General features: G+C 39.8%; 36 protein-coding genes, 13 long non-coding RNA genes and 1 other non-coding gene across 128 annotated transcripts; 28 read left to right on the top strand and 22 right to left on the bottom strand.

Annotated features, from left to right (window-relative positions):
• Positions 1–2,757: 2,757 nt before the first annotated feature.
• LOC126870792 (uncharacterized) lies at positions 2,758–4,561 on the top strand. The gene is made up of 2 exons (XM_050628829.1): positions 2,758–3,577; positions 3,661–4,561. The coding sequence occupies exons 1-2, from the start codon at positions 3,055–3,057 to the stop codon at positions 4,041–4,043; spliced, it is 906 nt and encodes a 301-aa protein (XP_050484786.1). The 5' UTR covers positions 2,758–3,054; the 3' UTR covers positions 4,044–4,561.
• A 9,070-nt stretch (positions 4,562–13,631) lies between these two features.
• LOC126869958 (uncharacterized) lies at positions 13,632–17,967 on the top strand. Its single transcript, XM_050627191.1, has 4 exons — positions 13,632–14,956; positions 15,054–15,286; positions 15,375–16,126; positions 16,828–17,967. Exons 1-4 carry the CDS (start codon positions 14,311–14,313, stop codon positions 16,964–16,966), a joined length of 1,770 nt encoding a protein of 589 aa, XP_050483148.1. The 5' UTR covers positions 13,632–14,310; the 3' UTR covers positions 16,967–17,967.
• An 836-nt stretch (positions 17,968–18,803) lies between these two features.
• Positions 18,804–19,913, top strand: LOC126869959 (uncharacterized). The gene is made up of 3 exons (XM_050627192.1): positions 18,804–18,958; positions 19,090–19,451; positions 19,529–19,913. The coding sequence occupies exons 1-3, from the start codon at positions 18,855–18,857 to the stop codon at positions 19,807–19,809; spliced, it is 747 nt and encodes a 248-aa protein (XP_050483149.1). The 5' UTR covers positions 18,804–18,854; the 3' UTR covers positions 19,810–19,913.
• A 2,034-nt stretch (positions 19,914–21,947) lies between these two features.
• On the top strand, positions 21,948–22,984 carry LOC126870791 (uncharacterized). Its single transcript, XM_050628828.1, has 2 exons — positions 21,948–22,154; positions 22,383–22,984. Exons 1-2 carry the CDS (start codon positions 21,954–21,956, stop codon positions 22,929–22,931), a joined length of 750 nt encoding a protein of 249 aa, XP_050484785.1. The 5' UTR covers positions 21,948–21,953; the 3' UTR covers positions 22,932–22,984.
• Positions 22,985–25,741: 2,757 nt separating this feature from the next.
• Positions 25,742–26,691, top strand: LOC126870150 (uncharacterized). Its single transcript, XM_050627614.1, has 2 exons — positions 25,742–26,297; positions 26,429–26,691. Exons 1-2 carry the CDS (start codon positions 25,742–25,744, stop codon positions 26,689–26,691), a joined length of 819 nt encoding a protein of 272 aa, XP_050483571.1.
• Positions 26,692–60,320: 33,629 nt separating this feature from the next.
• On the bottom strand, positions 60,321–66,728 carry LOC126870708 (uncharacterized). Of its 2 annotated transcripts, none has more exons than XR_007691409.1 (2): positions 61,825–66,728; positions 60,321–61,253 (listed from the first exon to the last, which is right to left on the bottom strand). It is a non-coding gene; the product is annotated as an uncharacterized LOC126870708 (long non-coding RNA). The 2 variants fall into 2 exon arrangements; XR_007691408.1 differs by having other exon boundaries at positions 62,422–66,728.
• A 38,210-nt stretch (positions 66,729–104,938) lies between these two features.
• LOC126869944 (uncharacterized) lies at positions 104,939–131,417 on the bottom strand. The gene is made up of 11 exons (XM_050627188.1): positions 131,052–131,417; positions 130,227–130,401; positions 128,988–129,139; positions 128,286–128,426; positions 117,719–118,000; positions 114,875–114,983; positions 109,906–110,053; positions 107,789–108,141; positions 107,062–107,340; positions 106,750–106,989; positions 104,939–105,429 (listed from the first exon to the last, which is right to left on the bottom strand). Exons 1-11 carry the CDS (start codon positions 131,408–131,410, stop codon positions 104,989–104,991), a joined length of 2,679 nt encoding a protein of 892 aa, XP_050483145.1. The 5' UTR covers positions 131,411–131,417; the 3' UTR covers positions 104,939–104,988.
• A 36-nt stretch (positions 131,418–131,453) lies between these two features.
• LOC126869953 (uncharacterized) lies at positions 131,454–171,973 on the top strand. 2 transcript variants are annotated; one of them, XR_007691059.1, is made up of 3 exons: positions 131,454–131,954; positions 170,466–170,870; positions 170,938–171,973. It is a non-coding gene; the product is annotated as an uncharacterized LOC126869953 (long non-coding RNA). The 2 variants fall into 2 exon arrangements; XR_007691060.1 differs by lacking the exons at positions 170,466–170,870; positions 170,938–171,973 and adding an exon at positions 137,215–144,189.
• Positions 158,618–160,195, top strand: LOC126869948 (uncharacterized). The gene is made up of 2 exons (XR_007691054.1): positions 158,618–159,423; positions 159,511–160,195. It is a non-coding gene; the product is annotated as an uncharacterized LOC126869948 (long non-coding RNA).
• Positions 171,974–184,121: 12,148 nt separating the features above from the next.
• LOC126869914 (alpha-2B adrenergic receptor) lies at positions 184,122–311,218 on the top strand. Its single transcript, XM_050627103.1, has 3 exons — positions 184,122–188,432; positions 297,400–297,780; positions 299,076–311,218. Exons 1-3 carry the CDS (start codon positions 187,281–187,283, stop codon positions 299,667–299,669), a joined length of 2,127 nt encoding a protein of 708 aa, XP_050483060.1. The 5' UTR covers positions 184,122–187,280; the 3' UTR covers positions 299,670–311,218.
• LOC126869952 (uncharacterized) lies at positions 219,225–281,159 on the bottom strand. Its single transcript, XR_007691058.1, has 4 exons — positions 280,887–281,159; positions 273,939–274,109; positions 220,564–220,809; positions 219,225–219,604 (listed from the first exon to the last, which is right to left on the bottom strand). It is a non-coding gene; the product is annotated as an uncharacterized LOC126869952 (long non-coding RNA).
• A 47,984-nt stretch (positions 311,219–359,202) lies between the features above and the next one.
• LOC126869903 (uncharacterized) lies at positions 359,203–423,911 on the bottom strand. 4 transcript variants are annotated; one of them, XM_050627046.1, is made up of 13 exons: positions 423,550–423,911; positions 373,939–374,146; positions 370,064–370,567; positions 368,596–369,550; positions 367,147–368,121; positions 366,546–366,809; positions 363,366–363,550; positions 362,517–362,765; positions 361,655–361,816; positions 360,723–361,008; positions 360,303–360,540; positions 360,075–360,225; positions 359,203–359,864 (listed from the first exon to the last, which is right to left on the bottom strand). In XM_050627046.1, exons 2-13 carry the CDS (start codon positions 374,098–374,100, stop codon positions 359,604–359,606), a joined length of 4,392 nt encoding a protein of 1,463 aa, XP_050483003.1. In that variant the 5' UTR covers positions 374,101–374,146; positions 423,550–423,911; the 3' UTR covers positions 359,203–359,603. The 4 variants fall into 4 exon arrangements, with proteins under 4 accessions (XP_050483003.1, XP_050483005.1, XP_050483006.1 ...); XM_050627048.1 differs by having other exon boundaries at positions 363,366–363,547; XM_050627049.1 differs by having other exon boundaries at positions 363,366–363,532.
• Positions 363,557–366,430, top strand: LOC126869951 (uncharacterized). The gene is made up of 2 exons (XR_007691057.1): positions 363,557–365,008; positions 365,042–366,430. It is a non-coding gene; the product is annotated as an uncharacterized LOC126869951 (long non-coding RNA).
• A 2,005-nt stretch (positions 423,912–425,916) lies between the features above and the next one.
• Positions 425,917–428,657, bottom strand: LOC126869924 (selenocysteine insertion sequence-binding protein 2-like). Its single transcript, XM_050627133.1, has 7 exons — positions 428,510–428,657; positions 428,256–428,410; positions 427,833–428,160; positions 427,098–427,753; positions 426,588–426,808; positions 426,377–426,531; positions 425,917–426,305 (listed from the first exon to the last, which is right to left on the bottom strand). The coding sequence occupies exons 2-7, from the start codon at positions 428,294–428,296 to the stop codon at positions 426,132–426,134; spliced, it is 1,575 nt and encodes a 524-aa protein (XP_050483090.1). The 5' UTR covers positions 428,297–428,410; positions 428,510–428,657; the 3' UTR covers positions 425,917–426,131.
• A 1,045-nt stretch (positions 428,658–429,702) lies between these two features.
• LOC126869909 (serine proteinase stubble-like) lies at positions 429,703–506,901 on the top strand. Of its 7 annotated transcripts, none has more exons than XM_050627085.1 (11): positions 429,703–429,835; positions 449,167–449,357; positions 450,616–450,881; positions 497,615–497,704; positions 500,526–501,727; positions 501,945–502,213; positions 502,672–502,945; positions 503,913–504,379; positions 504,782–505,079; positions 505,366–505,491; positions 505,751–506,901. In XM_050627085.1, the coding sequence occupies exons 4-11, from the start codon at positions 497,623–497,625 to the stop codon at positions 505,907–505,909; spliced, it is 2,877 nt and encodes a 958-aa protein (XP_050483042.1). In that variant the 5' UTR covers positions 429,703–429,835; positions 449,167–449,357; positions 450,616–450,881; positions 497,615–497,622; the 3' UTR covers positions 505,910–506,901. The 7 variants fall into 7 exon arrangements, with proteins under 7 accessions (XP_050483042.1, XP_050483043.1, XP_050483045.1 ...); XM_050627086.1 differs by having other exon boundaries at positions 450,583–450,881; XM_050627084.1 differs by lacking the exon at positions 429,703–429,835 and adding exons at positions 442,146–442,291; positions 443,614–443,747 and having other exon boundaries at positions 449,167–450,881.
• LOC126869912 (location of vulva defective 1-like) lies at positions 506,822–514,477 on the bottom strand. Its single transcript, XM_050627099.1, has 7 exons — positions 513,795–514,477; positions 513,051–513,352; positions 511,327–512,536; positions 510,606–510,811; positions 509,758–509,943; positions 508,903–509,044; positions 506,822–507,074 (listed from the first exon to the last, which is right to left on the bottom strand). The coding sequence occupies exons 1-7, from the start codon at positions 513,829–513,831 to the stop codon at positions 506,935–506,937; spliced, it is 2,223 nt and encodes a 740-aa protein (XP_050483056.1). The 5' UTR covers positions 513,832–514,477; the 3' UTR covers positions 506,822–506,934.
• A 1,369-nt stretch (positions 514,478–515,846) lies between these two features.
• Positions 515,847–520,972, bottom strand: LOC126869920 (ionotropic receptor 93a). Its single transcript, XM_050627121.1, has 15 exons — positions 520,885–520,972; positions 520,589–520,747; positions 520,413–520,508; positions 520,131–520,280; positions 519,826–520,049; positions 519,514–519,678; positions 519,159–519,326; positions 518,851–519,084; positions 518,449–518,628; positions 518,147–518,377; positions 517,520–517,667; positions 516,667–517,018; positions 516,476–516,607; positions 516,016–516,176; positions 515,847–515,944 (listed from the first exon to the last, which is right to left on the bottom strand). Exons 1-15 carry the CDS (start codon positions 520,886–520,888, stop codon positions 515,847–515,849), a joined length of 2,502 nt encoding a protein of 833 aa, XP_050483078.1. The 5' UTR covers positions 520,889–520,972.
• Positions 520,973–522,421: 1,449 nt separating this feature from the next.
• Positions 522,422–526,278, top strand: LOC126869921 (docking protein 1). The gene is made up of 3 exons (XM_050627122.1): positions 522,422–522,911; positions 523,257–523,430; positions 523,514–526,278. The coding sequence occupies exons 1-3, from the start codon at positions 522,840–522,842 to the stop codon at positions 524,936–524,938; spliced, it is 1,671 nt and encodes a 556-aa protein (XP_050483079.1). The 5' UTR covers positions 522,422–522,839; the 3' UTR covers positions 524,939–526,278.
• Positions 526,176–527,337, bottom strand: LOC126869940 (uncharacterized). Its single transcript, XM_050627183.1, has 2 exons — positions 527,059–527,337; positions 526,176–526,956 (listed from the first exon to the last, which is right to left on the bottom strand). The coding sequence occupies exon 2, from the start codon at positions 526,910–526,912 to the stop codon at positions 526,331–526,333; it is 582 nt and encodes a 193-aa protein (XP_050483140.1). The 5' UTR covers positions 526,913–526,956; positions 527,059–527,337; the 3' UTR covers positions 526,176–526,330.
• Positions 527,338–529,238: 1,901 nt separating this feature from the next.
• Positions 529,239–536,961, top strand: LOC126869918 (WD repeat-containing protein 91). Of its 3 annotated transcripts, XM_050627109.1 has the most exons (10): positions 532,002–532,617; positions 532,685–532,846; positions 533,553–533,843; positions 534,069–534,333; positions 534,411–534,526; positions 534,695–534,882; positions 534,969–535,284; positions 535,349–535,470; positions 535,553–536,207; positions 536,286–536,961. In XM_050627109.1, exons 3-10 carry the CDS (start codon positions 533,724–533,726, stop codon positions 536,433–536,435), a joined length of 1,932 nt encoding a protein of 643 aa, XP_050483066.1. In that variant the 5' UTR covers positions 532,002–532,617; positions 532,685–532,846; positions 533,553–533,723; the 3' UTR covers positions 536,436–536,961. The 3 variants fall into 3 exon arrangements, with proteins under 3 accessions (XP_050483067.1, XP_050483066.1, XP_050483068.1); XM_050627110.1 differs by lacking the exons at positions 532,002–532,617; positions 532,685–532,846 and adding an exon at positions 529,239–529,527; XM_050627111.1 differs by lacking the exons at positions 532,002–532,617; positions 532,685–532,846 and having other exon boundaries at positions 534,021–534,333.
• On the bottom strand, positions 529,841–531,526 carry LOC126869945 (uncharacterized). Its single transcript, XR_007691049.1, has 4 exons — positions 531,512–531,526; positions 530,993–531,237; positions 530,431–530,490; positions 529,841–530,023 (listed from the first exon to the last, which is right to left on the bottom strand). It is a non-coding gene; the product is annotated as an uncharacterized LOC126869945 (long non-coding RNA).
• Positions 536,949–538,641, bottom strand: LOC126869934 (transcription initiation protein SPT3 homolog). Of its 2 annotated transcripts, none has more exons than XM_050627160.1 (5): positions 538,357–538,641; positions 538,027–538,257; positions 537,612–537,926; positions 537,340–537,527; positions 536,949–537,251 (listed from the first exon to the last, which is right to left on the bottom strand). In XM_050627160.1, the coding sequence occupies exons 1-5, from the start codon at positions 538,430–538,432 to the stop codon at positions 537,111–537,113; spliced, it is 951 nt and encodes a 316-aa protein (XP_050483117.1). In that variant the 5' UTR covers positions 538,433–538,641; the 3' UTR covers positions 536,949–537,110. The 2 variants fall into 2 exon arrangements, with proteins under 2 accessions (XP_050483117.1, XP_050483118.1); XM_050627161.1 differs by having other exon boundaries at positions 536,949–537,248; positions 538,357–538,630.
• A 1,126-nt stretch (positions 538,642–539,767) lies between these two features.
• On the top strand, positions 539,768–540,722 carry LOC126869942 (huntingtin-interacting protein K). Its single transcript, XM_050627186.1, has 3 exons — positions 539,768–539,962; positions 540,224–540,331; positions 540,448–540,722. The coding sequence occupies exons 1-3, from the start codon at positions 539,780–539,782 to the stop codon at positions 540,541–540,543; spliced, it is 387 nt and encodes a 128-aa protein (XP_050483143.1). The 5' UTR covers positions 539,768–539,779; the 3' UTR covers positions 540,544–540,722.
• Positions 540,723–540,866: 144 nt separating this feature from the next.
• On the top strand, positions 540,867–543,407 carry LOC126869943 (uncharacterized). The gene is made up of 3 exons (XM_050627187.1): positions 540,867–541,591; positions 541,792–541,945; positions 542,147–543,407. Exons 1-3 carry the CDS (start codon positions 541,521–541,523, stop codon positions 542,249–542,251), a joined length of 330 nt encoding a protein of 109 aa, XP_050483144.1. The 5' UTR covers positions 540,867–541,520; the 3' UTR covers positions 542,252–543,407.
• Positions 542,568–586,924, bottom strand: LOC126869927 (speckle-type POZ protein). Its single transcript, XM_050627136.1, has 8 exons — positions 586,259–586,924; positions 561,595–561,739; positions 547,738–547,859; positions 546,966–547,117; positions 546,561–546,688; positions 546,292–546,469; positions 545,830–546,151; positions 542,568–545,683 (listed from the first exon to the last, which is right to left on the bottom strand). The coding sequence occupies exons 1-8, from the start codon at positions 586,369–586,371 to the stop codon at positions 545,539–545,541; spliced, it is 1,305 nt and encodes a 434-aa protein (XP_050483093.1). The 5' UTR covers positions 586,372–586,924; the 3' UTR covers positions 542,568–545,538.
• On the bottom strand, positions 561,712–675,329 carry LOC126869922 (origin recognition complex subunit 2). 9 transcript variants are annotated; one of them, XM_050627129.1, is made up of 13 exons: positions 675,195–675,329; positions 674,643–674,766; positions 674,432–674,548; positions 674,147–674,356; positions 673,798–674,054; positions 673,497–673,711; positions 673,289–673,418; positions 672,973–673,213; positions 672,666–672,899; positions 672,336–672,567; positions 670,750–670,808; positions 609,027–609,088; positions 584,258–584,521 (listed from the first exon to the last, which is right to left on the bottom strand). In XM_050627129.1, exons 2-10 carry the CDS (start codon positions 674,680–674,682, stop codon positions 672,368–672,370), a joined length of 1,644 nt encoding a protein of 547 aa, XP_050483086.1. In that variant the 5' UTR covers positions 674,683–674,766; positions 675,195–675,329; the 3' UTR covers positions 584,258–584,521; positions 609,027–609,088; positions 670,750–670,808; positions 672,336–672,367. The 9 variants fall into 9 exon arrangements, with proteins under 9 accessions (XP_050483083.1, XP_050483080.1, XP_050483086.1 ...); XM_050627127.1 differs by having other exon boundaries at positions 675,151–675,288; XM_050627125.1 differs by lacking the exon at positions 675,195–675,329 and adding an exon at positions 674,986–675,125.
• Positions 628,805–637,451, top strand: LOC126869955 (uncharacterized). Its single transcript, XR_007691063.1, has 3 exons — positions 628,805–629,428; positions 630,073–630,226; positions 636,485–637,451. It is a non-coding gene; the product is annotated as an uncharacterized LOC126869955 (long non-coding RNA).
• On the top strand, positions 675,231–676,947 carry LOC126869939 (uncharacterized). 3 transcript variants are annotated; one of them, XM_050627182.1, is made up of 5 exons: positions 675,231–675,366; positions 675,753–676,054; positions 676,130–676,243; positions 676,309–676,465; positions 676,539–676,947. In XM_050627182.1, the coding sequence occupies exons 2-5, from the start codon at positions 675,800–675,802 to the stop codon at positions 676,703–676,705; spliced, it is 693 nt and encodes a 230-aa protein (XP_050483139.1). In that variant the 5' UTR covers positions 675,231–675,366; positions 675,753–675,799; the 3' UTR covers positions 676,706–676,947. The 3 variants fall into 3 exon arrangements, with proteins under 3 accessions (XP_050483139.1, XP_050483137.1, XP_050483138.1); XM_050627180.1 differs by having other exon boundaries at positions 675,242–675,612; positions 675,729–676,054; XM_050627181.1 differs by having other exon boundaries at positions 675,267–675,612.
• A 410-nt stretch (positions 676,948–677,357) lies between these two features.
• On the top strand, positions 677,358–686,636 carry LOC126869908 (alpha-protein kinase 1). Of its 8 annotated transcripts, none has more exons than XM_050627081.1 (16): positions 677,359–677,505; positions 678,872–678,951; positions 679,160–679,454; positions 679,533–679,674; positions 679,750–679,869; positions 679,965–680,239; positions 680,323–680,432; positions 680,520–681,215; positions 682,308–682,496; positions 682,697–683,034; positions 683,136–683,435; positions 683,570–683,753; positions 684,130–684,192; positions 684,280–684,539; positions 684,660–684,810; positions 684,890–686,636. In XM_050627081.1, exons 3-16 carry the CDS (start codon positions 679,225–679,227, stop codon positions 684,895–684,897), a joined length of 3,066 nt encoding a protein of 1,021 aa, XP_050483038.1. In that variant the 5' UTR covers positions 677,359–677,505; positions 678,872–678,951; positions 679,160–679,224; the 3' UTR covers positions 684,898–686,636. The 8 variants fall into 8 exon arrangements, with proteins under 8 accessions (XP_050483039.1, XP_050483038.1, XP_050483031.1 ...); XM_050627074.1 differs by having other exon boundaries at positions 683,570–683,837; XM_050627075.1 differs by having other exon boundaries at positions 677,421–677,653; positions 683,570–683,837.
• A 156-nt stretch (positions 686,637–686,792) lies between these two features.
• LOC126869929 (protein cereblon) lies at positions 686,793–690,025 on the bottom strand. The gene is made up of 7 exons (XM_050627139.1): positions 689,837–690,025; positions 689,418–689,533; positions 688,962–689,291; positions 688,505–688,757; positions 688,263–688,408; positions 687,983–688,179; positions 686,793–687,897 (listed from the first exon to the last, which is right to left on the bottom strand). The coding sequence occupies exons 1-7, from the start codon at positions 689,877–689,879 to the stop codon at positions 687,762–687,764; spliced, it is 1,221 nt and encodes a 406-aa protein (XP_050483096.1). The 5' UTR covers positions 689,880–690,025; the 3' UTR covers positions 686,793–687,761.
• A 224-nt stretch (positions 690,026–690,249) lies between these two features.
• LOC126869931 (phenoloxidase-activating factor 2) lies at positions 690,250–692,573 on the bottom strand. 3 transcript variants are annotated; one of them, XM_050627145.1, is made up of 7 exons: positions 692,432–692,573; positions 692,216–692,299; positions 691,751–691,839; positions 691,427–691,665; positions 691,069–691,299; positions 690,790–690,991; positions 690,250–690,649 (listed from the first exon to the last, which is right to left on the bottom strand). In XM_050627145.1, the coding sequence occupies exons 1-7, from the start codon at positions 692,454–692,456 to the stop codon at positions 690,482–690,484; spliced, it is 1,038 nt and encodes a 345-aa protein (XP_050483102.1). In that variant the 5' UTR covers positions 692,457–692,573; the 3' UTR covers positions 690,250–690,481. The 3 variants fall into 3 exon arrangements, with proteins under 3 accessions (XP_050483102.1, XP_050483104.1, XP_050483101.1); XM_050627147.1 differs by lacking the exon at positions 692,216–692,299 and having other exon boundaries at positions 692,432–692,572; XM_050627144.1 differs by having other exon boundaries at positions 692,216–692,456.
• On the top strand, positions 691,699–693,881 carry LOC126869950 (uncharacterized). Its single transcript, XR_007691056.1, has 3 exons — positions 691,699–691,834; positions 691,902–692,657; positions 693,742–693,881. It is a non-coding gene; the product is annotated as an uncharacterized LOC126869950 (long non-coding RNA).
• Positions 693,164–696,010, bottom strand: LOC126869930 (inhibitor of growth protein 3). 4 transcript variants are annotated; one of them, XM_050627140.1, is made up of 6 exons: positions 695,862–696,010; positions 695,349–695,420; positions 694,916–695,278; positions 694,422–694,842; positions 694,143–694,338; positions 693,164–694,044 (listed from the first exon to the last, which is right to left on the bottom strand). In XM_050627140.1, exons 1-6 carry the CDS (start codon positions 695,887–695,889, stop codon positions 693,928–693,930), a joined length of 1,197 nt encoding a protein of 398 aa, XP_050483097.1. In that variant the 5' UTR covers positions 695,890–696,010; the 3' UTR covers positions 693,164–693,927. The 4 variants fall into 4 exon arrangements, with proteins under 4 accessions (XP_050483097.1, XP_050483099.1, XP_050483098.1 ...); XM_050627142.1 differs by lacking the exon at positions 695,862–696,010 and adding an exon at positions 695,644–695,790; XM_050627141.1 differs by lacking the exon at positions 695,862–696,010 and adding an exon at positions 695,633–695,781.
• On the top strand, positions 695,811–696,723 carry LOC126869947 (uncharacterized). Its single transcript, XR_007691053.1, has 2 exons — positions 695,811–695,916; positions 696,658–696,723. It is a non-coding gene; the product is annotated as an uncharacterized LOC126869947 (long non-coding RNA).
• Positions 696,724–697,131: 408 nt separating this feature from the next.
• LOC126869933 (sideroflexin-2) lies at positions 697,132–703,084 on the bottom strand. 7 transcript variants are annotated; one of them, XM_050627153.1, is made up of 10 exons: positions 702,925–703,049; positions 702,174–702,765; positions 701,359–701,537; positions 699,361–699,531; positions 698,813–699,011; positions 698,556–698,681; positions 698,416–698,482; positions 698,245–698,344; positions 698,079–698,126; positions 697,132–697,875 (listed from the first exon to the last, which is right to left on the bottom strand). In XM_050627153.1, the coding sequence occupies exons 2-10, from the start codon at positions 702,183–702,185 to the stop codon at positions 697,761–697,763; spliced, it is 1,017 nt and encodes a 338-aa protein (XP_050483110.1). In that variant the 5' UTR covers positions 702,186–702,765; positions 702,925–703,049; the 3' UTR covers positions 697,132–697,760. The 7 variants fall into 7 exon arrangements, with proteins under 7 accessions (XP_050483110.1, XP_050483114.1, XP_050483112.1 ...); XM_050627157.1 differs by having other exon boundaries at positions 702,664–702,765; positions 702,925–703,048; XM_050627155.1 differs by lacking the exon at positions 702,174–702,765 and having other exon boundaries at positions 702,925–703,084.
• Positions 703,085–706,836: 3,752 nt separating this feature from the next.
• Positions 706,837–748,612, top strand: LOC126869913 (PWWP domain-containing protein 2B-like). 2 transcript variants are annotated; one of them, XM_050627102.1, is made up of 8 exons: positions 706,837–707,306; positions 735,456–735,774; positions 737,168–737,408; positions 738,356–739,040; positions 739,344–739,617; positions 739,681–739,857; positions 739,982–740,116; positions 741,220–748,612. In XM_050627102.1, the coding sequence occupies exons 1-8, from the start codon at positions 707,152–707,154 to the stop codon at positions 741,364–741,366; spliced, it is 2,133 nt and encodes a 710-aa protein (XP_050483059.1). In that variant the 5' UTR covers positions 706,837–707,151; the 3' UTR covers positions 741,367–748,612. The 2 variants fall into 2 exon arrangements, with proteins under 2 accessions (XP_050483059.1, XP_050483058.1); XM_050627101.1 differs by having other exon boundaries at positions 706,838–707,306; positions 739,344–739,857.
• Positions 739,710–755,032, bottom strand: LOC126869956 (uncharacterized). The gene is made up of 3 exons (XR_007691064.1): positions 754,895–755,032; positions 754,631–754,793; positions 739,710–739,849 (listed from the first exon to the last, which is right to left on the bottom strand). It is a non-coding gene; the product is annotated as an uncharacterized LOC126869956 (long non-coding RNA).
• Positions 755,031–774,536, top strand: LOC126869935 (uncharacterized). Of its 4 annotated transcripts, none has more exons than XM_050627164.1 (6): positions 755,031–755,179; positions 758,585–758,751; positions 761,027–761,244; positions 763,179–763,253; positions 766,518–766,749; positions 770,718–774,536. In XM_050627164.1, the coding sequence occupies exons 2-6, from the start codon at positions 758,592–758,594 to the stop codon at positions 770,831–770,833; spliced, it is 801 nt and encodes a 266-aa protein (XP_050483121.1). In that variant the 5' UTR covers positions 755,031–755,179; positions 758,585–758,591; the 3' UTR covers positions 770,834–774,536. The 4 variants fall into 4 exon arrangements, with proteins under 4 accessions (XP_050483121.1, XP_050483122.1, XP_050483119.1 ...); XM_050627165.1 differs by lacking the exon at positions 755,031–755,179 and adding an exon at positions 757,417–757,672; XM_050627162.1 differs by lacking the exon at positions 755,031–755,179 and adding an exon at positions 757,417–757,995.
• Positions 774,537–776,148: 1,612 nt separating this feature from the next.
• Positions 776,149–779,364, top strand: LOC126869916 (BLOC-3 complex member HPS1). 3 transcript variants are annotated; one of them, XM_050627107.1, is made up of 8 exons: positions 776,149–776,589; positions 776,823–777,088; positions 777,202–777,671; positions 777,746–778,376; positions 778,485–778,623; positions 778,687–778,800; positions 778,868–778,953; positions 779,022–779,364. In XM_050627107.1, exons 1-8 carry the CDS (start codon positions 776,470–776,472, stop codon positions 779,197–779,199), a joined length of 2,004 nt encoding a protein of 667 aa, XP_050483064.1. In that variant the 5' UTR covers positions 776,149–776,469; the 3' UTR covers positions 779,200–779,364. The 3 variants fall into 3 exon arrangements, with proteins under 3 accessions (XP_050483064.1, XP_050483065.1, XP_050483063.1); XM_050627108.1 differs by having other exon boundaries at positions 777,746–778,381; positions 778,508–778,623; XM_050627106.1 differs by having other exon boundaries at positions 776,150–776,589; positions 778,479–778,623.
• A 511-nt stretch (positions 779,365–779,875) lies between these two features.
• On the bottom strand, positions 779,876–782,181 carry LOC126869925 (BRISC complex subunit FAM175B-like). The gene is made up of 7 exons (XM_050627134.1): positions 781,979–782,181; positions 781,693–781,865; positions 781,450–781,540; positions 781,055–781,367; positions 780,833–780,973; positions 780,414–780,738; positions 779,876–780,345 (listed from the first exon to the last, which is right to left on the bottom strand). The coding sequence occupies exons 2-7, from the start codon at positions 781,777–781,779 to the stop codon at positions 779,905–779,907; spliced, it is 1,398 nt and encodes a 465-aa protein (XP_050483091.1). The 5' UTR covers positions 781,780–781,865; positions 781,979–782,181; the 3' UTR covers positions 779,876–779,904.
• Positions 782,182–782,667: 486 nt separating this feature from the next.
• Positions 782,668–782,750, bottom strand: Trnal-cag (transfer RNA leucine (anticodon CAG)). Its single transcript has one exon. It is a non-coding gene; the product is annotated as a tRNA-Leu (tRNA).
• Positions 782,751–783,450: 700 nt separating this feature from the next.
• LOC126869919 (hexokinase type 2) lies at positions 783,451–818,711 on the top strand. 7 transcript variants are annotated; one of them, XM_050627115.1, is made up of 8 exons: positions 783,451–783,549; positions 783,662–783,801; positions 814,285–814,447; positions 814,724–815,079; positions 815,478–815,577; positions 815,776–816,130; positions 816,376–816,646; positions 816,980–818,711. In XM_050627115.1, the coding sequence occupies exons 2-8, from the start codon at positions 783,745–783,747 to the stop codon at positions 817,055–817,057; spliced, it is 1,380 nt and encodes a 459-aa protein (XP_050483072.1). In that variant the 5' UTR covers positions 783,451–783,549; positions 783,662–783,744; the 3' UTR covers positions 817,058–818,711. The 7 variants fall into 7 exon arrangements, with proteins under 7 accessions (XP_050483072.1, XP_050483071.1, XP_050483069.1 ...); XM_050627114.1 differs by having other exon boundaries at positions 783,481–783,801; XM_050627112.1 differs by lacking the exons at positions 783,451–783,549; positions 783,662–783,801 and adding an exon at positions 786,046–786,344.
• A 140-nt stretch (positions 818,712–818,851) lies between these two features.
• On the top strand, positions 818,852–826,693 carry LOC126869910 (FHF complex subunit HOOK interacting protein 2A-like). Of its 6 annotated transcripts, none has more exons than XM_050627095.1 (6): positions 818,852–820,177; positions 823,139–824,194; positions 824,386–824,836; positions 825,022–825,388; positions 825,763–826,263; positions 826,343–826,693. In XM_050627095.1, exons 1-6 carry the CDS (start codon positions 820,148–820,150, stop codon positions 826,440–826,442), a joined length of 2,505 nt encoding a protein of 834 aa, XP_050483052.1. In that variant the 5' UTR covers positions 818,852–820,147; the 3' UTR covers positions 826,443–826,693. The 6 variants fall into 6 exon arrangements, with proteins under 6 accessions (XP_050483052.1, XP_050483051.1, XP_050483048.1 ...); XM_050627094.1 differs by lacking the exon at positions 818,852–820,177 and adding an exon at positions 822,102–822,362; XM_050627091.1 differs by lacking the exon at positions 818,852–820,177 and adding an exon at positions 822,533–822,930.
• A 137-nt stretch (positions 826,694–826,830) lies between these two features.
• Positions 826,831–828,853, top strand: LOC126869926 (DALR anticodon-binding domain-containing protein 3-like). Its single transcript, XM_050627135.1, has 5 exons — positions 826,831–827,270; positions 827,347–827,980; positions 828,057–828,190; positions 828,278–828,445; positions 828,540–828,853. Exons 1-5 carry the CDS (start codon positions 826,980–826,982, stop codon positions 828,657–828,659), a joined length of 1,347 nt encoding a protein of 448 aa, XP_050483092.1. The 5' UTR covers positions 826,831–826,979; the 3' UTR covers positions 828,660–828,853.
• Positions 828,854–830,095: 1,242 nt separating this feature from the next.
• On the top strand, positions 830,096–1,061,267 carry LOC126869938 (max dimerization protein 1-like). Of its 9 annotated transcripts, none has more exons than XM_050627172.1 (8): positions 830,096–830,248; positions 831,880–832,734; positions 840,040–840,133; positions 841,402–841,431; positions 948,432–948,546; positions 966,306–966,627; positions 1,050,825–1,050,961; positions 1,053,954–1,061,267. In XM_050627172.1, exons 2-7 carry the CDS (start codon positions 832,680–832,682, stop codon positions 1,050,959–1,050,961), a joined length of 753 nt encoding a protein of 250 aa, XP_050483129.1. In that variant the 5' UTR covers positions 830,096–830,248; positions 831,880–832,679; the 3' UTR covers positions 1,053,954–1,061,267. The 9 variants fall into 9 exon arrangements, 8 of the variants coding, with proteins under 8 accessions (XP_050483129.1, XP_050483135.1, XP_050483134.1 ...); XR_007691048.1 differs by lacking the exon at positions 1,053,954–1,061,267 and adding an exon at positions 1,025,299–1,026,646 and having other exon boundaries at positions 830,121–830,497; XM_050627178.1 differs by having other exon boundaries at positions 830,123–830,351.
• Positions 920,639–927,593, bottom strand: LOC126869954 (uncharacterized). 2 transcript variants are annotated; one of them, XR_007691062.1, is made up of 4 exons: positions 925,856–927,593; positions 924,326–924,497; positions 923,604–923,732; positions 920,639–923,517 (listed from the first exon to the last, which is right to left on the bottom strand). It is a non-coding gene; the product is annotated as an uncharacterized LOC126869954 (long non-coding RNA). The 2 variants fall into 2 exon arrangements; XR_007691061.1 differs by lacking the exon at positions 923,604–923,732.
• LOC126869946 (uncharacterized) lies at positions 1,059,108–1,067,651 on the bottom strand. Of its 3 annotated transcripts, none has more exons than XR_007691051.1 (2): positions 1,061,325–1,067,651; positions 1,059,108–1,061,093 (listed from the first exon to the last, which is right to left on the bottom strand). It is a non-coding gene; the product is annotated as an uncharacterized LOC126869946 (long non-coding RNA). The 3 variants fall into 3 exon arrangements; XR_007691050.1 differs by having other exon boundaries at positions 1,061,331–1,067,651; XR_007691052.1 differs by having other exon boundaries at positions 1,059,108–1,061,090; positions 1,061,331–1,067,651.
• A 1,540-nt stretch (positions 1,067,652–1,069,191) lies between these two features.
• LOC126869904 (nicotinamide/nicotinic acid mononucleotide adenylyltransferase 1) lies at positions 1,069,192–1,099,167 on the top strand. Of its 8 annotated transcripts, XR_007691047.1 has the most exons (7): positions 1,069,192–1,069,525; positions 1,069,887–1,070,296; positions 1,070,381–1,070,482; positions 1,070,556–1,070,722; positions 1,082,115–1,082,195; positions 1,082,647–1,082,859; positions 1,082,933–1,083,189. XR_007691047.1 is itself a non-coding variant. In XM_050627056.1 (6 exons), exons 1-5 carry the CDS (start codon positions 1,069,207–1,069,209, stop codon positions 1,082,158–1,082,160), a joined length of 1,044 nt encoding a protein of 347 aa, XP_050483013.1. In that variant the 5' UTR covers positions 1,069,192–1,069,206; the 3' UTR covers positions 1,082,161–1,082,195; positions 1,082,933–1,083,189. The 8 variants fall into 8 exon arrangements, 7 of the variants coding, with proteins under 7 accessions (XP_050483013.1, XP_050483012.1, XP_050483008.1 ...); XM_050627056.1 differs by lacking the exon at positions 1,082,647–1,082,859; XM_050627055.1 differs by lacking the exon at positions 1,082,933–1,083,189 and having other exon boundaries at positions 1,082,647–1,082,905.
• LOC126869915 (ABC transporter G family member 20-like) lies at positions 1,082,168–1,087,030 on the bottom strand. Of its 2 annotated transcripts, none has more exons than XM_050627104.1 (14): positions 1,086,894–1,087,030; positions 1,086,560–1,086,804; positions 1,086,200–1,086,377; positions 1,086,027–1,086,120; positions 1,085,270–1,085,479; positions 1,084,949–1,085,031; positions 1,084,637–1,084,868; positions 1,084,305–1,084,485; positions 1,084,099–1,084,214; positions 1,083,954–1,084,024; positions 1,083,781–1,083,869; positions 1,083,260–1,083,436; positions 1,083,002–1,083,088; positions 1,082,168–1,082,831 (listed from the first exon to the last, which is right to left on the bottom strand). In XM_050627104.1, exons 1-14 carry the CDS (start codon positions 1,086,995–1,086,997, stop codon positions 1,082,620–1,082,622), a joined length of 2,079 nt encoding a protein of 692 aa, XP_050483061.1. In that variant the 5' UTR covers positions 1,086,998–1,087,030; the 3' UTR covers positions 1,082,168–1,082,619. The 2 variants fall into 2 exon arrangements, with proteins under 2 accessions (XP_050483061.1, XP_050483062.1); XM_050627105.1 differs by having other exon boundaries at positions 1,082,169–1,082,831; positions 1,084,949–1,085,028.
• LOC126869949 (uncharacterized) lies at positions 1,086,678–1,087,484 on the top strand. The gene is made up of 2 exons (XR_007691055.1): positions 1,086,678–1,086,818; positions 1,086,900–1,087,484. It is a non-coding gene; the product is annotated as an uncharacterized LOC126869949 (long non-coding RNA).
• Positions 1,099,168–1,112,107: the final 12,940 nt, after the last annotated feature.

The raw sequence follows: 1,112,107 nt of genomic DNA, 5'->3' as shown, positions 1-1,112,107 counted from the left end.
TCGAATCCAGCGACTAAACACGTACAAAACAGAATCGTATGAAGAAATCGGAAACAAGATCTGTCCCAATTGTGGCATTGACAGGGACAGTGGAGTAAAATCGAACAGCTATCCACTGAATGGACAACTCGATCGCTTTAATCGGTTGTTTTCTCTGATTTCCATGTTAATTATTACGAAGTTGAAAACCTTCCACTTATTAGTTTTCCAACTAATTCGTCCAACTTATTTCATTTTTGTCGTACGATATTTCGATAATTCAAGCGGTCGAAAGCTGGCAAATTCTGTTATATCATTCGGATGATGGTTGTAGAAACTTGGCCAGAGAATTAAGGACGCTTATAAAATTGCAAATCGATCGTAAAATCGTCAAATGGTTTTAATTTTCGCTTTCGCGGATTCTGGAAAGTAGAGTAGGAAATGCCGTTTCTATTTGTTATAACTTTTTGTTCAGCGTGACTCTCCAACAGAAGGTTGTCGGGGACAGAAAGATTTAATAATGCGCGATCGACACCGTCGAGGAAATTCGGCCGATGTTCGATATACTCGTTCGAGTTACGTATTAAATGTATTAAAAGGATAGTAACAGTATATCAGGAACAGTTATGGGAAACAGGAGGAGCGCCCATTCACGTTTCACTTGCGGCACAGTTCGCGTACGTTCGGTACTTGCCGGTGATTGGAAAGGCATGACCAGGATCGATCGATGAAAATCAAGTATCAAATCTAATCGGCAAACCGTAACATTGTAACACGACATTTTCCATTAACTCTACCAATATCGATATTATACGTTTAAACTTTTGCAAGCTCTTAAACAAATTTCACGCCAATCGTCTCAACTGTTTAAAATGGGGTTTCACTTTTCAGCCAACTGTCTAAAATAGAGTTTTACTGTAAATTTGAAAGAATATGATATGTTGTGGGAACTTATACGATTCGATAGACTACGATCGCAAAGGACAGAGCGACTGGCCGACTCTGCGCCGGATCGAAACAAGAGTAGCTCACCGGAGATCGCGCGATTATTAACGAAAGGAAGGCGTTGCGGTAAAAGGAAGTAACAAGTAGCGAAATAGATACCTGGAAAAGAAGGCTAATCCTCTCCTTTCCGACACACCTGCTGGCCGAGCATGCGAGCGCATCGTTTCGGCCGTACGAAACGTCCATGAACGCCTTACGCGGTGTTCACGCCGCGAATTCACCACGCTCGAAACTGCATGCCCTATTGACGATAAATAATTTCAACGGAATGCGCAGCCTGGAATTTTTCTCGAGTTCGCGTGCGGCCGCGTAAATGTAACACTTTAGTTCGAATGCGACGATGAGAAGCTCTCAATGTTTGGTGAAACTTGATCAAATACGTATCTCTGACTTTTATCGGAATTTATTTTCAGTAGCTCGGAGCGATGATACTCCTTTATTTTCAAAATAGAAATCGATTTATCCAAACTTGTCCTTCCTTCAATTATCAATTACTTGGAAGAGATACCTTTACTCAATCAAGATTATATTCAGGATTATAATCAAGATTATGTCGATCATAAAAAAATTAACGCTCAATATTATAAATATTATGTTATTTTATTGTATTCTTCGTACTGTATCTTCTTTGTTATTTTCAATTCCTTTTCTTCGAAATCATTCAAGAAACCAATATTCTTAACCATCGCCACGCGATTGACCCACAAAAGTTCGATAAAATCGAACAGACTATATGGAGTCTAAAGTCATGCAAGTTCCTCGAACGCGTAAGTGGCCACGCGATTTCCAAAGCGTAGTAAACGTTGGATGCATCTCTCGCGCGTGGATCCTGTGAAAATTGACCGCGCACTTTCTCGCCGTCAGATCCGTCTGTTGCGCTGTCGTTCGAGCGTGGCGCGCGAAAATCCGATCTCCCGCGAGTTAACTGGGCTAATTTAAAGTAGGCCTGCTCCGTCTCGTTTCGCTCAGTCGAGGGAAATAATACTCCGTGATTTCCCTCTCCCTTTGTAGTTTTCTTAAATATTCAGATGCTCTTCGCATAGCCGGATATGGAGGCTCGATTTTGTCCGACCATTGACCGCCTCGATTTCGTCGTCGAGATCGAAAGTGGTTCATGTCGGGTCGTCACTGTCGCCATCGGCCACAGACGATCTGCGATCCTAGCTTATTCGATTGATCTGTACGTTTGAGTACGAAAAAAATCACTGCTAGCAATATCCAATCGATCAAACGAGCTGAAATATATGTCCATAGATACAGGAGCTACTTTTTCCCAGTAAAACTATGAATTAAACTTTAACAACTAGTGATACAGATGTTGATTTACTTCATAAATATAATTAAACGTGACGGAATTATCGATGCAGGAAGAATCCACTCCATCTTTTAACAGCTGTCTATAATTCCCTGTGATCAGCGTACGAAGCGCGATACGAGTACTTTCTGAATCCAGATTGCGAGTGTAACGATTTCTAGAGCAAACGGAATCGATATCGAAGAAAGTTTGGCCGAGCAGCATCCACAATGACCACTGAGCGAATTCACTGAGATGATTCCGTGGCGACAATTGAATGGAAGTCCAAGATCACGAGGCTTCGCTCTCATTAGAACGTCTCCGGTATCCTTTTTTTTTTCCGCAAATTCGACAGAGATTCGAATTCTCCGCTCTATTTGACGCTCCCTCTCGCCGCGTACGAACAAGGCAGCGGCGGTGGTGGACGCGAGAGAGCCCCTCGCCTCCTCTCTTGGACCACCGTGAAAGAAGAGAGCACACCGTCGCCGGCGCGTTGCTCTCGACTTAGGAGAATGTATGGAACGGCCGAAAGGCAAAAAGGAAAAAGGACTACCCGGTGACTCGCTCTATATATACTGCAACTATCCGAGGGTATGTCCAGTGCACGGTACGCGTCTCGTCCGTCAGCTTCAGTCAGCAGATCGAATCCTAACCACGTGCAACAAGTCCGTTTTACGCCGTTTATCCCAACCGCCGGACCTTCTCCAGCAGGATCTCTTTAAGATCAGAGTTTGTCGCGTCCGGGTTCAGAAACGTCGCATAATTCGCGCAGCACGATGAAGGGATTTGCGGTATTCGGTCAGTCGTCGGTCTATCGTCAGCAGGCCCTGTTGCTGCTGCTGCTTCCTCTTCTTCTCGTCGGCTCCGTTGTCGGCGAGATCGAGAGACGTACCTCGAAACAAATGGTTGAGGAATCTCCGGAGACTCTAGCCTCTACTCTGAGCAAGGATTGTGGCAAGTCTTACAGTGCCACTTGCCTGAAACTAGACGTGGTATCCTTCCTGGATAGATTATCTGAACAGGAAGACATCAATATCCTACCGGGAGTGTCGGTGATCAAAGAAAATAGTTCTGCCAGTATGCCAGCTTCCGAGGTTGTCGCCAATCTGGCTAGGGATTTCCCTAACGACGTGGAGAAGAGACTGGACGCGTATCTGGTTCACAAGGTCGGAAGCTACCTGAACAGCCACTCGATATCCATCAAATTGTTCGACCCCAGGACCTTCGAGGCTGCTAGGAATTTTAACGAGGAAACGTTGGCTCAACTTGGCCTTGGCGGTGGACAAAGTGTCGGAACTGGTAAGGAATTACTCTTCTTAGAGAGAGATTAAGATTATCGTGAATGAAAACACATGATAACGATTTCATTGATCATCATATAGGACGTAAGAAGGAGAAGGGCGGTATGAATGGTTTATTTGCTGGTCTGATGATGATGAAGGGTACCCTCGGCGCTATCGGTTTCGGTGCCCTCGCCCTACTCGCCGGAAAAGCTCTGATGACTGGCCTGATGGCCCTCATGTTATCAGCCATCGTTGGTTTGAAATCTTTGGCCGGTGGTGGCGAAAAGAAGACTACCTACGAGATTGTCAGTAAACCCGTATACTCGAGTTCTCATACTCACAGCTCCGAGGAGCATCACGGCCACGGCTATGGACATTCCGGATACGGGAGATCCTTGGACACGATCCACGACAGCGTCCAGCAGGCCGTTCTGAAATATGGCAACGCGCGGGATCGTCGATCGCTATTCCGGCAAAATTAACGAACTCGTGATCGGAGGAGCCGCCAGCGAGGAGCAGCTGGTGGCACGCGAGAGATCTAGTAGCACGTCTCTACCTCACCGAGTCCACTTTGTTTCCGTTTATCCTCTTTTCACACTTCACGGTTCCTTTCAATCTGTATCTAGCTCCTACTCCACCTCCACCTCTTCATCACGCTCTCCACTGCCATCAACTATATTTCTCCTACTCCTCCTTCACGTCTCTCCCATCTTTAATTTCGTTTCGCTTTCTTGTTGCTCGCGCCTCTGTCCGTCATTTCAGTCACATCGCCTGGTCTCATTTCATCGCCCCGTCTCTCCACCATCACCATCACCACCATCACCAATTTATATTCGTAGATTCGTAGGTATTTATTTGCCAAGCATGCTCCCACGTACCTCTACTCCCCACGGTCACACGGCTCGAGCTGGTCGTCGTTGCACATGGACCATTTTCGTATCATGTACATGATTTCTCCTTCTTGTTATTTATATGTATTTATGCGCAGTGTAAAGTTTTAATAAATCACGTTTTTAAGAAGCTCCCTGGCCCTGTCGTTCTTATAAGATCGCATTACGTTTTACGAAAGGAACCAACTATGGTTTCTGAAGATTTATGACGAATCTTTTTTCTGTTTGATTCACTATATGATAGATTATAGTGGAAGAAAAGGTGGCTGGAATCAAGTAGCAGTTTGCGCAAAATAAAGACAGCTCTTTGCTCGGTCTGCTGCAAAGAAAATTATATGTGTCGCATCGTAATTACAAGACGAATGGTTACTCAATTAAATTGATGCGAAACAAGGTCGTCCGCTTCTAGGCGCGTACGTTAGGCTACCTAGACATTCTCTGGTCATCGAGGTGCGCACGGTCATAATTTCTCAGGTGCAGCCAACAAATGTAATCGGATTCGAACGTTCCTTATTGAGAAGGAATAGAAAGGAATTTTTTAACATACACAAGTGAGTCACCTCGTTTCGAAGGATAGAGATCTTTCATTTCTTTTGGTTTTCTTCAGATATCCCGATTTAACTCAAATATGTGCAAACATCCACGAGTTAATTATTATTTACTTCGAAATTAAAGAAAAAGTGAACTAAAAATTATAATCAACATACTTTATATGACAAAGAAAGTAGCTAATCAATCAACGATACTACTAAAAAATACATATAATTTAAAATTCATAATCTGCATCAAATACACTACATTTTTATAAAAAATAAATTAAATTATCCTAAGACTTTTGAACAGCAACGTACATACCACTTCCTCTAAACATTCTAGATTCTTTCAACCATCACTCAGCGGACGCTAACAACTTTCGAATAGCCGACAAAAAAATATTTCAGTTCTATAGACTAGATCTTGAGCCCTCGTTATTCTTCACGCAGGAAGTCATCGAGTTGCCCCTGAAATCTCGAAAGGCGGGATCTTGTTTCGCAGGTTAGGAACCGCGGTAAGACCAAACTACGAGACAGACGTATTATTATGTTATTTTCCTAGCGGCCTAGTAAATGGCAATCGTGACAAGGCATTGAAAAAATCTGACAAATGACATAAATCCTATTGTATTTAAGCGATTACGATCTGACGGAACTCAGTCTTTGCTGACGGTAAAGTACGAGATCGATCATCGGGTTTCGAGCAATGTCAACGCTGAAGATTATTTACGTAGTGCACAGATCCATATTCGTCGCGATTGTAGTGCTTTCGATCGTAAAGCAAGTTCGAAATCAAGTAAACAATGGAACACACACGGATGGCAACGTTAACGTGGATCCGTACAAGATTATTGGGACCAGCGGTCGTCAATAGTACTGTGAAATTTATTTTGTAATCGTTGCTCCCATTTCATTATTGAGTGTTATGTAGCTTTTGCTAAGTGGAATAATTAAAGAATTAGCTACAACGGTGGAGGAAATGAAATTTTCGTTGAATTATTAAATAAAATGATGGTTAATTCAATTTTGATATTTGTATTAAAATTTTTAGTAGCGCTGGTCGACAAGTGCTCGATTTCCGACGGAACGGCTTTAGAGTGGATATTCGAGTGGTACCGTCACTGAAAAACGATTCTGCGAAAGACGATGACTTCCCAGAGTTCCCAACGACAGACATAGGCCGCTGTGTCATCGATTTCTCGCTAATCTGCGCGAAGAAACGTCTCGGCCGATTCCTGGACTCTATTAGGGACTTAAACGAGATTTATTTAATGGGTCAAGATGTTAAACTAGTGAAAACCAGAGTGATTAACGACCATAGATCCGTGAATGATAGCAATGACAGTATAGAACGAAGTATCAATGACTTCTTCGATACGTTTGCTTTAAGAATTACACTACCCAGGTGGAATGGGAACCGAGAAAAAAATCAGATAGATGTTATGTTTGACGAAACTCCTGTTTCCGAGGGTTTGTATCAAAATACTTGATGTACGAGTGACAATTAAATGTTATATTAACTATGGAAAGAAATACTAAGGATTCGTTTATCAATTTTTGCATCACTGCTTCTTCTACACAAGATTTTACAATTTTACAAAATTCAAAAATAATTTCTAACATTATTATAAGTGTTGTCTTAATTGATTCTAAATGAGTTAAAACATACGCTCTCCTTTAGGGCGAGGCAAAGGAGGAGGCAAAGGCGGCAAAGACAAAGGTGGCAAATGTAAGACAATGATGATGGCTGGTCTTATGATGCTCAAAATGAAATTCATGGGTAACGCATAAATTGTAGCCCTTTATTTCTTTACGACATTCTAAAATACCTAATCAAATTTCTAAATATCAGGAGTAGCGACGATGAAGGGCATGATGATGGCTGGGATGTCCCTAATGATATCCATGGCAATGCTGATGCAAAAGTATATGAAAGGAGGAGGCAATGGCGGCGGAGGAGGAGGAGGAGGAGGTAATGCCACAAATTACCAACATTATCATGAATTGCTGTAAATTGCCAACTTTATTACGACATGAATTAAATGCGATATTACTTTAATATCTTCAGGTCAGTACAAAGAAATCGTTCTTCTAACAAAATCTAGTGGAGGCGGAGGAGGAGGAGGAGGAGGTTATGGTGGTGGAGGCGGCGGAGGTTACGGAGGTGGAGGTGGAGGAGGTTACGGTGGTGGAGGTGGAGGAGGTTATGGTGGTGGTGGAGGCGATTATGGTGCTCCACCGCCTTCGAGCTATGGTGCACCGTCAGGCGGTGGCGGTGGTGGTGGTGGTTATGGTGGTTGGGGCCGCAGCTTCGGAAGGCGGTTTATAACAAGCAATCTTGGGAAAACAGGATATGTAACAGAATCGAAAGATTCGTCCCTCAAAACAGAACAACTTGTATCAAGGACAGACTCAATTGCCTATCAGAATTATGGACATCCTTCTGTTATTGCCAATATTACATACTTGAACTGGAACTCCAGCAATACCGTGGAACCACAGAAATACCAATATTTGACTAACAACGTCGCTAATGTGGTAAACAGTGATAAAATGGAACCATCATCGAGCTCAGAATCCAATAATTACGACATTGAAACGTATCAGGTTGATGATTCGATAGGTGATTCGAGAGGCTATGTGACAGATTCAAAGCCAAACTATTTGGACAATAGTGGTCATGTCACTTCGACAAATCATGTAGCGAGCGATCATGATACGAGTGTAATGCATTCGGTATATAATGACGAATGGCAACCCACGGAGGAAAAGTTCTCATCAAATTTGAGCAGAATTTGAGAAAGTGAGGAGTTCGAATATTGAAAATTCTTCTGTATGGTGAATGTAATATAATCCTAGAGAAATTGTCAATTTAAATGTATCGTTTGGAAATAAATTTAATATTGAAAGTTTAGTATTTTGTCTGTGAAAGTGGCTTGAAACCAATAAATAATTTCATGTGTAAGCGACCGTGATTTCAAACTCGGTATCACTGGTCGCAAGGCGGTGGCGCAATCTTTCGAACAATTGACTAAGGCTCTTCACAGGTGAGAGTTCTACCTGTTCTCGCTAGGTGTATTCCTCGTAGCATTGAAGCAAAGAGGAAGCATAAATGCAGGTGAGGTACAAGATAGACTTATCGTCCCATGTACGTTTCAACACTCTAGAGCACTTTTAGCACTTTAATGATTGAACAATTTCTAACGTTACCAATACCACATAAATTTCACATTTTTAAATAAGTTTTGCGAAATGTTTGATCTTACGGTCGTTATAAGAAATGAACAAGAAAAGAAGCTTTGAGGAAAACCACCTACCTACATAAATATCTAAATATGATAATAAGAAATCAAGAAGATATCTGCCTACATATATGGTAAAAAAGTGCTATGGTTCTCAGCTGATCTCTGAATAGATTTTATCTTTTGTCTGTGACTACAGGATAGCGCGGTATCGACTGAGTAAGATGTTACAAGTTGAAGAACACTGTCACTAGGTGTCCAAAGCCATCGGCCGACTTCCACTATGAAATTCAGAATAGTTCAAATAATATGTATATAATAATAATATTTACAGTATAGCTGGGTCTACAAAATGCGTACAATGTGCGAGTTATCTTCAGAAAGTCGTACACCTTTCAACTTATTTGTGACGATGCAGCGATGTCTTCTAAGACTGTATAATTGATAATCATTAAACTTTTTTCTACGTTCCTTTCTTCCTTGTCCAGTGGTTCGTAATCATAAGGAAGTGGAATTTACGATCCAGTATCAGGTCTGTTTATAATTTATAGGCATCTTTCTTAGCGCGAAATCTGGATTACTCGTTCAACGATCTTAAATTGCAAAATTATCAAGGAAACTTTTTAAAATCTCCCTCCATTTAATCTATTCAATTTTCTTTTTCTGTTCTATTTAATCCTTCTCTATCGAAATATCGCGTTTATTGCATCAAATTCTATGCAAATCGCGATTTTATATTACATGTCTGATGTTTACATTAGATATTTTATATTAGATGATAGTAGTATGCAGCGTGCGAATCTCAAATTAGCTACCATCTAGGTAACCCACATGGAACGAGTACCTTGAGCAACGTAACAGATCGATGATTCCATAATGTACACAACCGGTACGCATAGAAATGACTCGTACACACATTAATTGAGCGATAACTGTACGTCGCGGAATTGAACCGCACATCGAAATACGTGTCTCGATGCTGTACATAAGAATGTGCTGACGAGCTCGTCTTAGAATCGACCCTGCACAATAACTGACCCACATTGGTCCACGAGTTTAGCCACTTTATACTCATAACACGTAGCATTTTTGGAGACAACGCGATCTGATTTGAAAGGTATAACGGATTTTTCAGCTACGACGCTTGACGATTTCAACTGCTTCTTCGTCGTCAATAACTTCAAAGAAACGTTCTTCTCTCGTAGAAAGATTCAAATATCTCGAAACTATTATCAATACAAATGAATTTTAATTTAATCGAAGTGTTAGGTTGTTCTCCACAAAGATCACTTCGAATTATTAAGTTACATTAATTCTGCAAACTATCTTCATTTAAGCTTGAAGTATTTTAGATTAAATTTACGACACGTTTGAAAACTTTCATAGAATCGATAATTCAAACACACATAATCAGTAACGTAAATACAGAAAGCACTGAACTCTCAATTAAGAGATATAGACGATAAAAACGTAAAGTGAAGGATTTAATTATTTAATGGAAAGAGTATTAAGTCATCGATCGACAAGAGAATAACAGAAACTAAAGAATTGGAAAATCGGTGAAAGTTACAGTGTAGGAGTCCAGACGGGACTGCTATCACGCCAGAAATAGGTAGAACGTGTCACGCCAAGAGTTCGCGGATCGGTTCACTTTCCTACGCGCGCAGCACGTGTCTCGCGATGAATCTTTGCCCGATCCTTCGTTGACGTAACAGAAATTACCCGCACGAAGAAGCAACCTGAGAGTAAAATGAACACAAATGTGAAACGATTTTATTGTAATCTAGTCATTTCCCATGACGGCATAAATCGCGGATGATAGATTAAAGAGTACAGAAATTGTATCTGTTTTCACATGTACACGATGTTTGTATGTTTTCAACGCACATGGTGATGATTCCGATGAATCCTGGTAAAAGCCTCGTTTTATATTTTACTCTTCTTCCGTATTACAAATGTATGTCATGTCCCGTTCATTTTTTCTCAGTACACAAACTTTCTTGACCTTCTATTTCGGTGAAGGTCTTTATTAATTATTTTGAATACGCTATTAACGTTACGCAAGCTTCAATGGAAACGATTATAGTTCACCGACCACTTAGTCGTTTGTTCCTGTATACGGGGTGTTAAACATAAAGTATCGAATGGCTTCATGCTATTTTTTATTCCATAAAATTAATAATCAAATATACAGATGGCAATTTTTGGACTTTCGTAGGTCAATCTTGCCTATACATATAGAAACATAAATCATAAATTTAGGACTCTCGACAGCATACATGTTTCTGAATTCTTAAATTCACCATTTCGACATTCCTCCCACCGTTTTTACCATTCCGATATTAATCATCCCGTGTTATTTCAAATATTCGAAGCTATCACAGAATATGATTAATAATACGTATTAAACTCTCGATCTTAATTTTCGATTGTGTACGTGACGTCGAACAGGAGTGCCATGCACGCACGAAATTTTTCTGTCCACCCAATATATGTAACGTGTCCCAGTTGCTTGGTTCACTTCAAGCACATGCAAACCAGTTCCGATGCACCGTGTCTGTGCAAATACTTTCAGCCGGCCGACGCGACGCGGCCTGGGTTTCTCACTTGAAAACGCGTATAGGCTTACGATTCGAAGCAGCTTGCGCGATTCGCGCGTTTTGGGGAATTTCCTATCTTACATGGCGACACAGTTCTTTCAGCCTACTTCGACACTTGAGTTTCTCTTTTTTGTTTACCCGCCACATCTAGTCGTTTTTCAAGTCCATCCATGTCTGTCTAACCCCTATTTATTATCGGTTCTTAGAATCTCATGAAATCGTTAATGAAATTTACATAAAACAAGCAACCAGAAAATTCCAATCTAATTGAGTTCTGTTGATTCATATCTCCCTAGGAATTGTAGTAAAAAAAGATTTCATTCTCCGATTTCCGTAGATACCAGCAGATTCCAGCTTTCATTTATTCAACAACATAAATAACTTGATAGTTTCCAATGTGTTTCAGTTTACGTTTTAGTCTACTATCGGGTTTGATATATTAATTCATAATGCTGCTGGCATTATGTTTGATTTCGTCCATTTTTTATTATGCCTGATGTTTTGTATCAATATTTCAATAGAGATAGAAATGAGCAAAATTTGATAAAATGAACAAGTTCGTAATCTGAGCAATGGCGATCGGAGGATTAAAGCGATCCACTGTTATGAATATCCTCCTGACTAATTAGATGGTAGAGTGTGTACGATGTGAAACCACTGTTAAGGAATTCTACGCATTGGTACTAATATCTAGGCTGGTTGAAACGTACCCGTTCTTCCTCCATGAGTATCGAGGGCCGCAGGAAAAAAAGAGGCAGAAGTCGCGCGTACGGGCGTTCGTTTCCGTGAATGCCGTGTACGCTCTACAAGATCGCTTTTCGGCGGTCATTGAGCGACCAAGCCGGTCGTCGCTCAACCTACCTACCTACCGGCCAGATCAATAGTAGGTCAATGGAATTCATTCGGCCGGACCACGTTCGCCAGTATTGACCCACCCGATCCTCCTTACGATCTTGGAACCCAACATAACCAAGCAAGGTGGAATAACGTTACTCGACACGTCATGTGTTTCGTAGCAAGATGTATAGATTGTATAAGGTACTTCAGATAGTTCTCAGGATGCAACATTTTTCTGAGTTCAAGCGGAAGTAATAAATGATGTAAATGAGGTGTAATAGTAGTAGTAATCAGTTTCTATAATGTTGATTGATTTTGTATTGAAGTTTCTTTCTCTTCACTGTAAATTAATTGATATTGAACATTTTACGTAAGAAGAATAAGGTTTAAAAGAAGAATTGGAGGAAGTAGAGTACCAGTGAAATTGCCCTCTTTCACAGCCACATTCTGTAACTATGCATAACTCACTTACTTCTATAATTATCCGTAATCTAGAAGGTGTTTCAAGCGTGCTGTGAAATATGTTGTTGCTACGTTTCCGGTTTCCCGTTTCAAGGTCGCATTTTCCTAGCCGAGAAGAAACGACACTGAAATCATTTTTCCTTGACAAAAACATTGATCGATGAAAATTGTGCCTGTAGCCACGCGATGATACGCTTATCGACCGTTCTTCTCGAATGTAGGTTGTCGAAGTGACGCTGGAGTCGTCGATCCCGATAATGGGAACACCTTCACCAACAATCTATTAGCGAAAACTCCGGTGTGGAGCCTGGCTGAGAATTCGTAACAGTGTGATGTCCATGATAGAGCTATTACATTCATCAACAAGAACTAAAGAATTATTATTTGCAGATGAAGTTTGTAGATAACTCCAGAATGATGTAACGAATTTATTCTAACAAGTAGAACAACTAACAACACTTGTTAATTGCAAAAGCTTACTAAAAATATAATCACGATTAATTAAAGGAGAAACGCAATGCAATTAAAGTATCCTCCAAGTACATGACGACGCTATTTAAACGAAAAATATGAACACAGCGACAGACACTGATTGGAAAGACCCGGCGATCATCTTGGATTTTGCTCCAGATCGCTGTGTAATAATTACTTCCTCTTCCTAACCGAGTCAAATCTCTAATTTTGCTGCGATCTTCCACGATAATTAACCTCGATATGAAAAGTAACGAACAGATAGTATTACTTAATATTCCACACAGTGGACTTTTTCATTTAGCGCTTCGTTTTTCACGGAACGCTCTGAATTTCACTCTCGCGTTCCACTTTTTTACTTTTGTCTTATGTTTTGCATTTATTCGAATATACAGTGACTCTTTGGTAGCCGATTACGACCGCAAGAAGCAATCCTAGACGTCCCGCGGCTATAATCGAGAGATAATCGAAACGGGATCACTTGCGAACTCGCACCAGACCGGTCTGATGGCACATAAACAGCAATCTGCAACGGTCCAATGATTTGCAGTTTCTGTTGAATCCATAGAAGAAGTTTAACGAGAAACGACGACATTTGTCGCAAGTTTGCGAATTCTTTTTGTCTGTCACGACAGTTACAATGGATACTTGTTAACGGTTTAATATGTTACATAGAAAATTGTTTATATAATACCGTTGCAGTAGCTTTTTAACATCTAAAATAATTGTTAGGCTCGAGTCCTCTCAGATACAACAATAAAACGAGTTAATAATATCTAGCGCTATTCATAACCCTGCCATTAAATGCAAGTAAGCTTTAAGTTAATGCTTAATGAGTTTATATACCCGTAATATTCATAATAGCAGCAACAAACTGAATCACAGAGGTTCCAGTACTTGGTATAACTTGTAATTTTCATATCAGCGTCGAGTGCCGTCGCACGTGACCAAAATGCCTCGGTGACCATAATGCGATTCACGCGGTTTAACTCGACTGAAAACGCGAAGAGAAGTTGACAGGTTTCCCAGCCGCTTTCACCGTGCGCATTGCCAAGGAGCTTGGATTGACGGTGCATACAAAGTCCGAAATCTTCGTCAACGCCTTTTAACACGCGCGCGCGTGTAGCTGGACGCGTGGCCGGTTGCAGTCGGAGAGGAGACGATAATGACCTTCCACGGAGCGGCCGTAGACGGAGTAGGAGGGTCTTTGACACACTTGACGCTCAGGTGAATTGTAACCGAGAACCGAGAAGCTTGTGGTTAGTTTTGAGCGGGAGATCGAACGGAACGCGTCTCGCGAGAAGGAACGGAGAAGGCGAACAAGTTGGGCGAAGATGATGTGACATGCCGGCTAAATGACACGGACATGTCGAACGAATCGATAAACAATTTACGATGCGACTGGATTGTTTGAAATCGAAGGAAGGAATCGCCGATCCCTAAAACGTTTGAAGGAGGTGTGATCCATTCAGATTGATATCGAGGTCGTGATCATTGGAGGGGGCAACGGAAGTGATAAAAGGTGCACGTGGATAGGGTAATATCGGTGTGACGAAATCAAAAGTGTATTAATCGTCGTTCTGATTTCTGGTCTATACACGCTTCAACTATCTATATCTTTGATTGTGCTAAATCTTGTTCAATCAGATACAGGTGAAGTTCTATTTAAATATTTAAAAAATACTTATCCGGTGAAATCTAGTCTTCGTCAAGGATGCATTTAAGATCCGTGATCGTGATCGTATATTTGTGCGTGGTGCATGCAAACTGCCAGTTCTTCGATGTTAAGAATTTGAAGAATTACGCAAAGATATTTAACTTCAGTGGTTTGTCGCTAAACCAGACTGAGAATGAATTGTGGAAAGGATTGATCAGGGACTGTGATCGATCCGTAACATTCTCCTGCATACAGAAAAATGCTTACACATACCTAGACAATGTTTTCGTGGAGAGAGACAATATCACAGTGTTTGAGGGTTTGACTATGACGAAAAATAATTTGGATTATGGAACGTGTCGCAGGAAGAGTGATCAAGATGATTCCATGGATGAGAATCTGGTGGAAAGGTCCAGTAAGGATAATTGCGACGAAGAGGAAAGTGAAGAGGAGAAGGGAGAGGAAAGAGGTCGACAGTTCGGCGAGGAGCAGTCACCTTTGGAGGAAGTGACTAACGCGCTGCGGAAGAGGGCGATGAAATTTCTCGCGACCAGGGATTATCAGATTCAATTACCCGATTTTTTCTTCGAAGGAGCCACGATTCGAATAAGTCCTCGTGAGATTGATGAAAATGGTGCTTTGGTTAGAGTAGACTTCGGTCAGCAAGGCTTAGAAAGCCAAGGAAGAATCTTCAAGAAAATTAGTACGATGAATAATTATTTAATTTGTGATAATACATATCAATATCTTTCTAGCGAGTTAAACATTCTGAAGGATTTAATCGACCCTTCCTATTTCAGGAAAATTTATACAGAACAAGCTGATGACAAGCTTGTTAGCCCTGTTGCTCATCATCAAGCTAATCAAATTGAAGTTCATGTTCGTGATACCGTTCCTGTTCGGCGTCGGCACAGCGAAGAAGCTCTTCCTGAAATTGTTACTTTTCTTTATCCCAGCATTTGCGCACGTTTTTAAGCTATGCTCGAGCTACTATTCTGCGCACAGTACAAAGTACCACCACCATCATCATCAGGTGATTATTACATCACTCTAACGACACTTTGATGTCAATAAGGGCTGATCTCTCAAATATTACCATTAATATTCCATTACTATTCCAGGTAGCGCATCACCATCACCACGTACCAGTTCCAGTACCAGTTCCAACTTACTACAACCATCACCATCACGACGACGAATTCGATGGCTACGATTATGCTCATCCTCATATTCAATATCGAAAAGACATCGAGGAATTGAAGGAATGGGGCATCGAACCTTACGAAGAGCCTTACGAAGTTCAAACCGAGCCTGTAGGAGCTGGCACGGTGCCAGCTCGACCTCCACCAGGAGTGCTGCCGGCGCCATTCCCAGCGCCCACTTACTCTGGAACGTATGGTATTCCTCAGTATGCGCCAAACGCGCAGCCAATAGCTTCTCCGTATTTAGAAAAACGTCCACTGACATCTGCTCATAATCTGGCCTACTCAGCATACGTTGATAATAATCGTAGAACAGTTGTTCAACCAGCTTCGCCAACTGTCGTCAATGTCCCTTTAAATCCTGCAAATCTGCCGTCAACGATGTTGCCAACTGCGACAAATATAAAGAATTCGTACATTGCGTTTGGACAGCAAAATGCGAGACAAGTTTCGGCGAAGAGCAGTCAGATAGATTCGAAAGCAACAGTGGTTACGCAACGATCAGGATACGACGATGAATATTATGGACCGATAATTAACAGACTTGAAGATATATTTAAGCAACTTAGATTCGTCGAAGAAAGTTGCAAAGAGAGGCTCGTGTGCAGTATGTACAAGAATCCGGCTGTGTATACGCCGCACAGCAACCTCGTTTCGAACGAACTGTCCAGGTAAGAGCAAAAGATGAATCGTACGGTCAACTAAATCCATCGTTCGTTATTATTATCCGAAGGAAGCTGATTTAATTTATGATCGTACTGGAAAGCGTGGAAAAGAGAACGAATTTATGTAGTTTCGTCTACCGGTAGACAAATACGAAGAATAGCTTCCACTACCGTTGTAGTTCTTCTAAAACTAATTTCTTTTAATCTATAAATTATGCAAAAATTCGATCGTTGTCGTATCGATCATCGTGCTATTAATTATTCATTCACCTGTGTACCATGTTCGAATTCGATCACTTCGGGCGTCAATCATAAAGAGAAAGGTGGCCACTGCTCCGAATCGCTCGAATCGGAACGTTGAATCACGTTCCATGCGGATTCGACTCTTTTTCTTCTTACGCTCTTTCCGTTGACTGTTCTCTGACAACAATAAACGCGGCTCACAAAAGAACCATTAGTTCCAGCAGGAAGTAATGCAATCTCTTGGCAAATTCTTCCGTAGTTCGTTTATTAAAGAGAAATTATCTTGTTAGCGAACCTAGAGCCGCTAAATGGCGAAAGTATCACGCGTGTCGACTAGATGCAAGCGTTGGTAAGGAAAACAGGGTCGGGGTTTATGTTATAACATGATTATCGACTGATTTCGATGCGGAAAGGTGTCAGGAGTACATTAACAACTTGATTTTAATTTTTCTTTTCTATTTCAGAGATCCACAGGAGTTGAAACGTACGGGGACCGAAAGCTCGTCCAGCAAGAAGTTCCACAGATATTTCAACGCGGCTAGATTGGGTCAAGATGGTGGAGATTGCTTGAGAACGTATCCATGTCACATAAATACCGAATAAACTCGGTGTGAATTTTTGTTACTAAGTAATGAAGAATTGTCGTGGGGACAAGAACATATGTTGAAGTCACCAACTTCTGGCATCACATCGCCACGCGTTGAAGTCTCCGACATGGGTACGACTGGTGGGTCTGTTCCGCTAGGCGTTATCAAGGCGGCCACGGACACGGCTGTAGGCTATTAGTTAGTGTCAAGGCCATGAATTGATTATTTGGGTAGAGAATGTCAGATAATTTTACGTCCAATTTATTAAAGTATTCTATGATAATAAGGACACTTTTTGTAATATGTAAAAGTACTTCGATTGTTCCTTGTGAAGCTTAGTGCTTGCAGTCATGGTAGCGTTACGTGGAATTTGTGATGGGACGAATAACTAAATCGAGAAGAAACGAGCTTTCTATTCGATTTCATTAAATACTTTCTATTAGGAATGTAAATACAAGATCTTTTTGGAGTTTTTGTTACGAAGTGTTTCTTAAGCACTTGTTCAATCTTCGGTACTATCTGAAGCAGAATGAAATTTTCTGATGAAATGTCAAACTTCGTTCTTTTGACACTTTGTCAGAAAAGTAACAGAAATGTAACTCTTAGATAACAATCCTCGATCATGCACTGGATTGCGTGATTATGATAGTTTCACGTTTCTCCAAGTACTACTGTTCAATAGTAGATTTTCTTACATATTTTATGCAATTAAAAATATTTTCTCTGTGACATTTTACCCAGTACGATATCGTTGTGTAGTCACAAGAAAGTGGTAATTTATGTATGTGTAATTTATAAATAATTTAATTCAAATGTAAGTCGATACATTATACGTGCGAATGGATCGAATACGGGAATCTTAATACTACATCCAATGATTTATTTCTTTTTAGATATGATTATTTATTATTACCTTCTCGGGTGCCATACCCAACTATTATTTATTGTACGCGTTAACAACTAGGTTATGTATAGTCTGTAAGTTATGTATTGTACAAAGATAAACTAATACTTCGATTACACTACCTCGAAGTTGTAACGTATATTATTGTTTCGTTCGTAATAAATGATGTAAAAAGAACAACTACTATTGTATCATACTTTATATTACCAAAACCAGTATAATATAATGCAATGCTTATCGAAACCTCGGTCGATGTTATAAATTTATTATTTGCTAAGCATTCCACGAACACATTTCTATCATAATTATTAGAAGAATGAAATGACAAACTCATTTAATTAATATATCGACAATCATCTATCTTTCACTGTGCAGAGCTGAAATTCTACTACGGTAAGATCAATTTACGCTCGTGATTCGTACCTTATTTAAGAAAACAAACACTGCGCCACCCATTCACACGAATCTTACGCAAGCGCGAGCCAAATCCTCGTATAAAATTACTTTCTACCAGTTTCCACTAGCCCTCATTACTCCTCACACATAAACAGTTTTTACTTTCATCTATTCTCCTCTCACGATCGACCCTCGTACAATTTCACTTCGTCGTCGTTAGTTTTCCTTTGCTCGAAGTAGCTATCACGCTGTGCCTTCTTTTTTAAACGCTGTCTTCCCGAATCGTCCATAATCGTGTTATTTCGCGAGCGCCACGACAGCTAGAAACGAAAAATTTCCTCTATATAGTTTCGGGTCATATGTGGAGCTAAAATGGGCCGGAAATAGCGAATGTCGAAACCAAAATCGTCCCATAGGGAAAGGATACGGAGCCGTGAAAACATCGGCACCCTAGATAATGAGGCTTTCTTCTTTCTTTTCAGCCGGGCACACGTCCCTGATCAAAATTCATCGGCCGTGCGTGGCTTCCATCGACTATAAAACCGCGTCGTCTTCATTCGAGTCGGCATTCGGTGCTTAGACTCGCAAATCGGTGGGTACCGTCATGAAGTTCACAACGATCGTCTCGTCTGTCGCCCTTCTGGCCGCCCTCACCGCTGCGCAGAGGACTGAAACAACAGCTGACGCTCTTCAAAACATTTATTACAGGTGAGCTCGAAGATGAAAACAAAAAATTTATTCATTAAAAAAATGAAGTTATTGCAATATATTTTAAAAGTAACAAAGATAATAAAATTATGCTCTGGATTTAGCGATCAATAATTAATTTCATCTTACAGATGCATCGACAACGAGTCCATGTTATCATGCGTGAAACCCAAAGTTCTGGCCTACCTTAGCCAAGCTGTGAAAGAAGACAGACTAGCCATTACGGACGACTTAGCAATAGTTAAATCTCGAAACATGGCCGAAGAAAGCAATGAAGAATACTACCCTCCGCAGTACGACTCAGTAGATCCTGCAAGGAAAGAACTTCTTAGATCTTTGATGTTGGAGAAACTAGACGCGTACCTGTCGAGTCACCAGCTGGAGGCTAAGCTGCCTGAGGCTATCGTTGGCTCCAATATTGTGCCGAGAGCCTTAGTGGATACCATGCCCAGAAGCTTGACTGTTCCTTTGTCTGACTCCTCGAACGGTCAAGGTAACAAAATTTGTTTTATAAAGAGGAAGAAATAAAATACAACTGATCTCATACACTTATCTGGATGATATTTATAGGCCGTGGATTCGTTAAGAAGGTTATGATACCGTTCCTGCTGGGTCTGAAGTTCAAAGCTACCGCTCTGGTGCCGCTCGCTCTTGCCTTGATTGCTCTGAAGACCTGGAAAGCTCTCACCCTGGGTCTCCTCTCGATGGTGCTCAGTGGAGCGATGATGATCTTCAAGCTGACGAAACCCAAGGTCGCCTACGAGGTCGTGCACTACGGACACCCACCAGTAGAGCACCCACCACACTGGGAAACGGCAGCTCATGGTCCCTATAGGGGGTACAGAAAATAAGCTGACGAAGAACCTCAATTTCCTCCCCCTAGAATCGTTCTATTTATTATTTATTAAAGCGCGACTCTGACTTATTTATAAATAAAATTTCTTACATGGTCTCATCATATCTTGTCTCCATCTGTCATTCTCACCCTAATCATCAAAGAAAAAAAGAAATGGGCGAATTTGATCACTTTCCTTTTTTTCATTTGCCTACGCGATGAGAATCGATCAAAGTGGGTGTTTAATGACCGAGAAAGTGGAAAAAGTTACTTTGGCATTCAGTGGTCGTTCAGGTAGATCCGCTGGAAATCGAGTATCGTGGGAGTAATTAAATCGATCAACTCGAACAGCAAAGTCTGAGGTCGTTCATGACATAGTAAAAGTAGATATTGTTCTTGTCAAAATCGATGTATGAAGCTAACTAGAATTAATTCTTCATTTCCGTTCTAAATAGTTCCGCGAATTTCAGAGTGCAATTTCATTACAATAAACCCGTGTTCCATGATTCCATATCGACCACGGCTCTGCGTGGACAGGAAGCCAAAAGGGAACGTAAACGGGGAAAATACAGGTCGTGAGCGTGGAAATTCACGAAGGAAAAATTAGAGTGTTCGAAGAGTCGGAAAGGTGACATCGATGGCACTACAACGTCCTGAATGCTTATGCAAACTCGACCCAAAATTCCAATTACCGGTTCATTGTTACGAGCAGAAGGAAGTCGGCAAGGCGGACAAAAGTGTCTTGTCACAACCCCACGCGCACATTCTCGCACGAGAAACTCGCACGCAACGCGCATCTCTAATGTGATTAGAACAACTCCTTTATCAAATCTGATAGTACACGTGGTTTAATTGAAACATTAAAGAGTAAAATGTACGCATCAATCTTCATTAAACTTCATTAAACATCATAATCCAAATAAATCAAATAAATATACTTCTCAAAAGCTAGTTTCAGAAAATAAACGAAGCGAAGGAAATTTGTGTCTATAAATATTATTCGTAGATCCCATTTTTTATAATATTTAAGATATTTCGTGAATTTTATAAATTGTAATAAAATTGGAAACTTTATAAGGTTATTCTATATGAAATAAAGATTAATATGTAATAAAATGAAAATTGTATCGTTCAGGTATGCCTAATTTTCAAAGATTGATTCAAAGGGTAGATATCTTGTCGTCATTCGAAACGGGGTGGGGAGCACTCAAGTGTTGATGAAACAGACGTGTGGAAAGTACCGTGTTCGTGGTATGAATGAACGATCGATTCAATGCCAATGTTACGGTGGCATTGGTGCCAAGGATGAAGGGTCTTCTGTTCTTACTGGCTTGCGCACGCCACTTCCGCTTTGCTAGCTAAAACGATGCTGTATGATAGCAGGCCAAATATTCGAAAGTTTCGCCCAGCTTAATGCGTGAGTGGATTTTTTTATGAATACATGATCGAGGTTAATGAAATGATAGATATTTTGATCAATTTGGTATGAATGTCAAGCGAACCCTCAATTCTGACATAGAGTAATATCAACTGTACAACTTCTATGTCAATAGCAGAAATTTTAAAAACTAATCATAGATATAATACTTATTAACCGAAATCGCAATATGGTAAAGTTACCTTTCTCATGTCTTATTTTCCATTTCAACCCTAAGATATAAATACCAAATGTAATTTATACTAAATCAATATTAAACTTGATCTCACAATCGAGAGTAGATTACAAAATAGTGCACAAAACACGTACAGCTAATAGTTAACAAAATTCTTCCTGGTGGGAATCAACGTAACACTTGCCGTTATCGTGTAGCATAATCGCGTGTCTTTAACGTAGCACGCGACCCTCTTGACAGATATCGGTCGCGGCGAAGCTTTCTTTCGGCTTTGCTGATCTTGCACAATCCCATATTCCCGTCACGATCACCTCGAGGCCTCGATAATCGAACACCATACTGAACGAAAAGAAAATTCGTGGCCGGATGAAAGTGGGGGCGTCGTGTATGTCGGATGCTCCGCTACGCGACGAACGTCCGACGATTCGACGACGGGGGCTCCGTATAAATAGCCTGATGCCCAACCCATTGGCATCAGTCGTCGTGCAATCGTCCTCAAGACCTTCTTCAGGGTACCACGAGTTCTCGTCTCCACATTTGGAAAATCATGAAGCTGTTTGTGTTGTGCGCCATGTTGGCCCTGGCGGCCGCTCAACCCGCGAAGAACGACCTCTGGAAGGGTAGTGGTATAGACCAGATGGTTGATCAGACGAAAATCGAGTGCTCTCAAAAGAACGACGAGGTTTCCTGCATGAAATTCAAGGTCTTAAATCTCCTGGACCAGATCTTCCGCAAAGACAGCTTCAAGGCAAGTGTCTGCTAACTCGTTCCAACCCGGTTATGCAAGCAATCATCTTTCCATTCTCGCTTTACTTTTATCACCTTATCCACAACCAGTTACCACAGTGGTTGTGACCCAATCACTTTTACGGTTTGGTAGTTTTAGAGAGTGAAATGGCGTTGCATGATTCCGTTTAACCTGGTTTGAACCCAATGCTCACGAAAGTAGATTCACTTTCCTCTTTGTCGGTCGCAGGTCTCTGAAACCGTGGAGGTGACTCGCAACTCGTACCCCGTCGAAGAAGTCTCGGCTCGCAGCGAGGGCTCTTTCCTGGACAATGTGCAGACCTACCTGACCTCTCACGACGTGACCTTTAAGCTGCCTATGGACTCGTCCGTGAAGGTGAGCGCCAGGGACATTGACGACGATCAGCTCACCTTCAACGTCAAGTTTGGCCAAGGTCGTGCCGTCGAAGAGGCTCGCAAGTCCAAGTTGAAGAAGGTCGTCATCCCCATCCTGGTGTTCGTCTTGCTCAAGGCCATGACTCTCATCCCCCTAGCCATCGGTGTCCTTGGTCTTAAAGCCTGGAACGCTCTTCAACTTTCATTCTTCAGCTTCATCGTCTCCGTCGGTATGGCGATCTTCCAGCTGTGCAAGAAAATTGCCGCTGACGGTCATGCAGCTCCATTGACCGCTCACGGACCATGGGAGTACCAAGCTCAATATAGATCCTTCCAAGACGACGAACAGCCATTGGCGTCGTTCGCGCAAAACCTCGCGTATTCTGGACACGCGCAATCGTAAAACACTCACCCGTACATCTTGTTTACTGTCGCGACTTTTGTAAAATACCTGTCTTCCACCTTTCCTCTATACTCTTTATTTAATAAATTATTATTGCAATTTACTCGGCCTGTTTGACTTTCTCTTTATATAGACTCCTATACTGCAATAATAACTTCATAATCCTTATGAAGTATCTACTTAATGTGTATAAGTAGTGGATAATAACAGGATGAAATCTGTTAGAGAACATTATTTATAAGGATTGAAAGGAGTATTTCAGATTAAAATTAGCAATCTGAGTCTGAAGTAAAAGTAATAGAAAGTTCTTCATAATAAAAGTTAACCTGCGAAATAATTCACAGAAGATGATAATCTAGATTATCGTTGTAATAATATGTAGCCTTAGGTTTTGATCACGTTACAATGATGTCTTTGTAGGATCTAATATAACCGTGTTACAATAAGAATGTACCTGTTATTACTATCATTATCCTAATAGCCCTGGAACCCAATCTTGAGAACAAAAAGACATCGACGAAGATTCAAAACGATTCATTAAATGATATTATTAAATGGCCCCGTGTCTCATCTAACACGCAAGAAATCAGATCTTCGTTCACGGTAATGCGTGAAACTATTTCAAGCAACGTTTATCGCATCATGAACGTAAATGGCCCATTAACGGTGTAGCTTATTTTATAGCTCAACAGCATGAATGGCGATGGAACTTCTCCCCTGTAATTGATACGATCCATCCTTGTCGACAATTAATTATAAAAACACGATAAAAAATTATTGTTAAGTAGAATCAGACGCAGTCCGGTTTTGCAAGAAGATTATGCCCGACAATAATCAGACGCAGCTATTACTTCGCTTGGCTTGGAAATCATCGCTTTGTTCCGCACATGTGTTCCTATAAAATGGAAATCCAGTTTCGTCTTTGCAGTGACCTTCCAGCACCTTGTGCTTTCCTTTTTCTTTAAACCTTAAACATCATTTATTCGAAACTACGCTTTCCGATTATGTCGTTATCGTAGTAGATGATATGCAATTATCACACTGAAGTGCAACATTTCACTCAACGATTTACAGCATTTTAAAGTTATACACATTTCTTGCAGGTCACTAAAGCGTCGATTTTTTAATCATCTTAGGAGTAACAGTTGATATTTTATAATTGAAGCTTTAAATCGGACTCAATAGTCTAACGTATCTCTTGCAAGTACATCTCGTACGCACAGTTGAAATTATAAGGTTCCATCTTTACGTCATTTGAAATATCGAATTTTTTAACTGATATATAAAATTTAGCTTAATTGTGAAATAATCTTTTCACATATGCAAAACTTCCCTAAAAAATATAATCACTCTCATTAATATTCGGACATTCTTTAAAACAGAATATCTTTTTTAAAATTGGACTACACGACGAGTTTCTTTTTCTTTGAAAGATCAGTTAGAAGAATTAATTTACTAGATGTGGAAAAAATTCTAAGGAAATTGCAGTTTGTCAGAATTTTGAAAAACGTAGCGGAAGTCACTTCCTTCATTTTTTTTTTTTATGAAAATTTAAATACGTTTGTAAATTCATGTAAGTTATATACGTGTACAATATATCATCAAAATCTGTAAACGTTGCTATGAGCTACAAACAGTTAAGGCTAGGGAAAATCGCAGTTTTTCATAACTTTCGACCTATAATTGTAATAAAAAGTCTTAAAATTGTTAGTCTCTTTCGGTGCCTGCCGCTTGTTTCTGTCAATCAATCGATCTCGATGAAATTTTTAATACGTATGCAACTGACAAAAATCTACGAAACGCATTGTTTGAATTTTCAGTACAGACTAAGATAAAAAACATTGTAAAGAATGTATTGTACTATTTCTCTTCCTCTTTTTCCAGTTCTGGCCAATTGCAGCTTTTTCAAAATCTTTCCTACACGACATTTAATAAACTGATTCTTCTAAGTTCTTAAAAAAACTCAAGTCATTTAGTCCAATATTAAAAAAGTTATACCGTTTTAAAGAGCTCGAATATTAATGAAAATAATTGTACAAATAAATAATAATATAACCAGATCGGTTCACTTTATGAAATGCCCTATAACAGTAACACCAGCCAAGAAACCTGCATACCAACGACTTATTGAAATAGCACAATCTATTAAAACCCAGCAAACATTCCATCGATCCATATATGATCGTGTCAAACGATCAAAAATCGTCGGTGGAAACTAAAACGTTCCCGTTCACCGGCCATCTGTCGACGTACAACGAGAACGGTTATTCGTTGTCCAAAGCGTGTGTTCTTTACAGATCATAGAAGGCATAGAGATCGCGTGCTTGCGAGTGGGGCGTTAGAAACGACATCCAAGTTGAGGAGAGCACGAATCGATGGTGAACGCGGGACAAGTTCCGTTTCCCGTGTGGCGAGGCGTCGCGCATGCCATCGTGTACGCGATACGCGACGCTACATACGTATACGCGGTCGTAAACGCGTCGGGACGCGTGCACGCACGTACTTAAGGAGGAGAGAGAGAGGGGTGTAGAGGAGAAGCCGCTCTATGTGCCAGTGAAATTTGAATAATTTTCCTTCGATCGTCAATTCCCGGCATGCGCGACCGAATAACATAGATTCACAGGGGGCAAATTAAATAAAAGGGGCGGGCCACTCCTCTGCCAGTCGCAGTTCGATCGGCGATCGCTCGCTCGCACACATACGGGTGGACGATCGATCGTTTCGCGTTTTGTTCGAGAAACAAAGTGTAGAAGTCGTGCAGCGAAGACCACTTTGGGATAACTAATTCCAGGGATAATCAAAGGATCAACATGAGGATTTTCGTAGCGACAGTAGCAGTTGTGTTGATGGCAGGAAGCTGCCTGGCAAGTCAAGATTTCCTCTCCAAGTCTCTCAACGAGTGCATCGCCGCGGACTCTTGGATGTCTTGCTTGAAGCAAGAGGTGCTTGGATATTTAGATGGAAAACTCGGGACTAGCACGGAAGCTAGGTCGTTGGATACAGTGGACGAAGCTATCGTTGCGAGGACTTTCAAGTACCTGAAGAGCTTTGACTATGGAATCGATTTACCCTTCGTGGATGCTAGTCTCAAGTACAGACCCAGCAGAAGTTTGGCTGATTTGGATATCGAATTCAAAGGAAACGAAGTTGCGACCAGTCAAGCTAGGGGAATGTTAAAGAAGAAGCTGCTGTTGCCATTCCTGTTGTTGTTGAAACTAAAATTGAAGGCTTTGATGCCTATCTTCGTTGCTATCATTGGTTTGAAAGCATTGAAGGCTCTAGTGCTCTCGAAACTCGCGATCCTCTTAGTCGTTGGATTCATCGCTGTGCAGTTCTTTAAGAAGGGTGGAATGATGATGCCAATGGGTATGTATTGCGACTATAATCAGATAAATTCCATTAGGTATCGAGAAAACCGACATTTTATTCAATATCATTACAATGCGAACAACAATTTTCGACGAAAAAGATGAGAACAGCGAAACTTACTGTTGCAGGAATGTCGATGGAACCAGCTGCGTCACCGGCGTACGGAGCTCCACCTATGCCCTCGACCACGTCGAGCTACGATCCAGCGAACACATGGGACGGAAATGGACCGTATTCCCGCGTCTGGACGCCGACCAACGGTGTGGAAGCCCAGAATCTCGCATACTCCTATTACTCGCCAGGCAGCGGATCGAATTCGTATTCTTCTTCCTCGTCCTCCTCGGCCTCCTCGTCGTCGATCAATTCCGGTAGCTCATCAGGAAACTATTAGATCGCGGTTACAAAAATGCGTCGATTGCCATCGGCGCCATGATTCATTCTATGATTAACTCATATTCTTAACGATGGATCGATCGTACGATCGAGAGACCAAAGAGACGCACGCCAAATAACCACCAGAACCACAATGGATGATCGTCGATCGATGCTAGTTTGTGCTATACGACCGATCGATCGAAGATTGTCGATCATTCTGCCACACAGAGCGGAAGAAAAGTTCTATTATCTCGTCGTGCGAACAATCAAATTATTTATGACTCTTTTGAGATCAAAGTTGATAAATTAGAAATTGATAGTTTAGAGACGGGAGAATGGAACATTAGGACCGTTCGTTCAACAACACGTGTACGCGGTAAAAGGTAACTGATTCGGTAAGAAATTGATAGGATAAAGAGACGAGCACCTAGCTCGATTGACGACGAGTCGAAGAGGTCGAATTTCGAGGCTGGCTTAAGAGTTTTTCATTTTTTAACAATCGCCAGGACGTTGTTGTATTTTATTTATTACTCGCGCGACACGATTATTTATTATCCCCTCGCATTTGTTAATAAAGACATGTGAATAACAAAGTATGATTTCCTATTTTTTACACACTTTTCCTTAGCGAATAATTGTATTCATTGAAATTTTGTTCCAAGAAAAGGATTAATAAAATTTCGTGTATGTGACGTGCAGACAAATGTGCTTTCTCCTTTAATTAAAGTTAAATAATTCTGATCGCGTAGGGAGTATAAGCGCCAGAAAGTGCCATACTCCATAAATTACTGTAAGGCAGGTAATCTTAAAAGACATACGTTCTTCCCAGTCTTTGTCATTTTTAATAAATTTTTCCCAAATTGATATGAATAAACATTTTTATTTGTTAAAGTTTGGTGAAGGAGATACAAAAAACACAGTATGAATATTGGAATAACAAATACTTATAAACATTAACGAGATAAAACCGAAAGTTTTCACGAAAAAAATTATTCGATTTCATATAAAAAAGAAATAGTTGATTATAATTTCCAAATATTAATTAATTTCGTATCTTCAAACAGAGTGTGTAAATCTACTGACCAGTACTATGTACATAGCTGCGTTTCGAAATCATATATACAGTGTATTCGGCTACAGATGTCAAAAAATTTAAGAGGTGATTCTTGAAGCCGAAATAAACCATGATTCAAGAAGACGAAAATCAACAATAACATGATAGCCTTTTCGGCTTTGTTTCTTAGTTATTGACAATTAAAAATCGGCCAAAAATATCCCTGCATGTGAGCAAACCTCCTTACACGAACAAAAGAAGGTCAGCCTAAGCAGCGGGGTAGACAGTGTAATCATCAAACCGAACGACACAACAAGTAACTTCTTACTTCATACACAGCTGTCTTGATTAAAATAAATTAAACACTATTAAATTTCCATGAAAATTCATCGGATTCATCATTAATCGTCGTTGCGTCCACATATTAATATTCCAGTTACTTCTATATTATCCCTGCTATCGATCAATAACCTGCACAAAGAATAACTACAAGTTAAAACAAATGTATAAATAATTAAAATGTGTATTAATCAAACGATATTAATAACGAGATATAGACGATGGTAAAAGATATAATAATGAATAGTACAAAACATAGTAATAATAACAATAAAGAACCGACACCACCAATAGGTTAGAATACGTTACAAACCTGACACAACGCGATCCATGTTATCGGTACGAAATCAGACGACTGAATGACTTCTTGTACCATAGTTTCGCTGTGCATCTTCCAAAGTGGCGGGGAAGGGGAGGGGACGCACGAGCCGGTGACACAATCAGGAACACAGTTAACGATCTACAAAAAAAATATAAACATCAACAAAAACATTCATCTTCTACGCAGCGCTTACACGAATCTTTCCAAATATCAAACGAAGCATGTATAGATGCAATGTTTACATCCTACACAATGATCACATCGAACTTTATAAACATAGTACAATAATTCGTAGCCCTATTGGCAGCATTCGGTATCAAAGACACATTTGTCTAAATTGGAACGAGAGAAAGAAAATAAAGCTACTGGCACTGTATATACAATTTCGTGTCTTGCGAAAGGAACAAGAAATGAGTTGTATTAAACTGTTTTAAACATTCTATTTTCGAGACATTAAACTTTTGGAAATATCGAAAAATTGTAAACTCCGACATGATTGAAATTTCACTTCAAAGTATGCAGGAAGAAACGACAGAGAAACCAGATCGATCAGAGAATAAAATAATAATCGCGGCGCGAATAAACGAGTTCGCTATTTTTCAAAAGAATCAATGGACCCCACGTGTTACACTCCCGTGCACAAAATAATCGCAAGATGCAGTGGAAAAGAAGGATACATTTTTATATTTCGTTTCAAGTCAGATAAGTATCATTGTACGAAATGGAATTACGATGGACTTGACATAGTCAGGACATATCCCGTGGTTTCCTACGATGCAGTCCAGTCTAGATCATCCAAAATTCTCTTAGAGGCATTTGGTGATCCAAACTGGACTGGTGCGTAGTACTTAGCTTGACATCGTTTTCCAAAGATTAATCAACTGATTAATTTTTGGAAAAGGATGCCAATTACCAGGTCTCACCACGAGGAGGTGACTACGCACGAGACCCGCCCATGAGTTATGTAACACTACATATCGATCTCGACATTCAACCTGTTGGCAGAATGTCGAGTTTTGACTCTACTTAACCATGGGCCTGCGTATGGAAATAGTTGCTTCGTAGCCTAACTGCGAAACACATATCTCCAACGCAGCGCTTACATGAATCTTTACAAACGTAGAACAAAGCCTACGTAACGCAACATCCATCTCCCACACAACGATTACATCGATCAGTACAAATATCATACAATAATTCGCATCCCTACTGGCGGCATTCGGTATCAAACACACATTTATCTAACTTGGAACGAAAAGAAGAAAATGTAGCTACTGACACTGTATATACCATTTCGTGTCTTGCAGAAGGGACATACGAGTCGCTGTACTAAACTGCTTAACGTTCTACTTTTGCGACACTATAAGATATTGAAGATATTGAAAAGTTATAAGCTCTAACGTGATCTCAATAAGCTTCCCTTAAAAATGGGAAAGCAAGAAGATGCCCGATGAATCAGATGATAAAGGAAAAAATCGCGACGCGCCCGAAACGAACGAGATCGCGATCTCCCGAAAGAACTAACAAACCTACGCGACGTACCCTCGTACACGAGATAACCCCGAGGTTCAGCGGAAAGCCCAAGAATTGACCGTAACTCGATTCCTGTTTCGCCGTTCGAAACTTACACGAGTCGCGGTCGATGGCGCCGACCGATGATGCCAGTGATCCACTGGTAATTCAGCCGTGGATCCAGCACATAGGCCAGCAACTTAACACACTCCAACTGAACATGTGGAACCCGGGGATGGACCGCTGAACAGGATTACGAAGGCAAGAGGCCTCAACTGAACAGTGGGGTCCACTCACGGGGAGGGACCGCTGAACAGGATTACGAAGGCATTGACCTCAACTGAACAGTGGGGTCCACTCCCGCGGGCCCGAACAGAATTACGGAGGACGTGAAATTGCAGGTCTCTGACCGAGTACCAAAGTACCAATCGGACAGGACTGCAGATCCACGACTGAATCCCCAACAGATTCGCTAACATCACCGGCTCGACGACAACTCCCTCGATACGATGCGAACGTCGAGCAGTCGTCGAGCAGTCACCAAGACAGAGGTGTCCTTGGGGCGACTTACGAATCCAAAGAGTTGCCCAGTGCACGTTGACCCGCACGTACGCGGAATACGCGCGAGCGAGTACGTCACGCTACGGTTTGAAAGAACTGAGTGATCGCGAACCGATAAATCGCGAGTACAATAAGTACTGTGTGGTAAGCGAGTGAAGGGAGACGAGATTTTTCTTTTTTTCGTTCTAAGGTGGATAAATGTCGTTGTACAGAATGAGCTCACAATGCACTTAACATAGGTATCTACCTTACGATTAATTAAGACAAAACATACGCATCCCACGGTGTCCCAAGGTGTGCAGCGATGTCCCACGGTGTCCCACTGTGTCCCACGGTGTCCCACGGTGTCCCACGGTGTCCCACGGTGTCCCACGGTGTCCAACGACGTCCAACGACGTCCAACGACGTCCAACGTCGTCCAACGTCGTCCAACGTCGTCCAACGACGTCCAACGACGTCCAACGACGTCCAACGACGTCCAACGACGTCCAACGGTGTCCAACGGTGTCCAACGGTGTCCAACGGTGTCCAACGGTGTCCAACGGTGTCCAACGGTGTCCAACGGTGTCCAACGATGTCCAACGGTGTCCAACGGTGTCCAACGATGTCCAACGGTGTCCAACGGTGTCCAACGATGTCCAACGATGTCCAACGATGTCCAACGATGTCCAACGGTGTCCAACGCTGTCCAACGGTGTCCAACGCTGTCCAACGATGTCCCACGTTGCAGTCCAGTCTAGATCATCCAAAATTCTGTTGGAGGCTTTTGGAGACCCAAACTGGACCGACGGTATCCCACGGTGTCCCACGGTGCAGTCTAGTCTAGATCGTCCAAAATTCTTTTGGCGGCATTTGGAGATCCAAACTGGACTGGTGCGTAGTTCTTAGCTTGGCATCGTTTTCCAAAGATTAATCAACTGATTAATTTTTGGAAAAGGATGCCAATTACCAGGTCTCACCACGAGGAGGTGACTACGCACGAGACCCGCCCATGGGTTATGTAACACTACATATCGATCTCGACATTCAACCTGTTGGCAGAATGTCGAGTTTTGACTCTACTTAATCATGGGCCTGCGTATGGAAATAGTTGTTTCGTAGCCTAACTGCGAAACACATATCTCCAACGCAGCGCTTACATGAATCTTTACAAACGTAGAACAAAGCCTACGTAACGCAACATCCATCTCCCACACAACGATTACATCGATCAGTACAAATATCATACAATAATTCGCATCCCTACTGGCGGCATTCGGTATCAAACACACATTTATCTAACTTGGAACGAAAAGAAGAAAATGTAGCTACTGACACTGTATATACCATTTCGTGTCTTGCAGAAGGGACATACGAGTCGCTGTACTAAACTGCTTAACGTTCTACTTTTGCGACACTATAAGATATTGAAGATATTGAAAAGTTATAAGCTCTAACGTGATCTCAATAAGCTTCCCTTAAAAATGGGAAAGCAAGAAGAAGCCCGATGAATCAGATGATAAAGGAAAAAATCGCGGCGCGCCCGAAACGAACGAGATCGCGATCTCTCGAAAGAACTAACAAACCTACGCGACGTACCCTCGTACACGAGATAACCCCGAGGTTCAGCGGAAAGCCCAAGAATTGACCGTAACTCGATTCCTGTTTCGCCGTTCGAAACTTACACGAGTCGCGGTCGATGGCGCCGACCGATGATGCCAGTGATCCACTGGTAATTCAGCCGTGGATCCAGCACATAGGCCAGCAACTTAACACACTCCAACTGAACATGTGGAACCCGGGGATGGACCGCTGAACAGGATTACGAAGGCAAGAGGCCTCAACTGAACAGTGGGGTCCACTCACGGGGAGGGACCGCTGAACAGGATTACGAAGGCATTGACCTCAACTGAACAGTGGGGTCCACTCCCGCGGGCCCGAACAGAATTACGGAGGACGTGAAATTGCAGGTCCCTGACCGAGTACCAAAGTACCAATCGGACAGGACTGCAAATCCACGACTGAATCCCCAACAGATTCGCTAGCATCACCGGCGCGACGACAACTTCCGCGATACGATGCGAACGTCGAGCAGTCGTCGAGCAGTCACCAAGACAGAGGTGTCCTTGGGGCGACTTACGAATCCAAAGAGTTGTCCAGTGCACGTTGACCCGCACGTACGCGGAATACGCGCGAGCGAGTACGTCACGCTACGGTTTGAAAGAACTGAGTGATCGCGAACCGATAAATCGCGAGTACAATAAGTACTGTGTGGTAAGCGAGTGAAGGGAGACGAGATTTTTCTTTTTTTCGTTCTAAGGTGGATAAATGTCGTTGTACAGAATGAGCTCACAATGCACTTAACATAGGTATCTACCTTACGATTAATTAAGACAAAACATACGCATCCCACGGTGTCCCAAGGTGTGCAGCGATGTCCCACGGTGTCCCACGGAGTCCCGTGGTGTCCAGCGATGTCCAACGTTGTCCAACGGTGTCCAACTATGTCCAACGTTGTCCAACGACGTTCAACGACGTCCAACGTTGTCCAACGGTGTCCAACTATGTCCAACGTTGTCCAACGACGTTCAACGACGTCCAACGTTGTCCAACGGTGTCCAACGTTGTCCAACGGTGTCCAACGACGTCCAACGTTGTCCAACGTCGTGCAACGATGTCCCACGGCGTCCAACGGTGTCCAACGATGTCCCACGGCGTCCCACGGTGTCCAACGGCGTCCCACGGTGTCCAACGGCGTGCCACGGTGTCCCACGGCGTCCAACGTTGTCCAACGGTGTCCAACGTTGTCCAACGTTGTCCAACGGTGTCCAACGTTGTCCAACGTTGTCCAACGGTGTCCAACTTTGTCCAACGGTGTCCAACGGTATCCAACGTTGTCGAACGACGTCCAACGACGTCCAACGATGTCCAACGTTGTCCAGCGACGTCCAACGACGTCCAACGACGCTCAACGATATCCAACGTTGTCCAACGACGTCCAACGACGTCCAACGATGTCCAACGATGTCCAACGGTGTCCAAGGTCGTCCAACGATGTCCCACGGCGTCCAACGTCGTCCAACGTCGTGCAACGATGTCCCACGGCGTCCAACGGTGTCCAACGATGTCCCACGGCGTCTCACGGTGTCCCACGGCGTCCCACGGTGTCCAACGACGTCCCACGTTGTCCAACGGCGTCCTACGGTATTCAACGGCGTCCCACGTTGCAGTCCAGTTTAGATTATCCAAAATTCTCTTCGTGTCTTTTCGTAATCCAATCTGGACTGTATTAGCGTGGTTCTTATCCTGGTATCGAATTATTGTGCAATGTTTGTACTTATCGATGTCGTGTTTTTCCAAAAGTTAATCAACTGATGAATCTGCGAAAACGGTTACATCCATAAGTACAAGCATTGTACAATAATTCGCAACTGTATTGGCAACATTCGGTATCAATGATTCATTTGTCTAACTTGGAACGAAAGAATGGAAATGAAACTATTGATACTGCATATACAATTTAGAATCTTGCAGAAGAGACATACGACTCGTTGTACTAAACTTATGAAAATATCGAAAAGTTATATACTCCAACGTTACCGCAATATGCTTCTTTTAAAAATGGGGAAACGGGAAGAGGCCTGAACAATCAGACGATGGAAGAAAAATTATTTCGGTATCTAGCATACATATTTAGTATGCTATGAAATATTCATGTATGTAATTGAAATCTACTTTCTGCTAATTGATAAATTTGAAACAAACTCATTTACTTGATGTGGTATATGAAAGAAACAGGTATCTTTAAAACGAGAACATTTTATACATGAAAAATAAACTACTAATAATGGTTAATTATAGATCAAATTACTATTGATTAAATTTTAGCAAATATAGAGAATCATTTGTATCTTTTTAATCGAAACTAGGGTTACGTTGAAAACAAGAATTTTAAGTAATTGAATTTAATCTGAATTGAAAGTTCAATATGAAATTCGAATATTTATAAAATTCTATATTACTGTTAAACGATTGAAAATATCGCGGTCGAAAAAATGTTAAAAGTCATGGTTCTAAGAACGAACAATCACCAGCTCTGATTCCAATTGCAATGAATTAAATTTTAAAAAATATTTTAAGCCTTCATAGCAACATTAAGATATTTCATTATAATACTTTGTTGTGCATGAAATCGCTCACAGTTTCATATATGTAAATCTATATATAATATACATTCGTAATAAAGTTTTGTATTTTAGCAGTTATGGTAACGTTAACGCTGACCAAGAAACATGTCTTATAGCAGTATTTTCAGTAATAAACGTGGTAATAGGGGACGCTGAAAAGGAAACAAAGCAGTAGCCAGAAGGGCTACTAAAATTCAATCGTCTTCCACTCTATATAAACCCGATCAACACGCCGAGAGTGTAACTGAATATTCTTGTTTCGCAACACTAATTTACTACTAATATTTATGAAGCAGAAAATTTTCAAAATCAAACCGCGATGAGTGCTTCGTTATATCTGCAATATAAATAATCTACCATTAAAAAAAAAAAAAAATTAAGCCTGAAAATTCCCGATATTTGATACGCAACACTAATAAGTATAAATCTACGCACTCGTATTTTAGCAATACGCAACACTAATAGCGAGAGATCGAAGTGCAACCATTTGAGAGGTTGCTGATGAACGATCACACTTGCACAGCTCTTGTAGCTGAACGTGTGATTCAGGAACAGTGTCCGACAATTGCAGTCGGGGGGTTAGGGCAGTTTGTGAACGCAACACTACTTAACAAAACGCGATCATTTATTATCGCAACGCTAAAAGGAAAAATAAGCAGAACTCGCGATGGAACAATATCGCAACGCTAACTCTTATAGTGAATTTAATAAAAATTACTATTTACTATATAAAAAAGCTACTTTAAATATTCTGGTATTGCTACTTGCAATACTATAAAATTAATTAAAAATTAACATATTTATAATCTAATTTTAAACAATAGAAAACAAGATAAATTCTGAAACGTATAGTTCTATAAGAAATTATAAACATTCATAATAAAAATGGCAAAAGACAATCGCGATATCGTAATTCGCAACTTTAAAGCAAACGCGATTATCATTTTATCGCAACTCTAATTCAAACCGTAACCATTCTCTCGCGACACTAATAGAAAGCCGCGATGTTATTTCGCAACTCTAATTCAACCCGTAATTAATCTGTCGCGACACTAATAAGAAAAATCGCGAGTGGAGGGCCGATATATCGCAGTGCAACCATTTAGGAGGTTGCCGACGAACGATCACACTTGTACAGTTCTTGTAGCTGTACGTGTGATCCAGGAACAGTGTCCGACAAATGCAGTCGGAGGGTTTGGGCATTTTGTAAACGCAACTCTACTTAACAAAACGCGATCATTCATTATCGCAACGCTAATTTTTACAGTGAAGTCAATGAAAATTACTATTTACTATATGAAAAAGCTACTGGTATTGCTACTTGCAATACTAATAAATTAATTGAAAACTAACATTTTTATAATGTAATTTCAAACAATAGAAAACAAGTTAAATTCTGATACGTATAGTTCTATAAGAAATTATAAAAATTCATAATAAAAATTGCAAAAGACAATCGCGATATCGTAATTCGCAACTCTAAAGCAAACGCGATTATCATTTTATCGCAACTCTAATTCAAACCGTAATCATTTTCTCGCCACACTAATTAAAAGCCGTGATGTTATTTCGCAACTCTAATACAACCCCCTAATTAATTTATCGCAACACTAATAAGAAAAATCGCGATTTGCCCAATGGGACGATGGACCGATATATACATCGGCCAAAAAAGCAAAGACTACTACTACTACTACTACGACTACAAATACTGAAAGCGAGCATAGTGACAAAGTAGTAACAATAATGACTTCCCATGCTCTGGATGACCCAGAGGATGGGGAGCCATTAGTAGTTGCCCTCTTGAGTGGCAGTTTGCCGGGCCTCTTCGGCTTATAGCCTCTTCTTTCTTCGAGCGCAATGCCCGCTGAAACTTACATCTAAGCTCGAGACTTCTAAATCGCAAACAAAAAAAAAAAAAAACTTGAAAATAAAAATATAAACCGCGGAAGCTGATTGAAGTGCGCATGGACTGACCAACGATCACAGCAGTGATTGTTGCTCACTCGCATGTGCGTGCTCGAGCAATAAACGTTCGTTTCGACCCATTCGCGACCGCGACCGCGAAATTCGAAAAATCGAAAGGCAAAACCAGAGACGAGTGCATGCTCTACTCGTGCCAGTTTCACCGTCGATTTTTCAAATTAGATTTCCAGAAACAGGTTGGTCACACGAAAACGCGCCTACTCGACCAGAGACTGTGCCAACCTGCCCGGCCCTACCTACTTATAATTAACAGACACACCAGAAAGTACTACTTAGCGCTATATTTAAAAAATAGCGAAACAGGCACACCAACACATTCGCTCTACGGTTCTCACACAAACGCTCGGGCGCAAAGGTCCTACACTAGAGAGGACGTCCCGGGACGCCTCCGACACAGGAGCTTAACACACATCATGCACACTCTAAGGTACGTACCGTTTTCCTGAAATCGACTGACGAAGGTTAGTGGCCATTGCGTAAGACGCGATAGAAAACGTCTGAGGAAATGATATCGTTAAAATAAATATAAGTAAACTTGGAATTATAATTGTAATTTACGGCTATATTAAAAGCGTGGTTACACTTAATCGCGTGTATGATATTATCACAAATTGTGATTGTATCGAGACGTAAATTGAATATATCTCAATATTTTTAATATTTGAAGTTTTAACGAATAAGAGGAAGCGACGCAATTCCACGGCCTAACAACACACACACATAACGTGGAAAATACGTCGTGCACGGTACACTAACACATCGTCAGTCGCTGACAAATTATTACATTACTTAATTCTAGATCATCGTGCCCAGTGTCTTTCTCCCATTCAAGTAGCACCTGGGCACGTGAATGAGATCTTGACAATGGGCACGGAAAGGGTTAAACCTGAAAATCCTGATCTAGAAAGATGATTAGTTTGTGTCATTTTTATTTAACGGACTAACGTTCTTTGATTTTATATTTTACTACTTCGTATCTGATTAAATCTACTTTATTAATTTAATAGTAACTAAGTAACTCTACTTTATTAATTTAATAAATCAGAACAAAACTTTAATATTGCAAAAAAGGTAGCGTTAATTGAAAAAGACTGAGACTCGATCAAATGGAATAATTGACTCTAAATATATTACTAAGAAAGAAATAATCTCAGGCGATCTCTTTATCAAAGCATATACTCGAAAGTGCAGAAGCAGTGTTCCAAATTATTGCTTTGATTCAAAAATCTGCCTGTCGCGAAGTGTCTTCTTGCACGTAGAATTTCACACATTCTTGTACGGGAAAAACTGAATTTTGACTCATATTTTAAATTCTAACCGAAATGAAATAAACGAACGTGACTTGATATTGTCACAATAAATTAATTGCTTAAGATCAAGTATATTTATGTCATACAGATATATTCGTGTAGATATTTACCACTTGCAAATATTCATACAGAATATTAACATGCATATTTATAAATAACACGAATATATTCTCAAGTGTATATGTTTAATCTAATTATTAAAAAACTAATTATTATAATCGCGCTGTGCAAGAAGACCTATCCTGAACTAATAAATTTGAAAAAATGAGTGTTACTACTCACGGGTATAAAAATACCCGCGGTCACTATGCTCGCAAAAATTTCTACGTAATACAACCAGTCACTCGTGCCGATTCGGACCTTTCATCCTACGACATGATTGAGTGACCGGAGGAACAGAAATGCATGCGACTCACCGTTCGTAGTGGAGAAACAGAGGACGTACCATTATGCGCGCCACCCCAACGAATATCATTAGAAACCGTGTAAGGTCCAGTAGTGAAAATGGAGGTTGCGGAAAATCTGTTACAGAACAAAACACGATGAGTGATTGTTGATTATTTAAAAAGTTGGAGATAATGAAAAATGAAGGTTTATTAACTTTAGTAACTTTGGTAATAATAAAGATTGAAATTCTAATAAACTTTGATAAGTATAAAAATTGAAACTCTAATATGAAAGTTTAAAATCTAAAAATTAAGAATCTAAAGATTTCTGAAATATGTTAATCATTTGTTTCATAATTCGGTATTACGATTTTAACATTTATTTTATTTTAATGAAAGAATAACCTCAGAAAATGCTAACTTCCTAAATTTTCAATCAAATTGTATTTCTTAATTGATAGTGATCGAAGAAAAATATACAAAATATACATAATTGAAGTACAATATGTAATGTTACTTACATTTTTGGCTTTTGAGACACTGTTAAAACATTCCCAAAGAGGACGAAGGAATTGAAGCAGTGATATGTCTATAACAAAACATAAGATATCATTAATATCATTAATACATAATAACAAATTTGAAACTTTAGCAATAATATGGACTAAACTTTAATAAGTATGTAAATTGGAACTCTAATATGAAAGTTTGAAATCGAAACATTCAGTGATTTTTTATGCGCATCAAACAATTTTATTGCACTTTAATGTTAAGACTTTAGGACTTTATTTCAATTAAAAACGATATTTACAGCTTTCTAAATTATCAATCATATTTATTTTATAATTAACAATATTTCAAACAAAATATACTAAATAGAACAAATTGAAATACAATATGTAAAACTACTTACATTCTTGAGCTCCTGGAGAGGCCTTATCCTCTTGAAGGAGACACTGACTCTAATACCGGAAACGAATATTCAAAAAGATAAATATATATAAAAAAAGAAAAATAAAAGACTACGTTATCGCGACCGCTTAAATTATGATCGGCGAACAAGAACTCTAATATCGCGTACAAATTTGATTGATAAAATTATATTATTTTCGCGTGTGAATATTCGATCGAATTTGATCGAAACTATCATGATTTTAAAATATTGAAAAGAAACTATTGCGTAGCAAACACTGACTCTACAACCGCATTGCGCGCGGTCACAAATATTCCCTGAAAATAAAGCAGTTTAGAGGCGCGGGTGGGGGCGGGGGGTGTGGAAAAGAAGCGAAACGTCCTTTAGACAATTTTCTTCTTTTTCCTATCGAATGTTTATTTAGAAAATACTGCTATTTTTTTTACACTTAAAAATTATTATTAAGAAATTGGAACAAGTATGAAAATATAAGTTGAAAATTGTGAGAAATTTCTCGATAGCGAACAAATGCTTACGAATACCGTGAATGCAATGCAATCGTTTGCAAGAATTATACTGTTCGCAATTAGAATATATACTGTGAATTTTCGTTATTAGAATACGAAATATACATTCCACTAATACACTATAGTCGCGTGTTATAAATATTGGAAAATATTTGCAAGAATTCAAAAGTTCGCCACTAAATATACTTAAAGAATACTGCACAAACGCGCACGAAACCTTGTTTCGAGGTATTAGAATCTAACTGTTACTAAGTTGCAAGTTTACGACGTTATAACTCAAATTGAAACAACAAGATAATTCGCTAAAAATTCGTTTGAAATAAGAGAATAATTTCATACATCGGGATCTTTCAAAAGAATCAATAGATTCACGCGACGCACTTCTGTGCACAAAAACACCGCAAGATTCAGTGGAAAAGAAGAATAGATTTTTATATCTCCTTCCAAGTCAGATAAGTATCATTGTACCGAATGGGCTCAGAATGAATTCGACATAATCAAGACATATCCCACGGTGTCCCACGGTGTCCCACGGTGTCCCACGGTGTCCCACGGTGTCCAACGGTGTCCAACGGTGTCCAACGGTGTCCAACGGTGTCCCACGGTGTTCCACGGTGTCCCACGGTGTCCCACGGTGTCCCACGGTGTCCCACGGTGTCCCACGGTGTCCCACGGTGTCCCACGGTGTCCCACGGTGTCCCACGGTGTCCCACGGTGTCCAACGGTGTCCAACGGTGTCCCACGGTCTCCAACGACGTCCAACGAAGTCCAACGAAGTCCAACGAAGTCCAACGAAGTCCAACGACGTCCAACGACGTCCAACGACGTCCAACGACGTCCAACGACGTCCAACGGTGTCCAACGATGTCCAACGACATCCAAAGACGTCCAACGATGTCCAACGATGTCCAACGGTGTCCAACGATGTCCAACGACGTCCAACGGTGTCCAACGCTGTCCAACGATGTCCCACGTTGCAGTCCAGTCTAGATCATCCAAAATTCTGTTGGAGGCTTTTGGAGACCCAAACTGGACCGACGGTATCCCACGGTGTCCCACGGTGCAGTCCAGTCTAGATCGTCCAAAATTCTCTTAGAGGCTTTTGGTAATCCAAACTGGACTGTTGCGTAGTTCTTGGCTTGGTATCGTTTTCCAAAGATTAATCAACTGATTAATTTTTGGAAAACGATGCCAATTACCAGGTCTCACCACGAGGAGGTGACTACGCACGAGACCCGCCCATGAGTTATTTAACATTATGCATCGGTCTCGACATTCAACCTACTGGCAAGAATGTCGAGTTCTGACTCTACTTCATGGGCCTGCGTAAAGAGATAGTTATTTCGTAGCCTAACCGCGAAACACCTATCTCCTACGCAGCAGTTACACGAATCTTTACAAACGTAAAACGACGCAATATCTATCTCCCACGCAACGCAACATTCATCTCCCATACAACGCTTACATCGATCAGTACAAACATCGTACAATAATTCGCAACCCTATCCGCAACATTCCGTATCAAAGACACATCTGTCTAACTTGGAACGAAAGAAACAATATGAGGCTACTACGGAAAAGGAGCCCCAACAATCAGACGATGAAAGAAAAACCGCGGGGCGCCCGGAACGAACGAAATCACGATCTCTCGAAAGAACTAACAAACCTACATAACGTACACCCGTGCACCGGATAACCCTAAGGTTCAGCGGAAAGCCCAAGCATTGACCTTCGCCCGATTCCTGTCACGTCGTCTGGATCTTATCACGGTCGATGGCACCGACCGATGATACTAGCGATCCAGCAAATAGGCCTGCGATTTAACACACTCCAACTGAACAAATGAAGGCCCGGGGAGGGACCGCTGAACAGGATTACGAAGGCAAGGCCCCAACTGAACAGTGGGGTCCACCCCCGCGGGTTCGTCACTTGAACAGGATTACGGAGGACGTGAAATGCAGGTCTCTGCCCGAGTACCGAAGTACCAATCGGACAGTATCGCGGATCGCAGGTATCACCGGTGCGATGACAACTCCCGTGATTCGAGGCAAACGACGAGCAGTCGTCGAGTAGTCATCAAGACAGAGGTGTGCTTGGGGCGACTTACGAATCCAAAGAGTTGGCCAGTGCACGTTGACCCGCACGTACCCGGAATACGCGCGAGCGAGTACGTCACGCTACGGTTGGAAAGAACTGAGCGACCGTGAACCGATAAATCGTAGGAACAATTTTTCCAATGTGATAAGCGAGGGGATCACGAGAAACGAGATTTTTATTTTTCGTTCCAAGATAGATAAGTATTTTTGTACAGAGTGAGCTTACAATGCACATAACAAAGGTATCTATCTTATGATTAATTAAAGCTAAAACGCTCGCATCCCACGGAGTCCCGCGGTGTCCCACGGTGTCCCGCGATGTCCCACGATGTCCCACGGCGCCCCCGCGGGGGTGTATTAGTCCAGTCTAGATCACCAAAACTATTTTGGATGATCAAGACCAGACTATATTGAAGTAGTTTTTAGCTTGATATCGTTTCTCAAATAATAATACTAATATTCAAAATAGTACTTGGTGTATTATTATTTGGGAAACGATACCAATTACCGGGACCCACCACGAGGAGGTAACTACGCTCGGGTCCCATTTACATAAACAGTTTTTAAGCATTGGAAGCAGAGATGTAAAACTATTTTATAATAAAGCGACATTGTAACGGCGAAATTGTTTTGCCCGGAGTTTATTTGTTCTTACATTACTTGTAATCTAACGGTCTTGATACTCCGAGGCAAAACAACAACATGATTTGAAATGTCCTCTGACTCATGTGCAGCTACAGATAAGGTGCGGTTGCCTTCGCTTAAATTGCACTTGCGTCCTTGATCCCATGAATATGGTGTTGTTTCCTTGGTTTTGAGCAGACATGGAAAATTACATCTTAAAATTACACTCTGTGTTACCACTGCTTTTATACGAAACAGTGAAATGAGAAATTAATACTGCATTTAAAATTAAAAAATAATGCTATATAGAAATGAAATAGCACTTCAGGGACTTGAAAGCTTTCGTTAATAAAATATAACAAAATAAATCATTAATTCACTCACTACGAATTGATGGTATTGATTTCAATCAATGAATGTAGAGTTGTTTCCGATTAATGGTACAACTGTTATAAATTAAGAGCATAATTGCTTTGAATTAATGGGAGAATGTGGTTATAAATTATTGGTATAATTGTTAAGAATTAATGGAATAATTGTTTTACATTAATGGCTTATATGTTACAAATTAATGGCTCAGATGATATAAATTATTAGTTTAAATGTTATAAATTAATAGCTAAATGTATAAAATAACAGTTTAAGAGTTACAAATTAATGGCTTAAATGTTATAAATTAATAGTTTAAATGTTAGAAATTAATGGCTTAAATGTTAGAAATTAATAGTTTAAATGTTAGAAATTAATGGCTTAAATGTGTAAAATAACAGTTTAAATGTTGTAAATTTATAACTTAAATGTTATAAATTAATAGCATAAATGTTATAAATTAATAGTTTAGACGTTATAAATTAATTCCTTAAATATTATAAATTAATAGCTTAAACGTTATAAATTAATAGCTCAAATGTTATAAATTAATAGCTAAAACGTTATAAATTAATAGCTTAAATATTATTAATTAATAGTAAATATACAAATTTAATATATAAAATTAATAATTGAAATGCTGTAAATTAATGTCTTAAATGTTATAAATTAATAGTTTAGATACAATGAAGTAATGGTCTAAATGTTATAAATTAGTAGTTTAAATGTTATAAATTAATAGTTTGAATGCAATGAATTAACGGTTTAAATGATATAAATTAGTGGATTAAATGTAATAAATTAATGGTTTAAATGTTATAAATTAATAGTTTAGATACAATGAAGTAATGATTTAAATGTTATAAATTATTACCTTAATTCGTAGAAGTTCTTCTTCGATCTTCTCTGCACGGGGATCCAGACACGAAAGAGCTCGCGCGCGAGGCGCGTGTTCCTTATATACCTGATGCCATACGTATGTCAAGATGCCCGAAAGTCAATCAAACTGCAACGGTTTGTTAATATCACAGAACTTGGTTTTTCCATTCTAACACAATCAAATTTAATAATTTTTGAGTTTTTATTGTAAGTTCACACTTTCAACAATTAATTGCAATAACCATTTTTACAATTTTAATAGTTTTTACAATATAAAATTATATTCACACATCTGTTGTACTAATTTTTGAATGCCAGTTTATGATGAAAATATTTCTAGTGCATCTTTATAAGTTATTTCTTGTTTTGCGATTAGGAAATCTCGAGCCTAGATTTAAGTTCTAGCGGAGAGTTCTCGAAGAAAAGAGCGAAAATTGTAAAGTCTGGACTAGGGTATTGGGATTTTTCCCAACATTCCGGACGGGAAATCCCTTCATCGGGAAATTCTTTCATCTCCGACATATATATAGTATAATAGTAGTTATTTCTTGACCGATGTGTATGTCGGTCTATCATCATCTTGGGCAGATCGCGATTTTTTATTAGTGTTGCGAGTAATTATTTCCAAGTAAGATTTGAATTGCAAACTAGTTTATTTCGTGTTTTGAATTAGAGCTGGGAATAAACGGCGATTTCAGTTTGAATTAGGGTTGCGAAGGAATATTAAAAACGGATTGAATTAGTGTTGCATTGAATTATACAATATCGGGATTATTCATAGTATTTTTTACTATCAATTGCTATTGCTTTTTAAAGAACAATATTTGGTACAATATAAGAATGTTTGTTTTATTTCAGTTAGAAAGATGTAATTTGTAAGTAACTTTATAGCATTACGATTTTTGAATGTCGCGACCAATCGAAGTAGTTTTTTATTGATTTAGAAATAGTAACATTTATTGAATTCATTTGAGAATTAATGTTGCGGTACTTTTCCATCGTAATCATTTGAATAATTTTTTGGTTAGCATTGTAAAACGCGTAACGCAAATAATCGCATTTTGTAAAGTATTGTTGCGTCTTTGAAATGTCTGAAACTCCATCACTGGAACTTCCTGGAGGTTCCTGTTCCTCGATCACTTGATGCAGTTAACTAAATTGTACAGGTATTATACATCAGCGATCTGCATTGTAACTTTCTTAATACTAATTCAATGAACAAGTTTGATGCAGAATTTGTCACATGTACAAAGTATCAGTTATTGATGAATATTTAATATCATCTCAACTAACATCAAAGGCTTTGGAGTAGATATGAGAAAGGCTATGGAGTATGATATGGGTTAAAGAAAATTACTAAAAGAAATCAAGTAATTATTGCGAAATGATTAAGTCCCCTTTATTGTCCATTAATTATATCTCATTGAATTTGTACAATATATTATACAGATTGAATTGAATTTGTACAAATATTAATTAAATATTAAATTTTTTACAATTTGAGTTTAGTTCAAGAATCATTTTCCTATCAATAGAAGGCTCTTATTCTTATACTATATGATACCCGATATAATATCACATTCCAGTTTCTTTATATGAAAAAGAACAAAGAAAAGGGCAGAAGGGATAAGGAAATTTCAAATTTAAAAAATTGTAAACAATAAAGATGCATCGAAATAGGTAAAAATTAATTCTGCCTATTTTGTAATTTCATAGTTAGATTTCATTGTAGTTTTAACCGCGAATATAATCTTACTTCGTGCTAGATCGGTAACGTTGGAAATTATATTTAGTAAGATACCTCTAGTGTTCCTGGAGTCTTCGTAGAGTATAACATTTCATTATGAGATATTTATTCTGTACATACATTATTCTCATCTACTGTACATACATCTGTGTATTCTATAATAAAAATCGAAAATATATATTATCTGGTTTATGCCGTAATCTTATGCTGTCCGCTGTCCTATGGTCGGTAACTTCTTCTAACTGCTTCGAATTTACTTTCAGTACCACCTTTCCGAGCTTCAGGATACTACCTGAAGATGACACCTGCTCCGCTTCTATAAAATTCTAAGTGTTATCTACAGACATTTACCAACTTACCATAAATAATACATAACGTTGTATGCCATCCTTGTTCTTCTACAATTTTTATGCTATTTCGTTTATTCAACTGTTTCGACTATCTTCAAATATACGTCAACTTTCCTTAAAACCAATAGCATCGATCATAAATAACTAATTAGAGAGAACTAACTAGATAAGTAAGAGAAATAACTAACTAGAGAGAAAGAATAGAAGACAAAATCAAATCAACGATGCAAACTAAGATGCATTTTGTCCATAGTCTACGAAACTTAAAACTGTTCGAGCAAAGATTTACCGTGACGGGCCATAAGGAATTGTTTTTTAGGGACTCCATGAGTACAAAGGGTCTATGGTAATATGTCATTTACGGATTTACGCGGACCTTTCTCGACTAAATCATACCATGCAACCCTTCTATAGTGAGTTCCTAACGAGGCATGGCACCAACGTCCCTTTTAATCCGCGAAACAACAACCCTTTCACCTTTCTTTCGGTAGGCAGATCCAAAAAACCGCACTGACCAGAAAACGCAGTAAAAGTTTATGACCAGCCGAAAGGTAGGCCAGATAATTCCCTGTTCTCGCGTGTTGAAACGGACACGGAAAGGGTTTCACCTCAGGTACCATCCGTCATCGTGAATAGTGGCATAAGCTTGTTCATACTCTAGCTGAGAATCGACATAATCCGCTTTGGGTCTTAGATTTTTAGACCGCTCGACCACAGGAGTTTCCTCCCTACTGCCATAAACATGGCTGGATAAGAATTGTTTAACAGGGTATTTTACAAATGAGAGAACTATTACTAGACGAAACTGCAGAGTTTCCGTAGAAAGTACAAAGTTTCACGGATAGCGTCTATTCGACTACTTATATTGTCAATTGTGAAACGTAATTGCAATGATACATTTCTGTGTGAGGTGTGAAGCTTGGGAATTTATTCACATTCGATAATACTGTTATTATGATATATACCGTACGAAACAATTAGAAGATCCTTCGTCTTATCACTTTAACTTTTATATCAATTTCTTGTATCTATATATTTCAAAAAAATTTTTAATAATCGTTATAATGTCAATTTATATTAAGAAATTTATTATTGATGAAATTTTTTAATACTATTGTTTTAATATCATATGAAATTACAATTTATTTATTAAGTGTTCACTGTACTGGAGATATAAAACGGTTCATGGCAACGATCTTCTTTTTTGTCAATAAGCATAATACAAAATTTCATCAACTTTTAATTGTCTTCATTTATTGTACCATTCAATATCGAGTACGAGCAAAAATAAAAGTCAGTGATTTTAAAGCAAGGATAAGCGCAATCGATGCGCGAAGTTTCAGCGAATCTATTAATAAATCCATCAAGGTCTATAAAACGCATCTGCGGACTCTTGATGCAATTTTCTCAACATGTTGCAACGATTTCCTGTTTCTACTTTATTTGTACAATGTCGACTATCGTTTCATCTCGCAAGTTTTAATCGATTCCGAAAGAAACATCGGTTCGATTCGGCGGAAGGAAGGCGCAACCCTTTTTCCAGAAACCTTCTCCCGCTTCTCGTTCGGCCTCGTTTGTACTCCAAATCATCGTCATCATCCTGAATGCCCTGTGGCTTTTTTTTAAACCACGAATTCTCACGGTCCACCGAAAACCACCATGATCTTCCTCGTTTTCTTATTTAACAGAATCATCGTCCGCATTGTGCAGCTTGCTAACAAAGCGTTGCTAAACACTCTCACACATTATTAGCGTTATCTCTCACGGTGAAGATTTCTTCTATAATAATTGCTTCTTGGAAAGATTAATGTTTTCTTCTGGAAGCAGATCATTAGCGAAACATTGATAATTACGTAAGGCATTAATTTCCACTAAAATTAAACATAAAACAACAACATAGTAGAATGACACGCAACAAACATAGATATCATATCGCTCCTCTAAGAAATATTTGATGAGAAATTCTGGACTGTAATAATTCATTTTCTAGACACGTAGCATTTGCCTTAGCAAAAGTAAAATTAGAATGCAATATTTGAAAGTATTCTAAGATCGATGTTCTCTATCTGCGTCTAGAGTGTCCAGGACCGGTCGAATAAAGGCCGAAGCACGATCCTGCGAGCGATAGATCGATCGCACAGGATGCGTAACTTCCTGCATTTGTATTCCCTCCCGCTTGTGCATGGACACTCAAGGGACCGAAAAACTGTCGGCGTTTGTCGACAACCATCCAAGCAACCGCTGCACCGTTCGTTCGTTCTCGTTTTTTTTTTTTCTTTCTTTTTCCCCTCTTTTCCTAGATCGGTCGGAAACTATTAAAAAACGCTCTTCGAAAACTGCGGATCCTTTGTCGATGACAACACAACGAGGGGGTGCTGACTAGACGAAGGGATGGGGTGTAACCGGGCGCTTGTTACACAACCGGAAGGAAATCTGTAACACAAGGAATCTACCTCCTGCACTTCGTGTCATATCACGCGTTCGAAGATACGCAGATGAAACGTGCAACTTCACCGGGAGTCGCTTGCGTAATTTCAACGTCCTTACGTTTTCTTACGCATCTGTCGCGGCAACATTGTTTACAGCTTACACGATCGATCAGTGGAACAAAATCTTCTGTAATACGCCTCTTTTACGGACGATACTCGATCACAATTTAAACAACGTTGCCTTTAAATAAGCGAAAAGCGTTACTACCAATCATCGCTTGCTCCTGCGATAAAATACTGCAATTATAACAAAATCCTAAATCATTACAATAAAAGGATCTTCCTATTACTTTCGAAAAACCTTTCGGTTTTTGCATTTCCTTAATTTATAATTCTTACCTTTCACCATAGAGTACTAAAAGTACAACAAAGCGAACGGCACGCGAATAAATGAATTTCCCTGTCACTCTCGAGGAGAAAACGGTAAAAGGTTACACGGCGGATTTCCTCTTTGCAACTTTCCTTCCACTTTCCATCATATCGCTCCCCTAATCGTTAAAAATCCATCTAACGTAGCCCGTCTGTCGATGGCGATTTTGCGGAAGAGAGGAAGTCGCTTCGTGTCGTTTACGATGCAAGAAAGTTCCCGAACCGCTAACGCTCGTCGCCACTTTCTTTCTACCCTCTCCACCTGTGCGCGATTGCGTAACGAGAAATCGATCTTCGTTGCATCGATACGTAGCGGGACGACAGGATACATACGGTTGCCAATGCGGCTTTTGCGGTGAATTGCGTAATTTCCTTTCGTCGAGCGATCTTTTCTACGTGCGCCGCGAGGCCCTCCAATTTAATTTCAACAAGGACGCGCCGCGTATCGAGTGCTACGGGCCGAGAGTCGCGAGCGCCTCACTGGCGACATTTAATCGAACCGCGCGGATATGTGACATTTGAGGCGTCCAATTTCCCCGCGGCTCGTGCTCGGCTCCCTTGCAAAATCGTCTTCGAACGAGTCGCTCGTCTCTTTCCCGTTCCTTTTTTTTTTCTTCCTTCCCTCCGGCTGCGTTTTCCCTCCTGCCACGGTTGACATTTGCGACTGGAACGGCGCTCGCTGGAAGCGAACGGTCGTCGACTGGCGAGCGGGTCGATTGGTCGAGTAGAATCTCTCGATACTCGTAGAAGCTACAATGTTGATGCTTTGGGAATATAAACTTAAAGACGTAGATCGTGGTAGAGATTTTGTAGAGAATGGAAGGTTATAGGTTTGAAAATTAATATTTCTTTCATAAATTTAAGTTGTGTTCGGTATAGTAATCCCATTTATTGGCAATCATCGATGGTACTTGAAGAATAACCTTTAGAATTCTTGTCAAATTCTTAACGAGGTCACTCTTTTCGTCTCTCCAGATCGGTAACGGCGACAGGTGCGAGAAAACAGTTCGGTGGTCTATTGTTTCGCGGGTTTAGATCCGATATGGTCGATAACGAACGCTTGGAAGGTGGCCCTTCGACGAAGAAAGTAATGGATGGAAGAAGGCGAAGAACAAAAAAAGAAATGACTAAGGGCGGCAAAGGAACAGAGGTGAACTAGGTTTCGGAGAAAGTGAAAGGAGCAGAAAAAAAGATACACGAATAGAAAGGGGCACCCTCGAGGGAAATGCGACACAGGTAAAAGTGAAATGATGCAAGATCTCCGCGGTTTGACAACCCGCTAACGACTCTATTCTCCGAGCTTCGTCGAAGGGTTGCTCATAAACTTTGCGTAAAACCAACCGACAGAACTCGAGTTCTCTTTTCACATTACAAATCGACGGCAGGATAGAGATACTTGTCACTTCGACCATGGTCCTTGCGGATCGGTTGTGCATTATCTCGTCGAAGATCGAGCCCTCTTCGATACGTTCTTCTGACGAGGATGAAATGAGAGGTTACCATATTGTTCTACGACTGCCCTACGCCCTCAGTCGTCTGCCTGCCCGATTGGCATCGATGCTGTTCGTTGTTGCGAAAGGACATGAATTTATTTGGTTCCCGATGTGAGTAACGACCTTACCTAGGATCTGACCACGATGGAATTGCCGTGCTCCTATGCGAAGAAACTAGAGGAAAGGAAGGAGGAGGGAGATACATCCTCCTTGTCCTTGCTTCGTCCTTTTTTCCTTTCTCCCAGTTCTCGATTTCGATCCAGCCGGTTCTTCCTCTTTCCCCGTGCCGTTTCTTTCCTTCTTTCGTTCACGTTCTCGTTCCGTCTCTGTTTTCCGTCGTGTCGTTGGCGATCCGCTGCGATTGCATTCTTCGTCAGGGATTTTTCAGACGCGAGAGCTCGCTCTTGCGTAATCGATCGCGCCTCGCGGACATTCCGATAAAATATCGGCTCCCGTTAATGGACCAAGATTGATACGCGTCGCGCAATTATTCGAATTTATTATTTTAATCGATGCGCCGACTTGCTACGTCACGTCTCTCCTTGGATCGATTTTAATTAACGAAACTCGATGATGCTGGAGCCGGAATTTATTGAAATCGCGGCTGGTAAAAGGGATACTAGCTTTTCAGACTCTCCTCGATCATTGCAACAGTTCATAGAACGCAATATCGTTGGACAAAAACACGATTGACGCTCCTGCGCTTGCGTTAACATCGCCACTACTAAGGATACATCGGCAAAAAGGAAACTTTCCGTATGATACTTTGGTGATCATATCGATCGAAGCTGAAAGTAGGTTCATTCAGATCCGAATACATGGTCCATTCATCGGCGGTTTCGCGTGCGAAATGAATTCAATCGCGTCGGAAGCGTCTAGACGATACGACACGGACGGTTAGCAATCGCTGCATTCGAAATCAATAGGCTTCGTGTTCGTTAAATGGACTACGGTCGATGAATGTCGTCCGACTGCTTCCTCTATAGAACCTTTAGAAGCTTCAGGACCACCAACGATATGTCGAATGATACGCGGAACGATGGACGATGATGAAGCTTCACCTGCAAAGTTTTTCCAAAATTGTTTATTCCTTAATTGACGATACAACTCTCTCATAATATGGTATACTACGAGTGTTTTACTATATTAGCATCTGGTGAATGACCTTCCAAGTTTATATATTTACATCTTACTTGACCATTTTATGGTTGGTACGCGCAACCAGAAGCATACTAATGATTTTGTACGAGATCACGTTTCGCAAATGTTGTCCCATCCAAAGATCAACTGTTACGCACTCTAATTGAAAGATTTTCTTCTCCTAAGCCACAGACGTTAATAGCAGATTAAGATATCGATCATGAACGCACGTAAATTCTAATAATTATCGTCTTACACGTCATTTCGCGTAACTTGTTGCCGTCTTTCTCTTCTCGAAACTGTTGGTTCTGGCGAAACGGCTAATACGCGACGTGGCAACCCTATCCTCGAGGCTCGTTTCGACAACATAGGTATATAAGTAGCGGCGATTAGCGCTCGAACAGGACAGCGTGTAATTAAGGCGCCGGTGTTAAAGCTCGTTGCACAGTTCATCGGTGATGCGGTTCTATCCGGCGGATGAGCGCGCCGCGCTTGAGCATCGATGCGTCACGAAACGTTGAGCCGGCTTGAATACCGGAGGATTCCTCTGCTTATCCGCATATTTTCAAGGGTCAGCGAGTCGGCGAGCGAACGTGCCTCGTCTTTTCTTCGCGTTCTATCACTACCACTCGCCGACGACACTGATTAGGGGTGGTAATGTAGCGGCACATGAGTCAATGAAAGATTCGAATCGCAAGTGACTCATATTGTTGTGCTTCGGAGTGTCAACATTTTTTTGATTTGCTAGTTTCAAAAGTAAACGAACTCTGAACAAAACATTATCTCCGTTATTTGTAATCGTCAACCAGAGTTGCATTTGAATTTTTTGTAAGCCCGCCGATCGATGCAAATAGACGAACGCGCTCTCTAAGAGACAATCAGAATCAGTATAGCGACGAGTATAGCAAGCATTATAGCGAATCATTATAGCGAGACATACAATCGAATAGCGAGCGACGATAACGATTGGCATACACTATCTCTGTACTTATATTTAAAGTAATTTTAATATACACTGACTATTACAATTTCATCACTCGTCTCTTTAATAAAATAACACGTATAACAATCCACCTCAGTAATAATTCAAATTCGACGAAACTCCCCCTTTTACGAGCGCTTTGCGACGATGTATCGAAGAATGATGGAGAAATAAAGATAGGATAATTTCCACAAAACAAAATATCGTATCATCGATAACGAATTAAGTAGTGGATCGTTCAAAAATCGTTGATAACCGAATTTGGCAAATTACAAGGCAAATTATTACTCAACTTGTTTCGAATATCCATCTGACTCAAATAATCCTATCTTATACTAATTGAAAAAGGGTGCAACACTGTCTTTTATGGTTATTTGTCCGAATCGCTCCTGTGCCGGGTATATCATAAAAGGGTTGAAACTCGGCTGAAAAAAATCGGCGAAGAAACGTATATTACATGGAGTCTCGTAAACATCGTAATTGCGCGAGTTCTCGGGGTCGAAAATTAGGGTGCGTTTCTTTTTCCTCCATACAATCTTATCAACGTGGAAGTATTTTGTAACCTTCTACCGTGACCATTTTAAGCCGGCCTCGTTGATTACCTTGAAAAAGTGGCAAACGGGATGGAGAGGGTGGAAACGATGTAGGTAGTCGATACACGAGCGTTTTTTCGTTGCTTCGGAGCAATCTTATCAGCGTGAAAGGGAAGAGGGAGCCCGCGAGCGGGCGTTTACGTCCTCGACGATTCGAAAGGGAGATTCCTTCGTGGTGCCGTCACGGATTTCATGCATTCCTGCGCGGACGCCGCGGGAGGCTTCCTTAAAACCGAAAGTGATATGGAGTGGACGCCGGGAAAAGACGAATGAGCGGCGCGTATACACAAATACACACTCTTGCGTGACACCGCACCATACAAGCCCAGGAAAACGAACGAAGAAACGGCAAAGGATAAAAGAACGGACAAAGGTGCGCGGCATTTTCTTCACGATCACGTGACAAACGTGGACGAGTTAAGTGCACCTGTGTCTCTCGAACACACAGCTATCGATCGACCAGATAGCTGAACAGGGCCAAACAGGTGTAAATGAGTCGAGGAGAACACGATTGAGTATGGAATCGATGTTCTTCCCTTTGAAACATCTCTGGACGCTTTGTCACGTTTGGGATGGTCGGTCCAGGCTAAACGTTTCACTGTAGTTTACAACTTTGGGATTAGAATTCGATATCGGGACATTGGTAAAAGATATTGTTTGGGTTGATGAGGTAACTGCTACAGGAACAACATAAGCCATTGTCTATAAGGTCACCTTTTTTTATCAGGCTTCTAGGTCATCGATTTCTTCGATCGTGCGTTTTTGCTTTATGCAATGTTGCAGTGACGCGCAACGAGACCTTCGAACGATCTTGAGAACAATCATTCTTCTTACGTGCCTTTGCTCCGTAAGAAATATTAGCGATAAAGAATGTTACTCTGGCAGGTGTATCAATTTCTTTTAATACACCCTATTTGTCTGGAAAAAACGTTTGATCGATCAAACGAGTGTAACGATAATCCGAATTTTTCGTCCGATATACAGGATTTGTTCTGAATAACAAACTGATGAAAGAAACTTTATTCCACAGTCGATATTTCCGATACAGATGAAATGATTGGTAATTTGCGAATTAACTCAAAGTATGCGAAACGGAGTAGGAATAATATACGATCGTTGCATGCAAAAACGAGGTAAATACCTTCCGTATTCCATAAAAACTCCGTTACTCTGAATGAAAATCATATTCGCACGATCGCCGCATTGATTCGATTAATTTCCTTGTTGGCTCGGTGAGCTATCGCAATCATTCTTTAAACGTTACTTTATCGTAATTGCTTTCAATCCTCCTACCATCTTGGTTTACGAAGATGCAGGAAACGGGTGTAAGCAGCCGGCGAATTTCCAGGCACCTGGTGAAGATGCTGGAATTGGTTCTCGAGTAGCTGGTCCGTGATTTTGAAGAACCAACGTCCGACGCAAGAAATAAAGGAAAAAGAAAGAAGAAGAAAAAAAATAGAAAGAGGGAATAGGAAGCTACGAAATCTGGCAGAAGAAAGACGCTGAAGGGAAATGGTAGAAGGGGTTGATGATGGCTAGGTAAGAATCTCTCTACTTTCTAAACGGCTGTTCCACCGCTGGTATGCGGAAGGGTTGAAGCTAACCTGGACTCTTTTTTTCATCAAAACTTTTTTTGATCCCCTACCCTCGACGCGATGGGGCGGTTACGAGGGTCCCGTTAGGTCAGCTCGCCAGCAAGCTGCCCTTGGAGGTGTGTGGTGGCGATGCAGTTGCGGCATTTCCCCCTTCTTTTTTCTTTCCTCTTTGTTGTCCCGCTCACGCTTCTTCTTCGCCTGCTTCCTTGAAACCCTCGTCTAACTGTGATCCGTGTAATCTACGCGCAGCTTCCGCGTTTCGAGGGCCTGTCTGGTTTTCTCACGAGTGCTACGTTTGGGAAACCTTCTGGTTCTATTTTTTCATTCAGTTGGGAGTGGACGCCGTTTTTTGGGAATTAATTCGGATACGATATTTCCCAGGAAAAATATGGAGAATAAGCGTGTGAAAGGGACGATGGCACAATAATAAAACCGAACCTTCAACCTTACCTGTACGAAACTTAAACCTTATTTTATTTCAGTTTAAACAACGACGTCGTAAAACACTATTTCACATAATTGTAGTAAAAACACTCGTCTTAAACAACTGTCCCTCGTATTTTCTACTGCTTTATGCAGAATGGTAATTGCTGTCATTAGCCCTAATCCTCGACGTCGACGAACAACTGTGTATCAATAAACTGCTTCAACGCAAACCTACCCCTTGTTAAGTCTCAGTAAAAAGCATTGTCCTTTAGATATTATTTTAAAAATCTGCAATACGAATTGGTCTGTTTACGACACTGTCGTTAAATTAATCAATATTGCCGGGGTTCAATTCTTACGTTTAAGAATAATGAAATAGGCGACGAGTTTCCGCAACAGAGGGCTCCTTGCGCCTTCGATTGTCTTGGAAGCAAACAAAACTTCATGTTTTCAGCTGTCCTGCAATAAAGCCAGAGGGGCCCACAAATTGTAAATATGGTAAAACGTACTTGGTAAGAAGATATTGAATTGTAGAAAGGTTCGACTACTTAGGTACCTTTTTCGTGGTAGATTCTTTAGTTGCTAGTTAAATAATTGGTTGCAGGGCGTCATGATTATTACAACACCGTGAATTTTGGAAATGGTGAAGTTTGGAAATTTCTCCAATTGTGAATCATATACTATGGTATGCAGGCTTGAAAAAAATTAACTGTTCATATTTCGCTTGTTTTTCTCAGCTGCAGATACGATTACTAGATGCGATCATTTTCATAATGCGCTCACCTTTCCATTTCTCCACGGTATCAGAATAGTATTAATCGATCGTTCCCTGCTGTTATTATCGCAGGTAGAAAAGAAAATCAAAAGTGAATTGGACAATAGGGTATTTTTGAAAGTGTATAAAAGTCTTTCTTGAAGAACATGACTGAGAGCAACAAAGATACAGGCTTTAGGAGGAGCAAGATCCTGGTTTACACGGGGGCGATTCTTTTCTCGGGTTTATCACCTCGTTCCGGTGCCAAACGAGAACTGGTACCGCTGCGGAATGCTAAGCGTCGAAAGTCGATATTCTGCAGAATGCAACGCGGAAAGCAAGAAAGAAAAAATAGAAGGAGCAGAAGCAGAGGCGACAGCGCGTGTCTGGACGCATAAAATTTGCCTTCCTCGAAAAAAGGACAGGAGAAAAAGAAACAATCAATGGTCGAATAGAAATGGACGACGCAAGGTCGCGAACCGTAATTCTGTCGTCGTTTTGCAAATTTCCGCCGTCTTTTCTTTTTCGTATTTATGCGTTTACGGTGCACCTCGCTGCGCTCTTCGAGGTCACGGATTTGTCTTTTTTCTTGAACAGGGTCCCCTAACGGGATCGCGAAAAATTGGAACCTACCTGGGACCGTTAAAAATAACGCTGCCGCTTCTTTCTTCCCTCTCCGACCTTCTTCTTTCTTGACACGTACGCAAAACAGGCGAGAATTTTCGTAGACAATTGGAAGCTTCGCTTCTAAAGCGATCGACTTCAACTATTTCGGGAAGGCTGTTCGAATTTTCTTCTCATTGTCTCGCAATTGAACACGGCACAAGAACATTCACGAGAAACGCCAGTTCCTGAATCGTTGCTCGGAAAAACGCAGCCATTTCTTGCCGGAAGTCAAGGACGGGGCCTCGACTTTGCTCGTTAGAATGCTACTTATTCTTTTATTATTTTTTATTGTCCAATGGTAAACGAAACGGCCGATCCAAGTAAATAAGGTACATTCTTTATTCCAATTTCTTTGACTTTTAAATCGAGTTACGTTTGATGAAACATTCGTACAGAAGCGTGGTTAGAACGAACGAATCAAGATCAGAGACAATTTCAATTTGTCATTCGTTAAACACGGACTAAACTTTTCCCCCGATTCCGTGTCACTAACAATGAGGCCAGGGCCGAAACAAAAGCAGGGTGTCGTTTGGTGGCGGCGAAAAGCTGCGAAAGGATCAGGTTCGGCCAGTGGCGAAATAACCCGATACGTTATGTCAGCGCGGGCAAAGGTGCATCTCGCATATCCGGGGTATACCTCGGTTCGCCGCGTCCACACCGTCAGGGTCGAGGGAAAGAGAGCCGGGAGTTGGCCGGGTGTTGGTGGTGGGGGCAGCAAGACGAAGGGGAAGGAGGCAACCCGAGAAGAGAACCCAGTAACCTAGTGCCGAGTCGCCTGGAGGTCTGCAAAAACAAAAGAGAGAAGAGAGTGCGTGCCACGTGCCCCGGTGCGCCGCCGATCGGCGATCCCTTGCGATTAGTCGCGGTGCCCGTAAAAATTACCCCTTTCGCGCCTCCATGCGATTTTATCGGGCAACAAGGGTGGCCCACGGCGACCGCCAGCGCCACGTGCTCGAGATTTAGCGATTCTTTTCGCCGATATGCTGCCTTTTCAGCTCGTTCGTCTACTCTGCCTTCCTCGACATCGATGCCGAGGCCGAGTCATAATTAAGCTTCGAAAGGTTTATCGTTGATACGATACGATCGCTGATTTATTGCTAATACGATATAATTATCGATTAGGGTTATATTCGAGATGGATGATTAAGTACTATTTTAGAGGGTATGGAAATATTCTTTTTTTGTAAAGTATCGATAAAGGAAGGAAAGAAGAAATGTACCCCGTTTAGAAATGACTCAATCGCGATAGAGCGTGATCAGCGAAAATATTTCCATCTCGAAGGCCAGCTAGAGGCGCGCAAGAAGCGGTCGCGAAGAGAAAAAGTGGCAGGAGGAAAGAGGAAAGCAACAACAACGTTTGATCGGTCGTCGCGTTTCTTTCTCCTTTTCTACCCTCTCGTAGTTTATTATACAAGAAAACGAGGAGAAACAAGGTGTAAACGATAAGGAAAGAGATACACTATTTTCTTTATCTAGGATGGTAAAGAAGTAAAATAACCCAAGGGTGCGCTTCCATGGACGATGAACTGACTGTATCGCAGGCTCGTTGCTAATTAACCGAACGATAGATTGGATATTAGCAGCGAAAATGGTGAACACGGTCTTCCTGGCGTAACCTCCGGTAACAAACTTATCGATCTATCGATCGTTGCGTTCCACAGAAAGGTCACGAGGATCATGACGGGGAAACATACACGTTGGCACGTGTTCACGTGCGCTCAATGCGCGACAAAACTGCATATTCCAGGATTCCACGCGAATGATTACCGCAACTTCAGCAATCTATATCAACGTTAAACATAGGAAGCCTCCTGCTTTCCTTTCACTTAACTTTTACTTCAAACTTCATGGTCCTATGAAACTAAATTACGATTTTATCGCGTTACGTAGAACTTTACCAGAACCATTTCTCGGTAAACTTCCGCCCGACCCATTCCTCGCGATTCGACCCCGAACAGAAAAATACGAAAAAAGAAAAATATATATATATTACTCATATTTTTTTTTTATATGGATATGTGTGTATAGAATCTGTGTGCAGCGAGCCCGTCTCTGTTTCTCTCGCTCGAACCCGCATTCGTACTGCACTCTTTTCTCTCTCGCTTTGTCGATGCATTCGGCTATCTCTCCTTTCTCTCGCCGTAACTACATACAACGCAAACCTTCCGATTTCCTCTCTCCGTCTTTCTCTCCTCGGCTTGCCGCTTCTTCTCGCTTCGCTTCTCTGTTTTACAACGTGCGATCGCGATCCGTACCGAGCGGAGCAGGAAGAGGAGAGGCGAGGAGAGCAGGACATCCAAGTGGAACGTCCAGGTCCGAGGAGAGATCGTTAACGCGGCTTGAACAATCGAACGTAACGTTAATCGCGATCGAGGTGAAAATAACGTAATATCATTGATAACGACGCTACTTGTAAAGATAATATTAACACAACGTCGTTCCAATAGATACAATTAAGGTGTATCAAGTAAATAACGGGCTTTAACGATCGTACGAGATACAGAAACTGACAAAAAGGAAAACAAGAAAAAAATTATTTAAAATTTGTCGAGTGTATAAACTGGGTTTATAAACTCTGGAACATTGTGTACTGATATTTCAGTAGGTAATTTATTATATTTGCGTTTCATTTAGCCATTGCTCGAGGCAATTAAGGAATCACTGCTATAAACGGGTTTATTGCATCAACCAAGCAAACAGAGGTAATGGAGTTCTATACGCTCGATAGATTGACATGTTATTTATGCGATACTGTTATAAAAAAAAAAGTGACTTCGAGAGAATAATCAAAGATTACGGATAAAATTTGACGTCAAAATCGTTTAATTTTAAATTCATAATCATAAAATTCATAATCATAAATTGTAGGTTCGATTCGATATCAAAAGTTTATAATTTTATATTCTGCAAAGCATACAGAGTTTCTACCATCCGTGCCATAAATCCATTAATCGTATATAGCAGGTCGAATTCGACACCAAAGTTTCTTCCGATTCTTTGTATAATTCCGTTCCGCCGCAAGAGAATCATCTTCACGGATGATCACGGTAACTAAACGTCGTAGTCGAGACGAAGTTCGGAACAATGACAATAGTCGCCACTCGGTGGAAACGTCAACGATCGGGATCGTGGGACGGGCCCGCGAAAAACCGCGACGTGTGCGCGTGGAATGCAAAGCGCGCGGCGTGTTCGTGGCTGAAAACGCGCGGATCGCTCGCGTTACAACGCCGAGGATGGAAAGAAGTTATGTGTAACAATGCACGCGGCCGCACAGTAACTGCTTCCTGACGACCACAGACAGAGAGAAAGGTGGAAAGAAAGAGACAGTGTCAGAGGGAAAAGGGAGAAGGAGAGAGGCGGTAAGAGAGAAAACCGCGCTCCTGTTGGCCGGCCGTCGTGCTTTGAGGCGCATTCTCTCTCGCGTGCAGCTCGTACGAACACGTAGCGCGAGCGCGAGTAGAGGAACGGGTCAACGAACACTCGTGTGCGCAATTTCAACGAAAAATAGGCAATCGAAGAATCCTTTTTTTGTTCTTTCCCTTTTCTTCTCGATTCTTTACTTCGTTCGTCGAGCCTCGTTCGTTTTCGGTACGTTCGACTCACTGGTGACCGTGTACCATTGTGCTCGAAAACTTTGGTCGTCAAGATATCCGATAACGATCGCTATTCCCCGATGATAGTTTCTTAAACTCGTTAGATGCCAGAGATTTTCTCATAGGTAGGAGGCAAAACAGGATAAGAGAAGACACAGTCGGTTGTTGTTTGGTTCATAATAAATATATTCTAGAGAGAATAGGATAAGAATAATTTCGTAATATAAGGGTCGAAGAGAGAACAGGTTGTTGCCATTTTTCTTTGTCCGCTAGTATCGTAGAGTTTCATGATCGATCAACCAGGTCACCAGCGATCTCGAAAACGCGAAACTCAATAGTATTGGAATCGTTCGCTATAATTGAGGGACAACATGTATTTTTCTAATGGCCGTGTTTACGTCTCGTAACGGCTATATCGGCGAATAAGTAGTATACTGGTAGCGCGTAATTGCGGTGTAACAGGCGACGATATAGTGGCGGTAGTAATAGCGGTGGTAATAGCAGTAACATACGGAAAGAACAACATTTTTCATTGAATTTACTAAAACGTGCTTGGCCACGTTCTACTCTGCTTTTAAATGCAATCAGACTGGATACACGTTACCCGCCGAACAAGCCGACGAACGTTTAGTAAATTCAACTGGATACACGTTTAGTCCTGGTGTTTGTACGGCCAGTGTATGCTTCTGTGTGTGTGTGTATGTGTGTGTGTAAGTACATCGCGTGTACTTGAACGCGTCTGTTGGTGTATCTGTATGTGTGGGTATGTAGTGTGTCTTTACAGTAACCAAGTAACTATCGGAGAGTAATGACAACAATTTTCCAGCGGTAGCAGAGATACGGGATGCGGAAGTTCGCAGTCATTGTGTTTTAGGATCCTTCGTCCGCACCTACGTTTTCATACATGTACATATTTATATTATATATATTTATATTATTTATAACGGTGCCTTAGTGCCCCTTAATATTACGATTTAAATAATTATAATAATAGTAATAAAAAAAATAGTAACATTTTCAAGGTCGCCTGCGCTATAAATGAAAGGGCGGCTGAAAGTTAAACGAACGCGCGTCGAAACGGACAACCCTGCAGACCGCCGGGTGCAACGGCGAGATTCGACGGTTTAAACGCATCCAGTCCTCGCGCTCACTTGCTTGCTCGACAAACGACGAACGAAGAGCAGCAGCGACTAGGTGACTGATGTCCATGGCAGTGCGAAGCTTCCATTCTTGTGTTCCTTGCTTCTATCGAGGGGCATGGATCGCGGTCGCGAGCTCGGTTCGATCGCGCAACGATCCGGATTCCTCGGACGGCAGTGACGTTGTTGCTGGTCTCTCTGCAAAAGAAGAGAAAACGTACCGTTGTTACTTCCACATGTTTTGTACGCGTTTCGTAGAATTTCATAGAATTGTGGTACATCTAAAAGAGAATGGACAGGTGCCGATATCATTAACATAGTTATATTTGTATCGTTGGACGATTAGAAGAAAGGAAAATCAGCGCGGAGCGAAATCGCGCAGTGAGAGTGGTTATGGGATGTCATGAGGGCGCGGTGGGTGAGGTGAACCAGCAGAACGAGGGAGCGAGTCATAGAAGCGGAATATCCTGATCCTAGCGAAGGTCGTCTGGTGCATTCTAGGCGGGTAAAAACTGCATAAGAAACCACGCCCTGGCTGGAGCCGCGATCCTCAGGGACGCGTGACCTCCACGTGGAATCGACACCCCTCCTTTCAAGCCCATTCCATACGTTTAATAACGCCTATATATCTTTACACGTAGATAAAATCAGCCAGTTATCACCGAAAACATACAAGACGATGTAAACGTCAGCTGACAACTGCTGAAGCATTTCGCTTGCTTTCGAAACACTTGGAACGATAAAAGGCGCGCGAGTTCTATGTACTTACATATACACAGGGCTGCGGAACAGAGAGACGAGTGACGCGTTACCGGCTACCTACGTTCTACCTACTTCACCCACCTACCTAGCAACCTAGTTGTCTGTGCCGTTTATTCGCGAACGGTGTGCGCGTTTTATTGCTAATCGATACAATATATCTTCCGGCGTCCAGTTGCGAACCAGCTGCGCGAACCGTGTCGAACGGCCTTCGCGACGATTTCGCCGAGGTCGCGACGTCAGAACTCCGTCTTTTTGTCCATTCGATCTGCGCATGGATCGGATTCGTAGAAACGGTCATAGGAAAAGATACCGTGAGTAATCCTGAGAGCTAACGATTCTCTCGCCTTAGGCAATTTACTAAGAACGATCTTACGGCAATGAAGATGAAGAAAGGAAATGGAGCGAGTTCACGTTCACGCGGAACAATCGATCGTATCGAGGAACTCATAGAGTTCGCTGGATAGAACGTGAAATGTGACTACGTTAGAGGAACAAATGGAAGTGGAAGATGAAGCGATAGACGGCTCTCTCTTTCGAGAGAGAGGTTTCACTTGCACTTTCCACTGGGGGCCATTTCTGGGCCAAGTTCATCCGAAAACGTTACTTGTAGGGATCGTCCCCTTTTTTCTCGCCACGGAGAAAGCGCCTAGGCCAAGATCGTTTCAAGGGGGAGAAAGAGAAAACGAGAACGATGTCGTGAAACGCCACTCTCTCCCTCTTCGACGGCGGCAGCCGCTTGTAGAAGTGTATCCAACCGGGTGGTGGTGTGCGAGGACGAGTGCGAGAGAGGAACGGAACGAATGGCCACACGCTCCGGGTCCAGTGGAAAAATAAAACTAGGCAGACCAGAGAAGTCCGTTAGACCGCCTCCGCCGTCTCTGTTCGCTCCATCGTGTCCGCGTGCGCGTTGCGCCTCCTTCTCGAGAGGGAGGTATGCACGTTGGAGAAAGAACGAGTGAGAAGACCTAACCTAAGCCACCAGGAGAGTCCGTGTGCTTCGGGCACGGCGCTGCAGTTCGCCCCTGAACTTGGTTCTCCGTCTTGCCCACACGACGTTGACCTACTTCCATGGCCTACCCGATATCTCGATCGTTCTATGCCCGCGAATACGCCGCCGATTTTCCCCATACGAGCTCATTTCTCCTCTTCGATATGGTGATTAGCTACTATGCATTTTACCGATGTCTCAAGGCTTAGGTTTGTAGGTGTTGTTTCGTTAAAACTTTATTTTATGTTGCGAAGACAATTTATTGAAAAAATATGAAAGACATTGTATGTCTAGATCTTCGTACCGACTAATGTAGATTTAATAGTAGTTTCGTAACAGAAGTTAATTCCTAGCAGATTGAAAGCCAATCAACATCGAGTGTGAGATCGTTAATCCACGATCTAATCGAAAGGTGTCATTCGTTCTATCCGCAGTTAACGATCTCCCGTTCGAAGGCAACGAGTCAAGGTCCCTTAACTATCGTCCGTCCCTCATTTTCTTAACTTAATTTGCCCTACGTATTGAATTAACATAACTATAAAAAAAATTTATATACAATAAAAAATAAATAGAAGGATAATCAAAGTTTCGGATATTTTTACTAAAGATTGGAAATTAAAGCGAAACTAAATTCCTATACGTTCGTTTATTATATAAATTTATATGTTTTCGCAAGCGTTTTGTTTTTTACATTTATCGCATCGTCTCAAATTTATATAAAAAACGAACGAAGGTTGAAATTCTCGTTTCAAAATCGACGAGACATTAACACTACGTGTTTTGGATTATAAAACGAATGGCTGACAATCGGTTCCCGATGCCGGTAACATTCAACAGGCTGTTTGCATATTCAAAGTGCGAGGAAGTAAAGTTGCACGAGCTGCGGGACGATGAATCTCGCGTTCCAACGTGACATCTCGATCTCCTTGGGCCTTATCTGCCGACTGAATTTCCTGCTCGGGAACGATCGAGGTGGCCGCAACGCCTGCTTGCCTCATATATTATTATTAGAGCGGCGTCTCGGGGGCGTTATCCGTTATCTCGCGTGTTATCTGTTGGCCGTAAGTTAAATGAGCTGCCGTGATAATGAGCTGTGCATGCGGTCTGTGTCCCGGTCGCCAGAGAAAATCGAGGACCCTGCAGATTACCGTACAGGGACTATCGATATTGTGTGTACATATGTAGGGAGCAGAGGGCTGATCAACCTGTGCCGGACTCATTGGTTTAGACACACGGCAATGCACAAGTACCCGGATAATCATTAGTTTATATAACAAGTCATTTCCCGCGGCCACGTGATTTTCTCGTCAAGGCGAGCCGCTCACCACCACTCTGGCACCGTTCTACGCGACACACCGCTACTTCTCTGCCACCATAGGTCAGCACCACCACGCGATCACTTCGTATACCTAGCTACCGACTACCGACGGAAAGAGAGAAGTTCGACCACATTGACCAACACTCGCTTCGATTCTCTTTTCTTCCTTTCTTTTTTATTTTATACTTTTCTGTTTTTTCTTCCTTGCCTGGATGGTTGTTTGGTTCTTCTCGAACGATCAGATTTCTTAAAAAATTTCCCTCTTGAAACAAAAATAGTTTAATCTCGGGCAGCCCGGAGCAACATGGTCCAGGGATTTTATTAGAAAGGAGCAAGATTATGCGGATGAGTCACGTACAATTAGGTAGAAGAGGATTTTACTACCGGCCGAAGGAAATTCCTGCGGCTGCTCCTACCTTGTTATACGTCCGCCAGCACGGCGTCCGTAGCACGGCAAAGGAGATGAGCCCGAATCTGAATAAATAGGATGAATCCAAATCCGCGTGAATAGAACGAACTCGAAACAATTCTTGGCCGTGATCCAAAAATCAAGAGAAGCTATTGCGACGAAAACAAAATTTCGTTAAAACGACGACAGCTGTGATCCGATTTCAAAATACGCTATCTATTCCGCAAGAATAAACGAACTACTGCGGTTTTAAATGGGAAAAGAGAAGTTTACTCCAAAACGGTATCAAATCCAAAGACTCTGTCTGATTCCGCGAATTCCAGGTTCGTAGGTGTTGCGAGAGACCGATGCATTCCATAGAACGCTGGTAATGGAACGCTAAAGAAGCAGCAGCTCGTGCACCTCGACCACGATCGAAACGGAGAGAAAGAAGGAAAAAGATCGAGAGAATGACTACAGCAACGTAAGTAGGGAGGGAAGAGGAGAAAGAAGAGGGATAGAAAAGAAAGAACATCGTTGGTGGGACAGAGAACCGTCAAGTGAAATAGAGAGAGATAGGAGAGTCGAGGCAAAGGTGGTCTTGCCGGCGTAAATGCCACTGGTTGGCATTATGCCGCTTGTTGCCTGGCCAGACCTTCGATGCACATCGAACACATCCCGATGATGATTGCCTGGCTGCTATAATCGTGATATCGTTCGTCTAAGATACACCATCAGAGAGGAGACGTTTAGCCAGGCGAGAACGTTTACTCGTCCGCTCCGAGGGAATTTCGTGTTGCGCGAGCGACCACACGACGACGATCGACGACAACCACGAGGACGGCCATGGCCTATTTACCTCTGGCAGAGTCACCAGATACCACCGTGCCGATATTGGCCTTTTCAAACCTCCCTCCAACGTTCTTTCGCAGACCCCACCACGCAGCCACTATCCCGCAGGTTGCGTTTTTTATTCACCACCTACGCGACACGACGCCGCGAAAGGTTGCCGCGATGCCTGCGAGCTGATGATTCCACGGCTCGGCTCGGTAATTTCGCGAATTTTCGATTTACATTTAAATTCGAACATTTTGAATGCAGAATATAGATTCGAGAGAGTTGCTCGTTACGAGAGTTTCCTGTTGTGTTGCTTGTATCAATCGGATGACTAATATCGATCGATCGGTCATGGAAATCCCGAAACGGCCGACAACTAGGAAAATCCGTCACGGTCAACCTCCAGCTTCGATCCACGAGTTTACTCGAGAGCGCGTTTTGACGTAATCGACCCGCGAACGGATCATAATCGAGGCAAACGGAATTGCGGCGGTACAAGGACATCCAGTGCGACGGTAGTGCATAACGTGGAACGGTTCAGGAGTCGGAGGAGAATTTTCGAGGCGGTGAGAAACCAAGTGCAAGGAAACGCCGCCGCCGCGTGGAGGGATCCGTGGAATGTCGAATTAAAGTCCGGTCTCTGAGCCACGATCTCGGATAGGAGAAGCGTTATTCCAGGTTAGCTAGACGCGGTCTACACACGACCAATGCGTACACGTTTCTATAGGAGTCTGTGACGACCGAGGTTCGAGGTGAACGAACCTCCGAATCTCCTGTACGACCGTACAAAGTAAAAGACCGAAAAGGCCAATGGAAAAAAGTTGTAGAAGCTTTAAAAAAAAGAGTGGACGTTAGTAGAACGCGGCAGAAGATGGAGAACGACTATCTCGGAACATCCGACTGGCTAGAGAGGATAGAGAGGAAAGAGAAAAAGAATTGAAGAAGGTTGAAAAATAGAATGGAAGGATGGGGGAATGTCTGGCACGGGAGGAGAATACAGGTACCGCGTGTATCTGCTCTTTGTGTACAGGCAACGAGCGCGAGTTGTTCCTTTTCAGTCAGCGATCGTTTTGCTCCGCGCGATTATCGCGATTTAATGATCTAGCTCCGCGATATTAATAATCGTAATAACCGGCGCGGCTTATTAGCCACTTTTATTATACCACTTGTGTCACATTGTAACCAGTCAGCTCGCGTAAATACTTCTATGAAGCGTAGAGTGGGGTAAAGGGATAAAAAGTGCCGTGTTTTTTTATTTTAAAAACCGTTGCTGCAAGCGTCGATGACGTTGTTCAAGGCTGACGTTTAGCTCTTTTTCATTTTCTATTTTTTCTTTTTTTTTTTTCTTCATTTCTTCTTTTAGCGAGAGTCCCCCGACGGCGAAATACGGCGGAAGAAACGGGGTAACGCGACGCGACGCTAGGATCAGCAGTTTAACGCTCGTGTAAACTCGTACGTGTTCACCGTGTTTCACGTGCTCGCGTGGCTACTCGCCGATAAATCATATCTGGCGTCGCATTACAGAAAGAAGAAGACAGACGGGTATAAAAAAAGAACAGACGTGAATCGATTAATTTCCGAGAGGAGAAACAAACTCGATATCGCTACTACAGATTGAAATTAATCGTCGATACGGAGAATAATCATTTCATTGAGCACGTGGTTTCGAGAAAAATCGTCGACTTTCTCTTTCGGTACGATTTCTGATCGATGACTGTGTATTAAATTCATTCATCGTGCTATTATGTGCGAAGCATACGATAGACAATAAAACATCTGTTTGCCTAAAGGCACAAAGAGGCATCATTTTTACATCTGACTGTTTATTATATCAGTATGAGAGATTTAAAGATATCGCGAGATGACTTTGAAGAAAGATCGATATTGACAAGGAAACGATCGGGAATTGGATGGAGCACTAGTCCCAGGCCAAATAAAGTCAAGCCTTAGTTTTTCGTCGCCGTATGTGCACGTGTGTGCGCATGCGTCCGATACGTAGGTCGAAGAGGAGGAGGCGAAGGTGGAGGAGGAGGCATCGTATCGGCCAGTGTCCGAGCACGTAACCAAATTCAAATCCGGGGGCGCCATTGTTATGCGAGCTGCATCGACCCGTTCAGATGCCTGGCTGCCAAAATCTGCGACCGCTGGGTTCGATAGCATCGCAGCGCCTCGCTCTAAACCGATTGATTCGATGCGTCACAGGACTATTGATATCACCTCGGCTCGACTATTATAAGACATTGAATCTCATTACGAGTGCTGTTCAACATTTCGACGGACTTGTCCTGAATTTTTTTAAATCTTAGCGACCAGGTCGACTGGTCGAACGAAGGGGAAGCAAGAGAAGAAGCGCGCGAAGAAGAACGGAGTAAAGAGTGTACATGGCTAACGCGCGGAAAAGAAGGGAAGAAGGAATGTGCGAATATACGCGAGAGAGCAAGAGAGAAACGATTGGCATGCAGGTCGCGCGGTATGTTGTCCTAGGTCACGCGTAATCCCACTCTCTCTCTCTCTCACACACTCTCTCTCTCCCTCTCTCTCTCTCTCTCCAGCTCTCCCTCGTCCTCTCACATCTCGTGGATGATGCACGAATGATGCGACGTTCTCCGTGGCTGTCGCCTTTCCATCATTTTCGTAACCAGATCGTGGACAGAGAGGCGAAACAATGTTGGGTGATTCGCCTCGATGCGAATCGCCGGAGGAAGTGATTTACTGAGTGGCCGCGGATTTTCTATGGGATTTCTGCCGTGTTCGTTGGCTTTTACTAAACACGCCGGATGAATATAGATTAGCAGCGGCGGGGCGGGGCGCGCGAGAACGCGACGATAAAAATAATTGCGCGATCGCGAGAACGAGGCAGGAGTGAATCGATACATGTGCTCGCGGATAAAATACGTGAAGGTTTTTCGTGAAAGATCCTCTTTCTTCGATGATCGTATAGAACGTACACGAGCTCGGAGCGTGCTCGACCGGTTGGCGAAATTTTCGCCGGAGTTTCCCGCTTGCGAGAGAGAGCTGTCCCGCACGAAAACGATCGTTTTCGAGCGAGAGAAACGCGCGCACCGGTGGCCGAGAGCGAGAACCGAGCCGACCGAGCGCGTACGAACGAACCAACGATCGCTTATTCCTGACGAGGAGAGCACGATCGTCGGCGCGCGCGCACGACCGGGACGGTGAATGCCCAAAACTCAGCTGGTGTCAATGAACTCGGCCATGTGAGGAGTCGGACGAGGCTTCCTCGGCTTATACTCTCTATCGGGGTCTTGTCTTTCCCATGGAACCAAGACTAATTTCGTGACTTTGCGAAAGCCTCCGGCGACCAGGAAGTGCACCCGTGAGTTTCCTGTAAACGCGGTCGTTCGACTTTCTCGATCCAGAACTTCCACGTTCCACTATTTTTAATACAATGGAAAGACACAAAAGTCGGACAATACAGAGGAAACGAGTACGTGTTAAACGAAAGTAAGAAGAACGAAACGGAAGTATAGTAAACTACGAGCACTCAAAACAAGATGGATAAAATCGTCTGTGAAAGGAGGCGAAGTCGTAGTGTACGGAAGAAAAGAGATCTTAGCCGCCAGAAGTTCCCCTAATTACGCGCGGCAACGACATATTTGGCTGCGTAGCTGCCGACAGACAGAGAGAGGAAGAGAGAGGTGAACGTTCTAGACCGACTGGCGGGGCACCTGTTCGTAACCGCGACAAGAGAACCGAACGATTTATGCATGAAAAAAGATGCAATTTGTTTGCAGCTAAAATTGAATCGGATATTAAACCAATCATTTATCCTGGATATGAACGATAGGTCAAAAGGACAGAAGCGAGATCGTCGAACAGACAAACGACGCGAACGTCACTCGTATTCGAGTAACGTGACGTAACGTGAAGAAATCAGACAGTTGCCTCCCCGCTCTGCCCGCGGGGCTGGCAGCGTGTTCGTTTTTAACCGGCTCCCTCTTCTCTCGTTTTGAGTCGCCGGTCACGCGCGGGTCAGCGAATCTTTCAAGAGGAATCCTCCCTTCTTTTGCGACCTGGACGCGAATAGCACCGCGACGACTATGCCGAACAAGGTAGAGGTGGTGGAGGTGACTCGAGAGGGAGACAGAAACGAACGAAGTGGGAGGGTTGATCGCCGAAAGAGAAGTTCAAGTAGTCGCGATTCGATCGCGTCGCTTGCGAAGGTATCACGATGCTTGACGCAGGCTCTCGAGTAATCGAGAAATCATCAGGGGAAAGAAATAAACGATCGATAGATCGCATTTCCAGAGAGAGAGAGAGCAACGCGATAAAAACAAAGTTCCTTTATTTGCGTTCGATTTCGTAAATATCATGAAATAATAACGATCTTTGATCGAACTCGCGAGGAGAATACCGCTACCATATGTCAGCGTACGACGAGTATTATGTAAGAGAGGAGGATACAGGTGAACTCGTTTCTATCGACTCGAAGTATCTGTCGGTGACAAGAAAAATGCGTCAACGACGATGATCACGATGATCGACTAGCCGGTGATTAACTCTCGTGTAGATAAATCCAGGTGAAAGAGACAGAAAGAGAGGGGGGATAGGAGAAGAAGAAGAAACGGGGGGAAAGAGACGCGTTGAATTCCGCGATCGATGAGCCGGTCAGAGAGCCGCCGACAGAGAGCAGGCTGCTCTATAAATACGAACACGAGAAAGAGTAATTAACGGACTTACCTCTTAGATGCAGGCAATGACAGTCTCTGAACGCTTCATTGATGAGTCTCATCCAACGAGAACGGCGGGCGATGTCTTCCCTTCCGTATGTGGATGCTCCACTCGGGTCTCCTCAAATACGAGGTCGAGGTTTCCTCTCTTCTTCTCACGTGTTCCATCGTCGATTCACGAACGTTTCACGTCGGCTTCGTCGCCGTCTGCCGTTCCCCTCCTTAGATAATTAGGAAGCTCGAGAGAACTTCAATATTGGCCGGTGGGATCAAGGCCCGTGCTGGCAGCCATGTCGCGACCTTGAGGTATCTCGACTCTCGATTACTTCCTTGTTTCTTCCGGAATCCTCCTCCTCGACCTACCTCCACTTCCCTTCAGTACTGACCGGTCGGATCAAGTCCAGCCATGTTGCAGCATGCGTCTTGAAATTCAACTTGTATATATAAATAATCAACTCGACACGGAAACTGGCCACGGGACGCGAGTATTTCGATCGGCTATCTCTGTGGTTGCTCTGCGTGTAGTGGGGAGAGGTTGTTTCCAGCTCTTCTGGTTTCGCTGTGTTCAGTAGAGTCCTGTGGGGTCCAATCCAGCTGCCATGATGTCAACGTGGTGATATTTATCTGTCACGAGTAACGAAGAAAAAAAGGAAAAAGCAAAGGAAGGATGGAATCTTCGATTTCTTATAAGTTTCTCTGCAAGGCAGATGAGTTGTTCTCTTCAGTATTGGCCGGTAGGGTCCAACTGACGAGCCATATCTTTCCTCCCAGCAATCTCGATGAAACGTTCTCCACGGGGTTCAAGTTGACTCGTGCCGCGTGTCTGCGTCCTGGGTGCTGTTTATTCGGCAGCACGATCTCTCGCCTATATTAATGAACTCTGCGCTCGATAAGCGGCGATGAAAACAACGCCAGAGGCTCGTTGACTCCGGATGCGTACCGCGAGGCAAGACGTATGCGTTTCGGCCTACACTCCGCGAGCCGAAGAATCCACGAACACGATCAGACCGAAGAGAGCACAGAAAGAACGTTGCGTAGTACGTGAACGATTCCGACGACGTCGACAACGAATTGGATTGTCGTCGGATTATCGAAAAACGTGAAGCGAACGTACGAAACGGAATGAAACGGAACGAGAAAGAGAGAAAAAAATTAATAAAGCCCCGAAAACAGACCAGCTGCTGTGTGCGTGACCGTGCCCCACAGAGCTCTGACAGCTCCACGGCGAGTGGCCTCTCTTAAGTCTTGGCTGACCCCCACTTGCTCAACCGGGGGCGACGCTGATTGGTCGACGCCACCGGCTACACCGGCAATCGGCACTCCGATCAAGCTTTCGGAAAATTTCCCCCGATATATCGTCCGGACGAGCCCAACCCCCACGAGTGTACCGGACCGGAGGCCCACTATGTGGGGAGGAAAGTGGGATTCGTTGGTCACTGGAGGAAGGGAGACACTTCCGAACGACGGACGCTCCTCCTAGGGTTCCAGCAGAATATTTTCACGACCGATTGGACGAGTATCGTGGCAAAAGGGAACAACGCAAACTAGCAGTCGAACCGGAGGGGAGAGCGAGGGAAATAATAGAGGGAAAATTCACGATGGTTCCACGTTTAACAGAGCGTCAGTCTTCTTTCTCCGAACTAAACGTTGAAAACTATGCCACACACCAGGGATACGCGTAAACTTGTTGCTCCTGGGTACACACGGATCTCCGTATGATTCACTGACTTTCATTTCGAAATGGAATTTCGTGGTAATGGATGAACGATCGGCTATGACGTTTATCTTTCGGGTGGTGCAACCGCGTTTACGTTTCGTTCCACTTGCCTGCACCGTGGTGGTCTCTGCTCACCGTTGCGCGCCTCGTTCGCACCGACGCGACGGGGCAAAAACGTTCGTGCAACGTTCGCAAAGTATGCGACCACGTTTCCCGGATGGAAAACTGGATCGTAAATGTTCGAACAACGAATTTTCCACCGGTAAAGTATCAAAACGTACAAACGTAGCGATTTCTGCGGCTCGAACGGAACAGCGAATTCGTTGACCTCGTGTAAAATCGATTCCGTCGTTATCGCGCGGCGTGCGCAGTTCCAAGGGGACCAGACGTTATCGAAACGAACTTAACAATTTCTTTTTCCGTCGTCGCTATCCTCTGTGATAAAATCGCTTTTACTCGCTTATCTCTTAAAACGAAGGAAATTAAAGCTAATCTAATATCTCGTTCACGAGTGTCTAACCTTAAAAGCGTTACTTGACTAATACGTTTCGACGCTTCGAAAGAATCACGAAACCGAGTTGCGATTTTACCGAACGTATTCAAAGCTGTACCCTCGCGTGTACGATTACGTTGCGAAAATAAACTCGAGCGTGCATTAAATCATCGCGAGCGCCGGTTCGTGCCAAGCACGACTCTTCCTACGTTCGTCCTACGAACTGGAATTCTGCGACTTCCCTTCGTTCAAGCCCTAATGCTCCCGATAAGGAAGCTCGTTAGCTAATAGGCTGTCTCGAATCGGTCGAACCGGACGCTTACGTAACCGGTCGGAAATATCAGAAAATCGGTAAAATTCGTTTCGTATGGTCAGCATGAAACGATATTGTAACGTTGGCATATTTCGTCGAACTAAATGCATACCAAGGAAGAGTAACGTGTCGCTCGTAACAGGGGGGACAATGTCTCGGAGGCTTCCGTGCCTGTTTGAAATACGAGCCTTTCGCGAACTAATCCTTCCCTTTTAATCCCTGCCGAACACTATGTTGACGTTGGAGAGTCGTAAACGTGTAACTTCAAAGGGATTTTCGTTTATGAATATCCTAACATCGATGTACTTCATGTCGACTCTCTTTGTTCTTTTCTATACTTAGGTTTTGCCATGTTCTCAGCGTGCTACTCGAATACGTAGAGGGATTGTAACTCGCAAACGGCCAAGCGTTTATTGCGCATCGCAACTATTCTTAAGTGCCGGCGCGGATTAAGGGTGTGGCCCACCGCAGTTACCGTTCTGGCCCCATTAAGACAACAGGCCATACCATGGCTCCTCGTTTGCACAGGAGACAATGACCGGTGGCCCCAGACGGCTTACCTCCGCCAAGTTCCACCTCCCGCGTACCCATATCGGACCAGCAATTGCTGAACCACGGAGTCTCTGATCTCCTCGTACTCGAATTCTTTTTCATCCAGGAAAGAAAACTTTAGGAAATCGTAAAGCGAAACGATTATATTGTCGGACTATGGTTGTACCGTCTGTCTACGCTAACCGTAAGTACCAGAGTTCCTAATCGTAGCTGACATCCCTTCCGTTGGTCACAATTTGGCCTACCTACTCGTTGGCGAAACGAGCGTTCAAAAGGCAATGGCAGAGGATTAACAACAGCGCTGTGTTATTAATTTACAGAACCGAGTGAGTCTCGTGTCCCTATCGTAAATCACTTCCGTTTTGACCCCCTCAGTTCGAGACAAAAGTCTCGTCCCAACCTGGTAGGGACATCAATTTGACTCGGTAGGCCGGGCCCGCGGATTCGTCCTGGCGAATTTTACGAGCCGCGAGAACTTCTCGTCGTCGCCATCCCTTTGCCGCCGAAAGAAGAAGAAGTAGAGGAGTAGGAATAAGAAGAAGAAGCAACGAGACGACCCTAACGGATTGAAGACACAAGAATGAGAAGACAAGACGCAGCAGGCAGCGCGGCGGAGCGAGAAGGAAAAAGAGAGGTGACCGGAGGCGGAGGACGGGACGCTGGTACACGCCGGCATCTGATCGGCCGATACAAATAAAGCACAGTACTGCCATCGGTCGTGTAGATATACCGCGAGAACGTGCAGTTTGTAGTTTGTCGCCCGTCGTCGCTCGCGGCTACGACTTCGTGTTACTGGGATAAAAGGTGAACGACTCGTTGGTACTCGCTTTGCTCGTCCCACCAGCAGCATCCCGCTCGACGTTTGGAGGGGTAGCGTCCTTCTACGAAGTCTAACTGAGAGATACATCGAGACAGAAGGAGAAAGAGACAACTGCCGATGGTTCGGAGGGAAGAGGACAGACTGGGAGAGTAACAGAGTTAAAGAGAGGCGGACAAGGGGAAAGGGGAACCATAAATTACTTGATCATCCTCAAGGTTCGATTCGCCAACTCCGTGCACCTTCTCATTGCGTCGGTACGCTGTCATTAACGCGATTTTCGCGCGGAAATGTAAATCTCAGTGCCGCGAACAGCATCAACCTGGCCTCGCGTGGACGTAATCGATCCGTCTACCGTGGCGACAAGGACGGGTGTCGCATCGGTAAACGCGTTTTAATAGGCCACCGATAGAGCCGACAAAATCGTCTAGTGGCAAGTTCAGGGATGAGCTTTTTGAATGGTTTTTACGAAGCCTGTGGCGATTTCATAAACCCAATTCAGTAATTGGGTTCATGGCTCCCGCGGTAATGGTCGCTGAAGCGTATATTTACGCGCTGCAAGTGAACGTACGCAAACGGAAGCACGTGGTGCTTGCGAACGAGCGCGCAGACCTCCGCGTGTGATTCTTCAATGGTGCCAAACGAGTAGCTTGAACTTTTACTTCAATGATTCAAATTCAAATGGATGAAAATAAATAATTAATAAATTAATTCAATTACGTAGGATTACGATCTTCACGATTCTCCGTGTTAATAATAATAATAAATATAATAATACGTTATTATTAGTATAATTAATTAATAAGAAAAAAATAATAATTGTAATAAAAAATAATAAATTATAAAAATAATAAATTTAAAAAAATAAGAAAAATAAGACGAAAAAGCAAAAAAGAAAGATACGAAATGTGCAAGTAACGAACGCAGGTAAGAAACACAGTAGGAAAATAATAGTACTAATTAAGTTGACGAAGGTAGTAAGACAGGTCGGCTTAACCCAGGAAAACTAAACATATATATTATATATTATATGGATGAAACGTCCTAAGCTGAGTGATTTGCTCGTTCCGAAATACGCACGGTTCCCTAATTTCCAAATCGATCGGAATAGCCTGATTGTATTTACAGTCAGTTCAAATAGATCAAATTCTCGGTCCGTGGGTGTTTCGAACGCGAACGAGGAACCGACATAATTCCGGAGGACGGTCGACAGGTTACCGATTTCCATATTATGGCCGATGCAGCGACGAGTGTTGAAACTCGATTCGACCGCATAGTTCGGCGATGAACGACGCCCTTCGATCCACGATCAAGGCGACAACGGCGTCCTTTGCAGCCATTCAGACATCCTTCTCTCTTCCACGCTGTGCGTCAATGCTGTAACCGTACGACACGACTGATTGTGCAAGAAACGAATAGCCTACCTACTTATCCACACCGTTTACGCAATAGCCAGTTTCGAAAAGACATGCCAACGTGGATCGTCTCGTTCGAGAATGCATCGTTCCATGCAGCGATAGAAAGACTATTCACGTCTTCCCATGGTTGGCCTACGATTAATTAAACTCGATTGGGAGATCACGAAACGATACGATGAAGAAGAGGTTTTAAAAAGAACGATTGATTACTCGAGGCCGGAAGGGCCTTTAATTTAAGGGATGAAACACCTTTAATTACCGCCGACTTCCTACTCTGGGTTGCCCCCTTTGCGTGCCTGGCCCGGACTCGTTTCCATAAGCCTTAGCGCGGTGACGCACGGGCCCATTAGGCGGCTAATGATGGAATTAAACGCTGGACATTCGCGGCTAATTTTCAAGATCGCGATTAATATCGTCTGTCGGGAAACGTAACCATTGTCTGATTAGAATCGGTCGTTATCTAGTTACACGATATTTCATCTTTGCTTCGGGGCTGATATAGATGAACAACACGGTATCGTTATTCTTTCGCAATGCTAACACTGTGTAATTTAGCAGATTTATATTTTTAATAACGCAATACACGGAAACGTTTGATTTTGATATTGGAAGTATAAAGCCTAATGCAAGCTAGCGGTTTCATTTCTCCGTGATTTCGCAATAACGATACTGCGCAAATCGGCAAATTAGTATTTTTAATAATGTCATACATAGAAGCGTGCAACGTAGCTGTTGAAAGTATAAAACTGTTGAACTGCACAACGTCACCGCTCCAATATCGTCAATGTCCAATCCACATCGATTATTCTCCCCATCTATCCCTCGTGAAAGTTGCTGTCACCACGCATGACGTGATTTATATTAGCAGTGAGTCGCGTGCCTCATCTACGATCCTCACGATCCTCCATACAATGGAAAACCCGCGCGTCATGGTTGTCCCGATGAGGGAAGCTGTACGTGCCATCGTGGCTAGGAGACTCGTCACCGTGATCCACGCGGTGTCCCATGCGGGGAAAAACAGCTTAAAAAAAAGAGGAGGGAGAAACTGAAGGAAGGCGGGAAGGAAACGACGGTGGTGGAGAATGAAGAAGAAGAAGAAGCGACAAGGCGATCTTAATCGCGCGGCGCGGACGTGATCCTAGGTCGTCGAAGGACTCGGAAGTCGAGGCGCGCGCGGTAACACCGTCGCGCGGAGCTGCGGCTCGGCTTGCTCCACTAGCGGCTGGGAAAAAGTGAAAGACACTATGAGAGGAGGATGCGAAAGAAAGAGAACGAGGGGTGGGGGACGTGGGGCAAAGACGTAACTACTGGTGGAACAGAAAGAGAATGAGGAAGAGGAGACGACGCGAAGAGGGTGACGTCGGTGGAAAGGTGCGAAGGCGAGGGAGGACAGGAGGAAATGAACTGAACGGATAAGAGGAAGCAGGATGGAACGATCGGTTGAACGAAGAAACGAAGGGAGATAGAAGGAAGCGTAGGCCAGAGGGAGCAAGCAGGAGGGCTGTAGAAGGAACGAGAAATAGATGGTTAGGAAGAAGAGAAGGAGAGTCACTCGCTCGAGTTGTCGAGGCGATTGTGCCGATGTGCGTGGCAAAGTTTTGCGCTGGGCTCTCCCTGACCTAACCACTCCGCCTCTCTCGACTCGGCTCGACTCGGCTCGTCTCTCGAGCGTGTCACCACAGAGGCTGACTGGTCAGCCGTTTCCCGAATACCGCTTCAAATACCAAAAACGCTCTCTCCGACACGTCACGATCTCTCGATCTGGATCTGGACAACACCCTTTTTCTCCATCAACCAATGTAACATGAAACTTATTTACTTTACGCTTAGAGACACATGTCTCGGATAGATTTTTCAATTTAAAATGGTACCTACTGTGAATTGAAAAGAACACCAACTGAAAAAGGTGGATAAACATATGTAAACAGCCATAACCGGAATGATACGCTTCAGAACGGCTCGATTCCGCTTGATTCCCGCCTCGATCGAAACTGCTGCGAGAGTAGCCGCTTTCTGCAAGACGCAGCGCGCAGCCTCTAGGTCGGCCGTTCACCCTGTCCCGAGACGAACAGTCGAGACTCGCGGCCGGGAATGCTGAAACTCGATCGAATTTCGCTGTTCGTCGCGAGCAGCCGCGAAACGCTACGGCTGTTCACCGGGAAACACCCTTCCGGGAAAACGACTGGGAAGAGAAAAAACGATTCGAGCAATGGAAGAAGAGAGACTTAACGTTGGGAGGACGAGAACGCGATGGAATCGAGCCGGCTGCGTCGTCGATCGAATTCCACTGAATCGTGTCGGTTCGACGCGCGGAGCATTGCTTTTTATCCTGGCGCTCGCGTCGATCGATTGCGAGCCAATGATTCGTCCGGTAATGAAGATCGTCGACTCGAAACTTTCATGGTCGATCGCGAGCGGCAGATGCTTCATCGGTGAGATACGACAGGAACGTTCAGGGGAATTCTTTGGTCGCAGAAAGTTTCGCGATCGATATGTTCCTGGATAAACGCGCAGAATTCTGAATCACCGCCGTGAAGAAACTCTCTTATATCATAGAATATCATGAAAGTCGAACGTTTTATCGTGGTTCCTGAATCTCCCAATTTAATCGTTCCTAGGTAGACTTTTATCCTGTTCTTGAATCATTCCTCGTTCATAGCGAAATTATGACTCTCTTTCCTCTTTCTATGTAATGAGTTAGAGATACGTAGAACGAAATCTTTGATTACGCATTCAGTGACTGTGACACGAATATATTATATAACCATGTGCCATAAATCATTCGATGATTCTATACGAAATCCAGGCGCTTAGGTCGGACACTTTCTCTAAAAACACGCAAAAGCTTGATACTCGTGGAAGCTGAGACAAACGAGATGGTAGATCGGAGCTCCTATAATTTCTTTGTCCTCCGTCGCAATGTCTCGTATAATTGATTCCTCAATGCCTCATCGGACGTGTTCCAGCCAGTATCTACTGGCCACGACTCTCCATCGATTCGTCACAGTTTCTACTTCCTGTTTCGTAGCTTCTCGAGAGATGCTAACGTGTATCTATCGTCGTCAGAACTATCCTACAACGAGGTACATTTTCGGAAATTATTCATGCCATCGACAAAATCGACACGAATGAAAGTAGAATCAGCAATGAAAAAGAGAATCGAACGAAGCGAAGAAATTCGTCCAGATTCAACACGGACTGACCCGCTCGCCGTTAATCGAGTCCCGGCAGCCCGATACTCTTTTTCAAGGTAAAAAACCGCACTGACCGTGTGATACCTTTCCCCCACCCCCGGCGGTCCTCCGCCCCCGGCCCCGCTGTCGATCGGCCGGAGCCCGTTTCTTGCGAATCGATTCAGCTGGATCAGTGACCTGAAGTCGGGGCGCCATGCCGTGTTCCATCGATACGGGCTCACGAATTATCACCCGGCCTTTCGTATTCCTCTCTATCTTCCTTGCTCTTCTTACCATTATGTCTCGTCGTATTCCTTTTTTTTCTTCTCTCAGCTGTTCTCCCGGCCAGCAACCAAGTAGATGGTCTACGTGATCTCGTGTAGCTCGCTCGAGAGGGGCCGGTTAGCGCGCGGTTAAGCTCTTGATTCACCAATTCGGGATTCTACGGCCGCCAGAACGCCTTGAAGAGAGAACTGGTGAATAAGTGACGATAAGTAGGTAGATGGGTAGGTAGGTAGGCAGAATGGATAGGTTGGCTGGCTGGTCGCTCGTTAGGCTAGGTGCGTTGACCCGCCTGGCGTGTTCACTGTTCAGCTAGAGACAGATAGAGAGAGACGACGACGAGGCGAATGTGAAGGAACGAGACGAACAGATTCTCGGATAGTGATAGAACAAGATAGCACGATAGGGAATCGTGCGAGCGGGGGGTTGGCGTGACGGGAGGAGGGAAGGGGTTGCCAACACGTCAAGTCCGCGATCCTCCTTCCGCGGCTGATCGCTCGAGCCGAAAACCGAACAAAGAACGTTGAACTCCGCCGCCTTTCGGCTGGCGTTTGCACGCTCGACCCAACTCTCCGGGGGATACGGTCATCGTGTCACGATCGAGGCCACCGTTCGACGCGAATGGCACGCGTCTCGCTCACCGATCGCTTCCTCGATACGATTTATCGATCCAGATCGAACACCCTTCGTCTCTTATCGGATCTTCTTAGGCAGAAAGTTGAGGACCGTGCGGAACATCATCCTCTCTCACGTTGCAAGTTCAAGTTATCGAGCCGAGTATAAATGATGACGGATACTTCTGAACAATGCATGACGTGGCAGTGTGTAAATGTTGTACAATTATTACGAGAACTTTCATCGTTACCGCAGGAAGTAACGACTGCATTGATTTTATGGAAATTCACTGGAACTGAGAAGAAAAGTAAGTCAAGCTTGTGGCGTCAATAGAAGGAGGTACTTCAAACGTATATCCGGTGATTGATTTTGAACACCTCCAATGCGCTCTCTCGGTTCTCTTTTACTTTCCCCGTGTGTGAAAAAAGCGAAAGAAAGAGACGGAATAAAAGGAGAAGCAGCTTCCTCATCGGGGAAAGTGAAATCGGTCGGCTGCACTGTTGCACGCGTATTCACCTTGTTCACCGCTTCTACCTGTCGCGTAAATCAGTCCAGGCCAATGCCACTATTAATAATGGAACGCGTTAATTTACCTACGTCCCCTGCAGAAGCAAAATGGTTAAGGAAAGCGCGAGTATCGCACCGAAGACCGTGAGGAAACGCGTGCGCACTCTTGGCGCAAGCATTGTCGAGAACGATCTATATACGGTTGAACGAAAATCGTGGAGAAAATTCAGAAACGTGACAAACAATACGGTGATCCTACCATCCTTGCGTTGGAAGAATCGATGAATCATTTAGAAGTACATAGAAACGCTTGTACAAACATGTTTTTCGGTTAGTTGTGTTGTAAAGTAGATGCGAAGTAGTAGGAACGCTTTAAGTTAGATATCATGTTTTACGCTCAGGGAATTACTTTGTTCTACCATTTCATTACCGATTTAAGCATCCCCGACTCACCAAACAAGTGTTACGTGACGCCCGTCACATCCATCGTACATCCTTCGTACTAAAAGCATCTTCTCGTTCGTGTCCGAACCATTTATCTCCGCATCGGACAACCTTACCGTCTACAGGATACACAAAACTCACATCGTCGACCAGTTGAAGGAACAACGATATGGAGACTTTACGGTGTCAACAGGATAATAATTAACGTAATTAGACTACTCAGGAATCTGAACAAAAATTTTCGCTGAATATTCTTTCGACTGATTAATTTTATGAATGATACAGAATTCCTTAATAAAAGATCATTGTCGATGGAATCAGACAGAGCTAAAAACCGCGTGTTCATCGAAGATTCATTAAAAATTTATCATTTTTGTTATGAAGTCACCAAATATTCCTCGTTTACTTGCTCTTGTTAAATGTTAAATGTTCCGTGCGCGACTTTTACACATTGTTTTACAGCCTAGTCTTTAAATATCTCAAAATAAGCCAAGTGGTTCTTTTAGTAGTAATCTTCGAATTACCATATTCTACCATACTTAATCCAAATTTCACGAAATTTCTCCAGATTGGGAGAATTCGTTACTACGAATCGACGAAAAAAACGCTTGATCGAGTAAAGGGTTAGAGTGGCGGTACAGGATGTCAAGGAGCGTCACCCCCTTCGTTCGGTGCATGCGAACGCTCGTCACGCACGTAGGACTGTTGTGCAAAATTCAGCGCGCATTTGCATCCCGGCGGACGTGTGTGCGGCGTGTGCACGTGTGCAGACATGGCTGGTCGCGTGCAACGACGCGCGAATCGCGGCGTGCAGTGTGTGCGTGCACCCGGTCGATCGGCTCGAACGCGTGATCGGCACGCGAGTCGAATCTCGATCGGCCGGTGCGCGTGCGCTTCGCTACGCGACCGGACAGCCGGCCGCGATGCGACCACGAAACAGGGTCGAACGATCCGCGCTGCTAACGATCGTTATTACGCGAGAGTGAAAGAATCGAGAGTCTGTTTTGCCTGACGGCGCGCGATTCGCATGGAACTAGGGTCATTAGCGACGTTCGTGCTACGGTTGCATGAATTTCTAGGGTTCTAGGGGCGAATGGAGTAAGCATTAATTGGAGATTAACCCTGCACGTGTATGTGAATGCCGATGACAGCTATAGGTGCACGATAGTAATCAATCGTTGGGTGCTAAAGACGCCCTCAGGGATACGATTCTTTTTCGTGATAAACATTGCAGATGATTATGGTAATTCATAACGGTTATTCTATGTTTATATGTTGTTTATTATATACATAAAAAATATAATATAACGTTTCGCGTACACCGATGAATAAACTGTAGACTCTTATCTATTTATGGTTATGCAAATAGATCAAAATATTATAAAGATTACTTTATGTTGGAAGTTTTGTATATTTTTGCAAATTGTCTATAACTTTTAGTTTCTTAATGTTAAATGCGTAAAAATCCGCAATATAGTGATGGCCATTACTGTAACTCGATCAGAGAGTGCAACTTGTTTGCAAGTGATTTACAATCGACGTATCGAGGGTGGAAATATCATGCAGAAACGCTCGTCGATAGTTTCGATACTGGCGTTTCGCGTGCAACTATGTACTGTATGTAAGCTACTTTGAAATTCCCGCTATCTACCTGCATATGTAGCAGCAACAAGGTTTCTACGATTGTACGTGTCGTATGTACACTGTGTTTTATGCTAATCAACGTACAATAAATCGACGATATCCTTATATCTTGAGTGAAATGGGACACCCAATATACGTAACATTGTCCGAGGTAGCCAAGAAAAGTGCGCAGTAGATTCAAACTTATATAACATTGTAATACAAATTGTATTTTCACACGTAATTGTTCGATATATCGTATATCTCTACGTGATTTTATGCCTCTTTCTCAACCAGGTGGATCCTTCATTAATCAGTTCTTACGTTTAAAATAATCACCAGTTCTAGAACTTGAAAATCCTACGAATGCTGATTTTCCAGTTTCTTCGTTGAAAAACCTTGAGAGGCGTTGTTGGCTGGAAAAGTTTTCATTTCCTGTGTCAACCCTTCTCTATCGTACAACATCAACAGGTACGGGCGCAACTGAAATTCGATTCGCGGCAAGATTTATCGGCAAAGGAAGAGATTAACGCGTGGCGTAGGACCGCGAACGGTGAGAAGCAAAAGAAAGTGCTTCGGTTTCTGGCGAGCGTGGCAGGAAAGAAAAATGAACGCCGCAAAACGGAGGTGCAGAAGGAGATCGCCGTCCAGTCTAGCGAAACTGGCACAGTGTCAAGGTGCCTTGCGGGTACATTTGCTCCAACACACCGCTGAAGAGGGGCGTGCAGGACATTGGAGGAGTGGGGAATGTATCGTGGTTACCCTTCCACCTTTCTCGTTTCACCACCGAGCAGGCAGAGAACGGCCGGTCGAGGCGAAACGCTGCGGCATGTACGCGAACGAACCACAAGCGGACTTTCACGGGGCTTTCTTCCTTCGCGGCCGACTTGCTGCGATCGTGTGCCACTATTTCGCGTAAACACGCCCGAGATATCGCCTCGTGATCGCACCATTGGCTGGCATCCGGGGTGAAAGGCAAAACGAAGCACATGAACCGAGAGTTGATTTTCCATGGAAATGAAAAGCCTGACGACGCCTTTCTATAATATGTTTGCTCGTCTTTCTAGCACGCTGCACTTTCTTACTTTCGTTTTGTAATACTTGTATCTACAAGTAGAGAGCTGACGTGGCTTGGATTTCTTGATATATTCCATAAAGAAACATCTAGAATCGATACGATGGTATCAGACGTCTAAAAGCTTATTCAGTTGGTCTAGTGAAGTTATATTAAATCTAAATGGACAAGAAGTAGGAAATGAAATGGGTCGAAGTCCAAAAGACAAGGGGACATCGCACCACAAGCCACGTCAATTATCGCGGTGAAACTGCTAAAAAATTCATATCCAAACATACCGATGGATACGAGAGTGGTTCGTAACGCAGTCACGTAACGTCCTCGAAAATTGAATTCTTCCGTGTACCGTCGCTATAGCATTCCGAACGCCGTACCCGGTATGTCATTCATAAAGAAATTACACCAGCCCATTATTCAACGATTATTTATAGGAGACAGGTCGAGCGTGGGCGAGTCGTTCGGTGATTTCCTCTTTTCTTCGGGACCTAGTTTCGCGACATGGGTTGAACGTATTTACAGACGAACGTTTAAACTTCCTTCGACATCATTTGTAATATCTTCTTTGCCAAATCTGAACGTTACGCGTGCTTATTCCAAAAGAATCGAATAAAACACCTACGTGTGCCATAAAAATCTTCAAAACAACAGTGAATCGCCAAATTCGCCTACATTCTTCACCAAGACCGCAGAAATGCAAAGAGATTGAACTCGAAGAGAACACGAGAGACGAAAAGGTGGCGGTGGGACTCTGCGATACCGCGGTGCCACGAAATGATATTCAGCCGTGTTTCGACAAGCCGGGTGTCGTTAACCTTTCGCGCGGTTCGTCGGAGAAACAATTGTCCGATCTAGGATTAGCTGCTTGCGACTGGGACGCCCACTCCTCAGGGACTATTTCAAGACCGCGAGCGTGTCCCGTAGGTTGCGAATTGGGCGTTGGCCTCCGCTTGCTTCCTTCTGGTGTCAGATCGAGGGACGAGCATGCGTGGAATGCCACGTGGGATCACGAACTACGAGAAAACCTTTTTTCCTCCCACCTTCCTGAACAGATTTTAGTGGGTCCCCCGCTTCGAACGAGCGCCGAAACGTTGCCTGAAGGAGAAGGGCGCTCTCGAGAGAGTGACGGCATGCATAGAGGACCAAGAGGAAAGGGACACGGTCGCGATCAACAACTGCGTGTTCACGCTCGTACTCTGAAAATTCAAGGGATCCACGTGGATGGCCCAAACGGCTGACCGAGAGTGTTGCAATCCTGCGCCGGCCTCGTTTTTTTTCTATGCTCTTGTCGGTCCCCTCGAGGCCCCTCTCGAGCCTTTACGATAAATCTCTGCGTGATTTCTCACGATGAACAGAATAACCGTGGGTGGTGGTTGCTTTTGGATATCCAACGTCTGACGTCGTCGTGACCATGACGCGTAAACTGTGTATCTAACCGGAGACGTATACACACGTAAACGCGTGAGTTAAAGCGAGAGGCCGAAGCCGAAGAGGAGTGGTGTAGATTTGATTAGAAATGTTTGCTAAGAATTGTTTGAGAAGCGACAATGTCAAGAGCAACAGTTGTCTAACCTTTCGACGCGTACAATACATCGCGTGCAATGACGCGTTTCATAATCCCATCGGCTCGCGGTAGATCCGAAAACGGTTTCAAAGCGGAAATTTACGACCGCGTTTATCCAGCAGGACGGTAGTTTGCAGCGTGCTTAAAGGCGAGCCAGCGTATAGTAGAAACGTCACGCGAGACGAGCTCAGCTGTCCGCGGTAACGTGCACTAACTCGCAGCTCTGATCTATGGTGTCAGGGTCCGCGGCTACCACGACTGATCGCTCTATTAGAGCTTACGGACCGACCGTTCAACCGACCGCCCTACTTTCTTGAAAATCGTAACTCCATGAGATATCAAAGACCGTTAGCTGGAACGTGCTCCGCTTCAACCGGATATCTGCTAGAGGACTTTTAAACATAACCTATATTCCTCTGTCCTCTAGATTATTTGCTCTTTGTATTATAACAAATATAACAAGTTTCCTGCTTATTAATGAAAATTGGAATTGCAAATCTATATACATATATTTTATTGCCCTGATGCGTGTATTGAGTTGGTCAGAACTATTTCGGAGAACATTGTGTAGTTTATACGTAATAGTAGTATCCACCCTACGTCGTCGAGTCAAGAGCTCCCCGTTCAGAAAGTTAATCTTCAAAGCCCAAATACGACTCCACAATACCACTCTGCTCCGATCCCGCCGTCGAAGAACATACGAAAACCCGAAAGTCCATGTTCCTCGCCGCTACGCCGCGCCGCCTCCAAAGAATCATCGATCACAGAGTCGGCGGAGCGTGGTTCAATATCGATCAGCCGAAAGTGGCAGAATACCGTCTCGTGACGGCAGTAGATCTCTACGATAACCGTTAGCGGTGGCTACGATGTTCTACAGATATGTATGCAAATTGCACGAGCGGGTTGACCGAGTGAGAGAATAGCTGGGCTAGCAATAGCGGAGGGGCCGGACGAATCTCGACTAAAATCTCGCGGCAGCAGCGGAGGATGAGGAGGAGGCAAGCAACGGTAACCCATTGTATCGAACAGCCGGTTCCTTTACGATGGGTTTCTCACGATCGGTCAGTCGGCGGATAAGCCAGAGGCAAGCGAACGGGGCCCGTCGCGATCCCTCTCGCGAGGATGTACCCCCGGTGCGTGCAACTGGGTTTACAGCCGGATGCAGGCGGCGAGGTCGCGGCCACACAGAGGTAGTAAGGGAATATACACGCGCGAAGTAGTTGGAGCGGAGTCGAAGCGGAGTTGGAGCGGACGGGACAGGACAGGAGAGGACGGGGCGAAGCCGGATTTCTTTTCTCGTTGCGGAGCCGCTTGCCGGCGCTCGCACGCGGCTACGGCTAACTGTATTTTGACTTTGTGGCCTGAATTGCGGTAACACGGTAACTGGCTCCACCGCGCGCGACACCCTGAAGTAACGGGCCATATCTCGAAGCCACGCTCTTCAAGCCTTTACACGCGTGTAAGCTACCTACATAAAAGGCACTCTCACGCGCGTAACTCGGTCCCCTGACTCTGTGTCGACGTGCGTATATACACGCGTGGCAGCAAGCGTGCATTCACGAGGTGACCGCCAAACGCCACCGATATACCGCGACTCTATGTACGATGGACAGATGGTCGATACGAGCATGCAAGAGTAACGAGGAAACGCGCACGACAGAATGGTGGCATCGTTAGATGCCAGAACGAGACGACAGACGGAGGCAAGCGTAGGATCAGGAGCAGCGACGGTTGTCATCGTGTGCGTTCGGCCCGCCGCGAGTTCTTACGTTGGTACACACGCGCTCGTTGCAACGTGAGTGTAGGTACAGTTAGGTAGAAGGTGGCCACCGGCTCGACTCTGTAGGTCGGAGCCGCGGGACGCGCGGACCGACTCTGTATATTCTTCGCATCCGGGGGATCGCCACCGAGACGACAGCAGGACCTTGGGCCTTAACCCACTCTTACTGGGAAAGGGACTAGCAATATAACGCTTCTTCGTGTCTCCTCTCCGTGGCGTGCCTCTTCCGCGTTCACCGTCTCGTGGACACGGCAGTTCGCGGAATTTAGCTGCGTGTTTCTTCATCAATCTCGATCGCGAGATACGTATACTGAGAAAACATAAATTTGATATCTAGAAAGCGTAATTTTATTCGTTTCTTCGAATAACAAGCCGAAGTAGTATTCAAAAATTCTTTGATTAAACATATCTTCGGTTGATTAAAATTAAAAAAATTGCTTGATCGATAAATATCATTTTAAACTATAAATCGAACGACGCAGATCGTCTCGTAGTCTTTGTCAATGGGTTCTGTTTAACCAACGATCAACATCGCCTGCACGTAAAGAACCTACCGTGAGAGTATCACGTGCCACGGCACGCGACACTCGATTCCCGAGGTCTGCGACGTACGGTGCAGGATCAGGAAGCGTAACCGAGAGAAAGCCACCTCAGACTCGTCTCTGTTGTTCATCGTTCTCACCCCTTTCTCTCCGTAGGTCTTCGTGCGTAGAAAAGGAAGTGCAGCAGCTGTTTCTGCCGCTTTCTCGAGAAGAACCCTTTCTCGGTTGTCCCTTGAAGAAGGTAAAGAAGGTCCTTCCGGGATCCTGTGTATCTCGTATTCCATCGAATTGGTTTTTTCCTGAGGGGAAAAATGGGCACGTGTCAGCGCAGAGGATAAAAGTGGGGGAAAAAGAGAAGGCGACAGGAAAGAAAAAAGCGGTTTGCTTTGTTGTCCATATGGCGCTCGATCCACGCTTTGGGACATCGTCCACGATCCACGCGATCGATTTCTTCCTGGAAACACTCAAATTTGATCTACGAGATCGACAGCTCCAGCGGAGACCCGGAAGTCGGTGGCGTGGCTCTTCGGCCCACGCAACGCGCGCCTTCTTGTCACGGGGATGCAAGATCAACGTGCTTACCCGAAGGAAGGCGGAATAATTATCGATGATATTCGAGTGACGTTCCTTTCACCGATTCCAGATCCTATGCTCCATAGGAGAAGAACGTCTGCCTTTTTCTTCTGTGGGATCACGGTGAAGAACGCTGTGACGTGATTTTCTACATTCTAGTGGAAAAATTCACGGAAGGTCCTAACAACGTACAATGTTAAACGCGATTGGAACCTATCGGTCACAATTCCATCTTCGTACTCGTATTCTGCTGCTGTCCGTTGCTACTTTCCTTTCAATTTTTCATGATCTCTATACGACTTCAAAATGTATTTCTTCGAACAATACACCCCCGTGGTCTCGTTGGCCAAAGAATAATCGACGAACGAGTTTCTCGGTCGACGTCCAGCCGCTCGGGAAGAATCGGTATGCAGATGTCCAGTGGTCACCGTGGTGACATGGAAAAACGGTCAGCCGTTCTACCACGAAAAATGTCTTTTTAATTGGCAATTAGCCGCGTCATGGACCCTTTCGCATCTGTCACACGGCCACGGGTGATCTTTCACCGGCGGACGTAGCCGCCTTCGAGTGTCCCTCGAGACGTCTGAATGGGTCGGTTAACTAAAAAGCCCGCACAGAATGACGGTACATTCTCCGTTAATCCCTGGGACACGCGTTTCCTCCATTTTCCGGAGAGTGGCCACGCGAGCTGGCGAAGAAGGAAGAATGGACGCGATGAGTGTGGCCATCGTGAAGTGGTCGATGGCCCGCTGGACATTTTTCATCCCCTAATTTGATGGACGGGCGTGCGGCCACTGTGCCTCCTCCGTTCTAAGGACATAGTACGCCAAAGAGGGTCGAATATCCATGGGAGGGCATTCATAAGCGTCGGCTTTTCAATCGTCGTGTTTTACATACCGCTGCCCCGTTTTATCCATGGCTGCTTTCACGAGGAAGAAGAATGGTAGGAGAGAACATTAAATTTTCATCGCTTGCTTCCAGTTTGAAATGTATAAAGCTTTTCATAAAGGAGTTATGCGTAGAATCAATGGTACTTGTTATATGAACTTCAGTTATACACGAATAAATTATAACTAAACTATTTAATAAATTATAACTAACAACCGACAATTTCATAATCCTACTATATACGTGCAAAAGAAGAAAATCCATTCGTTCAAAAATCATTGCGACATAATCATTCCATAGAAGTTACGATTATAGTATTTCCAATAATCTCCGTATTGCAACATTTTATGATACCGGTTTAATGTCCAAATTAAAATCTTCACGTTTATATGTACCGTAAAAGGTGCACAAAAAATAAAACGGTACCAGAAGTTTCATGGCGCCCACGCGTCACCACGAAGAAAAGACGCGTCCCGGAAAAGCGATATCTCCGAGGGAGCATTCGAGAAATATCGTCGAACGAACAATGGGAACGAGCGCTGGTTAAGAAGCGATAACAGAATCGAGGCAGCATATCACGGACCTTGAATTGCACCAGGCACACCTCCGTGTTGCCATTACGCGGCCACTTGGCACCGGCCACTTGGTGCGCCTACCCGGCCGCATACATCGCCGCTTTTTACCACTGCTGATCTATGCGTTCTACGATTACGCGACGTTCCTCTCATTCTCGAAACGTACGGTCGGCCGCGCGCTTTCCGGCTGTGAAAGAGAAGCAAGACGTAGTATCGACCATTACCTACCGCTCTCTCTCTTCTAACGCGACGCCGCCATTGTCGCGGTTGACTGATAAATCGATTGCTACGGCTAAGCTGCCGGTAGGAAATTCCGCGTTATCGCCTTTTTGCATATGTTGCATAGGGACATTTTGGAGAAAACAGGAAACGATGACGAATTTTCTATTTTCTTCTCTTCTGATCTTTACGAAGGTATTCCTTTCCTCGTTTCGTTTATATTCATTTATATTCGATTTTACCGTGCGAGATATAAGAATTTTTACGCGTTTCATTTTACTACCTCCAGCTGGAGGAATTTGGAGAACGTCGGGCAACGTTCAAGATTCGGATCGTAAAAGTCGTCGAGGCCCCAAATCTTCTTTGCTTCCTGAAAGCCGAGGCACGATGGAAAGTCCATGGAGGCAGCACGGCGGTCATCGAACAGAATGCAACGCCGCATATCGATGCATCGTGCCGATCGCAGCCAATATAAACACAGCGAAGCGACTGCTATGGCGAAGTCTAATTTCAAACACTTGCGCGACTCCGACGTGGCGTCATGGGAATCGATAATACGACCGATGCCTGTTGTCTTCTTCGTCCTTCTGTTCGCCAGTTGTCGTTCTTCATCGGTCTCGCTTCCTTCCACACTGCCATCTTGCTCTCTCTCACACCAGCTACTTTCTTTCTTCGGCCAGTGCCGATTCATTCGGACTGCCGATGATGTTTCGAGAACAGTTATGTGGGAGTCTGGGTCACGAGGCGTGGCTTCTATGGGGACACCGTCCACTGTCCCATAGAACCACAATCCCATTGGCCAAGAAACACTCGCGAGGCACGACCGGAATAATTATGTAACCTGCGCTTCGCGGTACGCGAGCCGACGCGTTCGTGCTCGAGGGGGGTTGCAAACCACCGCGTCGAGAGAGAAAGAAAAAGACAGAGTGACGAGACAGCGTAGGGAAGGGACGGAGAGAGCGGAACGGAGAGGAAAGGCGAGTAGAAGAGCAGAGAAGGGGAACGGTGACCCCTGCATGCGAGGAAAATAGGTGCCGGTCTGCCCACGTGCGCCTCGTGTTTTTCCTCTTTTTCCTTTCTCCTCTGGCCTTTCGTCGCGACTGTCTCCACAGCCTCTTCGAATGGCAGTCCGTCATTCTGTCCGTCATTGTGGAAGTGGAAAACGATCGACGTGACCTCGGCTAGGATGTCAGCCGCGCGACTAGCTATTTATTGTCCTCCGTTGGGCCTGTTTTATCCACTCGATGGATTCGTGTCAGGGAAAAGGTTAATTATACCCAGTCACGAGCGAGATCGCGACGAGCTTTCGACTAAGCGATGCTGTTATCTTCGCACTTGAGGAATTAACCTTTAGAGCGGCGGCTTTTAACGCGTTCCTCTTCGTCGGACGATCCAATGGAGGCGCATTTCTAACTGCGAGTTTCAAAATATTTTCAAATCATGTCCGAATAAGATAGAAGGTAAGAAAGGAAACAATACAAAAGAATTCGAGGAGGATAAATGATAATAGTCGTTCAAAAGTGTTGGTGGTAACGTGTTTATTTCAAAATCGACGCCCACTCAACAGAGGTTGCATACCATTGATAAACTTCCGCGGTGAGGGCACAATGAATCGCATACTCGTTCGCTCGCGAGATATTATATCCTCTTCTTACGTCAGACCGGCAAATTGATTCCACCTTTTCACGGTGAAACACTCGGGGGAAGCGAAGGTTCTTCCGTAACGCCAGAACGAAATAAGTTTTGCGCGATTGTTGTCCCTGATTATACCCACGCGATAGTTCCTGTATTAGGCGCAGATGTTATGTGGCCAGAAGAATTCTAATTACCATCGGTTTTCACGTGTTCGCTGTCCGTTTCCGTGTTTCATTATTTTCACCATGCGTCGTGCCTTTCTTTCTATCTTATCAAACGGACGTTGTCGATAGTTATTGAACTACGGTTCCCACGGTGATCGCGCCATTTTTCACTCTTCGCACTTCATCCTTGCGCGAAAATAATTTTTTTTCCACTCTGCATTTCGCTGTCTCGTAAAAAAAAAAAAAAAGAAGAAGAAAGAAAAGTACTTGGCTGTCTCATTTCGGTTTCGTTATTCATAAAACTACCACGAAGAGAGTAATTTCGGTAACCCAGTAACAAAGGCAGCTACCAAACATTCTTTCGAAATTCTTCGAAGTGACAGCACTCCTACGTGTTCCAAGTAGCACGAAAATTAGCAGGATTCGAAGCATTGGAGGGATCACGGCGTCACTAACGAACCGTGTTCCCAATTATCATGGCCGCGCGAAACGAGGATTTTCGAGGCACGACTGAGCCTAATGCCCCAGTAACGGGATGACTCTTCTCTGTTCATGGTGCCGCAAATTTGCAATTCAAATAATTAGCGAACCTGGCGAAAAACAACCGACTGCCGATCTCTCACTGTATCTCTTTCTCTTGTATCTTCACGTATGCACACGATCGTGTGTATTCGTGTTCGTAGTGTCATCCAAATGGACGGATGTTCGTTCGTGGTAAAATCGGACATCGATCGTTCGTTCGCCAGGTTTCGCGATGAATGGCGAACACACAACAGTGACTTTTTGACCTAAATTCTTTAACGACCGGCGAAGCTGACGTCAGCGAGTCCTTGACCGTAACCGGCGATCGCCTATACTCCACCGCCGGCACCTCCACCACCGTCGAAGCATCATGGAATCGCCGATGACCCTACCGGGAATTTGATTCGCGCTGACATTTCCTGCTTCTCTTTTCTTTAGTTCTTCCCTCGCATTTCCCTTATTTTTCACCCTGTTTGTTCTTCTTCGGCGCCACTTTACGACGATTTTTGCCAGTTTCCTTTGCATTTTTATTTTATAATACTTTTTCTTTCGCAGCGTTTCTCTATGTACAGAGTGAAGTCAGTGTTTAGCATTCTATTAGGTGTCTTTCTTTCCCGATTATTCTCCTTTCCTTTCGTTTATTCTCGTTATCGGGGTTAGTAAAGTTATCGTTTCGGGGTTAAGCAAGAAGATCCATGACACCAGTGAATTTTCAAAGGCGATAATTCGAGCGAAGTTCAACTGGTAACCCGGTTCTTTAGTGTCTTCTTTCGTCGCATGAACACGTCGGGCTGACTCGAGTTAGCAGGAAATTGAAAACGCGAGAAATTTCACGCGGAACCGGTACAATTATGCGGCTCGCGTACCACTGTGACAGGATGTTTACTTATTGAAATTGTAGGCCTACACAAAATCGGTGAGGATTATGCCGAAACCGGTTCCGATTGTGTAGTTATTTTCGGAGGTACGCAAACTCATAAAAGGCTTTTACGAGGACCGATGGCCTGGCGCGTTCGCGAAACTGCCTGCTCAACGGACGTCCATCCATCGACCAGTCGCTTGTTTCTATAGTGCATGATCCCATCCGAGTAAAATGCAGCTGCTTTACTTGCAACTATCGACCTTCGTCATTCAATCTCTAACGAATATTTAGCATTATATCACTGCGCGATATACATTGAGCCGTATCTACGATCTTGTCCACTATATCGTCAACTATATCGTACGTTTTGTCTCGGGGTTCGAACGACACGCGAAATTGAAATCGCGCAGACGGACGCGTCTCGACGATAGGGCCGCGTTTCGAGGGATACAGTTCGATGGAGAGGTTGCACGCGCCAGCCACGTAACACGAGATTCTCGTAATCGAATACGCGAGAGAGCGCGCGTACAAAGGGGACTACGGGACACGGGAAAAGAGAGGGTGGTGAAAGGCGGAGGAAGAAAAAAAAAGTAAAAGAAAGAGGACGGATAGGATGTACGTAGGTGAGTATTCGGACTGGCCAATCGATCGGACGGTATCCGCGTTACTCGAACGCTACTTCTTGCTCGAGAGGGAAGGAGAGAAAGAAAGAGAGAGAGAGAGAAAGAAAGAGATAGAGAGAAAGAGAGGTCAGGCCATGCGCACAGGATGCGTCAATTTTTTGCCCGCCAACATTTTTTCTCTCTTCCATTTTTTTCTTACAGCGTCCGCTGTTGCCGCTGCGCCTTTTTCCTCTCTCCTCTCTCTTCTCCGTCGCTTTTTTCCCCCCAGTGGAAAAATGCATAACGGGATACGCGGACCAAGCACCGAAAACCGGGGGAACGTGCGCGGCATCATCGAGCCACCGAATTCAACGAAGTCTTACATCAGCGTCCCTTCGGGAATGGCAACCGTGACACGGGTATTTGGGGATGCTCCTTCTTCCCAAAATGGAGGCGGAAGGAACGAAGATGAAGATTCGTTGCTGATAAGTAAAAGGAAGAAGAATTCTACTAGGAAGCGTGGCTGCGAGGAAGAAATATAGCAGGTATTGGAACTATATGATACTTATATGATTCATTGTATATCGACCTAGGTAGCAGCTGCTATAGATTGTCCGCAGCAATCGAAAGAATTAGCCGGGGTGAATGAAACAAACTCAAATATCACGATGAAAGCCATTATACCCCGTATACGTTGATCGTCCTGCTGTATTTACCAAAAAACCGAGGAAAAAGGCGACCGCAGCAGGCAGCGGTAACACGAAAAAACCTCACGCACAGCGCCACATTTCCTTCCATCAATCAAACCTGGAACACGTGACAGGGGAGAAGGCGCAGACACGGTCGAAGGCCACGGATTGCCTATGCAACTTCTCTCGCAACCTCCTCTTCGGACAGTGAAGGGCAGGGTGTTAGGTAAAAAGATCGTAAATGGTTGCCACGTGAGTCCAGAATTCGAATTCCGTGTGGACGAAAAGCATACATGGTTTCGGCGTTATATACACGAACGAGGCCTGGTCGTTGTTGCGCACGAGGAAACGTGACGCGAAAGCCGAGTCCTTTTCCGTGCATCTCATTAGGACACCGGAGGGACAGGGGCAACCACCCAGGACCTGTATGTCGCTTATCAGGATGGATATATTTTACGATCGGGAAGTTGGCCAGACTTCCGCTGTTGGAGACTACCTAATTGGACGGCTCTCTTCCTGCTACGATTCGCCGAGGAACCCTCGACTTTCGTGAAGCGGCCCGAACCGTGCTTAGAAACGTTTCTTTCCGTCCTGCCTCCTCGTTCTCTTCACTTCTCCCAGCTATACATATTTCTCTCGCGCAACGCTCTTTGTCCACCTCCCTTTCTTGCCTTCGTCGTTTTCTCTCCTTCTTCTTGCCTCCCGTCTCTCTGTTCTTCGACCTTCCTTCTCGCCTTCCCTCATCCGCCACACCGACGAGGAAGTTTAACGCCGACCCACCGTGGTGTGGCACGAGCTGCGTTCGTTCGCCGCGCATCCGTGAAAGTGAAACGGAGAAAATCAGGTTTCGAAGACGAGCCTTCGAACCTCCTCTCCGTGGATGTCGTTCGAGACACGTTGATAGAACCGAGAGCATTGTCTCGCGGACCACGCGGATTCTCCTTTGGACGCGATCCAACGCGACCGGGGACACGCGTTTTTCTACCTGCCTTCGAGGTAGGAAAGATCTTTCCACTTCGATGCGACCTTTCTCCCGACTCCTATTCGATATAGTCGCTTCGCATCTATATGACTTAATTATCTGATAATAAATGAATTAAAGAGAATGTTTTTTAATAATATCACGGATAAGAGAATAGATATTTTGTAAGTATAAAATACGACAATAAGAAGAATCAGAGTAGTCGATCATCAGGCAGAGATGTTGATGCGATCTCAGCTGAGAGGCGACCAAAGTCAGCTGACTTCGAGCGTTACTTGGCACGGGTCAAGACTCCCTCCCACTTTCCACACTCTTCGTCCGTCCATCGCGCTTCCACTTCTAAATCGTCGAGTCGTAACTGCGAGAACAAGTCGAGAAAATTTCGTGACTTTGCAACGTCGAATTTTCGTCCTCGATCTCCACTTATCGACCCTCGTCGGCAGCTGATTAAAAGACGGAAGCGATAGTACCCCGGACCAAGGACGATTAACAAGCAGCGGGAATCAAGCGTTCGGAGAGAAACCGATCGTTACCACGGCCTCGGTTCATAAACCAAGAAACCACAACGCGCCACTTCCCGTGAGGGACGCGCGCGCGCGCCATTCGTCGCCTTCGCGCCGCGACCGTCCCTCCCGGCCTCTTCCGTAAACAGAGCCCAATTTATGCAACGTTGATAGACAACCGTGTCACTGCGTTGGTTCTATCAGTGAATTTCGTCCACTTATTCTGCGTGTCCACTCGGTGTGATTTGAAAAATGGATCAGAATTATGAGACTGCGAACTATGCTGTGGTTCACCCTCGGGTCCCGCGAGCGGCGGGTTCGCTCGTGTGTTCCGTCCACGCGAAATCGTGCGAATCGATCGGGCCGCTGGCATGGGACAGAGTGCAAGGAGGAAGCGAGCGATCGAAAAAGAGCAAACCGGGAAGACGAACGCAGAGGATGAAACATCGGCGGCGACAGCGGTAGAAGAAGTAGAGAAGGAGGAGGAGGAGGAGGAAAAGCAAAGGTGGTGGAACAGGAGGCGATCGAAGAAAGAGAGTGAAGGATGAAAAGAAGGGAACGAAGGAGAAGAAGATAAAGTAGACAAAGAAGAGGAGGCAGAAGGAGAAGGATAAAGATGAGAGTAAAGAGGTGGAGAAGGAGGTGGAGGAGGAGGAGGAGGAGGAGGAGGAGGAGGAGGAGGAGGAGGTGGAGGAGGAGGCACGAGTCGTCGGTGCAAACCGAACGAGGTATAGAGGAATCGGTAGGCGATACGGGAGCGGGGGAGGTCGAGCGTGCGAGGGAGGGAGGAGGTGGAGGTCCGGGTGTGGGGACGAGGTAGGGTGGAGGCTAGAGGGGACTCGCGGGGCCAGAGACGAAGGGAAGTTGGTATCGCGGATGGCGATGGCGATGGCAGAGTCAATGTCCTAGCGCTCGCACTGGGTCACGGCGAGTTGCGGCCAACGACCCAAGCCAGAGCTCCTCTTTACTTTGCACAGAACGAGCGAGAAAGAGGCCTGGAAAAGGGGAGGAACGAGGATGGAGCGGGACCAAGCGATAGACAGAGAGCAAGCTTGCGGCGCGAGCGAGCTGAATAGAGGGAGTTGGAGGGAAGGAAGCGAGACGAAAGGAGTAAAAGAGAGAGAAAGAAGAAGATACAGTCTCGGAGGGACAGAGACGAACAGCGTGTTCCCTGGTTCCTCGTCTCGCGATGTGTATACTGGGTGCTCGAAGCGAGAAGTCCTTCCTTCTTCACCGATCTTTCATCCCGTGGTGGATCCTTCTTCCCATTTTCTGCATCTCCGACGATCTCCACCTAGCCTTTGTCCACAGTGTCTGCCTAACCCAGACCTGCTGGCCGGCCGGATTCGCCGAGTCGCCGCTGACACGGAAACCAGCCTGAGAATCTCGTTTCCTTCGAGCCTACGTGGTTCGCGTTCCGCTAAGAGGAGAGGGGGACACGCAAGTTCAGTGACGATTATCGGTGACCTGTCTCTTCTCTTCTGTATATATTTCTGCCTGTGGTGTAGCTTCCTCGACCACGATCCACGAACATTGCCACGAAAATTGCCCACGGGACACGCCGGTTCTACCAAGCTTTTCCCTTTCTTCTCGTTAATCTTCGAGGTCTTCTAAGACTCGACCGGTTCCGCGATCTTTCACGATCGCTATGACTACTCTTTGTGCCGGTACTCTTCGACCGAGACTAATAGATTACGTTCTATCCGTCTGTCTCCGGTGTACCGAGTCCTCTGAGTCCCTTTCCTGCCCTCCGGCGATGTTGTGAGGGCTTCTTATATAATTCCCCGTGTCCTTCCTTGAGGAAAAGGCGAGTCTCGCTCGGAACACGAGACGCACGCGAGATAGAATCTCTCTAGCTGGGATGGTTGGCTGACTTGCGAGAGAATTCGAGGAAAGTCGGTAATGAACGTCCACTGTGCCGGTGAAACAGTCGTTTGCCAGAGAATAGATAAATTACCGAGGCGTCTGGTCGAATGTAAATCACACGATGGTGGCCTGATACGTAAGTTGGTCTCGCCGGAAGAATCGATCGAACGATCTCCTGTTATCGTAGCCTGTTAGATTTCGATCCGACGACGATCCGATAGCGAATTCCTTCAAGCTACTCCCACAACGAAGTTCACGAAGTTCATCCGTGTTCGCTGAAAGCAGCTCCGTTCGCCGAGACCAATCGAGAAACTCGAGTTTCCAGTCGAGCGACAGATACCGTCTCGAATTCCACTCGCGGCATTACTATGCATAATGAAGAGATATTTGTTTTCATAGCGTTCAGACCACGTGCTTTTCAACATTTCCCTTTCTTAGTCTTTTCCTATTCCCTGTTTCGATCCTTCTTTATCTTTTCATAATATACGATGGTAATGAAAATGGCTATGAATACAGAATTCTCAGATTCGTACCGAAGATGCTGCGGTGTTGATCTCGAGCGGCCTCCGCACGGGCAGGTGACTTCACGTATGATCGATCGGGTTGGCTCGATCGAACTCCTCTCGTCGACGCGTTCTCACGTGATGGCGATCGATCGAGACGGGTCAAGTTTGAGTACCCTGCTCGCGAATGGTCTCCGAATAATCGGTCTCGGTCGTGGTAGGGGTGGGGATGATCGCCACTTAATTAGACGTAGGAAGCGCGAAGGAGACAGCGGCGAAAAAGACACCGGGGGCTGCGGCGATCTTGCGTGATACGCCGGTACCCGTGGTATTCGCAATAATTTATTCGGCCAATTACTTCAGAACTGACGCGAGCCTATGGCGAATCATTGAGCGTAAAGGTCAATAGCACGTAGTTGTAACTCCGTGCACGGGGAACAAGTCATCTAAGCGCATGTATTCGCAGCGACGCCGCGGAGATCCAGCTTTTCGAGCGATTAGGTTTTATTCTCGTTAAGAGCTCTTTATACCGCGCTGAGGGAATTAAAAAAAAATATATATATATATATACCTTTATATAATGTATAGACACGTGTACACACCGATCCGTAGATAGAAGGACGTGGGTTTCCCTTGGACTCCTAATGGAGGCTCCCAGTTAAATATCGCGAAATTAACTTCACCCTGTTATTATCTGTACCACGGTCCCTATACGTGTAAGGAATTAATTAATCGCGCGATTAATAAGCGCGCTACGAATTTCAAATATTTATGAGAATGGAATTCAACTGTGTATACGCGCGGCTCCCGAGGAAAGCTAAGTGGGAGAGATCGCTGATAAGCAGACGGAAAATACAAGAACGAAGCGCTTCGAAGACTCGCTCGCTCGAGCACAGTGAGAAGTGAACGGCGATTAAAGCGGCTAAATTTATATTGGATCGTCGAATTCAACGGCCGGCAGCCAGTTGGAGAAATAATTGCCGCCTCTTACGTCGGATTAACGATTAGGTTACTCAATCGATCTTCTCAAGGTCTGTGAGATCTCGATCTCGTAACGAACCCGCCACACCAATACCGGAATATCGAAATACGGGCGAAGCTTGACGCGAACGTTGACGCGTTTCGCCTCCCTGCGCGAATTCCTCCATCGGTAATATCAGTTAACGCGTACGAATTGACAAGTGGAACTTGTAACACGCCAGTTCCTGTCCGTACAATGTACTATGCTCGCCGTCTCGTGCCTTCGATACCAGGCTTAGGAATCGCGAAACACGCTTGACGGTTCGCAGAGATTCTAATTATAAGTCAGTTTCTAATGGAACCGCCTGGAATTGCCGCTTCAGATAACACGAGAATTATATCCGACCTCTTCCTACGGAATATCAAATGAACAAACGAAAGCCTCGTTAAGCTCATAAATAAACGAACAATTCCCCCCATTCTGCCTACCCGTAACGTCCACCCGATTCGTCGAGGCTTTAGGAGCTACCATTTCGCTCGAATACCAAAGTCCCAGAACACGCTTTAGCGCGCATGAATTATTCTCCCGACTTTAGCGTCGAGTCTTAATCCGCCAACCTATGGATCACGGAAGTTTTTCTTTTTATCTACACAAGCGATCGCCAATCATTTTCATTGCATATGTGATCGATTCTATTATTAACCGTCTGAACGATTGCTATCGTATTGATTTATCGCACGATGTAGAATCGAAGGACGAAGCGATCGAACGATATTCGCGTCACCTTTGCCATAGTTTAACCCGGCAGTTTTTGACGCGATGGATTTTTCTAAACATACGGAAAACTAGAATACTGGCTGAAGAAAATCAATGCGACTTCTTACGGTAGAAGATAGAACGATGTTCGAGGAATCGACTAGCCCTATTTCGTACCGAATTCGATGGAACGGCTGGCCAAAAATAAATTCAAGACCCGGTAGATCGGAGAACGAACAGGAACGCCACTAGCAGATCCAGCAGGCAAATATACCGTTAGCGCGTTGCCCACGAATAGTTCACGGCGATCGAGCGAGCCCGATTTTTTTCTGCCAGCCTCGCTGCTCACCTACTTCGAGAGACCGCGCTTCGCTATTTACGGCCCCATCGCTGGTCCGCCAGCGAACTTCTCTTCTTTTTGGATTACCAGGCTGTTTCGGCTGACCGGTATTCCGATTCTCGATGTCGTCGTCTCTTTCGTCCTTCGAACCATGTAGCGATCGTTTTTGCTCATTTTTTTTCGCTAATTTGTGTGAAATAGTCACGCGTCGACCTATCGAACCTGCTCGTTTCAGTTTCGTTTAGTCATAATGGAATTATTTACGGTTCGCGTCCTTGATCGTTTCGATCAACGTATAAATATCTACATATTATTATTCTACATATTTCAGAGTATTATATCTTACCTCTAGTTTTACATCTGCTATACAAGCAGGCATAAATCTTCTACCATAACATTCAACGACAGCATTCTTAACGAAGATGGCAAAGTTCGAATGTTCGAGCTCGTTACATCTCCCTCGTTCGAATAATTTGGCCACTGCTCGCGGAATGGAACTAATTTTAATTAAACGATAGTTTTATTGTTTCAAGATGATAATTCCGTCGTGGGTAATGGCAATGCCGTTTGGGGATGAGACCCACAGCCTTGCAGGATATAGTACCCTTCATGTGAACCTGAAACGATGCCTGGAAACCCGAGGGAGGGAAGCCTGAGGAAGTGTATTTGAATTCGTTACGCGTACTTTGAAAAGTAATAGTAATACTCATAAGCGGGGCTGGGAAGAGGATCTCTCTTCTGACACACAGCAACAATGGGTCGGTTTATTCATCATCGTGTTGCGTACGATATTCCCCCAATTCACTTTTGCCGCGAGCAACTTCAACCGTGACAATTTATTACGACGAACTTGGAATCCTCGCAACGAACACGGAATATTAATACATCGGCAAATACATATTCTGCTATTCGTCGAGCAGCTGTGCTCCCACTGCTACCACACTAATCCATTTACCTGGCCGAAATTATCTGCGAGATCATAAACGAGACACAAGCATAATTCTTTTTACTTCTTTACGACCCTTTCATGCTCGACGACGTGTACAAGCAATATCGTACTTTGCAACGTCGTAAACCGAGTAAACGAAAAATCTACCGATATTCGGTAAAATCGATCTCACTTTTCTTTACGAACAAATGAATTTTTATTGCTCGTAACTGACAAGAGGATATTAATACACAGCCGAAGGAAGATTCGGCTGTGAAAGAGATAAAAAGAAAATTGTAAGAGTTGTTGGAACAATCGGTGAACCGATGGTTTCACAATACACGACGGAATACGATTCCGCCTTCGCGGGACAGCAGCGATGAATAGGCGATAATTGAAACGGTCGATGTTGCAAGAAGCGGCTGACCATCGCATCAGGGTCAGCCTGGTGCAACGAGGAAACGAAGGAAAGAAGAAGAAGCGGATGATGGTCGTTGCATAATCCCGATTTCAATCCCCTCGCCCGCCGTTGTCTCGGGGTCAGCGTGCTTCTCGAAGAAAATCACTTTCCTTCCCATAGCTGCTACGAGGTATATACATATATGCATGTAACTACGTTCTATACGCAGCTACGTATCTAGCTACTTGTTCGCGCTTACGAGCGAGCGAGCAAGCAAACGCGTGCACCGATTCTTCCTTCCTCCCGCGGCGCGGCTCTTCCTGGTTTCTCAGCTCGTTACGAACGAACCGACAAATTATCGAGGCTGGCTGCACGAGCCGTGGACGCGAACACGCGCGACTGTACACGACGAAAGAGCAGAAGGGAAGACGAAAGAGGTACGACAGCACGAAATCTCGGATGCGTCAGTAACGCAGGCCTCCTCGTACTTTCACTTCCTTTCCCCTTCGAGCTCTCTTTCCCTCTTTCTTCGCTCCTCTTTTTCCGCCTCTTTCTCGCACCTTCCCGACTCTTCGCCTCTTCCACGCGGCCATTCTTTCTTTCTCCCTGCCTCTCCCTCGGACATAGAACTACTTTTCCTTTCAAGCCCTTGATTCAGGGTACCCGACCATGCCCATCACGAATCCGTGGATCTTGCCGCGTGCATACGAAGCCCTGATCTCCTTTTATTCTTCGCCACCATCTGGTCGCGTGTCCTGCCGTCGACCATTTGGTCCCGTCGCCGCATATTGCCGGCGAACGCGTGGGATAAATAGACGCGTCCAGCCGTGGCTATTGCCGCTCGATCACTGAACGAGCCGCGCCGCGCGCGGAGGAAGGAGAAGGACGAAGCGGAGGAAGAATGAAAGAGGGAACGCGCGCGCTGTGACCTCTCCGCGTGGTGCTTGGATCACCGCGCCGCGGAGAGGAGCGGCGCAGTCTGCGTGGAGCGTGCTGCCTAGGCGAGCAAGGGTGAGAACCCGAGGGACACGGAGAAACGGAATCGCGAGGGGAGAGACGACGCAAATACGTAGTTGCTGGTGGTAGCGATGATAGCGATGGTAGCGAGGGAATAAAAGAGTTACACGGTAGGAAGAAGAGGTAGCGGGCCATGGAGCGGACGTGGAAGAAACCGAAGAGAGCAGGCAGGCGAGGATGTTTCGAGCGTGTGGTGACGCTTTCGCGTGATCGACGGAGACGACGAGGACGTTGACGTTAGGACCGACAACAACAACAACAAGAACAGAACCACTGATAAAGAAGCCGAAGAAGAAGAGAAAGAGGGGCAAGAGAAGAGGAAGGAGAAGAAACGGAGAAAGAGGTGGTGGAGGACATGTTGAAGAAGGAGACGAAGAAACGGGCAAACAAGAAGGCGAGGAGGGCCGATGATAGAGACAGCGGTCCGTGGCGGTGGAACGAGCGTGAAAGAACATGCAGAGGAAGAGACTGAAGGAAGGCTGCAGAAGGCGGTTGGTGGGTAGGGGAGCGGGTCGGTGGGACGAACAGGGGGGCAGGGAGGTGAGTCGAGATGATGCAGTTGTGCGTTTGCAAGGAAGGCGGAAGGAGGAACCGCGGAGGGAACCGGTCCCGGTCACTGGGCCACCAGCCGGCCGTCGAACCCGCCACACTGCCCCCTACCACCCCCTACCCCTCCTTTTCCTCTCCTCTTCTCTGTCTCTCGCTCTTCTTCGCCCCGTGTTTCGCTCCAGCCATCTCTGTCTCGCTTCCTTCGGCCTCCCTGCGCAGAAATGCCTCCCCCGCCCCTCTGCCGCCACCGCCTCCTCCTCCTCCTCCTCCTCCTCCTCCTCCTCCTCCCCTTTGGAAAGCTTCCCTCCATCGAGAAACCTTTCTCGACGCTCGGACTCTCCGCGACGACGACGACAACGACCACGACGACGACAACTCTACTCCGCTGCCTTGGAGTTCTTCAAACAATGTCAACCGGCGTGCAGCGTTGTGTGCGCCGATAATGCCACCGGTGCCACCATGTTTACCGGCCCGAGGCTATATGCTAGCCGTCTTCCCGCCGTGGCCGACGTTTTCGCGTGTCTCCTCGTCCCTTGTGGCGTGAGCCCGCGCGAGGCCGACGATCGCACGCTTCAACGGTGAGAATGAACATGGATCGGACGAACGATGCCTCGATCTTGTCCCGGACGAACTCGCTGTTTCCTCCGCTCGTATTCGAAAGGGAGCTTGGTCCTTTGTCGATGATCGTCGTATCGATCCTTGGTAGATTTTAATTTAATCTTTGTATCGTGTATTCTTTTCCATAGGTTATGAAACATTTTCTTACTTTCTAAATAGATCGATAATTAGTTTTCCAAAGTTCACGTATTCGTATATCGCAGATATGTAGATATAGTAAATGTCCGGTGATTTATGCACGGCAGTGTATACGCATGTATCTTGAGAGAGTCACGTTCGTACTTTTCAACATTGAAACACGTGCTCCGTTTTCTCATTCATCGTCTCAGCTTTGATTCTCTTTTCTCGCATCGAACCATGAAAAACTAATAGAGATAGGCGAACTTCAAGTACCAATGCGAATCGATAGGCGACAATAGAGATAATCTGTTAATCCGGCAGGAAAAAGCGAAACGTCGGGATACACGCGTGTACGCTGTGCAAACACTGCCGATATATCGAGGCGGTGAAAAGGAACGGAGACACGGGTACTCCGGCGGGCACGGTCGTTCGCGTGGAAAGAATGGAAGAATTAGTTTTGGATCGGGCTTTCGATCGTGAGAGAGCAGGCGAGCAGGTAGCGCAAACGGAAGCTTGACTCGTACACGGTAATCTCGCCGAGATACGCCAAACATTTTCTCTTAATTAAGAAAGGACGTGGCCGTAATTAAGTTTCCCTTCCACGTTATTCTCCTGCTTGTTTCAGACCGCGCCGCGTGTTACACCGCCGCGCCGTCAAAACACAGCGTTCAGCGACTTCGAACGATGACTTCTGCTTTCAATTAGCCACGCTAATTCATCAAAACTGCACCTGCTACGCTCTTCCCTCTACATCCTGTTTATTCGTCATCTCGGTGAAAAATATGTTTGTTCCGGTGTAATTGTACAATAGGTTGCACCAGTTGCACAAACGACAGCGATCCAAGTTCCAAGAAAAATTTACGATTTCTATCGCGAACGTCACGTGTTTCCAAGCTTTCTCAAAGATAACGTTTAATTTAGCAATCAAGCCGGTCGATATTACAGTTTCGTACATCGATACAGCGCTTGTAGTTCTTATCAGTTTTATCTGAACTGGACGATCGACTTCTCGATAGGAGACTCACCTGGACAATACTGGCACGCGTTATCGCCACTGTCCCGCGTTTCGACCAGCGAGCGAAACGCGCTTTGTCACAAGGTAGTAATCGACAGTCTGGAAAGTTCGATGATTCCTGTCCAGCTCGTGCCCGTTTAGATCGCATTCCGCAGATAGAACACGCGACGGCAGACAAGAATTATTATCGGCATATGTCGTGACATTTTCCTAGGATCGCGAGGAACATGCGTGATTACCGAGTTTTCTGATGGACGCCGGCTTAGAATCGTCGCTAGTTGTGAAACTGGTATATTTTTGTAATATACGTACATGTGATACGCTCTTTTAATTTATTGGATAAATTATGGAGAAAACACAGCCAGTTCCTTATCGTTATCATGCATACGGTAACTGGTTCGAAACATTGTTTTACAGATTCCTGTAAAATGTTCGTTGATCGCTAGCTACTTTATTTCTAGTAGGTAATAGAAATTTACTTTACCTACAATCGATATCTGGTACTGATTGAAGGTACTCGCTGGTGCTAAAAGGTAACTAGGTGTGAATACATTATCGACTTCTTTTAATCTGCAGATATTTCAAAATTCCTTCCTTACCTACATGTTACCAGTAACATACTTTGCATCCTATATTTCTCATTCGACACTCGTATCGAAACAACACCTATCAAAATTCATTTAGTTCAGAATAAAAAAAGACATCACGTAGAAAATTTATTTGAAAATAAAACTTTATTACAAAACAGTCGTTTCAGTTAACACATTTCGGAACGTTCGGTCTGCAAACGGGTTCTACGATGGTTACGTTTTGCCCGCACGGTGGACAGGGTGGACAAGGTGCACAAGGAGCAGGTGGACAAGCTGGAGGACAGCACGGATCACAGGGTTGAGTGGACGGAGGACAACAGGAACAGCTTGATGGAGGACATATCTTCACATCGCATGCAGCACGGCACGGTGGATAACATGGTTGACAGGGTTGAAGGCACACGGGTTTGCAATCCACCTCGCAGACGTATTGCATCTCGAAGGGCAGGTCGTTTCGTACGGTGAGACATTTGCCTTGGATTAAGTAGCAGTAGGCCAGAGCCAGGACGGGGTTACCGCTGTAGGGTAGGTGGTGAGGATCGGGCACATGTGCGAATATGTCGATGTGCGTGTATTTTAAGGGAGAACAGCTACAGGCTCCGTGCTGCAATCGATACGAGGGGGTGAGAACGAGTGGTCGAACGAGGCGGGCCGAAGGGATATAGGCCGGCTAAATGAGGCTTTAAACGTCATTGTAATGGAAAAGCTTTTTAATCTGCCATTAATGCCTCCTCGCGGTACTTATGTTAAGCTGATCGCCCATAAAAAATTCATTCCGCCATCCTAAAGAGGGAAAAGCGCGAGATATGTAGGTGTGTATAAAATTGCTTGCCGACGGATATTGGTTTAAAAACGATGTTAACACGATACCTCTTCAAATACCGTGTTATAGGACTGCGATAACTTATTGAATAGTACTAGTTAAATATAACCATCGCGTGAGGAAATGAGATTAATTTCGTAGAATGGTAAGTTTAATCGATCATGGATTAACACGAGACTGATTATCCGAGTCTAGTGAAAGAAGATCAGGCTTGGCGGTTATTTATCCCCTCGTTTAAGCCTCCCATTATCGTAGTTATTACCTGTACCTACTATACAGATTTCAGTTTCTTTCTTAGCCAAACGCTGTCAGTATATTCTATAGATCAACGTAAGAAAAATATGTTACACGAACACGTGTCACTGGAAGCATCATTAAAAAGTTATAACGAAAGAACGATGTAGAAAATGATCGGTAACGAACGTGCGCTTCTACGGTGCAAAGTACGAATAGATCAAGAACCATTACATCTAGTAGTAGTCAGGAGGTATCGTGATACTATTACGAAGTAACTTTGACGAGCAATAAATGAGAACTTCAAAGAGTAACAAATTCAGTCTTTTGCCATATTTTGAAGTGGAGTTGCGTAGCTGTAATCGTAGAAGTATTATGATACCCTCTGACCACTACTAGACGTAGATTATATTATATAATTTATAACTCTTTAACGATGCTTTCAAAGACGTATGATTAGATGACATTTTTTCCTCTCGTGACCTATAAAATGTACTAACAAAACTGGGACACGCCACATGTTTCTCTGTCGTACTGATATAGATAAAACTGCGTCAGTTTCAGATCATCGACTGGCTAGTTCAGCGGGAATCCTGTAAAATTAAGTTTAAGTATAAATTTCCACGGGCTAGGCTTCCGTCTGGCTGGCTTTCCCGAAAGAAACGTCACGAAAGAGGAACCGTTTGGCCAACGTCAGAACTGGAGCACCTGTTGGAGATTCGGGAAAATCGCCAGCGCTCGAGGCGATGTCCAAGTGAAGGTATTTCAGAGCCGTTTCTGATCGAGTGCCGTGTTAAAAGTTGCGATTCTTCACGCCTAAGAAACGAGATAAATTTCTCACTTAATAGGTTCTAAAATATATTTTACCTTGTCCAGGCCGGAAGCCATAATTAAAAAGGCGGATGGATTTTGGTGCCCTCTGTTCGTCACGCTACTGCCTTTAGGTGGCGCTTGGTAAATATCGTCGCCTTCCGTTCGACCTTCGTGGAAGTGGAAGTCCTCTCTTCGTATCCTTGATATCTCGAATGGATCGCCCATTGTCTCTCCGGAAGCTTGAAGTTTCTCGGCGTTGCTGACTAAACGCGCCACTGCATTGTCCATAGCGATCTGGAGTAAATGGTACAATAATTTATTTCACAATGGAACGATTTTGAAATTCGTCATTTCGGAAACGCTTACCGAGTATCCGCGACCGACGGTGAGCATCGCGTGGTTTGTTAGCGTCGCGACAGTGAAAATATGCGGATTAACCGAGCACAGGGCCATTTCTTTCATGTGACAGAGAGCATCGGCCATAGCCAAGCGACCATCCGCGTCCGTATTCGAGACACGTACCCTTACGCCGGACTTAGCGGTGATCACCTCGTCGGCGACGTAGGAATTCTCACCGATGCTGTTCCGTACCACGCACAGAGCCACCACAGCCTTCACCGTCGGTGGTTGCAGCAAATTCACCACCTGTCAACATCAAATCCTTCCTACGGCTACTTTCATAAACATACCAAACGTATAACAATTTCAACAGTTACCGAGACTATGCGCTCTCTTTTAATCTTCTTACTGTCTCGATTAAGCATTAGGAAATACAAATTACATGGCACAGTTGTACCATCGATTATCCCGATCGCAAAACCGTGCTCATAATCATATCGACCAAATTGCCGGTTTAATCATCGTAAAATGAAACGCTCGAGTTAAATCCCTCCTATAGATTACGCCCGATACTGTCTATAATTTCACTAGCCACCTCTGGTCAAATCGGTTAACAACCTTCGAATACAATTGGAAAAAGTTGCAACAAAGCGAAATAGAAAGCGCAGAGAAGCCTTTTACGGGCTATCAAACGTTTCACTTTGATACCGCAGCGTTCAAACGCATGGACGAACAGTCTGTTATAGCGAAGCACCTGCATGAATCCAGCGCACGCTGCTGCTCCGCATTTATCCCTCGACATGCCGAACATCGAGCCGCCAACCTTAAGGTCGGTGCCGCCGGTATCGTAAGTGACACCCTTAGCCACGAGCATAACCGTTTCCAGGACGCAGGCAGGATTAGGCGGCTCGTAAGTCAGAAAGATAATTCTACCCGCGTGTCGGGGTATCATGGAGGCTGCACGGTTCACGCACGCGAACAGAGGATATTCCTGCAGCAGAGTTTCCTGGTCGGATACAACCTGCATCGTCACGTTCGTACCGCAGAACAATTCCGCAAGGTACTCTTCGACCCTTGGGGGTGCCATTCTTTCGGGATCTGCGCCACCTGCAGGCAAATCACGTGAAATTAGCGTAGGAAATGAGATTTCGAGCTATCATCGGGGCTAATTCGAAGCCGTGTTATTGGGACGATTTTACGCTCGGAAATGAGGAAGATCGAGCTGTTGAGGAAATTAGGGCGTAATAGGGTTGAACTTTGGGTCGTATATGTTTGAAAGTGTCTACTCTGTTATGGGATACAAGCGAGGGATAATTATTGTTGGTATGAAAAGTAGAGAGGAGGGCGAGTCAACGACACGGTGGGAAGTGCAACATAAGGTTTATTTTCTTACGAGGTTGGTAGACATGAGTTCTCGCCACTTTGCCGAGTGCAAAGCTGAAATATAGATATGACGGAGTATTGTCTCTTAAGTTTCTAGAGATTTACACGTCCGACCAATTACCGCGCTGCTTCCCTCGGAGCTTCTACAGGAGATTTTATTGAAAAAGGGCCGGCAAGGTTAAAAAAGATTGCGAATGCTGGTGCACTCTGCAAAGTAGAAGCAATGCAGGTCGTTCTACACGCTTCGAAACTCCCTCAATGACGCGAGTAGATTCTTCTAGCCAGGCCATACACTCCAGCGGTATAAAAAAGAGATGGTAAAACGAGAAAGAGTCTAACGAGCGACGAGATTTTGGCTTTTTGAATCTACGGAGTACTTGAGAAACCCTCGTTCCCATTTATTTTGTCTGTAGTTTCACAAAGAGTTAATATCGTATTAAAAGTAACATTACGCTTAATCTACGGAATAATTCGCCCGTTAAAGATCATCAAAAAATACGCGCGTTCCTTTCTATTTGCTGGTCGAACAGTGCAACTACGACCGATCTTTTCCTTCCTTTAACAATCGGCCTATTCTCTGTGAGTATTATTTCAGCCAAACGGATCAACGTTTTTGTCACCTCTAATATTATTTTACGTTGACAGAGGCACGAGAGAGACGTGAACAGTAGATTACCGGGAATTCCGTTTAAAATTTTTACGCGACACGTTTCTTCCATCGGATATAGAATTTTTTCGGACCCATAGTTTTTCAGCAACGAGAAATTAATACGATCCACGTAGTTGGAAGCGAACGGTCAGCGAACGAGGCGAGGAGAAAAAATTCAGGCGAATAATCAACTGGAAACTGAAAAAGGCAGTAATTGTTTCTCGAGCGTCCAGGGTGGAAATACGGCCTGGTATTTTAAACATTGGAGGGAAAGTGCATCGGCGCCGGCGTAACGTCGCGCGAAAACGTATATACGCAACTTTTTCTCGCTTAATTAAACGCCCGAGATTCTTGGGGAGAACGAGCAAGTGGAACAGCCTGAAATTTACATTCCCCCGACCGCGAGGAACGCGAATAAAATGTCGAATCGCTGCGTCTATGTCGAGGAAAAAGTATTCGGGCGATGGCCTCTGAAAAATGTTCCGTCGTCAACGTCCCAGAGTAAACTAGAGGACGATCAACGTTGTCCAGGGACGAGACAAGAAATTCCACCGAGGAATCCATTTCGAGTCAGTCCCTTTAAAATAAAGAGCACCGATAATGTCTAAATGTTTGAATATTAAAATGCCCCCCAGAGGGACTTTGCTGAAAGGTACGAACACGAAGATTCACGCTCGACCAGTTACTCCAAACGAGTTGTGAGCCGCCAGCGATTTTTCCTTCTTCTCCCACGTCCTATTTCTCCAAGGGAAGTCCGCGAAACGGAAGTCGGGGCCATTCTTCGGCCAGTGTGCTCGATAAAGTAGCAGGAATCTCTCTCGGCCCAGGCAACGACTTACCGATGTCCCTCGCCACGTATCTTCCGCTCTCGAGCGCCGAGGCCAGCTTCACGATACCCTGAAGCTTTTTACTGCAAATCGGACTCCATACGGCCAGTTGACACGCCTTGTAGCATCGGTCTGGGCATGTTTCTCGAACCTCCAACGGCTGCACAGAACCGGCAAAGCGATTTCGTGGTTACAGAAAGTATCATTACCAATCGACTTTGAATAGGGTCTTTGGAGGATTAACAAGTTTCCTTATTATCGAACTCTGTAGCTTTGGTTTGATTGGCGAATGGAAGGATGGTGGTGATATTGATAGAATTATCGACAGGTTTGTTTGAAAGGTCAGGGACACAAACGGATCGATGACCAATTTACAACTTACGCCAGTCACAGCTCGATATGATAATTTTATCGTAGTTGCGGAATAGATGGATATAAAAAAATAGGTCGTGGACGTATTCGAATGAACGACTACCGTGGAGACGGAAATCCTGTAAATCAATCGCCTGAAATCTTCTAAGCTTTTGTTCGAGCCTGTTTTCTGTACTAAATTGGAAGAAACGGACTCAACAGAAACAGAAATACCATCAACTACTAAAAAGAAAGCGGGCGTACCGAAGAAAGCTTGTCTGGACTGAAAAATCGATATAGAATTAACCCCAAGAGGCTAGAGACGATGTCCAAGTGACGGCGAATTTTCTGTAGCGTGAAAAAAAGGATGCAACAGCCGTTTTGCTAAAATATCATCCCCTTAGAACCCGTGTACCATAAATCATTGACAGGAACGAGACCATCGCCTCAATCCCTCGAGCATCCTTTAACTACACAAATTCCGTCGTAAAAAAAGTTGATCCTACGAGACATCTGACACGGATCAAAGAGGTTAACGTTCACGTTGAAACAAGATAAGCGGCGAAGAAGTTGGTGGAGCGCCAACGAAGACGTCAGTTCCTGCGGAATATTTCACTAGCCAGAGAGAACCAGTTTTCGCAACGTAGACACGCTGCCGGCGTTCGGTTTCTAACGCAGCTTCTTAGCTGCCTTTGTTTCTCCACACGGAAAATATTAAAGCGGATAATCCTCTTAGTGGATCGCTCGATTCATAAGCGAGCTTGCCACGGAACACGTATGTTTCGTTCAAAAGTTCTCGAATTAATCCCCTTAACATTTCGCTCCTCGACCCATTGAGAGCTTGTTTTCCTCCCTCGTTTTCTATCCCCTTTCTCAACCCTTTCTGACCATTCTGCTCTTTAAAAATCGCCATATATAGCATTGCTTTTAATCCCCGCTCTTTCCTCGAACGCCTGTTTCTTTCATCATGGCACGAGGCAAGTTTCAGCATGGAAGATGGTTTCTCGTCTTCGTTATCCGAACGCCCGGCATAGTTCCGCGTTAATGTATTCGCTGCTCGTATCGGAGCCGCGTGTCTGCCTACCCGATAGCTATTATTTCGAAGTAGGTGAATAGTTTACGAGTATATACATGTTGGCGATATCCTGCGAGAGCTTGAAATCGAGGCAACGTTATGTAACAGATTAGGCTGTTAATACATTGCGAACAGTGTTTCCATTTCTCCAACTTGTTAGCGAATGTAGATCCCTCGCGTCAGATTTACCGGTTAATATTTAATTTCCAATCTCTCGTCCGCCACATATGCTTTCTATCGAAGAATTTCTTTCTCGTCGAGCTCGAACTTTGTTAAAACGTTATAAATATCTGATTTATTTCCATTATCGTTTTAGTTCTTTTGGAAAATTGGAAATAAAATTTCTTTTCGGAAAATTCCGATCGGAAAACCAATTCACTGAGAGAACCACGACAGATAATTTTTTAATTACAATTTTTCTGAGATACTCTCTGATTATCGCGTCGCTTCTGCTTATTTTTTGTTCCTTATAATATCTTGTCGAAAGGATAAAATTCGTCTAGAGCGACACGTAGATAATGTCACGGCATGTCTCAAGATCAATAACGGCGAAATTCCGAATGTTTAAAAGAACCCGGGAATTTCAATCGAAGCATCTGAAATTCCGGGAGCACCGAAAGACAAGTAATATTCGAGCCGGGGCTAAAGTACCTGCAGCTATTTTAATCTTGTCGCTGACCGTCTTCTGATCTCCTTCGACGAAAACGAGCTTTCTGACAAAAACGTTAATCAAATATCCGAAAAAAGCGAATTAAAGGAACCACGAAGCGATAAAAGACGGGGGAGAGAAATAAAAACGAGTCACAGCCAAACGAGAGAGACAGGGAGAGGGAGAGGGAGAGGAAGGGTGAGAGAACTTCTACGAGAAGAAGAGCAAAGGAACGAGACGTTCTACAAGAAGAAGGGTGAAAGTGTCGAGAGGATGAGAAACGGAAGTACCTCAGGGTACGGAAGCGACGAAACGAAGAGGCGACGTTCACAACGGCGTTCCGATTACGCGGCGTCGGAATTCCGAGGGCGTCTTCCGGTATTTGGAAAACGATGCTCCGTATTCGCGAGACCCGCCTTAGGAGGATGGCTAAACGACGGAGGAAGTGAGGGCCGACGAAAGAAGGAACGAGCTACGCGTCGATGGCTCAGACACACAGAGCCTGGACCCTCGAGTATTTCGCTAATTAGGTCGCCTTGCCGGCCGCCTGGATTTAGGAACGCCAAGCATCCACTACTCTTGACAAGACGAAACTCCCTACTACGTTACCCCTTCAACGTCTTATACCGTTCTCCCCTACTTTGGCCAAAGAAGGCGCGTGGTGCTTCTTACTTCGTGTGTTCGTTGCTTAAAGCTGCAATAGCAATGGAGATACGAGTTTGGTTTCGGAGATAAGGGTCGAAAGTCCCTAGGCAGTTGTATCCGAAACAAAGAACGTGTAACGTCAACAGGACGAGGTGCTACGTTTTTGAGAAAGAGATAATCTTTTCTGGCACCTGGTTCGCTGGCGGATGGCTAGCTACGCGAGCGGTTTGGGATTTGAAAAGAGCGGCTGTTAATTTTCTAATGCGATTAAATGGTATTAAGTGGAACTGATACAGAAACGGGAATTCGGTGTAACTGTGTGTACAGTGGGCATTAGCGAATAACCAAGTTTCGAGCGTTAGAAACGCGTGGCAAGAGGTGCATTTGAGATTAGGATTGAAAGGCAGTGAATAGCGCTTGGCCACTCAATGTTCTGGGCGAACGTTGGTGAAAAAGAGATTATGTTCGTGCAAATGTATGAGCGATTTAGTCACCGAGTCACTATTCAGAGTTTTATCTTGTTCTCTGAACTCTATTTTATAATTATTTTTAATTGACCTAACCGGGTTTTACGTGGTATTAAATCTGGTTTATAGCTCGACCTTTTTACCTTTCTATAGGCAAATCGGACAAAAATTTCTAGAACAATATTGTATACGTATTTTGTGGGACATTTCAAGATTAAATTTACGTTGATTTTAATTAAAGCCGCGTTAGAACGGATTTAAATGCGTGTATGTAATTTCTAAGGATAACGAAGCAGCATGTTAACCCAAATATCAGCAGTATCAGTTTTCCCTGCTAATTAATCTTGTCTCCGTGTGGCGTTATCGATAATTTCGCAGGCAAGATACCGCGCCGATACGATTGACCAATGTCAAACAGGCAATTCTGGTACAGAACACGGCTCGTTTCCGATCGTAATTCCGATTGTCAGGTATATCATGTGCTTGTGAGAACGAAGCTGTAATCAAGCGTAGTTTCGCAACCTGGGAAGACATCGATGAACAATGGGGACTCGTAAGACACACTTATCCATCATCCGCAGCTCGCGTTGCCACTGCCGCTGACGGGTGTTGTTTAATAGCTCTGTTGACCGCGCGTTTCGGAGCTGATACCTGTCATGCGCTGCTGTTTACTCAAAATGTCGTCGAACCGGAAACGCTTAGGATTTTATTCGCTCTAGTAACCAGACGACTATCTGGGATCTTCCCATCATCCACGGAGAACCATCCTCAGGCTGACATCTAGAATCACGCGTGGAAAAGCATAGTTACGAAGTACAGGAAAACAGCGATTATTAAGGGATGGAGAAGAGACGACCTTGACCGGCCAATTGATTTTCTACGGGTTACACTCGATGGTCGTAAATAAATCAGAAACGAAACTTTTCAGCGAAATTGCTTTCCGACGTGTAATTAACGTCGACCATCGAGGGGATAACGAGGTAATCTAGAACGTTCACTTAGTGGAGTTGAACCAAGACCAGGATCAATCGTTTATCCAGAGACTAACGGAGCATTTGGAACAAGAGTTGCTCAGCAAGTATTACTGTCCCACTGGTTTTCGATAACTGAGCGTACGGTGCCGTTTGTTATGGATTAAGATGTCAGAAGGATCGGCTGAATTCATTCGATCCTTGCCAATCCACGAGAATGTGACGGCGGATTTAGGTCGGTTTAGCGAACGAGAGTCGACCAGCCAATCAAACCCGGGACCAGGTTGAAACACGGGAAGCTGAATTCCTTTCAAACACAGGCCACAGGCTTCCTATTCTGCGAGCGTAGTCCGCACGCCAGCGGCCTGTGTTGTCTCTGTTTGATTGGTTTAAATGGCGCGGCAGTGACCACAATTCGACCGACTATCTGGGAAACGCTTTAACCAGCCGTGTTGCCTACAATTGAGCGGCGCGCGTTTATCAGCAACGTTGACGTTACTAATCTTCGGTTGCTCCACTTTCTTCCGGGAGCTGTTCGATCTGTCATGCTCCAGTCAGTTTCCGTCGTTTCCCCCTTTTTACTCCCCCTTTACCACTCTCTACTTTGGTTCATCGATACGCTCCAACACCGACGAACGTAAGCAGAGAGTCTCGACTTCTCGTTCGATTGTCTCGTTCGTAACTGGTTAAAAGTGTTTTCGATAGTTCTCTGACCAACGCGATTTCAACACTTGATAAAGACACGCGACCGAGGAAAACGATCGTTCACGGTATTTTGAGCGTTCAATTTGGCGATTCGGGTGAACTAACGTCGAGTACTTACTACGTAGAGGCCTTCTAGAGCTCCAAGAAGCGTGACCAGCTCGACGTTCTCGAAGCGGATGTCTGGTAGAAGCGCAAGCAGCGGACACCTGACGCCAGCCTTCAACGCTCTGTTTAAACACGAATTCTCGTTTAATAAACAGTCGAACGAGAAAATAAAGGGAAAACAGAAGGCAGTGCACGGTCGGTCGAAAGTAAAATTAACCCGATTCCATTATCTCCGGAAACGAAAAAGGAAATAATATATCAATGTCAATCTTGGCAGCAAAATGAGAAATCAGGATCGATTTTAATAATCATCAAACCATGATTGAAATCAATTGCATGAAATAGGAATAACCAGCGATAAACTTCGTATTGTCAAACTATCGTTGCTTTCAACTTGACGCTTGAGCTGACGAATATTAAATAGAAAAAATACAGAGGGAAATATCGAGCACGCGTTTCTACGTGCAAAATGCGACATACGTATCCAATATTTCACCCTATCGCGAGTCATGCTCTCTCCAAAACACAATTTCCTCCCCTGAAATCGTGTCTTTTGTTCGACGCGTTTAAACTTCGGAACGGTGTCATTCAAAATCAAGGAATCGTGACCAATATCGGTTGAAAGTTATTCTTTCCTCCTCGTTTCGCTGCGGTATTTCAGCTGTCACGCTCGCGAGTGTCGTCGATGTGCACGCGGAATCCCACGCGACAGTCCTCGCGGCGTTTCTGGTGTCAGCTCGTGGAATTTCATTTTTCAACCGAATTTCGGGACACTCGGCTCGCGTGGAATTTCACTTCCTTCGCGCTCGCGCGATTACCAGACCCTATTTTATGAGGAGATCGAGCGATGCTGAAGATTTCTCATAGTGGAATTGCTTGATTAATCCCCTCGAATTGAGGAGGGAAAGTCGTCGAAAAATTAGGGGAGTCATGAGTAGCGGGCCGAATCAATATACTTATTTAGGGACGCCAGTACGTTTGTATAGAGATATATGAAAGAATAATAGTTCGGTTAAAAAAAATACAGAGACATTAAATTTTGATAAACGTTTCCATCTTATTCGCCACTTAAAATCATTAAATTTTGGCTAATTAAATTTTATTCCATTTTCTATTGCTTCGAAGTTATGACTCTGTTCTGTATATTGAAACTCCAATTCATAAAAAGCGGTTCTACTATATTAACGACATCTATCCCTTTTCTGTTATAAATCTCAAGCACAGTGTCAATTTTCTGAAACGTGTGAAATCCCTTCCATAACTACGATATTCGTTAAAAGTTTCTACATTGCTCTGGGTTGTTTGATTCTCCTTTCTAAACGCATTTATCTTGTTCTTTTGCTATTTCCTTACCGTCTTCCGCCTGTATCTTCTATTTCCGCTCGCGGTCAAACTCCAATCTTCGATGGCCGTTTAATCGACACCGTTTGACCAACGGTTATCCCTTTTCTAACCGAGAAAACTGGATGTTATCGCAAAGAACCTATCAACGTTCGTCGAACCTCGGCGCGTTCGACGTTTATTCCGCTTCCGGCGTATTAAGCGCGACAGTAAAAGGCGGCTCGGGGAGAGAAACTGTTATCTTGGTGCACCCTCGATCATGAATATTTATCTCTCGTCCCACAGCTTCGCTTCATTCCGTATTTATTAAGCGAGAGACAGTCGCGAATCAAGCGTGCCATCGCCATAAATAGACAGGGTCGATCCTCCGTTAAAAACTGATAGATCCGATGAATCATTCAGCCGACCGTGCACGAACAACCCTTCCACCCGGGCTTGGCGGCTACCTATTCCGTGTATGTTCTTATAAATATTCAACAGCTCTATTTATCTTTCCTCCTGGAGGACATCCATCATATGAAACGAGAGAACCTTCCAATCGAGATAGGTGTGAACGCTACTCCGCTTTCGACCAATTCTGCGGGGATTAACACGATGAAGACCTAGCCAGATATCTCGAAATTTCGTGTTATTGGTAGTTGACGTTGTTTGAAGGTTAGTAGGGATCATCGAGGTCGTACCACGTTTACAAGGTTATTACAAGGCCAACGAAGCCGTACAAACGGCTAAAAATCACGAAAGTTCACGTCGTGTTATTGATATCCGCGGTGTCATCGAGATCATGTCATTGACACTCAAAGTATCATAAAAGTCGCGTTATTGACAGTCGAAGATCGTTTGAAAATCCACAGGGATTATTGAGATCGTAAATCAAAAATCATTTAATGGAAGTAAAGCTCGTGACGCTGTCATTTGAAAAAAAAAAAAGAAAAATGAGGAACTTTTTTAAAAGTAGTTCGACCGTTCGTAATTACGGAAATTGTTAGAATAGTTGAATAATTAGGGTAGGAAGTTGAAGGTAGTAATATCAAACAGCACATGTGAGTGGACGTCCTCTCCCATATATAGTCAAACTTGTAATCTGAAAATTCACGCGGCTCGTTAGGCGATGGTTTGTCGGTCAATTCGATTAACCAGCTTCTCTCGGCGATGCACCGTCCTTTTTCGCCGCGAGCAAACATTTCGGTCCCGATCGGACAGCCGTGCCCACGGGAAGGCAAAGTTAACCGCGTTATCCCACGCGAAACCTCCTTCGTTATTCAACAATCGTGTAATCCGAGTTCGTCTAATGAGCCTGCACTTTGATCTCCCGCACCAATTAAGCCGTGCAATTAATAAGCAATTACGTGGTGATTAGCTCTGGGTAATCCGCTTGTTCCTTTTTCCCTTTCGCGGGAAATTACTGACAAATATACACTACCAAGTCTGATCACTCCCACGCGCAATCCAACTCAGATTAGCCTAAAAAATCCTACTAAGAATATCTCTTATTAAAAAGATATTTATTCGATACTACCTTTTGACGCCTTTAGTGGCCGCCTCGGCGAAGCTGCGAACGTCATGGTAATCCATGTTGAGCGGCCCGGTCGGACTGTAAATGAGCCTTTTCGCGGGCAAATTGATGGACAAAACCGCACCGATCACGCCCAGAGCGGAATCGATCTGGGCAGCGCTGAACAGCACCGTTTTGAACGGCTCAGGCTCATCGAACCCCGGCGCGCAGCCCGACACCAGGATTATACCATCGTAGTCGCAGCTGCAGATGTTCGGCTCGATTTTCAGCTGACACGGCATCCATCTGAAACGAATCATTATCCTCGTTAGCCCTGCTCTTCGCTAATTGTCGTGGCCCCGGGCTTTCCGAGTGATTATTTGTCAACGATGTATCCCGTCATAACTCTTAAACAATCGACCACCATCGATGTGTGGTTTCTCGATCGTTTTTATTCTGACACAATTGACAGAGGAGCGAACTGGCTAGGCCAAAAGCTACTCCGGAGAAAATGGAAGATCAAATCTTAGCCTAATGAGAGATTCGGACGTGGATGGAATTATTTTAGGAGGACAGATCAGATTTGGCGCTCATGTAACAACACGGAAATCTTTGACGTTTCGGTTGGAATATAAAGCCAGTTTAATTGCAAAGACGGTATAGGCGGTATTCCGAGCTTTAGACTTAAGAATGGAGATCTATCCACGCTGCGAGTGACTCAATTACACGACACAGGAAAGATCGCTGTTTGAATCTTGATGCAGCTCTTCTCTTGGAATTGGTAATTTTAGAGATAAGGTTCTCTCCGTTTGAGAGTTTGGGTCATTTGACGTAATAAAATCAGAATGTATCTCTTGTATAACGAATGAGAGACTTTTATGTTTAAATAGAATTTCTTTATTACTATGAGTTCAGAGACAATAAGGATTCTAGCAACTTAAAAAACACATAAATCTCGCTATTTTGGAAATGGCCATAGTTTCGTTCTTTGATTCAAGATCTATTGCGTGCCACCAACTTCCAGTTCGAACATCTCCCCATTACTGTTAAATCCACCATCTCTTTATCGTTTCCTCCTTTCTCGAAACTCTATACAAAATCTCAATTTTCCGAAAAACGTTAAACACCCTCATCTCGAGTCTCTTTTAACGAAAAGTTGAATGAGTTGAGAAACTCCGCTTGAACTGGTATTACGTCGGAGGAAATTTCGTACGAGTTTTCCTAAGAATTTTCGAATCCCACGTGGTGCAGTTACACGCGTCGGAGGAAAGTTTCCTTTGGCTTATTTTCGCAGACTCGCGACCACATCGAAGGGGGCGGGGGCATCTTCACGCAAGTTCGCGAAAGCAACTCGACCCCTCAGGGGCGGAGGTGTTAGATCGTGCAGCAACTCGTACGCTTTTGTCTTCGTTACCCATCGATAGCCACGCTTCACACCGCTCAGAACAGCCGTGAGCGTTTATCACGAACAAATATACGAATATTCGGACGGTATGCACGATCTGACACTCGAAATTTTGCCCCGTGGATTTCACTCCAGGTTTTTGATCTCATAAAAAAATATATTCCTTAATAAAAAATTTAATAGTTATTTCTTGTAGATATTAAAATTTTGTATTATTATTTATTCGTATTAATATTTGCTTGAGCCTCGTTGAAGTTTCGTACAGAGTACATACGTCTTTCTCAAAGTTTCAATTATAAAGTTATGATGTTAAAATAAGTATCATTACTTAAATAAAAATATTTTGGTGAACTTGTTGGCAGATCCCTTACCGACTTCGATGATTTTTGAGTATGTTATCGGAGGCATAACGCTGTAAAACTTTTCCCTATACATGTAACTGTCGGTCAGCCCTAGTTTCCGACATATTTGCAAGAAACTGCCGGTACCAATACGTTGAATCCTGGCTATCTGTTCGTATCTGTGATACAATCGCGAGCGTAGTCGACACTTTCGCCACTTGGCGATCTGTCGATATCCATCAACCATCGATTTATTTATTTTCGTATCATACTTTACGGATCTAATTCAGCTGCTAAGAAAACCTCGATCACAACTGCATATACCAATGGTCCGAGTTGTGACTCAACGCAAAGTGAAAAAAATTATTATTCTTATAATTAATTTATTATTATGTTATGCAGTTGTTGTCAGACTGAAGAATTTTCTATGTACTATTTGCAAATATCCCGAAGAAAAAATCAATCAAAATAATTCCTCGCAACAAAGCCAAAAATCATCGGAGTCGGTGACGCAGTAATCTTTCGACAAGTTCACTAGTATTTTTAATAAAAAAATATACAGTTATGTCATAGTTGTAACAAAAAATGTATCAAATTGAAACGTACATTAGTTTCGTCTACGGAATTTAAGAAAATCGAAGTTCATTAAAAGTCACTTAACGCCAAACTTTATCGGAGTTTCGATAACTCGAACAACTTTCAATCGAAACTTGTTCCGAACGAGACTTATTCTTCCACAAGAAATATCCAATTAACCGTTAAAGAAGACGAAGAAATGTTATAAAACAACGTTCTTCTCAAGAAGACTGTAAGAAGTAAAATCGAAGCGTGGCAGTTTCTCGAAGTAAGCCGAGTGGACGTCGAGCCACTCCGAATCTGCACGAGTCCTCACGGGTCAACGATTGCAGAAACGCACGAGCGTCTACGTGGCGAATTGTTTCACGGTCTTCATGAACTTACCTTGACTCTACCGCCATGGTAGCTGTGTTAGCGACGTCCTTTCGGAAGAGAAATTCGAAAGACTGCTCTCTTCTCGAGATCGATGGTCTCTTTTCTGTTACTGGGCCACTTCGAAGGAATAGATTCGAAGGCGCATGGATGGCGATTGAAAAATCGCGAAAAAATCGAGATGACGTTTCTCGACGTCGACGCGAGACACCGAAAGGACCGAAAGTATCGAAATATCAAAGAAGAACAACGGCCAATCGACCGTTGTCCTTCACTGCCAGCTTCACATTGGATATCGTTCCTCGTTCACTTGCTGCTTCTTTCCCTTTTGTTCTGTGTTCCTCGGCTTCTTGTCTTCGCGATCGATTTCTTTCGCACGCTGGATGCTCACTCTCCAGGATTTTTATGGACAGCCAGGAACGCTAGGGTGTACAGTGTTGCCACTGTTGCCAGTGCAGCCGTGATTCTTCCAGGAAGTGCTATGTATATGGTACTTCGCAGAATGATAATTCTTAGCCAACTATGTTAGTCAAGTTGGAGTTAAAGTTGATAAATGATAAATTTATACGTAGTATAACACTATGGAAATAACAATAATATTTTTTAACGTTAAAAATATGATAATAAAAATTTATTTGAAATGCGTAATGTCGTTAAAAAATTTAATAAAGCTGCGACATTTGGCTTCCAAAATTGATAATTATGAAAGAGAATTTTTTACAAAATTTAATTAAAGAAACTGGTGTATTTCAATGAATCCTCGCTGGCTATTCAAATATCTAAACATGCCTATCGTGCGACGTTACCACGTTGACTTCTCTGCATAGCTTCTGAATTCGTGCGGAAACCTAGTTTTTCATTAACATTTGACGCATTTGTGGCGTAGACTGACTTCCTTATAATTTCTTTGAAATTTTGACAACACGTTATTTATCACATTATTTATGCATCATGCAATTTGCAGAGAGCCTGGCTTTACCAAGGTAGAAATATTCATCTTGAAAGTTTAAAGTTTTAACACGTAATTCCTATACATAGTAAGCCGCAAAAATGACTTTTTGATTAATTACAGGAAAACCGTTCCTAAAAAGTTATTAAAATGCTAATATGTTGTGTAAAATGTTTAAAAGAACTTACAAAAAAATTTTGCCCTTGCCTCACCATTTTCCAATAAAAATAATGTGAAATACGTAATATCGGTAGTTGCGGTCCTATCCATTTCTGAATTATTTGTTAGTGTGCGCGCATAGTAAGTACAACAGCCAAGAAATTTCATCCTAGAGGGAGAATCTCAGACATGTGTAAAGAATATGAGTTTCGAGTTATGAGATATCGTCGTGCTACAAATATCTTAAGAAAAAAGTGTGTGAACAGTTTTACAGAAAGTAATAAATTCGTTTCATGACATTTCCATGTAATCTTGTGCCAATTTTGGTGCGGTTCTTGAATACAGTTTCTCTGTGTTACAAAACAAAAGTAAAACTAAAACTCTCTTTTTTAAAATCCGCCATATACCATCGTGTTAAAGTGCATTAACTTATTCGATTAATTATTTACCTTTATTAACAATTTCTCGGTAACTGTGTGATAAGTTCAAAATTCAGACAAAGGTTTCTTGTGTTTCAAATTAGTTTTGCTCGAAATGTGAGAGTAGTCTTAAATTTTGAGGTTTATCTAAGAACTACTTACCTTAACTTCTTTATCAGGTACGCCTCGCGACATCGGAAATTTGAGTAAAATTTTATGGTCTCCATTTCGATTATGTTCCTGCTTCTCACGGAGATTCTATGGGGATTCTACGGAATAGATATTTTCTTGCCTCTGGTTCCTCGTAAATTTGCAACTTTACTTTTGTCGAAAACGACGATCGATAGATTTGTCGTACTTTAGTTTCAAGGAAATTCAACGATAAAGTCGTTCGATGCTGATGGCTTCTCTCGACAAACGCGAGCTGATTCTTAATCCAAGCGATTCGTTGTAATTTTTACATTGCAATGGTATCAGATTTGACAGAGTTCGAAGAAACAGTCAGAACAGCTGGAACGATTTGACTCGTAGAGATATAAAGATTAGAGTGCATAAGCGAATTGAAACAGTGATGCAGGAATAGAAAGAGGACTCTACGTATATAGTGGCCTCTTGAGTCCTCGTCTAATAACATATACACGTTTGTACAGTAAATATGTAAGTTATAAGTGTAATATCGATCAACGAGCAGCGTCAGTGTGCGTGTCTTATTAGACAATAACAGAAAGAATCTCTATGCAGCGTTCTCTTTCTATTTCCGTATCGCATCCACTTACACGATAATATATGATATCGCGTATATACTCTATCTTTCTACATATCTTTATGACCTGAATAAACAATAACGCTATCTAATCGATTGATTGACGTGATGAATGAACGGTATAACATAGTTGCGGAGTTTTATTTCGTACAATAAGAGATCTTTCTGCTGCAGTCGGCGCTAGAATTTGTTTATTAAGTGAACGAGGTTCTTGTCTTCAAATATCTGTTTCGTTATTGACAGAGTAAAATAATCTTATCGAGTAAAGTAGAGAAAAATGTAAATTGAAGCGCGAAATTCGAAATATTTCAACTTGAATAAATAACCAGGCAGACGATAGATGAAGCAGGAAAGAAAGTAAAGAATGATGAATTTTCAACACAACACGTACAAAACGTGATATATTTGTATGCAAAAAGAGAACAAAATAAATATTCACAGTATTTCATACAGATTCATTTTATATTTTACATATATCGTGTTTAGCGCTGCTATTCTCTATAGATATGTCTATATATTGTTAAAAAAATAACGCATAATCTATGAGATATAAAACTTATAATAACGTAGAATATCGTAGAATATACAATATCGTTCAATATACAATTTGCGTGAACTGTTCATCACGCTCTGTCAATACACGCCTCATTCATTTGCATATAGTGAATCATTCGTCGCGGGAAACTCTGACCTTAAGAATCCGGACCTTGCGCAACGAAACGCATTAACATCTACTTGATTCTTTGCAATCATATCACGATTCAATACTTTCGTTACACGCTAACGCAGGAGCGGACCAACAGGCACAGGTCACCGGCGTGAGCGTTCTACAAATGTCAGAGATTACTTTCTCTCGTATCAAACACGAATAACGAACGACGTTTCCCCGTATCGCCGGGGAGCGAGATAGACACACCGGATAATTTCTCGATGATCGGGAACATGAACTCTGCAAACAAGTGCTTGACATCGCCAAGGACTCGCGGATTCCGCTCTTGACTTTGAACAATGAGTATTAGACGCGCGTGTACGTATAACGTACAGTATCTTTACAAATTTGCGAAATGAAGATTCTATCGCAAATGGCTTGGTGTTCTCACGAAGTTTCGTGTGCTCGAACGAAACTTGCGTTTCCTTTAAGTGCTTCGCATGGGAAGCTCGCGTTGAAGAGGAAAACAAAGTGAGAGCTTGTCGATCTCGTCATTAAAAGACGTAAAACGGACAAGACGGAAGAGGAACGAATATAAAGGAGGAGAACACGAGAGAAACGCGAGGAGAAAATCGAGTCAGCAGGGTAGATGCAGTTTCGCGTGCACCGATAAATGCCACCGTTTGTAGTCTGCAACTACCGAAGCGGGCTCGTTTGGGGAGTGTTTTAGGAAATACCTTGGGGAAAAACCGACTGAATTTTAGTTCTCGGCATCTAGACACGCGTGATCGCATCTTTCCTGGAATCACTTCACTTAACGTAATTACTTCGCTTAAGTATGCGCGTGCACAGTCGGTCGATTAATATCGCGCGCCTACTATTTCTTAAATGTGGCTCAACGAAGCCATTCGTTCATGCATATAACTTTGTACTAGCGTCTACCCTGTAAAATTGCGCGTTTGTCTGGTTATTGGAAATAAAAATAGCTGTATGCTGATTCTACAGGATGGTCAATGAGAATACTACTAACAATAAGATATTTCTAGGGTCGTCATTTGACTATAATACTAACAAAGAATCGTAAAAATGGTGCACCTACAGGAAAATAATTCGCTCACCCTGGAGGTTCGTTAACACAACAGTTGGAGAGGGAAATGGAAATCAGCCTCGTTTTCGAAAAAGATCGAGCAACACTGTAATCGCGTTCTGAACGTCACACTGGGAACTTTTTCTCAAAGCCTTGTTCCTTTGTTGACCTCGTTGGTCACATCGAGCGAGACGTTCTTGAGTGCATTAAGCTTCTCCATGTAACCGATGTCGATGTGAAGCTTCCCATTATCATCGACGATTCCTTGAAGAGGAGCAGTCTTTTCCGCGGCATTCGCGATCGAGGTCACCGACGAGGAAGCAGTCGCATTCGCTGCGTTCTGCTCGTTCTGTAACCGCGTGCTGCTCGCGTACAATCTTCGTCTTCCCGGGAAGTGTCTGGATATCTTCACCGCTAGTGGATGAAGCAGATGTTGCTCGTACATGTCTTCTTGTGGATTGGCCGTCAACAGACTCACGATAATGCCGACGATCACCGTCGACAGACTTCCTATGAGCGCGTAATACATGTACGTGATGCTATATAAATATTCGAGTGGACCTCTGGCAGATGTTGCCTGGGTCGCGTTAAGTAATGGCACGCTTTGATACTGATTGTTCGTGACGTTGAGCGCAGCGTCCAACAAGCGTTTAGACTGCGTGACCCAAGGAGAGAACGTGTCGTTCTGACAGTTCTCCGTCGACAGAGGAAGCGATTCCGCCTTGTGCATATTGCCGATACTCAAGTGTCCGAAGGTTATCCACAAAGTGGTCACATGGCTGAAGATCATCCCAGTCGCAGCACCTTTCCAGTTGGCACAGGGAACCAACATAGCCAACACAAATACGCCAAGCAACGGACCGGAAGTCGCCGATGTCATTAGCATCGACGACTCGATTACTCCCGACAACATCGCCACGAGAAAGCTCACGCCTATTATCAGCACGCCGTAGATAACGCTGATCGCCTTGATGAGGTGTAGCTGCTGCTTATCTTTCAACTCTCTGAGTGCGGGTATCTGACTGAGGAAGTCCTCGAACGTGACCGTGGCTAGAGAGTTGAGGTTCGACACCGCCAAGGTGAGCGCGCTGTTGAATAGAGTAGCCATCACGAGACCCAACAAACCGGGGAAGTTAAGGAACTTGTCTTCCACGTAGAACGGCACGATCTCGTCGAATTTCGAGATGTATCCTAGTGTGAGAGGATCGCAGTCCGCGTAGTTAGCAAAGATTACCATGCCAACCACCCAGGAGAGAGAGAACAAGATGAAGATTATCGGCATGTTGGCTAACATGGTCCTAAAAGAAGCACGAGATATTTTTCCATTAGGATGTGAACAGCCTGAGTATAATGGTAAAAGTTCCTGTTCGCAATTTATTCATTGCTCGTCATTCGATGGACTTTTATTTTCTACCTGCAACTCGTGCAAAACCGATTCGGGGTAGATCTTACGAGCGAGGAACGTCATTAGATACATACACGGTCGACTTGATACTGTTGACCTTAGCTAGAGAAGGAGTATCTGCTCCTAAAAGTTTGGCCCGCTGCCATTTAATCCCTGTCCGGGTGCCAGGCGGAGGGCTCATTGATTATGTGGTAACGAGGAGTGCGGAGAAAATTTCACGAATCAGAAAACGGTAAGCCGATACGAACTGCATGAAAATCTGCTCTGCTACCAAGGGGTTCTCGACGTTCGTAAATTTTAAACGTTTTATTTCACGAGATATGTAGGATTATTTACGTTTACGATCGGAGCTCTCATTCTCGCGACGAATCTCGGTAAAATCCCAATCGAAAGAGGAAAAAGTATCGTTGGATTTCGGACGAATTTCAAACGGTTATCCGTTCTGTGCGCGGACGTCCTGGAACAAAACAGCGACGTCGTTTTTCTTTCGCACGTTCTCACAATAAAAACTTTATCAATGCTGCTCGAAATTGCGTAATAAAGTGACAAATCGTTGGTAGTTTCGGATCGCTCGCTCGCACGCGGTTATACTCTAATAAAAATCCATACGGGAAAACATTTTTATCGCGAAGAGAGAACGCGTAACCATGGCCGCGATTATATTCTAATAAAAGTCCATTTCGGCGGGGCTTTTTATCGCAGCTACACCGACGCGTCGCTGTTCGGATTTATGTTCTAATAAAACGTCCGCGAGCATGGAATGCCAACGCGTGTCCTCGTCGATGTTTCGTTCGAAAAAGGGAGAGATAAATTGCCTCTGAAATCGGCTGTTCGTTTGTTTCATTTTTCCCCTGTACGGTAACACGACGGGACGGGTTATGCTTTTCACAAATGTCACTTGTTCATTTCGCGAAACGTCACCAGAGATCTTTTCGCGTTTCGATCGTCGGTTATATAATCGACCATCCCGTACGGTTTCCTCGTTTCGAATCATTCGGAATTAACTTTCTTATCCCAAAGGAAGGATGAAAAGAAGTTCGCAAATTACTTTCGGCGGGAAGAAGTCCGCTTTTCATCGCAGGTGTTCGGCGATGAAAAACGGAGTTATCGCGTCACCAGATGAAAAGAAGCGGCTGTGGTTCTTAAACGGCAGCGGATACTACAATTTCCTAGAAATTATTTATAGCCTTTTTGACTTACAGATGATTCTATGTGAGTTAGATAAATGTTCTGCTGCATATCTTAGCTTTTTAAATAACAGGCTTACACACACGTCATTAACGCGTTTTACGCTCGATGTTTATTCCAATTGGATGCAGTTAAAAAATGACACCGATATGAAAAATCGACGAGCGAAAGTAAGCAACGCTGTTGTTTGTCCGGTGTTTCGATAAACGAGGAGAAGGACCGATTAATGGACAATCATAAGTAAGAATAACAGCCAGACGACTGTAACAATTTGCATAATGCGAAGTGACTGGTTATCACGTGCTGTCACGCGACTCATGCAGCCAGATCATAATAATAATTTAGTAAGATAACCAACGCAGCGGCAGGCAAAAATTGCGTCTCTGGCAGCGTGACGATGACTCATTTCACCATTTGTGATTGACCTTTTAATTAAAAAGTCAGACCTCGATTGCTTCGATCGATAAAGAAAGAGTGAAAGAACGTGTAAAAAAGAAAGAATACAAAGCTAGGAAGAACTGAAAAAAGAAGGAAAGGAAACTAGACATGGTCGGCCGGACAGAGATCACCTCCGGAAGGATTCCCCTGCTCCTCGTCTAGCTCCAGGGGAAACAGTCGATTCCGTGTACACGTCGACTAAGTGATCCGCAAACTTTCGACTCGTACTCCTGTCGCTTCGATTTCGGGGATACAGAATGAATCCCAATTCTCATCGGATCTCCCTCACCGGCGATTTTCTCGATTGTTCGGCGGAAAGCCACTCCAAGGGGCCAGAAGTAACGCGAGGAATGGCGATGGCAAAATATTACGACAAATTCAACTTGTGAAATTTACTTTCTCTTCTTTCTATCTTTCAGTTGGAAACTTCCTTTTTTCGTAGAATTTTAATAAACGTTTCCTTATTGGCAGACCTCTTCCATGACACGAATTTTAGCATTGCACGTTGTAACACGTGGCGTTATCTACGCGACACTTGTTTACATATCTGTCGCGTAAAATGCTAATTCTGTGCGTGCCTCGAAGTAGTATGGGCAACTTCTGTATTCACGAACTTCGCCCTACATATCGTGTAATTTTTGCTGAAATTGCAGAAACTTCGAGGCAGATTTCGAATAATCGATGCTCGGAAATTTCGAAATTTTTACCGAGGTAGAACATTCGTAACTTCATTTGAGAAATTATTTCCTTTCAAAATTATCGGCAAGGTACGAAAAATCTTCTATAAATATGCGAATTTCTAGAAAAGGTTGGTAAGGTCGAATAAAAGAAATTACTCACTTTATGACTTTCCGTTGACTAGTCATGCTACAGTATCGTTGCACAAAGTTCTGCTGGCAGCCAAAGATGGACAGGCTCATGAATAATTGACCCAAGGTTGCTGACAGAGTCGTCACTCGGAGGGTGGGATCCAAATCTGTGCTGAAATCAGAGACCGGCCCTATTGACTCAATAGAAATTGAAGTAGCAGTCGATCAAAAGTGTTCTCGTTTTCAAAACGCTCGATGTTATAGGTTTAACTTGGAGAGAAACGCTTCGAGTTGTTTTTCACTAAAAATGCACCGAAGCAAACACGGATTTGGGCTAATTCGATAGGGACCCACGGTTGTAATTCGGGGTTACGTTATTCCTTCTCCACTGCCTCGCTTCGCGAGACGAGTGTTTTGAATTAGAATTACGCGATGAATGTCTCGTAATCTTATTGCTGCTCTTAGCTAGATGTTGCTATAACGTCCACAGAGGATCGATTGTTCAGAGTCAACGTTAAAATAATAAAACTATGTGAACATCCCCTTCAAACTAACACCGATTTATTATTCGGTTAGATCATACAGATATTTCGTACGAAACGTGACACAGTTTCAAACTCGCGAGATCGTCGATAAATGTCCAATAAAATAAAGTGTGAAATTCACCTGATTTTAATCCCTAATAGCCTACTTAATTTCGGCATCTAGATAATCGATTTATATTTGTACTTACTTGAAGAAATCTAATCGACCACGTTCGTACGTCACGTTCAAAATCTTATCAGGTCCGATATCAGCGGAACCCTTAGCGATTATCACGAGCGAAACGCCGATCATCGTCACTCCTTGTATGACATCCGAGAGGATGGCTGCTTTCAAACCACCCTGCGAATAAAAAGACGAGCATTTTCGTTTGTAGTCTGCAATATTCGTTGATTCGAGTTTGATTGCGGAGAGCAACTGCAGATTATTAAAGGACGCGTAAATGAATTCGAGAATGGGAACGTATCGATATAAGCAAGGCCATATAAAGCGGTAGATTTTCACACTTATGGCTCGTCACCGCTGTTCGTGTATGTTTTACGATCGCGCGTATCGTATTTACGATCCTCTCTACTGGAAATGCACCACGAACAGGGACGAATAGTCTGCTTCCTCGGATCGCGAATAATTGATGGGACGAAAATGCGGCGGACATCGTGAGGACGATTTAAATGTTTCAGTCTCTACGCGGAAAATCATCGGTCCTTGGAAACGTTCTTCTCCGTTTGCATCGCCGCGTTACAGTAGAATCATGCTAGTCAATGAACTTTTGTTCTCGAATGAATATTTATGAGGTCACAAGTAACGAGGTTTTTCTGAGAGTTGAGTTTAAAACAATGGAACTCGTCACCATCGGTCTTTTATAAAAGGGGAATGGAAAGCTTAATAGGAAAGTGACGACAATTGTAGAAAATGAGCGAAATACTTCACTATGTTGCAGATGTTTATGCAAATTTACATTTTTGTGAATATTAGTAAAGAAATGGAATCTATCTAGAATAGAATAGAATCATTATTCTTTCAGCCTTTAATTGTTATAAATATAATGGTACAGTATTTTTGTATATTAGTATGTACATTCTGTACTCTTCTGGACATTTAAATTTTCCATAAAAACATCAACAGTCTATATATCACTGGTTAATTTCCGTCAGATTTTGTTTTCATAAGAAAGAAATCTCATTACTTATGAGATAACCTAATATAACTTGAAACGATATCATTTATTTTCGAAAATATTTCAGTCGAATATTTGTATTCTATTTCTCTGTACCGTTCTGTAAGTTAGATAAAACATTCTTTTGTAATTTTAATAGGATATTCAACCTCTTGGTTACATGTAATAGGACATTACGATACGCTTAACGTTTCATTTTTATGATTCTCGAAAATCATTATCCGAAGCTTTTACGTTTAATATCAAACTTACCATAACGCTGAAGACGACGGATATCGAGGTGATCCCCAAGATACTGGCCCAGTACGGCAAGCCAATCACAGCCTTCAGAGCGACGCAAGGCGTGAATATCGTGACGGCCAAGTTCAACAGGCTACGTATCACGTAAGAGAAGCTCGCGAGGCATCTGACTAGCTTCGAGTTGAACCTGGTGGATTAGCATAATTACAAGAGGTCTATTCTCCGACACGGCCGGACATAATCGTTAAACGCGAGAGTAGTTTCAAGGTTCATAGGAAAAATCAAACTCTAAAAACTATCTGAAACAATCGTTTCTATTTAAAGAAAGAGTCTAGAAAGGTTCGCAGTATCGCGAAAAAGAGGAGAAGAGTGGGGATTATATCATGGCTGGTACACGTAAATTGAAAATGTAAAGCAGCCTGATTTCGGCGAAGCAAACGACGATATCGAGCTTCTCGAGCATCGTGTACACGGTAAATTTAAATTTTTCCATGATCCGTCACGTGTCCGCGTGATTTCGATGCGAAACGCCACGAAGTCGAGGCGTTCTTATTTCGGGGAGAAAAAGCTGATGCTACGCTTGGTATTCCGTTTAGACGACAGAATCTACTAACTTCCTCGGTCATCGATTATTTCGATATATTTTCGAAATATGAAATTTACATGAAACAAGTACATCGGTTGCTTCCTCGCGGCATCAAATTTTCCATCCAACAAAGGAAGAGATGTTTTCTTTCGCGAGAATTCGAATTTGCAAGATACAATATACAAGCTAGCGTTTCTCAACGTATATTCTCACGAATATCGCGAAATAACACGATTCTCGCAGATAATTACCTCATATCTAGATACTGATAGACTGACGTGATGCCGAGGCTGTAGTAAACAGGGACGAAGATGAAGCACACGATGGGATACGCGAGCAGCATACCATAGATGGTCTCCCACATGGCGCTACCTCTGTAATACAGCTCTGACGGATAGCCAAGGAAAGATCGGACACCAAGGGTGCCACGGGCGATGGACAACATCATGGCGCCCATCGAGACGTTTCCGGTGGCGAATACATAGTCCGCTTTGGTGGTCTCCTTTCGACGGCCACGAAATTTGCCCCATAGCGGAATGACAAACGCGGCGATGATACAGCCGACGAACACCAGATAGTCAATCACCATGGACGACGCGCCGATCGTCATCCTGGGCTCTCCTGCGGGGCCGTTTCTTCCTGTACTATCGAGTCCTTTCTGGTAGCGGAAAATAAGAGCGTGTCAATGCTATCGACGTAGATCGAGCTTATCCTGAACGACCTCGTGTTTGAATCTACCCGCGGAACAGTCTCGAGTTTAGTTATGTTTACAGGTGTCGCGCTCGATTCCCTTCGACACCTTGGCCAGTGAATGCCGAGAGCTCGGAACGATCGTTGCGTGACAAGACGATTTGCGTCGCGTTCACGCGTTTCTCAAGCTAGAATTTTCGAACGTTTTACGACGTGGTCATAAACGTACACGTGTTGCGTGTTCGTGGCGAGTGTCGCGATGCTTCGCGAGTCTGTATCGAGTAGCGATAGAAGATTGATGTGATCCGATGCGATCGGAACGGCAGCGCGTACTCTGACTGAACGCAGTCCGTAAACCACTTCACGTTATTATGTTCGGGACGAGGAGCGAGATAGAGCTATCCGCAGCGATAGAGCGACGAACATCAACTCGAGACTATCTTCCGGCAAGTGCGAGGAAAGGGGTAAGGGTAACAGAGTGGAAGGGACTAGTAAGACACTGCCAAAGCTTTTTCTTATCTTCTATCGCTTTATTGTTTATCGGCGTTTGCACACCGCATTAGGCTCCTCGTTTGTTCACTTACGTTATTTGTTTACCGATTCGATTCATAATGATTCTTCTGAAATTAATAATCCTATCCGTAATTCTGTCTAAACGACTGTTTAACGCTGATTTAAATCAACTAGCAGTCGTTTGTGCCACGTGAGCCAGGTATTCGGATTCTTTGCGTTTAGAAGACCGAGAGCTTAGAAACTTGCTTGTTTAAGAGCTTGTAGCAGCATTTAATGCATAATAAGTCAGTAAATCTCACTTTGTTTGCAGTTACTTAGAAATTAAACGCAGATGTGGTGTTGTCGTGTACTATTCCAAATTGTATGTACAATAGTACAGGGATTATTAGAATAACTGGTCTTTGATAATCAAAATTTAAGGAGGAAGTGAAAATTATCGAATTTGGAGCTTTCCTCCCGTTAAAGCAAATATTTTGTTTATGATATTTGTATTCTTGCAGATTTATTAATTATCGAGGACGTAACTATCTTTGATATATTTAGTCAAGGAAAACTTTATATGTACGTATATCGTGACGCATCGATCACAAAAAAGAAGTAGAATCACTTAACTTTTCAAGATAAGAAATTATCATTAGAATATTTATATCGCTTGCTGAAAATGAACACGAGAGAACCAAATAGAAAGGAAGAGTCAACAACGTAATCTTGAAGAATATTTAGTGTCTTGAAAAAATCACTTTCTTTGACCTAACCCACTTTCCTATTTTACTACAAATTTGTATATTCTTTCACGTTATTATACTTACGCTATTCTTATCCTTGTAGAAAAAGTTACAATCTCATTATCAGAATCGTGTCACCTCGAATCAATCGCTATTGACAAAAAAATTTCCTTGGCGGGCAAGCGAGAGAATTCTCTCCGTTAATTTTTTTTTCTTTGCAATTTTATCGAATACATTCCATACAGTTTAGAGACGCGTAATTCGAGTTATCGATCCTTGTCACGGCTCCACAAACTCGCTATTGTCTCGTTGATTTTCGGAAATCAGGAAATATTCCATTGGACGTTGTTCCATCGACATACCTGCGTACACTCGCGAATATCCTCGAGCCTCGACTCTCGTTTCCGCAGTTACAATGCGAAATCAATTGCAAGCTATTTATCGTGCTGCGTTTAACCCATTTCGCCCGAGCAATCGAACGGTCGGCCGCTCCGAACCACGTTCCTCGCGAGAATATTTCGTATGCGGATCAGGAATTCTTTAACCGGAATTGTTTCTTCGTTTAAAACAAATGGGACAGTACGAATTTCTTTATTGAGTTATAGTAACGTCGCTTGTTCTCTGCAGACTTGATAAACAAACGTGAATCAATTGCAGAAATTATTTGGAGAGAGATAAATTAAAAGATGGAGATTTTTTCTTATGTAATTTATCTCTGGTAAAAAATACGCACGTTTACACAGATTACGTTTCTGCGGAGAGAGGAGAAACGGAGTTATCATGCATTTTAATCCGTAATTAAAATTTAGAATCCCGGATGTTTTCTACTTATATCGACACGATTATTCTCCTTCTATAAATTACGTACGAGAACTTTCGTTCGTATGGACGTAATTCGCTTTAGGGTTATCAAAGATCTCGTTGAATTTTTGCGGATTCTCCTATTGCGTCTACCCCACGCGTTTTCTGGCGATCAAGCTCGCCAAAACTTTACGAATTATGTAAATAACGATAGAGGCGTGCATAGATATAACTCAACTGGAATCATCTGCTCCAGTTCAGCTGATACGTCGGCCTCGGTGTCATAAATAAGGCAATAAATACCGCTGCTGGCATGTGACACACGAGCCACTTGTTTTCTGCGTGCCTATCGAAACTCGTTCGCTCGTGACAATTAATCCAACAGCAATGGACGAATCATCGAACAGCCGTAGAACATGAAACGAACACAGAGAACTAGATGCATCATCCTCTAGCTAATCGTATCTAACTCGGGCCAGTGACCCTGCAGCTTTCTAAATCCTAACCTCGATTTTTTCCGATCTACCTCAACTTTAAATTGAGTCGCGTTTGGTCTTGAAATCTCTTGCTTCTCTCTCTCTCATTTTCTCTCTCTTTACTCTACTTGATTCTTTTCGAAGGAAAGATTTTTTCGGCTTTAATCGCTCAGTTTGAAGCCACGTCGCTACTCGTCGACGCGCCCCGGTGAAATCACAAGGGAAGGAACGAGCTACTTGTACGGTCGAGCCAAGTGGCGCAGCCACCGTGAAACGCACGGCGCCGCAGTCAATTTCATTCGCTCGTCCTTGTCGTCTGCAGGTATCAAGAGAGCCACCGCCTTCCTTCCCTATACCAAGATCAGGCGGCTGCCTTCTACTTAGATACGTGACACCCAGCCATGCTGCGGCGCCGACACCGCGGAAATTTCCCTGAAAAACTCTAATCTGTCGACGTCTGACTCGTCCCATTCGTTTCCCCTTCGCTCTCTGTCGCCAAACTACTGTGCACGAATGGAGACGAACGTGTGAAGGGAACCAGACGAACACTTATCAGTATGTCTTTAGGTAGCTGAGAAATTCAGGTCGAGGACGTAATTAGTTTCGTGAGGTGTTGATTGTATCTGAAGGTGTGTTTGAGCGTTCTTGGTAGCACACGAGCGACAGTTTCTGCAATAAAAGTAATTTCTAGAATAGAGATGGTATATATACATATCTTTTTATATGTATATATATATATATATATATATATATATATATATATATATATATATATATATATATACATATGTTCTTGGAATTATTTTATCGATTTGTAAATGTAAATTCCGCGACTGACAATTTGGGAGATTCATACGAATGTCAATTGCATAATTCATCGAGGGATTTCTGCGATATTCTTTTTTTGATAAATGTTGCGTCAGCGTGACAGATGTAATTACACGTGAGTCAATTGGAATCTTCGGTCGACGTACAATGGCTTGTCACGTGAATATTGAATAACATAATTGATCATCACGCCATCAAGGGTGTTCGCCGATTTGCATTCGACCAGTTCACTTCTCTTCGTTTAAGATGCAGAAATGATATATAATTATGGCGTTTACACGACTACATACAGAACTGAAATATGCCATAGTCTCCAGAAACCTAGCTTTTTTCACAACTTTCTCATCTTCCATCGTACGGAGCGTTGTTCCCGTATCGCCACGCGTTACTTAACGCGCGTTCGAGAACAATGCGGGTCGCATAATGCAAAGGAAACGTCAAATGTTGACGAAAGACTCGGTGACGGTAGTGTTTTTAGCCAATGGCTATACTAACGCTGGAAGCTTTTTCGTACCGTGCACTTTGAAACAATGAGCCCGTGACGTTTCCTCTTTATACGCATTTCTATCTGTCAGTGTCTCATTCCGTTCTATGGCCTTCGACGCCTTGTCTAGAATCCCACCCCGAACATTTTGTCCGGACGTAAAAACCTCTTACATTCTACGTAAAAACCAAGGAAACTTTACGCTTCCTCTGATAAAGTAGCATTTCGTGCCATATATTTTTCTCTCCGTAGAACGAGGGATTTTTTTTTATAATCCACTGCATTCAGGAAATCTCGAGAGCACGTTTGAAATCTGGAGAATCTTAATCCCTGCCATGAAAAGCATCTTGCGAGCCGCGCTTCCTTGGAGCTGAATCCCAATCCATTTCCCTCTTTCACGGAAATCAGATTTATAAATTCAGGAGCAAGGTGTGGCTCGCTTAAAACGTAGGTCGAGGCTGGACAAGAAATTAACCGTGACAGGTGAAATCGCGGAAATTACGACGAAAAGTTCTCGATGTTTGATCGTGCACGTGAGATATTAGGAAAATCCCAAAGACGTCACAGTGTTGCGGATCTTTGGAACCGAAGCTAATTGTAAAATCAATTTGCAAGGAACAAAGGCGGATAACATCCTTCCATCGTCAACTTCAGCGAACGGAGAGGGTGGATGTCTGTTTTATGGAAGCGAGATGACGGCTGGAAACGGTGATAAATTTCTCTTATTCCGTAAACAGCGATAGTGACAACATCTAACAAGCTTTTCGTGAAGAAAGGCACGTAGGATTCAAACGCTAGCATGTGATTGCCGGTTATTTCGCAACGCGCGATTAACCGAGATCTTACGAGACACTGCCCAATTTATCAACAACGGTATACCCAGAGCTCGCGCAAGAAGAATTTCGTTTACCCAGCACGCGTCTCGTTTCAAAATCTTTTTGGACGCTCGACGATCGTGAATGACACCGTTCGAATTACGAGGAGCGGTACTTAATTAAATCGTTAGAGAGGATCGTTAGCGAAGAAATTTTCCACAGTTTCTTATCGATGGTGTCAAGAGTCATGGGCAAACAACGTTAGAAAGATTACACTTGTTACGTGGTTTTTATTCGGTATAAGCATCGAAAAAACCAGTAAAAAAATTCCCTTGTGGTTATCACAAATGGCAGCTTCGCGTAGATTTAACGATCTCAATTTAACTGATTGCTCGTTATCAACAGCCGCCGGCTAGTATGATTAATTCGTTGGTAGAAGAAACTACTTACGTGGAGGGGAGAGCACGTGCTTCGAGTTCACGGAAGCTGATCGATCACGAGAACGGTTGTCACGAGACAAACAATTGGTAGACCGCGAATTAAATCGACGTCTCGATGCTAGCCGGCTCTCGGAGAGCGGCAAATCCATTGCGACCTATCGGGGCCGAGGAGCGGATGCAAATTTATTCGCGACGCGTGATTCCGATCAGCCGGGGCCAATGAAATTTTTATCGGACCGACCGTGACGGATCGCTGCTTTTGGAACTTTTGTTCTTCTCGAAATTTCTTGAGCAACGAAAAAACGCGTTGAAAATCCAATCGCTTCGAAATATCGAAATCTTTTGTTCAAAATCTATTTCTAAAGAAATTTTAGGTTCGAACTCGATCGACCGACACAAGTTTTTTTTTTTACCTCCTGCTCGATGAACCAGCCATCGATCGAAGTATTTCCTATTCCTTTAAATAGCTGATCGACCGAAAATCGTTTAACGGCATTACGACGTTTTTCTGGAATTTTTCACGGGAAAATTGCTTTCGCCGAACGATGATCGACGGTTCCGGCGCGATAGGGAAAGCTGCACCTCGCTGCCTACCGATAAACTCGACGCGATACAGCTACACGGTGTCTTTTTCTTTTTCAGCCTCCACTTCGTGTGCACTTCGCCGACCTGTAACAAGAAGGACCTTCTACTTTGCTGATATCGATGCACTTCGTGGATTTATGAACGATCTACAAAGTAATTGTGCAGCGAAGCGGTAACGCCATGGTTGATGAAAGCTGGGACTTTTTCGAAGAGACAAAGTTGAAGCGCGAATTTGACAAGAAAGGAAACGCTCTGCATTATCCGTCGATCGTTAACGTTATGACGATCGTTTAGTTTCACGCCAACAATGGATAAGATATGATTTTTGTTATTTATAAGAAAATTTAACGACTTTGAATATTTCTCGCTAGTCATCATAACGTTAATAACCATTACGATTATTGTACCAGAAGACTCGAGAAATGTTAGAGAAACGATGAAGAATCTCGATCGATTTCAATAGCATGCAAAGTTTCGCAAGAGTTATTATGAAAATTTGATAAAACTGAACAAGCTTTCTATTGCAAGATGCGAGAACGACTAACGAAAGAAGAATAAATTGAATGATAAAAGAGTTTACTGGAAGCATCCATGAATCAATTATACGACCGAGGCATTTGATACGATTCTATAACGTTTCGCTTTTGGACATTCGTTTCCCAGCTATTACGGCTGACCGAACGTTGCGGTTCAATCGTAAATGGCGATTGCTTGCAAATTTAATTGAAGTTTTCATCGAGCGCAGCTTTTCAAATTATTGCGTTTCTATAGTGTCATATATGGAGGGAAAGAGATGAAGAATAAAAAAAGGAAAGGAAGAAAGGATCTCCACTGTAAATACGATAGCTTGGGTCTTTTCGTCGCGATTCGATTCTCGAGGAATCGTATTCAACGAGACGAATATAATGAACCGTGACAACCCGAAATAACATTGCGTAAAAAGCAATCCTCCGAGACGGTCGATCTGTTTCTTTTATCCCGTCTGCTCTGTTCAGCAGCAACGCGAACGAACAGAAACTTGTGACGTACGAGTCGCGATACAAATTCGCGTCTCATGAAACTTTCATTACCGATTGATTTCTCGCTTGGTAGCCGATTTACAAATCGAGTATTAAAATGCGCTCTGGAACAGTCGCGTTTTCACCGACAGACAAATATATCCCTTCTATCCGTTCCTTTTAACATCGTCGAAACAGAGATTTCCGCATTCGCTAAGGATTTCCCAAGGGGCTAATCGTTTCTCGATTAGTACGGTGACTACTTATGAATCGTCGTACGTGAAAAGGACTGTTTAATTAACGATTATTCGGAAGAGATTTCGAGTTCGACGATGGTTTCGGTGACTCCATAGAAAAATTCTCGCATGACGAGCATCAGCGATAACGGTATTGTAATTGGTAGCCGGAGATTAACGATAAACCATATCAGCTGCTCCGGCCTTTGCCAGCACGGATTGTATGCATATTGCATGAGCTTCGGTCTTTTATTATTTTTCCTTGCTTTTTTCGTTACTCTTTTAATACACGACGGTGGTCGTGATCTCGCCAGTTGAACCAGCGAGAGCATAATCAAACTGCTTTGAAAGAAAAAAAAAAAAAAAAAAAAAGAAAAAGTAAAGACAAAAGCTTCGCAACAGGAGAACTATTTTAAGAGTTATATCGATGAGTTTTCATCTTGATGTGTTTATAGGAAAACTAAGCGAGCTGAAATTTTCGAGCTCGATGAATTACACGAGTATTTCGCTTTTAGATGAAACAAAAACGGATGCAAACGCGTACCGAAATCGAAGCTTTCTACGAGTTTCTAAAATTCTACGAAAGCCTTTAAACTCTGTACAACGTTCGAAACGATAATAACGTATAATTGAAATAACTGAAACTAGGGATCCAGAACGACAGTCAAAATTGTCCCTTAATTGCGTCCTCGCTTAGCTCTGAATGAAAAAGAAAGGAAAGAATAGGAAACAATTTTCTCTAGTTCTTAGGGGACGATAAATCTTCGACGGCGTAACTTAAAGCATTTTCCTGTAATTCTCAAATCGGCGCTCTTAAACGTTCTCAACTTGTCAGCCGAATTTCCTGTCGGATTTCGGCTAGCAGTTTGTCCAGGGATCGTTCTAGGAAAGTTTCCAAGCTCGCGATAGCTCGCGATAACTCGCGTTCGACGAACGAAAAACACTCGAGAACGGGATAGCGTGGCGTCTGCTCGATTCGAAGGCGATGTCGGAAACAGGACAGGGATTTTTCTTACGAGGACGCGTGCATCGTCGCGTTCGGTCTGTTTCTGTGCGTCACGAGACGCGGTTGGATCGGAGCCAAATCGCGGCGACGTCGCACAGATCGGGAAACTGCGCTTGTCGCCGCGATTCGACAGCTTCTCGACTCTCGACGAATTCCTAACGCAAATAGGATCGGCGTTCTTATTCGTTTCGTAGATTTCGGCCATCCGGTTGAACGGTCGCTTGCCTGTTTGCTTTAAGGTAACGATGTTTGCTCGAAATATTTAATATATACAGTGCTTCTCTTATTGATTTTGCAGAATATTTGATTGGTAATATTATTATCGTGGTTAGGTTATTTTTACTACGCATGGATGAAGATATAGATAGTCTGTAATATATACAGGCACATCGAAGTACCTTCTTGAGCCATCGTATAAGAATAACAAAAATATGTATATTCTAGAACGTAATCCGAGAAGATTAACTTTTCTTGCAAAAGGTTTACATAGATCGGACGTACATATAAAAATTTGATACTCTTACTTAATAACGGGCCTTACATTGGCGAGTACAGCTTATCGTTAGTAATATCTTGGCATGCTTTGGAATAACTTTTTGGCATATGAGACAGGTAGCGAGCGTCATATTTTTCGAATAGGATTTGCTTGAATTTTAACTTTTGAATGCGTTTGCTTTGAACTTTGCATTGGAAATTTGCATATGGACTTTGCAATGAGATTTGCATAGGAAAACTGGGATGGGGATTATATTAAAACTATTGCTTTTAAAAAATCATGCCGAAAATCGATTGACGTAGGGTCCATGAAAATATCTATCAGGAAATACGCTTTTTCTGTAACGATTCTCTGAAAATAAATTTTCATTAAAGCGTCATACGAATAATACCGATCGAGCTCGTAAGATCTCATCTCTCAGACTTGTTTACTTGATTGACGCAGTAGAGGCATACGTATTTAACAGAGATACATTAAGTGTTTCGAACAGCGTAGTATTTAATGATAATTTTTCTTGGAAAGGATTAGACTCATCCTTAAGTAAGAACGTATTAGTACCTTGTTACAAAGAAAATTCATCTTCAGAGATATTTCTTCCGAAGTATCGTAGCTTGCAGCTTCACTAGCAATAAAGTAGATAGAAAATAAAAAGAGAGAGAAATAGAACATGAGCCAAAAGCTGGGATAAGAATTAGAGTAAGTTGGAAGACTAGAACAATAGAGTGATGTATCCTGGCGGGACCTGTAGCCTGTACTTTGAAACTTCTCGTACAAAATATAGTGGTAACATAGAAAACGCGGGGGAAAAATAAAATTTGCGGACAGCACTCTCTAAAGTGCCATCTAAGCGAGACGAGGTTTCCCTGTTGAAGCTCCGGTCTCTTCTTCCTTTTCTTTTTTTCTTTATTCGAAACCTCGCCCTTGACGTCACACTGATGTATCTTTATTTTTACACAAGCACTACATGATGCAGTCCAACGTTTCGGTGTTACGTTTATAATACGCGATAAGAGGCGATGATATATGAACGTGGATCGTACAGACCTCGCTTAAAGTGTATATTACTGGCGCGAAGAACTGGGATTGCATACCTATATCCCGTATCTCACAGGATGATGTAAATCGAATCTTAAAGCTAACAGAATCGTCGTGGAGCAATAAGAATCGTACTTGCGTGAGAACAACGGTATATACAGGGTGGTTGGTAACTGGTGGTACAAGCGGAAAGGGGGTGATTCTAAAATTTTTATTCTATATTTTCGACTCCTTTTTTCGCGTAGAATCACCTCCTTTCCGCTTGTACCACCAGTTACCAACCACCCTGTATAAACATTCACAGTTCGAGACAATTTCGATAATTCGGACTCGAGATATTTATGACACATTCTCGGAGTAAGTCGTGAACGAAAGAAAGAAAGGCAAATTACATCGATAAGAATGGATTAGGGAGAGAGTGCGAGAAAGCTTCATTCCACTGTGTCGTAATATCGTTCAATGTTTGATATTTAAACACGCGTTCGCGTATTACCATTAATGTGATAAATTGGCCTTAAATCATTTTATGTACACACGAGCGATGATGTTGCCATCATTAAACACGAAAGATCTATCGAGAATCACGCAATTATTTTACTATCTTTCGTAAAAAAGATCTCCTCGTGACTCACGAGAATGTTACGAGTCTCTTAAAACACCCGGGAAAAACAAACGAATGTTATTAACTTATTACCGTGTGACTAATAAGACTTTAAGTATGGGCGTAATGCCGATAAGAAGAGAAACATCTCTCGCGAAATTACATCTGGCCTATTCTTCAACTGATTTCAAGGAACGAGAGAACGAAAAGAAGAGGATGCAAAGTACACTCTGCGCTAAAAATACATATTTGTTTAAACGAGTCTGTTGTGCGTTCATTAAATACGTCGCTGTACGCAAATACTGTTTCATTAAACGTTTCGAGAAACGTTTTGCGTTACGAAAATATGCATCGATGTCTGTAACTGTGACATTGGTAAAAATACTTGATCTAGAGAGAAAAACATTCGTGAAATATGCCACATAATTCGTCTATCAGAAGTCGATCGCCCGGCCCCCGGCAAACAGAGATCTATCTTAATTAGCAACTTCATTAACGACGATAAGGACATTATTCGACTCAGTGCTCGCATCATCTGCGGCAGATCCAGATCTTGCGTCACTTCCACTATTATCAATCATAGAATTCGAGTTCTCTCTTCAACGTTAATCGAGAGCGAAGAGGGATAAGCAATTTATACCGCGATAAATACCAATCTTCCATTTAACGAGAATATTCGTGTTAAACGATAGCGAAATTTATCCATACCTTTCTTTAATATAGTCGAGAGTATCAATTAGAAAGTTCGTACGAGCGCCTGCATCGCCTACATCGAGTGTAATAAATAATACATCCATTACCTCGTTAACGAATGTTAATGCAAAACAAATGATTTCTATAAAACGAAAAAAGAAATGAAAAAAAAGATGATCTCATTGCGACTGTTTAGAACAATGATGAATAGGTGATGAATGTTTGTGCACGGTGTTAGCTGCCAGAATGCAAAGTTTATTTTTGTCGATTAGGCAACTGGAATGCAATAGTAGTTGTTTCTTTCATAAAGTATTTTTGGCAATGATACTTGACAACGAGCGACGTTTATTTCTCGCGAATGTCTCATGAGTGTTTATTTCTTTATATGAGCGAATAACAAAGTTTAATCAGGTCGGTACTTGAGAGCGAGCTACATCTCGATATTTGTTACTTATTAATCGATTCGTTATTTTTTTTTTTGGGGGGGGGGCAATGAATCGCGCGTAATTTACAGGCAAGAAAATATAATATAACAAGAGATTCTATTATATCTTGAAAATTGTCCCTCGTGTTCGCATACATCGTCGCGTATTGCCTAAATACTCAAGGAACGAGTAAGAGAATCTTACGCAATCAAAGCGTCATTGAAGGTCGATGCGAGGTGAATTTGCAGATTGAAGCTCTGCTCGCGAGCCACTGTAGCTCAAAAGACATCCTCATCGATAATTTCATTATATTGTCAAAATCGACACGGCCCGATGGTGTCTGCATTTGAGCACGATTGCCAGCCCACTTCTGGATGAGTTGATCCTCACGGTGCACTACGGTACGTCATTGCGCATTGCTGCGCCATCGTTACACTTGGCTATCCTCCAGATGCATCGGGGACCGATGGCGAGCGCCAAGGGCCAGAAAAGTTCGACTCCTGGTCGATTCTGGAGTCGCGACGTGATTTAAATTTTCGCCGAAGTCGATCGAACTCGTTCCATGAGACTTTAGATCTCCCCAGATTCGTTAGAGTATTCTCTTTGCTGCACTTGCACTCTGATTAACTTTACTCGGTCTGATTAAAGACCGTATAATCCCCTGTGTTCCGTGAAAGATTTTCGCGTTGGTTTCGGCAGTCGTTCTTGTCGTGCAACTTTATAAATTATGCGCGGCTGCTTTTTCGTTCATTTTGATGATTAATCTATCCCACTGCAAGGACAATTAATTTATCAGCGTCGAGACCGCTGCGGATTATTTGTTCAACTGAATACAAGTATGTGGAAGTTACGTTTTGCTGCGTTTTATTTGAGTTGGATCGTTTTATCGATCTCTGCGATTTATTATTAGCTCGACCCGCCAATTATAAATTACAACGAAAATTCACGAACAACGTGGAGTACTTCTATTACAGAAAGTTAACCACACTTCGTTTGTCAATTTCGATCTAACTAACGAGTCACGGTTAAATTTAATTTAAACATAAGCTAAATTACCACATATACATATCTACATACAGCAAGTCTGTATCGCGGAATGAAATCTAAAGCCACATTTTAAAAAAGTTTCCGTTTGAATTGTTGTATGTCAATATGGATTCAGTTTTTTATCAAAATTTTTTGCTAGCTCTAAGCGCAAAATATATATCGGGAGAATTCCATCCAATAGTTTCAACGGTTACATCGGCGAAAATTTTTCAATCGTTTATGGTGACAGAATCGATGCTCTGACACCTGACGCGTGACGACAGTTGCATCCAATGCGATCATCAATCGGCCAACGATCGTCGCCAGAACTCGACACGTTTTCACATTTGATGAGTCAACACATCGCGAACGAATTCGCTGTTTTTACTCGGATAGTGCGATCGTAATCGTGAATCGCGATGATTAATCACGTTTTATATCTTTCTCAGAAAATTGCCTTAATGTTTCTCGTATCTTGTATCTATATTCATATGATAGACTCGACATTTACGTTTAGTTAAATCATTATTTGTTCACAAGCGATCCGAGAGATTTGCACAACTGTCACGAACTTTGCGGTAGTTTGTTTGATCCAAGTTTCGAATAATTAGAATCATGAAACCGATAGCGAATCGATGCGTACGATACGTACACGAAGTCTTCCAGAGATCATAGACGATGACACGTTTGAGTTTGAAAATAATTCTCCAATTGCTAGGTGTGCAAATATTTGCCACGAAACAGGCGTTTCTTTGCGACTCTCACGAGGTAAATTTTCGGTTGCACGTTCTTGTTTATCAGAATTTTTCTCCCCACGTGCCAGTTGAACTTTATTTATCATCATTTTTTATCGCAAGTCACGTGAAGCTCCACGTTTTAGTAAGACAGCGACATTTACAACGTATGACGTTAATTTCAATTTGCAATTTAAGGTTAACTGATAACTGATTATATTGCTTTCTTACTCAATATCACGTGAAATGAAGCGGTTGGTTTTTACAGAAAATCCTGAAACAATTTGGAAAAAATTGGAAATACCGTGAATTACTTTTAGCAAGTTTTAGTAATGCAAAACATCTGTGAAGGGCAGATAAAGGGAAATGATTCGGGCAACGTGGATGATCTAAGTTTTTAAAAGTACTTTTCATTCTACTATCAAGATCGTTCTTAAAGATTCTAAAAAAAGAAAAAAAAGAATATAAACACGATAAGAATGTACACACATTATTAGCAAATTTTGGCGTAATTAAGAAGAATTATGTTCACGTGATGGTTTAAGGGAATTATGTCGGTTTCCCTGACGCTTCAGTTTGAGGAAAGTCGTGATGGAAGGAGAAATGGCCGTCGGTGGAAAGTTCCCGTAGCGCACAAACCAAGCGCATTAGCGGTTTAATATTATGCAAGTTTGACGTATTATGCTAGACTGGTAATCACGGTGTTTAACCGATTTATCCGCCAGCAAACACGCGTTGATTCATGATACCGTCAACAATTAGTTCTCACAGGCAGCAATAAATTTCACGTGTGCTGGCAAACAGACATGGACTGGTAAACGAAGTCAAATAAAACGCTGCCAGTACGACTGAACTTTCTCTCTTTCTCTCTCTCTCTTTCTCTCTCTCTCTCTCTCTCTCTCAATATCTATCTTTTCGTTCAAATTCCGCATCTGCAAACAGTGTCAAGAGTACAAACTCGCTCATAAAGAAACAGCCTGTTTACCTGGGAATAATAGTCTTTTTCGTAGTTGTAATCGGTTTCGTAACTCTTTGGATCGTATGCATTCTTTTTTCGAGCGTCGTTGTTTTCGACAGAGAGAGAGAGAGAGAAACAGCTCGATGTTAATCAAACGAGAATCCACGGATGCAAAGTTTCTTTTTCTCCTTGTTACTCTTTTTCCGTTCGTGGCCAAAAGTAGATTTATTTGAAAGCAGCGGCGCGTCACGTCGTTTCGCCGGTTCGTTTGAAATCCCCTTACTGTTTGCCGCTTCAAAGCGAAGTGGTGCTGTCGTCAAACTTCTTCGAATGCGATTTTCTTTAAACCACCGTTCTCATGTAACGGTAGTACACTCGTAGTCCTTATCCTTTCGATGGTTGAAAGGTACTAATTTCATTAGAAGAACTTCCCTACTATTAAAGAGACACGAAAACTTGTCTCTTCCTAATATCTCGCGCAGTTCATCCAATTCTTTTTCCTCTTTTTATTTTTTTTTTCTAACATCTCGTCACTGCTTATCTCTGTACGAGTAGACAATACGCACATTTTCAATCCTTGAAAAAAAAAAAAAAACAATTTGTGGATTCGTACGATTCATCATTTGACGAATACTGTAAACAGTGATCTATCAGTGAACAACGACAAGTGTTACGTGAACGTTTCAACCGGAAAATAATGAACGATTAATAGATGCACAAAACAAATTGTTGCAGTAACTTATTGCAGTCGAGCCTCTTTGAAAAACAATGACGGTTCAGAAAAAACAAAGCCTCTGTTAAGACTGCGTGTTTACTCGACGAAATTCTATTATATACTTTGGCATTTTCTCGAGATGAAGTAAGCAATTAATGAATATGAAATGCGTGAAAGGAGGAAGTTCAGCTCCCAAGTACCGCTCGCATCATTTAGCGACAGATCTTGAGGTGACCACGCGTAAAGATAGTTCGTAGTCAATAAAATAATAAAACTCAGTTTACGGAAAGATAGGAAAGGTATGTTAATTCTAAAAACTACGCATCGTTCGGTTTTTCCTGATTATAAACGACCGTCGATTATTCAATGGCAGTTATTTCTAAAGACCTGACAGTTTTATGATTCTATTGCTACGCTACGACACAAATCGTTGTCGCGTATTGTCAGGATTTCCGTTAGAAATTCGCTGATGCAGCTGCAGCGAGTCGTTCACTGGATCGAGTTCTCAAAGTAGATGCACCATTAGTAATCGGTTGCAGAGCTAACGAGTAGTTGGAGGTAAGTTGGAAACGCGTAGACATATACACGCTCGTACGTAGGGATTCCGTGGAAGTTACCGGTGATCTAATCATCGGCGCCCATCGTATCAGGAGCCATTAAATCTCTCTACCAGTCAAGCCGCTGAGTTATGTTAATTGCACATTCGATCATAGAGAAAGCGGAAGACGAGATAGAATTTCGAGCGTAAAAAGAATAGTTATGGTTATGACGAGATTCAGATATTTACACAAATTTGTATCTTTGCAAATGCAAATAAAAAAATTGGAGGCAGAAATTTCTTATTCAATATTTCTTTAGTTTCGTTACTTTAGTTATAATGCATGATTTTTAATATAACGTGCAATTTTGCAGTCTCAAATTTCCATAAATGTATAAAAATCTGTTATCTAATTGTAATAAAAGAACATCAGAAGAAAAAAGATGTCGAAAGAACCTTGTATTTTTTTACCTACGATCGGTAATATCATAGTAATAAAGAACATCGACTAACTGACAATGATTGAGAGGAAGAAGAAAAACAAGAAGGTAAAAAATTGTTACGAGCATGATTATGCGCAATTTTCGTAAAATTTGCGCCAGAAGAGCTATTGCTCGTTATTTTACGCGAGAAGATACGAGAAGATAAACAAAGGAGGTCGATGGATGTTCGACGCGCGTTACCGTGATTTTCTCAGCGATCTGCAAGATCTTCCGCAAAGGGCATTTTTCTGCGTTATAGTTATTTCGGGAGTAAATTGTCCGGATTGATAAAAATGGGCCGCGGTTTGTACACGGCGAGTGCTCTCACGTTAGCGCCAAGAGTCGGCAACCGCAAAAGAATATAAAGAACCGAGGCGAAACTGGACGATGATATACGCGTTCCCGTGGCTAACGACGATTCTCTCTGATTTATGTTCGCTTTGCAACCTGGCTTGCGATGACGAACCTGTATCGTTAACGAGAGCTTCTCCGTTTCTTCCTTCTCAAGTATGGTCTACGGAATAGAAGAAGTTTCAAACAAAGCCATTTCTGTTTATATAGTACGTTAGATGGCCTACTCTCGCTGATAAAAGATAAATTTATGGCGTTTGGTTAGGAATAAAGGAGATTTAGAGGCGAAGGTGTCTAGATGCGTATTTCACGGCCAATTTTTCCACGACTTTTCCTTCGTCGCATTTCCATTCGATACTTCTTTCTTGCTATCTCAAACAACGATTATACCTATGCAACGTAAGAAGAATAATATGCATTGCATAACTTTGCCTTGAACGGAAGAAATATGTATTGAACTCCAGATGCGAAACTTTCCGGAGATGATGTAACTCACACCTGTCTACGAACCATTCAAACATATTCTCGATTTTTCCTTTTTATAGGCTTATTAGTCGGTGAAGAACAATGGCCGTTTAATTATCATCCGAAATAGAAGATTCTAGAGTCTCGAGACGGGCGATCGACGAGTTTCGATCTCTTCTCCACGGTTCTAAATTGAACGGACCTTCGTCTATTTGAAATCCCCTGGCCGAAAGTTTCGAGGCTTTCGTTTAATGTGCTAATTCCGGCCGGGTTTGTTTGGATGGCTCGCGTCTTTAAGGCAGTCGGTTCATCTGCATTTCAGATCCCACGGAACACCTGAACGAATATTAAACTCGACCACTTCGTTTTACATTACCAGTCGTGCAATATTCTTATATAGACATTAGCATTAACCGATATTACCTGTGTGATTCTTTATTATACTTCGATATTCTTTTTTGCTGAAAAAGAGAAATGGAAAATGCTTGGAATAGTAAGATCTTATAAAAGAGATCGAAGTCAAATGATGCGTTCCGTTGAAGAATGCAATCTCGACTTTTCTCCGTCGCTTCACATAACGATTACATGGTAATGGCGCGTTCACGAGCCATCTACCGAAACCCACCTGCTAACTCCATCAAAGGATCAAAAATCGGTCAAGGAAAGAAATCTCTTCGATTTCGTTTCTTCCATTTCTAAATACTTTGTTCAAACTGTGGTAAACCCCTTGTGTCTGTGGTTCTATCTATATCGCGGATTTACCAAATTAAATAGAAAATTTATAAATTTCACTGTAAGCTTCGCCGTTTCATCCATGTTTCTTTACAAACGAATATCCACAACGAAAAATCGAAATAGCAAACCTTTGTTCGAGAACCTTTGCTCGAACGATTACCAGTTTTTTTATACGATAAAAATAAACCAGTTGATTCACCATTAGCCTGAATAACGTGCGCGCGCGACGTTTAAAACGTTTCAGCTTGGGAAGGAGATAAGACCGACCGTGGTTTCAGAGCCACGACAGTACTCTTTCCGCCTTCGAAAAGGAACGTTGAACGAAGGATATCACGTGAGCATGGAACTCACGAACTCCATTCGGCCGAATCGAAAAGCGCCGTTGCACGCGGCATTAACTTCAAAATTAGCGAGTTCCTCGTGAAATAGCCGGCCCCGCTACCAGATCTAATCAACCTCGGCTTGAGAAGCCCGGTGTGCCACGCTATAATTTGCGGAGAAGCGTGAAATAAGTCGCGGCTGAGTCGTTATCGTCGACGAATCGAACGGCACCGCTTCGAATTCGCCGCGGTGCTCCTCGAAATTCCGCCGAACCCCGTTACATTTTCTTGGAGACGATCGATTGGTTATTGCGGACCTTGTTTTCCGTGAAATTAAGCCCTTTGTACTTTTGTTCTCTCGCCTTTAGAAACCTGATTCATTTTCGGTGGAAGTAGTTACGTTTTCTAGCTCAGACAAATATCCTCAAGTTTTTATATTCCAAGTAGCAGAGAGTGATAATAGAGAAATTAACTTACAAGACAAATTCGATAAACGTAATTACGACCCTCGGAATTTTTACATTCTGAAATATTTATTCTATCTAAACTAACTAACTAAAGATGCGATAAGAAATCATCCAAATTATTTTTCAATACTTCCTTCTTCATCTTCTAATCTGGTGCATTTCGACCGCAGTTTCTTCCGTTTGTAAGATCTTATAAAAGTGATTCGATGTCCTTGAGCGAGCAATATCTCTGGCTCCGGCTATAGTGGGGACCAACCGCGGATATTGGACGCGAAAAGAAGCCTGATCGAACGCAAAGGGGGAGCAAAAACTGGGAAATTACATCAATTGAATTGCCGGGCGGAACACGTTTAAATGGAACAGTGTGACAGATATTGTTGGCAGGGTTACAAATTCCAGCTACGGGGTCAGAATTAATCAAATCTGTTCTGCAAAGTCGAGCAAGGAGGAAATGTTAAAACGTTCGAACCAATTAACTACGAACACGTGACCGTTGCTCAATATTCCCCTGTACGGTTTAATCTTTCGGAGATTAGACTTCCGAATTAACGAATACGTACGTCGAAAAGTTTCAGACAAGTACAGAGATATATCGAATTAAATCTGAGAGGAAAAGAGAAAAAGGTGAAACTTTGCTTTCAAACGATCTCTCGATTCACCTTTCGAATTGCTCTTTGAAAATTCGATCATGTAATTACCTCGTCGCAACTTGTAAGTCACCATCTAATTAATGAATGAAACAGGCGTTAGCAAAGCCACCCGACGTCAACGCAGTAGCAACTGTTTCGAAGTTTCCTGAAGCTGACACGTTATCGCGTAAGTTTACCCGAATAACATACCGCAAACCGAGGTCACGTCGTGATAGTCGCAGGATTGATAAAACCATCAATTTGGTTCGCGATGACACCCTTAATCATATTCACGTTCGACACTTTCTCCATTCCGTTATCGATGCTGCCTCTCTACAGGACCATGATATTATGGGAATAAAAATATTCTTTCTTTGCGAGATACGTAATCTAACATGTTGCTTTTCATCGTTGCTGTCGCTCTTACAAAACTTGCTGGACACAGCTGTAAAATAGCAGCTTTTAGAGAAGTTAAACCTTGTTACGGCCACTCGTCAGCAGCCATTCAACAGCTGACGCCTCGTTTCTCCTTTTTTGCGTCGTGTTTTCGTTGCTCGTATAAGAATCTCTTCCGTGTCATGAAACGACTTCCGATCGATGATAAAACAAGCCAGTGATTCTCGGTGCTTAATGCCAGTCCAGACGCTTGATTGTATCGGAGATCCCTAAAACTTGTTTAGTATCGTCTCTGGGGTAAGCTTATTGAAGCTTCTCTTGTCCTTTATCTTTCGCGATGGAAAGAGGTCTGTGAAGATGCTTCGAAGAATCAGACGTTCTTAATTATTTTCTGGTAAAAGCAGCATCGGGAGAATTAACCATTCTTATTGAGGAAAAATTATTCAATACGATCGTTCACTCATTCAAGCACTCTTTCGCAATAATACGTTTTAATACCGAATATTATGTTTCGAAAAGAAAAAGATTATAATTGTTTCCGAACCTTTTCATTCATACACGTTAGCATTGTTCGCTTTTCCATTTTAGATCGGTAAAATTAAATAAGAAATTGTACCTTGTCACGTCACCGATGAAATAATATAAATTGCAATATTTCAAAACGAGGATTCCCAAAGATTTTAAGAGAAACTGCAACTATTTTCTCAACTCTAAGCACTAAGTTACACTTAGTCTTTGGTTGCAACAATATCGTATAATTTATCACTGTCTGTCAGATACAGAATATTCTTCGAAAAGCTGGAAATATTTGACACGGACTGAAATCAAATAGAATCTTCGTACGAAAGAATTCAAGGGAAGACCAGGTGCGAAACTAATCACGTTGCAATCACGCGAGCGGAAAAAAAACAAAAGAGACGACAGCGGGAGTTGCAAGGATTGCGCAACGCGCACGATCAAATGCGCTCGTCTCGTACCGGCGTTAACCGTGTAATTGCACTTTTGTCTGGGTACAAAGTTATCGTTGTTCCTTCGTTTCCCTGATTCACGATTTCACATCGATCGGACAACCCCCTCTTACTAGCTTGTTTCACTTCTTTAACCATTGAAACGAATTAAATATATAGGTGCAGCACGAGGAGAAGAGGGGAAAATGTTCTTCTTGTAATAAATAAATAGCAACCGCGATATTCACGTCATCTTCTGTTCTCGTTGATGAATCGTCGTACTGGGGAGCAGGCAATTTCGCTTTCAACAAAACTGCGGTAGACGTGACGTTTGTCTTGAAATGGAGGCTAGGTGTCTGTCGTAGAGGGTTAGGTAGAACTGTGTGCAGAATATGAATGACCCGAGCAGACTAATTAGAATAAGGTGGTATTGACTAGCAACCACGCGCGCGTAGAGTTTGTGGTGAGTTACGATACGGGCTGTAGAACTTGGGAAAATGTGGTGTGCGTGGAACAGTGATAACTGTAGAACTACGTAAAATATTGTTGCATACGTGAATATAATAGACTGTTAGATTATTACGAACAAATAGCATAGTAGATAAGTAGTTTTCGAATTATCGATACTTAAAGGTAATAGGATAAGAGATGTAGCTAGTTTGATTCACGAGAAAGTTAGGTAAATCAGATAAGGAAATCTACAAAAGCACGATGTGAAAAGCAGAAAAGCTTTCTGTTCTTGAACAATAGATGCTCCGTCTGCGATGATAGATGTACTATCCTGTGTTCTAATTGTAAAACTTTTCACCCGTAGACTGTTTGACGATTAATTTTTAATTTGTAGAGTCGTCGGTGACTAATTTTCGATTCACGGTAATTACTGTTCGTATGTATTATTTCATGTTCTAACTGTATAACTTTACATTTCTAGAATGTTTCATGATTAATTTTTCATTTGTCGAATCTACAGTGATTAACGACAACGTAAACAATCAGCCACTCAAACGAATTTACGATGTCTCCACTTTAAATAAATTGAGATATCCGGTCAAGACTCGAAAGACCTCGACAACGTAGGTAGATTTTGGGGATCCAATTACGGCGAGGCGATATTTTCAGAGAAATTGGGAATGCCGGCGCAATTAGCAGATGAGAGGTGCACGGACGTGGAATTCAGGTGTCCACACACGATATGCTTTCTAAAATCGAGGAAAATACGGTGTTTGTCTTGCAGTGTTTGTGTTCCGAAGGTAATTTCAAGTGCTTGGTGTGTGAGGAAACGTGGAAACACGGTGAACATGGATAACTCTAGGTGACCAAGTGGAACGTGATAAGGGCAGTGAAAATTTTGGAGTAAATTACAGCGAAGAAACTTAGAATTCAGATGGTCCGCGACACAACGAGAACCTTTCGACAACTGCTTCATTAATTAAAGTGCATATAGTTTTGTTAGTTGGATCGTCGATAAATAACCCGTAAACGAGGTTAAACGTTCGATGAGAGAAGAAATGTAACTCGATTCGATGGCGTAAACGTTTCAGGACTTTTAACTAAAGAGTTAAATTTGAAACTAGCCAGATATGAAAAACAAAAGATTCGTTTTACAAGACGAGCGTACACTTTGCCCCCTGGAATTTGTTTTTTGTTCAACTTAATTACACTTCTTAATGGTATTCTAAGTCCGTTGATATCTGAAACTTTCATTTAATTTACGTCCATTCTTGTTTGCGCGATTAAACGTCTTCACTCGACAATCAGAAAGACGAGGGTTTCATAAGATACGTTCCTCGGATCATGTTCGATCCCGCTTATCAGCAAGCAGATAGAGGTTTCGCGATGAAAAGAGGTCGCTTCAAGCGATTTCATGCATATTTAGGTCTATCTTCTACTCAATCCCCTTTTAGGTATATATTCTACAATACGAACCTATAAAAAAACATCGCGCTCATTCATCATTCGATTCGACGATAATTTTAACTGACCGTATTTCCGTTTGCGTAACCAACTATCTATCATTATGTCTATGTGCTCCTCGAATCGCGACTGTTGGCAGTAGAAAACAACAAAAGAATCATCGGTTATTCGTCGACGTGACTACTTATACCATTGCTGCATTGTTTGAATTTTGAATCGATTCTCCGGTGGAATATGTAATCGTAAAAAACAGCAAATTGCACGAAAAGACATATGAAATATCTTTAATCTTTTTCATTCAAATGGAGTTTAATTCTTCGTTCATTAACTCGATGATTAAATTGAAGATTTAGGATGACATTAATTATATATTAATTTTAATTCAAGGTACATGTTCCATGAATTTCTTTCGGGTTCTTGTTGTCATTCTCATAACTGATGTTTCATTTCTTTCGAAATTCGATATGCAAAGAATTTACACGAAGAATCGATCACATAAGAATGTTCTTGTAAAAAAGGAAGATATTTTTTAATTTTATAATCTGAATACGTTTGTAAGCGAACTGAAAGAATCGTACCAGCGCAGCTGGCTTTCCGAATGCGGGGAATTGAAACAATCGTTTAATTTCGTCTTGATAACATCGACATCGAATAACCAGGCATATTCTACACCACGACGTTTCTACATGACTGTGCGGCCAGACCGCTCCGTAAAAATATATTTTATAATAATTGCAATTTATTCCTTTTTATTCGATCTATTTTACTTGTTTGCTTTCAATTTCAGTTTACATACATATTTACTCAACAGTTTTAGTCTGGAAACATTTCGGAAACGAATCAAACGTATGATACATTCGCTCACAGAACAAGAGAATCAATTCGTGTAGTCGGTCGAACGAGAACAGCACGAAGAAAGAATTTAACAGTTTCCGTAATTTCCTTTGCCCGCCACGTGAACGAAGAGATTCATGAGTCACGGCACGTACGCTCGACTTGCGATTTCGATATCCCGTTACAAGTGCAAATATTTGTCTGTAAACGCTTCCCGCTGGCTGGCCGTTGCTGTTTCTGCTTTGTGCTCGCTACATTTCAAACGCGAGATTTGTCGACCCGTTGACCCTCCAGACCAGTCAAGAATCCATTTGTTGTTGGATATATCTACTACAAAAAAGAAGTGGTGCGACAAACTTCACGTTTTTCGACAAATCTGTCAAAGCGAGATCACTTTATCCTCGTAAATTTAAAAGGTCTTTACGTTCGCAACTTCGTGAACAGTTTTTAAACTGACAATGAGAATTATTAAATTCTGCAATTATTTCGAGAATGCAAGTGCCCCTAGGAGAAAAGTGGCGAAACATCGTCACGATAAAAGTGTTTTCGTAACTCTCTCGTTAAATGTAAGTGTACAAGTTTCGTTAAACGTCGCCGGTGTTCTAAGCGACGAACAACTGTGAATGTTTTTTAATAAACAACCGTCCGGCAGCCACCACGAAGGCAGTGGTCCGGTTGGAAAACTTGACGCGGCGCATGTTCTTTTCAAACGGGGGCAAGAAACGAACCGGACTTTTTACGTCGTGTTCCAATTAAGGAGCTAAGTAATGCTCCGGCTACGACGAGGCTTTGTAAGAAGTACGGGAACGCGACTTAGCGCGAATTAAGTGAGTGTGACACGCGGACCTGCCAACCTGCAGCGATTAATCACCAACATCGTGAAAGAGGCGAGTGGAAACCGGGACAAAGGAATTCGTTTCTTTCATAAAGATTCGAGAAAGCTTGGGGAGAAATTACCAGACGATCGAAGGGAGTTCGTGCGACTTCCTGCCCCTGAATCGCCATCTTTGCGAACGTGTTTCGTGAAAATTAATTATGTGAAAGCAGACATGCGAGAGAACAAAAATAAGCTAAAAGTCATCGCGGTGTAAGCGATGAGTTTAAGAATTTGGATTCAGTAATATTTAAAAGCGTTCTTCTATCAAGTATCGTAAAAGTTTCATTTTTATAGAAGACGAAAGAATACACAGAGTATGCATGTAATATGCAAAGGTATAAAATTCATCCAAATATAGTGCTCATTAAAAAAGCAATTTTCGATCTAACTTTCATTCTTTTAAATTATCTTCAAAAAGCTACGAATTTGCATAAATATCTGCAGTCTACTGATAAAGCTTTCCTGTGTGTGTACGTGTGTGTATTAACGAACACTGTAGAATACAATACAAGAAATTCTTCGTGAACTTCCTTTCTTCTACTTCTAATATACGATTCAATGAAAAAGTAAATATCATACAATTTGACGAGGAAGCGTAAAAATTTTCTACAACGAGACGAAATTCCCGCGGAAAAGGGAAAACATGGAGATAAGAAAATCGTTTGGCATAATACGTTTTAGCTGCGGCGCCGCGATGCGATTGCGGCGAATTTTATAACGTAGCGGAAATTTTTATAATGCAAATCCGGACCACGTAGGTCGTTGGAAGAGTCTTCGTTTCTCGCCGAAAAAGAAACAGAAAAGGGTGAAGAAGGAGGGCGAGGCTGTGAACGACGGCCGCGCATTAGGGACTTTCTGATGGCGTCAGATGCTCGTTGCCTCTCGTTTTTATAGGCGATTATCGCGGAAGTTTTGGGGGAGGGCGCGCCTTTTGCTCAGCCGCCGTGCTGGAACCGAACTTGCCGGAACCTCGTGGGAAAAAAGCTGCTTCAGAAAGTACGGGTATTAAAGAGACTGTGTTTCTTTCGAACTAAATCCTAACGAGAAATCTTTGGGGATCTCGAATTCGTCTAATCTTTGCGAACATGGGTCCCGATAAAAATCCATCAAGACGTAGGAGTAAATTACGAACTGAAAAATAAAGTTTATAACGAAGAAATCTAAATGGAAAAATATCTAATGAACGTCGAGGAACAAGATGTGCAAATATACCGGCGACTAAAGAATAAAACTCGTATCAAAGAAATTCAAATGAAAGCTCCATGAAAATTCTATCTAGTGCGAGGAGGAAAATGAGATTTATCCATATGTTCTACAAAAAGTCATTCGAAGCTTCAAAAATGTATCGTTATGAATTTACAGAACTTTTAAAAAATGGGAAAAAATGTTAAAAGACCAAGAATTGATAACTTCGACTACCGTGCGTTACTTTTACCTGATACGAGAACCGAAATATAAACAAAATGCATCAATCGCTTCGAATAAACTGCAAATAGAAATAATCTATAACAACCACGTTGATAGTGCTCAAAATCAACAACAATCAGTATAAATCAACCAACGTTCAAACATCATTGTGGTAGTCGTTCACGATGATCTCGATCGAGCTGCTTTCGATAGTCATAAACTACTCATCGCGTTTGGCTAGAACGACGAGTCCGATTCTTCCCATGGGACCAACAGATGGAATCTCGACAGCGGGAAGTTGGTTTGCTTGCAAACCTGTTCCTATGATAGAGGTTGAATGCATCTTCGAAGAGCAATAGACAAGCGAGGGCAAGGCGAAGGCTCGTGCAAACCGCTATATCGATGACTATTTTTACACTCGACGTGCAGGTCCGCTTGGCGACGATCTTGAACCTCGATTGTTCGCCACGTCGATCTCCTACAACATCTTTTACGCGGTATTTTGTTTCATGATGATATTTTCACTCTTACAAGAATTTTCTTTTCTTGGAGTTTTCATATAGCAATTGTTTAATTTATTACTATACCATATCGAAGAATGTTCCTGTGTTTACATGGTCAAGCAAGTCACTCGATTTAAATGCCATTGAAAATATCTAAACTTGGTTAAATCAACAAACACAATATAAAATTAGGATGTACGATATATCACACGGCAATACATACGGAGCATACGGAGTAAGGGATACGAGCTGTGATAAACGTAACATGAGAAAGCACGAATTATTATCATCTATAATACTTTAGTAATTAGTAAACTTTACTATTAGAGTTCGGTCTCGCTTCTCAATTTTATTGAAATATAAATTTAAATTTAATATAATTAAATAAAAAGACATTATATTAAATCGAGAATATTCGCGTGAAACTTCGCTTTATTCCGGGAATTTCTATCCGTATGATTCTTAGGAAAATCCGAACTTATAGTAAGGAGTAAACTTTCCCGATGAGAGTAGTTACTCGTGGCGTTAAATATATTCCTTTAGTAACACGGGTCACGTCGTTGAAATTGAAATGAATGGCGAACGGCTCTAAAACTTATATTTTGCCCTTTCTGCATACTGTGTTTCCTTGATCTAAATATAAACGTGGCTCGACAGGGATGAGAACGAAAGCTTGGCGAGAACGAAAGCTCCGCGAAAACGAAAGATTCGAGGAACTGTAAAACGAAGGTGGCTCTTCCATGGGATATGCATTCTTTGTGGAACGATCTCGCAATAGAAAATCACGCGATTGGAATAATCGGCGTGGCCTCAAATTGATGCGTTCTCCACTAGCTAATGGCTAATATCCGAGCGTTTCCTCCCGGAATTCGTGTCTACCAATCGAACGAATCTGCGAGTATAATGAGATCCGTGGGTTCGTTCGTTTCGTGTCGAGAAGACGATTCAACAGAGGATTGCGCACGTTTGAAAATGGTTGATCTAATACGGAAGAATTTTAAGCAAAGCGGATAATTACGTGATTATTTAGAAAAAAGAATTGCAAGCTTGAAAGAGAATTGAATAAGATTACAGATATATTGAATAAGATGATAATGAGATTTCTTAAAAGATTAGATGACACAATTCTTTAATTAATAAAAAAAGAAGAAATAGAAGCGTGTTTGTTAGAAGCGTGTAGAATGTTTGGAAAGCAAAATGTTTTGAATAAAAGAATTGAAAAGTTTCTTAAGGAATTTTAAAGACAAATAAAGTAAAAGTGCGTGACTTGAGCGAGTAAAATTTGTACAATATGAGAATTCGGAGGGCAATTTCCAATGAATTAACGCTTGTTCCTTAAAGATTCTAAAAAATATCTTACAAGAAACGGGGACTCACCTCTCACGTCCTTTTATTACAAGTTCTCCGATGTTTCCTCGCGCTGGCTCTCATTCCCGAGGAGGTTCAGCATAGATTCAACTCGGAGGCTCTCACGAAGTCGCTGGGAACTTTACGACACAACGTTCTTCGGCGGTCGCTAGGCTCCTACACCGAAACAGAAAGAAAACCGACTTCGTGACGCGTCCGATCGATCGTTCGTATCAATTCGCTGCACCAAAGCAACTTTAATTCTCCATCCAACTGATATCAATTCACATGAATCTTCTTCTCCAATCGTCTACACAAATCATTCTCTAAAAGACAAGAAAATATGTTCAACGATGCCCGAAAGAGCGACACGACGCGAATGGCTTCGTACTGCGGCGCAAACTGCGACCTTCCCGAACTTGGAGTTTCTTCTAGAAACATTTTGGCGGCACAGAGTGGATTGCATCAGCTCAGCTTCGAATTCTGCTTACACGTGGACGAGCAAGGAGAACGCAGAAAGCGTAGAAAACGAGAGAAAGAAAGGAGAGACGCGTAGAGAGCGATGAACGAGTGGCGAACTAAAACGAAACAAATAGACGAGAGGAGATTGGCGCCCGTTCTGAAATAGAAGAAGAAGGCGAAACTGGACTCGTTCCTGTTAATTCACTTAAACAGACGCGCTCGACTAGTTCGTTAGCTCGATCGAACCGCGTCGCGACAAGCTCGCGCGCTGCCTCTGCGAGTTGGTCGACGTCGTCCCCGCCGGAAATATGAAGCACTACTTATCGGGTGACGCGTTTAGTCTCGGCCGTTGGCTATTTTCAAAGGTAACAAACAGTGTCTTTAGAATCGAAGTTAAACGCCGTTATGCGGTGGCAATCCTGTTCCTCGGAAAATCGGTCTGCTTTTCGATAAACAACGAAACGAGTCGTAGAAACGTTGAGTTCGCTCTTCGACTCGCACGAACTACGTTTTCAATCGTCGTCAACCAATTTCCATTAAACTAATGGGATCGCCGTTTCCGCTGCTTTTCCAATAGCAAGAAACGAACGAAGTTCAGCCATACTTCTTGGTTCTGGGAGGTGTCGGAGCACTTGACATGGTCGATCTTTTCGAGAGTATTCTGTCTGCGTAAGCTCCTTACCTAGTTTTACACTTGCGAAGGTACGCGTTTCATTCTAAAGACTGTTGAATTCGACTGTTCTTTTTCTTTTTTAGCTTTCGATCATCCGTGAAATTCAGTGGCTAGATAGGACGTTCTGTTGATATTAATCATCCGGTTTGCAGAATAGACTTGGCCGAAACTAGCGGAACGAGATGGAAGGGTTTGTTACCAATAGAGTAATTTATGAAGCCGTCGCGCCCCCGATAAGCCGCTTTATCTACGCGAAGACCGTGTCATCAATGGTCTCGAAGCGGCTTCCCGCCTGCCAGAAACTGCTGCGATTTTATCGAATCGCCAACCAGCTATCTCAAAGTTTGAGAATAGTGCGCTGTTCTAACCGCTGGCACGCGAATTTACGAGCTGCCGAAATGTTAAACGCGCCCGAGTCGTGTGTTTTCGCAGCTGCATCTAAAATGGTTGTGCAAACCAATCGGGAAACACGGAAGTTGATTCGAGAATGCAGATTCAGTTGTTACACCTGGATTTTCTCCTTTCCCGTTATCATGTACTGACAATAACTGATCTTCTACAAACACTCTGTTCGTTATACCAAATATACTCGAGTTCATCGTTACTTATTCGATGAAACGCCAAAAAAAAGAAATAAAAAAATAAAGATATTTGAACGCAGATCATCTTTTTACCTAAAACAACAAGTGTTACATACCTAGGAAATCGCGAACGTATCCTATCAGTGAAAACTTAACGTGAGCCGAATGGGAACAGATCGAAACGGAAGTGCGCGAATGGCGGTCGATCGATAAACGTTGCGGCAGATCGTCTCCCCGGGTGTCGAGACGATGATTCGAACTGATAGTTGCAAAGACGTGCGCCGTGGTCAGTCGTCGACGTAATACTGGGAAGCCGAGAGAGTTCGGTTGGTATATTTAAAAAGCAGAAACGTAGAGTGGCGTTCGCGGCCGAACGACTGACAAGCTGGCATACGGCGCCATACTGTTGGCACCAGCCGCTTTAAGCACATGCTCCTGGTCTGAGTATTGTTTCTTTCACCAGGAGAAGTTAAAAATAAAGAAGACGCTCTCTCGCGTTAGCCACTTTGTGTATTTTCTTTTGTTTGCTCTATCCGTGGGTCGGCTTTTTCATTCTTTGGTGAACGCTGTTGTGGAAACTACGACAACCTTCGTACGCTACTAATTAATATCTTTGTTTGATAATTATCAGATAATTTCTGAAAATATATTTGAGATGCATAGATACGATTAATTACGATCGTCGTTGGAATTGCGGAAAGCAAAGAGTGATCGGAGATTCGGAACTAAGATGCCAAGAGGAATATGGAACCAGATTTGCGCCAGGCTCGATCAATAATAACGCTAAATTACGTAACAATAGATTACATATAGGCGTATACAAAACGAGACAAGCGAGATCGTGTGTCTAACGCCGGACATACGAGTATGTAACTCTCGTGACACGCGGATGACCACATTGACTAAAGTTAGAAGCGCGAAGTTAAAAGGAGAAACCAGAAGAACACGAGATGCGAGTGATATCACGATTCCTCTTCCTTCTCTCGTCGATCAGCCGCTCGTTCCTCGCTCTCCCGCGTGGAAATCGAGAACGAAAACGATAATGGTAAGAACATAATGCGCGACAATGGAGTGGATACACTTGAGCAAGGCAAAACCAATAATATCACGTGTCTGCTACTATATAATGTCGCTTCGTGCTCGTGATACACGACCCATGATATATATTTGAATTAATAAATATACAAAGTACGAGAAATACGGATGTTTCCGCGAATTTTAAGAGAACTTCCAACACTGTGAGAAAGTTTCGACGAATCGCACAACGACAAAGTTTCCGAGGGCAAACTGCAAAGTAGCACGATCCGTCCTGCATCCACGATCCGTGTGTACGCATTGTTAACACAGATTTCATCTCCGGTACAGCCAACAATATACACGGCGAATAGCAACAATTTAACACGGAACAGCTAACGGACAAAACATGTTACGAATTACAACTATAATATATGTACATAAACCCTGGAAACAGACCCACGTGTACGAATCGAGGAATATAAATCGAAGCTCAAAGGATTAATCGGTATTGTTCTTGGCTCTGCCGTGATATTTCTGGAGAGAGAGAGGGAGAGAGAAAGAGAGAGAGGGAGAGAGAAAGAGAGAGAGGGAGAGAGAAAGAGAGAGAGAGAGAGAGAGAGGGAAGGAATAATAGCATGATCAAGAACCAAAGTAGATGATGCTCGTAATGAATTGCAGCTATGGTTAAAACCGAATGCTAATTATCCTGTAGCCGTAGTGTTTGCGCCTACGATAATGACGATTTTGTTGTATTATTTTTATATTCATTTATTTGTTTCATGTGGCTAATTTTGAAATATAATGACGTGGGAGGACCGATTCTAAGAGTCTGAAAGGTCTCGCGAATGCATAAAAGTTAATCAATTCAAGGACTTGTGGACAACAAATAGTTCCATTAATCAACCAAAATAGGAAAAGTAGGTCGCCAACGATTCTCCGAAATTGAAGAGATTTCAAGCAAAGTTCGTTTATGAGTGAACTATAGTCGCGATCTCTAATGGCTGTTCTTTTTTTGTTCGTTGTAAACAAACCCGAGAATGCAATGGTATATATTTTCTATCAACTTTAACGTCGTAAAATTATATTTTGTTCTGTAAAATTTTGCATTAGGAAAAGAGAACGATGCTCATGTGTTTTCAACGAAAGAACGAAAAATCGGTGAAAGAACATTGGGAAAAAGAAGGATCTCTCTCGGAACTCTCGAACGAACGAGCCTGCCACCCATTATCGTTACACGACTAATTAGCTCGAATACGCGACGCAATTCCGGACAACGATTTTATTCGCGACGCTTCGCATTACCGCGTTCACGGCCGCTAATTTCAGTCTGTCGTAGAAAATTCAGAATTTCGAGGCGAAAGGAACGCTCAGTCGAACGAAATTAACGAATTGAATTCGTTATATTTTCAATGTTCTTCTTGACTCTCTGCAACGCCGTGACTGCCGCATTACGGTTTACAGATTCAATTAAAATCGAGCAAACATCGTATTTCCTATTCTACGTGATTTTAAAGAGACCTTAATCAAGGAAATCAAGGCGTGAGCAAATTGCGTTTAAAAATTCGGATTTTAATAGTTCGTGATTCGCTTGAAAGATAAATCTAAATCTCTAAAGAAACTGTTGTTTCGCTATTTATCATTGAAAGGACGAATCTCTGATGCAAAAAGATAATCTCGAGTAAGAAGCAAACGTCAGAAGCCGATGCTTTTTCTGCAACAAGCAGTCAGATACACGAAGGTTCGACTCAATTAATAGATGGGAGGACGTCGTTAGCCCGATTCCAGGATCGTTCACCGTACCAATCCTTGCATCGATTTCTTAGCTGGATGTTAGAGAGATCGAGAAAGCCAGTCGAAGGCGGTTGATCTTTCGATGGTCGCTGGTTGCTTGCGGCCTCTAAAGGGATTACGTTTCCTCTCGGGGACAATTCGTCAAGATCACGTCTTGGATCAGGCCACAGAATCGTGTTGTTTGTTGCTCTCCGATAATAGATGCAGCATAATCGCTGCGGTCGCCCTGGCACACGTGCTATCGATTCTTCAAACCTGGTTTCCGGATCCTCTATGGCAGCTTAACGATCGCTCCACTCGATTGGCTAATAACTTTGAGATCAAAGCGCTGAGAACGTGGCAAGAAAATGAAGGTCCTCCGATAGAGTAAGCGTTTTAGGGTAAATTATTCGAACGGAGTTTAGACCAAAGAATTCTATAAGGGCCAACTTATTAAATTGCAAATTCATAAAATTCATGCAAATAATTTTTACAACTTTTTGGCACACATGTATACAGTTTGAACTGTTATTTCATTCTGATTAATTAGTATCACGTTCTGTACGAAACGAACGGGTGTGCTAATAGTAGAGTATAGTTATAGGGATTAACATGTTAAAGCATCATCTAGCATCGAACTAAGCAGAATGCTCGTGTATTCTAAATTTACCAAGAAGATGCTAAGAATTCAAAGAACGCGTCAAAAATGTTATATTACAGCTTGATAAAAAGCAATTGTGACTTAGTTAATCGTTGTTTGTCGGTTTTCTAGCGTGAAGACGCCCGTAACGTCACGTACGCGTTGCCCGATTCCGCATTTACGTAATCGCGTGAGCTCCTTGTTCAAGCTTGACGATACAACACACAAGTTGAGATAGAAGTGTACACGAAGTGAATCACCTCGAACAGCGATAACGGGCTCCTCGTAAACAAATGGTGTAATCTTTGCACGATTTTTCTCATGACCGGATGTAACACAGTATCACGATTGTAGTTGTAGTAAAGTGTAATAACAGCATATGTAGCGAAAGATTATAGAAAACAAAAAGCCAGTGCCAGCTATCGCTAAAGTTGACAAACTTTTCTCTTCTACGATTCTACGCAAATATTGATGTGATACAAACACGAAAAGCTCGGTAATACGTTTCATCTCCGGTATTTGGTAACTTTTTGCAGACTTTGACGAAATGCATAAAGCGATTAATTTTCACATGGGATATAACGATTTATCGTTGAAACTCGCACGATTGATATAAAGTGGCGATCCAGTCGACGACCGATCGCGGTCGGTTATTCACTCCGCTGAAACGTGACTGGAACGTGGATAGAGTGGAACGCTAAATAATATTTGATCAGACCGCGAACGCAGCCATTAACCGGCAATCTCACCGTATAAATCAACCAGGCTGAACTCTCGGTTTGCATTTGCCGTGATTTCTGCTTTTTCAAACGATTTCCGGAATTTCGTGCGCGACAAACAGAAGGTTGATCACGGTAAGACGGTTGACGTCAATCTATCACGCGGACGCGTGCTCGTATTACGATGAATTACGTTCATCGGAAACACCGGCGCTCTCTCACATCATCGAACAAGCCTGAACGCTCGCGCACACGCTATCGTCATCCGCAGGTGCGCTGGCTTGCAGAACGATGAATTATGCGCACGTACACGGTGGTGTTTCGTAATTCGGCGAGATGCGCCGGATAATCGGTCTGCCCTCTTCCGAGCCTCGTCGTTTCCTGTTCCAGGAAACCAGCAGGTCTCTGGAATTATATCTGGCACAGGTATTACATTTAGACGCGGATAGAATATTTATTAGAAGCAGTTTCGATACCGACCAACTTCATGAGCTGCCTTAATCTTGGTGAATTTTCTAAGGATACGTGAAGCGTTGAATATTCCGAATGGTCATCAGGTTTCTAACATGAATCTGAAAGAAGAGAAAGCGCAAATATTGCCGTAAAAGGGACAACTGTTGTATCAAAGACAATTATTCGTATCATTATTTGTAAAGTCGTCAAAAGAGTGTAAACACGCATATGTACATCAGCGATGTTTGTTTCCAAAAAATTGTTCTTAATTCTTCTTACTCTTATCTCTATATCATATTTGCCAACAGATCAATCTCCGAGAAGAATAATAACTTTGAGGAATATCCTCGGTCAATTTTATCAGTAGATGGATCTCCAAAAAGAACAATAGTCTAGAAGAATGGCTTTGGTTAATTTTATCGATAAATTGGTATCCAAAAAGAAGAAACCGGAATAACAATAAATTGGTCCTTTTGACACTTGCGGGGATGTCTCGTAAAATATTATTCTCCGTGACAATAGCTGACTCTGTATCTAATTTTCTTGCTTCGCGCGCGTATATATCTCTGAACATTGTAGCTTCCGTAGAATTTTATACGTTGGCGAGCAAAGTCCGGCGAGTCCTCGAAACAAGTAACTTTCAAGAAACAATAAACGGTAAACGCGGTTAAAACAAGAAGAGGAGAGACAGACAAGCAGTTGTACAAAGAGCGTGCGCGCTCAGAAAAGAGCCACGGAATAGAGTGGTCGTCGAGGAAACACAAACGGAACGGAACACTCGGAACGAACAAGCGCGGCAGCCCAAGCGCCAGACACTTTCGTCGGCGAATCCACGACGAGGCTGGTGTACACCAACTTACGCCGCGTTTACATTTGCATTTAATTCAAACATACGCGCTCGTGCATGCCGCTGAATTCCAATGTTTCTCTCGGCCGGCAGCCGCGTGTCGGGACTCCCGCTTTACTCTGCAATTGTCACCGTTTTCGAATCAGCCCCATTCCTCCCCCATTCCAAAATCCACATCCGCCCTTTCTCCACCTATTTCCTGCCCAAAGCAAAGATTAGTTCCTGCCACACATACCGCGTGCATATCAGGCCCAGCTTTAAAGCGGAATTGTATCCAGCCTCAACGAATTTCGGCACGTGTTACACTCCCGCGTGCCAGGCGACAGCTAACCGCGCCGGAATTGTGGTGTCCGCGTTCTTCCCTATTGCGCAGTGTGTCTTAGGGTATGACCGACTCTTTGAGAATCTTCGGAGCGAGAGGCAGAAGATGAAAATTCGTGCCAGATGGAATTCTGCTTCCATATCTTTTTATGAGGTATGGCATTGGATTCAGCCTTGGATTATTTTGCATTTGAGTCATCTATTGATGTGCGAAAGAGAGAGAGAGAGAGAAAGAGACAGAGAGAGAGAGAGAGAGTAATATTTATCCAAATAAAATCATATACGTTAGATTTTTATTCTAAATACCTGAGAAGTATCTCGATATTTTTTCATTTTGAAATCGTTTAAGCAGAGAATTTTTGCGAAAAGGACGTATTAGACACAAATTTAGTATATCATAATTGATAGCGCGTAGACTTACGGAGCCACCCTGTAGCGTACTAGTAAATGTATCGAGTGGTTTCTGTTACCGACATAATTTACAACCCTACGAATCCCTCTTAACACGTGCTGCACCAGAATATTCCTTCTCACTGATTCTGTCTCTCTCTATCGTGGTCCTCGGCTTAATTTTAATACTCCGTATTATTTCGGTTCTTGAACACATGCAGTCACACTTTTAATTTCTCGCTGTTATTCAGGTAGCCTTATCATCTCGTTTTTATTCATTGCCAACTAGGTACCGGTTTCCTATTTCGTTACTGTATACTTACTTTGCTTTCACCTTTGTTTTATTATTTCCATTCTTTTATTTCTAATTCCTTTTATTTGTTCTGCTAGGCAAGGTTTCTCGGTTTCATTCTCCTTTACTCATTTATTCTCATTCCCTAGCACTTTACAATCTGTTTTCCTTTGCCTTTTGTTACCCACCTCTTGCTGTATTTTCCTGTTACCTCATTTAAATTTCTCCTATTTTTGTTTTCCGCAATATTCTTTCTTTCGATGATACCATAATTTTTTACCTTCAAGTACCAATAGCGAATCTATTAACTAGTTTCTAATCGAAAGATCGGAAATTTGCGTTACGAATCGATTCCTTAACAGACATCGATGTAGAAAGTTTCTAATCCGGAGAACTCGAATATTTTGTTAAAGTAGCTTCGCCGTTGTCGAACGAACGTCGTCTAATAATCACTTGGAGATCTAACTCGCGAATCAATACAGAGTTTCGAACATACTCAAACGCCGTAAATGATCTTATCAACGAGGAAACTCTCGATCATCGACAAAAAGGCTATTATGCAAACTAACTGCTGGCTATCCTGCTCGTATCTGTTAGAAACTTGTCGAAAAGAACATTATACTACTTTGCCAAGTTTACCCAATTCATTCTGATTCTTAACAGCGATATCCACCCTCGATCTCGACTACAAATCCTGAAAATCCAATGTGGCTAATGTTCGTCAGCGATGGTATAGTAAAGTATCCCGCGGATAGTGTCCCACGAGAGAATTCGTGGATGAATAACCAAAACTGTACTGTCACGATAGGCTCCTCGGATCGATTGGAATCCGAAGGTCAATCTTGGTCAGTGACCAACTCTCGATCATCCCTGGTGAACAAACGCAGAGAGGTGGAGAGAAAATAATTGGATAGAAAGGCAAGCACACGCGTGCATCAACGCAGAATAGGGGAAACTACGAAACAAGGTACAACTTTTTCAAAGCAAACGACGAATGGCCGTGGCGCGAGGGGCGAGCGAGCGATGCAGAGTGTCCGCGGGGCTGATTTACGATACGCGCGGAATACGACCGAGAATTCCAATAGGAACGGGGATACTTTATTGCAACGGCTCCCCTGTGCCTGGTAAAGATTAACACGTAACGCGTGCAAAAATAGGATTACACCGTAATTTCCGGGCCGTCTCTATGCACACTATTGCACACGCGAAACGGGGATTACGCCCGGGGCCACCGCGTGTTCGAGGGAACGTTTGTATCACCGCACGCGGAAAACACTCCGTTATTGGCCGTTGCGGCTCGAAAACGCTTGCCGCCAGCGTGATTTTGCTTTGTGCGTGGAAATCCTCCTGACTGCGATGTATATTTTTTTGCGAGGGAGACAATGATCAGCGTTGATCGTATATGCACAGGCTTGTGAAAGTATTTATCACCTTTCATAAAAGGGTTACGCGCGTTACACGAAATATTTTAAAATTTCATTAGCATTGTTACGGCGATTATATTGTTAAAGTTTGAAACGAATTTGAAAATGTATATATATATATATACATGTATGTGAATTATCTTTAGCACCATATTGCGTTTGATGACATATGAAAATTACACTTGCTAGAGGTGTATTCAACACTTTTTATGTATCCATTTTTTATAGGTTCATTTTTATGGTTCATATACCTTTGCGAGTCAGTGTACAATACGGTATGAACTTTGCTATTGGAAAAGTGCGTTTATACGTCTTTTAGTAGAGAAAGGGTGATTTAGTGACCGCTATGACGGTTTCTATCTACGTCAAGATCTAGAGTCCTTTGTTAAATAAATGGAAAAGCTGTCAGTCTTGAATCCATCGTATATTTATGCCCGCCTTTGGGAATTCGATACTTTTGAAATAAAATACTGTGGTTGATGTTCGGGATATACAGGAACTGGAGACTATAGTTAGAACGAATCAGTTCGATGATACAAAGGACCAAGTTTTTCCTTCGAAGGCTTCGTTTTGAAGGCTCACCGACACGAATGGTGAATATTTATGCGCCAGCTGGATACCGTTGGAGGAAACGCAAAGCGCAAAACCAGGAATTCATTGTTCCCGATACAGCTGAGTCTCTCCGATTCACCGATAAACGCTAAAAGCGGCCACGACGTCGGGACGAGAACGACACCGTTAACGATGACGAAACGCAAGTCGACCCAGTTCCACCCTCTTGCGCGTGCACACACAGACGAAAAGCTGATTTATCGCGGACGCTTCCCTCGCACCGTCCGGCGATGGTACATTAAACTCTCCGCGAATTTATGGCGCATTATTTCGAACAAATATATCTTCTTCGTTGGTAACTCGCATCAACTTCCAGCCATACCCCATTTGCGTGAGACTCGAAGGAAAGATGAACAAGTCGGCTAGAAATAGAGCAGGGAGTGAAAGGGAAACAGGAAAATTCGCGATGAGATAAACTGACCGAGAAACACAGAGATAGAAGGGGAAGAAAAAAATTCCCTTGTCTGATTTATGGATAGCAATCTCTTGGAGGTGCTCGAAATATCACGCGCAGAGGCGGACGTCCTTCCTCTCGGCAGACGATGCGCCAAACAAGGTCCTCCGATTCGCATCCGTACAGAAAATTGGCACCCATTCGGTCCAGTCGCTCGCCCGTATAATAAATGCCTGTGCCGGACATCGTGATGCTCCCCGGAAACCAACGGACGTTGTCGTGCGTTCCACGATCAAAAGACATCCATGTGAAAGGGTAAAAAAACCTCGAGGACCCGGACGAATTTCGTAGTAGCCTTCTGGTTTGAATTATGGAATAATAATTTGAGAAAAATATTCGAGATGAATTATGCACTTGTGTAAGAGAGAACGTGGTATTTTTGCTGGAAAGCAAATTGACAAATGATAACACAGTTCGTTTGAAGTCTAAAAATCAAAAATTTTCTCGGATCAAAGATTATTTCCTTCTGTTATATTACTATCGTACATTTTTAAAAAGACCAGCTATTCACAATACTTGTTTGAGTTATCAGTTGCTTTACACTGCGTCAAATCAATAATTGCAATCATATCTTGTTCGCAGAGATTCCGCGAAGATTATATTAATCTAATCATCTATCTCGATCATTACTATAATCTGGTCATTCAACGTAACGATAGCAATTGGGCACAGCAGGTGACAATACGGGCGAATTACTTTGATTATAGTCATTATTCCTCCTCCTTTGCGATAATAGTTATTTCAGTCACATATGCTACCACCTGCATACACATTCTCCTGTTGCATATATGCGCTACATCAGAATTTATGATGCACGTGTGAGATTAGATCTCGGACATCTCTATTGATATGCATCATTGCACACTCGTAAACTTGTGAAGTGTAGGAATAGATAGTAAAAGATACGGGTTGTATTATCTCTCTCCTCCTATAAGCAGTGTCTCCTTTTTCTACTCGTCATTTCATATAGAACAAGTATTATCAATTATTGACATTATTCGTCAGCAAACTAAATGGACGCCTAAGCACATGGATATTTACTACCTTTTACACACTATTTATAATACTCTTCCTCCTCTCTTCTGCGATGAATATTTCTTAAAATTTAACTTTCAAAGTAGAAAATCTATTAGAAGACCGTAGAGATGAATGAATTCATGGTGTACTTAATTTTTGAGAAATGAAAAATCAGATGAAATAAAACCGAACAACCATCGGGGATCGAACTCGAACCTAACACACAGTAGACAAGAACCGTACCTACTCAGCCATCGAGCTCGTGTTCTTGACCTTCGATTCCCAACTTGTAGTAGTAGTCGGAGATCGATCTTATAGGAAAAATGGTTCATATTACAAGTTTTATATATAATGTCAACGTTGTTTTACATACACGCGATACTAGTCTTTGTTATTTTATAAAAATACTTTCGAAAATGTTACTTATTTTACCGTTGTTCTTTTAGCTGCTTCTCGTCTTTTCATTCATAGAATTTGAATAATATTTATCTTCTTCTCTAGAGAAGTTTACTTCGCTCTTCTGTCAAGACACCAGCATCAGCTAAGATCCAAGGTGAATTCTTATGCACAGTGTCAAAGGACAATTCTCAGAAGTCCAGAAATTTTCACTCGAGGGAGGGGAAGATCGTTTCTGTTCAGTTTTAATTTTCCATGTCTTTGTGGAAGTTTCTTCGTCTGGAAGAGGTATTCGAAGGAAAGGAAAGTTTTTCCTCGAAAACGGAATTCGACAGCTGCTCCCGCACCCTTTTTGAACGTGTCGACTCTTCGAAAGAAGGGACAACGAAGAAGAACAGATTCGAGTAAGTGAGTTCCGTAACGTGGCGCGTACTTCGAGGCATTCGACAGGGAATTTTTTCTAAATTTGGAAAGCAGGACGGGAGTCGCCTCGGGTGCTGCTTATGACAGGTGAGCAGGCATGATCGATGGATAAACTTTACGGATAATTAGGTAACGGCGTTCTCTCTATTTACAGGCGCGCGCGTTCCATCGTTGAATGCCACGCGAGAAGCAGACGCGTCAATTTCGCGAGGAACGCGTCGAAGGAAGCTGGAAATTGCCGCTCATGAAACGCTCCTTTCGTTTTCCTCGAACGGTTTTTCATTTCGCTGTCTGCTGGTTCTACTTGTCGCACGAAACGCAGTCGCGTAAAAATCTCGTAAAACGCGCAACGATGTCAAAATTTCCGGATCATTTAAGGCTATACGACGTAATAAACTTTTTATGGAAGTTCGTCGGAGAATTTGTTTCGCAGCCGTTTGTTTGTATTTTATTTTCTCCTATTTTCCCTCGAATGCGCCGGCTACGGTTTACGCCATAGCCGAAGACGAGACCAATTCGTTTCATGGCCGATCGACGGCTACGTGTGAACGGTTTCAATTTTACATGACCAACAACCGAAGAGAATAATTGATCGAATTAGCAATTCAATTCCTTCGACGGCGATCGATCCGCGTGGCCGATTCGTTTTATCCGCGAATATTTTACAGCAACGATCTACACACAAAAGAGACCAACGTTAGGAGGTTACAGCACTTTTGTCACGTCCTTGAAGAACATGTGTTTCGACGATTTGCTAGCACTGTAGTTAGCTTCATCAGAGACTGATCATTGACTGATATACTGATGTCAATCAACTCCTGATAAAGCCAGCTGCCATGCTGGCACAATGTCGAAACACAGTTTCCTCAAAGACGCGACTCATACACGGGGGAGCCTTCATTCCAAAAATTCTACAATGCCAGGCTATAGAAGTGTCAGATTTGGAATTTTTCTTTCCCTAGCACTTTATCCTGCGTTGACTCTGCAGAGCACAAGATATCTATACTAATAACTATAAGTGTTGCGATAGCTACTGATCTTCTAAGAATTAAATACTTTTCTGTTGTCTAGTTGTTTCACTGTAAATATATTATATTTTCATCCAGCTCTTATAAATTTATTACTTGTACATTATATTCGCCGTATGCAAAATATTAAATAAAATAAAATTTGTTAGAGTTTTCCAATAAATATAACGACAGGGTGCCCTAATACTTATGACCGGCATTGTATGTCCTTCAACACCCTTCTTCGACGATGTATCAGCATATTTTAACGCCAACACGCCCCAAAATGTCTTATCTCGTCACTCGGCCCGGCAGACAACTCCTTTATATCGGATGTGCGCCGTAATCTCGCCAGCGGTCGATCGATTCGGGCGCTGACAGGGCTTGTCAAACGGAGAACAATCTCTAACAATTTCGCGTCGATTCTTTACCGAGCTCCTGGGACACTCGACGTTGCTGCTCATGAATATCCGCGAAAGCTACAGGCCAGAAAAGAGGCCGCAAAACGTCCCGCGGAGACGGCGTCAGTCACCAGACATCACGTCGACTTAAGAGTATTGGCAAGTCTCTTACTAGTGGCGTAACACGATTTTCATTTCCAAAAAGGATAATTTTCCCTCTTTGGTGCAACTGCCACCAGATTTCCAACCGCAGCGACAAGTAGTGTCTATTGGCCGTGTTTTTACTGAATGTCAGTCACAGAGGAAATCTCGATCGTAGAGAAAACGAGTCACGAACAGACACTTTTCGCGCGGAAAGAAGGTAATCGAGAAACGTTTCCCTAGACTCGACACACACGTTGGAAGACTTTTGTGCGTCACTACCGAGAATCGATCTCGACGAAGGAGAAGTATAATCGAAAAAAAATTTTTTGTTTGGGTAGGTTTCTCGTTCTTCTGCGGAATCCTGTTGCATTCTCCTTTAAATTTATATTTCCTAAACACTTTGTCATATCTCTGTTTCTTCTCAATGTTCTGCGAACACCTGTTTCATTTTGCAATCATTTTTGTGCGCTTGTACACTATTATAATTACTGCTAGTCAAGGTCCCTCACACGTGTTGCCCGCCGTAAAAGTGTTAAGGAAAATTCAACGAACTCGATCGTGTTCCTGTTGATGAAACATCTTCTGAATCATCAAATTGCTACCATTCGGTCAAACCATCGCCGCAACAGAAGCATTGATCGAGTCTACTTGCATACTAGCGTGGAATGTTTGTCCTGCGGCAGATGGACTGCGAGTGGTCATCTAATTATAGCCAATTCGCGGATGCAGCTTTCAGCTAGTTCAACAATGAGCTTCCCATTAGCCACTGCGTTATTCTTTCGACCAGTTTGATTCGAGCAGGCGCGCACTCGATGTCTCGCGTAATTCCCAGAGCTGAGTGCAAAGGAACCGAAATGCATTTGCACGGAGGGAAATGCAGAATACATTTCCGGAAGCGTTTCAGTATTACTGTACTAGCGGTGAGAGAAGTTTCCTTCCAGGAAAGAATTGAATTAGCAGCCGCGACGCGATGCCTGCTGGTGCTGATTAAGGGAGCTGCCAGTCATCAATGCGACTTCTGCAGCTCGAAAATAATACGCTTCTAATAAACGGGTTACAACGTTCCTGGCCAATTAAACGGAAAATGACAATTACAAACGACTATGTAGTTCTTTTCGCGCGAGTTAACTCTGTGGAACGATGAAATCGACCCGGTTCCTTAATCTGAAAGGCTGGCTTTCTTTTATCCGTGTCTTTATTACCAAACCATCACCCAGACAGTCTCTTCAAAAAAAAAAAAATCTTAAATCATTGTCAAAGATCGTTCGTCACGGATCTTGTTGCTAAGTGGTTCTTGCTTGCTCGAATTAATATTGTTAGTGAAATTTTACAATTTACACGTTACAGCTATACTAATAAATTCACTAGTAAATACCTGCACAATACTATTAACGAAACAAATAAAATTGCATAAGTAGATTGCACAAGATACACGTCAGTCGCTTGTTATACTTTGTGTCTTTAGATTGCATACAACAGTGTAGCGGAACGAAGTAATATTAGCGACGTAATCTGTAATTTATAAAATTGCAAAAGCTGCTTATGCAACGGAATTTCACAACCTGTAACGTGTGAATTCACTAATACTAAGCGTTAGGCCTAGGTCGATGCGTCTTGAGTTTTCGACTGTTCCAATGACCTGATCGTTTGAGTGACCATCGTAAACCTAAACTCAGATAGTCCTCATGCATTCGCATACAAACACACGTACAGATCTATGTTTCACAAATCATAGTTCTCGTTGACGTCTCGACGTCATCGGTCAATGACGTTAGCCCTGTGCTCGGATGTCCAGAAAATGTGTCGGCACCAACTAGCAGGCCGGTGAGTTTCAATAATCAAACAGCAATCAAGAGTTCTCCGATTCACGAGCGTTGCACGGTAAGGAAAGAGAGAGAGAGAGAGAGAGAGAGAGAGAGAGAAAGAGCGCGATCGTAAATCGATTGGACGGATCGAGAATCGCGTCAGCAGATGCTCGAGATACAAGTCCCACCGACGTGGCCGGAACGCGTGTGTATGCGTCGGCCTACTCTGCAAACTTCGCTCCTCGCCCCTCGCGTCCTTTTCTCTCTTTCTTTCGCATATTCATGACGTCACCACACCCCTACCATCGTTTTCACCATTACTACGATGCCGCCACCCTCCACCCCGCTCATGGTTAGGGTAGAATCTGGTAGAGGTCGATACACCCCCTCGCGCCCTCCACGGCGAGGCAAACTGGCCTTCTACTTCTTCCCTCGTGACCCCGTCTGTTCTTTCTATTTTCCTGCCTCGCGTGCTTTCTCGCTTTCTTCTCCATTTGTCTCTCAACGTTTCGTTTCCCCATCCACCGTTTTCGCTATTTTTCCTGCCCACCCCTGTCCAACTGTGCATACACGTCAACCTGCTTGTATGTGCCAGCAAAGTGGAAAAGAGAAGAAGGTCGGATAAACGATGTCGGTTCGAACACACGGCGCTCGGAGGGTGGAATAGAAAGACGAAGGGTAAATGAGAAAATAAGGGCTGCGACGTGCCTGTAGGTGATAGAGAACGTAGGTAGAAACATTTAAGGACAAGAGTTATTCCGAACATATGATAAAAGCATGACAAATATCGGTGTTTAAAGACGTTAAAGCGATACATTTGTCGCGGAAACAAAATATAAATTCATAATTGTTAACTCTCTCCGATTCTCTTAGTGCAAGCAGGCTTCATTCAATCCAATTAGTATCAACAGTCTCGTGTTTCTTGCTTACTTTGTAAGGGGCAATCGTTTCACTGATGAGACCTACAGATAGCCGAACAGCTTAACAATTCGAATAAATCTGGAGGGAAGAGCAAGTGCAAAAAGACATGGTTCCCTATGTATTCATCCGACCACAAACGTCACGAAAATAAAGTTGAAAGAAGGGTAAGGAGAAGAAAAAGTGGAAGGAAGAAAAAGAGGGGTGAACACGGTGAACTAAACGATGGAGGAAAAAAGACGGAGGGAAGAGGAGAACACCGGGATGCGGGAGGGTCGTGGAAAAAGTCGGCGTAAAGAAATCAAGCGAGTCGAGTGAAGGGAGTGAGGGTATGACGCACACTAGTTCCGTGGCGTGCATGCGTGTTCGCGCACGCAGTGTTCGCTCGAGTGCTCGCTCGAGTGTGCGTGAGTACATGGTTGCATATACGGTCACGCACACGCAAGCGCGACTCAGTATGACGTCACAAGGGCGGGGTCCTCGTTAGCAGCACTCTGCCGGTTCACTGGGACGACGAAGAGGCGAGCAACACGTGGAAAAGGGGTCGTGTCAGACGACCGGTGCGCGTCCATCACCTCTAGGTCCGCACCCCTCGCTCTCTTCAGCCAACTTGCCCTGCGAGCGCTTAAAAAGCGCCTTGTCTTCTCCTTGCTTGTCTCACAACTCGCTGCATCGCCTTTTTCCTTTGGTTCTGTTCCGCGAGCAACCCCCACTTACGCCTCTTAGTATCGGGAAAATTGGGCAAACATGGTATCCTATTCGATATTCAACGTGAAGATTTTCTGTTTGTTTCTAATCATGCTTCGTGCTGCTAGGTGCAGCGTGAAAAATTATTAATAGATTGTGCACGTTTATGCGAATTTATGTTTTTATGAATTTCACTAATTTCAGAATGTGTATATCGGAACAGAATTAAGGTGAATGGTCAAGGCAAAGAAATATGGCGAATTTTAGGGGGTGGAAGATTCGATCGAAGGAAAAGGAATGAGTTGATTTGTCGGACGTAATTTTTTGAACCGCTCCACATGGGTTCCGAGACACGGGAAGTTGAAGATACTATCGGTTTAAAGCATTATTTCCGGCGACCCGCGTCCTCTGCGACCGAGAATACTGCCACTTCCGCTAGAAGAGCGGAGAGGTTGAAAGAAAATTTAACAATACACTTGCGTCACGATAAATAATGGTCCTGGTGGTATAAAATGATTCAGATCTTGGGACGGTGAAGCAGAAATCTTGAGCAAGAACTTTTTAGCGAGATAGCGGAAAATAAACCGTCTTGCAGTAAATCGAAATACTTTCTTTGACTGTATGACTGAAGAATAGGGGACGTTATTAGCAGAGTTTCATTTGAAACCGCAGGTAATTTATTCGATTGCCGTTTTGGAACAAAATCCAATAAAACCCCAAAACCAACTGTTAAAAATATTTCACCGTTTAAAAATATTGAAAAATTTCTCTGTAATAACAAATATTAATCCAGCTCTGGAATTCTGTAATCAGCAACTGCATAGCGTTCTGCAGACCAAAATGAAAATCGAATTCACGTATATCTCAGCGCGGTGCGAAATTCCGTAGACCAGCGTTCCCAAAATTCCGACACGTAGAAACTCGATGGAAAATCGTGGAAAAGTGCACACGAGTGCGGTTCGACGGTCGCCTGGACACATCACGTTGGAAGCTGAAGGAAATGTTTGAAGCCCCGAGGTCTACCATAAACCATTCGACGTATCCGCAGGGTGGAATGTTAGATCGATTTAGATCGAGTCGTGAAGGTTGGTGGCGCAGAAAGAGAGATCGGGAGAGAGTGAGAGAGAAAGAAAGAGAGTGAGAGAAAACGAGAAAGGGTCAAGCTAAAACGGCAAAGTAACTTCCTCCCAAAATGGACTGTGCGAACTAAAATCGCCACAAGTATCTGCGGTTCGTTCGGAACCGACTGTTGTTAATCTATTTTCCGGAAAAGAACCTGGTAGCTATCTACACGATATCAACGAAAATTACATCGAGTTACGAGTCAATTTCCAGGTAGGAGAAAATTATTGGTGTTTTCTAAAAATTGGTTTCGAACTCGTCCTGCGTGCTTGTACCCAGCTCGTTATTCGAACCTTTAAATATTCGTTATGTTAAAAAGCAGCACTCGAGGCAGCTGGTGGCAATGTTTCACGACCAGAGTAATTTCATTCGTCCACAGGTTCCCCAAGGACGCTCCCACAAACAGGAAATTAACAAACGGCCAGCGAGTCCGCGTTTTTCCCCATTATATCGTATATTTACCAGACCGCCGATTCCCCTTGGAATATTTCAAACAATTCCTCGTACCGCTGAAAATTTGAGCGATCCATTAACGACGTAAGAAAAGAATTCGATCGGGTTTCAGCTGTCGAAATACAAAGAAGAAAACGGATGGAACGTAGAGTTTTACGAGCGCCTCGTTCGAAATGGTTCTGCGTGCTGATATAACGAATACGTTCAACCCTTATCCCTTAACTAATTTCGTCTCAGACACACTGATGGTATTGTACACGCGAAATATAACCTTTTTACTACCGCGTGTTCCTTACTTTTACGTGATTGCTCAAAGATTTCTTGGATTTTCATAGACTACAGAACGAACGATTTACGTGTGCAACGTCAGCCAGTGAAACGTATCTGATGTTTTACGATGCCACGATACACAAACCGCGGTTTATAGTCGCGAATCGAATAACGGAAAAGGGAGCCATTCTTCGAAACGACGCGAAAATTGTTGCACTTGCTTTCAACGGTTCTTCCAGAATTTTACTTCCTCCGATCTTTGTTCCTCTTTCATCATAATCGTTACTAAGCGAACAATTTGTATTTACCACGATTCTAAGAACTGATGGATTCCTATCTTAAATACAAGTGATAGAATCGTCTAATACATTCCCCGAGAAGAATTACAAACGTAACAGCTTTCCAAGAACAGCACGATGATGATTGATGATGAAGTAGTGGAGATGGTCGAAATAAAAAATTCTCAGAAGATTTATGATTCTTTGATTCGTATATACAGTCGGAAGCAAAAGTTTACATACACCTCTAAAATTTGAAGCATTGTAAGAAAAGTGTTATCTGTCACGTTATTTTTTATATGAAATTTGATAAAAAATACCAATTAATTAAAATGTACTTTTTGTGAATTCCGTAAGAACATAATAAGTATTGCTGTTGTTGCAAATAAATTGACGTGTCCCAATACCTAAGAATCATACTGTAAGAAAATCGGAAACTTAATGTATGGTGAATGAGACAGATTCGACGGACGATGGAGAATCGTAGTTGAACAGAGACAACAGACGCGTGGATTGCGTATCATCTTCGTTCCCTTACCGCCTTCTCCGCCGCTGTTACCGTAACAATACGTAATACGACGTATACGTATACGAGCATTACGTTTCCTGTTTGCGTTATGACTATGTACGCTTCGTCGTATTAGTCATTTGCCCGTTATTGACCAAGTCGAACGGTCGCGAACAGAACATACAATAATTCTCCGGTATTCATCGTAATTGTGACGTTCCGCGTTATCGTGGAAAATTTTCATTGATGGAAATCACGGAGATGAAATGTTGTTTACGCACATTGAAATGAGTTCGTTCGAATCGCCATACTTCGTGGAAATTATTGCCGCGTTATATACTACATCCAGTTTCCAGCTAGATCTCGTTTCTGAATCAAATTTACCCCCTTGATTAATTAGGTAGATTTTAGTAAATAGATTAACCTCTCGATGCGAAATGGATGATACCGAAAGGCCTTCTCGAAAAAGCATAATCGAGTACGGAGAGTCGTTCCACCTTGTGGTCAGAAACATTTCCACCAATCTCTATAATCCTTTACCGACTTCATATAACGGCGAATGCAATTACTGGTGAAGGTAAAAGAATCTTCATCGAGTCTGCATTACAGCAAAAGTAATTCGAAACACGATATACAGGAAGGTACTTCATGAAATATTCGAGGATGATTCACGATGGAAATACGATTCCTTCCAACAGAATCTAGCAGCAGGATGACCTATTCCTTTTCTTTCCGACCTTGCACGCAAAGTCTCGCGCTAGAGTTCACGAACCTTCCCCACAAAGAGTTTTTATGCACTCCACTTATTGTTAGCTGGGCCCGATACCAGAGAGCTCGCGTGGCTAAATTTAAGAAAATCTCCGAGCTAATTTTAATGCGTAATTTTACGGTGACTGACCTCGTAAAAGGACCCTTAGACGACGAAATTTATCACAGTTCGGATAACGCCTTTTTCTTCTTTTTCTGCCCTTTTTCTATTCTTTTCTTTTTACGTGCCATCAATAAATAACAGGAACTCATAGTTCCTCGGCAATCACTCTCGCGTGGACCTCGTAAACGAAGCTTTATCGGCTGAGTTATTGCGCCGTGGAAAGAGCCTAATGCAGGGAAGTTTCCCTTTGTCGATCCGTAGAAACATTTGCATCCAGCGTGATATCGAAATCCTGACGAGTTCGAGGAGCGGAACAAAGGGTTTTAACGCCAATTAAACGGATCGCGTAAACATCCTAGAAATCGCAAGCGTTTCGATCGCGTTAACTTTGGGAACGTGGTAGCGACGAGCAAATTACAAAGTCAATGCGCATCGCCCTCCGTTGGAAACAGCGAAACGGTTTCAAAGTTCACCGGCAGCGATGAAATATCTTGGTGAGAAGTATGTCGAAGTATGCCGGTATACTCCACCAAAGAAATTTCGAATATAGGAAATTGCTTTGAAATTGCTCGGAAAGATTCTTCTAGATTTCAGAATAATCTTCTCTTCTTTGGTTACCTCTTCAAACATCCATGTCTTATCACCAGGACGAGTAATTCGACAAACATTTATCCAACACCTTTCCTGTCTCCCGTAATCGCACGTTTCTCTATCGATCTCCATTCGGATTGACGTAAATATTAACCCTCTTGATCTTCGCTATCAGATTAATTCCTCACGGATAGGTGGAAAAAGCTTCCTGCGATCGTCATCTTCCTTTTACATTTAACATATGAAAATCTTTCTACATTCAGTATCAAAGACATGCATATTGAAAAACATAATTCTTCAAGGTTCTGGAACTATCCATCGCTACAAATATACTACATGATAACGTTATCGCAAATTGAAGTATTAAGCGACGACAACCATTGATGTAACTATACCTTGGACTGTTTACATTTTGTGGAAGAACTTTAAATCTTCGAAGTTGTTTGTAGATCGATGTTTCGTTTACAATATTTTATTAATATCGTACATAATACGCGGAACGTCTAGAATTGAACTTCGTTAAGTTATTCTAAAAACATCCTGATTAACCAACCAAAAAACGGCATTCATGTTACCATAATCCACAAGAAATCCTCGTGTCCGAGTTTACTGTCTGACCTAATCCAGGACATGATCTCCTTCGTTGTTCCTCTAGAACTCGAATTATATACAGTAGATAACATCGGACTAGGTAAATCGCAATGATCGCTTCTCGTGCACGTTGACAGACAATGCTGGTCGAATTCGATGGTGGTCGCGAGGTGGCCCCGTATCTCTTCCCAAAACGAAGGAGTTGCTAACTAGTTTCTCCGTGCATGTTCTCCGGACGGGAACAATGCTGATACACGTACACACTGCGCACCAATACGTGTCCTATACACGGAAACAGAGGAGAAGCCTGCACGTCGGAGTTACGACAATATGCCGAACTTACCGACGGCAAACTTTCGGCAAAGAGACAGACGGAGAGAATGAGAGCAGCTCGCGGGTGTGGATGGGGATGGCAGCGTTGACGCGGCGTCGTCAAAGGAACCGAGGACGTCTGCCTTATGGATACACAGAGAGCAAGAGAGGGAGGGTGAAAACGAGAGACGCGGCCCTGGGCGTTCGAAGGGCGGCCGCGATAGCCACCGTTGGAAATTTCGAGCTCGAGAATTCTCCTCACCGTGCCGTGTGTCCTCTCGCTCTTCTGCCCCGCTCCCTGTGTGACACAGTTTTCTTTTCCGCATAGAGAAGGCTGTATTATGAGCGAGCGTATCGGCTAATTTTTCGACGTTCCTGAAAACTTTCGGCCCGATGCGAACGTGTTAAATTACGTTTAGAGGTTTTAATAAGCAACAAGTAGATTCTCCGTGCTCTCAAAATTCGAAATAATACATCCCATTAAAAAAAGAAAAAAGAAAAAAGAAAAAAGAAAAAAGAAAAAAATTAAGAAAGAAAAACGAGAACGTCGTCGTGTCGTCACTCTATCAATTATTGCCTCTGGGTTTTTCTTTTCCCTTAAAGAAAAAGTCAGTTATAAAGTTAATTCTATCCGGAGGCTTCTCGCTACTCCCGCGAATTAATGCCATGGCCCGGGTAATATATTCCGATTGAATTATTTTACACAGGAACGGCTGGATTCCTTTCTTTACGTCCCTTTATTTTGAATTATTCATCGCTTTGTCGGAAATTGCTTCCGTGCCACTTTCAATTACACGTTTGTCCATGTTCAACTTTCGCAGGGAACAGCTCATCGTCCCGTCTTGGCTCCCTTCCTCCTTCCCCCCCCCCCCGTAATTTCTTTCCTTTTTCGACGTCTCGCGACGCGGGATAGCGGATCGTCAAGTTATCGAACTCCAAGTTATCGGTTCCTCGCCTCCAGGAAGATTCCAAACGATCGCAACTTCCAACCGTCGAACTTCAAACGACGAATCTGCGTTGGTAATGTCCCGTTCTTGCTTCTTCCAACAAGTTCCACGGTCGCTTATAAGGTTGCCGAGTTGTCGAGGTGGCATATAATTTCTAAACTACTCCCTCCCAGTTCGGAAAAGCGGTCACCAACATATGACCCGTAGCAACACGCGCGGTAGGCTCAGTCGTAAATACGGTTCACGGTCGCGAACCATCGGTTAGGGATATAGGAAAAGCGAAATTTAACCTATTTGTTTTACTATTTATTTAGTGGAAACTTCAACTTTTGTTAGACCGATAGAAAACGCGAACAAAATAGGATCAAAGTTTGCCCGAAGCGTGATTTTTATCTCACGTTCCGGCTGTCCATTTTAATTAATAACTGTCCCTTTTTAATACGATTTCGCCGTCGTATCGACGCGTTGAAAAATGTTTGCAAGCCCGCGGATCACATTTTTATTACGTTGGACATTCGAGCTCTCTGTATAATGACGAGGATTTTATTAGAGGGACGTACGAATTAATTTCACCTGGAAGCTTATCGCATCCCACGTGGCGATTAAGCGAAGAATATGTACGTGCAAATATCTGGATCGTTGGTTGCTGGCTCACGTAACAAAGAGAGCGAGGTGGCTTCGATCCGGGCCGATAGTTCGATAAAAATTTAATAAAGCATCGGAAAAGTATCGTAACCTGAGAACATACCGGGAACCGTTTAATGAAATTTTTATTGCCACCGTCCAGCCGCCATAGTGCTGGAAAACGCGGGCCGATTTACGAATAAGACCCGAAGATAGGTTCGTTAAAATTTCCCTCGACTCATAACGAATTCTCAAACACACTGCCGTCCGACAGTCACCGAGATCGAGCCTCAACGTCCACCGAGAGCGTTTCCAATAAATATTCTATGCATTCTTAAATCTTCATTTCGGGGACTAACTTTAAAAGAGAATACCCGATCAGCCAATTTCGTCCTTTAAACTGCTACCTCTATTCTTATTCTATCTCTTTTAAAGCCATAGAAAAACACCACACCCATAATGGTTTCTTTGGTAGTATCACCTTTAAAGCCGCGATCCAGTCGTGGAAAACGAGAACGAATCGAAGAGAGGAAGAGGCCGATTGTTGACGTCGGCCATCAACGACTCTGATCAACCGATTAACGTTTCGCTACACCGATGTCGGTATCGTAATCAGCGTATCGCGATCTGACGCCTGAATTGCTGATCGTCGAGCTCTTCTCCTCGTCTTATCGTGGTAGTTGCACGTTCATGAATATACCCTAGGGCTGGTAACAAGCAGCCAGCTAGAGAGCAACATAATATATTCCCGATCCGGTGGCTCGATGTTCTAAAGGCGACTATCAAGTTGTGGTCGCCTAATTTACGATCCCGGCAAATGGACGCCGGCTTTAGTGGACGCGGCTTCGGCCGCTCACTGCCGCCCCCCTCTTTTGCTTCTCGTTTTCCCTCGACCAGAGCTCCCAGCAGAGGTGAATCTTCCCCAGAGAGTTTGTTATCGCGGCGGAAAGCAACGCGTGAACTTCACGATCTAGGGAGCAACGTGAACAATTAAGTGGCGGCAGGGATAGCTCGAGGGGATGGCTATTTCGAATATTAAGCCCGGGGGTTGAGGGTGGACGCTTCCAGCTGCTCGCTGGATTACTTGGATAAATCTGGACCCAAATTCGGCTCGGCTGAATGGTTCGGATATAGAAGAGGATTGGACGGGGGATGTTTGGAATAGCTGGCGGAGTTTTCCGCTGAACTTGGCCTGGTTTGGTAATTATATCCGGCTTTATTGTATCTAAGCTATCCATTAGCGAGTAGTCTAATTGGATAGTTCAAAGTTAATTGAAATATTAAATATCCTGCTGCTAGTGTCACGATCACGATCTATGAAGCGGAGCGGACAATCGATCAACACGCAATGGATTACAGTCTGCTAGGCAATTGGAACGGCAGGCCTGGCGGGAACGCATCTTCCAATGACCCGGATGGTTCAATTGATCAGATCTAATCTGAGATTCGGGCAAATCGATCTGGCGAACAATGGGAACTGGCAACTGGTTGCCATTTCGCCTATTGGGTTTATAGGAAAGAGATTTATCATCTTCGATCGATCGAATAATTGCTAACCGACTCTAGGAAATCTCCCTACCTTTTCCTTGCTTAAAAGCTGCACGAACGTAAAGATATCATAGATAAGATTGCAAAGAGAAGGGCAAGCTACGCTATCAGAATAAGGAGAACAGGCGTATTTTTTCTCCAACGGACCGATCGGTCGATGGTCCAAAGTCGACTGTCGGGCCGCGTCGGTCGGGTGCTGGCGGCGTCCCGACGCTTGCGCCGCAGCTCTCGCAACTCCGTCAGACGGCGCCCCGACGCTGGTACCGACGGACGGACCGGTCGGTCGGGCCACCAGTCAGCCTCCAGTGAGCTAGCCAACCTCTCTCTCTCCCTCTCGCTCGCTCTCTCGCGTGCACGTAGAGGCGCGCGCGCGCGGCCGCGTCCTCTCACCTATACGATAGCGTGCACACCCGCGCGTGCACACACATACATGCACACACGTTCACAAACATAGACAGAGTGCGGAGAATCCACGGACACGCGGCTCGAACGTCGGTGTGGACCGAGTTACACGTGCACATGCACACCAGTCGCTCTCGTTCTTTCTCGCTCCATCCCTCTCCACGAACTTTCTTCGTCGCACGCCCGCCACGATCCTGCGAGGAGAGTCTCTATCCAGCGAACGACACGAGAGGGAGTCCGAGTTCCTGGCTCGTCCCTCGCGGCTGCAGTGCGTTCCCAAACATCCACGAGACAACCTCGAGGTGTCTGCACATACGCACGCACGCACGCATCAGCCGTTCAAGGACCACGAGGAGAGAGGATTCGCACGATTCTGATACTCGCTAAATAGAATCTATCGTACGATACACGATCAGAGCCACGTCCGTTACCGCTTTTATCGTTTACTTTAGCTGGAAGTTTCGAACATCGAAAGATAGGTTTTCCCCTTCGTCGTTTCGAATCTCGTCTCCGGCAAGTGGTGTCCCGCGCTCGATCGTTCCATCTTCGTGTAAAATCGTCTTTTTCGAACTATCCTTGAACTTCGTCGAGTCGCAAGCTCGAGTTTCCCGCGCGTGTTTCGTCGTGTGTGATTCCAAGAGGAACCCGCGAGGATCGTGCGTGCGACGGTGGACCTCGTGACGGGCCAAGCGGAAACGACGACGTGGTAGGAACGTAAGGGCAATTCGAAGATCGTTGCTCCTCCGGTTTGCAAGTCTTTTGTCGAAGAATATTCCAAAGTGAAGCTCGAAGCGATCCATCCCGATGATAGAGAAAAAGTCCACGTTGCTCTGAGATTCGGAGGAAAAGAATCTCGGGGTCGAACGATAACGATCGACGATCGTCGAGTGGCGCTTCTCATGGGAAATGAGTCGAAGGAGAACGCGTGGTGGATGTCAAGCTCGATGGAGAAGCTAGCAGCGTGACGAGGGAAACCGTGATCTTCGCTACTGGTCGAGATCTCGCGAAATTACGGAGGGACGTGTGCTTCGTGGCTGGAAACTGAGAGTGTCGACGAACAAAGGGGAATAATCGAGCGAACTTTTGCCGTGTGTCGAGAGAACTTCGGTCGCTGTGTGATCAGCTGACGTGAATCGGTGGCACAGTTGGTGCAAGGTTACCCGATTCCGAACTCGAGGACACGGTGTGCGCGAATGAATCCTGTTGATCCAGCCGTGTGAAACAGGAGAGGGTTAAAGGTCGGGCGGTAGGGAAAAGGGTTCAGGGACGTGTATCGACGAATCTCGAGCGTGTAAATAGGTGTACAGATGGGTCGAGGACGTCGACTTTGATCGAAGGAACGTCCTAGACGCATTCTCCTTTTTCCTTCCTCTCGCGTACTCATTTTCGTACCACGGTCCTTGCCATTTTCCTCCAACGATCTACGTGCTAGCACTATAATAATAACGTAATAATAACGTAATAATAAACCAGGATAAGTCGTTGCGCTACGACTTAAGGACCATCTCGCAATGACGTTGCAGCGACGATTTAATAAATCGAGCCTATCAGAGTTATAGAGAACCAAAGAGATTCTAAGTAGCAACGCAAATTACGTGTAAATGTGTATGTATAGAACGTTTACGGACTTAAGCTGGTTCCGCGATTCGTCGCCGCGTGTGTCTGTGTGTGCGTAGAGTTATATAAAATAATCTGTCTGTCGCGGAATATTTTCGTTGTCTCGCCCGTGGTGGGCGACGTTCGATTCTGTGTTTCCATTCGGTTACTAAACAGGACGAGTAAATTACGAGTTTAATCGTAAACAATTCGCTGAAGTCGCAAGTCGGAGCAGTACGGGTATATATCCAGCGCTTAGCCTTTTTAGCCGGGGCGCGATAATTAATTAGCTTGAGGGCGCCATTCGGACTCGGGAATAAGCAAACGTAGAGCCAAGCGTGTACGAAAAGCTACGGGGAGTAGGGAAAGCTCGACGATGATATAGCTCGAATATCGAACGTCGTAAGTGACACGCTACACGACCCGTCTTGGTATCAATTTTCTCCTCGTCGATAGCTACCGAGTAGATTTCGCGAACCAGTTCGTTTTAAGAATCATCGTCGGGCGATCGGATCGCGCGGAGGCCGTTGTTCGCTTAATTCGAAAGTGTCTGAGCTTTAATCTAAGAGGAAGGTAAAAAAGGGGGACCAATTTTTCACGCCCATTCTCAATCTCTATCTTTTCCTTCTTTTCCATCTTGGCCGCTTTTCTCTTTCTCGTCTCGCCGTCTAGCTGCCTCCCTCCCTTTCCCTATCCGGCTTTATCTCCTGAATCCAACCAGCCAGCGGACTATCCATAAATCTCTCTGTACGCTCTTTCCGTATTAACTCCGTCATCGTGAGACCGGCCGGAATACCAGGAATACGAAGAGGGAGTCGCAACTCACGCAAGCAATAAATCAAGGGCCAACCTACCAGCGCGACAACGTGGAACAGGAAGGTGGTACGTAGGCAATCACCAGGCGAGAATCGCCTAAAAATCAGATTCTAAAAGACTTTGGCCCACAACGAGCGAGTGATTCTACACCCTCGTTTGTCAGAGGGTGAAACTATATACAAAAGTACATACGTTTCTCACGAAGAAAGCGTATAGCCGAGAGTATCCAAGTTCCCACGAACAATAGTTCGATACAGAAAGGACTGTGCGTCAAGTAACGAGTAGAAAAAGCAGCCGTTCCTTCCTTCCTTCCTTCCTTCCTTCCTCTCTATTCGAACCGAAGAGAGATCCAGGAAAGAAGGAACGGATTATCCGCTGTCGCCAAGAAGCTACACAGGCCACACGCCATTGTCCGTTTAATGACGATGACCTCATCCTGAAACGGGCATGACGCCCCTGGCCTCGAGATGCGACGAGACCACTACCATCCTGCTGTTGCTGCTACTCGAGCTTGCACCCGGTGCACGCTGCTACTCGCGCGCGGCCACCACGTCCGCCTCGACTTTGTCGAGATAGCATCTACAGTCGACGGCGAGGGTGCGAGTGATGCCGCTCCTCGGCAGCATTATGACCATCGACGCCGCCGGTAGTCCGACTACGGCGTCCACCAGCGTCTTCGACGAGAACATGACGTGGTCTCGACCAACCGGTGGCACTACGTCTTCCACTAACGAGGCCCACTCGATTGATAGCGCGATCCTCACCGAAGAGCAGCAACTGCACCGGCTGATAGCCGCCGCGACCACGACTCACGACGATCGTGGAACCACCCGAATCCCCGATCAAATCAACCAAGGACCAGACGTCGAACAGCAATCCTCCGACACCGGCAACGACACGGCTACCGAGGCAAACGTTCGACAGGTGGCACCGATCGAGAGAACCGGTGATTGTGCCTGCGCTAGATTCCGTGCTGGGGATATCGTGTCGGGTACCAGATTGCCCTTCCTCGTCACCGAACAGTTGGGCGAAGTGGAGGTCGCTAATACCAGCGCGGAAAGCACCGTTGCTTTCGATAGTACCACCGGTGGTGTCACCACCGACCAGGACGACGTAGAAGGTCTGAGAGAGCTGGAGCTGTTGTTCGGCTTGGGCGGCATAATGGAGGATATCGGTGGATCGTTCAACGATTCTTTCAACGAGAGTCTCTTGTTCCCGTGTAACGGCAGCCTGTGCAACGAAACGTCGTACGTCGTGTTCGGGGAGAGCTTGTATCCATCCGGATATACGCTGCCACACATCATTCTGGCATCCATCCTGGCCACGCTGTTGATGATCGTGATCGTCGTGGGGAACATGCTGGTGATCATTGCCATAGCCACCGAGAAAGCACTGAAGAATATACAGAACTGGTTTATAGCTAGCCTAGCCGTGGCTGACTTCTTTCTGGGCCTGGTAATTATGCCTTTCTCGTTGGCAAATGAAATTATGGGATACTGGATCTTCGGCTATTGGTGGTGTGACATTTACTCGGCCATGGATGTGTTACTGTGCACCGCCAGTATCATGAACTTGTGTCTGATAAGTTTGGACAGATTCTGGAGCATCACGCAGGCGGTGGATTACCTAAAGAAGAGGACTCCGGCCAGGGCAGCTCTGATGATAGCGCTCGTGTGGCTTTTGTCTGCTCTCGTTTGCATACCACCCCTATTGGGCTGGAAGAGACCTACGCCTGCTGAAGAATATCCTAAGTGTAAGGTAAGAGATCACCTTTTTTTTCATTTCACGATTAAACATGTTCGCGTTCATCGTCCAATTTATACGATATTTGACAGAAATGAAATTGAATAAAATCTTATAAGGGAATAAAGTAGAGATGGAATAACGCGCAAAGGTACAGATGCTCGAGTCCTAGTCTGGTTAGTTACTGTTTAAAATACAATTTACTCGGTTGCACTCGAGCAAACAGGAGCGGGTAATACAAGAGTTAATTATTTCCCCGAAACTGGTTGTTAGGGGTCGGGCGGTCGTTGCAGATGACAGATTACGAGCTCCTGTTTCATCTTCCAGACGCGAAATTAAATCGGTCGTAGCGAGAAGGAGTCTAGAAAGCAAAAAAGACGACGAAATTTCTTCGCGATCTTTGAAACGACTTTTAGCGAAATCGTTTATCCGGCCGAGTGGTAACCATAGGTACAGATCGTTCTTACTTGACCGTATAATTTGTCTACTTATCACCGACGAATCCCGCTTGAGCACTTAATTACTTCCAATAGATGGATTCATTGTTCGAGTGGGAGAAACGATGGACCGGCAAATAGCGAGAATCAGAGATTCAAATTTATCGGATCAATTCGAGTTCCTTTTGCGATCGGGTACGAATAACGGGGTTGCATCGTAAACATACGAAGCTTAGACCAATTTTATTGCCATACTTATTAGATCGTTTACTCTTAAAATCAGACCTTCATTCAAATCACGTAGAAAAATAGACACGGTATACTAAAAAATTTCCTCGCACATGGTATTTTGTCGGTTTATACTGGTCACACAATCGGGCGGTCGCCTTTTATGCATCGGTAAAACTCACTTTCATGCCCAACTCCTCGAAGTCTGCTTATGTCGGCCTCCACAAAACGTTCTGCAAGATTGCAACTCTATCCCCCGATACTTTGTGCGCGTTACTGCTGACTTCTCTACAATTCCATCGTGTTTCTCTTTTTTTTTTTTCGCTATCCCAATTTCTTTCTTTCATTTCTGACTTTCTCCGAAAACACGGTTCCATTGTAGCGCAACGAGTTCTACTTCCGCAGCCAGATCCAATCGAAGTTGCGGATCGAAACGCGAATTTTCGTCGACGTTTCGAGGAACCCAAAGGTTTATCGTTCCCGTTGATCACGTTGTTTCCCGCTAATTGGAAGGCTTCGCCGCTTTATCGGTCGGTTGCGCGCGCGGTTTAATTAAGCCTCGCGCACTCGTGACTGGAACGCGAACTTTTTAACGGAGCGAATTTTCAGAAACGAGCCACGCAACTCGAAACCAACCGGCCGCTATTAATACGCGCAATCGAACCTCGCGAGGCTACCTGTTGTTGCCGGCTGCAACGATGACTCGGCCAATTCTGGCTTCGCAATGTTAATAACCTTTGAGATCTAACGACGGGAAAAAGGTTTCGTATTTCGCTTGTTAACCATCTACCAAGCAATTTTGCCTTTTGTTCTCTTAACAACGTGCCCAAGGCGTCGAGTTACGTTCGTTTAAATTTCGAAACCTCAATCCTATTACAATTATAGAAAAATTGTTTTAAATGCCTACGTCACTTTTTTGTAGTCTTTTACTTAAACAATTATCGATAAATGTGACGATTATAGACGAGGAAGTTATTTAATTTAATCGTCATTATAATACCGAATATATGAATTTTTATAGTTTATATTCCAAATGCAATAATAATAACGTGCCAATGATTATAATAATTTCCCGATACTCGTTCAATGTTGCCTCTTCTGTCTTCGTACCTATGAGAGGGAGCGTATGTTACTATGCGTTTGAAAGTTAACGTTACATTATCCCCAACTAGTACGACTTTTCGTTGAGATCAGTCGGTTCTCTATAGAACTTGTTACAAGTTTCTTCGAGCAGGCATCGAGAGAAAGCGAAAAAGTCGCGTTGTAACCGAAGTTATCGCCTGTGGTGTTCAAAGGAAGCGTATCGTGACGGGGCGAGTCATTAGGTACACGCGAATCACGAACCAACGTTCGTGAATTTCGCGCGGCTTGAAGGATGAATAAGCGAAGTTGGTATGACTGAAGAGAGTGTAATAGGAGGAGCAGGTAGATGAAATCGGGTGACAGGGAACAGGACGCCGCGCGACGCGGAATCAAGGGGCTAAGCTTATCGGGCTAAGCCGCGCGTGTTGACTGAAGTCGGCATTAAGTTCGCGCGATACGGTCGAGTCTCTCTCGTGTAAAATCCGGCTCGCGCGCCATTAAGCGGCCGCACGGCGCCACGAGTACGTGTAATGCAAGAACACCGTTCTGTGTCGCGGATCTGATCATATCTTATTAAGACAATTTTGTTCTTCTGTTGATTCTATTAGCAGACTTGTAGCCTGTCATACGTTTTCTTTACGAAATATCAGATGATTCCTGAAAGATAGACGAGGCATCGGCTGTCTTGAATTATAATTATATCGTGATGTAATGATGATATTATCGTGGTGTGAAAGAAAATCGTGTCACGGCATTGTATATCGAATATGAAGACTGATGATACGATTGGATTTATGATAGCTAAATGACAAAATGCTTTTCTTTTCATGTAAAATTTATGAGATTTAACTTTAAGAGATTTAAAGTTACGATCGCCTTTGTGCACAAACGCAGATCTCTTCAATTATAATCTCGTAGCACTGGTTTAAAATTTTCCTACTCACTCGGCTCTGCGCGATAGATTATTGCTACTTCCACCGGTATAAGGGACGTAATGGCTTGTTCCCGCGAGGGAAGTTCTCAACTACGAATGCTTAACGAAATGGCAAAGAAAAGAACAGAATTAAGCGGCAAAAGCAACCAGGCGAACGCGCTGTCAGAGCGCACGGGAGTGGAAGAACGGGAAACGCCGAGACTTTTGCTCGTTTCCATCGCTTTTTTCCTCCTGGTTCAGCAAAGGCTGGCAAGCTAATCGCGTTAAAAGATTGAAGCGCAATCCTTCGTCCCTCTCTTCGGCCGTCTTCTATCAGCAAGTATTTGTCTCTGTTCATTTGTCACCGCTTCGTGGAGATTCAACGACAAGCGGCGCGGTGGTCGCGAGATTGTCAGCTTCGTAATAGCGGTTCTACCGCGAGCCAACGTTGAATCACGTCGGAGAAAAATACCGGCGCAGCCTTGAGGAAGATTCATTTCCGTTTCTTTCTCACCCTCCGTCCTCGACGATTCTTCAGAATCCTCGCAGATACGAAATTAGCGCGGTACGATTGTGCGAATATCGCTTAGAAACGTCTTCTTACCGATAACTGGCGCCACGAAATGGCTAACATCTTCTTTCTTCGAGCCTAATATCGCATTCGGCAAGAGCTGTAGTCTGTTATAGAGAGAATCGTTGGAATAAAAAAGCCAGCGTCGTAGTTCAGGTGGCGCCTTTCAGAGAATTTTCGATCTAGCTGTGGTCTAGCAGACGCTGGTCTAGCGAATAGAATCGTCGCAGAAGATGGCCAGCTTGCCAAATAGCGAAACAAGAAGGAGACACTGGTATTATAGCATTGGCAAAAAGCAAACGTTATCGCGTAATGCAATTACGAGACCGGTTTATGTTCGAAGAACGAGAACAGGTTTCGATAAAAAAGTGGAATTCACTGTTTACCGGGTCTTTCCGTCAACAAGACCCGCGACAAAGAGGTCGGTGGTTATAAAGCGCTTCACAAAGCTCGTCAAGGAAAGCTGAAGCCGGAACTTAAAAGGGTGGCAGGCTTCTGGTCGCCGGAATTTGTGCTCGATTAAAGTGTTTCGAACATAAAAGCGCGTTGCCGCGATTCATCCGTAAAGTCTCTTAACTATCAACTTTTCAAGGAGTGGAAATAAAGTTGAAAGTATCGTTTCACCTCGACCCCTGTTACATCGTTCATTAGTCCGTAATTAACGGACTTTTTATGGCCTTTGAAACATTCGCAGAATTTATAATGGTCCACAGCTTGATACTTTCGTTGGTCAGTCGAAGCAAGCGATGAGTTCGAGCAAAAAATAAGATACGAGCGATGAATTATTTTGCGACAGAGGAATAAATCGGAGATTTTAAGAAGAAGAGGAAATGTTCCTTTAGGGATTAGGATTTATTGTGTCTTCTTACAATTGATCCTTTACGGAACGTGCATTAAATAGTAGTCGTTTCCCTAAGAAACTTCAGGAAAACAGTGTGCAAAGCAAGAGGTAAGAAGATTCAAGAGCTTACAGGCTCTTTAAGAAATTAGATCCACGACTGAAACTACAGACCTGTTTCCAAATCCAACCACTCTTCTCGTTTTCGACAGTTTATCAAACAACTGTACGTGTACAAGATGTTTCAGGAGTGTAGATTAATCAAATAGGCAATGACGGGAGGAACATCTTTTTCATTACGAGTTATAGAAATCTAGTTATCGATTGATATATTCAAAAGTCAAACTGACCAATTCCATTTTTAGTATATCTTTTAATTTCTCAGCTTCCATAAATTCATTCTTCACACGTGGATAGCATAAACGTAGATTTTAAAAAGTACTATTTGTAAAATCACGACTTTTCTCTGCATTTTTCCCACATGCAATTGATTAATGTTACTTCTGATCAATTTATATCTAGTGAATACTCGCCAATAGACAGCCAGCTTCTACATTGCATAGTTTGAGAGTTCTGTCGCTATAATGAAAAGCAATCGGACCTGTCACGTGAATATATTTTCTTAAGCAAGAAGTGCTCCTTTAATCATCCAGCCTATTATCCCCCACTTCATTGAGATATACTTTGGAAACACCACGTACATTTCACGTCTATTCATCACTTGGTCGAGACAACCTCGCTTCTTCTGTCTTGTCATGAAACACGTTTTCGGATGCTGACGCGACGTGGAAACCTTCAAACGACTTCGTTTCGTTCTCGCGAAGTAATCGCGGTATGGTACGTTTCGAAGGGTTTGTTAAGCAGCTCGGATAAATAGCGGACCAGACATTTGTTTAAGTTTCGCAACAGCCTCCCGGGTACGGACGTGCTTCAATCTCCTAATGCGCTTAAGTTCACGCCTGGCGCACGGAAGTTGCATCTCTGGGGTGCATTATCTGTTACAAGTTCTAATAAATTTCTACCGAGACTCCGGTTTCTTCTCCCCATCCCTCTCAGCAAGACGTGACAGCAAGTCGATTTCGTTCGGGGAATTTCGAATTAACCCTGGCCAAGAGCTATCGGGTAATGAAATGGAAATCCTTTCGCGGCCATTTCGAGTCTCGCTGTCTTCGCGGGCAATGGAAATGTTAATCAAAGTGCTAGTGAGTTTTTACGGCTGAAGCCCTAGCTACTGATTCGGCGAAAAGACGCAACTATTTCGTGATACTAAAAATGAAGAATGCAGGAAGGTCGTCGAAAAACTGATCAAAAAATCATGTTGGATGGAACGGAGTTTGATAATCAACATGGCGTTTCTTTCAGCCTGGCGAAAGCCAACGAACTAAAAATATGTATTCGTACCATTGATAATAAAAGAATTATTATCAATAAAAAAAGCGTTTTCACTGGCAAAGGGAAATTCTAATCCTAAAAAGGTTACCGCCGAGAAGATGCTGGCAAATGATGGAGGGTTTAAAAAATGTAGGCTCTTCGAATTTTACTACTGGACTTCATCTTCGAAAGGCTTTCTCCGGAAAATGGTGCATCCAGTCGAGAGCTCCGAGAAGACGATACGACATTTCTCGAAGGATTCTCGCCTACGATGGGTTCACTTTGAAGTGTGCACGTGATTGCTCCAGAGGCAGGACAGAGCTCGCGTCAATGTTCGAAAGAAAATGCTTGGCTGTGCACGATTTACAATGAAATTTGCAAAGGCGCAAAAACGCCACGCTCGAGCGTATTGCAGCGTTGGATTGACGGGTTGAAGGAGTTGCAGCTCGCTCGGGCGAGAAATGCGAAGAACTCGAAGCTTCTGACAGTGGCCTTTGCCTTTCCAGCTAAAGCGTTCATGCAACAATGCTGGAAATTGTATTTTCCTTGAAATTTACCGAATCCCCCATTACGCTTACAGTTACGCTGTTCGAAAGAAAAACTGATTTCTTCGCGTCCATTGATCGAATTACCCAAATTACGAAGCAACTTGCCACTAAACTCCTCTTCATCCGACAGCCTTGACTTTTAACTATATTTAACTGCAATTAAAAAAGGCAAACAGAAAACCTATCAAATTGGTTTTCCTTTGTGAAAAGTCATTATGCTAGAATAAGAAAATTAGCGTAAAATAAGAACCGAAAATTCGATGGATTCAAAGGGCCAACAGCGTCAAAGGCAATGCCACGTCGACAAAGCGAATCGATGTGAATCCACAATTGTTTCCATCGAACTGGAAACGATTTCCATTGACGTGGTAAACGCAGCACGATCGCACGTGTCGCGTAGAGACGATACAGCGACGACTGCATCGGCGAAGCCATTTGGTCGGCGTGTCTATACGAGCTATGTTGTCAACTATAAATATACCGTGCGACAACAATATAACGTGGTCATAAATTAAACCTTTAAGCTGGGATATCCATTAACATAATCGAACCGAAAGTCGCAAATGTTTCGTAAAAGCCATTTGTATCTTGGGCTATAACGATTATCTGCAAACTAACGTTTTGCCCATAATCTTTTATTAAATCCATGCGATGATAAGACTCTGTCACTTCGCGTTTAATAACAGTTGAAAGTCTGCTGGAATAAGAAAGCAACTCCCAATTCCAGTATTTTAAATAAACATCCACTCGTTCTTTAAAATTCATTCGTTGGACTCTTTCAGACTAGTTTCTCTTTCCCTTTTCTCTTTCTTTTCTCCCTTTTTCGACCGATTGATTTGCCCTGAAATCACGAAACTGACGAAATCGCGGTTGTATAAGCAAGATGTTAAAGGATTCATTCCCAGAATTCAACGATACTCGCGACGTGCATTTCGACTACGCTAGGAGGTCGAAATAAAATTTCCGAGTACTCAGACCGCCCCCGAAGCACGAACCCAATTTTCCCTGACACATCGTCGAGATTCAACGATACCTCGCAAGATTTACCGGCCCTGCTGTTCGTTTTACTGTCGCAAATGTTTTCCTACTTTTTATGTTGGTCTCCCGCTATAAAAATTTGTTTCATTTAAGACTCTCTTTTAATTTGGCTATTATCTCGACTTATTTTCACCCATAGAACAATCTTCTATCGGTTACTCGCCCTTGTTCAGTTCGAAATTGGTCGAGTTTTAAGTATACCTATTTGGCAATATTTCAAACTCTATTTTCCAAAAAACTATATTTTCAATTTGTTTTTACATATTGAATCGTTTTCCTGTCGATTGTATCATCGATACTGGGACACCCTGTATACTTAGGACACGGTGACGTAGAAATGCAAGAAAATTCGGGAAGCGATAGCTACGACAGATCGTAGCGGGATGCATCGAGAGTTCTTTCTCGTGCGATTTCCTATTACCTCGTAATCTCTCGATATCCCGCGTATTTTTACTCTCACGTTTCATCGAGTGTCAGGATTCGAGTTTATTGGCAGTGGAGACGACTGATTCTCAGAGCTTCGCGTGCGTTTGTCCTTGAGAATGGTACTGGCTTCTAAATTAGAAAATCCGATTCATTTAATTGTCCCACAACCTCGCACGGATTTTTCCTGAATCCGGAGACTTTTGGTATAAAAATTCGTTATTTGTAATACAAATAGGAAAGGCTATATTTCCTATACATCAAATTGTTGAATTGAGTATAGACTGTTAAAATATGTTTTGTATCAAGAGAGATCTAAACGAACAAAATTTCCGATACTACAATGTAATGTGAAATATGAAAATTGAAAACTATTAAAGGAAGCTTCCTCGGCAAAAGAACGATGGTGCTTCTAAAAAATTTTTTGCAATTTTTGGATTATTTATAGCGACGAGTAAAACTAATAGGGATATTTCGCAAAATTTAACGATGGGCAGCATCGTGATAGTCGTGTTTTTCCAGATATCAGCGAAACACTGCGATCGGCTTTCTTCTACAGAGTGTATTTCGATAACGAGCTCGCAAAAGTATCGTCTCCGATTTCCAGCGGCAAGTTGCTGCTAACGAAATGCACAATGCACGTGGCTTGTTCGAAGCGTATCTTAGAGGCACGAATTTCTCCTTTTTTCTATTCTCTCAAACGTCGTTCCAAGGAACTCGCGATCTTTTCTGACGCTTATGATCAAATATAATTGAAACATCGTATACAGCCACGTGCAAAATTTTTTCTCCAAATAGATTTTTTTACTTTATATGAATAAAATGAGAAATTTTCTCGCCAGAATTTAATTGTCTCGTTTTGAATTTTCCATTATAAATAAACCATGAACGTGCTATTCAATTGTCTTATGAGATTCATCATATCTAAGGAACCGTATAACATGGAAATTTCAACTGATTACGAATGCCCTGTAGGAGCTACTTCGTCTCTTCGTACTGTTTTACGGCGAAATCTCATAACCCAGTCGGATAACGCGCGGCCATGACCCGTGGCGAAATTTTTTGCGAATCTCGGCTTGTTTCTATGAAATGCTACGTTGATGTGTGGTTATCGCAATTATGATAACGTAATTCATTTCCGAGCGCCGAGTGTAATCACGTTCACAGGTTTAAAGCGTAACGTTTGTACCGCCAGTAATTTATTACCGTTCTTTTTCTAACGCTCGAGATGAACGGTTTACTGGATAAACGTTTTTTCGGGCCTGTGCTTGTCGAATGATATTTCTCGCGAGAAGTTAAATATTACTGCGCCGGAGTGAATCGAATAACTGGCAAAATTTTATACAAATTCTATACAAATTATTCTATACAAATAATATGGACGTTTGAGACCAACGAAAAATTTCAGTTTCGTAGTAGGAATTTTTGCGGAGCTTTTACGGTCGAAAGATCTTGTTTAGATCTGCCGTCTGGTGTAGGCGCATCGTCGACAAACATCGCGGTTTGACCATGAGTTTTCACTCGCCCAAAGTTGACTGGCGTGGAATGATCGAACGTTGACACAGATTGGTGAAAAAGCGAGCGCTGCGATCGAAGACACGGATTAACGGCCGTCGCGGCGACGATTGCTCTACGACCACGACTGCGGCTGCCCGATTAGGCATGATAAATCCGACAGGCCCTTGTGTGCCTTGGTGAACCATAGACCGCACTAGACCTCCGGTAATAAAGCTGGCCTGGATTAATTGGACATCCTACTGCTAACGCCTCCTTACACGTAGTCTACCAGTCCAATTGAAAATTGAAAAACTTTTTTCAGTTGTTTCAAATGTTTGTCCAAACATTCTATTTCTTCGAATATGACCAAAAATGTAATTTCACAAACGATTACGTATGATACAGTAGAGAAATTGGTAAATATTTCGGAACCTTATTTTAACATTCTTCCATACGCGTGTAACAATGAAAGAAATTAAGATCGAGCACAAGGAACTCAATATGCTTGTTGAAAAATTATATCAGCTTGCAAGGTATTAATAATATTCCGATAGTTAACTAATTACATTATACGAGTCTAGTCAGACAGTTTTTTTGTTAAATTTATTAAATTTTTCGTTAAATTAAATAATTCCTCGAATTAGTGCTATCCACTGTGTTCCCTACTACATCTTGCGTGTACGCGTTCACTTTAAAGCAAACGCCACTCGTTCGAAAACATCGAGCTCGAGCTTAAACAAATCGGTTCTCATAGCGACGGCGCAAGGAAAGGACCGACGAACTTTTCAGTGTGAAAGTGATTTGCCTGATCGGTTGACGATCGAATAAGCGCAGAGATGAGAAATTCCGATGGAACCGGTTGGTTCGTGGACGTGGAGTCGAGCAGACGGACCACAGCCCAGCAAACTCATTTCGCTGCGACAAGTTGGTTCGTTTATCCGCAAACTATTCATCCTCGTCGAAAATTGTCGGTTACACCTTCTCTATTTCGCTGCGTGGATATACCGAGGTAACCGAGGAAGGACCCATTGATACATTTAATCACGTCGAATCAACACCTTGACTGAATTAGATCGGCGGGTTGTCTGGAAATTACAGGTAACGAGGAGAGACCGTCGATCCGACCGATACGCCGGAAGAAACGATGAGTCCTGGCCTCGAAATCGATTGGATAATTACGTAGAACGGCAGCCTTAATCGAGAGGCTCGAGTAAACCACGTCGAAAACGACTGGCCGAAGGCTGAAAGGGTGAAAATCGACGTCGTGCTACTGGCATACAGCTTTGTTCGCGATTCTTGCAACTTCCTCTTGCTCGCTCGATTTACCTTGCTCCGGGTGGTCTGTTTGTGTAGGTTTCCGAAACTGCGCTTAATTTCTTTAAAATATTGCACCAGATATTTGTTGATCAAAGCAATTTTCATATGATTCAGTGCACTTCCCCAACAAGTAATTAATCATTTTCGATTTATAAAAATTCTTACCTCTGCGATTGAAAAATTCTTAAAACGACGATGTCAAGGTGTTTTTCAAAATGATTTATGTAATCCATTATTTGTTCTTCAAATTCAAACTTCAGATATATTGATTGCGGATAGAAAATCATCAGAATTAAATGAAATATTCTTTCAATGAACTCTGATGTGTTAAAAATATCTTTTTGCAAAAGCTGGTTAAATAGATCTGCATTTTTCCTATTGAAAAATTCCAATTCATTCGAGGTACCGGAACGTCGCCTTCGCTGCTGAATTTTAAATTTATTTCCTGAATTTCATGAATTTCAACCCTCAAAGACAGTCCCATCGGACCGTCTCGTATTTATTCTATCCTACGCCTGGTCGTAGAAATTCGATTTTTTCGTTTCGATTTTCGAAACATCTCCTATTCCGCTATTACAATATCCTCTGCATTTCGACGTGTCGTTCGTTCGTTCCTGACACTCGCTCACGAATATTCAGCTTCCATCCGACATTTCCATTTCCTCCGTTTCTTTTCTTTTAACCACAATCTGCACGCCGTAGTTTTAATGGGATATCTTCGTCTATTTAATTTTCCCTTCTTTTAACCAATGTTATTCCATTTTTAATATTCGTCGACCTTTAACTTCAAAACTAAACCAATTAACACGCTATTACAAGATATTATGCATAGTGTTTCGTTCATCTTGGATGCCTAGATACAAAACATCGATTGTCAAAACATCTATTAAAGGAACTATCGTGGAAAATCGAGATACGATCTTCAGAGGAATTGAAATCGAACAAAATTTGTTATATTTATCTTTAAAAAATCGTGTTCCTGTGTCTAATATTAATAAAACAGTTAGAAAGATTGAGATTCTCATTAAATTCTATTATATCTTATTATTGGCTACTTTCATCGACAGAAAAAATTGTGTCACGGAAAAAGTTAATTGGTTCAGAACAGCGAATGCTGTGATTCAAGCCTTTCTTACTTCATATTTTTTCGAGTTTTCAGGGTTCTTGATATTTTTTAAGCGAAGAAATAGTTTAAAAGATATTTTAATTTTAATCGTGTAAAATGTATCACACGTGAAATTCTGCGTCCTATGTACATATTACGCTACGTGAAGGATGATTAAGCGCGATATTAATTATCCGTGGAATGTCGCGCAGTATGGAGCGAGCAAATCGAGTAACGAATACCTCGCGTCGTTCGTAATCCGAAGAATATCGATACAGATCCCTCCAGGCGTTCTAATAATTCGATGGATCAGCACGAAAATTTCATCACGGCGTCGAAGCTTTCGATGCAACATCTAATAAGATGGAGTCGCGAAAAGCTCCGCGGGGAATGTCTGGATCCTCGGAGGTGTGGATGCTGGCAAGAGGTAAATAATTCTGCGCGTAATGCTGCTTGAGATGTATGCTTACGCGGGATCAATGCGAATGGGGGAACTTGGAAGTTTGCTGTCCGGGATTCGAGCTCCGATTTACTCTAATATGAGCGAACACGGGTAAGCTTTCGTTGATACTCTCATTCTCTGTCCTCTTTCACACGCTCTTCCTCATCGTACTTCGTCAATTTCTTTTCAGTTTGATATCCTTTAATCTCGATACAATAGCTTGATGCTTATCTTCGTAGGAGATTTGCGCGAGAAACGGAGAGTTCAACGAAAATCTGGATAGTTTGGACGATGAGAGTCTGGAAAGCTCGTTGATCTCGAGAAGCTCTCCTCGATGGCCGTTTGACCGGCGTACAAAACCGCAGATTCATTTTAATCGCCCCTTAATTGAAACGTACAAGCGCAAAAGGCTAGCAGAGACTCGCGAGGCCGAGTTAATTTTCGTGGACGAGCGTGACTGACTACAAAACTGACCCCAAGGAGGAGTTAGCTTTGAGTTCGGGCTGGCTTTGATCCGATAAAAGACTCAGCCAGTTAAGATTCAGAATGTCCATGTCGGCGGCGTTTCCTTTAGACTCGTGTAAATGTTATCCGGTTTAATAAGAATCTTCCGGAATATGCAATAGCGTCGCTGTTGCTCCTGTCTCATTAAGGATTCTTTTGTCCGCCACAGTTTAACACAAACCCGTTCCGACGAGTCTAAGTACGAAATAAAAGTTCCCGTTTTCCTCGACAAACATTTGTCTTTCCCCTTTTATCTGAAAAATAGCTTCATTCCATTAATTTTCCTGTTGACACTCGATCTGTTGCTGTGAATTGTTCAAGGAACGACGATCAATGACAGAGACACGAATGACGATGTCATTTTGCAATTTTGTTATAATATATTCACAAAAACTGTCTATAAGCGCGTGGTATATTTTCGTGAGCCCGTACATCTGCTCGTCACTGTACAGCTATCAAAGCTCACATCGTTATTATTATTTCAAGAAATCTGAACGAAGTTACGTCATTCGCTTGCATCGAATCTAAATTTGACAAAGAAGTTAGCCGATGCGTTCATGGACAAGAGTAATATGAAACATTAAATCGCGCGAAATACAGCGGCGCCTGTAGTTCCTAGACCACTTTGTCTCACTCGCGTTGCATAACCATAACCCAAAATTCTCAATTTCAATAAAGCTTCTTTCGTAGGTCAATAAACGCGTTTCCATTACATTGAACGGACGATTCATCCGTGGTCGATTAATTTCTTCCAAATAAACTCCGGGTGTGGAAACGAATGGCTCTGTAAGCGAGCTTCCATTAATCGCGCCACTTTAGAGCGGCGCGCCTCCTGGTCTCGCGGATGCATCTTGCTCCGACAATTTGCTGGCCAGCAGATCCGTTTGTCTTCATTTAATCGGCCACCTTATTTGTCTTGATTCAGTTTTCTTCGATCAATTAGCTCGCGAGGCAGCTCGCGTTTGGAATTCAAAGCCGAGGAAGGATCTCTTTTGTCCGATCGAACAGGACGAACAGCGTCGAGCAAGAGTGAGTGTTAAGAAATCGTGAATCCTTTCTCTGTTCTTGTTCGCCCGCTTTTGTTCTCGTTTAATGGAAATTTGTTAGATGGAACAGTATTAATGTTACTTTGGTGGATTTCCACTACGAGTATACAAATGTCATTGAGCTGTATAAAGTAGTAGGAAAGTAACGACCGAAAGAAATTTTCTTTCCTTTTGTGGGATCAACAGATATGGAGTCGTTCTTCTTTGGAAAGCTCTTCTACATATTGACGTAAGCTGTTTCGACCATTCGCGGGGAGACGCGATCGCGAGGAAGCACGTCAACGGGATTCGTAAATTTCCGTTACGATTGGATAATCGACGCCACGAAGTGATCGATCCCCTGATTTCGTTTGCGATAATAGGGGTGGTTAAATTGATTTTACACTGAATTAACGAATACAATTAATGTTTATTCCAACAACTTCTTAACTAGAAATGTACAATTAATTCGATTGATAGCTAGAGTAACAAGGTGTTGTACGCGACGCAGGCTTAGATGTTGAAGGTTTAAAAAACGTATAAAGACTGACTTTCTGTAACGATGATGCAGCGGAGGACACTTGCGATGGGTGGGTCTAATGATGCGAGAAAAGCTGATTTGTTAAGACCAAGTTCTTGTTGGGAGAGTGAGGGAAGGACTTCTCTGGTAATAGGTTAATTTTCTGGATTGGTGTGGAAGAGTGGAGGAAGGGTGTTAACCACCCCGAGAGAAAGTTGCTAGTGTAAAACATCGTACATGAGAAAGACGAACTTCTCCTATCTTTCCGTAGTAAACAATAACCTTTAGACAGTGACTTAGTGCAGATGTTTAGTTCGGTCTGAAGGACCTTAGAAATTCCTCTAAGATTTATGATCGGCTCTTAAGACTATTGAAGGTACGCAGTGAAGGCGTGCGGACATCTGGTTGCCATCCTGTCCGCGGTGTGTGACCTGGCCTAGATAGAATGTCGCACAACGTAACATAAGCATTTGCTTTTCTTCTGGAATATAAATTTGCTTCATCACCGCATGGATTCATCCTACATTTTTCCGTTAGTCGAAAGACAATTCTCGTATATTTTAGATCTCAAACTTGCACGATGGTGAAGTGCCATGATATTGGTTTTTCGGTAACAATCGTGTCCGGGTTGAGCATCCGGTTAGAACTTCTGAGTTGAGTCATCAGTTTGATCAGCCAAGCGAAACAGTATAAATGGAAACACTAGGGCCTGAAGCCCTCAGTTCCAGGTCTGCCGTGAAGAAGTACATCGCAGTGTCTACGAAACGTTCGCGTAAAGTGTAATTCCAAAGTGCAAGTGCAAAGTGCAAGTGCAAAGTGTAAACACAATTGCTCCCGAGAAACCAATATTACGGCTATTCTACGTATTCTTTATTATCTTCGAGAAACGTTTGTTGAGTTTGGTTTTCGAAGACGAAGCGAGAGTGGCGAATGAAGTTATTGGTGGAACGATGCTTACGACAAGATTAATAATTTCCATGGATACAAAGCTTCTAATATTAAGCGGAAACGTAAGAAACGCATAATCAATGGAAGCTTAGAAAAGACAAAATAATCATCACCCACGAATGGTAATCTTTTATGTTGAATAGCTCGTACTATTCAACGTTATTCATACCCATCCAAGAAGATTCTATAACGCTGCTACTAGTAGAAACAGCACCGATAATTCACCCAGTGTCTTGCACGAAAGGAATAACAAATCGCTTCACCGTTCGCCAAAGCATACTCCCACAATTCGAGTATCTGCAAGGAATAAAGCAATTTCGCGTGTACTCCACACTTTTCTCGAACCACGGCCATTCTCCGACCGTTTTTGTTATGCTAATCGAGGAAACGATTACGATGATAAAACGACTTAACTTCCTTTGATATCTGTTTCAGATTTATAGAGATGTGCGTTAGTCTAGCCAGTAACGTATCATTCTACTGTAATATCAGAACTACCAAACTTACTAAACCGATGTGTTTCAATTTTCTTTTTCATACACAGCTAATTTTTTAGTTTTCAAGTATATACACGTATCTATCTTAAGATATAGTTAAATGTTGTTCGTAAAAGTCAAAGTGGATATTAATTTCATTAATTAATTATACGTATAAATAATCAACTATTTAATATATCAATATTTATAACGTTCATAGTATTAAGTTAATCTTCACTTTTATTGGGAAACATGATTGTATGTATCCATGTGTGTATATGCGTATACATATGTATGTATGTATATGTTCCAATAGTAACTGAACGCGAACGTTTCAAAATTTGTTTAATCGATCATTCTAACTATCAATTTCGAACAATTTTATCATTCGCTGCAAATAAAACCACGTACTGCCAACGTAGTTTTATATAAACCACTGGTTGTCAAACTCTCGTGTTGTCCAAATTTCGGACTCGACTGACGTCAATGTAGTATTGCGTCATTCGAAAATTGCGAAGTCAGAAGAAACCGAAATACCCCGTCGTTTATTTCCTGCGGCACCTCTTGGCCAGGAACTGGTGGCGAATCGGCCAATCGGCATGGCCTGGGTCACAAATTAAATCGATACGCACCCGCGTTAAGTCGCCCCGCCGGCCGAGTGCCAGTAGTCAGATCGAGGTCGAGTCGGACGGTGAGAAACGCGCACGATAGACGCCTTTGTCAACACCCGGTGACCGCCTATCAAAAGGCTAAATCACGTCAGCGGATGCTGGCTAGGTTGATAAAAGAAGAAAACTTGAAACCACCGTGAGAGAACAGGAAACGTAGAAAGCGAAGGGTGGAATTCAGTGGATACCGACGGCGTGTCTTCCCTTTTCTTCTTGGGTTTCTTTCACCCGCTGCTTTTAACCGCTTTAGTCACGACAGTCTTATTTAGGTTCAACTTCAATCTTCCCAGAAAGTTTTGGAATAATTTCTCGAGAGTAAAGCAACACTAATGTGCGTGGATTTCTAGATTTGTTCCTTTTTCCTGTTAGCATAGAAATGTCAGACAGGCTTTTATTCAGTAAAACGATATCTCAAGTTTTTATTCAGTGAAATAATATCTTCAGCAACGAAATCGAAGAACGAGAATTTGTTCGGACTTGATGATTCAGTTATCAGATGCGACTCCAAGGATAAGCCATCTGCCACTATGAATTATTATTTTTATTTAGAAAAAAAAATCTCCTTGCCGTCAAATATCGCACGCGAAACATCTAATTGAATCTTTGAAGCCCGATGAAGTTTGAAGTTCGACGGACTTTACAGGGAGACGATCTTAACTTCCGGGGGCATGTTTTATGACGCGACACGTTTAAAAGGAAATTTCTGACTACCGACCGGAAGGAAACATGGAGGTGAGTAACCATCATAGACGAGACAGGGGTTGATAGGGACCGCACTGAAACTTTTCACGGAACGATCTTTACGGCGAAAGTTCCGCGTTTCTTTTCCGAATCACATTACGGATGATCAGCATACCCTTCCGTACTATCGAGAATGAGAATCTGTCATGGAAACAAGCTGCAATCTATAACTGCATAGAATTTTTAGATATCATATTAAGAAACAAGGGAGAATAAGTCATTGAAACAATTTGCAAAATAGACAAGTAAGTTAAAAGATGGACAAAAATATAATGCGAGAACAATAAGTATTCGTGTAGTTTCTATTTTATATAATTTACAACATATTTTATAATACAAATACCATCGCTTTCTAAATATGATTGCTAGATCGCTTTCTAGATATGATTGCGATACGTGGCTGATTATTAATGTTTTGTACACTGATATCAGTGTACTCAGTAACATTGAGACAGTTGTAGAGTTCATTAAATTATCGCTGATGAATGGATAGAAAATGTGAAGAATTACGATAAAAGAAAGAAAAATTAATATTAATTCATATGATCAATGTGAAGGTCTATTTTGTAAATTATTGTGTTAGTTGTGTAAAGAATTTGGCAGGTCATAGAAAAACCTCAATGTTCAATGTGCAAAAAGCGATTATATTAGAAGTACAAATTTTCTAAAATGACTTGTTCTCAAAGAAATATCATCTCTGGAAATGAAGAAGCAGCGAGTATCGAAGGGGATAAGGAGCAAATTGCGAAAACATGACGTACAAGGGACGCGAAACTGCGAACGTGCGCTGCGTAAAATTTACGTTTGTTCCACTGGCGATACGTGGATGGGTAAATAACGCGGCGGCCTCGAATTTCAGTTTCCGGGTCGCGATATCGGCGACACGTTCGCGTCGCGTTTTTACTCTGGAGGACAGTAATCGGGTGCACGCGTGAAAAACAATTGAACTGGCGCGGCGTCTGTGTCGGCGGAGGCTGCATGCAAAGCGCGTCATTCGGGCTATTAATCGTCCGACCGGTGACGGTGCAATTATATTTTCCACTTTGCTAGGCGCGACTTCTTCCTGCGCCGGTAAACGCCGCTTTCCTGTTGCTCAATTTTTTATCTTTCTTCTCTGTTACAATTTCTTCCCTTGTGTGAACTTTAAGAGAGTAGGAAATGTGATGTTACGTTTTGCTGATTTTTTGGAAAAGAAGACGAAAAGGAGAAGGAGAACGGTGAATGGAAGGGATAAAGAAGGGAGGAAATACAGGAAGGAGAAAAGAGGGACAGATTAATCGTGCTTTTAATTTACGCTATGAACGTATGAACAAATTCATAAATTATCTAACAGGAAGGAGCATTAACTTTCAAGCAATTAACTCGGCTATGATAATAACTGCAGTAAATTTTAATTAATTCCACGCAGATGACGGCTGATCTGTTAGACAGGTGCAAATTCTTTTTAGAAATATTTTTGAACAATCACATTGTACAGCTCGCAAACAAAGAGTAGCTTCGCGTGATATATTAATGCGTATATATTTTCGGATCGGACTGGACATAAACGTATATCATGTGTATTTTTGGATATTTCGTCGAACGTCAGACATTTCTATATATCGAACATAATTAATATTGCTTATGATTATTTCTGTAAACAAAAAATTCCGACTACTTTTTATAATTAATGTCCATTTATTTAATTATTGTGTTAGTTTATTTATCTGTGCATGTTTTATATTTCTTCCACAATGGATGTATCTCTCAATTTGTCGTAAGAGAATATATTTGTCACATTGATAGTTACGTATTATATCCATTTTATTAATAGAGGATTTTTGTAAACATTTTAGGAAAATAAAACATGTATGTTCGTATACTTTTTATACAAAAATTGGCATTGGAGCACAGATTAAAGTCTCAGATGTAACGTGATCTATAACCAAATTATTCTCTTAGTTCCACAGGATTAAGGTCAAACAATGTTAATAATCTGCCGAGGACAGCTACGACATCTTCACCGTTACTCTCAAGTGAAAAATCTGGGTCTGCGGATTATTCACACAATCTCGAGATAAACGTAACTCGGAAAGAAGACGCTTCGCCGGTCATGGATTAATGAAATTTAATTACGGTTGCGGGTATTGTCCCGTAATTACTCGCATCCGAAACATAATTAAAGGTGAATGCAGGCAGACACGGTGCGATCCTTCGCATCGTGACTCCATTTCCGGCCCGGGTATTTGCTGTGTCCTCGTAAAGGGACCTTCTCCGCTCCCAAAGTAGCAAACCAAATAAGAAACGACAACAACCGCAAAACAACCAAAGAATAGATAAAAAAAAGCAAAAATCAACAAAAATAAAACAGAAGGAGTCGATAAAAAATGTTGTAGAAGCGTTGAAGAGCTGGTATGGTAAAAAGGGTAATTAGTCAAAGAGTCAATCGTGTTTATTCTTACTATTCGTTACTGTTATTATTTGCATATTGACTTCGTAAAATGAAATTACCTTTAGGTGCTTTTAGAGTTAAGCGTTACAGTATTTTCTATTCGTTAGCATATTTTTTCATGGTAAAATGAAACTTTTCATTCGTAGATAAGTAAAGTCGAACAAAAAGTAAAGTTAAAACACGGTGGTTTGTTAGCCGTCGTACTTCTCAAAGCTCCTTCAAGCTTATATCCAATTTTGATGGTTCGAAAATCGAAGTGGTATAACCAAAGTTTCCAAGCAAGGTGTTTGCCCTTTGAGGCTCGTTACAGATGGCTTGGTTGCAGCTCTTTGTTCCGTCGGACCATCTTTGGTCCGTTTTTTCCTGCCTCGTGGCCACTGCATCCCCTTGCTTTTCCAGCGCAGCGGTTGCACATCTAAGCGCCGTATCTTTTTCTTTTTCGCTCAACGAGCTTCCAACGAGGCTCGGATAAGCCGTAATTCCCCGGCTTTCTTGGTGCGCGAACAACCAACTCCACACGGAATTACCGGCAGCAGCCGTGCATTTTCTTCGAGCCGACTCCATCCATCCATTCGAGTCGCTCAATTTTCACGATCACGCGGACACTGTTACTTGTACGGATTATTATTTATTTCGCGACCGCGGCTTAAGATGTTGAGTAACGAGGCAGCTTCGCTTTCAGGAAGAATTTCCTCCAGTGCTGGACAGAAAAATTGAGACTGTTCTTTCTAGTGGACCGCTGAGTAATTGAGGATTTAAATGATCGCGATACTTGGATTCTCCGGGCGATTTCTCTCTGTCGTTCCTCTTAACGCCATTCTTATCTCGTCGGATAACGCTTTCTATACCCTGCATCATCTCAAAAAGTGGCTCTTTTCGAAGTAAGCTTTTCAACGACCCAATTCTCTGACAAATTTACCAGCACCTCTTGCCAGTTAATTACCAAGACAATTGTGTGCTACTTTCTCTCTCACTTGTGGCGAGCAAACTGATATTTTTGCAGAGAGATCAGCAAAATTACGCAAAGTTCGCGTGACTCTTGCGACTACAGTATTTATCGTGGCGCGACAGAAGCATAGCCCACGGGCTCTCGGGTAGAAACTGCGGAGGGGAAACGCGCTCTTTCGTCGACGGCGAACAATAATTTCCATTCCGAGAAAACGAGGAGAATGGCGTTAAACGAACGTGTTGTTAACCAGGACAAATACTCGCCAGGGTCGTGTACGTTTAATGCTAATTATCATATCGAGAATGGCCTAAACCAGGCTGGGACCACCGTCAGGATTTACGTTATAACGTTTAGACCGGCATCTCCTGCGCTGATACACACGGGACTACCTTCCTTTGAATTATAATAATTTCAAGAGCCGGTCCCGAAATAGTTCCCAAGAGGGTGGCCGCGAATTAATCGTCCCTCGACATTATCTACGTTAGGTAATGACGTCTAATGACAGTCGGGACGCTCGTTCAATGGCCTTGTTCAGAGATCAGGAATGGCATGGGGGAGTCTTGATGTGTTAGCGTTTGATCACGAACGTTCGTAGAAGTTACAATTTTGACATGTTAGAATGCTATGAACTCTTTGATGCACGAAGTATTCTTTCATCTGCTAGGACAAATTTGTTCAATCGAAGTTTTTCCTTAACAGAAATAAGAGTGGTGTAATTTTTCCAAACATATGTACATCTCCGCTCTCCATGATTTTAACATATACGGTCGAATTAATAGTACTTATCATTGTATCGAAAGTATGGAAGATTATTCTAGAGAATGGAAATAGATCGGTTGATGGAGAACAGAAGAAAACGAGAAAGCCTGTTTCGTATTTTTCGACATCGCCGTTGATTTTTGCTACAAGTATCTACTCGTCGATACTTGCAAGCTTCTTAAACATCAAGGGTTCTCGAGCGTTGTTAGACAGAGTGCAATCTCAGTCGAGAAGTCGTTTTGATTACGCGGGTAAACTTCTTAAACGTCTTAATCTGGAAGCTTCCGCGTAGACAAAGATTTCGCGAACCACCTCGAACTTTGAAGTTCAACGTCAAAACGGCGAACCTCCGAGCAAGATCCCTCGATTGTCTTTGCCATCTTTTGCCTATCACCGTGCATACGTACACTCGTGTGACGTAGAGAAAACAATAAGAACACAGACTACTAAAAAGATAAGAATCTTCCGACGAAAAGAAAATAGCGAAGCGAATACATTTTCCGTGAACTTTACTTATAAAGTTATAGGATAAAGTTATAGTACCTCCCAGTTATTAGAATCACTCTGTATAGAAAACAATTCAGAATGAACAGTGTAGGTTAACGACACGCGTAATTCGATTGAAACATTTGGATCGTGACTATCTCTGTCCCAACCTTTTTTCTATCATACCCTTGTTTAAATACACGGATCAAAAAATTGCAATATTCTATATGGATTCCATTCCAAAATTTTCCGCCCTCGAAAAAATCTATGTAAATATTTCCAGCGTCGAAATGATCGATCATGTTCATATACATATAAAGCTTGCAAAAAGCTGACACAAATGTTTACTTTGAAGGCATTCTCTGTGCAACGACCGGGAAAGAGTAAATGAAGCCATCCGCGTCGAGGAAACGCTTGCTGTCAGCACGATGCAATTTGCAAGCCATTCCAATCACGTGCACGCACGTGCGACTATAACTCCAGAGAAACGTTAAACAGTTGCTCGTGAGGGATGCAACACCAATCAAAGTGAATCATTTTCTATTGCAATTCGAACCGTACGACGACGCATAGTGAGACAAGTAGTGGATAAAAATCGAAATAATCGTTGTTCGATTTTGATCTTGTTATCGATGATAACATCAGTCTGCAAGTAAGTAATGTACACAATAATTCTCCAAAAAATCGATCGAAGATTTGTAAAAATCGTGTGCACACCAAAATCTACTCAGTTAAACATTAGCTCGCTCATTCATTCTACATTCTTCTTTGTTAAACATTAAACATTGTTAAACATTAAATGAGTTTGAGCAAAGATGTGTATAATTTTAATTGTCCAATTAAAAAATTTCTTTCTTTCTTCAAAGAGCAATTTAAGAAAACGATTCAAAGCATGCAATTTTGATTCTAGTGTCAAGAACGTATTGTATTATATTTCTATATAATTTTTCTCTTGCAAACTGCTGCACTGGATGTTTCTTATTTTATTATTATTATTTTGTTTTGTAAAATCCATTAATTATCGCAACTTGGTTGAAAAATGGATTTCTGGCGACGCTTAACCCAGGAAAATTTTAAAAGTTACAAGAAGATTCTGTTCTTTACTGAATATCAGCACGATATCTGACAAGACGGAAGGGAGTACAGGTAATTTCTACATGGCACTTACGAGAAAATGGAAAGATTGTTCACAGCGTCGGCGTTATTTATTATACTTAAACGTCACTGTGCTACAACGCGGTTAGGCAAAGAAATAAATATTCATGATATTTCAAGCAAGCCAGGAAGCAGAGAAAATACTAACAAAGATTTGACAGACTTTTACTCACGTCGGATTGTCTGGTATCGAGTTTCAAGAAAACTGCACGTTATATGCATTTTTGATCTTTGTTCCGAATCCTCGTTCACATAGCGCATTGTGCGACGTTTCAAGCCACGAAATTTTACGGGCTGGCGTTAGTTTACTTGAGGACGGGTAAAAGGGGATCGATACGGTGAACAAAGCGACGACAGAAATTCCTTTTCACCCTTCCGTCGTACTCGCACCACTCGTCACCGCCCATTTTAAAATGGATCCCGATCTTTCGCGGGCCCGGGACTTGATTAAACGCGGGCCGAGTTTCCGCGATGGAAATACGTCGGCCTGAACGAAAATTGAGAAAGTTCCGCGCGAAATATTAAAGCGGCCGGCTAAATATAAGTGGAGGAACGAGTAGAGCATCCCCGTGGGGCGGGACGATCGATACCGATCGGCGAATCGAAAGCGAAAACGTTTTCAAAATTTAGAAGCATGTCTTTTCTCCGCTTCCTTCTTTGTTCTTGATTCTCCCGGTTTACAAGCGACGAAAATATTACCAGGCAAACTAAAGATAAACCGTGAGTCAGTGGAAATATTAGAATCAATCGTCGAGCGGGGAAAAGGTTTATAATCAAACCGGTAGAGTTGAGTGCGATCAAAATTGCATCACGATTTATTTTCGAATCTAGTAAAAGGCTTCGTAGAATGTTAATGCAATTTCGTGCGAATCGCAACAATTCTGTATAAATACTTCTGTATAAATACAAGGTAGCTAGAAGCAATTAAAGATGACTAAAGCAGGTAACCTGATCTTAAGTTGGTCCGACAAGCAGAGTGCGGTATAATTGTGACGTGGAGGGATGAGCGACAGTAGGCTGCTTTTGTAAACCAAGTCCATTCTATTGTCCTCTGGAGGCTGGAATTACGATAAATGTACAATATACGAGTTTTTATATACAATTATGCAACGATATAGAAATAGCTACAGTCGAAATTTGAGATTTATACGAGAGAGTTTATAAATAAATACACAGTGAAGTAATAGTCAGAGTATCGTCCAAAACGATCTCGCGTCTAAATATTAAAATACCGATTCAAAAATAGCTTCTTGTCTTGGAAAGCGAGCGTCATAGAATTATCTACGAAAATTCTCATATTTTTATTCCTCCGGACGAAACATTCACGATGATTCCCTATTTTAAGCTGGATCCAATAAACCACCAAAGGGACACGATTCGTCTTACCCACAAAACCAGTAAAAGAAATAAAAGAAAGGAGGATAAAGCCATTAGATTAACACCGTACGGAATGTGAAATCGTCAAGATGGGCAATAACAATAACAGTCTTCGTTACAGCGTCAGGGTTCATTCGGCACGATAGCTATCGTGAGAAACGAAAGAATTGCGAAACCGGCCGAGGATGACGATGTCGGGGATCGCATTCTCCATTGGAACGAAACGATTCGCCGGCAATTCCGCACGAATACGCACGTAGCAACTCGTACGTGGATCGTCTATCGACGTGGTGCGCTTTATTAGAACGTGTCAAACGCGCGGCATCCGGTTCCGTTCGAGCACGATTCGCGGATCAACATTTATGGTGCTCGCGATTTGGAATTCGATATGTAGATAAGAGTTGAAGAGCTTGAGAATGAATATCGAACGATTTGATGGACGATGAGAGAGAAATGTTACTGAAAATGGTAGGAAGTTTATTTAAATTTTCGTAAGGGAGGATTTCTTTGGATCAAATGGAGAGAATATGTGTATCTTTCATCTTATACATATGTATGGAGTGTGATGTAGAGTAGCATAATCCGGAGTTTCAATGGTACAAGACAAGATTAGAGAGCGTAGGAGAATTCCATGTTGTACTGTTGCAGAGTGCCAGGAGCGATATCGTTACCTGTGTCATTTTTAAATATAAAGTGTCTTGTAACAGCCAGGGAAAGAAATAATCTTATGTGAGAAATATGTTAACGGCGTGGAATAAAACGTTTTGATACTGGCCTTTATTTTTGGGAAAATTGCCTTTAAATATTTTGCGTCCGAACTAATATCCTTTGATTTTTAGTCACAGAGTCAAATAAAATTAATTCTGATATTTAAAACAGTCCGCTCTAGCATCCAATGAAATAAATCACCAGAACACGCTGGAAATTTTCCTTAATACCAGCAGCAGAATTGTGTATTTCAACAGAATAAACAGCATCTTCAACGATCTCTATTATCACCAGATTTATCATGAATATATTATTTCATCGCGCGTTTTGATTTACCCGATACAATAAACATAAACATAAACGGAAATACTAATTCACAACGAAAGTTCTTTAACTCCAAATATAATGAATACACAAACATGTTCGATAAATATTTAAAATAATGTTCCCCGGTAACAAAGCCCCGTACGAAGAAATTGCATTTTATATTTCCAGTTTATATCGTCACATAGAATCAGCCTGCTGTATATTCGGTTTGCAAGAAGTAACTTTTCCCTCTTCATTTATAAACGAAACATCGTCGATCTCAATGCACTATAAAAAGAAAGTTTTTCCTGCTGCGAAAGAATCGACCAAGAGCAAGCACTCTAAATGCAATTCCGCGCGCCCGAATCATCTCCTACTCGGCGATCATCTCGACGAGGACGAAGTTGAACGAGGAAAAACGAGGCTCGTTCCCGGAACGAGAAATTACTCGTGAACATTATCGAAACGCGTTTCGTTCCATGAATTCCCGATCTTCATATCGAATTCCTGGTCTGACGCGGATTTCCATAATTTATACGCTTTTAGCCAGTAACCCCCCTTCATATCGCGCAGTGGCTGCGACGACTCAGTTGCCGGCTGAAAATCTCACGACGAGCGATTTTCACCGCCAAATATCTTGCGTGGAGTGACGCGACGCGCGATCTCCTTCACCGGAAGGGTGAAAAGCGACCGCGACAACGACGACGACGAGGATGACGACGTCGTTCGCGGCATCACGATTCCACAAGAGCGCGTCTCGCTTCGCTGGAATAACTTATAAGCCTGCACTCCTCGTTTGCTCGTTTCTCTTCCCAACTCGCTTTTTCCCTATTTCGACGTCTCATTTGCATCGGCCCGCGCCAAGTGCTGCTTGTTCTCAGGCGATTTTCGACCTGGAGACTTTTGACTCGACCGAACCACCTTGGAATGAAACACGGCCAGAGGTATCGTTTGCCCCGACTCCTTTTCGCTGGTATTTCAGAACTTGATGAACGAATATTCCGAGTTACTTTGCGTTCTTCTTCGGAATTTTAGACGAAGAAGCCACTGTCATTTTTATAGCAGCGTCACGTGTTCTTTTAAATCTGCAGTCTTTTTTCAAGATATTAAACGAAAAGTAGAGCACTATTTCGTGGAATGAAGTCGAATATATAAATTCTCTGACAAAAGAATTTTAGTAGGATCGTTTTGTTGCTTATAGAGGTGCTTACGAGAGTCGCGAAACATTTCCCTCGGTCGTTGTTTCGTAATGAACGTTCACAGCAATTAGTCTGATTAACAGGGACAATTATTTATATATTATAACGCATATAACAGTCAACAATAACGATAAACGCGTCATCGGTTCGCGGGCTAATCGCTTCGATACCTACCGACTGACTGCTGATCAACAACGATCGGTTCAGCATTAATATATACACAGGTAGCCGATCGCTTTTAAATATTCAAGCGTTTTCCGCGTTTCAGCTGCGCATAGACAGACAGTTGACGCAGTTCTCAAACCGTTATAAGCGCAATCGTTGAAATGAAATTTATAGAACTCCCTCATCGTTATTATCGAATGCGTTTATCGTCTACGATTCGATATAATAATTCTTCTAAACTTGTTAGAATCCTATAAAATGGTAATATCTTTCCGACTTTTGTAATTCGATTGCTATCTATAAGGGAATACGATTCGATAAAATATCCAAATAGCTGTAAGTAGATTTTCAAAAGTTGGAAGTACTTGTTCTAAAGTTCGAAACGAGTCTCTAAAGATCGAATACCAGGCAAGTAATATGAATAAACCATAATACCTTACGAGTAGTATTCGAACCTTGTGAAGCAAAAACGGCGGGTATTGGATTTGATTCGAGTTGATAAGTATCGAACTTGATACAGTTACTAGCGAAGAGCATCGTCTTAATTAATTATTCCGCTACTAATTGGTTCTTCGATGTACTTATTAGAATTAAAGTCGGTCCTTGGAAGGGTTGGCGCGAAGGAACTCCGGTGAGTTTAATTTCCTCGAAATATTCTTAGATACCTGTCGGCTCTCGCAACTTTCCTCATTAGCCCCACCGGGTCGTTCATTCTGCATTTATTTACTCGACGAAATTCGTTGCATCTTCGTACAAACCGGTAGTCGCGTCTCGAGGGACGAGCTAAACGCGAGTCTTGAAACGGTTACGAGAAACGAAACTGAAACGAAATCGCGCAAAACGTCCGTCTCCGCATCCACGTTAACGAACATTGGAAACGTTTCGCTAAAATTCTGCGGGCTCCGTCGAAAACGGACTTTCGTGTAAATTTCTGTTTGTAAACGTTCTCCTTTCAGTTCAGTTTCAACCTAAAATGAGAGGCTTGTTCAAACACTGAATTTCCAGTAGACTGTAATGTTATAGGTTCCCTAAAAAAATGGTTCTTTGTTTAGAAACACGTAGATAGAGGTTCATGGAAACGGGATCTTTAAACAGTATAGACATTGCGATGTATATTTCTTATTTACACGAAACCCACCGAAATATTGCTTTTTTTTAGGATTTCTATGCGTATGTGCACGCGTTTTTGTTTCTTTTTTTTCTTTTTTGTTTTTAATTACTGAAAACGTGCGGGTGCTTTCAGTAAAATTAATGTTGACTTTTATTTAGATAGAAATGTAATTACATGGAGATATTTACTTTCGTTCTATTATTTTAAATGTAACTGTTTACATGTTGTATATCTGGGACCATACGGTACAAATTGATATTTCTACAAAATTAAACAAATTAATATTAAAGCTACGAAGTGACGATATCGGGTATTTTATTTCTGTAGCTACAAAAAGCACGCACGTGCGTTCTTGGTAATATAAATAAATATATATAAATATAAATATTGGTTTACTTTTACCGGAACAGAAACGCTTACGTATTTTACTCATGTTGCTCTGATTCTAATTTCTAATATATTTATGTACATATTAAAGGTCAGTAGTTCTAGCATTAATTACTTAGTCTGAAAAGGATAGTCTGAAAGAAACTGAGGCAAACCGTGAAATATACTGCTACAAATTTCATATCTCAAATATCTTCGTTTAATTATTAATACTAATTAAAATTATTAAAATTATTAATATTTCCTCTAAAAAGAACTGAACTCATATATTCTCTATATCTAATCAATTTCACTGTCGAATGATTGAATAAAGTAATAACTTGGCTTATCGTAATGTCACCCCCACATTGTCTAACCTTTTATCATTCATTACGCTTTCGAGCGATAAATAAGAAAATTAAAATTCAAAAAGCACTTCGCGAAGATGAAGATACACGTGTGGGTGTTCTATCGATCCCGTGGAGCACGCTGAATTTCCAGTGACAGCCTGTTACATCGAAGACGAATGATCGCGACGCACCATTTGATCGCGGAACGAGGCGACACTTAGGCGAATCTCTAGATCCCTCTCGAAGAATATCGTTCTCTTAGCTCTTCCCGCTCTTCCTCGAAAACGTCTCCTTTGTTTCGCGTTTTTACCCAAGTTCCAGCAGAGGTGTGTTCTCCATGGGGAACCCAGGCATAGTATTTTCTTCGGGAATCTTTATCGAAATACTTAGCAAAAGTATGGAGAGCAGATCGAAAGAAAGAAACCAAGAAGCATACACAGGGAGAGATAAGGAATTCTGACCGAGCTTATGAAACCTCTGACCCGGTATGTCGAGCAATCTTTTGGCTATCTGTACCCCTTCTCTCTAAACCTCCGTCACCGCGTAACGTTTGCCGCGGGCGGTGTTTCGTCGATCGAGGAAAATATGTCGCGACCGAATTGTAAGCTCTCTCGTCGTACCATTTCGAAGCTTGTACATTAATTATTCATTGATTTGAATGGAAATTATTTCGACAAGTTAGCCCCCGTGTAATGATCGCCCCAGGTCGATGGTTTATTTCGGTCGATCGATTGGAGCAGCATGTTGCGTATAATATTCTATAGATTCTATAATATAATAATTGTTCGTATAACATGTTCCGAACAGACCTTGTAGGCGAATGAAATCGGTCAAAATTGATACGCGCGAACGATGATTTGAAAACGAGATAAACTCGTTAGAAGCTTAAAACTTTTAAAAGTTGTTACCTCGTTTGGAACTTTAGACTGGAAAAAAACTAAGACAAGGAAAAAAAAATAAGACAAGCTTCTCTTCGATTCCCTTTATTCGAATATTTAATGGAAGTAAAGCGACGTCTATCGATGGAAATTTTGGTTAACGCTTTCCTTGCACTACAGTCGCGGTTACATTTTTACTCGATTCTTACGAGAAAATTAGCCAGAGATTCGTGAAAATTATTTATTAATCCGATACGAGATTAAGAACATGGAAGAAAAATACAGCGTGCTCGAGAATCTCGGTTTACGTACTTGTGTCGAGATGAAGCAATATTCCTCTTTATCGTCGCGCAGATTTTCCTCCGTCCGTAACAACTACAACGAAGAACAGCGTCCTTAAGGAATATACACGTAAAAATACAGCTTGACTCGTTTACACGCACCTTATTCAAATGAAGGAATAAAGCCCTGTGTCGCTCATCTTGATACAGGAATATTTCACAGCGTCGCTCTCTAGTTAGAGGAGAAACGAAAAGAATTGGAAATACGGGATGACGTAGAGAGGTCGGATCGAAAATAATTCGGTGATTCGCGGGCAGGAAAAGAACGGGGCTCGCGACTAAACGAGATGGTCCGCAAAATTCCATCGGACACGAGGATAAATCGAGATAGGACGCTTGGCCGCGTTAACGCAGACAAATCGCCCGCGAATTTCTACGGCTCGCGCTCCACGGACTAATTTCGACCCGACGAATTATAACCGCGTTAAGCGGCGCGAAATACCGTCGCATGAAACTACGATTAACAACGAGAACCGCGGGATAACGGTAATTCGACCGCGATTAAAGCGGCTCGAATCGGCCTTATTCGCCCTTCCTTCGAAAGGAACTCATTAAGGAGCTCGCCCGGCGGAAGAATAAATTTTTGTCTCCCTTAATTGGCGCCATGTTTCTCGTCGCTGTCGCTCGTAAAAAGATGTACAGCGCTCCCTTCACCAACTAGTCCTTTTCAACAGTTTGAGAATCTTTCGAGTGAGTGAGGAAAAGTCCAAAATCTGGAGGAAAGTTGGAATTACTACCCTGGCTCTATCAAAATTTCAAGAATATATGAGGCATTGAGAGCGAAATGGTGTAACCCTTATACTGGACAAACTGACAAGTTAGAGAACTTGGAGGTTCGAAAGTTATGAAAATTTGTGCGCAAATGTGGCTGGTAGGTGATTTGTAACAGAAAGCCATTTTTCGTTGGTGCTATAAAACGAATTTAGGAGATGAAACAATACAGAATTTTATTTCTCGTGAATTAGGGACAGTGAAAGATATCGGAAAAGCTGGATAATTTTGTCCTAAAACGATGTCTCCCAAGTTATCTCCGCTATCAACCTTTAACATTGAATTTAATATTTACAATTTCGTAATATTTTGTCTACTTTCTTTTTGATTTTCTTGATTATACGTATACTACTACTAATATTAAATGTACTAAGTATAGTACTAATATAATGCTAAAAACTTTATTATACGCTGCACACGTCTCTAAGACGAGAGTTAAGAGTTAAATTTGCAGGGAATCGGTCCTGAAGTAACGCGAGATTACTCCACCGTGTTCCGACGTACTCTTAATCCACCAAGACCATTTCAACGACTAAAATTGGATAGTTCTAGAAAAGTTGGCCTTTAAACGAGATGGCAGAAAACACGTTTGCCATATGTTGGTCTAAAATCCTGCGATATTAATCTTGACACATCACCTACGCGACCTATACTAACCGCTTACAAAAAGCCGAAAGACAGGAGTTAGGAACTCAACGCAAAATGAATGACCCCGAAGTTGTACATTTACCGAGCAAACTTGCAATGCTGGTGTTCGTAGAGCAAAATAATACATATCGGTTAGTACGATTCCACGGTACGACAACTACCATATTTGCAACAGTAATTAATACCGTGTAATATGCAAATAGGATAAAATCGACGTTACGAAATAATAGTTAATATATCTGATTGCAGTGGTAAATTATAATTTAATATTAGCTAAACCTTCCAAGCTGATCCTCTTTCACAGGGTGTCGGGGTTTTGTTGTGGGTTTCTGGAAATTTTCACAGCCGGAAAACGCAATCTTGGCTCGCCGCAGACGTGCCATAAGCGCGGCTCAGACTCGTATCTTGTTCGTTTTCCTCTCTCGTCTCTTTTTCTTGAGGCGCTGCGACGAAATTGCAGCTTTCCAACCGGCCGACACCGTGCCGCTTTCCGCCTGTCGCGAAATGAAAACGATATGCGCTAGTGAGACGAAGGATCGCGCGGTATTCCGTTAGCGAATAACATTCTATAGTCGACTTTGTCACGCGTGTCGAATAAAATCTTGTTTGGAACTGCAACAGATTCTACGATGGTTATAGTAAATTTTTTTTAATTCAATCCGTGTAAACAGAATATTCGAGTGTTTATTTTTGAAACAAATTCATATTATATAAAATGCGGAATATATATATGGCCAGAAAATATCCAGTAAATAAAGGCAATAATGATATTTGTTTTAGATAGTAACATAAATATAAAATATCTGATCTCGCCGTATCAATTCGCTTAATCCTCTTTTTGTAACAAAAATTTCAATCCCTGGAAATCACTTTAAACATTAAAACCGAGAACTTCCTCTTTCAGTAAATTCCACAAAGTATGAATCTTCAAAAATCATGAGACAAGCTTAACTCCGTGAACTACGATAATTCCTAACAACTGTGCGCCGTATAAAATGCAGAATGAAAATGTAAAATGTAAAATTAATCTCTAAAAATAAAATCTGCGGACCGATTTTTTTGTCAAGTTGAGCCCGTGTAAAGACTACTTGAATATTCACTTTTGAATTGCATCTTAATCGTTTTAATTATTCCTACTCTCTCAATAACAGAAACGCGATTCCGCGTTGAAACAAATCTGCACCATATAAACACATATAATAAATGTATCAAAACTACACGTCAGAAAATATTCGCCTGTCTCGCCAATCTCAATAACAAAATCAATAAGGCGCCCAATTCTCGAGTCACTCGACGATACAGCGTTCCCCCGGACGTCAGCGAGCAAATGAAAAGCTTGCGGGGTTTCCCGGGGCGCGAAACAGCCATAAACTGGCCAACTGCGGTCTTCAGCTGTTACGTGCTAAGAATATTTTCCGATAGAGGTGTCGAATCGTGAACCAGCAGAACTAACCTTATCTCGTAGCTTTCACGCACGGTTCAAGAGTCACGCGCCAGCTTCATGGTTCCACCGTCGCCGATTTCGGTCTCGTCACCTCCTGCTCCTCCAATGGTATCCGCTCGGTGGTTTCCTTTCCACTCCTGAGGCGATTTCCTGGTACCGGTACTGTTCGAACTATCGGAGAAAGTCGTCCAATCCGCGCACCTTGGACCAGACAATCGAGTCTCATCTCGCCTCACTGGCCAAGTCTCGATTTTCCTGGAAATTTAGGTAATGGCAAGCTTGAAGCTCCCGAATGGATTACGGTGTCTTTTGTGATGCGCGTTAAGCGTGTCAGGAGCCGCGAGACGAATTCGTCTTTCGTGTCACGAGATGGAAAAAGTGGATTTTCTTTTAGGGGTTGGATTGGGTTATTCGATTTAGGTCGGTCGATAGTATTGCGATTGGTGGTAGTGGGGGAAAGTTGTTGAGTGATTAGTTCTTTGGTGTTTCGAAGCTCGGGCTGCTCGAGCGAAGTGGCGCTGGTTTAATGTACGTATGTGCAATTTCAAAAAACTGCAACCTCCGATGCTGGGAGCGTGCGTCAGCAGCCCTTCGCTTCGTTTGCGTCACAAATTCGTCAAATCGATTTGACCTTTGATCTTTGCTGTAGTAGACGCTATAGCGAGCCCGCCGTGGATGAAATGTATTTTATAGCAACGATGTAAGTCGATCCTCCGTTTCTTTACTTGTCCCGCATTCTTCTTAAACGACTCCGCTTCCGGCTAAATCGAGTTCCCGACCAGAGCCTTGTTACGATTAAATTGAACCAACTTTTTCGTTTTGTTCCATTCCGCAGAAGAGAAAGAATTCCGTCTAAAAAGCCATAACCTCTTGCGTTGAACGACTAGCCGGTTGATGCTTTTAAGCTATCCTAATTATAAATTCAACATATTTTCAAAGTTAGTATTAGACTTTTCTGTCAGTTAACTACTGATCTCTTCTAAATTTTATTACTCAATATTTTCTTACGTCAATGTGCCTGAATTCATCGTAACAAAAAGAACAATCTGTATAAATTACCCTCGAGAAGTCGATGACTCTTCTAGACGTAATTTCTCGTATTAATTCGCATAGTGGAGTCAATCCAGGCGATAAGACGCTGGGTCTCTCGAAGTCGTTCACAATTTCATTGCTCGCTACGTGAACCCCTGATAAATCGTAACTGACTCGAAATTTTCCTATCATTCCCTATAAGACGCGAGGAACCAGTAATAACCGCGAGGATTCTCGAGATTTGAATCTCTCGACCTGCGAAAGTTCCTCGGTAGAAAAATAGTTGCAGGTGTCGCAGGAAAAGAAAATTTCGCGATTCGAGGAAGGGGTCGGGCGACGAAGGTTGAAAGTTTGCGAGATGAATCCGCGAGATGAATTCGGTTCGGGGTTGGTGGATGGATAGATGACAGAAAGACGAAGCGACAAAAGGGTGGCGGGAGACAGGCAGGGAATAGGGATGAGGGAAGATGGAAAAGATACAATGACGTCTGAAAGTTTCGGCTACACGTGTTGAGAAGGAAGAAACGTGAACGCAATACTTTCCCGCTGTATGCACGTCCCGGCGTCCCTGGAACGGAAAGACGACGAAATTGTGAAATAAGTTTTCGAAAACGAGATTTCTTCCGCGAAGAAATTAAAATGGAAAACTGTCCTATTCTTCGTGCAAAAGTAGGGGTCTCTTTTCTTGTTCTTTTCTACACCATGGCATAATATTCACGAGACAAGAGGCTGTGAGAGAAGGTGAAAAAAAGAGGATATTTTACAGTTTGAATGTTCGTAATTCATTTACGGTAAAAGGTGTAAAGATGACTTGTAATAGAGAACTTTTGTGCATATAAAAAAATTTTATTGTGTAAAACATTTCGAAATTACATAGTGGTCGAATCTGAAAACAAATTTCACGTTATATCGTTATAACGTATCGTTAGACTCTAATGACACTCAATCACCGTGGCTATATTGGTTGGGTAAACTGGAGACGAAATTTCAAATTTCAAATTTCAAATTTGACCGATATAATCACGATAGTTAGATTTCATTACAATGTTAGTGGTACATCTAGTATATCGAATTTAGTTTCAAATTTGACTAATATAATCAATAATATAATCAAACAGTCGCGTCTCATTATGCTCTACTAATGAAATTTTAAAATCTCTCATATAAGGCACGTAACATACATTCCTGAAAGTTGCTGTACGTGTTCGGATACTTTCGTGAGCAACTGTAGCTATTCGTCGAGAACCACGAACGACGAGCGTGGTTCATGCATCGGTGAAACTTTTGATCCGCGTTAGTAGAGGCGAGGAAGGAACGGTTTCCTTCATTACCAGGTTCCTACTCTTCCTGGGCAAAGGACGGTTCCGAACGATCGATGCCGTAAAGAGAAGAGAACAAAACCATCTCTCTCTCTCTCTCTTTCTCTCTCTCTCTCTCTCTCTCTCTCTCTCTCTCTTCCTATCCCTTTTATTCCTTGCTGTCGCACTCCTTCGTCCCGGCCAAAATTGTTCCCGTGAGCAGCAGCTCGTGAACCCGAGCCCAAGGCTGTAGGGTTCTCGTATCTTATCGAAACCGAGGATCGATATATACAATTCCAGTGTTTCTGCCTTATCTGCGAACACACAGGCGCTGCTCTCTCGTCCACGAGCGTCCTGGTGCCTCGCTATGAGGCAACAGAGAAAGACAACTATCTGTGTGGCTCGATGGAAAAGGTGGTCGTGACCTTCGTGCACGTGTCACCGAACGTGATCGACGGGTTTCATTAGTTGGCCTGGCGACGATCAACGGTGAAGAGGGTTTTTAACGGCGAACCGTTTGTTGCTAACCCGTTAAGTCCTGGTGGCCTGGTTCGACGAGACTGATGAGCCGCAGCGTAGGCTCATCGGGAAGAAAGAAGGACCCTCTGCCGAGCGGTTACTCTTTCATTTATCATCGTAACCAGGAAGAGCTCGAAGGATGAATGGTTTAATACGGATTGAATTTCTTGGAATTAATGCGTTTAGTCCGATCCACTCCGAAGGGATTTCGAGGGTGATTTCTTCTTAGAAACGTGGGAATCGAAGGGAAAGGATTTTAGAGAAGGAAATGGAGGTCTGGGTTGGTGAGAACTGGAAAGTGTACCCGAACACTAATGAGAATGGAAAAGAAGTCCTGGATGATTTTGGTTCGCAGCTGTTCCTTAGCAGACACTCGGACGACTCGGGTGTCTGACTCACTCATCGCGACCACGCAAATCCAATTTGTCCGCGAAATGTTTGTTGGTCTTCCTAGAAATTACTCCGTTCGATAAGATTGGCGAGAGAATGATGAAACTGCGCCGCGATAAACAGAATGACACCGATGTAAGAGAAAATAAGATAACAAGCAGAGCTACGCCAAGGGATATATCCTTGACGCCGGAAGAGATCTCGAGCTTTGTAGACACTTAATCAATTCAATTGCCGGTCATCAGGGAAACGCCTGAAAGGTTCTCGTTTCAGAGCCAGACTCGTCGACTTAATTACTCTTCGAGACACTTCGTCTTGCGAGACAACGCGAACAATAAAACGACCAACATTCGAAATTTGTTCTACTCTCGATAAGTAACAACGTTGTTTTTCCTCGAGCTTTAAGAATGGCTTTGCTTTGATTATCACCTTCGTTTTACAATATCCTCGTTGATCGGTACATCTCATCAAGATGAATACAAGAGCCGATAATTACATCCAGGGCCGCTAACGAAGCAGCCGGCGATCTTTTGTCGTGGCCTGTGCTACGTGACCGATTAATTTCATTAACCCTCCTTCTGGCGGCCTCTCGAATGCCTCGCTAATTGTCGAGTTCGTAAATAACGCGGCCGCTATATCGGCCTAACCGTACGACGCAGTCGAATGTCGAGCATCATTCGCAAGGGTAAATAAGCGGCTGCGAGATTCGGTTTAGGTCGCGCAGGCGTCGACTGTAATTAATTTCATTGACTCGTGTATATAACCAGCACCTGAGACGGAAAGGAGTCACCAGTTTCGAGATAACGAGGTTATTGAACTACGTACTCTTTTAAATTCTGAACTAAATGTATTCGAAATTCGAAGATATTTCGTTAACGCTTGGCATCCAGAAGAAAAATAAGTTTCCATACTCTGTTGAATTCATCTTGCATTTAAATTGAATTTATTAATAAGCAATTCTGTCCTACGACGGTATAATCCTATTCTATAACACTAAGCAAAAGTAAAAGTTAGAAGAAATAAAAATACGTAATATCGAAAGACGAATTATATTGTAAAATACTGAAAATTAAGATAACTTTGAATGGAAGCGAAGATATGAAAAATAACTGAAATAACTGGTAAAACGATGCAATAAATCGATCGACGCTCTGTAACTGACCGTTCCTCTTTTTGTCCCTTTCCTTTTACACCCATATGGTCCGCAGGTTAAAAAATGTCAATATCCTTCACGAACCACACTCCAACACTCGGCGATATATCGACGTACTCAAACGTTTTACATTTAATCTCTATTTTGTAGAGCGAATGTATTAAACGTCCAAAGACATTCAATTACGAATCAATTCCTCTATACTCTATAGTGATACCGACAATTATAAGTATTTCAGACATTTGTCGAATATTTCATACAAATTGAATACTTTTCGCTCTTTTTTTATGATTGCTTTTAATTTATTATTCTTATACGACAAGGCAGACAAGTTTCCACACTCTTATATCCACATTCCTCTACAGGCACCTGAAAAATCATAGAATTTCCACTTTGGCAAGGATCTCCATAACCATCTACCGTCGCCTATAAAACTCATTCTACTTCGACCAGTCTATATGCAAATGGGTTTGAAGTGGGTATTATACGCATCGAGCTCTCATACGTTGAATTTCCTTTAGGGGCAGAGGTAACGGCCGAGCAATCAGGTACAGAAACTCCTCCCCATGGCGCCATTATCCTTCTAGACACGTTAACGACGCGTTATTCCGAGTGTTCGCAATCGGACATCCGCAGAGAGCAACGTTATCGAGAGCACCTTCGAGGCTCGATACAAGCAGCATTGTACGATGATCGAACGTTCGTGCCTCTGCCGGCACGAATGTGACTAATTAGTTTCATTAAGTCGGTGGAGCAACAATCGAGTGGATTGTCAGCTGACAGGATCACAGCGCGGTTCGTGAGATGATCGATGCTTGGTTGCGACCAAAGCACCCTGCATCCGACAAACACACAACTGATATGCGTACTCTCGATAGATCGCATACATATACATAAATGCGACCACTTGGCAAATGTTAGCGCTACTTCATCGTTCAACGCGGTTAATTGATTTCATTAGGCTGCAGGCGATGCGTAACTCGGATATAGGAATAGTAGAAGGGTTACGGTTAAGGATTCTCAGAAATATGTGCTCCGTTCATTTCTATTACTTCTTTTTTCACCAATATAACTACTAGATTAAATTACTCGTCGCTCCGTTTGATTTTACATTATTCAATTTACTTGTCATTTCTCTGAACGAATGGATCGTAGATACCAGAGGTAGCAGTTAAAAGAATTAGGTCTCCAGTCAACGACTAGTTTCACTCTCATCGAATGATAATTTATAATTCTTGGGAGATAAGATATGATATAATTTGGGAATTTTCCTTGGATCGTGATCAAGAATTTTGCCAAAATTTCATTAAGAAGCAACGACGAAGCTCGATTTACAGACATTAATACTCGGAGTCTCGATAACGTTCGGATATCTAATAAATTGCGACGTTCGATGAAGTTGCCGTAGCTCCGGAAGGCAAAGTTCCATGAAGTTTCGCTATTCGAGTAGTTTTAGGGTTTAACGAGGTGTTGGATCGTTCTAATTCCAATCTCAAACTGATGATTTCCTTAAAACCTGGCCAAATACCACTCTCAACTTCTCACTCAACTTCTGTTCGAGATAACAATTTACCCGTGGAAAGCACATATTGTAACAACGAGTATCTGTGGAAGATACGCGGATTTATGCAACAATTAATCTTATTCGAAATTTATGGAAGATTAACTTTTGAGATTGTACATCGTCACTATCTTCGTCTATATTAACAGAGAACCACATTCCAAATATCGAATAGGAAAATGTATAATAATGCTAGTAGTATACGTCTTAAACGTTCACCATTGTCGAGCATTTAATCAGTTTAATAGCATTGTACATATAATAGCCTGAGAATAATTTAGCAGCAATTAGAGAGGAGCTACAATAAATCCGGACTGTCAGACTGTCGGACACCTGAGCCGCACATGATCAGTAATTATGGTTACGTTGCAAATTATGTTCATTGACTACATACCTGTACGTATCAGGCATAATTTAACGGCGAGATAACGGTACGTTTCTTCCTCTTCCAGTGAACCATCAAAAACATATTGATCAAAGAACGCGATATTTCTATAAAAATACTAATCGATCAATGACGATACGTAAATGTCGATAAAAGATGACCTACAGGAAGAAGAAGGAAAAATTCAGACTATTACCGACTTACTGTCGCTTTGTGCCATAGCAACCACAGCATCTGAATATTTCGTGAAATCTGAAGCTAAGTGTATCGAGGTACGACTATCTCATAATTCACTGGATATCCGCGCCTGTACATATTTTTCTTTTTTTTTTTTTTTTTCGATATATTTTTTCGATGGTTCGTCACGCTTCACCCAACCCGGAAAGTCAATAAGTATCGGTAGACCGATTAAATATTTGTGTCGGTCTCGTTACGCGTACTAGATAAAGTTTATTAATTTCGGTAGCCAGTCGCCTGTGAAATTCCTACATCGCGGGAATGAATGACCGCGAGCCGAAGCGATCGATCGTCGTGGCAATTTTTTTCACCCGTTTGATTGGTTCGTCGGACAGGGTATCGTGTCAAAGGTAGAATGGAATTTCACGATGGAACCGACGCGACGAATAAATCGAAACATGGCCGTTGATTGTTATCGGCGTGAATCAGTGGCAAGAAATGATCGGCGGTTCGACGCTATGATCCGTGTAATCCGGACGATTTCGGTGGATACTTAGGACGATCTCGAACGTAGGATAGCGCGCGATTAAGGTACTCGAAAGGGGAGCGTATCAACTCGGATCTGACAGGGAGCTGAAAGAGGCGACCAGAGAGGGAGAGATCGCTTATTATACGAGGTTCAAGAAGCAGGCCTTCTGGTGAAAGAGAGACATCGAAAAAAACTGGTGCGCGTTGAATGGTACGCTGAGGCATTGTTCGAAGGGAAACAGTGTCCCACATTATCCGGCCAGCTTTATTTTTAGTGGTGAAAGAAGGAAAAGGAAGGCGGCCTGGGCCGTTTCACCGGCAAGAGACGTTCGCCTCTCGAGTACAAAGCGGCTACGTCCACGGCCACTATTTTATGCCTTATCTGTTTCATGGTACACGGTCTGGCCTCGGGGATTAGCTCGATCCATTCTTCATCATTAGGAGCTAGTTTGCTGGTAATCAGTGCTGGCCATCCTTCAACCATGGCTTCCTTACCATTTTACTTCAAATCGTTCGACCATCGACTCGCTCTGTTGAATTTTTCATCGAATTAAATTTTTCATCGACGACTGAAAAAGGTTTCATCAACTCGCTGTGGTCATTTAGAGATCTTCCAGAGATTGATTCCGTAGAATAGCTTCATCTTCTTTGTATAAAGGAAGAGAGAGAATCGTAGGAGTGAGCAGAGTATTTCTTGGCTGGCCAATGACCGTCCCATACTACTAGATTTTTCATCGCATCACACGTACACGGTAGCCCTGGTTCTTTATTTAACGAACTATCGTTCTAGATAGGCTGACTGGAAAGTAAACGCACGAAACGCTCAAATGGTCAATAAACCGAGAACCTGCTGCAAATTCTGTTATCAAGGACGTTAAAGAATCCCGACCGTTTAAAGAGCAACGAGAAATATATCGCGACTATGTTTCACGCACTATCGCACTCCACTCTTATGACATTTATCTTTTCTTTTGCAACGAATGGGATGATTCTCTCTATAGATGCAATATATTTCACCCTGTCAGACTGAGTACGACACTTCGCATGCTAACTACCCTGTTAAAATGTAAAACAGGTTACAGATACTTTTTATCCTTAGAAAAAAATTCTTTCATTTATCCATTTATGAAACCCAAGAAATTAAGCTGAAATATGAGAAGATTGTCTCAAATCCGACTGCGTTATTTGGGTCATTTTCGACCAAATTAAATTTTCTTATCGTTATAAATTCTTTTTCACGGCAGTTTTGTAGTCGATGTAAGAGAGAATCGTCCTATGATTTCTCGTTTCAATCGTACGATAATAATTTTCTTGAAACGTATTAAAATTCTCTTCCTCGGCTGAATCTAGAGCGAGATAGAGACATAAATACGCAGTAAGCTTAAATGCATCATCGCGATAGTGTATCGAAGTCGAGTCACGTAAACGAACGTAAATAATTTGGAGAAAGCGGCGCTTATCCGCTCTGTATCGAGAATCAACCGGTGAATAAGAGGCGCAGGGGATGGCCTACATAGGCGAATGCATAAACAGGAATGTCTCGACGATAGTCCACTCGCAAACCGTCTGCCAATACGAAATGTATTTCGGGGGGTGTATGACAAACAGCTTGCAGCTTCGAGGCTTGCTATTGACCGGCCTTGTATTAACGAAAACTGGGCATCGTGTACAGTGCAGAAGGTAAAAGAGGGAAGAGAAACGGGACAGAACGGCAGCGACAGAGACCGAGAGGAAGTCGGTGGTAGGAGGAACATCGATCTGCAGCAACCTCCTCATCCTTTCACCCCCATCCCATTTACCGCTTTCCTTTCACGCAATATCGTTTCTCCATGGCGTCTCTTTTTCATCGTGTCCGCCACACTACCTCTCGCTCGCCACTCGCCACTCTCCTTTTTTTTCCTCCCCACGGCCCTGGGTGTTTCTAAAAGGTGCTCGAAACTTTGCCTATGAAACGGCAAAACGAGAAAAGGTACGCGCCGGAGGCACCAGCTCGGACATTGGATCGTTTAATTATTTCGAGTTGGCCAGGTCGATCGATACGATGAAATATGGAAGTCCACGAATAACCAACTACGACACGTTAATTTCATATTGATCGGCAATCGATGCAGAATGCTGATAATAATTAACACGCTTTGAATCTTTCATTCGATGGATGATTATTTAAGCCTATTAACGTATCCCAGTCAATTATCCTAAATATAAATCAGTTGTACGAATTTTCTATCAGAGAGATGGATCCTTCTCAATTTCCGGTTGCAATGTTTCACCTAAAGGTCCGATTATTCGTAGAGAGAGCTGGTGAATGGAATAAGGCTTTCGTACGGCGTTGAACGAATCTGCAAGAAAATTGACGATCAGTTTACTCCGCGAAATGTACTTTCAGCGAACGGTCACGAGAAACAGCTAAAACTTCCCGCGGTGTTCTATATCGTTTCCCACGTTCCCTGGTTAAGCGTGTGATGCGAGAACGTCGCTTTGAAACGCAATTCGATCTCCGTATCGATATCGGTAAAACGCAAAGAGCAAGGAAGTATATCGAACGAGGAAAAATAAAAATATACGGAAATAAAACAATCTGACCGTGAACGTAGTAAAATGATGGTCGGAAGGGAAAACGATACGAGCGTGAGTGTACCAGTCTATTTTCTTTCTCTCGTGAGGTCCATGCTTCAGGATATACGTACGTGACTTTTGTGTAGACTGTTCGAACACGAGGCGGGCATGTTGCAAATGCTGCTGGTAAAAGACTCACGGGAGTACGGAGCGGGTCGAGTCTTTTTAAAGTTTGAGGAACGAGACACGCGTTTTTATTCGAAGAAAGATACGATCTTCGTGCAACCAATTCGTGTTGCCATTGGTCAGACTGTAAGTTTACTGGATATCTTTGCGAACTCCGGCTAGCTTTATCGAAGTACAACGCTACACCGGCTACTAACCCATTCGTATCATATTTCTTTTCTTTCTAATTGAGAAGTTAAAGTGCTAAACGATGTAGGTGTAATGGAAACAAAAGGACAATTTTTTTAATGGGAAAGAATGTAAAAAGTATGTAAAGTACGATGAAAAAAGTTATATACGCTAGAATGATCAATTTTAGCTTTTAAGGCTAATGCAAGATAAAACTGCGATCGTAAATGCCACTAGATTATATGGTCGAAAAAGATGAAAATATATAGTACAAATAAATTGAACGTCTCTTCGAAAATAATTATCCAAATGATTATTCGGCAAAATAGTTACGGAAATAAATTTCCAGAGTAGCTCCTTAAATCGTTTGTCCAAATATCGACAATATTCGATTACTGTTTTCCGTCTTAAATGGCGCTTTAGAATGCATCAGATATCGCCGTGTAACGACGAATAGAATTGCTACTGGATGGTAAATAGAAATAGCGTTTGCCTCGTCACGATAACTTGGTACAAGAACAGTAGCCGAAGAACGCGACGTTCTATATCGTTAAGCGAAATAACAAAGTTGGCGTATCTGCAATGGGAGTGTTTCAACAAGGCAGAACTCGATGTACTACGCGTTACAAACGTGTCCCGTTCTCAAATGAAACGAGCAAATACGTGCAAGTGCGTGTTCTTCTTCTCCTTACGTTTCAGAACCGAATCAACTATTGCCAGGATTCAAACTACTATCTATATACGAACATTTTCAATTCGATTCATGTATTCAACTATACATATACCGCGATTCAATCAGCCTAGCGTCTATCAGCAGGTCGGTGTACGTGGATTATCCGGCGATTATCGAATTTTCAACATTAACCCGGCCTATCTCGTCGAGAATCGAGCGAAATTGCTTTAACGCAAACAATAGAGGGTTGAACAGTGTTAAACCGGGACACGGCACGGTAACTTTCTTTCCGTGAAAGCAAAGCATCTCCTGACAGCGTTTCGAAGCCAGAGCGGCCACGTTCGCCGGAAGCTGCTACGGTGATGTAGTAGTAGACACAGTAGACGTGGAACAACGAGCATGTGTATTTCCAGAAGTTCGTTCCTTTCAAGTGGACGTGTCCTTTATGATTTCCCAAACTGATCTTTCCTTCTGACGAAGTTCCTTTCTCTGACTTCGACAATGGCTCACGAAGGTATTCGAACATTTACCGTAGACAATTTTTATGGATATATCGTGCGTTATTTTAAGAAATTTCTCGAAATTTCGTTAGCAATGTAACGAGACGTTTATTGCAAATATGCACTCGGTAAAAAATTAGTATAAAGCATGAACGATAGTCTTATACGTATAATTAGTATTAGAAATGCCCTCGTTAATGTAACGAATAATTGACTCTAACTCTAATTACTTTTAGATTTACTTAAAAAGAATAGCAATTAACAAGACACTTAAATTACTAAGAATTCTCTGAAACCGCCTGGCAGATAACCGTGCATTCTAAAGGGTCGAATTCAATATTATCTTTCTAACGCTCGAATAACTTTGAAATCTCAACGAGAGATGTAATTTCGATATTCTGATTTATAGTCGGTTGAATTTTTTGAAATTTTATCGCGGTCGTTATAGCGACGTATGAACGAACTGGGCCGAGACATATTTTTCCATGACGTGCACAAAACTTCCTGATCGGCGTGAAACTTTAACGAGACGTGCCGATGCGTTGCCGATCGATCGCACGTTGCGAAATTTAAGCCAGTGTGTTGGCTCGTGGCGCGTACCTACGCGCTGTCAGCGAAATTACAACTGGACAAATAAAATTGGCCAACTGTTCGGCCATTCGACGTTACGTTTCTGTTTTTGACGTTTGTGCAGCAACAGCACGTGAAACACGACTTCGTGTTGTTAGGTATCCCGCGGGATATTATCAACATTACAATTAACAAATGTCAGTTACGAGCTAGTACTAGGTGCAATTTTGAATCTAGACAGATAATAAACCCGTCAGCCACAATTTCAGGGGATTCTGAACAAACGCAGCAGATGGATGATGATTACTACGGTGAAGGCTTGTTTCTATCACTACATTCCTTCTTATATTTATGATTTTGTTCTTTCTTACTTACCGGTTTCATCTTTCCACCGACAAAAAGGAATAAACTGTAAGGAACGATAGTTAAATATAATAAATAGTTTCCATTCTTAGCGCTTGGAATTCACTTTGGAAGGTTTTAATATCCTTCTAACTCAAAGTTGAATTATCTCAAGCTCCGACACTCGTGAAATACACGCACGATATAATTGGTCGCTTCATCACGACAGACGTACTATCGTGATTTCGAACGAGGTAATTTTGGCAGCGGGTTCCAGAAAATGGACGTGGACCGCGATAAATAAGAGGAAAAATCGTTAAGAAGTTTGAGCATCTTTCTTATCGTTCACCGAACCAATTTACCCCTCGATGGCCGCCTCTTCCCGCCGGCTGAGCTATCGCTTATCATTTTTATTAGCGTTCTAAACACGCAATCGGCTTATCGACCGGTGGCCCGCTTTGGAGAGCAACGCCACCGCTAAGCCGGTCGATCGATCGGGAACAACGGTGCCTCTTCTTTCGTTCTTTTACTTGACCTCCGTAAAAATTCTGAAATTTCTATGTTTTTAGTATTATTACACGGAGTATGCTCGCTGGGAGATTTCATTCGTCCAAGCTTCTCAACTGTTGAATTCATTACACTTGATGCAAGAGGGATGAAATGTTACAGACCTTTCTAGGTCTTCGGACTTAGAGCTTCCATTCCTCGGACAGGTAGAACGAATCGGGAAGTTACCGAAGAAAGACGAATTATTATGCAATTCGATAACATCTGTCGCGGTAGGTTTCGTTGTTGAGATACATTCGTTTTCGAACTTCTCTCGCGTCAAGTTAATCTGTTAACCGCGCGGTCGCTTAACGGGAAATTTCGATGGAACTTTCGTAGTGAAATGTACATGTAAGTTTGGCTAAAATTGCGTCGGTGAATGTAACGGTCGAGAAAGGAGGAGTTTGAGAAATAATACTGTATAATGAAATGCGGAAAGAAAGTTTGCGGAAAAGAAAAATAGGTTTTGGAAGATAGGGAGATGTGGAGAAGACCGAGGAAAGAAAGCGATGATAAAAATGGGCTAAAATATATGCAATGCTGGTTCATGGCAATGCTTTGTGTTGAAATTTCGAGAAGTTTTGATATCTTTGGATCTTTTACGTTTTTCACTGAAGGCAGTTTAGTTGAACGACCGAACACATTGGGTAGAAAATTTGTCCACGTTCGATATATATAAAGAGAACAAGAACTGTAATGAACAGCTCTGAAAGAAGTAATCGATACTCGGAAAACACAGAGAACCAGAGAATAATGAAGAACAGAAGAAGGAAGATCCAGAAGAAGAAAATCGCAAGGGATTTCACGCTACCGATGAATTCTGATTCAGCTTCGATAAGAGAAGGAGTCGTAATCCGGCTGGAGAAGAACGAACACGCTCGGTGACGATTCCAGTGTCGTTTCGTTTCTTTCTCGTTCGAACAATAACTCAGCCAGTGGTAGCAGTGAGTGATTTGTACGCGTTGCTCGGAAACGAAACATATGTGGCATGTACATTCCAGTTTGTAAGTATTACGACTTGATCCTTTATAAAATGTGTAACACTCGGTTTAAATTATTAAGAAGACCGAGGATTTTCGATCAATTAATTGATGATAAATTTGCGTAAAATCGCTATTCTATCCACAAGCATTGATATATTTTCGTAAGCCACTGCACGTCTCGTCTTTTCGCGTCGTTTCGACATGGTAGAAGAACCGTTGACGAACTACGAGGCCGATACTCGATTCAAGGTAGCTAGCATTAGAGTGAACCGAGCTAGAACAACGGGCTTTCCGTTATTCAGATTAAAAACGAAGAGAAATGAAAGAAAGGCAATAGGCGACGGGTCTCGATTTTGCATCGTCGAAATAATTAGCGTTGGCTTACGGGCTTCGGGTGAATAGCAGCTCACGGTATCGGTCGCGCCGTGAGGTCACGACGAATCGAGAGCGCCACGCTATTCCACTGGTTTAATCCACTCGGCCCAAGTATTTTATTCGTCCTTTACGCGACAGGGAAATGGATCGGGTAATCGATATCGCGGCTGCGACGATTCCGTGCACACCGGTGTGGCTCGTTGTAAAATGAAAAGGCGAATCGTAGAATTCGAGGTCCCGGAGCAGCAGTGGCTAAAAAGAATCGTCGTCGACTGGTGTTTTAACGAATGCCCAACGTCGACGAGCGTGGAACGTTTAATTCGACCTGGGTTACCAGTCGAATCGAATCTTCGTGCGTCATTTGCCCGGGCACAATGAACACCGACGAGAAGAAAAGAAAGGAAAACGGACGTGGAATCGGATACGCCGCGGGCTAAATCGTTTTATCGCGGTAATCCTTTGACGGCCGATAAATTCACCGCCGCTAATTAAATCGATCTTCATCGATACGCCGCGAATTTTCAGATCGTAGCAGCACAGCGTGCAAGAGCGATGTGAGATGAAGCACTCGAAGGGACAATCGAAGATCAAACTTGGAAGACACCATAAGAAATATCTTCTCTCTCTTATAAAAGAGCAATTTTTAATTCTAATACGTTTTCAACTCCGACGTCAAAACTATTTCAATTTTCGGATCGGACACGTATTTTTATCGCCCTTTTGAACATTCGAATAACATTAATTACGCAGTATTAACAGTAGTAAAGAAAAGATAACGTAACAACTAAACTAATATTATTGTCATTTCTTACAAAAACAAAAAAATCGTGGATTTATCACATATTTTTTAAATCTCATACTCCTAATGACGAATTAAATACTTTGTTTTTAAATGTGAGACGCTTAAAAATTGTTCGTGGCTAGGTTTGACGAATTACGAGACAAATTACACTCAGCTGGACTCAAATATTCATCCGACTCGAATAACTCTACCTTATTCCGATATCTTTGAAGTAGATCCTCTCTATATTTCAGCCTCTAAAAAACTATAGAATTGTCGCCAGAGTTCTAGGTAGAGATTCGTTTCAGGGAAAGCCTTCTATTCGGATTAACCACCTAAAATCTGCAAAAAAGGGCGGTCGGATGAGATTCGAAGGGGTGGAAACAGGGTACGAGTGTCACGCGGTGAGAAAATGCGGTGAGACGTTAGCTCTGGCGAATCGAAAGTGGATGCCACTCTTATCGATTTTTCTGTCCGCTTGGCAATAACGGGGCCCCGCCATCACAGTCAGGAATCCAGCAAGTAAAATCCACCAGACGATCGTCTCTCCGACCCTTTTCCGCTTCAAACGTCGAAAGTGGCGTTTCTTGACTCGGTTACATCGCTCTTTCTCCCATTGACGTTCGCTTTCAATCGCGAATGCGCTCTCTCCGTTACGTGTGTCTAATGCCGCAAACGACGTGGATTTTTTAACGTAACGAGAAACCTCGAAAATCGTTGATTACTCGCAGAAATGACGAACGTCGGGATTTGCTTGCCGATGCTTCTGGATCCGAATTTTCTAGGCCATCGAGCTGCCGCGCCTTAATGGAGGAAGGAAATCCGCAGTTTTGGATGGGATACAAATCCTCCTGATTTAACTATTCTCGAGGATTATACGAACGTCAATATTCGTGCTGGACGTCCTGCTATGGATCTTGATTCTTTTGTACTGGGCTGTACGGATATTTCGACGAGCAACGTAATATTTCACTATCCGCTCTACATTCGTTTCAACTTTCTTTCCTTGATACTAAACGTACATATATACGGAAAATTCTCGTAGATTGTTGACAAAAATTCATATCGTTGCTGTTTTATATCTGAAATAGAAGAAGATTACAGTTCTAACAAATACGTGTTTTTATATAGTTGGCCAATGAATGCAGCGATCGAAGAGTAAGATTACAAAATTTGCCAATAAAAATACTCCAGGATGAAGAGAATCATGTCGAATCGCGAGATAGTGGACGAGTTATGAATTAGTTGGCATTCTCTGTCGAACCACTATGCCCGGATCTTTCGCATCCCCTGCGGACGCACAACCCTATCATGTTGCCGTAAACTGAACGGATAAACCGAGGCAACGGAGCGTGGTATACGAAAAGAGAATTCCAAATTAACCTCTTATGTATACACGGTATGTACTGAAATTCTTGATCCGAAGTTTGAACCTCAGTGGCCAGTGGTTTCAGGATAAATGGAAACGCGCGACCAGGCATTTTCTTTCAACTTGCTGATACTCGTATTGCATACGGAATTTTCTCTGTTTATCTCTGCGTATGTTATTTTAACGATATTCATCAGTTTGCATTTTTTCAATTGTTAATTCGGAGCAATTAAAATGACGAAGGATGATTAGCATTTGTGTATAGTAGAGTAGAGAGATAGTTGCAGTTTATAGCCCCGAAGCAAAATGGGAATTGCTGCCTCAGCACACAATGCACACGAACATATAGATTGCCAGTAGTGGTAAAGTTTTAGCGAAAGTTATGCCCGCAGGACTCCACCAATTACTGCCATGACCAATTTCTAGATCAACCACGCCAATACGTCCAGCGCAATATCTTACAGTGTCGAAAGCAACGAAGTTCTGGAAATCTCCGAATATCAACCAACTACTCCTCTCCAATTGCAATATGAATTTCATAGGTCCGTGAAAACAGAAATTATTATTTATAGTAAATAATTGAACTTCCATTGGTACGGGTATGTAAATGGAGCGAGTACCTTTTGGGAAATTACATCTAGGAGGAATTAAAGTACCAAATGAACGTTTGTAAATTTCTTAATTTCATTATTCACAATCACTGTTTAATTTTTACGAAATAAATAATACGCTCATCCCACAAGCGATATAAATAATAATAAACCTTTCATTTTTCTCTATTTTCCAATCTTCGAGTTAGTCTTTAAAGTTAGAATTCAAATCCAAGTACATAATGATCCGGGAAAGTATGAAAAAAATTAGTCAATTAATATTAATAAATCGTCTAAAAAAAAAATACCATATTCTAAAACCGACAGTACCTAAAATATGACAGTCGTGTATCGTTATGGTTCTAATGAAATTTCAAAATGTTTCTTACATCACACACAACAGGAACATAGAAGCTTCCCATGGTAGGTGTCGAAATACTTACCTCTGGCAGTGTATGTCAAACAACAAACTACAAAATACAGTAACCTTCCAGTGGACATCTCAACTGAGAATACGATTTCACAAATTATCCCGTGTCGAAGATGACGAACATTACGGTCCGTCTTCTCCACGACTATTCGAATATACTGTACAAACCTTGGTAGAGGGCGTGTCGACGCGATGGAAACAAAGTTGGACTAGAGTACCGAATGAACGTATTCGATATCAAGTGGTTGGCTGTGCTGAGGCAGCAGCGTGAATTTTGGGGAAGATCGCGAGACCGCAAAGCACCTAGAACCCAGGACGTGTATCGCTGCTAGCTGTTAACCGTTGGAAACCGCTGTCGGGAGCGTGTCCCTCGTAAACAGTCGGTTGTTCCGGCCGGAAATGGCCCGAGGCGCGCGCACAAGTCGACGCTGGACATTAATATCCCATTTGAAGTTGCGAGTTGTGCGGTCGTCGCGAGAACGAACTATCCTCGCGGTTCGCCGGATGCGGCCCGAAACGCCACTTGGCGACTGAATCTGCCGACACCTCTTCTCGTAGCCGTCGTCGTTCGGCTCTGATAAATGATCCGGGAGGAGCTACCTTGATTTACGAAATGTGATCCACAGTTTCAACGAATTTGCAGCTTATCCGAGTTGAGAGTTTCGAATAAAGTGCGAGATGGTGTGGGGATAGAAGGTGAGGGGAATGGTTGGAGAATGGTTCAGCGGCAAAAATGGGTTTTAAAGCTGGCCGCATCAGCCATTTATCAGAGCATGGTAAACAATTTCCATTCGACAGTGGATTTTCCCGATGGAATATCGAAGGGAAACTGTCGGTGTTTCTGGCTGGCAAATTCGAAAAAAACAAAAAACGAGAGAAAAAAATGTCGTAATCCCTGGTGAACAAAACGAGAGAACTCGAAATAGGATGCGTGGTATCGCGAGAGTGGCTTCTTAAGCTATTCCGCAACCGCGTATCGACGTTTTTCAACAATAAGCCGTCGATTTAATTGCTTTAATCGTCGCAAGGGTTTGTCGTCGACAATTTCTCGCTCATTGAATACGTTTCTCTACCTCTGGTGAACGCGGGGAAAAATCCCGATGGAAGAAAGAAAGAAAGAAAGAAATACATTCCAACGATGCTCGATGAGATTGAAATAAAACTGATCCCCGAAGATTGATGCTCTCCCCCGCGATGAAACTACCCGCTTTCCCGCGCTTCCTTTATTTCGTACCCGAGAAAACGATCGAAGTTTCGACGAACGAGAAGATGGAAGAGTGCATTGTTGCATCTCGATTCGGTCCACTTCACTTCACGAGCAGAACATATTCCTTTTATTGGAAGCTCACTGGAAGAAAGCCGCGCGAGGGCGAAGGTTCACCGACATGGCGCGACGGCTGTGCGCCTCTTATCCGATTGAATACTTACTAGCGCTCGATGTCGATCCTCGACGATGGTAAGTAGTTGGACTAACAAGAGTGGCGAGGCAAGGTAGAACGAATAGCTGGCTGAGAGGCCTGATGAAAGTCTGCCATTTGTCAGAATTATAGATACCAGGTTGATAGACGAATGCGTATGCGCGTGCGTGTGCATCTCGTTAATTTAAAACCTGGACGTTACATCGAAATTCGACACACGAACGAAGAACCTAATTGACTCACTCGTCACTCGCCAAACTCCGATGATTTGTTCTTCGTTCGAGTACGACATGTTGCGGAAAATAAAATGGCAATTTCGAGTTTTTACGATTCTCGGAAAATTGCTTCTATCGTGAAAACTCCGCAAGTTTTACGACGTGCATGGACAATTCGTTTGAATTTTATAATAAAAGCTACGCCATGGTATGATTTGCCTGCAAAACTTGTTCGCCCACGAGTGAAACTATTGTTTCGATTTATAACTGGCTAATTAACTTCGTTTTCGAACGTCCGGCAAAATGTAAACGTGCCGCGTGATTGCGACTCTTCCCGAATATGCCATGACTTTTCCACCAGCCTTTCCACTAAATTTATGCAAGCTTTCGACGCAACTGTGCCGAAACAATTCCCAGGACTGAAGTGATAAAGCGCTCCGAGTTGTGGTATCGTTATCTTCGTAACAGCCACACGATTTGATATTCGCTCTCGTTATGAATATATCGCCTACGCGATCTTGCGAGAAGAACAGAAGTGTCAAAGGGGGAAACTAGAGAGATGCATTTGTCATAGAAATTCGGATAGTTCGAGGAACTTTAAACCCTTGCAATTTTAAGCGTTCTATGTGATTTTATGACAGAACAGAAGGCTGCAAAGTGTCGAAGAGAAACGAATCTGTCACAGAGATCGAAATTGCGTTTGAAGAACCTTATATCCTTACAATTATTATTCGTTTCAGGACGCAATTTCCTATACGAAAAATTCCTTTATTAATTACTAATGATAATACCTCCATATTTGTGTTAACGTTACATAAATTACATTACATTAAAATTAAGAGCTGCTTTACTCGAAAGAAATGTAAAGAGACTAATTACCACGATATTGAAACATCAAGAACAGTATTAAAGAGACAGAATCTAATAGAAAGGCAAAGAGACATTATTTTCAATCTGTCCATAGAATATTTTCTCAAAAAGTTCGTCGAAACGAAGCGAAACGAAACGAGGGTAGAAAAGTAGACCAACTGTGCTAAGAAAAGAGGGTGGCTTTTAACGCAGAGAACGAAGAGGGTGAACGGAGGACGAGGACAACGGTTGAGCTGGTACGCGAGACTCGAGAGTCTGCGGTATTTTAATATCTGGCATTCCTGAAACGAACGATCATCGGACTGGGGAAGCAGTGGCAGCGTCTGTCTTCAACGTCTACGAATAGAGTTTGCATCGATGCCGGTTGTTAGCTACCTCTAGATACCGGTATTACGACGTTACTGTTATTACCGCCGCTGGTGTTCGCAGCGGGTTATCGTTAAAATTGTTGTCAATGATCCGTTCGCAGAATCGACGGTATGAGCATTGCCATTCTTGTTTCAGTTGGTCGAGTGCCGGGTGAAACATTCATTCTGGACACAGCCGTCGTTGACATTCCATCGGCGATTGCAACACGCCGAGTTTCTCTCAAGGTTTTTTCAAGTGTGATATCGTTCTGTTCGTACCTATTTATTTCGAGAATATTTCTTTCGGGTACGTTTGATGTGCATGTGTTGAAGCGTAAATGATGGTCACAGAAACGTTGGGTTACGGACAAATTTTTGCTGCTTGTTGGTGCACTTGCCAAATCATTTCTTCCTTCTTCTATCTTTCTCCACCAATGGTGTAATACAAACATTTTTAATATAAATTTTTCTACGTGTCCGCATTTTTTCTGTCACTTGTCATTCACACGAATTCCCACTCTCGTGATATTATTCATGAACTCGAGGAAAAAGTGGAAATTAGAATAAAGAAAGAGAGCAGAATCTTTTTCCATGAATACGACGAATTTTATAAAGTTATCTCTGAAAATCTGTGCAAACAGTATAAAGATTCGTCGAACGATTGAAGTAGCACGAGTATGGAATTACGAAACCCAGAAACGTTTCCTCGCCCCTTAGGATAAGCAGCTAAATTAAGAGATTTCAGCGTTAACTAGCAGTAGCTAGTTACGTCCCTAGACGAAGAAAATTCTTGGTTGCCGTTTTTTTCCAGAAGAAAATCTCGTTTCGAGCAGAGGGCACGGTTTGCTCGGCCACGATCTTACATTCTCATCATCCGCTGAACTTTTGACCCGCGTCATCGTGACAGCGTTCCCCTATCTCGCTTCCTGTCCCTTCAAACGGTCAAACATCCCCGGAACGGAGAGAAAAACGAGGGTTAAAAAGGTTAGAGCTTAGCCTGACACAGATTCTGTTTGCACGTGTCCGGTGCAATTCGAGCAGAAGTCAAGATTTTACACTGTTTCGAGTTCCCCTAAAGAGACTTTGTTTGCTTATACAAATCGACTGAGATGTTACGAACCATGGCCAGTCGATGATATCGAGCTTTTATTTGCCATTCGTCCGGCTCTAAATTTCTAAATTTCCCAAAAGAATGCAGATAAATCGTTTCAGCCTTTAAACAGTATCGTGGTTTCTTTGAAAAGTTCACTTCTGTTGCTACCAATTGTCCGGTATCGTTCCAATTGTCCGGTTAATTTATGCATTGATCATTTATTAATTACATGTATAATATTAATTATACATATTAATTAATTCTACCGACGCAACTGTTGCATTTTCATATCTGTGTATTGCGACAAAATAAACAAGAGGCTACAATTCGAATAAATTGAATTATTAAAATACACAAATGGAATTACTAAAAATTGTTAAAGTAAAGGAAAGTCTGATAAAGCAATAGTTAAATCCAGCGATGAATAGTGAATTTTGAAACGTGAAATCAGACAAATAAACGCTAGCAATTGGTACAGAAGTCAAAGGAGAACTGGAATTGGCAAGCTGGAAAAATAAATGCAGAGGGATTGTTGTAGGAAGAAATACGGGAGAAGAGAACGCACTGTAACGAATGGATGATCAGACGAGGAGCGTATACGCATTCCAATCTAACACGGCCGCTTGACCCAACGATCGAATTCCAATCAGCTACCCCTAAACCCAACCGATGCCCTCCTACGCTGACACGCATCTCCTCTGCCTCGCAACGAACCTATCTCGAGAAGATTAGTCTCGCTTCCGAGGACATGTTCTCCATGTTTGCCTGCGGATAAACACACCGTGATCACGGTTAGACGACGATCTTAAAAGATCCTTGGTTTCCACCGACAAGGAAACATCGGCGATCGATACATATGGATTTTGATGAAATTTTTCCCAAGCGATTTTTGAAATTTAGAAATCCGAAACGAAGAAATAAAATTTCTAAATATTCCATAAATAGCACGGGATAGATAATAATTGCAATATTCAAACGGTCATCGATTCGTGATATCACCGATCATTAAATTTCTAATAAGTCGATAACTTTATGTATGTCGTCTCAGGAAATTAGACTTTTGAAGCAGTACGAGACTGTTTGGAAATTCATGAATGGCGACTGTGCGACATCTGCGTAGAAAGGCACGTACGACTCGGCAAGTTTATTTCGTCGGAGACGGAGCACGGTTGCGCGTGTTCCCAGACTCTTGAACTTTTTTATTATCTTGTCGTAAAAGTACGCGAGGGCGCAGAGAAAACTGGCAAATTTATGACCACGGGGAATGACACGGTTGCACACATCGTGCTGATTTTTTTAGTCGCCATGCGTTGATTACTTACGCTTCGCGGGTTCTTTCCCTTTTCCTCCAGCTTGATGACTTTGAATCTTAAAATATTAACGTTCAGAGATACAACGGTTCAGAGATTTCCTCTCTGTATCTTGATGATTTTTAATCTCGTGGGGAACTTTAATCCGCTAATAAAAATGCTCGAGTATTTTTTTTTAAAATACTCATACGTACGGTACCTAGATACTTTTTAAAAATAACACTATACATATTCGAAAAACTTTTTAAAGCTGTTTTAATAAGAACTATTTTTTAGAACACATTGCTACCTACGGTATTTATAAATCCTTTTTCAAATATAATACAACACATTTTCCCGTTCTATAAAAGTATAATAACCGTCGAATTGAACGATCTCGTTGGCCGAGAGCCATTTTGTTGCAGGATCTCCATCAGTGAGAATCTTTATACCGTTGTAAAATAAAATAACGTCTGGTTAAACGCGACGCCACGATGTTCCAGCGAGAAAGTTAGGCGACTTCGGAGTTTCAATCGGATGAAGCAGTTTTTCAATTTTTGTCACGTCAGCGGCCCGTCCGCGGAAACTCTTTAAACACGCGTCATTACTAATTAATCCTGAGTATCGGTCACCAGGAAAACCAATTTCCATAGGTGACATCTATTAATTAAGTTCTCGTATCGCCGATGTAGATCAGCGGTAGACGCGACCCACGGCTATTAAACCGCGTCTATTAATCAAGTTTTGACCCCCATGGATACAACGCACTCATGCGTGCGTTCTCTAATCAGCGACCATATTGCGATAAGTTGATTCCAAACACAACCCCATCATGGAAAAGCTTGCGCAAAATTTGAAAGAAATTTCCAGAAAATTGGAATCTTTCAAATTCATTCGTTTCTTGAATTTTAAGAACGTAGTTATTAGCTTCTGTTGGAGTAAAAACTGACATAATAGCTCAAATTATCGGATCCTAATTTCTCACAGCAACAAGATTTTCTTGAAATTTTTCGTAACTCGTTATGAAAATTAGTTCTTAAAATTATTTTCACGTAAGTAGAATTAAATACAGTAGTAAATTGCAAGACGACTGCCACTATTTACATAAATTATGAAACTAATTAGAAATTCATATATTTTATAACTTATATCGTTATTATAAATAAAACTTATATTCTTTGCATATTAAAATTTCTCACAAATGCATAAACATTTGCAGTCTAGTTACAAGGCACGGTGAACACGAAATCTAAAATACGCTGCTGTCACGTAGCGCAACCAAATCGTGTGAAAACTAAACAAAATCCAGCCGATATGTCGAACGTCTTGCACCAACGCCAGTACAAAACGAGCCGAGGAGCATGTCGTCGTCTCCCTTTATCCACGCCATCCTTCCTCGAAATGGAGGATAAACGAGAGTAGAGAAGCAAGTCCTAGGAATCGCAATTTTATCGCGGGAGAATAATTCGACGTACGATTCGTCTTCCCCTGGTGCTAAATCAGCCGGTACGGTGGATTCTTTAACCTGCTAGACGTCCTATAAATCCACCCCCGCGTCAACGATCTTCGTAATATCGTAGAAAGGGGCGCTGTAACCGTGTAGCGCCGGCTATACGTCGACTTCACCAGCCGCTAACCCTATTCTAACGCGTCGAACACTCGGTTGCTTTATCTACGAAATTCCAAGTGCTTCGGAGTTGGTAAGCCCCAATCCTGTTTACAAATGGCTATACCGCCCCTGGCGCGGAACTATGGTTATCGTTGGTCGCGGTATTTCCGTGCGAGCCACGCTTCGCGACAGAGAGAAATGTCGAAGGAAACGGGCGTTCCCATAGGTCGCGGTCTCGCCTTCGTCCTAGGGATATTAGTTTCTCAGCCGTATACCGTGCTCTCTGGTTCTCGATACGCTTCTCCGGATAAATGGAAAACCGTCTGAGCCGCTGAAAAGCAAGTAATTTCACCTTCCTACAATTTCAGCTTGTCTTGACGAAAATACATCGTGCACCTAAATGAAAGACTACAGAATGATTGTCTTTTCTTTAGTCGGAAAGGAATGAAGGATGAATGCGGTTACTGTTTAAATTAGGTTGATAAGTTTAAAGAACTGTCTGAACCTTTCACCATTTATCAAAGCGGATTCCATAGCTCTGTTTAAAGTTTCACAATTTGCTGACTTCATATCCTAGAATCTCTTTCTATCGGTTGAAACTAGTTCAACCCGATGCTCTATTCAATTTACCGACATAGGGAGAAAAAAAAGATGAAATTGCTTAAAGACGCCGAGCTCGAATAGTCGCGCCGAGATAGTCGCAGCAGAGAAGTAAGAAGAATTATTCCACGACGAGTCAGACTACCGGAGCAATGCGTCAGAGATCACCTGGCAGAGCGATGGTCGAGCTGACACCTTGGAATTTATGACTTCCCGGCACTGAGGCAGCGAGCAATCGGATAGAAACGATAATGGAGTTTCTTCGCGAGCAGAGGCAGAAAGACAAAGACGTTCGGCCGAACGATCAAGCTCGATGGAATTGGTAGAAAGAAGAAAAATTCGATTCGTCGGCTCCTAAAGCCAGCTGGTCGGTTTGCTCTCGAAATTTCCTCGAATCAGCTTCGGACGGAATTTACGAGGAATCATCCCGGACGTGTCAATGAAATTTCTCGCGTCTACGTGTCACGTATTCTTTGCTATTTCCTTCGTACGAAAGACTGACCCAACGGAATCGATCCGAATAAATTGTTTTTCCTCCGAATGAGCCTTCGTTTGGGAATCGTTTACGTGACGAATCCTTTGTCCGATTCTTGGTACTCTTTGACAAAACGAGAGTCAGTAATCCGTAAGGTGAGAACTTTCTTCTCGATCGAGAATCAAAAGGATCCTCGTTTTCCAACGATTCGAGCGCTTCTCAGAAGCAATCACTTTCAATTGCGCGCGAATTTTCGATGGATATCTTACACGGAAGATCGTTCTTTCTTCGACACGATCGATGAACATTAACTAGGAACCGAAGGCAGCTGCAGCTTTCTTCTAGAACTGGGACAACTTGATAAGTGCAATTAATCTCGAGAAGGGTGACAATAATAGCTACGAGGGGGTCGACGTATTAAAAATTCCTGATATCCTAACGGGCACAACCAACTCGTTCCCAAGAAGCGGCTAGTTAATTGCCAGGACTTTACTCTCGAGCGAATCCATCGCGCGATTATTTCGCGTAGGCCCGTTTTATAAGACTTCGGTAATTTGACAACATACAAGCAAATCAATCGTAACAAAATGTACGTAATAAATATATGCACGGAACAGAATAATTAAACAGAATATATAATAAAATAGGAAATATAGAAAAAATATGGCAAAGAGTAGAATACTGATTCTATCAAAGTCTGCCTCTTAAAGATCTCGACACACATTCTTGCCATGCGCGTGTGTCTCCACGTTGGTTGGTAGCTTGTATTCAGATCTACTCGTGCATTTTCCAAATCCCTCGCACACTATCGATACCTCGGTACAAACATTTGCAACAGTTCTATCCATGCGAAAATTCTCGTTTCTATACTATATTCGTACGCGCTTGATTCCTTCAAGATATAATAATTCGATATAATATAAAGTTAAGGACGAAACTTCTTATTCGTTTGATTTTCCGAGCACACGCTCTTATGGACCGGCGGATATTATTCCTAATCTTTCATTCTAACCGCGAATGAAATAATTAAATTTCCTGTTAGTCCTTTTCGTACGGTATTCGCGAGTTAAAGGTTTCCAAGGCGAGTTTGAGACGAGAATTACTACTCTTCCAGTTCAACGGAACGCTCTTGGGGAAATTAAGGAAGATAAACGAAATACATTAAACGTAATAATGTTTCGTATGTATGAAAGCGAACGCACAGTCGGAAATAGCGATTAAATAATGACTCCGCGGAGCGAAGCTATGGTCGGGCGTATAAGTCTCTTTCTATGAAATTATGATTCTTGAAAGGACTTTGGAGAGGCGGTTTGCCAGGAAACGAAGTCTACTTTAGGCGAGAACTCAGAGCTTCTGCAACGTTGAAAGGAACGTTAAAGACGATCCTTGAAGACGTCAGACAGCGATAATGACGGCGGGATGTAATTCTTCGAAGAAACTGGATTTTCTCCGATTTCAAGTAGATGAGAATCTTCTAAGGAAGCATCGGTCTAAATGACAACGTAGTTCGCTCAGCTTCACGATACACGTTATTCGATACTCAAAACTTTCGTTAGCACAGAGCTCTTCGTCATAATACTTGGAGGAAACGAGTTTACGATTAAAAAAAAAAAGTACATCGGAGCGGCCGCAAACGTGTTGCGATAAATCAAACGGAAATCGAGCGCGAAATAGAAGCCATTAAAATACAAGGGTCGCGCCATTCGTTCTGCTCTGTCATTTCTGAACCAATCGCTTCGACTCGTGCAAACATTCCGAAACGATTGCGTTTCGGTTTCAAGGCAGGTAGTCTAAAATACAACGTTTATATTTTCACAACAGCCAAAAGAATTTAAAGAAAATACTCTATGCTTGGTACGTTTATTACTACGCAACGAAATATCCAATAATAATACACACGGAAGTTACGTATCAATTCCTGCGATCGATCCTTCGATAGAATTTGCAGTTTGCAATAGAGAATCGCAGTTAGCGATGCCTCAAACAAATTCCCCGCATTCTGTACCTGTCGCTCGTCAAAGACAGACGGGAATCTCCTTTCAGCTATTCCTGTAATCAGCTATATTTTTCTTTTCACGCTTGTTACACGATACCTTGGAGATTGTTAGCGAACTGCAATCCTCAGCTTTTCTACCTAACTACTTTCGCATAAAACAGATTGCAGTCTGTTTGGAGTTGACTCGACCACAGGCAGACGCTTCGATTGGTTGGCTGATGAAGCGCGGACTTACTCTACTGCGCCGGGCTTCGCACGACCGACAGTAGATTCAGCTCGTGGTATGTCAAACGATCTCTCGCCGCGTGACTAAATAACCTTCTTGTTTACAATGATTGAAGTCTATCATCGTTGCTACAGTAATATGAATTATTAATAACGTGATTGTCAGTGAAATTATCAATAATTAAATTAATAAGAAGCGATGCAAGGTTTGACATTTAGAAGTAAACTATTCAAACTTCTTATCTACACGTTTTTATTTTACAAGTTCCGTAAGACCACCGATCGTGAATGCGTTAAAGTTACATAACATGACAGTTTCTACAACAAGATTAATCACGGTATATTAAGAATGAGCGGAATAATTTTTAACAGCAGACAGTTCCATGGATATGATCATTAACGAGAATGGACAAAATTGTTGTTCAGCCGTTTTCGAGAAAACTGCAATGAACAAAGAAGACGTTTCTTATACGGTGGTAAGATAAAGTGTCGTTCTAATTCGCATCGTAAATTTTTGACAACGACTGGACGCCAAATATTTATCTTGCATTGTGCCAGCAACCGAGCGGACTAATGGCGCCCAGCAGTTGCACTCTCGGTCGAAACAACGCAATGTACGAAGAGAGAAAATATAAACTGCTCGACGGCCAGCATTTCATCGGGGATTAGCCTCCACAGCAGGCCAACCTACATCCATTTTTGTTATCCCTCCATCTGACCTATGGAAAGGCTCAGAAATCAGCCCTTTCTCGTCTTAATCTTCGCTCTTCGTGACAGCATTTATCGCCGCGTGATGCTTTAAAAATCGAGCATTCACGACCAACCGGAGAACAAATATATTACGGTCCTATATAGCGACGCGAAAATGCTAAATGATCGATCAAAGTCTTTCTTTGAACATTTTATTACTAAAATATCTGGAGATGTTTGTGATATAAAAACATCTACATCTGCAACATTTCATTATTTTTGGGTTCCCAATGTTACGTCGCGTAACACTCTACCTGGCCCATGTACAAAACGTCATAAACTTATGGGGTTTATCGTAGGTGTAAAAAACGATGATTTTGACTTTGACCTGTTTGAAGCCAAACAGGCGACCCCTTAAGATGAGCAAGACTATTCACGAGGAGAAAAACAGGGTGAAGATATCGTCGCCTGAATATCCAGGATTTTACACTTCGGAAATTAGGCGAAGCGAAAACACGGTGACACCGAAAGTCTTGCCAACTTCCCTTTCTGCCTTGCGATGCCATAATCATGCTAGAAGAAACAAGCAGGTTGCCTCGGATGTTGGTATCGATTGTCTAACAGCAATTGGAATCGCTGCTGAAAAAATGTGATGAAAATTAACAATGAACAGATTCCTTTAGCTTACGATTTAGTAGAGTCGATGAAATTACAATTAACACAGTATCGAGTCCAATATATAACAATCGAATATGCAACGATGTAATTAAAGCTGCCTCGTTTTATTAATTTACTTCATTGTTACGTATAACTTCGTCATACGAAACAATAGACTTATTTCGTTTAACGATTAATCAACGATCACATTTTAATAGAATCAACAGATCGCTTGAATTGCCTCGCTTTTGCTGGGATATCTCAGCGTAATCGTCGAAATTGTCGAACTTAAGGAGTTCCACGGTGAACATCGTGTCGACAAAAGCGTGAGCTTTGCTATGCAAACAGTTACCCAAGAAAAACAATTTAATTCAATTTGCCTGGTCGAGGTTGCTGTAGAGTGGGCGGTGAACGCAAGCAGAAGTAGGAAGAACAATAAAAGCGGAAGCCGCGTAGAATCGGAGACAAGGTCAGGGTCGCTTGTCCCACGGCGCCGAACTGTGGCTGCTAATTGCGTTACATCGTCAAACGTCCTTCACAACGTGATAATTAGCCGTAATTACTCACATAATGCAACGAAGTATAAAAATAGGACAACGAAAAAAGAAACCAGGAAGACACCCCTTAACTACTGGCTTTCCTTCCACCAACGCCATTTTAGAGCTTCTTCCTCTTTCTTATTTCCTTCCTACCATAGAGGAAACCTCGCGATGTTGCAAAGTGTACCATCCCCGTCCCCCGAATTCGAACCACCCCCAACAATAACCTGTTCCCAACTCGGTGCGAGTCGAACGAAAATAAAGCTTCGAGGAGACAATGTGTACCGAGTGTTTCCTTGCTCTTGATCGATCTCGAATGGCTTTTCAGTGTAACCACTTAGCAAGCAAAACATTCTTGTTCGCGTACGAGTTGAGTCGTGATAAATTAGCTTTTTGAATTTTCATCGCGTCTCGATAGACGCTTCTCGCAATACGATACATTATTTCGCGACGGTAAATGGAACCTCGAATCCCGGGCGGACAAATTTCTGCTGAATTTTGGAGAAGTACGATTTTTCATAGAACAGCGAGGCAGTACGGAGCCATTCACAGGACTTCTTCAAGTAGCAACATTAAACGAGAAACGTTGACACTTAAAGAGAATGGATCTCGAAGACGTTTCAGCCACGCGTGGAATTACGTTTGCGAAACGACTGGATTCCGCGGCGAATGGAGAATTTGAATGGTTATCTGCCCGGGCGGATGGAAAGGAGAATTTGTAAAAAAAGATTGGAACTTTTTCCGGTCTTGTAAATGTCAGAAACTGTTCTCTCTATTTCACTGTTTCTATACCCGTTCGATCGAACCAACAAAACCATCCACTCTGGCGCGCACAGCCGAACCAAAACAACCCCTTTTTAGTGCAGACTAAAATATATTGTTTGCAGCCACCTTTCCGTTTTCCTTGCAACAGCGCTGAAAAAAAGCATTCTGCGCGTTTTCACCCTTCTAATTGCTCGCCTGCCAACAACCTATCAATCTTCGCAGTTGCTGTGCGATTGTCACGCAGACATGGTCGCCCTGTTTTCGAATTTCGTCCGATGAAATACCGATGAAATACCATTTCTGGATTGTGACAGTTTAAGGTTACAATCGAAATAGCTTGTAATTTTTATATACATTTTCAGATTGTTTAAAAACTTTATCAATATAACGATGACAGCCATGTTCCATTACGGTGCTACTGGAATTTGAAAATGTTTTACACAAAACACGCAATATCGACATAAAAGGTTTTCGCGGTATTGCTTTCATGACCCAGTGTACGTTTTCTGCCCGTATCGAATTTGCAAAGTACTTTGATATTTCCGGTAAGCCTCGGCTGCACGAAAAGCATCAATTCGTGCAGGTACTTGCGTATGAATTTCTCATTGCCGATTCCAACAGCATGTCGTGTGCACACGGAATTGGATTAACGGAACACTCGACGAAATCAAAGGGTTGCGCATTATTTTCGTAACATCGATATAACATGTTAATAACTAATAATCAGACAATCGCGCGTAATTACCGATATATTGTGCATTAATCAGCTGTCAAAAGATAACGCCGGCCAAATTAATGAGACACGTTAACGCGAATAATAGTATCTGTCTTTATAGAGGCTATCAGCTCCGTTGAATAGAAACGAAAATAATCGTTAAATATCGCGATGGAGGTTGGAAACGATGAATAACTTTAATCCTGGTATTTATCCGCTCGGTTCGTATCGTTAGTCGAGATACCGTGATCGATGTTACAAGAAGCCGGCGCTCGATCCGCCCACCCGAACATACCAGTAATTTTCTCTATTTATATTTTACGGGCCGTTCATCCCCTATAAATAGCGACAGCGGATAACGTCGACCGAAGTGTGCACACTTGTTCGCCGACTAGGCTCGCGGTCGCTGCACGCGCGTGCAGCACGCCGTCCGCCGAGTTGCGCGCATGTATTCATGCGGAAACGTCGGTCAAAGACGCCGAGTCACGCCAACCTGTGGGTCCTCGGCCTGATAGGCGGTTTGGTAACTACCTGCCTACCCACCAACCCTCCTTGCACCGGAACAGGGTTTCTCAAGCCACTTTAACGTTGGATTGATTAATAGCTGGAATTTTTCTTTTTTTTTTTTATTCATGAACCTGTTTAGATATTAGGGGTTTGTTGTTCAACTATGGCAAGAAACACGGTAGAATATTTGTTAAGCCATTCACTTTGTACAGTGCACGTAGCATTTGTAAAATTTCAGCCCACTTAATTTATGGTGATAATCCGTCTTTATAATTTAGATGAATTTTCGCAACGATATATGTATTTTATCTCGGTGCATTTTTGCCTGATACGTTTTTACTTCTTGCATTAAATTTATTACTTGAAGGTAAAGGAAGTTCGTTTTATACTTTCTCGTGCTCATCGACTTTTTCTGTGCACAGTTGGACATTACGGTTAAGATGAAACGACGATGCAACACCAGATCCTGAATATCGAACTCGGTTAACGTTCCTCAAGATTGTGTTTGCTCGGATTCCTCGACAGTCCTCGAGAGTTTGGTGTAGAGTGGATACGATGGTTCGTGATCAGACTGGAAAGTAGGTGCGGTTGCATGCTCGAGGGTGAAAGGGCGAGTCGGGGCAAAGTAATCGTAGCTAAATCGTGATAAGAATGTTTGGACACGATACCAGATTATTCGCAGCGAATAGTGCAATTACGGCAACATTATTCCTAGTTTTAGCAACGTCGAGAAAGGTACGAAGCACGGCCACGTATAAGTAAATCTGTTTCGAAGTAGAGTCGTCCTTTCTAGCTCGAACCGGAGATATTACCGTGCGAGGGTTGAAAGGATATTGAAACGATGCAACAGCTTGCTAGCGAGAAAAAGCAGAACCACTTGTCCCAGACGGTCGTTTGAGAGACGCTGCTCTATTGTGTATACGTTGCAAGCTCGCAAACCTTGGCAAGCTTGAGTGCATACAGCCGGCCGGTTTGCAGCTAGGGCTGGAATTAGAAAGGGACGTTGAAGAGAAAGAAAGCCTCCCTTTCCGGCAAAGCGAGAAAAGAAACAGGCGGCGTGGCCTATTGCCAGAGGCTCCGCCAAGAAAAATTCTAACGAGCCACTTCAACCTCGTGGTAGATAACACTTTAATCTCGCCGTGAGCTTACTTTTTATGTAAATGGCTATACTCGTCCGATCATTGGCTAGTGGATATTGTTACGAAACTCGTATCGTCTGAGATGCCACCGATAAGTCGTCATGCTCGAAACGGAATCGTGAATACTTCCAGGGGAACTGTACCCCCTTTTTTTACTCGGATCGTTGGAAACCGATCGTAGATTTAACGAGTTAACGCATCTCGAATTTGAAACGGTAATCGTATTTGGAACGAAGCGAAGCGAACCGAGAAACGCAATGACGCTATCGCCGGCCTCATTGAATATCAGCATTCTCATTTCAGTTCCGCGTAACGAGTAATTTCGTGATTAATGCGCGCCGTACTGCCGATTAAAGGGCAACAAATTGTCTCGGTTCATTCGTGCAGACATGGAAGAACGCGTTTCATTGTATAGCAGGGGATCGATTGTCAAGGATTTATTGACAGCTTTAATCGATTTCCAGAGGGTGACTATAGAGTCTCTGTTTACTGTTTAACAGTTCAAAAATGTCGATGTAAATGCATACGAAATTCGATCGAGTAAAGCAATATTACTTAGGCGTCATGAGAACTCGCACACTGAAATTCGTAACTTTATACAGTCCCTTAGTATGTAAAAAAGTCGATGGAAAGCAACTATATAGATTACATTGTGGTATTTTACAGAGGTGGTTTAAACGGTAGTTTACAAGGCTAGTAAGTAGAAGACGTCGACTTTGACGAGGCATCCTCAGTCATGGATACCAAATATGTATCAGCAAGAAATATGTATCTCCATCGTACGATCTGTACCTTCGCCTACAGTGGTAACCTTATACCGTGATCAACTATGTAATGACGCGTTAAACACTTCCTTTCTTTCATCCTCCTATCTATTTATAAACTTTCATTAAGCTATTTTAATATTTTCTGGAATAAAAAAAGACGTCGATATCGTCGTACGTTGTGTACTAATTTTAAAACTCCTACTGGCAATAGTAATTTTAACGTGAAACAGCTAAACACGGAGAGAATCTAATAGGCCTAAGCCAAAAGTATAGTCGCTAAGACACTGTTATATCTTTATTATAATTTATATAATAATAAATTATTATTACTACATATTTATTATAGAGAATGATTATATCTGTCTATAAGTATAATATTAACAATTAATAAACAAGCGATATTTCTCAGATTATGAAGAAGATGTAAAAATGCGTATTTAGTTTCAGAACCAAATAGAAATTCGGTTAGATTCAGTAAAGAGTATATCGTATTTCAAAAGTGCTGTCCTGTAAGAAATGGAAGGTGTGACTTATCGTGTTCTTCCCTCGAAATCTTTCTGTATCCGCGTTACGATCTAAGAGGAAAACTAAATGTCATGTTTCAAGACCAGCGATCGTTTTAACGGTGTTATAAACCGAGGCCTTTAGCAAAGACAATTGTAATTTTCACGATGGCAGATCGATTTCAATCCCCTTACACGATGCGGGGCCGGTGTTCCGAGAAGACTGCCGCAAAAGGGAATATCAGGATATCGCGTGTCTCGATTGACGTTCGAATGGAAGGAACATCAGTGGACGGGGTCACGCGAACGGCGTGTTTCCTTACGCGTCTGTGCATGCAACACGGTGCATTTGCACCGAGGCGACCGCGATATAGAGGCGACTAGCGCGTGCATATGGATGCGCATAATTACGAAAGTGATGTCGGCCAGCGGGATCCTCTATACAGATCGTGTAAGGACGTACGTGTTTTCGCGTATCCGTGGTCCGAGGAGAGTACAACGACCACACGGCCGCGCGCCACCGTCCTTGATATGCAATGTTTAATGAATAGCTCTCCTCGGTGTGGGCCAGGCCGCCTAGCCAAAGTCAGGAAGCGAGGGAAGTTGACATCCGTGAACGTACGGCTTAAAACGTGGAATTATTCATGTAACGATTATTTTCTCCCGTGAATAGAAATTAACGCGACTCCATGAATAACTAAAAACAGTGGGCCGACCGCGAATTGTCCTGGCCAATTAAAATGGAAACTGTATCCACGTTTCTCTTATCTTTTTTTATTTCTCCTCTCCCTTTATTTCAATTTCGTTGCAAGCTTCAGGCACGAAGGTCGTTACTACTGGTCATAGGGAAACGCAGTCTCATACAATGAACGTTATCGTTATTTCGTTACGACCCCAGTTACCTTTTAATTGAAAGTAGTAACTCGCTGTACTTCCGAATGGTGGCGAGTATTTTATGACGGACGAATGATTTTTATCAGATTTTATTAGCGTCGTTAGGTTCTCTGGCAATACGTATAGAATCGATTTAAAGTCGGGAATGTACGTTCTACTCTTTGGTGCACCGGCGACACGAGGTTTGAAGTGTCACTTGATCGTAGGAAAGTTTAAACTCCGGTCCACGACGAGCACAGCGCACGTGGGTGTAAGGTAATTTACAACCGGCCCGGTGTACACCATAAAACTCAATACTTCCCTTGGTGCCCTAAAAGCGCGTCACTTTAAAAGTTCGTAATCACTTCGCAGCAACGTTGACGAGCAAGATTAACGTTTAATAACCCTGTTCTCTTTTGTCAAACTTGCTGAAACGATAAAACTCTTTGAAATTAATGAATTTCACAAATGTCCCTACGCAATTATTGTTTGTAACTTTGAGGACATCTTAACGGATTTATGGTAACAGTACGTCAAATGTACCACTTGTATTACTGTATTTTCAATCTTTGTTCCACCGTACAACAAATTCTATCTTCCCTTCTCTTAATTCTTCGTGATTCCGACCCGCACATCAATAATACGCTCATAACGAATCTTAAATTTATCCACAGGTGGAAACTGATTGATTAACTTCGGCCGTGCACCCAGTGGTGCCTTATTTTCGATCACGTTCCAGGTTGATTAGAATTCAATGAGCACCGGTCAAAGAGAAGCGAAGGAGCATCGAAAGAGAGGGAGTAGAAATAGGAAAACGTATGACCTCGCCAACTTTCAGTAGCCCGGTCTCATTTGACCTGTTTGTCGCGTCGTGGCTAGTCCCGCGGGAGAGTTGCTTTCATAAATGGCCGGGCTAAAGTTTCTTCGAACGGGTAACTTTTAATTTCGAGTTGACATTCGCCTCGGAGAGAACCGGCCGCGGCTAGAAGGAGACTGGTTTAATAACCCGCGGTTCGTATGGCCTGAGAGCCGCGAGACTATAACTTTAAAAGCCGACCAAACAAAATTTCCACGCCTGGAAACTTGTAGTTTGCCGCGTGATTTTCAACCCTGACTGACTTCCATCTTTTCAGTTCCATTCTCTCTTGTCTTTTGACGAGGACGACGTTTAATCGACTCTATTTGGCTTGTTAAGATCGCCATTCCACGTTTCTCCACCAGCGAGATTCCATCTACCTTCCATCATTTTTTCTTTCTTCTTCTAGTTTCGTCGCATTGTTCTCTTCTTTCTCTTCTTCTATGCAAAAGATAGGAAGGGACCGATATCGTTACTCGACACTCGAAACATTTCTCTGGCGATTTATCACGGAAGATACGTATTCTCTGGCGATTGAGGAGAAACAGAAAATCATTCGACGGAGCGTACGTCAGATTCCACTACATTCAGCGGCCACTTTCTCGTTTAAGTAACCAGACGTATATCTGCGATCGAGTTCAGACTATTCTCTATTCGCCGATAAAGTAGCGCGAAGAGAACGAGCCAAGTCAGTGAAGCAACATGCTCGAACAGTATTAGTCGAAACAGAGAGACGGTCAAAGGAACGATAGAAAAGTGATGGAAAGCGGAGAGAAGTGGCAAAGGTGGATTAACCGATATTCGTTACAAATAATGGGGCCATTCCGGCTCGATATCGCCACAGTGAACACGCGCCGGATATTTCAAAGTAATTTACGTATGTATGATTATTAATGAAAGAGCCATTATTCACTTTAATCCGCGCAGACGGCCGGGCCACCGTTAACTATCAGTTTTATCTATTCGTAAAAGCATAATTCGGATTCTGATGAAATTTTCGCGCAGCGGAACCAACGCCCAAACCTCTTTCACGTAGAAATCCGTGAAAGATACACACAGTCCGCTTAGCTGCCGATTAATTCGCCGTACAAAACGTGAAAAGATACACAGACTTTGTTTAACTGCCAATTAATTCACCGTACGAAACGAAAATCACGTTACCCTTTGTTCAGAAATCTCTAGGCTTACTTCGAAGTACAGCTTTCATCAGCCTGTGTTCACAAGTATCGAGGCATTTATAAAAATTTAAGTAAATCCAGAGAATCATAAGAAATTAACGAATCATTTAAGAGTGATTATTCCATTCGAAACGTTAGGTATAAAGGATTCTCTCTGTTCGATATTATAGTAATAATTTCCATGCAATTCAATGCAATACTTAGCAGAAATTGCAGAAGGATTTAAACGGTGAATTATTTGCTATATGCATCAATGAACGGAGGAATAGGGCTGTTTAATTAAAATTGTTAAAATTTGCAGAAGAAACGGTTGAAAATCCACAGAGGGTGGCGAGAATGACACTGTAACGCAATTTCTAACATCGGTGCACCCTATGATATCTCGTTACCGGGGTCAACCTTCTCAAATATTCGTCAAAGCAACGTGCAACGTCCGAGGCAGCGAACTATTACGCTTTCCATGTCGGAGGCCGCGATACACGGCGGCTCTCAAACAGACTTAATCGCCGTGTATTGAGCGATCCAGCCGGATAATATTCATTACAAATTCTCAGTGCAGCCAGCCGTTCCATTTTCGACTCGACGTGCCACTCAACGACAGCCGCTCCGACTTCATTTTCCCTCCCTGCAACATCTTCTCTTTTCGTGTCATGGCTGCGGCATTTTCTACGCTTATCCGCCAAGGGAAACCCTTCGTCACGTTCGCTTTGGAGCACTCCTTTCCTCGTTATGCACAAAGACAAGGGGATAGAGCATGCCGTTGCCTTTCCCGCTCATCGAGTCTCTTTGTGTTGGTGCACGATGCAGCCGGACACTGTGGTTGCGTCATATTCCGCTGCGTCGTCCTTTTCCTCCATCGTGTTTCCGCGTACACGATAGGGTCTTCTTATCCCTCTTTCATTCCTTACCTTTACCCATCTTTCTTTTTATTTCACCTCGATCATTGTGATCCCTACGACCCACATGTTGTGCTCGTGGTCTTGGCATAGTCGCGTTAACGAACCGACAATAGACTGGTCGCCGAAGGCTATCTTGCACGCGTTCTGCGCACCAGTGTGTTTGCTTGCTTGCTGGTGTACGTTAGGCCACGGAAGGGGAGAACACATCGGTGATGTATTTTCTTGGGAATGTACCAAATGTTAGATACCCCGTACATTGCGTGGGAAACCCTAAAGAGGAGATTCCTATTTCGATTCTGATCAGATCTTACTTTTATCCTACGTTTTCGAGGTTTTAGCGTGGGATGTTCTGTTCACGAGATGGTAGATACAGTAGGTGGGGAACGATATAGGGAGTAAAATTGGTCAGTGATAAATATTTAGAACTTTCAATGATAGTAGTAAATGACGGTGTGAAAATTATAATGGTATAACAGATACTTCTTTTCAATAGGTAGTTTAAACTTATAGTCAAGTGACTTCACGAAACGATAATAGACGTTGCTTGTAGTAACATTAATTTGTACACTTTGGTCAAATTTACATTCTGTTGTTGCAAATCGATCAATGTGCTCGCACACTTATGAACGATGGCGTATATGTGCAGGAGGCAACGAAATGAAAATTCAAAAGTGCGTGGAGAAAATTCTTCAAGAAACACGACAGGGAGAAATACGTATACAAACGAGTTAGATAGCCGACAAAGTTGATTCCAAGTTCTGCGAGATATCTGAATTGTAAATGTTTTATGGCGCGGTTGCAGTATTTCTTGGCATCGTGGAAAGAGAAATATTTATAACGTCCACGCGATCGTGCTTTTTCCATCGAGCGTTGACAATGGCACGCGCAGTGACGGCCGATTGATTTCATTTCGCTAATTGAAAACTGACTGATTACGGACCGTTATGGAAAGCAAACCAACATTATTATCGGTTTCGTGTGAAATTAACGAGCGTATTCTCGCGATGCTTTCGCAACATTCACAAATAAAGCGTGCTTCTGTCCGAAGTTCGCAAGCTGCGATTTAAATAATTCCATTTAAAATTCATCTTGCAAGAGAATTAACTCACTAACTGACTAATTTCAATGCTTCGATGTTCAACATCTCGAAACTCTAACTTCTACCTTCAATCTATAATAACAATTTCATCGTGTATTACCATAAATCATCTTGAAAAAAATTAATATTAAATTCGACTCTACAATCCATTTAAATAGCTGAAACTGTTATTTCGAACTTTCTGATTCCTCTTTACTATTCATTATATTATCACGATTTGATAGAATTTGATGGATATTTCGTGGTAATTTTCTGAAAGCTGATTTCAGTTTCTTTACTAATGCGAATCCGATACAATAGAATGAAACAAAGCGACGCAGAGTTCGCAATAGATTGCAGTACAAAGCCCACGTGATATGATATCTAAAAGTATGACACGAATTTCGGACTAACTACATAGATCTATCTCTCGTTGCTTGTAGAATACGTGGGTGTGGTTGCAGGTGTGTTTGGATTGTAGGCGGTGATTGGTTAGGATTTGACAACTTTAAATTGGATGGAAAAGTGGATGTGATGAAGCTGAGTTGCAGCAGAGATAAAATTACGGAGAGGAGATTTAGAGATCGTGCCTTTTTGAGGATTAAAAAGTTTGCGAATGTTAATCGAATATTGCCCTATCGCAGATTTTCAAATATTTGAGAACGTTTCCATGTAACATATTTAAAGTTGAATAAATTATCTTATAATAATTCATTTGAATTATCACCACGTGCTCCGTTACAAAAGCTCAAACAAGTCGGGGTATTTCTGTTTAGAAAATGATCCTTCATCATGATTTTCACTCGAATTTGCGAATATACTCAATTGTCGTTACTAACGTTACTTTATTTATATTTAATGGAATATTTCGAAGACCTGAAAATACTTCTATCTGGTAAATTGTTCCTTATGAAAAATTACTATCGTATTTCGATACTAAATATCCTCAAACTGCGCTGTGCAACGGGGAAAAACGTACACCACAGGCACAGAACCGACGAAAAAGAGGGTAGTAGATCTGGAGTTGTAGTTCGAGGAGGGCAACACCTGTTCCTTTCACTCTTCAACGCCTCGTGTCCTCCTGCGGGTTGACCACGGGCAACTGGCCAGAAGCTATTAAAAGCGGAAACTGCAAGCGGAACTGGACACGGAAGTAGAGAGCCAAGCCGGAAGCGAGCCGTTTGCTGCCGCTACGAAACCGACGTCGCTCACTTCCTAACCGGACGACCGATTCTGCAGAGTTAACGCGCTCTTGAATTCTACCTCGAAACCATATCATTGTTGTAACGTGTTGAAGGCCTAATCAGAAGGAACTCGCTATGATTAATGAATACGTAATGAGTTGGTGGACGAAAATGAGTCGAAGTTTCTCGTGAAGCAGAATCTCGTGAATATCTTAAATGATCGAGATATCGAAGATAGAACAAAGTTCTCGATGATGGAAAATTACTAATGACCCAATTTCGTCCTGACAAATATGTGGTTTCCCAGTTTCTGGTTCTGGATATCATTAACTCTCGATGGTAGGTTTACGTAGACAATGATTAATTTCTAAGATGGCTATTCGCGCTGTATATTAATTTTTTTATTAAAATACGTACCTATTTGTGTGCGATAAATATCTTGTAATTTCTATATACATTTCTAGATAGATTTTCAATTTTATCACTATAATCACGACACTCGTGTTTCGTTACAGTGCTGATAAAATTTCAAAAAGTTTCCTAGAACGTATATAATATATTCGTAAAAGTTTTCTATGGTAAGCGTTCGAAGATACTTACGCGAGCCAGTGTGCGTTTCGATTTCATGAAAATTCACGTTTAATTCCGACGAGTTAGTCGGTTCAAACAATACATCACGAAACATCGTTGAAGGTGTCGCACGAAAGCCGTAGCCAAACCGCGTGTCACAGCTGCACGATATGCTTCGGGAAAATATGTTTCCATGGATTATTGGACGGGACACGGGTGCATCTCTTTTTGCGAATAAAACGCGATCGGTGCGACGTTGTCGGAAATTCGAGCGTCCTCTCAAATCTACATATCCTCGAACAACGTCGGAGGCTTCTTTCTTTACGAAACAAAAACTGGATTTTACCAAGAAAAACGATTTCGTTCCCCGGAACGATAGTGACATCGTTTTTCCACGATCGTCGAACAATGACGTCGTACAACTTGAAACCGATATCGAGAAATAGAAAATGAAACTTCCTTTTTCCTCGATGAAATATCGTAGTCGCGCAGCTTGATTACAAAACGATCAATTATTTCACAGGAATTATCTGAAGGAAATTGAAAGTAAAACTCACGGGAGTTTGGTTGAAATGGAAACTTGGAGGGAACAAAGTTACTCTATCGTACGCGGGCCGTCTCACGCTGATCTATGATCTAAATTTAATTGCTCAGAACTGCTCGAGTAGCTGAAATAATTGAGATTTTTGTACTAATTGATTTTAATATGCGAAAAATAAACGACAGGATATTGGAAATTAATTACCTTAAAAGTAATCAAAATTTGGAATACCCAATATTAAAATTGTACCGTTGCTTGTATCGCATTGCCATTAAAATTATTCAAATTTCGTGGAAAATATCTCTGAGGGTTTATAAAATGGTAAATGTGTATCAGATTGCAAATTTTCCCGCATTTTTATGCATTTATGAAAAAATTGAAGGTACAAAGATATATGTGTGATGTGCACAGAATGCTGTACGCGGTGTGATAATACGCAAAAGTATTTGAATCGTACTGCTATTAATATTATTCAAGCTTCGTGCAAAATATCTCTAAGGGCTTATAAAATAGTATGTGCTTATTAGGTTATAGATTTTTATGCATTTATGAGAAATTTGAAGGTACAAAAATATAGTACACAAAATGACTTATATTCACAAAAATATAGACAAATATCCACAGTTAAAATCCTGAATTCCTTACCAAGAACTATCGAACTATTAAATTTCTTTTGTGGACCATCGTGCGACTCTTTCGCACGGAGTTGCATGCTCACCCTTCGCGTTAAGGTCGAAGAGTATATCGCGGTTATTAACCTTACACCCCTTCGCGAGGAGAAGCGCCGTTCCGTTTGGCTTGCGGGGAGGGTGGCCGCGAACAAGGGAAGAAGGATAAAGAGGAAAATGGAAACGGATTACGGTGCAACCAGTCGATCAATCGGGGGATGAATTGCACTTTAACGGTAATCGGAAACTGAGGAAGGAGGTATGGGCCGAAGCCACGAGACACGACCCTAACGAGAACGAGAGAAATACGCTGGAAAATAGAGAGAGAAGAACACGTACGCACGGTTGATGCAAGAGTGAGACAAGTAAGAAGAGAGAAGGAGGGAGAGGGAGAGAGAGAGAGAGAGGATGGAAAAGCCAAAGGGTAAGAAGAGAAACGTGAATCGATCGAGAACTTAATTTGATCGCTTCTCTATGGGAAAGAGGAAGCAAGAGAGGGAATAGAGGAAGAAAGAGACGAGCGTGGAGGTTGAAGAAAAGCCCAACGCCCAGAGGTAAAGCTGATTTACAGGGGCCGAGAGGGCTTTCTTCCTTTCTTCCTTTTTTTTTTTTGCGATGGATTGTTCCTTCGCCGCTTCTCCTACGAGAAAGAAACTTGTCTTTTAGTCGCTTTTCTGAAGTGTACTTCGCACGGCAGAATTTCTCTATAGTTCCCTCTGAATTACAAGCTTTGAGTTCCTTTCCTGTGTGCAAAACAATATAAGTATTATGCTTAAACATTTGCATTTAATTACTTGAGCAACAATTTGTTCGTTAATTGAATACATACTTCAAATAGAATTTACTGATTCGAGGAGGATATTTTATGACGGGCATCAATCTTATTTAGATAGATGTGTCTCTGAAGCTTCCAGTCCTCTTTTGTAATTTAATTTTTTCAACAATAAGCGATAATTATTAGAACGGCATTTGTACGATAAGACGTTTTTAACGTTTCTCCTGATAGAAACTTTGGTACGCATCTCGCATCCACGCATTCGTTTCGATCTTTCTCATTAGGCATGCAAATGATATTAGTTAATATTCATTAGCCGGTCGAGGAACTTTTCGTACACACGTCACATACCTTTCATGTTTCAACCTTCCCTGCTTCAACGCTCTAACGCCGTCCCGTTTTATTCGCTGTCGTGCAGATGCATCCTCCCTTTGTTCCTCTTTTGATATTAAACTCGATCAATTAGAGTAATTGAAGAACTAATGAACGTGCTTGCTATTGCGGTGCCAGCTCGTACGACCGCGAAAGCTACCACGACGATGCTACCATTCTATCTTTGAATCGCGAGTATTCCCGTTATAATCAAAATTCGTACATTTTCGTAATGGCAAAACGTGGTTGAAGACAGGTAAAAGCCATAGAGAGCGTTCCATGTAAAGTTAATGGCCGCATAATGAAGAGAGTGACGTGCGCCAAGTGCGAAGAACGCAATCGTGGCACGTGTTCTGTGTTTATCCACGTTTCCGACGATAATTGACAGGGTGCTTTTACGTAAACCTGTTTCGCAGACATTACGCTAACAGAAGCTTAGCCGAAAAATGTCGAAAGTAGAGGAGAGAAAGAAGTTTGCGTTTCTTTGTAATGTACACGTATTATTACGAATCGGACACGAAAATGTTTAGTAGACGTTTAAAAAATGTTGAATCTTATTTGAATACATAATTCTAAGTGATTGATCGATTCTCTACCAATCTAGGTCAATTATCGTGTTCCGTACCAAACCTGCATATGTCTGCGTGTCTACGGACGAGGTTATAGATTATTAAAAAAACAAAAATTGGTTAAACGTTTTTTGAGCAAGCTGCATATATCGATAAATATTCCACTTTCGATACGTCAATGGTGTTGTAAGCGGAGGAAATAGAAAGGTTAAAAGGTGATGGAGTGCACAGTGGCAGATGGCACTGGTGGCACGCTACATCCCACTTCCCCTTCCCTTTCACCTCTTTCTTTAATATTTATCCTATGCAGATGTATGAAAATTTTCCGCAGTTCAACTCGGAACTACCCCGCTGTGCTGTTTCTTCATTTGCATTCGTCCTTCCGCGATAACAATTCACCCGGAAGGGCAATAATCACAATGGGAACGCTGCGGCCGCGAGCACGCATGCGTGACGCTCACTACGTGTATACGAATAATTCATCTTGCCCGGGAAATTTATAAGAACAGAGTTCACGATACACGATGGCTGTCATGAATATCAATCGTTGCCACGGGCCGCGCCGGTTTGATTCACGGCAACGTAGAGAAGCGTCGCGATAACGAAATTTATCGGTCGATTAACTGTGCCAAACGATTCAAAAAGCAATCCCCTATCCCGTTTACGAAAATTTCGATGCGTAAAAGCGGACGTATCGTTCCGACGAAACGATCCAAAAAGAAACATAAAAAGAAATATAAATTTTCGCAAGGAAGCTGTACCACGCGGCTGTTTCCGTTGGAAAACTCGAACGAGACCGTTTTTTCCTCGAGTTCGACGCATCGTTTCGCGAAAGTACTTAAGATCGTAGCGTGCATTCTCTCATAAGGTGTAAAAAAAAGTTGCGAGGTCATAATGACGACAGAAATTAGAAAAGCGGCGCAGCGTGCACACGGAGCGGTATGGGTAAAAGTTCTCACACTCCATTAAGTATTTGTGCCGTCGTTGAAGCGTAGGTGTGAGACCACGGCAATTTTCTCGGGGGTTAAATAGAGAAAAATGTACCGTGAAGTTTTGAAGTTGGTACGCTGGATCGTGTTTCGTATTTTTCCCCCGTCAACGTTCGCGTCCTTTAAGTTCGTGAGATCGCCGCGGCCATGTTCTTATTATAAAATATATATCGTTGGGAACGCGAATACGATCGTCGTGTGTTGTTCGTGTAATCGTGGCCCACATTTCGCTGTTTCGATTCGTTGCAAACCGTTGGACATTTTTACGCGTCATGAATAGCTGGAAAAATCGTACGGGGAATCTGCGAATCGTGCAAAACAACCGATAACTGGCCGAAATAACATCGGTGTGATTAATACAACAGTGGTTTTATTCGCGTCACTCGTGTTTCGTTATCAGCCTATGACGCTAAACTGATCCAGACGAACTTTTTCATTGTACCTGACGAACAAGAGCGCGACGCAACAGAGACAGGATATGAGAAAAAGGAAGAGAGTGAATTATAATTGGCGTACGCCATGATAATTTAATTTACATAAAATAAATCGTCGCCAGAGAAAATGAACGAGCAGATCGGTTATGACTTAAAAATAATCGCAATATGCAAGTGTCTTCATCTTTTCTTGAAATGAACTACAGAATGACATTTACGTCGTGCTTTTTCTCCTACGACGATACTCGTGCAACGACGCTTAGAACAAGAAGCTTCCAAAATTAAAGCGTTAAATGGCTAAATATCCAAATTGGACCAAAGGATACCAAACGAAAAGAAAGTTTCAATAATAAAAAGAGAAGAATGCCAATTTCGATACGATAAATACGGAAGTCGAAAAGGATCGTTCGGTAATAAAAAATGGCAACAGTAATAAAAAGCCCAATAAAGGAAAAGAACTCTAAACAAATGCTACCAAAAAATTATCGCAGCAATAAGAAGATCAATGCGAGAATAAAGAGACAAATTCCAGCAATATGAAGATATAAAAACGCAACTATATGAATAGAAGACAGCGCGAGAGGGAAGAATTGCAGCTATAAAGAAGCAATGGAAAGACATCGAAGAACGAACTCGACCAGTGAAAAGACAACAAAGTCGAGAGCGATGAAAAAGAAACTACAGCGAAAGAGTGACATAAGAACAGCAGAATGAATACCGGCGATAGGGGAACACCATAAAATCAACAGCATAAAAAGAGAGAGAATAACAACAAGATGTACTGAAAGCAGCCTCACCCTCGCTCCGTTTTCGACCCGATTGAATGGCAGTCGCATCGAGAATCCAGCACGGTCGCATCGATTCACCGACATTAATAAACAGCTCGCAGAGAGAAGAAGATAGTGGGAGATATACGAGGCAAGGCGAAGAAATTCTCCTGCTCGAGGATGAATCGTTTCGTGTCGTGGAAGAGGGGCGAGTGAAAAGAGGAATCGTGGCACGTTCATCGCGAACGAAACGGACGACACGAAGGGAAGACTCAGGCTGGAAGGCAGATATCCGGGAATTTTTCCGGTCACGATTTAAAAGTTCGCGTTCGAGTGTTCCGTTATTCATGGCGGAATTATTGCTTGCATTACCATTTAACATGGTTAAGGATTCTGGGGGCAAAATCGTTCTCGAGTGGCCGCTGGGTGAATCGATTCCTCGGCCGCAACCTCTTTTCTCCGAGTTCCCTGCCACCGCGCAACACACGGCTTTTATCTCGAGACCGCGATCGCTCGACTCGCCTTCTCGCCTCTTTTCTCCTCTTCCTAACGTTTCTTTTTTTCTTTTTTTATTTCTCCCCTCTCGTACTCCCATTCCGTTTGCACGACCGCGCTGTTTCTTCGCCAAGCTTTCTAAGCGACGTTCCTCACGCGCCGCCTTCGATAAACTATACACACTAAGCGTGGCAAAGCTAAGTTAGCGAACCGTGTCCGCTCGCCGTGTATTTCCGCGCGATATTTTCCGCCTTATCGTGTCGGTGGCTTTCATTTATTACGCGGACAAGATCGCCTGCCCTTTTATCGTTGCAGCCTCGGCCGGCTTTCAAGATGTTTAATTTCTTTTCACGCCGAGAAGCCATTGTTAAGCGTCTAACCGGAGTCGCTTCTTTTTCGACGTCGACCAACCTCAGGTGAGCAAGAGGTAGGAGGAGAATGATTTGTAGCGAGAAGGAAAGGGCTGTGCTTGCGCGCACTTAAACCGGGGGCTGGTATCGACGGGACGGAGGGCCATTAAGCTTGACGAAATTGAGTAAATTAACAGGAAGAGATTCTTTATAGCGGATACTTCGTAAGAGAAAAGGTTGATTAAATGGAACGACACGGTGGCTCGAGTGTATCGTATCTTTTCTACATTTTTCCCCGCCTGAAAATCTATTCTGTAAATACTGGGTCATAATGATCGTTCCAGAGGAAGCACATTGTACATGGGGACGCGAAGAAACAAAGGGAAGGAAAATTAATGAATCACCGGGGAGCAGATTTTGTGGGGAATTCGTCGTATCGTGAGAGATGCAATAAGAGGAAAAGACGATGGCGGATGGAAGGAACGCGTCCGGAGAATAAAAGAGCCGTAGCGAAGGGCGGGGCATGGGGGAGAATAAAGTTTCGAGCAAGTCGCGAGCTGATTTTTCTCCTGAATGGAATATCTCGCGCTTTACACAATCTACGGCATCAGGCGGGTAGGCCGAAACCGGCGAGTAATTACACGTCGAGCACTTCCATAGGAGATTTTCAAAGGTATAAAAATGAATAAAGGAAGGACAGAGGGGACGCCAGGGAATTGACACGATAAAAAGAAGAAAAGAAGAAGAACCGTGATTTTTCTACTGTACTGGCTGGAATATGGCGGATGAGCAGGAAGATCGACATTCCAGATACAAGATAAACCGGTGAGCGATGATTCTCGGTGAGGGAACAGACAACTAAATTTTTAATCAGAATTACTGTGCTTTTCGCGGCGAGACCACGGGGATTATATAAATTTTGATGAACGCGCGAATTAACACCCCTATGATCGTTCTAACCAATTCGTTTAATTTCACCGGATTTGGTTAGAAACAACTCGGAGTAAATTCAACCCACGCACCAATCCGCGTGTGCCCTCACGCTGTGTGCAAGCAACGATTTCATTTACAACATGCAAATTAAATAGCGGCTGCGATACTTCTAAATTAAGATTTTTGAACGAGAACAGAGTTTAAATAACGCGTCCCGCGGGAACTTTCGGGTTAATAGATACTATTCAAGGAAGGTCAACCGGCAGCACGGGCAACTCCTTTTTCACCTTTCGTTTCAAGCGGAACGATATGAATGGAAAGTGGCGACGACAGAAAGAGAAATTAAGGAAAAGAACATGAAAAAGGAAAAACGATACTCTTACTTTTACGATACATTAATAATGTGGTTATCTTTAAAGAAGAGCACAAAGCAACGCCAAGTCCCTGTAGAAACGAGTGATAGTAATTAAAAGTATCATCAAAGTTCCGACAGTTAAACCAAATGGCAGCTCTCTCCGGTCTCTAAATTCACCTAGAACTGGCTAAATTGTGGAACTTTCAGTGGAGCATCGGTTCCTTAAAACTCGTCAGAGTGACTTCCAGATAGCGTCTCGGAAAAATAACTTCTTTCGTCCAATTTCGATACTTTCGAAGCTGCGGCCCTTGCTCCTGGCCGTTGCACCGGTGCACGAATTATAGTATTATCGAGCTACTTTATTTTCTTCTCGATCCTCCATTCTCATCCAGCCCAGATTTACGCCTCTGAAACGCAGGGAAATTTTACGATTCGGCCAGACAGACGGTTAACTAGCGAATAATTCTCAGTCATGTCGAAACGCAACGACTTTTTCTTTCGCGTAATCAACGACTCGAGTCTCTCTTGTATCATCGTAAAACCGCTGTTTTCTTTTTTAAGGAAACGCTGTTTCATTGGTAAAAGCGTTTTTATTCTTGCTGATGGAAGGAAGTTGGACGTGTCTCTGAAGCTCGTGGCTAAAACTTGTTTGCTAGTGAAAAAGAAACGCCGCGAGACTTCTCGTTCTTCGTTTCATTCCGCAAGAGGCACGGAGCGCCGAAGAAAAAGCTGTTTCCATTGAAATTGAGGAAGTTGCCGAGTGAAATAGGATTTTCCAGTCTAATAACGATGATCGACTTACCTACTTCTATTTAAACACACTCAATTACATTAGGTTGTTTACTCCTTTGGTTAAGGATCGAAGAATATCCTTGATGATTTTATTTAAAAGAAAGTTTACGGGAAAGTTCCAATTTGCTTGAGGAAAATTTTCTCTTCTATATAAGATTCACTTCGATCGAAGCTTTCGTGTTCTACAGAAATTTCAATTCAAACGATACCAATTCGCTATTAACCTATATACATCTACACAGGGAAAATGAAAGTACTTCCCTTGCCTTAAAAAACGGAGAGAAGCTTCAAAAATTGTAGAAAACTCAAGATATCGATAATTTGTGTACGATAAAATAATATTCGATAACAAACGTTCTTCTACGGTTGTATTAGAAGTACAGTGTTCCGATGTAATTCTTACATGGAAAATGCGATAGAACAAAGATATCAACGTTTTGATCGAAACTGCACCAGATATCCAACTACTCGTGGTCAGAATGTGCGTGATTCCTGTCGCAAAGGATTAAAAAGGAGAAAGTTCGATATATGTCGCGAGAAAACTCAGAAAGAAAGGCGTTTCAATCTGGCCGAAAATTTGAATCGGAGCTTCGAGGTCTCTGAGAACAGTTCGAGATCCAGGAACATTTTTCTGTAAGAAACTCGCGTTTGCCGCTCTTTCTATTCATTCGAACAAAGCCGCTTCTTTAATCGTGGCCCCGGATAAAGCGTGTTTGTCGGTGGCCGAAGCTATTCACGTCGGCATGGCAGCCCGACCTAAATCGACGGAAACGCTTTCCATTTGTTCGCCGTGACGGTGTCGGTATGCCGCGAAACGGCTCCCCTCGGCCTCTGTGTCGAAAACGTGTCCGACCACGATGCGCCGATTCCCCTGGAACGACGCAAATGGATCACCAACTACCAACTACCCGACAGATTCCAAATTCACGATGGCTTTCCCGCCGTTTCCACGCCAGTTCCGTTCAAAATTGAATCGCATTTCGCGAAACTAATATTTCCCGACACGCGTATACGGTTTCGAATACGATCAATGAAAATAGGCACACGGCCAACAAACGGGTTACATTTCACGCAGAAAGTGTGCAGGGTTCGAGGATTAGAATAAACGATGATTCGAGAATAAATAAATTAAGATATTGTTACGACTGTCTTATAAATTTGAGACTCGCTTGTGTAGACACTGCAGTAAGAAGGTACTATTTATTGCCACATCAAAGTTATTATTTGCATGCGTTATTAGGAAAAGAACGAAAAGTTATAATAGTAAATCGTTACTAACGTAGAGTACTTTAGGTAATTTAGTAGTTCCGACAATTCAATTTACGATCGTTTAAATTGTCACTGACATTAAGAATATCGATTTAACAATGGAAGCAAGGGCAGCTGTTTCCGGAACTTCCACTTTGGGTACGTACAAACGGTCGATCAATTATTATCCAATATCTTCGTTACCAAACTTAGATTTTATTTTAAGTTGCAGAATAAATGAATATATATATAGTATATATAACTGTCGTGTTTGATTAAAAAGATATGTCAAATATTTATCGCTGGCGATAAAAATATACCGCACTATTAAAGATTTATGGTACACGTTTTGTTACAATCCACTATAGTAACTAACGTGTTAATTAATCTTTATCGTGTACGTAATTTAACCAGTTAGCGGGCCATTTCTCAAGCAGAAATTTGTAGAATCAGTGCTAAAAGTTAATAAAGAAAGATCAATTTCAATTGGGTCGATTTTCGTTTTCGTTGTTGCAAATATCTCTTTAATTCTTGCAGACCGCTCATACAGTACACCTTCTTATCACGTGCAGCCAACGTGACAGACCATGCGTTCATGTGAATTGTACGAATCATTCTTTACTTGATATCTTTATCCTAGTCTAAATATTCACTCGATCATCACTTAGGAATTGTTTGCAACTCTATCGCTTGGTTATCTCATCCTATTCTACATTGTACGTATATGCATACTCCTGTTCATAGTCATTTCGCAGAGATTTATTTCGGTACCCCGAATTTCTGGACTCGATGCGCAGTCCAGTGCGTTCGGACGAGCCAAGGATTTTTGCTGAAAGAACATCCAGTGAGACGCAATGTATAGCTTTGTAACTACGAATCGTAGCGTGCACCGTGGCCAAGATATACAAATACGAGAACTACGTTCAAAGAGAATTTAGACGATGCTTAGAAGATTGGAGCGTAGCCCGACTGGTATAAACTCGATGGAGGAAAATTCGTGCATCGTATCTTGCTGGTTGGACCGTAAGGAAGACAGTTGAATTATAGATGTTACAAATAAGCAACGCTTAAAGAACATTACGCAACAACAGTAGGGAGAATTGGAAAATTCTGCTCTGTATATATCACGTGTGACAGACGATTTGCATATCTGGCTGAAGTTCGATGTCATTATCAAAAATAGTGACAGGCTAACCAAACGTCCCATTACGCGATATTGCTGGAACGAGTTGCGCGGAAAGAAACCGCGTTCCCCATTCTCTACAGGTCATTGTTCACCGCCTGTGACCGGTGATAATTTCTCGCTGTGGATCAAAAATAACGACAAGAATTGTTCGGTTCATTGAGCAAAAGGAACCATTGCGTCTGCACTGTTTCGCCATTGAACTCTCAGTTTCTCGATGGTATTCGCCAGTATTCTAGAAGGAGAAAATCGACCGGTGAACTCGGTAAAAAGCAAAAGCTTGGATCCCCACGCTGGGAAAACGTTGGGACGAGCAGCCACTTATACGGTACATCCGCAACCTAGTTTTACGATGACGGCATTTGCGCAAAAGAAGCGAATCGGCCTTATTCGCTGCCTTCGTATTCGCGAGTTCGACGGGTGGAACGTGCATTTGGATAAGTGCTTTGCGAATGGCAAGAAAACGCGAGACACAATTTCTTCTTGAAAGGGAAAGGAAGAAAAGGGAGGGAGGGAGATCGAGCACGATAAGCGGGGAATGGAAACAGCGTACACACGAAATCGTGGAAAATCACTAGGGGTATCTAGAAGACGTGTGGAACTGGAGAAGAAAACGTATTGCGCCGGATTTTGCTGAAATCTCACACTGAGCTCGCATTAAACTCGACAGAAATGCACTGTCATTAACTGAAACGTCTCTCGGCGCAAAAGTGCACACGTAACACCGGATCCGGTAGATACTTCGAACCCCTTGCGGAACGCGGCTAAATCCATTTTAATAGCCCCGGGCTCTCGTTGCTTAAATCGAAGACCCGACCTTCTTCGAACAAATATTGCTTTCGTTTTGCCCTTTGAAGAGGGATTCCCCATAAATTTTATAGGCAGCCTCCGACCATCGAATTATGGTAAAAATATTATACTGGGCAATTGTTTTTGGCTATTCGATTCATTTCTCGATATAAATATTAGATTCGTAATAAGTATTAAGACACTTGCGAATCTCGCATAAATCATAATAACTGATCTGGATAGTTAAAAGTCGATCAATCTGAATTACATGTTCATGCAAGATGACGATCCAGAATACATGGTAAAACTTTCGAAAAGTCAAAATCGAGGTACATTCATAGAAAAATCGTACACAACAAACATTTTAGTAGTCGATTAGTTACTATGCAAGAATTACTATAACTGCAAAGTGGAGTTACTTCTAGACAAATAATCACAGATCGTAAATGTTGGAAGTAAGGATTGCTACGCAGTGTCGTAAAGCATCTCAGTGGTTTTTTTTATGTGGGGATGAAGTTGCCCTATCGATTGCGTCGCTTCCGTCAACGTTGCGCTGCAAACCGTTAACTGGGTTTATGATTCGGACGTTACAACCGCAGGGAACGTACGCAATATACGTCGCCTTCTGCGAAGCATTGCATTTAGAAAGTACATCGTTCCTTAGCATACGGTGGCTAGGCAATAGCGTGATGTTTGTCGTAAAACTGGATGGAAAGTAGCTAAACTACTTTCAGTCGTCGAATCCCTGGATTGGAATGCCAATTAGTTGCTCGTGTACAAACGTCGTAACAAACTCTCTGATATTTCCTTGTTTCAATTCCATAATTCACGAGGACTTGTTAATAATGCAAAGCTAAAGATAGAGAAGTGGCAAGTTAGGAACGCGTATATTTTCCTCGACTATGTGGAAAGTCATGACGAAGAACGTGAACCGGATTCATGGTCACGAAGTAGATGGTGTGCCTGGCTACTTAACGTAGCTAGATTTACTACCTCTACAACCAACTCTGAGTTTCGTTTCTGAGACTACTCCGTCGGGTCTGAAGGGAAGTTGAAGATTAAATCGGCTTTACCTGTATTCACATGTTTCCTGTTTTCCACAAAGGCACGTATTTACCGAAGGATTACAGAGCATTGAATGTATCCGGATTTTCGGGGTAGAACTAAGGTCCCCGGAAGCGTCTTTAAAGATAACTCGTCGCCAGATATCGGGCAACGCATCCTCGAATATAATATACGTGAGAGATAAAACGGGGCAAGCAGAACAGTTCTTTTTTAACCTCGATACTTCGCGAATACTTATTTCTCCCTGTATCGGACAGCTTGAACCAGTTTTCACCATATGATTCACATTTAGAGGGTAGTTTACAGAAAACATAGTATCAAGTGCAGAAACTTTAAGGTAAAATCAATTTGAAACGAATCTAGTAAAGGCTTGAAAGACAATCTTCTTCTTTACGAAAAGTAGCGTTCGTTCATCCCTGAACGACCGATATTAATAATTTTCCAATTTAAACTTCGTGCTTTTTTATGCAGATCTAAACTAATTTCCTGAAAATTAATTTTCCTTAGTTGTGTCAGTTTTGTAGCGAACCAGCGATATGAAGTACGAACAGAGGAAACAAGGACGTCAAGAAGAGTCCTGGAGATTTGGTTTAGAAAAGTTCCTCCATTAGCCAGGAATGTCAGGAGAAAGAGGGCGCGTAAGAGGAGAAACGAGAGAATTCTTCGACGAATTAAATTACATTCGCGAACGTAAACGCGAGTACGCTTCCTACTGCTAGGATGTACGTTACTGGTTATATCCTGGAGCGGTGATGGCGCAATGAAACCAAATGTTCGCAGATCGAATTAGCCGACCGGACGCGTTCCAATTGCTGCGACGATGGTGAGGTAAAAATAGGTCTCGAATAAACCGCGAATCGAGATTTCTTGGCGCTCAGATAGTTACTTACCAGCACCGAGTCGCCAGGGAAGAATGCTATTACGCTGAGTCCAGGTCGTTGTTTTCTCTAGTAGAGATCGTTTGAAAGTAGAATTGTTCCTTTTGTCTTACTAATTTCTTTTGGAAGGCAGTATCTCCTCGCACGTTCCACCGTCTTTCGTTTTTCCCCGTGCAGAACTGTCTGAAAGGAGATCGAGGCGTTACTCATGACAGATGCGCTTTGTGTTCATCTCAAGTAGTTTCTACACGCTTAAAGTTAACCATGACTCCTTCGAGTGGTACTTCAACTTCCAAGACGTTCGTAAGATTTTTCGAATAAAAACGTTGCTGTATTTTTTAAAGTATCGTTGAAAGTGTCTTTTCCGATAAGTTATAGAGGTGAAGTTTTTTTTAGAGACAGACTATATACGTTTTCTGAAAGGATTATTTTACAGCAACGTACTTTCTCGGGAATAGAGTCATCCAGGCAACCCTCAACTCGACATACATTTTTTATACTCGGACCGGAACCCGTCTGAATGATTCCTATCGAAGGATTACAAAAACCGTGTTTACCAGCCCAAGAGACACATAGCTCTCCGTGTTCGGTGTGTCACTCCGACAAGCTCCAGACATTTTACGATCACCATAAAAAGAAGCTGCTCCGTAAAAGTAAACAACGGTTACCTTGATAACGCTCCCCAAAAAAGAACCATAAAAAGCCAACTATATATCCCTTGATAGCTCCCTGTGAGTCATGCAGGTTTCCATTTTAAAATTATACAAAAAAACCTTGTGTTTGCACCACCGAGAGGAAAGTCAATGTATCTCGTTTTGACTAAAAGGAATTCTCCGATAATTCGTGAAACAATTTCACTCGATTCGAATCGGTCTTCGGACTAATCAGACCAGCATACACGGACTGCGGTTCACAGTTGCGCTTTGTGCCTTGCTGGAGAGTGGGCGTACGAGAATTCAGGGGGCGGAAAGCAACAGGATGCGAAAGGGAGCAGCCGTGTGAGTGATCGGGAACAGGATGGAAGACGGACAAGGTGTGGAAGTGGCAACTAGCGAACGTTTCGAGGAACGTAGCCCGTGGCGAATTCGCGAGCCTTAGCTCGCGAGGCTTAATCTTAGAGTTGAAGGCTCGTTGGGTTCCACCATGTTTGCATGCAGACAGCAGAGTGCACGCGAGCACATAATTGAATCTCGTTGCACCCGAGGCTATTGGTTCCTATTGTCGGCTTGTTTGTACGTTCGAGCGAAGCCGCTGCTTTCGATTCGTACGCCGGCCGGAATCTCTTTTCACCGTGCGACGGAAGCACGCGAGTCGGCAAGCTAGCGGTCGCGGTAACGAGGAGAGATGCGCCACAGCGACGAATCTATTGAGAGTAACGAGGTCGATCGTGAGGCTGCCGCTAAATCTCGGTGTGGCTTTCTTTCGTTAGACGGCAAAGCGAAGGAACTGACGAACGCGCGGCACAATCAGGACCAACGGCTTTGTTTTGCCGAGAAGTTTTCCTCTAATCTTTCAACCGGAGGGATATCGAATAAAGGGGAATATCCGGGTAAATTTAGTAATTTTGAGAAAATCGAAGTTATATAAAAGGTGTCGTGGCTAAATGGGATCACGTAAGTGGAGTAAGGCAGAGTTGTTTAAGATAAAAGGATATTTTAGTCGAGCTAAAATAATTTGTAAATAGCGGGATGTAGTTAAGAAGCATATTTAAACTATCTATTCTCATTCCTAAATTATATTTTTACACTTTCCTGGAAATATCGAAAATACCCTACAAAAGATATTGACATAATATGAAAATATTTTATTTTACCCTTTTCGTCTATTTTTACATACGGTATCATCTCTTGCCCTTATACGATACCTGGACAATATACGACAACTTGTATAAGGCTGTTGATGTCGATCGCGATGAAATTGATGACGCAGGTTCTGTAAGGGTTCAGGAGCCAACAGACAACCCCATTTAGACTTTTCCCTACGGGGGAAAAATTTTCAACAAACGATCTCTGCGAATATTCCCATCGATCAATAACATTCAATCTTTCACCTATTAACAGATTTCATAACTATCGGGACGAGTGGTATTCGACAGGTGCTACATCGAGAAATATGAAGTGGACGCAGTATCAGTTCCAACTAACGGCAGAGTGCCGTGGAATATGTGCGGCTCGCTGTACCTGTTACTCCATGCAAGCTTTATGCAATCGATCAAGATGATGGATTCGAATTTATACTTTTGCTCGAGGTATTCTGACAAAACAACAGCTCGTCAATTTGACTTGGAAAATTCTGCAATATCGCCAACAGTGTCACGACTTTAGATATAATAAAAACACGCTTGCATCAAGTGGTAAGAGTTTCGTAACACTCGCCACACGTTTAGATCGATCTTTGTATCGCAAGAAAGCAATAAAAGCGGCATGCGATCGCGACGTGAGCCTCTCAGAAGCAAAACCGGACAAATGTACTTTTTGTTCCCATCGGGTACGTTTTCTCGCGGAAATATTCAAACGATTCGCGTATATTCCACGTTTGAAACTTTATTAGCTCTGTTACGGGACTTGACCGCCACCATTACACGAGATTGGAAATCTGAATAACGAGATAACTAGGCTTCCTGGACTAGCAGAAAGAAATAACGTTTGTAACAACGTGACTTTTCTCTACTTCGTAATTTACGGAGGTTTACGGAGGCATGGTTACTTAACCAGTTTGGCATTTGTGTGGGTCATATAGCAGATATGAACTATAGTACGGTGGTCTGTAATGAATTGCTTTACGTCAATTTTCATACTGTTTGAAAGATTGATGAATGGCTTTTGTCGACTGTAATTACAGCAGGTTGAGTCACCGCGTTATGTGCAGCTCCAAGTAACATAATGGGCATAATTGAATAGACCGTGCGTACATAATTATTATCGCAGTACACTAGGTTGCGATTTCGAAGCAAAACGCGCATTCTGTAGTACGCCATATAGGAACGTTTCTCTCGGACATGCCTCATAGTCTCTTTCTCCTTCTCTCTCTCTCTCTCTCTCTCTTTCTCTTTGCTCGGAGGCTGGCCCTTGAAACAGGGAAATAGTTGAGCCACGTAATTTATCAACTGACCCATTTCCTGAAGTCACAGCCGAAAGATCGGAATACCCTGCGAGAGCGTTTCGATTGTTTCCGCCCTCAAGCCCGCGTAACTCGGATTCTCGCCGAATTATTACGCATTCCGCGGCCTCCGCCGTTTGATTCGCTTGCATCCTACCACCATCTCTATTCCTTTTACCGACCTTCCTACACAACCAACCCTATACGTTCTACTCTTTTTTCCACGCTGCATCGTTTATACGATTGCTGCAATTTGATGAAACAAAATGCTCGAATATACAATGGGGCATAAGTTTGGAACTGGTAAACCATGAATTCTAGCAACTTTTGTATTATACATTTTTTACTGTTATTGCTAATAGTTATAACATGTTCCACGGTATATGCTACATTTATTCGTTGCTCTTATTAACTATAAATCCATTTGGTGAAATGATGGTGTATTTTTATACTTCCCAATTTTATTAAAATGACGAAGATTTTTGGAATAAAACTGTGAAACGTGCGTGAAACGTGATATTTTACTTTTATTTGCGGAATAGCTGAAAACGAGACAATAATTGCGAGGGAACAAATATTACTCTATTATCGAATCGATCGATTTCGAAAACTTCGACCTACCTCGTTTCCAAATAATTAATTATTGCAATTATTGCTGAAACCTCGGTATCCCGTTTTCAAGTCAATTATTATTATTTCACAATTGACCATGGAAATCATGAATTCTTCGTTTCAACATAAGTACTTACTGAATTTCCTCCATCGATATTTTTTCAATAGAATATGAAAATTTTGATTCTTATAGTTACACGATACATTCGATTCTCCTTCGATCGACTACCAAAGTCTTCGTCCCCTTTTTTCTGATTTCGAGAATAGTTGGTTATTCGTTTCCCGGTAATTGTTTCTTTGTCGAATACCTAAACTTTGATCTCTCTTATTTCAAGATACTTCCTTATTGCTTGTTCTTTTTCCACGCGAGCTGAAATTAAACAAGGGTTTGCCCATCGATTCTTCGACGTATCTTTATAGGAAAATCGATGGAAAAATTGTGTTCCGGTCCGTGCCGCTAATTACCAGTATAATAAGCGCAATAATCCCTTCTTCAACGACGGTAAGTCGACGCCTAACGTCCAACCGACAGAAGAACGAAGAACAAAGGTGAAATGTAGGCGAACACGAGGCAGAAGCATCCGGGCCTCGTTAATCGGTATTTAAAAATAACGAGGGAGCCGAACACGTAGAGATCCAGTTTCGAAACGACGATCCGTCCCCGGCCTGAAATACGAGTTGACGTTCTCGAGTTATCAGCAGAAGGTGGCCTCCGCTCGTTAATTCCCGCGCTAATACGTGCGGTCCTCTGTGACTGCTCATTACGGCGGCTGGTATTAAACGCGTGGCTCTCTATGCTTTATTACCAGTTAAATCCTCTAACTCGATTCGTTGCTCGACTGTTCGATGTTTAACAAACCTATTAGAGAATTTCATCCCTTTTCTTTCGTTTGTTTAGATCATCTTGCTTCGATAAAATACGAAAATGAAATATTGTACAGCGTGTGTCTTTTACTTTTGACGTAATTCGTAAATTATTTATTCTAATAAGCATTTCTGAAAGATAGATAACCCAAGATTGTAACATTTGATATTGCTATTAGTAACTTTTATACGAAACATTTTTTAGCAGGGCACCAGTCATCTATTCTGGAGTGTAATTCTGTATTTTAAAATTATAGTATTTTTTCATACCTGCTATCTCATAAACTTTCATTTGGCCTATATAAAAGACAATTTGTTCTTTTTATAGTCATATATTTTTTAATGATGTAACTCGTCATTGCCAACAAAAAATTAGAAATCACGATATTTTTCGCGCAACTAACCAGGGTAAACCAATAATACGTAATTTATGGAATAACAAGAGTATTACCGCGATGAAGTAAAGACTTTTTTAACAGCTCACGGCTCGGTAAAAGAAATAATTTGATAATTTCCCACATACGAAGTGTGAGCGTAATTCCTGTATAATTATACGTACAATAATTTAATAAAACGTACAATTTCCACGGAAGGGAAAGAGAGCGTACCGAAGTGAATTACCTGCTCGCACGGAAATTCTGGCAAACGATAAACGCGCCGGACATTTTCAAAAAGATTGAATAAAATATACAAATAATGCTTCCGTCGCGTCGTGCGAATCCCGTGGAAATTTCGCGAGGAAGTCGAGGAGATAAAGCGAGAACCACGATCGAATAAAATATTAACGCGGAAAATGCGAATAGGTCGTGGCAACGAACGACGTTGCCTCGGAAAAACGTTAACGTCTGCGTCACAAAATTAACGCGTAAATTATACATTGCCATAAATTTTCAGGAATTGTGCCGCTTAAAAATGTTTGTCCGAAACGGAGAGTAGCTGGATATAGTTGCGATTTAGAAACGATTAAATTATAGAGATCGGACAGGATCATTCCGCGGGCATTTCGATTTAGACATTGAAGTCATCAAACGTTTCAATTCGACTACGGCAACTCGGATTCCTAAGAAATTCATATCTCAGCCGGCTATGTGGCTGAGAATGATTTCGTTGTAGTCTGTCGAAGGACTTGGAGCAAACTTGGATTTCGAGCAATTACGATTAGCTTCGAGAGATAAAAAGTAAAAAATCAATTTCGTATCGCTGTCCTTTCAATCACGAAAGTAGAGAATTTAAAAAACAAATTTTTCGACTCTATCCTGAACTGATCCGCGAATAATTAATCACGAAACCAATATTCGTTGGTTAATTATACGCGTGGCAGCACATTCGTATCGTGGAAACAATAAAACATGATTTCGAACGAACGAAAAAATAGTATTTATATACTAACGTATCTCGCTAGCTGGTGATTATTTTTGCGAACAATAAACGAATTGCGATATGAACGTTATTGCACCTTCATGTACGTAATACACATTATGTAAAACTTATTTGCGTCACGATGTCGCGTGACTTTTGCGAAACGGCAATTTGTTAGCTCGAGGTTATTGCTTATCTGTATCGGTATAAAAAATATTGCACAAAATATCCATTTGTTACCATAGATAGTTATCGTCATTTACGCCAACAAATAGAAACGGCTTTTAAACGTTTCGAAATTATTTTGTTTACGAATTTACTCGCAATAACCTGCAACGAGAAAATTATTTGTTTCATCATTTATCAGTAAAAGCATTAAACGATACCGAGTTCGTCCATTGTATGAAAGCGAAGATTGAATATAAACTGAAATCGACCACCGGATCGACTACCAGCAAATGTTAGAAGTAAGAATGATGATACGAGTGCGCCACATTCCGTAATTGGACGTAACAACCGATACTTTCGCCAAGTTATTGTTATTATCGCAGTTTATGTCGGCGACAGTGGTTACTACTCGTTTTGTTCGCCATTTTATTGCCGTGACGCGTTTAGTTAATTAATTCACTGCCTGGAACGCCGTTACTTCTCAACAGATATCACCTCTAAACATGTTATGTACTCTGTTATTTACCTCGGTCTGTGCAAACAACCCGGATTTTCTAAATGAAAGAAAGCTGCCTCAAACGCAATCGATACAAACGACGCAATAATGCCATTTTAACTAGTTAGAATTCCATTTCCTTGTCTGATTATCGCTATCTTCACCGATTCTTGCAAATGACTTTGCGAAATGAACTTTTACGATTATATTGATATTACACACACTTCGTAAAAACATGTATAGAAACATACAGATTCCTGTCTGATAATCTAGTTGACAAAGCACTACTGTGTCTACTGATTCGATAGAAACGAAACTCAATGGAATTCTTTATGGTTAGTTTGACAGACACGGATCATTACCTGAGTCCATTGAGCACTCGATCACTGCAATCGGTCACCGTGTCCCAGGGTTACGATTCGATTCCCCTGTCTCACAATCAGTATTTATAACAAACTTGAGTTCAGCAGGTATCGGTAACTGACATCAGACGATTCTCGCAATCCTATTAATTATACTGTTTCAATATTTATACGATATGTATAGCAGAGATACTAGCATAAGCGATCTTCCAGCAAACTTATAACCACCGACACCCGGTAAAAACTACAAACAAGGTCTCGCGACTTTCACGATATATTTCACTGCTTATCGCGTCATTAATATCGAGCCAAATTGCCTGTTCAAGAACAGATCATTTAAAAATCACTTATAACCGAAGTTGGCGACTTACGAGGAAAATTACTTGACTTAGCCGAAACATCCATCTGACTCTCGTAAACCCTGTTTCACCCTTTGTAGTACGTATATACACGATACTTGTAAACCTTAAAACTCGACGTACGACAACTAAGAACGAAGTTACGAGGGGTATCGATCAATTGCTCGAGGCAAACGCGTTGGCCAATCAGGTATCCCAATTTACTACGTTGCCCGGCAATAAATTAATTTCCGAGGCGTTGAGACCTTCGGTAGCGGCCGCATGCCTAATTTGCGGTGGAACAGAGTTCGCGATCCGTTCCACGGAGTTGGATGTTCGACCTGCCAAGGAGGATGGAAGCGGTCAACGTGGCGTTGCCACGGGTCCCGCGTCATCGCGACGCGTAATGAGGTCAATAACGCAGCGAGCAGCGTGCAGGCGTCCTCGAGAGCACGAAGGATGGCGCAACAACGACAGGAACGTCGGCAAATACAATGCGCTGGTGGCGTCAGAAGCCAGCGACGCTGGTGCACCGCGACGCCGCTAAAGAACGGCCGCAGCGTTCGATCGAAATTCGTGTTTCGTTCGTACACGCTAAGCTCGTTCGACCAGAATTCCGCTCGTTCGAATTCGTTTCGTCTGTTTATTGAGCCACGTCGAGTATATTGGAACCGTTCGTTAAAAATCATTTACTATATTCGTTGGGATTGGTTTCAATTTTGAGGAAAGTTGGAAACTACGCACTGGAGAAAGTATGGTACTGTTCGATAATGGTAGAGTGAATTGAAAATGGAAATATTATAATATAAGAATCAGTACCTTTGTTTAAATAATTTTGGTCAGAAATGACCAACGATCAACAGTTTTTTGGATATTGGTAATTATCAGATTACTGGTTACGACTATGGAAACGGATAAAAGTATCTTTAGAATAATAGAAACTGGAATATCGCCATGTTGTTACTTCTTTGCTTGGTTATGCACGTTACAGATTTTGTTTTTCCTGGTTCAAACAGTACATAAGTAAAAGTCGTTTGTTTCGCCGTAAAACTGTCCGATAGTGAAAAATTATTGCCATCGTGTAACATTTGTTACGTCAAACCAATTTGTGTGTTATACGCTTGGATGCACAGGCGCACGAGCGCGACATTACCGGTGTTGTCACGTTGGAACTAACTTTGCACAATTCCAGTGAGCCAGAGTTACGCGGTTCGGTTTAATCGTAGAGCAGTAACTTCGGTTCGAGTCGTTTGACTTCGAGATTAGTCGAAAACTCAACAGCTTCGTTCACGAGAACAGACTATTTGTCTTTGCACGCGGTGGCCCGTAAGTTTTTAATCGGCGGCAACAAGAATTACTCTAGCGAGTCCAGAAGAGAGTGCAATTTTAATAACTCGTAATCCGATATTCAACGATCGGCGAGTTAAACAACTTTCAAAGATATTAAAACACGTAATTTTTTCGAGTTCTCGATGAATGAAGAAACTCGGATGCCAAGTTGCATCGTGTAGCCTGTCGCTGCTTGATTCATTAATAATCGACTAACTGTTGATATCAATAGTGGCCGGGACGACAAAAGAACAATCGGAATATCGAAGACCGCGTACGACCGTTACTCATCGCTGATTCGTCGTGCCGCGCCAAAAGCAATTTGAATATTTTTCTATCCGTCGTGTTTCCAACAAGGACAAAGCACGCGAAATTCCGCCACTCGGTGGGAATTTATTCTCGCACGTCCGCGCTCTATGCGCAACGAGATCGCCGCCGGGATCCTATGCAGATGTATGCTACGAGCGTACGATACGCGGCGTGCAAACGATGGAACGAACAGCTCGAAATAAAAATCTTGTTCGAAAAGGAAGGGTCGGTGGAAAAACGGCACGAGGGAGATAGAGGAAAGAGTAGAGACGGTAATAAACCATAAGTGTGGCTGCATTAAAATCGCAAAATTGAAAAATACAGCGCGCTTCATCGCGCCTGGCGTCTTTATTTCTTCAGGTGCAACAAAAATTCTCTTCTTTGAAAGTACGTTTACTCTGCCCTCGTCGCTCCTACCACTTTCGCCACGTTGCTGCTCTCTTTAGCTTTTTACTCTTCTCCCTACTTTCTCCCTACATGGCCGCAGCATGACTGTAAAATTTAAATCAACGCCGGTTGCTCTTTCGCCGCCAATAACCTGGCCGCTTTTTTCCGCGAGCCCATGAAATATTTGAACACGCTAGCGTTGCCTCGTCGCGGGCTGAATAGTTTATAAATATTGATTGAACTGGGAGGTTTTGACGTGGAGACCGCGCTAAACGCTGAACAGTATGACAAATTAATCTGTCCGAAGGAAATGATTTTTTGCCCCTTTTGGCGTTCAGCTTTCTGGTTAACCGAAGTGAAAACTTTTTCTAATGATCCGCTCTCTCGTTGAAGGAACCAAACAAATTACACGAAGCTCTTCATTTGTGAGTCCAGTCACCCCCCCCCCCCTGCGCGTGGTTAAATAATACGAAAGCAGACACGTTACATCCGACGATATACGTCCAACTTTCTCATGACGCCGATAGGAACATCGAAAACTACGATAATAATTCAACGTTCTTTCAAAATTTTTCCAACGACATTCCGATATTCTATCTTATTGGAGAGAAATTCCAAAAAGTACGTTTGAACGCTATCAATCTCCTTATGCGCCTTCCTGGTTCTATATCCGATAAAAATGACTGTCTGGAAAAACGAACGAAATTACAGCTCAGACTCATCTGTCGGCAGCATAACACGAAGGCAATCGACTGAATCCTGAGATTCCGAGATTCGTTTGACTGAGAGAAAGACAAAGAAGAAAGGAGAGAAAGAGAACAAGAAATAGGTAGAGAGAATTGGTAGGTCGGTAAACAATTCATCTTTAAAATTCATCCAGATTCTCTTTTATATTCCACCGGTACGACTCCGTTTCCGGGCCGCATGAGCCAGAGATCCATCAAAAAGGTTCCGGTGTGCTTGTAGCAGCATTCTCCACGGATAGGGGTGGAAACGGATACGCGGGATGATGACCGAGCCGGGGTCGTGGCAGAACGGGAAAACAAAACCGGGCAGGAGATGAATCCGTAGATATGCCGTAGCGTCATAATTCCTTCCTTATTGTTTGTCCTCCATTTTTTATCTGTGGAAAACGAGAGACTGCCGGCCAGCCTTCGAGCAAGGTCGAAAAAAGCTAAGCTGTCCGTGAGCTGACAGAGTGGAAAACAGAAAAAACGTGGCACGAAGAAGGGAACTGGATGAAAGAGGAACGCGATGGGAAGAGAAAAATGAAAGAATCGCGCCTCTGAAAAAAGATACGGGATATGGATTTCGAAACTGGACAGCGGCCACTGAGAACGGGGTTTAATGGCATCCGGGGACCAGACGAGGATATCATAAATGTTATTTTAATAAAGACGACAGAATAGAGTGCAGAAGAAACACTTATCGCTTGAAATCCTATAGTCGAAGAGAACTAGTATCTCTATGATGGTGGAAGAATAAATAAAGAAGCAGTGGGGATTAAAGAAGCTAAAAGCAATAAGTGACGGGGCATGTTCGTTTTCTACTTAATATAGTGAAAAGGGCTGTTTCTGGACAGAACAAACGGCCAACGATCGTTCGCCTATTAGCTTTCTCCAACAAGCGTGTTTACACACACTAGTTTCCACGATGAAAATGTTTGTCGTATAAATTAGCGATCCGTAACGGCCTGTACGAGCGTACGTGTCACTTTGCGACAGAATTCTACCCTATTCGCATGGGGGAACGCGTAGGTCGATATTTGTTCTGTGAAAAAGCCCGTAGAGATGTTCGTATTCGTGGCAGATCTCAAAGAAAAATCGCCAAGTTTCAACAAGAGAAACCATTTGAAAGCGTGTCTCCATGGTTACTAGCGATGGTGCCAGCGATAATCGCGAGAATCTTTCTAAAAAAAGCACCGAAACCTTGAAGAAAGACGAAAGCCTGGTGATCCGACGCTACTTACGCGAGATAAATTCCTGACTTTTTGTAGGAAGATAAAAGCAAACCTCCCCGCTCAATGAAGAAAGGTGAAGGGTAAAACATTTGTGCCTGACCTATGACGACGGGAATTTCTTTGCCTACTATCGTAGAAAGAATCAGTTAACAGGCACGATCGACGTTATTAGACCTGAAAATTTCAAAAGAATTCTCGAACGTGGACGTTTCAAAGAGTAATATTTTTAATATTTCCTTTGTGACGTAAAAAATATTCACTTCGCTAGTAACCTTTTCTTCATTCCGTTTTATCTACATCGAATTATACTCGTTTGAAGCTTAATGTGGCTCACGATTACGCTATCTAGGTTGGCGTCGATTGACCAGTCTCAGCACTTCTGAAATAATTAATAACGAACAACGAAAGGCTTAAAGTATCTGTGCGTGTGGCCCCGTGTCTCTTTGTGGCGCAAGTCTCGTGGAAAAAGTTAGCAAAGCGGGCGGATAAGTGTTTTTTAAAAGGCATCGCTGTCGAGATCGTGCTCACGGTGAAACGAGAAAGACAGTTAAGTGCCAGTTTCTAAATTCACGTATGGACAACGTAAAACAACGATGAATTTAACATCGCGTAATTCTTCGTCATTTACGAGGCAGTACAATTTCCAGCGAACTCTTGGAACGAAAAGTTATCTGTGCCAGGAATACGACAGTGTATAGTCGAGAAAGGATACTCTCTTGTTTCGCATACATTTCGCGTGTTCGCTGAAAGAACGAAAGAGAAAGAGAAAAAATATGTGTGAGGGAAAGTATGTAATGCGAATACACGAGGCTCGCGCGTAACTCGCGTGTAACTCGCGTGTAACGTTGAATAAAAGCTATGAGATTACCTTTAAAGGACAGTCCGGAAGGATACGCGGAGCTGTTTGAAATGTAAAAAAGGGAATGTAGGAAAGGAGTATACCCTTTTGATCGTGGCTATTGTTTGCGACCTGTAAAGCGTACTCATCAAGAATTAAATTTAGCCCGCATTTAAGCGAGAAACCAAGTACAAACGTGCTCCTGCTCTTCATACTCATAGCGTTTATTCGTAGTAAATCTATACTTTGCCGAGAAGCTAAATTACCGAAAGGATTCTTTCAGTTGAAAATCAAAACAGCAATCTCTAAATAACTTTCCAACGTGCCAGGATAAAATTGTTCGCGTAATTCCAAAGTATTTCGACGGAAAAATGATTCCTCCTCTGTGTCGAAACGCTACCCGTGTCGTCGGAACGAAAAATCCAAGCCACGATATCAAAGTTGCCGTACGAAAAATAAACGAAATCTCGCTATGTTACGCAATCTTGAACATAAGCGGGCTATGTTCGCAGATAAAAACTGGCTGGCTGGATAATCCGAGATAAAAGTGCGCCGCGGTTTCGACCGTCCAAAAAAACTTGAATTTCGGTCATCCTCTCTTTCCTTCGAGTTGGTGAGATCAGATGGTGAAGTTTAGGTTAAATAACTGGTGGAGATCCGGCACGAATCGTGTGCCAACATGAGTTTCAAACGGCTGTCGGGCAAGCAAAACGGGCGAGGAGCTTTAAAGCTCGAGTTCGTACTACGGCACGTACCTACAGATGATCGTCGTTTTCCCCGTGACGCTCTCCGGTGTTTCCTTCGAATCAGGAACTCCTTCGATCCGATGCAACCGTTAGCTTTGCAAAAACGAACCGTGAATCTTTCATATCTCTCTGACTTTCTATAAATAAAGTTTAGTACAATTTTTTACGTTTGGGATTAATCGTAACAGAGAAGTATTACATATAGCAGCGTCCGATTTGTGCATTGTCGATTGCTACTACTGTAAACTGTTCGAAATTAGCTGTAAATTAAATTTTAATACTAGAATTTCCTGTATGTATATCTTATGCAACATCATACAGGTTAATACTACTGCAATGTACTCGAAATTATGAATTAAATTTTAGCCGTAGAATATTTGAGGTTCGGAATTCTGATGGAAGGTATATTATGCTGTATATAAAATAGATATATCATCTGACCTGTACCGGTTGCTACTACAGTAACCTATTCAAAACTATAAATTAAACTTTCCTACTCAAATTTTTAATCTCCAGAATTAATGTAACGTAGTAATATTTCCTGACCTGTACCGGTTCCTACCACTTAAATTCCAAGCGTATCATATGCGTCGTACTAAGAAATTCGTGCAATCGTCAATATTGGAAAAGCAATTCCAAAAATAAGATCGCGTAAAAGAAGTATTGCAGCGACATTATATAGAAATATTGCACGACATCAGAAAGAGATATTGGTTTCCAGTAACAATTAGAAACGCGATAGTAGAAATGGTCCGTCATGAATCAGACTACGAGTCTATCGTCAAACAAATGAGTGGCGCGGAAGATAGCTTCGTATATTGACAAACAGGAGACAAATAAACTTTGTACGTTAACAAGTAACGATGTTACAGGTGCAATTTGTAAAAATTTACACTCGTTCATTCAAGGAATGAAGATAATATTTCGCAATTTTACTTTCGCTTTAATTCTGTTATGCTATATATTTCTAAAGTTTCCAAGTCAACATAGGCTGCTAATTTTCCCCGGTTCTGTTAAGACCATACATCTGTATCTGTAGTACCGTTTCTTTTTCGATCTTTTTTCGTGTCTCGCATGTACAAGATTTTCAACGCAATGCACGTTTACACGGCACGCTTTTCTACCCGCCCTTTTTACATTTTCTAACGTTTCGGCTCTAGACGCGAGAACGTATTTGGTATTCCCGATGCGATCAAAAGTACGCTCCACGTAACTCTGCATAATCTTATGCAGTCTGCTCGATTGAAATTAAATCGACAAGAAAATAATTCAAAGCGATTTTGTGACGCTACGAAAGAGGATTCCTTCGATGTTACACACCGTGAAGAGCCGGTGAAATTGGAATGAAATTTCGTCGAACGAGTTCTCGTCCGAAATGGATGAAACGAGCGTGATGGAATTCCAGGAGGAGCCAGAGCTATCAAGAAATTCTCACACCATATAAGATTTTTCCGAGCAATACAATAGAACAAAAATGTCTTGCTATTTCTTCGATCATCCAGTTAGTACTCTTTTATGTGTATAGATTTGCAAAAGGAAGCTTCAGCAGAAAAGAGGAAAGGGCAGATTTTTTAATAATCATGATCTCGAGAACATTTTAATAATACGTTCCGCCACAGGAATTCGAGGTTGCATTATCCAGAGATGCTGGGAATTAACGTGTATCTCGACTACTCGGGAACCTTACCGTCCGTGAAAGCGGAACAATCCTGGCCATTTTAGCCCAAGTCGCCGGATATCAGCCTGACTAAAGTTAACTGAACAATTTGCAAACATTCCACGAAAGCAGTGCTACATCTTAGCGCTCGCGTCTACAGTCGACGTTCACGCGGAAGGAAATTTATCATCTCCTTCTCTTCCTCTTCTTTAACAGCCTTCTCGTGTTTGACGCACGCTTTCCACAGCTTCAAGCTCAAATTTCACAGAATTTTAACCAAAGTCTCTTTTGATAACCCAACTCCGGAATACTGTAACGAGGTACTATATTCGCTAGTCAGTTTTGTTTCAATTACTTTTAATACACTATTCTCCACATTATTTTTACCATGACTTTTTAATAAAGCTTTAAACGACCTATGCTTATATTTATTGTTTCATTATAACGACAAAATATATTCACAAAATTTGATCATTAAACATTGAGGTACCCTGTATATTTCCCGAACATGGAGATACAGAAATTTTGTATAAGATGCAGTATCGTAAAGTTAATAACAACGAGAGAGTAGAAAAATTCAAAAATGAAAAGGTATCAATATGAATCAGCCTTAGAGCGATTTGGATCGGTGAAAATCCTGATTGCACGATTGACCGTATACGCCTGATCGTCCCTGGAGCGTTTTCCGAAGTGGTTCGGTGCACCTGACAGTAGGGAGTGCGCATAAGAGGTACGTCAGAGCGTTTAAAGCGGAGCAATTTGGTACGGGGCCGACGCAGCACAAAACGTCCGACTATGCTATCGTCTAACAAGATTGCAAACGAAATTGGATGTTTTTCTCCGGCTGGATGGAACGGAGAGGAAAAGTATTAATTCGGGTCAGACCGGATCACACGCTTGCGTAAACATCAGGGAAAGAGGAAAAAACGGAGAGCGCGTGTGTTGCGCGCTTCGGACGCGTGGCGAGCGAAGATGACAATTTAATTGCATCCCCTGGTGAAAAACGAACGAGCAAAGCTGGCTCTCCCCAGCGCTGGAACTAATGTTCCCTTTTAAAGCCAGCGCCTCGACAACGGGTTGCTTCGAAAATTGTTTGCCCTCCATTCCCGTGTTTCGCCCGGATTTGATAATACGTAATCCACACGATTTATTCCGCGAAATTGTTCCCCTGAAAATTCTGTGAAATTGCAAGTGCGTGGAAAAACTCAGCTGAAAATTATCGCCTGACGAAAGACGTTAAAACGCATACGGAAATTACGATGTTCGTGCCCCACCTTCTTACAATGGAAAATTTTCTAGAAAAATTGTATCGTGTAGATCAACACATGTGATTCTTAATACACCATGTACCTCTTCTAATTCGTACTAGTAATTCTTACAAATTCCTGCATCGTTATCTCGCAAGTGTACGAAATCACGATTGATTAATTCTTTCGATAGTTTGAACAGATTGTTACATTTTATATAAAACCAGAAGGTACGCTAGTGCTTAATGGAATGTATCTGCAATAAATGGATATGTACTAACACATATTGGGAGAAAGGAGTATGCGTAGTTTTATTTCTTATATACATTTGACTGGGTCTTTTTTGTACGGGATATTACGGTTTTGTTAATGTACGTACCGTATTGTTCCGCGGGTATACGATACGTGACTCGTGCGAAATTTAATACGTACATACATACGTTACCTCTCAGCCAACACTTCATGAGGGAGTAACCAACGACGTCACTGTTTTTGCCAAGTAATATTCGCCGTAGGGCGCGCAAATGGCCATCCAGCATGGTTTAAAATCTCGATCGAAGTTGTTTAAAACGAAAATTTTCGTACGTACGCGGTTTAATTAACGTCACGATTTCGTGTTGTTTCGAGCACCGTACGATTTCAACTGGCAATTTTAACGAGATATTTCGCTTAGCACTTTGGTTCTCCGATTTCTTGTAATTTTCTCAATGAATAAAAGTTGCACCGGTGGCGGCTTCTTGTGAAAAGACTAGTTCCCATTTCTCTCTTGACCGCGGTAGAAGAAAGCGATTAGGCTTGAAATTGCGTTCTAACCGTGGAAGACAGGGCGAATTATTTTTTAATAAGATGCAAATTCGCGAATTTCCTTATGCCAAGAGATTTACATTCCTGGGACTCGTGTCTCTAACCCCGCAATTATTAACGCCTTTCCGCTTTCTATAATGAGACTCTAAGCGAGTTTCACGCGAAACGATGTCGCTTTGAAAGAATCGTTCGTTCAATTTCATTTCTGGAACTACAGCAAGTCACAAAATTATTAGAACAAGAGTACAGTTTTCAAATATGTAAAAATATTTCACTGGAAAATAAAGGTAAAGATGGCTAATACTTCTTGCTGCTACTGCAAATATTGGAGATATTTGTATGAGCTTTGCACGATATTTCAAATATCTCGAAACATAAATTTACCAAAGAATACCATAGAAAAAGGAAAAAGGAGAAAAATGGTAATTTGAGAAAAAACAAATGTTAGCTGTAGCTCGTGTCCCATGCCTGATATTCCACAATCAAATCCAAATACGAAAAGTGGAAGGGAGGGAAATTCGTGACTCGATGTATTTCGTTTATAAATTCTTTCGACAAGGCCGCGTTATCCCTTCGTTCGAAAGATAAACCTTGTATTCCAAGGGTGCGTGCGTTCGGCAATCTCACTTTCGTCTATAGGCGTTATATGTTATTCTGGCATGTCATAACGTACCAATCCGTGTTTGAAAAGCGCGCAGAAAAAGGGGTGAAAGGATAGGGAAAATAAAAGAGCGTTGGAATAGCAACATCTTTTTATACGAAGCGGCGAAATGAGAAGCGAGAGAGAGGAAAAAAAGGCAGAAAATCCAGGTCATACTAGGCTGCGCGCGAATTTGATTCGAGCGTTTCGCAGCCCTTGTGTTCTACCTCGAACCATCTCTTTCATCCCCATAGCAACTTTAATGTCAAACGTTTTACATCTGCTCGTGACAGACTCATCGATTCCGCTTTAGACCGCGTGTTTCTTTCCATTTGGGGATTTTCCCGGCTCCTGCTCCAATGGCAAGTGTACAGCGAGTGTTTTGACGTCGAACGAACAACGTTGGTGCGTCAATAGCCGTATGATTTTCAATTAAACACTGTGCTCGTCTCGATCAATCTTCGGTGAAACTCCGCCACAATTCCTCCGAAAGACATTAACCACAGAGAAATCGATTAAGGTAATAATTCAAAGTGATGGAAAGCAGCTGGCCAACGAGGATGATTTTAATACCGTAATTTCTATGGCAGATACGCGGCACCATTCTGCTCACACTCGTAGCTATGTTCAAAATAGTACATTATCACTCGCGTTATCTCGTTAAATATTGTTTTAACTGACTGCTGCTCGCGGTCACGTGCTTCCGCTCCATTTACAACGGTCAAATATTAGCATGATCAACGGAGAAGTTCGAACAGAACTGGGAGAATTAAACTTGCACGAAAGTTTCTACTACAATTGGATCAGGTTTACGACATGTTATAAAATTCCTATTTTTTCAGAAATAAACTTCAACTCTTTTACGATCGTGATGTGATGAATTTTATACAACGTACAATTTTGTATATTGTATTGTCAAGTAAAAAATGTATTTCTAAGTCACGTTACTTTAACTCAAACGACTTGAACGAATTTGAGTAACATGTCTAATCCGGACGCAGAAGCTTAATAGTCTCTTTCCAATAACTAATAACAGGTAGTGCGATTGTAAGCGTCCTCTTTTCCTTCCCTTTCGACCATGGTGTTCGATAAGAAAGAAAGAAAGAAAGAAAGAAATTCATTTCTTCGCATTTCTATTTCAAGTCGAGCAGACCTAGTACCCCGAAACCAACAATGGTAGCACGGACAAAGAGAGTATCAATCGCGGCGTCAAAGGAACAGAACTGTACTAAAATGTACCTACTGTTCTGCTACTGGAGAACCGTTATGATGAATTTTTAATCCTTGAGAGTTACCCTCGACGAAAAGCCGCGAAACGTCCAATCGCAGGCACAGGAATGGAGAACGTCAGTGTACGTAGTTATTCGTAAAAAGGGTGACACGTCCTTATTGAAAAGAATCCGGATTCTATGGGGGAAGGGGCGGGGGGCGGTGGATTTCGGTAACCAATAACTTGGATTTCGCTCCTTTCCACGGAAATAATCCTGGCATCGATTCCCTCTTTCTTACGGATCTTTCACCCTATTTCCAACTCTCAAGGTTTCTCTGAGAACGCTGGAATTGCTAGAATATAATAAGGGATTCATCATTGAATGCACGAGAAATGTTTAAACTCGATTAACACGGGTGAACACAAAGATGAATACTCTCAATTGTTTGGAATATTATTACACACAATTGCGTTAAAGTCTTGGCAACTAACAAACTGTGCTGTTAGAAAACATCTTGACATGGTTTTCTATTTCTAGCATTTTCAACGAATCTTTACGTTTAGACAGGCATGAAAGAATTCTTCTAGTTAAGACACAAAAAGCTGACGAACAGAATACTGATTACTGTATTTTAAACTAATCGACATTTTTTCAATAAATTATCGATAATTCTCGAATTAAACGCCTCTTCGCTACCAACGACAGATTTAAAACAACATCAAGTGCGGTTACATTCATCCACAAAAATAAAACTCACAACTTTCGTACAGTACGTACTGTAGCTTTTCTGAAGGCAAGCGTTTGTCATTTAATCACCGACGTGCGATTCAATTAAGGACATTCTGAAAAAATGTAATTTTTTCCTGCGAACCATATTCGCGAAAGAGTATCACAGACAAGCCGGAGTCGAGGTCGGAATGCAATTATTTAGAGGGTACGAGAGATATAATCGGTTTCTCAGCTTCATGCTGACGCGGCGCTTAAAAGAGCATGATTTGCCTGAATCTAGATGAAAAGAAGCAACGAGACCGTCGGCCAGAAAGAAATTTAATTGGGTCGGACAAAACGTGGCCACCGGCATTTTGGTACAGGGGCCATGCCACCTTGCGACTGGCATTTTCGGCTCCGTTGAACTTAACTGAGGCAACCTCATAGATACGAGCGTATGCTCGCGCGCTGCACTCGACGAGATTCGCAAAGCAAAGCTACCTATAATGGTCGACTTTTCTAACTCGTAGAACACGGTACTGAAATCCACGTGATTTTCTTCAAACACAATAATTGACTTTAAAGACAGCAACAACTCGACAAAATCGGTTGCATCGATCGATTCGAAAACGTAAAGGGAATCACAAAGTATGGGAATCGTTTGGAAAGAAGAAACGGATGGTATACGGCACGCGAAGCTAGATGAACACGAATGAAAGTGGTTCCTGCACAAAAGAGAAAGATCAGAAACTCGCACGTACTTTCGATCGTTCGAAATACACCGATTTTCCGCTTCCGTCTCGTTACACCGATTTCTTCCCGCTGCTATCTATTTCCTCGTCCCCGTTCCACAGATCCGATAACACGATCGACTATCGCTTATCAATGATTCATAATTGAATCAAACGTTGGCAAACGTTGAACATAGAACTCTCTGGTGGAAACGGGCTCGACAAACGCGAATGGCGTCATTCCAGTTAAAATGGCCAAGATTCGTGGTCGTCCGACGAACGGTATCGTTTCACCGCAGTGAACTCCGATTTCTCCGGACCGACTGAATATTTATCTTTCCGGGGATTTGTAACTCGATAGACCAGCTCGATTGCCTTAATTTACCGCGCGTTTCGTGAATTTTTTAATGGAACGGACACGTCGCCGGATGGACGAGTTGCGGCGATTTCAATCCGTTTCACTCGCAAGATTTCTCACAGCTGACCAACGGACGCATCTCGGGACGGACATTGTTATTCATGATCTCATGAATTTTCGCTCTTGACGAGCGTGCTCCAGGTTGCTCGTTACCTCGCGAGAAAGGCCGTTGCGAAGAGTGCGTGAGAAAGCTTCTGTTCCTTTCTTTCATTCCCAGGAGGAAGGTGAATAAAAAGTGAGATGAATTTTTCATTAAGAAAGCCGTGAGTGTAAACGCATAGGTCGGAAAGAAAACGAAGAAAGAAGAAAAAAATATTTCGTAGCCGTGAACCGTAAAATTTGCCGTGGAAAGGAGGTAGCGTTAGGGGTAGCGGTGGCCCACTAACGTTTGACGTCACCGCGAGAGACTTTGCCTCTGCTCCCTTCCCAACCCGTTTCTCTCTTGGCAAGAATGGAAGCAGCGTGACCAGGTGACCGATAATCCGGAACAGAGTCGAGAACAAGCAGAGAAATGCGCGCGGTTTCAAGGATGCGGAAGAATCGACCTCATCGTTTCGCTAACTAATCATGCGGCGAATTTTCTCTCCCGATGGAAGATTATTTTTGCAATACAAAACGGTCGTAAATCAAACGAAACGCGAGATGAAGTGGCAAAAAAGCTTGAGACTGATCGCGTATCGACGGTTATGAATTCCTGTCGGGAAATTTTCGCTAAAACAGCTCGTTATTCCGCGTGTTTACGCGATAACGGTGCTTGCTTCGTACTTTTCGTCGCTTTTCTATCTTTTTAGACCCGACCGTGGTAAAAAGAAAGAGAAAAAGCGTGCCGAGCCGCCGCTCCGTCGTGTCAGACTTTTGAGGCCGCCCTTATGTAAAGCCGTTATAGAAGCAAGGGAAAACGGCCAACGCTGGCAGAAAAGGGAAGATTAAACGGTTACCGTTGAAAGATTAAAGTTTACAAGCGTTAATCGCTTCGCGGATACTTCAGACGTGGGATACGTGCTCGTCTTAACTCTAAAATTAAGTCAGTAGCTGGCTAGAGGAGAGCAGTTTCGACGTATCGAATTTAATTTTAGAAAGATGAAATACTCGTTAACGTCACACGTATACGATCAAGTGACAAACGGTAGAAAAGGAATTACGACCGTGCGATAAACCCAATTCACATCGCTGCCTAACTGTCGCGTATGTATATCCTCAAGTGGATTCATTATTTCTACACTGGAAACAGCAAATGGAATCACACTAAACTGGAACGAAGAGGGACGAAACGCGATACTAGATGTTACCAGAGGGTGCAGTAGAATACACCGATGCGATAAGAGATCTAAGCAGTTTCATCGTACTTTCACCCGTAATCTCTCTGATAAAGATCTAAAATAACTTTGGCTTCATCCTATTTTGAGAATGACTCGTGTATCATCCTGTTAGCAGAGAACCCGACCTGTTGCGGATAATATTAAGTTTTTACTAAAATTCTATCCTTTGTAACCCGTCAACCAGATCAAAAGCATCGATAATCGTGAAGATCTTGGTACGATCAGGAGCATTCGTTCTTTCAGGCTCCACAGATATTGTCATCTTGCAATGGATTAAGAATTCTTAAGAAATTATGAGACTAACGATCCAATCTATACTATGACAATTGATAAATGAATATGATCTTTTTGCAATTGAAATGGAAATGGAACGTCAGACGGTATCAGTGACAAAGAAGTTGTTCTTCGCACGAAATCAAACGACTTCTGTTCAAGAGCAGTGTCCCATTTTATTCCAACCAGTTCAGGATAGACCATAGCGTAAATTAAATCGAATTAGATTCTCTCTAACGTGCGTGTAATACACACGTTCGTACGTATTTCACGTTCTAGGCCGTGTGCGCGTCACTTCTAAGCGAAACGTCGTCGCTCGTATTGTAGAACAGCGTATCCCAGTTCTGGTATGCGTATCGTTCATAGGAGCGCGTGACTGTAAAAGTTATTATATGGAAACGACGTAATCTGCCCTTCTGTTACCTCGTAAACGGGATTGAAACTTTCATAGAATATGGAAACTGTGTTTATTCACGAATCAGTGTTTTACTATGTTTAGAGAGGGTTGCGAAGAAATTCGTAAAAATCAACCGTACTCGCGCGTAATCCCATATTTTGTTAAATTGAACGAGAAACTTTTTCACTGGCGAAAGTTAGCCCGGTAAATTTATTCTCTTTGAGCCGAGAACGGAATTAATTCCGCTCTCTTTGCCCGTCGCATCATTCGTAACGAGCGTAATCGCAGTACACTACAAATGCTTTCTCTGATTGAAAGTTGCATCGTTTCGATTCGCTCTACTTATGAGCAGACAATATACATAGGCTCGCGGGAATATTCGAACGTTTATGAGTACTTTTCGTGAATATGTTATGCGTGTTATATGAAACATTTTGATTGTCATAAGCAAGAGATTATGAGATTAGTTTACTATCATTATGCTATTGAAGTTTAAAACAAATAATGTAAATGTATAAAAAAATTACAAAATATTTAAAACGTAGCTATGTATCTCACAGAGATCGCAAAAGTATTTAAAGCAATCTTTTTACTGAATGTTAAAACAGCTTGCCGGTAAAAAATAGGAAATGTGATTGTGTTTCTCATGAAGTTCACAAAATTGGAGCTCATGAAATTTTAAATACCAATTTTCTTCGCCGCCTACTATTTTTCGTTTACATAATAGAATTTCATAGACAAATGAGTTTTAGTTCAGTTAATCGGATATTAACTAAAGCTTCACTCCAATCAATGAAATCCACATAAATTGACTACTACTGCTCTCGATATTCCTTTACTATAAACGTTCATAAAACCGACGACATTCTCCAATATTTTATTTTTATCATACAATAATGCTTAATAGTATAATATATAATTTGCTTGATTAAAAAGGGAATTATTGGAGAAACTTCATAAATTGTCTACCCATTTTACTTTTACTCCTTTAAACGATGAAGCATTTGTCTATTGTAAAAATTATTGACTGAACTTCACAAACTGACCCATTTTATTTATTAATTTAAACGATAAAGCGTAGCTCGAGATGAATTCTCCAAATTGGCCCCAGATTGGCCCTAGATTGGCCCTAGATTGTAAAATCACAAAAGAATGTTCCGTGACAAAGTGGCTATTCAATATTCATTCGTTTCTGTTGCAGCTTTCAGAGGACATCGGCTACGTCGTTTATTCCGCGCTCGGCAGCTTCTACATCCCGTCGTGCATCATGGTGTTCGTGTATATACGCATTTATTTCGCGGCGAAGGCTCGCGCGCGCCGCGGCATCCGCAAGCAGCCGCGTCCTCGTGCAGTGATACCGCCTGAGTCCCCGGATATTAGACAGACCAGTTTCACACAAAGCACGCCGGCCACTGAATCGAAAAAACAGGCTGGTTCCGCGATGGAGAACGTCGCGACTATCGAGAATCAGCCCGTACAAATACCCATCGTCACGTGCGACTTTGCTAGCGACGTTAGTACCTCTGAAGCGGATCCCGGAGGAGGGAACAGTATTCCCATGGAGGAAAAGGATACGCTGAAGGTTAACGCCTTAATTTACTTTAAATGGTGTCTTTTTTTTTTTCTTTTGTATATTTTACCCTTGTCATATTTTGAGTCATACTTTCTATCCATAAATAAAATATGTTGTCAAGAATAAGTGTCCGGATGCTTTTGAACGATAACATACAGAAAAGTACGCACAGCTTACTGTTCGTGAATTCGACGTATTAAATTTCCAAAAGTAGCTTCATGAAATATGAGGCAAGGATAGCATTATTGCTTATATGGAACTGTATGGAAAGGTACTTGCGATGAAAATATTCTTTCTCCTAAAATATGCCCCCTGTTGAAGAATTGATAGACAACAGACCATTTCGTACGTTTAACAATGTTATTCTTCTCCACGATTCGTCCCAAGTCAGACCATCTATCACGCTAGAAATACGAGCACGTGTTTCATATTCTACAAGTGCTTGAACGCACATGCTCGAATTCGGAGCAAACATTATCCTCTGTTACGTTGGAATACGAAGAAATCTATGTTATCAGCTTGTTCAAACGTATTCAAATTCGATCCTCCCCCCCCCCTCCGCCGGAACTCGTCTCTTATTTTTCGTGAATTTTCCTCATCCACTCGGAGGCAGAACGTCAAACATCTTTTCTGAACGTCTTTTTCTAAATGTGTAGCAGATTCTCCGATCTCGAACGACACGAGACGCGCAAGACACCTGTCTCCACGCTCGTATCCCGGATGCACTTACCCAATAACTTCAGTTTCGTGGTCTGGGATCTGAATACATCCCGTTTGGCGATACAGCGACGCGTTTCTCAAGATCTCGTACACTGCTACAACGCATGAAAGAGAAACTAGTAAATCGCCGAATGTAGAAATTCGTTGTTGGATTTTCTCGCACGATTCTTCCACGGTACAAACAGAATCGAATAAAAATCTCGCGAATCGAAGAGCACAATTCTTTATCGTTCTAGTATCGAGATCGAATCTATCCCATACATGTCCGTTTCCCAGAATCTTTACTTTCTTGTGTTGTTTATAAATACGAAACAACTGGTATCGTCGGAAGCTTCTTCTACCAGTAAGGTGCATATTGTAAAACTATGCATGGGGATAGCTTAGATTGGTAATGGCTATTTAGGCGGTTTAGAAACCACGTTGATCAACTGCACTAATTGAAAAGTATAGAGAAGCGACGATGTTGCAAACACTTGTTTATATTTACCTCAGAGTTTTCATTACACCATTTATCGTTTAATTATCGTTGAAACGATCCTTTTCAAGTAACGATGACTAAAACGCTGTGTAAATCTGTTGGACAGGTGACGATCCCAGTCCCAGTGCAGAAGAGCAACCTGAAGGCAACGCTGTCAGTAAACGGCGACGGCCAATCGAGCGTGCCATCGCGGTGCAGGGCGCCTAGCGTCGGCATCGACGTCGACATGGTGTCGGAGTTCGACCCGTCGTCGTCGGACAGCGGCGTTGTATCCAGGTGTGCCGTGGTGAAGCCTTTAAAGCTTCGTCTCTGCCAGCCCATCTTCGGTCGTAGGAATCTGGGCAAGCTCAGAAGAGAGCACGGGGACGGAGGACGCACGTCTGGCAAAGACGACTCGGGCGTAGAGTCAAAATCGTCGAAACCGCGGGACCCGGAGAGAGAGAAGAGGAGACTGGCGAGAAAGAAGGAGAAACGAGCCACTCTGATACTCGGTTTCATCATGGGCAGCTTTATTGCCTGCTGGCTGCCATTCTTCGTCCTTTACATCGCGAAACCTGTGTTCCCTCGCGTCGAGATACCCACGCAGGCGTTCGTGATCGCGTTCTGGCTCGGCTACATGAACTCTGCCCTGAACCCCTTCATCTACACCGTCTTCAACAAGGATTTCCGCCGCGCGTTTCGCAGGATACTGTTCAAATAATCCCGTCGTCCCTGGACGAACGTTCTCGAACGGGATCCAGGTAACACGAATGAAAATCGATCGGCGAATACATCGCCTTTGCGAAGTAGAACGTCGATGGAAGGATCGGGCAAGAACGCTTGAACAGATATCTTTATTGCGATAAGTTAGGAGAACGACACGACGAAGGTGTTTATGCGCAAGAGTCTTGGGAAATTCGGACGCGACTGTAAAAACTCTCGCGGGACGCTTCCTTTGGAATGTAAACTCGGTGAAATTCTAAACTCGGTTCGTGTCTAATGTGGCCTCGGAGACGGGCGCACCGAGAATTTCCTCGTCCATGCAGTTCGAGGATAACAATTTTCCGGGAAGAAATCATGAGAAAGTTGACAAATTCGATAGCCCGTTTTGCCAGTGACGGCCATGAATCCTCTACACTCTACGAGATGTCGTGGACTATCGGTGTGTTTCAGCAACAGCTGCTGCCTCTCCCTCGATCGGATACAACTTCCGACTGGTTGTCGATTCAACATGACACCAAAGAAGACAGATGGAACTTCGCGACAGCTAGCGATACGGATTCGAGAACTACGGCTGCATCGTGATTTTAAACTAATTATATCGAAGGGAGGAACGCGTGAAAAGTGTCAGAGACGTTTTCTTTTTTGCTCGACAAAGACGAATTATTGGTCGCGATGATCGCGACACGATTCGTGGGTTCTCTGTATCCCGCCTCCGAGGAATCGGATCTTTTCGTCGAAGCCACCTCGTCATCGTTCTTCGTCAGAATGGAAGAAAATTGGGTGGGGACGGGGGTGTACCTGCGGCATTCTTCCTTCTCCGAGTTCCTTGGACAGACGGCACACGGTCCGATTGTAAATTAAAAATCGCGACAATCCACTTACTATCGATGTACGTGAATGTAGATATGTATAGCATACGTGTATGTGTGTATATAATATGGCCGTCGCGAGCGGCTCGTCCGGAAAGTTTCTGTTCTTTGATATTCACGTAGGTGACTAAGAAAGGAACACCTTGCATGTTCGCTTGATTTCGCTTCGAAATTACCTGCTATTCGATTCGTGAGCAGTGTAAGAGATGGAAAATTTTCCGAAGCACGAGCTACCGAATACAAAGTTTCTTCTAGGAAGGGAAAATAGCAGTGTGTCGAAGATTGAAAGAGAAAAATAGAGGGAAAACGAAGGGAAGGGAAACTGAGAGTTCTGATTCTTCGCTACCATGTTTCACGCGACGTGGAACGAAAACTTTCGGAACGGGCTGTGGCATACGTTGCGCGTGTAATAATACGTAACTGTTCTACGATATTATATACGCACATCGGCACACGATCGCAGGAAGGACGAGGATCTCGAAGCGAGCACAAGTTCACGAGAGACGTGATCGGAATGATCGTCATCGGACAAATAAAATAAAAAAAAAAGCTAAAACGAAAGGAGCGTGTTTCCTATTAAATAGGTACACATCGTTTTATCAATAGGATCGATATACGGCTACGGTTTAATCGTGTAATCGTTTAATCACGACAGTTTTTTCGAATTCTATCGATTTAAATAAACGGTAAGGATGCTGAAAACGTAACGATACGTATTATTATTAAAAAAAACGTAGAAGTTTCTCGAGTTTAAAAATCAAATGAAAGAAGAATGGAGATGCACGGGAAGAGAGAAGAGATACGGGGAAACGATCGCTTTGCACGACGTACGGTCAATGGGAATAGAATTCGCACGACAGCAAGGATAAAAAGTAGGATGCAATGCTTGCAATGTCAGATTTCTGTTTGTTCGGCTTGAAATATTAAATTTGACTACGCTACACCCTGGTGAAACCGCGATTAAAGATGAATGCACAGCTTTATTTGTTTATTGGTGACGCGCGAAGCCAACATAGAACCCTATGCGGTTTCAATTATTATGCGGCTTTACGCAATGTTTGCGCACCGGGGTGCCAATTCGCGATCAGCTGCTTTATAATTTAACGCTTGCCGACCTCACCGAGGCACCGAATCCGCTCTCAAAACCGATCAAACCGGTTCGAAACTTACCACCCCCTTTTATCCGAGCGCACGCCAGTTTTACTTAATCGATAGCTGCGCGCCACCGGTGTACGCGATATTTTTCTAACTCTTTCTTTCCATCGATTAAATTTGCTACGTAATTTCGAATATCGAAAGAGAAAGCTGTATTCGTATTCATAAATACGATTTACAAGTATCGGGACATTGACCAAAAATAAAATAAATCTCAGAAATGATTGGGAAATTACCTAAATCTCTGATTATATCAACGATTGTTATCCAGTTCCAAAAGACGTCCTAATATTTATGAACTTATTTAAGGATATTTTTCAGAATTGAAATCGCAGGAAACAACACGATGTTCAAGTTATGTGAAATATTTTACGCGAATCTGTATTGAGAAATGTTGGCACGCCTATCTGTCTAGCAACGATTCGAAACAAATCAAATAGCGGCAAAAACGTAGCTCATAAATCGAAAGTGGCCCATCCATCGGAACAAATTTCGAAAAACAATTTCCATCGATAGCATTCAATCTGGTCTCTCTATTTCGCAGATTAAAGATCATCCCCGCAGTCTGACCGCGAGAAACTCGAATAAAAAATTACTTTCGGGCTTCTGTACCGAGACCGAGGATCGAAATCCGGCTATTTTTGGTCGGGGATTAAGAGTTAAGAGCCAGCATACGTTTCACATAACCAACACACCTACATCGAACTCTCTTTGCTTCCAATCGGTCTTTTACAACTTTCAGAATTACATTTCCGTTCAACAGCGGAAAACGTGTTTTAGAAAACGATTCCTATTCAAATCGACCAGTTCATTCGTCGATCGACGTAATATCGAAAATATTGGGAGTGAAAATACCAGATGTGAAAATTACTAAAATTATGAATTCGTATTTTTTTCATAGATTGCGACGATGCGCTTCTTAATGACATTTCGTGCAATATACGAATGAAAGCTTTCATTACATTTTGTTTCATTTCGATTCCGCTGATGCAAGTTTTACACTTCATCTCTTTCTATTTTCAGTGTGTATATTTTTTATCAAAAATATCTTTAAAGTTCCAATTTTTAAAAGCTCTGTAGTTCAGTGTATAAACCGAACAGTTCAAAATCAAAGATATCTTTCATATACCTTTCATTTCTTTCATCTCGGCATAGGTTCAATATTATACCCTAGTTATCGATAGCTGCAGCGTTCAAACTAAAAATTTCCAACAAAATCACGCACCGATGTTCCAAATAAAAGATAATTTCAAGAATGAAATGTTTTCCACGTAACATTTACCCCTAGAGCGCGTTTCAAACTAATTTACGAATTAGCCGCAACCCCTTTATAGCCAGGCTGTACATATGTCACGTGTGCACGCATCTACGTGACACGCAACGCGCTACAACGATAAATCAATAAAGCGTATATACGTGTGGTCTGTAGTATGCAATACACGCGTGTGTCTAGCTTTCTCGCATTAATTCTGTCTCTCTCCGACCAAGCTCCACGCATTAAGGGTGAACTGGGGCAAAGTGTCGGGGGAATAGACGAACAAGACAGTCTCTCGAGTGTACAGAACCAATAAGAGGCGCGCTGATAAGATTGCAACGTTCATGCGACGGATTATTAGCATAGCTGAGATCGATGGACCGTGTACACACGGATACACGTACAACATAATATACCGTATATACGTTTTTCCAGTCGGATTTTTGCTTATGAAAGGGTTAGGAAATCGACGGTTTTGATGGATCGATCGTACATTAAACAACGTAGGTTGATACACCCTTGATGATTATTTGAATCGGCCGCAACGAGGTGCAAACGCAACGTTTGCACAGTCAACTATCGAGCGGTTTGCGTGGAAAGCTGCGAATAAAAGCGGACAAAACTTTTGACATGATCGTTACAAATTGATTTCGACCGGCTGGAGGAACCTGATGCGCATTTGTTATCCGGCTATCTTAGTCGCGTTCCGCGCCGATATTAGCATGTAAAATTAAACGAAATACCAGACCGTAGAAAAACGAATACGTGTTCGTTACGATATTTGTCTCCTTGACTCGGTTTCACCCTTCGATAACCCGAGATCCATCGGTCGCGGGGAACAATTTCGCGTCGATCGCAACCTCGTGCAATCCCATCTCGAAATATTACAACGCGTACCTTGTAACATGAAATCCTGTATTAGACGGTCGGCTGGATCCTTGAGAATTTATCGTGCACGAAATAAAAGGACTGGAGATGCTGTCGTAAGATACTATGTTCTCGAACGCGTAAACGGAAGCCAGAAATGGATACACATAACCGAGTGGAATTTACGTTCTAACCGAGAGGCCGGATGCTCGGTAATATTTCAGACGATCAAACATCGATACAGAGCTCCCTGCTGCTTTTTCCTTCTTTCGCTCTTTCGTCTCGTTATCGCTGATATCCAATACGTTCGTCTCTTTTCACGATCTATTGATCTCGGTCCACGTTTTTGATCTCCATCTAGAAAATCGTCGAGGTTGGAGAGACACAGAGCAATCTTGAGAACTTGTGCCTTTTCCTCTCTTGTCTTTTTCCTTCTTTTTTTTTTTTTTTTCGTTGCTCTCCAGAAACCTTGCTCTATTCGATACCCTGAAAATTCCTCATCGAACGCTCGCCGTGTTTCCCCGAAAAGCGAGATCGACCGAAGATCATCGATCTCTCTGCCAAAGTGGCACGGAATCGAGACACACGCAGCAATAGGAAAGAATAAATGAATCGTCGAACGTTTCTCCTCGTTGTTAGTTTCAGAGTTAATTAGATCGATATAAGATGTAAGCAAAGTTCGGACAGCGAGATTCGACATTTTCCTGTAAACGAGTTACTTGTAAGATAGTAAGATTAGGTCTGATGAGACTAAATAATAAAATGTAAAAGAAGTGTGCTTGGCGTTGGCAAACGCTAAGACGAAAATTGCAAAAGAGGGAAATACCGTGAATCCGTAAAATGCAACGTACTAAGTAATTACGATAACGTACTGTCGTTTACCATTAATATCGTTAATGAAACTACGTGTACGCGGCGATCTTGCCTTAGGCGGTCGACCAAATTTTTTGCAAACCAAATTTTTCCATGAATCTCTCTGTGTGTCAGTAATTAATTACCTTACCATACGTACACACGATGTTAACTTAAGCTGTAAGCATAAGAGAAATTTACCAACGTTAGAAGCAAAAGACCTAAATCGTGCGGAGATTTTGAACGAATGATATACGAAGAACAAAAACGACGAAGAACGATCTCGAAGGACTGGTGTAAAGAGAGAAGCAAGCTAAACGATGTTTAAACTAAAAAAAAAAGGAAACCGATCATTCTAATTCTAATATTACGCTCGTACCGTCTCTGAACCTAAGCGACACGCAACACGTTGTCACGAGGTTAAAATAATAAATTAACGAAGACACGATACTTTGTATTTATACACGTTGTATACAGATATGTATATTGTTACTAATATTATTCTTATTATTATCAACAGATTACCATTATTCTTATTATCGTCATTATCATTCTCGATTCTTATTACCATCGATCATTCTTACATATTAAATAATCCAGCGTCGTCGTAGGGATCGAACGATCTATTTTAATTATTATTTCTACTCGTCGAGCGGCACTACTCCTTTGTCTGCTCGAGATTTTGAAGTAGAGCGAGATCGTTCGTTATATCCACCTCGCTGATAACGCTGCTAACAATCTATTTACCCGATTCCAATCAAACTTTTCCAAAAATATCTCCGGTATCCAAGCGGCGACGAACGGACCACCGAGAGCGACGAGATGCATCCAGTAGATTTACAGACACTTTTATCGTTAGATTCATCTTACGAGAACGCAAACTTCCGAGATTCATCCTTGTCCGTGGAAAACCAGACGAACTGGTATATTTCACTTCGAATCACCGACTAAAAACTTGGATTAATTATCTCGATAACCTAGTCTCATTACTCATCCCGTTGTTTTTTCCTCTCTCCAACTTTTGTAAACTCATAAAATTACAGCCGGATAATACTCCATTAATAGTACGTTGATTCGAAAATTTCTGCAAACTAAACGCAGTCAATTGACATTCCACCGCGTTAAATGTACGATAACTGCACGCCTTTCAAACACGTACACACACCGTCGAGCTCGTAATTAATTCGAGCATTTTCCATTTCCGTGCCTCTTTTTAAGACCCACCTACTCTATTTACGATTTCAATTATCATTGTGATACCGGACCGCTTAAAAACAATTTCCCATTTAATACCAAAGCTTCCGAAGCATGATGCATTGTTTCGTTCTTTAAAATGTCGTAGGCATCGCGAATTAATTTATTTGCTGATTTATTCACCTACCGCGCCACTATCGTATGCTCTACCGATATTCTAACAATTATAAAAAAAAAATTTTCATTCGTGATTAATCACACGACGTAATAACCCGAACGATCTCGCGCTGGGCGCCGCGAAACGATCTCTATCGATAATATTGGAGCAATGAAATCACTGTGATATCACTAAAACGCTTTCAAGGTGTGTGTTGGAATCGACAATTATCGCCACGCTTGCCGGGCTCAGCGTGGCTAAGTTTCCAATAAATTAAAAGTGGCAGAAATGGAATTAGATATTTGGGGGGGGGGGGAGGTGAGAGAGAGAGAGAGAGAGAGAGAAAGAGAGACAAAGAAAAAAAGATGATTTATGGTATCGATTATCGTAAATTATTGTAAATCATATTGTATTGTATATACGTATACATACTTATACATAATATATAAATATACACATAGAGTATATTACGGATGACTACTAATATCATTAAAGATTACTATGATCGTATTACCGTCATTGTTAGCCGACACTATTATCGATGCAACAAGTTCTACTGTCTAATAGCGTTGATCGTCTGTCGCGGAGAGAGCGAGAGAGAGAGAGTGCAGCCTACGCAAGATCAAAACCGAACACGAAACTATAATACAACGGCCGAATGATATCGGATCGTTTGCGAACGATTGTTTTATTGTACATGGGAAACCATATATCCGGAAGGGATCTCGTTTCCGGTTTATTCCGATTTTTCTTCGATCTAGTAACGTTTCTATATATAAGCGAACACACGGTTTTCTTCGACTTTATCATCGATCGTCGTAGAGGAAAAGAAACGTAAAGAGAAGAAAAAGAATCTGAAAAAGCGTTGTAGTAGTCTATTTGAAAGGGCAGTTGCAAATTCTATCTAGAGACAATAGCGAGAACGCGATTAAACGAAACGCGAACTTGTCAGTGGCCGAGATAACCGGAAGGGCGATCATTGCGAGATGATAAACCGCGACGATATTAAAATCCGTTGAAAGCACGCGGAATGCCTCGTTCAACGCGACACTTCTGTACGTAATTTTAGCGAGAGGTTTCGCTGGCGTTTCCATTTCTGCGTGAAACGTGCGTTTCATTCGCCATTCGAATACATCTCGAGGCAATCGAAAAACAATTTTCTTCCATCGCAGTGATCGCCCTTCGAAGCAGCTTAGGTGCGTGACAATGAACGAAATCACCGCTCTTATTCTTTACTCTATGAACATCGCTCGGCGTGCCTCGGTCCGAGAATAAATCGTGCAAATCAACCGAAGCAAGATTACGTGGCGTCAAAGAGGTAATTTAATAATTTGCCAGTCGGAGATAATGAAATTTTAAGCAGGATACAATTATCCCACCGGTTAATATTCATTATATTTAATCACGCTCCATCGATGCTCGTTTTAATCCGATCCGTATATAGTGGCAACCTTACGAATTTACATCGATTTTCGGATCGAGGATTTCACGCGTTGCGATCAGAACGATTGAAATTCGTCGGTTTAAATCTTTAATTTGAAACTTGCGAATATCAACGAGTTGTCACGACGATTATCAAGGCCATAAAATAACCATCTACCGATCACTCCGAAAATGCTTGAACAATCAGACGAAGAATGGTAATACCGATCACACCGCTAAACGAACACTTTCGTTCGCGGATCTCTCGTCATCCCTTCGACCTTTCTGCTTGAACGCGAGGTCATGTCGCTTCGGATCGATGTGCAAACGATACCTCGTTCCAGATCTATTCTAAGCTACTACTAATTCGCGTAGAACGGGGTACGAAACAGTACGAACGATTTTCTCGTCGTTATTCGAGAATGCACGAACTCCACGAGCCAGATTCTAACGTAAATCAAAATTTCCAATTCCCTATATAGCCTCGCTAAGAAGCATCGATCATCCTATCGCCTATATCGAACAGGCGTGACTTTCGTTTTTATTTTTTAACTATGTATGTATGTACGATTGCGAGGGCGATTTATCTTCGTAGTTAAAAACACAAAGCTTTCGTCGCGAACGCGATGACTAATTGATCTCGATACTCGTTGTTTAGCGATTAATTGTAACGTTTCGAACGGAACACCATCGACTCGTTCATCCGATACTCGCTGCGTTTACCGCTAAGAATACAACAGGCTGCACAACTAACCGAATAATTCAACGTGACTGAATCGAATTTTTGTACCGTTCTTTTTATTCCATCTCGTTTCTCTTTTAAAGCACGCGTGGATTCTCGACAACGATCCCGCGACTATACGCAGCAATAAAGTCAGCCTATTTCGTAAAGCCACACCAAAAGTCAGACCAAAAGCAAGTTCAGCCTGAAGAAGCGTGCGCCGAGTCTGTAAAAACGTAGCTTCGTAATTTTTCCGTTGGAATATCCCGTTTTTATTACACGCTGCGTAAAAATCCGTGTTTCCATGTAATATCGCTCGCGAGAACCTTCGAAGAGATTTAAGTTCCTAATTAGAATACTTCTCCCATTAAAATTCCAAGTTTCCAAACTTTTCTCGAAATACTCTCGATCGGGTGTAAATAAACACGGGTTCTTACACAAATATACACTGTCATGCACGCACGAAGTGTACACAACGATACACTGTATACACCGGCAGAATACCGAGAAGCGAACCGCGTAAACGCAGAAACAAAAGAATCGTTCCGTTTCGGAAAAATGATAAAAGAAAACGAGGAAGAGGAGAAACACAGAAGAGAGAGTCTCGATAGGCGCAGAATTCGTTTTACGTCAAGTTTAATCTATAAAAGTCTTCCATTCCTTCCTCAACGTGTATTCGTCTACGTATTCGGCTGATTGGTTACGGACGTAGAGCGCACAGTGATATAGCGTGATTTCTGGAAACGGTAGAGGCCGAGCACTGACGGATCACCGGTTCTCGACGCGAGTTCCTCTCGAGATGACGCCACCAAAAACCGATCGATTCCACTGGACTGGCAGATATCGAAAGCGTAATCGCGCGTGTCCTCGTCCGCCAAACATTTACCACCCTTAATTTAGTAACTCACTGCGATACGGTTGAATTTCAGCCAGAAACGGTTTAACAGTAACGCTCTCGTGCGAAACATGCGAACAACGCGTCATTTAAACGCGTTAATTACATTTCGACGTTTAAATACTTTCGTCCGATTGCGTGCACGCACACAGATAGGCATAGAATAAGAGAGAGAATAAAGGGAACGACGAGAGAGAGAAAGAGAGAGAGAGAGAGAGAGATATGGTTGGATGATCGAAAATCTCGCTGGGCTACGATTAAAAAAAAAAGAAAAAACACATGGCGGAGAAACTAATTCCAGCCAGCGTGTAATCGAATCAGAGGACCAGTTTTCGATTGCAATTTTCCACCCTCTAAAGGGAGACAATAACGCTCCGAGGAATATAATGGATTTTATACAGAAACTCCAGTCCACGGTGCTCTTTAATTCGTTTGTGGTACAGCCGAGAAACACGAAAGAAAGAAGGTATATATCTAGTTTATTCGTTAAGAAAGTTCGTTCTTATACAACGAAGTTGTAATTCGCGCTCGAGAAAAATCAAGCGACATCCTCCGGACGTTCGTCGACTTCGATAATACAAATTATTACAGCGAAACTTTCGACCGTCCGCGACACATTTCCGCTTTGTTCCGTTCTCTCTGGTCGAAAATTTCACGGAATCTCTACACCAACGGGAATTTTCGACGCGACTCCGTTCGCGATTAAACTGTGCCCGTTCTCACGGTTCTTCGTGCATATGGAAACGAAACAACGCGAGCACGCTACATTTTTGAAGAACGTAGGCTACTTGTTGCTTCGTAGGGAACGCGTAAACTAATGGCCAATAAAATTTCTGCTGAAAATTTAACAAGCGAAGCTACGAGAACGGGTTCTGGGCCGCGTTACGATCACGAAACTCCCGCGAATAATCGTGGCAAGTATCCACGAGGCGAACGGGTAAAAGTCGAAAAGCCCAAAAGTGTCGATACAATATGCTGATCTTTTGCTTGTTTGGAAGAACAGGGCAGGAGAGAACAGAACTCTCGCTATTGTTTTGTCGCGAACCGGAGTTCCGTTGCGAATTGGATAAGGTCGCTATAAGATGCGGTCAATGAAACGAGAAAGAAAAGAAAAAGGAGACTCGCGTTGCTCGTGTTTGGAGCTCGCCGATTTTTGCTCGTCCTCTCCGTTTGGCCGGGAAATGCTTATCGCGGATATCAGAGACGCCGGTTTCTCTCTTGCGTGGTCGGTAGGTCGAAAAGCGTTTAAGAGAATAGAAAGGAGAAACGAAAACGGGCAAACGATCGTAGAATATTTCGTTCGGAATAGCGTGACAAAAAAGGAGAAATAGTGAAATGGAGGCAATAATATTGAATGTGTCTTTTAAGGAGAAAACCGAAGCAACTTTCTGTACAGTTGTAATCATTTTATGATTGTTTATGTAATAATCGTTGCGTTGTACATAAAATACGATATCGCCTTAGTTTTTCAAATATTCAAACGATGTACAGGTTTACGTGGATTTTATCTAGATAAAAAGGTTCGAACGATCTTGTTGAAATTGATTTCACTGTATATCGAGATGTTATAGCGATTCTATAGTATGTATAATATAAAGTATAAATATTGTAATAATTTCTTCGAAATTTCTCCGAGAGCGAAGGAGAGATCCGGAGAGGATAAAAGGAGAATAAGAGGTCTGCTAGAAACTATCGGAGTGCGAAAGGTGAAAGACTCGTTCTCCAAAAACTGGCACGAGAAAACAGGTACTTCGCAGAGCACGAGCTGCTCATAGCGTCTTAAAGGAAAGAAAGTCTAGTTTATACGACGTGGGAAGGGAGAGAAAACAGTAAAGACAGTAACAAAGAGGGTAATAATTAAACGAGCAAGTGGAAATAAAATACAAAATGAACGGAAGTATCAAACAGCTTTACCGGTCTACGTTTGCTATGCCGTTGTGCTCGAATTGCCTGTTTTTGCAGAAACCCTGGAGGTTCGGTCTATCGATTGAGTCTGATCGATCGATCGTCGTCGAGAATCGACTCGAACGACCGATCGTTCGTCGGTGAAACCGTTAAGAAGGTCAAGGAATACGAGTACTACGATGTATACTGGCATTAAACGAAAGGAACTATCAGTACATTACGACTTTGTTTTATAAAAGAAAGATAAAAAACGAATCGACCTGTGTTCTCTTTTCTAATACCCTCTACTCTTTTCGTTTTATACGATCATAGTAACAATAGTCGTTTCTTGCATCTCGTTAATTAACACTAAAATTTCCAACGACTAAAATACTAGAAAACTCGAGCCGAAGAAATCAAAAATGAAGGATGAGGAACAAGCTCCTGTTCATATATTTTACAAAAAATCAGTCAAACGTTAAAAAATTAAATTTCTATAGAAAACGACGAATTGGTTTGATTATTCTGGTATTTCTAGCATTAGATTTATTTTGTATTTTTCCTGTTTATTTTTCGTAGACAATTTAGAAGAATAAAGATCTGCCACGTTTCTCTCAAGTACCAGAACAGGTAAGTGTTGCTACAATTGAATTTAGAAATTTGTCAAAAAAAATATTAATTAGTAAAGAGAAAGTGCTTTAACCTTTTGCGCCAATACGCAGACATGGATTTATGAAAGTTTAAATAAACTTCCTATAATAACTTATAACAGAGTTCAGGACTAACAGAACTTCTGATAATTTTGGCGCAACGAAATTCCGCTTAACTTCTTCGAAATATCGGGGCCGAGTTTTAAACAATAGTCATACTCGAAAGTTGTTAATAACAGTTTCAGATAAGCCATCGCCGAGGTTACATCGAGCAACCATTAGATCGTCATTCAACGTCGGTATCGAGAGTAGGATGGAAGAAATAAAACTATAACCATCAATTTACTAGTGAATACGATGAAATTTCATATGATTTCCTTAAAATTTCATTCTTCTTTCCGTTCCAATCTTATCGTTTGAATCTCTTCTCAATTGTTTGCAACCTTGAACTTTTTCAGTTCTTTCCTTCAGTTTTCTCAACAAAACAATTTTCTTTCTATAGATACGCTCGTCGAATCCAACCGAATCTCTACGACCTCGCGCACAAAAAATCAGCTCATCTCGACAAAAATATAATAAATATATGATAAAAAGTGTAGCGAACTCGCTCGTACTGCGCTGTATATAAGGATCAGAGAATTGGAAAGGCAAAGATACTCCGATAGTCCGTGCGAATCCACTCTGGAATAGAATGCAATTCCACACTTCGATTTCTCTGGACCCATTGTGATGATAGTGGAGTAGACCGATTTCCACGAGCGTAAGCGAGCGTCAATCCGATTGGCCTTCGAATGAGTTTCTACTTACCCTGTCTATCGCGGTATCTGTACGCGCTTCCAAAATGCCGGATGTACGCATTCCTTAAGCTGATCGAATAGTAAAAAGTATAAATACCGCTTCCAATCAATCCATGAACGATATCCTTACGATTATATACATAGAATCTCTAAAAGAATCAGGTAATATAAGCAGCAGTCATATTAAAATCTACAAATTTCTGGTATAACTTCATTTAAATAATAGGTGTCTCGTAACACTATCTACTTTAATGAAAAATTCTATGGTACATTTGTAGCGCCACATGAGCTAGAAGACAACTCAAGCTACGCTGTTGTTTTGCCTCTGAGTACCAATATCGTTAGGATATACATAACGTAATAATAAACCAAGTCCGAGCAAAACAATGTCACCGCTACGCGTAACCGTCAAACAAAGGCGAATGGAAACTTACCGGTACCCCCTCGATCAGTATAAATAAACGAACACGGTCGTAAGGTGACCAGTTTTTCAGCCTCCGTCTCGAGCGATTTTATCAGCGATCAATACACAGTCTTTAACGAATCAGTTAGTACCGAGCGTCTTAGCGAACATTATTTTAACGACACGTATCGAGCAATCTACGGTTGACTCTGCATTTATAATTATTTTAAAATATATTTGACGGTTCCAACATCGAGTAATCTCGTCATTTAATCTATCACGCGACCAACCATCCTCCACAAATTTATTTAGAAATTCGCTCGGTTTAATTATCCACCGAACTAATTAGAGACGTGCATTATTTAAGTTATTTCTTAAGGTATCTATAAGGCATTATTTAGGATACCACGAAATAAGCTATGTTTATCCCGATATTCTCTGAAATTCGAATCAACTTTATCTAAGAGGTGGCATCAGGCACGCAAGAACTCCAGTGCGCCATTATTCTGTGAACACGGAGCAATATCATCTCAGCAATAACAATTTGGGTCGCGAAAGCCGTGGCTGTGAACCGACTACGTTTGGTTCCCGATTGATTCACTTGTCTTGATTCCCGCGTACTTTGGGTACAATGCAACATAACTGAGAACACGTATATCTCGACTTAGGGGTGGGATGAGAAGGCGGTTGCCAGAGATGGAAGGAGCATCGCTGTTGAAAGGGATACCTTGCGGTGAGTTCACAATCGGTATCGATTCGAGGTCATTAATGACAGTCTATTCTGCTGTTCTGAGTGGATTAGCGACGATCTGCCGTGGTTATTCGTAACTGACGAAATTCATAATTAAATAAATTAAATATAGATTTTCCTCGATATGATATCGTACTTCTTACTACCATGTAATCTCTCTTGAAAATTAATTAATACCACTACAGAACTTTATTTGATATGCCTACAGTAGTTACAAAAAGTATTAGCACACCATTGTATTTATTATGGAATTTAGTTAATTAAACGTAAATATATCTAATTAGTTTTATTAATCCTTACGATACGCTCAGTATGCTTCATTTTCAAAGACATACAATTTTGTTATGATAAACGATCGATAAACGGTCAAAGTGTTGGCAAACGTATGCCTCCTAATTAATTCCCCCTTGCGGTATGCTTTGGAGAAAGAGAGAGAAAACTAGTTCCCCATTGGAGCTGGCCGACGTGAAAAGCATCGGAATACTAATCGGCAAAGAACGCGGTTTGGAATGTCGGATGAATGTGAATTCCTACGTGCAAATGAGATTGGCCGTCGCGGGGCTGCGAGCAAACGTGTTATTGGAAAAGATTCTAACGACAGGATCGAAGGCATCCCATTCGACGATCGACAGGCCAGTCAACAAAAGAACACGAGAAAGTAACAGACAAAGGGGAAAGGACGAGTGGGTGGAAACGTTGGAAAGAAACGAGCGAGACATAATGAAGGGAAGGAAGTGAATCCTTAAGAGGGCGGTAGACGAACAAAGGATATCTCGATTCGGTTTCGAGAATGTCGTAGAGTTATCCAAAGGCGAGGATGGAAAGCGAACCAAACGAAATCAACGCAACGTTAATTAGTCAAGACGAAGGTACGACACGGACATTGAGACGCAAATGAAATTTACCGCCGAGTCGAAGCGGATCCGGCAAATTTCCTCTAGCACTTAACGTTACTCTCGGAATGAAATTAAACGTCCGGCTGAACTATCAGGAAAGATCGGAGAAATTTGAAAATCGGTCTCGATCATTCGTAATGGAATCACGATATCAAGCGTTAACTCGTTTCCTTCGCTACTATCAACAGTTCGGATTCGCCTTTTAAAAGGATTCAGTTCGATGGAGAGTTTCGCGCGAAGGTTCGAAGGTGGTAAGAAAATAAAAACATTGCGAATGAAAAGAACAATAAACGTGCGAAAAGAAAACAACGATGGTAGGATGGTAAAGAGAATAGACGACAACGGGAAGATGGACCGAAAAACTGACGTATCGCGCCGACCGAGGATATGGAATGTTTGCAAAGTAAATTTGGCTGAACGCGAAAGAAGAGGACAACTCGATTTCGAGTTTTAATCCAATTCCTTGCACCCTAGGGCTTTCAAACACATCGCGTCTCCCTTCATCCCTGATCGTTCCTTGTTGACTCGCTATATTCTTCCTTGTTCAGTCATCCTTTCTACCTTCTCCATTTCCTGTCTCACCATTTGCCAGGCATCTGTATTCCTGACCCGCGGAAATATTCGCTCCGAAGGAACCCAGCCACAGTCTCTCCAGCGACTATAACTCTCCTCGCATCGACTAGCCCACGTTCACCTTGCAAACACGTTTACGTAACCGTGGCCGCACACGCACGTACTCATGGCCACGTATACATCCCACCAACTAAGGATTTTCTGGATCAGAGGCACGAAGAGAGAGAAACGAAGTTTCAAGTCGGCTCTATTGCCAACACCGAATCTCTGGACAAAGGGAAATACTGGGAAAATGTCGTTAGCGAAGAAGGGTATCATCGTAAAGGTGAGGCACGAGAAGGTGAAGCCATTCAGAACAGAAGCGTGGGATTTGTTGGAAGAAAGCAAAGTGTAGGATTTGCCCAGAAATAGAAAACTGGCTTCGATGTCTGATCCAGGTATATGCTTGAACACGGGCAAGAAGATTCTTTGCTTGTTACGAAGAAACAGAAACAAATTGTTCGGCAGCATGAAGGACGAACGGAAGGGAATAGAAAGGAATAAAGTGTGAAGTATGGAGAACGATATTGCAAGAAATAACTTGCGATACCATAAGCAAGAATATCGTTAACGAAGAAAATATTTTCTGCAGATTTCCACACTCGAACAAAATGGCTGATACTGAAACTATCTTGTGTTCATACATGTGTATACAGTAAACGAGCTGTATATAAATGGTAATTCGGTAATAAATGGTAATGGAAATCAATGTGATTACTTAAAAAGTAAAAAAAAAGACGATCTGTATGAATATGTAAGTCAAGCAAACTCTTTAGAAAAGAAGTTTTCATTGTTGACCACAGGGAAGGATAATTGGAATTGGGTGGTTTACGCGCGATTGAACAAAAGAAAGGAATTATTCATGACGGTTTGATGGGATATTTCTGACGCATGGCCTCGTTAAAATGACGTATTTCGTTATCGACGCGACACAGTGCGTAGAGGTGTGAAAATGTACCGAGTGGAAAGCGGATATTTATACCGGTCGAAATAAATCAACGGATTGATCCCAACTTTGATTACACTGTTCGTCCACGCATGGACCTATACAACCAATCCATTGATCCAAGTGCAATACTAACGCGATAATTTTTCATTCAAGTATGCTCCTATACATTCAAATATTCTATGCGCCTTGAATTTATGAAAAATATTATTTTTCATTCTCTTTTGAATATTTAATAACGTTTAATGCAAAATTAAATAGAAACTCAATCATTTTAAATGAAGATAAATTTCTATCATCCAACGAAGCTCGTCGCGTTATTTGTTAAATATAATACAAACACAAAATCCACATCAGAGGATAATAAGCGAGCAACGAGAGACAATGTCAACAAGGTAATTTAATCGAAATCGTATTTTCTGTGCCGATCTTGTTTAACCACGCGGTACAGCGCGACATCTACAACGGTGTAATTTTTGTGTAACAATAATACACTTGTAATGTACAAGTTTATACGTAATTGAATGAAAAGAGGCCGCGATGTTACGTTCGTATCGCGTGCATTCCGTGGACTGCCCGCCTACCCTCTTCACGAGACTGTTATGGCTCTTTATTGAACGAGTTAATACTGCTACGATATTTAATTAGTGTCAGTTTTCGGTCGAGTCTCCGAGGATTCGATCTTTCATTACTATCACCAGTGTCGACACGATATTAAATCTGGTAATTTTCATACTAACTGGTTGATTAACCGAATTACCAATGCATGTGAAATACTGCATCTCTAATAAATGACACAACGAAATCGATATTATCCAAATAACTATCGTTTAGCTTTGAATTGTAGTTTAGATGGAAATAATACAGCGCGAGCATAAAAGCAGCTAAAGCTTCACACATTTCGAGTGCCGAAACATGTAAGTGGAAACACTCTTGAAGAAATAAAAATCTCGAGTCCCTTTTATAGCCATGCACTTTCAACTTGAAACTGCTTCTGTTTGTCTCTTTCAAAAATGCGGTAACTATGAAAACTATATTTGCACATCATTGCATTTATCAGGCTCAAAAATCTCAAGTTCATAAATTTCATATCATCTAATAGTTCTCTCATGTGACTAGAAAAATTTGATACTATGAAAATGAAACGTAGAATTTGATAAAAGAAACGTTTCATTGGAAAATAAGGATATGTACAAATATTTTTGTAGCCACTGTATACATTTCACGATTACAATTACGAATTTCCCTTTGTCTCATAAATATTTTTAATTGAACGAAGAAAAACAGAGACGAAAAATACAACGAAACTTCAATTTTATAATAGGATAAGGAGACCAGTATATAGCGATATCGAAGTAGAGGAGGAGGAATATAAGATAAGAAATTACGAGCAATTGTTCCCCAGAATCAGGAGATTTTAGATTTTCGAGAACCGTAATCGTTCATCGGTCGAGCAATTATCGCGTCACGCTTAATTCGATATTTCAATGTCGTAAACAGGAAGAGAGAGAGAGAGAGAGAGAGAGAGAGAGAGAGCGTATAATTGATATGGGCTTCCATCCGTCACAATTTCCATTGGAAATGATACAGATCTAATTACAGATTGCTCGAAGAAATCCAAGCTAAGAGGATACTTTCAGAGATTTTACGATGTTGGCTCAGCGTTTCTCTCGGCTTCCCGTAAAATTAAATCCATAGATTTGAGGTAGCTGGTTTTGCTTCTTCGTGATCTTTACATGAACTATATATATCGAGCCGAATACCGACACGTCGAATATCTCAATATCGAACGAAAAGATCGCAGTTTCTTTTGCTATTCGTAAAGAAACAGATTAAAGGCGGGCCCCTACCGCGACCATCGTAATAAATGTTATCCCTAGTCGAAATGGCTACCTTTATTCCAGATTTTACGGGTATGTATATCGTTACGTTCAATTCATATTTGAATGACAATGAGCACATCGCGCCATCAAACTCAACTTCAGAAATTCTCTACATTCTATGTAGACGATCAAGAGGTTGAAGGTGTTTGACAAAATTTGAAGTACCATAGTTTGTCCTAATCTATTAGCCAGGAAAACAAGTTAACTTGTCACTAGGAATCCTAATTTCTTAAATTTTTAAATTCATCTTCTGAAGCCATTATTTGTGTCATTTCTTAAGATGTAAATGCAAATGTAATGTAATATGTCTTTAAGAAATTAAATTATAGGAAGACATTACACGAAACAAAATCGATTAAACAGAAATTAATCTATATTAATCAAAGAAGTCGGGGAAAATAAACAATAAACACCAAAGATTCTATTGATACTACTATAAATTAAAACACTAGATAGAACCGGATACGAATAAAACATAGCATCTGTTAGTACCTATGAGAATTATGTATAAGATTAGATTTCAATAGAATTGTTCCGCTTAAATTCAATGGAAAATGTGTTTCCCATTTATTTTACTAAATCCTATTTTTTTCCATGTCGAAAACTTCTAAAGTATTTATGGAACAAACTCGTTATATGTTCTGCGAAAATTATATTATACCACGATCGATTGAAATTTATGCGAGTATTATATGCAATATGGCGACTAATGTGCTTCGAAAGAGCGCTCAAATATTAAACTCCAAAATGTTTAAATATGAAACTCTTGACTTACCACATCCAACAATTATGAATAGCAAGCCCTTGGTAATCTCACAAAAAATCCTTTATATTCTTACAATATTAATGGAAACACTAAAAGCCACGGTAAAATCGAGCGTAGAACTACACGATATGCGTATCACAAATTAAACTGGTAAACAGTGCTGCGCACGCATCATCGACCGGAATATCGATCGCAGAGCCGTTTCGTGTTAATTCTTACAACTATCGAAATGAAACGCCACTGCGAATGCGTCGTTTGTACGTTGTGTCGTAAACATGGACCCCTTGCGTCAATTACATAACTTATGTTACATTACTAATTGTATAACAAAGCAATCGAATTGCTTGTTTCGTGTGTAAATCGTATGTAAATTATAAGATATCAATTAATATATTGTGGAAAGTGTAAGTTGGAGAAATCAAAGTAAACGCGAAAGTGTGTTACTGAATCGAGTAGTCCGAGAAAATACGTGTTCGAAGTTGTGCGAGCATAATCAGGTTAGCTGATCGACCGGTTGATATGTATTTACTGGGATAATTCATTGTCAAGCAATTCGTGTGTGCAATAAGCGTCCACAGCATCGGAGTTTGTCAAAGTCCGAAATACGGAAAGCCAGTCAGATCGATGGATGGTTCGCGAAAGTCAGGTTGAATGGCGAATCTTCTCGATGATGGAACGACGTCGTGACAAATATTTTGGATGGAATAACATACTGTCGACTTCAGTTTTGCTTGACGAGCCAAGGTAAGCGAACGAGAATGTATTACAAAATGCTATTATTTATCTTGTCCTTATGAAATACCATTGTTTTCAACTATTTTATACTTTAAAGTCAGTGGCATATATTTCGTTGTTTTCCTTTTAGTACCCGACGTAGTATTTTCTGTGATAAGCTTATTTTATGTTTCACTCGTAACAAAGATATTTCGGGGACATCAAAGACAAACGAAAACCGTTTGCAGATCGTTGCACGTTGGATTATAATAAATTCCTCGCACGTGCTATTGCTAGCGTTATTTGGTGAAGCGAAGCTAAAGGAACTCCCTTCGATAAATATTACAGCACGTATACTCGCAAATTTGATGGAAACTGCGCTCTTGCTGGTAAAACAAACATGTCAGGGTTAACGGTTATATGATGGTTGAAAGCGTGCTATTAATCGCAATGCCATCTCCATTAAACGTTTCGCGAATTTAATCCGCCAAGTAGAATGACGTATGTACTTAGTACTGTAAATTTTTACTATGTTTCCTTAATGGACACTACATTTTTTTTTTACTACATTTACTACATTTTTTCATTTTAGTTAGAAAATTCTACTTGTTATATTAAAAATGTTTACAGTTACATTTCAACATCCGCTAGACCGAAAATAGAATCTTATACTACTCAAATATCGACTGCTTGATAGAAGGACAATTACAATTCATCCATGGAATAGAATCAAACTTTAAGGAAACCCATCCCCTGGTAATGTAGCTAGTTTGCTTGTTAATCGCGCCCCAAATTGCACAAAACAGATCATTATACACGAATCAGTCAGTGTTCCCTTTCTTCCTCTATCCGGTAGATAGTTCATCTTCTAATCCATCCACTCCGGAATTCCAGTTTCATTTAAGAGGATAGCAGTTTCCATCCATTCTTCACCGATTACTAGCTCGACTGCTTCTCAAGGAGAGGGTGAATTAAGCTTGAAAGATGACGTTGGGACGCTCGTCGGATATTTTCCTTTACGATCAAATTCCACGAATTCGTCGGCGGTTCAGCAGCCTGTGCATGGTCTTATCGCTGTTTATGACATCGAACATAACGTTTCGAAGGAGGAGCAATCTCTGTCCAAGACTTTCTACGCTCGATACATTAAAGGGAACTTTACGATCAGGCCGAGTTCCCCGCCAAGATTGATTGAAAATGCCCGACTCGAAATGCGAAACCATCTCAGGGTAAGTTGATTTCCGTTAGTCGAACCTCTATCCTTTCCATGCAGTGTACTTAGGGCCTCTGGGAAGATTGGTCGGGCTCAAAATCAGTCGGAAAATCAGCTTTTAATCGAACCGTTTTATCGCGCGTTCGTTTCGATGTACGAGAGCTAACCCGGGCTACGCCCTCGAAGCAAAATCGAGTAGTACGTAGTTAAATCTGACAGCGACTGATGAACGAGTCGAGCCCGAACCGGTGTTAGATAATCTTTGTAACGTTAACGATCGCTATAACTGTAACAAGCTGGATCGACGAAAAACCCGATTCCGCTTCGATTTCAATCCACTTTTCCAATTTATCTTCTCTCTTCCTCTCTCACCTGTTTTCTCTCGGCTTATCATTCATTTTCCAACTCCTCTCATTTTCTCGCTGATATATGCAACGACAGGAACCTTCTTGCAACAGAACGTTTTCCTCGTTTTCATATCGCTGCATCTTTCTTAAATAGCCGATAATATCATCTTTTTATGAACATAAAGTATTCCGAGAAAATTGGATGAAAATACCGTTATCCCGTTATACGGTGAATGGATCGCGGTAAATATCGGATTAGAGAATAATCGTGGTGTCAGAAGATTTAATTAATCAGTAGATGCAATTTTTGTAAGTCCATAAAGGGGAAAACGAGAAGTGATAATGATTATAAGCATCTTCGCATTTATATTCCCTCCCCTTTTCCTTAGAATTGATGACACGGGATCCCTCAGGGTTAAAGCTCAAATAGAATCACGATAATTTATGGTCGAGGTCAAACTTGATCGGTTAACCAGAAACGTACAGGTCAATTGACGAATCTCGTTGAAAGAACAGGGGTCTCCTAGAATTTATCTTTTACGCTGAATGCTTCAACTTCGAAACCGCATCATTTAGAACAGATATATATGTATATTCGCGATTTCCAAAAATTACCGTGGAACAGCTTCATCCATGAATCATGTAGGGGGATTTAATGAAACGTAAATTCGTTCTTATTTAATCGTTCAATCTAATCTTCTTTTATGGAAATTTCTTGACCTTTTTGCTAAACCGTCAATTTTAGAAATGTTACCGAGAGCCATTAGTACGTAAGTTGGTTGAAGAAATGGACACTGAGAACTAATTGCTCCTCCTTGGAATCTCTGTCTGGTTCAACCTGTTTCTTTCTATCATTTGTACGAAGCCGAAAACCTTTACCTCTAACGCGAAAGCAAGCCAAGGGAACTTATACAGAGAATTTTATTTAAAATGAGAAATGAAGGTTCTTCCCGTTTCCCACTGAGAACAATACTTTCTCAGGAAAAAATTCTGTTTTTCTATCCACGAGATCGATGTTTTTCGAAGTGTTTTACTCTTGCTGTTCATCTTTGTCAGGGAGCAGCGCAAGCAAACGAAAAACAGGAAGCAGAATGAATGGAACAGAAATTCATGTAGATCGATGTCCCACGGAATCACACGTTTCTTATTTTTAATTCAACTATCAAATATAACTGCTGTACGTCTATCGATAGACCATCGAGCGACGACTAAATTGCTAAAGTTTATTACTTAAAAGGCTTGGAAAGTTTCCAATGGATCTCCGATCTTTTTACACGCCTTTCCATAAATATACGCAAGAAAGCTTCGCGATAACTTCGATGTAATATCATTCGCAAAGAAGAAGAAATATCTGGCCGATAAAACGATAAAACGTGGTCTGTAATTGTATAAAGTACGAAAGACTCGTCGAAAGCAACTCCCAAATTGTACAACAGTGCATGGAATCGCTACAGGCTGTGTAAGTTAGAAACGTAGCTTATTCGTTGTTCAAAATTAAGGTGGTAGTCGCGTCGACTACCATATGCTCGCGTTCGTTGGTCTTATTACGTTGGAACCGAAATAGCGAATATAGCGATGTCGGCGCGACTTTATTGCGCGAAAGAAGCCTTGAAGTTCCGGGCTTTCCCTGGAGATAACTCGGTTGCACCGCTACTACATCGGGATTACAATGTTTTACGCTTCGCGGAGCCATTTCTATTCCGGCAACCGCGCGGAACGGTGTATTAGCCGGTCGTTGTGACGTTTATTCGGGTCGTAGGGAAGCTTCTTAATACGCGCTAGCTCTTGCCACACCGGCCACGCTTTTAATAGCATTCGCCTGGCCAGGGCTTGCCCCTTGTCGTTGCGTGTTCGAGACAGAACTTCGGTCGGCTTTAGCCTCTTCGACTGGTCGTGTACAAAGCAACGATGCCTGAATACCCTCGGGGAACGGACGAGAATTCCGAATAGACGGTAGACAGACCCGATTACGAGCTTCTTGTTGTCTAATTCCGCGAGCAATCACAAAGTACTAGCTCCGTCGGATTTATGAAAGTTTCATTAAAGAAAGCGCAGCTGCGTGAAAGAATATCGAGCGACCAGGCATTGTCGAGGCCTGTTTCCGGCTGCACGAAGAGGTGTCTTGATTATGGGAAAAATGTCTCGTGCCTTTTCGATGATGTCGTGCTTTATCATCACAGCTGAGAGTTTCAAAATCGCTTTATTTAGTATCGACAAAGACTTATTCTTCGTTTGCTTGAAATTATCGTGAGATTACTTTGCCTGCAGGACACATAACGAGGCACAACGAGGAATAATAAGGAAGAGACGTTCAATTCGGCGATCTTCTTTTTATGCTTGTTTATTATTTAAATCTGGTATCTGGTATCCTCGTTACGTTATATTTCGCGAAGGATTGTTCTCTCGGTTTTATCGCCACGTAAAAGTTTCGCATCGGCTCGTCCATTCTTGATTCATGAACGACGGAGAAAAATTCCATTGAAATTTAACGCATTCAGTCTTAACGGGTAACGTTCTTCTAACAGCGAATTGTGTAACATTACAAAAAATATTGGAAATTCGTTCTGAGGCGAGGCAGCAACCGAATCTCATGGCCGATATCCATGTTGAAAGAAAAAAAAATCGCCCCACGTACGTTCGAGTTTTGCAGAAAATGGAAATTCTCGGTGCTTTTTATCTCGAATAGTTTTTGCATATCTCGTTCTCCCATATTCTCGTTCGTATCCTTTGTACATAATCATCAATTTCCCAGTAGAATTGATGGATAGACCACGACATCTTTTATAAAAGCTATCGACCCAAAAATAGCGGAGAAGAATTATGGCCCTGGCCCTCGAACGTTCTACCCGCAACAATAGCGTTGGCTTGACTGGTGTTTAAAAATCCTCGAAGAAATAAATAACGCATCACAAATTAACTTCACCTGACTGCCCCTTCGTTTTTGTGGCAACTTTTTTGCGTATCAGACGTTCTTCCGCGAATCCTATTTCTCAATTTTCGTCTGTCAGAAGCAGACCAGTTCGTTCAATTACCCGCTGCAATTTGATAAGAACAAGTAACCTCCCATCCCGGCAATATTCGTTTCTTTACCTCTCTCGCAAACAGAAAACTTTATTGCTTAGCTTGACGTAATACTACTCGTCGACAGATGGATGGATCGCTTATTGGCCTTGTTGCTGTATCTCGAAAAGACACTGGAGAAATGTGATTTTACAAAGAGATTATTTCGTGTGTTACGGACTTTTGTGTTTCACATAACGTAACTTTCTATCTGGCCTTCTGAATTCATCGGTTTTTCTCCTTATCGGCACACCATCGTTTCCAGCCGACCACGTTAATCCGCATCCACTTCGCTCGCAATCTTGCTTGCGCCTTCAGGAACCACGGAGAAATTCAAGTCACGTGAACGAATACTCGCACGAGTGCTTCTTCGTACAAAGGGGAGAACAAGATCGTAAACATAATTTGCAATTAGCTAATTTTGCTGCTCCGATCGACCGTGGCATCGACGGGGCAATTGCTGGTCCTTTCAAAACAACCGTTTAACCGAGAATAGTATCGATCCCGCCGTTTGCATTTTAACATGGAATCTGTTTCAGCCGGGGTTCGTTTGTAGTTCTCGTTAAAGTAATTCAAGGGGGAGACCCGTTTATCGCGGCTCCAACTTAGAAACGCGGGATCCGAGTTCGAAACTCTTTAACAAACGCGATTATGATACCGCGTTATTCCCAGTTTGTCGATTGTTTCGCGCGTCTTAAAGTGGCAAATAAAGTTCCGTTAACAAATTGTGTAAATCGCGTTGCCGATATGAAATGCAGGCTGAATGGGACTGGCAAGGGCGACGCGAGGACAGATGCTAAAGTTTTCCGTTGCTTCGTCGCGGCACGTCCATGTTCCCATTAAATATTTCTTTGTCAGATACGGGCGAAACTTCCTGTGGGAGGGTCGGAATATTTCATCACTATTCTCTCGTTGCCAGGCACAACTGCAACTCGTAATTATAATCTCGAAACCCGATCCTTATTTCAATATTCCCACACGCAGGCATGCCTTTCTCAAAATTCATTTCATCTTACTCCAACGGCACAAGGAGCAATTACTTTCGTAATATTATGCGAGATTACGTTGTTTAATCTGGCGAAACGGCGAAAGTGTCTAAGCAACAACGCCGTTTTAATAACGCCTCTTTTATACATCAAACGCAAGTAGAAGCAGACCTCTCTAGTCAGACGTCAGGCCGGAATCAACTTGCTACAATACTTATGTACGATGTGAAACTATACGAAGGTTTCAAACAATGGCAAGAAAGAAAGGATAAAATTTTGCAAGAATAAAGAGGACAAAGGCAGCTTACCTGACAAGTTCTCATCAGCAAATGACGTTAATAATTGAACGGTTTGAGGAAACAGTTCTTCGTGTACCTGGTACTTTCGCTATTCGAACGAAGTTATAGTCGTGTCTGCATGTATCACAAGTTTCCGCACGAGAAGAAAATTGTTCCAAGCTTGCAAGATATATGCCTGCTTTATTTGACCCATTCAGGAAATGTATACATTTAATTTAACTGCGTACACCTCCATTCTAGGATATAAATTATGTTTTCAAGTACACCAGTAATAACGTTTATCATTGTGCAGCTTCTAAGGTACAAACATATTTCCATTCATTTGTACGCGCGACAAGTGCGGCATATTGATGTATCGCGGCCGTAAAAGTTAGGAACGGATTATGAAAGGGAGTAAAAGGGGATGAAACGTTAAACTTAATGAGGTGAATTTATGCTCGGCAGTAATCGGTTTATAGAAAAATATTTAACCGCAATGATACTTCCATTGGTGCTCGGATATTCGTTAATAGACAGTTTTTTGGCCTACACTACGTTTTAATACACGAATGCACTTTAAGCTGGATTTTTCCTTGAACCCTGAAAGATTCAGTATTTACGTTGTATTATCCGTTTCTCAACCAGAGTTTCTTTCGAGATTTCGCGTAGCAAGGATCGGCTTTCCGATTCCTTTGGTTAAATAATAGAAGCTTGCAGAGAGAGCCTACTTTTCGCGAGATTCTTTGCGAATTTGTAATACGGCGACTCTGTAAATTCTCTCGGTCGAGAGAGAAACGTTCGGACCCGGAGTTGGGTAATTGACGATATTTCGCCACGGCCCTACGTGTTTCCATTACGATATAAAAGCGAAATTGAAACAAGAACGTCAGCGAGGCCAATCAATAATCGAGATAATCCCCGGGCGAAGTGATAGCGAGAAAATTCTCTGTTCGATCAACTTTTCTAGGAACCAGTTAAACGTTTCACGAATGATTTCGAACGAGAGGTAGAAATACCTGGAACAAACGAATGGACCGCCGTGAATGATACTATCTCTCCTTTGTTAAATCCAATTGCAAATCGCTTGCGCATAATGACCTCTCTGGCAAAGGCGATGTCGTGGCGACGGTCTATCGATTAGCATCGGTTTACAGTCACCATTAGATTCGATTATGCAGTTCTACGGACGAGTTGCAGCCATTGGCAGCAGCAGGAGCCACTGCTGACTGAAACGCTTCGCCGCGTCGCGTCGCGTCGCGCCGTCTCGTCGATATGTAACCGATCTGTCCTTCTAATTAGCCGACACCGCAATGCCAACCATTCGATATATGCTAATGCTCTCTCGTCCACGTGTGGCCTACTTTTCTCTTCTATGGCCTATTTCGCACTCTCGCAAATTTCTCTTCGTCCCGCAAATAGCCTTTCAATACGTCTGATCCGCATCTGGCCCGCGTGTTGCGTCAATTGTGGCTGCCTGATGATCGAACGACTCGCCATTCTCTACCTCGTCGGTTGTATTACTCGTACACAGACGTGGGTTGAATAATGCCAAGAGTATAGAGATTCCTTTTAAACTCGAGTCGTTCAACGACGCGGAACTTAACCCACGAGATTTCGGCAATGGTTGAGCCAATGGGGATCGAGAGCTTTTAACCCTCAAACGTTCTCCGTATTCCTCCGGTTCACTTTGCGTACCTTAACTACGTTGAACCTTTTCCACGGTTAGAACCGCGTATGGACCCTCGTGGCTTAGATCGACCGAAATTCCCGGGTAAATGGCACGGTCTTATCCTGATAGCGTTTTACTGTTTCATCCCTCGACGAATGGATCGTTACTCGGTGATAGGCTGGCAAACACCAAAATGACACAATGAGCTCGCCATCGTGAATGACGTTCATCCGAATGAACGACTGTCTTCCTCCAAGTATGCTGTGACCGTTGATGTGTCGAATGGACCGCTCGTAAACAACAACGACCCTGTCAGAGGGGACGAAAGTATCATTCGATAGGGTGGAATCGCGTTAAGGCAAAGATGTTGTTTGAGAGTTACAGGGAATGTCACTTGGTATAATTAGATCACACTCTTAGCTCATAAGTAGTAGGACACTTATTCGTTTCGTAGAAACTTTAATAAGTGACGTAGACTGTCGGAGAAACAATTAATTCGTTAGTATTTCCTACTTGAATATTCATTACGATATCGAAAATACGTGATCTCGAGCGAGTAGTAATTCTTCAAATTCTTACTAATTTCCAAGCAATTCGTTAGGTTTACCTCGTTTCTCTATAAAGACCACTTGCGCTTTACTTGAGGAAACCCACTGATATTCAAGTATCGTTCGTTGAAAGTGCGTAAATGAAGCCGCGAGCCTCGAAGAAACATGTCGAACGTATCGGGGCAAGGGAATATGGACAAATTTGTAAACAACGAGCCCGCACTTGTGTTATATGAAACAGAAGCGTCGAACGGAAGAGAGCGTGCGACGTATATTTACAGAAAGTACGAACGACGAGCTTTTGATTTATTCGAGACCGGTTAAAAGCGACGAATGGAACACGGCCCACTTTGCCTGCAATCTATATCGGCTCCCGTCGATTTCATCATGTGCGTTTCATTGTAAAATCCCCCTTGGAAACTCGTCAAACCGGCAGAATTCTCAGTTCTTGTGGATAGAGTCAAGGAGAGAAAGGTCGACACATGCTCTTGGAAGGCGATCGATCGTCGGTCAGAGAACGGTGAATAGAGGAGGCGTACGCGTCGAAAGGATGAGTCGAGAGATACCAGGACGTACCCTCGGGATCGGCTTTGGATGAAATACATTGACCAGCTTTTGTTCCCGTTTAGCTATCGTTCCTTGATAAAACACGCTCGCGGTGAGTACCATAAATACACGAGCGAATTCGTGTGTTTCTCTGCAAATTAATGTCATCTCTTGGGCTGAAGATTGCGATCGAGTTAAAAAAACTTTTCACGTGTTTTACTTCTTTCCGACCGATTAAACGTGAAACTTTTAATCTAAATCAGACGTAATTGCGACGAGATGAATAGAGTGATATGCAAATTGACAAAACAACGACTTTTTCTGTCTAATTATATTTGAAGATCACAGGAAAAGAATATAACGAGCAGTTTTAATATCATTGTACAAAAGGGTGTGATCAAAAAAATCAACAGAAATGAATTTTTATACCTTTTCCGTGTGTTCTTCAGTTATGGTCGTCATAAAGGAGATTTAGTACTTCGTTACACTTTTTCTCAACTAGTAGCCAGCTAATAATTAAAGAACGTACAGGAGAAAGTTTGTGAGAGATTTTTTTCTTTCGTGTTCACCTTAAATTTATCCGTCCGAGCATTGGCATGCAATTAAGGGTCATTGTATATATTAGGAGAAGCAGCGGTTATAATGGACGAAGTCGCTAGAGTTCATAGCAAAGGGTCGGCCGTAAATCTGGCAGCAAACAAGCGATGTGTAAGGTATGCAAATCCTTAATAGGAAGTACTCGTGGCAGGCTGAGGGTTGAATAACATTCCAACCCCACGAAGGTGGAAAAACATTCTCCTTCGTACGACTGGATATTTGAATACATAAAAACGAATAATTTTACTTTAATCCTGAAACTCGCTGTTCCCTCAAGTTCCTGTCTGTATTTACGTTGTCTTTAAGTTACACCGGACTGGAAATGTAGCATAGAAGAGATCCAGGCGGATATAACGCTTAAATAAATCCTCACTGTGACAGTCGGTTAAGTCGTAAAATAAGGTTAGTAAAATGAGATAGGTTTGAGTCAGCTAAGAGGGAGAGAAAGAAACGAAGAGAGAGTTTTAACATCTTAAAGTTCAATCGTAAATTGTCTAAAGAATAATCAGACTTGTATATGAACCTCTCAGAAACCAAACTAAGTTTTAGAAAATTTAGACGTAACGTATACTACAATAGCAGAGGGTATCTTAATATAACAACGAGTATTGAAAAAGTGTTATCTCTAGCAAGAAAAATCTTATGGACGGGGCTAAGAAAAACTCGTAATAGTCCATTTTCATACGTAGGTCGGCCAAAAATTATTTTGAATCGAATTGAACAAGGCAAATTTCTTAGTTTGAATTAAATATCCAATCGACTCAAATAGTCCTACCTTATCCCAAAATATATTTTTTGCGAGAGGAACGAACAGGATGGGAAAGCATTTATTCCAAATGATTTATCTCATGGAGGCAATGTAATTGATCTTCGGACAAGATAAACAAGACGATGTCAAATGGTAGCGATATGTTTGAGGGAAGAAGATATCAGTCTATCCCTCAATGGAAGGTAAATGTTTAAATATCCGCAAGAGCGGACATCGTCGATTGAAATCGGTCATTAAATAATGCAGGTGCTCCGTGTTTATCACGATTCAAATTACTTCCGCACGAACTAAATATCCATAATTGAGAGAACGCTAAATACCGGGCTGCAAATACCGATTTGCGAGTGGAGTTTAAAAGTAATTAATAAATTTGGAACGTACCAAGGATGAAACATTCGAGAGCACTTTCAACAAGATTTCCTTGAACAAGACCAGTAGCGTCGTTAATTAATTTTCACCGATCCTACTTAGTCAGTCTGTCGATAATTGAAATTTTATCATTTTTCTCTCTTCCTCTTTCCTTTGTGATACAATGAGTTTGCATTTGTTTTGTAGAGGGGAGAAGATCGTTACTCGAAGACGATCTGTCTATTCATTCGTAACTTTCATCGCCAACTAATTCATGAAGTAGGTAAGAGTCAGGTAACCATTTTGGATGCGTGGTGAACATAATTGGTCGAACCTCGATTAGCGTTGGAACAGCTCTCGCAGATTAATGGCACGCTCTCGCTGATGGTGAGGCTAACTTGGGCAGCGTCTCCTCCATTACCAGATCGTTTCTGCCGTAATTTGTAGCTTTAAAAGTTATGGTTATCCAACGGACGCGATGGTCTGAGAAAATTGCTTAATTTGAAGGTTCGAGATCGTTATGCCCGTATTTATGATCTTCGCACAACTTCTTTTTACCAAAATATTGAAACACCCAGACGACTGTAATTTTCTTGAGAAATTGTTATAAATTCGCGAAACAAACGATCCTCGTAAAGATATGGAACGAGGAAAACTTCCTTTCTTCCTGTTCCCATTTTCAGGGAAGAAAAATTTGGCTTTTCGGATGCTACGTTAAATTACTGAGGCAGCCGGCGACAGTGAACGACTGTATTACTGGGGGCAAGCCGCAGAATTAGGTAAAAGTTGAGTGTACGTGATACCACGTACCGGACGGCGCAAGAGGTTTCCCTGAAAAAATGTTTCCGTCGCGTGACTTCCGGTGGCATACTTCGTACCGGGCATTTGTATTTTCTGTCAAAATTCCAGCTTGAAAATACCGGTGCCCCTCGTTACTTGTACATTTTCAACTTTCTACCGCTACATTTTCTCGATGAAATTATGACAAGAACGTACACGCGGGCCATGATATCTCCTTTTCATGGCGGTAAATAATTGATGGGCGGGTTAAGGAGGTCGTGGAAACGTTTCATGAAAGAGGAAATATACTCATTATTACTCACCGTTTCAATTACACTAGTGTTTTTCACAATACAACAAACTCCGCTCGAAGGATCTCGTTGTTAGCGCATAAAAAACGTAAAAAATAGCATCCGCAAAAATGTTCCATGCGTGTCTACCTATGTCCAAGTTTATGATGCGTTTCGCATTTTACCTACGAATGTGACATATTTGCTTTTTTTGTGGGTGTTATTGTTGCATATCCTACCGTTGTTTTCTTTATTCTTTTTCAATGGCTGACACTGTCAACCACGAAGAGAAAAGAAAAAAAAAGATTTGCATTCTGAAAAATTGCAGTTCATCGTCGTGATGACCAATCGTGAATAAAATCAGTTAATTCGGTTTGTTTAATTTCAACGTTTCCACTCGACCGATTGTATTAAATTTCCTATTAGAGAAATTACTCGGGAACTAATCGGCACGTGTTTGTTTCTAATTTTGTTTGCACCTAGTCGCGCGTCGTTTTTATTTGACGCGCGTCGATCCTGTCGAAGGAAAATATTCGTTATTCGATATTTCGAGGGAAAACGATTCGCGCTGCTGTGACCCGGGGCATAAAAGCGCCGAAGCGAACGAGTACGAGGATTAACTTTTTGGATATTAACTCTCGGTTTACAGGCATTGTGCATTAGTCAGCGGTGTATTGAAAGTTGTGCTTGCGTTTCGGTTTCCTCTCTGGCGTCCACGAATTTCCGATTATTATAATGCGCGCAAGTTTACCTCTGGCAACGCTTATTGGCGAACGTATGAAAGATACAAACCGCAAAGCTTTTACGAGTTACGTATAAAATATGAAAAAAGGAGAGTATTACGTTTTTAATGTTTCCTCCTTCTCATTTAATCGACACGAAGCTCATTGAGAGTTAACACAACGTTTAAACAGTTATCTCTCTTTCGAGGCCAGCATGGACGTAGGGAAAAGTATTTGCAAAGTGACGTTTACAAGAGTAACGAAAAGGATGGTAAAAGAGAAGTGTGCGCGACACAAGGACATTAATTAATTGCTCAATCGCGACACAAACGTTCTGCGACGTACATTGTCCCGGCGAAAAGTCCCTCGGTGAGGAAAGTGCAAATAACTCTTGCAATTTCACAAAGCCTTTTCTCTGGCCACGGATAAGCGACTGGAATAGAGACAGCGAAGGGAGAATGTAGACGGGGAGAAATAGAGAAAGAAGAGGGAAACGAGCGTGGAATCGCGCGAAAAAGCGTAGAGCTGTCCTGCACAGTTCGCTCGTTAAGGGACTCCGAGCCAAAATGGATCCGGTAAAGCAACAAGCGAGGCACGTATCCTGGTCTCATCGTCGTACACAGAGATACACCGCCAATAAAATAATGAGAGAATGGCTAAATTCAATTCTCCGAAACCCACTCGTTCCAATCCACTTCGCGTCCCCGGACGCCTCCAATAACATTTGCAACGACGATCCTTATATTTCTCTCGATGGAAACGTGTATTGCATACACGCTCGCCGTGTTTCTCTGCCGAACAGTTCTTTCGATTCGAGAATAAAGAAAAGAGGAAACAGAAGAGAGGAGTCTCGCCCCATCTCGTTTCGAGGAACGAGACGGTTTGCGGCTTGGGAAATGAAACGAGATTATTCTTTTTTCTGTCTGTGCCTCTGAAACGATACGTCGAACCTTTTCAACTATAATCAAGAGGGAACAATCAAGAAAGAAAAATCAACGTCTGTGACGTTAATAAACTTTAAGACCAAACTGGTATACGCTGTAACCTGTTTCCTCCGCGTCATTTAGCCATGTATAAGATACGGAGGAGGATTTGTATAGCGTTGGACAGGTCCAAGCAGAAGAGAAACGTATTGAAGCAGAAACAAGCAGACGATGCATAAATAAAAATCCCTTTCGCTCGAACCGACGGGGTAGAAGCGCAACGGGGATAAATAAGGAGGGCCCAAGGACGGAGGCGTTGAATTAGTGGAGTGAAAGATTGCCGGGATGCCCTTTCTGTGACACGATGCACGGTTGACACTTTCCTTTGCTGCATCTCGATGACTCGAGAGGCATTTCCTATTTGACAGCTATCTCGTTGTGTACAAAGCACACCCACGCACGCTACTTTGCGAAAGTATTTTTCAGTTTCGTATAAATATTCATGAAACCTTGGAATTCAAATCCCACGTTAATTAAAGCCCAGTCTATGATGTCTTGGAAATTTACAGATCATTCTTTGGAACATTTATTCTCTTTTTTGGTAATCCCTTTCTTCTTTTTTTCTTCTTTCTCTTTTTCTTGTCTGCAATTATTTTTATCATGAAAACTTATTTTTTTTTCTAATTAAATTTAAGCGATGAGTGCACATTTCTCAGTAAATGCCCTTTAAAATATATTCAAGTTTTTACTCGTTTTTCAATATTTAAGTCTTAATTCTTCTTTCGATCAATTTTATGTCGCTTATAATTACATTTGTAACGATATCGTATCACACTAAACGTTTTCCATTGTGAACAACAATTAATCGTGACACGACTTTCGACGCTCGCTGTTGGTCGGTCAATGATAAATTCCGCGAGACGCGACATAAATTTTCTAACATCTGTGTATGCCCGTTAGCTCGTAATTAGTACGCCGATCGAATTAATTGGCCGCCGATATCGCGTATCCCGCCGCGAACTATGCCCGGAACTACACGCGCCATCGTAATCGATACCATAGCACGAATTGCTTTTCTAGCCGGTTGGAAACTGATTCTAGAGATCAGGGGGCGCGCGTGCTGCTTAATTTCGCCGATTAAGCAGCCTGGCCGAGAAATTCAATTTTGTTTGAATAACATACGATTGAATCAGAGCTAGCTGGGCGGACCGAAGCACGTACGTGTATATACGCGAAGCAAAATTCGTGTTACGACCCAAGCGATTTTGCTCCGTGAACGTGATAACCCGTACGGTTCGGTGTCCATGAAGCGCAGATAAACGAGGAGTCTCCGTTCCAGATTAGTCTTGGTCTCGATTCGTCGAAAAGGGCTCGAACACAGGGGTAGGTAGAAGAGACAGGGGAGCACAGGTTATGAATCTCTAATCCGGCGTACATTTGGTTTACGTAGGAGCAACTGCATGCAATTTCGTACGATCCGCACCTATACACGCCCACGCATGAGAACAGGTGTACGGGACACAACGACGAATCACGGGTTCATACGAACAACCCTGCCACTGATGCCTCGAACACCGTCTATCTACAGAGAAATTATTGTCCACTTCAGATGGACGATGTTTCGAGTTAAGTCATGACAATAGTTACGCATCTAGCCTCGAGTTAACGTTCCTCCGTACCATGTCAGAGCCAGGTCCGATTGCCGCTACAAACCAGGGATTACGAATGCTCCCAAGGATTCGTTTCCCTCCGCGTCCTACGAAACCTTGACTCGTCGTAAACCTGCTCGTTTTACCCTTTCTCCCTTCATTTTCTTGCCTCTACATGTGGGACCATAACCGAACCGAATACCCGGTAGATTCGGTAAACCTCTTCATATTTGTCGATGCAACCGATGTACAGTGGAATGAGAGGAGAGAATCTGTTGCAGCACACGCCACTGGTTAAGATGTAGCATCAGATGGGTAACTTGTTTCTTGCTGTTTAAAACCGAGGCAAGAAGGGATGAGCCTTGTTTTCTAACGGCAACTTGTCGGTTTTAGTACTTGCTTCTTGTCTGGATTATCCTCGTTACTTCGGTTCATGTTCGGGCTGATAATGACCGATTAGAAACATAGAATATTCGAAGAAGAAATGGGTGCTTGCTTGGATCGAAAAACTTAGAGAAACTATTAGGTGCATATGAAATTTCGTTTACCCAGAGTCAGAATTTGACGGTCTAGTGCTACTTATTAAATATTCTACTATGGTCAATCATTAAAGACGAAGAAGCTCGTTAAAACGACATTTCATATGCGAACCAACCAAACGCGATCAGAGACAAGAATGCACCAGAGAGAACGGCTTATCGTCGTTGCGTGTAAAAGGCAACAAACGGTTAACAGCGGCTAAAAATTCGTGCAAAGGGAAATCAAACAGGGAAATCAAACAAGGGAATCAAACAGGGGAATCAAACAAGGATCTGATTTGCGTATGTAACAGCGTTGTCAACGACGAAGAGCGATAATTTTACGCGATCGCAGATCAGAATAGTCGGGGAGCCCGGTTCTCTTCTTCGTTTTGCCCTAGGTTCCATTTTTCTCGCTGGTGTTACTCTTTCCACCGACGTCCACGGAAATTGCATCGACTAACCGTTGAATCGAGCCCGCCGCACGCCACCTTAACCGCGATAAACTCACCCTTCGAGAAACGCCGCCAGAGAGAGGGAGAAAGAGGGACAGAGAGTGAGAGGGGTGGAGAGAGAAAGAGAGAGAGAAAAAGAGGGAGAGTTAGAAGAAAATCAGGAATCACGTTGACCTCCTTCGTCTGTTCTTTCTTCTACAATTGTATTTCCCAGAGTGTCGGCGCGTTGCTTCGTTTCCTCGTCAGCGGTCAGATTTATTTTTCGGAAACACGGATCATCTGCGGTACAACGAAGCGTGCTGCTTCGATCCTCTGTTCGTTGATTGGTTCGTTTCTTGGCGAGATACGAACATCCCGGTACATTTCAGAGGCTGAAGGAAAGATTGGTGTGATGGAATTTGGAAAAATCGTGTTGAGGATTTGAGATATAAATACGTTTCAAATAGAAAGATATATATATATCCTACTGTATACACATATGTATATACACACATATATATGTACACTATTGGGCAAAAGCTAAAATCGCTATGTGTTTCATAGAATCTACGAATTCAAAAAATATCGATTGAAACTTCTATTATTATAGAAAATTGTTTTATAAAAATCTATCGAAGCATGGGAATTTATCAGTGATATCTGCAATATTAATTTTAAATTAATGAGAATCAAATTAGGAAGAGATAGAGTTTAGATTTTAGTTAGAATTCAATTACTACGTGTATAGGAATCACTTAGGGTTCAATTAAACTAAGCTAGAACTCGATCAGTTATTGTATAGACTCTTGTACATGTATTCCAATGTATTGCAAACATTCCTCCAGCTATACTGCTCGATTACATTACAAACTCTTGGATACCTCCACTTCCAATATTAATTTATTATTGTTGCCTAACGTATCATCACTTTACTTCGCAACAGATCGTAAGAAACTTATGATTCTCCTATATTTCCCAATAATTTTCTTCGAAGATCAAAACTTGTAATAATAATCTAGCAGAAAACTTTTTCCATACCAAAATTCCTCCGACGAAGTGGATTAAACATTATCGATATCCAATATCCTTATTCAAAGTTTAATTTTTCAACTACCACTACATGTGCTTCAAGAATTATTAATTATGACGATACTGAGCAAGAATCCAATCTCTATCGTTTACATTCTACTCTCTATCCCGCAACATTTTACCAGTTTCTAAAACGTAGAAAATTTTAATTATACCGCGAACATCTATACAAATTCATAGTTTTATAAAGATACCTGAAGAAATAATATCCGAACGGAAATTTATTTCGGCCTCTAAATAATACAATAAATACTTTATTTGTTTATATTTCGTGCATTTTTACATACTATATATGTATATTATTGCATCTATAAATTTCATATACATGCATAAACATCCGCCGCTTAATTATAATAATAATAAGCGTTGTGCCGAAAAGCGAACGCCGTTACGAAGCATTCCTCCCTCATTTACATTCACGAATCGATTTACCTTTCTTCCGACGTCAGCTCGTAATTTCTGGCGAACGTATCGTACGCAAGTTCGTTGATTAGTGCGCACGCGAGACATAGAAGCGACGATGCAGCGTTGCTGCGTCGCGAACTTTCCACAAACTGAAGCCACGCGTCCGTGATCGAAGAAAGCTCGTGTGAACTCTACGTTGATTCGAGCAACAACCTCGCGAGAATTAATTGCCGGAGGACTTTCAACCGCCCCGAGGTCTCCCAGATGTGATTTCGTGCAGAACTAGGCGCGATGTATCGTTTCGATCGAAAATATCGACGAACAGTCACGTACTGGGTACACTTGTGCTTGCTTAAACTTCCGCGGTAAGTAGACGATTCGAAAATTAATTCGACAGGAAGCTACCGCGATTTAACCTTTAAGAGAATTGGCCAAGTTCCTCCGAGTTTGTCGGAGACGATAATTAATTTTATTATCTACTGTATACCGTACGAGTTTCTCTAATGATAGTTTTCACGGAGTATTATCTATAGCGGCACATGAGTCAAAGAAAGATTTGAATCGGGGGAGACTCATATTATTGTGCCTTGGAATACCAACGCTGTTTTGGTTTGCTAGGTTCAAAGGTAAACGAACTCCAGACGAAATATTATCGCCATTATTTGTAATCGTCAACCGGAATTACATTTGAGCTTTTTATAATAACACCGGTCGATACAAATAGACGAACGTGGTCTCTAGGACAGTCATTGTAACGAGTCATTATAGCGAGCCATACAGTCGAATAGCGAGCGTAGAGTTGAACAGTAGCATTGGGCGAGAGACGATTACGACCGCCATATCTCTGTACTTGTACTTAAAGTGATTTTAAACACTGACTATTACAATTTTATCATTCGTCTCTTTAATAAACCAACCAACACGTTTAATAATAAATCCATCTCATATTTAAGAATTTTGACTATAATATCCTTGGAAGAGATAGAAATATTAGAAGATAAAAATCATATTATTTACGTTCGATATCAAAATAAAATTATAGTTTAACATATGGAAAATAATTCTAAAATCTATAATATAAAATATAACGTATTAACTGGCAATAAAAAGTCGCCCATGATTTTCATGTCTACGATATTTTCGAATAAAGTAAAAAATTTTATCGAAGATTAAGCAGGAAAAATTACAACATATCAAGATTCTCGTTGGATTGAAATATTCTTGATAACCTCTCGAGATATTAGCGTTAGATACCATTTTCTCTGAAACCTGTCAACGATGCATCCTATGCCCAAGGAGCACAATATTCCAGAATAACGTTCGATTAGCGTTTCGCTAGTCTGTGAATCGTGAATCACGATTGAACGAGCGTACCTGCCGATTCAAGCCTGATGCGGAACAGCAGAGAGAACCATTCTGCTGGCTTGTACGAGAGAACCTTCATCAGCTTATCGCGAGGGAACATTATACGTGATCATTCATACGAGATGAACCGCAATTGCTGCTAGTATTTACAAGGTACAAGATAGAATTTTATCTCGTAGGTATAACCCACAGGAAAATATTTCACGATGATTAATGATTTCTGTCAACAACACGCGCCTCTTCCCGTCCATTTTTCTTCATTAGGTACGCGATACTTGAGAACAAGGAAATAGATACAAGGGAAGCCAACTAACGTTTTTCAGAAATTTCGCTCATCTTGTGTCTCAAGACCGTCATGAGCGTCACGTTAATGAATCTTAATCGTTGACTTTCATTATTGTTCCTCGTTTAAATCTGAAATCTCAAACAATCGTAGCAGCTGCCAGGGATAAATCGACGATGGCGTCTGCCTCTATTATATTTCGTATGAGATGCCTTTCATTAATTACAAAAAATAACATAAATGATCCTATTAATAAGCGTAAACCAAACAAATATAAAAAAAAACAAGCGTAAATAAAACAAGTTTTATCTGGTTACGCTGTGCGATATATTTTTGAAAACTCTTCTTTTTCGAAATGAATTTTTAAACGCATTACGTAACTCTATACAATTTGCGATATTCCCATATTTGTAAAAACTTCGTGACAACGTTGCAAACCTCGGTAACGCAATATGCAAACTTCGTCACACGTTGCAATAAAAATAGGAAAACAGTGATGAATCGATAGCAAAGTTTGATATCTCTCCGAAAATAAACCCGGCCATAATAGCACGTGTTGGTAAACGGTCAGTCTTATCGAGATATCCAAAAATACACCAGAGCAGATCCCGGTGGCACGATAATAAACACGAATCGTTGATCAGGATTCCTAACGTGTAATCGTACTACGTAATATGAGTATTTCACGGTGGCAGGCATCGCGGATGGGGTAGTCTGCAGCGTGCAATCGAATCGCGCGATAAAAGGAAGGAAGGATGGCCGTGACGGGCGAGAGGGGCAAGATTAAAAGGTAGATAAACCGTAAAACGAGAGATGGATGGATGAAGTAAGGGAAAGGAGTCGGAGCGGCCTTTACAGTCAGACCAAAAGGAAGAAAAAAAATATATAGAACACAGATTAGAAGGGGTGGAAGACTGAAGGTTGGCGTTGGCTAGGGACAAGGAAGAGAAGTCGCACAAAGGGAAACCGAGAAACGGAGAAGGTGAAAAGGGGAAAAAGCAGGCAAAAGAGTTCGACTGGTTGGCGTAGGCAATGGCAAGCTTTTATCGGCAATCGCTGCCAGCAATTTCCGCCTTTATCGCCTATCAAACTGAAGGTATCCGGCTGTGCGAGTCCGGCTACGTCTCTGAGGCAGAACACCCTCGTTCTAGAATTGCGATAGCCTAATAGAGCGGCAAGCGTTGAGAGTAATTTATGCCAGTTGGTGCGTCGTGAATCCTCGCACGAGTGGCTCGGTATATGCGACTTTTAAAATAACAATGTAGAGACTGTATGGTTACTAAGAACTGGTGTGATTACAAAGATCGGCGAGTACAACACGAGACTACGTGATATTGCTATGAAAATCAAGAACACTGAAAAATAGCAAGAAAACCGTGTCACGAACCCAACTTCAAATTTGCTATTGCTAACGACTTAACACCAGTAGACAGCGGAAAGGAAAGTTACTCCCTTCGAGTGAGCTTTCTCGATCCCCTTTTCTCGACCCCACGTGTTCTACGGTATGCAACGTACGCTAGACGCGTAGCTTCTCTGGAAAAATTGAATTATTGGGAAACGTGCCGCGTTTCGCGTCGGGTCTCCACGGAAACTCGGGGAGAAAAACGAGAGTCGGGCTCGCGGGCGGCGGCAAGTTATGTCACCGGTTAACACCCGTACATTTATTATTCGGTTCGAATCGATAGGGCAATTACATCGCGGTCGATACAACCGGCTAGATTAATTTGCATCTCATTGAAGATTGCGATTCGTTAAAAAAAATGTAATCGATATGCTCGTATCGTAATCAGTTGTTTAAAGCATTTAATTACACGTACGTTTCAAATATTAATCAAGATTTTACTCAGAAACTTCCGATTTTCAACGTGCGTAGTTTCTTTTCATTCGCAGAGTCGAAACGAAGGAAAGATTGGCAAGCAGCGCGATTTTCTCCGTTCTTGTCGCGCAGAAATTGCTTTTGACGACGAACGATGATCGATTCGAAGTTCGGGTTATAAGCCTTTGGAGGATTGTAATTCCGGGAAGCTTCGAGCGCATCCACTGTCCTCCCCTCAACGACGATGGCACGAAGTTCGCGTGCACCAACCATTTGCGAGATTGCCAGCGAGAATTCCTCTCTATCTTCCGGAATGCTCGCGGATAACTCTTCGGTGAGTTTTCTCTTGTGTACTTAGGCAAAAGGTTAGAGATGTGGCGCGGGCGACTGCGCGAACAATGGATTTTTCCAGCTGCATTATTCATTCTTTGCCCTTTCCTCGCTATCCTACGGCACGCCGCTCGAGTGTAGCTGAATTCGTAGTAATTTAAAGTAACCTTCGCCGTCGATTACGCTCCCTTTGTGTCGCCAAGGGCTTCGCTCGCGCCCATTGCGCTCTATTTCGTGACTGAATGCTCCGCCCCCGCATTTCGTTTCCACTTCCTTTAACAGAATCCTCTGATTTTTTCGCTTGCCCTTGTTTAATTATTAGTTGCCGATGAAATGGTTCAATCTTTGATAAAGCAAATGCAACAAATATTATCTAATGGCATTGGGTATTATTTATATCATGAATGTCATTGAGTGCTTTTAGACGTTCGTAAAATCATCCATTTCATATACGATAATCTAATACTTGCTTATCTCTCTTTCCACTCCATCCGTGCAATAAGTCAGCGTAAAATTTGTATTTCAACGATGTGGAATTGTTTGTCAGTTACACAAGTTATTTAATCTTAGGGCATTTTGCTGTCATATTTGATGCATGGACCTCGCTTTTAATTTCTCATTTCATATTTTCCGACTGGAAACCCGATTTACGTGATAAAAATGAATATTGAATGCGCGCGAGAGCTTTCCCGTGATCGAAACGCGGCGCTGCTTTTTCAAACAAATCTAAAAGGCTGGCGTATGTGCGCGTGCAAATAAATAACCAACCGCACAAGCAATAACCAACGATGTATGATTAAATCTGTATTTTTCTGACGGTTATCGTACATTTACAACGTCAAATACAAATTTCATCGAAACCGCCGGAACGTTCGTCGGGTGGAACTTATTCCGAGTTAAAACAAGAAAAACAAGAAGTTCGTTGGAAGCGTCGAGGCGGGGATCATGTCGTTTTAAAACCTGACGCGGATAACCTTAAGGATAAGTTTCCTCGATAGATTCGCCGTGGAAGTTTGGCCGTGAATGAAAATGCTACAAGAAAAATGCATTTTTCGAAGTACATTATTCACCTTTAAACCCATCTGCCTCAACGTCGAAGTGCACGCGACAGCACACGTCCCGTTTTCATCGTGAATTTTTGAGAAAATTTTCGAACTCGACACTCTCACGTTCACGGCAGACGTATAATATTTGACGAAAAGATGAAACGTTCGATTCGTTTGGGGAGATTGAGCGAGAATGATAAATTGCACCACAAGAAGCGAACAATCTTCGAGCGAATGAAAACCGAATCGAAGAGGAAAGGGGTATGCAATTATATCGTCGTAGAATCTTCGTGATTTCATTAAATCGTGTCTTAATGGTTTCCTGAAAGAGTTTGCCCGTTTCTCAGCACGCTGTAACGATATATATGATTCGAGCGACAATAACTTTTCATCGAGACATTATCGTGGGACAATTTTCAATGAAAAACAGACGATCGTCTTTCTTTCCTCGAGAATAGTGGAAAATATACAATGAAATTCTTTTCAGTCCCGTCTAAGGCCATGGAACAAGATATTTATTCGACACGCGTTTTATTCGTCAATTAATGTGAAGAAACTTTATTATTATGTACCCGAATGAATTGCAGAACTTACTCCTAGTTAAGCCAAACGTATTCAAACTGCGGATATAAAAGCTGATTTGCTTATTTACCCGAAATATCGTTTCTTCGTTTTTATACTCGTGCTCCCCTGATGATACAGATGTTATCTTTTACTATCAGGATATTTTCTCTTCCGTAGATATCAGGTGCCACGTTACGATCTTTTAACGTTCAAGCTCAATTGCAGCCAATTACGTTATGTTGACTTTAACGAGAAATATCGTTAATCGCGCCTTATGACAGCCCATTCATTGGAACGAAGTTCAGACAAGAGCAGCTTAATCACCAGCAGCTTACCAGAAGGCCTTATCGAAATGTCAAGCTTAATATCTCGAGATTAAACTGAAATTTAAACGCAACATCGGTAAACGTTCGAGGATTGTTAGATTAGATCATCCCATAAATACAATTTTATTGATTTTCTGATTTTTCACGTTATCTTGTGGTTAAAAGAGTATATTTTAATATCACGTAATTAAAAAGAGGAATATTCGATCGAAAGATATAAGTTTTTCGACGATAAATGACGAACTCATATTACTCTCTCTCTCTCTCTCTCTCTCTCTCTTTCTCTCTTTTTCATTCAATTTTTCTGGATTGTGCAAATTTATCGACCACCCTGGTACGAACCATTATGATCCCTTTAAAGCAATTTACTCTGTGAAAACCATCGTTTGTGGAATTAGGAAAAATTATTTCGATTCCCATAGAAATTCCCGATTCTATCGCGAATGAAAAACAGCCAGGAATCCAATACAGGGGCCGTTGGGTGCACATTCAACTACCACACTGATTTATCTGCAATTGCCAATATCAAATACTACTAAATTATATCCATTTCGCTGCATTCGTACATCCCTCTTGCATTCTCCTTTCGATTATTATGATTAATTTGAAATACAATAAAACGATTCTCTTGTCGATTGTTAATAACTCGAGATACAGCAAAAAACGAAGAATCACCTATTGATCGATATTATAATTGCGCACAATAATCTTAATGAAGATTAACCATACTTTTATGAAATATTTTCACATAGTGTTGCGTGGAGACTAATCTTCGAATGATTTCTTCACAGTGCTATTTCCTCCCACTTTTACATAGCTCGCAATGAATGAAATGAATTTTTTTTTTTTCGAAATACGTCGTCCGAACGAACTCGAAAAATTAGTTTCATTTTCGATTATGTCGTATTAAAATTCTGCTGTTTAATCGTGAGATATCATTAAAATCATAAGATCAAGAAAAATGCTGTGCTTGTCACGTTTTTCTCTTCTGATCTTCGCATAGTGTTGTATATCATGCGTGCTTCAGCGACTAGAAAGAAAAATTTCAGAAGATACATTGGCGCGAACTTTTACCTTAGCGTTGATGCAGGAAATTCATAGGGAAAGTTTCGAACAAGGCTCACGGAAGCGTCCTGTATTGGATTATCGATCGACAGGAGCGCAGGTACACGCGATGCTTCCGCGGCGTCATTAGCAGTATCGACGTTGCGAGTCATCTCCGATAATGTACAATGCGGGTGATATTCGCACTGACAACCGGAGCTCAGGATTATCTTCTTGTCATGATTAAACCTGTCTCTCGTTCTGGCCTTATCCTTTGATGATTGGAATAGGCGAGCGCGCGAGCACGTGGCCGGTAGATCTTAAATTTATGGGCTGCGAACTAATTACTAGTTAATTACAAATTCTAGCTGATGCGAACGAGCCGCTAGCTAGAGACTTCACTGGTCTGACTGCCATTAGCCAAAATATCTCTCCCATGGAAAAAAATGTTCGGTTGGATGACGCAAACCTTTCAAAAAATACTATTAATCGGTCTGGTTCATTTTTTGACTCGCGGCGATGCTCGATCGTTACGTTAGGACCGATACGACTGTTTGTGACAAGTTAGTTTCCACCGGTGCTAGACATGAAAATGTTTTATGTTTGTAAACGCAATGCAACCGCGTCAAAGTGCGTTTGTATGTTCCACGGTATAAAACTTTCGAGTGAATAGTCTGAAATTGATTTTACTCGTAAATGAAATGACGTGGCTTATGGAATAGCATATATACACGAAGAAAAAGGTGAATGAGCTTATTGTATTTAATTCGATACAAAATAATGGTTTCTGTTGGCTAATTGGTTATGATGACAGTAGATGGAAAATATATGACTCGCTTAAGAGTTCTTTCTTTAGTTAGGATCGTACATTTGATTAATAAATCCTTTTACGCGATTGTCTCATCAACCATCAGTCTGGTGGAACTCTCCTCTTGACAACAGTGTTTTAACTACCACGATAGTTTAACTTTCCCCTAAATGAACTTTCATGTGCGTACACGCTGTTAAGGGACGAGTGAGCACGTAAATTCGGCGAAAAGGTCACTTGAGATCGACTCGCATAGCGGAAGACTGGAACCACTTGACCTGTAAGATGCACTCGCGTGTACCACAAAAGATTATAAAAGACCAAGGTCCGAGTTACCGATATATTTAAGTATATCGGCCAATGTTTGCAACTACACTACGGATCGCTGGTACATCAGGAAAGTCCGAAATCGTTTTCGAAAATGTTTCCTCGTTGGTCGCAGCTCATGAATCCCGATGCTGTGGCTGCTTGAATGCCACTCGCGTTCGACGTTCGAGCTGTTAGAAACCACGAAGGAGAATATGGCCATTCGATGCACTCTCGTCGTTCGAGTAGCGGAAGTTGGCCCGAAAACCGGGACAAGCAAAACGAACAGCATGCCAGAGCTTTCGATTCCCTAAATCTTCTTAAGTTGTAGATAAGCGTCGTAGCGCATCTGCACGATGCTAAACTTTCTTAAGCTTCGGATGCTTACATGGGAAAGTTTTTCCATAAAGCCGACCGCTCGTCGTTTCGTTAGTTGGTGAATGCTGGTAAAAGAAAACAGAGCGCGACCAATGGAGAAACGACGAACCGCTCTTTACCGGGCCATTTTATTCGTTTATTCCGTCCCGACATCCAACGTACGACAATCTGACTGGAAAATAACCCGATCGTTTGATTCCTTTTTTTCATATTTTTTCTCTTCCATCTATGTATGATTATACGTGTGTATATACACACGTCTGTACACGTATTTCTTCTTTTTTGCTTTTTACAATTTCTATCCCCCTCATACCGACTAGCGTCGTGTCCACCGATTGTAAATTATTGCCGAATCGTCGCGTCGCATCGACGAATTCGCCTCGGCGGAAAACGAAATTGTTATCTCCATTAAATGCACATCGACGCGCTGTGCTAATCGAGTCGCGCGCTGTTTACACAACGGCCCGATATTCGCTTTTAATTATTATTTACCGTACGAGACGATGCTGACGCGATCTTTTTCATTAGCCGCTCTTTTGTATGTATAACGAGCAATGAATTTGCCGATTACCTACATCCGTCCCCTACCCACCTTACCATGTAAAAACACGGCCCGTATATTCACAACAGTTGACGCCACGTCGTAAAAAAATACCCTGACCTGCGTACCGTGTCCGTTAACCTCTGCTCGATAATTTATTAGAAAAAACACGAAGCGACAGGTTTAACGATGATCGAGATACAAGGATTACGAGGCGTAATCCCACGAAGGAGATAAACGCTGCCCATTATTTATAACGCCAGTTGCGCTGCCGACTGAATAATCGATTTTACATAATAATAAAGCGCCGTGGACGCATCTATATATCATAGAAGTTGTCAACCGGCGAGACTAGGATAACCCATAGATCACACACTCATCCGTGAACATAAATTACACGCAGAAACAACGGCGTCGGTCACCAACGTCTTCGATTCCGAGTTTCTCGATAGCATGCGATAGTCGCGTAGAAGTTTTCTTTCATCTCTGTGAACTATATCCGTCGTAATATTACGTGAAATCGATTTTTTAGGCTCACTTCAACTTTATATTCGGACCGTTTAAATATCAATCGACAATTGATTTTGGAATATTCGGTACTTTAGACACCTTTTGCTCGATATTTTCGTGTGTCACTGTGAACGAATTGAGCCACCACCTTATTGCACGATGTAATACTATGAAAAAATAATATTTCATAAACGAAATATTTCATTAAACAAAATATTTCATTAAACGAAACACCTTACGCATTACGAATCTATATTTCGAATTCAGCACAAGATGTGTGTGTGTTTTTTAATAACAACACTAATGAGCTTCCGATGATGATGAAAAATTACCGCGACATCAAACAAATAACCACAGGCAGTTGTATACTAAATTCTGCGCAAATTACGAAACCGCAGACGTGACCGCCGCTCGTATGTTTACGCATAATTGTCCAGAATTTAATTAGTATTTCCGTGGAGGAGTATTCGAGGTTTCGCGCGACCATAACGGTCACACGAAATGCGTTAATACATCGCGTGTTCCGCGACATCCAAAACTTCCGTGGCTGAATTTGGAGGTCTGAGTTTGAAGATCGGAACCATCGAAATCTGATTAACAGCTAGGTCACAGGAAGAAAGAAGGATCCGAGGCTGTGCAGGAGGCGAACAAAACACATTTAAGTTCGGTTCAGAAGTTTGGTTCGATGGGCACGCGATATCGCCAGCCGATTCGAGAAACGAACATCGGATGTAATTGTATCTTCTGTAATGTTGTTTTTCGCTTGCTTTGCTTCGTGTACTGAATTTTACTTTTTTCCTCTTCCTCTCTCCCTCCCTCTCTCTCTTTCTCTTGTTTAAATTGCCACAGAAAACACCTTGGATAAAGTGTTACGACAAAACAAAGCGGAGCGAAAATATGTCCTCCGGCTGAATAAAATGAAAATACGCCAGGGTTCCATGCAAACTGCGATGTTATTGTATTATTCTTTCATAACTCTCTACAGTGGTCGGACCACAAGGAATGCAATAACCGAACGAAGTTCGATAAGAAGCATGCTCGAACATTTTCTTCTCTGCTCGACGTACTAGGTTTGCAAGGCTTCGTTTCCCGTATATCGGATTAATATTTCTACTTTCTCCTCCTTCCACTTTCTCCTCTTCTTTCACTTCCAATCTTTTCCTTCTGGTGGTTTTTAATATTAGTTAACTTGGAATGAAACGATATTACGTGAAATTTTAATTGTTCGTTTCATACTGCCTGTCGTTTTTAAGTAATTAATCCTGGTAGATTAATTCGACTCTGGAAACTGCTATTCAAATTTCATCGTTATACCTTTAATGATCTTTGCATTTTAATATTCCCTTTATGCTGCCCGAAACTGATGACTTTTAATAAAAAAAAAAAAGTTTAATATACGATTACTTAAAACCCGTATTGCCCGGCGCTGTAACGTAACGAGCGTTCATTATTCAGCGATGTCTGACCAGGCGCCGACCCATTCTACTTCCACTAGCTCGTCTCTTCGCTGCGACGCGCAACTTAAAAACTTTTCCCACCTGAGCTCATCGATCAGTTATTTCCAACTATTCGTTTCGTTCACACTTCCAGGCGATTAAACACCTTAAAGGGCAACGATTCATCTCGTCGCTGCTGCAGCTAATGTACGTGACGTCACTGGCATCGATAAGCGACGAGTATATTACACGTCAAAATTTCAACGTTTGTAATCAACGTTTATTTTTGCCAGCTGGATGAAAATGTTTAATATCATGATACGGTCAAGCTGACCGCTTAATTAACCTTTCTTTGGTGCGCGGCTATTAAAAGTCCGACACGTCTCGTGGTAATTGAAATCTCGCGAGCGAATTTCGACGCCGACCAGGTCTGTCTCGCTCGTGGCAATGTTCGGCGGCAGCGAAATCGAAAATTTCATCCGGCCTCGTTCGTTATACGTTGCTGCCGACGAGAGAGGGTCACAGTCACTTGTTATATTAATGGGGGAAACGTTTAATTGCGTGATATGTTTTGCGGCGACCGCTTAATTAACCTTTCGTCCCATGAACCTCGAAACGCGCCCGTAAATTCTCTCTGATTTTCCTAGCCCGAATTCAGCTTCCAGTTTACTGTGTCTAGTCACGCCCGATCTCATCGTTCTCTCTCCTTTCTCTTCTCTTTCTTTCTTTTTTCGAACACTTTTACCAAGGCAACAATGAAAATCGTTCGACGAGGTATCGCGAAATTATCCGACAAGAAACCGTCCATCGGGGTCAATTAATTTTAATGAACGCCGCAGTGCAGCTCGTTATACGGGACCCAGAGCATGTTTTATCGGGCAAATGAACCGTCATCCGGCTACAAAGCTATCCGATTCGCGACACCACGTTATTATTACTTTTAAGATTCGTTTTCGTTCGATCTTTCGAATCTTCGACCAATGGTCCGACGCTCGTCACTGTTCCGATTACTTTCGAGTAGTTACAAGAAGCGCGAGTGCTCTCCAGATATCGAGAAGTTGCAACATTCGCGAAACTTTTATTCGCGCCAACAAAGTCGTTCGATAGGTCTACGTTCTCGCTCTCGGATAGGATTCGGGAAATGTAGATCATTCTAGAATTGTATGCTTTTGTTGGAACGCATGGAACGATAATAAAGTAAAAAGTAACGAAGGAAGCTACGTGAGAATGCCGCTACTCGACTCTCTAAACGTTTTCACGAATAAAAACTGTCCACGAGGATGAGACACGAACGACAAACTTGGATAAGAATCAACAAAGTGTAAGGGTTCGTTGCTTCAATGTGTAAATCCAACGTTGGTGACATTAGCTTACAGGAATCTAGAGGCGCCAGTGCTTCGCTCGTACGTTGAAACAGTGTCGCGCGTGTAGTTATCGATTGCAGGTGCTCGTTTTCTTCGCGTCTTTCTCCACGTCCATCCTATTGGTATTCCTCTGACGTTTTTCTGGGACTGTTTACGACGAGATGCTCGAAGCCTCGAAAGAAGTTGTACGAATGGGTGATGTAAAAAATTTGCCCCAAACTCGCACGTATGGTTGTTTTTTCTTTTTCAGAAATAATGACGCACGAGAGCGAGGAACACGTACCGCGGCGTATACCTGATCTGTGAGATTGCTTTCTTACTTGTTTCTTGCTTCTCAAAGTAATCTTAGGGCCGCGTGCCATCCTCTCGAGAGCTCGACCACGTGCAAACGGACTCGCGCTGGGAAATCTACTCCGAGTAAATTTTTCCACCAATTAAATTCCCACGACAGGTTCAAGCTGCCCCGGATAATTAAGAGAAACGTTTTGAAATATGGTCGCAACAAATTAGCAACGGTATCGTAGTCGAACGTATGAATAACGACAGTAATTATGATAGCGCGTAATTTAGCATCGTAATATCTTTTGCAATGTTTCCCGAGCCGACTCCGTGGCAATACGCGAAACAAATTGCTTCGTGTCGATTAACATCGTTCGATAATTTATTCACCGTTGACGGTGCCCGTTTTCGAAACGTGTAAATTGCTACGAGTACAGTAGGTGAGCTGTTGTCGAGAAAACTTTCGCGAAAATTCGTTCGTTAAGGAAGGAAAACAGGGGTGGATTTCGTCCAAGTCCCGGGATCGTTAAGTCCCATGTGTTGATTATTTATCACGTCTTTCGCGTGTAATTTACGAAATAACCAAGTAAATCTGAAATAACGCTTTTAGGTAAATAGCGCGGCGCAGTTCGAAGCACCTGTGTCGGTGCACTTGGGCCCAGCGTTAAAGTCGTTTGTCTTTCGACCGATAGAATTTTGCTAGAGAACGAGAAACCGATTTCTGCGCGATCGTCTGGTCTATCGGGAGATAAAGAATAAATGATTTTCGCCGTACGATATCGATCTTCCCTTTCTGGCCTCTGGTTATGAAATAAATTTAATATATCGTCCTGAAGATGTTAGCTCTGGCAGTGTTCTAGATTTTAAACTTTGTGTTAATTGAACATAAACTTAGATCGAAGTGGAGTTTTGGTTTCGGTTATACCTACCGCAACATACTAGACGTCTTTATGGCGTCTTCCCTTGCTGTTTTATAGACGCATCTTGTATGCACGTCATTATCATAATATACAAGGTGGTATTAAACCAGCATGCCGAGAGAATTTGTTTTTTCGCTGGCAAGAGCAGAGGCTGGAAATTACGTTATAACCATTAATACGCAAGAGGTAAAAGGGAAAATTAATTCGATGACGTTTCTAATTAACGCAAGCATAACATTCAGCATTTGAGTGTTCTCGATTTGCTTGCGAACGTATACCATTATAACTCGGTAGCCGGGACCTCTCCATTTTCCATAACACGATCTATGTTTTCAAACTAACAATGTCTCTTCTTCGCTTTATCAACTTTATCGCAACATTGTTTCAAAATATCTGATCCTCGGATGATCGCGTGACGATCTTGTCTACAAAGATAACATTACATCGTCACGTTTATGTTACAATGTTCACAGTCTCTCGAGTATTTCGAGTTTTTACAACAATATTGCGAAACATATCCTGATCTTTTCGAGAGCATAAATATTTCTGGATACGGTAACAAGTTTTTTAATGCGCGTGTGTAGCAAAGAAAAAATCATAGGAATGATTACCAAAAACAAAATTTATATTTTCTATCGCAAAATCTGTTGCTAGAACGTTATGCAAGAATATTTATTAATACTTTTATCTTGTAAAACTTCGCTAAAGACGGTCTAAGTACGTAATCCAACGTTGCACAGATTCTGCGACGATATCTCGAAACCTTCGATATAACGCGATATGACTCTAACTCTTCGAACGTCAATTTAAACTATCAAAAATCATTCTAAAGTTCGCGTAAGACGATCCATCGCGCATAAAAGCCATCGCGTTCTATCGTATCTTCTCACGTAATGTATCGTGAACGTCGAAAGCTACCGACTGTTGAGTCATTCCTTGCTACGAGGCTTCCATCTCCGTGTTGGAGTGTCGAAAATTGAACAATCTCCTATGCGCCGTTCGCGTCGACCGCACTGTTTCACGCGCATACATTACGTGCATACTCTCCGCTGCACATCAGAGGTGCGATGCCGTTCTAGCTGTTCGGAGCGAGAGTTGCGAGCGTGTATCAGGGCTGAGAATCTGCCTCTTCCCTCCAAAGAGGCTTTTAGCGCTTTGCACCGCACCACGCGTACACAAGCGCCTGTATACGCGCAACCCGAACTTCTCTGCGGCCAGCGTGTTGCTCGCTCGACTACCTGCTACTTGTAATCAATGTAATTCACGGGATTACACAGCCGGATGTAGGTCGTGCTACCATCGTCGCCGGTTACTTGCCGGCAATATCGTTATCCCGTCGACTTTTCTCACCGATGCCAGACGGCTGTCGTTTACGTCGTTACGAAAGCATTAAGACCGATTATAAGTAAGCTAGAGAGTTCCAGACACTTACAATTGTCATTGATTACGCTGTTATTAGCAGATACGACTATCTGCATGATACGTACTACCTGCAATTACAATAACAAAATGGAATTTACTATATTTTTATTAACAGATGCAATTACGTTACGAAAAGATTCCAACACTTGTAGATACCTTTCATAAACGTATCCTGTATAAACGTATACGAAACATTTTGAAATTTCTTTAGCACTCTTGCGAGGCTCTATACATACCGTGGCCTTCCCTTTGGAATTCTTCAGAAAATCCCCGATATTCTAGTCTCTATAATTTAACTCAATTATAATTATCCGAGATTTGTGATAGTGAGCTTGGGCTCGAGGTGACACCTCGCTTCGATCAGATTGAATCATAACAACTACTTCTAAGTTTTATTATTTAGGTACAACTATAATAAATAGTCTAGACTAAAGTATTGGTGATCAACTACTTCTAAGTTTTATTATTTAGGTACAGCTATAATAAATAGTCTAGACTAAAGTATTGGGGATCTTCCCAAAAATTCCAAAAGAAAGTCCCTCATGTCCTTTCATCTCCGACACATATATTCTTAGATTTCTTTCAAATTTTACCAATATTAAAATAAAACTATAGAAATCACAAGATATTTATTGCAAACATACACTTTACAAAATTCTTCAGGCACGGTTATATATTAAAAGAAGAAAAAGCTTGGTTTTCCCTTTGGACTTGAACGACCGTGTTTAATGTTCAACATTAATATAATGCCAGATATGACGATTTGTAATCGATGGTAGGAAAACAAGAAAGCAAAATGAAAATATATCTGTTACGATCGTTCGCGGAGAGACGCGGTCGCGAGGAAAACGCGTCAGCGAGAGGCGTAAATTCTCGCTACGATTCGGTTAATCGACGCCGCGAAGTAGTCGTTCCCCTGTTTCGGTTAAGATAACAAAGGTGGTTAAATGAATATGACACAGTCTAGTAAGTTATATTTCACCGTTTATTCCAATAACTTATAACGAAGGCAGTTACGCTGGTGCGTATGTACGAAATGAATGAGTGACTGATCTGCGGGTGTGTGTACCCGGTTAAAGGATGTTGATCGTTCGAAGGATGTAAAATCAGTACTGTCTTGGGAGACGATGCTGTGTCGGAGGAAAGCTAAGGATGGGTGTGTCTAGCGCATGGGACCATCGGATTTGTTGGTGACTATTTTAGTTAAGAGAGTGAGGGAAATAGGCTTCGTTGTTAATTGGTTAAACGAAGGGTCTTAACCGCCCTCGAGAGAAAGTGGTTAATGGGAGGCAAGTTGCATCATACGTGAGAAAAACTAACTTGTCAAGCCGTGGTAGACAATAGTCTTTAGAAATTCTTCGGAAACAGACGCTTGTTTGGTTTGAAGGACCTCTACTAGGAAATTCCTGAGATTTATGGAAGGTACTTGAGGCTATTGAGGGTACGCAGTGAGTATCCGAAGACATCTGGTTGCCATCTTGCCCGCGGTGTGTGGCCTGGGCTAGGTAGAGTGTTACGCGACGTAACAATATCGGAACCGCCTCTTTCAATGAATTGGCCATCTTCCGCGCGGCTACGCTTTAAGGAGCGCGCAAACACCATTTATTCGTTTAATTTCGCGCTACGATAAGGTAGCTGGATTTAATGTCAAGGAACAAAGTGGCAATTAGGTGATAATGCATTCACGGCTTCGGTGAATTCTCGTTCAATAAGCCTCTTTAGACTTTCGCGTACTTTCTATTGTGCCAGTCACGTATTCAGCGCATGTATACAAACACGTATATGAATTAACGACTAAATGCCATATAATCTTTTCGCGGAAACAAACATTTAAATGCTTTGTTAAAAATCTTATCGATGATATATTAAAATTAAAGGGACGATTTATCGAAGTATTAATTTTGCTTCTCTTCTTGGCTCTACGTATATTACCTACACTGAGAATTATATTTTAATTTTTCAAAGCAAGTTCTCATTTTCGAACAAAAAATAACCTCATTTTTTCTTCTATTCTACTTTCATATGAAATTAGATTTAGTAAAAAATAAGTAGGTGTTCAGGAACTTTTGAGGAACACCGTATATCACGCTACTTCTAGTAGACGAAGTTACGAACGATACTCTTTCAGGTTTTTCTTCGACGTGAACTTCAACTGCATGGAAATGGGCTTGAATTTTGATTTATCAAGCCCGGTTAGTCGATAGCAAGGGTAGAAAATGTCGGACACGATAGAAGGCATGGGGTGTTTTCGATTGGCAACAAACGGAACCGCCCTAATAGCACGGTACCCGTTCGTGTCAGTCCAATAATGCGAGATAGACGTACTGGGAAAGCTTTCGACAGCTTTCAACTCCGCCGAGTTTATATAAATAACTGCGGCCTCTACAACACCCTCTGCCATCACAAGAACGTGTAGCTTTCGACCAACGAATTTCCAGGGCGAATATGCCGGGCACACGTACCGCGAGTGTACGTTACTGCCACATATTTGTCAATGATATCGAGTTTTGCTCGAATGATACAACAATGATACGAACTAGTTACAACTGTTTCAGAGCAACGTCGTATAAAGTTGAATGGCGTTTCGTACCCTACGCCACAGCATGAATTGAAAACTTACACGACCGGATCCCAATTTCGACGGGCCGAGCTATAAACGTTTGTTATTGTTTTACAACGCTCTATTCGCACCTGTCGATGCGCCGATACTGCTGTGGAAATAATAAAATAATCGGTTTCTGTCCCCATTTCATCGCGTATCCATGTTTCCCCCTTTTGTCTCTCTTTTATTAGCCGAATATAGAAACATAATATCTCGCACAACGAGAAACACGATTGTTTCGTTTAAAATACGAATAATTCGTGGACTATACATAATCAACTTCCACGACGAGAAACAATCTATATTTCGTTCGAATTGACATACCAATTACGAACAATTTGCTGCTTTGGGTATTTTAGCCCCTGTTCGTCGACAAAATCATTACCGGTTAGAGACGAGACAAATTAACAAGGAAGAACCTGGCTCGGTTTACTGCCATGGCGGAATAATCAAGCTTACGACATTAAACTGTTTAACGACGTTCGCGCTCCTTTGCACGACCCCTTTCGTGCAGCAGGTTGCAGCAAACAATTTGCGCCTGTTTTCTACCTGGCGTTTTCAAACGCAACGTTTTTTCCGCATAACTCTCATCACTTCCCGGAAATATATCGCGTGCATTGGCGACGATGTATTTTAAAAATCAATGCGGTCAGTTAGCTGTGCTGTTCAATTTTGTGTCTTCGGTTAAGTTACTTAGCAACATTTTATTTATACGATACTGCAGTCGCTAATCAAAATTTTTAACACGTAATTTCAAGAGTGTCGGAATTTCAGCTGTTCCAGATGTTTCTTGCAAAAAAAAAAAAGAAAGATATTCAGAATTCATTAACTCGCGAAAGGAAATTGGTCTAAAAATTTTGGCCAATTTAACGCATCCTGGCGTTGCTAAGTACAAAAACGCTTTTCACTTTCGTATCCGTACTTTTGGGCGTACGCCAAGCAACGCGAGCGGTTACGCGGAGAGACACGGCCACTGCCAACGCAAGGCCAAATTAACCAACCGGTAGACCAACGAAATTGACCTCACGTGCTTGAATCCGCCTCGCCAGGATAATCTGGATTCTCTCGTCGAGGCAAATTAAGCGCTGCTTTCGAAATAACTGCTCGTGTTTGCTTGTTTCTCGACAACATACGGAATTAGTAAACAGGTTGATCGGCCAAAAATCATGTCGCCTGCTTGTCCAGCCACTCGTTAAGATATATATTCGTGTTCCCGCGTTTTCTAAATATTAATGAATAAAAGATAGTGTATATTTTTCCACGAGAATAGTATGACACGGCTAAGTGAATTCTAACTCAAACTTCCAACACGGTTTACGCAATATACCATTTTGATTTATGCGTCTTTCTCCTATAGATCTTCGATTCTAATAATTCAAAAGGGAATTATCGCGTTAATTTAGACATCAGTTATATGCGATAGAATACTGGACTGATTTAGTAGCGATGGGATTTCACACGTGGCCGAACAAGATTGCTGTAAACGTAACTTAATCGCATGGAGGTTTAATAAACATACCTAATTCCTCATCAACGCCGGATATTCTTTATTCATGTCAGTAGGAAAATCGTTCATCCGCTACTGGTTTATGTTATCGCTATGCGTTAATCCTCAATCTGTAATATAGTTGAACAATGCGGGTTGCTACATTTGGAGCGGAATACACTACGTGTAAGGGAACGTGAAAATCCAGGTGATATCCATTGAAACTAAACGGTGCGTATGACGATTCGAAGATAAACACGTTACGCGAAAGCGATGGAAAATAAGAATCCCGATAGTCGATCTATTTTAAACGAAAGAGAAAAATGAGAAAAGACCGGATACAGAAAGTAAACGATAAAAATTGTGGACGAAAACACTAAAAAAAAATTATACAGACGCCCTGTTACCGCGACTATTTTCGGAGTTTTACAAGCTTTCATCGTAGAGTGAAGAAAGCGCAATGGTACAAAAAAGAGGAGAAATCTAATGGCTGGAAGATCGAGGGTAATTATGCGTTTTCACCGTCTAACGTCGCTCTTCTACTCGCGTAATGCCATCCTTTGTTATTCTTTTTTCTGGCCCTTGGTAAGGCCAGTTCGTCGTCAACGTACCAAAACTTTGTTTCAACTAGCTCTTAGCTCGAGTACCGGGTCTAAAGTGGGTCGACTAATTAGTTGGATACTTGAGCCATTCGCGTGTTACATTTTGCACCAAAAGGAGTGCTGCTTTTCTTCGAGGAATTGATGGTAACGATTATTTTTGACGTTGCAACAGGAATGCGGACACGACATTGTTAAAATTTGGTGAAATACGCCAACGTACGTATATCGTGGAAGTTGAAGTGTGGCCCATTATGAAAAGAAACAATTTTTCTCACCAAATTGTCTCTCTAATGTATTCGACTATACAGTATACGTAAGTGTGTACGTATGTACATGTAATAGAGGTTGGTAATTCCAATGTTCGAATTCTTTCGTTGATTGTATCTTTGGATCTACTTCAAGAATCTAACTCTTTCGTTAGAATAGGTTTTGCATGCACGGCCACGCCTGTGCATACCAAAGACAATAGAAACAAACGTACGTGCTCATCCATTTTGTGTTCGTTTAAAGTAATTTGCTCTGACTTATTATGATCTTGAATAGTTCTAAATCTTAATATATGTAATCCACTGCAATAAGTAGTCGTATGTGTCGCGATGCTTCCACGAACCACTGTACGTTTCACTTTACTGAACCTGGAAATCATTGGAGTCCTTCGTTTGGAGAAACACTTTATTCCCTATAACCGTTGCCTTAGCAATTTACATTCGCCGCGTACTGTCGTCATGTTTGCTCAAACAGTTTGCAAGACAAACGATGCTTCCGGCAGACGAAGTAGCAGACAAACGTTTAACAGAATCTACTCGACGTTCTTGAGGGAATGACGTTGTTGTTCGATCTTGGCTGCGTCTTGTTGCGCCGGTAGATCAGAATCGAGCGCGAAGCGTACTCGAACGTTACGTACCTGTTATGGAGATGGATGCAGTCAGTCACCTACAATTTCGATGGCGAGCACTCGGCCTTCTTCGAGTTCGTGCTGCTAAAAGCACGAAAACTGAAGTACGTGCCATTGTTTTCCGTATCTGTCAATGGTATCTGCTAACAACCGACGCGTCGCGACGACGTTTCGTCGCGTCTGAGAGTTGCATTACAGCAGGCGTCCTGACGCCGTAAAAGACGCAGTCGAGAGCCAAAACGACGATTGTTTTTGCCTGTAAACTACGAGCGAAAATGATAAGCTGCGAGTAATCGAGTTCCCATCGATATTAAGCATTTCATGTACTACTTCGGTGACGAAATTAAAAAATCTAAATTAATCCCGTTGACAATCCTGCCAATTATATCGACAATTCAGTAATTGACCTGTACGCTTTCAGTTTATAACAGATAGCATAAAGCCAATGTATTTATAGATAATTATCACGTCATTCGATCGACCATATCATTTGGTATAAAATGATCAAAAGCAGCACGGCGTTTAATCTATTGATTTAACACATTCGTAACTGATAATTTTACCGCAGTCTTATAATACAAAAACCGCATGATTTTGTAATTTAGTTCAACAATAACTTTACATTCAATTATCAGGTGTTCTGCCACTTTGAGATAAATACAAGAGATTTTCGTTTCATTAGAGTCTGAATAACCGTATGTTTTAATCACGCGAAGACCTAGTAATATTGGCAGTAATTTTTAATGCGTCGATGGACTTCATTCCCATTGTCTTTTTCTCCAAGAATATCGTTCCAACATGGTTCCGTAGTAAATCTCCGTTGGAGAGCATTAAGCGTCACCTCAATATCATCACGGCAAACAGATTTCAATAAGACGGGCTTAAATTTCCTTTGGAAAGTTTTTGTAAACCTTTAAAGCGGTCTACTAACGGGTCAACCATCAATTTCTACCCTTCCACCACATATGACGTATCGTCTTGAAAAAAAAGTGTTCGTCTCTCGTTTGAGAGCGTTCAAGCTGCCAGGAAATAGAGTCGAGGGTAGAGTATGCGACATCTATGCCACTCAGCCCGAACAGAGCAACGTCCGGTCAATAATTGGTATATACTACTTGCTGGGAAACTTACCTCGACAAGAGGGACTCGAGTGTCGCAACAAACAAGCAGCTCTTTATTTCGTAGCAACGAACGTTCAAGCCCTCTTCAACCGGAACCTCTGTTTCGATAAAACATTCAATAGAATATTTTCTTCCAACCCTCGGCACAGCCCTTCAGCCTTTTCTTGACGAGAAAAAAAAAACTATTTTACATTCGCTCACAGCAAATCTAGATTTGTCCGATTCCTTCGGCTTGGAAAATTTTTCATGATTATTGGTTAAGCATGCAGAGCAGCTTCGTTTAAAAATCGTCTCTCCGAGGCGAGTTATTAAAAAGGGTTGGTTTACGAGATTCCGCAAGCGTCTCGGCGTCCACGGAAACGCGTCCATCCGGCCTGCTTTTGTACGCGTGTGGGTGTGTGGGTGTGTGTATGTGTATGTGTGTGCCATTAAATTCATAAGGTTTAATTAAAAACTCGTTTCTGCTCGGCGCGCAGGTAACGCGGCATTCCTGCGTGGTCCAATTCCGTTGCTGGAAAAAATGCGTCTAAAAGGAGTTGGTGGGGTAGGAAGAGTGAAAAAGGTGGACAGGAAAAGGCAGAGGAATTACTTAGAACGTGTTCGGGAACCGCGCCAAATTTTTAATCCGTTGTTCGAGAGGCATTGGGGCCACGTGTCGCGTATTTCACCGAGCCCCGCCAAAAAATTGCATCTTCCGTCGGTCGCCATTCCGATTATTGATTTATCGAACTACCAACGCCGCACGTTGTTATTGCATTAACGATAATACGCGTTCGATCTCGTGCGTGACTATTACACGGAATTTGTTGTATCGGATACTTGGCTTGGATTTCGCGCCGCGACGTTGATAAATCGACGGTGCCTGGTGCCACGCGAGAATGTGTGCGTTTGCGTGTCGTACAAGCGGACCAGTGTTTCCAGCAGAATGTTAGAGCAACGATCGGTAATCGGTGCCTTTTTTTGTCGACTCGTGGGTGATCTCTGAACGAGTTGATGTACGTTGCCATTTAGAAGTTAAGATCGAGACAAACGAACGAGCTTTCTAAAGATTTAAGAGAAGACGTTAAGCAGACCTTTAAAATAGAAGTATTCCTTACGGACCGAAGTATTAACTTAATAATAGCCTTTTCGTGTCTTTGATATTTACGGTAATAACCGCGCAACGAACGCTTCGGTAATTTAGCGTTTCCACTTAATCGGATCAGCTATAAAATTGTTCGCCAGGGGGAATACGTCAAATAGCAATTGTCGTTTATTTGTACAAATATTTAATAAGATTACACTCGATCGGGGACGTTAATCGAAGGTAATTATCGTTCTTAATTATGAACGAGAACGTTCGGTCGAAAGCATCGTCCCACGCGATCTCTCTTCGAACGAGCGTTGATATCCACTCGGAACCTCGCGTTCTCATCTGTACAATCGCGACTATCGTCCAGTTTCGTTCGAACGAAACGTCGTTCCTTTCGATCGTCTGAAAACTGTACACGTTTCTCGAATTTAGAAAATCTTTAATACACTATTTACCAGATGTATAAATATAATTAAATAGTATTTCGTCTATGAAAAACTGGTCGATTCTGTTTGACTTCGTCCCTGATGACGATCGTTTGAAGAAATAGAACGATCGTTTAGCGAGTCCGAACCAGACGATTTCGTTGTTCGTCCAAAAGCAAGGACGCTTCGCCCATAATTTTCGCACTGGTTCGAACCAAGAATAGCAATTGGTATTCGTCGGTGACGGTGAGCGGCGCCCTTGTCCTCACTAACGCGTGAAGAACGTTCGCTCTTTCCAGATCCAACCATCTTTGGAGGGTAACTTCTCTTTCTCGTGGACCACCGAAAGTCACGTCCGCGGGACCCCACAGAGAAAATTCCAGGATGGATTTCACCTACGTTGAGAATATAGATTTTCGTTCAGTTCTCAATTCTTCCAGATTCTGACGCAGACAAATATTTTTTGTCGTCACTGTATATCACCATCGAATATTTGACATTCGCGTGACGGCACTGTAGTATCGCTAGTCGTCGTAGCGTTCATCTTTGAAATTATTTGTTCCTTCGCGAAAACAGACAACCGACGACGTTCTAGTTAATTTTACCTGAGACAAGGTGACTGCCTTCTCCCGTACGAGCAGCTCCTGAATCAGAGGCAGTCTACTGGCCAAGTTGAGTTGTTGAAGCGCCACGAGCGCGCACTGACACAACGAAACCCTCTCCTCGTCGCGTTCCTCGTTCGTCTCCACGTTCAATCTGTCAAACGTTATCGAGCAATGAGCGAACCAATTTCGAGCTGGCGTCGAGCAAGCTCCTTCGACGCGTTTACCGACCCTTGAAGAAGATAGAGCCTGTAATAGGCGTCCTTGTCTTCTCTACATAGAACCACGTTGTTCAAGCTTCTCGCAGATTCTTCGATTCCTCGCGCTTGAAGGCTCTTTAACGCTGTGACGAATTGAAGGAGCACGAACGATGCTTCTCTAATTGTTCCTTCATCGTGCAAATCCTTGATCGTCGCACCGTATAATTGTATCGTGTTCACTTGTAAACGCGGCAGTACAGAAATGGTCGCTGAAATAATAAAAACGATTTTACGGTATCGCGAATTTAAATTTTCATATTTTTACGGAATTTGAAGAAATTAGAGCGTTTATAACGTTCGGAAAAACTGTCGTTTGGCCCTTAATGAATTAATATTGGTTCGTGGCAACGTGTAATTTATGGAGGAAAGGATAAGGAGATCGATAAAATACCTTCGAGCTTCTTGCTCCCGCGCAGACACGTCTTGTCGGTAATTTCCCTCGGTGGGCTGTCTATAAACTCGATTATAGGTGCCAAATAAAATTCCTTCCGCGACACATGCGTAGCCAGATCGAAGGCGATGCACAAGGTGACGTTCAGCTCGTTCCACGTCGCCGAGCAAAATATTCTTCTACCGACTGTGATCGACGTATTGGCGTCGATGCCGAAGTGGCTTACACGCGGATTCGTATTTTTCAACGCTCGCAGCCCCGCAAGCATTTGAGGCGTTTGGTTCAGCTGCAACAGTAAATGTACGTCCCATGCATATTCTATGAACCACGTCGTACGAGTAAAATACACATCTAAATACAATCTAAATAGAACGATCCAATTAGAGGACAATACTCCATTTATTTCAGTTGTATTTATTGCAACGAAATTTTAGTTAACCCTGATTAATTGAACTCGTGCTGACTGAATCTATTTATAGCGGTTCGCGGATGTAGTTCACGAATATTTGCCACGGAAAACTTTTACGAATATACATCGTGAATTTCACACATCATAAGTCGAAAGTTTTTGAAATTCCATTATCACCCTAATGAAACATTACGCGACTGTAACGAAACAAGAAAGTTGAATATCGCAAAATATGCATTTTTACATATTTTGCTGGATCTTGAAATCTCTTTAGACGGTGAATTTTTGCGAAAAGATTCCAGGTCAATAAGATAAATTAGATACCGGAACAATGCCGCTTCGTTAATCGTAAATCACCGCAGCATGAACGCATACTCCGGAATAACTAATAATAAAATATCCTATTGTATTGTATGAAAGAGCACTTGAGATTTTATCGAAGATTTCATGAATGTAGGATTTGGATCTCGGAATAAGTAGTTGGAAAATTTTTCTTAGAAGGAAGCGCAAAGTGAGAAAGTACCTGGTCGAGAAACTGGGCGAGAGCTTCGTGATTTGCAACGACCACGGCGCCGTAATTATCCTCGAGGCTTCGATGAACTATACTGCGACCTCTGCGTTGCCTCAATCGGCTTATCCTTAATTCGTCGTCCTTATTCTTCCAGTCTTGATCCTCCTCGGGACCCTGCGTTTTAAAAATTCCATTATAAATTCCGCGCGGTTGCGCCACTGATAAAACTATCTCAAAGTAAAATTGTTTCCCGGGATCTTTATTAAATAAGAAAAGTCCAGGATGCGCGCGCGGACCACGAAACTTCCCCGTCGAGTAATAAAGTTCCGCAAATACCGCGGGATCGAGTTGCATGGTAATAAAATCGCTGGGCCTGCTAAACAGTTGTGAAACCGATCCACCTTTGAAAAAACAACGAAGAAAGGTCGCTCCGGCGGAAGCGTGAAAAACCTAGTCTCTACGGGGTTTCGTTTAATTTTAAACCTTTTCTATCTGGTTAGCGTCCGATCGATCGCCATATTCGTATCGCTTCTTTTCTAAAAAGCATAAATTCCGACGGAAACGTAATATACATACACCGATTCACGAAAGTATTCCGACTCTTGCAGACACTTTTCACGAATATGTTACATCGAGTGCGAGGTACGAAACATTTTAAAGTTTCGTTGACATCGCTACGAGACCAGAATTTCGATCAAATTATTCGAAACCGAATCGTGTGTAGCATCAAATTTGTTCGTTTCGATGGCGTTCCACGGTAGTCGCCATAATTTTAAAACTAGCACATACGTTTTCTTTGGTTGTACAGTTTCCGATATCTTACGCGACCACCCACGCGGTCACGTCCAGTTCGGAAAATAGCACGAGATCGTACCTCGTCACCGGTGTAAAAACCATACGGGGCATACAACTCGCTCTCGGTCTCGCTGCCGCAATATGGAAGCGAAGTCGATCTGACGAACGTCTGATGATGAAATTTGAATTCCGAAGCGGGTTCCATCGCGTTGCTGTCGGATTTCCTCTTGCAGCTGAGATGAGATACGCCAGTGTGGCGCAGCTCGAGATTCGAATCGCACTCCGGCGAGCTAGAAAGGCACTCGTAAACATGACTGTCGTTAGACGTCTGGAAAAATCGTGTGAAACCACGCTGGAATTAGTAACTCGTTAGATATGGTAATTCTATGTAACGAAATTGTGGTACAAATGAAACGAGGAGATTCTACGAGTGAAAATGAGACAGAAAGCAACAATAACAACATCGTGTTAGAGTCCTCGTACAGAAAGGAACTTTTGGAAAAACAGTTGAAATTAGCACGACTCGTGAAAAAAATTTTATTTCGAAACGATAAAATGCTCCAACTCTGTTTCGTTATTTTTAGTTTTCAACTTATTTTGACTTGCAGATTCCCTCTCACCTTACCTGTACCATCATTCTTGTCATGCAAATCGTGTAAACGGATCGACAAAGGAAGATGTTTCAAGAACCGATCAAACATAATCCACCAATGTATTAACGCCGAATGGTGAACGCTGAGAACACTGTACGTACTATGTACTAACCTAGCCGAACGTGCCATAAGTGTTATTTCGAGAACACACTGACGTCTAATAGGTGAGACATTACGGTAGCCTTAAATTCTTGAACACCTTTCTTCCTACTTCCTGTGTACACTTCCGCGGTCAGCCATAAAAATCGTTAAAAGCCCATTAATTGTAGCATTACCAGAGAATCGGACGTGGGTGGCGCAGTAACCGCGACAGTCTCGTAATCCTGATTAAGGGCCGGGCTTGAAGAGCCGTGTTTCTTGAGGATTGGCTGCGAGGTCGCTTGGTCCCTCATGCTGGCGGTTCTTTGCGGTTTCGAGGGTGCCAACGAGCTGCGCACCTCACCTGTAACATCCTCCGCTGCTGCAGGCACGTCCGCCATCGTCAAGCGCCATGGGTTAGTACCACAAGACACAAGGCATGTCACAAAACAGGCTAGCTAGCGTACTAGCGTGCTAGGAGAGACGGAATTATCGTTCCCGGCTAAAACACTAGAGACGCGCTAGCACGTACATACGTATGTGTATATCTATGCAGAATGGACTGTTGTTGCGAGAGGACGAGGGCAAAGCGACAAATCAGACACGTTGGTGAATCACTCGAGGTCGTCGTATCGACGATTTCGGATCGCTCTTCCGCTCGTCGGTGTTTCAATCGTGAATCATTTTTCCGATAAAACTCTTACGAATACGACTACAGCGTAAGTACGATAATGATAATGGTAGTTTATTCGATCGTTCGATAAGTTTTGTATCGATTTTTAAATGGTTCGTAACATTACCTTTTTGAAATACGTGTATTTTTAATACGATATACACGTACAGTTTCGTTCAATGATCTTTTTCAACTGTTCCGTTTGTTTTAGGACTCCATTTTCCTACAATTGTTTTATATCCGAACAATTCATCCATCTTCGAGGTTTAAATCAACTTTGTACCTGGCAGACCCATTCTCGCGGCTCTATTATGAACAGCATGTTCTTGGCGAATGGAAATCGAGAAAATAGAAATACGAGAAATCGAGGTTTCCATCTATACATAATACCGATGACGCGTAGTAATTGACGCTGCGAATTAGATATTGTGCTACAAAAATCAGCACCAGCTTATCGAACGATCCGATACTGTATGATAATCGAATAACGAGAATCGTGTCTATTTAACCCTTCAACTTTCTTCCAACGTTAAATCGACTAAATAACACCGTTCGTATCAATTGGAAACGTAATTCCTGTGGAAGGAGAGACACATCTCTCTCGGTATCCTAATTCCTTGGAGAAGTTCCGGCGGAGCTAAAGGGTTCAATAGAGTTCTAGAAATTCCAGGGCGAAACACAGTGAATTAAGTGGCGTTTAGAGTTCCTGCGCGAATCATCGGGAATCCTGGAATTGGCAGGCATTCGTTATCAAGGTTTGACTGAAGGGGAAGGGGGAGAGAACACGATGCTAATATGCAATCAATACATGCGGCGTTAGTTGCACCCTGGGACGGTTAAGGATACCTTGCGCAACAATCCTACCACCGTTGTCACGTCGCCGCCGACATGTTCACTATTTACAGCAGACTAGGAATGAGACGAGCACCTCTCTACCCTATAGCTGTTCGATTCTCGTCTAACCAAAGCAAATTCGACTCGTCGTCCGTGAGAGAAGGAAGGTGTCGAGTAGATCGATGCTTAGCACGCGAATGAAATTGTCTTTTTGAATCGAAATGAAGGATACCGCTATCACTCATTGTGTGCATGCTTGTTTGTAAATCACGTGATATTTGCTAATTTCGCGCGTAAAGTATTTTACGCAAAAATGGAAACCGCAGGGAAAACGTGAAAAGTCGCGTCTTCTGCCTTTTATAGAAGAACAATTTTAAAGTTTAAGGAAACCAAGAAGTTTACAAAAGATGGACTTTAACAATGTGGTTTAAGAGGGTCGTTTGACAAGGATATTTCTATTCGGTAAATGGTAACGAACGTATTAAGGAAAGAAAGGAAATAATGGAACGAGCGGGATGGTGGATGAAAAAGGGAACGTATGCAAGTTACGCGTGGTTTTTGAATACAGTCGTATCCGGTGCATGCGGTTAACGATGAAGCAACCCCAAATCGAACCGCGCAAACGTCAAACGATCGCAATCCAATAACAATTATGAATGGGAACGATCGTGGTTCCTTTTTTCGCTTCGTCGTTTCACATCGTCGAGGCCTTCGTTCCGTTCGTCATGAAAAAAGAAAAAAGAAAGGAGAAAGCACACGCAACGGATAGAGAGATACTGGGATCACGACGGGTGCAACGAACCAAAAATCTAAAAGAAAAGAAAAAGAAAGAAAGAAAAAATTGCGAGAATATTACGTGACCAAGAAAACAAGGATCTCTGGTTTTTCAGGCAACAAACGTTTATTTCAGACACAGAAATTCGAGGTTACAGAATCTTTCGTACTCCATTTCTATGGTTTTATTTACAAAAAAAAAAAAAAAACAATGTGTAATCATCGGTTCATACAACTGGTTTCGCACTTTTTCCAGTTTCAAATTCTTTCTTAAATTCGGTCAGCCATTCTCAAACTCTTGATCGCACTCTGGTCCGTTGGAGGCAACTTTAGCTCGTTCGATAGAGAAATTTCTGTATCAAAACGACGGCGATTCGCGCGGTACAAAAAAGACAATCACAACTACGGTGTTTCGTCGACAAACGTAGCTGTTGAAAAACACGAGGCGCGAAACGTCATCGCGCGTTGTTTTATCTAACAAGACGGTAATAAGATATATCACAGAGAATCGTGAATCGTTCGGTATAATGTCTCTAAATAGAGCAATTAGTCGAGAAAGTACACGAGTATAGAGTATAGTCGTTCGAAGGGATTAGTCGTATAGAGTATAAGAAACAATAATTAGAATACGAAACGCGTATGGCATATAGCAAAAGTTTAAAAGAGAACGTAACTTCGAGAAGAATATTAATCTGACTGATTCACGGGAATCCCGATATAAACAGGATCACGCGACTCTTCGTCTTCATCGATCGTCTAAGTCCTCGTTCGTGTCCAGGCACGGACAAACGAGCACTATCCAAATTGAGAAAAAAGGGGGCAGACGGGTATAAAGAAACGGCAATTTCACGACGACCGTACGTCGACCCGGCGAAACGAGGAACGAAGAAAAAAACCCGTGAGGGAAAGGTGAGAGTTAACCACCGTTATCCAGCGTTACAGGATTATATTCCCCGATCGGACGTACTCTCGCAAAGAAAACTGTAAATTCGTCAAGGAAGCAGCTGGCGCGAGGATTCGTGTGAGTATGGCTGTTACAACATCGAGATTTTTGCCGTGGATAATCATTAGTTACATTGGATGGGCCTGAACTTACCCAGATTCGCGTAAATCGAGTCTGAGGTGGTCGAGGCTGCTGGCTGCCAAGACGATGTCGAAGACGACGACGTAGACGACGAGGACGTTGAAGATGTGGACGACGAGGGCGACGATTTTGTGGATGACTTGTCGTTCCTCGACGGTAGTTGTTTGGTCTCGACGCGTGGCGGTGGTGGTCTGACCGGTTTGCTAGCTGGATCCAGTCTCGACCAATCCTCCAAAGACTGGTTCCTTGGTGGTGGCGGCGGTTTCCCTGGTCTCGCTACCATAACATAGTAACGCATATTTTATACAGCCGGCATACGATCCTTGCAAATTTACTATCTTCGGAGAATTCGCTCTCGATGGTGGAGAACCATCGCGGTACGCGCTTGAATATTAAACGTTCTCTTTGAGGAGACTGCGAAATGAACGTGACACGATGATGTCCGCACCACTAATATACATGCTAATTAATTGACAAAGGGAGACCAGGTAAATTTTGATAAGCCAAAATTATGGACGAAATTCTAAAAGAACCGCTTCTCCGTTTCCCTCGATCCCTCACCAAGATAGATCATTATCGGATAGAGCGATCGTGTGTCAAAAGGAAAACTTACCGGCGGCGTGCGATCCGGCGGACAACGGCGATCGAGTTGCTCTTCCCGCGTCGTTCCTAGAACCGCAGGAATCTGGTTGATCTTCGCTTATCCTGCTAATCCGATCGTTTCCCACCACTTCAACAGCAGCACCATCCAACTCCAACGGATGAATAATTTCTAATCGTGGTTTAGGTTGCGGCGTCGATGGTATTTCGTCGATCCTCGAGTTGGACGCGTGACCGCTAACCATATCCACGTCTTTCCTAGAACCCATCCTGAGAAATCTCTTCAAAGAGAAACGCGGTCTACCTCTCTTCTTTTCTTCTCTAACTTCTGGCCCACTTGCCAGGCTATCCTGCGACAGAGATATCGTTCTCCTGGACGCTGGATCGCACGTTTGCGCGCTCGTAGGATCTGGAAGATCTGAGACAGCTTTTCGAAACTTCGGGCTGCACGACGAGGCTCTTTCTCTCTTCTCTTTTTCCCTGACCACCGGAGAGTCTGATTTGAAATTCGCTCCGGGATTCCTGGCGAACAAGCTACAACTGGGAGCCAGTTCTTCCGTAGAATCGATCGCTGGAGGTTTTGGCGCCATTCTTCTTTTATTCGGCGACCGTATCGACTCTACCGTCGAAAATTGGGGATCTGAAATTTCTTCGTCTACCTCCGGATTCTCCGTACTATCTGCTGAATCTGTGGTCTGACTTCTGACTACGCTCGACGACGCCTTTGACTTGCTTCCTGGCGACGTTTTCGATGCAGACATCTCAACGGTCGGTAACTTCGACTCGATACCTTGACATACAGACTTTGAGTTGATTTGGGATCGAGAAGTTTCGTTCTCTCGCTGTTCCAAGTCTTTTGGAGTATCCGCGTTCAAAGATCCACGATTTTGATCTAAGAGCGAAGAGGCAACTTGCTCCTCCGACTTGTCTTTGGTAGCTGTTAGACGAGAGGAAGTTATTTGTTCCGGAGGTGGAACGTTGTTGGCGCCTGTAAATCAGTTGAAAATGCAAACGTCGTTAATTAGAACGGAGAGTGTTGTACCGTGGACGACGTAATCGTGGATCTACGTGGTCGTTTCAACTAATCAGAAGGATGACTTTGCGCGAACCGTCTACCGAATCCCTAAGTAATCCTGGTATCGTCGCGACAGTGATCTAATCGTTACGCCCTTGTCGCAGTTGCGAATGACTCGCAGATCATTAGGTTTAGTTGTTTCTTGGGAGATTTAAACGTTGGAAAATCGAGAATTTATTTGAAAGTTATTTCGAAAAAAGAGAATGTTTAAACGTTGAAAAATTGAAGTATTCGAACATTTGGATATTGGAAAACTTGGAAACTCGAAAGTTTGGAAATATTTACATGAAAATATTTGAAAGTTTAAGTATTCAGGGATTTTATATAAAAATCTTAAAAGTTCAAGAAAGATGCGACATATTTTTCGAGAAAGAAAAATATTCTCACCTGTGCTCGAAGCGGGCTTGCCTGCGGCGTTTTGAATCGAAGGAGGCGGTAGCACGTAACTTTTCTTTCCATTTGTATCAGGCGACGTAGGACTACTCTTGGCCAAGAAATTAGTCGGCTTCTGAGGCACCATGGGTTTCATCTTCGACTCCGAGTGAACTGTTCCATGTAGGAAAGACGGTCTCGGTTCGGTTGTGATGATCGGTGTCTTACACGTTTCTGCCTGAACAGGATGCTTAGTTTCAATAGGCGGAGGACTCTTTGGAAGAGCTGGCGGTTCCGTCATTTCCTCTTCGTCCGCCTTTCCATCCGGTTCACCAGCCGATTCTCGACTTTCTTCAAAACTGAACTTCTTCTCCACGGGTGTAGCTTCACCTTCCACTTTTCGCACTTCAAGTAACAATGGATCGTCTTTAACGATTTTCCTACTGTCGTTTAACGTTGCGTCGATTTTATTGGCGTCTTTTCCTCGAACAACCATGGATCTATCGCTCTCAGCAGCGTCTTCAGCCTCGTTCTTCAAAGGTGTCAGAGTCAATTCGATACCCTTGTCCAAGGATTCATTTTCTATTCTCGATACGTCGCGTGCTTTCTTCGTGACTTTCCCGGTAAAGTCATATTCGATCTTGACACCATTTTGCGAAGCTTGCGCAGGAGTCTTGGATTTCTCGTTGTCGAACTTTTTAATTGGTTGGCTTCGTGGAATATTGGCAGCCTTCTTATCCGATTTGCTATTCTCTAAATTCCTCTCGACGTTGATTATGTTAGATTCGGACGTTCTGTCCTTGGTGTCATCAGGATCCCCCGATTCGTTTCTTTGCATGACAGAAATTAAATTATTCGACGTGATCAGGGGCATGTCCACGATCTTCTCCATGCCGGATGAAAACTTCTGATCCTTCTTTTCTTCCTTTCTCGCATCGACATCGGTTTTTTTCATGCTCTTCGACATCGTCTGTAGGAATATTAAAAGTCGATAAAAAAAAAAGAAAGAAACTTTTCACCAAGTATAGAATATTTCTTTAACGCACTTTACGATACGAATTCGACGGAAAGTTTCAATAAAGTTTCTCTACAAAGGGAAGATCCCTTTAATGCGTTTACCGCGCATGACGTGAATCCAAATCGGCAAACGTTTATCTTCCAAAGTGCTTCTAAAGACGTGAAATAAAAATCAGAAAATCGTGACTAAAAGTTCTTAGTAAGTATCGTAAATTCAGGATAATAACTCGCACACGTAGTATTTTACAATATAGAGACAGGTATTATACGAAAATTATCTGTTCATTTGCCTGTTAACCTGGACAGAACAACTGTTTCGTTATATCTACGTCTGCAAGACAGTAACACTAAAATCGGTTTAAATGAAATTCATTTGTTTTTGTTAATTCTGTGATCATTCTGTGACTATGCTAATCAAGGGACGACGAAAATCGAACATGCAACGAACGTAATACAAAATACCAACCTCTGACTTGTCAGTTTCCATTAGTTTAGATTTGGTAAAGTTCGTTAAGCCATTAACGAATCCATTCACCTTCTTATCGCTAGGCCTCTTTGCTGTTGGCAAAGATTCGTCACCGCCAAACGGCGTGACAGAGACCAACAACGTAGTCTTCTTGCCTTCTGAATCCTTCTGTATCCTTCCCAACATAAGGGACGCGAAGGATCTCGTCGTTGTAGACGACTTACTCGTCTCGTTCGTGGAGACGATCTCCGTCAAGTTTGCGGTGATCGTATTAAAGTTGGTATTGGCACGCGTCAAGTTGCCCAAAGCCCTTTCCTCTTCGCTGTCTGGCAACGTGTCATCGTCGCCGTTGAACGACTCCACCAAGTCCTGCTCATCTTCCTCTTCACCTTCGGAGACGAAGTCGTCGCCTCCATAACCGATTACCTCCGTCAGCCGCTCCGTAAATGCCACGCTCTTTTTTTTCTGATCCTTTTGAGACACCGCCTTCCCGCGCAGAATACTCTGAAAATGATCAAAACTTATATTTATAATTTATTATTAAAAGATTTGAATATTTAAAGCGTCAGCTGAGACACGGATTTTTTCCGTGCAATTATTTGTGCTGTAAAATAAATCGGTTCTAGAATATCTATGAATATCGTAGTTAATTTGGACGCGTGTTTGACGTCAACCTCTATCGACATTGAAATATAATTATATATTCCTATTTCAATTTCGACGTATAATTCTAATTATGTCTGTTTATACATAGTACATTTAGACAATTAAATATACAATATGTTTGTACAATTAAATACACAATTAGATACTTATTATTGTAGCGCGAACGTTTCTATGAATTTCTATGATTTCTATACGAATTTCTTTAATTCATTACGTATTCAATGAACGTGAAATGAAACGTTGTTCCCTAGACCGAAGGAACGGCGGAAGTTTCACGCGGATCGAAACGTTCGAAGGATGCATTATGTACCACGATTCTCCAAGTGATCGGCATGAATCGTAATCTTCGTGGACGGCGATCAAGTATCTACTCTATGGACAAGTTTCCAGGCTAGTTCCGCAGATTCACGATCCAATCCTCTTCGACAGGAATTAAATATTATTGTTTGGCAGCAGCGCCGACGGATAGGAGCAATCTCGAGCCAGCTTAAGTAAGTTATAATCGTCCATACCACTCTATCCTCGTGTAATCCGTCTAATAATTCACCGGTACTCGGAAGAAATAGTATTCTGGATCTGGTTAAAGGGTCTCCTCGTACACTCGAACGTCTTATCACCGTTTGCCAGGAAATGAAAGTTGCTGGCTCAAGTTGGATCAATGCAGCCGGTGCAAAAACGTTATTTTTCGCCGAAACTCTCGGGTGGTCAGCTGGCGTTAATGAAACCGTTGATGAATTATTCAACGTGGATCCAAGCTGTTCTCGAATTTCACACGTTTCGGACTGTTTTAGAATTTTCGTTTATCAGCTACGACAAGAAACTATCGACTAGCTAGAATATTCGTCGCAGATTCGTCGACGTTGTCCCTGTTTCATAACACGAGTCAGCGAATAGAAGAGGGTGGTGGGATCATCGAAATGACACTGCGAATTCTTTCGAAAACGACGACTCGACAAAAGCTATGGCAAGCTTCTACGTCGTTCCATAGTCTCGTACGAACACCTTGGCAATTTTCTCGTTCGACTTTTCATCCCATTCCCTCTCGTCGCTGCGAACATCATTTTTTCGCCAGTTGCCACTTTTCACGCGTTCCTTTCGCCGGATGTTATCGACACACTTGAACACGTATCCCCTCTACGATCCAGTGGAACGAAAAAAGATCGCTCTCGGATGCGTTATTTTACATCTCACCGGATGTTGAAAAGTCTCGAGATTAATCAGCTGGAGAAAGTAATCGTAGATGCCTGTTTTCTCATTTTCTCATTTTCTCTCTCTCTCTCTCTCTCTCTCTCTCTCTCTCTCTCTCTCATCTGCCTGCCGTTTTATTTTTCCCTCCAATTTCCTGCATGTAAATGAGAAAACACGCGAAACGATCTTAAAAGCGTCGTAAGTACGTGGGCGAACGATGATTTCCTTCGATGGAACGCGCCCACATGCGGCATTAAACCCTCGTAGAATAACGCCTACCCTCTCGAGCGTGGACAGAGGCGCGCGTGTCGCGCGATTAAACGTTCACCCTTGTCACTGGCTGACGCGCACATATGCTTCATGTAAATTTAGAATTCCACGACAATGAGGACGTCACACTGCGATTCAGTCGGTCTTCTCAATTGGATATTAACGGAAACGAGATGGAGCCACGAGGTGTATCTCCAGTAGCTTCTTCTCGTGCTGATTCTTTAAAAGAAATACGGTAAGACCGCGGACGTTATCCGGTCTCGCTTTAACTGGCCACATTTTTTATCCAAATGAAAACAATTAACCAGCAGACCAAATAAACTCGCTTAATTGGAATCGACGGTCTATATATAGTAGCGGAACACTTATCACCCGGTGTTCTCGGAGATTTTTCCTCCATTATGTGGCGTGTTTGAACATCTTACAACGCTCTTCGATCAAATTTCTTCCTCCATTACCATCCACTGCTGTGCATCTCGAGGAACGTGAATTCCAACGTGCCTTGGCGAGAATAAGAAAACGCGAGTACAAAACCGAGCATAAGTTGGTAGAAATTATAGATGGAGGAACGCGAATGCGATCCGCGGGTAAAAAGCTCGTTGGACATCGCCACGTATTACGATCCGCATGGTTACACATAAATTCCCTCTTTTTCTTACCAGCGGCAGCCAGGAATTCCCGACGAACGACAGTGCACGACGGTCCTTTGCTCGAACGACCCAGTTTTACGAACTTGATGCCGCTGCCATAATGCAGCCGCGATTCGTGGCCGGAACTTCGTAACAATTTTCCGAGCGTAGAACAGTTTAGCTCGCCGCCTGCTCGATCCCAACGTCATGCGTGAAAACGATAGCGGGACCCTGCCACGCTAGTTTACCCGAATCGATTTTGTCGTTTGCTCGCCGGTTCTTTAGCTCCTATAACCTGCTAGCAAAATGCTAATTCCACGCGGCTGGTCCCTTGATCTTGTCTGTGTCTCGAGAAAGCCAATTTCGTGGTCCGCATTTATCTCGCCATCGAAGCTGTTTTCTTCACGTGTACCAGAGATCATTACTAATTAGTAGTCCCATTCCAGAAGCATTCTAGTTACTCGATTAGAATCAATGACCAAGGAATAACCAAGTTTCCCGGTTACGCCGCGCAGCTGCTTCGCTCAGGCACAGAAAATTAGCGATATTTTCTAGGGACTTGTATGTATTGCAATATCATTTAGCCTAACGATAATATAATGAACCACATGATATTCTAGTTTTACGATGTTGCTGCTGTATGATATTTTTACTTGCCATTTAAGAGGTCGTTAACTGTAACAGTCTTATGTAAAATATTGGACATCATACACACACACATACACACACGCGCGCGTATGTAATTTATATTCCGTAACTCATAGTCTGAAGAAACTTTAGCTAAGGTTCGTAGTACATTTTATACAAATCCGATTTGTCTTCGTTGAATCAAAACCGCAGTATGCTATACAGAGTGTACTGTATACGTCAACCTACTGTGTATGTATAATATTCTACTACTGGCTTGCTTTTCAAGCGGTCAGGAGTAAAATCGTTGACATTCCTTTAAATTATATCATCCGTGTTGGAAGTACTTTTGCTTCGATAAAAAAGGATTTATTCGTCGGCGAAGACAATAGAAGAAACAATTTTCACACTATCAATGTCCCTGTAACGGGACTAATAAAATGCAAAAGACTGAAATTCTAAAGCAAGTAGGTAACTCAGTAGGAAATAAAATACCTGTATCTTAACATTATCAGTCTTCACATAGTTCAGAGCCTTGCCAATGTTCAACCTGAACGTCTCTTCCGGCAAAGTGTGTTCCTCTCTTGGCTTGAAGCAATTCGAACAGAGTTCCTTCTTCCAGGCGTTCTGCACGAAGCGGTTGCATTGTGTGGACATCGTTGCTTCACTGCAGCGACAGCGAAAGTCCCGTTACATCATCACCCTGAAAGGAAAGAGGCGAAATAGTAATCGTCCAATTCTTAACCCGTCGCTATAGCATCGCCGGTGAACGGTGAGTTTCGTGCTGCACGTGTGCAACATCGCGCACGAGAGAACCGCTCCTCCTACACGACTGCACGTCGTGCTCTCCTCTAGGGAGACATTACTCCAGATATACACGGTGTCTCTGCTAGAAGACTGATTTAACTGCCGGAAGCGACTCAGACTTGGTTTCGTGAGCGAGAGATACCGAGTCGTTTGTTAGAAAATTAAGGAAAGGGACCAATAAAGAGGTCTAGAATTAACGGTTAATACCCAGAACTTGTGTCTCGTGAATGTAACAATTTCTTCGAAGTAAATTCTATACTATACAACTGGTTAAAATATTGTTAAAATATTTGTTGCAAATTTGTTAAAAATATTCTGCAAGAGAAATAAGAGGAACGATACTGAATTGACACAATGCAATTCTGAACGAGGTCTCGAGCATCTTATTTCCCCTTGCACGTTTCAAATCGTTGTTTTGTCTCTTGGAACGTATAGATTTGTACACCTGAACAATTTTATAGCCTCTCTATACCGCTTCCAACAACATCACGTCGAAGAGCCTATTCACAACAGGATGGTTGTAATTTGCTCGTGAACTGCTCACCAACCGCACTACGTAGACACGACACTGTCGTATTTTTCTACTGTGCTTTTATACGATAATTCTCTAAAAATTGGCAACTTTCAATTTATCTTCTCGATATGTTCCTAACAAATTACACAAAAATGATAATGGATAATCAGGATAATTAATGCGAGGTTGAAATTTGATTATTCCTACAAAACACAGCACGGTGCAGTACGATATAGCGGAGCTAGTAAATTTTGCGAGAGCACAGTCGAAACGCAATCTCGCGATGAACCTCGAGGGTAGGATAAAAAGATAATTAAACGTCTCCTTCTTTTTGCCGCATACGTTTACGGGAAAACTGTCCGTAGCGTTCGGTGAAGTTTAATGAAGGACGTGGCTATAAATTGCCCGATAAAACGATGCTTTATTGTTAACGCCGGTCCGTTGCAACAAAGTTTGATCAGGGAATGAGTTGAATAAATTATTCGGTCTTCGGAAGCACGGGGGTAATAGGAGTTTAATTCTGAATATTCCACGAGCTTCTTACACGCGATGCTTTATTTTACAGAAGATATAGCCCACCGGCTCTCGTTAACCATCCCTTTCAACCTCCGAAGCTTTTTCACAGCCTTTGTTTTTCTATCAAGCGAGATTGAAACGAGTTCAACACATACTGTGTTAAATAGCTGTCTGATAGCGAAATAATCGTCGCTTTCTGTGTAGAGTCACATCCTCCGATGTTTAACTCGTCGTATTGCTATACATATTTATTCTTTAAAATTGCCCTGTTATGGGATACGAGGCATTTTGATTTTTCTGTAGTATCGGGGAAAAAGGTCGTCGGTCTTTCAATTGTATAGTTTTGTGGAAAAGGTCTACGTGACCCTGGCAATGAGCGTCTGCGGAACACGTGCGTAGTGGGCCTAGGAAAAGACAAAGGGATGCTAAAACAGCCAGAATGTAAGTTGAGAAGTCGCAGTGTGTCAGTTGAGAAGTCGCAGTGTGAGTCGAGAAGTCAGAAAGTGTAAGTGGAGGAACCGGAGAGTATGAATCGGGAAGTTGAGAGCCGAGTATGATAATAAGACGTACGACGATATTGTAATCAATTTTTTGTATTGAGTATTACTTGCTAAACTAAACTTAACTCCAAATAAAACATCATTACTTGCCCTTACTCTAAGATCCATACAAGTTACCACATATTTTTAGGGGCTCGTTCAGGATCTAGAGCGGGAAAACACGGTGCGCGAGAAGACGACGACGACGATGAGATTAGCGTGATGGGGAGCGTTTAGACGTCAACGGTCCAGGAAATCGCGATCTCAATAATCAAGACGGCGGAATTCGGGTAACTCCAGTGATAAAACTACCAAGGCAAGACGAGCCTAAGCGCACAGTGTTAACGCTCATAGACCTAGAGGACTCGCTAGAGAAATTCAGCGAGTGAAATTAGCGCTGTATATCTGACGAGTATATCTGAGGGCAGATGTAATTGTCAGGTATGGCCGAGTGTAGCGTCGTGGAAAAAAAGGCCTGTGGCGACACTCGATAGCAAATACCACCACTCGACACTAACTAGTGTCGGACGACAGCAGCGCAGTGGTTAGCGCCTTAGGTTACGAACGTTCGGAACCCGGATTCGAATCCCGGCGACCGGACTCCGATTTTTCTTCCACGATTCAAAAATGAGAAGAAAAGCGGCCGTACCCAGCAGCGACATCTCAGCACCCTAAGCAGCTCACGGATACTACATTTCATTAGCGTTATAATAAGACAGGACCACTATGATTATATTGATGAAATTGATACGAAATTGAAAATGAAATGTCTATCGTATATACAAGATATTTAGTACAAATGTATACATCGTAGAGATCGCGAAAATATTTAATCCATTGTGTCGATAAACCCCAATATTCAGTGGGACAATCATTAACATTTATTATACGCTTAATAAGAGAACTTGATTAAAGTATCATTGAAACTAGCAGGTTCGAAGGGAGCGACGGTATCGTTGGAATCTTTAGTGAATAAAATCTATCGGCTTCGTTAATATCGCACGTTCCTGCCATCCGAGAGAACGGTTCCCACCGTGGACCTTAAAACGATAAGAAGTTTCCGTGGGAGGATGGTTTATCGTCTCAGCGAGAAAGCGTCGGAAGCTATGGTGTTGGTTAGTTTTCAAAAATTTCTCTCGCGATGGTCACGTCTTGGAATTTCTTTGGCCGGGCTTCGAACCAGAGCCGTTTGAAATTCACCAGATCCTACCAACTTCTTCGCGATTTTTATCCTTTCACGCCAACTTCCGTCTCGAAACTTTTTCAGGCGAATAACAAGTTCTTCTCTCGTGGGAAACCATAGGAAAAATGGAAAAACCCATCGCCATGTGCGAATGTAGACGAAGGAGCTGTTGCGTGAACTCTTTTGATTTAAAAATCTATTATTTATATAAAAGAGAAACGTTTCGTAATTCCAAGCGATTGGAAGAATATGAAATTGTCTTATAAATTTCTTTTCTCTGTCTTTCGAATAAATTTGCCAAGAATCACGATAAACGATAGCGAGATAAACATTTCAACGAATAGTATCTCCAATTTGCGTAATGAATTTTTATGATATATATCCGTTACTCTGATACATTTCCTCTACCGATTCATCTTTTATGTTATCGTTGCGTTTTCCTACGATGTGGCTATGAGCCAAGTTCTATACATCGTTTCGCTGCTCGATCTTCACCGTGTTTAATCAGCAAGGTGAATCGTTGGTCACGTTCGAAGCAATGGGAAAAGGTAGAGAGAAGGAAACTTAATCGATGTTCACGCCGACCACGAATCGCATGGTCGTTTGTCGTCGACCATTGTGCAACCAGGAAACACCGACTCGCGGAACTTGCATTTAACAAACGAATAAATTCATTCACCCTCGTTCAATAGAAATTTCTTACCGAATATTCTCGTTTTACGACCCTGTCCGTTTATTATTTTGCCTCGAATCGAAACACGTTGATCCGCTTTGGTCGCACAAATCGAGCGTACCGTGTTTCTTCGTTTTTCCTTCAATTCGTTCGAACGATTCCATCGACGAGGAGGGTTCGACAACGATGATAGGGATCCTTTCCTCGAGAACATCTTCCCAGGCGATGGGGCGTCACGATCGTGCGAGTCTCGAGGTATCGCTGGCAAATGTCGAGGGTCGGCCAATACGATAGCAACGGATAAAAGCGGGACCGGAAGCGGGGCAATTATTCAGTCGAGCGACCAGCTCGGGTCAATTGTCCTGATTGTGTTCACGGTGGCCGCTGTCGACAGGAAAGCATACTCTCGCCCGGATTAACCTTGTCGATGCTATATTTCCTTGCGTACAGTGTCGTTCATAATTAATGCGACTGCAATGTAGCCTCGTATAACATTGTAACGTAACGATTTGTATAACGTGACGAAAAATTGGCGGCCGTATTCATGGATAAATCTTTCTGTAAAGTACGTACAATTTTTATCCTTTCTTTTGCAAAAGAAAGATTCGTGAAATTATACGTGACGAAAAATCGCATTCTAGCTAAATTAGCGGTTGCTTGTTAATCTCTCGATTTATTCACTATACCAGCGTTCATTCCAAAGAACAACGATTCCTCGTAGTTGCAGATTCTCTTCGATCTTGAACGCTCGTCCGAATCCCGACGATCTTAGCTCCTAGCCTTCTCGACGTCCATCAATCCGAAAGTAACTGCAGCTACCGCTACTCACCGCTACTCTAATAGCAGGGACGACTTCGTTGGCAGAAAAAGAGAAATCAAGGTCGGCTTCTATGATCGACCAACTATCATTACGTCACAGGTTTCGTGGTACAGCGTGTTTTACCCGGACGAGTTCTCGGGCGCCGGAATCCGCCATGAATTCCTCAAACAGGTTCCCACGACCAGTCTAATCCCGAAGGATGAACGATCGAGCGCGTAAACGCGCGCGACACGACCCGTCAAGGACAAAGAACCGTAGTGACACCGCGGTGCCGCATTAACATGCACGAGAGCTGCAAGCAGACCCAGGCCAGGAATAAAGTACCGTTTCCAATCTCGATGATCCGTTACATCCCCTGCGTTCCATCCGCGCGCTGGAATCCCGTCCATCGAGGACTTCTTCGCGGGGAGAGGACGTTCCAACGAACGTCTTCGTTAAACTTCGTTTCCGGACCGATGCGACCACCTGAGAACTTTAACGGCTTTGCTACTTTGGCGACAGATAATCTGCGGATTAATCTTTCGTTGTTTGAAGGCTACTGGCATGAAGTAGCTTAATTGTTTTAACTAAATTCGAAATTGCCTTTGCGTTATTAAATTTCAAAAAGTTTGTGTAGCTGCCGATTTCCTAAGGGTCGCCTGAATAACTGTCCTCGGTTAGATCGATTAAATTTCAAAAATTTCACGATCGTTTAATAAAAATCGATAATCGGAATAGTTCCGTGTTTGTTTGTCTTCGTTAAATTCTAGGAAATGTCTGTTTTGTAACAACCTATATAATTATCCGAGTACACGCAGAGACAGGAAATGTATTATTAATGTGGCAATTAATTAAAGAAAGTGAGACACAACGTTTTGATGTGAAATACAGGTGAAATCCTATTTAATTTATACTTTTAAACGTACACGTTAAACACGAATAACGATCATACCTAGTACGATAAAATATTCTATCTGCGTTTCAACTGTTAATTCAGGAATATCTGTCTTGGTCGATGATACATAGGATGTTATAAACTGGTAAAACCATGTGAATATCGTTCAAGACAAATAAACTAGAGTATTTCTACGTTCTTAAAAATCACGTAGGACGTTACAGCATCGTTTAAAAGGAAAGAAACGTATCGGTCTCGAAATATTTCAAAATATCACGAGAAATGAGAAAAGCGGTAGATAAATCGTTTTACCTGAACAGAATACCGTAAGGGGAATATTTTCAGAAGAAATTTTATTTCAAAATATGTCGGAAAAAATTGTAAACAGGAGATTTTACCTAAAGAAATGTAATATACGAAAGATATTTCAAAAAGAATTTTTATTCAAGATAGAATGAACACCAGTGATTTATACGACAGTTTCTGTTAAATATTCCAAAGCCATTCGTTCCATCGTGGGCTCGATTTCGAAAACGCCCCATCGGCTGCAGATTAAATCAAGCTCAAAAATAGAATGTAAACGAAGAAAAGAGCCGAGATATAACAACCTTAGGCACCTAAATCCCTGGGAAATATTTAGTGACGGTAGAAATATCGACGCTGAAACCGAGGACGATAACTTATCCACGACACGGAGGCTGCGGTATGCCTGGCGTGCTCGGAAAGTCGTAACAACCTCGCTCAATCAATTTCAAGGAAATTTTTGCTCCATTTCTCCGTAGCAGTCTCGTGGATGCCGCCGCATCTGCCGAGGCCTCGAAGAAAAATTAAAGGTGACGGGGACAGGTTACGCGTTCCTGACCAACACGACCAGGATTATCTTCCTGCTGAACGATCAGCTAGAACGGTTCCGTTGCCGCGAAACAGGCCTGTCAATTGCAGCGAATTAATGACGCATGCACGAGCCTGCGTTCGACCGTGTTTCTCTCAAGATCACGTTCAAGACCGAGACGCGTTCCATCGGCGTTCTTGGATCCTGTCTTGGCGACCCAATCGCTCGAATCACATGGACGCGCGAACAACAATCCGCTTTTTCTACTTGATGAAATAACACGGATTTTTATGATATCCTGGCCAACGTTGCTTCTCGCTAGAGATCGCTGCGCTTCGGAGTACTTTTGATTTAACAGCGAAATCAGGTTTAAGAAAGCATAGAGCGAATTTCAAAATCCTGTAATTTATAGCTCAATTAATTAAGAGCGTATAATTTAATTGTGCAGTTGTTTTCGAATTTTTGGTGTCTCTGTCTTGCGTTAGTTTCGAGTTTCAAGTAGTAAGTTTCAGATAATAAATCAAATAATCTTGCAGACTTCCTCTAGAAAGAGGAAGAAGAGGTAAAATGGAAACTCGTAGAGTAGGATGACGAATAAGAGAAAGTAGAGAGAACGGATGGCGGGACCTTTGGAACGTAGGAAACCGAAGGAATCTTTCACGAGGCCTCGTATAACGAGACCTCTCACGGCGTGGCCCGTAAACAGGTTCGTGAATCGATCTCTTCACGGACTCTATCCTCGCCAGTTGAACGGGTCGTCGACCCTCTCGTGCCAAAATCATTTCAAATTCTTGGCGCGCTACATGCGCCTCGATGAAACTCGGTCTCGTTCATTGCCACGCTGCCAACTATAGAACAATGACAGACAGAGACGAAGCACGAATTTGCAAACAAAAACCTCTATCGTCATCCTCGCCTCGTATATCTATTATGCATGAAGAACAGCGAATTCTTTCGATCAGTTCGCGATTGGTCGCCTTTCACTCTAACACCCTCTCCGACTCTCGGTGCGCTCGATGCTGATCGGATTTTACGAAAGTATTATTCAAAACCTCTGAATGTTTCTACTTGCCTATTGTATTTGAGTTAGTATCGCGTTACACGGTAGTATCTATCATACGGCGAGTGGGACGAAATCGATGAAGGAGATTAAAGCGATTCTTCTCGAACACGCTCCGAGCTTCTTATTGTTAACGAATGATAATGATACGCTGAATGATAATCAGTATTGGCAAAGAACATCGTTGGAATGTGACACGTCCATCTTTCTTGGCTTCGAGGCTTCATCGGAATTACGCGCGTCACAATTAAACGACGTAAACACAGGAATTTTCAATCAAAAATTTGTGTTCAACGGCCTCGTATCTCGATGCTATTCAAGGAAATCGCGAAAAGGAGCGACTGCAACGAGGGCAAAATGTTAAATACCACGGGTGGATCGAGTCGGATGCACGTCAATAAGCAGATACAGCTATCTCTCGTTTGTAAAACTTCACGCTTCCGTACTTTGACCGGAGCATGATTTACGAAGCAGTTCCTCTCTTTGATGTTTAGGGACGACGCTGTTCGTTCGTTGCACGACCGCTCCACGGGCCAACCACGACGCGGCCACCGGACTCTCTTTTCTTCGTCGCGGCCACAAAGTCAGAAAGGCAGACCTTGCCGAGACATTCCATAAAGATGACGCGGCCCAAGAACAGCCGAGGAAACAAACTCGATCCACGCCGTCGTATTGTTTCGAACCATGTTTTCTGTTCTGTATCCTACAAAAATGATCAGTCCTGTAATCAACATAATAAGCAGCTTCCCTGCCTGACAACTTATTAAAAGACAACGTATCGTTAACACAACGTTTTATTTACGTTACGTTACGTTAATTTAATTTTTCGAATGCTGTGTTTCAACGTTGTAATTATGAAAGGAAATTCCAAGGTTTAATACGTTCTACCTCGTTATTTCCGATAATGACGAAACGAACCAGCATCCAACAAGTTGTTTACAGTCTACAGTGTATAATCGTCGATTTTGTTCTACAAACAATACGTATATTCGTGAAAACGCACGATGGTAAGCTTGATTTTCGAGGAGAGCGGCGAACGTTCATGAAATTCGCGTAAGAGAAGAAACGCGTGGAAAGCAAGCTAGGCGATCAATTTTGCGGAACGACGAAACAGGCGTCGAGAATCCGTGGTTCGTGGGAGTCGCACCCAAACAGTGTTTCCCTTCTCACGACAATAAGGGAACGCACGGCGGCACACCGAGACAAAACAAATTATTATTCGCGCCATCGACTAACAGCTGCCAACGTTAATGCGTGACAATGGAGAATAAATCGACATCATAAACCGTTAGAAAGAGGTTTCGATTCGCCTACGAATAGATTAATCGTGAAAACATGGTTTATAGATCTATCGTGGAACTGTAAGCTACGCGAGCCGTTAATTTAAAAGCGTTAATTCCTAGCCAAGGTTTCAGATCGCGCGTCTCGGCGTAAGAGTGGAAACAGTGACCCAAATAATATATCAAAGTTATAAGAGGCATCTCGCTTAGGTTAATAGAAAACAGCGTACGACGTTTTACGATGATACATATTTGTTAAGCGTTCGAGCGCGAGAGGAATAGGCCGCAAGTACAGTTACCTGCGCGAGTCGTCATTAGCACGAAAGGATCAAGTGTTAACGTTCCATTAATTACGAAGCGCTCCGGAAAGAAACTTTCGAGTTAGTACGAGTCTGGAAATTCTCCTCGCCGTAATTATTATGAGCCTGCCCCGTCGGTTAATATTAAATTCGCTGGTGTTTAACTCCATCATTCTCTCTATCATGCACGAATCGTTAACGAAACAAAAGCGATAATTTTCTAATATACCCCGAGAGCAACAGTCGAGCGTCGTGTATTAAAAATCTGACAAAAACTTTACCTTAACCCGGTCGATAATTCATATTAATTTTCTACAACACCGGAAGAAGCAATTTCTCAAAGTCCGCGCGTGACACTAAAATGCATTGAAGAAAGTTCATTTATCCTCGTAGTACCCTCAAGGCGACCGAAATTCTACGAATGCTCAGATCGATTCTTCTGTCGCTTTGCTCGATCCCGGACATAAATATCGTCGGACTATAATGTCGCAACGTTTGGGAATTGGTAAGCAAAACATGCAGCAACCGAGAGAACACACAGAGAAGGAGATTCTTGGGCAAAAGCCACCGAGACTGGTGCCTGGTGGCGCGCAGGCTGATTAAAAGAGCGAGATACCGTGTTTCCCGCGAACCAGTCCCTTCTGGAAACTTATTAGCCATTTCGGATTGGCCGCGGTTCCACGAGATCTGCCGGTGATCTTGAAGCTCGAACGGATTTATCGCGCGGCTATGGCGCCGTTCCTACGGGAATAAGAAACGACGAAGATTTATTCGGCCCCGGGTCGAGACGAAAAAAAACATTCCAGCGTTCCTCGAATCGAGGCGGACCAAAGAGTTCCCTCGTGGAACGTCGAATGTTACCTGTTTAGAATCGGAGATTCCAGAGTCTACGAGCGAGATCATCTGCTATTTTTTAGAGATTCGATATTTAGTTTATATAGCACTCGAGTATTTTACAAGCCTCGACATGCCGAATATGTCGAAAACTTAACTCTTGAAACTAGCAGTTGAATCGATCACACGGACGTCGTGCTTTGAGCTTTGCGTTTTGCGCTCTTTAGACTTGGAGCACCGAACTTTCCATAGCACGACTTTCGGACGTCGTATTTATACCGAAGTGTTGCATTTATCAAAGATTTAACGTTAAGAAACAAGTTTCTATCGATTCGCTTTATATCCGGCTGCACGAATTACGCGAAAGCTTTAAAACACTAGCAGCTCTGCTCGATGAAGGATATTCGGCCCGGCGATACCCTTTTGTTGTGCCGTGAATAAAAACCGAGAAACCTTGGCACGCTTGAATGGTCAATTAATCGCGGAATTAAAACGTCGTTGTTTCGTCGGTGAATTCGAATCTGAGATGGAGAAGAAAGGAAAAAAATAGCTTGGGGGAATAATTGTGTCGATCCGGAACAAAAGGTTCGCTCGTTTGTGCTAGTTTGCAATCGGAAATCGCCAAAAATTTGCAAAAACGTGAAATCAACGATCGAATGCGGTAAAAATACGACAGGAGAAGCGGTTACCTGTATGCGAATAAGAAGGGGAGGGGGAATTATATCGACGATCAATTGGTTCCATGTATTCGAACTCGTACCCGATAAAATTAAAATACAAACGCGTGGAACTTTCGTCCGGGCTCGATTGATTACGCCCGATTAATTACCGGATACGTGCAGCGCTGACCCCGAGTTTTTAGTTAAAAAATATCTGGCGATGAGAATGAAACAGCGGATCGACGCAAAACACAGAGAATTATCTTCCATCGTAACCAATTAACGAGGTTGCTTCCCTTATCGAGCTGTCCAACGCGATCTCACCTCGTCGTAGAAACAAAGAACATCGCAATGCGTTTCACTCTAAATTTACGATACCACATGCGGCTTAGAAACACGGATTAGAATGTTTTATCATTAGACCGAGGCTTTTTATGCGTTTATGGAAAATACGATGATACGAAAATTCGCAGAATACGCATAAAATTTCCACAATGATATGTAAATCAACGAATTGCATCGCATCGATATACGATTGATTCAATGTTTCCTATAACTCTTGGAAAATATTTTTTGCAAATATTTTCTGCATATTCAGAGTCGTTATTTTGCACGAATACACAATTCCGGCCAATTAATCGTTTCCCTGATATTCGGAATTAAATATCACACCTGCACGAAATTATCGGGTGTTCTAACAATTATAGACGAGAGTGTATCTGTAGGAACGATCGAATTCTCGTGCATGATGAGCGGATGATGAACATAACAGATTTTTATGATAGGATATCTATAGGGAGTAATTCGAAGAATTCACGTGGATATTCGGTATGCCTGGCGCTACGCGGAAATTAGATTGCACGTGGCAAGAATGTGTAGCGTATGCGTGAGACCTGTGACCCTTTGCCTTTACACAATTTATATCATATTCAATGCACTTCCGCGATTAGAATCAAAAGTCTTCGAATTTAGTAGCCAGTATATTTAAATTTTACGCTATTCATGAATGTATAATATATTGGAAAATATAAGAAGAAAGTATCTGTAAAATACAAAGGCGAAGAAGAAACGAGTGGACCAGAAAGCTTAATTATACCCGTAAGAGCATGAATTTGCATAAACATTGCTAATCTAGCGATTAGAATTAAAGCAAGGTACTCTAATTACAAGAAACTGCACGAACGTACTCTGTATCTATTTAAGTGTGACAATCCTCTCTCGCTGCGAAACGAGGTGGAAACAGCTTCGAGGATCGAAAGTGGCCTTTGTTGGCTTTCAGACTCTCAACGATCCATGAACGAGTCGCGCGGCTCGCGATCGTTCCCGCAGCTGGCTGCTTTCAAGGAAAGCGCTGCTCGCGCTGCAGCATCGCGATACACGATCTAGGGAACAGATAAGTAGTCGCACGCGCGTAAGAGGATTCGCCGTTTGCAATTCGCTGCTATGTGTCGTTGGCTACGTTTGACTTTCGTTAGTAACCGCGCGTTACGACGACGAGATAACGTACGCGCTTAAACAAACGCGGGACACTGCTCTTCGCGGTGTCGCAGGCTCTACGTTTTCGCGATAGGGCACGCAAAACTTTCTCGGGATGAAAAATGGACCCAAGTTCGAAAGCCAGACACCCGCGCCTTTCCCGGAAATCAACTTGTATATTGTGTACATAGAGCCACTTTCAGCTTGCACAAGTTAAATCTATTTAAGTCGCTCGGGTTTCTCAAATGTTAGATTAAGCTCGGGACCGTTTAAATTTTAGTAATTGTATGAGGGAAGAATTATCGGTCATCGTACGAAAAATACACGAGTATATTTAATAGAAATTAAATTTATATGCAGTGGCTATGAGAAAGTATTACAAGTATTTCGATAACAAAATCGTAATGAAGTTGGCAATCGTTTGAATACAAACAACTTGAAGTCGGATTGATCAAAGTAAACGAGTGTTACGAAGTTTCAAGGATATTTCAAGTAAGTAACAGGTTGAAGCTTGTAAAATGTGAACTGTTCAAATTCCTGTAAGTTGACTGATCTAGACGAGGTTGTAGAACCTGACTTCCTACTTGAAACGTGCGACGCAATTTTTCAACCGGTTAACGCGATGGGGAATTGTTATCCGAATTACGGGTTGACCGATATCGTCATTCGTAATTGCACGGACATGCCGCCGCTTGTCCGCTGATTACAGAATCACCGAAAGCCCCTAATTCGAAACAACAATTAAGCAATAACGCGGTGATTCGCAATTTGTAGCGGGTATCCTGTGGCAATTTATTCCGCTGCTTCGGGCGAGCGTAATCGGCCCCGGTGTTCCTCGTGGCTCGTCAACCGTGTATCGCGAAACAACTTCGCGCGTCGTCTTTATAACGATGTATACAGTGTGATAACTAACCGCGTTAACTTTCTAATTGCCGCTTTTCGGGGATAAAGAACGCTCTGAGATGGAACGGACAATAGAATCCTCGTTGCACAATAGCCTCGAGAAGCTGACACACTTCGCAACGCGTTATTCCATTTACCGAAGAAGGTATTTTTCGAAACTGAAAGTTTACGAGTATGTCGTCAGGAAATAGGAAACTCGGTGTGTGCGAATATCACGTTTCAACTATCTGACCGCTTACAAATCACGAATTCGAAAGGACGACGAATCTAAATCTTGAAAATTGGCTACGAACGACTATAATCGTCAGAGCCTTTCAAGCATCGAAACCGAATAATCGGCTGAATCGGCGCCAAGCGTTGACTGCAGCTGCACACTTTGCATCGCAGACGAGGCTTGTACTGCCGTGGTGCGGTTTGCGACCGGCTAAATTCCTTCGGGACGCTTCAAGGTGACACTTAGTATGCCGGTATCGTTAGCGATGCTTTTATTTAAAAAGATCGATGCTCCGAACGAAGAATTCAAAAGCGCGAATCACAAGCAATCGCGAGCCAACTATTCCGTGTAACGTTCGAGATTGAATTTCAAAATGTTAAAGCTTAGGTGACACAAATAACCCTATCTTAATATATTTATTGCGATTCGTTGGAACTGGGATTCTTTCGGTCAATATTATTCTCTGGGTCGAATTTACACACAATAAACTCGATTACCGTCCGCGGCTATTCCGTTGCAATTGAACCTTTGCTCGTACTGCCACAGGGAATTCAACATAATTAGTAAAAACAAAGAGCTTTTGAGCGGAACACGCCGCGATGCCATCGCTGCAAATGAAGTTACGTTCGATCGCGGTGTGTTGCATAAATATTTATCCGTTTAACAACACTGTGGATACGATGCGATTTTTGATCGTGCTACATAAATTACATATGCTCGCTAATTTAAGACGATATAACGCGGTATCGATACAGCTTTATAACTTGTAAAAAAAAGAAAATACGAAGAAAACACAAAGAATCGTGTACAGTCGTCGTCGAATATTACTTTTCGCGCGCGCGATAATTTTCTCCATTTCCTTTCCGAAAACAGTTCGACACTGGTTCGACAGAGTGAATCACGGCCGCGATGTTTATCGTGCGTTCGCCTTTATGGAATTTACATTTCTACCGGGAAATTAAAACGACAAGAGACATTTCGCTGGAACGGGAAGTTGTTTCTTCTTTCCAGCTGGCAATCAACGCCGCATAGTCTCGCGGTTCCCCTAATGCCTAACAGTAATTCACGCGTTGGAAACCGTTGTTAAACCGTGTACAGTTTTTCGTGGCCGCAAACTTCAGTCACGTAGTCTCCTCGTAAACCGTTTAACGTAAATCTGCGGTCGAGCACTCTTCATTCTTCTCGTTATCGATTATTTTCTCTAAAGCAATTTGCTAGCGCTTTGCTAACCGATCACGAGTCAGAAAGAGTTTCCTGAACAGTTATCGGGGGAAATAAATTTCTAAAACAATTATGCATTTATCGTTAATCATGATAATCGAGTCTCGTTACAGTTCTAACGAAGTTTCAAATACATTTACATAATACGCGTAATATATTCATAAAAGTCTTCTATAATAGACTTATAGGTACTCTCTGCACATACATTTCTATATTATACTTTCATGAGTTACGTATGTATAACACGTAACACCAGATTCTTCCTCCACGAAATTATATTGAAAACGTATGGATAATTAACAAAGAAGGATACATTGCTATATAACGCTCTCTTAATGAGTTCAAACGTCTGCCTTCGATTTTACCGCGCGAAAGGACACGCTTGTTATATCAAACGCGAACGAAGAGCCCGCGGCATCAGAACTACGAAGTAAACGAAGCAGAATTTCCTGCTATGCAAATGAATTCCCGCGACTGCTCGAAATGTCAGTCAATCACGCATCGAAGGTCGCGGCGTTCCGGGCAAGGTGGCATGAATGAAAGCGTGTTCTTTTCCATCGTTGCACGAGTCTTCTCTTCCGCGACTATCAAGCTTTTAGTTTGTCGTTCCAATCTGGTAGTGCAACTATCCTATCGGACATCTCCAACCAAGCTTCGCGTCCGATTCGAACGTATTTCTCACAATGGCCGTTCTCTTGCATTACGAACAACGGAGAAACCGCACGCAAAGCGCGTGTTCTAAGGTTGAAACGCGTCGAGGCAGCCGCCAGTCGATTTGTAGTTGTACTTACGTGCGTCAGTCCGTTCGTGTATTCGTGTTATGCCTTTACCGGTCCTAAACGAGGTCGACCAGCTCCGACCATAACCACACCTCCTTTTACCAGAGTCCGCGTCCGTGTATTTTATCCCGCGATGTCGGGCGCGAGATTCGACGGCAGATAGGCTGTGCCGACCGACAAAAGCATCCTGAACCCTGGAATCTCTATCTCGTTTTCTCCCCTCGTGGTGGACGTTCAACGAAAGCCAAACGACACATACCCTCTGGGGTACGCTCGTCCCACCCCTCATTTACATAACACGAACGAACCGCTTCGACTAAACGTATATTATGGTAGAAATCCGTTTATATGAACTTATACGAGGACAAATGTATAGTACGTCTACGGTATATAGGCGGCCGAGTAATCACGGTACGATCGGCAAGGTGATTCTAGTAAAAAAAAAAAGTAAATCGGAAATATAAAGTGACGTTTTTTTCGTGGCACGCTTCTCGTTCGAGATTATCGAGAACGTTTCTCAAGTATAGTTGAATTTGGCTAATTTCGAATTAAAGGAAAACGAGCAATCGACAGGAGGTTATTCTACGTGTGGAAATAAGTCGAAAATGCAAGATACGTTTCCCTCGTACCACGCTTCGTCTCTGGGGAAAATGAAGTTTCAAGTAGATTGAACCAGCTGGAGTTCATTTAAGCACTGATTAAAATTTCGTTGAAATAAATGAAGTTCTACCGTACATGTAAAGTCATGATAGTATTGCAGGTTGCTTTACGTTAGTTTGCTTTAATCGAATAGAACTGGAAAGGCGAGGGTGAACGTCTTGAAGAATTACTTTGATGCTCAACGTTTGAAATGCCACGCGATGAGATCATCTGGGAGAAAGCGTCCGATCGTGAGTTACTCTTGCCAGCTAGACCCCCGTGTGCTCTAGAGACTGTTGCTCCAGGTATCGGCATTGATTTCTAAAAATCTGTATCGATTCCAGTTTACTCGTCCGTTATACCACGCTTTTTCCAAGATTGGTTCGTGTTTCGAAAGCTTTGATCATTTCGCTGTTTCGACAGATATTATATGAATATTTTCGTGTTTCGTTGTACGTGCATTTTTCCACGCGATTAGATTCTTTGAGGGATGTTTTTTTCTTCTCTCTTTAGACTCTTTGTATGCAGTAATTTTTACGAAGATGAGTTTGTATTTTATAAAAGGGAAGGAGAAGGGGAGGTTCGGTACAGTATGATGAAAAACTAATCTGGGGCAAAATTTTAAAATTATAGAGAACCTTTTATCGAGAAGATAGTTTGATAGACAAGCGAGAGGCACGTGTTAAAAATCCACCAAGTTTGAGATATCCGCAAAAATTCATTCCGAAAGCTATTTCAATTCTCAACGATGCTTACGTCGAGTATCGGAAATGACTATCACATTGTCCTGCAGTATATCGTTCGAAGAACGAAGAGAATCGTCCATCGTATCTATCAACTTCCCTCGAATCATTCTCCAAAAAGTCTACAATCTGCTTCACCTCACAACCACATTTTTACGAAATGATCGATAATTCACCTTAGCCATCGATCTCAAACGCGATCATTATTATGATATATAATACGTGATCTGGAACGAAGGTTGACAAAATAGCAACGCAATTTGGCCGATCGACCGCGCGTCAAGGAAAGCAAAATTATCAGAAACTGCAATTGGCTACAGAATCGACCAATAATAGCGGTTTTTTGCTTTTGCGGCACGTCGTGGAAGGAACGGTTTGTTTTATTATTCGCCGATTGGATCGTTGGTATCGAAATGAAAATGGTTCCGTGGCGGTCGTAGATCCGCGATACGACTACGCTCGATTGCCCGTGCCTTGTCGGCCAGGAAGAGTTACATAATTTCGTGGCCAGGTTGTGACCGTTCCCCTCGGCCGTTCCTCGTAATCGAACGGCAGTAAAAATCGTCGCCTAGTTGCTCGAGTTTCTCCGGGTAGAGAACCACCCACCGTTAAGCTTCGTAGAACGAAATTTTCTTCGTGGCTGACAGTAGAGGAAGCTAGAGGTTTGTGAAAGCCGAAGGAGGACGGCTTTTGTTTCATTGTTCATTTACCGGATAATATCGGAACCTTTCAATTCCATTTTTATTATTTCATGTTCGTTGCGAAGGCATTCAATGGATACAATTTCGATTACAAAATTTAATTCATAAATCGAATTACTATAAAGCTAGAAACTCGAATACCCGGTTTTATACGAGTTTCCTATATGTGTTTCATTGTTTTAACGGGGCACCGCAAAATGGCCGACAACGTGATGGATTTCTTTGTACGTGGATATACGCGGAGGCGAGGCAGCAACGATCAAACGAATGGACAGTCGTAAAATTGCGATGGTGAAGGGTGAAGGCCGAGTGATGACAATAACCGTGGCTCGTAAAACTGGAGAATGGCTACCTCGTTTCTAGGATGAGGTGCCAAACTTTAAAGACACGTTGCACACATCGTAGTAAATACGATTTTTCGTATAATACGGATATAGTAAATCGTAAGCACAATTTCTCCAAACAGCCACGTTTTGCGGGCAAATGAAATAAAATGATAAAAGGATTACTGACGTGTAGGAGTACGGAAACGTTCGAAATATTTATGTAGTATCGGAGAAAAGGGCCTAACATCGAGGTAACCATGAACAATGTCGCGAGAGCCGAGACGCTGTCGGTCCATCAATGTGTCGTCGGTCTTTTCAATTCTATAATTTTGTAAAAATGGCCTACATGACCCTGGCAACGAGCATCTGCGGAACACGTGCGTGGTGGGCCTAGGAAAAGACAAAGGGATGCTAGAACGGCCAAAATGTTAGTTGAGAAGTCGCAGTGTGAGTCGAGAAGTCAGAGAGTGTAAGTGGAGGAACCGGAGAGTATGAATCGAGAAGTTGAGAGCCGAGTATGATAATAAGACGTACGACGATATTGCAATCAGTTTTTCGTATTGAGTATCGCTTATTAAACTAAACTTAACTCTAAATAAAACATCATTACTTATCCTTACTCTAAGACCCATATAAGTTACCACATTTATATAACGTATCGGCGAACACGTGGATTTGATTTGACCGTGTGCCGATGATTTTTACGACCACGCGTTTCTCATAAGCGATGCATGATCAGATGCGTAAATTGAAGCATCTATGGAGCGTGTAAGTAGCTTCAAATAGTAAAATAATTATTTATTACTTGGATAAAATGCATGAATGGCAACGTTCAAAGGAAATGGATGTATGTATGGAGTGGTACACTACAAATTCAATTGATACGATCAGTATTGGATATATCCGTCCTGTTTATTGGAAAAGCATACTTTTGTTTGAAAATTGGAACAGAATTGTGATTCGACTTCAATCGGCTGTAGAATTATATACAGCGAAACAACGGGAAGTCAGAGATAAGGAAAGAAAAAAGTTATTTTATTGGACTAAGAAGATTCGTAAAAGTTCGAGGGTAATTCGGTTTTAAATCAATCAAACGTAGTGAAACCAGGGAGGGGGCCATTCAATGAAATATGCGAGCTGTACATTAAAAGTTCAGGCGAAGTCGTATCCTCCTGGAATGCGCCCGATGGTCCTGAAATTCTCCGCCTCTTATTACGAATTTTTCTTGTTAACCGAGGCGGAGCGACGAGCGTGCTGCCGAGAAGAGAGAGTCCGAGCGTTTCTTCAACTCTGGCCCGAAATTAATGCGATAACTTGAGAGGAAGTTTTTCAAGAATGAAAACTGCGCTCTCGGAGAATCTCGTCCTCCTTCCTTGTTCAAATAAACTTAAAACCCAGAGTACATTTCTCTTCGAAGCCGTTTGCATCGGTCGTATATTTTCACGGAAGACCGGTCTGTTGCTTCGGTGGAACACGGTCAATGTGACCAATAAAATATATATAATAATAAAATATGCGACCCATCGAATTAGGGCTCCGTGCGAATATTTCACTTCTCTTAACTACAACGTTACACGACAGAAAGCAAACTAGTTTGACTGTTCGACATTAGAATACAGTAGGACCTTGATCAACCGGCTTAATCGAGGGACAGACGACCCGGATAAATCGAGTTAAAACGTGTTTTCTATATCAAAATAATCTCTTTCCTTTAGAAAATTTGTTTCTGTTTGTTACATTATCATTTTCTTATTTATAACACACAGCGATGCACTGGACAAAAGTATTCGTACATTCCATAAAACAGGATAAGCTCTTCTAAACTTGGATCAAACTATTTAAATGTTTTAAGAAATTAGAAGCATTGGTTGACATTTGTTAAATATTTTTTTGAAAAGTAAAAAAGTAAGTAAAAAGAGAAAAGTAAGGCTCTTTTCGCAACTCGGCTATTTAAGTTTCTAATGAAGATCTAAACAACACAGTTTCAAGATTTATGTCTGTTATATACATGCTGGAACCTACTGTGTCTACAAATCGAATGCTTTCCATTGTTTTTATCCTTCGGTCACGTATTTTATATCAGCAGAAATGCTGCTTCCAAGTACCCTCGCAATGTGAATCGTTGATTTCTAATTCAAACGCAATTTCCCATAAGTATCGATGTATCTAATCACGCCACGTTGCGATAGTTCAAACAAACGGTTCACGCGTCGTTTGCTCGTCCGCGTTTTTAATGGCGGCTCTTTCACTTTGAGAGCCAGAATGCGCGAAGGCAACACGTAGTTGATACGTGCCATGGACTTTCCCTCGTAACCCTGCAATCTTACGTGTCTGGTACCGTTCCACACCATGGTCGCCATTATAAGACGATCAATGCCAGAAAACAAACGAATTAATGTTTTTTCCTGTTAACAAGAATGCTACTTCCTGCGGCAGCTTGCGTGCACCACGAAACGAGAGATCCGTTAAGATAAAAAAGGAAACGGGATGCTCGTTCGACGTGCAAAGAAATTAATTATTGACGAGGTTATAAATCTCTGTGTAATCGCGCGTAGGCAATCGGGGTGTGTCACCTGTTTGTCCCATTATTATTCTCGGTCATCGTTTTTTTTTTTTTAATCTTTTATCTTTAAGAATTCTACGCATCGTTACACCTAGCTAGGCATACGCAACTCTCTATTTCCCAACCGTGTTATCAATATCAGCTTCGTGCGATTAAATATTCTACATATAGGTGCAATTGCTCTTGGAATGTTCGACATTGGTAAAAACGCTACAGCCAGATTCAACCGAGAACAGCTTGGCATCGATGTATGTATTTGGAAAGCGGTTCTTTCACCGGCGAGCTTTTGCAGTATCACCTCGAGGAATATGAGCCGTTGCAAATAAAGAAACTTTCGTGCTGGGACTCGTAAAAATGTGAAACGCGCCTCCATCCAGACTTTTATTCCTACGCACGTGCCGTCTCTCGAGAGGGAAAAGAAACGAACGTATACACATACTTTTAACGCGTTTACTATACTATTGTACTTGCCTCGAAACATCCTGCTTCGCGCCATTAATCTTCTAAATATACATACGGTAGCTACATTTTTATAAATCGTTCCCTTTTACCGTAAAAAAATGACGTTCAACGCGCAAATATAAATATTTATTTTGCGACAAGGAGTACGGTAGAGGTGCAAAACTAGCAACAGCTTTGCAATAATTAATTTCAAATATTCCGCCAAACTTTTTCAACGCGAGTAGATGTTCCGCGTTTGTCTCGTTATCCGGAACGGTCCCGCGAAAGCGCGATCCATCCATAGGGAATAAAGATGAGAAGAGCGTGGCCGCGAAACAAAGCGGCCGACACGTCGAGAGACAATAGAGAGGTGCTAGACTGCACAATGGGTTTTTATTTCCTTTCCCGTAACATCGAGGCGACCGCGTGACGCGGTTCAATCGCAGAAATGACAGAAAGAAGCGTTTCTCGTGTCGAGGATTGTGAACATCCTGGATATATGCGAACGTTTTACATGTATTTGATGTTACTAAGTTTTTCGATGACTACAAGGAAATCCATAGTTATCGTTAAAATTTTCAACAAAAATAGCCAGTCGCTAATGAAAGTTTCAGTCGGAGCTAGTCAAAGTGTTAAAATTAATGAAAACGTCGACTATCTGCTGCGCGTTCTCCAAAATGGCGAAACGTTTCCTCGGGACAAACCGAGCGTAGAGATTTCGTTTTCCTACTTTTACGGAAGTTCGCCGTCCTGATTTTCGTTCCTTCTTCCGACTTCGAATAAGTTCGTAGTTTAAGGAGATACGAAGCCAACGGTTAATAAAGCGGCCGGTTAAACTCCCATTTCCACCGGAAACTTCTTACACTCGTTCTCGATTGTATGTATATGCTTCCCGCTCATAAGCGTTAAAACACTCGTTTGAAAAGGAAAAGTAAATCTTAAAAATGATTTAAAGAATTATGAAAATCTTTAGGAATTGTCTGCTAGATTAAAACTTTAAGTTACACAGAGTTCGTGTATTTAATGTGATAATCAACATTTTATTGATTATATAGAGAATCGAATATCTGACAATTTCATTGGTGTTATTCCTTGACCATACATTTCAGATAAATACTTGCGTAAAATGCCATGTATTTTATGAATACCCACTTCGATTCAGTGAACATTCCACTCCACAGCATGACAATATTCAATTAGAAATACATATTTCACGCGAGCTATCTCGCTACGCTATAATAAAACTAAATGTTTCTCTCGTGATTTACGTCTATCTCGAAATACTGCTTTGATTAATTTTGATACATATACTATTCATTTTTCTATTTTACTTGGCGTTATTTAGTTTCATGTATATTATATAAGGTACTTCGTGAATCACGTTCTAATTTTAGCCATGCTCTAAGTCATTTAATTTATCGCGAACTCTTTTCCAATGAAGCTTCGCGTTCGAAAATTGTGGAAACATGTGAAACATAAAATATAAAAGCATCAAATTTTTTTAGCGAAGAAAAAAGACTTGTCTGACTTAAAATTATTTTCGAAATTTCATTTGTTTTCATTATTATACGATCTTAAGTGTACGATAATGCAAATGCATCACGAAACTTTTTACTTTTTCCACTAATACAGTCAAAATTCATCAGAAAAGGGTTATTTAGTATTAGATACTAAATATTATACTATTTGTAGAGAAGCCTGTACATGTCATCTGTAGGCACATTCGTTTAAGTTTGCAAGCACTGTAGATACCAATCCTGTTCGCCTCTAAATAACTTTAATTAAAAAAATAAAAACATATAACAACAAAAATTATATATTGTTCTTTGTTATAGATGTTTTTTTTATGTTTACTACACAAATATATCTTATAATGTTCCGAGTAAGAATTGTCACAGGATTGGTAATAAAAAAAAACAAAGTCAATCGCCTTTTAACGCCAATAATTAATAATTATTTACAAATGGAAATTGCACAAACAATATTTTTTAATTCTTATACTTACAGTGTTGTCTACAAAAAATCTTCAATTATTAATACATTCTTTTCCTCTTAACTGTTGCAAGCAGACTTTCTTCGTTTCTGCCGTGCATTTTGTATCGTTATCTTGCACGAATATGATATTCTAACTGATTATTCGTTTCACACGAAACTAGCAGGTGTCCTAATACTCGTGAATGGATGTATACTACACAAATACGTAGAGCAGAGACGAACGTTGAATCGATCGCACGGAATTAATTATCGTTCGTCCATTCGTTCGACTTCGTCCACTTGCTTTATCTAGTACGAACAGCGAGTCCACGTGATTCGATAACAATAGCGCGTATTCCTCAAACAAAACAGCAGATACGTTTCTCGTTTATCTGACGATTGGTCGCCGTGCTTCTTGTGTCTTCTCTAGACTCACGTTCGCCTACAACCGATGACGAACAATCTATTTTCATTTCTCGTGTTATTTATTTTATCCGCCCAATAAAACTACTTCTTTTTTTCTTTTTGTTCGAAAAGAACGTCAGCATTAATCTTTTCAAGTTCCTGCTGGTGATTTAATCGACCAACTCGAGTCGAAAACGATCTAGAGAATTCATCGATCGACTACGAGATCTCACACAGCTATATATAGCTACTATTCCGATAAACAGTAGGGAGGCTGAAATTCTCAACGGAATTTAGTCGGTTGCAGCGTCGCGTCGGTTGCGCGATACCAAGGCAACCGAATGACGTCAAAGTTTTCTACGTACACAACGCAGCGTTGGACAGGAAGAGATCGATGACCGCGATAGATCTCGCGACCATTGTGACGACGAAACGTTGCAAGAGAAGATTTCGTGGAAACTCGTAACGAAACGAGACCGATTTCCGGCCGATAATCCTCCCACCTTCAACTTGTTTTCCGCATCTTCGTTTATCGATCAATGTTTGAAGTCGATAGACAAGTTCAAGGAAAACTTGATTAGCTAGCTTCCAAAATAAGCTTCCTAATCACTATCTTCTCGCGATTACATAGATCGACGAGAAATACATTTCCATGAACCCTGGAATTAAGAAGAAATTCGATACGTTCCACATATACTAAAATACGGGCCTCTAGGAAATTAAATCGATCGTCGAATTCATCGCTATCTTCTAAGAAACTTCTGGAAACTTCGCGCGTGTCGATGGAAAGAAATCGCACGGAAGCGAGAATGAAGCAGAAAATCTCAAAAACCGCCTTCGCGGAAGCGCAACCGATTTCTAATTGCCCGAAGACGAATCGTCGCTTCGTTGTCCCCGATTTTAGAACCGGTAGAGCCTATAGATCCCCGTGAAGCCGGAACAATCGCCTTGATCGTCGATCGTAAACGATGATCCCGGAAACAACGCTGTTCCAGGGCTGTGGCAGTTCACCGCGCTGGTTCCGCGGCCTACGACCAGGTTTCGAGAGAGTCGCGAAAAAACTGGACCCGGTTACTGTGTCATCCGCTTCTGGAATCGTCTCGATCCGCTTTCTGATATTCCTTCGCTATCTCGTTCCTTTTAGGCAACGCACGTGGCACGACATTGACAATCTTTCTCGCCACATGTGCACGCCATATTTGAAACGGCAATTTTTAATCGTCGATGAATCATGGAGCCACGTCGAAAAGAAACTGTTTTTGGATCTGTTGGAACTCCGGTCTCTCTGCAACGCTTCTACATTTTTACGGCGTGCCACGTAAGATCTCCATAGAAGATCTTTCGAACGGTTCTTAGCATTTTAGAATCTTAATCTCGGTTGGAACGTTATAATGTACGTGACTTGTAGAATTTCATTAGTAATGTTATTCGATCGTATAAAAGAATCCTACTATTAAACAGTTTTGATCTTTCTTGCTGCGTTGAAAACCTACCACAGAGTATACAGAACTACCAATACTTTAGAGATTTAGAGAAACAAAAATTAATACACTCCACGCTATTCCACTATAATACTACAGGGCTGGATTCCGTATACTATGATCGTTTAAACTTTTAAAAATCGAAGATGTATCTCGACAGAGTCGATCGATTTGGCTCGAGTCTAAGTGGATGATCGTTACGCTGAATCTGACGTAGCCGAAAGAAACTCTTCTTCGCGGAAGGAGCAAGGCGTAAAATACGAAAGAAAGAAAGGAAGGCAAGCTGGTTTGATCGGTGAAAAAACTAGGCCCGACCGGCATGGCGTGTCAGGGTTTCTAGGATCGTCGAAACTCTCTCTCGGTGCTGTAGAAGCACGTGATGCTCGTGTTCCGGAGTCGATCCGCCGTGGCAATGAGCACAAGGTCCCCGGACCCGGTTCCCTCCTTCTTTTTTCTCTTCTCTGTTTCTCCCGGCTATCAGGCATACGGCGTCGTTTCCCTAGCCCAGTCTGAAACACCTCGACCCGTTCTGGGACGACCTAACGAGGCGCGATACAATTAATGCGAAGCCCTACTTCGCGACCGATGCACCCGCGGCCAGAGTTTTTCCTTTCCTTTGCCCGTTTAATTACCTGTTAGAAGAAACGGCCCCCTAATGAGGTCGTTCTCGATTCTGCGTTACCGTGCGGCCAACTAATTCCGATATCCGCGAAATACCCGCCAACTTTTACCCAGATTTCCGGTCGGTCGCGTTAATTAACCCAGGAACTCTTCGTACATCTGATTCTTCCGTATGCCTACGCTATGTTTTCAGACGAGACGTACGATTATGTGGAAATTTTTTATTGTAACATTCGTGGACCGGCTGAAAGAGCAGGAATATTAGGTGATTTTAAAACCGTGAATAAAATTGCCGTTCGGTGTATTAATTTGACTTTCGTATCATTTTCAGACAAATGGTACGATACGTTCCAAGATAAATTTAAGAAGATTGTTAAGATATTATAATCTTTCTGACATCATCGTAGAAATTTTGTTCGTAGTATCTTAACGTAACGATACCCTACATGTTCTTTCACGTTCTAATCTCAAGCACTCGGATTGGTTCATCCACGTATTTCGCTTCTTATAGTTCTTTTTACTAGATTTACTCGAATATGACGATGTATTAAACTCTGACGGGATTTGTATAATTTCTCGATTGACAGATTTTCGCTCAGATTCCTAATATTCACTCAAAGATAGTGTAACTGCAGCAATATCACTCTAATAACTCGTCTGGTCAGACACTGTGTACGATCGAAATTACCGAAGCACTGACAGGTACTGGTGCAAGGAATTCGTTCTTCCGGTAGTTTCTATTATCCGCGCGAATATCAGCGACGTCTGCACCGCGGGTCGAAGAACGTGGGAAGGTATGCTGGACGGGAGAAAGTGTGTGGCAGTCGTGGGTTTAATAACTAGAAACTGAGTACGCGAATCGAGAACTTCACAATTAGCCGTTTCGAGGAAACCCTAAAGATCGTTCTGTGGCTCGTAAAATGGCAGACTGAAATAATAATTAGAGGTAATAGCCTGCGCGGATTGCGAACGATCATGGCGACGATGACGAAAGTAACCGATCCGAAAGGTTACAGTATCCCTGACCAACGTTAACAGTCTCGGCTCTTTCCTTGCGCGCGAAACCTCCGTGTAACCTTTCCCGATCGAAATCTCAAGGCGATTCAGACGTTGCCTTGTACGAAGCCTCGATCGTTCGCAATACGGCACGAGGGAACTAAAACTAATCGAAGAATAAAGAATCGTAAGTTTGCTGGATATGTTTTGCGCGGAACTGGAGTTTTAATCATTTAGAATTTGAACGTGTTCGATACTCTGTAATATAAATTTTGCGGACGTTATTTTTGGTTGCGAGATAACAAAAACAGTTCCTGTTTAATGTTTTATACGTTTTGTGTAAAAACATAATGGTAGTCAAAAACGAGATCCTTAACAGGATAGAATCGATACCGTAAAAAAGGATGTGTGCTTTGATTTATTGTCGGATGAAACTTAAAAATACCGATATTTTTTAATGTATTTTGTTGTTTATATTTTTCTTATTTAACGGAGAGCACGTGCAGGTGAAATTCGCGCGGGGATACATTATTCGCCATATTTAATTCAAACGTTTAAGTGAAATGCACATTTTCATAATTTGATTGGCTATTTAATCGTTCGATATAATGAACTTTTTTTTATGTATAATTGAAATTTATTTAATACAGACTGGAGGTTAATCTGACGTATATTTCTACTCTTCTGGAAAGAATTGTCGACTCTTCGATTCCCAATCAAATCTCCGAAACGAAACGAACTAAAAGAATATTTTCATTTCTAGTAGTATTTTAATAACCATTCTTAAATAGAAAAAAGTAAAGGTAAATAAAATATTCACGACCTTCCATTTTCTAATCTAACTTCCAATATAAACCAAAAATCCTATTTTCCAATATTTTAATAAACGGTATCGAGTAAAAAGGATGTGTAAAAGGTAGAAAGAAAAATATAGAAAGTTTTTGATCCGTAGTCGATCCATCCGGAGAAGGCAGAATTCGCACGCGTGCGGTGTCACTGGCGCGCACGCGTGTGCAGGTCGCCAAAGAGGTCAATGCCTCTGCTGGTTCTCGTTCATTCGCATACACACAGTCGACCAGACCGGTGTCAGCGTTTCCTCTTCGCATTCAGAGGCTTCCGCACTTCCCCTGCCCGATCCTCCAAACCAGAGAAACCGAACGAATCTCTCAGATTTATATTCTTATCCGAGATGGTTTCGTTCCCGCGCGCGACCAGTATACCGTAAACTCAGTTATACGCACGCTCACGCGCTATTCAACGAGCTTTTCTCCGTGTTTGTGAATGTACATGCTTGTGGAGTGTACAGGATGATCGTCTCGAACCGCGACCTGGGTTAATGGGAATCGTTCATGAGATTTTCCTCGCTCTATAGGATATTGTTCTGTGCAAAGTATAGAGTAGGGGTCGTATCAGGTGATCGTGAGCTACTTTTCGATACAACTGGGTCAGATACATAAGAATCAAAGCGCGAATTATCCGAAGAGATAACAGTAATATCATCGGCGAGTCTGCTGATAATTTACTTGTTTAAATAGCCTCGGAATGGAAAACTGTTTAGTATATGGCTACTAATTTCTAGTTCAAAGTATGTTTCATGCGACGCACGTATCTCTTGGACGAGTGAGAGTCTTGCGAAAAGTTCGAATCAGCTGGAAGACAGTAAACGCGTGAAAATTGACCTGAAAGGTGCGGTCGTGAGAATCGAAGAAACTCGTAACGACGTCTTTCGCAATAACGGCTGGTTCGTTCTCGCGTCACGAATACTATTTATTATTCGTTCACTGCATTTCTATAACTTATGCCCGCATTCCTATCGAAGGAGAAACTTTCGATACCTTCGCTCTCTTTTTTTTTTTTTTTTCTTTTAATGACCTTCTCACATCCTCTGCATATTTCCCAAGAACCGTTTATCGATATTACAGCGAGGAAATGTGTCTGGTATCGTCCATTTCGATACTCGAATCTTACATCTGTATATGTGAGCTTTATACGTTTATTACAACGATACTGACTTCTCGTGGTTAACTCGTGTCACGATTACGATAACAAAACAAAGGAAAATATTTGAGTTACGCGCAAGAAAGATAAAAGTATATAAGTGTCGATTTTCAACGGAAGATTTCCTTTAATTTCGACGAAGTTTCAAAGCGGAGATCAGGCTGTACGGAGGACGCACACTAATGCAGACAATGAAGGCGTGGATTATGTGTGCGAGGACCACGTACGAGGCAAAGTTCCGCTACGTGCCAGCACGTTTGCCATCGGCTGCCGAAGAAACGCATAACTCTGGGAGGAACGTACATAAACCACGCGAAACGCTCCATTCGTTTCGATGAAACGTTCCCGGAGCTGAGAACGTGCCAGTGTCCATTCCACCGTCCGGAGAACACTTTTCAGATCGTCGTCACGGGATTTTAACGCGAGCAAACACCGGAAGACCGTCGAATCGACCGGAGGGAACGTGATACGTCTTCGATCGACGTGGCTCGCACAGTTATTTAATTAATACCAGATTATTTCAAGGGAATGGACTTTAAATTCTTGTATCCAATAATTCACGGATCTTATCTTTTCGTATCGAACCCAGTGAAATTAATACAATTCTCGTTTTTAATTATACAGTATCGTGACGTAATTAAAAGAGAGAAAAATAGAGACATAAATTGTATTTTGCATGTGTTAATATCAATTAATGCGATCCATGCTAACGTTTCGCAATAGGTTTGTGCTTTATGAGGAGAATGTAGGATATTCGTGTGGTTAATTTAGAAGAAACTTTAAACTCTGATAGATTTCGTCATTTTATTTAGAAAAATAACTCATTATGGAATTTTTCGTATCATATTCGATCGAATCGTATTATATTTATCATTGATAGATTTCTTAAATCGAAATAGGCAATTCGCAATTAGATTCGATCAGTTTGATTTCTAACAAGCTAAAGCATCGATCTGTATAAAGATACGAGGCAAAGAAATCGTTTGTTTCTTGTACAAAGAAAGGGCAAACCTATCGATGGAAATTTCACGCCTCGAATAACAGACTACCAAAAGATAATCTTAGCTGTCGAACGAGCAGAGACAAAAACCAGAAACCAGAAGGAGCGACTTCGGTAGTCGACGGACGGGAAGTTGAACGATTCGGAATGGAGAGAAGAGCGAAGAGAGAAGTGGACGTAACAGGTTGTTACTCGTTAATAAATCCCGCCGCTTTACAACTCTATAAACCGCGTATCGCGGCCAGCTCGTCCGTCCTTAGAAACGATGCTGCAAATTAAAGCAATCGCCGACTCCCTACTTAAAGACCGTACTAGTGGAATCTGGCGAAGTTGCAACCGCTCGAACGAAATAAATATTAATGCCGCGACCGACTCTATTCGCCGCTAGATTCACCGATAGAAGTTAACGAACACGAAGCGGAGTACCGTTTGCCGGATGGCTGGCTGGGGAATCTGTGCCGAACACTCCACGCTCTCCTAACTTCCGTTTCGTCGAACTTTCCTTGGAAACCGGCATATCCTTCGTTGGGTGTCTATTTTCCTAAGCGTTAATTGGGCTTAATTAGCGATCAAATGATTTTTCTATGGCAGAACATTCAAAGGAAGAGATGAAACCACTTGAGGCTGTGAATTATTCGAATGTTACAAAATTAAGGTATCGAAGCAAAGGATATGGATAGAATATTAGGCTAGAATTGCTACAAGTAGGAATCGAATATATGGTAAAAAGTTTGGAACAGGTTTAATTTACGATCAAACTTTGTTTAACTTTGTCGATTCCTAAAACAAACGTAACGAATTAGTGCGAAATTTCAGCTGCGATAGCGTCAACTTTAACTATAGCTTTTAAAAGAGTTAAAGTTGTCACACGTAAGAGTAGAATAAAACAAAGGCCCAGAGCGGTGCAGCTCTGTCAACGTGCTGCCAGAGTTTCGCAACCTAACCGCGATTCGTTTCGCAACTCGAAGTGGACCGAAACTAGGTTCCTGCGTCAATATTGTCATTAAGTTGTTGGAGGGAGAGCACCTACAGCCTAATCATCGTCGGTAATTCGAACCGCGGCCGTGTACACCTTAATTACCAAGAGAGAAGAAAAAAGACAGGCACAGCAGCGTGAATTCGCTCGTAATAAGTGAAAGTCCGCCTTTTGTGATAGAAGCAAGGTCTTGCTTTTACAGTACACGAGTATATTCGCGTGTTCGCGCGCGCACGGCATTGGCAATGGCGGTCGACTAATCGCCAACCCGTCCGCGAAATGGATTATTTGCTCGCGTGCCGATCTCTTATCTTTGGTATAGAAGCATCCAGCTTATCGTAGGCTACTGAGAAAAATTACTTTCACCAACTCTCCCTATGAACGCATCTTCTCGTTTCAGTTAGCTGCGCGAATGTGTGACACGATGACTTCACCTCGTTCCTCCACTTAACGCTGCTTACGACTTCTCGCGAAATCAATTTTGTATTTCTTGAGACACGGCCGTGTTTCATAAGAACTTGGTTAAGAATTTTTTTCCAAGAAAATCGAGCGTAGTGATGTATGCTACGATGAACGAAGCATAGTTGGTATGACGAATAATTGTAAATAAAATCTGAATGCCGTGAAGAAGGCGGAAAAACGCGTATATGTATCGCAATATACGCTGCTATGAACAAGGTTCTAACTAACTAATTAGTTCGATGTATCATATTCCACTGTAGAATATTCTACATCTCCCGATACATGAAACACCTGTCGGCTTTCCAAACATCTCCTACGTCTCTCTATAAATTACAATCGTACTCTTACCTGTACCACCTTCGAGCAAAATTCATCTTCGAAATTTTTAAATCGCGAACGAAACTTTCATCCGACGATTTATTAATCCTTTTTCTCGTACAATATCCATTTGTCGGATTTACTTTGTCAAAACACTGGGAACAACACACGAAATCTCCGTTAATCCTACCGCGATCCGCTAACGACCACGCATCCAACGCAAACTGAATCGAACAACGGAACAACCACCGCGAACTGTGCAATCAGGTCTCACCGAAGAGCTCCCCTTCCACCGCATAAAACGAACGAGAACAGTGTTTAATACGACGCCGGTGAAAACGCATAATTTAGGCCGAAGCATCAGGATAGTTGTGGACTTTCTTGCAGCCGGTTTATTTCCTTTTTCGTTCGTCCCACTGCGTTTCCGCCCTGCATACCGTTTTTTCCCACTTTCCACGACGATTAGACACCCTACGTGTCTCATACTAATTCACGATGCACACCCACTTTCCACACTTTGTCGTGGAAAGTGCAATCGAGCACAGGAGAATCTCGCGAATTCCGCGATCCTTTCACGCGGTTGCTCGTCATCGTGTGTTTGCTTACTCTGCACTGTGGACACTTTCTAGACCTGTCCATTCGTTCAAGGTTAAAGCGTGAACGTATGAGACCATTTTTCATCGCAACTTCTGAATCGCGAATAATAAAACCGGCTGCAAATTCTTTTCAGACTTTCTGATCCGGTATCTGTTGCACTGGAATTCTGGAGATTTGCATTTGCAAGGAAATTCATCGTTACGCGAGGCAGAGAAAATCCACGTAAACGACGAGTGATCGAGAACCGAGCACCATCGTTCGTAAATATTAAAATATTTATGAAAATTTAAGCAAACCTTGCAAAATCGTTCAGAAATTATGAAAACTTTAAAAAATGACTACTTCGTTCGAAACGCTGGATTGCGAAGAATTCGTACGTTTACTTTAATTCTCTCACAGATTTAAAAAAGACTAGGTCTCTGAAGGGTTCAGATAAAATTTTCCTCCACTTACTTTACATCGCAACCCAACATTCCTACAATATTGCATTTGCATAAAATGGCCAGTTAAATAGACTAGTTACGGGGGTAGGATAAATTCAATTTCGCGAAAAATTCTGGATGCGCTCGTCCTACTATTTTAACAAAGCGGAATATTCGCGGTGCAATATACGAGGCAGAGGTATTCAAAGGTCACGGACTTCGCATAAATATACAGGTTTCTACGGTCGTAGCTACGCTAGCAGATTCGATACGGTGACATCTTTAGCTTTTCCCTGGCATAGATTGTCGAAGACGGTCGCGTGATTCGTTCGCTGAGTCCGCGATTCTATGGAACAGCATTACGAACTTCCAAAAGCAATCGAATCCGAAAGTCTCGAAGCAGTTCCAGGGGACCGTGAATAATATGTTGTAATAAAAATGTTCTCGTTCTGAGAGTTGGTCCACTGTTTCTCGAATATTCTTATGATACATTGCCTAACTTCTTAAGGACTGAATATACGAATCTGTATATCGTAAATTTGTCGTTCAGAAAATATATTTAAATAAATATGAGGAAGAACACTTTGTTCGTGCAGTCTTACAATAACAAAATTACAAATTACGTTAATATCGTGAACATTGTCTTGCTCTTAAATTATCTGTCAATTGACCTTTTTAGCAAAGAATACAACAACATCGCTGTGAAACTTGATGGAACTGTGTTTGAATAAAAATAACTTTATTATAGAGTATAGCAAATATCCAGAACCTGCAGAACCACTTTTGCCGCGATACCTTTCGATATCTCTCACGTTGCTTCGAACCAAAAATAATTGACACATCCTCCAATAATGCCTCGAAATAACTGGAGAAACTGCGAATTCAGTTACAGGTCCTGGAGAATGTTTCGAAAGGAAAGGGGTTAACGATGGCGAGCAAAAAGGTCGCCAACAGCCTTTCTCCGTGGCGTCGTAAAGTCGAGGCCACGCTGTTTGATAAACGGCGTCAAAGCATGGACCAGCTTAACAAGAACTCGTTGTCGAAACAAGATCCGGCGTATCCAACCGAAGGAAGTATTGTCGTCTATGGTATAAGAAATTCAGAATCGAACGAGATCTAACTTTTCCTCCTCTGATCGTCCTCCTCGAATGAACGAGAGGGAGAGTCTATAGCACCCTTGGCGACGATGTCAAGGAACAGCACGCGGTATTCAAGGTTTCTACGTGTAACTTCATTAAGCTCCTACCAGAACGAGCCAGAGTCGACTACGTCCCAAGGAACGAACTTAGTCTGGATGATTGTTCTTCGTTCCATGTCAAAGTTCAGGCGTTAGGCGAAGTTGGACGAGGTGTTGGCGCGTCTATTGTCTATCGCGTGTCGATAAGGTCGCTACGATTGCAATTAAACTTTGTGCGTGAAAGGACGAAGAATTGCTGGAGCAGATCACCGGGCTGGGATTCCAGGCTCCTTCGATTAAACCACTCAGAGCTTCTTCGTTCTTCTCGCAATTCTGCGAGTTCGAAAACGGCTGTTTACGGTGTCACCGTGATAAAACACGAAGAAGAAGGATCTCGTAATCGAATTTCCCACGATGGAAATTGCGTGGAAACGACGCCCGTGAGGCTGACCAGTGTACGCTGTTTCCCATCGTGTCGAGAACTCTGATTAGCAAGGAGACAATGGCCGCGCACCTCGGTGAATGTCGGTCGATCGACGTGACCTTTAGGCCGACTGACATTTGAACCCTGAAGAAGAAGAGGGAGCCGCGAGTAACTGCGCTGGACGGCTCCGTGACGTACGATCGGAGAAATCGAATCGGAGTATACGTCCACGGGTCTGCAGATTGATCGACCTTTCTACGAAAGTTCTCCGCTCTCCGAGTACCGTTCTTGCCCTTCGTCCCACGAAAATCAATGTCTTCCAAGAACCGGCAAGATCTACGGGCTGTAAATGTCGTTCGTACGAATTTACAAGGTGACAGGAGAATTCATTGGATATTCGAGTTCTTAGTATGAATGGCCCGCGCTGGTTACGAGCTTGCTACACAGTGGTGCAAAAGTAATATAACGTTTACGATAAGAAAGACGAAGCGATAGGATTGATACGGTAGGAAAACGCTATATACACGTATCTATAGGATATTCCACAAAGTTGAGACAAGTAAAATGATCTGAATGTGGTCCTAGATGCGAAACTTTCTCCTGTCAATCTAATATACGCAGACACAACGATATACAATACATTATTATTAGGCGAGTTGAGAGATACTAAATCGAAAACTATCGTTCGATACCATCCTATCAGCATTTTTGTGGAATTTAAATAGGACGTTGAAATGGACTCGAACCTGAACCAATTGCCCGCGTTTAAATAAACCGGGAAATCGTGTCGATCGACAGATACGAGTAGCATACGAGTAGATACGAGTAGGTAACCCTGCTATACACACGACTAATCTGGTCGCGGGTCGTTCGGCGAAGAAGCAGACAGACGTCGGCGAGGGGAGGCCGTCGATCACATGATTTCCCCAGGAGCGAGATAATACAAAGTTATCACAGCCGGCCAAGCTTGCTCGTTAATCTCGTTCGTTGTGGATTCACGTCCGGAGGTTATTTCGAGCGGAAGTGCATCGCTGCTTAGTCTGCGCTCGCTAAGCTCTTACCTCTTCTCTTTCGCTTCCTGACCCTACGCGTATATACTCGGCGCAGCCAAACCCTCTACAGAATCTTCTTCCGAAAGGAGATGCATGCCACTAAATTTAGATTTACGCGTCGAGCGTCTGCTCTCTGCCTGTTAGGCAGAGGCCATGGCTCGCTTAAGCAAAACAACGATAAAGCATTCGAAAGTGGACGGCCACGAAGCTTAATGGAGACGCATCGCGCGTCGAAGGACGCGATCGGCACGCGACGCCGCGTAAATTTAGCCCGGAGGATCGAACGAGCCAGGGATTAAGTGCTATCCCTTATCCTCGCGTTCCAGTTATTTATGTGTCTTGCCTTTTTCTCCCTTTTGTCTGTTTCGCAGGAACGCGTGGGATGCCAAGTTGTAGGTTCAAGGGTGAAATTAACCCCTTGTTATCTTATATCAAACTGAAATATAACTCTGTGTATAACTTATTTGAAACTCTTTTCGATCTTGTTCTACAACTGGAACCTCTATTGTCACGTTGTCTCGTTCCCAAATTTATTCGGACAAACGAGAAGAATCTACTGCTATATCTGAGTTAAGGAACAAGGTCGTATTGATGCAACTCTTGTTTGCAATGTTTTATCAATCAATCTATATCACAGTTTTGACGAAAGATTTCTAAGATTTGGTTGATATTTGTATTGTTGCTATTTGCTATTCCATCTGGACACCACAGTTGGCACGACGTTTGAAGAAGTTGAAATACATTTATAACTACAGGATAATTTCTTTCTCGAGTGCGGGCATTTTTTCTATAGATCTGAATTGCGCAATAAATTTCAAGACTTTTCTTCTGTTTCGATGAAACGATATGTTGCTTTATTTACATTTTTCAATAATGTTGTACATATATCGGTCTCGCTGCCAGTCGCTCAATGGATTCATTTAATAGGAACACGTCGATATAGGTAAGTTACTGAATCACGAATAGCTTTCCAAAGTAGTTTATGCCTAACATAAATAAATTGTCGATGTTCAGGAAGAGTGAAATTTATCGATATTTTGGAACAATACAGTAGTATCATGCAAGAGTCGTTGTATAGCGTTTTGATTAATAGGTAATCGGTGTTTCATCAACGTTACAATCGCGAAACGAGCGTTCCAATTTCGTAGCGAGCGTTAGAGCACGTTCTTACGATGCCTCTAGCCTCAGCCAATTGATTCTTGTTGCAATATTTAACAATAGACTGAACGGGCTTTAATTACACGGGTGAAAATAATTTTCTCGGCGCACCGACATGTTACGCCCTCGATGCTCCTTCAACTATTAAATTCCGAAGGAAATAAAAGCCGCACTCGCACGCCTTCGCCGCCGTTCTAAATCATCGGCATATTAGATCATACGATGAGTAACGCGATTTTCCTTCCAACCACGTCCAATAGGTTGTCGCACACAAACGCGAATTAAACGCTACCAGGAATGCTGATTTATCTTCATTCTTCTGTACAAAGCACATGACGAACACGAGTCGAGTTTTCGATATTAGGTAAATATATTGATATATTATCGATATAATAGGTATAATATAACTGATCCATACAACGGATTATTCGATTATTTCGATCTGTCAGAATTCTTTGCTAAGCCTACGTTTAAAACAAATATACTTTTGTGCACATTCTCAAACTTATTTTACAATTTACCGGTATGATTATTTTGTACAGTATAATATATTTTGTATAGTATTACGCGTAATACAACATAACATAAAAGTTTTCCGGCAAGCGTTCAAATATGTTCACCAGCCTCTGAATATCCGTAATTTTATAATTAAAACAGATCATGTCAAAAATGAGCAAGTATCTGAATACTTTCGAGAGTTTTCAAGCACGCTGGAAATTTCTAAATAATGGAGCAAACAGGAAACCATGTTCTAATCCTTTCTTACAAATTGGCTTTCTGGTTTGGCGAAACTGCGACGAGGCACGAATTAAAGTTGCACGCTATCTCGTTGTGCCGCCGTAAATCATACTCCCGTTCGCCGCGGGACAAGAACAGATGCGTTTGCCTGGTTCGTTGCGAAAGATCGGATGCCCCACGCTTCGTTGCCTTTAGACCCAGCGCAGTCCACGCGAAGACGATCCAGGATTTCAACACTTAGGTTCGACAACGACGATGAGCCAATATCTGGCGGGAAACGATCGCGAAACAAGGAAGAGACCTCGATTCCGCTTTTTCGCGTGTCGAATCTGGCGCCAATTATACGTGGCACAGTGGCTTTCACAATAATTAATCCACGAAACCGTGAAAGCCTGCGTGCTTTCCATTCGGTGATAAGTTCATTTGAAAAGCTAATCGGAACGAAGAAAAAGAAACGATCGGAATAGTTCAAACTTTGCTGTTACGCGTAACCGTGCTAATCGAGTCTCGTAACAAGGAAATTTCAAAATGTTTTCGAATACTTCCGTGAGCCTGCGTATATCACTCGAATAAATCTCCAGTGCGCCAGGATACCGATCGACGTTCCGAATGTTTGTGCTCCGTTTCGGCTAATTGCGCCTGCAGAACCGGAATACCGTTATCGTGGCCAATACGCGTGTAAGCGAGACAAGATGAAAACGGCGGAGGAAAAATGAAGCCGTTTTACCGCACGCGAAGGACATCCACTTTGCTCGAACGATTTTCTTTCTATAGGTAGTTTACAGAGGTTTATGATTTTAAGTGAAACAGATTGAATGTTGTAACTTGTAATCGAGAGTTCTGGCTATAAAAATAAACGGCAATCGTATAAATGACGACTTGGTGAGAAAGTTACAGTACCGATAAGTGTTAGGGCTGGATGGATAGATCGATGTAATGGTCAATTGCTTACGAAGATGGTGTCAACGTTCAGCCTGTAAATCTTCAAACACAGATTTCAATAACACGGATCGTGAAAGTGAAATAAATAAAGTACTGCTTTATGTACATGTATATTTTATATGAAAGCGATGTCACGTGCATGCGTGTTTATAAGAAAACGTGAACGAACTCGTTTCTTACCGCGTGTTTACTAAACTTTCATCCAATTCAAAGATACGTGGCTCGACTAAAAGCTCAAAACTCGAACAGAGATTTTCTCCAGATTCATCAAAAGCGAACAGTGTACACGAACGATCAAAATCATTGCCTTAAAACGGGCCATAAAAGATCGCTGAACGATGGCTGCATAATCTAAACAACTCGAGCAAACCATTCGGCCACGATTTACCGTAGAACGCCGCAAATCAGGTGGATCGGGACGGGGTCCGATCGTGGAACATCGTTTCCTATTGGTGTTATCGGCGTTCACGGGATAAACGCGGCAAAAACGAGGAGACGGCGGAGTGTTTCGCGACCGGACGATTCTGACTTTAGAGTTGGTCGTAAAGTTTTACGAGGCTTTTCGCCGCCGTCGCCGCCTTTGGTACCGTGCGCACCCGGCGCTCTCTTGAAATAGCGATCGTGGAAAATGAACGCGTACACCAGACGGACCCTTCCTTCCCCGCGATCCGTTCTTCCGACCGGATGTCGTGTCGTACCACTGCCCATTCATTCGTATTGTACGAATGAAGCGTTCCCCCGCGAGCCTCTATGCACGCGTCTGTGACTCCGTCACGCGTCACGCATACGTATGCGCTCGTAATAGCTTGGAAGTACATCGTGATCGTTTCTACATCGACCTGACCTTCCGTTCTATTCTGCATTCTTCTTCCCAATGCAGTTTCTAGAGTAGTATAAGGAGTTGAAAATGTACGCTATCAATCGGAACTTTGAAACCATTTTATGCTCCTACTTGTATCGAATATTCGATTAATTTCATTATTAATAATTAGGAATCGGTGCTACCTATAGGCAGATCTTGGACGAGAAAATGTTCTACGATGAAAATAATTCTGAGCTGACATTTTCTATTTTTTAATCTATTTTATTCCTCTACGCTAAAGTTTAAGTAATCCGAAATTCTGGCTGGAATTCAAGGTGGATTCTTATCGGGGGTCCTGGCATTCAAGCAGCGCTGCCTGCGCACAAAAAATAAAACCACTGCACGAAGAATGTCAAGTATGACCAAAAACACGCGCCGTGGTTATCTTGGAAATTCAAGGAACAAAGTTTCTTTTTCACCGCGAAACACTCGAGTTTTTGTTTATCAAACGATCGGAGGAAAAGCAGCAGAGTAATAATCGATCCTCGAAATGTACGAACAATTGCCACCCGTCATACCAAAGTATGCAATACTTTTATCTTTTAGACGTTTTGTTATTTTATTAGTGTCTTTTATCTCTCAAGTCCTTTATACTTCTCTACCTTTCCCGTTATTGTTTGCATAAATTTTATTATCACGTCATTGTGGTTTATTTATCGCCACCAGCGTTTATTCTAAAAGTTCATATAAACATCTTAAAATCGTTCGCCAACCTCTGATTGCATCATTTTTACGATCCGGTTTACGTACACCATTTCGCCGTTTTATCGACCTACTTTTTACGTACCGCCCTTTGAATCTGACGATCGTTCGAGGTGTACTTCGTTCTCGTAAATAAGAACAGAGGGACTGGAGATGCAGTGTTTCCAATAAGAAGGTTAAGAAGAGAAGAGAGAAAGGGAGAATTTCAAAAGCGCTTTGCACTACGCTTCCGGACGATTATAACGCACAGGGGAGTTTCGAGGGTTCTTCCGGCGGGAACGGCGGAGTTTTAACGGTTAGGGGCAATAATAATAATAGCTTAATAATAACTTAACAACACGTTGACGAAATAAAGAGAAAGAGAGGAGAAAAAATATATTGGACGAGTCTCGGCCCTCGAATTTCCAAACACGAAACTTACCCACGGAAAGGTGGAGATCTCGCGAGTTTTACGCGCCTTTTTATCGTTGGCGGAATTTTATTTTCCCCCGTGTTTCCCAACCAACGTGAAAAATAAGGTAAAGCAAAAGAGAGTGGGAGTGTTTTACAGTTCTCGAGTTAAAAGGTGGCCGAGGGTAGAATTTTCTCTTATCCCTTTCTCTCACTCTCTCTCTCTCTCTCTCTCTCACTCTCTCTCTCTCTCTATCTATCTATCTACCTGTTTGGAGGGCTCGCGAATTTAACCTACCTTCTGATCAAGTTTTATCATTAGCGGAATTTTCTTTTCTCCGAGTGTTCCAACCAACGTAGAAAATAAGGACGAATACAAGGACTTGGAAATATTTTACAGTTCTTAGATCAAAAGATAAAAGCTTAAAAAGGAGGACAGAGTTTTCTTCTGAATTTTATGCCTTCCATTTTTCCATCTAACCGCCTTACTCGTATATGAATCTAGAGCAAAAGTAATTAAGAGCGAACAGTGTCTCCGCGCGAGCATACCATTGTCGAAATAAAAAGCGTCACCGTGTCGCAGTTTTATCGCGGTAACGACCAACGAGGCAACGAATTTCAGCAGGATCGCGGAGGTAAAGAGCTTACGAGGAGAAGAGAGAAAGAAGAACGGGAAAATAGCGTATGGTTGTAGAAAGATAAAAGATATCTAAACGCCGTGGGTTCTTCTCCGCGCGAGGTGTAAAGTTTTGCTCATTCTCCGCACGATCGGGGGGACTCGTCGGAAGAGATCTCCAATGCCGATGCTTCCGGTTCGCGATCCGTTGAATCGTACCTCGTTTCCTGCTCCCCGAGCTTTTCACTTCTTAATTGGTAGATCTGCAGATTAAATAATATTCCAGTCAGAGAGCGAGAAGGGAAACAACGTTCGGAGCGCGTGCAGGAATTAGAGAGGTGTGCGATCCATGTTGTCTGCTCCAAGAAGGAAAAGGCTTCGAGTCGTTTTGTTTCCGATGATACAGAACAAAGAAGATCGTAGAGTACATTGGTATTTGAACATTTATCGTAGAAAATGTTTATGATCATGCGGTGCGGTGCAACATTTCGAAATCTTTGTTAATCAGATACGACTGTCGTGATTACATTGGTAAAGTTTGAAATCAATCTAAAAATGTATATGTATAGAAATTACCAAGTATTTATCGCAAACATGTGTTTCGTAAAACATTGACACACAACATGAACATTCCTTTTAAACGTGTAATCGAAAGAGGCCCTCACGTCGAGGGTTATTTTTTTAAGATAATAAATGATCGATTTTGTATTATCATAATCCGGGAATTTTATTGTCGCGCAGTATGCTTCATGTGACGGGATGTAAATGGTCGAAAATCCCTCGCGCAATTCGAGATAGGAGATCGGGGAACCTCCAACCACGTTCGTGGACCGAAATTTAAATATCTCGATACGTCTAGATATCGCGGTAGAATCAAGGTCGTTGTCTGCTACTTTCTCAACGATAAATACGTCACGCGACGGAAGATAGATTTACAATGGCAGATAAGAGCAATCGGTCGAAGAAGCTCGCCTCGAAATCGGAAGGTCCCGTGTCACTCGACGGAGAACCGCTACAGAGGCTCGTGAAAGTATTTCAACACTCGCACATAGATACCTTTCATGTACGTGTTCTGTAACAAATATATTTTCGATTTTCAAATCTTATCGATATAATCACGACAGACGTGTTTCGTCGCAGTGTCAATGAATTGCGAAAGTTTCGTACGACGCACACGGTATATTCATAAAACTGTTACATAGTTGACAATTGGAAACTTCCGTGAATTCAGATACTTTGTGCATAGAATATAACTTGAAGGAAACGTAGAAAAATTTAATTGAAAACCATTAGAACTCGTAGTCTGGTACCAGTCCGGGAACTTTGCTGTCGTGCCGTATATCTCTGCGATATTATTTAGATCGTCGATAAATGTATAATCACAGCATCGTTATAAGACCGGTACTTGACAACGTGGAATTTCAGATCTCAGGTGAAATTTTTATCTCGATACTTAAAAATGACAAAGACAGTCCGCGATTTAACCGAATTAGCGGAATCATAAACTGGCATTACCACTGCCGCGACGTTATCTGCTTAAGTAGGTAACGTCGCAAAACGACTAGGTTGACGCATAACCTCGCGGTTTTAAATGTAGGTAATGTCCCCGTAATGCGATCCAACGGCGGTCGGGATCAGCGTCTAAACGCCTAGACTTTCTCTGAATGCGTTCTCTTTTATCTGTTTCTGAAATCGCTCTCGAAAATAAACAAATTGAGAAATCCATGTCATCAAAGATAATCGTACAACGAGATCGTTTTTTATCGGACTAAAAAGATCGACTATGTTTCACACTGTGTGTATATGAATTAGAGGAATCGTAGCTAGTGTGGAGAGTTAGTGAACTCCAATTACATAAATTACTTATCCCCAAGCAAGTTCACATAAATGGAATTCTACTGTACTCTAAACTCTAAGGTCGTAAAGCACTAGACCCCTCTTTTCATAAAACACACCGTACATCTTCGAAGCTGACTAAACAATTTCGAATTAAACACGTGGCAACGATACTGAGACCCTGACCGAGGTCAGATATATATATATATATATATATATATATATATATATATATATATATATATATATATATATATATATATATATATATATATATATATATATATATATATATATATATATATATATATATATATATATATATATATATATATAAGACAACAAAGACACGAAACTCGGAAAAGTATCGACGAAATCTTCTAACCGGTCGATTTAGAAATTCCTGTTCTTCCTGTTGGTAACCAGATAAATCGGGAGAATATGGTTGAAAAACGTAAAGTAAATATGTAACGAGCATACGTGTTATTATTTCGATGCGCGTTAACATAGTCGTTATTGCGGCTTTCATCGCATCCCGATGCCTTCTCCTCCATTAAAGAACGAATTCACCGAACTTCGTCTTCGCCATTCAATTTATTACTTTCCATGGACTTTCACGTAGCAGGAAACCGCTGGAACACGCACGCGTTTACACAATGAGAATTCAGTTTCTTCCCGTTGCGCAGGCAAGCCGTTATCAAACCGTTTCTGATAGCGATGCTGTGAAACGTTTCATGGCTAGAAAGAGAAAGAGAGAGGCTGAAGCGAGTCTGTTTCAAGAAATTATCGGAGCTTTACCGCGTTTCCCGCCTCATGCATAAGGAACACGAGTTTGCATCTCATCCACGTGAAAATTTGCCTGGAAAATTCGCCTCTGCACAGACGAGGCGAATTCGATTTAATTGCAATGTACGCGTAAATTCGAAAAGTCCCACCGCGAAAACGACGTCGTGCATTTTTCACCAGCGTTCGATCCTAGTGAAAACATCGTCGTGCAATTGCTCGCAAAAACGCTCGATCGCTTGTAGACATTTTTTATGAATACGATAGTCGAGTCTCGTTACAGTGCTAATGACATTTCAAAATATCTTTTATAACACGTACGATATGGACGTAAAAGTTTTCTATGATAGACGCTCAATTATCGCTGCATATGGTCGCGAGCCAAGAACACCTAGATGGAAAGTACCGTGCTTGGTTTTTCTACGAACCGATTGGCCGAGCGACATTAACTGTGCATTGTCGACCGTGCAACGAATCGCGCGCATTTCCGCGCGCCTTAATTTAATTAGAGCCACCGCTGCAATTACAAAAAGCCGTTCACAGGATCGCGGAACTGGGGTTACCTCGAAACTGGAACAGGAAACGTATTCGGTCGCGCGACAAATAAATTTCGACGAAACATGCCACGTTGTGGCTGATGAGACTTGCATTTTTGTGCAGAGTTCTGCAAAAATTCGGGGCCCCAGACTTTGATGGCCAACGGTGTTACTTTGTCCTCCTTTGTTAATAGGTTTGGAATTTTTGCACAGCACAGTATCTTATAACGGTAATGACGATAACGCGTCTTCCTTATGCAAGAACAGCGTTCAACAATAAACGGCTTTGTTCCCGGTTATCTTTCGTTTTGTTGTTATTTGTACAGTATCTTTCTTTGTAGACTTTGCAGTTTCTAAACGAGGAAAAAGGATTCTCTCCATACCGCGTATAAAAGTTGACTTTGACGAAACGGTCGGTAGAAGTTTGATATATTAAATCGGTTTGATTTATTCAAATGGTCAAAGCTAGGATAGAGCTTCTCGCTCATAAGTTTAATATTTGGAAATGTTTCCCACGGATCAGCTTGTGTAACGTTCATACTGAGTTGATCAGAAAGTCTTTACGTCAGCCTCGATATTCGATTTTTCCGTCTTCTCTTTGAAGAAGCCTGTTTACTTTACGTGGATTATATAGCAGCGGGATATATGGAACGTCCGATTTTAATCAGTGCAAATTTTCAGAGAGCCAACGTCGACCGGCGTTGTTTTTCCTTTCCACGCTTCGATAATTTTAACCAGAGCAGATAAATGCGATCAAAATATAATTTTTCTTCAAAGAACGAGGATGCATTTTTTGGCCAATTTTAGAGAAAAATCTCCTTTCATAAGCAAGAATATCTACCCTCTAATGTTTACGTAATATATTCATAATAAGTAGGACGCATTTCTTATGGCCGACACTGCGCTTTATTAGCAGCCTGCCGAAGAAAGAATTTTAGTAACGCGCAATTGATCGGCAACATACAGAATTTGAAAATTGTTCTCCGGTAGAACATCGAGAATGTAACTTATCGTGTTCTTTTCCTGTAGTTTTCTTATTCATAAAACACTTCTATGTACTTGTTGAGATACTTTCGTGTGTCACTGTAATTACACTCATCCCTCGAACAAATTAATCAAGTTCCGCCTCTTCGCGCAAATATCGGAAGGACTTCTAACCTTTGATAATTGAACAGGAGGGGAAAGTCACCGTCCCTGGGTTGCATTAACTATGCATAGAACGTTTGCCGGATCGTTGCACTCTGAACGGTGAATAACTACGTAAATAATACATTTTACTTCGTCGGTACGTTACGTTCGTTTCCTTTTACGGGACAGCTGGTAGTTGACTCGTGACTTTACGTTATCGTTCGAGTCCGCAGGCTTGTCCTTTCATTTTTATTATTTCAAAGCACAAAGGAATCTTACAGAACTAGAAACAAAGCTCGTCTTGTCGTTTTTCTTTCGTCGTCCCTCTTCTGTAGATCGTTATATAATTACAACGAATAATATGCTAATTCACCGATATTATTAGTCGATAAATTATTATGCAAAAGGAACGAAATATTTGTGCACGGCAGTGTAGCTGCTAAGCGTTTTTAATGTTTTAAGGATCGCGCGCTATTAACCGTTTTATATTCCGCCCATAGCGAAATAAATCTCGTCCATCGACTTTGCCCTCTCGCCGAGTTGCCACCATGACCCGTTTACGACCATGCAAACGTTGTTACTACCAATAATGTTCATATTACGTCAGGTTCATAGCGAAATGCCGGCCACTAGTTTGGTCCACTATCGATTACGCACAGTTCACAGTTACTCAAGCATTGCTCGCTAATTATTCGATAACGTTATGCTCGGTCCACATCATAGGATATCTACATAACTCGCTGGTTAAATTACGTCGAGTTCACAGCTTACGCAAACATTGTTCTCCATTGCTGACGACAGCTATACTTTTCTTTGTTGCTTTTTCTTTGAAGCGCGGCTCGGACATTAAGCGCTATTCACACTGGCACGCGAAAGTATTCTAATATTAACCATAGAAAACTTTCGCGCCAATGTATTGTATACATAAAATTTCATTAGCACTGTAACTGTAAACACGACTGTCATAATCATATTGGTACATTTCGAATAACATATGAATAATATTTGAATATACTACTATACGCTGCGTATGTATCCGAGGAAAGAGATTTTCTAGATGAAATATCGTTGCTACTCCGATCACGAGGCTTCGCGCGTCAATTTTCCAGGCGTGTTGCCGTTCAAGGTGAATCTTATTAATCACCTGCAGCATGGATATCTGGCGATACAAAGGAGACTCGGTTCGACGTTGGTCGAAGCATCGTATTTCGTGCACAGAAATCCAAGATTTTCTTTACGTGGTGTGGCTACTACGTAATAGGAGATTTCACATCCTGCTTTCGTAGACGTGTCCACGTTCCACCACTCGATACTCTAGATCGAGTCTTGTTATGAATAAAAATAAAACATGGAATTGTTTCCAGTTTAGTCAATCGAGTCGTGAAATTCCTTTTGAATCTTAATAAACAGTGTCAGTCGTGTAATCGATTCCGCGAAAACTCGTTGCGTCTTCCGCTCAGCGATCGTTCCTCGCGTAAGGTAATTCGTTACAACGATTCAGTAATTTCTTGCTAACGATAAAGATCGTTTCCAATTTAACGATCTACCAGTAACGATGTATACGAACGGGGAAAAGAAAAACGAGACGAGAAAAACGACGAGGCTAATGAAGTGCTTCAGAAAGCTAGGACAATTGGCGTGAAGAATCGACGACGAAAACAAGGAATTTCACACGTGACCGATTGATACGCGAGTAATTGCCGCGCGGTCTCGATTACAAATCCTCGTTATGCCGGCGCCCTAATTGGCGGTGTAATAGAGATATCGAGCCGGAAACTGGAACGAAACTGAGCGACGCGAAAGAACAAACCGAGCCACCAGCTTTTTCACGTGTTCGTGCTCGCTTAAGAAGAGACACGCGTACACACGAGAGTTAGCGAGCCGCGTATAAAACGCATATTAAAGCCGTGCCTGTTGCGTTCCAATTGAGCTCTGACAATTGGTCACGCGCGAATTACGTTATCACGGTATTATGCTACAAGGTGTCTCTCGTGCTGCGTCATTTTTTCTCGCTGCTCCGATCGTAACCAACTTCGATCAACCGAAACGATTGATAGCTTTAGATGTCTCTGGATTGCGAATGTTTCTGCAAATTCATATCTTTACGAACAGTAAAGTCATCCAAGCAGACGTTTGTTTCATCCGCTAAATATCATTATGCTTACTGTACTTCGCGTGTTTTACATTTATTATTAGAGCACGGATGTTTATACATTTATGGAAACGTGCAGAAATATATCAAATTTAAGAGGCTATTAATAACATTTATTCGGCCAATTTAATAAAACACCACCCTCGTAAAATGATCTTTAATAACACATAACTGAAACTCTAACTTACAATTATAATTTTCGAGCAAATTTTCAGAGCGTGAAACATTTAATCCTGAAATATTTTTAGGAACAGAGTTCATCTCTGTCGAAACAGTGCAAATTCTCCACGCTCAGATCGTAGACGTAACGTTATCATGCCACATAAAATTAAAAAACGTATTAAAAATCTGCATTTCCTTTGCATATCATTGTTGCACGCTCGATAAAACTCCGGATATATAGTGTCCACAGAAAGTATTTGCGCACCATTGTATCTATTATATCATTTGCATAGCAATTCATTAAGTTCCAATGTATTAAATTTCTTATCATGTTAGTAGCTCTTACAGAGGCCAACCGTAAAACCCGATAAAAAGACGATTCATTGAAAACTAAAGGTACGTGCAAATACTTTTTGTAGCCACTGTACACCAACCTAATGCAAATAGTGGAAAAGTGCCGCTTACCGTACAGATATTACTTTAGCGCGTGAAAACTGTCGACTGTGTAACCGATTTTTATTCGTCGTAATTCAGACAGCGGATACGTTTGATGACCAAACGAGGAAACCGCGGGCCCGTAGCACGCGGTTAAATTGCCGTTAACCAACTTATCGAATAATATAATTAGTGACAATTAACGCACGTTCAATTCGTTTTGGCAATCAGCCACAGAACGAACGGAATGGTATCCGGTTACCGTTAGAATTAGATTATATCCTCTCCTCGATTTCGCAAGCGCGCGTACTTTCACGTGTCAGACCTTTTTCTCCTTTAAATCGCGCGCACGCCTGCCGCGTGTTCACCCGCGTCGAAACACCTTCCGCCACACCGCAGCGGTGAAACGTTGCCAGCGAATTACGTACGCTGATAAAGACCGCTCCAAATACAGTTTTCGACGAACGTAGGAGAAAATTAAAAGCAACTTTCTTTTCGACGCGCTATTCTGGTCGGCGCTGACTTGAAGAATATTTGAAGTTAATTTAAGAATAACATTTTTTCATTAACCGTCCGGTTCTTTTCCAATCTGTCTGATGCAGAACGAATGTTGCGCCGCGATAGATATTATTACAAAGCAAGTTTTAAATATTTAGTTTTAATATTCGATATAATTGGACTAGCTTTTTGTAAACAAAGTATACTCAAAGAAAAAGAAGATAACCGAAGAGATAAAAACGTGAGGAGGAAACGAAGAACAGCCCAGTTAATTTAGAATTTTACGTAAAATGTTTAGCGATAGTAGCTTTCGTGCGTTTCTTTTTACAATTTAAAACCTTCAGGTTTTAACCTTCTTAACTTAAACATATCGTGAATGATCTAGTTGTAGAAATACAATTGTCGGACTTTGAGCTATTATATATGTCTGACTTTCTTCGAGCAAGTCATACATGTTTAATGAGATAATTTCTAAAAAATATCTATTACATACTTACGTCAAAATAGATAACTGCAATTCAGTAAATGGCAACAAAAATTACAAGAGTCTAGTCGACGTATTAAAAATGTTCGCACAATGATCGATGATTAAGTCGGATCATTAACAAGGATCGATGTGTCGGACATGGATGCGACGTCACGACGCCGTCCGTCTGGCTAAATATAGCTTGAAACCAACGAGTCAGCAACGATCACGAGTTTCGTCGCACGCTCCTCAGACACGCCTCCGCTTGTGTCGTTCTCTAAACGCGGCGGTTAAAAGGTTCATGAAGAAAAAACCAAATGTTTCCGACCGATAACGCGGCTGTCTCGCGAACGCTGTTCCCTTTGTCCCATTAATTCCATCGATTCTGTCGAAATACAACCGTAAAAACAGATTGTATCGAAATATACACAAAGGAGTGGACGGCCACTCTCGTGCCGCGACTATCGCGATAATCGCGGCTACAGATCCTTGACGAGGAACGACACTTAAAAATCGAACGTCGAGCATTATCTCGTGTTTGCGTTGGATCGCGAGCGACGTTCCTATAGCCTCGTTAGCGGCAAAGGGAAAGGGAATGACACACGTCGAGAATTCCTACGTAGACATACGTGACGTACAGTGGCTTGCAAAAGTATTTGAACTATGTATAAAAATCTTGTATAAATATATTGTGTATTTATGTCGTAGGAAGATTCTTGAAATGTCATTAACACTGTAGTGACTCACAGCTATCGATGATATATTGGTAAAGCTTGAAACAAAGCCGAAAACATGTATAGAAGTTATAAGATACTTACTGCAAACGTACGTTTAGTGAAAATTTAAATTAAAAAATGAATAGCCTTATCTTAATCGTATAAGAAAGCCATTTGAATATCTAGGACTATTTAATACAATGGATAATCGATCGTCTAAATATATTTGTCATCTCTGCGAAATATATGCTTTTAAGTATTCGTAGCTTTTATGCACATTTTGAAATTTGTTTTAAACTTTGATATTCACGCCAAAGAAATGTCAGAATGTTTTGTATAAGATACGGGTGTCTGCGTGTATTCGAATACTTTCGTGAGCTACTGTACGCTACATCTTCGATTTAATTGCGTGCCTGCTCGTGGAATTTGTAATTATAGCGTAATTCAAATCTTCAAAGAAGAATATTAAAAATGGAATTGCGACAGGAGCAATTAAATAAAACAAACAAAACGATCGACTTGAATGACGCAGTATGAACAGCGAAATGCGACGGTTTTTACTCGGTCTAGCCGGCTTGCGGTTTCGCGCGTTATCGCGTCCACTCGCGATCCAATCGAAACCGAACCAGTCGACTTTCCCGTGGTTGTATTCGATGTGATGACATCCCTTGATCGCGGATTTATCCAAAACGGGGTATTCGCCTGATTCCACGTATTTTACGACCCGTCCATTATCGATCCGTCGATCGTTGACGCCTAACGGGACATGAAAATAATTCAGCCTATCGGCACTTGGAACGCGCGTGAACGTGTTCGACATCGAAGCAAACGATCATCCATTCCTCTTTCAGCGAACGACTCTTCTTTGTAATACATTCTTTCGACATCATTCTACTGTTACTGTCTCTTCAACGATCTCGAGGATTCAAAGCTTTTCCCATACAATGTCAAAAATCTCACAGATAAAAAAAATTCCAAATCTGCAAACTTTCTATATAGTTACAACGAATACGTATCCGGATGGACTGCAGTTCTAACAAACTCGATACGTCAAAGCAATCAAATACGTATACAGAGAGTCTTGTGAGCGTACGCATTATAGCGTTGAGATGTTTAATTCGCCAGAACGCCAGTTAGAATTCGTATCCACCGTGACCATATCCTTAAGAATTCGGTTCTAGGCTTACCTGGTCGATGCTGAGACGTGACCCTCTATGGTGATTTCGACAGGCCCACTAATCCGACGAAGCACACTGACACTCGGAGCCCCTTGTTGGTACACGGGCAGGTTTCTCAACCTGGAGGGAAAATCGAGACGGAAAAACTGGGCCGAACAACAGGCCGGGATCGAGTGGCGCGCGCCACTCGCCGGAGAAACAGAGGTAAAACGGTGTTTGTCGAGGCGTGCAGGCCACTCTATCGTGTTGTGTGCGTGCGTATATACGTGTGGACGGAGAAGCAAGAAAAATCCACGCGATCGTGCGTCGCGGCCGGTGCCGAGCCGACTGACTGACTGACTGACTGACTCCGCCAGTCAGCACGTACAGTCACCGCACTTGCATCAACACACACCGGCTGGCATCCACTTCCCCCGCAGCCTCTCGTTTCCAGCTCCATTCCAGCTCCTCTCAGAACCGTGCCTTCTCTCGTGCATCTCGGCCGAGGCCCTGGTTCGTTGCCTGCATCTTCGTGGCCCGCACTCCAGCTGCGTGCTTTCTTCGGTTCGCCACGCTTCTTCGCCCCCTTCGGAGATCCTATTTACTTTGTGAAAGCGTGGAATTCGATCAAGAATTCGAGAAATTTGTATTCTGATTTTTGTCTCTAATTATCTTTGTTTTTCCGCTTTTATTTGATTTTGTTTGAACGATGGATTTTTGAGAGAGAATTTTAAGATTGAGAATCTAATGGTGTAGATCTGTGCTATTTTCCATGCAACAATATCCTGTACTATATGTATTGGATATATATTGAAATATGTGATCCAATTCAAATTGTCCAAATCTTGATTTACTACGCCACTATGATTTTTAGCCCGCCAATTGGAGCGTACATTTGGGTAAAAGCATTTATCGCTGTTAGCATGGTATCGTGTGGTAAGGACATTAATTGAAGAATCGATAATGGTAATACGTTCGTAAATAGAGTTGTCGAGAGATTAAATTTTTTCGATATCGATAAAAGTTTTCTATACGAACTGCTTATCGTGCAACGAACGCGCGAATTTAAAATATGCTACATGACGTTGTAATATTTAGAAATTAATCGTCGTGACTCTGGCCGTACTAGCTTGCATTATTTATAAATGCCTGAATGAAATTAATTGTTTCAACTTCGTTTATCATAATGAGCACAACTGGAAAACAAGGCCACAACGAACATATTGCGGCACACGATACACGCAAGAAGCTGAATACCAAAGATTCCTGGAATCACTGCTATAGAGCGATAAAGCGTTTACACCTGGATCGATTAGCATCCTTCATTAAAATTAATGGAGAATCGATACTAATCCTCCCACGATCGAGCATCCGTGTTCGATGCATATGAACGTAGTAATTAAGCGAAATATCTGCATCCGACCGAGGTGTATCGGTGCGTTGGCTTTGGTTTTAGGGACAGGTATGCATTACGTGTTGTGCAAACACCGATGTATGTAATATACTTACACACCGACTAATATTGCCCTGAAAAATACCTGCCGCAGCATTGACTAAATACAGCATAGACCTGACATTATATGAGATTTCGTGTCTCATGTTCTGAAATACCGACCTCGTGAAAATTCAGAGTTTGTTACGCCCTCTACGATTTACTACGTCGCATGTAGGAATCTGTATATTTGTTTCAATCGTCGGAAGCGATAAAAGTGGAAAATTATATTCTGTAATACCGACAATTCACAGATTTTATTACGCCATCTACAATTTATAACATGGCGCGAGTGTAATTAGTCCGCTTGAATCTGCTCATTTAAATAAAACTTTAAACAAAACTAATTATTGCATGATTAAATAAACTTCTGCCGATTCAGCTCATTTAACTAAACGTAAACTACTATTATACGAACGAGATAACCTTAGTTTTAGTATATTTGTAAAGATCGATGCACTTAGTCGATATATTTATCGACAGAAACAAGATTTCTTTTACGCTTTCTATTGGGCGTAATTTGTCTTTGAATAATACATTTTTCCCTTAGAAATGGCAATATATCAATGCGATTTTTATTTTAGATTTGTAATGTTTATAAATACGTACTATGGTATTCTCAATTAATGAATATTAGAATCCTGATTTTTGGTTATTACATATATGTAGATCTATCTTTAATCATATATATATATATATGTATATACGATGTGCTCAACAGTAAAAGACTTCAAAAGAGAATTAATATTCCAAAAAATTCACAATTGTTCAATGTCTATCAATGAATAATATTATTACATTATATTATGAGAGATTAGGAATTGTTTCAAGATCAAATGAATTTTATGATAATATTGACTTGAGTTTATAATGATACGAAGATGATTTCTAATACGAAGCCAACATACAGATTGGAATATACTATTTATTATACTATTTCTAAACAATCTGTTATATAATAATGCATTTAATAATATAAATTCAAATTATAAAAAATATATTTATTATAACAAACGTCGATATGTATCGATTTCATAAATCACATGCCAATCAATATTTTCTATATACATAATTAATACGTAATAAATACAAATATATCACCGCTTTTATGATTATTTTATCAACTATGCATATTATAGGACAAAATTTTCAAAAGAGCATTAATATTTTCTGAAAGTAAATAATCTTCCGAGATCACCTTTGATATATCGATAATTGATTCGGTGTCGCCATTTAGTTTTTTGAACGCGTTCCTCGCGCCTACAAGTTCCGTTAAAACATTTTTGAAAAGTAACTGAAAAAAGTGTCTTTCAAATATTTTGTGCGTTTTATATGTTATGGTTTAAAGGATTATGGTCTGCTTACCTCAATTCCACTATAATTTGCAATGCCAACGCATCCTACAAACCCTTTTCCGTGAGTATAATATCCTAACTTCCTTCTCCGTAATCCGAAACAGTAAACTACATGTTCTTTTTTACACGCATTGAGCAATTTATCGATTTGATCGTCTAATCCGTCTAAAATTACACGATCGTCATCTTTTTTTCATTCGAAAGAAAAATTTGATATTTACCTTCGAGTTCGACCTTTTCTATGTCAGGAGCGATAATTACGAATTTGAGCTTTTTCAATTCGACGTGTTTACGAACTTCTTTCAAACCGGAATAGTAACGACGCTTGTACTTAGATTTGTTTGGATTTTTCTCGTGAAATCTTTTTTGGAGTCTCGTGATTTCTTGTATGAATTTTTCAAGGTTGTCATTCAAGGCCACTGTTAACATATTAGTGCAGTATCTGTAAGGTATTTGAATTTTTAAAATCAATTAAGAATAATTTAATATCAATAATCGATAATGTTTTGTATAAGGTTATAATCATGGAAAGGAAATAGGATAGAAAAGAGGATAGGTTCTGATAAACATTTTGATAATGTAATGTGTTTATATCGTTTATTGCATCTATAAATAAGAATTAATGAGTCAGGTGTACAAATATGTATATTACAATGTCATATGATAGCATATAAGTATTGTATCAAATATTTTGCTGTTTATGAATATAAGCGCTTACTTACAGTACTTACTCTCTAAAGTTACGAGAAAATTTTATAAGGCTTTTATCATCTATGTCTGCGCTATTTTGACCTTCTTCCTTCAGGTCTTCTGCTATATGAAGGGAGAGCGTCTGTTTGACAATATCATTCTCTATTATGTCACTGACAAGATCAGAAAAATTTGTTCTGCTATTTCTTCCAACCAATCTGTTTGTCAATCGTCTTCCTTGAATTCCAAGATTATTTATTTTCCCAATCACATCTGGTCTGTGAGATAATGTATTATCTGAAATATTTATTTCATTTACATTTCTGTGATCTTTATCATACAGCGTCATTGTCCACATATTTCTAACATAATCTATATTTGTTTCTGGATCGGCTGTAATTTTTAAAGCATCAAAATTCATGGCATCAACATCTCTATAGATAGCTTCCATTTTTTTACGTTCGAACGCTTCTCTTTTCTCAATGTTAATTTGTGCTTTCATATTACGGTTTAACAAAATTAATTTCTTTAATTTCGAGGGCTTCTTGTTTTTAGAAATACATATTCTCACTCTCCTTAGATCTGAACATTTGTTTTTGCCCAATGTGTTTGGCATCGTAAATCCAAAACTACCCATGTATAAATTAATCCTTAGTTTAGGAACTTCTTTTCCAATTTTACTTGCGTGTATAGTATTCTATAAATAGAATTGTGAAAATTATTTAACGTTTATCATTATAGAATAACCACTTAATCATAATATTAATAACAGTTACCTGTAAAGCTTCCTGAAGGTTAATACAAATTTTATCTGATTTCTTATACCTTTTTAAGGATTTTGACCTCTTTGATTCCATACTTGTCTGCATGGGTAATACAATCTGCACACTGTTGGGTCTTGACAAACAATGATCTCTTGGAACAACAAAATTTTTACTCTTGACAAGCGCACTACCAAGTTCTGGATACTCAGAATGATCTAAACTTGCTGCTCTATCATCATCAGCAATATTTATGAAATCTTTTTTTCGAGAAGAATGTTTGACTTCATTCTTCTGACAAAGTTCTGGCCATGGATTACGAGAATTAGCATTTCCATTTATACTGAAAAATATACGTATAATATATACATAGAAGTGTATGATTCAACTTTCCAAATATTTGCGAAATCCATTATAAAAATTACATGCAATACTCACTGAAATGACCACATGAAATTATTAATCTGTGATTTCTGCATCCTATCTTATTTGCGTTCAATCGTCGTAACTTCCATTTATGTAGAAAATAGAGTTCATAAAATTGCTACAGATGCCTGTCACTAATCGTGAACTACGCAAAACTGCGTCATTCACTAGGAATATATAAACAAAACTATATGCTGCATTCTATTTATTCTTAAAGATCCTAGATTTAAAATTCTAAATTTAGAAATCTAATTATAATAGTATACCTAGCACTATCCAGTGGAAGTAAGCAGTTTCTTATTCACTTTTGTTAGAAACGAATCAATTCCATTGAGTTACAAGTTACAACTAACTAAAATAGCGGGTAAATATTTTTTGAAGGATAGATTTAATGGAAAGTTAGGTATAATAAAGGTTGGTAGACATGATGACCTAATTTCTCAATGAAATAATCTCAGCGCTTCTCCGTCAGAGGGTACTGCTGTCGTATACGATTGTTCCATTAAATTTTTATGAAAATTGCAAGTAGGAATTTTTTACAAAAAATGAAACATATAGATACTCTTATCAAACATTTAAAATGATTTATTATTTATAAAATATCTCGTGTACATACATCAAGGTTTATTCTACGATAATTCAATCGCTCGACAAGTTAAACCACACGTTCGTATTTTAGGTTTTGTAAAGGATCCAATCCTCCGCAAGAATTCCTCGGCTAAAAAATGGCTTCATTAACTCGCACCCAATTAAAAATGCACTGCACGTACAGTTAGTTGTAGGAAATTTTATGCATCGCCATCTGCAATTCGGAATACCAACGAAAGAGTCAAATCGCACCCATCTGCGAGCCTAATGGAATCGTTTTATCCTTCACATTCCACATTATATCAATTCCTTCTCGCACTCCATATTCCAATATTTCTTTTTCAATACATTTTAACACATTTACGTTTCAAGTAACATTTTTCGTACAGCCCCATTTATGAGCAAGCATTTACACATGGTACGCAATTCTCGTTCGTTTACTAACCCTTGTGGGATGCATATTTTATTCACCATATACAACGCCATCCTCCTAACATTTCCTCGATATTTAATCTCCTATAAAATCTCATGAGCTGAAACGTAACCAAGTCGATGAACCCGTCGACCGAAAGTCGTTGCATTATCTAACAGTAGTAAAAACGCCTCGCAATTACCCCCGTTGGATCGAGCTATTCGTTGGTGGTTTATCGCCGTTCATAAAATCGCTCGTCAGAACATCGCGCCACTGGCGCGTGGAAATGAACATGTCGGGGGCGGGCGACTTTCTTGAAAAAGTATTTCCTTTTATTTTTTCTTATTTCGCTGGTGGGAACGTCGCGTCGGTGGTGCTCGTGCGCCGTTCACCAAGGACCTGCGCACGTGCACCGGCCTGGCGGAGCGATGGAAATCAATAATTTCCAGGGTATAAAAGGTCCTGTTTCCGTAACGTGGCCACCTCTTTGAGTTCCGGTGATCGGTGTGTCGCGCACCTCGGCTTCGAACGTGTTTAGTGGATTCTTCTTCGTTTACGATTTATCAGTTTCATCGAAGAGGTATACAAGCAGGTAGTTGATTAAGTGATTTAGCGTATAAGGCACACGCACCGGCATCGGGTATGCCGGTGTTTAGTAATAAGTTTTCACTCCTGTGGTCACACGGACGATCTCGGGATAATCCTATCGAATCGCTCTATCGAGGCGTCGTACGGTAATATACATACATACGTACACATATATATATATACATATATATGTATGGTTGGAATTAACGAAATTGTCTAATTTTCCTTATCTTTTTCCTTGTTGTCGATCTTTCTTGTCGTTTTCGTCAGGAGATAAATGTAAGAAGAACTGTCGGAGGCCTCAAAGAGCGCAACATCATCGTGGCTTCCTCGGATACCGATAAATAGATTCGAAAGATAAATGTAAAAACATTGGCGTGTGGGAAACGATTAAACGATTTGATCCGTTCGATCGAACGATTCTGATTCTGCATGGGGATGGTTTTCCACGGTAGAAAGTGCGGTTGCACGTGGCAGGCACGTAATCGAACGGGCGTGCAGGAAAAATACGCGACGAGTCATTAGCGTTGAAATACTTTCACCTCTTAAATGATGGTTGGCGATCGGTATTCGTTGGTCGTCGCGATAACATTTCACACCCGAAACCGTCCGCTTGACTACGATTAATTTAATTAAGAACTTCGAAATCAGAAAGATGAACTTCTTACGAGATTTGCATACATCCACGAGACTGATGGCTTAAGGATTATACACTTCTCTTCTCGCTCTCTTTATAATTTTGTCCAAATACTATATATTTGGTTTTTCTTTTCACTTTAATTTCATTTTTTCCACACGGACATACCGTGTGGCATGGTGTAGGCCTCCTGGGGATCCCCGCCATGTAAAAAAACGGGAACGCGTTCCGGCACAGTACCCCTTGGGTGACGAGGAAAGCTGTGCCATTTTTATGTTCGTTTGACACCCAGCTTTCCTTGTTTTCCACCCTTCTTTGTCTATTTCTAAGAACAAGATTATTTCCTCTTTTTTTTTTTATTTTTCTACCGGTTTACGCTAATATACGAGACACGTTGCTCGTCGCTTTCATTCTCGATTAGTAAATTGACCGACCGAGGCGGGAGCACCAGCTCGAACAGCGTAAGTACACAAAGTGGTTAAAGTATTGTTTCAAGGCTGAAAAACTTCGAGTTGCTCTCGTCTCGAGCGAAGTAAACTGCTTTCATACTGTGCCACCTCGCTTCAAGTTCCCTTCAGCTTTCCCTATTCTCTACTTACCCAACCCTTCGTTACCAGGGACATCGTTTTCTTTAGAATTAATTCTTCGCACGACCGGATGTCCTACCTTGATTTATCCAAGCAAAGAAACTTTTAATGCAACGTATGTACTCTCTCCCGTCTCTATCGTGAAGGAAGGCAGCAACTGCAAAAAGAGCTTGGAACCAGTTTTTTGCAATTTTCTAACGTTGTCCCGTTATTATCTCGCGTCTGTATACGAATTAAAAACGTTAGGTTTTATAGTTACGAGATGCGGTGTAATATCGACGATCGAATCTATAAAAGTTTATATCGATTTTCCCCTTTAACAGATATTGTCCTCCTCCGCAGTCGAGCGGTGTACATCTTCGCAGTTCATAAAATCTACGTATCTAATAATCAGAATCGAAGACACGCGTACGAACAATCGTTTTCTTCGCTGATTAAAGAACGAACGCGTATCGATTTTATGCAATTGGTTAACAATAATCTTACCCTAATGGGAGAAATTTCTACCTGTTAATCATTAACTCGTTGCCAGCCCATTTCTTCGCCTCCAGCTGAACATTCTGACGCGTGTTTCATTTCTTCCGTGATAACGATCGGATTCGTTGGAAAGTTTGATTAAAAGTGCAGCCTTACGGCCACGGGAATGATTCATTGTTCGTGGAACGGGTGCATCGCGTTGCTCCTCGAACAGGTGATACCGGAAAAACCAACACTGGCGAAACGTTTCATTGTTCGAGCAATTGCTAATTGTTCTGTGACAATAGAAGTCTACGAACCTTGTCGCTTTTTATTTCAAAGGGAGTTTTCCAATGAAAAGAAACATCGTCGGTTTAGAAAGGAAGCGTGCAAGAGTAGAGTTGTGTCTGGTTAACGTTAAGTTGTTCCTTCGCTATTGAGGCATACAGTACCACGTTTATTTCTCTACGTGTAACGCTGCTGACGCAACTGTTGCGTTTCCTGTTTTCGTGTTTCGACAAACAGAGAAGCAAATCGATAAACTGTGCGTTAAAATAGATATTAATTCGATACGATGGTCGGAAGGGAATTTTATTGCAATTTTTCGCAACATGGATGATCGACTTGTAAATAGATGATCAATCTTTGAAAATGAGCTACTAGGGATACAAAAATTTAATCAACGCATTTAAACGTACATCTAAACCACAAATAATAAAATGATATTATTTAAAGAAACACCGCAACAAAATTTGCACATATTTCGCTTAACTCAAATTTTTCGATACATTTCTGATAAAAAGAGCATACAACTTGGAAAGAGGAAAAGGTGTTAAGTGAAATCAAGCGTTTCCCTTCGATCTTTCTTTTCCAAGCTCACACTCGACGAAGAGAGGATCGATCGAACTGGCTGTTCTCTCGTAATACAATCCCTTGGCACTTGCACTTTGGATATTGGATTCTCGATTGTTTGGTCACCTCTGTTTACGGGTACTTTCCTCAAAAATGGATTCTCTTCTCCAGTTACTAAGAATCGAGGGAAATTCGAGTCGTCGTCGTGATAAATAGGCTGGAATTTCAATTTTATTAATAGCGGTATTATCCCCGGCGGCAACTCGTCCCGCGATTTATGCGATCGTTTGGTTGAACTTGGGTAATCTAGAATCGAGAGAATTAAGGAAGACATTGGGTCACGGTGTGATCCGGCGATTCTTGGCTTGATTCAATCTAGCCATAAAATTTCATTCGTGTAGCCAATTTGTAAGGTTCTAGCTAGGCGTGAGAAGGCGAAACCGCAGCAGTGCGCATTAGTCCGCGCAAAAAAACCTATTGATTATTATAAAACGACCAGGCAATATCTCCGGCTGCCTACTTGCCTACTTACAGCATGCCGACGATGGCTGTTGTGTTTCGAGACGAGTTGAACGGAAAAAACAACAATGAAACACCACCCTTCGAAGATTGGCTTCGAAGATTGGAGTTTCGCGTGCTCTAGGTAGCACCGTCATCGTGTCATCGCCCTATTTCGTTAACAGGCTTCTTGGTAATCGTCGTCGCTCATCGCGATTACCGTACACGTTAAGTCATACTGCCGATCGCTTTACCGCGAGATTTTCGTTTAAAGTGAAAGTGGAATGACGTACACGCAAGCATTGTAACGAGAATTCATTGGAAAAGTCGACGAGGAGAATCATTACGATATTTTTCATAGGAATATTAAACGAAGCTACGTTAGAACACGAAGACGTTCTTTCGTTCTTTGAACCGCAGTTAGAAAAATCTTTATTGGGTGTGTGGGAATGAGAGAAGAACTTCTTAGTTTTATAAACTACCGATGTTCCGCTTCTGTAAAACGTTTATCAATCAATGAAACTCTAACGAAACATGTACGGTTAAAGAAGATTAAGGATGAGAAAAAATTCCTTGGTACGAATACTTGTCGATGATCTTAATCAAGTTCGAACAGCAAAATTAATCGAGTGGTCGATATTTCATTCTTGTAAGATACGCATCTATCGTTGATGGTATTGTAACCGCGTGTGTCTCTTTTAAAAAATAGTAGAAATTAGAAAAATTCTATCGTTGATCTTAATCGAGGTTGCAGCAGCAAAATTAATTAAGTCACCTCGCAGTTGTTAACTTAGTAAGTGGTCGATGTTTCACTTCAGCGAGATACCTATCCACCGACATGATTGGAGCTGGAAACATCAATTAATTTTCTAAGGTACACGATTTTGGAGTAGGTTAGTAGAGGAGTATCGAGAGAGCTAACTGGTATATGGGACAGCACGGAAACGAGCTCTTCAACCTGACAACACGAGTATCACGACTAGGACTGACACGCGTTTGCCCTTTAATTTCATACGTCGATCGCCTATTATTAGCGAAATGCATTGTCCCGAAGCGCGCTTGGCCGCTTAATCGAGACGTTCGCCGCTAATGGAAGTGGAGAACGCCCACAAAATCAAATTCATCGGGAACACTCTGTTCAGAGTGTCAACGTAAACAGAAGAGACGTATAGCAACCGCGCGTACCTATGGCGCGAACGCCACGATGATAATTGATTGTTTGTCGAGGGAAACAGCAACGTCGTCACGCGATGCTTCCACTCGAACTGGAACGCGTTCACGATTAGGATAGCTATGAATACCACGATGTGAATGCTACGATGTGAATACGACGCATCATCGTCGAGAGCATGCAGCGCGTTCAACATGCTAATATAATCTTGTAGGAGGAAACTTGGCCTCGAGACCCTTTTGGCGCTATTGTGAACAGCGACGTCTGTATATTGAGATGCAACCAGACCAAGTTCGAATACTCTCACCAGAAAGATCGAGTGGGCTTTGTTCGAGAGGTGTGCCTTTTTAATAGACGAGATAATTGAATCGTGTAGAGTGTAGGCGATGTTAGGTGTACAATATATGTGTCTACAAATATTAAATCGGGCAAGGAGGAATTTGGTTGACCTACATTGTCCGATCGTATTCGAAAGCTTCTACTTTTTTTTTAAGATATTTTTTCCAATATCTTTTTTCCAGGGCTCCTTATATGTATTTGACCTTTTTCTGAGTTCGGTGTTTTTAAGCAGCGCATTCCACATCGTATCTTCTTTTTGGTACAAATAGCTTTTTACTATTTTTTGCAATTGAATTCTTTTTATGTTTTTATAGACGAATTTTTCCTCCCATCCTCTTATAATTCGCTTGTAAATCTTACTCTTATGATAAATGATGACTGAAAAATGGACCTTGTATTATACACGTTTTTACGTACATGTACGTTTGCTCTTTCTTTTTGGCACGAAGCAATTCACTAGACCCTACTATAGTCATTAGCAACGATCAAAGACGAAAAACTTCGGCTACGAAGAAAATTACAGTGAGCGAAGATTAACTTTAATTATCGAAGAACAACTAAAAGCCCAAGTGTATCCAAACTACACTTCACTGGTAAATTAATCATCTAACTAGAAATGGGTTTCGAGGAAATGATCGATCGATGTTCTTTCTTCCTTTTTGCGTATAAAACCATGAACGCAGTTAGAAACTCTAAACGACGAGAAAATATGAAAATATCACGATTTAACTTTTATGTAATTTTTCGCTTGACAATCCATCTGTGACTATGTAATCGTACAATAAATGTATACGATAGCCACCAAAATTTACCACGATCCACGAGTGTTGTATTTTTTTCCTAATACGCAACGTTCGCGGAATATACGAGGCGGTCTCGAGAAGCATGTGCGGCGTGGTAAGTCGCGCGGAACGCATTATTTTCCTTTGGCAGCCTTAAAATATGTTGCTACTTGCGAACGTAGAAACGTGAAGAGAAAGAGAGTAAGAGAGAGGAAGCTTAGTATTTTTTTCGAACCTTGCGTACCACGAAAGCCGCGCGGAAATGAGGACGCTCGTTGAAGCACGAAACCACGAACACTTCTCTGTCGAACACGCCTTGAAATTTGCTAAGATGATATCGAACCATCTCCAACAACCGCTTATTTTCCACCTCGTATCGAATTAATATAGTATTTTATTCGTTCGATGGCAAGAGTCGTGGCAGAGTTCGTTTTCACTTTTGAAGAAATATCCACGTTCAAACGTTTTTCCCATCGTTTTCCCGGTGAGAAAATTCTGCCACGTTTTGCCGAGATGTTTCGATTCATCATGATCCCGAAACAAACTTGCAATTACTTATCGCACAGCACGCGATTCCAGACGTATCTTTATTCCCAGTAATTGCTTTCTTAATGGAGACCGATTTCGAGGCCGTGCAAACTTTCTCGACCGGCAGCCGTAAAGTCAATTTGACGACAGTTAAGTAAATTTAGGTTTCTTGGACAACCTTGAGCCGACGATGTAATTCGTGTCAAGCGATTTGACCGTACGCTTCGTGGGATTCCCATGAAATCTTCCGGTTCCCAGGAAAATCGCGAATAGTTGCACGAAATCCCGTTTAGTTTCCCTTAAAAGTCGAAAGTTCCTAGAATTTCTTTGCGTCTCGTTTTTTGCTTCACGTGGTTATCATCTCGCTAATCAGTCCATAAATTCACGAGGACAGTAGTAAAACATCGAAAATGGAATATTTCAACGAAATTACGCTTGTTTCCTTGAAAAAAATGGATACTCGTACAATTTCCCATTCTTTCATTCCGTTTTCCTTTCATCCATTCATCCATCTCGATAATCGATCTACGAATTTACGAGTATAGTAACGAGTATAATACTCGTTTCTCTCAGAAATAAAAGATTCCTGCAGATCCTCAAATTTTCGTCTCATTTTCCTATCACGTTTATCGTTTCAATAATTAATTCCACGTGTCCGCTGAAAATGGTATTACCAATAGAGAATGTCAGATTACATTCGTTATCTGTAAAAATAAAAACTTCCTACAATTACTGTACATTTTCGATTGCTTTCTGTCTCGTTCGTCCTTCGTTTCACATACGCGTTTATCATTTCGAGAATCAGTTATTGACGAATTTTACGTATACGGTAGTAAAACATCGAAAAGTCGTAAGCTAATTAACTGGAAGCGAGAGTATCGATGGAAAGGCGACGATAACGAGCAGCAGGGTGGCTGGACACAATGTCCACCGTACAGCCCGTACCGTTATTTTTTTATATTTATAACGTTGCCAGGTTCGAGGCCCTGTTACGCAACTTTCGTAACTGTATATCGTGGACCGTGTCACGGGATCAACCGGAGAAATATATCTGGCTTCGAGAGCGAGCTTTCGGCGAGAACTTACGAGCCTCCTGACTGCGTGGTGTGCACACAGCATACGGGAGTCATTCTTCTGGGACGATAAATCGTCCCTTCGATACGCGTGACCTCGTGAAATATGCGATGACGCGTTTTATCCTGCGACCCAGGGCTTTGCCTGTTTCAGCTATCTGAAATTCCGCCATTATACTCCTCGAACTTTGTAAGGTCTGTAACCGTTTGAAGATGTTGCGCTTTCTTCTGAAGCGTGCTTTGAACTTTGAAGTATTCGTCGATCAGAATTTCAAGCACATAGTTATGCTATATAACAATAATTATTAGGCTTATGTTTGTGCGAATTCATATTTTCATTAATAAATTTGATGGATATTATGACGGTGAATTTGGATATTTTTGCATCTTGAAATTCCCATATCTACATAAAAAATCCGCAATTAATCCATATGTATTAAATTGCATTTCAATGATGATAAAATGTTTCCAACGGGTGTTCGACGTAATTTCGAGTGAAAATAAAATTCATTAAGTTAGAGCGTATTTGGCTGGGTAATTTTGACCGAAAATAAGATCTCGTTGAGTCGCAAATGAGAAAGCTACGACGACGCGCACGTACAAGGGCGTCGCGACGGGCCTTGCACTCTGATTAGAGGCGTCTGTTCGCCTGCTCGAGAATTCGCTTTATCCGCTGATACTTTGCATAGAAATTGCCTCGACCCATTTCACGAAGCGACCAGAAGCTCGAGCGAAGATTCCCAGGGTACTCTCCAACCCTAATTCACTGTCCATGCAAATGCTGCCGTTATTGGCGGGCGTACTTTCCCAGTTGCAAAGTACTCCGACACAGATTGATTGAATTTTACTGGGAAAGCCTTCTTACAACGTTCGCATAAGACCATTTTTCTTTTATAGCCGTGGAAATCTCTAACGTCTTAACGCGTGAATTATGGAAGGAAAATTGTACGATAGCGATGGAAAAATTGTGGCTTGTAACAAATATAAATCTCTTAGAATCCAAATTGATCAACTTCATTTTTTGACCATTTCAATTCTCAAGAAGCAAATCCGAATACTTAGGTACAGATCCTTTAATAAAATTCTAATTCCGTGAAAATATATAATCTGCAAATTTTTCTTCAAATCTACCACGAATCTTTTCAACAACCTAATATTTCGTAACATTTCGAGGAAACAAAAGAGGAATAAACATTTGACAAAGATCAATTTCATCGAGAGTTTCTCAATTGAACGCACACTTTCGACGATGCTTTTAACGAATTGCGAACACGTATACGCGAAAGATATCGCAATGCTCGAAAGCGTACCTCGATTATACCGTGTCCACCTGGTGCAATAACGAAAAACCGAGGACGGCGATTTATAGGCAGTAAATCATCCAGCAAAAACAATGTTTCGTCGTACGAGGTTCGTTCGTATCTTTTAACAATGCAGTGGGAGGCTCGGCTATTCGAGGCCATCGGTACCTCCACGTGACATCGAATAAATGGAAATTCCGACAAAGCGGAAAATACGCGCGGACGCGAGATCAAGTGCGCTTTAGATCGCGTTTCCATCGAAACGGCAATATCCTGCTCGATTAAATTTTATCGAGATGTTGGATTAAAAATCGTATACGTGAAAAGAGAGGCGGATAGAAGGAACATCAGCAATATTTTTCCACGATCGTGGCGGTAAAAGGGCGGCTCTAAGCCGCAACCCTCGATTATCGGGGGCTATCGAGGGTGAGGCGATCCGGGACCAGCCGTTTTGTCGAAGAATAAAACGTAACTTTTCCCAATTGGCCTCCAATCGCGACAAACTCCCCTTGCTATTTCACCGAGATGAAACCTCCTCTCTACGATGCGCTTTTGTGCTTTATACCTGCTACTGGGTTTAATCTTTTGGATCTCGAAGTATCGGAACGTAGAACGTCGAAACGTGGCGTATTAACAATTTTTCTCTGCAACCAATAACACTTTCGTAGTATAACGATTCTCCCGTGTTTTTCTGAAATTTAAGAAATTCTCTAACGATGTGAAGTAACGATTCGGTTTACGACAAACATGGACGAGGATGGAGGGCAGCGAAGTTTTTTGTTAGGACGAGTGGAATTGTTAAACGTCACGTCGAATACATAAACGGGGCGACGTTTAAGAAGAACGATCGGTAAAAGTACTGGAAGACGGAGGATGTTTTTTTGAAACGTAGTGTCTCTGTTCGCGTGCAACAATGCAATTTCGGGGATGACAGGGACAAGTGGCTCCGACAGAGAAAAAGATTGTGGCCCCGAGGTGAACGGTTAGCCATTCTCTCGCAAATCGTTCCCCCATTTACGTGTGAGAAACGAGGTTGGAAGCAAGTCAAACGCGAAGTCGAACGAACGACTCTCTCTCTACGATCGTTCTCGTCGCCTTGGATTTCTTTAGAAATTCGAAATGTAAAATTGCCGACAATCCTGAGCTTATTACCTGGAAACCGAATGGATCTTATTAAACGACTCTATACGTGACGAAATAATAATATTCTCAAACATCAGACAGCCACTATACCAAGTTGCTGAAAGAAATTGTCGATCGGCACGTTTCTATCGCTTGAAACCGCACGATCGTCACGTTTCCATTGACTCAAGTCGATCCGAGTAGTAAAAATAATAATATTCTGCAATATCAAAATGTAACCACGAAGCGGCAGCAGGTGATTCGAAGAAGTTTTCATCGCGTTTACAGGATAGAAGGATACGATGTACGTTCTCCTTGTTCGCGAAATCTATAGTTGGCAACGTTCCTTCGACAGAATCACGGCGAGGCGAAAGATTTCTGTTCTCAGCGCGCATCCCTGAGACGAATGCCTCTGCATCTTGTCTGCGTGCAAACTTTCACCAGTGTGCATTGTCCCCATCGTTATGCCGACTCACACGCGCCGTTGCAAACTGATTGAGGCTTTCGTTTCGCCAGCGACAGTCCGTTCATTCAGAAACGTCGATCCTCGTGGATGATTTCTTTTGCTACTCGAGAAACGCTTCGATTACGCTTAATGCACACGCAACGAACGTGCGTTTTCTTCTTCTTGCGTACTTTTGCAACTTGCAATCGAGAAACTCTCTGCAAAAAGTACTTATACCGTATGTTTGTGTAATCGTGTATTTGTGCGATGGAATCGTGTTCGATCAGAAGGCCCATAAAAAGCGAAGTCGATCAGCAGCTTCTGAGAGATTCAGTTATGGTATTTGCCCAACAGCGAAACAGATAATAGAGATTAAAAATCCATTAGAAGGATAGAAGTTAGCCTTAGCACTTTTTCAATCTTCTCTTCAAGGTTTCGTCTAATATGCAGAACAAGGCCGCGTTTGTTTCAACGTTCTGCGAAACGAGCACGCGCATGTACACGCTTGTAGACTCAGGCAAAGCGTCAAGATAGTTGCCCGTGACAAACAATAGACTGGCTCGTTTCCACCCACGACTTCCACCTGCTTTTTTTTCCGTCTGCTTCCTCTTCCCATTCAGCGTTATTACGAAACCACGTGTCTCGCCAACCGGCACTTTCATCCTTCTCCTTTTTATTCGCCATCTTTTTATCAGGCCGACGATCTCGTGATTCCGAAAATTACCACGTATTACGTAACGTTACTCGCATGTTGGCGACAATAACCGGTACCGAGGACGCAATTTTAGAAAATGAAGGTAAACCTTCAAAACGACATTATTTCCGCTCTTATTTTCTCAACAAATGTAAAGTGGTAAAAACCAAGCACCGATAGAGATTCCGATATTCCCATTCTTATCACGTTCTATGCTTTAACGAATTTTTCAAAGCTTGTGTTCGCGAGAACGTCAAAATATCGCCGGTATTCGTTCGGCGTTCGTCGTAGTCGACAATACATCGTTGTAGTATACAAAGTAAAATCACCAGGGGGAAAGAATGTTGGAGCACGGCCAGATCGTACGAGACGTCGTATCTCAAACGAAGATCGAGACTCAAGCTCGCGAATGTATCGAAATACCATCGGCGACGCTAAGAACTTCGCCGACCGGCGAAATAAGATAAATCGAGGGATTCGAGTGCACCGAAGCTGGAAGAGACAGTGTACGGAACGAATGGTTAATTTTACAGCCGAATGTTGCACGAAGATTCTTACTGGGCCAATGCCGGTTTACAGAACGGAACGGACGATCTCTCGTTTCCCACTTTTTAATTAGCTTCACGATGATAAATCTCAGCGTGCTTCGTTTAATTGCGCCTCGTAATCCATGATACCTCGCGATGGTTTCAACTCGATGAAAAATTCGACAGCGGTTAATCTCATCAATTACGCGTACGAATTTCATTGGTCAAGTTAAAACAGCGGCGTCGATAAACGCGTAGTCGGTTGACGAGACTTCCTGGACATTTTCGAAGGGATTAGATAACAAATAAGTAGCTGAAGATTCGCACTCTTTTCAAGATTTATTTCGGCAAGAGGAATTTCAATCGTCGATCGTTATAATTTATTTATTCGAGATTCACGTCGTAGGAAATAGCACGAAGACAAGAAAAAAGGGATTCCACTAAAACGAGAGCGTCAACGTACCACGAGGAATTATAAGCCGCAAGAACGATAACCAATATCGAGAGGGAAAAGAAAAGAATTGATGAAAGACCGTAATAAAAATAAGACAAAGAATATCTAAAAATTGTAAAGATATCCAAGACAGCTGAAGATACTAAAGTACAGATTATCGAAGTATGTAAACACAGCTCTGGGCGACGTAAAGATGAGATACAAAGCTGTCAATATGAAAATGACAAAATACACGGAAAGTATAGACGAGCGGTAGTATAGTATCGCGTCCCTGTTGCCATACGCTGGGCTCGACGGAACAAATTAATATCTCCCCTAGGAAATGTTTCTCCTTGTATTTATCATCATTCCGGTGTACCCCGTGGTGAACGGATGCGGCGAGAAGCGGGGTCAGAAAATGCCGCTAGAAAATGTGTATTGCGACCCAGTGACACGACGAAGATCCCGGCAACCGTTATCGCGTGTTGCCTCCGCTTTTTCTTCGCGTTTCTGCGACACGTTACAGGAATGCGTGAACGTTATCGATGGTGCATAGTGGTTCTTGATCCCTGGCTCCCTAACATATAGCCTCTCAGCATGCTAGCCTTTGGGAAATTCCCTCGAAAATACCTAGAATCATCGCTTATTTCTCGCAATTTCCATTTTTCTCGACCATATTTTATTCAACACGTCTTTATACGTTTCTGACCACCATGACGACCAACGGCGACACAACGCACGTCGTACAAATATCAGTTATTATACATGATGTATAATGACTACAAAAAGTATCGGCATATATTTCTGTTTTTTAACGAATTATCTTCTAATAATTAAGTTATTTTTAATTGTTTTCTAATAGGTAGTCGCTAATAACCCTGACGATAAATACGATTTCGAATAGTTCAGAAAAGGAGAAAGAAGAAACGCGTTTCGATTTCTTATAGATCTCGGAATCAGTTGAATAACGAAACACGGATGGGCGAATATCGGAAAGAACATGGCTCATCGTCAGGTATGCGATTAACTGTGTTTTAACTGTACCAAAAAACTCGCGGCGAAGTTGATATTTATCGCTGATATCGAGTTAATTAAAATATATTGCCACGTCTGGCATTCGTCGTACCGCCGCGTGCGTTTGTTAAGTTTATTGGAAATTCTGAGGGCTAGAGGAGGAGTGGGGGCATCGAGCGGAGGCAATTAAAAGAGAATAAACGGAGCCTTTAATTCAATCATCAACCACCATCAACAATTTCCCATGATTACAAATAAAAGAAACGTTACAAAAGAATAAACAGGGCCCTTAACCCAGCTATCAACCACCATCGGACTTCTCACAATTAAAACTAAAACAAATATTACGAAAAAATAAACGGAGCCCTTTGTCCAAGCATCATAACCGCCATCAAACTTCTCACGATTAAAAATAAAGCAAATATTTCAAAAAGAATAAGTAAAGAAGCGAAAAAAAAAACGTATCGAGTGGCTCGTCCTGCAGATCGATCGCCCGTTTGCTCCTCCATTTCCGTCGTTTCTCTGTCCTTGAAAAGCAATTAAACGCAAGTACGTTCCCGTGAAGGGGCCACGACGAGAACGGGAATACTGTTGGAGACGTGGTCGATAATTAAGAAGAGAGAGTCGACCCTGCAACAGGCTCGACTATCTCCTCAAAGCGTTATGCCAGCTTCACGCTGAATCTTAAAGTATCTTCGGTTTAGTTAATAATTACAGTTTCGTTCGTCCTGCCAAATATTTTCGTTAAAACGTACAGAAGCAGAAATTCAGCAGTTATGTCGACGGTACGACCAAGAGTAATCTAAGTTTTAGATAGTTAAGATTGTATTAGTTAATGTATTAGTTAAGAATATGTCGACAGCATTATGGATACAATTTCCTAATGCATTTGCGAAGTGGCATCGCTGTTGAGAAATGTAAACTCGATCGTCTAAGACCCAAGAGGATTATAACGACGAAGCTAAAACGAAACGACCCGTCTGCCGCCAATGACACCGTTCTTCGGATTTTATTGTATAATTTACGGAAGTGTTACGACCAACATAGTAAATCCAAGAGAGATTCGTGTGTTCTCGACGATCTTTTTGGTTCTCTCTTCATTCTATGTAGCGTGTTTCGTGGCTCGTTGCGCGGCTTATTAAATTAAAATTCCTGACTTTACACGGTGTAAAACAGTCATTACACGAGTTGCCTTCACTCTGCTACAAATATATTCAATTCATTATCGAGATGAGCCTTTGAATCTTAGTAATTAATAAAATCTTGCTACTAGAATTCGTCTACGCCGCTTAATTTTACTAAGAAACGTGAAAAATATCGTAGATTTCGAGTGGTCTTGATTGGATGACTAGAGATTGTAATATTCCATCGGACCAACCCTCTACGAAGAGAGTACTCTCGAACCAAATTGCCCGGCAAAGGCGAACGAGTCTGAAAGACAGAATAAAGGATAAAAGGTAAGAAGTGGACACGGACTAAGAGGACATCTCGATCGATATCGAACTCAATTACGCGCAATGAACGGAGTGGCGTAAATAAATTCAATTCAACGACGAGCCGTTGTCTCTGTGGTCGGCCGTGGTCCAAGTGACCCACTTCCGTCGAGGAGGAAGAGGACGAAGACTCGGTTCAACCGCAGGGTAAACGAAAACGCGACAAAGAGGAACGTGCTCGACGCGAAGGGAAAGGGAAGAATGTACAGAGTCAGAGATCGGAATCGTGCGTGACAGGTTCCGTAAAGGGGGACCTTTTAACTGCGTCTCGTCCAATAAACCTGCGGGTTTCGCCCGTGGAAATTCCTCTTTAGACCGTCGTAAACCTGCCATCGCCGTCCGTGTCAATTAGGGGCGCACACACGCCACGAAAATTCGGCACGAATCGGCGCAGCGAATCGAATTTATGCCTCGTGCCAGTTTCATTCTCGCCTGTGTTCCTCCTTGTCGTGCCTCAAACGATCAAGGCTGTGGCTCGTCGAAACGAGCAATATTCAAAGTTGCGGCTTTATCTAGCTCAACTCTAGTTTCCAAGTTTCCCAGTAAACGGATATTGATTCCATTAAATCCCATACTGTCGGTAAATTCTGCTACATGTACTTACATAGTTAACGTAGTTGATGCCGGATAGCGATGAAATGTTCACTTGAATCGGTAATATTCTACCGGATATGGAGATATAAAATGATTTTCGAGGATTATCTAAACAGCGTAATCTAAATTGCGATGTACGGCTTTAACATGGAGATGATTATTACACTTTAGATAGACGTTCGTGCATATTCGTATTTTTATATAAGCATATAACTAAAGAAGGAGATATCACATATAAATTGTATTGAGATATATTTTTTATTTTGCATATTTAATTCGAAAACTATAAACAACACCACAAAAGTGACATGTTAAAATTCGTTTCCGTATAACAGTATGTGGAAACGTTTTCTGAAACTATATTTCTCAAGCATAAATTGCTAAGGCACTTCGTCAGTCTGCGACTCTAACCTAAAACTCTCAGCGTAGGTGGTCGTGAATCTCGTATCATCGCCGAAGGAGCCCACACGCGCAATTAGCAAGCCCTTACACGAGATCCAAAGAGGGCTGTCCTAATTAAAATTTCACTTAGCACGCATCGTTACAAGGCAACAAGAACTTGCTACATTTTTCTCGATGGAATACCTCGGGGCCACCCCGTGGTAAGCAAACCCATCGAACTCGAACACGCGTGTCGTCGTCGATGCAACAACCAAGTGCATCCTTCTCCATTATTCTTTCTTCCGTTTTCTTTTTTATTTTCTACGCGGCTACTCTTATAACGAGGCGCAATTAACGAGACCAAGCCGAGCCAGCAATTTCGAGCATTCGTGTAACGTCGATGACCGAAATGGGAAGGAGGAGGACGGTTTCTAAGTCATCTCATCCGGTGGCGTGGCGAATTCCGGTTCGGCTAATCGGCTGCGTGCATCCCCGGGCCACCACGCATTCCAAATGAGTCTGGTCCCCCGCAGAGGGTCCCCCATGTATTTTAAATGTATGCAAAGCCAAGATTGCCTCCGCGATTTATGCCGTAACGTTAAAGCCGGATTTCGCGTGATACAATTACCGCTGCGTTCATATCGAAGATCGCGAAGGATACTGCAACAAAGATACCGAACGAAAATTAAAATTGTAAGCAGATTGGTCTTAGACGTGCACTGTTACACCTCAGCTCGAAGATCTTGGGACAGCTATTATGTTTTATGAATTAGCCGATTTGCGAAGCAGTGCCACGTAAGTTTCCTTTTGATCCTCGAGGAAGACTTCTCTGATCCGATAAACATAGCTGAACTCGATAACGTCACGAAGAGAGATATCGACGAAGGGAAAAAGAACGTCGAACGGGTCACAGTGAAAAAAGAAAGCGATTGTTAAGCAACGAGGAGAAATTCCTTTTTCAACGTAGTCCTGTCGGACCTCCGCTGTCCGAGTGGAAACAATGGAATCAACAGCGGCCGCGATATACGCGACGCAAGTGTACCGTGAAAAGAAAATGCATCTCAACCGCGTGTCTCGATCTCCTCGAGCTTTGCAACGTATCTTGGTGTCTTCCCATTAGCCAAAGAAATGGTACCATATCGATAACGTAATTGAGAAATTTATTTCTCTTCTATATGATATATTAGCCAACCTGTACGATAAGATGTTCTACTTGTATTACACGATAAAAGTACTCATTACCCTAGAATATTTATTCACATTTCGTAGTGTAAGCTTACATAGGTCAGGCGGTTCGCGTCACATCAACAGAAACGAGGGAATTGTCACGTCGAACAGTCTAGAACTGTAAACTGAACGAGTTTGAGGGATATCGATGTCTAAGTCACGTCAGGTTTCTATTACGGTCAGATAATAATAGGAGATTACAAGTGAAACTTGCTGGAAAGGTTAGGAGTCGAGACAGTTGAAACGACAATGCGGAACAGAGAGCATAGCACGGAAAAGGGGTTAATTAATCGTGTCAATTACCCATTTACCACCTGAAGGAAAAAGAGTCTCGGTTTCATCAGGCGTTTACCTGACATTTCCACTCTGAATCGCCGGATTTTTATACGCGGCCAGGACTCGCGAGCCTCCTATAAACGTTTCCTTCTATCTCTCTATTTTTCTCTCTCTTCGGTATCTAGCTCATCGCAATATATCTTGGCTCACGCGTTCGCAATTAGTGGACGCATTTAATACAAAGCAGCGGCTTAATTAACGCGGCAATTTTCACCAGGTCGTCGAGTTATCAGCGTGCAGAAACGTCGCGGTATTTTTCCGTGATTAGATCGGACCCGGCATGTGGACGCTATGAGAAATCCGTGAAATCTTCGCGTTGTTAATCATCGCGACGAAAAATCGAAACGATAACGAACCCAGCTGTTCGCTGACGAATAGTTCGTTATACAGGGTGTTCCAATCATCACGGTACAATCGGTAAATTGCTAATTATTCGTGAAAAAATAGATGGAAAATATAAAATAAAAGTTTTTTATACGGCGCGGCGCTTCGTATCTAGAAAATTCAATTCGAACATTTGTTTGGTATATTCGCTTCTGTCCAGTGCAAAATTAACCAAGTTCGAATATATCCACTTGACAAATTTTCAAACTCGATCGTCTTAAAAATGTCATTTGTCCCTATATTTTCGATTTACTCTTTTACGTACAGTCACTCCCTTGCCGATTGTGTTATGATCACTAAGACACCGTGTATTAGAAGCTATTCGCGAAAATACAATTTTGCCTTGTTAACCTCGTGACAATAGTAATTATTTTCTAGTAAATACGATGAAACGATAGCTTTAAATATGCCCAGCGTGAAACGTGTTAATTCCTCCGGGCTAATTGGAAGAGTGGCTCTGTTTGTCGGCAATTATCTACACGTCGTCGACTGCGCACGGCGTTAATCCTCATGGGATATCGAAACTAAAAAGTTTCTCCTGTGCCAGATAATCAACGAGGAACCTTCTGTAACAATATGGTGAACGCGTATGCAGAATTGGCCATTATTTCCGCGTACGCACCAATTACGAGCCGAGAAAGGAAATGCATTTCGCGTCGGAGAGCGTCCGGCTGCACTCGATACACACGATGCATTATCTCCCAACGAATGTCCTTAACGCCACATCTGTTTCTCCATTTATCGTGAAAGCGATTCTTTCTTCATTGTTTCTATGACTGTCAACGATTTACCTGTCTTACTTTTCTTCTCACCGTTCTCTCTACTGTTCTATCAGAAATCCAGATGCCCGATCGTCTTATTAGAGTCACTCGAAACTTGCAATATTTTTCATCTTTTTAGGATTGACAGGTGGAATTGTTTTTTTAGATTGAAAAGCAGCGACACAGTGTCTTATTTCCACGTAAGGTGTTTCTATTCTGCCAAAGATCTTTCACCAGGTACATCTAAGTATATATATCTAGCTGATAACGATCGAAATTCTGTAGGAGTGGTTTCAGAATGCAAATATAAACGATACGAAGTTGTTGAGAAAGGAAACTCGAGCGTTTGTGCTTTCATAATAATATTCATAAATAAGTGGCGATATTCCGGCCATGACGTTGCGATGTAATTAAGTTGCTCGAGTTGAACGAGCAATTTCGGGGAAAGTAAATATTCAAATGCTATTATCTCGAAGCTACAAGCGAACCGTAGATGCTCCTACAATTCCGTATTCACGGAATAAGCAAATAGAAGGTACTCGTCTACACTGTCGTTCAAAAATACAGTACAACTCCATTTATCTAAACTGCATTTGTTGGAACGAAATTTCAGTTAATTTTACCTGATTTAATAGAATCTTTGCCAATCGAAATCACTAATTTGAACATGAGCTTCTATCGTGCGAAAGAAAAATAGATAGTAAGCAGAAATTGATGAACCCTATTATATATGGACTACCATTTAATTTTCAATACGTAAATACAATTTATTTAAACCCTTTTCTTCTTTCTTCTTGTAGGGAAAAACAATTGATGCAACGATATACAATTCGAAATAGAATGAAAGAAACGAATTAGTTAGTCAATTGGAGGAACAATTAAACGGGGACGTGGTTGCGCAGCAAATTTTTCTTGCCGGTTCGCAGAAGACGGTACTCGTTAGGCCAGCGAATTAGAGCGAAAACTTCAAAAACTGGTGAGAGTGGCGTCGAGAGGCGTAGACCGCGTTTCGGTTGTGTCTAAAGCCGTGGCGATATTTCAATTCGAAAACTTCCCGTAGAAATCAGCCGATGCGGGAATATTAATGATCCTTGGCTGCAGAGAGGCGAGGTTTCGTTTTCCTATCCTTTCCATCTTCTTCTCTTGGCTTGCTATCATCGTGCTCGCACGCTTCATGTTCCTTTTACCTCACTCGATTTCACAATAAGAACGACTACACCAGTAATGTCATGAATTACAACAGTTATATCGAACGATCTTACTATAATAATAGTCTACCTAATGGGACTAGGTTTTAGGCTAATAATCATATTATATTAATAAACCTGGATATTCAGTGGAACTATATGCAACGCTTACTGTATACTTAAGATCAGACATCCTGTGTATTAATTTTTGTTAAATATATATTTGCGATATCCTGCAATTCCTATATTTATGCTGTTTACTAATTTTTATAAAACGTACTTGAAATAAACATCTTGTAATTTCTATAATCTTCAAATTGCTTTCAAATTTGATCCATACAATCTTGACAGCCGCGTGTCATTACAGTGCTAATGAAATTTCCAAATATTTTACATAACATATACAACAATGTGAACATAATTTATTACGGCAAATGTTCAAATACTTTCGTGAGTCACTATAGATACCATCGAATTCCATTCTCATTTAACCAATCTTATACAATCTCACAGGCAAGGTAATATCCTAGGGACGTGAGTATCGAGACGATCCTTCTAACGATGGCTCGCAGCGATGTCCACAGAGGGAGGAGACACAGGACTAGACGTTCGGACGAGACAGGTAGCGCGAGAGGAGGCCGTCGGCCTCGACTGTTCTCCAAGAGGTCGACCCACTTCGCCCAAAGGCGAGAGGGACCGTACTGGTAGGCAGTTACGTACATATACGTATACCTTACATACGTAAATATATCTACGATCTTCTCTTTGCGTCGTATAACGGCCTCCCTGCCTCACCCTTTCTCCGCCTCTCTCTTCCTCCATTCTTTGTCCCTGTTCTCCCCGTTCGATATGTCCAAAAGGTATTTCGAACAACCGTGTACTTCGATAAACTAACCTTTCGTCCTCCCTTATCGTTACGTTCGGTCGAATCGTCGAAACAGGTCGCACGAATAACTCCAATCACGCATTGTTTTCCTAGTCGAAGAAATTAACCGCGACGGATTTTCCTTTCGATCGTTCAAGCTTGTGCCGCTATCGGCTGTTTACGTTTCGTTTCGTCTGTCCTCGATGCGACATCGGTGTCGATGCGATTGTTAAACCTCGGGTCGGCGTCGCTCGTAGTGTTGGTTCGCGCGCCGCGCCGTGTTGATCGCACGTGTCACTCGTGCCTGTAACGATTTTCATAATTTATTCCGATTCACCATATCTTGATAGACCATTTTAAACTATTGTCTAACTACGACAATCGCTTTCAACCTTGTTCCAGACATGTCGTAACCACACATGCGAACATTGTTCTAACGGAGACAATAGAGTTTCGAGAATTTGATTTAGTAACGTTGGTTCGTTAAATCAGACACCAAGGCAAGATTGGACACATTTTTAGAAATTTGATTTATTAAAGTTATTTTTACGAAGAAGACACGAAGACAATGGAGTTCGAAATATTTGATTCGATAATAGCCTCTTATTAAAAGACACGAGCGAGATTGGAAATCAAAGCCGATATTCCTGGCGGGAGACGGCACGTGGTTTCTGCAGGCACGCGGCTCCCTACTCTCTACCACGAGTTCCTCGTCCACGCTGGACGCAATCAGCCGATCCTCAAAGCCCGACCGGTAGTCGAACCGCGTGCACGTGGAGCCCGACGTGGCCTCTGCCTCCGTGGATCGCGATCAACCGACCGATCAACGGAGTCTGATATCGATCGAGCTCCCATTCAACCTGAGGATCTAGCCGTGAAACGTGACTGCGATCGTGGATGATCGACCGTTCGGAGTTACACGAAGGGAACGATCGATCGTGATCGATCCGATACTAATTGAACGTCGTTTAGGAACAGTAGTCGAAACGTGTCTCAATTTCTCTTTCTCTTTTTTTCTCTCTCTCTCTCTCTATCTCTCTCTCTTTCTTCTTCTCTTCTTCGAGATCGTAGACGGTGAATCGATTTCCGTGGAAAAGTCAACAGGTGAATCATCCAAGAGGCGTCCAGTCATCCAGTCAGACTGGATTCGACTGGATTTCACCTTTCGACCAGAAGAACAGACACACGGGGTGGTTCCTCGGAGTTCAGTGGCACATGTGATCGTGATCAAAGAAGATCCAGTGTCTGGGTTCTCGCGGGGACCAGAGGTTTTTGTCGAGGATCCTGGATCCAGAGGAATGGATGAAGAATGAAGAAAGGGTGAATGCTCCGCTTCGCAGAACGTGAGAGCTGCTTCAAATCGGTGAGTTCGGCTTTTTTTTTTTATTTTTTTAGACGACCATTCCGTAACATTGTCTTCTATTTGATCTTAACTGGATTTTACCACGAGTAAGATTATTCCTTGTATTTGATTTTGAAGTTAGACACGTGTATATTATCCCTTTGAAAATTCTTGTAATATTTATAGAGATGTTAAAAATACTGGGTGTCTTAGTAATCGTATCTTTGTTTCCACAAAACTCCGTTAACTTACCAAGTATTCTTGAAAGAGTAACATCTTTAGGCTTATTTTCATTTTTCATCGTGTCGCATGAAAATTCTTCTGTTCGATTACAAAGCGACGTTAAAATTGACAAATATTTATTTACACACTGTTTTCCTCCTTTGATCTTCATACACGGTAAACTTCATTTTTTAAAGTTTTGAAATTACATATCTTGTACAAATTACACGTAAATGATATTACTTAGAGAATGACCTAATATTTTGTAATTCTCTGCGTCATGTTCCGACACTCGACATAACGTTTCAGCTTGTTCTCAGAATTTTCTTTTCTATGTTGATATTTAATATACACGAAAGTTTTTCACAAGAAACTTGCGGTGACTAACAGACACGGAACGCGATTGTAATCCAGGTTGGAGATTCTTCGTTTTTACGAAGCTCGTTGGAACATCTGTCGATCACTGTTTCTTATGTAGATACTTTCTTGCGTGGGCAAAAACATTCCGCGAGGAACGCATAATAACACGGAGACATCGCGGAATGTCGCGAACTAGGTTACCGATCTTTTACTAGGAAAATTTTCCTCGAACCGACAGCTGCTCCGGCTAGCTTTCGTGCTCATTGACTTCGTGAATCTGAAAAAAAATTCTGGTTGGCGAGTTTATCGAATTCCCGCCGGAATAATACTGTTTCTTCCATACAGCATCTCTCTGTACATTTCAATCCTCTTCGACTGCGGATAGAAATCGTGAGAAAAAATAATAAACGCGAACCACGAAGCTCGTAAATTTTTTTTTCACGAAATACATTAACGATCGCGCAATTAGAACGTTTATTAGCAGCGTTCTTAGAGGATACTTCTAAAAGCAGACGTACGACCTACTTGGCTGCCGAATCCGACCACTCTTGTTGAGAAACGAAGAAATATCGTGCGTCAGGTTCGTGAATTCCCAGCAATTTTCTGCGACGTGTTTAACACGAACCCAAGTAGGGTGGCTGTTATAACACGAATTACCACTTTATCGTTGGTATTCCTCTCAGGCAGGTTAAAACGAAAGTGACTTAATTCCTGTGAATCAGTCACGCCTTCCGAATAACAAAAATGAAGGTCTGACGAGCCTCGTGAAGCCCTCGCTAATGGAAATCGGACAGATCGTGCATAATTAGCTTGCCTGTTCTTCGAACACAGATGTTTTCATTGAGTTAGTAACTCTGATAGAGTCTTCGACTTTGATTTCTATATTAAGGATTCGAATTAGGATTCTAGTTGGAAATCTTTTTCTTTTTTTTTTGAAATTTTTGATTTATTTAAAATGTGTTACTTGGACTTGTTAAGTTTGATGTTAGCTTCAATGCTTTTTTGGTTTTCCGGATTAACTTCTTTTCGAGTGATCTTAGATCTAGTGACCCCGTCACTAAATTATGCAACTATTCGAGTAGTATCTCCGAACAAATCTATCTGTTCTCTGGATCTTATTATATGTTCAGACGACGCAGCAATGCAATGAAAATTGCAATTATTTAATTTCTGACGTGTTATCATAATTTAACTTCCTTTGACCGTCTTCTTTTTTATATATTTATATCTTTTTTTTTTGTTTTCTTTGTTGTACAGCCATTATTCATTGTTGTAGCTCCTCTTCTTCTTTGTACCATCGAGCTAGAGCCCGTGATTTAGTAGATAAGTAAATAAATAAATGGATATTCTAGTGTTTAGATAATTGTGATCTATCGAATATAAATCGACTACCATAATGTGATTAACGTCAGTTTTGTTTTTCAAACCACTTATCCATCTCCATAAATTTTCTAAAAACCACTCCGTCAATATACAGCATAAATCAAGATGGAAAACAAAAATAGAGTCCGTGATTCATTCAGATCGATCGGTTTTATTATATAAATCGTCAGCTGGCTACGTGGTAGTATTCTCGTTGTACATTGTTGGACAAACCGGTTCGCGAACAGATCGGAAACGCAAATAAATATATCACGATAAAATCGAGCCGCGTAATCGACGCGGACTAGTCGCTCGCGAACGAATGTATCACCGGAAGTAATCAGGAGTCTATAAAGCGACGTCCTCGGAAGACATACGGTACCAATAAATTACTTCGATGGTGATTCGTGTGACAATAAAATTTCATATGACTCTGAATGACGTAGACATGGTCCATCGTTATATGTACCTTGATCCATAGATGAAATTCAGTAGCTCTTTAAGCGGGTTAAAAAAGATAATTCAATGTTTCAAAAAATAATGATTTATTAATTCATAGACTTCTTACGGCTATTTTCTATGAAACATTTTTTATCGGTACTTTTTCAATGTTCATGATCGTAGCATATATTTATCCTCAAAATCAAATGAAAAGATAGCTTTAATGTGAAATTGATTGATGATACATATATTAAATCTTAAAATTGATTTTCTATAAAAGATGTGAAATGTGACATCTATGAATATTCATTAGATATATCATTCGAGTTTCCTTTATGAATCACGAATGACGGCGATGAACATAATTTTCTGTTCCTTGGATTCACCGTACAAATATTTTTTATTATATTAGTTGTTAAATTTTAATGCTGTTGCAACGTTCATCGTTCTAAATGGCGAAGGAACGAGGATGGAGAAGGTCGGAACGGAAAAACGCCGTGGTACAGGGCAATAAATCGCGCGAGATCGTGTAACCCGCCGCCTTCTAACGCGTACAATGAATATCTATTGTGCCTTTTACTTTCTCCCAGCCGGCGTCGGAACATCGTGCTCTCGTGTCTCGTGGAACAGAAACCATGTGTACATGTGTGGACACCTGTTTCTATCGTTTCATTCGATTCAATTCGAAAGAGTTGACGACGTGACACCGCGTCGTTAGAAAATCGAACAAACGATTGTCAAGGGAAAACATAGTCGGTATATTTGAGTTTAAAGTCGAGTTAGAAATCGTTTGGCTGTAAAGATGCATTCGACTCGATTCGACACGAAAGCATGCGTATCGAAATTGGCCAACGTCGTTAGAAAGCAATTCGTTGAAAGAGCTGTCGAAGAGAGAAGCGAAATTGAGAGAACTCGCGAATATTGTCCTTACGATGACGGGATCGTAGGATTATTTTTGTAAAACTTATCAGAATCTCCTCTTTCTTGCAAGCTAGTCTGATCTTGCGTGGTTTACCCTATCATTATTGATATATGTATCATAGCGTATCTAATTCGTTGACGTAAAATCTTTGACGTGTCTTGAACCAACCTAGACGAGAGAAGAACTCGTCTAGACTAGTTTTTTTAAGTCGTTTCAAATAGCCGAGACTATATAATAAGGTATCTCCATCGCGAAACAAAGAAACACGCGTCAAAAACAAGCAATCCATTATCTGGAAACGAGTCGTTGCCCTACTCTATTCTCGTAATTCGTGATTCAACTGGATCTTCCTTGAATAAATAACACTTCCATTTCAGACATCTTCTCCGTCTTCTGCCTAGCTGTATTTCTCGAATTTTCATATCTCAATCTCACTTTTATTTCAAAGGACTGAGACGACTTTGAATATTTTAAATTTTACGCGTAAGATTCGAACAAAAAATCAATTAGGTTTTTTCTCAAACGTAAAGAATTGTCTGGCAATGGAAGAATAGATCGAGATATCTGACGAAAGAACGCTTCGTTGGAAACCATGAATATGTGCAAATACTTTTTCTAGCCACTGTAAGAATCGAATTAATAAGAAATAGCCACGATGTGTCAGACCGTTTTGGCAGCACGCATTACGTGTGCCAATGAGTTGATAAAATATACTTTAACGAATATTCAAGTGGAATCCAAAAATATCTCACCGAGAAAGTGTCGGTGTTACCGTGATTAACTGTAAAAGCCATCATCTGGCTGACCAGATGGCTCGAAGACGGTAGGACGATGCGTTTGAACAGTAGCGTAGAGCTAATCAGTGAAAGTGCCACACGACCAAGTGGCCGCGCTCCTTCTGAAAATCGAATCGACCCACTTCGAGCTGCACTTACGATTCTCCTTCTTGCGTCTCGTTCGATGGAACGAACCTCGGTCATTGTCGTAATCGCTGTAGACGTTTAATCAGTAGCTGGAACAGAGTCGAATGACGATTTTACGCGCGTGCGATGTTTATTTTCGTCCGTTTCTTGCCTGGTCTGTGTTTCTTTAAGTGGGTTAGACAGTCTTTCATCTCGTTCCAGTCGCCTACTTGTCGTTTCATTGCTTACGATGACTTTGCTCCTCGAAAGCACGGAGTGCAATCGTTGCATCCCGAATGAGAACGATTCTATCTATGGAGATTTATATCGATTCGTCACGAGTTTCTTCGCTAACAGAGATACCCTATTTTCTGATTGTCTAACGACTATGTCCCACGGGTTATCTGGTCGACCGAGTTTTCACAGCGAGCTTCCACTTTCACTTCGAATAAAATTCAGTAGAATCACCGTTAAACGAATTAGGTACGAGAACGAGGATACGGTTTTTGTAGCCACAGGTTAAAGGACAAGCAGGTATATCTGGAGAACGCGTGCCAGTCTAGAACTGTAAAGTCATGTGGCGTTATGAGGTTTCCAAGCTATGTAGATATCGATCGATCCCCTTCGCCACGTTTCACCGAGAAATCCTTTTGTTCCACTCAAGGCAGATGGAGAACAGAACTTCGAAAGCATAGCGACGACGAAGTGAAAATGAAACGGTTATCCGCGTTTCTCTCGTTACCGGTGTTACATTTCGTGAAACGTATTGTTGGAAGTTTAGTTAATTTAGTAGCGTCGTACACTTATAAATGGCTTGTACATATTACGATATCGTAAGTAATTTAACCAGAATCAGACGGAGAGGAAAATGAGAATTATTTTTTTATTCTTTTACAAACTGAAATATTCGCATATAAGCGACGAAATGTTTAAAATGAAATAGACAATCGTTAAATAAACCAATAAATCAAACAGGACTTATTTCTTTATTTTTCTCTTTCTATAAATTGAAATCATAGTATATAGTGAAAAAACTGTTATTTCATTCTCCATCTAATTTGTTATAGAATTTTGTCCATAATTAGGCCAGGTAGAATTACTATAGGTCAAACATCTTTACTATATGCCGATCCAAAGACAATAACTTGGAGAAAGAGTTTCGTGAATCCATACGATATACTATGAATTTAAGGTATGATATCGATCTGGCTCGTGATACTATCCTGGCAGGATTTCACCTAGTCACTGAGAAATCCTTTTGTTCTACGCGATAGAGAAAGACCGGTGATATCGTTCCGTTTGGTATCGTTTGGTACGGTATCGATGGAAGCGAAAACGAACGGACGATCCATCCAGGTGTCCCGATTAAATCGCACCGCTTGCCTTGGATATCGCGCTCGAGCGATCCGAGTTCGCTATCATCGAAAGTCGCAGGTGTTAATTTCATCCGGGAACCAGCAGCCAGGTCGACCACAATACGGTCGACTTTGTTCTCGAATCGAGCGCTACTGATCAGCCAACCATTAACCATTTCGCTCTAGTTTCAAGCTTCGTTCTTTGCCAGACGATACGGAACAAATTAACACGACAATATATAAATTATTTTATATAAATTATATTGTTGCATCTTCATCGTTTAATGTGTATTGACTCACGAAATTATTTGGGCACTTACCATAGAAAATTGTTATCTTTGTATCGTACCTATGTGTTGTATAAAATATTTTGAAATTTTATCGTTACTTTAACGATACACGACTCTACTGTTCATTTAGCAGATGTACATACCTAGTTCATAGATATATTAATTTACATAAACGTCCACAGCTTATTTGTTACTCTGATTGAAATAGAGACACATAATGGATAGTATGAGTTCGCGAAAGATTCTCTCTACGTTTCCATCGACCCCTTTCTCTCTTCTACTTATTATATTATTTCTGTTGCGGTTCGGAAGAGGCCGTTAAACCATTTCATCGTCACGGTCGCTGGACCACAAAAGATTTGTCCTCTATATCTCAGAGATAATACTTGTAGTATTTGACCCAAAATCGGCAGATCGAACACGAATTCGCGAAACGTAGGTCGTTTAACGCGGCTAATTCGCACGGGCGCTTTCTCGCGTCTCGATTAGCGTTCGGTCGTTAACGTGGTCCGGCTAATTAGCCTTCGAGGAACGACCGACAGCGCGTGAAAAACGCCTGGAATTGTATCGACGAACATGATAAAGCACTTGTTGTGCTGGTGTATCCAGTTGGCTGGTAATCTTTGAAAGACGGTTTCAAATTGAAAACTTGTTTACGTTATATGTAGTTTCTACTTCGTTGACCCAAAAATTAGAATTTTGAAATGCACGGAGATATTAGTTATCGCGATTTATTCGATACGTCTCAATTACGAGAAAAAGAGGTAACTTTTTTAACATATATCAGTGTGGTGTATCACTAATTAGTAATCTCTACTTTAGAATAAAAGATGTTCAACGTGTATATTGGGCTTGACGCGCTGGAAATACGATGCATTGGATTATAAAATCCACTTAATTCATTATGAAATAGATTATACGGTTACAATAAATATGATAATTGAATGTAACAAAATCTAGGTCTCGTGTTTTTTGTACAGCTCGTAATATGAATGATGCGGCGATGACGTGCAGAAAATACAGCGCGATGCTCTTTCATTAATTATAGTTTTTATTCCTGCACAAATACTGACACGCTGAATTTCAAGAGCTTCCTATATTTTCTAAATGCTACGTCGCTAAAGTTGAAATCTGAAATTTCATTTTAGGTTACAATATTAATTGCCACAATTTACTCGCTATATACCGCCATATAAATGTATGCATCTAGGTATATCGCAAGAAAAGTAGGTAGCTACGTAGCAAGTGACAGTGGCTAATTAATTAACAATAGGTTCTACGAAGAAAAGAAACCTCGATTCGCTGTGCACCATTGTTAAGCCTGAAACCCACCGATTAACCTATCACGAAGGTAAACAAGGTTGAAGCGCGTGACGAGGAAAGGGTGGACGCGCGACACGAATGAAGAGAAGTTCGTCACGTATCGTTGGAATTCTCGTGGGACACATAGTGGCATGGTCGTCAATTACGACAAACAGCGAAACGATCCACGGGGAATCGAGTGATATTACAGGCGGCGATGGTTCGATTGCCTGATCGGAAATGACGGGGACATGGGTTCTTGTGAAAACATCCGGGCGATAGATTGAGACCGCTGTTACGAGCTGTGACGGAAGCTTGCATTCCACTGTTCGTTTCCGTGTTCCATTTAGCTCCTTCTTTTTGTGGTATACAGATGGCTGACGGCGTCTTCCTTCAAATTTTATTGCAACAGAAAAACTAATAACGTTAGAGAAGTAAACTTTTTTGTGTTGCGTATAATATTGAATTAGTTGGACTTTGTGGATTTTTAGAATAGAAAACTGCATTCTCGGATGAGATTTTATCGTTGACGACGTATTATTCGACGACAGCTTTATCATCAACTGTAAAATTCTTTCGCTATTATTAACACATCGTTAGATCGCTAAAAAATTAGATTCTCGCTACTTTCGCGTCTCTTAATCATAATAGGACCATAATCTACTTGAGCAAATTCTCAAATGGTTGCTCTTATTTGTAATGATAGTAACCGCGTCTAATACACACCCTCGTCACGTGCGTCGCGAAATCTCGATGCATATCGCGAGGCACGGACATCACGATTGCTGATTATCAGAGGCACGCAGCTCGCCGGGAAATTTCGAGTTGAAATACGCTAATTAGAACGCGTAGACGAGCGGTCGTTCGCTTGTGGCCGCAGCTCCGCCCTTAAATCTGTATTCCATTCACAGGTATCGACTTTTCTGTCAACATCGGATTGGAAATAAGTGATCTCCGATACGGCCATTAGCGATCGTGACCCTATTTCCCGTGGCAATCGGAGGCCGCGTTGAAATTTATCGAACCGTTCGCTTGCAAAACTACCAGCGGTGCCTCGACGGTTCATGATAAATGGGATCGGGGATGATATTGTCGGATCGAATCCAAATGGCGTGCCACGATGTCCTGCCAGCCTGTTCCGCTCGTAAAATATGAAAAGTAGACGATACAGATATGTGTACCGAATGGAAGCTAGTTTTTCCCATTTCTTCTTCGTTTCATTTTAATAGACGTACGAGTCATTTTGCTCGTTTCATTTCACAGATTTGTTTTCAAATATCTGTGAAATATATTTTTCTTATCTTTGTTACAAATTATGAATTTCGTATCGTGTTCCGTTATTTTTTAATTAAAAAGGTGATAGTAATTGGAAAAAACAGAAGAATAAGGAAAGTTAAAGGTCCTGTCTGTTGCCCAACTCGTTCGATATCGGTATAATTACTTTGGAAGGTAATCTACAACATCGATACTACACCTTAACTGTTTCGTTCTTTACAAAAAAAAATCACTTAAACCATTCCATGTTTTATCTGCTTAACTCGCATTAATCCTCTCCTCTCGCAATATCAACGATATCTGAGATTAATGAGCCGTAGCACAGGGGATCGTTTTAAGCGAATCCAATTAGCGGGCACGATTCACGAAACGATCCGGTCGCAAACGGTACACGGGCCAAATGGGAGCTTTAAAAGATACGACGCAACGCGGTGCGACGGAAACGAAGACACACGCGCGTGTGCACGCCAAAGTTGCATACGACTTTAGTAACCCTGTTTTACGGTACACGCGGCACCAGCCACCGGACTGGCTTTTATTTACAGTGCAACCAACCGGTGGCCTGGCAAGGGACCGCAAAGGGTCAATGGTTGCAGCCCGTTAAAACCCGGTGTGGCAATAAATTTAGCCCGCGGATTTCGTTGCGTTCGCCTCTTGAAATCCCCACGGTTCCGCTGACGGGCATTGTGCGTAACATGTTCACTCTGTGCCCCTTGCAGGAATCGATTTCAATTACTTCGAGTGCCGAGTATATATTCGCCGCACTTGAAACATTAAAAGAAAATAAGGAAGAGGAGTAGCTGAATTGTTCCCTCTTATGTATATCCTCTTAAAAATCGGTAATTTCTCTTCCATAAAAATAACACCAGAATTCAAGGGAGAATAAAGAATGTCGACTGTCGTATAAACTTTTGTACCTACAGCAATAATTTTAGTTAACGCTTTCTGAATACATTCGTAATTAAAGATTCATCATGTACATCATACGGTAACTACCGAATTTCACTGATGATGTACAGCGTGTATCATACGTAAGACTTCGTATTAACACGATGGAAACTCGAAGAATCTGAAATATGTTAATCGGTTAGTGTATTCATAATATTTAGATGTAGCAAGTAGCTGTCTCAATACTTCTGATCGTATTCTTCGCGTAATGTCGTATTAGAAAATACGAAAGATTAGGCAAATAGACGCCCATCGTCAGGACGCATGGGTTGCTACCGTGCCTGGAGAGTCTCGAAAAGACGCAGGGTGAGGAAATGAGTCGTTTCCCATAAAACGGACATAATGCGAGGTCCGAAACCGGCAGGTCCGTTCCGTTGCAAGGCTAATAATACATACATCATCGTGAATAATTAACATCTCGTCTAGCAGGGCTGCCACGAAGCTATCGACCGTGCCAAGTGAAACGGGAGACATCGCGCTCGTGGGAAGGCACGGCCGAACGAGCTTCGCATTTTCATCTGCTCTCTTCTGTCCCTTCGCGATCGTGAATCGAACTCGAATCAAACGCGTGATCGTTGATCGATCGTTGATTGGCATTTCCTCGAAACCTGACCCCAACTGTCGCGTAGGTGCGCCTCGCTGAATGCTGAGAGCAACGACTTTCCAATACCGTTTCCCTACACGCGATTCTAGTTTATAGCGAATCGTGTAATGCAGCTTCTAGGAAGAATAGGTTCAACATATTCGCCATCACCAACGTTGCCTCCGTGTAATTATCTAAAAATTTCTGATCTTATCTAAAGATCGTTTGATTGTACATAACGCTAGCGACGCAACTGGTGCGCTTTTGTTTTACGATTTAATAAAGTGGATTAGAAAGATATACAAAACAGTGGACGATGATGCGTAATGTGCAGACCGCCGATTTTTATGTATTTACGAAAAATGTATGAAATATTCAAAATAGAGTGCTTAGCAAAATATTTAGCAGATGGAACAAATTTCTGCTTAGATTCTATTTCTTCAGCTGTACTTATAAAAATATGAATTTGCGTCAGCACAGTCATATTATCTGTCAAAGTATTGAATATTTTATAGCATGCTGGCGAAGACATGAAATTTTTACTGTTTCTCCAGTACAACAATCTGCATCCATAAAACTCACGGATTGCACGGGGGACAACGGAAAAGCATAAAATGATGGCGCCAGAGAGCGAACGAGCCGGTTAATTAGACTAGCGAGCCGCGATGTTCGAGCAAGAAAAAATCAATTCCGGCGAACCGGTTGAATCCTCCGGATCCGATCGTCTCGCCATGGCGTCGAATGTGTGCCAACAATTGTACACGCACAGCCTCCGGTCAGTAAAGCGGTTTCGAGGTGGTCCGCAGAAGAATATTCCCGCTCGCCGAAATCCTCCGGCCGATAAAGCACGCGAGATTCTACAGAAAAAGAGAGAAGTAAAAACGATTATCGGTGGCCACCGAGAAAAATCCAATCTCCTGGCCGTTAGTTCGCCCATGTTTCGGGTAAAATATCAGCAATTAATCGGTAATGGCGCGGAATTTTTCGCGAACGGTTCTTTTTCGTATCCGGAGAACGCCTGAAATCGCGAGAAGTCAGCGTTCCAAATGGAGATCGGCCTTTCATCGAGAAACAAATCGACGATCTTACCGATTACTTATAATATACAGATATACGGAAGTATTCGAAGTTTTGTAGGCACCTTTTATGAATTATTATGAGAGTTACACGAATCATTTTGAAATTTCATTAGCATTGACGTGATAATACTGATGAAGTTCGGAAGAAATGTATGTATACTCGAAATGTATGTACATATATTCTGTATCGCTGCTTGGCATTGATAGTGGCACAATTGACAAAATTTCAGAGTTACTTCTATTGAATAGAATTTTAGAATTATGATAAGTCTACATTGTGTTCCTACTTTTATCATGTAAAACGGCATATTTACAATTCCATCAGTTTTGCGTCAGACGACAGCTACGCCATTATAACCTTACCTTAGCTTTACGACAACACTGGCTTAGAAAGCTTCTCCTCTACGACTTATATTTTTTAGTTTGTACCACTATCGATATATCACTATCGATGCTACGGTATATACATTTTTAGATTGATTTCAAACTTTACCAACATAATTATTGCAGCCGTGCCTCGTTACAGTGCTAAAGAAATACCGATATGTTTTGTATGATACACCCAACATCGACATAAATGTTTTCTATGGTAAGTGTTTAAATACTTTCGGGTACCAGTGTACCATTCGTCCTCATCGAGGCGGAGAGTATAAATTTTCGAGGTAGACAGTTCGCGGAAAACAATTAGCGGGAACGTGGCCGATCGTCGAGTCGAACCATGGGCTCTTTGGTACGCGAGCGAGCGGGCGAGAGAATGTGTGTCAATCGAAAGCCGGTTTCTAGGTGGCGTCGAGCATCAACGGTCGACGATTTTCAGCGTGGAATTAATGGCGATCATTAATATCGCGGTGTAATTACGTGTTTTACGCAGCCGGCCGCGGTGCGTATCGTCTGTTAATGCTCGTTATTAATACGAGCGCGTAATAACGGTGCGTCGTGCTTGGCTATTGATTCATTCGTGCGGTCGCCGATCTTGCCGGACTCCGCTCGTAATGTCGGCGAAAATCACGATTACCGCGGGGTTAAATTAATATTTACACTGTGGCAAATCGCGTAAGACGAATCACGGCGACATCCTCGTAAATAATCGACTACCTGTTCAGATCGTATCTATGATATATACGTTTTTGTACTTTTACTTTAGCCTCTTATGACGTTGACGAAAGTCAAGGAAAATTCTCTAACATCGTTTAAAAATAGATTTATAATTCCAACTTGTATCTTAATGCGTTCGATGTCCTCCGATGTTCTTTGACCCTGCGCACATGCGTTCATTGAACCACGCAGGAGACAAACTCGTTGGAGATCAGAAATTGTATTACCAGACTGTGGACGTTTACGTAAATTGTAAAATATTTCTATGAACACGACTAAAAAAGTGAAGGCCAAAGAAATTTTCGATTCGTTTACTAAATACTACATTTCAAATATTCCCTTTATTCTGGATGTTCTGACATCTTTAGACTTCTTATAAACGCATAAACATCGGCAGATTACGTATTACTTTTGACTTACGCAAGAATTTTCAAACGCGTTCGTGATCACCCTGTAAAAATGAATGCGTGTACGCTGGCACAGAGGTCTCGTGCACGAACCGAAGTGGGTCACTTTTACCCCCTGTAGCAAGCTGGATCGCGCGATCGCGATCGAAGATCGAGCTGCATGATGCGAACGATCGCGATATTGCGTGGCATTGATCGCGTACCGCCTCGACGCGAGCGTTGCCACGTGCGAATACAGGTCGCTTCAAAAATATATTTTTACGATTCCGCCCATCCATACACAATCATCAATTACCTTTTATTAAGATGTTTGTCTTTCTCAATATAATATCTCATAAACGTCATAAGACATTTCAGTTTTGAATAAAATATCATTGAAATTGAACGATATAATTCTTGAATCGATCTATAAGTATTCATCGTCCTATGTTCGAACATAGTTCGATTAGTTGGATGTATCGGGGTTGAGATTTATAGCGATGTACCCGTGATAACACCAATTATTACCATCGTGCTACTTCATAAATTTACGATCTCCCGAGCGATACATTTGTCGCGATCGATCGAAGATCCATCCACGATATTCCGTAGTGTATCGCTTGCGTTGTAGTAGAGGTTTCTTACCGATCGAGATATCCGTTTGAATAACGCGAAGCTCAGGAAATAGAGGAATATCTTCTCCTAATCGTCCTAAGCGTCGCACTCATGAACAGGGTTGTATATCTTATTCCACGAGGGAAGTATCCGTTTAAAAAATCACGATCGTTGCAGAATATTTTATTTATTTTGTTTACACATAATATGCAACTCTCCTGCGAGTAATAGCGGCTAGAAACGACCAGGAAGCAATCGTAGAATTTCTCCAGCGTTACCATCTTCGTGGACTAATACCTAGGGCAATTTCTATTCGAGAAACCCGTAGAAACTCGTCGTCGCATCTTGTAATCGTTTACCGAGTTAATCTGAGAGAAAGAATCCTGGGAGAGAGATTAATTCGAAAGAACAGAGAAAGACTCGTGTCGGACGAATCAGCTCGAGTGTGGACGATACGCGAGAAAACGTAGACGCTATACATCTCCGTGGCGCAATAGCCGGCCAACCGGCCTTGTCGCCATTAAAATGCATCGTCCGTCGTGGAAACACCCTTTCTAACAGTCATACACCGCCCGCCATAAATTTTACCGGTACCAGCAGCAGCAGCTTGCTCTAAATGGTAACGCGAGATTTCTACCGAGACAAAACGGTCGCCACTTAGAATCTAACCTTGCCAATCATCGATTCAAATCCGAATATCTCCTCGTGGCTCTGGCATAGCTCCTGTTTTTTCGGTATTTCTCACTTGGAAAACCACCTACGAGACGATGTCCACGCCTCTAAGATCGTTCCGATCGATTCCTCAAACATCGGTTTTATCTGTTTCTCCGTGTCTGTGTTTTCTTCGTCTCTTCCTTCTCTGGCTTTGTTGAAGTTTTTCAGCTTCTCTCCAGGCAACGCCGACGCCCATGGCGTTCACCAGACGACCTTCTTAAGAGAGATCCGTCGACTTTTCCATCGTCCTCGATCTCCCAGTCTCTAAACCTAGGAACCAAGAAGATGGAAGATCGCCACGAAAGTACGATAATAGATGACACGTTTAGAACAGAGAATGACACTCGAAAGTAGAAATACGTGCAAATACTTTTCGTAAGTATTCCTATACGCTACATTATATAGACCTTTAGGAAGGAACGGTTAAGAATACTTTAAATAGGCTGAAGAAAGACGTACGGTACAAAGGAAACGATAAAACTTCAGCCTTCTTCAGTCTCGAAATGGTAAATGGGATATTTTAGCCAAGAAGGATAATACCTTGCCAATAATATTTACTCTTATCCTCTAACGTTTGCTTTCGAAGAACAAAACAGGAAATAAACTACAGAAAATACCGAGAGGATCGTCGCTCGTTTTCCATTTCGTTTAAAGCAAAGATTCAGTGAGACAACGAGCGCCTCTCCTTTATTTCCATGCATCCTCCGTCTGTACGTTAAATTCCGATTACCAGCCATTTGTATGCGAGCTTCACAAGTGTTCTCCCATAGGAGAACGATTTCTCTCAGCTAATCGGCGGTAATTATCTTGAAGCAGCGTAAGAAGCGGTAGTAGGCGTGCGTGCTAAAACGCTGCTGGCTATTAGAAGCGAGCTTAGGGACGAGTTCGAATGAGCGATTCGCGATAAATGTCCACTCTCGAAGCTCGAGTCGAGGTCATAGGTGATGATCGAGGCGTTATCTCCGAGGCTCTCGAGCCTGAAAACGGGAGTGGCGTTACTCGGAACTCGTACGCGATTTTCTTTTTCCCTTATAGGCTCTCGGAGCCGGATCAAGGCAATCCATAAAAAGAGGCGCGCGAGGAATCGCGCGTTTTCACCCGACGCTCGGACTTCCGGTTGTAAAGGTTTCACATCGGTGTCGTTGAAATTCTCATAGAGCTCGGCCCATTTTCTCCGGACGAATTCGCCTCTGTTCCTCAAAACCAAATACACAGTCTGGTTGCTAGTTCTTCTCCTCTTTTTTTCTCTCCTATTTCTTTTTCTTTCTCTTTTCTTCTTCCTCGTCTTTTTACTCACGGCGTGACGAATTAATACATTATTAATAAATAACGAGTATTATCACGGTTTCTCATCGCGTCCCGGTATACCGTGCATGCGAAATATCATCGCATCAAGCAGAAAAATGGCTGACAGAGCAAACATGCGAGCTTTCACGTGGCTATAGAGCAAAAATCACTGGCTCGTGTCCGATCAGTAAACGCCGACAGGTATCCGTGGTAAAGGAGAAATCGCAAAGATCATCGTATACGCGCGTTCGACGCCTGCCTCCTACAATTAAAGTAAAACATATTCAATTTGCATAATGATCGCGCGCCGGCGAGCTAATCCCTCGAACCAGGTAAAACGATCAACGCAGACGCCGTCGCATGAATGACGCTGGATTATGTCATTAAAAAACGTAAACGATACGTGGACGATCGTTGACGATGAAGGAACATCACGCAGAGATGCCGGTAATTAGACGATGTTCCTAATACGTTAATTATTCCGCAGCATCCTCAAATTTTCACTCTGATTACGTGGCGATGAGATTTTTCTGCGATCTTCCGTGTTTACTGCCAGTTTATTACATTTATTATATTTATTGTCATTGCTTTTACGAGATTGCGATTTTCGAGATATTAGAGACGCGTGGAAGGATTGCGTGATTTAGATTAGAACACAAAAGAGAAGCGCTCTTACTATCGCGAATTTTAAGCGTTTAATCACTAGCATTTCTAACGTTAATCTTAATTCTACTTTGACGTTGAAATTGTCTCGTATCGCTTACACATCCTCTCTACAATCGCATAACACAAATTCCTACGATAATATTCAAATAACAAGCTCCTCGGGAATCTCTTGATTATCTCGCTTAAGACAGTCTCGTTTGAGAAGCTTCTTCGTTTTCGTTGAAATTCCGGACCAGTTGGCACGGCTCGCTGTAATTAGCATATGAAATAAGAAATGGTCGAAACTGATGTAATCGCGGTGGACGGTGTCGCGCCGGAAACGGCGATACTTTCACTGAGGCCAAGAACACCTGAGCCACGCGGGTATATACGCGCGAATGCGCTTGTTCGAGGCGAGCACGCGTGGGCGGAAGTTACACATTAAAGTTACGTCGAAGCGGGACGGACAGGTGCACCGGTACACGCATTCTCTTTGCATTGTTCGTCGCGACCCGGTGCATCTCTCGAACGGCATCTTCGCGAAGCTGGAACGGGTATACCCACGCTTTATGCAAATTGAAGGACCATGTACCCGATCCTTGCCCCTGGATCGGTCTAACCGTGTGTACACTGTTACCGCTGGACACGACGTGTCCTCCGTAAGGATGTAAAACCAGCTGGAACATCGCGGATAGAGGAATATGCCAGGGAATGTTACTTCGAAATTGTTTCGTGGAAATGTTCTCGATTTTAATCGAGAATTTAGAGTCGTCGCTTATATCGTCATTTACTACACGTGTTAATTAATTCGATGTCTTTTTAATACTGGAACTATCTTCGCATCGATCAAAAATTTAGGTTGATCGTTTATTTATTTATTAGTTGTGTTAATTAATTCGGCAGATTTTTTGATATTAGAAATGTCTTGACTTTAATTGAAAATTTACATTCATCACGTGTACTACAATCATTTATTATATGTGTTAATTAATTCGCTGGCTTTTTAATAATGGAATTACCGAGCTTTAATGCGCACCTTGATATAATATATGTTGTCTGCGTATGATTTATAATTAAAATGATATGATACGAAGACAAATAAGTAGGTATACCTATCTATATAAATTGTCTAAAATATTTGTAAATGTAGCTTTCTTGAATTTAATTTGGTTAAAACTTTCGTAATAATAAAAATCAGATACGCATTCCTACAATTATAGATAAAATACCGATTAAATAATCGTGAACGAATCAAATAATTTATTCTCGATATATTGGTTTAAAAATAATCAGCTGCATAGCCGCTCAAGTATATATTAAATTTCGCATCTTTCGTAACCTTCGCTGACGATTTGTTAATTCGCCGAATGGTCGACGAGTTTCAGGAAGGAATCGGCGAACGAGCATGAAATAACCGAGGTCGTGATCGTTCCCGTCCCTTGCGTTTACCAGTCGAGTCGGATTAAAATTATTAATCTCTAGCACGGCACCTAATTGTTTGGCCGACGAATTTATCATGGCACGGCGGGTAGGCAAGGCAGATTTAATTGCACCTACCTCGCAAGGACTAATTAAAGAAAGGCAAGGAGAATGCCCCTTCTCTCTATCTTTCTCTGTGGTAGAACGTGTACGTCTACGTGTACGATAGCATCGTCTAAACGGAACTAACGAGCGAGTTGCTCTTAATACGCGCGCGAGCGAACACACTCCCTGCCATTTGGACGCGAAAGAGCGGGATAATATCCCTCGAGAGAGATCCACATAGAGACCAGTATTGTCGAGAGTACACGTACAGGTCCGCGAGTTGTCCATTCAACGCCGATAATCGCTGTTATGCTTCCAACTTTCTCCAAATTAGCGATGGAACGCCACACACCGTCTGGCTCCTCGCATTAGATAGGGTTGCTCCATCGTTTTCCTTTTACTTTCGTGCCTATTGTTGGATGGGAGGATCCATCTTGAAGGGAAATCGTAGCTCGCGTGTCTGCGAGCTTGTCAGGGGAAATTGCCTCGGAAAATTGTGCGTTTTCAAGACGCACGCATGGAAAGTTCGCGTTAGTTTTGGAAGTGGAAGTTCAGAAACGTGAGAGTTTCTCAAACTCTTTGACTTTTTGTGTGCATTTTGGAAGAACTTCAAGGTGTTAAGAGTCTTTAATACATACGTAAAAGAGATGAAAATAGGTCAAACAGAGAATAGATAAATAGGTAGGACAGTACGTTTGTATTCGTTTACGTTTCTCTAAACTACATAAATATCCGTAACCTTATCGCATCCATTTTCATTAACGCCATTGTGCTGTCATTGTCGATCTATCTCACGTTTACCAAATCACTCTCACTTTCACACGCCATTCTCCCAAAAGCCACGACTAAACCAGCAAAATAACGCTCGCGCACAAAGAAGATAAATGTGGGAAAATAAATCTTCGAAGCGTAAGAACGTGCCAAACACAGTTCGCGTCTCACCAACGCGTAACCGCCCAGCCAGCTTCCGCTTAATGGCAGCAATACCGTGTTATTACGCGTAATTTCGTGGCGAGAGGCCATCAACTGTCGAAGTCGGTCATGAACACGGTCCTACGCCACTTCGAATCATTTCACCGCGGAGGACCCTCGACAACTTTTGCCCAGAACTCTCGCCATCCGCATGTGGAACGATTTTCGGCCGTAAACCATCAGTTTTAAGCGATCGTATAATCGTCGAAGAAGAGACGGGGTCCCGACTCGAATTCGGGACGAAGCTGTATATTCGTTTCTCGTGTAATATAATTTCGTCGCAGAGAGAGGCCAGTCTTTCCCGAAAGTCGTCTCGGACGATAATCGTATCGAGGGAAAGGGTCGTCATGGCGTTCAGCTACCACGCTCGTAATTAAAAGCTCGCCGGAGAAACGACTTCCGTGAAATCTCGTCGAGAGAACTCTCTGCCTCGACGCTGATTATTTAGACTCGGGTCGTTACCTCGATATCGCGACATTTCCTCTCCAATTCAGAGGGTTAAACAGCCACGTTTTCGACATTCTCCGTACTTTGCTCTAAATGCGACTCTTCAGCTTCTGTATGGAACGTGGACGATTCGTTAGCTGCGATTTTAAGCCAAATTCCTCTGGTTTAGCTTCGTTTCGCCATGGAATAGGCGAGAGGTGAAGCTGCCACGTGACATTGGCGTTCGCTAAACTGCGAGTTTCTCGAGAATTTGTAGGAATTTTGTCGTTTTCTTCTCGATTACCGATGATCTTATATCGTAAGCCATATAAGCCATGGCTTACATTAATTAATTCCGAGCAGGGAGAAGTATGAGTATGAAAATCATTTTTGGAATTACACTAGGTACGAATTGTAGAGTTCATCGAGCATTGCAAAACGTTGATAGGATTTTACCTGTTGAGGTTATTCGGTGTGTAAACAGAGAAAACACGTGGATAAATTGTAAGGTAGAAAATATATTTAAATAGAAGTGTAATAAGTAAAAATACAATTTGAGCTGGTCCAGATCCGCACGCTAGCTGTGTTACCTAATAACTGAAAAACCCCGAAGCCAACATCGCCTGTCTACTGTTTATGGCCTGACTTCGTCGCAGTCTTTTGTCTACACGCTGTCGATGGCTTCAGTGCTTGAGAAAACTAAAAAAGACCAGATGTAGAGTTTTCTTAGAAGTGGTAACCACTTCAACATTACCAAATGAGCTTTCGTTTCTTAGATATCTGTGTTTAGTTTCGACGATCTCTTTACAGCTATCGACGCTAAAAATTTGTATCTACTAAAAAAATCGAAATGAAAAATTGTTTCGCAAGTGTCGATATTTGCATCAAATACGTCACTAAAAACTTGGTGAACTAAGTAAAAAATAAACATAAACTTGTAGCTATCAAGTATGATAATAATCAGTTTTTTAAATACGATTCTAAGCTAACAAGGATCCGATCTAGGATCACAAAGAGTGATCATACATAGAGAAAAGGGGAAGCAGAATACCGTGAAAACGCTGGTGAAAAGCAATTAACGAACTGTTCTATGCAGAGGCTAGGCCGCCTCTTAAAACGTGAGTTATTAACTCGATGGCAAAGGACGAGAAGGGGATCCGGTAATTGCCCGCTCGGCTAAGAGTTTATCTACCTCGTGGTTCGTGCACGTCGTCGTGGACTTTCGTTGGGGGATTAGTAAGAGTAAAACGTAACGCTCGGAGACATCGATTAACGGTAACGGTAAGCGACTTACTCGTCCGGTATTCCTGCGGTGCACGCGCGTGCACGCTTTCGAAGGCTGTTCGCCTCGGGTATCGATTTTCAGCGACGCGCCCCGTCGAATGCGCGCGATTAATTATCGAAACGCGCAGCTATTCACCACTCGATTAATTAAAATCGAACCGAGTCGGTGAATCGATCCGCACGACGAACTCTGATATGAATTTTAGCGACTGAATTTGTCGCCGAATTGTCGGATGAAAGCTACATCGATCAACTTCAGAAATTGAAAATTGGAGAAGAGCGATGAAGTTATAAATTTTATTATTATTGGTAATTTGATTTTATGATACCTACCTCCTTATGATAAATGAGAATCAAATATTTGATCTTTGAGAATATCGAATGAAATATCAGTTGTGTACGTAAACAATGAAATAGAGAAGTTTATAGAAAACGACGATTGTAGCGTACTTTTACGTGGGTGAAAAGGAAGTCGAAGCGATGTTAATCGAGATCGATGATCGGAATGAGCAAACAAACATGAAAGTAAGAGTGGGAAAAGAATGAAATTCATCAGCAGAGAAATCACGCTGGATCAGCCTCGAGTGTAATGATTCAATAAGAAAGTTTTGCTTAATCTCGTGTAAAGAAAGAGAGTACCATAAATCGTTTTGTAAAATGAGGCATGCAGCTTCTACGAATCTTTGAATACCTTTTTACCTCTTTTAACTTGTATACTCTATCTAATAATTTCTGTACATACTAATCGCATACTGTACATTTCTAATCGCAACTCCGAATCTAATTGATTTTGCTGTATTCGATTTTCAAACGAATACCGATAGAACGTTTGCGTCGAATCTCGTGGATGGTATTTCAATTTTAATACTATCGACGGTAATTCCAAATAGCAAACGATCGTTACAGAGGGTTTCGAGCACGGTTTAAACGAAGATTGCCACACGATGTATCATAGAAACGGTGATAAAGGCAGGTAGCATGTTCTACAAAACGTGTATCACTTGTTCCGCAATTAAAGCTGCTACCCATTGGCGCGATAGTTGCACTGATAGCGCGTCGATAAGCATCGATACAAATTAAACGTTTACTCTGTAACGATGTTCCAGTGCAACGTCGACTACCGATCGTGAGAGTTTTCCCACGAAACTTATCATCACCCGCGAATTTTCTCCCTTATCTTGTCTTACGTTCAATCTCGTTGATCGAGGAATTTATCCTACATAAACTTTGTAAAATTCCCGAGGAAATCCAGCCGAACTGCCCTACTTTTCGTTTTCGTTGAAATCTTCGTTAATTAATTCACGCTGATCAGAACTTGCGAGGTTTTGCGTTCCAGGATAAGGAAGCATAATTTCTAAATTATAACGTTAATATTATCTAAATATCTGAGTATGGAATTGCTATATGCTCTCTAAAACTCAATGAATTTAAAAGAAAGCTAGGTTAGCATTCCGTTATTTCATATCTAAGTTATGATATCAATGGCATATATCTGACGAGTGAAAAATTAATACAGAATAATATCATCATCGATATCGAACAACATTAATTCCAAATTAATAACAAAATGAACAGAAGATTCGATGCAACTACAATTAAAAAAGTGATTCGAAATTTCTGATCGATAGCGTATATCGTTTAAAGCGAAGTTTCTAAATAAAAACACGTCGGTGTATAAAGGGAAAAAGAAAGCCGGTTTATTCGGTTCAGCAATCTCGCGATCGTTCACGAAGCTCGCCGCGTTCCGTCAAATCGAGTCCGACAGATTTACCGAGGAATCATGCAAATCATGCGTCTGCTCGGCACTATCATCATTTCAGGTATTTCCACGGTGCACGAGCAACCAGCCTGGCTGACTGGCTGCCACGAAAAAGTTAATCGAAAACTAATTTTCGGCGCGTTCTCTTTACCTCGCCACTTTCACTCGATTAGACGGCGTGGCCCTTTAAAAACGTTCATTCCGGAGATACCGTGCAAGAGGATGGGACACCAGGCGGCTGTGTATACACTTAGCAGGAAAAACAAGCCCCCCCAGATACTGGTCTACCCTTTACAGCCTGCTTGAGAATAAGATTTAATTCACGATAGGGCCAGCCTTTCGCTACCAGCACCGTAATCACTCGGACACGTTGATGTATCGCGCGTCCCAGGGCCCCAACTCGCGTACGTTGCTTTAATTACGGGCCTGCGAGCCCAGACTCCCTACACCAACTCATTCAAATTTGGCCCGGATACCCTCTGTCCGCGTTCCGGCCTGGGTACCCGCTGTCGGAAAGTAAAATTGGAATTTCGTGCTGGTCGTGCCACCGGTTGACGCGATGCTCCCGTTTTTCTCCTGCACATCGGGGACAGACAGGAGAGGAGGTTTTCTTCTTTTATTCGTGCGTCAGCTTTTGGTTATGAATCGTGAGGAGATTGCAATATGTACGGGTTCCTTGAGTTCTTGGAATTTTGAAGAAGTTATATCGCGCGTTATTCTGTACCTTTCTGCACCTTTGAATTTTCTACCAATTCTTCCGCAGACTAAGCATTTATAATTCTGATATAGTTTGCAGTTTTAACGTATAGTTATTATAGTTTTATATTTTACAGTATTATTACAGCTTTAATGTTAATTTGAGAGCATACTATATCAAAGTTTAATAGTATTCGTAGTTGTCGCAAATAAAAATTTGCACTTCTTAGTGTCTACAAAATCTAAATTTCACAACTATCGGTTCTATACTTTTATCTTCTTTTTAAACCATCCACAAGTTGGAAATACATATTATAATGGGATGGATAACAGAAGCACAAAGTCTCGCACATAGTTTGAATAAATCTGACAAGTGCAACAGTACGACCCGACATTAACATTCGCGTGAAAGTATACGAGGCAAGAGGAGAATGCGGTCCGTGGTATTGTCAGTCGGCCGAGATCGATCCGTTCGCCGCGATATAATTGAATATATCGATGGCGGGACGCGGCCAAGTAACCTCGAAATTCGATGCTGTATCGGCTGGTCGATTCGAATATTCGCATCGGATGTCCGACGGGTAACAGATACGCGCTTTCAGACGCAGAATGTAAGCCGGCCGGCTAACCTAGAATATCTCCTTGTTATGGCTTGACTAAGAGATTCTAGCAATTAGTCGTGAATCTTAACGATGCTCTCGGTGCATCAACCACGCCTAAGTCTCGCATAGAGATTCTACTGCTGATCTTGTCGGTGCTATCGCCCTCGATAGAGATCCATTTTAATTTATCCGGCATCGCGTAGCTAAGCTAGCCTGCTAAGCTGCTAGATCGTAATCGAGCGATCGTTGTCTTCGGATCTACAAGATTCGATAGTTAGCCTGGAATACGAAGAAAGAAGAAAAAAGGAAAGCTCTAACGACTGATTCGAGGAGAAACTCTATCGGCTCGAAGCTTATTATCGATCACGTTTTCACTCGAACTATACGAGACTTGTAGTAACACGCTGATTAATAATTAATATATATGTATCGTTACGGAAATTTTAAAGCAGATTGGAAGAAGCGTACAATGTTACTCGCGATCTCCTCTTGTCAAGAATACTTCCAAATTTTCACTATCTTTTTGTTCAAATACAATTCTACAAATAGTTTCTTCAAAACGGTATATATTCAGTTAATTTTCATGATTATTATTACACTGATTATTACGAAGTCGAAGTGAAATTATCTGGTTCTAAAAACATGAACATTAATCAGATATCGTGATACTGAAATTAAGAAATCTTCGGGAAATGTACTCGATGAGTTTCGCTTCTAATTGGCACAATTAACGACGAGACAAAGAATAACAGACATTGATTCGATTCAAATCTGACAGAAAATTCATTTCATATGCCGCGGATGCAATATGTAGAGCGTTGATAGAGAAACAGAAGGTGGAACCGAATATCATGGATCGACCGAGGCCTCGAAAAAAGATCGAGGCAAGATAGGTGGCTGAATGAGGAGGATACGATGGACGGAAGCTCCAGACGAGTTAGCAGGGACGCGAGAAGGCGGAAAGATGGACGGTGCCGTGTCATTAGAGAGTGCTGGGTACGTGCCGGTCGATAGAGGAGGGATAACATTCCTGCTTCTGTCGATAGATCGATCATCGTATCGTTCTGCCCTCCTATCCTTCTACTCTCTTTCTCTGCGTTTCGCCACTTTTTCTATTCTGCCAGCTCATCTCTCGCGTGTTTCGTGGTATTTCTCTGGAGTAACGGCCGCCCGTTGCAGCCTCTCGTCACTCGGCTCCGTTCAATTGGCTACAGCTCGATTCTCCTCAAGTTTTTCACCATTTCTCAGCGGCAGATCGATTGTTCTATCCGCCGGTGATCGATTGGAAACCGAAGAAGAACGGATCGCGAACCACGAGTGTGAGAGATGGACCAACTTGGAGGAAATGACAGTTTTTGTTAAGGTCGAGTCTTCTGGGCATCCTCTACAGTTTCTTAGGAAAGAAGTAACGTTATGGCACTTTTCAATCCGCGAACATTACCGTGCAGATACCAATAAATTCCTCGAGAAACTATATTCTTTGCTGGAATCAGCTTCTAGTATTTAAGCAATCGATCGTAAATATCGTGAACTTTTAGATTCATTACGATCAATGCATATCGATTAGCTCATCTATGACTTTCTAGTTGAATTACATCTTGTCGAAACTAACTATCCGGGTAGTTCATATTTTTAACAGTATCATTTTTGTATATTTTTTAAACTTTAAACAGTGCCATATATATTTGCCGTTTATTCTAGTTTTAATTAAACCAAAATCACGTTTGCCAAATACCAGCGTGTAACTAAAGTTCGGTCAGCCATGCGCACGTGGTGGAAATTAAACGCCGTTGTTCATAATGAAACGTGTTCACGTGGCACGGACGATCGAGCAACAAACGGATTCTCTCGGTCGCTTTTCCCGTCGGTTTTCGTCCCGTTCCTTCAGATTGCTCCATTTTGATCGCGGCGTTTCGCCGTCACGCGTCGGTGCGCTTCGAATTAATTAATATAGGCTGGTATCATTGGAGCGGTAAGAAGCGAAATAGCTCTCTTTTTTCAGCAAAAAGGAAACAGCTCGACCATCAGGTTCAGAGCCGGTACTCTCATTATACGAGTTGTCTTATCGAACGATAACTTTCTCGATACCCGCCTCTGCCTTCTACTCCTCTTCCTCTTTCTTTCTTTACTTCTTTTCCATCTTTTCCTTCCTCCAGCTCTCGCGTCGTTTTTCTTCCGCTTTACTTCGTACCTATTCCATTGTCGAACAAATAACAATGTACGATAGACTGGAGAGAAATATAACATGAATAATAAATATAGTAAATATGGTATTCGTAGATATAATATGAATCATCGACTTTTATGCACGCGTTATCTTAATATTCTAATTAAAAATACTTAAGCGCTTAGAAGGTAAGGTAAAATAGACAAAAATTAAGCGGTAGAATATGACTAAAATGATGGGTCGAATTTTTCTCGGTCAGACAGCTGTCTGCGAGATACACTGCGAGATACGAAAAACAGAAGAAAGCTCACGTGCAAACTGGCCTTTACTTGAATGGGCCACAGCACTTCCTCCACGCCACGGGAGAGTTACCGCTAATCTGCACTCGCGCTCAGCTGGTGCTACCACCGCGTTTACATGAACCGCGTTACCACCGCCCGTGAACATGAATTAATTTCACCGTGTCGCCATTTTTGTAACAATTCATTTAGAGTAGGAGCCTGCTTCTGTTAGATAACAGAACACTCGCGGAATGTTACACGTTTCGTGTAACGCAGGAGGGAAAAATTGCTTCAGTACGCGTGGGACATAGTGTATAAATTTACAGAGTACAGTGAGAAATTATGTGCACACTTGTGCATGAATTTTACTGCAATTAAATTTTTACTCTTTACTCTTATTCTGTATAGTGTAGAAACGAAGAGTATGCTGAATTCCTACGTATACTACGAATTTGTTTTATTGCATATTTTTAGGTTGTTCTGTTATTGGTTTAGATAATAACGTAGTAGTAAGTATGTAGTAAAGTAGCAAGTGTTTTTTTTTTTTTTTTATGAAACAGGTATAAGGAAGAACTGTATTTGTCTAGAGAGCTTTCAAATTTGTATAACAAATACATATAATGGATGTGTCTTAGGCCAAAGTGGCACAGTAATGGCCTTGACAGCAGAGTTATTGTTAGGAATTTGCTTGAAACAAACAATGAAAGTTAAGTTCTTGTTCCTGCTGAAATTATACATTTTATATACCATCCTTTGTACCATTCTCCCTTTAAACCTCTCAATTCCGAAATACCTATTCAAACAGCCCTCACAGAAAACAAAACAAAGTTCCAATTAACTGAAATTACATTTCAAACTGCGTGTTACCGCTTACTCGCCCTTTTACCCAAGGCTTTTCAAAAGCTTTCGTATATATACATATGTATACAATCTAAAACGATACACTTGGGTGCACGTATCCAGATTCCAGCTTGCGTCGAGCTGCGCGCAAAAAATTTCGCATCGTACGGTTCGCAAAACGTGTTGAGCAGGTGGGGAAGGGCCGGTGGCCGCGACGCCGCGGCCGATGCGCGAGTTGCCTCGCAATTAGTGGAAATAATTTCGTCGTTAATTGCGTCACGGGCTGGCGGCTGCATGTTTTCTCCGTTGCGCCGTTTCGTTTCTTCTCGCCTACCGCGTTCCGTGTCCCCTCGAGCCCAGCAATCCGCTTTCTTGCTTTCTGAACGCGTTTCGAGCCACCACATCCTATCGTTTCGCGAAGCGTACCGCTGCGAGCTGGCCTCGTTATCATCGTTCGATCCTCGAGGAAGCGAAGACTGACACGCGCTGGACGTGATTTTGATAGATGACCGCGCGAATAATTCACGCGCGCGAAATGCAAATGCGATCCTTCGCTCCCCTCGAGAGATGAGCATCGAGCACAATGAGAAGCGTTCGGCCTAGTTCTGAGAGTAGAGTACGTTTACTAGGTAGATAGACGAGAGGCAAGTTTCGTGTATATACGATCCATTCTTCGAGACACGGGTGGAATTCGTATACGAATCAGGCGACCGTTTCGATACGTCACGCTGTCGGATCCTAGGACCAGCGTAACGCAACGACGAGTTTATCTGCTGGAACATCTGTTAAATTTCTACCGTTGCTTTTTGTCAAGCCGCAACGTCGTCGGTTTGTATATCGCTGGTGGCTAAATATGTGGACTACTTGTTGGAACCTCCTTTCGTCGAACTATTAATGAGAAAGAAAAACGAACGAGAGCCTGTATACAAATCGTCAGATCTGTCACGTTCTTGAAACCATATATCATATCATTACTACAAAAGCGATTATACTCGATAAATTGTAGTTTAGCTTTTTATTGTCATTTTTTATTATGCGAGAATTCTCTAGCACTTTTATTGCTGTCAGTTTTATTCCTATCCGTCAATTCTCTTTATTCTTATCAGCTTGTATCAGCCCCGTTCGTTCTAATTTTAGTTGTCTTTGTTTAATAAAAAAGGTATGATTCGACGCGTCCATCGATAAACACCATTTAACGAAAGAACAGCGAAATCACGTAACAACTCTGTCCAGACTAATTCTAGTTACCAGTGACTTTTCGTAATTCAAAAGTACCGTTTACGATCACGTAGAGAAAATTCACATATCGACTCTGTTCATCCTAATTTTAACTATCTTTGACTGTTGACGAGTGGAAAGTACCGTTCGGGAAACAATCGTATAGCCCAATTCACGAACACACGAAAGTGTATCGAGTCCAGCTGACTGGAGCGCCGAGTCGAACGGGAGCGCATGCCGGGTCGATTTTGACATATTTCCCCGGATGACCTTGAATAGCCGAAGACGCCGCGACGGCCTAAGAGGATCGGCGCTGGAAGAAGGACGAGTGACGGTGGCGATAGTAGTTAGCGGTAGAAAAGAAGAGGGTGAACGAAGAAGGGAGAAGGAGAAGGAGAAAAGAGGGCCGGTGGAACGAGAGAGAGGAACGAAGCAGCCAGGAGGAACGAGACGAGGAAGGCCGATGATGGCTACGATGGTGATGGTCAGTGGTTGTATACCGGTTAAGCCGTTCAGTGCCAGGCCGGCGTCCGTCACGGTTAAACCTCGACTACTCGGTCGTTCGATCTCTCGTAGACCAATCGAATCCTCCGGGATTCCTTCCTTCCATCTGGGGATCGTCGCCTGGACCAACTCGATGCACCAGGTCATCCAGTCGTCCTTTAAACTGGTGCACACCAACTTGGCCAATTTCAATTTCTTTCGAGAACCTATTTAGTTTCCTATCGAATTATATAGTGATACCTAGAGAATTCAATTCGTGACCCGTAACTGGATCAGTTTAATTGGCAAAAAAGAGAGAGAACAGATATAATCGTTGGAATTTTATATGGAAGATTCTTGACCCGGAGTTATACAATATTTGTGATGATATCGAACGACCGTTTTCGCGAAGGATTCCTCGAGGCAGCCGTCGGAACTCGATCTACTGCGATCTAACGAAGACAGAAACCGTTCTCGACCCCCCGGAAATTAAATACAACGGTTCATCGGCGTGGATCTCGAATTCTATCCGTCTGAGTCATAGGCCTCTCCTTAGAGAGGAAGCGATTCTCGCATCAATCAGCGGTTCCTCTGATCCGATATATCTGGACCAAACCTTTCTACGTCACCAGTGATTCACCAGAAAGCAAATCCGAATGTGTACCAAATGTTCGACCTTCTAGGTCCGACATTGATCAGACAATTTCAACGATCCTTCAAAATGGACATGTGATTAGGACATGTGAATGTGTGAAAGGACTAAAGAGAGACTCATCTAGAAACGAAGGAAGGAATTGGTGAAAAATTTGGGGCGGTAGAGGTGTTTCAGAATGGCGAGTGACATGGCGATCCGCGGGTCATCGGGCAGCGGGAATCGAAGCAACCAGCCATCGGGATACCAGGATTCGGAGCGAGCGCGGATGAAGTAATTACGAGGACTGACCAGTCACGGACCAGTCTGATCCCACGGGAGATCCAGGTACTTCTTCCGCGTGTCTCTCATTCTTCCGTGCTTTCTTCAGAAAATCGTGTTCGTTCCTCGCGCTGCTGATCGAAGCTCAATACTCTCTCTCTCTCTCTTTCTCTCTTTCTCGCGCGCGCGCGCGCCAACGTGCCGATCCATCGTTTCTCGCCTTGGTACAACTTCATCCGCAGCAAAGACGGAACACAAGCTGCGAACCGGACGGAATTCGATGAATCGGCCGCGATTACCCTCGCCTTCGCCACTGTTTCCTCCTTTTTAGGTGTCGTTAACCTTCTCTTCTTCTGGTGCTATAATAGTCGAATGTGATCGATATACTATTCTATTTTCAACAGGGCTAATTTGTGGTCGATATATCTACTAGTGGAGATGTAGATAGGTTTTAGGTGGAGTTTCACAGTTTTACGTACAGCTTTAGGTACAATATTTGATTGTTCGTTGGTGATATAGTGATTCTTGTTTTTGATCGAAGCATGGCTAGAAAATGTATGATTTATTTAACTGTAAAATCAACGACAAGGTAGAGTTTATGTGGTTCGAACGACGAGACATTTTTGGTGAAACGAGGATCTCTGGTTATAGTCTTAACAGCCTACCTTTTTTCTCTCTCTTTAACTCGTTAACCGAAGAAGACTGGTTAACCTGAGCTATCGATCTCTTCAACATAATGATTGTTTTCGCTAATTTCTTTATCTGTTTCCCATATCCTCTGCCTTTTTTCTCTTTTCACTTGTCGCTTCGCTTCTGTTAAAAATACGACACACGAAGAGAATCACAATGGAAAAGTAGCTATATAAATACTAAACTATTGGTCAGGTTAATAAGACGGAAGAGCGACGATGTGTCTCGTAAAAGTAAAAGCAGAATAGAATGGCATACCGGAGGTATCGGCTAGACGTTTTGTCCTTTACGACGCAATCTTCTCGTTCGCTTATCTTGTAGCAGACAGGAGGGAAAAACGTGGAAGATTATCAAGGAAAAAAGAGAGAAAGCGAAAGAGAGGACTGATTTTATCCGTGAAAGCAATTGCACGCGGCATACGGACGCGATAAAGCCCGAGCAATTCTGCTACCAGTTACGAGTCCTTGATGGCCGATGCTACTACGATTTCCACGTTACCCGTGGCCACTCGAATACCGTAACGACGCCGAACGTGACTTCGATCGAAAAGTCGTCGTGATACGTCCTGTATCGTCAGCCTGCTCGTTTCCAGTTATCTATTACCGTTGTCATACTTCCGTAATACTTCTTCATTGGCCGTTAATCGCTCGTCCTGCCCTTAGGCCTGGTCCATACTGACGTTCTTATATCCTCGTGCTTCTGAGATTCATTAATTTTTTACAAACAGGAAACGAGTGTAGGTACACCGATATTTGTACATTTACCATATCGTATGCGATATACAAAATATTTTGAAGATCGGTCTTCCGAGTTTTGTGCTAGGTTCACAGTTACGTTTGAAGGTATTGTACTAGTAAGAGTACGATGGCCAGGTTTTTTAAATTCGTGTACGAATACAGGTAGAATATAGATATGTATATAGCACGTGATAAATCGAAAAGCTTGGACTAGAAGAGCGGCAGAGATCAAAGGCAGCAACATGTTGCTACGAACTGCAATCTTCTCTGTCCTCATAGAATTCCACTTTCATCTTCCGTGTTCCGATCGTACATTTATTTTACATGCTGCTCGGAAACGCTCGTGACTCCATGTAGCATCTTATATAGATATATCAAAACTAAAGATAACATCCTGCGATAACGTCCAACTTTTGAAAGACTAGATTGAAATCGAAGATTAACGTCGAAGATTATCTCGATCGATAAAACGTGGAAATTGTATTAAACCTCGATTTCGATGTCGAAGAAAGAAGAAAGCGTAGAAAAGTAACGCCTCGGGTGAACTCGGAAGATGATTGGCAATGGCTGGCAAGCAAAAGAGGAAAGTTAAACGCGCTCGTTGTCGTTTGGTAAATTGTTCATCGACTTTCGAACTAATTACACAGGGACGAGAGTAAATTTATGTTCCCATCGGTGTGAAACCGGCATTAAATACGAAAGTCTAGCTCGGGGGAGTCGAAAGAAAAGTGGTAGACATGCACGTTTATAGATAATACTGGATACACAGTAAATTTGCCTCTGTCTTGAAGCGAGCTATCAGTTTCAATTGGCGTGTCGTATCGTGACCCGGCGTTTCTCCTTGCTCGTTCCAGTAGCCGAGTATTGTCATTATCGACCCGTTCGATGTACCGTAGCGTTGTTACTACGAATAAAATAAATGCTATTAGTTTAATTGTGTATAATAAATTGCTGATTCGTTGCTGATCTATGCGTTTGGACGTCCAGTAGCGTGACACTCTACATTTCGCATTGAAAGCCTGCGTCGAGTTCTATTTATATGGAAAGATATTCTAAATTTATACTTTATACGCTGCCGACCATAATTATTATGTAATTTCCTCGATAAGATTTGTTTCGTTATTTCTACATCCATCAGTATCAAACGCGAAAGAATTTATTATCTCCAATTTTTTTGTTTCGTCCAGCGATAAAGCACATAAAAACTTTTAAACATGAACGTAGGTATTTATACAACTAAACTAGATAAATTCTGAACCCCCAAAGACTCAGCCTATAAAATACATCTATCCATCTAAATTAGACGAACTCTGAAATTCCAGAAACTCGGCCTATGCGATAAAAGATGCACAAAAACAGGGAATCCTGTCGGTCCAACGAAGCGAAAGCTAGCAAATCAAGCGCGGACATTTCTATGGACAGGTTGATCCTCGTATTCACCGATCGTCGTCCTCGATCATTCCTGATCGATCGAATGACGTCGTCGGGGCGCCCGCCATCGATCGCCACCGTTTTATAGGAAGTTACCAGGGCGTTATCTCACGGCGAAATCTGCGGCGCATTCTTCCTTTTTCCGTCGCGGTGCAACGGGATCCCGATGGCTTGATTTCGCGCCTATCGCGGCAAAAACGCCGAGTTATCGTGCGTTCCACCCGCAGAGGGGCCACCGTTTCACGAAGATCGTTGCGTAGCCGACTTGTTCGCTTCGTCTTCTATCATCTAGAAGAATTTATTGATCAATAAAACGTCTCCATTTAATGGGAGCCCCCGTTAATGAACGACATCCTGGTCAATCTTGAAATTTCACAGGTTCGACATACGTAAGATCCTTCGCGAGCTTATTGTGAGCACGAGGGAACACGCGTGCCCGATTATTTTTCTCTTTTTCCGTTCGCGTTCAATAACTGGTTCTGTCTTGTGGTAATTATATTAGTGTACGCGTAACGGGAATTAAAGATCGTTGGGAGTACCTTTATTTTCGTTTTGCCAGGCTAGAGTAATAGAGACGCGTTTTAGGGAATGTGGAGAATGATTCATTGATAAAAGGAATGCAGATATTTGAGTATCCGATACTGCAATATCCGATAGCTGGTTATTTTTGTAAATAGAATCACAAAGTGTACGAGTGAGCAAAGTTCCATGGCAATTAGAGATCCTCAGTTGAAAAGATTGCAAGGATTCCTCTTCGGGATTTTTTTAATTTTCAATCGTTTGCTTTCCTAATTTTCTCTTTTATAATCTAAAGTCTATAATCTAAAATTTAAACTTACATTGGTCACGGTCAATTCATAATGCAGTTACTCGACTGGAAAAATGTAAAACATCCCAATAGCTACCGTAGAACTCAAGCAATGTAACAAAAATAAGGCAACTATAATTTCTCTAACAGAATCTCCAAAAATCGTCATAGTTGGAACAGGTCGTTTAACGGGCAAATGGCCTCGGTAGCCAGAGATCGCGAAACAGTTTATTAGCCGGGCGTGCTATCTGGTATCAGGCAAGCAAGCTCCGATACCTGGTCGTAGCGAGCTTAGTGCCCGCGTGGCAGATTCGTACGCGTTCAGGTCGCGTTCGGTGTACGAGAAACTGGTCTCCGCGACTCTCTATGAATAGAATTAATGGACGGTGATTCCGCGCTTAATCGATGCGAAAGAGAGGACTGCGTGGATCGTGAATGACGAGCCGAGATGTTCGATATCGTTGGCTTCGCAAGAATTTTAATTATTGTCAGCAAACCGTCGTCCACTGCGACTCGAATTAGCAGCGGTGGCCTACGTGGTTCGCCGATAATCGACGATTTATCGTTCGATTCGCCGTCGATCGTCGGTGTCGTCGTCGTTGTCTTTGTATCCGAGATAACGCGTTCCCGAGTGTCGACGTCGTCGCCGCCGCCGCCACCGCCGCTGTCGTCGTTTGGCGAACAGTGGCAAGCAAAACACGCATCGATGCCTTCTGTACGTGCCTCGAAGGCCGCTGGCTTCTTCTCTCTTTCCGCGATTGAGTAACTGTACATCATCGACAACGTCTACGCCGTGCTCGCGTCCCGAAACGAACCGGGGCAAAAAGCGGTCTCGCGCGCCTCGCAAATAACACGGTGGATTATGAATACGCGGGGCAGTTTATTAAGAGACATAAATCGCGCAAAAACCGCCGGCCAATTACGATTCGCTCCAATTCGCTCGGCATTCGCACCCTACGAGTCGATTAACAGTAGTTCGTACGATTTCTACGCGTTCAGCCCTAGACAAAAACTTTGTTTGGTCAACCAATCTACTTGTTAGATCAACGCGTCTTCGAATATCCTCGATAAATAGTTGAATATCCAAGTGTTCGATCCTTACCCCTGGTCGGGTACCTTCTTCCTTACCAGTTCCTCTTTCGTCGACAGGACTACTGTACTTTAATTTCGTTCTCGATTCAGGAATAAAGTACGAAGAGATAGAATATAGCGAAATGGGGAGGAAGGATTTGTTCGGATCAGCGTGAGAATGGACGATACGCGGGATAATAATGAGAAATCGTTAGTCGTGGCACACTCGAAAGCGAACAGCCTTTCCCATGGCAGCGGTAACAACCAAATTCCAGGCTGACGAACTCGCTTCTTCTTCTGCTCCCCTTAATCATCCTCCATTTCCTGCAAAGCTCTGCTACGCCCGCTTGTTAAAACTGCGCGAACGCCTGCAACTGAACAAGCCAGGAAAGACATAAATTAAATTACCGCGGAATCAAGCAGCGAGTCTATAGGTGGAATCATTCGTGAACTCGGAAACCGATGATTTTCGCAAAGCATTACGGAAGAACGAACTTAAGAATAAAGGACAAAGAAAGGGATACATGATCCCTATTGAATATAGACAAATCGACAAATAAGAGGAGAATCGAGGAACTGAAAAATTCCTCTTGCTGGCTTTTCGGGCGGATTAACCCTTTTCGATCTCAAATAATTCTCTTAAACGGATAAAATGGATAAAGATAAGATATCCTTTGCGTATGTTCAGATAGCATAAAGACATCTTATGGTCTTCTTAACCCTTCAGTGACGTTAATCGCGAATTAACGTTTGAATTCTATCATCGAACAATTAAAAAAGCCAAACAAGTACAATGAAATATTTTAGTATCGTTTAATGTTAGATGAGCCCGTATTAAATCTTCAAGTACACGACATACATCATAAGTGCGAAATAATGACACTCGATGAAATAAAAATGAGGAACGTGCATAAGGACTGAGTATCCCAGTGAAATGAAATGCCACGGTCAAAAAATATTAAAATATCTCGTAATGGCTTCGGTTCGTAGACTCAACATCTTAAATCGTTTCATCACGGTTTGTTGCTCGCGATTTCTATCGAGATTCAACAAACCGACGAATAACACAGATGGATCAAGGAGATGAAGGTATCTTCTTCACTTCTGGAAGAAATTAAGATATTTCGTAATGTTTTCGATTCGTAACATCGAGACACTAAAAACCACCATTCTATCTCGATTCGTTGTCTGCGAAAGGATTGTCATAAAATCGGTTGCTTAATCAGGGGCTAATTAATTTGACGACCGTGTCACGAGACGCGTACGAGCCACGTACGGTATCAGATCGCTAATTGCAGTCCATCACGGATTATTAGCCAACGCATAATGACGATGTATAGGGGCGCAACGACAGCTTCTCAAACGGCAATTTGATTCTCCGTCTTCGTATTGCGATTTACGTACCAATTATCGACGATCGTTCTTCTTCGTTTTACGGTCTCTTATAATCAGGCTATACACCGTGGTATAAAAGTAACTTTAAGAAAAACTATCGAGTACCACGGTTAACGAGAAGAAAATTCTTAGCAGCGTTTTAAATTTTATGTTAGATCGCTCGTACATACATCGTTCTATAAAATTACACAATATGCTTCATTTTTGAAGAAGTATCAGTGAAAAAAGTATGTTGTGGTAATTCTTTATTTGTTTTCTTAAAACATACTAAATTGTTATTACATACTAGCCACTTCGTAACTGCTATTCATAATCATTATTATGAATAAAACATGACAGAAAATAATGGTTATTTTAATCTTGGGTGTTTTGCAACACGGTAATCGAGTAAAATGTGACAAAACGCCTCTACATAAACAAATACCTGCTATTATTTCCGAAGAAATATAAGATTAAATCGTCCATTTCTCGAACATACGTACGCGTTAATTTTTCATAAAAACAATACCGACTTCTTAAATTACTTTACTTACCGATTGTTCACGCTATTCGGTCAGCGTCGAGTTTCAATCTTGTCGAGTTTTAGCTTTTATCCTGCATACAGCAGGCTCGAATGTCTTAAACTAAATAGTAGCAAGTGGCCGTAATCTGATCGTAATTTCAACAGCTGACACTTTAGAACCAATGGCTGTTTCTTAAACGCGTTTTCAATACCCCTTAGAAACTCGCACCAAATTGGTCTTCTTTTTTATTTTCTCGTTTCATTTCCTCAACGATGCGCCATCGAAAAATGTTGATTAAGTTCGTCGCGGGTCCTTGCGCATCGACATTGTCCCCGTTAGGTCCGGGGCCGTTTAATTGGTCTGTTAGTAGGTTAATTGACGCGTTCTTTTCTCTTAATCAGCAGTGTATCAGCGCGTGTGGATAACGAGGTTAAATTGTGGTTAGCTCCTTCTTCAAATCTGACCTCGCACTATGCCGGCACAATAGAAAGGCGCGTTTAACCTTTGCGAACGACACCGGGTCTTCATGCGCGTTTCTGCGATTCGCGTAGAAATATTTCACGGTCGGGACGATTAACGTTGAAATGGGAACGAGTCTCTATGATAACCGCTACTCGTTACGGAACATTTCTTTGAGGAATGACGCGCCTCCGCGGGAACACGGTTATCGTGCAGGAACTCGCGGAAATTAGGATTAATGCCTCAGTAATGAATTATCAGGATGCACGCGAGGTGCCTTGAAAAGTGATAGAACATTCTTATAGTAAGAATGAATCAAGAGATAAGTATTTACAAAAGTATATGCACGCATTTTATGGATTCATCATACCTTATTAATTTAACATTAGATTTGAAATTCGATACTATAATTTATATCGAGATAGACTTTAATTAATATAGCCTGCAATAAAATGGATTTATTTACTTCCAACTGAAGTATAAATATATACATTCATTTATTCATCAGCACTAGAATCAAATTGATCGTTCATCACAACACCAAACCAATCGAATTGATCAGAAACGAACGATTATTAAAAATATCCAAGTCTTTTGGCACTATTTGTGTTTACGTTCATTCAGATAGAAACATGATTACATATACTTATTTATTCTTTGTCATATTATTTTAGTTTTAATTAACTTTGTACAATATAACATATTTAAGTATACATTAAAGACGGATAGTTCTTTTATTGAAGAAAATATTATCATTGGTAGAGATGGTAGAGAAACACGCATAAAAGTACGAGTTCCAGAGTATGACTACTCCTGAGAATAACAAAAGAAAATTGTTATCGCAGGCTGTGGAAGATAAGGTTGCTCCCACCCCGGTTCTAGATTGAGGGCTCGAGTTTGAGGGCTGTTTTCTGGTATATGAACGACTTGTCCTATGAGACAGTACAATACAATGGAGTGTGGACTGTAATACAAGTTTTGTAGCATACGAGAAAATTCATAGCTGGCTGAGTTCGTATAGTAACATTGCCGAGCAGCGGCCATGGAATGGCCCTGTGACGTTTGTGTCGGAATAGAATGGCAAGAAAAATGATCATGCTTGAAGACAGAGTCTAAGGAACATAGAAAAATTGTAGCAATTTAACTAAAATATAACTGCACATATACAATAATTCACAGAAACATCAATTCATAGAATTACTCGCTTTGACTGTGTGTTATTTCTAGTATTAAACGATTAAGAGTAATCATATTTAATATTCGATTTTAAACATTGTGCGCGTATTTTCATACAGATTTAAAAATTGTTTCGAAGAGGATTTCTGGAGTGGTCAAGGTTTTCATTTCGTAATTACTTTTTAGTATTCAATGGCGAGCTCGCTATCGGGAATAGGACGATTGTACCCTATTTGCGTTTATTTACGCCTGGCAGACGGGCCGAAAACGTTTGAGTATAAATTTTAATGGGCACATCGGGCCTTCCCCGGAGCTCGTTCACGAAAACTCGTCACGTAGAGATCCCGGCACGTGTTTAGGAAGTCGCTAGAGAGCCACGAGCATTATGAAACCTCGTCGCGACTATGAATGTTAATGGAAGCTTGGCCGCGCCGACGTTTACTATCGCCGTTGCAGAAAGTATGTATAAACACAACTGCTGCGCCGAGTGCATCCGCGCCTCGATTTCACGACTGGCATGGCGTGTCCCAATGGTTTCGAGCGTTTCAAGAATTCACATTGCACCACGAGAACTTCTACGAAGCATCCTTAAAATTGCCCGCCGTGGTTTCATACTGCACGCGACCACGATTTACATCTTGAACATCCGATCCTGATGAAATTGCACACCGAATCCCCCGGAAAGATACTTTAGAAAGATAATTTAGAAAATTTTTATTATAACAATGTTTGTGGCTCGTGCAATTTTATATTAAGCGGTCTAAAAACTTGATACGTAATAATTTTCGGAAGTTCTAAGGACAATGTCGCTTTTTAACAGAGAGTATTTAATACTTGGCGTTGAAAAGAAGGTTGAAATATAATTTAAAAGAATTGAAAGTAGTCTTCGGTTATAAAATTCGATCGTAACACAATTTCGTAGCAAGTAATTTACAAACTGGTTGAAAAATAGCCTACAGAAATTTTTAAATTGCCGTTGTATTCTGTAGCATAGAACGCTCGACGATTCTCATCTTGGAAATTTAATCCTGATGCAATTGCGCGCTGAGTGGTCTGCAAGGAAGGTCGAAGAATAATTTATAACATCGTAAGAATTTGAAGCGGATGCAATTTTGTAACAAATGGAGTAAAAGAATGAGAATAATATTTGTAGAAATTCTAGGAATACTGTCCTTTGGTATAAAAGGCTTCGTACTTTTTATCTTGAAAATTTAATTCCGATACAATGCTATGTAGCCTGAAAAGAAGATTGAAGAATAATTTATGAAACTATAAAACTTTCATCCTGACGCAGTTCTCCGTAAAGTGGCGTAAAAAATTCTAAAACTATTATCTCTCTCTGATATAGAGTACTCGACATTTTTCACATTGAAGATTTAATCCTAAAGCAATTGCATAGCGAATAGCCTGAAATGGCCGAAGAATAATTTACCAGCTCGTTCTCATAAGAATTTAATCCCGATACTCTGTATTAAGTGGCTTAAGTATCGGTAGACAAATAATTTACGAGAATTCCAAAGTTGCTATCACACATATCCTAGCGTGGAATGCTCGAGACTTCCCACGTTAAAAATTTGATCCTTATACCAAACGACTTGGAAATTGATGGAAGAATAATTGAGATAAATTCTACGAGATTAGACTTTACGATCAGATAAATCCGTTGGATCAGTAGGTCATGTGGTGCGTGTGCTTTTTGCTGCACACGGTTTCTCGTAATGTCTAGTCGGCCAGGAAACACCAGTCAGCGACAGTTTTATACTCTTTGCTTCTTGACCTTGCCCCAGAGAGGCCACCGATCGGAACACTATTCGAAGCATGTAAGGTAGAGCAGTAGTTTCTTTCCTCACCACTGGACGCTTAACGGTCTCGGTCCAGTCCGATCGAATCGCCTCGTCGTGTATCCTTGAAGTATCTTCCAGTAACCAACCTCGAAACGATCAACCTGTCCGATCGATCTTTAACCATTAAGTCGATTATAAAATTCGTCCCTCTTCGCCTTTAAATATTCTTGCAATCTCCACTAGCATCAACAGCCCTGATTTAACCCTATATGTAGCTGTATACGATTCTTTTATACATTAAACTTAGGTATCTTAATCTTCTATGATTAGAATTTAATTGGAGGAATCCTAGTATCGAGTAACTTCAATCTTTTCATCTCAAAAAATTATCAAATAATATAAATAACGCAAAATTGCTTAGAGATAGTTGAATAGAAGAACAAAAATGTGTAATGAATATTGTGTGTTGCGATGGTATTATAAGATTAAGAGCGAATGACGAACACACCTTAAAAAGTGAAGGTACGGAGAAGAATTTTTGTAAAAGCAAAATTTGTCTCGGAGGCAAAAGGTAGATTATGGCGAGGAAGATACGAAGATCAATGGAATCGACCGTGAAAATTGTCTGCCGGATATGTTCCGCGTGCTCGCGGTCAGTCGAGTTCTCGTTGCCCTGAAATATGTGTCACTTTTTGCGGACGCTCGTGCGCCATGCGGGAGACGAGTAACACGAGACCACGGCCCAGTTCCTCTGCAACCGCCAGGGACACACGCATTCTGTTCCTCGAGCGTTCCTCTTCCTTGACTTTTCTTTTTCTCTTCTCCTTATTACTCGTTCTATTATCTTGGTCTTTCTTTTCGTATTTCGATTCTTATATCGATCATATATGTATATATCGAGATGTCGTTGTAGCTGATAGAAGATGACTGTTTCATGCAAATCGCTAAATAAGCGGAAGAATGTAGGAGTAGATAACAGAGGAATAAATAATATAGTAATTAATGGTATAAGATAGGAATAGCGTGAATAAAACAACCAAGGAAGCGGAACCGCTTATAATCTGTAAGAAAAACAATTAAGATATTACCTGTTGAGATGATTAACGATGCTAAGTGATCTTGTTTTAATATTAATCTAGAAAAATAGTCAAAATGGTTCAACATAAATGCAAATAGTTCCAAATTTAGTTTTACCAGTAATATCGTTTGTTCATATTTCCGTCTATTTCCGTATATGGCAGAAACAAGTTCCATCTCCATGTGCGAGCTCAATCTCGCTAGTCGTTCCTATAAAAATTCAAATTTCGTCCAATATCGGTGACGGGTTGCGTAAGGAGCTCGTCCTGAGTCAGTTTCGTGGTACAGAACTTTCGTTTTCATTTGATAGGGGACGCGAGGAAAAATAGAAATCGAAATTACGATTGCTGGAGAGGAAAAGATGATTTTCTACGAAGCAAAATGGAATGATCGGTACGTTTGGGAAACAAGAACAGTATTCCACGACGCGGTACTGTTTCATATTACCCGTTTCTTTTTCCCACATACCTACGAATCGTTCATTTTCCATCGAAACTTTCTATTCGAGGATGTATGTTCTACCGACCTGGTGGGTGTCAATACTTGGCAAAGTTTTCTTATCTCGTAGGATGGAATTGGAAAATATTCCACAGCTCTCTTTTCTCGATACCTTTCAGCTTATTTTCCTTTGATCAATCTTCGTCTATTCTCAACAGTCTTCCCATTTGACTACGACTTCAGAAACTTAGAAATTTTACGTGAAAATTGTCAGGAAAAATATTAATTACTAAATTGTGGATTTTCATGCAATTACGACATTCATTTATGTATTTAAATATGTAAATATAATTAATTATATGTAATATAGTATATATATTATAATATGTAATATAATTATATAATTAAATGTGCAATAATGCAGAAAATACACGTAACATGTGGAAGTATACAATATATGCAAGGTAAACGTGTCGTAGTTATGAAATAAGAAAAAGCTAGTATTTATAAAAATATATAAACAGCAAGAACATCCAGAATCTACTAATTACAGATACTCGTGTGTTTCACATAAAATCGAGAATATATTAAAACATCCTAGAACAAAGGGGCAATAAAAGTCACGAAGAAGAGAAAACAGCAACCATCGTGCAGTCTCAAAGAAATAATTCTTAGTCTGGCAAGTTCAAGCAAGGTAGTCGCCGCTTCCGGATACGAAATTGATGTTTGCATACCACTTCGGGGTTCGATCGTCGTCGCGTGTCCCTCGGTAGTGGTTTCCAGTGGCACAGCCTGGCTGGCAAGTAGAATCAGCCATCATGCGTACGGCACACCGCATTTTCTCCTGCAAACAGGAACATCCTCAGACAGGGCTCGCGTGACCTCTCGTATTTCCAGGCGTTACCATGGATCAAACTGCGAGATTACGAGCTTTCGAACCGCCTATCGACCGGTCACCCACGCACCAACCTGACCATTAGCACCGATAAATTATCCTACATCGTAACATTGTACAATGTGGCATACAATGGACAAAAATCGATATAATCACTGCTCGATCTTAATCTTATTATTCGATGATATCGTCAGCCCGTAAGTACAGGTAATAGAAACGTAAACGGCAATACTCTCAAAAATCAATAGAAGACCAGTAAACATCGTTTGTAGATCAAAGTCTAATCACTTGAAAATTTGCTCACTCGATAATTTGAGCAGAGATATATCTAATTTTATGCTAAATATACTAAATGTCAGGCTGTATCTGACAAAACAGAGGGTAGGGTTCCAAGCGTCGACACTATTTATTTAAACGTCATCATGTGTACTTAGACAAAGAAATAAATATTCAAGACATTTCAACCGAGTCAGCAAATAGGGAAAATAGTAGCAAAGATTTGATAAACAGACTCTTACTCGCGTCGAGTGAATCACTTGATATCAAGTTCCTGTCCCAAATTCTCGTTCAAACGCCGTACTGTGCATTGTTTCGTATCTTTATTCTTCAGTCGAAATTAAGTGGCAAGGATTCCGGTTGCAAATAATAATTGGACAAACTATTACGTACATAGCAAGATAGCGTTATTTTATCGCATAATCTGCAACATCTTAAAATTGAATATTCAACTTTGCACGGAATATATAATCAAACTTGCTGTACGTACATGTATATTGGCGTGGTCACTATTTTCCCAGAAAATTCTGTATCTGGAGATCTCGAAACGAACAGAAGTTCGTTCGAAGATTCCATTAGCCAGTAAATGGAGTGTATAAAATGAGAGATGCCGTTTGAGATATAACGCTCATAAACCTTGACGCGTGAAAAGATGTTTTCCGTGGAACGTGTCGTTGAATGGTCGGCACGCGATCACCGTTGGAAGCTTTCGCGACGCGCGATGATCGCGTAAAACGACGGCATAAATCAAGAGGAATCGACCCAGATGGGCAAGCTTTCTTCGAAAGCGTGGCCAACAATCGAACAGCGCCGGTTGATTTATGTGCCGTGAAACGTGTTGACGTGCGTTCAAGCCGACGCACGGCCGTTGAACGCGAATCAATGTTTTGAGACTAAACGATTCGCCGCGAGCATACCACCGTTTTCTGCACCGCGATCGCGAGCGTGATTCGCTTAAAATGATAATGAGCTACGGCCACGCCGAGAAATATCACTCTGGATGGACGCTCGTGGCCGTTAGACCGAGACCACTTTGCATTCGAGTGCGTATTCACCTTTGGAAGGATCGATCGAATTTCAAAGCACATCTCGGAAAAACGATCCAGCTTTAATCGTCTAACCGCGAATCATTTCCATAGTCTACTGTATTAGAACTTTATATACAACTCTAAACACGACTTTACAGGTCGTATTATCATTAAAACATCTTTATTACGATACAACGAAAACGATAGATGGAGGAAAAGGGAATATTTTTGTTCGTCACGTGTTACGTTTTTCCGACCACGTTGTTGTAATCTGCAGCGTCATGGTCTACGCTATAAACAAAATATTTCTGCGATTTGATATTTGTCGAACACCGTTCGAAGTATGCAGCAACAAAAAAACGTTGCTCCTATTTACTTCAGCGTGGACACGGCTTTAGACTCGTAGGTACGGTTGCTCGAGATCCTCGATAACATTCGCGGCACATTCTTCGCTGATGCTCCACTCGCCCTTCCCATTCAATCTTTCGAGAGGAAGAGAAAAATCGATTTCTCACTAAGAGATACAAAAGCTTTCACATTGGCGCGACGTGAATTTTTATCGAATATCGATTTTGCTCGGTTCGGCGGATCGTCCGTTCGGTCTGGCGTGTGTCGCCGTTGAAATACGAGACACGATAAAACCGCATCCGTCCGCTGGAACAAAAAACAGAGGAGATCATGGTCGGACTCCCTTCGCCGGGGAATCGGTGTCAACGAGACAAATTGCCTGAAAAAACGACCGAGAAAACCCCGAAAGTCAGCCGGATGACCCGGTATGCGAAACCAGAATTCGGTAACAAGCCGCCTTCAGCCCTCGTGCTCTCTTTCTCTCCGGCTGTAATCATCGAGTTTTTCTCCTATCGGTCAGGCTGCACCTGCTACTGATTCAATTACGTTCACACGATGTACCCGGCGCGTTCGCAGGTTTTGCGATCCAGCAACAAGGGGCTGTAACTTTGTTCCGAAATCGGATTGTTAGCGAAACGTGAAGAAAGGAAGTAGAGTGGATATAAGGGAGAAGAGTGCGGTATCAGGGAGCGTTTCTTTAGATTCAGATGGCTACTTGAAACTTCTTTCGAGGAAGAATGTTGTTGAATGGAAAGAAGAATCGAGCGGCAAAGAAAGTGTTTTTAGCCTTTTTACGTTTGATGTTATACGTACGCAATTATGTAACAGCGAAGGAATGAAACAGTTGGTCAAATAAATTGAACGATTGTTCGGATATACAAAACAACAAAACCATAAAGTCAATACCGTAAGAGACAACTAGTAATTAAACATTTTCGATTTCTTTATTTATATTCTTCTTTATTTACATTTTTCTTTATTAAATAATCCTTGTTATCTTATTTAAGTTCCTCGTCCTTTATTATATAATTCCTTTTTGCTAATTTACATACACTTGCAACTAGGAATTGCTCGAAATGGGCATTCACAAAGGAATAGTCAGAGTTTCCCTCGCTTGTATAACAGCGTTCCACTGCGATTCGCGTCGGGCTGGAAATCCTGTTAAATCAATACCCTAATTGACCGAAGCGACTCGTGTGTAAACGCGCGTGAACGCGTACGCACGCAGCGCCGTTTCGCGTAATATTCAAGCAAGGATCTTCACAGTGTGGAAACATGGCCAGCTGGTCGCGATCGTGCGTTACACCATATCTCACGGTTTTACTACCATGCTGTTTCATTTATTTGCATAATAGCCGCTGATGACTCGTCGTAAAGACGCGCTGCAAACGCACAGACCTCGCCCTCTTTCGTTCCCTCTTGTATCTTTCATTTCCATTCATATTCATCCTTTTTCCATAGTCAAGCTTCGCCTCCAACAGAATATTTCGATTCTCTTCATATTGCATTTACCTTTTACATCGACAAGTTTTAATATTTTCTTTTAATCACGATTCTTATTCAGAATCGCAACAGGGTCGAACTTGGAAGACAAAACAGTCACTGACTCTTACGTACACTCGATACCACTTTAGAATATAAATATAAAGTTTCAGACGAATAAAATGAACTTACTACTTGAGTAGCTACACTCCAGCGAGTTTTCTCTAAGAGCCACTCTATATCACAGTTCGAAGACAGAAAATCGATCGACTCTTGGCGTATGTCGTACGCACCTGGTGCGTCGCATTTATCACGATCAATACTTATTAATCGAGAGTCGATTTAATTGAATCTCTGGAGACCCCACCCATCGCGAGGTAAGAGAGCTTGGGGAGATATATCGATTTCCCTCGCGACTACATACTGACCTCTTCGTCACGATATTACGCCGCATTAAATTCAGGTTAGCGCGCTGGAGGACTCATAAGACGCGGACGCAAAAATTATGAATCCCGTGAAAGGTTTCTAGTACAAAGGCACGGCTGAACGGTCCAGTGCAATCGCACATTTCATTAAACCGTTACAGTGTGACGAGTTCTTTCGCCCGGGACTGTAGAAAGGCGCGCGAACAACGATTGTTCCGCCATTCCATTTCGTTCCAGTGATATAACATTATGAAAAACCAGACGTCGAGACTTTAAAATTAAATCGTTGAAACTCCATTTTTCTCTGGTCTTCGGTTGTAAAATGTAGTAAGGTAGGATTGTTCCAGTCACCTGTGTTTCAACGTCTTAAAATTCAGTCTTGGTCTTTAGGCGAAATAATCAAACGTTTTGTATGTTATGAGAGCAATTAATCTTTAACGTAAATGATAACGAAAGAAGGAGAAAATATTCGCGTACCCTGTGATAGTGTTAGGCAACCGAAACGAGTTAAACCGAGGACGCAAATGCCTCTCGATAAACACGGTCGTTAAGCATTCTATCTTATAGTACGAAGGCTATTCTTCGATACGGAAAAACGACGAGTTCGTGAAAATCCAGGTCGAAGCATTAAAATCAACTTACGAAGGAGTTGAAACTATTAGTTGGGAAATTAAGAAATTACTTAAGAATGAAATTAAAATTCCTCTAAATTCTACGATTAATTCCGATTAATTAATTAATAAATTAAGAAGGAATTTGTTAATTATTTTGTTTCTCAAACATTAAATTTAAATTAACTTTAAATTACATAGAAATAGAAAACTTGATAATAAAAAATTATTTTATGTAGGACGAAGAGTGTGAATTATTATGTAGCATATTTTTCTCCTATCACTTCGCATAAACATAGCCTACAAAAGTCTGTAAAATTCGACTTCGCACGATTTCTCGCATCGAGAGCGAAAATGTGACCTAGGGATCGTACTTTGGCACGGTTCCAAGGCACGCGAGGAACGTGAGGCATTAGGCATGCTTATTAGTAACAGAAACTGAAGAGAAGCGACAGAAGGAGCCTCGTACACGTATCTGCACGCGCGCACCTGTATGCAGCGGTGCATCGGAAATTGCCGGAGCTGTGGCATAGGCAATAACGCGAGCCATACAGGTGTAACTCGGCCCGTGGATAACTGGACGCACACGTAGCCGCGTCCCGATGGGATTAGACGAAGAGTTTTGCAACTGTGCCACCGGTAGCCGGTCGCAATTTGCATGATTTCCGAAGATTAACCTTGTAGCGCGCGTAACAATGCCCTCGAGCTAGAGCTGCGCATTTTCTTCATGGAAGGATTATATCGTTTCATAGCCGCGACGAGAAACGTCGATACACGGCTGTCGCGTATTTCCACGACGAAGAAATAGATGAGTCGAACAGGAAATTGGAAACACGCGGAGGATTGATATTCTATAGCTGTTGAACCAACGGCATCGATGAATAGTTGCTTGATTCGCGTAAGGTTCAGCTTCTTCAATCTTGCGGATTTTATACGGCAAGAAAGAAAGGTCATTCCTTTTTGTAGCGTTGATTTGTCCTCCTTCGGTTCTGTCGATGAAATACGCGTTTTACGATGGAACGTTATTCGTTCGTTCATTGAGAATTGAACGTGAATCATGTACCTGGGCAACGAGATTCTGTAACTTGTAAAAGGTAGAGTTGATCATTCAGCTTCTGAGAGGCAGATAAGTAACGTAATATATTTCTAATGATTCTGATTTCTGATTTCAGGGATCAGGATGCGGTGGATCGGTTACGTGGCCACAATTCTCTGGTGGTCGGGCATCGCCAGGTCCCTCAGTACGCTGAATCGAGGTCACAGTCAGTAATACTCCTTTTGGTGGTTTTAAACGCGAGTATTTCAGTAGCAGGCGCGTTCCTTTCCTCGTGTCTCCCCGAGCTGACTTTCTTGGCTGGACCACTTCCTCGCTCGAGACTCTCTCGCATGCTTTCGAACCAGAACTGGCCATTAATCGGATTCCCTTCGTTTTAATGCTATGCCTGACGTCCTGCGCATTTAGATCATTCTCTCTCTCTCTCTCTCTCTCTCCCTCTCCTTCTGACTCTCCCAATTTCCAAGCAGTAACAGTTTCCGATCGAAAATACACACTGTGACTTCAGACGGATACTTACCTTTTTCATTTAGGTAGAAATGGCTAGTTTTGACTGTAACCCTTCGTCGTTAAACGTTTTCCACTCTCCATCTTTCTTTCCTTCATCTGTTCGAGACCTGTTTCTCTTTCTTCATTGAGACTCCTCTAAAATGTGTAACAGCTAATTGGACAAGGAACTCGGTCAAGGTGCAGTCGGTCGTCTGCTTCGCGGCCGTGGGAAAGGAAAAGCGAACAAAGGGGGCGACTTTCATCTTCCCTGTGTCCTGAACAACCACCAGAGATACGAAATAAGACTGGAAAAGTCTTCCACTTCTCATTAACCCTGCACTGTGTACCAGAAAATCTGCACGTCTCATTTCTGCACTGGTACTAACGATAATTGCGCTGGAAAATTAATGTACCGTATGCCGTACCATTTAAACTGTCTACAGAAGTATGATAAATTCAAAGTATTCATCTCGACGACTTTCCTTACGCGCTCGCGATATTAATAGCAAATTAATATCTTCTGCTACCTTAGCGATGGTAACATAATATTCCTATCCCCGTTTACCAGCTGCATTATGTACACAGTCATAACGAACGTGAATGTAATTACCGTACGAGTACCATACTACCCGCCTCTACGTTGCTAAACAACGAGCTTTAATATCCGTCTTTAATTACTACCTGGGACAATGCGGAAAATCGTGCGCCAGCAAAAGAGACTGATCCTCTATCAACCACTCGTGGCACAGAAACCGATGTTCCGTTTCATATTTCCAACAGACAATTCAGTCAAGCATTCTCGGCCCTTTTGTACCTCCACAGAGGTGTCACGGATGGTCCATAAAGGTTTGAAGCTTCATGGAATAATCCAGGATCCAAAGGACGTCGCGTAAAGTAGTTTTAGTGATGAGGTGGTGAAGCTTTAGAGAGTGTTATCTGTCATAGTATGATATTATAAAGTCGTAACTTGCAGGAGAGTTTAGTTATTAATATTGACGTGATTTATCGTTGTTTTCGCGATGGATATAAATTTTACGTAACGAAGAACGTGGAACGAAAAATATATACGTACGGCCTAGCTGAAAAATGTTTGTCTGAAGACTTCTGAGCAGAAGTATATTCGCTTTCTATTCGCGTATACTTTTGATAGAAATACAATCAAGCATTCTATCGTTTCACCGTAACAAGATAGTTGGAACCAAGTCATCTATTTCTTACGATTCAAGCCCCTGCAACTATCATAGACAATGTCCTCTGATCCATGAGACTGTATGTCTTCGCTGTCGGCCATTGTTTCTCCCCACGAAGACGAACGAACGTCGACCACCGATAAAGTTTTTCTTTAATTAACGCGGTAACGTGGTATAGGAGAAAGCGAGACCGTGAAGGTAGAGACCGCGACAATTTACGTCGGTTTACGCGCTCTTACTGTCTCGGTTAACGACCTGGCCCAGGTCTACGTACTCCCGTACACTTCGACGATCGACCACATGCTTTTTCCTTGCTTCTTTCCATCCTTTTCCTTTTTGTTTTTCTTTTTTCGCGTACGTCCCCGACTTCACGTGACTACGAGCACTCCAAGAGGATCACGGCGCACTTTCACCAACCAACGAAAGATTCTATCGAAGGTTGAGCACGTTAACGACGCTCCAATTACCGAACTCGGATTCTGTCTCAAATGGTACCAGGTCCTTTTAATTAGCGATTTGCCCGAAATCCAAAGAAGAATCGCACGGTGTCGAAGAACTATCGATCCAGCAGTTAGTCCTTGAACGAGAGAAACGATTATTCCTCGAACAGCGCGACCTCGCAGGTCCCAGGATGCCTGCGTTAATTATAAAGCTTTGTTGGTACGATATCGAATGAGTTAAACAGTTACTCATCACGCACTACGCGGTTACGAGATATAGGTCAACAGGCGCATCGTTGAAAGTTTAGTTCAACGTGTTCGAGATAAGGAAATAAGCGTCCATTGAGTTCGTGAGGTATTCTCGTTAGCCAGGCATTAGTATAATAGATCGTTACGGGCCATTAAAATCGATTCTAGTTTCGATGTAAACATTGCTATTAGAAGGATTTAATTGTCCATTTATTGGCCTACTTCTAATCTTCGTGCAGACGCGCGATACACATGTTGGAATAAAGAAAAATTCATAGGATCAAAATCTATCATGAAAGTTATCGACTTAACGTTTCTAATCTATAACAGAAATCACGTTCCTTCTCCTTCTGGTTGATATTTGACACAAATTCATCATATGGGTTTGACAGAGCAGTCGATAAATGTCATGAAACTTGTGAAACAACATTGTCTATCTCCGCTGTTTCATATCCTTCCATGTTCACCTAGAATACAATTCGCCAACGTAGAATAATCGATTGGATGACGCTGGATGACAGGATGATAGAAGCTCCCAGAACGTCTCAAAGTCTAGATCCAAGATACTTCGATCGTGTCTTAACTTCTTACAATGCTAACCATAAAGAAACTTCGGAAAAATTAAAATATGGTACCAAAGATGTCAATCATCTATGCGTAGGTTACAAAATCACCCCGAAACCCTGTCGAGTCCCCGGGCCAGAGTCCAAAGAAGGCACGTGCATGTTCGTGTGGGAGTGCATTAAATCAGAGGGCACGCACGTGGGCGTGTGCGTGGACACGTTCATGTTCGGCAGCTGTTGTGTGCACAATACGACAACGAACGCGATCACCGCGTCCAATCTTCAACACCACCAACATCAGTACCATCAACACGCTTCATCCTCCTCATCTGATCCATTGAGACCAACCCTAGCGGAGGCACTGGGCAACGAATCGACCAGGCCAACGTTGACCTCCCTCTCCAGCTTCCTCGTCACGGACTCGAGCACCGCTAGACCGAGTCACCATCCATCCGAGACGCCGGTGTCTTCCGGAGGGTCCAGCAGACCGCACAAACCGCTCTCGGCCGGTTCCGCTAGGCCGCTGCAAAAAAGACCGCACGCGAAACCCACGTCCGATCACAAGGACAGAATTCAAACTTCGGCGGTGCCTGCCTCGTCGAATTTCTGGGAGAAGGGCTCTCAGAGCACGAAGAGACCAGGTTCGTCAGAATCTTGGGACAAAGGGTCTCAGAGCACCAAGAGACCTGGATCTGGATCCTCGGTACATTGGGAGAAAGGATCTCAAAGTACTAGGAAACCTATATCCTCGGATCTGTGCGAGAAAGGATCTCAAAGTACTAGAAGACCTGGATCCTCTGATCTGTGCGAGAAGGGATCTCAAAGTACTAGGAGACCTGGATCTTCCGAGTTTTCGGAAAAGGGATCTCAGAATACTAGGAGACCAGGATCTTCCGAGCTTTGGGAGAAAGGATCACAGAATTCGAAAAGACCTGGAGGTGTTTGGGAGGATAGTAGTCAGAATACGAAGAAACCTGGTCATCATGACTCCTTGAATATTCAGAAGACAAGACCGGAAAGTGGTCAGCATACAAATATCAAAGAGAAAGATACGACGCATGGAAGTTTTCAGAGTCATCTTCAGGGATTCAAGGATAAGGTGGACACTGGACACAATACATTGGTGATTAGATTACCGGCGAAAGAACATGCTTCCAGTGAAGGTGAAGGTATAAGGCACAATAGGCCTAACAACCAAAGACCGTCCGAGTCGAGACCGGATGATAGTAAGACCGGGGATGCTGATTTGAGCGTGCAAGAGTCGATACATAGACCCAGTGTTAATTCAGTCGATGAAAATGTGAGTATTTGGTAATAACGTTCAAAAATAACTGTTCTTATTTCGGGCTCTTTATATAATACAATAGAACGTATACGGTTAATGAAACTTTACAAATTCCAAATTACGAGTTAGTAGTATCACAAATTGCCAATATTATCTAACAAATTCGAAATACTTAAATCTCGAGGGACTCGAATTAAAAATAAAATTCAGAAATGTTTTATCTTCCATCCAGGAATCTGTCAAGGACCCTCATCCAAGTTTGAACTTCATTCATACGGAACGTCCACAATGGGCGACCAAACCAGTATCCCCGAAACCTACAACAGACTTCTCGAAACCATATTTTTCGATAAAAACGACCACCACCTCTCGACCGATTCTGATGAACGATCAGCCAGATACCAGGCCGAATTTCGTCTCAAAACCCAATAGTCCCAGCACGGTTACGAAAACCTCCACCACTGTCAGACCGACATATTTCAGTCAACAGTCCACTACCAGGTATTCGACTATGTCTTTACGTGACTTAAAGTCGTAGCTTGAAATTTTAATTGAAAATTCTTTTTGTATCATTTCTAAACACTCTAAAAGTATATAAAATTCACCTGAAGATTTTCATTATGAATTTATACTGTATTGCTAATACGTATAACAATATGTTTCAATGTTTGCAAATGCACAAGCCATAAATTCACATACAGAATTTTATCATCAGATGTCCTGTAAATATGGCATAATAATATTTCAAAGTCCGGAAGCATAGATTTTCCTATTAGAAGTATGATCTTAGCCACAGCTTCCTCGAATGAAAAATGTTGTCCTGTGTGCCAATCTTCTTCCTTTGAGCCCCTCGATTAAAGTCTAATTTCAAATTTATCAACTTACTCCATAAGTAATTAGAACAATCGAGCGAAACGACGGTGTTCGAGCGCCAGCTTCAAGCTTTTCTTTCATTCTAGCGCAGCCGGATCCTTGCCACAGACCTCTCACTGGCATGTGACCACAGAGCCCGTGTTCGTCACGAAGCAAAGACCGTTGTCGTCCACAAAGCCGATGGGCTCACCCGAGACTACTAAACCTTTGACCAGCAGTTCGCATTTCTGGTCGGAAAACAGTTGGACGCCGCCAAGACCGTCCTTGAAACCGCACTGGACTGACAATCCTAGCCTTCTTCAGAACGGGCCCGAAGCATTTCCACCACGGCCGAGTTTCAAACCGACCGAACCGCATGAAGTACGTCCAATCACTTGTTCATCATGTCGAACCTCTAATCTGCTTAATTTAAAAATATTTTGCAAGTTGCAGTTACGGATAATCTTTATCAAAATATCACTGGAATAACACGTCATTCTATCGATCCTATAATTACTTTTTCACCTGTTTTCACTTAATTGCTGCAATAGAATCATCCATAGTAAAGATCCTTTAATAATTTTGTCTAGTGTTGCCAGCTATTCAAATAAGGAATCGACTCGTGGCCAATTAACAAGGCGCTATCGTATACACATGCTAGATCGTATCAGTGTAATTCATAATTAATTTACAATTCATAATATTCATAATTTATAATGTATTCATAATTTGATGTGTTCATAAGATCATAGAATTCTTAAATAACTCGAGGATCCTCGGTTCCTCGCCGCTGCCACGCTGCTCATAATCACGAACGCTTCTTCCTCACACGAAAGATATAATGCTTCCGTGTCTTATCTAGAGATTGGTTCCCCTCTAAGCAATAGCTTCATCGTGTTGTATCCTCGATCAAGAATATACTCTCTGTACCCCGCGGTACAATTAGATTCTATCGGTACTCGTCATAGGAAAAACATCGTTTCGCTAAACGAAAGAAAACATAGCGCGACTTTTTGTCAAAGATTACTGTTAATCGCAACAAAGAAACGGCGGATCGGCCTTCGGCTCGATTACACAGTCCATCGAACAGCATGATACAAAATGAACGAAGAACTCCATCTACCATCTTAGAAAACTAATATTGGCTTGTGCGAAAAATTTATTGACAAAATTGAAAAATATTATGTCTTTATAGAATTCGTATATCAGTAAACAATATATATATATATACTATCTCTTCATAATCATTGATTCTCTCTCACATATAGAAAATTAAGAAATTCCAACATCGCGCATGAAATACTCGGATAACCAATCCAACTAATATTTATATATTTCTTTTTTATAGAACACGGAGTTTCATAAACCGCTTGGCGCAGCACACTACATCACCACGTCTCACTTTGAGACTTCTGCTAGGCCTAGACCCACAAAGAAGACTACCACTTCTACGACAACTACCACTAGTACCACTACAACTACTACCAGTACGACCACGACCACGACCACCACGACCACCACGACCACTCCAAAACCTGACACGACAGTGTCTACGACCGAGGCAGTCGCGAAAACTGGATCGGTGTTAACCGTGTCTGCCGCGACTGAAAGCAAGGGTATGCAGTGCGGAGTACCGCCCCTGTTTCCAAGACCGGAGACCAGGATCGTTGGAGGCAAGGACGCACCGTTCGGTCGATGGCCTTGGCAAGTATCTGTTAGGCGTACTTCGTTCTTTGGCTTCTCCAGTACTCATCGATGCGGAGGAGCGGTGCTGAACGAGAACTGGATCGCGACTGCGGGACACTGTGTAGACGAGTGAGTAATATTCCTCGTTCTATTATTAGGGAATTACTAGCTTCTTGGAACTTTTCACGACGATCGACATGTCACGTTTTTCTTTTTCCGAAAGCAATCGTGTAAAGAGCGTTACACTTTAGCACCAATAATTGAATATTCACCATTTTAATAACGCGATAGGATTTCTCAGAAGCAAGCCACATAAGAATAATTCAGAATACTAATTTCAAAATTTGTCAAAAAATGATAGAACAAAAATAGCGAAAAAGAAAATCTAAGATCGTTGTCAAATGTTGTCGCTTCTCGTATAGAAAATGAACCACGATTAACCCGAATACAGAGTCGAACAGCTTACCTGTTTCTTCCAATAGCCACTAAAATGCAAAACGAAACAAATATTTGTTATCGATTCTGTTATAGCCTGCTGACCTCGCAGATCCGGATTAGAGTGGGCGAGTACGATTTTTCGTCTGTGCAAGAACGATTGCCTTACGTTGAGCGTGGAGTTGCGAAGAAGGTGGTGCACCCGAAGTACAACTTCTTCACTTACGAATACGATCTGGCGTTGGTCAGATTGGAAAGCTCATTGACGTTCGCGCCGCATATTTCGCCGATTTGCCTGCCAGCCACTGACGATCTTTTGATCGGCGAAAATGCGACTGTCACCGGCTGGGGAAGATTGAGCGAAGGTGGTACACTACCTTCTGTGTTGCAAGAGGTAAAATTGTGTGAAGATTGTCAAGTGTAAGCTTCGACAATTTTAGAGGTTCGATTCGCTGTATACCACGTTTTAACAGAAGATTTGCAATGAGTTTGCGGATTTGTAGATAAATTTATACCTTTTTATTAACACGATTAATGATACGAAACTTAATCCTGCTGTAGTTTTCGAATATTTATCTTATTTTTATTTTCTAGTACTTACTTTGAATAGTTTGTATATTAGGTATATTAAGATAGATACGGAATTGTTAATTTAGAAGAGGGTTGCGTATCTATTGCAGGTTTCCGTGCCCATAGTGAGTAATGATAGGTGTAAGTCAATGTTCCTGAGGGCTGGGAGACACGAGTTCATACCAGATATTTTCCTGTGCGCCGGATACGAGAGTGGAGGCCAAGATTCTTGTCAGGTACCCTTTTAAATTCCATATTCATTTTATATTTTACACTTTATATATATATTCTATCATTTAGTTTACTATTTTTCTGTATATATATATTTTATTATACAGAAATAATATCCAAGATTCCAGTTGTCTCACCAGGACGGCAATGTATGAATATTCTTTCAAATATTAGATTCGTATTAAAATTGATATTGTTCTGAAACCAAACAAATTTTTGCCGTGTTTCCAAGACTCAGAAAGGCTTCTTACGTGTAATTTTCAGGGTGATTCGGGTGGTCCTCTCCAAGTAAGAGGAAAAGACGGTCGGTACTTCCTCGCTGGCATCATATCCTGGGGAATTGGTTGCGCGGAGGCCAATCTGCCAGGCGTGTGTACCAGGATCTCCAAGTTCGTACCATGGATCCTGAAGAACGTCACTTGACCCGGTTTCCAAATAACCATTTGCCACAGGACCTTGTCGACAGCTTGCGACGAACCGACTGTCCGAATAGGAGTTCCAAGCGTAACTCTGCACGTTTCTTCGATTTCTTAACCGAGGGGTAACCAGGAGATTGCACGAATCACTGCCAAATACGTAAGACTTGTCGAAGAAAACAGGACTCGAGCAGGAATGGTTCTCGTTCTTCTTCGAAGACGAAAAAAGCAGGAGAGAAAAAAGGAATGGTAGAAAAGAAACGAGAGATATAAGATATATATGTATCTATACATTGGATAGAAGTTTGAGAAACTTCTATCTTAAAGACTGCTACTCGGAAAGCGAAGCCAATCAAACACAGACCGCGCGAGACTGTGGAGATCGTTATGGAACGATAAAAAGAAAATCACGCGCGTAGGACTGTATTTATATATATAAATATACATATAAATATAAGTAAGATAATAATATATTTCTCAGCCGCGAACGAACCGCGTGTTCGTCTGTCAGTTTTTTGCTAGCCTGTACATGAATATATAAAAAGAAAGGAAGTCTAAGCGGAGAAATAGCTAACGGCTTGACGTTGAAACGCCACGTTAAAGAAAGGACGTAAATAATTAAAAGATGCGGTTTCAACTGCAAGCCCTATGATTATGCATCTATCTTACTCAAATTGTATAGCGAATTCTGTAAAATGCTAAGTTCTTGCCCATCGCCCTTAATAATCGTCTATTAATCGAAAAGCTAAATTAATCTCCTCTCTCTCTCTCTTTCTCTCTCCCTCTCCCTTCGTCACTCTTTTTCTCTCTCTTTTTCCCTTCTTTATTTACAACGTACGGATATTTTTGTACAGACATCGTGTACTTAAAGGTAGGTGTGTGCGAACTAGGAAAGATCTAATAAATATAAATATATATATATGTGTGTAATTGTTTATAGATATATAACGATATTTATAAGTATGTCAAATAAACATATGTGTTTATTACTACCCGGAACTTGTCCATCTTTGTTCCCAAGTAGATTAAGAGTTACAAAATTCGCGAATTGAGCGGATCGTTAACCCGACCAGCGATCAAAGCTACCGAAGTCTCTGCGTCGACGATGAAGTAGAGGAACGGATGGACAACTGTAAATGGCACTGGCCCTGCCCTCTCGAATAATCCATTTCCTACAAAGAAAAATTCCTTTTAAATATCTTATTCGTAACTCTAAACGCTTACTTATTAAAACTCGATAAAATTATTTAATTGAGAAGCTTTCCAAAAAATGGGTCCATAAGACAAGACCAAGGGTTCCATAAGATTCTTTTTCAAGTAAAGTAGCTCTTAGCTATTAAACTTAGTAACTAAATTAAAAAACCTTTTAAATTAAAGACCCTTTTTCCAGAAATCATCTCAGTTATAAGCTAATACAGTGCAAATGATAAAGAAGTTTTAAGTAAATGAAACTAGTAACAAGGAGTCTGAAAAATTGAGAGAGAGGATGAAAATTGGAAACAAGCAGCTGACAGATTAATGAAAATATTTACGAGCTGCATTCCTTGTAACGATTCAGGAATTCCTAGTAGGCATAACGGAGAACGAACGCAAGGTCTTTTTATTTATTTCCCTCGGTGAGTCAGGCACACAGGATATCAGTGATTAAATCCAGCCGACATTATAACAATACTGAGAATATTCTTGATCGTGGCCGGCGTCGATTACAATAAACCGGAAACGACAGCTCTTGGACGAACAAACAACGAATTAGCGACGATTCGACATTCGACAGACGATCGAAGGAAAGGCGAATCTCTCAGAATCTTTGCGTAATCAAACATCTAATGACTTCGCGGTAAAAGAGAGAAATTAACTATTATATGGATCTGTTTTCTTCCTTTCAAAGAAAATAAACTAACAGCGATATTTGTTCAATTCTCACGATGCAGTTTGCTGATACGACGTTGGTTGCCAGTCAACAACCTCGACGAGAGAGTGTATCGAGTTACAGATCCGGCAATCTACCAACGACGAGATAGTCCCTTGACGAATCAATCAAATTCGGCGCAGTTCGCGATGCCTCGATCTTCGCGAAGATTTCTATTTCACCGCGTGTCTCTAAAAATTCCGTCTTCCACAAACACATATTCTTAATATTAAGAAAAATATAATAAAATTCTAAAATAAATCCTAAATCTGAAATCTAGATCTACAAAATTCTAAAAGTATGATCAAATCAATTCTGAAATTAATTTTATAGTAGCTAAATTTGTTTTCGCCGGTTAAAAAATGTTTTTATTAATGATTCCTTTAAAATGTCTTTGTTTAATTATGAATTCGAAAATTTTTATGAAAGAGATGTAGCATAGCAGTCACATAGATGGATATTGTAAATCGAATTCGTAAGAGATACACTCTGGCTGACAGAATTTATGTAGCAATCTAATACGAAGAAGAAAATAAAAAGGAAGGGGAAACTGATCAGACACGCGCCAGTAGTAACGGCAAGGCATCGTCAGACACTTGTCCGCCGCGCGTCCACCGATATCTTGTTGTTTGCGAACGACATGCACCGTAGAATCGCAATTTCACCTGTGGATATTGCGTCACAGCGATTACCTGATCGAACCTTGCTAATCGCTGATCGCTTCCTCCTACGATAATCCGAGATATCCTCTTCTGTTTCCCATACAAGAGAAATTCGAGACTCTCCGACATCCTCTAACAAGAGTATAATTCTATGGAAGAATTTGTAAAAATTCTAGACCTCGCGGGAGGAAGATACTGGATAAAAATATTGGAAAAATTCTTGCGAAGGAAGAATGCTAGGTCTTCTAAAATATTTAACGCCGCCATATAGTCACGTAGCTCTTGGAGTTTGAAGTTATAAGGAAAGTAGAGGAAGAGTGCAGTAGAACGAAGAAAGCAGAGAACAGAAACCTGGATGATAGTATCGATAATAATCCCGACGCAGTGGAACGATCAATGGAGGATCGGTAGGACGATAAGTCGACTCACGAGAGTGGGTTCTGTCGGGTTTCATATAGTTTCTGATGTTCACCCCGATACTCTGTTGCACGTCTCTGGCGTACACACCAAGATCTGGTGTCATTGGTGAGAGGTCGGCGGTTCTAGGCTCGAACACGTCCAGAATTCCCAACTGAAAATGAAATTAATTTTTTATAACGAAATATTAAAAATATATAATCAAATAACGGGAAAAGTTATCAAGACGATAATTAGAATCGTTAAATAACGCGGTTCAAAGAATATTGAGAAATGATAAAACGCTGGTAAAAATAGTACATCGTCAGGCAAAGTCAACGACGATTTTAAATAATCCTATTCGACCGCGTGAAGTGGCTCAATAGAACAAAAGACTTTAACTTCAAGAGTCAAATTATCTCAAGCTGAACATCGTCTATTCAAAGGCACTAAAACCTGTGAGAATGCTGAAATAACAGTGGAATCGGCCGTAAAACTCGCGACTAGAATGGTGCCGGGCCCAGAATTACGTCTATTAAACAATTCTCATTTTTCGCTGTGCGCTTCGAATTATCGTGAATTACGTGTCGTCAAGAAGGCTACGCGTTGTGCCGATCGCTCTGCTTCGCGGAATACAGCCGTGACGAGAAACGGAAAGTGCGCTCAAGATCTCTAGACTAACGCGATTAAGTAATTAGGCGCTTAATGGCCGCGACTAATGGCAAAATATCGAGCGGCGAACACCGGAAAACACGGTTCGGCCAGGTTTTCAGAACCGTTCCCTTTTGATCTATTAAAATTTATTCTTCAATGATTCGATCTATTTCGGGAAGAAAAACAAACTGAATAACTGTTTAAGTTTTTTTGTAACGAAATTGTGCTTCGTACCCTTTGCAGGAAAGACGTTAATGTGACAAAACCGCGCAACATGAAGGACGGAATGGTGGCCCTGACCCAAGTAGCCTGTAACTGCTTCCGCAAGAGTCTCAACGATTTCCCTCCAAGATCTCTCGCCAAACGATACGTGTCCCTTCTGTCTGTCGCCATCATTAGCAGGATATTGTACCTTGGGTCCTGGAATGACGAATTAGAAACGTGATTTCGTACAGAAATCATTCGATGACTCTTTACGTTCAGGATCCTCTTGTATAATTAAACTACCGTTAACGGTGAAACTTGGCAAGTCGCGAGTTACTAGCTATCAGTACTAATAAATTCTCTCCTACGGCAATCATAAATTTAATGTTAAAGTAAATTAAATTTCACGAATGAATTTTACAAGCTGCCACTCGTTTCACTATTCTGTATAATATAAAATTGCAAAGTTATAGAAGTCTACAACGTACAACTTGTAATTTTGCAATTCTAATATTTTTTGTTAGTAAATCTTTATTATTTATTTCAAGTATCTTTATTAATCGTTCCATTATTCATTAAAGCGACGATATGCCGCAGTAACTATATGTGAAATTTTTATAAAATTGTCACACATCGATATTATGTATAATCATTTATCTGTTGATCAATATATACTCTTTGTATTGTAGATTTTAAAATGGAGGACAACATAATTGTTCGTGTGTCGCCGCAGTAATTATAGATCATATCAGTTTATAGTTTTCTGCATACGGGCGGTACGGCCGTACGACATACATTTAGATGAATAATTATAATAGTAATTATTAAAATAAATATATGTTTGAGAGCTTTTCGTGGGAGAAAAATATGGTTCTTACATCAAGTGGAAACTCAAGTGCAACTGCGTGCAGCGATGGAAAATAGGCAAAAGGTAGAACTGCGAAGTATCTGGAAGCCGTAACGGAGGAGACATCGCAGCCGTTTACTAGGAACGATATCTCCGTCGAGTCTCTGACGGATGCCTCGTTCAAGGTCGTGGAATAAGGCTTCCAGATTCCTAGGTCCTGCATCCAAATTCCTTCGTCTGAAATGCAAAAAATAGAACCATAGATAGTAGAAAAATTCTATTAAAAAATTATTTTCGGACACAAGTTACGAAATTAATAGATGAAAATTAAATAGTCTAGTCAACACGTCAAAAAGATTGTTCTACGTGTAAAAAACACAGATGACTACAAAAACTTGATACTGTGAAAATGAAATGTAGAACTCGATACGAAAGAGTGCTTCGTTAGAAAATAGGAGTATGCGTCAATACTTTTTGCAGCTACGCTAATATAAATACTCTATAATGTTACTCTTCAAGGATAGGGAGACACGAAAACACAAAATAATCTCTATCTCCCTTTTATTTTTCACGGATCCTAATACAATAAACCAACCAGATTCATCGGCGCTTTAAGATCCTTCGCCATTCGTCTTAATCATTTTCTACAAAATTCTCCACACTCATCTCATCCATCCTGTTAATCAACGTATAGAGGAATGAAAGAACGAATAACAGAAAAAGAAGAATAAAACGGAAATAAAACACTCTACCTGGATAGCTAGAGAAGAATCCCCTGGGGCTCCTGTCGCTACGTTTCCTTCGATTCATCATCGTGCTCGAGGATACAGTGGTCAGCTGTCCAGTCGACCCGGTTTCACTTGTGGTCGTGACTGGCAAATCGGTAGATCCCATCTCGTTCGGGATAGACTGATTGTTCGAGCCCGTTGAAACGGTATTCTCATCAGCAGGTGGTCCATTCGTGGACGACGCCTCGTTCGCCTGAGTTGGGATCGTCGAACTCGTTGAAGCTTCTGTGACATTTGCTGCTGACGTTTCTGAAGTTTCTGCGGATAACGCGATGACAGTAGTTCCGGTAGTTGTTGACGTAGAACTTGGCGTAGAGCCTGTTAACGCGGTCGTTGACTCCGTGATGGGTTCCGTCGTCATCACAGATTCGGTGGCCTGATCGGTAGAAACGGTCGTCTGTCCAATAGCAGATGTAATCGTCGATTCTAAATTTGTTTCCATTGATGTTGAAAATGTTACGGCCGTCTCTGAAGTTGAACTTGGAGTAGATATAATCGCAACGGTACTCGTCAAAGTCGATGGCGTACTTGATGTTCCATCAGCATTTGGCGATTGAATACTTGGTGTGGAAGTGACCATCGTTATAGGTTGAGCAGAATTTGTAACGGTTGTCTGCGGTATTTCAGAAGTTGTTGTAGTAGCTGCAGTAGTAGTAGTAGTAGAAATAACAGTGGTAGAAGTTTCAGATGAAGTTGTAATTGAACTAGGCAAGGTGCTCGTAGATGTAGTCATTGCCTCGGTAGATAAAGTTGTAACTAAACTAGGCAGGGTAGTAGCTACTGTAGCACCCGTTAAAACAGCGCTATCAGAAATAGTTTGTGTCAATCTATCTTGCTCGTCTACGGTGCTTAAGGTCATTTCAATAAGTTCAACCATGGGAGTAGTGGACATTGGTATATCGCTAGTGACCTCAGAACTCTGCATAGTTCTTATTGTTGTACTTGGCGTGGTAGTTTCGTCAGGAACCAACGTTCTTGCTTCGGTCGTCGATTGTTCAGTCATCGCACTAGTTGTTTCTGGTACAGAAGTAGTTTCGGTTTCGTTGGTCTCCTCCTCAGGGATAGACAGATCGAATCCGTAGAACCGAAGGATGTCTTCGTACTCTGGCCTCAGTTTCGTGTTCTCGTGATTGAGCGTTAGACCCCCGAGGAATCCATCAGCGTTCAAATACGTCTTTGAAATACAGAAATAATTACTATAGACCCGTCACGGATGTTTGATTCGTTACGAAACTTGTTCGAAAAGGGCGATCGACCAGAAGAGAAACTGCTAGTTAAGGAAGAGAAATTACGCGTTCAAGCCTCAAATGAACTGACGCAGCAAATTTTCCGTGTTCCTTTACTGTGTCTAATCGCACTCATCGAACGTATTATGCAACAGTGAAGAATTTAACCCTCTGATGCTCGGATTTTTCCAAACTTACGAAGAATATAAAAGAAATAGCTGGCATGACAATTTATACATACACCGCTGCTCAAGATGCTCAGAACAGAGCAATGAAATATGAAGAGCACGAAAAGACGCAGTTTCACAGAAAGTCATAGCCTGCATTTTTTATAAGGGAGCTGTTTTGAAGTTCAGTGCATTGTCAATCAATTCCATGTCGTCAAATTATTAAAATATTAAAATATTGAAGATACTTCTGGAGGGGTTAACGAGAGTCAGAAATGACTAGGATAATTCTTACCCTCAATCTACGATGGATATCGCGAAAACCGATCCTGGTGATGTCTCGATCTCGCGGTAGACCAAGAGCATCCGCGATTTGCTGTCTTCCTCTGCCAGCCGAGCCCTCGTAAAGTGCGGCCAGGATGAAGCCAACCCCCGTCGGCGAGAATGCAACGTTCCCGTGGGCCGTGTACTGTTGCAGAATCCGCACGCCTAGGTCGTTAATAACGTCCGTGATGATGTCGACCGGCCGATGCGGAACCGGTTGATACCAGCCGTCGAATCCCACGTTGTCGTAGCCGTGGACAAACACGGACGACACTGTTGGAGAATATTTTCATTGAATAATCGCATCATCTTAAGGAAGATTAATTAAATCCTAAGATACGGACAATTTCTCAAATACCAATTGACGTTGTTGGAACGTTTTCACTGAAAAATTATAGAATCTCAAAGAGGCTTGGTTAAATCCTAAGTTAAGGACTATTCCTCGAGCATGAACGACACTGTTGGAATATTTACCACAGAAAAATTATAAGATTTTAACAAGACTCGATTAAATCCTAAGTTAAAGACAATTCACCGAGTACGAACGACACCGTTGAAGAATATTTTCATGGAATCGTAAGGAAGATTAATTTAATCCTAACATAAATCGTGTATATATTGCGCGGAAATTGCAAAAGTTTAATACTCCGAACTGTCAACCAATAGACGAACATTAAATCGGAATAATAAAAGAAAAGGGAATAAAAATACGTACGCTGCAACAGGATCAGCCAGGACATCCAGGCGCCCATATTAATCGCGACTGGTTGCTGGATAACTGGCGGACGAGGAGCACAGGTCGACTGGCGAGGAGCATGGACAACCCGTCTCCTCACGGATTCTCTCTCGATTTACGAAAGGAAGCGCAACACGGTGGCGCGGAAACGTGGGTCGACAAGCAGCTCTGTTAGGATTAGTCTTAGTCGTCCGCTCTCTACGTCGGAACTGGCTCGCGGATGGTGCACGCCGCCCGCTCGAGCCTCTGCCGGCCACTCTGCGATTTTTTAAACGGCAAGGTCGTCAGGTAGATAAACCCGTGTCTATGTACGCCGTCATATCGCGCGCTCGTCTTTCTCCTTTCCCCTTCGCGAAACCGTGTGCCGGGGTTCCAGCTTCCCCAGAGGATACCAAGTTGGTAGTAGGAGGAGAATGAGGAACAGGAGGAGGAGAATTATTCAGAATTATTCAGAGAATCGTGGCGGATTCGTTCCTCCAAATCTTGTTATGGGTTCTTCGGATCCCGGGGATTCGCTGCTTGTGGAAATTTAATGGCGACTGAATAAGTGATGGAATTTAGTTTTGAAGAATTCAAGAAAATTAATTAATAAAAGAAGAGTCATATTTTTAATTGGAAAATTCGTTACTTCAAAAATCTAGTTATTTTATTAGGATTTTTTAAACATTTTGTGATGACTGCGCGAATGATGGAATCTAAAGGGTTTGGAAATTTAGGTGACAATTTATAACATCCATTAATTCAGCTCGCGTTGATGCGACGACTATTCTAGAACGAAATTACAATATTTATGTATGAAGTATTCCATGACCTCATAGTAACAGTTAAGGGGTAAAAGAGTAATTACATAGATTTCTATGAATTCGAAAACAAGCAAATTATTCGAAGATAAACAAGTAGGAGCCGACCTTTCTTCGCTCTCGCGTTCGCACACTTGTAACTTCCATTCTTCTTCGAGTGTGATCTTAATAAAGTAACTAGTTGTGGCAACTTCCAGCGTAACGTAACAGGGAGCAACTGAATCATACGCGTCATAAGTCTTGCTCAATGTTGCGGTCGTTACTGTTCACAATGCAATAAACCTTGTTAGGCGCGAAGTCTTCCAAGTAAAATTAACGACTTAACGAAACAATGAACGAATCCTCGAAATACCTGTGCAAAGAGCATCCGTGTCAATCTTCTTAACTGCAGATAGTAAATCTCGGTTTTGCAATAAACTCTAATATCTTCATGTTGCGTAATATCAGGTAGATTTTACCAGCATTTTACCAGTGAATAAATAAATAATCTTTGCGTTACTGTTCTAAATGAATTTTTATTGCTTGCACGGTACAGAATAATTGCCGTTACCGCGTACATTTTCTTCAGATTGACTCCATAGATAGTATCCACGAAACGTTGCCACGATTCTCGTGCAACTAACGATAAAAAAGCATGTTCCGAGCGCCAGTGATGGAACGAATCGAACGTTTTCGACTTCGAACGTTGCGTGGATATCCACGCAATATCCGGTGCCGTCCATTACCCGCAAATTAGACGTTCGTGATGGTAATTGTAATGGCTTGCGAACGTCCGCGGGCCATTGGTCGCTATTTCATTGGCGAGAATCATTTCGCGCCCGCTTGGCCATGCGAATTGTCGGTAGAAATGGACTAACAACTACTGGTTTCTCAATTTTATGGCTCTGCTCAACGTTCGTGATTCTTCTGAATCGATGTAACGAAGGAAAAGAAATTCGAAAAAATCGTGAGCTTGGATTGAGCAAGGATTTTTAGGTCTTCCGGTTACGTCGACTAGTACCAAGCACGCTTTTTTTGTTTAGCCAGTAATTATGGAACAAAAAATTAGAAAAAAAGTGATTACACGTGCGTTTCGGCGCATTACGTCGGTTTGATTCGTTTTTCCGGGGAGAAATCGCGTATCGCCTATATTGGGACACTGGTAGATAAAGGACAAAGGAGTGACAAATAGCAGAAAATGATTTTGTTCCTATTTTATTTTCGTTGCATCTTAATATTAATGTTTCGAGATTTAAGAGACGAAGGGATGAATTAATTTTCGTTCCTTAGATATCTTACGTCTATGACAGTAACACTCGCAAAAGAGAAAGAAGAAAGCCAGTATGATGCCTAAAATAACGAAGAAATCTTTTAATTAAGATGCTGATGAAATCTGCGACGATGGATTTGAAAGACAATACCCATGAACAATACGAAAAATATTCCTTGCATATCGGTGACGTTCACTTTCCGTTTGTTCACCGCCTGATTGCTTCCTGGCACTTCCCAGCACTTGTCTTTTATTGGCATCCTTTCCGTGATCCATTTATTCATCATCCCAGACTCCAGCATTCGATGCAATCTACGTTACGAAGACCCCGTTTCATTCAAACAATCTTAATTCGTGGAATAAATGAAACTACGAGTACAATGGGACAAGCTAGAACAAACTTTTCCTAATAGGAATGATACAGCTTATAAAGAAACTTATAAAAATATATTGCAATCGTGCCAAAACTTAATTAATATCAATACTATCCAGACTTTATTCTCTAGTTTCTTTCGTTCTAACGTATCCCGTTATATCTTATTTCCCCATTCCAAACCATTACCCCAACTAATTACCGACTTTTATCGTTCAGAAGTCAACGCGCAACTTACTCCGCGTTAATGACAGGCAAATAAGGACTGTCGTGTGGAATGATCATGGCGATAGGTTCATCGAGAAACTCGTCCATACTCAACGAGAAATGGCAGACTCCGGTCAACAGCAGATCTTTCCTCATCAAGAACCTATTTCACGGTCTCGTTAATTTTCACGAAATTTCGTATGGATTTGACACGAACGATACCTGAGGGAACTTCTCCAGTCGATCAGAGCGTGTTTCCCATCCTTCACACGTTCCACCAGTTTCTCTTCCTCCGTGTCGTTGTGACTTTCCGCGCGCGACAATAAAGTATGATATTTAGGCTCGTCGGTCTCCTGCAGGTACATTTCGAGAAAGCTACCGTTTGGAAAACTCCAGGTGATCCCGTCCTTACGCGCGAGCAGATCGTCCACGGTTAGGATAGAGGCGTCCATTCGTGGAAAAGTGAGAAAGGCGACAAGACTTCCGGAGTAAGTAGCTACCACGACCATAACGATCAACCACCAGACGCCGATCAGTATGCGAGCGCTGTCACAATGCGGCAGATACATTCCTCCTGGAATTTTTTGAATTTTATTTCGATGGCGTGAGATTTCTTTTTTTTTTTTATAGTAGGTACTTTTTGATCGTTGAATTTCAATTAGCAAATAAAGAGAGGGTAGAGGAAGGTGTTTGGTTACTGTATGGAAATGGAAAGAATTTAAACGCATGAAATTTATGAGCCGATATTCTGGCAATGAGTATTGTTACCATTGCTTATTAACCCTCGTTAACACATTCCTGAAGTTGTAAGATTATGCGGTATGAGAAATTGTGCTGATTTCTGCAATTTTGTACTAAATATATGTTTCCGGCAAGTATATTGTAATTTTTATATGCTTTCAAATTGGTTTCAAATTTTGTGAGCCACCACAGAAAAGTTAGATGCCAACAAATAAAATTTGTATGCGATAAATACAGAACATTTGACCTGTTGATCGGTAATAAAATCGCCAGAAGCTTGCATCGCGTGAACGTGCGAGAAATAGAGGCGGTTTACGGGACAATAAAGTCGTACCTTGTTGAAGAAGCGCCCCGTACACGTACCACACACATTGAAACGAGGACTTTAGGCCCGAGGTCTTGATGCTGTACGGGCTGTACTTGTGAACCAGGTACAAGATCGGACCCATTACGATAATGGATACCGCCAGACAGGCCCACGTCTAAAAGGCAGCCGGAACGTTAGGGGAATACCAGCACGGAGCATACAGAACCGAACGACGACAATCTTTATAGTTCTGTCATTATGCGCTATTACGTAGCGGAATGCCGAAACATTAGCGAACGCTTTTAGCACAGGCACGAAATATCTCTCTGCGATCTTTTTGTAACTACGTCGATTCGTTTCTGTCACTGTGAGAAGCACAGGAAACCTTGTGAGAAACTATTAAGCGACTAATGTTCGATAATATTATATGTACGCTATATTTGCCTCGCTTCTTCGGTTTTATTTTCAAGTTATTTCGAAGGATGATTTGTTGGGCTGAGTTTTGAGCAACGACCAACCCTCGAGTAATAACTTGAAAATACTTTTTATACGATGTTTTGAGACCTAACTTTCTCGTTATACAAGATTTACCTATATTATTCAATGATCCGGTAGCATTGTTGTTATAAAAAGAAATGTTGTATCTATACAAACCTCTTTGGTGAACGGTGAGGCGAACAAGAGAGCTCTAGACAATTGTTTAGGCCTGGAAGTTAAAAAACTATAGGTCTGCACGAAAATAGGTACAGTAAAATTAACCGCGTCCTTCTTATTTTCGTTTACAGTGATCGCGCAAGCACCTAAAAGAACCTCCCTGTCTCGCACCAAATCGATCACTTCTTTTGGCACTTTTCTGGTAGCCGACATGGTCATTTCTTTAATTTTCTAAGAACAGAAGCGTTTAGTCGACGAAGAAGACGAGGGACAAAGAACAGAGTGTGTGTATAAATCCTTACCTCGCCAAGCTTGGCGTACCGAGAAGTATTCCAGGAGTTTGAATTTCGAGTCACTTCCGGCGTAATCGCCGTATAAGAGAAATTCAATTTCGAGCCTAAGTAATTGATCGCATCGAATACCAATCCTTCATATAGCTTTTGGCCTGTTTTACTCACAGAAATGATCTGCCATGGTGGATTCTAAAATAATATATAAATTTTCAACTCGATTACGTGGTTGTGTCGAAGTTGAAATGAAAAAGATTCGAGTAAAGGCTTGATAAATTAACTTTCCTCCCTAAACAATAACACAAGAAATACTTTACTTGTTTGTCTTCCTAATTTTTCTTTTTTAGCCAATAATTCCAAAGGTACTTCCATTAGAAAGATTCAAATAAATAAGTTAAAAGATTGTTTACCCACATGGTAAGTCGCAATTGGTAAATTAGTGCCCCTGAATCCATGCGCGATATGAGGAAAAATCACGTCCGTTAGATTTACTCCGAAACCAGGTGACCATGTGCCTATATCCAACAGGTGTGCCATGTTTCTACCACGAGAAAAAAAATTTCCCCAAGTTATGGACGAGGAGAATCTCCATAATAAGCACCGTCCGCAGAAACCTTCTGAAGCAAACGCGTTTTGGGAAAGGTGTATCTGACGGGAACATAGTTTCGATTTTAGTTCGGTTAAAGGACGTTTCGCTATAAATTCGTGTACAATTTACTGACTCTAATGTTCTTCAGGAGTTCTGCTCGCCTCTCGCGTTTCGTTAGCCTGATCATCTCGAACTTCTCCTCTTCCATGCTCTTAAACAGATCAATCTCGTTCGTCAAGGAGTACTCAAGAGCTTTCGCCAGTGCTTGAATCAATTTTTCCACGTAACATATCAGCTTGATCTGAAGCAAGAATCTTTCAACAATTATTTGTCCTATGTTAAAAAAATTTTATAGAGGGATTGCTTATAATATTTCTCTGGGAATTACTTTGTTTTTTTTTTCTTTTTTTTAATATTGTGTAATAAATTCGTTTTGCAACAAATGAAGCAATCCCAGCAGTTAATTATCTGAAAATATAGATCGTTACTTCACAGTAGTTGCTCAAATTGGTCGCGTTGTACATGAAGGCTACGTTTCCTCCTTCTGCCAATAAATCAACGAATGCCGTCATATTGGTCATATTCTTCGTCGCGCTGTCGGTGATCACGTACAACCATTGACTACCTGGATGGACCATCTTCAAGGATCTCGCCTTGAAAGAAAAATCTCAACCTAAGAAATCCCTCCGGAAATTTTCAAATGTTTGATATGGAATTGACAACGTATTGGTCTTCTAACAAGAAACGAAAAATGTCGCTTATCATGGTGTTTGAGATTTTTATAAGAACAGAGATCTCACCACGCCCATCACATCAGCAATCATGTCGACAGTAGCAATAACTAAGAAACAATGTCCCAGTTGTTCCACGTGGAAATCGTTCAACGTCTTCTTCACCGAACTTTTCCTTTCACTTCTCGTCGTTTCGTGTTTCAACGTGAAAATCGATCTAGAGATCAAGTTCACTTGCTTGTTCGGTAACTTGTCCGAGATGGCTGTCATTACTCTGCTGATCGTGTCTCTGCCTGAAACGAGCCATGAACACAGATCGGATTAGATAAAAGGACTCACGTGCCATTATCGCAGCTACTAGTTGCCCTTATCACCGAATGTATCGTCGTGGAGAATGTTGATCACGTTCCAGGGTAGAATGTTCATCATCCTTAAGTCGAGAAAAATCTGTGACAGCTCTTCTCCTGGTACCACCACCGGCATGCTCATGCCATCCGTCTCTGGAATTCGGGGACAATCTGGATCTTGAAATGATAAACTTTTCTCTTAGATTTCCTTAATTCAGAATCTCTAGAGAACGATACTAAATTTTTTTGTTCTTTTCATTTATTTAGATTTTCTTAATTTAGAATATTTAAAAAACGATACCTCTGTACCTGTTATAGCGAGATGTATCAATTCTTCCTTTCGTACGACCTCGTGCAGGCGCCACGTTATACAGCAACTCGCGACAGATAAAAGGATTGTATAGCCTTGTTAATGATTAAGAAATAACGAGGGTTAGTGAGTCATCCGAATGATAATTAACCATGTTTCAAGATGTAGAGTTTACCTTGCCATAGATTGACATCCGCATCACGAAAAATACGCACAACTATGCCACCTATGTGCATCTCCTTTTTCACAGTATTTATGATTAAATCGTGCACCACCCCCATAACATTTCGGTGCTCGCCATTGTTATCAAAGAAGCTTTTATCGATGATGACGGCTGTTTAAAAAAATTCTTTTTCACTGAACTTAACTCGATTTTATTTCTTTCTAAGGATAATAACACCATCAAAGGATAATATCACTTGGAAGAAAAATTTCTTTTACGTTTTGTTTTAAGAGGAAAATCACTCGTACCCATAGTAGCGTTGGTGGTAATTAGAGATGGAAAATTGTTGTAACTGTCCCCATAATTGACACACCAGAGGAGCAAGAGAACCGATATCATTTCTATTGACGAACTAAAATAACAGCGCGTCGTATTGTTCGTACGGTATATAACCGAGGACACCTGTGAATAATGTATCACTTCATTAGTTTGGCCGATTCGTTATTACAGGCTGAGCTGATCGCGATCACGAGCCGTATACCGAGCAAGCCTAATGCAACTCGATGCACCGCGAATCACAAGAAAGGTCAGTTCTTTAATAACTAACTACCGAACGATCGAACCCCCGTGAAATTGAAACGAGACATTGTTTAGCCTAGTTGCGTGCGCTATCGAACTCATCGCGAAACTCACCCTAAGCTTTTCAATATTATAATGTTCTCAGAAAAATTTATCAAAATGAAAGAGGTAGACGAAAAATCAGATATGTATAATCCTTGAAAGTCGATAAAGTGAGGAGATTATATCCATACTATAAAAATGAAAGTCTCCGCTACAGGCACGTAAAGAATTTTGTTCGCGTTATAATTTATTTATCATATTGTTTGAGATAATAGTCTCACACATGAATATACTTTTTATATTTTTATCTTTGGAATGTTTCTAACATTGTGTACCTATGCGTGCTATATTACAGTTCCAAGAATGACTAAAAATTGAAGAAAATAGAGATATGAAACAAACTGAAGAAACATCGAATAGCACTTTGGATCGGTCTGCATGCAAAGTATCGACACCGAGTAATGTTATTACATATTTCGTTTGCGCGCGCGTTTGTCACAGCCAAGAGACAATTGTATTGTTTCATATCGGTTGGTGTACCACTTCCGTATAACGAAACCAGAGATAAAGCCTAGTTGCGTCGGTTGCATTATTCCAAGCCTACGCGTCGACGTCGCTAATAAGAAAAAATCATCCATAGCTTGGTGATTTTATACTTCATCGTAGGAGCGTTTCAAATTCCTTTTGTTCGGTGTCGTACTTTGTTCCACTTTCGACTCGATGACTACACGCTATTATGTGTTACATACCAAGGAAAATAATTATAGATTCTTACTTTAAATACTTTTATTGCAGATAAAATTAATGATTACAATACATATCATATTAAAAATTAAACGACTGATAATGGAAAGTAGAGAAAAATGTAATTATTATCGCTGTTTAGGAACGGAAGTCGATGTGTCGCAACTCACAACGCTTATCTATGACCAAGTCTTGCGTCTGGAAAGAAAGCAAACAATCCTCGATTTAAATCACCTCCCATTTCGTTTCGCATTGATTACACTCTGGAATTCTCGACGTCAGATCAAACGAAATAACTCAGACATAACACACGATGCGTGATAAAAATTTTTTACAAACAAAGTTTAGAAGTTGACGAGTTAAAAGAAAGAAAGCACAAAGAGAGAAGGCAAAGAAGAGGCGCGAGAGTTATCTCTCGGGAATAGTCCGCGCTTCTATGTCCGTTCGTGACAATTCGGGCGACGTCGTACGATCGGAGGACGTGCATGCCTCTATTACCCGACAGTTGGCTCCGAATGTGTCGGGGAATCATGCAAGAGCAGTACAATCCGTGTCGTTATATACCATACACGATGTATCCGTGCAACACGTACACATAGAGACGAACGAATATTTTTCTCCTCGGCAAATCTAGTCGACGTTAAAGACGTCGGGCTTAAAGCTTTTGTGAAATGTCAAGCGCCGTACATTATAATGGGTTGAATGTGTTCGGGAAAACTGTCAAACTAAACGTAAACGATAGAGTACCATTCGAAAGCAGAGGCGAACCAGTGAGAGGAATAGCACGGACGGGAAAAAGTGGGAGTGAAAGTGGAAAAATTCACTTTTTCAAAATTATACGAGAAGCAAAGGCACGTTTCTAGTAATACGTGAGGCTGCTGATGTTTCGCAAAAAACGATGGAGCCCGAGGAACCTCTGTTACAAGGGATCCTGCTGTTACCACCGCAGGGAATGTTAGGCCAGCTCAAGGTTGGTTAACGTTACTATGAATAAATGATTGTTTCAAATTCTCACGATCCATTGACAAATTGGTTTTTCCCATTTATTTATTTATTTATCTGTATCTTTCAAAGAAATATTTGTCCATATCGATGGCCACCGATTAGTGATCAATGAATTAACCTAAAACTCGCGCGATAAGTTCCAGACATTTCAAGCGTGTGCAACAACGCTGAATCGATCTTGGCACACGTCATTCTTGATTCATACCAATAGTTATGATTTTTCAAATACACAAAATCTGTTTCTTTTCAGTCTTCTTAACATTAAAATATTTATATTGACAGGCAATTACGTTGTTTATATCTTTTATAGAAATCTTGGCACAAAAGATTCTGTCAGCTGTTTAGGACTAGTAACTATGGGATCAAACGTGTAGAAATTTATGATAATCAAGAAGAAGCTATATTGCAGTTACATGCTCCTCGCATCATCACGTTAGATGCATGCATTAAAATAGCACCTAGCAATCAGTCACATGTATTTATTGTAAGTAAACATTTAACATAAGATTTAATATTTAGCAAACAATGAAATGAAATGATTCAGTTCCTTATTTTTGTTGTATGTAGGTTGTGACTAAATCAGGAATTCATTATTTTGGATGCTATTCGGAATCTGATATGAGTCATTGGATCACTGCATTCCAGTTAGTAGCATTTAAAGATAGTGTGTCTAATCAAACAATAGAGGAGAACAACGACCTGTACTGTACCAGTGGAGAAGGAGTATTTTCTGTGAAAGTAGTAGAGACAGATGCATCTAAGCGATGTGGTTTAGAAACTAGGAACTATACACTTGTAGTAGCTGCAGTTGATATTAAATTAATGGATGGGGATGTAGTTCTATTTACTTGGCCATATCGATATATCAGAAGATATGGTTACAAAGATGGAAAATTTATTTTTGAAGCGGGACGAAAATGTGAATCTGGGGAAGGTTCTTTTCGCTTGGAACACAGCAGTCAACAAGAAATTTTTCGTTGTATGTATTCCAAGATGAGGTCAATGAAAAAGTTAATGCATGAAGAAAATAATGCAAACATTGACTGTAATGATGCTCAATATCATGCAGCTTTATCGATGGAAGCTGGATCTAGAGCAGCCTTACCCCCTTCTCCAAATAGTTCTGCTAACTTAATTGATATTGACTTTTCACCGCAAAATTCACAGAAACAGTCAACTTCATCATCTAATTTAGATACTAGTTCATCTTCTAAACCGTCTTTATGTATCGGTAAACCGAAACCCGCGAAACCACCGCGAAAATACGTTTTCACCAGTTTGTTAGACAAAAAAAGCGTAGATCCCGAAGTATCAGAGTTGCCTGCCTGTGGAGAATACAAAGCATTAAATCGCGATAATTCGCCAGAAATGTCTCAAAAAACGATAGGAAGTTCCATATTAGATGACGAAGAAAGACATCCTTATGACCTAGTAGAAGTAAGAAATGATGCATGGAAAACTCATGGTATTGACAATATACATCACACAGAGAGATTAAACTCGTTGTTGCATAGTGATAAAGACAAAGAAAATGAGGATGATTTCCAATACGAAACGATGATGCCTGTTATATCGTCCCAAAGCTCTTCAAAGAGTAAGTCTAGTATTACAGATAGTCCAGTGACTTCGACTAATCATGTACCCAATGATGAATCTGATTACGACAAGTTGGAGCATTTTGGTTCTGCAACTAAAATTACTCAAAAGGGCACATTCAAATTTGGAAACTTTAATAGCATGTCTCAAAATTCACATTCAAATGTATCTTTAAATACTTCCGTTGCTGATACCAGCACTGCATGGTCCAATTATGATATTGTTGAAGATATGTCTGCTGTTAGATTAGCAGATGATAGTCATCTTGGATATGGTGTTATTAGAAAGAAAACAAATCAGTCTGATACTGCATCTACAAGCAGTAATATGGGTCCAAAGCATAAAGTCTTTAATAATAGTGAATATGCAATTGTGTCAAAACCAAAAAGGGTATAAAAAATCAAAAATAATTTCAGTTAATAGTGACTACACAAATATAATAATTATTTCTGCTCCAGAGATTCTTAGTTCCCGAAAATGATAACAAAATACTAGTCTACAGTATGACTAGGGTAAGCTGATTTTTATTGTGCTAAATAATGACAAAAATAAACATGTCAATATTTTATAATATTATAAAAGTGCAGAAGTGAAATGACATATTTTTGTGCAAAGATTAGTTTAAGAAGTACTAGTCTACATAATCACTGTCAATTATGTAAGAATAATTATTTTTAGAGGCAAGATGATTTTACACATTTTAATAATATTTAAAATATATTATTCAACAAATATTAAATGCTAGTTTATCAATATTATAAATCTGAAAAAAATTGTCACTAGTATTTCAAAAATATCAAAATGACTGATTGCAATGAAAAGATACAGTGCCTTATATCACAAAACATAGTCTGATAACAAACTCAAGCAGAATTTGGAAATTAACTTTGCATGTCATTCCAATATCTGGTGTACTTAGAGATTTTTAACGTTATTAATATCAATAATATTATCACCATAATTAATTATTCATAGTCCATTATTATAATACTATTGCAAGTTGGACAGAAGTAGTGCCTTCAGAGATGTTTAAAGTTTACGATAGAAACTTTTAAAAATATAGGATTTACATATGCATGATAAGGAAAAAGCAATAAATCATTCCTTTTGTTTTTAATACTATATACGTACATATTTTACATATATATATTTGTATTATACATATATACACATTTATAAAAGATTTAATTATCATCTATATATTTCACTGTTAGTAAGAAAAGACATTTTTATAACAAAATATAATATGTATATGTACATATTAATTGATATACACAGAGAAGTATTCAATGCATAACACAATTAGAAATTTGCCATATAATTTCTACATGTGCCAAGATCTGTTATTTCTTTAAATGAAATTAAATGTTATTGATATTAAATATATAATATCTAAATTTGTTTTCATAAAAAAAATGCATGTACATTTAATACTCTGAATTAAGAGGCAAATCTTACAGAATTTGCATCATCTGATCTGAGGAACTTTGTTCAAGAATATATATTTTTTACCAAATTGTATATATTAGAAATATTATTTACATGTAGTATACAAACGCACAGTAGAAACAATGCTGTTCTTTTTTAACAATTGTAACATGAAGGATGAAAAAAACATTTAAGTCTTTCTATGTCAACCAAACTTTGGATATTATTGTTTCTTCATAATTATAACATAGCATTAAAAATACACATAGTCTACAATAAATTTAAAAGTATTTACATTTATTTAGATATATTTATGTCTATTTTGTCAAAATAAAAACTCTGCTTCCTGAACAACATTTCCTACGATTCTTCTGTAGATTTAACCTTCTTATTTTGATCGTGTGTTTCTTTCTGCTCTTCTATTAATCGCTGTTCTATGTTTTTATTATGTAGAACCAAATCATATTCCTCTTTAGCGACAGCCTCGAGATATCCATCAAAATCATTTTGGATTTTTCGTACGGTCTCTCCTTTCGCCGCCAATATTTTTTCGATATTCCTTTTGTTCTTTAATTCCTCGAACCACCCAAGATTATCAGCAATTAAGTGATTATTCTTGCAGCCGTCACAACGAATTATAACTACTCCTTTTTCGTATGCTAGTTTCGATATAATTTTCCCATTTCGATAGTTACATTTTTTACATGTAAACATCACCTTTAGTTTTCCTACAACTTTGCCGAGAATATGTTTGTTAGAATCTTCTTCCTTGTTTTCTTTCGATAATTCGCTAAGATTCGTGTTCATCCGTATAAAAATTGGCTTGTGTAGACTGACATCAAGTTTATCTTTCAAAATCAATGGAATCTGACATGAATTTATAGGTTCTCTCGTAAGAACCAGTCGCGTTCCACATCGAAGTATTTGTCGCAACGGAAACATGTTGATTTTTCTTCTTTTTTACCAGATCTTTTATTCTAGGTACACTGTCATTTATTGAAAATATCATTTACTAAATTTCTTTTGTAATTTAAATTGTAATGATATTACCATTGATTAAACCAATTATTTATTACTTGCGTACTTACTATATATCTGTATTTCACGTACATGTTGATATATTTACACGTGACAGGAAAGTCATGACTATTAATGTTGTGACACTTAACTATCATTTTCGTGACACCGTATGCATACTCCCTCTGCTGAACACTGCGTGAAATAACCCGCACCAAATTCAAATTATAAAGTGGTGTAGCTGAAGCAATGAACAGAGAAAATTTCTTTAAATTAAATTTAAATTTTACATTGTAAAATTACAGAATTACGTAAATTACTATACAAAAAATTGTAAACTAATTGAAAAATTGTAGAACTATTGTAAACTTGCAAATTGATTTGAATAAAACAATCTTATTTGCAAATGGGCAAAGCACTTAATTATTTAAAACCTTCCCAAACTCCATAGGTTTAAGGAATAAGTTATAAGAAATGAACAAGAGTTCGAGAAAATAGGTAAGTATCGGTTAGGTATTGGTAAGTATTGGTAAGTATTAAGAGCATAAAATAACATAACAGGTAACCCAAATCTTTTGAAATCCCTGCATATGACGATATTTTCTGAGAAACTTCAAAAGCACAAAATTTTCCGACCTATTTTGCGATTTTGTATCAGGAGAACATGATAGCATAAAAGGTGACACGATTTAGGCGATTCTTGGAAATTACGTCACTTTCCAGGAATTTTTCGGAACCGAAATTCTCAAAATTTTGACCAATTTCTGGCCTGACTTCGTGATTTTGTATTAGAAGAACATGATAAATCATGAGATTGTAAAATGCTGTTAAACTACAATCACTTATTGAAACTCCTTCCACATACATTTTATATAATTATTTTACAATAAATACTCTTATTTTTCATTGTGTAACCATTTCCAAGAATGTCGTTGCTTCTGGATGCTGTTGATCGTTGCCGCTGTTCCTTGTCATATCCTGAATGTAGTTTGTGTACTCAATCTAAAAAGAACAATTTATTTCTCGTATTTAATTAAGCTTTTAAGCAACTTTTATGCTTTTACACTCTTACCCTTTTCTAGCCGTCGCGGTTCAAATGCATGTTTTTTTTTTTTGTCTCTCGCCGTACATACACACGTTTCTTCCGCCAAGAGCCCCGAGAAGAAATATGCATATAGCTCGGTTATTGGTTGTTAAAGGCACTTATTCTAAGTGGGCACTTTTTGGCTGACTTCTTAACTAATTGCATTGGGGATTTCCCTATCCATCTGTGATTCCAACTAATACTTTGATCTATCGAATAAAATTAGGTTAAAAGGAAGGTAGGGAGAAAGCTGAGGTCTAATTCAGAAGACATAATCATAAAAATCCATAAATTAATTCCTCAGATTATTCTTTTGTACAGAAAGAAATAAAGTTTTGTTCTATTTGCGGACACTGGAACGCTTACCATAATACATACTGTTTCTATTGCTGTCTTCATCGTATACTATTGTTCTCGCCCTCTTTGTTTGGCAGTATATATATCTATTCTTGTCGCACATGAGTCGTTCCTTGTTGTACGGACAAGTCATGTGCTGCTATCTATTAAAAATAGAAGTAATAATAACTTAGAAAGTATAATAGATGGCAGTATATGACTTGTCAATAGACAAAGTGCGCGATAGTGTTAGATAAGGACAAATATATGCCCGTCACAGATAAGGAACGCGCTAGGATGCGATAAAGGCAAGTGTATATATTCCTACTAGACAAGGAATGCGTTATTGTACGAAGAGGACACCAATAGCAATTAGTTCACCTTTTTCACCGCTGTGTGGTGATAGTGTGTCTTTCCATAGAGATATGTATGTGAATCTCTATGGGTCCATTTTAAACCAAATGTATATGCATATATGAAGGAATCCACGTTTAAATTTACCCTCTGTAACCATCTTGTCAGGAAATCTTAAAATGACCAGTACAAGAAATGTAAAAATAGATAATAATCACATTTATACAACACACAATAGGCACTTAATATAAACTACGTTATATTATTACTATTGATATATATCAAGACATACTGAATAATTAATATTACATAATTACTGCAATTGTTTACATTAACATAAAGCACATGTTTAAAATTAATCAAATCTTACCATTACTAGAAAGGAAATTTCCTCTCTACTTTTACGCGGTAAGCAATGCTAAATTATCATTGGCTAACAAGATTAACAGATAACTCCAATTTCATTATCATTGTCGCCACTCTTTTCATAGTTTATTTATGATGAAATAAGTTTAAACCGTTTAGCGGTGTAAAATTATAATGTTTGAAATAGACCGATTTTTGAAGTTTGAAGTTTTTATAAATAATAATCATTATCGATGTTATGAGTGCAAATAAACGATATGATATCTTTAATTTTTGATAACAAAAAGTATAGTAAAACATTCTGCATGATTGGTAAACACAAAGAAGGAAAATGAATCAAGCTGTGGAATTTTTATGTAGTGCCTTGATCACACCTACCCTTATCAATAAGAAGTAAACGGTAAATCAAAAAATGATAAGTACTAAGGCAGCTCATGTTATACGTAATTATATTTACATAGGTTGAGATGTAGTTTCTATATACTTCGATGTAGTTACTATACATATATGTGTGTGGTACTATACATATATGTGTATATTTACATACATACATATCGTATGTAATGCGCATTTAATTCGATCCGTGAATACTAACACTTTAATCGTTTCCTGCGAACCTTTCATATGTGAGGAAGGTCATACATTTTTAAATGAAAATGATTGACAAATTTAACCAATTATATTAACAAGGTTCTGGTAAAGGTAAGACAAGATATTTTGTTAAATCTTTATTATATTTAACATAATACAGGTAACAGTTTTATAAGAGGCATAATTTCATAAATATACGTATACATTTGAAAAATATAATAGAAGCAAGAAATAACCTTTAATATTTTTTTCTTTTTATTTTTTATTACAACTACACTGTTCGCCAGGTTTGCAAGCGCATGTGTCTGCAAAACAAAATACAAAAATAAGATTAGTGTAAAGTATCTAATGCCAGTTTATCTATAATAAATATTAAGTATAACAAAACGTGAAACAAAAAGTAATTCATGACTTCAAAAATTGTCTTAATATTTTGAGTAACAAATTTTCAAACAAATATTTCGTGTAAGTAACAAAACCCGTTGGAGATCGTAATTTAACCGACCTATAGAATGAACTGGCACTAACAATAGTCATGGTTAAGCGGTCGTTGGCCGAGTTTACAAAAAAACAGAGCAAAATGAGATCAGAGAATTGTTACCACATTTCCCCGAAGATTTTTTATATTTTGTTAATAGGCTAAAAAATAAACTATAATTCTTTTAACATATCGTTTGAAAATTTTAATTTAAACTAAAAATTATTGTATTACCTGCGCTTGAGGAATCGCCGCATTTGCATTTCTCGCCACAATGACATTGTTGAGATTTGTCTGCAATAAAAAGTAAAATATAGGTAAATTATTACGTTCCAATACAGGTAATTATAGGTATAAACCAATAAAACTAGCCGCGTATTATGAAAACTCCAAAAAAATTCCGCGTAGTTCTAGAAATTTCAATTATCTCACATTCATTTGCATAAAACGAAACTATGTGAAAATATTGAAATGCATTAATACATATTGCAATTTAAAAAAAAAAGATTTGGAAAGCAGTTGCTATAATTATAAAACAAACAATTTGACTAGTTGTTAATAATTACAAGTGAAAAATATTATAAATGAACATGTCAAAATATATGTAGGAAATTAAGAAACATTGATACTGAAAATGTTAGCACTTAAATAAAAGCGAATAGGATTACTAAAAGTTTTACAATAATTTAGTGAATTGCACATTCAATCAATGAAATTGCGCATTGAATTGCAAAATTCCATCAGATCGTCATATAACGTAAGGAAATAGTTTCTTAGAAATAAAAGTAATTTCTACCTGAGCCCTTATCGCAAGCTGGTCCTGGCATTTTGTAGTTTGTAAGTAGTTACTTGGTTCGATTTACTTGCAAGCAGAATATAAACTTAGTTCCGACACTTTCGGCGTACCTGTTTGAATTTATCGATCATCTCCTACTATGAGCGTTCTTATAGTAACGCATATCAGCGGCGTGTGCAACTAGCGTCGTGCGCGTGCGTGCCATGTGCAAATCAGGAAGCATACTACTAATTCACCCTGGCTTCCTGTATTAAAGTTAGAATTTCGGAATTTCAGATATTCTTGAAATTGCATCAACATCTGCCACATTTTTCTAGTATGATAATAGCTAAATAGCAATTGTTTAATTTTCTATTCGTTTTCATCATACGTTGTATTGCAGAATATTAGTGATACAAATTTTATAATTGATTAATACAAGGAACCGAAAACTTCAAACTCTGATAATTCTGTTATAAGAAATCAACGCGATTTTATGCATGTATTTAATTTTAAATGCTGGTAACTAGAATTACTTACGGGGCACATAGATACACAATTTACATCCCTGAACTGGTGCAACACGAAACCAATGAATCACATTACACGTTATGCAATATTACGAGATAAGAACATTAGTATTACCGGAGTCGAGTACTACAATGAATTAGAGTTCATTCTAGAAACTTTATGCGAAGAATGTCTTGTAATTAGACTGAATGAATAACTGAATTTCTTTCTATCCTTTTCCCAAAGTCTGGCAGAAAACATAATTAAGCAAATATCATAATATCATATAATATAATATCATAATAAATATTTCATTCGTATGTATGTCGTTTTACGAGTATATTTAATGGGATGTAAAAATAGTAAAGTTCATTACGAACTTCTTAAGAATATAGAGAACATTAAATTAAGTGAGATTAAATGTATTTTATTAAAAATTATTACTTTATACCATGATTATTTATAATAAAAATATGAAATATTAGTTTTATTGCAAATATTTAAATAGAATTTAAACATTTACCGAGTTGCTACTAAAATTCGTTTTTCTGGCTGTTTCTTTAACATGTGTGAATTCGTCCTCTAGTTGTAAACCATGGTAAACCACAAACGATCTGTTTTAGCATGAATATTTTTTATAAGCTGCATATCTGTAGCTCTTATAAACATATCCACTGGTGACATTATAGTGTTATAATTCAACCGATATAAGCCTTCTGCATATGGACTTTTTAAAATCTGCCTTACCTTTATATTCTGTACAAGAGGGTTCATGTTCAGAAAATATATTTTTTCTTTCTACAATTCTTATTTAGAGGAGATTTAAAGCAGAATAGAGCATACTTAGAGAAGGGGTCGCAAAAGGTAATGATTTAACAATGGTGATATATAAAAAAGAATAATAATTTACATTTGGACATAAGTTAAATTTTTTTTTGCTTTATGATTTTTTAATATTTAAAGTTTCTGTCTTAAAAACTATGTCTTTCTCATATTTAGCAAACAGCGCTTTGCATGTTGCATTCCGGACGACTTGCCACCCTTGTTTGAATTGGCGAACTGATATTGCGCTCAAAGTCCAAATGCATAATTAATCGGATTATCAATTACAGAAAATTTAATCTAAACCTATGCGTGTATGTCAGATTTGAACCTTCGGTCTTCAATTATTTTGAATCTTTAACATTTTACGTCTTTCAATAGGTTTATGCTATGTACAAAGATGTAGACGATCAGTCAACTGAATTCTCATTGGTGAAATGGCATGGAAGCCGGTAAACTCTGTTTGAAACTGGCGAACTCAATCATCTTCTCTGTCTTACGATCATGGTAAGAGCCAAACCGGGCTGTGTAAATCTCGCTAAGGTGCCCATGTTCATTTGCAAAAAGAAAGCTAATTAAGAAAATTGATTTGTTAACTTTTATGGTCACAGTTTCTGAATTAAATCCTGAGCTTCTGTCCTACATTTCATTAAACCTATGAAATGCATGAATAAAGATATACAAATTCTATTCGATAGATAGAAACACTATTCTGTACCTGTTCCGTGTTCTATACCTCGTACTGTAAATGTGAAATCATATTAACACTAAGTCGTGACTTCATAGTTATGATACCGAATGTTAGAACACTTATATAGTACATTACGTAAGTACATAATGTACTTATAATACATTCTTCTTATCTCCCTCTTAAAGAGAAAAGTCATGACTTTGTGCGACGTGGAAACGTACCGACTATTTTAATGGGCTTCAAGCATTTTACCTGTCCTTAACCATTGGTCATAAAAATTATGTGACAAAAAATGCTTGCATGCTGCTTTATCTTTATTTCATCACAATGTTTGTGATAATCTTATGACATGATATAACGTAGATATAAATATTATTTTACGTCCATTTTTCCTAGAATGTTAACATACTTAAATTGATAACCTATTGACTACTAGAAGAAAAATTTATTCTTTATCCAAAAATCTATTAATTTTGGATATTATCAATATTTCAACAGTTAAGAAAATGTCATGTTTTGTTAATTGTTTTCGTTCATTTTGATCATTTTTTATTTCAGAAACTTTTGATTTTTTTTACGGTGATAAATAGGATATGCTAACGTTGGTAATAATGACTGTCAGACGAAAATTCGCTGCATATTCAGCGAACAGCAAAATGGCCAAAGGATGACAACATACGGCTGTCAGTTGAAGGAGAAAGTTGATATTTTGAAGAGAATTAAAGGAAAATGTCTCACATTCAGTATGTGGACGAATTGGTCAAAGAATATCTGCTCTTCAGAGGTTTTAGCCAAACCTTGAAAGCTTTTGATAACGACTTGAAAGCCGAGAAAGAAAAAGGCTTTAGGGTGAGCTTGTAAGGAATTATGATAGAGAAAGTGAGAAAGTGAAACAAAAATATACGAAAACAATGTCTACAAATTTCATTTAGTTAACGAAACTACAATAAAAAGAATTAAAACTTAAATTTAGTCTCTTATAGTCTCTTCTAAATACCTTATAATGTTTACATTCCTTAATTTCAGGCAAACTGATATAATTCTAGCAAAGATTTTCATTATTTTTTTTATCAGGTTGATAAGATCGTCGATCAATTGATGCAATACATATACAATTATGACTTAGCATCTTTAAGAGAATTATGGGGACATTTAGACATGAGGATGTTCTCCCGTTTGGAAAGTCATTTTACACCAGCTGTGAGAAAACTAGAGAATGCTGTTCTAAAAATGTACTTGGTTAATGCAGCAGTAAATAATAAACAAGATCGGATTCAAGAATTTTTTACAAAAATGACACCAGAGTTACAAGGACATTCAGAGTGGAAAGAATGGTTTGGTAGGACAACATTTTATTGATAGAAATAATAGAAAAAATGTATTTTACATTTTATTATTTTTTTGTAATTTTTACAGCATTGCCATTTGTTAAAAATCCTGAAGACAATCCAGCATACTCTGTACATTTTAGTAGACAATGGCAGGACACTATGTTAGTGTCCCTGCACAATTTCCTTGCTACTATTTTTCAAGTAGGTGAAAGGTATTTTGCATCGTGCCTCTCATTTACGAGTCTTACCATTTTGATATCATAGAAAAAAATATTAATTTTAACTTAATACAATGAACAAAATGTAGTAATATATTTATATATTTAACCACATTGTATATAGTTTAATTTTAATTCGCATGAATTATAGTGTATGCCACAACCGACGTTGCTTGCGATAGACGAGGACACAAATAGATTGAAACGGCTTCAAGAAGAGAATGAAGTATTGAAACAACGTTTAAGCGAGTCTGTTAAGATAGAAAATGTAATGGATGTAAATCCAGGACCAGCTCCTCAGCATCCACCACTCATGGATGACTTTTACATTATAGCACAGTAAATATTTTAATTTACCGTTTGATAAACCGATGTAATTCAACATGCTACACCATTTACTAACATTTTCCTTGCTGTTCAAACAGAGAATCTCCTTTATTAGAGAATCCAAAAACCTTAAGGAATCTCATAAGAAATATAGGCGGCGGTTCCAGTCCAATTTTAAGTAGAAAGCCTGGGACAAGTATAAGAAAAGTAGTAGAACCGGAAGTGACATCAACAAAAAGAACCAATACGAAAGGAAAAATACATTCGATCAATAAATCCGAACCTGTTAGTAAAAGAAGTATTAGTTGTGATTCAAGATTAACAAGCTCTAGAAAAAGAGATTCGTCTATCGATGCAGTAGCTGAGCGAAAGGCTAAAGATAAAATCGATTCCACTTACATTCTTCTTAGTCAGGTAAAATACTACTTATTTATATAGCAAATATTTTAGAAATTTTCATAATATGTTTCATTTCCAGGAAGAGTATACGGAACATAAAACATCAATAATTCAATGTAAAAGTAATGCAAGTGGCTCCTACGTAGCTACAGGTGATGCAGACGGTATTATTAAAGTATGGACCCCGATACCTTCACCAAAGTAATTACTTTTAATATTTACAATATTAGTTTTATGGCAGAATTTTGCATAAATGTAATCATGTTTTTTTTTAATTCTATAGAACTGTTACTACATTTATCTCTGCTCCAGCAAACTCAAACAAAGCAATTACTGCGTTAGACTGGATATCAAAAAATGAGCGTTATTTTTTACATGGTGATAACAATGGATTGATTCAATTACATGATACTCGTGATTGCAAAACCTTATGGGACATTCAACATGAGAACTCTCGAATCATTACTTTGTTATGCAATCCAACGGAATCCACATTTGTATGTTCTGTATCAGATTCGAACGAAGGAAAATTATTATTGTACGACATAAAAACAAGAAAATTAGAAAGAACTTTACCTATGGAACAAAATGTAACTGCGTTGTGTTCCGCATTTAATCATAACGGGCAGCTCCTTATCACAGGGTTATCCAATGGAAATATTTTAATACATGATTTAAGACGGAACGAAATTATTGATAATATAAGCTGTCATTCGAGTCCAGTTATTGATATAGAACTAATTAATGATTATACAAATATCTGTACACAAAGTGAGGATGGAAAATTGTGTCAAAGAAGTTTGAATCATTCAGGAAAGATTTTATGGGAAACGAAAATCAAGGTAGAGAAAAACACAGTTCATGGAAAATTGTTCACTTTTGACCAAAGCGGTAACTATATGCTACTTTGTACACAAACTGGAGGAAATATATATAAAGTACGTAATTTTTATTGTCTACTGATATTTTAAGGATTTGATAGCTCTGTTCTTCAACTACTGAATATAAATTTTCAGATGCCACCAGGTGCACAAGCAAAGATTTTAGAATTAGGCGGACATAAAGGTACACTTTGCTGCGACTGGTCTACCGCCAATCAATCCGGAACGTGTATAACTGGTGGTGCGGAAGGGAAAGTACGCGTATCGACGTTGCTCTCACCATGATACAGAAGCAAAATTAGTATCTGTGTGAATTCATGAAATAATGTGTAAAATTTCTAAAACTAGCTCAAATTTGTAGATACTAAATATATATCTAGAATACTGAACGTCAAGACGAAACTTTTTAATCATTATGTTGCATAATGAAATCATTTTAAAAAAAAATATTCAAAGTAAGGTAAAATTAAAGAAAAGATCCAAATATTTTATGAAGAGTACAATGAAAGCAAACGTATCATGCGTTAATGCAAAATCAAGTGTATTATAATCCTATCTTTAAAATGGAATCAGGGACTACCAATTGTAAAATGTACAGGAACTAATATAATTGTAAAGAAAGGATACATAAGGTACCTATGAATGTCGCGTTAATTAATAGGACACATGATCGAACGACTTTGTAAAAAAAAAGAATAAAATTCTAATAATTTATGTAGCGATATAATGTGTACACCTAATATTAAAAATCTAAGATACACCTGTAAGAGGTACGGGAATTTGTCAATAAATATTGGGCAATTTTAAAACACTCCTGTATTGTAGTTTAATATACAAAGATTAAAATACACATTTAATCAAATATAAATTTAGAATACTGATAATTTTTTTTATAGAAGGCTCCATTTTAGAAGAGCATAAACTTTGCTCCTCTAATTAAATGAATTAAGTTAATCTACTTTATGAAGATAGAAGTTTTAAGTGTGGTTTTCTCATGGACCAACGATTAAATGGACCTGTCATATCCAATTGAGGTGACCAATACCGTCTGAGAGCTTCAATTATTTCTGCAGGTGTTATTGGTTTTGTTACAGCTACCTGCTTAATTATTTTAAAAAAGAGCATAAAAGTATAATATTTCCTTTTATCATAGATTTTGCATGTTTTAAATGATAAAAATATCACAAACCTTGCCATGGTAATATGGTTTATAAGTGTATGGATTAACATAACTAAGTCTAAGTCGATCTATAGCATCCCCATATATTTTATTTTGGTCCTGTCTTACTAATAGTGCAAAATCTATAATTTGTGCTACTGTTTCATATGCTAAATAACCCAAAATTATATATGCTTGTTTTGTGACTGTTATATCACCTAAATAGCATAATACAAAAATATACTTAACAGATAAATGAAAATTATTCTCAAATGTAAGATAGTTAAATACACAAAACTCACTGTCTGGTGCTATCCAATCACTAAATTTGTGCCTATTCTTATTTGCAAAGGATGCATTACGTGCCTTACTGAATTTTAAATATCTAGCTTCATCCATAGACCGTGTCATAATTTCTGCACGAATACATCTTTGTTGTTTAACTTCATCTACAGTAGATGCATCTTCAAGAAGTTCACCAGTATTGTTAATTTGACTAAGAAAACTATGCAGTGATCCTTTCTTTTTTGATCCATTTGGACTTTCATTCTGTACAATATCTTCGGGTGAATCGCTTTCTATTGTTTTGTGTATGGAAGACTTAAATTCTTTTAATTCTACAAGATATTGCTAAATGAGAATATGTATTATACAAATTTTCATATTATATTATATATATTAAACGAATTTTTTGGTTTATGATCACATCAAACTTGCCTAAATATTTTAGAAGGCGTTGCAATTTCACTTTGTTTTTGCGTAATAAGAAAATCAGATCTTCCGCTGAAATACAAATACCCTTTTTCGAATTTCCCCGTTTCTCAGAAATTTCGCAAGCTTTTCTTACTATTGTCCTCATTTGTTGTAGAACAACTTCTTCTATGATTTTCGCAGATTCAATTAATGGTTCACTACTGTCTCCAAAACCATGCATCATCTGTCGAATTTCTGTAAAATTTCATGTCGAATTTCATATTCTTCCTATTCATATAACATTTGGAAATAAAAATTTCAAATATCAGAATTTTTTATGGAAGATTGAAATACCGGTAGTGTAATTCACAGGTTCATTTCGAAGGAACTGCGAATCATTCGCTGGTTTAGTAAACGATGCTTCTGTCATAATTATGAATTATTCGATAAGTTTTATCTCAGTGAAATGTAAGAATCATTAAGAAACTTTCTACACAGTATACATGACAGTTGTTTGTGTTGATTTAACAGTGATTAGGTTATGTTCCATATACATGTATGTATGTGTTGTTTATATGACCATGTCGTAATCTTACTACCGTTGCTACATAAGTACATACGTATAATCCTCACGATTATTTTGCATTAACATTATTTTATTTTAAATAGTATTAAACTTCATAAGTAAAAGATATCTTGTAATTAGTAATTATTATAATATTGTAATTTAATATTATATAAATAATAATAATGTAATTTTATATTATATAACAAATAAATATCGATTGTCAGAGTCTCATGGGGTCAGTTATTACAACTGGAGATTCATCAATTATCTATTTTGTGACATATTGTATAGATAAGCGCAAAGTATTAGCGAAAATTTGAATGTAAGATTATTTGATATCAATATCGTACAAGGTAGAAATCAATATTTCCGGTAATTCTTTTAGTCTTTTATGATGAAATACGTCAATTCGTGCGTAAAATTCGTAATGCATACATACATCGAACTTCAATTTCTTTTGATTTAAGCATAGCTTAGTGGAATATTTGTATTGAAAAGTTGATCTTATATATTTATTTCTTCTTGAAACTGAACATTCTGCAGATCAAGAAAAATCATAAATTTTTTATACTTCACGTGGCGGCATGAGACTAACATTAACTTCTTTTACAGTCTTGCGCCTTTTCTACGCGCCTATGCGCGTGATTCTCACGTCTACTGTCATGACAAATTAAAATAAGTCTAAATATTTTGTAATTTTTTATATTTGTTAGTTAAGGAGGAAATGTAATACATATTGAATAAACATTTTACGAGTAATTATTGTTGTTTTCTTATGTTTGATTATGGATTAACATTCTAAATATGTATCATTAAATTATTTCTTCCAAAGATATTTTAAAGATGTTACAAAGAGCAATGAATTAAATATCGGTATATGAAATTACGCATGACTTATGTAAATAAGCAAATTTATGATTTTATATTTCATAAATGTAACATTTTAGTAAGTCATAATTGTATCTTCTATGTTAACAGAACACAATGATATAATGCATTAAATCACAGCTCGACATGGAATTACTAACTCTTTCAACAATTTATAATCAATATTTTTCAATAAAATATAACAAATTAGATATAACAAATAATAACAACATAACAAATCTTATAACAAATCAGATGCGAATGATTGTTTTGAAAATTTTTGAAGAGATTAGATTGCACACTGTGAAGTTATCACATGCAGTTTATAATCGTCTATAGAGCATGAAGTACGTTTTAAAAAAGGGAAAAATGGCGGATAACGATGTAAATGGTGACTCTGATGAAGTACAACAGGAGAAATCACAGAAAAAGGCAGCAAAGTATGATAGCGGAGCGGCAGATCTCGAAAAAGTTACAGATTATGCGGAGGAAAAGGAAATATCCTCGTCTGATGGATTCTCTTGTGTAAGTGTTTCTATTATCTTATATTCCACGTGTTTATGGTTGTCAACAACATTTACTAAGTTTCTTTGGCAATGATGGAAATTTATATCTTTCATGTTATAAATTAGTTTTCCTGTTTTCCTTTGTTGAGTATACATTAATTTTTATAGGTTAATTGTTCGAAAATATGTAATCATTAAGTCTAACCTATAAAAAGTTGTATACACACAACACGCACATAACTATAAGTTGCAATCATTCAGTACGATTTGTATACTACAGGCGTTAAGCATAATCGGAGATCGACGGAATAAAGAAGCTGCGGAGAAGAAGGCGAGAGAAAAGGAATTGCTAAAAGTTCCTATTAAAAAGGAAGACGTAGATCTTATTGTAAGATATTTGATAATTGTTATTAATATTCTTTTCTAATTAATTTTTATCTATTTATTATATGTTGAAAATTTTATTATATTAATTAGATTAATATTAAATTCATTCCATTCCAGATGAAAGAAATGGAAATAAATCGAAACGTAGCAGAACAAACGCTCAGGGAACATAGTGGAAACATTGTGGAGGCATTAATTACATTAACAAATTGACTGTACAGCATCAATTTCAAACAAACACTGACATAAGAATCAACTTTATTGTAAATTATATGGACTTGGGGATTGTTATCACTTTGGGTTATTAATAATTTATTCGTGTATATTGCAAAATATACTTTAAGCTATCCTGTATATATATATACACACATATATATATATATATATATATACATACATTCTTTTTATTCATGTACCTATTTATACCATTTCTTAAGGACACATCAATTAGAATATATTGGGGAATATATTATATCTCAGGATAAAATAATTGGAACTGTATGTGTTATCAGTGTGTTACCATATGATAAGATTATAGCCTTTATATGTGCAAGGTGTTGATTGTTAGCTCAAAGTAACGTATTTACTTGTTTGCAAAAGGTTGAAAGATTTATAGTGTATCTATACTTTTCTAACAAATTTTCAATAAAATTTCAATAAAATTTGGAAAATTAGGGAAATCAGTGCAATAAAATCTCCTGGTTGAAAATCACAATGTGAAATAAATTAGATTCCTGTATTGTATCTAAATTTAATTTTCAGGGGCACAGATTATTTTATGTTTTTTTATATATAACATGTGCACAGTGAATTGTTTAAGTGATGATACAGGTGTACATCAGATTTTATTTTGTTAAAACATTCTCATTTTTCCGTATATGATAAAAAAGTACTGTTTCCAAACAGGATCACAAACACTATCGCCATGTGTATGTGATAATTCAGTTAATACCTATAATTACCTATAATTAAATTAATAAAATATAAAAATAATATATAGCTTCAAATTCACTCTATTTTTGTATCTTCTTCTGGGGGCGCTTCAATTTCCATGCTGTTGCACATACCTTAATTGTAATCTTTATTGGTAAGGTCATTTCCTTTACTTACACACATATATGAACTTTTTATATTATATCAATTAACTTGTTTTTAGGGATAAAGGCTGGAGTACGATTACAGCGACGAAAATGGTCATCTTTCTATTATTAGTATTTGGTTTCTTTTTCGCAATTTTAATATATTGCAGAACCTATAGCAGGTACGAATTATCTAAATAATTTTGTAATCCAATTCTAGTAGATTTTTGAAGCTATGATTTAGTTCTACAAATGTAATATAGTTCTAAAATTTAGAATAGCCTAAATTTTATCTATCTTTTTCATCTATTTGATGAATAAACAAAATTGCTGGACGTTAATATCGCTTTTATTATCATTAATTAGACTCTACACTTTACAGGGATACTCATCAGAGATATAGTGCTGCTTTCAGTGATAATATAGATTGCAGATCATTACAATCTAATTCAATTTATGAACCATCAGTGGACAGACCACCGTCTTATAATGCAGCTTGCAGTGCACCTCCTCCTTATGAATCGCCATTGAACAGCGTATGTTCATTTCTATTCTATTAATCAAAAAAATATAATACACAAAAAAGGAAATAAAACAATCGAGCGCGAAGAAAATAATTGTACATATCTAATGTATGTTACTCATTATAGTAAAATATAAGATAGATAAAAATCTAGATTAGATAAAAATTTTGTCGCGTAATAACATATTATTTTACGTTTATTTGTGTTCTCTAGGTATCTATGTTCGAAGCACCACCAGTTTATCAAGAAAGTTCGCAACAATCTAAACGAGTATCACATTCGAGTAATCAAATAGTTCCGATCACAAATTATATTTAACACATTTTGTAGTCACGTATTTGTAATCATGTCTCATATCTAATTTAGTCTCAGTTAATTAAGAAGGAGCTGAATTAGTTACAAATAAGATATCTAAATAAGATTTTTATTTCATGTGAGAGAGAGAGAGAGAGAGAGAGAGAGAGAGAGAGAGCAATAAAAATTCTTTTATTACGAATCTATATCATTGCATTTAATATTATTTTTTTATATATATATTTTCCATCTGCTGACATATTCGAAACAAACACTGAAATGTATTAAATAAATAAGCGACATGTCGAGGGATAATGAAAATCACGTAAAATTCTCATGATTATATAATGAAAATGTCATTTATTTGATGTGGTGCAATGACTTAAAGTAAATGGAAAAATGAACGTTTATATGAGCTGGGTTCGATGAACAGCAGTCATGTACTTCGAAAAGCTACCACTGCTGAACTATTCGTTACAAAAAGCTTCTTTTTTTTCTTCGAGTTTAAATGCAATATACAATGGAAGTGTATCAGACAGCAGCGCAGTAGTAGCTAGTGCGACACGAACATGCTGATTTTCATGATGAGGTAACACTTGTCTTACTTGTACTTAGTTTATCAAATTATCCAGTCATACGCTCATGCAGATTGGTTCAAAAAGAATTGCATCTAATGTTTCTCGAACTGTCGTACGGTATTAATATTTAGTTTTTCGCGTTTTTAGGAAAAAGACATTCAACATTACGAGTTTCATGAGATATTTTTTTGTTCGCCGCACAGTCCCAAAGATAGAACATGGGTATTAGAATGGACGTAGACAATTTTTTCTTTTCTCTTTTTTTGTTTGACATCTTTAAAATCTGAGCGAGCACACATGGCCAAAATCTGTTCCTTAAAGCGCTTACATATTTCATTGTTTCCTTTACACTTATTTTCATTCCTCCGTTTAGTAGTTTCATCGACTTATTCCTTCGTAAGCCTTAATAACCTACTATAATTGAAATAAACATCATGTAAAAAACGGTGGAAAAATCTTCCCTAACTATTTTTCCATAGGAGTTGCTTCTTTTTTTCATTATTTTTTTTAATCTCGACAGAGATACGTTACGGCGTCACGACAGGCGGTACGGGTAAGTGTATGTACGTGTCGAGATCAAAAACGAGATACACATATATAATCTAATCGTATTAATTTGTCGCGATTACATTACATTTACTTAAAGCATTGCTAGTGTGTTTCAAGGAACATGAGTTTAGCACAGTCTGTAAAATAGAATAAATTATAGTTGATTATTGTACCCTTCATTAAAAGTATGGTTCCGTTTCGGTTCAGTTCTTATAAAATACAGTAGATATGTACAGTAAAAACCTTAAAATCGAAAGGGACGCTAGATTTGGGACTGTCCGGATATAGCGACCGTTTCCTTAAAAGATAAATTCACTGGCTGCCAGGATCGTCAGAAAGTTCTAGAAAGGTTGTGATACAATTGCGGTTAATTACAGTGGTCTTATCACAGAACATGTATGGCATTAAATCTTCGATATCATTACTTCTTTGTAATGGTAGGTATTTATATCTTGTATTTAAAACGTTCGGTAAAGCTAGGTCGGAGGATCAGGAAGCCAGTACGGTACTAAATGATGATTATTGTTTTACGTATTCTGTCGGTTGCCCATAATTCAGATCATTGACCACATAATTTTGCGATTTTGATAATTACACAAAAAACGATTAATATTCTCGTACTATGTAATTGACTAACCTTGTTATTTTATACAATTTGTTTTAACTTTTTTTTTCCTTTTTCTTTGTTTCCTGTTCCTTTTTCGTCATTTCCTTCTTTTTTGATAACGCGTTCATCGACTTCATCTTTTCATTTAATGCGATTCTTGTATCACTTCTAATTAATATAGAACATCCTGCATACGAATACGATAGACATTTCAATAGTAATCAACATAAAATTTGATAAATTATGGACAACCCTAAATTTAATACAATATAATAATAATAATAATAATAATAATAATAATAATAATAATAATAATAATATAATAATAATAATAATAATAATAATAATAATAATAATTCGAATCTATCACTTCGTCTACTATGCAATACTCGAGAAAACAAAACAAACTGTGCCTAGCAATAAAGGGGTGAGGGTTCAGGGACATAGAGAAAAAGGCCGCAGAGAGGATGGGACAAGGGGCGGTATCTGCAGACAAAAAAATATACAAAAATACGGGGCACAGAATGCGTAGCATTAATAGTAATCATAGTAGTAGTCGTATATGCTGAGAGAAAGAGATCATAAAAAACACTAACTAGAATCATTTTTTCTCCGTTCTTGGAAGAATTCGACGTTTCCATTTTGCCTTCTTTTTTTCCATTTAAAACTAAAAATCGCTATATCAGTAATAAACATATCTAATTTTATTCTTGTCGCTCGCGTACACGGCGAACAAGCGAGCGGCATTTCGTTTGATTCATATTTTTTCGACAAAGGAACAAAATCTTTTTCTTATAAGCGTCTGATCGACGTCTATCACAACTTTCTTCGTGCATCATGTGTATACCTCCCTCTTCGCGTGTGAGTGTATATGTGTGTAGTAATGTTTCAGCGAGTTTCAATCTCGCCTTGGTCCTCTGGCTGCTTCTGATGTCTTTTTCATAATACATAGATGGTATGCGCGCTTCTAGCTATTTTCGTTTTATGAACGAAAGCAAATCCATTGCGAGACCCTAATGATGCGCATTGATAAATCGCTGACATGATTGTGTTGAGTGTCGGTGGATAAAAACACATGTTTCTCTCACGCACGAGAACGTAACGTTAATACAAGACGCACAATGCAAAGTACCAAAAATTCTCGAAACCATTCCCAACCAGTTGGGGATAAACGCATCATGATTTACTTGTTTCCAGATTATCTTCCATATACGTGTGTACAAGTGCTCGAACTTCTCTCTCCATTTTATGTGATAGGCTTCTTCTAACGTCGACGATCTCACCGAATTACAACAAAGTCTATAGCCATAGGTTAACTGCGTTTCTTGCCTGGAGCTGGCCATTTGAACCGCTGCAACGCTGCAACACTGTATTTCTTGTTTGAGAGATACGTTTATCGGTCAAAACCAATGAAGAACAGTTCTCGTCGCAGTTCCTTTTCAAGTGGACCAGATGATGGCGCACTAGGAAACATTTATTTAGCACTACTTGTATCACTGTACACAAAAAAGTCATGAAGGATGCAGAATAGGCGGGGGCGATGTAGAGGTCGTGCCCGGAGTTAACGGTGACTGTTTTCAGCTCTGTTTCACTCGCTTCCTGGGCGGTCCGATCGGTGGAATTTGTTGGGTGGCTAACGCTCGAAACGCTTCCGCTATGAGATGCGGATGAGAGTTCACCATCGATTTAAAACCTGCTGTGTCCATCACGTCCGTCGCGTGTCTGTAACACAGATCGAACAAAATGATTGAAATATTTTTCTTTTCTTATCAGTTCTTAAGCTGTACAGTTGTTTCACAACAAAAAAAGGAAAAAAACTGTTTTGCGAATACATCGAACATATGTTATTTATCTGAACAAATACTTACGTATTGATAAAATCTATGGCCTGTGCCTTGAGTTGATCGGCGCTATGAAGATCAGCGAGAATCAGGATGTCGGCTGCGTTTTCGATTGCTAAACTCGTGCATAATGCTTCCTCGCACATGACTTTCAACCTTTCTAACGCGTATTTGTCCGCCGCAGCTAGTAAATCGTCCGCCATTTTTTCCAAATTTGCTGCCTTTCCGGTGTATATAAACCGCAACATCTCTCGTAACACTTCGTGGTCGACATCGGTGATGTCCACGCGGTTTTGTTTTCTTTCCTCCATCTCATGCTCGAACATCGCCGAGAAAACGGGACTTCGCGCTAAACGATAAGATTATAAAATGAAAAGATCATCTATTTTTCCGAAGAAACGTTCGTCCTGCAGAAACGTACGGTTTTCTATCAGAAGCAAACATACTAATTTTGGGAAATAATCTCAGTAAACGAAGAAATTAGTTTACCTGCGAGGATGGCTTTGTGCGCCTGAAATTCCCTTCCGCACACTGTCAGCGTGACATCGCTGAATTTTTGGTTTTCAAACAGAAGCCCAAGGTCATCCGGTAGTCGACATTCTGGAACTTTGAATTGTATAGTATTACTTTGCCCGGAAATATTCACGCTGTCCGCCACTACGCTGACCTGTAACATTTCGCTGAATTATAGATTTCGTTCACGGTAAACATTAGTAAATCGCACAAGTATTAAGTATGTAACATACAAAGGTATATACCTCACAGAATATCGTGAGTTTATCGTCGGGCAAAAGTCCATTGGCTTCATCCAATAGGAAATCTCTCCTAATGAACTTCTTAAAACCCCAATCTTTACCTTGGACGAACCTGTAAGCACGTTGGCTCTCTGAAAGTATAAAATCACCGTTGTTTATCATTTCTGAACGATCATAGACTACGTTCTAACGGAAACGAATTAAGTTTAGGGAAGCTTGGAAACATACTAAGATTATCACGAATCTCTAATACTGTTTCCAAGACCATGAAACTTTTTCGAAAATTACAAGGCACAGAAAATAATTGCACAATATTATCATTGTATGGTATAGTGTCCACAGTTAAGATGCTAGTGGAAATTTTTAAAATACCCTGCATTGCATCCGTTTCACGTGTTCATCACTTACCCATTGCTTTGGTTTCTTCTCTTTTGGCATTAAGAATAGAAAATTTGAACTTTGCTCTGACTTCAGATTTGTTGCACGAAACGAGAAGGAGATACAGAGACAGGTAGTCTTTGCTCTCCTCATCCAGACCCTTAGGATTCACTCTTAGGCACCTAAAATCAATTGCCGTTAATATAAATTTGCTTTTTCCAATCTTCCAAACGTGTTGTTCTTTATTTCATTTATATGTACGCTATTTTCATCGTTAGATAACAAAGATCATGCATTCGTGAAATACGACGTTTTCTTTTATTTTCTCTTTTTTCTTTTTCGCTATTACATTCAAATAAAAAATATTATCATGACATGCCGACAAAAGGAAGGTATACAGAGATCGTACAAAGTTTTGCAATTCTCTGATTTCACGGTGACATATCTCATTAAACGACACAAGCAAATAAAAGAAGCTAGATAAAAAAATTGCATTATGATAACAGGATTGTGAATATTCCAGACGTAGTTATCTTACGTTATTATGAGCGTACCGTGTGTTAACGTAACAGCGAAAGACATCGTAGAACGAAACAAAAAAAAAAAAAAGAAAGGAAAGAGAAGTGAAAAGAGAAAAAGAAACAACGGATTAAGAAGTAAGGCCGGGAGAATGGCGTGGTATGCAATGCAAAGGATCTTAAACAATTTTGTCTGGATGATTTTTTACAATAGATTTGTAACACGAACATCTTTGGACACGTGTCGTACGTCTGATAAACGAGCTTAATCTTTAGGATCTTACCATTTTAATTTATCGTTGGCCCCTGCTGAGAAGGTGGACGACTTTAGTACTTCTCCCATTTCCTCTCGGCAAAAGCTGAAGTTATTTATCGTCCACATGTAGCTGAACTTAACCACCTTCACCTGTGCACATAAGACCTTCAAATGCGACACCACGTCAGAATGTATCCCGTGGAATCTACCTTAATCTATCTACGCTAAGGGTTACGCAAATACGAGCAACCTCTTTTCTTTCTTTTTTCTTTTTTAATAAAGTTTAACAACGTTTAAGTAATAATTTGAATCGTTTCTTTTCAGTATCGATAAATTGAACTGATATATAACTTTCATTTTTCAAACGCTTGAAACGAAAAGTAAAACTACCGATCGGATATTGGGTGTAAGTTAACACGAGGATATCGATAATTGTACGCCATCTGTGTTTATTCGAGATAATTTCTTATTTACAGAGAATTACGCATTTAACTTTTAGATAATTTAGTCCGCCAGATATTAACAAAGCAATGTCCTCTTCGTAATATGAATTTTTCAAACCTAGTTTCCTCTGTTCGTTCAACAAAAGATTTCTCTGTTAGAAGATCAATAACGTATTTCTACGTAAATCGTATCGGGAAGCATAGATACCATGAACTACATGTTACATAGATGCACTCTAATTCTCTGGCGTATCCAGAAAAATATACATAACGATTCTGTAATCTCGAGAAGACCTTCACTACCACTCCATTCCTTAAGTCCGCGATATAGAAAAACCTCTTACGAAGCGAAGTATCATCGCGAAGTATGCAATGACTTCTGACCAGACAAACAGATTAAAACAATCATTCCACGTCGTTACCAGCACCATACTTGAAAGCTATATTGCGAGTTAAAAAAAAAAATGCAAAATAAAAAATACCACTAATATATTTTTTCAAGCTGCGTGATAAATTTCTCTCTTATCGACCGCGATTGGAGAATACCTTTTTTTACGTCGTCTGCTTTCAGATTATGACAAACCTCGTGGTGAGACACGCTGGTCACGCACAACACGAAACATCGAATAATTCAAGCAAGAAGTTCGAACGTGGACCACCAGTGGATGCACGCGGCGGAAAAACGTGGTAAATTTCGATCTTTTTCGCTGTCTATTGTCCGCGATATGCCTACGATAATCGGCCAGCGAGATATTTATCTGAAACTTTTGCAAGTTACTATATATGTTGTTTCTCTATATGTATGCGTATAGGTGTGTGTCGAATGGTTTCCACGTCCTCGGATATATTTGTTTCGTTAGTTTCGTCGCATGGCCCCAAGCAGAAAGGAAGAAAGAAAGAGGAAGAAGGAAATAGAGAGGAAAAAAAGCTAACAGAGATTCTTTTTGAGAGGAACGTCGAAGGTTCCTACGACTAAATTGATCGTGGCCTTGAAGTAGCGAGCAGACGAGCCGCGAGAAGTACTACAAGTACGGATGCACGTGTTGGAGAGAGAGAGAGAGAGAGAGAGAGAGAAAGAGAGAAGGAGCCAGGGTCGAATTGAACTTACATCTCTTACGTAATTACCTTGAAAGAAAAAAAAAACGCGTAGAAAAAAAGGATTTAACCTTTGCGGCGTTCGCTTCGATGCACGTTACCATTGCTCTATGTGACTTGTTAAATTATGCATATGCTAATTTGAGGATGGTAAGGAGAATATGTATAGACGTGGAGGAAGAGGATGATCATAGAGTTTATCCCGATGTTCTTCGAATTTTCATTCACAACGTTGATGACATATCAAATATTGATACTTTTCACATGAATTTTTTATTAACATAAATTTTAATTATACTTTAGAGGACAGCGGTATTATTAAACATATCGTTGTTACTATTAGACTTTCTATTTATATCGTAGCTTTATTAATTATAATATTAATATTTGTATTACATTTTTAGGGACTATCGTATCGTAGTAGTCGAAGAAGACCAGGATGAAAACTGTGGGAGTTTAATAACCTGTCGGTTACGAAATAGGTTACTTAATGGAAAATTGCATTCCAGAAGGGTCAGATGCGTCAATTCATTCATAGGAATTCAAGTAGGCGTTGATTATGATGAGCAAGAAACGCGGTGTGCTGCAACGGGTAGCAGTTGCTACGAAACACACAGTTCGTACACATGAAAATAATGCAGTGAATCGTTTACTGAATTCGGAGCTTATCAGAATCGTCCAAATAATCAGTTCTGTTAAGAATACCACTGATGTTCGAGTATGAGAAAGAATTGCGTGACAATTGCTAAGAAAAAACGAAATTTAACATTGTCAAATGATTTAGGAAACGTGTTGTTATTCGTTGAAAAGATTCCACTCGCTAGAAATTTATTCCAAACCACAAGGCATCTAAAGGGGCAGACTCGTTTTTACAATAATAACTAATCGCCTAACCGTTAAAAAGAATACCTATTTCCTAGAGATTGCATAATCTTCTACGAAAACAAGATTGAAACAGCAACTCAACCAATATAAATTGCATAACGCGTACAGAGGAAGAAAAGTGGCGAGCGGTACATACTCGACGATCGGACAATCGATCGGCTACCTCTTTTCCGTTCTGAAACGTGACCAGGCGTGCATCCACTTCCGTTCGAAATCGATCCCCGCGTGAATCAGCAACAATTTGCGCACGGGAACTTTAAATAACACGAAGTTGCCTAGAAACTTGAAATCGGTATTTTTTCTTTAATCAAGTAAAAGTTAGGATTACAATTCTAAGAAGAAAGCAACATTATCGATGGTTTGCCAGAAGGAGTTCATAATCGTCAATGATTTGCGAGAGAAGCTCTAAATTATGAATCAAGGGGAAAATTAAAGAATGGCAGAAGAAGAAGTTGACAAAAGGTTGAGCTGTTATTAATTCGCGCAGCGGGCAATGTTATTAATTCCAGTCGAGAATTATTGGTAATCTGCATATTCGATGGTCTCGTAGTTAATGGACCATGAACGCGTTATCAAAATTTTAAATTACTTTCTAAATTGTTTTTTAAATTTGGTTGCTACGTCAAAGAACCGTGGGTGATTTGCAAAAAAAAAAAAAAAAAAATGAAGGACGCTTCGAAGAAGCGTACTTTGTCTAAGGACACACACCGAGTTAGTCAAACATCCTAAAAGAAACCTAAAAATTCATATCATACTTAGTGATCGACCTCGAAAACTGATGGAGACCAAAAAGGAAGGCGTGAACCGAAGAGAGATAGGCGAAGAAGACAAGAGGAAGAGGAAGAAGAAGACACCGAGGTCGAGCCCCTACGAGTCAATGATCCCTGACGTCGTATGTACACGACCTTGGCGAACGAAGCCGAGCCCGAAGCCAAATCTATTTCTCTAGTTGGCCTGTTGGTTTATCGCTTATCGCGGTCCGCGTTACGGCCTTCAGGGCACCGGCCTATGCCGTTAGGGACCCTTGAAACCCGGCTCGAATCGGAGTCCCATGAAATTTTTATTACGGAAACGACATCACGCAAACAGATTCACACGTCATAGGTCATTGACAACGAATGCGTGCTGTTGGAGGTTCCCCAGGACGTTCGAGGTTTTCTCACATAGAGAGCAATTGTTATCTGTCGTAATATTCAAAGCTTTTGCATGGATTAATTAAGCTTGGCTCTTTTTTTCCTTTTCTGAAGATCGTAAGATGTTAGTTTTGCAGGATAATTGGCTTGTTCGTGCTAATAAACGTTCATGTGAAAATAAAACGTTATATGCATTTACGCGAAGTGCGACGTGTGCGGTTGGGCTATCGCTATTTTTTGTGATTTTTAAAATTTATTTTTATTAATATATGAAATAACAGTAGGACTTTGTAGGAGATGGATCTGCGGAGCAGTTTATGGGATAGACACGAGCATTTTGTATAACTGGAGTTTACATAATCGGATCTTGTTGTAGAAGTATAGTAGAATTTCGCGTTTAGATAAATTCAGTTAGTATCGGTTCATCTAATCGGGTAACGATTAAAATTTATAATGCAGAAGCAAGCGTAGATTGCATATTTGGCCTGTTGAAGCAATCCGATACGATACACGAGGTCGATTTTCTCTTAAACCGGAAAATATCGCATCGATCGGGTTAATTAACATAGGCAACAACTCTTGACTAGCGATCAGATAGAAACGAAGACAGCTAACAACCGTCTAGAGAACGGATAATCAGTTTGAACAGGCGATTATCAGTTTCTATCGCGAAGCAATGCGGCGTGAAACATAGATTCGTTTCGAAACTTTGTCTACTTCGTTAAACGGCCGGTTTCCGCGAAGAAAATGCGAAACAACGAAGCCGCGAAAGAGAAAACCATCGTACGAAGAATCGACAAATCGATGTACAAAGGGAAGCGTGAGAAACGTCAGCGCAACGACTCTGGACGAAGTGAAAGTCACTTCCCTCTTCTTCGTCTTTCTTCGATCGCTTTTTTTTCACTGAAAACAATGCACGATTTCTGCGGAATATGGAAATTAATGGCCTTTAATACGACGACGAAATTAAGACTTTCCATAGAAAATTTTCTCCTTCAACAGGAAAGTTGATTTAATTGTACGGTAGAAAAACATTTTTCTAAAAGTAATGACATTCTATAAAAAAATTGTATTATGTTTCATTCTGTACATAATATTACATCCTGAAGAGATGCCGATGCAAAATTTTCTTCCAATCGAGAAAATTGTTTCAAAAATAAATGTTCACCCCTTTGTCAATATCATATACGCCTTTCTATTACGGTATGTCAGTCGGTCGGTATATAAATACAAAATAATTCACGTCAACTGGGACAAGTCATTTCTTTTTTGATCGAGATTAGAAAAAGCACTAGCTTCTACCACACATATCTTTTCACAATTAACAATCGTACACAATCGTTCGAAATAGAATTTTATATTTCTCTATACAGATCAAATCAGCTTATGTTTTATCGGCTTTATAAAAAAAGCACGAAGCTAATGTGATCGAAAAATGATTACTTCGTGAAACCTCGAGTCGTGACGCGAATCGTTTCCAACATAGTCATAAATATTCACAATCTTATAAATGTACTAGCAATCTTGTAAAACGAGCTACTGTGCTGTGCAATTATTATAACGCATTCATCGTGGAAAGATGATCCTTATTATAATTATCAGTAATCAACGAGACATAGTAAAGTCTACTCTAAGTGAATGTATTACAAAAAAAAAAAAAAAAAAAAAAAAAGGAAAAAAGAAAAAGAAAGTATTTAGTATAACGATGTAAAAAGTTAATTGTAGACCTTTCATTAATAAGAGTTTTTCTCACAGAAGTAAAAGCAGAAGTAGAAGTAGAAGCGGACTGTAGTAGTGGTCAGCAATAAGGTTGAAAGAACGTCAATGCGGGGCAGAGTCGTAAAAGGTCGAGTTTCACGAGCAATACAGAAGAGGAAGAGGCATTTTCCGAGCTCGAGTAAGACGTAACTGGTTACGAGATTACACGTACAACAAGCGTGCATTGAACCTGTGGGATAGCCAGCGAAGGTCACGCCGAAGTGAGGATCATCGAACCCAGCGCACACCACGTGAGGCGTTTTCAGCTGTTCGCTCGTCTAGACGAGCAGAGGAATTCGTCGAGCTGGACAGCTCGAGATTTTGATCGATCACCGTTCGATCCATAGAAACATGGATTCGTTCGGAGGAATTTAGCGACATTAACGCACATGTTTGTGTGTTAAATATCGAAAAGACAAGACACATTCGTCGTAAGATGCACGTATAGGAAATAATTGGGAAACAAATAAAAAATAATAATTCCAACTCGATGATAACGGGTTAAGAAATGATTTCAACCAGAGAATAGAATTATGCGAATAAGAATTAAATTATTTGTTAATCGAATCGAATGGAAAATTTGAACAATCAGTGCATTTGCTTCCGACTTACTATACGTCAATAGCTCAAAGAAGAAGCCACGCTTTGTAGCGTGAAGTCGTACTTGAACCTGATAATCGATGCAACCTTCAGATATCGAAGACACGTCTTCAAAGGATCGCTGATAATCTCTAGCAACCGTGAACAAATTATCTGCTTTCTGTCTTTCTACAGTCTTTCGATCTTCCGTACCTCAAGATGTTAATTGAATGCTTTAATCGTTATACTTTTTCTTGTATTTTATTTGTTACACGTTATTACTAATATCTTTTTTATTTTTAATTTTCCGTTTTATTCTGGAACAAAGGATATAAAAATAAACGGTATATTTTTGAAGCCGATATTCTTTCTCACGGAGTAAAAGAAGACATAAATAGTAAAAAATTACGTAAAGAATTCGCTTCGAGTCACTGTAGCTATTGAAGCGATATTTACAACAAGACCTGTTTTACAAAAGATTCTACTAGTCTGAATTTCTTTTTTCTTTTTCTTTTGCGACGAATCAAAGTGTTAACAGTTAAGTCGATACTTTAAAAGGGAAGCGATGTTTCGCATCGTGGAGTTGCAATGCTCGAAGGTAGTGATAGTAGTTCATAACGTGTACAGATTAAGGACGCTTTAACTAGCGTTAGACGTGTTTCATACCATATGTGTAATCCATGCTAGTTGCTAGAGGAAAATTTTAGATGAGCGGAAAGTTCCCTTAACTTACTGTCAAAGTACGAAAAAAGATTAACATGTCAAGAACTGAGCAAAATCAGTCTTATATTATTATTCTAATGTTCTAGTATAATTGTAATAATCTGCTTCGAACAACAAAATTATAAAATTATAAAACAACAAAGGAAACGGGAAGAAAATTCTAATTCCCACAAGCGAGTACATGTATGACACGTAGCAAAAGAAATATATTTAAACAAATCTAAACAACCTGTTGTTTTGTATTTAAAATTTGTTTGCAGTACACATATGTATATATAAAATACGACGTTCTACTTAAAAACTAAGGATAAGCTAAATAAAAGCTAACTAAAACGCGGGAAATTCGATCGATATAAAGAAAGAAGGGTATAGACGTATCTCGACGCGACCGCTTCGATCGAGCAACATTATTTTCCCAATCTAATTCCGTATCTTCAAACGTAATAGTACGTGTTGGCCATGATCCAAACCTGCCTACACGTTTGATTGATCCCCTCGAATACGAGTTCATGTGTATTCCTTTCGTTAACTGAGATCACGTGATCCGCACAGTGACCCTCTCTCCCTCCCTCTCTCTTTCTCTCTCTCTCTCTCTCTCTCTCTCTATCTATCTATCTATTCGTTACGTCAGATTTGCGGTAACGATAAGTTAGGCGAGCTATTAACGATAAGGTTCTCGATAGGTATCGATAAATTGAATCCGCATCGATACACCGATACCGTTGAAGAATCGATAATATCGAAATATTATAGACAGTTCGCTACTATACGGATAAGGTGTATCGATAATTTGACATCGACACATATCGTTAAGACATTGACAAGCTTTTTTAAATAAGATTTTACATCTTCTTAACATTTTTCATTTATCAGTGTGAGTCGATGTATCGCCAGGTACCAATGAAAAGACATCGAAAGAAAGAAAAAGAACGAGAAGAGTATAAGAATAGATGCTTAGCATCGACCTGCTGTAGAATACTGTTAATCGGGTCCGAGTACTGTTAAACTTGGCAAGTGGAGTAGAGGTATATCGATATGATTCGTCCGTTTCCTCGGAACGAGGTAACGAGGAACCAGAAAAATTGTACCGCTCGATGGCCCCTGTGAGTCATTCGATTCGCCATGATCATCCATAATCGTCCTTGAATCACGTGTTTCATGAACGAGATAGGTCAAAGATCGGTGGCTGACTGATCACTGTTGCAGAAACATCCATCTCTTCTTTCGTTCCGTCAGACCAAAACCGATACACCATTTATATCCCTCTGTTCTAGTAGAGACATAAACTATCTTCCAACGAATCCTTCTTTGGAAGATTCGCAATTACACGGCGGTAGTCGAGGCCGTGTTAGATTTTTCCTCAAACTCAAGGTGACACGAACGCGACGATTAGACGGGAGATGGAATCTCGACGCTCGAGGAGATCCGGTAAATCGAGTTCGTTTCTACTGCATCGAAATAATTCATCAACGAGATGAGAGAGACTTCCAGTCTATTTCGAGATGAAATAACATTCTGCAGAGGCTCTTTAGGTGGAAGCACACCGGCGGGATTCACCAGCCATCGGTTATATCGGTGCTCGTAAATTTGTTAAAACGTTTGGATGCCACTCAAACGGAAACGGAAAGCTCGCAATACTCGTCGTCTACGCGAATCCTGACGTCTCGTTTTTTTAACAATCGACCACTGATTACGGGACGAGAATCGCGGTACCTTTGTTCGCGAGCGCGAGCGTTCGATATCGATTTTCTTGAAACAGGAGTAAAGAGAGATTGAAATTTAGCTTAATTCGGAAGATCCTCCATTGAAAATTTATTGGATGAAAATATGTCGGACGTGTAAACGGAATACGATTTAGAAGATGTTAAAGGAGAATATGGAAGATATTATGAAAGATGTTCGATGGAAGTTGAGCTTGGAAGATGGTCTGAGATAATGAAAATCCTCTAAAGTCACAGGTTCTATCTTTTATTTTCACATTTCTGGGTTAAATTCCTATTATCCCTCTACTTCTTAAATGCTTAAAACTTCATTTTCACTTTCTTTGCTTCGAAGTCCCCGACTCTAATTCCGTTATTCCGCCGTTTTCGCTTAATTTCTATCTCCCATTCCTTCTACTTCAAAATATCTGAAACTTTCGTCACCCTTAACTGGAACTTTCCCGTCGCTTTCGTAACAAATTCTAGTCTCTATCCTTTCCGTTCCTCCAGTATTTAACATCCTTATTATTTTTCCTACGTGTCGATTTCAAAGTTCTAAACTCCAAGAGAACAACGCAAAAATTCTCCCAGGTTCAGTCAATTCTCTCAAAAACTCTCATCGAAACTCAACTTCGGAGTCTTCGCAGCACCACGCCAACCCTCGAATTCTCGATCGCTGCCGATAAAACCCAAACTTCGCCGCCCTCTTGAACAAAACCCGGACCAGAAGCGAGCCTGGTCAAGAGACCGGCAGCGATCGGTGTATTTGAAGAAACGTCGAAAGCAAAGTTCTGGGCGTCGAAGAGGATCTGCCGCGATAGAGGAGGCGTAAGGAACACAGAGGCACAAAGTTCATCGTCTTGGCCGTTTCCGTATAGAAGAAAACAGCACGTTGGAGCGCGAGGAGTAAGGAAGACGAAGATAGTGGCCCGGTCGACGCCCCCAGGAGTCGTTCAACCCGGCGATCGTCGACGATCGGCCTTGAATCACCCGTGCCCGTTTACGGGAGCGGCGTACGCGGCTTCGAGCAGCAAGCAGACCAAGTCGAGGCTTCCGGTAGAGTCCTGGATACGGTGGTCGAACATGCACGAGGTAAACGATCGTGGATCTTCCCGCGAGAAAATCGAAATTCCCGAGAAACGTTGTCGAGCTTGTTTATCTAAGAGGAATAAGAAGAAGAAGAAGAAGAAGAAGACAACGAAGAGGAGGAAGAGAACGAATATGGTGGAGACGATGAAGAGGGAGTATACAGTGGAACTTCATTTATCGGAATCCATCAGAGGACGAGCGGTAACTGGAATTCGTATAATAGCAACTCATTGGTTCTACTCGTTAACGATTTTTCGTTCTGGGAGTTCGTGTTTGCACGAGTGGAATAATTAACAGGAATTCGCTTAATCGAGTATCGGCTAAAATTTCATTGCAATAATAAACGAAGCTCTCTAATAGGAAAAGAAGAACACGATGACGAAGAAACGGTAGAAAAAGTTGACGAAAGAAAGATGGTAAGAGGCAAGGGAAAGAGGCAAAGTAAAAATAGGAGGAGAAGAATAGGACGAGGGAAGAACCGAAGAAGACGAAGAAAGAAAACGAGAAAGGCAAGAATAGATGGGAAGAATATGACAAAGAAAACGCAGATGAAGACAATCAAACAAAAGTAGAAGGAGACGTCTCTTTCGACGAAGACGAAGAGGAAGAAAAGGATGACGCAGAAAATGAAGAAGAAGAAGAAGAAGAAAAAGAATGAAGAGCAGAGGAGCTTAGCCCTTCTCGCGAACTTATTTTCACCGCGAGACGAGGCAGCTTGGCTGGCTGGCTGGTTGGCTGACGATATAATGGAACACGTGCCTCGAGATAACGACGTGGAAATGAAAGGCAACGAGTGATAATGGCTCTGGCATATGGGGTTCGCGTCTAGGTGACGAGTCGGTGGAAAAAAACAAGTTGAGAGTGCGCGAGGGGAATTTATGTTGAATGTTTCGTGGAATTACAGGTGGATGAATGGATGAAGATGGAGAAGATTGTTAGGGGTTGCGAGCTTTTCGGCAAGCCAACAAGTTTGCCGACTCTATGAATGTATGTCGAGTGGGACGAGATTTGATTAAGAAATTGAATGGGTAGGTTGGAGGCGCGTGGGTGATTTAGGTTGCTCTTTAATGAGGCAAGTTGACGAACTTAGATCGATTGGGATAGTAGAACATTGTTGGAATTCGTAGATTGCTGATTATGCAGATTATAGGGGATTTGACGGATTCAGAAGGAAATTACAAAATTTATTGGCTATTTGTGTGTATATATATACACACACGCGCGATATAGATTTTTGTAATTAGGATAAGTTGGTGAGCAACGATCGGTCGAGAAAATCGAAAAAGACATAATGGATGTCGAGTGGTAAAAACAGAATGGACAGGTTGAAATGAAAAAAGCGTAAAAGAATGTGATGTAATTGTAGTTAGATGATTTGGCAAAGTTAGATCAACAGTGTAATCGTAGAAAAATTATTACGGCTTGCGAATCAGCTTCATGACTAGTACTAGTCTAGCTCGTGTAGAACAGAGCAAGAATATAAACAGTTATAAGTCGAGGAATCTGATAGGCTTGGAATAATAACGTGGAAAATTGCTACAGTCTGTGGATCAAAGAAACGGCGAATCTAAGTTTGACTCGAGCGAAAGACAGGAAATGGTACGTGTCGGATAGAAAAACAGTCTGAGTAGTCGAAAAAGCCTAAGATTGCGGAGATGGTGGTGGTACGGTACCATGAATAACAGGAAGAACTGCGACCAGCGGATTTCGACGACGATGAATGCCATCCTTAGACGAGTCCTCGCATTATCTTCCAGGAATAATTTACTGCGATAAGCTGATCCTTTCTTAACAGAACTTAATAGCTTAAGGAAAAGCGGAGTTGACGAATTAATTTCCAGTGAATTTTTGTAAAGGTATTTTGCAACTTATTTTAAAAGCTATAGGTTATTTTAAAAATACGATTTTAATGGATAAAATAGATCTATCGTAGATTAATTGATAAGTGGTTGGTTTTTAGCGTTTTTCCAGTTAATATAGAAGCAGTTGTTTCGCGAATAAGAAAAATCGATTCTCATTAATTCTTGGATATTCCAATTTTTCATTGAAACTTGGCTATTAAGGGAAGACCCTGAGTCGTTGGAGCAAGGGAGCAATTGGAAACGGTGCCGCAACGCTTTCTACGCTTTTATCGAGCCCATCGATCGGCGTGTTACGACAGATTCAGCGCGCGAGCTCGCGCGATTGCTGCACCAGGCTCCGCGGCGGCTGACGAGGCGAAATCGCCGCGTGCATTACGAAAGTTAACTGGAGCACGAATCGACTTTCGATTCGGTGGCAAGGGGACCCCGCGTCTTCCCTGAAAACCGAGAGTTACTCCTTCGAGTGCTGCAGTTTCGCCTCGAATCATCCAACTTCTTCCCCTTGCCAAGCAGAAGAAAAAGTAAGATCGCAATCTTGCCCTCGAATTCGACCTCGGTAGCTTCTGCATTACGTAAATAACGCCTCGAGAGTTTTGTGGCGGATTCGTTTCTCCTTCACGAGGGAGAATCTCGTTCGAGATGTTAAATCGTATTGCCGAATATTATTTGCCAGATATACAAAGTGATAAAAAAAGGGATCTAAGATTTTGGATGCTTAAATTTCTTATTTAGGGACGTAAAAATGTTACATAGTTATTGCATAGTTAGAATCCTGAAACTCATAGCATGTCAATCACCATTTGCTAACATATTTTTATCTTCTAACGCGGTGCAGTGTGTCTTTTTGCAACACGCTGAATGTGAATGGTAAATTGTCGTACTTAATTAATCGCACCCAAAATCGATCGTCTTCGACCACATCCTACCGCAACCAATCTACGAGTATGCCTCGCCCCTTCCCAGGAGACCTACGCAGACGTCCCCAGAGGTTCCCCATCCATCGAAGATTTATATCGGCTACACTGGAGTTTACTTCGCAGTAAGTTCCTTCTGACGAGAGAACCTATGGTAAACTTTACAGCTAACAAACTATCTAATATCTCTGTAATATCTTCTTGTTCAAAGGACAAGGAAAATCGACCTCCTATTTTCTATAATTCTCGTTCGCTCGATTTCACCTGTTCGAAGTATCGAAAATTGATCGAGGATCCAGCCAGATGATTTTAAGTCGAATCGCTGGCATGTTCGATCAAAAGAAATTCCTACAATCACCTAAAAGACTAGTATCGTGAAACGGAAGATACCAAGCTTCCATCGTTTCCAACTTCCGCTTCGACGATCCTCCTTGCTCGATTTCGTGTCTTCGAAACGTCGAGGATTGCTTCGGGAACCGTCCAAGTAATTTCCGATGCTTTTTATATCGGAAGAAAAAGTACCTCGAAGTGACGAATTTTCGCGGGGAAGCTAGTGAACGTTTCCACAGGCGAGTTAGAGATCGCGGCAGGGAGCAGCGGGATATCTAGTCGCAGGTCATTCACATCGCGAGGGGACGAGCAGTAAAAATAGAACGAGAACGTCAGGAGTGCGTGCTCTCACGCGCGACCACGAGGATGATATCGACGAAGACGACGAAATTGACCTAGAGGAGTAGGAGAACCCTTTGACACGTCCAAAACGTATTTCCAAGGGTTCTGTTCGGCCAACTCGTTGACGTGGATTCCGATACCTGTATGTTCGATTTCCATCGAATCTCATCTTCTTCGATCCTCTTCAATTGAATGGCGTGGTTCGAATTGGGGGAGTACCTGTATCGTAAAAGTGTTTTGGGAGCGATTTTTAAGCGAGTGAGAAGAGTTTGATCCAGAGATTTGGGAGTTTTATTCGAAGAAAGAAATCTAGAAATTCGGAGATGCGAAGGAAGAATATTCGGAGCAAATGTTTGAGATCGACCCACGTGAACGAAGACCATTCAAGTTTTTGGATAGATATCTTCCTTTCACCAGGAAATAAGATTACACAGGGTTACGACGTATTGATTACAATGTTTAAATTGTAAATCGAACGAATCCTCACTAACGTAACTTCAAACACTTCTTTCTAGTCCACGGCTTAACGTTTGTAACGGACATTCTGTGAGATACACGAGAAAACTTCGTTAACGTCATGAGAAATCCTCAATTACCTAAAAGATATTTCTACCGTTAAAAGTTACGGTCTTATTCCAATCATGTAGAATACAAAACACGGTAACAAATGGTCCCTACGAGTACCCTGCTCTGCCAACTGTTACTGAAGCTCACTGTCATCGCTAACGACCAATTAAACTGCAATTAGATTGGCTTCGCCCTGTCGGTAGCACTAACAAGACACTGCTCTCGCAACAGTCATGTTCGAGTCGTAAGAATCATTAAAAACAGTTACACTATGCACACAAGGCTGACGATATATATTACTTCCTAATATACTCTAAGATTCTAAAAATCAGAACTTATATAATCGTATTATTACAAGTACAACTCGTCAGAAACTAATTGCTAATTATTTGCAATAATTTGCTTTAATTCTATCGTCGATCAATTCGAGGTAATTTTCGATTGAAAGAATTATTCGATACGTACCTGCGTGTAACACCAATTTTCTGCTACAGGGGTGTTCACTTCCGGTGGTGGAGGGCTTGGTACACGGCTTACTGCCATACTACTGCTGCTGTGCAAGTTTGAGCTGACCCGCGACGTTTGAGGCGCACAGTCGCTCACCGCAAGTCTGCAACACGAACAAATCGTCTTCATGTTAGTTTCAGCTCGTCCTGGTCTCCGCAAAATTTCCGCGCTCTTTGGGGTTGCTGCACGTGACGATCACACTAGCTGCTGCGTGTTGTTTTATTTTTGTTTCCTGAAAGAAAATTCCGCATTTTAACCATTCGTAATTCTAGCGCTAACCGAACGTTCCTAGAACCATAAGAATTTCTTCTGTTGTTGAAACGAAGAACATTGGATGGAAGGCACGTGTGAACGGGTCTCTCGTTACATTATACTACGAAGAGGGACACACGAGTCGCTCGATGCGAGGAAAAGGGGTGACCGAGGAAGGAGGACTGAACGTTGGAGGAAGTTGGAGAACGGAGAACCGCAGAGCGGGGAGGGTAGGACGAATAAAAGAAGCATGAAAGAAGGGTATGCAGGGCACGCGATGGTGCTCACGTGCGCCAAGTACGGAACTACTCGAGCATCATCGAGTCGAGTACATTAGCCTCGCAGGTTCATCGGACCTGCTTCTCGATTCTCTAGCCGAGCGGAGGTCGCAACGCGACTTCTCGTCTTAACCTTTTAACCCTTATCGGGTCGGTCAATCAATACGTTAACGCGATAACCGCGGGGGCGGATTGGTCAGGTTGGTTAATCGCATCGAACCTTCGATGACGATCGAGCGTCGCTGTCGTTTCTGCGCTGCACTTTAGCGCTTGCCTTTAGCGGAAATTACATATTTTGATTTTTTGGATAGACGTCAAACCTGCCTTTTCGTACTTTATTTTTAATCTATATTGTTATATAATATCATACACAAGTGATAATTTATATGTTTATCTTGTCCGAGAGCTAGCGGGACACTTGTTAACGTTACGATAATCAAATATTTTCGAGAATCGACGAGTGATTCTGTCCGTATCGGGCCGAATATTTTTATATCTTTTCAGTGACATCTGGGACGAGTACGTCACGCTAAAGTGTTTTGCATTTTTTTCTTATATCCTATATCTACAGTGACGCGCGAAAGTTTCGGGGCCAAATAGATTCTTCGCTTTATATTTCGAAAGCGATATTTTGAAAGAATTTTAAGTAACATTATACAATAACAGCGTTTGCGTGTTGTATACTATTATCTTTTGCTTATCGCGCTCCTCGTATTACTCGATGTTACTTAAAAGTCTTTCGGCTATCGTTTTTCGAATAGTTAAAAATTACAGTTAAAAATTCATTCTAACCAGAAATTTTTGCACGCCGCTAAGTACAAAGGCGCGAAATAACAGACAAAGGACGATGGAGGAATTTTCCTCATCGACGTGACACGAGACCCTTGCATTTTTCCTAGTAGGCATTCTTTTCCGTGACGCCGAACGAACTGTATCGCGGTATAGTCAGAGATTAGGTAAGCGCTTTAAAATAGCATCGGGAAAGTGTAGTTTCGCTTGTATATTACGAAATATAAACATTGTCGAAGAGCATATATCTTGCATCAATTTTAAACAGAATATTTATTAAAATAGATTTATGATAGGATTTTTGAAGGATCCTTAAGGAAAGCTTCGGGGATGGATATATTAATTGGTAGGTTTAATCGTATCGAGGCATAGATTTACGAAAGAAAATTGATGAGTATCGATTTGAAATACGTAGTATACAAGTTTAGCCCACAGACCTAGAAAATATATTGATGTGGAGGAATTTGCATGCGTCATAAGAGAATAGTATTACCATATCAATGTGGCATTTAACGTTTAAACCCGAGTATATGAATCTCCTATTGCTACCTCGATTCCTCCAAATAGATTCTTAATCTACGAAAAGCTATTACAGTAATTGTTAATCATCGTCTGCGCCTACAAACAGCTATTAAAATGGATGAAAAATTACCATTCTTTAGCCACTTTTCTCAACGACCATCATCATCGCCATTAAAACGAATAATCGCGTTGTTCAGCGTCCATTCTATTCCTTTTTATCGGTTAATTTCCCACCACCTTTAAACGTAATCACGCTCATTACATAACAATGATTGACTAATAAATCGGAACCTTGTTTATTTTCCAGAATCACGACAATACGAAGTAATTTTGTTTGGTATCGTTATTTCTGGAAATCAATACTCAAACCGTGCCACTCGAGGCTGATAATAGGTACACGAAGGTAGAACGACGCTTTTTCTTTTCCCTAGTTTACGACGCTTTTTATCACGTCGTGCTATCTTTAATTTGATAATTATAGTCCCTTAACAACTCGGATGTAAACGCGATACCGAGAAGAAGAAGATGGAAACTTGTATAAAAAATCATCGATGTTTCACGCAGATTGTCAGTTCAATCGAAAACCGTTTATACCCGAACACACTGCAACGTGTATCTTTGATTCCCGAAATTAGCCACACGTTCGACTTTATACATTTAATTAACTATTATCACATTGATATTCGTATATTTTACTATCGAATTTTACTAACGTTATTATTATATCGACTTAAGAAAAGAAGGAAGGTGTGTCAATTCGATAATTTTCCAAAGAATCTGTTCTCTGAATGCAACGTACGCTCTTAAAACGTAACTTAAATACAGAATAATTAAACAATTTCTGACATAGAGATAGAGCATTATAACTAAGAATTTTAAATTACTATATACTTCAAGAAACACTGAAATCGCTGGAAAAAAAGACAAAGAAGATGACTAATTTTAAGTTCAATTCAATGAGTGTGTTATTCTTCTATGATAAGCTGTCTAGTCAGAATTATTTCTTACGGAAGTAAATCACACCGAGCAATTGACGATATATTAAATAAATTGTCTGATTTAACCAAATTTAGTGGCGAAGTAAATAAAACGATGAATAGCGCGTTGAAAAAATTGTTTCCTTTAAAATGTTCTCAGTGTTGACACACCCCTCGAAACTAGCAGAGGATCGAATAAAACTGTTTGTGAATGATCGTGACACCGGATGGATTAATATCAGTATTTATCCCCTTCCAAAGGACAACGTTTCGGCTTACGGATGCCGTTTGCGTTACATTCAGAGGTATGGAGGTGAACTACATACGGTTAAATTGTTGTTCAACAAACGGGCGCTCACGTAGCAATGGAAAAAGTGTTTCAACCGCGCATACGATTAACCGCGATACTAAAAAAAATAAGAGTACGTTGCGATAAGCGATTCTTACATCTTACAGACTGCATTTCCTGCGTAGAATCGTTATGCGAGTCCTTGTTTTTTGGATGAATATGTTCATCAGAAAATTCTAATTTCGCAGAAGACCGCAAAATATTCGATTTTCGTTTTGAAATTTTCCAATCTTCCGATGGAATCTTTCGAATCTATGAACTACGACGAGTTATAGGATATTTGAAATTTTTAGATATTATATCGATGCTTACTACAAACTGTGATATTGTATAAAAATAAATCATCGAATAGCTATGTTTTGGGACAAATACACTATATTTTTGACATTCGAAATGCGGAAGTATTTGTTGCTTCGATTTCGATGCTTCGATAAGATACACGTATCTCCGTTTCCGGAAGATATACAACGAGTGCTTGGTAAACGAAAAACAGCCTCGTTTCCCCCCTTTCACTTTCCAACACACGCTGCTTGCGAGCAGCAAAAGTGCAGATAAGAGAAATCTCGCGATTAAGTTACTCTTACTTCGCTGTAAACGCGACAGAATGAAAGAAACGACCGAAAATTTTCACCAGCCACGACTAAAGACAATTCGAGAAAGTATTCTGCATTTCCTTCGCGTTGGAGATTGAATCTCCTAGTTTCTTAAATGTCGCAATATAATCATAACATTTATCACATTTCTCATCGCAGCGTGGCTATAAAAACTAAGAAATGAGAATATTCGAGATAAATCTATTGGCGAACATGCAAAGCCGACAAACAGGATTATTAAAATGCCGATAAACATCTCTATAAAAATTCATGAAGCTGTGAAGCGAGTCATAGGATGACAAAGCCGCGAGACGATAAATTACCCAGCCATAATGTACGTTAGATCAAAATTCGTGTGGATTTAGCGTGTCACATAAAATAAAAGAGAACATAAAATAACAGAGATAAAGATATCGCGTTACTTCCGATTTGATTTCTCTATTCTTCGAACGTTGCTCCGTTAAACGATAAGGCTTCTTTCCGTAACCACAGGTGTTCCATGTTAATCTTTGCCAGAACGAAACGTCCAAACACAAAGGGGACGACAATTCGCTGACAAAATCGCCTAACAAACAAAAACGGAGAAAGAACAATTCGTTTGGACGACACGCGGGAATAACAGCTGAGAAAGAAAAGAGGCAAAATTCGGCTGCGAATAGCGTAAATCTGGTTTGAAAAGGCGAGCGTGATACATCCATTCGTTAAACCTCTTATCCGTCGACATGTTAACTGGCGCCTTTTGCACGACGTCCCTCCCGTTCACCGATGTTGCCTCGCTCTAACTTTCACTTCCACGTTTTACTCCCACGTTGCTTTTGCGCTAGATATACAGTCAGAGGCGTCGAACGAAAGAGGAAGAGGGCCGATATTCGGGGCGCGCGGTGTTTCGAGCGACATTTTGCCGAGAGAAAGATAAACGGTTTTATCGTGATTCCACGTTTCAAGCCAGGTGAACGTAGGTTGCGTGGGTGGGAGGGAACGTGACCGCTCGTGTGCATGCTGGCGATCCGATTTTGTGGGAAACGAGAGACCGCATCCCAGCAACGACGATTCGCAGATCGCTTTTTCTATGCACGCGTGAGTGTAGTTCGTGGAAGGAATACGGTAACGCTTTGCTGATCGGTTATAGGGAGCAATCATCTTGCGATCGATTAGCGAGAATAAACGTATTTCCAGGAAATTTCGGCTATGTCTTGTCCTCCATTGGGTGCGAGTGACACGTCAATATCTAACATACACTTGTTTATTTTACATATGTAATATTAGATGCTGGTTCTGAGTAATCAGTTCCAAGAAACGACGAGAATAGTCGATCGATTAACGAAGCAAAATTGTCTGATCGATGCGTGTAATACTACTGTGCAGAGAGAACGACAGGTCAGTCAAAAGTTCATACAAATGCAAACGTCTTAATGAAGATCAAGCTGTACAGATTCATCTAATTCGATCGAATCTTTAGTGACGTTAAATTGTTTGGTATATGAAGAATTCGTTTCGGACAGACGTTATATGATATTACGAGATACAGTGAACAAGAGATACTTTTTATACGTAATATAGTATACGCGAATGAAACGATTTGTTGGAGAAATGAAACTATGCGAAGGAACAAAGACGAGTTCGGTCTATTCATGGGCATTTGATGTTGAAATTTTGTCAATCGGGCCACCCGATTTCGAATCTGTTGTATGACGAAGGCGTGGGCCAGGCCAAGAGAACCCAAGGGAAAGTAGAACAGAGCTCTGACGAGTTCACCGGTGAAAACGAGGAAGTTAGGTGAAAACCGTCTATGCTAAGCTGAAACAACGCAATTATAACGATCGCGCGTCTCACACTGAGAATGATTCTCGAGGAATTGTAACTGCGAAAAATAAAAGTTATTTTTCAAGGTACCTCTAAGGAGAATGTTCGCAGCAAGTGTGTTTTATAATTAAAAGTAGGTTGGTCTTTGTACATTCAATTGGAGGAAAAAGTGAAAGTTTGCGTAGAGATTTTGTAATTCTATGGTTGAACTAGAACGTCTTCCATACTGATATAATTTGATCTCTTTCGTCCTTACTTCAAATAATTATTCGTTATTTTGCAATTTAACGCATAAAAACTGAGATTTATCTTTTTAGCTTGATACGAGCCTTGCGTTATTCATAACCTTTCATCGTGAATTTAATCCACGACTGCCTTTTGTTATCTAAAATTAGACGCTGGAAGTTATTTAATTAGCTATAAATACACACAAAGAAAGAGGCCGCTCATCTGCATAACAAAGCATCTGTATTTAATCACATTGAAATCTAATCTCCTCGTACATATAACTCATATGCCGCTAACCACTGATTTTGTTAACTTACAATAACGAATGATCGTCGATTTAGAGACAATAGATCGTCGATTATATCTACACCAACGATACTTTCGTTACATTTGCGTTGAAAAAAGACCAAGAAATAAATTATGTCGCAAAGAACGCTAACTTCAATCTATGTTTAATTTCTTATCGAGAAGGCTTTAAGCGTAGACTGTTTTAATTACGAAAGTTAAAATGAAATAGAACGAACGGAAAAGTCAATGAGAGAGGTTCAGCAACGTTTTAATAAATTTGCGCGGTTTCTGCGACGATTGGTCATCCGAAGCCCGCCGTTTTATCTGGTTCCGCGCACGAAGAGAAACGAGGACGATGGAAGATGCGAAACCCGAGATCGTCGACAGAAATCGGAAACCGGACGAGGTCGCTGTCGCCGGAAAAGTCGCAGAAATTCCCGGTCACGTTGTGAAGCGAGAAGAACAGAATACCCGTTTCCATTGTGAATTCGCCTGCGATGTTTTCGAGAAATCGCGCAAACAAGACAACGAACTGACAGAAACTGGTTGTTCGAACTGTCCTACGGATGCTCGGATGTTTTCATTAACGGCTAATCCCTTCTTACGACCATCTTTTCCACGTGTTAAATTCGAAACTTTTACTCTTCGTACTGTATTTTCTCAGATTTCCAATAAGCATATTATCTATTAATTTTGTATACAATTTTATATGTAAAATAAACACTGTTTTCGATAGACACGCGGTTTCAGAAATATCTTCGTGTTGAATGTCTAACGAATTTTCTGTTTCTTTCTATATATTAAGACAAGGATAAAATAAAAAGCTAACTGAAGAGAGAGGCAGAGAGATAGGAAAGCAAATGCGAGGAACGAAGACACGGAAACAAATTTCCCGTGCAAAACCAAGCAAATGGAAATCCAGCAACAGCGGGTAGAACGTTTACCGCTTAAAGCTCGTAACGATCGAAAGTTTCCTCGTATACATGGGCGGATAAGCGGATTTCGCGAGCGGATCCGAGTCGAGAGAAGTTGCAGGCTGCTCGTGCGACACGGCCAATTTAATCTCAAACTTTCCGGACGCTATCTTCGTGCGTGCGGATCAGGCAAACTCGTGGATCGAGGAATTAATCCAGAGTTTCCTCGTTAAGTAATTTCACGTTTAAAAACTGCTCCGAAGTTAACGTCGTCACGAGGAAAAGTCACGTTTCGCACGTGCTTCGATCAACTTGATGAAACGTAACGAAGGAATATATATCGTGGATGAAAATCCATGAAAATTCTTCAACCAAGTCGATAGCTTTTGCTTCGTATCGATGGGATTGTGTTTAATAACACTTAATAGTAAACGTATAGGAACCGTTGATCAATTAGGATAAGATAATTAATCTTATCGTGGCCGACAATATGGAAAATATCTAATCGGTTGACTCGTACTTTAAATTTTATAACGTTTCCCTATATGGAATACTTATATGCAACGTCTAGGGACTCTGCTCGTCGATAATTAAGTCTTCCCATACATTGTATACTTCGTACAGAAAATTCTGCAGATGTAAAAACAGCGAAAAAGAAGAAGACGTGTCTCGTCGGTAGTACGCGTCGCCAATAAAACCACGCGAATCGTGTCTTTCTAACGACTCGGTACTTGGAATTTAAAAGCAGAAAGAATTTACTCACCTCATAATAAGGTGTGGTATGAACGACAAGTCACATAGAACAATAGCGAGGGGAATCATGTTTAACGTCCGAATGTTGTCAGCGAATACGCAACGCCGAGCAAGTTCCAAATCGGCTGGTGGAAACGATATAGATTGATGTAAAGACTGTTACAGAAGAAAGCTGGGCTCCGTGAGCAACGATAATTCGCTTGTTCGTGCGAGGCAGCGCGAGACAGATGCCAGCCGGTCGATTTTCGCAGCACAGTCAGTAGACGAGTGTGGAAGAGGGGCGAAGTCAAGGCTGATGCCTGGCGCAAGCTGACTGTGATAAGACAAAGGCTAACTCTCTTCAAGGGCGCGGCGACGACTCGGTGGTGCGCGCGCGAGCGTTTCGCACGCGCCAGCTTGTCGCTACGCGCCGCGTCGGGACAACGCGCGCAGAAAACGGAGGACGTGAAAGAAGACACACCGACACACAATCGCTGTTCAGCACACCGATCGACACACACGGAAAGCCACGTGTGTAGCGCAAACATAACCACGCACGGGCCGCATCCAAGGAAAAGAAGAAAAGAGAAGAGAAGAGAAGAGAAGAACCAGTTCGTCCGTGAGACGGAACGCGGCGTTCTTTTCACGCGTAGGACTCATGTCCAACGATAAAATTCGATAAAACGGCCAACTGTACACCGTTTACGTGCCTCTACATACGTTGACATTGAGACCGTAATGGACACGTGTCGCGCGACAGCGACACCCAGGAAACCAACGCAACGGTTCGCGCACCGCTCTGACGTCGCTTCACGTTCAAATTGCTTGATTCGTTTTGCGCTGTTAGAGTATCCTGTCTCGCGCGTCGATTTTACCTTCTGTTCCGTCGAATGCATTGGCAAATGTTTTTGACAGAGTAAGATGGATTGATTCGAATTGACGTATTACAGCGGTTCTCAACGACAGGTGAGCGAATCTCGATGTTCCCAGTACGTGGGTGTAAATATCGGTCAAATGTCGTGTCGGATAAATTTAATATGTTGGCGAAATTTGTACGAACGAGGAAAAAGGATAGAAATCACAGTCGGAGCATCTAGTTACGATCATAATTTTAATGCAAATCGACGTTAAGATACAGTAGCTTCCGTATTGCGATGTTTCGAAGCATCGAGTAGCATCGTCAATCAACGTATGTAAATAAAACGAGTCGAGATTGCTTAGATCGCGCAACAATTCTAAGGATGCAAATGATTCTAAAGAAAAAAAAAAAAAAGAAAATAAAAAGTTAAATCGAAATGGCTCTCTAAGTGGCTCGTCTAATTGTAACAAATTAGATTCTACGATAGAATTTCAGGCAAAGATAAATATAATATCTTGGAAGCGATACCTTTACAACGTCGGATTTTCCCAAAATTAGTCGTAGTATCACTCAATATCAAAGCTGTTGCGCACTTGATTAGACTCATATTACGTAAACGAAAGATAAATCATTTCCTCGAAATCATTTCGCCAGGAACGTAGTAACTAGCAGTAAAATCTAAGAGAAGTCCAACGGGCATCGATGAATCCTAGAAATGCAGATTAGAACGATGCATATTAATGTGACTCACGTCAGCGGAATTATCATTGATGCAAAGGTCAATGTAGCGTTCATCCTTTCTTTTTCTTCTTTCTTTTCAGGTTAATAAAAGTTTAATGAGACAACGTAAACAGTAATAGCTTTGCATTGCGCGAGTTAAATTTAAATCGCGTTTTCATCCCTGTTTTTTCTTATTTTTCTCGTTCTTTCTTCTTTCCCCTTTTCTGCCATTTTGTACGTCATCTTCTCAATTATTTAACTGGCATTTAAATTCCATGAATATCGGAGAGTGTCATCGCAACAAATTGCAACCCATCCAACTATTACCGAATAAATTACATTCAGTTAAATTTCGATTAAAATACCAAGGCAAGCTGAAAGAAATGAATCTATAACACGTTAATACGAAAAAATTTTCCATTGTCTCGATTATGAGAACAGCTAGTTTCATAACATGGTTACTAAAGATTTTAATCTATTTACTACTCCGAGAGAACATTATCTATTCCGTGCATGGGATTCCCATTACAGATATCCATGGTATTAATAAATTTCCTATTTTGTGAGAATGGTCTCGTTATTCCATAAAAATAGTCGCTCCATAAATTTCCCATTATACGTAAATACCAAATTTCACGAGGAATCTGTGTTACAAAGATTCGCTGCTATCAAAAGTAAAAGAATCTCGTAACACGTAAATTGATCGCTTTCCAAAGTACAGAATAAACGATTAAGAAAATAAGTAAAGCGGATTTTCTTCCATCTGTATATCGTAGAAACAACCTACTTCGCAATTCTAATCTTTATTCTGTTGGAATAAAACGATATTCTCACACACGCACGAATATTTTAAATTGTTCGTCAGTAACACACTCACTGACTATTAATCAAATATCCATTGCTTCATTAAACGTATTAAATGGTAGATATTATGGTAAAGATTAAACGAAACACCTCACAATCAGTAAATCATGGTGAAAATAAAAGGTTACTCAACCCAAAACTTTCATTTCTGCTTTAAGAACTAAATAAAAAGGATTAACGAAGAAAAATGATCGAAAAGCGTCAAGATAACACTTTTTTGTGTAGTTAAAATCAAGGTGGCTAACACGTACTGGAACTGAGTTAACAACGACTAATGATCGGTAAGGAGACTTAAATTACCGTCAAACGTACAAGTGCACGGCGCACGTGATATTTCCAAGTCAGCCAGTGCTTCTGTATCTGTTCACCGCAATTAGGTACTCGGGCTGCGTTTCCGTAATAACAGAACTGCCGGGTGGACTTTCAAAGAATTCCAGGATGAGTCGTGCATCGTTCTCTTCGCTATATTCGCTCGCTATTTACGACGTTTCAATGGTACGCCGCGCGAACGTGACTCGATTCACGTCCTATGCCTTCGATTATTCGATTCTATCATTATTTTCTTTTCTTTTCACATGTATATTTCTTTATATCACGATGTACGTGTGAAGAAATTGTTAAACGATGATTACGTTTAACACGTATCGTGTCACGTTTGCCACGACGCGTAGGAATCCAAAGAAAGACGAAACTTTTGTCGAATAAACAAGAATGAACGACAAAATGAAAATGTTGCTTTTGTAAGTAGATTTAGATACCTCACTGTAAGCTGTAAACCTTTGGCTTCTAACCTTCTCGGATACGGTGATTTGATACTTGTCGCGTAATATCATCCGACACTTGAGGATAACACGAGGATAGCGAGAGGATTTATCATTTTGATGGAACCGACAGTTATCACAATTCATCGCGAATAACCAAGGATCGAAGAAAGATGTCAAGAATGCCCAAGAATAGTTAAGAATTGACGACTTCGTTAAAAATCGCTTACGAACATCCGAAAAAATCATGAGCAATCGCAATGATCGTGCGGGATATGCAAATGTAAAGGTTAAAGGTTGAAGTATTCGGGAGGTCGAACTTTTGTTAGTGTTAATAACATTTTTATGACGTAAAACGAGCTAACAGGGGAACTCCAATAGATTGCAAACAATTATTCGTGATTTCGAGTTTAAAGAACCGAACAACGGGATGTTCAAAATGGATAGAGTTAATTAAATTTACTTTGAAAACGTGACAGAAAACTTAAACTTCGATTCACATTATTTATATCCGTGAACCTTGTCACTCTAAACTCTAAAACTTTTATCACAAACTCAACTATTATTTTCTATTCTTCGACTATAAATTTTCATTGACCCCGAACTACCACACAGATCATTCCGAAGGCACGTAAAATTCGAGAAACCAGAAACCTCTGTTCCACGATTCTAAATGTTTACTAGTTCTATTGTAGCAAGGATCTACCGCGGGAATCACCACAGACACCCAAAATTTCACTTTAATTTCGCTCTCTATTCACAAACTCCAGACGTTCATTCATTATTCATGACACGCGTCCCTTGAAATTTCCACCGATGCCCGGTAAACCACAGAATTACTCGTGAGGCGGCTGGAAACACGAGAAGCAAAAAGGAGGTTGTTCTCGCCGAAAACCGCGACGTTCGTGGAGGATTCTGTGGACCGGAGGAGCAGTCGAGTGACTTGGTGGCTAATAAGCCGGCCGTAAGGGCCCATCTGGAGGGAATGGACCTCGCAAATTGGCCATGAGGCCCAAGGTCGTCCGGTATATCCCACGTAGCGGGGCCAGTGGCCTCTGTTGGAAACAAGTCGGGGTCCAGGGAGCTTCCCTGCCCTTGGCAGGATATAACACGCCAGAACCAACAGGAGAAAAGAAGCCCTATGGCCCTAGAAGGACGACCAACCGACCAACGGCAGTCCTGGCGAGTTAAGTTCTCCGCTCCCCCAGGTATAAAAGAAATCTCTTCTCTCCGGCTGCCTTTCGAGAAAATGCCTACGAACTTCGACAGGCCACAGGAGCCACGCAAAGGGGATCTATTTCACTGTTAGAACACGTAACACCATCATCATCAAGGGTATAGAATTTGTCGACCATTTGGACAATGACGACGCGAGACTGTCTATTAGAGGAGTTTACTAAGTCTTTGGTAAATACTTGTTGGTAAATACTTTTCTTTAGGTAATTAGGTAATTAGGATGTTACACGAGTCCTTCGTAAGCTAAAGTGACGCTACGACTCCATTTTTGCTCTGTTTCTCGTTACGCAAGTACGCGATTAAATATACGATTCTTAAGAAGCAAAAATGATTTACATCCATAAATTCAGTTACTACAGCAAGCTCATAAATAATGCTAGATTTCAAGGTAAATGTAGAAGATAGTATTCGTGACATCGTTAGCTCTTTTTATCGATATATCGAAAATGTCGAAAGCAAAGCACGTATTAATTAGAGTGACAAATTTCTATCTGGTTTCCATTTCCTTAATCGTATTCTTAAAAACAGGAATACCAGGGTTATAGCTGACCGACCCTAATCGAAGGTTAATCGCGTAATTTGCTACGTGTTCGATAATACTGGAATCACTGTTCCAAGTTGTGAACCACTGTGCAGGAGCTTTTGTCCGGCTCCCAGGCCGGAGTGCAATTCGGGTTAATTGGAGAACAAGGGCGAAACTTTACGCCGAGCGAGGAAGCTCGACTTAGATGCTTTAGCCCTTGGCTGTAACTTCTCGATCGAGAGTATACTGAAAAGAATCGATTCGGAGGAATTTCGAAACGACTGTACAAACTTTCTTCTTCCGCTTTTTTAATGATAAGATCGATTGTTAGGAAAGAATGTACCGATAATAACGCACACTCGTATTATTATTCATACAGTTAAAAAAAGAAAAAAAAAGAAAAAAAGAAATATGGAATCTAAGTAGAAATATGTTTCGTCCATCAAATAATTTCTTTCGTGATATTTCTACATATTGCGAATATTCTATCTATTTTGGCACCCTCAACCTTCCCATAAATGGATATAAATACTATCGACATTTCTCCGCTTTCACGGAGAAACTCATCCACATTCGATCCTCGATCAAGCAAACAGGCCCAGGAATTCCTCGGGGAGAACCGACCATCGTCGACAAACCATTTCAGACGCAGACACACCCACGTGTTGGCCACCCTTAACGTTTCGTTCGAGGAAGAAGCGAGAAGTGGTGAGGGTCTATTGACATTGGGTATCGTTCTACGTATACGCCGAGCAAAAAGAAAGAAACAGGAGGGAGAGAGTGTACGAAAATACGGTTGCCGTTTACAAAGAAAATCTTTCCACGAAAATGCTATTGTAAGATTTTCGAACGAACCTTTGAATCCTGTATACACTGAAAAAAGAAGGAAAGAAGCGAAGAAACGACGAAGGTAATAGACTTTTTCTTCTGAAAGAAAATTTGTGAGCTTCTATGTTAAAAGTATTCGACGAAAAGTTTCTAATAAAATATTGAAGCTCTTGAAAAAAGTTTTCTTTTATTCATGGTCTTCTTTAATATTTAATGGTATTCTTATTTTATATTTCATAGATGCTGTAAGAGGTATATACGTATCGAGTAGATAAAAATATCGAGGGCAGAAGGTCGAGGAATTGGTAAGATAGAGTTTTATTACGTATAAAGAAAAGCTAGGATTAATCTTTAATCTTCGAATAAATTAATCTGTTACGTGAACTAATTTATACTTGCTGGAAGATATAATTACCGATTGATGAATAAACAAATTTGAAGAAGCGGAAATCTCTTTTCTCCGTTTTTCCTGAGTAATACGAATCCATTCATTTTCTAACGTACAACCTCACGTCATTCTTCTAACCTTATCAAAGACAATGACCTATAGTTCATGTGCTTACTAACGATGTCTTGTTAATCTACTCCATTTTCCTCCTACCATTAACACGACCACCATCACGCAAAAAGTCTCTACAAAAACGGCTTCAAGACCTTCGGACATTCTTCTACATTCATTCCTTTCTCGCAAGGAAAACAGCCACATGAAGCTTCGTATAACACTGCGAATTTCAAAACCGAGAAAATATTCGTACTAACCTGACTTCGGAATCCATCCTATTAAACCAACACGTCAAGCAATGCACGAAACAAATCATCCGGCAGTCCGCTACAAACTGACACGTCGTCTATCGTTTCCTTCAATCGACCCTCTTTACCTGCACTTTACCTTAACGGCAAGGAAAACCTGGGAAGGGAAATTGGAGAAATGGTGGGGGTGTTCCTGACCCTTCGAACTTTTAGGAAGCTTCACAGAACATTATGAATGAACATAAGACAAAAGATTCTAAAGGAAAAGAGAGGGGTTCATTCTTACGCTTTGTGTAAGTGGATCATTCAAAAACTTATACAATAAATCATTCAAAAAATTATACAATAAATCATTCAAAAAATTATACGGCAAATATACATTTATGAATAACCAAAGAAATGAAACCTAGACATTAATGATAACGTTCATTGTAATTTGGATACTTGTGACACGAGAGACACGCTACAAATCGTCACAAGTGTTAATGAAAAATAACATAATCAGAGTAACACAGAGTGTTATCTGTCTAACGAATTTAGTCCACAACTTGTGTCCAACTTCTACTTGCACAAAAATCCAAAGAAAGAGAAGCAAACAAATGAGAAATCTATAGACTGGATCAGACTCGAGAAACTCGAGGAACCTTTTTAAACCTTTTCAAATCATTATTAGTCAAAGTAAGACAGAAATCTAGACAGAGAAACGTAAGATCCTTCGGAAGATAGAGGAAGAAGAATTCGTGGAAGACGTGAGACCGTTTTTCGAGCTTTTGCATTCCACGAAACAGGCTCGGTAAGCCAACGAAGGGAAAGAGTGAAGAGGGCGAAAAAGCAAAGGGGACGTCGGTTACGGCCCTGTACCCTTGAAGCTGAAGGTTGCCGCTAGCGAGGGACAACCTTCCTTCCTTCCGTTCCCCCTCCACCATCGGCAAGCGATCCACTGCCTCCACTGCCGCCGCCGCCGCCGCCGCTGCCGCCCTGACGCGTCCGCCTTTGTGCACGGCTTTATTTCATCGCGCACCGGACATCGATTGGCCTCGACTCTCTCCGTCGCGATATAATAATAGCGTTGAAAGTGTTTTTCCGACAAGACTATCATGGTACGAGACTAGAAACGAGGGTCCGCTGTGGACTTCCGGGAGAAAGATTCTCTTGGAGTAGATGGGGTGGTGCAAGGTGGTATACACAGAGAATTGTTTGTGGTAGCTGCAGCAGCATGTTTGGAAAGATCGAACAACTTCAACACGTTCGATTGCCCCGGTGATCGTCGGTTATTGAAATTTTTAGAATTATTAAAATAAGGCAAATTTCGTAGGCTAACAAATTTTCAAGGATGCAAATGATCTAAACAATAGAAAAATGTGCGCAAATGCAATGTAATATTTTGCAGAAATTCAATGTTATTGCACACAGTATATCTCGATCTATTACGGTTCCTGGGGAGAGATATATTGTACTTGCAATTCGTACAGGTATATTGCTATAACGTTATCGCTGTTCGTTAGTTACGCACTTGAATTTTATGCTCAAGAGACTCTTTAAATGTTCAAAGTGCTATTATTTCGATGATAGTAAAGCGAGATAGAGGCATACAACATTCGAGAACCGTAACAGGGTTAATATTTTGTCGACCGATGAGTTTAGTACGACGTAAGTTATAAACTAATATTGGTTTCGTATGGACTCGATTATTAGTCGTTTTACTAGCCCAGAAACGAAATATCTTTTCATTTTAGATATACCGACACACCTTTCTATTCTCAATACAATTTTCATTTTAACACATACGATCACGCCTTATTTCTATAAAACGAGTTTATAGTAAAAACTGTTTCTGCTGAACTTTTAAGAAAAGTGCATTCATTTTAATAAATGTTTTTAAACGTACATATTTTCCAAGATAGTTGTGAACGGTACATAGAAACCTTTTCAGATTTTACGAGGGTTAACTGAAAGCGATGGTTTCGTTCGCTTTACCTGGACTTTACAGTTACGTGTGATATATGTTTAAGAAGGTGATTTAAGAAGGAAAATGAGATGAGAGTTAAAAGGGACAGGTATATTTTAGGGGCAGGTATAAGGACACGAATATTTACTGTCTTTGAAATAACAACAGATTAATTTATTTCTTCGTGACTGGTTTCGAGGTATAGACAATCTATGCACTAACGAAAATTGAAGGAAACTCTGGTACTCAAAAACACCAATAGCGAACTAATAGCTTTAATCAAGTTGCTTCAATGCGATGGTAAAAAAGCAACGGGAGTTTGATACATTTTAAAAATAAATTTAATCGCATTTATATTATATATTCCAATTATAAAACAAGAGTCTGATATATTTATTTATAAAACAGATCGGAATTAACAAGCGAAAAATGGCAGCAACTCTGAGTTACGTAAACGATATCGAATGCAAAAATAAATAAAGATTAATTACTGACTTGGGTAAATGTACGTTAATACACGAAGCTAAGAAACAGTGAAGATTGATGAGGATTGGGTAGAAGAAAAATGTTTTGGAAAAAGTGGGTGAATTAGAAACACAGAGATATTCCTGGTAGATTTTCGAAGGTTGAGGTACGAGCGGCTGTCTATGGGCTTTGAAAAATAGTGCTATCAGAGAGGCTAAGTGAGTGGAATTACCAGGGATAATGATAAATGGTTTCGAAGTTGCGATGGAGTTGTCGATAAAAATTTATTACCAACGGACGTTTCAATGGCTGTTAACATGTCCTATTTGTATTACCGTGTTCGATTATTTAATAGAATTTGTAAATGGTAATTTTACTTCTGGGAGTAAAAGGAAATTCCCAAAGTACCGAAGTACAGAAAATTCTATAACGAGATTGCTTAATCAACTGGCAGATCTTTTATTTATAAATTTATCGAACAACACATGCGTAAAGGATGGACATTTAAAAATAAGGAAATCGATTCTTCAAGAAATCAAATCTTACAAAGTTATAAACATCGCAGGGCTACCGTATTAATCATATTAAAAAAAAGAAAAGAAACAAATAACAGGGATGAATGTTTTTTTAGAAAAACGTTTAAAAGCATTCCTCAGTAAAAAAAAAAAGATAATTTTCTACATTTTATTACTTGTTATGGAATTCTTCTACTTCAGTAACGAGATCAATGCCAATAAAAATAATAAAAGATTAAAAGAAGCACGAAGAGTGTGTACATAAACAAGAATAGAAAGAGAACGACAAAAAGTACTTTATTTCCAATTCAATTCAATTCAATTCCATTCCTTTCGTCATTGAATTAATGTCAATCGTTCCTTCCTACACCAATGACAATTATTCTGTCCTCCACGTACGAGCACGTAAAATTAGAGAGCGCTAACCAAGTTTACTTAACCGTTCCACGCAGCGAGCCTCGCTGAAATGTATACAAATTGTCATACGGGAAGGCAAAGGACAGTAAGAATGCTTCGGAGCACCAATGTCCACGATACGATGATCGATCGAAGGTTTTTTCGCTTTGTGTTCGTATACACATTGGGAGAAAGGAGAATTACCGACGACGTATAACGTTGTACTCAAGGACTTGGTTTTTCCATAAGAAAGCAAACATATCTAAAAAAATTGACGCTAAATTAAGGAATTAATAGTAAAGGGATAACATTATTAAACGATTCAATAAAATATCTAAATGAGTGAATAATAAAAAAAAAACGAATTTCGATAATTATCATATAAAAATCAGTAAAAACCATTACCACAACATTAAAAGTAAATATTTTGAAACACTCGGTCTCGGCTTTTTATGATTTTCAAACATGTTCAAATTACCCAGACTACGGTGGGCGATCGTTTAAAAATAATCGTCAGGCAATTACGTACTTCGAGCAGACTTGTTAGTCGAATTATTATAATTTGTCACCGTCACGATATCTTTCAACCAGTACGCACGACCGATTCAGAAAACAAAGTATGATTTTTCATGAAACGATAACATCGCAAATGTAATTTTCGCACTTTCCAAACGATATATGTAAAAGTTATTAGAAATTATCATTGCAAATGCTAATTGTTACGACAATTATATATTTCTTTTTTCCAGCTTCCTGTGTTCCTCGTGTCAGAAATGTCAAGTCACCGAATCAGAAATATTGACGATGATAAGCACGCTTGTTGCGCAACACGTTACAGCATTTTTTTTCAGAGATAACATAGCACGAATTTAGGTTTGAAAGTAAATTTCGCAATTTTTGGTATACCGATCATCCGCGTTTTCCTAATACAATCACGCGTCAATACTTTACTTATCTACTTGTCGAAGCTCGGTTACAAACAATGTAGAACAAAGGAGAAATATCAATAAATGGACGCTTGCTGATAGAAAAATGGATAAAAATATAGGGAGGGTGAGATAAACGTGAGTAACAATATTGTTCACATATTGCCCTTTTGCCATATTTTTCGCAGTACTCTGAAAATGAAACGATTATTTCAAAACTGTTCGCATTAAACTAACACGAAACAAAGATAAAGATTCCAAACAGTTCTAGACTTTCTAACGATAGTATGTTTAATGTGTAAGAGAGCGATATTTTCGTATGATTAATCGATGGACATTAGCACGACGATGAAATTTCTAAAGTTTCCACGGGGAGATCTTAAATTTAACGCGACGTCGACGGTGTTAAGGAGGCGGCGAGGACGCGGAAGATCGATACGATTTCAAAGAAACAACGTTCTATTTCGGGGTAATTCATTGCCTTGGAGCTAGGATATTTCGAGACTTTCCGCGGGGAAAAACGGAAGAGCGACTAGAATCAACAATCAAGAAAAGATCGCAGACAATATATTTAATAATTCAAAATCATTGACGAGCTTCGCAAACATTCTCCTCTATAATCGTATAAATACAATTGATACTTATTTATATTATATTAGTACAATTTATTTTGGTTATCATCTGTTTGAATTGAAAGAGAGAAAGGGACTGTAAGAAATGATACATAAGATTAATGTTTATCTAGAAAATATGCTAATAAATTTGCAGACCTTCATGAATATGTATAATATACTGTGTTTCGACCGTTCCTTGTGTATCCCTTTTAATTATAGTATTTAACGCATTTTAGTATGTACCTTACAATTGAATATTCCTTTGTATTATAAAATACCTATGGAAAATGCACGATGAACGATTTGTACTCAGAAAATATAATCTTCGTATGATTTTCCAATGATATTTCAATTTAGTAGCAACCGCAGATACGATGATCGATAGACAAACAAAAAGAAGTGCGTATTACAGTCACGAAATGTCGCCTCTTAGTCGCAGTGTAAATTATTCATAAAATGATGTGTGGCAGATAGGATTTATGTTCCAAACATAATGAGTTACTACATAATTTCATTTTGTATTCTTCGGATTCTATAAGAATACCTGTTCGCCAAGAACTTTTGAACTTTAATAAGACTCATCTTCTATTACTTCGTATTATACGAATCGATCAAAGTGTTCAGATACATACTTATGAGTGTATATGTATGCAAGTGTATACAAGGGCAAGAATATTTTAGATGTCGTCAGACAACGATAATGGAACAGCTGTGTGTACACGAAGGGGACAAAGAGCATTCAAAGCGATTTCTGCCTTTTTCAGTGTGTCACTGACGAGAAAATATTATGACGCAAACGCGATAACGTCGTAACGCAAGGTCGAAGAGCTTTTCCGATTCATCTAACGCGACAATCAGTGAGTACGTTATGCTAAAAACTTTTACGCTACCGAACGCGTCGTCAATGTCCTCGAATTCATCGCCGAACCTGTATCGCTTCACCGTGTTTTCAACAGATTGAAATTAACGTCCAATGACTCACCAAAGTGTCTGAAATGTTGATACGAAAACCTTTTATGAACGAATCATACGCGTCGCAACGAAACACTTTGACATCGTATTAGCATTGAGATAACATTGTAAAACAAATTCGAAAAGATGCGCGGAAGCCGCGAGGTTACTCGAGCCAAATTGATTAATTTTCATTAAGTTTCTCGAACATAAAACGATTAATTCTAATCAGTTTGGTTTTTCTATGATTCTAAATGACGCTCGTTACACGCGAGTTTAAAGTTCGATGCTGGTCGATTTCTTGCGCTAATTCCTTTCATTATGAAATGGTAGATCGAGTAACGCAGCGAATCGCGGAAATTATACCAAACGCCATAACGGAAATTTTAACCAAAAGTCAAATAAATTGTCAAATATTACAGTTGTAGTTGAAATTAATTATTCCCTTTCAAGGAGATAAATTGCGATAAAATCAGAGGATTAATTGCAGGTAATCTATAGCCAATACGTTTCCCGAGGTTCGATAGATGTTTCTCATGGGATTAACGCAATATCGTAGAAAGAGAATTGCATCGACCGACATCTGTCCTAGGTGAGGAACTGCCACTACCCAGGAGTCGATCAATTCTCATCGTAAAGCGTTTAACGTAATTTCACCAGACACTGATTGATCGTGGAACGACAGTCGATTCGCTTTGAGTTATGTTAATGATTTGAAATTACCTTTCGCGCGGCGAGTGTCCTCGGGAGAAACGCTTCTCTTGCCAATTAGACGATTTTACGCGATTGGTTAATCGCTTGGACCCTATTACATATATCTACGCAGAAAGGAGTCAGATTATTCGTAGACGAAATTAAGTCAGATTAAATACTGCATATTTCAATACGTTGAAAAACTAGAATAAAAAGAACACAGTGTAAATTAATACGATGTATGTATTAAAAAAAAAATCAAGATTTATTTGTAGTTCACGTAATATAAACCGTAACCGTTTTGATGAGAAAGACCAACGGAGTGATTTTATATTCGAAATTCTGTTCAAATGTGAAACTTTCACGTGTGAACTCGAGCCAGACAATTTCGGAGAAGTTATGATAGCGTGAACTTTCTATGTACTTTTAGTGGCTTCATTGCGAGCTACCTTGATTTCGATTTTGTCAGAGAAAGGGTCGAGGTAAATCAATGCCTAAAAAAGAGTGAAAATACGGTAAAAAAGAAAAAAAGAAAATAGTATCAGTTTAAAATATGAAAAGTCACTCAAACAACATATATGTTCATCGATTCACGCTTAAACGAAAAAAAGAAAAAGACATGAAAACATGTGATATATTTTCAAGCATTTATCGACCGTTAAGGAACAGCAAGATCTCGAATTTTTTAAGAATTTATCAGCACGAAGAAAGAAAGAAGCTCAAAAATACACGAAGTTTCTAAATGTTTATCGATACACCACGGAAAAAGGAGTATTCCGAAAATAGTAGCGCAGAATTCCTTAACAACGTATCGTCATTTAAATCCCAAAGAAAAACCATCTGAATAATTAAACATTCTACATCTTTACTTTCATGATACGTTTGTTATCGATAGACTACTTTACACAAAAACTAGAAACTAACGCGTCATCGAATACAAATTCCAACGAATATAGGAAGTTAATTCCGACAACTTCATCCACCACTATCCAACGTGGTAAACAATATTATAATGATAAGCTTAAGCAAATGTATACTCAAATGCATTGATGCATGTGCAATCATGTGTACGCTTGTAACCCGCTAATAAGTTAAAACGCAACATGTACTTTTAATCCATCAAGCACCGAGTAGGTCTAACCATAAAAAAGTGGCTGGTTGGAAATGTAAGTTCGCGCTAAAGTTTAGTTGTACAATGCCAAGGTTAGCAGCAGGTGAAGTTCCACACGATCATCGTAGCCGCATTCATTAAATTGTAATTATAAAGTCGAAGATCTGCTTATAGCCTCGTGATTCATCACTTTAGTCGATAGCGTTCTGCCGGGCAGGAAGTGTAATGAGTAATAGTCTTCATCAAGAGAAGGTCTGTCGGTGAAACTACTAGTGGTACGCCCATTTGTCGGCTCGTACGATACTCTACCATTGTTTAATTCGCTACATTCAATTACTAAATGTTTCGTTTGCTCTCGACACTATTCTCCCCCACCTTTGTTAAACCGAATCGAACGAAATATTACAATAGAAGCCTTCAACGTTGCGTCCGCGAGATAAACCAACGTTCGATAAAGCAGCCACAAAGAAATACATTCTAACCGCTGATGGTTTAGACCACAAGGCGATGTTGTTGTGTTGGCGATTGCATACGAGCACGATCACGGGTTTGGTAGAAAGCTTCATTGCCAGTTCTGTCACGATTCGATCGTACGCGAGCATAAGTATGTGCTACGAAGGCTGTTTACTACCACGCTGCGTATTCTATCGCGCTGATAAAAAGTTTGAACAGAGAAAGTAATATGCAGTGGCGGACAAAAGAATGTTTATAAAATAAAAGATATAAAAAGCTGGAATAATTTTAATAACGGATTTATATTTAATAAGATAATAATAAGGGCGATCACTATGCAAACATAATATACAGTGCTGTGAATAATTATAAACTCGACCCTTGTTTCAGATTTTCTATAATATTAAAACAAAAATTCAAGATAAAATCGTTTATAATTATAATTTTATATTATAACATAAAACAAAACTGACGATACAACAAATAAAACTTTCCTTTCCCCGAAGCGTGGAAAAGATGAAATTTCCTCTTAAAACTGTGTTTCTACCTGTAAAAAGATATAAACTCAATGTTAATTTTATTACGTTTTCATTCGATATTTTGTGGATTTTCCTTTATTTTCGATTATTTCTATTTAATCTGTTAAGTATATATATCCGCCCGCAGATTTTATTGTCTTTTTAAGATCGAAATTCATAATGTATCAATCTTGAACTTTCTTTTATTCACCGCTATATACATTCGTGATTATGATCCATGTTACAAAATAATGTACAAAAATTCATGACTTTCTTCCGAAAGCATTTTTACAACTTTGTAGGCTAATATTCGTTACAAATGTACGAATATACTTTTAAAATGAAGTCTTCAGTCGACACAACAAAAACGTACGTAACTATATATTTATATGTAGACGTTAGGCAGCGTGTGTAGTGGCACCGATTGTCGATCGAAGAATTTTCTGAACACAAAGAAAGAGAAACAGAGAAAGAAAATAACTGACCGGAAGATATGATTGTTTATGTTTCTATGTTTGAATTAAATCGACTCATATTCACGGTCAAACGTTTCAGTATAAAGGCAGATTGTCGAACCGTGACGAAGCCCGCATCGTACTCGGAAGGTCGACTTAACGTAAAAAGGTGTACTAACCTTGACGTCTTTGCTTCGCCATGCAACCGACTTGACCAAGAACTTTCAAACTAATAACGACTCCCGGTATCGTGTACGCATCACGTCGAGAAAGAACACATACGACAGCTATGTAAATATACCCGTGAGCGTATATAAATCTGTTAAATCTGTTGACTATAGTTGTATGGTAGGAATAGGTCGTTGACCAGTGCGCACTCTATGTAGCAGATACCGGCATCTGCAGCAGAATACTTCAAAACAAAGGGACACCGGTATACATTCGCGAAAAACGCATTTCTCATGAAATGTGTAAACGAGTTCTATCATACTGTTGTAAAAATACAATGCAATTTCCTATAGATATACAATAATTAGCGTTTAATTTAAAGATTATTATTTAATCACAGATTAAATTCTTAAAAATTATCTTAAAAAAGATTATCTTATTAGATTAGCGCATATGAAATGTCTTCCCAAATTGTGAATTTGACGTGTCACCTATTAAATTTTGTTTGAACGTCAATTGTCAATCACAATTAAAAAAAAAAAAAAAAGAAATTTAGTATAAATTTTGCATATACAATGTCAAGAAGACTTCTAATAAAAATATTACAATCTTGTTATTGGTTGTCATGAACGTCAAGAGAATCCGTGGATTTTCTTACATTCTGCATTTAGAGGTTAGACGTGTCATCTGTTCTACATAGACAATTTGTCAATACATAGATTAGTTCGCTAAGAAGGAAAACGAATCATGTAACAGTTAACGTTTTATCGAGAAGATCGACATTTCATTAGTACTGATCTACTATTTCAATCGTTGGGAAAAGTTTAGTAACGTCAGTGGTCGGTGACCATTAGAGCCATAGCGAGAAAAGACAAATGCCGGTCACCGGTGACCACCACAACGTGTTTGTCCTATCACGATGATACGATTACGCATAATATTATCGAGATAAACCATGAATAACCCGAAATAACGAGGACCGATAACGCTTGGCTACGTCGAACCGTGGTATTGGATCAATAAAAACACTTAATAACATTGAACGAGGTACGAGAAAGAGGAAAAACAAATACATCCGAGCAAAGACCCACCCTAAACGCAATGACGACGAGGTTCGGAGTGTTGAGAGAGGAAAGTACGTACCGCGCCAGCGCCATCCTGACATGAGATAATCCAGGTCCCGTAGGTGTCGAGAGCAAGGTATCCAGATCTGGAAAGAATGGTTTATCGCCGACACTAAATCCCACTGGACACATGCGCGTAAATTCCTCGTCCTCGAACACACGAGCTCGTCATAACTTCTGGCCCTGGGCTTCAAGGAGCCTCTCCCCGTAATTTCGTTCACTTCGATTTTCTCGAGTAAACTCGTGGCGTCCTCGCGCCTACAAAACGCAGTCAGGGATTCCCTTCTTATCCCTGTCTCTAGTGTACCACTGTCACTACCGCATTTTCACTGCCATGTCTGTAGCGGCTCCGTAAAAAAAGGCCTTCGCGACAGTCAATCACGGCGGTTAACGAGCAGCGACAACTAAACTGTCGGTGAATCGAGCGTGTACGACGGGGAAAGACAGAGAAGTTGTAGGAGGAGTACACGGCGGGAGCCAAAGAAACGATCGAACGAGAGACGAGACGACTGATTCGAATATTCGACCTCGGTTTTGCCAGCCGAACCGAATTAATTTCGTGTACGCGTGATTACAGGAGCGACTAGAACGCCGAGAGCGGATACGCCTGCTCGGAACACAGTTCGCCAGTCACTATTCCAACTCCGATCACGGCGCTGGCTCGACTGAGCTCAGCTACTGAGCGTCCGCGAGTCCCCACCCCTGTGGCTGCGGCCTCGTACGCTTTCGTTACGTCTCGGCCGCGTTCGACTGAGCTTCGGTGATGCTCGTGTCTTTTCGCGACCTCGTGTCGCGCTAGAACGATGGTTCACCGCCGGGTACCCAAGGCTCCCTCCTACAGGAAGCTCCTCTTCGCCAATGCAAGTTTTCTGGCATGCTGCTACGAAATTATATGAACTATGTTCTCATACGTAACGTATTCTCGAAAGGTTTCCTCAGCTAGTTCACACACTCTTCTCCCGACCGTCTTCTTCCGAGTCACGTTCTTTATTCAGCCACGCAAAAATAATACCGATGATGCTTCCGATATTTCCATTCTCTGGTAATGCATGTGTATGTATATACACTAGGAGGAAACGATATAGCGCGGTCATAAATTACAGTAATAGCATTAAGAAGCTACGCTCATTGATGTAACCGCATTCAGGAACGTACGCGTTTTGTAGGAACACTTGCACATTTTCATAGGTGGAGGCAATTATTTCTCCCTCCAATTAAAGTCACGTGTATGGCCATTGTGTAAAATATATTTCCGTTTCTGGAACGTACTGCTATGTATAGATTATACCGTAAAAAGCCGTAAAAAAACAAATTTAATAAAACGTACCCAATGTGGGCGTTGAGAATCGTTCCACACACTACACTTTATTCGTAAATCGTCGTACAGGCAAATAAATTGATTTTACAAAAAATAAACACGTGTTCTGTTTAATACGCTTTGTGCGAAAACCATTGTATTTTTACGATCAGAAACGATCGGTGATTATGGATGGTTGTATAATATAACCATGGATTTGTTTCATATTCCAAATATTATGACGAGCACACTCTATGTATCGCAGCGCGTTTAAATTTCTCGTGAATGTTTAAACTTCCTCTTTTATAACGTTGTGTCCATTAAGCGGAGAATATTGTAATTTATCTAGTTTTTACGCATTTTCGGTAGAACTACGAGATGGCAGAATAATAGAATGGAATTATTCATGCCGCTCTCGATTCCACGTATACCGGGAGCATTCAAATCAGTAATGAAACCCGCGGTATCGTTTACGAATTCACCGGTACACACAATATATCGGCGGAACGTGTGAAAGGTTTTTTCGAGCGTGCCGAGTGTATTGGTGCTTTCATGTCACCGGAAATGGAGAACAAGCCTCTGTTCGTCGAATTACACGAAAAAGAGGTCACGAAAATGTTTTATGGGTGTTTAAGGTGGTTGTGGTTGGTGTCAATGGGACCGTGACGTCGTGCCGGAATCACGCACGACGGTCGTGACATTGTGAAGAGAATACCGTATTCGTGAACTAATGTAACACGGAGATCGCCATGTAATTAAAGAAAAAAAAAATTTCCCTCGTCAGACGAATCTTTACATTCACTTTAATATCTTCAAGGTATACAGTAAAAATATTTTTCGTATATCCCTTTTCTTTCGTAATTGCGACTCTAATCTGATCTAACTTCACTCCCTTACAGCATCATATTATACATACAATACATTGTTAATCGACAATTAAGATTTTACGTTCAAAAACTCCGCGTATAAATTGATTACTTAATTGACATTTATAACAGGAAAGGCCAGTATCTACGTGTTACGACGTCACCAATGATATTCCATTAACCGCATTCGTGACTACGGCAAAGTCAGCAGTTTTATGCAATCATACGCACGGATGCAAGTTTAAGGTTGCACGGATCTCGTTGGCTGATACGCGTGCTGCTAACGTGTCCATAAATTAGTGTCACGCCTCGAATAGCTTTCTCAGAGCGTCGGCCATCTCTGAAACGGATCTTTGCTCTTGTGATTCGTTCTATTCAAACTACAATGCATAACCCCTTATCAACGAACGAATTAGAGAACAGTAAACGTACAATGGAAATGAGAAGAATAAACGATTACTCTCAACGGAAATTTAAGTCTGCACATTAGGATAAGCGGGGGTACATTTTTGTAAGAAATTTTGAGAATTTCGATTTCGAGCTAGAGAGAAAGAAAGAGAGGTCAACGTTAATAAAGACGGCCCCGGGGCGTAGGGTCCCCTTGACCCCCTTAAAAAAACGTCCCTGAGTCTCATTCGCCCCAGAGCACGCGAGGAGTGCCATGTAAACTCTATTATACTTTCCATTCTTTTTTGCTTTTCTTTTGCATGTCGGCGCTTCCTCGGCGTCTGTCGTTGCATGTCGTGACGATATTTCCTGCCTACGGGGAATCATAGTGAAAAATGAACCACCATGGCGAACGGTGTTCTGCTCTGTGCGCAACTTGTCGATAAATCGGTCGCCTTTCTAGCAATTATGTAAATGCTTCTTTGTTATTCGACTGAAATTTTATTGTACGCGTATCTTATTGAATGACTGCGAGGTACATATTAATTTTGTTGTAATTCGTCTGATAATATGTTCGACTATATCGTAGGCTGGATAACAGAAAATTGAACAAAATATCGGCATGTGTGGTCGTGGGATTTATGTAACAGGTTAAAATTATTCCTGATCAAGGTAAAAATTCTAAAATCAATCGTCACAGGTTACTGTGAAATTTATAATCAAAACGTAATCTATGGATTTTTCAGATTCTACTTTTACCGACATTCCTTGATTCTTTCTGTTCGTTTAAAATAATCTGATAAAAACGTCATAATATTATATTAGTAATATGCATCTGCAAACATCCGTAATAATATCTCAAACTTTAAAAGAGATTAGATTACCTTTTACAAAAGAACTATTACTTTCTTTGATAACAAGGTACGCATAATGCTTACCAAAGAATTTTAATCAGCCTTGAAAAGTAACAACAACGGCAACTGGTAACACCAAGTTCACTGGAACGTGTTAAAAGCGAGGAAAAGCGAGGAAAAGCGAGGAAAAGCGAGGAAAAGCGAGGCTGCTTAATTGTCCCAGAATCTCGCGCTAATTTCACGAAAGTTGCACGGAACTTTTAAGTCGTCCAAGAATTTATTCCTATCCCTGGCCCAACGAGGAAATGTCTTAAAATTTCGTTGAAGAATTCTCACGAGACACGACTTCCCAAAGGACCTTTCGAGTTAGTAAACGGCCGCTAGGATCGACGCTAAATTCAAATGATATATATACGTCTGCTTCGAGAAATCGTGAGTGCTGGCAGCTGCCGTCGTAAAAGAGATACTTTCTTGTCCCGTGAGTGCCGTCTGTTCCTTTCGACCAATTGCGTCTCTTGACCAGTTCAAACCGACCAAAGCAAGCTCTTCTTTCATTCCCTTTAATCGTTATTTGCTCTCCGTGAATAATCCTAAAGGGGTTCTAGTGGTTCAAACGATTATCCTCGGCTCGATGCGACTTTGTCACACGAAAAGATACTTATAAACAAATACGATATTTTATATTTTTATACGTATCTCTTCGTGTTGAAGGTAATTATGAATAAAATTTCAAACTAATTTCAGAGATTATGTTGTATCACATTAATAACTTAAATATCGCGATTATATTTGACGCTATAAACCAAGGGATACTCGCATATAATAAAATTAAAATTACCTTAATTGATCAAAGTGTCGATACGAAAATATTTGGACCAATTTTTCGAGGTGTTTCGTGGAAAGAAAAGGTACTTGATACAGGTCACTTAACTTTCTTATGGCAACGCTGGCACGAGCCTGTTGCTTGAACTGAATTAATTCGCAGTTACGTCAGTACGGTAGCGACCGAGTGATCGTTGCTCTTCGCTTCCAAATGCGTTTATTTGGCCGATTTCGAATAGACTGATTCTGTAAGCCCACGGGCGACGGGTTTCAGAAGAGTTTCATGGCTGTATCGATCTTCTATCATCAACATTGTAATGCGTTATCGACGTATTATTATATTATAAAATGGTGGAAAAGAGAATACTTTTCCTATCTTTTACTGTTATAATATTAAAATAATCTCGTATTTTTTTTATAAATATTCTATTACATTTAAATTTAGCAAAATTAATAATATTAAATTTAAAAGAAAGTTCATTGCGCTCTCTTCTTCAGAGTCGGTCCCTATTAAATATTCAAAAACTAAGTGAATTAAAACTGGGCTAAAATATTCAGCGATATTTTTATTTAATCCACTAAAGATAAGATCGAATTATAAGACAACTTAAGAAGCCACTGCAATTTGTATTTTAACTTTAACTTATTTTCCATTCAGTGATAAATACAGAATATCCTATGATTGATTTAGCTATTATTAATTATGGAGCATCGATTATTTTCCAAGATACATAGGACGTGTTGTTAGTTTCGAACGAATCAAAACACTTTCGGAAAAATTTGTTGACTACCCAGAGAGGTCTTTCGTTGGAAGAACGAAGTGTTTAAGAAAAGTCGAGGTGGAGGGATTTCGGTTTCGAGATGGAATGGGCTTTCGCCTGTACGGTCCAGCTGTTTCTCTGTCCGCCATAAAAACTGGTGCATAGCGCTCCACTGGTTCCCCTTCTTCTCGTCTTATTTTTCTCTTTCTTTGCAACGTTAATTTACATTATCATCCACACGCGCACGATCGAGCATTTCGGTATATTTTATATACGACGAGAGATTAACGACGTGCGATTTTCATCGATTCTCGGGACCTTCGAGCGAAATTTCGATCGTTAAGGATCATCCAATTTTCCTATCTTCTTCTCTCTCGTTCATCTCTTTCTTTAATCTTTTTTTATCCCCTGTTTCGATTTTAATGGTACGACAGCTGCTGGACGGATAATTAAATTAACACCATTCGTTGGAAGATAGCCTCGGGCCAACGACGACTTTATGCGCTGCAAATGAAAATACGAGGCTTGTGGAATTAAACGAACGTGGATGGAATGAACACGAGGAAACGTGCCAGAGAATTACGACTTTGTTGTTTTTCTGTGTGGCCATAGCTTTCTTTACGGCTTCGGATTTTGAGTACGTCTTGACTTACTTGTTTGCTTTTATACCAAACGATTATAAAAGATCTGGATCTTGGCAGTGCTTGCACTTGCTGGAAATTTTACGGGTACCTAAATGGTAACGAGTTTCTCGCGGCGATCTAAAGAATCGTGAAATAACGAGTTATATGCTGCGTGCAATTTGTGTCATGGATATTGAAGGAATGAATTAGTCTTTCATGTTTGGATTGGATGGCATGGCAGGAGGAGGTTGGCAAAATCTTGGGACATAATTGTCTATACTTATCTCGGTCGAATAAAATTAATACATAGATGCTGAAAGTGTTCGATATGCAAAATTAAGTTCATTTAAAGTTCAGTCCTCGGTATATACATTCAACGTAAATTGAACGCTCAATCCCAAAAGTGCAGTAATAAAAACGATAAAAAATTCAGAATTAATAATTATTCTACAAATACAGAAATACAAAATTTGATGTCATCTAATCTCAAGTCCAAAATCACGTCCTGTGATAAATATCCTAGAAACTGAAGACGTATAAGTGTGATCTAGTCTCAAATCCACAGTTTAACGCTCAAGTTCATTTCACAATAAAAACAGCTAGAAGTTGCGAAAATAAAAAATTTGATACAACGTAATAAATCTTCCTATTAATTCCACACGCCCATTTTAACACACGAACGTTCCAAAACATCAAATAAAACAAAAGTCAGAGGAATTATTATCAACAAACTCTCACAAGATTAACTCACTACATGGACCGTCGTATTTCGAATTTATCGTGAAAACAGCCTAGAAAGTTTTTCGCGGCGCAACGGGAGGGCGAGGATTGCGGAGAGCCGCATGGTAAAGGCTCATTGTTCATCCCTGTCGTGACACTCATGGCGGTCCGCGTTATATACGAGGCCTACGGTCTCCGGATGCATTGAAAGCACAGACTCCTTCGTGTCGCTCCGAGCAGTAACAATGCATAATAATGCTCGAATGGCCCGTATGAATTCAGATTCTGGCATCGCTCGCAAATAAGCTGCTCGAGAAAGAGAGGGTGCAGCTCGAGCCAATCCGAAGAGAGACGCACCAATCGAAAAGGAAGAAAGAAACGAGAAAAGGAAGAAATCAGAGAAAACGAGAGAAAGAGGGAGAGAGAGAGAGGTTTTGCTCGAAGAATACGTGAAATGGAAAACGGAGAAAGTTCGACCGGACTGATCGTAAATTTTTGGTCAACAAGCATCCACGTTTTGACCGAACAAAAGAAGAAGAATAAACCTTACCTTTCAATTATTGTTTCAATTATCTTCAATTCTCAATGCGTAAATATTCTTTACAGATTGAATTACGACTTTTCATGAGATTACGCAAGATTTTACAAAGAAAGATAATCTTAACCAATAGCTTTCATATTCATCGTTCGTTGTTCTCGTCTTTCCCCATCCTGACTTCTCGTTTGCTTTCTTTCTTTTTTTCTCGTCCCTTTCTTCGCTTGACGAGTACGTATAAAATCGTGAGTATATGTAACGGACACCCTAGATTTTATACGACGTCCCCTCGAGGACCAAGGGGAAACGAATCCTTGGAAATTTCCATCTGCTGAGCGAACAGGTCGATGGAGAGACTCGAATGGGGACCGAAGGTTTAATTATCGGGGTCCTAGGTTTTGGTTCGTGGCGAAAAGAAGAGAAATTTTGTGTTTGCGTTAGACACGGCATAGAAAGGTGCGATTTCAAATTACGTCTAATCTTTCTTTATTGGTTCTTTCAACGTGTCATACATTCATTACAGATCGAATCACATACATACGCGGTCTAATCATAAAGTCACACATTTTGTTTCATCATTGAAAATGTCTCACGTACGGGGAACATAGCGATAATGTCCCAGCGGAAGTCGGAGCAAAGTTAAGATAATATATAATTCACACGACCGTGAACACACAAACCTTGTCCTCGGCTTTCGAAATTTCCATCGTCTGGTTTTAACTTTCGAAACGCGTTTACTTTAGATGAGCACACTTCCTCTAACAATGATAAATCCAACCAATCTCAAAATGGAATCCGATCGAATCAAATGTAAAAGCAACGCGAAAAAGCTAAAAGAATGTACGAAATTGCAAACAGTTGCTAACAATCCGCGTAATTGCACGAGGAGGAGGCAGAGAAATTTTTGTTAACGTTCGACCAGTCGGAAACCAGCAGGAAGCACGGCGTTTCCGTTTCTCCTTTTACGCTCGTCGTTCGGCTCGATCGAGGATACGCACGAAAGGTATCGACACAGAGACTCGAAAGTGTGCAAATAGAGCGAATGTGAAGGGGTTGCGGGCCACGGAGGATGTGTTCAACTTCTAACTTCCAACTTGTTCTAAATTATAGCGTACACCGGTACGATTGGCGAGGATCGGTTAAATGGGATCGGCGATGACCAGTATAGCTCGCAAATTTATTTTAGCCATTAGCACTGTGATCATGACGGATCTTTATACGTTTACGAGAAATTGAAGAGCACGTAATAGGCAAGGATATAGCGCAGAAATGTGTCTTGTTTCGCGAAGAAATTAGATAAATAATCCTATGTTTAACAGTTTCGCGGAAAATTCTACAGAAAAGTTTAGTTTCTTCCGATAACTTCGTTCATCGCTGAATATTTCTTCTTTAAGGCTCATCGACAAAATATACCGGATGTCGGACGGGTGTGAGCTTGAGTTTCGGGCGTTGCTCCAGTTTAGCCGCTAATATTGTGTAGAAAGTGGCGGGTAGGGTTCTTGTACGGTTGGAGAACGGTGGCGGAGGAGCAAAGAGAGGTGGCGGAGATGGTGACTGTGCAGGGTAGAAGAAACTACCACCGTTGAAGAGAGGAGGAGGAGAAGGAGATTGGTAGGGTGAAGGCAGACAGAGACGAATTGAGAGAGAGAGAGAGAGAGAGAGAGAGATGCAGACAGAAGGGCGGAGGAGAGGGGGAGGGACTAGGTGATTGTGTTAGAGAGCGAGGCAGAGCGGAATGGAGGGTTCAGACGAGGTCAGGTCACGGGACGAGCTGCTGTGCTCGGTCGATAGAACGAAGCTACCACCTATGCTACACATTGTGCTACCTATGGAGAATAAACAGCTATACACACGTGCGTGTATATGTATGTTGCCGGCGAAATGTGAAATTTGGTCAGGTCGTGTTTTGACCAGTTGAAACTACGAAACTTCGAACCGTTTAATCTGTTTCAACATACGTTGCGAAACATATCGGTATTTTGTTTAATTTCCAGCTACGTTTAGGTAAAATGCGTTTTACAATAGAGAAAAGAAGATATCTTGGAATTTTTCAATCAATTTTTCTTTCACCATCTGCTTTCAATTGCTTGACAATTTCAGTTTTTATTAAAGTTGTATCCTTCATTGAGTAAAGTTTCCGATAATATAAACTTTTGACAAGTTTACCAAACGTTTTTGCATCTCAACATATTATCAATTACGTTTTTTTTTAGATACGCTATGTAAATTCATTTCACAAACCATGACCATTACTCTTGCCGCGCTCTCTTCTTATACACACAGAAGAGATTTCCCCCGTGAACGGTAGTCCGAAGTAAAAGCAGCGGGAGTATCAATTCGCTGATAGCAACGGCACGATCCTCCGCAAAAACTTAATCGACCAACCATCGACTTCGTTGGAGTTATTCCGACGCGAACGAAATATAAATCACGTGTCTTGACTTTTAACTGCTTCTCGGTACCTTGGTTAAGACATACGATTGAGGTATCATCGAACTGGTTGGCAATCGGACCTTTTTCATGATTTACTATGTGCTTCGAGATGAAACGCGTACAAGTAACTCTTTCGCCTCCGACTGTGATACCATTTCTAGAAAATGAAACGTTCCTCAAAGGTATTTCTTGTGTTAGTAATATTTTTCCGACACAGAAAAGAGTACAAAGCCAGGATTATTATTTTGCAAGGGAGCAAATACATAAATATTTCAATATATAATATCTAAAATGCAATGTAATATCACGTGTTATTTTGATATTGGAATCTCGGTTAAAATAGCGGAAAAGAAGTGAAATTAACTTGTACTAATAGAATCATAAGTAAAAAAAAAAAAAAAAAAAGAAAGAAAAACAGGGATATAGTAAACATTGGCGTACCTAACCTGTTGATTAAAATTTGACGTGTACTCTTTTCCCTGTCCACCAGACACCTACTGGCAACACAGCTTTCTTTTGTATAGTAAGACAATCGTAGTATAGAAGTGACAGAAATTACGGCAACGTGCTTAAAAGAATAAAAAATAGAAAGCAGTATGGACACAACATCCGGAGGATGTTCGACCTCACGCGTGGCCGTTTCCCGCACTTCCTCGTACGGTGTGAGGCCGGTTTGCCTCATGGAAGACCTCGATAAGGTCGCATTAAGGATTCAGGAACGGCACGACGGTGCAGCATCGCGAGAACACGCGCGTCGAGGTAAGTTGGAGGCGGCCCAAGAGGCTGGTGCCAATCGTGGAAAAAGGAAACCTCCAAGACTGCGATAGAAACAGACAGATGGTCTGTTCGACTAAACGATCGATACCGTGTTACCGTGCCATTTTTCTCATTTTTCATTTCGTCCTTTTCTTTTTATCATCGATTCACGTGTTGACAGAACCTCTTGACTACTACAATCATTCATTCTGAAGCGATCTTTGTATATTATAAGCGATTATGGAGCCTGTTACGTTTTTTGAAAACTTTTATAAACCAAATTGCATGCGAATATATATGTAATTATATTAATTTATGTACGTAATGAATATACGTAATATACGTAATTATAATATCGATCGAGTTATCCATTGATTTTTATTTCAATCGAGTTATCCATTGATTTTGATTCAAGCTATAATATCTTATAGAAAGTATATTATACAGATGCAATATTACGTTACATTTGTTGTTATAAACAGACGTCGTCGTCTGTACAATAAGCCGAGGAAAAATTTTCTGTGTTAAGGGGTTAATATACGGGGCGTTCGATATAAAAGTCGCCACGATTTTTCAGATACTTTCGACAATCTGTCAAAAAGACATTCGGAACAAAAGTTAGTCAGCACTAAATCGATGAGAGATCGAGCAATATGTCGTGAATCTCGAGATACGACAATAACGAGCAAAATCTTGTAGGTTACATGTTTCATTCTAGAGTTTCCTTTTTGTCATGGATCTTGAGGCACGATCGAAAGATCGAACGACGATCGTGGAAATGACTTTTACGATAAAACGGAGTCAAAGTCAAGACGGAGATCTGACACGGACCTCGCTCAACTCGGTCAAGGCAGAAGACCGTTAGAGCTCGCAGGACACACTTTATACATAAGGTGGGAAACAGAGAGGGAGGGAGGGAGAGAGAGAGAGAGAGGTCTGTGAGTATCGCACTTTCAGCGAGAAGAAGCGTTGGAGATGACACGATCAATCGACCCGAGCTCATGATCCGCTTCTATCACCGTCCTTGCGTGTATCGACGAAAAAACGATGAAATTTGTACGATCCTCGACTCGTTTGAATATCGCGTATGTGACTTTCGAAATTTCTCTCTTTGTAATAGTGATCACGGTTTTGTTGGTTTGCGGTAATAAGTGTAGTGGTAAATGGTGATTGATCGATGATTGAATCGCTTGCGTATTTATTATGAGCCGTTAAGCGTGATGAAGTTAGAATAAAAAAGGTGTGAGAAAGCGAAAAGGATAAAAAAGTTAAGTAAACCAGCTATAAGTAAGAATGGTTAGTAAAATGATAAAGTAAAAAAGTTAAAAAATGATAAAGGTAAAGTGGAAAAGCTATAATTAACTAAATTTGTTTTTCATAGTTTTTGGGATCGAAGAAATCCACGTGTCGATTGTAATTTCTTGAGTAAACGTAACGGAATAATTAGAGAGCACGAAGAATGATTTGTTTCTTCGAAAGTTTCTCGATGATACCTAAAGAGAACACGTGCTTCGGCTCATTCCGAATTAATCGCCGAATACGAACACAGAACGTAGAATTTTAATTAATCTGACCGACCCAATTCAAAATAAATTCTGAACACAGAGATAAAAAACATTTATTCAATTCCGCTTAATAGCTACACTTCCATTGACTAATTTACAAGGAAGTTGGACAATGTCCTTGACTTTAATCCAACTGTTTTCTTCAAAATTGGATCTGTATCTTTTGATAAAAAAAAAAAAAAAAAAAAAGAGGAATGTAGAAAAATTAGGGAAGAAGAGTTTCATACAAGCAAACGATTTATTTAATGATACAGAAGCATGGGCATTGTGGTTGAACCAATGGTAGAGAAGCATAAGGTCAAAGTGAATCTAACGAGACGATGGTTCTTAAGAAGCGGGTCTTAGCAAGCACAAATTAACCTCTTAAATTATCTCTCATTCTCATTGTTTAGCTCCACTTATTTAAAATATATTAAACAGATTAGATCTAGAAAAGATTAATTTCGACAAATTTAAGGCGATATTTGAAAATATTTTGGAATATTTGCGATAAAGTACATTTGTTTGTCAGAAGCAAGAGTGAGATCGTGGCACAAAAATTCGAGGACAGTAGCATTTAACTGAAATATAATCCAAAGTGTTATACAATCCAACAGTACCAGTTGAGGGTTAAAATCATCAACTAGAAAGAAGGCCAGAATATTTGCGTCAGAGAGAACGAAAGCTCTTGCCAGTATCAATTCTGCACTTCCATCTAATTCGATTGATTAAAACTCATCGAATCGCTCCAACTTCGATCTTAATCCGCAGAAATTCTTGATCCATCGTAATTGAAATATACCTTTAAGGGAAAATCGACCACACAATCTACGATCACGAACAATTCGAACACGATGAATTTTTCATGTAACGGAACGACGAAGAACATTTTCTCTGTTCGCCACGAAGCGTTTAATCCATTAGCGACCAATGACACTTGTTCTTCTCGCAGATAGGAGCGGGAGGTAGAAGGCGCGTTTCGTCCGCAATAAAAATGGGGTCAAATCCCTCTTGTGGGCCAAGGTGTCGCACGTGTTAGGTGATCTCCGCTTTCAGTAACAATCGCACAGCGCGTCCGCGAGAATTATTAATCGTATCTGCTATTATTTGCCGCTTAGACCTCCGCGCGAGATACCAATCTCGGGTATTTGTGGTACTGCCTCTTTCACACCGACCACGTGATTCATTCGCACATTCTATCGGAATTTCTTGAAACGTACGATAGCGTAAGTTTTCCTTTTTTTTCTTTTTTTTTTTCTTTTTTTGCTTAAGATCCGAAATTAATTTTAGATTTCTACTGGAAATAAATTGAGGGGTTGATATGGTAAACGACGTAAGTGCCAGAAACAGAGATTTCCAATATGTACAAAGAAACGTGAAAATTTACAAAAAAAGTGCCATGAACGTCTAGCGTTTATTATCTTCACGGATTTAGAGGTAAGATAAATAGTAAGAGTAGACTGGTTTCAACCACAGTTTACTTGATATTTACGATCTTAGCCTCTGTCTGGCGATAATCGTAAAAGCTATAATAAATTACTCTAGCGCTGGTAACTTTTATCATCGTATTCTACATGGAATTCACATCTTGTTTCATTTTCACGCTCCACTGCATCGAATAAGAAGCTATATACGTTTTTCACGACTAATCGACATGGTACCCTTAACGTTATTGTAATACGCCCGACCTTTTTTGCACATCTCTTTTATTCTCTTCAACGCTTCGTCTACTCTGCTATTTGTAACAAAGGATGTTGATCCGTTTATATTAAACAAATATCGTTATTACATAAACTATTTCCATAGAAAAGATTGCTTTTATATTTCTTTAGCGTTTGCGTCGTTTACCATAATTTTTTAAATTTCAAGTATCGAGTTGGTTCGTTTATATTTATTCTTACGATCGACTTATTAAACGCAGAATATACAGCCAGCGAAATTCTTCTTTTTCTTCTGACCCTCTCTCTTTTATTTCCTACCTTTTTTTTCGATTAACGGCGTATATTCGTTCGACCCTCGCGTATATCCGATTCGCGGGATCGCTCTCGACAACATTGCGTTGGAATATCTGTTTGAGGGTTGCACCCCTCAGACAAGCTCTGATGTATACATTCAGCAAAGGGATTTTAGCGTGGAGAGGAGGAAATCATCGGATACCGACTGCGTTATCATTCAAACGAGCGTATTTGATCGATGCTTATACGACAGACGCTTCGATGCTCCGAGGGAAGAAAAGCGACAAGTTAGAGGGATGGAAAAGAACTTTGGAAATGAAAATCGAAAAGTATCACCCTTCTTCTCTTTAAATACTTAATTGTAATTTAAGATAAAGTTTCTTCGTCTCTTGCGTTAAAAAATTATTCAGAAATGAAGAGGACTTTTCCCCTATTTTCATTTCCACCTCGAAACGCGACTTGCCCTTATTCGCGTCAATAAAACAGCTTAACAAGGTCCGCCACTCGGCCTAATTTCCACGGAAGGTATTTTCTGTTCATGGACGTTTCCATCAACGGCGTGTCTGCCAAGTGAAATTTCCCTCGATCCACCGACGCGTCTCGTGGCAAATTAACGAACATCGATAATTAAAGCACGCAAGAGAAAAGAATATCTGTGGCCTGGTTGAGGTGTCGTGACCAATCCTTCTACCCTGTTGAAAGTTTAAAGGAGGAATTTTCCTCGAGATTTTTCTCGATCGCATCACTAATGACCTTCACCTCCGCGTCTTTCGTCGGTTGCCCATTGATCGTACGAAGAACAGCCAAGATCTTGACCTTCGATCGAAATCAATGTTTTATTCACCCTTTAATCGTTTGTACTATATTTCAATTACCGATCGAGATAATTTCAAGTATCTTATTTTTGAATGATTTTATTTCTTTCTTATTTTTCTGTAACTTATTGTTACAGATATCGAAAATGTTCATCTCGCGTTATTTTCCATTATTCGCGATCTTCTTACTTTCTTACGGTTTTAAAACAGTCTCACGATGAAACCTTCACTTTTCTCATTAGAAAGAAATATCAATTGCGTCGAGTTCCTATCGCTTTCGTCCTTCTCTACGGCTAATTTATCAGCAGAATAAATTAAATCATATTTCTCACAGTCTAATAAAATCCTAATGAAATTGTACTTCCAGCCGCTATTAATCACTAAGGATCGGAAAATTTTTTGCATCTCGTATACATCGGAAAGCAAAAATTACTGTAATTATTATCCAGCGATACAGACTGATGCTCGGTTTATTAAACTTACGTAATATTACGTAAAATCATCTTTTTACGTAACAGTAACATACAGATACACGACGTACGGATCCAGATTGAATCGATTAACGTATCCTTCTCTGCGATACAAATATTTATTCGCTGTATCCAGCTGAAATCGATTTACCAAGTTTGGCCACCTTCCCAATTTCCGACAATTCACGATAAAGCGTATCAACGTTTCAAGTCGATCTTTCTGCAGTCTCCGCCGCTATCAAATATATTTCCACGTCAATAAATATCCTCGCCACGTCTTCACCCAGTCAATTCGACCTTCGACAGATCGATCCACGTTCTTCCTACGCTTACGTTTTAACGTTTATTCGAAATGAAATTCGTTCAACTCTATCCTCCGCGCTTTTGCCCAGTAAATATGTATGTAAATATGTAATATTGCCCAGTGTATATAGTATACGTTCGCAGGTGATGTTTAATGGATGCGGCCCTAGGACATAATTCCGATTGAGAAATACGAACCGTGAACCGCGGGTCAAACGTTATCGCTCGCGCGAACGAACAGTTCGGAACCGCTCCTAGGAATCCGTGGAACGGTTGATTAATTAACGGTGCTCGGGTCGGCTCGCGGTGTCAATTATCCGGACTCGTGCGTGCCAATGGCTCGGATTCGTGCAGATGGACTTACAGAATCGAGGCCGCTGTTCTAAGATTTTTTTGTTTATCACGTTGCTCGTAATCGAACGAAAGATCGAGCTAGAGAAAACTATCTGTGTCAAATATAGCCCCGATTCTTCGTTCGAATCTTAACTTAGAACGCAGCTAACAACTGATGATATATGCATGTAAAATCTGACCTTTTATATTTCTGGAAATATTTCTTTATAGAATCTATTTATTGCGGTGAATATCGACGACAATCGAGAACGTTTGTCCTCTTGTTGCTAACCTAATCTTGGATAACCGTAGGAGATTTCGAGAAATGATGGATATACGTGCGAACAAAACAAAACAGCTGCGTATCGTTATTTTTAACAATAACCTGGCACTTGCTTAAATTATTCCAGCGCTACTTCACCATCACTCTGTGTGAAATAACGAACACGACGCAGAGGCGTGCTTCGTGGAACTTTGCACTTTTAAAAGAGACCCGGTCGGAGCAGCGATCCCATCGTGGAATGCAAATCTCGCGAAATGGAACCGTGCTATGGCGGAATTAATAAGCAACGGAGGGCAGGCGGGCAAAAGGAAACTAAGTTTTACGATTATTCCTCGTCGCTGTGAGAATCGCGAGCGTAACGAGCTTCCATCGACTACCTTTATAAAACGGTGATATAGTCTTGCCTCGCCACAGTACTGTTACATCGAATACTTTGCATTTTTTTCTCTGACTTTACGCCGTCTTAATGAGCGAACGTTACGCTTAATCGAACTTCTAATCGTGTTTCTGATACGTGATTTCATTCAGCGAATATATTTTCGGTTTCGATTCACTCGATTTTTTATAATAATTTATTAAGCCGTTAAGTTGGAATATTAAATTGTAGTCTTGTTGCGATTACGGAATTTGTCGAATTTGCCTATCTTTCATAAAATGAATCGTCGATCATCAATTTTAATTAGCCAGCAAAAAAATATATTAGTTATCCGACGAGAATCTTACATATCGAATACACGTGAACAAATTGCTCAATGATAAGTTCAAGCAACGTCTGGCTTCCAAATTCAATTCATAAGGTCTGTTTCATAACACGAATTTTCTTTGTATTCATCGTTATTCAACTTTTCAACAATTCATATTTGAATTGTAATCGCTTTGACACAATACTCTAATACAAGTAGCTTCAAGAAAATAGGAAAGAAGATCAGAAATTCGACGATCTTTGTAATCTTGACATCTTTGAATCGCTATCGTACTAAGATATCGAGAAAGTAAAGATTCATAATGTAAATACGACTATTTTCGTAAACAGCCAAAGCGGTGACTACACAGTTTCTAACTGCTATTGTGTAAAAATTCACAGCGTGAAAACGACGTGAACGCGAAGATTGACGAGAGAGGATTTTCAAAAAATGTCAGGATATTCTAATTGTGCGTGGACTAAGGCGATGTCCTTCTCGATTCTCACTTGCTTTTTCTCACGGCATCAGCCACGGGTCCGTTAATTGCTTTTATTGGTGCTCCCAGTAAGTTCTCTTCGATTTTGTCAATCGAACTCGATGGTGCGCGTCTCTATATGCCGACAGGAAAATTTCCTGCAAACTTTGGAGACTACGAAGGCCAAAGTTTTCGTGGAGCATCCGGACACTTGTGACGGGAATCGATACGGTAGCCTTGAACGCGAATTTGGAAATCGGCCATTATGATTGGAGAGTCATTGCCAGTGTCTTTGATTTGTCCTTAACCCCGTTCCACGAACGACAGAAATTCTACGCTAAATTCGGACAAGATTCCGATTAAACCGGGGAATAGTCGATTTTGGCAATACGGTGTTTTCTTTGTAATTGATCGTCGCTCATGTTTCTCATAATTGATAGGTCGTCATCCCTACTAAAGGGAGAAGATCCCCCAAGGGGCAACTGTAGTCCCTTTGAAACACAGCAAAGTTTGATGGTTGAAGTTGATCCGAATTAAAACGCGCAGGGAAAAATACTGATTATCCACGAGACAATGAGGAAATTTTTTTTATTCTTGATTCTTTTCAAATTAAACTTTTACCAACTTATTTGTAAGATTTTTCTGATTAAAACGAGATCAGACACGATATAATTTAAATCGTACTTACATTTTAAATCACATTCCAGTCGAGAGAAAATAAGTTAATGTCACTAAATAAGTAACTATGCTGCGAAATATATTGTGTTTGGTCTTGTCTTGTCATAATCGTATATTGGTAAAAGCTTTATTCGATAAAGATGGAAAATTAAAAGATTCCGATGTTGCGTTAACATCGTCTAGGCGATATGTTTCTTTTCATCAAGCCGACTCTTGGAGTCCTTCTCTCTTCCACTCGCAATATCCTTTTCTATGTTCGGCAAAATGCCGAGTCTATTACATGGAATCGAGGTCTGTACGCGATAACGTGATTACCAAAGAGTCACGATTTTCCATCAATTACGGAAAAAATACTGTGTTATTTTGATTTCAAGAAAACTGAAGAAATTTAATCTGCGTTAATTCGAGACATTTAAACGCCTTTGAAATTTATTTGGCTGGTTTAAGGCTAAGTTCGCTCGATAGTAGATTTCAATTACTCAATCCAATCTTACCTTTACATTTGCTCGGTTGAATTCCACTTGTCCCGCTCTCTAAACAACTTCCTTAAACAGAGACACTTTCCAGTGCACAGGAAAACCTCGAACCTCTAATCAATTTCTTTCAATCTCAAGATCTATCAACAATAATTATCCTTGTGATTGTAAGCAAACAATGATAACTAAACTTGGACAGAATTGCATCTGCTCGAGGCCTGCGTCGAATTCTTCAAACCAACGTACGTTCATTACCATATTTTTCCAAATATCCCACGGATTTTTGTACAGAATACGTGGTTAAACGCACGAACAAACGAACAAAAAAAGAAAAAAAAAGAAATTCGAAGCTCAAGAATGACCAAGCAGTCGACACGCGAAGGTTTCTTGGGTAATTTTCGCTGAGGTTCCGTTTTACGGCGCGCAGCCTTCGGTGGCGACGAGCCTTGGGACACTTTCATGTCGAGCCTACGATCGATTCCATTGATTATCGACACTGAGGTTAAGGTTGGCCTGTCGTTTCAACGGGGTGGCACCGTGGAAAAAAAAAAAGTTGGTGCTCGCCATCGATTTTCCGCTCGATTCTCGACCTGATCGCGCGATACCACAGGTCCACCGTTTTCAATTTCTCGAATTATCGAGCAAACCCGTTTTCCGACTGACGAAGTGGAAAAATATGAAAGGATTCATTGGCTGTGTTTTTAGCAAACGAAAGAAATGCTTTTTCTTAAGCAAAACTCTCTAGAAAAATTGACGTAGTATATCACAAACAATTCTCTGCGGCTAAACCTGCCACAAGCCAAATCGATCAACTTCACTTTCTATCAATTTTTTAGTCTCATTACACAAGTGGATTATTGTTTGCCAAAAGAAGAGGATTGTGTTCGCAATGGGATAATCGAATTTTTTGGATAATCGAATGACTCGCATTAAAATTATGTTCTACATGAAAAATCATAATTCTTAAATCATTCGGTGATTCATTTATATTCTATAAGGGTCTGTAACGTGTATTTGTACATTTTGAAAATTGTACAATACGTTTTATCGTATGTGTTTATAAACTTTCTCACATAATTCTGATTGCCTTAGCGTTCTACGACTCGGTACAACTGAAATATCCATAGCGTCGTTATTACAGGAAAATTACGGACTGCAATCGTGATAAAAAATGTAATCGTTTCACGATGAATGATTAAGAAATTAATCATGGCCATTGGTTACAACGACTTTTAATACTTTCCTTACTCGTTAATCATTGATTACTGGTTATCGAATAATCGATAATCATGATCGTTAACCTGATTTTATATTAATATAATATATAATAATTTTCAATCATTAAGCGGATTACGTTTTCCCCAATTCACGGGGACGTTACAGTATACTAGCTTGTATCTCACAGTCGAATGAATATGCACAATATTTACCAGACTAACCGATGTTCGGAAAACCGATATTCGGATAATAGAGGTTGCGCTGTAGTAACTTCCAAGGTAAATAAAATAATTCCCAAGGTAAACCGAAGGAAAAGAATCTACGACTCTGAAATTTATTTTAACCACGTTCAATAAAGATCGACGAAGAAAGCGCGCGATATCCCTCGTGAGCGTAGAGATTACTAACGGAGCAGAAAATACGGAAAACTCGGTGACCCGTGCGTAACGTGTTAACTTGCACAATTTCGATGGTAGAAAAAAAATAGGACACCCAGAAGAAACAAGGTCCCAGGTTTTCCACGAAAACAAACGAAATCGGGTAGCGACTTTCTACGATTATTCACGCCACTGAATCATAACCGGCTCGTTAGAATGGAAGGAAAACCGTCTGACCATTAGGAATACGTATTAACCTTTTCGCGGTTCGTATTGCCAGACGTAGTGGTAAACAGAGAATAAAGAAACAGAGATACGAAAGTAGAACATGTAAGTATGTACATGCACAATTAAAACACAATGGAGGAATGTATGAATACAAATGAATAATAAATAATCTCGTTTTAATTACTCAAGGATTATCTCGTATTTAGTTTCACTGTGACAATAATTTTAATCTGTCGACGAGTTTCGACTGAACTGAGGGATCACTCAGAATAACACGAGCTACGTAATTAATTTATTTGCTGACTCAACCACTTAAAATTGCAATGTTCAAGTTTATACTATTATACTATTGTTCTGTTCACGCTAATAGAATAATACTAGGGTCTTTACAATAATCGATAATTACGCAACATGTAAAGTACACTAAGAAATATATAAAATCTCTAAACTGTCGTACTTGCTAGAATTTTTAAAACAAACGTCTCCTTAGCCTTATTTAAACATTTATGTTCATAGAACTATGAATTTGCATGAAGCAAAGCAAGCTACGAAGTAACTACGAGCCTCTCTTTAGCTTTTATTTAATCAATTATGAATCTGCATAAAGATCCGCGATCTAGTAACGATCTACTTCCATTAATTCGTTCTAATTGCAAGTCGTCACTGGAACATCGTGTATCACATAATATATTTATATTCTCTATGAAGCAGAAAGGATGGTCCCGATTGTGGTGGTCGAGTAGGAAATCACGGAGGTCACACGGGGTTATGTCTCCCGTGGGCTTGGCATAGAATCGAGGAACAGAGTGAGAGTTGGTGTACGCGAAGGATGTCCTCGAACGCTCGTTTTATGCGTCCTAGACGACCTCACCGTCGAAAATAACCATTTCGATGGTCGCGTCTACGTATACCCACGCCTTTTCTCGCCCATTGTGCGCTTTCCCGTTCAGTATCGCCGCGTGCTTGCGCAATCCCGGAAGCGGCGCTGCCTTTCGTTTCTCCCGTGGAACCAATAATCCGAACGTTCTTGGCCAATGTTCTCTGCGAATTTGTTCCGTATGAATCAGTATATTCGCCAGAAGAACATAGCCTGTGATTCGTAAGAAATAAGGAAGGATCTAGACCCGTTAGATTCGAAACTACTCAAACTTTCGAAATGCGTAATAAGTGTACGAGACAAAGAAGTGGAAACTTCAACGAATGCAAAGAATTAATTAACGTTGGCAGATGACAGCGATTTCACGATAAAAATTTATCAGAAAGCAGATATTTTTTATGAAATGTCCATTGAAGAGAGAAACGTGTTTTTAATTCGATTTATAGTTAAGTTAATAGTATACTTTGGATAATCGAGAACTTTTGTATGGGACAATAAGCGGTACCTGGGAAGGGCTGCAAGAGTTCTGCCGAGTTTGAATAGATTAAGCCGGAAGTGTACGGGTATGGGTCTAGGGAAGGAGAGTATAGGAGTACTGCAAGTGACAAGTTCGCTAACTAAATCGCTCCCCTCTACAGCGTAACTGTAAAGGATTGTATACGAGAACAGCTCGGTTTTAAACACGAAATTCAATTAGAATAAAAATCACCATTAACGTCACACGTTGTCGCGTACAAAAGAGCTTTGCGGCAAAATTCGTTAGGGAATGTTTTTAACAAGGCTACAGAGAAGAGTGAAATAGAAACGACACACAGGCGATGTTCGCGTAATAAATGCATTAGGATCGTCGATATTAGCGACGATATCTTTATGTAACCGAGGACGAGTGATGTCACTTTCGCATATTCACAATAGCTACGCGATGCCACGGATGCGAATTGCCGGTTGCTGCTTCTTCGTCCTCGTTAGTAAAATACTATCGATTACCGTAGACCCCATAAAGGAAGGGTTAAACATTCCCGAAGACTAACTAGGAATTATCTAGCCGCGTCAATTTTCCTCGAAGATGCTTTCGCACTAGGAGACGATGCGGAAAAGTGAAAGCAATTTCTTCCTCGAGAAATTAACAAGATCGAGCGACTGTACAGAGTTTAAGCAGCTTTCCTATCGACTCAAATTGCCATGAATTTACAGATCGACGTCTTACAAAAATGTTTTACAAAGATCTTACGAGACTCGATGTACGAATTTTTATGCTTCTACTAATTTATTACATTTATTATTATCTGTACAATTTATTTGTTCATTGTAAAATTTGTATTAAGAAGAAAATCGAAATGGAAGGTAGATAACGACCATGGTCGTATGAAAGAGGTACATGCGTGTGGATATTTTTAAGCAATAGCGTACGTTCGATTTAAGAATCGTATTCGGTGAAGACACCGCCGAATCAACATGCATTGGCGAGGAATTTATAGAATTCCGGTACGAGCTAGCGCGAAGGCCAGGAGAGACTGTTAAAGATCAAACTGAGGCGAGCGTAAACAGGAAAACAGGTTTCGCGGATCACTTTGGCGCGGTCTCGTTTACTAATTATCGCGTTATTACAAATGGCGCGGTGTAGCGAACGATTCGCGTGTATACGAGCCGATTCCAAAGCAAACTACTGGCTGAAGATGCGCTCGATACGCACGCCGAGTCGTGATGTAACTCGAGATAGAACCAACACACAACTTCCTTTTTGTGAGAAACAAATCCGCGTTTCAAGCGCCTGTTCTTTACATAAAAGGATTCTCACTGTTAATACTTCGAGATTTTGTTTCTTCTTGTTATCGAAAATACATTAGATATATCTGTATTACATAATGATTTTTCATTCATTTCTGTTTCACAAGATTACGATAGATCATTCTGTTAGGTTCGAAAAAGTATCGAAATGAATGAAACTGAACAAAGAAGGACGATAACAGAGAGGATACAATGGTAGTCGTAGAAGAATGTATTGACGTGCTACTTACTCGTCGACATAGCTCGTTTTGTTCAGGCAGCGAGGCCTGAGCACGGTTCAAATAAAGGACATCTGAAACCAAAAAATGAAAGGAAGATTGGTACAAGGCAAACATAAAGAAACAGAAAATCGTTGACATTTTATGTTCGCTCCCTTCGCAATTTTTTCTTAAAAATATTCATTTAAAGGAGATTTCGATTGATTTTTGCTCTGTACCTTAAAATCGATCTTTCTAATATGTCTCGACAATTTATTCAAGCATCGTTTGTTAGCGTATGAAATATCGCGCATAGAATATATTATTATCCTAAATTAACGTATTATATCATTTTGTATGTGAATTATATTTACAGCGAAATTATTCGACGAAGAAAACTAATTGAAATCAGCAATTCTACGTTTCTCTCAACACAGTCTGATCACTGCTTGCTCTATTTTATATTATTCGATCGAAAGGAGCGCGGAGGTATCGAGCACGCGATCATTTCGCCGCTAGACAGCCAAGATGGAAAGAAGACCAGCTTTCAGCTAACTACTTTCGATTGTCAATCGTCGTCGGTGGCCACGTTGTCGAGGTGAAAATCGGCGTTAGAAGCTAAAGGCAGAAACTTTCAAATCTCCATTCCACCCGGGCACTCGCCACTTTTCACTGGTTACTTTTCACTCGGCCGCGGCATGATTCACTTTCCTCCGGTGGGCGTTCCGCCGCGAAAAAGCCGTAAGAACCGCGTGGAAAGGGGCGAAACAGATCATGAAAGTCCGCCGTAACTCTGGCCGGCATCAATGTTTTTCCGTTCTGTCTCCTATACGGAGTACGCAGGTATTTACGTTGCAAATAAATACGAGTTGGTCTTTCTTTGCAGTCGAGTAAATCCGGATCATGGCATTAATACCTTTTTATAACGAGTTCTGCTTTTAACGTTACGACTAGCAAGTAAACGGTTTTCGATTTATTTGTGCCATTCTTAAGCGTGCAATGTCTTCCGATAAAATTAATTTTAACTTTTATCGAAATAGAAAGCTATCTTATAAATACGTATATATCTATTTATTTTCGTTGCACCACTTTAATTAATACTATTTATCTCTGTACGTAGTATATTTAGGAACTGTATCGCTGTTTCGTTGCCCTATTCTTTGTTTCTATAAAACTTCGCAAACTGAGATTGGAGGGATAAATACGTTTTGTATTCGAGTTTTACTTTGAAAATCCTCCGGATCAAAATTTCCTGCAATAAATCTCTCACTCTGTATATTCAATTTCAGTTTAAAAATACGTGGGGTCGAAATGGTGGGTCGACTCCCTCACACACACAGTGAGAAAGCTTCCTTTATATTTCAATTGTCCATAAATGCATAAACATCCGCGGTCCATTCGTTGCTTCGATTCTTTCTTCACTGCCATGGTGCCATTTTAAACAGACAGTCCAAGGATGAGTCCACACCCAGCCTTACATTCTATACGCCAGACCAAACAATGCATTCCAGTTCCCAGGCTTGGAAAGCCTTCGTGTGTATTCATTTCATTTTTTGATAGCCGTTATCGACCTCATAGAGCACGGTCGAGGGCAAAGGGTGAAGGCAACGAGGGAAAGGAGGCACAGATGGAATGGTAGAGTAGCCACAAGAGGGTTCTGAAACAGGATAGAAAGAGAGAGAAAGACCTGAATACTGTGTGTGTGGTACCGGATGAGGAGAAGGTCTAGAAGAGGAGGGAGAAGGACGTTCGGGGGGACGATTTGGACAGCGACGTCCCTGAGCCACTTGCCACAGTAGGTCAGCTCTCTTCACCTCACTTTGCCTCGTTTTTTCTTTTTTTTTTTTTTTTTTTTTTTTTCTTTTCGAGCCATCGTTTCACACACAACTCGAGGAGGATCTTCGGTCGTCGCTCGACCGACGATACCTTTCGTTTCGATTCTTCCTTTCCGCCCCCAAGTTTCACTTGGTTCACCTTTTGTCCCCTCTTTGTCGGTATGTTTTCGTTTTAATTTAAGCAGCTACACTGTCGGCTGTAAGTACCAGGACGCGTATATGTTACGATTATTTCGATACATTCACGGATTTTACTCTATTGATATTCTACTCTAATGGTATTTTGCGTTATAAGGTACATAGGATACGAATGAATTTTTGGATTTATGATAAGATAATTGAAAGAATACAAAGAGAGTAAAGCATTCGATTTATGTTAACGCCACGAAACGTTCAAATACTTGTGACCAGCAGTGTATGTTTACATCTTCGTACAATAAAGACGCCATTTTTGTGGAAATAAAATGGTACAAAATTTGATTGAAATTTTTCAGCGTTTCCCACGCGAAAACGACTACGAGCTTGTTTTCGTATCGTCGCTTTATATGTTTGGAAGCGAATATATTATTATGTAAAGTTTTATGAGCAGTCGATCAACTACTACTCTTTTCGTTTTCACTCATATACGATGGATGTGGAAGTTCTCAAAAGATAATCTATTTTTCAGAGATTCGTGTGTCGTAACGTGATGATATAGGGCATCGTGAATTTTATGATAAATTCTAAAGAATACCGTTTATGACATAATGTCCCTTCGCCAATTTTTTAATTTATAACGTTCGTCGGTGAAAGACATCTTAAAAATATCCGTTGATATTTAACGCAAACTCGATACTTTTCACTGCCCTTATTTTTTAATTATTTTGTATCGTTTCTATCGCACGAGGACCAGAGCATGTTCGAGGAATTTAAAAAATAGAAGGAAGAAGAAGAAAACTGTTTCAATAGCCGATTAAAGTGTATCAGTTCCCGATATCGAAAAATTCTTCGAAATATTGAGTTCCAGTGGAAATATCGGTGATATTTTTCATTGAGAAATTATTATCAGGATCCGTTGGTGGAAAGCAAGCCTGTATAGCCTCGTATGCGACAACGCCTGACTATCGTTCCACGTATTTGCATGTAATGTTCTTACCCTAGGTAGAAACAGCTACGCGTCTTAATCGAGCCAACTCCGTAGAAACCGTCAGCACGTGTACAGGGCACTGAATACGGACAAAGGCTGTTGAACGTACTTGCTTGCTTACTTTGACGACTGGTGTGTCGCACGTGGGACGCTAGCCTTCGGGGATAACATCCGTTTACTACGAATATAGAAAATATACTTCCTGCACTCGCGCTTTCGTAATTTATTACAAAACCGCATCGTTTTTCATTGGCCGTCAAAGTGTTGCACTTTCGACCTATCAATTTAATCTATTTATGGAATACAAACTTTTACGATTATGCAACTAAAAATTAACAAAGACAATATTTCAGTATAATTCGTTTTTGGTCTTTGCAGATATGAATACGTATATATATATGATATATTTGTAATATAAATCAAACGACACGTAAAAAGAATACAAGCATTTTTCCATTTCTCGAAATAGCATTGTCTTTTCCCCGGGAAAGTAATAAGACTAGAGAACAATAACATTTCTGGACACGTTGAAATTATTAAGCGCTACGTTCCTATTACAGGGTAATCGAAATTCTGTCCGTGTAACACATGTTCCAACGGAGCGAGCTGACTGCTCGATTATACCGGCTAATTCGATTACTTCGACGAGCTCGAACACACTCGATCTACTCGAGAACTACATTTTATTAACCTTACACCACGCTAACAATTGTACCAGACAGAATAAAGAGAGAAAAAGAAAGGGAAGGGAAAACGAAAATATCAAATTTTTCTTATCAAATTAAATTACATTGATCAGCTATCGTAATTGGAATTCTATCTAATAATTTTTAAGTATTTCGAATTATTCAAGCAACTCCAACTGATCGTGGATCTTCAACCAGGAGAAAGAGAAAAATAGAAAGGAAAGAAAGGAAATAACAACTTAAACGTGCGTCGACGTGTGTCAGTGACGTTTGTTAGTTATGTTAACATCGTCCATAAATCGATCAGAACCGTAGGTGTTACCGAACATACGAGAAAACCAGCCGTCAGGCTATTGGAGCAGAACCACAACGAGATTCCTGCTCTATCCGCGTATTAAAGCGTCGCCGTTCTTGCATGGACGAAACTGCACGGCTCGTGATCGTTTCCAGGTTGTGGAACCGGTACGCTCTACTCCTGAAATTCTTCCACGCGAATCGGCCGGCCCTTTAAATCTCCGTTCCACTTGGAATTTCTGTTCGAGCTCTTACTGGAACCGAGCGTACGTGATAAAGAATCGAATTTTGTAAAGCAAAGGATATTCTATATCCGTGTATGTGTGCGTGATTTCATTTCCTATTTCTATTGAATATTTGTTCGCCTGTAAATATAGAACTTGGATGCGAATCCGATACGAGTCTCCTGTCTACATGTTCTAAATTTTACGAATCGATATCGTTGTCCTCGACGTCCCTGTAGCCGTCCTCCGTTTCTATAGAAGACAGACTCGAAGTATACGAGAACGAACGATTAACATTCAACAATTTCATCCGAACAAATGACAGAAATCTCTTACTTCCGTGAAAACACAAATATTGTACAGTTGCAATCTACGATCGGAACGCTCCTTTTGCCTACGACGGATAAATTCATTTTCTCAAATTTACAATTTTCTTTTCTCCGACTCTACCTGTTTAATTTCAAGTAAAAACGTTAAAATTGTCTAAGATATAACTATCATCCTTGCAAAAGATTGATTATAAGATAATTTCGTTATACTTTGATTTTTCTAGCACTTTTTCTATTATTCAATATCCTTTGAAGTAGATCATCGTCTTTTAAAAATTAGATAACAGCAACAGATTGATCGATACATTCGAGCTAAACTTATATAAAATACATTGTGAAGAATTGGAAAGAAATTCAACTATACCTAGGTTTGATATCGATCGACATGTTACGCGTGACAGATGGAAAATACTTAATTCAACGTGTCAGTCTTTGTCGTAGTAGGTACGGAGGAAGTGGAAGGTTTAAATTTCCAAGAGAAGCTCAATTAAACTCGAACTTTCGCAAACTGCTATATCTCAGCGTAATCGAATGGTTCGATATCGCCGTCCTCGACATCTTGGTGGTTGTCCCTTTCCCAGACGTTTATTAGTCCGCGAACGGAGAACTTATCGTTAACCTCGATCCTCCTGAGCCACGATGTTAATACCCACTCCCACTTGTCTAACTGTACTACTAGGTCGACCAGGTGGCATCCAGACACTCGATCGATTAGAAAGATATCAATCCGAGAACAATCGCCTCCATGCATCTCGATTTTCCCTGAGAAAATTGTTTACAGATGAAGTAGGTAAGTACAAAGAAGGCGAAGCTCGTCTTTCTTCGATACTTCAAAACTTTCTTTAAAAATTTGCCAATTATTATAACCGTTAGCGAGAGTAGTGATTCTTGCTAGTTCTTTAACCAGTTAGTAACTAGAGTTATCAGATCAATAAAAATAACTAACTTCTAATTTATTATACAAATTCTAGGAAAATTTAGTAGCTAGAGAATTGAATTTTTAGTAATTTGAACGAACTTTTGTAAAATACAGGGATAAAACCTGGCTTATCTTTTTTACATGTCTTTTCATATATTTTTTATCTTGATGGAAAAATCTTTCGGAACAATATTCTCTGGTACTATACTTTGATCGTTCTCTGATCTAATATCAATAATGGACGAAGTTTGATTCGACTGATCTGTTTAGGGATTGGCGAATATTAAAATTAAAAGGACGTAGTGCAAATAACTATCCGCCCTAATAAGCCCTATATAATTATAAATTTGTCGTCCAGTTCGCCGTTGGAGATCGCTATATACGGGCAGGTTGTCGCTCAAGAATTCTCAAGGGACGTATATAACATCGATCTTATCGTTGTTACGCCAAAATTGGCCTTCGTTAACATTATCAAGTTAAGAGAGGCCGGCCAAACTGGTTTCTCATAAATCTTCCCGATTACAGGCTCGTATGCGCTTCGATTAAATTAACATTCAACTTCGCGCGAGTCATCGACGAACGATAATCTTTGGCGCCAAAATGAACGATCCGACCAATCATCGTCACCCGATTATCATATTTCTGACATTATATTTCTCTTTTCTGATACTGTGTGTGTGCTTTGCTTTTGTTTATCGAAGAGGGCTTCGCGCTGTATACTTTCTTCGTTAGATTGAGGCCAATCTTCGCTCGTTAGATCGAGGCCAATCTTTAACTGCGTGACCGAGCTCGATGTGTCTTGATGATGGTTAACCCTTTGATTGCGAACAGCGCCTATAGGCCCTCCATGAAAGTTATCATTGTGTACTAATAGCGGTGTTTGGCGCGGGGTGTTAATTTATTTAGCAACACGTCGGATGTAGGATGATGTAGCGTAGAAGGATTTAATGCATGGTGAAGTAGAATGGGATTAGGTGACGTAGGACAGCGTATAGGGAGACGTCACGCGAATAGACGATGGTTAACAGTACGCAAAGTGGCATAAGATAATGTGGAGTTTAGCGTAATAGGTAGCTATTATACAACGAAGAATAGTAAAATGCGATGTATTGTAGTGCAACGAAGCATACAGCAACGTAAGATAATGCAACCTACCGTAGTGTAACGCACTATCATACGACTTAGTGTAATACAATGTCGTGCAACGTAACGTAGTGCAATGCAACGTATCGTAGCGTAACATTGTGTGGTATGTAATTAATAGAGTAACCTAGTCCACCAAATGTTGCTACATAGCATAATGAAACGTAGCATAGTGTACCATACCGTACGATACAATACGAGCATAGTTAAATATAGTTCAATGCGACATAGCATAATGCAACGTAGCATAGCGTAAGTTTTTTTAAACTTTCATTTTATATCGATAAATATGATGTTTACGTAATTTTATAAACGCGCTTTTCGGTGTAGTAAATTAGATTCGACTTGTCGATTATGTAATTTCTGTCGTAATTTCTCAATGGTGTAATCTAAAGTTTAATTCCAGGTCGAATATGTGCTTTAATACCGTGCTCTTGCAAAAGACTGCCAACTTTTTTAGCGAGAGAGTTAATCATCGGTACGCATGACGTATATACGAGCGAAGTTCTGATGAACTTTTTGCATCCTCGAGTTTCACCCTCGATGGCGATCAAGTTCCACATGAGATACATTCAACAAGAGAATATGTATCGATACACAAATTCTTATGTTACACGAGGTAAAGAGAAATCCCTCATTAACCTCAAACCTAATTTAACTCGAATCATTTTCAAAATATTTCACAGAAATGTTCGTTTCGAAAGTTCTCCGAATTCCTCTTCAAACGAAACTTCCATATCAACTATCTCTGATAATAATCTATTAATTTAAATGTAAACTTTTGCAATATAGAAATAAATTTTCTAGAGAAATTGCTCGCTAATATAGACACCGAACGTTTATACAAATTCATATTTTTATTAATATAACCGAAGAAATAAATTTGTTTCGCTGGTTAGATATCGCAACGATTACTTTACTTTCGATATTTTGTATATTCTTACGCATTGTGTCCATTCTCTACATTCTTGTACATTGAAATTTTCACTCGTCAAAATGAAATAATAAAATTATTGAAATAATACTGAGTAATAATAAGTAATTAAAATAATGAAACAAACGTCATGCTCTATTAATGATACAGCAAATATATAGGTAACCAAGGTAACAAAGCTTGTCGAAAGGCAAGTTGTCCATCGAACGACTCGATGAAATCCACGAAGAATGCGTCACTCGAAACGATATTACCAACCCATCGGGTTAATTGAACCATAACAAATTTCTCGAGGAAAGCCAAGGCTCTCACTTTCTCATGTTTTTGCTTGGCGACCGTGTAACAGGAGAATCGAATCGACCGGTACAGTTTCGAGCGAGGAAGAGAAGCATGGGATCCTGGGGACACGTTCATCCCTGGTCCCGCATTTCGGATCCTGTGACGATCCGCCTCTGTGGGTGGTAGATGGAATAAGAACGAGGGAAGAACCCCTCGTACTTCGTCGACCTCCGCTTCGTTCTCCTCGTTCAGACCTAACCATTGTACGTACGATATACTATTATACACTACGGTTCAAAAGTATTTGGATATTTGGTTATTTTTCACAGGATGCAATTTAGTGTAATTACGGACAAGAGGATTTACGATGATTTTCATTGCTTATGATTAACGCTAGGATTATTTATCGACGATTGAACGTACAAAACTTGCACCGGATGATAGCTGTATGAGAAGATAACACAAAAGGAACAGACTTTTATTCGTGTTTTTGAACAATAACAAAGAATTGCCGTCAAAATAAACCGATTTAAATCTGTAAAGTTACTAGAGAGAATTGTAAAATAAATCAATAAGCAATCTGAGTATTCCGATAATTTTAATGTTACCTAAAGCAGAATTCACGCTGTATTCGCGTATTGATAGAGTATACAGAATATTATCGTGTGCAAAAATTTATCTTCGAAAGGTAACCTCGAAGCAAGTAATAGTTGAAGCTCGTTAAACTGATAATTTATATAGTTCAGATAGTTAGGTAATTTCAAATAACTAAAATTTAATATTGTTTCCGTAAACAGATAGTAAATGATTAATTCCCTCTTGATTTATACAATTCGGTAAAACTAACAATCTCTTGCTATACAGATCGATCGACGTACGGATTACTTGTGAGGGGTATTGTACGTATGGATCCGGTTTTAGTCGTTGCACGAGGATGCTGATCGAAGAAGAGGGTGGCAAATGTGTCCTGAAACCATCTGGGATTTCATTGTTGCCAATCCATCGACGACTCATTTTCCTCGACACTTTTCGAGGAAAAGTGGAACGGCTCTAGAGGTAAAGTGAAACCGACTTTCCAGTATTCTTCTGCGCGGCAGTTTTCTTCTTTGGGAGGGAACTTTCGAATGGAAACGAATTCGGTTGTTTGGACAAAGTGTGGATACGTGTATTATAGACGAGTCGTTGTAATTTGTTTGAATCGTAAATTAAAATTATACTAATTATATAGAATCGTTGCAAGTATCGAATATTTCATGAATTGTGAAAAGAAAATTTCGCTTTTATCGATTATTAATATTCACGTGTATTAACACGTGTATTAACACGTGTATTATTTTGAAAGAACACAACACACGATACCAACCTATATTTATCTTTTGTTACGTGCCTACCGGCTTGATCAGGGTTGTTTTATAACCATAATGATTCTTATTATTTAACTAGGAGACATAATAGTCGACTAATGAATATAAATATAAATCTAGTGAATACATATACGTATATAAATGTTGCGCAAGTTTTGACTTCGTCCTTGCCAAAACGGTATCTTACGTTCCCTCGCGAGATTAATTAATTTTCATGCCAGGTCATGAATCAAGTTTGATTTATTTCTATACTGAAACTGTATCGATTACATTTAGAAAGTTGATTCGAACAGACATGAAACGTGTCGAACCATTAAAACAGAAATGAAACGTAATTTAAGGTGTTAAATTATAGTTGTACACGCTACTAACAGAACAGATGTAAACCTTTTGGTATCTGACAATTTCGAACAGTCTACGGGAGCCCTATTCATTCACAGTCAATCGATGGTTTATATAATCATTCCATTACTCATAACCGACTATTACGTACAACCTATTGAAGGCTATGTACGAAACGCTACAATGATCGTAACTACGTAGACAAAATTATATAACTTGCAATACGAACGGTAGAATGACGAAACGAAAACTAAGAACACAAGCTTGCATCTTTTCGTCTAAAGAAGAATTCTTTACAGAAGGACTTTGAAAATTCTATTTCTTTCTTCGGTTAGAGTCTCGATTAGAATCTCGATCAGAGTCACAATTTTTGAAGATTTCTATACGCCAAAGGATTTGTCAGATCTTTTTTTAAAAGCCACTATGTTTCAAAGAACAGATAGATATTATTCTGTGTGTACGAATATCGCAACCTAGAGACAATACGTAATATATCACGTATTTTGCATATTTTCATATTTTATATGCACATATCTATCGTGCAATAAATGTCACGCGTTTCTTCCATATTTAACATCCATAAACATCAGAAGCTGAACAATAAAATTACCGACTGCAAAATACTTAAAAAACTTATTCAAAAAACTCACCTCTCGCAGAAAGACGATGAAACGCGTCAAATGAAAATCTTTCAAACGATCGTTCCATCCTTTCCGTGATCCCTCCGATTTTCCTTTGATTATCGCTTGGGAACACTGATTGACTTTCTTTCTCTCTCACGTGTGAGAATGAATGAATGAATCAGAGTGATTCCCAACCGCCCTTGGAGATCTAGTAAAATGAGGCGAGGGCGAGGGCAAAGACTGGAGGGTTCGATGTCGTTGGCAAAAGGGCAGCCAAAAGAATCGAGACGTACCTATCTCGGAGGGGCCAGAGAACAGCTCAGGCTGCGAGGGTTTACGTGCTTTGGTCAATGGGTCCCTACTATAACGGTGTGCACTACCCTTCGACGATTCTTATTTCGTCCTCATTGTCCCCGACAGCATATGCCAGCCCTTTATTCCAGCTCCACGGCTTCTCTCGTAGGACAAACAAGTCTGCGCATTATCGACCTTCCACAGACCAGAATATCTATTACGCGAAGACGCGTACATCGAAGCTTTATCCAAAATGCTCGAATCGTTTTGTGTCAGTAAAATCTTTTACGTCTCTTTTACAATACGGGTGGTTAGGATAGGTATTGTGAGAAATAGGTAAACAGACGAAAAATTGATTGGCGGGAAATTCTTGGTGAACTTTTCGTTTCTTTTATATCTTGAGAGATTTTAAAATTTTTAACGCGTTTCGTTCGATGGGATTTAAAGGAATTTTACTTTACATTACAGACTCTCGTTGGTGAAATAGAGCAAATATCGTAACTTTTTCTTAGGTTAAACGACACACGTATTTTTGACCGTACTTTTGTGATTTGTAATATCTCAGTGCCGAGGGATTTTCATATCTTTCTACGCGAAGCAATTTCGTTGAATATCTTCTTCTGGATCGTTACGTGTTCTTTTCGTGCTACTTTTGCTCTCCTAATTTACCTCTAGGGATCAGAGCAGATGGATATTTTTTGATCAAACATCAAAACAAGAAGAAGGAGAAAAATCCTGCGAAGAAATAATATCGTTGATGAAGGAAGTTTGATAACAGTGATCGAAGGAAACAATATCCAAGGAATCTGTGCTAAAAGTTCGTTAGACGCGACTCGTTCTCTCGCTGGTAGGCTCGTCGAGTGGGTAGCGAGCTGAGCGGCCAGGCTTTCCAACGATATTTCTGGTGGTAACTATGCCAGGGACTGCCGGGTAAGTAGTCACTATAATACGGCTTGAATCGAGTAAAAGTACATGGGTAACCTCGTGAGCGGGTTCACCATGTCGCTTTCACTCCCCGTGCCGCAATATTATCCGTCCGTTCGAGGACCAGCCTCCTCGCGCGGGCAATCCTAGATGCCGAGAACCATTACGCCGCTGGCGATCGTCGTCCGACGATTCGATGACGATTCAAAGAACGTAAATCACTAGGCCAGCTGGTGAGGACCTGATGATATTTGCGGAACACGAATCATTTATAGAGACGAGAGTGATTGCTTGCGTCGCTTTAGCGTGGTTTCTTCAGATTCGATCATGAGCCTCGACAAAAGGTCGTGGTTGAGAGGATCGTAGAATGTAACGAGAAACGTGGAAATAGGATTTTACCATGGCGCGTGTTCTCGTTTCCTTTCTATTTTAATTCTTTTTATTTTATTCGCTTGTTCTTGCTTGACGACTTTTTACTTCCATCGCAGACCCGTTTAATTAAATCTACTACTTGTGTAAGAAGAGTTTCAGATGAGTATAGAAAGCTTCGGGAAACTGTTTAGTAAATTTTAATCCCGCGGTAATAAACTTTAGAGTTTACTATCGCGAAAGAAGTTTATCACGTGTCCAATTGAATTTTCAATTTTGCTAATAAAAAAAGATAGATACGAAATATAGCCGTATTAGCTTGCCGCGATATTTCGAAATTTCAAATAACGAGAGCTTCAAAGCACTCGTATTCCATCGTCAGCGTTCAACGTCAAAGGTACGAGCATTAAACTGCTTCGATGCTCCTCCATTCTTCTCTATTTTCGAATATTCGGCTCCTAAGCGTCTTTCTCAAAAGAACGCATGCTGTGGTGCCCCGACAGAAGCTACCAATAGCACGAGACTAACCTTCTTTTTATTCTCTCTACATCGTATCGATGATCCAGATTGGTCGCCGTCTTGACGAGCCCATCAATCTGCTCGTAGACACATCTTTTTAGAAGGACAAGCTCGCGAATATCTCTGGTATTTCGTCTATTCGAATTTCCCTTTACATGGTCGAAAATCCTTACTCGAATTGTAAAATGTCAAGCAATAAAAATGTATTTATTCTTAAATTTCATTTTTACCACTCTTCGTATATTTGCGTTGCAGGTGCAAAAATTTCCAATGATAAAACAACAAATATCTATCGATTCTTCTTCTCGTTCCTCGCAATTTTCTCATTTTATTCGTTCATTCGTCGCTAAAAGAAGAATTCAGGCTTCCACGTGATCGCCTTCGCTGTGGATTGTTAAAGAAGAGGAGTGAAAAGGATAATGAAAAGGTGAGAGATTCAGAGAGGAAGAGAAGAGAAAGACAGCAGAGATTGGTGGTGCAAAAACCGGCGGAGGCAGAGAAATAGATAGTCGAGACAGTCCATTAAGCAGCGAGTGCAATCCTGGACGAACAATCGAAATCCATGCTAATCGTCGAGTGTAGTAAAATGTAGCCAGACGTGGTTGAAATAGACGCGAGAGCGAGAAAGTTGCCAGCCTAGGAGAAGTCGCCTTTGTTTCTCGCCATTATCGCATTAAACGGAGGACCTTTCTCAAGGACCATCGCCGACATTATTCCTGGAAACCGATTATTTCAATCTTTTTAGTTATACAAGGGAATAGAACTCACCGTTTTTTCAGATCGCTGAATCACACCGATTGTTTGCTACGTGACAGTAACTCTTGGAATTTTTGTCACATATAGCGAGAAACATAATTGAATTAACAATACGTTTTCTATAAATCATTTTATATAGACATTAACGTCGAAACGAAGTATATATATGTCGGAGATGAAAGGACATCGGAGCCTCTCTTTTGGAATGTTGGAAAAAACCTCCAATACCCTAGTCCAGAATCTACTATACTACTACTATTTACTATACTACTATTTACTATAGCTACACTTAAGTAATAAAACTAAGAAATAGTTGTAATGTTCTAATCCGGTTATGGGTGTTCAAGGTTTATGACGATGGGCTTGGGCTCGAAGTGATATAACGAGTCACTGAACGTAGTACACGGGAGGGACGTGTACCTAACAGAGGTATGGAATAATTATATAGCTTTCCTTAAAATCAAAGATTGACCCGAGAGGTGGGGAGAGGACTATATAAGGGCAGTTCCACTTGGACTGAGGTAGAGTCCATTCAGAGGAGTACTACTTGCACGTAGAGTGAAACCAGGATCGTGTATCACATCGCATTCGTCGTCCCGTTGGCCGTGGATTCGTTATCGAACCTGAATTCATTGTCATCGACATCTCGACCATCCGATCGCCGCTGTTACTTGTAACCTCTTGTAATAATCACATTTGTACTAATAAATATCAGCTATAACCACAATGGCAAATTCGAGTGAAGGTTCGTCAAACGCCCAAAATTCCAACATTAATCCGCATATAAATATATAAGAAATAAAGATACAATATTGATTAATTTCGTATATTTGCAACTAACCCAAATAATTTTATAACGAGAAATTTGGTAACAAGAAATACAGAAAAATTCTATTTCATCGATAAATCTTTATGCCTGTAACAAATACACCGTAATATTCCAAATCACCCCTTACCATACATTTCTTAAACGACTATAAATGTCAGAAAAATTACGGATAAAACGCACACGTTGTGACATTTCTAACCTAAGAATAACTTACGAATTTTCCTTGATCCGAGCTGGATAATTTTACCATTCCGAGTCAGCCAGCGTGAATGATCTATCGGTTACAGAACGGCCAAGGGAGATAAGGAAAGAAAGAAAGAAGGAGAGAGACGAAGCGAGACAGAAGATCGATAAAATAATAATTCTGCAAGTGCAACAATTCGGAAAATATCCATTTGTATAATTTATAAATATGCTGTATGAATATATGTATAGAGTGCCTAAAGTATAGGGGAAGCTAAAATACGTATAGCGATTCTATTTAAGATTAAGCGATCTCAAGGGACCACACAACATTTCCTTCGCAATTCTTTTCAGTCAATTTACCTTGGTATATCCTATTTTTTAACGGTTTTTTTATAATTTTTTACAATTTGCTGAAATTCTAAGAAAACGAAGTATTTATAGCATCGTGATTAGAATACCTACCGTCTTTGATTTGCGTGGTAGACTTTAGCAGAGTGTCTACATATATATTAGTCTAGTTATATTTTGTACACTTTCAAAAAAATAACACGTATACGGATTATCTGATTTACGTTTCTCAATAATGCTGCGTTTACGAAACTTTGATGCGTTGCTTCACTGCTTGATTCTTAATGGATGGAAACGTTAAACGAATCGCTGAAGGTGGCCAGAGATAATTTTTCGAGAAAATAAGGGGGGAAAATCGAGCGAAATGGCCTCGATTGTTTTGTGAAAGGGAAATAGGGAAAAAATCGAGGCCGCTGGAAAAACAAACCGATACTTTGTTGTTAAAGGCCCAACCAGTGCATTATGTCATCGCTGGCTTCAATTACATATTCGCACGAGCGAAACTGCACGCTCGTTTTCGAAACGTTCACTCGTTAAATATTGTTGTTGAATCAACAAGCTCGGTTAACAAAGAATTATTGTGCATCTGGTAACGAGCTACAGCCCGTTGCAAAAGTACGGTCCGTTCTATACCTTGTGCTTTGAATGTTGCGTAATTGTTTAACGAAAAATGAAGAACCGTGTTACGACATGTAGCTGTGAGATTTACTACTTGTCGAATAAGATTGTAGAAAAGTTTTATTTCTTGCTTACGATTGTTCATATTAATCAAACATAAGAAAATTGGGTGTCTGACGATTTATGGACGATTATGATATTTGTAAGCTTGTAAGGATTATACAAATAAATCGTACTAACGTTACCTGTCAGAGTATTGACACAATTGAAATTATTGCTTCCATATTTGCCTAGATATGAAGGAATCCAGTTGCCCCGCTATACCTTGCCCAAATGTAACAGTTTGTTTGTCTACCGAATCAGACTGCAAAAGTCTATTTGAGATATCTCAATTTCTATTTCTCTACATTTTAACATCATTTGATATTTGATATACGATATAGAGATTAAAAGAGAGAGAGAGAGAGAGGGAGAGATAAAATGATAAGAAACATTCTGAAAAACTAAGTTTGTAGTCGTGTTACATTTGATTTTCTACAAATTATTACCTGTGCTGTAAAAAATATACCACAGTTTCTCTCTGGAGAAAAGTGAAAGTTGAACTGGATTAACGACTACGATTAGCCAGCATCTATTTTTTAAACATACGTATAGCGATTAATATTAAAAGAAAATACTGTCAACATTCGTTCGAATATCAGAGATAATCTAAAAATTTACAGGACCACGAAAAATATTCCGAAGATTTTCGCTATCAAAGTCAAAATACTCGTAAACACGCAGGGAATATTCCAATTATTCGATTCAAAGAAGAAAACACTCGAAATATCGATACCATACGCGGGAATATAAAAGCGTCGAAAGTAATTCACACGAACGCGTGAAATATTAAAAATATTCGCAACCAGAAATATCCCTGACGTTCACTCTAAATCCCGACGTGAAGTTTTAAATGATGTTTCTAGGTCGATCTAATAACGTTTCAAGGTGCAACATCGTTGAAAGGATCCCTTATAAAGATTCTCGGCGTGAAGCTAACGCGTACCAGCAGCACCCGACAGTCTGGGATCACCAATTGCTATGAATTCATAAACTTCCCCCTCACCTCGTGAGATCAGAGAATATGTAGAAGCTGTATTACGTACACATCGATACAGGAAAAAGATAAATGTGCCACATTTGCATATAATTTATCGCCGCAGTTCATTTTCATTGAAATGTATTTTATTGTTTCTTAATGACAATCTTACGAAGTGTTGACATTCCGTTAACTCATCACGGTTTAAAAGAACCTTGAAATAAAAAAGAGAAAAAGAGAAAAGACAGAAGAACGTACTATTTGTCTGATGGATTAATTTCTAATTATGTATATGACACGAGGAATAACAACTACGATTGGCAGATTTCGTAATTGATCCTTGAAACATCGACAAGTTTAATGTTTTACGCTTTGTACATATGTAATTCGTATCGCTTAATACATGCACCGTGAACGCTTCATTAATCTACAGCTCATTATTGTCGCTTCCAAATACGTGTCATGGTATCTTTCTTGAAAAGTGAAAGTCCTTTCAATTCGTAACTCACGATATCATAGAGTACGACACGAAAATTATATATTATCTTTGATGCGAACACTTGAAAGGTTCAAGGAACACGAAACCTATATAATTTATCATTTGGTTGCGCGATATTAAATTTCAAAAATATAATAATTCAACTAAAATTAACTTTGAATAATTTAAATAATACATATTTTATACGTTTTATAAATCTATGCGAAAGGTATTCAATGTTTGTTCAGGTTGTATACCGTTTGAGTAAAACGAAACGAGTATGCTCATCAGAAGCAGTTAACAGGTTAATAGAAAGCAGACGACTTTCCTCTGGCGCATACCAAAGTACATAATAACGAAAGCATAACAGAAAAACGACGAATCTCTCAAACTTTCCAGCATTGTCTGGAATATAGCGTGGCCAGGCAATGATAGGGAACGCTTGGGTCTGCTTTAAAGGGACGTTTTTGTGGTCGGCCACTGCGACCTTAGTGCAAAACAGGTACCACGTCTGCTTCATTGTGTGTGATACGCTTTAAACGGGCTATTTTACTACGGGAACATTTTTACTGCTTTGTCATACCGGTGTATACCACCGTAGGTAAGATAAAGCATCCTTCTTCTTCTTTTATATCAACTTGAATGCTGACAGTTTCACGAAACTTTTTTCCCAGACGATATATCTTATCAGTTCTTTTCCACTGGTAATCTCCTATATCTACGATCTTAATTATTCGTAGAATTTATGGAACTAAATGATACGAATCGTAAAATTGACTATGATACTGATCTACGGAAGACTCCGATATTATTAGTTTGAAATAACGCACGTAACGTTAAAGGGTTCGATTGCTGAAACGTTTCTTCGACTTTCCCTCGTGTTCGACTGCAACAATATTCATCGTTGCTCGCTACGATCCGGCACGATTTCCTCCGTCACGCGACAATGTATACGCTATACACAGTCAGAGACGTCGGTATTAAAAAAACGACGTCGAGTTCGTTTCGAGAACGGAACGAACGAGAGAAAGGAGATTTGCGTTTCAGATTTCTGCAAAATTCGTCCCAGATACGAGCGGTCGGTACGATGCGCGTTTGCACTCTATCTGAACCGTTTCCCTTGTTTTCCCGCGTGTTCAGAAAATAGAAGGAGCTTCATGAGGATTATTCCAAGAAGACCGATGCATCGAAGATGCACTGAAGATACAGAAACTCGCAATACCTGTACATTTTGCGTTTCTAGTTTAAGTCCGTTTTAACTAAACGATATTATCCATAAAAATTTAATACGGATAACATCGTCAATGGTACAATAGCATCTCTACAGTGATACTCAAAACGTGCTCGTCGATTCCCACGAGTCGCTCTTAAAAGCAACCGCTCGTAACTAAAATAACGGTGGAAAGTAACGCAATCTCACGTGGAGCACGCCTCCTTAACAACGATTGCCCATGACGCGATCCGGCTGAATCGAGTTTGTCTATGCGATGATGAAGCGACTGCAGAATCTCGACCGACGATATCGAGAGGCACTTCCACCATGCCCTACTTCTATGACATCACAAACGTGCCTCCTCTTGTCCCTGATTCACGATCGAATTCCGTTAAAACCGCGAGGCAGATGATGCATATCGTCGAATTAATTCCAAGACTTATCGGCGAGACGTACGTCCCGAGCCGAACGAGAAACTTTCGCTTGGTTCGTGAACCAACGAACGAGACGAGACGTTGTTCGTGTGAGAAAAATATCTCTCGAGAAAATTGCTCGTTAGCGGAGAAACGTGTCGCGCGAACGAGGCTGCGCGGCGTGGGCAGCTTCTAGAATAATAAGTTTGGGTAAACATGTCCTGGAGATGGAGAACGGTATTCTCTTCGGGAGAATGCCACCAGAGGTGGAATTGCAGTGCTCGAAGTTGGAGTCTGAAAGTCGAAGGACTAGAGCGGGGAGGTTGAGAGCGGGCGCTGAGAAATTGGAAAATGGTAATTTAAGTTTTAAATGTGCGTAACTTAGATTCTTGCAATCTTTTGTAACGATACGCACGATAATTCCATCTTACTGAAACTATCTTTTTACTCGGCCCTGAGATCAGATATTTTATATCATATTTGAATAATATTTACTATATTAATTTGATCGTTTATCAAATTTCATAGATCCGTCACGTATCTCTAAGAAACCTACGTTTGTGAATTCAAGCACGAGTGGACTTATCATGTCCTTTCTGCACGCTCTTCGACTAGATATCGTTAGTGAGAAATAATGAGAATTAGATAGTGAGAATTCAGAACTGACTAGCGACAATTGAAATTTGATATCTCGTTAATTGGCAGATGTTAATAGGCGCAGTTGGGAAATGCAGTTTGCTAGCGAAGATCTCCGATGGGATTCGCGGAAAGCGACTCAGAGAGATGTCGGCCCCGTGGTCGGAATCATTTAGAACGACTGACACTTCGTTGGTAAAAAATCTCGGCCGACCTTGACCCGTGCGCGATACATCGAAATACCTAGAAGCGAGCGTCACAAAATTGGGTTGCCTACTCTCAACTCTCGACCTTTTTTTGCAACCCAGCTTCTCCTCCCCTCAGGCCCGGCAGCTGCCTCTCTTTCTCTCATTTTCTCGAGGAGGTGCAATGCAGGGGCTCGTAAGGAGAACGGGAAGCAAAGCGGAGCATCGTGTTTATGTAGGTAGGTAGGTTGCACGAGCCGAAGCCTCCGTGAAAAACATCTCTTGACAAAGTTGTTCGACGGTGCATCGATGCACGTGTGCTCGCGTTTCGTCCTAAGCCTCATCAATATCACCCTAGTGACAACCTTATTTCTGTTTGATCCTTTGGAAACATCACGCAGATATTTCAGGAAAATTAAAAAATAATAAATCAAATCTTTGTAGATCGCCCTTTGTAGCTAAAGTGAACGATGACGTAATGAGAGATGAGAATTGTTCGAATTCATTTTTTAATTTCTTTGGAACGGATTTTTATTAATGGTAAAGCAAACACGTATTTTCTGTAAAATATGTTAAGAAAAAACTGTTGAAGATAATTAAAAACTAACTAAAACGAAAAATCTTGCTGTAGCAGGATGCACAAACTACCAGCTATCTATCAGATCGCTTATATTCCTATATTCAAAATATTCGAACATTAAACTCGATGAAAATCTCAGCGACGCCAATCGAGAATTAAAACCTTCTAACTATAAAATTCTCTATCCTCCGTCCGATTAATTTCCAAGTCTTGTGTTATTCGAAATACTCGGGCACCGAGCTTAAAGCTTAAAATCCCAATGAAACCGATCTTGGATACTAATCTATCCATGTTGACCATGGTAGTCTATGCACAATTTGAAACAAAATAAAAAGAAAAATCTACGTAGCTTCTTAATCGCGTTTCTCTCGAAGCGTGACTCCCCACTTAACGCGACGTCGTCATCACGAGGACCGTCACCGACCGATTACGTTGCACGATGACAGCGTGAACGTAACGATCATGTATTCGGTACGCGGCAGCACTCGAGTTCCCACAAGAAAAACGGAGCTTTTGCAACGCGAGCGAAATCGGCCGGTTAGTCGATTGGCTGGCTGTGTTGGCTGGTCGTTCAGCAGCTGCAGAAAAGCGTATCGTGTTCTCCACGAGGTGTCTTGCTTTGCCGGGATTTTATCGCGTGGCCCCCTTCGTGGCGTTATACCCTGTGCTCGCTCTGTTCGCTCTGGTGCACGCGCACGAGCCGCCGCTGCCCTCTCTGTCTTACTGTGATCTAGGCTAACCGCGTTCGTCGTTCCTCGTAAGTAGGAGCATAACCCCATCGCTGTAACGTACCACGGTACCATCGTCATCTCGAGTATCGCTACTGCCGTGCCACCAATACGCTGCAGCGTGACAAGCACTTCCAACCACACACTCCTTCCTTCGTTATCGAGTAACGAAGGTTCGTCGAGGTATACTTCTTTAATGTGCATCATATTTGCTGGTGGAAATGTCGCGGCAAGGATTTTGTTAATTTTGTAGAAGTATACAAGATGTTTACGTCAGTAGTTGCCTAGTGCCTTTTTCGTTGCTAAGTAGTAGGTTTAGATGGAAGAAACAGAAGACAGAATTTTACTGTTTTCTATTGATATTCCAGTATATTCTGTATTTGGCATACTGTTTAGAATACTCGCTGAGTTGCTTTCCTCCTGGAACGTCGTTTGCTTTATGAAATGTTTTCCTTTCGCGATATTTCTTTTATCTTGGAGAACAACATACAACAATATAGGCTTGTGCCAAATCTTTTCTTTGTATCGAGATTTAATTGTCTGAATATTTTTCTAAATTTCGAAAATTGATTCGCTGCTTCTTCGCTGCTATAGTTTTAGGAGTTACGAAATCTTTATGAACGAGCACTTTGAAGTGGAAAAACGCGATCGCGATATCGTCTTCACGCTGATCTGATAATCTTCCTGATTTCTGCTTCAGAGTTAATTGCTAACTTCACCGATAATCTCTGTTTCGTTAATTCCAAACTTATTTTTCATTCGAAGCGTTCGAACATCGAATTTAAAGGTACAAAATGAAAGGAGAAAACAGGATTACTCTTCCGTAGCAAACTACATGAGCTCGTTGCAACATCCATAACAAGCAGAGCAGGATACGAGAGAGCTTCTGAGAGATTCAGTAATCAGTCGCAACATTGTTGCCCGGTTTCGGGCAGAAAACCAGCGAGAAAGTACAGAAGAAGGAATCGAGGCCACTTGTCGGTAAGTGTGCAATGGATAACTCGCAACGTTACGTATTTTTCGTCTTATGGAAATTCTACCACGCCATACATACCGCATGTGTTCTCACTTTGCTTTCCCGGTAAACAAAACGCCAGATAACGTTGAGAAATCAGAAATCGATAAGGAAATTTTGAAATCGTGACCCTGGTGCTTCCATGGGAAAAGATCGACTTCGCAACGTGTTTTCTCACAGGCTTTCGCTGAGAAACGCGGAAATCCATTGAAACGTTTAGCAATCGCTCGAACAAGTGGAGCACGGATAAGTGAAACGAATTCGAATTTGGCAGGTTGAGTGCAGTAATTGCATGATTGCTATTTTATTCTATTGTTAAATTATTACAGAGATTATTTGTTATTAACTTATCACTGCGTCATACGGAATTATCAGAGAATCTCTTTCGTGTCACTTTGATTTTTATTCTCGCTTCTCGTGTTTATATATTTTTTGACGATTCTCTTAAAAACTATTTTTTTTTACAGTATCATACGAATAATATGCTAATTTATCGGTCCATATGACTTTTATTTTCACTTGCTAGATTGCTTCAATAGAATTATTCGTAGCGATCTTCTAATTACGTTGAGCAGTGTGTATCTATCGAATAAAACTCTTTTCATTGTCTACTCAATAAATTCGCTTAACGTCGGATATATACGATTAATAATAAATTTCTTCTTCTTCTTCTTCGATGTGACACTAACATAAAATTTAACGAGCAATATTAGCCATATTCGAACTTCACGCTATAACAAATAGCATGGAGATCAACTTTTCGATGGAACTCGAAATCCCAACTCGACCAGTGAGAGAATCGTATTGCCAGCAGCATCTCTCCCGATACGATCGAGAGATCGACCAGCCGTAAAATCAAATTAATCGTACGATCACGCGTGCCAGCTACTCTCTGTGTACATGCAAGTATACGCGACCACATGGGTGTGATTCACGCTGGTGTGCGTCCGCGTGTGGGTGTGGTCCGTTGTGTTACGTGACCTCGTGGTTGTCGTATGGCTGAATAGGCTCGTCAATGGCTCGTTTCATTGAATTAAATAGGCCATTCGTGCATGAGCATAATTACCGAACGGCAACAGAAAGAAAAAGAAAAGAAATTTATATGAGATCGTCTCTCGACTAAACGAACGAAACGATTTCGATTATCCTGTTTTAGGATGGATTTTAAGGTCAATACGCGTGTGAAAGATACGCGGGTTGGAATGTGGTAAAAAGGCGAAGGAAATAAATATTCTGAAAAGTGGGTAAGAAATCGTTCGCTTAGAGATTCTGTTGATCGACCGTAATGAGGACTGCGAAAAGAGAAAAAGAAGAACTGCTGATTACACGTTTCAACATCGATTGTTGCGTAAAGCGAGGCGTCTGTTGGCAAACCGGCACGATCGTGGAACCGTATTGTTGTGCGAGGCTGTTCTACATTTTTGGAGAACGAATTAGGTTACTGGTCGATACTATCGCGTTCGATCGCGAATGATTTTGTACTGTATTTGACATTAGAACTAACCACAGCTATGATATATATATATACATGTATATATATTGTTTGAAAATTTTGTATAATTTTTAGACAAATTTCTCCGGCTCGTTATATAGTTTTAGCAGGAAAATTAAACGAGGGAAATTCGCAGAAAGCGCGGAGCAAACGTTGAAACGACATAACGAGCGGATTACTCGAGCAAAAGTGCGAACAGCAAATGTTTAATGCTACCCAAGGCATTTAAATGGTTAATCTCGCGCGCCGTTCCGGAAATATTTCTCACAAAAGGCGAGTTAACTCGTCGTCGTGTCCAAGCCCACGTTTAAAAGGTTAAACGTGTACACTGCACGAATTCTGGAAATTTCATTGCTCAACGATGAGAGATGATGAACTTATTATCCGTGTAATTACCCAGAAAACATAAATCGTCGAATCGCAAAGAGAATCGTTACTCGCCGTAAAACCAACGAAGAACAAATGGAATAAAGACGTTTATTACTTGCGATAATCTCTATTTGCAGATCGTAAAAATTGTTATGAATTCTGTATGAATTTCCGTAGATATTTTTATCTTGACGTCCAAAACGAAATTTTTTATATTTTAACAAAATTCTCGTGAAACAAACAGAAAGATATACGACACGAACAAATTCTGCACCGTATAACCGTTTTCGTTCGTAATCTGACTCCATTATCGTACTTGATCTACGGAACCTGTATGAGACCGGCAGGTGTCTCATACAATACTTATGATTAAGACATCTAATACTTCTGAAGAGGGGTGTACGCTTGCTCCAAATCGCAAGTAGAATGCGTTTGCGACGTCGTCGCCCCGCGATAAGTGGACCGAGACCAAGTCCTGTCTCGTCACAGTGAGTCTTTTGTACATGGCTCCACGATCTGTCGGATAACAAGTAGCCGTGTTTTTACATATTAATCATTAATGACGATCGTAATTGTAGCCTGTTGAACCATCGGTCGTCATTCTATCGATGAAATAGAGAACTGTAATAGCGAATAGTCGAACACAACTGGTAATTCTATAAATTTTGAAAATCATATTTATTTCACAAATCTTATATTTGTTATCGATACTCGGTAGGATTAGTAATGAGATTAAGAATAGATTACGTTTCCTCCGGTGATAATAATAATAATAATAAACTGTATACTCTGATGTCTGCTTTGTCACAATTCCATAAATATCATAGAGTCTATATATTTAGAATTTATTGGAATTAGGAACTTGATTTTCTCCGAAATATTGTACTCTATATTTTTTCGAGCAGAATTTGTCCTCTGAGAGGCTGTTGACGCGTCTAATCAAATTATTCTGATTTTAGTGTCTTACGCGCGACTCTAGGAACACAATGTTCGACAGAAGATATTTTTACGAGCGATGACAACATTCGAGCGACGATTACTCGGTTACAGTTACGTTAACGAGCAGTTTCGTAACGACGTGGCGAGCTAGGCCAGACCAGATAGGCCAGGTCTCCGGGAAAGCCGCTGGCATTTAGGTCCACGGTTTACATATTTGTAAATATATCTCCAGGGCCGTGCTAAAAAATTCATTCCCGGCTAGGTTCGTCGCGTTTAAATTCGGCCTGACCTTAAGGTGAAGTGGTCTCAGCTGGATCGGCAAACCGGTCACGCCTTGGGATTTCTTTCTCTTTCGAGTTTTGTTAACCTTTCGAATCGCGAAAGGGTTGCACACGCGAAAAGGTTACCCCGTTTCAAACACTGGAATATTACAAAGAATAGGCCTTTCAGTTTCGTTGAAAGTAGGTTTCTTGGGTTCGACTTTGTCCGTCTGATGTACATGGAACATGCATAATTCGAAAATTTAAATATTTGAAAGTTTAACATCTAAAAATCCAGAAATTTGGGCGCTCGTAAGCTTGAAAATGAAAGATTTTTGGAATCTGGAGATTAGAAAATGAACAAATTCGGAACATCGTAAATTAAAAAATTTAGAAATTTGAAGATTTATGGATACTGAAATGCTGACCATAGCTAGCAAGTTCGCATTGAAAATTTATATATCGCATAACTAATGTTCTACAAACATAGTAATTTAGAAAACATGAGTCTGCATTTTAGTAAAGTAGAGGTGTACCAGCACATTATCATAGACATATGGATTTAGAGAGAGTGTAAAAAAGTTGTAACATGCTAACCTGTTAATGGAGTCGTTTGCTAATCATTTCGTATCCTGTCTTAACGATGCTGTCTTCATTTTCATTGCCTTTCCATTTGCTTAAAAAAGGGTAACTACTTTCAAGGAATGAAAAACGGGATTTTGTTTTAAAATGTTGGCAGCTCATTAACGAAGAGACCTTCACATTTCATATTTTTGCTAGAACTCGTTCATAACAAGCCATACCAACTTAAGACCTTCATATTTCCTACTTTTACTACAATTTTTTGTTCATGCTATCTACTACGTCTACTATACAGCTGTTTATTTATGTTCGTATATTGCTTAGCTCTCACTAACCTACGCTCATACGACATTTTCGTCTTACTTTTACTTTTACTCCCTCGCTTTTACTTTACTCTCACTTTTGCCCATAAAACACGCAGACAAAAACCAGAAACCTCTGGTAAACCCTATGCGTATAGCATTGACAATTAATTGACGAAGAAAGTGTATCGATGCTATATTAATATATAACAAATACCGACCAAGAGATCTAATAAATTTAACCTCAAAAATTAAATTTATCCGAGTCTTTAAATTAATAAACTACACATCATACCTATGAAAAAAATTATATTTAGCGTTATAATGTAACTGGACAGAAACATATTATACAAAAATATAAAAGAATCTGTTTTAGTATAATCCAGATGAAATAAATAATTGTTTATCGCTGTCACAAAGGCTTAATAAACGAAACACAAGCAATAAAATCTGTTCGACTACGTTAGTTTCATTACCGTTCTCCATTCGTAATTATAATATTTTAATAGAATTTCTTATCTCGGGTATAAGGATAGAAATATACGCACGTCTCACCAGAACTGTTATGGCTTAGGTCGTCGAGATAAACTCGTGGGTGTGCTCTTACAACGCATGATTGATCGTTTCCAATATCGACTGTTGCGTAAGAAATATAGTCACTATTGTAAACATCAGTGTCCGACGTTTCGTTCCCTCGACTAAGGTAATTTGTTTAAAACGCAGTTGATAGATCAGAACAAATTTACGCTATCCGAAGGACAAATATCCTCGAATTAACTCGGTTCCCAACAATTTTCTGCCTGGTAATCTGGCATTGAGCCGGCTCTCGAGGATATCTAAGTGTATGAACGAAGAATATCGAGCGTTTCGAGAGAGCGAAAGGACCCGAAGCTGTCGGTAGAAATGGTGAAATCTGAATGTACTTACGCGAAGGTGACCTAAAAGTGAAACCATTTGCTCGTCGCGCCGAGTAAAAGAGCTAAGAGCCGCGACTCGAAGAATCGCGCCTCTCGAAAACTTAATTTCCTCTGACCGCTTTTGAAACCACGTCGTAGTTATCGTTTCTTGAAGACGATTTTTCTATGTGAAGTTCAAGATCGGATAGACAGCCCAATTGCGGCTCTGACGAGAATTCCTTACTTTTGTTCGAACAAACGCTAATGTGTACTATATAAAAAACAATTTATTCGAAGAAAAGCTTCAAATTCTTAGTCTTGCCACAATTTTACCGCAGTCTATCGCGAAGCTACTTTAAGATTTTTGCGAAATTATCGGCCGTAAAGAGGGAAACGTAAACGAAAGGAAAGATGAAGATTCCTTGATTTTATCTATATTCAGAAAATCGAACTTCGTGTTCGAGTTTGGTACAACGGTGCAATACGCAATCGGACAAACATTCTAATTTCGCCTAGTTCTCCCAGCCGGTTAGTTGCATTCGCCTACTTGCATTAGAGAACGGCGAATGCGACTAACCTGAACCGTGTCGGCAATATAGGATTACACCAGGTTTGCTCACGTTGGCTTTCTAAGCACTCTGGTTCGACCGGCTGAACTCGAACGACCGGTATCTGTCGTTTGACGCTGTCATTTATTATTTATCTTTGTTTGTTCCCATTTATCATTGTTTGGTGTTGTCTACCTTTGTTTGTTTACCATCGTTTGTAACTGTCTTATTTATCTATTTCTTCTACTGCTACTTGTACTTCTACTTCTACTTCAATCGCTATCGTCGTTGTTTCGCGACGTAACCGCCGAATGATTACGCGATGTACATTCGCAGTGTGTGCATTGCTTTCGAGTGGAAAATCGAGATGAAGTTAAGGTCAATAAGATCGATCGGGACGAACGATAGGTAAATTTTGGTGTCTCCTTGAAATGGAATAAAAATCAAACTAACAAGCGAAGTAAATCAAAACGTACGTTGAAAAGTAGAAATCTATTTCCACTGATAGCTGAAGAATGAAGAACGAAGAATAAAGTATACGATGGTTACAAAAGGTAATATAACTTTCGAAAAGTTACTATTCTTGCAAAGAATAACAGAATCTCGAATAAGTATAACAGAAACTTGCAAAGAGTAAGAGAACTGCTCTAATGAGACTCGGATGATTTTATCATTCGACTTAATGTTATTCCACTGAAATCCTTTAAAAATTCTCTTCCTTCTTATCAATTGATTCTACCAAAAGATAACAAGAAAAAAGACGCCCTTCCTAGCAAACCACGACGCTAATAACGATAAAATGTATAACATGGAGTTGACTGCTGACTCTCGCACAGGTCGTCGAGCGTGGAAATTCGAACGAGGGTAATGGAAAATCGTGATAATGAGCACGGCGAAGGAGGACAGAAGCGGAGAGGAATGCGAGGAGTAAGACATTAGAAAGATAAGATAGAAGAGCGAGATGAAGAAAATGGAAAGAGAGAGAGAGAGAGAGAAAGAGAAAATGATAGATCTTCTCAAGCGATGCGACCCTGTTTCTAAACGACGCACTCTGTATTTGCATAACTCACAAATACCATCGAGGCTTCTTCAAGATCGCTCGTAAATCATCAACGCCATGGGGATGCTCCGTTTTCATTATCGAAATCCTGGAAAATTAAAGAAGTTGGGCCGTATCGTTTCGCTCGCATTGATAAGACAACGCGGTCCGTTTAGTGGGACGCGGTAAACACGTAATCGAGAATTAATGTTTCTTCTTGGCTGACTCTGTAATACTTTTCTTTTTCATTGTATGAATTTTCTCTTTAGTGGGTAATAAATGAATTTGAAATTATACTATTATGACGTAATAAGATAATTATCGATCAAATTGCCCAGATTATAATAATTAGACTGCGGATTATAAAATGCACACAATATGCAAAATGGTTTGAAATACCCAAGATACAGGTTCTTGCGTACATCCTTTTCGAGGTCTAAAGTATTTGCAAAATATGAATATCCATAAATGTCCGCGATGTAATAATAATCAAATAATATGAAGTTTAGCAGCGGAATTGTCATAATAGCGATATCAGTAATTAAGCGTTAATCAAAGTATTCGTTGTCTAAATCGAACCATAATCAGTTTAAAATTCTTTCGAACCTGGGATCAAATTTTTCGTCCCATATCTAGAACTAATCAACTATGCAAAGAACATCATAGTTTCCATGTCCGGATTCATCTACAGCCGAGCAAATACCAATCGACTGTTACACGCCCAATTCTACTTTTCTCAGCAGAATCTATACCGAATGCCAGAATACTGGCTGGAACGTTTCAGTGGAATCGCGCAAACTCCTTTTACCTAGAATTCTAAAGACAGGCTTCCATGTCACGATGGCATGCGAGGATTCAATTACCCATCGAGATTCCCTCATCTCGCGTGACGAGCAAATACGCGACCGCCCGTGGTTTCGTCCAATGATTATGATACGGGTCAGGATATAGCGAGATCGTGAAGTCGGTCAGTAGTCAAAGTAATCGCGTTTCAGGTGTCTTAGACAAAGAGATTGACAGAAATATGGCAGGTAAAAGCATGAAATCCTAACTAGGATTGTACAAACGAGGCATACTTATAGAAAATAGTCAATTTTCAATCCTGTCGTCGGTAGAAAATTCCTAGAGGATGTAACAACATCCTAGAACCTAACAAGTTTCTATATGTTTATTTATTGCGCGAGATAACCAATTTTTGCAGTAAATATAATATTTACATATAGTATTATATATTTACGTACAGTATTTACGATAAATATTCCAATAGAACAAAAGGGAATCGTAAATAATTCGATAAAATAATATAAAACAAAAAATGTGCATCTATTATTTCCTTATAAAAGGAGAGAAACTTTTTGGACAGCCTAATATAATATGTGATACAGAAAGAACGAAAGATATGACATAGTGAATATAGCGTAAGTCGGTATATAGACATATAATAAATAGGTAAATACAGATAATAAATAAATAATAAATAATACAGATCGCGAAGTGTTGAATTAGACTGACGACGAGGAGGCAAAAAAAACAAAGGGCCAATATTGACATCGACACGACGCACGCAGAAACCACAGGCGTGGAATCATTGAAACTATCCAACAGATGTTACATCTGGGGTTAGGATGTAAGAAGTTTATTTAGTTTCAATCTTTACTTTTATCAAAAAAAGGTTCAAATGTTCGAATTAACAAACTGTTGTATAATAATACAAACATTTACATTTGTAAAATATTTGTAAAATTTGCACGAGATGCGAGAAAATATATTTCCCCATGGAGTATTAATATCGAAAAGTTTTTGTACTGAGAAGTGAGATACCATTAATCGTATACGTAATAAACAAACTGCGGATTTTCACGAATCTGTAGGAAATCTGAAACTGTAAAGTTACACCGAATGCACATAATATGAAAGAATATATAAAATATTCAAATTGATTTATGCAATGCTTCGTAGGAAACACAATCTTTTCCCGAGGCCTTACTTCTTAACTTCTGACTAATTTCGTAAAAATTTGCATAAAAGTCCGCAGTCCAATCGTAAATCTTCACTTTCTTTATTCTGCGCGGCTCTAGGACATAACATGATATACAAATCTCTTTATATCCCACAAGTATCAACAAATACTACTATTACACAGCTTAATTTATAACTTCCTTGTATCATACAAACATCAGAAATCCAAAGTAAAAAATGAAAAAAAAAGAGAAATATACGAATTATCGAGGCGAAGCGTACGATCGGTCCAAGTGTTAGAGACGCCGAAACCGGTGCGTCGGTTGGGAAGAGAAGCCGTGGTCTGAGCGACACTTCCGGGGACCGCGAAACAGGGAAAGTGACGATCCACGTGGGCGCGAACGTGGCGGAAGCGGAGGCAAAAAAAGGCGGCGCGATATCAACGTAGAAACGTGGTTCCGTGGACGCTACCGAGACGACAGAATGTATCGAGTGCGGCCTATTTGATCGGGAGGTGGCAAACGAGCACCGAAGAGTGGGAGTGTGGATTACGGGAGTGGAGAAGGAGACGGGGAAGAAGGTAAGAGAGGGCAGGTAGGCGCGTGCCACTTAGCCCACCAAGAAACGCGGTCATAGCCTCGGCACGTCTGACTCGTCGCGTCGGCCCGATCGGCCCGCTCACAATCAGAACCGAGCACCGTTCCACGCGGACCATTCGGTGCTCTCGCGAGTCCTTTTTCTCTCACCCACGCAACGCGACGCACGGTTAGAAGTCTCTCCCGTTGGCTCCATGGACTTTACTTACTGGAGAGCGAGAGAAGAAGAGAGAAGATCGAGCAAAATTAGAGGATATATACACTCCTGATCAAATGTTTTGTGATTTGGACAGTTATGATATTTGGTTCAAAATTTGACCGTTTATGTACGGGGACATTTTCATAAATCGTTCTCTCCAGAGGAAAATAAATGACAGAGATAAATGCAATATCATTATCGATACAATGTGTAAGTAAATGTCACTTAGAAAGCACGTTGGAACTGATCCAGCCTCCGCAACTCCGAGCGTCAGTTTCGAAGAGCATTTATCATCGACTAAATGCAACACGATTCTTAATAAGTTATATACAGACAACAGAATGCCGATTTACACGCGTTATAGCGAATGCTACATTGTCTAATAGATCAATGATTAATTTAAAACCACCCTATATGACAAAGCTGTACGAGTAACAGTAAAGCTACGAATGAAAATCATTGTTGTCGCATTTCCAATCGCATGTTTCGATATGGTAATGATTAAAGGAGGATCATGACAAAGTAATCTTGATAGAAATCGGGATGAAATGGGACAGTCGAGAGTCGGGGAATGAAGAACGCACGCGAGTGATCCACTCTCTCCCTGTATCCACCTTTTTCTTTCTATTGTTACGCGTGACACGCTATCTCTGTCGACGCGTTATCGCTGATTAACAGATCGAAATAAGAATAGTCATCGCCTTTTCTGTTTCTTTTTCCTTTCTTCCCTCCCGACTGATCGTATCTGAATTCTCTGTTGATCCGCGAAAGCGCACGAGAGAAAAACGAGACCAACCAAAATTTACTGGCGCGATGTGCTAAACACGGCTCCTTTCAGCTCGAGGAACAGGATTACCCTCGTGGCCGACTACGTATGCCACCGCTCATGAGTATCTGCACTCTGAATTTTATAGATTGCTGACAACAATACGCGAATCGTCGAAAATACGGATTAATACGAGTCTTTACAAATAAATGAGGAAGTTCCATGAAAAATTAATCATCAACCGAGTCATTCCTTAAACGTTCGAAGACTTAAGACAATTTTAACAAATAAATTCTAATTAATAATACGCAAAAGTAAAGACGACCGTTAAATAAAGAATTATTCCTTTATCAAAGTAGAACAATAAAATAATATCCTCTGAACACCATCTTGACAGGATTAAGACCAGTTCCAAAAGTTCGTAAAAGCGCCATACAAACCCCAAAGAAAGCAAAAGGCCTTTGTAACTTCGGCTCCACTTCTTTCTACCTCTAAACACGCTTTTCATCGAAGAAGCTCGAGGGGATCTTTTTATACGCGTCCAAGCGTAAATCTCTTCGTTCACGAAAGATCTGGCCAGATTTATCCGAGTACGATACAGAAATGCACCAAGTAAAACACTTAACAGCTGGCGTGTTAGCATCGTCGAACAACTTCGACTCGACGCCTTCTTTTTTCCAGTCTGTTCGAATTTGCTTCGTGTCCGTTGTAAAGAATAAATATACGAGCTAGAGGATGAAGAACGAGCAGAAGTTAGACAAGAAGGAGCTTCCGAGTTTGCTTTTTCCGTCTTTGGAACTTGATTTATGTTAGGGGAAATATGCTTGCATAATATAATATTTTCATTCATTCGAAATTTACTAAGTTATTACATACAGTGGCACACGAAAGTATTCATACACCTATCACACAATTCTTTTATGAACATATATTTGTGTATTATATGCGTTTTTGACATTTCTATACTGTAATGATATACGTCTATCGTGATAGTAAAACTTAAAACCAACCCGAAAATGTATATAGAAATTACACGACAACATTGCAAACATACACTTAGTGAAAGATTAGTATGTATACAGCGTGAACAGTAGTCTTAAACATACAATTATAGTGCTATAGATGGTCTCACTAAATATTGTTGTCTATTAATATAACGAATAATTAATTGCTCAAATACTTCGGTGATCTTCGGGAAGTGTACGCTTCCAATAAATATCTTGTAACTTCTATATATATTTTCAGATCCGTTCGAAAGACAAACGTAATCACGATAGCCGTGTCTACAGTGCTAATGAGATTTCAAAATGTTTCGTATAATGTACACATAAAAAGTTTCTAGGAGTGTTCGTGAGTCACCGTATATTATCCGTTTGAAAGGTTTCACCGCGATGATTAAGATTAATTTAATCAGAAACTGTAGAAGAATATTAATGTCAAAGATACGAATACTTGCAATTAAAGATTAACAGTAATGCTCTAGATAGGACGAAATTCACAGGATCGTAGCGTTAAAAACATTGACTACCAGAAGGCTCTAGTAAAAGCACCGAAAGCTGCCGAGATTTCTCCCAGAGATGAACAGAACTCGAACGAAGAAGAAAAGAGAACGTGTAACCTTCTTGAGCATAAATTTCGAAATTCCCGCGGTTGAAAAAGGGACGAAAAACGCGGCAAGATACGGAGTAGAGCGCAGCTGGCGCGAAATGGCTGGGAATATCGTCGAAGTGGCCCAGGGGCGTAACCATTGGTGGGTCGTGGCCAAGAGAGAGAGAAGATTCCTATCGCGGAGAAGTTTCGACTGGACGAGAGAAGGTCGCCGGTTTCACGAGCTGCCGCTCTTTTACGGGCCGACGACGACGATGGGTTGCCCCCGAAACCCTCATACCTCGATGCGCCGAGGTAGAGAGATATCTCCTTTTCCGCGGTTTTCTCTAATTGAACTAGTTCTCGGGATCGTCGGCGACGTTTCGAGGGCCCTGCCCTCGTGTCGTAACGCGGTGGCCTCTCGGTTGAATCGTTACTAATATTATACACAGGGTATTGCAAAACGTTAAAGATTGCAGTAATTAGAAGGAAGAGAATTGGAAAGACTAACACCTCTTCCACTGAAATGTTATTTATTCAAATATTGGGAAGAAATGAAAGTTACCATTAATATCATTGGATACTATGGAAGCTACTGAAACTACAAAGTTCATATTCGAAGTAACTTGCATAACTGTTGGAGTAATCTGAAGTAGTTTTTAGAATTTAACGACTAATGACTACCTTAAGCAAAACAGAGAACTGTTTCGTCTACTAAATACTACAACTAGTAGGTATTCTGTTTTGACTTTTTAAAAATGATTGCATACTGCATTTATATTCTGCACATTTACGCACCTTCGAATTTCCTATAAATTCATAAAATATATGCAACCTACGGATGATCTTCCCTTGGAGAATAAATCAAAATGATTTATGATGGCAATAAGATTTTAAAAATGTATCGCATCATTAGAAACCTAATATCGGGAAGTGTCAGATCGCCGCGAAATAGAACGATATCGTGAGTCGATTCTAAACTGAATGCATCGTTTTCCTTATCCAATTATTCTGATTTCACCTTTGCGCCTCGGCTAACACCGAGAGGCCGAAGTTTCGACCCTGGTGCTTTCACCTCCGGAAAACACTTTCGCCTAGTAGGAGGAAGCCAAGCCTGCTCCTCTCCGGGTTTTTCAGCGTGACGTTCAGATCCGCATTTTCAGGCCGAACGCGTCGATATCCGCCGAACAGAGAACGATTGAATATTCAACGGGAAAGTGCCTCCCAAAACGAAATAACAGTATGGAAAGGGAGAAATTGCAAATCCGACGACGAGTATTTACATAATTTACTCGCGAAAATCCTTCAATATCTAATATACCATACAAAATGTCGATTGTCAATAAAAACGTATAAAGATTCGAATGTAAACAAAAAGATGGAACTGTCCACTTTCAGTAATTTTATACAGTATATAGCGACTCTTATTATTTTGATTCATAAATTGTATCGACCACTCCTACTACGAGCATCGCGAGAAAGCGTGATGAATCAAATATATATATGTATAAGTTATCGGTAATGCTAGTGTTAAACGATATTTTTGACACAGAGACGTACTCGTAACCTCTGTTGAAGATTCGTTACGAAAAGAGAGAGAGAGAGGGAGGGGGGATAAAGAAAGAAAGAGATAAAAATGAGACATGCAGAAACTTTCTCGACAGACTGAAATTGCTCCGCGAGGCGAGTATGGGTGTCGACACGGCACCGAACGTAAAGAGAGAATAAACGGACGTGTTTGATCGTGGCCATAGAGAATGAACAGCATTAACAGTAACGTAATCAGTCCCTCTCCCGTTCGTATATCTTTTTCGAAGACGAGGCGATGTCCTACATTTGTGGCACGAGGCTCCCACCGTGTCTGGTTGCCCCTCTTTTCCACCGGTTCCTGGCCCCGGTTATATTTAGTCGATATTTCATCCGTTTCACGCCGAAGCCGGTTAAAGCTGATTATTGCGCCAGGTCGAGGTGGCCGTTCAAAGAGGACGAGTTTTTCGATAGCTTTGCCGAGACGCGCTACCTTTGCACGAAACCGATCCTACGATTATCCTACGAACCAACATGGCAACATCGCGAGTAAGTACATTGGGATAACCAAGCATCTAATGTGATCACTGAGTTTTAATTATATCTAGTATTTATTAGTAATCATTACAAGCATTACATTATTGTTAACGGTTACTAATGCAAAGCTTGAGACAACTATGTCTATAGTTGAAAGTACTTACAACTAGTTGCCAATTGTGAATGATAAAATTTGAGTTAGATTCCTCGAAAAAGAAGCCTCCAAATATCATTCCCCAGTCATTCCTCAGTCGTTTCCCAGAAAAATGAGAATTTCGAAAAATAGTATATCACCAAGTCCGATGATCCATAAATCTTTAGCTCCTTAAAGAAAAGTCCCAGAAGTCCATCCGTCAGTTCCCCCATGCCCAAAAAATGTTGCCTCAGAAAGTTCAACTTTTGCCTTACTAAACCAAAATCTTTGTCGAAGTAAGTCTTCGATCCTCACCGAACAATTTCCAAACTCCTCGCTACCGTTCTCCCAACATTCAACTCAAAACCCAACAACTATACGATGAAGAAGATTCCCTACCCTGTAATCTATCTCTCAATAGTTTCTTGTTCACCAATAATCTCGACCAATCCCGTATCAGGAAAGTTATCGCGAACGTACGAAACGAGCTATCCCTCCGGGCAGTTCGGGACGCGAGCAGTCGGAAAGTTTAACGAAAGACGGTTTCGGTGTCCCACCACCCACGCGGCCAGGGCGGACACGATAAAAGGACGAAGAGGCAGAGAACCACTTTAGGTCAACGATGGGTGAAGTAGGTGCGAGTTAGGTTAAAGTAGGTAAATAGCCTGCCGGTGACCCGTCACCTGCGTTCTCGTTCTATCGAGAGCAACGTCTCTCAGTGGGAGGGACCTAACAGAATGAAGATAGTCTTCCCCACTCTGATTCACGTTCGTATACACACAGTCGTATACACGGTGCAAGCGTTTGATCGTAGTAAGCTGGTTGTTCTTGTTCCGGTAGGAATGTAGGAATAGTCGCCGCATATAGACAGGGATCTGATCAACTTTTCGCCTATTAGTGCGACCTGACATGCAAACACTTCTCTGTGTGTAGGTTACATTTGTACAACGTCTTAGCGAAATGGTACAATTTGAAGGAAGGTGAATGTATTTGGTTGATTGGAAAGTTCTGTCGCCAGATTTTGTTTGTGTGTTTACAATTTTATTTGACGATTTTTATTTTTATTTTCTATTTAACCTGCAGTTAATCGAGATACGTAGGATGAAAATTTATCCGATTAAATTTTTGTATCAAAGTAATTGGTCAACGTCAGTAAAATGTTCTTGTCGATAGAGAAACGACAATTGGAGAATTTAATTGCCGTTGAAAATTTAATAAAGCGCATATTTAAAAGCCCTCCGGTTTTGACATCTGACAAGTTTGAAGAAAATTCCTTGGTCGATCCTAACACACCGTACGATATTACTTCACTGGAAGACCTATAATCACTGCTGATCAATCCCATTGCATCATCAATTCCCCCACGACGAGTCACTTTTCCGTAATCATTAATATCAAAACAAGTAATCAGGCGTTCCATTCCCGACACTGATCCTCTCCAAAGGAGGTTCAACCAGATGCATCAGGCTACTGAATGATTTATCGGAAGACGCCAGGAATTGCCTCTCTATTATACCATAGACGGACTCTCTCTCTCTCTCTCTCTCCCCCTCTCCCTCTCCCTCTCCCTCTATATTAAGTCACCTGTGTTCATTATCCCGATAGGTCCGCACGAGCGTGATCTCCGGTTTTTCTTTTTTCGATCAGCGTAGCGGTATCGACGAACTTTATGCCAGCGATGCTGGCCTGGTTTCGTTGTTAAGCTGCCTCCTAGATACACAAACTATTAATCTGTTAACCTACCTGCCAGCCAGCGACCGCTTACGATCGCCGCGCGCTCGTATCGACCGACCTAGACGAGAACACGACGATCCTAGTGCTGATGGCTAATCGTTTCGTTGTTACAGTTGGATGCCAACAGGTTTCCCCCATTTGAATTTGTAACGAAGCAACACCACAAATTTATGGATTACACGAAAATCCTGAAGAATCGTTTTAAATTCTATCTGACCTTAGGCCTCTGACCATGGCCTTAACTTGTTGCGATTCGGAGACGTTTTCTTGACACGAAGGTTCTTCTCGTTTCGAATTGGTAGCGAGGTGGTTTAAAAAGTGGCCACAAAATTAGCAGTCTGCGTGAAAATTCTGAATAGTTCTATCAAAATTTCTGTGATTCATTTAGTTATTAAAGATTTAACTCTTTATATTCCGAAGATAGTTTAAAGTACCATTTTCATTAAAATACTGCTACCAGAGATTGAGTCAAAAAATCAATTTATACAAAGAAAAGTCATACAGTTTGTGATAAGCATTGAATGTTTTATTAAATTTAAATGCACTCCTATAACGAAATGTACGAGGGGTTTCTATATAAGACTTTTATAAAAAAAATGTAAGCCCACAGTAGCTTGCCAGTATTAAGCACGAAACGTAGCTTTTTCCACTTGTTAAGATTTCAATTTACACTTCAGAAGAATGCAGAGTCTTAAAATATGGGTAATTAGAATACTAAAACGGCATTCCTAACACGACTTTTACGACACTTTTACGATCTCGCGCTGGGTAGAAAAAGAAACGATATTCTCGGTGTCTAAAGATTAACAAGAACCTCTAAAATGCTTCCGTTTAAAAAAAAAGGACGCCCCCCTCGAGCAACGATTTAAAATCCTGTAGATTTTGCGCACTGGAGAGTCGCTCGTAATTAAATGAACTACATTTCGCGACTGTGTCGTTGTGCTCGCGTATGCACACAAACGAACAGTAACCCCGTTTACGAGAGAAACTCTTTCGCCTGATACCCTGTGGCCCGCGACACAGTGAATTATCGTTTTAGAACGTACTCCCGGCTTAATTAAACAGAAACGGAACCTACTTTCCGAATTTTCGAGCGGACACCGACGAAAAACATTGGACTGGTTTGAATTCAATGGTAGCGCGTCCGGGGTGAAAACGAACCCAACTTTTCTCCCTCTCTGGATTTTGTTTTAGGAACGAACAGTTGAAACGGTAAACAATGTAAGTGCCAAAAAGAGTAAAAGACGAATCTTTTTAGAAATTTCGCAGCGAGTATGTTGAGAAAAGATGAAAATACAAGAATAATTTATTATAACTTTTTAGACTAGTGCAAGATATTGATCGTAATCAATGATTCAATCTGGTCATTAGACCGTGACTGGAAAAAATCAGTTGTTCGTAAAAAGCGAATAGTCCGTCGTTTATCATTTCAACTTCTCGAATAGTGGAATGATTAATAAACATTACTCGTGGAAAGACTTGATGATTTCCTTTCTCGTCCTCAGGAAGCGACATTGATGAGTAAATTATTTCCATGTATGTAAATGGGAAAGGAAAAAGAGGAAAATTATATTTATATATATACAGTCTTCTTTTCCTGAAATTCATAACTTTTCTTTGCAAAAGAGTACTGGATTTGCTATGCTTCGATTGCGTTAAAAAACTCGAGGTTTGTACGATATAAACACATTCTACATACATGTCTACATACATGTACCATACAAATAGAAAGCTAAAAATGTGCTAGTAAATTAGAACTTCAATTCCCATAAAACTAGACTTAGATACGCTCTTAGGTCAGGGACAGAACAACAGATCGATCAGATCGTACACTGTACCAACAGTGTGCAAGGTCTGCCTGTAACACACGCATATTCAAGGAGCAGAACAACACGTAAGCCAAGTGTTTGCACGTCGCATCGATTGAAATTGTTCTTCGCACTGTTGGGGCGCAATTAAAAATTTATCAACGATCTCACGAATAGCCGCAACGATTCGTAGACAAAACAAGGAAAGAAGAAAAACCGTTTTTTCACTTTGCTCCCGCGAGGTTACACGACCAAAAGTTAAAGGCGAGTACCATGACAAAAGATTACATCATGTAGGTACATACTTTGAACTCTGAACTTTGAACCTTTCTCTTTCCTTCTCTCAACTGCTTCATCCCCTTTGTATATCGTTTCTTCTCTCCATTCTTTCTTTCCTTTTCTCTCTCCGTTTATTCTTTCTTTCTCATCCTTTCTTTCTTTGTCGTCATTTCATTTTTCTCCTTCCTCCTTTGTTTTTTCTCCTTCTTTTCTCTCGCTATAAACTTTCCCAACAATCCAACGAAATAACACATCGTTATCAATTTTATAAGACTCAGTCATCGTTCACCTCTATCTCGATCTCATCAATCGGTCAAACCCGTTTTCTCAAAAGTTTCACAGAGCTGAATCTATTTTATCGTACAGAGTCGCTTCTTCTTCGCCGATTTTCTCGTCACGCGGCAGCCTGTGTAAGAAGAGCGAAGGATAAAGAGAGGAAAAATCGAGGGAGGGCCGCCGGGAGGAAGATGAAATACGAAGAGGAAGCGGAGCTAGCCCGGCTAGCACGGACCGATCGATAGAAAACACGCTGGGCGCGTTCGCGTGTAATGAGGAAGTGTTCTCTCGCAAACAGTTACAAGTGGAGTAGGTTACGTAGATAAGTCGTCACACATACGGCCGTGTGTAATTCTCTCCTGGCGAGTGGGCATGTGGGCTCTCTCGATACCGAGCCGCCGCGACCGACATTACAGGTGTAATATGCAACGTAGCCAGTTACATTTACTCCGGAAAGGGAGACGAGGCCTCGAGAGAGAAGAGAGAGAGAGAGAGAGTGAGAGAGAGAAGCTGCAGTTTAACGTCGATGGAAAATGGATCGACCGATTCAGGAGACCAGGCAAAATTGCCCCGAGCCGCTTCGACCCAGGGAATCGATCGTGCAAAAGCGTATCGGTGGGGACTTAATGTTTTTGGATAATTGATTTTTTCGTCTGCGTGAATTCGCTGATTTATCTTTTCTCCTTGAGATAAATAAATTCGTGGTAATAACTGAGCTGCGGACTTTTATGCTCTTATGGGAGTTTCGGAGATACAAAAATACACAGAGCGCATATACCACCAAAAATATATTAACGATATACGTATAAAAATAATAAAAATATAAAATGTTTATTCAATGTTTTATCTATTGTGATTGACTTGATTGGGTTCAATATACAATATCTAAAGTATAAAATACACAAAGTAAAATGAAATGTAGAGTGAAACAAATCTCCGCTTAGTTTCTATTTCTTTAATCGTACTCATAAAGTTTAAATCTGCATGCGTATCCACAGTCTAATGGGAAATTTTGTCTCTTTCAGACGTTAAGTACCAATTATGAAAATGAGAAGCTTAGAAAAAGTTAGCCGTTGAAAGATTCATTTACAAGGTGTATCTCAGTATGCAGTCAACGTTCGTATATCTAGCGATGTTGCTAAAAATCCAGCAAAGCACTCATATATTTAATAAGTGATAGCATACGTTCGTTTATGTAGCTATGTTAATGTTCTTGAAAAGTACACACGTTTAATCTCGTTACACCTACGTCAATTTCATCATCTTATGTTGAGTAGCTGATGCGTTTATTTAGGTTTTTGGGTAATAAGATTTGCTGACGTGTCATAACTGAAAGTGGAACAGATGACCGCGATTTTCTGTATGAAACTTAATAAATTTCAAAGTAAAACGTATCAAACGCTGGAATTGCTCTGTCAAAATTAACAACGTTTGGATGATGCAAATGTTTTTAACCAAGTTTTCAGAGAATCCGAAAGATTCTCTCACAAAGGGAACGAAAGTAGAATATAGGGGGAAAATGTTGAAAAATATTACAAAGGAAATTTAAACGTTATTTCATGAAGAGAACTTTTTAATTCTTTTCATTCATAATAGAATGCTTTCACAAACTGACACGGTTTACCTTAATCAGATTATAATATTAATGAAATTGTATTCAATAATACATTTCTGTAACGTTTATTGTATCAATTCGTTATTTGTTAATTAATTAGCCTATACTTACTTAGTCACTGCATTGTCATATTTTGTATATTAATAAATTACGAAGCTAATTTGTACGCAGAATAAGCAGAATAATGACATTTTCCAGATTCCAACAGTCACGCTTTTATTTATTAAAATTGTTTATCGTATTGTGATATTTTCGACAGAATTTGATGTTTCTTTACAAATAGAAAGAAGACAAATGTTACTTCCTATGATATTAATCTTCTTTCGGAGAAGTTGCAGTTTCAGAAAACGATAAGGTTCAGAATGCTAACAGAATGTCGCATTAGCGTGAAGTAGATCTGATGTTCGCGAAGCAAAGTAATTGAAACGAGAGAAGTTTCGTTCCAAAATTGCGAGATACAGCAATTAGGAAATTGGAGAACATGGAAATATACAGAACACTGAAAATGTAAATTCGAACACTTTCGCGATCCGTTTCGAACTCGGAAATTAGAGAAAGATCGTTTGAAAAGTTAAGAATCAAAGATCCGAAGGCTGAAGGATTTCGAAATCTGAAGATTCGAAAATTTGAGACTTTGAATGTTTAAACCTTAAAGATGTGAAGATCGAAAAGTACAAAAATCGAAAGATATGAATACTTGAATATTGCATTTGAAATTTGAAAATATAAAGAGTTGGGAATTTGAAAATTTAAAAATCCAAAGGTATAAAACTTTGAAAACTGTGAAATCAAAGATAGCAAAAATTGGATCAAAGAAGCAGCCCGCGTGCAAACCAAAGTAAAATCCCTCTATGTACTATCAAAAGCCTTTGGTCCGTGCATTACATACGCGTGCTTAATGCGCCTATACTTGTTCTCGCGTTTTATCAGAACATATCGGTACAGTGGCAGCGATGGATCGCATTAGGCTTGGCGTCGGGAGTCGCGGGCGGCGCGCGCGTTTTATAAATCCTAGATGAAACGTTTCCTATCGGCGTTATCTGAATTGGACGGTGACCTGTGCTCAATAGAGGTGTACAGAAAGGCCAGCGCGCAGCGGCGAACGAAACGAGGCTTTGGTTTGGATATCAAACTGGCCAGCGCCTGTTGATATTAGCATTTATTTATATCTCCTGACCTCAAATATGTGTAACGTGCTCTCCCCCTCTACTCGTGACTCGTGACAGGCTTGGCTATACAGGCACGCCTCCGTTTTCGAGGTTACGTGCGAGCTGATATCGAGTTCCATCAAATTTTGTCGGTGCCGTAACATCGGTGTCTCTTCGCAGTGATAACGCGGACGTGGTTTGCGCGGAACCATTCGCACGCCATCGCACCGGTAACGTTCGGTCACACTGTACTTTCCAGCTTTCCAGCAAGGATATCCTTCTTCCCAAAGCGTTCACCACTTTTCCTTGAACTCATCTCTTGTTCTATGAACGCATTGGTACACGCTCGATCGACGAAGCTGAATGAGAAGATTTAACACTTACGAGGACAAGATGGCTGTAGCTGAGCGTCTGTTCTTTTTTAGATCATACAATATCGACTATCTACGTATTAATACGAATATCAATATCGTAAGATAATTCTGTACACGGTTCTGAGAATCCCTCAAAATTTCTAAATATGTACTTGTGAAAGAGTTAAATAATTGGAGTTTCGCCCGTTACGGGCGACTCATCTTCGAGAGAAGTCTGAATTTTTATTCCCTTTCCACGACTTTACTTTCAGTTTATATCCAAAACTGATATATCCGATCGACGGGGAAACTATCGCGTAGGTTATTTGTAGAAAAAAGCCGAAGATGGCCTAAACTATATCTTATAACAGGATACTGCCTCAAGGGTGAAAGACGAAGGGGAGCGACTCGAGAAAATAAGGTCTATTGACGATTCTAGAGAGATTTCATGGAGGTGGGCGATATCTTTTGTTGGACGAGTTTTATGTCCGATATCTTATAGCGTGGTAGTCGATTGGCAAAATATATTGGTTAGGCTATTGCTGCTGAGATTCACTGGTTATTTGAGAATTTATCGAAGACTGGATTAATAAAGTACGAGAGGAAAATGTTCGTTGGATCTTGCAATACAACAACTCATCGACTCACGCTATCACATCCAATTATAGTTTTTAACCTTCAGTTTTAATTCTACAGACCAACCTCGGATTTAGATATTATTTAACACGGTACTACAGAGACCTTACCAATTAACGCTTAGTCAAATACATAATAAAGAAATTACGATGTATGTGATTGAAAGAAAATGTACACTGGTTTACGAATTGAAAAAGAATTGGCATACGAATGGGTTATGAGAGCGTATGAATCCGTACGATTACACAGCGACTTCATAGCGAAGCAACATTATCTCTCGGTAGATGCGCGCCGCCAGAAAAACCATCTCGTACAATGAAGTATTCAGAGGCGGTTAATGTAGAACAGAAGGAAAGCCACGATCGTGAAACCGGCGAGGATAAGTAGAATAGCAACAGTTATTCCAAAACAGATCAGCAGATAAACCTTCACCAGTCATGTTGGTCACAGCGTGAACCGCGCTGGTGAACGCGCCAGAGAATCGAGTTCCTTTAGTTCGAGCCGAACAATCCTTCGTTCTTGCAACTAAAATTAGCATGATCCACGATATCGGGAATAATGTCGAAATTCTCCATTCGAGATCACTTCAACATTTTGCTCTGGTTACGTTCTCCTCGGAATGTTATATATCGTGCACGCTTTTCTAATTAATCTTCCGTGAACGATTTTATCTTCTTAATTTTTCTAGTGTTCCAGGCTTTCAAGAAATCTGTGTAAATCCTAAGATATTTATCAATGACGTATTGTGAAATCGTGTTTAAACCACGTGTTTGTCATCTTTTATTCAAAAAAAATATTCAAGGATTAAATTTCCTTCGAAATCGCTGGAATATGGAATGATGAAATTTTTTGAATAACTCTCTAAATTAGCGATGAATGTAACGATAACCGAGAAAAGGAATAAAGATTATTTTCAAAATTTGTTTAGGATAGCCACATAAAGAAGGTAGTAAGTAGGGTCGATAAGAGCACAAGTTGTTGAACAAAAGATCTCCACTGAAGAATATTCTTCGGTGTATACAGCTTCCAGCCATTTTAGCCAACAGAAGGAACACGAGCCAAGCGACGTGTCCTTTAGAGCACACTGCCGATCCTTCGATCCCTTCCTGCCATAAAGGAAACTTTCCCTTCCGCTTACTTCCATAGCCAGCGGACTTGGGTGCTTTCGAACTTTCTTTGTACCAAACAAATACTATGGAATCGTCTTCGAGGTTCTCCTTCGGATATTCTACTTATACACGTATTTTTAAAACTGCCTGGACTCGTTTCGCCAGACGGTATATGGCAGCAGGTTTCTAACAGCACGTTCTCGCCGGTATGATTTACTAAATCTGCAGAGCGTTCGTCTCGACGCGTACACGTGCGATCGAGATCGAATCAACGTCTACAGGATTTCAAATCGAAATATTTCAAGTATGTTGCGCTACTGAAACTATATGAGCCTCTCTGATGCTTTTGTTCGTTTATTAATTTCATCATACAAATACACGATAAATGTTCAATTCCATCTACGAACCACAAATGTATCGTTCTATTCCTTCTTAATCGTAAAGAATGATAAAGCAAATACGTATGTATTTAATAGTAATCCCAAGTCCACGGATAACGCAACGAATAATTTTATTATCTTCAAATAACAAAAACGTTCGTCGTTTAATGAGTTTAATCGATAGGCCATTATCGTATCGGCGGGTATCTTCGATTCCCCAGCGTCGAATTCGCCTCATTTTTCAGCCACTCGATTTAATTAAGGTTATCTGTGGCAGCGCTCGTAAAGCAGCAAAGATAACAGATCGTTTTGCATAAAGATAACTTAATATGTACATACTGAACGCAGCGCGACTTAACCGAGACGAACAAAGAGAGCGAGAGAGGAGAGAGAGGGAGGAGGTAACAATCTGTGTCGCCGACTAATTAAGAGCAATCCTTATCTTTGGTATCGCGCTTGTTTGCTTGGCATTCGCTGTTCGAAATAGCATTACCGAAATTGAAGTCCCAGCATCTAGAGGATAAATTAACGTTTAACATACTCATGTTAATCGAGAAAGAAAGAAAGGAGGCGCTGGATGAAAACTTTGCATTAAGAAGCACCGAAAATTATTTCGCTGGCCTCGCTTGAGAATTGGTTCGAAAGTATATTAATCGATATGCTGGTATATGATTTTATATCGAACTTTATGGATCGAATGGAACGTTGTATGACGATTATTAACACCTTCCATCCTGAAATCCTGATTTACTTCTTTAATTCTATTTTAAACATTTCAGCGACATTTCATATAAGCGTTGGTGCTCTTAAATATTAAAATAAAGTATCAGACTAAATTAGTTGGAAAGAGAAAAACCGCTGTTCGAACCTACTAAAACTCTTTCTAATCTCTAATATCATTTACCAACCACAAAGATATGCCTCTCTCTCTCTTTCAGAACCGTTAGCTCTTATGACTAATCGCTACTGAAAGTTGTAGCAGACTAAACGCCCACGTTTCTTTTATATCAACGATCGAGAACCCGACGATTATAATACCGAGTCACGTTTATAGCGTGAATTGTAATTCTAACGCGACAAAACGCGATCTTAAACTGGATATCAGCCTCAAGTTTTATTTCCCTATTGTCGCTTACGTTGTCATTAAAACGTAGGTTTCTCTTAAAAATTTGACAAATAGAAGGACGGAAGATAACTCGGTATAAAAGAACGCTCTAAAAGAGATTGAAAGATGTAAATTTAAAAAGCAAACACTAGCTCACTAATAACATTAAAAAAAGAATCTATCCATAAAACAAACAATCGCGCTAAGAACAGTTCAAACAAAGACAGGACAAATAAATTTATTTTAACAAAAATTTAAGTGAGTCTAAAAAACAAACAAACGCTCTGAAAAAATGTTAACAAAAAGCAATAAGTACTACACAAATACAAGTTTTCTAATCGATGTAAAACACACGGAAATAAATTTTTTAAAAAGGAATAAAAAGAAGTAATCCTGAAAAAAGAAGACGCAAGAAAAAGGCATAAGAAACTGAAGTTCCGCGAACAACAATGAGCATCGTGTCTAAGATCGAGACTAAATACATGCGTGGGGTGGGGGGATCCTTCGCAATGTGGACATCCTTGGCATAAGCATAGAAAGCTAGAAAGCCTCGGCGGCGGCAGAGACAATGATAACCCAAATAGTAAATGGCGAGCTCGGTGATCCGACTTTGTTCGAGAGAAACCTTCTGCTTGGAGCGAATTCGACGACGAATCCGATGTCGGCAGAGGCAAGCCAGGCCCGTATGCTCTGTTTTCGGAGAAAGTGCATTTCCGTTCGTGCGTAGGTATACAAGACACCCGTGTGACTCAATGGAAAAAAGCGAAATGTTTCTCTTGGTCTTCGTCGGCGATCGACGTAAATGTAACAGAAAAGCAGCAAGGGCAACGGGGGGGGAGAGAAAGGGAGATAAATCAAAGACGACAGATCTCGACCTCGTTTTCCCTTCCTGAAATTTAGCGGCAGGCCGCTTCCCTTATCGTGATCGCCCTGAATCTCTCGATGATTCGATAGAAAAACTTTTGGAGAAAGCAAGAAACTTTGGAAGAGTGAATATTTTCGAGGAAGATTCATTTCTCTTTCAGAATACTTACAGCAGAATTCTTTATACCTGAATATGATATTGACACACAGTTGTATTTATCATAACATTTACATATTAATTGATTATGTTGAAATATGTGTATTTCATATCATTTATTATCATTTGGCAATACTTTCGTATGATTACGAAAATTTGCTAATTATTAATAATAAGGACATACTGTAGGAGAAAGTGTTTAAGCAAACTTATATCGTAAGAAAAATAGTATTTTTATTCCACTAGATACACTACCAAATATTTCTACTTATATTTCTATAATATTATATTATAATATAATATATTTCTATAATAATCTATATAATTTATTAATATTCCTATAATATACTATATCGTCATCTAATAATACGTTTTTAACTAAGAAACACTCGCTAAAGAAAGAACCAACAAAAATGTTACAAAACTTCTTAAAATACCATGTGTTGTACGACTGCATTGCTTTCACCCTGTTCAACATGAAAGCCAGCGGACACAATACCACTAAACTCCCAGTCCAATTTCCCTAAACCAACGTGTACAATCGATTGCATAAACCCCACAATCAAATCCAAACTGACTGCACATTATCGACAACCACGTAATTGGAACAACAAGATTGTTCCCATTAATCATCCCCAACTCCCCCTTTCTGTCACAAAAAGCCAACCAAACGTTTGATTCTCCATTCCTCATTCTCGATAGAATATCTTCGATTTCTTCCTAAACAACAGTGGTGTATGTGTATATAAATAATATATATTGTTTCTATTAATTAACGTTAATAGCCCGTGAAAAGAATTCAAGAATATTCGCTGCATCTTTCCCAATCATACTCTGAAACTAAGAAATCATCCGAATAAGAATAGTATCCGCTGAGAAATTGGACGAGCTATTAATTTGCCTGGCGCAAAATCCGTATAGTTTTTTAATCCCCTTAAAGTTATGTTTCCACATGACAATTGCAACTTTTACTGACACGAAATGTCATGGCTGTCATCATAAAAAGTAAAAGTAGCGCTGTCATGACATTGGACTTCGTGCTGCCTAGTTATTACTAAAGGAAACAATGCATTTAGAGACTGACAGGACAATGTGTTCGAAGGTAAAAAAATTACAAAGCTTGCTAGGTTGTTATAATTTTCTTCTATCACCACTGAAACACTATAATATTCGACAATAAGAAGAAGAAAATTCGTTATCGTTCTTTCCAGCATTCGTCTAAAGATACCCTACGGTTTAACACCATAATTATTTATATATTCCGTAGCCTGTTCGAAGCGTCTTAGCTCGATTTTAACGCTTCGTTCATTCCGCTGCCACAAGGAATTATTAAAATGAGCGGACTGACGAGACTCGTTTACGTTTACACGGCTGCGTGCTGTGTGAATTTAAAAAGGGGGAACAATGCTGTCAAGAACATTTGCCAGCTATCACACAGGACCGCTGTAAACGTGAAAAAGCGACGACGTCGATTTCGAGGACGAAGAATCGTAAAATTATCAGAAAAAAATTTCAGACTTCCCAACAGTGCATCGGTCGCTACGTGACATATAAATTTTACGAAACTTAAACTTTAGTCTTATGAAGACCAAGAATTATTCACGAAACTAGAAAGAGCTAAAAAAGAATTAAACTTTGAACAATTTTTGAACGATTAGACCTGTAACATCGATTCTCCGATCTCTCACGAACAAGTACTTACAAATAAGACACTTCTCAATAACCAGTATATTCTCTGGTTTCACGATGTCGTCCGAGAAAACGTTTTACGAGGATTGACACAACAATTTAATGCTGTTGCAAGCCAAAGCCGGCATTTGCCACCTCGTAGAAAGCCGGTTAGACCTTTTTTTGCGACAAGACGCAAGAGTGCTCGTTCCCTTTCTCTCGCGGTCGAGCGAAATGCCGATCGTTGCTCGCCAGGAACCACCGATTTAATAAAAGAATTTCCTTGCTCAATAGGAGACGGTTCTTTGTTGTTGCAGTCGAGGTTACAACGCGGCTACGAGTTGCCCGAGTCGATGACAAGTCGCGAAACCTGCGATTACCACGGGGAAAGTTTCGACGAGGGATGTCGAAACTTCGTAAGAAGAAAATAAGGTGTGGAATTTGAGAAAGATTATTTTAGAAAGCAAAGATAAAACGAATATCGTCGATGTTTTATATCGATAAAAGTAGATTGAAGTTTGACAAATATTGTGAAATTATTATCGTCGTACGAAAAAGAATCGATATCATAAAATTTGATACCAGAATCTATTCTTTCTAAAGCAGTACAGATTGAAATATATAATCTACTTTCTCTATTAGTCCACTGAATAGAATCTACGTAATATATTTTCTATTATACGTACTATATACGTAATTACGTTCTCCTTTTACTATTTTTATTTATCATTCAAACATCACCAGTCTTCACCAATTTCACTCCTAAACCAATCTACATTACAATTACCGTGCTATATTTTATATACGGTTATTATCTTTTTCTCACTATTTTCATTTCTCATCCAATCATCACGTACAGTCCCAACCATCACCGATTCCACTTTAAAGCCAATTCACTCTTCTCCCTCTCTTATCCGAATTCAACCACTCCTACAGCCAACATCTGTTGCTCTTAGACAACATTCCCATCCGTAATCCTTCGCATGACGACATCTCCCGTCTCGAAAATTGCACATAGTATATACTATCCAAGTACGGAAGCCGGCCACGCGATCAGAGCTTATAATTCGAAGCCGTGGCCCGTGGCGAAATTCTGAGAAATTCTTGGAAAGGGGCGAGAGAGAGTCTCGACGTGCCACGAGGCTTGCTACGAAGCACAAAACATCCACGGTAGCGCTATCAAAGGCGGGGTTCATTGTACACAAAGTGGGTAAAGGTAGGTAACCCATTTTGGGGGTGGTCGGCCATCTCTCTCTCTCTCTCTCTCTCTCGCTCGCTTCCTGTTTCCAACCATCCTAACACCGTGTTCTCCGTCTCTGTCCGCTGCACTGGTCCGTACGTACCAACACCAGCAACCAACTGGTAGCTTGTGCCGTGTCGTTGAGTATTGAGCGGGGTGAATGCTCTTGCGCAATGCACGTACAGCAACCCCAACCTCGTCGACCTCGAAGCTCCTTCGTCCGGGTCTAGCCTGGCCCTGGTCGCGATTGATTAACCGAATACCGATGATGTTTCATCCTATTAGGATTATTATTCGCAACCATGCACTAGGGATTACGTGTGCATTCGGTGCTGTGAGGACTGGTTCAAGAAAGACTTGTGGAATTGCTAGTGGGTCGTCCAAAGGATGAGTTCAGAAAGACGAGAAATAAATGATGTTTTTTATCTTTATAAGAATAGGATGTTTAATATGCTAGATGGATGGTACTAACAAACACTGATAAGATAAACAAGATCCTTGAATCAGAGGAATTAATCTTGGAGGATGAGAAGGAATAAAAGATTCAGAGGAAAGTGGTACGAGTGAGGCAATTTTTAATTTCTACAAACTGGGATAAAGTGAAACTCTGACGAAGAAATCTGTATTGCTATAAATATTAAGATTTAAGGCTATATGTATACGTACTCTAGACGTTTCGAAAGTTTGGTTTGGGTATTGAATAAAAATTTATTTGATTCTTTCATACGATAGTTATTACAATTTTATAATTATCACGTTTAAAGACAGCTTTTCGCGTTCTCTGAAACATTAATGCTTTTGAACGGCGTTACTTTCAAAACAGAGGTGCGACATGACAATTTCAAAAAAAAAGTCAGCAGTTAATGGATTAAAAGGAAACGACGCAATTTATCTTGCACGCCACCCTCCGGTAGTTTCGAGCTACGAGGGTAGAGCACAATTTGTGAAGTATAACCTACAGGTCGAGATATTTGCGAGAGCATCGATCCAACGCAACAATACTCGTTTCCATAAGAAGCCATAGTGTGATAAGGAACTTATTGGATCCCCTAGGGCTAGCTGGAAGATATCACGGCTCTCCTTTCCAGGTGAAATATCGAACGAGACGCGAGAGTTACCTTATCGAACAAAAACACTTCCGTTTTTCCATCCCCTTTTTACTTCGTCCTCCTTCAAAGAGAGAAGGAGAAAAAAGGAAAGGACCGCGGTGTAGAAGCAATTAGTCTGTAACCAAGTTTTACGGCCGCTTTAATGGGCTTCCATATAGAAGGAAGCTGGCAAACGCGGCCCTCTTCCTATCCTTCCGCACGAAGTTAACGTGTTTCGCGAGAGAAAATAAAACAACGAAAAAGGGAAGCTAGATGAACGAAACGTTTCCTCGTTATGGGAATAACTTTTCGACGTTAGCTTCGTTCGAATCGAGTCCGGGGTTACCAGGTCTGCTGGCCAATTAAAAGTTATAAGTATCGCCGATAAATATCGGTGATCGAGCACGGTATACTCGGTCTACTCGAATATACTGCAATTACAAGTTGTTACGTAGTGAGGCATGCATCAGGGGAATGTATGAAATTCCAACTTTTAATGAAATCGAGGTAAAAGGATATCGACCTCTGTCAAATGTACGACACTTTATTTAGGAATTTCATTCGAAGAATAACCGTAACTAATTTTACGCCAGCAGTAGCGTAAGTTCAGTACCTCTTGTAATTGCCTAACCTATATCATTAATTTATGAATTCGTCATTAATTTGTACGTTTAAGTAACGTACACGTATTATTATTACAAACTGACCAAAGTGCCCTGATTCTAGGTACACAGCATATATGAACGTGGATGGTTTTGGAGGTGGTCTGGGTACGAGCATGTGGCCGATTCTCTTTCGCAGCTGACGCTCGACGAGCCATTTAATGGCTCGTTATGGATGAAGAGAAAAAATGGAACAGTTCGTGAAAAAACGACCACAGCACACGAGATCGTATTTTTCCTCTGTTTTTCTTTTTTACTTTTTCTTGTTGCCAATTAGTTGGTAACACCTAGTCGATATATAGGTTCGATTTTGCATAAAAAAGGAATAAAATTCCGGGAATTCCAAGGATGCCTGGTACGCGCAACCATTTCAGCTGATTACCGGGCAATCATATTCTTGCACAAGCGGCCAGGATCGTGTGTTGCAAAGATCACCTCGTGCACGTGCTCAATTCGTGCGAATTGAATGTCAGTAGCTAAACCGCTTTACCACTTTGTGCCATGCCAGATGAAAGAATAGTCGAGCTTCTCGTAATTAAAGTTGAAAGGTTGTAGGGTTGAAAGGAGCGAGCCTGTGTCGTTCTTCGGATCGATTATAAAAATAACAAGGACGGAGAGAGAGGCTCAAGGAAAAGGGAAATGAGGGAAAAGGCGACGAATGACGAGCCATTTGAAAAGCAAAGCACGATAAGCCGTCGAGTTCCCTCGCTCGAAGGGGTGGAACCCTTCGAATCTTCCTACCTCGAGCTACCATCGTGCTGGCAAGACAAATCCCAGGCGATTTTTGCTCCGGAAAATTGCATAAGTTTTCCCAGCGTACCCACTTTCTTTCCCCTCTTTTCCTTTTCGTTCTTTCTGCTTTTTATTGTACCACCGATATAGAAGGGGAAGGACGAAGTTTAATATTCGTTGCAGTCGATGGGAATTCTACGGGTTGAATATAAAATAGAGAGGAAGTTCGATCTGGAATAGAAGACTGTTTGATACTCTGGAATTATGCTGGTGAATTTACTATTATTTCAGTCGTCGATTATTCGACTTGACAATGGGTTATTTCCAAAGGAAAAAAACCACTTACTACTGTCATGTAGGAACTGAGCAAAAATTAATGATTTAGAATTGGAAATTCATGGAAATTTATGCGAAGATTAGAGCTATGTACGGATTATAGTGTGTCATTGTAAATACATTACAAAAACAAGAAGTAACATTATCCATCGTTATCTCGACTATTTTTTAAGTATAATGTAATTTTAGAAGTTAGTAAAAATTGACATAAACACTCGATAGCTTACAAAAAAATGCGAAGCTTTTAAGAATAGTAATTTGCGAACTAATTAATTAAATGAAATAATACACGGACAAATCCATTGACCTCAACTGAATGCAATTCATAGCTATAAAAAGTATTATAGTTTAAGTCTGAACCTAACGCCTTCTGTGCTTCTCTTATCGATGTCTGATCATTATCGCATTATACTTAAGCGACTTCTCGCACGGACATATGTTCGTACATACAAATATCCATTTCTGTTTCTATTACAATTTTTCGAATATATATATATATATATAAAACGGGAAAAAACGAAAGAAACAAAATACGTGGAACGATGGTTGGAGTTAGAAGAGATTACAAAGAACGAGCAGACGTTATCGGACGATAGCGGAAATCTAGAAAAGCGACAGTAACCAGAAACGGCTGGTTATCGGATATCGAATAAAAAGCCGAGGAGGTATGTATGTTTGCAAAGAAGCATGATTCATAGCTGTCAACGATCGATATTTCGATACAGATGGTCTATCGGCGTTTCCTTTCAAGTACTGATGCGATTATCGATAACAAGTATACGTGCTATAGTTGCAATTTGCAATCACCGATATATATATAGAGAGAGAGAGAGAATTCCGCGAACTATTAATGGCGTGACAATCTGCAGCTTCTGTCTGGTATTTAATTGCGACTACAATTGAAATTAAAGCTACTGGAATAGAATTTAGAAAGTAAAATTCGGTGAATAATTCACGAAGATCAGAATACGTGTTAAGGATTCCATGAAATAATTTGAACTATGTTATAAACCATATTAATCTATTATGGTTGGAAATCTACGATGGAAAAGAATTCTAGATACTGAAAATTCGAAGTTTCATACCGTGGCACATCGTATCAACAATATTATAGTCGAATAAATTCTATGTAATTCCCCGTTCTCTATATGAAATTGGAGGTGAATTCTGTAACTACTCGATCGAGAACGATCCGCATTTGTCAAGCTGACTGAACAGTAGGCGAACCCCATTTTCGAATTAGATTTAAAGAAGAGGGATCTAACAACGACCGAGTAACTCGATTGCTAGAGCAGTCGTCTGGAAAACGAAAGATCTGGATTTAAATCCTGCACACGCGATCGATACGGTCAGCTCCAGTCCTTCCTCGGCGCTTGCTCGCCGGAAGTGGAATTCGTTTCAACCTCCTAGCATTTAATTCCGTTTGTAACGAAAGAGGGTGGTGTTTGTTGACTATTTGAAATGTAAACGATTGCTATTTCAGATTACCGGCTCATGGATGAATACAGCAACGATAGTTCCACTTGAATTTCTCTGTTTACTTATCCTATCTTAATTATGTTTGAGATTATTTATCAAGTTAAGAAGCAGGTAAGAGAATTTCTTAACGCTTAGAGAACTTGACGCGTAATATAATCAAAGAGAAGATCCGATAGAAACATACACCAAAAATTTGTTAAAATGATAAAATAATAGAATATGAGGATTTTGGAGAGTAAAATATATTTTGATGAATTCTTCTCTTTGATATATTGTTGCGAATAATAGATTATATTCGTGCAAACTATGAACGTTTTTAATCATTCGAGAAATTCTATACAAACCTATACTCGACCTAATACCAGAACCTTCTTGTACGATAATTTACCAATATAATTATAGTAATTTAACAAATAATTTGCTAATACTACTTGTAAATTAACGAATTACAAATTACAGATTACAGATTTTCTTTTTATAATCTCACAATTTTACTTCAAATAAAAGAATCAGTTAACTTGTAATTTTCAAAATTATTTATAACACTTTATCCATTATATCCATTTGTGTATAAGACCTGCAGCTGTTGATTAGTACTGCTAACTCGTAACTCGGAATTTGTGTATCAGAGTTATAGCTGTTGATTAGTGTTCGTAACTCGTGACTCATAAAACTAATAATATTGATTCCATCGTAAAAGAAGGATTTGACCAACTTAATGCAATCCATGACACAACTCGGTATCGTTTCGCTATCCCCACAAAATAGCAAAACCAATCAATTTAAACCTCGACAGATAAATCACGTCTAGACAATTATCAACCTCGTTAACCCTCGACCGATCGCGAACGTTCGAAACGGAGTCAGAGTGCGACAAAACCTGATGGACGTTCCTTGGATATCACGATATGAACGACAGCTGAATCGACCAGGGAGGAGCGTGGTTGCACGCGTGCCACAAATGGGAAAGTCTTGTACGATCGTGACACATTTTTATCGCGCTACGTACACGCAGTGTCGGCGCGTTCACAAGAAAGTCGTAACATTTTGCAGAGCTACGATATGAAGATACGATAGTGGTGGAAATAAAGTAGCACTCGTGGTGCGTGCAAATGCGTACACACGCCACCAACAACCCTGACACCAGAGGCAAGCACCAGATAATTATCTTACATTATTGCTTATAAGCATCTGTAGTTCGCTCTATTTCGTAATGATATATGAACGTTGTTAAATACCGGTTATGGTATTCGAAGATAATCTTTGAATATAAATTCAAATTGTTCATCTAATTCTTTTCGATCCGAATCTCGATATTACGTTTCTTCCAAATGAAAAATATATTTCTTTTTGCATATAATTAGCCACTAGATCTTAGAAAAATATTTTTATATTATTGACACAAAATTATCTCAAGGCAAGGAACCAAGGAGATGATACTTTTAAGAACTTCTTCGATATTTGTCTGTCAGAAACTATTACAGCGAAGCTAGGAGAATAGCGATAACGAAGTTCTATCAGATCTTCTGTCGTACATGCTACCCGTACTGAACTTCAATTCGCAATCGCTACGGATTAAATAAAAATCAATCTATGCCAAGTACCCTGAGGAGTCACGTGAAGATGTAGATATTCAGTTATCAATGTTGAGACGTCAACAGCGATTTACGTTATATGCCGATAGTAGGACAATGAAATATGAGATATGCAGACATTTTACGTAGAAGAAACATCGCAAAACAATCCTAACATATTTTCTTTGTCAGTGGTATACTGGAAAGACTACTCTATACAAAATGAACGAAACTCCATTACCTTCGTATCGTGTAATCCACTGCTAACAATAAAACTAGATTCAAGGATCACAGCGGTGTTCTTCATTCATAAAGGATTATTCTATCGATGGTATGTCAATATTTCATAATTTCAGTCCGCCTTTGTGTCACTCATTTTTCTCCTTTCATTTTTTCTTTTGACAATCTCGTTTCATCGTCCACGTTCTCGTCTCGACGAACGTCCGGTGAAACTGTTTGACGATCAAACATCCTCTCCTCCTTTCAGGGCCTCTTCGTCGCTTGCCCATTGCTTTGGCGATGTTGTCGGATTATGAAACGTCCTGTACACGCCACTTTCACTATCGCGGCCAAGTTTCATAACTGTTATTATCGAGGTCATACGTAGGTTGGAGAGAAGTCGACAGACAGGCAGAGAAAAGGGTCTCTACCGTTGATTATCGTCATTGAATCTCTATAGACGCCGATTTCCTCCAGCCAGTCGATCGATTTTCTCTAGGAAACCAGCTAGCAGATCCAGCTTACTGGTTGCTGGACGTTTCTCCATCGTCACGCTGCTAGAATGCTCTTATATATCTTGTCTCTTTGACCGTTGTAAGCTCGGTACTGTGTAAAAAGTATCGTATTCTGTGCTTTGTATTTGTCAATACATTTTCCTAATTACCGGCGTTTTGTTAATATGATTCGTAAGTGTTAACGATAGATCTGTAAAGAGAATAGAAAGTTTCCTTCATACGCAATACGAGATGGTTTAAACAGACTTTTTCTAGGGCCGAACTAGAGTTTAGTTCAGATAGGAGAGATAGATATTCTATCGCGTTGACGATGGATTACGTTGTCCTAACCCGAAATCGAAAGAATTCTTCTCGATGTCTAGAGCAACAGAAGAGTTAGGTTTGATTTGGCTCTTAGATTAGAACTCAGATTACTTTAGAATGAAAAATATTCCGCCGCATGAATAAAGGATCGTTTCGTTGGAATTCGAAATCGAACAAATTTCTGTCGGTTATCGAAGGAAGAAAAACATTAAGTTTAGAACATGTTAAATTCTTAAATCAAAATCTGTTAGATAGAGAAGATTCCTCTATCTAGAGCAGTTCTGACATAAATATCCTCGCGAAATACCTGGTCGCGTGGATAAAGGGTTATTTCATTCCAATAAAAATACGAGGAATTCTTTTTCGATTTTTGGAACAGCAAAAGGGCTACCGAGTTTCGTTATCGCAGTGACGGATCTCCAGGGAAAGTTAATCGCATGGATGCCATTTAATTTGGTGGCTACGCTGAAAAGTACCGTCGTCGAGTTCCTGTCCGACGAAACAATATTCTCGTTGACTCGTTTCAAGCCAAGAGAAAAGCCTGTACTATTCCCCTTGCGACCCTGCAGAGAAACGCGGCCCGTTTCGAATTAACGTTCCTCACCCGCGGAAGAGAAGTCGTTCTTGTTTCACGAAACGCAAACTGAACGCAAAACGGAAAGGAACGGAAAGGCGAGAGGCAATGTGTGCGCCACGCACAAAACGACAATTTCGTGGAACGATGAAAGAGAACGGGTTGTACAAAGAGGAGGACACACGGAGAGGACGGGCCAACGGAAAGTGCACGAACAGGAGAGCACGCGCAACAGAGGAAGAGGGGATCGGGGTGAAAACAGAACCACCGAATACGAGTACGCACGCTTTTTCGAGGGTGGCTCCCTGAAAGCTGGCTATATACTCGGTGTCTCGTTACTTTCTCCACAAATTCGTCTCCATGGAAATGTACGTTATGAGAAAGGAAGAAAGCGAAACAGAAGTTTGGAGCGGAACTCGCGGTCTGTCTTGATATATATGTTTTATTACGAACGATAAATTTTATTTTTCCGCGCTAGATTTTGAATATCTTTATCATATTTCCTGATCGTAGAAGGCGATATTAATATTTGGACAATAGCGTATGGATAAAAATAATCCTGAAATAATTGGAATCATTAAGAATTGTCCTAATATGGATCCAAAGTTTCATATATAATCAATATCGATATTAATCGATGTCTAAAAATACAAACTTTATGTCTAGAAAGCTTGCCAAATCTAACTTAACGCCTTAGTCTCTCCAATTGAAACTTTAGCTAAAACTCTAATCCAACGCCAACTTAAATCTTAATAATAGAATAACGAAACGATACTAACATATATCTTCTCATCTCGAAAAAGAATTGGAATTTTTAAAGTTACTCTGTGTACCAAAGAAAAGTTGTTTGGATCTATTTCTCTTTATAATGAATTCTCTGCGACCACCTCATGAAACCTGATGCATCTCCTCTACTAATATATACAATAATATTTGTATCAGAGCCTTGTGTCTCGTTACGTACGACGAATAACTGCATGGGAACATTCTAATGGGACACCCTGTATGATACGTGAGCGTGTGCATGTATGCAAAACGTGCACAGAGGGAGAAATCCGCAGGAATCGCTGGGTAAAGACGACGGGTCTGGCAAAGTTGCGCGTTCACCCTCGAGCACCCAGTCATCTCCCGTCTCGGGGATATTTAATATGCCGTGGCGGGGTTACAGTTTCCATCGAACAACCGGGAACCGGATAAATGCGCGAAGCCAACGCCGGCAAACTTTTCTGCAGACCGAAACGTCGCTCTATCGATTCAACCGGTTTTATCAGCAACCTGAATACAAGATCGACCGACCGCCTGCTTGATTACCGGAAGAGGTACGAGCAACGTGGACGTGGCAGCTTGTTTTTTGTCAAACGTTCCGTTGTATAACGATATTCTACAATCGTGGAAGAATTTGCCAGATGGGACGACCATTGGTTGAAAGAGCCTAGTTTGGGATTCTACGAGAATCGAACGGATTGGAGAAGACTAATTTGAAGAAGATGGAACATAGAAAAGCTAAGCGAAGGTTTGAGGTGGTCGAAACGTGTTTGGGGATTTCGCCCGCTTCTTTTGGATTATTAGTTTAGGAGCGGACAGTTTAAGAGTGGACAGCTTGAAGGGTTCATTTCTTGTTGGATCAATACCGAAGAATTACATTTGAAGTTGCTTGATTTATTTGTGGAGAATTTTACTCACTCTTTTTGAATTTGCTCGTCTGATCGACTACATTATATTAGAATACTTGTTTTTTTTTTTTTAATATAATCAAATAACGACAAAATCAGAAAATCAACAGAAATGAAATAATAATGTTCAATTACTAATTCTATGATACACGTGAAATTGGAATTACGCACTCTGTGAAAGTATGAAAATTAAATATAAACCGCACGATTGAATGGAACGTACCAAGAGACTAGCAGGAAACTTTTATTTTTCTGTCTTTTTATTTCATTTTACCCATTTTGCTTCTGACCACCGTTTTTATTATTACGTTGTATTTGTTTTGCGATTTCATTTACAACTGCGCCGCATTATCCACCGCACAAGATCTTTTAACTCGTTACACAAGTAACTAAACAAAACGGGAAGGCAAGCAACTTTTATAGAAATAAAAAAAGGCAAGTTTTCGCGGTTGTTTCCTATCTCGTTAAATGCTGCTTTTACATGGAAAACGCTCGAGCTTTTAGCAAACGTCGGGAACGGTTTTTAACGCTGTACATTATGCAGGATAATTCATCAAAAGTAGAACACTTAATCATTATTTTTAGCCATTATGAAATAATATTATACTTGAACCAGAAACTAAAGAATTTCATAATTCTGACAATTTTAACTAGATTTACTAGATTATAAAATAATTAAATAATGAAAATTTTCAGGACAAAAGCTAAAGTTTAACGCTATATATCCTCTATCATACTTATTAGATTAAGTTCATTTCTGCCGTTTATCTATTCTGTTTTTCTCTAATTATATCTATAAAAATTGTATACGCCTTTCATCATATGAAAACTAAATTGAAAATTGTGAAGACGTGCTAAGTCTGGTCAAACGAGAAAAGAGGTGATATTACAACAATGGAACATTATTAAACGTAGTCATGTGCTCGCGAGCACGCATAATGACGAGGACGCATGTGGAAGGAATCATATGTAGTCGAGATAAAAGAGTTCCATGAGTCATACACGTAGAATCTTGACTTGATGATCGTAAGTGATCCTTGACGCTTAACGGCTCTACGACCTCGATTTTGGTTAAAACAAGCGGAAATTGGTTAAGCGTCCGCGCGCACCGCTTTTGTGCCATTGTGTGCGTCAGCGAATCATCGACAATAGTGTTCGCAATTCGAAATTACCATATTGCCAATGCACTCTCTCGGGTTAATTCGCGTTCACGTGAAATCTCGTTTGATAACGTCATGAAAAAATTGGTAACTGTTTTATCGACTGGACTGAAAACATTCATTGAAAACGAAGATTTTGAATCTCGTGGAAGAATTGTAAATTACGGACGAATAAAGTTGAAATGAAAAACGTGAGAAATAAACGTTGAAGCGTTTACGGCTTTAAATACGTCGTGTTTATACACTGTGTTTATAGGTTGTGTCATTCACCGTGACAAATGTCGTTTAACGTTCATCGTACGCGAAATAAGTTAGTACGAAAGTAAAAGTTAATGGCCGTCGAAGAAATGGACAGACCACTCGGAGAAATTGGTTTGTCTTGAGAAAAGTGAAATTCACATGAGCGTCGCTACGTGATATTAGTAACGAAAAACGGATAAAGTCCAGGAGAAACTTAAAATACGTGATATTAGGTATTAGATTTCTCATTCTAAATTTAATTCTGATATCACATTTAATGTAACGCAATTGTGGTGAATGATTAAATTAAATACTGGATAATTGCAGTTGTATTGAGTCACGCAGTGATAATCTATGACAGTCGTTTGAATTTACAATTTTCGAAAATAACATAAGTTATAATTGCTCGATAAACAATGTGAGAATACAATAATATTTCCTAAAAACGTTATTGGACATTCAAAAAACATTACATCATTTCAATAATTGGAATCCCACCATTATTTGACAATGATGGATAGTCCTTACTCTCTGTTAACCTCACAATATTTTAGATGGTATTTTAATTTGATTTCGATAGTATATTAGAAAAAATAAAAGCATATGATTTTCATTTGTAGTTAAATATTATGCAACAGATTTTTTATTTTGTTTCAAATTCATAAATAATTTTTTAAGCGTCATTTTGTACTTACGTTATAACATTTTGATATCTCTGAAAATCTTAAACAATAAAATTTTCTCTTTTCTATGCCTCTGCTTCAAGTGTAAGATTTCACGAAATACTAACAACACTTTTACTCACTGAACAAATAAATTAATTTAAAATAATTCTAAAAACGATACTAAACACAGCTATAAAAGATCGTTTGAAATGACAGGAAACTACAAACGATCCCTAGTGCTAGAAATCATAAAATTTAAAGCATCATCAAAGACCAACCCGTCGATAAAGATGGTTGCTGTACTTCATTCATCACATTAAAATAAGATAATTTTATTATGTCTTTTTAGTTTCAAAAAGGTAATTTAAAGAAAGTAATTATTTTGTACTGAAAAAGTAAAATGATAAACTAGAAATATTTTTAAAAAATACATTTTAAACAGTATTTTTCTATTAAAATACTATTTAAATGAAAACTAAAGCATAATACATACATTATTAAATGTATATGTATATATTAATGATGCACATATGAAATGTAAATATATGTACATTGATGAAAAATTACTCAAAAATTTGTTTAAGAACACGACCATATTTTAGTCTTTCGTGTTCTCTCTTCATATAACATACAATTCATAATACATTATATAATAAATTAATCAGTTGTCTTTTTGATTTAATAATCTGTATTTTGTATGACATTGATAACCATACATATTATTTAAAACAACATTTTTTAAATTTTGATGTATTTAAATTTGAACGAAAATTTAAATATATTAAATAAAACTATAAATCATTTTTATCACTTTTTCTTTCAATGCTTTTGTAGTTTATACATTATGCTATAACATACATTTGGCTGTTAAATAATAATTATGTTGTTCTGTAATTAATTATATTATTTATTTATAATCCATTCTGCATCTAAATAATTTAACAACCACATTATTCCTTAATATCATTTCTAATTATTGCAATTAATTAGTGTGATTAGTATGCAATTAAAACTTATGTTGACAATTTACAAACTCAAATGCCAACATTTTAGTTGAATAAAATCAATATGTACTAGAGAAAATACACAGTATAATATCATATGTTATATCAATGTCAATCTTAAGATAAATTATCATAAAATTAAACTCATATTAAATAACTCACCGAAGCTCTTGTACCAATGTAATTACTTCAGTGCCACAGCAAATGTGTTTATAGGTTACCTACAACAATGAAAAATACCTATATAAGAATTAAAAGATTACAATTTTTACTATATGCATTTTATTTAGAATGCATATTCTTGTATCATTAATCGAATAAGAAGGTAATAAACACATTCAAATATAAATAAAAGAGAAAGAAAGAAAAATCAAATATTGTTTTAATTTATTTTTAACGTTATTCGTTTATTTCTTGTTTTAATTTCTTTTTAATTTTAAAATTCAAAGCAAGCAAGACTAATAATATACATCATAAATAAAAATACAAATATGTGAAGCAATATAAACATTGTTTCCTTTTGTAATATAGATATAACTAGGGACGTGTTATAAAATATTTGACATGCGTTCAATAGGGTGATAATAAAAAAAAAAGACAAGAATTTGTTACACCTTTATGACAGAAAAGATCAAACATTTTTTGCAGTTGCTCCTTGCTAAGAATAAAAGGTTATATTATGCAAAAGGTTGATTGACAATATGAAATTTCATCAATTAAATTATCAAAACTATACGTAGAAAGTTTGATTCTAGTCGATAAGAGTGACTACTCGGTCATTGTATACTTGCCAAAGTCAAGGTCGTCCAACTTGCCATTGTAAGGTCAAGTCGTCATGTTTACAATGTCAAATCGAAACTGTAATTCACGCAACGTTGCACACACGCACATGCCCACACACTAACATTTTCAGCGAAATTATGACATTGTTTGTAGCTAAAAAAAGGTAAAGCATCCCAGCAGGACTGAATAACCTTGTTTAAAAGTTCTACGGCAAAAAGTTAGGTTAGATCAAAACCGAGCAATAACAAGCCGGTAACCGTATACTTCATTATGATTATTGTACTTTCTATAGTATTGTATTATTTTACATGATATTAACGATTTTTTTCAAATTTTATTCGTCACTAAATCACGAGAAATAACAGTTGCTAACAATGTAATTACCTATCAAGTTGTGGACCACATACATGCGTTAATAACTCATTTAACCTTTCGCTAGCGCGTAATTCCGCCTACTATCTAACCTAACGTATTTGACATCTTATAGCTGTTAGCTGTTACTGTATTTTACACACTACCCGGCTTATCGTGTCATAATCATACGTAAAAAATAATACACGAATTGCACGATACTACTACCATTGGCGCTTCGCGTCATTGAATAGTACCAACGTGGTACCACACCAAATGCTACCAACATGATATTGCAAATATATCTTAACCCTTAACTATGTTTTAATTTGTATAAACCTATACGTATACATATCCTAATTAATTACTTAGAACCTAATAATTATATGACCTATAGAAATGTATATATATTAATATATTACACATTAAATATAACAATTAGATTTAGATATCTGTAAAACTTTTTTGTAAAGGACATGACATAACAATTATGTGGTCCATTATATTTTTTATAGAGTGTTTTATTGTTTTTTCTTTTTTTTTAGAAAAATATAACTTTTTTAATAAATTTGGTATATAAAAAATATCAAAAAGTATAAATACTTATACTTTACCATATTTTATATGCTACAGGTAGTAAAAAATATCATGTATCGTGTTCTTCTAGAAACTGCTTTAGAAGTCCAGAACTTAATGGAATGATAAGATGTTCAATACTATCAATATTGCGCTTTATTTTAACTAACTTGTGATCTATAAACTCAGTTAATTGTGCTCTTAATGCTAAATCTGAGCTTACAAGAAATCCTTCACGAGCAGCTCGATAAAGATCTTTAAATGCCATTCCTATTAATAGAAATTTGTAAATAAATTATTATGTTTGAAATTATATATGTAATGTATTAATTCTATATGTAATACTTTTCTTATAAATTTGAAATTACCAGTAAAATTAACATTATTACTGTTGCTTAGCTGATTCTTTACAAGCAATAAATAGATTGACTTAGCATTTGAAGTTAGAGAAAGGAAAACATTATGAAGAGATGATAAAGCAAGAGCACCACTTTGCTTAACCAAGAGCGAACTTTCATAAGATGTTTCTTCTTGATAAGATAGAAATGTTGTTGTGTCCCACCAAAAAAACTTGAATTTGGAGTGTTTTGTATGGTCCCATACTATAAATATACAATCATATAAGAATTACTAAAAATGTAATGAATTAAAAATATAATACGAAATTGATCATACATAGCGGGGCATTAATGTGATCAACTGATGCTAAAACACAAATATTTGGTATATTTGCAAGACAAGATAGTAAATCTTGAGCTTTATTTGAACGTAGCATCATACCATCTATATTATGTATTAACAAATACAATCTGTCTTTTGGATTTTTCCTTAAAGTTTTTTCAATAAGATCAATACATTCAGTTGTATTGCTAGGACAATTTAACTCCAATAAATCAATAATTATACCATCAAGTATCTAAAAAATATTGCACTATTTTTAATCATCATATTACTTAAATATTTATATCTCAACTCTATTTATATGACTTACATCTTTCATAGTTAAACTAGGAAAGAATCCATTTACTACTAGTGATGGATGATAAGATATACTTTTATAAAAATCATTGATTAAACATCTTTTTGAACCTAAGCCATAAAGCAATACAGTATAGCCTTGCCTAAAATACAATAAAGCAATACGTATTACTAAATTTTTTTAAAAGCTTATAGGTTTCAATATTTTGTTCTTAACTTACTCCATAATAAAATACCACATAGGGAACAGCGTAGAGTAGTTATTAGTTACTGAATAAATATTCTTTTTATGTTGTAAAGACACATGACTTTGATTTGTTAACAATTTTTCCAATTTTTCTTTTGTTAAACGAGAATTACGTAGATGTTCTAATGTCCGATCGGATGTAACTACCTTTTCTGATTGTGTTGCAAAGTATTCATCAGTTTGCATATGCTTTAAAAATATGAGATATAACAGTAATAATGTACTGTATAATTCACATATCCATATTTTAGTGAAATTTATCATATTCTACTTACAAAATCTTTATGAATAATTGAAGGTTTATTTTTTCTAGTTACTCTTTTTGGTGTATTCAATAAATGTGACTGTGATATAAATTTTTGCTTTTGGTTCCTTATTTTCATCTGATCTTTTTCGTCATTGCTAGATACTACATCCTCACTATCGGTTGTTTCTTCAGTATCTTCAACTGGATGGTAATCACTAGATTCAGATATACTCTCACTTTCACTTGATGTTAATCCAAATTCATATTTTCTTTGAATAACAGGAACTGAATATTTAAAAATAGAAATTAGTAGTCTTATATTATTGCTAAAAAATGTATAATAAATGAAGAATGTTATATTATTTTAGAAGCTATACTTTTTGAAATTTTCTGGTCTTTCTTTGATGTTTTTGGTTGTTCTTTATTATAAACATTTATCTTTTCAAGAACAACTTTAGCTATGGGTAATAGAACATCATTAATAGGTGTACGACATAAATGTGCCTTCTTTGTCATAGCATCTTTTCTACTAGGTGTTTGGAATTTATATAATGCCTGTCCACTTACATCATCGCTTGAAAATAATTCTAAATAAATAATACATTTTTTTAATTTTGGAAAAAACGGAAAAATTAATACTAAATTTGTCATTGAAAATTTACCAACTGGCTTTTGTACATTCTCCTCTACATCTCTGAGTTCATCTTCTACTGTATTTACTGGATTATCATCCAAATTTTCATCTGAATTGGATGACATATACCGTTTAGGTTTTCTTACTAGAATAAAAATAAGTTATTTAATAATAGATTGTAAATAAACATATCTACAAAAATTAAAATTACAGTGTATCGTCAGCAATCTATATACTACCTTTTAGTCGTGAAGATCGTCGTAAATTTTCGGTAGACATTTCGTATGTGATGTAATTATTTTAAGACTAAATGTACCACAAAACTAACAACACTTGAAAAATACTGCAACCGACGTCCGATTTCTAAAAAATAGGCGCTTTGAATCAAAATTAATCAGTGATATTAAAAAACCTAGAGTAACCACGTTTTTGTTTATCTCAAAATATCGTCTATTACGCTACCGTACGGCAAATACTTTAATTAAATAGACAATATTTTAATAGTAATACAATTCAGTTATTATTGTAGTAAATTTATTTATATATTGAAATATTCATTATATAATTTATTGTAGATATTACATATTGTTTAAAAGGAAAGATTTTCTTTTCTTCTCTAAAAAAAAAATATAACAAACAGTTAATTTCTTTTTTTGAGCCAGCTAAATTTAATTGTTGCGCGATTTTGTTATTCTCATAATTGTTTATCTCGGATAGAAAAGTATAAACTTTTCCATAGAACCGTACAATGAAAAATAGACTCTTGTAGCGCGATACCGCAACAAACACACCTCGTTTGTGATGAAACTAAATAGGTTCTTGTATACGCTAGCGTGGAACCAAAGAGGGCAGATCCCTAACATTATAGGTTCTTGTATATGTTAATGTGGAACACCTTCAACACCTGACCGCATGGTGCAGCATCTGTACTGTGGAACAACTAGAAAAATCATCATGATATAAGTATAAAGATCTAATAGTAGATTCCAATTCCAACCTATGAATTAGTCGGTTTTGTTTTCAAATTTATTGTGATGTTACTATTGTATATAAAACCTAGTATTGGAAGACGTATATACCAATAAAACGTGTACATTTGATTATTTTGAACATTATATATATTTATCTGACAATTTAATGTTTTATCTCATTTATATAGTGTATTAAACTACGCTATACTATTACAATAGACTTTTTAAATATAGCGAAGTATGTAAAAATTGTGCAAATTGTATTTTGTACATAAATGTTAATAACTTGATAAATTTCGTTTGAAAAATTTGGAAACTATAAGAATTTTATAAATCTAAGCTATAATTTTATAGTTTTATCGAATATGACTGATTTAGATGTGGATGATTCTTTAACTAAGTTAAATACTCAATTAAATAAAAGCATGGTCCTAATGGATACCACAGAAACTGAAATACCTCAGTCAAAGAGTAATAAATCTATAACGATCAATCCAAACATTCAACCTGCCAGTCCGCATGTTAATTCACCTATAGTTAAGAAAAGCATTTTGAAAAAAGCTGAGAAAAAAAATGTGATAGAAGTGGAGCAACATATAGAAAATAACGAAGAAACAAGAAGTGAAATAACTGGCAACAGTGCATCAATGAATGTAACATCTATTACAAGACCACGTACTGTAAATGAAATTTAATTTATATATATTCTGTACCAGAAATCTTTGCATAAAATTATTTTATCAATTTTATTTTAGATCAGTGATTTAGTACAACAAGAAGACTTAATTATGGAAACTACAGATACTACATTGAGTTTAGACGATCTGTCTGATAGTGAAGACATATGGATCATGGATATTCCTGGAACAGTAAGTTAAATATATTTAAATAAAAAAATAATATATTAATATTATAAATATCATGCAACTTGTAGATAGATCCAAACGAACTTAAAGGTCAAATGTTAATATTTGGAGAGAAATCTAAATTTAAAATTAAAGAGGAAAAATACTGCGCAGTGCATCATGAAGTTAAATGTAATGTTACATGTGTACTTCATACTGGTAAAGTAAAACCACGATATAAAACTGGTAATATATTTTTTTATCTATTTCAAGATGTGATCAGTGGCTTCTTCTAACATTTCGTATTTTTTTCATATAGTCAATATAAAGCCAGCAGGTGCAATTACTATCAGACGAAAACTTTCAAGTATTTCAAAAACTAAACCAATGCAAATAGAAAACTGCAGCGTACCATTCCCAAAAAATTTGAGAACTCGGCATCCATTATTTGGTGTCAATTACAAAGGTAATGTTGAAAAAGTGTAATAAAGTAATTGGTTTAAAGGCAAAGGATGATAATAGGAGAAAACAATATTATATATAATACATTGCTTTAAGATTGTATATCATTAGGAAATTGTGTACTACATTAACTATAAAAATTTATTTGCACCCTCATTTGTTTATGAGAAATTAAATCAACAGATGAAAATACATAGAGATAATTTTAACTGAACAATACAAACTGTAAAATTAGTTGCTTTATAATAAAACGCAACATTTAATTTTAGATTATTATGGAAAATTGACAAAATGTTATTGTATCCCATATCAACGACAAATGTAATATGAATGAATGAGTTTTACATTTAATTAATTGAAATAACTTTGAAAGAATAGAATTCGTTCGATGAGAATGTACCTTATTCTATCCAATACTAGGAACATTTGTCTTCATGCGTTGGTGTCATTGTCATGTCAGTCACTGATCATTTCCGAGTGCGCGGTAAATAGAAGAAACTATGAGCATCAAAATTTCCAATAGAACTTGAAACACTATAAAAAACATTCGTTAAGTGCCCATTTTATATCACGCGTAAATAATAAACCTATCTAACTGAATAAAAAAAGAATGGGAAGCAAAGATTTGTACGGTCATAATAACATAATCGAAGTTTTAGTTTGACATGCGCTTTCAGGATCCTTTACCTATGCGCCTTTCTTTAAATACCAGTATATGTAATGTCCGCTTCTGCGCAGTCGCGGTGCGCATGCGACCAGATCTAGAAGACTGTACAAAAATTTCCCAGTACAGAAAAGAGATTTGTTAGTGGAAAAGTTATAACGTAAGTAAACAAGAGTCAAGAAATTTGGACGGACGAATGCGTGAACATAACTCTAGAATCAACGAAAACGGTGGCACGCGGTTTATCTATTACCGAGGACTGTCGAAAAGTTTCTCTATTGTAACGAAGTTAAGGTTAAACGAACCAGGTATACCCTGTAACCAGTCCAGGGTATTTAGCAACCCCTCTGACGACAAATCATTCAATCCTTTGTGACGTTCGCCGCGAGTCATACTATGTTAATCGCGCTGTACTACAGTTTTTTTTTTTTTTTCATAAACTAAAATATTTGAGTTGGGGCCATTACTTGTTTGCATTTGAACTGGGATCACGGGTTTCTTTTAAAAAAGTAGGTACAACAGATATGAGAAATCGGTGAGAGTCTTTTTCTTTCATGCGCAAGATCAAGACAACGACCATTGGCTAAAAAGGGACAAAACGAATGATGGCATCGTTATTCTATCTATCTTCCTTTTTGTATGTTGTTTCTTTCTCTCTCGTTTTGTCTCTACTCTTCTCTCTGTTGCTCCTTCTACTCTCTCTTCTCTTCCCCTCCCCTCTCTTTTCCTCCGCCACTCCTTTTCGTTACTTCCATTCCTCATTCTCTCGCTCGCCTTTTCCCCCCTTCAAAATCGTAACGCGAAACATCGAGCCATCGTCCTTGCGTATGTGAATAGTTGTATTTGAATCTCCGGGGAATTTACGTGTCATGTCCCACCACGCCGACTTTTCCACGGATTTTCACGTACGTTCCTGCTATAGCGTAGTACCTCTCACTCGCTCTCTGACGTTTCTTCGCTTCTCTCGACGCCACCAACAGCTGTTTCATCCGATCGTCGCCCTCTCGTATAGTTCGTGTCTCACCGTAAGAGCGAGGGAGAAAGAGAGAGAGAGAAAGTGAGTGGGAGAGTACAGACGGTGGGCCCTACCGCAAGTTTTTCGTCGTCGTTCTCAACCTCACGTACAAACTTGTCATTTCTACGTCCACCATAGGGCATACGCGATTAACCTAATTCTCTGAAATCTAAGGCGTTATTTGTTCGTTTAACGTTCGTCTGACAGCTCCTGTCAAACGGACCCTTCCTTTCCAACTGTTCGTCAAATCTGTCAGCTAAACAGTCACCGTCTTCTATTATATTTTCTGCGAGAAAATATTCTGTTTTAATTCCTTCTGGTATATGATTCATTTCAACGCTTCCACGGTGAAATATTTCCGAAAAAGAAATTCCGTTACGACGTACGTTGCAAAGGATTTTCTTGCGAATTGACGTGGAATTCCACAAAAACGGCTGCTAATACTCGATGACACGTCTGACTCATAACATTTTTATAGTACAATGTTTTAATGTCCCATTATTTGTTTCAGATTGTGCAAGGATATTAGTGTATAAGAAGTTGCAAGTACAGTCAATTACATAGTATCAAGGCATTGTGGAGACTTTGCACGTATGTGTACCAAATTTACATTGATAATGATGTTATTTTTCAATTAAAATGTATATTCCAAGCATTTTCAGTGTTACCATGTGTATTACATTGATAATATTATTACCATGATTAAAATACTTTGATAATTGATAATTACACATTTTTTATATATATGATCGAAAGAGTGTTAAATACCTTGTGTAAAATACTTTTTATTTGTGTGCAGGATTTATAACTAAAGAAAATCTTGGTAACTTACTATATTGTGTGATATAAAAACTAGAAACAAAAATGTCAGTATTGAATCAAAGTGGAGAAGATGCAGTGGAATGTCCTTTGTGTATGGAACCACTGGAAGTGGATGATTTGAATTTCTTTCCATGTACTTGTGGATATCAAATATGTAGATTTTGCTGGCATAGAATTCGTACAGATGAAAATGGTTTATGCCCTGCTTGTCGGAAGGCCTATTCTGAAAATCCTGCCGATTTTAAACCTCTCAGTATGGAAGAAATTGCAAGGTATGTAACAGCCATTTTATGACATCTATTGTGTTTATATGAATCATTGATATTTATTATATTCATTTTCCTTGTTAGATTAAAAGCAGAAAAGAGATTAAAAGATCAGCAACGTAAGCAAAGGGTTACAGAAAACCGTAAACATCTAGCAAATGTGAGAGTAGTACAAAAAAATCTAGTATTTGTAGTAGGATTACCATTGAGACTTGCGGATGCTGATGTAAGTAAGGTCACTAATAATTTAAATAAAATATTATTGTTGACATTTAGTATTTTTGTAATAATTAATTTTCAGATATTAAAGCGGCATGAATATTTTGGAAAATTTGGCAAAATTCACAAGGTAGTAATAAATCAAAGCACTTCCTATGCAGGGTCTCAAGGTCCTAGTGCTTCAGCTTACGTTACTTACCAGGTAAGTTCTGCATACTTTTACATTAGAAGCTATATTATTTTACTACTTTTAGGAGTTATATATATATATATCTTTTTAAATTTCTTTATTATTAGCGTCAAGAAGATGCACTACGTGCTATAGAGGCTGTGAATAACGTTGTTATGGATGGACGGACAATTAAAACGTCGCTAGGAACAACAAAGTATTGTTCACATTTTATGCGTAATCAGCCTTGTCCGAAACCAGATTGTATGTATTTACATGATCTTGGGGACCAGGAGGCATCATTTACAAAAGAAGAGATGCATCAGGGCAAACATCAAGAATATGAGCGTAAACTTGTGCAATCATTACATGCGTCACATGCGTCACATGCATCTGCACAACGGTAATTTATTTTACATTTGAAATTACTGAATTATAATTGAAAGAGAAGACAGCATAACTCAAATAATAACATTTTTATGCAAGGAAACCGACACCATCACCATCAGTGACAGGCAGTATTGTTAGAGAGAATGGAACTTCAAATTCTCAAGCCAAAGAAGCTTGGCCATCGTTACAAACTGGACAGACAAATAGTGGGTTTTCCTTTCACAAAGATAATTATATTTAAAAACAATATAATCATACGTAGTTTATTAATTATTCTAATCTTATATCTACAGGTTCACAAACAAATTGTAAAGAATTATCACCGCCATCACAAACAACATCGCAGCAAAACAACATGACAAACGGAAGTAGTACAACAAACCAGCAGAGTCATGTATCCTCTGGTAGTTCAACACAACAGAACAATAATAATAAAGGTGAAAATATGAATATACGGAGAGGAAAAAGTAATAGTGAAAGTAAAGCTCAAGCAGCACGGAATAAACATAAAAATTGTCAAAACAAAGAAAAACATAGTACACGGACAACTTCCCGATCAGAATCTAGCTCTATTGGTACACAAAATAATGTGCAATCACAAATTAATGGACAAAAGGATATTAGAAATTTTTCCTCCGAATCGAATAGTGATGTACTACAGAAATTGGGTAGTAAGTGTAAATCGGAACAACAATCACAACCGCAGCAGCCACCACCTCAACAACAATCACAACAACAAAGTAATAAAGGATCTAAATTAGTTCAGCATCAACAGCAACAACAACAGCAGCAGCAACAATCTCAAGAACTTAAAGTAAATGGAATAATGCAGAACGGAGAACGTCGGCATTCGGATAGTGAAACAGATCAACAACGTGAAGGTAGTACACCGGCTAGTACAATTTCGAGTACGGAAGATCCGAATGTGAATCATCAAGTGGAACATTTAACAGAATCAAGTGAGGAGAACAGTGGTGCTGCTATTTTGGGTGAGTTCCTTATATTCGTGATCATTTCTATATGTATTGATTTCTTGCTTCTAAAATAAATGTAGAAAACGACTAAATTCAATATATAACATTCGTTAAATAATATGTGAATAAGAGAAACAGAATGATCAAAATGTCTATTATAACTACTATTACTAAAAATGTATATTAGAGTTTAAAATGACGTTTATAGAATATTTATAGAATTATGTTTGAAAATCTTTTATTTTTTAGGTTCAAAAAGTTATAGGATAAAATTTAAACTTATTTGTTTTATGATAATTTTAAACAATGTTTATTGAAAAAATATTCTTTCTTTGTTACATTAAACTGTATTAATTTTTTTATATATTTGTTTTTTGTTAATATTTCTGTAATTTAATAAGTTTTATGAATATATATTTGCAAGAAAAGAAGTAGGAGAAAGTTTATTCTTTCGATTTATGAAGAGTCTGTGAGAGGCTATAGATAGGAGTTACAATATCTAAATCATTTAAAATTAAAATATGTCATGCAAAGTATTTGTAATAAATGACAAATCATTCTAAATGTGTGCCTATCTCTTATAACACTGTATGTTGTACTTTAAACATAAAACAATAACTTTTGAGCAATGTATAGTATATTAATGACATGCACATCTTATGGCTGTCTCATAACTGTAGAATAAATTTTAAATAGTTATAGATATATGCCAAAATAAAGAGAATTCTTTGAAAAAAAATAGTAACTGTTTTTTGTGTTTTTGTACACACTTGACTTTATCCTTCTTGTAAGTTGCATCATTTGGGCAAACATATATATGAAAGTGTCTGGAAAATTGTTTATTGTTTTTGTTTCTATATGCAATGAATGTCTACATAATATATCTTATGTATGTATAGAATTGGCTTCTTTCCCTCTTTTTTTTTGTAATTTCTCACTTTATATTTAAATATAATTTTCTGGACACATATTTTTACATTTTTGAGATTCATTAATGGTGGCAGAGAGGAATGGTATTGGAAGCTGTTTATTCTGGCATTTTACACTACCAAAATGATTTGATTGCATAGAGATTGTAGTGTAAAAATTTGTGCATATCATCTTTAGGTTCCTCTCCAGCTAGCACAAATTCATCACAAGGTGCCAATCAACAGCCACCACCAGGACTACATAATGGGTCTCAAATACAATTCAATCATCGATCGATCTTTCAGACGGACAATAATAGTTTCTTCAATTCAAATACTTTCCAGAAAATCTCTACCACCACCTCAGTGCCACCTACTTCTTTGACAGGCATGTACACATAATCTTTGTTTAGTGCTGTGGTTTCCACAAATTGATTTGTGGATTTATAATTACTTGTAGTAATGAATTCGAGTTATTATAAAAACTGATTAAGTTTTTATATTTGTCTGTTTTCCTTTTATATTCTTCTATAGTTTATATAAAATCAAATATAAAAAATGTTATAATTATTTTTTTTGGATATACAGCAAATCCAACCCTGAATTGGACAACCACAGGTTTAGCTTCTATTCCTGATTCTTTGCCAATTGTTCAATCCAGTGAAGATTGGCAAGCAGCTTTTGGTTTTCAACCTGAAACTTCACAAACAAATCATGTTGTACAAAAGTCCAGTCCTTCTAGTTCACCAGGAGTGAATTTCAATTCTGAAGGTTTTGTAGATGAAGAAGTTTACGCTAATCTACAGTATACTACTCTATCAGAACCTTCTGGTACTTTTACATCCAGCTTACTTGTTAATTCTCCTGCATCTAAATTCATGGCAGATTTTCAACAAAACTCATTGCAACAAAGGCTTGCTCTGCAGGTAAGCAGTTTATAAAATAATTAATCAAATATAAATATTATTTAAATTGCCTCTATACTACTAAATATAGATAATAAGAAGAATAACTATAATTTCTTAAGGCACAACAAAATCAAGAAAACTGTGAATATATAAAACAAAATGGTCATGCTACTATGGAAGAAGTTAGGAACCATAAAGAATCTGGTTCAGATATAAAGCCTGATGATGATCTGGGTTTTGATCCTTTCCATGAAACACAGAAAGCTTTGGCTGAACTTATGGAAAATGAAATGCAAATTCAACAACAAAGGTTTCAGCAGCAACAACAACAGCAACAACAACAAAGAGAACGAGAAGAGCAAAATAGGGTACAACATCAACAAAATATTGCAAATCTTGGTCAACAACATTTTCCACAGGTAATTTCTATATCTTCCTTGGTAACTGTATGAAATTTAGTAATTTATTAATAGTAATTCTTGAAAACAAACAATAATAATTTCATGATTATTTTTGTTTTCATATCATGATATTGTATATGGCTATTATTTAGGTCGCCCATATAGCACATTTGCAACAGCAGGCCCAACATCTGCAGAATCTACAAGTTATTCAACAGTCGCATTCCTTGCTATCTCGTCTTCCACAAAATTTGTTACAAAGTGGTACCCAAAGCCCTGCTCAGAGTACTGTGGCTGCTGCTAGTTTGGGACAACGTAGCCGCCTTCCACCACCAGGTTTCCCTGGTTCTACACCAAATCACATGAATTCTTTTGGTCTTGGTATACCGCGACCGGCTCCCACGAACAATGCTCTTTCGGGTTAGTATTTTTGTAATTTCGTCAATAATCTGTGATAATTGTAAACGTATATTATGTTTACGTTGTTCATCTGAGAAAAATATACACAATAACAACAAACGTTTTGTAACTTTAGAAAGTAAAAGTGTATTCTTTGTTTGCTTATATAAATCGGAAATAGCAAGATAGTGTCAGTAAATATGTATTTGTGGCGAGCAATAGTGTTATCCAAGTATAAAAGTGAATTCTTGTGACTTTGCAAAAATCTATATAATATTATACATGAGTCATTCGTCTAGTGTGCTGTTTACAGGAGCACAACCACCACAACAAAATACCTATCTTCCAAATGGAAACCCTCTTCTGAATTCACAAGGTACATTGTAATAATAGTCACTATTACTTGAACATTTTATATTATTTTTATGACTAATATCTAAAATTTAATTAACGTGTAAAACAGGTATTAGTAAATGTGCTGGAGATGCAGTGTATACGCTTAAAGATTGGTGTGATATTAATAATCAACAACAGCAACAACAATTTCATCATCAAGCATTACATCAAAAAGGTGGATGGAACAATTTTGGACCTATTGCAGACTGGACTTCGATTGATCCAGCTATTGTTAGTTCTTCTAGGCCTCTTCCATTCCAAACTACTAGTACATGGCAATTTCCACATGTTCATCCTACACACACTGTATCACATAATGCGCAACAGGTATTAAACACTGTTATGATATTTCATTTTCATTATTATATTTTATATTTTCAGAAATTTAAAACAAATTTAAAAGTACATATTGCATAGTAAATCTTTATAATAAATTTTGTTCATAAGGAACAACAGAATGCACCAACTCAACATTGGGCAATGCAACCACCTCCAGGTTTTGCTGCACCAGTGACTACGGGACAACTAAGTAATCAACAACCAAGCACAACTGCACAGCCGCACACTAAACTTATCTCAACAGGATCAGAAATTGAAAGTAAGTCTCTCCCCGTGATATTTCAATTTCTGCTTTTATTAAATACAATAATAAAACACATTAAATATCTATATTACAGACCTATAAATAATTATGCATACACGAAGTGTACAAGTGACGTAATAAAACATCCATGTGGGACAAGATATTAGCAATGATACAAAAACCCGACAGTCTGTTACGTACGTTTTCCTGACCCGTATCTATATCTTTGAATTAATTTTATTCCGATACTTTATTCTCATTAAATGAGTATTCACAGCTAAAAACAAGTATTGAAAGATATTGGAATATAATTTAATGAACACTTCCGAATATATGCGACGAATATACTCCTATATACGTTCTCGATAATATTCTCATATTTAACCTATAGTAAATTCGAACTATTTACAAGTCTGGCAGTTTTACTATGATTAAGTTTATCTAGATCGAGATGATACAGGTATCAAAGGCAATGATCATGATTTAATAATTAACACATTAAATAAGATACTTACTAAAATAATTATACTAAACTAAAATTTTTGTGTATATATTACTCGGATTCAAGTAAACAATATTCAAGCGAACATAAGAAATGCTTTTTTGTGTAAATAACTTTTTCTGAAGGATATATATCAAGAACAAAAATTTCATACGACGGAAATTCGTAAACCTTTACTTTTTTTTTGTATTAATATAATTTTTGTTTAAATCTAAGATACGAAATTATGTTACAGCAAAAAAAAAAAAAATAATTGACACTTAACATGTCCTTTTATTTAAAATATAGCGATGTATTACATTTATATTATAAAGTGCTTATATATGCTGGCAACATTAGAACAAATTTTTTAACAGAATATCTATCTGTTTATCTCTTAGACAAAAGATTTCTGTTATATATGTATTATAAATATGTATTATTATTGTGAAAATGCGCAGATAGATACATGCTAATAAAAAAATTGAAATGTAAAAACTCATAAGGAAATCAATTGTTATTGTTGTTTTTTTCTCTTTTTTTTGTCGAAAATAATTTTAAATCTGAAAGCGTAATTGAAAATCGCTAGTTCCTGCAACTTGAGTCATGGTTATCATCTTGAAATTCATATTCAATATGCATTTTTTTAATCTTTCTGTTTTAATCGAACTGATATTGCAATTATATTATTGCAATCGGCATTAATGTGTCTGATAAATATCCTACAATCTCTTATCTATCTAATTTTAAAATACAAAAGATTAAAAAATGTTTGTTTCATTAATATAGTGTCGAATATGTAACGTGGAAATAGATTATGAAGAATATACGAGAGATGAATTATGATAGTGGCGCTTTAAAAAAATTAAGTGTAAGAAAGTCTTTGATGTATTTTAAAAATATGTACATCAAAGTTTATGCCAGACGAATATATAATTTATGGTAGATACTTCGTCGCATTTGTTTAATCAGTCAACAACATGTTAAAATATGCAGATTAAATTGGTTTAGGAATTAAAGTCACAAAGTTAAATAATATTCAGGCGTACATAGGATTCAGGAAACGACGAGCAACTGTCGAAATGATAAATATGAATGAATCAGCGTATCCGAATCTCGAGTACGTACGAAACGACTACGATATACATATAACGAAATATGTCTGAATGATAGTACTATAATACGAAGTGTTATCGTCGAATGACTAAATTTTTGTGGCAGATTGTTAAATAAACATATCTGCTAATTCAACACGATTAAAGAAAACACGATACATATACAAGAGAATGATTGAGATACAGATATAATTATAACAAATTTAATTGAAGGTAACCGAGAAATATACAACATGCGCAAGATATTAATGAAAAAATGCAGTTTAATTCATAATATCCTGTTTCCTTTCAAATATCTCATTTAATTTTCCTGCCTTCTTATATACTCACCTTCAATTTCATCTTCCCTTGTGTGTCTAAACCCATTCAAAATATTTTTTTCTAAGTAATAAAAGATCAAGTAATTTGTAAATAACGTTTTTCACGTTAAATTCACATTTATTAAATTCTGATATACAAATAACAAAATAGCATATTCCAGTAACATGTATTATATCTTTGATCATAGCTTGTATATAATTATTGAAGTTCAGTACAATAATGGCATAAAGTTAAACTCATTTTGCAATTATACATGCATTCCTAAATAATAATGTGAAAAGGAAAACATGTAAATATTACACACCAATAAGAAAAATCAATACTATTTCAATCTTTCATGAATTTATCGCTACTTCATCGTGTTAAGTGACAACATAAAAATCATAAAAAATTTGTATCTAATTACTATTAAATGTCAGCAACCTCCGATTTGCAAATTTATTAGGCAAGGTACGTTGACAAATTCTTATCATATTACTATACTGATATTGAAGATAGATGTATATGTTTCATAGTGACTAGTTAAATAAAAAATTTAAGTTGAGAATTGTATGTTATCCAGACACTGATTAAAAGCATATGAAGCAGAATAAACTGCTCTTACAAAAATAATAGTTGATATATATTTTTTTTTATATTGATTGATCCATTTAATTTACGTTTTAAATTTAATATAAATATGAAATACAATCATGTAAAAATTAATGCAGTTTTATATCAATCTCATAACTCATGCTTATATATTGCTATAAGTAGCTATGAAATTAAATTCTATGTACACACAGTTGTTAAAATTTGTTTATACTGTACATCAGTTGATTGGCAATTCATGGTAAATAACTATTCCAATATGTTATATAGTTTTCTTTGATACTGGAAAAATTAATATTATCGCTAGTGAAAGCTCACAATAGCACAAACGCTAAACACAAAGGTAGTATAAACATTGCACATAGTCATATAACACTAAAAAACTATGGGAATTTGCACCAGGTTTTCCAAACTAACGAACCTTTCGGTCTAAGGTATTTATTGAATTTTTGATTTGCTCATTTTTCTTTACTTTTCAAACTTTTACGTATCAATCCCCAAAATGCCCTAGGTCTTAAATTATTTTGAACTGCTGTAAACCTCCATCCCATATGATCACCACAATTTCTACACGTTGCGACAATCCAGGCGTATCTATCATGAAATAAATCCACGTCTAAAGTAATTTAATGTAAAGTATGAAAGAATAGAATAAAATATATGAAGAAATAATTCTTACCCTGGAAACCATGTATAATTTATTGACGGTGGATTATCACTTAGGGCAAGGCCTTGCGCGTGATATAAAGTTACAGTTTCATGTATAATACCAGAAGGGTTACAATATGTACCCTGTGGACCTTCTTTACTCATTGGAAACATATGTGATTGTCTTCCAATGTAAGAATCGCAATTACAACAAACAAATACTTTATCCTATAAAATATGATCTATTAATCTTAGAGATTTAAAATAATTGTATTTAGAAAGATTTAATAGAAATTGTTAATTTTATATACTTCTACTAGATATTTCATTTCTCTTTGTAGCCTTGAAATTGCGCAATCGTAATTTAATAAAACGATTCGCTCATTATCATCTAGTAACAAATTTTGGGCAACCCAGAATGATAAGTCTGATGGATCTTCTGGTATACTACTTCCTTCTGTAATCAATCAATAATTTTAAGTTAAAATGATGTACAAACAACATTAAAATTACAGGATATTGTATAAGAATCATGTATAGTACTAGTACATACTGCTTTCGATAAATTGTAAACGTTGTCGTATTTTTAACGAAAGTCTTAAAGGATCATATTGTCGGTATACCCAAGCAGGCCAAGGGGTTACTACAGCATCTAAATTTTCTACTTTTTCTTGTTTCTTAAAATCTTCCTCATTTTTCGGATGTATTCGTATATGATCTAACGAGGCTATACGTTCGTCTAAGAATGGTGGCCCAAGCGTTATTTCTGGTAAAACTTGTACACGGGCTGATATTTTATCATATCCCTACATATATAGAAGTAAATATATTAATCGTTTTTTTTTTTTTTCAGAAATACCTGATTTTACAAGCAAATTCCCTTGTTATAAGAGTCATGAATGTATAGAAGAACAAAGGAAATTTACATATATAATAAATAATTCATTAACATATATTATTACTTTGACAATTACTATATTACATATATGATGATTTATTTTAAAACTTACCTGAATTATAACTCTGAGAATCTTAAATCTTTGCCTGCCTTTAGCTTTCAAACGAAAACCTTGATCAGGATCATACATACATTCATAAATTTCAGCAGTTGTGCCTATTGGTACCATTTTATCATATCCCAAACATACAACACCTAATGTCCTGTCATTTTCAATGCAAGTTCTTATCATATCAATGGTTTGTGCATCAAATACTGTCATTGGTAATGTTTGTCCAGGAAATAACATGACAGACTGTTTCACTAATAATGGCAAGTTAACGTAAAGTCCATCATCTAATATTGTCCTCCCTCTAAGTTCTTCTAAATTATGCCCTAAATACTAATTAAATACATTTATATTATAACATTCCAAACACAACTCAAATAATATCTTTCTGTCTAAATTACATAAAAAATTAAAAACAAATATTTAATATAAATTTGGAAACATATATTGAAAATTTACAGAATGTGTTGCTGGTAATGTCAAGTCAAAAGTACTTTCAGTAGATATAGATGTTTCATCTGTATTTTCTTCTGAATAATCCTCTTCGACATTATTTTGTCTATTTTCTGGATATTCTGTAATACAAATATTTTATTCTTTTCTTGTGTTTCTTTATGTATGAAGGCATATATGTATGCATACAAAAAACTTGGTAATTTATAAGGATAATACGAGAGTATAATGATATGAAAGTATCAGAAGTAGAAAAATAACGTGTATGTAAAATTGTAAAAATTTAAGACGTATAATTTTATAAGTAATTGATAAGAAAGAATCTCTGCATTTTGGAACAATATGTGGAAATCTCACTACATAACCTGTAATTGTTTAAAGGATAATTTAATATATTTAAATGTGCGCCATGTAAAAAGATATACCTAATTCGCTGTGTGTTCCGTCATCATCTGCATTGGCATCCATGTCATCTACCTATTCCTCTGAACTTTTGAGATCTTGTAAAATTGTAAACAATCAGTACTTTTCCTCTCACAAACGTCAAACACGATAAGCCCCCTATCATCAATTTATGTATTTACATAAAATGCACTTTACAGTTTTCATGAATCAAGCTTCATTTAGAATGTAAATCTATACGTTGTTTTCTTATCACTTAAGTCATATTAAATACATTTCGATTTTTAATTACCTTATCGGCAAAATAATTATGTTTTCAAAATACAAAATTGCTTTATTTATAAAACGTGCATTAAGTTTATCTTACATGTAAAATTTAAAGTGTTAAATATGTACTTCGTCAATTATTTCAGGGAAAATATACGATAATATTGCATATATTTTCTGCGCAGTAATATATTTAGTAATTCATATACAAATATATTTAAATGAATAAATTTATGCAACTACATTATGAAGTATTATTAGAAAAAACAAAAATTTGTAAAAGTTATACAAATATCATAGAAAAATATGAGAATACAATTGTAATATAAATAATTTACAAAAAAACATATTTTACAAAAAACGGTTGTCAATTTGTAAGACATTTATTATATTTTGTATAATCATTTGCTCTGAGTTATTTGTTGTGTAATCCATGGAATATAATTATACACATTGACATATACACCAGGAATATTACTAGTTGCACAACCAATACCCCATGCAACTATTCCAACAACTTGCCATTGGTTGTTACCAAATTGACATACTAATGGTGAACCACCATCACCCTAGAAGAATTTTAATCAAAATAAGTACTTCCAAGGGAATTAACAAATTAAATACTTGTTAAAAACATGAGCTAAATGATATCAATAATATTATTTAATATTTGTTACTAAAATCTGATCTTAACACGTTAATAACTTACTGTGCATGCATCTTTTCCTTGTTCTCCCCCTGCACATATGAAACTATTTTTATTCAACATAAAGGAACGTCCAAGCCTAGTTTGCCTTAAAGCATTTTCACAGATTGATTGATCAACAATTGGTACATCTACTTCTTTTGTTATACTTTGATATTTGCCATTTGTACCAAATGCATCCTTCCCCCAGCCTGACACCCAACATCTTAAAGAAAAATATGGAGCATATAAAGTTATTATGATTAAATAAAACTCAATATTAAATATAGATTTTCTGCATACCTTGTAGAAGCTGCAGGTATTCCTGTAGGAAGACATGCAGTGTTTATATTAGGACTGCTTGAAATTGGAACAGTACTATTTAAAGTTATTACTGCTACATCATTTTGAAGATTAGCAGAATTGAATTGAGAGTGTATAGATATTTGTTTAATTGAATATTCTTGATATGGATAAGTCTCACTGGTGGACTGTTCATCCCATTCTCCTAGTCTCACTTTAAGTCCACCATTTCTATAGAAAAGTATATTTATTTTTATTTGAAATATTAAATTTCTTTTATTGAAAAATAATATATAAAAGACACAAAAGGGAATAAAAATACCAATATTTTTTGGAATTAAAATAAAGTATAAATTACGTGTAAGATGCTACTTTGTGGGCGACAGTTAACACATGGTTTGGAGTAATAAGTACACCCGAACCAACATAAACGTCGTTAGTCGTTAAAAGTGCAGCTTGCCAGGGATATGCTCCGTAACTGGCTTGACCTTGAGGATGTGCAGACACTGGAATTTTTCTGACACCGCAACTAGAGTCGACCAAGTTTCCCGAAGAAGGCGAGCAACAACACACTTGGCCAGCGGGACAATTCGAATTCTAAAAATTAAAATTAAGACGATGTATTTTTTGAGAAAATGACATCTCTAATCATTAAACTATTAAATACATTACTCATACATACTCCATTAACAATTCGAATATCGATTCCCGTATTGGAATATGGGCAGTTGTCCTTTGGAACACAGCACGAATAACCTGTGTCACTGTAAGCTTAAATATAAAATTTAATAACTTATAACCGAATATTTAACTTAAATACATTTTTTCTACAGTAAAATATAATTTCTCTAGAAATTTTAAAATTCACATTCAAAAATAAATTCAAAAGCGACCAAAATCATGTTTCGGTAATATTTTATCGATAGAAATAGAATACATCTTATTTTTAGCAAATATTTTATGTTTGAAAATATAGTTAATACACCATCCTTTATTTAGAAAAGTTTTACGGAATAATAATGCAATCGGAATTAGATTTCAAAGAAATTTCCAGTCTTCAAAAACTGAAGTATTTTTCTGAAAGCGAGAAGGGCCAAAAAAGATTTAAATTCCTCAAGTTTGTTTAAAATTCTTCTTATACTCATACTTGATGACACAACTGCATTACTGCCAAAAGTAATCGTATCCTGTGCCAGAGCACAGTCCCTTAGAATGCCCGTAACGAAGAAAACTGCAAATAGTATATAAGACATAATTGAATGTTGCAAAATAATTTCCTGTACTTTACAAGAGCGCGCAGAGTTGAAAAAGAACAAGATTTCAAACTCGCGAGCCTCCGTTGATTTATATACAACCAGGATACCTTGCAACGCATTTTGCAGAAGCATATTAACTCGTACATTCTTTCGGAACGAAAATAATGTGCGACCTTTCACAGATAGTGGAGTCCTTTGCGCGTAAATTGCTAAATAATTTGGCGTAAATTACTTCCGATCATGATTATGTCTTCATTTATGTATGACACAGATGTTGTAATGTTATTCAATTTTTATACGTAGTAAAATGTTCGAAGTGGAACGAAAAGCAAGGTTAGACATGCTCTGAAATAAAGAAGGTCAATAATTACGGGTTCCCGGTGCCCGGTAGTAATGTCATGAGTCACATCATAATTATACTGTTTTTTTGCCTCAGTTTCCTTCTTTTTATATTTTGATGTCAACAATATTTTAAATGTGCTACAAATTGCCATAAGGAATTGTCAACTATGAATCACATATGACTAACAAGCATATTTCCCTTTTTATAACGTTAAATCGTGATAATTACAGTTATTTTAATAGCGACACCCTTTTTGAAGGATAGAATATTTCAATAAGTTAAATATGTCCTTGCAGTTAACTCGTGTTTAATCAGATCAGAAACGATAAGATACTTGAATTATTTTAAAAATGAAATGTTCCAATGACTCAATAAACTATTTTCATAATACGAGAGTAATTTTAGGATGGGACATATCTAAATGAGGAATATTAATTGTAATAATGAGAGAAACTCGAAAGAAACATCTTTATGAATGATAGTAATACAAAAGATAAATCTTGCATCGGTCGCTTTATTTATACATCAAGTTGCTACATTTCGAAAGTAGTATTCTCACAATTTGTTATCGGTTCTCTCTCTCTCTCTCTCTCTCTCTCTCTCTCTCTCTCTATCTTTCGCTCTCTCGCTCTCTCACTCTCTTGTTTATTTCTTTCTCAAAGCGTAGAACACTTAAAATGTTATTGCTCGCCTAGTTGTCAATTCAGCGAGATACTAAACACGTCTGAACTAACACGAGGACGTAAATATACGAAGATTGTTTGACATTGCGTAAACTAAAAACAAAAATTTCGAAAAATTCACAGTGAAAATCGCCTCTGGTGTTTCAGTCAATGAATCGTATTACGTATTACCAGAGGAAAAGGCTACTTTTCAATGTAAATTCATAGAAACTATCTAATATGGTCGTGGTATAGAATGGTGCAAAAAGTATTAAGAAATATTTGCAATGCTTTTATGCGAAAAATCTTCTCGTAAAACGAAATTTGTTCGAGGCCCACTTTTTGCACCGTCTGATCCTCCCGTTATGTCTATAAAATGCAGTAAAAAAAGCTGCTTTTTTTTGCTTCACAGACAGAACTTTAAGTTTCCTGGGACAAGATCAAGACCAGATAAGATCAAGACTTAAACTTTAAACATATTTAAAAATTGATATAAAATCAGAATTAATAGCTTCCTAACTAAGTTGGTACTTGACGGACAATGCCTAAGAGGTAGTATCAATTTTTTCTCATTATATTTGCACTGGTTATAGTACGATCAGTTTTTCCGACCTCCACGTCTCTTCATAGAAGATGTACATTGAGGACAGTACCATTTTCCTTTTGGAGGTGCAGTGATACCCACACATGGATAGTGAAACCATTCAAAAGGACACTATAAAAAGATAATGAGAAAAAATAAATGTTTAATAAATATAAATATTCTTACTTGACTCATACGGAAATATATATAAGGAAAAAAGGTTAGCTTACATCTGAATTGTCACAGGCAACCATATCCCCATAAGATACTTGATTACATATACAATATCTTGGTTCATTTGGATCATAAGTCCAATCTGGATTATCTGAATCTACAACTTGTGTATTTGTAGTTATAACTGGAGGTGATACAGGTTGCTGAACAGAGGCAGCAACTACACTCGAACTTGGGACAGCAGTTACTTTTCTAAAATGAGTAATAATATTCATTCAAAGCAAACACGCGAAAATTTTCACAAAGGGTACAGAGGTCTTCTAGCAGATGCATACTTTTTATGCTTTTTAGTTGTTTCTTGCTGTATAGCTGCAATGGCAGTCTGAGCAGCGCCAGCTAATTCTCTACTAAATTCGGCTGCATGTACACCTCCAGTGTTAATGGCTTCATAACTAGCTTTTAAGCTGGCAGTACGTCTGCCGTGTTGCATTTGTTGCGTCGCAGCAATTGCTTGTGATGCTGCAGCTGCTATAGCATTTCCACCAGCTCCTATGTGACCGAGATTATAACTCACAGAACCAACAGAATTCGCGATTGCTGTAGGAGTAGATGGCACGCTAGTAGCGGCGATAATTGGTCCTGAATTTGCAGAAGCTGGTCGCGATTCAGGAAGACTTGGAGAAATTTTTTCTATAGCTAAGCGTTTTTCTATTGATGTAGAAGATGCATTTGAATCTCTCCTTTTTTCTGCTCGAGCTATAAAAATTTTTATTAGTCTAAAGTATTTTTCATATTGAATAAAATTTAATTGAAGCAAGGGAATACTTACAATGACTATGATTGTCTCGTGACCTACTGGATGTTGTAAAGCTATATCGATTCTCTTTTTGACTACTATTCGTAGGTGGTTGATCTAGCTCCAATGACCTTTTCTCCAGTATTTCTGTGATACCTTTATTATCTGCTTCCAGCTCCATTTTAAATTTGTGCAATTCCTGGTCTAATCTTCTCAAATATCTATCTACTAAGTCATACATCTGATTAGCTAAATGCACCTTCTCATCTGCATCCTCTAAAGTTTTATAATATTCTCTTCTAATAGCTTCATATTCTGCTTCCTTTTCACTAGGTTTCATCTTTTTTGCATTTGCAAAAAAAATCTTTACCTTTTTTTCTAAACTATCCATTGAATCTGCAATAATTGAGCAATTATTAATATGATTCATAAATAATAAATATAGTCCATAATAATGTGTACATACTCTGTACACCTAAGTCCATTTCTCTCATTTCTGTGAACCGGTCTCTTAATTCTTGTGGTAGGTGCTCGATCACTGGAACCGCAAAAGAAGAAGGTTAACATAACCAAACAAAACCAACATAAAAAAGATTAATTACTTAAGAATAAATGACATTTATCTAATTAATATAATAATTACAATGTTCGCATTCTATTCACAGGAAATATTACAAGTTACAGTTTAACTCCAAAATATATTAGGTAGAGTAGAGAAGCTATACACTATTTAGAAAACATACAACTAACCTTAAACTTACAAAGAATGGTATATCAATAAATTGCTCATATAATGAGGTATTTAACTCGATAATAAAATAAAAGCCAGCATTTAAATGATTACATGTGATAATACAATATCTACTAAAATATTCGCTTTAAGAAACGCTTCTGATGTTTGTGCGAGAGAGTATATTTGGAAAGATTAGTAACTTTCTTCAGAAGCTGGGTAAGCAGAGCATGCCTCGTTTTTACGTACTTTCAACATAATCTTCCAAGTAAAGCATCCTTTTCTGCTGGCGCTTCGTTACCTGGTGCTTAATTTACAATTATTTACAATTTACTAAAGGGGAGTGCTTGCCGCCGTGACAAAATCAAGGAAAATTGTAGCACTCGATCAGAAGCGTGTTTACGGCGGCCAAATCCCTTGTTGTACCCACATTTTCACGCTAGTTCTGTAAATGATGCGAATCTATGGACGATTCGTACGAAATGTCGTAGAAAAAATGTCATTTTCGCGAATATGAATGGTCCAGTAATTAGTGCATTCTTAAAAGTGTTATTTATTTCGGAATTATTACTGGCCAGTTATCTATTCCTTGTAATCCGCCATCTTAACGTAACTTTCAGGGGTGACTTTACATGGTTCTGTGCCCCGTGCGAAATATTTTACATTCTTATTTTTTAGTCAAATATTTCTATCAATTCAGACATTAATATTTTCATTTATCAAATAAATATTATCATTACATTTATTTCATTTCTTAAATCTTATATCTCTAATTCTTAATAATATATACTTATTAGTTGCATAATGGATATAAATGTATTCTGTATGTATTGCACACATAATATATGATATGTAAAAAGATTTGTTATTTCTTAAATCCATATGATATAAAATTTAATCAATCTTATATCTATAAGATTAAAACCATAGGCAGGGATTTGTTCTCGAATCTATAAAAATTTGAAGTACTTCTGATAAAAATCAAGGATTTAAAGCAGAATAAGAATATTTAAAAATAAAACATTGTTTTATAAATATGTTGCAGACGATTGTGTAGTATTAAGGATTAAAGAAAGTTAGGATTCTTTCTCTTGGTCTTTATTAACAATATTCCCTGCATATTGATCGACGTATTATAAGATCTTTTTATACTAAAAGAAAGGTGCGTTGAACTTTTCCTTCGTAAAATGATACGGCGCAGTCCGACGAGAATCGACTTACGACTAGACGATCTGCAAGAATATGAGGCGATGAGGAAAGCTCTCGAAGCTAAGAAAGAATCAGAAAGACCACCTACAACATTCAATCCTCCCCCCTGGGGTGGTAAAATCCCGCAAAGTGAAATTCAAGAACGCATCGGTTATATGCCGCAACAAGCTCAAACTACACATTGTCGGCCAAATTTATAGCTTTTTATATAATACTTATGTATTCTGGATTATATTATTTTTTATGTTTGTTCCAATATTACCATGTAATTGACTGTAGTCCATCATGAAATAAAATAAATCCATTGAAATTCAGTTTCCAAAGTGTTTATTGTAATATTACTAAAATATACATGGCAGCGTTTTCTTTTATAACGTATAACAGTTGAAGGAGGTAGTAACAATAGAACATCGACAGTTGTTTTAAGATCTATGACACAGAGGTTCAACAATACAATGTGTAATATTATGATATCGCCATTTAAGTCATTAACAAATACATATGTTTGTTTACCTAGTTTAATTAAAGCAAGATGATTGAGCGTTTAGTAGAAATAGATTATTGCTGTCTGAAATGTCTCGTGTACAAAAGGTAATTACATGTTAGCGATTCTATTGTTATTCCTATCACAAGAGGATACCGATCAACATACACGATGAATAATAAAATGCACTGATTTAGCATGTATATTATGAAATTTACAAATAAAATGTATTGCTATATAGAACAAGAATTATTTGAAATGCAATATTGTCGTATTTATTGTTCTCCTCGAAACAAGCTCTCTTCACCCTCTGAACCAGCAGAAAACTAAAAATATTCCCGACATTATTCTATGGGAAAATTTCAATTCCATTATTAATTAGCTCGCTTATCCCCTAAGGGTGATAAAAAAGAGCGTCCTCGATGATTTTTTATCACGACTACGTTCTCTATGAATTATAAACCTTTGTTGAAGTATAAGTATTTGGGTATATCTCTGCTTTTACAATTCTTCTTCAAAAGTTCGTAATTTTCAGGCTCCCAGCGTTCCAAATCACAAGATTTAATTGAGCTATGAAATATATACAAAGTATACATAAAAATTATGTATGTTTACACAAAATATGTATTGGTTATTATTTATATATGTTAATTTTTGGGTCAATATATAAATATTCAGCGCAAAAAGTGGTAAACATTGATTGATTTTCAATGTAAAAGAATTGTATTGTTCGTTTGATAAAATATATATGTATAAAATTTATAAAAGCTCACCAGTTTTGAGGGAATAACGCACATGCCGTAGGAACCATAAACGTCAGACTGAAATATTAATGAGTATTTTTTTTTCTATGAACGTCCAACCTTTAAACCACTGTAGTCGACTAATAATGTTACAGTAATCTAAAATTTAAAAAATATATGTTTAAAAAATACTTACAAACAACCGACCAACATAACTTGTATAGGTGCGTGCAAAAATTTGATCTTCTGCATCCAAGCATATTTTTCTAGTCTTTCCATCATGGGTGGTAGAATCACTGAACCATATAAATTTGTGTTTCATTAAGTTAGCACGCGTTTGATCTCGTGCTCTACATTTTATACTTACACATGCCAGGTGCACACATAACAATTCTCGAGATGACTACTTGGCTGATACCTTTAACTGCGGCGAACTGAAATGGATCATGTATTTACTTCTCTTCAGTGGTACACTTTATTCTATAACGAACGTCGAATGCAACCTACTTTTGACTTGGTCAACTTATTGCCATTCTCGTCACTGATGTCGATTCCATTAGTGATTTCGTTCTGCCGCATCAGGGGAATATTCACGCAATTTGCAGCTGCCACGGCAGCGAACGGCACGTAGCGCTAAATAGTTAAACTTCCAAATATTATACTTAATCAAATAATTAAAAGGATAGCTTTATGACACAGAATCATTTTGAAGTCAATTTGTTACGAAAGTATTAATTTGAGTTTTCAGGAATTAAACATTTTACCGCCATAAGGGTGCTTGCCCGTTTTGCCCAAAAGGACTTGAATCCTATAGCCGTTATCATGGCCGCTGAGGTAGCACTGACATATGCCAGTCCTAATTGAGACACGGTCGTAGGACTGTTGGCATTTCTGTTCGTATAGTTAACGAACGCGTTGAACGACTGGTTCACCCATTGCCAAAAAACCACAGCTGTGGTTGTTCTGCAACAATTGTTGTGAATGAACAGTCTTTTTCGTATAAAATGCTTATATAAAATAAATTCTACAAAGTCAACAAAATAGTTACATCTTTCAATCGAAAATCAAGGATATTTCTGCTACTTGCAATTAAATCTATTACAAAAAAAGATTAATTAGTATTTTCGTAAAATTAATCTTAAGAGCCATATTAATACAGAATTTTTCCATATTCCATTGTTTCATTTTTAGAAAATTATCTTTGAAAACAAATTGCTATTGAATGGATTTTTAAATTTCTTGCGTTTCGAGAATGTTATCTTGTTTACAGTGGCATAGTTTAAGGTGGACAATATGCAGAGAGACAATTTACTTGTAAAACTGAAGCATAGCACCAGTGATAAGCATTCCGCCTGGCACTTGAAAGGACATTCTACCGAAGACATTCTGCAGGTCACCGGTGTCGGGATGAAAGGCTGACTCGTAAAGCTTCTTAGCATAGATGATTTGCTCCCGGGTTGTACCAGCTGGCTCCTTCCCAAGTCTAAGGGATAAACAGACTATTGATTTTTCGTAGACTCAAAAACAGCGAGTTATAAGGATACGTGAAAATTTATGTTAAAAATTCTGATAATAGCTACATGTATCGAAAAATTTGCAAGAAATACAAATGAAGGAATAGTATCACTCTAAACAATTAGATAGAGCGTGTTTAAGGAACGATTCAGAAAGATGACAGAGAAATTTCTTCAAGTTACAGGAAATATGCGCATTCACATGAAATATTCTTTCTGAGATCTTAATTTAGATTAAAATTATTGAAAATATGTTCCTAACTATGTATTTTCCTCCCTGGTATTTCACTTTTAAAAATGTTCAAATATTATTTTCTTTTTTGGTACAATTATCGATAAATTTTTTGTCTGAAAATCTACAATTTTGTACACAGGCTTGATTTATTGTCTTCTTTTCCCCAAAAAAGATTATTTTACTAGTTTCACAATCGGCTAATACATTACACAATTGACCAACTGACACTATCAATTCATGAAGAAAAGGAATGTAAAGATGCCGTGGAGAATATTTGCAATGCCTGCAGTGACCGATAGGTTTTTATTTCCTTTTTTCTTCAATATGATACGTAATAGAATGTAAATCTTTCGATCACCTGCTACGGGATTAAAATAAAAATCTGATTCGATGCAAGATCCTTATGACTTCCGTTTCCCATAAAATCGTTCTTTCATCCGTGCCATGGTTACTTATATTATATAAATTACATGTACGTAATCACCTGCATCGTAATCCTTCATTAGAGAAATCGAGCAAAACATGCAAGGAAAGATGGTCGAATTGCATCTGAAAAACTATTGTTGCGTTTTATTCCTTTTATTCGTTTTAATTTATTTTATACACTAGAAGTACGATTGAGAAAATTCATGTAATTAAACTGGACTATGAAATAAAATACACACTCGTATATGGGGTTGAAAAAGGCTGTTAAAATTCCACGGAGAGAAAAGGGAATGCGGAGGCGTGAAAGGAGTTTCAAGGTCAGCTCTCTATATTTAAAGTTTAAATAGAATGCTATATTTATAGAATGACAATCGCTTTTAATTCTTTCCAATTATTTTCTTGAACAATTAAGTTATAGATTAAAATGACTCTATTTGCTTTTTATAAATATACTATGAGAATTTAAAATGGATATATTTTAAACATAAAAGATACTTAGTGAAATATTTTTAATTATAATAACTGTGATTGTTAGTGCGATCTTTATTTATAAGTAACGATTTTGTTAGAACATAATTATATCGTTTTATCCTTGAAATACTTAACATAGTAAACTGCATTTATCGATAACGCTCGTTATGCAATAATGTTTCTTCGAGCACGATAAAGACGCCATGAAAAGACGCGATTCTTGTATCACATACTTCAAATCACATTCTGTCAATCGTAAAACAAGATTAATGTCAAGAAAATATTTTTTATAAGAGTTTTTACAAAGTAATATCGAATAATTTAATATCTTCTTGTTCGACTGATAACGAGCAAGTAATACAATATAATATAATATGTAGAAACATATTTCGCTATTATTACAACTCACACACTTTTATTGTTTAATTATTATTACCTTAGAAAAATATAAATAACATTGAAGTGTCCTTAATTGTCGTACCCACTTCATCATACATAATATATTAAAATTTCTGATATATAAATTAAAATGTGTATTAATCTACGTAAACGTTTTGCGCTCATACGTAACAAATCATTTGTTTTCTATAAGTTTTACGTTTATGTAATAGTCCAATAGATTGGCTAGTGGTCAAGCAAAACTAAACCGATTGCTCATACTCACTTATAGTCTTCGCATAGTTTCTTTGCTGCTAGCAACTGGGAATCACCAACGGTACAAGTGCGGAAATCAGTTTGCCACAAGAAATGCTTCCATCTGCCTACGAAGGTGCTAAGATCCCATAGAGGTTGGTCGACGTCCAGTCTCTCCTCCCCCATCTTTGAGGGTACTGCGATCTCAATCTTTGTCAATAAACGTGAAATGCAATCTATTAAACTGACATTTAAAGCATATTTTAGCAAACGATATCAAAAAGCAGAAAGGACCGGTTGAAACGAAGAAGTTGATGAAGTCCGTTAATATAGTATGTATAGAGACAGGTTTACCAATGACTTATGGTCATTGTGTAATATGTAGAAATATTGTTATTATGTATTTACAAAATATTCACGGTGAACTCTAGAATCGTTGTTTACCGAATGGTGTACTTTCAAGTTAACTGTTTCGTGGGTAGGTTGTGAATTGTTTGTTTTTGAGAATATGTTAAATTTATGAAACATTCGGTCTAGAGATTAGAAGACATTTTATCGTCTTACTCTTTCACTGATAAAAATATACTTTAAATTTCGAATTTGTAGTAATTCGTTATGTTGGCAAAAGTAGGTAGAGGAAACTCAAATAAGTTAAAATTATATGTGAAATAATATCGAATATAATATTACGAATATAATAAAAATGAAAGATATAATTCGTACACAGTGCAACCAATGCATTAGTAAGATCACTTTGTCGTTGCTTTGTAAATACAAATTTTATCTATAGTGTTATCTAACGAAATAACAAGGACGCACAAAAACCACTGAATGTTAATATCGTACCGAGATTGTCATATTAAATGTTTTATGCTTTAATGGTATATGGTGCAAAACGTTCGAAAGATCGTTTGCAAACAGAGAAGGCGTACGTATCGATTATTTGACACTGTGACACCGAACATACCATTCAATGTACGAGCGAGACTCTAAAAGGCAAACGCAGACTATATGAATTATAATAGAAAATTAACAGACAATGCCAAATTCGATCCATCAATCGATATATTATTGTTAAGTATGTAAGACACCCGGTTTCAGTCGGTAAAGTTCGATAGCCGAACTTGCATGCGCGTATCCTTATCTTCGCGGACCCTGCGTCCACGAAAATACGGTATACGGCGTACGGCATAACCTAAGCCACTACGTACAGTGTAACGTGCATTGATCATACGTAGTTTAGTATGTAAGTCTAGGGATGTGTTTGTTTTATCTCCCATATTCAGGCTATATTTTATCGTCTTTCATTTGTATGACGTCATGGCAAGATACTTGCGTGTTTGCATTTTCGAATGATCTCGAGCAGGGTATCTCGGTTCTGGTCAATTATCGACCATTCTCGACAAGAGAGGCTGGCAGTTGAAGAACAACCCACTTTCTGTTTAAATACAGACACATTTTCATTCAAGAACGACGTAGCAAAATAGCCGAATGTTCGTGTGTATTTTCACCTTCGGCCGCACTATGTCAAACTACACGTGCACGACCGCATATTATGTAACGCATATAAGTGGCAGCCAATTTTTTGTCCGCTTACCCGTGAAAACGTATGTCACTTCCAGAGAGCCTGTTCTGTTCTGCTGTCTACCGTAACACCGCGCACGCCAGCTGATTGGTACCCTACACCAGCGCCAGCTACCTTGCTACGCCCCTGCGCTTGTCCCTTCCCGGACACCGCTGTCTTTATTATTGTTATTATCATCGTACCATTCGCTCCGTTTGAATGATTCTTCCTTTTCTTCCTCATGGATCGTTGTCTGTCTATCTTTATTGAATATTGAAAGGATCGATAATTTCTAACAATTCTTCTTTTTTAGTTTTTGTTGCTTGCTTCAACATTAGAATCTACTGTTTTAATACAAGTAACAGGCTACCTTATAAAATCAAATTTTTACATAAAATTTGATTAAGCTGATTTTTGGTATAGACTATGTTCAAATTATTTTGACATTTTTGGGTATAATGTGTAAATAAAGTTCGATTAATGTATATGTTATATATAATATTAATTAATCTTCTTTTCACAAATTATTTAATAATGACACGATAAATAATTTTATATTAATAACAAGAAATAAGATATTACAATTGAATTCGAAGGTGACGTAATCATCTGCCAATTCATTCCAGGCTGCTTGCCGATATGGCAACAACAATAAAATCGAAGCTTACTTTTTTCAGTTATTTTGAATGCAATAACTGTACTTCGCAGAATTTAATTTCCGTTGACACACATACAAAAGAGGAGGAACGCTTTATAAATGTACATTATAAATTATAATACATATATGTATGTCCATACAATCGTTCTTGATGTACATATAATTTAAATATTATTGCATTCTATACTGTGTTTCTTATGTAAAACGGGCATGTTTTCAAAATATTAATTTATATTTAAATAAATTTTGCGAATTTGCATTTGAATTCACGTGCATATTGAAAGTGTAAAAGTTATGTTATAACTGTGATAGAATTGATGTTATAATTTCGGGTAGTATCGCTATGTTTCCACATTTATTACGTTAAATAATGATTCGTGAATGTGTATGTTAATTGCAATCGTTTACCTCAATTTAGTCAACTACCTTTAAATGTTATTTGACTAATTACTTTGCATTTAATATAATGTCTCTTAAAAGCTGTTTCATTATTTCGTTAACTATTTTGTTTTTCTAGCTAGGTATATTTTAACAACATGGAACTTTTAAGATTAATATAAGCTCATAAATGCCAAAATGAAAGAACATGCAGATCCATATCTTTTGTGGGTAGCGTGTTTCTTGTAGACGTAATTAAATTTTGGAATCTACCAGATGTGAAAGAGGTTTCTAGAACACATTGCTCGAAATAGTGTCATCTGCACGATGCTAGCTACGAATATTCAATTAACACATATACACAACTACAATGGCATATAAAAGTCCATCCGAAATATCAAAGCCGTTCAAGAGGCGTTATTTGAAGCAACAACTTCCTGCATCGGTTCTACTATCTTTCCCTTGGTATCTCTGTACGGAGACAATGATCGTTGTTCTCGCAAGAATTTATCAGGGTGTAACGCTTCCTAATTCCATATCAGTTTAAAGAACGCCCTAAACGCTCAATATGGAACGCGCAATATTCTGAGTTGCGCAATAATATTGACAGTGGTAGGAACTAATATCGAAGACGTATACGTAGGTCCGCTCAAATGGACTTGGTCTACGTATTACGCCGCGATTCGAACTGTTTACTACATATATTCGATAAAGAATTGCTCGATGTAGATAAAACTTATTAAATTACATTGCTGAGCTTTCGACCTTGTCCTCGTCAATTGCTATTCGTTTTGTTCTTGTTGTATCGGATTGCAAGATTCTTTTGTTAAAGTTACGAGATGGACAGACCAGAGAAAGTTTAAACAACGCTCAGTACGGAGGTTAGCGAACAAAATCAAGTTCACGGCCGCTCCTGTCGAATTCCTGAAATGTTCTTGACGTGATTTTCTTTACCGACGAGCGGAAGCGAGTGTTAGCTTGTCGTTTCTCTTTCTATCTTTTTCTTTTTTCCTTGGCCTTTCTCGTTTTGCCTCCCTTTGTTATGTACGTGCCAGCCCGTTTTTGTCGTTTTTTGCTGTTTTGGCCACGTCGTAGTGGCCAATGCACGAAAACTTAGAGCACTAGGCCGACTAAGCTGTACACTTCCGTACTCGTGAAAAGTAGAGCTCGACCTCGTTTGTTACGCGTCACCATATTGTAGCTAAAACTGTCACGAATTATTGTTTCGTAATATTCGCGATATAATTTTGGCTTCTAGTTGTTTCTTTGTTTAAATTTTTGTTTGCCTTTCTCTGCTCTCTCCTCCTTGCCCTAGCTACTTCCGATATGAGCTCTGTGATTAATAGAATTAAGAAACGTAGTTAGCGAAAATGAATTCGAAAGTGAATTAAAGTTGTTTGCCGCATTTGTATCATTTACTTTATCTTCATCAATAAAATTATGACGAGAGAGTTCACAGATTAATGTCCCAGTTGATTTAAAGTCAACTTATTCATAGTGCTTCTACAATTTTTTACTATTAAGCTACTATCACATATAAAATAAAAACTGTACTTTAATCTCAGTTTACTATCTTTTATAAAATATTTATAAAAGTCTCTTGATATATTTTTCACTAAAATTATGATCTAACTATGACTCAATTTCCTGTTTCATCAAGAGTTTATCTTCTTTTATCAAAACCGGGTGGAAGAAAATAAATGTTGTATCAAAAAAGTAACTAGAATCACTTCAGGAAGGTACTTTTTTGCTATCATCATTATCTTTTTTTGTGCCAATTTACTATTTACTAGTAAACTTTAATTTTTCTCTTAACTTTACCATGATATGTATATGGTAAATGTATGTATATATAATTTATTAAATATTAAGAAGGATTATGTGTCATAGCTTAAACTTAGCAACTTAACAACTTATAAGAACAAGATAAATGTTAATTTAGAAGTGTAACGATTAAACTGGAATATAGCCATAAATTCTCATTGAAATATCTAAGAAATATATTCCTCAACTATCATTCCACTCATACGCCAGAATAATCACATTTATAAAATTTATTCCTATCGGTATGTATAATTAGCCCTCAAACATGGAATATGTTTCTATAGGGAGTAATGGTTCATTCTTTCAAGTTGTTCCCACCATGATATGTAGAAAGAATGCTTACGAAAAGTATGTGTGTATAGTGGTGTATCTATATCGGGCATACAATGTATAAAAGAAAATTCCATTCAGAATCAACTGGCTAAAATTTTGCTGGCTGGACAAGATAAATTACAAGAGGAAACGTATGTTCCATTAATAAATAAGAGATAAAGCTTCAAGAAAAGAGATTTTGAATCTTAAAACACACTATCCTCTGTATGGGGTTTGTTCATCACAGGAGAAGGGAACCGTGGATGCCTTTTACTGTCCTGAAGCAAAATAGTACAGGACCGTATGAAGATATATTAGCTACATCCTCGTTTCCCAAATTGATTTCCAACATTTTTAAAAACTATGTTACAATTACTATAAAAATATGGTCTCAGTTTTCATTTTTCAACAATTCATTTCAATCTTTTTCAAAAGATTACAAAATTGGAGAAAATTGAAAATTTTATTATAATTTTACATATTTCTATATTGATTATATTACAATGTTAATAAATTAGCAAATTTCCAATACTTCGCCATCTTTATTTTTTATTCTTATTCAAATAAAAAGTAACAACATATATATGTATATATTATCACATGGATTAACAGATTAATAAATATTTATCCAAGCATAATGGTATCGATATACTCCACTAAATTACTAAGAATAATCATTAATATCTCGGAATATTCAATAAAAAAATAAGTTTAAGGAATATTTCTAATTTGATGAAGAGTCGAGGGTTCATAGCAAGGCGTTACGATGTTGCGCCGGCTTGGTGGGGGTAGCGAGCGGCGCATGCGCAATGGGGAACGGGTGCCCAGCTGTGCACAAACGTGAAATGCGGCGCGGCTGGCGGTGGTGGCTGCTAGGAAAGCAAGCGAGCGAACAAGCGAGCAAGCGAGCAAGCAAGCAGGCCGAGACTGCCCTCCTGTCTCCCCCACCCCAAGCATGCCTCGCAGAGCCCATGGCCTCCGTATACACGGAGGAGAGTGAGGCAGCCCCAGCCGCTCCTCACGTCATCCGCTGAGAGAGAGACGACGGGTCTCGACACGGCGAGGAGCAATAATTCTAACGAGCCAAGATGGCGGCGGACACGGTGGCCCTGTCCGCGCTCACGCTCGCCAGGGGCGACAAGATCCTCGTGACCGTCGAGTCCGCGCTACCGGACATCATCGTCGTGTCCTTCGTTCACGGTGCCAAGTGCTTCCAGGGCGCCTTGCTCGACGCCACCAAGAGGTAAGCGTACCTGCTACGAGAGCTCTCATCGTACCTCCAGAGCTCTTCTTCCTTCCTTTCTCTATCTCTCTCTCTTTCTTTCTCTTTATCGCTTACTTTCCATTCTTTCTCTCTTCCTGTGCTTTCATCCTGTACGACGATTCGTTCATTTGAATCTCAGAATCAGCCCCTGTTCTAATCATTCACACCAACCGATATTGTATCGTGGTGCGAATTTGTTTTGACCGATCGTCGGTCGAAGGAAGCCACTAGCAAGCATGTCATGCTGCCGTTGTTGCTCTCAGCCAACGTCTCGTAGTCATCGCGATATTGTTTGTTATGTGTATATGTGTATATATATATATATATACATGTATATATATATATACATATACATATATCGTGCTCTATTGTGAGACTATGTAACATCGTGTTTGTGTACTTATATGTGTGTTCTTACATGTGTGTGTATATCAGTGCGCGTGGTGAAAACGTATTCGATAAGAACGTATGTAGTGATCACGAAACGGTCCCGATTGACGAAATTAATATTGAAGCTACAATTAAAGGCTACCCGCATTTCTGACCGTCGGCGAGCGACGGACGGAGCATTGGAAACTTGCATGCTAACCGTCGCTGTTGCACGACAATCGCTCACTACGAAATTTATGTGCCACACAAACGTTGGTTTACCCCTTACCTTAAAATTTTGAATTGCACTTGTGGCGTGGATTACACGACCAGGTAGACTATACTTGTATCCAAGCTTAATGTTGACTCTAATTTTAATTCCAGACTATGAGACTGGTTTATTGAATGTAGATTTCATATGAGCAGCTGGTTAGGAACCACACTGATCCATTCCATAAATTGAAAAGTAGAGAAAAGTAATGATGAAATGGAATTTACAATTGTTTGTACCATCCTTTTACGATAATCAACTTCGAAAGTAAGTCATTTATTCTTGCCGTAGTTTTGGACACTAATCATGTACCTACATAAGATTGAGCGATTTGGAGAAAATGAAACTGTACAGCCACGTGTAAACGTGTAAAATATAAGATCAGGGGTTAACAATTCGTATCAGACAAATCTTATTACTGAGATCACAGTCTTTTCATTTTAAAGACTCAACTTTATCTAACAAGAATCAAATCAATGTTTAGTCTATCTTTCCATTTAATTTTGCGCGTTAGCGGTGAACTTGTTCCTCGGAATCATCGAACACGTTTTAAAGTGACTCAGACGCGATTTGCTTAGTGAAACGCTGCCACTTCTGGTCGGCCGATGGACTTCTCTGCACGAAAACACGATTACACAGCCACGGGGTTGAAAAAGTAAATTTTCATGATCTTGAAGATTTCTCGACCGTGAAACAGGGGGTAGTAGCCGTTGGTCGTTGCCGGTTACGTGCTCTGCATATCGTAAGTCTTCTTGCAAAGCGGCTTTCATTCCGCAAACGGAAGTAGTTTCACGATGACTCGTGTCTCGTGACGTGACTTACGCCCTCCGCAAAAAGCCACCGTCGCGTCGCCGTCGCTGGGAAAAGTTTTACGATCACGATGGCATCATCGTTTTATTAAAATTTTATTTATTTTACTGAGATAAGTCGGATTTGTTTTATCTCATCTTTGTTTTCCTCACTGTGCTTCATCATTGATGAGATTACAATTAAATTGTGTATGGAAGTGTCATATTGCTTGTTCCATAGTACTAATGACATTGCTCAAACTAACTGTATTATGATACTCTGATATTTATATATTATTTTACGTGTAGACAGTGTAATACGATATTATTTTTGAACTCTTTACTGAAGCTTATTTTGTATAAGGAATTTGCTAGGTATAGGGATACAATATAATATCTACTATTTAAAAATGTTGTATTAGCTTTGATCTTCCACAGGGATTTGTGAAGAATTACAAGGCTTTGTTACATATGGGAAGTATAACACAATAGGGAGTGTTTTTTACACGTTACTAGTGAGTTAATTAACAAGAAGATAGTAATTGTTCTACTTGCAACAGTACGGTATACCGATAGATAAAGACAGAAACTGGTTTTGTAAAGTTTGTATTATGATTTTACATGTAGAATAGAAACGTTTGGGCTAAAGTTTTGTATGAGATTGCTTTACTATGTTTTACGGTCTTTCATCGTGAATTCTGAAGTTCTTACCCCGTTCAGGTGTCTTTGGTATTAAATAGATTGCAATCACAGTGCTCATGGCAATAGAAAGTTATTAAAGTGGGATAACACTAGGCATAGAGCAGTAATGTTGTAACGTAATGTTGTATTTAACCACAAAAAATCTGCAATTTAAATCTTGTGTTAGATTATCTTTACGGGTATAAAAAGAAATCGCGTATTTATAAATTCCTTATATCTTTATCAGCAATTCAGGGGATTATGATTAAACTGTTTGTGCTGTGTATGAGTGTAACAAGTGTTAAAAAGCTGTGTTAAATGAATCTTACAACTTTCACATGTTTAAATTTATGAATTACGGTACAGCAATAATGAGGTCACATGTGTCACTTCAATCGTCAATCTTCAATTTAATGAAATTCAGTTATTATATATCATTGTATTTTTTTATAAAGCTGCAGAAATAAATCAGTATGGAATTCGATAAAAAACTATATTTTACAAATTTCTACTAATCATTTAGGTATCCAAAATACGAAAACAAAATTAAAATTTTGTATTTAATTATTTACGTATCAATAAAAATGCTCATAGCGCTAATTATCTTTAACATAACTTCCTTAAACACATTCCCCAAATGTAGAATACTGAAATAAATGTCATCTGTTGTCTCAAAGGGACAAGGAAACGTTGATTATAGTCGTTATATATATTGGTTATAGTCACTATATATTTTAACTTTGTCGAATGCTCGTTTGGTGTTGTACGCGTGTCACAGTAAACTGCTTTATTTCGTCCACGAGGTTGATATTATTATTGAAAAAGGCTATGAAATCGTGAGTCATACTCGACGAACGCTGCCTTGTCCGTACAGTCATTGCTGATTTCACTCTATGGCGGTGAAAATTCAGCTTGACACGAAACCGATTTTAAACTGCTCGAAGGTGTCTTTCGTCCGTCCGTGTCGTACCCTATAATCGATACTAAATGTATCATTAATCATTAATTTGTTGTACAATGTCATTTATTTAATTCAATCAGCTCGAATTATATATAATTAATATTATAATTTAATAAAGAGCTATGTGAGAAATTGCATGTAACAATTTTCATGCTTAGAATAAAAAAGAACTTTCTCCCAAATCTTAATTATCTTGATAATAGCAATTTACGACCAAGTTTCCATTTCTTTCCATGAATTTATTGATCTTCAAGATAGTAAGATAGTTGGCTGTGATTTTGAGATTGTCGCTACTAAATTATAGTGCATTCAATTCTCTCTTCTGGGATTAGAAAATTGCTGGAAAAGATGAGAATATCGGATTAAGAAAGAATAACAAGTATGCTGAGGTATAGAGAAAAAGGAACTTCCTTTTTTACCATTAATTATTTCAAAATGAATTAAACATGTTACCATCAAGAAATAAAATAATTTTTTATTTTCCTCGCACTTGCCTGCTTCGTTTATCATTTTCAACTCTTCGATTTTTAAAACATCGAAGTAAAAAATAAACAACATGCGAGCAGACGAACATCAGTACAATTTCCAATCGATCCGTAACACCAGTCTTTCCCCTTTTGAATTCGCCCAGCCTTGTTACACGTCCAGTGTTTCTTATTGGAATTTCGGCTCGGCTGTGTTGCGTCTTTTCAAAAAGCACCTCTCGTGGTCGAGAAAATTTACATTTTTGCGGTGAAGTTGCGCGTGTGATCGATGATGACCGCGCATGTATAGCGTATACATTAGCCAGAGTACAGAGTATAATAAAAAGGAACCACGCTGTCCGCGTTCCGACGCTTTTTCCATTACGTAAGTGTATCATCGCGACGCTAATAACATGTTCCTGCCCCGGTCGATGGATCCTGTCACGAAATTCGAAATATCCCGTACGCGTCTGCCTGGGTATCAGGCTCATTTTTAACGGAACAAATTGTATTTAATAAAGCAGTGAGTTGCATCTTCGGTCGGTGACAGTGTGATCTCCGACATTTGAAAAGTTATGTTTTAGTATTACGTATTTTCTTACGAAAGATGTTCAATGTTGTTAACATGTTGTCCGCTACGGTGGTCATCGGTGAACCGCGTTTACTAAATTTTTTAGAATGATTAAACTAAAATGAATTTCATGGGCTAAAGAATGTTCAACGATGTGAATGACTGGGATAATATTGTGAGAGAAAAGCGAGCAAATACAATATAATATTTTTCAAAAATTAAAAAAGCATGGGAATATTCCAGCAATTATTTGGAAGAGCTGTTGTAATAAGGAGACAATTCCACTTTCCAATGATTCGAGTAAACCAACAGAAACCAACTCAATATCAATAAAAATCAAATCACTTTTTGCAACGTGGTATAAATTAATGATCAATTAATACTTATAGTAACAACATTTTGTATATTTGAATATGAAACATATATCTTTTTTCGCCTCCGATAAATACAATTTAAATTTTTCCTCTTTGCTGAAGCAATCTCTTCAATTTCTGTTTAAAATTATAGTTTGGATAAAATTAGTTTCAATGAAAGGAGCGAATGACAATATTGTTATGAAGTTTTCTGTATTCTTTGGAACTTTCATTACAAAACCACTATTATGGTTTAGTAATACTTTTGCAATTACTGGTTGAATTTGAGGAGTTGTTTTCTTTTTTCTTTGATGTAGATTGCAATCGCAGTCGAGTTATCTCTTAACATTTCCTTCTACCTAACATTTCAAGAACAGAGAGTTAATAAGGGGTGCATATAAAGACATTCAGAAATGGAAATTTCTTTCTAGGGAATGTTAGAATTATGTTGGAGATATGTATATTTTACAGAACATTTACTACCTTAGAGAAGTTCACTAGGAAAATGGCTTAGCGTAGAAGTACTAGTCAAGATTTAGCGTTTTCTTAACGAAAATACTAATTACCTCGAAATGTGTCTTCAAGTTGTATCATCGTCTAGAAAATTATTAAATAAAGCTTGAATCTACGAATAAACTATCAAAGAGAGTTGTATATAAAATCGTACAAAAATCTTGTGTACGATTGATTTATTTTGTTGACTTATTTTTTAACGGAGACCATCTAAATTTAATTTAAAATATGCATTAAAGTCTACAAGTATTTGTATAATATTTTAAAGAGTACAATGCACAGCAAGCATAAAAGTATGATATAAAGAAAGGAATATGAGCTTAGAAGTTTATAACAACCGAAGAAACATGCAGGTCTTATTCACGTACAAAGGCATCGAACAGAGTAACAAGAAAACTTTCCACGTTAAAGTATTCCCTGTTCATCGAGTTCCTGTCGTGAATATAAAAATCTACGGAATATCGATCGTGAATGAGGAAATCTTAAAAAATTATTCCCATTCCTTATTCGTTATAAATTACGATCAACTATTCCAATAATTATTCATAAATTCAATCGATCGATATTCGTTCGCAAAATCAGCGATTACTGACGAGAGAAGAAATAAATAAGCCATCAGAAGCAAACAAAAAAAAAAGAAAAAAAAACACGAAGAAAAAAGCAAAGAAACATGGAAAAAGTTAGAAGTGAAGATCGTATCGAGACATTAAAGGCGAGATAAGCTTGTCTGGAAGGAAAAAAGCGGAGGAAAGAGAATAAATAAAGGAAGCTTGTATAACGCCAACCACTTGCCTTAAATCGAATGCCTTGGACCCGCACCTCTTTTTTTATTTTTATCTTTTCCAACGTTTCGCGTCCATTATCTTCGACGTGGACAAGACTTTAATTAACGCGAAATATTTCGAGGAAATAGCATTGTCTGGGATTACAAAGGTACCTGGTGACGAGGACGTTGTGCAATGCAATTTTCTCCTCGTTCGATCGTGTTGCAATTTTGCATTAGTTTATGAAAATACGCTTCTGGCGTAGGTTACTATTTTCTGGAATGTGGCGGATGTTTCAGACGTTACGTCTTCCACGAGTTAGGACGAGGAGATTTTGAAAGATTCAAGGAGTTCAGGTAGATTTATCCTTCACCGGATGATGATGAAATGTGGTAGAACCTTCAGTATGTGAATTAATGGCCAGCAACGAACGTTTGGGTGGAGGAATTTTCGAATAGCGAAACCCTCTTTTTCTCTCATAGCGATTAGTCTATTTTTACAACATTTAGTTGGCGATTTTACGTTCCTTCTTCGATCGTTATCTGTTCCTTTAGTTTCCGATTTTAAAATCCGGTAGATTTGCCATTGTATCCTTATCTTCGGATCTTATCGTCTCGCGCTCATTATCTGTTATTCGATCGAAATAATAATTTATAACAATCTTTCGTGCGACGATAACAACTAATTGAAAAGTACACTGCGTTTACTATCTTCCGTTCCATCTTAAACGACGAACATCTTTCGTAATTGTATTTCCTTCGATATTCATGATGTAAGTGTTACGGTTTAAGCTGTTTCGTCATTAAAACACTCGTATCATTTTTTTTTATTTCTAAATCATAACGAACTTGTTAAAAATTTGTTCGTTATGAAGCTCGTTCCTTTCTTTTATTCTTTTGCATCAATTTTCCTTTCTTTTTTTCTTTTTTTTTAAATTTCAGTATTCAGCTTTTAGTAGAACGAAATACGAGATAGCGCGACTAAAAACGTAACACGAGGACTTCATTCCTGCAAATTAAAATTACCTCATTTCGCGAAAACCCGAAAATTTTTCGCGCACTCGGAAACGGGAAAGGTGTTACAACCTGTTTGCCGTAACAGCGGCTGCAAGCACAAGAATTGCTTGCAATTTTCGCGAATTTCGTTGTTTTCAAACGTTTATACTTCGGCTTATTTTACGTAAAGTTTAACATTTGCTCTTACGTCTTGTCGTCTGTCGATAGTTATCATGTATGTTTTTGTACTTTTATACGTTTTTTGTAAGAAGATTAGAATTGTATAGATGATAATGATGTGGAAATTGGAGTAAAATTAATTACAAGTGTTTTTCTAACTCGATATTGTAACTTTACCACGATAGAACAGATTTATAGATTACATAGATGCGGTTATGTAAACTTCATTCGTTTAGAATGAATTAAACATTTACAATCACGTTTATTTATTCTATACCTTTTATTACGAATGTATTACGTTTTATCCCATTTATCTATTTTGAATGTTGAAACGACTATAATTATCTTTAACAGAGAATCATGGATGTAAATTTATAATATCCTGGATAATTTCCTGAATGATGCAACGTCAAATTATATCTAATTTGTTTCTCTTGCTTAATATTGTATTACTCTCGTATAAAATTAACGGTGGATTTTCAATATTCTACATAATTCTAAACCTTTTCTGAATCTATCGAACTTACAAATTTCCACATTACATCCTCTTGATAAGAACAGAAACTTCAAAGTTGTGCAAAAATTGCAATGTAACAAAGTTCTCGATGGCTTGATCGATCGTCATACTATAGAACTATAGAAGTAAAATCATCCACGATCCCATCTCGTCTCGTAGAATCATCCGTGTTACCGATGGTCGGAATAAAATCGTCGACGTTCACGAAACCGCGTCAGACTACGGCCATTAACATTTAACACCCGCATCGAATCGTCGCCAGATACGAGCCGGCCGTAAATTCGCCGCTTCGATCGATATGTGTCGCGCTGATGTGCTCGAGGGGAAGCTCCGAAATCATCTCCGTGGTTCCTCCGCTCGGTATTCCTCGATTTCGTTATTTCACCGCGAATAACGTGTCAGAATGATTGCGCGTAAATAAACGAAATGAATTGTCATATTGGAAAATTATTCGATTATTTGAAAATTAAGTAACTTAGTCTATGATCTGTTGCGTATCTCTGTCTCCGATCCAATATCAATGGACATTGAAACGAAACGTTATTTTCTATGAAATAAATTTGTTCGAATATTTGGTGTGCGTTAAATGAGTAGATCGCGGATTTTTATGCATTTCAGGTACACAGGTATAAAACGTGAATGTATATATGTCGGAGATGGAAAGACAGCGGGATTTCCCGTCCGGAATGTTGGGAAAAACACCAATACACTAGTCCAGACTTTTACTATAGCCGCCCTTAAGTAATAAAAATAAGAAATAGCCTTAATGTTCCAATCTGACTTTATGACGATGGGTTTGGGCTCGAAGTGACATGGTAGGTTACCGAACATAGCCACGATCACGGGAGGGACATGTACCTGACAGTGGTATGAAATGAATAATCATTTCATACCTAAATTTCATATAAATGGCTCTCCTTAAAAACAAAGATTAACCCGAGAAGCGGGGACAGGAGTATATAAGGGCAGCCTCTTTTGGATTACGAGAGTTAGAGTTAGAGTGTTAGAGTCGTTGGACGAATTGCCGATTGAGTGATCCGAATCGAGTAATACGTTGATACTTGTCCTCCCGTGGATCGTGGATTCGTTACCGAACCTGAATTCGTTGTCACCATCATCTCGACCATCCTATTACCATTACTCATAGCCTCTTGTAGTGTCCACATTCGTATTGATAAATATTGGCTACATTCGCGACGGTAAAGTAAGTAAAGGTTCATCGAACGCCCCAAAATGCCAACCTGACTCCGACATATATATATGAAATATCGAAGGTAGAGTACTCGTTATAATATTTCATAGATGAAACAGATTTCTGTTTTAATAGTGTTTATAAAAATATTAATTCGTACAAAGGTTCGTAGCAGATTTTCAAGTAAGGCTTTTACAAGTAAAAATAAAAATGTTATCTCTGTGTATTATCATGGTCAGAGAACGAAAAAGGGAATTTTATTTCCCGATGGAGTCGCAAATGGCACCCTATTCCGCAGCCCAGTGACTTTACTTTCTACCACGTTCCAAGTAATAAATATATTTTCTTTTTCGTCGTGCTTTCACGCTGGCTTTTTTCGTTTTCCTTCTTGTTTCCTGTTCGAGCGCTACTTATGGAGTATTTAAGAATGAAAATGAAGCCGGGTCATTAACATAATGTCGGTCTCGATGCATTAATGCGACGACGTTGGAGTTTCGTCTCTCTGTTTTTGTTTAGATGTTTCTTTTTGCGGACCTTTTTATTGGAAGTATCATGATACGTTGATTGCCTTCGTCGTTGAAACGTGGAATTCATGCGAAAAGCTAGATGATTTTAATTCTTGGTTGCTAGCCGCGAGTTTCCGTTGATGAGTTGTACGGTCGTTGGATAAAGGTCGAAGGATTTATAGATGGCAGGGGAAGATGATGATCTTCGAGAAATGACACAGTGGAAGAATGATTTATCTAAATTCTAAACGTGCAAACATTAATCATTCTTCGCGCGTTCTTTTCCTTTTACGGTCTCGGACGTAACCGAGGTTCTAATCGTGTGTGAGCATTTATTTATAGTTGATGTTAACTCAACCTGCTTAATGTTATACACGCAATCGATCTCTATAAATTGGATAAATTGTAATATGTTTAATAAATAAGAATGGCAATGAGAGTATCATTACTGTATTTACTGTAATATATTTAATATATCTAGCAACTGAAATTAAAGTTAATAATGGTTTTGTTACAAACGTGTATACGCGAGATACGCTTTGTAACGTAAATACGTTACGCATTAATTTATATTAATTCAAGTAGAAAGAACGAAGTTTTTAGCGGAAAATTTAGATTCAAATTTAATGTGAAACATAGTACATTAGAAACGATTGTGGTATCAAATAATGAACAGGTCATAGTCGAAGCTTATAAATTTTCATGGTATTTCTGTTTCCGGAGTAAATACGCCCGCGATAATTTATGTCGTAACTGTTCGTTGATATTAAAAATTTGAATATTGTTTACGAGTATCAAAGTTTGATGGACTTTTGTCTCGTTTGAATCGTTTTTAGAGATAAAGAAACATTAAAAATATTTTTTCGAATAAACGATATTACGTTGTTTCATCTTCTTTTTTTAAATAAGAAATTTTATTTCATTATTTTTATTGAGAATCAGAATGTCAGCATCGGATTAGGATTAGAAATCTTTCCTCGCCGATATTATTACAGCTGTCGAAGAAAATTTCATTCTCGTCTTTATTATAGTAATTTACGTTCGATTACACCTTAATTCTAATTAAGTTTAAATTATAGCTTAAAACATGAATGAGAAGCTTTCTGACAATTCCATTTACACGATTCTGATCACAGAAACAGGTCACCAGAGACTAATTGATGCAACAGAGAATTCCGACTACACCACGAGGCCGAATAGCAAGATCCTTGAACGTATAATTCGCCGAAAAAAGACACAAGAGCAACGGTGCTCTTAATTAGCCACGCTTTTGTACGGCTTTTATGCTAGTTCACAAAGTTGCTGTAACAGGGTTCGAACTTGCGAGGTGAAAGTGAAACGGGGCTTAATTACATTATAACGAGCCAAGTACACAGCACGGATTCTTTCACTTTGTCTTCGGCCTGTCGAGCTTAATGGAGCCTTTTCGTGCCTCCCAATCGTAATACATTCTTACCGACTCATCGATTTCGATAAAATTCCGCGATCGTTGCGCTTCTTCTAATCTTTTCACTGCCTATGCTTTCGGAATAGCAATGGTACGAAGCTTTGTTTTTTTTCTTTATCGCTCTTTATCTTCGAATTTAGCGAATGAAATTGTTCAATTTTTATCACTCAGTGCATATAGTAGTTGAGATTAGATTAAGTAATTCCAGCAATTTTGATTAGATCACTTCAGGGTATTTAGTATTATTTCGCGTTATAACAATTTTACGCGATAAACATTTTTGTTCATATATTCAGAAAATAACATTTCGCGATCGTTTTGTATCTTTCTCTATTGATGTTTCGGAATAACGAGAACATTTCATTATCCTCGATCGTTGGCATCGAGGTTCGTGAATAAAGTTATTCGTCAAAATTCTCAAGCCTCAAGTAATATCATTAATTCGCAACGACATATGTTACCTAATATTAGAGTATTTAATGCTTTACATCACGTAACAACAGAATTAAACGAACGTGGATTATCGGGACTCGACGTTGCGATAACAAAATGAAGAAATGGAAAATCTATCGGTACTTTTATCGAATTCTCGTTGCGCAGTATTTTTGCCATAAAATCACCTCTCGATACGAGAGGTACTCTTCTATCAATCGAGCTACGATTTTATTCGTTATATGTCACAATTTTTAATGTTAAGCCTGAGAATTAATAAAGATTATAATAATATAATAACGATATATGCATATTTATAAAGAGTAGCAGTAATGTTTATTATAAATAACATAAAAAAGGAGTACACCGATCGCAGAATCTTTGTAACGATATATTTTTAGCGTAACCAGCGTTGGTAAGGCTGTAAAATCGCACATCGCGTTAATAATACCCTATTTTGTCGCTTATTCTATTCATTTGCATAATAATTACCTTGCCCCGTCGTGGTCCCATAATAAATTCATAAATCAAGATAAACAACGAAAGCTGGATTCGTTTCGTAGTGAAATTACGAAATGTTTTCCTGATCATTATCTCTTTGGTAACATATCGAACCTAGTTGAGAAAGAAAGAAACATGAACGACCTAGAAAAAGGTGTGAATCGAGATGAAGTTATGCTACGGTTACTTTATAATGGATCTGACGCCACTAATTTATTCAACGACTTTTTTTATTCCTTAGGAATATCAGACTATAAAATTTTAGAACAACGTTCAAGGTATCAAGCAAAGATCATAACGAACCTGTTTCGTCGTAGTTTCATTTATTTATCATCAAATTTAAAACTTTTATCGTTGATTTAAAACTTAGTTGTTCTGCTGTTTGTGTTTTCTAAAATTTGACAGGGCTTGTGAATTTTCCCATCGATTATACGTAATTGAGAAAATGACGAAACCTTATTTTTATTGACAATGAACATCGGTATATCTTTGAATTTAATGCCCATTGAGGTGTAGGTGGTAACGTTACTCGCATATTCTAATACGTCTGAGAAAGTGGTTGCTTATGTTTCTTCTGGGGAAAAAATACTGCCTACGTATGTATTGGATCTACGTAATAGATATACGAAGTAGATCAAGCTTATTAAATGATGACTAGCCGTAAGTCTAAGAGTATTGAGTTCAGAGAATCGAATTGAATAGGGACGTTATAGAACTAGCAGTCGTGAGAAATGAACTTTGAGATTCACTTGAACTTGAGTAACGTGTACGGAATACGTGAAGCGAGTTTCAGCCTTTACGAACCATAAGTTACATATCCAAAGGAGCAAATGTTGGCACGATCCATTTTAGTTTCTCAACTCGTGTAGCGTCGAGTTTCATTCGAATATGAAAAACATACATACATATATAGAATGCACGAGGCGATTTAGAAAACCCTGTATAAGGTATGTAGGAAGCCGAGGAAATAAAAATCAGATTCGTACATTCCTTTTCGATTTCTTCGTTCGTAAAAGTTGCAAATTTACTCGAACCTGTGCAACTGTTTCCGCAACAATTTTAATTTATGTTTACTTGTAGATGGAGGAATTTTTCACTCGGTTCGTTAAAAAGTTCGACATATTATAATTGATCCGAAATTAGCGTATAATGAGATTAAACTAAGGTTATTTTATCTTTTTAATTGCTGTAATCACTTTTCCAAATGAGAACTGGTTTATTCTTATTTAAATGGGTCGCTCGCTTTTATCAGTAATGATGTAAATAACGATATAGCTGTTCTTTTTTAATGGAAGTAATTCCAAACTTTTGAGAACAGCACACTTTTATGCGTCTCGAAAACTATTTCATACAGCGAGAACTATTTTACACATTTCTAAGTGGAACAGTTTCTTTTTAAAATACGAACCACATGTGCCAAGCGAAATAGACTTCTCCAAGTAAATGTTTCGCAAGGAACAGTCGTTACATTGAAAAGCATTATATTAATAATTGGAAACTTGTATTTTCTGAAATAAACGAAAATGTGTAAAAAATGATAATCAAATATCGGCTTCTTGCAATGTCAGACACCCAATATCAAACAGGATCGAAGTAAATTCACTTTCGTCGCAAGAAACTCTTGTTTTCTTTCACGAGATCGAAGCATAATGATTAATTTGCACGCAGAAGCGCAATTTCTCGCTGACCTTGATCACGTCTGCGTTTAACAAATGGGATGGATGAATTTGCATTGTTTCGTGCCATATCGTGGTTCGTGCGGATCGTAGCGCCCACCGTTTTGGTGCTTGATTGATGGCCGTCCTAATGACTCCTCTTGCAAATCGTCGTGGAAATCGTCCATCCTAGCGGCTCGCTGGGGAAAAGCAATATACAGTATTGTCACTGGCAGCCGGACGTAGCTTGTGTGCTGCACGGCTCTATCCTGTATATAACGGGTGTACAAACTAGATGTTTCCATAGAATTTCAAAGAATATCTGCCTTGTTTAGCACGTTTACCTGGTGAAAGGTGGAATATTGTTTAACCATGTTTGTATTTCCTGTGCCACTTGCTTAATTCTGCCGATCCTTAAACGCTAAGGATATGTTCTTATCGAAATATAGAAAAATTGAAGTGAAAACCATATTTTAACGTATTAAAACATAAAATTGAAAGAATATATTTTTCTTGACATTTAGTTAAGGTATAGTATTCATTTGAGATATAGAATTCGGAACAGTGCAATATTAATGGTATTGTAAAATATAATATAAATAGCTTTTACACTGTAGATCTGTTTTTATAAAATGCATAATCTTTTATATAACGTTGTCCACGCAAAGTTTCAATTATTCTACTCTTGCAGTTATCTCGCAGCGACTTTAAGTTCATATAAACGTTACTAGGGGGGTCTCAGCCTCGGATAACTCCAGGAGTCCAAGCATTTACACAAGTCACCCTAATCCCGTCTATTTTAACACGAGCAGCTTAACATGTCTCCTTAAAATACTTTCAATATGCACCGTTGAACGTCGTACGATCGAATTTTCTGAGATTCCTATGGAGATACATAGACTAAAAGGAATTTTCTTTTATTTGAAATCCTCATCGGGATCGAATAAATGGAGAAGGGTCGAAGTGGCTGGAAATAATTCCCTGATTGAAACGGTAGGAATGAAATTTAAACAAAGGACAAAATTGACCGTGATCGATCGCGCTGGTCCGAAGGCGGCGTTAAAAAGATCAGAGTTAGCTTTCTCGTGGTATTATATTTAAACAGCTCCGATTCAACGGTGGCCTGATTCAATTTGGATCCTATAAATACAATTTCTTTGTACACCATCGTTGTCTAAGTTACTCACGATGTTCTCGTTAGTCTTCACCAAAAATAATTAAAAATTCTTCAGGAGATCCGATCTTCTCGCGTAGATTGTAAACACTCTACTCTCTTCTGGGTATAACAATCGTCTTTGTAGCAATCGTCGCTGATCAGTTGAAAGATTGGTTCGACGCATAGATGGACGAATAAAAGCGAATGAGAAAGAAAATAGAAATTGTCAAAAAGATTGGAAGAATTCTACATAAAAAGGATTCTATCAGAAGGATCTAAAAGTTCCTGGACAATATTGGGGTAAATTTTACGTGCAAAGGATTTCGTTTATATTTTAACTTATCTATCATAACTCGAATAATATATAATACGCTATATCTGTTTTCAACATCTATCTAATATTCATTTGCATTTCAATTTTATTCCTATTAGTTGGATATGTATGCACATTCGCGTTTTCACGAACATGTGTCATCTTAAACGGCCATACATTACTGACTACGTATCGCAAAAAATATCCTACTGTGAATATTTTAGGCATGTTAATGGTGCATTCTCTACGCTCTAGTTATTGATTTCGTCGATTATCGATTCTCCCAAGAATGACTTGATCAAAATGTTGGATATTTGATACGTCGAGGGAAGTTGGGCCGTGAATTAACGAAATCATGAATTTTTATGACGTGCAAAACGGTTCGACCGCCTTTGCGGTTCCGTTGAAAGTTGTCAATGGACGATGTAGCAAATGGATGAAATAAATTTTGCGGCCGTGGCAACTGTACGGGCTAGAAACGCATGTGGCCAAGGCTCTGCTGGAACGTTTTAACGCCTAAGGCAGTCTACATACACAGTGTCTCGTGGAATATCGGGCCATTCCATAAATTCATACGAATTTTTAGCCATGACAAACGACATAAAAATATTCATTCTACCTTGATTTATGTGTAATATTCTATATTACGTCGAAAGTTCAAATACTACTCTGTCACAATACATCAGGTTTATATCTTGGTTTAAATCTTTTCACGCGACCAAAAACAGCGCCGTCTCATTTTCTCAAGTATAAAGTCGTTTTAACGCGAACGAACGTCGAGAGACAAAAATAAAGGACAGATCTTATATAGACCATCGTTATATATGCAATATCTTGTTTATGTAATATTCGGTTACGAAATAAAATTATGCTCGATTGTACACAGCGTGCGTCTGTACGACGTGCGAGGAAAGTTAGCTGATGCATGACTTTTGAAGTACACGGTATACACGGACGATAGTGGTACACGTACACGTAAGGTGTGAATAACGCAATAATGTGCGGTACGGAACGAGTTTAAAATGTTGCCACGGCGGAAAAAAGATATTCCCAACCGTGGGAAACAATTGGACTTTCCTGCGGTCCTTTTGTTATATATATTGAACTTGTAATTTGGAATATCGCGTCTTCGTCTCGAATATACCCGCGATATCGAGTGAAAAATAATATTACGAGCTGTTGCATCGAGTTTAATCGTCGATTATACAGTGCGCCCACGCTTTCATCGATATCTTCCGCTGAATTTTTATATTCATTGATTTCTTGCTTTTGTGTTTCTCGAAAGCAGGAAAATATATTTTAAACTTCGTAATTTTTACACGTTGATAAAAATACCGAAATTAAAATAAAACTGGGATGTACTATCAGAAATTGAAATAGAATATCGATGAAGGTATGGAAATAAAAAACATAGAATATCACTGGGCGAATTGAAAGAACAGCGTATGTATTATATTTCGTAATATACGTAACGTGATCACACGTAAGTCACATTTAAAAAAAGAGAATAAAAGTATATTTATCAGCTTTTTCTCCCGTGATCATATTACATAAATCTAAGATTTATTCTCGGTATTTCCCAACTGTGTCTCGTCCATCCTACGACCGAGTAACACAATTACAAGGCTCGTGCAAAAATTATTCATCCCTTTCGGGTCACAAGGACTTCATTATCATCGTGTACACAATCTGTATGTCGTTTAACATACAATACGTTCCTTTATATCTAGCGCCACGCACTCCAACCTCCTGTTATTAACACGTTTCCTTTCCTTCTCCCCCTTTCTCTACTGTGTTTTACTCTTTCCCCCCTTCCCTTTTGTATACGGGAATGGCTTATTACCTCGGCAATTCATGTTATTTCGTTGAACTTACATCGCGGACGACGATAAACTTTGAAGAAAACGTTCGGACGGGGTGTATCTTTATCGAGACGTTTTACTCTATTGTTAAAACTTTTCCTTCACCGGTAGAGAATGGTCGAGTCCCGTCCGTGGAAAAGTTTCTGCAACTTGGTATTACGGCTCGTGTTTTTTCCGCTCTCCAATAACTGTCGTGTGGCCACGTTCGCGAAGTTGGAAAAATGAGAAACTCCATTCGTGGCGAATGAGTCGTGATATTGATTAAACTTATCGTTGTTATACGTTTGAAAATTCTTCAAGCCAGGAGAAGACAAAGGAAGAGAGTGAAATAAAAAGTGAAACTCCACTGTGGAAGTTGCCCAATAAATTTATTTACCTTTAGTATTTGGCGAAATTCTTGATGATTTATTGACTACTTTATTGCTTATTAATAGGATGCAAATGTTTAGGCATTTGTGGGAAATGTGAAAGTCCAAAAATGCGTATGACACATATACAGAAATATATAAAATATCCAAAGTATAATACGCGTTATAATATTTTATGGTTAAAGATACCTTTACGTAGCTTCTATTTCTTTACTTTTATTTACAACAATATGAATTTGCATGAAATATCCGCTTACTTATTATTATTGGACAGGTCACTTATTATCAAACTTCAATTATTTAGTACTTAACGACATTTTTTAAGACTCACTCATTTATTTCTGTATCGTTAATTTAAATTTAAAATAATTGTAATTACTTATTTAAGTCCCAAACGGTGTAAGACCATAAGCATGTAATATCGTGCGAAGATGACGAGGAAGAGGGAAGATCGTAACAATTGCATAATTTTTCATGAAAGGGCCTATTCGATAGGAGGACAAACTCGTGTCGGAATTAAAAAAGGAGAAAATTAATCGAACGGCGCGAGTAACATCGTCCAAAGGTCTCTGAGAATGTTTACGGGAGCTTGAGCGGCCGGTGGGAATTCTTTTTTTAAAAATAAGTCAAGACTGAACGTTTTCGGCTGAAATATGCGGATAACCGACGCGAATAATTGAACAAGGGAAAGAGGGGATAATCAGCTAATTTTAACGCTGAAAATTTCAAAGCGTTTACGAAAGACTGCCTCATCCATGTAAATCTTTTTTAAATGTCTCGAGTGTCGCGGATGAAAACATCCGAAGCATGGAAATCTTCGACTTTAATGTTTTGCGTAGAAAGAGGATAAAAATTATGTCAGTGTTCTTTTTTCAGATTTACATTTTGGACTTTCGTGTTCTACAAATTCAAGCGAATTTGAATGAAAAAGAAGAAAAATAGTATTTGCTCGTGCGAGTCTTTCTGAAATGTTTCGATGATTGCAAAAGTCTGAGATGTCATTGGAAAAGAAAGAATGACATCAGTGTCTCTTCTTTTTGAGATGAGAATTTGGACGAAAAAAGGAAAAAAGCAGCTCGGTTGAAGCGTTGCTTTTCAACTAATTCACCAAGTGATATCAAAATCAAAATATCACGAAAAACGGAGTCGTCATATATTTTTCTGTCCGATCTTCGCTTACTTTCGACTTTCGCTTAACAGAAAGCGTAAGGGAAAGAGTCGGTCGCGACGTCGTTTGCAGAATCGTTCTCTCCAAGTTCTGGAACAGTTGTTTTCTATATTTCCACCACGTCTGCGTGAAGCAATAGCAAAAGCAAGATGGCCAACCATTCTCGCTATACATGCGGAGCATAAGCGGCCGGTGTCCAGGGAGAGAACAAAGAGAGTATCGTCGATGTCTGTGAGAACGACACCAATTGCCAGGCAGAACGGCGAGCCGAGAGGTATTCCAGACGAAGTACAAAGTAGATGGCCACGTAAGCGTCGCTATGGATCGTTAAACTGAAATCTGTTAGAGCAACCCCGTGCGACGCGCTCGGTTCAACGAACCAGTTTTATTTCCTTCGAGTTTTCTCTCTCTCTCTCTCTCTCTTTCTCTCTTTTTCTCTACCTATCTATCTATGTATTTCGAAATTCACCTGTCTCGATGAAGTTTGAAATTTGGTAAAAAAATGTCGAAAGAAATGAAGTTCAATTCGTTTGGTTATTATTAGGTTTTTAGATCGTCGGAAACTTTTAATTCAGTTTAGGTTTCTTTGAATGTAACATTGCAAGAGACTCGCAGTTTCCTCGAGCTTGAAATCCACTTACTTGGATTCAATTTGCAACTTCGCGTGGAATATTAAAGAATTTTGAATTTAAACCCATTTGGGCGCGTTTTTAGATCTTCGTGAACCTTTAATTCGATTTAGTATCTTCCTCTCCAGCTGAAATCCATCCATCGTGATTAAATTTAGACTTTGGTATAATACGAATGGAATAACGATAATATCATATGTTGAAAAAATCTGCTTATCGTTGATACGGATTGATTTTTAAATGTTCGTGAATCTTTCACAGTCTTTAATTTCGTTCGAGTTATCTTTCCTGTTGGAAAATTATCTGACTTGATTAAATTCGAGCTTTGATATGAAAAACTGGAAGTATCTCGAATCTGCATCAATCTAGATTCATTCTACAATCTTCGTCAATTCTTAATTTAATTTGCTTCTCCTCAAGCTTCCTTCTTCGTTGAAATCCATCTATCTTTATTAAATTTACAGTTTGATATGAAATATCGAGGGAATATTGCATTTAACTTTGTTTTATTCTATCGCGAAATTTATGTCCTTTCTCATATTGGACGTTTAATGTGGAATATTAAAAATGATCGGGCAAGCGATTTTGTGTGCGATATTTTACGTGTAAAAAATTGATGGATACTCTTCTTAAAACTTTTTCTATCTTTATTTCCGACAGACATTTTATATCGGAATGTTTGTAGTAATAAATGATGCAATTAGGGAAACATTTAGGCGAGTTATCTGAAGTTCTATTAAGATATCTCCTAACACTGTCGCTACTACTACATTTAAATTGTTGCACATCAGCTGGCGCGATGGTTTTATATAAGCACACGGTTTTAAAGCCTCCAACCACGAATCAGCAGATTTACAGATAAAGGTATAGACATTGAACACACGTCACCAGGTGTATCGTTAAAACCGGTTAACTCATTATGATTCGTTACTTTAAGGAAAGATAAACAGTCCTTTCTTTTTTAATATCGTGCCACGTTGAAATTGCCATGAAGCGGTGACAAATCTTCATACCAGAATTTTCCATTCAAGGAGAGGCACAAGTAAATTAAAATACATATTCCACAAGAAAAGTCTAAATTCTTAACAGTAAAAAGACAGTTAAAGCGATTGAAAAACGATATTAAAAGATCATCATCGATATAAAAGACGTGTTTTAAAAATTCAAGTATTAACACTAAGAACTAACACTAGAACGACCACGATTAATATAAGTTATTTTTACTAATATGTATAGTCCTATAGAGGGTTTTTATTTTAACTGAAAGATAAGTATCTTTCCTCTTCGTTTAAAATAATTGGATTGTTTTTCGGTATAAAATAATCATGATAATTTTTCTTTCTTTCTTTTTTTTTTTTTTTGGAAATTTATTTTAAGATATAAGAAGAGATGCATTTAAGAAAAATTCCAGAAAGCAAAAGGTGGTATATTTGATGTTAATGTGCCAAACTCTAATTCGTTTCAAATCGATACATTTCTCACTATAATATCAGTACAACTTTCAACGCTGAAAATCATACTTATCAAACGTACATATATATGTATGGACGCTGGTGTAATCGATAAGTATAATTACATCACTCCGTAAATAGCGGTTACGTATTAATATTCTCCAAAAAAGCATACATGTTTTTCTTGACAACGTCAGACAGTTGTAATAGCGTGCAAAGCTATCGAGTAGAGGCGCGCATCAATATTCACCACCGATAAAAGTCTATCGTTGCACGGCTGTCAGATATTTTTACCAGTATACACTAATGCATTATAAAATTTTTTCTTAAATTTCTTATACGATTTTTTTTATAAAATTTCACATATAAAGTACACGATATATCTCAAGATTTTTATCAACGAGTTTTCTAAACTAAGATGAAAAAAATATCTTGATCGTAAATATAGGCTGCTCTAATCTTCATAAAAAGCAGGATTGAAGAGGACCCTATGGGGAGAAATATGATATTTATATCTATGAAATCTGTTTCTGTTGATTTTCTAACTTTGGTATCACATAGATATACCTATGATATCACTGTGCAGGGGATTTTCTTTTTTTATATATTCCCATTAGTCATGATAGAATTATCTACGAGATCAAACATTTTATATCCGATATTGATGATCCGATATTTAAATAATATCCAATCTTCTGCCTCTGACAGATACATATGTACTTTCTACTACATCGAATGTTCTATTTCGATAATAATTATGATATTATATATAATGATATATATTCCATTATTTATTAAAATATTATATATATATGATACATAATTATGCTCTTATGATATTATATATAATGATATATATTTCATTATTTATTAAAATATTATATATATATATGATACATAATTATGCTCTTATTCAATTTTGTTTAAGTAGTGCTTAATCTTATCAACTTTAGATTACAAATCTTTGCATCTTACACCTTCATTTATACATCAGGTATTTCATTACAATAATGCCTAATCTTGTTTAGGCGGTATTCGATCCCATCACTAGCCTTAACAACGTTATCCACGATCATTTTCAAGAATTTTCACGCATGATCTATCAGAGCGTGGACAACGAGAGAGATCACGAAAGATTGGCGCTAGTTGCACCCTACACGTCCCAATTTCCTCTACAGACGGATCACCTATATTTCACCGTGCAATATAAATCACATTACCACGGGATCCGTTCGCATTATTCACCGGTGGAACGCGTTGCAGCCTGAATGCACAAGTTTCTGAAGTTTTTTCCAGTTCCGCGGAAAGCTCGTTCATCACGCGAGATTTCACGATCGGATCGAACAGCGAATGTAGATTTTCCCTCGCTGACGAAGCCTCTCGTAGATCTTTTCGACGTTCATTTAGTTTTATTCGATAAAAATATGGTTTGTATAAAATATTTATTTTTCGGCTGGTTATATATTTTAATTTAGTACAAATCTAGCAGTGCATATAGCGGCGGCAGATACATTTGAATTATATTTTGTTGGACTCCAACTACGAAGGTCGGAAATCATTTTTAACGTTCGCGGTTTATGGAAGGAAATGAAATAAAAAATATTGTAATTCGTTATCTCTTGTGTTCGGTTAAAGCAGCTAATAAAATTTAATGGTTCTGAAGCAGCGACTTAATAAATTCAACGTGAATAATTTCTGTAAATATAGGATTCTAGAAATATCACTTTGTTTGAAAAATATTAGGAAAATCCAAATATTATATTTGTTGAAGAGACTCTTCAAATATTTAACACGCGCTTAATCTTATTCACTGAAATATTCCTCGAAAGGTAAAGGCACGATTAAAGAAAATTTCCATGAACTAATCCAGCTACTACTCTCGCGAATATTCCTGGTTGAGATGTATACCTGTGTCATCCACCGGCTGAAACTCATTACTCATTTCGGCTAGTATGTCTCTAATTGTAGCTACCTTAATTACTCACCGAGTCGTGCAACGCTGAAGCCCTGGGAAACGGGGACGTCATAAGACGTTCACGTGTGTATATAAACAATAAACGAATAGCAGAGCCCGTTGGCTCTCGCCTCATTGAAAAATCCCTACGAAACGCGATCTTTTACCGTGAAAAGGCGAGGAATTTTCGAATCTAGGCCAGAAACGATTAAAATGATCCACCAGAGAATTCGAAATTAATGAAAGTAATAAAAGGTTTATGGTTACAATTAATGGAAATTATAAAAGACGAAGGTACTTTCCTCGGTACTTCAAATTACATATATTGTCCATTATTATATTCGCAACTATTCCTCTGTGTTATTAAAGCTTTTTCCTCTTCCTTCGTATGTGCACGGTATTTGCAGAAAATACCATGTCTCTTAAAAAAACAGATAAAACGCAAACCTACGCGCGCACATAAAAAAGCTCTCCGAACCAAAAATCTCATCCGCGATCTTCAAAATTAAAACATCCAGCACCCAAACATTCGTTGCAACAATACGCACAGTGAAACAGGAAAATAACAAACCATTGCTCGGGAAAAATAATCTCAGAGACAGCGCACACCACCAATCTCAAAATGAACCACATACACATGCGCTGTTCAACCTTTATCATCTCTAAACAACAAAAACAAAAAACCTAGAGGAGAAAGGAAAAAGAAGGGAAAAAGGAAAATAATATGAAAGTAGCGGGAAGAAAATGAAGAAATCAGAGAGAATACACCGAGCTGGAAGACTCGTTCCTCGTCTTCTTCTTCATCTTGCGTTCTTTTCATTTCGACTCTCTGGTTGCTGCTGGCTTTCATCTGGAACGCTCATTTTCTAGCGTCCACGAATTTTCGATGGTCGCCCGGTATCGAAAAGCCGGAAAATATTAATGGATATACCGTCAGAACGTCGCTTATTGTCCGTTCCTTTCGAATCAATACCACGGCCACGTTGCTGGCTGCGTTGTGTGTTGTTCCCGTGGCACGAAACAGCCAGGCTTAGGCGAATGCCTGGCTAGTTGCTGTACGTTCAGGCAACCGTTGCCCAATAATCTTTCGACCAGAGGCCTCTGGCCCTGGCTTCCGTGCATCGCACAAATAGTTTTCGACGTTATGAAACCGCTGCTCGCGGTCAGTTACAGCGTTTTTGCTCCTTCGAACCTAATCTAGCTTCTGCGCTATCCTCGCTCTTTTGCCTATTGCGATCCTGGAAATCTCGTCTTAAGGATTGGTCATCGGTCGTTTCGTTACACGGATGGGTGGTTTTGGTTCGACGTTTCTTTACGGAGAAACCGCTGAAATATCGTCCACGAGAAATTCGATTTTTCCTCTTTTTATTTGCTGCGATAATAAAAGATCGGAGAATCCTTTTATCAATGGCGTGGACTTTTCGAGAGTGCGTAGGCGAGGTGGGTTCTTGGAGAAGGGTGGAGATGATTGGAGGATAGTGGAAGAGTATTTATCGACGAGACAGGATTTTTCAGGATGGATGTGTACGTGTATGCGCGTTGGCGAGAAAGGATATTGGATTATTAGGTTTTCGTGGAATTGGTATTTTGGAGGGGAGAAATTAGGTACTGAAGTATCGCTTTTTAGCATCGTGTTGGTATCTTATATTAAAAGTATTTGTTGCATGTAAAAAGTGAAATTGTACGAGTGGATAGACGATATTTGTGCAATGAAAATTCGATATATCGTGACAAAAAAGTCCACTAGATTGTATTTGTTGTATTGTAATGAGTACGATTTCGAAATTCACCAATAATGAGTCAGATTATAGTAATCATGAAATTGTCCGAGTCTCGTGATGTCACGATTTCTAGGATAGATAATATCGTCGACGAGTGAAATTGCGCGGTTAAATAACGTAATTAAAAAGCTCCTCCGCACGAAGTATTATAAAAACATCTGTACATTTCTGTCTGACGTAAATAAGTCTCTGAAATTAATATGATAATTATTCCGCGGTGGAAAAGCAAGAACAAGAAAATACGACAATGTTATACAACCAATTTCCTGTAATTCTACCTGAACAAAGATCATCTTTCTTTCTCTGCGATCTTTTAACAGGAAATTGAACAGGAAAGTGAACAAAGGGTACAAAAATCTCTCTATTTCGTTGCAGTTAATTTTTCCTAGAGTTCGGTCTGTTTCAGTCACGAAACGGTAATCTAGACACAATAGAGCGAAGAACTAGAAGCGAGGAAATACTGCTCAGTTTCTAGGAAACATTGTCTACGATTTCAATTTATTTAATCTTTCATCACTGACACTCAGTTTTCTGGATTAAAACGTACTTGGTAATAATACGATTATTATTCACTAGTATTAACTCTATTATTAATTAGACTTTTATTTACGGATTTAACCATTTCTCGCTACGTTATATTAATTTCCATTTACCGTCATAACACGTCGGTATCGAGAAAGAAATTACATTAATTGGAACGAAATTGCCGAGGGTTGAAACAATCTTTCAAAACGAAAGGAAGAGAAAACGTATCCGTTCAATTACGTAAAATGTTACAGAGTATCATGCACGCTCCGTGCATCACTCTGTAAGTAATGGTGGAATTATGAGACAGGAAAATTCGCACTCTTTGCAACTTTTTGTTGAAAAATCCGCCGCATCACGCGTGAAACATCTGACAATTTCGTTTCGTCATTTACCGTGCCGGTAAAAATACTATTTTACCTCGTTTTATTTATTTTCTAGCAGGTCCCTTCGTGAAGCTTAGCCAGAACCACGGTCACGAAAACGCAATCCAGACACACAATGACTTCACTATGGCCGCTGTCTGTCGGTTAGCTGCTTACGTGTTTCATCGCTAGCCTCGGATGTAGTCTCGGAAGGCTATTATGATAATAGTACTTTCATTACGAAAGGTCTTCATTATCTTACCGCGATTCGATCTACCCGGATCAATATCATTTCCCTCTTACATTTCATTAAACGCGTGTACCCGCGCACTCGCGATTCCACTTTATCTCTCCCCCCCCCCCCCCCCCACCTCTGTAATTTTACCGTAATTTCCATGAAATACGTCATGGATCTTTGATTCTCCTTTTTGTCCAAAGTATACATACGGATGTATGTAATTGTGATATCAAAAACACTTTTAATGCCACATTCAACGTTCTATAGTTTGACCATCATTATGCTCTCGAGTGTATAGTTTATATTACAGGCTCGATTTTACCTGGTACTACATGAGCCTCCAGGAAATCGTTGGTCGTTATATTGTTATCGTACTAAGCGCTATTTTTGATATTAATGTTATAGAGTAAATCTTAGCGAGATTATTTAATAAATAAATATAAATGCCGAGATGATACAGTAGAATATTGATAAAATATTAATGGATAGAACAGATACGTAGGAGTGTATATTAATATAGAATTAATTGATGTAGATTATATCTTGAATTATCGAATAAATAAACTGTTATTATGTTATGTTATGTCTGATGTACAGAAATTGATGTTTGCGTGAAAATATGCTTCGACAGAGTCGAGACAGTTGCTGCTCACTTGCAGCTGCGTTCTTCTTGTTTCATCACGCACTGACGAATATCTTAATGACTCACATTCCGTCGACAAAAAGAGGAAGAATAAGAAACTATGATTCCAGGGAATCGTTATAAGGAAAAGTTGAAACATGCTGTTAAAATTAGTCTCTGAGTGTAATCCGCCTTTAAATTACTTCTAGCGTGTCGTAAGATGCGTTGGATGCGAGAAAGTTTCGGTGTTTCCGTAAACCCGTTAATCATTAAATCCGTTTTTCTTAGCGTCTTCTACATATTAGTTGATTAGGGTATTTAAAATGGCGAGCTCGTCCAGGTACCAGAATTATGGAGGAGGAATTCGTGGTATACCTGAGTGGGTCAATACATGAGACGGCTGTCTGGCGAATAAAGAGTTCATTCTACTTGAACACGATGGACAATACGCTAGAGTTTCTTCTCGTTTTTTTTATCATTTCGAATTTTGCAACGATATTGTCAAATAATTGTTAAATAATTTTCGGAAATAGATTCTGCATATTTTAAGATTTTGTAGAATCTAAAAAATTTGTAATAATTTCAAATCTTCCCGATTTTCAGGAATAGGATATCCGTTTAATTTTATCTCTGAAAGTGGGATGTTCTATTCATTGACTGTAGATTCGTATATTTTTGAATTTTGTTAAAATATTCGTGCATTTTCTGTTCTTACAACACTTTTACACGTTAATATTTTCGGGTATTATTAGATTATTTATCCGGTTTTGTATAGTTATTAAAGGTTGTATAGTTCTCGTTGGTTGTTTGTTCGCTTGCTTAGGACGCTAAACATAACGATTTTGTGCATGTATCTAAATATATTGCATAGAGATGATCAAAATTAGAATGGAGCGTGGAAAATAAATTGGCACATATAATCACTCCCCTATTGCGAGAAAGCTGAATATATAATTTTCTAAAAATATCATCGTGTTTTCAATAACTGTGAAGGAAACTCGAAACCCATCGTATTAATCTTTATTATTTCGAATGTTGAAATTAAAGCAATCAATTAGAAATCGATTAAAATAACGATAAAACCCGATAAATAAGAACCGGCGAACTCCGTAAAGGGAGGTACGAAGTTGAGAGCTTTCTGCTTGGATGAATAGAGAAATCAAAGAAGAACAACCAGAACTGGAACGAAATACCAAAGACTGGAGCAAAAACAGGGAATTATTTATAAGGAAACACATGCTCGTATCATATTATAGCATAGAGGCAAACATAGTACATACTCTTTAGCAGATAAGCCTTAGAGTAACGAAACAAAATGAACTGAAATGAAATTATATTATAATCTGTATAATAAATTAAGATATATCTAGCTATATTTCTATAGATGGCAAATTAAGATCTAACTTTAAGGAGTAAACTGAGGTAGAAACAAAATATAACAGACGCGTACATACTCAAAAAAGATCGTAACAAGCATAAGCCTGGATTAAATTACGATTAAAGCAATGAAAATCGTAATAAACTTTTCCTATCATTCTTAAGATCGTTAAATGTAGAATAGAGTTTCATGCGTATTTATCTTTCGATCCCTTACACAATATCGAATTTATAATCGTGCTATGTTGGTCAGAAAAAATTATCAATCTATAGTAGGTTTTCCAGTTTAGCATAAACAACTTGATACATTAAACTGTTAAGCTCGGAAGGAAACACAGTCTATCAATGACCCAGATAATCCAGCAACGTGGTGTTCGAATTCCCAGCTCGCCGACTCACCCAATCGATTCGTCTTCTTCCAATCCGATACTGAATCCTTCTAATGAAAGATTCAAGGAATAAAATGAAATCGTAATCTTCGGGAAGGAAGTAGAGTCCTGGCAGCAAAAGAAACCTTGGAATATTACGACTTGCAACAGTGTAGCCAATTTCCAATGCATCGTTTTTATAATATCGATTCTCTCGTAATAATAGATAATTAGCATACACTGACGTTACTTGTCTATCATGCTTGATATTAAGTAAATACACACCGATCAACAAGCGTCGTGAAGTTTCTTAAGGAATTTTGGTTTCTCTCAATCGAATATTAAAATAAGAAATATCCCTTAATATTGTTCCAACAATGTTACGTTACATCAATACATGCGAAATTCCTTAAACAAGTTAGTTGTCCGTGACATTAATTTTTACTTTAAACACTCACTTATCACGTATCTGCATGTACATTACGTATTTATAGAGTTAATCTCCTAATTGTCGCATAATCCTTTAATAGTAGCGGAACTAACACGTATACCACAGTATTTACCGCGATTATACGTGTCACTGTGTATGCACAAATTTTCAGCGGTGATCATTTAAAACAGACATAATTTATACATCCATTATAAACGCCTACATCATTCATAAAACAAGTATGCGTATAATCCTGTAACATGTACAGATCTCCGGAATTACTCTCTATTCAAACTGGATAACATTCAACGACTGATCGACCGATCATTAACAATCATCCATTGTGCACGGTTATTTTCAGAGGCCTACCGTGTGGCGTGCAACCCCCGGAACCTGTACCGGACCCGGATGGCGACAAATTGGCGACGATAGCGGCTCGATTCAGCTACTTTCAGGAGAGAAAGAACTCGCTGACTACCGCGAAAGTCGATCTTCGTAGGAACATCAATCCGCCGGCCAGGTACAAGAATGCACGGCCAACGGTCAGGCTCAGGCCACGCCAGGTGCTCTGTAGCAAGTGTAGATCGATCTGCAACGAGAACAGCGAGAACGTGGACGTCAGCAGAAAACGGAAGCACGACGAGATTCAGCAGGAACAGCAGCAGCCGCAGCAACAGCAGGTAATATTTCCTATTTTCTTCTTCTTTTTTTCTCGTGTGCATGTGTGAGAGGCTGGTAAGAGGAGCTTCTCTGTACTGTGCTTCTGCTTTAGTAACGTGCTGCTGATGTTTATTAATCCAATAATTGGCGAAATTGTATCAACTTGTTGCGTGGATTATCAGGATTTTTCGATTTTAGCTAACGATTTTATTTATTAAAGGTGCTTTTTCAAAATTTGTATCAATTTACATTTGTATTTATTTTTTATCAGCTTTTAATTTCAATGGAAACAACCGAATAGTCGGATGCTCGTTTTTATATTTTTCTTAACGACTCTTTGCATATCTGGTGAAAATATCGCGCAACCGTATTTTTGGATATCTTTAAATCTGTCGAAATTTATGCAAAAGCTTTAAATATTAAAGCTCCGGGCTCTTGCAAATAGAAATATTTCGTATTTCATTGTAATCCCTCTACATCTTTCGAATAATAATAGGAAGGTACTAACGGTGAAAATGAATTAATTTAAATTAATCACGTTTAATCTTCCGTCATTTCAAAATGAATGATTTCAGCTAACTTAACCAACGCGACAAAAAAATAGTCGCGGATTCACGACTTCATTAACGATCATCGAGATTTTTTCTTTTTTAAAGAAAATTATTGTTGTGATGCTACGATGGTAAAAACCGTCAAATCTGATGTAGGTTGTGAAAAGTTTGGGGCATCGACGAAGGAAACCCGCGAATAGGAGCGAAAGAAACGAGCAAATTGTGTTGCAGGAAACTTCGTCGAATGAGCACGCCAGACTAAGGAAGAAAGTCATACGATTTTGAACTAGAGGAAAAGTAACTTAACGTGTTGTCTTCCAAGAGGTGCACTTACATTGCGCGATAGTAGTTTGATTCGGGCATGGCAACTTGCCTCTCAAGTTCTTCTTCGCTTGAGCACAAAGTGTTCTAATGGTACATTTGGTGGGTACTGGCGTTCTCTCGTACAGTACACGTGTTTAGCCTTAAGATAGTTTATTTCGCTGGCTCCGTGTCAGACGCTAGAAGTTTCATCGAAGTACATTATATCGTGATTTATATTTGGAATTTCACCAGTTGTCTTGAAACTTTTTAAAGGAAGAAAATCTGCCACTAAATGTTTCATTATGACAAATCTCTGATATATCTTAGCAGTATTTGGAAAGTTGCCTGGAAAGCATATACAATCATATGGAAATTATTTTAATATGACTAATAGCTTATTTTGAAAAATAAGCTATTGTTGGCTATATGTTATCAAAAAATTTCATTGAAATATCTTCCCAGCGTAAATCCATTGCAAATCGGGCAGCGAGGAACTGCAAATGGAGTAGTTGTCAGATGAGTTTTACGCATCGGTAAAAAACGCATGATTTTTCATCAGGTCACGGGCCATGGATCCACTCGAAGAAGCGATCGACGTTGTGGTCAGCAGCCGCAAAAAGCCTCGAGAATACTGTTCTCTGAGTGTCAGTCCGAGAACATCACGGTGTCATCTCATCAAACAGCGAAGTCCTCGTCGTCTACAGCACTCAGCCCCGATTCGTCGAAGCTTGGATCGTCTCTCATCCCAAAAATTTCGAGACTTCAACCAAACGAAATCAACAATGCCATGCAAGCGAATGGTTAATATTTTTCATTTAAAGAAAGTTTTTCTACCTTCTTCTATTTTAAAATTATTTCAAATAAAAGAAATAGTTGTTATACAATTCTATACATGTAAATTTCTTTTTCTTCTTTTATATAAAGATTTCGTTGCGTTATTGAGTTTTTGCTTTTTGAAATGCTTGGACGAAGTGCTTCGTATAACACGTGATCTTAATCTTTTAGAAGCTTGCCCTCGGAAAAGGTGCTTAAAGCAACTATCTCAGGCTTCGATAGTCGAATTACATAAGGTCCATTTGCAGATAATAAGATCGTCCGTGGAAAACACGCGCAACACCAATAATTTGCACTTAATTACGACTAACTGAATGTGCAAGGAGGATCATTAAAATAAAAAGATTCATGTGATGCAAAAATCGAAGCCGGATAAAACTTACTATTTTTGATAATTGAACGATCAAACTCCTCATTGAGTGAGAAATACGATAATATTTCTAATAAACTAAATAATCTAATTATTTTCATTATATTACTCTTCAATTGTAATTATCTATGTTTGATATACATGTGACATATTCATAACTATTGACGTAAAAATGTTTTTTTATAAGCTGTAACTAGTTATCTTTGACACAAGATTATATCCTTCTATACTTACAAAATGCTCCAATCGTATGCTTATCTGGGATAGTTATAAAAATATATAACGAGTGAAAAAAGTACGAAGAGTTGCAACAGATCAAGAAAAATGCTAGATAGAAAGTATTGCATATACTTTACAAAACTCCATAGATGATATGATATTTAAACATTCATATACAGACATACACGTATATATGATTTCCTTTTTATAAAGATAAATGTTACGAAACTACTTTTACTTTAACCAACTAAGAATATTAGAATAACGCTAATACGTAATCTCCTCGAGCCTCGTCATTTATCTGTTTCTCTTTTTTTCCTGCAGAAAAGGTGAAGATTGGCCCATCGTACTGGAACAATCGAGCCGAGGAGGGCGACTCATCGGCGAACGCGATGGAGCCAACAGAGGAACGCATGGAATCAACGGATTGTGATAGCAATCCATCAATGGCGTATTGTGCCACACCCAGAAGACTTAGCAGCTCCTCCGTGGAAAGTGCAAAAATACCAGAAGAAGAGGAGAAAAAAACGTTCGCGGCCGCGGACTCGACAATGAGGCCAAGAACGGGTCGCGTGCCGCGAAAGAAGCGATCCGTCGGATCTATGGAGGATCTATGGGACGAGACAGTGTTCGAAGATCCGACAAGGACAGCTAGAACCACACCGGTGATTAAGATCTCTTTCGGTGCTCAGGGTGAAGGGACTGTTTTGAAAATACCCTCCAAGATTCAGGATCCGGAGTACGAGCAGGAAACTGATGAAGCTGAGGAGGTGCAGACAGAAACGGAGAGAGATCCGTTGGAATTGCCCAGGAATTTTGACAACGATTACGATTATCGTGAGGATGGAGAGGAAGATGGACAGGAGCAAGTAGATCCTCAGAAACAGGGTGTGAAGGACGCCAGTGCTAAGGCTGCGAAACGCGCACTGAAGAAGGCTAAGAAAGAGGCCAGAAGGAAAATGCTCGGTGGAGTTTCGCCTGCGAGATCTCCTTGCAATGGATCTCCACGGTAAAATAACCATTTTAAGATACTAGTTATAGATGCATCTATATAGTGGTTACAGAAAAAGTATTTGCACATATTCTTATTTTTTATGAGGCGCTCTTTTATGAGGTTCTACATATCATTTTCATAGTATCACTACGAAAGTACCACTAAATGATACGAATATACTATTTGGACCTAATTAATTAGCGTGTAAACGGTATAATAAATACAATAGTGATCAAATACTTTTCGTAACTACAGTATTTTGGATGTATGATACAGATATATGTATATGACACTAATTATGATTTATTTTTCTTACAGTTACAATCCTACGTACGACACATTATCGTATCACCGTCGCAAGCATAAAGTGAAGCATAAAAAGAAACACAAGGAAGACCGTAAACACAAGAGCCAACAGTCGCAGCATCAGCAGCCTTGTTTGGAATCCGGAAGTACCGAGAATCAGCAGAACTGGAACGTCCTTCCGGGCAGCGAATCGTACACAGCGATAAAGGAGCAGTGCCTGAAGCAAAAATTATCCATATCTCTGAAGAGATTGAATACAAACGCTTACGCTAGATGTGATTATCCTGTGAGTAATTCTTCGTTGGGTTGCAAAAGTCCTGGTGCAAGCAGTGATGAACTAAGTGAACAGGAACCTGAAGTCGACGCCGGCGAAACTGCTCCGGACTTTCCACCGCAGTCTCATCCTTTGATGATGCGTCTTGCCGCGACGCCTGTAGAACATTGCCTCACTGCTAACGGTAGAAGAATGGACGTTGGTGACGTGGTGTGGGGAAAGATTCATGGATTTCCTTGGTGGCCTGGAAAGGTATGCATTATTAGATATTCATTTATTTTGCTGGATATTCCTTTTAATATGTGTTCTCTAGCATGATCATGTGTATTCAGCTTAAATAAATATCGTATTCTAAAATGTGTGTTTGTTCTTCCAGGTTCTCAGCATCACAGTTTCTTGTAAAGAGGATGGTACGTCGTCCGGACCGCAGGCTCACGTCGCCTGGTACGGTTCTTCGACAAGTTCTCTAATGTCGTGTGACCAGTTGAGTCCATTTTTAGAAACATTCAAGGTAGATATCTTATTAATATATAATTATGTATAATATATATGTCGGAGATGAAAGAACACCGGAGCCTTTGGAATTTTGGATAATCCCGCAACATTGTAACCTAGAGTCTACTATAGCTGTAATTAAACAATTGTAGTTATTCAATCCGATTGTAATTGTTCGAGAGTTGTGATAGTGAGCTTGGGCTCGAGGCGACAGCCAGTCGCCGAACGTAGCCGCGGTCACGGGATGAACGCTTTGTCTAACAAAGGCATGGAATAATTCTATAGCTCTCCTTAAAAAGGAAATAGTTGTAACACTCGACAGTAAACATTCCAACGGTCTCTGTCCTGTAACTCGCCACACGCAGACCCTATTCTTCGAGTAAGATGATTGCCAGATGTCGATGCGTCTCCGCAGTACATGTTCAGCTAGCCCGAGGGCCCGTTATATATCTTAAGATTTAGCCAACTAAAGTCCTTCAAACAGACAAACAGTCTTTGTCCCAACTACGGGAGAATAGGGGAGACCTATTTTTCAACGAGCGGCGTCTCCCACTAGCAACTTTCCCTCGAGGGCGGCTAGCATCTTTTTCTAACCACCGATATGGAGATTGACCAATTAGCAGCAACGCCAATTTCTCTTACTTTTTGAACGAAGGCTTTTCTCGACGAATCCGATGATCTCGTGTCCTTAGACACACCCCATTATAGTTTTCCTCTGTGGCATCATCAGGACGGGAAAGTCATTCTCTCTCGCGATCTCATCGACGAAAAGAGTAACCCCTTACGACCAGTGAATATTACGCGTCCGACTTAGATTCTGTGAGCACGACCATCTATCATCCCGTCGACCGCGGATTCGTTATTGAACCTAGGATCATTGTCATTAGTTTCTCGAGTATCTAACTACCACGGTTACTTGTCCGGTTCTATGATAATCGTTTCACGCCCCTAATCCTAATTCTAATGTAAACCCGACATATATATAATTTAAAAAAGAATAAATTTATTTCACTTAGAAAGATGGCAATTTAGATTCATTGTTGATTCTAACTTCTAGTTGCTGCAGAGTAGTAAAGTAGCAGTATAATAATTGTGAATATCGATCGATGTCTGTTTTAGACGCGGTACAACAAGAAGAAACGAGGTCCGTATAAGGAAGCGATACGACAGGCACAGAATGAAGCCCGAAGTCAAATCACGCCTAACTCGACGAGTAGCGTTTTAAACGTGTGTAGCTCACCGCGCGAGGTCAACGTTCTCTCCTAAGGGAAGGTGCACGGCGCTCGACACCATTCCTTTAACTGCCGGGTATTCGTCGTCGGAGATTGATTCTAACGGCGGATCGAAATCGTCATGTAATATATAAAGCAAATTTTTGTACATAATTGACTTTAGCATTAATGGAATAGCTCTTGATCGATGTTTTAATTCAGTTGAGTCGCGCCTGCTGTCGTCGTCCATGTTAAATATGGTCAAACTAACGGCGACACCAACGCTGAATGAAGTTTACTGCCACCACTGGCTGTTTTTTTTTTATCCTCAGCTTTTTTCGAGCGAACATTTAGCGTGTAAAAAGTATTTAGGTAGGATATAATCTCTAGAGATGACACGTCAGCTCTCGAGGAATAATTTCGTACTACACTAAAGAAATATGTCTATGACTTCTCTTTGATAGTTAGACACAGACAACATACATATATGTTAAAATCACACGGGTGTCGTCACTGTACATTAAACATCTCATTGATTACTAAATCATTATTTAGCGATGATCGTTTACTTGAATTCTTTATATATATGCATATACATACATATATATACATACATATATATACACATACGCGTATATATCTGTATTAATAATTTTATTGTGATCATTGTGTCAAGGACAAGTGTGTAGTATATATCCAGTGCGGGCAGTGAATCTTCGATACGACCCGTAGACGTTTCGGAAATCGTTTACGACTCTATTCGTCGCTTCTTTATAATTAACATATTTGAGAATATGGACAATACATTTTCGACAAATCGCAAATTCATTCATGACACTTTAATTACTGTTTGGCGTGTAGAATCGCTGAATGTTTAAAAAGCTTTAACCGAGAATGCTATAACGTTTAATCTTGTAAAACAGTGTATATTTTACGTGCTAAGAGAGTAATGGACAACCGAAATTTTTTGTAGCGCTGCATTCCTTGCATTCTTTATTATCTAAAATCAACTTTCCTTGAAAGTTTCGTTTACGCTTCATACCAACACTGCCAAGGATTGATATTCGTTTCAGTCTTCTTTCGTCGACGATAATCCTTGACGATTCGACAGTTGTGAATTCCAAATGTCCGATGCTTCACAAACGGTCGATTATCCAAATCTTCACTTATATCAATATTTACGGTATCCAATGTTAACTTGGCGATAAAAAAATGATAAAAGCGTGTCTCAGTCTGCTACAAACATTCTCTTCTTTCTCTCGAATTTCTTCCATCCTTCTTATCTCTCAAGCTCGACGTTTCATTATTACAATATTCGGTTATTTTACATTCATCGAGCCGTTTTTTTCAGAAACGTTTCACCGTGTATCCGTAAATTTTCGTGATTAATTTCTGGACAAATCCATGTTCTATATTCAAGTTCTATATTTTCTCTTTACCAATCATTATATTTGGGGCCGGCGTGACGTTTTGCGGAGCCTGAATATACATTCAAATCCTACACTTAAATTTTACAACGAAGAATTATTTATTTACAAATGCTGTTACATATTATATATTTTTTATAAGCAGTTTTTTAATCAAGTCCAAGTAATATTTGTTCGCATCTATAATTCGCTTTCAAGGGGCAAAAGGGTTCAATGAAAGTACAAAATCTGTAATCATGTACGACTTTTGCAAAAAAAAACTATTGTTGTAGTTTAATTTCTCTAAAAAGTACATTTCTCTGAAAGCGCCTGGATTTTTTTATCTCATGTAGTTTCCAGGATACGAGGATTTTATAGAGTTACACTAAACTTTGATGACTTTTGTCACTCTTTTAAATTGAATCATCGCCATTAAAAAAATGTCCTACATTTGTTAATGGTATCATCATTCTGTAAAAAGTTAATCAAAATCGGTGTTTTTTAATTGGGTAATTTTGGGGCCGGGTTCCGGCGAACGCGCTGAACCCGCCTTGCGCTGGCCCTCATCATATTCCTATGTCTGAACGAACAGAGGTGCAAATGAGAATGAAGGGAAAATTCGATCGACTTCGTTCTAAAATATTTCCCTGAGGAATATGCGTGATTTGAGTAGCAGGGAATAAAATAAGGGAGACGAGAGGATCGTCACGCGACGAACACGTCAATATCACGATATCGAATCTTTATTTCGATATCAGTAATCACGTGCGAGTCAGCTGGATGTTTGCTCTTTGCTTTAAGATAGATCTTCATCAAATCTCCAGACCGTCGTTGGACAGACGTTCTCATCTCCATCTCCTCTTTTTTTTTTATTTTCGTTCGAACTTTCCTATCTTTTTGGTCGTCGTTCGATCTTCGAATAAAAATGATCTTGAAGCTCGATCCTTTCGAGAACTGCCTAATGAATCCACGATATTTTCTTCTTCGTTGAATCTAAATACCCTCCTTTCACTTATAGCAAGTCCCATAACTATTCAAAGACATTGTTTCAGGAGAAACGAACTTTCTCCGTATCTTCGCGTTCGTCTTCTGACTTTTTCTCACAAATCCTCGATTCTCGTCGCCGATACGAAGACATTTGTATAAATATCGCGCTTTATCTCGTTTTATAGGAAAAATTCACGAAATGAATTCGATGAAATATTCAGTGAAAGTATGGATCGTAATTTCCGGCGCTTTGTAGAAGCAACATCGCGCGCTTGGAAAAATTTGTACGAAGAAAAAGGTACTGTACAAGGAAGATAGCAATTAAAAAAGAGAAGGCACACAATTCGTTTCAGTGGATAACATTGAACGTAGAGGTAGATTTTTGTTGGTCGATAAGCTTTCTGATACGATCGTAGTTCGCGAATAGACGATTAATGGTTGTTTGATTTCTTGATTATCACCGACCAATTCTTCCGCAGAAAGCGAAATATAATCAGAGATTCGAGTTGAATTGGCCTGGCGATAGTCGGTATAACGATAACAGATAATAATATAAATTTTTATATTGTCATTTTTTAAGTGAAAGGGCGCTAGTTAAGAGCCCTTCTTTTAAATTATTGTTTAAAATTTTTATATTTTCGTACGTAGCGTATCAAATATTTTTTATTACAAATCTCTTTATGTAGCAAAGTATCCAACGCTGTTACGTTATATTTTTTTCTCGAGTCCGGTCGTAGCGCGTAAACAATATCTTTTTAAAAGTATAAATTAATCGATTGAAAGTGATTGGATTGTAACATATGAGACATTTGTTAGCTACTTGGTTCCCTTAAATCATTTGTCAAACAAAGTGTTCATCGTTTGAGCGAAACGATTATTTATGAATAATTACAATGTTTCGTATTCTATTTACGAAAGACTTGTTCATGAAGTGTTCATGAAAGACTAACGTAACGAATTTTTCTCGAAATGTATATATTTGTCAGTAGGAAAGTTAGTTTCCTTAAGAAAAGTCGTTCAAACGAGAGAAGGAACGAGAAATTAAAGTAGGATCTCTTGATTTTGTTTCCAAAAGCGTTGTTAAATATTTCATTGTTTAGTTGAACTTCAAATTATCTATTTTTCGCACGTTGTTGATTTTTTTATTGGCTATTTATAATATTTATTTATAATTCCAAGCATCGATGAATCGAATTTTACTATTTACTATTCCATTTCTGGTACATCGTTCCTTGGCGAGATAATACAAGTAGAAAGATATAAGTAACGAGTTAATTCCACTCTAATATTTTCCCTATAGTTTCGCATCTAATGCTCGAATAATTATTACTCTCCCAATATTCCCATAAATAAACATTTCATATGTTACAATCCAATTGAGAAAAGAAACTAAATAATAGAAGAGAAAAAGAGATACGATAATTTTTCATTACGAGCATCGACTAATTTCGCAATCACCGATATACGTATAACACACGTGAGGGATATTTAAACCAAATAACGTCCAGGAAAAAGACATTGCCTCTAACCCTCTATAACTGGATTTATCCTCGATCTATCCGGCTAATTACAGATTTGTATTCGAATAACGTCGAGAAGAGAAATTATCGATTTCTTTTGAAACTTTTATGTATATTCATTAAGCGACACAAAAATTAAAACATTGACATGTTTCGTTTTGTAAGGCAGGAAAAAAAGAAAGATAAAGTAAATAAGAGCCGTAAAAAAATAACCTGTTATTACGGAGGGTTAATTTACGCGAAAGATCTTTTCTATCGATAGAAACAACAAAGGACTGAGGCAAGGCAGAAATATTAGACGTACGTGAATAATACATTCGTGAAAATTAGCCGTTAAAACGTTGATCGTGCTTGTTAACGAGGTTTAAAGAGGTACTTGCGTGCACGGATGAGAAAGAGAAAGAAGAATGATCGAAGAGTAACGAACGTTCGGCCGGATAAAAGCTAAATAGATAAATAATAAGCGAATGTGAAATATGTGTGAATGTGTTTAAGCGCGAATGAATGACAAGGAAAGGGATAACAAAGCGAGAAGCCAAGATGTTTTTAAGTAACTGTGATTTTTCAGATGTATATTATACATAAATAATGACGAATTAATTTCTACGTGTATTATAATGCAAAACGACGAATGGTAAATACGATGATGTATCGATGTGTCGCTTGTGTCCGTACGAACGTTGTAGAATATTATTTCGACTAACACATATCGGGTAGAGAAGTGTTTGGCGGCGAAATAAATTACCGCTATTAATTAATCGTCATCGATTCATCGTTATTCGATTCGTAATTAATTAATCGAGCATTATCATTACGAATATAGGTATGCGCGAGTCGTGGTACGTTGCCTAAAAAAATCTTTACGTATATACAATACTTATACATACACTGGACACGTTCACACTTACATAGAGTTCGATTGTTAATTGCTTGCATAATTGTATAAGAGAGCCACGTGTCATCTATGTAATATCATTGTATTCAGTAATACACACGTATACACACGTACACGCAGACACGAGTACACACACCGTAGATTTATTCTATACTTTTCGTCGCCTCCCGTCGAAAGAGTCGCTGTTCGCTATTTTGCGAATTCCTCTACTTTACTTCTTCTTTCCTCCCTTTTTTCCCCTTCTTTTTATTCCTCACCCCCTTTTTTTTTCTTGCAATCAACAACCCTTCACGAACTGTTCCTAAAGAAAACGCCACTGTACCACGCTGAACCTATCGTTGAGCAGAAAATAAACTGCGTATATAAGTACGCGTGCAAAGCGAAAACGCATCGTCTTTCGATTCTCGACGATGCTTTCCCTCTCGATTTCTGAGCTAAGCGATTAGCTCTGGATTAGGTACTTAAATAATCGACAATAGGAGATAATGTTATCGTCGTTCAATCCTCGGAGCATAAAAATAAAGTCTCTATCTATTTATTTTTATCGTTAATCGTTTCTAATGGGAAAACAGTGTCTCGTGAATTTTCTTTTAAGCTAATACACAGAGCCTTCTGTAATTGTGCGAGGCTCATGCGTCTATACATTTCTTAAATTTCACTTTGTTTCTTTATCACTACGCTGTTATTCTCTGTTACGTGAATCGCATTCACGAAGAATGCGCATAATATTAGCGGAAGAAGTAACTTTCTAATTAGGCTTCATCCCCTTGGTTGTGTTTAAAAAACACACACACATCTAGCGATAGATAAGCTAAAAATCAGGTAAACTAGCTAATTACCTTACTAACACCTTCAATTCGCTACAAATCTAGTATATGTACATTCTAAAACTCACAAAGAAGCTATTTTCTAAACTAAAATATTCTCAAAGATCTTTCACAGGATTTATAATTGTAGAAAAAAGAAAGGAAAAAAAAAAAAGAAAAGGAATCTCTATTTAGTATTTCGTCCTCGATTCTGGGAAGAATGTGAAAGGCGTAGAGTTTCAAGAATTTCTAAAGCTCCAAGGGTTGGACGTCGAGTAAAGGACGTGTACTAATTGTCGCTATTGTTTTAAATAGCGGCAGCTTGATTTGCATATAGCCTAGTTGACCGCACAGCGAATCGATCCCGGTCCTACGTTTTCCTCGCGATTTTCCGCTGCTCGACGTAGGTGCGGCCCTATCCTGAGAAAAACAAGTGTTCATTTTTCGACGAAAATCCACTATGTGGAGAACGAACCGCGTACGCGCATGCGTGCAAGCGTATGTTTTAAAAGCGCGCGCGCGCGTGCAGAGGCGAATGATGAATTTTCGGGGAGTCCCCGAAAGAGGACGAAAAAGAAAAAAAGAAAAGAAATAAGTATGTTTCTAAACGATATTACACGATTAGTCGAGGGAAATAGATCCGTATAAGTACAAATAAACGAGCCTGAATGAATGTTTCGATAGAGGGCAACCCTGTTTTCCTTTTTATAACGAAAAATACGAGGAACCATTTATAAATAGTTTTTTTGAATAAAACGCGGTTAATATAAATAAATATTCTAACAATGATTAAAAGTCTTTTTATGCTCTTTCGTTGCTGTAGCGATGTAGAAGCGAGATTTTTTATCATACGATTTATTTTTGTCGATAAACTAATGGTATAATTGTTAAGACAGAATGGAAAGGAGTCGAATTTTCTCTATACGATATATGTATATTTAGAAGAAAGATCAAAGTTGAGCTTCAGGTGGCAATTGTGTTCAAAATGTCAGATTTAAGTGGAATTCTTTGTCATAGCTTGTATCTTGATAGTAAGTGTGTAGTATGCATATGAGGAAAGAGGTATAACATGCGGAAGGCTAATTGTAAGTTTCTTTCGAGATCATTTTTCGAGATAGTGGATATATTCGTTGAAACAACACCATGTAATAATCCACGAAAATCAAATTTTCACGCCATATTCTCGTTTGCGTCGTAGGGATTTTGGTGCAATAAGTAAAAAGATGAGAATAAATGAAAAGAAAAGAATCCTCTATTTACTGTATTTTTAAATCGGCACGATTACGTTTTCCTTGAGTGTTCTGTCGTAAATAAAATTGGGTGAGATATTCTGAATTCTATTCTTAATATATAAATCGGATACACGAAGATGGAACGATTAATAAAAATTTCACTGTATCAAACGTACAATACTTATTCCATTCCAAAAATTCGATTCCTTTCTGCGTATTGTAAAATCGAAACGAACCTGCACGTTGTAAAGCCAAGAAACGGCAGAAAGAGAAGCAAATGTCCCTTTTAAAAGCTCTAGAAGCCAGAAAGCTCGCCTAAGTCGACCCACGGATACGCATTCGCCGCTGCCGAATCTAGAACTTCCGGTCACGACGTTAAGAAGTGGCCGAACCAAGACGAATCGTTATACCGCGTGCTGGACCTGTATTTTTTTAAATAAAAACCAGAAAAACCACCGTCTTCCGATTCTGCCGAACAACCGATCATATTCGACGCATACTCGATAGAAGCTAAGTGTAAAACACAAAGCAAAAAAGGAAAGAAGAAGGAAACAAAACTTGAAAAGAAAAACATTAACGAGAGAGTGCATGTGTGTTTGTTAGGACGAAAGAATGAAAGAAGAAATATGAACGAATGAAGTGCGAAAGAGAGAGAGAGAGAGAGAGAGAGAAGTAGATGACTGATGATCATTACAGCGGAGACTATTTCTCGTTGCTGTTGCTTTGCAGCGATTTAGAAAAAAAAAAATGCACACATACGCGTTATATGTACGACACGTACGTGGAACATAGACACGTGGAAACACGTACATCTGCATAATTACTCACACACACGCAGATTTCAGTATCATTCGACAGCACGATAAAGATCGATGGCCAGTCTGTCGCAGTTGAAGCAAAAAGAAACACGTGTCACTTGCAAGGAAGCAAATGAGCAAAAAAGAGAAACGAGAGAAAAAAAGAAGAAGTCAAACGTCAACTCAGAGTCTTGTATATATTATCTTTTTTACTACTGAAAAACGAACATTTGAACCGTGATCGTTCCCCAGATGAGCGCGCGCGCTTGTCTTCTTCGTTGCATTGAACGAGGCGACGCGAGCGTTCAATGGAACAAAGAGGACATTGTTCTACTTCTTTTTTTCCCTACTACCTCCCTTTCTTCTTTCTTTTTCTTCTTTTTCTTACTTTTTCTTCTCTGCTTCGTTTTTTTACCCTGCGTTTCTTTTTTCCAGTTACTCTTTCCTCTTGCCTTCCTTCTTCTACGTTTTTAATTCCGTTGTCCGCGATCGCGTTCACCTTGTTCGATGCTGGCGGAGGAACGCGAGAACCGACGCATTTTGTACAGTGTTTTACGGTAGATCGAGCGCACGTATGCCTCTCGAGAATCTTCGTTTCGTCTTTCTAGAATTTTACGAGATTGCACAACAGGAAATAAAGGAATGACACGGAGAGGAAAATCGTAACGGGCAAGACGGAACGTCTTAAATGGAAATTACTTCTACTCGCCGGTGTTTTTTCAACAACAAACTCTTGTCAGGGAAAACAAAGCATTGGAGATTATCATTAATATAATATAATACTAATTTAATTAACAACAGAACTAGTTCTCGGTTCTTACGCCTCCGTAAAAACGTCTTTTCTCTTTTTCTTTAAGAACGATTAACAAACTTTTCGTTTTTAGATTGGACGGTTGCTTTTATCGAGTTGTACATTTTGTTGGATTTTTTCTCGAAAGAAAAACTTTTATATTTTTTCCTCTGGAAGCAACGATGTTACTTAACATCTTTGTTCGAGCTTTCTTGCCGCTTATCCTCATTCTACATAATTTTCAAACAAACGATAATTAAGAGAGTCTTAATAAAATATTTGTAGAAAATTTCTAACTGACTTCAACCGGGTATAGATACAGTTTGCATCGACCAAGAGACCAGAGGCAACGACAAATCTCGAGCAGATAGAGCTATTCAAATAGAAGACATCTTTTCTAAAGCGATGTTTCACTTTTGCAGAATAGAAATCGATCGTATCCTCCACGTGCGACCGACGTAATCGCTATCATCAGTTCTCATCATCGCATTATCTCTGAAAGCGCAGCCTGGCTGCGTTAGAAGTATGTGCTCATTGCGCATAGCCGCCAGCATCCTCTTAAACGTAAGGTAAAACGACGTTTAATTTATCTGATGATTTCGTTGGATATCTATCAAAGTTCCTTTACTCTTCTTGTAATCATAAAAACGCGAAGGGAGAAAGAAGAAAGGAACGAAAAAGAGTAGTCTTTCATTATTTAGATGGGCTCATTCCCTTGAGTGTTCTAAAATGACGATAGTTCAACTAATGTTTCATAGAAGTCGCAATCTTTTCTTCTTGTTCTTTTTGCAATGGCAAATTAATATGTAGGTCATAAAAGATGTTCTCGTGAAATATCGTTGGTATAATAAACACGAATAGTCGATTTTGTAAGTACGTATTTTACAAGTGATTTTTTAATAACGATTAATTAATAATTAAAGGAAGAAATTAAATTACGAATGGAAGAAATTGATTTTTCTTATTACGAGTTATTTCTTATTATGAGTTATTGCTATAATAACGTCGCTACGAAGTATAATTATTCTTAATTATCTACGTTACGGTTTTCTCGCTGTTCTTTTCTTCCTTTTCTTATTTTTCATTTCTAGAAACGATTGCATATCGTGTTACGTAATCAAACATCAACCTGTACATGTTGTGTACAGAGAAATTTGTGCCCGCGATAACACGCATAATCTCAGTAAATACTCGCGTCAATTTCCACTTCTATTAGCGGATTATTCGCCAATTTACAGCTTTATCGATCTAAAGACGCAAATAGCGCACGTCTACAAACGTCTATCACTCTAAAGGTAAGAATCGATTTGAAAATTCAGAGAACGCGTCATTCCGTTTTTGATAATCGAGAAGAAAATAAAACAACGTGCTTCCTTATCTGTTAAACTAAAAATAAAATAAAACAAATTTACACGGTTTGAAGAAGTGATTCCTCTAAAGGTCGTTACTAGTACACGTCTGACATTTACACCAACCACTCTATTTACTTCGACTTACGCGGGTCAAATTATGACCTTAAACTGACTTCGAGTAAAGACACTTCGCTTAAATCAAAATAGCGTGAAAATAATGACACAGCAGCGTATTAATTTACTTTGTTCGATGTTCAAAGTTCTGGTCGTTTTTATCCATGTATTCACGTATACTTAACGATCGAATTCCGTTTCTCGTTAATAAACCAGGCAAGAAGTCCGAGCTACTGATAATGGCTTGTCTTTGTTGACAAGTAGCAAAAAGGTGCCAGGGACGAGTATCGATACGAATTAATTTTAATAAAGAGTCGAGCAGCGAAACGACATTGATATTTTTACTGATTTATCACTGTGAGGTTACAAGAACGTGTCATCTGTCGTGGAACTCGTTTCAATGTTGGCTACGATATTATATTATGCCCTTAAAATGACGTTTACAAATCATATTTATAAGTTAGTTACTATTTTTTATTTTTCAATGTTTGAATGTTAACTAAATGTGTGTTATATTCGAGATACCCTGTGCATATTCACGTGTAGGTATACCAATGAATCCATATAGTTTTACGTATTTCATTTCCTTGTCGTTGTGTCCTATTTTATAATCGTTATCTTACTATTTCGTTATATTAAAATAACATTAACCTTACCTTCATTTACCATTATACTGATAACAAGTTCGTTGTTTACGACGAAAATGCCACTAGCTTGTCGTTGTTTAATCGAATTTTAATAGAACGTTGCGCTTCTAAAAATGAACAGAGCATAACTGATTCAGTGTTCTCGAACATTTCGATATTAACAGATTCGACGTAAGAAAAGTGATCTTTCAACCCTCTACAATGACATATGTCGTTCGAATGGATATACATTTCGGTATTTTTACCATTATTTTTAACCATTGTTTTGCATACTTATCATTGCACTAATTTATTTTATCATCTTATCGTTGCACCGCCACTGAAGAAGAAATCCGACTCGCTTCTTATTTATGACAGTTATTACTCCCGGTCTTCCAACGAGGACACGAGATTGTACTGTGATATCAACGGTATCTTACAACCTTATTCGATACAATTACTTAATTTATCTCTTACGACAATTTCTGAACTTATGTAACTCATTATTTCAAACGCGATTCGATCTTTCGTTATTTTTACTATTGTTTTTTTTTTTTTTTTTTACTACTACACCTTCGTTCTGAAAATTAATTACGACGTATACCGTTGGTACAATATTAAGAGCGTAACATTATCGAAAATTTTTTTTGTTTCGTCATCGATGGCCTCATTGACAGTATGCGCGTTAAACAAATTTATTCAACTTATTTCTGCGCGATAATTTTTTTATGCAGAAGAATAAAAGACTTTTATCGTCCCGATGAATACGTCAGTCAGTTACGAAGAGTATCGAACGTGTTATTCACGAAACCTCACGAGCAGATAAGCAATCGATCATTGCCGAAAATGAGGGACACGAGCCGGTTTGTCAATATCGGCGCGTTACGCTACTTGCGGCAGGCACAGACGCGAAACATCATCGAGAGAAGCACGTGTGGAATATAATCTGCCCGGAGGAACGCAATCGATGGTCGACGTATAGCTACGTGCGGGCTCCGATTCGATGGTCTCGCGATGATTTCTTATCGTTGCACGTTCGAGATACACGCACGTTCGTAGCACGTTTTCACAATCAGTGGCATTGAGAATGGCCTGGCAGCAGGATGTAACAATTATATCGCAGTTGGATCGAAGGAAAACGTGTCCTCGAAATGTGGAAATTTAATCGAACACCGGACGACAAGTTTTCTCCCATCAGCTACTTTCTACGATCTCGCCGACGCAATTTAATTTAAAATTGTTACGGTTAACGTTAAACTTATTTCAAGAAACGATAGAAAGTGAAAGATAGGGACATTTGGTGAGAAACGTCGTCTCTCCGTGTGTTTAATGTCTCGTCGATGTAGCAGTGCGGAGGAGACGAAAGAAAATTAAAGATTTTTAATTTCTGTAAAAATTATTCGCGTGTACCTATTTTGTGATTCGGCGTGAAAGATTTCGCTACGATGAACTATCCTACTCTGGGTGAATAAAATCAGTGGAAGAAATTTCGTTGTTCGCTACGTGGAAACGGAAGATCAAATTTCACTGGGAAAACCGATTTGGAGAGTACTTGAAGATATTTGCTAAGTAAGTTCTCGGTAGCATTTATCGGTGCTCTATCACAAATATTTGTAAATTGCGATGGCTAAAGTGGTCATTATTCATGATCATTTACCAGTAAATTTTGTAATATTTTTACAAATTTATTGACCTATATTTATGCGATCGTAGAATTGAAGTTGCGTGCCGTTTAAATGCACAATTTGTTTTACAAGTCTTTACAAAAAGGGAACTAATACCATCGATGATTTCTTATCGTATCAGAATAAGTCTTTAGGAATAATTTTTCTATCATTTCGACGCTGGGAATTCCTTACCTGTAATCTATAAAATACATATTTTACGATAATTTTTTACGGGTATTTCCAAGATTTTACTTACCGATAGCTTATCGATAGGTTTAAGGGATTATCACACGAATTATTCGTCTAAACGAGACTCGTAAATCACACAAAATTGAATAATTTGTTGAAATACGATCGATCGACCGATGAAACGTTCAAAATACATAGTTACGTTACATACTATCGATATATAATAATATTCTTTAAGTTTCTGGAAACGTATATGGAAATCTTCAAGCACGTCTACTCGAATCATTTGAACCGTGCGTTCAGGTAATTTATTCAATTTATGCGCATACGTTTGATACTATTCACGCAAAGCTAGCCAGACGCCGAACTATTCTGTAGAAACTGATACATGAAATAAATATTAAATTAGTTCGCTTTATGATGAAACAATATTTGAAAGTCCTTCTTAGTGGAGATTATTCGACGCAACAACGATTTACGGTAGCCAAACGTATAATTGAATCAGTCATTGAAGCGACTCGTTCACACTCTATAAAGTAACAATTACGTTTATCCGTAGATCAGAATTTGTTAGCGACGCTAATTCGAGAAAAGAGAAAATGAATCATTCCGAGACCGCTTAAGTTTCAAGTGCATGCACTTTTATTCGACTGCCCGATCTTATCGCGAAAAATTAATGAAAAATTAAGTCGTGGTCGAGCCGCGATGATTTCCATCGAATTACATTAAACTCTCAGGATTGTACGTTCGTGTCGCAATCGATTTCGAGTATTGCAGTCTCCAAGGATCTCTGCACGCTTACTCGGCTTATTTTATCGAAAGCTTATTTTATTTTAATATAAAAACATAAATACCCCATTAAGCGACGAGGATTTTCTCCACAATGAACGAACAAATTTTATTCCACACCCTTGACCTATCTCTACATAAAAAATTACCTTCTCCTCCCGACGTTCGTTTCATCAAATTTCGGCCAGTTCTTCCACGAGAAACGACGTCTCTACCTAAAGTTCCTTTCATCAAATTTTACTAAAGTTCTTCCACCTCCTCCTCGCCGATCCTTCCATTTCGTCTAGCAGGAGCAACATTTTCAGCCACACCCTGTATGAACAAACGGCCGAAAATCCAAAATGGAAGATGTGAAAACCTAGCTGCTAACTTCTTGCATCCCCTTCCAGGCTGGAGAACCAACGAGAACCAACCTCCTCGTCCACGTGAAAAACTCCGTTCTACGTCTCTGACAAGTGTGCAAAGTCTCCACTGGTTGCGAGCAAGAAGCACGAGTAGAGTAGGAAGAAAGGAGGATTCGAGCGTAGAAGTGCGCGTGTCCAGGGGCGGCGTCGCCACTCGCGTCGGTTGCGACGGGGCGCAGCGGCGACGCCGGGACGCGGTAGTCGCGACGCGGACGCGACCCAGTGCTCGTGTTCACCGGCGACGTGCTGCGCGGAGGATCGGTGCCGGGGAAGATGAGCCTGGAGCGCCGGGAAGTAAGTACTACCAAGGGGTTGGAGGGGGTGTGTGCGGAGCAGGGTGACGTGGCCACGCGTATAACGTCCCCGATTCAACGTCCCGTGGGCGGTGGACGGCGATCGATCCGCCGCCGACATCGGGATGTTCCCGTGGAAAAACACTGTGGAAACTACTCGCGTGTCTGCAACCCTCGTGGACGAGATCCCGGAGTCGCGTGTCTGCGTGCAACGAGCTGGATGGAACCGTTTGATCGAACGTCCAGGACGATGACTGGGCACCACTATACGGCTGTATGGGTGCTTTTGTAAATATAGGATGCGTATGGGTGTTTTTGTAAATATAGCCCAGGTGTATGGGTGGTTTTGTAAATGTAGCAGATATACAGACGTGAGCGAATACGAAAGATCGGTGGGATGATGGCGCGATTGGCGATACTGGAGCTTGGACAGTTGGTCGAGGACGACGAGGAGGGTGAATTTATGGGGAGCTTGTGAGAGGTGTGGGAGCTTGGATGCTGGTCGAGGAGTTTGTTGATTTAAGACGACGTAGGCGCTGTAGGGTCATCGTATGGCGATAGTGGCGATAGTGGCGAAGTTTGGAAATTTTGGAAAGGGCGATTTTGCATAGACGGCTTCGTGAGAATGGCGACCTTTGGAAACTTCGTCATCGAGGACTACGACTGAAAAGGGAAAACGTATGAATGCTTTCGTACGTGTATATGTTACACATGTACGAAATGGAACGGATGAAGGACGTAGTGAAGATATACGAGAGAGCTTGATAGATGATGTTTGAGATGTTTCTTGATATAAGCGATGTAGAGAGGTGGTTCGTATGTTTGATGATGGTGGAGTTTAGATAATGTAGGTCAGAAAGGTAGCGACAGCTTGAAAAAAGAGCAGGTTCGAGTAGGTTCGTCGGGGATGGTGTTGGGTTCACGTTAACGATCTACGACTAGCCTTTTTGTACATGTACATCTTACTATGTACTTTTACTTCTGCTTTTATTTATACATCTTTCTTCTTGCTCCCTCCTTCTATTTTCCCTCTGTTTTCATCGTTTCGACCATACTGTTCGTCTTGAGTGCAACTCGATATAGTAAAACGCAAAGTCTGTTAAAACCAACCACTTCTCTAGGTAAACTCCAATCTTCATTGATCAAACAAAATTTCTCATTCTTTTGTCAACGCGTAGCAAGTTTCTAGGAAGTAGAAGATATGTAGGTCACGATGCAGAGACAGATCGAAAGGGAAGTAAAGCAAGATCTCGAAAGAGGTCTTACTACGGGCCACTTTTAACCCTTTAACGCTCAAGCCCGTGTCTCGCGCGGCTAACCTTATACCTTACAATTCTGTATGCTTTCAGCAGTGATTTATTTGTTCGATTCGTTGAAACAAACAGCATTATAGAGTTTGATGATAGCAAAGACCTATACTTTAAAACTTTCCGCATTATAAAAAGTAGTTGATCGTTTTCTAAATGTAACATAGACGCACCAGTTTATCCCAATGATGACTTAACGGCGTATTAATAATCTACGAAGGATACAAATTTATTTCCAACAAAAGTTCATCTGGCAAACAAGCAGAAATGTTGTACGACCATAGATCGTTTGAAATTTTATTAAAACGTTGCAACGAAAATAAGGAAACGATAGCCTTCAAGATCGTCGGATAAACCTCGTATTGCTAGACTTCCACGAAGAGAAAAAATTACATTAAATAAGAACGTAAACGCTAAACTGTGCGATACAAAAAATTGACGAAAATGAAAAAATTGATTTATCGAAACGATTGGAATTAAAAACTTTAACTTCGTAGAGCAACGAATCTGATCCTTTACGGTCAGTCTTCTGTGCTCTTTAATGGCTTACGTTGATTCTCGTGTTATACAAACCGAGAGCTTTTTTGTATCTTTCTCTCTTAATACGTACCTCTTACTCATAATATGTACCGAAGAAGCTTAGTTAGGAATTTTGGAACATCCTGTATAGCAACGAGGGACAAATCCATCGGAAGAAGAAGATCGACGATTCTGCAACGATCGGATAAAGAGAAAAGGGAAAAGATACGAACGTTAAGGGGTGAAACACTTCGCGGTTGCCTCGCCGCGCTACTGTGGTGTTTTTCATCGTTGATTCTTATTTCATCGCATCACGCACGCCCCCACCCCTGATCGCTCGCCCTCCGTCTCGTTTTTCAGCCACTTGCAGCTGCGCAAAATCCTACGAGAAGCCGCGGAGCACACCCTCCTGCAGCTGCAGTTGGCAATGCGATCGCGGTTCATCGTGAACGCTTCTCCAATTTCTTCTCCGCCAACGTTCCAACCAAACAACCGATAACGCACTTGTTTCTTCCTCGTCTTCGCCACAGTAACACGACAAGTCGATTTAATCGTTACATAAACCCATTCGTTGTTAAGAGAAGATTTGTCTTCCACAAGAATAGGAAATTTATTTGGAAAACCGCTGGGACGTCAAAAGTCAAATTGCTGGACTCGGCGTGGGAAGGGTAGTGCACAGACGTTGCTCGTTATACGACGATGAACCTTTCGTTCTGTACGAAAAGCGAGCAAGGAGTGGCCAGGACTTTTACCGAATAGAAATTTCCTTTGTTTTTGATTCTCGATGATAGATCGTTTCGTTCTTTTGTTCTTTCGCGGAGATACGGCACGTTTGCGTTGTCAGACGAACGCGGTCGTTGACAGGAAGGTGGATGGGTTTCGATAGGCTAGATAAAGTGGAAATGAAGTGAGGAGCGGAGGAAATGGCACATGTGCCGGATATCTTAAGATTCGAGAATTCGTTTTCTGCTCTGGCTCGTCGTACCTTCGGGTAAAAATCGTGTACGTTGTATTAATAAGAATTTCCGTAGACGTACATATTTAATAGATCGTTTGTAGATGTTCTTCGTAAGGATAATCCGTTTGTGTATTCGTTGCAATAGAAATGAAAAAAGCTGTAGCTACGTACAAGTTCGAGATTCTTTTCTTCTTTACGTATTTGCAAAAGTTGTTCCATCGTACGACGATATCGATATATGCATGAACAGGAATATTTATGTCGAGCTATAGTAACACCGCAGTAACGTTTCCAACATTTCTGTAGATTTGAAAGGAAAGTTCGTGCCAGAGCGGCCAGATCGAATCAGATATTAATGGAACGTTTTGTCGGGCGATATCGTTTTACTTTGGTTTATTTATACGCGTTGTTAATAAGCGTCGATGGAGTTAATCAGCTGTTTTCTTATTTATTGCTGGCAATTTTTTTGCCAACGTAGGGATATAAATTTAGCGTAGTTTCCTTTATCTTTTGTTTTCCTCTGCCTTTTGTTTTCTTTCACCTTTTATCTTTTGTTTGTCACGTGCACGTTCTTCGTACGGCCCGATGCAGTTAACCAGCTGCATTTTTTTGTCATTTCCAGGCGAATTATGATACACGTGTCGTCGGAGAACACTCAACGATACGATCGTGTGAAGCGCAAGGGCGCAGTGTTTTTGTCCAACATTTTTAAATCGAAAAAGCTGACGTTAGGTATGAAGATCAACGAGGACGAAGAGATGGAACGTGCCCCGAAAGTCGAGACACCTGGTAAGCCGAGAAAATGTTTCTTTCATAAAGCATATAGATATTTAGATAAGAGGTTTTCTGTTTTATCGCTGTAGAAAATTCACTCGTTCAGAGAATTCCAGAAGTTGAGATTCTTTCATAATAGAAGGGTAAAGTCGCCCACGTAAAAAAAGAAAAAGAAAAAGAAAAAAAGAAAATGACACGTTTTAAATTACTTTCGATCTATTTCATCCCGTACGTCTTATTCGAACGTTTGTGAGAGCGATTTAAAATATCTTTGATTTCATAGTTGTCCGGATATTATTTCTAGGTTCGTACCTTAAAATCGGAATTTTTCTAGTTAATATCTTCAGAGCAACGACTTTCTAGCTAATTGATAAAATATTGATATCGATATTCGTAAGCTAATGAGCAATTTATTGCAAGACATGCATCGAAAAGGACGACTACAAAATATCTGCAGCTCTTAAAAGCGAAAAGCTTCCGAAAAAAGCCGGGGTAATCAGCAGCTGAACCTTAAATATATCAATATTTTTTGTCGCTTAATTGCTTTCCCTAGAATTCGCTTGAAAAAGTGTTTTTCAAGCGGTGACACGTGCGAGAAAAACTTTCGCGCATAATATACCCTCTGCTTGTGCACACGTATACGTGCACGTACTACGTACACATTAAAGACGAGTGAAGAGGTAAAAAATATTTCTTTTGCCTGGATATATCCAGAAATTAATCGGATAATTCTTTCGCAATATAAATCCCACGAAAAACGAATAGGAAGATGTGAATTTATTTTTAATGACGTGAAAAATGAGAAATGAGAAATAAAACAAAATATATTCTATCGTATTTCAGCAAGGTAAAAATGACGATATATATATATATATATATATAAATTTAATTGACAGGTCAACCTTGCTTTTTGCAAGAACGCAATTTTCTTCGCTCACTTTTCTTTTCTCATCTTTTCAAAAGAATATAAATCACGAATGTTCGTGATGAATTTTTCGAAAGCAGAATGCATCGTCGAACTATTCGATTATTGTCGTATTGTCGTATTATTGCATTTGTCTTTCCGAATATAAATATACTTTACGAGACTTCCGAATGATAAATAATTAAGCAGTTCGGGTTGCAGATAAGACCAAACTTTGTCCACCGTGCATACGAATATCGAGCTGTTGCTATCGACCAAACAATTACTTTTTATTTCTCGAATCTTCGTTACACAACCAGTGACATAAATACTAAGCTTTTGAACGAGAGAACCGTATAGTTCGTACAGCCCTAAGGGGATTAAGATTTGCGAATTACCAAACGATGGAGAAATCTATATTTCTTAAAACACTAGCCTAAACGTTTGTAACAATTGCGACTAGTATTACGGCAAACAAAGTGAAACACGGTACGCAATTGATAACAAATAACAAGTCGGCGATAACAGGAATCAACACGCGTGTTCCAATTACGTAACGACCGTCCAATAAAATCTAAATCGTTTCTCTTCTATTTTATATCGATTCGACGGAATGCTTGAAAAATACTATTATTTGTTCTTCTTCAAGAACGATAATAGAAATTCAATCGATTGAAAAATTGACGATTAAACGTAGCGATAGCGGAAAATAGAAAAGGAAAAGTATAGAACGCGATATTCGCAGACGTTACATCGTCTTCGATGTCGATTATCTCGAAAACGGAGCCTCAGGTGAAAAAACAACCCGTGTTTGCAGTTTGTTTTGTTACGAACCACACCCTTTCGTATAGCTATCCCTCGCCGTATATTTCTCTACTAAGAAAAACCATTTTAGATATTGCCAATTCATCACGATCGACTATAAAACATCCCTAATCTGACAATTAGGAAAATTAACTGGATCGATTGGATATTTTAAGAAGCGTACTATACTTTGTCTTTGCTCTACTAGCGCTATGAAATGCGGTATGCCCGGTTGATGCATTTTAAACGATAAATGGAATAACTCGATATTATAATTCTTAAAAGTTCGTCGAATAGAATCGCTATCATAATGAAATACTATCATCGTTGAAAATTCACATCGATCTGTTCTTTTTATTTGAAGAAGCAATTTGGTCGAACAAACGCGATTAGATGTTTTATTATTATTCGATCGATAGACGAAAAGTAAAATAGTTTTTTTTTTTTTTGGTAATTAATTAACGATAATTAATTTTGATAATATTAGAACGGAATTCATGTGAGATGGAATTTCAGCCGTGAGAGATTCGAATTCATACGATTATAACAAGATTCTGATTAGTGGGATAATTTCTGTTCCAGCGATCATAACGAACGCCTGCAGGCGCAGCGGCAGCGAAAACGACAACCAGGTATCGAGGATTCCGTCGACCTTGAGCGTGGCAGCCGTCGATGTGGTCGTTGCCTGTCAGCCGTCACCGTCGCATTCCATTCTAACCTTGACACCTGGTAGAACACGAAACATCGATCAGGATATGGAGGCGCTTAGGCTAAGTCGACAGGATAATCCTTTCCTACAGGTTCGAATCGATAAGTCTCTTTGTTGCCCGTTTACAAACAGGCCAACGACAAAGACAGGGAAGAAGGAGAACGATTTCCTCAAGATTCAGCCACTTTTTGTCAACCGAGATAAGAAACGAATGAAAGAACTTTGAAATAATCAAATGCCAGTATCTAAAAGTTGCGAGAGGTGTAATTATTTTTTATGGGGGAAAGAGCTGTTTAGGTTTGATTAATGGCGATTCCGTGATTTCACTGAAAGTCGAACGATTGGTACTGGAAGGTTCTTTCACGGTTCTCACGATCCGGTTCTCGTTTTTTTTACGATTTAACCAAAACTCAAACGATCGCAGAATTCTTACGTCGTCGATGCGATTGGAAATTTGACATAGTTGAAACAACGATATGACAAATTATGATAATTTGTGGTAGAAAAGGAAAAAGAAAGAAGACAATGGACAGTGATTTTCCACGAATCGGTACAATTCAGTTTGCTCATTCACGGTTTAAAACCAGTCTTCGTTATTTCATTAAGCAGCCCGCACGCCATACCAGCATAATTCGTTCCTATGCAGAGTATACCGCGTATGGTGACTCATAATTTCGTACAAATAAAACTCATACATTCGCTCATCTAGGTCTTTTGCTCATCATGCTAGGAACATGAAAAAATCATACGAATCTATTATACTATTATTCGTTATCTAAGATACGCTATTTACAAGTCTTTGAATGAAAAATAATTCATTTATTCTAAAGAAGATTTTCTTATGCTCTTCATTACTGAGAGTAGCTGATTAGTAAAAGCGACTCCTCGCAAAGTAACGGTTTTCTGTTAATTTAAATTTGTATAATTCCAGATCAAATACCAAACCTGCAAACCTTCTACGATCTCCAAATATTTCTAGAATTTCATTTCTCAATTCTCTTACTCTTAACGTTTAATCTACAAATTTAATTCTACGTATAGATCAATGAGAGGTACATTCTGTAAAATCAATTAATCCAAAGATAAAGCTCATTAACCCATCCAATCACCACGTACCACTTTCTTCTTCTATTTATATCCAAAGGAAAAAAAAACCTATACCCTCTGTCCCAGTTTTCTACATCACTTCACATCCACCAATACCATTAGTATTCTATTTCAAACGCAATAATTCCAACAATCGAAGTACACTCGCGTTTCCACCAATAGCGAATTCAAAGAACATAGATAACAGATAAGCTGTTTTCAGTATGAACAATAACGTCTGTCTGTGTCTATATAAAATTATAACAGCCCAGCTAATTCGATTGAAATACGAAGATGTATTACTTCCTGTCTGTTCTTCGAATCCTTTTTCACGTATCATCGTGTATATTTGGACACATATTTAGACAAGAAGATGAACGAAAGGATCGACGCTAAAGGAGAAATGAGAATATAACAATGGGAAAGAATTTCACACTGTGATCAGTGAAATTTGTATGTGATCATTTTCCATTTTTAACGTTCCGTTTGTAATATCTGTTGGCTAATATCGTGCAACTTTTCTTATCGTATCTTGTATTCTTCCACGGTATAAATATGTATCAGACTGTTTAAAATCATAGATTTCTTTTTCCTATCGCCCTTCGACATCGACCATAAAGCGAATTCAGGATTCACTTTTACATATTTCAACGATACGATCGAATAAATTTCTAGTCTCTGCCTCGGTGATAAAAATCCTCCATTACCAGAGATTCGTCAACTCATATTTCCTGCACTTTCAAGCGTTCACAGATAAAAGATAACTCGATTTCCTCGGTGTGAGTCTCTTCCGCTTGCTCTCCATTACTCAAAGTCACACACGAATAAGTTTACGATTCACGCCATTTCCCGTGTCTTCGAAATTCCTCTGTCTCGATGACCAACGACGCCTTATTTGACATATATAGGTAGATGAACGATAGTGTTCGCATTTTCCAGGTACTGGCGAGTCGCGAGAGTCTGGTCGAGTCTTTGGAAGAGTCTGAGTCCGATGATGCCATTCTGATGTCTCAGGTGAGCAATTTTTCCCGTTCGTTCGCCCTTGTCTACGTCCATGGAAGCGTGAAAGAAGCATCGATCGGTTGGCCAGCTTGCATTATTAATGCTAACGTGAACTTGATAACGATGGCGAGCGATAGAAAGAGGAAGGGACCTGGCTAAGAACGATACGTCTTTTCTTCTACAGAACGGTCTTTTAGAATAGGTCGCGACCATTTTGGCATGTGTCATGGATGTACAAAGTACACGGGTTATCGAGGAACTATTTTTATGTATCTGCCTTTTAGACGTCTCAAGGTAGCGGTTTGATTTTCAGGCGATTCTTGTTATATTTGAACGATAGCACGGATGTTTCTAGTTATTTCAGAAATGGCAGCTAACTATAAATTCGTTTCACCTACTGGATATTGTAACGAATACTTCATTCGGGATATTTTACGTATCTTATTATATTTTTATATCTTTGGTGTATTCTGTGGATTTTTGTATATCTAAATTCAAAAATAATTCTCTGTCTTTTTTTTAAAGAATTACAAATTTCCAGTCACTGTACTCGCGTATTGTCGAAGATCGATGTTCAAAGATTCGAATATATTTTTCTTCGGTGACGCAGAAAATTCTGCAGCCCATTTACACCGATTTTTATACGTCAGGAACAATAAAAAAGATATCGCGGATAAGAAGCGGTTTTGAGACGAGAGGAATTTTTAGAAAATTGCTTGCGTGGCGACTGATATCGTATCGAAGGGATCACAATGCTTTTCTTGGAAGCGCGTGGATTACACCGAGAATCCTGACGTGGTATTATCGGTTATTGCATAAGTTTCTGAAGCACTATAATTGTTCGGTGCTAGCGTTCGGATAAAAATTGGAAAAATTGGAAAATGCTCGTAACTGTAACTTGAACTACATATGTTTGAATATACGCGAAAGAATGTATTTTAAAAGGATTATTAGTCCAAAGTATACGTATCAGAGTATATATTAGGTTGTCCGAAAAGTGTCTTTCTTTTACAGACACGTCTTTTCCAACGATGCATTTTTATACAAACACGAGACCTAATCTGTCGAACGTTGTGATCTTTATTTTGATAGAACAAAATGGATCCTACGTAATTCGATAAAATAATATAAAATGGAAAATGTGGTGCGTCCAATATTTCCTTATAAAACGAAAGAAACTTTTCGGACGACCTAATGTCATCGTTCAGCAATACGCGAGCAACGTGTAATCTCTATAAAAAGCTAAATTCATGCCAGGAAATTATTAGCTGTTCCAATAAAATTGAGTCATCACGATATTATTCCCACGATTCATTCTATGGCCGGTATTCTTAGAATAAAACGCAAGAGATCGATTTACCGGTTGTAGAATTAGTCGGTAATTATCGATCATTCATAACAGTTGTCCATTATAAGGGATGGTACGTTCGATCCATTAACCCTGAGCTGACGAGTCACGATTACAATAAGCCTTAGGTATAATGGCTGGTATACGAGACTTGATATATCTACTCTACCTAGATTCTATTGTCGAGCTTTCGATGAATTTCCGTAACTTCGATCGTCGAGGGCGGTAAACCCGATACTCGATATGCAAATTCGCAGAAAATAAAATAAAGTCGCGAGAAGATGAACATAAATTACACGATGATTCTTAAACTTTCGTATATTTCTATACTTTCCACTCGAACTTGCTGGATTATGGATATTGATTTTACACCGTTTAATTGCATCGTATAACAGCATACGTAAAATTGATTATTTGGCCAGATAAGTTCTGTCTATTTTATAGAGATTAAAGTGGAAGCGAATCGCGATAGCGACGTAAATAAATGCCAACTTTGTTTTATCATTCGAAGCAATTCGGGGAAAATTTTGCATCTTGAAAATCGACGTATCTTTCAAGTGGAAAGCAGAGATAATTGAACTTTCAGAGGAACGTCAATTACACCACTTGTGTTATCTGGTTATCTCGGGTCACTGCAAATTTTCTAATCTACAGTATTCCTATCCGAGTAGAGGACTCTCGACATCGAATCGATGTTTAATAGGAAATAAAAGCCAGATCGATCGCTAATCTTACGCGTATCTTGTTAGAATTTGTGATATAATAAGGATGCGATTTAATAGTTAGAATTAACTTTATTAATGGAACGATGGCGTAACTTCTAAAACCACTATGATGCAAGATATGGAAAGTCGATTATCGAAAGACAATTAGATTAAAGCATCTTTAATACAATATATACGAAAGTAATATACCGCAGTAGTGATATTCGTGGAATAAATTTATCTCTGTGCTTAAAGTTAATTTCGGTGCTAACAAGTAAATAGTAATAAAATGTCAAACTACAAATAGACCTAGACCTAGATACGTAACTAGCTACGTAGGTTGCTTATCAATAAAATTTATGGTACTGTAGTACTAATACTAGCGAGCGAAAGTTTCCTGATACTGTGAAACTTTGCTTGATAAATTATGTTAGGAGGTAAGCAAGGCCTGAGAAATTAATATTCCGCGCTGATTTTAATAGGAAGTACAGCTTTCTGAAAACAGTGGAAACGCTCGAACAACGAACTGACGTTCGATATAAAAAAAACTTTTGTCGTAGACTCTCCACTTATTCCTTTTCCTACGTAGAATCTTTCGTTTCGCATTTGTAACGTTACTGTTTGGCGGATGTTTATGCATTTACAAAAATTAACTGGCGTTATAAAAATTTGAATTTTCAAGTCTGCAATTTTATGGTTCAACGATATAATTACAGATACAATCGTAGAAATTATATAATATGGAATATTAAATAATTGGAATAATATACTGGGTAAAAATTAAAGAAGCCAGATACAATGCATATACGTAAAATCTGCAAAATCATGGTACAATCGGTCGAGCGGCTATTTTATGTACAAAAATAAACCGAAAAAGAAAAAAGTAACATTTTTTCGTTCGGGGTTTCCTCTCGCAGAGAAATGAGTTTCAAGTTGCTAATTGTAAATTTCGAGGTATCCGATTTTCAACATCCTCTATGGTTCCATTTCTTTAATTGGTTCCATGAAAATACGAATTTGTATCGACATTCTGAATGGTCGTTAAAACGTATACTGGATAAAAATTGAATACGCTGGAGTGTTTCTTCGCTTCGCTCTCGTAGACAAACGTAAGCTCCTTAATTTAATTTAATTTTAATTCCATAAAAATACGAATTTGCGTAAACATTCGCGGCCTAACGATTATTGAAACATCCTCTATAAATAGAAAATCCTCGTTTTCAGGAACTGGGCGACACCGATCCATTAACCTTAGCCCAAGTGCACGAGCACCTGGTACGAAGTCCACCGCCCGCATCGTGGCCTCACACCACGACTTTCCATTTTCCTCATCAAAATCAGAGTTCGTCGGGGAAGAACGACGTGCTGGCTCATTACAAAAGCCCGTCGAAGGCGACTTCGTGCCGTGGCAACGATCACGAGCTGTCCAGAAGCGAGCCATCCACGGATATCAGAGGTGCGAATCCAAACGACTAGACAGTTGTACTTTTCTTTTATCGCAACGGCGCTCCTTTCGTGTTATCTCGTACGCGTGTACGTGTATATATATTGCACATATGTGTCCGTACAGCTGATAGCTCTTTTTCAATAGGAATCGTTTGCGTGCTTCGCGTACGTAAGCTGTGGCAACGTAAATTTGGCGCTTGTCTTTGGCGTTGGGGTCCGATGCTTTCAATAAATATATATCACATTCTTATAATCGTCCATTCTCATGGTTGTTCGCCATTATCGACGTTAACGAGAATCGTATTCGTTGAGTGGGCCCTTTCGATGGTATTTTGAGCTTTTCGAATGAAATTTCGATCGTGGTAGTCGATAGATTGCTTTCAGTTATCACTAGAAGAATTAGTAGAAGATGCAGATAGTGGAGAATTTGACTAGTTCTAGATGCTTCATGCTCCGTTCCAAATTGACTTCATCACTTTCGAGTTATCAAGTTGCTAACTTTTACCTTGCTCTCGTTCGCTATTACAACTATTAAGAACTTATTATGTAATTTATGGCATCCATATAAAGTTAGCATCTTAGTTTTTGAGCTGATAAATTAATCTACCAACGTTTTTCTCGTTTCACAATCTTTGCAACAGTCTTATTAAAGTTTTCTCAGGTGATTTATGGTTTATTTAGAAATTAATCATTTTTTTTTTTTGGTTATTAAGTTAGTAATTTCTCCTTTGTTTCTTTCTTGTATTATTTTCTTTCCACGTTCTACGGATTGTCTGATGGATATTGTACAGTTTTTCTATCGTGATCTTCAAACTGCCTCTGTATCAGTTTCTACCTATTTCTAACATATTTTATCCTACTTTAATTATAATCTCTTTCCATAGAATATCGCTATAAATACCAACGTAATGTGTTACATATGCCAACCATTTTATTTAAAAATATCATCCTCCAAAGTACCAAAATACTAATATAATAAAGTATCGTTTGTTTTAGCAATCTGAAAATAACAAGGTCCCTTAGCCCACGCGGATATTTATGCAAATTATTAGTCGGTCGGTATACGCGTGTTGTCATATTTTAAGCCCCGAAACGACACACGACACGGACAATGCATTAAGCGGAACAGGAGCAAAATCGAAGCCACTTGGAAATTAAAATAAATCAAGTGTCTCATTAGAATTTCACACAGGAAGATCGATAGATGCAGGCGTCAAGGCCGCCACCAAGGTCACTCTAAATAGATCCATCTAAATAGAACTTGCATCCTTATTTTAATGTAGAAAGGGTAGATATAAATGTCCCCACGCACAAGTATCATAATCGAACAATCTCGTACTTAAATATACGTACGATTGATGATCGGGTATAAGATCGGGAAAGTGTTGAAGAACTTCATTTAATTCACATTACATCGTTGGCAAACTTGTATTGTTAAATTCTGTTTCTTAATTGATAGATAGCATAATGTCAAAACTATTACGTTATTTATGAAAGACACCAAGCAAAAATTGTAACATATTTACAAAAGATCGTATATATGAGAGTTTCATATAATTTAAGGCAAGGCCATTTTTCACATCAGAAACACACGTAATACAAAAATTTCAGATATTAATTATTCACAAATATCGGTGCAGCTAGAAAATGTCATCATCCAAAATGCTTCTACGATAGTACCAGATCGGTGGTTGCATTAATAGCCGCTGAATGTTTTTAACGTATAATCCTACGACGTATGTATATCGTTCCCAAGGATTATACGTCTAATCATATTCCCATTTTGCAGAAATCCTTCGATCTGTGAATAAATTAGATGATAATTATGGTTACGTTCAGCCAACAACTCCACATCCATATGAACGAGCGTGAATCCTTGAAAACGCGAAGAGCGCCGGTACCACAGCCAATATAGTGAAATATGGAAATCCCAACATAGACACGCTTCTTTAGGACATTAGCGAATTCATATATTCACGATTGACACTTATCTGGCGACCTTGATGCCCGCGGCGCTCACAAACGTACAGACGCGATCGATTTCACTTTATTTTTAACCTGCATAAATTAATGGTACGTGACATGGTGGGCGTGCCTTGACTTTCGATCGGTTCTTCACCGACTTTCCGCTGGTAGAAAATATTTTCGCCCCTGCGGTGCATTTCCCTTCGGTTAAAGGGAACTATTCTATTCCAAGACGCGCCTCTCTAAACCTCCCCCAGAATTTTTTTTCAAAGATCCTATACAGCTTTTTCATTACCGTTCTGCGTATATATATCTATGTACGTTTAAGTAATATTTATAAATTTTCTTGTAAGAAAATAATCAAACCTGCGGATAGTGTGGATCCTGAAGAATGTATTTTCATGGCGTCTGTGGTTTTGTATACGCTTCTACTTTGAAATAAAAAGATTGGGAAGATTCTTGATCCGAACGAGGAGCAGGGTTACACGCGAAATCAAAATAATGGCGATAATTTCGAAAGTTCGACTAGCGATCTTTTCACCTTTCGCGCTTTTCGCGGATTAAAAGAATTAAGAAAAAAAAAGAAGCTACTAATAGGAATATTTAACGATCATATTTGTTGCCTCGTTATTACATATTATTATCAATTATTATTAAATATCAATATTATTATCAAGTATCAATGATTAAGAGTATTATCAAATATCAATTAAGCACGCAATAATAAGGCAGCGAAAATAACATTGGAACACGAGCATTATATATAAATTATAATAAAATCAAGACAAGATAAAGATTGATTGACTCTCTGACAGGGCAGCGCGTGTCGCACGATCGTCGCTACTTCCTTTATTCTTTCTTGTTGGTTGATTTACTGTCGTTGGTGAAAACGCGCGTGACTGATTCTAATCGCCCCCAGCTTGTCGCATTGCGCGATTTTTTATGCCGTCCGTTCGTGGCTCATATGCACGCACGTGAGACATCGTATTTTTTATCTAGGCCAGTAACCCCGGCTCGCTTGCTACGCTTTAATGTTTCAGAAATGTTCTAACAAGCAGAGAATTAATTTACAAGAATTAACGAGGGGCAAACCAATAAACGTACTTTCTTAAACAGCTTTCACGTTCTACATTTTCAATCAAATTGATAAGAAAAATCACAACTTAATGAGTTTTTATTTTAAGGATTACTGATGCTGTTAAGAAAACTACTAAAACATTATCAGCGTATAATGGAAATTACATAAATATTATTTCAGTAATATATTGCTATGTAACATGGGTATTTATAATATTCATTACATAAAAGCGAGAATGTTACTAGCTTCAAAATTTCTGATGCACGAGAAGTACACCTACAGCTATGTAATCCGCGATGTATCGTTGCATGCGCCTGCACGTATGCAACCATCGATGTAACGAACATGCAGCTATGTCACGTCGTATTAATATTCAACTTGTTTAGCATATAGTTTCTATAATTTACAATTCTTCAGCTACTTAACGCTAGAACTACTATAAAACTTGTATCGAAGAAGTTGAAATGAAATGAAAGATATGTGAAAAAATATAATCCGAGAAAAAAAAGGAAGCTTTCATAAAAAAATATTCATATCCTCAAAAATGCATTATTGTAAATCTATAAAATTTATAGAAAAAATTACTACGTGATCATTTTAATCGCTCTGGTAGTTCTAACGTTGAACACTAAAATAAAATTTCTTTCTGTCTTCTCTCGTTGTGTCTAAGGTATAGGTCTGTTAGGTGAGAGCCTTACTGAAGAGTCCACGCACTAGCAGATCTTGGACGAAACACTCACTAAAATAAAATTTGGGATTAAAACCAAGGTCGAAATATAGAGGAATTCTTTATAAAAAATTGAACTATCCGAGACACGAACCTCTTTCTTCTTTTCAAACTTTGAATAAAGTAGAAAGATAGAGAAGCAAACATTATTAAATATTAAATGACACCGTTTTGATGAAAACATTGGATTTCTATTGAAATTTTTCAGATCGCCACTCACACACATTTTCGTTGTTGCACCCAACGCCGATTCGTTCATTGTCGGACGTTCGACGGCTTCACAGATCAGCGGACGACAGTGTGCAATTGATGTCGAGCGAATAAAACGCTAATGCATTCCGGTCCGCGACCGGATCGAGATGACTTCTCGCATTCAGAACACGAACCGTGCTTTGTCGGTGCTAAAACGTCTGCTGAAAGTTCCCGGATTGTTTCGGAGGAGCGTGTCCACGAGGAAAGGGCACTCGGAAGCTCCTTGACGAGTTCACGCATGATCGAGGTTCGCCGAAACGATTCTCGAGTCGCGAGTCTCGAGATGTCAACGATTCTTCGATTCTGTTGAAAGAATCGTATCGAAGTTGACTCACAGGTTCGTTTGATAACGGAAGCGAAAGTTTCAAGTTTAACGTCAGTTTGGTGCGGAAAGAATTTCGAACGTTCTGTACTTCGTGATCTGTGTTTACGGAGAATGTACCAATTGATGAAGATTTGTAGATTGTCTCGTTGTGTCACAGGTTAGGTATGCTCTGTTTCGGATGAAATGAAAAGTGTCCCTATTACGTAATCGAAACATCACGGTGAGAATCGAAATCACAAAGAGAAAGAGAGATAGATGGAGGGAATATTATTGAAATTCTTTTATTCGTTTTGATATGTTGAATGAGACCAGAGATCAAAGTAAAATGTATGTAACAAACGCACGCGCGCATTTGATAAGTTATCAATGCAGCATAATTTTAAACCCTTGCACGCAATGTGCTCGTATTTAACGACAAAAGATTTAGCTACATGATCTAATGTCAAAGAAAGCGATATCTATTTTCGTTTCATGTAAAAGTTTAAAATCTAAATCTAATTTTAGACTCTGAAAGATATTTTCCAAGATAAAAATCAAGTAAAAATATTTATTCGAATTATCAAATCCTCGACGACCCTAACGTACCGCTTTTTTCTGCAAGTTTGCTCGCATATTCCAAGAAATTAGACGAGTAAGACTCATTGTTGTGAAGTGAAATTTGATTACACTCGCTCACTGATGTAGGCGGAATTAAGCTATTACTTATTAAAGTAGTACAAAGTAGTGTTATTACTAAAAATCAGGGAATTTAGATGCTGCCAAAATTTAGAGATATTTTTATCCAATATGCAAAATTATAGATGTTTTTAAGTATCAATTTGTAAGACGATATATTTATATTTATAAATTACGAGAAAAAGCTTCTAAATTTTTACACTGTCGTTTTCCCTAAATAATTTATTTTTAGTGTTATAACGTATTTGCAAGTCGATGAGTGAGTGTAATTCAGAAAATTTTTCTAGAAACCGGTCTTTGTTTCAATTATAAATTAGTCTGACATATTTACCGACCGAGCCTAGCGTATTTGAACTAGCGCGCAATTCAACAATCAATCATAACGTAACGACATAAATAGAGAGGCCTATGTTTGATCAAAGACAATTATCTTTATTATCATTCGAATTGAGAAATTGTAACAATGTTTCTGGTTTCTTCCGTGCGCGTGTTTCAAACCAATTCGTACTTACATATTAATACGTATGCTTGTTTGTAATTAATTTCAATCACGTAGCCATGAGAAACAGGAATAAAGTGGTGTTTTAATTGTTGCAATAATTGCAATACAGGTCGCAATTAGTTAATTTAAACGGTAGTATAAAATACTATCCTTGTATCTTGGAATTTTCTGTCAACAATATCATTTATTTTTCACTTAAAAATTTTGCAAAAAAATAGCAGTGAGATATCAGCATTTACTGTGGATAAACGTATAATATTTACAATATCATATATAATTTAGGAAGATATTGATTGTTCGAATTTTTTGTAATCAAGTTTGCAAATAGCATATTTTTATTTAAAATATTATTTCGCAAAATCATGAAAGAATAATATATCGTTATTATGTATCATGAATAACTTCTTTTATGATTGCTTTAATTGCATCGAGACGAGTTATCGAGCTTACATTGTTGCTGTTATTGTTAATTAGTCTATATTTATTCTGCACAAATTATTTTTTATCAATAGGACATATACATATTTTCGACGTTATCATAGGATAAAGAAGGTAGCATGTAAACCATGCTTCTTTTAGCATATATTTATTAACATATACCGTGAAAAAAATGCAGAACGTTTCCAGGTAAAAAGTTATTTGTAGCGCTGACGATGCGCCAAAAGTATAGGCCTGATCATGAATAATAAACTAACACGTAATCATAGCTTAAGAATCTTTTTTTACGTAAATAAGAATGGGAGAAGTGTTGTCGATATTTCGAACGATTAATGTGCATCGTCTGAAGATGATACACTTTTAAAGTCGAAAATATTTTTTTAACGTTGCGATATCATTTCACATAGCATAAATACTGACGAGTAGTAGATATGTATGTACTTGTTAAGACTACTTTCGGCTTTCAACGCACATAACCTGTACCTTTTTCACATATTGTTTTGAAGTTGAAACAACAGTTTAAGAATTTCGACGAACAATCCTATTTTATACAGTACACGAACAGTCTCATATTGAAGATAAAATATGTTTCACTTGAAAACTGGCGTAAATCAATTGCTTCAAAAAATTGCAACTACGATTACAGACAGCGAGTAAACAAATAATCCTGCTACGTCTTTTGGGTCGTTTTCGACTTGATCAATTGTATATAAAAAAAAGGAATGTCTTAAGTTTGAAGGAAGAGCGAAAAAATCGTTGTTCTTTGTTTATTGAAACAAGAAAAAAATTGGAATATAATTCAAAGATTATAGTAGAGTTAAAAGATTAAGATCATAGTAAATAAAATTTTAGCAGGGTTTATACAAAACTTTCAGAACAGTAGCATATAAGAAAAAGGAAAAGATCTAGAAAGTTATTGCGATTATTATTGTAACTATAGTGTCCAATTGACTTGGCCATTGAGAATTGAGATTATTTCTATTAATATATGCGATATTAGATACACTATACACGTGTATTAGAGGCTCCAGACAATTTCGTCTTCGTCCGGATGTCAAACAGGTAAAAATATGAAAAACGAAAAAAAAAAAAAACAGTAGAGAGACTTATATGATATAATCTAGTCGAATATAACATATATACCGAGGACTGTGTTGTCACTTTTAAGCGAATATTAAATGAATACTTGTTCGGGTAATTATTCGAGCGTTGAATAATCAATGACGGCGAGGTTAGGGCGCGAATATTATTACTAAGTGAACTGAGGTTACTTTTATCGGAAAGTGATGTTGAATGTTACAATAGACCCTCGATTTGACGGATTTTTTATTCAAATAAACTTCGAACTTAACTTGCAACTTTGTTTTTTTTTTATATTTTCTATATTGACTAAAAATTTCTTCGATTCTTAAATATTTAATAACCGTTGCTCTAATTAATCCTTAAAATCAAGGGTTTACTGTATTTATATAATGAAACTTCACACGCGGTTGCTTTGTTTTATTTTTTAATTTAAGAAGCACTGTTCGCAAAAATGTTACAAATTGTACTCCCGCATCTTACAATTAGTTCAAAACTAAGACATGGATTTAATAAGACGAATTGAAAATAAATTTTAAATTACGCAAAAGATACTAAATATACGTTACTTGTTGATAAAAAAGGGTAATAACTTTATTTTAAGATGATTGTAAAATATTTATTTAAATTTTTCGCCACTGTTGTCATCTGTTAATCGATTTATCAAATTTTATGCTGTGCAAGTAATTACTAGAATGAATCTTTGTTCGTTTGGATTTTTATCGAAATAAAAGTTTGATTCTTTATACGACGGTGTTTATATGTAATTTTCTTATCCTTATTCTTAGAATTGAAGTAAAATTTTGCTATGAAATTGTGAAGAATATAATTGCAATACGAATATTTCTACAATAGTTGTTCCTCTTAACATAGAATTAATTGTATAATTTAATATATTGTAGACTAAAATTCAAAAACTACAATGATAACTTTTGACATTTTTGAGCATGATGCTTTATTAAGACAACTACAAGATAAAAATCTCTACATATACAGAAATCATAGGAACTACCTAATAAATGTTCTAAACACATGATGCAATCGCGATCGCATCCAATTAGCTCATATTATTTATTACACAATTCATATTTGTGTCATATAAGTGATGCAATTAGTAACTGTATATGAAATAATACTGATTGCCCAAGTCTCACCGCGTGGAGATCGCTGCGTATGAAGCCTCCCATATCCACGATCCCATTCGACCCCCTTTTACGCAAAAATTTACTAATTTTATATAAAAACATTTTTAAGCAAGCTCTGCTTTTCATGTAGGGAAGCAGACATCTGTTACGGAGTGACACCGATATACGTTTAATCGCTTCGATTTTCGACACTGAACTGACTGCCAGCGACGAGGTTTACACAATGAATTTTGGTTAACGAGAAATTAAATGCCCCGCAACAAAGTCATTTATTTACGAGTCAGATTTGTCAAATTCCTAGAAAATCTGTGTTCAAGGATAAATATGTTTTTAATGACGGGAATATCGTCTGATAATATCGTCATAAAATGATGATCAGTAAGCGATTAAATAAACACGTTTTATTTAAATGAAGCAGATAGAAGTGTAGAAAAATGATGATAAAGAAAGCCGAAATAAAAGTACTGATAATGATGAGTTGACGCGAGGCATTCTTGCTCCACAAATTTCATTAGAGGTAGGGATTTTGCAATATTTTGCACCAATAGGAACGCTCGATTTTCCTATGTATGAGCGCGGGAAAATTTAACCTGATCAAATAGACAAATTGATTAAATTGATGAATAAAAAAGATATAATAATATTTAAGATAATATGTATTAACGATTATGAATAATATTATGTTCTTAATGAAAAATCGTCATGTGTTATACGAATATCTACATATCAATTATTAAATAAAATATAATGGAAAAAATAAGGTAAAAATTACTAAAATAAATCAAATGTCACCAATTAATTTTGCATCAAATGTCATTGTCTCCATTAATTGTCACAATATTACGCCTCTATTCTTTTAGGATCAGCACAAAACATAACCAAAGATTTAGAATTAATGTATAAAGCTGAACTAAATATGTAAAAATGAAGCAAACTCAAACTCTGCCTTCTATTTTTAGTTTCTGCAATTCTTTCCAAGTTCTTACAGAATATAAAATTCTATACCCCGTTTACGATTGTAGGATATCCTATTCTATAAATATCTTATTTATAATTTGATAGAAGATTCCAATTTTAACTCAAATCTATTGAATCGGCAAGTATATTAAATAGCATGTAGCATACGACACAAAAATGGTAAGGGATCAGGTGATTCCCAAAACATAGGACACAAAAGGACATCACGTGTCATATATATTTGTGATAAAACATTTGTACAGGAGTGTTCGAAATATGCGCTAGAACAGACTTCGACTAAGAGACATCTAACGTACAATCGAAAGATACGTAAAGTAGGTAATCATCAACTTCATCGCTCGTATTTTTATATCGCAAATCTAATTAAACGAGTCTTGTTATAAGTAGTCGCGCACGAACAGTGATCGAAATGACCAGGCTAGAGTACTGGGAATATTAGGCAATTACTTGTCATTTAAAAATGTTTTTGTCAATCGAATCAGCACGAATGTAAACATTAATGTATTGGTAAATATTGATTGACAGAATCGTGTAATAACAGAAGTATTTTTGATTAAATTATAAAATGAAGGGTATTTTGATCTTCGATCATTTAAACGACGTTCTTTTTACAAAATGTAATAAAAAATTCGCGAATCATATACAAAAATTAGCGAAAATTCAAGGACTAATTTTCGAAAACAAGGTAGGTCTCTACCAAATTTTGCAAGACTTTATATAGTAATTTAAATATCTCTGCTTTGAAAGTTTTTAAAGTCAAGTATATTTTATACTGTTTCAATTCCACAAATATTTTTCTGGAAAAATAAAACTATATGCTTCCAGATAAATTGCATAATACTAATATATATTATATTTACAAAGATTTTTATATTATATTATATTTACAAAGACACTACAAATTTATGTCTTGTACAGAATGTAGACAATGAGGATTCAAAATTAAATCCAAATGTCATAATTCAATTATTCGCACCTATTGTCACATCCCAACATGTAATGGCTTCTCAGTTTGGAAATTCTTACACTTCAATGAAATGTCATGATGGCACAAATATGGTGTTTGATGAATTTATGGGATATACATTCATTTACATATCTACAGATGAAGTAGAATTAATGAAAAGAACATTAGGAGTATGTGTGGCAATTGTGAGGCATGTTTGTGGACCAGATGTTGCAGTGTAAGTTTAAATATCATTTATAAAAAAAATTACTTCAAAAAATGGAAGAGTAATTCTATATAATATTATAATTAATATTAATTATATTAATATATATAATAATTTAATTCCAGATTAAAGATAAACAGACAGAAAGTCTGTTTAGTTTCATGTCTGTTAGATGCATGGGTGCATTTAAGAAACTGTGAGCAAAGTATGCTTACAGAAGCAATAGAACAGCTATCAATAAACACAGACCTGGGTGTATCAATACTAAAAGTGTTGCACGATGCCTGTGACAAATTAAAGGCACAATCTGAATTTTCCAATGTACACATCTTGATACTAGTGGAACAAAAATTTCTTTCATTATACTCCAGTAAAAATGCCCATGATTTGTACGCTTCTGATATATTGCTGATGATGCTTATGTGTTGGGTAGTTAATCAGAGAAGGAAAGGGGATACCCAATCTGCAATAAGTGACAACAATGATGATTGTACTGATATTCTTCTACCTGAAAACAGTTCGTCTAAAGAGGAACAGATAACTTTTGGATCGAAGCTTTCAAATCCTACTTCAGAAGATATTTCAGATTTGTTTAGTATGGTCTTTACTGCTATAAGATGTTTACATAATTTCATTGTTATTATGTACTAATATGTTACTTCGTTATAGGAGGATCAAGAGAATCTTCCATCAATGAAGGACTTTATTTGTCATTGCTGGATGATGATTTATACAGTAATTTAATTTTACTTGGAACCGAACATGATTACACTACTAACGCAGTTCATATTTTTGAATTAGCAGATGGTATCAATCTTATCATGATAGTAGAAGTGGCTAATCTTGCCACATCATCAGGATTGTACGATAGTTTCCATTATATGAATATTATAAATGGTTTGCAACTTCAAAGAGATATTGACGAATTAAGACCCGCATTTGAAAATTTCGACTTAGCAATGAAAAAAGCTTTGGATGGAATTAAGAAAAATAGAGCTAACGTCAGTAATGATGTTGATATGTGTCAAAGAAGACTGCAAACAAAGTGGGAATTTGTCCGAAAAAAATATATGGATCTATTAAGATCTAGAGATCCGGAATCCATTCTTCAAATTGAATCAAATATGTCAGGTTTCATGGATAATTTAAAAGAATTATATCGATTAATGTGTTTCGACAAAAGCTTCTTAAAGCAGGGCGTTGATGTACTTACGACAGTAGGAAAACTCGTTCGTCAAAAGCTGAATGATTTTAGCGATTTCCTTAAAGTAAAAGCACTCAAGAACTTTACTCTTGGATCATATCCTTTCATAATTATATCTTCATATATTTGTATTATCTTTTTATTTTTCCTTATAAGTTAGATAAAAAAAATATACATCCTTAATGCCATATAATCTACGAGAACTTCCCTAACCATCAACAAATATTTAGAAGAGTTTCCAGGCCTTGTGCACTTCATCTATATAGATAGAGTCACCCATAGACTGATTGCTCCAACACTGGATTTCACAAACCCTGAAACTCTTACTCTTACAACAAAAAAGGTAATTTGTTAGAAGTTCAAATAAAATTAACGTACATAGAGTAGTTAAGAATTGTTTTTATAGATATGGAACATGGTTAAACAAAGTAGAATTCATTTGGAAGAAGGACATTTATCAGTTATGTGGAAGGATACAACATTTAATTATGCTTACTTCTTGTGGTTCGAAGACAGTTCTGTAAGTAAATAATTTTAAGGCAACAAAACATTGCTACCTTAAATATATTGTTATATAATATTTTCAGGGATCGCCAGTGAAATGTAAAGTTTATTTGAATCATGTGTTGAAAACTTTTCCAGTACCCGGTATATTTTGTGGCGATTATTATAGGTTTGTACTAACGGTACTGAAATATTTGTCTTGTGAATTCTTACTTGACTTATTTTATAATTTCGTAGAAAACTAGCGGAGACGTGTTTCCCTAAACTGTCTCCCAATAAAATCAGAATTTATGAGCTTTATTGTGTTCATCTCGGTTTGGCAACATCGTCGTGTGTATTAGAACATTCAAGAAGACTTGCGGCTACGATATGGGAGGTTACAGGTGTTCCAAATAATCCGGCTGACATACTGTAATAATATTTCTTTAAAATATTTATATACAGATAGAGGTTCTGCGCTTATGCGCGTTACATTACAATTATTATTTAAAAAAAGAGAAATATTTATGGAATTTTTAATTATTTACAAGTACTTAATATATGTATTAATTTGTTATTTATAAAAGATGATGATGCAAAATATTTGTATTTATTTTATACATCAAATACTTAATGTAATGGCACAATTTAAAAAAATGTACAAAAAAACAACATGTGCTGTATACTTTTTTCTCAATTTCACAATTAATTTAAGAGCATAGAGCATTGCAAATATTTGAGATATATTGGATATATTATTAAAATAGAACAAAAAAGTGGTAATGCGAATGAGAACATTTTTTTAATATAGAACATCCAGAAAAACGCATATTAAAAACTATTCAGTACTTCAGTCTATGATGCCTCTCCACTTTATAATGCACAGATTCGATACTATGAACACGACACAATACCGTTTTATATATCTCTGTAAGATTAAGATTTTCTAGAAATAGACCAGTCTGCATATAATACAAACATGATCAGTTCATGTTATATTTATATTTTAAAATATATATTTACATTGCGTGTAGCATAAGCGCTCTAAAATCTTGGTTGATTTGTTTTTTTAGAAATTGTTCTACAAATAGAGCGTTATAAAGCTTTTGGAGTGAATTAAAAATAAGGAAACGATTTTTATTTAATGATTATTAGTTGTATCCGATTTACGTACACTGTCTACTTTTTTCTTCGTAATCTGATTGTAAGACATTTGAAGGGAAGTATTTTGCACACTGTTTGCCTCAGATGATTCTGGGCCTGAAGTCCTTCTAGCTTTTTTCAGTCCTATGTAGTCTTGTAGCAATTTACCTCTGCCCCTTCCAAAACCACTTACGTTCGTTTCACCTCTACAGATCGATTCTTTCACGATTTCTGATTCTACATTAGAAAAACGCCTGTTCTTACTTGATACATTTTCTGTGACATTAACTTTTATTTCTGAAACGGAATTTATAGGCGGTGGGTCTTGACTCGGACTGTTCATTATACTTGTGGTCGACCTCTTCGATTTATCTTGATCAACATTTTGTTCAGTACATGTTGCTGAATTCTTCGGTTTATGAGCAGTCATTATTTTAGTCTAAAACAAAGTAATAGTAAATTTGCGAAAATATACAGAAAACAGTTTGGTTGTTATAATATACGTACAGGTGCAGTAGAATGGTCCTTTATTGTACGAGATTCTTGACAAGTATCATCTAAAGGTTCAATTCTGGATGGAGATGTTTTCCCTGATTTCTGTCTTGCGTCCGTAAATTCATCTTTTTCAGACTCATAGGAATCAGTTACATTATTTGAATTACCATTAACTTTTGTCTTTTTGATAAGCATGAATTCCTTAACTTGCCTTTCAAGCTCTGCTACTTCAAGATCAGACTTACATAAGTCTGGTATTAATTGACTCAAATGCTCTTCAGCTGCTTTTTGTATAGTAATAGCAGATTCAACAGCAGACGTCTTGGTTAAGTCCAAACTAAAAATAAATAATTTCAAACGACGATGTGGAATATTTTCCTATGATGCAAAAAATCAAAATCATATTTTTATAAGATCATATTCAAACTTACTTTAAAGAGTCTATAAACTTAGTAAATACATCTGGCATATCAGATGATTTTTTGGTAGGAGTAGGTTTATAATCTGAACCTTCATGTGCAAATGAATTACTTCCTAAGTTACTTATTCGTAAAGGAACTGGTTCAAATGTCCTATAATAATCAAATTATTTATAAAAACAAAACTCTTAAAAAATAGCATTGTACAAAAATTATTGTAGTTAGAAAACATACCATTTTTTTTGTCTTAAAAAGACATGTTTAAATTTGTATGTTCCCTTTTCACTACTCGTTGAGGAACTTAATAAACATGTAACAAAAAATTCTTCTTTGCAACCATTTTCATTGGAAAAATATGACGAGAATTCTTTATGCAATAATTTGTCCCTAAATGTAGGTATCAATGCTATATCTCTTCTGAAGTGGAACCAACCTATCACTTGTTTACTCTTATCACGTAAAAAGTCCCTTAACTTTTCCTTATTAATTTTGCCAATAGAGTTGTGTAAGGAATCTGGTAATGGACAAGTTACAACAGCCTCAATATCTAAAAATGTCAAAATATTTTACTATAGGACAAAGAAAAATGTTTAAGTCACTGAGATAAAACAGCTATTGAATATACTTACTACTGTATATTTTCACTGTTTCTACTTGATTGTATAAATCTGTGTCCGTTTTCCTAACAAATTCAAGTGTTTCTCCTAGCAAAAAGCCCATCTAGAATACGGAGAATTCAATGTTTTCAATTTCCTCGTTCATTAGCTTAGATTATTTTGAGGTTAAGACGCTATATTTCATAATCTAAATGCGAATCATCATGTTAAATGATAAGGCATTATTGGCGATAATGTAAGAAAACATTTTTTTACCTGGGTCCCACTGCTACGAACATTTTCATAAAACAATAATGATAGAGCGGGACCTGAAATTGTAATGAGAAAATCACTATCCGCCATGTTGACAATTAACTGTTATCCGTTTTACAATTTTGCTTGCACTTTCTATCGTTACGTTTCCTCGTTATGTCGCATAACATGTGTATCTGTAATAATAATAATAATAATAATAATAATTCACGTTATTCGTTTATTGCGATAGCTGAGTTATTGAGATAGTAGAAATCCAACAAGATTTGATAACAACGATATATCTTACGATCGTCAGTTTACGCGTCGGTATTAAAATAGTCTTACAATGTTTATATTTACTATATGTCACTATCAACTCTGTACTGCAATATTTATATAATTATTGTTTATATGCATAAGTAGGAGTGGAATAATTTATAAGTATCTATAAACACGCTGGAGCAAAGCTTCAAGTTACAAATCACGATCGAAACAGCGGATCATTCGATCAGAATGGACTAAAGATTGAAACAGATGAATCCTATATTTTAGATCTGAAATGTTTCAATTATTCATACATTCATCTATTTTTATCTCATACCTTTGTCAAAAATGAAATTTACACACGTATATATAACATCATATTTTAACATTTCTACGTTAAAAGTAAAATCTATGCATACAATCATGCATATGCGTCATGCTAATACAATTTGCACGTAACCGGAAATTGCAGGAAGCCTCAGACATAACAGGAAAACGAGAATATCAGTTTAAACATCCAAACTTTGAAATAAAAATATCTTTCTCAGTGATTTTTACCTTTTCAACAAACTATTAATTTCCCCCGAATATACATATAATAAAATAATACGTAATATTTAACTTGTAATTTTTTAATTGATTTTATTTTGTCTGAAAAATAAGTAAAAATAAAGTTTTTTTTGTCAAATTTTATAACATTTAATCGCGAATGTAGGTGTATAAAAGAGATTTTGTCAGAAGTGGGATTCGAACCCACGCCCACAGAGTGGACTGCGACCTGAACGCAGCGCCTTAGACCGCTCGGCCATCCTGACATTTTTGATTAACTAATTTTAAAATAAAATATTAAACAGTGATAATAATTGTTAAAAATAATCGTCATTTAAAAATGAAAAATTGGCCGATCAAGAACAGTAAATCTATTCGAAGTACTTTTTCTTTTATCACGTTTGTGTTTTTATGTCACCAAATACGATATTTTTTAAAGACGTGATAATTAATGGCGAGACAGGAAACTTTCATGAGATAAACGTTTATAACTCGAATCTATTTTGATTATATCTTATGTCTGAATATTTAAATATAAATTGCCACAACGTTATGCCCTGGGTTTCTTATAAAACTTTATGAATGAATGATTATCTCTATGTTTAAAAATCTTTGGACCTATCTTTTAGTCATTAAGTCGATTAAGTAAGCAAGAAATATAAAATCAACTTTGATTATATATCATTACAACCGAGTTGATTATAAAATTATAAAAGAATGATATCTTTATGAATCGAAAAGCACGTGTAACTCATATTTGTAAAATGTTGTCTTGCATTAGTAATCGTAAAATTCTTAATCCATCTCTTTTAATAGTTCAAATAATTAACATTCTATCGTTCTATCGTTTATCTAACTATTTCTTGCATCATATACATAAACCGAAAGAAATTCCCTTAGTAAATAATTACGACTTAAAGAGCATAGGGGCATTCGTTGTCCGTCGAAGTATCGGCGCTCGCTCGCGCGTCCCGCCTCTCCCAAAATACACCCGGTTCGCACGCGAGTCGCTTGTATTTCTAGACGCGATGTAGATTTCGATGTAGGACTCGTGGATCGCGTGATGTAAGTCTTTAGTGATCTCTAAAGAGGCGTCGAGATTGCCTCTCTGTTGACTTGGACTCTCTCTCTCTGTTTCCGTGCCTTTCGTCGACCCATTCTCTTCGAATTTTCAAAGAGGAGGATACAATTTCTTCTTCTCTCGTCCCATTATCATCGTGATCGTGATCGTCGTTGTCGTTGACTTAGTGACGCCGGATCATGACGGAGGAAAAACCGGGTGACCTTAACTGGAGTCAAGAGCAGATCGATCAGAAGGTGAGTTGATTTAGTTCGTCCATCCTGGTTTGTGACCTTGAATTTCTTCCATCGTTGCGTAAGTGGCCGAATACTGCGCGAAAAAGCTCGCTAATTGTACGAGTCGACCGGTAACTTGAACCACCATGGAAAATAAATCGAGGGAATGGGACTTGTTAACCTCTTGGAAAAATTAATAATTCCCTGTAACCGGAATTTTGCTTCCTTCTGAGCAAACGATATGGATTACGGTCGTATCGTTCTGTAAATATAAAATATAGATAAATACCGATAACTATCTTTTATTTAAATTTCTGCAGGAAAGAATGTATTAGGGTCAGAAGAAGATTAGCTTTTATTTCTTAATTCTGTTCTTGTTTCGGATAAATTTCATTTGGATAAAGTTGTTAAAAAAAAAAAAATTCAACGATAACCAGTATTTGTACGATATTGAGAAAATTCGAGCAAATTTGTTTTAGGCGGTTAGGTAATAGCGATTGTTTCAAATTTGACGACATAAATATAAATGTGAATATCAAGTATAAATAAATGCATGTGAGCTCATATACAGGTTCGCAATGACGAAAGGGTTAAGAAAACCTTCGTTTTCCGTAAAATAGGACGCGGTGACGATTCAATAATTGATCGCGATGCCGAGAATGCCCACGTTTGGAGGCTATCGATTACGAAACAATCGTGTTTTCGCGTCCCTTTTGGCGACCGCGATTATAATCCATAATATGAACGGATTATAATATAATTATGATCCATTTGCAAACTAGAAATCAACGAAAACTTCCCTTTCGTCCCAACAGAGAAAAATATCTAACTACGAATTCTTCTCTAAAATTAAATAAAAATAAAAAATCTCGTCGCTAGACAAAAATTCCAACTACGATTTCTTTTCGTAAGAAGAGCAGAAATCACAGCTTCCAACTGAATATCATTCGTCATAATGCATTTGGGATTTAAAGTCATCATCCCTAATTCACCCCGTAGGTAGACGGTGCAAATAACGATGCTATTATATTGGAGACGAGTTCATTGAAAACGATCGTGGTGAGGATGCGGGTCAGTAAGCCGAGATGAAAATTGGCGATGTATCACGCGTGCTCTGTATCGTACATTCTCTAAAAATCACATTCTTAATGATTGCACTAGCGATGTCACATGTGGTGGCCATCAGGGCCTTCGAAATCGATCATCCGTAATTCTTATGACCTCGTGCCACCGTGTCGAAGAACTCCGTTATTTATTCTCTTCTTCTTATACCGTCATCGTCTGCCGTGTATCTATATGTAACGACGCGACATTTAGAAACACTTATACCTACTCTATACCTTATACTCTATTTTCTTTCATCGGATTTTTCCATAACGACTTTATTTCTTTGCATTTGAAATGAACATAAAATATATTCATAGACGTATATTTGATTATCTGGTTGGATCTGAAATATTATGACTTCTTTGTTTCAAGAAGATTTAGTGGAAAATGTTGTAGGAATATTCTACGAAAATCATATCTCCGAATAAAAATATTTTCATGAAATAATCGTGCGTAGCCCCTTACGAACGTCGATCTACCAACTCTCGGTAGTCAATTTTTCCCATCGATCTACGCAACAATTAATCTTCTTCTTAGGCACCTTGCAACCCTAAGCATCGATCAGAACATATCCTCGACTCTTTCGGCGCTAACAGATTCGTTACTGTAATCATGTCCGAACAGAATTTCTAATTTCATCCGTAGACTTATAATGCATTAATTTATCAGAAAGTAAGATTTATCAGAAAATTCATCATAATTATTTTTCATTATGTAGCAAAGTCTAATCCTTTCCATAGATAAACTGAAGAAAAATTCACCAGTTAGGTGTTTGATCATAGAAATCTGTTCAGATCGCGATATCTATGCAATAATTTCAAACTTTCCGAAAAATACGCAATACGCAAATACTTTCCTTCGCAATACGAATTCTACGAAAATGAAAAATTCCATCATCTTCGTTGGTAGAATTGAAGAATGCATGTCGAGGCATTAATCGCAGAAACGCAAGGAAATCGCATTATCCTTGCAACGACATAAAGCTCGGTGAGTAAAATTCAGGGCGAGAATCAGGCATAACGATGACTGTTATTGATCGCACATCCCCCGTTGAAACGTTCGAATTTCGGATGGCGGTGCGCCTTGACCGTGGAAAACTTCCGCTCACGCGCAATGGAGTCCGCACGCGGCCGCCTTTCTTCGCGGACGAAAGAACCTGGACTACGGCGTTGATACGTTATCTGACGCGTTTCCCGATTCTATCCATGTGCCGCGAGACAAGGATCGGCCAACGATTAGTCAAACGTAGATTGCGTCAGGAGGAACAGGTGTCCAACGAGTTTCATCTTGATCGAGAGGTAAAACCGGATCAGTGGGTCAAGGCTGTTGACATGAAGACGAAAAACAGGTCGCTGTTCAGCAGGATGTGCAAGTGCTACGGCAGGAAGTCGGAGTCGCGCGCGCGAGTACACCAGACGGAGGACGAGTCGACCGTGGTACCGAAACTGTCCGACGAGGTAACCATTTCTCGTGTTCCGGGATCTGCAGATTTCGAATAACGTGAATTATGTTGTGCAAACGTACGCGGACTAAATATGTACGTATCTGGATTTTCTTCAGCTTTGGTATTTTATTAGTAACTAGGATAGCAATCGAAACATCGACACCTCTAACGTAACGTCAGCCTTTGATCGATACATCTGTTGGATATTAGGGGTTGAAGTAGAAAGTTAAATTAGCAAAACCGAAAGTGAAAATACAGGTGCGCTTATTTCGTTTCATCCTTTGTTCTTTTATCGGAGACGAATCGGGGGAAGTACGATATTCAATACCGTACGTTTTGTCTTTTTCTTTGATCGATGATATAAGGACTGTTTAAATCGGAAATTGCACTGTTAAGTTAACTGCGTGTCTTTGTTTCATTTATGTTCGATTATTAATTATTTATACAAGTAGAGAGGGTGCCGCGCAGCTCAGTGTGCAAACTTTGCCAGTGTGTTCAACAAGTAAAAACAAGACAAAAATGTCATGTAACGAAAAGTGCACAAATGTTTGATTAAAACGTTGTAACAAAAGTACGAAAGCTAGATATGCTTATACGAATTTACGATTTGAAACGCCATCCGCCTTTATCAATGCGAAGTTGATATCGCTGTGCCGTTGAATTTATCGTAAACCGAAATTCATGGCGATTTCGTCGCGTTTCTTTTTCGCGCAATCTCGTCTTGTTGAATGACAAGAATAAAAATGAAACGAAAGACCGTAGCGTACGTTTGCCATCGTGCACGAAAACAATAAACGTACGTACGACGTATGCATCAATATATCTCATGAACGTTACGTATCCTGTCTTATATTAGACTAAACTACGAAAAAGAATATTGACGTACACATGGCATTTCATATTTTTCTCGTAACTTTTTAATGACGCATTTATGTACTCTTCGCTGCATGATATTTTAATCCTACTTTTACCTAGCCAGGACACACTGGCATTGTTTATACGCTAAAGTGCAGCACATCCTGTCCATCTAATTTTCTATAATGTTTTGGTAATTTGAGAAAGAGTTACGTAGATCAAATACAATTATATTACGATGATGTAGCGCGGTTCTTGTTTAGAATTAATTTACGATGCACTGTATCGAGTATCGCGTCGTGCCAAAACTTCGCGTCGTAATAGGGGAAGAAGTAGTGCGGTGAACCTTGAAACTCTTTATTTAAACAAAATCACATTGGCAGTGGAATCGTACTGCAATAGTTGTACATTGTCGTTACGTAGTTCAAATCTGATTTATTCTCGTCACAGATAGAGATTTAAGAAGTTCCATGTCAAGTACTGTATTGATATCGACGATTCATCTATAGACGATAATCTCTCTTTTATTTCAAACGTAAAAGTGACGATAAGTAACAATCGTTGCTTAAATCGAAATTCTTGCAATTGAAAAGGCGTTGAAGTACTTTAACGTTTCAATCTGATTAATTTAATCTATATATGTAGTATATTTTCGTGACTTTCTTAATCTACATTAATATCGTCAGGAAGATTGGTCTCATTTAGAAATTTCTACATCTCTGATTCGATATCTTCTCTCAAGTAAAATGTCTTCAGCTGCGAAATAGAAAAAAAAAACAGCTTTACCGTATTATTAGCGTTAATAAACGATCTTTTTCAAGTTTCAACGCATCTATCAACATGTTTGTCCTGAATTTTACAGACTGCGCGATATTAATTAAACTTTGTCCAGAAAAGATAAAAGTCTATAATCAGCACAATCTGAATAAAGTTCGATTAAAAATAACGCAATCCTCCTAATATTCTTATCGCGTCTCGAATAACAAAACGGAAAATTTAGAATTTGACGCCATTATCGTCTGATTATCATCTTTAGAATTCCTCGCTTTCGAATAAAATTGATTTTATGATATCGCGTCGTTATGTAAAAACTGGCAAAGCTTCTACTTTCTTTAAAATATAATATCGTGACTTTAGACTAGACATTGGTATTCGTGTAGTTCTTATCGATCTCGACGAACTTCAGTTTCTTTCGAAAGTGTTGTTTTATTAAAAATGTCCAATTATAATCATTGGTAAATCGATCGAATTTCTTTTGATACGTTATGGAGCACGGATACGTTCCGGGGGAGAATTTGGTAAACTACAAGATCTTGATTCGAGAAATATTTTTGGGGCGAAAAGTCGATGAGAAAAGATTGATATTACTGTGGGTTTTCAGCCAGTAACCGTGGTCGTTCGCAGACCATGTTGCAAGCAGCACAACGAAGAGGAAATGTGCGTGCCAGCGATCTCTAAAAAGGCAATTAAGTAATTTCAATCCTTCTTTGCAACCAATTTCCAATTTTCGACGTGTTTTTATACTTGCGATTCTATCTTAATTGCTTCGTTGAAATCAAACAAGCAAACAAACAAACAAAAATTGAAAAGAGATAGAGACGACGAAAGGTATTAGTGGAGAAATTTTATTTTCGTTTGATTAACGATAGATCAATTTTTCCAGAGACGTTAAATCTGATAGATCAAAGACACTGATTTTTAGGATTTTCATTACTCTGACCTTTTCATCTGTACCTTCTCGATATTACGATCTGAACTTTCTCGCAACTTCATGACGCTATGATTACGGCGTTTCGTATCTATCTTTCAAATATGAAAAATTTTTATTGATTTTCGTGTCAATTTTGCTCAAGATGATTTTCACGCGGAAAGTTTCTTAGTTGTTCTCTTCCACTGCAAAGGAAAATGGCCTGCACTCGTACTACATGCGTTTTGCAAGACCCAACGCTCAAATCTGTGAGTCGCTATAGAAAGCTTCATATTTTTTAAAATAGCTAGAGTTAATTTCATCCGAACGTGCTACCTTTCAAACATAAGCTACCTTTCTTTCAGATTTGACAGATTTATCGATACTGTTTAATTTTATAAATTCGATTTCAATTTCCTCTATGTGCCCTCTTCTAACAGAATACACAGTTTTATTTACAAACTAATCCTTCTTAAATCTTCAAGACTGTTTTGACATTATATAAAAACACACTTGTCTATTATCAAACAAGGTCTATAATTCATACGATAGCGAACACACTGTCAACGACTATGGCAGGATATGCAAATAACTCGGTACGTGACACTGGAAAATGGAGGATCGAATGTTACATAAGCATCGAAATGGTAATGTGGTGGTACGGTCTAGCAAATTATCGGAGGTTTCATAGGAAAAAAAGGAGACTCGAAGGAGGAGGAAGGAAACCGACAGAAATAGAAAAAGAAACGAGAGTTTTACTGTAACAGCGAGTTCGTTATCGCAAAAATAAGACCTTCCTGTTCGACGCCAATAATTAGCATTAGGAAGATAAGAGTAATTCTATCGTGTCTCGTAAGCAGATTAGAAATTCTATGGTATCAATTATTCTAAACAAGTACGGCTCATTTTTATGCTACGGAAGATTCTATTTAATTTATTCATTCGTTGCGAATTTGATAGTAAAGTGGTGAAGCATATGACACATGCGATATCTTATTTTTCTGAAAATAATCTTCTGCAAGTAGTTCGTTGTTTGTTATTTAGAATTAGAATAATAAATCTATGGAACGAAACGAAAACAAATTATTTAACGTACTGTTTGGACTGCATACATATAAATCATCTTCCAATACTAACGCAAAGCATATCGTTCTTTTATCTTTTAGGAACGCTATTAATTTTTAAATTTAACTCGGACTAAACTAAAACTAAACTAGTTTTTTTAAACATAAAATATCATTTTAATCTCATTTTTATCGTTTCGAAGGAACGTCGTTAACAGTGAGCGTAGTTCTTCAAACAGCTAAATTTCAAGGATTAATTGCTCAAACGAAGGTCGAATTGATTTACTCCATTCACATTTTCTAGATCACGGAACACGTGAATGCCTAATGTTAGTCTTACGATTCAGTAAAAGATACTAATCTTTCGTTTAATTTACGATCCAAGTTTCATTATTTTCGTATTTCTATTTTCACGTTCTTTCATACGCGACAATAAAATATCGCGATAATTGCTAGTTCGAAAGAGCGACTTACACGGCTGTTCATCAATATTTTACAAAAAGAGAACATGTTTATTGCGATACATCGGTATTAAGGAAATGACGATAATTACTTAGAAGTGTGATCTCCTCGCCGATTTCGATGTCCTTAAAATATGTTGTCAATGTCATCGCTTTGGATAACTTTTCCCTTTTTATTTATTATTTAACAAATAATATTTTCCTACATAACTTCCTTCCAGATAGCTATTAACAATTTCCTAGATAAATAATCATGCGTAGTAGTACGTGATGATACGACAAACTGAATATTTAAATTATGATCGATGATATTCCATTTGTTATGAATAGACGAAAACATTATCACGAACAAGTCTGGTATTCTCTGTGTACTACTGGGAAAATTTCCTCGTAAAAAAATTAATTCATCGCTGCTCGATCTGTGAAACCTTGTATCGCAAATCATTTACAATTCTCTTTCTTAATTTAATCGTAAGATTAGAAAATTTTCCTCATGCGAGAGAGAATTGCTCGGTTATGCGAAATTTCTCATTAGCTACGTGTTTTTATATTTTTTATTGTACATTCGTGGTTTCAAAAATTCCATACTATCGGAAAGTTGTCAGATATCCGAAGGAGTAACTTTACAACCATCATTCATCGTTATATACTTATTTTATTGGTGTCATAATTCCACATAGAGATACCGCACAATATAGATCAAAGTAGATTTAAAGAGAAGAGCTGTTAATCTTAGTGACTTGTTTTGAAACTTATAGCAGTCGTAAATTAATTTACTTGCCTGTAGATATATTTTTTACGAAGCAAAAAGATAAATATGTGAATGATCCAAGTACCACGGTTGCGTTTCCTTTTGACACCGTAGTTTCGTAAATAGTGTTGAAGATATCCACGTATCGAGGGTTCAACGCTCTTTTGGTATTTAAGAATTTCACCAAGAGAAATGACGAATGGATTTCACGTCCAACTTTCGATTAAGCGTTCACTTCCAAACGCAATTTTCACTGCCGCGTTTTATGTATTTTTGAAGACTCATACGTATTTAATACCAAACTTTGGTCGATCATATTTGTTCTATTTAAATTTTTAGTCTACTTACCGATTGGTTATATATAATATGTTCTCAACGTTATCATTTTAAACAACTTTTCCTTACACGTATATAGGGTGGTCGGTTTTATTTTTCCAATTATAAGCAAAAGTATGTTTGCTTCCGTATGTGTACTGCTATTCTATTGTACAGTTAAGAAGTGTGTCTTACGCTAACCAAATATGCTTGTAACAAGTTATCTGAGTATTTTCCTTCCATTATCAACGTCACTGAATTTAAATCACTCATTTATACCGCTATCCTATCAGTAGCCGAAACCTATCCACTCCTTTTCATTTGGAATTCCGTGAGCGGAATATTCGTTATTTTTTCCATTTCTTACGCGTCACTATGACATACTTTTCTGTATAGCTCGGATATTAAAGCCGACTAGACTACGTATGGCGACCGAACATACTTTTGCGCCTAACTCGAAAATTAAAATCAACCACCCTATATATGTATAAGAAAAAGTTGTTCACAATGATGTCCTTGACAAGATATTTCAAGGGCATCGAAATCGACGAGGTGGCGACTATCCGGCAACTCGGCCACACCTCTTAATTGCATTGAATTTTAATAAGTCATCCAGCAATCTCTACACAATTTTTAATACAATTTAATCGGAATATCTTTGGGAATAGCATTCAATTGACTGCTGCGTATGTCTGGTCGAAAAATCTAGTAATTCTAAATAGTTGTGTACGCGCGAGGAGACGTCAAAGACAAAGCAATGATGTTTAACCAGCATGGAACAGGATTGACGCGCTGTTGCATAATGACGACACAAAACGATACTCATGTGCAACGCGATACTCGATCCATGTAATACGTCGGCCAGGTTTACGTTTTAGTCGCAACGTTTTCTTCCAATTCGTACTACGAACTGTAATGCATAGCATCTTACTTCGATCTTCTCCTTCTTCTACTCGATTTCACGAGACTGATAAAACCCAAAATAGAAACAAGGAAAACTAATTTAACAAAAAAATAGCAAACCATTCCGAAACCTAAATTTGGTTTCGAAAAAATGAATCGCGATGAAAAGGATATTCGTTTCGATAATTGTTTCGAGTTGACGAAGTTCGATAATCGAAGATTCGGACCGAGGAATAACGAATTATGTTAATCCACAGTTTTAGTCCGATGTTTGTCTATTATGATCGATGGTTTCCAGTTTATTGGACTTTGATTGACTACAATAACGTTCCATTGGAAAATGTGTTCGATTGCGTAATTCCTAAGCAGATTGCTTGTTATCTCTTTCTCTGCTGCTTGAACAATGCCGCATTGGAAATTACGGAATGTACGCGCGGGTTGCACTCGCAAATATCTGTTTTACGATTGTTATTGTGTGAGCAGGTTTGTCCTACCGTTTGGTTTTTAAAAGTACGCGCGATTATAAATAAATGTTATTAAACTCGTTTAGAACGCGTGTCTAGGAATTTATGTAGATTTAGATCGAGGTACTCGGAATTTACATAGACATAGACACTTGTTTATCTCTGTGCCAGTTTAGTTCATATATTGGAAAGAATCAATTGATCTTATTATACGATGCGCCATCTCAACGTCTGCTAGACGAGTGAGTCATCGCTGATGATTCATTTTTCAAAACTAAACTAAAATCATACAGATAGACCGTAGACGTTTACGCAATTTCACGTTTTTATCGACGTAATCGAACAGCGCTCGTAGAAAACACTGTAAGCGCCAGAATTGAAAAATTTCGATGTTTTATTGGAAAATGGTCTGCATACCGACAAGAATGTTGTGATATAGGATTTAAGTGCCATTTTCCTTTCCAAATATTATTGCTAATAGATGATGTCACGATGTTGCCCCTATAGAAAACAAAATACCTGTACGAACAAACATTAGTTGACTGTTTTCTGGCTTTTGTCTATGCAATGTATCTGAATGAATGGAACATCCAGCTTTCTTTACAATTAACAGGTGGCACGTGCAAGGTTTTCTACGGATATACTTTCGTTTTTCATGGATTTGCACTATATCGATACATAAATTTTCTGTTCATACTGAAAAACTTGTTTCTTGGCACTTACGGTGCTGTTTTCTACGAGCACTATTCAATTAACGAAATACACCTATTAAACATTATACTGGGTGACCTAAATATATTCTTCTATATTATGTTCGTTCTCCAGGTTTTTACTCAAACTTCTTATAAATATAAAAATATCCACGGTCGATTTACAACAATAAATAAAGTAAGATTATCCCTGTATCCGTAACTTTAATTTCAATTATTAGTAAATATTAATACAATTTATTATTGAGAAGTATTATGACGAATACTTTGACAAATGATCGCCTAACTAATCGATGCGTAAATTAAATCGCCATGGTCGAGCTACGTTTAAACGTTGCAATCTTCTATTTAAATCTCCGATCGGCATTATTACGGATCGGTTCCATCTAGAAAGCGTCAGACGACATTGAACAATGTTTATTCTTACTATGATTTCGAGATGCAACTTAAGCAGGGGCAACTTGACTCTTGTTAACCCTCTGCAGGCGATAAACGATACGGATATATACTGTGCGGCAATCTTAACGATAATTTGAAAATTATTATACATAGAATATTATTACGAAAGGAATAGATGGAGCAAAAGCGGGAACACGCAAAAAATGTGATTTAGATAATATTGGGAATTAGAAGAGGAATTGTTGATAAAATCGTAATCATTGTTGCGATAAAATTTAAAAGGCCAGGTTAAAAATAAAAATCGTTATTGGCATCGTCATCGCCTCGTGGCGTAAACAACTTTTCATTAAAATTAATCCTCGCGTTTTTGTTACGGCTTATTAGAGATTAATTCAGTGATTTTAGAGACGTGAGCAGGAAATTTGTATCAAAGTTATTTACGTTGGATTACTTCCAGGCACTTTATACCATATCGGTATATCATTATAAAAGAAAGTTATAACGTTATAACGTTATTATATAATGCAGCGAAGTTCTTTATGCCGCATTTGCGCATGTAGGTCGTTAATCTAATGATTAATGATCTTAATGTTTAAAAAATAACCTAATAATTCACCATAAAATCAGAAAAGAAATTCTCCTTTAATAACGCAAAATTTCTCATACGTAATGAAGATTCTGACAATTCATTCGCATTCGATCATACATCGGACGGACACGCATTGAATCTAATTAAATTCATTGAACTCGTCAGCTGCACGTTGAACGTCGCATACTTAAGAAACACGCATGCGTTGAGTGTCTTTTATTGAATGAATACATTGGATCGCGAACGTTTCAATTGTACGTATGAGCTACGGACGACGGTCTGTTCGAACGTCATCTGGATTAGAGACGTGGAACTGGAAATTTTTAATTGCTACATCTAATTGTCCGTTTCAGTAAGTCGTAGGAGAAGAATTCCTCCACAATTATACACAGATCGTAGACTATGAACGCACATGCATTTATGGCAAATTGTAATGGTGCAAGATCGTAAAGGATCAGAATGCGCGTAGCACGCAGAGATAAATAAAATAAAGTGTATTCGTATTACGGAGTTATGTAAGAAATGAAACTTCGAATAATTGCTTATTGCAGGGCAATAAGTCTCAAGTGATAAAAAAATTCGAGATTTCTTGGAACTTTGAGAACCAAAGATTCATTTATCTTTAAATATTCCTCGAGATTTCCAAGAATTTCAAGTATCAAAATATGTTGGAAGAGATTCGCCAAAGAGATTTGCCACGCAACTAGACAAAGTTACAGTGTGAAACAATGGGGTCTTTGTCCTAAGATGGCAATCAGAAAACCAATGCTTAAGCGTATTTACGTTCCGCTTGCGAGTAGATTGACAAGCGTTCACATTATCATCGATAATATAAGGATATAAATATAAGAACAAAGATGATGCTTCTCGCGATCTTGCGGTAAATTTCCATCGAAAGTTGGATTTTAAAACGACGAAAGAAAGCGCGAGAATACAATCCGCTGGAACACATTTCCGTGTTATTCGGGTATTTATCAGTTTCGCGTTAGAAAATTAGAAAATCGAAGGATTGAGAAAAATGGAAGATGGAAGAAATTAAAAATGTAGAACTCACGTTTTAAAGATACAATGTTTCTGGAAAGATCAACAAATTTATCGTAGTGCAGTTCCTCGTTTACTCGAACGTTTACTAGAAAATGTCTGACTAATTTTTTGCATCTAAAATTAAGGGGAACTCAACAAATATTCTCACGTATAATTGTTTTGTCGACTCGAGCTGATTTACGATAAGTGACGAAATATACATATGTGTGATTTAGCCAATGTCTAATCATTTGCGATTAAGATAACAATCTGTTTAACGACGAAATATTTTTCTATCGTCTTGTTTTCCTCTCTGGCATAAAATATTTAATTTACGTAAGACGTAATTGAAGCGATTGAATATTGAACTCGGCTGGTGTAACTAGCAATTACGTAATTTTATTTAACACTGTCCGATTATTTCTTGTTCCAATCTTCGGGCCTCATCTTAATTAATTTTATTAGCCAAAATACCGATGTCTCTTATCGATTCCGCGATTATTGCTAGTAGGAAAATTGTACACGATTTATTTCAAGGAGATAAAACGAAAGTATATGTTACATTTTTGTTGGAATATTCGTTCATTTTTTGAGAAAAAGGTAAATTGTTCTTTTCTAATTTTTTGCTCTTTAACATAGTAAGAAATACATGTTCATGAGCATTCTGTAAGTTTACACATAATGGACGTTTGTTAGTAAAATTCGTTTCTTTCTATTCTTTTTTTTTCTTTTTTTACGTGACAGATAGTTTTATTATTTACGAGAAAATAAAGAGACATCAGGGTCGAGGACGTATTTAAAACAAAATTTACTAAGATGTGTACTATTTGCGTGTATTCTTATATAACGCTTCCTACATTTTCTCTGCCTCGAAGATCACTCGATGACAAGTACAAGGAGAATTACAGTGTTCTGTTTTTTAGACATCGCCGAAATAACACGTGACTTCATAATTCTTTAATTTTCATGATTTTATCTCCGATGAATTTATTTTACAAATTTCACGAGTTTCAAATTTCGTTAAAATTACATAACGACAAGTATTCATTTTTTATGTAAAAACATTTTTATCGGATATTAATGGTAAACAGTGATACGAACGATTGAAATTAATATAAAATAATATATTCGTATATGATTCGATACACATACTGGATAAATTTGAAAAGTTGCGAAATTTCAAATAAACTTATCCCTTTAATTTATCAGTTAATCTCTGAGTAATCAGGTTTCACAATTGCCGATGTATCGAGTTTATAATTAAATTTCATTTTATAATCTTTTTGAAACACGTTGTATATAATATCTTTCACGTACGAATCACAATGCATCTAAAGAGGTAGAAGCCTTCGTTTCATGGGTCAGACGTGTTTCAAAAGAGAAAATGCTCACATAGTTCCAAGGAGATGATTACGTGAGCCTGAACACGTACGTATGAAGTTCGAGTCAGGGCCACCGATAAAATTCGTGCAAATCCTCGCCACGACCTCGCCCCATTCATCTTTCTATTCATTTCCGATATATACATACGATCGTTTAAAAATAAAACAAGCTACCGCAACTGGTTTTTACGCGACTAGGCGCCTCTTACTCGACTTTTTTTATTTTATTAAAATCGGCAAAATATCGATCGAGTCTATCCTTTATCGGAATATAAAAATGTTCTCAACAATGAACACGCTATTTCACACTTGTTCTTCTAGAAAACGATTAAATTATTCTCTGAATTTCATTTCGTGACCACTGAATCGCTAGCATTGCTTAAGATACATACCTCGAAAATCGATCTATCCTTATTCATGCACGTTACGTTCTTCGTAAGGTGACGAACGATTCCTCGTCGATTATTATTATTATTGACAGTCAAGAAGCATGAAATTCCTAAGCAATGTATCGATCGATAAGAGGACGTTACCGTAGATCCACGAGGTGTTTCTTTAGGCGTGACTATCGCCGCTTCCTCTTTCGCATCGGCGCAACGCGACGATTTCAGCGCTTATCACGTGTGACACGCTGGTTTCAAGATTAATTTTCGTGGAACACCTCGTAGAACGCGAATGAATTGCCGCGTCGCGGCATTTTTCTGTCGTTGTATTCGTAGCGATTGTAATTATTAAAAAACTCGATGAGAACGTGGAGAAACCTTAGAACTTCAGCAACTTCGTCCGGTTAAAGAAGATAAAAAATTAAACGGCGCGTAAAAAATTAGACAAACGTGCGAGAATTCGAGGATATGCGACTCATAGGTAGGAAAATTGGAATTTCGAACAGTCTTTGGATAAGGAAAGGATCCTGCAGGGAACTAGCTCAGCGTGTAGTTGAATGCTCACGTATGCAAAGAGAAAACGAAGATGCGTGAGAGCACACACGTTTTAGTTGACTGATCACATTCTTCCGTCGATGACGAAACCTCCGTTCATACAATGCACGAATTCCCTGCGGTTTAATTATCGGGAAACTGGTATTCCCGTGTCGGCTGTTATTTGTCAAATTAGCGTCAATAGCGTAAATAATTACGGCAATATCGGGTTGCTACCGGGAAAAATGTATAATTAAGCAATGCGATCAGAAAGACTTTTGTTTCTATGTTGCCATCATTTTTATTATTTATTTTATTTATTTATTCTTCACCTATACACCGTATGTGTTTGTGTATTTATTTCTAACATATGAACCATTATACAACTAGTACTTAAAATATAAACGATGTAGCCATTAAAATGGGTAATTAATTGTTTAGATGGCTTGAAAAATAGATCGAAAATTGCAGTGATTACTCAACAAAATATTTAAAAAATTACTATTCGCTATTATTAAGTAGCAAAGAGCTTGGAAAATATAAAATAATATAAAAATAAGGTAATTATTTAGAAAGCTACCAGCATCTTGGATTTCGATGATTTTTTACGTGTTATCGGGCTGATGATTCTCTACAGGTAGAATTCGCTGTTGTGCTACCGACAGTTTTTCGCAAATATCTCGAACGCTAAAAGAGTCCGACGATAACACACAAAGGAAAAAATTGTTCGAAATATTGATTTCTACAATGTATTAAAAGATCATGGAAATCCAAGGTGGTGGCAAGTTTCTAAATAATTACGGAAAATAAACAGGCTAGGAAGGCAAAGAAGATTTGGTAATCCTTTTAATTTCTAATTTTTGAAAAGAAATTTTAAGGCGATATAGAAGACAACGTGATTAAATGTTATTTTTGAAAAGTAGATATAGTCATAGTTTATTTCGCAATTTCGTTTCTATCTAATTTTAGTCGATAATTAAATTCGAAATTGAACTTAATTGAAACACCCAAAGAAAGGTGTGGTCTTGTTTCTTTTGTTTGAGGATAAACGATACCATTGGTTTGTCCTCTGCATTATCGAAGTTATCTTTATTGATATTGCGTGCAAAGAAGAAATTACGGGTATTACACGAAAGCATCAGCGTTTTATCTCTTTTATCGTAAAAGAAATTATTTCTGGACGATTAAAAGCTATGGCAACTTAACGACGTGACTTTTTCGTCTCTCTTGATCGCAATACGATATTTGCAAATCCGTTTCTGGTCGTAAATTTGAAGATATCGTGCCCATATAGCAATCTTTATCCGTGATACAATTGTTGTGAAATTGCGGTGTGCGTTTGGGATAACTTTTTCTCGTCGACAAAGGCTGTCTGTTCGTTCCTTTCTTTCGAAGAATCTTCGTAATTAATGTGGAATTTAATCCAGTTTTGATTTCACCTGGATCTTTGTTCTGTGCTTGTATGAAATTTTTTGTCATATTTCCTATCCACCGACTTGCGAATTATTAGAAAAATTTATACGGCGCTGTGAATAGTTATAGACTCAAACGCATTTTCTGCATTATTTGTTCAATGTTTCTAAGAAACCGCAGATCATGTTTGAATATGTTAAGTGAAATTGTTTTTGTAAAGTGTAAATTGAACGCTATAGGATATCAGGAGATGTTACTTGACATTTATCGACAATTATTACATTTCATAACCGAAATAGAAGATAAAAAAAAAAACAAGTTTTCAACAAGACAATGCTCTTATTCATACAGTCGCTAAGTATAAAAATGTGGTATCAAGATTTCGGAATGGAATTATTATCATGACCAGTATTCAGTCCTAATCCGCTTACGATCGAAAAGCTGCGAGGAATTCTAGCCAGAAAAATTTACGATCAAAAGAACCCACTTACGAAGGACGTCGTCGAACTCAAAAAAAGGATAAAAAAAGAAAGAATGAAATCTGCGAAAACGAATATTGAAAACGAAAGTTTAAATAAGTTAGAGGATAGTGTACCTAACAGATTAATGGAGGCAATAAAAAATAAAATTCACTAAACGCTGAATGAAAACTTCACAATATTATATTATTATATTTATATCATTATATAATTAGTTATAATTAATTAATTATTTATGTAATTAGTTCGTAGTTGTTCACGGCCGAGAACGTAATTTTGGAAGAGAATTTAATTTTTTTTAGACTTCGAAAGAAGAAGATTTTTGTCGTATCTTCAGTTTTATTTTACATTGTAACACGAGAAACCTAAAAACAGTGTAGAGTTTATAACTATCCATAGTATTGTATTTTTATAAATACGAATAAAGAAATGGGATTAAAACCAAAATTTTCTTCAGCTGCTAGAAATCACGACTGTTTTTTTTTTTTTTTTTACGTTTTTATGTGTTCTTGCATAATTATGCGCAGTTTATACACTTTTGTATCTTCAAAATTTCTCGCAAATTATCAGATCTTTGGCTTTGATCGTCAAATATGAATCGTTCACAAAGGATAAAACCTAACAAACACGAAGATGGTACCCCGTTGGGGGTAGCCACCCACATGATAATCAAACTGCCAAAAAATTCTACCAAATGTCCAAATCGGACAAATTGTGAATGTAAACAACTAAATAATAAAAAAAAAAAATATGAATCGTAGCTTTTTCCTGGCATGACAAACTTCGTTTCTCGTTTTACCTGACACGATACGTTCCCTAACAATTATTTAGTTGTCGTTGGAAATCAATGATTCGTGGAAATCGGAATATATTTAGAAAGCACGTGAAAACGCGGCGGACCGCCATTGAAAAGTCTCGTGTACTCACGGAAAGGCAACGTCTTACGTTCCCTAAAAGAAGAATGTCACGCCGATGACGTCAAACAAAAGAGGGATCGACTGTACGAGCCCTCGCAGTCGACCAATGGCACGTTCGTTCCCTCGATGAAACCAGCTGACTGTTGCGTTGCGTCACCCCTGAAAGCCTCGAAGTTTCAGGCTTGAACGAACACACGCGTGACTATACTTAAGCGCGCGTGTTTCGATGGAACGTGAGAGACTGCACGATGTTTTTCAGCCGATGGCATAGCCGAACGATTCTCTTACCGATCACATACGAGTTTTACAGATGCAATTAATATCACGTGCTTGTAAAATTGAATAAAACCCAAAGTTTGTACGTTTCGAGGGTTGAAACAAATACGTAATTTGAGACTTTTGTGTGTATACTAGCAGCCTTTTAGCTTACAATTCATTCCGTTTCATCGACAAGAACGCGTGTTAATCTTTAACGAAGGATAATTTTTAATAGGATAATTATCTCCGAGCTCGCTATTGATCTTCTTATTTTCATTTCTTGTCTTAGATTGGAGTCCCCGAATGTATATGCCATGCTCTCAAAATATACCGAGGCCCCTATAACGTTCTATTTTAAAAGATGTTGATGTTCGAACTCTCCCTTTCTTACCGCCCAAATGAATTTATAGCGCGTCTCGCCTTTATATTCGTATAAGAAAAATAGGCACGAGATCCTAAAACCGTCATTAGCAAGCTTTATTCGTATTCCCATAAACTATCATATATTTCTGAGGATTAATTGGAATTTTCAAAAGTCAATGTTACAGACACGCGTGATAGGAAATTTAGATATGGAGTCGCGATTTCGGAATTCGACGGTAGAATTGTTCACGACCATTGGCTTTCGCGTTGTTTGCCAACATTGCGCAACTGTATCTCACTAGACCTGGTTCCGTTTATGCGGAAGCTTCTTTTGGCGCGCAATTATTCGAGTAGCGACTTTTTCTCGCTGAAACGGAGGCTCGAGGGATCAAGAAAACCGGTTTGAATGAAAGGAAACGTTTAAAGAACACGAATCTTCTGTGAAAAGATATTCTAGTTAAGAATGAACATTTTAAAAGCATCCTCGCGAGTCTCTTCCGGAATAGCGAAACATTATCTAGAATGGCTTGTTTTGGTACTTTGTGTCTTCTTGTGAGAAATTTTATCGAACGGGAAAATGAAAATCAACTTGCAAAAATCTCAGGAATTTTTTGAATTCAATGATAAGATACGTTGATACGAAATATCGATAAGAATAAGAATTATGTACATAAAAATTGTGTCGATTCTTAGTATCGGTAAACTGTGTGAAGCAACTCAAGTAGGTGAACAATATCCGTTTGTAACAAAGCAAAGATTCGTTACTTAGCGGTTTTCTACAATGAGTTTACTTCGATTAATTACTTCGTGTGTCTGAAAACGATATCGTAAATGTTGAAGTGGTCACCACTTCTAAGAAAACTCTACATCTGGTCTTTTTCGTTCTCTCAAGTACCGAAGCCATCGACAGCGTGTAGACAATAGACTGGGACGAAGGCAGGCCATAGACAGTGGACAGGCGACGATGGCTTTGAGGTTTTCAGTTATAGAGTAAAACTGCTAGCGTGCGGATTTTTTCCTCTGTTCATACATCTAATAACCTCAACAGTAAATGATAAATATTTCTAAACGAAATATATTGTTCTTTTACACGTCATTTATTCCAGACAAAAATGAGATAATAATATCTTATTTTTATTTTATTTACTTATTTTACTTTTATTTATCTTAAGGGAGACCATTTACACTTTTATTATATGACAATATTTCACAAACATTACTGGTCTTTCTAAAGAACATTAGAGAAGACCAACGATTTTATATTTATGGAACATGATGTTTTTATACGTTTCATAAAAAAGGGATGTTTATAACGCAAAGACGGAGCCTCCGATGAACTAAAAACTCTCATTCACGCCGTTTCTTCGGTAGAAAAGCTTTATCGATCTTAGAATAATCGTCCGACGAAATTCACACGCGCTTTTGATGCTTTGTACTCGTCAACTCAAAAGCCAAACCGCGCTTCGAATTTCGTCATACAGCGACGCGGAAAAATTATCAATTTTCTCTTATTTTATTTTTGTATTGGACAGTGAAAAACACAAGATCGGCATACAAATAAAAGAACTTTGGAAAGAATGCGATAACGCTAAGGAAATACAGTATCATTCGTGCACACGACACCTGTCAACGAAAATTCAAGAAAGCTGATTTTAAAGCGTCGATTCAAAAATATTTTCCATTTTCATCAAAGGGAATCTTCGCTTCGATGTAATAATTAATAACGAGTTTCTATCGAGTCTACGCCGAGAAACTTGCTTATAATCGTGACTTGGAGGAACTTCCTCTGCTTGCACGATTCATCGCAAACAATTTTCAACGCTCTGCACCGCCTACTTCTTCGCAGTCAACATCATCGATCGACCATCGAATACACGTCGTCGTTCAGGAACGATTCTGTCACTATCGTCCCTATCGACCCATATGTTTGTGCTTCGCCAAACACACCTGGAAAGAATATGCACTACGCCACGTGGAAGCCTCCATGTGGCATATAAAAGCACAAGATAATGGACAAGAAACGATGGAGAATGCTCGATCGATCGAATGACAACGAGGCTTTTACCTTCGTAGGAGGACCATTTGTTCCTTTTCCGTTTTATCAACTTTATCAGCTTTCCGATCGGTCGAACATGTTAGAACTAACGACGATGTAACGCGGTTCAATTGTGCAATTTACACATATAAAATATTATAAAACGTATATTTCTTACATAAATATTATATTTTAGAAAGCTTGCTTTACGAACGTTGCACGTTGTCTGCATCCACCTGAACGTGCAATAAACGCAAATATATAGAAATATAATTCTGTGAAATAGTAATTGAACGAGAAATACCTTGACTAGAACTTTTCGTAACGTCGCTCTTATTCTTCTGTATGTAGACAAAACTCTAATTATAGAGGGTTAGAATAAATATCGGAACATTCAACATATCGTGCATTCGAGTGCGGATATAACGAACGGAAGTGGCGCATCGCGTGTCCGCTAGAAACACAGTCTCCAGAAGATAAACGCAAGTTGCAGCTCGAGTCGCTTGAATACGCAATGGAAGAGCAGAATGAAATACTCTATTTGTTGTCAGCTATATGATATCGGTATAATGAAACATAAATTGACTGGAAGATTAAACGAAGTGAATTGCGTCGTTGTTGCTGCAAAGCTATATTGCGTTACCGCGAAGCAAAAGAACAAGCACGATGGACATAGACCGTGGGACAATTGTTGGATAGATCGAAGAGAATCAACGACTTTTATTAGATAGAGCGCAATGCTCAGTACCATGCAGTAATATTACTGAATGAAGCAGTGAACGATCGAGTACTATTGGTTAATGAAAATGGTAGATTGATCGAAGGTACTCGAGTACGTTTTTGCACTCGACTTTTTATTACAAATATCTTGGAAACGCTGCACGTGTTATCGTATTTGTGCAATCTCGATGCTAGAAAGTTCATAATATAGAGAATAGAAATTGAAATTGGTTTAATCGACGTATCGCTGTGTCGATAGCATTGTTCTGCTCGTTTCTCTATCGATTTTCGTCGAAGAAGGTTTTTCGATAAAACAGCCATGAAAAAACAATATTCAAGTTAAAATATCTCTAGACGGTGTAACTTTTTAGCGAATAAGCTCGACAGCTTATCCGGGTTTTAAGCGACGTTTATCTACTCACAGAATGGTAAGCCGGTAATCATTTTACGACGCTGTTTCGCGACATATTTCATCCGTGTTAAACGATACACTAACAAAGAATATATTTGAAGATACGGAAGAAACGAGAAATGAATGCAACGAGGGCCTTCAATTAAAAAGACGATTAAAAAGTAATCATTCTCGATGTTTCTGTTGCTTCGAAACGAGGATACGGAGTAGTGATCTTGTTAATTTCACGGATTAACCGTAAACGATATAAAAAAAGAAAAAAATGTTATATATAAATTATGCGATGAAATACCGAGTTAAGCTCGTCAGAGAATGACAATGATTCCATATTTTTTCGAAGAAGATAATGCACGTGTTGGACATTAAAGTCGATTATTTTTTAATGTATTTTGCAGTAACATTGTATCATATCAATGAAAAGGTCAAACCAGATGTTCGATGCCGCAAGGAAATTATTTTTCGAAGGAGTAACGATTAATAGTAATTGGTAGACGTGGAAAAATTCATCGCAGACATGGAAGACGCAAATTTGCAAATTTTCGCGTAACACGGTAACAGAAGCGTCTCAGATTCACGTGATGCAATCATCGAATTTGTGGGTGCGGAATCGAATGACTTTTTTGCCCTTGAGAGGACGAGCCTCCATCTCGCGCACGGCACATTCACCGATAATGTTGGGTTATAACGGAGTGTGCGAACAAGGGGAAATTCACCCCTCTCTCGCTCCCCCCACTCTTTACATATCCCACCAAAGCGTCTTATGCAGCGTCGTATCGCACGCCACGGAACCCGCCGCTACAATTGACGCAAGAACCAGCTCCGTTTTCGTAAGAGTCTCGCTGTTGATTGCAGTTAATAAAAGGCGGAACTGATTCATGGAAGATTATGAAATTAATACGTCGGGTTGTTTGCACAAAGATATATTTTAATCCCGAAAAATGCCATATTCGATAAGGGAATTATCATCGTAGAGTATGATAATGCAGTTTTGGAAATTTACGATAATGATATAAACGACTAGACCAATGAAGCGATACTTTCGATGGCTTAAATCTTATCGGATATAAACATCGTTACAAATCATGGGAATTAACTAATCAAAGATACAGTGTCGATATTAATTTTTTATCGGTTCGTAGAATCTTTCGAAATGAAAAGAAAGGGTATTCCCGGAGGCGAAGAAAAATTTGCTTATTGCGGAAAGTAAGGAAAAATTCGATTATCGCCTCTGCATATTAAAAGACTTCTTAACTCGTCGTGTTGATTCGTAAATCTGTTTATAAAGGAACGCGAACATCGTCTTCTACTTTGTACGTTGTTTTACATGCTTACAGCTACAGGCTGTGTTTTCCATTTAAACGAAGCATACGCGTGCAAACAATGAAAACGAATTATCGGCAACTGTTAAAACAGATCTGAAATCATACGATGAGCATTCTAAGCCGCCGCTTGCTACGATTTCCATATATATAACGATGTTAAAACTGACAACGTTCGACGATATTCGACAACATTCTCAAAAGTATCGAGTGACATTAACCTCCGGTCGAAAGCAATTTTACGATCATTATAGGATTGCTTCACAAATACGAACATGCCGAGTGACAATAACGTATATGAACATACACAATCTGAATGACGAATGACGTAAAATTAGTATGGCACGGAATGCGGGTGCAAAAAGTTTCGTTAATCGGTAGCGAGGAATCCTGGTGCATCCGTCACTGGGTCGTCGGTCTTCTGGATGGCCTCTTTTCTCCCCACCACTAGTTCAGCATGTTCGTCCATGGAAGCGTAGGTACGCGCGTGGAACAGACGTGTTCGTACCAGTAGTCGCGATATAAAACTCGTGAGATACGCTGGTAAACGACAAATCGTACGTGGCTATCCGAACGAGAACGCAGTTACATCGACGCGCGTGTATGAACTCGTGCGTTTGGAATCCACCGGAACACGGATCGTGTATAACATAGAAGAGAAAACCGGATTCGTGGCAATTCCTCGAAACGTGTCGTGAGCTCTTGTTCCATCGTGCTTTCTCGCCGGGCCGTGCTTCGAAAACGCTTTAAACACGAAGCTTCTAGAGGGCCGCAGCTCGGGGTGCAACAGCGAAGTGAGGGCAATGAAAACGTCGACGTTATCCTCCAGTGACATGATCAAACAGGAGGTGAGCCAAGGCGAGCATCGTACGCGAAGAAGAATGGCTCGTGTAACGGAAGACGAGGCCGGTTTTCGTGTCGATCGATGGAATTCCTTTAACGTGTATGTTTCTCCTCGTCGCGGCTCGTTTTATGTAAAACATGGATAAAGAAGAAAGAATTGTTTAGAAGAACGCATTTCCGTTTCTTTTTGAAGTCGCTTTATCGTACGTGACTTGTCATCGCTCGTTTCGAAGCTTGTTCCGTAGGAACTACGAATAGGAGTGCCGAGGTTGTACGAGTTGATTCGCGCGTAAAGGTTAACAGAGATCGGGAGCGTGTTCGACGAACGTGTGATGAATCCACGAACGGTAGGACGCGACGCGTGACCGCCGCTACGGCGGTTAATTAATTAATCGATTAATGAGCAAACGCGTTGAATTACGTAAAACGCACGACGCATGATTATGGGCAGTGTGGCTGATAAAAAAGGAATATGCGTGTTCGATTGTATCGACTGATAAGTAATTGCACGAGTCATATCCGCGAAACTACGAGACGTCCACTCGATCGACAATGCCGACTGTCACATAGCACAGTGCGAAAACGAGTTTGCCGAGAAGTTTACCGCCGCTGGCTATTACCAAATACCGTTTCCATAGAGCGCTTCAGGAGCGTGACAATTCGGTGCCCCTGTTGTTATCGATTATAATGATCGTTGACGGGGGAGAAAAAGGGAAAGTAACATGCTCGATGATACCTGTGAGTGCAGCGTGTATATTTAGGATCGATAAACGCACGCGATTCTCGATACCTGTGCCACGTATCGTGTCGGACGATAAGCCTTTAAATAATTTATGACCGAAAGAGACGATAAGCAGCTTCGAACTTCGTCCAAATCCACTTTACTTCTTTCTCTTGAGTCCGATGATTTTACGCGGTAAATTCGCTGGAAATTCGCTGATGCTCTTCGCCACCCACGATTATTTATTCAGATAATAGAAGCTCGTGTTCAAGTAGGTAGGATTCAATGGGCTGAAGTTTATTTAATCGAGCACTAACTAAAATTTCGTATAATTTCTGAAACCATTGACCACGAGTCTGCGACTAATCTGACCGATTATAATTATCGCGAGAGGGGCGGCAGTATCTCTTAAAATTTTGGAGTATTTGAAAATAATTTTAAAGAAATGTTTAGTATCTCTTCTTTCCATCGAGTGGCAGTGAAATACTCGACACATTTGTTTATTCTACGTACATATGCACACAGATATATAATAGTGAAATGTTATCTCACCATTGCTATACTAAATCACTTTCTGAAACGAGCTACTGACATTATACAATGTGTTCAGCGAAACGATGTGCACGATTTTCGAAACACTTGCGATAACGTAATAAAAAAATATTTCGAACGAAGGTTCGTCCGTTTCGAAAATTTCAGCTACGAATTGCAATACTTAAAATCGTCAAGAAGTACTTTTTTCTGTTAAATGTTAACGTCACCTTGACTTTATCGAATGGCACGATGCTTTCTCGATTTCGTAGTATCGTAGCCGCTGTCAAGACGAATTCAACGACCTACAATACTATGAACTTCAAAAGACCTTGAGCTCAGAAATCCTAAATTCATCATTTAATGACGCGTTATTAGATCGGACGTCTATAGTAACATTCGTGACGTTAACCAATTGCAACAGAAAAAATTAGCAAAGTGCGATGTTGGTGCGACTACGTCTCAATGGGTGTCGTTTCTTAATGCTTCAATTTACGATCGTGCTATATCATTTCCACTCAATGAGAAATATTCTCGCAAGTGGACACTTGGATATTCCGTTGGGAGTGACTATCCGACTATCTGATGTAATAGCCAACTCGGATAGTCGCTTTCAACGCAATGTCCGAGTGTCCACTTGCGAGAAATACTATCAAATACTCGACACTAGAGAACGTTCGCTCCTCAAAGTCGGTTCTGACAACTGTCAGCATCAACTGTCACTCGACGAAACAAAATCTTGGTCCGTTAACGTTGTTTCGCCTTTATCGTTGTTTCGTAAATCGAGCTGAAACTCAGAGTCGATGGATATATCTAAGTTTAGACAAATAAGCGACAAATAGGAAAGAGTTTCCGAGAAGTAGCGACTGCAACGAACTTGACATCTTAGATGAAAGACTGTTCGATAATCGAAACTCTTGACCGTGCAACGTGTTGCATCGATGCACGTGTAACGGTTCCGGTTTTGTTCGGTTACCAAGCGCCGGCTTCGCGAAAGAACAAATCGCAAGAGACGACGCCTCCGGAGAGGCATGTCCAGGCGTAACACACAGGCGTGTAACATGTTCTCACGAAAGAGGTCGTCGCGCTTTGGATAGATGTTTTCGTCCGGCACGGCGGCCTTGACACTTCGGCTATGCGACGAACGATACACGACAGAAATAGCCGGTATACGAATGGAGTCGATCCGCAACGGGAGATGAAACGTAAAATCCGTTTTTGGTATATACGTCAGGCGAGTTTCGTGACAAATTTCGAGACGTCGTTCGTCGCGTCCTCTTATTTTTCGTAGGCGCGACGAAAAGATAATCCGCATGGATGCATAAACGAAGAATCGATCAGATTCCGATAACGAGACTGTTAATGCTGTTTTTTCCGAAGAAGTCAGCTTCGATGTCTCGATACGCATGCATTTGCATACGGAAGTATTGCGTAAACATAGCTGCGTAACAAGTATATGGCTCGGTACATCTCGGTACGGTTGTACCACGTGCATTTATACGAATCACTGTGCGTTGGCCTTTGGACATTCTTCCTGTAGCGTGCATGTGGCCTGTGCATATTACATGTACTATACCATTCATTCATAAACGGTCTTATTGGCTGGCAGGAGGGTGTGTCAGTGACGTCACTGCCAGATCAATGCCATACACGCGGAAAAAGGAAGAGGGAAACGGCGCGCCGTAGGAAATTGGCGGGAATTTCGAACGTGCGAGTGCGCAACAAAATAGGAACTATATATATTTATATGACAATTGGGCCAAGTTGTGCGAAAACCTACCAATCCTCGAAATGACAAAGAATTAATCACGCGCAGTACGGGTTCTATAATTTCGAGATCTTCATTTTGGAAAAAATTACCAATTCATAGAACGACTGTTACATTACGCAATTATTAAAACTATCGTGCCATAGTTCCATTTTAGATTTATAATTATTTTACGGAAAGCTTGCAAATCACATGTTAATTACGCGCCATCGTACTATTAAATAAACCGTTAAAAAACAATGTAAAACAGCGACAAAGAAATAAAATATACTCGATAGGAAGGAGGCTACTTTTTTGAAAATATTGAAATCTTCGTACTAGATTTACTCGATTCCAGATCACCGAGGGGATTGATATCTTTCTAGATAACATAGTCTAATTGAAATTTACATACTTGATATACGTTTTGGAGTTGAACTATTAATTTTCGAGTACATTTATCAAGTAGATACGTACATGGGCTACTTGTGTGATAAACCAGTGATTTATTGCTCTTCTAATCATGTCCGATAAATATGCGAAATTTCGTGATGCCGTATCTCTCACGAATTAATGATTTGAATTGTATCATTGCTCGCGTGATTAGATGAAAGGTATACGCGATTATATCGCGCCGTAGCGAACATAATAAATTTTCCGTGAAATAACAGTCGCAGAGAATCGATTTATAGAATATGCAATAAATAATAAAATGTAGACTAATTCTTGCCCGTGTTTTACTATCTTTGCAGAGTCGAGAAGAAAAAAATATCTTCAAATTTGTAATACCTACTTGCTCGTCATAATGTACAGATCGTTGATACTTGATATTCATGTTGATATTCATTTTTTGTTAACCTTCCTTAGATTTTCGATTTATAAGTAACATGTTCCTTCTTGTTACGTAAAGTGAGTACTCGAGTGTTATGTGACGTAACAGCGTTCAATATCACTAAGATCGTCAGAATTTAACTACCTGTTAGATTCGACACCGTATTAGAATAAATTGCGCAAGCAAGTTTCGTACTTTTTTTTTAGATAGTAGTATAGTATAACTTACGTAATATGATTTTCGCTCTAATCATATCTTTGATTCTATATGATTGATTTGCGACAACATAGCACTTATTATATTTCGCATTCATCGAAAATACTAAAATTCAATATTCCTCTTCTACAATTCACGATCATAAAATTTTCCATAACGATAACGTGACCATCGTTCCAGTTATTTAAAACTCATTTTCTTTACACTCGTATCGATATCGCTGTGTATTTCAATATTTTTTCTTGCTCCTGCTAACTACCTCGCAAAACATGTCGTAAGATAGCAATTCACACTGGCCTAAGAACTGTTACATTGCACTTGAACTCGACGCGATCGCACGCTAATGCATTTCTATGATCTCAAATGAATAAGCAACGATCGTGAATAGAAATCGTTGTCTCAAAACGTATTAGGAACATCAATTCTAGAATAATTTCAGCAAATATTGAATTTCATACTTGAATGTCAGCTGTAGTAATACACTCCGATAATTACAGACGTATTTCTTTCTAAATATTTGATTAAATTAATGACGAACAATCGGCAAATGTTTAAACACGATAGAATATTGATAAAATCTTACAAGCTCGTATAAATAATCATATTTCTTATCGGTATATTATAATACGATGATACGATTACGATGTATGACGTATTAGCTAAACGCTTAATACTTTCACTGACTCAATGACGCCTTGTACATCTGCTAACTAATGTGTTCATATCTACTCCATTTTCGATCGATCGTTCATGAACCATTTATGAGGCAGCGTATCATTTAATATTGGATTATATATTATATATATAATTCACCAAAGCTCCGTATGCGTGTGTATGTACATATGTATGGGCATGTATGAGAAAGAGAGAGAGAGTGCACCTGCGGTGGATCAAGCGACGAATCACGTGGAAAGGCGCTTTAACGACGCCGACGTTCATCCACATTGACGTAAAATCGTCAAGGCCGATCGGAATAAGAAGAGTATGTAGTACTTACATCTATGCGCGTTTCATCTCGCTCGAGATCTCTCACGTGCGAGCGGTTTACAACGAGATTATCGAGCGTAAAATCTCTGTCAACGTGTCGTGACCCAACTATTGTAGTTCGTTGCATTTTTCCTTTCATCCGCTTTTTTCTACCGTAATTGATGAAAATCGATGACAGGTTAAGATCAGGTTGAACGGAATCGAATTTGGAGGTGTATAGTTTTAGCGAACATTTGGCACGTTCAGGATTTTAGATAGAACCCTTGCAACGAACGAGCATCTTTGATACGTGGCAGTTAGTACCGAGCTAGATTTTGTAACAGCAATTTGTACGACGATATCTCAACAGTTTTTGCTTGTTGGCTCTTCGTATATCGTAGGTTATCAATCGCAACATAATGAACGTTGATTGGTCAATTAATTAAAGAATTACTTGCTCGAATAACTTTATCTGTTGATATTAGATGCTTGAAAAATGTCGTGTTATGCAAGTCGAATGTTTATTTCCCTGTTTCTTCGCGGAAGAAATAAAATATAAATTGCGTTGTTTAAAATAGATTATCATTTATCCGACTGACGTTTTCTGTTGAAAAAGATATTCAACAGATCGCGTTAATGAAAAGTTCAACATATTTTCGTCGGGAATATTAAATGACCGGTATACGTATTAAATGATGATGAATTTCAATCGTGTGATAAAATTCGAAATTACATAAATAAATTACAATTTCCGTGACAATTTCTACAAAAAAACAGGGAAGTAGTAGAGATAAATTTTCAGGCTTTGGCACCGTCCAACGGACTACATTAACTATACGCTTATCTATTTCAAGAATTTGACTATTCTATATAGTGATTTAGTTCAGATATAGCGATTAGTATATGATTTAAAACTTCAAAATCTTGTCTCCGAACTGAAGAACAAAAATATTTGAATAAATTTAAGGTACGAGTTAAAAATTATAGCTAAAGATATCGTAATAAATTATTATAATGAGTTGATATTACTATTATTATTATTAGGATATATATTATCCTAACGCTTATGACAAACTAACCGTAATATCTGGAAGCGAAAAAACTTTCATATAAAAAGAAACATGCAAATGTGGTCGTAGGTCAAAGGATGGACTTTTAATCAAAATTCATGTCGAATCTTCAAACGATTTCACAAAGAAACAATTATTTCCCCGAGAAACGAGTATCTCATTGTAGATAACTAGACCTCTTCGATTTGAAAGACCGAAGCCATAGTATTAGTGGCTAATTTCGTCGTTAGAAAATAATTTCCAGTATATATAAACTTGGTCTCCCTTTAGCTTTAAACATTGATTAAAACCATAAACTTTTGAACTGTCGAAAGATACGATCTTCCAGAGTAAAGAGAGAAAAGAATGGCGTATAAACAGCTTAGGCCAGTTATTATTTTCCTACGACCGAGTATGGCAACGTAAATCTCCGACCTATTTTTAAGATTCGAAGCACAAGGTTTACGCGAAGTTAGACGCGTCGGAAAGCTAAATTGACCAACAAGCGGAAAGAACAGAAAGAGAAATGTAATCATACGATTGGAGTCTATCTATTGATCTATATTTAAATTTCTACGCTAGAAACCTTAAACTTTGCGTAGAGTTAAACGTGTCAAGGAATCGGAGCGAAACATATGCAGAAAATTTAATAATAATATTTTGGTATTGAAAAGTGACGAACGTTAATAAGATCTTGTCTCTATATTTACAAAGCGACTCGTTTCAATCTTTAAACGCTTCTATTTTACAATCAGTTCTCGATGACACGGTCGAATGCCTAAATATTTTCTGACAGAAGTCTATTAAACAGGTACTTCATTCTCGACTCTGATCTTGTCGTTGTCACATCGTACACTCTCGTCGACTCTCTCCTCGATATCCGTCACTCTTCCCATAATCGTGCGCGACTATTGTTCCGGCCTGTGACATCACATTTTTGTACGCGCATATGGGTGCTCGTGAAGCCATACAAAAGTGCACAGTAAATCCCAGCAGCATTCTTTCGACTGGATAGTCGCGAACGCATGCTCGTTCTTCGAAATAAATGCTACTCATAGAATGAAACAGCTTTATTCCGATTTATACGTACGACTGACGATTTGCGTTTCAAGACACGTTTAATATTCATGATACTTACGAAGTTAATATCAGCCTGATACTGATAAGTACAGTGTTGTCCCACGAACTCTGTCCACCTGGAGTATTTTCGTTATTTCAAACGATGCGTGAAAATATCATTAACGAAAGTTGAAGGATTCAGTGAAACGCGTGATATGGAATTATTTAAAATAACGGAGATATTTCAGGTGGACGGGGTTCCGTGGGACACGCTGTAATAGAGAGAAAATTAGGAAAAAATAAATTCGATTTCTGGTGTTACTATGTTAAGGTGTAATTCACAATTAATATTAGAGGAAATGTTTTTTTTTTTTTTAAACAGAGCTTCGTACGAAGAAACGTTATTTTATATCTTCGACTTATTTCGTCGCGTACAATCGCCAATTATAGGTACAGACACCCTGTATATGGAAGACCTATCGAAGGTCAGCTCGTATCAGGGACCATTGTTAGACCGAAATCGATAATCAGTTTCCATTTTCATTTATCACAGATAAGAGATATCTGCAAGGAGCTGATCCTTTCCAACGAACAGCTCCATATGGTTATGCAAAAGTTGGACGATGAGATGAACAAAGGTCTATCGAAGGAAACGCACGATCAGGCGGTTGTGAAATGTTTCGCGACCTACGTCCAAGACCTTCCCGATGGCAGTGGTAAGAAGACACGTATATCTCTTATAATCGCTAAGAAATCAATTTCCCGTAACGAATCAGAATTATTCGAAAGTTCAAAAAACGAAGAAAATAGCTACTAATCCTATAGATCGGTTGTTCTGATTCGCGACGATCTAGACTTTGAAGGAAAATTATTTAAAAATTCCCGGTATCGCTGATTCTCAAGGAAAGAGGAAACTTGATATTTCTAATTCCAATACGAAGAAATATTTAGTCAAAGTCAATCGTACGAATTGAATTATTATCGATTTACAGAGAAGGGCCACTTTCTGGCCTTGGATCTGGGAGGGACGAATTTCAGGGTGCTCTTGATCACCTTGGATCACCAGAATTTCGACATGAAGAGCAAAATCTACGCCATACCACAGAGTCTCATGTTAGGGACTGGTACACAGCTCTTCGATCATATAGCTCAGTGTTTGGCGCTGTTCGTCAAGGACCTGAACCTTCACAACGAGCGTCTACCTCTTGGTTTTACGTTCAGCTTCCCATTGTCTCAACACGGGCTGACCAAAGGCTACCTAGTCAGGTGGACGAAGGGTTTTAATTGCAGCGGTGTAGTCGGCGAAGACGTGGTTGCTTTGCTCGAAAAGGCAATCGCAAAAAGAAAAGTGAGTGCTTCGTTCTATTTTAAAACAGTTGTTCAATCATCGATGACAAATATCTTTATTTTTTTTTTTTTTTTTTTTTTTGTAAAATTACGTATCATTAATTCAATAAATTGATTCTATATCTTGAAACATTGCAAGTTAAAATTCTACTTTATAAAGATTCTATTTTGCAAAAACAACGAGGATAATATCTCAAACTTGTGAGTTTATTAGTGAGAATATATAGAGTACGTATAGAAAAGCAAAGAAGTCATAGGTTCTAAATCGGTCAGTGATTTCATAACAATCGCGTTAACGAGAAACGAGAGTCGAAAACAACGATAAGAACAATTGTTGCATGAATACATAGCTAGTCGTAGCTAATTGCGAAACCATGCTAATTACGATGTATCGTACAGGACGTGAAAATCGAGGTATGCGCCATTCTGAACGACACCACTGGTACTCTGATGTCGTGTGCTTGGAAAAACAGGAATTGCCGTATCGGATTGATCGTCGGTGAGTGACGAATATTACTTTTCTTTCCATTCTTATCATTCACAAATAGGTAAAAATCTAATAATCGATCTCTTCTCTCTAAATGAAGATATTGAAAATTCCTCTAATGAAAGAACACCGAAACTTGCGGACCTAATATTACCGTACATGAATTATGAAACTTTTTCCCCAATAAGATAAAATCTCGTTTCGCTTCAGGAACTGGTACCAACGCCTGTTACGTGGAGAAGACGACGAACGTACAATGTGCGATTCCAGGAAACTTCTCGCAAGAGAAGCCGTATATGCTGATCAATATCGAATGGGGTGCGTTCGGCGAGGGTGGTGTGCTCGATTTTATTCTAACGGAGTTCGATCGAGCGATCGACGAAAATTCGATCAATCCGTCGAAACAGTTGTTTGAGAAGATGATATCGGGCATGTACATGGGAGAATTGACGAGGTTGGTTCTCGAAAAAGTGGTGAACGCCGGGCTACTGTTTGGTGGAAAGTGCCCCAGCGATCTTAAGAAACGGGGCAAATTCTTCACGAAATACGTTTCAGAAATCGAAAAGTGAGTATCACGCAATCGTATCGGATATCTTTTACTCGCGATAGAGATTCACCGTATCTCCTCTCTCTCTTTTCGTTCATTTTTTTCACATTCCGAGTTACGACATTTTAGTATTAATTAAATTAATTTCTCTCGTTATTCCAAGCAAATCCTGAATCTGACAACGCTAATCTAGGACTGCAGGCAATTATAACGAGCCACCTTCCCAACGTTCGACGTTAAATGTTGTTCTTCGTTCGTTTCAGCGATGCTAAAGGGAAATACACGAACTGCCGCGAAGTACTAGCAGAATTAGGATTACGAAACGTAAGTGACCAGGACTGTGAAAACGTTAGGTACGTTTGCTCTGTTGTGTCGAGGAGAGCAGCTCACCTGGCCAGCGCTGGAATCGCCACGTTATTGAACAAAATGGGCGAAGACAGCGTAACAGTCGGAATCGATGGCTCGGTCTACAGATTCCATCCGTACTTCCACGAGCTTATGACCGAGAAGATAAGCCAGTTACAGAATTATAAGGTGAGACCAATGGGAACAGCTTCGTTTCTGAAAGTTTCGACGAATATGCTGTTTTAAAGAGACATGTTTTTCTTGCACGACGGTTGTGTAACAGTAATTTCAATAAAATCCTATATCTTATCATTACGACGAGTATTAAAATCGATAATTGAAATTTAAATCAAGGTTCCAGTCTATTAAAAGATTCAAGAATATTTGCTTATCAACGTCTCTGCCGTATTATACAACCGTCGTTTAAGTCAAACGTATAAAATTTTATTTGGCGAAATAAAAAGCTCTGAGAAAAGAACTTGGAGATAATTTAGGCTCTAACAATTTACATTGTTTTTGCAGTTCGATTTAATGCTCTCGGAGGATGGCAGCGGTCGTGGTGCGGCGCTGGTCGCCGCAGTGGCTGCCGGACACCGGTGAAGACAACGGCTGTGCCGCGACTCCTCAAACTTAGATTAAATTAAGTTATATGCAGTAACGATTCAAATTTGACACACCATTAACATATACGTACACAGAAAATGTATGAAGTCACGCGTATGTGCCGAGGAAAAAGTCGAAGAGAGCTAGCTATTAAATAAACTAAAAATGAAAGAAAGGAAGCGAGAGAGGGAGAGATAGGTAAATAAAAGAACGAGTGAGATTCTGTCCGTTAGGAAGAATAGAGAGCAAGATCGAGAATGAATGAGTGTGAAAACGAATGAGAGCTGAATGTGCACTTGTACATAGAGCATAAAACGTAGCCTAATCTCTGCGAAAATATCGAAACAACGGTACTTGAAGGAGTACTTACAAATCGACGAGCATATTTACGCTCGTCACTACTAGACCGGAGAAGGAAACAGAACAAATTTATAACGAAGTGTTTTCACGCGAGACGTGGTTGCACACGAGCAAACTAATAAACGAAACTACGAATAATGTGCAACAGAAATCTTATTACTGCCATAAGTGCAGACAAATACGTATACGTAGACGCGGCTGGATGGAAGGAATTTGAAAGAATTTCAATCGTTCCTTCGAAGCAAAGGCTACGTGAATTTATCGGCATTATGCGTGTGCGCCTAGCTCGCGATACATCATATATCACGAAATGTCGACGAAAACGGTCGATCTCGATGTTCCTTCTTGACAGAACATACACAAAGATGCGACTGGTTCGCGATCCTGTGGGTCAGTCTCTTCTGTTTCGCTACTGCTCCGAAATCTTTGCGGAAGAGGATGAAAAAAAGGAACGGGCGGATCCTTGGTTTACATAGAGCGATTTATAAATTATTTGTATCGTCGTTTTATCCTACAGTAATCTTATTGTAACATTTAGACGCGCGTGATTGAGACGATGGTCGCGCAAGTGGAGAAAGAATGAGCGGAACGAGGGTAAAAGAAGTTATGCGTGCGTGAAAGAAGTTCGGTATGCAAAACGAGATTATATGTATATTGATATCGAGACGAAAAAGAAAAAAAGAAAAAAACAAAGAAATGAAAAGACGAAGAGATAGCGCGAGCAAATATTAGAGAAAGTGTGTTTTGCAACAGTTCATTAGAAAAAAAAATGTGTAGTATCGTTTTAAGGGATTTAGGCGGTTTGAAGTATTTTTAGATTTATAGGCCACGGTCGCGCTCAACGCGTACGTCTTCTTTGGACGTCACTCTTATTGTTACGATGACGATGATGACGATCGCCGCGTATATACGGACGATCTTTTAACACTGTCTCCGGAACGATTCTTCGAAGACGTTCCCATTGATATAGCGACTTAAATTATACAACGTACATTAAAGAGGATGACAAAAAAGGAAAGACAAAAAAATTAAAAAAGAAAAAAAGAAAGAGAGAGAGGCAAATGTGTGAGTGAACGCGTATATGAACGAGCGATTGATTCTAAGTCGTGACTCTCGATACTATGTTTTCCCGCCACTCTCTCGTGTCGAGAGGCGAATATTTCTTTGGAGTTCAAAGATCGATGGAGCAGAATAATAAACGACCTGTTTTGAGAGCAAATTGACAGTTATCTCTATTATCGTTTTATTGTCGCGAAATTGTAATAAAAATAAGATACTTAGACTCATACTATTCCAGTACTTTTTCATTTCAGTCGAAAAACATCATTGTTAAAGTTGTTCGATACTCAAATTCCTTTCTCAGTACTTTCGTCCGCATATTGGATCATTTTCGTAAGTCATAAGCAATGCAGGTTTTCCTCAGTACGGTAAGAATCCGTGTAATGTACGTTTGGAAACTCATAACTGAGTTTTTATTATCCGAACTGCGGTCGGAGGATTCAAGAGAAAAATGATACAATTGACGAAGTCTTTAAATTGAAGAAACGTTCGATCGCGTCACAATTTCATAAAGTCTCGCAAAATCCTATAGATTGTAAAATTATAAGATATAATATAAAAAAAAAAAAAAAATGCATCGAGGAGACAGGAACACTGGATAGTGTTCGGTATAAATTGCACCCATGTTAAAGAAGAAACAGTTGCATCAAATTATGTATCAGCTTACAATGAGACAAAACGTACAAACTCGCTCGACTTCAGTTTTCTGAAAGGGAATAATTAGCGAACAAACTTATACTACCAGAACCATTTCATTATAATTATCGCAGCTGTTTTTATTCCTGGGATAAACAAAATTTTACCATATGTATGTGTATCTAGGTATTACTCTCAATTTTTTGCAACTAGTAATTAGTCGAGCTAATATGTTTTTTATTCGGCTACTAGTACAACTTTACAAAATTGACGGTCGTAACGAATTCTATTATATCAAACTCAGGTCTCAGAAGAACCGCGTCACTTATGACCTGATATTGTCCTCCTTATGCCATTATATTCTCCTTATATCATTAATATCGATATCACGATTCGATAGATCATACAAATTTATAATTAAATATAAAGTAATCAGATATTTTTGAAGTCAATCGTATCGAACTGATCGTCTCGATTTATATAATTAAAAAAAAAAAAACATTCAGCCCGGTTTGAGGAACTTTATCAGAAATAGTAGAAAATTCGTATATTCGTGATTTGAACATAAGAAGCACGATACGGATCGAACAGATCCTAGCGACCTGAAGAAAGAAGAATCATCGCTCCTCTATCTTTACTCCAAAGTTTTCCTCCTATTGTTTCGTACGCGACTCGAAAACGCGATGAGGATCGCCCCGTACTTTCCGGATCTGGGCTCGATTGTCATTCGGTTCGTGTTCTCCGATTACGAAACAGTGGCGGGAAGAGAAGTGTCGGTCAAAAGCTTGGCCAGAACGAGGAATTGTTGCTATATATTCTGTATTTATTTTCGTCGTCATTTCGATAAGACTTCGCGGTGTGTACCGATAAAATTCGCGTGGACGGTCGATCTATCGACGAAGAGAGAGAGAAAGAGAATTCTTTTGTGATCGTCGTTTCACGCGAAGAAGATTCTCTCTGCTTCGTCCCGTTTCCTCGAACCGAGCCGAATCGAACGTTCGTCTCCGATCGCTTGCTGGTCTCTCGTCATCGATGTTGCGGCGACTGTTGAAACTAAAGGTGGTGAGTAGCTCTGCCGCGGTATACTTAGCGCGATCACGCGGATCCACGTGAGCGTAACGTTCGAATTAACGTGCGATGTCGACACGAGCACGAAACGTGTCGTCGCGTATTCTACCGATTATTATTGTAAGATACCATGCACACCAACGACGCTATTTCGTTGTGATTTTGTTGATAGTGACGCTGTGTGATTCCGTATCCCGTAGTTTTAGATTGTTGACGATGCATCGGAAATTGGTATCGGAGATTGTTGAAGCATCGGAAAATGGTACTAAAAAATTATTGGAATTGTGGATCGATAAAGGTGTCTCAAGAAGGATAGTACAACTATAGCCAATTGTATAACTAAATTCTATATATAAACGAGAAATAAAGTTCTTCCGTTCGAATTGTCAGCTTTAAAGAAAAATAAAGTAGTAAAGCGCCACTGGTGCGAAATTCCAACGATATTGTGTCATGCGTCTGTACAGATCTAAAGATAATTAATGTGACAGAAAAAAAGCGGCAAAGTACGAGTACAAGTGCGAGTACACGTTCGGATTCCTACAATGCGAGGAATTCTCGTGATCGAGCATCGAATTACTGTATTCTAGGCTGCGTAAGAAAAATCAGCGGCTACATGAGGCGCGCGATCTAACTGTACTGTTCATCGATTTAGATCGCGACAGCGTATTTGTAAAAGTGTCGAGTGTCCGATAAGAAATTTGGTAGGATGTTTAGTGAGAGACAAAGTTGTTTTCCTTGGTTAATCGTGAATGAATCGATCGATTCGAAGGAGCGAGTAGAATCGAAAGATCGTCGAAGACAGCGAATCGATTATATCGGCGGAGCCTGAACCGCTTTCACGATTTTTGTCACGAATTTTTTTTATATTCACAAACTGGTTAATGTTGTTGAGATGTGTACACGTTAAAGGTGCAAAATAAAAGTCATCGTAAATCTTGTTGCTCACGATCGATGTGCCATTACCATGCCGCGTTTGAAAAGAGTTGAGAACATTTTGGTGCTCGATCAGTGTTTTTAATATATAAATATATTATATATACATTTAATTTATGTATTTAATAAATATAATTTAAATATTTTTTTTCAGTTTTTATTACGTTAGTATACATCTGATATATTAATATATTGATAAGACCTTTTGATAAGACTGAGTTTGCAATTCTAAGAAATACTAAAAGTTAAAAATAATAAAAGTTTTCCTCGTGAACGGAAGGGGAACAATAAAGATAAGCTGGCTATTTAGAGAGATAGAGCATTTGCAACGATAATTATTGCGCGAAGGTTTTGTAGGAAAATTTGGGAGTTTTTTAAATTGAAATGGCACGAGATTTATTTAATTTCTTGAATGTTTGATCATGGTAAACACGAGTAAATATTCTCGATAGTTAGACGTTTTATTAGCACATTTAGACAGGTATTTCAGAATCTTATCAGCGATTATATCGATCAACCTTGATTAGAAAATGAGTGATATATAATAGGAAAAATACTGAAGATAACGGAAGAACTCTGCATTCAACTCTGATATAAATTCGAGTGAATAATCCGCGAAGGGATATTAAAATATTCAGTATAATCTTCCCGTACCGAAGAAATCAATTCAAATCTACAAATTTGGTTTCATTTAATTTTTCGACCTTTGGCAAGCCTAATCGAAATGTATTTACTACATCGACATCTTCTCTGCACGCCACTAGATGGCTACGAACTACGTTTATCTTTACAAATCGATTTACTTTTTCCAGCGAAAAATCATTTAAAATATCCATATAAAATTTCTCTCAAAATAAATCTATCATTTGACGAAACTAACAAATGCAAGTCTACGCGCAATGTAATCTGTACCGTCCCCCTAATCTCTCTTCTCAATCGTCGTACCTAACGCCATAACAATATGTATATATATGATACATACATGCTTGGCGATAACAACACCACCTGGTGGTAGCTGACAGGAAACAAAACACGTCAAAGCAGCAAAGTTTCGCTGTCGCAGCGACAGTGAGGTATAGCACCGTGATACGGGAACGAACAATGAGAAATTATGCAGAAACGGGTGATTACACGAGAAACGGCCACAAGGCGCGTGCATAGCGAGAAATAATCGTGGACCAGGATCGGACGGTGCGTTAAGATGATTAGTGGCATTCAAATCGCGCTGAAGAATGCCATTGATGTGGTGAGTGATAACCCTGGTAAATTCCGCAGTTTCGTCGTCGGTTCTGTTTTCGACCACGCGACTGCGTACAATGTTCTCGATTCATTCGTCCGAGAAAAAAAGACACGCACATTTTCATTTATATTTTTCCTTTGTTTGCAGAGCATTGTAAACAGTGTAAGAGAGATTTTAAGGCGGTATCCATCGATCGTAGTGCGGCATTATATGTTTTACGTAAACGACGATTTCCCTTCGTTCGACCACCGCGCGCTGTTACATGTGCTATTGTATTTATTTACGTTCTGCGTGTATCGATCTGTGTGTTGTGCCTTTCGCTATAGTCGATACGCTACTGTCTACTCTTACGAATTTTTTCTTCTCGTCCTTCGTGCGCGCCCGGATCGATTTAAATCGCGCTCGTTTGGCGCCCATAAAAAAATCCAAACAAACACAACGGTGCGGCGTAGCCAACTTTCGGCCGGCCAATACCATGCCGGTAATACGCAAAATCTACCCATCTCGATCGACACGCGTATTTGCGCGTTGTCTAATCGTTGCAAGATGTACGTCGTTATATTTAGCGGCTTATGTAATTATTTCAAGTTGCACATACGGGCGAACCAACCGTAGCTCATTAACATGTGCACGTTTAATAATCTACCGTGTTTTGTATCCTACTTGGTTTTCCTCAACAACGACTCAAACGACGTAGTACGATTCCTGGTCGACGTTTTAGTCGTCATCAGTTTTTTTGCTTTAAACGAGGCGCTGTACTTATGAATTTTTATCGTTTGCAGATAGCACCGCCTGCCACGCCGCTGCAAGACTTCACCTACCATTGGAAACAGCTTATGAACTTTTATGTGAACCACCTGACAGATTGCAAGGTGCCCATACAGTCCACGGGTATACCACGACATTTAGACAGATTACTGGAAATATTGCTGGAAGAGGAGAAAGACGAAAACGAACCAGGACCATGTCTCGAATACCTGTTGCAACACAAGCTACTGGACCTGCTGGCTACGCTCGCCAGCGCGGAAACTCCACCCGGTATGAGAACCATTTGCCTGTCTTTTTTAAGAAAATTGCTGGGTAGATCTAAGTACCCACTGCTGCATCACACGTCGATTTATGGACCAGTGCAACGATTGATCGCTCTGTGCAATGGAAACCCACCATCGCCTATGGAAACTGAGGAGGTCCAGTTCCTTCTCACGCTTTGCTTTCTAGTTTGCAAGTACCCTCACGTGACCAACATAATAAACGATGCACCGACTGTTCAGAGGCATAACGCCTCTACCAGAAGGAATTCCGAAAGGATGGAAGTGGAAAAAGTTACCTACGTCCCAAACAGAAGAAAAAATAACTTTAATCCCTTATTCGAACCACTGGACACTCAGGCGGTTACGTTGATAAATCCCGATTTGTTTAGCTCGGAAAATGGTAGGAGACGGTCTGTGGAGACTAACAGACCGCCCAGTAAGAATGGAACGAGGGGATCATCTAGTCAATCGAACGATTCGATATCTTCCAGGGAAGTGGAGAATGCCTCGCAATCTTCTAGTCCGGTAATCGAGAAACCGATTTGCGATGAGAATTCGGGTGTCACGGTACAATCTTCTGACTCTCAGGACTGCGACATCTCTCAAAAAGGCGAAAACGTCGTTCTAATGAACGAGATAGATACACATTTGCAGAATCTCCAGGATTTACGATTGGACGTTGAGTACGGGGCTGCTTTCGAGGAGTCTAATTGCGCAGAAGGGGATCAGAATCTTCTGAGACCGGAAACGCCACAGAAATCAAAATGCCTTCTATTAGATGCCTTGTTGAGTTACATAAATAGCGCGGTAAGGCACGAATTTTAAGTAATGAAAGTAAACTATCATAATAGCTCCTTATGTTGTGTTATCCATACTTTGCGGACTATTCTGCAATATCAATATTAATAAAAGCTATGGGTTAAATATTCCAAATCCTAATATACAAAGAACAGTCAATCAGACAACAAATTCTTAAACAAAAATGTTTCCTCTTTCAGGATAATACCGTGAGGATAAGAGCCTGCGAAGGAATAATGGTCCTTGCATCCTTGGAGGATCCATCGTTCGCACAAATGGTAGCAAACAGTGACTTAGTAACCCTGATACCAAATAGATTAGAGAACCTGTTCAACGCCATCCCAGCGCATGTCGATCCAGCAGAGATCGACGGCGTGGATGTTACTTGGGGTTTAGATTCGCCAATGTGGACGAAGGAGAAAAAATTTTCTGGCTGCAGACAGGTTGCTGCGTTTTTCATGTGGTTTGATTACTGCAATCAATTGATAAGGGAAGCGCATCCAGACGTGGCAAACGCGTTGGCGAAGAACATTAAAGTGAATTTCTTAGAGAAAATTGTGACACCAGCCCTAGCTGAACATCATGTTGTTCTTATCACGGCATTGATTACGAAATGCTTGAAGGAACTAACATCTAGCACCTTATGTACAGGTTTGTATATAATTTATGTTAAAATATGGAGAATTAACAATTTTGTTTTGCTTGGAATTTTTGGAGCATTGATAGAGTTCGTTTACTTTCTCCTTTAAATAGTAGGAGACGAAGAAAGATTGCTCTCTGACCCTTGACAATATTTCAAAATTAATTCAAACGATATTAATAATTTCTTTTTTCAGAAATAAGTTACTGGCTCGTGGGTCACGACAGAGGCCCAGAGATACCAAACGTATGGACGTCACCTGTACTACACAGGCTGATAGACAACTGCTTCACGGACAGTGACGATTTAACGCTGGAAACATTAAAGCTGTTCGAGGAGATGATAGAGAAACGAAATGAACATATACTGCACTGTCTCGTATTAGTATATTTGTCAACACGAGGCTATTACGACAACACCGCGGCGGATAGTGCAATTGCATCCTGGAGCGACGAGGAAGACGAAAGAGAAAGAGAAAAGAAGAAGGGTTCGCTAGACCTCTCCTACGAGCAAAGTCATAGTCGAACATTAGCACCTAGTAATATTCATAGAATTATAAATTGGTAAGAATCTTACAGAAACTCTCACCACCGTACATAGAAAAAAAAAAAAAAAAGAAAAAAGAAAAACTTTCATCAAAAGAACGTTTTATGACGGAGACATTCCTTGTCACTCGAATAAATAGAATATTAAAAAAAAAGTAATAATTCAATAATGTACACGCTTATAGTACTTGACAAGCGTGACACAAAGTGAGAAAGCTTAATCAACAGAAAGTCTCAATCAATCATTTCGATACGTCACCAACTGAATACGTTTTCTCAGCGTATGTACTAAAGAACTTCGAACACTTTCCCTCGCGCAACAATACTTACATATGCAAATGAAATAGTGTAAAGGTATAGAATTTTTAGCTTCGTATCAACCTCCGTTTCAGTTTCCTGTCCCTGATTCCTCGTTATCTACAAACAGACACGGACGTGAACAATTACGAACGGTATATGGCTGACTTGGAAAGGCAGTATTCTATTGTGCTGACAGACTGCTCGCTAATGGCCTGGCCGCTAGAGGCAGTAACCGTGGATGATTCTGCGAGTTCCGATTCCAGGCCGGAAGCAGACCATTGTTCCATAAGATTTTACATGGGGCCGTTTATGACGATGCTTTTTGAGAAAGTGGCGAGTATTCCAAGGCAAAAGTACGAGGTCAACCTGCAACTGACGGTGGTGATCTCGAGGCTTGCGCTTTTACCTCATCCGTACCTGCATGAATTTTTACTGAATCCGTTGCTACCAGTAGCACCCGGCACGAAGAACTTGTTCACCTGCTTGCAAAAAGTTGTCAAACAGCTGGTGAACGAGGTACCAAAGACGCCGGATCACAAGCAAATGCTGACAGAGACACGAGAACGATTACTCGAAGATTGTTCACACGAAGGGTAAATACGAATAAGAATGATTAATTATATCGTTCGTTGTTTGATAATTTCGGAAGATTAAATGTTTCGTGATTTTTAGAGAGAAGGAGAATATCTTGTTCGAAAGCGTGATCGTGACAGAAGAATTTTGCAAGGAACTGGCTGCGATAGCATACGTAAAATATCATCATTCTATGTGATAATTGTTATCAAAGAGAGCGATGTAAATTATAGAATTTAATTACAGTACTATGGATGAGTAAATTTACTTAATGATCGATCGTCAGTCTAGATACGCTTAAATAGAAAATTGTTTTTTGTGATGAATTTGTAAAATATACGTATATACCTTATGTTAAGTATAGCTAGTATTATATTAATGTTAATGTTTACAATCACTTATTTGCACAATTCGACTTGTGACTCTAATAAAGAAACTACTGAAAAGTCACGTTCGTTTTAATTATTTTGCTTCAAAAATTGTTACAAATTTTTCTAATTTAGTTGTCTATAATATTTGTAGTTTCAACAATCTCTAATTACCACATATCAATTATAAAACATATTTAGATTTGAGTATATCATAGGACTATATAGTTTGCAAATAATTTTAATAATTGAAATAAAAAACGTAAGTTAAGAATGTTACATGTCTTATAAGTGAAACTAATTTCAGAATCATATGCTTCATATTGGAGTAAGTTGTTAAAGTTACTTCATATTGGAGTAACTGACACATGGAGTCACAAATGGAAAACACATCATCCATTTGCATACAGTTGCTTATAAATAATATAACGTCATATTTAAGTGGTAATAATTGCAAAAATACCTCAGTTGTCAAGGTAAATAATGAAAAGTTAGCAATAAATGGTGAATTATATTTTATACCTAGCCTTAAAGTATGGAAAAACTTGTTGAAAGACACAGATAAATGTGAAGAAAAGTGTACAACAATTTTGCAACATTTTCTATATGTTCGAGGTGGTGGAACAAATAACAATACTGATGCAGACATTGCAAATCAGGTAAAATATAATAAAAAATATCATCATAAAGGAAAGGAACATAACCTAGCTACTAAACTAAAAGATATCTTTGCAGGTTTTACAGTTGTTAATATCATCGAGTAGTAATTGGTCTATAAAATTACACAAGTATCTTTTAGAGAGAGAAAGAGTTTGTTTATTTTTACAACGTACCCCTCTTATAGAGAGCTCGATCAAATCGGTTATAGCATTTAAGAATGACTTTGGAAAAACTTTTTCAGTTAACAAGATCTTTAGTTTCATATCGCTCCAAGATAACGAATCAGAACTCACAACTAGAAGATTACACTTAATACAGCGTGTCACTGAAAAGATTTTGACTCTACATGGGTCTAAACTATCAGATGAGCACTCTGATTACAGATTTGTATTTACCACTAAGTCACAAGGAAATGTCAGAGAAAATTATGAGAGGTATATATGTGGTGTGGTAAAAAATACAGAAACAAACTGTAAAGAGACAAAACTAACGTATAAAGAATATGTTAACAATAAAATTATAGAATTAAAAGCATTAAATGAACATAAATATTTTGAAGCACGAGAATTCAATGTAGAAACAGAAGAATGTTTCCTTGAAAATCTTGCAAAAGCAACAGTTACATTTGAATTATTATCTGTAAAACCAAGCCGTCCTGTTTTTATTGGATGCAATGTTGCTACCGATAAAAGTACCACAAACACAAAAGGTTCTTTCATCTCTGAATTTTGCATGAATTTCTTAGAATTTTTAAAGGAACAATTTCTACCGTTATTAGTTTTTAGGTGGATGTTTTATATTATATAATACAGCAAGAATAACAGCTATCATTGAAAAGTATAATGATAAAATTTTAAGAGGAGAATATCCTAATTTACCATGTGTCAATGATACAAATTTTTCTTTACTAAATCAAGAGGTATTTTATTCAAAAGATACTAAATTATCAACGTCTCCAATTTATGAAAGAGAACAAACAATGACTCAGAAACTTTATAATTTCTAGGAAGAATGGGAACTTATATATAATTTTGTTATTGGATATCAACAAATGATAAAGGATTGTTTACGATATGATCCTGTCTTCCAAACAAATACACAATTTATTTGTATATTTTTGTCTAAACTGTGCCAAAAATTTAGCATCTACTATCATAGAATTAGAATTTTAACTGTAAGTTTTATTACTGACTAATGTTAATGATTGAATTATAGACCTTATTGCATGATTAATAATTTATTATTTATATATTATTGTTTCGTTATAGGAAGCATATGACCATTTGATTCCAACAATGACTGCCAGATTATATATGCTACATGCATTGCAAATTGTGCTTCAAAATGCACTTGCTTTACTAGATATCGCTCCTGTATCTCGCATGTAATTTAATCATACAAATTTTTTTAATCAAAATGATATATCTCAATATAATAGAAATCAATTTACAAAATTGTACAAATTATAAGGAATTATGTATTTTTCAAAAGAAAAATAAAAAGTGAATTATCAACTAAACAAAGTAATATTTTAAATTGTGCTTCACAAGTTTCTAAGTTTTTCAACTTAAATATATTTTAATTTTTGCCTTATAATAAAAGTATGGAAAAATAATGTAATTTTGAAAAATTATTATTTTCATAAGAAATCTTTATAAATCTATTGTTACTTTTAAATTAGTTGAAAATGTATTGGGTTAAGCAGTTATTTACTAAAAAATGCAATAAAGCTATATTTATAATTTGTAGTTCCAATAATATTTTCTAATAATTGTTGAATTAATTAGATTTGTCATGTCGCAATTGTATTGATTTTAAATATATCACAATGAAACATACATACGAGTATAATTCTTTGTCACAGCACAACAAATGAAAATAACAATTGCACTCGTAAATAACGATGCGTGAAACGACAGAAATCGTTATAATGTATATAACTGTACATCTACGTGTGCATTCTTCCAAATGTCATTTCTCATTTTTTAAATTAAATACGATCTATATAGAAATTATTGATTTTGTGTAACTTACCAATTGATCATCACTTTTTTCGAAGAAATTCTTCTAACCTTTGACGATAATCACAGAAATCGGTAAATTACTGTATTTTATCTTTCCCTCACACATATTTATCGCTATTATAAAGTACAAAATGATCGAATTTTGTTGAATCGAACTATAAATTTATATATATTCAAATACTATACCGAACGCTATAGATCTCGCGAGACTCAGATCTTCAGAAGTACCAATTTGAAAAAGTATGAGTGACGCTAAATGGGATACAAAAGATGGCGCGATTATATGAATTTTCAAATGCACTTATCTTAAATTTCATAATGTAAGGAAGTACCAAGCGAAATTTTAGAGTTGTTATATTTAAATTATATAACAAAGAATAAAAATTGTTTCTTACAGGAGGATTGAATAGATTATAACGAAACAAATAAGTGGGATTTGAATTATTTAAAAATACATCGTGTGTTATAATAAGTTAATTCTCGATGTAATCGGTACCAGTGTGATCGATCAACGCGTTACTTTCTAATATATTATTTCTCAGTTTTAGTACATTCTAGATGAAAAAGGGGAGTGTCTTCCCTACTGGAAGAATATCGTACATGAAAAGTACACGCACGATAGCGTGCAAGAGAGCGAGGCAAGGAACACAGCCAGCTGTTTGTTTTGTTTTCGGGCATGAGATTCACGTGACACGACCGGTGCTGGTGGCGGCTCGTACGGCAGGGTCGTATTGTCAACGTTGATTGGCCGAGGCAGTGCACTGGCGCACCGCTCGGCCAATCAGCGACACCGTAAGAAACGACGCCTGGTGCTTCTACGGTGCAGAGACGTTTGACATCGATAAATGCGTGAGAGTGCTCGCGAAGTGCGGAGGTATCAGGCTGTCGCTCGCTCGTCGTCGGCTTGTCGTAGTCGTCGTCGTCGTCGGGGGCTCGTGGGCTCGTCGTCGTCGGTCAGTTTCGAGCCTCCTTTTCTTTGTCCTGACTAGCCCCCCCACTCTGTACCCGCGAAAACCTGTGCAGTAGAAGTAGTGTTAGGCAGTGCCGATCCACACAGTGACCGTCTTTCTTTACGTCGTCGCTCAGCTGCACCTACTTTCGTGTGTGAGCGAACGTATCCGGCGTGCCAAATGTCACTAGGTGGACGATAGGGTCGAAATACATTCGATCCTCAACGTCATACGTACGCACGCGTTTTTGCTGTATGTGTACAGGTCGGAGAGGTAGCACATTTGCGTTAGAAATGATCATTGTCAGAAACGAGCCGTTAATGTATCGTCCGATACGCAATATACATTCGCGTGATCCTTAGGCCGGCTCCGTGTATATTGCGTATCGGTTTTATTCGCGCTCTGTATTCGCACACATTTTCTCCATATACCGCGAACGTGTGTATGCACCCATCGTGTTGCCGTTGTTTCTTGTATGGGAACCACACTTATTACGGATCACACATGTACACACATATTTTCACTCGCATTACGTGCGTGTGCATAGGCATGTTTGTGCGGTGTAACGTGCATGTGTACTAAAAGTCGCTTGCAATCCAGTCGAGAACGGAATCAAGGGAGCGCCTTTCTACGTGCTCATCGTGAACGGAAAACCAGTACGAGCATTACCGTGATCGGTCGCGTATCATGCGAGTTTCTAGAAGATTTGCCTCTGTGTTTTGCGCGTGACAACGTACGTTTTCTCTGACGAGTAAATTGCGGTTTTATTGGCACACCGCTCGACATTGGTTGCGTGTGTGTACGTGTGTGTCCGTCTGCTACCGCAAACTGCGTATTGCGTGAGTTTCATGGGAATCGTTGACCTCACGACCAAGTTGACCGAGTTACGTGCGTGAATCAAGAAAAACGGCGATAGATTCGTCGTCCGGAACGAACGATTTACTCTTTGCGAAAATTTTGTGGTCCTACATTTCATTTTCAAGTTCTCGAACGTGTTTTTTACTTTGTTTCGGTAACCACGATATATGTACGAGTACATTGGCGTTATACGTTGGAAATATTGCAACATCTAGATCCATGCTCCCAGGCCACTTTGTGCATGGCTCCCAGTAAGATCTACGCGTTCAAGGTCGCTGCACAAAACAAGTAGCCGGCACGTAAAGTGGTCGCATGCACATGCACGTTGTGCACAGTACGCGATACTCGTTTCCTGACCAAAAATAATAGTTGGTCGAGCGCGCACAAGTCGAACCGGCCGCTGATCGAGGTCAGGTTCTTTCGCATTCGTTGGTTCGCTCGCTTGGTTGATCGGTCGCTCGCGTCCGCGATAAATTACCGGCGACACGCGTAATCTCGACCCTTTCGACTCGCCTAGTGACTGTACTATAGTGTGCTTCTTTCCAATTGTACCGTTCGCGCTTACTTGCTTGCTCGCGTGAGCTCTCTGTCTGTCTCTTCCGTCTTTGTCACGTATTCGTAAAACACGATTTGTCGGTTCGCTCGCACGCGACTTCGCGTTGGAAGTGTGGAGCAGCGGTGCGTCGTATTCTCTTGCCTCGCGTATATCCTATCGGTCGTTGATTTTTCTTTTCTTTTCTTTTTTGCCATTTTCACGTGATTTGGTGTGATCGTAGTGAATGTTGTGAAACGAAGGTGAAGAAAGAAGAAGAGAACCGACGAAGTCAGGCAGAAAACATAAAGATAGGAAAAGGAGAATATTATACAAGCTGTACGGAGTTAAAGTGAAACGCCACCGAGTAGAAAAGGGGGAGAAAAGAAACGTATAGAACAAGGGAAAAGAAAACTAGCATTTTAAATAAAAGGGCAAGTGGAATTGGAAGTAAGATAGACAGACACGGACGAGGTAGACTGAAAGTCGTCGAACGGTTGGCGCAAACAGGCTACAAAGGGAAACGTATATCGCGAAATAGTCGACGGAATATATACCGTGGTAGAGAGAGGAAAAAAAAGACAGTTCTTGATGCGTATCGCGGTTGGAAAGGCCTGGCCATCGATTTGCCGTCCGCGAATCTAGTGCGCGTTTGAAATCGGGCTAGTCTCGGTAGTCACGCGCGCGCGCTTGTGTGTTACGTGCACCTAAGCGAACGCAGCCAGCGAGGCGCGCGGACGGACGAGAAAAGGAGGAAGAGGTGGCGGTCGTAGAAGAGGGGGAGGAGAAGGAGCGGCGGTTGAACAGGCGGGCGGAGAGAAAAGTTCGAGAAGCGGCAACACCAGCGCCAGCCAACATCAACATCAACAACAACAACAGATCGGCCGCGCGGTGTATACGGGGCTGGTGCTCGTCGTGTGCGTCTCTAAACGGTTATTGCGTTGTGTGTCGCGCGCGCGGCGGTGGTCATCGGTGTGTGTGCCGGGATTACAGGGAAAGAAGTAGTGAACCGAAGTCGCCAAAATTACGCCAAATCGGGGAAATATGAGCATTGCTGCCCTACTACAGGCCGCCGAGTATATTGAACGAAGAGAAAGAGGTGAGTACTGCTCTGCTGCCTAGACCACGCGTACATCTACGCATCTGTGTTCTTTTCCTTTCTTCTTCGCGAGCACCGCGCGCCGGCAAGTTTCATCGTGGTTGCGCCTGTGTGTCTCGTACGTGTGTACCGTGTCATTGGCACATGGCAACGAACGCGCGTGTACTTACCGTCGTTGGATCTCAGAACGCGACCTTTATTATTACGCCTATCTTCATTTCTGTTTTTTCGTTCGCGGCACTTTTTTTATCAATATCGCGATTATCCGATGGAATCAAAGCCCCGGCTACAAAAGTTTTTCTTTAGTCCATATTTATCTCTTCTAGTTTTAACACATTCCATATCTGTTAATTTTACGTGATTTGCCATCCAAGCCACGTGTAAATTGCGTTTCGTAATTATTACAAAAATTATATAATCGCGAGGAAACATGCCTAATATATAAAATATTCCAATATATTTTAATAATTGTGACCAGGAAATATTTTAGAATTGTCTTACTTTCTACAGTTAAAATATCGTATTTGAGATGAAATGGAAGTTTCAGCGTGGGTCATCAGTCATCGATAGCTTACGCGGTACAGAATATATTAATCGAATTATGAATAGGTAGGTACAGATAAGCTTTCCGATATCGAACCGGACTCTGACGAGCTATATCCAGCTTAGATGTTTTTGTACTCCGTAACCGTGAGTTTTGGAGCGCGTGACCTTCACCGGTGTACGCTCTTGTGATGCAACGTGCAGCGTACGATGTAATCGTGTCGCGGTGCACGTTCGTTTTTCGGCCAACCGGCGGTAAACACTATCAGTAAATATATATGTATATATATGTAGATATGTAGATATATAGATAGATATGTATGTAGATGTACGCACGTATATATACGTGCCTTGTGTTTTTTTCACAGTACACAGTGTGTGACTGTCGTTGTGTCGTGTAGGTCGCGTCCGCAGTGTACACGTATGCGTCAGAGTGCGCGGAGAAGCGGTAACGATGATCTCATTTTATCATTCCACTTATAATACCGCTGTGACGTATCCGATGCTACGTTTGCTCGCGTGTGTGTGTTGAATTCCCGTGATATCTCCTTCCTTCTCTTTACTCTTGCATTTCACTAACCCACTATCCATTTTATGAAATTTATCCTTTTCAGTTGATATTTTATTTTTCTAATTAAATATTCTACCTATTTACATTTTTAGAAATGTGACACGTATGCATCGATTATAATTAAATTTGCAGTTAATTAAATCGATGTTGTTCAATTTGTATATTTCAGTCCTTTCTTTCTTCATGAAAACTGAGATCAGCAAAATACGAGTATCTTTTATTGATCATTGATTGATTAAATTAGCAGTTAATTAAATCGATCCAAAGATCCAAGATCGGAACAAATATCTCATCGTCGCTTTTTCTAGAAATATTCGTCGGTTAATGTCGCTTTAATGGAGAACGCGCTATCGACGCAAAATTATTAGACACATTTGCATAAATATGTACATATATCTTGTTGAGTACTCTGGTTGTCGATGATTCATAGGGCATGCGTTTTTCTTCATAAACAAGCCTCGACTTAAGCATTTCGTTCGACTTTTTTTCTCTTTTATCCGTTTCTTTTAAATTCTCCGAGTCACGTGACTCGCAAACGTAACCGATACTAATAGCCACTGCTGCCAACGTTACAAGCCTGTTTTCGCCAGGGCGAAAGCCATGTGTGACGTAAATAACCAAAATACACAGATCACAATAAACGGTTGTCGCCTTGCATTTTTCCGCGACGCTACGTTTCGCTTTCGAATAGTTGGTCGGGATTTACGGTGTCGTAATTCTTTCCTGTTTCTTTTAAGATTCGTGTGGTATGGAGCGAGCGTGACGTACACAGATATACATATACATACACAACGAGCCATGTATAGTCACGTTCACACACGTTCGCGAACACCCCGAAAGAACGGCTTCTTTGTTTCTCTCTTCTCTCTCTGCCCCTGTTGCCGTGCATCGATCTCTCGTGGTTTAAGCTCGCATCACGCGAGCAAGAGAGGGACGTTTTCGTGTGCGCACTACGGCCGCTCACGAGTAGCAGCAGCACACCAGCAGTCGAGCCCCAGAAAGAGCTTTCGGTTTATTGGCCGCGCTCTCGTCAAGCGAGAGAGAAGAACAAGGGGGAATCACGTCGGATCGTCGATCGAGCATTAACTATTATTGCTCGAGGGTACGCGAGATAAGGCTGTTACGTTATTTTAATCGGTCTATTTGGCACGATTTCTCTGAAAAACGTTCGGGTACAACGCGACCGATCGAGAGTTATTGTCGTTACGCTTTGTCCGAAAGTAATTGCGCGCCCAAGGCCGCTTCCATGACCGCGAAATATATACGTATATCTCATAAGTGACATCTGTCTTTCTATACGGGTCGTGACGTTGAAGATTACTCGATGTTTACTAAATGTTTCAGACTCTTAATACACGGTTTTCGTATTACAGGTTTGTGTATTATATTTTGCACTTTACAGGAACGAAGGAGTTTTATAATATTCGAAACATACCAGAAAGAGTCAATAAAATCTTCGTTCGATCATAACCTCCAATCTTGAAATCGAAACGTCACCTAAAGCATAATATTCGTGTAAATTGTAAATGAAGAACTAGAATTTCTTGAAGTAAACTTAAAGTTGCTTCATTTTGATATAATACAGGCTACATAAACCCTGTACTGGGTTCGCTGTCCACCTGCCTTGAGCGGTCGATTAATTTCGCACGGGTCTAGGTTTAGCGTAAGCCGCGTGGACCAGTCCATTCTTTCGAGACCTCGGCTTATTCCAAATATTCGAGTATTCGGCGAGGTTGCGCTCGGAGCTGCCGTTAATCGGCTTCTGTGATTTCCGCGTATTCAACGAGCGTTAAACTAATATCGCGCTCGGTATTAATATATGTATTCCGCTGGCAGAGTTACGCCCTGCGTCAAACGAACGAATGGTAAATTAAATTGTTGCAGATTCGAGAGAGGAATTCCGCTCTCGTCCGCGGAGTACAGTTTGCGTTGAATTGCTCCGTTGACGATTCCAGCGACGCGTTTCCGATTCTTCTGTCGTTTCTATAAAAAGGAGAAGAAAGGAGACGAGGTATTACAGATAAAGATGGAGGAAGTAGATGTCGCGAGAAAGATGAGGAGAAATAAAAGGATTGGATTGTGAGTTGATAGAGGTAGGAGGGGCGGGAGGGAGTGGAGAGTTGAGAGAAAGGAGTAGCAAAAGAGAGAAGAACGGGTTAACGAACGAATAAGATAGAGGACCGAGAGGAGCGTAGCAGAGTGTAAATTTTTATTTCAACGTCGCATCGCCGATGGCTTTTTTCTCTTCCTCGTATGCACAGCCCCATTCTATCTATAGTCTCGGGACAATTGTTACGTTAGCTCCGACTCTGGTAAAAATTACATTACCATTCGAAGATATGAAAGAACATTTCTTAAACGTACCCAGCTCTTGCGAATAACACGTGGGTTTCATTTATAAAAGATTGAAACAACATGAATCACTTGGAACGAATAACATTTAATAAATAATAGGACCGGGAAAGTCGAGTATTTATAATAGTAATCGAATATTTTGCGTCGAGTTTCGACAATTATTTGTCACAGTTCTTTTTAGAAAAGATATTTGCACACCATTCTATTTATTGTAGCATTTACGTAGCAATGAATTTCGTATTAATTAATAGTACTTTCGTATGATTTCAAAGATTCGACATTGATATCGTTTAATGCGATAATTCTTGCTGTTTCTTGATCTCATAATGTTTACGATACTGCCAAACTAAAATTTGATTAATCGCACATTTTGTATCTTAGGATGTTCGAGCGGGGCTGTACATAGTATTTCTTGGCCGATTCCGTGGTAGAAACGTGGTTTAATAAAGGGACGAGCGGCCGTGTGAAATGTTCGTGACCGCTAACGATGCTCGATGTACACACGCCACAGCATCCAGGATATTCGGTCGTGCACTTTTACTCCCGCGTTTCCATGCCGTTAACACGCGCACCAAAGGGACAGAGAGACGTTTTGTTAATTCATTGCTCGATGTCGACTGTTGTATCGCCAGGGATCGAGCTTGGTCGAAATACCAGAGAACTATAGAATTCCCTTGACTCGCTGAGTTTTGCTTCTTCCCTTCCATGTTTAGTCGTGGTAAAACGAGCGAATTTCGCGGGTTTTGGATTCACTGGGTGAAGGATCGCTTTGGGTACAAGGTACTATACTACTAATATACTACAACGGACATGTACGCGGTGTGGAGTAAGGGAGGTGGAATTTACGTCTGTAAAAGTTACCTTGAAAATGTACATAGATCGATGCAAGTAAAGGTGTACGGTGACTCACGAAAGTTTTTGAACACTCACCTTAAAAACCTCTTATGAATTATTATGCGTGTTATACGAAACTTTTTGAAACTTCATTAGTCTTCGTTAGAAACTTTATTATCATGGTAATGTTGGTAAAATTTGAAACAAATTCAAAAGGCATTTACTACAAACGTATTATATTTTGTAGAGATGACGAATATATTGTATATAGAACGAATGTAGTCGTTTTGAATATACGGATTGTAATATCTGGAAGAAATTTCTATTACGACCAATATAAAATATAATAAATCAAATTCAATGGCAATTTGAACAGCTCCATGGACAGCTTTCAACAGGCACGCTAAGCTAAAACAGCAAACAAAACCCAAAGGGAAAAGAAAAGGAAAAATAAAAAAAGAAAAAAAGAAAATAAAAACAAAATCTCCTGCCATTCTTCCCGAGAAGCTTTGTTCAAAGGTTCCCACGCAAAATACCAGGATTGTAGTTTTGTTCGAATTTTTGGAAACGAGTGGCTGTTCAACCCTCTCTCTATGAATTGGCAAACTCGTTTCATAAGGTCCCTTTCTCTCTCTTCTTCTCTCTTCTCTTTTACCCCCTCTCTTTCTCTCTATGAACGCGCGCAACATGCTATTCAGCAGGCGAATTTCTCTTTTGCATGAGCCAGCCTTATGGTCATGGCATGCGAACGAGACGCTTTTCTTCTTTCACGAGGACAGATGGTCGATGTGTCGCGGGTGTACTCGCGCGAGCGCGCGTTCTTTTTCACCAGGCTGCCATTAAGGCTGTTGTACGATGATGATGATGAGGATCGGACCCAGAGACACGGCAAGAGGAGGCCTTTATAATTTACACCAGTCGTTATGGTGACTACACATCTCTAGCGATGGGATCAAGCATATTGTAAGAATCTAACTTTGAAGAAGCGAAACAGACTTTTAAGTAGATTCAAACTCGGACGGGCTCGAATATCGAGAAATGACACGAGTAGAATTCCGCTTGCGAAAGACGACGATCGTAATTATTATAATATCGATAAACAAATGAAATAACATTTACGAAACATAGATTAGTAACTTCCAAATTACAAGACATTAGAAGCTCTGTCTTCTGTAAAAATATGTCAAATCTTTATTTACAATGTTGAATTTTACGAAATTTTATGTATTCGACTATCTAATTCCATTCTATTCTAATTCGATCTTGAGTAACGCTTAAATTCCACATGTGTTTGTTCTGGAATTCGAAACAAACTTGTATTATGCCAATACTTTATAAATATAGAATCATGAAAGATACGAATACCAATCGAATGTCACCAAATGAAACTTTTCTATTAGAATTGACTTGAATCCGCGAGTAAATACCGAACTTGATCCCATCGCTAGTCGTTACAGTCGTTTCGTCGAGTTTTTGCACATCGTGTCCTTACCTCGCTGTCCTCTTGCTGTCTGACTGTCCCCTTACATAATATCAATTTCTCGACCCGATGAGACCTGTTTGTGCTTAGCTCCCGCCATCCTGAGCGCAATTTTCGTGATAAATTACAGTGCTGGCTATTTTTGAAACGTTGTTTTGTCGCACGACGAACAAATTTTCTAGAGGAATGTTAAAGAACCACCGAGCATGTGAAGTGTCGTATACGCTTTGTCCGAGTATTCTGGCGTTGATTTCACTTTTCTCAACAGATAGCTTTTTACATTCCTCCTACATGTTGAAAATTCTTTAAGTTACTGAAAAAATACTGATTTTTGAGAAAGTTTCTTAGATTTATGGATGGTGTATCGTAAAGTGCTTTAAAAAGTGGGCCTTCTTTCTTCTTGGCTCTATAGGTTGTAGAGTGGTACCCGAAGGATTTTAGAAATTTATATTTATAGAGTTTATACGTAGTTTCTTTTTAAGTGTGTTTCCTACATGCTTATCCTTTTTCAACGAATTTCTGGACCAAACATTTTGTTCTTTTTCGCACGTCACATCACTTCTTTCTTCTAAAAATCTAAAAAAAAAAAACAAGATAAAATAAAAATTTTCTATTTTGCTGAATGCGAGATGCATCTGTCGTAAGTTAATTATCGAATATAAAAAATAATTATCGAACTTTCCATTCTTCGTTATTTGAAACGATCGGAATAATTCTTAAGACATTCCAATATTGTACACGTTTATCTCAAACAATCAGCAAATCTCTTATCCTTTAAAACGCCAGAAAAATACATATAAAAATTGTCACTCGCACCAGGATTTCCCAATCTCCAAGACCAGAAATCTTTGTAATCAGAGGTAGAAATAATTTTTAAAATACTCCGATATCTCACATCTCACATTGCCTATAACACCAAAAAAGCATGAAAAATTCCCACTTACGATACTACTTTCAATGTCCAAGATCCTTCACCTCTTCACCTATAAACAATCTCCATCGGTCGATTCCTTTGCTCTAAGTCTCCATCGAGGCGATTGGTAACCAGCGATAGCACGTAAATCGGCTGGTGGCCGGTTCGACGATCGTTCTCGTTCTCGCATTGTTACATTTTCGAATTTATTCGAGGTCAACGGCGTGCGACGTTCGGCGAGACTGGTTCCATGGAACACGCGGTGTGCGTTAACTGAAATCGTAACATAAATTCCGCGCTTTTCGAACGCTCCGCGTCTCCAGTCCGGTTTCTCTCTCTCTCTCTCTCTCTCTTTCTCTCTTTCTCTCGCTTTATAGGTGGAGCAAGAATCGCTCCGTGTCCAGGTGAAGCTTTAATGCCGCAGTAAGTTATGTTGGAAAGAGGGAACGTGACTTTATTCCGGCACGGCCGTGTGTCCGTGCGCTTTAACGAGTCGTGTTTGCCGCGAGCGAGCGCGCGCTTTTTTCCTATGGCGCGCGGTATCTTTTGGAATTCGCGCGATGCGAACGGATCGGCAGAACTCACCGACCGATTGGTTTGTCATTGCAGAAGCTGAACATGGCTACGCTTCGACGATGCCGATGCCCGATGATATGCGGACGGTCACAAAAAGGCCAAAGACGAAAAAATCCCAAGGCAGCAGGTTGGTATCCTCGCGAACACGTCAACTACGTAGCTTTTCAGTTTTTACTCGTTTCTCAGTCCAGCTTCACGTATCTGATGTTTCCTTTTTATTTTTACTCTTTGCTCTTTTTCTTGTTTTCCCTCTCGGGAGGAAGCGATCTGATTTCGTTGTACGGAATAATAGTAATCTTCGTTCCGTGATTACTAGACTGCGGATTTTTATGTATTTATGGCAAATATAAACGTGCGAAAATGCAAAGTATAGCACTCGTTACAATGTTTAATAATTTAGAGCAATTTTCTATCCATTTGCTTAAATTCGTGAACATACGAATTTGTACGAGTATTCACAGTCTAGTGACCACTTGATTGTTAAGAAATTTTTACGAGTTTGAAAGTAGGTCTGATAATTTTAGAAAATTTTGTAAATTCTGAAAACCTGTAAGCGTGGAGAAATGTATTGTTCAATGTAGTCCACAGTATTTCAAGTGGTATACAAAATATCATTTGTTTTTTCCAAGAATGAGTTCAACGATTTATCATGCAAGGTTAATCGGGCAAAATCGTAACACAACATCGCTGAAAATATATCTTATCAGTACGTTGAAGGCCGCTACATTTGTTCCGAATGGCGTTGATACAGAACGTGTTTTAAAGCGGTTTCATCCTACGTTTGAATCTTAAATGATCGCGCGATTAGACCATTCAACTCGTTTGAAGAATGGTCGTCGATCAAAAACACGATCGAAATAATAGCACATAATAAGATTTGAGATATTAGAACGCTGAACTTTGAATTCGTTTTAAACACATGCAAATTCTCAAATTTTTAAACATCAAATCCTTAAAATTTTAATGTTATTGAAGATATAGAAATTATATTCCTTTCGTTTTTTTTTTGTAGAATTTTATTTACGTTAATTTCTTTCAAGAATCAAATCATTTATCGTATAAATATCGCTTACACTATCGTATTAATTGTTATATTCACGAAGCAGTTGTCTTTCTCTCTTTTCCTTGCTTCATTACATATTTAGTTATTTGGTCATATAAATTTGTAATATTCGACAGAATGAAATTGCTTTGAAAAATGTCCATATTATGTTTAGCTTACTAGAAAATGTAATGTCCACGCATAATGGAACGTTTACCTCGTGGAAAATTTAAAATTTCGTTGGTACTTGAAACGCCGACGTTTTCCCTTCCTTCTTTCTTTTTTTCTTCCTATCGCAAAGCAAACGATTTCACCGCTTTGAAGTCTAACAAGAACGTTCTTTTCCGTTGCAGGACAACTCATAACGAGCTCGAGAAAAATAGGTGAGTACTTCATTTATCTCATTAACTTAATCCTATTCCAACCTCTCGTTTTGTTTTGCTCGTATAATGAGAGAGCATAGCCTACCAAGACTGGGCAAACTCGCCACTATTCACCGAGAAAAAACGAAAAAAAAGTAGGTCTTTTACGTTCTATTTAACGCAATCTCTTCGTCTAATTCGATAGGTCCGGTTCAAAGAGATTTCAATTTTTAAAGCATCTTATATGCCATGTCCGTTGATCTCTAAATCGTCAATTCTTGCGACAACGAGCCTAGTTAATCATATACGTAATTTCCAAGTATCGAAACAATCGCATAAAATTCCATCCATAGTGCTAATAGCAAATTAAAAGAAAGTGGTTAATGGTTTAAGATTAATCCATTAGTCTTCGTACAGTCTCCATTCGAAGAACGTAAGAGATAATTTATTTAAATTTCGTATCGTCGATTCTAATCCTCGAAAGGGAATTACGGGAATTAATATAACAATATCTTTGTTCATCGTGACGTCAGGAGAAAAAAAAAGAAAAGAAGAATTATCGGAGGACGGTGATGAGAGGAGGGTGAACAGTTGGCGATCCCACGACAAATGATCGTCCCTGGTCGTGTGTTAAATTGAAAGCAATTTACGGTTATCTCGCGTCGTTGTTCGCGACGTACAAAGGGCTGGGTCTGTTAATTAACATGCGTGATACGTGCGATTAGATGCGACCCTTTTATATACAGCGGGTCAGGAAAGTTCGAAATGGAGCGGAACAATGGCCGACGAGACGCTTAGTGGAACAGGTTTCCAAGGGTGCTGCCTGCACTAACCCCGATTGTCGACGTGATTTATAAGTCGCGGACCCGTTCTCTTGCTCTTGCTCCTCGTTCTTGCGCCTCTCCTGCGGAATGTATGAAAGCGAAACGGTTCGCTAGATCGTCAGCTCGACGAGTCAGTGGAACTTTTGATTTGTCACTCTCTCATTGACGAGGGTGGTTAGGTAAGAGCATCACAGCGGTTGAACAAATTGTTAGAATTGACTCAATCTCCGTAGTCTACGGCAGCGATTTTCAATCTGTTTCGCTTCATGGCACGCATAAACGAGGTAATTACTAATATTCTGGGACGCAAAAGGTATATTATATTTGGTTCAAGATAAGACGTTCACACCGGGTGGCTGCTGTTACTTTTATTTGATAATCCGAGGTAAATGAGATTAGTGCTGCTGACTATGTAATCGGGTATCGCACGTTTTAACGCTAGGACCCTATCAAACTTGTCAAAATGACGGATTCCAAATTTTCTTTTTCTACAATTACTAAAAGTACACAGGTATTTTTGTGAAAATGAATATTGGTTTTTAGTTAGACGATCTATTTGTTTTAACTAATATCTGTTGAATTACACTGATTTATACGTGTAGAACATTTAGATACGTGGCAAAGACCGGTAGTTGTAGCGTTAGAAGCTGTTGCGGCATACCGCATCGATTGAAAATCACAGGTCTAACAGTTAAATCTCAACTGTAAACCAGCGAGATGGATATATTGGGTTGTAACGTAAGTAAGTTCGGTTAAACTCAATACATATTTTTCTTTATTTGACCGAACTTATTTATGTTACAACCGAGTAAAAGACTCGTCGACGATCTCTTCTATAAATAAATTGCGTAAAACATCCTACGATTTATCCATCGATCGTAACCCAAAAATCTTGTCAAATCGACGAATTGATTTTTCCACAAAACACAGAGTCGGATCATTCGGACGAGTTCGAAGCTCTTGAGGCGACGCGTGTTTCGTCACTGTGGTGGCAGGGCTGACGGAAGGGCGGAGGGGCGGAAATGTGCATAAACGTAAAAAAACCGAGGGCTTTGTTATTCGCTTGTACACCTTTTTGCCACACGCTAGGAACAGCCAGAGAACTCGGTACACACGGTGTACCGTGTGTACCCGGGCACACACGGGGCGCGCACAACCCGGAGACACAAATGCTAGGGGATGATGGCATATATGCTATATATGGTGGGAAAAAGGAAGACAGAAGTGCAGACAGAGATAGCCAGAGGGAGAGAAAGAATTGTGGGGAGAGAGGCTATCGATTTTTTTTGTCCCCAAGCGACGAAAGCACCACAGGAGGGTGAAGGGGGTAGGTGGTGCGTGGCACAGAAACGGACAATGTAAAAGCCCACACCGCCAACCACCCCGTTACACCACGTAGTTACGTTACATAACGCAACGCAGCCACGAGACATTCATGGAATCCGTGGCACACGAAGCTTTTGGTCTTCCAGCGTCGTTTGATCCACTGGTTCCGTTTATTCTTGAATCGTGTCGCGCGAAATACGGTTTTCGTATTCATGATATTAACCCTCAGATGCATCAGCTTTTCACGTGAATTGGAATATTTTAAATTTGTCTGGAATATTTTAAGTTAGAGTAGCTCGCCAAAGTATTGCTATACTCGTCGACAATTTTGACGAACATATTACGTCTGCTGTATGAAACATTTCGATATTTCAGTCGCATTGTAATAACATCCTACTCGTATCAGGTTTATATTCTAAAAATTGTATTCGTTAAACATCGTATTCGTCACGTTTTAGACAATTTTGCAACTACAGAAGTTTCAAGATATTTATCGCAAGCGTGCGTTTTGCAGAGATCACAAGAGTATTTAAATACCTGGTCGTTCACGATATTAATAATTCTCAATGTCCAGTGGCATCACCCCCTTAGTTTGCAATAATTTTGTTCGCAATAAATATCTTGTAACTTGTATGTATATCTTCGGATTGCAATAAAATGTTGTCAATATAATTAGGACAGTCCCGTCTTACGATAATTATGAAATTTGTCTTTGAAATTTGAAAATGTTTTAAATAACACGCACACGTAAAAGTTTCTTACGGTAAGTGTAAGACGAATACTCTTGCGAGACACTGTACGTGTCGTAAAATCATAAACGTATAATCTTAATCTCGTGCTTTTGCACTTTTCTCTACTTTCTTTCGTTTGGAAATAATGGCTGTCAAAGAGGTGCTTGGAGATTGAGAGAAAAAATCTAATATTCGCGCGCTGCTATAAACTCGTAAGTCGATTCGATTTGAATTAAGGTAATTATAAGGTTGGCCAGGGTGAAGTTTATTACAGACAGTTACCACAGAATCTTAGAGCGAATATAATATCCGAATCGTGACTTTTATTCTACGAAATGCGCTATGCTACTTTGGTTCGCCGTGTCCGAATTTGAATAATTTTACTTGGGATTCATCAAATCCCACGGCGTTTGAATTAACATGACAGAATTTCAAAGTAATTTTCACCGAGGATACCAACGGTAAAAACTTCCTTGAAATTTATATTACATTTACTCTTGAAGAGTCGCGGGAATGAGAGAACCGTATGTAACGAGAAACTTCGTAATTGTTATATCTCTTTTACTTCTAATTCGATTCGATACGTACGCTCATTAATTTTTTCACCCTCGGATACTAGCTTCCAAGGAAATATTCGAAATTATACAACTTTCGTGCCAGAAATTCTTTTAATAAAAGTAGCATTACTTGTAGAGAGATCGAGGCTTTTCAGCGCTCCATTACGTATAATATAATTATCTCGTGACTTGTAATATTTCGTGGCAAACCTATGCGAGTTAATAGTTTCAAAAGATTTAACATCTCTTCGGTCGATCGATATTAATATGTATTTCATTCGACGACATAAAAAATTGGATTGCAAGGAGATCCTGGCGCTTCACGGAATTACGATGCAAAAACAGGTCGGATAATCATACCCTAGAAAACTGATCCGCATTCACCGCGGCTCTTGATTTACGTTTCTTTAAATCTCAAATAGAAGCAGTCTTTATACTCGATAGAATTACAAGCAAAATGGGTCGAATAATCACGCTCTGGAAAACTGATCCGCATTCACTGCGACTCTCGATACACGACCGTGTCGCGAGCTATGAAATATTCGACGGCTCCTACTCTCTTCGATTCTCTGTTAACCACAACCACGATCCATTTCGATCAGAGATAACGGTTCCGTTCCACGATCCACGACGTTTCAAGAACCAGATTAATACCGTTTCGAGATTTACAGATTTCATTCCGTTATTGATCACGTTCGTTTCTCCTTCTAAGTGCCTCGAAATGTAATAAAAGTAGGATCGGTAATCTATCAAATTATTTTTTATTAAAAGAAAAATAATAAATGAAAACGTAAACAGGTTTCAAATTATATGTATATCGCTTTTCTCTTTGTTTGTTAATCAAAAATTATATAAAAATAATAAAGATTAAAGAGTAAGGTACATAAATTATATATATGGCGCTTAACGTGTTCGCTAAAACATTTCATAAACGCTATCTGCTGTGTTACCAGAGACAATGGTTTCGTTTTTCGTTTCAAAAAGCGTGTTTCCAAAGCGTGTCTCGAAAGCATGCTCGGTATTACCGTACGTGTATGCACGGTAATTTCGAATCGCAATAGTATGTCATCAGAAACACGAACAGAGGGTCTTACCGAGGGTGCATGCAGAGTGACCGAGCGTCGCGGTTCACGCATGGCTTCAGGACTGCGCCAGAACGTATAATGACAGGAATTTTAATTAATTGCTATAATAACTACGCGCCGTGTCCACCACGCGGACAGTGAATTTGCATTTGTTTTCGCCAACGGATCGCGAACGATTCTCTCGTTGCTTTACGGCGAGCGCGGCGATCTGTCGGCCGGAAGTAGCCGAGAGCTGGAACGAAATGGAAATTTTCCGACGATTCTCCAACGATAAACGATGCTCTCGCGATACCTCTTCAACCTCTACTCTATTCGCTCTTAATACACCGTTGATTTATCGTTTGATTCTCGCGTCAGTAAATTTATTGCAATACGATATTCCTTTACAGTGATCGATCAGTTTTTTCAAATTACGCCTGTAATATTACGCGTGTAAAAATTCAACTTTGTACTCTACGCATTTTCCGAATCTGGTATCTTTTAATTGATATTTCCACGATAATTTGTAATAATGTAATAATACAATAATAATTCGTACGATCGCTTGGAAGCGAAGATCGAAGTTCGAGTACCGAGAACGAGTTCTCCATGCAGATATCTCGTTAAGCCAAGACTCGCTTCCGGTGGGAAAGGTTGATACGGAATCGCAACACGATGTCTGCATGTTAACGAAACGATATGAACGGGGATTGTTTGTCGTGTGGCAGTCGAATGAAATTTAAGTAGCTTTATTTTCTCGTTTCTTGAGCGACGCACCTTGTATATTCGCGTCTTGTGTTCCTCTTGTAGCAGGAATCTCTTAAATACGGTAGAGGAACCCGGTTCCTAGATTTAATAGGAGTTTTTTATATCACGGTTAAAAACTTCAAGTTCAAGAGGAAATTCTGCAGCGTAGTTCAAACAGCCAAGAATTCGATTTTACACGTGTCCTCGTTAATATATATAGTTGAGAGTTCATAACGATGATGTTGATTCAAATTTTGTTACTTATAATCAGTAGATAGATTTAAAATCATTTTCTTTATCTGCTCCATCGCGAATATTCTAATGCACCCAATGCTCTTTTTACTTGTACAATTTATAAAATAATTATTTTCCGGTACTTTGCTACTATTTTGGTAGGTGAATTATATATTTAATTAAAATACATGATTCTATATATATAAGATGTAACTGCGTATTCCAAGTCATATCTTATTTAACGATAAATAAAATAGTAAATTTAACGATAGAATTTCCCGACCAAGCCAAATATATTCCACGTAGTATAGGAAAGAGAAAGGGAAGTAAACAGATAAATAATATGAACGAACATGTATTATCGAAAATTCCCGGAAAAAGACCATTATTATCAAAAGTATTATCGTTATCGGCGTATTTCGTTTCCTAACGATTTATAATCCTACACAACAGTCCGTTGGAGAGTACGCTTTTCAAGATCGACTATCACGCGTGCGCGCGCGAATTCGCTTCGGCCCGCAGATGTTAATTTCCCAACTGTTGCTATTTACGACGACGCTGAAACCATTTGGACGAGCGTCCGGAACGCAATTCGGAAATGGTGAAATTTTAATGACGCCTGTCCACGGGACGAATCGATATAGCCAAGATGTGGCGGCGCGCGAAAAGCAGCTCGATTTAAACGCGGTATCAGAGATAAAAAAAGCTCAGTAACTAAATCGATATTAAGTGATTCTAAAATTAATTATAACGGAATCTCTATCATGTAATAAGACGTTGATTAAGAAGAAATATCGGATATTCGTTAATAAAATAATTTTTGCTATTTTTAGCGTGACAGTATTAAATCTCGTATCTACGAAAAACAAGCAAGAAACGTTGTATCTCAATTGATATGTTCAACTCTGTTCGTCTCATTCGTAGCATTTATTTCGATGTGTAAAAAACTTATCAAAAATACATAGGCGAGTGATTAAATATTCCAAAAAGCCGTAAAAACAGTGCGAAGGAACTCTTTATCGGAAAGGGTTTTTCGAGCACAAAGGAGCAATTTTTCAAGCGAATATTGGGAAAGTCTAATCGCAGTTGAAGCTTTCTTAATTTTTGCTATGAATTTTCCAAACAGCCTAATACGATTCGACGATATAAATCGTGGATTATCGTTGGAAGATTTAGAAATCGTTTTGGCCGTCCTCGTAGCGTGTAGTTCTTTAGAAATCTCGTCAAGAATGATTAATCAAGTGCAACTTGTGCAATTGGCAATGTGTTTTTAATTGGTTAACTCGGAACACGACGTGCAGAGCAATTACACGGTCGTTTGGCTGAATATTTTTATTCTTTGATGAAACGATCGACGTTCCGAAAGATACGAATTTATATGGTTGAATATTTATGAGTTGGAACTTGATTACTATAATTAACAGCTGTTTAATGATCCTTAAATAGATTAACAATTTTTTATTTATAATAGTACACGCTCCATTTAACTATTAAATTCACAATCATTGGTTTCTCGAAACTAGGTAAGGTTGATTTACTCCGTTTAAATATTTTTGTTAGGGAATAGTGAAAAAAAAAAATGAGAGAAGGGTTGGCTGGACGGAAAGTCGGCAACTTCAGCTAGTTCTAATTAAAAGTTTCACGTACTCTTAACATCGTGAATACATTTCAACGTCATTTCAATATCAAACTGGATGAAATTTTATTCCAATAGTAACAGAGAAACTAATTTATACTCAAACATTTAAACATTTGTTCGTTCTATTATGTAATACACGTAGGTAGTTACCCAACAACGTTCGTGAAGTAGATTGCAAGATGAATTTTATTTTGTTATTTAACACGATAAAAGTAAACGTACAAAATTCATCTATAGTCATTTACTTGCTAAACTTAAAAGTATCCCATATTCTTAGTACAGAGATCAGCTTTTCGACATTGTTAACTTATGTAAGTCATTGTTATAAATACTACACTCCGGAAATATTATCAGAAATCTACTTCGATAGATACTTCATTTAAAATTAACAGATCTTCCGCAAATTACCTTAAATTATTGGTAAATTATCGCTACTGATTACATTATGCACGCGATGCAAGTTCTGGAAGAGAATAAAGATTCTAAATACTACACACACTTATATAATCTATTAAACAATGGTCGACTTGTGTGTGAAAATGCTACTGGAGAACTTGTCGACAAGCAGGTGCTATTCCATCGTATAATCGAGAATATACGAGGAAGCAACTAAAATAGATATATACGAGCATTTTTACCAGCGATCCCAGTTAATCTTAAGCGTCTGTGATTTCCATAAGCGTCGAAATATTCGAATCTCTCTAAACTACCTATCACCTGTCTTATTGGTCGATTACCTGTCGTGGACGACGCCCATTGCTTGGTCAGTCAGTGGTCGTTAGTGACTCATCCTCCAAAATTGTTTCTGTCTACTATTCGACCGTGGATTGCCTTTCTGTACCAATTACATTCTTAGACTGATAGATATCTTCGTGCAATATATTTCATCGTGACGAAGTTTTGGGACTCGTTGTTAAAAAACGTCTTATAAGTAGATGGCGGATTTTTATGTACATATTTTTTCCGATACTTATTTCTTGAAACTTCTATTTAATTAGCTGTGTCGCTCGGGCGATCAAGCACGCAAGCTTCGAACAAGCTCGTTGCACCGCGAAGGTCGGTGCTCGGAAATCACGGCGAAGTCGATTGGTTTGCGAAACCGCGCGGATCATCGCGCTATTCTAAGGACGTGCAGCGTTATGTTTTCTTTTCATGTGCGATTGATTTCGCCCGTATGCCGAGGACACCGTGAAAGTGGGCCGTCACAGGTGCATATGTATGCAATACGCGCGGCAATCGTGCAAACGTCGGGGACGATGACACGTTGTCCTAAATCCGCTGCGCTGCAACGCGTCTAAAATAAATCCGCGGTTGAACTTTCCACGGGAACCCAGTGATTTATTAATCGACCGTTCCCATGGACGTTCTCGATCGCCGCGGCTTCTGATCAACCGAAATAAGCGACCATGTCTGTTTTCGGATATCTGGACCTTGTTTCGTTATGGTCGTCTTTACCTTGAACCAACACCATCTTCGATCGAGAATCGGTCGTCTAGTATTGCGAGAGTCATCTTCGAACGTGATTATGCAGCTTGAATTTTGATACGATCTTCGTCGATCGTAAAATAAAGATAGAGAGCGAATTGGTTCTGATCGAAAGAATATCGGACGATAGATACGAAAGATCGATTTGAATAGTACGTTGTTTGCACGATGGTTGAGTTTGTATAAATACAGCACAGTACGCGGTACTACATATAACGCGAAACCCATGTACCTAATCGAAGACCGCATTGTTCACGCAATGACCACGCATCGAAAGGAACAACGGTTGTTAATAAATTTAATGTCTACCTGCTGCGTCGACGCGGTGGTTGCATAACGATAAACAGTCACTAACGTCCGTAATTGTAGCTAACCGACACCTAATACTGGCTTATTACCCGTCCGACACAGAAGGATCCTCGTTATCGGTGCATTTCGGTTGTTGATTCACGTGTGTTCCTTTATTACCGCTTCAATCCGTCATTCCCTATCGCGAATATAGCGATTTTATTCTTAAATCACATGATTTCGCAATTGAAAGTTTATGGCATGCGGAGATTAAAATCGATAAACAATTTACAAGAAGTAAAATTTTATTTTCTGCTCTCGGTATGCATCGAAAAATTCATAAAATTTCCAAGTTATCAACGAGTGAAGCGAAATTTGCGTCAACGTTCAAGAAACTTTGTAAACGATGAAAAATTACAAAAAAAAAGGAAGAAAAGTTTAAAAAGCAAGAAGAAAAGAAAAAGGGAAAGTATCGACCGAAGTCGATCAGCAAAATCGACGATGGTACTACGTAAAGTACAGTGGAGTACAGGAAGATTGAAAAACGTCATTGTCGCGAAGTCTTCTTAACGAAATTACGTATAAACGAATGAACGATCGTAACGACGACAACGACGACGACGATCGTTCCACCTGCTATATTCTTTCGAGATTCGCCGAAAACGAACGTTTAAATTTTCGATGACGAAGGAAAACGATATTCCGGCGAACGCTGAAAGCTTGAAAAAATAGCAGCGCCGGCGAAAATTAAGCCACGAACCGTCCCGCGGGGAACACGGGACGATTCCTGAGCAATTTGAAATGCATTGAATTTTTAAGCGACGCCCTTTGTGCCGTGGTAGCGCGTTAGAAGCAACTTCCGGTTAGGCTCGGCCCATCGACCGCGACGTAATTTCTCGTCGTTGAAAAAGAAAGCCTGCCTGTCAAAGATAATAGTCGTTCCGTCGAAACACGATTATTCCTGGCGCTACGTCTCCCTGTGTGTATGTACATTTTAATCAACCGTCGAAAAGTTGCACCATCTTGCCGAGCGACTCGTTTGAATTGATATCGAAGAAGTGGAAGATTTATCGGGCGGAAACCTTTGCTCCGTGCATCGTGAACACCGATAGAGGAAATTATCGAAGCTCCTTCGCTTATTCGCTCTTAAGACGGGGCTAAAACGATTTTTCTTTATTCGCTTTTTAACGAAGTAGGAAGCAAGTCCGCCTTAAATGGAATTAGTCGCACCGAAGCGGACCAACTAGCGTGCAAACGAAATAGTTTCCGAGCTTTCGAACACTTGTTCGTTGAAATTGAACACGGAGATCCGATGTTATTGATTTAATTCGAGAAGTTTGTATATTTGAAGGTTTCAGCGTTTGGACATTTTGAAAGTCGAGAATCGAAATTTTGGAAATTTGACGATTCGAAAGCGGACAAGTTTGGAAATTCGAAACTTTAAGTATCAAAGAATTGGAGACTCTAAAAGTTTCATTTAGTAGATCTGAATAAACTCTGAAAATTAGAAAATATTTAATTTCGAGGAACTCGAATTTATGTCAGTCACGATAACGCGATTCGATTCAGAGGTTTTTGTTACAACTAACTTCGCCTGTCTCGATGGAAAATGTGTCCGATGGAAAAATTAGAAAAGCCTTTTGTTTTTGAAGTGGCTACCTTTTATGTATGTATACCGGTTACTGGACCAAGTTTGCTCATGTTTCTTTCATCGTAACAGCGGATTTAATTGAATAAACCGCTGTAAACTATGAAGCGCCACGATGACATACCCGAACGAACAAAGAAAGCGATAATTCATCGCAACACGCTAATTGCCATTGCAACAACTATCATATATATTGAGCTCGCGATGCGTTATTATATCGTTAGCGTAATTACGATACTTGGAAAATTTGCAGCGGTGTTTTGGTCTAGTACCTTGTGTTCAATTTCGCGATAACTTCGCATTGCGTTTATAGATTCAACAGTTTTCCACTGTACGATTAATCTTCCTTTCATACCTCCGTTTAAGTGGCGAAAAAAAAACTAATAAATTACTTCATAAATAACGGTGTACGTTATTAGTGATATCTGTAACGTTTATTTACAACCTTTGCAACGTTCGAAATCGGGAAACGTAATAGGTTTTTTCACGATTTTCTGGAATGTGAAATATCGTTGCTGAAAAACGAGAAATTGATCGTTGTAACTTATCGCGTGTAACTTATCACGCGAGAATGTCGAAAATACAAAAAACATAGTTGACTCGGAAAAGCTGTAACGCCGATGGCTCGATAGTTAACTTCCCTTCGCAAAATCAAGAAAATTCTCAGAGATAAAAATTTCAAACGATCCTGACTCCGAGAGAGTTTACCAGCTGAAATAATTCGAACCATGGAAAATTGCCGATCGAAACCGTACTTCGAACCGTACGAAGCTGCAACTTTGAAAAATTCGAGACTTAACAAGTGTCCTCGGTTTTGTCTTCGTTTATTTCGAAGAATAGAAGAAAAGAAATATAGAGGCTGTCGAGGTGAATCAGAAAGAAAGGTAATATAGCGGGGTAAAGGGAAAGAAAGCGGCGGAAGAGAGGAGAATGGAAAAATGGCGCGAGTCGGTCCGCGCCGCATGTGTACGCGCAGTCAATAAATTTAGATTCGTGGCCGTAGATATAGTTGTGTACCGTGCATGCATTAATAGCGAATGCACGCTGCATACATATATAAGTGCACACATCCTTTAAATCTGATAAATGCATGTACTTAGGTGGAGCGCGCTGATGAAGCAGTGTAAATGCACCGCTTCGGCTATGTAGCATATGGTCAAGAATAAACGATCGATGTTATTTGCGCGATTGGCCCGATGTTAAATTAATTATTTGCCACACGCGATACTTGCGCGCGTACACGCTTGCGTTATCGCGTGCATGCATAAGCGCATGTGCAACAGCGTCGGATATTGCGTTCCGTTTCGTGAAAATTACCAAACGAATATTCAGCTAAGAGACACCGCGTGGCATGCGATCAATTCGTCTGTGTTCACGTTCTCTCTGCTGGACTTTGTTCTCTTTGCTGTTCGGTAAAGTAGAAATTTCGATAAAGTACGAAGGTTCGAATCTTGTTTGCTGCTGCACAGCTGCATATTTTCGATATTATTTTGACATAGAATTATTTTCGCTGGTTTTAGACAAGCAACGACGAGACTTGTATATCCATTGAAAATATCTGTCCAACACTTGTTCTTTCCATCGTTACATACGGAATAATTACATACAGACAACGAAGCATATCTGTAATTAGACAGGAAACTTGTCCTTTATTCAACAAGATGCCGTATCATCTATCTGGAAATGTATAATTAATTCCATACCGAACGGAACAATAACTCCTAGAAACCAACATTTCTAGATTTTTCGTAATTCTGATTAGTTTTAAACATTACTATTGTTTCTTCGATCTTGATTAGACTGGTATTGCTCAGGCATAAGATAGGTATAATTATCACGATTTATATCTCGTTTTAAATATAGCGATAGAAAAGAATCGAAAATGCTAATTGCACGGTCTGCGTGAGACGTAGTTTCTGTATATAACGTACTCTCTTCCTTTCATTCTTTTCCTTAGACCTGAGCGTTATTTTTATCGTCCACACACGTGGCTGTATGTTTCTTTTTGTATTGTGTTAAAAGGCTATCAAAAACGTAATCGCGAGTCGTTGCCGGTCGGTAAACAAGCGGCGAAAGTCAATTTCGATCGAATCTTCTCTCTCTGCCGTTGCGTTATATTCGTACACGATGCACATGCGCTTCTTTATCTAACGTTCTCATATTTTACCGCCTATCTTATCACGCTATTGTTACCCACGTGATCATCACGTTATTGTAAATTCTCGGCGTTCAATAATTCTTTCAAAAACAACATGACGCGTTTAACGTTCATTGTCTCTCGTTTAATCGGTATCTCATTTTCTGACTCCTTTCTCACCTTTCGCTCACTTATCTCTCTAGCGCTTCTTATTTTTCTACAATTTCAAAGTGGCTACAATCTGCGTCGAGTAAGTTTATTATCGTCTTTCGATCAAGAAACGTTATCGAAAAGCTTAACTTTGTGCAACGAGGCTTTTTGTGCTGATAGAGGGAGGAAGGTAAAGGGATACGTATGGTAAAAAATTTCTAGGCAGAAACGCACCTCTAGAAGTATCCTTGAGCGTCGTGAAATCTTCTACGCTTGTAAAAAGCAACGTAGTAATTACGCAAGCTCGATAAAAGCGCTTTTGCATGCAGCCGTAATACAAAAGTAGCCGGATGCTCGTTACTTTCGCAGCGTAATGGTGGGGCCACGTAACCATGCCAAAATAGCCGTGCCGCGTTAAAGAATACGATGCAAAAATTTTGCATAAACCGCGTATCGGCCTGCTAATCGATTTCACGGATCGATAAAGATCCTCGCCGGTGGATAAAAAAGTAGCGAACGCGGTGTTCCACGAGTCGTAATTTTAATCTGTTTTCGTCGCTTTAATCCACAAATTTCCCTTTATACAAATTTCAATCTTATTCGTAACGAAATTATTTGAAGTCATAAAGTCATAAAGTTATTTAGTTATCGTTAGACTACGAACGTTTGCACATTTTTGGGAAATCTAAGGCTTTAAATATTTACAAAACGCGGAAAACACGTAAAGATATATAAAATATGTAAAGTAGAGCAGTTATCGTTACATTTAATGAATCTGTTTCTTCGGTCGTGTTCGTAAGAATGTAAGATTGGAAAAACGACGGCGGTTTGGTTATTAAAAGTAGTCGTAGCTGGAAAAATTCGACAAAGTTGAGAGACACTGCTTTCGATTGTTCATTGATTCCGAAATTGCGGGTGTGTACGTGTGCTGGTGAATTCTGTCGTCGATTATCGTCTGACGCGTACCTCGTGCGTACATGCGTGAGTTTAATCGCGATTGACATTCTCATTTAATTCGTGTTCGAAATACACGGCTGCCAGGCGTTCGCGTTTTAACCTATGTTTTCACGTATGACAGAGTGCAGGCTTACGCGTGTGTTGGCTGAAGCGTGCAGTTAGACGCTGATCTACGAGTCTTCTGATCTTTTTTAATTCGATGAGTTTCAGTGTTGCATCAAAGTATACAATTCTAGTTATTAGCGATAGTCAGAACACGAATTCCAATGGATATATAAAGTTCGCTTCGATGAAAAATTACGTCGGTAATTCGGATCTTGGCGTACTCAAAGATTAGATGTACGAAAAAAATTCTCCGACGACGTTGAAACGTTTTAAATGCACGTTCTCAAACACGATAGTCGGAGTTCGCACATTGGTTCGAATTTCGATGTACTTAGGAAGCAAGCATTCTGACAACTCTGTAATCTACCTGCTTAACGAAACTTTCATTGGCTTAAACGGAATTGTACTTTACTCGAAGTTCCTCTAATATCCAAATTACGGTCTACTGCGACACTTACGGAATTTTCAATGCTACGACGGAACTTTTGCTCACCCGTAGCTCGCGCATTCGAGAAACAGTATCATGCATCGGCTAGATACGTGTAAACAGGCGAGCGAGTAAGTTTAATTCGTTAAAAGCGAAGCGTTCGAATCAGAATCTGATTTTCATCGACAATTCTCGATATTCATTTACGTAAGATTCGTTTCACCGTGTAAAATGTTGATTTATCAATTTTCAAAAATGGAGCGCCTGGACGCGTGACGCGTGAAACTTTCACCGCCATTTTGAGGTCAGAGTGCAGGGTTCGTGGCTGCAGCGCCAAGTATCCTTCAGTCTGGAACGTTGTCGGAGGAAAGGAGGCGCAGGGTGCACGTCCCGTCGAATCGTCCTTGACCCTGAAGCCGAGCTGCATCCTGCCTCGTGCATTTCGCGAAGGATACGCTCTGCGCTTGCGTGCTGCCATTTCCTCTCCATCCCTTTCTTTCATCCTGGTCGCCTTCCGTCTCCCCTTTTACCCATACTCTTGCTCTCTCCCTTCCTCCTTCCCTCCCTCTCTTTTCTCCCTTTCTCTCTCGTTTTGTTCACTCTCGCCCTCGCTGGCTCGGTTATTCCAATACTCGATCTTTATAATACGGTTTCAGCTGCTCGTGTCTCGCATTGTCTGGCTTGGACGCGTACGATCCCATTCCATCGAATAGTTTCGTTCTCGTTTCGTTGTTTTCCGTCATGCGGTATTTTTCGAGTAGTCGACGCGTTGCTTTGTTTCGACTGTTTTAGGATAATTCGAGTTGTTGAGCTGCGCAGCAATTTCATTTGCAGAGTTGTGGAGATTTATAGAAATTTAGAAAATGGGCGACGAAAATATTTAGAACAGTTTCGAACGATAGAATACTTTCCGTTAAATTTCGCCCGTATTCTACCGCATTTTGTTTCTTCTCTATAAAAAAACATTACAAAATGACGCTATTATTACTAGTAATCTCATTCTACCCGGAACGAAAAAGATATTTTTCACAATGCCCGAAAAACTCGATGCTGAAAGAGTCACCGTCATCCATTCTCACCAGTATCACGAGTTTTTCCTTACCCTTACTCCTCTTCTCGCACATATCCTGTATCATTAACGCTCCTGTCTTCTCTGGAGTCTGTGGTTCGCGGTCGATCCCGCGAAGATCGTAGCCGGACACGCTGTCGAATTTATTTTCCGCGGCGTTGCCAGCCGGTTGTTGCATCGAAATTTATAAGGTCGAACGGTTACGCTATAAATTACAATTTCCTGTGGCACGGCCCTGGAGCAAATTGGCCGCTGTAACTGCAGTTTGAAGGGTCGTCCCGCTGCCGCCTCTACGTCGAGTCGAATTCTAATTTGTTTCTCTATCGGCTCGACCACGGTCGACGAGGCAGCCCCGTTTTTTTCCACGTTCCGTGGCTGGAACCGTTCCAGAATACCATAGCGAAATCTGCAACCTGTAGATACGAATAAACGAGCAACCGGTGCCCCCTTGGCCTTCCTTTGCGCGTCTTCTGCATTATTTACGGCTTATGCGCTCTCTCGCGAATTTCGCCTTGCGATTCCAGGGCAGCAACGTTCTTTCGCTCGGAAGAAGATAGTTCGCTCGAGTCCTAGCGACATCTTCTTTATCGGTATAATTTATTGCTATCGTACACGGTATTCTATATTTATAGGATAGGGAAGTTGTATTCCATTTTTGGTCGCGATTCGAAGAATACGTTTGAGCAAGCAGTTCGAGAAGACGATTATTTTTATTTCGTTGAAGTAGAGCCTCTTTTAAAATACAGTTGTATCTTTCTTTGAAGACAAATCGCAAGTTGAAAGTGATACGAGGAATTTGAAGAAAGTTATCCCTTAAAAACACATTGTAATATTCATAAAAGGCGTCTACAAGCGTTCGGATACTTCGACGAGTCTGTACGATACAATCGCTAGAAATCGAAAGATCGAAGAACAGTAAGATCTGGCCGAATTTCTACGTGACCGCTAGAGATCAAATTCTAACCTCCTATCGAAAGTTCGAGCCTCGAGAAAGCGTTCTACATATTGACTCTTCTAAAAGGAGCAGCCACATTCCAGCCAAGTCTTATTCTCGAATCGTATTAGTAAATGATATCGCGTTCGTAACGATCACTTTCAGCGGAACGTGCTCTGGAAACGGTCGACGAAGAGAAAAGAAAGGAAAGAAACGTTTCGATGAAAAGTTTCCAAGAATCCTTGGTCCCGAGAATAAAAATAACATACTTCCTACCGTTCTCTGTCGGTGTTGTTACGATCCACAGAGCACTTTGGAAATCAGCCGGAGACGTTGGCAGTAGCGATTCGTGATAAATTACGTTTATATTTATGGACAGTAACGAATGTTTCAGCATTAAGCAATCGATGGAAACAATCCGTGGCTTACGAGCACAAAGCGCAGGGCATTGTGTCGGGCCTGAAAGAATCCTTGATTCTTCTAGCTGTTTGCTTCCACGGAAGCAAAGCAGAAATAGAAACTGAACGCGACTTTGCCTCGTGTCGCCTTGCCTTTTCCCTCTTCTCGTCTTCTTCCCTTTCCAGTAATTCGTCTTTCACGTTTTATCTCTTTACTCTTGGGATGTTTAAATCTGCCAGTAGCCAGTAGTTCGGTCTGTGCGTCAAAATTTTCCACGATTAGATATCTCAATAAACGTTCCAGTGCAATGTTACGATGCAAATCTCGTTTCTCTTAAAATTCTAGTATCTCTCAGGAAGACATCGATCACACGGGGTATATGCTAATTTATGCTCGATCGCGGACAGTTGTACGATGTTTCGACGAATGCCTCGAACAGAAAGGGAACGAAGAGGCCAACATCTCTCGTAGATGGTGTTGGTTAAACGCGTCAACAGCTTGTCCATCGTGATAAACCGTAACGTTAATGGTCACCGATCGGAATCGCGATGCTGCCGTGGTCGTTCGTAATAATTATTTTTATCGAAGACGAACCGGAATGTTGGTCGAGGAGAGGCGAGAAGGAGAACCCACCAAGGCTGTAAACTGTGTTTTAAAACTTCGATCGGGTGCGTTACGTTATTGCTGGAAGGAAAAGGAAAACATCGATTCGATTCGCGTGCTCGCAGGCGCGAATATTTAAAAATAGATGTCGCCGCACGGGAGAAAAGCGAATAGTTGGTTGGAAACAGCGAGCTTTTCACGGGCCACGAAGGTCTTGCGATCGATTTTCTCGACGTTGTTCCCTCGCAGTTTGATTTCGCTGCGCACGGAAATTTATTGCGCGCTTTATTTTTGGAGTTGAAGCGAACCTGTTCACTTCCGCTGATCCTTCCATGACGTGTTCCTGATAATTTTGTAGGAACTTTATTTCTCAGCTCCTCTCCGTATGATCTAAATGTGAGGTTTCCAGACAGTTTTATTGCCAGACTTGGATTATTTGAATAAAATATTCCAAGAATAACGTATCGTCTTATCCGTAGCCGTTTTGAAATAATTTACCCCGGTTAGTTTGAACAAGAAAATGATCCTTCGTTGAACGATTCCGTCGTTTTCATCCGTCGGATGAATAAACTTGTTTAAATCTTAAAAACAATCTACTATTATCCTAAACGAAATATAGGAAAGCGCGTGTCTTCTTATAAAAGTCAAAGATTTACGAGTAGCTATATTTTCCAGCAAAAAAATAATAATAGTTATATTATATATATATAATTATAGTTATCAACGATTTGCCAAAATAACTCGACCGGTTCTCCTAATATTATGTAGAAGAGGTTTTTAATTTACGAAACGTCGATACTCTGTTTTCCAAATTTCCGAGAAGCTTCTTCGTTCACGGATCGGAAGGTAGTTTGTGTGTATATCTTGCGGATGGAAAATAAATGAAGCTGTAGGAATTGTTAGAAAGATTATAGAGGATGTGTGATTTAACTTCGTCGGATGATATGTTAGATCTTTGATTTTAACGTGTTTTCGGGAAATCGATGCTACTGACGTCGAGAGGAATTTAACGAGTTAAAACAATACGACCTTCGCGCGAGTTTTGATACGAGTATCTCTTTTTTAAATCGATTTCAAGGTCCCTCGAGTGCTTGGTATATATTCAGGGTACGTTCAAGAATGGACTTTGGTCGTTTGTATTACGAGAAATATTTAGAATGATCATCGTGTTCCTTCGCTATCTTTTCCGAGTTTCGGATATAATTTAATATAAAGTCAACGATTTGCTCAATTTCTTGCAAGAAAGAAAAACAGAAAAAAAATGAAAAGTGTTGCAGCGTAATCCAATTTGCGAGCCAATTGTGCGAGGAGATAAGATTAGACGATACGAGTGGATCGTTGATTAGTATACATTTTACAATGGAAAAGATGCAATAGGGATATCTTATCGTTAATCGAAAGCGGTCGAACGTTGATTTTTATTTACCAACATTTTTCTGTTTATTTTGAGCGCTATGCACGTGTTACGTATGTGATTACTACATCGTGACTACTGCGTCATTATCGTGTATATACGTGCTGTTTGCGAGTATTACGCGATTACTACGAGAATTCTACCTACTCGAGAATGTAGAGTACTGGATTATTGCTCGAGTACCGTGCGAATATATCAGAGTACATGACTATTACCAGAATTCTGTGCGGAATATTATACCTTAAAATCGGATATTTTGTATTTTACGCTCGAGTAGATAAATGACGTAAGAATATTAAGAACCCTTTGCCAAAGATTAATTAACCGTTAGTACCTACTCGAACAGTATTAACAGATAGATATTTTATCAAGGTTATTTTTTATTCTTTATTTAATCATAAGCTGAGAAGTTACACGATCGTTTGGTCTTAGTATTTTGCCATTAAATATCTTTTCAAGTTTTCGAACACGATATTAAAATTTAATATCTAATATGAAACGATCCTCTGAATCTGAAAACTCGTTCTTCCATTAAAAATATTTTAACGAGGACGAAGTTAAATGTATTTCTATGTTCTCGAAAGGATCGACAAATACGATTTTCAGCCGATATCCATTGCAATAAAATAAGCGCAACTTCTTTTCTCGCTCGAACATCGAACGCAATTGCTCGAACTACTCTGGAATACGTTCGAGAAAATGCTCGAATGGTCATGCGTGCTCGCATGGATCCCGACCTGCGTAAACTCGATTTTACGTAAGGCGCGAGTGGAGAAAATAATCCGTGCGCCGGGAGCCTGTTTCCCCTGTGAGTGAGTGTACGCGTGAAACGCGTGAAAAAAGAAGAAAAGAAAAAAGAAAAAACAACGACGTCGAGAAGAGAAAAAGGAAAGCATTGCGAAATCGAAGACGCGGGTTTTGTATTTCTCAACGAACAAAACATATTTTTCGTGTGTTCTTCCGAATGACTGATGGAAAACGACTGACTTACGTAATGTCTCTAGAGATGTGGCTGTTATATGATCCGAGCATTGTTCGAAAGTCGAGGAAAGGTTCTCAGGAGTAGTTGCGAAAATGAGAACCGAAGGTGATCATTTTGCAACGAATTCAATAAAATGGAATATGGTGATGCGAGTTTTAGACATCTAGACGATGTAGAATAGTTCTACGACAGCCAAGTATACATTTTATGTTTCGTCGATACTTGGTCGGTCATAATTACGTGAAAGATCTGAGCAAGCATTGTCTTATATTTCGTCCAGGATGAACTACGTGTACCCAGTGTCGAAAAAGTTTCTGCGTATCAAACTGCTTCTGTACCGAGCAAAAATTAAATATTTCTATATGTCTCTTCCCACGCTCGTAATACGATATTGTCATCAACAAGTTTCGTCACAATCACCTGCTGACATTTATCCACTTCTCGCAACAGTTCTAACTCTCTTAACTCGCCTCTATTAAACAGTCGTACGTTAAATAATTTCCATTTCGTACTGGATCAACGTATTTGTACCAGTCGTAAATAAGACGTCTCAACTGCCAAAACTTGCCGTTAAAATTCCGATTCAAATCACCAGAAACATCCGACAAAGTAAAAATATCAGATATTCTATACTTTGCCAAGTAAATGTGTAAGCACTTCGTTACTTCGTGTTATTCATATTGGTACAAGTCGAAGGCCACGGTGTGTGGTTTAATCTGCCGAAATATCATCGAAGTATGAAGAGCGAAAGCAGAGTTACGCTCGATCGTCGTCCTCCGTCTTGTCTGATTGCAGTAGGCTCGCGGTAGGCTCGTTGCAATTCGAGACACCCAGTAGAAAAGGAAACGACCGAACGAAGGGATTGAAACGGGACGAAGACGGAACGAGGCTCTTGTATATCTAGCGTGTGCAACGAAAGCGCAGGCATTAGGGACGTTGGACCCTCGTAGTCTCTCCCTCGTGCTCGCGCAGCTCACCATTGCCACTTTGAATCTCGTTCACCTTGAGCTTCGTCGTCAGTGATTCTCAACTTCTTTGCCTCTCGTTTCTACATAGTCGAGCGTTCCTCCGATTCGCGCGCCCTCGTAGCGTCAGTCGGCGACGAGACGAAGAGAGATTAGCTTTTTACACGGTTTAGACACGGCCAGATAATATCGGGGAGCGCGTAGCGCGCGGCCGCTTACGTAAGACGGTAGCCTAGGTCACGCACGTTGCCAAGCCAAACGGCGTATGCAGAAAGCCCGACCGTCAGACTAGTCTCCGTTCCCTTCTCCGATGATCGATGTTTTCACGTGGAAAACATTTATCAATCAACGACAAATTGGTAACGACATTTTGAACCGGCAAGTCACTAGAGACAGTAGACAGCAAGCGTTTTCGTAAAACTGGAACTTTGCTCATTCTACTTAGCGGAGAAGGGTCGCGTGAAAAGCGTGAGAAAATTCTGGAACAGCGTAGGCTTGTCTTGTATCTACAGCGTTACTCGAGTCACAAGTTAGTCACGATTAGTAGAGAACGTTTGGGCTGAAGGAGTGGACGTCCTCATGGAGGCATCGCTAGAAGTAGAAGTATCACTCTAATTGTTCTAATTGTAGCGAAATAATTGTATTATTCAAATTGGAACGTGAACGTACATAAAAACAAAGGGACAGTATAAATTTCTTTGGACATACGGTGACATTAGAAATTGATTTCTAGAAATGAAAACGTGCTTTGAATATTCAGTTGACGATTCTACTTGTGTAAGTAGAAAGCGATGACAATGTCTGACTAGAGTCGCCGGCAGTAGAATTATCCGGTAGGTGGCGGTCTCGTAAGATATTAGCATTTAATGGTTCTCGAATGGCGGCTACATGGATACGGCGATTCTTAAATTGCCTGTTATAGAGAGATAAAAATGTTGTATAGATAATTCAAAGAGATCTACGGTGCTCGTTTCATCAACCTTCCATGACATTTTCTACCACGAAATTCAATGTTTTCGACCGATCTTCTCGCGACTCCTGGTAGCCTGGTAGGAAACCGATATCCTTAATTCCCACAGTGAAAAAAGGAGTGGCGGGAGAAAAGGGGAGGAACACGACGGCGGCGACGGCGACGGTGGAGGTAGAGGTGGAGGTGGCGAAGAAATCGGAGAGGAAGAAAAATGGTAATTAAAACGAGAGCGCGCAGCAGGCCTCGGTTCGAGTATCGGCTTTCGGCCGGTCTGAAAACGATACGCGGTGTTCTCCTCTTTTTCCAACGTCCTCCGCCTCCGCCGCTTCTTACCGTGGCCATCCCTCCCCCGAAGAACACGTGGCAGACTTTTAAATTCGCTCTGCGCCACACCACGACTCGACGTAGTCGCTGCTCTCGCGGTTTTTGCAGTTAACCCGCAGAGGAAACGTGCTCTAGAAGAAACACGCTCATCCGATCCTTCCTTCTGTCTGTTGTTCTTTTCTTCTTCTTGATTTTTTTGTTTCTTTCTTTTCTTTTTTTTTTAGACGGTTCTAGAGACGTTTTTTAGCAGCTTCCTATGCGGGCCAGGATGGTTCAGGATGATGTTCGAAACTCCGGGATCGAAGTACTGGCTGATAGGTGACGAATGATGATGGTGGCGGAGGAAACGAGAGTTTTAGATCAAGGTTAGGTTCGACGACTGAGTGGTTTCTTTTCTGCGTTGGTCGTCGAGTATGTGGGTTTTGTTTTTATGTTGCTGCAGAATGTATGGGTATATAGATGGTCGTTGTGGATTTATTGGCTCTTTCGCTTCCCCGTGGCGATTTTAAGCTTGATAACTAATTTGATACTCCGTCTTCTATCACAGATCGTGTTAACGTAGTCTGATTCCTTGGATCTTGGAAAATAAGAACATTTCAAAACTGACGGGTCATAGCAACAGGGAGGCCGCTTCGATATTTACATTTTATTTACTGGAAGAGAAAGAAGGGTGTAGCTTTCACATTTCTAAGTACAGAAGTTTACTACTACGGATATTAGTTAATTAGAAAGTTGTAGTATGTTCGTAAGTGAGTTGATATTAATCGATTTTTATTGGATTGCTCAAATTATTGGAAAATAGCGCTGCCTTCTCGTTCCAGCCATCCCTTCGAATCCGAAAGATGATTGAACGATCTTGGAATATGAATTGAATTTATTACGATAAATACGACGTATAAACATTAAATACTTAATTGGGTTAAATGGGTTAAAACCAATCACATTATCAATTCGACATAGTAATAAAGTAACGTAATAGGACACGGTTTTCGTGAATTCGCTGGCGAAATTGGCTCGACTCGGGCTTCGACTCGAGGAAACGAGGATTGACACGAGCACCAAAGCAACAGCCCCCGAGAATTATCATCGCCGAATGAAAGTTTCGGTTTCCGGTGGAGTTTCAACGAGTCACGTGGTCGTCGCGGAGAAGCGTCGTTGTTCGCGTGTTTCCGCGATAATTCGATTATGTAATCCGGATGGGGGATCGGTTAATGCGGCTCGGGACACAAAAAGGGCGGGAGCATCAACTCTGGAAAAGTTTCATCGGTATCAGCCGCGTAACCACTATTTTCGGCACCCCACCTTTCACTTTCGCCTTTATTCGCGGGTTTGCTCTGTCGGGCAACGCACCGTTGCGATTACTTTTATTGCGCAGTGAAAAGAGGCGATAGCGACAATAACGATGTTATTGATGCCGCTTATCGGCTCTTTTTTTTTTTTTAATACAAGCTATAATTCCTTCGCTGAGTTTGTGACGATAGTGTCGTCGCTTGTTCTTAGCGCTATAATACGTAACAGAATGGAAAACGCATTGTTTCTAATTAAAAAATCTGTAATTTAAAAAGAGGCTTGTGATGATACGTAGTTTAAAGACAAACACGACAAGAGTAGAAGGTATGAAACTTTTATTAAGAACTATTTCTCTTTCTTTATTTGGTTCTTTTTTTGTCATTCTTTCTGCGACATGTTCTCGACTTTTTTGTTATTCGAACGATGAATCGCGTTGACAAGAGTAGAGGGAAGAGTAGACTGACTAGCTGGTCGTGGCAGCTTGCCATTTGTTCTACATTACAAGAGTGAATTTAATTTTAAATACCTCGTCACCTCGCGGCGCAGATCGCGCGGAATCCCGTGGCCGATCGTCAATGAATCGACGCGACTCTTCGTTCGGGGATATTCGCTGGAAACAATCGATCGTCGATGAATTTCCTCTCGACTGTGAGTAATTCTTTTTACTGCTACTATCTTATTTACAAGCATCGTAAACAAGATAAAAATGAATTATCGTAGAAATTGCACGAGTCCGAGCCGTCAACAATGAAACGCATCGACAAGGTACAGTATCTGAACGTACTAAGAAACTCGAGTAAATATCTTTCTCATTTTACAAAAAAATCGTTAAAATCAAAGTTACACGATCGAGATTGGTGACTTAAAAACTTTCACCGTTAAAAACTTCGCAGACTCTTTCAAGACCATTTTTCTTTCAATTCTACCCGGTTCAACCAAGTATGCGTCATGCAACGCGAGCAAGTCATACGTACGCTGTGTACGCTCTATTTGAAAGAATCGTGAGTCACGATCATAATTCATCCGAGGATCGCGAGGCTCGTAAAACACCCCGTATCACCGATCTCGTCTCGCGATCACGACGAAACAAAACAGCATTTGTCGCGTAACCAAGCTTCCACCTGGCTCGTACGTATTTTTGCGCGCTCTTCTTTCCCTCTCCGGAGAAACAGCCACCGAATAGCAGGAAAAAGAGAGAAGAGAAAGAGAGAGAAAGAGAGCTCTTTTGAAAAAGGCCCGTGTGCCACGCGTATCGATCGCTGCTCTCTCGACGACCGCCTACACGTGAACGCATGCGATTCGAGCTTGCACGGAGATCCGCTACAAAGGTTAGTGCCAGTGAGCATGAAATAGAACGAAACAAGCGGACGACGGCTGCGGAAAGAGAGAGAAAGAGAGGAGGGGAGAGAGAGTGAGAGAGAGAGAGAGAGAGAGCGACAGAGGGGTGGGTCGAGGGGCATGCTCGATGCGGTCTCTAATTGGAGGCTGTTAACGCATAATTAACGTGGCGTTGTTATCCTCCTATTTCGCCCGTTGCCCACCACCCTACAGTGCCGTACCTTTCACCCGCCTCTGTCGCCCCTGGTACGCCACAAACCGATCTCCAATCACCGTCGAAACCGTCGATATAACCCGGCCCTTCGAAAATTACGGGAAACCAGTCAGCCAGTCGAAAATACCGCCTACCTCTGGTCCATCGCTACCCTACGGGTTCTATTGTGTGTACACTCCCTTCTGGGTCTCTCTGTTTCGGGTTACGCGGCCTCTGCTGCCTTCCTCGTTGGCCTCGGTTGGGTCTGTTTCAACCCTGCACCGGGTTTCTGACGCTTCAACAGGTTAGATCGTATCGGAGCGATGGTTCGCGATCCACGGTTAGGCAAACGGTCTTTTACAACGATGCAAGTTGAATTAGCTCTGAACATTCTTCGGCTCGTTCCACGTTGCGTGCGTTTTTCTTTCTTTGGCCGTTGAGAAGTTTCTCGTAAGGCGTAGCAGAGGTACGGAAGAATCGGTGTTACCACGATCTCTTGTTTTAATCTCAACGCGGATAGAAGTTCGCCATGAACATTGTTAAGGAACATAGAAATTTCCTGTGAACGAGCATTTGTAAAACCAAAAATTCCTTATAATCTGGCTGATAAAAACTCACCCTCCATCTTAGCTTATCTCGATAAAGTTAAACGTTACTTTATAATTCGACATATATATATGAAGCTTCAATGAACAAAATACATTTTAAAATAATTAAAGTTGGCATCAGCCGAGTGACAGAATCGTTCGCTCTAATATATCTCGATAAAGCTAAGGATCACTTGGAAATCCAGCACCCAGCTAAAACAAAACCGTCAAGAAGGATATCGATCCGTCTTTTGATCGCCATTTTCGTTTAAGCTGGCGCGTCTCGGTTTCTCCGGTTTCCTGCCCGTTCCCCTTTTATCGCCCATTCATTTATCAACTATCATCCTCCTTTTGCCAAGGTCGGCTCGCGGATTTGCCGACAATTAAAATTAATCGGGAGGTGGGATCGCCTCGCGGGCTCGGCTAATATTCTGCAACCGTGGCAAAAAAGCCAATGGACCGGTTCGTAAGATCGGTAGCAAACAGCGTTGGAACGCGGGAGCAAGAACGCTTCGGTGCATTAATCATAAGGGTGAGAGTGGGCAGACGTTAGATATAAATCTGCTTGGTAGAAGACGTTGCAAGAAGGCTCTTCGGTGTTACCGGAAAACGTTCTTCCTGTAATCGCTCTTAAAACGCTCATCTATTGTGCCCGATGATTTATAGCGGATCGGGTCCTCGTTCGATTTTTCTTCGTGTTTCGCGTGCCGATTAAACGTTGTTTGTTACCCATTTAACGCTAGATTTACTAAAATGGTAAAAGAGTTTGTAATATTTCGTGAGAATTTAAATGATCTCTACGACAGATCTCCTTCTTGTATCACGTGGCTCTTTTATTTCGACTTCTTTGACACAGGTTTTCTCGAACATTCTAAAAACATCGTTTCATGTTTAAATAGAAAAGACGATCGTCCTTTTCGTTTTTCTTATTAGAAAGAAAGATTGGTTGTCAGAATGGAAAGGTACGCGTAACGTATAAACAAATCGTAAACTAATTACGTACGATGGATCGTAGTAATGAAACAGAAATCTAGATTCCTGCCAGAGACAACCGATTTATAGTTGAGAACTAAATTAGAGAGAGAAGGAGGATTTGTGGTAATTGGAACGAAACAGAGAAACGATAGTGATACATAGATGCACGGCAACATTTGCATTTGAAACAATCGCGATGAAAAGTAGGATCGTAATGTCGTGGAATATTCTCCACCTAATGCGAACGTATATAACGCGAAAGTATAGCGGTGCATGCAACACGATACGTTAAAATCGCCGAAATTTAGTATCCGTGGCCGTGTCTGCTTTATTTCCTGTAGGAAAATAATTTCACAATGAAACGCGACTCGTGGCCAGCTAAACAATACCATTTAACGCGGTGTGCACTGAAATACGCGTGTAATACCTGAAATAAAGATAAAAGAATAACAGATATTCGAAATTTTTGGTGTATTTTGCGTCGCAAGCCGAGGTTACATTAATTCTGGAAAACGTGTTGCCGAAAGATATGTCGTTAATTTTGCAAATATGCACGCGTTAAAACGCGACCGTAGAAACAGAAGTGCGATTTTTTTACATATCGTCTCGCCAAACTTTGACCCGAATTTCGTGGAAGAAGTTGGTAACTGGATTTTTAGAATTTACAGATCGGTGAGAAATTTGTGAAAAGCATAGAAGCGTAGAATTAAGTTGAACACCAAGGTGATTCGCAAAGAATTTCCGTTGGAAGTTAATCATTTTTTACTCCCCTAGGTTAGTTAAGTTTTAAAATATGAATAAACTACAATGGTATGGAAAAATGTTAGAGGAGAATGCAGACTTTTGGAATTTTTTCGCGAGGTTCCTCTGCGTGAGAACAACGGAACATGTATTAAACAAAAGATTATTCAAAAGTTGGCGCGAAACGCGGAAGTTCGTCCGGAATCTTTCACCGGGTTGTTTCGAAACTTCACGAGGAACTAACTTTATCGTTTTAAACTGCCGCTTTTAACAGAGAATTTTCCAGAAAATGTAACGTAGTTGCCTCTGAATGGGAACAAACACCATAGAAAACGTAAACTACGTAGCACCTCGTAAATCGTTTCAGCGAAACAATTTTTAGTCGGTCTGTGTGCCTCAATTTTGAACGCGAAATTGACAAAATTAAAATTCAAATTCCAACTTTGATCACAATTTTATTAGTATGTCGAATGAAATTCTATTTTGCAGTAGCTAACACAGGCAATTGATTCATTTTTTCGTGCATTCCTTTTGCAAGCACACTTTACACAGTGATATCGATGTAGTCGAAGAGAATTAGATGACTTTTGCAATTCTAATCAGCCGTATTATCGCTATCGTAACGATAATGTTCTCTAATTGCACATTTTAAATCGTATTAATGTTAATACCGTCATAGAAACATTCTAACATCTGCTTTATCGATATAAGCTTTGGTCGGACACTATCCAACGATTAAACACGAGTTTCGTCGAATTCTGCCAATTTGCAATTTTCAAATTTAGCAATCGTCAGAGGCAAGCATTGGAATCGGATTCTCGACGATATCGAGAAAAAGGCGAACGCCTCATCGAACGGAAGATTATTTGTCGATTTTGTCGCGCGAGATGCAGCGATAATCTGGCATTTATCGAGCTCAATCAGATATAGATACGGGTTTGCGTATATAGGTGTATGTGTGTCCGACCACGATTTCAAGGTGGAGGTCGTCGGAGCGTCCCCATCTCGGTTCCGGACTGGTTGCAGACCCTCCTCGGGAGAGAGAGCCAGTTCGATCGACCTCGCTTCCATTTCCATCCGGAAGTGAGGACGCGATGAAGGGAAATCGAACATTCTAGACGTACAGTTCGTTATCCCGTGGCGAGCACCGCGTAAATTCGTCGTGTTCGTTCGAGAATTTCAATTTCTCGATTTGCGAAAAATTTGACGGGAAGACGGAGAGAGAAAGGTGGATGGTATGAGAAAAAAATGAGAGGAATATATGGCGGAGATTGCAGGCGTCGATTGAATTTTTCTCGTTAAAGGATGGAATAGATGCGTCGAAATGGTTTAATTAGAATTACGTTCCCTCTTCCTTTCCTCCTCTCTTTAGTTTTCAATCGTTGCAAATTGCAAGTTACTGTGGGATAATTGCGGTAATTTTCATATTAATTCGCGTTGCTCTTGTCTTTTCTTTTTACATTATATATTCTTATATTTTTCACGTGTATTCCATATATGTATATTGTTTACGATTTTATGCTTTTTCATATTACCTTTTTTTGATATTTCTTATACTTTAATACGTTCCGTACGATAAAATAAATAAAGTGGAAGATCGCGGACGTTTCGTGGAAAACGAACACTCAACCAAGCGAGTTCGGGATTCAGAAAATTTATTTGGTGATGCAGGCTGGAACTGTGTGTATTATGTCGTCAGTTATGTTGCCTGTCAGTCTCGTTAAAATCAAGCTATTCATCATTCTGTAACGAGAGTCGGGACTCCTTTGGCTTTTTTGAAGCGACGTGACGTTCGAATCGAGTTGTCTGTAAAAATGTCAGAATGCTTAATCCCGTTGCAGATAAATTCCTATTTTTCGTCTTTTTCTTTTTTTTTGCGATATCCGTGCCTCTTTGTTGAGCCGTTAATAATCATTCGCATTAACAGATTAAAACGAATCTCCCCGGACAGTATAGGAAGCTATTGCAGCCAAGATATCAGATAATGTCAAAAACGTTGCTTTATTACGAACAAGAGAAGCGAATACGTTGGTAATTAAGTCAAATTGCTCCATCAAATTAGCACTGTATATAAAGAAATGATTAACTTATCTCGGAATGCTTCTTGAATAGTTCTATTTTCTGTCAGAAAACGTTTTAGCATTTTATCTTGTTCTTCGTTCTAATTATTTGCATTATACAAGGAGAAAACTTTCCAACACTGTAAAAAGATTACTACGAGAAAGATACGGAGAGAACGCGGAGAATTAAAAAACGCTAGGAAACACGGGCTGAATAAGAAATAATTAACATCAGTTTCAATTGATTATTTGCCAACTCGTACATTCTAAATTTCCTTTATTACATTACCAGAGAGTTAATTATTCTCTCTGAAAGCAAAGAGGAAATGTCTTATTAAGAAGCGACTCGGCTCCTATGAATAAAACAGCCGCTCGAAAAAATCAGGATATTACACATCACGTACCCGAAACATCCGGCAAACTAAATCCAACAGTTCTGCCTCTCCAAACACTGCCGGTTCACCCGTTCGCAAAACCCACCCTAAAAATCCATAAAAAAAAGGAGCGCGAGAGAAGGGGGAGAGAGCGCGCACGAGAGAGGGCGAGAGAGAGAGAGAGAGAGAGAGAAAGAGGAAGAAAAATAGAGAATACACCGATGGGGAGAAAATGAAAGCTGCCGCGACCCCTTGATGGATCGACCGTAATTAACCTCTGGATTAATTGAAAATTGAACATTTCCCGTCTCTCCGGTGTGTACCAGGCGTCGAGCACACGCACCTACACGCGCTCACACGCGTGGCTGAAAATTAAATGCAGCTGGCCGAGGTAATTGGTCCGTACTGACGTTTATATTACGTCGTACAGAGACGAGAGTTATCGTTATCGCGCTGTCGCTAATTCCTCAGCTGTTCTTATCACTCGTCGCCCATACTCCATCGTTGGGGGTTGCTGGAAGCTCAACGGGGATGGGTCGAGGGTTGAAACGACGCTTCCCTCTCTTTGGTAATCTATACTTCGCGAGTATTTCGCGGCAGTCGACGCAGCTGTGCGCGCAATTTGCGCGCACACGGTCTTTGCAACCTGCCCGCGTTTCGAAATCACCGAAAAAAAAAAGAAAAAAGGGGGAAAAAGAGAAGAGAGAAAGTATAAAAAACAGAAGGAGAAAGATATTTTTCTCATTTTTCGTTAGCTCGAAGCAATCCGTCGTAGGTATTCGGTACACGCGTACCATCTAAAAATAACTGATATGGTTTTCCACGTTGTAACCATCCGGCTACACCATCCACCCCTTTGTTCTCGTTATTTTCTCTCATTTTTCTGACTCTAGCCTCGGACGGAGATGTTATTCCTTTCCTTTCTCGTCTGTTTGATGGTTTGTTTAAGGGGCTGCACCGCCCTAAGGCTCCTAACAATAGCTAGTTCTCGGGCTATTTTTTCATCGGTAATTATGGAGCAAAAAATGGAGATTTTTCGTTGTATGGGAAAATATGTTAAAAGTAACTTTGCCGAAACTAAGCGGAAAGTTGGTTATAATGCGATATATTAAATTTTGAAATCGTGCTATAACAGAGGGGAAATATAGCTTATCCGGTTTTTCACCTGCAGCCTTCGTACGTGCACGCGGTATTTAATAAGCTCTGTATTGAATTCTTTGCCGCTTTATCAAAATTTTCGTGAGTCTCTTTACTCGATTCGAAACGGGTTAAAAGAGCGAATGAATTTCATTCGAGCGAATTTTCATCCCCCGATAAAATTGCGCACCTTTGTTCCCGCTTTTGCAGTTCATTTCTGAATATCGGAATTTGAATTTCCTCTAATTTGTTCACGCTCGCAGTCGCTGTCGGTGTAAACGTTTTGTTCCATGGATTTTTTAATCCTACGCTGCTATTTTTCTGCTTTTATACTGACAATTGTAAATTCGACGTGCATTTCGATAATATTGTTATCGCAAATATTATTTCCGTTTATGCAGCGATGGATTCAGGGGCCTGCAAAGTCTATTTGACTCCGCATTCGCAATTTTTTTCCACTCCATTTATACTCTTCGATATTGCGTTTTAACAACTGTAATAAATTAAAACGTTGCGAAGACTCGTGGAACTTATAAAGATTTCCGTCGTTTGTTATTTTATATTTACTAGCCCTTAACAGTTTAATAAATACCCGCACTTTGGTTATCCACGAGCGTATTGCCCTCCGTCGAAAATAAGACATCGAAATCAGGGAAAATAAAACAGAATTGAGCAACAAGAACCAAAGAAAATAATTAGAAAGCAAAAGGTTAGAACTCGTTGAACGAATGACGAATAGCTTGAACGAAAAAGAAGCTTCGAAACCATATCCAATCCCTGCACCATTAAAAAACAGTTCATCACCCAAGAAATAACCACCGACGCGAAACCAATCATCCAGAAAATTCCGGGAAGAACCACGTAATCCCAGCACCCTCCAGCCACCATACCTACCATCCGAAAAAGCCACCCCCGTCGACCGGTTGCCGTTTCCATAACCCTCGAATTTAAAGCAATATCCCGGCATCCCGTGGTGCGCGCGTGTCAGCCGGAAAACATTTTTTTTTTCCACGGGAAAATCAATAAGTCCTCTGGACCGGTTCACCCGCAAGATGCTAGCGGACCATAGCTGTGCGTGGATATAACGAGCGAGCTATGTACGTCGACCATGACGACCAGAGCGCGATATCAGCAGAGTACGAACTGCACTATAGTCTGCGACACGAGATGGTGAACGTCGTGCGTTTGTCTTTTGTCTTTGTATAAAACTTTGGATAGATGGAATGTATATTTAGAAAATGAATAACAGGATTCGTCTACTATTTTCCGCTACGCTACTTCTTCCTTCAGGTACGTTTTATGGAGCTATCTTTCCAAATCTCTGTGTCCAGATTCTCATCGTTACTTCGCGATTTTTTAGTTCCTGTTTCAGCATACGTCTGACGGAATCGCGATTATTACGAATTGCTAAAGCGTAACATGGCGCGCCTTCGTGTAACGAGTTCGTGTGTAACGCGGATTCGTATAACGTCACACTCGTGTTTCATGTATGAGCCGTTTAATGCAAAGCTGCTGCAAGTCAATTTTTTTGCATATTTGGTAGAACAACACATCTCGAAAGCGTAAGCTTCGTTTCGCGCTCCTGCTCGAGAGATCGTGCAAGTACGTCTTCGTTAGTTTCTCGGTGGATAACGGAATAAGTGAGAATCGCCCACTCGACCCATTCTGGACTTTTTACTTCATTTCTCGTTATCCGGTGTAATCAACTTGTTTGACTTACAGTAGTCCTGCATTAAACGGCTCGTATAATACACGCGGTCCGTACAACGCTGTTTCCTGTATCGCGGAATGCACTAATGTACTTATTTCATTCGTCGATCAACGAAAAACAATATTCTGGGAAATTCCCGATGGGAATTCCCGGAATACCTTGTCCAATTTTCAGAATTTTTCTAACAGGAAAAGAACGACAGCGTCGTTCTCTGATAGCCTTCGCTTGTATAAACGTCTCGATGCAATGATAATTAATATTCGCGAAAATATCGCTTTCACAGTGCTACTTCCATGGACCATCGTATACGTGCGGCCGTTAAGGAAGTCAGAAGCTCGGAGAAACTGAGAATCAGAGGGGGAATCCCCGAAGTGCAGCAGCAGCTCTAAATCCTCCGGGTCCCCTTTTCCCACTCCGTTGGAATTAGGAGAAGCTGGTCGTTCCTCGCGCGGACGGATACTGCAAGAGGCCACGAAAGAGAGGAGGGTTTCCTTCCTGAAGGTCCAATTCCTTTCACCGATCGGAGAATACCCCAGAGGACACAAGGTGGATGGTTCGTCCTCGGCGGAAAGTCGGATCAGGGCAGACTGTGCCAGAATACGACGAAGATACCGAAGAGCGAGCGAGCGTGAGAAGGATGAAGAGGAAGGAAGCAAGTTGGATGATAAGGACTAGATGGTGGATAAGTCGCGGGATGAAGGAGAAGGAAAGGGAAGAGGGATGCGAGAGAAAGTGGCGGCGGTGGCTGGTTATAGGGAAGAAGCATCGGTCCAATAGCCTCGGACCCGAATGTCCCTAACGAGCACAATAGGTCAGGTATTGCGCAAGCTTTCGCTGACTCGGCCCGATCGACGCGCAGGCTAGTCGAATTGGCGTGAGCCGGCCTGCTCGCCTGGTAAAAAACCAGAGCCAGGCCAGCGTGCGCGCGATTCGATCGCTCCTCAGCCCCGGATATTCTCGGGCATATCCACTTACCGTCGAATTGGCTGCTGACCTGTGAAAGAGATTCGATCTTTCCTCTCGTTCGCGACCGGATACGTTAATACCCGGCCACCCTGGCCCGTCCTTTCTCCCAACCCTAAAGCCCCAGCGTCTCCTGAGAGTTTTATTAGCGGACGAGGGATGAAGCGTTAACGGGCACCGAATCGTCGCGTCGCTCATAATCCACCCTCTCTGACTAGCAGATTCCACCGGATTCCTAGTACGCCTCTGGATTTTAGAGGTTCTCGGGCAGAGTTCTTGGAATCTTGGTTCAGGGTGAGGTCGTTTGGCTGTTTTAGGTGGGATTTTGCGACTTAGTCGCTCGTGCGACTAGCAGAAATAGAGAAATAGTCCGAGATGCGGGCGTGTCCTTTCATTTCGTACGTTATCGAAGCGTTTGGAACGTCGGTGATGGGAAATACGTATGCACTGGAATCCGTGGTTGTAATTTTTGTAAAGTAGCGTACAGTGACAACGTGCTACTCGATTTGTGTTCCAATATATCTTTCGTATCGTTTGATAGTATTTTCGTGTGATTGAACAAACTTGACACTATGAAATAGAAGCGTAGAGTCGGATAAAGAACGCTCCTCGAGAAATAAGAAGTGTACAGATGCTTCTTGTTGCGTATCACACAGAATTACCGTTAATTATTTCTTTGCTTGAATCTCAAGAGGTTGAAGAGTCGAGTCTTAAAGCTTCAACCTTAAAACTTTGAACAACCTTTTGAAAGATTCAGCTGCGTATAATGTTAGTAGGAAAACAGTCTTCCAGGCAGAGCTCTAAAACTTGGACGACTCGAGTTTCATACATCGTTAATTTAATAGACGCAGATCCGTAATCCGATGCGACGATTAATCGTTGATCTAATCTGAAACGACTGATAACGTTCCTCAAGGATATCTATATGATCATTGCGCGTACGCGCGTGTATGTGTGTGTGTGTGTGTGACATACTTTTTGTTTGCCATTTAAATGTTATTTCGACGACTTATCTCGTCTGGCGAACAAGATTCCCGTTGTCGGAATTACATCGGGTCGCATAAGATCAACGAGAGTTTGTCGCCACTGTGCGGATGTTGGCATAATATCTCATGGAAACGAAATTTCTTCATATTTTTTACGTAGACCGCTTTTTTATAGGATCATAATCCCGACCCTCGACCATGAAGGATTATACGACCGTCATAGCGGTTCGCCTGTACTCGACTTCGTTATTCTCTGAAACAAACTTGCACGTGTTTCAATTTTAAGAGGCTTAAGAGGCTTCTGATCTGAAATTCCAAGTATCGTCTTCGATTCTTAACTTCTTTCGTTTTCTGTTTTCTTCTTCTTCTTCTTTTTCAACAGTCGGCCGTAGCTGTGATATTTTAATTTTTCACTTTAACCTCTTAAACCACGTATTTTCTTCCCATCCAACCGATAAACAAGCTTCGAAACCAATCGAAGCAGAAATGTTTCTTGCGATCAATCGCAAAATTACTCGTTTCGAGGATAGCAACTATTTACTTCTAACTTGTTCGGACAAATCACTTTGGAAGAAAAGATAGAGTCGCGAATTTTGCCACAAGTTAATTGCAATTTTGCAAGCGTTGCAGAATGTTGTTCATCGAGTATCTCTCGAGTTCCCTACGAAACGTAAGAAACGTAACGTTATTTTCTTAGTAATATGTCGATAACGAAATACATACTGTACGTCTGTTCGAGATCTTCGTCTTTCTTAATTTCAGCGATTGCTCAACTTTTTAAATGCCTCCTTCAAAATGTTTTTCAATGTTTATGTGCGTCATTCTTATCGTCAAGAGCGATACGAAGATCTCTTTTCCAGCCATGCGTCCCGTCAAAATAGAAACTAAAAATATGCTCGTATAAAAATGTTGCGTTTGAAAAAAATATCAAAGATGTTTGTAATATAGATAAAGTGCGAAGATAATTCTTTTTTCTTTTTTACGTCTCCAGGGTGTGGGATGATATGCAGATAGCAAACAGTCACGCCTATAATAGATACACATGTCGATGTACCAGAAAAGTTACTAATGAGAAGATAAATCGGTGTCAATATTGAAGGTGTTTTCATTCACGATATGACAGAGTCATTCATTGACACAGTGAGTCGATATTTGCCAAATATACGATAAAGCACCATTAACATTCGTCGTAGTAATTTCCTCATTACCTTCTAAACACAGGTTATTATGTAAAATCCTTAAAACACGCGTGTTTCACTAACTTTTTAATTATATAATTTTTTACGCTTCTATGATTTCTACATAGATTTTTCACTAGAGATCTATAATAATAATAATAATAATAATAATAATAATAATAGAGATCTATAATAAGAGATAAGAAAAATGCTGGTTTCTTTTCTAATTCTTAGGATTCATGGAACATTCGATTACAAACGTTTCACCTGTATAGCGTATGTTATAATTTAAACGAAATAATATTTTGTAAGAAGAAACAACGAATTTACACGGTCATCGTGTAATTTAAATTTGAAGTCAAGTCGTAGAAGCATAATATGTCCAAGTAGAAAAGAACGACCATAAGAAGGCTGAAGGTTGTGGTGGGAGGTACCAGCTGGAGGAAGCTCGAGGCGAGCCTAATTTCGCACCAGCTATATTCAAGGTATCGAGACGGAAAGTCACCTAAGCTTGGTCGATCTCTCCTCGAGATCGGCGCCAGATAGCTCTCGTGCTATTATCGACGTAGTTCGCTTCGAAAATCAATATTTGCTAGGCCGTCGTCATAAGTAACGGTCAATTAGACAAAGCAAACAATTAAAAGGGCGGAAGCCCCTCAAACGAGATTTCGCAGGACCAAACGAAAATTCGCAATCGACAATCGAAAAGAAACTGACGATTCCACAAGATTCGTCGCTCGTGAGTTTTCCGAAAATTGATTTCCTCTTCCCTTGATGATTATCGACGTTCTCGTATTACATTTAAAAAGGAAAAGACAGAAAGAGGACAGGTGGAAGAAGTGCAACGACATTTATTAAAAGCGACGTTCAGCGTGGTTTATGTTTAATAACAGTAGTCTCGACCGCTACACGCGTATAGTGGCCAAAGTCTGCTTGCACGATGGTATCGTTCTACCGTTGAGATAACAAGTTTTATAAAAGTAACAGCTCGTTGTACAAGCATAGTGTGCAGCGTGGTTTTTTTAAGACACAATGTTATTAAATTTTTTGCGAAAGAATGTTAGAAATATATATGTACATACAATTCGAAATGGAATAAAATTACAGAGCTCGGTCTGACATTTTCTTTTAATTATTGCATTCCTTTGCAATTATTTTTCTGAGCTATACAATATTTCAGAGCGAATATAGAGAACTCTGGAAAATTATCTAGAATATCATTTCCTATACATTTTTTCGAGAAAGAATCGTATTTTTAACGGAGCTTAAAATACCGTCAAAATATTTCAGACTTTCGAGAAGATTCTTGAAAATCCAAACCAAAAGACACTGAAACAGGCACGACAGGGATTTTTCGAAGGTTTCGTAGAATCTCTACCGTTTAAATCGTTCGAGATAGCGGAACGAAAAAGGCGAAGACCGTGGAAGGAAGAGAAGGCTAGAAACGTCACGAACGTCGCGCGATCTGCTTTCTTCTCTTCCTGGTCGACAGGGACGAGGAACACGTCGACGACGACGTTTCTGCTCGGGTACCAGTTGGCACGACCTATCGAACGTAACCTTTCGCCGGATACGAACGGTGCTACACGTATACACGAAGAAAATGGAAGAAACTAAGAAATGAGACTGGCTGGCACCTTCTTGAATGCCGACGATCCACTTGGAAACGATTTACGAAAGCACCTAAAGGACCACGACCTTTTCCATTCCGCGTGTCCTATCTGTATTGTTTCGTTTTTACCACCGATATACTCCTGAGTTTCTCTTTCTCTTTTATTTATTCAGCAGTCTTTCACAGAGAAAAAGATTCTCGTCGAATTCTTTCGCATCGAGTTTTTCTCCCGCGATAGTTTTCCATGGGATAAATCGGGAGAAATAAGGAAAGTTTTTCGGTTGATGAAAGATGCGATTGATAATCGATGATGGAACAAGGGTCGATTATCGCGACGTGACAAATGTATCGTTGATACTTCATTTTTCTTCTCCAAGAGATTATTCCTTTTCATCGATAAATTCTTTGGATGATATTATTGTAGCCAACGAATGAATCGGTTGGGATCGAGGATTCTAGACAAAATGCAAAATATTTTGTCCGTTTTACGTTCGTACGTCGTGATCGTCGTTATCTTCTTGGAAAATCCTCTTTTATCTACCAATCCCAAATTCCTTTGCTTATTACATTTGGTGTTCAGCCAGGAATCGTACTCGTCTCTTCGAGTTCTACGGTTCTCTTTTTCCTGATATAAAGATTTATAAAACGTAGAAAATGTACAACAACATCGAACCGACGATCGAGAGTCTCATCTGCGAAAATCAGCGTCGCGAAACGCACTGAAAATATCAACGGCGAGACGAACAAGATCAAACAAAAAAGCAAACCAGAAAGAAGAGAAGAAGAGAAAATGGAACGTAATATACCTGAATCGTCATATATCATACACAACGCTCGACACGTTATACCATTCTTCACGAGCAACGCCCATCACAAAGCCACCGCAAGCCCCAGCGGCCGGAACTGCCGACCACCGTCTATCAAGGAGCCAGCTCTTCAACAAGTAGTCCGCCGGAGAACAAACGGCCCCGTCGATTATCGCGTGTATCCATCTCTAGCATCCCCCCTTTCTATCGGTTTATCTTTGTTTTCATCAATCCGTATCAGCGGAGGGTGGCGATAGAGAAAGGAGGGAAAAGGATAGGAGCGAAGACACGGGGAAGAGGACAAAGCGGATAGGAGTTAGAGATCGCAATTTCGAGGCGATGTTCGCGAAAATCGTGAATCTGCTGGTCGGTGCACACACGTGCATTGGCACGGTGCCATTTTATTTTGGTAGCCGTTTCCCTCTCTCTCTCTCTCTCTCTTTCTCACATACACACACACATACTCTCTGTCTGTATCTCTGTCTTTCTCTCTGTCTGTATAGCCGAGCGAGAGAAGAGCAGTCAGGAATGCCTTTCTGCCTCTGCCTCTGCTCGCCTCTCACCCACTATCTCTCCCCTATCGTTGGTATCCCCGTTTCAACGCGCCGTTTCTATTCGTGGCTGTAGATGGCATCTCTTGCCAGCTTGAACTTGACCTTTCGAACCCGTATGTGATTGCGCCCAGGCCGCTTTTCTTCTTCTTTCCACGCCTCGTTCCACCAGACCCCTTCCAACTCTTCCTTTTGTCCCGTTTCAGAATTCTTAGATCCCGACGCGAGGCGCCTACCGACACGCTTCTAGCTGTTTTCGGTTCGGTTCTACGGTCGAAGTATACACGCGGGCTGTGACGATCCGATTCCGCGTATTTATCCAAATTCCTGTCTTTATACGTGCGATGGGAGAAGCGAGACCCGAGCACAGATTCCTTTCATCTACCGACTTTTCTTACGAATAGTATTGTCAATTGCTTGTCAATTTTAGAAATTATATATATATATATATGTTTCTGTGTATTACGTATGTCCATTTTACCATCTTTAAATTCTCCATAAATGCATAAAAGTTTAAGATTTATCGTAGCGATAGACGCGTCCTACAACGTTTATGATCAAGCTGGAATATTTGGACGGAAGTTAAGGTGCAGCTCTGGAACGTTATACGTCTATAGCGTAGTAAATGAAAATTTTAACCGTGAAACCTACATGCAGAAGTAGAATTTATTACACGGTCGGAGTTTGCGTCGCCGACGGTAACCAAATACGCGGACTCGTCGAAGCGTTTTTGAAATACCTCGTTCCATCACCGTAATCACCCGTTTATTGTCCTGAATCTCAGTCCGCCACGTTCTTCCTCTGGTTTTCTTCTCTCCGTAACCCTCTTCCCCCGATTAACGACCGAGTGGTTGCCTCTTCTCGCACCAAACGACCCGCATTCAACGACAACCGAATCTCTACACGCTTATTTTTCCACTGTCTAATGACGTGGAAGCGTATCTCCGGTTCGTACGTGAAATTACCGCGTCCGTTACGTAAACAAGCGTTCCTTCTTCTCACCAACTCGGAATAGAATAGGTGTATGCATTTTTCATGTTGATTTTATCGTTTGTTTATGGCGCTATCGCGCACTGATTGCCCAGAAAACGAGATTGCCACGTTTTCTACGTGTTCACAATGGAGACGATTCGCCTATTTCAGTGTTTTCTCCGTTTACACAGGCCGATTCGACGAACCTTGTCGTTTTATGATCGGCAACTGGATATTTTAAGCCGAACAAGGGTTGTTACCACCGTGATAAGTGCTTCCGCTTTTATTACGAATTGTTTGCTGCTGAATATAGCTAGGTCGAATTATGTTCTGCAATTTCATTTGCTGACTGATTCGGTCTTCTAATTTTTCGGACGTAAAAAATGAATAAAAAGTCGGTTAATCAGTTTCGCATCCGCGAGACTCGTGTCTGGAAATATTGAAATTGCCTGTAACAACGATGCATATGTTGGCTGTAAAAATGTAGAATTGTATTTTCTTGTGTAACAATTCGGCGAAGGATCATCGGCGAAGAATTACGTATAAATCGTAATTAATCCGTCTTAATGTTTCAACGTAAAATATATGGGTAGAAGAGATCTGCCATAGTCGAACGTCGGAGTACTTTTTATTTCCAGAACCATCAACTTGTGCCTTCAATTCTTCGCAGAGTTTTGCCAACTAACTTATACTTTAATGCCGAAAGTACCAGAGTTTTCACTTAGCCTTCCTAGTTATACCTTTCCATAATTCTAAAGAAATTACGAAAATCCAGTCTCTCCATTCTCCTAAGCAAAAACCCGCCGAATGGCGTGACATGAAAATACGATTCGATATAGTAATAAATATAATCATACCGTAGGATTTTTATTAATTTACGTTCCAAGGTTTCCGCTGGTGATTCTCTTCCAAACACCTGACAATTTTTGATTAACGTCGTAACACCTGAGAACGAGGATTAACAACTTCGAAAGACGGTAATTCACGTTATATTAACCAAGTTTCCAACGATACGCGCTTCTTCGTTTCGTCGTAAAATCTTTCGCGCGGTTTTAACCAACGCGCGAGATGTATCGAGCAAGTCGTTGTAAATAACGTCGTCGGTAGTTTCCGTGAATTCTGTGAATTCGCGTCGTCTGCGGTTCGACGTCCACCGGCATCCATGTGCACTTTCTAAATCGAGAAAGGACGCGGCCATTGGCGCCCGAACCGTTTCGATTTTTCGTGACGGCAAGATAAACCGTGCGCGTCTCGTAAAGCTTCGAGTCTCCTTGGTATAGAAGCAAGTCATAAGTATCCGTACGTATCCGCTTGACATGCTTCCTGATAAAATTTTCAGCGTGCTTTAAAGTCTCGTTTACGAATGGGTCATCGAAGCAAACGAGAAACGTATCCGTTGTATTAAGACCAGTCGGTCGAGCGTCGTTTAACGACGGAATTTCGACAAGCGTGTGTTCGTGTCGATGAGCCGCGCGCCATCGGCCACCGTTTCCGGTCTAACGATCTCGATAGCCTCCCAGTCCTCCGTCCGATAGGAATTCGCGATTCTTCGCGAAAATAAAGGAATTCGAGGTATGGCGGATGTGGTTTCCAGCGTTCTCTTCTAGGCGTTTTAACTAATTTCTTTTGCCTGTATGTTTGAAAATATTTGTGGGGTTTAGGATAACTGAGTCCAGTCAGAGATCATATCGATTAAGCACATTGCTCGCGAAAATATTCGTACGCTTTTAGGAACTTTTAACGTACGTGTATATTACTACGCGAAAAATGTTGAAATTTCGTTGGAACTGTAACGAGACACGCCTATCGCCGTTCTATCAACAAAAATTACGAAATGTTCATTGGAACTGTTCGTTATTTACTATATTAATAAGCTACGATATGTAGCGAGATCATGTTTGCCATTAATAGTATTGTTTGATGAAAATCAGTGGTCGAATGAGAAGACTTTGGAGCGTTTGAGTAGATGTGAATAAATTCGTAGGTGAATTTAGAGGCTACTTCGTAATGTTTCGTCCCACCACAAAGCGCAACATGAGGGTACTTTTTAACGATTAGTATCGTTCAGCAGGGGAAGAATTATAAAGCATTTTGCCGAATAATGCTCTTCACGTTTGGGTGCAGAATGTTTATTAGTCTCCGGTAGCGTTTCGCTCGATCAAAGTGAGAAGGAGAGCTTTATGACTACAAATGATTCTAATTTTATCTACGACTACCAGCATTAAGCGCCGGGCCACTATTTTCTCCCGGAATTTCTCGCCATTGATTTTTATTTCTGCTCCGAGAAGAGTTCCATATGGCCTAATAAAACCACCGTCTAACGCATCTTCTCGTTCCTCTAATTCTCAAAAAAACACATTCCCTTCTGGTTTCTCTAACTTGTTTCATTCTAAAGAACGATCCCCTCCTCCTTCGTCTAATTCTCCAGATTAGGCTCCCCTTTTTCTCCTAGTTTCCGGAGACACTTCCGTTGGCTTCTCCGATTTTTTACGCTCTTGAAAAAACAGTTCCTCCTTATTTTCTTAATCCTCTGGTGCAATTATTTTCCTTTCTGCGACTTTTACGGTAGCCGTGTTTAATCTTGAAATAATTTCTGTAATTCCAAGATATGGCCTTTTTTTTTCCTTTATAGTTTCTCTGGAACTTTTTCCTCCGCTTAAAATTTTTGGAACACACACACCGTGATATTCTTTTAATATTTTGGTTCGTTTTTCATAACTTTTCCTTCTTTTTTTTTTTTTTTTACAGTTCAAATAGCGTTTTAAATTCAGAGAATTTGATTTCGCCCCGTCATTACGCAAATGTAAATTTTTGTATCCAGCTGGATGGTCGTATTCGCGTCTGTACTTTTACTTCCGCGTTAATTATGCAAAAGGTGTGATGAAATGGGGAATGAAAACTGAAACACGGAATGCGCGCCGTAGGAAACGATATCGTAGATTCTCTGGTAAAAAATTCTCTGACGCGATTCTTTTTCGGTTTCATTCGTGAAACGAAAAATAGATAAATCGTAATCAACGCAGAAAGCTTTCTGAAACGATGAATCGATACATGAATATTCAAAAGTGCGATATAATCAAACGGAATTTTCCTTTCCCAACTAACAACCACGACCAGTAGCGAATCTCGCGAAAAAAGAAAGAGCGAAGCTTTATCTCGGCGATAGCGCTACGCTCGATTCACGTTATATCTGCCTTATCTTCGAGATAAGGCAGAAAATGGCAGAGAAAGTGCAGTCTCTTCGTTGCCGATGCTCAAAATATAAGAGGAAACTGATCTCTGTGTTTGCAGCGAAGTTAAGCCTGTCAGCGTAACGTGGAATAAAGTTGGAATCCGACTCATTAAATCTTCCATCGAACCGAATCGTTCGGTGACCGGCTGAACAATTGGCCGCTTTGAAGGTCCTGATCCCACGGAAATCGATTCGATAGCGCTTTGAGAGGGCGGTCAAAGGGTGAGCTTCTTGCGGTCTTCCTTCGACGGAGCTTCAACGACGTTATAATTTATCGCGTCTGGTTTCGTTCCACGGCGAGAACGTGACGTCGAACCACTTGTGCCGTCTTTACGGATGAACTTTCTAGTTCTAACGATATTAGATTTGCGCATATGAAATGTCGTTTCTCCAAAGTTTCAACTAGATCAATACCACCCACTAAATTATGTTCTGACAACTATCAAATCACGTTGAACACGCGAGTTTAATTTTTACAAAATAATTGCATCATGTAACATAAACGAGATGTTCGTAGATGGTTTTTCGTCGACGTTGGATTTGATCTTTCTTTCTCATTTTTTAATTGCAACAGGGTGATGTTTATAATGGTAATAACGATAGAATTTTGATTGGTTTATTTACTTATAATTCTCAATGAGAATTGATTGCAAAATTCATCCAAATAAAAAGAAAAAGAATTTTGGCTTCATCTGTATAATCGCAATTGAAGATCAGTGGCTTCGATCTTTGTGGTACTCCCATCTTCGTCGATGTTATATTTCACATTTCCTTTGTAACTTTGGAATAGAAATTACTTGCAGTCTCGAGATATTCGGGTAGCCGACAGATCGTAGATCGATATGGAACGCGTGAGAATACTTGCGTATTTTTTTTAGTTGTATCGATGATGGGATGGCTGAATGTGAGCGTCAGGAAGTTTGTAAAACAGATTATTTTATAGACAACCCTCTACTATGCAACTACACGAACGTGTCCGATTCGTTATTCAAAAGCAAACTGAAAGTGTGTTATAAAGTTTCTTTGTTTCTTGTCTAACATAATTATAGATGCGACGAAGAGGAGTACGAAGAATCTAATTGTAAGTCGTGTCACGACTTACTTTCGTCTACCTAAGTTTTCTATACCGTATTTTATAAATTCTTAGTAACATAAAAAAGAAAGTTTGTATTTTATCGTTCCAGTCTCTCTCCTACTGTAACAGATGCAAGATTCAATTGGAAGCGCGCAAATTGTTCGGAAAGGCCATCATTCGTGCGAATTCTACGGCGAATTTAAAATAGCAAGAGTTTCTCAAAATATCAAAGTATACGTCGATGATTATTCTTTGCTCTTTACATCGTTGTCGATCTGAAATTCGATCTGAAGCGTGCAGAATTCACCGTTTCGTCTTAACGTCGCTGAAAATTGGAAAGTCCGTGGCAAGTGGTCGAAGCTAAACACGAGCGTGTAGCGGATAACAGATCCAGCCGTATCGTCTAACGGTGACGGCACGGCACAGGGTTTCGATCTATTTCCCGCGATAACGAGAACGCGTGGCACTCGACGAGGCACGATCACCGGTTCGAGCGGCTCCGTTATTACAACCGGCTCACCGTACCCTGTTCCACGAAATAGCCCGGGATCACGCGAAAAATCGGCTTCACGCTTCCGTCCACGAAGCGAGCTTCGAGAATAGCGGGCGGACACGTAATAGGAAATATCGAATCAATTTCTTTATTACGTACAGCCACGCTGCGCGATATATTTCGTAACGGGCAGATGATGTCAACGTCAGCCGTCTCTCCATCAACGCGTTCGTACATCCAAATGGCTTCAATTCTCTGCCTCTCTGTATCGCGTTGAAGATTTCGTATCGACTAATCGCCAGTCTCGTTCGGAATAATTTTTTTTTCTTTTCACCGAGAATCAGCGAGAATCGGCGTGTTTCCATCGATGTTTGCGAGAATAACTTCGAACGGTTTATAGCGAAGCTCGTGGAAAAACATAAACACGGCGTAACAGGAATATAAATTATTTGAGTGAATTTCACGTACTTTCCGAAGAAACGTCAGCGAGTTTCGTTGCGAGCAATATTCGCAAGAAAATCGTTGAACGTTTGCGAGTATCTACGAACATCGCTCGCGAACATGTCCCTTGGTGACTAATACGTGTACACGCCTTACAGTTACACGAGTCATTTGTCCCCTTATAGATACAGACAAATGGAATTCTACCGTGTAACCTTGACTCGTGTGCGTAAGTCTTTGGAACGTTCGTATTTCAGCGTTGGCGTACATTTGCGTGTGTCGTGGCTAGTTTTAGCTCACGGTCAAGGCTGCTGTTTATTTGCACGAATCAATCAATTAAGGAGAAATCGTTAATCCGTCCGATATAGAAGGTTCTTTGGCTAAGAACACTTTGCCGGTGCTTTCGTGGGATTCGTTTCAGGGATTTTGGCCAACTCGATTGGTTACAGGCAGGTTCTCGTGTTTGATGTACCTACGTGTGAAATTGCTTGGGGCGATCATTGGATTCGAATCTTGCTCGTGATTAGTATTCGAGGCTTGGTCGGAGTGTTAATTTCAATTTTGCTTCCTGGGAATTAAAGAAAGAAATTGGAGCGTGATTCCTTAAAAAAGAGATCGAAATGTCCAAAAAAAAAAAAAAAAAAGAAAAAAAAAGAAAGAAAAGAAGAGGAAAGCTGAATCATAATATACGTATAGGATGAATCTTAATTTTAATATGAAACTTCGTGTTACTTTGAAAGTAAAAAGTTGTATTTTCTACGGAGTGCCGCTGTATAAATGAATCTTGTAAGTAATTAATCAAGTTCAGATTTGCCAAATTATTTGATTTCAAATTATAATGACGTTTCAATTAAAATAACCTAACTTGGATCAATTATAAATTATCACTTCTGAAACATCAAACGAATTGCAGATTGCTGGAATATTTGCATAATACATAATATTTCCAATTTTCAGTATTTCAATGATAAAAACAAAATTCCCATCATCGATGTTGGAAACATTCCTGCACGCGAATCCTGTGAAATATCAGAATATCGAAATGTCGCATTAAATCGGCACGGAATCCGTTTGTATTTACAATCGTCCGAATCCGAACCGGTATGACTGACCTGCGTTTTATAACGTCGACGTTTGTTACTACGATTATTACAGTGATCATCGACGTGTCGGCGTCCTCGTGGTTCTATTACAGTCGTAAAATTTCAATATTTCAAGTACGAATCCGCGCGTGAACGTTTTCAACTCACCGCCATTTCCTGGCTACGTTTCTCGTCTCCTTTTTACGACGATTTGCCTCATTTTTTCGATCGATTCGGACCCAACGGTCTTCGAATGCCCGTAAGATTTTAAACCATATCTGTAAAGTTAACGCGCTGTCAAGCGGATTTTGCGAGAAACTTTTAAAAGCAAAAATATAGCGATCTGTTGTACGGAAATAACGCAAGAATCTTGATACGCCTCGTACTTTTATTTAAATGATACAACGATGAAAAAGCTAATTCATATCGATGGTCACAATGGACTCTGAATAATATTAGGTTGTCCGAAAAGTGTCTTTCTTTTACAGACACGTCTTTTACAACGACGCATCTTTATAGCAACATGAAACCTAATCTGTCGAACGCTGTGATCTTTATTTTGATAGAACAAAATGGATCATAAATAATTCGATAAAATAATATGAAACGAAAAATGTCGTGCGTCCATTATTTCCTTATAAAACGAAAGATATTTTCCGGACGACCTAATACAGCTCGAGCTATACATAGCTATACTATACAATTATTTTCTATCATTTTTATCTAAATAACTCGTGTCTTACGTTGGTACCATCGGTATATCATTATCATCTAAACGCGACTCGTACCTTTACGATGTAGATAATATTCGAAAATATTAAACGCGAGTTACGATATATTAAAACTGCAACAGTAAATTATACCGGAGAAAATTGGCTCTGGGTATAGGGAACTCATAGAAGATTAAACGAGGAAATAAATCTTTGAGATTATAAAGATTAAAGGAATAATCGTAATTAGTATATTTGAAACGAAGTTACAGAGGATTAGCTTTACATAGACTTTTAAAAGAAAGTCTTTATTGTAAAAATCTTCGTGTTGTTATCCTCTAGTCTTAACGTCGTGTCTTTTACGTTAATTCGGCCCTTATTCTTTCACGATGTTTACATTAGAAACACCCTCGGTCTTATCACAGGCTATCATCACAATCTAAATTATTATTATTCTCATTAACGTCTACTACGTTTAAAATACTCCGATCTTTACATAACCACGTGTTCCTTTTCTGTTTCAGGTGAGTGTGTTTCATTCAACTTTTCACGATCGAGAAACTGATAAAGAACCCCTGGGTCGAGGTATGGTTTCTTTATTCTCTCATATTTTCTCCCATCGATAACCGTTCCGGTACGTCGATGAATATTAATTTCGCCACTCGGTTCGGATCGAACGAGAAAGTTTGATATACTTGTCGTCGAGTCGTTCGCGCAAATATTTCATTAATCAAAGCTTATCAAAGTGGCTACGAATGGGAAGTAGCTCTCGAATTTTTTGCGCGAAATACGTCGTTTAGATCTATGAATCTGGTAACTTATTTGTTTTAAACAAATATCGATCACAGGAAACCGGAGGAAAAATATTTTCCTGGTGTTTTAACACGTATTAATCGACTGGTGCGATGGTCATAGGTAACTCGCGTTTTTCTATTCCAGAACAGTTAAATGAAGATAAACTTCTTGGATCGATTGGAATTTACGACGATGAATTTAGATAACATTGTCAGAAAAACCTGTACAAATATGACGTAATATTAACGAAGAAATTTCAACGACACGAATGATTTAAAGAGTATCGTTCGAAAAAATTGTAGAAACACGATATTATAATTCTAAAAATTAAACCTTATGGCGTAGCAACGTTTCGATCTTGTAACGATATCCGCCCACGATAAAATCTACGAAATTCGCGCGATAGTGAACGTGTTGAGATTCAAACAAACGACATCTGTTTTAAGCAATAACGCAAACTTCTGGTGAAACGAAAATTCGTTCAAGCAACTTGCGCATCTAATTCGAAGCTAAGAAATTTTCATTTTCCGCAGCTTCATCCATAAAACCAGCATTCTCTTCTTGCGACTCAGCATCGAACGTTGCATCCGTTCGTCAAACATCACCGTGCATTCATCCAGCGTGTCTCTCAAAACGGATTTCCTTCGGAACCATGTCGGTGTATGGACGAAGAGGAAACCGAGCTTTTTGGTCCCCGTAAAAATCGCTGTTCGAATTCGTCAGTCGCGACTTTCCTTCAGAAAACGATTCTTCTTTTACCCGACGACGTTACGGTTACACTTTCTTCTCCCTCTTTCCCTTTTCGCTCGTCCCTCGATCGTTTTAACAAGACGAAAGATCCTCTCCGCGCGCAAATCCAGCCGGATTTCTCGGCGGACGACGATGTTCGTCCGCGAGGATATTGGAATTTTGAAAATCCCCACTGACGGTGGTCGGTGACGTCTTTGCATTCGAAAGAAATCCCTCGAAACTGCGGCCAGTATAACATTCGTCCTTCCCCTCTACCTCACTTTGATTTTACCTTACTTTTAGGTTTCGCGAACCATTGCGTATTTTCCTTTGTATTTTCATCAATGGATTACGCGTGCGTTCTCACGACTGGCAGATGGAAGATTATTATTTTCTGAAAATTTCTCTTCTTCGAATCGGCGCTTTGTTATTCTATGAAATTTTTAATATAACGGAATAGCAGCTCTTAGTATCTTCTTTGCGGTGAAGCTTCTGGAAACTTAAATTTTAGCTTTCCGAAACAGCAAAGTTTATGAACATTTAGAAATCTATTTTGCAACGACTACTCCTCTTGCTTCTTCTATTTATATGAATGAAGGAAGATCGTATAGCAATTTGCACATCGCGAATATCTTCAAAGCAGTGGCAAGAAGCGTAAAAGATTGGAATTACAGCGCTAAAAGTATCAGCCTATTTAGAAGCCTCGTTAGTCGTTTAAATACGATTTTCTCAATTTTTATTTCCTCCGTTTCCAAACGATTCTTCGTTCGTCGCTTTCACGATCAATTAGCTACAAGTTTGTACAAGGCTTGGATCTACTATCGAAAAGGATTATAAAGAGCGAATAGTTAACTATTAAAATTTCGTCAAGATCACATCGTACCTGTTTGTACTCGTATACAAAATGTTGCTACATCGTGAAACTTGCCAACAAAAATCATCGCGTAAATACCTACCAACCCCATCAGCAAGTTTCTCGAAACATTTTTCCATCCTTCGTCTCTTCTTGCGATTTCCCTAGTCGGCTCATAAAATTTTTTTCGCGTTTGCCCATCGGGGAAATCGCGTCGTCCCGCTGGTTCGTTGTCTTTGGAAAGATTCTTTGGATTTCTGGCGGCCGTGAGGGGAGGTCCCGGCCGGTTTTCTTCGCGTTTTCTTTCCTCCAGAACGATGCGACGTGGTCGACAATCAGCGACGACGCCTCAGGCTAACCAGTCAGACATCGTCCTCCACCTTCTCCTTTTCTACCGCTTTTTTTCGCTTTTTCACCTTTATCACGACAGAAATACCGATCCTCGAGTGGCCGACGTCGCCAGTCTACGCTTTTACCGATCTCGCGAGAGTCATTTTCGAAGCCACGTTGGTTACGAATCGATTATTATTATCGACAATTCCTCGTGTAACGATATTAATTAAAGAGAACAGTCGCTTTTCTAAATATTTTTTGTATTAGTTAGCTATTATTGACGGATTTCTGCCGTTTTATTTTCCGTGGCAAGAAATTTCTGACTTGGACGAGTATTAGCATAGTTGAATGTTAATGCCTGGGCCGATTCTCGATTGAATCTGGCGAATGATCATCATTTTCTATCAGCGACGGCTCGTTAATTCACCGCGTAACGAAGGCAAATGTTGCGAGCCGCGTTATTTGCACGGTATATCCCGGTTTGCGTTCAATTAAATGGTACGATCCGTGGAACGGTCTCGCGAAAGCGGCGTTTCGACGTTCCCCGACTTAATTCGACAAATATTTCCGCGTTATCCGTAAACGTTCGTGCAGATCGATTGCTTGTCATCGAGTGAAACGCTGATAAATAAACGTAATAAGTGGCATTCGGAGATACAGATCGGAACGTGATACCGTAAATTAATTATAGATCTTCTACGAAATCTTCTTTTAGACAAACAGTCTGTTCCTTTTTTGTCCGATTTCAAGTTTGGTTTTCAGGTCGTCGACCTGCAAAGTATTTTTGATCGAGTCTGATTTCCAGCTTTGAGGACTTTCAGAGTTAAGTTTACGGATTTCCGCAAAGAAACTAATCTACGAAATACCAGTTTCACTTCTGCTGTACGTGTTTCCGAACAATTCCAGCTATCCGCTATTTTCAAGAAATACGCGTACAATTCGATCTACCGGACGTTCCTCTTCCTATAGAAACAAGCGATTATTTGAATAAAAATTCAACGTATCATTCGTCTACGCTTTAATTAATTCCACTTGTAGATTCGTGTCACGAGAGTAGACAGTAGGAATTTTAATATCAATATATTTCTTCTTTTTTTTTTTTGTACGCTTCTACGCTTCTTATTTGTATTTTTATCCTCCCGTTCCATCGTAACTCCGTGAATAGCCCATATACTTTACGCAACGCTATTCGTCGAATTCTTCCAAGACAAGAGGAGTCGCGTCGAGCTCGAGTTTTCTACGTTTTAAAGGTGTCACTTGGTAGTAGGGACGAAGCGTGTTAATACCATCCTGTAAGGCTTCTATCACGTATCGGCCGACTCTGTACGGTTTCGGCGAATTACGTTTACTTAATCCAAACTTGCTGAACATGCGAACACTCGCTCGTTATCGCTGCTCCGCTTGTTTCCGCGTCGCGTATATACACACCGCTTACGTTTCATCTTCGCCCTTATTTGCATGCGCGCGACTTAATCGCCACCCTAACACACGGATTATAACCGATCTCTATGAAATTCTTTATTTTAACGAGATAAGAAATTTTTCCAAATTTTCAACCGCAAAGGTTGATCAAGTGGAGTATATTTAGTCATAATTAAATCGAGCTTGATTTTGTCATTCTTCAACGACGAATTCTTCCAGTACAGACTGTTTCAGGATCTATACAAGATAATTTAAGAAAATATAAAAATGTTTCTATGAAATGTATCTTTTTAAGTCATCCTCGAGAAATGTTGAATACGATAACAAGCAATTTTAATATAATAAGATGTAGAAATTTTGTTCCTTGCTCTGCTAACCATTAAATGTATCGACTGTTTTAAACGATAAGTAGACAGAAGTCTATCGAAACGCTATTGCAGTAAGTCGTATTTAAAAGTACAGTGTCGCGAATAATTATAAACCGAACCGTATTTTTAGATTTTTCATGGTATCCAAACAAAGATCGGCAAAATCGTTTGTATAATTTCATGCGGTAACGCGAAACAAAACTGAAGATACAACAAGCAAAGATTCTCTTCTTTCGAAGTGTGAAAAAAAATTACATTTTCTCTTAAAATTGTGCTTTTCGCTGTGAAAAAATATAAACCAAACGTTAATTTTGTTATCTTTTCATTCAGTGTTTAATAGATTTTCCTTTAGCTTGTATCACTTCTGTTAATCTGCTAGATACAGAAACCATCAAATTATCTAAAATTTCGTTTCGAAAATCCACCCACGCGGATTTTATTCATTTTACAAACAGTACGATATTTCCTATAGATGACATCTCCTGATCATCTAAATTTTCGTATTAAAATTCCTCACAGGTTCTCGACCAGGTTCAGATCAGGACTCGATGCTGGCTATGCTAATAATTCTATTCCAAAATCTCGAAACCAGTTTTTTGATGCGGTGGTCGTATGAATAGGATCATCGTCTTTGCTGAAGAATCATCTTCTTGTCTTTTGTTTCGGCTATGAAAGACAATAATTCACCACGTAACGCTTCCTCGCATTCTAGTTCGAAGTAGCAAAAACAATTTCTCTTAACATATCCAGGCAGGATCAGTGTCTTCTAGAAAATATTAAAGAAATAATAGAATGTGTTTGAGCCTGTAATTATTCGCAGCGCTTTATGTTAGGGGACAACTCATAGTTTATGAAAGCTCATTACGTTAAAATGGAATTTACTTCGTTTCACTTCGCTTTTTACTTCACGAAAACCAACGCAAGTAGCAGAAACGAAATCTAGCGACCGCAGGAAAGATTCATTCGGTGAAACGAAAGTTTCGTTCGAAGTTGCTACAGCGTTTCAGAGATTCATGCGAACGCCGATTTACTTTTACGATTACGCGGAAGCTCGACTCTCGGTTTCCTCTTTGGTTCTTCCTCGAACGTTGGTTCCGCGGCTTCTACACAAAAAATGACCCTGGGCGATCGGTGGACGGTTCCAACGAACGAAAATATACGTAGCCTGTAATTTCGGTGGGTTCGTTGCCGCACGAATCGATCCGAACTCGGATCGATGGAACTTGACGCGGAAAACTTGCATCCTTCCTGAGGAACTCGCAGCAATAGCCAGTTCGTTCGATTATTCTTCTCCGTCGAATCGACAGAGGAAAGCGCGATACATTTTCATGGTATTTTATGGAAAGATTCTATGATCGAGAGAAACCTAATTATTACATTGCTGATTTCTGAGAAATATAAAGGCGTAGAAACGTGTATGAAACTCGTAATATCTTTGATCAGCTTCTATTCCTTTAATCGCGTGTGCAAATTCGCTAGTTTAGATATTACGTACCTCGTTCTTAACCCACCAATTTCATGTTAGAATCTTGTTAACATCGGTTTACAAACTTTAGCAAGAACAACGAAATGAATTAACTAAATTTAGGTGTATTGTATCTTTTTATAGAAATCAGTCTCCGCGATTCATCTTCAGTTCGCTTTGCAAACGATTGGCTAAAAATCAGTGAAATTCCAAAGAGTAAACTTTTAAAATTTACACGAATAACTATGAAATGTTAATTTCGTGTACGTTGATAGTTGCAGCGTTAATAACAGATCGTGCGATATCTGTCGGAACACCAAAGGAAACGCGATCAAAGACGATCGAACGGTCGAACTAGCATCTAGTGGACTACTCGATGCTTGGGACAATTCGTGATTCGTGATCGTGAGCATTCCAGATGAAACTCTTCGTTTATCGACTCTTACCGGTACGGAGAGTTTACATTGTAGCTCCATTTCAATGCAGTGTTTTAGATGGAGCAGCCACGGTATTCACGAATAAAAGCGTGTCCTTTGTGAAGTGAATATTGGAGCAAGGTTTAGTGAAGCCCGCGTAACAATATTTTGTCTTGGCGTAGCGTCCTCAAAGGAAGAGAGTTCCATTGAAAATCAAAGAGCCTTTAAGCTCGTCGAGCAGCGTTGCAACTCGAAGAAGGGAGCGAGAGAAACACGCACGTTCGCCAGCGTTTGTTCCTTTCTTTTCACAGGGGTTGCCGCTTTCTATTTCTGGCTAGCTTTCGAATTTTTCTGTTCCCGCGTTATTTTTCATTTCTTTTCTTCTCTTGTTTCGACCAGAAAACCGTAGAGTTTTTAGCGAAAATTTAAGGGCTCGACTTTCCGTAGAATTGCCACTCGGAGTCTGTAGTAAATCGATCTATCGCGTGATCTTTGATCAGAAGCTTCTATAATCATGGAATTAGAAATTAAGGAAAATTAAATCAACTTTCGTTACATTCTTTCGCCCATAACGTACGTACTGATATTTCCCTCGCTACGAGGTTAATACATTTCCTTTTGATAAGGTTGAGCCGTATTAGAAACATCGCTATATCGTTCCAGGAATCACGCATTTTTCTGTACCAGAAATATTTTCGTTCCAAGCACTACGTTCGTTCCAATACATTATGCATTGCGTTCTCGGCTTTCTTCCAAGTTACTTTTTCGAGACACGCCGAAGCAAAATCGCAACGTCTGTTACAACAATCTCGTTACGATGTTGACCAAGTTTCAAAATGTTTCATACAAGACACACAGCGTGTAATATATTCGTAAAAGGTTCCTGCGAATGTTTGAATAATTCCGTCAGCACCTGTATTTGACTTACTTTTTCGCCTAGATCCCCATTCTCCAAAGCGGCCATGGTACTTTCAGTTATAGAACACCCCGTAGGTACATATTCGTTTTAGCTCGCTCCACATGCCGAAAGTAAACTCTCTTCCGGATTTGGGCGGCGCGGCGGCGGAAGATCGTTTCCGGCGCGCTCGCGCCAAACAATAATTTGCATCTTTGTTTGAGCGCAGACGGCTCGCCGAGACGCGCGAATTCTTCTCCCGAGCTTCTCCCTCGTCTCCCCCGGCAATATGTAAAATCCAGAAACGCCGCCTCCCGGCTGGTTCACCGGAATCCCGGTTATATTTCTTCCGTGTATTTTCGATTCGCCCGGCTGCGGTTCACGCGGCAATCTTCCCTCCCCGACCCACCCCGTGAATTTCATTATGTATATTACGTATATCGAGACACAAGCCCACTTTTGCTTTCTTCTTCGTCTTCGTTCGATAAATCGAAAACACGACGGAATATTATGCGCCGCGGAAACACACTTTTCTGCAAATTACCACGAAGAGAATCTTTTTAGATCCTTGGGGTAGGACGTGGATTCGTGTAAGGATAGGTCGAGACGGAAACGTCGAACTTGCTTTTCTGTTAGGTCAACGTTCTGTGAGCGTGCTTTAATTATTAGACTGGGAATTTTACGCATTCGTGGGAGATCTAAGGATACGCGGAATGCGCTTGGTACGCGAAAATATGGAAAGTTCGCAAAGTATGTTACCTGCCTGTTGTGGTATTCGTTTAGTGAAACTGGTCTATTAATTATACGTATTACGATCACACGCTAGAGTTTTCCATTTTAACGTAATCGACGTTTGTGAATAATAGAGGGCGAAATTGTTGCGTTTATAGAGGAAACGAAGCGAACTTCCGGGGAAAATTGAAAGGTAGTGTAGAGAAAGAAGCGCGTGATGTTTCGCTGTCGTCTTTTTCTAGCATCGTTAATTTGCCACGCGAATATTTAGCAACTTGGTAAGAACTATCGCGAAGCAATCGAAGCGATGGAACGTTGCTTGCGCGAGAGCAATAATTTGCCTGCTTTAACAACGGGCTCGCCCTTTCGAAAGATCGATCTGGCCTTTTTACGGCAAAGAGAGTTTGCTGGGAAGCTAAAAAACAGCAATTTTGCTCGCGAGGTAACACAAACATTCGCTTGTTAACGACAACATTCCTCCACGCAAAAAGATAACACCTTTTCCATATAAAAAAAGAGGTTCCAAATAAACACTTTCTTGCCTGAAAAAAAAAGATAACAAAAATTTCTCTCGTTTAAACAATAGATTCATGCTTCCAAAAAGATAATTCCCCTTTTGACGATAAAATAAAAAGAGCAAGTTCCTGAAACATTTATCTTTTTTTTCATAGAAAAAAAAGGAAAAAAAAAAGAACAAAATTTCTGTTTGTTTGAACAATGAATTTGTCTTTCCAAGAGAATTACTCCTTTCTCTGGCGACCAAAAAAGTGCAGAAAAAATATAGTTTTGGAAAAACTACGTTGCATTTCGAACGCAGAGACGACGGTGGTTTCAGTTTGCGAGGCGTCTCCAAAATGACCACGTCGAACATTCGCGTCTAACTCGCGCGACCGTACACGCACGAGCATCGAACGACCGGACCTATCAATTATTCATGAAACGCCACTCCGCTTTAATTTACGCCCTCGTACGTACTCGGTGGTCCTTGTCGTACGATATCGCTGGAGAACCTGGGATCGCCTATCTTTCTGATATTTAGCCTTCGTTTTGCTCGTCGCTTTTACCGGACCGAAGCTGATTCCGTGCTCGTCGAACGTTCTTGCTCGAAGATCGAACGAAACCGATTCCATTAATTCCCTCTAGCATCTTATTCGCATACGAGGGAAATATAACGACGGACACGCGATTATTCCACACTTTTATATCCTACGAATATCTTTAGCGAACGTTAGAGACGATCAAACATAGGTTAAAGTGGAGGTATTTAAATCGCTTCGTCCTGTTTCATGTTTTTTCTTCGTCTAAAGTACAGAATATTTTCGTATTCCGTGTTATTATATTATTATACTAACAGCTAATATATACGAGAACGTATGGAGTAATTTTGTGTTCGTTTTGTCCTTTTTCATATTTTCTCTGTACCTAAAGTACACGTTTTTCTTTTTTTTTTTTGGTTTTTAGTTATATCAAAGATTAATATGCATATACAGGAGTATATGAAAAATGATTTCAAGAAGCTCGATTATTCCAGAACGTAAAGCTGAGTTTTAAGCACTGCCTTAGCTTAAAGTAGGTATACCGTTGGCAATTATTCGGACGATACGTCTTTCGCGCTTCGTTTCCGCTATAAAAGGTAACCGAGCGTCGCTTGCTATTACCAACGCACACGATGCTTCAAGCGGACGCCGATTTGACATTGCATTATTGGTTAGAAATCGCACGTGACTGAAATATCAACTGTTGAATAACTTTTCGTCGATTATCTATATCGCTGGAATAATTACGAGCGGTAACGCATACGATTTACGAAGAAATGAGATTTTAATGTCGAATGCGACCAGCTTGCCAGAAGATGAGATCGTACGTGAACGGTGAACGTGTTAAGCGGTTTCACGGTTCTGATGCAAGAATCTACGTGCACGGTGAACGAACGAAGATGTGTATTGTGCAGTCGTATACACGCGCTTCTGTGGAAGAGACGGAGAAAGGTGAGCGTAGTCGCGGTTCGTGGGAAAACCTTGGAAGCGTTAGGAGAAGAAAAACGATGAAACAACGTTCGAATAGGTTGATGAAGTATAATCGGCGCTGTTTATGTTTCTTCTGAATTCTGAAAAGAAATCGTTTGCATGAAAGAAGAAGAACGCACGCTTCGCCCACGAATCGATTTAAAAATTCCGATCGAAGCAACGATACAGCGGAACGTTACAAAAAAGGGCAAATCCGAATTGAGAAATTTAGATCATCGCGTGATAATTGAAGCGGTGATTTTACAGAAATTCCGTTTCTTTCGCTCGAACGACATTTCCACCGCGGCGGACAGCATTCTTCGAGAGAAACGGCGATCTTGGCGGACGTGATTGCTGGTCGGCGTTAAAATTCCACGCAGCTCGTCGTAACGCGAGTTTAAGCGCGGCGGATTAGGGACGTCGGGGCATTAATTGCGAATTAATTCGGACTTGACCTGAAAGACATCCGGACAGGCCTGATAAAACGCCGTGATAATTTTCCACGGAGCGAATTCTCCTTAATGGAATAACGAAAACCTCGGGTACGCGGTCGGCCAATTAGCGGTCGCATCCGTGAAAAATTAATCTAATATGCGACTGGACTGACGCCGTATTTATTCCACCGGCGGACCAAATAAATGATCTTTGGTTCTGGCGCGGCGGTGAAATTCAATTTTTTCGCCACGTCGAATGGAAACGACGCGGAATTTTGTCGAATTAATCTGTTTCTCATTTCCTACTATCTCGTTATTTCGAAATGGAAATCGATTTAAAACGATCGAAATATCGCATAAGATGGAAGGGCATTTTGTCAATGTTCCTTGCCACTTTTCTCTGAATTCCTGATTTCGATCGAATTTCAATTAGCTGGTCAAATAATCACCGATGTTTCTATTATATATATATATATATATACACACATTTTATATTAGGTTGTCCCAAAAGTTTCTTTCGTTTTATAAGGAAATAATGGATGCGTAACATTTTTTGTTTTATATTCCAATGGAACGAAATGGATCATATATGATGAAACAAAAAATGTTATGCATGCCATTATTTCCTTATAAAAGTAAAGAAACTTTTGAGACAACCTGATATATCCATTGACCGCGAGAATTTACGCATTTTTATATCTTTACGAACATAACGAAATAAATGGTACGTAAATTTGTTTCATTTGCTAAATATTATATTCTATTTTGGATATCTCACAGTATCTGGTATCTTTTCATATTAAAACGGGGAACATTTTAGTTTTGATTTTCTCTATTATTTTCTATATCGTCGATATTTTTCAACATCTTCGCTTGGAATTACAAATATTTATCGGCGAAGGAAGACAGAATGAAATTAGAGTTTCGAACGACTCGGCTCGGTTTATTTGTAGAATGCTATTATAAATGATGTCGTTTATAGCGTCATTCGGTTCACTGGTCATCGTTAATCTTCCATTCCGTGCACTTAATGGACTACAGATTTCTATTATCTGTTTCTCGTTTCTATAAAATAGTTTCGTGTTTGGAATTTCCACGACGGCCAGACATACGACACGGTCGTTCCTGATTCATCGTTTCGGCGTCCGCTACCAATCCTTCGTTCCAAGAGACTTACTCATTTCTTATTCGTATGAAAAATTCGAACAAAGACAAGATAGTCAATCATATGACCGGATGGTACGACTAAACTGTGCGATAAAGTCTGTCATGAGCGTCGTTGTCGATTCTTTATCGTCGCGACACTATTCCTGTAACTGTAATCAATGTGATATACAAAATTATTATTAAATATCACGTTGGTCTCGGAATCGAGAAAACTCTCTTTTGGTATATCTACATTGATTGCGGACGTTTATGCAAATTCCTATCTCGAACCTATGCCGTGCACACGTTCGTTTCACCAACAAAACACTTAGTACGACGAGTACTTTACTTTACATATATTTTTTGATATTGCGAACGCTTTAACGCCTTCAACTTTGCTAGAAAAATTCATAGTCATTCATAGTGATTTCATAGTGAAAATTCATAGTGATTCATCCCTCTTTCGTAAAACATTAACGACTTTGAAAGCAATAATCCACGAAAATGCAATATCATCGACAAACGTTCGTCTTGAAGACAAAATTTTGCCATTGTAACGAATACCGAACACGCTGACCATTTCATAGAAATACCAGGTTGCTCGGTTTTCTAAAATTTAGAGGAGGCGTTAATTTAGTCTGGCAACGTGGCCCAGCGTCATACGTGTTACCGTTGCTGGAAAACGATCGAAATCTCCCGATGCTTGGCAGCGGTAGCGTAAATGAGCTCGTGCAGCATCGGTGAATGGTGTTGAAACAACTTGCAAAAAAATGTTCCGTGGACGGGTGGCGATTTTTTGGCGTGGATTTTGCTGTCGACGCAAGTGGAGCGTGCCCCGTGCATCCTGTTCGTTCTGCGAACGAGCGCGGACAATGCGGCGGCGAGCGTGACGCTCATTGTGCGTCCGATCGCATCAGCGCGATTCGTTTCATGTAAATTTCATACGCTCCACGCACCTCTCCCTTTCCCGGTCCTCATCCAAAAAAGATCCTGTATCCAACTGGACGAGTGCAACGGCCCGTATCGCTGCGAAAAACTCCAACAATAAAATTGACTAACGCTATGAATTTGATCAACTTTGATTTCACAGGATTTGGTATTCTCCTTTCAAAGCACCATGTGTCGGACCTTAAAGAAATTAATGAAATATTTTATTCGCTGATTGCGAGAAACTCTTCGTTTCCGATACCGGCAACATATCGTGTCTTTTGGTTGAAATAAACGTAAAAGGAGAGTCGTGAAGAAATGAGCAAACTTGTAACACTTTGGACACCTAAGATTCTAATAACGCGTCGTTCTATAAGTTGTAATGTAAATACAAATGTAATGAGTAGACTAGGGATATTTACGCGAATTCGTATTTCGGTAAATATAATTAATACAAAATGGAACTTGGATAGAAAATTGTTTTATTTATTGAATTTTGTAAAGGATACAGTTTCTTGAAAATTGTGTACATTTCTACGTGTTATGTGCGTCCTGTGCATTTTTGTAACTTTATATTTCCTGTAAATGCGTAGAAATTCGCAGTCTGGTAGTTAGCAATTAGCAACGTACTTCGTGGAATGCTTGCATCGTATAACTCATCCTAATTTGTCGCGCTTTATCGTTATTAATTAAGAATTTCGACGATATCTTGTTACGTAACACGTAGACATCGACTTTCCTTCGTAAAATAGCGTCCGAATTTTGCCATTCCATGCATTCATTTCCAAGTTACGACCAATTGAAGTCGGAAATTCCTAATTCGTTTTCCGCCGTACATTTTTTTACAACTTTCGCGTTACTACAACCTCAGGATTTATAGACTGGCAACTTATCCGAATTTTGGCTGCCCAAAGGAGCATAAATTTGAACGTCATCTTTCCCGGGTGTGGCCTTAAGAAAAGGACTGAAACGTTCGCGAAACGTCGAGTCGCGAGAAAGTGCAACGTACTGGTAACTGCAATGAACGCGAATATATCGTCTAATCATCGTAAAAGTTAAAAATCTAAAATATCGAGTCTTCTATTGTAAGGTCAGAATTGACCACGTCTTAAAAAAAATTGTAAAAAGTGGCTACTATTTCTGGTGCCGGAAAAAAACTGTAAAAAGAATTGGAACGAAAGGAACGAAGCGTGCGTGAACCGTTAACGGGCGTCACAGCCGACGAAATGTCGAAACATCTAAAGTCACCGAAGTTTTAGCGCAACGTGGAAGTGATTTTATCGCGAGCAGAAAACTGTGCGAACGGGCAAGCGAGCAAGCGGACCGCGAGAGGGTTCAACAAACTTTCAGCGTACCATTCACGACGATGACACAAGTGTTTCGGCTCCCCACTGCACCGGCGAGCAACGACGGTGTCGTTGCGCGAGTATTGCACTTTCGTGGCTCGTAAATGGGGCACTGTCGCGCGCCACGCGTCTGAATTAGCCTGTTAACCATCGACGCACAAAATCTTGTTCCTATCCGCTACATTTCAGATTCGTATCTTCATTTTTGTACAGTTACGACTAAAGAAACAGATCGTAAAGAATGGTTTACTTTCAGTCAGTGAATATCGTACGAGTACTATTTTCCCTCTACGTTTCCTTAAACGTTCCTTTCTCAATTTTTTTTTACAAATACACAAATATCCACAGATTTCTCATAAATCGTTTCTGTGATCATTCGCACGAAGAAACTCAATAGGAATATTTTTCGCAATTTTTTTTTTTGAGGTTTACTATTAAGCAATCCGAGCTATACATTCCAATTACAAACACATGGGAGAAATATTTTTTTATATATATCGGAACACGATCGATGTAGATCGTAATCGCGACTGTCTGTTACGATTGATCGTAATCTGTTACGATTGATCACATAACAGTGACTGCTGTACCGTGTGGTGCGCGAAGCGTGTGTGACGCTCAAGAAATCTATGTTCTTCCTTTTTGTATGAAACGCCGACCTGTAAAGACGCGCACGAGCTATCAGGTTGTGCGAAGAGTTTCTTTCGTTTCATAAGGTGATAATAGACGAACAGCAATTTCTGTTTTATATTATTTTATTCAATTAGGTATGATCCATTTCGTCATATTTCTATTATTATGTTCGCGCATAATTCAATAGACTAATATAAAACAAAAAATATTGTGCGTCTGCGATTTCCTTATAAAACGAAAGAAACTTTTCGGACTACCTAATACCATTGACATGCAAATTGCAAGTAAATTTCGATTGCAACAAGTTACGGCCCAGATACAGACAAATATCGCACAAGTACAATACAGAGATAAGCTATAAAAATCGTGGAAAACATAAAAAAGCTACATCTTCCTCTTCGCTTTACCGAAAAACCTTGCAAGAGGTAAAAATCTGTCTCTTCTAGATGGATTTCTCGAAAATTTCCATCGGTTCCTCACGGTCACGGTCCGTGTCCCGTCGTAAACAGATCCAGGCTCTCTTTGGGTGCTGATCGCAGCGCGTAAAACGGCGTACCGACGACACCAATCTTGGCGGTTTTACCACGAATCGATAAATCGGCCCGTCGTTCGATATCTTACGTGGAATCGATGGTTGAGGGAAAAACACGAGTAACCAGAAGGATGGGTGGAGGGTTGGATAGAGGAAAAGCAGAAGGGAACGGAAAGCGGTTCCCTGGACGCGGTTGCAATCACTTAACCCGCTTTTACGGTTAGTTTATTGCTCGAAGGAAACAAGAAAGGATCTGCTTTTTTATTTTTCTCCGTGCGAAGATCGCCAAGGGATCGACTAATGGCCGCGGGGAAAAATTTCCGCGGCGAAAACCGAGGGGAATGTAACTCGCAGGGGCAAAGGTTCGCGTTTTGTCCAGGAAAACATCGTAATTCGAAGAAATTTCTTGCGGATGGCATTAGGAAATTAAATATGTAATAAGAAACGTATCGCGTCGTGTGTCCAATTGTGGCAATTTGTCCGTCCGTAGATAAACGTTTCCTCCTTCTTTGTATTTTATTTTCTTTGGCAACGTTTTAGAAAGATTAACTGCGAGTTAATTTACTTTAACCGAAAGCTTAAATGCGTGTGACAATTCGCGTGAAAATATCTGCACGTACTTGCATCGTTGGTTGCCATTTTGTTGGGTAATGTGGCTTCTTTAACGAATTTTAACGGATCATGAATCTTTGTATTTGATGAATAATTACGTGTATAACCAATGTTTGACGAGCTGTAATTTCATTAAAACGACGCAGATGAAAGGACTTTTGTTGCTGAGAAACGTAATGAGTTTATTGTTTGTTATTAATACAGCTACGTATCGTTGGATGAAATTTAATTAGAAAATTACAAATAAAATAACTTACAATGGATTTATCTCTTTTTGCTATTACGGTTGCGCGTTCGCCGGGTAAAATTAATTAGGAATTTCCAAAGAAAAGAGATGGCAGTTGTTTGATTTCTGGCAGCTACGCGTCGCGATACGTTCCAACGTAATGAAATCGATTTTTACGAATTGGAAAGAGGGAAATTTAAAATTATCATCTAGATTGCGTCCGAACGAGCAAGCAAATATACATTAATCGCGGAGACAAATTTGAAATTTTCAATCGAACGAATTGATATCGAGTTTCAATGAAAAGTAGACGGAGAAATATCCACGCCTCCGTTTAATAGTTCGTGCAAGCGTGAAAATTGTGTTTCTTCAGGCTCCATTGCTCGAAGCACCTGTAATTTCACAGTTCCTGGGATGAGAATTATTACCCGGTGTAACAGTGCCATCGTATATATTTTTTCCTCAAAATGTACCTTCTTTCGTGAGAAATATTACACGGTTCTCAGATAAAATAATTTCCGATTGATGAAATTACGAAGAAACCGAAGAGGAATTTAAAAGACCTGAAATCTTCTTTATCTTACGACCATTGTCATATATTTCTTCCCCGATCGTCGAGCCATCGAAACTTCCATAAATTCTCCCCTTTTCTGAAAAAAAAATCTCAAACACCTTAACAACTTCTCGCCATCTCTCTTCTATCTCCAAACAATCTCAAGATTCTCACAAGATATCAAAATCTTCATCTGTCATCGTTGGACCACGGAAGTTTATGCGTTTCCGGGGAACGTAAGTACGCAAAAATCTATTAAAGTGAAAAAGATTTATAAGCCGTCAAGAGTAAGATGCACGCACGTTCGAAGGCGAAACGTATGTTTTTAAATCGAACTTTCTTTATCAACGTTTCTAAAAATACGTGTTTTGCATCCATCTAACGTTTAGACTCTTGTCTCGGTTACGGACATGATCATCCAGATTTCGGTGTGTTCGCATAGCCGACAGGACGTGCGTCCTCGTTCCTACTCGACTTCTCTTAGCCCGAAGGCACCGCCAGAAATCATCGGTTCGCGGAAGTTGGTCGAAGCACGGCCAGTCTCACGATTCGCGTTGAAGACAAAAGTTGTGAAGTTGGCCGTGATCAACGAGCCGGGATAAAATTTCACCGTTTCCCTCTCGACGAGAGATAGATATTCCGCGCGCGTCGCAATCGCGACCTAGAAATCTCGCAGCGGATTTCAGAGGCCTCGGACCTACCTCTTAATTCGCGGTCGTGCGCGTTCCAGACCGTGGCGTTTTTAACCCCCTAACTGATGCGAGTCTCGCGTGCCTCGAATTTCCTGCCCGCTTATTATTCATCCCTTGAACCATCCCGTGAGCCACGGGATCCGGCGATAGCGAATTTTTGAGAATCTAGTCTGCGAATCGTCCAGAGAGAAATGGCTGTGCCATGGGGGAGCGCGATTTAAATTTTCGTTGGAATTTATGTTATGCGATGTTCTGTTCGGTATTTTTTTTTTTTTGTATCTAAGTAACGAGCTACGAGAATCGAGAAAGAATCGAAAGTATTGGGATTATTGGAATAGGCAACGAATCGTAGCAGTTTCTAGGCTCGTTAGTTACGAGAGATACTTTCCATAGAAACGAGTCTTTAAACTTTCCAATTTTTGCGATATTAAGAATTTCATTCTTTTCTAATTACCAAGTTCTTACTTTGGTAACTAACGGAATATTCTTTGTGCACATATATCGCTTCCTATCAACGCTGCTATTCTTCTTCTTGCATCTTCCTCGCCGGTCAGACCGCTCAGAGGAGCAGAGCAATGAAATTTGTAGTTCATTCTTAGACTTACTTTCCCCGAATATCTAAGAATCGGTGATATCTAACAAACCGACCAACAGAATTTTCCAATCTGATACGATCGTTCAAACACGTCGACAAGCTTCGTGGTACAAAGGCCACTTAAAGTCCGGGACTTTTCCTTCCAACTCTTTTCCTTATCGAATCTCCGATATCTTAACGCGGGTAGGTTGTATCGCGCGGACGAATCGGACCAGTGAGGTTCCTTCTTCCGGTGTTTTCTCCGCTGGAGAAAGCCAAAGTTAAGGGTAGACGCGTGCTCGCTGGCTGTTTAAGCATGCAAATGCCGGGCCAGCCATAAATTGGCCAGGATCCCGGGCCGCTCTTTGTCCGATTAACAGCCTGGAATCCCGGTTGACAAAAAACACACCAGTCCGTGTCGTCTCGGCCGCTGGCTGTAAAACTCGTGTATCAGCTGATGTACACGACTATTATGCGATCTGGGCCGGCGCTTTATCCTCGGCCCCTCGTAAGCCGCGGCAAAACACAACCAACCAGCGAGGACGAATTCCCGCCGCTGACTTGCAAAATCCACGCCACGGGGTTCATTCCGCGTGCCCAACGATTTAACGGCCCAGCCATGGCATTACGAAGCACACCTTTGCTTTTCGTCGAATATTATTATTTGCTGGTCGAATCGACTAATCTGCAAGTAATTTTTTTACAGAAACTTTTATGGATACGCAACGATACATTTTGCGGTATTTGAGCGATCGTCTCGTAAAATAGAGTATAAGAGCCTGTAGAGTATAAGCGCTTGTTTCTTTATTCCTACGATATGTATGGTATTTCTTCGTATATGTGGTAGGTATTTTTTTACGTTTGGACTTTTTCAAAAGTCTCTCTCAACGATAGTCTGTCAATGATTCTTTTATTTCTTAACGAAGATACAGAATGATCTGTTTGCGGTTCCCGTTCTTTGGATCGTCATCGCGTGGAAATTTATAAAGAATCTTCTTTATAGGCGTGTTGAAATACAGCGACAGAAATTTAGCTGGCTATATGACCGGCATTTTGTCCATTTGTTATCAATTTTCGTGACGATTTTGGCGGATAGAATTTATTCTTCAAAGATGTTGACATTCTCCAGAAATTTCTCAACACTGTGTGTAAGGGCTATGTTACTGTCCCTTTGATCGTCTTCCCCTTTTGTAGCTTCCTAACAAATTGACTTAGGGTTTTATTCTCGAAGCAATGTCGTAAAGCTGTTTCCAAAGAAAGATTTCAATTAAAAATGTAGTTATTCGTAAGCCAGGAAAATTACACAATTATTTGTTCGAAAGTACAGAAGGAGAAGGTAATTACGAGACAGTTTCTCGGTATTATTTTTCTCGTTTTATATAAGTTGAGATCGAATCAGAAACATAATATCGTTTTGGCGCATTTCCATAAATACGACTTCTCAACTTGGTTTCAGTCGTAAAGCGGCTAATCCTCTTCTGAACGCAGTTTACCAACTTCTGTTTAAAAATAACTCTCGAGGTGCTAGATAATATGCTTTCATCTAAAGGTCAAGCAAGCAACCGAGTAATGGCGATCAATCATCGCGTTACGTCGCTGCGCTGGTTCGAGCGAGTTTTCCTCGTAAATTCATTCGATTCCGCTTTTCTTGCTGGAAAGTGCATTTATTTAACGCTCTAAAAATACGAGCATCGCGTTAGCTCGATATAAATGAAAAAACTTCGCCGAGATTCCGATAACAAAGACGTCCAGATCTTTCAAATTTTCAACGTTATTCGGAAAATCGATCGCCTATATCGATAATTAGCGGAATGTCTCGTATTTTTGCTTTTGCAACGTACGAAGTTTCGTATATCGCGACAGAGAATCTGAGGTATTTGGCAAAGTCAATCGTCTTTATTTAATCGAAGCTTGAACGATCGGACAAACGGAGGTATCAAAATTGGACTTAAGTGATTCGTAACAAAGTATGTACTTACATACGTCGTATTTTATAGATTTCATAGGATCGATCTACAACGTTCGTGCTTTATGAAGCTTACTTTACGAGATTTATGCCATGGTTTTATTTCTCTCTGATATTAATACCGTCCCAGTTCCTTCGGTTTGCACTTTGATATTTTACGCTGGTTAACGGGCTTGAAATTATATCGTAAAACCGATGAAAAACAAAAGTATTCGATTTATATTTATATTCCTCGCTTATGCGCTTTTGAACGTAAAGACCTTTGCTTTTGTGACGGATATATGAGCCTAAACCGCGTTTTACGTACCTCCGAGACAAAGATCTATTCCTACAAAAAAATCCCTTTGCTCATCCCCAAACTCGATAACATTCGCCCTAAACGGCAATATATATCAAAGATACAAAGAACGAAAAATAAAGCGCACGAAATATCAAGTTTCTAAATCTCTAAACCTTAAACGCAACACGCGTATTTATCTTACTCGCGGGCTCGTTTTCCTTGGCCCTCGAATTACCAACATTTTTCTCGTCCCAGTGTTCCATCGCTCAACGCCAAATACGATTCATCACCGTGGATGGCCTCTCTGCCTCTAACCACTTCCTCCTTCAATTTTTGCGTCTCTCTCGCCGCGGTAGAAGGATGCTGCAGCGTGCATTAAGGATGCATGTATTCGTTGATCCCTGGCCAAGATACGTAGGCAATACGTCGCGTCGGTGCCGCGGGAACGAGGAAAATACCCCCTTTCTATTCCAGGGGTGAGTCTGCGTTCTTCACCGCAACCACTGTCTTCAGACGTCAACGCGATTTGTATCTCGCGGCTATTTCCCGCTAAAAAATGAAATTTTCTCTGGCTACCTTTCGTTCCGTTGCTCCTCGTCTTCGCGCTCCGATGAGATTTCCAGAAGCCTGGTCTTTTCCAGGATTTTCTCTTTCGAAATTATTTCTCACCGTTGACTGGTTCGGACTCTTTTGCGCTAGCCTTTGCGATACGTCGCGCACTATATTGAACGATCGTACATCCAATAATTTGCATTTTTAATTGGCATTTTAAGTTCGGATCAGGAAGCCTGAGAGAGATTAAAGATTGGATTCAATCGTCGAAATTTTCATATTATCGGCTCTTACTTAGACCCGACAGGCAAGGAACTTCATAAAACTGCAGGTGTTTAGTTCTCGCATCTACTGGAAACGTACAGCCGCTTTCGAATGTCAGCCTTTATCGAGCTAAAAGCGTGTCTTTATACGTCGCATCGATCCAATTGCGATCATTCGCGTGTAATAATAATTCGTGTATAGTATATCCAGGAGGTGCACACTGAAGTCTAATCAAAGATTTCGCGATATCTTCTTCAACGGCAATGTCACGTTAGCGTATCCGCGAGACGCATTGTCGATCGCGATGAAATCAATCGAGACGTAGTCGACTGTGACGATCCTGGAGGACGACACAGGCAAATAAAAACGACGAAACGAGACAGAAAGACCGAATGGAAGATGAATAGAGGAACGGTTGGTAAAAAGAGGAAGAGAATCAGTCGGGCGAGGCTCGACTTTAATTGGACTCAAAAAATCGACAGACCGACGACTACGTGAAGAGGTTCGCGGATGTCGAAGCAATTTGGGTGAAAAGATAAGGACATTGCCGGAGGAAAGAGAAATAATAAGAGGCGGAGGCGAGCGTTGTCGAATTGAAAGACCAATTTGTAGCGGTGCCGAGCCGCTCGAAGACACTATTAGCGTCAGTTATGACGAGCGGAAAAGGTACACAGACGAGGTGAATCGGGTATCGGTCCTTGAAGAGCAAGGAAACTCGCCTCCTTGCAATATGGCTCGGTCGCGTCTTGCATCTTGTACTCGCGCGCGAACGTCGTTTCTTTTTCAGTCGACTTCGATCGTCCTCGAATAGTTTGCACTGTGTCGCTTTTCGTCTAACGTACGGATCACGATTCGAAACACGTGTCAAGAGCTGGTTAAGGATCCAGCGATGTCTAGATAAATTTCCGGAATCTTATTTTATACCCGTGATCTATTAAATGATCTTGACAGAGTTCAAGAATTTGAAGGAAATCGATTTAGAATGAAAGAGTGTTCGTAGAAGCTACCGTAGATAGCTAAAGTCGGAGAAGTTCGATTTTTTTGTAATGTTCTACGTACCAATGAGAATACCGCAGTGTAGAATTTAAGTGCAGTTTTGCAAGTGAAGTTTGCCACGATGTCGTCTATATAGGAAAGACGCAAGCGCCAATAATCATAAGATAATCGTTTCTTGGCTTTTATCTGTGCCATCTATTTTAAACGGACGGGACATTCAGTTTTCTTCGTAACTAGGAGACGACACGTACAGGCTTTTCTATGGAAACACTCTTCTTTCCCATGAGTTTGGACTACATTAACGCGTAAGTTTCCTTTTAAGTTTAAAACTTGTTTCCTGACACTTACAGTGTTTCTTTACAAGTGCTCTTCGATTTTGTGATATCAAAATTTCTATCGGTAGTAAAAATATACGTGAAGAAATCCTGAATCTGTTACAACAAATCACAGCGAATTATATACCGATATTCCCATCAATGTTCCTACGAAAATACAAATCCGTTAGGCGAAGTTCATCTGTGCGTTCCACGGAGCGTGTTAACGCGCGACCAAACGAAAAACAGGACGAAGACGTTTGATTCAACGACGTAGAAAATCGGTCGCATCGTTTTACCGTCGAGTTTATACGTGAAACGATAACGGACCGGGGAAACGTTGTTTCATTTGACGATGGTCGTCTCCTCGTTTTCTATAAAGCAACACAGGCTGAAACGAACGCAGCAAGAAAAAAAAAAAAAAAAAAAAGAAAAAGAAGGAAAAGAAAAAGTGAGGAGAATGAAGAAGAAGAAGCTCCTTGAAGAGAATAGAGGAAAGAGTTCGTTGAAGCGCGTTTTATTTCCGGCGGTTATCCAGTCGTGAACGAGCCTGGGCCAGCTTCTTTCTCGCTGGACGGATGATTTTCTTGGCCGGTTTCGCGACTCAGAACCGGAAAGAGGGGCAAAAGTGCACGACGGTCACGAGTCACGATTACCGAGTTGCACGCCGGGCTGGTTACACCGTCACGAATTTTACCGGAGGTTAGAGACACAATGGCGACTCGTTCTGAACGCTGGAGGATCCTCTTGCTTTCTTATTTCCTTCTCTCTTTCCTTTCCACTCCTTCCCTCCCCTCGCTTTACCTGCTTGTTCTGCCTTCCCTTCTTTTCGTAATTCATATTACAAGCCTGAAGATTGCAGTATGGCGTCGTGTTTATCCCAATTGAAGTCAATTATTTAAAATTAAAGTATCCTTTCGAGATTGCTTACCATAAAATATCTGTAGGTTGGAAACTACAGTGGCTGACGAAGGGAAGTTTAACATTGATACTCGTGCACACGAATGTTACTAACTTCTGTATTAGACGTTTCTTATCGCGATAATGTCAATCGTTCATTGTAACATATATATATCTTTATCACATTATTATTACTTATTACTTATCACTTAACCTACTTCTTTATTTATCGTTCTTATCAATTATATTTCAATTTCGTAAAATTATAGTATCTTTCCTCTTGACACTTTCCTCTGTTCGCGACTGTATAACAAGTTATCAACGATTCGATTGAAATGATCGATCGAGCAGGAATATCAGTAAGATAGAGATTTTTTATTCCAGTATTCTTCACTAAGAATATTTCACGATCTCTTTCGCGCGAACTACGCAGCTTTAAACGTCGAACGCATTCTTTCTCTGTCATTTTAATCTTAATCCATCCGTTTGTACGTATCGTTCGAAATTTAATCGCTTGTTATACGTAAATCCGCCCAAAGTCCGATCGCTTGTAGTAAATAATCCTTCAAAATTCCCATTGCCGCAATAATCTTTGGAAACAATTAATTTTCTGGCAAAATTGTAACACTCGTAACGATCGACTGGAATTTTGTGAAATTGTTTTCGCTCCCTGATCGGTGATTTCCTGGAGCAATCGTATTTCTGGTATTCGGTGAGCAGGGGGTTGGTTCGAAAAGGAGGCGAGATCGTTGCCTCGACGAGTCGACTGCTCGTCTTCACGATGCCCGACTGTTTGCATTTCAAATTCCGCGATAGCTTCCATTGCCTCGGGATCCCGATTACGTTCGAGGTATTGATACTTGTTCTCTGGGGCTTGGGATGCCGGTGTTTGCGCCGTGCTCCGTTCACAGATTTGTCTAGGGGATGGGTGAATGGCATGGGCGACGAGTTCTCCCGGGAAAGTGGGTTAGATCGAAGGAGCGGGCAAGAAATTGTCGAATACTTGAGTTTGGGTATTAGAATCGTGCCAGACTGTTGTCTTGATCGCTTTGTTATTTAATTTACCGAATTACGGATCGAATGTAAAAGATACAAGTTTCGTTTCATATAAAGTTCGATTGTAATTTTACGTTTCCGTTGAAGTTACAAGAGTCGTTTATGGTATTCGGTTGACAACTAAGTGATTGCGGATTTTATCATAAGGTAGTAATGATAATCTCAATATAATCAACCCAATAGTTCACAGGTTTCATCGACTATCAAAGTTTCACAATATCAATTCTGCGAATGGATATTGTGAAAAATCGTAAGACACGGCACGAGGAAGGATAAGGATCGTAGTAAGTTGAAGATCCAAACGCGAAAATATACTTTGCAATTAACGTAACGGAATAACTCGATAGAACGCGACATTCGTATCAGAAATTTATCCAGGCGAAACGTTTGTTCCATCGAATCTTCCCCTCAACACCTACAACAGAGAAAATTCGTCGACGAAATATGCCCAGACAGATCCACAGAACGTACTCGCGGCCCTATCAATTCGCCATATGTCATGTTTCATGGGATTTAAATAGCGCTGGATGTTCATATGGTGTGCCCCGAAACAGTTGTGGCCAGGTAAGGAAGAAGGCGAAGACATGGGCTATAAATTACGGTATCTCTAGGGCAGCAGGCGCCGAGCATCAAATTCGCGCGTTCGCCAAGGAAACGAAAGGAAAAAGAAAAGGGAGTTGAAGGTCCATGAGACGAATAAAGCGGAGAGAAAGAACGAAACGTTCGAACGTGCCTATATACGTAGACGAATGCACGTGTGTGTAAAAGGCGTAGGAAAAAAACGTTGGATGGTCAAAAGGGAACGACGAGGGTGTAAGAAGAATCGTCGAGGTGACTCGAGGCGTGGTTCACCCTCTTTCTTTTCTTCTACCCCTTCGCTTCTCTTCCTCCCTCGTTCCTCCCATTCTCCATCTGTTTCTACTCCTTTTCCACCGGTCCCATCTCCGTTTTGCACGCAAGATTAATTTTATAGCCATGGAACGATTCGGCGAACCGGCATCGCGTGTCGCCCCGATGAAAAGGACACCCTGTATACCGGGCGGCCATCTAACCAGCGGAAAAAGGGCGGAAGGAAGAACCAAGGGAATATTTCTTTTTGCAATCTGAACGTCGGCCGGGTTCATCGATTTTTGCCCATCTTCCCAGATGACGTACGACCACGACCAACCGTCCGTACGTTTTTCACGTTTAGAAATTGCGTCAGTTTCTCGCCGTGGTTTCGCGCGTGAATTTCTATTTCCTTCCTCGCTGTTTCCGCAGCTCGTTCATTCCATACCTCGAACCGTATAAATTTCTTTATATTATTTCTTAAATACACACAGCCTTGCTGTTTGGTAATTATATTGTATGCCGTATGACGTAATACTTTAGTTTCTGGCACGTACGGTTGAAACTCGTGAAATCTTACAAAACTCCTACGTACACTGTCGGCCATAAGTATCAGACATTTGATACGACATTCGATAAAAATTGTATACGCTTTTCACCGCTTTTATCCTTTGATTAATCTTCTTTGTCGTAAATCCGTTACTTCATACGTATCGTGCCTGCCTTTTTAACGTAAAATACTTATTCGAGCAGAGTTTACCGATACATTTTTTAATAAACGTAACCAACAATTTTTCCCGATATCTATAGCCCGCGATTATACGCGTTAGATAAAGTAGTTGTCTACGCGATACGATCTTTCATTTCCATTCTGTGATTTACATTCGACGATTCTCAACTTCACGAGCTGAGACCGGGTTCGAAGGTGAAACGAAGCTTTCATAGAACCACGATCGGTGTTCGAGGTAAGGAAACAGTGTGATTCGATAAGTGAGTGAAGGAAGGTCGAGAAGGAAGTTGCCGGTGCATAAATAAAAGTTCGATACCCTTGGACTAAACATCGAAGCATCTCGAAAACGTAGGAAATCGTTTCTAGGAAAATCTGATACTCGATAGAAACGAGATCCACCGGTTTCCATGCGAAACAAAGGGGTTGCAGGTCAGGAATTGACTTGTAAAATGGACGAAGTGGCTCCGTTTCGTTGCGATCAACTTTTAATACGGTATCGAGCAGAGGGTGGTCGACCCTGGGTACATAAAGTATACACTTTTCATTTACTTCCCAGGCAGAGACGTTTGGAACAATGGAGAAGTCGAGCCGGGGCATCTTGGCTTTTATCCCAAAAACTACCGACAGATCGAAAAGTTTACGAGCAGGAAAGAACAGTTCTGCTCCTGGTTCTCGTAAAATCCAGTTGAATAATACGTTCGGTTTACGAAATGAACCGACCTTTCTTTGTCCCGAATTCTTCAGTCCTGATTATGTTGTGGTATAAAATTAACGTGTAATATACGAAGGAAACAGATTGACAAATTGTATTCGATGGAATTTTTAATCGACGAAATGGGGAAACGAAACGGTTTGTTAATTAAGTGTGCGATATTTGGTACGTTGTGCTATCTTTGATCAATATTTGTTACATACAGATTCCCCTCGTTACGTAGGAGAATCGAATCAAATGATTTTCATTAAAATCAGTGATTAAATATTTAAATAAATATAAGTGAGTTACGATAGTAATACATCGTTTTTTATACAATTCTATAATTACAAGTTACACATTTAAATTGAACGAATGCTGAAATTAAAATAAATAATTGATTTTAATTAACGAACTTCCAATGTAAATTTTAAATGTACAGAATTAATGGAAATCCTGCTTCGTGTATGCACCTTAAACGCTATTGTTACGTTCCATTATCTTCTCGCGGGCCACGTAATTAATAATTTGCGATAAGATAACGTTTAACAAGGAAATGATAAATGCTTTTTATTTTATTTTACAATTCTTTGAATTTCTTCCATTCATTGTAAAACCTCCTCTTGAAAAATCGATACCTACAATACTTTCGTTCTTGCTTTTGTCTTCGAATAGATCTAACTTCTCAACAAAATCCACTGCGTGTTCCTAACGTTCTATACGTAGTATGTAACGCACATAGCATACGGAACACCAAGTACGATCTTATAATTACAAAAATTGTTTATTTTTCATGTACAACTGATCGATCGAGGATCACTCACGTATCAAAGAAAAGCAGCTATTTTTCACAAGTTTCTAGCGAGTATATTTTCGTCGACTGTTCGTATTTTCGACAAATTGCCATCGATACTTTTGTAACATCGATCACCTCGTCGCTATCCATATTTAAACGGTTCTAATCATTAATTCAGACGACAAATCAAACAGGATCTCAATTATTACCACTTGTTACCGGATTATAAAATTTCATTCGTTTGATACATAGAAAATAATTCGAATATTATCGATACTGATCAGCGACAGAATTTTTATTTTCGTCGGTTGAAACGAAGCAGAGCCGAATTACGAGCACGTTGATCATTCGTACGAGAAACTCTTCACCCCTTGACGAATTCATCGCGGTCGGAAAGTACACGTGGCGTGCGAATGATACGAGTAATTAGGATTATTGCACCGTTTGCCTATCGCCGGGAATGTACGGGCGTTTCGTCTTTCCTTTGGACGCGAAGGTACGTTCGAATCGCGCGTGTTCGTGAAAGCAGCACCGATCACGAACTCTCTGGCGTACAATTAGGAAATTTCGGTGCCTCGACCGCGCCTTTCGCTTCTCACTCGTCGTCTCTTTCCATCGTTCTTACTTAGCCATTTCGTTACGATCGTTGCCAACTAATAATTCAGGTGTTCTCGAATTTTACCGTCCCTCGTACGATGCTGCGATCCGTCGATCTCAAGCAGAAACTTCTACGATCGCGAAATTAAAAGTTAATACAAATAACTTAATTTCAACGGGATGAATGTTGATTCTTGGAAATATAAATACGACATAAGGTGCTTTTAACAAAAACGGAAGCGCGCGTTAACGAATAGGGGATTCATAAACAAAGAAATTATTATAATATCGTAATTACCAGAAATTACCATAATTTCTCTTACCTAAAGATCGTTTTCGCAAGATACACTCGCGTACCTGGCATAATCTGGCGGTGTTTTTCAATTTTCACCTCCGCGTTTGCCGAAATAAAGAAGACTATCTACCTAAAACTCCAAGACAACGAAAGACCCTCTCACCCTTCTTCGTACTCCTCTAACTTCCAATTTAAACGCCGCGCCTGGTGTTCGCGCAAATCCATAAAGGAAACACGTACAAACAGAGCAAAGAAGAAAAAAAAGGAGAGGAGGAAGTGAACTGCAGATTCTCCTAGAAAGAACGCCGCTCTGTCTCCTCATGTGCTCTACGAATCTGGAGCAATTCGTGTACATAAATTTCAGCCCATAATCCTTAACAAACATTCCCGCGTGGGCGCTAAGCCACTCGTCCCTATGCAAACAAACAAACAAATCATTTTGTCCAGTTGAAATGTTGACGGACGATGTTCCGTGGTTCCTCTCTCGTTGGTCTGTATCGTTTGGTTCGCTGGCCACGGTCGTTTTCCTTTGCGGAACCACGGAAGAACCGCTTAAGCCAATTGCGAGAGGCAGCACGGGCGCGCGACGTGTTACGAGGCGGCGTTCGTTTCGCAAATTAAAATAAACTGGCACGATACCACCGTTGGCAGACGGCCAGACACGCTCCCCAAACAAGACCGCGCGACGGAAATCGCTGTCGCGTTTCTACTTCCCACGCCCGAGCCCGTCTTTTTAAGGGCTTTGTACGCTCATCCATTTCTAACCCTTTCAGTCAAACCCTCCAATCGTTTATTAGAAACTGTTAAAATTACACATTGCGATTGCTCGAGTTTATTGCAGAATTGTTCTCGCGACGAGAATCCTATCTCTTCTGGTTGCTTGGAAATTGAGACACGGTACAACGTTGTTGGGATCGTTGTAACTACGTTCGAGAACGAGGGATTACAATGATACGGTGATACGAAATAAAGGAAGGTTTCGAGCAGATTGCATTAGGGAAACGAAGAATTTTCTATGTTTTATTATCCATTGGTAGACGCACAAATGGTAATCAGAAATGCGTATACAGTAGCTGCAAGAAGTATTTTCACGTACCTTCGTTCCTCGACGAAGTGTTTCTTACGAGGTTTAATATTTAATTTTCAAGGTGTCAGATTTTTCTAATGCTCAAAGGTACTATAGAATGATACAAAATTTAATACACTTGCGCTTGATTAATTAGTACGCGAATGTTATAATAAATACAATGGCGAGTACTTTTCTACTACTAGCAATTTAATTAAAAAATAGTTTGCAACATTATCATCTTTCTGTCTTTTTCGACGTACGATTAATCTGACTTCTAAATATCTCGCTTCGTAAAAGCTGCACTAAAATGAATTAGAAATCACGGCTCTCTTGGTACAAGAGTAGAAGAAGGCGGAGTACATTTCCAGATCGAACTAGCATATTAAAATTCCGTGGCAGCCGTTTCAGCGTAATTTCTAGGCCGGCAACGGGCAAAAGACGCGAAGGAACGGTGGCATCCGGACGCGTAATTCTCGCGGCGTGTGTCTTGCGGGCTTCTCGCGTGTTTCGCACGTACGCGTACGTGTCCCCGGCTAAGCGCACGTAACCTCTTGGCGGGCACGTAGCTGGCCTCTCCTCCTCGCTCCGGTACAGTTACTCGCTACAGCACGTCCAACCGTTACCTACGGTCCAATATAATCGCAGCAAACGCACTTGCGCGTCGTCTGAAATTCGCACGCGATTCCATCGCACCGAAGTTGACTCGATCCGCGTTTATCCGCGTTTCGAATTCGGAAGCGACGATCCCAGATTCAGAAGTAAGGAACAACGAGAACGTTCGACCAAATTAATTCAGATCACAGCACGATTTTTCACTGCGAATGCAATAAAGCGTTTAAACAGCCGGTGGGGAGCATCGGTTCCGATTTGCACCACGCTCCTGGAAAAAGCGTTAATTGCGCGAACGCTAACGAGAAAAAGCTGGCGAAACTTCGTCATTTTCCTCGTGCTTCGGCCTCGCGACTTCTTCCCTCTTTCTTCCCTTGTCTGCCACTTCTCCATTTTCATATTTCCCGTTTTTCGCTCGTGTTGAGTTTCGCCGGAAAGACGAAGAACGACGATCCTTTTTTCCCCCAAGAACGTCTACTCTAAATTTACCTTCGATCACCGATCACTGTTCGTCGTTCGTCATTTTCGTTTTTTTCGTCGTTAGTATTACTAAATATCAGTGAAATTTTGTCTCACAAGTAAGACGTTTTATTTATTTACAGAATTACTAATTACCCTTGCACGAGATCAGGAAAACGAGATTGGTAATAAACGTTCACGAGTGAATTTAAAAAATCACAAATTATCCGTTTTAGTTATCCTGCTTGACAGAAAGTTGTGAGATTATAAAGGAGAAGTTTACGAACCGTACATTGTACTAATGTTATTAACTGATAAATGATCGCACAGCAGATCCATGGGCCCACTTGTATAAATAAACTAATATCGTTAGAGATATCAGCACATAATTTCGTTTTTATACGCGTAATTGCATAATTTAAGGTCTGGTAACGAAACCAAGGGATTTTTACTAAAGAAACGACGAAGGGTTAGGTAAACCAGCAACAAATGTCAGGGAATTGCATAAATCAACAGATCAATCTAGTTAGTCGTTCTTCTGGTCCACGAAAATTCCCTCTTCGTCTCCGGAGGATTCTAACGAGATACGCTCACTGAAAGACAAGATTACGTTACCGAGTTGTCGGAATAGATTCAGATTTTCATCAGGATAGGACCCACGGAGAAATCGTACGGTGAACATCGCGAGTGAATCGTATTTGGTCGCGTACGGATAGCATAATTTTATCGGAGGCAGTGCACCGTTCAAAATGGCGTGTGTCCCACGCGCCACACTCGTTTTCCAAATCGATTCTAGTTACGTATTCACGATACCATAATGGTTTCGTGTAATTGCGCGATCGATAGAATAGGCGAACGGAGGAAGCTGTACTTTACGCTTAAAATACGCCCGCCGCCGTGTGTTCTTTGGAATTTCCAGCTGGAATTCCACGTGTCTCGTCCAGGAGAATGATCCTCCTTTTCCGGAAGTCGAGGTTTCGCACGGGACAAAATGCTATCAATTGTTTGGTCTGCGAGTCATCTTTTCGTTTCTCTCGGAAACTTGATTACCTAAGATAATATTATTTGAAATAACGTTGCTTAATATAGTTTTCTTGGAAATAGTTGAGATCACGTCAAATAGTTTCTCTTGTATTTTTTATTTTTGATTTTTAAATTTCTAACTTGAAGATTCTAATTACCAATGTTATGAATCGAAGGTTAATTAATTTGTTGAGCGTACGGTGAACGTTTAGGTATTTATGGGAGATCGAAAGACGCGGGCAAGTAAAATTCTCAGAAAACGAAAGAGGAGAACTCGGAGATTCGTAACGGTAATAACTATTAGAATTCCTAGCTACTCTGGTTTATTTGGAGGATTTACTTTTTACGATTGGCATGTGTTGGACAGAAGCGTGGCATCCTAGTTGGAAGAGTTTAAGGCTCGTTGTTTAGAGTTTAGAATTTTCGTTGCCGTGCTGTTGTTTTTATTGGCGAGCGTGTCGTAAAACTAGGCGTTTCCCCGGGGGAAAAACAGAAATTAGTTTTAATGGTTCTTCGGATCGGCGAGGTTGGGGGTCTGAACGAAACTACGCATCCTCCCTAAACTTCTACTCGTTCGGTTTATCGCGATCTGCCTCATAAAAGAAATGTTTTTTCAACGACTGTTTGTAAAGAACAAGAAACAATGCAATATAAATATAGAAACTGATGATTTAGAGTTCAATTAGTTCGAACGAATAGAATTTTATCTTTCGCTTGCTTTATTACTCGAGATATTCGGAACAGGCTGAAAATTTTAATCAGTTTCGAACTTCTCTTAATATCTTTCTGATATTAAAACGATCTCGTGTCATATTTTTCGACAAACTCAGTCAGACTTTTTTGTCGGTAGATACTTAGACGGAATAGAAGGCATCGATTATCGTCAAACGTACGACGAGGCAAGCAGGAACAACGTCGGAAACAGATGTTGTCCGGTATGATCTTCCGTTTCCGACATCGCGGGGACATCTTGCTCGATGGCCTCCAATACTTGCGTCTGCTTTTTCCATGGTTTCGCCTCGAGCTCGATGCTGACGTACTAATCTATCCCTTTGTTACAAGAAACTAGTTTGTTGCTTGTTATCGCGTACTTATTGCACGTGAACCGATAGCCCATTGTTCTTGCTGTAAATACTATTTGTCGTCGCTTAATATCGAACAACGTCAGATGGTCGACAGCTGAAATGAAATTTCACCTTCGACTTTAACTCGATGCAAGACTCTGACTCAACGAAGGAACACGTAAGTATCCTGGAATTTTTCCAAATATTTTATAATCGTGTACACGCGAACGATTGTGTACTTCGAAAAGATAAATTTGTTCTTCTCCGTTTTCCAAGAATTCATGGAATCGAAGTCCACGCCGAACATAAATAGAATAATTTGATCTTGCAGCAGAAATCGAACGCTCTGTTCTTAAATTGGTCGCAATTTATTCAAAACCACTCTATGACAAGACTAACCATCTCGACCAAGATTAATGAATCAGGAACACAGTGTTTCTTGCGAACTAAACTTCCCATCGCAACCATTAATATGTCCGTGTCACTTAACAAACCGTGACACAGATCATGCCGAAAACTACAGAAATCTTAAAACAAGCGCCCCATCGGATCCACTGTTAGGATGTTAAAGTACGACAGGAATATCGAATCGAACGTTAAGGAAGGAAACGCCGATGATTTATTTAGTTCTTGTTTGGCCAAAATTTCCAGGCTCTGGTCCGTCTGTCTCCATTCCATTTTTCATTCGCCAGATAAGACCCAATCCAATTGGCACGGCCACGTTTCCCTCTCTCAGCCCTCTATGAGTTATAGGAGCTTTATAATTCACGGTATTACGGCCCTATGGAATTCTTATAGTCTGAAATATACCGCTCGCCTCGGAATTTTGCCATCATCCACTGTATTAAGGCACGAGAAAGATTTCTTCTCCAACTTCTTCTTTCCTATCAGCTCGAATCTCCAACAGTTACGAAGCTTATCATTTTCAAGCTAGAAGTCCTTCAAAAATTCCGATTTATATATATATAGAGCACCGTTTTATTCTTAAAAAATTCTTACGTATCTTAATATATCCGGCGATCCAAAAATCTCGAATAAACTCAGAAAATTCTGTTCTGTAAGAGGCAACGCTGCCGGTTCGTTCTTTTTTCATCATTTGCATAACTCGACTTGCTTCTTGAGACTGTCACGCTCGAACGATCGAGGATTTCAGCGATTTCCATGACGGTACTACTCCTCCAGCTGGCTAATTCATAAAAAGGGGGAAATTCCTCGACGCAGCGTTGTTCATTCGTCAAATTTCTCCCCGGGCAGCGACACTTGGCCGGCCTTTATTCGGAGCCGGCGCGTCTAGACGAAATTGAATTTAAATATGAATGCGAGCGCGGAGGTCCGCGTAACGCGCGAGAGTTGCAGCGCGGTTATCGGGGACGGTTTATCAGGTATTCTCGACTTCCTGTCGTTGTAACCAAGGGGAAACTGCGTTTCACGGATACGTCCCCAGGAAATTGTTGATTTCTACGACTTTCCACCGTTTTCGCTTTTCTAACGTTCCTCCATCTCTCATGTTACGATGTTGCGAGCCACGTGAACCGTTACGTTACGATCTTCTCGATCTTTCTGCGAGTCCCGCGTTGCGTTACGTTTCGAAAATAATAATTTGAATCTTGTTAACGAAGTGAGAAGCAGATCGTGACTAGCGGGATATATAACAAAGGAAAATTATTCGCAAGAGAGCTCGGATAAATTGAACGAATAAGAAATTATTGACAAACTTAGGGATTCATCTTGCGTTTGGTGTGTCGATTATACTACAACTTCACAAAATAATTTGTCGTTAGAGATGTCGGGTCAGCAAAAGTTCATTATCGAAGAATTTATGGTTTTTCGTTTTATATCCTATTTTGAACTGCATCGGTGAAAATTTGAAGTTTAAACTTCGCGCAACGTTACGATCACCTCGAACGCTTTCCAAAATATCAATTTACGATCAACGATACTGGAATCGTTAATACCTACGTAAAATGTCATGAAATAAAAAAAGAAAAAAATAGACGATACATATAATAAAATACGATGAAATTGAAAAAAAAAAGGAAACGGTAGTGAGCAAATATGAAGTCGTTTTTTCCACCCCCTTGTCGCCCAACCCCCTCGGTGACCCCGGTGATAATATACGATGCAGATCGCGAGGCACGTCCATCTCCCGACTGGCAGGATGATCGAGATCGTTGGTCGACTCGAAAATCAATTATTCGTCGGTGCACCGAAAATGCACATCAATCTTGTCATGACCGCTCGTTTGCTTCTCTTCAGCGGCGCGCATAGTTGCACAATCGGGCGTCGGTATTGGTGTACCTTTTGAAGTGGATCAGTTAACAGCGGCTGATGAGAGCCGTGATGGATGACCCAGTCCACTTTTTTCTCTTCCTTCCTTTCTTTTTTCCCCCCTCTTTTTTAGTTTCTCGTTTTCCTCTCCCCTAAGGAATATTCCATAGGGGGCAAGACCGAGAAAAATTCGCAAGTAGATGCGGACGAGAAAGATAGGAAATAAGGACGTTGTTTCGGATTGTCGTACAGTCTCTTTTCGATTTCCCGTTCTTCTTCGAGGAATATTTAACGGGGTTTAGATGGAGAAAAATTGCTGGAAAGGATAGGTGCACAAGGGTGTGCGATGAGGGTGGCACACGAGTGTTTTTTTAAGACAAAATTCTGGAAATTTATCATATTTTCTGGCAATTAAAAATTGTCTAATATAATCGAATTTATCTGAAAATTTAGGCAATTCAAATTTCCATGATATCGATTATAGTAATTGGAGCAACGTTATCGTCCATTGGACTGTAGATATTCCATGGAGGAGCACGTTGAATTTCTTAAAACAAAATTTTACAACTTTGTCCATCTTCTGTCGATATTTTTTTATTATTTATTAAACTACTTTTCCGCCGACTTTCGTGCAACTGATTTTCATGCAAATTCATATTTGTAGTAGTAGAATAAAAAAAGGTAGAATATCGGTAGAAAGTTGTTTAATCAAGTGTTATAGAAAGCACCGCATATACTTTGGATATTTTATACGTTTTCTGGTATCGTACGCATTCTGTGCAATTTCGCACTTTCAAATTTCCCATAAACGCACGAGAATTCATGTTCTATTTCTTATCAATTTAAATGCATCCTGTATTAACTTAACTCTGAAAGTTTTACACACTTTACTCTTCGATACAGTAATAAAATTCATCTTTCATCCTTATCCCGATTATCACGCGCGACACGGAACGTGTTCACGACTCTTTCCTCAGTCAACTGGTTAATTTTCCTTAACAATACCGCAAGATCTTCGATTTCCTCGGTCATATCCGTTACATCGTTCAGTTCCACTCTTCCGGCGGCGTTGATGCGGAAGTTTGCCAGATCATGTGCTTCCTGGATCCGGGAGAAGTGCACGGGAGCTTCGTAAACGACGATATTATCTCGAAGGGATGGGGGCCGACTCGCTTCTGTTCAACAGTAGGAAAATCGATCAATAGTATATCTTTGCTGTTGACCGAAGAAAGACAAGCTACTGTCGCTCCGAAAGACTTACTGGCTCAAGAAAATTGACTTTTCGGTTTGGATCGTATCTTTAGATAAGTTTCGCGTTCGGTACGGATGCTGGAAGGCATGCCTTTACTTAAGTTTGATCGGTTGATCCTCTAAATCGCTTTTCTCTCAACTGTTCAGAAAGAAGAAGTTGGTCTTTTATGTGGAAAGACAATTTATATTGTTTGCGGTGTGCTTTCGATTTAGCTCTTTACAACGCTACGTGACTTGAAAGTCCCGATACATATGTAGCCATCGGTTTATATTTTTCAAATTACGGTTTTTATTTTTCTATCGCGCCAAGTGAATTCACCAAGGTGAAGTCTTTCGATATTTCTTCTCGAAATTTAGACGATTTCAACTCCGATAAAACGATCGTCGATTTTGTCATATTCCCATTTTTTAATTTCTTTAACCGAACAGTGTCGCAACGAATGAGATTCCACGACATTTTATTTTGAGTCATCTTAGCGTTTCGATCGAGCGAGGTCGCACATTTCGAAATTCTCGACAGCTGTAAGCTAATTTTTATCATTGGCAAACTATAAACCGTGTTCTACTAAAGAGAGACGATAATAAAAATAGGAAAGAAGTGGATGAAATAGTAGCGAATCGAGGCAACAGAGCCGAATCAACGGAGCGTTTTATGCGGTCGGGTGCATTAGCGTAGAACGCGTGGATAATTTACGATCGGCGCTGTTTAGATCCGATGCAAATTACGATTACCTCATAATTCACCCTCGACGCGTTTCGTTGCAAATTCACGTGATAGAAATCGCTCGATAATTGCTCGAGATGCGACCCCTTCTGGCGGGGAACTTGTCGCGATCGTTTCTTCGTTTATAGCCGTCATGAATTCTTCATCACGGTCTATAGGGAAACTTTGTCCTCCTAATGCCTGTAAAACACGAACATTTACAGGTTGATGTCTTAAGATGAAGCGAAAGCATTTTGAAGATCACCATAAACTTCACTTTTGAAAAATCACGCTCCTGTTACGTCATGAAATTCTAGCCAAGCTGTTCTACGATATAATTTACAGATCTTTTTTTATCTTCCTTTCGACTGTACGTTCTCGCGATTTTTCAGGGAACGAAAATGAATTAATTAAACGAAGCTATCGCATTCTAATATCGACGAAGGTACAGTTAGGAGAATAATTCAAATTGCGGTAAAAAGAAGTTAAAAGAAGTTCTGCCTAAAATCTGTCTCGTTTCGTGCTTAATTCGAGAAAGAGAAACGACGTGCGTAGAATTCAGAAGAAAACGAAATGCCAATCTTTCGTTCACGAGTGACGCAACGATCAACGCCGATGCGTAATCGATTAAATCGAATTTCTGCCAGCGAAACGCCGGTTCGTCGCGGCAAAGTAGCATATTTATCTACGTTTATGTGCTGTTTTCTCGTTTCGCGCTAGTTCGACCTAGAACAGCGTGAAACGAACCGCAAGGGACGAGAGTAAATGCTTTTTTACTCGCGAGTTCGGCTAACAAAATGAACGATAAGAAGTTTTAAAATGTCGCGGTTAGATAATAACGCGAGAACAAAAAAGATGAGCTTCTTCGTCGGTTAGTTTCACCCCTTAACCGCTATATGTATAGTTAATTTTTATTTTAGTCGGCGAAGTACAGTGTGATATTTGTATTGGTACCGGAGTTGATTGAAAATGGAACGGCGTTTTTGGTATGCGATTAACAGACAATTTGTCTTCCGTTGAGAATATTCTTATCGTTCTATAACCACAGAACAATCAATTTCTAATGTATACTTAAATATCCAATACGATAGAAGTTTGTATATGCGCATCTAATTTATTCGAACAAATTAATACCGAGCCTCTATTATCCTAACTATGATCGACCGTAATTTCGTAACGCACATATAAACATTTATCGTTGTAATGATTACACGTGCGAACGTCTATTATAAGAACTGTTCGGTTATCCGAGCTGCTTCGTCGACAACGAAATGTTCGGATAAACGAATTTCTACCGCATTTAAAATAATTGTAACTAAAATGGTAGGATGAAAATAAAATACTTGTATATATCGTGCCGAGTAAAGTTTGCACAGGGAAATATTGCTTATTGGCGTTCCATTTAACCAAAGTTCCAAATTTTTCCAAGTGTTCTGAACCTTATCATAACTTCATTATCATAAAAAGAAAAAAAAAGAGAAAAGAAAAGGAAACAAAAATTCATCGTCTGGGTTTCGTCAAAATTATTAACTATTAATACATAATACAATAATACGTACATAAAACAAAGCTACGAGCGCTGGAATACCTTCGTGAGCCTGTACGTATCGATGATTTTCAATACCCGGTGCAATCGGTGCTACGTCTACGTACACCTAATTGATTCCTCGCAAACAGAGAACTCCCTAACAATTTACAAAATGCTCTTCCCAGCCCTATGTCTTCCTCTAACAGCAACAAACTGTCGATACCACAATACCACATTAATTTTCTCCGAAGCCAAAGCGATTCTTGTCCAGAGGAACGAAGCAAAAAGAAAAAGCCGCTCGATCCATCGATCTGTCGTTGGTCGAGTGTTACCAGGCGACGGGGAACAGAGTCGAGACACGCCGTTCGCTTTTTCCTACGACGTTTCCCGTATAATTGGCTCGGACGTCGGTCACGGGACCGCGAAGTGTCGTTCGCGTCGACGTTATAACGGCAAAAAGCGATCGTGTCTGCTCTTGCTACGAGAGGCAAACGGGTAACGTTGAGAATCGAGCCGACCAGCCTATTCGCGTTTCAATCGTCGACCAGCTCCAGGAGAGAGGTTACGTACGATCGATATCGATTGCCTTTTTACGCCTAGGTTTTTGCAACCGGTGCGAACGCACGGATCTCCGTAGAACGTGGCCGTTCCACTCCACCAGAATAAAGTTCCTCTATTTAATTAACATTTATCGTACAGATGCGACGAATAAAATGTATCTTAAATGAGTGGCGATGCTATTTTTAGTTACAGAAGCAGGGATAAAAAAAAATAGTGGAACGTATAAATAAACCATATTTGCTGTGTATAAATATTATACATCTTCCATATTATTAGACGTTCAATTTGATATATCGTTAACAAAGCCACGTTTCGTAGAAAGAGAACGATATATCGTATATCAATGGATTCGTTTCAACGCGTAGATCAATAAAATATCAAAAGTAACCCGCGGCAAATTGTCACTGTGATAACATTCCTGTTCGATTTTTCAACGATGGCCGATATATCGATCGTATTTGGACCAACGAAAGGTTGCGTTTATTTTATTAAATTATATAGGGCAAAAAGAAAAATGAAACGAAGAATGAACGTAACGCTAGATCGCATTAAGAAATCATCAAACTGTTCGAGAGTGTAATCAAATTAACGAATCGTTGGAAAAAATAATGCGTAACAAAAGAGGAAGATAAAGTAGTATTTGAGAAAAGCGACGTTTCATATTTAACCTCGTAATATTCGAAATGATGCAACTAATAATCTGTTGCAAGAATGATTAACGTTAACATGAAAGTAGAAGAACGTAGTGGGGAAACAAAGTTGAAACGTCCGATAGGCGATCGTAGGCATGTGGTAACACTCTCTCGACAACATCACGTGCCGTGCGCACGCTCGGCTGACTCCTCTAACGCCTTACAGGCTTATGCAATTGATTCCCGTTCGAGCTTTTAAGTCTCGTCCTCGTAAGCCGATCGGCAATCACGAGGAGCTGTTTTGCCTCGCCACGCTATTATCCGCTTCTCTACGTGGCTGGGAAATAATATTATTTGCTCCGTACCCCTTCGATCTTCCTCTTTTTCCATCCCTATCTTTAGTTTTTCCACCCTTTTTCCCTTGCTTATCGAAGCCTTTGACGCGCTCGGACGTCTTATCAGCTTTTCTTCGACACGCGTACAGACGATCCGAAGATCTTGTAATTTTTACTCGTTAATACCAAGCTGGGGTCATTCTGAAACACCAAACTGTACGTACGTGTGTTTTATTATCGATATCTGTAAGAAATATTTATTGCTCACGAGTTTCCTTCACGTTTATGAAGATTATCCTCTTTTACGCGAGTCTCACGGTCTTAGCGAACTTTCAAAACTCGAATTACTCGTTAAAAGCTTACTCAACGAGTAGATTACGAATTTTTATACGTTTATAAGAAATTTGAAAGTATAAAATTGCGCAGGATGCACGTAATACGAAAGAGATACGTGAAATGTCCAAAATGCAATGCCTCGTGTAATACTTGGTAGGTAAAACAATTCTCCACCGAGGTTCTGCTTCTTCGATCGTATACTCACAAATACGAATATACATCGAATTCGTCGATGCAATCGTTCATATTAAATATCGCTGTTCGAATCGACGTCGGTAGTCGTTTTACGCCTTAGAAAGAATGTCCTTTGTCTGATTCGTTGTTGAGAGACTATACGTCAGTCTTTTAATTACAAGGAGAAAAAGAGGAGGAAAAAAAAAAGATTTGAAAAGCTGTTCGATAGAGGCTGTGGCAATGAACTTTCTACTTTCTTGATAAACAACATCGGTAAGCCGCGCGAGTCGCGCGTAAAAGTGGAACAAGTATTAATTTTTCGCCGCAACGTGAGTCAGCCAGGTAACGGCGCAGCAGCTTTTATGAGTCATAAAACGTTGTATCGAAACGCGAGTACAAAGTTTTCCGAGCGAGCCTCGAAAGAACGCAGAATTAATGACGCTTAAACACGCATTTCCACCAATACATTCCCACTCCCCCGTTTTTCCCTCGATCATTCCTAAGAAAAAACTTTCTCGACGATTCTTCGAATCACCTTCCAGAGGAAATTAATTCCACAATGAATTAACCTTTCTCATAACGGAACCAGGCTATTTTATGCGTATCATTGTATGACTCCGCTTCCTAGAATATTCCAATTGATTACAATAGATATACGATCGATTACGACTCATTGTTCGAAGATATATCTACGAGCCGCGAAATTCTTCTTATCTTGCATTAAATAAACGAAGAAGGTACAAGATAATGGACAGAACTTCGCAAGAATAATACAGAAGCAAATATCGAATTTTCTTTCGTAATTTTATACTTTGGCAGTCGTTTTTATTTCTCTGGAATTAAAAATCCTTTCATAGACGCGATCATTTATTTTTTGAGGAATATCTTCTCTTCTTTTAACGCATCGCAACATTTATATCAGAATCGTGACGTATCGAAGTTTAATTATAATTCTGACGTTAAAATCGTTTCAACCGATTCATCGTTTTAAAGTTCAAAGATATAGCTGCTATTCATGCAATTATTTTTATCTTACATTGAGTAGATGAAATAACAAATTAAATAGAGAAGGAAGGTAAAAACGGCGAATAAAATTCTAGAAAAATAGCTGAACCGAATACCGAATTTTTTCCATTGACTTTATACTTTCGCAATCATTTTCCTTTCTCTGATACTAAATATCGCTACGTGAACGTGATCGTTTGTTTCTGCTAAAATCTTTGCATTTCGATTAAAGAAGCGTAATTATAACTCTGGCGTTAAAATCTTCCCAGGAGAATTTACATTTTAATCTTCTTTCCTTCTTCCTTTTTATCTTATTATCGTTATTATTTTTTTCAATTTAGAAGAAATTGGACACCGTGTAATCCAACGACTACGCCACTGTCGACCTGTATCGATGTGTACACCGTGCCGTTGCAATTACGCTCTCGAGTGCATCGAACCCGTGTAGGTGAAAGTGAACCAAAGCGGTTCTCGTACGTTCGTTCGTTCGCTGAGGAGAGCTCGCTTCTTTGTTAAAACATCGGTCCAAAGGTTAAAGTCGAAAACCAACGTCGCTACAATGACGGATCATCGTCATTTTCGTTTGGATCCACGTGAATCGATTTCTAAGAAATCGTACTATGTCGCTAGAAAACGTACTTGTTTCACCATAGCGTTCAAGGATGAAAGAAAAGATGGATAACTCTCTTTTACGTCTTATAAATGTGTTCTGTATGTTTCTCATAAATTTATCACAAGCGTTTCTTACTTAATGTTTATATATTTTTCCAGGTCTCGTTGTCTTCGGTGCAATAATCTTTCTCTCAAAAATCGAGATACAAATTTGACGTTCGTCTATATTTCAAATAATTTTCACGTGGACGAATCTTTCCTAAATTATTACGTTCACCGAGTTTCGAATGGCGCGTTTCATCGCGGAAAATAGGAATTAATGAAAATTATGGGGAATCGAGAGGAGTTTCGAATATTTGTACGCGAGAGGTTGTTTGTTCGGATATTTTTACGAACGACGAGAACGAGTTGTGAATCGACGCACGAGTTTAAAACGCCTCGTTGCGTCGGTATCGATGAAATTTAACGGAGAATACGCGGAACGTTTCGCGGGGATATGATCGAAGAGAGGTTTCATTTGCCTTTTCTCCACGAAATGAACTACGTTACGTTAGCCATCTGTGATTAATATCGTTCGAGTGACTCGTGTAGCTGTATTTACAGAATTTATTAATTTCGTCGTTAGTCTCTTCGGGATCTTTCTCGTTCCTAGAATTATTCGAGTCTTTGCTTTCAACGAATTTGTTCATCCGAATTATCGGGATAATTCTTTGTTACACGAGTACGTGATTTGTAGCGTATTATATGACAGGCATTATGCTGAAATCCACAGAAATCGTCGTGACGAAGCGTTGCAACCAAAGACATAAAGACTCGGTTACAAAATTTAAGCGTGCAACAATACGAATTTTTATTATAATTTTAAACACACGGTATTCCTTACGAAGCTTACACACGGGATACGCGATATCTCTTGAAAGTTTTTAATAATTTTTAACGACCTTTCGCGTCTACGTATTTCATTTTTCATTTATAGAGCTGTAATATCTACGAACAGTGTACACTGTATCCACTTTTTAAAGTAGAATTATCCGCTTTTAAACAAACTTTCGAGCAATCGAAGGCAAGAAAGTATATGTTTTAGCGAATGATCCATAATTATACTTTTACTTCATAGCGTCTACCTCTTTAGACGGTGAATGGTCACGAACGACTATATAGTCATTTTCTGCAGATAGCTGTTTGTTAGTGACTACATGTGACTATAGTTATCGTTCTTACGTAACGTTCCTGCGGTAGATCCGACCACTAAAAGTGATTCTAATTGCTTCTACATATACGCTAATTGTTTAGCGATAAACGCGTGGTATAACAGTTATCACCTACCTTGAATGAAAATTGGTCATTAAGTAGAATTAATTACGATTATTTTCGCATGTCATTCGTTCGAAATAAAGAACGATACAAGAGGACAAATACGAAATATATTTTTGAAATTTTCTTTCCTTAAATCGACAAATCTTTCTTCCGAACGCTTCTCCAGAAATGAAACGTCTTCTCAGAATTATTTTCTCCGTGTTACATCAAACGAAACTTCGAAACCCGCGCGCTTACGACCTCCCTTGGCATCTGTTAAGCACGTGTTCCAAAGGCTGAAATAAACCTGACAATTTCAGCGGCAAACACGGTTTCCAGTGCCTCGTAAGAGGTACACCACCTAATATTCGAAGTCGAAGTACAACCTTATCGCTGAATGAGTCCGCGAAGCAGTAAAAAAATAAAAGGGAACGTAACAGACTTTTCAGCAGCACTGATTTCGATGCAACGTTTGTTGGTCGAAGCGGTTGGCGTTGTATTCTGAGTCTCGCGACAAAAGACGCAATAACTCCGTTAAAAGTCCACGACATTAGCTTATGAAAGACGTAATATTCGGTTAACAAGTTTTCCAAGCGAAGAAACCGCCGAGTTACGTCATTGGTTAATCGAAGGAAATTGTCACAGGCTTAAACCGGTGCTCGTAATTATTCGACCGATTCTACGCGTCAACAACCAACAGATTACTTTTTCTTTTCTTCAGGGTTTAGACAATTTATCGATAAAATTACAAGGGAAAGGAGAATAAAAGATTTTATAAAAATTGATCGCAAACAATTTCGCACTGGGATTTTTTATCTTTATCTAATTTTTTTTTGCTTCAATTTTAGCGTCTTTTATATCGAATATCCGTCGACTATTCGATCCCTTAATCTCCAAGTATGCAAAATTCAAGTATCTTTTGGTATTTGGAATGTTTGCAATCTCGAAATGAAACACATTCACTTAATCTACAACTACGGACATAGCCCGTAGTACGATGATCGAACCAAACGTAAATATTACGGGCATAGGCCATAGTACGGCAATCGGGCCAAATATAATATACAGGGTATAAATATAATATACAGAAAATATAGAATAAAAATTAAAAAAAAATTTTTTTTTTTAATTTTTCCATCGAGACAACGATCTACAGTGAGATCCGTTATAACGAGACATGATAAAGTGCACGCGTACCGAGCGAAAATTCAAAGTCGATTTTCTGGAAAACAAAGCCTCAAACGAAAAATTTGTATTCTATATTTTCGATTCCTTTTTTCGCGTAGAATCATCCCCTTTCCGCTTGTACCACTAGTTACCAACCACCCTGTATAATATAATATATAATAACTTGTTTACGTTTTCGGCCTAAAATTCTCGAACGTAAATCGTAGGTTAAGGGGTTAATGTAGTAAATTATCTAACTTTTCTACAAATATAATATTTCTGACGAATATTTCCAAAGGATCAAAGACATATCGAAGATCGTGAAAAAATAAATCGTATAAAATTGAAACGATGTTTCATATTTGTTTCTCGTATTTATAAATATTTTAAGTATTGCTAAATATCCAAGTGTGCGAGACCTGAATAGAAGGCAGACCGATGTTCTATATATAAAATTGAAAAGTTACAGACTTATGCTGTTTCGGAATTCGTGTCCTCGCTTCTACACTTAATCGATAAAAACGTTGGCATAAATTATGCTACGCCGTTGAACTTTCTGTACGTGGACGTGGACAGTTTTACGTATGTATATCCTGGATCCAAGAATAATTCACCTTTTAAGTTCCACCCCTAATTTTCCTCATGCCCTGTTAGATACTCGGGCCGAAGGAGATGGGGCGACACCTAAACGCAATTAAATTCGCCCGATCGAGCAGCCAAGTCACCGCGAATTCTCCAATTAGGGTAAATGTATTTATCAAAGGGAACGCGTCGCGGCCGTGCATTAATCTTCTAATCCGGACAATGACGCACGTACAAATATCGGCACAAAGAGAGGACGCTACCACTTCTCGCTTAATCGTAATTAAGCACCACTCGTCCGCCTCGATCGATTCTTGCCGACCGTTATGGCGCTGGCGGACCTTCATCCCTGCGATCGAATCTTATCGACATTTTCCGTTACAACTTCTTCGGCCCTTCAGTATTTTTAGAATTTCCGAAGGCTTTTTTTTTAGTACGACGTACTGAAAGTCATGGAATAATATTGGACAACTCGTAGACATCTTTTATCAATATATTACGCGTGTCATAGGAAACATTCTGAAATTTCATTAGCATTTTTGTATAAAACATGTGGACGAAATTTGGTATACAGCACGGTCATGAAAGCTTCCTGTGATAAATGTTCCAATATTTTCGTTCGCTACCTAACGTAGTACGGAAATAAGTTTAACGAATGTAAAAGGTTTTTAGCGTAATACAGTTCATAAATAAATCTCGTTCCATACGGGACACAGAAAATTTTACCGATTGTCATCGATGAAACAACAATCGTCCGCTTCAGTTCTTGCCTATACGTTCGTAACAGTGATCGATAAGCCACTATTATTCAGTACACATCGTTCGAACATTGACGTCAAAGGATGGACAGAGAACACGAACACGTTCGTACGAATCTAAGGAATGCGAAAGATATTTGGGAAGACACTCGTTGAACAAGGAGGAGCAATCGTAGAAATATCGAAACGTTTACTTTAAAAATTTCTTACGAATATATCGTGTGCTTTGCGCGAAACATTTTCAGATTTTCGATGCAATCACCTGTTGCCTACGACGAAGGAAAAAAATGATTTTCGAGAGTATGGCATGTACGTCAAAGGAAGAGAATGCTTGTATCTTCCGTTGCCAAGGCACGGAACGGAAAGCAGCTGCACGTATCTTATCATCGTCGACAAAAGGCGAAAAATAAAAGCGGACGGTCGATCGCAAGGGAACTCACGAGGAATCCGAAACAGGCCAGAGCCTTTCGTGTCTCGAAAGAACTCGACGCAGGTGCGAACCGGTGGACACGTGCACGTGCAACTATAAAATTTTTATGTTTCTAACGCGACCACCGAGACCAACAACCAGATACTGTCGTCTCGGAAACGATCGTGTCTATTTCGAGGGAACGCATTCTTTAACAATTCCTCGGCAACAAATTACATTTTTTGAAAAATTAATTAAATTCGATTCTTCGTAGAAAAGTGTGAAAAATATGGAAGAATTAGTAAGAAATTCTATTAACAAGTTAACTAAGAGTACTCACTCTTTGGAGAATTAGATTTATGGAAAATATAGATGACGAATTATTCCCTCGGTGGAGTACAAAGAGTGAGCTTTAATCAGGTTCCAGATCGAATATAAAAATCGCAATTTATCGATGAAACGACAAATACATAGATAAATAAAGAGACGTTCCAATAATGGAAGACGCCCGATGAAGAATTACAAACTTGTTGACTTCTCCTTTGGTTTCCACCTCCATAGTTCTGGTCTACGTTTCTTCCACTTAATTCTAGAGAAATTTATCTCGCAAATTGTTATTTCGCCTCGTAGAAAATATATCAAAAGTTGGACACTTTTAAATTTACAAATTGCTTCACCCTTGAGATACATAAATAAGCCTCGTAGAGGAAGATGCGATAAGTATCCGCGATATTTTTCCAGAATTCCGCAAACACCACGCGAGATTCCAGCTAACGAAACAAGAATGATGTACGAGGAAAACAGCGCAACAAGAGTGACAAATTTATAGCGCCGGGGTTTCCGACGAAAATTTTTCAAGCGTGGATTATAGATGAATCGACCCATAAGCATCGAGGACATCTTCATAACCGTACAATATCGAGCAATGACGTTTTTAAAGAGTTTGTCCGTTTTTATAGGCAACGCGAAACGACAAATAGTAAACGTCGTGTAACGAGGAAAATATTTTCGAGAAAAATTTTCGTGATAATACTTCAAATATAATTTTTTTAAAAATTGAAGAGCAGAAAAAGAGGAAAAATAAAAAGAATGGTATTAAGCATTATCTGAAAGCTTCCAAACTAACGTAGAGAAAGTATGAAGATTTTTAGTTTTCCTGTCGTCGAATTTATTTTCACAAAATCGAACGCTTCTTTTACTTCCGAATGGAATTACATTAAGTTACACCGAGAGACCAGGATACTTCGTTAAAAAATAATTCGAACTTATATTTCAAGTTATACTTACGCGACACGTTTTTATAAACCAAACATTAAACAATGCAAAAATTAGCATCGTGTGTTGAAAGCAAAATTATAATGATGATCAAACGATCATAATTAACACCAAATTTCTGTTTCTATAGTATTACGTACATAGATCGCATTATTCTAAAAATACAAGTCTCTAGAAATACGCTCAAATAAAATTCGATCGACAGAATCGATAACCTCAAAGAAAACTTCGATATCTTTCTCAAAAATCTCCATTCCTCAAACTACACCTTCCGTCGATACAAATTCCTGTTCTTATTAATTTTCTTCTTAACATTGCTTATGTCATTATTCATTATTATTATTAATATTCCCTACACAAATCGTTCCATCTCTTTCATTTCCAAAAGAAAAAAAAACGTATCTTCTCCTTAGAGGAACATTCGAATAGAACTCTTCAACATCGTCGTCGTCGAAAAACCTCGATTCGTTAAAATCACACTATTCGATCGATACGATGTTCTCGAAGAAAGCTAGATATTTTTTGAAGAAACTCGAGGAAGGAGGAGGTTTCAGGAGAGCGGCAGAAGGAAGTGGATGGTTGGCCCTTTATTTTGGATTACGCAGGATGTGTGGAGGTCTGGAGATCCTAATGAAGGCACGTGCTGGTACATACGTTGCGCGCTGGCCGAGCCAGCCAGCCTCCTTTGTCGACCGCGCGACACGTCGCCCCTTTGGACCAGCTAGACACAGTTTAATTAAGCGAAACCAGAGCGTTACGCCGGCCGTGTGTATGTACACGTGTCGGTGAACACCCACGCAACCCGTGTACACTTCTACTGCAGGCGGCAGCTGCACACGGCTCCGTCGTGGCGTCGCGGCGCGCTCACCCGTGCACCGTCGCGAGTTTAAATACACCCCTTAAACGCTCAACGTCTGCACTCAGATATCGCTACTCACTCTGCATTCCAGATTTTCGAGAATCTGGTCTCTAAGCTACCGGAGACTCGATTCGAGATTTTCCGTCTTACGTTACGGACTTTGAACTGTGCGTTTCAAGGTTCCAGTCGTAGGCTGTGAATCGTCGTTTCTCGATCGTGATCTTCTTCGTTCTTGATCCTTGACACGATTCTTCATCGACGACTTTTGATTTTCAAGCTTGAACGTTCGATTTTTCAATTAGCGATTCTTGATTTTGCTTGGTTCTCGACTCTTAAACGTCTATTCTCGATCGTAGACTCTTGGTACCTAGTCGGCGATTTTTAATTCTCGACCATCCTCGATCGTAGACTCATTCACGATCCTCGATTCTTGGGTGTCGATCTTCGATCTGTGATTCTTCATCCTCGACTCTTGGCTCTTAATTCTCGGCTAGGAACTTTTTACAAACAAGAATTTTGTTTCACTCGAACTGTGAAAGTTTCATTGGTCGGTCATATTTAACCTAAATATTTCTAGCTGTGCAATTACACTCGTGACTTCTGTCGCATTTAAACGGATATATATACACATACGATTAAAAACGAATGAATAAATTATGTGTGTGAGAAGTTGGTATCTGGGTAATGAGATTTAGCGTGATGTAGCTTCGTTAATGAGATTTCGAAGCGGCGAGGTGTTAGGAGCTTAGATTCTCTTAACGAACTACGACGTCCGCTAATTTCGCATGGTTTAAGCTTTTATTGTTGCAAGTTAAAGAAACTTCGTACAAAAATTTCGGCTCGTTTCTTTATTTGTATCTTTACTGAATTTCCTGCCAACTCTATTATCAGTTTAAGTTCATAAGCTAACTTTCTCATCAAAGAATCTTCTAAGATAACAAAATTCTAAGCTGAAATACTTTTCGTACACCAAAAAATCTTCCAAAAATTCCCAACATCCCGCACTCTAGTAACTCCTTAGCTTTAAATCGACATCTTTCTCCGAAACTTTTCCCGCCACTACCAAAATCAAATTCGTCGCACGCTCCGTCACTTTCGAAACGTAGAGGCGAGCGTTTGCCAAAAGATTGCAAGTCAGCTCGGGCAATGTCGGTGGCGGCTCGGCCGTCTTGACCGAGTGAACGCCGTTTAATTAAGATAAAACGAAATTCTCCGGCCGACTCGTGTAGCTGGTCGTGTACAGAGCCACGAAGAGGAGGAACCTCTATTCGTGACCGGAACCGCGCGAAAGCGCCGCGCCTCTCTTCCACGTCCTTTCGCCTCTTCCCACCCCTTTCGCCTGCAACCCCCTTTACAACCCGTTTTGCGAGCTCGCTTTACGAATGGGCAAGTTTAAGCGAGGCGTAAGTTCGTACAAGTTGGCCTCAGCGACTCGAGTATCCGTCGTAATAAATTGCTAAGCCGTAGCTCCGGCAAGCCACTCTGCGAAACGTCCAATTAATCAGGGGATGTTAATTTCGGGTGGCGCGGCCGCTGTTCGAAGGGGATGGCGAGGCTGGACTGGGATTTTAAGCGAGCCCGATTGATTGCCGCCCTTTGATCGCCAATAATTATCACGACCAGTCGCTTCTACGGCTTATTAATCGATTTTCCCTTCCACTTCGTGAACGTCGTTGACGCGGATTCCATCTTCATCTTCCGAGAGGGATGAATGGAACTAAGGGATGCTCGGGGTGAACGAAGGTTTCCACGATGTTTGGATAAGAAAGTCTCGGTTGTGGCTGGTTTTTGGGGGGAAGATTAGGTGGGCAGAGTGTGAACGAAGGATGAATTGATATGGTATCGAATGATATGATAGAAAAGATGAGGCGAAGAAATGATAAAGGGTTGGTAAATGTTGCTGGTCGATATAAATTGCATCAACGAGAGCGAAGTTTTGCGGGGCACATTTATGGATGTTGCTATGATAGTCGACGCTGCAGAAAAATAAATATATTATGTCTTTTTTTTACAATAAAGAAATTGTTAGAAGTCTTATTGATCTGCAGGCCCAATGGGACTAGCGTGGTAAGGGAAGCAACAGTTTATCAGTATCGAGCCATGTCATTCGTTACAGTCATTTTTATTACATTGTACAGTGCAGTCTCGTTTAATCGAATATTATCGAATAATATTACAATATTATATAATAATATTACACCGAATAATATCGTCGATATAGCTTGAAATGTTTCGTTTCATCTTTCTGTTCTACTTGTCAAACAAGATCGTTTCTTACTAAACAATTAAATCTAACCAAGGTCTTACACCATCTTGCTATTAATTCAACGAGGGAGAAGCTTCTCGAGGCGTAAAAAATACGGCGGTAATTCGATTCTTTAAGGAAAGAAACAAGGAAGCGATCGGAATAAACTGAGGAGCGTCGCGGAAACGCGGGAAGAAGGAAGAAACGCGGGGATCAAGATTCCATGAAAAATCACCGCGTGCCTTCATGAATTATTAAACCGTTTTCCCGGCCATCCTGCGCCGCGTAATCGCACAGAATAATTTTCCCTTTTCTCGAGCCCGATACCAGAAGCAATACACCACCGGCATAGACTCGCGTGATGCTTTATCTCACCGCGGGGACGTGTTAAATCGAAATTATAAATCGCGAAAAATGGCACGAAAATATCAGGCGACGATTTATTGGCCGGGGCGCACGCTCGCACGCGCCCAACTTCCTCGCGATAACGCTACGACACGCACTCGCGTGACCGGCACACTGTCTCAGAAAGCTCGCTGATGGATTCGATTACGCGACGCGGGAAACGCAGCGCAGGTCAAAGGAAAATCGGAGAGATTCCAGTGAAATATATCGTGTTACACTCGTGGGACCAATCGTCACCAGGGAACCAACCGAAATCCTAAATTCGATAGGGTAAATTGATTTGAGAATTTAAAGCGGGACGAATATATTGTTTTCTGAGAATGTTTTGTTCAATCGAGATGAATTTGAGCTTTTAATTGACGCTCTATGTGGCTGGAGAGTTGGACTGTAGTTGGGGCAGGACGTTTGACAATTAGACGTTTTAATTATTATAAGTGTGGGACTTTATTTCTTGAAATGGTAACAGGCTCGAGTTGTTAGTTTGCTCCCTGATTAATAAAATGATTAAAAAAAAATACTACTAATCTTATCTTTATTCGTGGAATCACTCAAATTAAATACGAAATAAGGGAAAGTAACAACTGATACCGCGGAGATATAAGATAACGACGATAACAGGAAACGATTCGTGACACGGGCCATATTTAATAATACATTATACATAATACAAAATACAGAACACAGAACATAATTCGAAATTTCATTTTTCATTTGTCTGCGGAACGAGGCATCGAAAACATAAATATGAAAATGTTGTCGCGTTTCTCGACTTACTTTTGCACGTAGAATCACTACCCGATCGCTTGTACCATGATTTCGGAGACAGCCTGTACAGTGAGAGGAATTTCAGTATCACATTAGATAGAATTAAATGCCTTCCTTATTACATAGGCAGTAATTGCTTCTTTAACAAACTCGAGTAATTATGATATATTATATTCGATATAGAATACTACATATTATATTATATTAAATTTTGCTGCTTCCAATCGATTTCTCGTACAGTAGCGGAATGTAACTACGATCAGCAAAGTAAAAGTTAAACGTTTTAATTATCGTATACGAACGTAATAGCGCGTAATTATTTGGCAAGATTTGGTAAGAAGTATAAAACAGCTAAGACACGAAACAATTGTATTACTAATTTCGTTTTATTTTCCTTACCACTCGCAACAAATGTAATAAACAAACGCGATATGGACGATACACTTAGCTCTCGTATCTTGCAATCAACGGTACAATCGCGATACTGTTAAACGCCGAGAATCTTGAGACGCGATGTATGAATGTCGTTTCGTCGAACGAAGACTTACAGTCCCCGGGAAAACGTCGAAGTTAACGAACAAAGACCGTTCCCACGGAAGTAGCGCGGCCTGGAATGCCGCCGAACGACTTATGCCAGCCGACTACGAGAAAACGTAGAAGCCGATAATTAGTACATAAAAGCTGAAGCGTTACGGTAACACAGGCGGATAATGTCACTTACAAGGGTGAACGAACCAGAGTGCCTCGGCCAGACCAGACCAGACCATACGACACATTGCTTGTTTGTCTTGCTCCGGCGATTTCTTTTATCCGATCGAATTATCTACGTTCGAGAGCGTACGGAACATAACAACCGAACAAATGCCCGTGTTTTCGCGTTCCTATTGCGCGTGCCATCGTTGAAATTCTAATCGACTTTCGTCGTTGTACGGATTGTATTGTGCGCGATACGTAGCGAGCAAAGTGTTCGACATTGGTTGTTCATTGGGAATACGTTTTCTTGGATTTTCTTTCTTCGCGAGTGCAACGTGGATATGTGTAGGTGAAGTGGAATTGATTTGTAAGAAAAACGTGGAAGAAAACGTGTACAGTCGGGGATAAAAGTGAGCGGACAGGTAGAGGAAACATGGAATCGACGAAGTTTCGTCGAATTAACACGTTACATGAGTATCGAAGTTTTATTTATTACACGTTCCCGTAGTTCATGTATTATTTAACGAATAATTCGAAATAATTAGATCGTCGTGTAAAGATTCTTCCACCACTATCTGTCCTCTTACTTTCGTTGCTGACTGTATCACCTGGAATGTAACAACGTTCTAAACTGTGAAGCGTGGAAATTAATTGCCTTTATTAAAATAAATTTTCTCATTATCCAACGACTTTGTTTTTCAATCGATTCTACTTTATAAATACCAAAGTGAAATTTGTTTTCTGGGTCATACGAGTTGTAAAACAAGTTTTCATTGAGTTGCAACCGAGTTTTCGCTTAACAACTGTTCCACTTCCTCGTCTTTAAATTATTTTGCTTGCCGGTAACGTTCTTCGTCAGATCGAATAGAGACGAAATGGAAAACAGAAGCACAGTGATAGAAAGGAGGCAATAGATGGAGAAAGGAATATGCAACAGGGACGAGGAGATGAATGTGCGATAGAATAGTCGGGAAGGGGTTGATGCAGATAGGAGAGAAGGGGCGGAGAAGTTACGAGGCTGTTTACAGGCGGCTGTTAAACCGATCTAACTCATGGCCGGCCAATGCACTCGCTGCAACCGCGGCGACGGCGTTCGCATGTTGCCCGATACAGTTCGTCTCAAAATTAATTCTTTTCCTCTTTCCTTTTTCCTTTCGTTTTTCCGCGACAGCTATATTTCCTAAACGGCTGTTACGAAGTATGACTAAATATGCAAATTGCTGGTACTTCGCATCTGAACGATGTACAAAAATGAAAAAAAGAGATGCATATATGCGTAGCCTGTGTCGGTAAAGTAGTAACTGAACGCATGTATAGTTCATTGAATATTTAACGATCTCATTTAAACAATTTTATGGTCGACTAGAGTGCATAGAGTCTATTTTCGAAATGCCTTTGAGGTCAACAGCAGTACATAGTACAATAAATACGTATACGTGTGTTATATTAGTCGTAGAAACGAAAGGATTAATATGGGATATTTGTTAATATCTTCTTACGATAAAATTTGTGACGTATCTGTCATTTTCTATGTAGAATCGTTGAATATTATTTTTTTTAGATTTTCGATAGTGTCGGTGTCTGGTGTTACAATTTTATTTCTCCAAGTCGGAAGCGTTTGCGACATATGTTGCTAGCTGGAAACGTTAATTCATCAACGTTTATTAACATCTTCGTTAATCTTTCTATCCTCGAATACTAGACGTTAGAATATATCGAAGATAATGTTTGAGATAAGTTCCGAGACGGAAATTCTTACCTAGAATTCTAAATCGCGACATAGGAATACAGAGATTAGTCTGTGAAATAAATGGACGATTGAATTCATGATACTTTGCATGTGAAACTTCCAACGAGAATACGTGGAATCTTAAACGATTTAATAAATTCTCAAAGAGGCAAAACCTGAAGATACGAAGCACAAAGCGAAACCACGTGGATTCGACGTCGAATATTCCATCAGACCATTCGAACGATCTTCGCTATTCTCTGGATGTTCGCCAGTCGGAGGCAAGCATCGCGAATTAATAATCGACGGTGAAAACGTTAATGATAACCACGCGTCGCGTCTCTTACCTTCGTCTAGGACCTAGACTCTAACCTGAGCCCTTTGAACACACAGCCAGGTACTCTCGACTTGGTCTTCACGAAGCACACCCGCTGACTTCGACACGAGAATTCCGCGCGAAGTATTTATTCATCAGGCTCTGGTACGCCTAACAGGCGGGACAGGAATTTCATAATGCCGGTGTCACACGGTCGTATCGATTGGAGGGCCGACCCGTGCTTCCCGGACTCTCGGCCCGCGGCAAAAATGTTGCATCGAGCTGCTCCGTCGAGAAAGGATGTCAAAGAATGATGAGGTTGATAGCATGGGAACGACGAGAATTTCTGACGTGGCTGCTGGCTGTTCCAGATAGAACAGAGAGAGAGAGAGAGAGAGAGAGAGAGAAGGATTATCGTGCTTCTCGTATTTTCCTCGTGTCCGATGAAGGTAGATCGCTGCTTTTGTTCGAATCTGTGGATTCTTATTTGGAGGATCTTTTGCTTAATTGTAAGTTTTACGTTAGGATCACTTTAAGTTTGTATAAATATCGAGAGACGAGAGGTCTTGTTGGTTATAAATTTTGATTCGTGCGATTAATGTGCACGCACGCTAAATATTTGCGAAATCGAAGAACGTTTCTGTCTAAATGTTTATGGATATCGGTGTGTGTAGATGATAGTGAGGAAATATTCAAGACAATCTAATAATAAGACGGTTTTGTATCTTGATGAAACGTTGCATACGTGTAGATAGTTGGTTAACTATCGGATTGTTTCATAAGTTATGGTAGTCTTGAAGTAACTTTCGAAGAATCTTCAGAAAACTTGGCGTTCGATGCAGCTGACTACATCGTTCTTGTCAGAATCATGGATATGAGTTTGCAAGACCTTGTAACGCCAATTTGAGTACTACCATACGGTTCTCCAATTATCCTCAAACGACTTTGCATATCCTTATATGACTTTTAGACCATCTTTATGCCATCGATCATAAAACTTTGATTGATCCTGAAGCTACCTTAAACATTCTTCAGCTTATTTGGAATTACGTACAAGCGACTAAAAACTATCGATTCCTTTCTTGTCTGAAGTTTCGTGATACGGCCACGATATTAGACCGAACGATCACTTTCAATATACGGTGGCGAACAGTTTAGAGGTAATCGAGCGGGTATTCGCGCGCGTACACGAGTTGTTGGAGCGTGACGCTCTCGAGAAGAGGAACAGGTAAAAATAAAGGCTGGGAAAAGCGTGGAAAAACAGCGAACGGGGGTGAATTCTGGCGAACGGGCCGCGTATAAGGGCGGCCGGCCTCTTTTAATAATTCAAACGAACCGATTACACGTTCCTTCTCATGGCAACAGCGCGTGGACCTAGTTAGAGGAGGATTACGGGACGCCGCGCCGGAGCGTTCGGTTTTCAAGCCGGCTGCTGCGCCTTTAAGCCGCTTACACTTTCGCCTCTGATGCACATCCACGTCCGAGTTTGCTTCTCTCTCTCTCTCTCTCTTTCTCTTTCTCTCCTCCCCCCTCTCTCTATGTATGTCACTATTTTTACGCGATCGCTAATTTTCCATTCGTTGTAATTTACGCAACTTTCCATTACAGAAAAGGATTTTTCTTCGGGCAAACAATCCCATTATTTTCAAATACTTGGTATGAAAGAATTTAAGTATCTTTTTTTTTTTAATGCTTAATTTAGGTAAGCTTGGCACGGATAATTATTCTGTAGTGAAAAGATGGTAGAATAAAAAGAATCCCTGGTTTAGTTTTACGTAAGAGTAAATTAATTTTCAGTTTAATTAAATTCCTCTTGAAGCCTTTAGAATTTCTGAAAGTATGCCTGGATCACAAGGTCAACGTCTTTTTTATCTTTTTGTTACGGAACGTGAAAAAATTAAATGTTTTATTTTCTTTCTCGAGTAAATGAATAAGAATTCACTCAGTTGCACAGTTTCCACGTCTTCTTTTTCTCGACGGTATTTTTTTTATATTTGACTAATGTCGTTGAATCGTAGGATCGTTACCATATAGGCAATGTACGATAGCTTTTATCTCATTTCCTCAAGGAAAGTTTAATGGTTTTAACTCGATTTTTACGGACGAAAGAACCACTGTCGTGTCGGATAATCGAGTGCCTGGAATCGAGTGCTTGTCGCGAGTTTACGCGATACGACTCGATGCTTGTACATAATTAATTTCGGCCGTTGTTACCGTGTGATTTAGTGGCCTCCGGTGACTGTGGCTGGCCGAGCTGTAAAACTAATTGCAATTAATCGTAATTACTGTGCGCTGTTATTGGCGAGTTTTTGATCGCACTTCTTTGTCTTCGTTTCGATGAGATTTCCGAGAAAAAGGATTGGTTTAGAATCAGGCTGATACGATATTCATTAGATTGTTACGATCATTACTTTGATTGATTTTTTATATCATTTTAAAATACTTGCAAATTAATGTCTAAAACGTTGTAAAGTTAAATATTTTAGAAGTTCACATTGCTCTAAGCAATTGTTTTTCGATGCAATTTCAAAAAGGAAATATAACTTCTACTGAAGCGTGTCTGACCATTGATTGTCTGATTTCCCTTAGCTGCTTTGCTTCGAAGCTGACCGAAACGATTATTTTCTCGATAAATCGTATTACGACGTACATCGTTACGATATTTGACATACCGAAAATGATGCACTAAATTACCTAATCTTTTATTTTAAACTTTTCGTTATTCTATGCATCGTTACTTTGGTTGGTATATTTAGAAATTTATTTATCATCCACGTTAATTATTTAAATTATTTAAAAGGAGTTAAGGAAAAATCAGGAAGTCCATCGTGGAAACTATTGATCGGTGCAAAAGCGGTTTGGTCAACGTTCGTCTGAGAAAATCCGATGGCCACATCTCTGGAAATTGAATATCTTATGGCTGGATCGATAACCGGTTGACGCGTCCGAAACTCGCAGTACCTTCGACGGACAGTGTCTTCGTCTGGGAATAAAAAAATTTAATCAAGCATTTCGACCGTTTTGCGAGAGCGGAAAATTCCGACGAAATGAATTTATGGTCTATCGGAGAATCGAGTAAGGCGATGATTACGAGTTCGGCCGGCTATTCAATGAAAAATTTTTGCTCGCTTCGAGTTCGTCTTCGTTCGATAATTTAAGTAAAGTTTCACCAAATTGCAAAATAAGATGTAACTAGAAGATAATTCCTGTTGGACGTTCACAAGGGAACATACTTTGTGGAAGTTAGTTAATGAGAGTAGGAAAGATTTCATGTCTCGCGACTTTATCAGGAGAATAAAAATTGCATTCTCACAACTTTGATGTGACGGTTAATATTTTTAAAGAAGGCTTAATATAAGATGAACTTCAGCTTTAGAAAATATCCTTTCAGCGAGATGATAAATGTCCCAGAACGTAATCCAATTTGTAAATTACACGTAAATTACAATACTCCGTTTCAACGTCCGCTGTAAATATCTCAAATTCCAAAAAATGCAAAACTCTACTTAAAACGAAACAAGAAATTACATTCACAATGATTATATTTAAATTGCAAGTCTCCATCTCGTACTCTCCAACGCAACAGTTTTAATTGTCAAAGATTAAAAAAAAAAAAAAACAGCGAACTTTATTTCAAACAAAACGAAAGGAGCATCATATTACAACCATAATAATTATACGTAAATCACAGTACTGCCATTACTAGAACGCAAGAACGTTGAACCAGGTTCCGGAACTGGTGGCGAAACTAGCTTTCGTTGGCGCGTCGTCGTCGCTTAAACGCAGAAGCCCTTCTCCTAAATGGCCGTGCATAACGCGTTTCGCGTCCAGAATGCATCCATCCAAGCCCGGAAACCGTCCACTCCGCGGCCCGCGAGACATAATACCGTTTGATGACGTCATTAAGCCGGAGCCAGCTTATTGTTTCTCGTAAAACGTACGTGCAAACGCGGTTGTGCGCGTCTCCAGACGTCTTTGCCTGGCCCGTTTCGTCGCCCGATGGCGAACAACGTCGCTGTCCTGAGAACCCCGACGTCGGCGGCGTCTCCATTTTCCTCGGCGGAACAATAAACCGGGCATAAACTTATAATTAAATGGCTGTAATGGCGCGTGTTTGCCACACGTGACGCGCCTCCAACTTATTATTGTCGGACGCTCGAAATAAATCTTCGCGTCTCCGACCGTTCAATACATCTTCGTAGTTCCTTTCCGTGGAACTTGAGGGCAGTATCTTCTGGCCGATGGCGTATCTTTGTGTTTTAACGTTGATTTGGATTTCATAGTTATTTTAATTTTATTGCCTCTCGCGTATTCCAACGTTTTTTATGAATCAATTAATTCCGAAACGGGAAAACACTCGAAGAGATAAAAACGTGAATACAAAGCGAGAACAGCGGCACTAAGATACGAGATAAGAAACTCGCAAATGCAAAATTTCTACTTACAAATTCAAGCAAATTCATCCTAACCCTGCTACGGTTCTCGAATTTGTATATCGCAATCTCGCTCTGGTTCTTACGAACGAATAAGAATACTTCCAACGTAAAATCGCGAAGAGAAATCGCGCGCGTCGATGGCAATTCTTTCGTATTTTCCTGAAACGTGGCACGCTTTTCGAAAAGCGTTGAAAAACGCTGCGTTGCGTCGAAAATGCCCAAAAGGACGCAGCAGGATTTAATCTCAAAACTTGCTCGTCGATATATAAAACGCTTGCAACCTTAAACCCTTGCGGGGAAATAATTCAAACTGCGCCGATAATCGAATCAGTCGACCGATATCTTTTCGCCGTACGAGATCTCTGCAAGAGTGGAAAAAAAAAAGAGAAAAGGATCAGCCCTTTTCCACCTGGCTCGGTGCAAGCCATTCTCGGGCCGAATGGAAATAATTGCCCGCTTTGGTATTCCGGCTGTATGTTTATCGCGCGATTCGTTTGGCTAATGGGCCATGATGGCCGCGATAATCGGCATCTTATCGGTTTCTTCCGGACACTTTCGCGGCGAGCGACTCTCTGCACGAGGTCGGCGTGCCGTGGGGACGCGCCATGGGGATTCCCCCGTTCAATTTCGCCGTCTGTTTGCCGGCTGGATTCCGCTCCATTCGTCGCTGGCCGGTCTACGTGACGCGAAAAACGAATGCCACCCCGCGGTTTTCCCGTGGCCCGTGGGTAATTCGAAAACCTCCGGACAAGACGAATCGAGGCCGCGTGAAATTGCTCCGCGTTGGTCAGACTACCATAGCTTTACTGTCGGAGTTTCGAGAGATAACGTAAGATGGGTTGGCTGCTTGATTCCGCGAGGGTGGGTTTAACGGTACCGTGTAATTGGTGGCGCAGTTGCATCTATTTATTTACGTGGCAGATAAATATTGCTAATTAGTTCGTGTAACTGACTTCAATGTTATTTATAATGTACTCCGTCATGGTGAATCCATAAATAGGCTATGGATTTTTATGCATTTATGGGAAATTCGAAGACGTGGAGATATGCACATAGCACATAATACGCAAAAGTATACGAAATAGCAGAGCGTCCTTTATGAGATTTAAAAGATCTTTTTCTCGAATTGTATTTATAGAAGTATGAACTTTCGTAGAAACTTGTACCCTAGACGTAAGTATCAGGGCATTTATTTGTTACATTTATTAGAAAACGCTAGAAAATTCTGTTTTATTTGGTATTTTATATTATAAGGCACATACAATGCGAATGAAATACGAGGGGGACATCATTAGAGGAACAGTGGTAGAAAATTATAATATATTCTATTAGCCATAAGATAGAATAAGGACGTACAATCGTTACATTTATTGGAAAATGCTAACAAATTCTGTGTTATTCAGTATTTCACATTACAAGGTATATACGACCCGAATGAAATAGGAGCGAGACTCAGAGGGACAATGGTAGGAGATTAGGGTATATACCATCAGCCATAAGTAGTATAAAGACGTACACTCGTTACATTTATTGGAGAGCTGTAACAAATTTCACTTCGTGCTGTGCGATAAAAGTGAAAAATTACTACGGACGTATTAATTGATTATTAATGGACTATAATCTTCTTATAAAATATATATTATTCATGTGTAATAGAATTACATTTTTTTCATCTATATTCGCTGCTTCTGTGGATGGTTTAAAGTATGGGAAATTTTAAGGATCGAAAGAAAATTACTATAATAAGCAAATTAATAAAGTCTGGATATTAAGATCTCTAATTAAGATTAAGTGTTCGCTATAATTCGACCATCAAACGTATAACGTGGCTCGAGATTACAGATTGTTATATTAGGATCGTATTAAAATTATATTTCCTATAATAGTTTCGCAGAAATGAAATTTACGTAAATCCTGTACGAGATGTGAAAATTTAAGAATCTTATTTTTTATAAATCAAAATCAGAGAAATCGTTGTACACGGTATATTAAATGTTTAATTGGATTTTTGTTACAGGAGGGCACACCTCAGAAATTGCCTCGAAAAGTTGAAGGTGTTGGTTCCGTTAGGTCCTGAAACCTCAAGACACACCACGTTGGGTCTCTTGACCAAGGCCAAGCGTTTTATCAAGGTAACACTGCGAATTTATTATCGTAATTCGTACCGTCAAAAACGAAGGTTCATTTTATTTACACATTTTACGATTTACTACTTTTAAATCAATAGTTTCAAACATTTTACCATTTATGCTGTTAAATCGATCATTGCACACATTTTACAACCTGTACATTCTCCCAAATCGCGGCAGATCAGATCGATTTCTTAAAAGAACACATTCTCGCGTCGTTTCCGCCCCAAAAGCTCAATTGCTTCAACTTCCAAATCACAAAATGTCTCGATAATCGTTGATCACGCTAGTTGAACACTAAAGTCATTCGAATCTCTCCGCATCGTACGACGCTCTTCCGCTCGACCGCGAAATCCTCGTCAATGAAACGCATTATTCTTCCCGACGATCTTCCGCCTCTACCTAATCTCCGCGAAGCAAGTTCGTGCAAACAAATACACCAAAATTGCCCATAAAACTGTGCGGGAGGCGGGGTACGGGTGGTTTGAATATTTCATGCGGTGTTCCGCGAAGAAGCCGCGGTTCGCGAGAATCAACGAGCAAGAAGCACTTACGGAAAACATCAAGCTGCTTCTCCGCTGTATCTATGCATCTTCGCCTACACACCAGTCGAAAAGAAAGAGAAAAAAGCCAAGTAAAAAGAAAGGAGGGAAGACAAGAAAGTGGGTATGGGGGGGGATGGGAAGGGAGGAGAGATTTCTGGGTGGAAAGGGGGTCGGGTAATTAGCAAGAAAGATGGCGGAAAAGATGGCCGAGTGTGAAAAGAATCGCGGTCGAGCACGGTCGATAAAGAAGAGAGATAGAATGAAAGAAGTCCAGGGGCGGACAAATAAAGTATTACACCGGTCGTCTAGTCTCTACGAAATACGAACGAGATGCGCCCCTTTTGCCTTACCCTTAGGTGTTCGGTCTTTTTCCATCGTTAGAAACCAGCCTGTTCTTCGTTTCCTCTCTTTCGTCTCTTCGACTCCTCGTTTCTACGATTTTACTCTTTGTCTTTGGTTTCTTCGCTTTTTGCAGTTTGCCCCTTCAATTTTTGTTCGTTTCTTCGACTTTTTTCTGCTCTTAGATTCTCCTTCCTTCCTTTCACTTTAGTTTTCACGTTTGATTTCTTTGCTCTTTCCAGTTTCACTCTTCAATCCCTTCCCTTTCCTTCGTTCTCTGCCCTCGACACTCTTCGTTTTTTCGTCTACTCTTATCTTGCTCCACGATCCATCTTTTTCCTCCCTCTTTCCTCCTTTTCTTTGATTTTATTCTTCGTTCTTGGAGTTTGACTCGCAGATTCTCCTTCTTCTTTGTTTGATATCAATTTAGTCGATAGCTGACTTGGTTTTGTCTCTTTCCTTCGTTGCTGGCTCGACGATAAATCGCGGCGTTAACGAGCGACTGGCCTTAGATCGCTAATTAGTAAATTTCACCGTTTGAACGATATATATATATATATATATATATATATATATATATATATATATATATATATATATATATATATATATATATATGTAGGTACCTATAGGTTTGTTGCAGCTTTCGATAGGTCGGATTTTAATGTGTACGCGATCCGGGTTTCGTGATATGTCAGGTTTATACCAACTAGCAGGGAAGGCTCTTTTGGTTGGTGAACGTGTATAGGTCTGCCGTGAGACGTAATCGATAGCATGGGAAGCTACAATCGTTGATCGTGGGACTGGAGACAGTGGGGTTTTAATAATTGATATATTTTATTGAAGCAAGATATCTCCTGTACTTTGCGTAAGAAAGTTGATAGGAACTGCTTGGTGCAATTCAAGAGTCTATTCGATACATCAGGGACACGCGTTCCACTGATATTAATTTTAAAATATACAAGGTGTCTCATATCACCGACACAAATTATAGCTATAAATCAACCGAAGATAAGGTAAAACCAAGGATGAACTAAAGAAATATATCGAATGAACATATTTTACTATATTTTGAACGATTTTCTAAATTCCCTAGGTTTCAAGAACTTGTTCAATGCTACCGTATTCTTTCGCTCATTTTCGACACATTGCCTGAAAGAATATTTTAAATCCGAAGAAAATGTGCAAAAATTCCAGTTGATTCGTATAATTCCTATATTTACAAATTTCATATTGAACATTGTTAAAACATTACACACATTTCCCGTTTATTGAAACGAGATCAAGATCGAAATAATTAAAATAAATATTTGAGGATCGTACTGCAGGTTAATTCTGTGATATTACTCAACCAGTTAATTAAGCCAGGTCAACGTTAACGCAAATATTCCACTCGAAACAAAGGTTCCACGTGGGTGGAATATTTGCGCAAAAGCACAAAGAAAAAATGGACAAGTCGTACGCATTACCGTGGATCGTTCTAGATGAAGGAGATCCGGGGACGTGGATCGACGCGAACAGAGAAGCGAGTGCAATAGCAATGGAGGACAGAGTGAAATCTTGGCGCGGATATCTAATGCACGGCCGCGTAATGTACAGGTACCTGCAGCGGCTTGGATTGATGTATACCGAGAATCTCCCACGCGGACTCTGTATGCATGGGCGAACGGTGGATACGCGCCGTTGCACGCTGTTCTCTGTGTAAACCGTGGCCTGCAGAGAGAAACGGAGCGACAGCGGTTGCGCGGGCAGACGGGAGACCAGGGAACATAGACAAACACGCGTGCATAGTCATAGGCGATGCACGCACGCACGCCACGCTGCACGCCATTGTGCTGGCCAGCCTGTAATTTACTAACTACGCATCCATTGTCCGTCGCCACTCTCTCCTCGCCGCGACACCTTAGCCAACCTTCCTCGTAAACCTCAAGGGGAATGTCTTGGTTTCTCTTTTGGCTCCTCTCGACCCGCGAAAGTTCTCGTTGCGTCTGTTCGCATTAGTTTTCTGTTGGATTTTCTGGTTGCTTCGATCGATGCGTTATTAGCGTTTACGTTGCAATTCCATTTATCGAAACTATGGTTTGGTTAAATGTACCGAGTGAATTTGCACTTATTTGGATGTGAAGTTGCATTGCGCGAAGGCAGAGAACACCACGTGCATGGACACGGCAGTTCGGTTAGTGTCCGACTGGTTGAACTCGTATCGACTGAATCTACTGATCCGAATGCGAAGCTCTATTATGCGAAGGAGAAATAATAGCAAGGAGAATTGGTGAATTGTAGTTGTATGACGAACCGTTTCTTATTGGCAGGTTTAAGTAAACCGAGAGTTGAGAGATTCGAGATCGAGTTAAATATGTTTCTGGGAAAAATTTGTATTGTGAAGTAGAATGAACGAAAGCAAGACTTTAGACGAGACTGTCTTCAGACTGAATATGTCTGATCGTGCCTTCAGATCTGTATGGGAATACAGCGAATAGATAAAGATCCAGGTTCTATGATATTCAAAACGGTACGAACTCTGCACTTTTCATTAAATAATTGGAAAAATCCTGCAGCGAACAGCGTACCACCTGTTTCCATTCTATCCTTCTCCCGCGAATATTTTTCCCCCTCCGTCTTTGTCTCTAACCGACCCCCTCTCGCCGTCTTCCTGTTCTTCTTTATTATTTTCTTCGCTAAGAAAGATTAAACCTCGCCCTATCGCATCCACCGTATCCTCACCTTTCACCCTCTTTCATCTTCCAACTATTTATCTTTCTCCTCTTATCTTCCTTCCCGTGTCACTTCCGCTCTCTTTTATTTAGGGCAATATTCCATCGCGAAAAAAGATCTTCTCCATTCTCGCGTCTCGATTCAATGTTTCTTTATTCTTTATTTCCTGTGAAATTCTTCCATTCTCTGTGAAGAGAATTTATTTTCTGTTTGTTTCCCGTTTTTTTGTTTAAATAATTAGTGTTGTATTATTTCTCTCTCTCTCTCTCTCTCTGCGTGTGTTTGCATGTTTCTACGTTTTTACGTTGTATGTTTCTGTGTTTTACGTTTGTAGAGTACTGAGCGAAATGGAATAATAAGATGATAAATATTCCTTGTGACGCGTAACCAGCACGATACAGCTGCATCGAGTACGATGCACCGGTGCAACGCACCGAAGCTCGCGGAAGAAGAAAAGTGGGACTGCGATTGCGTTAAGGAACACGACAATGGTTGGCTTCCGTTTCACGAATAATATCACGAGCCTCTGTAATAGAGGTGACAACGACTCAGCCGTTCTTGAAACGCTGTTTCAACTCTACGAACGATAGGAAGTCATATACTTTGAAACAATTATAATTCGAAAGATAATTAGTCGAATAATCGTTAGATGATGTGACCTCAAATATCGAATAGTTAACAATTTCCTATGTCACGATGATTTATTAAAAAATTTATCTTCCTTGGTTGCGTCACTCTCTTAGTAAATTAACAATACATGGTTATAGGCTAAACGAATAGATTTTGTTTAACATATTTTTCACGTTCATAAGATCGGAAGTGAATCTTTAAAAAAAAAGCATTCCCCTCCAAGAGGTGTTTTTTCATTTTTATTTCACTATCACGGCCTAATATTGGTTCTTATATTATGTTAGAATGTTTGTAAATTAGTATCTGAAATATTGCAAAATTACATATTTTAAACGTTCATACTTCTCTGAACAATTGTCGCTTGAAACAGCTTCGAATAAAGGGAATATCAAGACGCGTCTGATCATTGACTGTCCGATTCTCCTTATCTTCTTTGTTTCGCGTAGGCGGCTCGAACGCTTAGTTTCCAAATACACAAATTGTCTCAGACAATTTGTAGATTGCTGCGACCTTTGGTACGCAAAAAACAACGTTATAAATTATCTGATATTTTATTTCTAATTTTTCATTACTCTTTGCATCGCAAAGGTTACTTCGAAACGTTTGGAACCTCTTTTATGGTATTCTTCGGTAGCCTCGGATTACCATCTAAGATAGTGTGAAACGAAAAATAAAGTAAGTTATCGATCAATATAAAAGATATTCGATGCGCATGGAATTTTTATTTTATTATTACGATATTAATATAGAATCTTTCTTTCAACCTATCCTCGGTTTACCATATGTATAAAATTCGGCTAGAAATCGCATCAAAATCATTGGAAAACCGGAGGGCAATCCGTCAGGGTATCGCGATGGCTCGGTGACATAATAAACAGTGAAATTTAACGTGGCAGCTGCATGCTGTGATTCGTATTCCGCGTGGCACGTCGCGAGCGTACGTCGTATCAGGCTTTATTGGCCAGTGGGACATATACGTAGGTTCCACCTTGCGTCAAGGCAGGATGCAACACTACGTGGAATATAAACTGGCGTTATTCGATCGAAGAATACGCACGCACTATCGCATAGTGCCTCTGTGTCAGCATTTTATCTACATTATTCAACCACCATACGGATACGCGTTTCACCGTATTAGTGTCTTGAGATAATTGCAGGAAACGCTTTCGCACCAACCAGAATCATCATGATACTTCCATGGGAGTCATTGGCCTGCTATTGTCCTTTTTATCTAACTTTCTTCGCTAATTCTGTTAATGTTTAAATACCTGATGTTTAAAATCGATTCGCCTCCTAAACAAGATTAAATAATTACATTAGGTCAATGATATTATCTCACCTCTGAAATTACACATCTTTCTTTTATTACAAATATCTGCCTTTTAAGTTGTTTGATGCTTTAAGTTGTTGTTAAGATGTTTCTGCTAATACACACGGTGCGTTACTGTTGAAACACAGGAAAACAAAACCGCAATATTTGTGATAGCAGCCTTACCTTGATATCTAGCGTTGGATATCTGATGGTTGGACATAGGCTACATATTTTTCCAGATAATCTCGTTTTCCTTTTATTTCCTGATATTGAGTGATTGATCCAATTGAAATATTGAACATCGAAGTTTTTACTTATTGTTGGTAATTTTTTCAAAAAAATAAATTACTTTCTTTTACTGTGTCTTTTTTCTAAAGTAAAGATAATAACATGGTCGAAACGATTAATTGGCTGAAAGCGTTATTTTTATTCCTTATTTCAGATAATCTATAATTTCGATAAAATTTGTCCAATTTAGCGTAGTTTCCTACCATATTACGCAGAACAACATGCATTTCCATAACACGAAGACCCGTGTCACGTGCCTAAACGTTCCACATACGTGGCACTAACGCAAAGTTTCTAATATTTGAGTCACTCGATCGTCACCTCGACTTGCTAATTGAAAGATAAACTCTCTGAATCGTTCGAGGGCCTATCGCGGTTCCCATATCGAAAGCATGTTTCTCTCGGCCATGGCATTGTTTAAAACTGATTGTGCTATCGCACGTGTGCGTCATGTGCATTCTCTGTCCCTGCCTACACTGCAGGCTGACCAACGTGGACACGCACATGCATATTGCAGCGAGCTGCACAACTCAGAAACGAACGACCGTGGATGCATCAAGTAATGAATATTCCGTTTCTACGCGTTACGCGCGCCCCGGCTTCGTTCAGCCGCAGCCCATTAATTCGAAAAATCTCCATCGATTTGCAGCGAATATATTAGCGTTGTTGATGGACGCTGGAGTTTTTTTTTTGTGCAGTGGAACTGTCAGATTATGCAATTGTGTAGAAAATTCTTCTGAATTCAAAAGTCGAAGGATTCATATCGGTAGATCGCGGGCTTTCGTGCATTTACAGGAATTTCGAAGGTATAAAATTGTACAGATTGTTCATGATACGGGGAAAGATACAGAGTATGCAAATATCACGGCGCTTTTTATAATACTCGAAGGGTAAAGAATAATCCTCTATCCAAGCTGTACTTTTTTCATCGTATTCTCGAAAATCTAAATTTGCATAAAACTCTGTATGCAATATAGAGATAGATATAACGTATCATAGCGCTTTCTGTAATACTTGACGGATAGAATAATTTTCTACCGCAATTCTATTTTTTTAATCGTATTCTCAAAAATCTAAATTTGCATAGAAATTTGCATAGTAGTCTATATATTTATAAGTTTTGTATAGGTTATATAATACAAGTTATATGATGCAGAGGTGACTGATTTGTTCATCAATTCCTAGCACAAGCCACCGTACTTAGAAACGTGAAATTTTCGCAGTATACTCTTTTTGATATGTAGGCGTAGGATAAAAAAGAAATTGTTGGGAATAAAAAACCTGGAAGAGTAAAAAAGATACATATGCCACGAGTCGCTAAAGTGGAGAATGTGAAATTCGGTATACGAATTTCTCATTAAAAATAAGCGAACAGGTGTTTGCGCGTTTTTCGAAATTTAACTCCTGAAGGGTGTTTAAACAGAGAGTAATAAACATAAATTAAAATACTGTGCGGATGAAATCGCGAACGCGCAGCTAGTTATAAAACACTCTTTTACTGGTTTTAAATTAAATAAGGCAGCGCCGCGAGTCACTGAACGCCGATCTCTGTGAAAATCGTGAAAATACGGATTGAAAACTCGCAGAAATTCAGGCGTAAAATTTAATTGGATTTAGCAAATGTTTCATCTGAAAGAATACATCCGATCGAAGGAAAATCTGCAGTTTTATACTTACGCACTGCGAAGGGTTATTCGATCTTATCGAACGAGATACTCAAGAACCTTCGCCTCTTTCCAAACATAAAATTCCTTTTACAAAACGTCGCCACGTTCGTCCAGGTAATGAAAAATCGAACTCCCGAAGCATCCATCGATCTGTTCGCAGGAAGCCAAAAAACGAGCCACCTAATCAGACGAAACACACGTTCCTCGAGCGAACTCACACTTCGACAAGATCCAATTTGTCGTTGGAAAATTAAGGAACGTCCTGATGTCTCCCTCGTCTCCTCTCTTCTCCCACCGATTCCCTTCGACCATTCGAATTATCTAACCTTTGACACAGGCCCGGGACTCGACAAACGCGAGGCCAGCAGAAGGAAAAAGAGAGCAGAAGCAGAGATGCTTTTTTCCTGACAATTAAACACAATTGTCGCTAAGCGGCAGCGTCCGTTCCCGGACATTAAATATCCCCCGAACGAAGAAGGAGGCAGAGAGAAAACGAGAAAGAGAGAAAATATATAGCAACGGCTCGGGGATACGGTTGAGCCGTAGGAAGAATTTATGTTCGCTCGTCGCAGGAAAGTCCAACGAGTCGGTGCGAGCTGATTTCACCGAAGCAAATTACTTCTTTAAATCGAGCAGACGCACGCCTCGACGCGATCCATTTCACTTTCCTTCGTGGCGGAAGCGGCCGAAAAGGAAAAATCCACGTGTCCCTTTCTTTTCCAGGCCCGTTTTACGGATTCTCGCTCGACACGACGTCGATTCGATTTGCCGTCGCGCAACATTTGCTGCCTCTGCTATCTCTGCATTACTTTAATCTCCCAGTCCTGATTTTCTAAAAGCATTCGCGGAGATTTTGGGAAGTTCCTTCCCCCGGAATCTGTTTTGTTTGGGTCCGCGAGCTTCCCGCGAGTCGCGAGACATTTTGAAGTATTCGGATAATTTTTCGAAACTTCTCGAGGCTTTTTCCGACACTTCTCGAGGCTTTTTTCGACACTTCTCGAGGCTTTTTTCGGATTAAGAAATAGGCGATTAATTTCTTCTATTTTGGAATTAGTCTTGGAACGATTTGGTATTTCATCTCTTCAGGATTTGTTCGTTGAATCGTGTTCTGTGGCTTGTGGCAGATTTCAGCGCGTTTGTATGATAGTTGGAAGTTCTTGAACGGTTCTTTCGGATCGAAAAGCGAGTCAACTGCTCCCATGTTGAAGGAGATACAATTCTAAAGGGAAAAAGAAATTCCTTGATCTTCGAGGTTAGTGGATCAACTTTCTAGTATTCAAAGTATATAAAATCGGTTGTTTGTTTTAATCAATTTAGCATGCAGGCTGTACATATTGTAACGTCAGAAACATCGTATCAACAGTAACTTGATAAGAGAATTTTTAGATCTTCCTTTGTCTATCTATATGTAATTCCATAATGAAACCAAATTCTGCGAAAAATGAACGAGCATCTAAACACTTTCGCACGATAATCTACATATTAAAAAGAGTTCAAAATTGGCTCGAAATATCCTTACCGAAAGACATTCTGTGGCCTGAGAAAAGCCAGCTATAAAAGGATCGAAAGGGTGAGGTCACCAGGATTGCAGATAAGAGACATCGTTCGATACGCGCGTGTGTGTACTGTCCTGTGCTTCTTCCTTCGGCTTGATATGAGTTTACAACGTAGATAAGGTTGGTTTCGAAGCGGTCGAGCCCTGGCTACTGTCGTAAAATGCGCGGAAGCCGGCTTAAAAGCGAGGCTTCCACCGTTTCGTGCCGGGAAACTCTAATCGCGCCGCTTTCTATCCACCGTCTCGCGCGTTCTTCCACGCTCATTCACTCGACGATAAATTACCCGCGTAATCAAAATGGTAACTGACGCTTTCGACTGATTTTTATAGATCGTTTTGTAAATATTTAAATCGTTCGATCGAACAATTACAACGATCAAACGTTTGACGAATTGATTGATTGAACGATTTAAATATTTAATGAATAATTCGATCAAACACTTTACACCCTAAACTCCTGTTAAAGCTCAAACTCATCCTCTACTATACGTCGTATCATATACTGTGAAATTAAATTTAAATATTGTAAGTTAAATTTAAATCTAAGCATAGTGTAAAAACTGTAGATGTAGAAAAATACATAAGATTTACGGTTAAGGATAGGAATACGGTTAAGGATAGGAATACGGTTAAGAAACTTTCTTAACTGGTGTAATTAACTCTCGGTTAATTTTCGAGACATAATCGGTCACCCAACGAATCTTTATCAGACTGGAGCTCTCGAAACTTTACAAGTTACCCTAATCCCCAAGAAACCAGCAGCAAAATGAAAGAGAACGGAGCAACGGACGCGCACCAATTTCCAAACTATCCCCTGCGAGCGTACGCATTAACTCTACAATTTCAACGTCGCAACACAGTATCCAACGGTATCTTTTGTTCCGCCCCCTTATCCAGCATTTTTTCTCATCAGCGACGCGACCGACCGGACGTTTCCTTTGTCCCGTTGGTCCTCGGTAAGTCGCAGACAATTTTGTCCCGCTTTCTAATCGCCACCCTCGCCATTATTCCCTGCCATTCCACGGCTCGCGCCAATTGCTTATCTTTGTATCTTCTGCACCCTGTCGACTCGCGTCTTAGCTTTTTCCTGGGGCTCTCTTGTTCCCAGGCGTTCCTCTCTTCTCTTTCGAACAGAGAAGAAGTGATTACAGGGGAGCCGAGCAACGTGTAGTGTTCTGGAAGGGTGTCATAAATCGCAGACGACTCCTTCAATTCCTTTCTCTCCCTTTTTCTCCCACTTTTTCCCTCTCTCTCTCTCTCTCTCTCTCTCTCTCTCTCTCTCTCAGTTCGTCTCTTCGATCGCGCACGCTCTATGCAGCGCCGTTTTCCTCTTGCCTCGCGCTTATTTACATGCTACCTTCTTCTTTCGCTTCTCTTTCGATTTCTTCCGGCCTTTGTTTCTTTTGTTTCGCCGGGTTGTTGCGGATTTTCTTAGGAAAAAGGGAAGGGCGAGTTTCGACGAACAGTAGGTGGACGAGCGAAATGGAAATCTACGTGGAGGTTTAATTTCGTGGGGATGTTGATATTGAAAGTATCGAATTCTTAAAAATGGCCAGACTCATTTTTACCTGTTAGCGAGGATATACCGGCGACAAACTTTAACGAACGGTATTGCCCTCTTGTAGTCGAACCTCGGAGAAGTCATTTTCAGGTTCCACATTTCATACGTACCGTCCTAGTAAATAGCAGATAATGCACTCTCCTCTCTCGTCGGTTCTCAATTCTTCATCGATTTCTCTCGAATCTCAAAAGAATCGTACCGCTATAATACGTATGTACGTTCGTTCCATTTTCTCCACTTGTGTGCAGCGTAGGCATTTTTTAACGCTCTCAAATATATGTCGTTTTAAAGGTTACGCTTCAGCGATCATTTTGACGAAGATCACTTTGAAAAATAAAACTGAACGTGTCGGGAAATAAAGAACGTATTAAGTGCACGGTGGCTACAAGTATTCGCCCCACCCTCGCATCTATCGTAGTGTCTATATACCGATTAATTAAATCCAAGTAGGTATGAACCCTTTCACTGCTCTAACCATCATAATACATTCTGTGAGATGCGTATCCCTCATGCTAAAGTCGTAAATTTACGGATCCCACGTAGCATAGATCCACGCGGTATAATCAATCAGTTGGAAAATTCATCCATTTTCGAGCACCTTGTCGGCAGAATAAATATTCAACAGCGAAAGAATTAACGTCGTATTGCTACCAAAGTTTGATACCACGAAAATGAAATGTACAGAACGTTGGTAAAAATCTTCGTTGAAAAAGAAGGCTATGTCCATGTGCTTCTCGTAGCCACTCTAATTTATATGCAAAAAATAATCGTCTCTAACGACTGCGAGTATATAATCGCTAACAAGCAGATACTACAAGATGGGTAAATAAATATTTTTCCCGGATAGTCCTCGATTCGCACGAATGAAGGGTGCTCGGAGCTACTTTGCTCTAGCAACCCTTGCTCGATTGCTCACCGTGGACAGCGTTCACTGTGGTCACTCGGTGGTTGCTAGTGGTCACTTTACCCAAAATCGTTTCCGACGACTACCCGACTATCGTGAACGTTTCTGGTGGTTCCCTTTCGATTCCAACTACTTTCGTGGACAGTGTCCATTCCGGATCAGTGGTGGGAGATAATCTATCACCTTACCGGCTTCCCTTCGGCAGTACCTTGCCGAGGTACACTCTACCGTGATTAAATTGCGACTTAGAAGAATTTCTACGTGCTGGCAAGCAATCCTATCAAGACAGAGAGTATTCCGAGGTGAATTCTACGAACTAGAAATCCCTAGGCTTCCGAGGAAGGAATTTCAGAAGCGAAGGAGAATGGAGACGCGTGGCGAAGTAAGACACGTTTTATTTAAGTCGAGAAACCAATATCCGTAATTCCATATGTAATTGTAAGCCGCTGCGATCGTAACAGCTGCTCGTTTATCCTCTGTCAAGTCCCGATTGGCTGTTCGGGTCCAGCCAGTAGCTCAACAATCATCGCAGCCGAATTTAGTCCGCGAGATGTACCGTAACAGAAAGAAAGTCTCCGCTAAAGCGAATCGGTGTACTGTGTTCTTAATCGTCAAAAATTCTTAGATAAATAAAATTCTTAGATAAAAAAAAAATAATTAGACGCATAGAACCTGCAGACTCGATACACCGCGACACTGCGTTTGTAGTATCGTGAGTTTGACGTCGATGGAGGAAAACATCACAAGGGAACGATCATGCGGACGTGGCTGACGACGTGTGAAAAGGAAATTTCAACACTGCGATCGGTGCAAAGACGAAGGGGAAGTAACTTTAGAAATAAAAAAGAAGGGCACGAGGAAAATGGTCGTTGCGAGAGAAATCGAAAAATGTATCGAACAAGAGACTCTATCGCTCTAGCGATAGTAAAATAGTTCAAGAAATTCGCAGTGTTTCTATCACGAATTCTCCTCGAATTTTCTGTATAAGCTAGATGCACAGGTGGAAAGTGGAAATTTTGAAATACAAAGTAACAACGTAAGGACGTTAAAAGAGAGATTTCAGCAATGATAAAGAAAGGGGAAGAAGGAAGAAGAGAAAAACGAAAGAAATTCCGGGAGTTCCAACGTAGAATCGATTTAAGCCCCGTAAAAGTCCCCACCTTGAAACGGTTAATCGGATTGCCAGCGCAAATATACGTACGTATTCGACGTTCACACGTCGCGTCGTCGTCGTCCGCGTTAATTGTATTTCGAACGAATTGAACGCGTTCGACTCGATTACCGGACAAAAAGAAAAAAAGAAGAAGATGGGGTGAGATGGAGGGGAAAAAAAAAAAAAAAAGAAAACAGCGACGCACATCGATGCTTCTTGCTGCGTCGCTGATGCAACGGGAAGCCGTCCAATCGCGTTCACCGATCGTTGCGCCTTTTACACCGGAAGCGGATGGCCTCTTCCTCGCGAGTGACCACAGTTTTCTATCTGCGAGCGTTGCGTAAACACTGGGAGGTGAATCTTGACGGATAAATGGGTGGATGTGAGAATTGGATATCATTTGTTGAATAACGAAGTTGTGACTTTTAGAAAATGCACCGATTCGCGGAAGCATTCGAACGCTTGTCGTAAAACATTTTCATCTTCGTATTATCGTACGTCGATGACTTACTGCACAAATATCGTACGTCTACTTTCCATGAAATTTTCAAATAGTTTTCGATTGTCTCTTTATGGCGTATAATGATCACATCTCTATGCTATTTCGCAATAAATTCGTCAAAAAGAATATTTCCGTATCGGCGCATTTATGCAGATATTTTCTGGAACCACGAACAAGCTTTGTTATTTTGTATTCCTAAAAAGGACGCATAATTTGCATCGTGAATTTTATAATATCGCCGATAAAGATAAATAAAAGTAGTTATTTAATTATCAAGTATCATTGAATTTTTGAAACTGTTTTTCTCGAAAACGCTGAAAGCCGACATACGATATTTGTGCAGTACGGCGTCGCTGTGTTATATAAAATATTCTGAACTGTGATTAGCACTATAACGTAGCACAACACCGTCGTGATTACATTGGTCAAATTTGAGAGTTTGGTCAAGAGAGTTGTACAATGTTTGTTAAGGGAATTCGTAATTATTTTCACGTTTACATTCACACAATTTGCAATTGTTTTCGCCTGTACATTCACACAATTTGCTGTTCTTCTCGCGTCTACACTTACACAATTCGTAATTATTTTCACAGTGACATTCACGCGATTTGCAATTGTTTTCACATTCGCCTTCACACAATTCGCAATTATTTTCACATTTACCTGTGCGCGCATTGTTGCGATCAAACATTCTACATTTTCATTTCGCAGGCGCATTCACAAGCGCATTCTCGAAATTCACAACCGCGTTCCACTCTGATGTCTATCGACATTTATTAAACTTTTCAATTATATCTATGCGAAACATATTACGAATATAAATGCTAAACGAAACGAGCGATACTAGCAAATAGTTTCAAATGTCATAAATTAATATTTTTTCGTTTCTAGTTGTTATGAATTAATAAAGACGATACAGTGAAAAAAAGAAAAAAGAAAAGAAAGGAAAGATCGCAGAGAGGGGATAACAATCGTAAGATGACACGAATAGATGAAACTCGATGAATATTCGATCGATCTGATCTTGAACGTATAAAAAGAGCAGGGAAAAAGGGCACAAATCAATAACCAACTGTTAATTTCGGATCGCGTGATACGTCGCCTTAATTACTCGGAGCAGTCTCTTCTCGAACACAAGATATATATCTCGTATCTTCTTTAATTGAATCTAGCCCGACTAGTTCTTCCGCGATGACGCTTTTACGCTGGTTGTTGTTATCGTTCTGCTCGATCTTATGTAATAGTTCTTTAGCAGTATCGACAATCCGTCTGGTATCCTTTTTCCGTGTAATAGAAAAGATAGTAATACGTTCTCGTTCGTACAAGACAGTTCTCAAGCAAAATTGCGTATGATGTTTTCGATGAAATGGAAGTTTGCTGTATCTTCAAATGGAAACAGAAAAGTCGAATTCCCAGATGTCGAGGTAATTCAAAGAGCTAGATTAATGGTTCAGCAACATTCGTTTTTATTTCCAGGCAGTATGGAGAAAATGACACTCGATCCGAAAGTAACAGTTTACTATTGCAGTTAGTAGCGTTAGTTGGTAGCAACAGTTATCGTTTGTGTCGTATCATTAGTAGCGACGATTATCGGTGTTATATCTATCTTTTCGAAATGCTAGCTTCCACGGGATTATAGATTGTTGCATTTAAAAACTCTCTAACAAAGAATGTACTTTCCTACATAGAACATAGAATTACAAATTTAAACAGCCGACTAGTTTATCTCGGTTAGGCTCTAATCTTAATCTTAACGTTAAAAGTATAATTGTAATAATGCGTTTAAAGGAGGATAGGCTTCTAGGAACAAAGAAAAATTACACGTTTGAAAAGTTGGTAATCTCTGTGACGAATTAACGGATTAATAATACCACAACGTGATTATATTTTCTTCGGTAACGAGTTTGAAATTCCTCGCGTTTGATCAAAGGGAAACTGTAGTATTATTTCGCGTCATTCGTTTAATTTTCCGAGAGATCCGATAGTATCGAAGTCGCTTAAAAGGAGCATCGCCGAGGCAGGAAACATTTTTCATTTAAGTCAAAGAGAATCGCGTTGGGTCAGCCAGGAAGTTGCTTCTTTTCCTTCAACAGTAGCGACGAACCCCTATTGCGATGGGAATCCAACGACTGTTGTTCGTTCGAAAGCGATTGCTTCGGATGTTCTTCAACGAACCGACGGTCTACCTAATTATAAAGTTAAATTAAGTATTGATACACCGGTGTTCTTCCCTTGTCTCGTCCAACTCGAAAAACCTTTGTCTCGTGGGCTTTTGTACATACCTCTCCGGATCTTGTCATTTTATTCTTTGTCATCGTTCGAACCGCTTAATCTTTTTAGTACTTTGGCCGATCATATTCGTTGCCGAGTATTTACCTGGCATTATGGTTAACCGTGGCTACTCAACGAAATTTTCGGTTTAAGCTTAATTATATTTTCTGCGATCGTTATCGCGTAGTTCGGTATCGTAGCTTTAGTATCGCGGTCAACGGTGATAAATTTATCTAAACGCTATCGAAATTGTTGGAACGTGACCATGGAACGTCCATGTGTTTCTGCGCGTTCGAGAAGTGCTGAGTGGTAGTTGACCGGATCTTGATCGTAATTGGACCGCGAGTGTAAATCGTGTTTTAATATAGCCCAGACAACGAACCTTGAAGCTCGTTGCAGTCGATTGCTGGGAATTATTCCCTCTACCTTTATCGCGTGAAAAGCGTGCTCTCGTATCCTAAGAGCTGTGTCCTTCGTACTATTAAATATTTAATAACAAGAATATTTCTTTGAAAGGATTAACAATTCTGAAAATTTCTATTACTACGGCGTATTTCACTTGATTATTCGATATATTTCTTTGGAAATAAGAGGATTTCATAATTTTTATTTCGATAAAAATTTTTCAATCCCGTTGCGTTCTTTTGCATCATATCGGATCGGATTATGAATTAAATGATAAATGATAAATGATAAATGATAGGCTTTAGATAACGAACGATCGTGTCTTTTAATACTCAAGAAATTCTCTAAGTTTGGGAAGAAAATACGCACGATTGTCTATCTGCAATGTAGCGCTAAAATATTTCTTAACTGAAGCTAACTCGTGCCTGTTAAAATCAAAGTAGAACTGGGATATACAAATTCAAGAACAAGCATTCGTTTCAGATTTCTCAGATGTCACAAACACCAGAAATATATTTCCCACTCGTGCGACAAATTCTCTGATTAAAGAATCGAAGCCGAGCTCTTGTTTCCCGATTTAATTAACAGAATGTCGTTCATTTGGACGTTCCTTTCGTTATTAATAGAACGTGAAATTCTTTGAACGATTCCTTGACCAGGCAAAATAATATCCCATGCCCGGTTCATTAACACGAAACGAACATTCCCAATGAGAAGTTTAAATTATCTAAATCTCATGTCAGAGCCCTCGAATTAGCTGCGGCTTTATTGTAATCCTCGCGAGCTTAGCGAACTGTGTTTCAATCCCCCTCTCCAACCCATTAATTCCGCGATTTTTCAGCAGTTTCGTATCCGCTCACCAGAATTAATCTTCGAAATGAAGATGGAACAAAAGCAGAAGCCAATTGCCGCGAGTCCCGCCATGAACAGAAACGCGGTTAACGTTGAAATCCTTTTGCGCGCAGTTTCCCGTAAACGCATTAAAAAAATACTCCGATCCCGGACTAACGTCCAACGGGATTATCTGTAGCGGAATTTTTTACAGGAGCATGATAAATCAGGGGACGAACGTTCGAAAGATTAAAACGTCTATGATATTCTCCCTCTTTTTTTCTCCTCGTTGCTTTTTTTCTCTCTTTGAAAAGCCATGTGGCAAATTGATTTTGTTGGAAGCTGTTCGTTCTATTAGGGTCTTATGGTTTAGTTGACTTATGGAAGTTTTATCGAAATACATTAGAGTTTCAGGGGATGATATTACGTCGTTCGGGCTATTTTGTTTCTGCTTGCTTTAGAATTACGTTAAGGAGGAACAGAGTATTGGGATAGAAACGCGGTGAAACATAATTTAGTGCAAAATACATTTTCTAATGAGAATACTGACATTGCTGGAACAAGTATAGAATAATCATAGAATTAAATAGAGTAAAAAATAATAATGGATTTCGAAATTAATTCTAGATTCAATTTCGTATAATACCTCCTGCGTTTTACAGTCATTTTCGACCTAATCGTGTTTTTTCGCCTTTTATAAGTTCTCTTAAATTTGAAGAAAAAAAAAGAAGAAAAAGGAAAAGATATAAAAGAATATTCACCGATATGCGTGAAATTTCTCCTCTCAATTCTACGTTAAATACTTAAAATATCTAAAGTCTCTTGCCCAACTAAAACCAAAAATCCAAATTAAGGCACAAATCTCGAGGATCGCCAGATTAAAATTCCACGCATCCAAAAATCTAGACACTAATTTTTAAATACAGCAATTTCTGACAATTCAACTGCCTGAATATCTTAATATCGACCGAATATCATAATCAACGAATATATCTATATTAGGGATACACGCCTCGATGATATAACCTAAAGGGATTGAATCGAGGTTGCATGATGCATAATGGGGATGAACGTTGGGTTACAGAGCCTGGAGGAGCGTGAACGCAAGCACGCCGTGCACAAGGAACAGCTGTCTCGCGAGCAGAGGTTCCTCAGGCGACGGCTGGAGCAGCTGACAAACCAGACAGGCCTGCACGTGTTGCACGGCCTCCACGGCCTCCATGGGCTAAGCTCGAGCGCTCCAACCGGTTCCTCTTGCGGTCCTGGAGCTGCCGCGGCCGCGGCTCTTCTCTCCAAACGGCGCAGCGTTTCCGAGTGTTCTCTCGGCACAGCTTCTTCGACCAGCTCCACGGCCAGCTCCAGGAACTCCGACAGATCTGCAGGCAGTCCCTCTGTCTCGGAGTCCGGTAAGTGCTGCTTTACCTCTATCGCATGCTATCGCTTACTCTTTCAAATGATCAATCGATGTTCCACGCTAGGAGGATCCGGTCATTTTCACTTGGCTGTTGACTAAAATTGTTATTGTCGTTATTAGACTGTGGATTTTTATGCAAACTCCTATGTTTGAAAATAGAATTCGCAAAGGTGGAAACTCGGTGGAAGATTGTTTTTCGAAATATTATAGAAAGCGCTATACTTTGGATATTTTACAGCGGAGGAGGAAATTTGTATAAAATTTAATTTTCATGAAATGGATTTATATTTAACCTTCCATTTGCAACCTTATCTTTATCGACGTCGCCTGCATACTGGATCGTTCCAGTTCGTATGGTTCTTCTCACGTTTTCGCGTTTTTGAAAATCCCTCGAAATTCCTCGATACACTTTCGAGTTTCTTCACAAGTTTCACATAAATATGATCCAGTAGTTTTTGTCGCTACATGTTACCCTAGTTTTTCTAGCCAAAGCGAAATTTAAACAGAGATGGAAGTGGAACGAATGAAAAATTACTTAAAATTACCGATCGGAAACGACCCAGTGTGCAGAAGGAGGGTTAATGAGAGCAATGATGAATATAATATTTGTATAGCACGGAACAGATGACTGTTACCAACATGGTGAACAATTTTTAGTACGAAAGTTACTAGACTTCATGATGTGTCAATTTTAAACTTCCTTTTATCAATCACTGCAGTGCCTTGAATAATTATAGACTGAATCCTATTTTTAAATTTTTCATGATATTAAAACAAAAATCAGCAAACCCGTTTACATAATTTCATATTATAATATACGACAGAACTGAAGATGCAACAAATAAAAATCTTCTTCTTTCGTAGTCTGGAAAAGATTAAATTTCCTCTTAAAATTGTGTTTCTCACTGTGAGAAAATATAAAGCCAACGTTAATTTTGTTACGTTTTCATTAAATATTTAATGAATTCTCCTTTATCTCTGATTGCTTCTATTAATCTATTAGCTACGTTATCCGCTAAACTCATTTGAAGTTTCGTTTTGAATATCCGCCCACGTGGACTTTATTCTTTTCCTAAGTTCTAAGATCATTTTCATACGTGGTCTCACCTGATCGTAAACTTTTCTGACTAAAATTCTTCACAGGTTCTCAATGGGATTCGGATCAAGACTCAACGCTGGCCACGGTAATAATTCTATTCCGAAATCTTGAAACCACTTTTTTATAGTGGCGGTTGTTTGAGTAGAAGCATTGTCTTGCTGAAAGATTGACTTTTCGTCCTCTATTTCGATTATGAGAGTCGATTATTCGCTATGTAACATCTCCTCATATCCTACAGCGTTCAATTTGACTTTTGCTAAAACAATTTCTCTTAACATATCCAGGCATGACCGGTGGTCCCTTGGAAATATTGAAGAAATAACGCAAAAGATGTGTTTGAGTCTATAATTATTCACAGCACTGTATTTATCATTCCGTGTTACGTGCATTGCGCGTAGTTTCGCACTTTCAAATTTCCCATAAATGCATAAAAATCCGCAGTGTAACTATCATTTTTAGCGACGAGTACGATCGGGCCGCCCAGGAGCCACATTGATCAACTGTATAAATCGAAATATTCAGAAAACCGATATACCTTACAGACGCTATTTTTTAATTTACTTTAGAATTCACAATTACTTGTATCATCTTCTTGCGACGAACGAACTTATGGAAGCAAATGGTTCGTTCCTCAAGAACAGAATATTAGTGGCGTACTTCTGCAATGAAACTAAAAGATGCGTTAAAACTGTAGTTGATCGGTTTCGCTTCTGCGAGGCTCGAATTACTTGCAAGTTTCAGATTTTTAAAGAGAGATAAGCGTTTTATTCACAGTTCGTCTAAAATTATAGCGGATCTTGAAGCGTAAAAGGAATATTAGAAAAATGGCCACTTTGTTCTATTTCTAGCACTTGGACGAGTGGTTAGCATCGCAGATTATGGGTTCCGCGAGCTTTCTATATCGTGATTATCGTTACAATTTTTCGTGAATGAAAATAATACGTATACGAAGATAGGAGATTGGAACCTCGGAGAATACAACCTTAAAATCGTCGATATCAGTATCGTATCGATAGATTATTATAGCGATCATGGTCATGTGAAAGCGACATAAAGTTGGACAACGCTTTGGTCGTTGCACCCATGGAACGATTTTAAGCCAGGGATTTCTAATTCCGTGATTTCCAAAGCGATGAAGCAGCAAGGTTAGCTGAGTCAGCTCGTTAGGAGAACTTGGATCGAGCGAAGCTTGTCCGTATAAATATCGTTCGTGGTTGTGGGTAAAATTGGAACGATCCACGAATTATGAGTCAACTGTTGCGACTCATCGCCACGGTTTCAATGTCACGGCTTCGAGTTCGATATCGGTAGATAAGAATGACTGCTAGAATTGGAATTTTCCGAGATATTGGGAAAATTAATACGAACTTGAAATTGTGTAGCTATGTAAGAAAAGAATTTTAGGAATTTTAGATTTACATGAAATCTCTTTAGAGCGACCTTTCGTGTCAAGAAATTGAAGAATTCTAGATCTGTAGGTAAGTAATTATTTGTACATCCTCTTGAAAATTATTTGAAAAAGGATTTTCTTTGAAATGAGAAACCTTAAATCTTATCTTGAAACGCAGCTTCCTGCAACACGCTGAACGTTATAGAAAAATAAAAGAAGAAATTACAATTTACATATTAGATAATAAGAAAATTCGAAACTTGCGATATTTTGAAATTCGTTCAAATTAAACAATTACGATTTATACGCAGTTTCGTTAAAACAGAAAATTCAAAGATTCTAAACTTATTATATTTCGAAATTCGCTGGACTTCCTGGCTGGAAACATTTTTAAACAACAAGATTCATACTAATCGTGAACAAGTATGAATTAGTTTCGAAGAGTTCGAAACGGTTAATTAGCTAGCGGTTGGTCGTTAATTAGCAGTTACAATTCTTCGGTTTGATTTTGAAGCTATTAGAATCGAGAAACGATTAGTATCACGAGTTTTACAACAATCTTTGAACCCCGTTGAGACCCGCAAGAGATATCACTGATACAGCTTGGCAACTTTCTTTCTGGTTACGCGAAAGTTGCCCTGCTCATTTAAATATCGTCTGTTTACTAGCCACTCTGATGATCAGGGCGATCGCGTATCCGAGAGACTGGCGTAAAATTCTCTACCAGGCGCAGGCTATTTCGCGGAGGAAGTTGAATCCTCGCATATCAATATTTAATTTAACTTTGTAATTAGCTAAGGCTTCCCTGTGCATTCGTTTAAGAACGCCTAGATCGATGGTCCTCGGTGTTTGCAATACCAAGAGGACGTTGGATCTTCTCATTTTGAAACCAAGTTTATCGTTTACGTGGAAAAAGAAAACGAATTCAAGAATGTACGAAGATATCGTTTCATTTGGAATGGATCGATCATTCGAACAACGCATCGTTTTGTTTGAGAAATCTCATTATTTGCATATGATTTTTGCGATAATTATTTATCTTATCCTTCGCCGCAAGAAAATTCTTTTCTATTTCTTTTTGGCTGTCTGGTATCAAAGAGGAAATACAGATTTTCTCACGGTATATAACTGACCCGTGCACTCTTTTATTCAAGAATAATAGTGAACAATTCTATTGCAGGAGTTACGTTTTGAAATCACAAATAGAAAGATATATAAAATATAACAATATTAAACGTAATAATAAACGTAATAATGAGAAAATCAATATGAGGGTACTATACATATATTTTCGCAAGTAAGAAAAGAAACGATTAAAAAAGGATTCGTTCGTAGATTTACAATGAATATAATAAATCTAAGCGTACTTCGAAGAATAAATTCATAATCGCAAATTGCGGTCTTTCGATCGCGATTCGTAACTCACTGTTCGTTACTAGTTGCTTCGGTCGCGACGTTTGACGGGATCTGGAGGAGAACGTGGAAGAGGTCGAACATTTTTACGAGCCCTCAGCAAGAATCGTCGTTGCGTATTACCGCGAATTTGCCGAAGACGAGAGAGGGACCGGCTGAGTCAGCCCGTTAGCAAACTTCCGGCTCGTTCTCCGCCGCTTATGAAGTTCTGCTACGTAAGACAGGCCACGGAGTTGCAGGCCGACCGATAAAAAGTTGCACGCGACGACACGTTCCCTCTACGATCGACCAACGTCAATCTCTTTTTCCATTCGATCGATCTTTTTCATTCGTCGATAAAACGAAAAAAAAAAAGAAGAAAAAAGTACGCAAATTGACGATGAGATTTTGAAAATTTTTATTTGCCAGATTTTCTCGATTAACGTCGAATAAATGAAATTGCCTGTTCCTCTGTTAACGTATTCGTTTCATTTGAATTCTATATTCTCTTTATTGCTGCAAAATCAATATTGATTTACGCGAACATATTATTGTATCTGTATCACGAGCAGTAAATGTGTTTGATATATTACATTTAACAAATAACCACCGATAAAACAAATAAACATGCATGATATTCGATGACAAATCAACGAAACTATTATGTAGTGACCCATGGTATAAGTAAATAAAGAAATGGAATCAAATATATATTCGTGTAACATCACGATCAATAGTTGTTGCTATTCGAACAGTATAGAACGTTTAAACTATACGCGAACGATTCACGTGCAAACTCTAACTTCGAAAATCGTATTCCTTTATTAATAAATAATTGTTTTATTTGCTTTATTTTGATTACCTTGTTAACCAATAATACTAACTAAAAACTAATTTTAAAACACTTAATTTTATAATAATAGTTTTTTATAGAGTAAAGCAAGTGTTTTATTTATTTATCTTATTACCGAGAGAAGTCGTCGCAGCACAAAATATTGCCATTTCCTCGTGACGAGCATACTCGTCGAAAACAGGTAACTGATCAAAAGGTAAAAGAACTAGTGCATCCAGGTCTGTATCGCGATGTTGGATATAAATCTGGAATAACGCGTCCCAAGTGTAAAAATAACAAGCATCCAACCTCTATCTGGTTGTGGAGTTTATGACTCTGGCTTCCATGGAAAGATACATCCAGCCCTCCTATCGAATTTTGCCCGATTTCAATCTGTGAACCGCCGCGAATGTAACTCGCGAGAGATCGAATCGAGACGATAAGCCGACCAAACCGTACGAAGGGGAACGTTTTAAACTTGCCGCCATCCTTTTCTTCGCTCCTTCCTTCGTCCTCTTCTTCTTCCTCTTCCTTTTCTTATTTTTCTACTTCGACTCCCGGTCATCGTTTCTTTCGACGAGGTTCTCCTCGAACCACCTCCCGAGGGATCGTGTAGCCACGGAATCGATGCTTGAAATATGCTGTCGTAAATTAGACGCGACCTTTCCACTCGATTCTACAGTCGGACCTCTACTTGCATCGTTTGCGGAAGGGCGGGGTACGGTGATGTAACGTTGAGAAACTAATTGTCGACATTGGTATTTCGAGGCTCTCGACTGAGATACAGAAATTTCGCTAAATTTGAGATTCGACTGTTTCCAATCGAGATACAGAAATTTTGATAAATTAGAAGTTTGGATGTCTCGAATCGAGATGATAGAAACATCAGTTTTGAAATTTCTGTATTTCCATTTGAGATATAGATGTAGTATCGCGGAAAAAAGGCCCGTGGCAGCACTCGATAGCAAATACCACCACCACTCGACACTAACTAGCGTCGGACGACGGCAGCGCGCACCCAACAAGCAGACTACCGAAGCGTCTTGTTTTGCGACCAAGTTTTCAGGACAGAAAAAATAAAAAAAAAGAAAACAAAATCATATAAAAGCTCCGCTTCCCAGCGGCTTAAACCCAAAAATTGTATTAAACACAAAAAAAGTAAAGCGCCGACACATAATATAGTATGGATACGTCGTACCGCCGCGTATCGGTACCTTTGCCTAACACATCATTACCAAAATTCACAGTTTATTGTGAATACCAAAATGTATTTAAAATTGTATCTTGGGTTAAATAAACATCATTAAAAAAAACAAAAAAAAAAAAAAGAAACGACGGCAGCGCAGTGGTTAGCGCCTTAGGTTGCGAACGTTCGGAACCCAGGTTGTTCGAATCCCGATGACCGGAGTCCGATTTTTCTTCCACAATACAAACATGAGAAGAAACGACATCTACAGCCTATAAGCACTCACGATACTACATAGAAATTTGATCAGATTTGAAATTGTTGCATGTTCCGGATTCAAATGTAGGAATTTCAAATTTAGATGTGAACGAAGATATGGCAGTCTCGGTAAACTCTACATTTGCATGTTCCGAATCTAGATATAGAAATGTTGATAAGCGTTAAATTAGGATGTGACGAATTCTGGACGAATCGCGATGGTGTTTTTCAATTCGAACGTAATTCCAATCGTAATCAATTTCAAGTTTCGAATTTCAGAGTAACCGTAAAAAGATGATGCTCCCACGAACCAGCGTTTGAGTTTAGAGCTTTCAATTCTAAATAGCCAACTACGAAATACTTCGCTCGAGTGAAACGAATCTTCTCTCTCAAAGAGGAATATCATTCGCCCCGATGATCATACGCTAAACACCTCCGACAAACCTCTTCATCCAGCGTTCAATTTCAAACGCAGAAACCGCGAAACGCATTCGCGCTCTCCGCAGAAAACAATCGCACGGTCGAAGGGTTAATGAACTGCGACCGCGTTGCGTGCCGGTGGTTTGTCCGAGAAGATAACGCTAATAAGGCGCGGAATAGCGGCAGCTAAATTAGCACTGGGAATGATAGAAGCTCCTTTCGCGGAAACGCGTGGACAGGATCGAGTTCAGCCTTCTCGTCGTTCAGAAATCGAACACAAAACGGGCTTCGAACAAACAGGCTGCTCGAAACCGTGCATTGAATATATTATTGGCTGACGTGTATAATACGAGTATACGGAATGTTCTTTGAAGTAAAACTTCGACTACATTTATACTTTCGACTAACTATATCAACGTATATTCGAAGCTCGCAAAAGCGAAATTGACCAATTCCACTTTTTGTCAATTCCTCAATTTCACAACAAAACTACGGATTGTTACGCAAATTTATGGCTACGATTAAGAAAATAAAAGTTAGACAGAGATTCGTTTTTCCTACTAAACATCATAACGAGTATTCTACCATAGATACGTCGTATACTTTCGTACACTATATGCATTCTGTGTACTTTACCATCTCGGAATTCCGAATAAACGGACAAATATCCACAGTTTGTTCGTCGCTTAAATGCTCGAACGATCGATCTATACGATTTTCGAGAAACGAATCTTCTCAGGATATCAACGAGCCTTATTTCCGCAAGCTCGTTTATTGCACGACGATGACAAAAAACAGTAGTTGAGAAAATGAGCAGACAGATAGACAGAGGTCAAACCGGCCTTTTCTCTAAGCTCAAGACCATTCAAGAAACGGAGCTTACCACCTGTCACATGCCGACCTACTCTTGTCAACTTGTTATCACGAATTTCCTCGCGATACACGCTGCGAGGGCTTGTTGATGTCTTCAACCCGCTTGTACGTGTTTGACACGACGAAGGGAAAGTTGGTGGTAAACGGTCGTTTAATGGCCGAGTCGTCGTTTCGTTTTGGCGATATGCAAAAGTTTCTTCCGAACTGACTTTGGCGTCGTTAGCCTGGCGAAAATGGCGTGGGCACGTGCAATGGAAGCCAGCTCGCGCTCCGTGCCCGTTCTAATCCCTTTAGGAGCAAAATTTTGAGGGTTAATCGCGTTAGCGGTGATATATCGTCGGTTGTTTTCGGCGGCGACGAAGCCTCTGAAAGGATTGAAGCCCGGCAAAAATGAGCGAACCAAGCGCAGCCGAAACCAGTCGCTCCGTCTCTTTCCTTCGCCGACGCCGCGACGCCTTTTTCCTTCAGTGCCGCTTACTCTCACGTCGGTTCGCGCAATTAGGGGCTGAATTGTTTTGCTCTCTCACTCTCTCTCTTTTCCTCTTCCCTCTTTCTTTCCCTCTCTTTGTCTCTTGGCGTCGACTTTCTCGGTGGCAACCTTGTGGCTGGCTATAGGAAAAGCTGAATGGTTCCCTGACTGCGTCTTTAATGGAGTATAACGACAATTGGATTTTATTCCTGGTCTTTTTTTGGGAGTATTTTGCTTGGAAAGAGAAAGGGTGTTTGTGGTGTTTGCTTGGTGATCGATGAGTGGAAGTTTCGCTGAATAACTTTTGCTGAATTTATGATAGCGGTGAATTGAAGAGTTCATGCGTGATGAATTGTTGGAGATTGGATTAGATTGGTAAAAAGTTGTTTATATGAAACGAACTACTTGGAAGATTAATTCCGTCGGAGTTAGTCGTTTCTTTCCTGAACAGCTGAATAGTAATAGCGCGGTGTAATACGATAGAACCTCGTTTATGCGAACACGTTAATGCCGAGTCCTCGTTATCCTATGGTCGAGCGTACACGTAGCAACGCGTATTCTTATAACGAATATATATGTATTAATATCCAAACAATGAATACCCAAGTAACTAATATTTGATTTTATTCCAAATAAATTCTATGCGCTTCTCAAAGAAGGAGCAGCTGAATTTGAATACTTAAATCCTAATTATTGAACCAATAAGAAGAGCTGACAGCTATCTGAGAAGAGAAGGTAGCTATCTAGCGACCCTATGTTATCAGAACCAAGTTCTACTATATCAAAATTAAGAAAGACGAGATTTCAAGACGGATAAACTTCCAAGGAAAACGATCATGAACCTACCTAACAAATAATTGATCATTCTGTCTGTCTAAACGATATCGATTTTCGAACGCAAGAAACACTTGACATCTGATACTTCAACAACGTTTCATCGTACGGACAGAGCGGATTTTGTAAAATTAGAAAACAAAGCCGTGTCATTAGATTTGAGCAGAAGCGGTGCATCCTTTCCAACTCATCGTCAGTGAGAACAGGAAGATCTCGCGTAGAAGAGATCTGGCAAAATTCCTAATACGTGGGATATTGATGTTCCTGGATCTCGACTGGTCCCAGATTCTCTCCCTTATCTTGATTGGAACGCAGAGGTCGCCCGGTGTCTTGCATGTTATCGAAGCGATTGGTGGGAAAATCAAACGGGATTCGAATACCGTTTGGTGGAGGATTGTTATGCCGCGGGTAAATTGGCCGTTCGCACGGCTAATTGCAAGTAGCCGGCAACAATGAGGCAACGTGACGGCCGCATGGCATTACGTCAATGGCCGATGGCTCTTAATTATGAGCCGCGACCACTTCCATTTGATCTGCTCCCGGGCAAATTGCGAACGCCTCCCCTATCGATTATCCTTCCCTCTGATCTTCTCGTTTCTATCTCGATATCCGTCTCGATTCACCTGCCCCTATCCATTCTACTCTTTCTTGCAAATTCGATTTTGCAGTTACAGAAAGATTTTTAGTAGATCCTAGCGACGAAAGCAAGATTCAACTACTATTTACGGACGAGTGATTTACAGTTAAGCGTTTGAATATTTTATTCTATTACGTCGTTCACGAATAGTTGAGAATCGGACCGCGAATGCTATATTTAATAGGTATAATGCTCTTTATAAAATTTGGAACAATTTTTGAAATTATCCCGATAAAAGTATGAAATCTTAGAAACTTAGAAAATCGTTCCGTCTATCAATTTTTTCAAAAATCGGGATATTCTTAAACATTCGAATATTTTCCTGAAATATTTTCCTAGTTGATCTAAGCGAAACTTCACGAAGGTTACATACTTTGGTCACTGGAGATATCTCGATCGATAGTAGATTACAACATCCGCCATACTTAATCCACGGTGGCTTCCAGTGATCCTGTGCCACTGGATTGTCCACGTTTTCCTTAGTGGAACTCGATGTTGGCTACACACCGGTTCGCTCACGGAAGCACACCTCGTGGCTGCAGGTGATCTGATTCGTCCACGTTTGCCTATCCTTCGGTTCTCGATGTTAGCCATACACTCAACTGGTTCGTCCGATCCTTCGCTACAATCCCAGCTTATCCGTAAACCTAGACCACGTGCTTGACCCAAGGTCCGCTCTCGCAGCCGTAACAATTATTTGTGGTCAAATCTAGGGTTTGTACCCGGAGGTTCTTTCAAGTGGCCGCAGTTACAATACGGTCTACGATTAAATTACCAACATATGTACAAACGAATAAAAGTAGACTAAAATTTATTTCTATACAAGCATCGGCTACATCGATCGCCAGAATAAATCAATTATCGAGAAAATAAATAAACGTTGGAATAAATTTCGAATAAACGTATCGTCGGTGAGAAGCAAAGTCGGTAAATAATAAAAGCAAGGAACGCGTAATTACTTAGAAACTCGATGATCTTCGTATCAAATCGGCATTAATGAAAATTAATACAACGCTATCGATCATCAATATGAAACGTAATTGTTCGATGAGGTTTCTTGCCTAAAAAGACTGCGTGCACCATGGCAAAAATAGCGTGTATTTGATATATTATCCTTCATAAATAAAACACGATACACCATCGGAAGATTAAATTTTCTAAAGCTGGTCTACGCTATTATTACCAAGGGATGATCGATCGTCGATATAGAGGAAGGAAACGAGAGACGAGTAGAAATTTTCAGTAGAATTCTACAGGGTAGACTTCCTCGGTTACTTTCTCTTTCCGGTCATGCATCTCAGAAACCGTAAACGCGTGTCGTCCCCAAGTCGTATCCCGGGGGAATTGCCACGTAATCGAACCGATATCCTATCCGGCTCCCTCTGCTTTAATCGGCTGCCATCGATTGTTTCTACTTCCAGGGACCGGTTTTCCTAATTCCTCGAGGTAAGGGGACATTGTCGACGAGATGAACAGGCTGGAGGGTTCCTTTCGGGTTGGTTGAGGTTAGCTACGAGTCCAGTCGCCTGCTTGCTTTTTCCAACTGTTTTTTTTTCTTCTTCTTCTTCTTCTCGGGGATTGTTGGTTTCGTTGGAGGTTTAATTGTCACGATGGGTTGTAAAATGGTTTTCAAAAGCGCGAATGTAAGAGATTCAGGTCAGAATTTTCAGGATGTTCTAAGATTAGAACAAGAAGATTATACAATTTTAATAGAGCTGATAACAATGGATTTTAATATGTCACGCGTTACATATGATATATATAACATTGGATGAAATTATATTTAACGATATGTGTATGATTATAATATTTTATCGCGGCAAGTACGATCAATTTTATATTATGCGTTCTTTCAGTCATTTTCGATACAATTACGTACTTCTAACGTTAAAAAGTATTTCAACGTTATAAATCTCTTTCATTTGGTAAAGCAAGAGCGGGATTGAAATATTTTATACGCGACATACGAATTAGTTACGTATTATCAGTTACCTATTGCTGCTTGTTCTATTGGGTGTATGCAAAATGTTTAGTCTCTTTTCCCCCAGCGTTCGCGTTTAATTACTTTTAACCGATATAATTTCCCGACTGTTTGTACAATTGTTCGATTGGCATCGGTCTATGTGAGATGTCAACTTTATGATCGATTGGTGATGATAACCTCGCAAAATAACGGTGAGCACGATGAGCGACGACGACAAAGCTAGGCCACATGTGGCTCGAATCGCTATCCTTAACTTGGACTGGGAAGCTTTTTCGCACGTGGCGTACTCTCCAAATTTGACACCGACAGATTATCACTTATTCAGATCGATGCAGCACTCTTTAGTCGGACAGCGCTTTCGAAACGTTGCAGAAATACGAAAATATCCCAGTGTTATATTTTCGCGACAGAATCCGATACTCGACAGGAAGTCATGCAAAATATTTCGAGCAAAGAAAAGAAGAAAGACTGAATCTTCTGCATATTACTGTTAAATCGGTTGTTAAATTATATGATAAATTCAATGAAATCATGAAATATCAATTAACCTAACGTTAAATTACTATGTTATACTCTTAGAACATTTCCTACCATGCAATTATCGTAAATCTGATCGAAAAGAAAAAAAAAGCTACGCGTATAATAACTCTTGATCAACTCACACAACGATAAGATCTTAGGACATTCAATCTTCGCACCATTCATCTTCGAAATTATCCTGAAATCGAATACATCGACGCGATGGAACAATGCGAAAAGTGTCTGGAAGAAACAAGGGTGAGCGATGCCGGAAGAAAAGGGGGGGAGAGGGTGGAAGCGACAGAGGGAAACGCGGTCGTTATCGATGCGTTCCCTGGACGTTTTGCATGGCGACGAATCGAGCCGAATCCACGGGGCTGGATCGAATCCAGTGTAAACTCCGTTCGCCGCTCTCGATCCGGATTGAATGTCAATTCGATCAGCATGCAATTCTGTCGAGGACTCGACGGGTTTTGTGTCGACGCGTTGATCAGATCGGAGAATGGACGTCGAAGGTAGCAAGAGGGATTCTTCTGGAAATCGTTCGACGCTGTTTTTCGTCGTGATTAAAGGTCGACGTGTGGAACGACGACGTGGATCGATCGATTCTAATTTTTCATTTGGCCAACGTTTCATACGATGGGACGAAATACACGGGGGTGGGGGGTTGTGGCTGATCGATGCGTTTTCTTCTTCATTTTTTTTAATCTAACTCTCTATAACGCCGTGTAACTTGAAAGTCACATGCTGATATATCGATATTCTTTTAGCCTAATTTCATTTTTGGAGCCAACGTGGCACCAATGTCACTCATTCGTATTCGTAAGAAAATCTTCGAAAATTGCAAACTCGCATATGTAGCTTTGGAGCTTGATATCTGCTGCTTTCGGTTCGTGTATATTTGTTTATACACGAGAGAAAGATTTGGATTAGAGAGGGGCTAAAGAAGGCTTAGACGAATGAATATCAATGTTGTAAGTTTAGGATAAATCCGGCAAAAATAGAATCGCCCGAAAGCCATGTCGAAAGTGGAGTTGATCAATTTGGCTTCTCAGAGACTAGATTTATCGTAGTTTCGAAAAGAGTTTGAATTGTTCTCAAAAGGACTTTGCTGATAAATGGAAAAACAGATTGAAAACAGCTGGTAAAAGTAGTCGTGTTAAAGTGTCGTTTTCTTGCGCTTGAAACGCTGGAAAAGTAAATTGTCATGACTATCCATTTCAAATATTATTCGAAACAATACATCATCTGTTATCCAGTATCCGCGAGAACAATCGAAACTTTTTCGCAATCGGTTCTACATCAAACAGAACATTGTTATCCAAACACCTTAAACAATTCACAACATTGCAACATTACAACGTTCAACGAGCGTTAACAATTCCTCATTGTTCTGGCGGCCTAGTTTCCACTGAATAAAAACTCAACGCATGCAACAAAAGTGCCAAAAAATACTATATATATATAATTCTTATTTCAACAATAATAATAAACAAATAGAAGAAACAAAGATACAAAGGTAAAAAAATGTCGCACACGTGTTGAAGACGTTTTCTATATCGCGTGATTAATTACTTCACCGACTGTTTGACGATAAAAGAGAAGAAAAGGAGAGATAAAAATAGGGAAAAATCTATCAGTCTAAAACCGATCAGTCTATTCATTTCCTCAAGCATACTTTTCAGAGGTTCTATTCTACAATATCAACTATTGTTTTTATCGATATCTACTATCTGTATACGATCGTCTGAGATAGAATGAGAGACAAAAATCAGATTAAAAAGTAGCTTTGTTTAAATTCGTATTCGTATATGTGCAATAATTTGGAAGTGTCGAAATACTCACGGCACGGTAGTGCACATGTGTAACACGTATCACGAACGACGCTCTAGAAATGACTAGAAAATCCAGTATGAACGATAACAAACGTGTTGAAGTAGATCGTCGAAGGTTCTACATACTATAATGTACATCGCCGTTCTCGAGACACATAGGACACGATACTTCATCGTAGAGCGATGTTTTAAGACAGCCAGACGTCGGTGATTTATCGCGTTCCCGTTTCGAAGGCTTTCCATTCTGCAAGGAGAATTGTAACGCGCTCATCGATTATCGTCCGCGTTGCTCTCGTTGTCACGCGGTGCTTCATTCGGTCAACAATGATCCGTACACGTAATTTGCCTGTTATTGATCATCCATTTGTCATGTCACATTGTTCTCCCCCCGCATCGTTTTTACTCCACGCTTTTTACCGCGTTGTGCTTTCGTACGTCTTGTCGTTTCCAATCGTTCGTTTCGAATCGAGTGGGCGACTTTTGCGTCTGCCAGAAACGTTACAAGTTTACTACTTTTGGGCGATGATTCTTGGAAATTTTTAATCGCTATACTTTTTAGTCATTCGTATGATTGAAATACGTATATAATTATTACAGTGTGTTCCGATATATAATTGTTATAGTATTAGGTTGTTCGAAAAGTGTCTTTCTTTTACACACCCGTCTATTACAACGACACATCTTTATACAAACATGAAACATAATCTGTCGAACGTTGTGATCGTTATTTTGATAGTAAAAAATGGACCATACGTAATTCGATAAAATAATATAAAACGGAAATTCTTGTGCATCTATTATTCCCTTATAAAACTTTTCGGACGACCTAATATATTTTGATATACAGGGTGGTTGGTAACTAGTGGTACAAGCGGAAAGGGGGTGATTCTACGCGAAAAAAGAAGTCGAAAATATAGAATAAAATTTTTCGTTCGAGGCTTTGTTTTCGAGAAAATCGACTTTGAATTTTCGCTCTGTACGCGTGCACTTTATAACGGATCTCACTGTAGATCGTTGTCTCGATGGAAAAATTTAAAAAAGAAATTTTAAAAAAAATTTTTATTCTATATTTTCGACTTCTTTTTTCGCGTAGAATCACCCCCTTTCCGCTTGTACCACCAGTTACCAACCACCCTGTATAATTATTAGGCTGCAGATATCGATGCAAATTCATAGTTTCAAGAATAGAAATAAAAAGGTAGAATCTCGGTGGAAAATTGTTCGACCTAGCTGACATCACAGGAAGCACTATATCTTCGATATTTTATGCATCGTTTCGTATTACTTGCATTCCGTACAATTTTTCACTTTCAGATCTCCTATAAACGCATAAAAGTCCGCGATAACTATACATATATGATTAATATATTCTACAATGACGTATAGCGCCATGAATATGATAGCGTTTAAATAACAATTGTAACTTTCTTTTTGTTAAATATTCATGATAAAGATAGGGCGGGAACTTTCGTTGCTTTTTAATCTTTATTCTTCCGATTCTGAATGAACTATAGACACTGTATTTCGAGAATTCTGAATGCAAGAGAATTTATTGTTAGCGCTGCCAAGTTTCAGACGATATATTACACTGGTGGTGTTTTGCGTTCGTCGAATCGCACGGACTCTAGTAATCTACATGTTCGTCAATTTAATCTTGTTTGACTGACGAGTAGAAAATGTATGCACGATGAGATTTCGGTTGGGGATATTGCGCTGCCCGCAATGACGCTAGATTGCCGCAGAAATTGTTTCTAGATGACCTTAATAAGTTTTTGATTTCTGCGTGTAAATTTATCATAACTGCGCTGAACCAATGACATTTAGTATATGATCGATTTTTAATCGAAGAAGGAGATTAAAACGAAGCGTAGAACTACGAATTCGATATTCATATAAAAATTCCCTCTGGCCTTTAGATTTATCACTCAGATGCACGATTTATTACTAGGACGAGAATACAATACAAAAGGGAATAGAAATGTATAAATTTAAAAAACTGTAATTTCATTGGATCCTAAATTCTCGTAAATTCGCATAGGTGTGGTGGTTTTTCACTTTGTATACAAATCTGATGTTAACGTTTAATATGAAAATAAAACCATAATTAAAAGAATAAATAAATAAATAAAAATGTGGAAGTTAGTCAAGTCAACAATTTCCTAAGCTCTTCTCGCAAATTGTATCGTCTGTAAATTTTTGTTATACGTAAAGTTTAGAGTTTATTTAGCGCGAAATAGCTATTCCTCTGAAAGCTCTGCCATTTACTAATAACAATAGGAAACTGTGTCCTTTAGCAACACCAAAATTTCCTCTCATTACACCTTCCTAGAACACCATATCTTATCGCCTCTACGTCAGAAGTTGTACCATTGCCCTTCCGGCGCAACAATTCCATTTCCAAAAGGCACTTCAGCCAACCAGAACAAATAATCGTTTTGCAAGTTCAAAATTTCCTAGTTTAGGTACTCATTACATTTCCTACAACACCATATTCCATCACTTGAACGTCTGAAGTTGCACTGTTACGCCGTACAACCTTGTCCTCAAAATTACCTCAATCACCATTAACAATAACAAATGCTCCTTCACCTAATTCTGAAATTACCTAATTTTCATTACACTTCGCGCAACGCCATATCTTATCAGCTATGCAAGCTAAACTTCCAGCATTACGCCGAACAACACCATTAATAACAACAATGGCTTGAATTTCAATGCAGAACCCATTCAAAATTTCTGGTTTCTTCCTTTAATTGACAAACTTTCAGTGGAGTTAAATGTTCCATTAATTTTCTCTGATTTCTCTGTCGAAGCGTTTTCATCAAATTTTTCAAATCGAATATACAAATACTCCAACAATTATCAAGCATCAAGCTCTAGTGATAATAACAACTAAACGAATAATCTCTGATAAAATGCAATATGCAGCAATAAAACGTTGCTGGAAACCCAATCTCCGAACGATTATATTTGAACTTGCAAACACAAAATTTTATTAATCTACGTTCGATCAAATAATCAGTCGCGATGATTAAGTAGCAATCGAGAACACGATATCGAGCAATAACCGAAGCAAAATTTGTTCAAACCGATCCTTTTTGCGACCATCCCAAATTCGATCTTCGCCAATTAATCGAGCGTTGCGAATTAATAATTGCCAATAATAGAAATAACGATCGAACGAGCAAAACTTGTAGAAACGCCATAACGATCGATGCAACGTCTTTCGAAGCTCGAGAGCTTCGATCGCGAAACTCTGAAAACACGAACCTCTGGAATATAAGTTTCTTAACGCTGAAACATCGGTTCGCCAATAACAACGATAACGATGAAACCAGTAAAGCCTCTATAAAATACAATAGCGAGCGATGCCAAATTTTCCTTAGGCAATTCCGCATAACCGTGGCGGTTCATCTCGAAAACATTCATCGGGCTGGCGCGTCTGGAGGCAATTCGAGACGCGTTTCCACGTTGGTTCCCAGGCGGGGCTGTCTCTGCTCGGATCGTTCCGCTGCCAGGTCGATTCTCACTAGATGGATCATGATCGAGTCTGGCCGATTGAGGGATCAGATGGGCCAGAGACCGGGCGAGGGGAGGGTGGGGTTAATCAGTGCAATCATGAGATTAGCGAGGCAGGGGAGAGCAAAGGCAGGCACGTAGCGTTTCACAGGAAAGGGGGAACACGCCAGGGTGGGCGGCGGGTTACGAAGGGGAGGGTAACGGAGTTCGTATATCGATTCGATATCTCCGTACCTCAAGAGGTTCGCTTTGACGCATAATCACTTTGGTCTCACGTATCGGTTCGTCGAAGGAGACTGAAATGTTAGTTATGAGAAATTTACGTTTCATCTTTCACAGAGACGATTCGCGTTCTTTGCATTTCTCGGTGCTTTCCTATTGCAGGGCAAGAGATTGTACGGGGTAGGAGATTGGAGTGAGAGGGAGAGGGCGAGAGAAATCGTGCGTAATCGGGGAAATTGATTAGCTCGTTAGAAGATATTGCTTTGATCGTGGGAAATTGGAAGCGAGTTGTTCGATACGAACGAATTTGCAGGATTTTGAATAATGCGATGGTTTGATAATTATTTCGAATGGAATGCTTGGTTATTGAGTTGTTCCAACTATCGTCTATTATCCTTCATTTTCTGCCGTCATATGAAATAACCAAATACTTGGCGAACGCGGTAGAACCTCGTTTATCTGAACAAGTTAACGCTCAGCTTCTATTATCCGAACTACGATCGAGCATAATTTCGTAACACGTGTAAACGCTTCTTTATTCTTGTTACGAGTATACCGATATATACAATTATTTGTTTCTATTCGAAAGATAAATTGTACGTGTCAAAGGCGATACGGTTGAAATTAATCTTAAAATGAAAATGTTTCGAACAGCGACAAGAGCTGAAGAGTTTTATCTAGAGAACGTCTATTATCGGAACCGCTCGGTTATCCAAATTGCCTTGCTTTGTTTCCCAAGCTGGCTCGATGAACCGAGATTCTACTGTAAATCATTTAGAAATAACCTGCATCTAAAAATAATACTTGGAAATTTATGTCCATTTCGAAATATCGCTTCGTCTATACTCCGTTTAATTCTCTTATTCTCTTCGATATTCGTTTCGTTTCTCTGTTCGTGATATTCATTTTAAACCAAAAGTATAGAAATTCCAATGTGCCGTTACGATTCTGCGATGTTTCATCTTCGGTTATCATTTCCATAAACAGTTTTCCACTGAACGTTTACGGGACAAAACGAGACGCGTACGGAGCTGCGATATATCGCGATCGACGACAAGGAGATGGTTCGGCGTCACCGACCAGACGACAGGAACTATTACCAACGCCTCGGGACAGAAACCTTATCCGGACGGTCCTTATCGTGTTTAGTAATTCGCCTAATCGCTTCGGCCAGCAGCTTCGAGGCATTAAGGTCTTCCGTGGAAATCGTCCCGAAATAAGCAGCCTTATGGGCTCCGATTTTCCACCACCAAGAGCCTGTCATTATGGACAACCCATTACGAACCGATGCAAATTGAAGTCTAATCGCGGTTCTGTATCTCGCCATGGGACACCAGCTGCGTCGATATCGGCGATATTGAACGATATCGGCGGTATGATGGATTTTTCGGACAAATTGTTGCTTTTAACGCGATATGTCCAGCTATATAATTGATTGGTTTTTGGTTTTGGAAAATATTAGGTCACCCGGTAAGTAATGCAGTTACTACAAGTAAAAAGTAGAGCATAGCGCTCGAACTTGTCAAAATGACGGATTTCAGATTTTCCTTCTTTTTGTTTTTTACTATTACTGAAAATGTGCAAGAATTTTTGCCAGAATTAATATTGACTTTTATTTAGATAGAATTTATCTATTTATCGGATGCATTTCTAGCTTCAAATTTGTGTAAATAAGATACGATAGGACTGTGGCAAAACGTGAAAGAGTAAAATGGAAGGACTCGATGGAAACATGGCGAGAAGATTGCGGGAAATGAAGGGAGATATATCAATGGTTAATTAATGGTAAACGATCGTTTGTTTTCGTGGGTGCTACGGGTATCAAAAAGGATTGCATTACTTATGGGATAATCTAATAAATATTTAGCTGATGCTCGTATGGGAATAAGTGAGAGTTAGAAATAAACCAAGTTCTTTTTCCAGACTGTGAACCCAAAAAAAGTTAATAAAACACGTAATATACTTCGTGTTTCACTTCTGCTCTAATAAATCGAAGACAAGCAATGGAACCGTAAGAAACTATCAAATCAAAATCAAATAACGAACCAAGTTACTTTCGAAAGTGCGATGACGGAAATATCGGAAAACGCCCTGACGATCACCGATTTACGTGATGTCTTTGAGAATTTGAAGGCAAGCGTATTTCCACGGTGCACGACTCGTTAAAAGGTGGAAAGTGGCCGAAAGGGAGGCGAACATACGCGACAGAGAGAATTAATTCCGGCCTACGGCTGTCCCTGGTCTACCGCAGACGTTCTGCCCGTGGTCCGTGAATTTTTCATGCGTCCTTTCGCAGTCACGTAATGAAGAATGAAAGTTACAGCGCGGCCAAGTATGTAGGAAGATAAGCGAATGTAATTTTAAAAGCGGCCGCCGACCAAGTCGCGTCGTTTAATGGCCGGCCACGACCACGCCTCGCGATTACGTCGAGAAACCGCGAATTTCGTTGTTGCAGCACCAATAAGAAATAGCTTCTCACGTAGCAATACGTAATTCGTTTTTTATTAGCCAGCTACAATTAAAATTTAATTGTAGGTAATTAAGGTTTTTCGATCCGAAATGAATTCCAGTTGCGGAAATTTCAACGCCGATAATAATCTCAACACCAAAGTACGATACCTTTCGTTGCACAGAACCGAAAGGAATACGCACGTCATGTCTCCATTTAACCAACACGCAAATAACCCAATACATTTTTATATGGGAACTCGATAAGATATTTGGCGAGTTATCTTGCAAGGCAAAATTCTTTGATAATTTCTTTGACAGAACCTTTTACTGCGTATAAAAAAAAAAAGGAAGAAAGAACTAAAAAGCATACTTGTCATACAAGCAGCGTGTAAACAGCTGAAAATCAACCCCAATCTCTCGTTCTCTCTCTATAAAACATGGAGTGTACATCCTGGAAGACAAAATCGTTGGAAAATTCCTTGGAACAGTTTCGAATGGACAACCCTCGAAACGGAAGGAAATGGCGCCATGGATTCCGTGGAAAGCGCGGTTAATTCATCGACGTCGCGCATCTCTGTTCTTGCGGCCACGTAGCGTTCGGTGGCCCCGGTGTATCGATTACGGCATATCCGATTCCCCTCGTTCTTTTTGCGCGTGCTGTCGTCATCGTCCTTCCTCGCTCTCGTCTACCAAGTCTACGTCGTCGTCTGTCTCGGCTTTGTTCGGACGGTAAAACACTAACGTCGACGTAAATGCGAGAGACAGCGTTCAGTTTCATCGTATCGGAGCAACGACGGCAGACGAGATAGAATACAGAAGGAGAAAGAGAGAAGGGAAGCGTCGTTACGCGGCTGAAACTCGGTATTCACGATCCTCCGAGCTATTGTCGAGTTTCGGAGAAGAAAAGATCCGCTCGTGGCGCGGGATAATTAGCTCAGGTATAAATGTCACCAGCCTCGCGTCCAACCCTCTCTTCACGCGCATAATCTTTCGGCTTTGTCGCGTTTCCACCCAAACCAGCGCCCACGTAACGCGTGTTCACCGCTGGTCTATTCTTTCTAGTCTTCGAAATTGTTCGCTAGAAGTTAGGATTAAACTTGGTTGTACGTTTAAACTTCTCCGCGATACAGAAACTTTTTCTCTTCTTTTAGTTGCGCAAGAAGGGACGGTTCTGGATGTCGAATCAAAACTAAGGTATTCTTCGTGTTGCAGTACGACGGATAAGTTGTGGTTCGAGCTAGCTGTCGCTTGGCTAACTAAAACTGTGAATTAACACAGTCGACCCTTTTTGAAACACCGGAGGTAGTTGGGAAAATATCAAGATAGGCGTGTGTGGTAGACAGACTTGTTAGGAGTGCGTGTCTGCTTGAAGAAATTCGATTACATTGTGCATATACGTACGCTATACATTACGTTACACACGCCGCTGCTGCTGGATACTCGAATTGTCCGATTTGCAATTTTCTCGCGACGAACGAACGTACAGAATTCACTGATAAGAACGAGACTTGTGAAAATGCAAAGGTGCAAACCTTGGGCTAGCGACAGACGCTGAGATGAGCGCGTTCCACGATCGAATGTCCGGCTAATAAAATTCGCCAATAAAACGACGAAGCGCGCTAAGTTCCAGGGAAGGGAGAGAAAAGCAAATCCAAAAAACGTCTGCATCGTTAAGTTTTCTTTAACATTAAAGCGGTCGTCGATCGCCTAAGCTATTTCTAAAGGTTGCTTTACGATCTTATTGTTACAACACTTGCAGCAAATAGAGATACAACCTTCTTCGGAGAAATAAGAAGAACGAAGACAAAGTCGTAAGATGGAAGTTCAAGTTGAAATAAAAGTATCAATTTTAATCGTGGTCCTTTCGAAGACCACGACACCGCGAACTCTACACAAATCGAGATACGAATCTACCCTTCGACGGAGTCAATTAAAGCTCGAACAGCCCGGTTCCTAAGAACTACCCCTCGAGCCACGGATCTTCGACACGTTCCACCCTAGCGGGGCCATTAGCGACTGCGGAGACGCGGCACAATATCCCGGAAGTATCAATTGTGCCCGTTCTCAGAAGAGATTCCCCGGAAAGTCGAAGTGCTCGCTTCGCTCCCCTGACACTTTCCACCGGTTCGTCTCTCAGCGTTTACCCCGCGTTCGACGAGGTCCACATTCCCCAAACTCTATAACGCGCTGGTGTATTTCGACGAGCCAACCAACCAACCAACCAACCAACCAACCAACAACAACAACAACAACAGGCGCGACAACCAGCGAGTAATAGCAGGAAGGGGGTGTGGCGGTTTGGAGATGAGAATGCAGCGATGGTAGTTTCTCGTCGACGCGACGTCGACGACGCCGCGTAATGGTCACGACTGTCACGCGGCGTCGTTTTCACGGCGAAACGGTGGGTCGTCGTCGTTCCTCTCGCGTGTCACCGGCACCCAGCTCGCCGGATTTTCACCGTGGAGGTTACAAAACGACCCGGAGAGACGACGTTATCCGTGGAATGGGGCGACGCAGAGGGATGGGGTGGAGAGAAAATTGAAAAGGAAGAAGTGGCGAACACCGGATACGACGTTAGAGATAGCTGAAGACGCGGTCGAAGGGTGGAATGGAGGAGGGGACTGAGAATTCGCGGAGGAGGAAAAGAGTAGCTGCGAGATGCACGAGGTGATTGATTGAGAGGAAGACGTGGAAATGAAGGGGAAGACTCCGAAGGATGTGGAGCAAGATGGAGGTGGTTGGGAGAAAAAGTGAGAGTGAGACTGGCTCGGGAATGAGCGTGGAATTGGAAGTCAATGAAGATGAGGATTGAAAGCGTGTTGATGTTGAGACTGGCTGAGGGGATGACGAAGGAAATGATATGGGATTGCTTGTCGTATGGTGGAAAGATACGGTGTGCAGTGCGGGATAAGTCCAAAAATGATGAATGCGGGAGAGAAATTTTGGGGAGGCTCGAAGAAGGAGAAATTTATATTATGATTCATGGCTGTATTAATGGGTGGAAAATGAATGAATCAATGATGATTACTTCATAAATTCTCTTCCACGACTGTGGATCAGTTGGAGATTTTCCTAAGTTATAACCCAGCCGATCGTTGTACTCGACGTACAATTGCATCGAATCCTCGGGTTGGTTCAAGCGGAAGAGATCTATATCAAGATTTGTCCGAACAATAGATACGCGAATGTTGGTAAAATAAATAAATTGACAGCAACTAATTAATAAATTCCTTCGTATGACCGTATAAATAGTAGATCTTCGTAAGTTCCCTGGTTAATTCCGTTCTGTAAAGTTATATGAAGCTATTTAGAAGCACGTAAATCTTTCTAAGCGACTAACATAAAACAGCATGGCCAACGAAACAACCGAAAACAAGAAGAAAAGAGGAAGCAGTAAAAAGACTCGGGAAGAACAATACGGAATAAGCATCGAAGAAGAGACCACCTTCGCAATATTCCGCGGAAGGACCCTCCGATGCACAAAAAACACCGTCCGAAAACATCGCTTTAAACCGCTTCACGAAAACCACGATCAAACGAACCGGCAGTAGATGGCTGGTAAAAGAAAGGAAAAAATGGCTCGCACAGAGACAGCGAGGCGGCTTTATTAAAAAGCACAAAAACTCTAGCATCCAACCGGATAGATAAAGTTCGTAGAGGGGCAGAGTGATAAAGAGAGAAAAAGAGGGAGAGAGAGAGAGAGAGAGAGAGAGGGGGGGAGGGAGCGTGTGCGGGCTCGGGATTGGAAAGGAAAAGCGCGTGGGCGCGGGTGGGTCGAAAACAGCAGGAAACATTTCGCGAAACGGTTCTCCACCTTTCCATCTTCCCCTCCGCCTCTCTGCGCACTATCCACTGGCCCGTTCCATGCCATTGGCTGCGTGCAAAGTGATTAAAAACATGGGAACGGGCAACTCTCGCGTAGCCACCACCAGCGTCGCTCTCGGTTTCCTCTTCCATGGCACCGCTCTATCGGCCTTCCTGTTCTCCAACCCCTGTTTTCGGCCTCGGCCGGGATAGCCACCGCAAATGCCCGAGGGATTTGCCGCTCCCGGAGTATTTTATCCCTTCGGAGACAGAAATGGGCAAAAGAGGCGGTGGCGCTGGGTGGTGTTGGGTGGTCACTGCAGGTGGAGAAGGAGGAGAGGAGAGAAGAGAAGAGGAGAGGAGAGAGGCTGTGGATATTTGAGTTTTCCATGGCGAGGCTGAAGGATTTTCTCTCCCTTCTACGAGCCATAGACCAAATTTCCGGCCACGATCTTCCACCCGTCGAATTCTCCTCGGTTTAATGTTTTAATACGCCCGACCGGTGGCTACTGGCCACACCGAACCTAGTGATTTATTCGTATTTATGGCCGGCCCGGTTAATCCTACGGATGGGCGGATGAACGTCGGCGTTCCAAACGATGGATAACGCTGCGTCGCACGGTTCCCAGGATAACCTTTTTCCGATCCAAGTCCACCTGTTCGGCAGTTGATTTTTTATTTGCGCGTTACCGGTTGTTCTTTCTTTTCCCTTTCCGTTCCTTTACCTCCCCCTTTTAAAGGGGATTTCTCGCGATTCTAGAAGCAGAAAGTCATTGCGGATATATATAGATGGATATTAAGAGAGAACAAGTTTTAGAAAGTTTTTGAGTAGAAATTGGATCGCTGGATCTCGGGGAAGTTCCATGTGAATTACCGTAGGAATGGTTCTATCCTGGCTAATACAATTTCGTTACGGTTTAGCTTGTTTATCGACGTTAGTATTTCATTGGAATTTATCTTTAGTAACGACACAGTTTCTGGTTGACGTTATACCGTTTTGTTCTGAAGGACGTGGTAACATATATTCGTTTTTAATTTATTCGGTCAGGTGGTGGCATCGATTTTACTCCTACGCAGTCGGATCGTTTATAAACGCATCCTACTGTTATCCCGTACATCGTTAATAACAAATGAATAAGTCGTTCTATAAATTTAAGTATAATTAATATCCTTTATGCGTGAATAAACTTGGCCAATAAATTCACTAGTAAATAAAATTTACGATTTTACCTTTAATCCACTAACCAACAAGCCTAACTTCAAACGTGCCATCAAATGATTTATTTGCAGCAGATATTAGATAATTAAGAGACCTGAAATTAAAATACGAAATTGTACACGATATCGTGATACACAAAATTTCTACCCTTCGAGATAAATTACTACCGTAACAAAATTACCAACAATTTATAAAACTGAAGTTACGTAGATAGCTATCATTCCAAAACACTGTGCACTAAACTAAACGAGATTAATCTGATATAATTCGTGTAACAGACGAGTAAACAAAATTCAGCTAACAGCAACATAAAAAGCGAACATCACACGAACCATTGAGTATAGAATAACAAATTATACGCGTTCCAATACGTTCATCGAGTACTACTACCGACGCTACCACCAAATGTTAACTCACGAATCAATAGACATTGCTTTGTAACATTTATCCAATGTGCGAAAATAATACATTTTGTCTCTTGGAAATTTAAATTTATCTAAAGAAACAATTCCAACTACGAATCGTACGTTTCTATAGATACGATTAGCGTGCGTGTGCAGCTCAAAATCATGCTCTTGCGATCTCTATTACCCTAATCAACATCCAAAGCAATCGATATCTAAAGCATTCAAATTTTCACTCGAATCTTAACGCTTTACATACAGACACTGAGAGACTGTGAGCAACCGCAATCATATTCAAATTTTATCTTTCAAATTGATACTCTGATATCGCTATGAAAATTTAAAAATTTGCACGCTATTCGAAAAATTAACGTCTCGTGTCGACACGTTGCGACGTATCACTTGGCGCAGAACTTCGATTATCTGAACCCATCGACGGAATGTTATAGACTTGAAAAACCACCCCTCTGTCTCTTATCAACTCCATCTTATATTTTTACGAAGAAAGTTGCGAGCGTCACGCTGTAACAGGCGAATAGGATCGTTGGGCTGCGTGAAAAGTTGGTGCTTCCGGTCTCGCTCTCGGGAATCTATTCGGCGTGTCGGTGAACCGTACCGTTGATTGCCCAGGGGAATTCCGCGCGCGATCCCGCGGATGGGAAACGCGGTTGGAAAAGTTGCCTGGCGTGCGCAGCAGCGACGTGTAACGCATCACGTTTTAAGCGGTAACCCTCGGCCATAGTTGCGTTCCGTGATCCTCGAACCGACGCGACGTCTCTTTTCTATTTCGAACGTAATCGCGATCCCTCGTGGGTCCTCCACGGTTTTTATACACGGCGGCTGTTTCGTGAAACGCTCGCTGCCTGTTGGCTGGCCTCTTTGATGGATTTTTCCGAATCGTTTGAGTGATTGGTTGAACGATTGGTGAGGTAGTTTCGATCGATTGGCGGAAGGGTTTGGTTTTAGGGGAGATTCGGTTAGAGCCACTCAGGTTAGAAACATCACGGTACAATTTCATAACTTTGACGTTAATAAAGAGAGAACGAACGCGGAATCCTGGTCTTTTTACAACGATTTTACGTTGGATTTTTAACGACAGACTACTCGTTTCTAAATTTCTGTTCAGTTATTATCCTACGGAGGAAAATTTTCGAACCTGTAAGTGTTTCATTTGAAACAGGTGCAATTGAGAGAATTCTTAAGGGACAAATACATGTCGTCGAATAAAATGGTTATATCGAAACAATTTTTATGAAACGATAATCCAACGAATGAGATACAAAGTAGTTTGAAAGGATACTAGATAAGCAAAACGACAAATCTGCATTTCGTTTGTTTAATTGCATTCGCGAAAATACGAATTCATAGAAATATCCATAAACCAGTACAACTCTAGATATTCTTACTCCATTGAAATCGATAAAAAATCGATAAGCTTGAAACGTTTGAGAAATAACAAGGATAAAGGGAGGACTAACGTCATAAGACGTGCTTTTCCCTGCGTTTGGAGGTGGTTCCCATCTTGAAACCACTGCTGTCGGCTGTCCTTTCTAGTATCGCCTTACACAATCACCCTGAAAAAAGGAAGACAGGAAGAGCCTCTCGAGGGATTTTAAAATGCTGGGATAGTTTTTCCTTAACGGTTTCCCAACTTTAACTTTCGTTTTTCCTCTTCTTTTTCCCTTCCTAACAGTCAAGAGTACGTTATCGTTGGAAAGTATACGGGCATCTTTGTAATGTAATTTACTATTATAATTAACTACTATAATTTACTATGGAAGCCTACTATTATGCAGATTATAAGGTCACGATCCGGTAAACGAACCGGTACGTATATGTTCTAAATCGATGAGTATGTTCTTTAGAAGTGCATTAATCATAGAGTTGAGCGTCTTCTTGAAATAAATAAATTACGCTTGAATCTTTATCTACAAACTCCAAATTGAATTCATAGTTCGGAAAATGGAAAAGTATGTGTTGAACGTTAGCCTCTTGAGAAGATACATTTCTACGGTTGTTACTCTAAAAGGAATATTATCTTTCCACCTAAAACCTGCCATACATCTTTCCAGAAAACCGTGAATCGCGCTGGAACGTGGATTCGAATAGATCACCTTGCGTTAACTTGAGTATTTTAAGCACGCGCGGAGATAACCGTATCGCAAGCTCGGCCCGCCATTTAAATCCGTAGAAAAGCATTCGGCCCTCTCCGTTCCAAATTATTATTGCTCCGAATAATATCTTCTCTTTCGTAGTGGGCTATTCACGACGATACTTTGGATTTTCGAACGAGAAAATTTTTCAGAACTTACTCGTACAAAGATCTATTAACTTGGATCGTTTCTTTATTCTTATACCTACAACTTCAAATGACAGGTACACGTTGTACCCGAGAACCACGATAGGAAGAAGAAACAGACGACGTTGAAATACTTTATAATAGAAAAATTCGACGTATTTGCTATCGATATTCGCCTTAGAAGATGTAAAAAAAATAGCCTCTGTGAAATTCAGAAAGTACGCAGAATATTATCCAAACAGAAGCTAGGGAAAATCCAGGAGCAATAAATATTTCATCGAAGAATGTAGAATAGAACGACAAGAAAAGAGGACAATATTCAAAGAATTCTCGGTAGAAAAGCGAATCATCGTAGGAGTATCCGCGATATTTACTCTCCACACTCGTCTTAAAATCTCTGGACGAATTCTCACTAAAAGAAAATACAGAAAATACCACGCAAACGAAGATCGCGTGAGATTTATAAATATCTAGTGAATGGCCATCTTGTGCAAGAATATGTAATAAAGTAAAATCGGAGCACAGTATCGAGCCAGTCTACCAAGCCGAAGGGTTAATCGCGAGCCGACTAGGAATTTCGAGAGGATCCGGAATATCTTGGTTATCGGGGCCGCTTGGTCGCCTTGATGGACCGTAAAGTATCGTAACGAGTAATAAGTCTGGGTCAGATTAAAAACGATAAATGTCGTTCAGCTTGGTAGCACGATAAAGGCTGGCTATAAAAATGACTCGTTCGAAGGAACCGGATGGAACGTTGCAGGGACGGTCGCAGAAACGTAGCTGTAATTGCAACGCCAGCCATCCTCTAATTCCGTGAGCGATTATGCTCGTAAAATAGTCGTCGTGAATCGACAAATTTCACCGCGCCAGCTGCGACGTCCGAGAGTCTAACACGCGATCTTTGATCGCGCTACGCGCCTCGTTCTAAGATTAGAGAGCGCGCTTCCGGCCAGAATATCGTTCGCGTGAATGTCGTTGGATCGAGAGCCCGAAAAGCAGAAGATGGAATTTTACGCGGATCGTGATGAAAACGACGAAGATCGTTCGCCGTAAAACGAAGGTGAGAAACGACGAAATGGTTATTGTAACTGAGATTCGTCGTTTTATGGTTCGTGTCGGAGATCGTCGGAGGTTACCGGTAATGACATTTGGTCTCGTCAACGCGCCTTTGATATCTTTTATAAAGGTAAAGACGATTTATGATTATACACGGGTTTCCTTGACAACTTTCTACGACTTTTATACAAATTATTTACACAGATTATCTTACTGTCTTTTTAACGTCTCCGCGATAACCAACGAGATTTTCGCTCGTAGTTGCTACGATTATCACAAATACGTTGCCTGAAAACTAGGATTTATAAAGAAAGCAGAGAAAAGGTGCTTCGTTGTAACACACTTTCTTCGTGCTAATTTTCACGAAGAGTCGATAAAGCATCTATAAACCTATGTTTATATAAGAAATTCGCTATGACGAGCTACTTTATTCGCCTTTATTCGGCTAGGACAGCGCTAGTTTGCAAATCGAACGAAAAATCAAACAGAGTAGCTGGCTGACGAACGTGCTCGGTGGTTAAATAAATTTTAAGAAGGTATTTAAGCGAGAACGAGGTTACGTCGTGGAATATTATTTAAAGACGTCGTTAAGTAGCGCATGGAATCAGAGAGAGGTATTCACCGAGGGCTGGACGCGTTGTTACGTAGTAGTAATAGCGATTCCATTTACCACGCTTTATACTCGGTCCCTACTTTCCAGTGCTCCCTCTTTCTCCCTCTTTCTTCCTGCATCCCTCTTCCCATCCCCCGTCTCTTTTATCGAACAGTTGTTTTCATTGCAAAGCTCGGCACGATCCATTAAACGTCGTTACCTACGTCAACAACGGAGCCATTAGGTTTTGTTCATCGAGCGGTGACCAACTTGCCGGCAATCGATCGATCCTAGACGGCCTTCTAACTTGGATAGGCAAAAACTACGCTTCTTTCGCGCAAACTGCGCGCATTTCGTTTCATTTTTAGTTTAAGGAGAACGAGGTTCCATAATTGATTGCGTTGAATTTGTAAATCATCGCAGCACGTTGTGATAAATTACTAGTACGTAGATATTTGTGTTAGATCAATAGATTACTATCGCGTGGTAGATCCTTCATGTTGCGATTGTTGGACGAAACTATTCAGGAGTTTTCGTATGAATTTCTGGGAATACAAAAATCGTGCGCAATATTTTCGAGGATGTTGGATTGGCGAGATTAAGACTGATTTTGCATATTCCATGAAGATGAAGAGTCTGAAATTACGCAAAATCGATCTTGATCAGTATAATCGATAATATGAACGAGTAATTTATTTCTCACTGACATCTTTTTCATTGACGGACATTTATATCCAAGCGATGGAGTTCTACGAATAATCTTATGCCTCGTTTTATATCAATTTTACGATACAAAAGTTGTCGCCGAGGGCCGGCTAATTAATCAAAATTAATTGCCAAATTATTAATACCATTAGCAAGATTCATCCCCGATATACCCGTCATTATCGTGTACTCTATATTAACAAACAACTTTTTTACATAAAATCTATTTCTACACTGCAGAACTTCGCGGGCGCGCGTTTTATTACAAAAGTTTCTCTCCAACTTTCCCGATTTTTAATTAACATTCCACATTCAAATTGTTATCATCCTGCACGCGGGTAGATGTACGAGTGCAATTAATATCTGAACCAAAAAATATAAAGCCCGGTAAAATCCGAATTCTTCGTCTCCGGCAGTTCCTCCGCCTCTGAAGAGAAATCCTTGATAAATCAGAGAGAGAGAGATGCAACAAAAAAGAAAAAAAAATGGTACAACGAAAACATAGAGGAGCAAAAAAGCTAGCGCTGAATAGCAAATATCCGCAACAAATCAGTTCCATGCAATAGAGCAATCGAACACCGGAGTCGCCGATCCAGGAACTCTTTTATGTCTCGTGACTGGGAGCGGGGAACGCGCGAGTGAATCGTCGCGCTGAGCGTAAATCTCGTAACCTTTGCGGCGAACTTTCGCCCGCTAGTAACAAAGAGTGGCGCTGGCTCGGTCATTTATTCGGATTGCAATAGCTGGATGCACTCTGGCGGAAGCAGATGAAAAGGTTAAAAAACGAGTGGAACGAAGCTTTCGGAGGAGCGAAGGGGCGTGAGATCCTCGGGTTTAGGGGATCGAAGGAGGGTGAAAGAGAGCCGGGAAAGACGAGAAAACTTTGAGTCGTCACAAAGGCGGGAGCATCCTGCGACTCCCTCGCTCTCGCACGCGCCTTCAATTCTTCTTGAAATCTTGACACGCGACTGGAAGCGAATTTTTCTGAAAACACAGGGCCGTGTATACCTTTGAACCATCGTCGACCCATTACTTACGTAGGCATCGTGAATCTCTTTGTTCCGTCGCACGAACGGGGTGCAGTGTAATTAATGGAGACGCTTGGACGTTACTTGGTCGTAATTCGAGGATCCTACTGTCTTTGTTTCGGCGAGGTTTGATAATTTTTTAGGGACCAGGGTGGAGGAGGTTCACAGGATACGATGATGGTCCTATAGAAGTATTATGGATGGGGTGTGACAGCGAGGTTTGGGGTTAGCTAACGCTTTATAAGGTCACGTGCCTTCGGAGTTAACGAGCAATGTAATATTCTAATTTACTTAAATTTAATTAAATATATAAACTATCGGCGATTATGAAAAAGTAAGACACGAGGAATCTATTGTAAAAGAAAAAATATAAAGTATTTTAATCCTAATTCTGCGAACATTAATACTGTTTGATTATAGTTACATAATAACCAATTAGTTAACTTGTCCACGACACAATGATTTTTTCTTTTGTAGGAAGATGCAGGGAAAAGACAGACAGACAGACAGGATTGTTACCGACCTTATTCTTGGCGAATCTAGACAGCGTACAAACTGACTGACTGACTAAGTTCCTACAGTTTTCTTCGTTGGCATTTCCACGTGTACTCCGACGATCCACGTGGCAGCGCGACATCGGTCATCCAACGCCTTTGCTGATCCGATGCCCAACAGCCAAGTTGGAAAATACGCTCTCAGCTGCGTTATGTCCGCGATATATACACTTTGTCGATCTTCTATTGACGATTGTACATGAAAAATCTCCTACGTAGCCAATCGACGATTTCATCGTACAAACCATTTTTCTTACCGCTCGTTTTTCCTATTTGTAGACGATTCGAAGCTATATCGTTTTATCGATAGTCCTACTATCGTAGCCACAAATCGATCGAACGTGACATTCTAAACGTTGAGTCTTGAGTGTTGGTACATTAACAACAGACTGCAGCTGGATATTCAAGGAATGCTCGATTATTCGATTCTCTCGTGCGAGTACCGCTACATTTTGTAGTTTGTAACTACTCCATCCATGTCTCCATTCTTTCTTCTGTAATAAACATTCGTGACCTCCGTGTAATTTTTTCGTCCAATCTTTCTTCCACATCTCACATAACGAACGTTACTAGCACCGCACTAAAGACTCTTGGTTTTATCTATAGATCGTCAAAGTAGTTTAAGAATGTCTATACTCTTAGGCTGTTATATCGTGCTCTGGCTAGAACCCATTTAGGCTACTGCTCTGTCATCTGGGCATATTACCATCATTATCTCATAAATAATCTGGAAACATATAGAACACAGATTCCTACGTTTAGCTGCACGCTTTCTCGATTGTCCGATGTCCTTCGACGATCGCGAATCTCGAACCTTTTAAATTTTAAGACGCTTGATCGTGATCGTCCGCTGCTTTACCTGTTCTTTTCGCGTTTCAAGATACCGAACGGCTTAATAAATCGTCCATTTTAAGGCATTTCGATCTTTCCATTTATCGGACTTTTATTCGACACCGTTCCTTTTGTGGTAAAATCCGCTACGACCAACGTAATTATATTAATAGTCGTACGTCATTACGAACACAAATTTGTACTGCGACGAGATCAATCTCTTTTTTCTCCAACACCTTCAGACGTAGTTTTCTTTCTCCGCTTTCACGCTGGTCTCTTTTCCTATTTTATCGACCGTTATATACTGTAGAATGTAAATAAATAAAGGAACAAATAAAAGACCGTCTCATCCCTGAAAACAAAAACTTTCGTATTCAAAGCGACAACCCCTTCTTTCTCCCCCTATCTCTCGTCTATGGGGCTAGTTTAAAAATTAAAGACGCGCCGCTGGCGCGGCAAAATTAATCCGCATCGTACTGCCGGGTGTATTTGTCGTGGCTGCCTGATCGATGTAATTAATCCAGGGTAATTAACGATAAAGCTATGCCAGAGATAGGGAATTCGAGCGTGTATTCCCGGGCACGCACCTGGGTGCGTGATCCCGCGTGCCGGAGGTTTTAATCACCGAGTACGGGCGTCGCTTGACTCGCTCCGCGAGGGAACGAGAGACGAGGAAAAGACGGCGAGGAGAGGACACAACCGCCATTTTCGTAATTACGGGCGTCGGATATTAATCAAAAACGCGGCGCTGAGGAGGGCTCGCGCGTGACTCGACGCTAGTCATCGATACGAATTGGGTTCATTGACAACCGATAGACCTCGTTTCCGTCGCTTGAGGAAACGGTTCGGTCGTTGACTCCTTAAAAACAATCTCCTTTTTCTTCCCTTTTTTTTTTTTTTTTTTTTTTGGTCTTTTTGAAAGAAATTATCGGCACCTGTGTTAACACGATTGAACTAATATCGGTAACAGTAACAAGTTTTGTCAATGAAACAAATGTAATTCTATGAGCTAATTTTACAAATTACGAGTTTCCTCGTCATCCTCTTTGACGAAAAATTACGAACTCGTGAAAGGGAAGCCAATAACCAGCAATTTATAATTTGTTTGTATATTGATATTGTTAGTTGGTGAATTAAAATTCGGTGGAAGCGTGACTCGTTCTTCAAACATCCCGAAAATCTCAGAAGTATTACGAACAAGAGTAGATCAGCTACGGTAGCGTAAGAGAAAATTTTCTGATAAGGAACCAAGGGGACATGTCGAATTTTATGAACATCTTTCTCCTACTACATCCTCCATTAGAATTAATCACATTCGAGGAGAAAATAAAACATTTCTTTCCTCTAATATCAAAAAATCGAATAAACGTCATCATCTTTGCGACTCTGGTCTTTTGATAAACGAAAAAACGAACGAACAATGAATAAAATTTCACTCGTATCGTGCTCGGCATCGTACCAAAAGGTAAACGAACTTATCACTCCACCTAATACATCTCATAATTCTGCATCGTCTCTTGTTACTATTGATACTTATAAAAATACTCAAGTATAATAAAACTCTTTAAATATCCTTCCCTTACGTAATGCTTAAGGCTTGGTGAATTCTCCCACACGCAGTTTCGATTGCTCCATTCATGGAACTCTAAAAATACCAGCCCTCGGAAGGAAGGGAAAAAAGTACAAGAGTAGAGAGAAGAGAAGAGAAGATGATCGATCGCGATCACACGATGCTCGCGACCAAGGCGATCGACAAATTACGGGGATAACGACGCAGTTCCGTCGCCCATTTATATTCTGCCAGCCATAGCATCTGCCCTCTCCTCTTGATTTCCTCTTCGTTCGCTCGACACGCGTCGAGAAACCGAACCGCGCGCGTCTTTCTTTTCCTTTACTCGTCGTGACAAGATACATCGAGAACGCGATATATATCCCTCTCGTAGATACAGAAAACTTGTCTCCGTTTCTCCACGCGGCCACCACCGTGGATAGCTTCGAAAGGGGTTGCGCACAGAGCGAGAAGGGGACAGTTTCGTTGCGTTGATTTATCGTTTAATAAAAGGTGATACATGGCCCACGAGGCGACCGTTTTTATTTTCCGCGACCGACCGCGAGCCACCACACCCTTTAATCTTCGACGCTCTTGTCGTTCGAAGCTCGTTAAATTGGAATTTCCTCGATTCGACCCCCTGTTGTTCAACTACTGGGGTGCATCGTGATTCAGATCGTATCGTATCTGATACCAAATTGGTTTCGAGTCTGAACATCTTGATTCCTAGGTGACTCCTGGGTATGAAATTTTCCTCGTCGTTCGAAGGAAATCTACGCGTTTCGGTAGTTTTAGTAGAATGTCGAATGTTCGTAAAAGAGCGTTCGTTTTAACATCACGTAGATACAACGTTATTCAAAAATGTAACTAAACTTATTGTTTTTTGATACCAAAGACGTATTTAGACAATAGACAAATTTCTCCAAACTTTATAGAATCACAGGATATGAAAGTAGATTTTTAAATTTCTAGATGCTTATTCTTTGTCTATAAAGGACTACTTGGAAATTTTAAATCAAACGATACGATTCCCTCAATTTCTGAAACAAGCCAATCCTTCCCATAGACTATGAACTATATAGCGATGATTTGAGCGGATCCTCGATGACACGATCGATTAAAAAAAGAAACAGAGGAGGAAAGAAGCAAGATACACGTTCAACTGAAATCCGAAACAAAATGGAACAAAAAAAGGATGCAGGAATATCTTTATTAAATCAAACAACCTCCTCCTCCTGCGCAAGACTCGCCAAAAGGCTCCCTCCGCTCGAACAGAGCAGCGTTTTCCCGATCGTCGAATTTTCCCCTTGAGAGATAGCATCTACGTCGGTCCTCTTCGGGGTCGCGATAAGGGAGAGCAGCTCGGCCATTGGGCATGGACAACACCTCTCGACAATACCAAGTTCTCGGTGCAACCGACAGCTCGACACGTTCGAGCTTGTGTCTTGACGATAAGTGATGGACGAACCAGCCGAAACGAGAGAGTCTAGCGACTGCATGGGATTGAACAACGGGGTGGTGAACAGCGGGGGTGGTCGTATGAATAGCAAAGCGGGAATCGACATTTCGGCGCTACGTGTTACCGACGACTGACGTTGGTCGCGGAAGGAAAAGAGAGAACAACGGAGAGTAACGAAGAGATGTGAATAGTGAGAGGGATACGTCGGAAGGGGAGGAGGGTGGTTGGTAGGGTGTTAGATACGGAAGAAGAGGCGACGGAAGAGGGTAGAGCGAAGGGAATTACTATGGTCGATGTCGGACAGTACGAGACAGAGGCGGGAAGAAGAACCCCTAAAGAGACGCAAAGGCAGGCCGAAGCGGCGGCGGAGAGACAAGGGAGGGGGTGAAGCTCTTTGACAAGTCAAACATGCGCTAACGCCCTCGTAAGATAGTCACTTTCAACATGGCCGACGAGCACACGGACCCTTTCTGACCCTCGCCAAAGGAGAACAGCCTCCGGGGGGATAGTCGTCGAGGCAAACGAAATATTTGATTCCTCTCTTTTTTTTTACCCACCCTCTTCTTTCTTTCTTCCCGCTTCTCCCTTCTTTTTTCTCCTCCTCTTTCTCTCTTTCTTTTTTTCTTTTTAACGTCGACTCTGTGTCTTTCCGTGGCTCGATTTTTGTTTAATTGGCTTCTTTTGGAGAGCGAGTGCGCCGGGTCTCTGGTACACACGCCTAGCCTGGTCTTGCTCTTCTGGTCGACGACGGGTGAATAACAGCGACGAACCACCGGGAGGCGATTTTGATGAGACTCTGACGACGGAGAACGGGATCGGCAGCTGTTTGACTCGCGCTGATCGTGCTAGGCTGGAAAATATGTTTCGTTGGCACGATGTAAGGTCTAGTGGGAGTTCGTGAATACGTTTCGTGTTACTGACAGAGGAATTGATGGAACAGAGTGGACAAAGTTGTAATTGGAGGACGTCTATAGGCAAATATCTAAATTAGAATACATCGTTCGTATCGTTCTGAAATCATCCTGTCGTAACACGTTTTCAAGAATTTTTATTAAAACTGTCTAGTAATTACCGCTGAAAACAAATTGTTAAAGGATGAAAAAGCGGGAAGAGTCATTGATAAATTCATAAGCGCGTTGTTTTTCGCTAGGCGAGTCGGAAGGCAATAGCGTCTGGACGCTGTCTTCCATCGCGACTCGACGACGCGTAACGTCGTTTAATTGGATTTGCAAAGGATTATTAAAAGGCTTATCCTTCGTCGACGGTCTGTTGTTGACTTGTCGTCGAGCCGCGTTCTGGTCGTGGACGTTTATAATGCAAAACAGAACCAAGTTGTATTCCGCTTTGCGACTCGTGCATGATAATAAAACGGCTCATGAAACACGCTAAGCAAAAATATTACAATTGCTACTCGCTTTGTAAGATTATGTTAATTATACGTACACCGGAAATTTCATTTTCGATTAAATTTAATGGATGAGAGATTAATTGGCAAAGTTCCCTCGTTACAAGCAACAAAAATTTCCTCTTTCGTTTTTTCTTCTCACGCCAGTCACAAGAAAAGTCCCGTGTGTTCCACGATAACGCGATCATAATTCCTTTCTAAGATACATACAATTGCCGGAGAAAATTATTTAACGAGGAAACTCTCTTCTTATATTGTACACGCTGAATTTTTTTTGTCGGAGCGTAATCAGTGCGAGGCGAAATATGTCCCAACACTTTTCTTTACGTATGTATTTATTTTTCTCTTTCTTTTTCCCCCAATTTGCATGTAAAACTTGTTGTTACGGTAATGTTGCGATAAGGTTATTGAAAATTAAGGCTGTCGGTCTATCTAGCCAATTTACGTTTGGGGAACGCACCAGAAATGCAAAGCATTATACTCTCGCGACAATAAAACGGACTCTTAACATAAAATACGGCATATCTAGCGTAGTATGCACTTTTTTTACGGTCTTGCATTAATGATTTTATAGCTGGAATAATGAGAAGAATTGATATACTGTATAAAGGGAGAGTACATTCTAAAGTATCCTGAAGAAATGTATTTTGTAAACTCTTATAAGGATCTTCTATCTTGAGAGATGATTGTAATCTATGGTAATTTCGAAGAATGCCTTATACAGCTTTTTTAGAAGATGAGATCTAAAGTTGTTTAAGAAAAGGATAAAGAATACAGAAAAAGTAAGAGTATAATATAGATTGAAGCATAACATGATAAAGAATGTAGAGCAAATAATAAAAATAAAACGGAGATAAATATAAAGCGTAAAGGAGTAACACGACTATAGGATAAAGACTAAATAATAAAAAGAAAATCGATGGAATAAAAAATAACCAACATGAATATAGAATCCTGTTTCGATAAAACTATCGCCATAATTTAAGTTTAAGTAAAGATTCCGCCGAATTATAAGTGCAATGTTTAGTAACGCGTGTAATAATATAAGAAAATAAAACAAGTTGATAAAAATATATGATAATGGAAATAAGCCATGCATGCAGACTATCAAAAACACGTACCAACGAATGAAACATGCAGAGTACAGCTCGCTGTTACATTCCTGTTAACAAAATTCCAGCCTAGTTATAAAATGTAATAAAACAGAAAAAAAGATAGCCATAAAAGAGAGAAGAGAAAGAATCCACCGTAGCAGAAATAGCCTTAAAAATAATCGGAGCCCGTGACCCGCGCGTAATACGTATCAATGCCACGATAAAAATGAAGTAGCCCAATAATTTCACCACAAATAACCACCTGACTTGGCAACCCCCTAATCAATCGGTAGGTCCGCAACAGTGGGTCGATATCGTTCGTCGATCGATGCTCAGGATAGATCTTCCCTCTCCCCTATAAAGGAAGAATAACGGGGTAAGACAGTGGGTGGAGGGGTGCAATTTGCGACAGGGGGAGTTGCGACGATCGCGACGGGAGGCCGGGCGGAAGTTCAGGCCGGGGAGTTATTAGGCGGAACGGAAAGAGGGCTCGGTAGCTCGCGACGAAATGTCAAGCTCTCTCGGCGCAATTACGCTCGATTCATTAAGCCGCGGCTTGGTTCATTGCTTCGAAGTTTCGCGGCGAAACGGTGCGCGGCCGCTAATGACGTTCTATCCCCCCTTAGCCGACCTTACCGACCAGCCCTTGTGGCTCGTGCTCGTCCCAAGGAAACGATCTTACCTCTTTCATCCGCTTCTTCTCCTCGACCTCTCCTCAAACAATGGCGATGCAATTTTTACGAGGAGACTTCCGGCAGCCGGTCCGTTGAAACCGTTGAAAAAGAGAGAGAGAGAGAGGGAGAGAGAGAATGAGAGGAATCCAGTCGTCTGCGGAGAGACGAGAAGAAGAGGCACGATGGTTGTACAGCAGCTAGAGAAGAGAAGCTGAGGGTGGAAGGGATGGAGGGCAGGAGCACTTTGATCGTTTAGAAAAATTGCAGTTTGCCAAACAAAACCCGCTTTTCAGGGGGCGGTCGCGGCTCACGGGAGTGGGAGAGACGGGTCTGCAAGACGTGAAGTGGAAAACCGGCGAAAAGTTCGTTAATTACAGGAGTTTTCGACGGTGGACGGTAGCTCGTGAGGTCGATATTCTTCTTCCTGCCGCCACCGACTACTACCTCTTCTCCCGAACCCTCTTTCTGAACCTCGGTGTGTTTCACCCGCCCTATCTACCGACATCCCACCCCATCGAACGAGCGGCCCCCCCCCCACCTACCCCTTTTTCCTTGGTTTCCGAGAGAGCGGTACCCCGTACTCGTAACTCGACTAACGACTGGAAATCTCTTTAAGCAGCGGGGCCCTCGTGGCTTTTGCGACGGCCCTGCCACGTTAACTCGAGCTTTAAGCCGGATTACTTGGGCTTAAAGCGTTCGTTGCCGAGCTGACGAGCGAGCTCTCGTTCAGGTTCGCGCAAACACCGAATGCCTGAGTGGCTTTTTCACCGGACCCTGACGGGGGTAGCTTCCCTTTCGACCACCGATGCCGATCGCGCGTGTTTCTTCAAGATCTCCATTTTTGGTTGAACGCTGAGTGTATTAGTCTGTGAGATTTCCGAGATTGAGCATGGCGGAGGCTGAATCGTGTGACGGATTAGGCGAATACGTCGGTGGAAAAAGATGATGGCGGGGATTGGTGGACTTTTAAAATTGTTCGATCGGAGATTCGTGAAACTAGAGAATTTTTCGAGCTTGGAGGGGGGGGGGTATTGCATCAATTATTTAACAGTCCGTCTGTGACGCGCAGCTTGAAACATACGAGTCGTTTAATGCAAAAGTGATGCAAGTAGAAAAATTTGATTACCGGATAACGAGAAGTAAAGTGAAAATTCTGTAAGAGGTCGAGTGGGCGATCCTCACTTATCCTGCTGCCCACCGAGAAATTAACGAAGATATATCTTACACCGCTTCTGCACAAAACAGAATGAAGGTTACGCTTTCGAGATGTAGCGTTAAACCAAACAGACTTACACTACTTTGCATTAAACCATGCTCATATATATCTCTTTCATTTTTTTTTCTTTTTTTTTTTTTTTTTTTTGTACAGTAATTTAGATGACACTTTGGAAATCTTCAAATGGAATTGAGAAATTCGAAGTGATTTCGAAATTTAATAGATCGAGGATAAAAGAGAAAGTAAATTGAGTTAAGTGTCGTAACAAGAACTATAAGTATGGAATTCACGGACTTAAAAACATTAAGCACGTCCTTGAAATTCCACGATGTCGTAAACCACGAGTACAACTATAATTTAAACGAAAGAGAATTGCAAATAAAATATGCCAATTACCGCAACATTGACCCTCGCTGGATCGAGGTAGATTCTTTCAGAATGCTTCAACCTTACAGTCGACTGGCCCCGATTGCAACATAGTTGCAAGAGTCATGCATCCAGAAGAGAGTGGATGTCTAATAATTGGCCGTTTCCTGTCAGGTCTTCTCTGTAACCGGTACATCCGGTCAGTGAACGGGATGATTTTTACCACGAGTGATGCGAAACGAAAATTGCACGTTTCTTCCCTGTCAGAGCTGTCTCTCTAGCTCTATCTTCATCTCTCTCTTCCTCTTTCCTTCTTGCCTTTGGTTTCACGTTGGTTTCACGATAGTCGAGCGCACGGAGCCGTCGCTAATTCTAAGAAGACAGCTCGCGATCCTTCATTTCTCCGCTCGGTGCAGTCGTTGCCCGAAGATGCATAGGGAAGACGGTGTAATTTGTCAGGCAGCACGCCGAATCTAATGGCGACCACGCCACCAAGACAAACGACTGTGATTAGGAGCAAACAATTACGATTACGAGATCGTTCACTCGTCTGGTTGATGAATCGCGACGTTGGCCGTGATTCTTTCCTGCAGTGAAAGGCTGCTTCTTGCCTTCTTATTGAAAGTAACGGGACGTTTACTCGTAATGCAAGAAATCCTCGTTTGGATTTTTTAGATTGCCGGAGTTCTCGTTGATTGGCATGAGTTTTTAGTCTTGAAATTAGAATTCTTTGTTTCCGATATTTCCTTACTGATTTCTTTAATGATAGCATTCTGTTCACTATGAATATTGACGTTTAAGTCCGTATCTTTTTAGGGTATTAAAGATTTCTTCGATGTTATAATTTATTCGATCGTGAACGTTAAATCTGTTAATGTATTTTATTTTGTAACATCGGAGATTTTTCAACGAGCACACAGAAGTTTATGATACACGTGAAGCTTGGAAGAGACGCTTGGAATTGAAATATACATTTTCATATTTCTTTTTTTTTTCTACGATTGCAAACATTGATTACAATTACGTTTGGTGCTTATATCAGTAAACCATTTATATCGACAACTTGCAATTTCTAAAAGTCGACGTCCATTTCTAAAAGTCACATCCAAAATTCTATTATCTGCAAACAATTCGATTATACGTTCTAATTCGTTCCTCGGCAATTCCATACTGACCATTTGAATGTTAAATCGCGCGGCCGGCTGGTTTTTCATATTTTACACAAGCATTTAATATGTACATATATAATCGCTAGCGGTACACGGTTTTCCACGGTCCAATTTTCATGGCGCTCTCACATGACAGATAGCGATCTAAGTTTCGCGAAACAGCTGTCCAGTCGTGTCACGAGGATGCCTTCAGCGGCTCGGCCACGTATTTATAATCTCCGTAGGAAATTATACGCTGCCCCCGTCGCTGAAGACGGAAACCCCACGTATATCGTTAACGCGCAACGGAAGCATTCGAGAAGCGGTCCCCCGGGGATACACGCCATCCTGGCGACGTAATTTCCTCCAAGCACACGATTATCGTGGTCACTCGTTAACCTTTGATGAAATTTCCTCGACATTTTCTTTTATTTTTCATCCTTTATTTCGAGTAAAATAGCGGCGTCCGAAAAAATATTTCCTTCGTTCAAGAGAAACGATTTAGGTTGCGAAGGGTTAAGGTTAGGTTAAGAAAGGTTAAGGTTAGGTTAATTATATATTATTTATATTATATATATATTAGGTTAATGTGCAAGGTGTAATATTAAATTTGAAAAGGGAATAAAATCTAAATAGTATAGATATAGAATTACAAAGATATAAACATAAAAGAGATAATCTGTAAGTAATTTTCTCAAGGTTATTTGGCTACGACTGATTTGATTTTCTCAACTTGTTCTAAATTAGTAAATTGTCGGATGTAAAATATTTTCTGGGACGTTTTTAAATACCACGAAACTCGTCGAGATTCATCCTAAAGCATTCTTTGTACACTGTAAATTTCCTAAATCGCGGTAGAAGATCTTTCGCTGGAAGTCCATTACTGCTCGAGCTCCATTGAATAATTCCCAGTTGTGCCATCCAATTCCACCGGTGAAATATGCGCACGATACAGGAATAAATAAACGATGCTATCAGAGAGTAATAGAAATAAATAAACGATGCGATTCGAGAGCAACGCTCGATCAACATTCAAAAATCCATCTTCAAGAAATCATTATTCTATCCTAGTCGAAGAATAAATATTATGCTTATATCATGCGAATAAATGACAGGATTCAAGAATAATAGAAATAAATAAGAGATGCGATTCAAAAGCAATTCATAACCACGGTACCGCAGAACCCTCCTTCAAGAAACCACGTTTCCAAACCAAATGGAGTACGAAAAGAGAGACAGTAAAATCCAAGAGAAATACAAATGAGTAAACGATGCAATTCCAGGGTATTTCACATTCAGCTTCCTAAAATCCTTCTTGGGGGATCATATTTTCAATTCAGATACAGCACCAAACGATCCAAGAGTAATTCACATCTGGCTTAAAGAAGCTGGTTTTCAATTTAGATAAAGAACCAAATAATACGATCCAAGATTCCTGTCTTGTGCAATTTCGCGCTTCCCATATTTCTTATAAATGTATAAGAATCCGCAATCTAATAATAAACTCGTTACAGTAAGCAAAGATATTCGGACGTATAAGAATAAAAAGTAAAATTACGTTTGTGCAATGAGCAATCTTATCATCTCAGAGTACAGATTATGTGAATGCTTCGCGGAGATGTTATCTTGGCTTCGAAATACCTCACCATTGATCGTTTCGCGTAATGAACCTAGTCTTGCAGTAAGATTTGTTGGAATCTTACTTAAAGGAAGAAAAGCAACCTTACAGGTTGTACAAGGAATTTCATAACCAACTAACTCGTAAAGCTTCGATATGCAAAGAACGATATTTTCATGAAGTTGGAAGACCAGGCAGACCGCTCTAATCTTCCCATCCCACTCCTCTTTCACCCAGAATTCCCGTTTATCTTTCAGATCGCGCGAGAGAAAAACCGTGTATCGGACGCGAATTTCAATTCGAAACACGGAAGCCACCGTTTTCGTCCACCTATTCGCTCTCCACGAAAGCTCGCTGCCTCCGTTCCGTATATTTAAACAACAAGTGCAGCATGGAAGGGACTAGCGGGTGGAAATACTATTTGTCAACACTCGTGCATTTATACCCGGAGCCCGTGGACATCGCCGGTAAATCATGGCATGGTGAGCGAGAAACAATTGACCACGATGTTCACCAGTCCTCTGTTACGTCGTTGGCGAACACCGAGATCGACAAAATATATTTTGTCAGCAAGGTTGTAGAATGCATGTGACCGCGTAGCTGGCGTAAACCAGGCGAAGGAACAACTATTGACCAGTCACGGAGTTGCCATAACTAGCGGTAATGGTCGGCTCGTTTCGGCTCTCCGTTAGCTCCTCTGCCTCTCTTTCTCTCCCGCGTCTCTCGTCTTCCGCCGCGCTTGTTTATCCGTCCCTTGTTCGCCACCCTCGTCTTCCGTTTCCAGCTCCGTCGTTGCCACACTGACGTCACGTCTCGTCACGATAGGCCGACTCTGGAACGCTATCGGTCGCGTCCGAGATTAAGAAGCGATACAAAAGGCTGCGAGAGTTTTGAGATTTTAAGAAACGCTTGGTCTCTGGGTTATGGATCATAATAGCTCGCGAAAGTATTTGAATGCTTACTATAGGAAATCTTGCACGAATATATAACGTGCGTTATATAATAGAAAATTTTTTGAAACCTCATTGACACCGGTAAACTGCGAAACTGCTAACGAGTAGACTGCAGATTTTGTGTGCATTTGTAAGGGAAATTGAAAGACGCAGAAATGCACCGAAGATAAATAAAATGAAAAAGTTAACGAAATATCCAAACTAGAGTACTTTGTGTCACTTAAGGGATGAAGCAAATTTCTGCTTAGGTCCCATTTCTTTAATAGTAATTGTAAGAAAATAATTTGCATGAATATTGGCTGTCTGGTAATAAGACACGATTGTCGTGACCATGGTAAGCCAATATAAAAATGTATATAGAAAGTAGAGGCTGTTTATTGCGAACATACAGTTAATAAAAATCTAGTGTACACTATGAATAGTTGGCTGAAACGTATAATTGGCGTTAAAGCTGGACCCACTAAATACTGTGACTTATTGACGTAATAAATAATTTTGTGACTTTGATGAAACTGCATACGTTCGCGTACACAACAAATAAATATCTCGAAACGTGATTCAATTTTCCACGCTCTGAAAACTCGTTATCGCCATCGCGGACTTACACTCGCGGAACTACTTGCGCCGTTCGAAATCGTTTTATTTGCAAACGCATGCATCTTCGTAAACGTCGACCACCTACCCCTTTAACACCAGGAACAAAGGTGGCACGAAGTTGGCCGATAAACAAGCACGCGGAAGGAGAAGAAAGAAAGCAAAAGAGAAGAGAGAAAGGACAGAATAGCGGCACGGGGAAATTAATAATCCAGGCGAGTAACGCTTTCGAGATATTCCGCGCTTCAAACCGGAACAACCAGCGGCGAGAAGGGTGAAAGGGAAAGAAAAGAACGGAAACCGGAAATTATAGTTACGGCTGACGTTTTAAACGATACGACAAGGCTTGAAAGTTAGTCACCTTTTCCTCCTTTCCCTTTCTTCCATCCTTTTCTTTTCATTCTTTCTTCCTTCTTTTTTCCTTTTCGTGTTCCTGGGCGCGACTGTCCCCCCTGTGCTCACGGGTCTCTGACTTTTCAGTCAGCTCGAATAAACCTAGGATTAATTACCACAATCCCGGGGAACATTATCGTTATCTACGGCCACCCACCCCCGCGGGCTTCGCGCGCCTTCTATCTTCGCGATAAATAGTATAACGCCGTGCACACGCAACAGGGCTACGTCACAGTGTTTATTATCATCTGATAGCGGGTTGATTAATCATGCGAGTGGAGGAAAGAACGAGCGAAACGAACGAGTCGCAAAGAAACGGTGGAAACAAGAAATGGACGACTAGGATTAGCCTGCACGATAATTTGCCAATAATATTAATGGATCGAGAAAGACGAGTCGGCAATTTGCAAATTACGTGTACATCGACTTTGTAATTTTGCAATTTTATGCTAAACGGGGCAGTCAGTTGGCTCGTACCTCGTAAAGTTCACTCGTTTAACCTGCTACTGTTACGTACGAGAATTTATTAACTCTTCGTAGCTCTAAGTTTAACTGGACACGACATTCCGTTTCTCTTACTCTTAACATGCAAGATGGATTCGTTGTACGAAAACTTACTCGACGTAGACATGCTATTGTCACGAAGATTTATAATTATCAATTTACGATTTACATTCGTTGCTGTTAAAATATATAAGAAGAAACTAAATACTTCGCCATTGACCGGTGACATGTAAAATTTCATCAACCATAGCGCAAGAGGGTACTGACGAGATGAAAACAACGAAAGAAAGAAGCAGTCGAACGCGTACGTGTTTCACCGACGGCAGGGGGTGTGTTTTGTTCTTCGCCTCTTATTTCCTTTTTTTATTTCGAAACGCGCCGTTGGAAACACGAATTTCGATCCTCGAGCAGGGCCTCGAGCCGTCGGTGTCGACGGAAGCGTCGAATGTTTCGGGTATTTTTTGCACGACGGTTCACCCCTTCACCCCGTAAGAGGAGGGAAAGGGTGGAGAGATCGACGCTGGCACACCGGCGAATCGGCGGGGTCGGGGACCAAGCGGGGGTGCACACGGTGCTGGTTTTAATGAACTCTTTCACCCGCCACTCGTGCCACCCTTAAACCGCCGCTTTCACCGGAGGTTCTCAAGCGGTGCGCGGCCACTCGCGCCACGATCGATACGCGTGCACGTGCGTTTTCGCGCACTGCCCCTTTTTCTGAAAAAAGACCACCCTCACCCTGGTCCACCTACACTCTACTCTCGCACGTGGAAATAAATAAAATTAACGACCTTGGAACTTCTAAGAATTCTTAATCAAATCTCGTACGTGTACTGTTCGTAATTGGAAAGATTGGCTAGTGAAACGATACATTTTTCGATCTGTAGATCGTAAATTACATATTTGTGGATGTGAACGTCGATGACGAAGAACATGTGCTTTATTTTTAACATTTTAGGATAAGGGAAGAGTTCAATTATAATTTGTAGAGTCGAAGAGCTTTATAGAGAAAGGGCTCATAGGACAAAATGGTGAATTATGTTAAAATCTGTTTCATTTTTAATATTACCTGTGTCGGAAAGCTCGCGTCTTAGATCTGCGTTTCTATAAATCTTCCTTCTCTCGAAAAAAATTCATACGTGTATATCACACTTTCGCTCTTCGGACAATTTAATTCATCATCGAGAAATATTAAAAAAGATATTGGAAGATTGATACAAAGAACGTTAAAAATCTATGAACACGTTGTTCCAAAATAAAGAACGCAACGAGATACCATTTGATAGGGAAGAAAGGATTAAAGGAGCGGGTTTGAGCGCCACTGTCACCTGGACAGGTTGGCGATGTCGAGAGGGCGAGAGGGTGAGAGAGCGTGGTGAGGGGCAGAGCTGGCTCGGTCGGTGTGACGAGAATAGAGGCATGTTATTGATTATGGAAAAATACCCTTGGCTCAGGGGCGGAAAGAGAGGGTCGCAGGGGTGGCCGGCACCCCCTCATCTTCGAAGCACGGTTCCCAGCCGGTGTCATGGCTACTGTACACCGTGCATTCTCTCTGTCTGCCACCCCCCTTGTCGTGTTCTTCGCTCGCCGCAACACAGCCCACCCCCTTCTCCTCTATACCGCCGCCTAATCACCCCTTCTGCTACGTGCTGGGGGTCGTCTGACAGTATGACGTCATAATAACGACATGTCCTTGTCGGCTGTTACCCTCTTCAGGGGATAGTCGATAAGCCAGATCGGCGAACTCGCTTATCGCCAAAGGATACGCATCGTTTTCCTATCGTACGGAAAAGTCGATTTTACGACCAGTTGCCGCGGCATCGTCTCTTCGAGAATTGCGATGGGGTAGTTTTCGGCCGGATGACGATCTTTCGTTGTCGATGTTGGAAGAAAGAATGGAAGGTTCCCAATTTTTGATGGGCTGTTTCGAGTAGATGAACGACGCGCGCTTAAAAATCGGTAACGATGCCGATCAATTTTATAGATTGAAACGTAAAGAAGAGGAATGACGTAAATATTCTTCAAAATTTACCTTGGCATTTATAACCATTTATGCCATCCGATTCGGTAAATGAACATGTGCAGGTTAGTCAGTTGCCTCCTTCTTTTTAAAGCTGGATACTAATCACGTGCTTACGCAGATAATGAGATTAAGAAACTTTGAGCTGGGTTGATCAATTCGGCTCGTATGAATTGCAACTGAAAGTTTGTAAAGAGCGAGAGATGTTTTCATCATTATCTATGAAAACATCACCAAACCTCTTTATCCGTCTATTATTGAAATTTCTGAAATATAAATTCAATGATATGAGCTAGCTCCGTGGAAGTCCCACCCTCGATCCCATCGTCTAATAAAAAACCTATTCAAAACAACCATTAAAAAATCGCAGCACCGGCGAAAACATTCACGGGACTTCTTGATCCGGCTGTTCTATCGTAATCGCGTTAAAAGGCCTCTTCGTTAGGGAGACAAGCGGCAGCGCGGCAGGTAATGTTCTTAGGCCGCGTTATTTTCTTAAGCCGAGCGACTGCTTTCACTGAAGCGTTTTCCCCAGGAGTGATTACTCTCGTAGTTCGCCTCTTAAATAAAAACCACTTGCTTAGTGCCGTTAAATCATCCCCTTACGGCCACTCGATGTCTGACAAACTTTTGAACAACATAAAAAGAAAGACAGAAGAAGGTGATAAATGACAAGAACGAAAGATTCACACTCGAACGAATGTTTCTTTGGATGAAACGATAACACAGGACAGAGGAAGGCTTATTAAATGCAACCCCCCTGGCACAGAGCAAATGTTGCTTGTCGTCCGCGAAAGATGCTTAAAATAGAATTAAAAGCTTGCGTGCGGTGTTGTTTAATCGACTACACACCCTCGCCGGTGTTCGTCGACCCTTTCGGAGTCGCCTGACAGTTTTGACGTCATAACCGCGGCCAACCCCCGTGTCCCGCCATCCACTGTTACCGTGCACGCTCCGAGCCCCTGGTGCACAAGCCGGTAAGGCAGACTGGCGTTTTTACCGGCTGAGAAAACATCCCTTAGGAGAGACGCGTTTAAAAATTTCTGCCTTGTTGCCCTCGTCGGAGTAGACGACGATTGTTAACCGTAGACATGGTCGATGGGGATGGAGCAGCCACGTGGTGATTATTTCTCTTTTCTTTCTATCTCTCTTTCTTTCTTTCTTTCGTTTTCCTTTTTATTCGAATTTCAAGAGGAATGATATTCTTTCACACGGTGTTTCGTGGGTGTTGAAATTTTCCGTAATTTGTAATTATTTTCTTCTACAGCTCCTATTGAATCAGAATCTGAAACGATTATAGGTAAGTCGTGTTTACTAAGAAATTTTCCACGTCCTCGCCCATTGAAATCTTTAAACCATCGCCATTATTTCATGTATATTTGGAGAATCGAATTTCCAACATTTTCTAAAATATTACCTTCGCACCGCACCAGGAAACTTCTCACAAAACTCCGTTCAAAATTCACAACCACCGACCCCTCAACCCTGCAATTCCAACCGAATCAGAATCTGAAAAGACACGATCGCCGCGCCGGATCGGCCAGCAATTTCTCAAATCGGCGTCAGTCTGGTCTATAGCAAGCGGCGGTACCCGCCTCGATCCTCCGGTTCCAATCAACGATCCAGAATTTATTAGCCGCCCTACAATGGCCGTGCAAATTGTGCGAGGTCCCATGGAACGCGCAATTTACGTCCGCGAAGGAGAGGGTGCGCGACTCAACGGCTTGGCCATTGTAATTATCATTCGAGCAATGCCAAAAGATAGAAAAGGGGTGAGCGGGTGGATGCGTCGCGACGTTGGTGGTTTTCTCCGCGCGAGAATCCAAGTCCAATTTCGCGTTCTCTTGATAAGATTCGAGGCAGCGGAGAAGAGCTGCTCTAATTTCGAGCTCATTATTATGCGCTGCAACGGGTCGAACGAAGAGGGGCGCGGCCGTTGAAGCCAGTTCCTAGCTGCTCCCGGACAGGGTTAAATCTGTTTCTGAAAGGGCTGAAACGACACCCCTGGTATCCGATGTCTCTTCTAGTGAATTCCGCTTTTGCCTTCCGCTAATACGCGCGACTTGTACGCGCGGCTTGTTCGCGCGAGCAACCGGAGAACCGAGAAGGAAACTCTAACTGCAGGAAGGTGGAAAGAGAGGAGAAGAGAAACTAGGTAAGAGGGTGGCGAAGACGAGTCACCCCTTAATCTTCATTAAGCATCCCTTAACTGTTCGCGGCTCCCCGGGCGATAATTCTCCGGAGCTTCTCTCGCGCGACAAATGGCCACCCTTTCCGACTGACGAAAAAATAGAAATCTTCGTCGGGTCATCGCCTTTGAACCCGTCATGGCTAGACGTTTCGCCATCGTGAAATAGATCAGACGTAAGGGTGAGAAGAGCAACGGCAAATTTTGGTGGTTCGCGTAATAAGTTTACGATTGGTTAAGGCTGCGAGTACAGTGGATGCATTTTCGGAGGACTTGTCGTTCTAACGAATAAAACGTCCAAAGACTGAGTACACTTTTAGGAATCTACGTATACGTGAAGATCCCAGGATATTGAAACACAATACATATAAATACATATAAATACATATTTGGTGATTTCTTGACTTCGCTTTATGATTAAATGGACGAATTTTTAAATGGACATCATATAGTAAATGAAATGACGATAATGTTCCGGCCGAATTTTTTCTCCAATCTCAAGCTTCGTTGCCGACACATGTAGTTTTAATATTTATGGTCAGAGAGTAAACGTGGATGCTCTTTAATAGAAGAGACTGTGAAATATCTCTGATGTTTGAAATTTTAATGGTCTCTTTGAGTTCCTTCAGAGCCAGCACGTTCAATTTTTTCCCATTTCACATACTCTTCATGATAAATTCACGTAGACGCTGAAACAGCTTACTTTATGCCCTTCTGCCTAGAAAATTTCTCTCTAAATATTTCTTTCTAAAAGAGATAAATCACTGTTCCGAGGATTCTCATCGACTTTTTAAGATTTCCATTTTAATATATTTTCTTGTCCCTTATACAACTTCCCTTGTCCAGAAAAATAAGTAGTAGCTAGCCCGTACATACCATTGAAATCTCAGGCAAAGATTCGAATTCCTTGAAACGAGAGCCAGCGAGAAAAGCTAAAGCGAACTGTCGACGACAAAGGATCTCGTTTCCCACAATTTCCTTTGCACGTATCATAACGTTTACCTCCATTATCCGAACACGACATCCTGCTGAAAATCTCTGACGACAAAACCAACGACCAGTCCTACGCGAAACGGCGTTATTGCTTTCCCATTTCGCGCGTTTCTCCCCCTTTTAAAATAGCGGCCATTCGGTCGCAGTGACTCGCTATTTGTCGCGGTTCTCCTCCAGATTGGATTTCCCCTTTTACAAATTACGCTTCCTCGAATCGACGAGAACAGAGATTCATGCTCAAACGGATCAAACATCGCTAGCCATTGCTCTAGAAGGAAGCTACTACCATCGAACAGGGAAATCATTTCACGTGGAAAATTTCCTGCGATACTTTCCTCGAGAAAAGGGAAGTCTCGTTCCTGTCAGGGTCGATGTTTCAAAGTTTACGAATACAGTCGTGATAGTCGTCTCTCGTTGCAGTGATAATGAAATTACAAAATGTATTTTTTTAACAAGTAACAGTGCATAGTACAATGACATTACGCGTGTTGTTTCGCCTGACGAAAAATAAAATAAAATAAAAATAACGTGTCTCGGATCTTGGACGTGATTAATTAACATCTAAATGCTATAATAAATACAATGGCAATTTGCCAATTACTCTCTGCAGTCACTGTATATAAACACGTATATAAAAGTTTTCTATTCGAGATACTTTTACGAGCCAGTGTACATATACCGAATAATTTCAATAACTAACCCTTCGCCAAAGCAAGCAAAAAATCTATTCACCCCATCACGAACAAGTGTAAAATCTAACCGGAAGTGGAAGTCGCCGTGAACGGCAAAAACCTCGAGCCAGTCCTCGAGGCCATCAATTTCTCAGTTGATCTCGGCTGAAGAGGCACACGATCGAAAAGAAAACCTTCGCCGGATAGTTTTTCCCCTCGCGTCGGGCTCATCTCTCGAACTGGCAGCCACGTCTACTGCCCTTGATCCGTGCGAGGTGCGAGTCTCTGGCAGAAGATATCGCGCGATACTAACAACACCGAGAAACGTGGAAATCCCCGGAAAGAGGGAGAGACTCCGTGGAAGAAAGGGCGAACGACGGAAATATAGAGAGCGAGAGCGTTCGAGAATCGTTTACCGACATCTCTCCGACCAACGGAGACTTCTTTCTTCCTATCATCGTCCCTCTTCCGTTCTTCGTCTCTCTTTTTCCTCGTCGTGGAAACACAATGGCGAAACGGGAAGCTGCAGAATGCAGCCAAGGGTCTGAGTGCTCGTTGCTGGAACACACTTTCGGTGGGATAAAGAGAGACAGGGCGACGCCGCGCGCACAAGACCACAGTATACGGCGTGCAGGCTGGTGGGGATGAGGGTGCACGTTTCGTCGAACAATGTGCTTTTGGCGGGTGTAAAAAAGCAGAGGGGATGGAAACACGTCGCTGGCGCGAGAGAGATGCGGAAGACACGCGTGGGGATGGGCGACGCGTAAGTGAGATGGAAAGGAACAAGGAGAAAAATGGGGGCAACGAGAGACGAGGCAAGGGTGAAACGAGAAGAACGAAAGAGACGGAGCGCGCGAAGGAAGCTCGGAGATGTCGGGCGTCGCGACGCCAGGTTCCAGCATGAGTAAAAAGCACCGGCTCTATCCTTTCGGCTATCCTTCGTTTCGATTCTACGTGGCTCTGTCTTGATTTCTCTGTTTTTTTTTTTGGCGGAGAGAGTTGCCCTCCTCCTCCTCCATTTGCCTATTTGCCTAGTCGAAAGGGATAAGGTAGAGATCCTTCTTTATTTCCTCTTCCTTCTTCCTGTCGCGAAGTCCCATTCTTTCTTCAGCTTGGAATTTTAACTTCCTCCAAGCTTCTTCATCGATTCTCGTGAAGAATCATTGGGGACATGGTGGGTATTAGTAATCGTGAATGCACCATCCCTCGAAGCTTTTAATGCCTTTGTGGCAACTACGAACCGTGTCTTTCGCTCTTGTGAGAAAAGAATTTCCAATCTAAGGCTATAACGTTTCTAGACACTGTAGCAAAAAAGAAGTGTCTATCGTTTTATGTTCATTTTGGCTCAGAAGAAATCCTCATCTTAGTTCTTAATTGTTCTAACTTCATTTTTTCAAAAAATTTAACCAACACACATATCGATATAGAGAACACAAATTCATGATAACGCGACGGAAACTCCGCTTAGAAAGCAACAGACGTATGTTCAGTTCTTTCAGTTCCTAACTCCACATAATAATATTAAACTTCGTAAAGAACTCAATCTTCTCACTTCAGATCACAGACCAGAGGAAAAAGATTAACAACGCCAACGGATGATTCAGGTTTAATGTCTGCTGATTCTACAAAGATCGCGCCAGCTGCCATCGATCTATAGATTCATTTTGTTAAAATATCACTGCTGCCACAAATCTCCTGCTAACTATCCAAATACTTATGAGCAATAGCACCCATCCATATACATATATGTATATGTAGCTACATACATATACGAATAAGAATGGAGAGAAAGGAAAGGACGTCCTCGTTAACTATCGCGCGGCGAATAAAAGAATGGTGGCCGTTCGTTCTGCCATTGGCGAACGGATCGTTACGTCCCGAGGAAAAAAGCGGTCTAATGGACGGAGCGGTTCCGATAATACGGTCGACGAATTAATTCGCTGTCGTCGTGGTCGTCGTTCGCTCGATTCTCCCCGCGTTTTACTCCATCGTTCTCCTCCTCGTCGTCGTTTGCGATCGCCTTCGATTCTTCGCGATTTTCTCATCCATCCGTCGTCCCTCCCCAGATGGAAATAAACCCGACTTAACGTCGAATCTTCGTCGACGTGTCTTGCGTCGAACGGCGTCTCGTTTACGAGAAACTGTGTTAACTAATGGAATTCAGGCGAACAATAGACGATCGACCGTAACCGGACGCTGAAGTTAAGTGCTCGCGAAGATCGTCCTAGAGCTGAGGTTGCCCTTTGAGAATTCTGCTGTGGATGTTCGAATGGATGGGTCTCGCTTGCTGTCTACGGGCTTCCTGTTGTGCGTACAATGAAATTGTGTGCACTGTGCAGCACAGATGCGGGACTTCGTGAATCGAGCTGATGGTAGCGGGGCTTGGTTGAAAGTTTTTGGCGAAGTCAACGACGTTTAGCGAGATAGTGTTTTGCTGGTTCATTGTTTGCAAGATTGATTAATCCTTTAGACCTTTGGCGATGGACTTTTGTTTCACGAACGAAGATTATGGTTATATAATAGTTCGAAATATACTCAAATTTGAGAAGAACGACAAAGAAATACCTTTGTAGTTCGAATAATTTTTAAAGTAGGATCCGCAATCCCACTCAGCTTTCTAACTGTTATTCTATATGTTGTTTAGTATTTCGATATGCTAATCGCGCGTTTAGCCTCCGTTAAAAAATTACGCGCGTGATTTCATAATTGCTTGTATCAAAATTTTCCACGACGAATCAGAAGCAGTGAACAAACTTTCTTTTTATTATCCTTCCTATGTTATAATTAAAAGTACGAATATACAGCATCTCTCAGACTTTCCAAATAAATTCCCTCTTTAACGATGCTAAATTGTCTTTTACCAACTTTCGCCAAGTAGTACTGATCTATTCATCTCTGTAGTATTCATCTCTGACGAATTCAATGTTTTGCCATGCGAAAGGGCTAGCTTCCTTTCCAAGTAGAATTTACCCGAAGAAGACGGATGTACTGGAGATCAATAAGGTTTATTGTTTTCGCGTGTTTACGATTTCGTCGGCAATGACAGCCGTATTTGTCCGGCACTATGTCCGTTCTTGGGAACGATTGCATTGTACACGATTGGTATCGTGGTGTGTACACGTCTAGTCCCGTGTGCAGCAGTGGCACAGTCAATTGACCTCGTTCTCGTTCGTACGTCGCGGCACGACTGGAACGCGACGCGACGCGCGAATATCACCGATTGTGGCCCGTGGAAACAGCTACGGTACACGTGTATATCACCGCTTGAATATCTCTAGTGCATCCACGCGGCTCGATGGCTCTTCTCTTGCCTTCGTTTAAAGATGTTTTACGCAGACGTACTTGACTGTTGCATAGAGTTAATATTTACAGGAAATACGAAAACGATGTATCATTTAAACGAAGGAAATATTTATTCAACAACGAGAAACATTTGGCTGAGGATCATGGTGTCGTAGGTCAAGATCTTGAGAACTCGAACGTAGTAACAGATCTGAACCTTTAAAAGTATCGTCCCTTCAGCTCGGTAATTTATCAAGTTACTACTTTATTCACTGTAACGATATACGTTTCTTTCATTGTTATTTAAATATTATTAAATACTTTGTTATAGTTTATAATTTAATATTAATCAAATATATATGTTCTTTTTTGTTAAAAAATATACTCAATCTTTTATAATGACGAACACAAAACACAACATTTTATGACAGCTAACAGTGGACTGTCGCACACCACTACGATTCTCGGCACTCCATTTAACAAAAAAATATAACGTCTCAAATTACTGTTCGTTGTTATCAACGTGTAATAGGAAAGGATTTATAGAGAGTAGAATTTAATAATGGAGGTTTCTTCCACGTAAGTTATAATGAAATGGTGAAATATTGCTTTGAGGATGTAATATGTCCTGAGGGCGAAAGAGGGGAATACATATTATTGAAATATGCTTTTGTTGCAAAACGATATTAAAAATATTGAAATATTACTTTGGAGATCTAATAGGTCTTGTTGCATGTATACTGCTCAAAGGGCTTTTTTCTTCCCTTCGTTTAAATACGTTCTGTGCAGAAGAAATTAATGTGTTACGTAAAAGCAGTATATAAAATGTTGAAATACGATCTCAAGGATTCAATAAATTGTCAAAAGAAAAAACTTTTGGATGGAAGTTAACGAAACGATGAAAACTATGACGACACGTCATACTTGAACGATCATTTATCACCCTATTCCAATATACGCAATTTTTATTTTTCTAAAAAAATATTCACGCCAAATATTCTATCGATGAGTAATACGTTCTATCGGACCGTGATGTCAGCGTCGACTATGGTATCTGATGGAAAAAAAGCGCAGCAATGGAGCATTTTCAATGCGTCGGTGTGTCACGGCTGGCGTTGATTTCCTTACGCGCTGTTCTTTTCGAGAAATTTTCCAACGCATATCTATTATCGACCCAATAATGCGCTCGACTAGAACGTGATACGTGAATGTTGCAACGAATACAAGTGTCATTGATCTCAGTCTATGGATGGAGGTGAGATCGCGTTAAGAGGACCTTGGTCCATTTTTCCTTTTGGCTTTCGTCGCAACCAGTCAACTGTCAAGCGCGTATCGTTCAACAACGATTAATCCTTTTACGTATAACGGTGTAACAAGAGATAGAAAAAGAATGATTAAAAAAAAATTTATTTTCTTTATGATCGAAATATTCGTATTTACGAGGTTACATACAAAAAAATAAGTAATTTCGTCTATCCGTGCATCCGATAAAAAATTCTCGAAGGCTTCTTTTTTGATAGCAAAAATTGTACTACATCTACCGCAAAATTAAAAATTCAAATTAGTTTCTTCTAATAGCATTATCGAACCTTCCAATATTACAACAACGGTGAAACTAAATGTAAGATTTCTACAGAACACGAGGTTGTTCATTGATCTATGAAAATGGCGCCACGATGCAACGATTTGAATTTCCATTTCAAATAAAATATCTTTATAAGCCATTAAAATTCCTCGATAATGACATTCCTAACAATATTCCTGTCACGCTACTTCCAACAGCAACTAAACGAGAGATTAAAAAGAAGCATAACTAACTATCGTTGAGCACCATGTACGTTCATAGAACATTCAATTTACGAAAATTGACCAGTATTTAAGTTTATTAGCCACGATTGATAATGAAAACTCGAACGAAAACGATCCATCGACGAACTATTGCTAATTTATTCGAACGAGGATGGTTTCATGTGGAAAACGAAATGGGAGAAAAGAAGTATGAGGAAAGAGGTTGTACGCGGAGTTACATTAATTAGTTGGTGGACTAGCATAGAGAGAGACCATTATTTGAAATCGATTTCGCGAGTACAATCGCGGCTGGCAATAATTAAAATTGCGGCATAGTAATTCGGATGATTAAGGGCCACACGGTGCGCAATTATCGCCTGCACGTACCGAAAAGGAGATAAATAACCGTAGGCGACATAAATTCCCGTGGACGCGCGCCTGTCTGCGTTGTTACAAACGATAAATCCGCTGGAAATCGTCACGCGGTCGCGGGGACGCTTGCGTTTTCCCAATCTTATTACTATCTATATAGCGTACACCGTCGATTAAAAATTCGATAATGATAACATAGAATAATATATAATTCTTTAGCTTTCATTGACAAGAAATCGTACTCCCGTTTCTATCGTTTCAATTCTCCTTCGTTTTAACTAAATTCACGATTTCTGAAGTTAAATCTATGACTTTTTATTGCTATCGTTACTTCGTGTAATTATACGTTTATTAAATTGTAACTCGATAAAGTAGAAAATTGATACGCTTCGAGCATCAAATATTTCAGCGAAACTAATCCTGAATCGTAGAACATCTCTGCCTTCTTTACGAAAACGTAAAAAGAAATAAATATGTTTCTACCGTCGAGAATTGGTACAACAAAATTCTTCCCGCGATTCAAAGGAACCTCAGCTCTGAAAGGCCCTTTTCTAATCTAGTACTCGCACCTTCATCGAATGCGGCGTAAAGTCAACTACATTTTACCTAAAATTTATATGAACTCAACCCTTTTTCGTTCCCGCCTGGACTTTAAATTACCACCAATCGTGGGATACGTCTTTTTAATACCACCGGAACACCATCAATTTCGAACAAAAACACGAGAGCAAAGAAGAAAACTACGGAAACAAAGTATTAAGCGTATTTTTCCCCCCCGTACGAATTGTATCTGGAGGCATGGGGCGCCGTGACACTTCGGTAATTACGCGCGTAGATTCCGACCGTGGAATTTATTCGTCGTTTATCGCCGGTCACCCGGTATATTAAACAGACGATCGCGTCGTTTTTCACCGAGCTGACGTCCGCGCCGCTCGACGATGATCTCGTCGACGATAACTTGCGCAATCAAAATCCCGATTTCGCGCGTGTCACCCCTTTCTCACGGTCGAAAATCGTTTACGAGCGCCGTCATTCCCCTCGCGTTTCCCACAATTTTTTTTCTTCCTCCCTTTTACGTTTTCTATCGGTCCTGCAGCATTAGTCGAAACACGTTCGACACGTTTTATAAAGGTGTTTTACGAGTCGCGCATATACGAGAATCATTATTTCGCGTGCAGAAAATTGAGGATTTTCATGGTTTCGGCCGACTGGGGTTATTGTTAGTTGAACGATTGTCGGGCGATGGCTATCTCGGGGAATTTATCTGGCACTGATAAAGCGAGAACAGTTAGTTAACGGGAGCGATTGAGTTTAGTTTTGTACTTGGAAAAGAGGAAGATGCTGCTTAATCGATTTCTAATTGGAGTGACAAATATTCTTGGTACTTGCGGAATTTTTAAAATACTATATTTTTGTTAAGTATTATGTTGGTGGAAAACAAATGGCTGATTGACGATCGCTCGTTCAAACTTGAATTTTAATTCCTACGTGCTTCGTGTAAGAAAGAAATGAATTGTATTTCTTAGAATTTTTTTAATCGACGAATATCAAGTACTCTCTCTATAAAGATTTTTTATTTTTTCTACCAAGGTCCGGTATCCAGCTTTTGTCAAAAATTGTAGATCGTTGCAAAGGAATAACAAAGTATTTAAAAAATTATAATAATTCTTGGATTGAGCTTGAACTTTTAAATTTAATTAACTTTTCATTGACTTTAATCTTTATAATAATTTCACTATTTTAATAATACAAAAATCATAAAGAATAATAGTCAATCGATATAGTGAACGAGACGCAGTGTATTTGTTGATACCGTGATCGATCATTTTCTTTCCATCATCGTAATGCATCGGACAGAATTATCGCAGTAGGAAGTAACGTAGTAAGAAAGAATATAGCTGTTTATAACTTGTTATACCGTTTCTCTAATCGTATAACAATTCTTGTCTTCTTTTTTCTGTTTTCAGCTTTCTGTAAGTTGCGATTTATGTTAAGTTCTCACTCTCGTCACTTGAAAACCCACTCTCTCACTGTGAAGATCTTCAGCTGAAGATTGTGAACTTTGCTCTGAACGGATGGATCGTTCTTTCGGAGTTAAAAGCCTTTGTTAACTACCCAAAAGTCGAACTAAAAATCCCTTCTCTTATCTGAAGAAACGTGCCCGCTAGCTTTCGATTAAAGACAACTTCGACGCTTTAAGAAGACAAATTTTTCATTTTGATTCTTTTTAACATTTGGGCTTCCATTGCATGTAACGCGATTCTCCACGATGATATTAGAATGTGATACTAATCAATCCCTATTCTTAAACTCTTATGATTCTCTTGAGTATTAGCTATAGTGCCAAAGAAGACGATTATAATAAAATTATATATCATCGGTGCAATTACAACGTATCACGAGTGGAACAAATTAAAGCTAATTTATGGGTAATCGATGACACGTGGAAGATAAAATGGCAATGGCTCTCATTGTAAAGGTAAAGAACAATCAGCAAGGGAATACACGACGAACTGGAGAAAAGCTTCCTACTTACAATTAGTAGATTCTACTTATAATAATTAATTCCCATAAATCTTAAGTCGCAGTCTTTTTGTTAAGTTTATAAAAATACATGATTATAAACTAGTGTTGATTATAAATAAGGAACATATCTTATATATTTAACAGCGCGAAGAAATTGACGGAAGAATGAATAAGTTATTTACCTTAATTCTAATGAATTTTTATTATAAAAATGCCACTACCTGAGCGTTACTTAAACATTCTATTTCTTACAAAAATTTATTTTACTTACTCCGATCTTTTTATTTTGTTCGAATCAATATTCTCAATCAATCAACACTCAATCGCGATTGATATGATCTCGTTTGGCATCACCAAAACATATCGTGTCACAAAACATATTAACTAACGTTTACTAAATTTAAAGAATTGCTACAGCATTTTCATATATTTTTCCAAACGTAATAAATCTGTAAAAAAAAAAAAAACTTAATATCCAACAAACACAGACCATTACAAATCATCGAAAAATGAAAAGGAATATCAAGAACAAGAGATGAGGAGAAAATACACACGTGTACGCGTACTTACATAAGTACGAACGTATCAAGAGCAAATCGAGTTCACCAGATGTTCTCGAGAAGAACTGCTCGTCGACTTATTCTCAGGGAAGCAACAGACAGAAAGAGAGACAGACAGACAGAGACAGAAAGACGAACGTGTTAAGCAGTAAGACAGAGAAACGTATGCGCAAAAGTGAAACGGAAGCAGAGTGCTGGAAGGAAGAGAGAAATCTGCACGGTTTACCAGGTATATACGCTTACGGCTGTCTCGCTGTCATTAATTAATCTCACGTGATAAATGTTAAGTCGTCTGCCAACTTGGAAGATGTTAACGCGGGCCGCGCGCTGGCCCAGCTGCGTGCCGCGATTGAATCAGCAACGGGCGAACGCTGAGACACCGGTGGCAGATGTTGCTGCATAAATTTCTGTTAATCCTTCGTGGCAACGACCAGAATCGTTTGTCCCACGGCGGCCGCGAAAGATCGATTGTCTTTGCACGTGACTGTATCGATCTATTCTCTGGTTTTACGTAGATCTTAGATTTTAAATCGACTTGGGATAGAAATTCGTTATGCGACCGATCTTTGATTCTGGATCGCATTTACAGTGCTTGGGATATAACGTTGTTCGATACACTAAGTTCTAATGGAGAACAGGGCTTGAAAACACGATTTAACCATGAGCACTATATATATATACTATTGTACTATATGTAGATATTGGTGCGACGGGTGGGGAAAATTTATTTATGTAAATTCATATTTTTGCCATTATAATCGAGAATATGAAACCTGAACAGGGAATTGTCTTGCTTGCTTAAATATCGTGAAGCTGTGCTTTGAATATTTTATATATCCTTCATTTTACGTGCATTTTATGCATCTTTGTGCCTCCTTAATTTTCCTATAAATACATAAACATCCGCAGTATATTATATTACTGTAATTTGTATCGCAGCGAAATTAACACCGCTACTTGTAGAAAACGTGAACAAAATCATTGCTTATTTTAATTTCATATTAAAGTTTCCTTTAATGAAACGACCGTAGTATAATTCACCCTGCTGTTCTCCTTGGGTCTACGTGGGTCTTACATTTCCATAGATACTGTTCGAATATCGATAGTTTTTAAGTATTTGGTTCTAGTGTTTAATATAGTTTTTTAGTATATGTTTAGTGAATATAATTTCGCGCATTCCACGTTTCTTATAAATGAAGCATTCCAAAGAAACGAGATCTCTGAGGAGAGACAAACGCGAGGAAGTGAGGAAAACAGCAGGATTGAAAGTTGAGCTAAGAGACTAAACTAAACCTTACAAAGGAGCTTCAAACTATCTCTTTAAAAGCCCCTAAATACTTTTCTCTATTACTTCCTTCGTTTCTCATTTCATCCCCCAGAAAGTGATAATTTAATCTACCTCACGCAACAGTCGTTATTATCATAGAACATCGAGACTGAAGGTAAAACAAAAACAAGGATAATCCTTCTATCGATACTTTGGCAAGTTCTAAACCAGCCGACTACCAATATCCCTGGCGTGTAGCAGGGATTTTCGTTAGGTCGGGAAACAGGAGCGATTGCCGGAAGGAAATAGAATTTCACAGCCCCCTAGAAGTCCCTGGAAGTGTGTCGTTCTTCGATCCTTGGGCAAAGCGGGCTGGATACACATCGTTCGCTTAAAAGAGTTTGAAAACTCATTATCGCAAATCGGAGCCGAATCGAGGGAAAACTGAAGGAAACTCCGGCAACCAAAGAAAGTAATCCTTATGCCGAAAAAGAAGAGCAGGAGGAAAGAAAGAGGGTTCACCGTGACCCCGTGAATACCAGCAGGCCTTCCGCCTTTTTTCCCAGTCTATCCAACCTTCGCTGGTTTTTTTCGCAGACCATGTACGCTATTATCCACAAATATTTGCATATCTAACGCAATTGGATTGGAATGACCCAATACTTTTGTTATATTTTCGATATTATCGTGAAAGAAGGTTCTTCTACTGGTTAATTCGTTATTCCTTCCCATAACCGAGATCAAATGTTCCGCTAAATTAAACTGAAACACTCTGCGCCACTTAACTCGCTCGTGAAGTTACTTAACTCGGATATTGTCGCAGGACCAATTTTCATCCACCTTCCATTTTATTCAGATTAATCAGTTATGGATTAACACTTTAACCCATAACCGATTAGATAGTGTCTATCAGATCGCAACAATTTTTACTTTCCTGGTAATTTGATACGACATACAATATCATTGCCTCCTCTTATCTTTGCAATCTTTGTTAACTTTGTATCTATAAATATCTGAACATACATCGTCTACGTGACAAAATGACCACTGCACTAGTTGTCATTTAACTATCGCTTCTACCGATAACCACTAACTGCATGTGATTCATACGATTATCTAACGCAACGTCAGAGGTCGAAATTAAATTAAAGAGTTTCGTTCAAACTATATTTTACGTATTTGCAATAATTCGGAGGCGTGGAAATTCTTATGGCCGATAGTGTACATTCTCGATGGACTTTCAAGCAGTCGCCAGGCCGAAGGCGCCACAGAAATAAATTGAATCATGTGGAAAGTAGAATTACAAACACATCCACGTGGCGTTTCCTTAGTTCCTTCGTGTTCGTGTGGTAGTTTCGAAGGTTTCTTCCCGGAGCCAAGGAGGTTGGAAAGGATACGAGGGATGGGAAAGAGAAAGACGAGAAACAGGGAGGGAGGGAGGGAGGGAGAGAGAGAGAGAGAGAGAGAGAGAGAGCTAAGGAAGGAGGGAAGGTCTTCCAACTTGGACATCCCGGGGTATTATCTATCTCGGAAGTTCCGTCCCCCAGGCTGCGGCTGGCTCCGTTGACGATGACGAAGACGACGAGGACGGTCACGCTAATCGCAGCTGGCTGGAGATTGGCTTTTAGCACGGAGTTCGGGCCAACTTGTATCGCCAGGAAATCGCGCGCACCCCCGCTCAAATTTACGGGGTGATTCCTTCGCCCATCCCTCCGTTCCTCGAGAACAGTATTTGCGGCCAGGAGAAGCTCTACTCTGCGATCGGGTCTCGACGTGGTCTTCGTGGTGATTTAAATTGCTCTAGGCGGGGGCCAGCCTTCTGATTTTTAAAGCTTCCCTTTCCCTTAAAGATTGTTCTCGAGAAGTTTCCCGGTTGATGAGGTTGGAGCCTGCTGTTTGTTAGCTGTGAGTCGTTTTATTCTTCCTTTTTCTTTTCTTTCTCTTTTATTTCTCTTTTCTTTTTCGGCTCGATGTTAGGGGCGGTTTTCCGTCGCTGAGGTGTTCGTGGAATGATTAAGTAGTTTTTGGAGCTTGCGATGATTTCTTCCGATTGCTAATGCAAATATTCGTTACTCGTTAGGAGCAAGTCTATGTTAATCGCACATTTTGCCGAACCTGCTAATCTACCTGTCTAATTGGTCAATTCTCATCGTCGAATTCTGTTTCTCGATGTTGCGGCTATTAAACAATTTCACCGATTTACTTGATATTTTCGTCGTTGCTATTCGCACTTTATAAATCTTCGTGTAATTTTCGTAATTTTTTGTAAATTCGAAGAATTTGATGAGAGAATATCGTAGCATGTGATAAATCATGAAACTTTTTCTCGATGGGTTTTTATTTTGAATTATGTGATGGTAGCAAAGGTAATACGCGATTACTCTTGATTCCTCCAAGCCACCGTATCTGATCAAAGCGGACTCGTTAAATTTCAATCGTACAGCGACCATCCAAAAATTTAATACTTTACTATAGTACCTAATTAAAACAGGCTCGTTAAGCTTCAATCGTGTGGCAATCGTTCAAAAATTTAACGGTTTGCTATTGAATGGCCGATGTATAGCGAGAGATCGATATGCATACGTACATACGTGAAAGGCTTTCATTGACGATTTTGAATTACCAGAAAATTAATACCAAACAGCGAAATTTCACGGAAATTTGGATGAAACGGATTCTGGCGAAACATCTCCGTAACCAGACAGTTTGCAAAACAATCGTGTTCCACACTAAACTGAACGCAACGTAACTGAATTAATTGCAAACTTTCGCCGAGATTGCCTGTAACATGCGATATATTCCTTACAGGGGCTTTATCGTGCAACTTCAATCGGCTGGGACCGTTTTGCGGTTAGGTTTCCGGTTAATCGTAACATCGAATCGCGACAATTTTCGGTGAAAATACTTGTTTTAAAACTACTTATTCGCAACGATTATTAGGCGTCAATCGATGAAATTGACTGACAAGGTCAGCTCGTGTCCTCGCATTGTTCTCGCCTCGCTATTGCCCACTTTACCTTGTGTTCACGTGTCACTCCTTTCCTTTACTATTTTTTCTCTGTTTTTTTTTATATCGCACAGATCGCAGCAATTTATTTCTTACACGCGAATTTAAATGGTCGCGTGCTACTGAGAAATAAAATTTTTAATGGACTACAGGAAAGTGTGTTTAGAATTCTATGAATTTGACTGGGAAGCCTGCTTAAATGGTCGATGGTTTTCAAATGTATTATTTTTAAAGTACGAAAGTTTCGGTTATTGTCCTCTTACTTGTCGCAAATAATTGATTGATCGCAGACGCAAAACAATATTAGACATGATAGCATTTATGGAACGTGCTTCCTTCTTGTTTCCATAGTAGGTAATCACAGACGAGTTTTATTCTTGATTTTAACGGGTTTTTATGGTAATTTCCTTAATGCATGTAAATTTATTTTGCATAAATAATCTGTTCCTTAGAAACTGTAAATATTATCTTCGTGCGATTTTTTCATATTTGGTTAATTTTAACGTAGTATTTCCATTTTATTCCAGCCTTATTTTAATTCGTCATTAAAAAGTTTTCGAACAATCAAAAGTCTCAGGAAGTTTCGCATAATTTAAAGTTATTCGCGTCGATTGTCAGAAATTTGTGTGTAAATTACTATTATTTTTGGAATAGCTTGCACCGCGTGCCTCTGTAACAGGGCTGAATCGTTAATCGAAAACGTTTACAATTTCGCAAATAATCCTGCTGGCGACGAAGGAGAGTTTCTTGGTCCGAGGAATATGTAAATGAGCAGCAACTTGTAGACATCCTTCCAGCAGTCTCTCGGGGAAACATGCTAACTCAAGGAAATGTAGTTGAACCATATTCAAATTGGTGCTCTGAGTCACGCGGATCTGGAGTATGTAAAATGGCATCTACGATGTCTCAAACTCTCACCGATGCGTCTAAAATTATGTGTGCCGATGCAAAATATCGTTCGTCGATTTTCAATTCCCTTACATCGTTTAATTTTCTCAGTTTAGAAACGAGAAACCTACAATATCGAAATTCATGATTTATCGAAAATACTTTCTTATCGATGCATCGTGTGACGAATTTATATCTACGAAAGAGATACAACTATGATAAAAATATTTAAATGGAAACAGTCCAAAAATGATAGAGTAAGACAAGATTCGAGAAGAAAGACAAGACGAATGAAAATCTAGAAAGATATATCGTCCGCTGGAAGTAAATTCATCTACGTTTAAACTCCGAGTACAGAAAAGCAACAAAAATGTGCGTGAATCGAAGTAAACATTTGAGAACCTCCAAAATTCAACTCAAAACCACTGAAGTAACAAAAAAAAAAAAAACAAAAAAAAAAGAAAACTCCAAAAGAAGGAAATAATAAATACGAGAAGATAATAAATTTGTCCAAAAATATCTACACGCTTTAAAACACATACTCTATTCTCAAAGTAAATTCCTGCACATTCAGCCGTCACAAGAAATAATGGAAAACGCATCCGAAGCAAGGTCAGACTTTTAAGAGTGGCGAAAAAGGCAGACAGAACGGAACGAAATATTAAGGAAACTTCAGGAGGAGACGTCGAAGAACGGAAAGGAAAAGACGGGAAAACAGGAAGGGCATATGGGTTCGTGTGTCGAAGGAAGAACGCCGGCGAAGATCTTTGGAGCAGCGCCAATTTCCAGAATAACTTAGCGTCGCACGCGTCACCAATATGGTGTATAGACGACGATGGTGTGCACGATACGCGGCGGTGCACACGTGCTATCTGCAGACCGTGTGATTTAGACCGGCGGTATATACCTGCATTTTATAGGCAAATTTCCTGGCATCGACGTCTGACACCGACCGTTGTATCGTCGACCTGGAAATCTACGCGGTTTTGCGTAGAACTTTGGTCACGCGACAGTATCTGCTATGAATTTAGACGACAAACACGTTCGTTTTGTTTCTACGGATTGTTTCGCGAAGTACAAGGTTCGATCGTGGCTTGACCCAGAGATTCACGCGATTTTTAATATTTATCGAGTCCGCCCTCGCTCCTAGAGTTCTCAATGGCTGTCGGAGTTTCGTTCGGAACAACTTGAAATTACAGAGTCTTCCGACAGAATTTATGTAATTTCCTAGAAATGCTTCTGTTGGACTGTTACACGAGCGTACCGTGTTTTCGACCATCGGTTTATTTATTTATCGTTGAAAAAGGATAGAAAAATGTTCATAAGGCAAGAGAGTTACCTTGAAGAAGGTAGAAAAAAGGAGAAATAAGGATAATGAAAGTGTAGAAAAGTTTAAGCACAAAGGATAGAGAGTTGGAGGAAAGAAAAAAAAAGAGAACACGTGAAAGATAAAAATTCAATCGCAAAGGGTGAAAGGCCAGGAAATAGAAGAAGTTGCAAAGAAGAAGGTAGACCAAATCCCTCAAAAAGATAGGAGTTCAAAGCTGCAGAAGTTCTACAGATAAAAAGAACCATACGTGTAAAACCTCGGAAATAAAATATGGGATGCAAGATTCGAAATTATATTTAGCATAGAGTTTTAAATGGATAGCAATTGCTTGCGATATTTTCATCGTTGATACCGTTATTTATTTGCTAAGCTCCAAGTAGACAAGTGCCGATTTCACGGAAACGGGTAGTTCGAATAAGAAGCGAATAGGATTGAGAAACGAGCTTTCATCGACGCTGCAGTGAACTTAAGCGTTCCACGAAGCGTGGACTAACAAAGCGAGTAAGGTGATTAAGGGCCGAGTATAAGATGATTAGAGTTTCCCTAGAAAATTCCAAACTTCCGCCGTATCTTTACAAATACAATCTGAGATCCGTGAATATCTGTAGCAGAAATATCCTCTTTGTCTTGTTCCTGAATTCCACGAAACACGAGAACTCGAGTATCCAACTTTTAATCTATTCCTTTCGACTACATCCTGAAATTCGTTATAAAAATTGTTCATTTATATGCAATCCATTCAGAACCATTGCCATTCGGTTCTGTCAATCTTTTATAATACAAGCAATCCAATTTTTAAGCAAATTTCTTTTTACGATCACAAAATTGCGAACGCCATTACAGTTCGAGCGATTTACTTAAATGTGATCGATCAATATCAAACACGACGTTTTCTGTTCTAATATGAAAAATTTGAGCATTGGAAAGACGATCGGCTTGTTTTTGCAACGCACGAACGGAGAAATAATTTTAAATCTCTTTGAAGTCAGCTGGAAATGTTTTGCAGCGCCTGTAACACGCGATAAACATGTTTGTTCTAGTTTTTTACGGTCTAACAGAGAAACGTGTTTTGAATCAAAGTATCACATAATTCTCTGTGGTGGAGGATGGTAACGGCCGTGTTAAAGTTCTCCAACTTCCGCCTCTTCGATTTTTCTTTAGTGCCAGTCAAACATTCGTTTCGAAAATTGATCAAAGACAGAAGAAATGTCTTTTCAACAGATGATGAAGAAAATGTAATGTATTTACTTGGAAAATAGTAAATGCGTTGTAGCTATTTAACGTAGTAAATTAATTTTATACTCCTCGTGAACGACGTAACTTTTCGTTTATTGTTAATACAACACGATTATCCGAGATGATGTGGAACTGACCTACCTCGAATAATCGAGAACTCGGAAAGGTTTATTAGTGTTCATAAATCGCACAATAAAATCGTAGATAACGTTTTGATAATATAATGTTGTACATGTATTTAGGTTTAATTAATTACTTAATCTGTTGAAAGTTTGATTAATTGCTTTCACAGTACCTAACTATTTACATTTTCGTACTCTTCGTGTTAAAATTTCGAAAGAGATAAAGTAATGCTATGAAGTTATGGCAAAGTTCAGAGCACGTCGAATAATACGGAACTTCGAATAACCGAGACTCTATCGTAAATAATTTCTAATCTTACAAAGAGTTGTTTCTTAACTCTGTTACGATATTCGAATTTTGATACTTTTGCATTTTAGTAACAGAAAAGACTTGTAATATTTTGGAAAGATATCTAGCGTAAAATTGAAAACAACATTCACGCTGCTGGCAACGACCCTTTCAATAATAACAGTCTTTCCATATTTCACTCGAATTTGAAATATTTTTTAATATTAAAAAATACTGATACTGAAAATACTGAGAGATGTTTGATCGAAAATAGCCGAAAGAATGCGACCGGATTAAAGCAAACAACTCGATGAGAATAATTTACTTTTTGCTCTAACACTCGGGACAAATATTTTTCCTTAGCCACGTAGAAACAGTTTAAAATTCTTATCCATTGCTAATTAAATTCCGAATATTTCGTCCAAGTTTTCTCAATTTTTGCACGAGGCAAAATTAACAGTCGTTAAGGAAGAACTAAGAAACCCTTCTGCCAGATACAAATCAGGCTAATCCTCGCCTATTAACTGCCCTCGTACATCGTATCTCTCGGCGAAACTTTCCCCAACTTGCATAATATTTTGCATCGCGTTGATCGCGTTAATTTTTAATTAAACGAGCCTGGTACAGTGGCGACAGGGGAAGAACGATTTCTCGTTCGTCCGAAAATGTCCTCGAGATTCCCCGATGGCCATTTATTTTCCCTTCTTTGCTCGCTTTCGCTCGCCAAATCCGCAATTCGGAGCTGATACGAAACGCAATTTGCCCGCGCTGACTGGAACTGGATAGCTCGACGAACGTGGGGTACTCTTTCTAAAAATGGGAAATATACGATGAAATCGGGAAGCTTCGCGAGGAAACTCGTTGACGCTGTCGGTGACCTGGAAACGGAGCGAGTTTCTACGCGAAATTTTCTGAAAAACGATCGCAAGATCCATCAAGGGTGCGCGGGTTCTCGATGGATAGCGGGTTCGTCGTTTCGAGGCGTTTACCTTTTACAAAATGTGCACGTTAAAGGGCCCCGTGGAAACTGTAGAAATTGCACGATAAATACGTGTTGATAATTTTACAGAATAATTTATGTAGCACAACGCAGTAGAATGCAACTGGAGATTATTCTACGTGCGAGGATAATTCGAATAAATAAATAATATTTGGAATAAAATTTGTTCATTTGGAGCATCGTTTTCATTTGAAGATTCTGAGAAAGTCGAATTTGGAACTTTATCAGATACGCGCGTATCACGCACGATTTTCTAAAAAACGAGGCTTTAATTTAAAGAAATCATATTCTTCACATTTTACTTATTTCTACATGTGCTCTTATAATTCTCTATCTCTTCTTTTTTCATCCTGTAATTTAATATACTTCGAGTAATTATAATGATTTCAATGTACAATAGAATTATCTTCTATGTCTGGAAAGAACTAACGAAATTTCGCTCATAATGGAGACAAACGCACGTAAAATTACGAATAGATTCATTAAAGGAACGAACACCGCATAAACGTGCCTCAATAGCGTCGATAATGATTTCCATATCATAACGATCGTCGCTTTGCGTCGGGCTATCACCGTTATGGTATCATTATTGACAAAATTTCGTATGTAACGAGATGCGGGTGAATTTCACACGTATCTGCGGCAGGCGTTACATATTCAATTTCGAAGATTTAAAACCGAATAGAATTCCGTGGATATCGATAAATCAAGTCAATAAACTAAACGGGAAAGGAAACAGAAAACTCTCGTTGAATACATTGATTGAAAGATTGCAAAATTCAACGATGCGTAATTTTTATAGGCTCTAACTAGGACATTATACGAATGTACATTTCAAAAGTATCGAAGCCAGTCACTTTGAAAACGAATATTTCCATGTTTCATTTTTGATGTGACTAAAGTCACGACATTCTAATCCAAAGGCCGACCTAAAAATCTAGATCAACGCTATGACAATCGAGACGTAAAAACGAACTTCGGATTCTCTGGGACTCGTAAAAACTCCCGAATTCAAAACATATCCGGATTATTAGCAAACAAAGCAAGAAAGAGATCACCCCCTAAAATCCTGCTATCGCAACCCCTATTCCACTTTATATTACGATCCCCATATTCCACTAATCTGGACCCCGCTGTGTCCTACCGACCATCCCCTTATCTCGCGAAACCATCCCCGATATCTCATAAAATTTCCAAAATCGCTCGCCAACCTATCCCTCAACGTTAAAAACTAAAAAAAAAAAAAAAGAAAGAAGAGCAAAAAGGAAGACTAAAAAATTTCACGCGTGCAATCGACGCGTAACAATTAAAGCGAACTGCCTAAGGTAAGAATGGGGAAACGCAGGAACCTCTTAACGTCGCTTAATTACTATAGCGGAGGGTGCACGCGTACGCGAGGGTGGCTCTGCAGATGGAAGAAAAGAGGGATAGAAGCGAAAGAACGCGTGGAAAGACAGGCTGAGAAAGGGGGAAGGGCCAGGCGGTGGAATTTGCATACAAACGAGTTTGGGATTTCATTCGGATCGCACGCGTGTGTTTGCACCATTATAAACATTTCATTGCAATCCTCGATAGTCGCGGCGGGAGAAACACCGTTTCCAATGGAAAGAGATTGCATTCGTGAGTCGGAGCCGCCTCGAAAGTCCTGATAGTATCCTCCGCGCGCCGCGAATGACATTAAGTCGCTCGTGCTTTCGTTTGGTCCCTCGTCTTGAATTAATTACTCGATCCTCGTGAAGCATTTCGTCGCTCGTACGTTCCGCTTGTGTATTATTCGGTAAATAAATAAGATTCGGCGTAGGTTGCTCGGAGAACTTTGCTGTTCACGTTGTTTGCGTGAGAGAAGAGTACTAGGAGAAATGGTGGATTTTGTTCGGTTGCGAGGTGATTCGATGTGTCTCCGCGGAATTGCGGAATTTGTATTTATTTTGTAGCGTGGTAACGCGCGATGTGATTATCCTATAGGACTACTACGGGTCGTTTAGAAAGCTTCGATGCTTGGAGATTCGAGTAAATCGCAATACACTGCTTAGACAGAGTTAAAAGTTCACCTCGTTTGTTACCGTTCTCTGTGATTCGTGATTAGCACTGTTCGTTCTGTTTCCGTAGAATTAACATGAAATTAACTTTTATATTATCGAGTCGTCGAGTTTTCGAATAATTTCATCGCGAATTTTCAGAGTTTCTTGGCAATGCGTTTCCATAGAATTCCAAGAACATTCTATTGAATAAAATATCGTTCATTTCTAGCCACTTTTTCAAAAAAACAATTTGTAAATATAAAGAGAAGAATATAATTAATTTATAACCGAGCGGTGTTTCCACATACCGTATAAAAATATTTGAAAGAATAACTTCATTACTCGAGAGAGGAGATCTGTTCTTCGTAATATCAATTGAAATTCCTGCATTCGTGTTGGCAAAGTTTTCGACTCGTTTGTCTTATCCTAGCTTGAAATTGGAATACATTCGCTTTCGTTTGACGGAGAATACGGTAAAACAGGAAGCGAATAAACTGTGGAAGCGTTAATGAAAATGAATAAGTTTCGTTTACTATGTTAGGCTGGGATGTGACGTTCATCGCTGGAAACTTTGGAAACTCGGGGATAAATTATAGCGAAGCTTACTCTTGATTTTAATCGTACTTGACGTTCTTGCAAAAGTGAATTGAAATAGAAACGGAAGAAAATGAAATAAGCTATTATAAATCTGGCGAAATAACTGGATTAATCTATATCTTTTTTTTTCATTTTCAATATGACGGTTCACATGATAAGTTCATTAAAAAAATTTTCTTCCGGCGATGGTAAAAAATTTACATAAAAATGGGATTCGAGATAAATTTAAAATTACCATGCGGTTGAAATAGTAACGTTAAATTGTTAATTATTTCGTTACTTTATGATAAGTAACACTAAAGCCTCCTTTTTTTTTCTTTTTTTTTTTTGGTATTTCCATTTCAAATTGAAAATTTGTTAAACGAACGTATTTGAAAAAGAAATGACAAAAGATAAAAAGTAAATGTCGCAAGGGATGGAAAATCAGTATTTTAAAACAGGAATAGGAAAACCGTGGAATACGTTTGATTTTCATCGTATAAAGTATAAAGGAAGCTCATTGTGATGCATAAGTTCGACAGGAAGACTTTTACGATGAAAAAGCAGAATCTGTCTATTGCCTATTATTTTATAGGCCCGTCGTATCATAAATCGTGTCGTTGGTATGCATAAGATCCAGTATGGTCTTATTCGGTTCTATCCTGAAAATGCACTCTAATTTCTGATCGGTGTCTATGAATTTCGCATAAAGAACACGTGACGTTCATAATAAGCGTGTCTAACAAGAGTCGACTATTTCCTATTTATGCTGGTAGTCATATTTATTATGTCTGTCACAGACGTTCTCAATTTTATTAATTTATCTTCATCATCATAATAATTAATATCAAACTGCTTACAAGTTTTCAATAAAAATGTAAATAATTTGTAAATAATTTTCACAGTTTTCGTATTTAAATATTTTCCCATATAATGTTTATTTCACAAACATCTACTCAAGCTTGTCAAATTTTTAGTATAATTCGTCTTTAAAATTTTTAACTAAAATTGCTTATAAACATCAAAAGGATTAAAATGAAAGATAAAGGACAGTTTCGTGTAAATTGGATCGCTGTAAGAGAATCTGAATGGATAATCATGATCGTGGTAAGTGACCTTTCGCAAATGGTACATATAAAAGAGAAGACGAAGAAGTATTCAAATGTTTCCCGACGATCAGCTTTATATTTATGGCTGACACTATAAAGAGTGAGAGTTAAATGTGTCATCAAGTTGACTAGAGTCTTCGGCGTCGCCTACGATAGATACTTTTATGGGCAGTAACATCGAGCCATCGCGAAACTTGATCGAACTATCGAAGTATAATTCGCGCTGCGCTCGTCTCACGGTGACTCTTCTCAATTTTCTTCTCTTTTTCGCTAAAAAAAAAGTTAAAAGGCTACGAGGTAACTCGATTCGTCTGCAAACTATGAATTGTCGTCTTCGAACAATTATTTTTGCCCACCTTGTTTTTACCAACATGGCATTGTTTAAAAATTTCCAAGTAAAAAGATATAAAATAAAAAGCAATCTCGTGTTATACAAAAATCGATAGCTGCGCGTTATAAAATATATCAAAACGGAGGTACGAATTGAAATTCGTGAAATTTAATGATACAACGAAACAAACATCACTGTTGAACTATTTTTACTTCTTTTTGCCGGTATTAAAAAGCGACAAAAAATTAAACAAATATAAAAATTGACGAGAAAAGATAACAGAGAAAATTCATTTACTTATTTCTATGAATACTTCATGGTCAAAAATTTCACAATCTTTTTCATCGGAACAACACGACTGCAATCTCAAGTATATCACGTTTCTCGAAACTGGTCGAGTCCGATCAAGATACCAATTCACGAGACTGTCATTCGCCATTCCATGTTATTTACTATCCAACAACGATGAAAAAAGGATCGAGGATCGCTAAAGCTCGGTGAAGCGACCGTCTCGCTCGAGATCGAGAGAATCACCGTGTATTTCGCTGCTCAACAATTAAAGTTGGCGAAACGGCCGATTAATTACGACGAAACGGAGTCGACCCTGGCCACGGATCACGATTAATTTCACTTTAACGACGCCTTTCAATGCCGTACCTCGCGTCTCTCGGTCCTGACGGTTCTGTTAAGTCCATGAAACTTCTATTTTTCTCGTCCTTCGCCATTTCTTTCTGTTTGTTGTCTCGAAAAGAAATCGTCCCCCTTTTTCTCTTTTATCGTTCATTGTTCGCTAAGAAAGAAGGAAAAATTTTGCTGAAACATTTCCTGGGCGTTTCCTTGATATTATTTTCACAATTTTTGCTCCAGGCTTATGTTCTTTCCTCGCTGGTGAATATGTATTTGTTGTAACGTCGGAGATTTTATAAAATTAGTGGTTTGAACTGGTCGTAAGTTACTTGGAATTCGCAAATATAGTTTCGTTTTAAACGAGGATGAAGATAAGACAGAATAATTATTCTATCGACATTTTCTATGCTGATTAAAACCAGGCCAAATTCAGCTGTTTTAATCCTCATCTGCCTTTCATTCCTCCAATTTTGTTTCCCTCTTGATGCAAAATTGATACAACGCGCGATAAAATACATTCCACGTTTACTTTCCATGAATATCCGATGTCTTGGAAAAGAAATGTATCAAAGTAGAAAATCGACGACTCGTCGCAACAATTGTGCGAAATATTTCGCGCATACCTGCGTAGTCGTACAGAGACGCATTTACAGCTACGAGTGCGGTAAATTAACTGCAATGTCTGCACGTTAGAATAACACAATTTAGATTCCGCGTCGCAACAGCGACTGCAATTTTCTTATTTTCGTGCTGTCGACCCAAAACAAACGGTGTGCACGAAGCTAAAGAACGCTATTCTTATTCAAGAAAAATTATTCGTTGCATCACACGGGTTATGCAACAACGGAGACCGTATAACGAAGAAACTTTCTTCTTTTTTTCCTCTTCCTCTCTTTCTTTTTTCGTTTCATTTCCATTCGCAACTCCCACGCAACAGTTACTGCAACACGAGTAGAATAGCTCGAAAACTCGTGCTTCTTCTATCATGCAAAATACCGTGGAAAGATGGACCAACTGCAGAGATTTGCAACACATTATCGTGATGTCTATCCTGCACGGGGTACGTTTCGTTCTTTCGTTTGTTCGTTCGTTTGTACGGATGACATTTCTCTCGATACCTTCTGGCGAACCGTGGGGAGAAGGGAGAAATATCCGCGAAATAAATGTCAGATATAAACGTATCCGTATATAACCGTAGCTGGCGATCTCCCAAGCTATAAATTAGTCAAAATGGGAAGAGTTAATACGTGTTTGGACTGCCAGGCTATGTGTGTTATCTCTTCTATAAACCGTGGGAAGTGCTTTTTCCGATCGTTTGCGTTGATTTAAACGCGCCTCGGGGAAAATCAGATACGACGCAGCGTTCTGAACCGAGTCTGAAAAGTTACGCGGGGGCAACCTGGTGTAAAAATTTCCTTGAAATCTATATATCGCGGATTGAGAAATTCCCCGCCATCAACCTCTTTCGTAACTCCTATTACTCATTTTCTGCGTTTTCAATCGCGATCGCTGGCGTTATATGGCGAAATGGTCGAGAGATGTTGGAGGAAAATTTTGACACACGTCGTTTCGATAAATCCTATGAATTATGCTATGGTCAAGAACGATGTTCTGATGGACCGTAGTTCTAGCGAATGAAACGTCTGCAGACCAAAATGCGTACACATACTCGTACAAGATATGTAATTGTTCTCGCGTGTCTGTCGAAACAGTGAAATAGGATAGAAATTAGAGAATAGAAAACTCCGTTATTTCATAACTTCAACGAAAGCACGAATTTTACTAGCGTTCGAAGTTCCGGCTTAGTTGATGAGCCAAAAAGTCTGCACTCTTCTTGCGCTCACGTATGATGTAACAAATAATTGAATAATCAAACCGAATACCGATATTGGGCGTTGAATAATCGATAACCAAAATGGAATAATCAGTAGATGGTAGACTTTTATGCAAATTTCTATATTTGAGGTTTAAAAAGTAGGATCTCGGTAAAGATCGTTTTACCTGACAAATATCATAAAAAAGCACTAATTTGGATATTTTCTATATCTTGTCATATTGTGCGCATTCTGTACAATTTTTCACTGTCAAATTTCCTAGAAATACGTGAAAATCCGCTGACTAATAATCAAATTACACTGAAAACCAGGCTAAGAAAATGTACCACGCACGCAAGTAAGCTATGCAAACGCAAACAGCATTAATATACCGCATGATAGGGCCACGAGCAAGAAGGTCCATGACAGTCATTAAACGAGAATCAATCTCTCACTTGCGTTCCATCCATCAGCGAAAGTGGTGCACGCGGTTTGTCTCGCCGAGGTTGTCCGAAGGTTAAAAGCGCGGTTCGTTTATCACGAGAAAAGAAGAGAACGAACGTTCTCTATTCGCCAAGGCGTATTCCAGCACTAGCTACTACGGTCATTGACGCGCGACCGTAAGAAAAATGTTTCTCATTGCACCGACACCAGCGTTTACATAACGGTGTTTTCCTTTGGAGAACGCGCGCACTGACGTTGTACAGTGCGACAGTGAACAAAGATCGAAATAATCGTTGCTCGATTTTGATCTTTCGGGAACATTGGCAAAAGTCTTCTGCGCATCAAAATTTAATCACTTGAAAATTAACTCACTCGTTCATCATAGCGTTGTTACGCTTTAAGTATGGAGAATTTAGGAAAAGATATGTATAATTTTAATCCCTAATTTGAAAATTCGTAGTAGAAAGGTATTGTATTGCATTGCCACATAATCTTTTGCTGCTGACAACTGCTGCATGTTATTTATTCTTTTAATGAATTCTATTCGTAACCGCGACTCGATCGAGGAGTCGATTGCTAACTACATTTAATCCAAAAGAATCTTAAAAGATACACAAAAACTCTGTTCTTTATTCACCGTCAGCGCGATATCTAACGAAACGGAAGAGAGGATAAATGATCTCTGCATGACACTTACGAAGGAATAGAAAGATCGTTCCCGGGATCGGCGTTATTCATTTAAACGTCGCCGTGTGTGGTTAGACAAAGAAATAAACGTTCAAGATGCTTCAACTGAGCCAGGGAGTAGAGAAAATACTAACAAAGATTCGTTAAGCGGACTTTTACTCTATTCGAATCCCTTGACATCGAGTTTCGGGAAATCTGCACATTATATGCATTTTTGTTATTTTTGTCCTGAATCCTCGTTCAAATGCCGCACTATGGAACGTGAGAACGTGGCCTGCGAACGTGCGAGCATGACCAACGAATTTTGATTTTCGTCCCGAATCCTCATTCGAATGCCGTACCGTGCGTCGTGTCGAGTTCACCGCTTGAAAATATTTTTAACGAACCACCGGCAGGGATTATTTTCGGTCGCCGACACACTTTCTTCCCCGGAGAGCGAGGAAGATGACTCGGGAAGAGAGAAGAACACTCTCGCTTTTTTCCCATTATCATCCACGCTCTCCGCGTTGCCAGCTTCCATTTAGTCGCAACTACGACGTGGCCAAACAAACGTTCACCATTGCGTCACACCGTTGAGGAGTGTCTCTGGTTGTTTACAATTATTTTTGTCGTCGCAGCGTCTTTCGCACTGCTACGTTAAAAATACAAAGAATCCGCCATTGATTTGGAACACTGATGACTATTTGGAAAGCCAGAGAATGTTTAACGAATTGTTGTTAGGCAATGGTACACGGAAGATACGCGAGTGTTGAGTATAATGAATAGCATAGGAGTTGTTAGAGTGACGAAATATATGACGATAACTTTTTGCATTCGCAGAAGTTTTCCCTTTTCTCCCTCTAATCGCAAAGATATTCAAGATCTGCTGGATTAAATCAACGATTCAATTAAAATATCCGCCCGATTCATTTTCCAAGAATGTATCAGCGAAAGACATTTATTAATTTGTTCGTGAGACTGGTGTTTCTTACTGTTTTCGAGAACGTATCGTTTAGGTCGTCGCGTCGCGGCGATGACGCAAAAAGGGAGGGAGGTTTCCGCGAACGAAGCGCCTTTTAGCCAAGCTGTGGATTGCAGCGACCGCTGGCAAAAAGCTCAGCGAGGAAAGCCACAGCAGTAATGGCATTATCGCGGTCGTGTAAATCAGCAATTTATAAGTAGAAACGCGGTCGAGTCTAAAAACCGGTGTTCCACGTCTCGGTACAGTCGCGTGAAATGGCTCGACTTGTGGCAAATCGCCGGTATCTAGAGAAATTTATTACTTTTTTGTCTAGCCCTGGTACACATTGACTAAGGTGAATCACAGCAACTAGAGTCTTAAGTTCTAATCTCTTCGAGGGATGAATATATTCAAAGTGTAACAATTTTTTTTATTCTTTTTTTATTCTTTCGACATGTACTTTACCGTGTTTGAGATTCGCTCGTAATTATTCGAACGACGTACCTTCTATACCTATTTCGTTTCTACGATAAAATCGTTAATGACTGATTGTACGCGTGTGAAAGGTTAATATTACCGAAGCATGAAACGATCGACCGTACGCGGGATGAACGCTACTGAAGCTTCGAAACTTGGATGAAAGAAATTTTCGTATGTTGCGTATCTTCCACAACGAAATTCGACTTCCGAAAAATGCACCGTAGTAAATCTATACAATTTTTATGAAAAATAAATTGCTTATTTTAACGATTCTGGCAGCGTTAATAAGTTGGTGTAACCTTTCATTCCCGCTTCGCGCAGCAATATGTCTGACCAAGTCGTTCGTTGGTCGTGGTCCTTGTACATCCCACAGCAACGACAAATTTTCCCGGTTGCCCTTAGGAAACTGACAAACTACTTCGCGAGTAAGATGATTGGTGGTCGGTGCGAGGATGCCTCTCTCCCGCGGGACCTAACGACCCGGACGAAACCAAGAGAAAGACGACGAGAGAGAGAGAGAGAGAGAACAAGAGTGGAAAGCCACATGTATAAGAACGTGGGGGCACGCCAGCAGCTTGTTTCGTCGACAAAACACTTCTTATTGGTAGCAGCAGGCATTGTGCTCGCGCCTATACGTTACGCTAAGGAGGCGAAGCAGTCAGCGAAAATATACTCTTATTTCGCTCGCAGCACCGACTGGCGTGCCCGTAAAGCCTGCACTGGGTGATAAAATCTTTCTGATAATTTATACGAGCCATGGCCGGGACGATGTGGCCGGATGCGACAATGGATGTATACGTATGTATACGTATACGCGAGGTCGCGCATAGGCGCAGCCACCGTGAACGTTTTTCTGCTCCACTCTCTGTCCATCTCTCTCTCCCTTTCTCTCTCTCTCTCTCTCTCTCTCTCTCTTCTTCCTTTTCAGTCCCGTTTCATCCTGTTGTTTCTTCTCCCTTGTATTTTCCCGTCGCTCTTTTCTTTTTGCCAGCCTTTCCCTGTCACGTTCTATCGCGTTCCTCCCTTGTATGCGCGCACAATGCGTTTCTCCCGGTACCCCGGTACCTCGTTCGATACCTCCTCTCTAATTTTTCCGTTCTATCCGGTTCCGATCTACCCGTCTTCCTCTTTTAATTCTTTTCCACCTGCTCCTCTACATTTTTCCTCTGTTTTAATTCCTCTCCTATGTACGTTCGTACCTCTATGCTTTTTTACTCTCACCGTGTAGATTCTACCTTCTGTCTGTTTCCCGATTGCACATCCCTGTTGGCGACTGTAAGATACTTGTTTCGACTCGTACAGAACGTCGGTACGGATATATTCTAATAAAATTCCAAACTATTTCATATAGCAGGCGCAACATATCGAAAAAGAAAATCTACGCGTTGAAAAACTCGCGAGTCACGGTATATACACATATGCATCCGTGTTCACGCTTGCACCGGATCTTTCTCTTCGGTACGCCTGTACTCCGCCATTCTTGCCCCTTTCAATCGCCTTTTATTTTCTCTCCGGCTCGACTCTCTTCTATCTTCCTCCTCCCATTCCCGTACACGCTATACCAGACACTCGTACATACGCGATACGTACAGTGTACATACGTTGTAGACACGGCGACGACGCGTGGGTGTCGGTGGCGGTTATATTTTACGGACGTCGAGAAAGAACGCTCGACGACGTTGAACGGTGACGTATATCGCCTTAAGGGCCGTTTTCATCGTGACACTGATCGCCAAGTTCAATATCGACTATTTTCATGCGAGCGCGCGCTCTCGCAACGAGATCGGGAATCGCCGTGGGCGCAATTACCAAGACCCTCTCGACTTCCATCACGTTCCCCAACTGCGTCTTCGAGTTCGCCGGAGCCTTCGTGACGCGACACACACGGTGTGTGTTTCTATAATATTAATACGTAATTATGCGCGAACTTAATCTTCATATTGTGAGGCTCGCGCGCTGGAGATGCCGTTAATTATGCTGTACAGGTAATTCGCGCGAGGAGAGAGTACACGTCTTATGAAATATCCCGATGTGACGTCGTAAAGAGTACCGGTTTACGCGGCTCGAGCTGTAAAGCGTTCCGCTGCTGCGGAAAATGAGCACTGGTAATTAGGTTGTTGGCTAGGACTGCAAGGGGGTTACGTTTTTCTTCGTGGCAATAGAGTTCACGCCGTTAAGAAGCGTGAATATTTGCTGAAGATGTCGTTTCCGGTGATATTATAGGAGTGCAGGGCTGCAGACTGATTTTTACTTGACAATATATAATAAAATAATAGAATGACTCTCGATGATCTCTGAACAATTTAAATAGAATTGTTTCGGCTCTTAATTCGATCAAATTCTTATAGATCTCTCATGTACAATCCTCGTGACGCGCAGTCGAACTTTTACGTAGTATACCGTGCTTCCTAATCTGAATATTCTGTATTTCATCCATCGTCTCTCTTTATTCATGCTTTGATATAAACGTTCTGTTCACTGATATTCGTCGATTACACGAATTTTGTCTCCTGCAATAAAGAAAAGCATTGGAACAGACCGCACGTAAATTTTTGTGAAAAAATCAACTTTTTTAGGACGGGAATTAAAATCAATTTATTTGGAACGAGGGGTTGGTGCTTGATTAACTGAACTTGTCCCTATTGAATCCACTTATCTGAACGTGAACTTCAATTATTCGAATGAGAAATTGTGGGTACTGTGGAGTGGAGAATCAGTGAACAGTAGACCTTCGCTTATTGGCCGATTAACTGAATTCCAGACTATTGAATCCGCTTAACGTGAACTTTTCTTTAAATAAATTTGCATTAACTATTCTATAAAAACTGTTATGTGAACTTATCCGGCTATATAAATGTCTTGCATCTATATATACAATTATGTTTTGAGCTTCTTATCATATGTATTTAGGTTTGCATGACCCAACCAATTTTTTATTTGAAATGAAACTGAAATCAGATTTCTTAGGTGGATTTATTTTTACACGTATCGTAGTGTATTTTAATGAACATTTTTCCAGATCCTTCAGTAAGATACATAATTAACGCAAGGTTTTTATAAACACAATAGAAAGGTTAACAACAACAGGCTAACAAAGGCCTTGCGCTACTTTAATTCACCACACATACGAGTTAGCGTTAAGGAAACACGTTTGAACGAATTAAAAAATCGTTGGAACTAAAAATCTCACAATTACGGTTAGAACGTATACTATCTTTAGATCGTTTACCATTATTGCTAGAATGAATTAACTAACCAAACTATAAATGCATCCATGTATTTTCTGTCAATCTGATCTCGAATTTTAACGTACTATGTCTCCTCTACAAAGAATCCCAAAAGAGATATGTTTCTATAATTTATAACGATAAATAATAAAAGGAAAAATTATTTCTACTAACCCAAGAAATTTCAATATTGAAGGAGTTGATCATTTCATATATATATGTCGTCCGCAAGAAATCTTTAATTTTATCCTTTTATTATATCCTCTTTACAGAAACACATAGAACATAATTTCTAAAATTAATAACCAATCAAAAGAAAAATGATTTCCCATAATCTAAAAAAATTCAATCCTAAATAAAGATGTTGATCATGTCATATATCGTCCAGGAGGCTGAATTATAATGCGTTATATCCCCTTCACAAAAACATTAGAAAAGTTTTGCATTTCCATCACCGATAATTAATAAAAACAAAAAATTCCTCATCTAAAGAAAAATACGATCTTGAAAGCATAATCGCGTCGTACATTGTCGAGGAGCACCAACTTCTAATACTCTCGACGACGATATTTGTGCACGCCGCGCTCGTCCAATCTCACGTACGATATACGAACGATGAACAAGTTTCGCTGACTGCACCCTGGCCGTGGTAGAATTCGGCGAACGGCTTCGATACTCGGCTGGAACCGGCTCGAGAGAAAGGTCGAGGGTCGGTCGATCCGCGTCAAACTAGTTTAACGAGACTTTGATGCGACTCCCACTTGCTGGTCGCGGGTTACGATTCATAAAATCCCATGCACCGAGGTACAACGACCGACGAAAGTTGTTGCTACAGGTCAAGGAGACGCGCAATAAAGGGTGGCCGGATTTTTTCGGCACAAAGGACGCTCTCATACCGGTGGATGCCCGTTATCCGGTAGTCTCTTATTCCCTTCAATAGGGAGAATAAGTTGCGCGCGAGATGCTTTATGGTTATTGCCCAAGGTATTTTCGGATAACGCCACAAGGTGGCCCAGGAATAGATTTATCATCTTTGGCCGGGAAGTTTCGCGAACCGTCGCTCTTGGGAGCTTTTCCGGACGAGAAAAACGGCGACTATCGAGCTAATTTGTAATCGATGATTTTGTGATGTCAATTTCTGTCTCGTTATAGATATATACCCGTGAACAATTTCTGCAAGCGAAATGATTTATGGTGATTTTTACGACCTTTCTCCGGCCCTCGAGCGACCTTTAGTGTCAATGACGCGATCTCTGAACTTCCAATAATTTGATGTGCCAATGGTGCGATCTTGCAAACTATCCTTAACGTTAGAATGAATTTTGAGTATCATATTTACGAGCTTGGTAATCTTCTTTCATCTTTGAATAAGGTTAAATGTCACTGACACGACCTGGACAATCGCCTTCATCTTAATGTAACTTTGGGTATACTTATAATACAAACTTTGTAATCATCCTTGGCCTTCGAACGAACTTTAGTGTCAAAGATACGACCTCGTTAACCTTACGTGATCGTGAAATGGCCTGAGGTGACATTAGAACAAACTCTACGCTTAATTCTCTTTCCCGCTTGAAAATAATTTTTTGATGTAGAATACCGAGAAGGTAGACAAAGAGGAATAACAGTTTCTCGTTTTATACCATCTCAAACGATCAATACATTGGAATAGCCAAGGTATCATTTTCAAACAGCAAATTTGGAAGATCTAATCTGAAACTCTGCACGATACACTCTCGAAACCTTCTTTTTGCATCTCAGACATCTCTTAACATTCTAGAATCTACCCGTGATACCACTTTAATTGAACAAGCGCGCTAAATGCGCGTGGTTCGACTCGAAGAACATTGTCGAGCAATCCTCGTTATTGTACTTTTGCGCGATTAAATCGACCGGTGTTGTGGCGAACGTGTGCCAAGCGTGAGGGTGTGAGGATTACACAGAATCAACGGAAATTCGCAAGGGTGGCGTGGATTCAGAGAGGGGTGGACGCGCGTGCATATTCGATGAGAGCGCGCTTTCGCGAAATGGTAAAATACGAAAATTGGCTGATATTTCGGGAACGGGATTATTGGACAGCGTACACGTGCAGGAAAAGCCTGTGACGGGCACAGCACGTGTACCGGCAACGTTTTTCGAAAACGGGTTGCCGCGCGTGTACGCCACGCCGCGTTTCTATCGATTGCGACAGAATCCACGCGGACACCCCCGGATCGCCGGGGATTGTTGCCACGCGCTTTATATTTACGAGCCACAGCTGTCCGATCGCGTCTACAATTTACTACGAAGCGTCCTGTGCACCTGCGTTTTTTAAATTATCTAACGAGCTCGACGGTCTGCCTCTGCATCACCGCGTATGACACGACCTGTTCGATCTACGACGCTCTTTCCGTATTCGTTGGTTTACTCCGTTTTTAACCTGAAAATTTGCATCAGCAATTGCTGGTACAATAGGACCTCGTTTATTCCGAATTAGAGATTGATTTTGAGACTTTTAATCAGATTTTATCTGTTAATATTTTATCTATAGTACTTAATAAACCTCTTAGAAAAAGAGATACAGTGGCTAGAAGAAAGATACAGGCACATACTTTTAATGCTTCCAATGAAGCATTCTTTTATCAGCTTCTGTATACTTCATCTTCATAGCACTGGATTTTTGTAATGACACGCGAATGCTGCTAGATGACACGAAGTTTCATATACTTGAACCTAATTGATTAATATGTATATGTTATTATAAATGCATCTTTCGTGGCCGTTGCATATTCGTAGGAATTCATTGGCTATAAGTATAGAACAGTAAGATAGGAGCATCAGCTATGTTTCAAGAATGATTTCTTGCACGAAAATTCGAAGTTGAAAGTTGGAAGTATAGAATAAATCTTGTACGCTTCAAACTTCGCTTCAAACAACATCCAACTGGAAGATAATCCTACTATTTGGCATTTAAGAAACGAAGAATCTTTCGCGGAATGTTATTTATGTGTTTCTTTCGCTTTATTATTGCAGATGAAGTAGACGTGATCGGCTATACGAGCAATCAATCGGACACCGATGATCACAGCAGTGTGCAGAGCAGCAGCGATAGTGGCGTTGCAATGTCCACCTCCAGGCTGACACTTTCCGAAATGATGGACAATCTTTAGGTAGATATATCTTTTATAAATTCAAAATTATTTAATTAACACCTTAAGCATCGTAGAATACGAAAGTTTTTCAACCAATGATCCTTTACGATTTATATTCTGTCTTCTAATATCTAATTCTAATATCGATCGAAGAAATGAAATAGTTCTTCTATGTAGAAGCACTAATTTTATTTCAACGTGCAATTAATTTTTACTCCCCCTTAGCTTCTTTTACACGCACCAAATTACCTCTTTCTTCGATCAATAATTTGTCTATTTAATTACAAAGATTCAACAACAGTACCGAAAAATGAAAAAAAGCATTCAATAAGAAAATTTTATGCGGAGAAGAACAACATAAGAAAAAAGATACTAAATTACCAAGCACGTTAATCTTTCGCCTGCGCTAAAAAACGATTATAATTTTTAATGTTCGACTCGTTACCGACGTTGCTGACCCAAATCACCGCGAATCAGATTTTCTGAATATCGCATTCGCAGGAAGTGTTCACAAGTATTGGTCCGCATTCAGAACACGCTGTCGAGGGCGTAAATGCCCTTTCAACTCGTGTTTTTTAGCGCCAATTATATTCAGAATGCGGCTGGCAACAACGAACCGGTAGCCAAACCGTTCTTCTTTTTTTCCGTCTCCTCTCTCTCTTTCTCTCTCTCTCTCTCTCTCTTTCTCGCCTTCTCTTTGTTGCTCTCTTTTCCTCTCGCGGGCCAACGATATCAAAGTCACGTTCTAAATTTAATAGCGTTAAAAGCTCGAGTTGAAAGAGCATCCTTAACAGCACCTTCTGAATAGGAGCCATTTTGCAAACGCGTATACAACGTGGATATCGTAAACGCGAATGGTCGGTGCACAAGAACTCCATTTTTAAGCTTCATTTTTTCTTTCTGTTGCTGCAAACCTTCGGATAATAACCGTGAGCCCGGCATATACTTGAACAATGCGCCTTTCACGACCTCGAAACGCTTCCGTGCGAATTACCCCGCACCAAGTTTTTACGTAAGATTCGATTAATGGAATTGTCGATGAAGATGTTCCGTTTTGTATTTTCCTTCGGGAATTTTTTGATTGAAATTCAATATCTTGATTAATCATTCTACGAAATAATATGCAGCGTGGTCCGTGCAATATTTGAAAGATCAATCGGATATTTTGGACCATTTGACTATAATCTGTAACGAGTATAATTGCTCTTAACAAGTTTCTGATTTAAGAGATGACGAGTACTTTGTCTATCTTTCATAGACATATTCTGTATAGGTACGTAAACGAAAATAACAGACCTAAAGATAAGATAATTTATTCTATAATTTATCCGGTTAACACTGTAACAATCAGCTCTGAAACAAAATTTAATCTCAATAAAAGCCTACGTTAATTTTGCCAAAGCTACTGTGTCCTTTTAGCAGTCGTAGAAGAAAGAAAACAAACTAATATTAAATGGAATGGAACACGCTGTATATTCGTGCTAATAATTATTTATTATTGAATAGCAATCGTGCAACGGTTCAAATAAGAAAAAAAAATAATGTTTCCTACATAAAATACAGGAGAGAAAAAATTGTAGTATACATACGATAAAATGAAAGGGAGATAATCAAACGCAGGCGGAAAATTAACTGCTCGAAAAAGAAAAAAGTACATAGTTTGCATGCTTGCCTAACGCCATTTTCCCATAGCGTATTCGTAATTATCGTAGCCATATCTTACGATAAACTAGCGGGTAAAAAAAGAGTGAAAAAAGGGGGAGAAAAAATGTGCAATATCCGAGGCAACACGCGTCGTGTCGAGCAGTGTAAAGATAAAATAAAGTAAAGATACATCACGATGTAATAAAAAATATCATGCTGCTCCTTGAATCATTTCCTTGAATATTTCGTTTTTTTTTCGGAATACAATGCCGCGAAAAGGAAATGTTTGAAAAAGAAATCGAGTTTATTACTGGTGGAAACACGTGGCTTTAAGCGATGTTGCGAATTTAATTTTCCTGCCGGTGTTGTTCTGAAATACTTTAAGATTCAGGGAAGAGAATAATATTTCCGTTAAATGGGCCTGTACTGAAAACAACGATTAAAAATAACGAAAGAGAAAGGGGTAATACTGACAGCTGTTTTAATCTGCAATTTTCATTCCGTTCTTTGAAGAGTTTTTCATTCCGCGAATTGAAGTTACTTCATACCGTATTCTTTCAAATATAACTTTAACATTTATATTCAGCCCTTTGCATTTAGAAAATTTCTTTGCTGGCTTGCAACACTTTTTCACGAAATTTCTCCACTCTGAATCATACGCTCAGAACAGTTCACAGAAAACTTGATTTAAAAATATAACTTCGTAAGAACATTTTTCCACTTCGTGTTTCCAACGTGCAACAAATTTCAGAATAACAAGTTCTATGAGGAAGCGTTATCGCTACCGTGGCTTTCGAGAATGCAAAGGGTTGAAAATGAAAAGATAAAATCTCTGCCTTCTCTTCTAGAAACACAATCTAACTATGGAAAATATTGTTAGCTGCAAGAAATCTTTGAATATTCGTGAACTGAACTGTATTATTCATTTGTTAATATTTGGTGATAGAAACGAGAATCGTCTTTAAGCAAAATATCACGCAGTTTAAAAGTCAAGTACGTGAATATAATAAACTGTAAATTGTTCCGCGAACGCTGCCTGTCGCTATAGTTACACAGAATAAATCCCTCTTATGTTACATCGTGATGTATCTTCACCTACGTTATCACGCACCCGTCAAGCGTGAATTGAATTTCACCGCGAACGAAAAAAGAACGGTTGTTCTCGGTTTCTCGCGAAATATTTACCGAAAACCTGTCAGAATGTAAATCTCTCGCTTTTTTTTTCACAATCGTAACCCGCCACCAGAACTAACATCGCGAGGTTTGAGAGGGAGCGAAACGCGTAGAAAAAGAGGGTGGTGAAAAAGCAGCTCGGAGATCCTCGATAAACAAAATTCTCACGTCCGTACCTCTGGGCTATTTGCAGACAAAGAGGTGGCGCGGTGGCGGCGGAAGAACGTGGAGGGAGAGCATTTGAGGGCGCAAAAGAGCAGAGGAGAGCAGAGGAAGAGGAAGAAGCGATGGAAAAGAGGGCGAGGGAGAGAGGAACAGGAGGGAAAGAAGAGAAACGCACGTGAACACGACAGGGGAGGAGAGGGGGAGAGTCGGGGTGGAAGCGGCGGAAAAACTTGAAGAAATGGAAGAAGAGAGAAGAACGAAGGAAGAAGCCATCCAAGCGTGCGAAGATCGACGGCGTGCGAAATATCAACTCGCGTACACGCACTTACGCACCAACCCCTTTGGTGCACTCTCGTAGGGTCGCGAGACGCGCACCGCGACGCCCAAGCAACGGGCGTTCAAGAGGCGACATCAGCGGTGTGTACGCGCGTGTACATACGTACAGACTTCTAGCTGACGCGGGTGGTCTCTGCGAGAGAAGAACGAAGCGTGGAAGAAGAAGGAAGGAGTGAGAAAAACGACTTCGAACAACAAGTTGAAGGATCGCTAGACACGAATGTAGAAGATCGAAGAATAGGGGCAGAAGGAACAGGGACGCGTCGCACTTTGGCGAATTACGATAGAACTTAGGTTCAATTAGAAACTGATTATCGCGAAAGAAGAGATCAATGACGGATGTAACCACGTATGTAAGGAGACGTATGTAATTCGCGTGCCTCGCGATAAATAATGAAACGAGAGAAAGAAACGCGAGAAACGAGCGTAAAGCAATCGAACGTCACGTGTAAATTGTGGATCGAGTATTGTACATATTTTTAAGGGAGACTAAATTTATCGAGCGGAGAGCACGGTGGAGAAAGTAAGAAGCGAATTTCGAGCGTTTCTTTCTCGACACGGAACCATCACGGAGGAAACGGCGTTTTTTAAAGAATCGGGTGATGTCGATCGGAGAACGACGATCGATCAGGCGCGAGAGATCGACGAGTGACCGGTCGCTGCCACTGATCGATCGGGGTTAGACGAAACTCGTGGAAATTCTAATAATATGCGCGCGCTGGCGCGAAACAGCGCTTCCACCACCATCTTTTAGAAGCTTCGTCGATCGACCCTCGTCTCGGGTCTCTTTTCGTATAATTCAATGTGTAAAATTGAGCAATACCTTCGTGATGGGTCTCGAGGACGCGTCCAAGTAACTGCAAACACGCACGATGCATTTGAAACTGACCGGGTAGGACAGAGAATATTCGCCGCTCTATCTTTTCCGAGATGTATGATTTTTATCGCTGCCGCTGTCCGCTTCCGATCGCGGAAGGCTCGTCCAGGGTGGGCGATTTGATTTTGCGAGTTTGTTGTTTTCGCTTCCGACGGGAGGAGAGGCGCCACGCTTCTTTGTTCGCGCTTCGACGATGGCGTCGTGGAACACGCGTCGTCGACTCTACTCTTCATAAAAGCAACTCCATTCGAGTGTATGCCTACCCTTTGGAAACAATGGAAAGAAAGGGATGAAAGAAGCGGAGGAAGAAAAGGAACAAGGAACGTTCGCGAGGGAAGCACACGAACGATAGGCAGCGCGAACAGCGAGAAGCAACGTTTTCACGTGTCGGTTCCACGACGATCCTCGATCGTCTGCCTTTTGACGATCGTTATTAAACTAGGAGCGCCTTTGGTGTACTCCTCTGCGGAAGAAGAGCCTTCATTTCCGTCGCGTTGTACAGTCTGCGTGATCGCGCGTACCAAATAAGAAACAAAATGCTTGAAAAAAAATATAAAAAAATAAAATGGAGAAGATGCAGAAGTGTTTGAAGAGAGGAATGAGTAGGATGTCTACAAACGTGAAAAAGGGCAAAAAGGGGAAGAAAGGTGGAGGTAGCAGCAGCTGCTATGGAAGATTGTACATCGAATTAGTAAAATCAGGGATGAAACGAAGTTAGGAAGCACGGATGGGACTATTATCGTTCCAAAACAGGGGAGACTGAATCACAAGCCTGTCGACAAATTTCTTCGGGAATCCTACGGTTAATTAACGAAACCGAAAGACCTTCCACCTTTCGAAGGATACACGCGAGTGTATGACCTATACGAAATAACGAGTCGGCAGGGATGGATAGATACAGAGAGGGAGGAAAACACGAAGAAAAGAAAGGAAACGAGATCGAAGTAAAAGCGTACACACTTCTAAAGTAAGAACACGCATATGCATACACACACGTACACACATACACGGACACATGTGAGCACTCATTACATACGCGTACACAGAGGATCCTCACGAGAGTTAATTAAAAAAAAAAAAAGAATTAAAATAACCTGAAAAAAAGAAGAGAAAAAAAGTGAGAAAAATAAAGAAGTACCACGTATACGTGAATCGTAACGTAACGATTCTTGTATAATTAAGGGGAGTGAGTCACCTTTGATGGTGGAGACGGTTCGTGTAATCTTTATTACGTGATAAGTAAACATTTAAACATCGTTTCGTTGTAACACACGCATTCAAAGAGTACAAATTCCTGTTAAGTCCCTCGTTGGTTGTTCGAGGCTTGAACCGGCACACTACCTGTTGTTGTTGAGCGATCACGCGTTGTTGTTTCCATCCAGAGCCACGGAATCGGCGTTTCTTTAGGGTCAGGAGTGGAGAAGAAACGGTAAGGGAAAGAGCAAGACGCGAAAATAGGAGACGAAGAAGGGTCCCGAGTGTCAGGTATAAAACAGGGAACAATGTTTCTGGTGTGCGTGAGAGAACGATGGAAGAGAAAACTAATTAGGATGAACGTCGTAGCGGAGAAGATTTTGGAAGAAAATAAGGTCGTACAAGGGTCCAAAGAGGTCCGGGGAACGGGATCGATCGATGCGTAAGCCTGTTACGCGACAGGGATCGCTTTGATGAAGAAAAATCGATCGTCTAATTATAACTCGAAGTTTTCACTTTGCGGCTCGAGTGAAACTTCGTGGAGAAAGGATAACCGACGACGATCAACGGCTCGTGTTCCACCGTTTCTCGTGTTTCTTGACAAGGGGCACGCTGGATCTCAGCAACGATCGTTTTATGGATATCTTAATTGGCATAGCGGCGAAATTCTAATCCAAAAGATTGTTCATCGATGGTCGTACGAGCTATCGGAACTGGACCGTAGATCGTTCGGTGTCAAAATTGGAAACGAAGGGAATTAGAAGATTATATTAGACTTTTGAATTACTCGCGACAGGTTGATACAAAAAATCGATCCACGGCCCCTGGATCGAAAACAGCGAGGCAGCAGTTGTTCGAGTCGAGTTTTCTGGCTAGGTTTACGCAGACCAGATAGACTGATTACCAAACGTAAACGAGTGATCTCTGATTTAAAAAGAAACGAAGAAATAAAGAAAAAAAAGAAAAAAACGAAAAAAAGCAAAACACAAAACGGTTTTAAACGGCGGTTAGTTTGTAAGAAAATAGCAGAAAAAAATGAAGAATAAAAAGATTAAAAAAAAAAAGAGAGATTACGCGGTATAACCTTTCGCGAGAATAGGATCTCGGGGTGGGGTAAAACAAACCGAATCTGGAGAACGCGCGTTTTCTCGCGGAGAGTGCCCTCGGATTTTTTACATGCGAAACAAACAATCTGACGATACTTCGATGAGCGTAATCGTACATTTTAAGGTGGAAATGTCGATGTAAAAATTAAACAGAGACGACGAAGACGAAAATTCGTGTCGATCGAATTGGATTGTCAGTGGAGGAAGAGGCGGAAACAGTTTTTAAAACGCGAACGACAGTCAACTGGAAGAAAAGAAAGGTACTTTCGGGGATCGAACTTTGTACAATGCGAAGGAATGGAGAAAAACGAGCAAGATAAGAGCAGAGATCATGGTCGAAGTCTCGAATCCTACCAGGAAAGCGACCAAGCCGAATGAAATATTTTCAGCAAGGCAAGCCGCGACTTTTTAATATTAAACATAAATGATACTCCCGTACAGTCGTTGTTGTATCAACAATCGACCTTATTCTATAGCTGAAACGCAATCATATTGGTTGTTGCAGAAGATTTACCGCGGCCGTGTATACACATCAAATATAAAACGGTAGGACTCGAGATCGACCAGCAAGATGGGAAAAAAGGAAGCGAGGAAGAGAAACGATCAGGTTGGAAAGGTCCTCGGATGTCCTCTTGGAAAGTTTAGGCGATCGACGCATCCAGATCGTTTCTACTTCATTGGGAAATCTCACGAAAATGCCTTCTTCGCGATGCATCTTCCTTTCGAACTTTTATCGAGAAATAGTCAAACTTCCGGCAATACTTGATCTTTTAATATATTAGAATTTACTCTGTTTATTGAAATTTTAAGAAATATAATTTTTTCTTTTGTAGATGTTGCGAATAAGTTTGCAGCTCAATTTTTATCGTTCCCTTTTCTTTTAAATATCGTATCGTGAGCAGGATTCAAGCTGAAATTTCTAATGTGATCACGTTGCTTTATCGATGATCGTGTTCGTGACGATCGAATCGCGACGCATCGCTCGATCAATAATAGGGAGACATATCCAATTGTTTCTATTACCTCGTTGGTAATTGCTTGCGTTCATTTTCGTTTATATCTGTTTCATTCTCGTTTAATATGTCTTGTTCGTTGGCTGTCGTTCGTGAAGTTGTCAAGAAAGGTACGAACAATAAGAAACAGAACGGAGAAATGAGAGAGAAGAGAACTAAACGCCGTTGATTTTCGACAGAGAGTATGATTAGGGTAACCTTCGATTCACGACCGACGAGTTTAGATGTATCTTTTTCCTTTTCTTTTTTTTTTGTTTTTGGTAAACGATGGGAAAACTAATACAAACGGAGGGAGGGATAGGAAAAAGAAAAGATGAAAGAAAGAAAAAGAGAAAGGATGTCCTTTTAGAAAGATGTGAACCAAAAGGGTAAAACGATAAACACCAAGAAGAAAGATATAAAAAGTGGGAAAAGAGGAAAATACAAAAAAAAGAGGAAAATTAAGAAAGAAGGAGCATAAATTACATAAAAAGACTACAAAACTAACAAAAAAGAAAAACCTATTTGGAGAAAGTTGATGAGTGGGATAAAGAACAAATAAAAAATAAATTAACGATTTCACAAAGTAAGAAGTTTCATTAAGTGATTATTAAACGGTGAATGTCTCTTCAACGTGTAGATCGTTGATGAACGCTCCTTCGTGAAAGTTATAGCCCTTTTTTTCTTTTCTCTTTTTATTTTATTTCTTTCTTTCTTTTTTTTTTGTTTCCTTCTCTAATTATACTCTTTTCCACTTATTTTTTCTCACAGTCTTTCCACGCGTTCGTGAACTTTTATTTTCGTTTCGTCGTTGCCATCCAGTCGTTGTACGTGCCGTAAAATATCTCTTACGAAGAAACACACATACACATGAAATAAATAAGAAAACAAAATAAAAAACACAAAAAAGAAAAAAAAATGAAGAAAAACGATGGATCTTATCGTTTTTTGATCTGGGTTCGTAGTACCTTGTAGCGAGATAAAGATGTATGTATTCTATATATTAAACTGGGACGTACTCGCCCGATGTATTGTGATTTATTTTTACCCGTCAAAATCGATGAAAATCAGAGAAAAACCAAGAAAGACAAGAATCACGAAATGGGCATAACCGACAATGTGTCGACGATGTTTCATCGATGTTGATTTCCTGATAACTGAACGTGACGCTCGCGTGTTTCTAAATCATCCTTGAGCTTCAGCTTTATAATTATTTTCCGAACTATATTCCTCGTTCTTCAATAATTCCACCAAAGTTAGCGTTAAATATTACGTACCATGAATTTGCAAATTAACAAATCTATGAAGCTTGCAGTCAACTGTTCGCCATCTAATTTCGATCGTTACAACGTCGAACGCCTGGCACCAAAAGAAGGAAGATAAGAAAACGAAGAAAAAGCAGAACATTGATTGAAATAGCCAGCGATCACCAGATTCTGTTTCAAAGATATATCGGGCCAGTCTGTTCCCAAGAAAATGTGATATTAAAATTAACACGAGAGAGGGGAAATACGGGAAGCAGAGAAACCGGGGAGGATCAATGCTAGAGGGAGAAAGGGCAAAGAGAGAAAGAACAGAGATGGTGGAGGAAATTTTCGAGTTTTCAAGAGAGGGTTGGCGGTTGGAACGAGGGGGCGGGAGGTCGTAACAAGAAAGATCGATGCACCAACGTATAGGAAGAATTGCCTCAGGCGCGTATGTGAGGAACGTAGATTGCTATGAAAGGGATATAGAGACAAAGTTAGGGCGGTGGAGCGTAGCGTAATTAGCGTGAATGGTTTATCGCGAATGACGGTTTGGGCACAGATCACAACAGCAGCAATATGAATTGATGCAGTATTGAACTGACGAAACGAACGACAAGAAATAATGCAACAAACTTGTTACTCCAGCCGCTAGAAATATATGTAAGATGTATAATTCAAACGACGATATGCAAAAGCTGCGGTTCATTCTGAGCTCAAGGGTGTCGCGAACTTTTATTCGATCTCACCTCGGTGTCGTTTCGAGCGATTCGTTCGAATTCTTGCCGGATTCGTGCGTTATAAATAATTAGCGACACGTGTCATACGATTTAATCGGATCGTACGAAATTTCGTACACGTGACACCTGACACGATCGATCGATTAATCCGGGATCGATGAAGATGAGGATCGAACGAAAATCATCGAGGTGACTGGGTGATCTTTTCTCGCATAAACACATACATATACACACACACACACACGCCCCGCCTCCCCTCTCCCCTCCTAAAAAAAGAAGGAAATCAGCGAATTAAATCGCGAAACGCTTGAGCTCACTGTACGTGTTGCGCGGCCCTCAATCTAACGTTTAAGGAATCTTTAAGTAATACTTGATCGATAACTAAGAATAAAAATAAAAAAAGAGATGAGATAAGGAGGAAAAATACAAATATGAAATAATAATGAAAAAAATGGGTGTTATTTTTAGATGTCTATTAGATTATCAGAACCAGAAAAACTAAAGGATAAAAAAATGCTTAAACATAAAAACGAATAAAAAAAAGTGAAGAAAAACCTACTATTAATACTACTACTACTACTACTACTACTACTACTACTCTACTACTACTACTACTACTACTACTCTACTACTACTACTACTACTACTACTACTACTACTACTACTACTACTACTACTACTACTACTACTACTACTACTACTACTACTACTACTACTACTACTACTACTACTACTACTACTACTACTACTACTACTACTACTACTACTACTACTACTACTACTACTACTACTACTACTACTACTACTACTACTACTACTACTACTACTACTACTACTACTACTACTACTACTCTGCTACTACTACTACTACTACTACTCTACTACTACTCTACTACTACTACACTACTACTGCTACTACTACTACTACTACTACTACTACTACTACTACTGCTGCTGCTGCTATTACTTCTACTATTATTACTACCGTACTTGTAATAAGGATTTAAAGAACATAGGAACTTAGTTGATGCGATTTCACAAATGATGCAACTTTTTGAGAAGAGCGTCCCTCTTTTTACGAATATCTGCACAGGACAGATCCGACCCGTCCAGAGATATCTCATGTTTGCGTACGATATAATTATAATTACTCCCGACCAATAAATAAACAAAGCTAATGGATAAAAGATAAAAGAAAGAACCAGAAACGAAATTAAACAAAAAGAAGAGTAAGAACGAAAATGAACGATAGGATACGAAACAAGTAACAAGCTGCGAAAAAATAGAAAAAAAGAAATAACGAAAGAAATCATCATAACCGGAATCATCGAGCGTATTGTAGTTAATCCTTTGTACTTGTACGCTGGACGTGTCACGCAGTCCTGTGCAGGTGCGACTAAATAATCGTGGGCGTAAAAGGGACGAAGACGACGAAGGGCGACGAACGGTCTTTTTTTCTCCCTCCCAAAGAAGCATTGTGTCGTCGTCGTCTCCCTCCGTCGCGCTCAGGGACACCTTTTTCCTCGAGACGTTTTGCCGCTTTCATTGTTTAGATGATTACTATTTAACGACAAAAAAATAAAAAACAAGAAAATCGAAAATACGACGGAGATCGTCGGCGGAAGGAAGAGTAACGATGACAGAGGAGGGATAAACGAAAAAGAACAAAAAATGAAAAAAGGGGATCGAGACCAGAACCTTTTTAATGACCCAACACACGTCGCCGTTAACGTGTTCGTTATGTGCGAAATGGGCATTTCTTTTTCAGAGAAAACAAGATACCAAAAAAGTAAAAAAATGTTACAATGAAACAGACAAAAAACAACAAAAGACATTTCGAATAAAGGAAAAAAAAAATACACGAAGAATAACGGAGTGAAGGAGAGAGCGTGAGTGTTGTCTCCTGTTGCGCTCGACCCTGTGGTGATGTCTGTACATCGACCTGATTTGTAACTCGAGGATCGTCCATGCACTCGCGTAACGTCGATTTTTCCTTACGTCGAACGATCGAACCCCTTCGTTTAGAATAATCATCGGTTCCTTTCAGCTCGAAATTTCCAAGATCTTAATATATACGTATATCCCAAACTCGAACATAGTTCTTGACAACCAGAGATCCCAAAGATCTCTCTCAATACACGCGAACAAGGTAACCTAAGAGCGACCTTTGTCACCAAAGAGTAACCAGCCATATCGACAGCGTCGTTTCTGAATACTCTAACGAGGCAAGAAACGGTTCTAACGTGCCGGTACACTTGGTCTGCTCGCTTGGTGACGCGAACGAACCGACAACGCAGGTACTTTGAATTCGAGCCGGAGCTCGTCACGAGAAACTTCGACGCTGACGAGGAAACGATGATACGAGCACACAGGGTAACCGGAAACGAGGGAAAGAGAGTGGATGGTAAAAGCGTAGGTTTCACGGTGCCGACGTTGCAATCGCGCAATTGCCGCGTGGCGATACTCCTTCAGACGAAAAGTGCGGTCCTTTTCTCGGTCGTTGTTGAGCCACGTAAAACTGCCACGAACAAAAAACGTCTCTCTGGCCAGGCAAGGGGAGCAAAGGAAAACGGGGGGGGTGCGACGGGCACAGGGAGGAAAGGAGGCGACGAGAGCCGCGTAGACCAGGCAAGGACGATCCTCGAGAGGGTGAGCACACGAAGGGGATTTAAACCGACGAAACGGCTTGAGCGCTGGGAGAAACAGGGGTGTACAGGGGTGGGTACAGGGGGGAGAGAGAAACACGGGCAAAGGACAGGTGCGCGGGAGGTTGAACGGAAGAGGATATAGCCCACGCGAGAGATCGACGAGAATTTTCGTGGAAAGGTGCGGTGCGGATCGAACGAAAGAATGAGAGGGAGATGTGGCGCGTGCGTGCGTGTGCAAGAGGAACGGACAAAAGGGTTGAGGGAAGAGAGCAGGGGAACAGTGGAACGTTTATAGGGAGACGAAAAGCGAGTAAACGATGGTGGAAGAGCACGGTCCTCGGGAAAAGCCACGTTCGGCCCTCTCTCGTCGCGACGAGCATTTAATCAATGGTAGGGGATGCTTAGTGGACTTAATCTTAGGGAACTGACGAAAGAAAAAATGAGAGAGCCGACGAAGAAGGGGCGTGGAGAGGCGGAATCGTAGCGAACGTCGAAATTTTTGATTGCGTCGCGCGAACGTTGAGGATAAACAGAGGATGATAGAAGCGACGAAGAAAGGACGAAGTAGCGGTTGAGAAAGAGATTGGGCGGGGAGTTAGAAAGCATACGAAAGATACACTATGAAATATCAGGAGAAACATTTACGTAGAGTGAGAGAGAATGCGAGTAGGAGAGAGAGTGTAAGATTTTGCTGCGTGTTGCGGGGTGTATGTCGAAAAATTACGCACGAACTGAAATGCGAGCTGGACGAAATTAACGTGTAACGAAGCAGGAAAGGGAATTAGCAGAACAGTAACGAAAAGCGGGTGATATAAGAGAGATAATAAATGGAGAAGTTGTACTGAGGAGAAATAGGGGTGAATTAGGGAGAGAGAGAAAGAATGACAGAGAGAGAGAGAGAGAGAGAGAGAGAGAGAGAAAGAGGGAGAGTGAACGGGTGGAATGCGAAGCTAGCTTAAAAAAGGCACATTCTGTCAATTTGTCAATATTGTCATGATTCGATAATGGTCGATTGGTATGCCTACGATTGAACCTCTATTTACCGGGTGGATGTATGATGATTCAGTACGATTCTTATAATTATTATCATTATTATTCTTAATTAATTAATTGATTATCATTATCAATTATCATTAACAGTGCGAAAGTAGGAGTAATAAACCACAAAACAGAGAAAACAGGAAACCGATGATAAAGCAAAAACACAAAAAAAAAAAAAAATAAAGAAAGAAAGGCAACCACTTATATTATTGTACATATTTACTTGTAACTGCTATTCGTATTGCAGTGGTTTTGTTCTCTCAACAAATGATTTCCTCGATTCTGCGGGAAGAAAAAAAAAATGAATAAAATAAAATTTGTGTATTATTAAGATCCGCGAGTACGTTTCATTTTCCCACTGACCTGTCCTAAATTAGCCAATCTTAAATTACAGGAACAAAAGGTGAGAACAAGAATTTTTTCTTTATTTTCTTCGCCGTTTTACAGGGTTAATTTCCAGTTCGAAATTCAATTCAACGAACTTTTTTTTTTCTTACGCGATTGAGTTCCGCTCTTTCGAATTCGGGACGGTAATTTCACGGAATCGCGGCCGTTTGTGGTAAAATTGAATCCGTGCCGCGTTACATTCCTGGATCTTTTACGGCATCGAAGATAAGCTATCTATCGGCGTGCGCGACGATCTCGCGTTTTTATTTGTTCTTCGAAACGATTTACCTCTTCGGCCACCCTGTCCTCTTTCGAGCGCGAAAGATCAAACACGATACGCGCGTTCTGTCGCCATCTTGTGGATTTATAACCGTATCAGAGTATTGATTTCTTACTTGTGGGCAAAAATTACAGATACCGTCGCTCTTTCTTTCCTAGAAATGAGGGTTTCAATTTATTATGAGACGTAATCAAGTTGCAGCGCCGATACGATAACACGCACGGACCTGTTATCCTGCCAATACGCTGGATTATTGAATTATCCGAAAGTGGTTGCGTGTATCCGGGCTTAAGCGTATGTATAGCTTCGTTTTGCCGCGGAAACGTGTTTGCGTTTTGTAATATTCGGTTGTTTAATTCATGAAAGACCGAACAGTAAAGTAATCTATAGCAGTTACATAATCGCATCATTGAGAAAAGTAAATAAACTAATTTATGTACTGTTTTATCAAGGTAGCAGAAATGCATTAAAATTTTATTATAATTATATTTACATACATAGAAAAGATTATAAAAGAGATACGTTATCATAATACTTCTATTTCCTCAAATTTGACAAAATTGTTGGATCTAGATAGATGATAATAATACTCATTAAGATAAGCAGGCGATTCAGGAATCATATGTTTCTGTGAGATTTAAAAAATATAATCATAGAATTCCGTATGATAAGATAAGAAAATTAAAGCATTTAATTGCCGAATAAAAGCAGTCTCCGATTTTAAAACATAAAATAATCTCCAACGAGATATGATGTGCATACTCTCTGTATTCAAAGAAACAGTACATATCTGAAACAACTATTACTGGCAAGAAACTTGTGAAACAGTATGAAACCTCTTATGTTCGTATAATAATCGTTGTTTGATTTCAAATATTCAATAGCACTAAATTAAAAAATAATCTTCCTAGAAAACACATTGAAATAATATATTACATATACTACTTATATAAAATCTCCTATAAGAGATAGAATGAAATACATTTGATTAGAGTAAGTTTTTGTAATTTCATCTTAAGTGTCCTTCGCTTTAAGTTTAATATTTAGCATTTGACGCAATCCCCAAATAAATTCCATTTCATTCCTGTCAATAATTCCTATCAAATTCTCCAAAATTAGAAACTATCAGCAATGAACTGCGTATCACCAAGTCCTTATATATTTCTTTGGAAACATCAAAATCACCTGGAAACCGAAACAAACTTAGCAGCGATATTCGTTTCATTCAAATTCCACCTCGAAGGGAATGCAATCCAAGAGACGAGCAGAGAAAATCCACGAGAAATTCCTGACAAAAACGAGGGTTCATCCCCGGCTTCAATCTCAAGGAAACATGCATACTTTGGTGTTCCGAGTTGCGAGGCAAAGTCCGTGAGGACACGGCACGTAATAAGGTCTGGCAGAACGAATCGAGTTCGAAGGTGTGAGAGCTCGACGTCGGACCGAATCAACAGAATGGAAGAGAAGATCCGGGCAAAATGAACGAAGTGACGTCATTATACCGAGCTCGAGCACACAACGTGTCTCGCAAAGGAATCGTGATCCATGTCTGTATCGAGGTTTGTGACGTAATGACGGTGAAGCACGCGTTGCTACGCACCCCACTAATTACGAGACACCGAGTACAATCGGACCCTCCAAGCGAAATCCGGCCAACCTACGCCCTTCGAGCCTCGGTCTCCGGGCGACCGAGTTTCGCGGAACCATGTATCACGAGCACGCGCTGCTTAACGACACGTGGCTCGTTTCCGCATGGCCGATACCACCCTTCCGCCAAGGACGAGTCTACCTGGTCGAAAGTGTGTAGGCGAAGATGAAGATACAACGGAAGAGTGAATTGGATCTTGATGAAAGAAGGTTGCATTTGTTGGATTACATGTATCCTTGAGAGTTCACGGACTTGATTTCTGAAAATGTGAAAAATGATGTTTGGTAAAAGGTTGTAAGTGGAAAGGAGATTGGCCAGTAGAGTGGTCGAGTCTATGTAGAAGTTGCTTGCTTGATTTTTGAAGGGAAAATTGAAGAAAATAGATCTTTGTGGATGAAAAGAGCGAAATTTGAAGACCTGTAACGATAGTTAAACTTACATGTTTCTTCAATTAGAATCCTGTTTAGTCCATGGACGTTTTAGTATACTAAAGAAGACAAGAATTTTCCTATTTTAAATGATAATACCAATATAGCTTCTCACATTGTACTAATACATTTGCATATATAAAAAGTTAGAAGGTAAGGACTTTAGTTTCCCAATAACAGTGAAATTATGTCCTCAATTAATTCACTAATTATTTTAAATGAAGTAAATTTTCAATTTTGTGCAGCTACAATATCCACGCGTTGATATTTTGGTATTTTAGAATTTAAATGGAAATACTCTTTGAAATAAATCCCACGTAACAATAATATAAATGAAAATTTTAAAAAATATGATTTCGCTGAAAAGCACATAAAATAAAAAACTATTCTGGGTAGTTGACAGAATGAGAATAAGTAAACAGTGTCTCGCTTAACGCATCCTCTACTACTAAATCCATCAGTGGAAGGGGTATACAAGGGACGTGTACCTATCCTTCCCATGATTTCCGTCACTTCGTCAAAGTAGAATAGGTCAACCGAGAACATATAGTCAGTGGTATAGCCACGATTACTATCATTATCGTATATAATATGGGAAATTATATACTTTAACAATAAACTTCATCGATTATATCAAAATATTTCTATTCGATATTTGCGTTTATCTTATTTTGCAATTCATATTCAGACACCACGGGAAAAGAGCAGAGAACGGCAACCGAACAAGGAGTTCAATTCGACTATCAGAATAGTATTATGGTCTTTCTGCATATTTTATGGACTGTTGGTGTATGTCCTATATATTATAATATGTTTTTATATTATTTTGTTGCTAAGAAAAAAAATTATCGAACAATTCTTCAAAGATTGATATTGTCTCGTAGATATTTTGTTTAGAAAGCGTTTTACAATTATTCAATCCCATAGCCAACTTTGCCAAGCCGTAATTTCTTGGCGTGGAAAATTTACGACTCACCTATCGCAGAATAATCAAGAACACCTTTCTGCCGCTAATATTACTGACGTTGCTGACTCATGCTGAAGATACATTCATAATAGTCTGAGTTGAACGATGTACATATATCACACAAGGAATCTGTTAGGAAATTTAATACAATTAGAATGTTCCAGAATTCAAAAAGTCAACTCTATAAGATTTTAAGTTTTAGTGAATTTATTACGCGGTTAACATATTGATTTCAAATAAAGAAAGAAATAGTCCACATTTATGTTACATTTCGTTATGAACGGATAATAAAGTAACAATGTATTAACAATAAAAATGCTATTACTTTCATATAACATGCAAAAAAAAAGGTAAAAATACGTACTCAAAAGTTTTCTGACGATACGGTGAATCGCACATTCAATTCTTTGATCATTCTGAAGCTGTCCCTCCAATGTATCGCAGACATCGATAATATCGATTGTACTTTGGCGCCTTCGAAATGTTCTCGCGCCATATATTTTACTGAATACTTGAATCAAATAAAGGTAATTCCTCAATAAATAGAAGTTAAGAAATGTATTATATTCATAATATATTGTAAAACTCATATAATATGTTACAAATTATTAATAAAATATAATATCAGCAAGAATTATTAATTAGATAGAAAAGACAAACTATTACACATGATATGCTCCTATGTTATTAATTTAATTGTTAATCAGTATTGGTTACGCATGACAATATTAGGGAAGGAGAAAGATATTGAAATTAATACAATACTCAATACATAATAATTATATGTTAAAAAGCTCTCCACGTTTATGATATAAAATTTACGATACCATTTTATAACCTATGTATGTTTAAATATGTATAATGATTTAGGAACACGTAATTGAAAATTAAACATTCAATATCATTTGCATTATTAAGTAATTATTGTTTTTACACTATATTAGCACAATTCTTGTTAGCATCAAACATTCCAATAGCCCAATAAATTATTTTAGGTCTATTATTTCTATATAGAAAAATTATTTAATCTTCTAAAGTTATTTATTACTAATACTTACATATAATTTTCGTAGATTTAAAACTTTCTATATGCCTAAAGTCTGTTTGTGTTGGTTTCTTTAAGTAATAAATAGATTGATAAACATCTTGATATAGATAAATTAGGATATCGATACAAATTATTTACTCTATTAAGTCAATACAGTAGATCGTTTCGAAGAGCCTCTTGAAAAGACAGGGTGATATTTCGACGTGCATCAAATTAATAATTGACTATCGTTTCGAAATCTCCTCATTGACTACAGTAGTTGCTGGCTTATATAAAAACTGATAAAATATAAAGATTATGCAATATGTAAAAGTTGACAAATTTTAAAGATTATTTAAGACGATCATGTTGAAAATAATATCTCAATTGACTCCTGTAGTAGCACCGTCTCAAATATGGCTGAAACATCAGTCAGTGTGCAGTCCGTACAGTGTGGTTGGATGTTACGGTGTCTCGTGTAACGATTTATCTCGTACTATTATTCAATCTAAATGTTCCGTGTCCTGGTTATATAAAATTACAAGAAGAGAGTTCCAGCAGTCAAGTAAACGTGCTGTCATCACATGCTGCGAGACAAAAGAAGAAAAAATGGCACCAACGCGTGTTATTCTTATGTCGTGTGGCAGTTATAACCCTCCAACCAATATGCATTTAAGAATGTTTGGTACATATATGTCATTCCTTATAATCAATATCGAGCCTTCATATAAACACAAAATTCTTCAATTCGTGTACAATATAGTAGACGAATTTTACGACATTTAAGATTTGTTGATTATTTGAACGAATCAGAACATTGTTAAGATAACACTGTGTAAACAATCCGAATTGGTGTTGTCAACGTTCACAAATAAGAATTATTTAGGATATGAAGTTTTAATCAGATTTGCAAATAAAATTTTGTATTAATAAACAAGTTCAAATTATTCATACAATTCTATCTTTCGTAGAAATTGTTTCACAATTGAAATATTAAATGTGATTTTCTTTTGATAATGTAGTAACCTTTTATTGGGAATTTACAGAAATTGCCAGAGATCATCTTCACAGAATGGGAACGCATATTGTGATTGGCGGTGTTATATCTCCTGTACATGATGCATATGCTAAGAAAGAACTGGCAAACGCAACGCACAGATGTGCTATGCTAAGATTAGCTTTACAAAACAGCGAATGGATTCGACTTAGTACTTGGGAAACTAGACAGAATGGTTGGACAAAGACTAGACTAAGTTTACAGTACCATCAAAATTTGTTGAACTCTGTGGTATTTGACTGGACTAATGTTAAACATAATGTATCAACGGAGGATCTGGAATGGATTCCAGAAAATGTAAAAAATAGTTCTGATCACACTCCAATTCAAATTAAATTATTGTGCGGTGCTGATCTATTAGAAAGTTTTGGAACTTATGATCTTTGGGCTGAAGAAGACGTAAGTAACACTTTTATTTATCTTATTTTGCTATTTATAATGTTTTGATAATTAAAGAAAGTTTTTATAATTTTATATTTGCAGATCGATGCAATTGTTGGAGAATATGGTCTGGTAGTTATTACAAGGGAAGGTTCTAATCCAAATAAGTTCATATATGATTCAGATATTCTTTCCAAGTATATGGTAATTGTCTTATCAACAATTGTTATATATCTTTTACATCAACCTAGTATTCTTATAATTAATTTCTATACAGCACAATATATATATAGTAACTGAATGGATTCCAAATGAAGTTAGCTCAACTAGAATAAGGAGAGCATTGAAACGAGGTGAGAGTGTCAGGTATCTCGTACAAGATTCTGTGATTGATTATGTCTATAAGCAAGGAATTTATGATGCAAAGTCAACAACATCGACAATGTGAGTTTAAACATAATTTCACTGAAACAATAGTTCACTTAACTAGTGGGAACTTAATAGTATGTCTTCCAGTAGATTTAAACAGAAATTTATTTTTATGTATTTTGTACGAAAAGAATATATTTTTATAGCATTCATATTCCTCATAGTTGGTGAGTTTAGAACATACAGAATTGGTTGATCTAAGATGTTGTAAAGTTTTTGTACAGTCATACACATACACAGTTGTATATTTTATAATTAAAATCTAACCCTGTTATTACTCAATAACATGAATGCATAACATAAGATGGATTATAATAATCAATATATTGGTTTTTAAATATATAAATATTTGAATATTGAATAAGAAAGGATATATGGAATTTTTGTTTTCTACAAAGTAGTTTTTAAAATATTTTATTCATAATATAAAGAATGTTAAAAAAATAATTGGTAGTATATAGATTTATTTTATAAAAAAATGTAATAATGTATTTTTCACAAGATACATATGATTACTAAACATACATGGACGATATAATGTAACTTAGAATTAGATATTAGATCTAGTCGATAAAAATATTTCAACACTAAAAATACTGTATTTTTATAAATTTTTCGAATTGTTTATTCGATAAATACTCATAAAGCAACAGGTGCCAAACAATTCTGAAAAGAACTTATTGAGTGTTAAAAGGGTTAACACATCTCGTATAAACAATATGCAGCAATATATTAGTCTAGTCTAAGAATTTTTTATTTATTATGTAAATCTAATCAGATCTATTTCCTAGTAACTCGACTGTAATTACAAATAAATTTTAGCAACTGCATTTTTTTTTTATTTAATTTAAATTGTATTCAATTTGCTAACGGTGGGGAAAGTATCGATTCACGGATAAAGGTAATTTTCCTTGCTTCATTCAATTCCCTTTACCATTCAGAACATAATTAAACAAGAAAATTAAATAACGAATTTACATAAATGTGACATAAATATCTCATTGTCAAGATGTAGTTCGATACAAAAAATTAGTGGAACAACTTTTCCCTGAATCGGACTTCTACCAAGCATTAAGTTAACGAAGACCATATAAAAAATAGTGTCTTGTTTTTCACGCTGCCAATCTACTTGGACACTGAAGTAAGTTGGAACTGACCTCGCCCAATGCGAATAATTACTTGACCATTGATTCCAAGTATCAAAGCACCTTTCTCACGCCGTCGCCTAGCGACGTTACCATGGACTCCCCGAGTCCGATCGAAATTATATCCATCGATGTGCCTGATACCGTTCTGCGTAAGAATATCCAGAACGCAACAAACATGGCTTGCGTGGCCTCCCGTCACGCCAGCTGCGGTGGCCTCGAGGAGGCGCGCGAGAAATTCATTAGCGCTCTCGTTGCCGAGAACGGCAACGCCAAACATATAACGACCGCGAAGGCCGCGTATCCAGGTCTCGCGAAACAGATCATCGCCACCGAAACCGGCGAGTCGCAGATCCTCGACGAGGTAGGTTTCGTTGACGATGATAGGAAGGTTAGGAAGGTGGTCAGGGTACAGCCCCGATCGAGTCAATTGGAAGAGGTGTCTCCGGGTGTCGCCACCTCGTCGAAACGCGAGAATCTCGTCAAACTTAATACGAAGCCGTCAATCGAGGCGAAAAATAGCGTAGCTAAATCGTCAGAGACTAGTAACAGACTTCGAGTCCAGTATGACGTCATTGATGTAGAATCAGGAGGAAGTAGGGTCATGAATCGCGAAGCTAGATCGTCGATTTCATCTTCGACTGTCTCGTCCTCGACGATGTCCGCTATGGACAGTGGTGGAGGACGCCACGAAGGCGCCTTATCGGACTTTAGCGTGGACAAAGAGGACTACAGGCTCACGCGGTACGGCTTGGACGACACGGTCGAAGACGAAGTTCAAGACAAGCATAAAGATTCTTGGTTAGGTAAACAACGATCGAACGACTCTATAGAGAGTCAGCAGGAAAGTCTATCGCGCAAAAAACAATACCCTGATCCAAAGAGAAGCGACGAGGTTTGCGATCAGGACGGCTTTCCTAACGATAGCGTTCGATGCTCAAACACGCAGGTGTTAGTGTTAGTTAGCGCGATGATTCATAATCCTTTCGACAAGGAAGGTACGACGTTGATTGTTGAAGAGAACGGGGTACAGGGTAAAGGCGAGATTACGATATACAAAGGCGAGTCGGATGGAAGTATCGATAAATTGAGTCTTTTGGTGCAGTCGCCTGTTCCGTCGTCCATTAGCGAAGAGAGCACCGTAAAGATACAAGAGATAGTCGATGATGGAACGGAGATCGTGAGAGAAGCCTCCGATGACTCGTTGGCCTTAGATGACAAGTCCTCGAAGAGGGACGTAAGCCTAGAGATAGATGGTAAGTATGTGAAGTCAGTGGTGAACGCGCGCAAGAGTCCCAGGAAGACAAAGAACGGTCAGATGAGAATACATAATGAAAGTGACGAGAAAAGAGTGAAAGAGAGCGAAGCAATAGAAAAGAGCGTCGACTCGGGCACGCAATCGGAAGAAACGTTCTATAAGACTGTCTCGAATGCTTCTTCGTCGAGATCAAAGAGCCCTAAAAGAGAGAGCAAATCTCGATCGAAGATTCACGAGTCCATGATCAGCGATGAGAGAACCAAAAAAGTGAAACGATATGACGCATCATTAAAAGGAAGTCTCGATTCGGTGATCGCCACGAACGATTCGAGGACGATTTCTAGAAGGAGATCGAAGACTGAGGAAACGTTCTCGAAGAAATCGAAGAGCTGCGAGTCCATTAAGAAGATCCAGGAAGTGTGTTACGAAGATCCTTCCAAAGCGGACAGTACGTCTCAGCTGATCACGGCGAACGAACTAGACATGCAAACCGACGAATTCTGCTCTGCCTGCTGCTACGTGAACGAGTTGTCTTTAAGGACGGAAGAGATAATGGGAACGGAAGAAATAATCCTGCGTTCCAATTGCAGTTCCATCGTCGACGAAGATTCTACGGAATGCGATATTTGTAGTTCTTGGAATCTGCAGGAGTCGACTGACACCTTGGATCGGAAATTCATTTCCTCCACGACCGACTGCGATCAGCTATGCGAGGTTTGTGAGATCTGCAACGAGATCTCTGCCACTTTCAACCCCGACCAGGAGCCAAGATCGTACTCTACCAGGGATCCAAGAGATTTGACTCATAGTCGGGCGTTCGAGTCTTCCTCGAGAAGTCTTCCTAAAAACAGTTCCAGAATCGGCGACAGTATCGCGACTAATCCGTCTCTGGACGATGACAGCTTCGAGATCGAGAACTGTGGGTTTCAGAGCGGACCAGAGTCGTTGGACGATCGAAAGTTTAGCGATCAAATAAGCGAAATACAATTTTCCAAGTCTTTCAATATCTCCGATTCGGCTGTTATTAAAAAGAAATCGCGCGATAAATATTTTATTCCTAAAGACGAGTTGGCTATCCTGTCTAGTAATTCCAGGCGCATGAATCGCAAGGGATCGTTATTTAGAAAAAATCCAGCCGAGGATCCTGTCAACGTTTCTCAAGATAAGAGACGTTATTCCTCGGTGGATAATCTTCAATCAGCCAGAACATCTTCCAGAAACAATGACAAAGTTCTGAGGCCTAAGAACAGCAAGCTGATCGGCTCAGCGGATAACATACGCGCTTCTAGAAGCTCCAGAAGGTGTAAATCGTTGCAGAGATCGGCGGACAATGTTCGATACGTGGATTCGTCCACGGATAATTTGGATTCTCTGGTGGAAAGTTTAGGAAGGGAGGACGAGACGCAAGATGACATAAACTGGATAGAGAAGCCTAAAGTCAGGGATAACGAAACTGTAAAGATGATCCTGACCAAGCATGGAATTAAGATAATTAGCGAAAAGGAAACCGCACTATAATAAAATTAGAATGACGATATAAAAATTCAACGAATTTGAAGGAACGTAATTTGTTCGAAGGAAATCGCTCACGTTAGTTAAAGAAAAATGTTGCAAGAAATATATACATATATTATTATTATACACGACACAAATTAGTTTGAACTCTTGTTAGGCTAACTGCAAACCTTAGGATGCAGACTTATCGACTCTCTTGTGATAATTCTGACCGATATATCGTCTTCAACAGATACAAGATTTTTCACATTATAATAGAAACTTAGTTAACGAATATACGTATCTATATAAAGAAGAAAGAAGAAAAAGAAATATATATATACATATACATATTATATATTTATAACTCGGGAAAGAGATTCTTTTCCGAGAGAAAGAGAAACGCCAAATGTTACGAGATTTGATCCTAATCACAGATTCTATTTAATTAATAACGATGATGTTCACGCGACCGAGACTCTTTACGAAAATCCGCCAAAAAAATATTGCATAAAAAGAGTGAGAAAATGGAGCAAGATCTCAAAGCGTGACATTGTTAAGCCGCACGTTGTTCGTCGTGAATAGAAGGAAAAGAGTTCTAAAACGATATGCATACAAGAGTACACAGGCCTTGGGAGAACTCCTTTAGGATAGGAATACAACCAGAGAAAACGATATTATATATGTACATTATTATTATTGCGTTATAACGAACTGAACTAACAGTCGCTGCTGTTGAGCGTGATTAAACAAATTAAATGAATCACGGGGTGTTTCGTTGTCGCGTGCGTTGGAAGGAAATATTAACGAAAAAAGCTCGATAAATTTCAAATAAATAGGAAATAAAAGGAAGATTACAAATTATTGTGGAAGAGAAATGAGTTCTGGACAACGCACGAGCATCGAGAACAGTAAATTATCGAGACAATCCTACAATTAACTCGTCAATATTATACGAAGAGAATAAAGAATGGTTTCGATTAACCATAAAGTATTCTATACATATAAACTACGTAAGCGATGCGTTACGATGGGCTGCGGTACATCGATCGGGGAGGCCGTGATTAATTAATGTCGCTTCTAATGGAACCCGCTGATCTCAGTTTACCTTTCGTCGTGTGCAAAGGAAGAAAGGGATCAAAAGAAAAAAAAAGGGGTCAGATGAAACGATAAAGAGAACGTGCAATTTCGTTTGGAATACGAAATTTCACGAGAATGAATTATTCGCGAATTTAGTGACTGCCTTTCTACGCGACGAATCTGACGATATAACAATTAATTAATTGATTACGGTTTACACATACATACATACATTACACCTCTGCCAAATAATTTTTATTGAGAACGTGCCAATTGTCTTTTAATATCTTTTTAGACATCGCGTTTTTTACTCTTTCGAACGCTCTGTGTATGATAGTTTGAAATCGTTGATATTTTTTCAACAAAAGCGATTCAAAGGGAGATCGAGAAGGGAGAGAGAACGAGGAACGTCCCTCGATTCCGTCACTGTCGCTCATCGAGCATAATGCGTAATTTTTATGCGTATATTCGTATTTCTATTTTTTTCTCTTTTTTTTTTAAGTCAATCTCTCTCTTTCGTATCTTTTTGTATCCTGTATGCACGGTGTCATGCGCCTCTCTTTTTGTCGTAAGTCTCGCTTAGAGAAATCCATCCAGCGATCGTAATTGCTGTCTTTTAGCGAATATTTTTTCCAAATATTGATCAACCACTCCACTGCATCTAACTGTGATGAAATCGTTCTTGGAAGGAGAAGAATATACAGAGAAATCTCTGACAAATATCTTTCCTTTTACGATCGATACTTTTTTTTCTCTCTCCTTCTTTCTTTCTTTTACAAGATTTTTATTATCAAACGTTTGCTCAGATTAATCGTTAACGAGAGTCTCAAGACTCGATTTTAAATACGCTTAGGTGCAATGGAAACGAATCGTTGTTTGATATAATGGCTGAGCTTCTTAGGCGTATTATCTGCATTTTCATAGTGCCTAATTTTCCATTCTTCTGCCAGCAATCGCGCCTATTTTGGCGAGCCATTGTCAAGGTGCATCGTGTCTGCGAATGATTTTGCGAGATGCGATACTTTTTTACATTTTGTTTCATTCTTTTTTTCTTAGTCGATAAGGACAAATTGTTTTGTTCTCGAACACACACCATCATCCTCCCTTCTATCACAGCCCTGTTCTTTTTCTTTAGTCTTGATGCGCAAGCCTAATTCTTTTACACATCCCCCCTCCCCTTTCGAGCAAACTGTTGTTCCGCTCTTGTTATTTGTATAGTAACGTAGATAGACGAAGGTGGCGAGAAATATGCTCAAGCTGACGGTATTCATTGTTTAAAATTCATGTAAAAGTGCTTCCTAAGTGCGACTAAACGGCTCTAGGCCGCCCTTGTATCTTTTTGGACCAATTCCGCTTCTTTTTTCTATTCCTGTATCGTTCGTTTCTTTGTTGTCTGTATTTTTCGATTATTTCGTGAGACATGTGAAATGTGTTTGGCCATCACGACTTCTATCATGCAATCGCTTGTCGAATAAAAATCTTCGTTGTCTAAACCGTTTCTCTCATTCGTACTTGTACCGTGAAGTGTTCCCTGAAAAATTGAAGAAAGAGAAGAAGGCGTACAATTTGACTGTGTACAGATCAGTATTACTGTTCAATTTTTTAAATAATCCTATCATATATTAAGCATTCGGTATTGTTAGTATTTTTAAGTAACGTTACAGATTAAGCGTGATATTCACTATTACTTAAGAGATCTCGCGATACGTTAACGTTAATGTCACTTGTTAACGCTATCATGTCGAAAACGCGAGGGTGATCTAAAAAGAGGCAAAAAACGATCTAGAGAAATAAAAGAAATATAATTTCCATAAGAATCTAGAAATTAATCTTCCTTGATCAATAGGAAAGGAAGAACGAAGATCAAAGATCCCGACATTTGAGTCACGAAATCAAACTGTCGTAATTTTGTCTTCCATCACAGGTCCATATTTTACATTCGTCTAAGTCCCTATTCCAAAAACAAAGAAGATTCTTCATATCTGCAACTCCAATATACATATCCGCTGTTCCGCGATTATTAAAAGATCTCTCCAAACTCTCTTCTCGTATCTTCCTTAGCTAAACCAGCGTTCGATCGATTTCGAGTTTCAAAAAATCCACGTGTCACGTTACAGCACTCCGCTCCAAATCTGTAGATCTTTATTCGATCGTTACTGAAATACGCCCGAGCCCTCTTTTTAGATTTTCCTTTAATCAAATCGCGATGGATGCCAAATTTCATCAAATTTATACGTGTCGGTGTATAGGAATCGTGTTCGACGAAAACGTCTCTTTCTCAATTTTTGGCCAAAATTCGAAAACGGTGGTCGCCGCGCAAAGATCATCGTAAAAAAGAAGACGAGACAAGCGAAATAAACCCCCGATGGCGTGATAGAAGTCGATGTGTGGTTCGGTTCTGATGGAGCATGTGATATGTGTTTTCCAGGGTACAGCAAAACCTGCATGCCTACTGTAAGACAGATAATTGACTGTCTCGTTGCTGCTCGACCCATGCCAATCCGATGCGGCCCCTGCCTTACTGCTAAACGTACTAATACTGCTACTAACAATCGCGGTAGTAACGGCGCCAGTCGCGTTAGTAGCACGGCTAACAGCAACAACATCAACAGCTACATCAACAACAACAAGAACGTACACGCCTACGAGAACATTCAGAGCTTTAGTATGCGCGAGAACGTCCTGATCGGTTGCGCGACCAGCCGCGACTAGGATTTCCGTTTATCGCAGTGCTGGGGAGGTTTGGTCAAAACCTTACGAATCACTTGAGAATTGTAGATCTTACGAGTGTCGATTCTTTTTCTCAATTGAAATTCTTCACGAGCGAATGGAACGAAGGAATCCATCTTTTCCTTTTGTTGGATTGTTTGGAAAGTTTCTGGCGAAATTGAAGAACAGTGGAACTTAACATCGATCGTAAGAAATTGTTATGAACTTTCCGAAATACCTAAGGTTTTTTCTTTAGTATAAACCAATGTACTATAACAATTGGAAATGTTTAGGATTGGACACCATTTAGGAGGAAAGGTTTTGTTTATTGTACGATCGTTTATTTTATGAGAATTTTTATAATAATGTATGATTAACTGTTTTACTTCTATTTGTCAATTCTTTATGAAGAGCTATTATTTATTTCGTTTGTACTATCTGTTGTTTTTATATTATGCAAATAGGAGAGAACTCTAAAAATCTTAGGGGTTATATAAGGATAGGAAGTTTCTCTTATGAGTTTCTTATATTTTTTAAATATTAAAAAGCAAGAACTTGTACCTGTTTTGATATAAGATGCAAACACTTGAGAAGATGTGCTGTAATTGGAATTGTTTTTTTGAAATACAACATTGAGAGATCATAAAGCGTGTAATATAGTGTTGTTATTAAGATAAGCCTGAAAAAAGAAGAAAACGTAAAAAAATATACGTATGCCTATGTATATTTTATATTCTTTTGCCAATTCTAGTGGTTAGTATTCATTTATTTTATCGCTGCAGCAAGTATTTACACTATGTCATTAAAATCACCATACAAAGTATGACTCCTAGCGAGGACCTTATTGTTGCTAACGTTATGATCGCTGATCAATTGGAATGTTTCTCTGTTCGAACATTATTTCCCCAGCACTGCTTGTTTTAAAAAGAAATGAAAAGTTTTTTGATTCCGTTCTTTTGTACTCGGACCGTATTTTTCAACTTTAGAATTTGATACATCTTTTTGCACTATTAATGTTAGAGAAAATGGTGTCAACTCGTACGATCATTGTAAACAAAGTTACGTCATATAAACAATTTATTCAGAAATTCACGGACAGGTCGTGTTACCAATTAAATTTCGCATGACATCATCTTCTTTATCGTTAAAATTTCACAAGAATTCAGAAGCTTGTCGAAAGGCATGTATTCAAATATTTAAAAAAAAGAAAAAAAATAGAAACTCTGTTTGATACTGGCACGTTACCAATTGTAACAGATTATGATTTCCACTTTTATGGGAACTTACAGAAACGGAAGTAGGCTGAAGGGAAAAATAATTTCACCCAACTAATCATAGAACTGCTTCTGTCAGCATTAAACTTTCAAACCTTTGTTAAATTATTATCTCCATTGAAGCTTAGAAAAAGACTATACTATCTTACGTTACAGGCTATTAAACAGTTTCCGTGAATCAAGATCATTACAATTATTAAGGATCCGTTTGTATACTATTTTCATTACATACAACGCTGCTACTTTCTTACAATAGCGTCATTTTACTCGTATCTCACAGGTTGCGTGTCTACTATTATGGCTACAGTTATAATTTTGCAATATCCGCGACAATCCTAGCCGCTGTGGATGTTGCGTATTAACTTTGGCGGTGCGTTATTTCGATTTAATGACATGACGATGGAAACGACTTATGCTTTGGTACTTGATGCGGTCAATTTGCAAGTGTCGTTTCGAAACGATGTCAATGGTCATGCGAGCACGTGGCAACATATGTAAATTAAAAGCTACAGTGTCAATTGGACGATGATTTTTTAATTCTACGTCTAGATCGAAATATCGAAGAACGCATTTTACGAATTGGTACCACCATGAAGTGGCTGATTTTCGAATTATTTTTTATGTAGAATCATCCTCTTCCTGGTCGTACCATTAATCACAGAGGACATTTTGTATATTCGAATGTTACACGAATCTTGTATTACAAATTTTGTTCTTTACAACGCGTTCGTTGACGTAATGATTTATTTTAAAATAATGCGAGGCGGAAAGATCGAAGTTAGATCGTAAAACGATTGATCCATACGATTAGCATTTTTCTATGGTTTCGCAGAGTATAGATGATCTTATCGGCCGCGAAACTTCCAAATTAGTATCTCGCGGTTACGAGGGCGAGTTTATAAGGAGAAATCAAAATAATCGATACATATTTTATATACGTTGGCAAGAGAGGAAGGATGAGAGGATGAATGAGAGAGAAAAAATGTTTGAAACTGAAGAAACGCAAACGAACTTCGACGGGCTTGGATTATTGTTATATTTTTTGAGAAACTTTGTTTCCTAACTACTACCAAAGAAAACCAAAGAAACAATTCGTCGAATTTTAATTATTTTTTCTATTTCAGCTCTTACTACAATTTGAACTTTGCACTCCAACAGATTTGCATATTTCTTTTCTTCTCAAATTTAAGCTGAAACAAAATTTATACGGAGATAGAGGTTTTAAAATGATTCTGAAGTTGCAGATTGTTTGATGATGAGAAATGGAAAGATTTGAATTAGTTACGGTAAATAATCTATTTACATGCAGCAATTACAATGGCAAAAAAATTAACGAGTTGTTAAAAGTCCAGGCGGAGTATAATTAAAAGTTGACGAAGCTCGATGTCTTATAAAAAGAATCTAATGAATTCTTAACGAGTAATTAAAATTTTAAATCATCCGGCAATTTATCAGCCGCAACTGAACAAAGTTGCTCGAAGCAATTCTTGATAGGCTGAAAAAGAATTTTACTGCTACTTATCGAGAATTGTATCAATCGTCCGAGTATCCATCTACATACATATATACTTGTTTCGTTTAAAAGTCCAACGTTCACTGTATATTGCGATTCGTTGATCATTTTCAAAGAAGTCCTTGGGAGTGCAAAGATCAAGTGTCGCGTATCTTTGCTTGATGATAATATTATTCAAGAAAATCTTCCTTGGCGCATGTAGTATACTAATACCGCTTTTTTCTTTCTTTTTCTTTCGTATTTAATTCAAGAGTAGTTGCGAAGTAAGATGAACAAGAATTGAGATAGAATTTTAGCGGCTACACTTTACTATATAATATTTTTTAGATTTGACTATCTTATCTAATTTTCATGCTGGTCTGTCACCGAAATGCCAGGCAACTCTGACAATGAGTCACGTTTAATATTACGTGGCATATTTATTTCGATATCCTACAACAGAAATATTTTTAACGCATCCGTCGTGATTATTAAACAACGCTTGAAACGTAATATTTGCTTCTTTAGTTCTCCTCGATGCGCGTTTTGTTACTTTGTTTCGCAAAGACATTCCAGAATCAATGGTCGATGTGACGTATCCCAGTAGAATTATCGATAATATATTCCAGCCTAAGAACGAGTTACGAAAAAGAAAAAAAAAAAAAGGGAAATTCTCACGCATAGTTCGCACGTTGTATATGTTTGTATACTATGTTAATCTCCGATAATAGTGAGTGTTGTAACACATGTATATCTGTGAAAAAAAAACATGTAAGAGGAGATCAATAAATCAAAAATGACAAATTACATTTCATTGGTGCCGAAACATTAATTAATCATTTCATCTTCGTTATATTTATTTTCTCTCATTATCTCCCTGAATACTCTGATATCCAATATTACGTGACTATAACATTGATAGAACATGTTCTGTTTCATGATTACATTTTTATAGATCAAGCATTGGTATGGACGATTACGATACAATCCCAGAGCTGTAGATACAAGAAGTTTAAACGAAGAGTAAAAGTACGAGGTAAAGGCATATCCTCTTCCTAACATTTTTCCGCTTACTTACTAAGTAATCAATAACTAACGCATCTTTTATATAAAATATAATAATCTAAGAATACTTAAAGAAACTTTGCGCACGTCTACACTTACGATATGAACAAAATGTACATTAATGACGTAGGTGAGAGTCTTTAACGTGGTCCTCCATTTTCTCAGTAGTTAAAAAAAACATATTATAATTTTACAATATATATAAAAACGCAATATCCCGCTAGTATACATATGTACGCAGCTACGAACTAACTCTACACTAGATCAATTTAGAATGAACTAACCCTGTAAAGCTTGCGAAGAAAGATGCCTTTTTCACTATTTAAACGATACGAGGTGGTTTATTTTCCAATTTAATGTCTTTTTCCACATTAATTTTAACCTTTATGTCGAAATCAAGATTTGTATCTTAATTGAAGCAGACAAATGAATGCGAGGGCAAAAATCCACACAGTGACCACTAAAAATCCTGAGTATACCTCCGGCTCGTCGAGGTCAGTCCCTTTTTGCATAATCTCCCTTAGTGACTTTCCCGGTACCGTTATAGGCATCGTTAAACTAAGCCATTGAAGAAATTTCGGCATACCCTCGATTGGCCAGATCAATCCTTGAAAATGTCAAAATATTCTTAATAAGTATGTATTCTATATATTTTTTCATATTATACACATTAGACGTACACCAATTTTTCTTTGATCTTTCTGACAGATTCCAAACATCTTGCGCTCGTAGTAGTAAATGATACTAAAATAAATAAGCTTATGTTTAATCACTCACCACAAAGAAGAAGCAATGGATAAAAAGTTCCCGTTGACGCATAATTGGCCAAACTATGAGAAGTACATGACACTGATATCAAGAGACCTACAAATGATTTTTTCTCATCAAGATATTTTGTCATAGAAATTGTAATTCAAGTGATATTATATCATAATTCTGAATAATTAACTAAATTTATATCATAATTCAAGGATGACAAACATGTAACATAACGTGAATATTCATTTGCTAATTTTAATTAAGTCGGAAGCTTACCGTATACCATTCCACAAATTCCTTCTAGCATAATCATCGCGGTGACACCGATCTTTGATCCTTCGCAATACATATCATACTGCTCGAAACCAATATATAACGCAAGTGTTACTTGAAATACAATGATTATAGCTTGCGTTATCAAGTGAGTAATCAGAATCTCTGCGGTGGTAACACCTATTTTACATGAATATTTATGGATCAATAACAATGTAATTAATTATTTTACAATTGTGCAATAATTTTATGCAACTTATATGATAGTTTAGTATTATAGACAATGTATTATTTGTCGTACATACAGTGAGCTTGTCAAGATATGATTTATTTCACATTTAGTGATTTCATTAAATGCTCAGTAATAGAGCGAACGTAGAATAAAAAAAAGAATAAAGATGAAAAATGACATAGTCAAATTCGTTTCCTTCATAGTACAAATTTTCTACGTTCAGAATTCATTTTCATATAAATAAAATGAACACGTTAATCAAAGGAAACAAAAACTAAATCTTTGAATTTACCTTGAACTAAGATCCTGTCCCATATGCCAGAATGACGATCGACTATGATTGCACTCGAAGAAATAGATGTTGCCAAAATGAATAACATTCTAGAGAAATAAAATTTATACATAAAGATGAAACGATCTTATAATTCGTAGGAAAATTGTAATTTACAACAGAAAAAGTATTACGTTAGCAAAAATACTGGTATGACATATTGTCCAAACTCCATTTCCATCTTACCATAAATCGGATCTTCAAACTATAACATTAAAAAATCATTATCATTCTGGATCATTTTCACTAATATTGATTTGTTTTTTAACATATACACACCTTTATTGGAATATTTGCGTACTTTTTACTAATTCCACATTCCTGAACAATTTTCTCTAACTCTTTCATCAACATTTTATATAAGTATTGTTTTACGAATAAAATAATTTCTCTATCTGCAACATTGAAGGAAACGTGGATAGATGATCGTTCTATATACATTGGGAAACAATTAATTTTACGGCAGTTACATTCTTGTCACATACCTGGAATATGTAACTCGACGTCGATTATAGAAGCCGAAATAACATCGTCAGATATAGTAAGCATATTTTCTAACTTCTGTTCCATTCCAAGTGAAAAATTTCTCTGAAAATACATTATTCCAACGGCGTCATGATTATGCTTCAGTTTCTCCTTCGCTTTTTCGTAATTATCATAAAATTTCTGAAAAAAATACGATTAACAATTACTCTTATTCTATCAATTATTATGTTATTATTATTATATTTATTAATCTCTTAAAATATTAATTATTATTCTCTTAAATTAATCTCTTAAAATAGTCCTTTTCTTAAAGAATATATTTTTCACTCACCGTCTCTAGAATATCATCGTCCATGTTGGCTATGAACCTACAACTGAGATCGGTGAACTTGCACGTTTGCTCTTCGTTGTAGTATGTAATATTGCCTAAATATTTCTGACTATTACAAGCACCAGTCTCTTCGTTCACTACGTATATCTTGAGATTTTTTGGGTCTGGACCAACCGTGTAAAAGAACAGCATCATTTCCAACACTGGTAAGACGATTGAAAATAAGAACCCCCTAAGGACAAACAAAGAAATCGTCAACTAAATTTCTCGTTCCTAATCTTCGTTAATAATCAAATATCTTATAACATTTACCCAGGATGACGCAAAAACTGAAGCGCATTCTTATAAAGCAAAGCCCTAATTCTCGTCTTCCAGTTACTTTGATGCATCCTCTGCTGAAATATGATTTTTTTGTTGTTTCATCTTAACAAATAAAATATTTCTTACATTCAGAAAAAGAGAAATACTTTGTTCTATGATTTATCAATATAGTTAAATTTTTCTGGTGAAAATACGTGATTAGAAGATCATCAAACACCGCAGCACCGAAACACTATGTAAAGTTTGGAAGGACTTGTATTTTTTTATCTATATAGATCTATATAACTGAATAAGCTTCAAGCGTTGTATCACCTTCGTCTTCCCGTTGCTGACATCGTACGAATTATAAATCGGATTGATCTCCGCTGGAGGATCAGGGATCAGATTACTTCCTTGTGAATCTTCAGCTTGTTGTTGACTCAAGGTTAAGAAGGCTTCCTCCAGGGAGTCGGTTTGAAATCGCTCCAATAATTCATTCAGTGATGATTCAGCCAACAGCTGGCCATTTCTGAGCAATCCAATCTAAAGAGTATAATAGTGACATTAACATACGATGAAACTTATCTTTTTATAGCAACCCGCTTTACCTTTCTTGCTAGAACAATGTCATCAAGGCAGCTATTATAAAATACAATTATACAGGCTGTTACTATTACGAACGCCAACGAATAGAATAAGATTACGAAAATATATAAAAAGAAAATAAATAAAGTGTCGATAAATAATTGTCAGATATTTATCGCTCGGATATTGGAACTTAGCTGAAATGAAAATTATTGAAAAATATCTGATCAGCATATGCATTGATTCAACTAAAGTAACAAAGATTTGGAAGTTTACGTAAGTGAATTTGTATTGTAAAATACGTATTTGCTAAGGCTAATATTTATACGAATGATCTTTAACTTGTCTTGTTAATATATGCTAGTTTTGTCGCGTAAAGTAAGATATTCTACTATGCAATCATTGATTTAATAAGATAATTTATGCTTAATTAGTTTATCTCATAGCTGTTCATCATGATTGAAGGATACGAATGTTCATTTTATCATTCAATTGTGTAATTTACCTTATCAGATTGTTTTGCTTCCTCGATATAATGCGTAGTGATAATCACTGTGACACCTTCTTCTTTTGTGATCTGCGTCAAGTGGTTCCAAATACTGTGCAAAAAGTCTTCGTTTATGTTATTGTCCTTACGTTAAGTTTTAAAAAGGTGGAAGGAAATGAAAGTATACTTGCTTGTCCCTTAAAACTGGATCTAAACCGACAGTGGGTTCATCGAGGATCAGCAGTTCAGGCCTCTGAAGCAGAGCTGCTGCGAAGGATACTCTTCTTTGCTGGCCACCGCTCATGTTCTTCACCAAACGGTCCCTGGGTGGCAGTTGGAGTAAATCCTTTAATTCTACGTATCTTTCTTCTGAAAATAATTTTCTCGATTTCGCTAACATAACTTGATATATGCATGCATGATGATCTATTCGCTTTTTGATTAAAATATCTAACAGTTTAAATTAAATCCTATACGATTCAATAGTGTACAACTCTTTTGCATTCGTAAGGGAAAAATATAAGAATATAGTTGTAAGTTCTTAAATTTACCAATTTCAAATTTTTCCATGCCACTGATTGTTCCAAAAAAGACAAGCGCGTCAATCACAGAAAATTCGTCGACCAGCGAAACATCTTGCGGCATGTAACCGATACGAGGCCCTGGTATTCCAGAATCTTCGGTTCCCGGCTGGCCACCGAGTACCCAAATATCCCCATAATCCAATTTTCGGACGCCAACCACGCAAGAGAGTAAAGTGGTTTTTCCGCATCCACTAGCTCCCAGTAAGCTATATCTGTGTAAAGTAATGTACGTATATGAGCGAATTGGAAAAATTTGAAAAGATGTTATAATAACATAAATTCTATCTAACGTTTTACTCACATACAGCCTTTGGGAACAGTAAGATTCACGCCATTCAAGATGTATACTCCACCACCATATGTTTTCTTCGCATTCTTGACGATGACTGCATTTTGCCCTGCCATTTTGCAAGGCACCGATTTCAACTAAAAATTGCAACCTATAACATTAATTATAAGTACAGATATATTCACGAATTACATATCAAGAGGAATATTTGAGAAATAATGTATATGTATATCTGTATACAAACAATTATTAATTTGGTAATTATTTACAAGTGATTATGAACAACTCTTCATAAAAAATATTATTAAACTGTACAAATCAACAGTAAATTAATAACTAGTAACACTTATTACCTTTTTATACATAGTATGTCAAATTACTTAATAAATTCTTATAGTATATTAAATTACTAATATGTCTATTAAAATGACTTGAAATCTTCGAGACACAAAATTTATGTGAGATGTATCGAATATGTACCTCGTTTATCTTTTTGCTTTTTATTACTTTAGACATTTATGTTTACAGTAAAAGGAATTATCATAATTCTCCTATCAATTCCAGAAATTCGAAAGAATAAATTGTTATATTTAGACACAGTGATTGAAATTTTAACATAATTTATTAATTTTATCCGTCTCCCATTCTTAATTCTAATAACTCTCGTTAAATTTTTCATATGCACCTTCGTGAAATACCCTCAAGAACTGTCCAATATGAGAGGCATAGGACAAGATTGATTAAAAAATACGTAGATATAGGGCGAATATAGAAAATAATTTAAATACATAATTTGAAGCAGTCTAAAATAATTGTGAAACAGATAAATGCAAAACGAGAATTATTTCGTTATTTAAAGAAACGTATAAAACTGATTACAAAAATAATTTTCATCATTCAATAATCTTTTCTATTAGTTCTCCATAACAAATTATATTTTATTAAACTACTAAATACACATTGCAGCGTAAAGAATGAATAATCAATCGTTTTACGCATAATTTACAAAAACTAAAATAATTAACATATTGAATTTGAAATGCTGTTATTAATATGCAAACGTACCATTACACAGGAATAACTTAATACCAAGGCTGTTTATTTTAATGAAATGTATATCATATTTTATCGATAAATTGTTATATTAAAGTGTCGTAAACAAAGAATATTGAACACAAATATTATATAGCGCAAATTACATATTAAATAATACTATATATTACTTAATATTACATTCAGTTTGATATCAACAAAACTGTCGGCTGTGAATTATCTATCTCGGCAAAGAAACGAGAATAAATAATGAATGTGTATTTTATAATGTAGAATAGATGTGAATCAGAGTGCGCTGTTTAATGCGCTATAAACCAGACATAATCTCATCTAAAAGAAAACAATTTTTTCGCGTATGTTCCACCACGTTCCGCGCACTTTAGAGTTCTTATACGATCTCAAGAAATAGAATTAAGAAATGTGCGCGTCATATTTCAATAGAAACGTAAAACGTCATTGAAAATCAGATTCCGAAAATTAAGAGTATCTATAACAAGACAGAAGGAAGAAGAAAGTTCAAAAAATGATCCGTTCGTTTGACATCAACATGAAAGTTTTATTTTTCAGCTCTTCGTCTTATAGAAACGTTCCATTCATACAAATCACCTATTTCTAGAAACGAAGAAAAAGTGTGTATTTCTTTTTTCATCCTACAAGTACGGCTGCTCCTAGGCAACATATCCAACTGACAGTCTTAAGTAATACAACATTCCGTGGGTCTACATTCGCACTGTCGAAACGTTTCATTAAACGGCAGTAGGTATGGCAACTCTTTCACGTGTTCAACAAACTTGGTTCGTTTTAATATTATTTATCTTTCGCCGCTGTAAAAGGGCTCCGTGAATCTAGGACTAACGATCACGTAATACCGAATAAATTGCTCTTAAGAAAGAATTCCACCAAGGCCATCGAGGCTTATTCTGCCACTCGCATCAGACGTCGTTTCTTCTTATGGTAAATTGTCTTTTTTTTTTTTTTTTTGCGTAATTCTATATGGTCTCTTCTACTTTCTCGATCCGTGAAATTTCAATTGGACTCATTGCAAGAAAATTGCGCAACGTTTACACACTTCAATGGTTTTTAACTCTTCCGATCGGGGGTCTTACGAAATACCAATTAGCCAAATTCTTCACGCTACGATTAACGTTGCCTCTGAACCTTATAATTAATGACGTGTTAAACCAGTATAATTGGAACTCTATGTTCTTTATTTTTGTAAATTTCTCGATTTTATTGTCAAAACGATTCTTCGACGAACTGATTCGATTTCTTCAGAAATAGAATAATTGACCTCGCTAGATTTGATCTGTTTTCTCTCGTTCTCAGTGTGCGGATTATTGAAAAAAATTGTTTAACGATAAATGTATAGAAATTAATCTATTAATGCCACGTTTTCTCAGGACATCATAACAACGTTTGTCTATTGGAATCTTAATTTTCCAGAGTTCTTTTCTTAAAGCTACGTTTATCTTCTTTTCATCTATGAGTATAATATCAAGCGAAGATTTCTCAGCTATCAACTCAGCTATCAAACTGCTCATTATTTATCAATTTTATCCAAGTGACTAATAAACTGGTTTTCTGACTTACAGCTTCCGTCTAAAGACATTCACCCTATCGAATGATATAGAATAGCACGTCGATATGTTTAAAGTCAAGTTACAACAAGTTTCACACGAACCGTTGCTCTCATCATTATGAATTCTGATCGGTTCGCTCTCACGCATTAAATATCTATCACTTGGCCCCATCTATTTATCATTCAACACATCTATCTTCGATATACGTTATCGTGATCGTGTGATACGAATTCGTAACGGTCGCTCCTTTGACTGTAATTACACGATATTGTATCAGAAATTGAGGGAATATTTAAATACAGTCTGCTTCGAATGTCCATTGGAAAATTCATCACATATTTAAAATTAGATATTATTCCTTTTATCGTACGATGGTTTATCGTGTAAATAGTATTAGTATTCGACACCTATCAGCACTTTCAATTTTAGATTCTGTTGAAGAACACCTAATCCAGGTTATATCATATTATGGATTTTCTATATAAGATGAAGAGAAAATTTGTTATTTGTTATTAATGAAAGTTAGAATTTTAAAAAGTGGGTCATTCTTCTAGCAGAAGATATCAAAAATATAGAAAAGCGTAGTTAGCTACGCTCTAGCGATTTCAGTAACTTGATTGGACAACTAAACGAGGTAATTGAAAATCAAAGTGTGAAAAATGTTTAGCATATAACAATGAAAGATTCGATGACATACCACGAGATCAGAATCATTCGTAAAGTATCAAATTTTCAGTGATCCCATAGCTAATATCTTCCATTAACTCGATTATACAAACTTGATTTATATAAATAAAGATATACAATCTTATTAAGAAAATAAGATTATAACTGCGAAAAGAGATGGTTCCATTACAAATTACTTCCAAACAGATTTCCGCATCATTTTTTACGTAGCGACACATGTCAAAATCTTTCAAAAGTCATCGGGTTATCGACATCCACAGTTTTGATAAGTTTTAAAAGACGCGGATATACAGGGTGGTTGGTAACTGGTGGTACAAGCTGAAAGGGGGTGATTTTACGCGAAAAAAGAAGTCGAAAATATAGAATAAAAATTTTTCGTTCGAGGCTTTGTTTTCGAGAAAATCGACTTTGAATTTTCGCTCGGTACGCGTGCACTTTATCACATCTCGTTATAACGGATCTCACTGTAGATCGTTGTCTCGATGGAAAAATTTAAAAAAATTTGTATTCTATATTTTCGACTTCTTTTTTCACGTAGAATCACCCCCTTTCCGCTTGTACCGCCAGTTACCAACCAGCCTGTATATTTTTTTTTTTTATTTATTTATTAAAATTACAATCAATTCTCGCGTTGAGAAATTGTATATTTTTATAACTGTAACTGTATATTTTTGAGCGTCGTATTCTAAGAGGGGAATGTTACAGTTTTGATTGGATTTAAATGAAACAAAAGATTTTGCTACGCCGTTGTTTCCTATAAATACGTCTTATGTCAATCCACTCAATTACGTCAATATCTCTAAAAATATAAATGATATATAAGAAATGTTTCAGAAGAAGATTGAATGGCACTTGATATTATAATTTTTAAATGGATACATCCATCTTTTATTACAAATTCTCGTAGCCGATATTCAGACGACGTTTTCAAAACATGTCTAATCCATACATATCATCCGCTATCGTTATGTAAATTTTGGAATTTAAGAGCAATACATAATAGAGTCTGAAAGCGATTATTGGAAATCTGCTGATTATTTTGAAGACATCAAGGCAATGCCATACCAGTAGTAACGTTATAAAAAACCACATCGAATTTTAAAGTTCATATTTCGATAACACGAATTTGTAACTGTTTAAAAACGTCTTTACGTTTGTATTGCATAAATGATTTATCCTAAGAACATGTAATAAAAAATGAAGGCATCCATAAACATTTCATTACAGATTTCAAGGCTACCGCAAAATCGAATGCAGAAACCACCTCGGTATCGTGCAACTTTTGCCCACGGTTCGAGACACACTGTATATATTCACATACTCATATAAAATATATTTTATAAATTTGTAAATCTATATGTATTTCGTTTATAATCGTTACACAGTATATGCGTTTTAAGCATCTACGCGCTATTCCTGTAATTATCAGAAATATGAAAATCGTGTGGGATCGAGAAGAACATATGATAATAACTTCATCTCGAGCTAGTGTTGGAACGACTTGTGAAGATCACATTTGAATTTTTAAATAAAAACCTACATTTTTTGTCGTATGTTTATTGCAACTGATATCTAGACCTTTTCAAAACGTTAACCTATACGTGTAACTTATATATACCGTTTTAGAGATTGTAGTTCTTAAGATCAGCGTTATCCAATGCACAGCACTAGAATGTTGCCCGGTCGAGCTTTATACACCACAGCGGCTTTAAAAGAAACCGATTTTTGCGTGTGTGTGTTTCGAGAAAATGTAACATTTAACTTTAACCGGTTAGAATAACGTTAATGAAATTTTTGCGCACTTGGCGGTAAGACAAATATCCGTAGCCTGGAGGTAATACAAATTCAACTTTCTTTTCAATAACAAATGATGTAATGAACATTCGTTAATTCCTATTTCCAGCGTGAGGTTAATTAAGTATAAATTAATTATAAAATTCTTTCCTTTGCTCCAGTTACGAGATTGCAATAATACATGAATACCGATGACACTGTGCAATCTTATGGCATTTAATAAACAGAATCGAGTCGACGTTGTTCAAGCCAATCGTTTTCATCAATAAAAATAACACGGTTTATCATCGGATAGCCTTTTTAAGATATACATTTGGTAACGCTGACATCAGTGACACGTCAGCTTTAAAAAGTCATATCTCCAAAATTGTAAATGACATGTGTATATAATACATGTAAATAAATGTACATAAATGTACAATAAAATTACATTCGATAATTGAAAAATGATCTTCATAGATCACTGTTATCTCAAGATCGAACAATTATCATTGTGACGATCTCGTCCTTCTCGATGGCATACAACTTTTATCGAAGAAAACTTTTCTCTATTTTTGATAGTTAAAAAGATAATCGTGTCTAGACGTTTAAAACAGAAATATTATTATCTGATGAGGTATCTGATGAGGAACTTGACATTTCATTTCTCGATTTAAATCCTTTTTTTAAAAAACGTAAGCTGTTTTAATTTAAATTTAGGATTCTGTTCTGTTTTCACTCAGACGATTTCGATCCTCGTAACTCAAGACGATTATCTGAATAAATAAAATTTTTTTCCTGAATAAATGCATACAAATATAACGACCAGATTTTGCATCCCGTTGGATTGAAAATAACACGGCGTTGCAACCCGTAGACACCATAGCATGAAATCTTCCTCTATGATGTTTTTTCTAATTTCACTTAGAATAAATGTACAGGTCGGTCTAGTTGCTAGAATCATCCTGTATTTTATAATTATAGAAATTAGTTTTAATGACTGGTCTCGAGGAATGCAGAATTCTTATCGCTAAATATATAAACCGGTATAATGTAATGTAGAAACCAGATACACCAGCAGCCTGAAACTGCGTCGATGCTCGAGAGAAATAGAATTTATCGAAGAGAGCAAAATTTTCCTTCATCATATATTCCGTAACTGTTTAAGTTGTTTAAAGTCTATAAAACGTAGAATCATTGATATTAAAAACTAGAAAATTCTCAGCGCGATGCAAACTTTTATGCGTATCATTAGATTTTCCTCGCGTAACATTAATCGATTAATCTTATCAATATCTCGAGCGTGACCGTTCTGCGGAAGTAATCTCGATTTCTAAGTACGAAAGGAATAATCGCCTTCCTACTTCCTCGACGCATGTTCGTAAAAGAAGAGCATAATACGGTTGCAATTTCTTCGGTGGCGAATCGATTTAGGAAAGATTTAGGAAACTTGCACGTTGGACGAACCGTTCATTCGATGATAACGCGAGACGTTTACACCTCTGTATACTTTCTCACATCTCTGTTTAATTCCTTTCTCAAGCGGCGATCTAACGCGTGCTTCGTAAACACTTTCACCGTGTTTGACCGCGAAATATTTTAATTAATTTCGAAGTCTTATCTCGATGAACACCGGATGAGGATATAATCATTTCTCGATAACGAGTATCATACATAAAGTGAAACGGAGATATTTTTTAATAGAATATATTGCTATAATAAAGTGAGTAAAGAAATCGTACTCAGATTTCAAACGAAGTTATCTTCACGGTGAGACAAACTAACAAGAATAGGCGGACCCAAATCATCGATCATCGTATGGTTTATTGCACTCTTCGCGTCAAACTGTACTAAAAATGTAGAAACTAAATAAGTCCGGAACTGAAGGAAAATGTGATACACAGCGGAATAAATTACCGCCACTTTTCGAACAGCACCTGTTGATTTATACCGGTAACGCAATAATAAGTGAGAGGCCGCTTGGCACGCGATCGATCTTTTGAGTTACTGTTTGTATTTCATATGAAATAGAAAAATATTATAAAATTTGTATAAGATTAGAATCGCATAGATTCTTTAGTATGGACCGAAATTCTATGCATAAAAATATTAATAAAAGACGCTATCGATAATCGACTGAGGAGTTAGGACTATTTCTTGCAATAAAAGAAGAAGACTATCAATGAGTTTCGTATAGGAATTTTCGCGATTCCAAGAATTGGATCGCAACTCGAGATATCGAGAAAAGCCGAATTGTCCGAAATTATTCGATCTTAAAAGCTCAAATCCACCGAAAGTCCAATTTCCGTTAAACACTGTCACTAAAATTATCACCTTTTCGTTTCTTCGCGATACTAAACACATCCACTATGAAAGAACGAACCATTGAAATTCCTCTCTTCTATACTGAATATCCTCTTAATTTAGATTCCTCCCTCTCCCTAATTATTTTAATTTTCCCCAACGACTCGTGATATCGATGAAAATCGAATCTTTAAAAATTGTTTCGTTCTTCTATTCACATTCGAACCGCTCCGAACTTTCAAGAGTCGGGAGTGCATCAGGAATGCATCGGGAATGCATCGGAAAGTACGAACACAATTAACGAGAAGCACTGGAGAACTGTCCTAAGGTTATACCTTTCCCCACGGCCATGCTTTGCAAGCGTAACTGGCTGACACGTGATAGAACTGCGTCTAAGAGTACATAGAAGGTTTCTTTATAACGGTAGATCATCCGTATATACGTGCAATACGTATCTGAATAGGTCGGATGTTCGTGTGCGTGAAACTGGTCTTGGGATCGGATTATGCGAAGATGGGCTATTGCTCGTGAACTACGAAGGTATAGTCATTGTCCTTTATATTTGCTCAAAGATAATATTATATGTATCGTGCTCGATTGCTTTCTAAATTTGCTATGCTATATTGTGTTACGTCTTACTAATATTGAACTAATTGAATTCTTGTAAGCTATACAGGGTGATCCACGCAACTGTTTCACGTTATAACCCCGTTACCAGTGCAGTTACGGAAATGTGTCAAAAGAGATGATTAAGGTGAATAGTTCAAGGAGTACCACATCCGTAGGAGTATGTTTCTTCCTTTAGAAATGCAGCGAACGCATATGCAATCAGCAATCGCATTACTTTCTTAAACGGAAACGCATACTACGAGAAGGAGCGTTGAGTAAATAAAAAAGTAATAACATACAGAATGAAAATTAATTAATAAGATTTAAACGAAGTAAGAACTGATTGGTTACCGAGATATTTTAACTAGAATTTTGTAAAATTTATCGCATATAAGACAAAGGAAACTCTAATGGGTTTGTCATAGAGTGACGAGAGGAATCTATCAATGTAAAGCAAAGTATGCATTTCCATTAAAAAAAATAGTGCAATTGTTGATTGCATATGTACCATTACACTTTCAAAAGAAAAAGAAATCATCCTATATATAATAGTTACTCTTTGAACCATTCATCTTTCTCTTTTGATATTTTTTTGTAACTGCATTGGTAACAGAGAATAAGACGAAACAGTAGTATATATACTACGAATAATTTTGAAAAGACTTATTTATATCTTATAATATTGCTATTTATATAACAAAATATTTATTTCTACTTTATGTGCAATTTGAGTCTTTATATATGCGAGAAATTGTTCATCGCATAATTTATGCTGCATAAAAATTACATTTATATCTGTGTCATAAATTCGTCAAAAATAATATTTTTGTCTGATTGATCTTTTAAAATTGATTTTCTCGAAGACGCTAAACATAGGCAGAGACATAATATCTGCGGTGCGATTTATTTAAAAATTCAATCATAGCAAATATTTATACTGTTCGTGCATATCATGCTGTGCATATTTTGCATTAATCACTGCGCAAACAGTTTAATAACTTCAAGATGTTAATTTACATTCCGCATTCGTATAAAACGCGTACATATCTTAAACATTTGTTAATTCCACATTCGATAATTATTAATATTAATTATTCTTATGGATATTTAGAACGAATCCAAGAATTCCAATAACAATCTTAAACAACTTTTTTAGCCTTCTATACGTAGTCAAGATAAAAGTGTCACGCTTACATCAACAGTCAGTATGTAATAACACGTGCGTCTGTGCACAAATAATATATAATCGAATCAATGCAACGTACCCGTCAGCAACAGTAAATACGCAATTTTATTTTATCTAATAAATTGAATGTTTAATACTATATCATTCATATTTATTTTTTTATATGCAACAGTGTTTTATACATATTTAATCTGTTGTCAAAATTCCTATGTAAAAATTAATACAATAAAAAATATATATATATTTGTATTTATAAATATAGATATATATAATAGAAAAAATTAGTAAAAATCAGTAAATACAAATTTCAAACTTTTTCCATACACGTTCCGAGGTCTTTACTATTAGATCGAATGAAGCAGATGACGAAGAGCAGGACGAAGATAACTAGGGCAAAAATACATTCATATATAAAGATATTTATGAATGTATATAGAGAATTGTCAAAAAAATATATTAACAAAAGACAATGACATCTCCAATATTAATATTTAGAAATTTTATGTAACCACGACGAAGGATGGTAATTTGTTCATTTTTCATATGTAATTCGATAGCAATCTTGACAGACAGCAAAAATGAAATAGTATTAATTTGAGTAATTACGGCAGTATATGGTTTGCGGATAATTATTACATTCCCTTGTCATAAGCGAACATCATAAAACGAATATGAGCTTTGAACTATTTTTGAAAACAATCTAAAGATCCTATTTAGAGAGCAAAGAGAATAAATCGGTCAAGATCAATCAATTAAAATGACGTTATTTGTTCACTTTGTATAATATGTTACTATGTTGTAATATGTTATACACTTGATACAATTCAAATAACAGATTCGAGTTGTATAATAATGAAAATTATTATGTAAAACTGATTTAATAATCTACTAGTGATATAATTTGCAACAAATTGCAAAAAAATTCAGAATGCGAAAATATAAAAGGTAAATTCGTTGCTTTTAATATCTTTGATATAAGTTTTATGCTTCAACAGTTCGTCAAAAAATGCGATAATTTAATAAGGAAAACATCACTAATTTAATTCAGTTTTATTTAATCCAAAAATTCAATCTAGGAATTTGCGCAGAGCTGTGATGATAAAGCCAGGACGAGTTCATACAAACTGTGATCATATCGTACAATTTACCGTATAATCGCAGTGTGATTGTCCTCGTTCGTTGCTAACTTAGAACCTGGTTCTCGAGTGAACGTAATTCTTAGTGACAATTGGAGCGCGTATAAGTTTCCACAGGGTGTTCGTCAAATCGATACATTCGTCACCGATTGACCTTTCGATTTTTCAGAAACGAGACACGCGCTCAAGACTTTCCCGTTGCGAAGAAAATGTTATAGAATACAAGTTTTCGCTGATACACGATTTCATAAATTACATTTTATGAATTATATCTGTAACTAAAAAAATGGAATCAGGTTTGTTTCAAGCAGAGAACGCTATAACTTAAGGTTAGTAGGTATTTTGTAAATTTTTGTATCTTTCTAATCCATCGATAAAGTTAAACGTGACAATGAACACAGTTGCAAAAATATACCTGTTTGATAAGATATTGCTGTACTTTCATTCAACGTTATTTTAGAAAAAACATTTAATGAACTTGTATTTATTATTTCCTGAAAAATTATTACATTTACTAATTTATAGTTGGTCATTTATAATCCTAGAACGTGTGAACACTCAACACCTATTAAAATTAATCAATCAATTATATCATAATAAAATAAAAATGTCCCATTAACCGGTATCATTTTTTTAGTTAATTTAAATTGGATTATTTTAGTTAACAAAAGGTACTGTAAACCTTGAAACATAGTAATTTATTACGATGTTGTGAATTTATTCAAACGAATTCCGATATCAATTCTTTGAAGACTTTTTGTATTTGACCATTGAAACCATTAACGTATAACGTATAAGAATTCATTTAAATCAGATTCATTGGTAATAACAAAATTGCAAAACTATAACTGACAATAAAGAAGTTAAATGATCGTGACTAATGATGATCTTGGCAAAGCACAACAGAGATTACGTAAAATGATCTCTCATATGGTAATAACTATAGTATAAATAACAATGGTGAGACGCGATTAGATCACAAATATTTTGTATCTTTTATTTATATTTGTATATTTTAAGGTATAACTAAAAAGTTTTTTAGTACAGAATTAGTTCTATATTCTGTTTATTTTCTGCACTGATTTTGTAAAATACACTTTTATATAATATCTGTCTACATTGACGAGGAATTATAGAGAAAGTGAATAACTTCACTTTTTTATTTTGGATGCGAGATTTTGTTGGAACGTCATGATCTTTTGTTATAAGGTGAGTTTGTTCTGAATAACGTAAACAATTTCTTAAATCCAGCCTGCTTTGTCTCAATCTTGTTTTCTTCTAATTTTCACTCGTACGATACACATGATGTATGAAAAAGTATGTTCTACCGAAAAATAAATTTGAGAAAACTTGACATAAAACATACATAAAACATATTTATATTTTGCAGGAATTTGAAGAATACATACATTAGTATACATATACATATATGAATACTAAATACTCCAAGAAATACCATATGCCCTTATGATATCGACATTTATGTTAATTAAATCTAAGTTCACTTGTTGCGAAAAAAAGACATTTAAAATAGCAATGTCAGCTTAGATCAATCCTAACCGACACGTGGAGTCTGTTTTTATTAATACAAACTGAAGTGATGAAACAAAATCCTTTACTAAATGGACACTTGATAAAAATTTGCATACACCACAAACTTATTTACCACAAACAGTATCTATGTATATTCGCCTAAATGAATCTGTTCTACATCTGACAACGATATAACACGACATTCGACGATCAGCTCTGATCCTTCGCATCTTTCCGTGAGTCTGAACTATAATTATAGGGAACTTTTTTAATTCAGATTACAAAAAAGTGCGTGTAAGCTGGATAATTAGTAACCGACATCAGTCGATGGTTTCATTTTCAGACTGAAATGGTACGATGCGACACGGCGTAGTCATAGAATCCATGTGGCCAACAGGCAACGAAAATAGGCGAATGTAGAAAGTAAATTCACGACGGAGAAATTCGCGTCGAAAGGATGGATCGGGCAGCATCACTGACTACCAACGACTGATTACTTTTCGAGCATGTTCAGTTCAATTTTTGCGTAAAATATGAACGATCGGATAATAATACAACACGTGTCGCACATTGTTAATTATGTATGTACATAAATACCTAGTTAGGTAACTATCTCGTATCGGAGTGTGTACATTAAAATTTTTTAACGTTTGTCGTTAGAATGAGTTAAATCTGCGCGCAGAAATGATTAATTCCTCTCTTTTTCTGGATTCATCTATCTGCTATATTTATGTTCATTATATCATCGCAGTTTGCATATTAATTTATTGTTTACGATATTACGTGAAAGATATCATTACGATAGCTATGATTAGGAAAATCACGATTAGGATATTTTAAAGAAATAATCGATAAATTAATAATAAGGGGAAAGTTAATTTTGGCATTTGGGATGTCAAAAACGGGAGAGAAAAAATTCCAATACATAGCATTTTCTTTCATAAAAAGAAAGAAAACGTGAGAAATAAACGATTCCTGTTGTGAGATTTTTCAGCTTGAGGTTGAAACCAGTGATGTGATAACTTTCGATTCGAGCGGCTCAAATGAAGCGATTCCGAATAGAGAAGAAGGAATACACGGTTTCGTACTCTCGCTTTCTTTTGTCGCCACGTTCGAAATAAGTAAAATAAACATTATACAATAGTTGAATAGCTCTGTTTCGAGCATGCAACGCAAATATTTCTTGGTTCGTCGAGATCTTTTGACCCTTTCAACGTGCTCTTATCGCTCTTGTATATAGCATATTAATTAATTCATCAACGGCAATAAATTTTATAGCTACCAGTCACAAGTGGTTGTCCGCTGTCAATTAGGCAGTAGATCATCAAGTTCCCTCCTAATTTCTTTCGGCATGAAATTTCTCTGCAGAAATTGGTGTTTCATTAAATAGAAATTTGTAAATTTCCCTATCAAACGAATAAAATTAAAGTTTGGAAATTTATTTCCACAAAAAATATCTAATCGTTGCGCGGATGAAATTAACGTCACAAAACTTGTATTTTATTCGTTTGTTTACATCTTATAGAATTATATAAATCTGTTTACAGATTGTTGAAAATGTTTTGATACAGAAGAGCTTCCTTTATTCGACAAAATTGTTTGAACAAAGAAATTTTCGGATAACAATCGTTTCTCTGATATGAAATTTCATTCGTTCAGATTGATGGACAGATTCTTGAAATATTTACAGATCCCACATCTTTTTGGATACTAGTTTGCATAATGTTTGCAACTTAATGAACTTTATAGAGTTGTATTCTTTTGTACTTTGAACCATCAAAGTACATTTTCGAATTTCGTGAATAGACACGAGAAGATGCCTCTCCATTACCACTTTCGTTTCCTGTTTCCATTCGTATGAAATTGTTTTTATTATCGTTTTTATCGCAATGAAACCATTTAATTACATCAGTACGTTTTCTTATCTACATGCTTTAGACAATTTTTAATAACATATTTCTGTGTTTTTATGTCTGCGATTGTAATTTTTTCAATTTCCTGTATCTTTGCTAATTCTGCACTTACGCCGCTTTCGAGTTTTTTTTTTTAATTACATATAATATATTATAAATAAATAAATAATAAAATTCACTCGATTAAAGGAAGCAAAGAACACTTTGTATATCGTAAGAAATAGGAAATTCAGGTAATAAAACGTTCGGACATTGTGGTATTTCGATAACGGTACGATAATTGTATCAAAGTTTCTTCGGATAAGTGCTCTACTGTATTTTAAATATACTTCCTGTATCTACTAAATATACCATTGTATAAATACATATAATTATAAACATTCCGACCGAGCCATTCGTTAATTTTATTATGCAGCTCTATTCTTTTCCGTTGTACTGTACCATTTGGAATTTAATGCATCAACGCATAACGTTATTCTGCTTGTTCCTTCGAATAAAAATTGTAATAACACAAAATTATTTTTTTCCTTGTTTGTTTCACAAATTACGACTCTACTTTGAAACCTGTCAAAACCACTGTTTTGCTATTAAATTCCATGCTACCGAGATTTATGATTTCCTATCTTAAATATCTATTATTCTTCTTCTGTTACGCAACATTTACTAGCGGGTCCTTAGGAGATTAAGACTTCCATCGCTGTCGAACCTTTACGTTGTGTTATGAAAGGAACAGCAAATCACAAAAACAAAGAAATCAGCAAATATTGTAAAGATGTCACTTTGTTATGTAATAGCATGTTAATACTCAAAATATACTAGCAACAATGTTTGGCGCTTAAATTAGACGATAATTTTGCCAAAGTTTTCCAAATCTGTTTCTATGTGTATTTATAAGACAGGCATTGCCCTATTCAAAAATTAATTTCAACTAAATTTAAGGATGAATGTCTTATTTTTTTTCTTGGAAATATCGATTTTCATTGCATCTTTTCGTTAGAAAATAGTATGAAATTAATTAATCTGCAACTTTTTATGTGTTTTTACTAATGCTACACAAATTTTTTCAGTTTAATTTGCAGAGAAATACTATTTAAACGCGGTGTTCACCAAACAGGTTTTTGCAATTGCTTGGCACAATTAAAAAGAAAGTATAGGTTCGATCAATTTGAAATTTTAATTATATGTCAATAAAGAGTGATTTCATCGTTTGACGTAAAAGCAGATTGATAGTTTTTTCTTTTCGCCATGTATCCTAGTTCACCAGCAGTTCAAACTATATTTTTTGATAATTTTTTCGAATAAAAAGTGCTAAAAAATTGATACCTTTTATTTAAAAAAAAATAAAAAGGAAAGAATGCCCCTCTAATAAACTATACTTGCTACGAATAATTGCCTTCGGTTACTTTCGTTTCGCTACACAAAGTGCAGAGAATTTTTTTACAAAATTTGCCTTAATTTCGACAATTTTAAAGATACGACAATGAAATTGAAAAAACAGGTATAGGAAAAAGGATTTGACGAAAAAAAGATTCGTAAAACAAATTTTCTTCGTCCTAGTGCGTCTAACGTGTGTCTTAAAAGAATTATCAATGGGAACAAGCAATCGCTAAAAGTATAGCCTTCTCTTCTAAAAACTATAGTCATTACGACTGCGAATTGATTATACAATTACCATGACCTATTATCATTCGACGGAGCTCGTTTCATACAATTTTCAAGTATTTTCTTCGCATAGATAAATACCAAGTTTAATTAAAATGAAATTAGGTGCATTTTTGATTATCTCAAATTTATTTTCAATCGAAAATTTAATTTTTCATTAGACACGATTCTATACCTTTTATTGAAAGATTTTAATTCTATGGTTTTGACACTACTACGTGAAAATATATTCTCGTGATTAATTAATTACAGAGAACTACATAACTACGAAAACTATGAAACATCATATGAAATTACTCCATTTTATCTAATTGGAAGCGAACATTTCAACCTTGTACAGTATCAATTTACCCATTTTCTTATTTCCATAAAGAAGTTACTATATACATAATCATTAAGAATTTGATAGATTCTTTAGATAGGAGACCGATTTCGATGGACTCAACCATTAATATCCATACAATATCGGAAAAACAAAAGGGACAGTTCCATAAAATAAAATCCTCTAATGTCAGCTGTTCGATAATATATAGTTTCGATTGACGCACAAATAGTAACAACAGTAATAATACATGTAATACATCTGATCACCGTCTAATTACCATTACAATCTCCACATAATTATTTCACTTTCTAACAACAATCGTATTTTCTCATGGCAATTAAGTATTATTTGGCCAAACATTATTGCAAAACTATAGCAGTCATTCCTCGCGTACGAAAAATGAGGAAAGATTATAATAAAAAAACAACAATATGTAATTGCATAATTTTCCCGTTATTCTTCCTCTGTTCGTGTTATCTACGAAAAGTGAATTCATTGACATTCCGTGGTAATAAGCCGAACTTCCGGTTCACTTACCTCACTGCGGATAGTCCTTCGATTCTTGAAAGTAAAAAGGTAAACACAATCGAATACTTTTTAAACGTCAATGCCCGTGCTGCGAATTGATCGATCCTTTCGATATTTCCGATAATCGCGACCCAAGGGAGTGCTCTAGTGATGTTCACACGAAAACGCGATCGTCGAATTACTTGAAATAATGTATCGCAAAAATAAATATAAATACGGTAAAATTCGCATGTGTATCTCTTTTTTTGCTGTGTTATCTATCGAATGTTTCTCGTTGTGTGTCCAACTTTCTCGAGTTTCTTCACTGAACACTTTTCTCTTTGGCTCCACGAATCTAACCTTTTCTCTCGAGTTACGGATAATGCCGGTAATTTTGCGTGCGAATCAAAACCGTGAAAAAATATATATATTTATATACATAAATAAGCCAGAATATATCGACGGTTCCTAAGAGGTATCGTTGGTGCAATTGTTCGTTATGAAGTGCCGATTGGAGATTGCTAATGACCGATTATTGAATACCTAATGGTCTCGCGGGTGTATGTGTCATGACAGTATTAACAGTGAGTTAAGACGCATTTCCGTGTAAGCCAAATCTTTGCCAACGTCCGATCGTCACACCGTCGACCACCTGACTGCCGCTGAAGACTGTTCCCTTTAGGAAATCAAGATCAAACCTAAGTTAACCTGGTGAAGGTGGGGATTTCATGAATCGGTAAGCGGTATACAGTCTATATGTATCTATTTCAGGTGTGAGTATATCCAAAGAGAAGGGGAAAGGTAGCTCTTTCTCTCCCAGGCTTTCGAGATGCTCGATGTGATTGCGTCTGTATCTAACTACTTCAATCACATCGTACGATAAACAATTACGATGCAATCACTTAAAATATTGGTTAATAAACAAATATTAGTATTAGACAGTATTAATCATTGTCCTGGTTTGCATTTATGCAAATTAATTACCTCTTGATAACCTTCGATCGTACTTTTGTTACAAATTTTAATTTGAATTCACCTTTAAACTTAAAATATACATAGAGAATGATTTATGAAATTCAACTCTGAAGCAACTTCTTGCTTTATATGAGAGAAGAAGTGGATAAAAATTAAGATATATGTATATAAATGAATGAATGAATAATGATTTTTCAGAAAATTGTTAGAAGATCACTGTATTTTCGAAAACATTACTATTCTCATTTGCTATTTCATTACGAAAATTAATGGAACACTTTACGTGGATCATGATTTGAATTTATTTATTGATAACGTTTGTTGCTTAATTGAAACAGTCTTAACTTATTGTATTTTGAATCACTTGCCAATTTATTCAGATTCTGAAAAATTGGTAAGTATAGTCATTGACCAGGTACAGACACTGACAAGGTACAAAAAGTACTGTGCTTGATATATCAGCCACGAAAAACTTAAAGTGTTTCTTACGCCCTCTATGATTTGCTACGACAAATATATGAATTATATATGTATGTACAATCAGAGGTTAGTGCTGCGCCATGCGGCCAAGTGTTGAAAATAGCACACGTTAGCATAGACAAGAACCTATTGAGTTCCATGCTACAGGAACGCCTTTAATTATACGATCTACAAAGTAGTTCATATCTCCTTTTTTATCCGAGGTAGACAAGTATAAATATTTTTTAAACAAGAAAAGAGAATATTGCCTTTCAAATGATAATGGATCGTTAATTCGGTGAGCCGTAAATAAATAAAAATCACCAAAAATCGCACTATCTTCAATTGTTAATTATTTGTGTAAAATTGAGAATGCGAAATTGACACTTTGTGAAAATATAATTTTTGTTATCCTGAAAAAGTGTGCAAAATTTGATGCTTAAATGTTTATTAATTTTTGCAAAATACTATTTATGAATTAAAAAGGAGTCTTCGTTGCATACTCTTCATCTCCACTATCCCGTACCACGACCTAGTTATTAAACATTTGTCCATTTCTTCATCCACAACAATCTTTCGAGAACAGCCGTTTCTAATTTTTTAAAGATGCCATATATCTTTTTCCAGTTTTATTTCTCTGTCTACGCTTTCTTTAACATACTGAAGGAACACCATTACCAGAAAAGAAATTTCCTCTCTGCCGTTACTTGAGACTTACCATTTTTAAGCCATATGCGATGTTATCGGTTCAATAGATGCTACTGGTTTGAATTAAATTAAAATCTTGTACAGCATTAAAATTAGAGAACATTAAGAATATAATAGATTCTGCGTGAAATCAATATTCCAATCAGTTATATCATATGTAATACGGTTGAAGAAGTACAATTGAGTATTGAGTAATTGGATAAATACCTTATCTGTTATTTCATAAGTTTAGTTGCAATTTAAACCACTATTGTACTGAATCGATAACGTCGCATGCGATACGAAAATTGTATGGAACGTCGGGTAACCGCGAAAACGTGAGACACGAAAAAGCATTGAATGTCACATCCACGGTCGTACATGCAGATCTAACAACTCCCGTAATGGGAGTATGGTTCTTATGACCAGACAAATTGACCAATACCGTTCAGTCGCTAAAGAAGTAAAACGGCTCGATCTATTTGTTGCGATTTGCTGTACAGCGCGATCTTGTATCTGTAAGCTACAATACTACTGTATTATGTCGTTAAATCCACGCATATACGCTTGGTTGATAAGTAGGTTGCAATGCACCCGTCAAAGAATCCAGTGAAAAAAGAGAAGCCGGTTTGAAGTGATAATTTTTTTAAAATAAAAGCTTATGATCACAACCGTGATTTACACCATCACGTGGACCATATTGTAACAAATATTGCAAAATTATAATTGTAATACGTACAATTTTAACACAAATACCATAATCATTATTACTTCTACAATATATTTATTTATAATATTTGTAATATTTCAATTCAGTATGCCATGATCTTGTATTATTCCAAATTATAGGCCTAATAAAATTAAATATAGTAATAAACTATCTGTTTTTGTAGTGAAGTACCACATGAAATGCTGTGTATGTACTTTAAATAAGTTGTAAAAAAGTGTGAACAGTAGTTTAGGTTAGTTTATGTTCTTTACCTTCAGTGTACGTAGTTGTTGTTTTCACCGCAAGATGGCAAAATCGTAACAAATAGAACGAGGCTCATTCTCTTTTTATTTGCGATTGGTAATAAATTATGAAATCTCGTTAATTCTACAAAATGCGAACAGTTGTTGATTTATTAAAGATAGACATTTCTATCTTTTGCAAAATATTTTCCAATATATACACTGCCGTTTTTCTCAAATACTAAAATATTATTCGTAAATTACAATAAATGTAAAAACAACACTTTTTAAAAATTTTGAGGTTGGATTTTTTTTTTAAGAAGCTATATCGTAAAAATTAACTTGTGAAATGAAATGTGATACGTTAATTGTCATTACGAAAGATTCCAACGTTCATAACAGAGTTAAACACACGATGACTGCGAATATTTTTCGTGTACCTATTCAAATTAGAAGGAAACAATACTACGCTAATAAGAAATACAATATCTCAACAAATCTGTTAAAAATTCCTGAATACTACGTCCGGGTTGAACTTGTCACGATGATTTATAAACAATACGTTACAATACGCAAGTGGCTGAATAACATTCGATTTGACAGTGATTGAAGATTTGTGAATAATGCAAAAGGATATCCACGAGATATTGTCCTCGCTTCAACGATCACCAAAGAATCGTTTTTGCATTACAAAATATCGTTTTTTGAGATTTCTTTGAATTCGTAAAGTTCGATGTTACGTGCTGAGCGTGTATGATAGAAGACACAAAGTATACTCATCTGTGATAGAAAGAAGACATGTTTTGGTATTTTACAATACTATACGTTGATATTTCCATCGGAGATTCTTCTATCAAACGTAAAATAACTATATAAATAAATAAATAATAAATGTAAATTTTTCTCGTTCATAAAAATATCTAAATTCAATGACATAATCTTGTCAGTATTCGTCCAAAAAATCAAACCACGATCTATTCGATCTAGCAAGAACAATTCTTCTTTCCTTTCTTTTTTCCACAATGAATTTATTTTCACGATGAAACAAAGTTCAAACGTTAATTATCAATCTACAAAAACATCGACCTCGAATAATTAATGTTCAGCTTGATGCTAGTATCGAGTTCTCCACAAATGCGATGTCAAGTGATAGACGTTCGGAACGATTTGTAATTGACATATCTATCGAAGCGTTAATCATAGCGGAAGGATTCTCAATTGAGAACAAGCCGTTTTATATTCATCATAAGCTGCCCCGATCGTTTGAAAATGAAAACTGGTTTACCATCGTACCGGCCGACCTTGTCGTTCACCGCGAAACGTGTCAGTGCCATTGTTTCACAAGGTTCCGTTTTCTAACACCGAATTTCGTCGATACTCGTCTGACTGCGTGCCTTTCTTTACCCCATACAACAGTTATCGCTTATACCAGTGACTCTCAATCGATCGTACCACTGATGGTACAATCTATAGATGTCACGTTAGATACACATACGGTTTTCGCATGTACGAACCAAACTCAACGATAATTTTACACAAAAGAAAGCAATCGATAAAAATCTGTTCAACTCAATCAAATATATCATTAGTTTTTCAAAATATGAAAAGACAAGTTAAAATCTTGTCTCAATGGTTTGATAACGTCTTGAACTTAATAATTTCTTTATCTAGAGATTCGACAAACAATTCAGTGTTTCTGACATTGGAATTACCAAGTTTGTTAAAATGGTACATCGCAGATTTTTCTCTTCTTTTCGCGATTATCAGAAATATAAAATTAACGTTCACTTTTATTTAAATCATATTCGTTTGAATTACGTTCGTCTAGGTATGTAATATATTCAGACATATATTTCACGGTGATAGTTCTAGTGTTAGAAAACAACCCAGTTAACAGGCTTAGGCATAGTATAACAGGCAAGACACTTAAGGCAAACTGACCAATTTCAATAATTTCTCCGCAAACTTTCGATGCTGTTACATTGCGTTATCTCCGGAACCGACCTTCCTTCTGTTCAGCGGTCGTGGACAAAATGGTTGGCCAGTGAAATGGAAAGTATTCCTAATCCATGGCTCTTTCTACGCCGGTAATAATCCTCGTGAGGAAAGTAAAAAGCGGTTACATAATGGGAATGAAAGAAGCCAATCTGAATCAGATGGGATTACAGTTTCCTCGACTCGATAAAATAGTCCATTTCGTCGTTCAGTAATCGTCTGTTTTTGTTCGGTTAACGAATACAATGAGATCGGCTTTCAGGACGTCGTGAAAAAATCGGAAATGATGGAAATGATGGAAATGATGGCGCGAAATTTTTTACGGTTCTTTATCCGAGAAAGTAAAATTTCCTATTTTATCATTTTCAGCTTCTTCGATTCTGCTGACTGAAAAGATATATTTTCCATTCTAGCTTTCTCAATTTGCACAATTATTCATAAACGAACTTTGGACTTTACTCGAAGTTTCAGCCATCTTTCTAGATATTAGTATCCTGCTCTCGATTGCGTAAACGTTCGTTTCCTTTCTAACAGAAACTCACAATAGGAATTCACAATATCGTTGAACAGCAATTTTTACTCTTTCAGCCGTGATTTAAAATTAGGCTGCCGTATCAAGGCAATGATCACATATTCTTTCCTTGCAGCCTCATTTTCTTTGTCACACGATAAACGACGTCACTGAACAACCTCCGATATAAAACAAGAATTAAAGAGTTTCTTATGCGTGTTAAATACCTTGATTTTTCACGCGGCGTAACTCATAATTGTGCGTAGCAGAGGCAACAGGACGTTATTCATTATGAGATGTGATATTTTATTCGCTGTCAATAAAAACGTTTATCATACAGGTGACGATATTATTGTTAGACGATATTATTAAAGAAAATTCGTCTGGCTTGTATTATTTATTAATGGATAAATGTTTCTATACGATAAAAATGATATTATATGCAGAATGTGTACAGAATAAAAAATTCTTATTAGGATTGACGCAGACGTATGATGTCAAAGTAAGCAGTGGCATTTGCTTGCCTTTTTTTTACAATCGAAGGTGCATTTTTATGTCTGTTTGAGATATATGAATAAGAACGAAAGAAATATATTTCATACGCGTAATGTTATTGAATGATTTTTATCTACACGATCTAACGATAGGATTTTACATAATATGCTTGTAATTGCAGCGCTAAAAACTCACTTCAACTTATGACGAACAACTTGATTAACAAGAAACGAAGTGTATTCGTTATAGATCGAGTTCATAGAAAAATTACGGACGACAGATAATAAATTTTTTGAATTATTTTCTATACGAGAACCAGCTGATCAACATCAGCGATTTTTACGTACACTGTTAAGCGATGTTTTTCAGTTTCAAAACAAGTATGAAATATGCCAATCCTGATAATTAGCACCTGTAAAGCTACGAATACAAGTAAAAACGATAGCGAACTGTGAAGTCGATAGGATTGATTGAATTTTCTAAAATAATTTAAGTACCAGCCCGACAAAAATATATTGTTTTTCTCTTATTTTCGCATGTAGAATCATCTGATCGGTTGTGCCACATTACACAGCATACCTCGTAGGCACAGAAGTGTCTCTTCTACTAAAAGAAATAAAGACGACCTTAACTTCTCATCGACGTAAAATTTATTCTAAAGTGCTTGACATTGCAATTTGTAGTCGATTGAAAACTGGTCAACTCTTGTTCGAAACAGCTTTCGTCCGATTATGTCGGAAGTGCACTCCGTATATTAAATTCTAGCGTGAATAAAATCAGCACGTGAAAGTTTAATTTGTCTTGATTCCTGTTACGTTTTACTTCCTTAGATGAACAAATCAAACGTTAAATTTTCTATATCAACGAAAAGAACAAAAAATTCCAGAGAAAAGCTATCGAGCGTTATATTGAATAGCAAACACTGATATATTAAGAAATTCCTAATCGCACGATCAAGATAGATGGATTATAAATCGAGTTTGACTCATCGGACAACGTTTCCGAGCAAACAGCAGCTGTTTCTTTCAAGGTCACACCAGTAATTCACATCGTCTGCAAGCACGTTAATCGCATTAGAGTCTTTCAATCGAACCATTTCCTTGGTAAACCATATAAAGTGAACCGACTGCACTCTTCATCCTCGTATTCTGCGTCTTTCGTGCGTCTCGTATTCTTTAGAATCAAAGTTCAAAGCGTATCGACCACCACGTTGCACGACGGAAATGCACGCGATCGTTGTATATCATTAAATCGTAAATCTTTATGCAACTGCATATTTTTGTGGAAAATTTATAATAAAATCGAATTGGATTTGATCGGAAACATCGATACAACTGCGTATTCCATTCTTTCTTATAAAAAATGTCCTCTAATGCGATATGATCGAGATTTTTAATTAAATCAATTTGACTAGCGTCGTTCGTGATTTTTATTCACTATTGTGTGGCTGCACACGTGCTACATGTCGTAAGTAAGGAAACTAATTTGATATCGAGCCTCTTCCTGTGTTCCGACCATTTTTAATTAATTCAACCTAACCATTCCATATTACAATTCCATATCCTAAAGTCAATGAATTAATCTAACAAGGATTACGTAAGAATCGTCGAGTTCTTTTCGAGGCAAACAAACAGATTTCACGAAATTGCCATTTTCCTGCACGCTGGAGTGTCTTCTTGCAGGTCAATCGTGCACGTCTGTCCATTGAACTAAAATTACTAAGACTCTTGCCATCGGCAGTGTGAGAAATCGTGGATTTTGTCGTGCAATTGCCTACACGTACCGGCGTGATCGCGCCAGTATCATCGAGTTTTGCAATTTCGCGCATCGAGCGAAACTCATTAAGACGTTAAGAAACGAAGTCGAATGTTACACGAATGTTTCGATGCAATCAACGTAGAACATAAGTAAATTGCGCGTGTAGCAATCAGATTTCCGAGTCTCCTGCCGAAGGACAGCGAGCCGAGCACCCTGAATGGCGGTCTATTTAGTCCACCAAAAAGACTACGTTTGATGGTCATAAATCATATTTTAACCGCAGCTGCGACGCGAATATGGAAACAGGCGTCCGTTTGGCCCATTGAACGAAGTCAAGCTGCTAGTGGAAAGATTTGATCGTTCGTAGTTACGTCGTTACACGGTAGGATAAATCGTAAAAGAAAGAACAAGACGAAAGTGGTGCGATTTGCCAAGTCTGTCGGAACGTTCTTATTTTTCGTTCTTTCATGGCGATTAATATCGTTCGGAACGTCGATTTCAAACATCTCGATCGATCTGATGTTACTGTAACGCGTAAAATCGCAATTACAGAGACGAATTTACGCGAAACTTACGATCGCGAGGAGAGTCCACGGTAAAAAGATACATTTGATTGTGACATTAAAAATAAAGAAACGAATGTTCAATTACACTTGTAGCGGAGAATGACATTGAATGATAATTCTGAAGAATATTAACATTGAATCGGTGATTAAAAAGCGATTATAGCTGAATGAATAAAACTCGGACAATGTGAAAACATTCTCTGAGACCTATTAATGAACAGCGCGGAACGCACCGTAAGACGAAGGAAAGGTCGTACGATCAATAATTCATTTCCATTGGCGATTTCGTATAACACGCAACGATTATCTACATCCGAGGTGCGACCGATTCAGTTCGTTCGTGAGAAACGATTTCGAGGAAGTAAAACAGGTCGACGTGGAAAAATTGTCCGTTTTTTTTGCTCTTGCAGGTTAGCCTACTGTTCCCGACAGTAGATGAAGGCTAACGCTTGTTAAATTCAACTCGTGCTTCTCGCTTTATCGTCGACTAAAAGACACCAAAAGGTGTCGTGCATTCTCGAAATATATCGTTCGATTAAAAAAGATGTAAACAAAACAAAG

The sequence above is a fragment of the Bombus huntii genome, chromosome 10 (assembly GCF_024542735.1).
Source record: "Bombus huntii isolate Logan2020A chromosome 10, iyBomHunt1.1, whole genome shotgun sequence".
Taxonomy (NCBI): Eukaryota; Metazoa; Arthropoda; class Insecta; order Hymenoptera; family Apidae; genus Bombus; species Bombus huntii.
This window is presented reverse-complemented; position numbering and strand designations above follow the sequence as displayed.

Bases quoted from the DNA above. Each gene is read 5' to 3' on its own strand.
- LOC126870792 (XM_050628829.1), top strand. From the start codon at position 3,055: ATGAAGGGATTTGCGGTATTCGGTCAGTCGTCGGTCTATCGTCAGCAG. The intron at 3,578-3,660 runs GTAAGGAATTAC...ATCATCATATAG, and splicing joins TGGACAAAGTGTCGGAACTG to GACGTAAGAAGGAGAAGGGC.
- LOC126869958 (XM_050627191.1), top strand. From the start codon at position 14,311: ATGCATTTAAGATCCGTGATCGTGATCGTATATTTGTGCGTGGTGCAT. The intron at 15,287-15,374 runs GTGATTATTACA...TTACTATTCCAG, and splicing joins ACCACCACCATCATCATCAG to GTAGCGCATCACCATCACCA. The intron at 16,127-16,827 runs GTAAGAGCAAAA...TTTCTATTTCAG, and splicing joins GTTTCGAACGAACTGTCCAG to AGATCCACAGGAGTTGAAAC.
- LOC126869959 (XM_050627192.1), top strand. From the start codon at position 18,855: ATGAAGTTCACAACGATCGTCTCGTCTGTCGCCCTTCTGGCCGCCCTC. The intron at 18,959-19,089 runs GTGAGCTCGAAG...TTCATCTTACAG, and splicing joins CTTCAAAACATTTATTACAG to ATGCATCGACAACGAGTCCA. The intron at 19,452-19,528 runs GTAACAAAATTT...TGATATTTATAG, and splicing joins TGACTCCTCGAACGGTCAAG to GCCGTGGATTCGTTAAGAAG.
- LOC126870791 (XM_050628828.1), top strand. From the start codon at position 21,954: ATGAAGCTGTTTGTGTTGTGCGCCATGTTGGCCCTGGCGGCCGCTCAA. The intron at 22,155-22,382 runs GCAAGTGTCTGC...TGTCGGTCGCAG, and splicing joins TCCGCAAAGACAGCTTCAAG to GTCTCTGAAACCGTGGAGGT.
- LOC126870150 (XM_050627614.1), top strand. From the start codon at position 25,742: ATGAGGATTTTCGTAGCGACAGTAGCAGTTGTGTTGATGGCAGGAAGC. The intron at 26,298-26,428 runs GTATGTATTGCG...TTACTGTTGCAG, and splicing joins TGGAATGATGATGCCAATGG to GAATGTCGATGGAACCAGCT.
- LOC126869944 (XM_050627188.1), bottom strand. From the start codon at position 131,410: ATGACGATCGGCGCGTCGTCCATGGTGATTGACTATCTGGTGTTCGTC. The intron at 110,054-114,874 runs GTAAGTACTCGA...GGTTCTGTGCAG, and splicing joins CTCTAGAAGGCCTCTACGTA to CCGTTGGAGGTTCGAGAAAC. The intron at 107,341-107,788 runs GTGCTTCGCTAT...TGATGTTGACAG, and splicing joins CGTGCGCTGGATTCATGCAG to GTGGTGAATTTGCTGCAACC.
- LOC126869914 (XM_050627103.1), top strand. From the start codon at position 187,281: ATGCCGCTCCTCGGCAGCATTATGACCATCGACGCCGCCGGTAGTCCG. The intron at 188,433-297,399 runs GTAAGAGATCAC...TTTCTGTTGCAG, and splicing joins AAGAATATCCTAAGTGTAAG to CTTTCAGAGGACATCGGCTA. The intron at 297,781-299,075 runs GTTAACGCCTTA...TCTGTTGGACAG, and splicing joins AGGAAAAGGATACGCTGAAG to GTGACGATCCCAGTCCCAGT.
- LOC126869903 (XM_050627046.1), bottom strand. From the start codon at position 374,100: ATGTCCACACAATGCAACCGCTTCGTGCAGAACGCCTGGAAGAAGGAA. The intron at 366,810-367,146 runs GTAAGTTTTCCT...ATGTTATGGTAG, and splicing joins CGCCGGATCGCACGCCGCCG to CGAGACCAGGGAAACCGCCG. The intron at 362,766-363,365 runs GTAATGCTACAA...CGATTTTTCCAG, and splicing joins CACCCACGTCCGATTCTCTG to ACGTCTAACGACAGTCATGT.
- LOC126869924 (XM_050627133.1), bottom strand. From the start codon at position 428,296: ATGCAGAAATCACAGATTAATAATTTCATGTGGTCATTTCA. The intron at 427,754-427,832 runs GTAACTGTTATT...TTCTATTTATAG, and splicing joins ACCTTCAGGAAGCTTTACAG to AATACTATACACGCAAGTAA. The intron at 426,532-426,587 runs GTAAATATCAAA...GTGTAATTTTAG, and splicing joins AGAAAAGGTCGAACTCGAAG to ACGGATTAGACGATCAAATC.
- LOC126869909 (XM_050627085.1), top strand. From the start codon at position 497,623: ATGCGGTGGATCGGTTACGTGGCCACAATTCTCTGGTGGTCGGGCATC. The intron at 501,728-501,944 runs GTGAGTATTTGG...TCTTCCATCCAG, and splicing joins TTAATTCAGTCGATGAAAAT to GAATCTGTCAAGGACCCTCA. The intron at 505,080-505,365 runs GTAAAATTGTGT...TATCTATTGCAG, and splicing joins TACCTTCTGTGTTGCAAGAG to GTTTCCGTGCCCATAGTGAG.
- LOC126869912 (XM_050627099.1), bottom strand. From the start codon at position 513,831: ATGGGCGCCTGGATGTCCTGGCTGATCCTGTTGCAGC. The intron at 509,045-509,757 runs GTACGAAGCACA...TTTCATTTTCAG, and splicing joins TAACGTCTTTCCTGCAAAGG to TTGGGAATTCTGGACGTGTT. The intron at 507,075-508,902 runs GTGAGTCGACTT...TTTTCTTTGTAG, and splicing joins ACCCGACAGAACCCACTCTC to GAAATGGATTATTCGAGAGG.
- LOC126869920 (XM_050627121.1), bottom strand. The intron at 519,679-519,825 runs GTGAGATCTCTG...TTTTCTTTCAAG, and splicing joins TTGCTGATGTGATGGGCGTG to GCGAGATCCTTGAAGATGGT. The intron at 515,945-516,015 runs GTATTGTCTTTC...TCGTTATTTTAG, and splicing joins ATTTTTCGTATTGTTCATGG to GCATCATACTGGCTTTCTTC.
- LOC126869921 (XM_050627122.1), top strand. From the start codon at position 522,840: ATGGAGCCCGAGGAACCTCTGTTACAAGGGATCCTGCTGTTACCACCG. The intron at 522,912-523,256 runs GTTGGTTAACGT...TATCTTTTATAG, and splicing joins GAATGTTAGGCCAGCTCAAG to AAATCTTGGCACAAAAGATT. The intron at 523,431-523,513 runs GTAAGTAAACAT...TGTTGTATGTAG, and splicing joins ATCAGTCACATGTATTTATT to GTTGTGACTAAATCAGGAAT.
- LOC126869940 (XM_050627183.1), bottom strand. From the start codon at position 526,912: ATGTTTCCGTTGCGACAAATACTTCGATGTGGAACGCGACTGGTTCTT.
- LOC126869918 (XM_050627110.1), top strand. From the start codon at position 533,724: ATGTCTCACATTCAGTATGTGGACGAATTGGTCAAAGAATATCTGCTC. The intron at 534,527-534,694 runs GTAGGTGAAAGG...CATGAATTATAG, and splicing joins TCCTTGCTACTATTTTTCAA to TGTATGCCACAACCGACGTT. The intron at 535,285-535,348 runs GTAAAATACTAC...TTTCATTTCCAG, and splicing joins CTTACATTCTTCTTAGTCAG to GAAGAGTATACGGAACATAA.
- LOC126869934 (XM_050627160.1), bottom strand. From the start codon at position 538,432: ATGACAGAAGCATCGTTTACTAAACCAGCGAATGATTCGCAGTTCCTT. The intron at 538,258-538,356 runs GTATTTCAATCT...GAAATTTTACAG, and splicing joins ACCTGTGAATTACACTACCG to AAATTCGACAGATGATGCAT. The intron at 537,927-538,026 runs GCAAGTTTGATG...AATATCTTGTAG, and splicing joins ACGCCTTCTAAAATATTTAG to AATTAAAAGAATTTAAGTCT.
- LOC126869942 (XM_050627186.1), top strand. From the start codon at position 539,780: ATGAAGTACGTTTTAAAAAAGGGAAAAATGGCGGATAACGATGTAAAT. The intron at 539,963-540,223 runs GTAAGTGTTTCT...TGTATACTACAG, and splicing joins CGTCTGATGGATTCTCTTGT to GCGTTAAGCATAATCGGAGA. The intron at 540,332-540,447 runs GTAAGATATTTG...ATTCCATTCCAG, and splicing joins AGGAAGACGTAGATCTTATT to ATGAAAGAAATGGAAATAAA.
- LOC126869943 (XM_050627187.1), top strand. From the start codon at position 541,521: ATGGTCATCTTTCTATTATTAGTATTTGGTTTCTTTTTCGCAATTTTA. The intron at 541,592-541,791 runs GTACGAATTATC...TACACTTTACAG, and splicing joins TATTGCAGAACCTATAGCAG to GGATACTCATCAGAGATATA. The intron at 541,946-542,146 runs GTATGTTCATTT...TGTGTTCTCTAG, and splicing joins ATGAATCGCCATTGAACAGC to GTATCTATGTTCGAAGCACC.
- LOC126869927 (XM_050627136.1), bottom strand. From the start codon at position 586,371: ATGTGTCCAGTGGGATTTAGTGTCGGCGATAAACCATTCTTTCCAGAT. The intron at 561,740-586,258 runs GTACGTACTTTC...TTCGTGTTGCAG, and splicing joins GTCAGGATGGCGCTGGCGCG to ACTTGCGGTGAGCGACTGTG. The intron at 546,152-546,291 runs GTAAACTAATTT...CTTATCGTTTAG, and splicing joins GCACAAAGCCATCCTCGCAG to CGCGAAGTCCCGTTTTCTCG.
- LOC126869922 (XM_050627129.1), bottom strand. From the start codon at position 674,682: ATGTCTACCGAAAATTTACGACGATCTTCACGACTAAAAG. The intron at 674,357-674,431 runs GTAAATTTTCAA...TTATTTATTTAG, and splicing joins GAATGTACAAAAGCCAGTTG to AATTATTTTCAAGCGATGAT. The intron at 672,568-672,665 runs GTAATTTCAAAT...TTCTATTAATAG, and splicing joins TAATAATGTTAATTTTACTG to GAATGGCATTTAAAGATCTT.
- LOC126869939 (XM_050627180.1), top strand. From the start codon at position 675,740: ATGACTGATTTAGATGTGGATGATTCTTTAACTAAGTTAAATACTCAA. The intron at 676,055-676,129 runs GTAAATGAAATT...ATTTTATTTTAG, and splicing joins CTATTACAAGACCACGTACT to ATCAGTGATTTAGTACAACA. The intron at 676,466-676,538 runs GTAATATATTTT...TTTTTCATATAG, and splicing joins AAAACCACGATATAAAACTG to TCAATATAAAGCCAGCAGGT.
- LOC126869908 (XM_050627074.1), top strand. From the start codon at position 679,225: ATGTCAGTATTGAATCAAAGTGGAGAAGATGCAGTGGAATGTCCTTTG. The intron at 681,216-682,307 runs GTGAGTTCCTTA...TATCATCTTTAG, and splicing joins CAGTGGTGCTGCTATTTTGG to GTTCCTCTCCAGCTAGCACA. The intron at 684,193-684,279 runs GTACATTGTAAT...CGTGTAAAACAG, and splicing joins CCCTCTTCTGAATTCACAAG to GTATTAGTAAATGTGCTGGA.
- LOC126869929 (XM_050627139.1), bottom strand. From the start codon at position 689,879: ATGGATGCCAATGCAGATGATGACGGAACACACAGCGAATTAG. The intron at 689,534-689,836 runs GTATATCTTTTT...TTTGTATTACAG, and splicing joins CGGAACACACAGCGAATTAG to AATATCCAGAAAATAGACAA. The intron at 689,292-689,417 runs GTAAATTTTCAA...GTATTTAATTAG, and splicing joins CATTACCAGCAACACATTCT to TATTTAGGGCATAATTTAGA.
- LOC126869931 (XM_050627144.1), bottom strand. From the start codon at position 692,456: ATGCTTCTGCAAAATGCGTTGCAAGGTATCCTGGTTGTATATAAATCA. The intron at 691,300-691,426 runs GTAATTTATACT...ACTTTTCTATAG, and splicing joins CACAAAGTAGCATCTTACAC to AAATGGTGGACTTAAAGTGA. The intron at 690,992-691,068 runs GTATGCAGAAAA...TTTTTCTTTAAG, and splicing joins ATACCTGCAGCTTCTACAAG to ATGTTGGGTGTCAGGCTGGG.
- LOC126869930 (XM_050627140.1), bottom strand. From the start codon at position 695,889: ATGCTTTACTTGGAAGATTATGTTGAAA. The intron at 695,421-695,861 runs GTACGTAAAAAC...TTGCGGTTCCAG, and splicing joins CTTGGAAGATTATGTTGAAA to TGATCGAGCACCTACCACAA. The intron at 694,339-694,421 runs GTATGCATCTGC...TACTCATTTTAG, and splicing joins ACAACTAAAAAGCATAAAAA to AAAAGTAACTGCTGTCCCAA.
- LOC126869933 (XM_050627153.1), bottom strand. The intron at 699,012-699,360 runs GTAAATTGTCTC...CAATTGTTGCAG, and splicing joins GCTATGCTTCAGTTTTACAA to AACAACCACAGCTGTGGTTT. The intron at 698,682-698,812 runs GTAAAATGTTTA...TTAACTATTTAG, and splicing joins GGGCAAGCACCCTTATGGCG to CGCTACGTGCCGTTCGCTGC.
- LOC126869913 (XM_050627101.1), top strand. From the start codon at position 707,152: ATGGCGGCGGACACGGTGGCCCTGTCCGCGCTCACGCTCGCCAGGGGC. The intron at 707,307-735,455 runs GTAAGCGTACCT...GGTTATTTTCAG, and splicing joins TTGCTCGACGCCACCAAGAG to AGGCCTACCGTGTGGCGTGC. The intron at 740,117-741,219 runs GTAGATATCTTA...TGTCTGTTTTAG, and splicing joins CATTTTTAGAAACATTCAAG to ACGCGGTACAACAAGAAGAA.
- LOC126869935 (XM_050627162.1), top strand. From the start codon at position 757,928: ATGGCACATGTGCCGGATATCTTAAGATTCGAGAATTCGTTTTCTGCT. The intron at 761,245-763,178 runs GTTCGAATCGAT...CGCATTTTCCAG, and splicing joins AGGATAATCCTTTCCTACAG to GTACTGGCGAGTCGCGAGAG. The intron at 763,254-766,517 runs GTGAGCAATTTT...CCTCGTTTTCAG, and splicing joins ATGCCATTCTGATGTCTCAG to GAACTGGGCGACACCGATCC.
- LOC126869916 (XM_050627106.1), top strand. From the start codon at position 776,470: ATGAAGGGTATTTTGATCTTCGATCATTTAAACGACGTTCTTTTTACA. The intron at 777,089-777,201 runs GTAAGTTTAAAT...ATTTAATTCCAG, and splicing joins TGTGGACCAGATGTTGCAGT to ATTAAAGATAAACAGACAGA. The intron at 778,801-778,867 runs GTAAGTAAATAA...TAATATTTTCAG, and splicing joins TGTGGTTCGAAGACAGTTCT to GGATCGCCAGTGAAATGTAA.
- LOC126869925 (XM_050627134.1), bottom strand. From the start codon at position 781,779: ATGGCGGATAGTGATTTTCTCATTACAATTTCAGGTCCCGCTCTATCA. The intron at 780,974-781,054 runs GTATGTTTTCTA...TGATTATTATAG, and splicing joins TTTTTAAGACAAAAAAAATG to GACATTTGAACCAGTTCCTT. The intron at 780,739-780,832 runs GTAAGTTTGAAT...ATTTATTTTTAG, and splicing joins AAGTTTATAGACTCTTTAAA to TTTGGACTTAACCAAGACGT.
- LOC126869919 (XM_050627112.1), top strand. From the start codon at position 786,093: ATGTGCCGCGAGACAAGGATCGGCCAACGATTAGTCAAACGTAGATTG. The intron at 786,345-814,284 runs GTAACCATTTCT...CATTTATCACAG, and splicing joins TACCGAAACTGTCCGACGAG to ATAAGAGATATCTGCAAGGA. The intron at 816,647-816,979 runs GTGAGACCAATG...TTGTTTTTGCAG, and splicing joins GCCAGTTACAGAATTATAAG to TTCGATTTAATGCTCTCGGA.
- LOC126869910 (XM_050627091.1), top strand. From the start codon at position 822,619: ATGTGCTATTGTATTTATTTACGTTCTGCGTGTATCGATCTGTGTGTT. The intron at 825,389-825,762 runs GTAAGAATCTTA...CCTCCGTTTCAG, and splicing joins ATTCATAGAATTATAAATTG to TTTCCTGTCCCTGATTCCTC. The intron at 826,264-826,342 runs GTAAATACGAAT...CGTGATTTTTAG, and splicing joins GAAGATTGTTCACACGAAGG to AGAGAAGGAGAATATCTTGT.
- LOC126869926 (XM_050627135.1), top strand. From the start codon at position 826,980: ATGGAGTCACAAATGGAAAACACATCATCCATTTGCATACAGTTGCTT. The intron at 827,271-827,346 runs GTAAAATATAAT...ATATCTTTGCAG, and splicing joins ATGCAGACATTGCAAATCAG to GTTTTACAGTTGTTAATATC. The intron at 828,446-828,539 runs GTAAGTTTTATT...GTTTCGTTATAG, and splicing joins ATAGAATTAGAATTTTAACT to GAAGCATATGACCATTTGAT.
- LOC126869938 (XM_050627172.1), top strand. From the start codon at position 832,680: ATGAGCATTGCTGCCCTACTACAGGCCGCCGAGTATATTGAACGAAGA. The intron at 840,134-841,401 runs GTTGGTATCCTC...TTTCCGTTGCAG, and splicing joins AAAAAATCCCAAGGCAGCAG to GACAACTCATAACGAGCTCG. The intron at 948,547-966,305 runs GTAACACTGCGA...GTTGGGTTACAG, and splicing joins AGGCCAAGCGTTTTATCAAG to AGCCTGGAGGAGCGTGAACG.
- LOC126869904 (XM_050627050.1), top strand. From the start codon at position 1,069,207: ATGTTGAAAATAATATCTCAATTGACTCCTGTAGTAGCACCGTCTCAA. The intron at 1,069,526-1,069,886 runs GTACATATATGT...GGGAATTTACAG, and splicing joins TATGCATTTAAGAATGTTTG to AAATTGCCAGAGATCATCTT. The intron at 1,070,483-1,070,555 runs GTAATTGTCTTA...ATTTCTATACAG, and splicing joins ATATTCTTTCCAAGTATATG to CACAATATATATATAGTAAC.
- LOC126869915 (XM_050627104.1), bottom strand. From the start codon at position 1,086,997: ATGGCAGGGCAAAATGCAGTCATCGTCAAGAATGCGAAGAAAACATAT. The intron at 1,085,480-1,086,026 runs GTAAATTACACA...TATACTCTTTAG, and splicing joins AAGCAAAACAATCTGATAAG to ATTGGATTGCTCAGAAATGG. The intron at 1,084,215-1,084,304 runs GTATGTGACAAG...TCAATGTTGCAG, and splicing joins CGTCGAGTTACATATTCCAG to ATAGAGAAATTATTTTATTC.